Genomic DNA, 1133267 nt, shown 5'->3' with positions numbered 1-1133267 from the left:
ATTTGCTCAGCTGGCCATCTTCAACCTTTTCAGAGGAAAATGAGAATGCAGTAAAGTGTATATAAAAGAATGTAAAGAGAAAGTAAGTTTGGGCAGTTTCTGGAGAAATGCTCTTTTGCCCATGTTCTTCACCTGTACAAATGGGAGTGTGGTCTTAGGGAAGGAATTAAGCAAAATGAAGTGTATGTTCTCCTAGAATTTTTCCTCTCTTGGAAAGAAGGAAATTATAGCACTTCTAGGAAGTGGGAAGAGGAAACATCCTATCACCTTTTGCTTTTAAGCATGACTTAGAGTTACTTATGAATATTGAAAACATTTAATTAGCACTTATTCTCATTGCATTCTAAATGTATAAAGTTAAAATGTCGTATCTAATTATTAGTTCCTATCCTATACAGTTTCAGTTTCTTCTACTTACTGCTATTGCATGAGGCCTTTTACTTTTTGTTCTCATTTCCACAACTGATGTTCTATTACTCATATTGAGTAAATAACAGTTTACATACAGTGTCAGTATAATAATACTGTCACAAATCATAAGTAATAACTTGCATACAGAATGTCAGTGCTCAGCAGGGAGTTACAAATATGTTAAAAGATAATGTATATCAGACAAATATCAGAGTCCATTTTTCTCACAAGGGTCTTTTTGCACACCCAAAGGAGAAAGACTTAAATTTTTGTGAATAACGAGCTTATTTGCTCACTCCATGATGGTGGTATTAGTGCCTATTTCACAGTTATTAAAGAATGTAAAGGAACTTAGCACAGCATTTGGCACAGCTCAGTAAGTTAACTGTTATGGTGATAGTAAAGATGGATAAAGATAGTTGACAGGTAAAAGAGTTTTAGCAAGTTGAAGCATTAAATGGGAAGGACAGAATATGAACTTATAGATCCAGGACTGACCTTTTCAACTTTATTGTGTTCTTTCAAGCAATTGAACTAGGGACTGGTAATAGACTGCCAATTCCGCTATGATATAAAGGGTGAACATTACTGATTTTAAATTTTCAAGAAATTTTTTGAAACCAAAAAACTGGTCATGGAATACCATTTAGGACAGTGCTTCTCAAACTTTATTCATACAAATCAAATTACCTGAGAATTTGTAAAAATGAAAATTCTGATTGAAGTCTGGGTCCTAACTTCTGGGATTGAATTTCTGCATTTCAAGAAGCTCCCAGGTGAGGTTGATGGTGCTGCCTTGCACTTTAGTAGCAAGGACTTAGGATAGTAGGTCTTCACTACCTGTCTGCTAGATGCTTCAAAGGAAGGAATTTGTTAAGTAGGAAAAGGATTTTAATCTCCAAGGGGACGTCATCTTAGAGGCTCCTTCAAGAAACTTTTCGTTATAGCCAAAGTTCAAAATGAAGAACAAATGTAAGCAAAGCGCACAGAAAGAAGACAACAGGAGGGCCCACCCAAGGCATTGTGGAATTGTACAACGGCCAAGGAAGGCTATGTGACAGCAATGATCACAGTAAAAAAAAAAAAAAAAAAAAAAAAAAAATGCCAATTGCTGTTGATGGCAATGAGTAGTAACGTTATATTGTGTAGACTGGATGTTGAGAAAATGCAAAGACCATCTGAGTGCTTCTAGAGTCACCCAGTCAAGAACCAGAATGAGACCCAATAAAGACCTAGTCTAGAGATGCTGCAGAAAGAGATCGGATCTGGGATATGGAATTTATTTATAGCCATTTATTATAACCATTGGAGTTTAAAGGAGCTTATCATTCCTTTCAGAGAGATTCATGATATTTCACCTCTGCAGAGCACACTAATTTGTTATTCGTGTTCCTGAGTTAATTGTTTAGTAAATCCATGTACTGATGATTCATGGTTTTCTTTCAGTACATCTCAAATAATTTTATTATTTCAGCAGTCCAAGATAAAAAAGAAAAAAAAGCCCCTGAAGTATTATACAGCAGATATCTGAGGAGTAGATTCACAAATACCTATTAGAACTCTGTGCCTGGGCAGAGACTGATCTTGATAGAATCACCAGGGTCATCAGTTAAATCTCAGTTGTGCATGTCTTGATTTATGTTTAGTCAAAAAGGACTTGCATTGTTATTATTTTATTATTATTATTATACTTTAAGTTATAGGGTACATGTGCACACCGTGCAGGTTTGTTACATATGTATACATGTGCCATGTTGCTGTGATGCACCCATTAACTCATCATTTGCATTAGGTATAGCTCCTAATGCTATCCCTCCCTCTCCTCCCACCCCACGACAGGCCCCAGTGTGTGATGTTCCCCTAACCTATTGAGATCTGTAAAATATAGACATTTCAATAAAATGATGTGTTTACCCAGTCTTCTTTAGTCTGTGATGACAAATGGAAATGCATTAATGATGACAGATATATTTTTCTCTTTTTCCATCATGTGTTGAAAGACATGTTCCTCTCCTAAATCTCATCCGTTAATATTGGGGCTCCCTGAGAGTTATTCATACATCTTCATGACAGTCCTAATAGGTCAATTCTAAGTGCTTTCCTCTTCTCTTGCTCTCTCTGTTGAGGGATCCAGTGCTCCCCTGCCCTTCTGCTGGGGACCTAAATTGGCAAAGGTTATGATGATAACATACTATATGGAAGTGGAGGGAGTGCTTCTCTTGCTGAATTACCCCTTACTACCTTGGCAGCATAGCAGCATTGCTCATAATCCAGCTTTCTCACATGAATCCCTTGTGAAAGAATCTTTGGTCATTTCTGCTTTCAGACACATCTCTATGGGACTTGGCCATGGGTAAAAGCGCTTGAGGCAGACATTTTGCTGTCCTTCCTATCCTCTTCTCTCCTCTAACACTGGCAAGCTCTCTTGCTCTCTGCTAAAATGCCCCCATTTAAATCAACTCATTCAAATTTACCTTGGCTGAATCATAGTAGGAACACAGTGTGGGACCAAACTGTCCCCTCCTACTTTCAGAACCAGACATGCATTTTAATGAAAAATATTGAGCATTCATATTTTAATTTTTCTATTCTGAAATCTTACCACAATTAGTTTCATTCGACCAACATTAATAAACAACTATTGAGTATAAGGAACTAACAACAATTTTTAATGACTTGATTTTTAATGACCTGATTATACCATTTACTAATTTACTAATTTTACTAGCATTTGAGTCAAGTCTTTCAAAATTCACAAAAGCGAATTTTTATTTTGATACGACTTACTCATTTTTTAATTGCTGCATGAAAAAGCTGAAAGCAGAATGCAAATAACATCATTATTTCATCAGGCATATTCAACCATTTTTTAGAGTAGATATTAATTCTCTAGAAGTCTTTGGTTGGTCCATTCTGCTCTATAATGGGAAAGAGAAATGAATAAATGGCCCATGATTCTCTGGATTCTGGATACATATTATGGCAGGAAATTATTTTTAGAGGGGCATAGAAACATTGAAGGAAACTTAACTCATCATCAGAAGTGTACATGGATTATAGTATACAGTTGTAATCATTACTCAGGATTTTAGGACCATTTTTCCCAAACAGGGTTAACCTCCCACAAGTTTTGAATTTGTGTCTAACAGTCCATTTATATTACTTCTTGGTTAATGGATTAGCTGCATTATGGCAAAGCTGGCTGCAAAACAAGTTTCTCGAAAATACTATATACTTTCCAGTTAATAACAAAAGGAAAGGGAAAAGAGGAAGAGGCAGTTGGGACAATTAGTAATAGGCTAAATTTAGATCTTTTCATGAGAAAAATTCTTCTACAATGAAAAAATTCTAACCATTGGTACTCTCAGAGCAATATATATTTTTTAAATAGTGTGTTCTCAATTTCAGCATTACCGTTCTGCTCTTTTCTTCTTGCCCTTCAAAAAATTCCCTTGAGATTTCAGGTTGCATAAAACAAGTTAGTTCTTGATGGGATCAGACCTGTATGTTTGAGTCTGTGTACTGAGCCTGCTAAACACCAAAGACATCTGTATTCACTTCTTTTTCAAAGCAAATAGTGATGAAAATATACATAACTGAAGGGAGTAGAAAAATGTAAACATCGAGGAGTCCAATTTAGAGACAGATAGACCTCAATCCCAGACCTAGCATTGCCACTTTCACACCTAAGTCTCACCTTCCTGTAAAATGAGAAGTAACAATTGTACCTACCTCTTTGGTTTACTGGGGAGATTAGCGAGTGTAATAGCACAAGGATATTTAGTTAGCTGCCTAGTATGTGGTAAGAGCTCCATAAATATTAGCTATTAGCAAGAGGTAATAGTAGTAGAAGAAAAATCTAAAATATATAGCAGTATATTAAAATATCAAGATGATACACTGAATTGGTTATCTGAGTCAAACATGAGAGAAAATACAGTTGATTTTATTCCAACTTTATGTTAAACTGTTAAATGTAAAAATTATGTAATTTGTCCTGCCTAATCTTTATTTAATTCAGGGAAAGTTCAATGTGGGGTACATTTTTCAGAAGTCTCTCCAACTATTTTGAAGAATCCACATAATTGGCACCATTAATTGAGATCACTAATTAGATAGTTGCCAATGATAAAATGCATCACCCTGTATCATTTACTTAGATTTGGGGCTTCAGAAAACTGGCATTTTTAGTTTGGTTATTTGTAGCCCTTTAGTATTTTTTTTTTATAAGAATGCCTTGATACTAATATTCTCTTAGGATTATCCTGTTTCTCTTTTCTATTTTTTATTTTTTAAATTAATGAACAACTGAACGGAGCTTTTAAAAGCCTTCCAGCATAGTGATTCTCAGCGGGACAATGACAGTTATCAGAGTATGTGTTTTGTGTATATATTTGCATGTGTGAGTGTACACACATATGTACAGGCATGTCATTTTTATTCAGTTTTGTGATTTTTTTGTTTGGAAAATATTCTTTTGAAATACAAACTATAGAAAAGAGCCTTTTAAAATTTCCTGAGCTGGTGAATATGGGTTTTTTAAAAGTTGAGAACAAACTTTCTAACAAATTAAGCCATTTATACTTGCTAGCACACAGAATTAAATGGTTTAATTTGTTATCAACATAGAAACATTACAAATAAAATATACTCTATCCAGAGTTCATTGTAATATTTACTTTTGAAAGTTTCTGCTCTTCAGAATATTAGAATTCGAATGGATGTTTGATAGCCAAGTGATTTTCAACTTGATTTAATTCTGAAAGACATGCAATCTAAAGTTGAATAAATATTCAATGGCTAGATATTGCAGAAATATTGGACAACAATTTTTAAAACACTACTGTGGAACAGGCAGCATCTTCCTGCTAGAGGGAAGAATGTACAGCTCTGGGTCAGCTGGTTGCTGAGAGAACACTTACTTCACTATGACTTGTGTATCTTAAGAGACCAAGAATCAGGAAGTGTGGACATCAGTATTTTGTGACCTTGTCGTTTCATTACAAGCAAGAAAAAGAAGAGGCACTTAAGGGAAGTGACGGCCGCTGCCAACTTTTTGTTTCTTATTCAAACAAGGAACATTTAGGCATCTCCAAAATATTCTGGTACAATGCTAGAAAAACATTCTGTACTCAGCAAGTACTTCTTCTCAGCCCATCTATTTTTATGGTTGCTGGTGAGAAACTTCGTAGCTATCTCCCTAAAAGTTAAGAGGCTTTTAATTGATGGTGCTGATCTATAAATACAACTATAAAGAGAGCTTCACAACATCTGTAAAAAGCCCCTGGTTTCATGGTTATTTTGTTACTAAATTGTATATTTGGCTTCTCAAGAAGAAATGTGTGAGTGGTTTTATATACTTGAGCCCCTCTCTACAGATTCTAAGTACATAAAAGTACATTTATAGATTACACTGTATATAATGTCTTTCCCTTCAAGGGGATATTATATACAAAGATCATGCCATCTGAAGCATTAGCCATTTTAGATTTTCCCCTTGTTGAAATAGCTAAGTAAAAGTTCCACTAAGATCCAATTACACTTAGCAAATATATTTTATCTATTGTATGCCAGGTACTTGGCTTCTTTTCACCAAGCCCCGAGATTCTATAATAACTCCTTCATATCCAATTGTCCCGACTGTCAATGTCTTACTTTCCACCCTCTTACTTCTTGAATTATGGCACTATTTCCCACCTGGGCCTTTCTGCTTACCAGAGTTTGCCTGTAGTCCATATTTTTCAATTTTGTTAGAGTGATTGTTCTAAATGCAAATATGATCCTGTCACCTCCTCACTCCTATTGCTAAGAGTCATCCATGGATGTCTCATTGTTTTGAGTTGAAGTCCAAATGCATCCCTTTCTTTTTCTTTTTGAGATGGGGCCTCACTCTGTTTCCAGGCTGGAGTGCAATGGTGCAATCACAGCTCACTGAAGCCTCAAGCTCCCAGACTCAGATGATCCATCCATCTCAGCCTCCCAGGTAGCTGAGACTACAGGCACATGTCAACACACCCAGCTAGTTTTTGTAATTTTGTTGAGATAGGGTCTTAACTATGTTGCCCAGGCTGATCTCAAGCTCCTGGGCTCAAGCAATCTGCCCGTCTCGGTCTCCCAAAGTGCTGGGATTACAGGTGTGAGCCACCGTGCCCAACCAAATGCATCCTTTCCTTTCTCCAATCCTCATTTCTCAAAGCCGTCAATATGCAACTGTGCTTCAGTCATACTTGAGTAACCATGCTGCTCCATGCTTCCCTGTATTTGCAAGTTTTGCCCTCTCTGCTTGGAAGTCCTTTCCTTTTTCTCCAATGCCACCCATGCGTCAAACATCTATTTCTCCATGAAGCCCTTTGTGACCCACCAAACAGAAATCACCACTTTTTATGTGCTTCCAATATACCTAGAACATACATTTAAATGTGTGTGTGAACATACATGTGTGTGCAGATGCATATTAGCTTTATTGAAATATTCACAAAATTCACTCATTTAATAATACATACAAATCAATGGTCTTTAGTATGTTTGCAGAGTTCTGCAACCATCATCACAATTAATTTTAAACCATTTCATTACCCCCTAAAACTCCCAGTACCCACTAGCAGTCACTCCTGATTTCTCCTCAACCTACACCCACCATAGCTCTAGGTAGCTACTAATGTGCTTTGTGTCTCTATAGACTTGTCCTATTCTGGACATTTCATATAAACGAAATCATACCATGTGTGACTTTTTCTGGCTGGCTTCCTCACTTAGAATAAAGTTTGCAAGGTCTGTCATGTTGTAGCATACCTCAGTACTTTGTTCTTTTTTGTTGCCAAATAAGATTCCCTTATATGGATATGCCCACATTATATGGATATGCCCTCAGTTTGTTTACCTATTTATCAGCTGATAAACACTTGGGTCCTTTCCATTCTTCGTTTATTATAAATAATGATGCTATGAACATTTATGTGCAAGTTTTTCTAAGGACATGTGTTTTCATTCCTTTTGTGTAGACAGCTAGGAGTGGATTTGCTGAGTCATATGGTGACTCTATGTCTAACATTTTGAGGATTGTCTTTTTTTCTTTTTTTGAAATGGAGTCTTGCTCTGTCACCCAGGCGGGAGTACAGTGGCGCAATATTGGCTCACTGCAATCTCCACCTCCCGGGTTCAAACGATTCTTCTGCCTCAGCCTCCCGAGTAGCTAGGACTATAGGCACATGCCACCAAGCCCAGCTAATTTTTGTATTTTCAGTAGAGATGGGATTTCACCATGTTGGCCAGGATGGTCTTGATCTCCTGACCTCATGATCCACCCGCCTCGGCCTCCCAAAGTGCTGGGATTACAGGTATGAGCCACCGCACCCGGCTGAGGATTGTCTTCTAAAGTGACTGAACAACTCTACATCCACCAGTAGTGTATGGGGGTTGCAATTTTTCCACATCCTTGCTAAACTTGTAATGATCAGTCTTTTTTAATTCTAGCCTTCCTAGTAGGTGTGAAGTGGTAGCTCGCTGTGGTTTTCATGTGCATTTCCCTGAATGATGTTGAGCATCTTTTTGTGTACTTATTGGGCATTTATATATCTTCTTTGGAGAAATGTCTGCTTACATCCTTTAACCATTGTTTATAAAGTGAGTTATTTGTCTTCCTATTATTGAGTTATGTGAAGTCTTTAAGTTTTCTAGGTGCAAGTTCCTTAGATATAGGATTTGCAACATTTTTCTCCTATTTTGTGGGTTGTCTTTTCACCTTCTTGATGGTGTGCTTTGAAGCTTGAAAAAGTTTTTAGTTTGGATAAAATTAAATTGATCTATTTTTGTCTTTTGTTGCATCTGCATTTTGGTGTCATATCTGAGAAACCATTGATTAGCCCAGGTCATAAAGATTTACTCTTAGTTATTGTCTAAGAATTTTGTAATTTTAGCTCTTAAATGTATGTATTTTATTCCTTTTGAGTTACTTTTTGGACATGGTGTCAGTTAGTGGTCCAATTCTATTTATTTTCATGTGAAATAATTTCAATAGAATGTTTTCAATATTTTCAATAGAAATAAACTTCTATTTTATTTCATGTACATGTCTTTTAATTTTTTTCATTTATTATACTATATTGCAATTCATCATTTAGTTTTCCCAATTATAATAAGAGAGAAACATGTCTTACCTACTATCATATACCCAGCCCAGAGTTCGGCATGTAGTAAGCGTTCTATAAATATTTGTTAAGTGGAGTTGAACTAGATGCAAAATATTGACTTTTTCCCCATTATTAAAAACAACATATTATTTTGATTGAGATATATAATTGTTTAAATTTTAGTATGATAATGATTTACAAGAATATGTTCACTTTATGAACATAAGGATTTCCAAACTCAGTCAGACCTATAATCCATTTAGATATATTTTGTTTACTGTCAGAGAAGAAGAAGAGCTATATTATGGAGTGTTTAATTCTTTTCCATAATTTTGACATCAATGATAAAAAATATATCCTCTGAATTATTAATGTCTCTATGCAAGTCTTTGTTTACTCAATGTGGCAGATTATATTTTTTAAAGATAGGTCCAAAAATATCTCCTATCCCAAATACTCTTCTAAACTTTGCAATTTCCTCATTAAGAACTGTAGTCTATATGTCTTCCTCCTCTTGCAACTGGTTGGTCTCTGTGACTGCTTTTGAACAATATGAAAAATAGAGTGTGGTGAAGGTAATGACCTGTGACTTTCAAGGTTAGAACATGAAAAATGCCACGCACTTTTATCTGATTCTCTGAATTCTTGGTCTTGTAACCCAGCAACCATACTGTCAGGAAGACCAAGAAGCTTGGGAAGAGGCCTAAATGGAGGAAGACAGAAGCTTCTGGCCTTTGGCCCTGGGGGAACTCCCAGCCAACAGACAGCACCAAATCGCCAATCACTTGAGAAAGTTATCATGAACATGGATTCTCCAGCCCTAGTCAAGCCACCCCAGGTGATATCATGTTGAGTTGAAACAAGTTTTCACTGTTAAGCCCTGCCTGAATTGTGGATTCATGAACAAAATGAATGATTGCTGTTGCTTCAAGACACTAAACTTTCAGGATACTTTATGTTCCCAGAGATATCTGTTACAAATTTTGGTATCTAGAAGTAGGATGCTGCCATAACAAAACCCTGTATTTGGCATTGGCTTTGGGCCTGGACTGTGGGAAGCAGCTAGAAGGGCTTTGAAGAGATGCCTAGTGAAAACCAAAGGCTTTCAAGTAGAGTGTTAGTGGAAACCTGAAAGACCTTGAGGAGGTTCTCAGTGAGGGTTTGAAGGAAAGTGAGGACAATGGTATTGGAAGGTAAAGGAAAGGGAATCTTTGTTGGGTGATGGCACAGAGTTTGCCAACATAACATCTGTGGTAATGTGGCAAAGAGGAAATAAACCTGCTAAACTCAATGATCTAGTTAAGATTTCCAGGCAGAATATTCAAAATGCCACCTGATTTTTTTTTTTATCACCTACGATAAAATGTGAGACAAGAGAGATGAGCTAAAAATAGCTTTTAAATGTAAAAGAGTCAGAATTTGCCAGGTTTGAAATAAAATTGTGTCTTATACCCAGATCCTCTAAAAACAATTACCAAATTAAAAATGGCTCTGGAAAAGATAAAATCAAGGGTGGATCCATAAGATTCTTTGCCAATACTTAAGAAAGATTTAAGAGAGTGGCTCACAAAACATTTCAAACAGAAAAAGGTATTTTTATGGATCTTAAGGCCTGCCTGGCCACCTCTTCTCTGTTAAATAACTGGGTGCTCAAGAGTGCCAGACTCCTAAGGATATATTCCCATAGCAGTCTCAAGAAAACCCCAAATAGATAAGGGCTAATCTTGAAGAGCTTTGCAAATTTGGTTTTTGTCTAATGGAGTTGATTATCAATTGACACACAGAAATCTACAAGGATTTTTAAAGAATTTATTAACTTGAGCTAAAGGTAGAGGAAACAATATAAAACAAAGAAGGCTTTGGATCTTCAAATGTTTAGAGTTTGGAAGCAGGCCATCTCACACTACTGTTTTGTAGCATCAGATTATGCATTGCCATGCTTAGGTAAATCATTCTCCTCTACGTGTCTTAAATCTTCATGTTTCTGTCTTCAAAGGGCATTTCTTATTTCTAATATGACTGGGATTTGAAGAACAAGATGTTGTTTCCAATCTATCACTTAGTAGGTTTTAAGGGCTTCAAATAAGCTGTCACTCTGACTCAGATTGAAAAACACTAGACTTTTTTTTTCTTTCAGAATGAGGTCTCTTCCAACCCTTTTACAGTTCATGAATCCCTTGTATCTATTTTCTGGCTTGATTTTGTATTTCTTAAAATGCATCGGCCAGGACTACATCTAATGCCTCAGAACAGATGTATGCTGCTTTTGCCAGATAAGAACAATATTATATGTTTGTTTACCACAGTAGTACTCTTTTTGATGATCGTGGAAACTATATTGTTTATATATAGATTATATTGTTTTGCTAAATATGGTATAGTCGGAAGATTACGTAAGTATCTTTGGCCATAAATCTCAGAACAAGGAGGTTACCGTTTTAACTGCTTAGATTAGAAACAGTTCAAATATTATGGCAAATAAAGTAGGAAGCACATATCTTACCAAATGTGGTTGGTAGAAACAGTAAATATTGGCAGAATCCTGTTTGAATAGTGATGAAGGATTATTCTGTGTTTTCTACTATTCACTTCAATGATGTTGAGTTTGAGGAGGTGAAGTGGAGCCTAAATACATCTGGAACATTTCCTTTTGCATTTGACATTTGGGGACTGGAAGATGGTGTTGCAGCAGGTACATATTTGGAATTGTTTCAGACCTTGTGTGAAGTATGTCTCTCCCTGTTCAGTGTGCATTTGCAGTGTCAAGAGTAACTAAGTACCAGTTGAACTACATTCCTCATGAAACAATCTTATTATGGCAAACCCAAAGAGCTTAGCCCTGCTGATAATTTCCAGAGTGAAGTGTTCACAGGATGAAGTGGGAAAACATCAGCAGCCCATCTTTTTCTTTGTCATCTTTGTTTATGAAAACCTAAAAATGTGAATGAGCTTTCCTTGTTTGTGTTTCCCAAGCTTCATAGGGACACACATGGAATTTGTCACTGTGAGTTAACAATTCTATGGATGTTCTATACAAGTGGCTTTCTACTGTTTGAACAACCAGTCCCTTTTGCTGGATTCAAAGTTATTTACTTACAAGGAAACAAACCCAATTTGCTCCAGTTATTAACTAAAGACCTAATGTTGATTGATGGTGGAATCTAACTTTTTAGTTCCTTATCATTTAATTAGTCTACTTTTGTACCGAATAACAGAGTGCATGTCAGGTCTTCATTTCTGATTTACTATAGCAGGATAACTTTTTTCATATTAATTTATGTTTGTTTTCCTAGTATTTTGCTCACTCTATTTAGAAGACAAAGGCCAAGCCTTAAAATCGCTTGCCTCAGGGTTGTGATGCAGGACTGATTTCCCAATACCAAAGGAAAATAGACTGCTGTTCTAAACTAGGCGCTCCACAGTACTCCACTCTGACCTTTGTCTTTTGACTGTTATTTGAGAAAAACCACCGCTACCAGCACCACCAGACAGCAACAACAACCTTTATATGGCAGGATCCCTGGAGAACCAAGTATGGTACAGGCTGGGTATTCTCAGATGAGACACTTGCTGTTCAACTCAGATTACTCTTAGAGAAAAAGAACTTCCTGTAGAGAGAAGACCACACACCCTTTGTATAAGACAGTTCTCAGGGAGATGAAGGGACGAACTTTTGTGAACTTCAAAGTTCATTTAAAAGTAAACAATCTAATAGAACTTCCTGTCACTGGATTAGAAGGAAGTTGGGGACTTTAGACAAAAGACAAGGGACAAAAGAATTTAGGGGATTTCTTAAATTTGTAGTTTTTCCATGTTTGTTTGGTTTTTAATGTCCATCTGCTTTCCTAAAATGATCACTAGTGATAAACATACGTTGAAAAAGATCTGTGCACAGCAACCTCCCCTTTATGCATGGGGCATATGATCCAAGAGGTTTTGAAGATGCGTGAAATCCCAGATAGTACTGAACCCCCTATACGCTATGCTTTTTCCTGCACTTAGATACCTATGTTAAAGTTTAGTTTACAAATTAGGTAAGTAAGAGGTTAACAATGATAACCAATAATAAAACAGAACAATTGTACCAATACACTGAAGTAAAAATTATGTGAATAGGATCTCTCTCCCAAATATCTTACTGTACTCACCATTCTTGTGATGACGTGAGATGACAAATGCCTATATGATGAGATAAAATGAGATGAATGATGTAGGCACTCTGACGTAGAGGTAGGCTACATTTGGATCATCTGCTTTTGGGTGATCTTGCATCGTGGAGCCATGACAATATTGATGGTTGGATGTCAGGAGCAGATAATGTCAATGACTAACGGACAGGCGGCATGTACAGCGTGGATACTCTGTGCAAAGGGGTGGTTCACATGGCGGGCAGGACAGAGAGAGACATCTTGAGATTTCCCCATGCTCCTCAGAATGGCACACAATTTAAAACTTGTTAATTATTTCTGGAATTTTCCATTTAATAGTTGTAAATCACCATTTACCACAGGTAACTCAAATTGCAAAAAACAAAATCATGGATGAGGGGTCGGGGTGGGCTACAGTACTTTTCTCGGGGATCAGGTAGTGAAACTGTGCCCAGTGTTTAGACACTGTTCTGGGAAAAGCCCAAGGAATAGTACACAAAGAGGGACTCTCATCTGGTGAAAATCTGTTGATCCCATGCTGTTTGACTGATCCTACAACACAAATGAGATGGGTATTTAATTCATTCAATGTGAATTGAATGTGCAGAAATGGAATTTTTTTATTTCCCTTAAACTGAACTTGCTCATCATATTCATTTGTATTTGGTGCTTATCAAAGTATAAATTTCAAAAAATTAAAAACATGACTCAAATATAAAATCAACAAATGTAGAAGACTGAATTAATAACCAAGGAAACTAGAGGGATAATAAAGCTAACTGCAAAATGCACAGGACAAGCAGAAATATTATAGTACTTGGAAAAAATACTGAAATAAGATCATTATATTAAAATTCAAAATTTTGGGTTTTACTCTTTTCTATCAGAAAGAACTTACTTATATCTTTACAGAGCAAAAATAATTTGAAATGTTATTGAACAAAAATTATTTGAATTTCTGTCAGCTTTCTACAAATTAACATTTCCTTTTTTAGAACTGTAATATACTTTAAGTAACAGAAAATAGTAAGCTGAAACAAAGCTATATGCTCTTGAAGAATCAACCTGTTGTCTGTTTTCAACTTTGGGATTTTCTCTTTTAATGTGCTGATGTAATTAATTATATTTTCTCTCAAACTTGGAAGTACAGGGTAGTTTCTTCTGATTTATAATTCCAATAAGGTGGTACGTTGTAATATCAATTATTTTGGCATTTATTTCATGCAGAACTGTGAACCGGTATTGATTGAGAAAAATTTTAAGTGTATTCAGAAGTCTTAAAATAAAATGGTCAATGAAATGAAAGACTTAATGAATTTTAAATACCAAGTGTATTAATATATTACAAAACATAATTTAAATCATAATTTATAAAAATATAAATGCCAAACACTATCATTTTATTATAAACCAACAAAAAATTTAGAAAAACAAAGTATTAAATCAAATACTCTAAAAATGCTAAAAGTTTAATTCATCATAAGAAATAGCATTATTCAGTTTTAAATTACAAAAGAAAACAAAATCTGTGAATGATGATGTGGTGAAGTGACAAAGGTTACTTTTGTGTAAACTGTTCCAGATGCTGAAAAACGCTTTTTGACTTTGGTCAGAATAGTGTGACCTCTAACTCCAATTTGAGTATTGTAGAGGTGTAAAAGAGATGCTTTCTACATGAGGACATCATTGTTTCATGTAAGGTTTTGAAGTGGTGCAACTACTCTCTAGGAATGTCTCAAGATGTCATGACATAAGACGTAAATAATACCAGTTCCACTGCCTACCCTTCCGGCTATGTTAAATAATATATAATAAATATAAATAATAATATAAATAATATATATAAATAATAATATAAATATTATAATAAATAATACCAGTTCCACTGCCTACCCTTCCGGCTATGTTAAATAATATATAATAAATATAAATAATAATATAAATAATATATATAAATAATAATATAAATATTATAATAAATAATACCAGTTCCACTGCCTACCCCTCCGGCTATGTTAAAGATTTTCTTCCTAATACAGTAGTTCCCCCTTATCCTCAGGGGATATATTCCAAGACTCCTAGTAGATGCCTAAAATTGTGAATAGGCAGGAACCTGATTGCTGTCAGTCAGAACACATTTCTGTTCATGTCTTCTGCACACACATTTCATGTCTTTTAACTAAACACGTATCACACACTGTGGTAACAACTTTCGCAATTTGAAGTGAGACAGCAAAATGAGCACAACATTTCTTTTTCCTTCCCACTTACATGGACAGAAAATTCATTTTTAATGTAGATCTTAGCAACTTCAGCATATAATTTGTGCCTTTTTTTAAAGTCAAGAACTTTCACCTTTTCACTTAAAGGATGCACTTTATGGCTCCTCTTTGGCATATCCAATAGCCATCATCACTACTCTTGCACTTTGGAGCCATTATTAATTAAAATAAGGGTTAATGGAACACAAGCACTGTGATAGGTCTTCTATATTTAAATACGCCCTGTGTTATCTCCATCATATGGTGCCCACCCTAGTCTAGTATAGAATACTCTTTGAGGCTGCTTCCAATTAGAATTCCAGGCCCAGAGTGAAGAAAAGTTGTTTCTGCCCACAGTTCAGAGCTATTCGGGCATTTTTGTCGTGCAGCTTACTGTCCAACCCACCCTTCTTCCTACTTGAGTTGGAAGCAGGGCAGGGGCCTCTCTGTAAACTCACCTATGACTCACTTACCTGCTCTGCTCACTTTCAAGATTCTTTTCATACCTAAGAAGGTTTGTTAGTTTTTGTTTTCTTTCTTTGGGCTGGAAGACTGTTTTCATGTCATTTCCTGTATCACTTATATTTAAAGATTTTTAGTAAAATAATTTTCTCAGCCTTCCAGGCTTTGTTTCTTGATATTGAAAGGAAAAATTGTAGAATTTTTAAAACAAAATAACAAAACAAAACAAACTGTGTATCTCTATCTCTTGCCTGCCTCTTGAAATTAAAAATAAATTTAAGACTGTTCTTGCTGAAACTAATTTGAGGGATCTATTTTTGAAAGCAAAAAGCCAAACTCGAAACACTTTATCTATTCTAACTATAATCTTTTTCTTCCTAGAAGTAATGAATATCTCTAATTGAATAGGCATAAGATTTTAAAAAGATACAAGGAAGTGCCAAAAAGAAAAGCATAGTAATGTATTCAAAAGTATTACCTCACTACACAAATAGAATACAAGATTTTCTACCCACACATAAAAAAAAAGAGAATTAGGTAACCACAAACAATTATTTTAAAATAGCAGTATTTAGTTCTAAGCCACTTTTCTCTCTTTTCCTTGCCCATGGAACTGCCAGAACTCAGATGTTGAAGTCGTTTTCCTCCTTGGCAGGGTTTCTGGCATGGATTCCTTATAGCTAGTGTGCATTTGCTCCCCCTCACTCCACTGGTCTCTGGATTGCTGCCTGTCTACCGTCTTCTGTGTCATACCTTGGAGTGTCATTTTGGGGTTTGCTGGGATCCCTCCTTCTCTCTTAGTCCCAGGGTGTGCTTGGGCTCTTCTAGCAAATAATACTTCCCAGCAGTATTTTGTGTGTGTGTGTGGTTTCTGTGTAGAGCAGTCTTTTTTCATTTTCTCAGATTCTATTAATAATCCCATGTGTCATAAGCATTTTGTATCCTTTTTAATTTCTTGAGAAATTAGATTAATATTCCTCATAGGCAAAGTCAGAGGACAAGTCATATGGCATTTGATTGAGTCACCTTGAAGTATCACCTTGTACTGCAAAATCAACCAGTTTCCTATGTTTCAACTGAAACATCTTGATGTTCCTTTCCCGGAGTTCTTTCTTTCTTTTCTTTCTTTTCTTTCTTTTCTTCTTTGTCTTTTCTTTTCTTTTCCTTTACTTCATTCTCTACCTTCATTCTTCCCTTCCGTGCTTTTCTCTTTTCTTTTCTTCTTTTTTTTTTCTTCTTTCTTTCTTTCTTTCATTTTTTTTTCTTTCCTTCTTTTTCTTTCTTTCCTTTATTCTCCCTTTTCTTCTTTTTCTTTTCTTTCTTTCTTCTTTCTTTCTTTATTCTTTCTTTCTTTTCTTCTTTCCTTTCTTTCTTCCTTTTCTTTCTTCTTTCTTTCTTTCTTTCTTCTTTCTGTCTTTCTTTCTTCTCTTTCTTTCTTTCTTTCTTTCTTCTTCCTTTCTTTCTTTTCTTTCTTTCTTTTTTTTTTTTTTTGACATGTTCTCTAGTTCATTGCAGCCTTGAACTCCTGGGTTCAAAGGATCATCCAGCCTCAGCCTCTGAAGTAGCTGGGACTACAGGTGCACCACTGTGCTTGTCTACTTTTTTTTGTTTGTTTTTGTTTTGTTTTTTAATAGAGATGGAGTCTCACAATTTTGAGCAGGCTGATTTTGAACTGCTGGACTCAAGTGACCCTCCCTCCTTGGCCTGCCAAAGTGCTGGGATTATAGGTGTAAGCGACCGAACCTGGCTACTGGAATTTTGTAGATATCTGGCATATTCTCTGAGAGGCATTGGTATTGCCTTTACCATCTTCTTTTTGGAGTTTTAATTCTTGATTCTTTTTTTCCTCTGGAGTCCATTTACAACTTCTTCTTGGGGACCATCAGAATCTTTTTCAAATACACCCACTGACATTTTGTCCTGACATGTTAGAATTTTGGGTGAATATACAAATTAGGAATTTCTGGAATCCAACTCAAGCTGGTTAAATTACAGAGGGATTTATTGGCCCATAATTGGAAGCTGACATGTAAGTTGGCTCCAGGGTTGGCTTGAGTCAGCTACTCAACAGTTTCCTTTTATCTCCTCTCTGCCTCTGGCAGGGTCAGCTTCTTCTGAAGCTGGCTCTACTTTGTAGTCACAAAATAGTTGTGTCAACTCTCATAACAATGTGGAGAAACACATCTATGGAGGAAGAAGCTTACAGTCATGGCAGAAGGTGAATGGGGAGCAGGCATGCCTTACATGGCAGGAGCAGGAGCAAGAGAGCGAGTGGGGAGGTGCTACACATTTTTAAAGGATCAGATCTCAGGATAACTCACTGTTTAGTGCAAGGACAGTATCATGGGGGATGGTGCTAAACCATTCATGAGAAATCGACCCCCACGATCGGATCCAATCACCTCCCACCAGGCCCCACCTCCAACATTTGAGATAAAATTCAACATGAGATTTGGGTGGTGACACATATGCAAACCATATCATATGACCTTTGTGTCAGGGACTAGCATAGGTGCTAAAGATTCTACATACGTGTTTCTGAAATGGTTCAGTGTGTCTGCCCAGCCTATTACTACCTTTCTTTGAGAGTTTCCCTTACCAGAGAATGGACTTATTTGTTTGATGAAGTTGATTGGATTAAGAATAGTTATTTGGTCCAGATTAAGCCAGTTGTCTTCTCTATGATATTTTTCACTGTATTTTAAAAATACCATCTCTAGAAATTTTGAGGTGGGATTCAAACTAGTCAGTTTCTGTTGGTCTGTGGGACCAGACCAGATATATTCCAAAACAGAACACTAGAAGCTTGGGGTGGCCATTTTTCATATGTTCAAGAGAAACAGGATGGATTGTGAGCAGAGTCAAGGTAGTATTTGGCCCCAAAGAGGGAAAGACAAAGAAAAGTATCCTTGGTTCCTGACGACTTTCACATTCATGGTTTAGCTGCACCTTGGCCCATTATCTGTGCAACAGATTTTTCAAATGAGGCACAAAGATAAAGAACAATGTAATAGATCCAAGGAATAATTATCTCTCCCTACCCAATGCCTCAGAAGCTAAAGTGGGGTGCTAGACTGCCTGTGCGTGATTTGCTAAGGTATAACAAGATGGTTCTGTCAGCAAGGTCATGTACCCCAGCTAGTATAAGAGGGAAAACTTGGAGAACAGAGGTTTGTGTGTGAACTTTGAATGGTCTCCTCTGCCCCTCCTCATGGAAATAGCAGGATGTTTTATTTCAGCTCAAGCCAATGAGTGGGGCTTCAAGAGGACTGTGAGGAGATTTTGATATCTGTATCCTGGAGATTAACGAACATAGTCAACAGTGTTTAACTTAAGTCTGAAAAGTCTAAAGCCAAGAGATATAAAAGGAATCCACTGGGGCACTGGGAGTAGGCTGCACTTCCACTCAAATTGGCTCCTGAAAAAAAGAAAAAAAAAAAAAAGGAGAGACCCTCTCCTCCCCTAACCCTGCAAAAGAGAATTGACCTGGGGTTATCTTAAAACAGAAACTCTTAAATGACTATTCCAGTGGGTTGTATACATGAAAAAATAGTGTGTTACTGGTTGCTCGAAATGGAGCTATCTAGAAGAAGGCATTGCCAAGGTCAAAGAAACTGCATTACAGATCTTTAGTGAGAAGCTCTGAAGAAGCAACAAGTGTCCAACCAAGAAAGAGTCAGTAATGCATCTGCTGTCCAGAGAGCACCAAAGCCACATTTTATCAGCTGCATAACCCAGCTCCTTCCTCTGGTCCCTCTTTCCTTAGTCTGACTTTGGAGAAGCCAGAGCCGTGGCTTACACAGTGTGGGAGGAGGTAGAGTTAGGAACTTCTTAAGAAACCAGCCACATCCCCACCCCACCTTAAACCTCCATTCTGGGAATGAGGAAAGCTTGACACTGAATAAGAGTTTAGATATTCTATTTCTTTACTGAACTGAACTCTAGCTTGGGTATTATTAGAGTAGCTGGCATGTTTAATGCCAAAACATTACCTAAGAATGCATACACCAACTATGGACTTTATCTATAGTTTTATCTTTAATAGTGAGAAATAATACATTCATTTTCTTTTCACATTTTATCACTGATGGAGGTATCATATAACCATATTAACATCTCCGCAGGGTAGATGTTATCTCAGTAGGAATTATTTTCTTCCCTCTGTAATTAAGGAAACTGAGGCTCACAGAGTTTAAGTAAGTTTCCTAAGGTCCCACAACCAACAGTCAGAAGAACAAGGCTATGAAACATGAATGTTTCAGCCAATCAGTTGTTCCCTTCCTGCATGCTGCACTGAACCTCGAGGACCAACAAAGAACTTGAGAATTCAAAGTGGGCAATATTTTATTTAATTTGGGGAAACAAGGATGTTCATGCAAGGGGAATGGTTCATGAAATGGACTTTCAGGATGAATAAGTTTTTAGCAAACGGAGATGACAGGAAAATAATTCTAGGACAGAAGTGACTAAACTAAGAAACTGAGGCTGGATAGGGTGTAGTCTACAAACTGTGGTAGCCTAATTTGGATATGTATAAGGTCTAGGAAGGGTTAGGGAAAGATAAGTCTAGAAACATTGTGGGGCAATAGAATAGTAATTCTTTACTTTTTACCTTACTCCCTCTTCTGCAACTGCCTCTTATTCTTTGAGAAAAAAATGAAGATACCCTTTTCATATGATTTGGAAAGTAGAGATGATGTGCTAACATCTCACTTGGTATAGGGGAAAACTGCAAGAATTTTTTGGAGAGGTGGACCTAGTTTCGAATCCATTACTACTATAAGAACATACTGTTTCTGAAACTCAATTTCCTTGTCTGTAGAGTAGAAAAATTACCCCATAGTACCACAGTGGGGGATAAATAAAATAAGATGAATATGATACAGAATTATAAAGTAACTGTGTGACCTTAAGCAAATTACAAGTGTCATGTCCCTGTCCCTCAGTTTGCCCTCCCCATTGTGTTGTCAATGACATGTTATATCACTGTTTGAAGTACTTCACTGGGAAGATTTTTTTTTTTTTTTTTTGAGCAAAGCAAGGTATTCTTATAAATGCTCAGTAGATGTCAAGCTTAATTTTGTATGTGTCCAAAATTAAAACTTTCATTTTAGTTACATAGAAAGGTCCTTTAAGTGAAGGTAAGAGAACATTTAAACTGAAAATTGTATGTACTAGGCCTGAAAATTTTTAATGGCCTTATTTAAAATGAATATATAGGTACTTAAGGAAGGTAGCAGTTGTAGGCTTTCTTTTCTTAGGAAATCAATATTCATAAAACTCAAGGTTGGAAATGAGAATTAAAAACCACAGTGAGTTTATTTTAAAACATGTAGTCTGTCATCTTTATTTTCCCTTTGGATTACATAGTGTTTATACCCTGAGGTCTATTTATGTTGCTGCAGCTCTTTCACTGACTTTGAAGTGAACTTTGTATGGTGCTAGAATCAGAGCATTAGGGCTTAGAGATCATGTATTCCAGCCCTCTCATTTAAAAAGATTAAATTAAGGTAAGAGAGTAAAGTGAATTTCCTTGATATCTTTGTTTCCTCTGAGATGTAAAAATCTCCTGCTGTTCTTAACCACCAGGCTAAGTTCAGTGACAGCAAGAGTCATTCTAGTTCATCCCTTACCATGGCCCCTGATCTTCTCCTTAACCTAGACGGTGACTGGCACTTAGCAGACACTCCACTTACAGTTCTGGAAAAAAGCACTTATCTCTAAACGAAGTGTTTTACTCCCATCAGAAACTCTCTGGCATTCCTGGTATAACTTAGGAGACTAATCATTGATAATAAATAAACAAATAAATGACAAATTCCTGCTGTTCTTCTCCCAAATACATGCCTCATGGAGTTGCCTGCAGGAGAAACAGTTCCACAGCAAATCAAGACCTGCAATTTAAAGGATCCTACTCTTGCTGGGTGTGATGGTCCATGCTTGTAATCCCAGCACTTTGGGAGCCTGGGGTAGGAGGATTGCTTGGGGCCGGGAATTTGAAACCATCTTGGTCAATATAGCAAGACCCTGTCTTTACCAAAGAATTAAAAATGTATCCTGGCATGGTGTTGCCCACCTGCAGTCCCGGCTACTCAGGTGGCTGAAGCATGAGGATTGCTTGAGCCTGGGAGGTCAGGGCTGAAGTGAGCAGTGATCACACCACTGCACTCCAGGACAGGTGACAGGGTGAAACCCCTCTCTCAAATACAAACAAACACACAAAAACAAGGATTCTACTCTTCTAACTTCAAACCAACAAAAATAAGGATTCTACTCTCATAAATTCTCACCAGCAGATTCATTTAAAACCACTATTTCTTCTGTCCAGGGCATCCTAATACATGCAGCTGCTCTCATCTAACTGACTAGCACACAGATTTGTTATCAAAGTTTAATACCAGTTGGTCAGAAGACTGCCTGTTTCTTCTGGGTATCTCTTCAATGTTCCAGAAAACAAATTTCATTTATTCTTATAAGTCTGACTGTCCCAAAGTTACTGTATGTACAAAAATCTGTGTATTTCTTTTGGTGTGATTCAGATGCAAGCAGAAATTAATTTTATTCATATTGTTATCTTTAAGATTATGTGGATTGGAGAAGGATTTATAGACAACGAAACAGGAAAAGATTAAGTCAGACAAAACAGCTTAGTGCTTTTGTAATTTTGGAGGCTTTTGTCTGAAGGGAGATAGCTAAAACTTGGCAAAAGCTTCCCATGTGTGACAAGTAGAAGAGACAGCTCCTCTCCCTCTTCATTGGGGCAAGCGCCATAGTAATTAGAGTTAAAGGACACCAATAGACCTTTTTATTAGAACCAGATAACTTTCTGGTGTTTCTCAAATGAGAGAAAGGCACCTCCATGGAATCTTTTTCAACTGTTTTCAAATTCTTTCCACCAAGACCAGTTTTTCTGCCAGCTTCACCTAATTTATGTGTGATCTACAGCTGTGGTTTACAAACTGAATTCAGGTGGCCAGGCAGGGACCCCTCCCCCCGCGCCCTCCCACCGACTAACCACCCCCCCCCCCGCCACACACACACACACACACACACACACACAGACACACGCACGCACGCACATACTGCCCCACCACCCCGACCTCCACATACATTCCCCGACCCCCTCCAGCTGTGAAGTCTGGAGCACCGCCGAATAATTTAAATTTTCGAGGGGAAGCAAAGCGCCATCTGTTGGACATCATGCCAATTACTCTTGGTAAGTTGGGATTTAACTGTTACCTTACACTTTGGACGGCTAGGTACTCCTTTTGGCCTAAGGACACCGTGAAAAATGTACCGAGACCTAAGAGAGCCACGAAACAGGAAACTTCAGAAACCTCTGATATCTGATCAAGAGTTAAGAGACGTCAGAATCATCACAACTGACAAAAGGTTAGGAAAAAATTCCAAACATTTCTATTTATTTCCTACAGACTTCCCCATTATATTTTTCGCTGCCTAAACAGAAGCAGACATCCGTGATCAGGAGCTGGGCTGTGGCAGTTATCATTTTATTGCCTTTTACTGGTTGTGAACTCTTTCTATGATATCTTCGAATCTATATGAATAGATAGATGATATGTAGCAGTATGTATGTGTTTAAAGAGAGATTTTTTTTCCCCCAGGCATGTCTCCATACATACATATTTTAAAAAGTTAAAGACATGGGTTTCATGTTTCAAAATGGCTAGGACAGGAGCTGTGGAGTTCTCAAATCCTAATTGAGGGCTGTCACGGGAAAGGTGCTGATAGAAAAATCAGTCTCAGCCTAGGTGACCTCTGTCAACTTTATAAGCTCTTTGATGACTTATTAGTCCATTTATAAAACAAAGAGAATAATACAGATGTTATTGAGGTTCGTGTTTATAAAATATTCTAAGATGCTCAGATGAAAAGTGTGACTCACAGGAAATGCCAAATCTGAAATAAATCATCCTTCTGAGTCACAACTAATACCTTTCAATGTGATGGAAACTTGATATTTGAAAACTCCCTTGATAAGATTCCTGTTTTCATCAGCTGTACCTTTCCTATGAAATTTGTTTCCATATTTCTTTCCTGTTTACCATGCTTTCAAATTGGTTGACATTTATAACTTGAAAGGGGACCATTGAACAATTACTTAAGGGAGACAGACACAAACACAATTTTTTTTCCACCAAGTAAAGACCAAGTAAAGACCATGTGTGTGTGTTTAAATGTAATTACCCTTTCCCTTTTGATTTTTGGGAAATAGATGTTACTGAAATGTCTGATTGTTTTATCTCATCACTACCAACAAAAACTGTTCCATTAGAGTCTGGGAGGCTTTCTATTTTAGAATGTTTTCTAGGCAATATGTGGTAATTCAAAGAGATCAAAGTAAATGTCTCCACCTCAATTCATACAAGCCTTGATAATAATACACTTTCAAAACTTGTCTATTCTAAAGTAACATTTGTCTACTAAGCCCTTTTTTGGAGGAAATTTAAATTAGTGGGAGGACCTTATACACTGTCTTTTTCATAACTAACACTTTTCTTGATTATTAAGAAGTAAATAGAATGATCTTCAATTCTAGCACACAGAGATCAGCGCCATTGAAATGTTAATGTGCTTTGGTCGAGTCTTTTGTCTATGCATGTTTTAATATTATATACTTTTTAAATTTTATTCATCTCATTTTGTGTTACAGTTTCTTGTTTTATTAAGTTGTGCAGGTTTGTTACATAGGTATACACGTGCCATGGTGGTTTGCCGCACCCATCAACCCGTCATATACATTAGGTATTTCTCCTAATGCTATCCCTCCCCTATTTCCTCCCCACCTCCCCCCTGCCACCCCTGGTGACAGGCCTGGTGTGTGAAGTTCCCCTCCCTGTACCCATATGTTCTCACTGTTCAACTCCCACTTATGAGTGAGAACATGCGGTGTTTGGTTTTCTGTTCTTGTGTTAGTTTGCTGAGAATGATGGTTTCCAGCTTCATCCATGTCCCTGCAAAGGACATGAACTCATTCTTTTTTATGGCTGCATAGTATTCCATGGTGTATATGTGCCACATTTTCTTTATCCAGTCTACTGTGATGGGCATTTGGGTTGGTTCCAAGTCTTTGCTATTGTGAACAGTGCTGCAATAAACATACATGTGCATGTGTCTTTATAGTAGAATGATTTATAACCCTTTGGGTATATATCCAGTAATGGGATGGCTGGGTCAAATGGTATGACTGGTTATAGATCCTTGAGGAATTGCCACACTGTCTTCCACAATGGTAGAACTAGTTTACACTCCCACTAACAGTGTAAAGGTATTTCTATCTCTTCACATCCTCTCCAGCATTTGTTGTTTCCTGAGTTTTTAATGATCGCCATTCTAACTGGCGTGAGATGGTATCTCATTGTGGTTTTGATTTGCATTTCTCTGATGACCAGTGATAATGAGCATTTTTTCATGTGTTTTTTGGCCACATAAATGACTTCTTTTGAAAAGTATCTGTTCATATCCTTCATGTTACAGTTTCTTTTGGTAAATTTTGATTACCATTCACTCCAATTAAGTCAGTCATGTAATATTTAACATACTTTTGCATGTATTTAAAAAATGGCAGTTTAAATTTATTTTAGATACTGTAAGTAAATTGAAATTGTGAAGTATAGATTTAAAATATATTATTTTTGAAATTTCCACCTGAAATGTTACGTAATTTTACGTTTGTTGAGTCACTCTGTAATTAATTCTAAAGCTCATACCATGAGCTGTTCACCCTGTTAAACCTTAAAATTGATTTGGGGAAGAAAAATTTCATCAGCTGTTTTAATTTAAATAAAGTATGCATGTGCTTTGCCACTGGATAATTGTGCTAACTCAGGCTGGGCGCAGTGACTGACACCTGTAATCCCACCACTCTGGGAGGCTGAGGTGGGTGGATTATCTGAGGTCAGGAGTTTGAGAACAGCCTGGTCAAAATGATGAAGCCCTGTCTCTACCAAAAATACAAAAATTAGCCAGGCATGGTGGTGCCCACCTGTAATCCCAGGTACTTGGGAGGCTGAGGCAGAATTGCTTGAACCCAGGAGGTGGAGGTTGCAGTGAGCCGAGGTAGTGCCACTGCACTTCAACCTGGCTGACAGAGTGAGACTGTCTCAAAAAAAGAAAAAAAAATTTGCTCTTATCAAGCAAGCACTTGAAATTCCATTTAATTCATGAAACCATCTCAGTTTCTTCTGGGACAGGTAGTAATTTACCCATTCTCAACCATTTAGAAATATTGTAAGTCCCTTTAACTTACTGAATCATAACAGACATTCGTTCCATTGTTTATACATGAAATTACTGAATATTAGTTAATGGGTAGTCCTAGATAAAATTTGTGAAGTTAGGTTGTCCTCTGCTTAAAACTGTTTCTGTTGTGAGTATTCTTTTATTTCTTCTTATGCCCAAGTAATCAAATTCTGATAATGCCCATTGCATGCCTTAGGAATCTGTCTCCCATGCGCCACTCAGCCCCTCTTTCCTGGCAAGGCTTGTACTTTGGACTTTTCTGAACACCACACCTTACCCCATACTCATCAGCCAATGTTGATTCTTCTGGTGGCTGAGGGGTCTTGTTGGATGACTGCATTGCTAATCTTGCCATTGCATTTCGCTGAAGTGCAAATAATTGGTAAATGATTCATGAGTCATGCCTCCCAGATTGTGTACTCATTTAATTAATGGAAGGCTTCGAAGGCTTAATTCCTAAGAGGGACTGAACAATAATGAAAGTAGATTGAAGTATTTTGAAGGGTAGTGAGGGAAAGAAAGCTACACCCATGTGATAATTGGGTTTCCAATATAGCTGTTTTCAGTCTGAGTCTCAGAGGCTGACTTTGATATAAGAACATTTGAGCAGGCGATAAGCTGAAGAAGTGCTCTCAAGAAAAATCAGTAGGGGCTTAAGGGAAGCAGAACAGGGAAGTGGAAGTAGCTAAGCAAGGACTAATTTCAGGTCAACTCCCTTTCTCAGCCTCATCCTGCAGGGAGCTGTGCGAAGGAAATTACATTTCTGAGTTTGTCCTGGCTTGAGGAAAGGGAATCATTTTCCATAGCTTGCCCTGTGGTGGCCATAAACTCCCTGGCACTTCCTGCTGGTAAGTATGGCCAAAAAGGCTGTAGTAAACCAAGGACAATCTCCTGAAGATTGAGATTGTGAGCTGTTAGAAGTACAAATACAAAAGCTGGGGATGGGCATAGGAATCATAGGGATGTGGATGAAGCACCATCTGTATGCACTGCAATGGCGTGAACTTGAGAGGGAACAGAGTGGATGAACAATATCCATGCAGCCATGACTTGGGCAGTGGGTCCTTCTTCCTGAAGGTAATTACAGCACCAGATCAAGATATAGAATAATATAAGTACCCCAGAAGCCTTTCTCGTACTCACCTCCCATCAATAGACCCCTTGAAAAGGTAACCAGTACTCTGATTATACTTAGTTTTGCTTGCTTTGTAGCCTTATGTAAATAAATCATACGCTATGTACTCTTCTTTGTCTGTCTTGTGTATTTGACTTATTGAGAGATGCATCCACATTGTAGCATCTAGAGGTTGTTCATTCTTTTTTATTGCTGTGGAGGATTCAGTTATATAACTGTTTCACTATTTATTCTACTGCCGATGGGTGCTTGGGCCATTTCCAATTTGGGGCTGTTATGAGTAATGGTGTTATAAATTTCTTTTAAGTGTATTTTGAGGCATAAATGTTTGCATTTCTGCAAGAAGTGTGTAAATACCTAAGAGTAGAGTTGATTACATAGACTACACATATGTTAAGCTTTAGTATAATAGATATTTCCATATAGTTTCCCAAAGTGATTATAGCATTTTAACTCCCTCTAGCAGTATATGTGAATTTCAGTTACTCTACATTCTCTGCAATATTTGGGAGCCTCAGACTGTAAATTTTAGTCATTCTAAATATGTAGCTTGTTTTTTAAACTGTCAGTAAATTGAAAACCCATGATTAGGAATTTTGTAGAAACTTCTCTTGATATTAGCAACCTCATTTTGAGAAATGCCAATATTAGTAAATAACTACTCTCCCCACACATATGATAACTGCTAAATATTATTATTTATTTACTCAACTGATAAATTTTTTTTTATTTTTAAGCATTTGGGATCTGAATCAACAAGATGTCTCTCATATTGTGTATTGCTAGAAATAAAGGGTTATGTCTATTTAAATTTGCTTTATATAGAGCAAAGTTTAATGCTACATAACCCATCAACTAATTAATACATATCTTTAGAAAACATTTTAGGATGGCTAATCTTTAGCCTAGAACTTTCTAGCTCCAATTTAAAATTAAGGCACTCCAGCAAAATATGTGGGAATATTTTGACATCTGTGTATATATACATAATAGGAAATGAGTCATTTTAGTGTCAGCTGAAAAAAAGCCACGTTTTAGGTGTATAAGACTATTTTTAAAAGTTGTAATTTTGTGTAGACTGAAACCTGATAGCAGGTGAGAGAGAGGTGGCTGTCTGTCCATGCATGGACTGTAATTGGAGAAAGATTTGAGCAGTATGTCTGTCCTCCAATATCATTATCACTATATATCATTTTACTACTATGATTTTATCTTTTTAAGTGTTTTAGGACTCTGCAGTATCCAGTTAATAATGTTTTTAACTTAGGTAGTAGTCAGGCTGAAAAATAAGAAGCCATTGTAGAAGGCTCCAATGATCTTAAAAAAAAATTAGGCTTTTATTAGATGGCAAATTTGTTCAACCATGTGATTTTTGTGTTAATTTTTCTCCTTATAACTAAAAAAGTCTTACAAAATAAAAGGTAAATATTGTCTCAAAAATTGTGGATACCTGTATAAAGTATCTGCCCTCAATCCTTATCAGCTAACACCTGATTTATAAATTAATGCCTTATCAGAGATTTATAGAGTTAGCTACAGAGTAAGTCATTAAGATGTGGTGGTTGAAAGAAAGAAAAGCCAAAAATTATAGTGGAGAACTGTCTGGAGGGAAAGAAGATCTGCTCATAAATTACAGAGAACAACAAAAATTTTAAAAATAATAAGTTTTTCCCAATTTTTCCAAAGCCTGCCTCTGCTTATTTTAGGATGAGCACAAACCATATGGCTTCTATCTGGAGGCACTGTGAGATCAATGGTCTGGTAATGTCTGTTGATTTCCAGTATCAAATTCATAGAAGCATGCCATGAGTAGAAGAGAAAGAATCTTGGCAATTTTGTAATTTCTGTTCTTTCATCCAAATAGGAGAACTGGAGCTCAGCAAAGAGTGAAGAACAACCTCAATGTCACATAAAATGTTCTCCATCCTCCATTTCCACCAATGTCTCCAAACACCTCTCTCTCCCCTTCTCTTCAACAGTTTCCATTAGTGTTTTCCATTAACACAAAACTCAGAATTCTCTCTGCCATGGGCCCTTGTGTTTTTCGATGTTTGTGTCCTTGTTTATGCAGTCTCTCCACTGCAACTGTGTCAGGCAGTGGGGACAGCTAAAATGTTGATGCTGCCATCTGGGAATCACTTTCTTATGGGGTTCACTCATGTAAACAAAGAACACTTGCTCTAAAGTACAATGTAATCAACTCATGAAAATTATGAAACAAAACATGCTTGTAGCTCCCCTTCTATGCCTGTTCAAATTACAGAAATTGCATTGAAATGCATTGAAATGATAGCAAACATTTTAGTAGACAATTCCATAATATACACTGATTTTAAAAGATGGACTCAGACCATAAATTTTGAGTGATTGTTGGAAGGTAAAGGGCAGATAGAATCGCCTTGCTGGAGAAATCAGAAGAGGGACAACTGCAAAATAAAGGCTGTAACAGGAGCATGTGTCACATCATCATAGCAGTTTTCTTTCCTTCCTTCCTTCCTTCCTTCCTTCCTTCCTTCCTTCCTTCCTTCCTTCCTTCCTTCCTTCCTTCCTTCCTTCCTTCCTTCCTTCCACCTCTGAACTTTTTATTGACCTCCTGTTCCCCAAAGGGTATCCTGCTTCTGCTGTCTTGATGTCTTAGAACTTTGGTGTCATTGGTCTCAGACACCATTTTGCCATTCATTATCCAGCGGCTGGTGGTCTTTGGATGGTTTGCATGGAGTTGCTGCTGTCCAGGGCATCACCAAGATTGAGTCCTCATCGTCTTCAAGCAGGCAGTGGTAGGTAGCACTCTCAGCCTCCAGCTTGACCTTGATGTTCAGCAGGGCCTCCTACTCCTGGACCTGGTGTTGTCCCTCTGCCCAGCTCTGTGCCATCTCTGACTCCAGGTGCAGCAGGATCCCATTGAGCTGCTCCATCTGCAGGGTGTAGTAGGCCTCCACCTCCCTCAGACTGTTCTCCAAGCTGTCCTTCAGATTTCTCATGGAGTTCAGGTCCATCTCCACGGACTGGATTGTACGTCTCAGCTCTGTGAGCGTCATCTCAGCATCTCCAACCTCAGTGGACTGCATGGTGACCACTGTGGTGCTCTCCTCAATCTGCTGAGACCAGTACCTGTCCAGCTCCTCTCAGTTCTTTTGAGTCAGCTCATCATATTGGGTCCCGATGTCTGCCATGATCTTGGCAAGGTCCTGAGATTTGAGGCGTCTACCTCCACGGTCAACTCAGAGCTGGCAATCTGGGCTCGTAGGCCTTTTACTTCCTCTTTGTGCTTCTTCTTCATGAGGAGCAACTCCTCCTTGAGAGCCTCCATCTCTGTCTCCAGCTGCAGCCAAGTGACACTGGTCATCAGTCACCTTGCAGAGCCCATGGATGTCACTCTCCACAGACTGGTGCATAGCCTGCTCTGTCTCATACTTGACTCTAAAGTCATCAGCAGCAAGACAGGCATTGTTGATCTATAGAACGATATGGGCATTGTCCACAGTATTTGCAAAGATCTGAGCCCTCAGGTCCTTGATTGTCTTGAAGTAATGACTCCAGTCTCTGACCTGGAGTCCCTTCTTCTCCAGGTGCTCCCTGATTTTGCTCCCTAGCTTCCAGTTCTTGGTCTCCAGGCTCCTCACTGAGGCCAGATGGTCATTCAGGCTTTATATTGTCTCCTTCTCATTCTGGATCTCCCATTCCTGCCAGATCCCCGGCCATCCCTGCGGCCACACCCCTGGACCCCATGCTGCCCCAGAAGCTGGTGGAGTGGGACACAGAGATCCAGGAACCAGAGTCCCTGGCACCTGCATAGACGCTGACCACACTGCTGACCGGCCAGGTGCCATAGTTGGGCACCTGGACAGAGCCCGGGAATTGGTATTTGGTGGAGAAGATGGAGCAAGTGGTGAAGCTCATGCTGTCGGGGAGGAGAGTGAGAGAGCAGGTCTCAGGCTTTGCCGACGATCCATCATAGCAGTTTTCTAAGGAAGCTGCAGAGAAACATCAAGCTCAGATCGAACAAAGCAAAGAGTGGGAGGGGCCCCTGGGCCAGCCATCAGGGCAATAAATTAAAGACTTTATTTGAGTAATCTGGGTCCCACCCTCTATCCTCTATAAGCAGCTGTTGACCCCAGCAGTGTTTACTCCAGAATGAAGCCTAGAGGGGTGTTTGTTTGATATGCAGTGAATTTTCCTAGAAGAGTCCCTTGTATGAGGCTGTGGCTGGAGATAAAGGAAAGCAGAGCCTGAGCTAACTAGGGACCTTCACATCCACGTGAAGACAGGGGAAGGAAGGAGAATCACTGATTCCCTTTGTCTGTAGGACATATTTGAGAGGGAGGAACTCTGAAGTAATTTAGACACAAGATACTCCCAGGGTGGGCAGTATAGAAGGTAATACACAACACATAGCAGGGCTGGGGATCCCCCAGACTCGAAATAAAAGTTATTTGTACACCCTGGAGGTTTCTCAGTCTGGCCTCCTCTCAAACATTCAAGGCAAGTTTCTATATTCAGAACTTATATTCAGCGACAATAAAAGAGGCTCTCATTTGATCTGATGAAATACAATACAGACATTATCTAACAATTCTGTTTGATAAAGATAATTATAAATAGCAACCCCAAACCATAAACTTGCTAAATAAATTTAGGATAAAAGCAAGTCATTAAAAATATTTAAAAGATCCAAAATGTTTCTGAGTACCATGAATAGAAAAAACACTATCCACATTTAAACATACCCTAATATAATTTCAGAATGCCAAGGATAAATATAAAATCCAAAAAGTTGGCCGGGTGCAATGGCTCATGCCTGTAATCTCAGCACTTTGGGAGACCAAGGTGGGCGGACCACGAGGTCAGGAGTTCAAGACCAGCCTGGCCAACATGGAGAAACCCCCTCTCTCCTAAAAATACAAAAATTAGTCTGGCATGGTGGCACGTTCCTGTAATCCCTGCTACTTAGGAGGCTGAGGCAGGAGAATTGCTTGAACTGGGACCCGGGAGAGGCAGAGGTTGCGGTGAGCCAAGATTGGGCCACTGCACTCCAGTCTGGGCTACAGAGTGAAACTCTGTCTCAAAAAGCAAACAAACAAACAAACAAACAAACAAACAAACAAATCCAAAACTTTTTCAAGAGAAAAAAAGTCAGATTGCTAATGATAGAGTTCTCATGTTGAAAGTGAAGGAATAATATTGAAGTTGTGAAAGAAAAAAAATGTTAACCTAGAGTTATTTTTTGCTTTTTTACAAAATTTTAATTAAAAAAAATTGTCATGAGTACACAGTAGGTATATGCATTTATGAGGTACATAAGATATTTTGATACAGGCATACAATGCATAATAATCAACTAGGAGTAAACGGGTATCCATCACCTCAAACATTTATCCTTTCTTTGTGTTAGAAACAATTCAATTATAACTCTTAGTCATTTTAAATGTATAATGAATTATTGTTGACTGTATTCACCCTGTTGTGCTATCAAATACTAGATCTTATTTATTCTATATAACTATGTTTTTGTACCCATTAACCAGCCGTACTCCTTCACTCCACAAGTACACTTCCCAGCTTCTTGTAACCATCATTCTGCTCTCTATTGCCATGAGTTCAATTGTTTTAATTTTTAGATCCCATAAAAAATGGAGAACATGCAAAGTTTGTCTTTCTGTGCTTGGCTTATTTCACTTAATTAACATAATGACTTCCAGTTCCATCCATGCTGTTGCAAATGACAAGATTTCATTCTTTTTCATTGCTGAATAGTGTTCCAAAGAAAATATGCACCATAGTTTCTTTATCCATTGGTCTGTTGATGGACACTTAGGTTGCTTCTAAATCTTGACTATTATGAATAGTGCTGCAATAAGCATGAGGGAGCACATATCTGTTCAATTTACTGATTTCCTTTCTTTTGGGTATACACTAAGCAGTGGAATTACTGGATCATACGGTAGCCCTATTTTTTAGATTTTTAAGGAACCTCCATACTATTCTCCATAGTGGCTCTACTAATTTACATTACCACCAATGGGGTATAAATGTTCCTTTTTCACTACATCCTCAGTAGGATTTGTTATTATCTGTCTTTTGGGGAAAAAAAGCCATTTTAACTGGGGCGAGATGACGTCTCATTGTAGTTTATTTTATTTTATTAATTAATGTATTATTATTATTAATACTATTATTATTATTTGAAACAGAATCTTGCCCTGTTACCCAGGCTGAAATGCAGTGGTGCAATCTCAGCTCACTGCAACATCCGCCTCCCAGGTTCAAGAGATTCTCCTGCCTCAGCCTGCAGAGTAGCTGGGATTACAAAAGCCTGCCACCACACCTGGCAAATTTTTGTATTTTTAGTAGAGACAAGTCTTCACCATGTTGGTCAGGCTGTTCTCAAACTCCTGACTTCAGGTGATCCACCCACCTTGGCCTCCCAAAATGCTGGGATTACAGGTGTGAGTCATTGCGCTCAGCCTAACATCTCATTAGAGTTTAGTATGCATACCTCTGATGCTCAATGATGTTGAGTGCCTTTTCATATACCTGTTTGCCATTTATTTATCTTCTTTTGAGAAATCTGTATTCAGATCTTCTTTCCACTTTTAAATTGGATTATTAGATTTTTTTTCCTATAGAGTTGTTTGAGTTCCATATATTTTTGTTATTAATCCCTTGTCATAAGAATAGTTTGCAAATATTTTCTGCCATTTTATGGGTTGTCTTTTCACTTTATTGATTGTTTCCTTTGCGATGCAAAATCTTTTTTTTTTTTTTTGAGACGGAGTCTCACTCTGTAGCCCAGGCTGGAGTGCAGTGGCGCGATCTCGGCTCACTGCAAGCTCCGCCTCCCGGGTTCACGCCATTCTCCTGCCTCAGCCTCCCGAGTAGCTGGGATTACAGGCACCCGCCACCAAGCCCGGCTAATTTTTTGTATTTTTCGTAGAGACGGGGTTTCACCGTGTTAGCCAGGATGGTCTCGATCTCCTGATGTCGTGATCCACGCGCCTCGGCCTTCCAAAGTGCTGGGATTACAGGCGTGAGCCACCGAGCCTGGCCAGGATCTTTTTAACTTGATGTGATCCTATTTATCCATTTTTGCTGTAGTTGCCTATGCTTGTCAGATATTACTTAAGAAATCTTTGCCCACTCCAATGTCCTGAAGGATTTCATCAATGTTTTCTTTTAATGGTTTCATAGTTTAAGGTGTTTGATTTAAGTCTTTAATCCATTTTGATTTGATTTTTGTACATGGCAAGAGATAGGAGTCTAGTTTCATTCTTCTGCATATAAATATTCAGTTTTCCTGGCACCATTTATTGGAGAAACTGTCTTTTCCTCAATGTATGTTCTTGACACCTTTGTTGAAAATGACTTCACTGTAGATGTGTATATTTGTTTCTGGGTTCTCAATTTGGTTCCATTGGTCTATGTCTGTTTTTATGCCAGTACCATGCTGCTTTGGTTACTACAGCTTTAAAGTGTAAATTGAAGTCAGGTAATGTGATGCCTTCAGTTTTGTTCTTTTTGCTCAAGATAGCTTTAGCTATTCTGGATCTTTGGTTACAAATAAACTTTGGAATAGGTTTTTCCATTTCCATGAAGAATGTCATTGGTATTTGGATAGGGCTTGCACTGAATCTGTAGATTGCTTTAGGGAGTATGGACATTTTAACAATATTAATTCTTCCAATCTATGAACACGAAATATTTTTGCATTCTTTTGTTTCCTCTTTATTTTATTTCATTAGTGATTTATAGTTTTCATTGTAAATACTTCACTTCTTTGGTTAAGTTTATTCCCAGGTATTTTATTTTATTTTATTTTGCTTGTAGCAATTGTAAAGGTAATTATTTTTTTATTTCCTTTTCAGATTGTTCACTGTTGGCATATAGAAACACTACTAATTTTTATATGTTAATTTTGTATTCTACAGCTTTTCTGAATTTGTTTATGAGTTCTAATAGGTTTTTGGTGGAGGCTTTAGGGTTTTCACAAATCTAAGATTATGTCATCTGCTAAGAAGGATAATTTGACTTCTTCCTTTCCAATTTGGAGGCACTTTATTTCTTTTTCTTGTCTGATTTGTCCCTTGTACTTCCAGTACCATGTTGAATAACAGTGGTGAAAGTGAACATCATGATCATGTTCCAAATCTTAAAGGAAAGTCTTTCAATTTTTCCCCATTCAGTATGATATTAGCTGTGGGTATGTCATATATGGCTTTTATTGCATTGAGGTATGTGTCTTCTATACCCAGTTTTTTGAGTGCTTTTTTTTTTATCTTAAAAGGATATTGAATTTTATCAAATGCATTTTTAGCATCAATTGCAATGATGATATGGCTTTTATCCTTCATTCTGCTAATGTGCTGTATCACACTGATTGATTTCTGTATGTTGAACCATCCTTGTATCCCTGTAAAAAGTATCAGGTGGTCACGATGAATGATCTTTTTACTGTGTTATTGAATTCAGTTTGCTAGTATTTTGTTAAGGATTTTTGCATTGATGTTCAGAGATATTGACCTATGATTTCCTTTATTTGATGTGTCTGTCTAGTTTTGATATCAGGGTAATAATACTTGCCTCACAGAATAAGTTTGGAAGCATTTCTTTCTCCTCTATTTTTCAGAATAGTTTGAGTAGGATTGGTATTAGTCCTTCTTTAATTGTTTGGTAAAATTTAGCAGTGAAGCCATGGGGGGTGCTTGGCTTTTCCTTGCTGGGAGACTTTTTATTATAGCATTGATCTTGTTACTTATTATTGGTCTTTTGGGGTTTTGAACTTCTTCAATCTTGGTAGGTTGTAAGTGTCTAGGAATTTATCCATTTTTTCTAGGTTTTCCAATTTATTGGCATATAGTTGCTCATAGTGGTCTCTAATCATCCTTTGAATTTCTGTGTTATTTGTTGTGATGTCTTCTTTTTTGTCTCTGATTTTATTTATTTGAGTCTTCTCTCTTTTTTTGTTAGTAAGTCTGGATAAAAGTTTGTTGGTTTTATCTTTTCAAAAAACCAAATTTTCCCTTTATTAATCTCTTATGTTTTTAGTTTCAATCTCATTTGTTTTTGCTTGATATCTATGGGTTTTTTTTTTTTCTTGTACTAATTTTGGGTTTGGTTTGCTCTTGATTTTCTACTTCTTTAATAGGCATTATAAGGTTGGTCATGTGAAGATTTTCCATTTTGTTGATGTAGGTGCTTATTGCTATAAACTTTTCTCTTAGTACTGTTTTTGCTGTATCTTACAGGTTTTGGTACATTGTGTTTCCATTTTCATTTGTTTCAAGAAATTCTTCACCTTCCTTCTTAATTTTTTCATTGACCCACTGGTCATTCAGGAGCATATTATTTAATTTCCTTGTGTTTGTAAAGTCCCAAAGTTTCTGTTTCTGTTGTTATTGATTTTCTTTCTCCTTCCTTCCTTCCTTCCTTCCTTCCTTCCTTCCTTCCTTCCTTCCTTCCTTCCTTCCTTCCTTCCTTCCTTCCTTCCTTCCTTCCTTCTTTCTCTCTTCCTTTTTTCTGAGATGAAGTTTCGCTCTTGCTCCCCAGGCTTGAGTCCAATGGCACGGTCTTGGCTCACTGGAACCTCTGCCTTCCAGGTTCAAGCAATTCTCCTGCCTCAGCCTCCAGAGTAGGTGGAATTACAGGCATGTACCACCATGCCTGGCTAATTTTGTATTTTTAGTAGAGATGGGGTTTCTTCATGTTGGTCATGCTGGTCTCGAACTCACAATCTCAGGTGATCCGCCCGCCTCAGCCTCCCAAAGTGCTGGGATTGCAGGCATGAGCCACTGCACCCAGCCTGTTATCGATTTCTAGTTTTACTACATTGTGATCAGAGAAAATATTTGATATGATTCCAGTTTTTTAAAAATGTATTAAGACTTGTTTTGTGGCCTAACATATTGTCTGATCTTGAGAATGATTCAGGTGCTGAGGAGAAGAATATGTATTCTTTAGTAGTTGGATGAAATGTTTTGTAAATATCTATTGGGACCATTTGGTCAATAGCGTTGATTAAGTCCCAAGTTTCTTTGTTGATTTTCTGTTTAGATGATCTGTCCAAGGCTACAGTGGGGTGTTGAAGTCTCTGGCTATTATTGTATTAGCGTCCATCTCTCTCTTTAACGCCAATAATATTTGCTTTCATATCTGGGTACATACACTTATAGTTGTTATATCATCTTGCTAAAATGGATCCTTTTTCATTATACAGTGACCTTTTTGTCCTTTTTAGAGTTTTTGTCTTGAAGTCTATTTAGTCTAATATAAGTATAGTTACTCCTGTTCTATTTTGGTTTCCATTTACATGGAATGTCTTTCCCATCCCTTTATTTTCTGTCTATGTGTATTTTTATAGGTGAAGTGTGTTTCCTGTGGGGAACAGATAATTGGGTCTTGTTTTGTGATCCATTCAGCCACTCTATGGCTTTTGATTGGAGAGTTTAGTCCTTTTATATTCAATGTTATTATTGATAAATAAGGACTCACTACTGCCATTTTATTATTTGTTTTCTGGTTGTTTTGTGGTCTTCTCCTCTTTCTTCTTTCCTTTTAGTGAAGGTGATTTTCTCTGGTTTTAAATTAAATTTTCTTTAATTTATTGCTTTTCATTTTTGTGTATGTGTTGTATGTTTTTTGATTTGAGGCTACTTGAGGCTTGTAAATAACATCTTACAACACATTATTTTAAACTGATGAATTCACAATCATAAAAACAAGCAAACAAGCAAAGAGAAAACTAATGAAGTCTGTAGATTTTAACTTGATATCCGCCTGCTCTTTAACTTTCTGTTGTTTCTATTTGTGTCTTATTGTACTTCTTTTCCTTCCTACTTTGTTGTAGTTATTATTTTTGATAGGTTTATTGTTTAGTCTTTCTACTCAATATATGAGTAGTTTACACACCACAATTGCAGTATCATAATATTCTGTGTTTTTCTGTGTAGTATTACCAGTGAGTTTTATACCTTCAGATACTTTCTTATTGCTATTAATGTCTTTTTATTTCATACTGGAGAACTCCCTTTAGCATTTCTTATCGGACAGGGTTAGTGTTGATGAAATCTTTCAGCTTTTGTTTGGGAAAGTGTTTTTATTTCTCCTTTGTATTTGAAGGATATTTTCTCGGATATACTATTCTAAGATACATATTTTTTTCTTTTAGCACTTTATATATCTCACACCACTCTCTCCTGGCCTGTATGCCTGCATGATTTCCATTGAGAAGTCTACTGCCAGATATATTGAAACTTCTTTGTTTGTTATTTGTTGTTTTCTTTTTCCCTCTTGCTACTTTTGGAATCCTTTCTTTATCCTTGACCTTTGGGAGTCTGATTATTAAATATCTTGAGGTAGTCTTATGTAAGTTAAATCTGCTTGGTGTTGCATAACCTTCTTGTACTGGTATCTTGATATCTTTCTCTAGGTTTGGGAAATTCTCTGTTATTTCTTTGAATAAATTTCTACCCCTGTCTCTCTCTCTCTCTACCTTGCCTTACAGCCAATAACTCTTAGATTTACTATTTTGAGGCTATTTTCTAGATCTTGTAGGCATGTTTCATTGTTTTTTATTCGTTTTATTTTGTCTCCTCTGACCGTGTGTTTTCAAACAGCCTGTCTTCAAGTTTATCAGTTCTTTCTTCTGCCTAATCAATTCTGCTATTGAAACTCCGATGCATTCTTCATTATGTCAATTGTATTTTTCAAATCCAGAATTTCTGTTTGATTCTGTTTAATTATTCCAATCCCTTTGTTAAATTTATCTGATAAGATTCTGAATTCCTTCTCTGTGTTATCTTGAATTTCATTGAAGTCGCTCAAAACAGCTATTTTGAATTCTTTGTCTTGAAAGGTCACATATCACATATCCTTCTGTCTCCAGGATTGGCCCATGGTGTCTTGTGCCTTATTTGGTTTTTTTTTTTTTTTTTTTTTTTTTCCTTTGAGGTCATATTTTCCTGGATGGTCTTGATGCATGTGGCTGTTTATTGCTGTGTGGGCATTGAAGAATTGGGTATTTACTGTAGTCTTTGCAGTCTGTGCTTATTTGTACCCATCCTTCTTGAGAAGGCTTTCAGGGTATTTGAAGGGACTTGCATGTTGTGATCTAAGATATTGGTCATTGCAGCCATATCTGCATTAGGGGGCACTCCAAGCCCAGTAATGCTGTGAATCTTCCATACTCATAGAGGTACCACCTTGGTAGTCTTGGAAAAGATCCTGAAGAATTCTCTGGATTACCAGACAGAGACTCTTCTTCTCTTCTCTTACATTTCCTCAAACAGAGTCTTTCTCTCTGTGCTGAGCTGTGCAAAGCCAGCACAGCTGTGGATCTTCACCAAGGTCCGTGATAACCACTGCTTGACTCTCACCTATGTTTACTCAAGGGCCTAGGTCTCTACAATCAGCAGGTGGCAAAGCCAGCCAGGCTTATGTCTTTTTCTTCCAGTGGCAATTTCTCCCTGGCCATGGGTGGGTCCAGAGATGCTGTCCATTAGCCAGGGCCTCGAGTCAGGAATCTTAGGAATCTACCTAATATTCTATTCAACTGCAAATGAGCTGGCACCCAAGCCACAAGAAAAATTGCTTCCTACTCTTCCATCTCCTTTCCATAAGCAGAGGGGCCTCCTTCTGTGGCCACCACTGCCCTAGTTCATGGAGAGTACTGACTGGCTACCACTGATGTTCATTCAAGGCTCAAGGGCTGTTCAGTCAGCTTGTGGTGAATGCTGCCAGGCCTGGGCTCTCCTTTCAGGCCAGTGGGCTCCCCTCTATTTCAGGACAGGTCCAGAAATGCTATCCACGAGCCAAGGCCTGGAATCAGGAGCCCAAAGAGCCCACCTGGTGCTCTATCCCATTGTAACCAGGCTGTTTCCATGCCACAAGACAAAGTCTCCTTTACTCTTCTGTTTCCATTTCTCAAGCAGAATGAGTCTCTCACCACAGCCACCACCACTGGGAATGTGCCAGTCACACCTGAAACCAGCACGTCTCTGAGTTACACACAAGGCCCACAGCGAGTACTGCCTATCACTGCTGATTATTCAGGCCCAAGGGTTCTTTAATCAGCACTTGGCAAATCCTGCCAGGACTGGATCCATCCCTTCAAGGCAGTGGGTTTCCTTTTCATTAAGGGTGTGTCTAGAAATGTTGTCCATGAGCTAGGTCCTAGAATGGGGGCCTCAGGATTCTGCCTGTGGCCCTGTTCTACTGTGGCTGAACTGGTATCCAAGTTGCAAGACAAAGTCCTCTTTAATCTCCCCTTTACTCTCCTCTAACAGAAGGAGTCTCTTTTGGTGCTACAAGCTGTGCTACCTGGGGTTGGGGAATTGGCACAAGCACTCCCTTGGCCACCCCAGCTAGTGTCTCACTAGGTCACGTTCCCTGCAAGTCCCCTCACTCCACACTTAGCACAGCACCAGACCTTGCCAAGGAATTGCAGTCCTTGCAGCATAGATTGCCTTTCAGGTTTATTTAGGGCCCCAGAGTACTGTAGGCCATGGTCTTGAGGCTTGGTAGAACTCAGGTTCTGACTGCTGGGATGGATGATTCCTTTCTGCTAGGGCTCATGTAAATGCTCCCTGTATGGGTGCCGGCTGAGTTCTGCCTGATGTTGCTTTCTGTTGTGCTAGGGCAGCACTGAGATCCAATGCAGTCCCACAATCCTTTGCTCTCCCTTCCTCAAGTGCACAGATTCTCTTGCTGCACCACATGGCCGCTGCTGAGGGATGGAGAAGGGATGGTGTCTGCAATTCAAGAGTAAGTATCTTTACTACCCTCTTCAGTACCTCTTCCAGTGATACAAACTTAAAACCAGGTACTGTGATTGCTCAAATGATTTTTGGTTCTCATGAAGGACTTTTGTGTGAATAGTTATTTAATTTGGTGTTTCTGCCAGGGGGACAATTGGTAGAGACTTTTATTTGGCTATTGTTCTCTGTCTCCTCTCTCAACCTGGAGTTCTTTACTCAGCCAAATTCACTAATGTGGGAAGGGAAAGAAAGTCGTTTTTAGATATTCGAAGCCTTGGAAAGTTTAATACCTATGAATCATTTCTATAAAGCTTACTAAAGAATATACTTCAGTAAGTCAGAGAATAAATCTAAGACAAAATATGTGATGTAGGAAAAATGGCAAAAAATAAGAGGTGATTTCACCATGGCAGATGAGTGAAGCCTGTGGAAAAGGTCATGCTAAGCATCTTATTTCTTTGGAGGTATATGTGGACAATACATGTGTATTCGTCTATTACATAAATCATTAGTGTAATTACTTTTTAATAGGACAAAAAAAACAATGTATCAACAAAGTCCAGAGGACAGAGTGACAAAGCACTTGGAGGACATTTCAGCAGAGGGGGCATTTGAACTTGGTCCTAGAAGCAGAGATGTTTGCTAAGTAGCAAAGGTAAGGTGGAAGGGTGCTCCGAGTTACTACAGTGACCATGTGTACAAAGTGAAAGGACTTGGGTTATTAAGAAAGAGTAAGTTGAGTGGTGATTATGGAGTGCATGGCCTGAGGTGCACCTAGAAAATAAAGTTTTAATTTCTATTTTCTATAGAGTGCCAGATGATGAGCTAAATTGATTTCCTTATCATACTTTCATAATTACCTACTCCTATCATTCATTTTGTTCCATGACTCATTATTTGTACTGGAAAATAAAGCTTAGCGCATTACAACCTGCTAGAAATTTCATGTTCTTTCTGAATTAAGAATTATCGGTTTGCTTCCAAACTCATTATGCATATATTACACAAGCAGTATAATGAGTCATATGTTACACTTTTTAAAACTAGGTCGTTAGGAAATCGTAAGAAAAGATGTATAACAGTTCAAAATCTCAAGAAGCAGAGACTATGGGATGGCACTGGGGATCACTAAAGCAGGTTGCTGTGGCATAAATATTATCAGTAAGCAACTTTGACTCATAGGCCACACCAGACCCACTCCAGACCACCATGACCAAGACACAGAGGCAAATGCTCTCAGACATTCAATATAAGTTTCATGTTCTTACCAAGACATTTTCCTTTACTGGAAGTGACTCATCCTAATCAGGAAATTATTTTATTTTTAATGCTCTGTTATTTGTAGATATGAATAAGCCTACATTCTGCATGGAAACATAGGCAAGCACTCAAGAACAGCTCTTTTGCAGAGTTTACTCAGAGCCAGAAGACTGCTAAACTGCAGCAACATAAGGCCAAAAACTTGCAATCATTTATAAAGAATTTATTTTTGTTTAAATAGATGTTAGAACTCAGAGAACATATACAAAGTACTAAATGTGTATATACCATTTACATAGCAAATAGGGAGGTAAGCAGAAGAAGCAAGACAGGAGAGAACTGTTTGTCAAGTTTTATAATGATAATAAAAAAGGCAAAACAATGAATGTTTAAGTGTCATCTGAGAGCTGATCATTTGTTGAAGCTTAAAGGCAGAAGAAAAGGGACTTTTGGCAAAGCAGATCTTTCCCTAACACTGTTAGTACGAAAAACAGTTCGCTGCCTTTTGCAGACATGTTCTAATCAAATACATTTCTTGAAAACGTAAAGGCATACTCAGGATGAATACAGCATGTAATGTATGGCCCCATTGACATCTACATTCTATGAAATTTTCAAATTATATTTATATTTAATTTAAATTTACATCCCTGTTTTCTTTTTAAAAAAATATTTTGAAAAGGTTGTCTAATCGATCACTGTTAGCACCAACTTTTTATTTCTGGGAATTGATTAATTAGTTTGTGGGTTATGCAGACATTTGATGACTTGTTTTTCCTTGCATCTTGCCTTTTAAACATTATGTTAAATAGTAGCATTTTACCAAGATTGAGAGATAAGAGTTGAAATTTATATCAGTCAATTATGCTACCTTGGAGTATTTATAAATCTTTATATATAGGTGGGTAGAGACTTTAAGGTAAAAAAAAAATTTAGGTAAAAAAATATCATTAAGGAAAGAGAAATGAAACCAATATCTACAGTTGATTTAAATCATGTATTTGCTGTTTGTCACTCTTTCCCACAGGAATCCAAGAGATGGTTGTGAATATTAATTAAAATAACATACAGAAGATTATACTCTGAGAATATTTCTTACTTGATATTTATCTGTGTTATATAAATTCCAAATTGGATTCCATAGAGTATATTTGCAGGTGCAAATGAATTGAACAGAAAATGCTGTTAAAACATTTCACAGAACAACCAGAAATTCAATGAAAGTATCTTGACTGCATTTTAATATTATCACAGAACACATATTTCAGTCTTGTCACAAATTGTAATTGGAAAAGACTGTGATCATACTCCCTTGCACAAAGATGTGGTATCCACTCTGAGATTGGATTCTTCTAGAATTAATGTGAATCTGAAGCATCTCCACGTCAACCTTATATACAGTGGGCCCTTCCTGGAACTGAGGAACTCAGATTTTCCAATTGTGCTACGTGATTTTTAGAAACAATTTGAGAATGTTCAGGTGTAAAGGAGTGAAATGGAAAAGATAGTCACTTTGGGTTGGAAGAACACCCTTTGCCTGAGAACTATAAATCAGAAATCTCACTGGTTTCTAGAGAAAATGAGAGTAGTTAGGCAGCAGTAGCTGCCTGGAACTACCTGGTTTTCCACTAGCTATACCTGAACATACTTTAAAAGGTTATACATATTTTAAAGTGCTTCACCATTATCAGGAGTGCAGTCTTTCCTGTCTTCAATCATTTGTAATGTCTCTCAATAAAGGCAGTACCCAAAATGCTTTTCCTAATACCTGCAAAATAAATGAAAGGAGTCCACTAAAATTTTGATGACTGTCAAGATTGTGTCAGACATCAATCATATGGGGTTACAAGGCACTGACTTCAGGGACTCTTAAAACCCTGCTTTGAAAAATTATAATCTAAAATCTTGGGGGTAATTTAGATCAATGCTCCTGATGAAATGTTTTGAAGAACTAAACTGGAGATAGTACATCAGCCTGGGGGTTATTTGTTGCTTATTTATTTATTTTTTTAGAATGTTTTCTCTGTTCAAGATTCTCTTTTGAAAGACATCTAAAAAGGTAAGACTAGGCAAGACTTTGATAGAATTTGTTCTTTCAAGTCTTCCCTGATTGACAACTATTGCTAGAATATAGTTCATGCTTTGCCTACATCAGTGATGGTGCATAATACTATTTATATTTCGAACATTTCCTCTGAGTAGATGATGTGAAGTTCATTCAAATTTATGGAGCTTCATCTTCGACCGTGTTTATTTTCTCTCTTTTTTTCTCTCTCAGACAACACATTCATTTATTCCGTTTTAACTATGTAAAAAAATAAGAATATGTTGCACTTGTTATCCATAGCTTAAAGAAAGAATTAACAAAGAAAGAATTACCAAGAAAGTAATAGCTATTTAACAAGAAGCTATAAGAAAACACTTACTCTCCTGATCCTTTCTAAATTATTATTGTAGTTCATTTCCAATGTATTACATATGTCGAGTGCAATGCATATCGAAAGGCCCTCTGTGTACCTATAATATTGCTCTTATAGGTAAATGTGAGAATGTTAGGAACAGTGTTCTTTTGCATTAAGTAAAGGAGGTAAATTCAGTATGATTTTGGAAATAATGATCTCGTTCAAAGTAGCTTGTCTTTCATTAAAAGACAAAGCATGTTTTTTTTTGAAATAGTACTCTATTTTAATTTCTCTGATTTAAGAGAGGGTGTGAAAAATCTTTTTCTGCATCAAAATGCAAAAGAATTTTTAAAAATATTATTTAAAATTATACTTTGTTATTCTGGCAGTTAATTTTTTATTAAAAATTCAAATGCGCTCATTGTATAACATAGAAAATCATAAAGAGAAAATATATGAACTATAAACTCACCATCCGGAAACAACACTGTTAACATCTCAGAATATGTTCTTCCAACATTTTTCACACATCACACACAAAAGTATAAGTAAGCGTGTATGTGTATATCAGTAGGTGTTTAATACATGAGCACGTGTGTGTATATATGGATACAAATCTACAATGAAATTATACTAGATACAGCTATAGTATTTAAACATTGTGTGAAACTTTTGAAAATTATTTGGAAACCCTACCAACAACAGTGTTCTAGAAGTTACTCTGAATCCAAACCTAATAAAATCTTATTAGAACCTTATTTTCTTCCATTGTATTATCAAACTATTTAAAATGTGAAGAATTTTACAAATGGGTTATTTATTCATTTGTTTATTTATATTGTTGAGTAAGAGAAGCATACCTATAATCTCCTACAAAGGCTACTGGCCTACTGTTCAGGAATCCTGAGTAATTCTCCTCACCTTAATATACATTTTATCTCTATATCTATATCTATATCTATATCTATATCTATATCTATATCTATCTATTCCTCACTCTTCGCTGTCTCTTGAGTATTTTAAACCTCTTTTCCCACTGGCTACCTCCTTGCAGCCCAGGACATATTCAAGTCTGGCTCATCTATAAAACAAATCTAAAAAGCTCCACTCCACTCTTGCTCTTGCTCTCTACTGTAAGGTCTCATGTTTGAGGGAGGCTTTATTTTAACTTCCAAGTTGTTTTTTAAAGAACTAGCCTAAATTACAGGCCAGGCACAATGGCTCATGCCTGTAATCCCAGCACTTTGGGATGCTAAGGCAGGCGGATCACTTGAGGCCAGGAGTTCAAGACCAGCCTGGGCAACATGGTGAGGCCCTGTCTCTACTAAAAATACAAAAATTAGCTGGGCATGGTGGCACATGCCTGTAATCCCAGATACCTGGAGGCTGAGGCATGAGAATCACTTGAACCCAGGTGGAGGTTGCAATGAGCTGAGATCTTCCCATTGCACTCCAGCCTGGGCAACAGAGTGAGAATCTATTTAAAAAAAAAAAAAAAGAACTAAGCTAATTTTTTTTTCATCTATCTATTTCCCACTCTTTCCCTCAATATAACTACTAAAATTCAATGGATAACTTTTAGATGTTCATAATTACATCCTCTGTAGTTTTGACATGCTGATTGCTTGTTTCCTAAAGAAACTCTCTTCAATCTTTATTTCCGTGTTGTTATTCTTTCCTGGTCTTCTTACTCCTCTGACTATTTTTTGTGTGCGTTTGTTTCCATTTTGTCCTCTCTTTTCCCCCTTAACATTTGGGTTTATCAGAATCTATACATTTTCCTTATCTTTGCATTCCACAAACTGCTTGGATTAATTTATCTATCCCCATGTCTTTCAGGGCTTATTTGACAATGACTCATATATTATGTGTATACCTTCTAGACAGACCACTCTTCTATGTTATAAAATAGGAAACTGTAAGAATAATACTAACGATTTTAAAAGTGCCTAACAGGACACTTTAAAAAGTGTGGTGGCTCATGCCTGTAATCCCAGCACTTTGGGAGGATGGCAACCATTTTTCATGTCCATAGTTTCTGTAGGTCAAGAATCCAGATAAGGCAAAGTGAAGATGACTTGTCTCTGCTCCACTATGTTGAGGGCCTCAGTTGGAACTCTCACAACTGGAGCTGACTCACATGGCTGGGGACTGGAATTACCTGGAGGCTTCTTCCCTCACATGTTTCATGGGGTAGCCGTGATGACTCAAAGTCTGGGCTCCACTGGGGCTGTTGACAGGAATCAGCATGTGACCTCTTGTATTAGTCTGTTCTCATGCTGCTAATAAAGACACACCTGAAACTGGGTGGTTTATAAAGGAAAGAGGTTGAATGGACTCACAGTTCCACATGGCTGGGGAGGTCTCACGATCACGGTGGAAGACAAAGAAAGAACAAAGGGATGTCTTACATGGTGTCAGGCAATGGGGCTTGTGCAGGGGAACTCCCAGTTCTAAAACCATCAGATCTTATGAGACTTACTGCCACAAGAACAGTATGGGGGAACCACCCCCATGATTCAATTATCTCCACCTGGCCCCGCCCTTAACACTTGGGGATTATCACAATTCAGGGTGAGATTTGGTGGGGACACAGCCAAACCATATCACCTCTACATGTGACTTAGGCTTTTCACTGCATACCTCCTGGGTTCTGAAAGTGCCTCGTGACAGAACATTTGGAGAGTAGGCAGATGGAGAAATGCCAAAGTGGTTTTTTTTTTTTTTTTTTTTTTTTTTTGCACCATGATGTCTGAGACATCAGATCAGAAGACTCAAACAGCTGGAGATGACTTGAATAGCTAGGGATTAGAATGATTTGGAAGCTTCTTAACTCACATGGCTGACACCTGGGCAAGAATGACTCACAGGTCAGGCTCAGTTGAGGGCAGCTCTGTGACCTTGTGGATATGAAAGCCCAGCTTTGCGAGACTTTCTATTTTATTGAGAAGCTGAATATCTTTGTGTGTTTTTGAATGTGGTAGCAATTAAAAACAGCAACAACAACAACACCTGTAGGCAAATAAAAGAATGTCTGTGGCTCACAGTTAGACATCAGCCTCCTACCCAGATCCCCTTTCCACTTCCTATAACTCCTTTTGATCATGGCGTCACCAGCTCTATGGTGCTTATTTTTATAGGATTCTGCCTTCTTCTCTCAACTGTATGTTCTTTAGAGGTTGGGATCTTATTGTATTTGTGTTTATATCACTGTGTCTGTCATAGGATGAGATACTCAATAAATATTTGTTGGATGAATAAATAATATTTATGAAAGCATTTTGGAAATGAATATATTTCTAGGTAGACTCAGTAATTACAAGTCCAATTTCATTTAATAATCATCTATCCAAAACAAAAAGCAGGGAGAGGCTAACATTAAGCTATGGAAATCCATAAAAGTGAAAGTTACCAAAACAAATGAAAAGGGAGATAGATAGACAAGGGGTGAGAGCGAATTCCAAGTCTTCCTCATGTTATTCCTGTGCCTTTACTGGACCTGAGCTAAAGTCTTTTTAAAAGTCTGCATGGTCTAAAATTTCTAAGACTCCTTGTCCACATTGGGCTGTGTTTGACTGTGTCCCCATGACACTCCTATTCCTGGGCTGTCCATTGAGCTGTTTCCCCAAGGGTGGCATCAGTAAAGACCTTCCGTGCTTCAGCTCTACAAATCTCTGTAGTTCCCTCTCTCTGATGTCAACTCACTGCTATAGCATCATGGCTAATATGGACTTGCTACAAACTCTTCATGGGTTTATGGCTTTCTTTAGTGAAACTGCCTCAACAAGAGTAACGATTAAACATAATTGAGTGACTACTCAGGAAAATTATACGTTAAAAAAATAGTGTCTGCATGGTTAGAGGAGAAAAAAACACTGAGTATTTATGTAACACACGAATAATTCTTCAGTTCAATTCAGCACTCATACACACTCTACTGATTGACATGAGGATTCTAGAGTAAGTCAAAATTGTTAGAGTTAGTGAAGATGAGAACATGCAATCACAAAACAATTAAGGAAAAGTTTTAAAGAACACAGTAGGCACTAAATAAATGTGGAATGAATGAATGAGTGATGTTTGCCTTTAAGCATGATAGAGATTGCAAGCATTTTTATACTTAAGTGCTGTGGGAATTCACATTTTAATAGAGATTGCAATATAGTGAGCTTAGTCTGGCAAGGCTGCTTGTAGCTGTTGATCTGAAAAAATATAATATTTAAAATTGCATGGTTGAACTTATAAGACATTCTGAAAGAGTTAAAATATGGCTAATAATTTCTGTGGGGAAAATTTAATTTAAATGAGTACTTGGAAAGAGTGGTCCATTTCACTTATATTACTGGGGTTTAACCACATTTTATAGATAGGCCTCTTTGTCTTAGGTATCAATGGTTCACTAATAATTTAATACTAATATTAATAATAAATTAATAACTTATCCAATAGGTTACATTGAATATCATTGAGATAATTCTATGAAAGCCCAATAATATTGTCACTCTCCCTTGCATCTGTTTTCTTTGATGGAGGAAATAAAGGAAGCTACAGCTAGAATCGAAGGAGGACATGCAAGGGAGTGCATCTGAAATGTGACTGCTAGCATTTAGGTGTTAAACAGATGAGACAGAAAAATCATTGCATTAGGGCTAGAAATCTTTTCAATGGACTCGTATCTAGATGGTATTGTATTTTTTCTGCTTTTGTTCATTATTGTACTTCCAGCATTTAATGTAGTCATGCTTAATAAATATTTCCTTTTATTTTTGATGGCATTTAGTTAGCCAACTAACTGTTAAACAAAGTCATGTCTTGTGTATCTGCATATCTTTCAAGATTCATGAATTCAAGACATTTAAAACAATGCCTTGAATAGAAAATACATTTAAAAGTTTAAGAATTTGCTTTTCCCTCTCCACCTCTCTCCTCTCTTCCCCTTACTTTCCCTTCTCTTCCCTCAAAGAAAGCACTTGTAAATATCAGGTAATAATTGAAAAACAAGTATTGGCAGTTATCAGGTAAAGAAAAACAACTCTAAAAACAGTCATAAGAACTATGTATATATGGTATTTGAAGGCAGTTACTATAGCAAGTAATATAATAGCAAGGTGTAGGGCTTGAAAGGGTGAGCTGTAGTCTTGGGGAAAATTCAGTTTATTGGAACACCTTATGTTTCTGGATAATATTAGATAAAGCCTAATTGGACTTATTTAGTAACTACTAGATGACCAGCATCTTGCTTGTTATGTTTATGTTTAAGATAGGATGGGATTTGCAGTCTAGGAGAAGAGGCAAAAGAAACACATAGGAAATTATTATAGAATAACATAAAACTATATATAACTAAATATAAGGAGAGGAAACAAATTGAGTGATTCTTCTTGTGTGAAGAATATGAAGGTCTCTTTCTAAGGAGGTGGAATTAGAGGATGAATATAATTTGGGTTAAAAAAGGAAGGGAGGAGGCAGGATGGCTTCCAGAGAGGTAGGGGAGGCCACAGAAAGACGGTGGTAAGGTGAACTGCGGCCTTTACGGGGGTCTTGAGAAATCATGCAAAGTAGGGCAAGATAGATATTATAGTGAAAATTAGGAAGGTCTAATGGCCTATTTGCCTAATGTTTAACCATTTTTACTCACAGTATCACTTTCATTGAAGAGAGACTATAGTTATTGCTTGTTCTAGAGGTCTTTTTAATCTTTAATGATTGAACCCATTACTTTTAAAGAGCAAGAGAGAGGATTCCTTTTTCAGTCAGTTTGGTGGTACAACATCCAACTGTAGGCTCTCCATTCTATATTGATATCTAATTTGCAATGATTGAGTATCTTGATTAATAGTATCCTAGTCATGCTACTTGTTTCTCTTTCCTTCATATGCCATGTCATCTTAAGATCTTTTACCATGGAACTGATGTGGTCAGAACCTCTAACCACTGTGGAGATTCTGTTGACTTCCACTGACTTCTCTACAGGCCTTATATTATGGTGGCCATCATGATGCTGTTGTGATTAAAAGCCCAAGCCCTATGCAAAATTGCCCGGGTTTGAAACCAGGCTTTGCTATATATTTAGAGAGATATATATATACATGCTGGATGACACTGGACAAATTACCTAAACCCTCTGACTCCCAATTACCTAATTTTAAATTGAGGCTAGCAATAATATCTACCTCAAAGAGTTGTTGGAATAAATTAATGCAGATAAAGCACTTAGAATAATTCCTGGCACATGGTATCATATAAGGGTTATTACTGTTCTCTCTGATAGGGATAAAAGAAGTGCACCTAATAGGAAAATTATGCCCCCCATGCAAACTCTATAGTAACATTTTTTAGATTTTTTACATTTAAGTTGCACTTTAAGTATTTATTGGAGTAACAATTTAGCTTTAAAAGGACTTCAAATACCTTTTAACACAATCTCTCCTCTAGTGCCATAGCAAAAGGCCTGGTGCGGAGTAGACTATAGTATCTATGCAACAAATATTTGCTATGTGAGTAAATTAAGTTGCAAAATACTAAACAATCAAAAGACAGGTAGGTAGTTATTATGGTAAATAGAGTTATGCTTGGTTCTTTGAGAATACAGAGAGGTGAGTTTAAACCCAATGTGGAAAACAGTAAATCTACAAAGGCTTCCTAGAAGCAATGATACTCAACTGAATCTTAATGGATACACAGGAGTTGGCCTCATAAAAAACAAGAAGTTTAAAGGGTCCAGATAGCCCATTTACAGTATGGTCTCTGATCAAATTATTCAAAATAGGGCAATTAGTTAATGAGAATCATTTTATTGGTATTCATACCAAACATATATATGAAATTTCACTTTATCACCTATTATTTTAAATGGAATCAAATTATTCCAAGTAGGTAGATATTCTTAGTGATTCTGGTTGAAAATGTGTATCTTTCAGCCTTTTGAAAAATCTGGCTGAAAGAAAAATAATAGCTATCTTTTATTGGGTGATTCCATGCCAGTCTTGTAATGAGCTCTTTTCAGGAACTGAGTAATATAAACCTCACAAGAAGAAAGTTTTCTTACTGCCCAAACTGATAAACTTGGTAAGTAGCAGAGCTAGAGCTTGAACTGAAGGTTACCAAGTGCATGTTCTTCATTACCACATTATGTGAAGTTTTGGATTAACTCCTCACTAAAAATACTGTCTTGTCTTGTTTTCCTTTTATATAATTTGAAGATACATTCAAAGAAATAACTTCATTAATGATATTAATTTAGATTTTATTTCTGGAGACTTTTGTAAACTGTTACATAAAATGTTGTAATTTATAAATTTCCCTTCGACACTACACGGATGAACTCATCACAAGATTTCTTGCTAGTCAGCACTGTTCTCCACTGAAAGTGCTTTCACATCCACATCTTTGCTTTATCCCTTAGTGAATATAGAAAACTACTTCAATAATGCATATTCCTTTCTATATTCCTTCAAGAGAATGTTGCCTATTTAAATCATTAAGATGGATTCCTGGTACAGAATCAGAATTTAAAAAATAAAAACTTTAATTGTAAATACCTGGAATTATAGTTGATGTCTAAATATATTAAATAAATCCAAAAACATATTTAAAAACCTAGTTTTCATCACATAATGCCTCTCAAGAAAGCAGAGATCTCAAGTTATCTTTTCCATTAAAACAGTTTCATTTTCATGCTTCCTTCACAAAAGTATTCGTATGCATGAAGGTCATCTGGCTATGTTACTCTCTCCCCTTTGACATTAACTAATGTGGCAATCAGGCTAATGTCCCACCGTTTCCTGACCACTAGCCAATATCTACCTGAACGTTACCCACTTCATGCTTTTTTCAAGTCCTTTTCTTTGCGTACATCTCTACTATTGACAACAAGTCACAATGTTGACTACCATTAGGTTTCTACTAATGTTTTCCAGTCATTTCTGTATTCTTCCAAGTCAGAGAATGTAACTGGCTCCACCAGGAAATAAAATAGAGGTCATTGAAGCAGCAGTGACTTCCAAGCTGTTTGCTAAATTTAGCAGTACAATACTTTCCACTCTAATGAAAACTGTGAACTACAATTTTAGAATGTTGGAACAGAATGGGACTTTAAAGGTCATTGAGTCCCACCCCCTCATTTTTCTGATGGAAATGTGGAGGCCTAGACATAGCCAGTAATTTTCTGCAGGCCACAGAGCTTGTTAATTATGAAGATGGGACTCCAAGTAAGATCTGCTCAGCCCTGTAGTAATGCTGCCCTCACTACACCACAGATGCTCTGCCTCCTAGGATGAGTCTAAACTAATCAGATGTGATAGCATAAATATAGCTAATATTATTGGTTGTGGCTTACCCTCCACGGCCATTCAACTGTTTCGTAGCTGAGTGTGAAACAGCAAAGGTGTCTGACTTATGAGTTGCCGAGAGAAATGATTCTATACCCAAACCCTGCCCCCAACTCTAAAAACTTCCTGCTTGATGTTCATCAATAATGAATGGCCCATCCCTGCAATACTCAGAGGGAGCTTACATTGCACTTTTGAACAGCCGGTTAGTAATGTACAGTGGATAGAGCCATTCTTTCAAATCCCAGGGCAGTGGGTCCTTCAAGGCTAGCATTGCATTTTCAATTAGCTGCTGAGTGAATGCTTGGCATGTGTATTAGTGAAGAGGCACACAATTAGCATATTGTTCCTTTCTGTATTGTGCTGAGAGGATCCAAGGGATTGGTGGGGGAACAGGCAAGCCAGGCATCACCGTGGATATTGAAGAAGGGGGTTACTCAAACCTCAGCATCTTCACTTGCTCGCTCTGGAATTACAGCTATTTATTACGAAGCACTCTGTGTGGCTTAGTGGAGTGTGTCTGAGGAAACACATCCGGACACCACTTAGGGTTAGTCTTTCTGAGCTCTTCACATCTCTGACTAATTATCTTCATTATCATGGAGCCCAACAGTCCCAAAAAGATACAATTTGCTGTGCCTTTATTCCAGAGTCAGATTGCACCTGAAGCAGCAGAGCAGGTAAGTGAAATTGCATGGGGTACAATTCCTGTACATAAGGTAATATGAACATGTATTCTTGTTATTAACTGAAATGTTCTTTACCTCTTGATTTTGCTGTGACTTTCAAGATACGTAAACAAGAAATAAGTTGGTTTTTATACATACTTGCATTTAAATTGCATTGGGAGAACTATTGTCGAAAATGTAGCACTTCATATGATACAAAATGGGCACCTCTGAGGGGAAAATGGCTCTGTAAGCAATTCAGATATGGATTCATAAATCTGTTCATTTTTGCTCATTAAAATAACAGTTTCAACATTTAGAGCAACTTTCAAAAAAATTATCAAAATGAGCAACATTTTATTTCATTTTTTATAAAATAAAATGATTGATTTAGCAATAACATTAAATCCTGAGATAGTTTCAGACTATAGGTCGAATACTTTATTTTCTTATGTTTTTTATTGTGAACCCAAAACAATAATTATAAGTTTATATAATATATTAAAGCGAGGATTTGTAGCTTTTTGTACAATTTTAAAATTGTTTTGTTCAGACATTACAAACAGTATTTTAACATTTCCTAGATTCTTTGTCCGTGTCTAATATTGGTTTACATCTGTATCACCTTTCATATTCAGATTTACTCCGACTCTTGATGCAATGGCATCTCGTAGAACTGCAACTGTGAGGAGGCAAAAGCAAAGAAATTTATGAGGACATCAACCTAATCCACTCATTTCTTAAAACCTAAATTATTTTTGAATCCTGTTCCAAGTATTTGAAATAAAGTCTTAAAAATAATTATTTAATCCGTGACTCATAGTGTTTCAGGATGTTTTGACAATCTGACGTAGATGCACCTAGACTCAGGCCAGATAAATGTAACCTTGAACATCTGTCTATCTATGCTGAATGGAATGTTGCTTCTATCTTGGACAGGATGTTGCTTCTATCTTGGACAGGATGTCATTGATAAATTTTATTCTCTATCCTACTGACATTTACTTTGGGAAATTACCCATAAATGAATATAATAAACAAATAAAGGATATTATATTCAAGGGATTCTGATGATACTATGCTCCTGTAACTCTTAAAATGAAAAATAAACTTTAGAGTTTGTAATAAGTTACATATTCTCATAAGATCCATATTTATTCTTCATTTGTTTTTATGTTCTAAATATTATCTAGAAAATAAAAAAAGTTAACAAAATCAATTGAAATTCAAAGCTTATGCTGCTAATTTAACTCTGGTACTTGCTAGAAATAGGTTTGCAAGCTCTTCCTTATCCTGCTTAAAAATAAGTGTAACGAATCTTGAAAGCATCACCAATGTTATGAGGCTCTAAGTGAGCCACTAATATTATCAGGTCAACCCTGTACCTTCACTGTAAATTAATTTTCTGTTGTATCATTCAATTGTATATAATTATTTCTCTTCTGTGGAAATGTAGCTTTTTGGTCAAAGAGGGTGGGTAATACTTCTATCAGACAGTTCAATTCTGTGGCTTTCTATTATTTCAAAATAAAATTAGTGAGCACCTTCCATGTGTCCTCCAGAAGTTTGCTTTTGCATGTGGGGAAAAGATGAGGATGAGACATCTTTGCAATCTGCAGAGTAACCTGGAGCAGTATCTAATATTCACTGATATTAGCTCGCCTTTTGTCATTCACAGATCAGGAAAAGAAGACCTACACCAGCATCACTTGTGATTCTCAATGAGCATAACCCCCCAGGTAAAGAAGCATGATGTGTTTCACACTGATGGAACAGAATGGAATTGTTTGAAGAACATCAAAGTACATGTCATTACTGAAAAGTTTCAATTTAGGATTTCAGTTAGCAATGCTCTAGAAAACTAATCTATAAAATGGATCATAAACAGAATCAGAAATAAATATTACAGGAATCATCTCAAGCAACAGCCTGTATTTCCTCTAGAATATCACGAGTGATGATATGCTATGAAATGTTTTGTTAGCACTGGCTGTCATATGTTCAGGTGTTTGTATGGGACCTGGATCACAGCTTATTAATGAGGCTGGAGGAAAGCTGTTCAATTTGGTTTCAAAGCTTAAATTACAGCCCTAGAGATGCTTATCTCTTTACAGAGTAAGGTTTTTATATGGAAAAGGTTAACATGGGGTGGGCAATGACCCAGAGTTGGCTTCAGCTTTGCTGCTGATGTCATCTCTGAATAATGCAATTGACAAGTAACCAGATCAGTTTTCAGCACTGCCTATTTGAGAGCCATTCTGAATGGCTAAACCCATTTGTTGAGGTTTTATTTTCCATTTCCTGTAAAAATGAAAACTGCATTATTATTCCTGATAAAAGACTATGATCTGTAATCCACAAACATTATTTACTTATTGAACGGGGTGATTTTTAGTCTCACATTGAAGTGCTGCTTCTGGATATACAAGTAGGATAGGAACGGTGATGGCATTAATTTGTAACCAGGCAGAACTTGGTGTTGGATTTTCTGCAGGTATAAACAATAATGGGTGGACAAAAGGAGTTTAAACAGTGGAAACATAATATGTCTAATAATAGACTGTAGTGAGTGATCTAAGAATACCAGGGTGAAATAGTCCTTGACTTTTTCAGACTCTTTTCTAATTAGAGAAACATATAAAAAGAAAGTCAACTAACAGACTATTCATCCTTGAGCCCAAATCCAAGAACATTTTCAGGTGATGGAAAATAAGTAAGCTAATTTATTTCTGTTGAAAACAAACAATTATAACTTGATCCTTTAACTTTAGAGTGCCATTGCATTTAAAATTATTTTCAAATATGTTATCTCAATAAATATTAACTTACTTATATTTGGTTAGATAAGAGGTGCAAATGATATGTAATTATAGTTTAAAAATAAATACAAGTATGAAGATAATGAAGTCTTCCTGATTTGCGGGGGTAATTTTATAGCAATTTTCCATCACTGCCTTGCTCACAGTAGCAGACACTTCTGCAATGTCCTGAAACTTTCCTCCCCATGCCTGCCATGAGGTGTACTGCACAACTTGATTTCTAGGTGTTCTATCTCTTGAAAAGCAGTTTTCAGAGGTCTACAGGCATTGTTGCTGTTTAAACATAGTGAAGTCATGTAAGTGACCTTCATCCTCTCATTTGAACTCCCAAAATAGCACCTACATTTTCTTGAGTGCCAAATATGTGCCATTTGGATGAGGAAAGTTTATCAGAGAGGTGAAGTGATTTTTGTGGCTATTCCACTAGAAGTGATGGATTCCAGAGACAAATGCAGGTAATTCTGATACTGAAGCCCATACATTTCCACTGGCACTGGCTTTGAAAATATCAGTTTGCACTACATAGTGAAGGCTTTATAATGTGACTAGTCATTCAGGCCCTATAAACAAGGAAAACCAAACAAAATAAATCCATTGTCTGTACCACTTATCTTAGTAGATTAGGGATTGTACTTAAATATCCCTAGGAATGAGATTCAGTTTTTCTCTAGAAACCTTTTTCTTGTCAGATCTCCCAATTACTAGATGGCATTGTCCCTTTTATGTAATTGACCTCATCCTTCTCTGTTTTTTAAGCACCATTGGAGACAAATTAGATGCAAATAGCATCTCACAGAGAACTACTGTATTTTAGTAACTCACCTGTCTGCATCTTCTTCCCCCTTTATGGAAACTAGAATAGTCTACAAAGAATTAATAAGCTTTTGGCTGTGTATAGGACTTGGATAAGTGTGCATGGCAACTAGAGATTTTGGACTAGTAATGGATTTTTGTAGTAAAACCCTTGAAAGCTTATGGTTTTCCCAATAAAAATGATCTAGCACCAAGCTTATTGGGGAAATAACTCTAAAGATAAAACAACAACAACAACAAAGAAACAGACAGCAAAAAAAGAACACTAAACCAAATCAAACTTGGATACTGGTCTTAACCAGCCACGTGATGTGATCTTGGGAAAGGGATATCTCCAAGGTTTTGTTTGTTTGTTTGTTTGTTTTTTGGGACGGAGTCTCACTCTGTCACCCAGGCTGGAGTGCAGTGGTACGATCTGGGCTCACTGCAAGCTCCGCCTCCTGGATTCACGCCATTCTCCTGCCTCAGCCTCCCGAGTAGCTGGGACTACAGTTGCCCGCCACCACAAGCGGCGAATTTTTTTGCATTTTTTTTTTTTTAGTAGAGATGGGGTTTCACCGTGTTAGCCAGGATGGTCTCCATCTCCTGACCTCATGATCCGCCCACCTCGGCCTCCCCAACTGCTGGGATTACAGCCGTGAGCCACCGTGCCCGGCCTCCAAGCTTTATTTTCTCATCTATAAAATAGTGATCATAATGTTCTTTCTTTCAGCCTCACAGGGTTGTGTAATGATCGAAAGAGTTAACATGAACATGCCTTAAAAATTGCAAAGTGCAACACAGATTAGGTGTCATTAACTGATGTGTTTGGGAATGTAATATTTGCATGTGATATTTAAGAATGAAGATATAACAAGAAAAACAGAATCTTCATAATCTCGTCTGTTCTAAATATTTCTGGACTATCCAACAGTTTCTTTTCCAAACATTATCTGAAGACTCTCTGTCAAACAACAAAACAAGTAACAACAAAAACCCTCATAAGTGTTAAATGACCACTTTTAAGCAACTGTTTCTCCTGTCCCCCGAAAGCAGTATGTTCTTTGAAAAACAAAAACTGGGTATAGCTTTAAATCCTGGTAAAACTAAACAAATCTCTTCAATTCACTGAAATTGGCCAGGGAATAATTGGTTGTTCTTGGACTCACCTGTCATTAATGCTGTTTAAAATTCAAAACCCTGCAAATCTTTCTTTATTGTCAATTAATAAAGCAAAGAAAATTAAATTATTTGTTATAGAAACATAATTAATAAACCATTCCAATTCATATGACAAGATCAGTGTACTGCAATCACTGTTAAATGAATTAGACATAGCTTGCTTTTTAAAAAATCTTTTGAAGTGTTTGCAGGAAGAGTAAATTATAGGATTATTTGAAAGAATGATTATATATATATATTCTGTTTATATTTTGTAGAGGAAAAATAGAAAGATATTTCAGCATGTATATTCAGATTTTTGTTTGCTAGTTCATCTATGCTAGTCTAAACACATAGATGAGATAGGCACCTGATTAACTGTAGTCTCGGAGCAGCATAATGTCCCATCAGTCCCTTTCTAACAAATAACCTAGAACTCTCAGCAGTACAAGCACTATGTAAACAGATACTTAACCTGTTAAGGATATATCACCCTCTGACATGGGTTGGTAAATCAGTTTAACTCAAAATAGTGGGAAATGAAACTAAAATTTTTAAATTGAGGGCATGAGGTCTGGGAAAGTTTAATAGCAAAGGTGTTTCTTTAGGGTAGAAAAAGCAGAAACAATGTATTTGCTCCTAGGAATAACTCTCAACAGTCAGGTGGCAGCAAAAAGATACTGAAAAACTGAGATAGGGGATATAAGGAATCACCAAAGATCCCTATATTTCGTCTTTTTCAAATGTTTTCTGGGGCTACCAATGTGACCTTGTAGCAAATTGCCTCTTTGTGTTTCAGTTCCTCTTCTGATTAAGGGCCTCTTTATGATAAGCTCTCTGAAGTTATGCAGGAGAGCATTGTTATCTATTCTTATACTGTGTGCTGTTTGCTTTTACTTTTGTATAATCTGCAGTGAACTGGTTTGGTTCCTATATATATACTTTTTTTATCTAGAGACCTGCTTATGTGTAAATCCTCTCTATAGGGAAATAAATGGCAAAGACACTTTCTGTAATTTACTCCATCACATCTATAGACTGTATATTTGGCTACTAGTGTTTGAAATCTGAAGTTAGACAATAATTTCAGAAAATACCTACTTTAACCACACAGCTTCATGACAGATGTATATAAACCAACCCAAGTCCCTGAGACTCGCTCCATTTTATATACCTCAGAGAAGAATCCATAATTACCCGGGGTTTTCAACTCCAGCTCTGATAATTTCAGATGTTAGAAAATAGTTTCTTATACCAAACTTAAACATAAATTCCCCACTTTATTCTAAAATAACTCTTCATTTGTTCTCTGCAATAAAAAGTCATTTCTAACCTTTTAAGAAATACGAATGAATGATTATTTTCTTTTCTTCCCAATCTCCCTAAGGGCTTTAATAAACTCTATCCGAATTCTCCCTATTGCTCTGCCTTTGAAGCCCAGAGCTGGACACAGTCTTCCAGTAAAAAGCCAGCCTAGACCAAGTCTTCTGAATATTAAAGTTTGTGGCATCCATTGTTTTCCATTTACCATTAAGCAGAGACAACATGGTTACAATTATATTTAATGGGCCTGATGCCTATTAAACATGAGTGAGCTGTATGAGGCCTGGAGCTAAGTGCAGATTTGGGTAAGTACCCAAAATGAGTTTTGACGTCATTTAAAAGCTCGCTGTGTGTCTAAAAAGTGGGATCCGAAACATAAGGTAAAATAGTTTTTTGAGTATATTTATTGAACTTCCTATCACAGCCAAATTTTGGGGAAATCGACTTTATCTTTGACCCGTTTAGCATCAAATATCCTTTGAAATCAAGAATAAAAACAAAGGTTGTTCTCACATGCCTCAGGTTCCCAAAAGTTAGTTAATAGGAGACGTAAGAGATATATGATACTAAATATCATACTATCTCCTTTCAAATTTGATAGCAGGCCTGGTCATTAGAGAGAACTGAGATGTCCAATTGCTTTGGCTATTCAGCTCTACAAACTGTAAAAGAAGCCACAGTTTATACTGTATGTAGCATGTTACTTTCTAAATGCATTTCAGGATTCTGAAACTAAGTTAAAAAATACTGAGATTTTGAAGCCTCTAGATTGGATTCCTGAGACATTGGATGATAGCTAGAAAATAATGCTGGACTAAGGTTGAATTGTTCAAAACACAAGGGGACTCCAGAACTTTCTGGTGATGATTTTTTAATCCAAAAATAACAGGAAGTTTTTCAGGCTCAACAGAATGAGAGTAGAAATTTATTTCAGTATTAAGGCATCACATGCACAAAATCTCTTTTCATGGAGTCCCTCTATTTTGTAAAATGAATGATTGTGTTGTCAAGAGAAAATTGGGCTCCAGGGATCATACTGAGAAGTTTCTGGGGACTCTTAAAGATGAGTAAGACATTGTCAGGCCCAGATCTTGAGGTACCAGCCACCCCCAGGGACCTCCAATTAAATGTATTCAATTAAATGCTATATTGGCCCATTGTCCACATAGTTATGTTCATTTTAAATGGTCTCATTTGAATGTGGTTGTAATTCATTTGAATCCACAATCATTGCTGATTGCTCAGCATTTATTTTGCCTTGTCTGTATTAATGACAACATAATACAAAAAAAATGGTCCAGTGTTTGAAGATCATTGAAGTGTTAGCTAGTATTAATTTTTAAGAAATTGTCAAAAAGCCTATTTCCCTCAGCATTTATTTTTATGAGTTATTGAATGCTGAATTATGTTTTAAAAAGTTACACATGTGGCTTTCAGCGATTCATGTACTATACAGTTAATTGACTTATTTTCCCTTAACTCTTCAGTATGTGCAGCCAAATAGCCCAATCAGTTGGAATAATTGTGAGCCAAAGATGAGGTTCCGATTCTTTATAGTGACAAGGCTTGCTATATTGTAAATGTTCAAAGTAACTAGTTCAATCTTCAAATTAAATGGAAAACAAAAATGAAAGGGACCTGCATTTCTCATTCAAAAATGGCCCAGCTTTTTTAGAATCCATATGGTGTTAGTGATTGGCAAATAGTTTTCCCAAAAAACAGTAGTAGTGGGTAAGAAAAAAAAAAATCTATAATACCCCCTAATTCATCAGGAGACGAATATACAATTGTGGAAGTATTATGTATCCTATATTGTAGTGTTGGTTTAACTGAGCATGCCCTGTTTGTCAATATAATTTTCGTAAATTATGAGTTCCTAAGATTTTTTTTTAAATGAGCATGCTACTGATGCTTAGGTTTTTCATAAGGTTATGAAAACATTATTGCAAATAATTGACATATTTGTGGCAAATTTGTGTTTGACCAGAAATGAAATTCATATTCCAACAGTATGTAGAAAGAAAAAAAATTTTGAGGATTGAGCATAAAAATCTTTTAGAGATATCTATCAGATACTCTTGTTGCTCAATTTTGACTCCACTCCATTTTTATTCACTTCTTTTCATACATCATCTCTGTTCTATGTTCTGTCTAACCTTTATTTATTGAAGCAGTTCTCTTATGCTGACTCTTAAGACTTAGTCTAGATTGACTCACTTGCATAACTCAGTCTGTCTTTTTCACAAACTTCTCAATTTAAATAAATTTCAGCACAAGACTCACTTAAATTGTAAAAGATTTCCCTGAATAATTTGACCCATTGTCTGGTTTTGTTAGTCTAATATTCTTCTCTTAGCTTCTACTCTTAAAGCTGTTTATTGGTTTATACATTCAATTCGATTTATTGAGTCCTTATTCTAAATCCTCTGGGAACATGTAGTCTAGGTAACAGAGAATATTATGTCTGGATGTACCATGATACAATTGTAATAACAGAAATCCCGGTTGCTGAAACCACAGTAAAGCTAATTCTGGCCAAGGCATAGAGGCACTTATTTATTATGCTTCCTGGTCTATAAAGCATTTGCATGACTTATTTTGATCTTTGGGCTTTAAGCTATTAAGGATTGAGGTCAGAACTAAATTTTTACTATTTATTCCAACTTACTAGTAGAGTAGATGTTAAATGCCTGTGAACTATTCAAAGTCAATCCTTCAAACTTTTTTGGCACCAGCTCTGATTAAAGCACAATGTTACCCTTCTAGGGGATAAAACAGGTAAATTATCAACCTACTCACATGGAGAAACTTATCTAAGACATATTTACAATCTGATACATGTGTTTTTATAGTAAAACCAATAGCATAAGCCAAAAATACAAAATATATTTCATTCAGTAAAGAAGTGTCTATCACAGGGTTTTTCAAGATTAGATTAAAATGTTGTACAATACATAGACTAGATGCCTGATAAATGACAATGATTATTTTGGGGAGGCAGATGTGTAATACTTAAGAGTAGAGGATTTGGAATCACTTATGTCTGGATATAAATCTTAGATGGCTGTTTACTGCCTGAGTTTCCTCAGAAAAATAGCTCATCCTCCTAAGGCCCAAGAAGTCACATGAGGTAGTTGGGCTCATGTGTTACCAAAATGCATGTGTTTTCCCACACCACTACGTTTCACTAAATATAGAATACATCCATTTCAAAGAACGCTAGTCTGAGTCCATTGAATAAATAGATGCCCATTTTTGTGTCTGCATAGAAGTAAACACAGATGACATAATTGTCAGTTGTTCTGAGTAACTTAACAGTTGTTCAGTTTCAAATTTGATAGAAAAAATTACTAACAGTTCTTTCTAATTGTTTCTAGTTGATAGTCAGATTCCACCAGATCATAAATTAGTGGACCTCTAACAATGAATCTAGCTAAGTTGTGTGCTTGATAGAAAAATGTTATTTCTAAATTTCTTTTTTTTTTTTTTTTTTGGAATTGTTCAAGAGCAAGCCCTTGAGCCTTGGGATTTTTCTGTCTTTTCTCTCATCATTTTCTAGGCATCACTTCCACTAAGTAGTGATCTGACACACTTTCCACAATTCCAGACACAATTCCAGACAGAATTTACCAGGGGCTTAAGCAGAAATGCCCCGGGACCTGGGCAGGTGACATGGATGAGAGCCTGGGCCCTGAGAAGGACAGTAGGCTGTGATGGGGACTGTAGTCTACTTGGATAATAGAAGCTCCATCCAAGGCTTTCAAATTAAACAGATAAAACTGCAAAGGACATTGAGAAAGCACTATAACAGGTTGGAACACCTAAGTGGTAAGATTTTAGAGATACTGGAAAGTATCTCCCTAAATTAGTTTCCATACTACCTGAAATCTTACCTTTTGTAGTTGTTGCTATAACTTCTAAAACGCAAGTATTCTGAAGATATAACACATTGTCCTTGACACCTTAGAAAAATTGCCTATCTGGGGATCAGGAAGGACCTGTGAAAGCCAGAGGTGGAGGGAAAGGCATGTCCTAAAACAAATGTCCCAGCTGTGACAATCAGGGGCCTCAGAATTCATCGTCTCCCTCCCAGTCTGTGTGCTGTCTCTTCCCTCTCCATACTTATTCGGGCCTCTTCAGATCTTCCCTAATACACAGGGGTTCCCAGCACATGTTGGAAAATATTACACGTGTATCTGTGAGTCTTCTCTGGGCTTGGGTAGAATACTATCTTTGAATTTAGCTCAATTACTTTATGTCATTTAGAATAATTTGATATAGTAAAAATTAGTGTTTAACAAAGCAATTTGTGAAATAAGTTGCCAAAATCCACATCATGAAAGATATATATTGACAATTTGATTAGAACACAATTACAATTTGACCTTGGAAATAATGCTGAGGAAAAAAAGGACTGTGCAAACTAAAAAGCTAGGGAATTTATAATCTTTCATATTTTTTTTCATTCTCTGGCAGCAATTTGCCATCATTATGGAAAACAATTTTCAGAATTACACTCCTTACATGTAAATACATATTGACTTGCTTGTGGAAATAGAACTGGATGCACAACATAGAAGAATGAGAAGTTATTTTGGAATCCCATTTTTAGAATACTTTACCTCAATGATGCAATATCATTTTATGCTTTTTCCCCTGTCTGATGATAAATAACAGAGTATTAGAAGACATATACACAAATATTTACATGCATGAACACGCGTACACATGATGCACACAGAGGTAGATAACCAACTGTATGTAAAAAAAGACACCACGTGGACTACTTAACCAAGTAATAAATCCATATCCACTAAGTAATCTGACTTACAAAAGAGGCCTGAACTTGCCAAAGTGTCTTGAAAAGCTTTGAAAATTCAGGTTTTAAATGGAATAAGCTAATAATAATTTTTTATGTTTCTAACATCTTGAATTTAAAAACCAATAGATTAAAAGCAAATTGTATTATTTTAAAATCCAACCTTGAATAAAAAGCATTGAAATTACTGGCATGGATTCAAGTAATGAGATTTATTAAATTATTTTTTAAAAAGTAAAACAGTATTTTAAAGAATAAGTTGCATGTATTGAATATTAATAATACTTTAAGATTATATTCTCATTTGAGTAGGTTTAATATGTGCATTTTCATGATTTATGGACAGAAGTATTATAATTAGATGTAGAAATTGAGCTCCTCCAGCTACCACCTGAAAGTCAATGTCTAACTAAAAGGCATCATCCATATTTGAAGACAACTTTTCAACTACTGACTTCAGCATTTCAGTTAGTTTTATCCCCATTCTTCTAATCACTAAACCAAACAACATTAGGATCATCTCTGGCTCCTCTCTCTCTCCTTCATGCCTTAAATATATCAGTGTCTTTTCTGTTAACTCTATTCTACAGGTTGAACCTGTCCTATGTGTTTTTATTGTTTCTGCTGTGTCTATGACACATAGTGCTTTATTCTGAACTCACATAATAACTTTCAAACTAGTTTTCTTTCACTTTAACACTGGGAGGCCGTTTTGTGTAGGACTAAGAACCCTAACCTTAGAATCAGTGAACATGGATTTCACTTGTGGCATGAGTAAATGTCTGACTCTTAGTTTCCTCCTCCAGGAAGCAGGGATCCTGGTAACACTGGCATTGGTTGTGTTGCTGGAATCAAGTGAGATCATGCATGTTGGCAACACTATTGATGCTAGGCTCAGTCTTTGCCCATTCTGGTTTGTGTGAGAGGCTTTTGGCAGACATAATTATATGATATGTGATTGACTATGGCAGCTTTACTTTCATAATTGATTTGTCATAAGCTCTAATTTGTATCCTGTAATTTACCTGCCCTAGCTTTTAATTAGTTAAGATAAGGCACCTGGAGTCTTCTCATGACTCGCTCATCTATTTCATCATAATCTACACATCATTCTCATTCCTTCTTTTGAATAAGTCAGCCATTTCCTCCACAGTCTATAGAATCTTATTACACAAATTGCTGACAACTGCACTAAAGCTGAGACTTGATTTAAAGGAAACAAACAGAAGAAAGGAAGATGATTGTTAGATTATGGTTAATGTTACCACTTAAGTTACTCCTTTATTTCTGCGGAGGGCTCATAAAGCAGAACACAAGAACCTTGTTTATTTACCATAGAGAACTTTCTATTGAAAATAATTTTTCAAAATGTGTAAAGATTTCCGATCAACTAGGATCAGACTTAAGCCGGATTTGCTTCCCAAAACAGTTTTAAGAATATCCACTCTTTCTTCATGAATTTTAAGCACTTCTCACCTGCCTCCAATGGTTAAAAGGTTTTCAAGAAAGAATGCCAGAGACTCACTGACCATCACATTTCAGTGAAGCAAAACAGCATGAATGATTGGGCTAAAATGGGCCATCTCAATTTCCACCACAGGTCATTTTACTTGGTGAATAGCCCAGAGTTCCTGCTTCACTTAGCCAATAAAGGACAATTTTTTACTTAAGGGTCTGGAGATGTCTGCAAATATTTTCACACATTCTAGATCTACAGTACACAGCCATCACTGGAATCAAGACAAACACCAGCTGTACTTTTCATTTAGACAGTTACAGAATAAGCAACATATTCAAAATATATTTTGAAACATGTTTAGGACAGAAAAGAGGAAAAAAAATGCCTCTAAGCTACAAGTCAAATAATTTAAAAAGAAAATCATACCAAAAGCAAATTTAAAGGGGGTTATAGAAATGTATCTTACATTTGGTAGATTTATAGTTTGCAAATCCATTTGTTCTATAATATACGTCCTTACAAACTCTATCAAATGAATATTTTAAACCCCATTTTACAGAGAGAGGGTGATGGGTGAGCTGTTCAAGGTCAAAAGAGCTATTTCAGTAAGTAGATCTGTAATGTACACATAGGTTGTGTGACCAAGGTCAATGTACTTCCTACTATATTAATAACATCTTTATTTCTGTAAATAAGTAACACCACACTCTTTCTATTTTATTTGTTTTTTTCATGGAATAAAATATAAACAAGCTCCTGTTTGTAGCTTGGCCATGTGAGATTCTGTTTGATATAATATATCCCAATATGCATTTCATCTTTATTCTAAAGTGAGTTGGTTTTGAAGTGGTAGTTCTATACTTTTTTCTTTTCTTTTGTATTGATTAGTTAAGAAGACTGTTTTAGCATTGTTAATACAGATATTTTGTTCTACAAGCTAAAATAAAAGAAAATCAGATAACCAAATAGAAAAAAATAAATATCATCCATTATTCCCTCCTTAGAGTTGAACCCTGTTATTTATTCATCTCTGTGTTTTCTTACATATATATATATATATATCCATTTATTTTTTTTTAAAATCATTGTCTTTATTTAAACCATCATTAATTGCAAGGCTGAGGGACATCTGGATTCTAGTTAACTCAAAACATGACCGATTTGTGCACATACCGTCATCTTCCCTTCCCTTCCATTTCAGTTCTTGTCCTGTGAGACTCAGATCAAATCCCCCTTCCTTCATGAAACTTTTATGGACTACTCCAGCTAGAATGTTTTGCACCAGTAAGCGTAATACATCATGACACCATGATGCCAGCTAGCTGTAAGCCAATCACTGTGATGGTGGCCTTTGCAAAAGAGAAAAGATTTTATTGACAAGGCTGCTGGGAGAGTAAATGAGTGAACAAATCTCAAACTCATCTCCCTGAAATCAGGGCTTGGTAGTACTTATGGGATAGAAACAGGGTTGGTCTAAAGTGTGGGGAAAGGTGATTGGTGGGTAGGAAAGGTGAGATAATCAGAATTCTGTCCAAGTGTAATCAATCTACATGGCTCTTCATAGGATGGATGTTCCAAAAACAGTGGCATCAGCATGATCTGAAGGTGGGGTTGTCAGCCTCCTGACATCAAAAAGTCACGTTTTGGGCAACCAGGCAGGCCAAGTTGGAGGATCGGTAATCTCGACTAATTTGAGCTGGACAGGAGTTTGCCCCCTTGCTCCTGAAAAACAACTTTTAGCAACAGTTACCATAGAGACATACACATCAGAGATATTATCTATAAGGAAGCTAATGAAAGTTTAGTTATGTATTATTTGGTTATGTGACTTTTAGCTATCTAGGTTTTAATTCCAACTAGAAGTAAGCCATTAAAAGCAAACAAGGCAGGTTAAGCTTGGTGGGCTTAATCAGGTTAGCTCTCGGTTTCAATGATTGGATCCATTAACACATTTGTTCCAATTGATTGCCCAATGCCTTTCTGTCACCTGATAATGTCCTGAAGGAATAGATCTTGGAATTAATAAAATTTAATGTGGATGGAAAGAAGAAAGATCCATGTATATGAGGCCTTATAATTCCTCTCTGGATAGGATGGCTGCAAATAAGGCTCTGAGGATGGAGCAACTCTCACTGTGGAAGGAAAATAGAGGTCATTAAAACTAACCTGAGTGTTCCACAAGGTTTATTCTTGTCCTCCCAGTTCACAGGTACTTACACTTGTGGATGCATAACCCATTGGATTATTATGAGCTCCTACATAAAATATTTATGGGCGTAATTTAAAGTGGACTTTGAAGCACAAAACACAGGCTGAACAAAGTTTTGGAATCATCTCAACAAGAATGAATTTTAGCAGAAGACTTGAGCTGGTTGTTTCCCTGTTTTAGTATAGACTTGCTTTGAGGTAGGCATGACGGGTAATTAGTGACTGCAGATGCACAGACAATTTTGCATAATAATGATTTTGGGACTTCTTGAGTTTCAGAGGACAATTGAAAGCCTGAGCATATTTTGTTTAATGACCAATTTTATTCTTTTGCTCTCTTTGAATTATTCACATCTGATTTTAAAGTGTCAATAAAATAGTAATGCTGGAAAACTGAATACGCAATCAATTTGGCTGCTTTCTTATAAGAATATAGGTGTTCAAGAGTTCAATTCGATGCCATCAAATAGTAACCATCTTTGTCCTACTGGATGGACATATACTTTCCTTCTTTGTTAACTTGGTATGTGCCCAGATAAATAGGGGCTACGTTTTATTTTCACTTCCTTTGAGTTGTAAAATAAACATTTTATCCAGTAACTGTCCTTAAACTATTTCCTTTGTTAGCTATAAGCTATCAGGGAATAGTTAGCAACCTACAGTCAGTACTGAAAATCAAACAGCTCATTACATATCAGATGCATTTAAAATTATACAACTTCACCCCAAAATCCATTTGATGTGTTTTCTGGTAAGATTTCTATGTAACCAGAACTTAATGATTCTACGAGAAATCATTTTAGAGTGGACTTTGTACTATATCCTTCCTTTCCCTCACTTTATACACAAGGAATCTATAGAAACAATTACTTTTACCCTACTGAATCATTTGCAGTCATATATATATATAGCTTCACATTACAACATTTCAGCCGCTATATTATTTTCTGACTGAGTCAGGTAAGATTATATTCTATGTACTTCTGTTATCTGGGTGCTTATTAACATGTGTATCATTGTGGACATATTGCTGTTATATTGCATAACAATGAACTTATAGCAGGCACCAGCTCCCTTTCCTCATTTCCAGCTTAGAAAGTTGGTATTCTTCTTAGCATTTTTTCTGACATACCACAACCCTCTTTTCATCAAGGTATTTTTTTTTTCTTTTCAGTATTAAAATTTTTCTGTGTAGCAGCTAGAGTTTGGAATTGTCTCATTGTTTTTAGGACTGTAGGTCTACCTTTCACTCCATTAAAAAATCTGAAAAACTTTAGTATGAAACTCCTTATGAGAAAATAACTTTTTAAAATATTATATGAACTTGAAACTGACATAAAATAAATAGAGAAGGAATAAAAAATGATTACCTGCTCCAAATTTTATACTCTAAGAAATATATATAAACGGAAACAAAATAATACCAAACAATAACAACAAAAAACAAAACTTTGTTTCCACAGAAGTTATGGGATTTATATTTTTATTAATAAAAACTATTATGTAATAATGAGCAAGATTCCTTGGGCTTAAAGTAGAATATTTGAATCCTAGCTCTTTATTAATAATCTTGGCTAAATGTCTGATAAATGAAAAAATGGTTAAGACTAATGTACTAAAATGATATTTCAAAGAACTGAAAAACAAAATATTGGAGGCGTTTCATGACATTGTTTATTAATATGCTTCATGATCTAGACTGATTTACATGCTTTAAAATCTCCAAATTTAAATACTTTAATACCCTCTTGAAATGCCATCAAACATTTGAGAGCAGAAAGATATATTTGAAATTTGTGTTTATAAGATCACCCCCTAGTGTCATGCGCGTCCGTGTGAAGAGACCACCAAACAGGCTTTGTGTGAGCAATAAAGCTTTTTAATCACCTGGATGCAGGCAGGCTAAGTCCAAAAAGAGAGTCAATGAAGGGAAATAAGGGTAGGGCCGTTTGATAGGATTTGGGTAGGTAAAGGAAAATTACAGTCAAAGGGGGGTTGTTCTCTGGCGGGCAGGAGTGGGGGTCACAAGGTGCTCAGTGGGGGAGCTTTTTGAGCCAGGAGAAGGAATTTCACAAGGTAATGTCATCGCTTAAGGCAAGGACTGGTCATTTTCACTTCTTTTGTGGTGGAATGTCATCAGTTAAGGCGGGGCAGGGCCTTTTCACTTCTTTTGTGATTCTTCAGTTACTTCAGGCCATCTGGGCCTATATACGTGCAAGTCACAGGGGATGTCATGGCTTAGCTTGGGCTCAGATTTTGTTTCCACAGAAGTTATGGGAGTTGTATTTTTATTAATAAAAATTATTATGTAATAATGAGCAAGATTCCTTGGGCTCAAAGTAGAATATTTGAATTCCGGCTCTTTATTAATAATCTTGGTTAAATGTCTGATAAATAAAAAAATGGCTAAGATTAATGCACTCAAATGATATTTCAAAGAACAGAAAAACAAAGTATTAGAGGCTTTTCATGACATTATTTATTAATATGCTTCATGATCTAGACTGATTTACATGCTTTAAAATCTCCAAATGTAAATACTTTAATGCCCTCTTGAAATGCCATCAGACATTTGAGAGCAGAAAGATATATTTGAAGTTTGTGTTTATAAGATCACCCCTTAGTATCTGTACATAGTCATTCTCACCTTCGTCTTCCATAGCTGGTAGAATCATATCACCAAGAGTGATGCCATAAAAACCCAAAAACAAAACCTGAAACCCCCCAAAACTGACATCAATTATTATATTGGGAGAGAATTGACCCATATTCTTTCCCATAGTCAAGCAAACATCAGAGAGTTTCCTTCAGCAATGGAGGTTAACAACATTCTGTGCAACTATCAACATGTAAGGGACATGGGCCCACTGAATTATAAAGGAGTAACATAAATTGTCAATTTCTAAACTACTGTGATAAAGATATCTGCAATTTGTGCTTACATTTGAGATCTGCTCTGTATAATCTTGCCTCATCTTTTCCAGACAGTAGTCTTGTATTTCATTACCTTTGCTCACCTTTTGCTCCCACAACTATAATGCTTAGATTTCTTAGCCTGAAGAAATACAAAACCTGTAAATCTACTTTACTTTACTCTTAGGCCTGGTCCTGCATCTCTGACCAGACTGGCTAATTGTCTTCCAACCAATTCTACCTTAAATTTTTGATAGATTTTTTTTTCCACTTTGAATGCCTTCACCAGTACCTATTTTACTAAATATTTGCATTTTTTAATATACTCAGATTCCATTTTGTTTCATTCATTTTTGGACATGGACATACAATAAATATGTTTTCTTGTAGCTCAGAGCTGAAAAAATATCACTAAGTAGAGTACAGTTAGGTAGCAGTTTATATTTCTGAATTTCCTACATTCTACCAAAACTGGACATAAATCAGTCTTGCAGCATCTCCAGGCTAATCAACTCAATAGTCAGCCTCTATGATTTTTGTTGAATGTGTGTGTGTGTGTGTGTGTGTGTGTGTAGTGTGTGTGTGAGTAAAATGGACACTACTATTTGGACTTTGCACAAATTTAATTACTTTATTAAAAGAATGTTTAATAGCCTCCCCAGCTCCCACTAAAACCATCCCCTTTCATTAACTTAGAAATAGCTTGTTTCATAAACAAATCAGGTGCACAGTAAAATTGATAAAAGCTTGAGTAGGAACACATAACCCAGTTTGATCTCAAGTCTATGCTGGATTACATTATCCAGGAATTTCAACTGATTGTCAGATTCCACTTGACTATTTCCAGGGGTTGGGATTTTGTCTGGTTTTGAAGCTTCACAGCTCTGAATGGAGAACTCTAATTGTTAGAAAGGCATGCCATATACCTAGTTAAAATATCTTTCCTGAAGCTTTCTCCTGTTAGTCTTGGTCAGTTCTTTTAAAAGATCTCAGAAAAAGCATAATACTTCTTCCAGTTGAAAATCCTTAATGTGTTTAGGGGCAGACATTTCATTTGGTCTCAGTCCTCTCATCTAAAATTTGCAGGTATGTTTAACTTTACAATTATGAAATATTTTTAGATATCTCATTATTCTGCTCCCCAGCAATATACAGATTTTCAGTATAGCACCAAAATTTCATTCATTTAACAGATAGTTACTGAGGCCAGGTAATGTGCTAAGTGTGAGGATTCACAATGAAAGGTGATGGAGTTTGTGATGGTAGAAATATAGGATGGTTTAAAAGCACGCAGTAGGAACACATAGCCCAGTCAATGATAGGGAAGGGAAGGAAGAGTATGCTGAAATCTTAGGGTAAAGGCAGGGAAGACTATCCAAGACACAAAGAAAAGTAGAGGCAAAAGCCCAGAAACATGACAAGGCATTGGAGATTCAGTGGCATGAATGTAGCCTGTTATGTCTGGCATGGTGTGCCATTAGGTGGAGGGTGGAGATTTGGCAGGTGCCGTGTTGGCAGACATTGTAAACATCTCTAAAGAGTTAGGATTAGGAACCACAAGATGGTTTTCAGCAGGAGGGCTCACATGCTCATTTTTTATTTTAAGAAGTTCCCTGTGGCTGCAGATAAAGAAACCTGAGTGCATAGAGATTTAGTGAACTTGATTTATTGGATGGCAAAGTTGGAGGTGATAAGAAAGAGTACTGAATTAAAGCTATAGATGCTGGGACCTTTTCTAACAAGAGAGAAGCCATTTGGAAGAGTGAGAATGGTAATGAATTCAGAATGGAACCCATTACTTTAGATGTGGTAGATAAAATAGTGCTCATTCTAATCTCATATGAAATATTCATAACATTTCTGGAAGTAATGGCTCAATAATGGAGCTGCTAGTATTATAAACTAATTTACTAGATGTTTTTAGAGTAAGCACAATGTGCTTATTAAAAACAGAAATGTTTACCTAGTAATTATTACTTCAGTAATGTTGGCAATATATATACTATAGGCTCAATATAACGATCTGAAAAACAATTACTGCTCTTAATCATTAAAATAAATTCAATTAGACATGTCCATCATTAGCTAAGCAATTTAGATTAGTTACTCACATCTACTGATCTGCTGAGTCACTAACATGCTGCCAGACAATCTGGAGCATGGGGTATTATCCCCGCTCTGACAACTGCTCCACATATATGGGTTCTAAGGAATAGCTAATCTTAAAATGTACAGCCTCAGTTCAATATATCCATTCATATTCAAAGTCTAATGGGAACAACATTTTTCATTCTTCTTTGATGAGTTTTATACTTTCATTTTCAATTTTTAGGAAAGTGAGCTTGTGTGGCTGAACAAGTTATCTAAATATGGTTTTGGAATTTTGAAGATTTGTAAGTTAGAAGTAGCAAATTGTTTCAACCTGTAACTAGGGGCATCTATTATATACAACATAAACACATACTTTGTATCATTTGTGTTATTTATACCACTATTTTCAAGTCTCAAATATACGCTTACTACACTAACCATTCTCTTATTCTCTTCAGTGCCCATCTTAGAAAAATTATATTGCTTGCCAGGTAGTGTGGTATAACAGAAGAGGTTAAGGTTGGAACCAAAAAGACCTAGGTTTGAATGTCATTTACTAGGTCTGTCACTTTAAGCAAGCTACCCAATCTTATGAGCTTCAGTTTACTCATATGTAAAATGTAACTATTAATGCCTACTTCATAGGGTAGTTTAAAATATGAAAATAATAAATAGAAATGTTTGACGTTATGGCGTCACAGTAAATAAAACATGAATAGTTTGGATGTTGTTGAAACAAAAAGAATATTCTTTTTTCTTTCCTCAGCTGGAGGTTTTGCCAGTCTCATCATTGCATTCGTTAGTTATGTTTGCTGGTGATTTTATGAATTGGGGGATGTAGGATCCCCAAAGACCAGTAGTTGACATTAAAGAACTAGCAACTTAAAAGTCAATGAAAGAGAATTTGGGTTACTTTTATATTATTATCTATGATCTTACTAAATAAAGACTTGATATATGGAAGTGAGGCTTTGGTTATAAAAAATCAAAGACATACACTTTGATCTTCACTAGAACCTTTGAAGACTTAAAAATATTGCCTTTTTATTTCTTAGTGGGAAAATAAGGATTAGATGAGAGAGACTAAACATGGATTTAAAGTTAATCGGATCTGCATACACGGTATACAGCATTGACGAAACAAGATTTCCTAAGAAGAAAAACAAGTGATACTTTAGCCAGTTTGTCCATAATTTCTGGTGACACACATTGGTTCTCAGGCCCGAAGGATAAGTGTTACTGCTGAATGTGGTTACGATTTTTAGCAAAATCACACGGACCAATTGAAAAATCTCTAGACATGTTTTCTGGCTGATCTGTTCCTTTTTAACAACAGTCTTGAGTTTTAAGTAGTTTCTTCTTGTAAGGCAGATATGTTGAAACATGTGTATGAAGCCAGGTGCCATTAGGAGTATAACACAAAGAAGTGGAAACACAACCCTGCACATGGGTCATTATTGAAGTGTTTGAGTTATTCCAAACAGCAAGAATCCTAAAGTCTTGAGCAATGATCAAAGTGACAACCATGGACATTGTAATGTTAGGATTTCAGCTGGTTCATCTTCCTTCTTACTGCTTGTTGATAGCTTTCATAGTATTCATCATGTTGGTCTTCAAAATGAAGATGTAGTAGGTATTTCCTTGTGTAACTGGTTAGGTTATTGTATACATTCTCATGTTTCAGCTATAAAAATTGTGTATTGGTTTTTATTTATGCAGAGGACATACGGGAATACTTAAAAAACTAAAACAATAATAACTAATCTAGATTTTAATTTCAAGTCTGCCATGATCTAGTTATATAAAGGGCTAATTGCCTCATGTCTTTAGAGTTTCATTTTCTGAATCTATGAAATTAAGAGGTTTGATGAGATGACATTTTTTTTTTTTTTTTTTTTGAGACGGAGTCTTGCTCTGTCACCCGGGCTGGAGTGCTGTGGCCGGATCTCAGCTCACTGCAAGCTCCGCCTCCCGGGTTCACGCCATTCTCCTGCCTCAGCCTCCCGGGTAGCTGGGACTACAGGCGCCGCTACCTCGCCCGGCTAGTTTTTTGTAGTTTTTTAGTAGAGACGGGGTTTCAACGTGTTAGCCAGGATGGTCTTGATCTCCTGACCTCGTGATCCGCCCGTCTCGGCCTCCCAAAGTGCTGGGATTACAGGCTTGAGCCACCGCGCCTGGCCGAGATGACATTCTTGATCCTTGTGCTGAAATTTAACAATTTTAGTTATTGTTGGACACACACACACACACACACACACACACACATACACACAGGTCTATCTACATATATACTAACATACCACATAACTGATTTCTCATGATGTTTCATCATTCTGTGGTTGCATATTATGGCTTGTTTACTTTAGACAATATCAATTACAATACTAACATACCACTAATTCTATAGTTACATTTTATTCTACATTTAAATTATATTTAATATCCAATTGAAATTCCATTCTAAGCCTAACATTTCATAGCAGACACCACTTGAATGTCAATCCCCAAATCTGTCTTGTACATAGTGCCCTATTTGGAATTCTATGCTTTTGAGAATAACACCAAATTAAGGCATATGGTGGTGGAATAAAAGAGAACTAGATAGTAGTGGATTTTGTCCTGACTTCCACTAACCAAGTAACCTTAGTAAGGTAATTTGTCTTTATTTTCCCAGGCCATGTTTTCCCTATTAGGCAACACAGGCAAAGTGCCTGGAGACTAGGAGTTTTATCTGGACCTATCAAAAAATGTAAGGCCTGAAAATTTTCAGTGCATTCAGTATATATAAAAATGTATCAAAATAGAAATCAATGCCTTTCCATAAATGTTTATAAAATATAACATCAGTCAATTATTTGCAGCTTAGTCAATAATCAGTCAATTATTGCAGCTTATATTACATTTAGTGTGAGGTATAAGTGGATTGTATTATGCTTGATATAATATGGGATAGACCTCCTCAAGTTCACTGCCAATGCCTTTGGTACAAATTATCAATGGGATTACAGGGTCATATGGTAGTTCTATTTTTAGTTTTTTTCAGGAACCTCCATACTGTTCTCCAAAGTGGCTGTACTAATTTACATTCCCACCAAGAGTGTATGAGGGTTTCCTTTTCTCCACATCCTCACTAGCATTTGTTATTGCCTATCTTTTGGATAAAAGCCACTTTAACTGGCATGAGATGATAGCTCATGGTAGTTTTGATTTGCATATCTCTGATGATCAATGACTTTGAGCACCTTTTCATATACTTATTTGCCATTTATATGTCTTATTTTCAGAAAGGTCTATTCAGATCTTTCACCCATTTTAAAATCAGATTATTAGGGTTTTTGCCTATACTGTTGCTTGAGTTCCTTACATGTTGTGGTTATTATGAGTAATTTGCAAATATTTTTTCCCATTCTGTGGGGGTGTCTATTCACTTTGTGGGTTGTATCCTTTGCTGTGCAGAAGCTTTCTAACTGGATATGATTCTATATGTCCATTTTTGCTGTAGTTGCCTGTGCTTGTGAGGTATTATTCAAGAAATGTTTGCTAAGACCAAATCCTGGAGAGTTTCCCCAGAGGTCTTAGATTTAAATCTTTAATCTAGTTGATTGGATTTTTGTTTATGGTTATGGTGAGAGATAGGGGTCTAGTTTCATTCTTCTGTATACGGATATCCAGTTTTTCCAGAACTAATTTATTGAAGAGACTGTCCTTCTCTTGTACATTCTTTTCACTTTGGTCAAAAAGAAATTCACTGTAGGTGTGTGGATTTGTTCCTGGGTTCTCAATTCTGTTCCATTGGTCTATCTGTCTGTTTTTATGCTTGGATCATGCTGTTTTGGTTACTATAGCTCTGTAGTATAAGTCAGGTAATGTGATTCCTCCAGTTTTGTTGTTTTTGCTCAGGATTGCTTTGGCTATTCTAAGTCTTTTGTGATTCCTACAAATATTAGGATAGTTTTTTTCTATTTCTGTGAAAAGTGGCATTGGTATTCTTATGGGGATTACATTGAATTTGTAGACTGTTTTGGATACCATGGACATTTTAACAATATTGATTCTTCCAATTCATGAACATGAAATATTTTTGCATTTTTTGTGTCCTCTTCATTTTCTTTCATCAAAATTTTAGTTTTCATTGTATAAATCTTTTTTTTTTTTTTTTTTTTTTTTTGAGACGGAGTCTCGCTCTGTCACCCAGGCTGGAGTGCTGTGGCCAGATCTCAGCTCACTGCAAGCTCCGCCTCCCGGGTTCACGCCATTCTCCTGTCTCAGCCTCCCGGGTAGCTGGGACTACAGGCGCCGCCACCTCGCCCGGCTAGTTTTTTGTATTTTTTAGTAGAGACGGGGTTTCACCGTGTTAGCCAGGATGGTCTCAATCTCCTGACCTTGTGATCCGCCCGTCTCGGCCTCCCAAAGTGCTGGGATTACAGGCTTGAGCCACCCTGTCTGGCCAGAAATCTTTTACTTATTTAATTAAGTTTATTCCCAGGTATTTTATTTTATTTGTAGCTATTGTAAAGGTAATTACTTCCCTGATTCCTTTTACAGATTGTTCACTGTTGTCATATAGAAATGCTACTGATATTTGTATGTTAATATTGTATCCTGCAACTTTACTGAATTAATTTATCAGTTATACTAGTTTTTTGGTGGAGTCTTTAGGTTTTTCCAGATGTACGATCATATCATCTACAAACAAGGGCAATTTAGCAGATTCTTTTTCAATTTGGAAGCATTCTATTTCTTTTTCTTATCTAATTTCTCTAGCTAGGATTTCTAGTACTATGTTAAATAACAATGGTGAAAGTACTCGGCCTTGTCGTGTTTTAGCTCTAAAAGGAAAGTCTTTCAGTTTTTCCTCATTCAGTATGATACTAGCTGTGGATTTGTCATATATGGCTTTCCTGTGTGGAGGTATGCATCCTCTATTCCCAATTTCTGAGGGTTTTTATCATACAGGGATATCAAATTTCATCAAATGCTTTTTTGTCATCAATTGCAATGATCATATGGTGTTAGTCCTTTATTTTATTGCTATAATGTATCACATTGTTTGATTTGTGTATGTTGAACCATTCTTGCATCCCTGGGATAAATCCCACTTAGTCATGATGAATAATCTTTTTAATGTGTTATTGAATTCAGTTTACTAGTATTTTGTTGAGAATTTTTGCATCAATATTCAGGGATATTGGCCTGTAGTTTTCTTTACTTTGATGTGTCTTTGTCTGGTTTTGGTATCATGTTCCTTCTGGCCTCATAGGATGAGTTTGGAAGCATTCCCTCCTCTGTTGTTTTTCAGAATAGTTTGAGTAGGATCAGTGTTAGTTCTTTAAATGACTGGTAAAATTCAGCAGTGAAGCTGTTGGGTACCAGGCTTTTCTTAGTTGGGAGACTTTTTATAATGGCTTCAATCTCATTACTTGTTATTGCTCTATTCAGGTTTTGGATTTCTTCAGGGCTCTATCTTGGTAGGTTGTATGTGTCTAGGAATTTATCCATTTCTTCAAAGTTTTCAAATTTATTGGCATATAGCCATTCATAGTAGTCTCTAATGATCCTTTGAATTTCTGCAGTATTGGTTATGATGTCTCCTTTTCTGTCTCTAATTTTATTTATTTGAGACTTCTTTTTTTCTTCATTTGGCTAAAAGTTTGTTGATTCTGTTTATCTTTTCAAAAACCCAACTTTTCATTTCATTGATCTTTAATTAATTTATTTGTTTCAATGCCACTTACTACTGCTTTGTTCTTTACAGTTTATTTTCTTGTACTAATTATAGGTTTTGTTAGCTCTTGCTTTTCTAGTTCTTTAAGATGCATTGTAAAGTTGGTTATTTGAAGTTTTTCTACTTTGTATGTAGGCACTAGTTGCTGTAAAACTTTCCACTTAGTACTGCTTTTGCTGTATCCCATAGGTTTTGGTATGTTGTGTTTCTCTTTTAATTTGTTTCAAGAAATTCTTCAACTTCCTTCTTAATTTCTTCATTGACCCATTGGTCATTCAGGAGCATATTATTTAATTTTGATGTGTGTATATAGTTTCCAAAGTTTCTCTTCTTATTGATTTTTTTATTCCACTGTGGTCAGATAAATATTTGAAATGATTTCATTTTCTTTGAATTTGTTAAGACTTGTTTTGTGGCCTAGCATATGGTCTATCCTTGATAATGATCTATCTGCTGAGAAGAAGAATGTGTATTTTGTGGTCATTGGATAACCTGTAAATATCTATTAGGTCCATTTCATCTATAGTGTAAATTAAGTGTTACGTTTCTTTGTCGATTTTCTGTATGGATGATCTGTCCAATGCTGAAAGTGGATGTTGATGTCTCCAGCTATTATTGTATTGTGATTTATATCTCTCTTTAATAATATTTCCTTTCTATAGCTGTGTGCTTTATGGTGGGGTGCATATATGTTTACAATTGTCAAATCCTCTTGGTAAACTGACCCCTTCATCATTGTATAATGTCCCTCTTTGTTTCTTCTTATAGTTCTTCTCTCAAAGTTTATTTTGTCTGATATAAGTATAGCCTATATTATATGTCATTTCTGGTTTTTGTTGGCATGGAATATCTTTTTTGATCCCTTTACGTTCAGTCTATGTGTGTCTTTATACGTGAAGTGTGTTTCTTGTAGGCAACATTGTTGGGTCTTTTTAAAAAATCCTTTTAGCCACTCTATGTCTTTTGATTGGGGAGTTTAGTCCATTTACATTTAATGTTATTATTGGCAAGTAAGGACTTGCTATGGCCATTTCATTATTTATTTTCTGGTTGTTTTGTGGTCTTCCTTCAGTCTTTGCCTTCCTTTCAATGACGGTGATTTTTCTCTGGTACTATATGTTAATTCTTGCTTTTTATTTTTTGTGTGTCTTTTGTATGTTTTGTGATTTGAGGTTATTATGAGGCTCGCCAATAACATCTTATAAGACATTATTTTAAACTGATGACAACTTCACACTGATTGCCAAAACAAACAACTAAGAAACAGGCAAAGAGAAAACTAATGAAAACTGTAGATTATAATTTCATACACCCCCACCGCTTTTTAACTTTTTATTGTTTCTATTTATGAGCTATTGTACTTTCTGTCTTTAAAAATTTTTGTAGTTACAATTTTTGATGGGTGCATCATTTAGTCTTATTACTCAAGATATGAATAGTTTGCACACCATAGTTATAGTGTCATAATATTCTGCATTTGTCTGTGTACTTACTATTTCCAGTAAGTTTTTTTTGTACCTTCAGATGATTTCTTATTGCTCATTAATTTTTTTTCTTTCAGATTGAAGAACTTGCATTAGCATTTCATATAGGACAGATTTGTTGCTGATGAGAACTCTTGACTTTTGTTTGTTGGGGAAAGTCTTTATTTCTCCTTCATGTTTCAAGGACGTTTTCACTGTATATACTATTCTAGGGTAAAAGTTTTGTGTTTTTTCCTCCTGCAGCACTTTAAATATGTCATGATACTTTCTCCTGGCCTGTAAAGTTTCCATTGAGAAGTCTGTTGCCAGATACATTGTAGCTCTGTTGTATGTTATTTTTTTTTTCTTTTCTCTTGCTGCTTTTAGGATCCTTTATCCTTAATCTTTGAGAGTTTATTGTCTTGAGATAGTCTTCTTTGGGTTAAATCTGCTTGGTGTTCTATACCCTCCCTATAATTGAATATTGATATCTTTCCCTAAGTCTGGGAAGTTTTCTGTTAATATTACTTTGAATAAATTTTCTATACCTATCTCTTTCATCACCTCCTCTCTGAGGCCATCAACTCTTAGATTTGCCCTTTTGAGGCTATTTTCTAGATCTTGTAGGCAGGCTTCATTCTTATCTATTCTTTTTCTTTTGTCTCCCCTGATTGTGTATTTTCAAATAGCCTATCTTGAAGCTTACCATTTCTTTCTGCTGCTTGATCAGTTCTGCTGTTAAGAGACTCAGATACATTTTTCAGTATATCAATAGAATTTTTCAGTTCTAGAATTTCTGCTTAATTTTTAAAAATTATTTCAATCTCTTGTTAAATTTATCTCATAGGATTCTGAATTCCTTTTCTGTGTTATCTTGAATTTTGTTGAGCTTGCTCAAAACAACTATTTTGAATTCTCTTTCTAAAAGTTTACATATCTCTGTCACTCCTGGTTGGTCCCTAATACCATATTTAGTTAGTTGTCAAGGTCAAGTTTTCCTGTATGGTCTTGATGTTTGTACATATTCTTCGATTTTTGGGCACTGAAGAATCAGGTATTGATTGTGATCTTTGTAGTCTAACCTTGTTTGTACCTGTTCTTCTTAAGAAGGCTTTCCAAGCGTTCAAAGGGCATTGAGTGTTGTTATCTATGTGGTCACTGTAGCTGTATCTGCATTAGGAGGCACCCAAAGCCCAGCAATTCTGTGATTCTTCAAGACTCATAGAGGTACTGCCTTGGGAGTCTTATTAAAATCTGAGGAAATTTCCTAGATTACCAAGCATAAGCTCTTGTTATCTTTCATTACTTTCCCCCAAACACACAGTCTCTCTCTCTCTGTGCTGAACTGTGCAGAACCCTGGGAGAAGTGACACAGGCATCCTGTGGCCACCACTGGGACTGCACTGGTTCAGACTCAAGCCAGCACAGCACCGAGTCTTGCCCACGGCCCATGACAACCACTGCCTGGCTACTGCCAATTGTCACTCAAGACCCAAGTGCTCTTCAGTCAGTAAGTGGCAACTCCAGCCAGGCTGATGTCCTTCCCTTCACGGCGGCAAACCCTACCCCATCCCAGGGTAGATCTAGAAATGTTGTCTGGGAACCAGACCCTAGAAAGGGGAACCTTAGTTACCTACTTGGTGCTCCTTTCTACTGTGGCTGAGCTAGCACCCTAGCTGCAACACAAAGTCCTTCCCACTCTTCCATCTCCTTTCCTCAAGCAGAAGGAGACTCTCTTCGTGGCTACCAGTTCCCTAGACCCATGGTGAGTACTGCCTGGCTACCACCAATGTTCACTCAAGGCCCAAGGACTCTTTAGTCAGCTTGTACTGAATGCTGCCAGGCCTTGGTCTCTCCTTTCAGGGCAGTGTGGGCTCCCATCTTGCTCAGGGCGGGTGCAGAAATGCTGTCCAGAAGCTGTGGCTACAGTCAGGGACCCTAGAAGTCCTCTTGGTGCTCTACCGCATTGTGACTGAACTGGTACACAAGCTGCAAGGCAAAGTCCCCTTTACTCTTCCCTCTCCTTTCTTCTAGCAGAAGGAGTCTGATATGGTTTGGCTGTATCCCCACCCAAATCTCATCTTGAATTGTAGCTTCCGTAATTCCCATGTGTTGTAGGAGGGACCCGGTGGGAGATAATTGAATCATGGGGGCAGTTTCCCCCATACTGTTCTCGTGGTAGTGAATAAGTCTCATGAGATGTGATGGTTTTATAAGGTTCTCATTCTCTCTTCCCTGCTGCCATGTAAGATGTGACTTGCTCCTTCTTGCCTTCTGCCATAATTGTGAGGCCTCCCCAGCCATGTGGAACTGTGAGTGAATTAAACCTCTTTCCTTTATAATTACCCAGTCTCTGCTATGTTTTTATCAGCAGTGTGCAAATGGACTAATACGGAGTCTCTCCCCATGGGCACTGCAGCTGGGATGATGTTGGGTCACACTTGAAGCTGACACGACACTGGGTCTCACCTAAGGCCCATGGTGAATACTGCTGGCTACAGCTAATGTTTATTCAATGCCCAAGAAAACTTCAGTCAGCAGGTGATGAATCTTGCTAGTACTGGTTCCTTCCCTTCAAGGCAGTGGGTTCCTTTCTGGCCCAGGGTATGTCTAGAAATGCCATCCAGGAGCTAGGGCCTGGAATGGGGGGCCTTAGGCCTCTGCTTGGTGTCCTGTTCCACTGTGGCTGAGCTGGATCTAAGTTGCAAACAAAGTCCTCTTTATTCTATCCTCTCTTCTTCTCAAGCAGAGTAAAGGGGTCTCTCCCAGAGCTGCGAGCTTCACTACCTGTGGTTAAGGGATGGGTGAACTCAAGCACTCCTTTGGCTGCCCCAGCTGGTATCTCACTAGGTCATTTGCACCCTATGTGTGCTGGCTCTGAGCCCAGCACAGCACCAGGACTTGCCCAGGAATTGCAGTCTTTGTGGCCTAGATTGCCTTTCAAACATATTTAGGACCCCAGAGTGCTTTAGCCTGTAATGGTGGGGCTAGCTGAGTCTCAGGGTTCCAACCACTAGGATAAATGCTTCCCCTCTGGCTAGGGCTGGTCATGCCCGCTCCATGGACATCAGCTGACTTTTGCTTTGTGTTGCCTTCTGTTGTGACAGGACAGCGCCAAGTTCCAATGCAAAGACCCACAATCTCTGAACTCTCTCTCCCGCAAGCACATAGATTCTCTCTCCCCACTATGTGGTCACTGCTGGAGAATGGGGGAGGGCTAGCATCAGCAATTCAGGACTGTCTTTTCTACCTTCTTCCATGCCTCTTTCAATGATATGACATTAAAACCAAAGACTGTGAGTGCTCACTTGACTTTTGGTTCTTTCTTATGAAGTTGCTTTCTTGTGTGGATAGCTGTTCAATTTGGTATTCCTACAGGTGGGGAGGGGACGACTGCCAGAGGCTTCTATCTGACCATCTTGCTCTGCTTCCTCTTGAAATGCAATTTCTTTATCTGGAATGTAGTGTAGTATTATTCACTTTATATAAATATTAATATGAAGATTAAATGAAATAATACAGTTATTGGCACACGGTAGTTGTCTAATAAAAGTTTTCCTTTTCCTTCCATTTTAAACAAGAAAGTCCATTGAACTGGTATTTTTACACAAGTAGTTATGTATATATTTGAAAGAGAAATTGATTTCTAGTCTTATCTAGCTTAAACATGATAATACTCAGATTCCATAAAACACAGGAACCATTTAGTCAAAATACACATCTAACTTTGTCCTTGCTTCTGATAACAAACTGTGAGTCTGAGTTCCTGATTTTATGGTCAATTGTACTTATCCTTCTATTAGCAACTTAAAAGTGGTTAGACATCTGTGTAAGTTTTATGTCATTTTTATAGGGTAGGCCCTAAAGTATCTAATTTGTGTGATTCATAGCCAAATTTCCAATTACAGAAGTAAAGTTTTAATGTTATTTTTATCCATAATCCAAAAGGAATTTTTCCTTGTCATCAAAAATTCATGATAGTATATAGTTTACCCATCTTTGAAGAGGTTGAGCCATCTTTGAAGTCTTTGCCAAATACTTGGTAGGCCAACAGGCTTTATAAGTTTCTACTAACAGTAGACATTCTAAGTTGATCAACTATATCTTTAGTGCATTTATTTATTTATACATGTATTTAGTATACATGTAGCAATAAGTTTACTGATTATAAAAAAATTACATTTCTGGAAACATACTCACATATGTATGCATATATATAATAAAAATTTATCAACACGTTTTAGAGTTAATAATTTATATTTGGGGACTGGTTTAAGTCCATATTTTAACCCTATAACCACTATCCAGCTACCTTTTCATATTGTTAAAATCGCCATCAGAATTTTTAAATTCACTCTAATTTTTATAGCACTTACTTTAAGATTTATACTTTTTTCTCCTTGCTCGTTGTTTTTGCTTATATGACTTGAGGTTTGTATATAAACAGAAAATGAGTGATTTTAGAGTTAGGTAAGAGGCTAGCAGTACAATTGCATAGTAGAATGTTAAAATTTAAAGAATATAGGAGTGAATTGAAATAATTTTTCACTTATTCAATTACTATTGATTGAATAGTTATCATCAATAACTATTTGATATTGATAAATAGTTATCAATAATAACTGTTAAGCACTAACTACATGTTCTAGGTACAATAATAACTACCGATAAATAGTTATTATCAATAGTAACTATTAAGCACTAACTACATATTCTAGGTACTGGAGATGCTGTGATGAAGAAAACAATTTATTCTGTGAGTTTGTGTTTTGTCAGCAAGAGAAATAAATTAAAACGTATAGTGCTATATTTGGCAAAATACATTCATTTACTTCCATGTATTTAATAGGAGTTTACTGCAGAACATGTTGTTTTCATAGAACTGTCATACTGTATATCCATTGTTAGTCTCAAAAGAGATGTATGATGAAAATGTTCTAGATTTCTGGGATAAGTCAACAAAGGGAAAAATAATACTTTTCTGTTTTGCAATGTAAAACAATGTGCTGTTTATATTGAGGAATTATCACTATTCTAAATTAATGTCAGATAAAAGAACATGGTTATAATTTAAGTTATAGTTGAAGTTTTTGAGACTTTACGTGTTATACATTCAGATTAATCAATGATAGTTATTTCAATTGATTTCCTTCAAATTTTATCTTTGTGATCTTGTCTTCTTAAATATTTAAAGCCAAAAATGGACAGTAATGTGAAAAAGCAACTTTATATTATAAAGCTCTCAACTATAATGATCTACCTAAACTAAGACCAAATAAAAATATTGAGAGTATAATTCCTAAGTCTAGTTTCTATGCTGGATATGTTAGGATAAACTAGATCTCTGATTAGCAAGCTTAGAAACTAGTTTAAGGAAAAAAGACAAGGAAATTAGAACAGCTAACAGAAATGAGAAACAATATAAAGAAGTTGCAATAAGTAGATGCTTCATTATTTAATGGATGATGTCAACAGTAAATGCTATAAGTGTTTGGAGGAGTGAGAACTCTAAGAAGATTGATGTTTTTAGAAGTGACTTCATGGAAGAGTTGGAGTTACATTCCAGGCGTAGCTTGTGGAAAATCATGGAGGGAGACCTTACAAAGTTTAGATTGTTCAGGCCAGTTAGACTAGAGCAGATGGTTAACACAGATCAGTGAGAATTTAGGTGTGTGGGGACCAGAGGGGTCAGGATGAATAATTCTGAATTTCTGTTGCAAAATAAAAATTATTGTCATTCTATCAGCTAGAACACGAGTGGATTAAATGAGGTTCAGTCCTGTAGCATGCACTTTGAAATATGAAGTGGCATGAAAGTCAGTTAGGAGACCAGTGGAATAGTGTAGGAATGAATGATAAGGATCTGACTGGGGATGGGAAAGCAATCGATTGAAAAAGACCAATTTCTGAGGCATTGAGAAAAATGAATCAACTGATAACTTGAATCATTGATTGGCTAATGAGTATAAAATGAGGATGCTGAAAGGGTCAGGCAGGACTCTTAAGTATGGATAACTGGGGAGTTAGCAACTTGGAAAAGGAAAATATTTTTGTGGTGAAAATGAAGTTAGTCATTTACAAAAGTATAGTGAATATATACCTATATTATAGCATATTAAACACAGTGAATGTAACATTACATTACTGAGATGTTATTATAAGTATATTTATTCCATGAAAAAATGCTTATACACAACAACTCAACTTCAAAAATAAAACCAAATATAAAGATTCTTTGAAAGAGTAAAGGTTTATATCATTATAGATACAGCTTGAAGTTACCTAAGTCTTGTCAATCTGTGGAGCTAGATGTGATCTTATTTATAATAATTCCTGATGTTTCTTTGCATGGTAGCCATTACCTGCTAATGTGGGCCCTCCAGCCCCATGCAAAGTACTTTCTCTCATCAAATATTTTTGGCATCACTTGAGTGGAGTATCACATGTGTACAATTTCCCATGATTTTTACAGCTCTACTGGGCACAGCTGTTACAACTTCGAGTCTTTTCAAGCAGAAGGCATATATTTTCTTAGTTTGTGGCCACCCTCAGCTCTGAGCGTGCTGGTGATACAATGGTACTATGCTATTTGTTCAAAAATGATTATTCTTTTTGTTAACCCTTTAGAAGGGTCTCAAAATACATAGGGCAAGTCTATTACAGAGAATGAGTAAGTGTCTCATTCTGTTTTTACTTACAGCTCTTTTCCCCATTTTTGAAGAGAAAATGAGTTCAGGGAGGTTAGGTAATGAGCCTGATACTGTATAATGAATCAGCGGCAGAGCTAGAGTTTGAACTCAGAGATCTGATCACAAATCCAGTGTTCTTAAACACAACATTTTTATGAAAGACATCCAGTTTCATAAGACAGCATTGAAGTAAGCTCCAGGGATCAGATCCAGATGTTTATCAAATCAGCAAAACATATTAAATAGAAATTCCTGAGCTGAAGCCAAGCTTAGCAACTAATTTGATAAAGTGTCCTTCAGAGTAAGCAGTGGCATATAGATCCATTTCTGTAACAGCGGCTTGAGAACATCAGATATACCAAATAAATGAGATGCTTAAGAAATCAGTTCCCCGAAACTACGACCGTTTGAAACTGGTTTAAACCAGTTAGCTATTTGTCTGACATTTAATATTGAAGCCTCATTAGACATAATTAGTTTTCAGAGGAACATGAGATTGCCAATGACTGTAAAGATTTAAAGGACTAGTGTGCCCTATGTGTATTTAAATTAAAGTAGCATCATTTTGATTTGGTAAGTTATTTTACTATATTTAAAAATATTCATACTGTGATTCCTGATAAGAAAGATCTGAGGTAAACAGATTATATAATTCCCACATTATAACTGCATAGAATTAGATGAAAGAAGAATAATATCTTAGATAAAATATGTTATTAGACATGTTCATGAATTCTGGAATTGGGGGTTAGAGAATGAGAAGGACTGTGCAACTTGTACTTTCCTATCCCTTTTTCTTTTTGAGAGCCACATGAGGATTCTCTTTGAGCATGAAGGACCTAAGGGTAAAGGTAAATGTTTGCAGAAGCCTGGAGTGGAATAAGTGATTCCCTAGAGGCCCCTCACACTTTGAACGCTATTTTGCATCTGTTTCCCTGACAGCCTCAGAAGAAATCATAACTCTTCTCAACATGAAGTTTCTTCTGATGTTCTTCGATTCTTTTTCTCTTCTCTTTCCATGAGGGTTTTAAATTCCTATCCTTTCTGGTATCCTGATCCTCTCTTTCCCCTCTGTCTTCCTTTCTTCTGCTTTTTAAAGTGAGTAGGAACCCATATCTTAAGAGGAAGAAAAAGAAAAAACTCTTTTGTTCTGACCTTCCCCAACCTTTTCTATATGCTCTTTGATTTCTTTCTGGCTGTTATGAGTCAGCTTTCCAAAGGTTAGTCTGACTTTGTTTTTGGATTCCCATTAGTCACTGAACCCACTTCAATTTGGCTTTCTCTAAATCTCCTCTCTGGAAGGTCACTGTATCCAAATACACTTGTCTGTGCTTATCTGTCTTGATATCTAAGCTTCTTCTGAAACTGCTGACAGTTTTCTTCTTGAAATTCTCTCTACCCTTTTTTTTTTCATGATCCCACGCCCTCTTTTTCTTTAATAGCCTGGGTGACTTCTCTTTCTCAATACTGTTGGCTGGCAGCCCCTGTCCCTCCTACCCGCCATCATGGGAAAGAATGGGCTGGAGTGTAAATGAATCTTCTGTAACTCAGGCAGAACCTAGATGGTTGACTCTCATGCATGTGGTAGGAAGAGTCCTTCATTGTTTAGGAAGAAGTGAGGAGTAGACCCTTGTGATGTTTCTTCAAGGTGTAAGAATCTATTCATACGGCCCAAGTCATCAATTTTTACGGTTATTCTCTCCCTTTCTCTTTTTAAATGGAGTCTCGCTCTGTCCCCAGGCCTGGAGTGCAGTGGCACAATCTCAGCTCACTGCAACCTCCGACCCCCGGTTCACACAATTCTCCTGCCTCAGCCTCCCGAATAGCTGGGACCACAGGCGCGAGTAGCTGGGACTACCACGCCCCGCTAATTTTTGTATTTTTGGTAGAGACAGGGTTTCCCCATGTTGGCCAGGATGGTCTTTATCTCTTGACCTCATGATCCTCCCACCTCGGCCTCCCAAAGTGCTGGGATTATAGGCGTGAGCCACCATGCCCAGCCAAAAAATGGTTATTTTCTTAAGATTTTAGACTCCCTAATATAAGAAAGAAGATAATGGTAATTTCTCTCTGCCTTTCAAAAACTGCTCCTGAAAAGAAAAAGTATCAGACAGAAAAGAGCTAAAGAGCTGAAAAGAAGGCAGGTAAAGGAGCAGTTAATACAATCTAGAAAGTATCAGGATATATTTATCCTTTCCTACACAAAACAAAAAGTGGTCATTTTAAAGAAATGAAGTAACACTTTAGACATTAGAGCTAATCACCTGATTAGCTCGATAATTATCTGTGAGGCAGCCAGAAATAGCAGGGGGAGGAGAGACCCCAGTAGAAAAGCTCTAAGCCAACAGGGCTACAATCAGAGTTAAAAAGTAAGAAAGATTCTAAAATGCATTGGCAATGAACCACTTATGAGAAGATATTTCTTTCAGTCATGATCTAAATTGTATGTTTTCTTAAGAAATGTCGAACTGAATTAGTATCTAGTGTTTACTTAATTTGTGCTATTGTTTAAATTAAACAAATAATTTAATTAAAGAAACAACCACATGCTGTAAGACATAAATTGATGAAAATTTTTTGGTTAATACCATCTTCACTTGAATTCAATTTACATTTTCAATTAAATTAAAAAATATTTAGTGAGCGTAGGCTAACCACTTTGCAAGGCTCTGGGGGGAGTCAGAGGTAAAACAAAATTCATAAATCTGGGTGTAGACAATTTAATAAAGTTGACTTCATTCTTTGTGAAATTAAAAAAGTAAAACCTGTAGGAAAATAATAAGAGAAAAGCTAGCAGCACCAAAAGAGACCAACCAGTAAATCTCCATGCCATGAACTTTAAAATGTGGCAGTGAAGGAAAGAAAGAAAGATTCTATCCCAACTCAGAGTGACTGTTTACTCCTACTCAATCCCCCACACACATACATAGCACAAAATAATCTTGTGTATTTGTATTTAAAACGTCCAATTTGAAAAGACTTTGATTACAGGTGATTTCTATACAAATTTCCAAATCTTACGGGAGACAAAAAGCCCTGAAGAGTAGGAACTATTAACCACTACTGTGGAATCTCAGGATCTTAGTAGAAGCTTGAGAGACCATTAGAAATCATCATAGCCAGGCTTCCATTATTAATGAGAAAAATAAGTGTATCTCCCTTATAAATGATGAATGTTGCTAACAGGTGGAGTGAACCCTCATGCAAGAAATTTAACAATATATTGAAGAAATATCAGAGCCAAGACCAGCAATGCCCTCCTTCCCCACTCCTCCTTAGACATATGCTTAGATCATGCAAAAGTGGATGTAGAAATACCCAACTCTCACTTCTAACTTGTGGCAAGAAGATAATAAAGTGGAAATAATATCAAGAATAATCTATAGTTTATCATATCAAAATATAAAGAAATGGAATAGCAACTTTGTAAATACAACACATAGAGACAAATGTAAAAAACCACAATGTAGCTTGCTACAGACAGATTAAGTAGGCAATACAGAAAAATATATCATGCAAGAAACAGGAAAAAATTTACTCATCAATGCTTAATGATGCAGAAATACTGAGTAACAACATGAATCTCATGATCCCACAGCTAAAACTTCAGATGATAAGAAGAAACAGTGGAATAAAATGGAGAGAATATACCAAAATGGTACCACTACTGAATTGATGAATACATTACAAATAAAAAGGAAAATATAATAAGCAAGCTAAAGTGAAATTACTGATCTGGAAGAAAAGCTTGAGTTCATGTGAAGGGAAAAGACATGGAAACAACTTGACAAAAAGAGTGAGGGCAAAGACAATCCAACATAAGGACAATTGGTCTCACTCTTGACCTCCCCCCACCCCACCCACCAAAAGAAAACAACGAAACAAACCATATAGTAGCAAATTTTAAATTATAATACTGGAGATGAAAGGACATTGATGATCCAATAACAACTTGCCTAGTGTGCTTAAGATAAAATATTATTATTAAATTATTGATTTTTTGTTTTGAGACAGGATTTTCCTCTGGTTCCTCAGGCTGGAGTGCAGTGGCACAACCATAACTCACTGTAGCCTTGATCTCCTGGGCTAAAGCAATCCTCTCACCTCAGCTTCTCACATAGCTGGGACTACAGGCATGCACCATCATGCCTGGCTAATGTTTAATTTATTATTTTTAATTATTATTATTTTTTTTGTAGAAACCAGGTCCCACTATGTTGCCAGGCTGGTCTTGAACTCCTGTGCTCAAGCAACCCTCCCACCTTGCCCTCTCAAAGTACTGGTGTTACAGGTATGAGTCACTGTTCCCTGCCTGAAATTTAATAATGAGTAATTATTCAGATGTACAGGCATAAAAAGCAAATTTCTCCTTCTTATAATAGCACTAAATTACAGAATATGATAGCAGCAATATCCACATGATTCTAAAGGAAAGTGTAACCCAACATTTATTTAAATCAGTCAAATTATTTTTGTATTTCAAGGTACAGATATTCTCAAGCATGTAAGAATTAAAAAGAGTTTTCTATGAGGCCTTCTAAAAAATAATTAATGATGAAATTCAGCTAAATCTAAACAAGTTAAAAAGGACTCAGGATGAAGAAGCTGTGATACAAACAGTATTTATGAGTATATATCTATCCTTAGAATTAAGATTAAATAGCTATGTTTTGGAAGAGAATGTAAACATTATAAATCCCAAAATATAATAATTAGAACCAAAAAATGAAAGGGTTATGAAAACAGTTTGAGGAAAGATGAAAGTACTAATTTTTAAAATATTTCAGAGCACAGTCAATTGATAACAACTACACTTGAAATATTGTTAAAATAATGTCTATTTTTTTCATAATGTTAAAATTATCTTTAAAGAGCTGTTACCTCTTGGTGAAGAAATATTTATTTGACATTTACTAACTTCTAGAAATTTACATCACTATCTTTTTGTTCATTAAGTTGAAGAAGTATTATAGAACCTTTAAAAACTAGCAATATCTTGGGAGGCTGAGGTGGGCAGATTTCCTGAGCTCAGGAGATCAAGACCAGCCTGGGCAACACGGTGAAACCTTGTCTATACAAAAATACAAAAAATTAACCAGGCATGGCATCATGCACCTGTAGTCCCAGCTACTCAGGAAGTTGAGGCAGGAGAATTGCTTGAACCGGGAGGCAGAGGTTGCAGTGAGACAAGATCACGATCAGGTTCTAGTTCCATTACTTACAAGCTGTGTGAGCTGCCCTGGATTATCCAGCCCGGGCAACAGAGTAAGAATCTGTCTTAAAAAAAAATAAAGAAAAAAACCTAGCAATATTGTGAATAGTAGAAATCCATTAAATTAAAAAATTAATCTATTCTTCTATATTCATTTATGTAACAAGAATTATCTGGCATAAGATTCACCTGATTATGATGATTACATTTGGATAGTAATAGTGCTTGACTTTCTTCACTATAGTGGACTGTTTTGCTTGAATTTTAAGAAGTGGACATTATTTTTATGTGAAGAAAAAAGTCGTTAAGTTGCTAAACATTTGGATAAAAATGTTAGGAGGCAAAAATAAAGTAAAAAAATTTAAATCATTTACTTAGTTTAGTTATAGCCTGGAGAATTTGTATTTATGACTTAGGATATCATCATTTCTTCAAACACATTTTTTCAAAGAATTCGACAATATGTTAAAGGAGAAATCAAAAGCCTTGCTATAATTACTTAGGCATGACTTGTATTACAGTAGCCTCACTTCTTATTTTCTTATGAAATATCATTTTAGTCCCATTGCAATATAAACACTGATACAGCTCTTTGACCACACACATTGTTTTCCCAAGATCAACAGCTGGTGAAATGTTTTACTGGAAACTTCACGATTTATAAATTCTATAATTTATAGTTTATATATTCTACTATGAGTAATTCCACTACTTAACCAAACGTACCTAGAAAATGTTGTTAAAAGAAAAAAAAAAGATTGATATTCACTTAAGAAACATGTATGTATGATAAAGAAATTGTACCATATCTTATTTTTTCCACATTCCAGATCATAGCCCAATCTTAAACGGGGAGATTGTTGGAGAGAGAAATTTTGGTGCCCTTTCCTGGGAAAGTCCCCTGGGTATCAGTTGAAAGTTTGCTATTTATTTTTGCATTGGTAGAAGGTAAATTGTTCTTTCTTAAACATTTAAATCTGTGGTTACAGTGATGTAATATGCCAACAAATCATAGCAGATAAACATGGAAACTGGCCTTCTGAAATGTTCACAGTTCAGCCAGAACTCAAGGGGGCCATCCCTTTCAATTGAGCTAATCCAATCTAAGGAAGAGTTAACATATTGGTTTCATCAGAACTGAACATCAACTATTGCATTTGTTTCTAGACATGGTTAACTTTTTCACCTATTTCAAACCTTGCTTTAATGTCAGTCTCTCAATGAGACTTACCCTGACTACCATATTTAATTTGCCAACCCATTACTCTGCTCTACTGGTTCGTTTTTCCATAATACTTGTTACCATCCAACACACCATATAATTAACTTATTTATTGTGTTTATTGTTTATTTTATGTCTCCATTACTAAGGGGAAAAGATCTTTGTCAGGTTTTTGTTCACTGGTATATTCCAGGAGCCTAGAGCACTTTCTGATACATAGTTGGCCCCACTACATACTTATTTTGGTGAATTTATTTCCATTATGTTCAGTGTCTCCATTCCTGGTGAAAGGCAGTATAGTTAGCAGTGTGGGCTCAAAGTTAGACTGCTTGGGTTCAGGTTCTAGTTCCACTACTTACAAGCTGTGTGAGCTGCACTGGATTATACAATGCCAGAGCTTTAATTTTCTCATCTATAAAAATGCTAATACTTCCACTACCTATTCTGAGGATTAGAATAGCATGACGGGATGAATAATGCCAAACATACTAAGTGCTTGATAAATATTAATGCTTTCTCCTTAAGTTATCAATATATTCAAGCCTCTTATTTGAAAAACAAAACTTCTCTTGAGCTCTCTGGGCATTACCTCATCATCTGCCCTTCAGAGACAAACTTCTTAAGAGAGTTGTTGCAAATTCTCTCTGTTATTTCTTTTTAGCCTGTTGAAGTCCGACTTTACTCCCAAATTCACTCCACTTCAGTTGCTTTGTTAAAAGTTACTATTAATAATTATTAAATAATTGTCAAATCCAGTGATCATTTTTAAAGTGCTTGATCCCTCTCTACTACTTAACATTGTTAGCTATGTTAACTTTCTTGCAATTCTTTTCTTCCTTGATTTTTGTGGTGTCCTCCTTTCCTTGCCACATCTTGCTCAGCTCCTAAGTTTCCTACCACACAAACACTAATCTTTCTAGAACTTGTAATACCTATTCTCCTCATGACACCTATACTTACTCTCTTAATTTTGTTTACTCTCATAGTGTAAAACTGTCAGTCATATACTGATAACTTTCAAATCAGTGTCTTGAGCCAAAAATATTGCCTGATCTTTAGATGTCCATGTTTAAAAATCATCTGGATGTTTAACTCTGGGCGTCCCAGAGCCACATCAGCTTAACATGTTTAAAAGTGAATTTATTACTTCCTTTAACTTTCCAAACTTGCTCCCTGTTATGTATTCTTTAACACCCAACTAATCTTCAATTTTTGCCCATTTTTGTCTCTAAAATATTTCTCAAATGTGGCCCACATCTCCCTTATGACCACTGCTTAACTCAGGTCCTTATCATCTCCATTGTTTTACAATAACGTTGTCTCACTCATTGTGCCAACTTTGCTATTACCCTTCTCTTTTCCAACAGCCATATTCTTAAAATGCACAACTGACCACATTATTCCTCTATTTATAAAGCCCTTCACAAATTTTCTAAGAAGTGCAGAAAAAGGTCCAAGCTCATTTGTGTGATATTAAAGGCCCACTACGATGTTTCCTATTTACCTTTTCAGTCTCATCCTTACTCTAAATCGCTTTGAACTGCTTCTAGGTACCAGGACACAGAAAAGTTTTAGAAATGTATCCTTGTATTCATGATGTTCTCTGTTCCTGCAGAACTATTCTGATCTTTCAGTGGCTAATTCCTCCTTTGTCAAGATTCATATTTAGAATCAAGAAGACTTTTTAACTATGAATTGGATTAAAAGGTGGCATCAGAGTATATAACAAGACAGATGTAGCTTAGTCTAGGTGGTCAAAGAGGGCTTAGTCATGGAATTAATATCTGCAGTGCAAAATAGGGAAGAGATTGAGTGTATGTTTTTTAATTAGAAGGAAAAGTATGTACAAAAGCCCTCAGGTGGGAAGAAGAAGAATGTGTTTGAGGAACTAAAAGAAGGTCATTGAGACTGGATAGCAGAGATGTGGCAGAAAAATAAGCATGACATGACACATTTATCTTTTGATATTAAAACTGTTTCTCCACAAATAGACTATAAACTTTTAAGGGCAGGACTGGTTTGGCTGATGTTTTAATTACTTGGACCTATTTGAATTAATTCTGATCAGTTTAAGTAGAAGGCTTAAATTGGAAGGATGCAAGTCAGAAATGTGGAAATGTCAATAAATGGGCAGTCCTCAAGTAGATCCAGGTATCTAAAAGGCAGTCTCATCAAAATTATCCACAGGGGAAAAATGTAATTCCTCAGAAGTTATTAGGTTGCTGTTGGAAAGAAAATAGGAGGGTAGGCACCAAAATCAGCAAATGGTCACATCCTTTATCATGGTCCTAGGCACATATTAGGAATGCAATGAAGGTTTTATGGATTGAACTGTACTCCTGTGGCTCCTTACACACCTTTAACGCACCTTTAATATGCTACATTGTGATTATTTGGGGTCTGTCTCTTTTTGAAAGACAGGACTGTATCTGATTGTACTTTTTATTCCCAATACCTAGCCCAGTGCCTGGCACCTCCTTGTTGCTCAATAAATACTTTGTGAGGGAGTGAGAAGTGACTATATGCCCATGTGCACATCTGTTCAATAGTTCTGTAGTCTGACTGTGAATCTGGGCTCTTCATCGCCACATCACCTTGCTTCCTCGCATTCCCATCATTGAATAGAGTGTCAAATTCACAGTGAAAGTTTATAGCGTGAATGAATGGCAAAATGGTTGTTATTATACAAAGCTGGTTTTAGATTCAAATGCCTAACTAAAATTTTTTTTCACAATATTTCATCAGCTTTCAGTAACTGTTTCTCAATTTTTCAACTGTAAGCCTCTAACGAATCATGTAAGTGCCATACGTAAAAGAAATTGCCATAAGGAATTATGCATAATTTGTTTCTTCATCGAGTTTACTTCTTGGCATTTGATATAGTTTGACTCTGTGTCCCCACCCAAATCTCATATTAAGTTGTGATCCAGAGTGTTTGAGGTGAGGCCTGGTGGGAGGTGATTGAATGATGGGGGTGGTTTCTAATGTTTTAGCACCATCCCTCAAGTGCTGTCTCATGATAAAGTTCTCATGAGATCTGGTTGTTTGAAAGTGTATATCACTTCCCCCTTCACTCTCTCTCTCATGCTGGCCAAGTAAAGATGCACTTGCTTCCCCTTTGCCTTCTGCCATGATTGTAAGTTTCCTGAGGCCTCCTCAGCCATGCCTCCTGTGCAGCATATGGAACTGTGAGTCAAATAAACCTCTCTTCTTTATAAATTGCCCAGTATCAGGTAGTGCTTTATAGCAGTGTGAGAACAGACTAATATGATATTCTTGCTGCCAACTCGAAATACCCTAAGGGGAAAAAGCTTAATTGTTTCTGGCTAATCCCAGAATGATTTTAATATAGACTCATGCTATGCATGCTATACTCCCTCATTTAATTATGCGTTTATACACACACACACACGCACACACACACACACATACACACACACACACATTTGCTTTTTCACATACAGGGATTTTGACTGAGCAGCAGAAGAAAAAACGGACTCTCCAAAACAAGCACTTTAAAGAAAGTGAGTTAGAAGGCTGAAACTACAAATTCAACCTGAATTTGATTTCAATTTATTTGGTAGCACAAAAGGCCCTTTTCCTTCTTACAATCTCTGTAAGAAGGAATAATCTTTCTAGATAGTTTCTCCTCTTGAGGACTAAATTGGTCTGCTTTGAACTAGTTTCAAATCCTGATTTCTCCATTAACTATGTGACTTGCTTCTTTCATTGCCTGTAAATGGAGGCTGATAATAACCACCCAATAGCTTTGTTGAGATTAAATAGAATATAACATATTAAAATTCTTAGCACAGTCCTGATACTAAGTACTTATTAAATAGTAGTTACTGGATTATTACTATTATTATTTGCTGCTTATTTCATATGCATAACTAAAATGCACATTTTAAACATGAAATTACTACACAGGTATACTGATACTTAATTCTGCTTTTCTGCATAATTTTTAGTATTTAGATAATTAAAATAACTAAAACATATTTATCTAGGTGATCTTTAAAGTATCTCTTCATTCTACTATCAACATTTTGTAATTCTAGATTTATTGAGAATAGAAACAATGTTATTATTATAATTTAACCTGATACATGCATTCTCTCTCTCTATATATGTGTGTGTGTGTATATATATATATATAATGTAATGACAAATACCACAATTACTTTTGCACTAGCCTAATATGTGTGTGTGTGTGTTTATAATACAAGTACTATTAAATGACACATTTGTAAGTATACTTATAAGTTGCATTTTCAAGGTGAACTCACTAGAAGCCTGGATTTTTATCTTACCCTTCTGTTATATTAGCATGTTTCAATAAAGATAAGACCTTAGATGTTCATTTTTTAGAAACAACACAAAGGTGAAAAAAGGAACACATAACAACATGTGAATTTCAAAGAGACAGTGGATTTGTAGGAATTGTATTAGAGAGGCTAAATACCAGAATGGGTTGAGGCTTGAAAATAACATACCATTAAACATGTACATAAAATAGCTTTTAGGTTCTCTAGGAGCAAAAAGAAGCAGGGCATTCCCAGTTGCTTTGTTACAAGGCCAGAATATTAGATGAAAAACAAAAACAAACAAAAAAGGCAGAGGTTGTTGACTCATATTTCTTTCATAGTTTTCTACAAGACAAATTCTCCTCCAAGTGAGGATGAAATACAAATATTGTTAAAGAAGGCTTGAATCTAAGTTCAGTAATAAAATAGGAGAGCTTGTTATTTAGCTTTCTAGGCTCAGGAAGCACTTTGGGAGGCTGAGGCTGGTGGATCAAGAGGTCAAGAGATCGAGACCATCCTGGCCAACATGGTGAAACCCTGTCTCTACTAAAAATACAAAAATTAGCTGGGTGTGGTAGTGCACGCCTGTAGTTCCAGGTACTTGGGAGGCTGAGGCATGAGAATCGCTTGAACCTGGGAGGCGGAAGTTGCAGTGAGCTGAGATTGGGCCACTGCACTCCAGCCTGGTAACAAAGCGAGACTTCATCTCAAAACAAAAAACAAAAAACAACGTGTAATGACAAGCAATTAAAGAATAGCAATTATAATCAACAAGCAATTGATGGCAACATATAAAGACACAGGTGAAATAAATGAACTGCAGGTAATTGTGATGTTTATGAACAAGGAAACATCAGAGTTTGGAAACTGTGAACCGTTAATTTCACCTGAATTTGAAGCAAAATCTATTACAGACATCGCAGTTATCTAAAATGTCATTTCCTAGAAACAAGAGTAAGTTCATTAAAAGCAAATCACTTCCTCACAACTTTATTTCTACACTTTTATTAGATTATTCTACTAATTGGTCAAAGTCATGCTGAAACCACATATATATCAGTAAGATATTTGGAAAATATCTCCTGATATCTCTATATTTACTGTGGACAATAATAGGGTTATAATATTAATACATTCAGGCAAGTTATATATATATATATAATATATATATATATTTATTTTTATTTTTATTTTTTTGAGATAAAGTCTCACTCTGTTGCCCAGGCTGGAGTGCAGTGGCCTGATCATGGCTCACTGCAGCCTCCACCTCCTGGGCTCAATCCATCCTTCCACCTCACCACCTCAGTCTCCTGAGTAGCTGGGACTACAGGCACACACCACCATGACCAGCTAATTTTTTGTGGTTTTTGTAGAGATGAGGTTTTGCCATGTTGGCCAGGCTGGTCTTGAACTTCTGAGCTCAAGCAATCTGCCCACCTTGGCCTCCTAAAGTGCTGAGATTATAGGCATGAGCCACTGCACCCAGGCTGATTCATAATTTTTAAACTAACTATACCTATACAGGCACCTGGAGTAAACTCTCTTAGTGGTTTGCTTCTTCTATCTCATTATTTGCATCCTTATGTTTGTTTGATATTTTTTGATGACTTTAAGTGAAGTCTTGTTAATGCCCCCAAACTGAAAAGATATATGTAGGCAGTGAATGGCAGGATCAAAGCTGAAGAGATCCTGACAAGCCATTTAGATCGGTTGAAACCCTTCAAGATTAACTCTATGAGGGAAGAATGTAAGATCCTGTATTTAACTAGTTAAAGTTGACTGCATACAGAAGACAGAAAAAGGTTTTTGTGAATCAAATTCATGGATGTAAAAAGGCAGTAGGGTGTGTGTGCCTAACGTGTTTGGCAGCTGATGCAGTCCTTTGTGACATTAAGAGAGCTGTGACATAACCTCATCAGGAATGCAGTGCTCAGTTCTAAGAATCAGCTTTTAAGAGTCATCAACTGCCATAAGTAACAAGGATGTGGGCAGAAGCTCCAGGCAGGTAGATTTTAGCTCAGAACAGAAGATAATTTTCTAATGGTTATTTTATTTCATTTTTTATAAGAGATTGTCTCAAAAGTCCTTAATTCACTCCCTTTTATTTAAACTGTGTAAGTTGTTTTGAAAGACAGTCTGTTAAGACACACAGAAAGGATCCTTGCTTTGAGTACGAGTTTGGAGTAGATGTCCTTTATGTCCTTCCACACAATTCTAAACTTGTATACTCTTTATTTGTCCATAATATAGCAATATTTACTTTTCAATTTATATAAGTATTGATCTCCTTTTCTATTGTTGCTATTAAGCAGAATAAGTATTTCCACTAGGATGAGAAGTATGAACTTGTTACTGGCCTGTTTTGAATTCCTTTCCTATGTTGTCATCTTGGATTGTTCCATATAATTTTGATTGAAAGTGTCATAGAGGTAATCTGCAAATGGTACTGCTCAAACCGCTTCCTGTTAGAGAAGTCTCATTTTGTAGCTTTTGGAGTACAAGTGGGTTTTGGGTTGTTGTTGTTGTTTTGTTTTTGGAGACAGATCTCACTCTGTCTCCTAGGCTAGAATGCAGTGGTGTGATCACGGCTTACTGCAGCCTCGACCTTCCCAACTCAGGTGATTCTCCAACCTCAGTTTCCTAAGCAGCTGGGACTATAGACATGTGCCATGATGCCCAGCTAATGTTTTTGTGTATTTGTAGAGCTAAGATCTCATTATGTTGCCCAGACAAGTCTTGAACTCCCAGGCTTAAGTGATCCACCCGCCTTGGCCTCCCAAAGTGCTGAGATTACAGGTGTGAACCACCACTCCTGGCACAAGGGGTTTTTGGTTACATAGATGAATTGTATAGTGGTGAAATCTGAGATTTTAGTGCATTTGACATCCGAGTAGTGTACATTGTACCCAATATGTAGTTTTTAAACCCTCACCCCCCTCATGCTCTCCCAATTCTGAGGCTCCAAAGTCCATTATATCACTCTGTATGCCTTTGTGTATCCATAGCTTATCTCCCCTTGTAAATGAGAACATATGATATTTGTTTTATCCATTCCTGAGTTACTTCATTCAGAATCATGACCTCTAGCTCCATCCAAGTTGCTGCAAAAGACATTATTTCATTCTTTTTACAGCTGAGTAGTATTCCATGGTGTATATATCCCACATTTTCTTTATCTACTCATTAGTTGATGGGCACTTAGGTTGGTACCATATCTTTGCAATTGTGAATTGTCCAACAATAAACATATGCATGTGGGTGCTTTTTGATATATTCACTTATTTTCCTTTGGGTAGATACCCAGTAGTAAGATTGCTAGATCAAGTGGTAAATCCACTTTTAGTCCTTTGAGAATACTCCATACTGTTTTCCATAGAGGTTGCACTAGTTTACATCCCCACTAGCCGCTTTTAAGCATTCCCTTTTCACCACATCCATACCAACATTTATTGTTTTTTGACTTTTTAATAGTGGTCATTCTTGCAGGAGTAAGGTGTATCTAATTGTGGTTTTAATTTGCATTTCCCTGATGATTAGTGATATTGAGCATTTTTTTCATACATTTATTGGCCATTGGTATGTCTTCTTCTGAGAGCTGCCTATTCATGTCATTTGCCCACTTTTTAATAGGATTATTTATTTATTTTCTTGCTGATTTGTTTGAGTTCCTTGCAGATTCTGGATATTGGTCCTTTGTTGGATGCATAGTTTGCAAATATTTTCTCCCATTCCATGGGTTTTCTGTTTACTCCGATGATTATTTCTTTTGCTGTGTAGAAGCTTTTTAGTTTACATATATCCCATTTATATATTTTTGTTTTTGTTGCATTTGCTTTTGGGGTCTTAGTCATGAATTCTTTGCCTAGGCCAATGTCTTACAGAATTTTTCCTAGGTTATCTTCTAGAATTTGTATGGCTTCAGGTCTTAGATTTAAGACTCTGATCCATCTTGGCTTGATTTTTATATATGGTGAGAGATAGGGACCCAGTTTTATTTCTCTTCATGTGGCTTGCCAGTCTTCCCAGCACCATTTATTGAATAGGGTGTCTTGTTCCTCGTTTTGCTTTGTCAAAGGTCATTTGGTTGTAAATAACTGGCTTTCTGGGTTCTCTATTCTGTTCCATTGGTCTAGGTATCTACTTCTATACCAGTAAGATGTTGTTTACTGTTTATAGTTGTAACTATAGCCTTATAGAATAATTTTAGTTCCAGTAATGCGATACATCCAGATTGTTCATTTTGTGTAGGATTGCTTTGGCTCTTCAGGCTCCTTTTTGGTTCCATATGAATTTTAGGGTTGTTGTTTTCTAATTCTGTGAAAAACGATGTTGATATTTTTATAGAAATTGCATTGGATGTGTTTTAATCTAAGTTTCTTCACAATTTTAAAAAATGGAATATGTCATTGACATTAGATATGAATTTTATATGAAGCACTTCTCTTACTAAAAATTGTTCCAGACCAGGTGCAGTAGCTCACACCTGTAATCCCAGCATTTTGGGAGGCCGAGGTGGGTGGATCACCTAAGGTCAGGAGTTTGAGGCCAGCCTGGCCAACATAGTGAAACTCCGTCTCTACTAAAAATACAAAAATTAGCTAGCATGGTGGCAGGCTCCTGTAATCCTAGCTACTTGGAAGGCTGAGGCAGGAGAATTGCTGGAACCTGGGAGGCAGAGGTTGCAGTGAACTGAGGTCACACCATTGACTCCAGCCCAGGTCAACAACAGTGAAACTCCATCTCAAAAAAAAAAAAAATTGTCCCAAATGTAGCCACTTTTGGTATATAAACTGTATGAGCTAAGAAACTGCAATCATAAAAGGTTAAAAATAAGAAAAGAAAAATAAAAAAATTATCATAGTAAACCAAAGGATCATATATGTCCATATATTCCTTCATGTGTTCATATAGTTGCCCTTTATCCAGCAACAAAATGTTGTCATGTTTGCTTCCTTCTCCAAATTGATAACCTTTGACTGTTTATTCTGCTTTTGGCAGCTTTATAGTGCTTACAGTTTAATTTATAATGTATTTATCTACATTCCTTTGATCTAATATGTGGTTATTTCATACATGTGTTTGTATCCCATTTTTCCAACTATTTTTTGAACTTCTTGTAATCAGGGTCAGTCATACTTTTTCCTTTTCTATGTACGTAACTCCTTCTCTTCCACTTACTTGTCAGTATATGTTGTATTTAACACATCTTATTCATATTAAATTGTAATAATTGAATTATGTAGTTGTATTCACTGAAGGAGATTTTCTGGAATAGAATAGAAAGTATGACTCCTGTTTTTGCCCTACTAATTTGGTAAAATTTCAATTAACATAAAAGAAGAATAAATACTTCTTGATCTTTGTTCAATGAAGTTCAAGGATGTATTATTTCATGTCACAGATAAATATGAAAAATGAATGACTTAGAGTCTCTGGAATGCAGAGACTGTGGAAAGGCTTTGGATAGAAGTACTTTATCTGGGATAGAGTTTCAGAAAGCAAGAATAAGTGAGAGAAGGAGGAAATAAAAGACTCATTATCAAAGTCATTGCTGTGAAATGAAGGCTTGACTATGTTGGGGCCTCCTAAGATGCATCTAGCCTGCCTTGCTGGGGCTGCCCACCTGAAGAACAGGAGGCTGAAGTTTTCACTCACTGGCTTCAGTCCTCTAGTGGTTGTGAACTGTCCCCCAAGAGCATTAACTTCACCTGCATTTGATTCTCCTAGAGTCAGAGAATGCCCTAGGTAGAAAGAGGGAACATGCATGTGGCATGAAGTTGAGGTGGAATGAAGTAAACAAGAGGATATTAGTCCTCTGCTACAATAGCAGAATTGTAATGCCTTATCCCTTGGTCTAGAATGTTGTGTTCAGTTCTGTGCACCAGCTTTTAAGAGGTGGCATCAAGTCATGAGACAAACAGGAAAACGTGGTACTAAAACCAAGTCACATTAAAAGGTACCAGGGAAGCTGGAGGTATTAGCTTTAGGAGAACGACAGAAAAAGAGATAGGTTCAGTCAACCAGAGATGATTGTGGGCCTTTCTGGACACAAGGCATCTGAAACATCTGCTACAATAAGAATCCTTAAGAAACTTGAAAAACAATATTTGTTTAATAACGTTCTCCTTAACCTTAAAAATATGTAAGCAACTGCAAACAATGAGCTGCCAGAAAAATTTTTTAAAAATTGACTATTACAACATAATGGCCAAATATTAGAAAAGCAAAAGAACACACAACTCAGCATTTTTTGCCAGTTCAGTACTCACAGAATTATATTTAGATGAATGCAGAATGCATTTGGTCAACCACTTCGTATTCAAATTCATGTATGTGGAAGTAAATTTGATCCATCTGTTTCTGAATTATTTTCTTAAACCACCAAAATTTTATTTTACAAGAACAGATTTCCAGAGAGTCTTGTGATACCCTCAACTTCCTGCCAAACCTCCTCAAAAGGTCTGAAATATGGTTATTATATACTGAACTCAAAATACTGCTTTAAAAACTTTAACAAGCAAAATAACAAGCAAAACTATATCTGATTGATCTGCCATAATGTCATTTATGTTGAAATTGAGCATAAAACATGAAAAAAAATAGGAGAAAACTCTATAAAGTATCTATTTTTTTTAATCACATATATGCCCAGACATGGTATGATACAAATAATCTACCTAAACAGCACGCCATGTGTAAGCAGTTTACACATGTGCCACTCATGCAAATGTGGAGTAGGTGATCCAGGACAACTTCATGCATACCCTGAAGAATGACACTGATGTAAGTTGTATAGGTTACCATGAGGTTTCCGCTCGAATCCTTGGCTTCTCTTGTATCTTTTTACAGGCCTCTTCCCTGCAGTCTATTCCTCATTTGTTGCTATTACTTAGAGTTGCTACCTTGGCCCTCTACTTCTCTAGTCCTCCACCCTCTTCCTGGGCATTGTCATCCTCTTTCATGGCTTTATTGACAACCTAGATACTGAAGACTCCCAAATCTGTGTCTTCAGCTCTGCTTTCACTCCTGAGAGTGACTATAACTGAATTCTACATACTTGGATAATCAGTAAGTACAACAATATGAAAAATTCCATGAACTTAAAATCTACACCAGAAACTGGATATAATGTTTGGCTCACTTTTCCTGTCACCCGTTTCCCCACCCTCACCCACGTCGAGTCAGTGTGCAAGTCGAGTCCATTCTTTCTCTTAAGCATCTCTCTCACCTGTTTCAACCTTCATCATCCATCACCTGAATAACTGCAATGTCTTCCTAACTGAGCTACCTGTATCCAGGATGGACTCCTCCAATTCATTCTCCACATAACTGTCAGAATGATCTTTCTATGAAAGAAATCTGATCATGCCTCTTTCTGTTTAAAACCCTTCATTGGTTTTCCATCACTTTTGGAATAAACTACAAACTTCTTCATACAGTTTCAAATCCCTGAATCATCTAGTCTTACTAAATCTTCAACCCTTTCTCTCTGAACTCAACCCTGGCATTCTATAGTCCAAATATTTGAGCTTTTTCTAATTTCTTAAAAACGTCGTGCTCTCTCACAGCTCAGGGACATTCCCATAAGCTGTTTCATCTGATGAAAATCTTTTCTCATCTCCAGTCTTACCCCACCCATCTTTCTTGCCCACTCACCTTTGCTGGCCATCTCAGCAGCAAGCTTATACATATTTATTTCCTTTAAGGAAAAAAATGATAAGATAGATGCCCCTGATATATACTTCCCCCACACTCTGTGCTTCCTCTGTTGCAGCCCTTATTTATCATACTGTACTGTGGTTGCTTTTTAATCATCTGTCTTTTTCAATAGAGTTTAAACTTTCCAGTAGGATTGGACCTCAGTTCCTAAAAGGATGCATAGCACAGAGTATATATGCAATAAATTATTGTTAAAATATTGGGCACATTTTGATCCATGGTGACAAACAACCTTCTATATAAGACACAGACTATCATAGGCGTTAATCTGCAAACTGTATTTAAATGTGTTTTTATTCTATTTTTCTCTTGTGTCACCATTATAAGAAAAAAATGGTTTAGTTTAAGGCTTATACAAAGATAAAACTCCTTTTCCTTCATCTTTCTGTCTCTCTATCTATAGATATATGTGTATTCCATTTTCCTATCTGAACTTGGTGCCAAACATATTGAGCTGGTACCTTGTTACAGGTCTGTCCTTTCACAGTTCTTCCATATAGCAACTAGAAATGATCACTGCATTTTAGAACACACTGTGCAACCCTCAAGTAAATTACATTTGAGACAAGAAAATTGAGAAATTACATGAAGGTTAAGATTTTCGGGATAGGTAAAAACACCAAGAGCTGAAAACAGAATCCAATTACACAGATATTTAATCCATCAATCTTTAAAACTCAATTAATGAAGCATTGGTTTTTTTGAGGTATGTTATTTAGGATGAGAAGTGAATGTTTGTTTCAGATGATCAAGTGACAGAAACTAACTTCTGTATTTTTCAAGTTGATAAAAAGTTATAGAACGTGAAATAGTATTTTAAGGATATTGTTCCATTGACCTCTCTGTTAGTAACAAAAAAATAAGTCTTCCATTGATGATAGGATGCCTTCAGTTGATTAAGCCATGAAAAGATTACCACTTTGTTTATAAACAGATCATCCATATGTGTTTAATGTGTACAGTAACATCTTGTGATTTTAAGAATAAATTTTCCATCTATAACTAAAAAATAAAAATTTGCCTCTTGTTATACAGAATTCTAGTTAAAGAGAATGTTGCTTTATTTTATGTTATTTTAATAATGGTTGGTTTACTTATAATAGTGATACTCACATACAATTATTTTGAAATTTGCAATGGTTATATCTACACAGTTCAGAATGCAAAAGGGTTTGGAAAAAATAAATTATTCATTCATGGAAGATATAAAATAGCATAACTATAAAATAAGAATATGACTTAAATGAGCAATTCTGTGATTTGGCAGTTTGATCAAAGTAAAAAAGCTTCAAAATTATCAAATGTCCAATCATATTTAGCTTTATAAGGATACATTGAAACCTAATTTTATTTTATCTTTTACTGTATATATATTTAAAAATACAACATGATGTTTTGATATACTTACCTTAATATACATATACATAGTGAAGTGTTTACTACAATCAAGCAAATTAACAAACCAAATATCTCATATCATTACTTTTTTCTTTCTCTCTCCTCCCACATTTCCTTCCTTCCTTCCTTCCTTCCTTCCTTCCTTCCTTCCTTCCTTCCTTCCTTCCTTCCTTCCTTCTTCCTTCCTTTCTTCCTTTATTTCATGGTAAGAGTAGCTAAAATCTGCCCTCTCAGCAAAGTACCAGTGTGAATACCTTATTAACTCTAGACCTCCTGTTGTACATCAGTTCTCTAGACTTATTTATCCTACATAATGCAACTTTGTACTTTGATCTATGTCTTCCCATTCCCCCTGACCTTACCCTGTCCCTAGTAACCACTGTTCTACTCTCTGTGAAACCCAATATTAAACATAGCTTTGCTTCAGTTTGTATGCATGAATGATAATCCTCAAATTAGTCATAGAAAATTATTACCTAGCAATTCAAAGGCACGGTGGTTCACGCCTGTAATCCCAGCACTTTGGGTGGCTGAGGCAGGCGGATCACAAGGTCAAGAGATCGAGACCATCCTGGCCAACATGGTGAAACCCTGTCTCTACTAAAAAAAAAAAAATAACTAAAAGTAGCTGGACATGGTGGTGTCTGCCTGTGATCCCAGATACTTGGGAGGCTGAGGCAGGAGAATCGTTTGAACCCAGGAGGTGGAGGTTGCAGTGAGCCTAGATTGCGCCACTGCATTCCAGCCTGGCAACAGAGTGAGACTCCATCTCAAAAAAAAAAAAAAAAAAAAGAAATACATTGATAATAATTTTAAGTTGGACAATCATGGCAAGTAATTAAATTTACAAGATATAAAGAAATATTTTACAAGTTTACCTTTATATTCCAGTATCTTCTCTAGAAATGAAAATCTATTACAAGTGCTCTGGCTGACTAATGCAAGTTACAAAGCAGATTTAGTAAGTCACTGTCAATGTTAGCGACCTACGTGAAAAAAAAAAAAAGAGAAAACATTTCTGTGAAGTAAAGAGAGAACTAAATATTTCAAATAGTGGTAAGCAGCTAATTCTATTCTAATTCCACTGCCTCTCAGAACCATCTTTAAAGTGAATGCTCTCAAAATTTCCTGTCATCCTCATTCAAATTTTTAATCTTTGAATAATTTTTTCATGCTCACATCAATTATTTCCCCTACTTTTACTTGTAAAGAAATTGGTCATAAGACTTTATCTGGGGACTCTGATGAGAATACTTTTGTGATATCTTAGGTAGAAAAATGAAATATTAGTGTTTTAAAATGATTAATGCCTAAATTATTCAAATCCTATTTAAAGGAATCTATAGATCAAAATGACATAAAAATATATTATTGGGAAGGGATTAAATGCACATTGAATAATTACTTCATTAGTTTTCCAACATTGCCTAAAACATCTCATTATTATTTCTAATCTGTAAAAGTTATGTTAAAAGTATGTTTACAATCAGTTCTCTAGGTAATTCTCTAAAAAGAAGATAGATTTTTTTAAAAAAACTAGAATTACTGGAATAAGTATTACTGTTTAAACTGATGTCATCCCCAAAGAAAACCCATCCATTAAATGAATCAACTTATTTTTCTGGAGCAAACGTGGCAAATTCAAACTCCAAGAAGGCGGAAAAAAATGTACCAGTGATTGAAAATCACAACTGATAAGATGATGCAATAGTTCTTTGGCTCTCACCTAAAATGGTTGTGTGGTAGGATAAAATATGTCTTATAAGAGAAACTGAGTTCATAAAAATTGAGAATACTAAGGAAAAGCAGATTCTTGAGGTTTCAAATAATCTGCTTTTTCTGCTCTTCTTTTCCTGGGCTTGGAAGTGGCAGCAGAAATTAAGAAATATAAACAGAAAGGTAGTTTGGAAGATTTCCAACCTGAAAGATGAGACAATTCCTGGTTGAGAGTTCTTTTTGAATAAATCAGCATAATCCATCTTGTGTTTTCTTTGTAATTTCCACAGAGAATATCTTATGCCAGGTTCTTATTGGTATCCCCTAAAATGAGCCATTTTAGGGGGTTCAGAGAGATAAAAATATATTAAGTAATGAGGTATGTTCCTACTTTCATCATTTAAAATGGAAAGCTATAAATAATATTGAAAGAAAAATACAGCTGTGTGAATCTTGGCACAACAGGGTAAAACTATTCTTCCAATTTTCTTCTTTTCCTCACATTTCCCTTTCCAGTGCATATAACTTTATTGTTCTGGTGGTTTCTGTCTGGAGCCCAGTTTTGACTAACTCTGAGAACTCAAAGAAAAACACAACTGAAACCACTGCCTAGTGGCTTAACGTGAAGCCCCAAATGATAGGCCTTCAACACAGCCCAGCAAAGGGCTTATAAACAGAGCTCATTTTGGAAAGGAGAGTTTGATAAGTCAGGAAGACAGGCTTCACAATAGCTGGCTTAGGAGATTTTTCATAGCCCTACTGCATTTAGCCCTACTAAAAAGAAATTATAATTCTAATCCTCTACTGTAGGTAAGAAATACATGATAGATTTCTGTGGCACAGTTGAACAGATTGATTCTATGCTAGAATGCTAATAACACAAGGAAATGGCAACTATACATGCAAAATGAAATTGAGCTGTGCATAACAATTTCTTTCATTTCTCTTTGATTTATTTCCATTCAATTCTGAAGGCTCATGGGTCAATGATTGTTTTGAATTAGTAGATCTAAAGCCTTCTATGGAATTTTTGTTTTTGTCCCCTCCTTATATTGTTCAACTGTAGTTTACCTAGTCAATAGTTGTAATCCAAAGGTCACTGTGAAGAAAGAGATTTTACCTTCAAACATGTTAGATACAGTCTACCACCATACCATCCTGAAAGTGCCCCATCTCATTTGATCTTGGAAGCTGAGCAGGGTTCGGCCTGGTGAGTAGTTGGATGGGAAACATGCTAGATACGAAAATGGAGAATCTACTGAAATGTGATAATTGAGATTTCACTGTTGTTTTCAGATACGTGATGGTAAATTCCTTTGGAGACTGTCAAAGATAGCACTGATGTCCTTATGATTAAATCTCTGGGGCAGGCCGGGCGTGGAGGCTCCCCACCTGTAATCCCAGAACTTTAGGAGGCGGAGGCAGGCGGATCACCTGAGGTCATGAGTTTGAGACCAGCCTGGCCAACATGGTGAAACCCCATCTCTACTAATACAAAAGTGAGCTGGATGTGGTGGCGGGCGTCTGTAGTCCCAGCTATTCAGGAGGCAGAGGCAGGAGAATCACTTGAGCTTGGGAAGCGGAGGTTGCCGTGAGCCAAGATCATGCCATTGCTCTCCAGGCTGGGTAACAGAATGAGACTCCATCTCAAAAAAACAAAAAACAAAAAACAAAAAAAACCCAACAAACAAAAAAACTTTCAAGGGCACCTCAAAAAGAAGACCATAAATTGTTTTTCTCTGTTGCTACTTCTCTACAGAATTATTTTTTTTTCCCACAAAATAGTGCAGGAAAAGATTACAAACAAAAGCTAATGAAAATATACTAAGGTTTTTAATAGTGTCCCAGTTTGCAGCCTTGGCTGAATATAATCTCTTGGCTGCAAACTGGGATACTATTCAACTTATTACACAGAGGGGTGGAACACCAAACTTAGAGATATGCTAAGCATTCTTTCAGGCCCCGAAACATACAGGGGTTTACCTTTTCCTCTGCGAGGCAGAATAGGAAACTGATCATGTATTCCAATAATAAATTGTGCTAGGAAAGTCCCGATTTTAGTTTTAATATGATTCAGTTTACCTCTGATTTGTATCTTTTCTAGGCCTTTCAACTAATGGTCTGTGGTCTTTGTATTTTTAAAATTTACATTCTATTTTCAAGAGATTTCCATATTATTTATTCACTCACCCAGTATAGCTTCAGAAACTCTCAAATATCTTAAGGCAGAGACAAATTGCATGTTTTAATTCCCCGAAGTCTTCAATTTTATCACTCTAGTATTACACAATTGCCAAAATATCTTGTGGATTTTCTGTTCTCCTATAGTGGTGCTCTGCCAGAGGCCACATTTGAATTGTGAGCCTCGAGCTCTGAATGTCTCTGCTCTCTGTAGTTTTCTTGCTTCGTCAGGTCTTGCTGTCTTTTATAATTTATCCTGTTTTTCTAGTTCTGTTAAGCAATATCATTGACCTGCTGTAAACTGATCCATACTACTTCAAGCAAAACTTCAAAATTTAATATCAAGGCAAGTTTTTTGTTTGTTTACTTTCCTAGTTTTGTGATTATCCCCTATAGTTCCTACTCAGTTTTCTAGTAACTATTCTCCCCTCACAGCCAGGCTCTCAGTGGCTGTGTCTCTGATGCTAATGCTTGATTTCATAGAAGTTTATCTTCACCATCTATTTATACCACCTTGCTATCTTGCACTGTTCTTTAAAAAGCCTAATTTTGGTCTTTAGGACTAAATTATCTCTCAGAACTCCACTCCATCTGCTGACTTTATTTCAATTTGGTCTTTTAGATACAAAAGTGCTGCCTCTGCAGCCCACTCTCCACCCTGCAAGCCTCTGCTTGTGTATTCTGTTCATGTGTTAATTCTGAACAGCGTGTCAGGACTACCTCCTCATATGCCAGCCTTACCTGGTTCTCTGATCGTAGTGTCACACTCTGGCTTATTAGTCATCCATGGATCTCACAGCCTTGCCTATTTATTTGATTCTTCCAGACCCTAGCCAAATTAAACACTAATATTACCTCAATCATATCTGTTCACCTGTCATCCTCAAGCCAATACTTAAACTCTGGCAAAAAACAGAGTATAAAACACATGCAAAACTGACAGAAAATTTCAAAAGAAAAACATTTTAATATAGAAGATTTTTCCACTTCATTTGTTAATTTCCATGTACTCTGCATACATTTCCTAGAGTATGAATCTTAGAACACATTGAACTACAATTTCATCCAGATTTTATCATAGCAGTCAACATTTTCTCTTGAGTAACTTTAAAAAGAAGGGAATCAAACACATCCTGCTTTCAGAGAAAAACAAAACAGCAGCAGCTGAGCCTCTCATAATCCAGTGAGGCACACAGGCTGGATGTGAAAATAACCTATCCCCACCTGAATACTTTGAATTTCATGGAGGAAATTGATGGAGAAAGATGCAGTATTTGTTTTAAGCACTAACTCAACAGAAGAGTAAAAGAAGTGGGGAAAGAATATATGCATGATTGAGACTTTTATTCTGCAATCTTATTAGTGTTTTCTGTGCAAAATATATTCTTAGTGCCTCCTGAAAGATGGAAGAAAAACTTAAATGCTGACCACCGTTTAAAGTCTGTGGAATTGTAGCGATCACTCTCTTGTTACAGATTAAAGGAGGTGGAGAGATAAAGAATCAGCCTTCAGTAATACTTACCATGACAGGTGTAATACTGTAGTTTAATGAATGACTTTTCCAGTGCAGGCCTATACAGGGAGAAGTGGTAATATTCATAAGGCTTAGCCATGGTTTTTTCTGGTAACTAAATATTATCACCACATCAGTTATGGGATTTCTATTGATAGACATTGAAAAAAAAAAGTCATGAAATTACTTTATCACCATATTTCATAAACTTACATGGCCCTATTTTTCAATTTAAACTTAGGTGTGAAAAGATGTAGAATTTTCACAGCTGTGCTAGGTGACTCCCACTGCCTTAGAAAACAATTAGACAACACTTCTTAATCATAAATTTTACTCACACATAAGAGTGAATTATAACATTGACATAATGACCTCTCTATATTTATTCCCACCCTTTAAATACAGTTAAACCATTTGTTGTCTTTTTTTTTTATTAAAGTATATATGAGATGTTTTAGATTTAGTGGCGATTGAGAGTTAATATTTTACAAAACCCTTTTTAAAATTGTGATAATACTGGCACACGTCTGTAATCCCAGCTTCTTAGAAGGCTGAGGCAGGAGCATTGCTTGAACCAGGAGGCGGAGGTTGCAGTGAGCCACTGAGATCGTGCCATTGCACTCCAGCCTGGGCGACAGAGTGAGACTGTCTCAAAAAAAAAAAAAAAAAAAAAAAATCGCGATAATACAGTGATTAATACTGAATATTTTTCTTATATTTTTGACAAAATTATTAAGCATCAATTGTAGATTGATGATTTTTAAATAATAAATTTGATAGAAGTTAAAAGGTATCAAATACCATTGTATCTAACAAAAATGCTAGCAATATAAATAAAAACTTACCTTTTAGTCTTTCTTTGTTGCTCCAGGTAATTCAGGAAATTTCTCTAAGCTCTTTCCTAGGATTAGTTTTAAGGGATGGAATAAAAGTAAATCCTCAGATTAAAAAAGTGTTAATGAAATGGTGAGAAAAACATGTATCATTGAACACAACTCTAGTCTTTGCCATGGAAAGAAAAGAATATAAGGAAATCTCAATTTCCTTTCTCCTATTAGAGCAGGGATGCTTGGCTCTATCAGCTAATAGTAATTTTTAGACAATGCCAAAGGAATGCTTTGATAAGTGAAATAATCAAATTTATTTCTTTTGTGTATCATATCATCCCACACAGCGATGGTGGTTTTGAGAAATTTAATTCAATTTCAGTGAATTCTATCTAACTAACTGGTTTAGGATTGCCCGCAATCCTACCTTCTCCTCTGACACTCACCTGCTTATGTATCTCGCATTAATATGACGAAAATGAGGCCATCGCCCCAACATAGCAGGGTGCCACTTCGCTGCTCAACCTGCCCTGTTGTAAATTAAGAAAAATATATTATCCACTTAATCTTAGGATTAATATTTGTGTTTTAACCTTTTGTCATAAAATTAATTGAAATCACAAAACATACAATTTTTATTAACATGTTCTGATATTTTTAGTAAAATAAAATCATAATTTATTGACTGATGACTAAAATAGACTGACTTCCTGTCACCTCATTAGAATAGCTCCCAAATGAGTGAGCCAAGAAAAACAAAATATATGTTTGAATTCTAAATAAAATGTAGTAATATGTTTCCCTTTTAAAAAGAAATTTTCTCTTTTTTGATACTCTCCAAAAATTCAGAATAAGGAGGAAATTGAAGTTATTTTGGAACCAAGAAAAACAAGCTTATTGCACAAAACAAAAGTGTATGTTTTTAAAAGAAAGGACTTTTATGTTGATAATTTCATCTGTTCAAGAAAGATATTAGTAAGAAAAATAAACCAGTTCTGCTCTTAGAGTAGGATAAAATTAGCTTTGGAAACAATTGTCTACAGTTTCCTCCATCTTCCATTCTGTTTGGCGATGTATAATCTAGTTGCTGTGAAAAATGTTTTCAGCCAAAGGGTTTATAAAATGTACAAATATTTGTTTTATTCACTTTCAGTGAATGGTTGATCTTTTATTTTTAAACACTCTGGAATGTATAAATATAAATCGATTTTATTCATTGATAAAATAAAAGTCATTGTAATGATTGATCTTTTTCAATTGTCTGAAAATGGCTGTATCCTTTTTGAATACAACTTAGTGGCTAGAAAAATAGTTTTGTTCACTTCCACGCCTTTGCCTTTGCCATTTGTTATTGCAGGTGAGATTTTCCCACAGTTAATAATTGTCCTTTCTAGCTCTTGTTACCCTCAAGATTTCTTTTTAAATGTGATGTTATAAACTTTTACTTCTATGGTCTGGGTATAGGGTTATTTTCATTAACTTTCTTGGCATCTGTTTTATTTATAATATTTATGTATCTCTTCACTTATAAAACATTTTCTAAAATTTCTTTTAGCCTCTCATTCTAAATCTGCTCTTTTATATGTTTTTGCAGATTTTTATTTATTTATTTACTTTTTATTTTATTTTATTTATTTATTTATTTTTTTGAGATAGAGTTTTGCTCTTGTTGCTTAGGCTGGAGTGCAATGGCGTGATCTCGGCTCACCACAACCTCCGCCTCCCGGATTCAAGCGATTCTCCTCCCTCAGCTTCCTGAGTAGCTGGGACTGCAGGTGCCTGCCATCATGCCTGGCTAATTTTGTATTTTCCTCTGGGATTACTGCTGGGCTTACAGGCATGAACCACCGCACCTGGCCAGATTCTTAATCTCTTCCTTATGTCTGTTAACCATTGTTTCGTGTATTTTATATCTTTATCTTTTGGTATTGGATTTGGGTAAATTTCTCAGTAATATTTTTGATTTGTTAATTTTCTCTTAAATTATTTCCAATCTCGAATTTTTGTTGACATAATTTGTTTCTTTTAACTTTTATTTTGGAAATAATAAAAGATTCACAGAAAGTTTTAAACATAGCCTGGAGAGGTTCCTGGTTCCTTTCACTGAGTTTTCTCTAATGGTAACATTTACAGTACAATAACAAAACCATAAAATTGACATGAGGACATGTGTGTTTATAGTTTGATGGCATTTTATCAGTTATGTAGATTTGTATACCTACTATGGCAATCAAATAGAATTATTCCATCACCACAAAGATCTCCCTCTTGCTACTACTTTATAGTTATATCTACTCCTTCCTCATCTCACTATTCTTGATCCCTGGCAACCACTAATCTCTTCTCCATCTTGAATAACAAAATGTCATTCAAGAATGTTATATAAATTGAATTACACAGTATGTGACCTTTTGAAATTGGCTTTTTTTTTCACTCAACATAATGCCCTTGTGTATAGTTAGGTTATTTTGATTTTTATCCACTGTACCAATGTGTGTGTGTGTGTGTGTGTGTGTATGTGTTTCTTTTTGAAACAGAGTTTTGATCTGTCACCTAGGCTGGAGTGCAGTGGTATGATCTCGGCTCACTGCAACTTCTGCTTCCTGGGTTCAAGTGATTGTCCTGCTTCAGCCTCCTCAGTAGCTGGAATTATAGGTGCATGCCACCACACCCAGCTAATTTTCGTATTTTTAGTAAAGACAGGGTTTCACCATGTTGGCTAGGCTGGTCTTGAGCTCCTGACCTCAGGTGATCGGCCTGCCCTGACCTCCCAAAGTGCTGGGATTACAGGCATAAGCCACCACACCTGGCCCAGTGTGTTTTTTAATTGGTTTATTTGGGCCATTTATACTTAATATAATTACTGATATGTTAGGACTTACATCTACCACTTTAGTTTTCCAGTTGTCACTTTGTTTGTTGTTTCTGCTTTACTTTTTTTTATCTTCACCTAGGTTACTTGAACATTTTTATAATTCCATTTTGATGTATCTATAACATTTTTTAGTTTATCTCTTTGTATGGATTTTTAGCAATTGTGCTATTATGCATACATGCTTATCACAGTTTGCTGGTGCCAACTTTTATCAGAGTAAAGTACAGAAACTTCCCTCTAAGTGTCTTTACTTCCCTCTAAGTCTCTTTACCATCTCTTACTTATATGATTATCTTAAATATTCCCTCTATATCGGTTGAGAACCATAATTTTTTATCTACTTGTCAAACATAATGTAGACAACTCAAGAGAAGTAGCAAAATCTATGATATTTACTCACATTTTTGCTTTTTTCACTATTCTTCTTTTCTTCCTGTTGTTCTAAGACTCCTTTTTTCAATCATTTTTCTTCTGGTTGTAGAGGACTTCCTTTGCCATTCATTTAGGGTATATCTGCTAGTGAGGGTATATCTGCTAGTGACAAATTATCTTGGTTTCCTTTGTCTAATGGTGGGTAAAGAAAACCTTTAGGCCGGGCGCGGTGGCTCAAGCCTGTAATCCCAGCACTTTGGGAGGCCAAGACGGGCGGATCACGAGGTCAGGGATCGAGACCATCCTGGCTAACACGGTGAAACCCCGTCTCTACTAAAAAAATAGAAAAAACTAGCCGGGCGAGGTGGCGGGCGCCTGTAGTCCCAGCTACTCGGGAGGCTGAGGCAGGAGAATGGCGTGAACCCGGGAGGCGGAGCTTGCAGTGAGCTGAGATCCGACCACTGCGCTCCAGCCTGGGCGACAGAGCGAGACTCCATCTCAAAAAAAAAAAAAAAAAAGAAAAAGAAAAAAGAAAAACTTTATTTCTCTTTCATTCCTAAAGGATGATTTTACTGAATGTAGAATTCTGCGGTTGATAATTCATTTTGTTCAGCACTTGAAAACTGTTGTGCTGCTTCCTTCTGGCTTCATGATTTCTCATGAGAAATTATGCTTTCTTCTTCATCTCTTTGTAAGTCCAAAATATATGCATTTTAGAGACATTTTAAAACTGCTCTGATGTTTTCAGATTGCTCTGATGTTTTCATTTCACCTGGAAGAATTCATATTCCTCTTGCTTTTTAAGCAGTATTCCTCAAAAAGAATTTTCCTTTTCTTCTTATGTTTCGAAATTTTAATTTTCAACTCCTTGTGAGTGGGAATTTTCTCTCCTTTATGCTCATTCTTCCTTGTTAATGTTCTTGAGTCTTTCTGTATTCAGTACTATATATACTTTTCATCTAGAATGAGATCGTAAGTGGGACATCAAGGACTCCTGTTTTATGATGATACTAGAAGTAAAGCAGAGGCAATTACCTAGCTTGCGGTGGCTTGTTCTAAGATGTCCACTTTCTCCCGTCTCACTAGATGCACAGATCAGTGCCTTTTCTCAACACAGATGAGAGATCCCTGCTTCCACTTCCAGGCAGCAAGTCTGGCCTTTGTCACTTCTTTCACATGATGTCAGTTCAGCTGAGAGATTAGAAGTTCTAGTTGCCTTGGTCGACTTCTGGATCTAAAGACTTTCAGGCCCATGGTTTCCAACCTGCTTATTGCATTTTGCTTTTCTTGTATTTATGTTCCTTGGAGATGTTTAACTAATTTTCAACTGTGGCTTTATCTTTTTAGTCATCTCTTTTTGTATTTAATCTGCCATTGCTATTGCTTTTGAGCAGAAGAGTCTTCAAAGCATGAACTTACAAGACTGTTTTTATTGGAAGCCCTCCAATTTCCACTAAACTGACTTTTTCCCTCACATTTCCAAAATAGCTGCCTCAAATGAAGACCAAGTGACCCTCTGTTATCTAAATTCATCAAAAGTCTGTATCTTTGGAGTTTAGTCTAAGAAACTGAGTCTCTTCTTACCAAAGCATTCTATATACGGGTCAGTGCTCTTTAGCAGCCAATATCCTGAATAAATTATTCATTTCCATGGTTTTAGTTATTGTCTAAGGCTAGTTTCTATAAAATTATATATCTGATTTGACCTTGCCTACCACTTATTTTTAATTTGTCTTATACATATTGTCCTTGAAATAGATATCTTCCCAATCTCTAGAAACCAACAGAGGGAAGTCATACATCCTTATTTTTCCTCTAAGATTCCCTTTGAGCCACTTAGTCGATATTTATAAGAATTTGAGTATCTGTAGCATTTGAACCTAGTAAATTGATTTTTTAAAATGGAAGTAATGGATTCTGCCTTAAAGAGTTTGCAAATCGAACACTTAAAAATTGTTAAAAGTATTTATTTAGCACCTACTGTGAGCAAATAATTGCACTACTATTGTAATTTGGAATACAGAGAAGCAGCAAACAGATGGTCTGGTTTTATGAAACACAGGCATTAAGATAAATTTATTTGACAGGTTGTTATTGTGTGCCAGCTTTGTTATTGTGCTTAGAAATGTGGAAAAGTCAAACATGGAGGATAATCCTCATTCTTTTACAGGTTGCCTGGGGAAATAAAGACACTAATGGACATGATATAGGGTATATGGTGATGAGTTCTATGAGACAGGAGTAAAGGAAGTGCTGTGGGTGTTGGTTGGGTAAGAGAGGAGTTCCAGTTGAGCATAGGGGAGACATGAATTGGGAAAGATTTCCCAGAGGAAATGCCATTTGAACAGAACTCTGAGGGATAGTAGTATTTGGTATGAGGGCAGGAGTTTTCTGGATATGGGGGGTAAATGCACAGAAGCAGCAAGCTGGGGAATATGTATAATCAAACAGATACTAGTGGTATTTTCTTTTATACTTTGTTGCATTATCTCCCCACATTCAGTCAGTAAATAAATCAAGGAAAAGTGCTCCCATTATTATGGACTTATTTGAAAATTGTTTAACTCCTCATTTTTTCCTCTAACACGTTTTTACTTGCATCAGCTTTCAACAACTTCAACTAAACTTTGAAATATTCTCTTTGTAAGCTCACTCTTGCCTTTCCTTATATCTCTTTAATTGGCTCTATATAATAATTAAAAATGATATTTTCATGACCTTGTTTTTAGTTACATTGCCTACTTTCTAATCATCACTCTCTGTTGCTCTTCAAAATACACACAAAATTCTGACAGTAAGAAAAAAAATGTACTCTTAGGGTGACTTTTATTTGTATTTAGTGATTTTTTACTTTTCAAGTTTTTATTAATGGGTTTAATTTTTAAAGAGTTTTAGATTTACAGAAAAATTGAACAGAGGGCACACTGAGTCCCATGTAGCACCTTCCTCACACATAGTTTTTCTATTCTTAATATTCCAAGTCATTACTATTTGTTACAATTAATAACCCAATAATGATATATCTTTTATTAATTGAAATCCATAGTTTATTGAGATAATTTTATAATGCCCTTTCTTCTGTTCCAGAATCCCATCTAGGATACCTCATTACATTTAATTATCATGTCTCCTTAGGCTCCTCTTGGCTATGACAATTTCTCATATTTTTCTTGTTTTTCATGACCTTGACAGTTTTGAAGAGTACTGGTCAGCAATCTTGTACAATGCCCTTGTATTGGAATTTATCTGATGCTTTTCTCATGGCTAGACTGGGCTTAAATGGTTTGAGGAGGAAGATCATTGATATAAAGTGCCACCTTCATAGCATCATATCAAGGGATCAACACAATTTATGACTTGCGTTGACCTTGGTCACCTGGCAGAATTAAGTTTCCGCACCATAAAGAGACTCATTTCCTCCTGCTCCTTTTCCATACTGCACTCTTTGGAAGGAAGTTATAGTCTGTACTTAAGGAGTGGGAAATTGTGCTCTCATTTTTTCATTTTTTTATTCCTCAAAACAAACTTATGAGAAAATAAGGAAGGCAGAGTAAGAATTATTATGCTTCCTCTTTCCCATTTCACACATGAGGAAAACTCTGTATTTCAGGAATTTTACATGGCTTAAGTGTGGTCACGACAGACAAATGGAAGAAACAGTATTAGATATCATATATGCTCTCCAGTGCTTTCTCCAAGACAGATTTTTCTGCCAGCCTCAACCATGGCTCTTTAGGTTTTCCTTAGTGTTCTGTCTGTGCATTCTGCCCATGTCTTAGTATTTACAGTTCTCATTCTGTTATAGTTGACTTTTCCTTATTTTTTGACAATGTTCTTCTTGTTTCCTTTGCTCTTACACTTCATTTTTGTAGGCACTTAATTTTTTTATTACAACCAGTTTTCCAAAATTGAGTGAGATATCATTGACTAAGACAAGGAGACGCTGGGTGTTTATAGTTTATGTGTGTATCCACATGCATTCTCATTGTCCTGTTCCTTTCATGAATTTAAATATCTTAAGAGTATTCTAACTAATCAATACTCAAAACAGAAATTTCTGTTTCTATCTTCATCTTTAATGATGACAACATTTCTTAAAATGTTTTACTTAAATGAGTTTTACATTTTCCTTCCAAACCAAGAAATTTCTTCTTTCAGACTAAGTGGTCCTTGAGAAATGGAGAAATATAGACAAGATATGGATGGAGTAGCTGCAAAAGCCTCTTTCAGAAAATTTATAGTTTTTGATTATGGATAATCTGCATACAAACTGATTTTGTTTAACCCTACTCCAAAATAGTATTTTTTTGTTTTTTCTGGTTTGATGAGAGAGCTAAACAATATCTGAAGACAGGGGTATATTCTTATGTTTCATGTGCTATCCAGTTTCCTAAAGACTTCTGGGACTGCCAATGGGGTCAGAATTTGAGGCCCTGAGGAAAAAGAAAGGAGATATTATTAAGGACATTTTTATGTTTTTATGTTAAGAGCTGGCAAGATTTGCATATATTTTGGGAGTCTCCTCCTTTGGTTATAACCTTCTTGGTACAAATTAGAGAGAAACTGTATTTGTGGTGGTCTGTTGTCCCATTGCATGTGCTGATGTGCATGGTGTGTGTGTGTGCATGCGTGTGTGTCTATATGAGATTCTTGGGAAGCAGAAAACATTAACCTCCCCAATTTAGTAACAATCTATTAAGAAAAATAGAAATATATTTACAGTGAATCTCAAGAAAACTATGATCTGTTATTGGCTTCCCTTGTACTTTTGTCTGAGTCAATTTTACCTGAAAAGTGAGTTATTTAATTTTCACTTTTCAATTTCAAGACAAGAATATAAGACTGAATTTTTTAATCCTTGCCTTCACAACATAAATAATTAATTTAATAAGCATAACTCAACAGCAACAACAAAACAAACATTTTTTCATTGAAATATTTAATAAGTGAAGCCCTCATAGTTGCCTTGGGAAAACACTGGTTTAGTGGGTATTGTAGTGAGACAGTAGGAAAAGTAAAATCTGAATGATCAGATCTCATTGTATTTCTAAAACATAAAGTTCTAGGTCCTAGGTTGGATTTTGTAAATTCCTAATCAAAAGCAAAATATTAAGAAACCCCATTGGTATTTAATAATCCAATGGATCATAGCACCACATTGTTACAGTGGATCATATTTGATATTTTGAGATAGCAAAAAAATGTTGCAGACAGGATTGTTCAATTTATTATATTCATAGCTGCCTGAAAATGCCCCACATACTTACAGTTATTGTATCAGACACTTGTGATTGCCATACTAAACTGTCTGTCCTCCCTTATATAAAGAAAGTACAATTTATCAGAAGTTTCCATAACTTTTTAACATTTAGTAACCACGATATCAGATTAGAATAAACAATGGTTCCATATACTATTCCCATCCTAGCTGTTTAGTCAGTTTGTTCTCTTACTATATGAAATATCAACTTCATGCATGGTTGGATTTATAGAGAAATTATACTACATATATGTATGTATTTGTGTGTATATATATCCACATACATACATATATACTGCTTTTTGTTATAAAAGTAACACATGCTCATTATAAAAAGAAAAGCAGTACAGGTAGGGATAAAACAGAATGTGTTATTCAGTCACCCCAGGATGACTACAGTTAACATATTGAGTAGTCTTCTATGCATATATGTATCACTCTATCTACATATATCTATCCTTTATTAAATAAAAATACCATTCATTTAGTTTTGAAGTATTTTTCACTTACATGGCATATATTTTCATGTCAATACAGATCTACATCATTGTCTTTAAGCAGATATTCTTTGATGAACTTCTCATTCAGTTTTTGAATCATGGAGTTAGTCTTTGAGCCTTGGGCCTAGCATAAGGATCAGGAAAGGGGAACTAGGTCAAGAAGCCAAGAGGCAGATGCCATACAATGTAGGTGACAAAGTGAAAAAGAAACCCAGCCCAGAACATCTTCCTGCTGTGGAAGGGGCATATGTAAGCATGTCTTCCTCCGCCTCACCATTCCTCACAACCCTTCACACACAGCACAATCATAAGAAGCCACCCAAGCACTGTCATAAGAAATATTTGGTGGAGCAATTAGTTCTTTCCACATACATATCTAGAGACGGTACTGCCTTCCTTGTAGTCATGGTGATTGGACTGAGTGGGAAAGGAGATTTGATTTGGGTTGTGACAAACTTGAGGAAATTTGACAAAGACTCTCATTAATGGATAGCAGCAGCAGCAGCAGAATCAATGAGGGGAGGAGGTTGCTGACACCTTAAGTGTAAGGCTGATGACACCTAACTTTGTTCCAAGAGTCACTTCCCTGGCCCCCTTTCTGAATTGCTGAAAGGTAAGAAATCTGGGATGTCAAGAAGAAAGCTTTTTCTATACCTTTTTTAAACCTTTGGGAGAAGGTTATATCAGAAGGAAACCACCCACCCCTGTCTTCCTCTCCTTCCTAGCTGTAAGTTATAGTTTTTGTATAAGGCAATTATTAAATCATTTTTATCTGTGTTGTTGAAAATGTTAATGTATGTATTACAAGAAAGAATATTACATGCCTAATACATTATACCTACTTCTCTTACAGAAATAGATGACAAGAGGGTGCCCAACACACAAGGGGAAGTAAGTTTTTAAAAATATTTTTGTGTAAATGTGTTCAAATCAATTAAAATGCAAAAATTTGCTTGATTTGATGTGATATAAATAATATGATACAACTGTAATGAAACTTTAGATTGCTCCTTCTGACTGAATAAACAGTAATATAGTATCATTAAAATCTCTGCCTCTCGGTTACCTTTATTCTCTACCTATGTAATGCTAATCCCTGAAAAAACTTTTAAAATAAAACATCACTTTTAATGGCAAAATATGGTATTGACAACTTCAATTTATTGAGTGATTATATATACACATCACAGGCTAAGCCATGTAATGCTGGAATCCCAGAGCAAGGAGATGAGGGTGGAGGGATGACACCTCTTAAAGGGTCTTCCGGTATGTGGAGCCAAAAGTCTGAGGCCAGAGTCTAGGGGGACTGAAGTCCTCCAAAGCCTGAGTAACCAGATCCAAGGGGTTCACCTAGAAATGTACTCAGATTTAAATTCAGCAGGCTGTCTGAATACTGTCACTCCCTATTCCCTCCACATACATGTATAGGAGTTTATATAGAAAATAGGAACCAGGAGAGGTTAGGAGAGTATATAATAGAGAATGTATGAAACACAAAGTGAATAAACTAGTTCCCAGAAATGAAATAAATATTGAATAGGATGCTGTACAGAGTTACTAATCAATTCCCTTGATCCAAGGAGTAGGCATACAGCAATACTTAAAGAGAAAAATGTAGAATGGGCAAAATATCAAATAGTGTATCATAAGATTTTTCTGAAAATTTTGTGAGACAGCAAAAGTGGAAATGCTTTGAAAACTAAACTCTTACATAAATACAAAGTAGTTTTTATTAGTAAGTTTACACTGTGTTACTAAACAACAACAAAAAAAAATTTCTGAAGAGTTGATTTTCTATTTGATCTTTAAATATGTGCGTGGAAGTAAACATTAAAAATTCCTAAAGTGATTGCTTCTCAAAACCAGCCAGATGTGACTGAAACAGTATAAGTGCCCCAGAAATGTCAATCATCCACACATTTAACATTAATGTAGAGTCATCCTGTCTATACCTGTGCATAGTATGTAGGTATCACAAAACTATTCTGGAGAAATTTGCTTATACTATTTGCTCATCTGATATGGATTTGGTAACTTTTGTTGAAAGTTTTAGTTTTCAATTGATTGCTTCTGCATCAGATAAACAACATCTTGATGATACCTTTGAGGGCAGTTAATCTTTAATAGGCACAAGGAAGGATGCCTCAAGCTCTGTTTACAACTTTGTAAAACAGTTTCTAGTTTCTTTCAAACCTTGTACATTATGTTCTTCCTAATGTGCATAGCAAGCCTGGAACAATCTTTAAAAAGTGTGTTGTAACTATTTACACTTGAGCTTTTCAAAGCAAAAGTAATTGCCCCAGATGCGAAAACTCATTGATTAAGACCGGTACCCTTGCCACATTAAAACATAAATCAACATGCTATTAAAGTGGAGTCTTTGGCATTTTCCAGTTGGGGGTTAGACCATATAATTTATTAAATGAATAATATGTATATCCATTATATAGAGCTCTGTATCCTTATCTGTATTTTGATCCTGAAATAAGTTCTTATTTTTGTCATTTTGAAATGCAGAATCTCTTCTTCAATAACTTTATCCTAATCCAATAATGCTTAGGTAAGAGTGTCACATAGCAGTTTTCTTAGGAAAGGACTTATCTTTTAAACATATGAAGAATGTTACCTCAATGTTATAATTCCAAGTAAATGGAGGTAATAGTTGAACACGTCAATTCAAGATGGCTATAGATTGCTCTTACTTTCCAAGGACCCTCATTGTCCCCCTTGAATCACTCAATAACCCCACGAACAGATACTATTATTTCCTGGACATAGCTTTTGGAATATACTTTGTCATGGAACTCAAGACTGTTTTTCTCTCAAATGAAAAGGATTGGTGTCTCTTTTTCTCTTTCTTTTTTAAAATAAATTAATGTTATTAGGTAGGAAAGTAAAATGATTTCAAGGCTGCCGTGAATGAAGAATCTTATGATTAAGTAGACCCTACAACTCCATATATCTCTTAAGTCTGTGATATCACTAATGTGTATATAATTTCTCATTAATTAGATTCTATTTCATGACAGGGAGAAATCAGAAAGCTTTTCATAACATGGCCCAGTATTTATTTCCCTCACAGGTCTGATGGCATCGTATTTTGTATGCAAATCTAAGGCTTTTACTATTTTCTCTTTCTCCACAGTCTCAGAGTGCATCCCCTAAGCAAAGGAAGCAGAGTGTGTACACACCACCCATCATAAAAGGTACTGTTCAGGTACTGTTTCGGGTTGTCATGAGTGCTGAATCATGGCTGGTCGGCCATCTGTTCTCTAAGACCACACATGTGATGATAAGCTAAATCTAGTCTCAGCTCTGCAACTTAGCAGTGTGATGTTCAGTAAGATACCTTATCTACTTAAAACTTAGTTTCATCAAGAGTAGAATATGGGGTTGAATAAGAAATAACTAGGGATCTCAGAATTTCAGTCTAGAAATTCAGAGTTTCCAAAATAATGACAAAGATTTTTTTTTTTGCCCTTATTCACTTACTTCCTTAAAGAGATTTTTCCAGAAGCCCTAATTACTCTTGCTAGCGTTGGCAGATGTTTACCATTTTTCTCTTGGCTAAAGCAAAGCAGAATAACTTGAATTTCAGGGAGACTGAGTATGAACCATTGCCTCATTGTCTTGTGTCAGGAGCAGCTCTGAGAAACTCAATCAAACAGCTATTCACTGTACATGTCACTCCTACTGAAACAAGAACTAAGGATCTAGTTCAGATTCTGGAATTTTCCCCGGAATTGGAACTACTAAAAGAAGACCCATCAGTATCTTGACCAATATCAGTTCCAGGGAAAGCATCTCTTATTTCTCACACTGAAATGGTCCTGATTTGAGGTAGAGTCTGTCCAGTCTACTCTCTCATGTTTTTTCCAGTCTGGTGCTTGGGCTGTGGGCCCAGTGGTTGATCATGCTCAATTTGTCCAGCTCAGTTGCAACTGCATGAGAGGCCAGCTGAGCAGCTTCCTCTGGAGTTTGGAGAGAGGGCTAAATTGGGAGTGAAATTTCCCGCTCTGTAGTTGCTCTAGACTTGGAGCCGATTCAGGGAGGCAGGATATAAACGGACACATTAATAGCTACTTTCAGTAAACTTCCTTCCTCGTGCAGCTATGAAACACCATGTTTGCTTGTTCGTAAGACTGCAGGTACAGAATACAATCATCAGCATTGTAGTTTATTCCAGGGTAATTATTGAGACTACTAGGCATCTCTCTCTGAAGATAAGTTTAATCCGTTTAAAGATATTTTCCCCATTGTAAGTGATTTTGTACTTTCAAGACACATCAGTTTTGGCATGAATGGGCAACAAGGAAAAATATATGTTCACTCATTTAATGATTTCCTCTGCTCTATTTTAGGTTCGCTTAAACTAAATAAAGTAATACTGTTCTCATGTCCTCAGAGAATAATAGTATTATTTTTAAAGGAAAATCTTAAACTGAAAGTCTCAAGGGCCCATGATGTTCATTATATTTAATTCCCAAATATCAAAAGAATATGGGATCCTAACATTTAGGGAAGTTAGTCCTATTACACATTTTTGCATAAAGCCTTATACTGTCAAGTCCCCCCAAGATACTCATTTAATGATAATCATTTGTGGTCATAATTTAATGCCTTGAGAAAGCACAGTAATTGTTTCAAGAGGATATCAGGGTATTATCACAAGTCATGAAGGTTCTCATTTATAACCAGTAAATACCTTTGGAAGGCCCTGCTTATGATAAAAGAAAAGAGAAAGCTAAATGCACATATTTTATTTGGTTTACTGGTCCCTAACAGCTAGAAATAAGTATTTTAAGACAAAATGAAGCAGTAGTAACATATGGCATGTTGTGAGCACATTAAAAGGCTTCGGTTGTAAGAAAGATGAATGAGCAAAGGAAATGTTTTGAAGATCTTAAATATAATGATACAATTGCTCTGAAATGTATAATTCCTCAAATTTCAGTGGAATGGAACATGCAATTATTGAGAGTAAAAAGATTTGCTGAGGGCATAGTAGAACATGCCTGTAGTCTCAGCTACGTGGGAGGCTGAGGTAGGAGGATGGCTTGAGCCCAGGAGTTGGAGGCTATAGTGCACTATGATCGTGCCTGTGAATAGCCACTGCATGCCAGCCTGGGCAACACAGTGAGACCCAGTCTCTAAAAAAATTTCTAAAACGAAAAAAGGAATTTGTACTCATAGATTCTTATTCTACATCTTGTTGCCATTTGTGAATTTTTAAATGACCGATATCTAAATATTTCAAGATATCTATTAGGTCTTTGTCTCATGCCAAATTTTCTTTTTCCAGGTTGAAATATCTTGATGTCAATTATACCTGTTATTTAGTTATTTTGCCTTCATTCTTGATCTTCTAATAAGCTCCACTTTGCCTATATCATTCTAGAAGTCCATCATTCAAAATGAACCTAATGGTTAAGATGTGTTCTGATCAGAAAATTGTGGAGACTTCAGTTATGCCTGAAACCTCCTTCAACCCAGATACTTTAATTCTATTAATGCAACCCAAAATCTTAGCAGCTTTTTGTGGCAGCATTACACATTGTTGGCAAACAGTGAGGTGACTCTAAAATAAAAATGTCCAAGTATTTTACAGGTACAGCTTTCCATATTATTCATCATGTATTCCCCATATTGATGTTTTAAATTTGTTTATATCTAAAACAATACAGTACTGTCATCCCAATTGAATTGCCTATTGTTGGAGACAGACTGTTACATTGGCATCTTATATTTTGTATCCTGATTCTGCTATTCATTCTATTTTCAACTATCTGAATTGTGTGCCATCACAGATAAGATAAACCTATTTTGTTATTTTTATCTGATCCATAACAAACGTATGAAACAAAGCACAGCTAAAAGAGAGCCCTGCAGCAGTCCACATATCCCCCTCTAATTCATATTGATCCCCTTGTCGCCACCATTTAACCGTTTATCAAATAGACTTATTATATCAGGGTTCCATCCCTTCATCAGAGGTTATCATCAGCACTCCTATTAGATACATTGTTGTATTTCAGATACCTTGTGCTAACCATGAGTCATAAATTTATGATACACATTGTGCATAAAAATGACAGAAGTTGAAGTTTACATAGAAAACAGACTTTTTCATTACCTTGTGTAGTATAGTGTTTCATGATTATACACATGGAAAGTTCAGATTATCAGAAAAATGACAGCTAATGACTAATACCCATGTACATTTCTCTGGTGTTTATATGGTGGTCAGCCCTGTAATTTACAGAACAGCCAATTAAATTATTGTTGGACTGCTTGAATCATGTTTTCAGAAAAGTGGATTTGAATGTTAGACAGGAAGTGGCTGACTCATTTCTATCTCCATTGTGTGTGTGTGTGTGTGTGTGTGTGTGTGTGTGTGTGTGTTTTACTGGAATGCAAATGCCTTCTACTGAAGAAAGCAAAGTAAGTGCTATTGATTTAAATGGAAATTTGAACATTAAACAAAGCAGCTGACTTAAAAATGACTTTGTAGAGCAGGGCCTATTAGTATTGCACTACCATTCTTAATGCATAGCCAGTCAGATTTTTCATTTACTTCTGTAAAACATCTTTTTCCTCCCATTCTTCCTAATTTCTTGTAAAGACTTCAGTGTCTAGATAGTTTTCTTCTATGTCAAAAAGACTTCTTCTGATATGTCAAAAATACCTTTGAATGCTTACAGCATTTTAACACTTAAGCTTTTCTTTTTTTCTCCAAGGATGGCTATGATCTTGATATTTTATTTTTTGTCAACCTCTTCTCATAATAAAGCAATAAATACAAATACAGAATAAATCAGAGAGCAAATCAACCTGGCCCAATAAGAAGCCTAGCTTTGATTTTGGAGGGTGGAAGATAAAAGTGGCAAGAATAGCAAGGTTAAGACATACTTCAGATCACCAACTGAAGCATGGTCTTCCAATCAGAGAAAACTGTTGATCATGGTGATTTCCTGGAACTCAATATGAAAAGACATGGACTTTGGTGGACAAGCTATCATGGTTGCAACCTCAATGCCACCACTTATTAGCTGTGCAACCTTCAGAAAATCAATGGGTTGTTCATCCCGGAAGACAACAACAAAGAAAAATACATTCAAATATGTTGGATGTATTTGGGAAGTAGAAATGAAGATAATGACCCAAGCCGCACAGTTAAGGCAAGCCACATATACATCTACAGCGGGAAGGGTAAAGGGAAGTTTTACTGGCACAGGGGTAAGTTCATGTAAGCTGCTTGGAAACAGAGTTTATTGGTTTCGGACACTCAGAGCCAGATTTGGCATCAATTAATTGCCACTATAATTAAATGACAATTTAATTACATTGCCGGACATACCTGTCCAGTAAGGGCTGCAGAGGCCATTACTGAACCGGTGTTATTTTGAGAACATCTTATCTGAATTGCAGTAGTCCTAAAGAAAGAATTTCTTGTGGGGTTATTTTAGCAAGTCCTTGAGGCAGTCTTTATCTCAGCCTTGCCAGCATGAACTCTTCCTTTTGGCTTTTTGCTTTAGTGTGTTTGGGCCTGACAAAAAAGTGATTTCATCATAGTATCTGCAACTTTCACAGGGTTAGCCTGTCTCGCTTCTCTCATGGGGAAAATGAAAGTCTTGCTTAACACACAGGATTGCTGTAGGGACTGAATGAAACATAACGTGTAAAGAAAATGCTTAGATCAGGCACACAATATGAGGAACTACTTTGTTTTTTGGTTTTGTTTTGTTTTGTTTTTTTTGAGACGGAGTCTCGCTCTGTCGCCCAGGCTGGAGTGCAGTAGCGCGATCTCGGCTCACTGCAAGCTCCGCCTCCCGGGTTCACGCCATTCTCCTGCCTCAGCCTCCCGAGTAGCTGGGACTACAGGTGCCCGCCACCTTGCCCGGCTAGTTTTTTGTATTTTTAGTAGAGACGGGGTTTCACCGTGTTAGCCAGGATGGTCTCGATCTCCTGACCTTGTGATCCACCCGTCTCGGCCTCCCAAAGTGCTGGGATTACAGGCTTGAGCCACCGAGCCCGGCCGGAACTACTTTGAATAATTATTTGAGCCCTGAATTGAGAGTGGCGAATACTCCTCCTCCGTCTCTGCTTCACCCTGCAGCATAAAGGAATGATTCTGAGAGAGACAGAGGAGAGGTGGAAGGACTTCCAGGAGAATGAAATAGCTTTGTTCTCATCCCAGTGGGAATTGAAAAGTCAGGTTTAAGATGCCTAGATATAAAATCCATGTGGATTACCATGCTTGCAACATTCATTCCACTTTTATTTAGCACCAAGCCTCAGGTAGGTGTATGAGGTTTATCTTCAACATTTTGCTTTCTTTTAAATAAATGTGGCTTTTCCTTTGTCACCTAGCTCCAGTCCTCAGACACCATGCCCCTTATTTTCCGACTATTATAACATTCCTGTAAGAGATACTGATATTTAAATTAATAAATCTTGTATTTCAAAAAAGCTGAAAAGCAAAATGATAGCTGGTGGTGAATTTTGGGGTGCTATAGCAGGTTATGCAATAAATATTTCTTGCCAGAGGGATGAGAAGGAAATCATCACACCATATAAATGCAGCCTACACTTAGGCAATGTAGGTAAATTAACCATGACTATATTGGAATGTGACCAATTCACTCTTCCTGATTTCAAACCTCCTTATAATTATGACTCAAAAAACTCTCAAAAGGAATAGACCAGCTGTAATATCCTGTTCTCTTTACCCGTTGCACATTGAAAATTGAAGGCAGGAAGAGAAGGCAGCAAGATCTCTTAGCTTCTCATCAGGCGTCTCCACCACACTACATTCCTTTTATAAACACTCCTGTCCCTCTGTGGGTGTTCTTCAGGTATTCATCACATTTGCGTTTCTAAATCTTGGCTTGTTTGTTTGTGCAGGCTCAGTTTGCTTAATGTGTAGGGTGGGGCTTATTTATGCAGCTCAAGAAACATTTTGACAGATTTCTAGATAACAAGGAACATTCTAAATATATACAAGTCTTGCTTTCTTTTTTTTTTTTTTAACCCAAGTAAGCTCCTATTTCCAGACCCACTTCCTTTGCTTCTCTTTAATTTCTTCCACTGAGTTTTATGCTCATCTTTCCTCATATCTTTGGATGTGGAGGGTGGAGTCAGGTTAAAGAAGCAATTTGAGAATGTACCTTTCTTGCAAGTCACTAAGATGTCTTTTTTTTTGGAGGTCAACATTGAGAGAGAATGAAGGACGAGGAAAATACCAGCAAGTATGAGTGAACTTCATCTTTTATGACATTGTCGTGGATTATTAGGTTAAAAGGTCTAAAAGATCTTGAGATAAATCAAATTGCCAATTTATAATCGAGTCGAGTAACTTAATTAATCTCATGTGATGTGACTTAAACATTTGAAAAGGAGAGCACCATTTGTCAATATGGTTCCATTCATTTGTCTCTATATATTTACCTATTTTAAAATTAATTAATCTTTTAAATTTATATTTCTCTGTATAAATAACACAACAGCTTTCAAAATTGCTTTCTATTTGAGAAGCAGGGAAAAAGATAAACTTTTGCATTTGGTTTGAATAACTGAATCAAGAATCAGTTTCTTTAAATATTTCCCAAATAAGCAAATAGCAACGTTCAATTGTGTAAGTAGTAATAACACACTGCCACAATCACATATGAGCCTTTGCCATGTATGGAACGCTGCATTAAAGTGGTGTGGATGCAGAGGTGAAAAGCAGAGCCCTGGCCCTGTAGGAGACCAGTCTGGAGGAAGCAACATGCAAGTGGATAGAGCATACCATGGTAAGTCCTTTAATGGGAATTTAGACAAAGACATCTGGGGATGGGAGATTTGCCATAGGCTTACTGGACAGGAGGGTAAGGCCACTTTCAGATCACAGAAGGGGCAGTCATATTTACACATAAGTCTGGAGAGTAAAATGGACTAGGTCTTGGAAAAGTGGAATACATGGCTCATACCATGATCATTCCTCCTGCTCATGCAAACTTGTGAAGCATTGATGATGATGCTGTAATGTGGACAGTTGAATTCTGCATGAACCATTACAAAGATCTTTGCTGCCATGCAAAGACTACGTAGATAATATCACTTTCCAAAGCATTTTAAGTCTTTGTTCATTTGATTCCATTTTAAAATTTCTGCTTCACGTCTTTGTCTTTCTTCTTAATAATATTACCTTTAAAACAGAATAATTTCCAACTGAAATCACATGTTTTAAAGTTAGATTTTATATTTTAGAACAGGTTTGGATTTACAGAAAAGTTTTGAAGATAGTACAGAGAGTTTTCATATGCCCCATATCCAGTTTTCCCTATTATTTATGTCTCATATTAGTATGACACAGTTAAAATTGGTAAATCAATAGTTGTTTAAGACAGTTCTTGTTTTGCTATAAAGAAATACCGGAGACTGGGTAATTTATAAAGAAAAGAGGTTTAATTGGCTTATAGTTTCACAGGCTGTACAGGAAGCTTTTTGCTAGCACCTGCTTGGCTTCTGGGGAGGCCTCGGAAAACTTGCAGTATGGCAGAAGGTGAAGGGGGAGCCAGCACTTTCCATGGCTGGAGTAGGAGGAAGAGAGGGAGGGGAAGGCGCTACACACTTTTAAACAACCAGATCTCACAATAACTCACTCACTATCAAGAGAACAGCACTGAGGGGTGGTGCTAACCCATTCATGAAAGATCCACCTGTATGATCTAATCACCTCCCACCAAGCCCCACCTCCACACTGGGGATTACAACTGAACATGAGATTTAGATAGGGACACAGATCCACACCTTATCAACATGTATGCATTGTCATTAACTAAAACACATATTTTCTTTGTATCTATTTAGTTTTTTCCTAATGTCTTTTTTTCTGTTCCAGGAATCTATCCAGCATACCACATTATGTGTGGTTTCATGTCTCCTTAGGCTCCTCTGGGCTGTGACAATTTCTCAGACATCCCTTGTTTCTGATGACCTTAAACGTTTTGAGGAATACTGGTTAGGTATTTTCTAGAATATCCCTGTACCGGGATTTGTCTGATGTTTTGGTCATAATTAGATTGGGGTAGTGAGTTTTTGGAAGAAAGACGACAGAGATAAAGTAACATTGCATCCCATGGTACGAGGGGCACATACTATCAATCTGGTTTATCGCTGTTAATTTTGACCTTGATCACCTGGCTGAGGTAGTAGTTTTGGAGATTCTTCACTGTAAAATTATCCTTTTCCACTCCCTTTCCATGCTGTACTCTTTGGAAGGAAATCGCTGTGTGTAGTACACATTTAAAGAGTGGGAAGCTGCACTCTACTTCCTTGAAAGAAGTGTCCTGTACACACATAAATCATTTGAAATTCTTCTGCACAGATTTGTTTCTCCTCTTCCATTGATTAATTTGTTCATTTATTTTCATCATTACAGACACATGGATATTTATTTTATACTTTGGATTATAACTCAATACTATATTACTTATTTTGTTGCTGAAATAGTTCCTGTTTTGGCCATTGGGAACTTTTTCCATTGACTCCTGTGTCCCATTGACATACTCCATGAATGTCAAGGTGTTGGTTTGTTTTAGCATATCCTTACTTTCTGGGACTACAAGATTCTCTAGGCTTTCTTGTCCCAGTCCTAGAATCTGCCTTTTCTCCAAGGAGCCCTCAAATATAATTTTAATTCCTATTTGAGTCAGTATTCTACAAAATGTATGTTTGAATAAGCATGTGGTTGCTAAAAATGGAGAAAGTCTGTCTCCTGGCAAAAATGTGTGTACACCATGTCCATTAATGTAGGAGCTATCAGTCTGCTAAGGTGCACACACTCCACTCATACTAATGCTAATAGGAGTTTCAGGAAGTAAAAACAATTCCTCATTACTAGAATAAGCAGATGCCATTTTTATGGACTTGCTCTCCTTCACTTTATGCCTAATGGAGTGTTCCCTGATGTTTTCTGAGATGAGATTTGTATTATCCCTTTATAAATGTGGAATTAATAATAGATTGGTAGCTTCTTGATGCTTAACTATTTGCTTTACTTAAAGATTTTTTAAAAGATGTTTATAATACCTTATAGTTGTGTAGTGCTTCAACATATACCATGTGCTTTTGTATAATTATTTGGCTTTTATAGAAAACTATGAAAGGTAACTAAGATAGTTTATTTTGGAGGAAAGTGTGGATTACAGAGGAGCAGGGTTCCTGTGTTAAGTGTCCTTCCCTTTTACAAAACTAAATCATGACCTGAGCCTTTTTTTAGGGTGTCCTGTGAAGTTTTGTTAGAATAGCAACGGGCCTCATTTTTTCCATTTGCCCATTTATCCTGTTTGCCCTAACTAAAATACAGAGTCCATGCAACCTTATAACTTGATGGAAAATTTTTACAAGATCTTTTTATACCAAGCATTTTTACAAAATGCTTAGAACCTTTGTTTTTAATAATTTTTGTATTTTAAACTCATGTTATTGATCCTTATGTAATAACAATCTTGTACTGAAACCAAGCTTGCCTTTAATCTTGTCTCTCTCCAGTTTCTCCCCCTCTCCCAGACAGCTGACCACACAAATCTGACTCTTTTGTTTTAGATTCCTTCAAGTGTTCACTACTTCTTTTAGAATAAGTCCCTGGAAATGATGTACAGGGCTCTTTATGACCTTGCCTCTTCACTCCTGTCCAGCCTTGCCTCTGGCCACAGCCTCCTTTTTTCCATGCTGCAGCAATGCTGAGCTGCATTCAGTTCTTTGAAAATAAGTGGTTTCTGACCTCTATGCTTTTGTTCTGCAGTGTTATTCACGTAGAGGTGTTTCTTTGTATGCCTTCCTCCCAGTTCTAAATCCTTTTATCTGTGCTTCTTTGAGACTGAGAATGCATTTTATATACCTATATATGTGATATCTGTAATTCCTTCTAGCTAGACTGTGGAGCCCTTGAGGGCAGGGCCCATGTCCTATTTGTCTTCCAGGAACATTCTGATTTGTCTTCTATTTGAATTTTAGAAGGCTCCTAGTCAGTGGTGAGTCAGTGAGTAAATAATCTTTCTGATTTAAAAATAAGCATATCTTGGCTTAGTTTTAGCCACATTGAACAAAATTGTAAATTCTTTCACTGACTCACACATTCATTCTAGACTCTAATAAAATGCTCACTGTCTATCTTCCAGGTCATTTATTAGGCTCTTTTAGTTCAGGATAAGCTAATACAGTCCCTGTTTATATGAAAAATGTTGTCAAATGAAAAAGAAAGTTATGTAAAAAATACTTGTAAGTTCCCTGAGATTGATATGGACAGTGACATTAGAACACAGAGAAGGAAATGGCTGGCACTTCCTGTCACAGCTAGGGAAGACTGTACAGAAGAAATGAATTGCATCTGCAAGTTGAGGGATGGGATGAGTGAGATTTTGCTAGAGAAGTGTCAGGGGTGGATTCCAGAAAGAGAGTTTGGCAGATCTGAAGGCACAGAATGTGAATGGGCACTTGAACACTGTGGACTGGGGACAGGACCTGTGGAGGAGAAAACACTGAACAGATGCAGGGGACTTGTCAAAGGTCTCCTGTGTCCTGTGCACAAAAGTTAGGATTGTATCCCAAGACAATAGAGCACTTTTGGATAATTTTGAAGATTGCTTGATCTGTTGCCATATTTCTTGTGAGTGCTTTGAAGATTTGGGGTCAGGGCTAAAGGACAAAGTAGTTGATTCAGAGTTAGTTTTTAAAAAATCTTCTATAATAGGTTGTATTTGCCTCAGTTTATCTGCTTGTTTCCAGTGCTCTTATTTCTACAAGAATGGACAACTGCTAGCACCAACTTTTTTTTTTCTTTCATGCATTTAGACTTTCTAAGTAGAAGCTATGACTTTGAGATGCCAAAATACTCATCACATTATCGTCCAAAATAGATCAGTTGAAATCCCTGTAAAATGTGTTAAAATATAAAAATGTCAAGATAAATTGAGAAATTGATTCTTAGTGGGACAAACTTAAGATAATATTACATTCTTCACAAACTTGTCCTGGTCTATAAAACTTGTCTAAACATTTTCCCTCCTAAAATTTTATATTCTTGCCTGAACTTCAAAAAGAAGCCTGATCTGCAAGATAATTTTAAGAACAGTTTTATTAATTCCTTTCTCAATAGGTTGTCATGACAAAATACCCAACACCTCAGTTGTGGCAGAACTAGCTGCACTCTTTCTGTTGAGTGTTTTCTGTGGGACAGTAAAAGATACCAGCAATACTGTCAAACAATATACAAATATTTATTAAACTTGTACTCTGTGCAACATTCTGAGATCTGTCTTACTTTAAACAAATTAACTACCAAATTCTAAACACCCTAGGTCAAATTTTGAGAAAGGTTTACAGTTTTGGATTTTTCACTAAGAGAAAAAATACCAAGCAGGATAAGAATGTTCAAAGGTTGCAGTTTCAGGAAATTACTATGTGCACAATATAAAAATTATGTGATAAGCATTGAATTTATGATCTGTATTCTACATTGCATCCTTTGCGGTATAATTACCAATGAAAGCTATGTTCTACTTTTATTATCCTTGGTAGGTATACTGAAGCTATCATTTTATTCTTTTTTATGTATAAATTTGTCACATATTTATTTTCAAAACCAAACTTAAAATTATTTTAACTGACTTCCAACAGGCTATCTTAGGGAAAGATTCTCCCTGCTTTCATTCATATAATACCCACAAGGCAATTCAGTTTCAAATACAGCTGAAGCTAGATTGTGATAGAGCCTCTGAAAGCTTGAAATGGCTATCATTTGCCTTTTGAATCTGAGGCCATTAGTCAGCCTATTACTAAATATTTAATTCTTAAAAGCCAGTTGGTCCTCTTACACCACGGCAGTCTAAGAACAAATGAAAAGGAAGTAGGAAGTAGAAGTAAGGTACAAGATGGCTGCAGGAGATATGAGAGCTGGCTGCCTGATGAGCAGAGGCAGAAACACATGAAATTTACACACCATCACTGTGTAGGACAAAGATGATCAAAACAATGATTCAGTCATTAAGAAAATCATTGCACTATTTCTATTGTGATGCATATTTTATAAGGCAGGAAAGTAGTTTGAATCCCACTTTTCAAAAGCGTTTTAAAATTCTTGTTGACTATTAACTCTATGCACTACTCTATGTCCATTTCAGGTTAAACTTTGAAGTCTGAGCATCCTACTTCAAATTTTGGAGTTTCCTTTTGGGTTTCAATTGACAATCTTGAGATGATAAGCTTTGCCTCAACTTACAGTACTTCTGTGAAAAAATGTATTTTATGTATCAAAAATTGTCACTGGATAATAATGCTCACATTATGTAAAAATAGGTCTCAAAACATATTTTTGTATGGCAAAAATGAAAAAAAATTAAAGTAGTTTAAATGTATTTTATTTTTTAGTATATACTTATAATGTACTATTTTATCTTTAGGTTTTACATTTAGTCCCACAGCTTATTACTTTTTTGCCTTGAAAAAATTTACTCTGTGATTGTGGGAATTAGTCTGGATCTTTTAGAACAGTTCTTAATATCTCTAAACTTATCTATAAATCAAGGATTTTGAACTTCTATAATAGAAAAAAGGGACCGAAAGAGAAATTCTCTCCTTCCATCTGTTCATCTTTTTTAAAAATGCAAGCGAGAAGTAGTTGTTTCTGTCTTTGATGTTATTGAGGAAATAATATATGTAAAAATCAGGGGAATGGAGGGAGAGAGCATTGGATCTGTGATTTTGTACACTGCACTCATTTATGCTTTAAGTCCTCATGGTTAATGAAGTCAATCAGCACCCACCCACCCCAACAAACCTCCTAACTCTACTATTATTCATTGTAATTCCCTCTTCGTGCAATAAGTTAATTAGTACTTTTACAATAATTTTCTTCAAAATACTTTTCTGTTAATCTTTCTCAATTATGTATGCCTGTAGTATCTTGCTTATGCTTTTTTCTACTACTAACAAACTTAATTGGATTTTAAATAACACATCTGTAAATTCTACCATGAAGAACTATGGAAGAGTGTTATTTGCCAAAGATTCTTAGCCTATCTGTTGTTGTATACTCCTTTGTCCCAGTCTTACTCATCCTAAACTTTGTAAAAATAATAATGCAATTAGTTTTCCTTTGAGCCTTTCTTAGAAGATGGTAGGCAATGTCACTTCATTATTATTAATTGATTTTTTTACAATTACTTGGGCATACAAATGTGTCCTAGACATAATGAAAACTTCTAGTCTACCTTCAAATTTTTAGAAAAGTACTACTGTGAATACTCATTTGGATAAATGGAAACGAAGTCTCTTTTATGACTTCAAAGAACCTCAAAGAATGGCAAAATGAGTTTCAAGTTTCAGATATTTAAACACTGCTACATTAAACTGTTCTTGGGTAACATAAAATGTCATAAACTTACATTTTTTTTGGATTAAGATACATTTTGTGAGAGCTGAACCATGATAAAAAGGAGAAACACATGATAGTCTTAATTTTTTATGTGAATCAATTTTAATTAACATATAAATGTTTTGAAATTAGCTACGAAAATTGTCCAAAAAGTAAATATCACAGGGCCTCATTGACAATGTCAAAGCTTTATTTCATTTTATTAAGATTAATTAATTGTCGAATTACCACATGTCCCATGTTTTACTTGTAGGGCCAGACCAAAGAATTCTTTGCATCTGTATCAGTATCCTTAGCTTTTCAGACAGGCATTTTAATCCCTTCTGATCTCTGAGATAAGTTTATTTTTTCCCGTAATTATATAATTACTCAATAGACCAGAGCAGATCCCATGGAGCCACTGCAGTGTGTGCTGTATAAATAATGTGCTGTTCTACCCCTGATAATTGGCCAGTAGAGCCTCCTAGGAGTGTTTTTATCCCTTAAATAAACACTACATAGGCAAGGAGGGTTGACTCAGTATTTTCTTCATTGGCAATGAAACCAGAAGCGCTTCACATCCAGTGCTTATTAGATCATTTAAAAAAGAACACAGTGCTTGTGACCCTACAGCTCCCTCTGCTGGTCCACAAAGTTTAAAAAGTACATGTAGAAAATAATGTTTAAGAAGTGGAACCCCGGCCGGGCGTGGTGGCTCACACCTATAAAATCCCAACCCTTTGGGAGGCCGAGGCGGACAGCCTGAGTTCAGGAGTCCGAGACCAGCTTGGCTAACATGGTAAAACCCCTATCTCTACTTGAAAATGCAAAAAAATTAGTCGGGCTTGTGACGCACGCCTGTCCAGAGCCTGAGGTAGGAGAATCGCTTGAACCCGGGTGGCAGAGGTTGCAGTGAGCCGAGACGGTGCCATTGCACTCCAGCCTGAGCGAAAAGAACCAGAGTCCCTTAGGAGAAAAATGTGTCATTTTTGGTATGAAATGGGATTAAACTAAAGGAATAAGCAACAGAAAGTCTTATTTTTATGATTATTAAATTGTGAGCCACCTTACCATCTGTCTTTAATCATCCAAGCATTGTGTATTCCTGTCATGTCTTATTTTTTTGCAGTAAAAAGCAGGCTCTAGATAGAGTAAGCAGGTATTTTTTTCAGGACAACCCTAACCAAAGTGAGCTTCATGAGTCTATGAGCCCCATATTAACAACTCTGTTCCTTCATAAAGCAGATTATTATTCATAGGGGTCCTTAAGGTACCTTTACTCCATATAAAGGGGTGGCGAATGAAAGATGTAAAGAAATGAACGTCTTCTTCAGACTGACCAGTTAAAATCCTGTGCATCTCATCTTTCTGGTATTGATAACCACCTTCATTTGGTACAGGAAAAAATAACAGAAAGAAGGAGAACTGGAGTAGGAGAAACATGGGCTTGAATCCCAGTTCTGACAATTCAAATCTGTGTAGTCTACTTCCAGTTATTTAACCTTTATACTTTTTCTTGTTCACATCTATAATTTGAAGATAATCTCAGAGAGTCGTTGTGAGTGCAAAATAAAGTAATATACGTATAGTGCCCAATATGTAGCAGGTGCGTTTCAATTGTAAACACAACTCCTGAGAAATCCGGGTTTCTGCCCAACTGACAGAATGACCCAGAGAAGGTCAAAGAGAAATCATTTCCCTTCCAAACATTCTGAAAGTATGGCCAGGCAGCATACAGTCAATCATATAAAATACAGAGTTTTTATTTAAAGAAGTTAATGTGATGTGACTTTTCCATAGTTACACAATCTACAATCAAATTCTATTTATTTTTTGATATGGAGACAAGATCAGAAATATAGTTGACTACAGAATTGTAGGTTCCAGAAATCATTAAATCAGGCTATAAAAGAAGCTATGTAAACACTATATTCTGATGAAGAGGATTTAGATAATGAGTTGTACATATTGTCATAGATTATTACAAATAAATTCATGTCTCTGATAGCTCTCTATTGCTACTTACATAGCAAATGTGTTTATTTTAGTATATTAGGTTTTGAAAAGACCGTAAACAATGGTTTTATAATCTAATAACTAGATAAGGGAAAGTGGTTTGAGCCTAATGTCTTACATATTCTGAACAACAGTTTGCCTTCAGGTAATGCTGTGCTGTGTCTCATTCCATATGCACAGGTTAGGTCATTCTTTATTATTAGGTAATAAAAAATAATAGAGGGAGTATAAGTAGTGGCTAAATGCAAAAATCTGAAGCCTGAGAATCTGAGTTTGAATTCTAGTTCTATTTAACTGTCTGACCTTGAGAGAGTGGGTTGGATGCCTCATCTGGGATTCGTTTTCTTCGCTTCTAAAATGGAGGTAATAAAAGTGTGTACTTTATATCAGTTTTCAGGGACTGCCTTAACAGATTCCCACAACCTTGATACTTAACACAAAGAAATGTTTCCTCTCACAGTTGGTGAAGCTGGGCATCTAAAAATCAAGGTATCAGTATGGCCATGCTGCCACTGAAGGCTGTAGAGAAGATTCCTTCCTTGCCTCTTCCAGTTTCTGGTGGCCCCAAGTGTTCTTCAGCAAGTCCTCAGGTGTTCCTGGGAGCGGAACTCGTTTCTATCTCACTCTTCACGTGGCCTGCTGTTCTGTGTCTCTCTGTGTTGTTTCCTCTTCTTATAAGGACATCAGTTACTGGATTTAGAGTATTGGCTATTTTATCCTGTCAGGCCTCATTTTAACTACATCTGCAAAGGCCTTATTTTCAAATAAGGTCACATTCTGATTTTCCAAGTGGACATGAATTTTTGGAGGACACCATTCAACCCAATACATACCTCACTGGGTTGTTTTGAGGATTAAATAAGTTGCTGTACCTAAAGCACTAGAACAATGCCTGTTGCAGAAGTTTTAGTTAAGGTGACTTCTAAAATTCCATGTATAGTTCAAACCATTTCCAGCTTCACCTAAGTTACAGATGTCCCATTGCATATTTTCTCGATATCACATCCCCCAATAGCCTGCTCTATCTTTAACTTCAGCCATCTAAAACTGTCTTTATGCTCATCCCCAAATGAAAACCAGAGGATCCCCCAATTCCTGTAAATGGTATCACTATCCCCCATTTGCTCAGATGCAAAGCCTCGACATCATTTATAAGGACTTCATCTTCTTTGTTGCCGTAACTGAGTAACCTTTCGGTCCTGTAGAGTGGATCTTGAGAGAGGTTCACTTGTCACATTTTCACTTCCCCTTTTCCAGGTCAGGCTCTCCTTAACATTCACCCAGAATGCTTGCAGTGAGCTGAGATCCGGCCACTGCACTCCAGTCCGGGCGACAGAGCGAGACTTCGCCTCAAAAAAAAAAAAAAAAAAAAAACAGAATAATACCATAACACAGTACATCGCGTAAATACAAATACACACATATTTCAGATAGAAACAGAACTATATTTCCTTTAATTCAGACTACATGTCTCTTTAATGACAATGAGAAATATGAAATACAGTATAGAGTAAGTTGGCCTTATTTAGTGGCTCTGCATGCAAGCTGACTCATTGTAGTAAAGGAGAGGGTTTAAAGGGAAAAAAAGGAAAATATTAACTGCTTCTAACCCACAAAATTTAAATAAAGCCATTTTAATATGCATTGATTATGTTCAGCCATTTTATAGCTCTGGCTTCAGTTTTCTTATTGGTAAAATATGACCTTGAGAAAGTTGTTTAAATTATCTAATCATAAAGAAACCTACTCATAAGGTTTTCATAAAAATGAAATGAAAAAACTATATGTAAAATACTTCAGCATGGTACTGTGCCCCTCATCCATGGTTAATAAATGCAGTTATTACATATAATTTTAGCATCATATTGACGTAAACTCTTTAAAACTCTTGGACTTATTTGGTTGCTGCTTCATTTGATGATTAACTTCATTTAAAGCATATTTCCAAGTTTGATTGCATTTTAACAAGGGAGTGCGGTTTGCGCTCAGTGTGCACAGTTGTTGGGAAGAATTTGGTGTCTACATCTTTAGCTGCTATTGGGCAAATGGAGAGGTAAGTAGTATACTCTTTTTGAGCATAGTGCCAACTAGTGTCCGTATTTATACAACAGAGGGTTAAAAGGAACAAGAAAGAGCACACACTAAACATTCAACAAATAGTGGCTATCAGTATTATATAATTTTTTTCAAGTTTCAGCTTCCAGATGAATACAAATGAGTGCCTTAACCTCTTTTCAGTCTTCTTTCAAAGAGAAGATTCAATACATTGCAGTTGCAGAAGTTATAGGAAGTAGCTAAACAGAGAAGAGTATAAAATTGTGATAGAAAATTTGAAATCCTTATATTTCTTTTGCTAGATTAATCAACACATATTCAGCACCTATTGAGTGTTGATTCTGAAGAGCATTGATCAGATAAAAGTGATCATTTAGTAAAGCAAATGAGAGAACCTTAATTCTAAAGTACAGCTAGCAGAGTTAACTTAGAAGTGAACTTTGGTAACTTCTGGATGCCTTTTGTAAAAAAAAGTATTGTGTCGTATTAAAATATGTCATAATAAAAACTCCTGCACTTAGCAGGAATTACATTGACTATGTCTAATGTGTGTGGTTGAAAAGCCGCTTCAACCACTCATCATGTACACCTCATATCCTGCCTGCATAAAAGGCTGTGCCCATTTCACTATGGATACAGATTAGTTTATCCTGCATATTACCAATTCCTTATGTCCACATATAAAGTCATAAATAGCAGGGAGAAAAGCTTCATGTGCAGAAACTTTGTAGTTAATGGGAAAGCAAATACCAAGTTCTGACTATGTACCTCCCTATGCCTATTCTTTTTTTTTTTTAAGTCTTTTTTATTCCTGAAGCTTTAAGAAATAAACAAAAGCTATTACTTTGACAAAGCAGACACCAACATAATGAGATTTGAGCAGGATTATGTATTTCCCTTTATCTACCACTCTGTTTTCCATAAGGGGACACAAAGACATTTTTTGCACGTAATCTTGTAAGCTAGTTAGGAATTCTTACTTCACCCGTGCAAAGAATATAAACAAACTCATAAAGCAACAGATGAATGCATGCATGTGAAATTGGAAGTCATTTATATTTAAAGTGATAGAACTTAGGTGATCAGAGGGGATGCAGTTAGGATAATATTTTCTTTCAGGACTCAAAGTTCTCAAAGGTCTCAAAAGAAAATTATCTCACCTGGTTTTCAAGCAGGTTTCAAATTATGTTTGACAAACATGTGACATCGTCTCTAAAGCATGTGTGCATGTGTCTGGCGTAAAATCAAGGTTGGAAAGTTACTCTGAAGGCCAAACAGACAAGATTTTCTAAGTTTCTGCTTGGCCTGGTAAGACAGCCTTGGTCATGGAGGAGGCCTGATTCTGAAGACAGGGTCAATTCTGTCACTCACATTTTTTTACTGCCCTGCAGTTGCTGGCTCTGCATCTGAGTCGCGGAAGAACATAGACTCAAAAAGTGCTGCATATATGTTGATTATTCCAGCAATAGAAATATAAGAATTTCAAGATTGATATATTTTAATAAAAGCACTGTTAAACATTGAAGGCCTAAGTAATATTACTAGAGGACTTCTCTGATCAACTGTAACATACAGGCAGAAAGGACATCCTTTCCTGTGTTGCCCCAGACCACCCTTTGACTTGGTCACAGAAGAATTCCAGTTGACAACGCTTTATGGAGCAAAAAGGTACTTGTTGGGAAGCTGCAACACTTGGTGGAGTCTAATAACATCCAGCGGGAGACCACGGTACCCGGTGGGATGGAATCAACACAGCCCAAGTGGAATACAGGTATTTGGGAACACCGTTACATATGTACACTCTGAAAAGCCTTGGGACACGACCAGAGCGTAATAGATTTTTAAAGGGGCCTTAGTGAGTCCTAGAGTCAAAAAGAGGTTTGAGGTATTTGTGATATTACAATCTCATAAATTCTCCAGGCTGCTAAAGTCTAGAAGTCAAGTTACAAAAGAAAGATTAGATTATTGTCATACTTTCAATTGTGTATAAGTTTTTGGTTTGAGTCTTCAAAACAAAGAGTTGAATAATCAGGTTGAAAGTTAATTTTTTCATATATATTTATTTTTATTTCAGTAGCTTTAGGGGTACAGGTGGTTTTTGGTTACATGGATGAATTGTATAGTGGTGAAGTCTGAAATTTTAACGCCGCCATCATACAAGTGCTGTATATTGTATACCATATGTAGTTTTTTATCTCTCACGCCTCTCTCATCCTCCCCATCTCTGAGTCTCCAATGTCTGTTATACCACTCTGTGCCATAATGTATACCTTTGAGTACCTATAGCTTAGCTCCCTCTTGTAATCAAGAATATATAGTATTTGATTTCCCATTCCTGAGTCACTTCACTTAGAATAATGGCCTCCAACTACATCCAAGTTGCTGTAAGACATTTTTTTCTTTTTTAATGCCTGAGTAGTATTCCATGGTGTATATATACCACATTTTCTTTATCCAATCATTGATTGATGGGCAATTAGTTTGGTTCCATATCTTTGCAATTGTGAATTTTGTGCTATGATAAACACATGTATACAGGTGTCTTTTTGCTATAATGACTTCTTTTCCTTTGGGTAGATACCCAGCAGTGAGATTGCTAGATCAAATGATAGATCTACTATTAGTTCTTTGAGAAATCTCCATACTGTTTTCCATAGAGGTTGTACTAATTAAAATTTCCACCAGCAGTGTATAAGCGTTCTCTTTCACCACATCCACATCGGCATCCATGTTTTTTAACTTTTTAATAATTACCATTCTGGCTGGGGTAAGGTGGTATTTCATTGTGGTTTTAATCTGCGTTTCCCTGATTATTAGTGATGTTGAACATTTTAAAATGTTTGTTGGTCATTTATGTATATCTTCTATTGAGAGCTATCTATTCATGTCATTTGCCCAATTTTTAATGGGATTATTTGTGGGGTTTTTTTATTTGTTTGAATTCTTTCAGAGTCTTGTTACTAGTCCTTTGTTGGAAGCATAGTTTGCAAGTATTTTCTCTCATTCTGTGGGTTGTCTGTTTACTCTGATAATTATTTCTTTTTCTGTGCAGAAGCTTTTTAGTTGAATTAGGTCCCATTTATTTATTTTTGTTTTTGTTGCATTTGCTTTTAGTGTCTTAGTCATAAATTCTTTGCCTAGGCCAATTTCCAGAAGAGTTTTTCCTAGGTTTTATTTTAAGATTTTTATGATTTCAATTGTTAGATGTAAGTCTTTAATCCAACTTGAGTTGATTTTTGTATGTGGTGAGAGAGAAGGACCCTGTTTCATTCTTCTGCATGTGGCTATCCAGTTTTCTCAGAACCATTTATTAAACAGAGTGTCCTTTCTCCATTTTATGTTTTTGTATGCTTTAAGATCAGTTGGTTGTATTTGGCTTTAATTCTGGGTGATCTATTCTGTTTTATTGGTCTATGTATCTACTTTTATGCCAATACCATGCTGTTTTGGTTACTGTAGCCTGTAGTATAATTTGAAGTTGGCTAATGTGATGCCTCCAGATTTGTTCATTTTACATAGAGTTACTTTGGCCATTCATTTTTGTTCTTATTAATTCAAGGATTATTAAATTCAGGATTAATTTAAGGATTAATTTTTCTTAATTCTGTGAAAAAATGATGTTGATGTTTTGATAGGAATTGCTTTGAGTCTATAGATTGCTTTGGGTAGTATGGTCATTTCACAATATTGATTCTTCTAATTCATGAGCATGAGATGTATTTCCATTTGTTTATGTCACCTGTGATTTTTTTCAACAGTATTTTATAGTTCTTGTAGAGATCTTTTACCTCCTTGGTTAAGTATATTCCTAGATATTTTATTTTATTTTTTGGCAGCTATTGTTAGAGATTAAATTCTTGATTTAATTCTCAGCTTGGTTGTTGTTGGTGTGCTACTGACTTATGTACACTGCACCAGATGGTGCTACTGATTTGTGTACATTGTTTGTAACCTGAGATTTTGCTGAATTCATATATCAAATCTAGGAGTCTTTTGGATGGATCTTTAGGGTTTTCTAGGTATATGATTATATTACTAGCAAACAGAGATTGTTTGATTTCCTCTTTTTCAATTTGAATGCCCTTTATTTCTTTCTCTTGTCTAATTGCTCTGGCTAGGACTTCCTGAAGGTAAAACTTATTTGTTTCTTATATATTTTACTTTACAAGTTTTTCCTCTGTACATCAATTTGTATACACATAAACACACACACTACTCTCTAAAAAAGTAAATGTTATGAATATTCATCCTTTCATTGTAGAAAATGTGTAGTTACCATTTTTTTCTAAAATGTTTATCAAAAGTGTAAGTAGCTTTACCCTTCAGCCCCCATTCAAGTATAAACATGAATATGGGTGCCAAAGGTGGTACTTCTAGAAGATAATTAAATTCTGGTTCAATTTACTTTAGACAAAATGGGAAATGTCTTGTCTTTTGTTGCCTCTAGCTTTTCACACTAAAAACAAACCCTAAAGAATTTGCTGCAAGTAATGTTTTTGCTGCTTAAGGCGACTGTCTGCTCTGGCTGTATGACAGAATCGACCCTAGTTATATTTGTTAGAATTCAAATATTTGTAGTTTATTTTCAATGAATAAATGACCCTGCAACATGCCATAGGTGGAAACTTTTAAAACTGGGCAGGAGAAGCAGGGAACAGATAGGAAAGCTGAACACATAACACACATGTTTGTTCTACTTTGCCCTCCAGAATATCTTAGTTTTCTGGTCAAATGAAAGTGTGTTGATAAATCCATAAGAAAACCCATAGACGGATCATCAAGTAAAAAATTTTAAATGATATCACAAAATAACACGGAAGAAATATGGATACTAATAAGATATTAGATCTGGAAATATAAATACATTTGCAGAATGTATTTAAAATATAAGTGCAAAGTTAAGAGTTTATAAAGAAAAAAAAAACATGAGAAACAGGATTATAGATACCAAGAGAAAAATATTCCAATAGCTAAAACATTATTGAAAGATAAAGGATAGACTAGAAAAGAAGTAGAAAAAAATGTTATCATCATTATATCAAGAGCTGTCATAAGTTAAGGAAAAAAATACTAACACTTTAAAGGAAAGATGAGTAAAACTTGTAAACAGGCAATTTATAGAAAAATGATTGTGTTCTCAAAATAAAAAAAGTTAAATATCATTTATAATTGAAAAAATATAAAACAAAGCAATCTACCAATTTAGAATTTTTCTGTAAAAGGATCATACTCAAACTTTGTAAGAGTATAGGAAAAGATACTCTCATACATTGTTACCTAAATGGAAATCGATAGCACTTTTTCAAGAAACAGAAAAATGTGTGACCTCTTGTTATAGGATTCTGCATTTATGAATCTGTTATAAATGTGATGTGAGGAAATTGCGTACCCTAAAACATTAAGTGAAAAAAGCTGGATTCATAGTTACCTGTATATTTGTATTATCTGCTGTATGATCTCAATTTTGTAGAGAAAATGGAAGAAAATACAGCAAATATGTGCAATAGTTACCAGTATGAGAGACTGTTTTTCACCAAGATGGGAACGAAAGGATTAAAACAATACGACTGTATATATGTACACTGTATTAATGAATACATATAAGTATCCATGATATGAAACATATAAATTCATTGATTAACACAGTAACTACCTATGTAAGACCTGCTATGTGATTGGTCTGACAGAGATCTTAGACTTAACACGTCCCTGACAGAAACCCAGATTTTCTTCTGTCACCTACCAGTTTCTTCACTACAGGGGAGAAAATACCAAAAAAAACAGAAACACTTCTTTCTCTCAGTTAATGGCCTCTTCATCCTTCTAGTTGCACAGGCTTAACACTTTATTCTTTTTTATATTTCTTTTTAATTCTCACATCTCACAACCAAGCTACCAGGAAATCCCATTGGCTCTACCCTCAAAAAATATCCAGTTACTTCTCATGAAGTCAGTTGTCATTGTTGTTTCAGCTGTCAATAGTTTTCACCTGGACTACTGCAGTAACCTCTAAATGGGCGTGTAGTGTACCCCTTTGTACTCTGCAGTTTATTCTTAATACATCAGAGTGATTCTTTATAGTTCTCGTAATGCCTACAAAGCCCAGGAGCTGTAGCCTGTGACCCGTCTGACCTCTTTGCCTGCCACTCTCCCACTAGCTTGCTCTGCCTGAAGCACCTGGATTCTTTGTTGTTCTTTAAAAATGCCAGTCACCCACTTGCCTTTAGGGTCTTTGCACAACTCCTGAATTCCCTTCCTCTGCTCTATATTTTCCCATGCTACTTTCATCTTTTTAACGATTTTTATCATTTACTTATTAATCACATTTGATGCTTATTATCTGGACTTTCCCACTAAAAATGAACCCTATAAGGTCAGGAATTTTTGTCTTTTTTGTGTGCATATTCCAGTATACCAAAGAATGCCTGGCACATACTAGGTACTCAGGAAATATCTATTGAGTGAATGAATGGACTCTGAGTGACTGTGACTATAAGATCCTTGAAAAAGTGTCCATGTCTCTTTTGGTCATTAACGGATCCCCAGATCCCAGTATGCTATTTAGCACTTGGCACTGAATAAATGAAGAAGAATTAGAAGTGGGTTGTTCAATCATGACACAACTTTTGGTCATAGTCTATAGTTTATAATATCATGTATTTTTCTTTGTTGCTCAGAATTGGAAATCCTTGCAAAGCTTATAAGCTACACAAAAGTAATGCATAATATTTAATGAGCTATCACAGGGCATAACCATCGGCTAGGAAGTGGAGCGATGGCATTCTAGTGCTGCAAATGATGCAATGAAAATGACCTCATCCAAATGCTATCACCATCTTCCAGAAGAAGAGTGATCTCTTGCTGACTTTCTTTTAAGTAATAAGATTATTTTTGACAGTTCTCAGCAGATTTTTTTTTAAACTTCTGTGAAAGTTTCCCCCCAACTTTTTATTTTGAAAAATGTAAAGCCTACATCCATTTCCCACTTGCAGACAGACACTGCATGGTATTTAAAGCTTTACAGGTAGATCTCTTAGGTAACTGCCTTGAATTTTTCCCTCTGTGGTTTGCTGGGATAACCACTGAAGATGCAAGCAAATCTTATGACAATTCTCCATTTCCTACTCAGGGACTTTACTATCAGTAGATTTTGAGCTCAATACTTTCGGCTATTAAAAGCAAATACTTCTAACATGTTCTTTGACCTCCTGCTGTGAAAATCTTCTAGTCAATGCTTAAATTTCAAGAGGCTGAACCATCACTAAACTAGTGACCGTTGTTGGATAGATTTGGGAAGAAGGTTGTTGATGCTCATCTAAGCCACCCTAAATGTGGAGTTTATTTTTATCCTTGGTTATCAGAGTTTGTGGGTAGCAGTCAAGGTGATGGGGTCATAGAATGAGGCTGTAGCCAAGGAATACATGTCAGTGACTTCCATGACTAGTAAGAGTTTGGCAGTGAGGCAAGGCTAACAGGGGTTTGGCAGTTTTCTTATCACTCGATATGTTTTGCCCTGGGAAGTTGCATCGGTATTCCAACTACATTGGCGATTTCTTTTTCTCCACTTCTTAGTAATGTGTTCTTCCCTTAGTCTTGTGTGTTTGGTTTAATGTTATTAAGACTAATACAAACAAATTTGCTGATAGGATTACTAGTAGCAAGTATGCTATAAATATGCTTAGCCTAAAAGAATCACAGTCATTCCCTGGTGCATGCAACATTCCTTGTTCAAATTCATTTACTCTATCTTAAAAAAAAATCCCAATAGGAACTGGAACTCTTGGCCTTTTAAACAGAGTCAGATAATCTCAAATGCTAGAGAGAAAGAATAAATAGAAATTTGGACCTTCTTTTATCTAGACAGCCAGGTCAAACTGGCCCTGTGCAGGACCACCATTTATTTCTTGGTTTTGTAAACTAAATCCTGTGATTACAGTGGAAATCCAGCTCTGTTCAAGAATTTTTTTTTGAAAGGCATGTCCAGCTGGAGCCAGACAATTCTGAAATAGATCCCAGCTGTTTGGATTATCTGAACCCAAGAATAACTAAATACTGCCACTGAAAGCCTGAAAGCACTATCAGTAGTAAATTCTCGTTTGAAGTTGTAGGTAGCTAGAATGCCATATCCCTAAAGACCACCCCTACTTAGCAGCAGCCTGGAAAGGGTAGTAAAAGGAAGAGATTAATTCTTATTTGTGGTTTTAACTGGCCAGCTACCACAATCCATTTGGTATCTAAAATTGTTCCAGGCATGAGCATGCTTAGATGTGCATATTTCAAAGTTGGAAAAGCTAGCCCTTTTGTAGGAAATCTTCAGATTTTTCTAACTTTGAGTTAAATGTTTCATGTATATCTTCAGTAATCATAATTGTTTATGGATTATGTATTTTGTCTCATATTCAACTTCTTTATCTTTTTATAAATGCAAGCAGGTATAGATATTTCCATAGCTAAAGTCACATTTTCGTTACACAGCACAAAACAAGTATTATTTAAAACAATAATATTCAAAGAGTAACATGGTAGATAATTAGAGGATAGTTTCCTTTATTCATAATAATCATCACTACACTGTTAATTAGTCTGATTGTATTTTGTCTCAGTCATATGCTTTGTTACTAATAACATAAATAACAGTACATATCTATTTCTACAAATTAGGTTTTATAATTTTGTTCTCCAGGTAAATAATCCTCATAAGTTTTACTCTGTACTCATCATTATCTTCTAATGGCATAAATATTTTAAAGCAATTTTAATATATTTAAATATATTCAATGTTTAAATGCTTATATTATCTTTTAATGCGCACATATTCATAAGTAATATATTTGAATTTGGTTTTCACCTGAAAGCCTAACCAAAAGCAAATGGTTTCAAATATAAATATTTAGTCTCTCAAGAAACAGATTCATTTTCCTTCAGTGTATGTGCTTTACATTTAATTTGTTTATTCCTATCTATGTAGAATTAACAAACCTATCCTACAGAAATACTCTGTATACAAATGAATGCCAATTCTGATTGGGCAGCAGTTTGGAACCAAAGCCAAAATTCATTTTATTACCTGATGTTACGTCAAACTACAGTTAAACAATTCTCTTGAACTATAAATTGTGTGTGTGTATGTGTATGTGAGTGTGTGTCAGAGGGAGACAGAGAGCAAGACAGAAAAACTGAGAGAGAGACAGAAAGAGATGAAGCTATGTAGTTTGATATACTTTCTTAAAATAAGGCTGTGGGGAGGTAATTGGTAGAGAATGTTTTCTCCATCTTAAACAAGTAGTAAATTAGGTGACATTTTCTGTTTATAATAGGTAACAACCAGACAAGAATTTCTTTCTGCTACAACTTTCTGAACAGAGCATTTAATACTCTTGATGACTAGATGAGTTCATTTTCTTTAAATGCTGTGCTTAATATTTAAGCCACAACTTATTTGAAAAGTTAGTCTAGGATAAATAAATAAAACATTCCAGATGTAATCTTCCAGCAATGACATTCCAGCAATTTCCCTGAGAATAAAGTCAGACAATATTCCAGGTTTTGAATGTTAAGTGTTTTCAGATGATAACTAATACGTTTTCCAAAACATCTAAAGTTTCAAACAAAGACTTTTAAAAAGTTTCTTCAAAAAAAGAAAAGAAACCAAACCTCAATTTACACATGTACGGTCTTCACAATTGAATGAGAATATAAACCATTATTTAAAAACATAAAATCTTTGAAGTTTGAGAATAAAAATAGACAACCTACTTCCTAGGGCAAGTGGAATTGTCTGTAAGTCCCACCTTCCTTTCCCAGAAACAAGTAATCAAAACTGTTAACCAAGACCAGGATTAAAAAAGAATAAATGAGCTAATACTTTTGGACATGTTGAGTTTATAGTGCCTGTATTGGTGAAGGACTTTTCTTCAACCTTAAAGAAGTAATAAATTACCTTGAGCAAATACTTTCACTTAAATCTAAGAAGGCAAAGCATAAAAACAGAGCACAAAGAAGACTGAGAAGGATAATTAATTAAAAGTAGTAGGGAGACTGTCCCACACCCAGAAGAATTATATCTCAGAAGCCAAGGGAAGTCACATATTCAGGAAAAAGTGAATACTTAACAGTGGCAAAGACTGAAATATGATAAATATTAAAATGTAAGAAACACTGGTTGGGTTAAGTCAATCAAAGTCTATCTATCAACAATTTCAGTAAAGAGATTGGGGTATAAATCACACTGGATAGGTGGGTGAGTGAACAGGAGGTGAGAAAGTGGGGCCAACTGCAAAGACAGTGGTTTTTCTTTAAAAACAAACAAACAAACAAAAAACAGTAAATACACTAGCAAGAGGAATGTACAAGGTTAATGGATGTTTTTGTTTGTTTGCTTGTTTCTAGGATAGAAGATACTTAGTTATGTTTTGTAAACTGAAGGGAAGAAGGGAGTAGAGAGAATACAAAGAAGTTCTACAAAACCCTGAGGAGATTGGAGTTAGGATGTGTATGGACATCCCACCTGGCACCATCAGCCCTTCCAATGCCCCTAAGTCCTGCTTGTTTTTCTTTTCTCTGTAGCACTGATTACCTTCAACAGTTCTATATATCTCACCTATTTGCTCCAATTATTCTTTCTCTCCCTTACCTTTCCACCCTCAATCTCCTTTGGGATATTGTTATTTCCCACCATTTCCACTTACCCCTTAAATGCACCTGTCTTCCCAGGGCTTTATAAAGTTCACTTTATAAAAAAAAGTGAAAAAAAGTGAAAAAAAGATCAAAAAAGGATCTTTGTCTTTTGTTCTTTCATATATTTTAAGCACTTAGAACATAGTGACACTCAATAATTACGTGTTGAATAAAAACATGTTGGATTGTAGAATTTTAAAAAATGTAGGGATGAGTCTGAAAGTCTACATTTTTTACCGACAAAGTAGGAATAATTAAGCTGCATGGAAGGAGGGCTAAAGAGAGTGTATTAGTCAGTTTTCATGCTGCTGATAAAGACGTACCTGAGACCAGACAATTTACAAAAGAAAGAGGTTTATTGGACTCACAGTTCCACATGGCTGGGGAGGCCTCAGAATCATGGTGGAAGGCAAGGAGAAGCAAGCCACATCCTACATGGATAGCAGCAGACAGAAAGAGAACTTTTGCAGAGAAACTCCCATTTTTAAAACCATACATCTGTGAGACCCATTCATAATCATGAGAACAGCATGGGAGAGACCCGCTCCTATGATTCAAACATCTCCTACTGGGTCTCTCCCACAACACATGGGAATTATGGGAGATACAAGATGAGATTTGGGTGGGGACACAGAGCCAAATCATATCATTCAGGAAGTTCCTTCCACCTATAAGCCTGTAAAATAAAAAGGAAGTTATATGCTTCCTAGATCCAATGGGCGTACAGGCATTGGGAAAATACAGCTATTCCAAATGGGAGTAATGGGCTAAAACACAGGTGCTACAGGCCCAGTGCAAGTCCAAAACCCAGCAGGAAAATCAAATCTTAAAGCTCGAAAGTGCTCTCCTTTGACTCCATGTCTCACATCCAGGCCACACTGATGCAAGAGATAGGTTCCCATAGTCTTGGGCAGCTCCATCCCTGTGACTTTGCAGGGTACAGCCTCCCTCCTGGCTGCTTTCACATGCTGGCATTGAGTGTCTGCAGCTTTTCCAGGTGCACAATGCAAGCTGTCAGTAGATCTACCATTCTGAGGTCTGAAGGATGGTGGGCCTCTTCTCACAGCTCCAGGTGGAGGTTCCCAAACCACAGTTGTTGACTTCTGTATACTCTCAGGCTCAACACCACGTTGAAGCTTCCAAGGCGTGAGGCTTGCACCCTCTGAAGTCACAGTCTGAGCTCTACGTTGGCCCCTTTCAGCCACAGCTGGAGTATCTAGGACCCAGGGCACCATGTCCCTAGACTGCACACAGCATGGAAACCCTGGACCTGGCCCATGAAACCACTTTTTCCTCATAGGGCTCCAGGCCTGTGATGGGAAAGGCTGTTGAGAAGACCTCTGACATGTCCTGGAGACATTTTCCCCATTGTATTGGGGATTAATATTCGACTCCTCACCACTTACGCAAATTTCTCCAGCCAGTTTGAAATTCTGTTCAGAAAATGAGATTTTCTTTTCTATTCCATTATCAGGCTGCAAATTTTCCAAACGTTTATGCTCTGCTACCCTTATAAAACTGAATGCGTTTAACAATACCTGAGTCACCTCTTAAATGATTTGCTGCTTAGAAATTTCTTCTGCCAGATACCCTAAATCAACTCTCTCAAGGTCAAAGTGCCACAGATCTCTAGGGCAAAAGCAAAATGCCACCAGTGTCTTTGCTAAAACATAATAAGAGACACCTTTGCTCCAATTCCCAACGTTCTTCATTTCCATCTGAGACCACCTCAGCCTGGACATTATTATCCATATCACTTTCAGCATTTTGGTCAAAGCCATTCAACAGGTCTCTAGGAAGTTTCAAACTTTTCCACATTTTCCTGTCTTTTTCTGAGCCCTTCAAATTGTTCTAACACCTGCCTGTTACCCAGTTCCAAAGTCTCTTCCACATTTTCTGGTATCTGTTTAGCAGTGCACCACTCTACTCGTACCAATTTATTGTATTAGTCCATTTTCACATTGCTGATAAAGACATACCAGAGACTGGGCAATTTACAACAGAAAGTCATGATCTTCAGTAGGCTAGTCATTATTGGATTTACGGTTCCACATGGCTGGAGAGGCCTCACAATCTTGGTGGAAGGCAAGGAGGAGCAAGTCACATCTTCTGTGGATGGTGGCAGACAAAAAAAGAGCTTGTGCAGAGAAACTCCCGTTTTTAAAACCATCAGAGACCCATTTGCTATTACAAGAACAGGATGGGAAAGACCTGCCCCCATGATTCAACCATCCTCTACCAGGTCCCTCCCACAACACATGGGAATTATGGGAGACACAAGATGAGATTTGGGTGGGGACACAGAGCCATACCATATCAGTGAGATTTCAAATATGCTGAAAGTTAAACATTCAGTACAGACTGGTTCCCAATATGACAATTTTTCAACTTTAACATGGTGGGAAAGCTATATGAATTCAATAGAAAAAGGACTTTAAATTTTGAATTGTGAGCTCTTCCCAGGCTAATGACAGGAAGTACGATAGTCTCTTGCGATGCTGGGCAGTGGCAGTGAGCTGTAGCTCTGGCTCAGCCATATGGTCAGGAGGGCAGACAACCGGCAGTCTAGAGTGATACGATTTTGCCCAACTGTAGGCTAATGTAAGTGTTTATGCTGGAGGTTGCACTTTTTTGAATTGCAGACGTGTAAAAAATCAGACCTTGCGATGACCTTGAGCAGTAGGATATATATAACTCCCACATGCTTAGCGTTCCAATAATGGAACAGTAGGCGTAAATGGATTAAGGTCGGCTAGACTAAGCTCTGTTCTTCAGTAGGCTAGGTATATTAAATGCATTGTTGACTAGTGACATTTCAACTTACTATGGGTTTATCATAATGTATCCCCATTGTAAGCCAAGGAGCATCTATGTATAGATCAAGGGTTATTTGTGGAAGTTCATGAGCCCGATTTAAGAAGCGGCATGTTGACCAGGAGTGGTTGCTCATGCCTGTAATCCCAGCACTTTGGGAGGCCGAGGCAGGTGGATCATGAGGTCAGGAGTTCAAGACCAGCCTGGCCAACATGGTGAAACCCCATCTCTACTAAAAATACAAAAAAAAAAAAAATCAGCTGGGTGTGGTGGCACACGCCTGTAGTCCCAGCTGCTGTGGAGGCTGAGCAGGAGAATCGCTTGAACTCCAGAGGCAAAGATTGCAGTGAGCCAAGATCGTGCCACTGAATTCCAGCCTGGGTGACAGAGCAAGACTCCATCTCAAAAAAAAAAGAAAAAAAAAAAAAAAAAAAAAAAAGGAGTGACATGGTTTACTTATCCTATATAATCTTTTTAAAATTAGCTTCTATCATTAAACGTTGAATTTAGCATGACATTTTAGATGTTTGACTTCTCTCAGAAAATAAGAAGATGTAGCCATATCATCATCATTTACAAAGTTCCCACCATTCATTATTGTATCCCTAAACCCTAAGTTTAATGTCCTTGTCTCTTATTATTAAGCTTGCACTATTGTCTTTTAGTGTGGCTCCTTTATCACTTCTGTCACTTCCTCAGCCTGGCCTCTTTATGTGGTAGTGTCTATAATCCATAATATTGGTAGTTTTCAATTTATAAATAAGTTGTCTTCCAATGGGGCTGTAAAGGAGAAAAAGTAGTATATTTTCCTCACCCATCTAAAGGGTAGTAGCTGGCCAGGAGCAGTGGCTCATGCCTGTAATCCTTGTACCTTGGGAGGCTGAGGCAAAAGTATCACTTGAAGTCAGGAGTTTGAGACCAGCCTGGCCAACATAGTAAAGGCCCGTCTCTACTAAAAATATGAAAGTTAGTTGGGTGTGGTGGCCTGTGCTTATAATCCCAGCTACTCAAGAAGCTGAGGCAGGAGAACCACTTGAATCCAGGAGGTGGAGATTACGGTGAGCCAAGATCGCGCCACTGCACTCCAGCCTAGGCGACAGAGCAGGACTCTGTCTCAGACACACAAAAAAACTCTTAAAAAAAGAAAAAAAAAAAAAGGTAGTAGCTGATACCCCATAAGGAAAGACAGATTAAAAAGACAAAAGCATAATAAATTTATTTAAACAAAGTTTTAAAAGCCTTCAGAAATCAAAACCCAAAATTCTAGAGAAAACTGTGTATTTTTATGCTGTCTGATGAAAGAAGTAGGTAGTTGTGGGGAAATGTGGGGTATAATTTAATGATAAAAACTCAGGGGAATTTAGCAAGGCTTGTTTGTTCAGATTCTTTTTGGCTTCTGGGTATAGAGTGGGACTTCTCTGGATTGAGGGTCATATGACCCTACTTTCAGGCAGGGAAGGTCAGAGAATTTCTTTATGACCATGTTTCAGGGGAAAAAGGCAGGAGAAAGTCCAAGTGACCTTGCTTCTGTGGATTTCTTATTGGTTAAAGTGCCTACTTTTGGGGTATTATGTTCTGAGTCCCTACACGGCTTTCCAATGCCCTTAGAAATAGATTAAACTTCTTAGCTTAGCTAATCTTAGCTTAGGCCCTACATGATCTGGTGGCTCCGACTCCTGTGACCTCCCTTCGCAAATCTACACCTGGATTTAAATGCACTCATATTTTCTGTCTTCAGTGGTCCTTTTTCTTGTTCTTAAATAGGCCAAGTAGCTTTCAGACTTTATATTTTTAGTTCACTTTACTGGGATTCCCTTCCTCCAGATGATTAACATGGCTTGTTCCTTTGTTATCTCCCAACAGTGAGAGTGAAGGCCATAGTTCTCTTTCCACAAAACCCTGATTCCTGTCCTAATTTTGCCACCCACACACACATTTGTTATCAAGTAGCTCCTTCTGTCAAAGTCATGTAAGTTGTTCTGAAATTCCAATGCAACTCAGCCTTCTGTCCTTTCAAGTTCTTCTAACTTCTGTGAAAAGCTTGCTCAAGAAAAAGCTGACAATTTCTTGGTGGCAGGATTAATTTAAACTGTTATTCAGAATCGGGTGACAAGGACTGCACACAAAACAGATTGGAATCCTAAAACTGGGTTGCACTCTAAAGAACATACACTATTACTAGACTTTTAAACCCATTTATGCAAATGCAAGGGTACCTATTTGATATGTCCGGTTAACAGACATATCTCTGATATCACTCATTTCTCCAAAGAAAAATGATTTCTAGAACACTATGTGCTAATTAATAAACTTTCTGGTCTTGATTGGTGTTACAAATATTGCTCTTCTGAAGGAGGTTTTTCATTAGAGTCCTTTAAATGTTCACCAACTAGTCCTCGAGTGGTAGTTCTTATTAATGTACTTGAAGTATTTACCTACCAGCCCTACTGTGCTAGGTTAAAACACAGACTTCCTCCTGAACACATACACTCACACATCACACATTCTCTCTTCTGATGTGTCTTCAAGTAAGTTATAGAAAACATAACAATGGGGAATCACTCCTGTATAGAACAAATGAGTGAGAATCTTCCCACTGCTACCCCCACCACCAACAACCACATACATACCAGTTCTAAGTGAATTGACAGGGGAATAAAAACTTAGTTTACTACTGGGATGGGGACTAAGAATCATTGGTTCTACCCCTTTGGTCTTTCCATGAAACTGGTGAGATTTAAAGAAATTGTTTCTGGCACCTCCCATTTAACTTGGAATGTATTTTGTTATAGAAACAAGGCCTGTCTTAATTTGGCTTGAAATGGATTGGTTGGTTGTGCATTTCTGTGTCTTTATGTGTTAAGTAGCTATTTCAGTCTTCCCAGAATGACTCTCATAAAACCTAGATTATGTTTCTCCACTTCTTCTCTTCCTGCTCTCTCATTAAATCATTGCACACAGGTGTATGTGAGCAATTTATAATATACTGATCATTTTACAGAATAAACTGAAGAGAGGGTTTCATATCAAATACTCCAAGGCAAACTCTTCTAAAATCATCTTGAGACATTGCTTTTCTTTCAGGTCTCTTTTACCTGTCACGTGATCAAACAATGTTTGTTTCTTCCTCTTTTCTTCCCCCAGACATGGCTCAACTTCTGTTTAGTCCTTCTCTTCTTCTCTTCCAAAAGAAAAAGTGTGTCTTTTCTTTCACACATGTAATAATCCTACCATTGTCTCCATATCCTAGATACCAATTGATAACAGACACCCCCACCCCTAGCCTCCACCCTGAACAAGTTTATTGAAACAGCAAATGTAGGTCTTTCCTTCTGGAAGATTTGTATACCAGCAGCCTAGAAAAAAGAAATCCTCACATTATTGCATTTGTATTTGTAGAAATATAGGTTGAGTTCTCTATACCACATGTATTTTCGAAGCAGAAACTCATTTTAATTTGGGGATTTCTTGAGTAATAGAAACAGAAAAAATGCTCATTAACTTTGGATTTTCTTCAAATATGATGGATGTGGTTTCTTATGATGATATTTCATATATAACAAATAGGCACAAGCAGTTCTGTTTCAACACACACTAATCTAAAGTTATTTATGTAAAGAGTATTAACTTAAGAACAAATATCTAAAATAATTAAGACATCACCACAAGCTTTCTAAAATAATTTTGTTGAAAAAAATGAAAAATGTGATTCTAATAATCTACTTCTTCAACAGATATAATTTGTCTCCCTACATTCTTCTGGTGATCATAGTTTCTAGAAAAAATCAGAACTAAGAATATTTGTAATTTTGTAATAATGTTAGTGCAAGAAGTACTTCTGATGTTGGAATTCCTGGGACATTTCCATAATGTACGGGAAAAGTACTTCAGAACACTTGAAATTAGTACTGTCTTTGAAAAATGTCTGCCTTATTCCAAAGTAAGCCCTGCAAATAGAAACTAGGAAGCTATCTAAATATTATGGTCTAAGGTACAGTACAAAGTCCCATGCCTTGCATTATCTCTAACTATCATGGTCTTTCTTGATGCCTGGACTAAAGTTGCCATTACTTGAAACTTTCTTCTCAGGTATGAGAAAGTAATCTGTATTCTTCAGAAAAATATTGTTAAAATGTTTATCATTTTTTATTGCAGGGTGATGGGGAAGGTCACCTAATTAGTAATAACTTGTGACTAGAAGAATTAAGATCCTGGCAGAATGAGAAATCATACAATCGAGTGGGGAAAAACTAGATTCGAACTCAGGAACTTTGAGTTTCAGTGCTAGCTGTGATGTTGACTTGCCCAGAGATCATGGGCAACTTATTTAATATTCAGCAGCCACAATTTCTCAAGTTTTGGACTGGAGTTAGTAGCAGTAGTACTTCCCAGTTTGATTTTTGCCTTGAAAAATTGAAAAGTGCTTTAGGATCAGGAAACTAATAGAGGAAGCAGAAGGGAATCGACTTTGGGTTGGCTAATGCTAATCATAAATATTGATAACATAGAATGAAGGTGCAAAGGAAAGAAAGAGGATGAAATTTCCAAAGTTATCCCCTCTGCCCCCACAAGACAGGTTAGCTGTCTCATGGGGAGGCTGAGGTAAGTCAGGCTTAAACCAAACCTCACTCTTACCTAGAATTGGCTGTGATCATAATGCAAGGAGGCAGGTCAGGCGCGTTGGCTCACGCCTGTAATCTCAGCACTTTGGGAGGCCGAGGCGGGCGGATCACAAGGTCAGGAGATCGAGGCCACGGTGAAACCCTGTCTCTACTAAAAAGACAAAAAATTAGCCGGGCGCGGTGGCGGGCTCCTGTAGTCCCAGCTACTCAGGAGGCTGAGGCGGGAGAATGGCGTGAACCCAGGAGGCGGAGCTTGTAGTGAGCCGAGATGGCGCCACTGCACTCCAGCCTGGGGGACAGAGCGAGACTCCGTCTCAAAAAAAAAAAAAAAAAAAAAAAAAAAAAAAAAAAAAAAAAAAAAAAATGCAAGGAGGCAAGTGGAAGAATACAGATAAACAATAACAATAAAAATATGTATGGCATCAAGAATTATAGAGGAATGGATCCTGGTTACTTACATTTTCAAAGCCAAACTGAAATAATGTGTTAGATAAGGAAAAAGCTCAAAGACTAATTTATTGGGTGATTTAAACAATTTTTCTTTGCTATGTTTCTCTAGAGACTTTAGGAGATTGCTTTTAAAGTCTTGTGCTATCATGCATGTCAGTATCTGATACAGTCCTATCCATAATTTACTGAAGGAGTAACAGTGGCACAATGAAAGCTGACCGTCAATGCTTAGGGCTTTGTAGTATTAATATTATCGCCTCAGGAACCAAGGAAAGTATAAAATCAGCTGTGAAGATTTTCACCTCTGACCTGCACGTCTATGATATACTCTTAAAGAGTGCCTTGTCCATAGGGAGACAATTAGTGACTTAAAAATAAAAAGGTCCCAAACTTTCTTTATTACCTCAGTTGCTGTACCAAGTCTAATGTTTGGATGTAACTTGAAAGATATTCCTGAGATACAATGAAACATTTCCCATCTCTTTTTCTCATTTCATCATAAGTGTCATTCAGAGGTAAGGGTACAGAAGAAAAAAGTACTTCAGTGGCCTTTCATTTCCCTTTCCTGTCTTCCAGCTCAAAAGGAGATTCCAGGGAAGATGTAAGACAGGGAGAGGGGGAGCGTAGTGGCTCACCTCTGTAGTCCCAGCACTTTGGGAGGCTGAGGCAGGTGGATCACGAGGTCAAGAGACTGAGACCATCCTGGCCAACATGGTGAAACCCCGTCTCTACTAAAAATACAAAAATTAGCTGGGCGTGGTGGTGCGTGCCTGTAGTCCCAGCTACTCAGGAGCCTGAGGCAGGAGAATCACTTGAACCTGGGAGGTGGAGGTTGCAGTGAGTCGAGATCTCGCCACTGCACTCCCCACTAGCAACAGAGTGAGACTCCATCTAAAAAAAAAAAAAAGACAGGGAGAGCACAAAAGTTAGGACACTTTGACATGTCAAAAATCAAGTACAATTGGCTTAGGCAAAAGGGAAATTTATTGAAAGATTACTTGGTCACTTCCATTATGAAGGGAAAACCAACTTCCAGGAAAGGAAGGAGGCAGCTGAACCTCAGAAGTAAAGGTTGCCTCTTTCCCATTCCCTTTGTTCCTTTTGTTTGCTTGTCTACTTCAGCCTCCACACCAGCTGCTGCCACCTTAAGTAGGAAACACCATCATCAAGAGCAAACAATATCTTATACCATCTACAATGCAAAAACGCTGTAATGATGACTTGGTTCTAGACAGCAAGATCATGGAGGAAGGATCGTGATTGTCCCAATAGTCAGAGGACAAGACTACATAAGAAGCAGGCAGGGCTGATTGTTTTCCCATGTTTGGGGTCATGAGGAGAGTGGTTCCTGAAGGAAGGGGAGTGGGGAAAGTCACTCCCTATAAGAAAGGGAAGGTGGAGAGCACTGCTGAAAGAACTAAACAGTAGATACCCATCATAAAGAACAAAATAGGAATATCTAGGGGATAATGTTACTTGGTGAGAAATAAACAAGTCTTCCTTAGAAACTTAGAAAATTATACCCCTTATTTCTGCTTACTTCAAATTATGTTCTGGTAGTACCATTGGTGAATTTCCAGAGCAGGCAGCCTCCAATTGTAGAAAAGAATTGTGTTCCAAAAATTGACTTGTAAGGAGTTTGGATCTGAGAATACATAGAAACAATGCTACCAATGGTGTTTTTGCTTTTAGGCCAGTTTATAGGAGCTGAATCCTTAATATGCCTAAATCATTATACTAACAGTCCATTTCAATGTCACCAAATATCCATAAGAGAATCTTTCTCAAGAGTCCAGCTTCTGGGTACCATGAAATACATTTTACCTCCTAGTTGTGATTTCTTTTTACGGCATCAGGTCATGGTTGGGCGGATAAAGCATGAAAGGGAACTCTGCTGGGACTCCCAGGAAGCAGCAGTTTATTTGCTTTCTGTGTTGCTTTCTGATGCAGAGAATATGGAATAAAAGGCTGACAACCTGTGTTCTAGATTGAGTAACTGCTTCTTGCTCTGTGACTTCAGAAAACAGGCCTTGGTTTTCACATCTGTAATATGGTGTTGGTGTGTGTACATGTGCATATATGTGTGCTGGGAGCCAGTTGGACTGCCTTTTAAATTCAGGACTACCTTTTAAAATTCTTTCCACCCTAAAAGGTCATGCTTCTGTGCTGAGAAAAGCACTTTCTCATAGCCCTGTTACTGCTGAAGGGAAGGCTGCTCTCTGGGCCAGTAACGGGGTGGGGAGGAGAATAGAAGAGAACAGCGCAGGAAAACATGCTGCGCTCCTTCAGTGTCTGTGATCTATATGAAGGCCTCCCTAGTAAAGCCAAGGGGGGTTTCTCGCCACTCTCCTTTTTTGAGGTTCCCTGCATTAGTAAATGAAGGAATGACAAAATAGGATTGTAAAAATTATGGAATTGTGAATATTTTCATTTAGAAATTATAATATAAGAATTAATTATAATACATAAAAAATGATTTATGGTACAATCTAAAGTAATCCAGTAATTGGGTGTATGTGTGAAATTTTATGAGAGACATGTAAAAGATATTGTCAATAAATATGTCTGTTGTTGTATATATGAACTCACCTGGAGATAGCATCAAAGACCTAATTTATGGCCACTTTTGTTTGAAGCCCTAGTCAAAGGGTCCTTCTAGTAACTTTTATGAGATGCCCTGTTCCCTCATGTTAGTGAACCTGTAGACTATTTCTAGTTAGAGTATCAAACCAGAAATAATAGTGCTGCACATTCTCAATGATCTCATTTTCCCTAATCATGTGATTGGTTATCTTATCAATTCTATTTTTTTCCCAGAGTGGTTTCTATCATTTGAGGAAGAAATAAGAGAATAATATCCAAATAAAGATGACTAGCTGGACAATTAGTTTGGGAAAAAAATTGAAATGATTACAAATCATATGCAGTGTCATAAGTCACGGACACAAGTTCAGGATAATTATTCCTCGCAAATTATGGATTTAAATGAAATTCAATATGGGTTTTTGAAAATATATCAATTTTATCATTATTTTTAAAATTTTATAATACAAAGATGATTATGTTTTTGTAAATGTAATGTAATATATTTATGCTGAAAGTAAGGTTGTTTTCCCTATCTAGAAGAGCATTTGAAAATTTAGAAGTAATGGTATTTTATTAATTTTCTTATTTTTGAGGCAGGGTCTTGCTATGTTACCTAGACTGGAGTGCAGTGGTGCGCAATCACAGCTCACTGCACTCCAGGGCTCAAGTGATCCTTTCGCCTCTGCCTCCCAAGCAGCTGGGACTACAGGTGCACACCACCATGCATGGCTAATTTATTTTTTTGTACAGATGGGGTTTCACCATGTTCCCCAGGCTGATCTCAAACTCCTGGGCTCAAGCAATCCACCTACCTTAGCCTCCCAAATTACTGGGATTATAGGTGTGAGCCCCACTTCAGGCCAAGCCATGATCTTAAAGTAATTCATTTATAATGTCTAAAGATTTGGGGGAGGTTCTGATTTTGTTATTTAAAAAAAAAAAAAAAAAAAAAACTGAACTCAAGTTAGTGATACTTGTGTTGAGAAACTAAGTAAATTAAATACTTTTTCCCTAGTTATTAAATTTGAATAGAGTGGAAATAACAAAAAGTTATCATTTTAAGCAAGAATTTTGGTTAATATTTTTTCTCCTTCATGTAATCTGTTATGAAATTGCTACTGCTTATAAAAGTTGAGCAATACATTGCTCCTTTGCTTTAAGTATTCTTCAGAAAATTTTGTAAATAGGAAGAATGAAAGAAATGATATTAGCTTATCTATGGAGTTTGTTAAAATCTATGTAAAAAGAAGAGAGGCTGTGATTTTACATGTGGAAGACAACTAAAACAGACCTACTGTAGGGCAGCAAATCAAAGAAGAAAGTAGGTCAGCAAGCCCCCTGGAGATACAATAAATTGCTATTATTTAAAAGGATGGTTAGAGAGTAAAACTGCCTGTGAACAAGAATGCTTAAGTGAACAATGGTAAATCTGACAGAAAAGCAGAGTCAGAGCAACACAGTTGCAAAGCTCAGAGTGTAAACTGCATGTCCTCAGGTCAAGCAGAGGATGAAAAGCAGAACAATCTCCTCATTCAAGAAAGTTTCTGGCGGCCAGCAAGCTCAGTAATGAGAAACAAACTGAGTGGAGGCCTTCCACAGAGAAAGTAAAAGAAAACAGCCTCAGGATATGGAGGGAATGGAGCAGATTTTGAGACTATAAACTCATCAGGATTCACACTTTCAATAAAAGAAAATTTTCACTAACAGGAGAATCACCGAGGGGATCAAAATACTTAATCAATTCCATTGTCATCAGTTACTTGTAAAAGCCATAGACCTGACGGGATTAAGTAAGTGCGTTTGGTGATCAGACAACATTGTATACCAGGGAAAACACCATTCCTTATTTCCATTTTTAAGATTTACTGTGCTTTTTTTGCCACTAGGTAAAATTTGAGAATCATAATTGCTATGCAAGTAGAGCCTAGTGAATTAAAATAGTATAGGATACCAAGATTAACAAACTAACTCTAGACCAAAACACTCTAACCCTTTTCTATTTATCATCGAAATATTGTAAACACTCAATGGGCTCATTTTGCCCACTGCCAAGATACAGCTAATTTATCAAGGTAGAGGAAATGCAATAAAGAATTTAATTCATGTGGAGCCAGCTCAACAGAAGACTAGAGGTTTATTATTATTCAAATCAGTCTCCCCTAAAATTTTTAGGGATAATTTTGTGGGTAGGGGGCCAGGTAGTAAGGAGTGCTGATTGGTAAGGTTGGGATGAAATCATAAGGAGTTGAAGCTGTCCTCTTGCACTGAGTCAGTTCTTAGGTTGGAAGACCACAAGACCAGATGAGCCAGTTTATTGATCTGGGTAGCACCAGCCGATCCATCAAATGCAGGATCTGAAAAATATATTGAGCACCAAACTTAGGTTTGACAATAGTGATGCTATCCCTAAGAGCAATTGGGAAGGTTTATAACCCTGTGTCCTCTAACTGCATGACTCTTAAAGCATAATTTCTAGTCTTGTGGTTAATTTGTTAGCCCTGCAAAGGCAGTCTGTTACCCAGCTAAGAAGGAGTTTGTTTTGGGAAAGGACTATTATCATCATTGTTTCAAATCAAACTATAACATAAGATCCTCTCAAAGTTAGTTTGGCCTATGCCCAATAATAAACAAGGAGAGCTTGGAGGTTAGAAGCAAAATGGAGTCAGTTAGGTCCGATCTCTTTCACGGTCATTATTTTCTCACTGTTACAATTTTTGCAAATGCAATTTTAGTATGACCTACATTGATTGGGCAAAAGTTCCCTCATCTGAAAAAGGTTTTACCAGGTTGAAAATTATTCATACTCTGAATCAGGGATAGCTTTAATGGAAGTGAGACTGAAGTCAGTTCTTAGTTCAATTAAAATACTGGGAGCATCTACGGGGTTCAGGTATTATTCTAGCCTCTGCTGATGGGTCACTGAATAAAACAATATATTGGCTCTGATTTCATGGTGCAAACATTCAGGGTAGGGGTGTGCACACATGCCACGAGTCCCCAAATAAGTATAATAACATGAACATAATAAATATAGCAACGGAGAGTGACAAATGCTCTGAAGAAAGGGAAAAAATGAAACAGATCATAATAAGGGGATAGGGAGTAAGGGAAAGAAGCATAGGATGTTTTAGATGGAATGGTCAAGGAAGCCTCTCTGAAATGGTGACACTTGAGCTGAGACCTGACTGGTTGAATAAGGTGAAGGAAGCCACATGGGTCCCTTAGAGGAGGAGAAACCCAGTAAAGAGCATATAAGAGGACAAGGCTCTGAGACTGAAAGAGATCTTCAGGTAAAAGATCAATGTGGCTAGGCAAGTGAGAGGAGATTTGAGAGGAGATAAGATCAGGAGACAGAACAAATCATAAAGAATCTTAAAATCTATGATAAGGAATTTGAATCTCATTCTTAGGACAATGAGAAGTTATCAAAGGTTTTCATCAGGGGATTAATGTAACTTGATTTATTTTTAAAAAGATAAATCTTTTTTTTTTTTTTTTTTTTTTTTTTTTGAGACGGAGTCTCGCTCTGTCACCCAGGCTGGAGTGCTGTGGCCAGATCTCAGCTCACTGCAAGCTCCGCCTCCCGGGTTCACGCCATTCTCCTGCCTCAGCCTCCTGAGTAGCTGGGACTACAGGCGCCGCCACCTCGCCCGGCTAGTTTTTTGTATTTTTTAGTAGAGACGGCGTTTCACCGTGTTAGCCAGGATGGTCTCGATCTCCTGACCTCGTGATCCGCCCGTCTCAGCCCCCCAAAGTGCTGGGATTACAGGCTTGAGCCACCGCGCCCGGCGATAAATCTTTTTAAATCTGTAGATTGTGGAATTGACTTTGGGTAGGAGAGAAAGTGGAACACCAGTTAAAAGGCTATTGAGTTTCTCTAGGTGGAGAATAGTGGTGCATTGGACTCAGGTGATACTGCTGGAATTAATGAAAAATTTTAGATTTGGGATATCATTTTGAATGTAGAAGCTTCAAAATTTGGTCATGAATTGGAAGAGAAGTATGAAATGCAAAGAGGACATATATTGGGCCTGATAAATTTTGGAGAAGAGTAGGTTAGTAGCGGGCAGGTGCTTGTTTTGTTTGTTCATTACTATTATTATTTTTTTTTTTTTGGAGAGGGGGCAGAATCAAGATCATATTTTGGATACACTAAGTTTGAGATGCCTATTAGACATCTAACTATCAGAATACAGTTTGGCTACTGAATACACAAATCTGAGTCTGGGTGAAGGATTGGGACTGATGCTATACAACTGGAAGTCACTGCTTTATAGGTTATAGGTGACAGCAAGTTATCTATCAATAATTACTTTAAATGTAAATGGATTAAATTCTTCAATCAAAACACAGAGTGGCAGAATGGATTTAAAAACAAGATCTAAGAACGTACTGCTTACAAGAAACTCACTTTAACCTATGGATACACATAGGCTGAATGTAAAGGGATAAAAAAGATATTCCATGCAAACGTGAAAAAGAGAGCAGAAGTAGCTATACTTCCATCATACAAGATAGGCTTTCAGGCCAAATCTGTCACAAGAGAAAATGATTACTATACAACAATAAAGGAAAGGGGTGATTTAATCAGGAGTCTATATAACAATTGTAGATATATAAGTTCCCAGCATTAGAGCACTGAAATATATAAAGCAAATATTAACAGAACTGATGGAGAAAATAGACAGCAATACAATATAGTATGGGACTTTTATACCCCATTTTTAACAAGATAATCCAAAGAGAAAATAAATAATGAAATAGCAGATTTGAATCACACTGTCAATCAAAAGGATCTAACAGATATATAGAAAGCATTCCATCTAATAATAGCAGAATATGTACTCTTCTCAAGTGCACATAGAACATTCTCCAGGATAGATCATATATTGGGTCACAAAATAAGTCTCAACAAAATTTAAAATATTGAAATGATATCAAGTATCTTTTCTGATCCCAGTGGTATGAAACTAGAAATCAATAGCAGGAAGAATTTTGGAAATTCACAAATATGTGGAAATTAAACAACACATTCCTTAACAACCAGTGGATTAAAGAAGAAATCAAAAAAGAAATAAAAGTGTGTCTTGGGACAAACAGAAATGAAAACACAATATGCCAAACTAATGGGATGCAGAAAAAGCAGTTTTAAAAGAGAAATTTATAGCAATAAATACCTACATTAAATAAAAAGAAAAAAACAAGTTGGCATATAATTGCATAACTAGAAGAAATTGATAAATTTCTAGAAGCCCACCAAGACTGAATCATAAAGAAATAGAAAATCTGAACAGATCAATAACAAGTAAGGCAGTTGAGTCAGTAATACAAAGTCTACCTTCAAAGAAAAGCCCAGGATATGATGGCTTCACGGCTGAATTCTACCAAACATTTAAAGAACTAATACCAAACTTTAACAAAGTCTTTCAAAATACTGAAGATGAGGGAACACTTCTAAATTCATTTTAAGAGGCCAGCATTAACCTTATACCAAAGCCACAAAAGGATGTCACAAGAAACTTACAAACCAGTATCCCTGATGAACATAGATGCAAAATCCTCACCTAAATACTAGTAAATCAAATTCAATAGCACATTAAAAGGATCACACATTATGATCAAGTGGGATTTATGCCTGGGATGCAAAGATGGTTCAACATATACAAATCAGTAAGTGTGCTACACCACGTTAACTGAATAAAGAATAAAAATCATGTGATCACCTCAATAGGTGCAGAAAAAGTATTTGACAAAATTCAACATCATTTCATAATAAATGGATGATAAAACCACTTAACAAATTAGGTATAAAAGGAGTATACCTCAAACTGATAAAGGCCATATATGTACGACAACCCCAAAGCTAACATCATACTCAATGGAAGACCAAGAACAAGACAAGGGTTCCCACTGTCACCTCTTCTATTCAACATAGTATTGGAAGTCCTAGATAGAGCAAGTAGGCAAGAAAAAGCAATACAAGTCACACAGATTGGAAAGGAAGAAGTTCAATTACCCTTGTTTACAGACAATATGATCTTATATATAAAAAATTCTAAAGACTCCACCAAAAAATTGCTAGAACTAATAAATGAATTTGGTAAAGTTGCAGGTACAAAATCAACATATAAAAATTAGTTGTGCCGGGCGCGGTGGCTCAAGCCTGTAATCCCAGCACTTTGGGAGGCCGAGACGGGCGAATCACGAGGTCAGGAGATCGAGACCATCCTGGCTAACACGGAGAAACCCCGTCTCTACTAAAAATACAAAAACTAGCTGGGTGAGGTGGCGGGCGCCTGTAGTCCCAGCTACTCGGGAGGCTGAGGCAGGAGAATGGCGTGAACCCGGGAGGCGGAGCTTGCAGTGAGCTGAGATCTGGCCACCGCACTCCAGTCCGGGCGACAGAGCGAGACTCCGCCTCAAAAAAAAAAAAAAAAAAAAAAAAAAAAAAAAAAAAAAAAAAAAAAAATTAGTTGTATTTCTATTTACTAATAGCAAACTATCTGAAAAACAAATTAAGAAAATCTCTAACAGTAATATATAAAATAAAATACTTGGGAATAAATTTATTCAAGGAAGTGCAATATCTGTACATTGAAAACTGTAAGACACATTGATTTAAAAAATTGAAAAAAGCACAAACAAATGGAAAGATATGCCATGGTCAAGGATTGGAAGAATTAAAATTGTTAAAACGTTCATACTACCCAAAGTTATCTAGAGATTCAATCAGCCTCTATCAAAATTCCAATGACAATTTTTACAGAAATAGAAAATACAATCCTAAAATTTGCTTGGAACCACAAATGACCGTGAATAGTCAAAGCAAACTTGAGAAAGAAGAACAAAACTTGAGGCATTACACTTCCTATTTCAACATACATTACAAAGCTAAAGAAAACACTATGGTGCTGGCATAAAAACAGACACATAGACAAATAGAAGAGAATAAAGAGCCCAGAAATAAACCCATGTATACATGGTCAACTAATATTTGACAAGGGCACCAGGAATACACAATGGGGAAAGGATAGTTTTGTCAATAAATGATCTTGGGAAAACCAGATATTCACCTGCAAAAGAAAGAGACTGAACCCTTATCTTATACCTTGTATAAAAATTACTTTGAAATGGATAAAAGACTCAAGTGTAAGACCTAGAACAGTAAAATTTATAGAAAACTACAGAGGAAAAAATCTCCTTGACATTGGCCTTGGCAATGACTTTTTTTTTGGATTCAACACTGAAAGCAAAGGCAACAAAAACACACATTAAATAAGTGGGATTACATCAAACTAAAAAGCTTCTGCACAGCAAAAGGAAATAATCAACAAAATGAAAAGGCAACCTACAAAACAGAAAAAATATTTTCAAACTATATATGTAATAAGGAGTTAACATCTAAAATAAGTAAGAAACCCATACAACTCAATAGCAAAAACAACCAAATAACCTCATTAAAAAATGAGCAAATGTTTTTCAGAGAAGACATACAAAATGGATAACAGGTATCTGAAAAGGTACTCAGCATCACTAATCATCAGGACAATGCAAATTATGCCTCAAAAAAGCTGGAAAAATTATAAATTATATTTAAAGCAATGATACTGGATCAGATCACATAGGGAGTTAGTGTAAATAGATAATACATCCAGTAACCAAGCCCTGGGAATGTTTGACATGAAAGAGTAAGAATGATTAAAATTATCAGGCCAGGAGCGGTGGCTCACGTCTGTAATCACAGCACTTTGGGAGGCTGAGGCGGGCGGATCATGAGGTCAGGAGATGGAGACCATCCTGGCTAACACGGTGAAACCGTCTCTACTAAAAAATAAAAAATAAATAAATAAATAAACAAATAAATAAATAAAAATAGCCGGGGGTAGTGGCGGTGCCTGTAGTCCCAAGCTACTCAGGAAGCTGAGGCAGGAGAATGGCATAAACCCGGGAGGTGGAGCTTGCAGTGAGCCCAGATCACACCAGTGCACTCCAGCCTGGGCGACAGAGCGAGACTCCATCTCAAACAAACAAACAAACAAACAAAAAACAGAAAAAAAAAAAAAGAATGATTAAAATTAACTAGGAGAAAAGACAGAATGTGTAGCCAATGACGTAGGTGGATAAACAGGATTGTTTGGTCATCTTAAAGTTAGTGTTTCAAGAAAGAGAAGTGTTCAATTGTGATGTAGCTGCCTAGAAATGGATGTGAAACTGACCAGTGGATTTCCTTAGATGCATTGTGTTGGAAAATTTAACAAGAACTATTTTAATGGAATAATAGGCATAGAAGTCTAACTGAGTAGGGTTAAGAAAAAGTTTCAAAGTGACAATCTATTTAGTACACTATAAGGAGGTTTGCTATGAAAGGGAGAAGAGGCAGGGGACAGTGTCTGGAGAGGAACATAAGAGTCAAGAGGATTTCCTGAAATGGGAGATCTTAAAACATGTTTTCGTGGCATTAGAAATATTTTAGCAGAATGGAAGAAATTGACAATGCAAAAGAGAGTGGCTACAATTTTAGGAATATTCTTTGAAAGGGGAAGAGATATTGTAAAAAAAAAAAAAATGAGGGGTGGAAAAAAATGAAGGTTGAATCTTAGGAGATAAGGCAGATATAATATAGGACAGATTCAAATATATTGGTAGATTTGGCCAGGCTGATGTCATTTCTTTAATGATTGTTTTGCTCTACTATGTAAAATCAACTGAGTTTGAGGAAGGTATGGGGATGTTGAAGATTTGAGGAGTGAATAGCATTCTGAGAAAATTTAAGAATGATTTAAAGAGGGAAATAGAATAGATTTTTCAGGAAACGTTGACGCCCATTTAAAAAAAATAGTGGTCAAAAATTTTATGTGACATCAGTCAGCATAGTTTTAGGCTTTTGTTAGTTGTGCTTTTCCATTGGACTTCAGGCATTCTATAATTACAGAGAGGTGGATTTTTATCATAATTGTAGTTTTGTCAGATGAGTACCACAGGAGAAGGGGAAAGTTGTGGGAGTCTAGATAAGGAAGCTTTATAGTGACAGGAGAGGGAATGGGTCACCTTGGTGGAGACTGAAGTCTTCAAGAATGATTTTAGGAGTACTGGTATAAAGAAATTTAGAAAGGTGCTATAATCTCCAAAGAATTTGATATGATCATGAGGTTGGTAGATGACTACATAAAGGAAAGGAAGATTTGATATACTCTGCTAGTAGGTGCTTCCAAGAAACTGATTGTTTCATTGGCAGCAGGAGAAACTCAGTGGCTGTGTTTTAAATCCAACTGAGGGTGTATCACAATGGTAGTGGTGAGGATAGAGATTTCCCATACAAATTCAACGCTATGGATGTATTAGTTTGCTAGGGTTGCCATCACAATGTGCCATCACCACAACTGGGTGGTTGAAGCAACAGAAATGTATTTTCTCACAGTTTTGGAGACCAGAAGCCTGAGACAAAGGCGTCCTCAGAGTTTGTTTTCTCTGAGGGCTGAAGGAGAATCTGTGCCATGCCTTTCTCCTAGTGTCTACTAGCCTCAGATGTTCCTTGGCTTATAGATGGTGTTCTCTGTGTGTTTTCACATCATTTTCCTTCTGTACACAAGTGTCTCTGTGTTCAAATTTCTCCCTTTTATAAGGATACAATTAATACAGGAATGGGGCAGGGAAGTGCTGGGTAGAGAAGGGCAGTGTCCACAGCAAGGACTCCACCCTTGGGTCTATGCCCAGGGACTTAAGTGAGGACAGGCACTCCTGCTTTCAAGCCACAATGTTGCATTTTCCAAGACCACTCTCACCTGCCACACCCCTCATCTTGTGCCTGTAAAAACCCCAAGACCCTAGGAGGCATACACACAAGCAGCTAGACGTTGAGAGGAGTAAAGGAGCAAAAGAATGCACAGACAAGCACCAGCAGACGCTGGCACCGAGGGGAATTTGGCTGAGGGTGGTCAGAGGAGAGCCCAGCCACTGAGTGACTTGACTCCAGGAGAAGACTACCTTCCCACTCCATCCCCCTTTCGGGCTCCCCATTCACCTGCTGAGAGCTACCTCCACCACTCAATAAAACCTTAAACTCATTCTCCAAGCCCACATGTGATCCAATTTTTTTTGGTACACTATGGCAAGAACCCCGGGATATAGAAGCTCTGTCTGTGCCATAAGGCATGGGGCCTAATTAAGCTGATTAACACAAGCCACCTGCAGACAGCAAAACTATAAAAGCACACTGTAATACGCACCCACTAGGGCTTCAGGAGCTGTAAACACTCAACTGTAGACCCTGCCGTGAAGCCCCACAACTTGCTGATCTGCATGCTCCCCATAGAGGTTTGAGCAGCGAGGACACCAGAAGAAGCAAGCCATACCCCCACTGCATCCCCCACTGCATGGGGGATAAGGAAAAACTCCCATTTCACAATCATTTTGGATTACAGCCCAATCTAATGACCTCACTTTAACTTCAGGAACTGTTAAGACTTTATTTTCAAATAAAGTCACATTTACAGATACTGAGGGCCATGAATTCAACATCTTTTTGGGGCACACAATTCAATCTATAACAGTGGGCTTTCCTTAAATTCTTCCAATGGTAATAAGTTGCAAGGGGAAAATGAACTTGCCGGAAACTTTTGGTAATCTTTATTAATTTTTAAAATTTGCAATCTTTCAGTATGTCATGGTCTGAGCAAAAATTGACTTTTAAAAAAGAGACGACAGAATTTGCATGATTCCAATGAAGTGTTTTTGCCCAGAATTGTTCTAACTTAGGTTTTAGAATGCTTAAAATTAATCATTTCTTTCAGATTAAACATTGTCCCCATCCTTGCCATTGTTTAAAATTCAAACATTCTTGTCTGAGAGTCATTCCTGCCTTATTTTCCTGGAGATGTCATGGATATGAGAAAAATGTTTATAAAAACACTTTGGAAAACACAAAACATCGTCAAGACAGAATGAAAAACAAATGAACAAGGTTTTACAAGTGGTGAGACGTAGTGTTGGCCTACTCCTCACCTTCTCTTATGCAAATGGACACAGCTTTATTGACTGGTCTTATTTTGGACTCATGACTACAGAATCTCTGGTGGGCACTTGGTACTTCCTGAGAAGCACACTACATTTCCTGGGTTCCTTCTGTCTTCTACTCTCTTAGACATCTATTACAGTGTATCCTTTCTCTGCAAACCTCCAACACATCCTCCTCTTTCTCACTCTTATCTAACGAACTTGCTTCCTACTTTGAGAAAACCAAAGCCATGAGAAGAGAACTTTCACAGACTCCTACCATGAGGTCTTCCCGCCTACCGTATCTGTTCCTTTTCATAGCCTGACTTTCTGCCTGCTATTATAGGTGAACATTTTGTGCTTTTCTCTAACAGCAACTCCTTCAGTTGTGCAGTGTAGCTATCCCCACCTGTATTCAGAAACATTGCTCTAGAAATTCTTCCGTCTGTTTTCTGTGTCATAATTTTCCTGCTCCCTATGGGATCACACCCATCAGCACACAAGTATCCTTTATTGTTTCCTAGGTTAAAAAATTCCTCTTTGGATGGAAATGTTTGTTATCTTGATTGTAGTAATGGTGTCACAGATGCTATCATCTGTCAAAACTGATACAATTGTACACCTTGAATATGTGCAGTTTATTGTACTTCAAATATACCTCAATAAAATAGAAAATAATTCTATTTGACCTCACTGTTGCTACAGCTAATACAGTATTTCTTAGCTCTCTCTTGCAGCAAAACTCCTTTGAATAGTTGGGTACATTCACTGCTTTCATCTCTTCTCTTTTCATTCTTTAACCTCCTTCCAACTGGGCTTTCACACCCTGTCACTCCACCAACACTGCTTTTGTCTAGGCCACAAAGGACTTGATTATTGTTAAATCCAGGGGTCTGTTTTCAGTCATCATTTTATTTGGCATCTCAGTAGGTTTTGACACAGTAAGGTCATATCACCTATAAGTATACTCTTTATTTATTCATTTGCATGCTTCTACACTCCAGGGTTTTCTCCTATTCATAAAATGCTCCTGGACAGTCTTCTTTTCTGTGTCATCCTGTTCTCTTTTCACTCTTAATGTTGGAGTACTCCAGGGCTCAGCTTTTGAACATGTTTTCTTCTTTACTTGTTCCCTTTCTCGGTGATCTTCAACTGTTGAACGGTTTGAAATATTGTCTAAATAATGATGATTTCCACATGAATACCTGAACTCAGGATTCTCTCCTGAATTTCAGACACATAATAACCATACATTAATTTGGGTATACATTGTAAATATCAAATTTACTAGGTTTGCCATCAGACTGAACCCAGATCTTCTACATAAAGCTTTCTTTATCTAAATCTTCCCCATCTTAGTTAATGATGATTCCATTTTTTCAGTTACCTTGGCCAAAAACTTTGGTGACATACTTGACTCTCTTCTTTTTCTTTTAATCCATATCCAGTTTTCCAGCAAATACTACTGATTCTGTCTTTCAAGGTTTTGCAATTATTAACAAAGCTGCTATACATATCTATGTGCAGGTTTTTGTGTGGACATCAATTTTCTATTCTTTTGGGTAAATACAAAGAAGTGATTTCTGGATTGTATAGTATGTTTAGTTTTGTAAGAAACTGCCAAACTCTCTCCCAAAGTGGCTGGACCATTTCTCATTCCTGTTGCTCCGAGTCTTTGCCAGCATTTCTCAGTGTTTTGTCAGGTGTTGTCAGTGTTTTGGATTTCAGCCATTCTCATAGGTGTGCAGTGGTATCTCATTGTTTTAATTTGCAGTTCTTAATGAAAGATGATGTTGAACATATTTTCATATGCTTACTTGCCATCTATGTATCTCCTTGGCTGTTCAGACCTTTTTTTCCCCATTTTTAATTGGATTGTTTGTTTTCTTACTGTTGAGTTTTAAGAGTCCTTTGTATGCTTTGGATAGTAGCTCTTTTATCAGGTGTGTCTTATAAAAACATTTTCTCTCAGTCTATGGCTTGTATTCTCATTCTTTACATTGTTTTTCACAGAGGAGATGTTTTAATTTGAATGAAGAACAGCTTACCAGTTTTTTTTTTTCTTTTGTGGATTATGTCTTTGGTGTTGAACCTAAAAAGCCATCCCCATATTTAAGGCTATCCGGGTATTCTCCTATGTTATTTTCTAGGAGTATCATAAATGTGTGTTTTACACTGAGGTCTGGATCAATTTGGTTTTTTTTTTTTTTTTTTTTTTTTTTTTTTGAGAAGAATGTAGTGTCTGAATCTAGATTATTATATTTTTTTGCGTGTGTATATCCAGTTGTTCAAGTTACCATTTGTTGGAAAGACTGTCTTTGCTCCATTGTATTCCCTTTTCTCCTTTGTCAAAGGTTAGTTGACTACATTTACATGGGTCAGTTTCTGGACTCTCTATGCTGTTCCACTGTCCTCTTTGTCTATTTTTTCACCACACACTGTCTTGATTACTGTAGTTTTATAGTAAGTCTTAAACTAAAGTAGCGTCAGTTCCCCGCCTCCAGAGGTCCCTGCAAGTTCCCACTTTAGCTGCTGGCCAGATTCAGCCTCCACTGGGCATGTTCACAAATTATCTCCTTGAGGATGACTCAGAGTCAGTTGAAGTTGTAATATTTGTACTCAATAAAAAGCATAACAGGACTGATATATTTAACTAGAATGCAAATTTATTAATTCAAAATAAGAAATATGATCGTTAGGTGAAAATAAGACTAGCCTAGTCAGTGCCTTCTCTCCTAGTAAGCAAGCTGGTGTTCTATTGCCCAGCAAGTTTACTACAATTGATAATAATACAGAGTATATTTCAAGACAGTGAAAAGACAGGATTTTAAATGTTTTTACCACAAATAAATTGTTGATAAATATTTGAGGTAATGGATATACTAACTACTCTGATTTGATCATTTCAAAATATTTGTATGTATCAAAATATCACTCTGTACTCCATATTTATATTAAAATTAATAAAAAATAAAATTTAATAAGGTTTATTATTAAAATAAATAATACATTTTGATGTGTTAATTAAAAATAAAATATAACTTTAAAAACTGACATATAAAATCAGAATGTTAATTTATCAATTCAAAATAAATAACTGCCATCAGGTGAAGACAATATTATTCTAGTCAGAGCCTTCTCTCCGTATAAGCTAGCTCTGTTGCTGTCAGAGGTTTTCCTTGGTGAGCTCAGAGTCAGAGCTGGGTGATTGAATTATGTGACTGGGGCCTACACTGGCATCAGTCCATGGTAGCCTGTGGTAACCATTGCTTCAGTAGGGAAGTACCCTGCCCGGAGGACGGAGCCTTTAAAATGCCACCACAGGATGTTCTTCTCTGGACATGGTAAAAGAAACACATACAATATTTGCTTCTGTGGCTGTAAATGCAACTCTCCTTTTGTTATTTTATTTTTAATGCTTTCAAGGCTAACCACTGACTCCTGCTGATCGATGCATTCTTTATTTTAGATATGCTATTGTGTTCAATCAATTGTAGTCAAGTCTTGCAGGCGAGGGAGCCGTTCTGTCTCTTTCTAAAGTGAAATTGCCTAAACATTGTTGAGCTCCATTATGTGTAGGCTTAAAAATTTAACTCTACTTCTAAATTCATGGGGAATGCATTAGCTTCAGAAGAAAAATGGGTACTAGAGGGGCACTTGACTGTGGAGGGCAAAAGCAGCAATATCAGTCTATTAAAGTGATTCTCATCCTAGGCCAAGCAGCAGAATCCTTGTGACATTTTTAAAAAGAGAGAGAGAGATGATAAAGATGTGGGCTCTTTACGTTTTGATAAGTGATACCATATTACTTTCCAAAGATATTGTTTGAATTCATATTTCTAACATTAATATGTACCTACTTCCCTACCTTCTTAGTATTTACTGCTAAACATTTTATCTCAGCTTTGCTATTGGGTAACAGCTTTGGTAAAATATATGATAGGTAAAAATATACAAAACATACTTATGAATATCACGTAAACATGTTGCCCCTATTTCCATGCATGATGAAGAGAAAATCATATTGCATGTTTATTCTTCTGCAAAGAAATGATTCCTTAAGTAATGGGGAGTTAAATGATCATGTGTTGATTTGCAGCTTATGTTAATTGGCCAGTCATCATATTAGAATAGAGATCGACTGTGCTGTCTACATATAATTTACATCAAATAAAATAGAAAGGGACACATTTATGGTGAGTTCAGGAAATAATATGCTTTTAGTTTTGAAATAAAATCAGTAAGTCCCTTGTTGTCTGTGACCCTCAGGGTATTAATGTATAGTTCTTTATTGTAAATGAATGAGAAGAGGATTGAACAATTACAATAAATATAAAAGCATTTTGAGAAACCTGAAATCTGAGAGATGGTGGACCTTTACTGAGGGGACTTTCTGTTTTATATTATAGATTAAATTATACTGAGACATAAAATTATAAACATATAATTATAACTATACATGTAATTATATATAAATTATATTCCTAGCATTATTTTTGTGATAAACCTTAGGGTGCCAATACTCAAGGAACCATTAGAAAGCCATCTTTCTAAGGCCACCGAAATAACTCCTTTGTATATAGCAGGATTTCAGAAAACCAATGCCTGTTAAATCTATTTTGCAAATAGTTTTTGCAATAGGCACCAGGTTTGCTGTTTCCACCAATGAGCATATTGCTCAATAAATGACTGTCCAAATTACTATCCATTGACTTGGAGCTCTTCTCTTCCTTATTAGAATTTTCCAAATGCATCATTTGCTTTACTGATCCATAGCACTTCTTCACTGAATCAGCTTCATTATATGCACACCATCACCTTTTGGCCAACATTCCCATCTGATTTGTAGCTATTTATCTTTCATGCTCAGCACGCAGTAGGGGCTTTATTATATTTAACATATACTGCTTGATGACTATGTCTCGTCTCTACAGATGAGACAATATTTTTTTCTGTGTTTCCCAGAGTTCAGTCCCAGGTTTGGTAACTGATCTAAATGCTAGTTCTAACTTGGTTTTATTCTGGGAGTGTTCCTGGGCCAGGTTAAATTCTATTATCTTTCTGACTCCAAATTCTGTTGAAAATAATGACAACAACAATAAAAAAGATTGAAAAGTTATACCAAAATCTACCTGCGATGTAAAATCGTCTGATAATGAAAATAGCCTCGTGATCCTGAGTCACCATAGTTTCCTCAGATTCTAACTTTCTAAAAAATCAATAACCATGGAAGAGTAGGTCCTAGTGACCCAGGTAAAGAGCCCCAGTAGGAGTTAAGGGCCACAGTTTGTGTCCCAGCTCAGCCAACAACCACTGTGGGAATTTAAGCAAGTCATTTTACCATCTGAAACTGTCTCTTCGTCTTTAAAGAGATTAGAATTCAAATTCGTAATTACTTGCAGATCAGAGACCCCTCTGAGATTCTGCTGAAAACTGTTGACCTCCTTCCCTGAAAAAAGCACAAATACACAATAAATAGAATTCCAAGAGGGTCAGAAGCTCTTTAAAATCCACCCATAGATTCCCTAGAGGACTTTAGAATGATTTACATGGTCTAAAATATGTAGTTGATAAAACAAAATAAATCTATTTACATGTGCTACTCCCTATGTGAATTAGTTTTAAAATGTGTATTTGGGCCATTATGTCATTCGACGTTTTATTACTTTTTTGTAACTTATAGTACTCAAAACAGAGCTAATTTTTCAATAGTGCTGAATATTTCCTTTGTGGATTAGTAGCATCCTAGGATCTGCAAGTTTACATGTTCACCCTGCTACTCAATGCAGGAATCATCTATAACCTGCCTCAGAGATGAAACTATAGCTTTGACTTGAACATGTACAGTGATGAGGAACTCATTCATTTGTTTATTTCTGGGCAAACATAAAGAATTTGGGAATTTTCTTTTTTATATTGAGCTATAATCTGCCTATACACATAAATGTCAGCCGTGGAACCTATTTCTGCTCTTAGAAGCTACATAGATTAATTTTATTTCCTTTTCCAGTATTTGAGGAAATCGAAGTCAGTCTCTATTGTCCTCTATTAATTTCCTCTATGCTAAATATTCCAGTTTCATCTATAATTCCTCCAGAAAAGTGATGTCATAAAACTACCTTTTATCTCAATTCTCTTCTTAAACAGTCCTCTTAAAATGCAGATGAGAACTAGGCAACATGTTGCAGGAAAAGTCTGACCAACACGTGTTAGAGAGCAGTTCCCTTTCTTATACTGCCAACTTCGCTACTAGGAATACCACCAACACTGCCAGGAGCTCTGTGCCTGGATACACCAGGTCAAGTGAAATTGTAGTCACCTAAAATCCCTAACTGTAATTAATTAAGGTTGCCCTTATACTCTATTTTGTTTTTTTTTTAAGAACTAAATTAACCTTTCTAAAAACAAAAATTCTGTTGAACTCTACCTTAATTGCTTAGGCCATCATTCCAGCTCTTGGAAACCTTTACTCACTTTGTCATTCATGTCATCTTTTCTTCCAAATTTTGTGTTATCTAAAATGTAATGAGCCTCCTGTCTTTGGCTTCAAATTAATTGATTAAAAATATTGACCTGTGGTTTGCCAAATATAAAACTCCCTCTGTGGATTCAGTGTTCAAAATTCTTCACTCAGTTACTTCACAGCTTTGTTGAATCCACATTTAACCATTTGATCTACAGAATAGAGAAGACAGTAAATATTGTGTTCTGCTTGGGGTCAAAATTTCTTTCTTTTCCTTTTCTTTTATTGTCTACTTTCTTTTCTTCATTCCTTCATATTTTCATATGGCATAGCCTTGTCTTCTACGTGGTCCCTTTTACTGTGTGCTCATTTTGCTTTGAAGAAAAGAACCTCCAATGTGTTTTTTGGGATTCCTTGGCCTTCTGCCCATATGCAGCCCTGGCTGAGTCTGCCCTTGCTCCTGAGGTTGTTTGCCATGTACCAAGCCTCAAACCCTATGCAGTGGAGGGTTTTTCCTGATGCTCATTAGCATCTGGCAGAGGAGGAAGCTCTGAGTATTTCAACAACACCCCCAGACCAATTCATTTTCATCCATCTCTAGAATTACATCAAATGTAACCGTCTTCAAACATCAAATGGGGATTTAAAGAAAATTGAAACACAAATCATACATGTGTTTTGGGATGCAGGAGAGGTGTAGGGAGAAAGAAATTATTACATAGTCCTCAGCAGATTTTTCACTTTAATCTCAGCATTATTGCATCTATAATCAGATGAATATTTATGATGGGAAAAGAGAGAGATTGCTTTGAAGGTTGCTTCAAAGCACACATCAATCAATCATTTATTATCCAATTGAAAGACGATATTAGGGCCGGGCGCGGTGGCTCAAGCCTGTAATCCCAGCACTTTGGGAGGCCCAGACGGGCGGATCACAAGGTCAGGAGATCGAGACCATCCTGGCTAATACGGTGAAACCCCGTCTCTACTAAAGAATACAAAAAACTAGCCGGGCGACGAGGCGGGCGCCTGTTAGTCCCAGCTACTTGGGAGGCGGAGGCAGGAGAATGGCGTGAACCTGGGAGGCGGAGCTTGCAGTGAGCTGAGATCCGGCCACCGCACTCCAGCCTGGGCGACAGAGCCAGACTCCGTCTCACAAAAAAAAAAAAAAAAAAAAAAAAAAAAAAAAAAAAGACGATATTAGAGTAAACTGCTTTGGGAATCAAAGAATTTGTTGTAGATATTCTGCTGAACAGCTCTTTGGTAACATGTCACCTGCTCCTGCCTCATCAAAATGTTTCACCTGGAAATAGTTGTGTCACAATTGTATAGGGCTAAGGAAGACCTTCTAACATTTGTCCAAGTGAGTGATTTTACTTTGCAAAATGGCTTTTTCATATAATTTTGTGACCATTATTATTATAAAATAATTAAATGTGGATCAGGATAAACAAGCAGACCTATTCTCAAGTGTGGAAAGTGGGTAATTAATGGATTAATGAGTTAAACATCTTAATTATTGATTTTTTCCTTTATATTTAATCCTCTCATTTAGACAAGTCGATGTGGACATTAAATTATTACCTCTTATTTAAAGAACATTATCTCAATTTATTACTCTGTAGTTACCTTGTGGTAACTACAATTTATTATTTATTACTCTGTAGTTATCTTGTGGATGAAAAAGATGAGCTCTGGAGTCACTAGAACCTTTGCAAACCTGGCAAGATATAGTCAACTTCAGCTCAGGAAGAAGAGTGGCAGGTGGCTGAATGATTACTGTGCCTTAACATTTCAGAGGGAACCCCCAAGACCTTGGTGCCAGGTTAATTGGTACTCCAAACCTATGATAAATCCTAGAGAATGATGGAAAGTTTGGGTCAGCAGCCAGAAAGATAAAGGTGAAAATGAATCAGTGTCTCTTAATAATGGAACTTTATGACTTACTCATTCATACCCTCATTAATTCATTCAGTATTTGTTGAGGGACTACTATGTGTCAGAACTTCTCTTAGCATCACAATACCCTTATAACCTTGTACAAATCATTTATCTTCTCTAAGTCTAAATTTTACTAGACAGGTGTCTACCACAAGGAGTTGTGAGGTTTAGTGACTCATGTCTATAAGACTCCAGCAGAGTGACTGGTTGGACACTCAATAAACCCTCTTCCCTTTCCCTGAGCACTGAGACTTCTTTTTCAGGTAATTTATGGTAGTATGAGATGAATTCCATGTCTTAGTAACAAATTTCTCCCTACAGTGTTAGATCAAGAAGAATTGTGAATAATGTATGTTTTCAGATGAATTTACGTATTTAGATATTATTACAAGTGATAAAATATTTTTGCAATCCATAAAGTCCAAGGATGTCACTGTTTGCCATATAGCCCTCTGAGGCTTGCTGACAGCCATGCATGCAAACTTACACATTTCTTGAGACTCTTTGTTTTATAGCAAACGTGAATATGACTTCATTTCATTTATCAATTCTTACTGGAGTGTTTTTTTAGTAATACTTAAAAAATCTCATAAACTAATTTTATAAGATACAAAAAAGTGTAAAATTTCGCACATTAACCATCACTAGATGCATAAAGTTTCAGCTCCTCTGATGTCTTAACAGAATAGACTCGAGGGAAATGAAAGATAATTTTGTAGATTGAGTGTGGTTGTTGTAATTGTCTTCTGATTTATACCCTAAATTTGAAATAATTTTGAAAAAAGTCTAGAGATAGATTATTGTGGAACTGCCAAAGGCATATACCAAATTGTTACTTCATTAATTCAATCAATCATTTAGTCAATAAATATTAATGAGTACCTACTGTTTGCTAAGCACTGTGCCTGGGACTCCAAAATGAAATTACATATTTCTCAGCATCAAGGAGTTTTCTCTAATGAGAAAGATATGTGAACAAATACAGTTCTATAAGGTAATCAACAATAGATGTTCCAAGAGCAGGGGGAATATGAGAAAGTCTCTATCTACATGGGGAATTGAGGTAGCCATCAGAGAGGAGGCAAGCTGACACCAGAAGGATGAGTGGGAGATTATCAGGTGTGTGTAGGATGAAGATGTCTGGCAGTGAGAATAGAACAAGAAAAGTGTGAAAGCCTGAGGGAGCCTGGAGTGGCCAGGAGGAGAAGTAGGTTAGTGTTGTTAAGTGTAAATTACCCTGAAAGCAAGAAATGCTGGTGAGAAATGGTAGAGAGCCCAGATTACAAGAGCCTTGTATAGCAGGCAAATGTATGCCAATGTTTTTCCCACTGTGTAGGTTGTGGGGGAAGTTATTGAAGAATTTTGAGTAGAGAAGTTCCATAATCACATTGGTATGTTTAGGTTCTGAGAGAAGATTCACAATATTGTGATTGTTTTGTTGTTTATAAGATACAGAAATGGCACGCACACCCTTTTTTTCCTGGGGGTTTCAATAGTTCTTATTGTAATATAATTGAGGGATGCCAAAAGCAATATTTGAACTAAGTGATACATTAGAATTATAGAATTATAATAAGAATCTGTGAGCAGATTTTTAGTTCACAGGTTTTTAATAGGCTGTGATGCAATCCCTAATGGAGAAGCTTTAATGATGAAAGATAGCCTGCCTCTAATGGAAATTCATCTGGGTATGTTTTTATTGCTCAGTGAATTAAAAGGTTTTTATAGGATTACATTGTTAAGATTCTCGGAGAAAAACATATAAACAGCAAATGAAAACTTTCCACTCTTCTTTATCTCTTGCAGCAAAGCGGTTACTATTCCAGAAATGAAAATCATTTAAATTTTGCATAATTTTTATGATTTCAGGGGTTAAGCATCTGAAAGGCCAGAATGAATCAGCATTCCCTGAAGAAGAAGAAGGCACCAGTGAAAGAGAGGAGCAGCAGGACCACTAATTACTGGTCTGCAGCAAGAAGGCTTCTTGGAAATAACTGAACTATTAACTTTTCTGAATATTCCATGGAATTCCACTGCTTAATTTCCGAAAGATCCTCCATCTCTGCACCCCCATTCATACAGTAGCTATGCACCTCCTGGAAGTCTCCTTAACTGAACTTTAGAACTAAGTATCCATTGTTCCACATCACTTACAATTAAAGAATAAGCATTTATTTTACAGTGATTCTGCTTTTTAACTATGTAAAAATTTGCAGACATGTGACTGTTCTAACTTTAATACTGCCAGAGCTTAATCCTTGATGTCCTACTGATAAGGTTTGCATTCTAACAACACATGTAAATAACATCACTTTAAGAGTAAAAAATAAATAGTAAATACATTTAGACATGAGTGTGTGTGTATGTGTGTATGTGTGTGTGGGCTTAACTTAAAGAGAAATATCTAATAAAACTTTTATCTTAAGTTTTGCATTGATCAAATTTCTGTATCCAGAACAGAATATAATGTTTATTTTTAAATGATGAAGAAATGCCAGTTTTCTTGATTCAGTACACTACAACTTTAGATACTAAACATCTTTTTCCCACCAACAACACATTAATGGTTGATTATAAAACTTTAGAACTGTCTTCATTTTCTAAGCTGCTAGATATATATTTCCTAGCATTTTCTCTAGTTATTAAGAAAGAAAAATGATAAATCTAAAAATCTATGCCAAATCTTCCTACCCCCTTCTTTAGCTATTACTTTAAATTTGGGTCATCTATTTCCTATTACATTTTGATAAATAATTAGCAGTTTATAAATCTTCCATATCAAAAAATAAGAAATTCCATTAATTCATGCATATAATCATTTATTCATTAATTAAATAAATATCTTTTATGAGCTTATCCCTAGGAAGGTACTCTGCTGGGAATTATGAAAATAAAAGAAACATACTTTTACCCCTATAGAACTGGCAGAAAAGATTATAGCATTAGCATAAAGCAAGATTTTATATGATAATATTATTTATTGAATAATTTAAAGTTCTGGGCATTTTGAACAATTTTAATTATACATTATTTGTGAAGGCAAAGTATCTAAACTACAAAATTTAGGGGGAATGGAAGAATACCCAATTTGGTTCCTTTATTACTAATATTAATGAAATTCAAATGTATCATGGATAAAAAAATGGAAAGATTTCTCAGAACTTAGTAAAGGAAAAATGAAGGCAGGAAGAAAAAATCAAATGTGTAATCCACGGTGGGATCTTAATATCAAGATTCAAATTTGTAAAATGATTGCTTTTAATTTTGAACATGAGTTTTGTAATGTAGAAGTTAAGAGAGTTTTATGGAGCTGTCAGAGAATGCAGTGAGTTGACAACATTTTCCGTAGTATTTTTCTCCAAGAAAATAAGTGTGAAACCCATTGATAAGCATACCACAAGTATAAATGACTATTCTAGTTTAATCTCTCTCTCTTCTTCCTTCTTTCCTTTCTGTCTTTCTCCCTCCCTCCTTCCCTTCCTTTCTTTCTTCCTTTTCTCTCTCCCTCTCTCCCCTTCTCCCTCTCCTTCTCTGCCTTTCTCCACCACTCCCTTGACTTTTTCTTTGTTAAGCCAAAACTTTCTGGATTTTCTATACCACCTGCTATGACTCTGTTTATTTCCCAAGTTTCTCTCTACTTAAAACCTGATTAAGGCCCTTATTTTAAGTGATTTTGAATTATTTGTGTTTGGAAAACATCTTAATGCCCCTTGAGAGTATTTGAGACACCCTGAGGTGCTAAAACATAGCATTGCCCTACCCTTTTCTTGAACAGATGCTTTAAAAATGCTTTTTCAAAAGGACTCAGGCAAACAAAAAGAAACCAAAGCTTTTGCTGATTTTGTAACATCATTTAGGGTAATATACAGGATAGTTTCTGGATTTTTCTGTTCTGTTCTCCATTCCTAAAAACACAAAGAAATCAACATTAAGAGCGTAAGTTTTCTTTGGGAAATGTTGGTTTCTTCCATTCTGTTCTCCACTCTCAAAACACAAAGAGATCACAATTAAAAGCTTAAGTTTTCCTTGGGAAATATGTTGACTTTCTCAGAAATTTGAAGGAAACCAGTTGAGATAATGGCTTTTCACTTTACTTTTCACACAATTATAGTTTACAAAATTTTTTTTTCTAGGAGGCAACTTGGCTTCAGTTTGGCAGAATGGGCAAAGAAACTGACGAAAGCAAAACAAAACAGAAACTGTATTTCCCAGATCACATTTATAATATAATTGTTAGTAGCTGGGCTTTGAGTTATTCTGACTTGGATTCAACTACAGGCTCTACCAGATTTCAGACTCAGTTTCTTCATTTGTAAAGTGGGTACAATCATACCTAACCTACTGGGTTATTGTGAGGCTTAAATGAGATAAGACCTATAAAATACTTAGCCAAGCTTAGTGAGCATTTAATAATTGGTGTATATTATTATTAGAGTTAGAAAGGACTTCAGAGGACTTCTGTCTTAACTTTATCTACTTCATGATCCTCTTCAACATTATGAACAAGTGATTAATCACCCCACTTATTTATTTTTATTTTATTTATTTATTTATTTATTTATTTATTTATTTATTTATTTGAGATGGAGTCTCTCTCTGTCACCAGACTGGAGTGCAGTGGCGCCATCTCGGCTCACTGCAACCTCCACCTCCCCAGTTCAAGCGATTGCCCTGCCTCAGCCTCCCAAGTAGCTGGGACTACAGGTGCCCACTACCACGCCCAGCTGATTTTTTTTTTTTTTTTTTTTTTTTTTGTATTTTACTAGAGACGGGGTTTAACCATATTGTCCAGAATGGTCTCAATGTCCTGACCTCGTGATCCGCCCGCCTCGGCCTCCTAAAGTGCTGGGATTACAGACATGAGCCACTGTGCCCGGCGTACCCTAGTTATTCTTGAATAACTCCCGTTCCAAGCCAATCAAAGAGCTCCGATTGTTCTTCTGCGTGTTAAACTCTCCCCTTCTACACCTTTTCTGTTTCTTTGATTCATCTTTGAAAACTCCAGATATTAAGAACATTGTGATGTCATTTCTTTGATAAAATGTCATCAGTTCCTCCCAAACTTCTCTTATCCTTCTAGCCACTCACTTTTGGATCCTGTTTAATTGTTTACACTGACTCTAAGAAAGGCTCTGTCAGGTGAACAAATTAGGAGTTATTTTTCTATCCTCTTATACATGAGAAACAGGCAGAGTGTGGCAGAGTCAGGCAGGATTCTTGACTAGAGTTATTTCTATTGGACGATAATTTTGTAACCCTTTATTCTTCCCAGAGTTATCCAAGGTAAGGGTATTTATAAAAAAAATACTCAGACTAATTTTTTTACCATTCACTTTTAGTGTTAATTTAATAATATGCCAATGTTTTATACATTATGGAGAACAATATAATTTTAGGCTGGCCAGGAACAAATCTTTTTATTTTTGTAGTTATAAATATGATTATAATATGCATTAGAAGAAATACATATCCAGCAAACCCAAATCCATGATTCCATACCTATTATTGCTTAGGATGAGGCAAGTTTAAAGTGTGAGTATATTTTAGGTTTATTTAAAGAAAAATATAGTAGACATGGTACCGCCAAATCACAAAAGTAATATATAATTGAATGAAAGTTTGAAAGCACTAGTTTTTGTTTTGTTTTTTGTTTTTGTTTTTGTTTTTGAGGAAATGATAATTTTATTGGGATTGGTAACCGCTTTGGTTATGTAGGGACAATGTGCCCATTTTAACAGATGCATATTTAAATATGAAAGGATAAAATGACATGATGTGTGAGATTTACTTTTAAATACATAAGTCAAAACAGACATAAAGCAAGAAAGAAAAATAACAAAATATTGTTAGATAAATCAAGTAGCTGAAATGTTCAAGAAACTAGGTCAGTGGTACTGTGAGATGTCCTATATTCTGGATTTGTCTCTGTTTTTTCCTGGCAGTATTTCTTTCTTTTTTTTCTTTTTTAGTTTATTACTATACTTTAAGTTCTGAGATACCTGTGCAGAATGTGCAGGTTTGTTACATAGGTATACACGTGCCATGGTGGTTTGCTGCACCCATCAACCTGTCATCTACCTTAGGTATTTCTCCTAATGCTATCCCTCCCCAGCCCCCACCCCTTGACAGGCCCCCGTGTGTGATGTTCCCCTCCCTGTGCCCATATGTTCTCATTGTCTGACTTCCACTTATGAGGGAGAACAGGCAGTGTTTGTTTTCTGTTCTTGTGTTAGTTTGCTCAGAATGATGGTTTCTAGCTTCATCCACGTCCCTGCAAAGGACATGAACTCATTCTTTTTAAGGCTGCATAGTATTCCATAGTATATATGTGCCACATTTTCTTCATTCAGTCTATCATGGATGGACATTTGTGTTGGTTCCAAGTCTTTGCTTTTGTGAATAGTGTGGCAAAAAACATACGTGTGCATGCGTCTTTATAGTAGAATGATTCATAATCCTTTAGGTATGTACCCAGGAATGGGATTGCCGGGTCAAATGGTATTTCTAGTTCTAGATCCTTGAGAAATCACCACACTGTCTTCCACAATGGTTGCACTAGTTTACACTCCCACCAACAATGTAAAAGTGTTCCTATTTCTTCACATCCTCTCCAGCATCTGTTGTTTCCTGACTTTTTAATGATCACCATTTTAACTGGTGTGGGACGGTATCTCATGGTGGTTTTGATTTGCATTTCTCTAGTGACATGCGATGATAAGTTTTTTTTTTTTTATCATATGTTTGTTGACCGCATAAATATCTTCTTTTGAAAAGTGTCTGTTCGTATCCTTCGCCCACTTTTTGATGGGGTTTTTGTTTTTTTCTTGTAAATTTGTTTAAGTTCCTTGTAGATTCCGGGTATTAGCCCTTTATCAAATGGATAGATTGCAAAAATTTTCTCCCATTCTGTAGGTTGCCTGTTCACTTTGATGGTAGTTTCTTTTGCCGTGCAGAAGCTCTTTTGTTTAATTAGACCCATTTGTCAAGTTTGGCTTTTGTTACCATCGCTTTTGGTGTTTTAGTCATGAAAACTTTGCCCATCGCTATGTCCTGAATGGTATTGCCTAGGTTTTCTTCTAGGGTTTTTAGGATTTTAGGTTGTACATTTAAATCTTCAATCCATCTTGAGTTAATTTTTGTATAAGGTGTAAGGAAGGGATCCAGTTTCAGTTTTCTGCATATGGCTAGCCAGTTTTCCCCAACACCATTTATTAAATAGGGAATGCTTTCCACATTGCTTGTTTTTGTCAGGATTGTCAATGATCAGATAGTTGTAGATGTGTGGCATTATTTCTGAGACCTCTGCTCTGTTCCATTGGTCTATATATCTGTTTTGGTACCACTACCATGCTGTTTCGGTTCCTGTAGCCTTGTAATACAATTTGAAGTCAAGTAGTGTGATGCCTCCAGCTTTGTTCTTTTTGTTAGGATTGTCTTGGTCATAAGGGCTCTTCTTTTGGTTCCATATGAAGTTTAAAGTAGGTTTTTTTCTAATTTTGTGAAGAAAGTCAATGGGAGCTTGATGGTAATAGCATTGAATCTATAAGTTACTTTGAGCAGGATGGCCATTTTCATGATATTGGTTCTTCCTATCCATGAGGATGGAATGTTTTTCCATTTGTTTGTGTCCTCTCTTATTTCCTTGAGCAGTGGTTTGTAGTTCTCCTTGGAGAGGTCCTTCATATCCCTTGTAAGTTGCATTCCTAGGTATTTTATTGTCTTTGTAGCAATTGTGAATGGGACTTCACTCATGATGTTGCTCTCTATTATTGGTGTATAGGAATGCTTGTGATTTTTGCAAATTGATTTTGTATCCTGAGACTTCACTGAAGTTGCTTATAAGCTTAAGGAGTTTTTGGACTGAGATGATGGGGTTTTCTAAATATATAATTGTGTCATCTGCAAACAGAGATAATTTGACTTCCTCTCTTCCTATTTTAATACCCTTTATCTTTCTCTTGCCTGAGTGCCCTGGCCAGATCTTCCAATACTATGTTGAATAGAAGTGGTGAGAGAGAGCATCCTTGTCTTGCTGCACAAGACAAGGTTTTCAAAGGGAATGGTAGAATTTTGCCCATTCAGTATGATATTGGCTGTGGGTTTCTCATAAATACCTCTTATTATTTTGAGATAAGTTGCATCAATACATAGTTTATTGAGTGTTTTTAGCATGAAGGAGTGTTGAATTTTAACAAAAGACTTTTCTGCATCTATTGAGATAATCATGTGGTTTTTGTCATTGGTTCTGTTTACAGGGTGGATGATGTTTTTTGATTTGTGTATGTTGAACCAGCCTTGCATCCTAGGGATGAAGCCGACTTGATCATACTAGATAAGTTTTTTGATGTGCTGCTGGATTCTGTTTGTCAGTATTCTATTGAGGGTTTTCACATCGATGTTCATCAGGTATATTGGCCTGAAATTTTCTTTTTTTTGTTGTGTCTCTGCCAGGTTTTGGTATCATGATGATGCTAGCCTCATAAAATGAGTTAGGGAAGAGTCCCTCTTTTTCTGTGTTTGGAATAGTTTTAGAAGGAAAGGCACCAGCTCCTCTTTGTATCTCTGGTAGAATTTGGCTGTGAATCCATCTGGTCCTGGGCTTTTTGGTTGGTAGGCTATTAATTACTACCTCAATTTCAGAACTTGTTATTGGTCTATTCAGAGATTCGATTTCTCCCTAGTTTAGTCTTGGGAGAGTGTATATGTCCTGGAATCTATCCATTTATTCTAGATTTTCTAGTTTATTTGTGTAGAGGTGTTTATAATATTCTCTGATGGTAGTTTATAGTTCTGTGGGATCAGTGGTGATATCCCCTTTATAATTTTTTTATTGTGTCTATTTGATTCTTCTCTCTTTTATTAGTCTGGCTAGCAGTCTATCTATTTCATTAATCTTTCCAAAGAACCAGCTCCTGGATTCATTAATTTTTTGAAGGGGTTTTTGTGTCTCTATCTCCTTCACTTCTGCTCTGCTATTAGTTATTTCTTGGCTTCTGCAAGCTTTTGAATGTGTTTGCTCTTGCTTCTCTACTTCTTTTAATTGTGATGTTAGGGTGTCAATTTTAGATCTTTCCAACTTTCTTTTGTGGGCATTTAGGAAGTACTGGTTTTAAATATTGTCATAGCAAACAACTTAAGTGTAAGTGTTACAGAGTTCATTTAACTGTGATATAGATTTATGCATTCATAAATAAATCATGTATGTTGTATTTTTTAAAAGTCTTTATATGTTTTTTTAGCTACTATCAAAAAGCAGTTTAATTGCAAAATGAATAATAGAAAAAGCATGTCTACTCACATTAAAGTGTTTATATACATATACAATTTTTAGTATTTGCTTTCTCTGAGTAAGCAGAATGTAGAAGAAATGCCCTTACTTATTTTCTAAGTCAGTGATTCCAAAAACCAGTCCTCAAAGCTCCATTAGTTGCAATAATTAAATAAGAAATATCTATGTTGCTGAAATGTCTATTTTGTCTATGTTAACAAAATTATTAGATTTTATGACATCATAACATTTTGAAGAACTATATCAGAGAAGAGCTTTATAAAAATGCTGGGGAGAATGTTCGATTTTAAATGACATTTTAAGTAGTAAACATCTCACATAATTCATACAGTAATGCAGCATTGTCCTGTAAATTGTGAAATAATCTATATGCATGGTAGGTGCCTGATGACATTTTGCAAAGAGGCTACCACTCAACTGTAGGTCGTTCCTTGACATTTATTTTGTGGACACAGACATTGTGTGTAGGGGTGCAGTCACTTCCCCTACTGAGTATAATAATATATTTCATGCAGGCAATGGAGACTTGGGCTATAGAGGGAAGATGAACAAGAGAGTGGATTAGAGAGAAAAGTAGGCAAAGGAGGGAATTTGTAACTTGCAGACAAGGGAAAAATTCTTGATGGAGTAAATTAAAATGATAATGGATTCATCTTTGTTTTTAATTTCTTACTCTACAAACATGACTTAACAGGGTTTTCCCTTTTCTCAGAATTTCAGTAACAATGAAGCTAACTTTAAGGAATGAACATAGAGAGAATCCCAGCAGTATATAAAATTATTATCATATTAGCATCCTAAAAGTAACAGAATATTAGAGTGTATTCAGCACATAATTCTTCTGAACAAGTGTTAACTTACAAGGCAGACAGGTACCAGAAGTCCAGCTGAAGTTTATTGACATAAACTTGTAAGGTTTGTGGAGCACATTACCATGACTTTGTTTTCAAGAAGTGAGAGCAGTCTAGAGGCGCTAGCATTTTCTGAGCTGGAAAATGAGTCAGAGTTCTGGTCTATGTCCTTCATTTTACAGGTAGAAAAAGTGAGGCCTAGAGAATTTTTCTTCAAATTTACACTTAGAAAGTTCAAAATTGTGTTATGTAGAAAATTATTTGGCAGCAAATAAAAGAAAAAAAACAGCAAACAATGGTGTAGAGGTATGTTTATGTCAAGAAATAAAATGTCTAGAACTGGAACAGTGAATTAAGATGCCAACAAGCAACAGGCAATTTTCATTTTCCTTAACATTCTCAGAGTTATAAACTCACATCTCAACCAAGCTGCTGCTCCAGGCATCTGGTCGGTCCAAGTAGAAAGAACAGTGGGAAGAAAAGGGGGAAGAACCAATAGCAAAGAAGCAAAACTTTTTCAGAAACCTTCAACTAATGTCTCATGGGCCAGAACTGTGTCACCGGACTATCCCTTGATGTAATGGTGTTGGAGAAAGTAAATATTTTTAACCAGGTGCCTTGCCACATCCCAGCTAAATTAGGGTTCTCATTGTGAAAGTGAGCGTAGGTATTTGTTGAACGTTCAGCACTATCTGATTCCCAAGTGAACAGAGTTTTGGGATTTTCTTTTCCTTAAGGCATGTAAATGAACCACAGACTCTTCCTATTTGTCAAGGAGTTGAAAATATTAACATTCTATAGGCATTTGTGCTAATTAAAAATGCATATGTTAGGTAATGTGGGCTGGATAGAACCAGTCAGATATTATTAACTATTCTATGCTGTTTTTCACAGGATTATTTGGTGAAGTTTTAAAAGGTATCCTTTGCAAACACAAGACCAAAATTCAGGTTCATTATTCAATAAATATGTATGAATACCTATGACATGCTAAACATTGTTTAAGTGCTGGGGATTCTAAGTATTAATAAGATAGTCAGAGTCCTTAAACTGATGGGTGTATATTTTAGTGTTTGAACACAGTCAAATGCATGTAAACTAATAAAGTAATGAAATCACTTCTGATAATGATAAATTTCTGGAAGGAAATAAAACAAGGTAATATTGCAAAAGGTAGTGTCTCCTTTTTATCAAAACTGTGTGACATTGGGCAAGTCCTTTAACCAGTCTAGAACTGAGTTGTCTGCTCAGTAAAATGTGGAGAATGATACAATAGAAGATCAGATAATCTTGTCAGGGCCCCTCTGACTCTTAAGATCTATTTCTCCTTTCTAATTTTCTTATAAGAACTGCAGGCAAGTTGTAAAGGAGAAAAGAAGAGATCGGAAAGCAGCAGTATTATGAGAATATGGGTTCAGAAGAGAAAAGATACCTGTGTGCTTGCATGACAGCCAACAGAATAAAATTGCTTGAGTTAGAAATGCATGAACACACACATGCATATGTATGTATGTATGCATGTATGTATGTAATAAAATGAGCATTGTAACCAGTTGATTTCTGTCTTTAAAAATTTCCCTTTAGAAAATGACCTAAATAGTGACGATCCGTTTTTTGCTTGTTGTTTGTTTTTAAAATTTAGAAGTTCTTCCAGGAAAACTTTCCTCTTACAAATCACTAACTGGATAATTGGCTCTATCCTAGCACACAAACTTTGTTGCTACTAAGTGCTGCATACCAGATTTTTCCCTTTACAGAGATTTACATGACATGGTATTAAATCCTCTGGAAAGTTTCCACTGTGTTCTGAAGTATTTTCTTTTTCTCCTCCAGGTGCAAAATGAGTTGATAACAACCAGAAGTTGACTTGTTAGTGCTGTGCTTCTACTTGAGCTTGGAAAAATCCCAACACAAAACAAACACCACCTCCGATTCCATCATGATGCCACATTGCTTCCTACTGGATCACCTCCTGAAGCACTTTAGATATTTCATACATAAGTATTGACATGTTTTTCGGAAGCTGTTTCTTCACTTATCGCTTTTTTCTAATAATTTATATTACACCATTTGCCAAGTTCTTCCCTGTGGTTTTAGTTTATTTCTCTCTACTACTAAAAAAGGGATCTTGAGTGTAGGTAAATTTTAAGTGATTCATTTTTAGTTTTTCTAATTCTGGAATCTGAGCCTTCTCTTACAACAGGAAGTCTTTCAAACACATTTTTTTTTGTTGTTGTTTCTTTTTCAAATTCCACTGTGTTTACTTATTGCTTTGTTTCTTTTTCAAATTCCATTGGTCTTGATTTAATTTAGTTCTACAAATTTTATTGATAGTCTACTACCTGCCAACTACTGAATTAAACAGCAGACTTCTAAAAATAAAAAGGTTATTTTATTGTCGTTGCCATCTTGCTAGTAAAGATTTGTTCAATTATTTATAATTAATTAAGTGGCTTCACCTATGTTTCTCTGTTAATAATCACATTAAATATGTATGACAGGTAGCATTTATGTAATAGATAAGAAAACTAGAGTCCAAAGAAAATAAGTGGCCCCAAATGAACCAATAATCCTACAAACCCTTCCACTAACTAGCCTCTGACCTGTTTGAGTTGTGATAGATTTTAGGATAGAAAAGCCCATTCTCCTTAGGAGCCATAGACTTTTATTCTTTCTTATATTGTCTTATATATTGACTTAGAGCTAAACTTCCTGCAATTCAGACATAAAGCATAGGCAGATACTTTTGCTAATGAGGCTAAGGTGGGAAGAAAACTCGGAGTTCTGCTTCAAACTGAGATGGCCTATAAGAAATAAAAGAAAGTAAATAAAGAAGTAAGTAAGTAAGTAATAAATAATAAAGAAAGTAAAGAAGTAAAAGAGAAATAAAAGAAATAAATTTGAAACTTTTAAAAAAGTATTTGGTTCATCTAAAAATATTTCGTATGTCTAAATCTATATTTTAAAAATAACTTTTATGACGTAAAATGAGAGAATTGCTGAGTTTATGACAATCTTAGGTATAACCTTTTCTTAAAGAACAAGGCATCGATCTTTAATTTGTTTCCCTTTCTTGATTTCTCATAAGTTGCAAAACAAAAATAAAAATAATTTCACAAATTGTTCATTATCAGTATCCTCCCTACTTGCCCCAGGATTTAAGTACTAACTTTTAGTTCCTACTCCTGGACTTTGTATTGCCAAAGAAATAAAAATAATATGAAAAAGCATAATCACCCAGACCTACATGCAGAATTGTGGATTATGCTGTAGATATTAGATCACTGAAAAGGAACAATATACTACTTAATGAGGGCCAAAGACAACATTCTACCTGCTGTTCCCTTCAAGCTGAGGAATGAGTTTAATTGACTTCAAAGTCCCATTATTCTCAAAAGTAGCAAAGGTACAACATGGCTTGGTAGGAATCAAAGGAAGGGAACAACAAGAACTTAAAGAATAGTTTGCAGATGGTTGAACATCTCTTTAACAATTAGAGAAGAATATTTTTTCTTTCTTTATTGTTTACAGAGACCAACATTTTTCAAGGCCTTGCAGTAGACGAGTGAGTCTCCTGTTACATTTCTCCTGCAGCATATATTCTGTGGATGTGTTTTCCTAAGCAGACTAATTATATTACCATATGTTGCTCTCTTCTTTTGCCCTCATGAAACATAGATTTTTCTATTTTGAATTTGTCACCTGTTTGTTACATTTGTCAAGTGTTTTAAACATTACATTGGTCCTTTATTTGCTTTTGAGAACACCCAATATTCTAAAAATTAAAATGACATGAAGGTCAATTCTAAGACAGGAATTATACTACTAAATCCTGGACTCGCATACGATAACAAGCTTGAGCTACACATTTTCATTGTCAGAATAAATGGAATATATAGGAAAGAGTTCATTACAACTGCTTAGTACCTAAATAAGATTTTTCAAAGTGATTTTTTTTGTAGTATTGGCAGAACAGTATTAAAAATTAGACATTGTCATCATAAACACCCAAGCCTGTATCTGTAAAAGATAATTTAATGCAATATTTTGGGGAAAATATAGTTGCCAAAATTAATCACCTTGTTTTCTTTCATTGTGCAATGTGGAGTTAAAATTTTTTTCTATTGAGCAATGTGTGTGTGTGTGTGTGTGTGTCTATAATTTATATATGTGTTTGTATACATCTCTATATACACAGGTATGTGTATGCAAAATATGTATATATACACATATATAAAAATGTACACTAAATATGTATATGTGTATATACATAAAATGCTTTGCTATACAGAAATTAAAAAGAAGCTTTTTAAAAGAAAGATAGAGAAGAAATTTAACCTGATTTTTATTAAATTAAGCACAGAGAATAAAACTTCACTAAAGGGCCGGGTGCAGCGGCTCAAGCCTGTAATCCCAGCACTTTGGGAGGCCAAGGCTGGCAGATCACTTGAGGTCAGGTGTTTGAGAATAGCCTCGCCAATATGGTGAAACCCTGGCTCTACTAAAAACACAAAAATTAGCCGGGCATGACAGCACATGCCTGTAGTCCCAGCTACTCAGGAGACTGAGGCAGGAGAATTGTTTCAACTGGGGAGTTGGAGGTTGCAGTGAGCCAATATCGTGCCACTGCACTCCAGCCTGGGTGACAGAGCGAGACTCCGTCTCAAAAACAAACAAACAAACAAACAAAAAAACACTTTACTAAATAAATACCTCAAAAAGTTATAATTTCTGCATTTCCGTCTGTTAGGGAGAAGCCAGGTGAGAACAGCGGAGGACATCCAGAGTAAACTGGACACAGTAATAGAGGTGAGGAGGTTCTCACAAAGGGCACCTCTGGTGGAAAGAGAAAGATGGCCAGAGGGAGAGGACCTGAGGGAGGGCAAGGCCAGCTCCTTCCCTCTCCCTCTCTGGCTATGCAACTTATTCTTAGCAGCTTCCTGTCCACTGCTGCTAAGTCATCCCCACATGAATATGTCTTTTGCACCATGGCTGTTTTCCTTTTGCCCCCATTTCTATCTGAGGAAAGGTTTGATGATTATTTCAGTGTTGACTCACTCGACTTTTAGACTGCATCTGACTTACCATCCTTGTTGAATGCGTCTGTTCCTCTCACATGGACAGTTTCCACATTATGAAAAGTCCTCTCCTTTTTCATTTCCTCTGCAGAAAGCTTGTTTTGCTAATGAAAAGTCCGTGAAATCGGGGGAGTTTGCTGCTCTGTGTGTGTGTGTGTGTGTATGGGCGTATGTGTGTATGTGTACATAGTTTTCCTCTTTGAGAAACTGCTATTGTTGCTTCGCAGTGCACTTGGATGTCTGATTTTTTTTATTTAACGAACAGTCTAGGAAATATAAAGGTTACTGTTATTTTATTTTTATGCTGATATTTTTCTCTTTAATATTTGCATTAAAATTGTTCCCCCAAATAGAATAGCTACATGATAAAGCAACCAACCAAATAAACATATCCACCTATACCTATATATGTAAATCTATATATTAATCTTTCTGTATCTAATTAATATATATGTATAATTTAGCCTTTCCTCTCAAACAAGGACATAAGTGGTAAATTAATGATAATATAATCTTTACTCTGGAATGGCTGGTCTACTCTGCATGGAGCAACCTCTCCATCATGTGCACTTTTAAGATATTGCTACCGAAGTTAAAGCCATGCTATGCTCTTGAAACTGTAAATATCAATTAATTTTAAAAGAAAGGGATGAAGCTCTAGGTAGGTTTTTATTTGTATAGCTCATATTATTTCTGTTTTTCTATGTGTCAGGTGATATTCTCAGAACCTTATATAGAACATTTCATTTAATAATTCCAAAAGTACCTATTAGATAGGCACTCTTATTATTTCCATTTTATAGATGAAAAAATGTAAGCTTGTCCAAGACCATAGCACTGGTAAATGACAAAGTTAAGTCCAAAATTGAACTGAAGGCCAAATTTCATGAAATATCTTGGGTGAGATATTTCTTGCCTCAGGTCTTCCACATAAAATTTAACAAATTTAATGGTATCTGGATAAATACAAAATCATATCATTTTCTGTTCATGAAGGACCAACAATGGGTCAGGTACTGTCTGAACCCTTCAAATATTCTTTGTCATTATTTTGCCATTCTATCAAAGTATTAATGGTTAAGAAATGTCTTCAGATTAGGAAACGTTAAGATTAGCAGCTACCAATCACCAGTGACTAAGAATTAGATTCATTATTGTTCTAAGTCCTGTATGGTTCCATTATTAATCGTCAAGGCTGTAGGAAATCGACTAGGAAATGTGGGCTTTTCTCCTTAGCAAAGTCTAGGATTTGCTGTTGCGGACATATCTCTACACTAGGAGGCCCATCTCCCCAAGCATACAGGCGAGAGAGATGAAGAGATCTTATTATTTCTCTCACATAATTCAGGTTTGCTTTTAGTATGCTATTAAGAATTAATGCACTCCTCATTTGTCTGCTCTGAGAAAAAAAAAAAAAACATAAATGGCTTTTGGAATTTTGCAGATCTAAAGTGCTTGAAAAGTGGGTCTTATTTTTACTTAATTAACTGGAGATGTTATCTGAAAAGGACTGACTCAATCACATACCAAGCAGGACAAATAATAATACACTTTTCTTTCCTGCCTTCATTCATTTATTCACATCCGTTTATTCAACACATATTTACTGAACACTTAATGTGTGTAAAACTCAGTGCTTTTTTCCCTAAAAACCCAGCAGCAAGTGTATGATAGAGAGCTGCAATTCTCTTGCACAGAGGGATAGCAGATCAGCGTTCATCCAAAGAGGAGATGGAGTTCTGGTTAGAAGAATGAGAAGAGGCTTTGCGAGACAGCGGGCAAATGCATAGATCCTTAGAGGAAGGAGGGACTGTGACAGGTAAAGATGGCAAAGGGAGCAGCAAGACTTAGGCAGAAGAGTCACTCAGTGCAAAGGCATCAGGAACAGTGAATACTGTAATGAAGGCTATAACTGAAAATGGACTGGATTAGGCAGTGAGGGACTTTGAACATTGTGCTAAGGAGTTTAAGCTTTACCTGCCGGCCAGTGGCTCTCAAAGCGAGATCTCCAGTCTACTAGCATTAGCTTTGCTTCAGGCCCCATCCCAGACCTACTGAATCAGAATCTCTGGGGATGGGGCTTAGAGTTCTGTAGTTTAACAAACCTCAAGGCTGTGCTGATGCATGCTAAGGGTTGAGAACCAGTGCTGTAGTCAGGCCTTCCAAACAGATGTGTGTACTGAGAATGAGTGGCAGGTGTGCTGGAGATAGATAGTGACCTTTGCAGTCCTCAGGGTGGCTAGCAGGGCCTGGGGAAGCTGGAGCTCCTGGGCTGACTGTCCCTGGCAGAAGCAGCCTCATTCTTTTTCCTAGGGCACCAAGTTCTTTGACCTGAAATAGTAGTGCTGTGTAGAGCAGGCCCGTGGGCCAAACTTGCCATGTAGCTGGTCTTAGCATGTTCTCTCCTCACCAGCTAAGAATGGTTTACACTTTTAAAGGGTTGTGAAGGAGAAAAGGAAGAGAAAAGAGAAGGATCAGAAGAAACAGAAGGAGGAGGAGGAGGAGAAAATGATGAAGGGGAAGGAGGAAAAAGGAAAGGAGAAGAGGGGGAGGAGGAGCAGCAGGATGAGGGTGGTATAATGGTATGTGCCTTGCAAAGCCTAAAATATTTACTGTCTGACCCTTTACAGAAAAATATTGCTGACCTCTGATGTAGACAAGGAGAAATTATTTTTAAGAAGACGAGCAATATGTCCAAAGAATTCATTAGGGAGATTTAGCATAATAACAGTGTACAGAAAAGACAAAGTAAAAAGAGCTAGAAAGAGAAGCCAAATGTTCAAAACAGGTAAAGTGGTAGACTTGAGCAATGCAATACTCTTTGATTAGAAAGAAGAAATGCGTCTATAATCCTTAGAGAAATTATATGCTTTAACTTTAAATTGACCCAAGCACAATGCCATGGCAGGTTCTCAACAGCTGAAGAAATCATAGACTTTGTCAAGTTCAACAATCTTTTGAAATTTGGTTTCGTTTTGAAAGAGTAAAACGATGCTGAGGGCATGACCTCTGAAATCAGAATCCCAAGCCTGCATCTTCCAGGATGGAAGACCATGAATGCATTGCTTCTCCTAGCTTTGTCTCAGTCCTCCTCTCTATAAAATGGATATAACAGTAATATTTATCTCTTAGGATTGCTGTGAGAAATAAGTTGGTAGAGACACGAAACTTAGAACTTAGCAGACTTATGTAAGCACTCAATGAATTTTAGTGATTGCATGTTCAGATATAAAAACTGTAATTACTTTTGCACCAACCTAATAGGTTTGCCTCGCATAGCCAGGAACAAATGCCAATATAAATGAACAAACAATAGCTAACACTGAAGTACATGAGTCAATAGGTTCTAAGTTCCTTACCTCTATCAGTATACTTAATTGTCACAACAACCTTAAGAGGTAAACCCCGAAGGGCTTCAGGAATATATAGCTGACTTCAACTTAACAAATTCAATCAAAAGCAGTCAGGCTATGCTGTGTGCAAGCTGTGTTAGGCTATGGGAAAACAAAGTAATAAAACAAACCCCTGACCCATGGAATGTCTAGTCTACCTTGCAGACTAAGTGAAGAATGCCATGTAGATGCTATCTGTAACAACAACAAAATGGAGTTTGTTTACAAATAAGAAATAAATGCATGTTACTTTTGTAATCTGAGACAAATGTCATTCAAACTATCGCTTAAAAGGCACTGTAGCTGTCATTTGCTCCTGTTTCTCAGTGGGAAGATTGTGATTTCAATGAGTGGAGCAGGAGTTAGAAAACAAGGAGTTTAGAAACTTGAAATCTCTAATTTATTTTATGTGTTTTTTTTTTTTTTTTTTTGAAATAGAGTCTCGCCCTGTCACCCAGGCTGGAGTGCAATGGTGCTATCTCCTCTCACTGCAAGCTCCACCTCTCGGGTTCAAATGATTCTCCTGCCTCAGCCTCCCAAGTAGCTGGTACTACAGACAAACACCACTAAGTCCGGCTGATTTTGTATTTTTAGTAGAGACAGGGTTTCACCATCTTGGCCAGGCTGGTCTCAAACTCCTGACCTCATGATCCGCCTGCCTCAGCCTCTCAAAGTGCTGGGATTACAGGTGTGAGACACTGTGCCCGTCTGAAATCTCTAATTTAATATTTACACAAACACACACATACTAAGGTAAAATTCATGATGCACAGGAATATTCTTAATTATAAATAGATATTTTTATGTTCACTTGTTCATATACATGTATGATATTATTCATCAGAAAATCAATTTTCAGTAATGAATTCTAGTGCACTTTAATAACTTTTGGGATGTGCACATTAAAAAGGATATATTTTATATCTATATTTAGGTAACAATTTAGAAATGGCAAGATGGAATGCCAATGAAGTTGAGGGTAAAAGTAAACACTTCGTCAACATCCGAAGTTAAGGATTTTGAAAAAAAAAGTCTTTTTTTTAGGGGGTGTGTGGTCTCTAAAAGATAATTTATAGGATCATATCTACAGAAAAAAGTTTGACTTGGAAAAAAATAGATTCCTGCTCTTCGTATAAACTCTTGCTCACTACAGATCTTCATAATAATAATTTTTTCTTCCATATATATGAGATCAGGAAGATTTTATATATGTATGTGTATGTGTATACACCTCAGCTGTGTATTTCAAGATATAATATCATTTAGTGGCTATTATTGTTTACCTTCCGGAAGTTTATTAAACATGCCTTGGGTCTCTCTGTTATTTTAAAATTTAGAATTACAGCACATGGATTAATACTACAGCTCCTCGGTTTTGTACCTCCTCAAGAAACACCTGAAGGCATGATGTTGCCACATTAGTAGGGCTTTCTGAGCCTGATTTTGGCTAGAGAAAAGCTGAATGTTGTGAGTTTTGTATTTGTTTAATTTAAAAGTCCTCGTGGTCAGGGGAGGCTCCTGAGAATCCTATGCATGCTTCAGCCTTTTTCAATGTGCAAATCCCAAGCAGAAAAAAGACACCCACAGAAGAAACAATTACACTGTTGATTGGCTTATGATGGGATGCAAATACAGGACTCAAAAAGACAGAAAGTTGTACCATATGCAGAAAAGTTTGCCCAACCAAATTCAGTTGCCCAAAGCCAATGCTTCTTCAGTAAACCAAAGAACAAATGTCATCTCACACACTGCCCATCTTTTTGCCCTTTCAGTTCTCCCTCATTCCTACTGCCTAATATGAACCATTTTCTCACTGTGTGGTTCACCCCACAGTTTCAGATGAAATGAGGTCTCCCAGCTACCCATCCTGCACACTCTCTGGGCTTATGTCGCTGTGAAAATACACCCAGCTCCCTTTCCTTCTAGAAACCAATCTCAGCTCCCTGTTTTCTTTTTTTTCCCTTATATATTATGTTTCTGAATTCAGATGACTTGCTGCTTCCAAAGTGAACACAAACTCTTTTCCTTCCACTCTAGACTTGGCAATTAGCTCTAATGTTTAATGTCCTCTCCCTCATCCTACCCCATACATTTCAAGCATATTCTCCATAAGTTTTTCTATATTTTAAGGGTTTAAAAAAAGCTGACAGATAAGAATGAAACACATCAAACTATGTTTTTAGGTTAACAGTTATGTATTTATCACTTGTGCAAGGTAAAGTTGACCTTCGTATGCTATATAATTAAAATACAATATTTGATAGGCCAATGAAAACAGGATCAATCAACTATGTTAATGCCTCTTATTTTTGCTTTCAAAGTTTTTTTGCTCTAAAAGCCATATGGTCATACTCACACATTTAATGTCTTTCTTCCAAGTTCTTCTCTAATTATCCATGTAAGGAACCACATTTCATCAATACAGATATATGCACCTCATTAAAGAGCCTGAACCTTTAGCCTTTGTTCCGTGATGTTTGCTGATAGATCTGAGGAAGGGTACAGGAGTCAAAGTCACTTATTAAAAACTGTGAAGAAAAACAACCTTGTATTTAAGTGGCTAGTAGGTACTTAGAATTATCTCCATAGTATGTAATGACTGTCTAGAACCGTGATTTATATAGAAATTGCATAGTTACCTTTGTAAAATGCCAATTCCAGTTTAAGAGAAACCTGAGATTATTTTTAAGAAGTTCACAGGTGTGGACCACATTTTAAGTAACAAGAATCTAGAGTGAGGACCGGTGGTTACTTTTGAAAAGGACATTTTACAGTTATATATTAAGCATGGAATATGGCTTCTCCCATCCACAAAAATAAAAGACAGCTTGTCTACAGTAATACATGGTTAAATTGGTCACCAAAGCACACACAATCCTGCTGTTGGTCACTGAAAATTCTGCCCCCTCAAAGTGGTAGTTTTTAGGGACAAGAGCCTGCAAAATGGAACAAAGAGTAAAAAAGGAAGGTAATGAATATAACAAGTAGAAAAAACGTGACAGATCCTACTTCAGTGGCCGGAGGCAACCTAGCCTAGCGGTTTTGAGTCAGACTCCCTTAGACTTCAAATCTGGGTTCCTCTACTTACTAGCTGCTTGATCTTACACAAATTATTTTACCTTCCTCTGCCACACTTCCTTACCTATAATAAGGAATAATAATGTCTTACAGAGTAGTTGTAGGAAGTAAAAGAGATAATGTAAGAAAATAATATAATGCACTAGTATGACTACAATAAACAAACACTACATAATTATACTGTTTGTCAGAGATAAAATATATCAACTGAGATGCAAACGAAACTCTCCAACCTTCGCACATATTAAGCAAATTACCTAGAAATTAATTAATGTTATTAAGGGATAAAAAGACCCAACTAGAGCTTTAAACATAATGTTGGCCCATATATAGAAAATGTATCTTAAATATTTACAATTACCTCCAAAGAAATTAAAAGAATAATGTAATAATGCAGGACATTATTAGGTGTTTGCTTTTTTGACTCTAAAATATACATTGTCTTTATTGTCTAGGACGTGTACTAAATGGTAGATAAGCTTTGCTGTATTTAGAAAAACATTTGAACAGAGGACAGAAGGCTTAATATAGTGTAGCTTCCAAAGGAAATACACGTTTTATATCTAAATTATATTTCTAAATATAAATACAGACTTTTATATTTAAAATACAGCCTTTGAAAGCTTTTGATATTAGGTGGAAATGCATCATGTAATCATACTTAAAGTAAAAAATTCAGCTAAGTGTCACATATTTGATGACCAGTTAAGTTTTTACATCTTGTTCTGGAATTCATTGGCTTCATAGAGACACAGCCTAAGGTTTCACACATACCATGCCAGTTACTCTTATTTCAATTAATTGAGACTCATTGGGTCTTCACCTTGACTCAACACTCTTTGCTTCTTTATTCTTCTCTGGTGTTGCCTTATTCACGTTGCTCTTCTTCACAGAGCTTTTTCTTCTGCTGTGCTTCTGCCCAGCCCCACGTGGATGTTGTAGAAAGAAAACAAGGTGCCGGAGAAACACAGAACCAAATCCAGTGTGGAGTCTGCCAATGGAGACCTGTATGGCCTTGGACAAAGCTTTTTCTCTGAGACTTGGTTTCCTTTGTTTATATCAACACCACTTTACTGTATTATTGTGAGGATTTGAGATAATATTGTTAAGCATTTACATGGAGGCCACACATGGAAAATAGGCAATGTTTATAAACTTTTGTTTTTATTTGTTAAATGCCAACTGATGCACCACTTAGTCTTGAAAGCTCTGAAAACAGAAGCAGTTTTTTACCTCCTCAAATATACATAGGTGCATTTTATTTGCAACTCGTTACATTTTTATGTGGCATTTTAGTTATTATGTATAAATTATAGTCTGTGTAGATTATCTCCTTTATACGACTTGAAATTTCTAGAGGAAAGGTTTCCATATTCATATATGCACCATGCTTCCAGCCAGGAGCTTATGAATAATAGGTATAATAATAAGTAATTCAATCAGTATTTCTTTAATGGAGCAAAAAGCACTTTCTTACAAAACTCCTATCAATTTTTAAGTTGTTCTCCTTTGGGTTTCCCCCAATTTCTCCAACTTTTCAATGCCCCACTAAATTGAATTACATAAAACTCCAAATGTTTCACAAAGTTTTCCCTCAAACATGATTTATTTAGCAATCACATGTAATAAGAAATACAGAAAAATACAGCATAATAAAAACACAAGAATTGTAAGTTGTCATGTTAAAAATTAAATAAAAGAGGTTTCGGTTAAATGAAAAGGCATATAAACTCCAAGATACATGTGTTGGGAAGCTGAGGTTAAAAATGCAAAGCAGGACATTCAAGGCGCAGCAGCCTAACCTATCAATCCCTCTCTTCAGATGGGCTCAATAGTAATGTTTGCAGAAAGGACAGGCACAGAAAACCTCCACTCCGATTTTCTACTAATTAGTGCTAAGTAGCAGCTGTCTTACAGAGAGGAAAACAAAGGAAGAAATATAAAAGCTTAAAAGAAAAAAAAAGAGAAGGAGGGAGTGTAGCAGATAGAAAGAGAGAGATTAGGAAAATAAGTACAGCAGCAGCATGACAATTCTTCTGAAGGAGTAAAACTTTGTTTTTTTTTTTTTTTGTTTTTTTTTTTTTTGCACTCTGGAAGTTTGGTCACAGTGCTCTATAAGTTGCATAACCTGGGAAATTAGGTTAAAGCCCATATACAGAAATTGATGAATTCTTTATATTCCTCTACTTTTTAGTAATAAGGTCTTATAGATCTTAAATATTGATAGAAACAAAGTGGATATGCCTCCTATGACATTTAAGAAGCAGCATTTCTATTTACTTATTTGAGAGATTCTAGAGCTTTACTGAAAGACAACTGACTCAAATAGAAACAACAGTAATTACACTCCCCAGATAGATTCTATTTTAAATGCACAATATTTTCTAGCTGGTAAATAGCTTGCTTTAAAAAGACATTAAAAGCAGTAGTTACATTCTCTCCATAAATAGAAATAAAAAGTCCATTTGAAAGCACAAAAAGTAATCAAGATGTACATATCTATAAATGTTTTTCCCAGCACATTATTATAGATCAATCTTACTACTTACATTTAAAATATCAATTACATTGTAATGTTTATGATACAATTCAATTATTAAGCTCTGTTTTGCACAAGATTCAGGTGACACTAAAGCCAAGGATCTATTCACAGAACAATTAAAAGCATTTTATACAGCCTACATTCAAATATATCTTAAATTACAATGATGCATACTAACTATGCATATAGAATATGGCTTACACATTAAAAGAGATCTAAGTTGTGAGTTATAAAATCTCACCACTTAGGCTTAAAAGCTTCCGATTGAACCCTTTTCTAAAATATTGCTTAACATTGTGGAACCCAGGAAGGAAGCCGGTGCAGCAGAAAACTCATTAGGATGGATGGATCCTCCTTCGCATGATTTAATTGATGGCTACTCTTGATTCTTTCCAGCCAATTTTTACCTTTCACAAAGATAAATTCACTGAAGCTCACAATCATTGCAATGCTTGTACAGTGAAAAGTTGCAACATCTAATTGTGCTTGACCTTTCTTGTCAGATAACACATAAAGGTAGTTTTTCAGCTTTGAGCAAAGGAAAGGGTTTGCACATGCTCAGGCAAAACATGACAAGGAAGCAGGGCCTCTGAGGGCTGCAGTTTGTTTCTGTGTAGTAAAATATAAAAGTCACGTCAAATAATGTTATCTGTACAGAAAAGTGAGTCTTCATTTTCATAGACATTTTTGAGCACACACACACACACACACACACACACACACACACACATTCTTGTCTCTTATCTCTTGATTGGTAATGTATTTTGTTACATTCTGATGGGATAAACATCCCACTGGCAAATTTCATTTTCCATTCTAGTGTCTGTCTCCACCAATAGCTGATGGTCTTGTTATCATGAACTGTAGATAGCATGTGACTTACTTGTAACCACACCCATGGAGGTAATGCATTCGTGCTTTGAAACCATGGGGCTGGACGCAGGCTGGTACACGGGTTCAGAGGAAGGTTTCACTGCCATTTCCCAGTATGAGAGTTTACAAATGCAGTTTCCATCAGGCTACCTAGCTGGGGATCTAATGCTCCACTGTTGGATTGTAGCATTGCTCTGATGCTTCAACCAGCTCCTCAGCATCCTGCCTGTAATTCTGTTCCCATGCATTTAAAATAAGAAGGACAATCTAAATAGTCTATTCCCCAGCACAGCAAAAAAAAAAAATTCCATAATGTTGTTTTTGCTTCCTTTTATTTAAGACCTTGAAAAATTTATAGTTATAGCACTCTGTGTAAGACAGTGCAAGGAAGTAAATTTTAAAATATCTCATCTTCTGCACATGCATTGCACAGTCACTATGACAGGGTAAAAGCAAGAAAAATTAAAAACTGTCCGACTTTTGTCTCAAAAATTTCTCTGGCTTGATTGAAGAAGGCCAAATTGTGGAGGGAAAAAAATAGCAGAAGCACTGGTCAAAAACTCTAATAAAAACTTGAGTGTATTTATTTGACCAGAATTGCTAGCTCAAAATTTATGTTCTTGTTAATTCCTTGTATAGGAGTCAATTAAAATGGCCCAATCCAATTCTATGTTGAAAGAGGAGCTATAGCTTTGTGAAAAGTTGAGAATTTAGGATGTTTTCATGCTGTTTTCATTGTCCTGAAATAAAATCCAAATGAAAATGTAGATCAGAGAAGGAAGAGTGGGGAGTGGTTGGGCACATGCTCGTCAAAGAGTACACAATTTCAGTTAGATAGGAGGAATCAGTTCAAGAGGTCTACTGTAAAACATGGTTACCGCAGTTAAAAACCAATGCATCATATTCTTGAAAACTGCTGCTAAGAGAGTAGATTTTAAATATTCTCCCCACAAAAACAGATGAGCATGTGAAGTAATGTTAATCACATATGTTAATCATAGGTTAATCAGCTTGATTTAGCCATTCCACAATTTCAAAAAAAATGTTCACACCATTTTTATTTGTGAATTTAAAAATAAATAAATAAAAAGAAAAGAAAACATAGAAACTGAAGGTCTTCACTTAGTCATACACAGGTATCAATTACTGTGTGGCAATTCACATTGCACTTTATATACCTTGTCAAAAATAAGGGATTTCTTTTTTTTTTTTTTTTTTTTACTTTTTTTTGTGAGACAGTCTGGATCTGTCGCCCAGGCTGGAGTGCAGTAGCACCATCTCAGCCCACTGCAAGCTCCGCCTTCCTGGTTCATGATACTCTCCTGCCTCAGCCTCCCAAGCAGCTGAGACTACAGGCACCTGCCACCACGTCCTGCTAATTTTTTGTATTTTTAGTAGATACGGGATTTCACCATGTTAGCCAGGATGGTCACGATCTCCTGACCTTGTGATCCACCCGCCTTGGCCTCCCAAAGTGCTGGGATTACAGGCATGAGCCACCGTGCCCGGCCTGCTTTCTTTATCTACTATCTTTCTAATAGAGAGTGGTTTTATACCAGTTGGAATTTCTCTTCCTATTTCTGCTCTGGGTGTGTGTGCGTGTGTTTGTATATGTGTGTGTTCAATCCCAGTAAAAACTGGTTCTCTAGATCAGACAGGCATATGGGCCTGGCAGGTAGTGTAAATGAGTTAAGTGGGCCACTGTGAGTGTAAAACAACTAGACTCACAGGGACCATAGTCAACTAAAGAACATAAGCCCTGCCTAAAGACATTCCAAAAGATATTTTAAATCAGTGTGAAAGCCCAGGCAAGTCTACTGACTAAATACAGCCCACAAATCATCAATTTTTGATCTTTTGTTGTATAGCACACAACATTAAACAGTAGGCTATGGTCACGATAGGGAACGCTTTCCTCCCAGTGCATAACAGGTCTGACAGTGGCTTGCTTTTGAAATGCCAGAATCTCCTGACATATCTTTCAAGAAAGATCATGTGATGAATGATATGCCATTAGCTTTTTAAATAATAAAGCAGCCTGGGATTATATATCCAGCCATTCTATTTTATTTCCTTTAATAAACAAAAACGTAAAAGAAAAATTTAAGCAAAATAAAACACTTTCGTGGACTAAAATCTCTGAAAAATGATGGTGAAATTTTACAACAATGTGAAAAGTAGATTTCAAGGGCTTTTTTCTTGTCCTAAGTGTAGTGTTGCACATTGATTTATGAAATCTTAACACGGCACAGATTTAATTAGAGCTCAATATTTTCTGGGAAAGTGCCTCACAGTGGCACTTACACATTGAGAACAAAGCAGGCAATGGCTTTCAGAGACATGGCCAGGCTGCTATAACATCCTACACTTTCTGTGATTGCAGCCAGCAAAGAATTAGCTATCAGTCAAAAAGAAGGTGTGCTAACTTTGCAACAGAAACCCTGCAAGCCAAATCTGACCCTCAGACATATTTTTTCTTGTCCACAAAGCATTTCAAAAAACTTTGAGTCAACAGGAAAAATTGGAAGAGTTTATATTAAGAATCTTTCTTAACCACTAGAAACAGCTGGCAACACTGGGCCCTTGCTCTTTCAGAGTAAAAATCTGTCAGAGCCAAAGAGTGGCTGACTGTAGCCTTCAGATTGGGGGTGCTGTGTCCTCTCTGTTTCCAGGACTGATCACTGCCTGCTATCTCCCAGACACCATGCCTGAGTCACAGTTGCCAATTGTCACCACTCTTTGTTGTTTTTAGACCTTGCCCACTTCCCTCATTTAAAAGACCTACTTGTTTTTGAAGCTATGTGAATTTCTGTCTGAAGTTTGAATAAAGATATTCCAACAATTAAACTTTGCACCAATTAACTTTGAGATAATTCCTTTAACATATATTGTAGGATTGTATCAACTCAGTTGCAGCAGAATTTTATTGAGGTTACGTAGTTAGTGAACATACAAAATTTATAAGGTGCTACTGAAGACCACATTTCCTGGAAGACTGTGCACCAAAGACAGGGCTTTCGCAAACTGAGAAGGAAGCTAAATAATTTAATTGGCCTTGACAGAAAAAAAAATTGCCAAATCATCTACTTGGGCTTAAATATTATATTTAGTTTGAGGGGGCTGCAAACTGTTCTAGCTTTGGGGTTTTTTTAGTTGAAAAATGTAAAAAGGGGCCGGGTGCAGTGGCTCATGCTCACGCCTGTAATCCTAGCACTTTGGGAGGCCGAGGCAGGCAGATTGCCTGAGCTCAGGAGTTTGAGACTAGCCTGGGCAACATGGTGAAACCCCATCTCTACTAAAGCACAAAAAAATTAGCCAGGAGTGGCAGCGTGCGCCTGTAGTTCCAGCTTCTTGCGGGGCTGAGGCAGGAGAATTGCTTGAACCTGGGAGGCAGAGGTTGCAGTGAGCTGAGATGGCGCAACTGCACTCCAGCCTGGGCAACAGAGCGACACTCGGTCTCCAAAAAAAAAAAAAAAAAAAAGAAGGAAAAAGAAAAATGCAAAAAGGTACTTCATTAACTGCCAACTGAATCTCATCAAAACCTTTTCTGATGAAATGCCAGACTCTTATTTACAGATATACATTTATATATATACACACACACATATATAGATATACAAATGTATGCATATAAATTGCCTTAGGTATTTTCATACAATGAACAGTTATTTTTACAAATGTATTGGTAATCTGTTATCTACACAAAATTTTTGGAAAATTTTCATAAATATTTAAGATCCGTTATCATAAATGTCTAGGAAATGTTGATCCTAAAGTTTTGTTTGGATGCTATGTGATGTATACTGGCTTGAATGTGACCTGTAGGAAAAATTCTTAATTTTGTTGTACTTGGTTTTATAAAGATACACATTTGCCAACAAAACCCTTTGTGACTTAAAACATCTATAAATATTCCACTGAATTAGTTTTCCCTAAAATATACCTCCGGGGCTTCACTGTGTATCTTGAGGACATAAGGAGTCTTCTAAAATGATCATGGGCTCTCGAGGTAATAAATTTATAGTCTGGATAGACAGTAGGGGGAGGAACTGATGTAGCATATAAAACAATATATTTGTTAAAGATAGACAGGGGTTTTCATTGCTGAATAGTCACTTTGAACTCGATTTCTTTCCAAGCTTCATATACAAAATAGGGATCACACTCACTAACTCTGGAATTGTTGAGAAGATTCAGTGAGATAATATATACAAGATGTTCACTACAGTGCCTGACACTTTATTTGTTGCTATTAATGAAACTATTCTTATGAATAAAAGACAGTTTTACAACTACCTGTCTTTGTAACTCAAGAATATTGAGGAAGAAATTATTTTAAAAGCGAATCACATTTTAACACTTTCACATCTGAAGTAACAGCTGTGGAACTAATAGCAAAATCTCTAAGGTTTGGAATGGTACCCTCAGCATTTTCTCTTGCCCCAACCCACCACCCCAACAACAGGATGTGTTACAACACTTGGATTTTGTTCTTTACTTCTTCTTATTTTTAGTGGATATTAAGACATCTCGATTGTAAATACACATCCCTCCTTTCTAACTGCCCATATCTCCGCCATCGGTTCAAGACAAGTGAGTTCTCAATTTTAGTGGACAGAAATATCAACAGACTAGCTTATCAAAAATTCAAATTTTCAAGGCATCACTCCCAGAGTTAATAATTTGATAGACTGAAAACAAGCCCTAGAAGCTGAATTTTTAAAAAGAGAACCATAAATGCACATGTTCACAGATTTTAACGAACATGATATTTGCTTTATAATATGTACTTGCTTTGTTTTAATTACTGGGTATAAACATATTTTTACATGAAATAAAACAAGAAATCAGTCTAAAACATTTATATTTCCTACATGACATGGAAAAAGAAATGAGGATTAAACATTCCCATGAACTTATTTATTATTATTATTATTATTTTGAGATGGAGTCTTGCACCGTCACCCTGGCTGGAGTATAGTGGCCTGATCTCAGATCACGGCAACCTCTGCCTCCCAGGTTCAAGCGATTCTCCTGCCTCAGTCTCCCAAGTAGCTGGGATTACAGGTGCCTGCCACCACACCCAGCTAATTTTTTTGTATTTTTAGTAAAGACAGGATTTCACTATGTTGGCCAGGCTGGTCTCAAACTCCTGACCTTGTGGTTCGCCTGCCTTGGCCTCGAAAAGTGCTGGGATCACAAGTGTGAGTCACCGCGCCCGGCCATTTTTAAAATTATTTTTAAAGAATGAAAATTTCAGTCCCAGTAAATATAATTTTTGTTGATTAACAAATTAAGAACTCTTTGAAAAGGTAAATATTTAAAGTTTACCTGTTAAGATTTTGTCTCAAAGGATTAATAGAGATTTTTAAAAAAAATCTAAGAAGGCATTCAAATAAGATAATTTCATCTCTAATGGTATTCTGCAAACAATATATTTTAGAAGTTAAGTTTCTTATCTATAACATAAAATTACCTCTCATGTTTAAAATGACAGAAGTCTTTAAGGTGTTTCAGGCCTATGAATGTGTCTCATGTTTTTCTTCAGCATTTACTAGGTCTTCTGAGTTCTTATGGAGATCAGGTTCACCTAAAAACATAAGGAAACAAAACCAAAACAAAACAAAATAAAGCTCTGGAAAAAACTAATAAGATTAGAAGACTGAAGAACTTTGTAAAATGTTGAAGACTGAATTTTACAATGAATTTTGTGGCACATGTTTTCAAAGATACCAAACACTTTCCTTTCAGCCTGTGGATCTACATAGTATAACAAGCTGTCTTCTGTTGGTTACATAACTTTCTCAAGCTGCGATTTAATCTGAGAATACAGAAATAAAATAGATGAAACATGTTTAAACATTATTAAATCTCATGTAAAAAATCATGTGTTTTTTTCTGAATATTTTTTAATTGAAACAAATTCCTTTAACTAAACCTTCTAATGATCAATGTCTTTTACCACACATTTCTTAGTTGCTATGAATTTTTAAAAATGAGTATGAAAGGATAGTAGTGTTTAAGATACAATCTATCAAGACAAACTAATCTTAGAATCACTCAATTTCCATATAAACTTTGAAGAAAAATAAAATATTAGCATGGAAAAACCTTTCAACATTTCTGGAGAGGTTGTAGAGAATCTATGAAAATAGAAGTATGAAGCAAAATGTTTAGATAAAAGAGTCTCATTACATAAGTAATAAAGTAAACAAAATAAACAAAAATTAATTTCTGAGTCAATTACTTGAAATATCTTGATAGTTCAGGAAATAGTCATACACAATGGAATGTTCTTTCTGTCTGAAGTTTGAGTAAAGATATTCTAACAATTAAACTTTGTGCCAATTAACTTTGTTATAATTCCTTTAACATGTATTGTAGGGTTGTATCAACTCAGTTACAGCAGATTTTTGTTGAGGTTATGCAACTAGTGGACATATAGAATTTATCAGGTGCTATTACAAAGCAATTGTGTCTTTAAAATATGGAGGGTGGGGACTTATCTTCTCAGCCAATATAAAAATGTCAGGTAGTCTCATTACTTTCCTGATCATTCTTAGAGAACTAAAAACATCCTGTGATCACATTAAGTTGCCAAAGTCTCAAATCAGACAATAGAAGGTCTGGTCTCATGTAATACACATCGTCAAACCAAGATAAGACTCCTTTCCCACCTTGGGTTTGTTACAGAACCCAAAAATGGTGCATGTGTGTGGAGCAGGATGGGGTGTGTATGGTTGATGTTTCTCTCATGTCTTCTTTGCTCTCTCTCCACTGGCTACTTTGGACTCCTGAGCAGGGTAGAGAAGAAGGCTAAGAGGAGCAGCAGTGTTGTAGGATGGCTTTGCACTCACTAGACCTGGCAGGCATTTACAGCTGCCTTTGTTTTCTTATAAGAAGTACACTCATGGGCTCTTAACAGACTTCTTGCCAAGGACCATGGCTTTTTACCAGGTTGGTAAGACCCATGAATCTCTAGCTTCTTTACAACGTCCACAGCTCCTGTAAATTTGTTGGTACATTTCCAGCTTCTGTCTGCTGAGGTCCCATCACCCTTCCAAATGTGGGTGGGTACATTTGGTTCACATGACACACTCGAGGCATTTGTTTCCATGAATGACTGGAAGAAAAGCTGAAACCTACACAGCCATCTCTCTTTTGGCTCATCTGCCAACACGTAACTCTTTAGATCTCTCAGGTAGGAACTAGATTCCATTCCCAATATCTTCTTAACTTCAATCTCCCCAAGGGTCTTGGTGAAGTTCTCCTCCCTTGATTTGAGGTGAAGAAGGAAGCATTTCTACACTTTTCCCAATAGCAGATAAGTTTTTAAAGAAATCCTCTTCATAAATCTTTTTTTTTTTTTGAGCTCAATAATCTGATCCTTTCATTTGTTTGAATTGGGAAAGGGTTTTATGCATCTTATTACTGAGTTATGAATCTTCTTTGAAATTCTTGTCTCAAAAATCAGGTTTTTTTCTGACATTTATCATGTTAGAGTCCTGGCTTAAACTTCAGATTTAATGTTCTGTTACTTAAGACTAGATTAGAACAGAACAAAACAGTCTAGAATAGAACAGAACATAGTAAAAAGAACAGACTGAATTATGAGAAAGGAATAGAAGTAATCAACTAATTCACTGGTTCTCAAAAATTTTTAGAGAACTTTTTACAATGGATAAAGGACCCTAAGGCCATCCACCACCAAAGTATTTATCTTATTTCTAGTGGATAAAGAAATCAGCAGTAATAAATGAGTAAAAGAAAAATGAAGAAAGTAATCAAATGGTAACAAGGCAGCAATTATAAAAAATAACAAATCCCCAAATGATACACATATTATACCCAATAATAATTCTGTACATGTGATTAGCAACAATTAAAAACTATGATGAACTCATGATAAGAGTTTTGTAGCACTGAAGAAGGGTCTTCCTTGAAAACTAAAATTCCAGCTCTTTTCTGGGGTAGACACATAATTGCTAAGGAATTTCATGACAGCCAGATAGTAGAGTCCTCAGCAAATCCAAATTACATTACTTCTAGTTGATAAATCTTTAGTTGTAGAAGCCTTCACAATTAACTTGGGCAATAATACTTGTTAGTGACCCTTAGTACGTCATAAAAAAGGAAGTCATATTATTCTGACATATCATTCTCCCATAAAGAGGAAATAATTTGAATTTTCAATCCATTAAATATCATCTAAGATGACTTTTATGGCCCAAGAGTGTACCATATAAAGGCTTTGAGAAACATCCATATACCAAGGCTCCAAACAGTTTTGAATCCTAAGCCCCTCTTGTAGTCTGGTGAAACCTATGGCCAGCTTTTCAAAGTAAAGTTTATAAATAAAATAAAATATATATGATTACTACGAATTCTAATCAAAATACAGTTATCAACATATTTACGTAAACCTAGTGATGTGCTATAGTATTATATATGCTTCTTTATTAATGCTTTAAATTAAAATATCTAATTGAAGGTCTACTATCTGTTTTGAAATGATGATATCAAATGATACTTCAAAGTTGCTACACTAAATGTAAGTGTATAATAAGTATATAATAAATAAATAGATATATAGTTCTATTGATGACAAAAATACCATAAATGTTGATGTACATTCTTTCCTACAAATGAAGGAAATGATAAATTTCAGTTAAAGACTAGTAAAAAGAAATCCCTCTCTAAGTATTCTGACCCTCCCTATATAACCCTGCATTAAAACTTGATCTAGTCTAACTTCATTTTTCAGGCAAGAAATAGGCCCAGAATAATCAGTTGACTTTCTACAATGCAGATTATAAATAGATAACCTGAAGTCAAAACGGCTGGCTTTTAATTCACTGATATTTCAAGAAGACCAGTAATGTGACCTTTGAATTTCATTTTACTGAAAGGGTTTGCAAGGTCCTATATATAGAAAGCTGCTCATTAGGAATGAATGCAAGTGGCCTGCTCAAAGAAATTGCATATAAACTTGTTTGTCAGCCAGGAAAAAGAGTGAAAATAAAGGAATATCAATAATTCTGTTCATTTCAAAGAGTTTTAGGTATTCATCTCAACCAGTTTCAAAAGTTCAAGTCTAACAAAAGTAATTTGTAAAATGATAAGAAATATTATGGGTTTGCTTTGTAAATAGAGTCTCAATTCTTCAAGGAGCAGCGAGGGGATAGTTGTTATAGGAGAGACACCAAAACCAACAGAAATCCTCTAAATTTAGCTAATCTAGGCTTTTAGATTGCAATTTGAGCTTGCTTTTCCCATATTAGAATCATAATGTGTTAGACTCCTGGTGCTGTAAATAACACTTGCAGGGAATTACAACAAACACACTATCAAGTGGATATTAGAGACTTTTGTTCTCCAGTCAGTCTCACTATCTGAGAAATAACCTGTTAGGATAAATTATTATACAATTGAAAATATGACAATAATAATCAATACTTTGTGAATACCTACTAGGTGGTAGACACTATTCTAAGTGCTTCACTCACCTCACTTCCCTGAATCCTCTCTGCAAATTTATTATTATTATTATTATTATTATTATTATTTGAGATGAAATTTTGCTGTTGTTGTCCAGGCTGGAGTGCAACAGCCTGATCTCAGCCCATTGCAACCTCAGTCTCCTGAGTTCAAGCAATTCTCCTGCTTCAGCCTCCCAAGTAGCTGGGACTATAGGTATCTGCCACCACGCTCAGCTAATTTTTTTTTTTTGTTTTTTGTTTGTTGTTTTTTTGTATTTTTCATAGAGATGAGTTTCACGTGTTGGCCAAGCTGGTCTTGAACTCCTGACCTTCAGGTGATCCACCTGCTTTGGCCTCCCAAAGTGCTGGAATTACATGTGTGAGCCACCACACCTGGCCTCCTTCACAGCAACCATATAAAGTAAGGTTAAACAATTGTGGAAGCTGAGACAGCTTGAAAGCTATCTGCCCAAAGTCTTAAAGCCAGCAAGTGGCTGGATCCCTCTGAAAAAGGACAACCAGAATATTGGCCTCTAGTTTGACTGTTTCCCAAGCTACAATCATGAGTAACCTATCCTCACCATTTCTGCCATATTCATATGCCACCTATCCTCTCACTTACCTAATATTTTTCTTTAAATAGACTTTAAATTCACTCTTTTAAAAAATTAGTTTTGTTTTCAATAGTAATTTTCCTACCACAGAAATAAATTTGTTGTTCTTTTTGTATTTTTCTAATACCTCAAATCCATAATTAAAAGATAATTTCTCATGTAGATATAAAAAACAAAATGATTTAATAGCTTATTTTGCACTCTCTATTTTTGACTTACCTAGCCCAACAATCCCTGCATGTGAGTAGGAAAATCATTGTTATGATTTTCATTTTAGGGATGAGAAAGTCATGATTAGAGGGGTAACTGACTCTTCCAAGGCACCACAACCTAGGTGAATTTGGGAGACAGAATCACAAGCTATTCCTCAGCGCAATGCCCTGGTTAATTTTTTCAATTTAACAGCAATAGTAAACGGTGTTTGAAATATACTTAACACAGATTTGGTTTGTGCAGTCTTTTCAACAGAAATACTAGCTCTGAGTAACAATGCATTCTTATTTCTTCATGAGAAGAATATTATCTTTGCTATGTTTAACAGTATTTCCTTAAGCAGGCACGTCTCTAAGTTGCTTCAGTTTTACTTTTAGACCATTTATATAGTTTACGTTGCAGATAACTAGAATAAATTGGTGATCAAAGATTAAAGTTACAGTCACTGGAGAAATGTAATGTAGGATAAATCAGATATTCTGATTTTAATTGGTGTTCTGGCACCCATATAATGTAGTTTGCCTTACATGCTGGGAAAAAGAAATCTGTTTTAATACCAGGGGAAATACTTTCCCTATTTTTTTCCTCTTAATTTTAATGCATTTGGAGAAGAAGCAGTTGTATGCGTTCTTTTACTTTGCAGTATGCATGAAGGCAACAGTAAGATAAGAGAGGACTGCACACCAGGCAGAAGGAAAAGAAGACTGTGAAAACAAAATTCCACTTAATTCCCAAATATGCTAGCTCCAATCCTGTAAAATTAGAGAAAGTAATACCTTAAAGTGTTACATAAGATACAAATCAAGAAATAGGTAAATTATGTATTGGTTCACTAAAGAAAAACAAAAACATCTGATTTTGAGGAAAATACAGCAATTTACTTTAGCAAGATTTAGACTTACACCCAATGCATATGTGCTAGGCATCTAGATATGTAGAGAGTTTTACAGGTGATCTATGGAAAACGAAAAATTCATATGTATATTCATCTGCAAATCAGTGAAATTATACTCAACTTGGGGCAGCTAATACCTTATCAAATAGCCAGAAATCTTAGTGCAAGTTACACTGAAAGAGTTTAACAATGTAGGAGGTAGTTGAATTGGCTCCTTGAAAGAGTTGTCTAAAATTGGGACAAAAGGTTGTATATATTTTGTTGGCACACAGGTAGGAGTATGCTCTTAGTGAAGGGATGAGGAGGTATAGTGGAGTCTGAACAAAGGCAGGAGGTTGAAAAGAAAAATGATATATGCCAAGAAAGGAATGAAGCCCAGTTGAGAAAACTACTGTGAGCTCCTACCCACTAGTTAAAGCAATTATTTCTCCATCAGAGTGTCATTCTTTTAGAGGAAGGCTCAGATACCTATTAAAATGTTATTATTCCTAGAAGGGAAATTTGTGACTGAATTGCAGATCTTCTTAAAAGAAAGCAAGGTCTGACAGCAGGGAGATGGTAAGAATGTACGGGCATTAATTGAAGGTAGAGAAGATGGTGGTGGCAATGGAGACAGCAGCTCTGGAGTGGTGAAGTTAAGACCATTCAAATCACACTTTATCTCTTGTAAAGAGTGGCAGGAATCAGTCATGGAAATGCTCAGATTTGGCTCTTAGAGGCAAGCTGAGGTGGAAGGCAACATGGGGTTGCTCTAATTTCTCAATTAGGATGAAAAATGGGATGAAAATTGAGTCTGATGTTGGAGATACTGAAGGGTAGGAGATTCAGAGGCAGGCAAGGGATGAGAAATTACAAAAAGGGTACAATGTACACTATTAGGGTGATGGCTGTACTCGAGTGTGAGAGATGTGCCAAAAATTCACATATTCTTTATCTTTATAAATAGGACAAATTAACTATAGAATATTGATTTTAACTATCTACCTAAGTGAGTTTCAAAAGCTAGAACTTGGAAAAAATAATTTGTAAAATGATGCAAACATTTTGGCTTTCCTTTAAGTACTCTGAATAAACTATTCTGGTTGATTGAGTTTTCTTTGTAAAGCTGGATGAAGAAAACAAACAAACAATAACAACAACAACAAAAAACAAACGTCAATTGCCTTTAGTAAAAATGTCAATACATAAATCCATTTCTGTGCCTGAATGGAGAATGCTGAATATGATTGAATTTGTTTTGATGATAACAATCATGTAAAAACAAAAACAAAAAATCCTGAGGTGCATTGTTCTAAACATAAACCATTAATTCTCTCTCTCTCCTATACATGTACACTAGATATATACCTGTCAAATAAACATGTATCATTCATCTTTATCATGAAAGGCTCTAGGAAGCTGATACGGTTTGGCTGTGTCCCCACCCGTATCTCACCTTGAACTTAATAATCCCCACGTGTTAAGGGCAGGGCCAGGTGAAGATCATTGAAACATGGGGGCAGTTTCCCCATACTGTTCTCATGGTAGTGAATAAGTCACGCGAGATCTGATGGTTTAATAAACGGGAGTTCCCGTGCCTCTTTCCTCTTTTGCCTGCCGCCATGTAAGCCACGCCTTCGCTTCTCCTTTGCCTTCCGCCGTGATTGTGATGCTTCCTCAGCCATGTGGAGCTGTGAGTCCATTAAACCTCTTTCTTTTATAAATTACCCAGTCTCAAGTACGTCTTTATTAGCAGTGTGAGGACAGACTACTACAGAAATCATTTAAAAATCAATTCTTAAATGTTCTGGTTTGTTACCATTTCTCAATTTACAAGTTAAAAAATTAATTGAAGGATCTACTTTCAATGTGGGATTTTATAACATAATACTATTGCTAACAAATTATTTTTCAAGTTGCTCAGCTTTAAGAATGCCAGAAAAAACAATAAGGCATTCATATTATGTAATTTTACCACTTATTTGAAATCACTCACCCATAATTTTTCATTGTTGTGAGCTTGTTTTTTTAAATGGGCCCAAGCATGAATATAAAACATATTTCAAATTTTAAATTCTGATTTTTTTTTTTTTTTTTTTTTTTTTTTTTTAGGCAGGGTCTCACTCTGGTTACCCAGGCTGGAGTGCAGGGGTGCTATCATGGCTCACTGCAGCTTCCGCCTCCTGGGCTCAGGTGATCCTCCCAACCTCAGACTCCCAAGTAGCTGGAACCACACTAGCACACCACCATGCCCAGGTACTTTTTTATATTTTTTGTAGAGATGGGGTTTCATCATGTTGCCCAAGTTGGTCTTGAACTCTTGGACTCAAGCAGTCTGCTCACCTCAGCCTCCAAAAGTGTTGGTATTACAGGCATGAGCCACCATGTCTAGCTGGGAAATTCTGGCTCTTCATGCAATAACCTTAAAATGATGCAATACCCAACCACATTTATATTTTAAATTCTATCTGACTAAATATGGACTAGATATATACATGTAGGATAAACATGTATAATTCATTGTTATCATGAATGGCTCTAGGAAATTGATATGGTTTGGCTGTGTCCCCACCTATATCTCACCTTGAACTATAATAATCCCCACGTGTCAGCTGGGTGCAGTGGCTCACGCTTGTAATCCCAGCACTTTGGGAGGCCGAGGCGGGTGGATCACCTGAGGCCGGGAGTTCGAGACCAGCCTGACCAACATGGAGAAACCCCATCTCTACTAAAAATACAGAAAATTAGCTGGGCGTGTTGGCGCATGCCTGTAATCCCAGCTGCTCGGGGATCAATTCTGAGGCAGGAGAATTGCTTGAACCTGGGAGGCAGACGTTGCAGGTGAGCCGAGATCGCGCCAGTACACTGCAGCCAGGGCAAGAAGAGAGAAACTCCGTCTCAATAATAATAATAATAATAATAATAATAATAATCCCCACGTGTCACGGGGGGAACCAGGTGAAGATAATTGAATCATGGTTTCAGTTTCTCCCATGCTGTTCTCGTAGTAGTGAGTAAGTCTCACAAGGTCTGATGGTTTTATAAGTGGGAGCTCCTCTGCATAAGCTCTCTTGCTGCCACCATGTAAGCCATGACTTTGCCATGATTGTGAGGCCTCAACAGCCATATCAGTAATCTGTCTATATGTATTTTAGCATGAAGTGTTACTGTAGCTCAAATTATTTAATCCTACGTTATCTGTACAGGAAATTGCATAAGAACATAGCTTAGTAAGGAGGAATAACTTAAGTTTGTAATTATTAAGAACAATATTAGTAGCAACAGTAAAAACAATAGTGAACATTCAGAAAATGCTTACCTTGTACCAAGCACTGTGCTTAGTGCTTCACATATTTTATCATCTTATCCTTTCAACATTTTTTTTTTTACCCAAGGTCATACACCATCTAAGTGACAGAGCTGGGCTTTCAACCCCAGAGCCATGAATTTTATTACTAAGTTGAAGAGTTTGGTAACGTGGTGCTAAGGCCCTGACTCAAAGGGGAAAGTACTACTGATTGGAAAGGGCAGTAGCATTCTTAGTCATCTGGAAAAGTACAGCAGTGACGTTTCCAGTTGGGAAACGTGGAGTAAACATGACATTTTTCATCTTCCTTCTCTGACAAGCTGCTAGGATTTGAAATTCAGTTCTTCAGGGGTGGCTGGGTAGTGTGGTAGTAAGAAGTGTGAGCAGCACTTGTAAGAAATAAGATTCTCTTTTTACTACTGTTATCTGTGATAAACCCAGCAGTAGAAGATAAGCTAAAAAGAATCCAGTAGCAAGGCCTGCACAAGTCCTATACCTATGGGGATTTCAAAGTAAAGGGCTGTTAATACCATAAAGGAGAAATAATAGACATTGGGGCTCCAAGAATAATGAGAAGTTATTTTATTTAAAATCCAGTATAAATATATAACTGAAGTATCTATGCTTAAAAAATCCAAAGATGTAGAGGAGCACAAACCCTGTTATCATTTTTGTTTTGATGAATCTATTTTATTATCATTATTATTATTATTTTATTATTTTATTTTTTTGAGATGGAGTCTTGCTGTGTCACCCACGCTGGAGTGCAATGGTGCGATCTCCGCTCACCGCAAACTCCAGCTCCTGGGTTCAAGCGATTCTCCTGGCTCAGCCTTCCCAGTAGCTGGGATTACAGGCACAAGTCACCATGTCTGGCTAATTTTTGTATTTTTAGTAGAGACAGGGTTTCACCATGTTGGCTAGGCTGGTCTCAAACTCCTGACCTCAGGTGATCTGCCTGCCTTGGCCTTCCAAAGTGCTGGGATTATAGGCATGAGCCACCACGCCAGGCCTATTTTGATGAATTGTGACTCTCCATCCTGCAACACAATGGCTAAGCATCCGTTGTAGATCTTAAAGATCTCGAATTGTGCACACTTTGCAGATTCAAACGTAACAACAGCTATGAACTGTTTCTAACCTAGAGACTGCAAATATCACAAGTTTCTATAGACTCTAAGACCCAATTTTAGTGTTTATAATCAACAAACTTTTCAATGGAGAGGGCACTTTTTTGTGTGAGTTTCCTTCTGGGGAGGATGAGAGAAGAGTCAGGAAAGTAAGTTTCCTTTGATTTTTTTCTCTTCATTTTTTTCATGGAGACTAAATTCACTTGCAATCTTTACCAACCTAAATAATATTCACCATGTAAGTATCTGTTATGGAAGAACAAGTCATCAGAGGCTGGTGGTATGCATAATCCAAAATTCTAGGAGTCTAAAGATATCCCTGATGGTATTTTGTAAACAATGTTTAACAAATTTGTAAACTGAGTTGAACTGGAGCTACCAAATGCCCCCAGAAATAAATGTTTTTCATCTCATCTTTTAGTTTGAAGCCACCTAATCTTAACTCTAAAAGGCTTTAGAGAGTTGGTAGTAGCTATGTTGATTGGGCCTAAGAATCAGCCAAGATAGAAATCAATTCCACATATTCAGCTGTCCTTTAACCTGGGGCGAGAAAGGCTCTTGGGTTCTTACAAAAGTCTTTCCATGTTATTTCTTTCTCTGCTATGTACATGTCGATACCTAACTTTGGCTGGCTATGATGGGGGGTTATTTGATGGGATATGTGGAGAGAGGTAGCTTCATCTACTTACAGTTTGTGAATGTAGTAGTGGAAGAAATTGTCTCCCTTGGGTATATATGCAAGTTGCTCCTATTGAAGTGAACTTGTAAATTCATGCTTTAAAATAAAAAGCACTTTAAGCAATTAGTCACAAAGTACTTTACTGATCTACAACTTTTAGTCAGAATTGTGGTAAGTTGTAGAATCTCTAATCTCTAAAGACTCATGTAACAAGTTGATTGTCCTGATGGAGGCAAACTTATTTAAAATAAGTTGTGGGTATTTTATTATCTCTACATCAAAATAACATTGAAACTATTCTCTTACTGTTGTTGTACTGCCTTTATTTGATGAAGTTTTTGTTTCTTATTGATGTTTCTGAGTTTCTCTGAATCGACAGACATGCCTTCATATTTTATAGAAGCCTCATCTCAGATGGAAGGGTAATGTAGGAACACAGGAGTCTTCTGAATGAATCCCATGTCCAGAGTGATGAGTTAATATATTTGAGTTGATATTAACTTAGACTGAATTTCTACTGCTAACTCTACAAAAATTTCCTGACATGAATCAAAATTAGTGCATGGCTTCCAAGATCACTCACTACCCAGTTATCTTCTAAAGAATAGGCCTTGGTTGTGTTTTGAAGATGACACTGTAATAAACTTGGAGCATCAGATTCTTGTAGGTTTTCACCATCTTCGCGTGAAGACATACTGAATCCTACCTGAAGAGATCTTTTAGATCACTTTTCCTTTCCTTTTCACTTTGTATATTATTTTTCTTTGGAGAAAGAACAAAATACAGAAAATAGATATATATGACAGAGATCAAATAATTTAGTTACACATTTTTTGCATGATTACTGGGAATTTTCTAGATTCCTATCACTAACAAGAGAAAATTATATTAGTCAAAGTATAAATAGCAGTCCTAGAAGAAGCAAAAGTAGGGAAGCTGAAGAGTTGGGCTGTATACAGTCTAAATCTAGGCATACTTTAAGAGATAAAAATTTAAATGGTAAAAATCCCTTCAGGAAAGAATTGAATTGTCATAAACCAAGTTCACTGGATTAATTAAAGTGCCCTTTTTTGAGAAAATTCAGGCTTACAGAACATTTTTTTAGAATCCTTTTCCCCCCCAAAGTGTTCTGTGACAGATATATGAAGTGGCAGAAGCCTTAATAGAAAGTATTTAGATAAAGATGGTTCATTTATAACTATATAGAGTGAGCAGCTCTAGTAGCCATTCAGAACAAGCTAATTCCATTGCTTGATTTACTCGCACAGAAAACTGGATGGATTTTAAAGATATTTGGGGATAAACTTTATAGACTATCTTGATAGGTTAATTAAGAATGGAAAGGTGATAAAAATCACCTATCAAGGTAATTCATCATACAGCAGTTCACTCGATTGATTGATGGACTGCGCCGTTCCATGTTTTGTCATGAGTTAAGCATAATCTTACATATATCAAAATCGTCATGAGCAAGTAATATTTTTCTGTAGTACACTTCTTTAAGGAAGCCTATCCATTCAGTCTCAAGGAGCATATGTGAGCCCAGGATAAGAAGAATTAATGTAGGCTGAGTGCATTGGCTCATGCCTATAATCCAAGCCCTTTGGGAGGCTGAGGAGAGAGGATTACTTGAGTCCAGGAGTTCAAGACCAGCCTGTGGAGTACAGTGAGACCACATCTCTACAAAAGTAAAAATTTAGCCAGGCATGGTAGTGTGTGTCTGTAGTCCTAGCTATTCAGGAGACTGAGGCAGGAGGATGTCTTGAGCCCAGGAGTTTGAGGCTGCAGTGAGCTATGATTATGCCATTGCACTTCAGGCTTAGTGACACAGCGAAACCCTGTCTCAAATTAAAAAAAAAAAAAAAAAGAATTATTGTAGAAAATGCTAAGTTCTAAACACTTTACATATATTGACTCATTTAATCCTCCTAACAGCTCTTGAGACAGAGGCTATTTTTGTGATCCTTACTTTATAAATGAGCAAACTGAAACACAAAAAAGATTAAACAAATTGTCCAAGATTACATAACTAAAAAGTAAGGAACCAGAATTGAACAAGACGGTCTAGTTCTGGAGTCCTAGATCCTAACCGTATATTGTGCTCCCTCCCTGGGTGTAATGTACTGCCTCTTATGTTTTTGGCTTTTCTTAGTGTGATGATTAATTTTAGGTGTCAATTTGACTCAATCGAGGGTTGGTGAAATACTGATTTGGGGTATGGCTGTGAGGGTGTGTCCAGAAGAGATTGAACCATGAGTCAGTGAACTGGGCCACCCTCGATGTGGGCAGGCACCATCCAATCAGTTAGGGATGTGGGTAGAGCAATGCAGGCAGGAGAAGGGGGACATTCGTCTTGCTCAGCTTTGTCTTTTGACCTCTCTCTCTCTCTCTTCCTGAGTAGAACACCTTTTTATCCTTTGTCCTTGGATACCAGACTCCAGGTTCTTTGGCCCTTAAACTCTGAGACTTGCAGTAGCCGCCTCCTGGGACACTCTAAGGCCATTGGCTTCAGATTGGGGCTGCATTGTTGGCCTCCTTGGTTTTGAGGCTTTCAGACTCAGTGGTCACACTACCAGCTTCCCTCAAAGCCATGCTACCAACTGTTTCTTCATCTTGCAGATGGCCTATGGTGGTGAGACTTTGCCTTTGTGACAGTGTGAGCCAATTTTCCCTAATAAATTCCCTTTCATGTATATCCTATTGGTTCTGTCCTCCTGGAGAACCCTGACTAATACAGACACTGATGCCAGGAATGGTTCTAGAGGAACAGTATTTTTAAAATGAATTTCATTAATGGGTTTTGGGATTTCTGGAACTGACTTTATAATCTGATTAAACCTAAATAGTCTTTGGCATGAACTGTTTATAGAGATACACAAAATAAATGCACTTGATGCTTCTAATTCACCACTTTCAGGAGGTAAGTTTAGTGACTCTATGCATACCTTCAAACTCTTGTGGAAAACTCAAGTGAACTTGGAAAACTCAGTGAATGATAATGAAGTTAGTTGGGTGCTCTTAGTATCACTGGACAAAGTGAGGAAAGAAAAAGATGAGATTGGGGATTCCAATTCCCAGCTCCAGATGCACATACATACCCTAAAAGTTTCTAAGTGTGTCCTGAAGGAGAATCTCCTTTTCCGTAGCCATAGGACTTAAACTGCTGAAAATCAAACATAAGCCTTCAGCATGCCATTGGCTGAATCATAAAGAAAGGTGAACTCTCGGCCTCTACTGGTGTCTTCTGTTAAAGTGAGGACATTAGTTGGGGGAAAAATTGAATTACCTAAATGGGGATGGGGATGTGAGGGATGATCCTGATGGAGCTGGGGGCATTGAGCTCCTAAATTCTGATGAGTATTTTTTGCCAGGGTGAGTGTCCTCTCCACCCCCAGAGGCAGCGGCACCCCCACCCACAGTGGTATCTCCTTTCCACCCCTCTCTGAGATTAACTGCATTGCCAGAAAAAAAGAGTAATGGTCTCCCCTGCAGCAGTTGCCAGGCAAGACAATGCTGGTTCTCCTCAAGACCCACCCCCACCACCCCTCTTTGCTTCTAAACCTATAACTAGACTCAAATCCCAGAGGTGAGGTTCAGAGTACGACCCACAAGGAGGTGCACTATACTCCAAAAGAACAACTTGAGTGTTCTAATTGATACCGGCAGACATCCAGGAAGCCTGCGTGGGAATGAACATTAAGGATGTGGGATTGTGGTGGGAGAAACACAAAGGATGCGGCCAAATTTATTGATATGAGCCCACTAAGCATATATTCTGCATTTAATATTGCAGCTCAAGGAGTGAAAAAAGGCACTATAAGTTTATTTGTTTGACTGGCTGAAACATGAATAAAAAGATAGCCCACCCCATGAGTGAGCTGGGGAGGCCTGATCTACCTTGGTCTCATTTAGAGGAGGGAATTAAGAGGCTTAAGGAAATTGGAATGCTACAGTGAACTTGTCACATAAAACCTACTCACCCACACTGGGAGGGTCCAGAAGATACACCTTTCACTAATATTTTAAGAAATAAATTTGTGAGGGGAGCACCAGCATCCTTAAAGATTTCTGTGACTGCTCTTCTCTGCATTCCAGAACTACGGTGGGAACTACAATCACTCAATTAGAAAACAAATGCAATGGGAATAATTGGATCCTTTGGTGGCAGGGACCAAGTGATGGCACTCAAATGCCAAAGGCAAGGTGGACATAGTTACTGGAATTAACAGCAGAGGCAAAGCAACAATCAGAATAATCTGACTTGTGTAGACCTCCAGCATTGACTAATTAATCATGATGTTCCTAGAAGTAAAATAGATGGGAAGCTTACTGTGCTCTTACTTGAACTGTAGAAGCACAAAATTTCTGGGTCAAGTGAACAAAATCCTAACTCGAAACATGACAACAGGGAATCACTGCCCCTTGATCAATTTCTAGACTTGAGCCAGTTTATAGACCCAGAGCCCTTTAAGTGAAGGGGAGACCAGGTCCCGTTGAGGAAAGGCCCTGGTGCACTACATAAAATTTATACTGTTAGTCTTTCTCCTATACTTCCCCAAAGGGACCTCTGGCCTTGTATCAGGGAAAGGAAAATAATCAGACTTTTCGGGGATGACTGGCCACTGGCTCTGAACTGACATTGATTCCAAGAGACTGAAAACATCACTGTGGCCTTCCAGTTGTAGTAGAGGTTTAGGGGAGTCAAGTGATTAATGCAGCTTTAGCTCAGGTCCAGTGGTCCCCAAACCCATAATGTAGTTATTTCCCCAGTTCAAAATGCATTATTGGAATAGACAGACTTAGCAGCAGGCAGAATCCCCACATTGGTTCCCTAACTAGTGGAAGAGGATTATTATGATAGGAAAGGCCAAATGGAAGCTATTAGAACTGCCTGTACCTAAGACAATAGTAAATAGAAAATAAGGTAGCATTCTTGAATGGTTTTCAGAGACTAGTGCAACCATCAAGGACTTGAAAGATGCAAAGGTGGTGATTTTCACCATATTCCCATTCAACTCTCCTATTTGGCTTGTACAGAAGACAGGTGGATCCTGGAGAATGGCAATGATTTATTGTAAGCTTAACCAAGTGGTGACTCTAATTGCAACTGCTATGTCCAATGTAGTTTCATTCTTGAATACATTAACACATCTGGTGCCTGTTATGCAGCTATTGTTCTGGTAAATGCTTTTTCTCCATACCTGTCCATAAGGCCCATCAGAAGCAGTTTGATTCACTGGCAAGGACAGCAATACACCTTTGCCTTCCTACCTCAGGGGTATACCAACTTTTCAGCCTTATGTCATAATCTGTTTTGCAGGGATCTTGATTGTTTTTCCCTTCCACAAGATATCACCCTGTTCACTTCATTGACAGCATTATGTTAACTGGACCTAGTGAGCAAGAAGTAAAAACCACTATGGATTTATTGGCAAGACATGTGCATTGTCAGGGGCCTGGAAATAAATCCAACTAAACTTCAGGGCCTTCTATCTCCATGAAATTTCTAAGGGTCCCATGATGTAGGGCCTGTAAAGGTAGCCCATCTAAAGTAAATGATGAGTTGTTGGCATCTGGCCCCTCCTACAACTGAGAAAGAAGCACAATGCCTAGTGGACCTATTTGGATTATAAAGACAACATATTTGGGTGTGTTACCCTAGCCCATTTACTAGGTAACACAAAACCCTGCTGGTTATGAGTGGGGCACAGAACAGGAAAAGACTTTGCAACAGGTCCAGGTTGCTATGCAAGCTGCTCTGCCACTTGGGCCATGTGACCCAAGAGCTCCAATGGTCCTTGCTGTATCAGTGGCAGATAGGTATGCTGTTTGGAGCCTTTGGCAGGGCCCTACAGGTGAATCACAATAGAGGTCTTTAGGATTCTGGAATGAGGTCTGGCATCATCTGCAGATAACTACTCTCCTTTTGAGAGATAGCTCTTGACCTGCTACTAGGCCTTAGTAAAAGCTGAATGCTTGGCCTTGGACCAGCAAATTACCATGTGACCTGAACTGCCTACCATTAACTGGGTGTTATTTGGCCCATTAAGCCATATAATTGGGGAGACACAGCAGTATTCTATCGTCAGATGGTACTGGTATACACATGATCGGGCTGAAGCAGGTCCTGAAGGCACACTGGTAAGTTACATGAAGCAGCCCAAATGCCCATAGTCCTCACTCCTTCTACACTGCCTCCTCTCTCTCAGTTTGTACTATGCCTTCATGGGGAGTTCCCCACAATCAGTTGACAGAGGATGAGAATACCTGGTCCAGTGGTTTGGCTGAATGGTCAAGGACTTGGAAGGAACATAATTGGAGTATTGATAATACAGAAATTTGGGGAACAGTTATGTGTATAGACTTCTATGAGTGGGCAAAAAATGCAAAAATATTTGTGTTACATATGAATACTCACCAAAAGGTGACCTCAGCACAGGAGGATGTTAATGATCAAGTGACTAGGATGACTCATTCTGTGGATACCAGTCAGCCTCCTCCTCCGTTACCATTGTCATTGCCCAATGAGCTCATGAACAAAGTGACCATGGTGGTAGGATCGAGGTGATTCATGGGCTCAGCAACATGGGCTTCCATTCACCAAGACTGATCTGGCTACTGCCTTGCCATAGACTGAGCACTCACAGACCAATAGTGAGCACTCAGAGGCCAACGGACTAAGTACTCAGAGACAAACAGTGAGCCCTAATATGGCATCATTCCCCAGGGCAGATTGATTCCATCAGACTACTTCCATCACAGAAGGGGCAGCATTTTGTCTTTACTGGCATAAACACTTACTATGGATATGGATTTGTCTTCCCTGCATACAATGCTATTGCCAAAACTACCATCTGTAGACTTATGTAATGGCTTATTCACCGCCATCCTATTCCACACAGCATTGCTTCTGACCAAGGAACTCACTTCACAAGGAAAAAGAGCAGCAGTCAGCTCATGCTCATAGAATTCACTGGTCTTAGCATGTTTCCCATTATGCTGAAGAAGCTGGCTTCTACAGTACCAGCTAGGTGACAATATTTTACAGGGCTGAGACAGATTTTTCCAGAAGGCTGTATATGTTCTGGATCAGCATCCAATATATGGTACTGTTTCTCCCGTAGCCAGGAATCATAGGTCTGGGAATCAATGGGTAGAAATGGAAGTAGAACTAATTACCATCACCCCTAGTGACCCACTAGCAAAATTTTTTCTCACTGTTCCTGCAACATTATGTTCTTCTGACCTAGTTCTGGAGGGAACTTGGTTCCAGAGGGAGGAATGCTTTTACTAGGAGACACAAAAATGATTCCGTTGAACTGGGAATTAAAACTGTGACTCGGCTGCTTTGGGTTCCTCATGATTCTTGAGTCAACAGGCTAAAAAGGGAGTTAGGGTGTTGGCTAGGGTGATTGATCTAGGCTACTAAGGGGAAATTGGCCTACTGCTCCACAATGGAGATAAAGAATAGTATTTCTGGAATACAGAAGATTCCTTAGAGCAGCTGTTAGTATTACCCTGCCCTGTGATGAAGGTCAATGGGAAACTACAACCACTCAATATAGGCTGGACTATGAATTGCCCAGACTCTTCAGGAATGAAGGTTTGGGTCGCCCTGCCGGGCAAAGAACCATGACGAGCTGAGGTGCTTACTGAAGGCAAAGGGAATATAGAATGGGTAGTAGAAGACATGTATAAATACCATATACAGCCATGTGGCCAGATACAGAAATGAGGACTGTAATTTTCATAAGTATTTCCTATTTTGTTAAGAATACATTTGTATGTATATTAACATGTCTTAAACAAGTATCTTTGTTTTCTTTTCTCTATTTTTCCTTTATCATGTAACGTAAGATTTATTGACAATATCAGCCTTTGAATGTTGTTAATTTTATAATTTTATATCAGATTTGAATTGCAGGAGATCCAAAGAGTAAACAACACTCATGAACTTTATCTTTTCTTCTGAGGATAGGATTAGTACATGTTGACTTGTAAACAGGATAGTTTTACCATGTTGGACAGAATTATGACCTTTTAATAGTCTTCATTTGGAGATTAGGTGTGGTTTAAAGAGGTGCATAATGGGTGCCAAGCTGGCAAGGGATAGACTTGTGATGGGTAATTTTGCGTACCAACTTGACTGGATTGAGGGATGCCTAGATGGCTAGTGAAGCATTGTTTTGCGGTGTGCCTAGGTGACTGTTTCCAGAGAAGATTAACCCATGAGTCAGTGGACTGAGAGAGAAGAAGACCTACCCTGAATGTGGGTGGGCACCATCCAATCAGCTGGGGGAGCAGCTGGGACAAAGGAGGTAGAAGAAGGGAGACACTCAGCTTGCTCTGGCTTTCTCTCTCTCCCTTTCTGAGTAGGAAACTTCCATCACAGAAGCTGCTGTTTATCCTCCTTCTCTTGGACATTCAGCTCCAAGTTCTTCAGCCTTTGGACCCTGAGACTTGTACAAACAGCCTCCTGGGAGCGGGGTGGTCTAAGGCCTTCAGCCTCAGGCTGGGGCTCCACTGTTCACATTCCTGGTTTCCAGGCTTTTGAATTTGGACTGAATCAAGCCACCAGCTTGCAGATGGCCCATCATGGGACTTTGCCTTTGTGACTGCATGAGGCAATTCTCCCTAATAAATTTCATTCCACATGTATTCCTTATTGTTTCCGTCCGTCTGGAGAACCTTGACTAATCTGATGATATTTTATAGACAAGTTTTCCACCTCCCATGAGAAGGCAAGGCCAGAGAGAAGAAATAAATATACTTATTTGTGAAATACATTATTCAGTACTGGACATCAGCTATTCTTAGCTAATTAATTATTGGAGTGCTCCTACTAATCTCGCTTAGTTAACTATTAAGTAAACTGATAATAGTAAAAGAAGATGTAGGAAAGCAGCTCTTAAAAACCAGACTTTTTCCAGGAAGAAATAACTTAGCTAACCTTAAGCTGAATTATGTAGAAAACAAGTCAATTTCAAATCCAACAAAAATAGTACAGTAAACCATATATGTTCTGAGAGACCAAAATAAATGCCCATTTATTAACTAAGATGAACCCTAAGGTTAAGGAAACAAAAGTTACTTCCAGGTTGAGTGTTGAGAGCTTGACTGTCATGGAAACTTCCTAAATTTCTACAGCTACAAGAAAAACCACACTCTTGCTAAACTCCCTAACAATAAGAGATATCAGAAAAATTGTCAGACACTTCCTAACTGATTTATAGCCCACACCACTACAACTTTAAGAAGACTGAGGGCCAATCTTACATTCTTTCCTGAGAAGTAACTGAAGATCTGAAACCAGTTTTGGCCAGCTTGCAGAGACTGTCCACAAACTGTCTTTGTATCCTATATTTCTTTAACAGAAAGAGCCAAATTCCTTCTCACTTTAATGCTAAATCCTCACCCCAGAATAAACATGGGATGTACATTACATATATGTTTACTCATTGGGCATGTGCTTGACTCTGCTCATAAATATGTATAGCTTTTTCCCCAAACCTGCTAAATATGTATGCCTCTATTGTGTAATACAGACTCTGTGAGGCATAAAAATCCAACTACCCTTTCCCTCTTTGAAGAGAGAGCATCTTTGGTACACACTGGAGACTGTCTCTTCCCAATTTGCAAACTGATATTGCCAGTAAAACTCATCTTTCTACTATTTCGCCAACCTGGTGGGTTTTTGGATGATACATTTCATCCCTGCCATTCACTCTTACTATAACATAAATATGTTTTCAAAGATATCTATACCTTAGGACAAATGGTAGAATTAATGTAAAAGATAATTTTTTTTAACAATTTGCACTACCTTTCTGATGGTTTAGAAAAGGGACAATCTAAGGTGAAAGCAGGTGGACTAGGCTTTATTGTAGAAATGACAAAATTAGCAATTAGTTGCTCAAAGAAAATTTATTGGCACTCGGTAAAGACAAATGCCACAAAATCCCATTGAAACAGATATTTGAAAGCACAAGGTGCTGATGTAGCCACTAGATGAATCTGTTTGATAGTGGTTGAGCCCGGTGAATTAAGGAGTTTACAGCTGTTATTTATATGGCTCATGATGCTTATTGTGCAATCTGCAAAAATGGATTCCCTTTCTCACACAGGACAAGGTAGATTTCCAGCAAGCATATCAAAATTGCCAAGTCTTTTGGTCAAATTAAAGCTGCCACCTTTTGCATGAGGTTTTACTTAAAGGTGTTTACTGATGGATAAACTCACGCGTCTGTGAACTGGTTCTTGCTTCTGAAAAAAAAAGGGGGTACTTATTTTAATAATTTAGAGAAAATGCTGTAAAGAAGTTGTGAAAAAAACGTAATTACCATTTATAATCAGCCATGTTTGTAAAAAATTACTGTGGTAAAATTATGAAGAGAAACATAATTGACATATTTTCTTTAATTTTTAATATACTTTGCTTTTGCTATTGAAACTTTTGTGATTCTTGTGTTCATCAGTGGTGATCTTAAGATGATTCTTTTTTTTATAATTCAACTTACTTTTTACTCTACTTGAATTATTGCCTGGATTCCTATAGGGTCCAACTCTAGTTGTTATCAACTAGAGCAGACACTCTCAGAATCTAATGAGAGATTATCTTGAAACCTATTAATATTGTCTGCTAACAAATAGTATGCAAATACTTGGATGTAGAATTTTATTATGTAAAGAAATGATATTCTAGCTGTGATTTATTTTCAAAATAAAATAGAATAAAATCATGTTTCCTTTTCCTTTCTCCACAGAAAATATCTTTCTCCTATTAAAAAAAATGCTGAAATATGCTAACAACAACAAAATTTCTGATTGAATTACAGACCTGGAAGGGCTAATGCTGTCACATAGGTTATAACATGATTTTCACGTGGAATTGTGCTCTATCATTCCTTAATCTCCTGAAAAGGCATCAAGAAAATTATTAAGTCTTGTGTGCATGTGTGTATGTGTATGTGTGTGTATCTGACAAGTTATAATCATTCCCAATATAATCTTAATTTTTTGTAATTTAATATAAAGATAATAAATAATTTCTTTAACTCATAAGCATTTGGTAAACTCATAAGCATTAAGATGAACTATAGAAGGACAATTTTGGCTACATGTGGGTTTTAGAACAATCCTAAACTCATTGAAATTAGGTTTCTTCTCTTTACTATTTACCAGACTTTATATTGATTCCATTTCTAGTTTAGTAGAGTTAGGGAAATACACTTTTAAGGAAAGAATATTGTACATTGAAAAAAACATACTGAAACATAAATGCTGAAAGTTACACCATAAGAATTAGTTATATTTATTTATTTGCACACAAATGTGGCATAGATTTTGTGTATCAACACAACAAATGTCATAAGCTCTGAGTGATACAACTAAATAATAGTAAAGACAGTATTGGCTAAAATTGTTAATCATAACAATGAGATATGAAACAGAGAAAGAAAAAAATCTGTAATACTCAATAAGGACCATCTGTTAGGGTTCCCATTAAACAAATGGGAGGGACAAAATGCATACCTTGGATGAAGAGGATTAGTGGAATCTCTGGAAATAACTTCTAATATCCTGACTATATCTAACTATGAGCAAACATCTCAGAGTTACTCCAAGACAGCTGAGCTTCACAGACCACCCCTACTCATAAATTTAGTATAGAGTACATCATCTGATAACTCATCTTCCTACCAACCTAGATCCTTTCTTGTCCTAGTCCTGCCACTCTTGGGAAAACATTTTATCATCACCAAGCCAGCTAATAATCTCTATGGGAATGCAGGCATGCTCCTTCTACCTTCTTTCTTACTTTTGTCATCCATGCAAATACAGTGGATGGGACACACACACACACACACACACACACACACACACACACACACACATTCTCCCTTTCTCTCTTTTTCATACACACACACAGACTCACACACACAATATCACTTAAAATATCCTTAAGTTCTGCTGCTGTCAGAATCCTTCCATCAGTAGATTTGGAACACACTTTTTGCTCTGGAGGGAAGTTTAGAGAATTTAACTAAACCAACCCATCACAATTAACTTATAGAACGATACAGGTTACTGATTTTGAATTTGAGCAACGTAGATGAAAAGCCCCACCTTTTCAAAAATTAATTTTGTGATGTTAGACAAATAATTTAGCTTCTCTGAGTGAGCTTCACTTTTGTCAGACTAAAATTCTTTTGTTGTACAGTTAGCTGTAATTTTTTTGTATAGATGGCCAATGGGTGAATAAATAAATGATATAAAATTTCACTCCCAAATTCATAATTTTCAACTTTTAAAAATAAAAATATCTGTGAGATATAACTAATCTTATGAGCACATTTGTAAGCTCATCGGATAAATTGTGCTAAGATTAAACAGAAGTAGATTTGATGAAGCAATTATGCTAGTCTTTGGGGTAAGGTTTCACAGGAAACTCTTTCCTCTTTCTGTCTTTACTCCTACCATGTAGCTATACCATAGAATTTTCCGTGTGCTATATGAAACTGTGAAAAGAAATGAGAAAGTTAGATTCGTTTGTAATACATGTATACACCTGTGATGCTGGAGACTTACTTCACTGCCTTAGACCTCAGTTCTCACCTTGGATTTAGATATGATAATATCTAAATTGTAGGGCTATTTGTCTGACTAAATGGGATAGTGACTGTAATAAAACTCAAGTGTATTTCCTGGAACATAAATATGTAGTTAGTATAATATGAATCTACATTTGATTTGGCGTTAACACCAACATAATTACAAAGACTATTTACAATACATAATACACAATATTGCATTTTAAGAATATAAACAATATAGAAAGTTTAATTAGTGAACTATCATGATATATTAAAATACTATGCTAATCGTAAGGCAAATTTGATCTTCTAATAATGTTAATACTTTCCCATCAATTTTAAATGTTTCTCTTCTAGTGAAAAACGCTTCTAGTTTTGTTTTTAAATTTTTTAACCAGTGATATAAAACCTATTCCCATTTTTTTGTTTCCTACTGAGAAAATTTATGAGCTTTTCTAGCGAAAACATAATTTAAATAAACCATAAAATGTTAAAAAATAAAGCAACCATCTAACTCCGTAACTCATGTGATATTTTCTAATTACAAATGTAGGTCATAGGTACAGTGATTAAGATTTTGAAAAATGTCCTGAGGGTAATGAGGAAATTAATATATTTAGCAATTCTAATTAAGTTGAAAATAACAGACAAATCATGATCAACCCAGACAATATGCAGCATTGCATATTATGTAGGGTACATGATTTTTGTTTGAAGAATTATAGATGTCATTTTAGGGAAACCATCAGGCTTTTCCTTTGTTGAATTGATTAATCTTTAGACCAGAACTAAATTGTTCTGAAAAATTGGGAGTATTTTAGAAGGAGAATGAGAAGAGAGATGGACAGAAACGTGAAATCAAGAGGAACAGAAACCTATAGGTTTTGGAGAGAGAAGAGAAGAGTGGTGACAAAAGAAAGGATTTCTATTCTTCAAGGTGTAAGGTTAAGACAACAGAGCTTCCAATAATTTGGAAGTACTTTTAGTACTTGGAACTGGGCCATTATTGGGGGTATACGACAAAGTCTTGAGTCTGTCCTTGGTGTGAGGACATGAACCCATGAACCCAGTCAAATTCTGGTCACACATCAAACTCCTATTAGATGAGAGTGGCACCAGAATGAGAGAACTGTCTCTGAGAGCTGTTCCATACCTTGTACCCAAAGACTTTAGCTTACTCTGCCCCATCATCTCTGTTCGACAGTGCAACATCCAACCCAATACTCCCTTCCCCATTATTACCTCTACTTCCCAAATTTCCATACTTCTTGTCTCAGAGTTTTCAGAAGCCACAAAACTCCCATGCACTCTTGCATGTATTACTTATATTGCAAAGTACAATTAGAGCAAGTGACTAGGTTTGAGGTATCAGAAAACATAGCAAACGCAGACATAAAACATGAGGAGAAACTTTTGGGGAACAACCCTTACATTCAGTTTGCCCTTTTGTGATTTATTAGATTTTTAATGTCATTTAGCTAACAAACAAAAGCATAGTACCAAATAGTGGGTAATACTATTTCATTTATGTGGACTCACCATTAACATCAGACTTCCACACAGTGGAACCAACTTTCCTCTAATCAACATTGACAGAGCTCTTACCTAGCCCTGAGTAGGAGGCACCAGAAATCTGATGCTGAGCACCTCTTGAGTTCTGCTCTCAAGAAAAAAGATGATAGGCATTTGTTTGCACTGGTACATAGGGGGTCTCTATAAATATTTTTGTAATGACTTGATTAGTGGTTCTCAACCTTTTGTCAAAATCCATAGTTTTTACATTTGAAACATACTCCAATCATATCTCATAATACACAGTGGCTCTCATTGCATAGAGAAATGGTGCATGTACCCAAAGCAGAATACCAGAACCTTGATAAGGCATGTGTAGTTATGTGTCCTGTCTAGCTCCACTCTTACTAGAACTCTAATTTGAGTAGGCCTCCTGCAAATGCATTTCTCACTTCTTATTTTGAGAATGCAAGGTAGAATATGATAAGCAGTCTAACTACACTACAGTATGAAAGAGACAGCTATGTTTATAAAACTAAGTGATAGGCTTCTTGGAGAAGATGGCATTTTAATTGAATCTTGGAAAACAGGTAGGATTTTAATAAGCAGAATGGAGGAGGGGGCCCAGGAAGAGCATTCTATGAGGAGGGAAGAACAAAACCGAAGGTAGAGACATAGGAAAACATAGGCGTAGCTAGACTTCAAGTAGTGTGAAGAGTAACCTCATATTCCAGGACCAGTCATGACCTTGTCCACTGGTCTTCCCAGGAGTAGAGAGCAAACATTCCAGGGTACGGCAGTATGAACCAAGATATAGATATCATGCGGGATAGACACAATGGAACTGTCCTATCCTTAGATGGATATAACTACAAAGGTTCCCATTGCCATTTCCTGACTTCATCCTGCCAAGGTGAAGCTGGCTCAGATTTAGATCTGTTCTTGGCTTATCCTGACCATGAGCTGATATTTCCTGCTCTTCCCCTACACGTCCTGTTGCACTGATTTAAATGCACAAAAGTGTTCTACCTGGACCTTCCTCTGTGAACTGGAGAAAGGTCATGTTGAACTTTAAAAAATAGTAGTCCAGATCGTGCTGATAGGCTGCCCAGGTTGAAAACTATTGAGTTATACCTTTGTAATAAAGGAATGAGTGAATGAATGGATAACACACAAGCACACACTCACCATTCAAACAATTATTTAAGCTCTTCTAGGGTTAAGTGACTCTGAATATCGCTTCTTAGAACTTCATGATTCTTATCTTCTGAAAGTTCCACTCTATCAAATGCATACTCCTGCACTATTGTACTGCTAACATGATGTAGAACATGACCTGAAGACAAAGCTGAAGAGGTTAAATTGGAAATAAGAACAATAAAGGAAATGTATAATATAATAATTCATTTAATTTACTAATAATTTAAAATATATAAAATTACTAACATGATCTCATTTAAACTTCTAATTGCATTTTGAACTATAATTAGAGAATGATAGCAAGCTCTAGTTTTTATTTCTGAAAGACTTTGTTTTCCTCTGTTTGATTATTTGTCCCTTTTGATATCTAAAATGTATACGTATATTCTCTCAGAATTGCTTAGGATTCAGTTCTGGGAACTTAGAAGTTATAATGTAAAGTGAGGTAGGCTTTACATGAAGGGTTTTGATTGAATTAAAAAGATAGTGGAAAGGAATAGCAAATATTTTACGAACACATGCCTTATAAACACAACTTTTTAAAGTAATTCAATACAAAGCAACATTGACATGTTTTTGTTACTTTCAAAAAATCAATTTTTATTTTCTCTAAGCAACAGATGTGGAAGAGTGAGGCCCACTGGTGAGTACTAATAAGCACTGCTGGCAAATAAAAAAAAAAAAAAATGTGCTCAGAAAGCTCACAGAGACACATGAGATAAAAACTACAGATAAATACCACAGGGGAATGTAGGTCTTTGAGAGTCACTGCTCTGTAACTGGTTTGAGTGGGGTGCCAAGGCTAACACTGCTATTCATTCTCCCTGAGCAGCTTGTTATCTAGCAGTACTAAACGTGATTTGAAAATATTCACTGAAAAAGCCTCTCTAAGTGTCCACAGAATCAGAGCTTGGGAATGGAGCCAGAAGCCATTCAGCCTTATTTCCCGATGACGTCCATGGACGCAGACCTAGGTTTTTCACAGAGAAGCAAAGGAGGAATATAAAGGCGGTACTCAGATTGACTACTTGTTTATTATTTCAATAACAACTTTTTCACATCCTCTGAAAGCAAAAGGAAGACTCGGCTTGATTCAAACTGTGATACTTTTCAGAGGGAGCAAGAGAAACTCTGAGAGTCAATCGGGAGGGTGAAACAACTGTTTCTTGCATTTATTTTAAAAGTTCTCTACATTACACACTGTACAGAAAGAAGGGCAAATTCACTATTTATACTCTGTTACAGTCCTCAAGTTTTTAAGCTGGCTTTTATAATCCTTTAAGTATTTCCTTGGAAGAAATAGTTTACATAATTCAATTAACACCTTAAGATTGTTCTACACGTTGCATAAAACAGAACAGGCTATCTCATTTGTTTTATATTTATTTTTATTATAGTTTAAGTTCTGGGATACATGTGCAGAATGTGTAGGTTTGTTACAGAGGTATACACATGCCATGGTGGTTGGCTGCACCCATCAATCCGTCATCTACATTAGGTATTTCTCTTAATGCTATCCCTCCCCTAGTCCCCCACCCTCTGACAGGCCCTGGTGTATGATGTTCCCTTCCCTGTGTCCATGTGTTCTCATTGTTCAGCTCCCACTTATGAGTGATAACATGCTGTATTTGGTTTTCTGTTCCTGTGTTAGTTTGCTGAGAATGATGGTTTCCAGCTTCATCCAAGTTCCTGCAAAGGACATGAACTCATCCTTTTTAATGGCTGCATAGTATTCCATTGGGTATATGTGCCACATTTTCTTAATCCAGTTTATCATTGATGGTCATTTGGGTTGGTTCCAAGTCTTTGCTATTGTGAACAGTGCTACAATAAACATACAAGTGCGTGTATCTTTATAGTAGAATGATTTATAACCCTTTGGGTACATACCCAGTAATGGGAATGCTGGGTCAAATGGTGTTTCTAGTTCTAGATCCTTGAGGAATCGCCACATTGTCTTCCACAATGATTGAACTAATTTACACTCCCACCAACAGTGTAAAAGCATTCCTATTTCTCCACATCCTCTCTAGTATCTGTTGTTTCCTGATTTTTTAATGATCGCCATTCTAACTGGTGTGAGATGGTATCTCATTGTGGTTTTGCTTTGTGTTTCTCTAATGACCAGTGATGATGAGTTTTTTTTCGTATGTTTGTTGGCCACATAAATGTCTTCCTTTGAAAAGTGTCTGTTCGTATCCTTCACCCACTTTTTGATGGGGTTGTTTGTTTGTTTGTAAATTTGTTTAAGTTCTTTATAGTTTCTGGATATTAACCCTTTGTCAGGTGGATAGATTGCAAAAATTTTCTCCCATTCTGTACATTGTCTGTTCACTCTGATGGTAGTTTCTTTTGATGATAGTTTCTTTTGCTATGCAGAAGCTCTTTAGTTTTGTATAAAGTGTAAGGAAGGGGTCCAGTTTCAGTTTTCTGCATATGGCTAGCCAGTTTTCCCAACACCATTTATTAAATAAGGAATCCTTTCCCTATTGCTTTTGTGAGGGTTGTCAAAGATCAGATGGTTGTAGACGTGTGGCGTTATTTCTGAGGCCTCTGTTCTGTTCCATTGGTCTATATATCTGTTTTGGTACCAGTTCCATGCTGTTGTGATTACTGTAGCCTTGTAGTATAGTTTGAAGTCAGGTAGCGTGACGCCTCCAGCTTTGTTCTTTCATTCGGATTTCCCCATAATAAAAAATGTCTCTTTTGTTGCTCAGTTTCCTCCTGAAATATGTCTTTGACATTATTCACCTCAATGGGTATAAACTTATGCATTTAATTTGTATCACATGATTCAGTTCCATCACATTAAATCACTTAATTAAAAGAAATTATAAGAAATTATAATTAATTATAATTAAAATTATATAATTAAATTATAATAATTGATAGAAATTATAATAAATTAAAAGAAATTATAATTAAAAGAAAAAATAAGCTTCTAATCTTTTTTCTGTAAAGTGATGCAACATACTTGATAAATGTTCTTTGAATAATAATTTTTAAATACACTTAATTTAGTAATCATTGTTTTTCACTTCTCTCCTGAAACAACTGCAAAAGCTTATTGTGTGTCCTGATGAGCTGATACTGTGAATTATTAGCTGATCTGGTTTTGTTTCTTCTTGTTTGTTATCACAGGCTCATGCCTATTTAGACAAGGAGACACAGGGGTTGTTACCAAGCTACCCCAGAAACAAAGGCATCTATCCTTTGTCTTCAAATTCAAAAGCCACATCCATGCATGGCTAAAAGGTTTTGGAAAATACTTAATCAAGTTCTACCTTGCCACTCATACTTGCAGAGGGGATCCAGGTTTCTCACTCCCTGGACATGGATCTAGGTTTTCCCCAAGAGAAGCAAAAAGGGGTATGAAGGTGCCTTTGAAATTGGAGGAGGGAAAAGTTTAACTCCTTACCCTTCCAGTGACATTTTTTTCACCCCCTATGAAACCAAAAGTAAGGTGTAAGGGAGAAAAGAGTTGGAAGATTCAAGAGACTTAGACAGTTACAGTCTCTGAGACGGGACCTGCTCTCTGAATTTGGCCATCCCTGTGCGTTTTGAGTTATTTCCGAGAGGAAAGCAAGAAAGAATTCTGAGAAAAAGTCAGGGATCCAGGGGTTAGAGAAGATCTTTGTCATGTTCCCTTATCCAGCATTCTGAACAAGGTGGGTGTTCTCAGCGTGCAAGGAATAGAGGAGGGGCGGTTGTGTAGAATGTCAGGGCAGGAGAGCCTGAGAGAGCCAGAAGGTAATACAAGCCAAAAACCAGTGGGGGCTGTCTGTCTGGAAAGATGAGAGAGAGGCCAGAGGTCAAGCAAGGACCTGATGCTCATCCAAAATCCATTAATACCACGACGCTAGTCCCCAGGGACTGCAACACCATCTAAAGGAGGAGGAAAGAGAGGTCAGAAACACTGGATTGACCAGGGTTACTCTGATTCAGTCAAAACACTTAAATGATAAGCTTTATTTTCTTCAAACAGGTAGCATAGGGACATAGCTAGAAACTATGGTCATAGAGAAATAATGAAAGGTATATTATTTATGCACCTGATATGTTGCCTAAGGATATGATATGTACAGACTTAAACAAAATACTAATATTTAAAAAATGTTTGCGCAGTTTTGGATTTTTTTCCTGTCTCATGTTTTCTGCAAAATCCAAAAAATTCCTGCTGAAACAGAACAACATTTGTGTTGTCATGGATAAATTTTAAAAAGCATCTTGTTGAGTGGAAAGCAATTCATAAAGGAATATATATGGCACAGTTCCATTTATACTGTTTTAAAACAGACAAAACTAAACTATACATTGTTTAAAATTATACAGCGGTATAACAGCTTAAAAAAAGAATGATTATCACAAAATTCAAAATAGTAATTAGCTCATAGGTGGAAGAGATGGAAATAAATGATTACAGAAGGCATAGAGAGGACTCCAAGGGCATGGCAAGATCATATATTTCGTATTTTGGGGTCTAGATGGTAGATTTTCTACCTCTCTCCTTCTTTCTTCCCTTCTCTTCCTTTCTCTACCCCCTCCTCTCTCTCTCTCCCTCCCTCTTGCTCTCTCTCTCTCTCTTTCTTCCCCACCTACTGCAGATAATCATTTGAATTCCTACTTTGTGCCAGTCTCTGTTCAAAGAGCTTGGGATACATCAGAGATAGAAACAAACATCCTTTTTTAAATGAACCTTATTTTTAAGGGGTGAAACAGATAATAAAAATGAAGCATAATAGGTCAACTATTTATAAGCTAGACAGGAATAAATGCCATGGGAAAGTACTTGAGGAGGAAATCAGAAGGGCAAGGGAGGGCTGTGGGTGGAATTTGAAATTTTTTGCCAGCCTTGTTGACAAGGTTACAATGTAAGCTAGACTTGAAGGAGGACAGGGAAGCAGTCTCGTAGTATTTGGGGGTAAAATGTTTCTGACAGAGAAATGCTATAAAAACTCCTACAGCAGGAAATACCTGATGTGTGGAAATAAAGACGAGAAGGAAACAGTGTGGAGGTTAACGTGGCTGGGGTAGGTACAAAAGCCAGCGAGGGGAGGATAAACGGGAAATAGAATAAGCCAGATAAGGAGTTGGAGACAGACATGGCTCATACAGGGCCTTGTGGACAGCAGTGTGGTGCAGCTGGCCCCTACAGGCTCATCAGATCGGATTGTTACTTTTCAGGAATTTTTGCAAGCTGGTTGTTAAAGACATTCATTATTAAAAATTAAATTACATAAGTTTAGAATTAAATAAATTATATTTAAAAGAAAGATAATAAATGTTTATTAGTAAAACTCACCATTGCCTAATTATTTTGAGGCATGGTACTGTTATCTATGTTTTGAGGTTAAGACATGTCCTGATATGTCTGCCATATCTGTATGATGGAAATATATGATGTGCACATCTTTTCCCAACTCCACGCTCAGACACATCATATTGATAGCTTGAAAATGGTCATGATGGGAGTGTTTACACCATGGATATCATCAAAAGTTATGGATCAAGTCTTAACTTATTGTTTTATTATTGTTTAAAATGATGGAGATAATGTTTAAAATAGAGATTAAATTTAAACTTGTATCATATCTTTAGCTATTACATTATAAATAGCATATGATTTGAGAAAGTTTTCTAGTATTCAAAACCAGTATCAAATCAAATGACCAAGGAGTTGTTTCCATTTTTGATGCACAAGTCAAGTTCTGACCTATGTCTTCTATGCTTTCATCATATTTTTAGAGACAGGGTATCTCTGTGGTGCTCAGACTGGTCTTGAACTTCTGGCCTCAGCCTCCCAAAGCACTAGGATTGTAAGCATGGATAACTGTGCCTGGCCTTTAACAGTTTTTTTCCAGGGACTGGGCCTCACTCTGTTGCCTAGGCTGGAATGCAGTGGTGCAATCATGGCTCACTGTATCCTGGAACTCCTGGGCTCAAGTGATCCTCCTGCCTTGGCCTCTGTAGTCACTGGGATTGCAGGTATGCACTACCACACCTGGTTCTATACTTCTGGCATAAATGAAATATCAACCAACATTCATTTCTAAACTATACTCATTTTTCAGTAGCAATCATAAATGACTATGGACAAAATAATTTGGCAAAAGTCAACAAAAAGCATTCTTTGAGAATCAGCTATATAAAATTTACAATAAAGGCTATTGCATATTTTATTATTATTATTATAAATTATACGTGATACATTCTTTTTATCAGTAAAATATATAATAAACTTGCATATATGAATGTTTTGTGTGCATGCGCACACACACACACGCGCGCGTGCACACACACATATATACAGGCCACTAATGAACATGAGCTACATTTATGTGACCCTATAAAATTTAGACATTGCTTTTCTGTATATGATTTCCTTTGTTATTAGGGGGTATTTATCATCCTACTGGTCCAGTATAGGCAAAAGTGCTCTAATTTTTTCCTCAATTCCATAGGTATCTTCCTCTCAAAGCTGCTTCTTAGATCTTCAAGAGTCTGGAGCAAACTGGTGATTGGTCAAGGATTCATGAGAATGTCTGCTTCCTTGAGTAGTGAACTTTCATTATGGTCAATGTTATTGTCTCCATAATTACATATGTTGAGGCCAAGAAAGCTTACATGATTTACCTGGGACTTTATGGGTGGAAATAGAAGGGAGGGAGAATTCTCATTATTGCTCTCCACCTGCCTCACTAGAAGAATAGCCATGCACCCGCTTAAAATCTCCTGTTAGCTCTTCAGCAGTGCAGAAAAGGGTGCAGACTTAAGATACTGAGAAATGCTGAACTGATGAAAACATTTTCCTCACCGTAAGTGGATAAAATTAAGCAAAAAAGGAAACAGTTGGGGGATGATGAAAAGCATTGTTTTACTTTTTGAAAAGCCCCTTGTCAAAAATGTGTCTACATACAACATTCTTAGACAGATCTTCCAAGCTCCTTAATAGAAGAGTTACTGAATAAAATTCTTCTTTAAAAAAGTTTTGTTATTATTGATGACCCAGGAGCCTCATACCTTGGAGCCTAAGGATCTACAATCTCTCACTGCTCTAGGACTAGGGAGATGTTTCTGTGATATCTGTGAAATATAGCTTAAGGGTTAATATGATGATGACCAAACATCTGGAATTCTCTTCAAAGCCTGGATGCTTAATTAATATTCCAAAGTGCTAAACATCATATGACCTGCTTATTTTCATCTCAATGCAATTGTAATAAAGAAACTTTCATTTTCAGCATATAAGACTAGAAGTGGTAGGTACTGGAAAATTAAAATGGTAATATCTGATACTCACTGACTTTAAAATTGATGACTATTTTAGTAGATGTACTTTAATAGCTTATCATTTTTAAAATGTTATGCAATATTTCATGTGTATGAATGAATTATGTATGCATATATAAAGCACATATGTCAGACATAATCATAATGATAAAATGAACTTTTGTGTGTCTAGTGCCCAATCTAGAAAGTAAAATTCTACTTATTTCTAAATAAAAAACTCATCCTACTCCCTAGAACCATTCTGAATATTTCAAAAAAAGTCCTTTAGTTTTATCATATACATATTCTAAAACCTATTCTTTAGTTTTTAAACTTTCTACAAATGGAATCTTGCTATATTTCAGCAGTTTGCTTACTTTTTAAAATTTTACTTTAAGTTCTGGGATATATGTGCAGAATGTGCAGGTTACGTAGGTATACATGTGCCATGGTGATTTGCTGCACCTATCAACCCATCATCTAGGTTTTAAGCCCTGCATGCATCAAGTATTTGTCCTAATGTTCTCCCTCTCCCTGCCCCCCACTCCCTGACAAGCCCTGGTGTGTATTATTCCTCTCCCTGTGTCCATGTGTTCTCACTGTTCAATTCCCACTGTGAGTGAGAACATGTGGTGTTTGATTTTCTGTTCCTGTGTTAGTTTGATGAGGATGATGGCTCCCAGCTTCATCCATGTCCCTGCAAAAGACATGATCTCATTCTTTTTTATGGCTTCATAGTATTCCATGGTGTATATGTACCACGTTTTCTTTAACCAATCTGTAATTGATGGGCATTTTGGTTGATTCCATGTCTTTGCTAGATGGGTAGATTGCAAATATTTTCTCCCATTCTGTAGGTTGCCTATTCACTCTGATGATAGTTTCTTTTGCAATGCAGAAGCTCTTTAGTTTAGTTAGATCCCATTTGTCAATTTTGGCTTTTGTTGCAATTGCTTTTGGTGTTTTTGTCATGAAGTCTTTGCCCATGCCTATGTCCTGAATGGTATTGCCTAGGTTTTCTTTCAGGGTTTTTATGGTTTTGGGTTTTACATTTAAGTCCTTAATCCATCTTGAGTTAATTTTTGTATAAGGTGTAAGGAAAGAGTTCAGTTTCAGTTTTCTGTATATGGCTAGCCAGTTTTCCCAGCACCATTTATTAAATAGGAAATCCTTTTCCCATTGCTTGTTTTTGTCAGGATTGTTGAAGATCAGATGGTTGTAGATGTATGGTATTATTTCCGAGGGCTCTATTCTGTTCCATTGGTCTATATATTTGTTTTGGTACCAGTACCAGGCTGTTTTGGTTACCATAGTCTTGTAGTATAGTTTGAAGTCAGGTAGTGTGATGTCTCCAGCTTTGTTCTTTTTGCTCAGGATTGTCTTAGCTATATGGACTCCTTTTTGGTTCTATATAAAATTTAAAGTAGTTTTTTCTAATTCTGTGAAGAATGTCAATGGTAGTTTGATGGAAATAGCATTGAATCTATAAATTTCTTTGGGTAGTATGGCCATTTTCATGATATTGGTTCTTCTTATCCATGAGTATGGTATGATTTTCCATTTGTTTGTGTCCTCTTTTTTCCTTGAAGAATGGTTTGTAGTTCTCCTTGAACAGGTCCTTCACATCCCTTGTTAGCTGTATTTTTAGGCATGTTATTCTCTTGGTAGCAATTGTGAATGGGAGTTCATTCATTCATGATTTGGCTCTCTCCTTGTCTACTGTTGGGGTATATAAATGCTTGCAATTTTTACGCATTTATTTTGTATATCGAGATTTTATTGAAGTTGCTTATCAGCTTAAGGAGTTTTGGGGCTGAGGTGATGGGGTTTTCCAAGTATAGAATCATGTCATCTGCAAACAGAGACAATTTGACTTCCTCTCTTCCTATTTGAATAGACTTTATTTCTTTCTCTTGCCTGATTGCCCTGGCCAGAACTTCCAGTACTATGTTGAATAGGAGTGGTGGGAGAGGGCATCTTTGTCTTGTGCCAGTTTTCAAAGGGAATGGTTCCAGCTTTTGCTTCTTCAATATGATATTGGCTGTGGGTTTGTCATAAATAGCTCTTATTATTTTGAAACATGTTCCACCAAACCTAATTTATTGAGAGTTTTTTAACATGAAGGGATGCTGAATTTTATAAAAGGCCTTTCTGCATCTATTGAGACAATCATGTGGTTTTTGTCATTGGTTCTGTTTATGTGATGGATTATGTTTATTGCATCAAAGCTGACTTGATCATTGTGGATAAGCTCTTTGAAGTGCTGCTGGATTCAGTTTGCCAGTATTTTATTGAGGATTTTTGCATTGATGTTCATCAGGAATATTCAACTGAAATTTTCTTTGTTTTGTTGTGTCTCTGCCAGGTTTTAGTAATAGGATGATGCTGGCCTCATAAAATGAGTTAGGGAGGATTCCCTACTTTTCAATTGTTTGGAATAGTTTCAGAAGGAATGGTACCTGCTCCTCTTTGTACCCCTGGTAGAATTTGGCTGTGAATTCATCTGGTCCTGGGCTTTTTCTCATTGGTAGGCTATTAATTACTGCCTCAATTTCAAAACTTGTTATTGGTCTGTTCAAGGATTTCGAGTCTTCCTGGTTAACTTTTGGGAGAGTATATGTGTCCAGAAATTTATCAATTTCTTCTAGTTTGTTTGCACAGAGGTGTTTATAGTATTCTCTGATGGTAGTGTGTATTTCTGTGGGATCAGTGGTTATATCCCTTTATCATCTTTTATCGTGTCTATGTCGTTCTTCTCTCTTTTCTTCCATATTAGTCTAGCCAGCAGTCTACCTATTTTCTTAATTTTTTTGAAAAAGCAGCTCCTGGATTCATTGTGTTTTTGATGGGTTTCTCATGTTCTATCTCCTTCAGTTCTGCTCTGATCTTAGTTATTTCTTGACTTCTGCTAGCTTTTGAATTGATTGCTCTTGCTTTCCTAGTTCTTTTAATTGTGATATTAGGGCGTTGATTTGAGATCTTTCCAGCTTTCTGATGTGGGCATTTTGTGCTATAAATTTCCCTCTTAATATGGTTTTAGCTGTGTCCCAGAGATTCTGGTACATTGTTTCTTCATTCTCATTGGTTTCAAAGAACTTCTTGATTTCTGCCTTAATTTCATTATTTACCCAGGAGTCATTCAGGAGCAGGTTGTTCAATTTCCATGTAGTTTTGTGGTTCTGTGTGATTTTCTTAATCCTGAGTTCTAATTTGATACCACTGTGGTCCAAGAGACTGTTTGGTATTATTTAAGTTCTTTTGCATTTGCTGAGGAGTGTTTTACTTCCAATTGTGTGGTCAATTTTAGAATACTGAGAAGAATGTATATTCTGTTGATTTGTGGTGGAAAGTTTGGTAGATGTCTATTATGTCCACTTGATCCAGAGCTGAGTTCAAGTCCTGAATATCCTTGTTAATTTTGTCTCATTGAACTGTCTAATATTGACAGTGGGCTGTTAAAGTCTCCCACTATTATTGTGCGGGAATCTAAGTGTCTTTATAGGTCTCTAAGAACTTGTTTTGTGATCTGGGTGCTCCTGTATTGGGTTCATATATATTTAGGAAAGTTAGCTCTTCTTGTTGAATTGATCCCTTTACCATTATGTAATGCCCTTCTTTGTCTTTTATGATCTTTGTTGGTTTCCAGTCTGTTTTCCTTTTTTTTATTTTCTTTCTTGAGGTGGAGTCTTGCTCTGTCACCAGGCTGGAGTGCAGCCTCAATCTTGGCTCATTGCAAGCTCCGCCTCCCAGGTTCAAGTGATTCTCCTGCCTCAACCTCCTGAGTAGCTGGGATTACAGGCGCACGCCACCATGCCCAGCTAATTTTTGTATTTTTAGTAGAGATGGGGTTTCACCATGTTGACCAGGATGGTCTCCATCTCCTGACCTTGTGACCCACCTGCCTCAGCCTCCCAAAGTGCTGGGATTACAGGTGTAAGCCACTGCGTCAGCCCTCAAGTCTATTTTATCAGAGACTAGGATTGCAACCCCTGCTTTCTTTTGCTTGGTGAATTTTCCTCCATTCCTTTATTTTGAGGTTATGTGTGTCTCTGCACATGAGATGGATCTCCTGAATACAGCACACCATTGAGTCTTGATTCTTTATCCAATTTGCCAGTCTTTGTCTTTTAATTGGGGCATTTGGCCCATTTACATTTAAGGTTGATATTGTTATATGTGAATTTGATTCTGTCACCATGATACTAGCTGGTTATTTTGCACACTAGTTGATGTAGTTTCTTCCTACTGTCATTGGTCTTTATATTTTGGTGTGTTTTTGCAGTGCCTGATACTGGTTTTTCCTTTCTATATTTAGTGCTTCCCTTCAGGAACTCTTGCAAGGGAGGCCTCGTGGTGGTGAAATCCGTTAGTATTTGCTTGTCTGCAAAGGATTTTACTTTTCCTTCTCTTGTGAATCTTCATTTGACTGGATATGAAATTCTGGGTTGAAAAATTATTATCTTTAAGACTGCTGAATATTGAATATTGTATATTGCTCCCACTTTCTTCTGACTTGTAGGATTTCTGCTGAGAGATCTGCTGTTAGTCTGATGAGCTTCCTTTTATAGGTGACCTGACCTTTTTCTCTGGCTGTCCTTAACATTTTTTCCTACGTTTCAACCTGGGAGAATCTGATAAATATGTGCCCTGGCGTTGATCTTCTCATGGAGTATCTTAGTGGTGTTCTCTGTATTTCCTGAATTTGAATGTTGGCCCGTCTTGCTAGGTTGGGGAAATTCTCCTGGATAATATCCTGAAGTGTGTTTTCCAACTTGATTCCATTCTCCCAGTCTCTTTCAGGTACTCCAATCAATCACAGCTTCAGTCTCTTCACCTAGTCCCACATTTCTCAGAGGTTTTGTTCATTGCTTTTCATTAGTTTTTCTCTAATCTTGTCTGCATGCCTTATTTCAGCAAGATGATCTTCAAACTCTGATATCCTTTCTTCTGCTTGATTTATTCAGCTATTGATAATTGTGTATGCTTCACGATGTTCCTGTGCTGTGTTTTTCATCTCCATCAGGTCATTTATGTTCCTCTCTAAACTGGTTATTCTAGTTAGCAGCTTCTGTATCCTTTTATCAAGGTTCTTAGCTTCTTTGTATTGGGTTAGAACATACTCCTTTAGCTCAGCAGAGTTTGTTATTACCCATCTTCTGAAGCCTACTTCTGTCAATTAATCCATCTCATACTCTGTCCAGTTCTGTGTCCTTGCTGGAGCAGTGTCACAATCATTTGGAGGGGAAGAGGCATTCTGGCCTTTGGAATTTTCAGCCTTTTTTTACTGTTTCTTCCTCATCTTCATGGATTTGTCTACCTTTGATCTTTGAGGCTGATAACCTTTGGATGGGGTTTTGTGGGAGGTCTTTTTTGTTGATGCTTTTGTTATTGTTGCTTTCTGTTTGTTAGTTTTTTCTTCTAACAGTTAGATCACTCTTCTGCAGGTCTGCTGCAGTTTGATGGGGGTCCACTCCAGACCCTGTCACCAATGGAGGTTGCAGAACATCAAAGATTGCTGTCTGCTTCTTCCTCTGGAAGCTTCAGCTCTCCTAGATGAGGTGTCTGTTGACCTCTGTTGGGAGGTCTCTCCCAGTCAAGAGGCACAAGGTCAGGAACCTGCTTGAGGAAGCAGTCTGTCCGTTAGGAGAGCTGGTGCACTGTGCTGAGACAGTCGCCCTTGTTAGGGTCAGCTTCTCTCTTCAGAGCCGGCAGACAGGAAAGATTAAATCCGCGGAACCTGCAACTGCACTCTCCTCTCCCCTCAGGTGCTCTGTCCCAGGGAATTGAGAGTCCTGTCTGTAAGCCCCTGACTGGAGCTGCTGGATTTCCTGCAGAGATGCCCCACCCAGTGAGGAGGAACCTAGAGAAGCAGGCTGGGTACAGCTGCTTTGCTGCATTGTGGTGAATTTTGCTTAGTCCAAACCTCCCAGACTCCTTCGCACTGTCAGAGGAAAACCGTCTACTAAAGCCCAGCAATTTGCTTATTTTGTGCAACACTGTGTCCTTCATTCCTGTTGGTGATTAGTTAAATTTTAACAGTTTTATGCTGTTTCATAATATGTACATACTATAGTTTATAAATCAATTTTACTGTTTTTTCCACTTTATTTTGCACTCATGAACAATGCTGCTATGAATATTTTAGACATATCTTTGAGGCATATGCACAAAAGTCTCTCTGGGGTAAAAATACAGAGGTAAAATTGTCAAGAAGTAAAGATGCATATGCATCTTTAAATTTCCTACAGAGTGCCAAATTGTTCCATGAAATGATTATATAATTTTACCTATATACAAATAATGTGTAAGAAAACCAAAAAACCTGGCATCATTCTTGATTCTTCTCTTTACTTTGTTTCCTACATCTAATCTGATAACAAATCCTATCAGTTCAGCTTTCAAAATACCTGGATATCCAGAATCCAATCTCTTTTTGCTTACCCTCCTTCTACTCATGCATACTGGTTTAAGCCACAGTCTTTATGTATCCAGAAATTATACACCCTCTCAACCATTATTACTACCTGGTCTAAGCTCCCATGCTTCTCCTGGGTTATGAAAAACAGCCTTCTTTCTGATCTCCTTGTTTCTATTTTTACTACTCAAACAAAAGAATATTTTCCATTCTGTAGCAGAGTAATCCTTTTGAAACCTCAGTTCATATCAATCAACTTTTTTTCCTCAAAACTCTACATTTGGTTTCCTGTCTTTCTTGGGCCAAAACCAAAGGTCAGGCACCACATTGCCCACCCATCACATTGCCTACATTATTCCTACTTGTTCAGTTTCTTCCTGCTTCACTGCCCTTCTTATTGTTTCTGGCATGTCAGGCAAGCTCAGTCTCCTAGATAATGTGCTAGCCAGTCCCTTTGTTTAAAAATTTGTTACCCCCCCAACCCTCCCAGACCTCTCTATGGTTCTCTTTCTAACCTCTGTTGTGTATTTATTTAAATTATTTCTTCCTCAGTGAAGCTTTTCCTTACCGGCTTATTATACAGAAAGTATCCCCAATTTCCATAGTAATTCAATTTTCTTAATCTGGTAATGTCTTTAATTGTCTTTATTTCTGAATAGTTTTGCTGGATTTAGAATTCAGCATTAGGGAGACCCCTAGTTACTATATAGTAGCCCTATAACCCTTATTTCTAGAACACATGGCAGAAACATAATAAATAATAGTTATAGTAATAACAGCAAACTCATATAGCACTTAGTACTCTAGACACTTCTAAGCAAATTATATTAATAAATTCATTTAATTCTCTTAAAACCTATGGTGAAGAGGAAGACTTCCTGCTATAGTGATGTAAAGAAGTCGAGTATTTTCTCTTCTTAAAAAAAGAGTATAAAACTGGACAGCATTAATAAAAACAACTGTTCAATGACTCTGGAAATCAATCAAAGGGACATAATAATTTGAGAAACGTTTATTCTTGAAATATTCTTGGACATTCAGGTAAAAATAGCAGGAGCCTGTGACCTCCCTGCCTGAAGTTACTCCCACTCCTCCATCTTCCTCTCCAACTCTGACATGGGAATAGAAGCAAAAGCCAACCTTCCTGCCAGATGTGGTAGAATCAACTTGGAATGGGAAAGACGCAAGTAATTCTGGTTTCTTGAACATAAAATGGTGAATCTGCTTAGACTAGATGGGAAAAGTCCCAAGCTTTGCCAGCCCAAGGTTGGGGTGCAAGTTGGGGTAAATGGTAAACCAGCAGGATTTCATAGAAAAATCCTAGAAATTAGAGAGCCATAGAGAGGCCATTTATAGTCAGCTTTAAAATTGATCTCAAAAAATTCAAGACAAGTTTTTTAAATATGTTTTTAAAATTAAAGAAAATAATTTTGAAGAATTAAAGGAAAATATGCTAATAATGAATGAAAATATAAAATATCAACAGAGAAACAGCCATTATAAAAAATAAGCAAATGAAAATAATAAAATTGAAAAAAAGTAGCTGAGATAAAAAGTTAATTCAGTGAAATCAACAGTAGGATTGAGGTGGCAGAGAAAGAAACAGTAAACTTGAAGATAAATCATTAGAAAACAGCCAATCAAAAATGAATGAAGAAGGAAGGAAGGAAGGAAGGAAGGAAAGAAGGAAGAAAGGAAGGAAGGAAGGAAGGAAGGAAGGAAGGAAGGAAGGAAGGAAGGAAGGAAGGAAGGAAGGACAATTAAAGAAATTCACAGAGATCCAGAGCATCCGGGACAATTTCCAGAATCCTAAGTTATGCATAACAGGATCTTCAGAATGAGAGAACAGAGAAAAAGAGGCAGAAGAAAAACATTGAACAAAATGGCAGAAAGCTTCCCAAATTTGATGCAAATTATTAATGTATAGATTTAAGAAGCTCAATGAACACTAAGTAGAATATTGAAAAAAAAAAAAAAACCTAGATATATCATCATCGAATTGCTGAAAGTCAAAATAAAGTCTAGAAAACAGAAAGAAAAAAATAAGACTCAGTACATACAAGGAAGCAACAATACAATCTATTTTTGGCCAACATTGTATCAGAAACTATGGAAGCCAGAGGCAATAGAATGACACATTGAAAGTGCTAACAGAAAAAAAAAAAATCATTCAACAATTCTAAATCAAGTAAAATTATTCATAAATAAAAGTAAGATACAGACATTCCCAGACTAAGAAAATCTAATTGTCAGCATAACTGTGTTATAAGAAAATAGTTAAGGAAATACTCCAGTGTGAAGAGAAATGACAGCAAATAGTAGTTCAGACACACAGGAAGAAATGAAGAACATCATAATGTCAAATATGTGAGAATATATAAAATATTGAATATATGAATGTGTGCATCTGTCATCTGTCAAGTTCTGCAGAAATTAATGTGTTATTTCTGGCTCTCTGATCTGTTCCTGAGGCCCATCTTATTATCTCTGTATCACAGTCACACTGACTTTATTACTTCAGTATAAGAGTAAATTTTGATATACGGCAAGTGCTCCTCCTTTATTATCCTTCAGGATTGTCTTGACTATTCTTAGCTATTTGCAATACTATATAGATTTTAGGATCAATTTGTTAAATTCCATGAAAAATATATTGGAATTTTCACTGGAAACATGTTATGTTTATGGTTGACTTTTGGAATAATTGAAAACTTTTCAATATTGTGTTCTTCTGACTATAAATATGATTTAACACTCTATTTTGATGTTATATTATCCATTTTAAGAAAAATAAGTTTATTCCTGAGTATCTTAAAGCTGCAAAAAGCACAAGGAAAAAAATTTCTGGCTGAAAAAATAACTACAAAGACCCTGGAGTATTTTAAACTTCCAAGAGGCCATTGTGCAGGGAGTGTAGTTTATGAGGGAGACGGAGCTGTGGGAATGAGTGTGGGAATGGGAATGATCTGGATATAAAAGCTAATTCCTGCACGAAAGATAATAACTGTTTGGATACCGACTTACAAACCTACTAAATGGACTAATTAATTTGAAGCAGCTAATATGTCAGAAATAACTAGAGCTACCTTCCCATTCGATTTCTGTGGTGGTTGATTACTAACGATTTCCCCAATTCTTGTCAAAATTCTGAGTCAAAAAAGCAACTTAGCGAAACAGAAAAAAACACACCTAAGTCTCTGACATGAAGTGATAACACCTTTAATGCAACACAAAAGCCACTTGCCAAGTAAAATCCAGGCTGGAAAGCACCTCTACGAAAGCACAGGAGTCTATATTGTACCACAAAGTTTTGTCACCATTTCATTATCTCATCTTTCAGTATCTAGTTTGCCACCACCCACTGACGCACATATCTGCAGCCCATGTGGCACAAACAAACCAGAACCTCTTTTTATCTAATAAATGAGCCAACTTTCTCATGCATAATCAAAGAGTAGCCAAATTCCAAATGCCATCAAGGTCTTACACATTCTATAGGAGAAGAAATCTAGAAGAAATAATTCAAACTCTTAGAGAAGTGAAGACAGAGAGAGATGGCAGTAAAGCCTCATAAACAACACTACCTTGTGCAGCTAACTCTTTCCACCTCTCTTTGTTCTGCTGAATGATGTCCACCAGGTTGTTCTTGAAGCTCTTCAGGTCCACTGCTGCAAGGGAGTAGTCTGGGGAATAGGACCCATCGCTCATGGAACCTTTTGCATTTGGTCGTCTTAGTGCATCAGCAATGTGTAACCCCACAATGGTGGTTGAGCTAACAGTAACAACCAAACAAACCAAAAAACACCATCAGGATATGGAGTGAACGAGGAAAACCTGAAAACCTTTACAAAACCTACTAGAAAAGCAGGGTAGTAGATGCTCAGTACAAGTTCTGAGCACGTGGCAGCTGCTCACCTCCTTTCTCTCCCACCCCACACTGGATTCTCCTTAGTACACACCTTAGTATTTTATATTTTGTGTATTAAACTTCAGTTCTCAAAGGCAGATGCACTATAATATAAAGCCACTAGGTGGCAATACTCCCTAATAATTCATGTGAGAATTCTCTGCCTAGATGTGAGAAATATAGATAATCATTAAGGAAAAGGTTACTAAACAGCACAAAGATGAAAAGTGATGCAAAAAAGATAATATCATACCCGCTTGCCACATAGGAAGACGTTTCGGCTTTTGAGGCTTCCTCTATAAGAGGAATAACAATTTTCTCTGTTGAGTCTGTCAGAAGAGAAAATGTTGGCTCTACTATGAAATCGATGAAACCTACAAAAGCCAAAATGGAGAGAGAGAGAGAGAGAGAAATTCAAGTGTTACAATTTCCTGAATTCTGAAATCAGAAATAATGAAGAGCCTCTGACAATCCTGGGATAGCGAGTATCAACTAAAATATTGGTTCTGCTTACCCTTTGTATTGTTTTAATCTAATAACAATCTTTAGAGATGGGGTTCAACTGCTCTATAAAATGGTACTTGAAGTCATGGAAGTGACGCAATTTAAGCTTGTTAACTCAAGTATATTGACTTTTCTATTTACTATTCAGCCTTAAATAATACACTATTGCTAACAATAAATTTAGATCCAATGATAGTGACTATAGTTTCCTCTCAACAACAAGGATCATTATCCTTTTTGAAAGCACATCATGTACATTTTGGATTTCATTATTTATTAACAAGAAATCATATCTAAGCTCCAAAGAAATTAAATAATTGAAGGTTTTTCTCAGGTAACAGGACGACAATTACTTTTTGTTTCTTACTATATCAGTCAGAGCTTTCTGCCAGTGTGTTAATATTTCAAATTGCTGTTTATTATTCTCTGGATGTAAAGTGTTAGTTCACAGCATGTGGGTGTGTTCTGTCAAATCAGTGAAGAGAAAAGTAACATCTCTGGGAGACAGCATTAATCCCACCACTTTGAGATGTCAGCATTGAGTGAAGACTTTCACATTTAAAGTACTCATCAAGATAGAAAATGACACACACAGAAAAGGGCATTGTCCTCTGGAAGCATCTTCCATCCCGTGTTTAGGCAGAGGAAGAGACAACAACCTATTCTAACGTCTGTGTACATGACAATATCCCAGATCCCAGGACAGCTGTGGGTGCCTCAAGTCAAGAATTTATTGTTGGAAACACATCTGAGAGCAATGGACTACCACCTGAATAAAGAAGAATAGCTGGAGGGGGGCTTTTTAAGTGGATAATGTCCTATACAGTATGCACATTTAAAGATTGTCCATCCGATGCTTGGATAAAAGTAATTCACATTTCAAGTAACTGGATTACTTATAGTGTATAATAAGACACATTTTTAATTTAATAAAGCTTCAATAGTTTTAATGGATGCCTTTATGTTAAATCAGTGTTAACTGACCACCCAGGGTACTATTTTAAGTTCTATGTTCTTTTTTTTTTTTTTTTTTTTTTTTTTTTTGTGAGAAGGAGTCTCACTCTGTCGCCCAGGCTGGAGTGCAGTGGCGCGATCTCGGCTAACTGCAACCTCTGCCTCCTGGGTTCAAGTGATTCTCCTGCCTCAACCTCCTGAGTAGCTGGGATTACAGGCGCGTACCACCACGCCCGGCTAATCTTTTGTATTTTTTTGTAGAGATAGGGTTTCACCCTGTTAGTCAGGATGGTCTCAATTTCCTGACTCGTGATCCACCTGCCTCAGCCTCCCAAAGTTCTGGGAATACAGGCGTGAGCCACTGCTTCCGGCCAGTTCTGTCTATGTTCTTAAATGCCTGAGATGTGTAGACTGTCAACTGGAGCATCACTTTTACTAACATGGCTGCAATTTATATTACAGCAACAAGCCTCAGAAACTTCCATTCTTAGCTTGCCAAATCAGGTCCTTAGCCTGCCACATTTACACTTACTAAGCAAGAATAGGCACCTGTGTTATGGGAAGGGGAAAAGGTTGGAGCACGCAGCTTTCCGACAGCTGACTGCCCCAAAGCTTTGTGATGGGTGGTGCCGCAGCATAACTACACAGGTAAGAAGTGATCCTTGTGTTTATTGATCATATTGTTCAGTAACAAAAATGCTGGCTCAGCGAATAATTATTACAAGTATTTGAGTCATGCAACACAGCAATAATATGTTTTAATAATGAACTGGACTTGAAGTCCCCAACCCAAATACAGATGATAAGAATGAATGTGGTTGGGAGCATTATCATTTTGCAAATTTCCTGTTGTTGGTTAATCTATTCACATCATGAGAAAAAATTTTTCCAAATGAAATGTGCACTACTATATTAAGCATACCACGGAAACTTAGTGATAGAACAAGTGCACTAATATTTTCATTGAGTTGACCTCTATCTAAAGAATTAAATTACAGAAAACAGGAATCAGCAATAAAACAACATAAAATAGTCTCCCACACAAGACAGTGTTATATTTTGTAAAAGGATTAGAACCATGATAACAATTACATTTACTGTTACTTTATTGAATTCATTTTGTGAAAATGCTTCAATAATTCTTATTCAGCACCATATAGATCCATTTAAAAATCAAATGTGTCATGAATATGGAGTGAGGTTTTCATGGAAGTTACCCCTTTGAACAACATGGTTTACACATTTGAAAACTGACAAGCACACACTCACTTTCCACCACCACAAATCATCAGTATTACCTATTTGTGACTGGGCCACCATGGTTGACTTCCGATCACAAAGTGGGGAAAAGGGAAGCCCTAATTCAGCTTCTTTATCTCCCTGGAGAAAGAAAAGCACATTAATATAGACTTGGGTTGGAGAAGCTAAAATAATGAGCAACCTAAGATATAAAGCCTAGAAAATTCATATCTTTCATTTCTTAATTAGGAATACTTTTGTCTTATTTATGAAAACAAAAGCTATAGTTCAAGTTTATATAATTTTTCTTGGATGGTCTCCTTTTGGAGACATTTTGCAAGGAGAAAAATGATGAATGTTTTCAGGACCTGGAGACTTTGCTTTGGCATTACAATCCCTTGACTTTTAAGAGACAAACTTTTGCTTTTGGAATTTTCCAAAGTCACCATAAAATACTTAGCCATCTTAGTGTGTTATCTGACATTTAATTAACCATCCAAGTTAATTTATTTATGCCAAGTATATCAAGAGACCTTTCGTATCAAAATTTTGTGACAGAACTGTTTTTCAAAATTAAAAGTATACGATTTGAAACACCTTTCTATTCATTAACCAAGTTTTATTAAATCTTCCACAACATATAATGAATTTCTTCAACATTCTTACATTCAGTGTGCCTAAACTTATTTTAATATTTTCTCCTCAGAGAAAATTGAAATATCAATTTTTTTATTATTTGATCTCATCTAAAATAGATTAATTGAGCACATATGTTAAAGAATTCCATTTATATTTGGGTTTTACTTCAAGAGAAGTAATTAAATTTTCATCTTCTAAAACAAAGGTTGCTGTTCTTGTCAAACCTTTACTATCACAAGGTTTATTAAACCTTGGTTCTTTCCTTTTGCATTAAAGGAGATGTGCTAATGAAAGAAAGAGGAGAGGATACTTCCTTGTTCTTGTTCATTTCAATTGCCTGGCCATTTGAAAGAACGTTTTAGGTTCTATTTTCTCCTAATTTATTGGCTATATACCTTCATGAGCAACACCAGCCTTGCATCATAAGTCCATAACTTAGGATAAAATACCTAAGGACCCACGGTTTCCTTTCACTCTGTTTCCATTAATATCTTTCTATCCTAATCTTTACAATGTCATGTCAACATGTAGCTTTACAATTTTTTGAGACTACCTTCTAGAGCAGTTCCCCTAAACCATGCCTTTGAATAAGAGTTATAGGCAGAGAGTCTGGAATCAGAATTGTTGGGGAAAATCTAGATATGGCCATCAAAGAAATAGGAAAATTAGTTACAAACAGGAACATTTCACTATGTCATAACTCAGAGAAACTATAAGGAATAAGAATTTCTGTGACCTCTGCTAGTAACTCCCCTAATTCCTCTGGATAATGACAACACTAATTCCATGTGAAATTGTTATTTATACTCAGGTTAAAGGACAGACGGAAGGGAATTATTAATGCCACTAGTCTTAGAGTCAGAAGATATAGTCAGCTGAGTCGCTGCTGTTCTAGGGGTTATTGCTGTCACTTCAGACATAGCACAACCTTTGCTGAAATGAATTCTCCTTATCTGTTACCTAATTTTGTGATCTTGATTTACTTGTTTTAGGGATAAAATATAATAGATATAATAGTATCTATCCTGAGGTTATCTAAGATTATATGAAGCATAAAGACAGTGCCTGCCACTTAGTAGCCATTAAGTTTAGCTAATAAGAAACATAATTTAGGTCAGGTGTGGTGCCTCACACCTGTAATCTCAGCACTTTGGGAAGCCAAGGCAGGTGGAACACGAAGTCAGGAGATTGAGACCATCCTGGCCAACATGGTGAAACACTGTCTCTACTAAAAATACAAAAATTACCTGGGTGTGGTGGCATGTGTTTGTAGTCCCAGCTACTCAGGAGGCTGAGGCAGGAGAATTGCTTGAACCCAGGAAGTGGAGGTTGCAGTGAGCCAAGATCGCACCACTGCACTCCAGCCTGGGTGACAGAGCAAGACTCCAACTCAAAAAGAAAAAGAAACAAACAAACAAAAAAAAAAACAACATAATTTATAATAGGAACAATATGAATGCAATATGTACAAATTAAAGGTATTTATGATGTCTAATATACTATGATGTCTAATGTCTAATGAATAGTTTTAAAACACAGGAAATTGAAGTGTGCTTAATTTAGCATGTAATAAAGAGGCATCAGCTTTTTTGCCCTCTTTTTTTCTAGCAAGGAATTGACAATAAAGGATTTCCACTTTTGAAAGATTGGTTTGTCTGCAGTATGAGACATGACTTGGGGTGAGTTGAGGATGACTCATTGGCTTCCAGTGTGAATGGAAAGGAGGAAGGGGTCTGTTGGTGCCACTAATGGAAACCAGATCATCTGGGTGGGGGAAAGATTTAATACTATTATGGATTTGGTTTCTGACATGTTGAGGATAAGGTGCAAGAATAATGTCATCAATCATTTATGTTAAAATATAAATACTAATATTACTACTGATGAAATAAAATAGGAACAAAGCTACTGATAGGCTTTTGGGAACCTGATATTAGAGATGCTTATATAATATATGCAGATACAACTGCATTTTATTCTTGTGTATATTTGTTAGGTTGGTGCAAAGGTAATTGTGGTTTTTGCAATTAAAATTGTCAGTAGTCTTAGAGTCAGAAGATACAGTCAGCTGTATCTTTTGCAATTAAAATTGCAAAAACCACAATTACTTTTGCACAACCCTAAATATTATAAGACTGTGTCTATTAAATGCAGCTAAGCTACATTTAACTTTTGTTTGTTTTTTTGTTTGCTGTTGTTGTTTTTTCTTTAGTTAAGATGCTGCTATCTGGTAATTTAAGAACACAAATATAATAGATGTATTTTTATACTCTTTGGTACAAGCTCTTTGGCCCCCAAATGGTAACTTTGGCCTGAGAAAGGCATTATGATAATTTACTTTCTTTTTTTTATTTTTTTATTTTTTTGAGACAGAGTTTCACTCTTGTTGCCCAGGTTGGAGTGCAATGGTGCAACCTCGGTTCACTGTAACCTCTGCCTCCCAGGTACAAGCAATTCTCCTACCTTAGCCACCCGAATAGCTGGGATTACAGGCGCCTGCCACCATGCTGAGCTAATTTTTTGTATTTTTAGCAGAGATGGGGTTTCACCATGTTGGCCAGGGTAGTCTCGAACTCCTGACCTCAGGTAATCCACCTGCCTTGGCCTCCCAGAGTGCTGGGATTACTAGTGTGAGCCACTGTGCCCGGCCACTTTCTTGAGTTAAATTTTATAGAATGTTGAATGGCAACATTTTTCCTATAGGACTTAGGCATTTGACAGTTACATGCAGGGATGACATTCCTACAGATGGAGCAAGGGGTTTTATATTCTATTTGCTTCCTGTACCCCACAATTAATTTAGAATATTAAATTTTCACTGTCAAAGCACACTGAATGCTAAAGTACATTAATTATTTAATTTATTTATAAATATTTCAAAGTGTTATTTACCCTTTAGGGTGAATAAAGGCCATGAGTGCAGGATTAGTAAGGGGCCCTGTAGGTAAACTATGAAGGAACTAGAACTCTGTATAAAGAGAATGTTAGAATCTATGAATATAGATTTGGCCACCTTTATAATTTCCTCATTCTGTCCCAGGACAGGGAATATTTATTTTCCATCAAGGTAAAAGCAGAGGTCATCGCAATAAGCATTGTGAAAGAAGAGTTTATATTTTTCTTGGAGGTTTTGGTGTCATTTGAGGATGCTGCCTTCAGGGGGCCAAAATACACTTTTAAAAAGGAGGAGGAAGTAGAAAAAGTGGCCCCATTGAAATGGAAACTCAAGGCAGCCTGAGGTTCTCAGGCCCCACAACTTGTACCTGTCTTTACAATTCCCTGGAGATCCTTCAAGTTTCTTCTCTGAAAGTCTATAAGGGAGAACTAGCAATTGTTTTTAAATGCTTTCCTACCGTTGTAAAGTGCTCTGACAGCCATTAATAAGGTATGAAATCCAATGACATAACAGCACCTTTTTGTTGTTGTTGTTTGCATTTCTCTGAAACCAAAAAAATTTCTATAGTTTTGTTTTTTTCTTGAGAGAAGTCTCACTCTGTCACCCAGGCTGAAGTACAGTGGCATGATCTCGGCTCCCTGCAACCTCTGCCTCCTGGATTCAAGCGATTCTCCTGCCTCAGCCTCCCGAGTAGATGGGACTACAGGCACCTGCCACTGCGCCTGGCTAATTTTTGTATTTTTAGTAGAGACAGGGTTTCACCATATTGGCCAGGTTGGTCTTGAACTCCTGACCTTGTGATCCATCCGCCTCAGCCTCCCAAAGTGCTGGGATTACAGGCATGAGTCACTGTGCCTGGCCAGTTTTGTTTTGTTTTAATGAAGAAGATAAGACAAGGCAAAGTACAGAAATCTTGAGAAAACTCTTCATTGAAACTTCAGTATAAGAGAAACAAGCAACGTCAATAACAAATATGCAGGAAGCCCCTGACCACAGGGACAGGGGCTTAGGAGACACTCTTCCTAAGGACAGCCTTCGGAGACTCTACAGCTGAGGGTGAAATCTGAGAGACCTCTTGCTCTATAGAAGAATTTGTTTGGGAGAGGAGAGAAGGATGCATTAATTTAGCCTTATTTGGAAAACTTAAGGAATTTAGGCCCTCTACCCTTCTTTACTTCTTCTATAAATGGGCCTTTCTAAATTCGAAGAACACCACGAAAAACATTTAAGTGTTTAATAATTACAGCAACTAATACATTCAATTTCAGTAAAATATTGATCTGATATAACTGTATTTCTGTGAGCGTTATAAATATTTTATGGAATATTAGAACCCCTGGTGTAATCGGTGTTTACAGTACTTTTATGGCTTTTGAAACTAAAACCTTTTTTACATTTAAAGTTATCTTGGCTCATAGCTACAGTTCTTTTCATTTCTGCAATTTTAGGGGTTATGTTTATGATTTTTTTAAAAAACCAGATTCTTGGCTGAGAATGGACTAACTAAATACATTTGTATCACTATGGAAAATGAAATTTATTTTGAAATAACACACTCTATACTACTTCTAGCAACATTTAAAAATAGAGAGGCCTGACTGTATACAATTCAAGGTAAAATAAACATTTTGACCTTTCCTTCCAAATAACTTGCATTTCCAATTATATTTTTCTTCTTGGCTAACAAAGTAATAATGATTAATAAATGCAGATTTTGTTCAAATATATATTTTTTTCATGTGTCACAAAACAACTAGTGGAAGGGAAAAATACAGGTAGTTATTGTTATTTAGTTTAAAATACAAACACATTTTGATGGAAGCGACTATTTTTGTAAAAAAATTAACTGCATTGACTTCTTATCTCGCCAACCTGACATGTGTGTTCAAGAGGAGAATACAAAGCAAAAACCTGTCTTCTTTTACTAATGATTCTTTTTTTTTTTGGCTAGTATGTTCACCTCTGATCTCTCTCTTATATCAGTCATAGTTAAAATAAATGCAGCATCCTCCAAATCTACCCATTACTGTCAGTAGAGGCAACCATGTTGATCTGCGTGAAAACTCGAGGAGACATTAATCATATTGATAAATATCACAGGCTTGTTGCAAAAATGCCTTGGAAATGAGAACCTGCTCTACTGCCTTTTACCATTAGTGGCTTATTCAAGAGTCAGAAATCAGTGTTTCTCAAGAATGCAAATTCTGGATACAATTCTGATCTCTGGCTAGTTTCCCATGGCTTTAGAGGGTGAAACTAAAGTAGTACCACTAAAGAATGAGATAATGCTGATAGGATTTTTAAGAATAATACAAATAGCTTGTCTTCCAGAAATATACAGCATTTAAAAATTTCTTAGTGTCTCTTTGAATCCATTTGTTAAATAAAATGAGCTTGGTAGACAAACTAATAAGAAAATTATTTAGAAGTTAACACATCACAAAATTTATCTGCATTTTTCTGAAATATTCACACACACACACACACACACAGGCACACATGAACCTTTCTTGAAAGGTTGCTCTTGGAAAATTCTAAAAATCAGCTCTTTCCTTTGCTACTTTTCTGATTTTTTGAATTTCTATCCAGGCTCTAATTTTGTTCAAAACCAATAGGAGGAATTGCAAGTCTAGCATTACATTCTGCAGAGCAAAAAGGAAAATACTTCTCTTAATTGGCTACTTTTTAAACTGATGATTGTGTTGGAAATGTGCTTTTAAATTGCACCCAGATCTTTAGAAAATCAGCATTAACTATCAAACAACAAAATACTTCATAAGCAATGGTGTAGTATACTGATACTTTGCCTTGGAAAACTATAAAGCTTAAAATAGACTAGCAGGATAACAAATACCACCAATTCCTCACATTTGAAGCCCTCTTACATTTGTTCTATCACTTTTTTCTTCACAGTCATCCTGGGAAGTAGGCAGGATGTGAAAAGGTAAGAAGGTATATGGAGACAGGAAGGGGAAAACTCATCTCTCCCACTCCTGGAAGAAAGAAAAGCTAGGGCTTACCCTTGAGTTTTCTGAAGTCAAGTCCAATTATCTCTCTAATTCACATTATTAGGCTTCTTATGTTTGACCAATGTACATAAAATACAGTCTTTAACAAGAAACACAAGATGGTTTACATTTAAACTGTAGCTGAGGGCCATGATGAGTTCTGGACAGACCTCCTTTGATTTACCTCAAAATCTCTAGCACAGCCAGTGGAATTTAAGACACAGTATTTAGATTCTTAGTACCTTCCAAAGGAATGAAGACACATATTTGCAAATTGCTTTCTAAAAGTGCTGTTTTCATTGTATGAGATGAAAAACCCAATCACCTTGGCTAAATGCATAGCAGAATGGCATCAGTATTGTGGGTCTGACAAAGTGATAGTTTTACAGATGGCTATGTGAGGATGAACAAAAATAAAACATACAAGAACCACTGCAGTCCTGCTAATTTCTAGGACATCTGCATAGATATATAGACACAGTTCAATATCTTACGTCAAATCAGAGCAATACATACACCAAGGAATTTCAGGTTCATTGCTTATTTACCTCCAAAGTTGTACATTATGCAGTATGACTAAGAATAAGTAAGAGTACTACGGGATATATTTAGTTCAATGCAAGAAAACATTTTACCTGTTGGAATCAATATCATATTTCAGCATAAGTTTCATAAAGAAAAACTTGTTTAGCTTGAAAAATTTGTTGGCAGTACAAACTTACTTATTTTGACCTTTAACTCCACATTTTTCTGTTTTGCTGCATATGTTTCTGAAGGGGATTTGAAAGTCATTTGCTTTTAAAAATCCAGAAATTGGTGAACTTTCAAAAGATCTGAACTCAATTTCATTGAATTCATTAATCTCATCATCCTGTCGGGTATTCTTTGTTTTGAAATCAGTAAAACAAAAGGATAATACAAATCATGATATTATTTGGAGATCTAATGGTAATCTTCAAGAGTCTCTGGGATTTTAGTTTTGTTTTTTTCCACAGTAATTATTTTCGGGTCTTCTTTAAGTCAGAGATGAGCTACTTTCATTATGATATACTCTTTTTAAAAAAAATTAAAGGGAAATTTGTGTGCCAATCTGAAGCATATAAACAGGAACACTTGTATAACACTCAATTAAGATATAGAGCATTTCCATTACCCCCAGAAAGTTGCCTTAACCTCATCCAAGGAATCCTAACCCATATAGGTACCTATTGTTCTGATTTCTATCACCATATATGAATTTTGCCAATTTTTGAACTTCATATAAATTGATTTATAGTATGTACTCTTTTGAGATTTATTGTCATTTGTATCATTAGTCTATTTTTTATTGTTGCATGATATTCCATTGCATGACTACACCATGTTTTATTTTTTAGCCATTTCTATTTTTGATGAATATTTGGACTGTTTCTAGCATTGAGTTTTTGTAAATAGTATTGTGATGACTACTCCTATATAAGACATTTAGTGGGCATAAACACTAATTTTTCTAGGGGTAAAAGTGTTGGGTCCTAAGGGATATTAAATATCCCTTCATATTAACTTCAGTAGATGATGTCCAGTAGTTTTCCAGAGTGTTTGTAATAATTTATCCTCCCACCTGTGATGTATGTATAATACCTCCAGTTGTTCCTCATTTTTGGCAACACTTTACATTGTCAATTATTTTAATTTTAGTCATTCTCATGGGGCTATATGATATTTCATTATGGTTTAATTTACAATTCTTTGATAAGTAAAGACAACGAGCATACTTGTATGTATGTATTACCTACTTGTAGATTTGCTTTTATAAAGTATCTGTTCAAATTGACCTGATTTTCTTTTTACTATTGATTTGTTGGAGTTCTATACACAAGTGGACACAAGTCCTTGGACAGATATTTGTAGTACAAATATTTTCTCTCACTCTGTGGTTTGCATTTTCTTAATAGTGCCTTTGGAAAAACAGAAGTTTTGAATTTTGCTTTCTTCCACTTCATTTTTTTTTTCTTGTATGGGTAATGCTTTATGTGTCTTCTCTAAGAAATATTTACCTACCCCCAAGATTAGAGAGATCTCTTGTGTTTTCCTCTAAGAGCTTTATAATTTTAGTTTTGTGTTAAACCCCTTAATTTTCAATTAGTTTTTGTGTAAGGTGTAGGTAGGGGACCAGTTTCCTTTTCTTCCAAAATATTCAATAATTGTTGTTCCATTTCCTTTTGTGGAAAGACTTTCCTTTCCCCATGTACTTGTTTTGTTGCCTTTGTAGAAGATCAAATGACTTTACATATGTGAGCCTGTTTCTGAAATCGCTCCTCTATTTTAATAATCTATTTGCCTATCCCTATGCCTTATGCCAATAACAGTGCTGTGATCACTGTAGCTTTATACTAACTCACGTAAGGAGGAGGTGTAAGTCCTCCAACTTCTTTAAACTTTTTCAAAATTGTTTTGGCTGCCTTAGACTCTTATATTTCTATACAGATTTTAGAATCAGCCTTTCAACTTCTACAAATGAGCCTGTTAACATTTTTGATAAAGATTATGCTAAATTTATTAAAATTTTGGAAGAATTGACATCTTAGAAACCTTGAGTCTTTCAGTCATTAACATAATATATCTCTCCATTTATATAGGTCTTAAAACTTCTCTCAACAGTATTTTGTAGTTTGCAGTGTGGAGGTTTCATATACATTTAATTAAAGGTATCCGGGAATATTTTATTATTTTATGCTGTTACAAAGTATACTGTTTTCAAATTTTATTTTCAAAATGTTTGCAGCTTGTATACAGAAACACAATTGATTTTACAACTAATAAACTCATTTATTAATTCTAGTAGCCTTTTGTAGGTCTCTTGAGGTTTTCTATGTAGGTGATCATGTTTCTGCAGCAGTTTTAGGGGAGGTTCCAAAATGGCTGAATAGAAACAGCTCCAGTCTGCAGCTCCCAATGTGAGTGACACAGAAGATGGGTGATTTCTGCATTTCCAACTGAGTTTTGAAGAGAGTAGTGCTTCTCCCAGCACGGAGTTTGAGATCTGAGAACGGACAGACTGCCTCCTCAAGGGGGTCCGTGAACCCCGAGTAGCCTAAATGGGAGACACCTCCCAGTAGGGACCAACTGACACAGCATACAGCCAGGTGCCCCTCTGGGACGAAGCTTCCAGAGGAAGCATCAGACAGCACATTTGCCATTCTGCAATATTTGCTGTTCTGCAGCCTCCACTGGTGATATCCAGGCAAACAGACTCTGGAGTGGACCTCCAGCAAACTTCAACAGGCCTGCAGCTAACAGTCCTGACTGTTAAAAGGAAAACTAACAAACAGAAAGGACATCCACACCATAACTCCATCTGTATGTCACCATCTTCAAAGACCAAAGGTAGATAAAACCAAAAAGATGGGGAGAAACCAGAGCAGAAAAGCTGAAAATTCTAAAAATCAGAGTGTCTCTTCTCCTCCAAAGGAATGCAGCTCCTTGCCAGCAACAGAACAAAGCTGGATGGAGAATGACTTTGACAAGTTGAAAGAAGAAGGCTTCAGACGATCAGTAATAACAAACTTCTCTGAGCTAAAGGAGGATGTTCAAATACATTGCAAAGAAGCTAAAAACCTTGAAAAAAGATTAGACAAATGGCTAACTAGAATAAACAGTGTAGAGAAGTCCTTAAATGACTGGATAGAGCTGAAAACCACAGCAGGAGAACTACATGACACATGCACAAGGTTCAGTAGCCAGTTTGATCAAGTGGAAGAAAGGGTATCAGTGATTGAAGATCAAATGAATGAAATGAAGTGAGAAGTTTAGAGAAAAAAGAGTAAAAAGAAATGAACAAAGCCTCCAAGAATTATGGGACTATGTGAAAAGACCAAATCTACTTCTGATTGGTGTACCTGAAAGTGAAGGGGAGAATGGAACCAAGTTGAAAAACACTCTTCAGGTTATTATACAGGAGAACTTCTGCAACCTAGCGAGGCAGGCCAACATTCAAATTTAGGACACACAGAGAACACCACAAAGATACTCCTCAGGAAGAGCAACTCCAAAACACATAATTATCAGATTCACCAAAGTCGAAATGAAGGAAAAAATGTTAAGGGCAGCCAGAGAGAAAGTCGGGTTATGCACAAAGGGAAGCCCATCAGACTAACAGTGGATCTCTCCGCAGAAACTCCACAAGCCAGAAGAGAGTGGGGGTCAATATTCAACATTCTTAAAGAAAAGAATATTCAACCCAGAATTTCATATCCAGTCAAACTAAGCTTCATACGTGAAGGAGAAATAAAATCCTTTACAGACAAGCAAATGCTTAGAGATTTTGTCACCACCAGGCCTGCCTTAAAAGAACTCCTGAAGGAAGCACTAAACATGGAAAGGAACAACCAGTACCAGCCACTGCAAAAACATGCCACATTATAAAGACCATCAATGCTAGGAAGAAACTGCATCAACTAATGAGCAAAATAACCAGCTAACATCATAATGACAGGATCAAATTCATACATAACAATACTAACCTTAAATGTAAATGGGCTAAATGCTCCAACTAAAAGACACAGACGGGCAAATTGGATAAAGAGTCAAGACCCACGAGTGTGCTGTATTCAGGAGACCCATCTCATGTGCAAGGACATACAAACCCACAGCCAATATCATATTGAATGGGCAAAAACTGGAAGCATTCCCCTTGAAAACTGGCACAAGACAGGGATGCCTTCTCTCACCACTCCTATTCAACATAGTGTTGGAAGTTCTGGCCAGGGTAATCAGGCAAGAGAAATAAATAAAGGGTATTCAATTAGGAAAGGGGAAGTCAAATTGTCCCTGTTTGCAGATGGCATGATTGTACATTTAGAAAACCCCATCGTGTCAGCCCAAAAGCTCCTTAAGCTGATAAGCAACTTCAGCAAAGTCTCAGGATACAAAATCAATGTGCAAAAATCACAAGCATTCCTATACACCAATAACAGACAAACAGGGAGCCAAATCATGAGTGAACTCCCATTCACAATTGCTTTAAAGAGAATAAAATACCTGGAATCCAACTTACAAGGGATATGAAGGACTTCTTCAAGGAGAACTACAAACCACTGCTCAATGAAATAAAAGAGGACACAAACAAATGGAAGAATATTCCATGCTCATGGATAGGAAGAATCAATATGAAAATGGCCATACTGCCCAAAGTAATTTATAGATTCAATGCCATCCCCATCAAGCTACCAATGACTTTCTTCACAGAATTGGAAAAAAGCACTTTAAAGTTCATACAGAATCAAAAAAGAACCCATATTGCCAAGACAATCCTAAGCCAAAAGAACAAAGCTGGAGGCATCATGCTACCCAACTTCAAACTATACTACAAGGCTACAGTAACCAAAACGCATGGTACTGGTACCAAAACAGAGATATAAACTAACGGAACAGAATAGAGCCCTCAGAAATAATACCATACATCTACAACCATCTGATCTTTGACAAACCTGACAAAAACAAGAAATGGGGAAAGGATTCCCTATTTAATAAATGGTGCTGGGAAAACTGGCTAGCCATATGCAGAAAGCTGAAACTAGATCCCTTCCTTACACCTTATACAAAAATTAATTCAAGATGGATTAAAGACTTAAATGTTAGACCTAAAACCATAAAAAACCCTAGAAGAAGACCTAGGCAATACCATTCAGGCCATAGGCATGGGCAAAGACTTCATGACTAAAACACCAAAAGCAATGACAACAAAAGCCAAAACTGACAAATGGGATCTAATGAAACTAAAGAGCTTCTGCACAGCAAAAGAAACTACCATCAGAGTGAACAGGCAACCTACAGAATGGGAGAAAATTTTTACAATCTACTGATCTGACAAAGGGCTAAAATCCAGAATCTACAAATAACTTAAACAAATTTACAAGAAAAAATCAAACAACCTCACCAAAAAGTGGGCAAAGAATATGAACAGACACTTCTCAAAAGAAGACATTTATGCGGCCAACAGACACATTATGAAATGCTCATCATCACTGGCCATCAGAGAAATGCAAATCAGAACCATAATGAGATACCATCTCACACCAGTTAGAACGGTGATCATTAAAAAGTCAGGAAACAACAGGTGCCGGAGAGGATGTGGAGAAATAGGAATACTTTTACGCTGCTAATGGGCTGTAAACTAGTTCAACCATTGTGGAAGACAGTGTGGCGATTCCTCAAGGATCTAGAAATACCATTTGACCCAATCATCTTATTACTGGGCATATACCCAAAGGATTATAAATCATGCTGCCATAAAGACACATGCACACATATTTTTATTGCGGTACTATTCACAACAGCAAAGACTTAGAAATGTCCATCAATGATAGAGTGGATTAAGAAAATGTGGAACATATACACCATGGAATACTATGCAGCCATAAAAAAGGATGAGTTCATGTCCTTGTGGGACATGGATGAAGCAGGAAACCATCATTCTCAGCAAACTATCGCAAGGACAGAAAACCAAACACTGCATGTTCTCACTCATAGGTGAGAATTGAACAATGAGAACACTTGGACACAGGAAGGGGAACATCACACACTGGAGCCTGTCGTGGGGTGGGGCGAGGGAGGAGGGACAGCATTAGGAGATATACCTTACGTAAATAACGAGTTAACGGGTACAGCACAGCAACATGGCACTTATATACATATGTAACAAACCTACATGTTGTGCACATGTACCCTAGAACTTAAAGTATAACAAAAAAATAAAAAAGACAAAAAAAGTATTATTTATAGTAAGCTGTAGAATAAAATCATAATTAAAAATATCCCTTATACTGAAGTATAGTTCAGCAAAAGCAGTATATATTTTATGTAATGATTGAAGATGAAATGCTAGCTAATATCAGAAGTGATAGAAGAATAAAAAAAGATCAATTTATTGAATTTCCTCTTTTTCTCTTACTGATTAATTCCGTAAGTTGTAGTTCATAAATAATTACAGTTATGTATTTTAAAATGTACTAATAGATAAAATATTTTTATTTTATTAGAATGTATTAGAATTTTTTTTAAAGTTTTACTTATTTTTATTCAAACTATACTTTGTTTTTCATTACCTTCCTGCATTGGCTAGAACTTCAAATGCAATGTTGAATGGAAGAGGTAAGACTACCTATAATGACCTTAGAATAAAAATGTTCAATATTTCATCATGAAATATCACATTAGCTATAAAACTTTGATGAGGTTGAGAAAAGTCTTCTGCTTCAAGTTTACTAACAGTTTTTATAATTAATGGCTGTTGAATATTGTCAAATGCATTTTGCACATCTATAGGGTTGATAATATATTTTTTCCTTTATTTCCTTTAATATGGTGAATTACCTTAATTTTTAAATATTAAACTGACTCATTATGATATGATATGCACTTTCTTCCTAAATTGCTGGATTTGATTTGCTAAAAACTTTAAAAATTAAAAAAAATTTCCCCTTTAGTTTTACAACAGATGTGGATGTGTAATTTTCTTTATTTGAAAAGTCTTTGTCAGGTATTGTCGAGAATTATGCTGTCAAATTTTCCTCTTCCTCTATGTCATAAAAGAATTTGTGTAAAACTGACATTATTTCTTCCTGAAATGTTTGAGAGAATTCTCCATCTCTCAATTGAATTGAATATTGAGAATTGAAATCAGAAATAGAATTAAAGTCATCTAAGCCTGGAGTTTTCTTCATAAGAAGAGTGAAAGTACAAATTCAACTTTTGAAAACAGATATATGAATATTCAGACTACATGATTTTTTCTTGTGTCTGTTTTCGTAATTTATATCTGTTAAAAATTTTGACAATTTCATCTAAGTTTTCAATTTTATTGGCATAAATTGTGCATAATATTCCTCATCCTTTTGATGAATATAGGCCCTATAATGATATTCTCTTTTTCATTTATAGTTTTTCTCTTTTTGATCCTGCAAGTAATTTCATTACTTTTTCAGAGAACCAACTGTTATCTTTGTTAACTTTTGTTATTGTTTGTTCTGTTTCACTGTTTTTGACTTTTATAAATATTATATCCTTCCATCAACTTATTTTGATTCAGTTTTCATAACTTCTAGCTTCTTAAGGTGAAACAGATATAAGTTACTTTATTACATGTTTGTTTTTTTCTAATATAAATGTGTAAAGCTATAAAATTTCCCCTAAGCACTGCTTCAGTTGCATCCAACAATTTTCAAATATTATGTTTTCAAAATCATTCAACTTAAGATATTTAAAAATTTTTTCGTAACCTAAAAAACCTTTGTATCTCTTTATGTTTCTGTTTTTGCATCTCTAATATCACAGGGCTATTCAGAAAGATCTCTAAGGTCTCTATACAATTATTTTCTGGTTGATTGGTTGAGTATATTATTATAATTTTTAATGTACCATAATAAGCAGTTGACCTTTAGAATTTGGTAGGTTTTTACACTTAGTGTATTTTTTTAGCACAAAGTAAATTATTAAAACATTTTTCCAATACTATTTTTAGGATCAAAATATTTGAATTTAGAAGATGCTACTCAGTAACTTTCTCTAGGAATATGAATTGCAATGTAAAAATGAAACCACACATTATATCCATCAACAATGGGAGACAGAAACCTGAGTCATCCAAACATAGTAATCTATTTGGTGTTTATATCTTCAGGACAGCTATAAAATCAATGAACAAACATTCAAAACAAAGAACAATACTGAGAAATGAAATAATCTGAAAATACAGAAATGAAAGAACTTCTCTAAATGGGACTGTGATAAAATTTTTAAAAAATGTATCTGATATTCATTCCCAGTTCCTGGCACGGAGCTTCAAAAACCTGTGGAATTTCCTGAGTGATGGGAGAGTCTATGCATATGAGGCAACTCTTGGCCTATCCCCTAGATAGTTTCAGGATAGGGCCTGTTCACCAGAAACCAACCACATGACTAGAAAGTTGGAACTTTAAGCTAGTCAGGGGATATCTGGGAAGGAAGCGAGGCTGGAGATTGAGTTCAATCACATGTCCAGTGGTTTAATCAACCATGCATATGTAATAAAACTCTGAAAAATACTCTGGACAGGAAAGCTCAGTAGCACCTCCTGGTTGGTGAAAACATGGACAAGGCAGGATGGTGGCACTGGCTAACTCCATTGGAGATAGCAAGGAAGCTCTGCATCCAAGACCCTCCCAGATCTTTTCTTATGGGCCTTTTCATTTGGCTTTTCCTGGATTGTATTCTTTATAATAAAATTGTAATTGTAAGGATAGCACTTTCAAAGTTTTGTGAGTCATTCTAGCAAGTTATTGAACCTAGAGAGGGTTGTGGGAACCGCTGAACTTGTACCTGGCTGGTCAGAAGTGCCGGTGTCCCACAACCCCATTTACAGCTGGCATGTGAAGTGGAGCCAATCTTGTGGAAGACTGAGCCCTTAATTTGTGCAATTTGATGCTAACTCTGAGTGGTTAGCATCACATTTGTATTGTAGTACTCCAGCTTGGATTGTGGGGGTTGCAAAACAGGCACGTGTATAAAGAAAAGATGTGTACTTATGGCAGAGAACACCAGTCACAATCCTTATCCAGGCTTGTTTCTGACGTAACATTAGATTTTTGTTGCTGTTATTGTTGCCTATTTCAGTTAGGCATGTGTCCACCCAGCTAAAGCAATATTTCTCGGCCTCCATTAAAATTCTGGCCAACAAGATTTATGCAGAACTGTTATACATCCTCATCTACTCTTTTTATTATGAAAGCTATTTGCTGTCTCTGCTGTGGCACTTACGTCTTAACAGCAGATAACAATTCTTAGCTGTTTTTGTTTTTCTTTCCTGAGAGTAGCATCTGAGATCCAAAATTTGAATCTCTTTAAAACATGTATCACACTACATAGACTTAATACATTTTTTCTGAAAGATTAATACATTTTGTTGAAACCCCCAAGAATGTGTGGTGGCCAATTGATAACAGTAAGTCACAAGCCCTGGATTCCATACAGAAAAGGTGTACACTAATATGCACAGTCACTATTTCCAAAAACATTTGCACAGAGTGTGAAAGAGGCACCTGCAGGAAAAACTCCTCCATTAGGGCCATGGTCCACCGATAGTGCAGCTTCCAGGATTTGGCTGGGTGGCTGATGTCTGCTGCATGGAGAATCAGGGACATGGTTTTGGCTCTGTCAATCCTGTCAAACCAAGGACATGCTTATATTATTCAAAACAAAGGAACCAATTACAGTCTTTCCTGAGGCCAAGCCCCTGGAATTTTAACATGACAAACAAACAAACAAACAAAACCTACCCTTCAGGCTGCTGCAAATTGCTTCTTATATTTTTAATTTGCTGGAAGTGACCTGACATGTCTGTAGATAAAACCATTTCAATCACTAGGTTCCGAAGGTCCCTGTAGAGTCACCAAAAGGAGAAAGGTTCATTCAGTCCTTTATTGGAACATTTCTATAAATAATCACTCACCATGTTTTATTGTTCTTAATGGATATGAACAGAAAAGATGCTACCTTTTAAATGTGCAAGTCCACACACAAGTTTGACATTATTTTACCTTTTAACTGTCATGGATCTAAGAAGTTGCCAGCAGCGTGAATGGCAATGATGTTCACACCTCCCTGAAGAGCTAGTGCTTTCTCTTCTCACTTCCACAACTCTTCTGCAGTCATAATTCCTAAATATTATTATTTTTAATCTGAAAGGAACTTTAGCCATTTTAAAGAAAAACTATTCCAAATACAGTATTATATAGTATTTCAATGCTTTGGGGGGAAAAAAGTAGTCCAGTGGGGCCTGAGACTATTCTAAATCCACATGGTCAACCAAACTAAAAGGTTTGATGTCTCGGAAAAGAGATAGGGATAAAAAGGGCATGAGTTTTCAAGACCCTCTCTGATCCTTCTTCATTTTGCATTTTTAAACAAAACTACTAATATTAATAAAACCAGTGCTATTCATTCAATATTTATTCAGCAAGGCACTGAACTGTAAGGATTAAATGTCTTCATATAATACATATGGATATTAGAATACTTCAGCAACTAGTTGCTTTGTATGTACATAAAGACATTTAATCCTCCTAACAATCCCTGAGGAAGCATTAATATTTCCCAGCAGAGGAGACTGAGTCACCCAATCACACAGCTAGTACATGGCTCATATAAGATTCAACCCAAAAGTTCCCACTTCCAAAGCAGACACGTGGACCACTCCACTGTGCCAAGCTCCCATCATAAGAACCCCAGAGAAACCAAGATGCTAAAGTGAGTAGTGATTGTCTAAGCTTTTGGGATCTGACCCTACATAACGTAGACAGAGCCATTGGTATTACTGACTATTGTAACCAAGACACTGTAAATATAATAACCATGTCACACAGCCTCACACTTAGTAGAAAATAAGGCACCCCAGCAAAGGCTTGCGTGTTCCACAATTCCTTGCTTGCTCTATACAGATAAGTTAAAAAAATAACTTGTACTGGAAAATATATTTCATTTTCATTGTGTGGTGTGGCCAGTAGGATAAGCTGAACCAAAAATGTGAAGGAAACTTGAATTATGATCTTGCACAAAGATATTTTACTTAAAGATGATATAATCTATTCGATGATTTGTTTTAAAAAACTACATACTGATGGTTCTTGCTGAAAATCATGAGCACTCAACATTTCTATTGAATTTTTAGATGGAAGCCGTAAGAATCAATACTCTGCTTACTGTTTATGATAATGGATAGCTTGCTTACTTTTATTCAAGTAGTAAGGGAAAGGACGCTATTAATAAAATTATTCTCAATTACATTTTTTTCTCTGAATATATGACAAGACCCATATTTGAAAAGCAACTGAATAAAAACATTTATGTTAACTAAGGAAAATGAGACTAGAGTTTAAGGAAATAAATAGCATCTAATAAATGTATTGTGCTTTGCATATAAATGATCAATAAATGCCAGATGTTATCAATAATCAACTAATTATATGTCACTAAATTAGGCAAAATAAGAAAACGTTACTTAATTTATAAAATTTTCTTGTTAAAACTTTTAAATTAATGCATTTATTTTTACTAAAAGTACTTTAAGAAATAAACAGATATGTAAACAGAAAACATGAGTCTTTAAGAAGATATTCATATTTTGATTCTTAGTAAAATATTATTAAAGGTATAGTATCAAATATGTATTTTATAGATTTTTAGAAAGTATTGAATCTATTAAATTCTAAAATGTATATACTATGTACACTATTTATCAAAACAATTCTTTAAAAACATTCCATTAAAATTACTCTGAAGTTACCAAACAGAAACTTAGACAATCACAGCAGTAAATTATTAGAATACAATAGTTAGAACGGTAAATACCAAAATATAATAGGAAATAAAATTGCACTGAAATAGCAACAAGTCAACTTTGAGGAAAAAAGATTTATTTGTTCGAATAGCAACAAAAATCAATATTATAAAAATTATCTATGGGAATGGTAATCACTGATTAAGAAAATAAACTAATACCCTAGATGTAAATAATCTCTTAGGCTTTAGGAAATATCTCAGAACTTGTCTGCTTGTTCCTACCTTTGACCATCTAATCGCTACGTAGCCCAACAGTGGTCTCTTTAAAATTCTTTTACAGTTAGATCCTGGCATTTCTAGACTGTAAATCCTCTTGGGCTACTATTTCCTACAGAATACAGTTAACCCTTGAACAGCATAAGTTTGAACTGTGTGGGCCAACTTATGTACATATTTTTTCCCCTCCGTCACACCTGAGAAGCAAAACCAGTCCCTTCTCTTCCATTCTCCTCTTTAGCCCACGCAGCATAAAGACAGAGGATGAAGGCCTTTTTGATGACCCACTTCCACTTAATAAATAGCAAATGTATTTTCTCCTCTTTATGATTTTCCTAATAACATTTTCTTCTCTCTAGTTATTTTATTTTAATAATATTGTATGTAATACACATAACATACAAATTATGTATTTATCAACTTTTATATTATTGGTAAGGCTTCCTATCCAGAGTGAGCTATTAGTAGTTAAGTTTTCGAAATGTCAAAAGGTATACATGGGTTTTTAGCTGAATGGGGGTACCCCTAACCCCTGTGTTGTTCAAGGGTCTACTGTAAAATGAAAGGACTGAACTGTGTCTCCAAGAGAAAGTTCCACCTTCCCTCTATCTGACAGCATTTTCTAGAGCTGGAAAAATGAGCCCATATTTCTAGAAATGGCCTTGAAGAACCAGGAAATTTTGAAAATTTGAAAAAGTACTCATAGGAGATTTAGGCTGATTTTAAACTCTGATTTTTATCTTTTACGTTTTTAAATATTTTTATTGTCACTTTCCTTTTCGATATTTCTTTTTACCTTGATTTAAAAACCAAAAATGAAAGCAAAAGGCTTTGATATTTACATTCAAGTAGAAACCTTTTCTAGTCAATTAAATGACTTTTAATACGATTTTTGTTAAAGATAAATATAGGTCTTTTTCTTTTCTTATTATAAGTGAGTCCCATAGAATATTAGGGACATAGGCTAAGAAGATTATATGATTAATGAAGTTCGTATTCAATTGATTGTCCTTTACTTTTATTTGTGAAGTCCAGCAACCCTATTGTCAATTGAAGGACATGATAATGACCAAAGGATCAAGAAAAAGAGAAGAAAGGTTATACAGAAGGATAGGGGTACATCTCATATTTCCCTACATAGCAATAAGTATCAACATACCACGTAATTTTTTTCAAGCAAACAGATGCTTTGGAGAAACATGTAAGATTTGCTCTGCACTTGGGTCATTTTAGTGTATTGGAATTTTTTCCCATATGTTTAATTTTTTGTTTTTAAAAAACCCTTAACTCCACATCTTTTAAAAAATAATATATGAAAGAATGAATATAATGCCAAAATGTTGAATTTATGTAACACCACTATAAAGATACCCCATACTGATAAACATTGAGCAGAGCTCCATTCCAGAGAGTGTATAATTATGTATGTAAAAGTATTTGTTGTGTTGTGTGTGGTCTTATTCAGACATACAGATGTTGAGTTGACCTGGAAATACTTCAGCTCCCTTTAACAGAGTCTGGCTCTGAACAAAGTCTCTAAGTACTAATCCTTCTCAGAGTCATCCAGTCAACAGTAATTAAGTTTGTAATATGGGGAATGCATCAACTTTCATCTTTTTTCTTGACTTTAAATCACATAATTTATTCCTTTCCTGAAATTAAATTTCCCCTAGGTTTTCTCTGAAACTCACCTCCAGTCATCTTTGGATAAATTTACCAAGATATTCATTTCTTCTTCTTGCATAAGTCGATAAGCTGCACTCACATGGTGATTCTCAAGGACAGAGCGATCATTATACAAAATGGCAACATCTGACCTAAGAATTAAAAACAAAATGCCCAACAGAGGATTTCTTTAGACATCATGAATGTCTAATAAGACTTACTCAAGTATCAGGTCATCTGACCAGTAAACATCCTATAATTGAACAGTGAGAATTATGGAAGGACTTAGTTTCTTTTATTTTTTACTGTATGATATTTTAAAATTTTATATAAACTTTATTTATTAGAGAAGTTTAAGGCTCACAGCAAAATTGAAGATGGTACAAAATTTCCCATATACTTTCTTCCACACATGCATAACCTCCCCCATTGTCAACATCCCCATCAAGAGTGGCATTTTGGTTACAATTGATGAACCTATACACACACATCATTATCATCCAATGTCCACAGTTTAGATTAGGGTTCACTCATGGTGGTATACATTCTATGAGTTTAGATAAGTGAATAATGACATATATCTACTATTATAGTACCATACAGAGTAGTTTCTCTGCCCAAAAATCCCTCTGAGCTCCACCTCTTTGTCCCTTTCTCTCCCCTAACCCTGGCAACCACTTATTTTTTTCACTGCCTCCATAGCTTTGCCTTCTTCAAAATGTTATGTAGATGGAATCATATAGTATGTTGCTGATATGGTTTGGCTCTGTGTCCCTACCCAAATCTTATGTTGAATTGTAATCTCCAGTGTTAGGGGAGGGAGGTGATTGGATCTTGGGGGCAGACTTCCCCCATTCTGTTCTTGTGATAGTGAGTGAGTTCTCATGAGATGTGGTTGTTTAAAAAGTGTGTAGCACTTTCTTCTTTGCACTCTCTCCTGCCACCATGTGAAGATGTGCTTACTTCCTCTTTACCCTTCCATGATTGGGTGATTGTAAGTTTCCTGAGGACTCCCAGCCATGGCTCCTGGATGGCCTGTGGAACTGTGGAACCTCTTTTCTTTATATGTTACTGAGTCTCAGGTAGTTCTTTATAGCAGTGTGAGAATGGACTAATACAGAAAATTGGCACTGAGCATGGGGTATTGCTATAAAGATACCTAAAAATGTGGAAGCAACTTTGGAACTGGGTAATGAGCAGAGGTAGGAACAGTTTGGAGGGCTCAGAAAAACAGGAAGATATGGGAAAGTTTGGAAATTCACAGAGACTTGTTGAATGGTTGTGACCAAAATACTGATAGTGATATAGACAGTGAAGTCTAGGTTGAGGAGGTCTTAGACAGAGATAAGGACGTCTTAGATAGAGATGAGGAACTTATTTGGAACTAGAGTAAAAGTCACTCCTGCTATGTTTAGCAAAAAGACTGATGGCATTGTGCCCCTGCTGTAGAAATCTGTGGAATTTTGAACTTGAGAGAGATGATTTAGGGTATCTGGTGAACGCAATGTCCAAGCAGCAAAGGTTCAAGATGTGGCTTGGCTGTTTCTAAAAGTCTATGCTCATTTGCATGAAGAAAGAAATGACCTGAAACTGGAACTTATATTTAAAAGAGAAGCAGAGCATAAAAGTTTAAAATATTTGCAGCCTCATCATGTGGTAGAAAAGAAAAACCCATTTTCTGGGGAGGAATTCAAGGCTGCAAAACTTTGTATATATAAAGAGAAACATAATGTTAATAGCCCAGACAATGGGAAAAATGCCTCCAGGGCATTTCAGAGACCTTCATGGCAGCCCCTCCCATCACAAGCCTGAAGGCCTAGGAGGGAAAAATGGATTCATGGGCCAGGCCTAGGGCGCCCACTGCTCTGTGCCTGCATCCTGGACATTGTGCCCTGCATCCCAGCTGCTCCAGCTCCAGTCGTGGCTGAAAGAGGACAAGGTACAGCTCAGGCCATTGCTTCAGAGGGTGAAAGCCCCAAGCCTTGGTGGCTTCTACATGGTATTGAGCCTGTAGGTTTGCAGACAACAGTAATTGAGGCTTGGGAGCCTTTGCCTAGGCTTCAGAGGATGTATGGAAATGCCTGAATGTCCAGGAAGAAGTCTGCTGCAGGGGCAGAAGCCTCATGGAGAACCTCTAGTAGGGCAGTGTGGAGGGGAAATGTGGGGTTGGAGCCCCCATAGAAAGTCCCCACTGGGGCACTGCCTAGTGGAGCTGTGAGAAGAGAGTTACTGTATTAGTCCATTTTCACAATGCTATAAAGATAGTACCTGAGACTGGATAATTTATAAAGGAAAGAGGTTTAATTGACTCACAGTTCTGCATGGTTCCGAGGGCCTCAGGAAACCTACAATCATGATGGAAGGCAAAGGGGAAGCAAGACACATCTTAAATGGCAGCAGGAGAGTGCAGGGGAAAAACAGCCACGTTTAAACCATCAGATCTCATGAGAACTCCCTCGCTATCATGAGAACAGCATGGGAGAAGCTGTCCCCATGAGCCAGTTAACTCCCAACAGGTCCCTCCCTCAACACGTGGAGATTACAATCTAAGATGAGATTTGGTGGGGACACAGAGCCAAACCATATCAGTCACTGCCTTTCAGACCCCAGAATGGTAAATCCACCGAAAGCTTGCACTGTGCACCTGGAAAAGGCACAGGCACTTGACACCAGTCAGTGAAAGCAGCCATGGGGGCTGTACCCTGCAGAGCCACAGGGGTGAAGTGCTCAAGGCTGTAGGAGCACACCCTTGCATCAGCATACCCTGGATATGAGACATGGAGTCAAAAAGATTATTTGGGGGCTTTAAGATTAACTAACTGCCCTGCTGGGTTTGGGCCGATTTCCCTTTGTTTGGGCCAATTTCTCCCTTTTGGAATAGGAGCATTACCCAGTACCTGTAACCCCATTGTATCTTGGAAGTAACTAACTTGTTTTTGATTTTACAGGCTCATAGGCAAAAGGGACTTGCCTTGTCTCACATGAGACTTTGGAGTTGGACTTTTGAGTTAATGCTGGAGTGAGTTAAGATTTTGGGGGACTGTTGGGAAGGCATGATTGGTTTTTTGAAATATAAGAAGGACATGCGATTCAGGAGGGGCCAGAAGTGGAATAATGTATTACTCCATTTTCACACTGCTGATAAAGACATACCCGAGACTGGGCAATTTACAAAAGAAAGAGGTTTAATGGACTTACAGTTCCACATGGCTGGGGAGAGGCCTCCCAATTACAGTGGAAGGTGAAAGGCAAGTCTCACGTGGTGGCAGCAAGAGATAGAATGAGAACTAAGTGAAACAGGTTTCCCCTTATCAAACCATTAGATCTTGTGAGACTTATTAACTAACATGAGAACAGTATGGGGGAAACCGCCCCCATGATTCAATTATCTCTCACTGGGTCTCTCCCACAACACAGGGGAATTATGGGATTACAATTCAACGTGAGATTTGGATGAGAGACACAGAGCCAAACCATATTATGAGCCAAAGGTTGATTACAACTCAACATGAGATTTGGGTGGGGGACACAGAGCTAAGCATATTATTTGATATGGTTTAGATCTGTGTCCCCTGCCCAAATCTCATATTGAATTGTAATCCCCAGTATCGGTAGAGGGATCTGGTAGGAGGTGATTGGATCATGGGGTAGGTATCCCCCTTGGTGTTCTCATGATAGTGAGTGAGTGCTCATGAGATCTGGTTGCTGAAAAATGTGCACTTCCCCCTTCACTCCCTCTCCTGCCACCACGTGAAAACATGCTTGCTTCCCGTTCACCCTTCTGCCATGATTGTAAGTTTACTGAGGCCTCCCAGCCTCCCCAGCCATGTCTTCTGCGTGGGATGTGGGACTGTGAGTCAATTGAACCTCTTTCCTTTACAAGTTATCCATTCTCTGCTAGCTTTTTATAGCAATGTGAGAACAAACTAATACAATTGCCTTCTCAAACTGGTTCCTTTCACTTAGTAATATGCATTAATGTTTCCTTCATGCCTTTTCACCGATTGATAGCTAATTTCCTTGCAGCACTAAAGTTTTCTTATCTGCATATACCACAGTTTATTTATCCAGTCACCTACTGAAGGACATCTTGCTTGCTTCCAAGTTTTGGCAATTATGAATAAAGCTGCTATAATTATCTGTGCCATAAGTTTTTGTGTGAATGTATTTGCAATTGTTTTGAGCAAATACCAAGGAGTGCAATTCATGGATCATATGGTAAGAGTAGTTTCAATTTTGTAATAAATTGGTAAACTGTCTTCAGAAGTGGCTATACCAGTTTTCATGCCTACCAGCAATGAATGAGAGTTCCTGCTGCTTCATTCTCCCCAGCTTTTGGTGGTGGTAGTGTTCTGGATTTTGGCCATTGTAATAGACGTGTATTGCCTGTTGATCTATTTGGCATCTCACTGTTTCAATTTGGATTTCTCTGATGAATGATATGGAATATATTTTCATATGCCTAATTGCCATTTGTATATCTTCCTAGCTAAAGTGTCTGGTAAAGTTTTTGGCTCATTTTTAAATTAGGTTGTTACTTTTCCTTATTGTTGAGTTTTAAGCATTCTTTGTGTATTTTGCGTAACAGTGTGTTATCAGATGTTCTTTGCAAATATTTTCTTCCAGTTTGTGGCTTGTCTTTTTAGTCTCTTGATAGTGTGTTTGGTAGAGCATAAATTTTTAATTTTAATGAAATCCAACTTATCAATTTATTCTTTCATATATTGTGCCTTTGATATTATATTTTAAAAGTCATCACCAAATCTAAGGTCATCTAGATTTTTCTCCTATGTAATCTTCTAGGAATTTTATAGATTTTTGTTTTAAATTTAGGTCTGTGATCCATTTTGAGTTTATTTTGTAAAGGGTATCAGGCCTGTGTCTTAGTGTGTTTTATGCTGATGTGACAGAACACCTGAGGCTGGGTAATTTATTTAAAAAAAAAGAAATTTATTTCTCACAATTCTTAATTGGAAAGTCGAAGATCAACATGCCTTTGTCTTAGGAGGGCTTTCTTGCTGTATCACCAAATAGTGTAAAGCATCACATAGTAGAAAGGCAGAGAGTGCAAGAGAGCAAACCCTCTCTGGCAAGTCCCATTTTATAATGGCATTAATTTATTTACGAGGACAGAACACTCATGACCTCAATACCTTCCGTTAGGCCCCACCTCCCAACCCTGTCACACTGGGGGTTATGTTTGCAACATGTGAATTCTGGGGAACACATTCAAACCATAGCAGTCTGTGTCTAGATTCTTCTTTTCTTTTTGCTTTTGCATGTAGATGTCCATTCGTTTTAGCACCATTTGTTGAAAAGATTATATTGATTTTATTCCTTTGTCAAAGATCAGTTGACTATATTTTTTGTAGGTTCATTACTGGGCTTTCTATTCTGTTTTCATTGATCTATTTGTCTGTCCTTTTACCAATGCTACACTGTCTTGATTACTGTGGTTTTGTAGCAAGTCTTAAAGTTAGGTAGTGTCAGTCCTCCAACTTTGTGCGTCTCCTTTAAAACTGTGCTAGCTATTATGAGTCTTTTGCCTCTTCATACAAACTTTAGAATCACTTTGTCAGAATCACAAAATAACTTGCTGGTATTTTCATTGGGATTGCATTAAATCTATAGGTGAAGTTGGGAAGAACTGACATCCTGACAATTTTGAGTCTATCCATGAACATGAAATATCTGTCCCTGTATTATTTATTTCATCAAAGTTTTACAGTTTTTCTTATAAAGGTCTTGTATATGTTTTGTTCCATTTATACCTAAATATTGAATTTTGGGTGGTGCTAATGCAAATGGTATTTGTGTTTTCAATTTCAAATTACATTTGTTTATTGCTGGCATATAGGAAAGCCATTGAGTTTTGTGTATTAACCTTGTATTTTGCAACCCTGCTATAATCACTTATTAGTTTCAGGAGTTTTTTGGTCAATTCTTTCAGATTTTCTACATGGACAATCATATTATCTGCAAACAAAAATAATTTTATTTCTCTCTTCCCAAGATGCATGCCTTTTAATTCCTTTTCTAGTTGTATTGCATTAGCTAGGACTTCCAGTATGATACAAAAATTAGTTGTGAGAGAGGACATCTTGTCTAGTTCACAATCTTACTGGGAAAGCTTCAAATTTTCACCATTAAGTATGATGCTAGTTGTAGGTTTTTAATAAATTCCTTTCTTCTAATTAATTATTTACTTTTTAATTGACAATTAAAATTATATATATATAATTATCATGTACGAGATGATGTCTTGAAACATGTATATCTATCTATCTATCTATATATACACACACACACATAGTGGAATGGCTAACTCAGGCTAATTAACATATGTACTACTTCACAACTTACCATTTTTTGAGGTGAGAACACTTAAAATCTACTCTTGGCAATCTTTTAGAATACAACACATTGTTATTAACTCTAGTTGACACATTGTACAATAGATCTCTTGAATTTATTTCTCCCATCTAACTGAAATTATGTATCCTTTGGCCAACAACTTCCTAACTTTTATCTCCACCCCAGTCCCTCTTAACCACAATTCTACTCTAGTATAGATATTCTTTATCAAGTTAAGGAAGGTCCTCTCTATTCCTAGTTAGAGTTTATATCATAAATGTGGGTTGGAGTGTTCTGTAAAATGCCTTTTCTGCATTTATTGATAAGATCACATGATTTTTTTTTTCTGTACCCTGTTGATGTGATAGATTATATTAATTGAATTACGAATGTTGAGCCAGACCTGCATACCTGGGATAAACCCCACTTAGTTTTGGTGCTTAGTTTTCTTTTAATTATCATTATTAGAGTTTAAATGTGCTTATGCCTTTTCCTTCTGATTTGTAATCCAGACACCTGCAAAATACTCTAGCTATGTCAAAGAGAATAAAATTGCCTAACATCTTATTCAATCAGTGAATGAACAAACCCCTTTGTACCCATTCAAGAGTGTTGATACCATCCCTCTTCCTTTAAACTAAAATTACTTTGGGTAGCAGGAAGGGGATGAAGAAAATCATTTGATCTATTTATGATTCTAGTTTTTTACTCTCTTATAATGTTGTGATTAAATTTTAATGTTATAGATCCTTTTGCTTTAAAATTAAGATGGAAAAATCATTTTTAAAGAACACTTAAAATGTACGCTTCATCACTCATTTAAAAGGAACATTTTATTTTTTAAAATGATGAATACATCAAGGAAAGGCTTTTATTTCTCACCTGTCTGTATTTTAATATAATTTGATTATCAAACAAATTGGTATACTTCAAGTTGCATTGATGAATTCGGTGTTCTAACTCTAAGTCTGAAATATTTCAAGCATTCTCAGATCTGTATAATGGAACCTAGGCTTCTCCTTCCTCTATCTCCTAGGTTGCCAGATCATTATGCAAGTGTGGAATGGAAGCAAAATCACTATGTTCAATCTCTTAAAATGGTGAACTCATTCATATAAGTTGGCAAGTTGAAAGCTGGCAACCAATAGAGCAAAAAAGAAAGTCAAGTTAAAACTTGTAGCAAGTTTGCTACCACTTACCCAACACCAAGGCTTCTCTCACTCTCCTATCTCCTGGTAGATACTTAGACTTAAAACTGCCTCACTCAGACTTACTGTTTCAGGCTTTTCAGTGGGTAAAGTCCTAGTTATAACCTAGCACTGGCCCTGCCACTGAATATTTATGATAGAGTAGACAAGGACAAAATAAAACACGAAAGTTCCTACTAAAACACCACCACTACCACACATGGGTAGCTATGTGAGACGATGCATATATTAATTTGCTTCTGTATACTAATAATTTTACTATCTATCTCTATTTTATAATATGTTATATACCATAAATGTGCACAATAAAAATTATTTAAAAACAACAAAGAAAACAAAAACTAAAGAAATCTGACATTTTATACAAGCAGCCTGTTTAAAATCTGTGTCTGATAGTCTGCCAGATAAACCAAGCTTTATTATTCATCCAACATATGATAAATGACCTACCAGGCACTGTTACTTTCTTTTTTGTTTCTAGCACTATCATAAAGGTGAAATAACATATGTCTTTAATAGCACATATTTCTAAAATAGATTTCCATTTAACAATCTTAGTTAAGGCCTAAAAAGGACTTAATCAATAATCATACCTCAGTATACAGAAATGTGAACTTTGTAGTAAAGCATATGTATAATCCTCATTGAAGAGATAATCAACTAGATGTTTCCCAAGCAAAACACTGTGTGCATTTCTAGAAGTTTGCTGAGATCATGGGGAAAGCTGTGATTTTCCAGTAACATTTGCACTATATGGCACCAAATCTAGCCATAGCAGATTTGTCAGGGTTAATACATGATATGGCTCCAAGTATCACCATTTACTTGTTCAGAGACAAGCTAAAATGTGTTTTTGAACCAGATTTAATTGTAGCAAAGTGTGCATGATTTTGTCTCATAAAGCTAACAAGGATGCTGAGAATGCGGCATGGTCTAATGCTTGAGATGGTCTTTGACTGCTAAGAAAAGAACAGACTCTGAGCAACATCCAGTATCCATGGTAACATGTAGCCTGGCAATTTCTTTTCACAAAGAGGAAATTATTTCCATTTATTTACACTTTCAAGGATTTCATGCATTATAATATCTGCATTGAACTCAAATCTAGCCTTGCCCTATGTTCCAAATCGCATTTTAGCCATTTTGTATTATGTAGTAAATTAGTTTCCAGATTGGAAAAAACACTCTCAATCCAAGTAACAATGAATAATATAAAATAAAATATAATTACTGATATAAATGACATATGACCTTATTTCTTCTTGGATGAAGGCAATATTGAGAGGTAAAAATCATGTTATATTGTTGCATTTTGGTCATTACAACATTTTGGTTCACGGAATTTTTAAGCTCATGTCAAATTCATTCATTAAATAGTTTGTTAGACAATTTTTTCCCATTTTTTACAGAGTTTTAAAATATAAATTGAAAAAGATATGATTCTTCTTTCTCCTTCTCTGCCCCCATCTACCCTTCCTTGTCCTCCTCTTCCTTGTCATCCCCCTCCTTTCCTCCACCTTCTCCTCCTCCCTCTCCACAGCCAAATGCATAAGTAAATCAGGACTCTTCATCCAGTCACAGATAAATAGTAAAAGGAGAAAGCTAGAGGATGATCTAACACTGCTGCTGGAAGAGGCCAGCCCACTGGCCTTTACTTTTCAAAGTTGAAAGGGCAACTGGTATTCACTGATAACAAATCACTTGCTTTCTTCTCAAACCCCTAGAACTGTTTTCCTGTACAAAGCCTAGCTCAGTGATGAGCGATCTTTAATTAAAATCCTCCACGTTGTGGATCCAGTGGATATAGAGACCCTTTGGTAAGCAAAATGATCTGCATAGTCCTGTTTTCCTTTGATATTACATACAAATAAAAGCAAAAATCTCCCTATACTCTGCAAATATGGGTAGAAAGATAACATTCCTGCTACATAACCAGACTCTGAAGTTTTCCTTTTCCCTTCAACCTGTGTCAATCTAGGGGACCCTGGGGTTTCCTCCATTCCAGGGACAGACAGAATGCCCTCCCCAACACTTCACTGTTTGAATTGTAACTCTTCCTGTGTCTCCATTAAAGGGCTACATGTGTAAGCCCACCCCATTTCAGGCTTTAACAGGTTAGAATTATCATGTGTCTATCTCTGGCCATGGGAGCACACTTGTATAAGAAATTGGATTGACAGTGAGTGTCCCTCTTCTCACTCCTCAATTCTGCCACTGCCATCACCTGACCAGGTGCATATAGACAGGTCACTTCACCTCTCGAGATCTTCATTTTCTATTTTTAGATGATGGAAATCAGACCAGATGATCTATACTGTGGATCTCACTCATCTTACGGTCCTTTAAGTTCTAAACTGTCTAATATTTTAATAAACTGTTTCTACATTCCCCACATCAAACAATAACTCCCACATCTGGAAAATCAGTTGTTAAATATATATATATTAAAAAACCAAATGAACTGACCACACAAGAGCCTGCACATGTATGCTTATATCAGTATTATTCATAAGTGCTCAAATTTGGAAACAACAAAGATTTGCTTTAATAGGTGAATACATAAACAAACTATGGTATGTCCATGCAATGGAATAGTATTCAGTGATAAGAAATAAGCTGTCAACCATGAAAAGACATGGAGGAACATTAAACACATTCTTCTAAATGAAATAACCCAGTCTGAAAGAACTGTATACTGTATTATTTCAGCTATATGACATTTTGGAAAAGGCAAAACTAAAGAGTCATTAAAGAGACTGGTGGTTGCCAGAGGTAAAGGGGCAGGAAGAGAGGAATGATAGATGAAGCACAGGAGACTTTCAGGGCAGTGAAACTATTGCCTGTGATACTGCAATGGTAGATACAGGACATTATACATTTGTCAAAACCCATAGAACCCATAATGCAAACAGTGAACCCTCATACAAACAATGGACCTTAGTTAATAACAAGTTATCGATATTGGTTAATCAATTGTAACAAATATCTCACACCAGTGTAAGATGTTAATAACAAGGAAACTTTAGGGTAGCAGGAGGAAGCATATGGAACTCATAGAACTCTGTACTTCCTGTTCAATTTCTCTGTGAATCTAAAACTGCTCTAAGAAACAAAGTCTATTAATTAGAAAAAAAATCAGATTTAATCTTTCCTCAACAAGAATGGAGATTTATGCAGTGGTTCAAGAGACACATCAGCTCTTAACATATATCTCCTTATTAAGCATCCTGACTAGTGAGACAGAAATTTCAGGATCCCACACATATAAAGTAAGTTGGATCCTGATGGGGCCTAGACCAAATCTTGCTTTTCAGATACTGACTTCTCTGCCTAACTAAAAAGAGTTTAGGGTAACTCTCTGTTATGGACTGAATTGTGTTTGCCCTAAAATTCGTATGTTGAAGCCCTAACCCTCAATATGTCTATATTTGGAGATAGGGCTATTAAGGGTGTAATTAAAGTTAATGAAGTAACAAGAGAGAGGCCTAAGTCCAATATGACTGGTGTTCATATAAGAAGAGGAAGAGACACTGGGGTGCATATACTCAGAGAAAAGACCATGTGAAAAACAGCAGGAAGGGTGTTGTCTGTAAGTCAAGATGAGCAACCTCAGAGGAAACCAAACCAGCTGACACTGTGATCCTGTACTCCCAGCATCCATAATTGTGAAAAAATAAATTCATGTTGTTTAAGCCACCCATTCTGTGGTATTTTGTTATGGCATCCCTAACAGACTAACATACTTTCACTCTGGTATTTTGATTTAAATAACTTCCATTGTAACCATCATTAAATAATTTCATTTTCTAGTTATTTTAAATTTAATACTTTATGCTGGCCTGAAAATTAGATTTAATTTTTGGATTTTATTTTCAGAAGTACAATTTTATTACTTTCAAATACATAATGACACGAAACCAGTACCTTAAGCATTATGTTGCAAGATTTGCATCAGTGAATAGATGTCTGACTTGTGTGGTAGTTCACAGTGTAAGTTCTGGGCAGGGACAGATTGCCTTAAACATTTTCATGTTCTTTAAATTGCTAGATATGCCACAAAATACTATACACAACATTCTTGAAAAATAGCAATTGATTGATTCAAGTGTTAGCAGCTTAAGAAATTTTGCTAAAAATTCATTAAACCTGTTCTTATTAGAATCTTTTTTATTTTTAAAAAATTCTCTTAAGTAATATGCAGAAAAATAAATTTCAAATTTTAACTAATGAAAGTTAATACTTTTTCAAACTTACCTTGTCTGAATGTGAAAGTTGTTTGTTGTCCCTGTATGCTCGTAATCATGAATGGCGGCAGCAAAGACCATTGCTAAAATTTCCAGTTCAGTGAGCCAGTGCTAGTAAATCACAGAAAGAATCTATTATATTCAAGAAATAAATACCATCTTTCCTTTCTCTGAAAAGGACTTTCAGCGCACCCTGTTTAGGTAATCATATAAAATTATTTTTTATTTCTTTTAATTTTTTTCCTATTTTTACCTCCATTAATTGTGCATGATGGATGCTTCATGAGGTCAATGATTGTTTCACGGCATATAAGTTCAAAATTCAGAATATAATTGTCCTTGCTAATTGAAAAAGGAGCAGATTCCTATTATTTAAAAAATGAACCCTAACTGGATTTTGAATTTACAGCCATACATGTTTGGGTTCTTCTGAAATCAATTACAGTTTAGTGATTTTTTTTTTTTTTTTGAGACGGAGTCTCGCTCTGTCGCCCAGGCTGGAGTGCAGTGGCCGGATCTCAGCTCACTGCAAGCTCCGCCTCCCGGGTTTACGCCATTCTCCTGCCTCAGCCTCCCGAGTAGCTGGGACTACAGGCGCCCGCCACCGCGCCCGGCTAGTTTTTGTATTTTTTAGTAGAGACGGGGTTTCACCGTGTTCGCCAGGATGGTCTCGATCTCCTGACCTCGTGATCCGCCCCTCTCGGCCTCCCAAAGTACTGGGATTACAGGCTTGAGCCACCGCGCCCGGCCTGATTTTTAACATACAGCTCATGCAACATTAAAATGTCTTTTAGCCCAAGTGTTGTTGAACAATCTACTATAAAAAAAAATTTCATCTACAACTTAAAAATATTCACTTCCTTACTAGAGAAAGTGCACTTCATTTTCATGTTTAGAGATTTAGAAAGGTTTCTGAAATTCACAAAATTGTCTATTCATAACACATAAAAATGGCTGTGCAATTAACTTCAATAATGCTAAAAGAATAAATCCTTTCATGTAAAATCCATGACTATGCACTTTATATACATTCATCTTTCAGTTACTAACTAGATGCTTTAACAAAAGTTCTCTGCTATTATTAGTTCATTTAGAAATAATTCCATAGTTTATTCATCACTCACATTTTGTAAAACCCTTATACTGCACTGCCCAATGTGGTAACCACATGTGACTATTTAAATTAAAAATAAAGAAAATTAAGTAAAATTAAATTCACTTTCCCAGTTACACTAGCCACATTACATATGCCTATTGGTCACATGTGACAAGTGGTTACCATATAGTACAGCAAAGACACAAACCATTTCCATGATCACAGCAAGTTCTACTAGAGAACACTATAAATAGATGGCACTTGATGGTAAGAATGCGGAATCCAAAATTCTATGAAGCTCACTCTGAGTGGTCTTATTCTATACACTTAAAACAATAAAAGACCTTGCAAAAAACAACAGAAAGAGATCATGTAAACTTTGTGCACACTTGATAAAAGTTTGCAGAATAAAGATGCAATTTAAGAGCATAGACAGAAAGGCTAATTGGTGGCAGTGGATCTTGGGAAAAGGATGGAAAAAGATTGATAGTTAAGTGCAAGGATGAAGACAGAAGAATTTTAAATAGAGCAAACGTAGAATCATACTATAAGGTCTGTATTAAAATAGAATTATCAATCGTACAATTGTGTTGGAGAATCAAGTGAAGTGAAATTGAAGAATATGGAGAGTATGGAAAGAGTGAATGGGCTAATTTGATGAGAACTGATGAATTTAGATTTTGTGTAAAAGGTAAAAGAAAGCCATTGTAGGTCTATGAGTCAAAAATGAAGGCAGTGACAATTGTTGAATCTCATAGATAACCAAAGCTATAATCTTATTAATCTTAGCTCCCTTCACATAACCTATCGTGATATTTGGCACATATTAGGAACTTAGTATTTGTTAAATTGCAATTAGCTAATTTTGCATTAGAAAGAGGTAACAGTGGTAAGAGACCATGGAATCAGTCCTGGTTTTAAATCTCTGTTAATCCTCAGGAAAATGAGTTATTTACCCTCTCAGCTACAGTTCTGGTGAGAATGGCATTAGTAACCTTTCCCCTATGGGGTTTAAGAAGAAGTTTTGAGTTAATGTATGCACTGTGCCTATCATGTCTTGTCATATGGTAAAATAAAGAATAAATGACATTTTGCTAGGAACTTACTATGTTAAATGCATTGATTAAGGCATTAAATCTGGGAAATAATAGTTAAAATATCATTAGTGATTGTAATGCAAGTACAAACGCCTCACAATTGGATGAGTGAAGCAGAAATAATTTTCAGAGCCAAAGGGAGTTAATATAACTAGCTGTTCTGTGTTCATAGACACATTTAATTGTGAGTCATTAAAAGGAAGAAAGTGACCTTATAGAGGTCTGAATTGGGACTGAGCCTCCAATGTTCCCAACGAAACTATGGAACTATAAACACCATGAAATGAATAGCAATTGAAGTTAAACTAGTTTTGAACCCTGGAAACCCACTGTTTTATTAAAGAAAATGATTTCTTTAAAAAAAATCACTTATTTAAATTTTGGGGTGGGCTCAAATTATGTCTTTCTAAATATAGCTGTGGTTTTTAAAAGGCAGCATTCATTATCTACTATGATAATACAGAATATAAAGTGTCAATAGTAAAAAATTAAATTAGAAAATCAGAGATGGAATTAGTGATTGACTCATAAATATTTAAAATTATTATCTTGCTAGCTGTGAAAATTTATTATAAACACATTTCCTGTTTTTATTCTGGTTCATTTCTGCCTCCCATAAATAGTACTTTCTCCACAAATTCCCCTTACTTATTTCCGCACTATGGACTAAATCATTAAGTTCCACTACAAACTAGTATAGGAAGAGAGAAACATTGAACTTTCACACTTAATTTACACATCTACTTTGTGTTAGCAAAAGTAGAATTCTGGACTGATTGTTAGTTTCTTAGCTGCTGATTCATTTTGTGCTAGTATCAAAAAGAATTCTAACTCAGAAAACAGGTGCTTAAATTCATAGATTTTATAAATGACTCCTGAGGGCAAGCCAGAGAGAATGAGGTTAAATCCTGTCACTTTTTCCAACTACAGCAGTGGTCAATACAAATCCAAGTTTCTTCCGATTCCTAACAGGCAGCAATAAAGGGTTAAGACGATAAGTCATGAGCAATGCAGACACTGTATTTCATCAGAACTGTAGGTTGTATTTTGTCTGGTGAAATGCTCAGGTTGGCTTACTCTAGAGTGGGCAGTCATCAACTTACAAGGAGGCATTGACTGCTATTAGCCACATGTATTAAAACAGAAACAAAAGAAGGGAATTATTAACTGGACACTTTAGTTAGCTGGTCTCATTAAACTCTTATAACCACTTTATAAGATGGTTATATGTAAATATTTTTATACCTATATATACAAAGCTCAATCCTAGAGAAATGGATCAACATTTCAAAGTTCACATACCTATCTAGTGGCGGAGCAGGAATGCAAACCCAATCTGTCTGATTTCAAAGTTTCTGTTTCTTCCACGGATCACGATAGCATTCATTACATAAAGAAGGCAATATGCTGAACATATTCTTCCAAGGTTTCAAAAGCAGAATTTCTAGCTAATTTTACTATATGAATGGGTAGAGGCAAATAGAGTTTTGACTTAGGACTTATAATGTAATTTTCATATCTGAATTACTCAGGATGTGTGTGTGTGTGTGTGCCTGTGGGATAGAAAAAGTAAATATGTGTATTATACAAAGTATATATGTGTATTATATAAAGGGTGGGGAGAATTTCAAGTCAGAAAATCACATTTATTTCTTGATTCCTTGAGTATCTAAAAACACATAATTAACAACTCTTTTAGCTAGAATTTATGAGATTTGACACTATTTTTCTCTATTCCTTTGAATAGGCTGAAGAAGTTTGCTGTAAGTTACCAGTATAGAAAATTGGCATATTACAATTAATTAATGAAGGTATGTTAATAGCTATTATGTTTTAGGCACTAGGTTAGGTGCTTTACAAATGTGATTTTATTTACTCCTCATTTCCATTCTATAAGGTGGCCGGTACTATTAACTGCATTTTAGTGACAAGGGAAGCAATGTAGAGCTAGTGAATTAGAAAGTGGTGTGGCATGGGTTTAAACTCATGTCTGACTGCTTCCTGAGTCCACACTCTCTTTCCTCTTCCAAACACTATCATATTGGAAGCCATTTATAAGAACAGAATTTCCTGGCCGGGCGCGGTGGCTCAAGCCTGTAATCCCAGCACTTTGGGAGGCCGAGACGGGCGGATCACGAGGTCAGGAGATCAAGACCATCCTGGCTAACATGGTGAAACCCCGTCTCTACTAAAAAAATACAAAAAACTAGCCGGGCGACCTGGCGGGCGCCTGTAGTCCCAGCTACTGGGGAGGCTGAGGCAGGAGAATGGCGTGAACCCGGGAGGCGGAGCTTGCAGTGAGCTGAGATCCGGCCACTGCACTCCAGCCTGGGCGACAGAGCGAGACTCCGTCTCAAAAAAAAAAAAAAAAAAAAAAAAAAAAAAAAAAGAACAGAATTTCCACATAATTTGTAGAAAGATGTAGTGCTAAATGTACTGTAGACTAATCAGAGAAAAATGCAGTCATTCCAAAGTGTGGAAGACTGTTTCTGTGTAGTCAGTGCACTAAAAATTCCAAAGGAACTGGATGTAAAGTCATCTCTCTTCCTTGTACTCTTAGTATTAGAGAGAATGCAGTGCCAGGAACCCTCTAATGCAAATGTTTTCTAGCCAAGGCTCTTGGATAATTTCATATTCAAAGAGACATTTGAAGGTGGCTTGACAGCACTTTATAAAACATTTGTTCCTTAGCAAATGGACTGAGTTATTGCACATCACTGTCACCATGGCACAGGGCTACAAATGAATCAAGCGACAAAAGGAGAGAGAGGGGGACAAGCAGGTGTATGAGCATCAACTCTCCTCTGCATTGTCTACTCCCAGACTTGAGGGCGTCCCTTATGACATTAACAAACAGAAGGACGATGGCTTAATTGCAATCCCTTTCAGGAATGGTCCTTAAAACATCTTGCAGATGACAACATGCATTAGTCTCCTGACAGTACTGGGCTGCTACTGGAGTGCTTCATAAATGTCACACTGATAGGGCCATCCTGAAATAGCAGGGCATCAACCGAAACACTAAAGTAGATGACCCAGTCTTCTTTATATCAAATCTGAGGGGTGAAAAAGAACTAAAGAGTTTTTGCTAATGAAAATTTCTATAAAGCTTTTTTGTTACAAAGAACCAACATATTTGTATACATGAAATGTAATAGTCACCTATCACTGCTTTTTAATGTAAGCAAAACTTGTTAAAATAACTTTCCAAAAATTGTGAAGCTGACAGTGTAACCTAGTTTGGACAAAATAGTCAATACATTCATAAACTCATTTTGTCTTCCCTTTCTCCATCTGTGGTAGAATTTCTCATTATTCTCTTTAGTTCAAATGTATTTTCTTGATTCTGGACAACACTAAAGGTCTACTACCATTACTATTTTTGTAATGGCCAAATTAATGGATGAGTAAAGAGCCCAGTGACACAATTTTGCTAAAGGATGAATACAATCAGAAAGTTACATTTATATTTGGTAAGTCATAGCTCTCAGAAAGTGACTATGTGATCTTTGCTAACAACTTTAACTTTCTAGGAGTCATGCCAGGCTTGGCCAAATTCCCCAGTCTTACAGAGAAGTTGTAATGGCTTATTAGGTCCCACAACAGTCTTCCTTATAATTCCGAGGGTAAAACCACGTTGTAGATTTGATTTTCTCTGTTTACCAATTAATATGACACCTACATCTCTTCAGTGTCACCTTCACACCAGATGTTCTGAAGCTGATATAGGAGACTTTTATTTGACTCTCTTTACACTTGTAGCAAACGTAAAAAAAAAAAAAAAAAAAAAAAAATGCATTCAAGCAGGAATATTTTTTGTAAATGACAAAATTCTGGTTGCCTCCTAGGTTGAAATGGCATTTTCTCACTACACTTCACAATTAAAGCAGGTGCTAGGATTTAGAAATCTCACATGGCCTGCTCCTTTTTTGAACCCAGCTCAGTTTGGCACCTTTACAGGAAGGTCAGTTCCTCACTTTTTACCTTCTGGGAATCACTGTGAGTTTTAAGACATTACAAAAATTCCCAGCTCTCTCAGAGCTCCTGTCATACACTCACTGTTATTTCAGGCTTTGCTTCGCTGAATCATTTAGTCACCCATTCATTGATTCATCAAATGCAAAGAAGAGGAAGGAAAATTTGGAAAAATTCACATGAATAATTTCCCCAAATCCCTATTAGAATTTGACTGTGACTAAGAGAGCAAAAGCGATTAAGGTCAGGTTAGGAGCACATAATGAGTGAGAACAGAGTGCTATAACTTTAAAGACTTTTTCTCTAGGTCACCTTTTTTGGTTGATTCCTATGGAAAAAATGAATTTACAAACAAAAATGTTTGGTAGTCCAAATTGGGGGAAACATATTTTTATTTGCCTCTGGTTATCTTTTTTGCACTGACTTAAAGTATTTTTTGAAAAATGTGTATTATAACCCACGAAGCTTCAAAAATCCGAACAATTATTATTTATAAAACTTATTACTTTAAATACCTCTATGGGCATTAGAGAGACAATAGGAACTTACAGGAATGGAAGTTGATGCTTCCAAATGAACAAACCTCAGTTACAAAGACTTTCTTACCATGATACCTGTGTGAAGCATTATATAATGCACAGTTTGAGTGACATCAGCTGCATGAATCAAATTGTGATATGGATTTTTGTACTTGCTGTAACCAACTTCTAAAGCTTCTGCAAAGGTGATTAGGCAAGAAACAGGAATCTGTGGAAAGTAATATTATAATTATATTTTGACCAAAAAAGTGGTACTAAATCAACTTGAGCACAGTTTGTCATGGAACATATTAGTGAGTCAGATGTGGACAATAGTTTCTTTATGTCAAATGTCGATTGTTCTGAAAAAACACTTCATGAACATGTTAGCTTTCATTCCCAAAAAGAAGGATTGTAACCCCCAAGTATTTAACTAGGACAGATTAAGTAACAGACTTATTCGTACTATTACATTGAAATTTTAGTTATCTTCCAGAGAGTAGGAAGGCTAGTTCTTAAAAGGGTAAATATTTCCAGTTACAATTAGTGGAGTCTAGTTTTTCTATCTTAATACAAAGAGGTTAAAATAGATTATCTCCCAGTACTTTACAGCTCTAAAAATGTGATTATTCTATAGGAAATGATGAAAGTAATAAGCTACAGTCTGCTCAGTAGTCTGTATCAAATCTATTGCTTGGATGGTTCTAAATGAAGTTAATTAGAAGACCCTTCAATCTAATTTAAGAAAAGCTGGCAGTAAAGGTTCATTTTGTATTTTAAGAATGCTGGAGTAGTCATATTTCTTTAAGATATAGCTGCCAAACCCTATGTGAGTGTTTTGTGAGTAAGTCAGGAGATGTTGGCATCTTGCTGGAATGAGGCTATAGTGGTCTCATGATCTCTAGGTGGATATATAGATGTGTCAGTGAGTTGTGGAGAATGGTTCTATCATGTAAAGACCTCATCCTCTTAATTCGGTGACCTGCTAAGACATCCTAAAATGAATTGCTTAATTACTCAAATATTCTGCATTTTCATTCTTATTCAAATAACCAATTCCAAGAGCATTTCACTTGTGTTCCATGTTTCTGACCTTGAAACGGTTGATAAGATCATATCTGGTAAACAATTCATAAATCATAAACTTCAGACTATGCTCTCCACTTGCTTCATTTAGGGCAAATACATCAAAAGACCATTTATCAACATCCTGTAGAAAAGAGAATAAATACTTTAGGTGCCAATATAATAATGTTTCTATGAGAATTTATTCAAAAGATAAGGCATTGTACATTTAGCAGGTCATCTTTCAATTTAGCATGCCAAACTACACTTTGACCAAAGTTTCATAGGACAGGACCACTTAGTATCCATGGGTCCAGAAAATTGAGGCCATAATGCTGAATAAAGCACCAAAACCTTTTCTTTAATCCCAAAGTTACTAAACTGATTTAATGCATTTGATAATACCATAATACTGTCATTATCTTTAATCTCTCTCCAACTTCCTGCCATAAATCATTTTCTCAGAGTGGACCTCAGTTTAGCGTAGAATTGCTAGTTACATAGGTGATGTCAATTGGGAAATACAGAAGAAATAGTGCCAGTTTTTCTTTCTTACTCACTTGCTACATTGCTTGAAATTTCACCATAAGAGTTTGCAGTTTGGCATAAAGTTTTGATATTTATGTCCTGTTATAAGATGTACATATTGGCCTGGTGCGGTGGCTCACGCCTGTAATCCCGACACTTTGGGAGGCCGAAATGGGCTGATCACGAAGTCAGGAGTTTGAGACCAGCCTGACCAACATGGTGAAACCCCATCTCTACAAAAAATACAAAAGTTAGCCAGGTGTGGTGGTGCACGCCTGTAATCCCAGCTATTCAGGAGCCTGAGGCAGGAGAATCTCTTGAACCCAGGAGGCGGAGATTGCAGTGAGCCGAGATCGCGCCACTGCACTCCAGCCTGGGTGACAGAGTGAGAGTCCATTTCCAAAAAGAAAGAAAGAAAGAAAAATATATAAATATCATAGAGAGATAAAGTATACACTATCTTTAATTATTAAAAGGGTTTTTTTTGACACTACTTTTCACCTATTATTATTTGCTCTATCTTTGGCTGACTTACTAATACTTTGCTCGAGGGACAGGTGGTGAGAAAAAGGAAGTGGGCCTTTTGATTGAGGAAGACGATAGTACTACTCGTATTTCATGCAATTCCCTAGGGAAGCAAGCAGGCCAGAAGGGAAACTAGAAAGTACCCCATAACAGAGAGAGAGGGCAGTGAGCAGGGATATAAACCACTCCAACTACCTCATGATTTTGCTTTGAAAATCTATAGAAGCACTGTAGTCCATTCTAATGGTTATCAGAAACTGCTAGCAAGAAGGCCTACTGTTTACACACATACAGTAGGTTTAGTATTGAACAGCAAGTGGGCAACCATAAAGCTATGCATTAATTTTCTATTTGAGTAGGCATGTTTCAAATTTCGTTCAACACATTTTTTCTGGAGGTCAACTCTATGTGCTATAATATGCTAGAACCAAATTAAAAATCTGATAAAAAGTATTCAGTCTCTCATAAAAATACTTCCTTCAAAAAATACTAGTAAGAGCTTCAAATGGTATTTTTAATCACTTGGAAACAAGCACCAATGAAATAGTTTTTGGTTTGCTTGTATGTCGTTATTAAATTCCTTGCATTTGGCCCTTATTTGATCCCCAAATGCTTGCTTTATCTCTTTATATATTAAAAGTTATTATAAGTTCTGTTAGAAGGCATTTTACATCAGTAAATCTCAAAGGAGGCCAACAAATCTTTTATCAAACTCCAAAGCTAACAAACAAGAGTTAGTCCAGACTCTTAGAAGGTTGCTATTTATATTTACAGCTCTAACTTGGGTGTTCCCACTGAGTAAAAGGTTAATTCTTTATTTCTTGAGAATTTTTTTATAAACCCTGATGATTTACATTTGTAAACTACTGCAGATGCTTGGATTTTATGTCATCAGATTGAGAATGAACAAGACAAGGAGGCTTCTCTGAAAATAAGAATTATTTAACTAAAACATTCTTTATTTGGTGATATTCCCTCTCTCAACCTGTTAGTTTATATCTTTTTTACTATACGACATGTTAGAAAAAATACTACATTCTCTCATACTAAAATATTTTGTTAGTTGGTTTTTAAGCGAAGATTCTTAAAATAAATAAAATAAAAATGAGTAATTTTCTTGCTCACTGTTAAGGAAATAATAGAGAAGGCAAAATCTCTCAAGAACTGAGGAATGATTAATATCCTTTAATGCAGTGGTCCTCAATATTTGGGCACCAGGAACTAGTTGTGTGGAAGAAAATTTTTCCACAGGTCGAGTTGGGTTTGGGTGGTTTTGGAATGAAACTGTTCCACCTCATCAGCAGTGCACAACACTCACATGCACAGTTCACGATAGGGTTTGCGTTCCTATCAGAATCTAGTGTCCCCTCTGATCTGACAGGAGGCAGAGAAACACAAATATAAAAAAGCACCAAAGAAAAATGAGCTATCTTTTAAAATTAATGAGATTAAAATCTAACATGCAGCAGAGAAAAAACAAATGCAAAGAAGATGCTTAAAAATTTTGAAAACACAAATTTAAAATTAAAAAGGAGTACAATAAGTCAGAAATAAATCAACCCAAGATCCGCTGCTGCCAATATCCTTTAAATTCTTAGTTAATGCAGAAAAACCAACATGAAGATGTTTTAGGAGACAATGTTAATTTCCCTTAACCAAATTAGGCAATAGAAACAAGGAATTTAGAAGGATGAACCTACAAAATGCCTCTGTAGAAATAACATTTAGAAACAAGGCACATGAACACCACACACACACGCACACACACACTCACACACACACACACAAACATACACACACAATGGGGCATGTATGTGAGCCAACAACTTCACTCACTTCAGAGTTTCAACTCTGATTATTTCTAACATATGTAGCACTGCAATTGGGCCTTAGAATAGTGTAGCCACAGGAGAAGCCAAAGATAAGAGAGATAAGTTTTTTTTCTTTCTTAATTTTATCTTACATTTTGTATTTTTCAGACCTACAATCCTAAATAATTTCCTTCTATATGTTTTGTCATTTAAACATAATTGACTAAAACATCTTTTTATAACATGCATTTAACTCTTCCATAATACATTCGTAACAAAATATGTACATTTTGACAAGTACTAGTGTCATTTCAAAATAAATTCAAGATCCCCATAAATAAAATTAAGGAAAAAAACATGTGTGTGTGCATTCAAACATGCATATATATATATACGTTGATATAGTTTGTGTAAATCAGTCATTTAAATCTACAATGAGTCATGATTTGGAACACAGTTCATTTTTTAAATTGTTAGAATATGTTGAATTTTTTAACATTCTAAGATGTAGGCTGCAGTAAAGACCTATTCTCATTTTCTCCTAGCCTTTTTAAGAACATTTTTAAAATGACCATTTTATACATGAAAATAATGAAATGATTTCACCTTTAATGTTACGATGACAGCTGCTGGATATGCCAAACCAACCATATGATATGTTTTTCGGTACATCCTAAAAAAGACAAAAATAAGTGTATATATAAAACTCATTGGTTCAAAGTTTTCAACTATTTCTGAAATGTAAGGGAAGAGATTACTTTTGACATGTTCACCTCTTATCGTTAGTTACAGACTCCCTTTGTGCCAACAATGATAACTATAGTCACCTTTTACTAAACATCTACAATTTGACAATGTAATATATTCTCTATTCACAATCACCTTGTAAAGTTAATGTGACTTTAGTTTCCATGTAAAGATATCCTTCCCTGAACTTTATCGTATTAAAAGATGCACTACACTTTGCATATGCAACAACTTTCTAACATGCCAACATATCCCTGACAGCAGAACATTCTTGTTTTGTGTCCATTTATATGACAAAATTTTTAGTCTGGAAGCTAAATGTCATTAAAATATTTCCTTTATATTTTTATATTAAAATTATAGTGGGGGAGATGTAGTGTCATCAGAATTTACATAGCTCCCTTCTTTTATTTAATGATATTGGGAAATTCATATCAGCAAAAATTATTTAAGTTTGTTCAAATTGTCATTCAATATTAAGAAAGGTTATTCAGAAAGAAAACAAGGTTATTTTCATTTCCATAATAGTATCAATAACAAAAATGGTTTTTTGTTTTTGTTTTGTGTTTCTGTTTTTTTTTTTTTTTTTTTTTGAGATGAAGTCTTGCTCTGTCGTGGAGGCTGGAGTGCAGTGGTGTGATCTCCGCTCACTGCAAGCTCCGCCTCCTGGGTTCAAACAATTCTCCTGCCTCAGTCTCCTTAGTAGCTGGGATTACAGGCACATGTCACCATGCCCAACTTATTTTTGTATTTTTAGTAGAGACAGGGTTTCACCATGTTGGTCAGGCTGGTCTCAAACTCCTAACCTCATGATCCGCCCACCTCGGCCTCCCAATGTGCTGGAATTACAGGTGTCAGCCACCACACCGAGCCAACAAAAGTGTTTTTAATAATCAGTGATTTGATTTTTTTTATCTTCTGCTGGGCAACCCAAATAGCATAAACCAAATATAAGAACCCCCTCCACGAATTCATGTGAGAAACGAATCAATATGATAGCCTAGTGTGTGATAAAGCAATAGTGCTTCTATTCGGGACTCTGAAAGAAACATGTTTCCTCCTCCAAGGCCTGGGAAGAAAGAATTCAATTGATTATTAATCATGTCCTTTAATTTTTATATCAAGTTAGTCCACAACAAGCTGAATTTCTAGGCTATATCTGTAAATTCTCCCTACAAAAGGCCTGGAGAATGCCATAGCTTAATTAAATATGAAAAATATGTTCAATGTAAGAAATGGTCACATGGACAATATTCTACGTCTTTTATAAAACCGCTATAGAAGATACTAAATTTTTTGATTCAATGTTCCTTATGTTAAAAATGCAGGGGACATATTACTCAGTTTCTATGTAAAAGTCATCATTTGTTAAAGATAATCAAAGCTCAGCAATTTATCATGTTTTCCTGTTAAGTCTTGACTTGTTGGAAATTCAGAATGAAAATATTGTGTTTAATTACATCTCTTGCCTAGGTTTTCTTGATGAAGTATCTCTCCATTTTATTCTAGAGACCTTAAGCACAAAGGTTTCATGCTTCCACTTTATGTTTATTTTAAATAATCATAAATTATTTTTGGATGTGGGTGATTAGGTAGAATAAGAAATTATCCTATATCTCTATTGAAAGATTTTAGAACAGTTAAAACTAAAAATACTTATATTAATTACTTCATTGATATAGGTATAATTATTCTAATCTTGCAGAGCAAGGAAACTACTAATCATACTATACAAGATCTAGAATAATTACTATCGACAATGATACTTAGGTTTTTTTTTTTGGAAACAGTCTTTTCCATCTGTTTCTAGTCATTACCATTAATACTAAAAAATGGAGGTGCAGGGGAAATTGAAGGATGATGAACAGGGAAAAGGGTCAATATAAAAATCATTCAGGATTAAGAAATTTTAAAATGTTAATTAACATTAACTCGACTTGACTTCATGGCACAGAAAGGCAAAGAGAACACACGCTTTGAATCACATGTTAGCCACTCACTGCTGTGTGACCTTTGAAAACTATTTAATGTCACTCATTTGTAAAACGAGAATAATAATAAGCTTTTTATGAAGAGTAAATGATTCTCAATACAAGAAAGTCATCATTTTTATTATTTTTGTAACTGTTCTCATTACTTTGCAGCCAATATCATTGGTTCGAAATCTTATATCTTTAGAGCTCTCTGGCCTCAATGGGACCTCTGGTGCTACTGAGTTTCTTTTCTTTTTTTTTTTTTTTTTTTTTTTGAGGCGGAGTCTCGCTCTGTCACCCGGGCTGGAGTGCAGTGGCTGGATCTCAGCTCACTGCAAGCTCCGCCTCCCGGGTTTACGCCATTCTCCTGCCTCAGCCTCCCGAGTAGCTGGGAGTACAGGCGCCCGCCACCTCGCCCGGCTGGTTTTTGTATTTTTTTAGTAGAGACGAGGTTTCACCGTGTCAGCCAGGATGGTCTCGATCTCCAGACCTCGTGATCCGCCCGTCTCGGCCTCCCAAAGTGCTGGGATTACAGGCTTGAGCCACCGCGCCCGGCCGCTACTGAGTTTCTTAAACCTGGGATAGGTTGAGAAATGACTACCAATATACTTTCTCATTACATGGAATGTAAAGGAAGACAAAGAGGATTACCCTTCCAAAGAGATAGCAAAACTTTCCCATTATCATACTTTTCTAATTCTATAATCAGGAATAGAATCCTAGGATGGAAAATTAGAAATAGTAAACTAAGATGGAAAATTAAGATGACTCATCCTTGAATTAGAATGAGCATCAGAGATATCTTAACCCAGTTGTCTCACACTTTAGTAAACAGGTGGTATATTACAAGTTTCCGAAAAATGACAGTGAATTTCCTGAGCTCTAAAGGTGGTAAAAGTCTAACTGGAAATGTAGTGGATTATTTTTGGAAGTTTCCATAATAGTTACAAGATATAATTCAAAAACTCCTTAAAAAATACATTTTAAGGCCAGGCGCAGTGACTCAACGCCTGTAATCCCAAAACTTTGAGAGGCCGAGGCGGGTGAATCACCTGAGGTCAGGAGTTCGAGACTAGCCTGGCCAACATGGGAAACCCTGTCTCTACTAAAAATACAAAAAAATTAGCCGGGGGTGGTGGCACGAGCCTGTAATCCCAGCAGGAGAATCTCTTGAACTCGGGAGGCGGGGGTTGCAGTAAGCCGAGATCACGCCCCTGCACTCCAGCCTGTGTGACACAGCCAGTCTCCGTCTCAAAGAAAAACAAAACAAAACAAACAAACAAAAAACAACACTATTTTATACTAGGCACTCTGAGAGGCAACAGACTTATTCAGTGGAAGGCAAGGAAAATATTGCTGCTGTTTCACAGGGCTTATTCCAGTGGTGAGGAGAAATGAAATATAAGAGACAATATATGATTACAAACAGGGATAAGTGCTGGGAGGTAAACCACTGACTGGGGGCAGCAATAGTGAGGAACAGCATAGAGTGATCCGGGAAGACCTCTGGAACGGTAAAAGGGCCAGCCCGCTATGTTGAAGGGTGGGGAGAACCACTTCTGACAGAGAAAGTAACAGGATGAATGGCTCCAAGGCAGGAAAGAGCTTAGAAATGTTCTTGACATTGAAATCAGGCTGGTATAGGTGTTCAGTCAAGGATGAAGGTTGCAGTATATGAGGCTAGAAAGCAAAATGGGACCTAACCAGGCTCAAGTGAATTGGGAAACCCTCTGGTGGTTTGAAGCTTAAGAATGAGAGGAACTAGGCCGGACGCGGTGGTTCACAGCCTGTAATCCCAGCACTTTGGGAGACCTAGGCGGGTAGATCACGAGATCAGGAGATCGAGACCATCCTGGCTAACAGGTGAAACCCCGTCTCTACCAAAAAAAAAATACAAAAAATTAGCTGGGCGTGGTGGCCGGCGCCTCTAGTCCCAGCTGCGCGGGAGGCTGAGGCAGGAGAATGGCGTGAACCCGGGAGGCGCAGTTGCAGTGAGCGGAGATCGCGCCACTGTACTCCAGCCTGGGCGACAGAGCGAGACTCTGTCAAAAAAAAAAAAAGAAGAAGAAGAAGAAGAATGACAGGAACTAATTTGTATTCTAAAAACATCACTGTGGAATGGCTTGGTTGGGGTGGGCAAGTGAGGAGGAGAGGAGCCCAGTTAGAAAGTTACTGTCATATTTCTGAAGGCAGATAGTGGAGGCTTAGATTGTGGTTGCAGGAGTGGAGATGAGGAAGTGAGTGGATTCAGAACGCATGTGGGTAATTGCCAGGGCTTGCTGGGGAATTGAATCTTGGGAGGAAGTGTTTAAAGGAAGAAGCAACAAGAATTCAAGTAGACTCAGCTGTCAGGATTGAAGATGATCACTTTTGAAAAGTTCCAATAAACTTGTCCCACTATTTTTATGCACCTACTAGTGGGTATTCAACAGTGATTAAAAAAAGACTTTATTTCCATATGTTCTTAGCACACTGATTTCTTAAAGACTGCTTACTAATTTAGTTACCTGAAGTATAATTTTATACTTTTATAGGCTACTAAAAAATTTTACTTTTATAGGCTACTAAATAAAATTTTATACTTTTATAGGCTACTAAATAAACATATGAAAAAATGGAAATTTAGCATATTCATATATTTTATGTATTATAACCTTCTCTTGAATGGAAATGGAAATTCAGTTGATCTTCCTCCACAGTTTACATTTTTTCCCAGTTTGCCAAGTTCTGCAATTTTTTTTTAAACAAAGAAGACAAAATATACATTTCTTTAGCAAATCAAACATACTCTCATGTTTCATCTGTGATTCTCTCACAGATTTTCTGATGTACTATTTAGATATTTTTAATTTGGTGCTAGAGAAAAGTCATCTTCTTTAAATTGCCTAGTGTATTTAACCATCTTTAAGTTTTATAATACATTTCTTGCCATGCATTCTCATTTACACTTTTAGAAATTCAAATGTGCTTTCCATTGTCCCTTTAGCAGAAGAAAATTAAAGTTTGTAATGTTTATTAACAGTAATACCTAGAGATATCAGAAGATGAGAAATAATGCATTTTCTCTAAAATTTAATTTTAAGCATATTGGCAAAATGTTCTCTGTTTCTCAACTTTACTAGTTTCTAAAATATTCAAATAATCGTTCTCTATATAATTTCATATAATTATTTTTTAATCTAAGGGATTTCTGATAACTACTTTTCAATTTTGTCAAACATAAAATGTCTATTTCGGGTCTTTTGTAGTTTTAGTTCTAGGAAATACCTTGTTTCCTAGATGGAAAAAATAAGCTGTATTCCTAAGGACTGAAAGAACGTAATATTGGGTCATATTAACATATATTTCACGTTGAAAACTCTGATGAGATAACTAGGCATTTCTAGGGGCCATCAAATATCCCTTGCTTCAGTGACAGAAATGTTGGGGGAAAAAAAAAAACTATCAAAAGTGAGCACGAGAGGGATTTGCTCCATTATGGAAAGATGGGAAGTGAATGTTCTTTTATCTTTAGGGCAGAGGAAGGCCTAAGTGATCTTGACATGTAGATTGCTACCCAATGTAGAATGTATTTTATGAAATGTTACATTTTATTCAGGTAAAATTAGTTGTGTAACATATACATGTGTCAGAATTGTTTTTAAACAGTTGTTCACAAAGGTTCATTTGAGGAGAAAGGTCATTCAAAAGTCTTTGCTTTCAGTCTTCATGTCGACTTAAAATAAATAAAAAGAATGCATCCGTGACCAGGTCTTTTTGTTATAGGTAAGTTCATCATAAAGTCCCAAATTTGTTCATTCTAGTTATAATTATGATTACAGTTTTCCTCAATAAGTGAAATATAGACTGCTCATACCTTTTATAAAATGAATGTATCTGCTGCCTTTCAAATATTATTGTCTTGAGATGCCAACAATTTCACTTACCTTTCCACAAAAATTCCAGCTTGAACAGCATGCACAATGCTCCGAAATTTTGGTTTTTCCTCAGGTTTCTTTTTTGTCATCCCCATTTTCCGTGTAAAGGTAGAAGCCAACCAGTCCCGGACTTCAGATGGGACTGAGTCAGTCTGAATGTCACTGAGCTCATCTTCAGTATCCAGAAGTCTTCTACAAAAATTTATACAGATTAAACATTTTTAAAAAGTGAAGAAAAACTAATAACAGGAAAACGAGGATTGCAATGGAATTGAAAATATAGCCAATACCCCTCTGTTTATTCCTTAATATGTACTCTCTAAAGAAAAAAAAATTCATTAACATTTGGAAAGCTCTTAATTTCTCAAATTGATCATATGAAGGCAACAACTAATAGATTTTGCATTTGCTGCTTCCCAAACATTTCAGCACAATGATATACCAGTCTGGAGGTACCGACTGTTAATATCTTTAGTGTGCTGTTCTGATAATGAATAAAACTAAGGAAAGATAGGGAAGAGAATTCGTAAACAGATGTCTGCTATTAAAACAAGCAACTGGAGTGGAAAGAATAAAGGGGGATTGAATCTATAATAGCTGTCATATACTTAATAATCTTGTGTATATCTTACATATAGTACATGATATTTGAATAAGGCTTTGCAATGTATAAAAGTCATTCACAGGTACTATTTCATTGGATAAGTACCCCTAAATTTTAGGAAAATAACAGCTTAAGTGCGCTCAATGATATCCATTCTATCAATATCACAGATTTTAAAAGTGAAAAAAAAAAAAAAAAGAATGAAAACACATGAAAATAAATAGATTATGTTTAAAGCACATTTCAGGTGACCAGTGGGTGGAGATCTCATGGGTTTAGAACTGCTGGCCAAGGAAATAAACCCAGTGAGTGAGGTAGTGAACAGGAACTGAAACAATGACCACGCTCTGTATAAGCTCCAGGTAGATAAAATTGACTGGACTGCTGAGTAATAACAGCTGCCATTAAAGAGGAAACTCAGGAAACATCGTTATTTTAAGGCCAGTCAACTTCAGCCGTCAAGAACTTCCTAAAGGTCTGAACTGGCAACATCCCAGAGGCTCCCCACCAAATACAGAAACAGCTTACAGAACAGTTGAGCTTTGCCTCCAGGAGGAACACAGGCCGCTCTGCCTGCCATTTCACTCGGTTCTTTCCTTATCTGTGCACCAATCTAAAAACTCATTGGCACATGTTAGCTTTAACCTTTGGGTTTCATCTGCTTTTGAAAATCTCTTTGCACAGACCTAGGCCTAAGGTTTATGAGCTGATGTTGGAAGGTGGACAGAAATGGTTGTACATGCTAACGCCTCAGAAACAAGGCACAGGCCATCTCAAGAAGCAGGGACAAAACAAAGGACAAAAAACAGGAGGTCTCCACAAAGAACTCAATCTGGCCAAAGAGAGGCTCAAAAGGTAATATGCAGAAGAGGAACTCTTCATGTTCCTTTAAATGACCTCCCGTATATGCTGCTGCTTCCTATAAACCTGCAGAAAATAGTCATTTGCCAATATTTCTTTTCCATGGTATTAAATAAGCATGAATGTATTTATGAAATACCTTATGAAAAAAATAAACATAAGTTCTGGAGTCACAAAGATACATGTATACCTATAAAGATTAAAAAGATTTAGAGTTGAATGTTAATACTGATTAATACTTACTTTATATGATTTTTAACTTTCTTTCTGATCTTACATTTGGATGGTTTTGATTTACCCCTAAAACACTGAACTAGAAAATTAAAGCAAAATAGTTTGTTTTTCTTTTTGCCCATTTGAAATTAGATTCCCTAGCCCATTTCAGCAAGTCACTAAACTACATGGTTTGAAAATTTCACTACTTTAAAGATTATGCCATTTCTACTATCTCTTATGTAGTGATCAAATACAGGGTAGGTAGGACAGGTGGAATAGGAATCATTGTGGTGTAATCTTGTGATGTCACCGTGCTCCAAGCATTCCACTGCAGCCTAGTTTTGTCAGCTCATCTCCTTAGAATGACAGAAACCTGGCTGATGGTGCCAATTCCTCCACAGTAAATTTCATGTTGATGGCTTTAGGGCTATATGTCCTATTCTCATAAATGATCCAAGAGAGATCATGAAACATAACAAAACCAGCATATGAAAGTGATATTCCACATAGTAGAGTGGTACTTAGGAGGCTGGAAATCCTTAGTCATGATGTATGAGGTCATTTACTGAGAAGAGAGTGAATATAATTTTAGGGAGAAAGAATGATATGGATTAATTAGGGACACACAAATAAAGGACGAGAGTGTGTTAAGGGAAGAGCATGGAATATGCTATTGTATAACTTGAAAAGGGAATCTTGAAAAGGCAACAACTACCTCCATGAAGTTTAATTTTATGTGTCACCGTAGGTAGGTTATGGTGGCCAGTTGTTTGGTCAAACACCAATTTAAATGTTGCTGTGAAAGTATTTTTTAGATGTGATTAACACTTAAATCAGTAGACTTTGAGTAAAGCAGATTACCCTCTAAATTATGGGTAAGCCTCATCTAATCAGTTGAAAACCTTAAGAAAAAAGATTAAGGTCCCCCAAAGAGAAAGGAATTCAGCTTCCAGAACGCCTTTGAAATCAAGAATGCAATGACGACTCCTGCCAGGGTTTCCAGCCTGCCAGTTTGCTTTGCAAATTTCAGACTTGCCAGCACCAATAATCACATGAGCCTCTTCCTTAAAATACATATCTCGCTCTCTCCTCTCTTCTCTCTCTCTGTCTCTCTCTCTCTCTGTCTCTCTCTCTATCTCGTGTGTGTGTGTGTGTGTGTGTGTGTGTGTGTGTGTGTGTGTGTGTGGGGGGTGTACCTGTTGGTTTGGATAAGAATCTTTCCATCATTTATGAATGCTGTGTGATAACTACCGGTGTAAGTTATAAATAAAGTAGAATATGAAGACTCAGTTCTCTATTAATATTTATTTAATAGAACATACCAGTCCTATTTCTCATGTAAAAATCCTATTTGCAATGAACTAAAATGCCTTTTTCGCAGTTATAAATCTAAACACCGTACTGTTTAAACATTACAGAATTATTGTAAAACTAAATGAAGTGATTAAAAATGGAAAAAATGAGAATGATCCCTTCTCAGGTGGAACTTATATTTTAAAAGAAAGACTAAAAATAAAATAAGGATTGTGATATAGGTTAATTATGAGAGGAAACACTACTTTAGATAAGATGATCAGATAGTTAAGACCCGAACAATGAGAAAGTATTAGATATAGGAAAGTCTGGGGGAAGTCTGTTCTATCTATTCCAGATAGAAAGAAGGGCAAGTACAAAGGCCCAAGGCATGATCGGTATTGGCATGTTTGAGGAACAAAAAGGAGGCCAAATGTGGCTAGAGTATACTGAGTGAGAGAGTGACTCAAGTTGGGAGGCAAACATAGGTATAAGTCAGCTAATAGCAGGCCTTGGAAGGATTCTGTCATATTTGCAATGGCAGGTCATTGAATTGTTTCAAGTAGGATGTGATATGATTTATGTATCTAAAAGACCAATATGCATGCTGTGGGAGAAATAAAAAAAGTTGTAAGAATAGTTAGTTTAGTTAACTGAGCACAATTGCAAAAATGGTCTTTTATTTTGGAAGTTCACTACTTTTCGAAGACCCTAATTGGTATGGAATTGGGAATCATTTTTTCCTGTAAACATATGACTCAAAGTCTTACTGGTATATTATTTTATTTACTTATTATTATTATTATTTTTGAGATGGAGTTTCGCTATTGTTGCCCAGGCTGGAGTGCAATGGCGCGATCTCGGCTCACCGCAACCTCTGCCTCCCAGGTTCAAGCGATTCTCCTACCTCAGCCTCCCTAGTAGCTGGGATTACAGGCACGTGCCACCATGCCTGGCTAATTTTGTATTTTTAGCAGAGATGGGGTTTCTCCATGTTGGTCAGGCTGGTCTCGAACTCCCGACCTCAGGTGATCTGCCCGCCTTGGCCTCCAAAGTGCTGGGATTACAGGTGTGAGCCACCACGCCTGGACTTAATGGTATATTATTAATGTTTTCTCAGACTACACATTTTTTTCTGTTCCATTTGTTTTGTTCTCTTCTTCAGGGAAACAGATTATGCATATCAGAGATTTCTTTTATCTAGTTTCCATATCTATCATTTTTCCATTAAATCTTTTTTTGAAAAACTAATGATCTTATCCTGTTTTGTTTACCTTTTTCTTTTTTTTTTTTTTTTTAACCTTTAAAGTGTTTTATTTGTAAAACACTCTACAGTATTTTCAGTAATGTCTCTTTTAAGGTTTGTGGTTTATGGCTTGGCTGTCTCTACAGGGTAGCCTCATTTTCCTCCTCCTTTTGCTGACTGTGTTGTGTGTACACGTTTCACCTCCTTGTATTATCATATTATTTACCTCTTGAAACCTTTTTCTTTGTTTTAATCGTATTATTGTTTCTACAGAATTGATGATGTCATGAAGTTCTTGAGTTCATCGGATGAGCTCACAGATGTGTACGTTCCTCTGGCATGAGTTCTTTGACATGTGTTTTTCCCTATCCTTTCCACCTCTGTTCCTGTGGTATTTTTTTGTATGGATTCCGTGTTGGTTTCTTTTTGAAAATGGTTCATTCTTGTATGAGAGAACTTCTTTCCAAATCAGAAGGTTGAAGAGAAGGACCAGGAGAATGTGTACAGCAGAAAAGAAGTGAATCTGGGTATGAGGTCAGCTGTGTGTCCCTGTGTGCAAGAACTGACTTAACTTTCTCTTCAGCTGACAGAAATACCAGCTGCAGGTCTGTTTCTCAACAATTTTTCTCCGCACTACAGCACAGTTACTACAATGGCCTTTGAGATCTTCATCTGCCTGTGCATACATCTCTGCTACTCCAGCGTGTGAAATGGGGGAAGCTTCCATAGCCAGCCAGCATACCTTGACCTTTTAATTCTACTCAAGAAGTTTCTAATTTTTCCTTTTTGAATGAGCATGATTACCTAGAGAATTCTGTACTATGCTATCCCTGCCTGAGAGCCACAATTTCAGGCACCTTCATCATTTAGACTTTATTTTTTAAGCTTATAGAAAAATCGAGTGTATAGTACAGAGAATTCCCATTCATCTCATCTCCACCCCCACCTTCACAGTTCCCCTATTATTGACATCTGGTATTATTGTGGTACAGTTATTTCAGTTGATGAGCCAATGTTAATACATAATTATTAATTAATATCCATAGTTTACATGAGGGCTCACACTTTCCGTTGTACATTCTATGGGTTTTGATAAATGTATAACAACATATATCTACCATTACAGTATCATACAGAGTAGTTCCACTGCCCTTAAAATAATCCCTGTACTTCATCTATTCAACCTTCCTTCCTTCCCTCACCTTTGGTCCCTGGCAGCCACTATCTTTTTGCTGTCTCCTTAGTTTGGCCTTTTCCAGACCATCAGATACTTAGTATCATATAGTAAAAGGCTAGACTTTTTAGTATTGGCTTATTCCACTTGGTAATACGCATTTTTCTCCATGTCTTTTCATGGCTTGATAGCTAATTTCTTTATATTGCTAAATAATATTCTATTGTATGCATAGATAGTTTGTCTATGCATTCTACTATTGAAGGACATCTTGATTGCTCCAAGGTTTGGCAATTATGAATAAAGCTCCTATAAACGGGTGCAGCTTTTTTCAACTCATTTGAGGAAATGCCAAGGAACACAATGGCTGGATGGTATCATAAGTGCTTAGTTTTTCAAAAACTGCCAAACTGTCTTGCTATACCATTTTGTATTCCCACCTGCAATGAATGAGTCAGAGGCCAAGCTGCCATCATCTCTTGCCTGGCCTCCTGTGCGGCCTGCTAACTGGCCTCCCCCTCTTGCTCCTGACCCCTGTCAGTCTCTTCTTCCCTCTATAGCCAGAATGCCTCTTTTAAGGTTTAAGTCAGACCACAATGCCTTATTCATAAAGCTCCACATAAGTCATCTCGAGCTAAGTCTCTAACCTCACCTTTTAACCAGTTCCCCTTTATTCATTTTGCTCCAGTGACATTATTCTTGCTGGATGCAAAGCTGCCAAGCTTGCTTTTGCTTCAGGGTCTGTGTACTTGCTATTCACTCTACTTAGAATCTTGTACTCAGATATTTGTGTGAATCGTTTGTGTGAATCATTTCCTAACTGCATTTAGGTAGAGAGGGCATCTATGTGCCCGCTCCCAGTAGTAAACATTTTTCGTTTTTATTTTGCCTTTTTATTTCTGCTATAGTCTTCTTCCTTCCTTTCTTTTCTTTCCTTCCTTCCTTCCTTCCTTCCTTCCTTCCTTTCTCTCGCTCTCTCTCTTTCTTTCTCTTTCTTTCTTTCTTTCTTTCTTTCTTTCTTTTTTTCTTTCTTTCTTTCTTTCTTTCTTTCTTTCTTTCTTCTCTCTCTCTCTCTCTCTCTCTCTCTCTCTCCCTTCCTTCCTTCCTTCCTTCCTTCCTTCCTTCCTTCCTTCCTTCCTTCTTTCTTTCTTTCTTTCTTTCTGTCTCTCTTTCTCCCTTCCTTCCTTCCTTCCTTCCTTCCTTCCTTCCTTCCTTCCTTCCTTCCTTCCTTCCTTCCTTCCTTCCTCCCTCCCTCCCTCCCTCCCTCCCTCCCTCCCTTTCTGACAGAGACTCGCTCTGTCGCTCAGGCTGTAGTGCAGTCACGTGATCTCGGCTCACTGCAGCCTCTGCCTCCCATGTTCAAGCGATTCTCCTGCCCTGCCCCTGCCTTCCAAGTTGCTGAGATTACAGGCATGCCACCACACCCAGCTAATTTTTTGTATTTTTAGTAGAGACAGGGTTGGGTTTCACCATGTTGGTCAGGCTGGTCTCAAACTCTTGACCTCAAGTGATCCATCTGCCTTGGCCTCCCAAGGTGCTGGGATTGTATACAGGTGCCAGCCTCCATGCCCAGCCTTACCCTGTTATAGTCTTCTTAGCACTGACCACTACTAGATGCCATACCATATGTCCACTGGTTTGTTTGTTCATTTTATGCTTACAGTCTAGCAGCCTGGGCTGCAAAGACCTAGAGAGCAGAAATTTGGCCTTCTGTTGTACACTGCTGTATCATCAGCTTCTAAAATCATGTGTGACACAGAGCAGGGGATCAATATATATCCATTGAATGGCTATAAAATGTCTAGAAATATTTACATTAGACTAATTGTAACTGATTACCTTCATGAGTGGAGTATGGATGGAAATGGTAGAAGTTTTAGTGTATAATCCTGTGCTATTTGATTGATATAATCAAATTTATTGCTGCTTATGCAGAAACAACATCTTGGGAGCAAATTCACTGCTGCCAATCATCTCCTTCATTGCCTTTAGATTAAGTTGTTCCTGAATAATCATGCGTCATATTATTGAAACAAATTGTGGGGAAACATATATATTTTGTGTAGAAAAAAAAAATAAACATTTTTGATTGCATTTTAAAGTCACAGGAAAGAAAACTTAAAAAAAGTATGAGTTGTTTATATGCCTTTAGCCAAGAAACTCAGTATTTCTGTCAAATATTAGCTCTTTTATGCTCATTTATCACACAGAGAAGAGAGTGAACTCATACATTGCAAACTCATACATTGAGTCCCAGTGGACTCAATAAAGCATAAAGTCAAGGGTTTCTAAACACGACAGAGAAGAGTAAGAAACTTCTAATGAAGACACAGGTCAGTATACACAGGTTCATTAAGATAGTTATTCCAGTCTGGAGAGAAGAAAGTTGAAAAACAGGTAGTTCAAACCTAAATTTGAATAAATTTTGAAAATAAACTAATAAATCTAAAGACATATTTCTCCCTACTCCCCTACATTTACCTCTTCTTACTTATTCATTTTCCCTTTCCCTCATACCTGCCTTGTACTCTGTGTCTTCTTCCTTCTGAGCAACATGAGCAGTTCCTCAAGTTTCATTTGACCATGGTAGACAGTGCAGTAACAAAAACTATAATGTAATATGGACTAGTCATTGTCATCCCGGACTTTTCATAGACAGAGAATTATTATAAAGAATTCTCCTATATGTTTATCTAAGACATGAAAATATCTGAATACTTGTATAAGATTATGGCACATGTAAAACATATATGACTACATTTTGTCCTCATTTCATTTTTGAAAGAAATTTGTGCAAGGAGGATGATAAAATAGGATCTCAACTATCATAACTAATTCTGTTTTACAAACATCTAATGACTTCATTGCTCTTTATTCTAATGTTAAAGGGCAGAGTGTGCATAATCATTTACATTGTAAATGCTTTTTAAAAATGAAGACTTTGTGTTTAAGAAACATACAACATAGAAAAATGATGACTGGTACATTTTCCTTAGGAATTCTTAAAATGTGTCAAGACCAGCCTGGCCAACATGGTGAAACCGTCTCTACTAAAAATACAAAAACGTAGCCGGGCGTGGTGGTGTACGCTTGTAGTCTCAGCTACTGGGGAGGCTGAGACAGGAGAATCACTTGAACCCGGAGATAGAGGTTGCAGTGAGCCAAGATCGCACCACTGCCCTCCAGTCTGGGCCACAAGAGCAAGACTGTCAAAAAAAAAAAAAAAAAAAAGGAATTCTTAAAATGTGCTATACAGAAAAAGAAACGATAAGGAATATATGTGTAAAATGTTATCACTGTTTACCTCTGAAAAATGCTCCCACTGGTGTTTGATATTACTTTAGTTTTAGTCCCAGTGGACTCAATAAAGCATAAAGTCAAGGGTTTCTAAACACGACCTGGGTGCAGATGGGGCCCGGTGAACTGTGAAAACTGACCCTGCATCCAATCTGTGACTCAACTAATCCTTCAGAGTTATTTATAATAATAATTTTCTCTTGAAATCAGATGACATAACTCCCAAAGGGCTTATATTTTGAAATAAAAAGTTTGCAGGGAAGGGAAGTAAAGAAGGAGGTGGCCACGGAAGGAGAGGTCATGGGATTTTGACTCTTACAATTACATGTCAGTGAAAATATTTCTGTCCACAGTGGACTCTTGGAAAATGATTACACTCATGTACTGATGTGGTTATTTGTGGGCAATTGGTACCCGCAATTACACCTTCTAAGTGCTAAAATTCAAGTGCTAGGTGCAGTTAGGAGATACTGGTTTCTCAAGTTTGAAATGTTCTTTTCCTGCTTTACTATTCTTATAAAGGACATGTTTCACCCAGCAACGAACTCATTTCAGTTCTTTCCCTTAAGATTGGATGGGGTCAGGGTAGGATCATATTTCATCCAAATACCATTTAACTAAATATTTTAAAGTTATATATCAGGTGAATAAACTGCTATATGTTCTATCCTTCTACCTTTTAATAAGTTTCATAAAAGACAGACAAGTTGGGTGAACTGAAAGTTCTCAGCTCCTTGTGTGACAACACTGGGCCAGCAACCTGCAGCTCCACTCTGCACCACAGGTGGAAACCTCCGCCCCGAAGTACAGTCTCCATCAACCTACCTAGCTTTGAAAGGAGCTGCTTCTTGGCCACTCCTTGGTTTGAAAGGGTACAAACACCAATGGTGTCCTGGGTTCCTTGGGAGGAAAGACCTAATAAGAAAGCCCAGTAAAATGTAGGAGACAGGCTTGGGGACCTTTGGGTAGAGAATTCTGGGGTCTTCTGCCCTAAATATGGTAAAGGAACATACTGGAAAGAGCAGGGAATTCCAGGGTCCTATAGTACCTGGAGGGGGAAGAGGGTCATGGACTTCAGGTTCTTCTTGGTCTTGCGGGGACATACCATGGTGAGGGGAACACCAAAGAGAACCCTCGTCAGCCTCCCTGAAGTGGGGAGTGGTGCGCAGGGAAGCAGCTTCACTGGCCTGGGGCTAAGGGTGGTACTGAACTCATACATTGCCAATATCTTCCAGGACAGCTGGAGGAATTAAAGGTGGTTGATCTTTCCATAGTACAAATACTCTTTTTGGAGTAAGTGGTTTCCTCCTAGGAGAGTCCATTAGTATTATTTCTTCCATTAACCTATGTCTGTGTTCTGAGCTGCTTGTACCCTTCTCCACCATTATCCCAAAACCGCCGCAAAAAACAAAAAACAAACCAAAACTCTAAAGGTAAAACCAAGCCTTCACTCAGACTTCAGAACTGTTTGAGGATCGAAATGGATGATAATGCCAGTTGCATTGTTGCTGTCTTACTAAGAACCAGGCAAGAAAACAAGCTTTAGCTTATTTAATCCTCATAATACCACCACGAGGAAGATCTAATTATTATTGCTACTTCTATTTTACTGATAAATAGACTGAGGCACAGATGTCTTGAGTGATTTGTGCAAAGTCATTCAACCAGAAGTGTCCATGTTGCATTTTTTGATCATGTATGTCTGGTTTCAGGGTCTGAATTACTAACTGATAAGTTATCCTCCACTTTAAATGCATATTTTTCTTAGTGAGTACCCAGACTGCCTTCACATTCGGTCAATGCTAATGCCAGTAATCATTTTCTGTATCTCATCTCTGCCTTGAAACTTAGGGTTAAAAATAATTGAACTTAAAAAGTCTTAAAGGAGTTTGATATATCAGTAAATCTTTAGTTGGAGGAAGCTTAAATTTAATTTACAATGCTAGTATGTTGAATTGTTTTCTCATAGAGAAATATATCTGGATGACAAAATTTCAGGACACTTTGAAGTAAAGTAAATGTAAGGATGGAGATAGGTAATACACTTGAAATGCCATATCTACTTGTCAGTAACCTACTTACTATAGTGCTAAATACTTTTGAATTATTTTTCAGACCACCACTGAAGCATGTTTATTTATTCCCTGTTTTGTTCCAAAAAGGATTTAAAATGGCAAGCTTACAAATTTATCTCAATAGCTTTTTTTTAAAAAAACAGTTTCCTGATAGATTTGTTCAATGTTCCTCTGGTATTGTTAGCCTCTCCCCAACCCAGCTTTTTTTTTTTTAACTGTGAGAAGATGACCATTGTATATGAGTGACTATGAAGACTGAACTTTTGGGTGGAGAAGTCAGTCATGCCGACCTTAGCTCAATTCCCAAAAGGCAAATCTTGGTGTAAATGAGGTCAACTAAGGATAATATTGAAGTTAGATGTGGCTTTCTCCAAGGTAAGGCCTACAGAGTGCTTGGTGCCTCCTTCGTACCCAATCTAGGAAGCAAATGTGGAGGCAGTGGAGGTTCTGTCCACCAGGAGAGGCAGAAAGGACCCAAAGAATGTTGAGGGGAAGGGCCTGAGAAAGAGTCAAATTGCTTGGAGAGCTGGGATCAAGATTGTATTTTTGGAGTCATTTGGGGATGGAACTGGGGATAATGGGTGAGGCAGAAAACTGCCCAAGGCCTTGCTGATGACTCTTGGCTTCCCACCAGGAAATCCTCTTGGCTCAAAAACATTTTTGAAACTATTCCATTAGGCACAGAGCCTAATGCTCCACTGATTAACAAATTTTGATTAATAAGCATCCTCTGTAGTTAGAAAGACTGCCTCTGGAGTCAAACTCCTGGCTTCATCACCTATTGGCTGTGTAGTTTTGGAAAAAGTATTTCGTCTGCGTGAGACTTAGTTCCTCTGTCAGTACAAAACAGATGGTACTAATAGTATGCCTAGTGGTGACATTGTGAGAATAAACTGGATAAATGCAGAGAAAGCCCTTAGAACAGCATCTGCTCATCTGTTACAAAGCAAGCCCTTGGTAAACTTCCCACTACCTACACATCTGCATAAATTAGTCTAAGCAGATTCCCTTTTTCTAACACGTAGAACAAGGAGGGCCTCATGGGAATGGAAGTGTTGGAGACATTGTGGGAAGAAATTGGTCAAAGTGGATTCTGGGGAGCCAAAGAATAAAGTAAGGATTCTCCTAAAGTAAGGGTTGTGAAGAGACAGTGGGAGAGATCTCCAAAATTAATTTTTACTTACTTTAGGATGTTCCCTAGTGGAATAGGCAAATTCATAGAGGCAGAAAGCAGAATAGCAGTTATCGGGGTCTGAGGGGAGTGGGAAATGGAGAGTTATTGTTCAAGGTTTACAGAGTTTCTGTTTTGGATGATCAAGAACTTCTGGAGACAGATGATGATGGTGGTTGTATAACATTGTAAATTTACTTAATTCCACTGAATTTTACACTGAAAAATAGTTAAAATGGTAAATTTCATGTTATATATATCTTTTCACAATAGAACAATAGTTTCCTAGTATTGATCTTCTTCCTGCTCCACTTTCCAAAGAATAGATAGGTTGCCTCTTCTAATTGGGGAAATAAGACATAGGAGAAGGGCGTTCCATGCTTCATCTGTGTCCTTCCAAGGATTACTAAGAGAGGCAGCCTGGAGAAAAAGGGTGGGGCTGCAGCTCCTAGATGAAGCCTAAGGGCCTATGGTTTCCCAGACCTGGGAGAGGTAACCAAACCACAGACCGAAGGACAGGCCTGGCTTCCAAAGAACCCAAGACTTGTTGCTGTGAGGCACTGCTAATCTCGGATTCAGCACCTCTTGCTTATTGCCCCTATTTCCTGATGAGATTTCCTGGAGGTTGGAGTGGGGGGACATTTTAGCACAAAGTTATCTCATTTACAACTTGGAACAACACTTGGGGCATAGTCTTGATAAGACCTTAAATTTCTAACCATCAAATTTCTAATGGTCTCTCTGTTTCTCTTTTTGTGTGTGTGTGGTCTCATTGTGACATCATCTAGTAGAGTAGTTTCAAATTGTGGTCACTAGACCAGAAGAATTAGCATCACCTGGGAACTTGTTAAAAATGAAACTTCCTATGCTCTAAGACTGACTGAATCAGAAAGTCTGGGAGTGAGGCCCAGCACCCTATTTTAGCAAGCCCTTCCAGGTTTGAGAACACTGTTCTCCTTCATTCACAGCTTGCCAATTAATGGAAGCTCTATACCAAGAAAATGCGATTTACTTATTTTCTGACATGTACTGAATGGCATTGCTTATTTCCTTATGCACATTATTTCACCGTCAGTGATGAGGCTTGTTGGTGAATTATATCGGGAGGAACAGTCAGAAGAGTCCCCATGAAAGTATTTTAATTAATGAATCTTTTATAATGATGTTACAAATGGGAATTATCTGTATGTTATTTGATTGCAAACTAAAAAAGTCAATTTTCAACAGACCATGGGTGGAAAATGTGTCCTCAGTAGAGCAGGGGTATATTTGGAAGACAAGAATGTAAGGGGAGGTAAGGAATATATTTCTTTCTAAACCCATGAGGCCAAAGTAGTAGGGATGATGACAACTGGGAGGTAACAGTAGCCAAACAGAATAGCGAAGTAAGTATCAGTGTATACAGTGAGTCCTTCATAAATATTTGTTGAATAAATGAATAAAAGTATAAAAAACATAGGCATAGGGTCTCTGGTTTTAGGGATTTTTAAAATATTCAGGTATTTCTACTAGTTAGATATTAGCCCAGATGAGGAATAAAGTCACTTTTATTTGTTTATTTTGATGCATATGTTGTATATGTCAATGTTTTTAGTTACGTCCTGTTTAATGTAGAAAAAGATATTTTTCATGTGTAAAAAATTTTAGAAAAACAATTTAAAAAGTATTTTCTGTGATCCTGTAACTCTTTGTATATATGGTCAGCCATTAATTCACTCACTGACTCAAGTTGTAAATGACACACAATAACCTGAAGGAGGGAAAAATCCTTGTCGCATGGAAGGAAGAGAGACCCAAGAAAAGATAATAGAAGAATATGTGATGAGTCAGAGCAAAGTTTCCACTCCTGTGATTATCCAAAGATACACCAGATTAATGAAGAGTAGTCAGAAAGGAAGGCAGGAGAGATCTTGAGAAGGAACACTGGATCCTGCCTGACCTCTAATCCAGGACAAACTGTGAGGAGGGTGGGAGCATGCCCCACAGTTTCCAGGATCCTGAAGCAGAAGCCAGCTGAATGCCCCACCCTATCCCCAGCCCCTACTCCTGGGTGGAGCCTGCAGGACGGCAAAGTCCCTGTGTGGAACTGACTAACGTGTGTCTAGACAGATAGGCCTGAGACAGCCTCACAGATAATGGTGACTCCAGCTAGACTGATGGGGACGGAAATGAGATAAAAGAGATGCAGAGTAGACAGAAGAAAAATATATTTGGAAGTAGGCTATATAAATGTAGTAAAGAATGTACAAACATCTTTGTATGTAGAAAAATGTAAGTCCCTTATTTCTAGTACTTGATACTTGCTCAAGAAACACCTATGTTGTTCGACTTTATGATGGGATCAATGTTTTGAGGGTTACCTTGGAAACTTAACCTATTACCTTGTTTCATGGGAAAATAGATTATGAATTATTAGTGGCTAACTTAGAAATCAAACATTTTCATTAGGATCTAATGTGAGGATAAAGTGACTCCTGGAAAGAATTAGAAATGAAGAATATGCATTTGGAGCAAGGCCAACCTTCCTGGCTGTAAGAATACTGTCAATGACAAGTGACATCAAACCTAAATGAAAGTGGCTCAAATAATAAAGAAATTGATTGATTTCCTTTAAAAAAAAACGGTTAAAAGTAAGTTGACTCCAGTAAGGGATTTTTTTAAAATCAGGAAGTCAATGATATCACCAAGGACTAAGGTTTCCTTCATCTTTCTACATGAACAGATTTAGTATTAGGTTTAGCTTTGTGCTTGAAGTAAGATGGCTGTATTCATTGTAAGCATCAGATATGGATACACCACCTAGAAGCATAAGACACTCTTTCTATGAAGAGGAAACCTTCTGCTAACACCATCTTCATTCTGCCCTTTATGCAATTCTCATTGGCAAGAATTGCATCACATGTCCAAGCCTAAACTCACTGATGAGTGAACTGGGGAATCATAACTGGTTTATATCAATTAGGAGTCATCCATCCTGAGCCTAGGGCTGATGTTGGTGTCCCCTGAATCACTTGGCCTTAAAAAAGGGAGAAAATAATTAGGAAAAAAATGGGTTCTGTTGGCTAGGAAAAAAGAGAAAAATAGATGTCTGATATATTCCTTTTAAATTTGAACTTGTCTCTGATGCTTAATAATTATATAATCCTAAGCAAGTCAATTACTTTCTTTATGCCTTAAATTTTTTAACTTTATAGTGGAAATAATATAAGTATCAAATTTATAGGCATTTTTGAGAATTATATAGAATCATATATGCAAATTGAATAATACATTGCCTTGGATTTAACTGTCAAATGACTTTCATTATTATTATTATTATTATTAGAAAAGAATAACATTTAAAATATCTTTTTAAAATTCAGGAAATATTCATTTATATTACATTGAATCAAAACATCACAAATAGTCAGATCTTATTCAACACATAGAGCTTTTTTATTAGTCATTTCTCAAAAGATCTGGTCAGGCTTTTTTCCCCCTTTTCACGAGTGAGGCTGTTTTTGAAAGTTTGTAGAAAGTAACACACCACAGATGGACAGAAAATAGGAAAACCAACCAAAAAGTATTGCAACTTTTTCTAAGTGATTTTCACACTCCACCTACAGGGTGAGAACAGCCTACAAACACAACACTCCAAACAGCCATCCCTCCCCACAACTCACACCATAAAAATGGAATTCAGAAAAATCATTACTTGATTTTTAATGATTCACTGAGCTCCAGCAACGTCTTAGCACATTTTCCTCAAACTGATTTCCTCGGGGACTTTTCCAAATGGAAGTAATTTGAAGAATACAAGAGCCCATATTTATCAATGCTAAGCAAATGATAAGCAGTTTCCTCCTGTCACCCTCCTGGTTGTCAGGGTAATGGCGTCATAAGCAAGTCTTTACAAGGGGACTTTGGAGCCATGGATAAAACTCACACAATTCCAGAACAAAAAGAGACTGGAGACTTTATCTTCCATGTGAAAAAAAATAATGAGTAGAGACTAATCATTAGTAGGAGCAAAGCCAAGAAAGGAGTTGCTGAACTGCCAGTCAAGGGCTTTCCACGACATCCCACACAAACCTCGATCCAAGTCTCCCTGCTTGTGACACTAGCAGAGACATTTTAGTTTTCACTGCAGAGAGAACACAGTTGTGGTTTTAGAAAGCACTCTCCTCCATTCTCAGTTCTTAAGCATATGATTTAAATAGAGTTGACCACCTATCTTGCTCATGGGATGCTTGACCACTGACCTTGTATATTCAGCCCCTCTAGACACAATGATTGGTTGAGGGATAAATACGTTACCTAACTAGAGCCAATGAAACATAAGGATATGTTTATCGGATCATTTGGGAAAGAAAACTTTTCTCATTCCTGATTTGATGGTGTGAGGCTGTGAAGCTTAGAAATACTGTCACCATCTTGCTACTAGATAAAGCATCAAAAGAGCCATTCCAGAGCAAGCAAAACAGAGGTGGACCTGCTGACGTCATCTGTGCCCTAGTTCAACCTATGTTTATAGTCACCACTAGCCATCAATATTTTGGGCCACGAAAGTCAGTAAGTTAATCATTTGTTTAAACTGGCTTGGTTGGGTTTCCTATCACTTACAATTGAAATATTTAATAAAAGCCATTCATTAATTAGCCCAATCTATTTCTCTTTTTCCTCTCTCTTATTCTGACTCTAAATGCCAAAGGAGCACACATGAGTGAGTGCCATCATTATGTGCAGGTTGTATGTATTAAACATAAAGAGTTTGCTCTCCACATCATTCCCCAAGTTCAGCAGCTCATTATTCATACATTAGCCATAACTATTGCAGCACATTTACTCATGCTAAACAGCTGAGTTTAAAATGAAATGCCAGTGAATCTTTCTGATTTTACAATGCTACTCATGTTTTGCTTACTTGAAGACCCTTGGCTGTGCACTGGTTAGTTCCAAGTTCATCTGTGCTTTCTTTTCTTTTTCTTTTATTTTTGAGGCAGAATCTTGCCCTGTCAGCAAGGCTGGAGATCAGTGGCATGGTCTCAGCTCACTCCAACCTCTGCCTCCTGAGTTTGAGCCATTCTCCTGCCTCAGCCTCCCAAGTAGCTGGGACTACAGGTATGCACCACCACACCTGGCTAATTTTTGTATTTTTAGTAGAGAGGGAGTTTCACCGTGTTGGCCAGGCTGGTCTTGAACTCCTGACCTTGTGATCCGGTTACCTCATGATCCACCCACCTCAGCCTCTGGGATTACATGGATGAGCCACCGCACCTGGCCACAGCAACATTTTCTTTTTTTTTTTTTTTAATTATACTTTAAGTTCTAGGGTACATGTGGATAACGTGCAGGTTTGTTACATATGTATACTTGTGCCATGTTGGTGTGCTGCACCCATCAACTCGTCAGCACCCATCAACTCGTCATTTACATCAGGTATAACTCCCAATGCAATCCCTCCCCCCTCCCCCCTCCCCCCTCCCCGTGATAGGCCCCAGTGTGTGATGTTCCCCTTCCCGAGTCCAAGTGAACTCATTGCTCAGTTCCCACCTATGAGTGAGAACATGCGGTGTTTGGTTTTCTGTTCTTGTGATAGTTTGCTGAGAATGATGGTTTCCAGCTGCATCCATGTCCCCACAAAAGACACAAACTCATCCTTTTTTATGGCTGCATAGTATTCCATGGTGTATATGTGCCACATTTTCTTAATCCAGTCTGTCACTGATGGACATTTGGGTTGATTCCAAGTCTTTGCTATTGTGAATAGTGCCGCAGTAAACATACGTGTGCATGTGTCTTTATAGCAGCATGATTTATAATCCTTTGGGTATATACCCAGTAATGGTATGGCTGGCTCATATGGTACTTCTAGTTCAACCAATGTTTGACTATTTCTCTCTTCCTAGATAACTCCCCAAGGATAACTTCTTGACCTAATCTTTCTAGGAAGCATTTTTTTTCTTGTTATGCTTAATATGTTTTTTAAACTTTTCATTTCTGGGCTACAGATACCAGCCTTTCATCCCAAAAACAATGTGAACAAAAACATAAAGGATTCTTCAAGTATATGTCCAAATCAGTAGATTGGTCTATCTCTGTTTTTCTGTACTCTAGCAAATTCTGGAAAAATAGTCTATACTAATTTCTTCATGAAGCCATTCCACATTAATTCTTCATAGTATCATCTTCTGGCTGGTAGCTTTTTCTCTTTGCTGAAACTCTACTTCAGGGCATTAGGAATTTCCCAACTCATCCAGTGGGATTTGATTTACTCTTTTCAGTAACCCTGCTTTCTGCTAATTTGGCAATTCATATTTGTCCTATGTGCCTGTTGCTTTGGTGTCTATTCTTTTTAGTCTCCTCTTTGGTAGCTCCATGCCTTGCCTTAAATACTCACGTTTTCCTTAACTATCTGCCTGTCCTTAACTACCCTCCTGTTCCACACCTCCAATTTTATCCCCTCCTTTGATTTCAATTACTAGGATAACACGGTAGCCCGTTTTGATATGGAATTCCCAGAGTTTTTTAAACCTTAATAGTTGAAAGTAAAAAAACTTTGATATTTGAAAAGTCAAAAAATTGGCTTATTCTACACAGATAGGCTTTATTTTACCTTCAGTACAGACTAACTCTTTTGTTTCATAAAAAAATATTTTGAATGGCTCTTTTAGTTACACTAAAACAAAGTAAGGGCTCTCCTCTGGCATTTAGACTGAGACAATGGGATTCCGAGAGGTTAAACATCTCCAGAAAGTAATGCACAAGGTTGTCTTCGCCATGAGCACAGCTGCATCACTCTCGGGTTCTGTGTCCTTTAGAAAATTGTCGTGTTTTTTCTAAACGTGAATTTAGACTGAACAGTCTTTTAATATAGGGGTTAATCCTCAGAGATGAATGACATTAATTTTGATTGTCCCCTGTCTTTATTTTGGTCATAGAACTTGAGGTCCTGAACTCAGGACAGCAAGACATGTCAAAAGGACTTCCGTAGTGGAAGGTTTCTGTGAGATGGGCACCAGGCATTAGAGAATGCAGCAAGATGCTTGATAAGGGACCTCTATTAAAGGGCTTAAGTTGTAGATTTTGAAAGCATCTATCGCTAATGCCTTACAGCAATTATAGCTGATTTTAGCTTCAGTTTGGAGAACAGGAGGAAGGGATTGAGCTCATGCTTGGAAGCCTGGCTATAGATAGCTGGACTTGAGGGAAAAAATAGGTAAGGGAAAAAAATGCAAGGGAACAATTCATCAGTTTGGAGCCAGAGAGCTGGCTGCAGAAAGTGATAGCCAGGACAGACTGTGAAATAAGTAAACATTCACTGGCCATTCTCAAGAACTTTAGGATGGAGAATATATTCAAATAGCAAAGGAGCGCTAACTATTGAAGGTTAGCATCAAAGTAAAGGTATTTAAAAATTATGAGACCCTTGAGTTATAATTCACATCTCTAATTGGCACTATATTTCTGGGCTTCCATGCACATATATCTAGCATATTCCAGACATATTTTACCTTTAGTCCTCTTGTTAGAAACCATGTCTTTAAGAATAGGCAGGGAGAGCTTTGCCAGAGAACAAACTCATTAACACTCAAAAATACCTGCAAGTCTAGAAATCTAGACATATCTGGTTTGGAAGTCTGACTCTATATAAATTCTTACCCCATGTTACTCCCTCTGGTTATGAGTTACTGCTGATACTTGGTATTTCCTGCTTGTAATCTATCACTGTTGCTTGGGTCTCTCTCTAAATCTCTCTGTTTCTTATTTGAGCATTTGTTCTTGTGCCTAGGTTTGTCTTCACAATTCTAGACCCATTTCTAGCCACCAACTGCCTGCACAATTTTGCTCCTGATTCTGATTACCAGTGTGTCTGGTATTCATTTCAGGTACTCAACAGGTATTTGTTAAATGAGTGAAGATTCCTTGGAAAGTCCCTCTACTCAGTGATTTCAAAGATCTTAGCCTCTAATGTACCCTGAATGTCACTCAATTTCTTTCTACCAGACTAACTTCTCAAAGTACTGATTGATATCAATGCAGTATCTATCCCCAAATTAAGGACCCTTAGATTTAGCAAGGCACAAAAGTCAACTGAGGATGTTTTTACAGAGATGATTACTCTGTATTAAGGGAAAGGCTCTCTTTTCCATCATTTTATGCTCTCATTCCTTGGTGACCAGAGCCCACCTGTTTTCATTTTCTCAGGATTAAAAACTGCTCTCAGGGAAGCATTTAATACCTTCATTAGAATATGTTAATCATATACCTTCATGTGTTATGTATCCGAGAGTTATTTGCATTTTGCTCATACATAATAAGAATTTTATTTAAAATAGAAATATCTTGTTATTATTTAAATTTTGCTCTGTTAGGCATTGTTATACATTTAATTCTTATATCAACTTTATGAAGTGAACATTGTCCTTATTCCCATTTTGTAGATGATAAAGCCAGGGATGTAAAGTAACTTCCTTAAAGAAAGAGTATTAAATAGAGAATCCAGACTTTGAACAGCCTAGTCTTTCTGAATCCAGAGTCTATGCTCTAATCATGATAATTATGAGACAGATTGGTTCACATTAACCAAAGAAAGTTATAAATTGTGTTTTTAGGAGTTATTAGTAAGCACATTTCCCATCTTGAAAGTATACCTCTCAGGCAGCTGCCTGCCCTGCTATTCATGAGGCCAAAGATGCTGTTTTGCTTGGCAATGTCCCAATCCAAATAAGGACAATTGAACATATTTTTTAGGCCACATGTTTCTGGATTAAAACTTTGTAAGTTTGAAAAACAATAGCCTCTAGAGACACATCTAAACACAAGACTCATAAAGGATTGGCATTTGCATTTGAAAATGTCTTTTTAAAAACCCAACAGTCAAATTCATTAGGGTATTGTGCTATAATCTCCACTAAGAGTCAGAATTCAGAAATTGTTTTTATTTTTCTCACCAAAATTATCTTTAAAGGGAGATTTTTGCTTTGATTGCTTTCTTAACTGAAATTCTGCAGTCATTAAGGCTCTGTATGTGTGTGTTTTAAACCAATTAATAATTTGTGTTTTATACTGCTTTGTTTTGTGCTGACTTTTTTCTTTCAGTCCAGCCCAACTTTCAAACAATACCTCTCTGGAATACTCATGGAATCATTTTTTTCTAGAAAGAGAATTTTCCCTCAGAAAACACTTCAGAAGTCAAAAGGTTTTTAAAGTTTAAAAGCAACTAAATACTTCTTGGACTTGACTCCTTTTACATGATCTCTGTTTTACTGATAGTTTTAAGGGAAATGGTACTTTAATAATTGTATGGACATCTCAATGGAAGCATCCTCAGTGTACTGCTGTGTGTCTTACTAAGTATATAGAAAATCAACCACATAAATTATTATTGTTCTAAAAATGCTTAAGCTGATATTTTGATCACAAAATCACAGCTTTTAGGAGATTTATAAGAGGTAATCTTAAGTATGACCTGTGGTATGAAGTTAAATGTTTAACAACAGACTCTCCAGAAAAAAATAAATTCTGATTTGTAGCATGTTATTTTTCATGGGTGTGAATACTACCACTGTAACCATTTTCAAGCTAGCCACGTGAAATTACTGAAGGCAGAATTGGAAAGAGATGGCACACAATCAGCACCACTGGGGCTGATGATCCTGACAACCTGTGAACTTTCATCAAAATTCAGTGTCTCTGAAGTCACCTTTTCGTCAAGTGTTAGAAAAGGGATGAGGATGAGATTTACACTTCATAGCCCAAGTCCTAGAGTCAGACTGCCAAGGCCCTAATCCAACTCTTCAACTCCCTGTCTTCCCTTTGGTAAGCTATGTAACTTTTCTGTGATTTAAGTCTTCTCATATACAATCTGATAATAATAGAGTTTCTACCTCATAGGACTTTTATTATGTTTAAATAAAATAGTACATATAAAATGCTTAGAAGATTTTTTGGCACATACTAGGCCCTTAATACATGTTAGCTACAGGATTTACAATTCCAGCTATCACAATGTTTTATATGTTGTCATCTAAATCTTTCAGAGGTCATTAAAAACCATTCTGTTTTATAGGAACACTCTGAGAAGAGCCAGGTATAGAGGAAGGAGTACTAAATAAGAAGTCATGGGTTAGGTTTTAGTCTCAGTTTTGCCAACACTTCCATCCATGACCTGTGTCAAACCATTTTTCTTCTAAGAGCTTTAATTCTCTCATTAGTAAAACGCAGAAAGTAATAATTGTCCTGCCAATCACATAGGATTGTGGTGACACTAATGTGAGACAATGAAACAAAGAGCCCTTTAAAGATGATACAAATATGGGGTATTATCATTAATCCAATTTAAAACTTATGATGCCATGGAAGAATTACAGTAAAATAATAAAAATTTGGAGTAAATATTAGGAATAATGTGGTGTTAAGAGATGGAATGTTTTGTTATAAGAAGGAAAAAAATAAATGAATTTCTACCACGAAGAAGGGCAGCATTGTGCTCAACCTCTTTTCCCCTCAAAAGAGCAATTTTAAAATGAAAAAGAGCTATACTTTAGGTATAACATACATTTAAAATAAGTTAGGGATCATAGGGAACTAAGTTAGCAAATATTCATGGAGTCATACTTTTCAGGGACTGGAAATGCACCAGAAAAATGAATAAATAAATAAAGCATATAATACTCTATCAAATGACAGACAGGTCACTTAGACAAACCAGGTGGTTAGCGTTATGCCATTAGAAGATGAATAATGGAAATCTTCAAATCGTTCTTTGGTTCTTAAGTTTTATAGATAAATAGAAAAGAAAATATCTGTTCAAGGACAGATTGAAGAAATCTTAAACCTGTTAAATTCAGTCATCTGTGAACAATAAGAGCCACATAAAAATGAGGGAGCAAGGGAAAAACATCAGGTATTTTTAAAATTTGCACCTTGGATTCTGTTTACTTAGAATCATGTACATTCATACACATTCAGTGAACATTCACCAAGAAAATAATCCTTCTTTCTTTCTTTTTCTTTCTTTCTTTCTTTCTTTTCTTTCTTTCTTTTTCTTTTTCTTTCTTTCTTTCTTCTTTCTTTCTTTCTTTCTTTCTTTCTTTCTTTCTTTCTTCTTTCTTTCTTTCTCTCTCTCTCTCTCTCTTCTCTCTCCTTCCTTCCTTCCTTCCTTCCTTCCTTCCTTTCTCTCTCTCTCTCTCTCTCTCTCTCTTTCTTTCTTTCTTTCTTTCTTTCTTTCTTTCTTTCTTTCTTTCTTTCTTTCTTTCTTTCTTTCCTTTTCTTTTCTTTTCTTTTCTTTTCTTTCTTTTTTCTTTCTTCTTTCCTTCTTTTATTCATGTATTTATTGACATGATCTCACTCTGTCACCCAGACGGGAGTGCAGTGGCACAATCTCAGCTCACTGCAACCTCAGCCTCCCTGGCTCAAGTGATCCTCCCACTTCAGCCTCCCAAATAGCTGGGACTACAGACACACTCCACCATGCCTGGCTAATTTTTGTGTTTTCTTGTAGAGATGAAGTTTTGCTATGTTGCACAGGCTGGTTGTGAACTCCTGGGCTCAAAAGTGATCCTCCCACTTCAGCCTCCCAAAATGCTAGGATTATAGGTGTGAGTCACTGTGCCTGGCCTGTTTTCTTTTCCTCAAATAATTTCTCCAAGCTATGCTTTAGTAGAGGAGTTTCATTCTGTGGACAAAGAAAGAATCGCTTGTGCAACAAAGCTCTCAATATGGCCTCTTCTGCTAGCTATTAGTAAAAATTCTCATTGTTAAGTATTTTAAAAAACAGAATACAATAAAAGGATACTTTTAAGTTTCCTTTTTCAGTGAAAAAAAAAGCAGAATGAAAGAACTGTTTATGTAGTATACTACCTGCCATGAAACGATGAGGGGAAAATACAAAATAAAAATGTGTAATAAATCACTGGAAAGATATATAAGAAGTTTATGAGAAACAGAGTAGACTGTGACCAGGGTAGAGGCAAGAATTTCATCATGTGAATTTTTTACTTATTAAACAATATGTGTGTGTGTGTGAGAGAGAGAGTATCTGCATGCCTGTGAAGTCCAGTACACATAGGTAAATAAAAACTAAGTGTTATTTAGTTGCCCATCCGGTTTAACATTGCTCATGTTCCCCAAGCTTAGGTCTGGCACAGGCACGGACACCTGCAGAGTGGAAGGAGCCTGTTGGGTATCCTCACCTCCATATTCCCACTCACTGCTGCTTCTGGTTGTTCAACAATGCGGTGTGAGAGGCAGGAAATTATAGGACCAAAGGGTCTGGCCAGACTGGTGGTTTTGCTGCCATCTATGTGACAAATGCCCAAATGCTGCCTATTTTTTTCTCCTGGGGACCATTTGTGGGTCCTTCAGAGACAACTTGCTAACACCAAGAGAGTACTTTGAATATATATTTTCTACTATTTTATCTGAATTTTTATAATTCCTACCCTGGCTCTTATACTATCACTTATTCTTTGTAGCCTCTTTTTCACTATTTGACTTAAGTACTCTTTGGTACTTTAAGAGACTTCTATTCTACCTGCTTTATGGCTGTGAAAAAAATTAGCACCTTTTCCATGTCAAACGCTGGAAATGCATGCCTCTCTCCCCACAGGTTCCCTCTTACCTCTGAATTCACAGGTAGCCCTGATTAGCCTGTCACTTTTATCCCTTTTGAAAGGAGAATTATGAACCAGATATCTTTGAACACCAAGAGACACTGGTCACATCTCCTGGACTTGCCAAATATCCTCCAGCAGGTGAATGGCCTCTTTGAGGGTCACAGCACTAAGCTGGCAACCCTCTTCAAATAAGTCCCCCTTTCCTAATCTCCTTACCACTGCTAATTATGAGGCTAGGTTTGGATGATCAAAAACACACATTTGGGATGCCCCTTAGCAATCCCTGCATAAAGGGCCTGATAGACACATCTCATGACAATGTGTGGGCATGTAACACCCATTTTCCTAAAGGGACTCTGAAATTTGAGATAATAGGGAAAATCCTGACATCAGTGAAAACCAATATAAGCCTACACATAACTCTGACATTTAAAAGTCTGAGCCCAAGGAGAGTGAGGGTGGGGGAAGAGGAGATTTTTTTTTTCACTTTAGTGTTTGACTATTTTATGACATTCAAACATTTGGATTAAAATGTGTATTAATTTTGGAGAATCACAGTCCAGTTAATCAGCTACGTGAAGAAGAACCTTTCAAATTTTAATAAGATTTGATTTTGGTTTCACATGAAGATATGCTAAATTCCTGTTTGAGATAAAGGAGGGTCAAGAAAGAGGAACAAAAAGGGAAGTGAGTCAAAGAAGATAAAAGAGAGGAAGGCTAAAACTTACCTTGTCTCATCGATATAAACTGCTTCCAGTACAGATGCCGCATATTCAATATTCTTCTTTAAGTCAACGATGTTAACGTCACCTCTTTCCAGCTGCTTCACTAAGCATCTTAGTCTATTTCAAAAAAGTAGCCAAAGAGAGAAACAGCAAGAAATTTATGGTAACTATATGGCAAATAATACAGTATTAAGTACACTAAGTTAAGATTTTTAACAAAGTTGTTTCTAGGTCAACAAATAGCAATATTTTCAGAGATTTTTTTGATATAATTAAGACCAGTCTTTATTACTTAAGGAATTATTAAGTATTATATTCAGTTCTCAATAATATTAGGAGTATAGGTAATACTCCTCAGCTCTCAATAATATTAGAAGTACAGCTCTCAATAATATTAGGAGTATAGGCTACTTTAAGTACAATATTTCAGAGATAGTCCTCCTGAAAATTCAAGACAATATAGACATTTTCAGAAAAGTATATTCCTATAATTTATTCTATTACTTTCTGTTTTTTCAGTGTTGGCACTAGGAGAATATTCAAAGGATTCTCTTCTTAATTCACAATTGCAAAAATATGGAACCAACCTAAGTGCCCATTGACCAATGAGTAGATAAAGAAAATGTGGTACATATATACCATGGAATACTACTTAGCCACAAAAAGGAATAAAGTAGTGTCTTTTGCAGCAACTTGGATGGAGCTGGAGGCCATTATTCTAAGTGAGGTAACTCAGGAATGGAAAGCCAAATATCATATGTTCTCACTTGTAAGTGGGAGCTAAACTGTGAGGATGCAAAGGCATCAGAATAACATAATGGACTTTGGGGACTCACAGAGGAAGAGTGGGAGGGGGTGTGGGATAAAATACTATATATTGGGTACAATGTACACTGCTCAGGTGATGGGTGCACAAAATTCCCAGAAATCACCACTAAAGAACTTAATCTGTGTAACCAGAAACCACCTGTACCCCCCAACAAAGCTACTAAATAAAAAATTTAAAAATAAAATTAAAAGACTTCAAAAAATAAACAAAAAAATAAAGAATGCTCTTCTGACTGCTAGATTAGCTATTATTCACTGTATGAAGCAATAAAGACAAAGATGAAAGGCAAAAGTTCTGTAAAAAGTTAATTTGAGACAAGGAAAAAATACATGTATGTATCCTTAGTGTATTTACTGCACTTGTTTTCCACTTGAGGAAAATTTGAAATTATTTTCTCGTGTTTGAGTCCGTAGGATGATGTGTCCCGATGCTCTGAGGAATTTTAAAGTATAGGACTCAGCTAGATTCCTGGGTTACAGAAACCATGAGATAATTCATGTTATTGTGTTAAGCCCCAAGCCTTGGGATGATTGTTATACAGTAATAGGTAGCTGACAAAGTAAGGGGATACAAATTACCTTAACAAGTTTGTAACAGCTTTGGCAACTTCTATGCATTAAATTGTAAGCTGTATGTTTCTGAAGATACTGCTCTTTACCAAGTACAAAAGGAACATATTCCTTACTTGCTCCATATTATAGATAAGCAACATGAAGACTACTTGTCTATTTTCCTAAGTCATCAGACAGAATTTAATTCCATTCTATTCAGAGGTATTGCAAAATAGAGAGTAGAGTGCGGCTACTTTTAGGCACTCCCTTAGAGACAATTTAGCAGATTTCCTAGCAATTTATTTTGGATAATTTTCAATACCAAGGGTGAAGATACAAAAGCAAGTTAAGAATTTCAGCAAAGGTATCTGACATTTCTCCACCCAAAAGAAATAGTTCATTTCTCTATGGGAAAAAAAGACACACCTAGATGAAAACTTCTTATTCAGGAAGCTGTAAACAATTACTTTTTTTGTGCCATTTACTTTTGCATGATAAAATATCAGCAGGCAATAACATTGAAAAATAAATTGTATGTATCAATAAATATGTCCTATTAATGCAGAATAAGCAAAACAAAGCACAACAAAAATACAAGCAAAACAGTTTCCTTAGGAAGGAAAAACGAAGCCTGGCTTTGAGGCTTGTCTGAAACACCGAATGTGATGATAATGGATCAAGATGCAGAGGGTTTTGGGATTTTTGTAATGCTTATGACCCAGGAACATTATTCTTCGTCACACTGTCCTTTATTTATGAAAGGAAAAGAAAGAGGTTTTGTTTTTGTTTTTCCATAGTCCTGCAATGGCTTAGAAATATACTATCAAATGTCTTTCTTGTGAAAATTACTTGAGTTCAGCTTGGTTGTACAATGTGGTTTAAAAACAATAAGTACTTCAAAGGGTTGCCTTTCCTTTTCCTTGAAAAACTGTATTCTATTTTTATTTGTTAGCGATTTTCCCACTAAAAACACTACATTTTCTAATCTCTCTTGAAGAGTATGGTCACATTACTAAATTCTTGTCAGAGCTGTGCATAGAGGCTGTTGGTGAGACTCTCAGAACAGTTCTTTGGAGAGAGCTAACTGCACTGGAAGGAGTTCTCTTGCATCTCCTGCCTGTTCCTTATGGCCTGGAATGCAGCAGAACTGTCTAAAGGCCAGCAGCCATCTGGGATCATAAATGACCTGGCAAAAGAAAGCCGCACACTAAGAATGGTAGAAAAGAAAAATGGAAGTGGCCTGGATATCGTGCTATTCAGGTCCACCTGAATGAAATCGTCCATCTCTGGACTTGTTTTTGATGCAAGAACAACAAAAATTGCATTTAAGCCACAATTATTTTGTGGTTTCTTTTATATGCGGATGAACCCAAAACACACTGATAAATGAATAGAGAATGAAGCAAAACAAGGTAGTCAAGAATGGATAAATCTTTATTATCAAACGAGACGATGAGTACCCTGGGAGACCATCAACAAGTGCATTTCCTAACTCACAACAGCCTGTGGTTGTTCCTAGGGGAATCATCCCATCTGCAACTATAACTGATAAGACTTGTGATAATCAAGAGGCTCTAATACTTGCACAATGAACATGCCCTTTCACACAGAGATCTCAATGTGGTTTAAAAACAAAACATTATGAATTATGTCTTGATAATTCACAATTAGATATATAAACCTATAACTGGATATAAAACTTCCACTGGGGAAAAATACTTCAGCAAGGTTTTACCACCCAACTAGAAAATGTAATTACATATAGTTATAACTCAGTAAACTCATATATCTCCTCATAGACACAAACACACACACATACACACACACACACACACACCTATATTCACTATGCCAACCCCAAAGGACTAGATAGAAATGTATATTGGGGGGTTACTAGGACTTGTTTTTTCTTTGCTTGTTGCACTAAATTTTCATTAATGAGTGCACATTTCTATTTACATAAAAAGGAAAACCTTTTATTGTAAAAATATTATTTACAACTAGAACACCAGCTTAATGGAATTATTTATATCACTACTATCCTAATTGTAATCATTTATATCATTACTATCCTAATTGCAAATATGCTTTTGTAATCAAATTATATATACAATAATCCTCAACAATATTATTTCAGCTATTATTTTACTTTCTTCCTAGTTAATACAAGGTCAAACATCTTAATGAATAATTTTCAAATGACCATATGTTCAGTATTGGTGGATTCCAAAGTGTTAAGGCTTTATTGTATATATCTGTACAATTTTTTTTTTATTTTAAAGAAGACAATCGCATCCTATTTGCCTAATTCTTAAGCCATCCAATAGGCAAATTCTCAGAGTTGAAAATAAACAAGTTCCCTTAATTTAGCATAAAATAAACAAGTTCCCTTAATTTAGCAAAAACTCTTTTTAATAATGATTTTGCTTCTTTCAACAATCAGTGTGGGCAAGCTGAGTAGAAAACAATGTTCTTAATTTCTGGCATAGATAAGTTGTTCTGGTTCCCAAAGCTTAGGGTGAAGGCATGTTATTGATGTTCTGATCTGAGCAGTTTCTGACCCAGAAAATCGTGGATGAGGACTCTACCGGCTACCGTGTTTGGTAGCAAAACAAGTAAACTGCTGTTACATCAACCAGTATAGACAACGTTGCTAAAATGGTGTTAAAAACCCAGTGCAGTTAGATACATAATTTGGGTATCTATTACTGCACCTGGAGCTGTGTAAAAGAATATATATTTATATATAGATATTAGTACATATATAAGTATATATGTATATGTAAGTGTGTATATATAAGGATACACATAAAACCACACTGATATATATGTGTATGCATATATAATGTGTGGATACCTGTGTGTGTACCACAATACCTTCTTCAAGGTATTTGCAATCTCTGAGGGTTGTATGACATGCAAACAATGTGTTCAAATGTCAAACTGCAGGTATTGCCCATTGCTGCTTTTATGCACACCCTAATTCCTAAGCAAACTGGTGTAGTCACTGTTCCTCAAAAACCCTTACATCATCTTAGATTCAAGTGTTTCTCTCTTGCTGAAATCTCTTTCTCCATGTTCCTACCATCTGTTACTGTCTAAATCATGTTTGGTTACCAGGCATATCTGAGATGCTACCTATCTCATAAGTCCTTTGAAGATGCCTGTTCATTGTGATTCCTCCCCTACATAGAAACTAAACCACATTTTATTTGTTTCTCATTGATGACATTTGCATTTCTCTGACTTTCATTATAATTTCAGTTTCTTATGTGGTATTTCCCCAATTGATCTTTCATCAGATAAAAAATTTTCAGGCATGCAAACAAGCAGGAAAATTCACCCATGATGAGGATAAAAATAAATGAGTTAAAATTAACCCAATATGACAGAGATGATAAAATTAGTAGACAAAAATATTAACTGTTATTATAAAAACAAAATAATATAAACAACATTATGCCAATAAATTCAATAACTTAGATAAAATGAATTATTTTCTTAAAAAACACAAACTACCAGATATCAAGAAGAAACAAATAAATGAAATTTGTAACTAAAAACCCTTCACATAAGAAAACTCCTGGCCCAGAAGATTTCTCTGGTAAATTTTGGGACACCAAAGCGGGCGGATCACCTGAGGTTGGGAGTTTGAGACCAGCCTGGCCAACATGGAGAAACTCCATCTCTACTAAAAATACAAAATTAGCCAGGCTTGGTGGTGCATGCCTGTAATCCCAGCTACTCAGGAGGCTGAGGCAGGACAATCACTTTAATCCAGGAGGCAGAGGTTGCCGTGAGCCAAGATCGCCACCATTGTACTCCAGCCTGGGCAACAAAGTGAAAAATCCATCTCAAAATAATAATAATAATAATAATAATAATGATATAATAACATTCTATACATATTTTCCAGAACATTGATCAACTGTAAATACTTCCCAACTCATTCTAGGTGACCAAATTATTTTTATAACAAAACTAGATGCAATCATTGAGGAGGAGGAGAATTCTATTTATGTAAAATTTTAGAAAATGCAAACAGTCCTAATAGTGACAGAAAGCACTATATCTGTTTGTTGTTTAGGAATGAAGAAAGTGAGAATCAGGGAGGAAGAGGTTCAAGGAAACTTTTAAGAGTAATGGATAATGTTAATTTTCTTGTTATGGTGATGGTTTCATAAGTGTATACCTGTGCCTGCACTTCAAGGTATTTGCAAGTCACAAGCTAAAAGATATAATCAGTAATTTAAGAAAGAAAAAGGCTATGGGCTAAATAGATGCTATTGATATATATCTTAATTTTTCATCAATTTTATTAAAATATTTCCAATTCTAAGTTATATTATCAAAGACATGAAAAAAAATCCAAAGCATCATTAAGTTCCTAATGATCTTTTGCCAAAGAGAGTAACACAAATCTCTGATAATTCATAAGACTTTAAAAATCAGCCTGAAAAAATGTGCTGAGAACACTTTGATATTCTTAGTTTTTAAAGGGACTTCCTTATCTTCTAATGATCAGGACACTTAAAAGAAGACAGAAACAAAAATAGCAATACCATCTTTGAAAGCAATTTATTGGTTCTGTGATTAAATCAAGCAATTGCAGAAGACAAATAACTTCTACTTCTGAACAAAGAGTACTGAGTTGTAGAAAATTGAGTATTTTTATTCAAATATAGAACTGCTGCATTCCAAATGAAAAGTTACTCAATGTTAAATGATGCAGTTTTTATAACCAAGTACTCTGAATACTTTCTAAGCTATCGTTACATAACTGAATCTTGCAAAATGACCACCTACATAACTAACAATGTTCTCATATGGAGAAATCCTGCGTGTCTATGCATGCCTTTTTAAATTTTAGGATACAAAATGCACAGGATATCCCTCATGTGACACAGCATGAATAACAAATAATAATTAAATAAATAAAATTTATTAAAATAATTTATAATTATTACATTACTATAAATGTTCCCATTTGTGATCTGATTGAAATACAAAAGTGAAAAGGATATGGTCATAAGAAATCCATACTAAGAATCAGAAGAGGTAAAGTTAAAAGAAATTATATACCTATAATATATATTAATATTAACATTAAAATCTGGCCATAAGCAGAAGTGCATGAAATCGCATAAATAGAAACTGTCAGAACAAGAAGCTACTGTGTCATTTTCAGTAAGTCCTGCTTGACTCTAAAACAATAAAAAATTGATAATAAAATCTGTTAAATCATGAAGTCTTATTTATTCTGCAAGTCGATGCTCAGGAAATTAAACCCTAAACTTAGTCTAAAATGCAGAGTTTATGGACGTAAAGACTTTTCCAGTATTTTTTTCATATAGGCAAATAGAAATGTAAAGCTCCATGATACCTTTATTTTATAGGGTAAATAATTCCCCAAACAATTTCTATAATTGAGCAAAATGAAAACAAATGAGACCAATGGCATAAAGTACAGCATGAGGACTACAGTTAATAATATTGCACTGTATACTGGAAATTTGCTCAGAGAGTAGACTTGTAGGTACTTTTACCTCCAAAAAAAAGCTACTTAGGTGAAGTGATGGATATGTTAATTTGCTTGAGTGTACTAATCATTTCACTGTATATGTATATAAAATATCATACCTTAAATATATACAAGAAAAAACAGTATGGCAAACAGTATTACTCTTAAAAATGTGTCTACAGTCTACATGTAAAGGAGCAAAATAATCCCATTGAGGCAGAGAATATGTGACTGAAAAAACTCTTTTAAGTACAAAGGAATTTATAACTATTCTCTCCCTTACCCCAAAGTCACAATTTAGGTAAACTATTTCTTTACTTTAAGAGGTATTAACCTTTTCTACAAAAATGGACATTATGTAATTTCCAGTTTGTTGAAGAGTTCCTCATCAACAAGTACAGTCCAGAGATGTAAATATTCAAAGAGTTAGAAGATCTTAGTTTTCTAGATCAATTTGTTTCTCCTTGAAGATGAGAAAACAGTAATATCATATTGAATCTAAACAAGGAACCAATCAAGTGTTTCTGGTCAGTGTTACCCGTCTGAAATAACTTAGTCATATTATATTATTTAACTGTCGTATAATTTTTATATTGTTTGAAAAGAAATAGACAAAAGAGTATTTATGGTTTGCATTAAATCCTGATAGATTAAAAAATTTCTTTACTGGCGCTCACCACTGAAACATTAATGACTTAATAAATTGAAATAGAGATTGAAAAGAACCATTAAGAAACAAACAAAAACTTTGAGAAAAGAGATTGATCCATGATGCAAAAACATGCAACTTTTTAAATGGAACAAATGGTGATGAAAGGGCTTTTGGAAATTAACAGTACGAATTTACGTGAATGCAGAAAAGGCCTTTGACAAAATTCAACAGCCCTTCATGCTAAAAACTCTCAATAAATTTGGTATTGATGAAATGTATCTCAAAATAATAAGAGCTATTTATGACAAACGCACAGCCAATATCATACTGAATGGGCAAAAACTGGAAGCATTCCCTTTGAAAACTGGCACAAGACAGGGATGCCCTCTCTCACCACTCCTATTCAACATAGTGTTGGAACTTCTGGCTAGGGCCATCAGGCAAGAGAAAGAAATCAAGGGTATTCAATTAGGAAAAGAAGAAGTCAAATTGTCCCTGTTTGCAGATGACATGATGGTATATTTAGAAAACCCTATTTTCTCAGCCCAAAATCTCCTTAAGCTGATAAGCAACTTCAGCAAAGTCTCAGGATACAAAATCAATGTGCAAAAATCACAAGCATTCTTATACACCAGTAACAGACAAACAGAGAGCCAAATCAGGAATGAACTCCCATTCACAATAGCTTCAAAGAGAATAAAATACCTAGGAATCCAACTTACAAGGACCTCTTCAAGGAGAACTACAAACCACTGCTCAGTGAAATAAAAGAGGACACAAACAAATGGAAGAACATACCATGCTCATGGATAGGAAGATCAATATTGTGAAAATGGCCATACTGCCCAAGGTAAGTTATAGATTCAATGCCATCCCCATTAAGCTACCAATGACTTTCTTCACAGAGTTGGAAAAAACTGCTTTAAAGTTTATATGGAACCAAAAAAGACCCCGCATTGTCAAGACAATCCTAAGCCACAAGAACAAAGCTGGAGGCATCATGCTACCTGAATTCAAACTATACTACAAGGCTACAGTAACCAAAACAGCATGGTACTGGTACCAAAACAGAGATATAGACCAATGGAACAAAATAGAGCCCTCAGAAATAATACCGCACATCTACAGCCATCTGATCTTTGACAAACCTGAGAAAAACAAGAAATGGGGAAAGGATTCCCATTTAATAAATGGTGCTGGGAAAATTGGCTAGCCATATGTAGAAAGGTGAAACTGGATCCTTTACTTACTCCTTATATGAAAATTAATTCAAGATGGATTAGAGATTTAAATGTTAGACCTAAAACCATAAAAACCCTAGAAGAAAATCTAGGTAGTACCATTCAGGACATAGGCATGGGCAAGGACTTCATGTCTAAACCACCAAAAGCAATGGCAGCAAAAGCAAAAATTGACATATGGGATCTAATTAAACTAAAGAGCTTCTGCACAGCAAAACAAACTACCATCAGAGTGAACAGGCAACTTACAGAATGGGAGAAAATTTTTGCAATCTACTCATCTGACAAAGGGCTAATATCCAGAACCTATAAAGAACTCAATCAAATTTACAAGAAAAAAACAAACAACCCCATCAAAAAGTGAGCAAAGGATATGAACAGACACTTCTCAAAAGAAGACATTCATACAGCCAACAGACACATGAAAAAATGCTCATCATCACTGGCCATCAGAGAAATGCAAATCAAAACCACAATGAGATACCATCTCACACCAGTTAGAATGGCAATCATTAAAAAATCAGGAAACAACAGGTGCTGGAGAGGATGTGGAGAAATAGAAACACTTTTACACTGTTGGTGGGACTGTAAATTAGTTCAACCATTATGGAAAACAGTGTGGCGATTCCTCAAGGATCTAGAATTAGAAATACCATTTGACCCAGCCATCTCATTACTGGGGATATACCCAAAGATTATAAGTCATACTGCTATAAAGACACATCCACACGTATGTTTATTACAGCACTATTCACAATAGCAAAGACTTGGAATCAACCCAAATGTCCATCAGTGACAGATTGGATTAAGAAAATGTGGCACATATACACCATGGAGTACTATGCAGCTATAAAAAAGATAAGTTCATGTCCTTTGTAGGGACATGGATGTAGATGGAAACCATCATTCTCAGCAAACTATCGCAAGAACAGAAAACCAAATACCACATGTTCTCACTCATAGGTGGGAATTGAACAATGAGATCACTTGGACGCAAGAAGGGGAACATCACACACCAGGTCCTATGGTGGGGAGGGAGGAGGGATAGCATTAGGAGATATACCTAATGTAGATGATGAGTTAATGGGTGCAGCACACCAACATGGCACATGTATACATATGTAAAAAACCTGCACGTTGTGCACATGTACCCTAGAACTTAAAGTATAATAATGAAAAAAAAAAAGAATTTACGTGAAAATGTCAACAGAAGGGGTAGAGGGAAAAGTCTAATTTCTATCCCAGGAAGTGGACAAAAAGACAGCAAGATGGATACTAGAATAATAAAGAAAAAAATTAGAGAGCCTGTTTGGGAGATCTAATATCCAGCTAATTGGGGTTCTACACATAAGGAATACAGAAGAGAATTAGAAAAAATTATCGAAGAGTCATTTTCCCAGAACTTAGACTCTCCATGCTGAAAGGACCTACCAAGGCTAGCTTCATGGGCATGAACCTGTGCAGTCACTCAGGGCCTTGCACTTGGGAAGGCCCCACACTTTTCTTAGTGCTCTGCTGTCGCTATCTTGAAATTCTTGATAATTTTGAGCAAGAAAGTGCATATTTTCATTTTTCATTTTTCACTGGGTCCTGAATGTTATGCAGATGGTCCTGGGTCTGACCTAGAATTCTATACTCAGCCAAACTGTCAGTCTAGTTTGAGGAAAGAATAAAGGCATTTTCAAATATTCAACAACTTCAAAAATTTGAATTTTCATGCACTCTTTTTCAAGAAGCCACTGGGGAGATGCATTTGACCAGTACACGAACACAACAGAAAATCTAAGACAGATAAGTTGGGAAGGGAAGTCCTACAATAAGAGGTATGTGTCCATCCTAGAAACTAACTAGTCCAAACTGAAGTATGAGTACAGAGGAAAGGAAGTGTGATAGAAACCTGTAAAGGAAAAAATTGAATTAATGACCAATGGAACTGATAGAATGTTTGGAAATTCATTTTGACAGATCAAACATTTATAAAATTGTAAAATATATGTATGAAAAGATACAATAATTATGAATCTAGGAGTAAGAAAGAAGTTGTATGAGATAGGAAACAGTCACAGTTCACTATCTGATTGACAGATGAATAATATATACAAAGTCATATTACCATAAACACTAGTAACTTTAAAACAAAATAAGAAACAATATCTCTTTTGAGAAGATTAGAGTAAGTAAGTTGATGAAGTTAATGTACAAGAGTTATTTCCTCTATTATCATTGTGGATGTCCATAAAGTCAGAAATTGATAAATCAAGAAAGACTACAGCATTTTATTTGGAAATATAAATCTTCCTCCAAAAGAAGGAAGGACTAAAAGAGCTAAAACATTGTGATTATTTACTTCTGGGGAATTGACTAATACCTTTTGATAATAATAAAAAGAATTTTAATGATGTAGTGCCTTATTTAAGTAAAATGTCCAAGTCACAAGGAAAGTGACTTAACTTAGAAGTCAGGTCCTTTACTTGGTAGTTTTGGAATCACTGACCATGACAAATTTAAAAGACTGAAAAACAAGACGTCAAAATACATCTTGAATTTAAAAGATTTTGAAAGAGTATGAAGCATTCAAAGTTGATACTGATGTTGAGATACAGTTCTAAGCTCTTTTAGGCATATGGTAAAGCCAAGGGTAAAAACAAATAGATTTAACATTATATATATATATATATATATTGTCACATTATATATATATTGTCACATATATCATGCTTATGTACTTAACTAACTGAAAATAGGCACATATTTCAGGTTTGAGGTAGATAAACAGAAGAAAATACATATTAAGTGAAAAGAGAAAGAGAAATATGATGAAAGAATGATGGATGAATTTATCTTTTATTTTTTCTTTTTGCAAAATCAGAGGAAAGAAAAAAGTGTGTTAAGTACTTTTACAAAAATCAAATTAAATTGTGGCTTAGAAAGAATGAAAGTGAGTAGATAAAAGGTTGGCTGGGCAAAGAACTCTGAGATTTGGGTGCCCCTGAAGCACTAAGGGGGTGAAAACCAGTAAAATCTATTACTATATTGGCTGAGCAAAGCAATCTCAGCACCAGTTCCACCAAAAATAACAGAGGAATGGTTTAAAGTAGTATATTAGACCAATTAGGCTGCTATAACAAAATACCATATACTGGGTGGCTTATAAACAAGAGAAATTTCTTTCTCACAGTCCTGGAGGCCAGAAATTCATGACCTAGATGTTGGCAGATTAATATCTGGTGAAGGCCTTCTTCCCAGTTCATAGATGGCTGTCTTCTCACCGTAACTTCACATGGTAGAAGGAGCAAACCAGCTCTCTGGGGCCTCTTTTATGAAGACACTAATCCCATTCACGAGAGCTCTGTCCTCATGATCTCATCATCTCCCAAAGGCCCAACCTCCTACTATCACCTTGGAAGGGTTAGAATTTGAACCTATAAATTTTGGGATGACACAAATATATCAAATGGCTTGGGATATTTATTCTTAATTAATGCAGTACCATGTACCAACACACTTCAAAAGTGCACTAGCAGAGAAGAAAACTTTTAAAAATAGATTTTTACACAAACATGCATACAGAAAAAAACACAGAAAGAAAAGTCAACATGATATTTTTCCAATTACAATAGATCACACAACATAAAAATATCTAAAAACAGAAATATTTCCATGGCAGATACTATCAGAGAGCAGAGAAGTCCTTCTGTTACTCTTGATACTCAGTGATAGAAAAATTGGGTCATTTAAAGAAGAGTCTCTTGAAAGACCAATTTTTTTGGAGATGCAATTTGTGGCATAAAAAGCAATCAAATCAAGGTCAAAAGAATTGCTTGAGAAGATAATTTTTATTGTGAAGGTTGTTATATGTATTATAAAAATATTTTAGACTCTAATTTGATTGATTCTCTCTCTCTCTTTCCCTCCCTGCCTTCTTTTGTGTATGTATTAATACCTACGTTTCAAGACAGAACTAAAATTGAATGACAAAAACTCATGTTTGATTTTACAGAATTTCCCTTGCTTCTGTAGAAATATAGCTTTTGTAGCCATAATCTCTCAGAATCACTGTAAATAATTCTTTCTTTATATCTTTGAAGCATTATATTGACATTGACAGAAGCAGTTTTGAGAACGCATTATCACTGGTATAAACTTCTGAGTTGCTTAGCAAGGCTTAACAATAAGAATAAAAAATAAAACACTACTAAATAAAGTAGTTAAAGTCTAACTAGGAAAACAACTCTGAACATTTAAAACTTAGTTTAATTCTTGGAATTGATTATTTGGATGATGGGAGATGAGAAAACAACCAGGGAATAGTGAGAATCCCCCAAATAAGCAACTGCAGGAAGCTTTTGGAGGGTCAAAAGAGCGAGACAGTATCACCAGACCCCAGTGGCTTTGGGAGTTTCTGCAGAAAAGAGAAACACCAGTGGGGACTGCCCACAGCCATCTTGAACCACAGAGGAGACACAACTAATATAAGAGAGGCTTTCTCAAGGCAGACAGAGAGGTAGAGGAATACCCTGGCTTTTACCTTCCTCCTCACCTATCCTGACTTTATATGCCATTGGCCAGATCCAAGCACAAGCCAGCTGACAGGAATCTGGAAAATTCAGCTATGATTATACAGAGCACTTCAGGGCAGGGATAAGGCAAGGAATAGATCACAGACTAGCAGACCCAGAACCACAATATACAGTACCCAGAAGGTGTCAGAAAGTTTCTCTTGAGATTTGCAAATAAGGCAGAAAGGTAGGCGGCATGTTGTTTCTGTCACATAAAGGCAAAGCCAACCAAAAGGTATCCAGAATAAGGCATTTAGTTCATTTTACTGTTTGATGTTGATTAAAGGGCCAAGGTTTAGCAGGACTGCTTTGTTAACTTGCAGATTTTTGTCTGGTGTGAATAAAAATTTTTATTTGGCAGTATAGACACCCTGTAAATTCATAATCTCATTAGACATCAACTAGATTTTCTTCTAACCCAATCATTTTATTGAAACATTGCTTATGTATATCTAACTTTCTAAATGCTCTTTCAACCAATCATAACTTCTTACTGATTCCCTCATTATTAATGATTTAAATAGAAACATTGGCATATGTTCAATTTATATTTGCGTGAGAGTCATACTTTTACCTTTGGAAAATTATATATTAACAAGGCATTACAAATTTTGATACAATTAATTTCAATGCCTTCAACATATAGGATAATAAATAATGCTACTAACTCCTAGAGAGGAAGGAGGAATCTAAGAGATATAAAATTAATGACCAGAAAAAAACATTTTCTTCCTCTCTCCTTCCTTCCTTCCTTTCTCCCATCCTTCCTTCCTGTTTCCATTTTCTCACTTTTCTCTGTTTCTTTGTTTCTGTTTTTTTTTTCAAGACAACTAATAAAGACATGGCTCTCATGAGTTCCTAGAATGTAGACAAAAAATTAACAAAAATTGGTCTTAGAAGCTATGCTCCAAATAGCAACTGTTGCAGGAAGTCAGGGACTCCAAATGGAGGAACTGGCTGGAGCTGCAGCAGAGGAACATAAATTGTGAAGATTTCATTTTAATATGGACATGTATCAGTTTCCCAAATTAATACTTTTATAATTTCTTACACCTGTCTTTATTTCAGTCTCTGAACATAAATTGTGATGATTTCATGGACATTTATGAGTTCCCAAATAATACTCTTATAATTTCTTACACTTGTCTTACTTTAATCTCTTAATCCTGTTATCTTTGTAAGCTGAGGATGTACGTCACCTCAGGACCACTATTGTACAAATTGATTGTAAAACATGTGTGTTTGAACAATATGAAATCAGTGCACCTTGAAAAAGAACAGAATAACAGCGATTTTAAGGAACAAGGGAAGACAACCATAAGGTCTAACTGCCTGTGGGGTTGGGCAGAATAGAGCTATATTTTTCTTCTTCCAGAGAGCCTATAAATGGACGTGCAAGTAGGGAAGATATCACTGAATTCTTTTCCTAGCAAGGAATATTAATCATTAAGACCCTGGAAAAGGAATGCATTTCTGGGGAGAGGTCTATAAACAGCCACTGTGGGAGTGTCTGTCTTATGCGGTTGAGATAAGGACTGAAATATGTCCTGGTCTCTGGCAGTACCCTCAGGCTTATTAGGGTGGGAAAAAATCCCACCCTGGTAAATTTGAGGTCACATCAGTTCTCTTCTCTTGAACCCTGTTTTCTGTTATTTAAGATGTTTATCAAGACAATACAGGCACAGCTGAACATAGACCCTTATGAGTAATTCTAATTTTGCCCTTTGCCTTGTGATCTTTGCTTTTGTCCTTGCCCTGTTTCCTCAGAAGCATGGGGTCTTTGTTCTCCTTTTTTGCCCTCTGAAGCATGTGATCTTTGTGACCTACTCCCTGTTTGTACACCCCTTCCCCTTTTGAAATAGTTAACAAAACTTGCTGTTTTTTTGGGTCAGGTGGGCATCACAGTCCTACTGATATGTGACGTCACTCCTGGAGGACCAGCTGTAAAATTCCTCTCTTTGTACTCTTCCTCTTTATTTCTCAGACCAGCCGACACTTAGGAAAAATAGAAAGAACCTATGTTGAAATATTGGGGGCGGGTTCCCCCGATAAGTAACTCATTTGGGAATGCCATCATCCATTTGAATTTTTGATTTTTAAAAACAAAGATCAAGTGCTGAGCATTTCCCAGGAGACCACCATAGTCTCACTGCATAGGCATGACAGAATTCTTCACCTAGTTGGGCTTCTCTTGTAAGTTCATATCTGCCCCTACATGAGGCAAACAAAGCAAGTAACTCAGCAAGACGAATTTCTGATCGTAGACATAAAATAATGTACTAAATAACAACAACAACAAAATTGTCCTAGGTTGTCTTCAAGGAATTCTTAGTGGTCTAGATCCTTGCTAGAGAGCTACTGGGTGCAAGAGAGACACCTGATTTTTTTTTTGTTTGTTTTTGTTTTTGAGACAGAGTCTTGCTCTGTCGCCCGGGCTGGAGTGCAGTTGCCGGATCTCAGCTCACTGCAAGCTCCACCTCCCGGGTTTACGCCATTCTCCTGCCTCAGCCTCCGGAGTAGCTGGGACTACAGGTGCCCGCCACCTCGCCCGGCTAGTTTTTTTTTTTTTTTTTTTTTTTTTTTTTTTGTATTTTTTTAGTAGAGACGGGGTTTCACAGTGTTAGCCAGGATGGTCTCGATCTCCTGACCTCGTGATCCGCCCGTCTCGGCCTCCCAAAGTGCTGGGATTACAGGCTTGAGCCACTGCGCCTGGCACCTGATTTTTAAGTGAAGTTTTTCTCATTCAACTGAGGTAAGCACAGTTTCAGCTATATTGAGGTGCACTGAGTTTCAGCAGGTGTTTCATATGGAATTAAACTGACCTGTGGAGAAAACAATGTGGTACGTAACACTGTCAGAAAGCTCCTCACCTAGAATGGCTCACAATGTCAATTGGTCTTATCCTACTCTACTGTGTCCCTACCATGATGAGGTTACACTGAATAGCTGTCAAGTACCATCCTCCATTACAGTGTATTCAATGTCAATCAATTCACAGTACCAGACAGATATATTTACCATATGCAGTCTGGCCAAGAGATCTTGATGACTTCTTCTTGGAAGATCAAAATTTCTTCAGAAAACATATTTAATATAGTGATTAAACAGAACAATTTCTTAGTAAGTCTTGAATTCTCAACCCTTTCCTGTGTCCCTGCAAAAATTCCAACTCACATCAAGACAAGGACTGGTCTGAAAATGGGCACATTTTCACACTTAAGGATCACATTTAAGGATGTGATTTAACAAGCTTACACGATTGAGTTGAGTCTTACAATTTCAAAGTCTCCAGTGGATGAAACACACAAAAAAGTGGATATAACACAAACAATAATCAATCTGCAGGAGAAGATGAGCTGCAGCATAAACTTTTGACATTATTTTTGCAGGTATTTAAACATAAACAATGGAAGACTTCAATTCTATGTTTTGGTAGACTAAGATACAGAGAAAGTTTAGCATTAAAATAGAGTCTACAAAGACGTATCATCAGTAAAATTTACATTTCTATCATATGAGAGGTTTATAAGTCATTTTGATTGTTTAGCAGTTCATTCATAGTTTTGATCTACTGTATAGTGATAAATATATTGTTAATATATTATGGACTAGACTTCAAAATTATATAGATACTTATCAACACTAAAAATCTCACTGAAACAGTAATTCACGTTGGTCCAAATGTAAGAGGGGCCTCAGAGGTGAATACCTGTTTGACATTCCAGAAAGAGCCTTCACCCTAGTAAGTTCAACCCTGTTCTCTAGAGTAACTCAGCAATGATTAATTTGGAGGGGAAGAATAATCTGGTAGAATTGACTGAAACAAGAACATGTGAAGTTCTTTTTAAAATTTTTAACTTTTTAAAGTAAGCCAAACATAGTTTATACAGATTTGTACAGAGTATTAGGAACAGAAATATTAATGTAAAACATTAAAGTTTAAATTCCAAGGTTTGGCCGGGTGCGATGGCTCAAGCCTGTAATCCCAGCACTTTGGGAAGCCGAGACGGGCGGATCACGAGGTCAGGAGATCGAGACCATCCTGGCTAACACGGTGAAACCCCGTCTCTACTAAAAAAATACAAAAAATTAGCCGGGCGAGATGGCGGGCGCCTGTAGTCCCAGCTACTTGGGAGGCTGAGGCGAGAGAATGGCGTAAACCCGGGAGGCGGAGCTTGCAGTGAGCTGAGATCCAGCCACTGCACTCCAGCCTGGGTGACAGAGCGAGACTCCGTTTCAAAAAAAAAAAAAAAAAAAAATTCCAAGGTTTAAGTTCATTTCTTTACAACTCAGATACCTTAAGTTGGTAAATGACAGAGACATTTATAGTTCCTAATAGACTCTTGTAAATTATGTTCTTTTAAACAATAACCAAAATCCTAAACCAAAACAATAAACAAGGTACAATGAAAATAGGACATAGAGGCAGGATTCTTAAAAAGTAAATTATCATTTTTTTAGTTTAGTTTTTAATCTTATGTAGGCAATGAATGTTCACTGTCAAGAGTTGGAGGATGAGCAGATTTTCAACAACAGTCTGTAGTAGGAGAAAAAATGTCACTCTGTAATTCTTAGGCAAGCACAACCTAAATTATTGTAATGTACAGAAACTCCCAAAGCATGCCAGCACCATAGAAAATAGAGGAGTCCCATCAGTCTTCTTTAGGATTTGTTCCCTGCGGAGCCAATGACCATCAAAACAGAATGGCTTTGATTACTGGTAAGAGTAACCTTCCTTGTAGAATATATATTCATTGGCCAGATTTTTAAAATACTGCTTTCTTTTTCTTTCCACAGTCAATATGCTTGGAAGAATATCAACCCTGAATACCTATCCTGTAGGCTTTAGAGCTTCAATGGTATAGGGTCTACATATCTTAAGGAAAATATCTTTGTAAGTCTAAATTTTAAGGTTTTCTTTTGTCTTTCTCATCTGCTGAACTTCACTTTTAAAACAACTTTATTGGAGTAAATTATGGAAAAAAATAAACAGACATCTTTAATTTACAAATACATATAGTTTTAAAATGAAATTAAATATATTTAATTTCTCTTTCTCTCTACCTATCTCTGAAATCTTTTTATAAAAATTAGCAGTTTAGCAGTTTCTGGGTTCCAAGATGGCCAACTAGGAACATCTCCAGTCTCCAGCTCCCAGCATAAGCGACGCAGAAGATGGGTGATTTCTGCATTTCCAACTGAGGTACCAGGTTCATCTCACTGGGGCTTATTGGACGGTGGGTGCAGGATAGTGGGTGCAGCCCACCGAGTGAGAGCCAAAGCAGGGCGAGGCATCGCCTCACACAGGAAGCATGAGGGGTCAGGGAATTCCCTTTCCTAGCCAAGGGAAGCCATGGCAGACAGCACCTGGAAAATCAGGTCACTCCCACCCTAATACCTTGCTTTTCCAAGGGTCTTAGCAAATGGCACTCCAGGAGATTATATCCCGTGCCTGGCTCAGAGGGTCCCAAACCCATGGAGCCATCCTCATTGCTAGCAAAGCAGTCTGAGATCAAACTGCAAGGTGGCAGTGAGGCTGGCGGAGGGGTGCCTGCCATTGCTGAGGCTTGAGTAGCTAAACAAGGCTGCTGGGAAGCTCAAACCAGGTGGAGCCCACCGCAGCTCAAGGACGCCTGCCTGCCTCTGAAGACTCCACCTCTGGGGGCAGAGCATAGCCAATAAAAACGCAGCAGAAACCTCTGCAGATTTAAATGTCCCTGTCTGACAGCTTTGAAGAGAGTAGTGGTTCCCCCAGCATGGAGTTTGAGATCTGAGAACGGACAGACTGCCTCCTCAAGTGGGTCCCTGACCCCCTAGTAGCCTAACTGCGAGGCACCCCCCAGTAGGGCCAGACTGACACCTCACATGGCCCTCTGAGATGAAGCTTCCAGAGGAATGATCAGGCAGCAACATTTGCTGTTCAGCAATACTTGCTGGTCTGCAGCCTCTGCTGTTGATACCCAGGCAAACAGAGTCTGGAGTGGACCTCCAGCAAACTCCAATAGACCTGCAGCAGAGGGTCCTGACTGTTAGAAGGAAAACTAACAAGCAGAAAGAACATCTACACCAAAACCCCATCTGTATGTCACCATCATCAAAGACCAAAGGTAGATAAAACTACAAAGTTGGGGGAAAAAACAGAGCAGAAAAGCTGAAAATTCTAAAAATCAGAGTGCCTCTCCCCCTCCAAAGGAATGCAGCTCCTTGCCAGCAATGGAACAAAGCTGGAAGTAGAATGACTTTTACAAGTTGAGAGAAGAAGGCTTCAGATGATCAAACTTCTCCAAGCTAAAGGAGGATCACAAAGAAGCTAAAATCCTTGAAAAAAGATTAGACGAATGGCTAACTAGAATAACCAGTGTACAGAAGTCCTTAAATGACCTGATGGAGCTGAAAACCATGGCACGAGAACTACATGATGAATGCACAAGCTTCAGTAACCAATTTGATCAACTGGAAGAAAGGGTATCAGTGATTGAAGATCAAATTAATGAGATGAAGCAAGAAGAGAAGTTTAGAGAAAAAAGAGTAAAAAGAAATGAACAAAGCCTCCAAGAAATATGGGATTTTGTGAAAAGACCAAATCTATGTCTGATTGGTGTACCTGAAGGAGACAGTGAGAATGGAACCAAGTTGGAAAACACTCTGCAGGATATTATCCAGGAGAACTTACCCAACCTAGCAAGGTAGGCCAACGTTCAAATTCAGGAAATACAGAGAATGCCACAAAGATATTCCTCGAGAAGAGCAATTCCAAGACACATAATTGTCAGATTCACCAAAGTTGAAATGAAAGAAAAAATGTTAAGGGCAGCCAGAGAGAAAGGTCGGGTTATCCACAAAGGGAAGTCCATCAGACTAACAGCAGATCTCTCAGCAGAAACTCTACAAGCCAGAAGAGAGTGGGAGCCAATATTCAACACTCTTAAAGAAAAGAATTTCCAATCCAGAATTTCATATCCAGCCAAACTAAGTTTCATAAGTGAAGGAGAAATAAAATTTTTTACAGGCAAGCAAATGCTGAGAGATTTTGTCACCACCAGGTTTGCCCTACAAGAGCTCCTGAAGGAAGAACTAAGCATGGAAAGGAACAACTGGTACCAGCCATTGCAAAAACATGCCAAAATGTAAAGACCATCAATGCAAGGAATAAACTGCATCAACTAATGAGCAAAATAACAAGCTAACATCATAATGACAGGATCAAATTCACACATAACGATATTAACCTTAAATGTAAATGGGCTAAATGCTCCAATTAAAAGACACAGACTGGCAAATTGGATAAAGAGTCAAGACCCATCAGTATACTGTATTCAGGAGACCCATCTTACGTTCAGAGACACATGTAGGCTCACAATAAAGGGATGGAGGAAGATCTGCCAAGCAAATGAAAAACAAAAAAAGGCAGGGTTTGCAATCCTAGTCTCTGATAAAACAGACTTTAAACCAACAAAGATCAAAAGCGACAAAAAAGGCCATTACATAATGGTAAAGGGATCAATTCAACAAGAAGAGCTAACTAACCTAAACATATATGCACTCAATACAGGAGCAGCCAGATTCATAAAGCAAGTCCTTAGAGACTTACAAAGAGACTTAGACTCCCACACAATAATAATGGGAGACTTTAACACCCCACTGTCAACATTAGACAGATCAATGAGACAGAAAGTTAACAAGGATATTCAGGAATTAAACTCAGCTCCGCACCAAGCAGACCTAATAGACATCTACAGAATTCTGCACCCCAAATCAACAGAATATGCATTGTTCTCAGCACCACATCACACTTATTCCAAAATTGACCACATAGTTGGAAGTAAAGCACTCCTAAGCAAATGTAAAAGAACAGAAATCATAACAAACTGTCTCTCAGACCACAGTGCAATCAAACTAGAACTCAGGATTAAGAAACTCACTCAAAACCACTCAACTATATGGAAACTGAACAACCTGCTCCTGAATGACTACTGGGTACTTAATGAAATGAAGTCAGATATAAACATGCTCTTTGAAACCAATGAGAACAAAGACACAACATATCAGAATCTCTGGGACGTATTTAAAGCAGTGTGTAGAGGGAAATTTATAGCACTAAATGCCCACAAGAGAAAGCAGGAAAGATCTAAAATTGACACCCTAACATCACAATTAAAAGAACTAGAGAAGCAAAAGCAAACACATTCAAAAGCTAGCAGAAGGCAAGAAATAACTAAGATCAGAGCAGAACTGAAGGAGATAGAGATACAAAAAACCCTCCAAAAAATCAATGAATCCAGGAGTTGGTTTTTTGAAAAGATCAACAAAATTCATAGACTGCTAGTAAGACTAATAAAGAAGAAAAGAGAGAAGAATGAAATAGACACAATAAAAAAGTATAAAGGGGATATCACCACGAATCCCCCAGAAATACAAACTACAATCAGAGAATACTATAAACACCTCTACACAAATAAACTAGAAAATCAAGAAAAAAATGGATAAATTTCTGGACACATACACCCTCCCAAGACTAAACCAGGAAGAAGTTGAATCCCTGAATAGACCAACAACAGGCTCTGAAATTGAGGCAATAATTAATAGCCTACTAACCAAAAAAAGTCCAGGACCAGATGGATTCACAGCCGAATTCTACCAGAGGTACAAGGAGGAGTTGGTACCATTCCTTCTGAAACTATTCCAATCAATAGAAAAAGAGAGAATCCTCCCTAACTCATTTTATGAAGCCAGCATCATCCTGATACCAAAGCCTGGCAGAGATACAACAAAAAAAGAGAATTTTAGACCAATATCCCTGATGAACATCAATGCAAAAATCCTCAATAAAATACTGGCAAACTGAATCCAGCAGCACATCAAAAAGCTTATCCACCATGATAAAGTGGGCTTCATCCCTGAGATGCAAGGATGGTTCAACATATGCAAATCAATACATGTAATCCAGCATATAAACAGAACCAAAGACAAAAAACACATGATTATCTCAATAGATGCAGAAAAGGCCTTTGATACAAATCAACAGCCCTTCATGCTACAAACTCTCAATAAATTCGGTATTGATGGGACATATCTCAAAATAATAAGAGCTATTTATGACAAACTCACAGCCAATATCATACTGAATGAGCAAAAACTGAAAGCATTCCATTTGAAAACTGGCATAAGACAGGGATGCCCTCTCTCACCACTCCTATTCAACATAGTGTTGGAAGTTCTGGCCAGGGCAATCAGGCAGGAGAAAGAAATAAAGGGTATTTAATTAGGAAAGGAGGAAGTCAAATTGTCCCTGTTTGCAGATGACATGATTGTATATTTGGAAAACCCCATCATCTCAGCCCAAAATCTCCTTAAGCTGATAAGCAACTTCAGCAAAGTCTCAGGAAACAAAATCAATGTGCAAAAAATCACAAGCATTCTTAGACACCAATAACAGACAAACAGAGAGACAAATCACGAGTGAACTCCCATTCACAATTGCTTCAAAGAGAATAAAATACCTAGGAATCCAAGTTACAAGGGATGTGAAGGACCTCTTCAAGGAGAACTACAAACCGCTGCTCAGTGAAATAAAAGAGGACACAAACAAATGGAAGAACATTCCATGCTCATGGATAGGAAGAATCAATATGAAAATGGCCATACTGCCCAAGGCAATTTATAGATTCAATGCCATCCCCATCAAGCTACCAATGACTTTCTTCACAGAATTGGAAAAAAACACTTTAAAACCACTGGATCCCTTCCTTACACCTTATACAAAAATTAATTCAAGATGGATTAAAGACTTAAATATTAGATCTAAAACCATAAAAACCCTAGAAGAAAACCTAGGCAATACCATTCAGGACATAGGCATGGGTAAGGACTTCATGTCTAAAACACCAAAAGCAATGGCAACAAAAGTCAAAATTGAAAAATGGGATCTAATTAAACTAAAGAGCTGCTGCACAGCAAAATAAACTACCATGAGAGTGAAAAGGCAACCTACAGAATGGGAGAAAATTTTTGTAATCTATTCATCTGACAAAGGGCTAATATCCAAAATCTACAAAGAACTCAAACAAATTTACAAAAAAAAAAAAAAACATCAAAAAGTGGGCAAAGGATATGAACAGACACTTCTCAAAAGAAGACATTTATGCAGCCAACAGACACATGAAAAAATGCTCATCATCACTCACCATCAGAGAAATGAAAAGTAAAACCACAATTACCATCTCACACCAGTTAGAATGGCGATTATTAAAAAGTCAGGAAACCACAGGTGTTGGAGAGATGTGGAGAAATAGGAACACTTTTACACTGTTGGTGGGACTGTAAACTAGTTCAACCATTGTGGAAGACATTGTGGTGATTCCTTAAGGATCTAGAACTAGAAATACCATTTGACCCTCCCATCCCATTAATGGGTATATACCCAAAGGATTATAAATCATGTTGCTATAAAGACACATGCACGCATATGTTTATTGCGGCACTATTCACAATAGAAAAGACTTGGAACCAACCCAGATGTCCATCAGTGACAGACTGGATCAAGAAAATGTGGCACATGTACACCATGGAATACTATGCAGCCACAAAAAAGGATGAGTTCATGTCCTTTGTAGGGACATGGATGAAGCTGGATACTATCCTTCTTAGCAGACACTGCGTGTTCTCACTCATAGGTGGCAATTGAACAGTGAGAACACTTGGACACAGGAAGGAGAACATGATACACTAGGGCCTGTCGTGGGGTGGAGGGAGGGGGGAGGGATAGCATTAGGAGATATACCTAATGTAAATGACAAGCTAATGAGTGCAGCATACCAACATGGCACCTGTATACATATGTAACAAACCTGCACGTTATGCACATGTACCCTAGAACTTAAAGTACATAAAAAAATAAAAATAAAAATTAGCAGTTTCTCCGTTTACTTAGTCCCACTCTATGTTCTGCTCACTGGGACATCTCTTTAAAAATACTTTGATTTTTTTTCTGGGATTTTACTCTACATTTTAAAATGGTGTGCTTATTCTGCTATCTCTTGGTTTATTGATACTGGATACTACCTATTGGCCTCCTGTTATGGTGAATAAGGACTTAGGTGTTTTTTACGTATCTGACCCATTTTACCTTACCCTAAGTTACCAAAAATTATGTTTTATAATACTCATAACTTTTTAATAATCAAGGTTTACATTTTTATGTTCATACATATAGTGTTCATTACATAGCTGAATAGTGTATGAAGATTACATTTCCATGCCTGGGTTTTTTGTTGTTGTTGTTGTTATGCAAATTACTGCATTTTTTACTAACATGTTCTGAATGTCTATCCATATTTTCCCCCTAAGCCCCATTTATATCTTCCAAATATCAATCAGCACTTCCTCTTTTATGCTGGAAACCTATCTTGGACCTCTATGTCTGGCTCACATTCAGATCAGTTGCTCTCCAGATCTTACAAAGCTGTCATCTTGAGGCTGCCCTCTACCACATTCCCTGATGGATCCCCTGTTTCTGGATTCTATGACCTCACTTCTGAATTCTCTTCTGTTTTGCACATTCTCCAGTAGTTTCCAAGAAAGTGTGTATGTGACATAAATCATTGAGTGTCTGAATGCTAAAAGTTTTGTTCTTTCTTCCCACTTGATTGATAGTCTGACAGAATATTCTAGATTGAAAAGAATTTTCTCTAAAAATTTAAAAGCTTTTCTTCATTTCTTCTGTTGGGGGAGTCCTATGCTTAGTGATTCTGCTCTGCCAGTTACCACTATTTCTTCTGTTTACATTTTTCAAAAATTTGCTAAAATATCCTATTCTCTAATGCCTTCACTTTTTTTCCTCTTTGATTTCGTGGGTTTATAATTTTTTATTTTCAATTTTAGGGGGTTTCAAGTTGGAAGGAAAATCAATACATATGACCATCCATCATCTTATTCAAAAGTAAGAATTTTATTTTCTTGCTGCCTGACTAAATTGCCAAAATGATATTAATAAGGTGGCAAAAAGGTAAAAACTTCTTTTTAATGATGTACTTAAATAACTGCACAAATTAACAATGACAAAACAGGGAAGTTACAGGGCTGGTGCAAATGGACATTACCTATTTAGTATTGGAAAAGTTATAGAGATGTTTTTCACAAATAGAAGATAATCTCTTTGTTTTTTCTGGGGCAGAAAGAATAACTGAGGAAATAAAAAATAAAGAATTATAACAGAAAGTCCATTTAGATAGTAGGGAGAATCAAGTTTGATCTAGAAACTTAAGGGAGTCTGTGCATTCTAAAATGCATGAGTCATTTTCATGTTTTAATTTTAGCATTAATTTTGTGTTTTCATCAGTTACTTCATTTTCCTTTGAAGTTGTGATATTCTGTCAAGTTCTATAACACAGATGCTGGTTTTCTACTACAATTTTCTTTTGAAATGCCGAATGGAAAAAAATGCTAAAGAATGTTATAATGAGTGCTTTGTCTTAGTGATGTCTAAAAGAACCTTGCTTTTCAAAGAAACTACTTAAAACAAGCCTGTGGAACAAACGGTCATGCAACTTTAAAATGCTGCCAGTAAAACAGCTAAGTAATCTCAAGAAACCCATCTGAATGCTAACCACCTATACCAGAAAACTAAATCCAAACTCCAGTAATCAACTGCTTCGTGAAAGAGCCAGCTGTTGAAAAGATGTTCCTCCTACTGCTGCTAAGAACGAAAAAATAACCATGCATAATCTATGTACACCATATTCGCCACATGCTTTTACAGTCAGTGGAGTGTGACAAATATCAGTGTCCAAAGAAATCAGTTTGTGAAAATTTCATTTTTTTTAAATTACCCTTCTCAATGGCTGCTTAGATTGTTTTATACTCACTCTGATTTAGCAAGTGAATATTGACTGGAAGGGAAAATATTTTTTAATGCTGTGAACAAGCAAATGGTCAATTTTGCTTCCAACACTAAATGTCTTAGAGTTTAATATTAAATATAGTTAAGAAACTTTAGAAAAATAAACCTGAGACTAAAATGATAAAAGAAACAAATATATTATTGATACCATTTTGTACGCTTATTATTGACCACCCAAATCATTCACCCAATACCTGTGCCTTTCTGTCATCTGGAACAATGTTACCCTCAATGATGTTATTTTAACAGACAGGATGATGACAGTTTAATCTTGATATGGGAGTAGGCCCATCTAGTTAACTCTGGTTTCTCAACTCACTCACTTCTAACTCTTACAGAAGATATTTAACTGTAACCCTATTCTTCTACCACTATTCCACTCACTTATCCTCACTCCTTTGTCACCCTTGAGCTCTTTCCTCTCTCCACTATCCATGCTCAAGTAGGTCTTGGCTATCTCTCTGCTCCAAGAAGACATGATCACTGTCAGGAAAAATCACTGTAGCCTCCTTATATACATGTGATTTTCAGATAAGTGACCTGGATCCTCTGATGTCCTGCTGTAATTTTAGCTATCAAACATCTTCCCTAAGAAAAACTTTCTATGTGAATAAAATTCATCCTTTTGAATTAATTAAGTTTATAGGTGTCATTGTTACTTAACTCAAGATTATGAAAACCTCAGCACCAAAGCATACATTCTCACCAAATTTCAACTCTCAGCTCTATTGCATGCAACACACTCAAACATCCCAATATTTATATATAAGAAGACATCCATATCATATTTCATATACTAATATTGGAGATACGTGTTCGTTATGTGTGTGTATCTATATATATTTCCAAAACTTGGCATTATTTTCCTACATACACCAATAATTTAATTTGTTTATTTTTTTGCAATTTATAAATGATTGACTTGATATATAAATATATAGTCTATATGCATGTTTTGTGTCTTAATAAATCTTTTAGTCCTTAATTATAATTGGCAGCCCAATTTATTCAATAAACTATTAAAACTTACTTAATCTTCACAAAAGCACTAATGAAATAGTCTCAATTGTAAAATGTGGACACTGAGCCTTAAAATTTTAAAGAACCTGTGCATAGCCATAATGTTGAATCATAGAAGAGGCATGTCTTAAAAAAGTAGAACTTTCTCAGAATCCATGCTATTTCCATCTATATAAAGATGGAAAAAACACTAAGATTATGGGTAGTACATTTAGTAAATACCTTAAGTATTAATCAATATTAATAAGCAATAGGAAAGAAATACTTTCTTTCAAATCCTTAAAGTATAAACTGTCAACTCAATGTAATCGTTCCTAAGAACTAGGAAATGTAATGGCAAAGCAAAATCACTGGACACTTGTTGAGTATCCACATATGTGTGGTCAGGTAAGTTTTACACACAGTAGTAAATGGTCACTTACAGGTTATGATTAAGTGATTCTGATGCAATGTTTTGACCACCAAATCTTTCCCAAAATAATAAAACAAATTGCTTAAACTGGTATATCTCTTTGAATAGTCTACCTTATCAATATGAGAACATGGTTTTGGTATAAAGGATACCTGAGTTACACACACACACACACAAACACACACACACACTTTATGACTCGGTGGCAGCCTTCATTAAATGCTATATAACACAAACTATTAGATTTGAGAAAATGACAAAACAATATAGGGCTCTGGACTTTTGATATTATTTATTTATGAAACTGTTATGAGTTTAAAAAAATCTTTTCAACTTTTAGCTCAGAAAAAAATGAGTTAAATCGTGAGTTTTACAAAGATACGACCTGAAGTTTTCCTATAAGGAAACAAAAGATACATTCACCCAGAAGGAAATTAATCATGCTTAGGAACTGGGGTCTCTATCTGAAAACAAAAGACAAAGAACCATCACTACAACTTGACACATTTTGACAAAGATGTAAAGATTATGAAGTGAAAGTACAAAGGAGGATGCTTTTGATTAAATTAGTGGTTAGCTAGGACTCTGAAAAGCGTCATGGCTTGTAAAAGATTATCCATTATCAAACCTCATTTTAACATCTTTTTCGACGGATAGTGAAAAACTTCGAGGACACATGAAGCCTATTGCCACTTAGGATTTCTAGGAGGTGGTTTTTTAACAGTAAAAGTTATAACAATCAAGTACATACCTTCTTTTTCTCTGGGGTACAGCCGTATTAGGTCCCAGCTTTCAAGCGGCTAGTGACCAGGCAGCCCTTACCTGGCCTATTGCCAAGAATCAGTTTGAGAAAATAAGTGGCAGTAAGGAAAGGAAATGGCATATATGAAAGAACAGAAGGATATAATCTGAGGCTCCATTGTCCATGATTTTAAATTCTAGTTTGAGGAGTCTGTGTCTTACAATACATGAAAGATTTTAAGAAATTGTTAGATAAAAGCAGTTTTTGGTAAATTGACTTAGCTTACTTCTTGGCTAGATCAAATCTTAAATGCAAAATAACATTATACTTATAAATAAATAGCTGCATTAGAGGATTTTTACTGACTGATGTATCACCAAGATTTTAATAAGATGACTGATAATTAAAATATAAAATTAGAACATAAAATTAAATTGAGCAAACACAAATTTGGAGAAGCATTGGCTAATTTGTTATTTTCACTATCTTTGCTAAAATGCATATAAATATATTTTGGAGGGAAATGAGTATAAATTGAAATTTTATATAATATCATGAATTATCAGATACACAACAAATTTATCTTGCTTAAAGAGGGCATGTTGGCTTAAATGATTCAGAAGAAAATAATCAGATTTCTCCCATTTACCTAAGTCAACAGAAAATATAGATGGGAGGTAATTTTTTAATAACAAGGACATAACATAAAATCCCCCTAAATTTTTAATCTTTTCTTTATACAATCCTTTTGTCATCAATATAGGATCATGTTGAATATTTTCCCATTCTGGAAATAAAACAATAATAACTAACATAAGCACTTTACATATAATAATTTCTTTCATCTCACATTGATTTTGTGAAGTAATTTACATTTATCTTCATTTTATGATGAGGAATCTGAGACACCGTGAGATTAAGTAACTTGCCTAAGGTCACACAATTCGTTGGTAGTTTCTTAGATAGTTAGCCATGCAGTCTTAACCACTGCACGAGTTAGCTTAGCTATCTTCACTTTCCTCAAGCCAGCATTCTTATACTCTTGTACTTTCTCTTCATAGCAGACTTGCACACAGATAATCGTTTTGCCACTTCTGATTCCCTCCCCAGTGCCTGTCTTCCACCCCTCAAGGTGGCACTGCAGCCACTCTTGCTTCTGCCATCCTGACTTCTCCATAGCTATATCTAAGGATACACCTTGGTTTTTATGTTTCTCAAAGCTCTTCAGCATCTTTCACTTCTGGACATTCTTGAGAGTGTTTTCCTTTTTTGTTTTCTCTGGCATCATCTTATTTGTGTTTGAGCAATAAAGTTGGTTTTTTTCCTCAATTCACCTTTCTTCCCTCCCTCTGCTGAGGACACTTAAAATGCATGAACCAACCCTTATTTGTACCAAATCTGCTAACTAATTTAATCAAAAGGACACTTAGCAGAGGGAAGGAAGCAAGTGGCCAAAAGTCAGATTTACTAAGAAATGATCTGGTCACATTATGCCTAAGGACACTTAGCAGAGGGAGGGAAGGAAGGGAAATTGAGAAAAAACTCAGTGAGTAGAGTATAACCTTCTTTTCCTAACCATTGCCCATGTAGATGTTGATTTTGACAGTATGAGTTACTTTGGCCAATGGAAAGTCAGCATCTTGAAACAAGTGTCAGCGTTAAATGCAGCAGGTTGGCTTGGCATCTCAGGCTTCTGTGACCCACCATAGTAAGAACATATCCCAAGTAGTAGGTGGATGACGACAGTGAGGAAATATGTGGAGCAGACTTGAGTCTAACCTGCAGCCTGGGGCCAGGCCCAGTTGATCTTAGCTGAGTTCACCAGAGAAACAGCAGATTTGCAGACCCATGAATGATAAATCAAACAAATACTATTATAAATAAATAGGTACAGATTCAACTGCACTACTTATCATGAAACTTTAATATGGGCAAGCTATTTATCTTCTGTAAGTCTTAGTGTTTTGATCCGTAAAGTTGGAAAATGAATAGTTTGCTTTACTTGATTTGTAGAGAAAATTAAATGAAGTAATATATGTGAAGTGCTTAGCACAATCGCATAGTATGAGCCCAATTAATGCTAACTTAAGCCAAGAATGTTTTCCTTATTTCCAGACTCAAATATGATGCTAGAAAGCTGCTCTTGGAGGGTACTTCGAGACCTCAAAATCAACAGGTGTCATAATGAATTCATTACATTTCTTTCTCTGATATCTAACATTGTAAATGACAGCCTTTTTTACACAGCTCACAAACGAGCAACTTAGGAGTCCTCCCTACCTTCTTCCTTACCACTTTTCTGCAATTTTCAATCAAGATTTTTTTTTATTTTATCTCCTGTATATGTTATCTATTCATCACCTTTCCTTCATCATAACAGCCACCATCTAAATCACTTATTTTACTGCATCAATACCTATTTTAGTAAAGGTGAGGCTAAACACTGTAAGAGGTAAAATCCTCAATCCAGTCATTACCTAATCAGTTTGCTTCTCACTCATAAGAAGTCTTAGTTGTGAATTCCTGATTACTGAATGATTTTGGACCTAAGCTCTTTCCATCACATGATGTCACCATTTTCAATACGGGGCTTCTTCCATGGTCCCTGTACTCACGTTAAGCCGGTAGAGAGGGAAAGAACATGGATGGTTGTGGAAAGCTTTATGGTTAAGAGTTGGAAGTAGTGCTCATAGCTTCCACTCATATTACACTGAGGAGAAATCTATCATATGATCACATCTAACTTTAAGGGAGACTGGAAGAGGCAATCTGACTGTATGCCAAAGAAAAAGAGGTAATAGATATGACCAACAACTAGCCATACATTGCCCCAGTTCCCTCAGTGGCCTCCATGCTTTCAGCCTAGTCTTTTTACAATTCAGTTCCTACAAGAAGCCAGAGTTTTGTTTGTTTGTTAAACATAAATTGGATCATCTCACTCTTATGTTTAACATTTCCAATATCTTTCAGTAGGGCATTGACTAAAACCCAAACTCCTTACCTTGACTTCATAATCTTGCCCCTGCTTTACCTTGCTGAACTTGTCTCATTCCAATCTCTTCATCATGCACTATGGTTTACTCACATTGATTTTCTTTCTGTTCCTTGACCATCTGAAACAAACTCTTCCCCTAGCATCTTTATACCAGCTCTTCTTTCCTTCTAGAACACTCTTCCATAACCTTCACATAGCTGGTATCTTCCTCCCACTAAGACTTCATTTTAAATGACACCTCTTCAGAAAAGCCCTCCCTGACAACCCAGTCGAAAATAATCACCCAGTCACTTTCTACCACATTGATGTATTTTAACGTTCTACGTACAACTTATAAGAATTTGGTGGGTTTCTTTCTGTCAGGTAGCTATTTACTTTTTATTCATCTGTCCATCATCTATCTATCAAGTCTATCTACCTCCACATGCAGACAGAGATCCTTGAGTGTTGTATTCATTTATGCCTCCACATGCAGACAGAGATCCTTGAGTGTTTTATTCCCCACTGAACTCTATTACCTAGAATACTAGCCCTGTTTGGCACAGGGCTCGTCGAGTAAAGTTTGACTCACTAATAAAGTTTGCTGAACTTTCTGTGCACTAAGGTAGGCACACTTTCATCCCACCAACCAACTCTACTGAACTGAAAAAGACAAAACAAGTGTGTTTCTTACATTAGCATTACAAAAGACACCTGTAGCTGAAAGTCAAGTTTACTAAGAAACAAACTGGTCAAATTATGGCTAAAGAACTGCTTAGCTGACCAATTTACTTGTAACCTTCCACTGAGTTTTAGACTCTGAATGTAATGTATGATGGTAGACAATACATTTTTTTTCTCACTTAGGCAGGAACCCGTGTTTTTCCTTTCAAGGAAATTTTATTTTTATGTGTAGTAAACCACTTAATTTTTCAGCCTGGAACAAATATCCTCTTTGATTTAATGAATTGAATTGTTCTTCTTGTTTACATTGATAAATCTCAGTTCAAAGGGAGAACAAGTGTATTACGTGGCATTTCAAATTAAAAATTAAAAAGAGTTTTACAAGGAAAGCCAAATTATTGGTACCTAAAACAATGAAAGACATTTATTAATATTTGATAAGTGTTTTAGTACAATTTTAGTTTGTAAATGTGGAATGAAGACTTCTATTTTATTTCCTTCCAATAGAATGTTTGTAGTAATAAAATCATAGCAGTTAATAGTTGCTGAGAACTTTTGATATGCCAGTCACTATCCATGCTTACTTTCCAAGATCTTTGTGAACTTAGGCAAGTGAAGCCTAAAGAGGTCAAATTACTTTTCCCAAATTAGAAAGCTATCAAAGGTAACCACCATACACAGTGCAAATTCAATTTACAAATCACAGTGCAATCTCTATGTCCTGGTCTACAAGAAACTGCAGTTAACAGGTTCGTCTATCAACAGGCATTCCATCTTAAGTTTGAATATCATCATTTTCATAAGGCGTACTTTTAAGTTCAGTCTATAATAATCATCCAGTTCTCCTGGATGATGTGAGGCATAGTAGATTCTGGCAAATCTACCTAGAATTACCTTCATAGCCAGCAATTCAATACTTGCAATAAGAATTACCAATAACATTAGTTTCTGCCTGTGGAAGACACCACAGAAAACGCAAGTACAACTAGCTTGGGGGAAACCTGAACTCTTAAACAGATCACCAAGGTAGCATCAATGTCAGACGTACTATCTGAAAGGAGCTGCCAAACCTGCTTATGGAATTACTGTGGATGACTATGCTTGCTTCCCTCTCTGACTTTGCTGCTTCGTCAATTCCTCAGCCCATTCCTGCTTGAGTACAATCAAATATTAGAAATGATGCAACATGAAAAGTTAAGAAATCAATATGTTTCAGAATTTCAGATTTTGAAAGACTTTTAAAAATAGTAATCTGGTTTAAGATTTTTCTTTTGACAATGAATCAAATCATTTCAGAGAGATTTGCCATTAAGAGCAGTCAGGACTAGAACTCCAGGCCTCCTGCTCCTGGATTCACATTCCTTTTGCTATACCACTCTTCTTCACCTTGCTGCTTCTGGTTGTTCATAATTCTTTGGCGTTCCCTGGACCTTTAGAATCTACATAATTCCCGAAGTTAGAATCCCCACCATTCCCGTTACAACACCAGTATTGACCTATTCTGTTTCCTTTATTCTCAGTGTTCTCTTCTGTTTGTTTAGAGATTAGAAAATTGCATAAATTAATTCTAATGCCTATATTAATGGAGGCTAAAGATTGAAATACTTCTTTCCCTTTCTAGCTAAAATTTTGTTTATTTAAAAACACACCATTGCAATTACTAAGATTTGTGGTAATATAGCAGACCAAGAAGAAAGACATTATGGGCAGGCATTTTTCAGAGCCCCTCACATCACTTGAGAGCCCAGCTTCACATAAAAGACACAGAAGCAGAGAAGCAGTGGTAACAAAGCAGCCAGAACAAGTTAAATAAGGTGGATATAAATATTTTAACTAGGGCTAGACATCACTCCCTGTGTTTTACTATTGTATCTCTCCTTTAATCACAAACTCTTCTTTGTTTAGTTTTCTCTTCTGGTTCAAGAAAAGGCAGATTTCAAGAGGGGCCATTTTAACTTTTAACAGGAAGGACATTTTCTACAGTTATTTTCTCAAATGTAACAGTTTGTTCAACTTCTTTATTGGATTTCCAGGACTGAAACTTATTATCGCCTTTTGTCTACTAATGGCAAATGTATGTATGTAATTCTAAAATTCTCATCTTCTCTTTTGATTCTGTTATTACTCCTAATCTACAAGTTACTTTTTTGGTGTTTTAAATCAATGTAAATAAAATCAGTGATTTTCAAAAATTATAAAAAATATTCAAAGAAAAATAACTAGAAATGTAATCTCATCTTAAGACAGACTCAGCTATGTATGGATCAAACATATTCTGTACTGACATAAACCCCATAGTAGGTTTCCAGACAAATTTGTTAAAGGTTACATTAAATTATCCTAATAAAAATGTTCAGTTTTGCTAGGAAAAAAATGCATACCATAGTAACACGAAAAATATAAAAAGTAAATAACTCAGTTGTGTAATTAAATTAAAAATTAAAAATTCTCTTTTACTCTAAAGCAATATGCTCAGTAATTGAGATCATCAGAAAATTAGCTCTGAAGACAATTTTACGTATTCTATAGCCTTTTTTTGTCCATTAAGGTCAGGAATTACCGAAATTAATTAATATCGAAACTTGAGAAGAAAAGTATATTGAGTATTGAGTATGCATGTATTAGTATGTTTGTATGCATCTTCTGGGTAAGTCATTTTTTTCAAAATAAGATAAAATAAGATAAATATTTAGTAATATCCAAATCTTTTGGTAGAAAGACTAAAAGTCTTCAGGTGTTTACTAATTTCTCTCAACCTTATGGCTATTGTCTAGCAATACTAACTAGGGATAAAATGAAAAAAACAAGGGTAGAACTAGTGGTAACCTTGGTTAATCTTAAAACATGAAAAAACTATAACAGATGAATCTGTGCCCTACATACAAAGAATAAAGAATCCAGCCTCCCTCTGCTTGCTAAAGGGGCCTCCCCATGTCCCTTCTTTGAAACTCTGTATTTCTATGGCTTGTATGCCTGTCACTCCACTGATTTCTTATTTTGCTCCAATCTAGTCCCTCCTTTTCAGAGTCTTTTACTGTTTCCTTTCTCATTCTTCTGCTAAGATGATAGTGTTGTCAAGGGTTCTATTGTTGCTTCTCTTCTCATTTTAGTCTACATGCCGCTGAAAATCTCCAGCCACCTATCAGCACCTCCTAACTTGAGTTCTCTATTTAGAACTTTAACCAGTAACTTCACCCTCCATAACCACAGTTGGAGCTCATGATCTTTTCCCCAAATCTGCTCTTTACCACCTACACTGAATTTTTGATAAATGGCACCAGCATTAGCCCAGTCCTGCAAGCTAGAAATGTGGTTTTCATGTGATCTGACTTCACACACTAACTCATCATGTACAGTTATACATTAAATGCCACTGATTCTCCATCATAGCTCATCCATTTAAACTTTTCTCTTCTTTCCTGCAGCCACAATGGTAGCTCTGATCCTGACCATCTCTTGCTTGAACTAGTAATTCAGTCTACTAACTGGCCCACCCTCCTTCTTGACCCTCCAAACAACCTCTTCCCCTGCCTAGGCAATCCTTCATGTACATTACCACTGATCTTCATAAACCACACATTCAACCAAGATTAAACTCTTCAGGCTTCCTATTGCCTTCAGAGATTTCCAAAGGAAATTTCTCATCATACCTACACCTGGAAACTCTGCTAACTGCTAGTCAGTCTTCAAGAACTAGATCAAATGTTTACTTCTTTGTGAGATCTTCATGATCTACTGATGCAGAGTTAATCACCCCTTTTGGTAACAGTATTGCACGTAGTGCATATCTCTTTTTTATATTTACCACACTGGTGTGATTATGTGTTTACATGACTGTACTGCCTCTGGATTGTCAACTCTTTGAGGCTCTGGCTGTAACTATTTATCTCTGTGGCTAGACACCTTAAGTTTTCTGCAGAAAAATATACCAATTCCCTCTGGGAACATGAGAGACTAACAGAATTTGCTTAACTTGGAATATAATCCGGCAACAGTTTAGAGCATAAAGTGGAAGAATGAGTGGAAAATAGGGACAAGGAAACAAATAGGAAGTAAGTTGCTGCAGTACAAACATGGAAGAATGACAAAGTCCTGGATAAAGACAGTGCTGGGGGTCTACAGAAAGGGCACTGCTGGATTTTGGAGAAAACTGTTTGCCTCTTCATAGGATTTAAATTGTGACATTCAAAGAAAATTTTTAAAATTTTGTTTAATAATATTTGTAGGCAATATGGAGAATAAATATATTCATTGTGTTTCCCCTCCCCTAAATATCCGTTTGCATCATTGGGAGGTGAAACAGATGCTCAGGAAGCATGACTGTTACTTGTAGTTTACAAAATGACATATTTCTTGGTTTTAAAAAAGAAGACTAGTAGTATAGTATGGTCTATAAAACTGTATTGCCAACTTGGAAATAAATGTCTCTATGATAAAGGTAAGAGATATTCTTGTTTTTGAAATATTCATATAATTGGATATGCTTTGTATGTATAAGGGGCTTCACAAGTGCTCTTTTTATAAGCTTCTGAAAGACCAGAATCTCTCTCTCTAATAATCCTATCGTCTGATTAGAATGCAGATATTTTGGAGAAATTTATTTTTTGGTTATTTATGTTGACTTATATTTTATGCCTAAATTTTCAACAATTAAGCTTCTAAGAACCCAGTGTCTATAGATCTAACAAATTTTATGACATTTATAAACAAAAAACTATTTTACTAGTTTCTGCATTTGTCATGTTTTCATATTTTAAATAATTTTTAATTAAAATAACACTTTAACATGTTTTAGCCCTAATTTCTGCTTAGGCTATCTGTGACACAGAATTTGATAATTATTTCTTTTTAAATTATATGTTCCACAATAGTGAGACTATTCAATATTCAAGGTGTATTCTTATAGTACATTCAGAATCTATTCTCATCAAAATTATATATTTCTGAATAATAGTACAAAATTTGCAATTTTTATTTTTTATAATATCATAATGCAGAAAACAGAAACAAGAAAGTAGAAACCACACATGCAATTGCAGCATCTTTCAGGAAAAAATAAATTAAGTAGTAAAACTCTCTCTCTCCTCTCTCTTTCTTACCTTTTAAATTAAAAGTTTGATGTTTCTCATTCCACATTTTTCCAGTGGTTATAATATGCATCTATACAAATATTTGTACATATAGCATAGCTTTTTGTTACAAAAATGAAGTCACATTGTATATACTATTTTGCAAACTTAAAACAAATTGTCAGTGTATCATTGTGAGGTTTCCAATTCAGTACATAATACATAAAAATGTAACTCCTTTAATTTTTAAAATTGAGGTATAATTTACCTACAGTGAAATGGATACATCTTGAGTGTACAGTTCAATGAATTTCAACAAATGTATAGACCAGTGTAAACACGTACCCTTTTCAAGATTTAGAACCTTTCCATTTGTTAGCTGATATTTTAAAGGTATACCATAGAATTGACAGTCATCTGTTACCCTCTGTAAGAATTCTTTAAGAATTACAAGTTGAGAACACTGGATCCTCTAGAAAGAAAGTTGCATCAAATTCTTCCTCAGAAATTTGAAAGTAAAAGCATGGAATTTCCAGATAACAAATAACGTGACAACTCTTGTATCATTAAAACTTATCTTCAAGAAAATAAATTAGGAAAAACAATAGCACTTTGATTTAAAAAAAAACTTCAGAGAACAGCAATTCTGCAACAACATTATTACTCTGAACATTTTACTTAAGTATTAATGATCTATATTTTTTTCCTCTCACCTGGTACTGAAATTGTTCATTTGCTAACATATATTTGAAGAAGAAAAAAAAAATCTATAACATTTAATGAGCTAATTATCACATGCAACTCCCATGTACATGATGGTAGTATGAGTAATACAATAGTGTCCCCTCATTCATGGGGAATGTGTTCCAAAACTCCCAGTGGATGCCTGAAACTACAGAAAGTACCAAATACACAGCCTACATGTGATGACATTTAATTTATAAATTAGAGACATAAGACATTAAGAGCAATAACTAATAATAAAATAGAACAATATAACTGTAATAGAAGTTATATGAATGATATCTCTCCTCAAAACACCTTATTGTACTGTACTTATCCTTCTTATGATAATGCAAGATGATAAAATGCCTACATGATGAGTGAAGTGAGGTGAATGACATAGGCATTGTGAGGTAGTGTTAGGCTACTAATGACCTTCTGACAATACTCAGAAGGAGGATCACCTGCTTTCGGGGTTCCTGGATCATCAAGCCACGATGATGTCTATGATTTGATGTCAGGAGCAGATGATATTGACTGACGGGTAAGTAGCATATATAGCACAGGTACACTGGACAAAAATGATTTATGTCTCTGGCAAGACAAAGTGGAACAACAAAAGATTTCATCACACAAATCAGGATGACACACAATATAAAAACTATAAATTGTTTATTTCTAGAATTTTCCATTTAGTATTTTTGGAAAGCAGTTGACCACACTTAACTGAAACCTCAGAAAGTGAAACCTTGGATGAGGGGGGAACTATTGTACAATATAAGTAAACGTGATAAATGTAAATTAATCAGAGAGCAATTAATCTGGGTTCATTAATGAGAAGTTTTCAAAATAACTTTGACTTACAGAAAGTATGTTTTTCACTTAATTTTAGCTTTTTATTTGAATGAAACACTAATATTTTCATGGCATTGTTATGCTTTTAATAATAATGGCATCAATAACTCATATGAGTTTTATAATTCACAGATTGCTTTCATGTACAAGATCTCAAGTAAGCATGAAAACACACATATGAAGTAAATGTGCTAGGTAGACATTGACAATGCTGCTCACACATTCTTTTTTAAGAAAAAGTCCAAACTCCCTTCTATAGGATTCCTATAGGCAGCCATATTTAATATTGCATTACTCTGTGTCTTTTAGCATCAGCTAATTGGGCAAAGTTGAACACTGATCCAAGGGTGGGAAGTTTATAGAGTATCAAGTACTATATGATGTAGCCTGGCACAAAAGTTAAGCTGGGACCAATAGACTTTCTCTTTTAAGAAATGTGAATTGAGAAAGAGTAATCATCAAGCAGTTAATAGTGGCAGGTAAAGAAGAAAGGGTGTTTACAGAGGTGAGCTATGAGGGGCAATCAGGGTCATAAGGTGTGATGACAAATCAAAGTTATAAGGGAACAGAGGGAAACAGAAATGCCAGGAAAGAGAAACCTTTGGCCCATGAGAGAGAGAGGATAGGTAGTGCCCACAGCTGAGTGTCCCAGTTTTCTGCAGGTAATTTTAGGTAACTTGGTCAAGTCTCTGTTTATTGCAACAACAACAACAAAAACAATCAAAATAAAAGGTAATCTTATCCCTACTTTGTAAATTGAATGACAGAAGTTCAAAAGAATGGAAATCACCTATCTACTATCAGATGGTCATAAAGTGTTTTAGTTGGTAATGGAAAGCAAACCTCTTAAAGTCAAATAAATGTTTTCTTCACAGATGCTTTCTTAAATCTAAAAGGTTGTCAGAATTATTAGGAGAGTTTTACAACATGCCAATTTCCAGGCCCTGAATGGGACCTATGGATTCATAGTCTTCAGGGATATGACAATGGCTTAATTTCAGAATTTTAAATGAGTTCCCTGATATTATTCTGATGATCATTCAGATTGAGAGTTAAATTGTCTACTTTTAAAATAACTTAAAACTTTCCAAATTTGTCTCTTTGTAAAATTAGCTAAAGTCCTATTTTTGAATTATATATATATATATATATATATATATATACTGAGAGAGAAAGAAAAAAAAAATGTTTGATTTAACATTATTGAACAAGAACTATAAAAATGAAGAAACCTGGATGTTGTTAACTATTGATTCCTTATAAGGAAAAGAAATTAGAATTTATTGGTCACATTTCCAATATTTGAGCTTTAGAAAGAAGTCCACCATAGTCTAGTCATACAGATGTGGCTTGCTAGATACTAGAAATTTACTCATTAATTAACTTCAATGTGGGAATGCAGGCAAAACATAAAACTCTGAGTTCACAATTGGTCGAATATTTTAAGCAAGGTAATGCTTTCAAGCTTTCAATTTTAATACCAGTCAGTATACAGAAACTAAAAATATAATCACGGTAAACTCAAATATAGGCAGGTGTAATGCGTTAAAGTCCATGCAATGAGGCAAAGAAACACTAACTAAAAAGTATACTGCCTTGATTTGAGGTTTGGGATTGCTTTTGAGCTCACCTCAGGCTCTCTGGGCTGCTGTGCCCCAATGCCATGCTGTAGATTTCTGTCATCTTTTTCTTAGTTACAACTCCCCACTGTCATACATATAGGGCAGTGGGGATGAACTCAAGGCACACATTTGCCTACTTATCAACTAGGGTGAACTGAAGAAAGAAAGTAATTTTGGTTTGGCAAATATTTGGATGTCTGAGTACATGTGGCTACTACTGGGGAAATCCTACTCATAGATAGATGATATAGATATATAGAGACAGATACAGATATAGATATAGATACAGATATAGATATAGACCTTTCCCTAAGGGCATAGCAATGAGTGGCCTATGACCTATTGCCTAAGAGAAATAAGGCTAACTAATAAAGAGGCCACTGATCTTCAATGAGGAACATCTAGCAAAATTGCCTTTGGAGGCTCTAAAATCTATCCCAGCAGCCACTGGATGTGTGTGATGATTAATTTTATATCAACTTGACATACAGTGATCAGATTAAACATTATTTCTGGGTATGCTGTGAGAGTGTTTCCCAATTAGATTAGTATTTAAATGTATGGGCCCAGTAAAATAGATTGCCCTCACTCAAGTTGAGTAGACATCATCAGTCCATTGAAGGCCTGAATAGAACAAAAAGGTGAAAAAAGAAGGAATTCACCCCTTTTCCCAACTGAGCTGGAACATCAGTCTTCTTCTGCCATTGGTCAAGGATTTATGCCATAGGCTTCCCTGGTTCTCAGGCATTCAGACCTGGACTGGAATCACACCACCTGCTTTCCTGGGTCTCCAACTTCCAGAAAGCAGATCTGGGGACTTCTCAGCCTCCATAATCATGTGAGCTTTTCCTTATAGTAAATCTCTTCCTAAATACATCCTCTTGGTTCTGTTCTTTGGAGAACACTGACTAATATGACATATTATGATTTATATTCTGCCACTGGATTGGTTAACTATAAAGTAACTTTTGGCAGTTACAGGGTTATAAAAACTGTTACTTATTACACAAAGCTTCCACTGTCTTTTCTTGGTTTTGATCTTTCCCATTAGTGAAAACAATATCCTACTAACCTTCTTTTCCTCTTCCTCCTCCCACCCATTTGCTTATTAAACTCCATTTCCTGAGCTCAAAGGAGAAAAAAAAAAAAAAAGCTATTTTTCAATCTTTGTCCTTGGACTGGCCACAAAGAAGAGGTTTGATCATTAAATTGGATTGGGGCTCATTTTTATAAAGCCACTTTTAAGTAAGTGAAAACTAGACAACATTCCCTAAGGACAAATGTGAAAGTAACAGTCTAATGTAGGATTACCAAAAAAGTCAAAAAGCCTGTGCTCTTGTTTCCATTCCATTTCACATACACTAAGACATTAGATGTCACTTATAAAAGATGCTATCAGTGCCTTGCCCATATCTGTTCAGCCTTTACCATTTCATTCCATGTCTCCGCTATTTCCAACATCCAGCACCTAAATCTCTACCTGGGAACTTTCCCTGTATAACAGAGCCCACTCTGCCTATGCATCTGCCTATGCTTCCAGAATCACTCCTTGATCGGTATATGAATACCCTACCCTCTCACTCCCTTTATGGAATAACTCTGAGGTGTGTGTTCCATACTGTTTCCTAGAGTTCCCCAGCAAGCTCCCGCTGCCCAGTGGTAACTTGCTAAGTAACACATTATTTCCTCTATTACTTCCCCCTTCCTTACCAATGATCCTGACCAGCAGCTGGTCCACTTTGAGGAATCATATGCAAAGACATTATTATCTTATATTAAGTAGCAGATACTCAGGATGTGTTAGCAGAATTGGGTAACTTGCTAGCCATATGACAACAAGAATTCTATTGCTGGCTGTAACTGCAGTGGTGATAATCCCTGGAGTACTACAGCACCACAATTGTTATCTGTGAAGAATTGGGATAAAATACAGATGGAAGAAGATACTTACACACAGCATCTGAGAGCTGTAAAGACAATGGTAGTTATAGAACCTATGAAATTGAGCAGCTATTGATAAGTGCCACTGAAGTGCTTAAAGCAAGAAAATGACAGTGTCAGTTGAGCTCTCTGTAAACTCAGGGCAAGGTGCGAAGACCAGAAAGTCTCTGTGGCTGTATTTAAACACACCTGCCTTCTCCAACTGGAGTAATATGTTGCCTTATTGTGGGAAAGGCTAAAACACAGAACCAGTAAGTCCTATATGGTGAAGTAAGGCCTTGAGAAGAAAGAATAAGACCATGATATGTGGGATGGGGACAATGCGGGTGGATGCATTTGGTAACACTGAACCCTCTAATTTCTTAGAACCCCAACAGAAATGCCTCACCCCCAGTTGTTAGAGGATAGCAGCCTTTCTTTTACTGGAGACTATGCAAAGACCTCACCTGAAGCAGATGGCTCACAAGCTAATGTTGCCCCACTTTACTTCATTACTTCCAGATCAATAATAGGGTTAAGTCTCAGCATGACCCAGCTGGAGAAACAGTCCCTTCTATAAGAGGAAGGTGATTATTAACCAAATTAACCATAGGATATCAATATTATATATTAGCAAAAGCTGAGAGAATATGCCTGAGAATAAGTCTTGAGGACTCTAGACTTTAAGTGCTGAAATATAAGTAATGGAATATAAGGTTGAATATATACACATACACACACACATTTAAAAACAGATCAAGATCAGGGGAGCTGAAAAAGCTAATATTTGACTACAGTGGAAATTTACAATTTCTCAGCCAGTGTTCCAAGCAGAAACAGTGTTAGATTCAAAACTCATTAACTAGCAAAGCTAGATCCCCTTGTAGAAGAATCCTGCAACACCACAGCAAATGTATAGAGTATCAATTCCCCAATATTTCTCCCGAAATACCAGGGTATCTGTACACTGGGGAAAAATACATACTTTAAGGTGTGTTGGATACCAAGAGACCCTGAATACCATCAAGGCCTGACTGTTATAGGGTATATAGGTGCCAGGTAATAAATGGAGGCCTGGCCCAAGTATGTCTCACAGTGGACCTAATATGTCCACGAACTCATCTGGTGATTATTTCCCTAGTTCTTGAATATAGAATCTGGATCGATATACTTAGCAACCAGCAGAACCTTTCAGTTGGTTCCCTGATCTTTTCAGTAAGAGCCATTATGGTAGGAAAGACCAAGTACAAGTTCTTAATACTGCTTCCTCCTCTCTGGCCAGGAATGTAATTCAAATGCAATGTGGCATCCTAGATGAAATGGCAGAGATTCGTCCCACCACCAATGACTTAAAGGTGCAGCATGATCATCTCCATCATATCCCCAATTAATTCACCATTCTGGACCTGCAAAAACAGCCTGCAACATGGCACATGGCAGTCAAATACTACAAATTAAATGAAACAACAGCTCCATTTACAGTTTCTGTGCTGGATGTGTTATCTGTTCTACAGCAGAGCAAGAAAGCCTCTGATATACAATATACCACTACTGAATTGATAAATACTTTTTCCATACTCATCAGAAAGAAGGATCAGTAGCAGTTCAGATCCACATGGTTGCATAACAATGTGTTCTTGATTATACACCAAGACTGCTAACTTTCTTGCTGTCCAACACAATATAATCTGAAGAGACCTCTATCATTTGGACATCCTTCAGAAAGTCACACTGGTGCATTGTATTGATGACAGCATGCTACTTAAACTTGAGCAACAGCTAGTAATAAGGACAACCACACTGTGACATATCTCAGACAGACAGTGGGAGGTAAATCTTCCTAATTCGGGGTGTATCACATTGGTGAAGTTTGTAGTAGTCCAGTTGTCTGGGACATGCTGTCCTAAATGCCCCAAGGTAAAGAACAAGTTATTGTACTTTGCACATCCAGCACTAAGAAAGAACCATGACCCTTAACATTGCCTCTTCAGATTTTCAAGTCAGTTCTGCCCATTTCAGACTATTCACTGATCTGTTCATCAGGTAAGTTGGATGTTAAACAGATAAAGCCTAATATACTAAATATACTGAGAAAATGTAAATAAGCTTCAAGAATAGGTAGACTAGACTTCTATGTTTCACTGACACGTTTTTCATACCTATGGCTTCATGGGAGGTTCCATATGACTGGCTGATGGAGCTAGAGTAAAACCTGGACTTGGTTCTTTGATAGGCCATTGTGATAAATTGTTGGGAGTTGAAAATTCTGTAATAGATCCTTGCTCTGTGATAGCCCTGAAAGACAACAGTATGGACAAACCCTCCCTTGGGCACAGCTTTGAGCAGTGTATGTAGCCATCAATTGTGCAAGGGGAGAACATATATTCAAGAGGAGGATATATACGAACTACTGAGCAGTTACAAATGAATGTTTGGTAAGTGGCTTTGGAAAAAGCAAGATTGGAAGACTAAGGATAACAATGTCTAGAGAAGAAATAGTGGAAATAATTATAGAAGCAGGCACAAAATATGTAGATCTTGGCCTCTTGTATAAATGTCCTCTGAATTAGATGCACTGAACAAACAAATGGATAGAATTATGTTTCTAGTAGAACAAGTTGTTTTTGTTTTTCTTGGCTACTACACTTATTGTGTAATGGCCCATGAAATGAATAATTATTGTGACATGGATGTACGCTATGCATGGGCTGTCTCTTACAATGTTGTTGAAGTTACTTCCTCTGTCAAATGACTGATTTCTCATAATCAGAGACAAACTTGCAGCTTGATTGCAAGTTGATAATATCTGACCTTTTCCTACCTGGAAAGAGCAGTAATTTTTCATTATTGCAATCAATAAATATTTTAGATATGGGTTTAACTTTTCTGTCTAAATGTCTCATCTAGCAATATTATCTAAGGACTCGGAAAATGGGAGATTTATCATCACAAGATGGCGTATGATACCTCCTTGAACTAAAGAACCCATATTACAGCAAAGGAAAGATGACAAAATATAAATGACTGTGAAATATCACTCATTTTACAATATATTGCATTACCCCAAATCTGCTGGCCTGACAGAATGTTGAATTCATTTCTAAAAGGCACAAGTAAACAAACCAATCTGTGGATGGCACTGTTACTCTGTGGAATTTGGATACTATCCTTTAAATGCCAATGGCTACTATGTGGTATTGTGTCTCTAATAGGTGGAATACATGACTCTGAGAACCAAAATGTCAAACTATAAGTGCCCTTTTATTATCTGTCCAAGCGACCCAGTTGGGTGATGTGTGCTTCCCATGTTGCACTTTCAACTCAGCTGTAAAAGAAACACTTGATTTCCAAGGTGTGGTAGTGGTGCAGGAGTGCTTTTACAAGGGAGGTTAGAGTAAGGGCTCTACTAAACTATGGCTGCCACCTGATCATTTTGTTATCCTGAGCCTGATATATTAGAAGGAAAATATAAAAGAGTGAGTATGCTGACACAAATGATAAATCATAATCATAATGACAAGAAAGAAGTACTGATGCAAAATGATAATGAATAGTATGTCTTAGAATTCAGGCAACTCACTGGGGAGCTCTTGGTGCCCCCAAGCCTAGTGATAACCATGGACAAACAATTACTGCGACCTCTGTCTGAAAAGGTCATAGGAACCAGGGGCTCAAGCCCCTCGGGATGAAAGTCTTTGTTACCCACAGGACAAGCCTACACCTACAGAAATACTGGCCAAGGATGAGAGGAATCTAGAATGAGTGATACAGGAGGTGCATGATGATTATTAATTATAGTTTTAGGATTAATCGCAGCAGTAAGGACTACAAAATCCACCATTAGCTCTCTGGTACTAAGTTGTTGGGTTTTTAAAAGAAATTGTAATCTCCTGCCACCTAGAAGAATATGTAGCAGGATGGGGTGAAATTAATGGAGGCATCAGTGGATATTAATAGTGGTAGGTTGGATTATAGCAAACACCCATAATAACTCAGCCCTTAACATTTCAATACATGCCAGCCCAACTTTCAACTGCAGTTCTTGTGTCTCTTTATCTGAATTTTTTCTCTGGCTATTGAAGCCTCTTCTGCCCTTGCACTTGGTAAGACAGATTGCAATAGAATTAATACCCCTATGAGAAACCCTCAATTATGGGCATGCCTCAGAGATACTGTGGGCTTAGTCCCAGACCACTGCAATAGTGCAAATGTTGGAATAAAGTGAGTCACACAAATTTTTTAGTTTCCCAGTACATATAAATTATGTTTATACTACACTGTAGTATTTTAAGTATGCAACAGCATTATGTATAAAAATGTATATAACTTAATTTAAAACACTTCATTGCTAAAAAATGCTAACAATCATCTGAGCCTTTCAGCAAGTTGTAATCTTTTTGCTGGTAAAGGGTTCTGCCTCTGTGTTGATGTCTGATGACTGATCAGGGTGGTGGTTGCTGAAGGCTGAGGTAGCTGTGCCAGTTTCTTAAACATAAGACAACAATCAATTTTGTCACATGGACTGATTCCTTCTTTCATAAAAGATTTATCTGTAGCATGCAACCCTGTTTGATAGCATTTGACTCACAGTACTTCTTTCAAAGTTGAAGTCAGTCCTCTTAAACCCTGCCACTGATTTACCAACTAAGTATTTTTTTGCCAACTAAGTTTTTGTAATATTCTAAATTCTTTGCTGTTATTTCAACAATGTTCACAGCATCTTCACCAGGAGTCGATTCCATTTCAAGAAACCACTTTCTTTGCACATGCACAAGAAGCAACTCTCTACCCACTTAAGTTTTAACATGAGATTGCAGCAATTCAGTTACATCTTCAGGCTCTACTTCTAATTCTAGTTCTCTTACTATTTCTACAACATCTGCAGTGACTTCCTTTACTGAAGTCATGAACCCCTCAAAGTCATCCCTGAGGGTTGGAATCAATGTCTTCCAATTTCTGTTAATGTTGATGTTTTGACCTCCTTTCAGGAATCATAAATGTCATCTGGAATGGTGAATCTTCTCCAGATGCTTTCAATTTACTTTGCCCAGATCCAACAAAGGGATCACTATCTATGGCAGTGATAGCCTTACAAGATACATTTCTTAGATAGTAAGACTTGAAAGTCAAAATTACTCCTTGATCCATGGGCTGCAGAATGGATGTTTTGTTAGCAGGCATGAAAACAATATTAACTTCATATTTCTCCATTAGAGCTCTTGAGTGACTAAGTGCTTTGTTAATGAATAGTGACATTTGAAATGAAATCTTTTTTCCAAGCAATGGGCCTCAACAGTGTGCTTACAATATTTACAAACCATGCTGTAAACAGATGGACTGTCATCCAGGCTTGATCATTCCATTTCTAGAGCACAGGCAGAATAGCTCTGTTATTTCATTCTTAAGGGGTCTGGGATTTTCAGAATGGCAAATGAGCATTGGCTCCAAGTTAAAGTCACCTGCTACACTAGCCCCTAACAGTAGAGTCAGCCTGTCCTTTGAGGCTTTGAGAAGTCAATATCTGGCTTCAAAGCTTGGCATTGACTTCTCCTATTTAGCAATGAAAGTACTAGATGGTATCTTTTCCATTATTAGGCTGATTTATCTTCATTGAAAATCTGCTGTTTAATGAAACCACCTCATCAATGATCTTCCCTCTATCTTCTGGATAAATTGCTGCAGCTTTTACATCAGTATTTGCTGCTTCATCTTGCACATTTATGTTATAGAGATGGCTTCTTTTCTGTTTGTCTGTCTGTTTGTTTTTTGAGATGGAGTCTCTCTGTGTCACCAGGCTGGAGTGCAGTGGCAAGATCTCTGCTCACTGCAACCTCTGCCTCCCGGGTTCAGGTGATTCTCCTGTCTCAGCCTCCTCAGTAGCTGGGAATACAGGCATGTGCCACCATGACTGGCTAATTTTTGTATTTTTAGTAGAGACACGATTTCACCATGTCAGCCCTTGACCTTGTGATCTGCCCACCTCAGCCTCCCAAAGTGCTGGGATTACAGGCATGAGACACTGCACCCAACCGATGGCTTCTTTTCTTAATCCTCATAAACCAGCCTCTGCTAGCTTCAAAATTCTTCTGCAGCTTTCTCACCTCTCTCCGTCTTCATATAATTGAAGAGAGTCAAGGCCTTGCCCTGGGTTAGGCTTTGGCTTAAGGGCATATTGTGACTGGTTTGATCTTCTATCCAGACAACTAAAACTTTCTCCATATCAGCAATAAGGCTGTTTTGCTTTCTTATCATTCATGTTTTCACTAGAGTACCACTGTTAATTTCCTTCAAGAACTTTTCCTTTGCATTCACAACTAGGCTAACTGTTTGGCATAAGAGACATAGCTTTTGTCCTGTCTTGACTTTCAACTTGCCTTCCTCATTAAACTTAATCATTTCTAGCCTATGATTTAAAGTGGAAGACATGTGACTTCCTTTTACTTGAACAGCTAGAGGCCACTCTAGGGTTATTAACTGTCCTAATTTCAATAATATTGTGTCTCAAAGAATAGGAAGGCCAAAGAGAGGGAGAAAAACACAGGAATGGCTGGTCGGTGGAGCAGCCAGAATGCACACAACATTGATCAATTGAATTTGCCATCTTATATGGCATGATTTAGTGGTGCCCCAAAACAATTACAATAGTAACATCAAATGTCACTGATCACCATAACAGATACAATAATAACAATATAGTTTGCAAGAATTACTAAAATACGACACAGAGACATGAAATAAGGATATGCTATTGGAAAAAATGGCACTGATAGACTTGCTTGATGCAGGCAGTGTTGCCATCAACCTTCAATAAAATTAGTATATAAAGACCCCAACTCCATTGTCCCTCAGATGAAATAACTCTAAGGAACATGCATTACATTTTTCCCCAGAGTCCCTCAGTAGGATTGAGTTTCAGTTGTCCAGCAAGAAAACACATGAATTAATAACACTTGCCTAATAACACTTACATTATTGGCTTCCTTCCTTTCTTGCCTCTCTTCTCCAATCTTCTATTGATGTTTGTTGGGATTACTTCCACAATAAACAAACTAAATTCAAATCTTTTTTTCAGAGTCTATTTTTGAGGAAACTCAAAATAAGACAGCAACTAATCTCCAGGTACCTCAACTTCCCCCTTTGTTAAGTAAGTTTTTCCTCTACATCCTGAATAAGCATTTTTTTTTCTTTAAAGGGCCAAATACAGGCCTTGTAAGGCATACTTTCAACTTTACCCTTACAGATAATACATAAATAAATGAGCCTGTGTTCCAATAAAACTTTATAAAAAGAGACTGCTGACCAGATTTAGCTCATGAACTATACTTTGCTGATCATTGCTCTAAATTAATTCCAAGTTTCTTTCATGGTCTAAAATTCAGTACTGTATGCCTCTGAATTCAGACAACACTTTGGAAATCCTACAAATTGCAAGAGATTATCAGTAGCTCTATAAAGAGATTATGAAGTTTATAAAAATCAAACAATCTAAAATTGTTGCTAAGTATTAGAATTTCAAAATGTATTCACTAATGATAAAAGTGATATATTTATTATTGTTGTTTTTACTATCTTAAAAGTAGATAATTATTTTTATTATATGGTAATTTGACAAATTATAATTGTATGTATTTATGAGGTAAAAGTGTTGTTATGATATAGGTATACAAAGTGGAATGATTAAATCAAGCTAATTAACATATTCATCACCTCAAACATTTACTATTTTTTGTGATAAGAACATCTGAAATTTACTCTCTTAGCAAATTTAAAATACACAATACACCATTTTGAACTATGGACATCATGCTGTGCAATAGAGTTCAAAAAACGTATTTCTCTTATTTAACTAAAACTTTATATTCTCTAAACAATATCTCCTCATATCCTCCATCTCCAGCCTCTGGTAACCACTATTCTACTATCTGTTTCTTTGAGTTCAATTGTTTTAAATTCTATACATAAGTGAGAACATGTAGTATTAGTTTTTCCTTGCCTGGCTTATTTTACTTAGCATAATGCTCTCCAGGTTCATCTATCTGCCACAAATGACAGAATTTTCTTCCTTTTCAAGACTGTGTAGTATGCCACTGTGTATATGTACATTTTCATTATCCATCCACACAACAATGTACACTTAGATTGATTCCATAACTTAGCTATTGTGAATAATGCTGCAGTGAGCATGGGAGTGCAGTTATCTCTTCAACATACTGATTTCAAATTCTTTGGATACATACACAAAGTGGAATTGCTGGATTCTATGGTAATTCTATTTTTAGTTTTTTGAGGAATCTCCAAATAGTTTTTTGTTATTCCAATGTCATTTTTCACAGAAAAAGAAAAAAAATCCTAAAATTCATATGGAAACACACACACACACACACACACACACAACCAAGGCAATACTGAGCAAAAAGAACAAAGCTGAAGACACCATACTACCTGATTTCAAACTATAATGTAAATCTATAGTAATTAAAACAGCATGGGACTGGCATAAAAATAGGCACATTTGCCAATGGAATAGAAGAAAGAACCAAGAAATGAACTCAAACATTTACAGTTAGTTAATTTTTGATGAAAGTGCAAGAATACAATGGGAAGAAGATAGTCTCTTCAATAAAAAGTATTGAAAAACATGCAGAAAAAGAATGACATTGGATCCTTATCTCACTCTTTATAGATACTCAAAATGGATTAAAGACTTAAGTGTATGACCCAAAACAGTGAAACTACTCTGAAAACACAGGGGTAACACTATACAACATGGGTCTGGGTATTGATTATTTAGATATGACCCCAAAAGCTCATACAACAAAAGCAAAAGTAGACAAATGGGATTACACCAAACTAAAAAGTTTCTGCATAGCAAAGCTACAATTAGCAGAGTGAACCCACCAACTGGGAGAAAATATTTACAAGCATATTATCTGTTAAGTGGTTAACATGTATAATATAAAAGGAAATTAAACAACTCAATAGCAAGAAAACAAATAACCTGATTAAAACATGGGCAAGGGGCCTGAATAGATATTTCTGAAAAGAAGACATACAAATGACCGACAAATATATGAAAAAATGCTCAGCGCTGCTGCTATGCTTTGAATGTTTGTCTCCTCCCAAACTCATTTTGAAATTTAATTATCATTATAACAGTATTAGAGGGCAGGACCTTTAAAAGGTGGTTAGGCCAGGAGAGCTCTGCCTTCACGAATGGATTCATGCTGTTCTCACAGGAATGGGTTTTTGTTGTGGGAGTGGGTTCCTTACAAAGGTGAAATGTGCTTTCACTCACACCCTCTCTTGCCCTTCCACCATGGGATGATGCAGCAAGAGGTTCCTTGACCGATCCCAGCTTCGTGATTTTTGTCTTTTGAGCCTCCAAAGCTGTGAGTTCATTATAATTTACTCAGTTTGTGATATTCTGTTATAGCAGCACAAAACAGAGTAAGATTATCACCAATCATTAGGAAAATGTAAGTTAAAATCAAAATGAGATATCACCACAAGCCTGTCAGAATGGCTACTATCAAAAACATGGAAACAGCCTGGGCAACATAGCAAGATCCCATCTCTGAAAAAAAAAAATGCTTTGCTGGGAATCATGGCTTACACTTATAGTCCTTGCTACCTGGGAAACTGAGGTGGGGGGACAGCTTGAGACTGAGTCTACGGCTACAGTGAGTCGTGATTATGCCACTGAACTCCAGCATGAACAACAGATACAGACTGTCTCAAGACAAAAACAAAAACTAAAATAACAAGAGAGATGAAAGATGACAAGTTGTTGGTGAGGGTGTGGAGAAAAGAAAACCCTTGTACATTGCTGGTAGGATTGTAAATCAGTACAATCATTATGGAAAACTACATGGAGCTTCCTCAAGAAAACTAAATATAATTTTTTTTAACATTTAGCATTAAGATATTGACAGTTATATGAAACTTGAATTTGAAAAATAGTGTCCACTGGAGAAATTACTCTTTTTAATATGGCAGGCCTCGTTGACAACATTATTCTGCACAAGTTTAACAATTATAGCCTAAATCAGAACAAAATCACATCCATCGTAGAGTGCTCAGGAAGAAATACTACACATAACATATATAATAACTAAGAAACATAAAAAGTTGTTCTTTCAAGTGTAATGCTATAATGAAATCAATTATGTAAACAATATAAGAGAAATTGCTTTTATTTAATTTTAATAAAGATGGATGTGTTTTGTGCAAATCATCACTTTTAAATTGCTAAAAATATATTAAATATTGAAGTGCCAAATAAAATACGTTGCTATAAATCTTTTTTAAAGTCCAAAATGTAATTTAAAGTCATTGAGAAATTTATAAAGTAAATCTTGGTATAATAAGCAACTATAAATTAACTAAATCCATATGTGGATCATGTTTTCTCCCCCTTCATTTTTAACCAGGCAGAATATTTTAAAGGATAAAATAAAATAAAATGATCTAGAAATTAGCAAAAATAGCTACAGAAAAAATTAGTAAATTGTAATAAAAAGTGATATTTGGTCAAGCATAGTTTTTTAAACTTTAAACAATAATGATGTAAAAAAATTTCACTTTCATCCAATTGTATGTTTTTATATCTTTTTTACAGATACGATGTGAGTTATAAAGTATGAAAGTGTTCGAAGAAACCCAAAGTTTTTTTATATTTAGTTGAAGGCAAAATATATGTGTTTCTTTCCTTATAAAGTGCAGCGTGCAACCTATAAATCTCTAACATTCATTAAAATTCAGCTTAGTCAAAGCACATATACGGGCCGAGAAATCTGCTATGTTTATTTTTCCTTTTTAAATTGGAATAATATTTATGCTCTTATCTTACCTATGTCCTTATTTCTATAACTTATCCTAAATGCCACATAAATATCTATTAGTAAGGTTATGAAATAGCATGAGTCTTGCTTTAAAAAGAAATAAGTGACAAAGAAGTTCACACAGGGAAAAAGTAGAGTTTGGAAATTAATCTAAGAAGGGCTTCAGGAAATTCAGGTTTTCCTTTTATGTAAAAAGTTGGATATGATTCTTTGTTTATTTAAGAGACTCAATTGCATTAATTCTGAAAGGAGACAAGACTTATTAACTATCCCTTTATTTTGCAGAACCATGTTTTTTCCTTCTAAAGTTGTAACCTTAAGTAAAGAAAAATCAGTGTGTTGTGTTTATATTGAGACAATAAATTGTGACAAAATAGAAAATAACATTGAGCATACCATCTTATAATTCCACAATCATGGGTAATCACACACACAAAAATATACTTCATTGCGCTTACACCTAACCAAAACTTAAGGCATCTCCATTTCTGCCAATAAAACGTGGCATCTAGAAAATAAAAATAAAATAAAACAAAACAAATAAGTACCCAAAGTATTAGAAGAAACTTAGAAGGCCAGCTTCCTACTGATGAAGTCGCAATTACCTTCTAAGATTATAAAGCATTTACGGTATCCATGATCTCTGATCAAAAAATATCAAAGATGAGAAAGAGTAAGTCTATTCAATTTGCTTATCAAATCAGTAATTTCAGTCAAAATCACATGTGCAGTTGTTTGAAGGGTGAGAAGAATGAATAAATGAAGAAAACCTTATTTTTCAGATACATGCAGTCAGGTAAAATATGTATGAAATACAATTAATGGAAAATATCAAAACCACAATTTTACAAATGTTTCTGACATAAAGCCATAGAGAAGTGAAAAAACTGCATGTGATTGATGTGAATAGCTCAAGTATGGTGGAAAAGTTGACTTGGAACTCAATAAAATAGTTAAAATAGGATTCAAAGTCACCAAGAAGGTAATTTAAAAAGAGAGAGAGAGAGAATGCCAATGCAATAAAAAACATCCAATTGGTTTTAGAAGTGACTAGTTGGCAGACAGCCCTAAGGGAAGAGACAGAGTTATCAGAGTAATTGAGGCAAGACACAAAGGAACGTACTAAAGATAAGCAGAAAATATGGATAAGGCAAAAATGAAATCTGCAGAAAGAAGAGACAAAACTGGGGCTTAATTTCATCTTTTGAAATAAGAGTCTATCATTCACTTCAACATTGCACACATTATTGTTATTTTTATTAGCACAGATGGTAACACTATATGCTTAGCTATAATAGCAGGAATCCAAAGAAGTGTTCTAAGAAATCCTGTGGTTTCCTTTCCTTTATAGTTAATAACTTATTAATATCTTCTCTTTAGAGGGGAACAAGATAGTCAAAGGAAATAACTATTCCTTCAGGGGGCTATGGAGGAAATAGCAAAGGTCAAAAGTTATGGAAAAACTTTGAACTTTGGAGGGAAATCATTGAAAAAGAAAGAAATGCTTTGCAATTGTAGCAATTTTTCAGATTAACACAAAATGTGTCATATACTCATTTAGTGCTTTACAAACCTTGAGAGACAGCTTGACTATATTATACTATCCCATCCTTAGTATATCTTTGAGTGGTAGGCAAATATTATCCTAGTTTACAAAGATGTATTTAACGCAAATTTATTCCCCCAAAGACAGTATAATTGGCATTTAATGTCCTCCTTTAATTTCTGCCACGTTCTCTTACAAATTTTACCAGCTTCCTACAGCCAAACTGAACTCCTCACTGCTCCATGGCTGCACATCTCACTTTCACATTGCCATACCTGTGGCAGAGACATTGTTATGTGCTCATCAAACTCATTTCCTTCTTCTAGGAACCCAGCTCAAACTGTATCTCCCAGTGCTTTTTGCAGATAAACAAAGCCATATGACTGTGTTCTGGCCAATAGAGTTCAGGCAGGAATGACATACTCAACTTCCATGCCTGTGCTCCAAAATCTCCCACTCAATCTGCCACATAAGCACTCTGCTTCCATATCTTTCTTCCCGTCTCAAGGCCAGATATAGAAGACACAGTGGAGGATGCCAACGACCTACACTCTCTAGGTTTGAGATCCTGCCTCACCCGTGGGAAGAATGCCTCCGGAATATTGAAGTGAACTGCCATGTGGGCAAGAAGTATATCTTTCCTCTGTTAAGCCACCAAAATGTTGGATTATTGAATAGCAGTAAGTTTTTCCTAACTCATATTATAACTTCACTCTTCTGCTTTTCACCTATTTAGATAGAAACTCTCTAACCAAACTCAAGTGAACCTACTCCAGAAAAACTTTCCTGACCACTTCAGCATGTCCCGGTTTTCCCTACTATTAATCTGTTCTGTTTACTGTTTCATGTGCATAAATATATTTTTTAAAATCAGCTTTATTGATGTATAATTTATGTAACAAAAAAATCTTTCCGAAGTGTAGAGATCAATAAGTTTTAGCAAATGTATATAGTCACGTTACCATCACTACACTGAAGACACAGAACATTTCCATCACCCCTAAAAGCTGCATCATTGCCTTTTCCATCAATTCCCTTCCTACTTCTGGTCCTATAGTTTTGCTTTTCTAAAATGTCATATAATGAAAGCATACCATCTGTAGCCTTTTGTGACTGGCTTCTTTCCCTGAGCATAATGCTTTTAGGAATAGCTCACGTTATGGCCTCTATCCGAAGTTGGTTCCTTTTTATTGCCGAGTACTTTTTTTTGAGTGGATGAACCACAATTGTTTATTCATTCCCCAGGTGATGGACATTCACGTGTAAGTCTACGTATCTTGTATGGTTTCATTTCTCTTGGAAAAATACCTAGGAGTGGAAGGGTTGGATTGCATATTAAGTATAAGTTTAACTTTTTAAGAAGCTTCCAAACTTTTCCCCAAAGTGACTGTACTGTTTTGTATTCCCAACAGCATTATATAAGTTCTAGTACCTCCACATTATCACCAATGCTTAACATGATCAGAGTGAAATAAAAGTTTAGTCATTCTAAAAATGTATAGTGGTATCTCATTGTGGTTTTAATTTGCATTTCCCTAGTGATGAATGCTTCTGCTGCTATGAGTTCTTTTCATGTGCTTACTTGCTATTCATGTATCCTCTTTGATGGAAGTGTCTTTTAAATTTTTTCCCATTTTTAGTTGAATTATTTTTATTTTCCTTTTTCTTTTAATAGAATTTTGAGAGTTCTTTATATATTCTTGATGTAAGTCCTTTTTCAGATATATGGTTTGCAAATATTTTTCCCTGTCCATGGCATCTTTTCATTCTTTGTACAATGTTTTTCAAAGAGCAAATCTTTCTGGTTTTTAAATAGTTAATGAAGTCCATCGTCTTTTTTTAATTTTGTAGATTATATGTTTTGTGTTATATCTAAACGATATTTGCCTAACTCAAGATCACAAGGCTTTTCTCTTATAATTTCTTCTGGATGCTTTATAGTTTTAGGCTTTACATTTAGGTCTATCATTCATTTTGAGTTAATATTTTACATATGATGTGAGATACTGCTAGGAGTTTATTTCTATATCTAGACATCCAATTATTGAGAGCACCATTTGTTGAAAAAGCTATCTATCATTTTTCTACTGAATTGTCTTTGTACCTTTGTGTAAAAAATAGATTGTCCATATATATGTGGGTTAATTTGTAGACTCCACTTTATTACATTTTTCTATTATCTACCAAATACCAATGATGCCACACTCTCTTGATTACAGTAGCTTTTGATCAACCTTGAAATCAGGTAGTGTCAGTCTTCTAACTTCATTCTTCTTTTACAAATTTATTTTGGCTATTACAGCTTCTTGGCATTTTCATATGGATTTTAGAATAAACTTTTTATGTTTTACCAAAAAAAGAAAACCTGATGGGATTTTGACTGGGGTTATATTGAAATTGAACCTATAGAACTATTTAGTGTGGACTGACATCTTGAGTCTTGACCATAAACATAGTATATCTCTCTATTTATTTGTGACTTCTTTAATTTCTTTCTGTAATGCTTTAAAATTTTTAGTACATAGATCTTGCACATTATTTATCAGATTTACTCTAAAATTTTTCAGATATCTATTGCTATTGTAAATATTAGATATCCTGTTATCTTGCTAAACTTACTTATTAGTTCTAGGAGTTTTAAAAAGTTAATTATGGCCGGGTATATCATGATTTGTTTATATTTTTATTGGTTGATGAAAATTTGGGTTTGCTTTTAGTCTGTTTGGCTAGTAAGAATAAAGCTCTTATGAATGTTAATGTATAAATCTGTGTATAAACATATTGTGTTCATTACTTTTGGGTAGCTATCTAGAAATGGCATTGCTGGACTCTGGAATATTACTCCAGATAATAAAAATGAATGAATAATTGATACACACGGCATCATGAATGAATCTCAGAATAATTATACTGAGTAAACGAAACCAGAAGCTGAGTAAAGTCAATTCCTGTAGTCCCAGCTACTTTAAGGCTGAGGCAAGGGGATTGCTTGAATCCAGGAATTCTGGGATGCACTATGCCAATAGGGTGACCTCCTGGGAGTGGGAGACCAGCAGGTTGTCTCAGGAGAGGTGAACTGGACCAGGTCAGAAACAGGGCAGGTCAAAACTCCTGTGCTGATTAGTAATAGGATTGCATCTGTCTATAGCCATTGCACTTCAGCCTGGGCAACGTAGTGAGATTCTGCTTCTCAAAGAAAAAAGCAGCAACAGAAGAAGACACCACAGCCACTTGACAAAAAGAATGTCATTCACGTAAAATTCTAGAAAATGGAAATGAATTGATAGTAATCAAAAGCAGATAAGTGGTTGTCTGGGACCAGGAGGCCAGGGAAAAAACAAAGGGAGAAATTCTCAAGGAGCATATGGAAACTTTTGGGGGTAATGTCTATTTTTGTGATCTTGATTGGAGTAGTAATTTGATGAATGTATACCAAAGTTTATCAAAATGTATACTTTATGCATGCAATGTATTATATGTTAATTATGCCTCAATAAAGCTGTTATTTAAAAAGAAACCTTGGGGAAAATTGTAATATTTATTCAGTTAGATTAACTTGTCTTAGAACTAAATGTCTTCTGAGACTGTCCCAGTTACAAGCATAAAAACAAAATTGTGTGTAAAGGTGAGGGTTTAAGGGTCTGGAAGGTATGTTTTCTTAGCTAGACCCTGAATTTTCCATAAACACTTTAAACTCTTAAAAAATCATCATAGAATGACTTAGTAAAATATCCTGATTAATATTCCTTGATTAATTCTTAAAATTTTACCCTTTAAATTATAAAACTATTAATATACCTTCAGAAAAAATGGAATAATATCAAGATTTTTAAGGCCAAAATTAAAATGCCTTTATATGCATGTGGTCTCTCCAATCATTTTCATTAATAAGTTTGAAACTATTATTACTTTGAGTATATTTTTCAAGCATTTATTTATCCATTCATTCTTCAAGAATTATTTTTTTACCACCTACTATGTGCCAAGTACTGAAGCTATGATAATGACAACACTGACACAGAGTTTCTCTCTCAGAACTTACTTCTAGAAAGCTAGGAGACAAATATTAGTAAATAAATTAAAAGCAAAATGCATATAATTAAAAGTTAAATTCTATAGCAGAAAAGAAAAGAAAAGAAAGCAATGTCTGATCATCCATTCAAGGAAGTCACACCAGTTTATTTTACATGTATTGGTTGAATAAAGAAGAGTTACTTCTGGGCTCCTTGTGAGGAGGAGTTAGGATCATGAGGATAAAAAGCACAAGTTGTGTCTGTCTCAGCTAATGGTCCCCATGCTCAACTTCAAGAACTGACTCTATTAGAGAAAAAGATTACGTATCTTGGATATCTATTTTAATGAGGGACTTTCTGGGACACTGGGGCACATGTAGGATGCTTTAGTGCCTGCCCAGACTTCCAGCACAAAGTAGGAGACAGAAATATTCTTCCCACAGTTTCAAGGTCCACTATGGGGTTTCAGCAGAGAGGATCTGGGAAATTCAATACACATTTTGCCCTTAAAGGGTTTGCCGTGTTAACAGCATCAAGAAAGAGTATCTCCTGGCAAACACATCACCATTTCCACTGGGGACATTGATGATAGGTGTCTGGCAAAGCTCTGTTCACAAGTGGCTTTACAAGCAATAAAAATTGACCAAGAGGTAAGAAACCAGAAGAATCTGGAAGTTGTCTGTGAACTCAGAAGAGACATCCTGGTGTCTCTGAGCAGTAATTGAGTAAGTCTCTAAATCTGGTTGGAGCACCTTGCTAAGCAGGTGCATCTAGGAGTTGAAGATGTACTGCACAGGTTATCATTGAGCAAGATGCACATCAGATTATTCTAACTCAGTCATGTGATCAGTAGGGTAACAGAGAACTTTAACATAAAAATGAGGTAATTTATGTGGTCAAACTTTGAAAGAGTGTAATGTTTTATAAAGTTGCTGTACATTATACTGATGTATTAAATTATACGTTTAAACTTTTACAAAGATCTTCTACATATTTTTCTCATTTGATTAAGTAAATGTTAAGTAAGCAAACATGAATTATTATCACTATTTTACAGAACAGTGAGCTGGGATTCAAAGGAAATAAGGAATTTGCCCAAGACCCTATGTTTGGTAAATGGCCCAGATAAGGGTGGGTCTTCTGAATTCTAATCTAAAGTAGTTCACATTCTACTACGCTCATACTGTTAAGAATAGATTTGCAATGTCAGTTTTGTTAATAGCTAAAATATTTGAAAAATATTGTTGGTGTCTTCACTTCTGGTTTGGGATTGAAGAGAGGATATTCAGAGAACCAAGAATGATGAGTTTATTTTTAAATTTTTATTCTCTTTTTAAAACTGCATGATAATAGATATTGTATGTTGTACTTTACTTTCCATAAGTGTTATGTAGACTGCACACTCTGAATATATGAAAACGTTTTAAAAATTATATAAATTGGATATTACTAATTTTTGAAAATCAAAGGTAAAAACATGGACATTTGTCTCATTGGATATGTGTTGGCTTAGTATTAAGTAAAGAAAGTCTGCCAAATTGCTGTTGGATTGACACACTCATTAAAAAGAGTGAAAAGTTACTTACATCCTTTTGTAAGACTTTAAGGACCATCATATTTTCATTGTTCTTCCTCTGATCAGCCTATGATTAGATTTAAAAGGCTTGTGTTTTGGTTTCATCTTGCATCCAAATAATATATTTCTGGTTTGGAGTTTAAACAAGTTTACTTATGCAGTGCATTTTTTTTTTTTTTTTTTTTTTTTTTTTTTTTTTGAGACAGAGTCTCGCTCTGTCGCCCAGGCTGGAGTGCAGTGGCCGGATCTCAGCTCACTGCAAGCTCTGCCTCCCGAATTTACGCCATTTTCCTGCCTCAGCCTCCCAAGTAGCTGGGACTACAGGTGCCCACCACCTCGCCCGGCTAGTTTTTTGTATTTTTTAGTAGATACAGGGTTTCACAGTGTTAGCCAGGATGTTCTCGACCTCCTGACCTCGTGATCCGCCCCTCTCAGCCTCCCAAAGTACTGGGATTACAGGCTTGAGCCACCGCGCCCGGCCTATGCAGTGCATCTTAATACACACATTTAAGTATATTCTCATGCAAACCAGATGTTAGCATTCACATGCATTTATACCTTATGACACTTGGAGTGATATGTAGCTCCAGAGTTGTTTCAAGTATTGTTGCTTATTTTCTTAAGAAAACAGATGCACTTGGAACATTTCTCACAAATTTTTTTTTTTTTTTTTTTTTTTTTTTTGAGAATAAGAGTACTATTTGATAAAACTATGATTCATTGAGCTAGGACATTCTGAATAGTATCATTCTCTCCACTCAATGCTACCATCATCCACCTTAAAGGACTACAGCTATTACATTAACAAATAAATGTTAAACACCTACTATGCACCAAATATTATGCATGTCGTGGCAAATTCTAAAATAAAACATGCAGTTCTCATTTTTAGAGACTACAAATGCAGACAGGGAAGTACGCTGGCAATCATCATATAAGATGATGGTGCTGTGACAAGGACAAACAGAGGCATGCATAACAATGTGTCCGAAAGCCTGGAGCCATGCAAGAGCAGAAAACCTTCAGTAAACTGCCAATTATTAGAGGCCAGGGACCCTCTGCACCATTAAGAAGTTTGGAATTAATATAGAGGCCTGTGGGAAAGCCAGTGACTGATTTAAAGCATGGAATAGCACTCCTCCAGTAGCACTCCAGCAGTTTTGCAGTACTGTGAAAGATAAATCTAAGAGGGATGGGAATACGGCAGGAAATCTGGAGGATATTTTGTTATCCAAGTGAGGAACATGAGAAGGCAGGGAGGGTGGAGAGCGGAACTTGATGACTAACAGGATGTGGCAGTAACAGAGAGAGAGATGCTTGGGTTTAGGAAAGTGTGGGATTAGTGAGCATCACCATGATGGTGATTATGGGAGAGGAAGGAGCAGGCTGGGCTGAGAGAAATGATGGATCCAATTCTGGGCATCCTGAATTTGTGGTGCTTATGGAACACGCAAGAGAACCTGCCCAACAGGAAATAGGGCACTTAGTTCTGGCACTCAGGAAAGAGATTTGAGATGATGACATAGACGTGGAATTCATCAGAATGCAGGACAGAGGAAGGTCTGGGGTCAAGTCCCAAATGTGCATGTCTTTTAAGTATCCCTAAGTGATTCTGACGCAGGTTATTCACAGCCACATGTGCAGTAATAAATAGTAGGTAAAACTATTGGTGTGGACTAATGTCTCCAGGAGATGTAATAAAGACAGAAGGAAACAATGACAAAGATGGAACCATAAAAATGACAGTATGTAAAAGGCAGACAGGAGAAGATGAGCTCTGTAAGAGGAGAATAAGAAAAGGAAAGGCAGAGAGGAAGCTGAGGGAGAGAATGTCAAGGAAGAATGTTTACAAATAATTATAGTATCAGTGATCCTCAAGATTAGGTCCAGAGAGAAAATCCTGAAAACTACTGATTACATTTGGCAACCAAGGGAATTAGGGACCTCAGTGAGACCAGCTTCAGTGAGACGGATGAAGATCAAAGCCAGTTGCAAAGGGTGGAGGCTTGCCTGCACCATGAGAAAGTAGAGATAATGAATGTAGGACCAGAAAGTTTTACTACCAGGAGACAGCCAGTGTGGTAATGGGGCAGGGACCTAGGAACAATGGAGGTGGCTCCCTTTTAGTTTTTAATTGATTCTTAAGTATGCTTACATTCTGGGTGGGAAAATAAATAGACATGAGAAAGTTAGAAAGAGAACGTGAGCAAGAGTTAGAAGGAGAAAGGAATAGGTAGATATGGGGAGAAAATCAATCACTTTTTCATAAATTCATATGCCTGACACTTTAAATACTGTTGCATTTATATGTCTTAATGTATGGATATGATTTTCTAACTCTGTGCAAATTTGATTATTCCCAATTTGTAGATCAATAGAATAAGACTTAGGAAGTACAAATCAGGTGTCCCAGCTGTACAACAAGCCAGGCTGATATTCAAATACAGAATTCTCTGGCTATAATACATATTTTCTTTTAAATACACCAGTTTCTTAAACATTTAAAACCTTTCTCTACTTTGACAAAGATGAAAATTTCAGGCTCACACTTTTAGCTGATTTAATATGTCCCCTCAATATAGATCACTACAATCTGTGTTCTCACTAGCCAAGAATTTCAATCCCTATAGTTTGTAACACAAATCAAATTATATTTGTTATTTCCAATTATAAAACTGCAATGCCAATGATGCATTTTCAACCTACACACACCCTCTGACCCCACTTGTCCCCTACTGAAAATCACTGCCTCACATCATGCTATTCTCTGGCCTCACTAATGCTTCATATCGAGAAATGATTCCTGCCATTTGTCATTTTCAATATCCTTCATTTAGAAAGATCGACAGTGTTATATACATAAGTTCATATAATCAAGAAACAGCTTTCACAGATAGCATTGTTAGGAGGTGCTAAGGCTCTTTTGCTGAAAATTAAATGCTGCAATAGTAGCATGCTGGTTTCACACTCTCCCTGGAGCTCTTCGTCTTTAGGCCCATATGACAATCATGTGAATAAAAAGAACTTCACCCACAAGACCACAGCTGCTGCCAAATGCTCACTTCAATGCCTTGGAGACTCCAGGAGGAAAGGAATAGTTTTGCAGCAACATGATAATTCTCTGTGGCTTCTAAAATTGTGCAGAACACTAGTGGTCCTAATTTTCACTAGAGTCACCCTCAGCTGCAATCTATATGATACGAGCTCTTCTTTATTCCTTTCTTTTGTTAAAGCCTTTAAAAAGACTTTGTTCAGCCCACGTTTATTTCAATATGTCTTAGTATTCTCAGCATGAGTTACTCATTGTCCTATTTTCTTAGTCATTCTTCCTATGTTTATAAAAATGTGTTGAGAACTGCCTTGGAGAATGAAGATTTTCTTTTCATCACCCCCTCTCTCATTTTATCTTTCATGCCTTCATGTTTTGAAAATGCAAGATTTCTCATCATGTATTGATTTTCCCACTTTGGTAATTTTTGGTTTTGACAAAAAAAAGAAACTGTGCAATATGCCTTTTATCTCAGGATAAAATGATTCTTTTTGATTTCTGTAAGAGGATCTACTAACTCAAATTCTCACCAGAATTATACAGAGTTAGGAGAAAAACGAATAACACCTATCTTTACATAACCTAAACATGTTCTATCAGGTCTTTATTGATGTTATTAAACCAACACTGTTAACTTTGACATGGATGATAAAATTTATAGGGAACAAAAGAGATTGTTAAATTTGGTTTTAAATCTAACCCCCAGTTTAACCTTTTGTTTTCTGGGCTTAAGTTAATTGAAAACTAAACGATGCTCATTGTGGTCTGGCCTTAATTTTCTATCTTAAATCTATTCATATTTAGCTGTAAGTGTATCTTTATTAACTCTTATATTTCTAAACGGAAGTTACTTTGCTTGAACAATTAGCATAATATGCACTAATGGGGTGATGTTATGTAGACTTCATCTACTCCTGTGGCAATCTAAGGGATAATTTTCCCCAAACATATTTTCTGAGGTCTCAAAAGGATAATAGAAGTAAGAAGTATGTTTAAGCACTTTTCCTAGCTGGCTCATCTGTATCTGTACAGCTGTTGTTTAGAAGCTGCCCAGAATGACTTCAGCTCCTGCTGACAAGCACAGTAACTCATCAAGAAACATAAAAATTGGAGTGACAAAATAACGATGATACATATTATTTAATTGGCATGTAATGGGATTATTTTCTTCAGAGTTAGACTGTAAGATTCTGAATATTTATTCAGTCTCTCCAGGATTCTAAGACTATGATAAATCAAGAAGCAGTTTTCCATGTTCACATTTCATTCTTGTTTAGAATAACATAGACTATGTCAGTGTTCTGCATTCTCTGGTGGATTTAAAGGCTGGTAGGCCCTATGTTGCCTATATTCAGTGTCTTTCATTCACCAGGACCTGTAAAATAAGGGCCAACTGGAAGCTACACAAGTTGTCTTGGCTCATAGTCAAGACTGGACAAATATAGTAACTGTTTAATTAATGAATATTCTAAGTAACGCATGAGGCTAGGTATTGACACTAATATTAGTGACAACATGAGCTCGATATAGGAAGATACTGTCCATTTCCTTTTATCCTGTGACCCAAGAACATGGCTGGTTGGTTTTGCTGGTTATTTGAGTGGAGGATAAGTACCAAAGCATGAACGTACTCATTCAGCAGACAGCTGGTGTAACCTGCTGGATCCTAAGGTGCTGGGATACAAGGGCTCTGTCTTTGTGTAGGCCACACTGATCAAGAGGAAATTTGCCAAAGAAGACTTGAGAGAAAAATACAGCTTCACATAGGCTCAAGAAAGAATATTTTCTAAATTTACAAAATTTAAAAACTGTAGTATAAATCCAAGTAAAAATAAGAAACAATATTATCTGGAACTGAAAAAACATTTTTGAAAAAATTTATCTTTGTTATGTTTGTAAGTAGATATTAGCAATAAGTAGGTATTTGCTTAGAATCTGCTCTTTTCAGGACTCAATACAACCAACTTTTTAAAAGTTAGCTATTAATTTTAGCAATAAATCACTTTTCCAATGCTCTTAGCTAACTTCAGTTGAATAATTTTCAATGGACTAGTTACAAAAGACCTATGATTAATATAAATTTACACATGTCATTTGACAGAAGATCTTGATGGTTTATAATAGCAAATTCACTGTTACTTATTTTGTGACTCCTTTGTTTCCATGAGATCTGATTTCCAAGGTATACCCTAAACCAAAAATATTCCACATGTAAGCTATTACGCAAATGAAATAATTTGCAAAATATTTTGTCCTATTTCACTAGTAGGTATATAATATGTAATCAGTAATTAAATCATTTACTAATGTATCTATTTATACATTCAATCTCATGCAATAGGTTCTAATAAAATGCTTAAAGAACATAAATAATCTGCTATCAACAAAAAGCAAAAAATAGCATTTAGGGCAAATAACTGCTAATGACTTGTGAGTGACTATTTATTTAAAGCAGATAGATGTTTTGCATGTTGCATGAAATCTAAAACCAAGATGATCATTAAAAACAGGAGTAATGGCATTTTCCAGAAAGAACATTTACTGGTGCTTCTGACTGAATTCCAATTCATGAGATCACAGCCAGAATTTTCAAGCTCTCCTGTAGTTTCAACTGGAGTACTTCTCTAGTTCTTGCTTATTTCTCTGTGAAAGGACATGGTGTTTCATTTTTAATAGTTCACAAGTTCTCCCCAAGGCAATATATGTTAGAACAAGTCTGATGATTAGTTACAAATCAACATGTAGCTATGAAAAATTACCTTTCCTTCCAAAATATTAGCTTTTTTTGTTTTTATGAAGTATCAGGAACTGTTAATAATGAGTTTCAACAATTAATGAAAAGAACAAAATATGGTCAGTATCCTCTTACTATATGGATCAAAGATGAGAGAGAGGAGACACAAAGAAGGGAGTCTATTACTTTGACAAAGAGTAAATGATCCTTTCATTTTAACTACATTCCTGAACACCTGTTTTTTCATTAATGGAATAAAGATCTTGGCCTTCACAGTGGTTTTGCAAATTATTCCTTTAGGACTTGAATCTAGAAGGATTCTTTGACACTCATCTAGAAAGCACCTCAAGCTGAAAGTTATACAAAACTTCCCATTGCCCCTTCTCTCCTCATAGAGTTCTCCAAATTTGCATGTTTAAGCTTTAAGCTTACAGGTAAGATTTTTATTTAAGGGAAGAGTTTCATGGCTAGGAACCAATTTATAAACCACCAGGCTAGATATTATTTTAATTTGTCTTCCAGCTTCACCATTCTAGGGTTCTAGGAAATGATGTTTTACTCTGGATTTAAAATTTCAAGGTAATTACCTTTAGAAGGACAGTCTGCTGTTCTGTCCCTAATCATTGGAAATAAGTACTCCAAAGTCACATTGCACTTTGAATTCCTTCTCTACTACTTACAAGCTGTGCGATCTTGGGCAAATTTTCTTTTTTTTTCTAAATCTCTGTCTTCTCTTTTATAAAAAGAGATAAGAGAAGAATCCACATCAGCAGGATTGAATTCAATATTGTATGAAAATTTCTTAATATGGTGTTGGGCACATAGTAAGCCACAGAATCAACTTGAGACTTCACAGATTCCAGACTATTAGAAGCTGATATGGTCTGGCTTTGTCCCTATCCAAATCTCATCTTGAATTGTAGCTCCCATAATCCCCACATGTCGTGGGAGGGACCCAGTGGGAGGTAACTGAATCATGGAAGTGGGTTTTTCCTGTACTGTTCTCCTGATAATGAATATGTCTCAAGAGATCTGATGGTTTTATAAAGGGCAGTTCCCCTGCACATGCCCTCTTGCCTGCTGCCATGTAAGACATGCCTTTGTTCCTCTTTCACCTCTGCCAAGATTGAGGCATCCCAAGCCATGTGGAACTGTGAGTCCATTAAACCTCTTTTTCTTTATAAATTACCCAGTCTCAGATATTTCTTCATATCAGTATGAAAATAAACTAATACAGAAGCTGAATTCACTTCTTATGAGGCAGGCTCTGTTACACAATTAAAAAGTTATGTGATTCACCAATAGTTTTTATGTTTATCTTGATGGGCTTTTTACTTAAGACCCTCACCATTTTTACAAAGTTTAGTAAAAGAATTTGTAGAACACTCCAATGATACAGATAGGTGAAACTATATTCTTTTTATTTTAGAAAAGAAATGATAAAGTAGATACATTAAATGATTTCTCAAAAATAAATAAATAACTAGGTTGTAGACCCAGAAATAAAATCAGATTTTATTTCATGATATATTTCATGATATTCATGATATCATGATATCATAATTTCATGATATCATAATTACATGTTAGTTGATTGTTAAACTATGCTTAGTTTCTACAAAATTAGCTCTATCTGAATGTTTTAGAATACTGAATATTCTGAGTGTTATACATAATATAGCTATTCACATCTTGTAAGACTCATAAAAAGTTGTCTGCTGACTTATTACAAAATAAACAAATGTTATTTTAACCTTATGAGTTTGAACAAATAAATCTAAAACAAATGGCTTTATAAAAGCCTTTGAACTTGTAAACAAATTAAAGCAGTGGAAAACAACTATATATATATGAAGGACAGAAAAACATATCCGGTTTATCTCTTCTTTGTGACTAATAATTGTGGCTTATTGTCAATGCTGTTTAATGTATTTTGTAAATTTATGGAAATGGAAACAGACAAACAAAAAACTCCCATTTCTTCTCTCCAAGTAAGAGATTAGCTATTTCTATCAATGGGACTCAGTCACAAAAGTTCTAAAGAGAAGTTCTTTATTAGAGAAGTAATAACTATAATAAGGAATGTTTTCTCTAAGAAGGAAGAGAAAGACTATTAGGAAGTTGAACATAGGCTGGAGACAGACAAGAAAAAAAAATGAATTTTTGAGAAACATCTCTACCCCTGCCCTGATGTTTACCAGTTGAGCCAAAAGTTTCTTTCTTTCAACTTCTTTGAGGCAGGGGAAATTCTTTGGAAGATTTAAGTGCCTGTCAGAGGAGGGCTGAAAAAGTCCATCTTCAGCATTAGCACTGCTTGGAGGGTCCTTGTCTGGAGAGGTAGGTATGGCTATCGTCAACGAACAGGGCAGGAAGCCCCCAGGAACACAAGGAGGATAGTATCGCAAGTGTTACATCTCAGGAGCTCTGAGGCACCTTGTTTCTGCCAGAGGCGTGAGACTGTGCCAGCTTCTAGGGGATTTCCACCAGAAGCCCCACACCCTGGTAGAGCAGGCCAGCATGTCGGTGTGTAGCCACACTATCCAGGGCACAACTGTAGGGCCTGACATTGCAGTAGGGCTGTGCAGGCCTTTACAGGCACAGCATAGATTTTCTCAGTGGGCCAGGGAATCAATCAGAGACTTGCTACACTAGTAGGGAAGACAATTCTGCTTTAAGAACCATAGGAGAGTGAAAAACAGACCCATATATATCGGTGGTGCTATTAATTTTTACTGTTTATTTCCTAGCAAGATGCCTGGAAAAATTATTCATTACAAGTTTATATGCTTCATTTCATTTGAACCTCAATATATCACTGTGAGGGAGATAGGAAAAGAAGTATTATTTCAGTTTTGTTGAGGAGGGAATAATCCTAAGGGTTCTATATCTCAGTGATTAGAGAACAGGGAGGAGAATCTATTCAACCATAATTCCCTCACAAGAATATTGTCTTCATCATATAGTCCACTAAAATTTCCATTTTGGGACCATGTATACAAGATAATCAATGTATACAATTTTAGGCATATTTTAAAATTCTAATTCTGTTAACTATGAAAATGATGTACATAAAATCATCTTAATGCCTAAGTTAGGGGATTCCAAAACATAGTAACTTAGTGGTCATAATTTACCTGTATATGAGAAAATTAAAAACAGATGAAAATCACAGACCTACGATGTAATCTTAAATACTTAGACATTCTACCTAATGCCAAGCATACTCTATGTTAGAGGTCAAATCTGGTATGTTACTTTTTGCTTGAGGTTTCATATTTTGCCCCAAACCTACAAGAAAATAAATCACTGTTCTTTGGGTACATTTTGTAGCACACGTTCATCCCACGTCTGTACTCCTTTGTGATATCTCTTGAAACTTGTTCTTTTTTTGTTCCCCCAGCATAGACGTTTGTCCCCTCCATCCTCCATCCACTGTACGGTTGACTGCCCTCAATGCAAAACCAAGTCAGCTGAAATTAGTCACTCAGAAAAAAAATCAGTGCTTCAGTCTTGAGCAATAAGTTCAGGAAACATTTAAGTGTGTATTACGTGCCAGTTGCTTTCACAAAGGTTATCACAACAAATCCTGAGGTAGATACTATTACTCCTGCAGCTCAGAAAGGTTCAATGATTTGCTCAGGGTCATGGAACTAGTTATTTCTTGGAATCAATCCAAGATTTTGACTTTGAATTCACTGCCCTTTTTCCTATCCTATTAACACACATCAGGGCTAAAATCCCAGGGTACAAATGTACATTTGACTAGTCAACAAGAACAAAAATGGTAATAAATTCAGGCCATGTTGAGTGATTAGAAATAGCAAGATAAAAGTCCTAAGTATGAGAGTAATGGAAAATATAGACTTGTTGATTAGTAATTAATTTAAAGTTACATAGATACTTTGTCAACCTATAACACTAAATGTGACTAAAAAGCATATGTGCCCTTAACATACAACATACGCAAAAAGTAAAAATGAATCAAAGATTTAACATAAGAGCTAAAACTAAAAAATCGTAGAAGAAAACATAAGGGAAAAGCTCTATGATATCAGATTTGGCAAAAAATTTTTGGATACGACACCAAAAACATAGGTAACGAAACAAAAAAAAAATGGGAAAAAATTGACTTCATTACAATTAAAAACCTGTACATCAAAGAAGACTATCAACAGAGTAAAAAAACAACTCAAAGAATTGGAGAAAATATTTGTAAATCATATGTCTAGTAAGAGATTAAGATCCAGAATACATAAAGAACTCCTACAACTCAACACCACCAAAATAAAAACCCAGCCGGGCGCAGTGCCTCACGCCTGTAATCCCAGCAGTTTGGGAGGCCGAGGCAGGCGGATTGCCGGAGCTCAGGAGTTTGTGACCAGCCTGGGCAACACAGTGAAACCCCGTCTCTACTAAAATACAAAAAATTAACCAGGCATGGTGGCATGTGCCTGTAGTCTCAGCTACTCGGGAAGCTGAGGAAGAAGAATTGAACCCAGGAGGCAGAGGTTGCAGTGAGCCGAGATCAAGCCAATGAACTCCAACCTAGGTGACAGAGCAAGACTCCATCTCAAAACAAAACAAAAACAAAACAGAAAACCACCACAACAACAAAAAACCCAACCAAACAAACCAGTTTAAAAATTGGCCAAGAACTTGAATACGCATTTCTCCAAAGCTATATAAATGGCAAATGAACATATGAGAAGACATTTAGCATCACTAATCACTAGGAAAATGCAAATCAAAACAACAAGAGATATCAGTTCACACCAGTTATGACAACTAGTATATATATATATATTTTAAAAAGAACAGAAAACAAGTGTTAGCAAAGATGCAGAGAAATTGGAACACTTGTGCATTGCTGATGAGAATATAAAACTGTGGACCCATATCTACCCACAAGAATTGAATGCAGGGACTCAAACAGATCTTTGTAGACTAATGTTCATAGCACCATTACTCGTAACAGCCAAATGGGGAAAAATTCAAATGTCCTTTGATGAGTCAGTGGGGAAACAAAGTATGATATATGCATACAATGAAATATTATTCACCCTTAAAAAGCAAAGGAATTCTGGTACATGTTACAGCATGGATAAACCTTGAAAATATTATGCTATGTAAAATAAATTAAATGCAAAAAAGATGAACACTGTATGATTCTTAGACTTATACATGAGGAACTTAAAATAGTCAAATTCACAAAAACAGAAAATAAAACAGTGGTTCTCAGAGAATGGTGAATTATTGTTTAATGGATACAGAGTTTGTTTGGAATGATGGAACAGTTCTGGAGATGGATAGGGGTGATGGTTGTACAACATTGTGAATGTAATTAATACTAGAATGGTATGCTTACTAATGTTTAAGGTGGTGAATTTTATGTTTTTTTATCACAATAATAATAATAATTATTTTTTTTTTTTAGACGGAGTCTCGCTCTGTTGCCCAGACTAGAGTGCAGTGGTGCAATCTCGGCTCGCTGCAAGCTCCGCCTCCCGCGTTCACGCCATTCTCCTGCCTCAGCCTCCCAAGTAGCTGGGACTACAGGCGCCCACCACCACGCCCGGCTAATTTTTTGCATTTTTAGTAGAGATGGGGTTTCACCATGTTAGTCAGGATGGTCTCGATCTCCTGACCTCGTGATCCCCCTGCCTCAGCCTCCCAAAGTGTTGGGATTACAGGCATAATCCACCGTGCCTGGTCCACAGTAAGAATTTTTTTAAAAGACTATTCTGGCAGTTACTTGGTAAGAGTGAGTTAGAAGCCCTGAAGAAAAAAGTCCATATGTGGATTAGGATCAGAGACTGGAGGGAGGCACACACATTACCTTTCTCTGAATATTGGCAATTCAGTCTTTCAATTATTCAACATTTAAAAGCATATGTTAAGGCTCTCATTTATTTGTAATGTAAACAAGATATTATCTCTGCTCAAAAAGCAGAGATAATTTTGGGTAAACATTATCTCAACAAAGATACCTGTGATGCTAAATTGGTTCATTATCTCTCATTAATTCAACAAATAATTATTGAATATCTAGCATGACCAGGAATTATTCTAGGTCCTGGGGTCACTGTGGTATATAAAACAAAGTTCCTGTTTTAATACAGCTGACATTTCTTTGAAGGAAGACAGAAAATAGGCAAATGAGTAAATATGTAACGTTAGATGATGATCAATGCTATGGAAAAATTAATCAGTGTAAGGGAGAGAGGGAGTGACTGGTTGGAAGGAGCAAGTCGAAGTGTATTGGAAAAAGTGATCACGTGATACTGGAGTAGATAATTGAGTGAAAGAAAATGTAGGCAATGTGGATATCTCCAGGAAGAGCATTCCAGGCAGAGAAACATTTCTTTTCAGAAATCAATTAAATCCCTCAGATAGGAATATGCTTGAGTGTTCAGGGAAAAGTAAAGAGGTCAGCATGGCTGGAGCAGAGGTTTTAGAAAATGCTTTAAATTTTAATGGTAAGGAGATGAGGAAAAATCAACAGAAGTCATTGAGATGGAGTGGCCAATGAGTGAGGTGAGGGTAGAACCAAGTGAAGAAATTATTTCAAAAAGGAGGGAGTATTTCATCACTTCTAATGCTACTAATAGTTTTTATAAGCAGACTGAGCTATGACCACTGGGTTTAACAACACAAGGCCACTGAAGACTGGCTGGAGACATAGGGATAAAGCCTGATTCCAGCGGGTTTGAGAAGCATGGAGGAAGAGGAAGCAGAGAATGCACTGCAGACAACACATTAGGACTTTTTTATAGATGATGAAGAGTAGGGGAGAAATGTGGGTTGAGGAGGCCTTTTTCTAAGTAGAAAAGATAAAAACATGTTTCTGTGCTGAAAGCAATAAACCAATAGGACAAACTGATGGAGTGAGGTGAGGAAGTGATGTCTGGAGTAAAGTGAAAGGCGAGAAGGAATGAGATTTAGTGCCTAAGTAGAAGTCATGTCTTTAACAGGCAAGCTCTTCTACATTTGTAGGAATGAAGGTAGAATATGCGAATATAGGTGCCCTTAGGTGGGTGGATGTGCGGGAAATGTCTCAAGTTCTCTTCTGATTGCTTTTATTCCCTCAGTGAAGTAAGAAGCAAAGTCACAAAGACTACATCCAAGAATGACAGGGCAGAGACAAAGAAAGTGTGAAATAGATTCTGAGAGTAGTTAAGCAGTAGGAAACATGGAATGATTGTGAGGAAACAGTAAAGGATTATTTGAGGTTGGTGGTGAATTTAAACACAGAATATTAAGCATGGGTTTGTTTTTATTTAGTGACACCGCCAAAGTGCTGGTGTGAATCATTTAAAAGTTCAATGTAATATTATTTAGTTTTTGCCAGAAGAATAACATAGAAAGTAATGGAACGAGGGCATTGAGAGTACGTGGAAAGTCATTATCACAATGATGGATTATTGAGTATAAGCTGGGGAGAGAAATAAAGGTATAGTAAGGGACATAGTAAAAAAAAAGTGGTGAGATGAACAGATTATAAGTTCTACTGTGATCAAGAATTTTTGGAGTTGGAATACGAGAGGGAGTTAACTTGAAGGATGAGATGCAACTTGAAGGCTGGAGACTGAGATTCTAGAACCCAAGATTGTGGAAGGGGTACAGTTATTAGGTCTAGGGGATGACCACGGGAGCAGGTGGTTAAGAGAGTGGGGAGAAAATCTAGAATAAGGAGATCAAGGAACCGAAAGGCCAGAGTTCCATGGGGAACCACCATGAAATTCTTCTAGAGAAAGTAACAATAAACCAATGCTAAACTCTTCAAGAACAGGTGAGTAAGGGCCTCTGCATTATTTAGAATCAAAGTAACATTGAAGAATGGTGTTGGACAGCAACTCATCCTCCATAGCAAGAGCTTTTAACCTGAGGTCTATGGAAAAGATTCTAGAGTTCAAGAACTCTACAAAATTGTAAGCAACTTCTTTTCTTTGTGTAAATATGTGCTTTTCTCTAGGGAAAGAATCTACAGCTTTCATAGGTTCTTAAACTGGTCTAACTAATAACTTCAAATATAAACAACTACCAGCAGACATAAAAAATTACACATAATAAAAATAAAACAATAATTCACATGTGATCAATGCCCAGGGCTGCCTTTCCCAGTAGGCATAGTAGATGACTATATTTAACTGTAAAATTTATATTGCCAACCTCCTATTCCCTGTGCTCTCAAATTTCACTCCAGCCATTGTGGCATCGTAGTTGTTCCTTGAATACGTCAAAATCTCTGCACTTGCAGGTTGTTGCACTCATTGTTCTTCTGTCGGAAACTTTTTCTATCTATATATTCATAAAATTGAGTCTCTTGCTGCCTTGAGATTTCTACTCAAATGTCTCTTTATTATTTTATTTTATTTTTATTTTATATTTTATTTTACTGAGATGGAGTTTCATTCTAGTTGCCCACGGTGGAGTGCAATGGGGCAATCTCATCTCACTGTAACCTCTGCCTCTCAGGTTCAAGTGATTCTCCTGCCTCAGCCTCCCGAGTAGCTGGGATTACAGGCGCCCGCCACCAGCCCCAGCTAATTTTTTTGTATGTTTAGTAGAGAGGGGGTTTCATCACGTTGGTCAGGCTGGTCTTGAACTCCTGACATTGGGTGATCCACTCGCGTCAGCCTCCCAAAGTGCTGGGATTACAGGCGTGAGCCACAGTGCCTGGCCTGTCTCATTATCAAATAGGGGTTTCTACCTCCTATCTGCAAAGCACCATCACCACTGCAGAGACCACTCCTACTTTCGGATTCCAATTTAGTTCTCTTCATACTAATTATCTCCACTGGACATATTTTCTATCCATTAATTTGCATGCTTATTGCTTATTTTAGATAGACTCCACAATGAAAGTTCCATGAAAGCAGGGTTGTTTTCTGTTTTGTTTTTGCTCTTGTTATATTCCCCACACTTAAAATGGTGTCTGATATAATAGTGACTATTAAATAAACATTAGTTGTTGAATGAACCTCAAATTACCATCAGTTATTTCTCGGTTGGGCATCGTGGCTCACATCTGTAATCCCACCACTTTGGGAGGCCGAGGCAGGAGGATCACCTGAGGTCAGGAGTTCAAGACCAGCCTGGCCAACATGGTGAAACCCCATCTCTACCAAAAATACAACAATTAGCTGGGCATGGTGGCACAAGCCTGTAATCCCAGCTACTAGGGAGACTGATGCAGGAGAATCACTTGAACCCAGGAGGTGGAGGTTGCAGTGAGCCAAGATCATGCCATGGCACTCCAGCCTGGGTGACAACAACAAAACTCAGTCTGAAAAAAAAAAAAATACCATCAATTATTTCTTAGGTTACAGCACTGAATAATTTATTAAAATGCAAACATTTTCAGAAAGGTTATAAGCCTACTTCTTTCACCTCTATCTTACTTTATCACTCTCTAGCCTTCTCAATCTCCCCATTATTTCTCTGATCTTTAAATGGTATTAAGAAACACACATAAATGACCCTTATGTGCAAGCCCTTCTCTCAGCTGTTTTCTCTCTGGCTGCAACCATCTCTTTCTGCAAGACTGCTTACTGTCCCCTCTGTCGCCCTCCTGCCCTCCTGCCCTCTCTGCCTCTGAACCCACTACAATCCCACTGCCATCACTGCAGCTCTAGAAAGGGTCTCTCAAAAGGTCAGTGATGACCTCATTGCCGAACACAGTCGTCTGATTTTAGACCTCAAAATATAAAAAGTTATCTTTGGCCTTGCTGGCTAGTTTCTTGGCTTCTCTAGCATCACTCTCTTGGTTCTGCTCCAGTTTCTTGAACCTCTCTCCCACATGGTCCTTTACAGCATCCCTTTCATTTCTGAGTATTTCTCCCTTCCCCGGCCCCATAGGGAAATCTTGCTTTACAAGTTCTTCCTGGAGATCTCACTGGGCTTCCACTGGGAGCTGTAAGTAGCTAGTTTCCAGACACTGTGCTCCACCTTGCCTCTTAAATTCCAGAGTTACCTTTTTACCTGCTCACCGAACATCTCCACCAAGAGGGCTATGAACTCTTTGAAGCATATCTATATAATTTGTATCCCCACTGCCCTTCTTTACAGATGAGCAGATGGAAGCATACAGAGGCTTAGTCACTTAGCTGAGATCACACAGTTAGTGAGTGGATGACTAGAAATATCATGCTGACTTACATCTTGATGCTGAGGAAATTACTTAAGTTTCTGTGCCTTAGCTCACTCATCTCCTTAAAATGGAGATTTTTTAAAAGTCTCTATGAGTCTTGACTCTTTATCCAATTTGCCAGTCTGTGTCTTTTAATTGGGGCATTTAGCCCATTTACATTTAAAGTTAATATTGTTATGCATGAATTTGATCCTGCCATTATGAAGATAGCTGCTTATTTTGCCCATTAGTTGATGCAGTTTCTTCATAGTGTCAATGGTCTTTACAATTTGGTATGTTTTTGCAGTGACTGGTACCAGCTTTTCCTTTCCATATTTAGTGCTTCCTTCAGGAGCTCTTGTAAGGCAGACCTGATGGTGACATAATCTCTCAGCATTTCCTTGTCTGTAAAACATTTTATTTCTCCTTCACTTATGAAGCTTAGTTTGGCTGGATATGAAATTTTGGGTTGAAAATTCTTTTCTTTAAGAATGTTGAGTATTGGCGCCCACTCCCTTCTGGTGTGTAAGGTTTCTGCTGAGAGATCTGCTGTTAGTCTGATGGGTTTCCCTTTGTGGGTAACCCGACCTTTCTTTCTGGCTGCACTTAACATTTTTTCCTTCATTTCAACCTTAGTGAATCTGACAATTATGTGTCTTGGGGTTGCTCTTCTCAAGGAGTATCTTTGTGGTGTTTTCCGTATTTCCTGAATTTGAATATTGGTCTGTCTTGCTAGGTTGGGGAAGTTCTCCTGGATAATATCCTGAAGAGTGTTTTCTAACTTGGTTCCATTCTCCCCCTCACTTTCAGGTACATCAATCAAATGTAGGTTTGGTGTTTTCACATAGCCCCATATTTCTTGGAGGATTTGTTTGTTCTTTTTCATACTTTTTTTCTCTAATCTTGTCTTCACACTTTATTTCATTAAGTTCATCTTCAATCTATGATATCCTTTCTTCTGCTTGATCTATTTGGCTATTGATACTTGCGTATGGTTCGCAAAGTTCTCATGCTGTGTTTTTCAGCTCCATCAGGTCATTTATGTTCTTCTCTAAACTGGTTATTCTAGTTAGCAATTCCTCTAACCTTTTTTCAAGGTTCTTAGCTTTCTTGCATTGGGTTAGAACATACTCCTTTAGCTCAGAGGAGTTTGTTATTACCCATGTTCTGAAGCCTACTTCTGTCAATTCGTCAAACTCATTATCTGTCCAGTTTTGTTCCCTTGCTGGCGAGGAGTTGTGATCCTTTGGAGGAGAAGAGGCGTTCTGGTTTTTTGGAATTCTCAGCCTTTTTGCGCTGGTTTTTTCTCATCTTTATGGATTTACCTACCTTTGGTCTTTGATGTTTGTGACATTCACATGGGGTTTCTGGGGTTTTTGTGTGGATGTCCTTTTGTTGATGTTGATGCCATTCCTTTTCATTTGTTCATTCTCCTTCTAACAGTCAGGCCCCTCTGCTGCAGGTTGGCTCGAGTTTGCTGGGGAGCCACTCCAGACCCTGTTTGACTGGGTAGCACCAGCGGAGACTGCAGAACAGCAAACATTGCTGCCTGTTCCTTCCTCTGGAAGCTTCTTCCCAGAGGGGCACTCACCAGATGCCAGCCAGAGCTCTCCTGTATGAGGTGTCTGTTGACCCCTGCTGGGAGGTGTCTCCCAATCAGGAGGCATGGGGAAAAGGAACCATCTCATGTGGAAAGACACACATAGACTCAAAATAAAGTGATGGAGAAATATTTAACAGGGAAATGGAAAGCAAGAAAAAAAAAAGCAGGGTTGCAATCCTAGTCTCTGATAAAACAGACTTTAAGCCAACAAATATCAATGAAGACAAAGAAGGGCATTACATAATGGTAAACAGATCAATGCAACAAGAAGAACTAACTATCCTAAATATATATGCACCAATACAGGAGCACCCAGATTCATAAAGCAAGTTCTTAGAGACATACAAAGAGATGTAGACTCCCACACAATAATAGTGGGAGACTTTAACACTCCACTGTCGATATTAGACAGATCAATGAGACAGAAAATTAACAAGGACATTCAGGACTTCAACTCAGCTCTGGACCAAGCAGACTTAATAGACATCTACAGAACTCTCCACCCCAAATCAACAGAATATATATTCTTCTCAGCACCACATCACACTTATTCTAAAATTGACCACATAATTGGAATTAAAACACTCCTCAGCAAATGCAAAAGGACAGAAATCAAAACAAACAGGCTCTCAGACCACAGTGCAATCAAATTAGAACTCAAAATGAAGAAATTCACCCAAAACTGCACAACTACATGGAAACTGAACAACCTACTCCTGAATGACTCTTGGGTAAATAACAAAATTAAGGCAGAAATAAATAAGTTCTTTGAAACCAATGAGAACAAAGACACAATGGACCAGGATCTCTGGGACATGGGTAAAGCAGTGTTTAGAGGGAAATTTATAGCACTAGATGCCCACAGGAGAAAGCGGAAAGATCTAAAATCAACACCCTAACATCACAATTAAAAGAAGGAGAGAAGCTAGAGAAAACAAATTCAAAAGCTAGCAGAAGACAAGAAATAACAAAATTCAGAGCAGAACCGAAGAAGATAGATACATGAAAAACCCTTCAAAAAATCAGTGAATCCAGGAGCTGGTCTTTTGAAAAGATTAACAAAATAGACAGACTAATAAAGAAGAAATGAGAGAAGAATAAATAGCCACAATAAAAAATTATAAAGGGGATATCACCACTAATCCCACAGAAATAAAAACTACCATCAGAGAATACTATAAATACCTCTATGCAAATAAACTAGAAAATCTAGAAGAAATGAATAAATTCCTGGACACATACACCATCCCAAGATGAAACCAGAAAGAAGTTGAATACCTGAACAGACCAATAACAAGTTCTGAAATTGAGGCAATAACAGCCTACCAACCAAAAAAACCCCAGGACCAGACAGATTCACAGCCGAATTCTACCAGAAGTACGAAGAGGAACTGGTACCATTCCTTCTGAAACTATTCCAAACAATAGAAAAAGAAGGACATCTCCCTAACTCATTTTATAAGACCAGCATAATCCTGATACTAAACCCTGAAAGAGACACACACAAAAAACAAAAAGAAAAAGAAAAGAAAGAAAATTTCAAGCCAATGTCCCTGATGAATATTGATGTGAAAATCCTCAATAAAATACTGGCAAACTGAATCCATCTGCACATCAAAAAGCTTATCCAACACTAACGAGTTGGCTTCATCCCTGGGATGCAAGGCTGGTTCAACGTATGCAAATCAATAAATGTAATCATCACATAAACAGAACCAATGACAAAAACCATATGATTACCTCAATAGATGAAGATAAGGCCTTCAATAAAATTCAACATGCATTCATGCTGAACTCACAATGAACAAGGTATTGATGGAATGTATCTCAAAATAATAAGAGCTATTTATGACAAACCCACAGCCAATATCATACTGAATGGGCAAAAGCTGGAAGCATTCCCTTTGAAAACCAGCACAACAAAAGGAAGTCCTCTCTCATTACTCCTATTCAACATAGTATAGGAAGTTCCGGCCAGGGAAATCAGGCAAGAGAAAGAAATAAAGGGTATTAAGATAGGAAGAAAGGAAGTCAAATTATCTCTGTTTGCAGATGACATGATTGTATATTTAGAAAACCCCATCGTCTCAGTCCAAAATCCCCTTAAGCTGATGAGCAACTTCAGCAAAGTCTCAGGATACAAAATCAATGTGCAAAAATCACAAGCATTCCTATACACCAATAATAGACAAACAGAGAGTCAAATCATGAGTGAAATCTCATCCGCAATTGCTACAAGGAGAATAAAACAACTAGGAATACAGCTTATAAGGGATGTGAAGGACCTCTTCAAAGAGAACTACAAACCACTGCTCAAGAAAATAAGAGAGGACACAAACAAATGGAAAAACATTCCATGCTCATGGATAGGAAGAATCCATATCATGAAAATGGCCATACTGCCCCAGGTAATTTATAAATTCAATGCTATCCCCATCAAGCTACCATTGACTTTCTTCACAGAATTAGAAAAAATGACTTTACATTTCATATTGAACCAAAAAGGAGCCCATATAGACAAGACAATCCTAAGCAAAACAGAACAAAGCTGGAGGCATCACACTACCTGACTTCAACCTAGACTACAAGGCTATAGTAACCAAAACAGCACGGTACTGATACCAAAATAGATTTATAGACCAATGAAACAGAACAGAGGCCTCAGAAATAATGACACACATCTACAAACATCTGATCTTCAACAAACCTGACAAAAACAAGCCATGGGGAAAAGACTCCCTATTTAATAAATGTTGTTGGGAAAACTGGCTGGCCATATGCAGAAAACTGAAACTGGACCCCTTCCTTACACCTTATACAAAAGTTAACTCAAGATGGATTAAAGACTTAAATGTAAGACTTAAAACCATAAAAACCCTAGAAGAAAACCTAAGCAATACCATTCAGGACATAGGCATGGGCAAAAATTTCATGAGTAAAACATCAAAAGCAATGGCAACAAAAGCCAAAATTGATGAATGGAATATAATTAAATTAAAGAGCTGCTGCATAGCAAAAGAAACTATCATCAGAGTGAACAGGTAATCTATAGAATGGGAGAAAATTGTTGCAATCTATCCACCTGACAATGGGCTAATATCCAGAATCTACAAGGAACTTAAACAAATTTACAAGAAAAAACAAACAACCCCATCAAAAAGTGGGCAAAGGATATGAACAGACACTTCTCAAAAGTAGACATTTATGCAGCCAACAAACATATGAAAAAAAGCTCATCATCACTGGTCATTAGAGAAATGCAAATCAAAACCACAATGAGATATCATCTCATGCCAGTTAGAATGATGATCATTTAAAAGTCAGGAAAAACACATGCTGAAGAGCAATCCCATTACTGGGTATATACCCAAAGGTTTATAAATCATTCTACTCTAAGGACACATGCACACGTATGTTTATTGCGGCTCTCGTCACAATAGCAAAGAATTGGAAGCAACCCATATGCCAATCAATTTTAGACTGGATAAAGAAAATACGGCACATACGCACCATGGAATACTGTTCAGCCATAAAGAAGGATGAGTTCATGTCCTTTGCAGGGACATAGATGAAGCTGGAAACCATCATTCTCAGCAAACTAACACAGGTACAGAAAATCAAACACCACATGTTCTCTCATAAGTGGGAGTTGAAAAATGAGAACACATGGACGCAGGGAGGGGAACATCACACACCAGGGCCTGTTAGGGGGTAGGGGGCTAAGGGAGGAATAGCATTAGGAGAAATACCTAATGTAGATGATGAGTTGATGGGTGCAGCAAACCACCATGGCATGTGTATACCTATGTAACAAAACTGCACGTTTTGCACATGTACCCCAGAACTTAAAGTATATATATTAAAAAAGAGTCCCTATCAGAGTTGAACAATGAGAACACATGGACACAGAGAGGGGAACAACACACAACGGGGCCTGTTGGGTGTAGGGTGCGAGGGGAGGGAACTTAGAGGATGGATCAATAGCTGCAGCAAACCACCACGGCACACATAGACCTAGGTAAAAAACCTGCAGGTTCTGCACATGTATCCTTTTTTATTATTATTATTTTAGAAAAAATAAAGAATAAAAATAAAAGTCCCTATGATACAAATTGGCTGTGAGAATTAAAATAAAATACATATATAAAATAGTATTTAGAAGAGTACATTGTAAGTGGTAAATACTTGGTACATAGTAAATGGTAAATATACACATTAGGTTGTATTTTCCTTATCTGGAATTTAATGTATACACTTTGCCTTACATGTACATTGTAAAGTGCAAACCTCAAATGTAGTGAAAGGATTTGAATGGGAAAAGATTGAAAGATTGTGACTTTCACATGAAAGAAATACATACAAAAATAAAGCAGAACATCAAGTGGAAAGAAAGAAAATATCCTACATGTTAAGAGTTTCACAGTTAATTTCATGTAAACATTATATGAAACATATTTAGTTAACCACATTATAATATGGAGTTATGTTCAATTTACCATCTAAATGGTAGAGTGTGTGTGGAATCTTTAGTAGAATGTAAATAATTGTCATTTTCAAAGTCATGAAATTATTAATTAGCTAAAACTTTTGGTAAATAACATGTTATCTCATCTTCTCCACTGTAAAATTTAGCCCCTAGAATCTGGAAATTAGCTTTTCACTAGAGTTTCCAAATAATTTGGAGAATGGCTTTTTGTACTTTCAGATGCCAGAGCACTTGGGAAGAAACAGAAGCTCATTAGAAAGCTGCTTCATTTCCTTTCCCCACCATGGTCAATAACCTTCGACAGCTGATCTAAAAAGATCACCTATTCTAAGTATCACAGGATAAAGTTCTGTCAAATTGGACTAAATTAATGTTGTTACCTTTTGGACAAAAAGCAAAATGATCCTTTTCAGTGTACTAAAGGTAAATACAGGATTTTTTTTAAAAAGGAAGTGTGATACCCCTCTGTTATTAGTAATGTCTATATCAAACTATTAGACACTAAACCAAAACTATCATTGTCAGTTTTCACCCTCAATGAGCTACCTGTCATTTGATGTTCTAGAGCCATTAGGTCTATATCATATGACTTTAGGTTCGTTCCTACTGGGTCCTCCATGTTTTAAATGTCGTTCAGCAAGATCTGCACACTATTAGCACAGTTCGAATGAGTAAAATATTCTAATGCCATAATTTCAGAGTTAAGTCTACAGAGAAGAGACAGTCATTCAAAGATGTATGACACTTTGGATCCATTGAGTTCATCCTCTTACTGCCTTGAATGGGCCACAAGAGAAGTGAGGATGCTGGAGCTTGCAGTACCTACATGTGAACCCTGACTCTACCACCCAGTAACTATTTGATATGGAATTATGTAAGCCATCTCTGGGCCTCAGCTTTCTCATCTGTAAAATAGGCATAATATCACTCACTTCACAGGGACTTCATGAAATGAGCATGTAAAATGTTTTTAATAAACGTTAGTTCACTTACTTGGTCTAACATGAAAGTTCCTTTCTTGGTGGTTCTGCACTTAGAATTTTAACTTGCATAAGCACCTGTGTGATCAAAATCACTTTACTCATCACAATATCAGCTATCACTGATTCCACCCTTCCACTAAGCACATGGTTTTGTTTGCTTGTTTGTTTGCTTGTGTTTGAGACGGTATCTCATTCTGTCATCCAGGCTGTAGTGCAGTGATGTGATCTCGGCTCACTGCAACCTCTGCCTCCCAGGTTCAGCCCTTCTCCTGCCTCAGCCTCCCAAGTAGCTGGGACTATAGGCACCCGCCACCACACCTGGCTAATTTTTGTATTTTTAGTAGAGACAGGGTTTCACCATATTGGCCAGGCTGGTCTCAAACTCCTGACCTCGTGATCCACCAGCCTCGGTCTGCCAAAGTGCTGGGATTACAGGTGTAACCTGCTGTGCCCAGCCGGTTTTATTTTTAACCAGAAGGCAAGGGCCTGAGATGACAGACAAGTAAGTCATCTGTTTTATTTTGCCTGACTGCACCCAGTAGTAGCAACCAATATTTCAATGGTAATTAGACTGCATGTAATGAGGTCCTTGAAACTCTTAGCCTTATTTTCACTTGATGATTATCAGTGTGTTTCTGAAGAATATGAATTTTAATTAAATTCTTCCTCATAGATTTGTGCTGAAGATACTGGTTCTTTCTATATGTTTACAAAAGGATAACCTTGCCCTAACTTCAAGGCATATTTCCTCTTCTATGTACCACTGAATAAAAGAAAATTTTACAGGGTGTGTTACTATGAGTCCTTTAGTAGAACTAAAAGAGACACAATGAATAGAACCTCTTCCACTTGTTTAACAGATTGTGAAGGCTTTCAATGAAATTTGTATTTCTCAAAGGTGCATTTTTCACCTTGCCTCATTTTATATTACTTTTTTATTTCTCAACTTGCCTAAGAAAATGTTTAGTATAAACTAGATGCTCTTATCCATGAATTTCCATTCTATAAATAAAAGTATGGCAATAAAAATCTCATTCTTGATTTTTAAAAGAGCTATAAAATTCAAACACAATCTAGATTCAACAAAAATTAAACTTACTTAATTTGAATAAGATGCTTTCATTACTGTAATAATATGTAACTCAAATAATCATCAGAACATAATTGCTTTGAAAAGTGACTCAATTCAATTCTTTGTGTTAAAATGCTCACATAAAAGTGGCCCGAGTTCTACAAGTCCTGTTCAATCTGCTAGAGCCTACTGCACTTCTAAATCTTGAACAATTGGGAGTCATAAGGCAAGGGCTGGTCCCTCTTTCAGAGGAAATTAAATATTCTACCTCCATCTATGGCAGTGGTTCCAAAACCTGCCCACTCATAATCTCTTGTAGAGCTTTTTAAAAATATTAACACTCCATGAAATTTTGATTTAGCAGGTCTACACCATGTAGATTTCATGAAACTTTTGCAATTATTCTTATGTTTTGTGAAAGATGGAGAAGGGTTTTCATTTTCTAAAGTCCTAAACCCAATTTACTTAGGGCAGAGGGAATGATAATCATATATTCAATATCCTACTTTATTCTAGAGATGTAAACATGCCTCAAAATAATCCTGATAAAGCAAGCTCCTGCTGCATAGTTTGGGCATAGATGGCTGAGATTATGCTGTAAAATGCAACTTTCATTAAAGAACAATTTATGAGGATTGTTGAATTATGACAAGGCCAAGGTAAACGTTAAAATGAAGCATATGCAGTCTGGAGATTTATAAAATTGTCAAAATAGTTTCAAAATAAGCAAACGGCTGCTTTTAAGGTCATTTGTAATATATACAACTGTACTTCTATTTGCTTTCAGGCAAATTATATCCAATTTAAATGTTATTCTTCAGAAAGTATGTCTAATAAAATGTACCACCATAACTTCTGCATGGGTAATGCCTGCTCTTATCACTGAAGACTAACTAGTTTGCTGTCAAAACTTTCAGAGAGCCTCCAAGTGAAATGAATACTGAAAAACAAAGCTTCTAAAGGCTATTTTGGATTCCAAAACCTCCTTTCTCATGTGGCCATTAAACTAAGCCAAGGGCACCTTGTCTCATAAAACTCATTTCATGAAATATCTCTTGTAAAATTGCAGAAAATGGAAAGTTTGAAATTAGAAACAGAATACAAAAGAGAAGCTAGCTCTTAACTAGATCTAGTGCCTTCAGATTTTTAAGTAGGAGGAAAAGTGGTTAAGAAAGCGTTTTCTGTGAAAATTGTATGACATGACCATGTTGCATATAAATTAAATAGCTAGAATGTAAGGGACAATAGCTAGCTTCTCTATAGCCCTGATGTTAAAACAGATGGAAGTTAACCGAAATTTGGGTATTAAAAATAATTTAATGATGATGAATGTTTTAACAGATCAAATGGATATACTGTAAAGAATTTCTTTTACCTCTCGTTTAGAGTCATGATGCCTGGTTATGCCAGGCTTACTAGTTGCGGAATCATGGATAAATCAAATGGATCTTCTAGGTCTCAGAATTCTCATTTGTAAAATGGAGAGTTTGGATATGTAATTTAACTTCTAAGGTGTCTTCCAGTTCTTTGGATTCTGACTCAAAGTATTATTTCCTCCTAGAAGCCTCCAAAGTTTTTGTTGTTTTAGGTCAGCAATTGTATCTTGTATTTTTCTAACATGCTCTGGCATTGTTTAATATGGTGCTGAGCATACAGGAATTGGACTGTTCATTAATAATAAAACCTAAGTTTTCAATAGTATGTTACTCCTTCAAAGTGCTTTTATAAACATCAACACTTTCAGTCCCAATTCTCACAATGTATAGAGAGGAACATGCACATGAATAATTCCCTTCATTTTATTAAGGAGAAAAGCAAAATTCAAGGGATTTGGGATCCTATCTAAATTACAAGACCAAGAAGTAGCCAATCTGGCTCAAGAAGCCAAGTTTTCTAACTCCTCATCCACAGCATACTATTGATGAAGTCATTTCTATGAGTTGTGCTTGCATATAAAGGCTATTTTTTCTAAATTTCTAACTAAAAAAACAGCAATATTTGTGGCAATAACTGTTTTAATGGCATCTTTGAAGATGTCCCCATTGTTAACCATCTTTGTTTAGTCCTATGGTGCACTCATATGGGAACTCCAATCTACCTCATAGTTCCCTTCCCTGAAGATTCAGCAGCCCCAGAAACTCCAACCTGGCCTGGTCATATATTTTGATAAACAGGTATGACATGCAGTTTTATCTTATCCATCACCCACATAGAGCATAAGCTCTTACTGGTGAAGTTTTCATTGTAACTTCACTGAGTGAGCAATTGCTAGTGAGAAAGCTGTTCTTACTCTGGTGCTTTATTGTGTTCACATGCGACACTTTCTTTGAATAAACTACAAATTTGGTAAAATTTCTTTATCCTCTTTTTTTGAGATAGGGTCTTGCTCTGTCACACAGGCTTGGAGTGCAGTGGTGTAATCATGGCTCACTGCAACCTTGAACTTCTGGGTTTAAACAATCCTCCCATCTCAGCCTCTCCAGTAGCTAAGACTACAGACACATGCCACCACACCTGGCTACTTTAAAAAAAAAAAAAATGTTATTTATTGTAGAGATCAGGCCTCGCTATGTTGCCCAGGCTGATCTGGAACTTCTAGCCTCAAGTGACTCTCTCACCTCAGCCTCCCAAAGCATTAGGATTAACAGGCATGAGTCACCACACCCAGCCCTTTTCTTTAGTTATCTTTTATATATTAGAAGAATTTGCTCATATTTGCTCTCAGAAATCTTGTGTCAAATGGTCATTTTTTATGACTATTAAACAATCTTTTATGTTTTGGCTGAGAACATTTCACTTCTTTGTACCATACCTGGACCAGACTTGGTAGCCAAATCAGAAAGTGGTGTTGTTGTTGTTTGTTCTTATATAGTATTTTTTGTTTTTTAAATTTTAAGTTCAGGGGTATATTTGCAGGTTTGTTACATAGGTAAGCATGTGTCATAAGGGTTTGTTGTAAAGAAAGATTTTTCAAAGATTCTGAAGCAAAATACATCACCTAACCATAGGTCAGGCATGGTGGCTAGGCCAAGGTGGGAGGATCACGAGGTCAGGAGATCAAGACCATCCTGGCTAACATGGTGAAACCTCGTCTCTACTAAAAAATACAAAACATTAGCCTGGCATGGTGACATGTGCCTGAATTCCTAGCTACTCAGGAAGCTGAGGCAGGAGAATTGCTTGTACCTGGGAGGTGGAGGTTGCAGTGAGCCGAGATCACGCCACTGCACTCCAGCCTGGGCGACAGAATGAGACTCCGTCTCGAAAAAGGAAAACAAAACAAACAAACAAAAAACTAAGTTAATTTATACTGAGTTTTCTATTTAAAATATACAAATAGTCATCATTAATATGGAACCATATTATATAACACAATTTCATATATGGAACTCTTTTGCAAGAATGTCAATAGACTCTTTCGTACCTATAACTTAGAGATTCTAATATGTTATACTAAAGAGAGGTTCAGGGCTCCAGAATAATAAGACACTTTCTCTGTCCTTTAGACTCCTATGCAGGATAAGGTGAATATACAATATGTATATGTACATATATGTGTACACATATGTTTGTGTGTGAATACATGCACAAACTGCATATGAAGAATAAATGCAACTATGATTATGTTTTATAATTAGACTATGGAGTGGATTCATTGTCTTATATACAAATAGGCCCATAATACTTAATGGTTGACCACCTGAATGTTCTTTGTGAATCAGTTCATCCACTTAGAGTGTGCATAATTCAATTTACAATGTCACCACCTGCAAGGACACAGTCAATTCAGGTATAGTCACAGTTCAAGGTTGTTTTGTTTGGGCATTTTGGTGGAAATTTAACATTAAGCAGGCAGATCTAACTCCTGCTTATTCACTATAAATTAGAGTTAATAGTTATCACCTTATTCCCTGGCTAACATTTAATAGATATACCAACTAACCACTTCATAGTACATATATAATTTAAATAGGAAATAATTCTGAAGGTTTTCAGATGCCATAAGCAGCAGACCTAACTAGGTGATCTTTGAATTTTATTTTTACAACATTAGTATAATATGTTTCTTCTAAGCTAAAAAACAACTGGAAAGTTTGTCATTAAAATTGCTCCAACCTCTAAAAATTCTTACACTTAAAAAATTTTGCAGCCTAATTGACAAGGTTAACATTTTATACAGGTCTGTGTCTTCTAGACTATTATTGTGCTTTTGCAATATACTTATCAATTAATTGTGATAACAATTAAATTGGGTATTGTTGTACCAGAATTAGAATATTACCACTTATGATTTCTTATTTTTAGTAATTAAGATATTAAATGTTTTATCTTTGGCAAGAATATCCAAAGACCATAGACCGTATTTTATCGTTGGCAAGAATATCCAAAGACCACATTACTATGTCCAAAGACATAGTAATCTCTTAATCATTATTATTATTATTATTATTATTATTATTATTATTTGAGGCAGAGTCTTACTCTGTCACTCAGGCTAGAGTGCAGTGGAACAATCACAGCTCACTGCAGCCTCAACCTCCCTGGGTTCAGCTGATCCTCCTCTCAGCTTCCCAAGTAGCTGGGACTACAGGCACATGCTACCATGCCTGGCTAATTTTTAATATTTTTTGTAGATTCAAAGTCTTATTATGTTGCCCAGGCTGGTCTCAAACTCCAGGGTTCAAGTAATTCTCCTGTCTTGGCCTCCCAAAGTGCTGTAATTATAAGCATGAGAAATGAAGCCTGGACTTCTTAATCAATATTTTTGAAGTCATCATTGAAATTTAATTGAAAATATTGTTTACATTTTTGCATCATACTATAAAATATATGAATATAGGGAATCTTATAAATATGCAATAAAATATATATAATGTTTACAAAGAAAATATGAATAAATACTTTAAAATGAAAACTCGGGATTGTAAGTATACACAAATACATTGCATGTTGATTTGTTCTTACTAATGACTGCAAATTGGCTTCAATCTTCCCAGCTATTATACTTAATTACAACATAATTTAATTGTCTCCAGACTCCATACTATTTTATACACAATCACTCAGAGCAGAGCATTCGGCTCGTCTTGGCTTTTTTAACAACTCCACTTGTAGTCATGGCCTCTGCTTTACCATTATGTCAACACTCATGGTTATTTTCTGGACAAAGGAATATTCAGTACCAAAGGTGTATTCATATCTTTACCTTTGCAAGATGGAAAACTGCTTGCATCTTTAAAGTAATAGTGTCTGTGTGTACTAGGTTTTTGTTTCTTTTGCTTCATTTTCTTCTTTCTTTCCTTTCTGTCTCTCTCTCTCTCGCACACACACATACACAGTGTGCTCACACACTCACACAAAGATTTCAAAGATTTTAAGAAAGCATCTCATCCAGGCCTCAAGTTCAAAGTGCCAGTTATTATTTGACTTCCCTGATAGAAGCCCCTGCAGAAAAAAAGAGCTTGTCCCAAACCCGTAATCTGTAAATGGCCATCTCATTCTGAAGTGACCTCAGAGAAAACACCCCAATTCAGTGCACTGTCTTTTCCTTGGTTTTCTATGAGGTCTGCATTCTTCTCTTAGAATCAACCAGGATATCCTGGCTTGTTTGGGGGGCTAAAATGGGATGACTATTTTCAAGTCTTTATTCAGGTTTTATTTAGTTATTTATTTAGGCTTTATTTATAAATGACTCCCACGTTTATATCTTCAGCCTAAAGCTCTCTGTCCCATCACCATCTCCACTTAGATAATTTATAGACATCTCACACTGAATTTACTGATAAATGACCTGCCAGGGTTTCCCCCTCCATTTCTAATATCCCCTCATCTTGATGAATGGTGGCATGTTCTTCAAGGTGCTAACCCACATACCTCTAAGTTTTCTTGTGTTATCTTTCTCCTTCACCTCACATAGAAATCCAGGACTTAGGACACAATTTCTTGCCTATAGTACAGCAATAAATATTATTTCCTGCTTCCTCTCTTAGCTTTCTGTCATCTATTCTGAACAACAGTCAGATTCTCTGCCAAAAACCATCCATGTTTCCCTATCTCACCGTGCCCGGCGCCATGCCTCCTCTTAATCACACTTTCTGCAGCTACCCTGGCTCCCCTGCTATTCATTGAACACACCAGCATGCTCCTGCTTACAGAGTCTTTGTAATGGTTGTTTCCTCTGCCAGGAACACTCTTCCCCCAGGTTCTGTGTGGCTTGTTCCCTCATCCACTTCAAGTCTTTGCTCCAGTCTCTTTCTCATGAAGGCCACTCTGACCACCATAGAGTTAAAGCTGAAGATTCTGCCAGTGCTCTCATGCCCCTCCCCGTGATTGCCTTTGTGTTATTTCCACAGCATACTCCACCATCCAACATACTAAAGAATGTACTTATTTATTACTTTATTGTTTTTATTATCTGTCTCCTGCAATGTTACCTCTGCAAGGAGAAGGAAATTTGTCTGATTAATTCAAATGAAGTAACCCAAGAGTGTGGGTATCAGACACACATATAAAAGACAACATGAATGTTTCTTAAAGGAATATGCTATCATCAGGCTTTTAGATCTGTATATCTTACCAAAAACAGACAAGCTATGTTATTAAAGTTTAGATTTTCTAGAAACATAAATATCTTTAGCATTTATCTATTTTAGTTGTTACTAATGTAAAAGTTTAGTTTTTTGTTTTTGTTTTTGTTTGAGACGGAGTCTCGCTCTGTCGCCCAGACTGGAGTGCAGTGGCGCGATCTCAGCTCACTGCAAGCTCCGCCTCCCGGGTTCACGCCATTCTCCTGCCTCAGCCTCCGAGTAGCTGGGACTATGGGCACCGGCCACCTCGCCTGGCTAATTGTTTTTTTTTTTTTTTTTTTTTGAGACGGAGTCTCACTCTGTCGCCCTGGCTGGAGTGCAGTGGCCGGATCTCAGCTCACCGCAAGCTCCGCCTCCCGGGTTTACGCCATTCTCCTGTCTCAGCCTCCCGAGTAGCTGGGACTACAGGCGCCCGCCACCTCGCCCGGCTAGTTTTTTGTATTTTTTAGTAGAGACGGGGTTTCCCCGTGTTAGCCAGGATGGTCTCGATCTCCTGACCTCGTGATCCGCCCACCTCGGCCTTCCAAAGTGCTGGGATTACAGGCGTGAGCCACCGCGCCCGGCAACATTTAGTTTTTAAGGTATATTATCCCCACCAACAAGAGGCAAAATAAATAAATAACAAAAAACTCAGCAGTTTTGGAAATTAATCTTAAATTTTAGTTTACGTTGTGGTTAAAAACAATTGCAAAAGGAAAACCCAAAACTTCCTTTAATGGAACACAAGGATAGATCAAGATAAAATACAGTAGAACTAAAATTGCCATAAAAGAGTAGACATGTTTTCTTATGGATACCAGATCAGGGAGGGTAAGTCGAAGGTAAAAGAGAGAAGATGAAGACAACATTTACTGAGTACCACGTCAGGAACTGTGTTAGAAATTTTATTTCATATCTTACTGCATTATTTTTAAAATCAAGCAGTTTACTTTTAAAAGAATAATACATGTAATGGTACAATGTTCTAAAGGTATAAAAGAGTATACCCTAAAAAGTAAGTCTCTCTCCCATCTCTGACACCTGCAACACACCTAGTTCCTCTCCCTGGAGGGAAAAGTTGCAACCTATTTTTCCTGTAACCTATTAGGGATGATCTATGCACATATAAATGAAGGTATCTGTGCATATTTACATATGTGTGCAAAAATGATCATTGATCCCTACTTTAATAATGAGAAAATCAACTCAGAGGGTTTAAATGACAATCCCATGATCACTCAGAGAATAAATAACAGAGCCAGGATTTGAGCTCATACCTGTCTACATCTAAGCCCATACCAAAGAAAAAACTCTCAAGTATTTCACCCAAGACTTCTGAGAAAATTTTCTTGTCCTTCATAGAAGCACTTTTCTTTCATTTGGCAGCTGGTAAAGAAGTAGACTATTAAGACCCTGTATTCTTTTTCAGAAAATTATTTTGAAACCAAAGCTGAGATAAAGGTCTATAAGACAGACCTGATGGTCAAATGGTTAAGTCCTTATCCATGTCAGAAAGAAAGACAAGTTACCAAAAAGCTGAGTTTTGCTTTTCCCTCTGGTCTATGTGTAAAAGCCATTTAGTCAGAAAATACTGATTTAAATCCTGATCAGAAATGTTTTAATTTTAATTTTGTTTAAAGCTCCAGATCTCTCTTTGATAAGTACATTGACGTGCCATGCTAGTAACTCAGGGGGAAAGGAGTATGCACAGACTCTGCTACAAAGAAAGCAATTTCCCTAACTTCAACTATGAGTCTAATTTAATGTGGTAAACTCCAAAATTAATACTAAAATCTTCGGAGTCTTCAGTATAATAGCTCATTTGTGCTGTGTTTCTGTATAACTCATATATTCAGTCCCAATATTAATGTACTTGGGTATCCATTTCATTTATTAAAGTTATGTTTCCCTCCCTTGTAATCTCCTTTAATAACATTACTTTCTTTGCCTGTGGTACAATCATGGATGGAAATCTTTGTTAACTGTAGGATGAATTCTGTCCTTGGAACATTGTTTTTTTTTTTTTTTTTTTTTTGTCCACATACTGAAACTCTCCAATGCATATCAATTGCCTAATTTAAGACAGTGCCATGCTAGATGTTGTGCAATAAGAATGAATAAGGTGTATGCTCCATTTTCAAAGAAATTGCCAACCGCTGGAAAAGACAAGAATGTACATAAATAATTATAGTGCAAAGCCATAGGAAAGAGATAAACAAAGCAGCATGTGAGCAAAGTTTCGAGTCTTCATTTTAACAGACAGCATCAGAAATAGCTTCATGAAGGAGGGGCATAAAAACTGAAAATTAGAAAGGCTTGATGCTAGATGAGGGGAAAAAATAGGATGGTAATACAGAGTTTTCTCTGAAAGGAGCAACACGTAGTTTTGGGGAAAAAAGATCTGTCATGCTATCCACAAATGAAGTGACACATTTAAGTCAATTAGCCTCCTAGAGATTTGAGAAGACCACTGCACTTCAACTCACCCATACTATGCTGATGTAAAACCAGCCATCATTTTTGTCATTTATTTGGGACCTACTACTTAGCTGTAATCACAAATCTTTAAGAAAAATAATGTATCTCTTAAACTAAGGACTTGCTTTATGTTAATAGCCTTCAATAAGCCAGTATGGGCAAAGGAAAGTAAGCAAAAAGTAGAAATCATTTCTCCATTTTATGTGTGTTGCTAGGAATCTTCAGGAACTTAGGCAGATTGTTAGACTCTTTCAGTAAAAGGAAATAATCAGGCTTAAGAGAAAAGTGGCAGATAGAGAAGGTGAATGGGGCAAATGAACATGTATAGAACAATTCAGTATTCTGTGATCTCTGACTTTAGGCGTATTCATTACTTACAGGAATCAGCCCAGATCACCTAATAGAAAGGCCATAAATTCCTTAGAAAAGATTTCCTCCCGGATTCTCTCCTAGTTCTTCTCACACGTTCCAGCTATTTTTCCTGTCTTTGGCACATCTTACTAAGTTATATAGATTACATCTATCCAATTGATTATTTGGACTCTATGCTATCCTGTCCATTTCATTTCATTCCATTTCTTTGATTCACAAAGTAGTTCTCAGTTCATCTTAGCTCTATGTTTAGCTACACTCCCAGTTGCGTCCCAGGATCTCAAAACCGTACCTTGTGCCAGAGCTTTCGGCTACTAGATGTCTGAGAGGGTAATTGAACCTTATTCTAAATTTTTAGTTCAAATTGTTCTGTACTTTCCTCTACGAAAACAGATTGAGCCAGATGGTTTTGTCTTTGGATAGAGGAAAGAACTCAAGACAGAAAAGGCTGTGTAAAGGAGGTCCGACAGTTTGAATTTCTGTAAAAAGTGTTACTATAACACCAAAATAAACTAATCTGTTATGATAAATGTTATATTAATAGACATCTCCAATAAGGACCTAGGTAGAATAAAATGTCATTGCTATAGTGATTTCAGTCTCAGGAGAATTGAAAATAACTCAAGGGTACATACAGACCAGACCTTTGACTGTTAAGTTTATTTAGTTAGAAGCTCTTTGCTGTAGATGCCAGGAGAAGTATTTCAATATACTGAAGATTACAAAATGGAGGTCACTGAGAAAAAGGGAAGCCTCCATGGGTGAACAATTTAAATTTTTCAAATATCATAAATAAACAGGATAAACATAGAATCTGTCTGAAAAAGACACACTTTCCATTTCTCTTTGCCAAAATCAAATACTGGCCTCCAACTGTGCCAGCATAGGTCAGCAAAGTAATATGGCTGTTGAGTTCTTGGGATCTTAACTACAACAACAAATTGAATGGAAAAGCTTTTCAGTAACAAGCATTTATGTTTAGATTTTCTGTCATGTTTTTTATTTTTCTTGGTCAGAGACCAAATTGGTGGAATTTTTAGTAGTGTTTATGACACTGAAAGGCACATGAAATCTCTGTAAACCATCAATCTTCTGATTAGAAGATTAAGATTTGTCAAACTGCATTCCTTCCCAAAGCCATAGCCTTCTAGACATGGTACTTGATCTGAAAATTAAAACACAAACATCGGAGGCTGAGGCAGGAGAATCACTTGAACCCGGGAGGCAGAGGTTGCAGTGAGCCAAGATTGCACCACTGCACTCCAGCCTGGCGACAGAGTGAGACTCCATCTCAGAACAAAAACAAAAACAAAACCACACAAACATAAAGACACATGCAAACACAGATTTAAAAGAAAAGATAGCCTAAGCCTCTGGAGGATAGCAGTAGATGAGTAGCAGTGAATAGAAGAATGCAAGGTTTTTTTATACTACTGTATTTTTTTTTCAATTTTTTATTGACATATAACATATATACAGAAAATGCACAACTCTTGTTACAACCTCATGAGCTTTTCCAAATTAACACTGGCTCCCAGATTAAGAATAAAAATATTATCAGGACCCTAAAAGTTCCATATATGGCCTCTTTCAGTACTTATCCTGCCCCCACCAAGTGTAACCATTACTGTGACTTCTAACACCATAGTAACTAACACCATAGATTAGTTCTGCTATTTTTAAAATGTATATACATGAAATTATACTGTGTGTACTCTTCTGTATTTGGTTTCTTTGATTCAGCATTATCTTTGGGAGATTAATGTATATTGTTGCTTGTGGATGTACTCTGTTCCAGAATTAATTGGGCATTTGGATGATTCTCAGTATTGGGCTATGAGAGATGGAACTTCTGTGAACATTCTTGCACATGGCTTTAGATGAATGTATGCATTTCTATTAGATATTTCTCTTGGAGTGGAATTGCTGGGGATACTTATATCCTGTGTGCTAGCTATTGTATCTTTATTTGAGAATAAGCAGAAGTAGTTTCTCACAAAGAATGGCTACATACAAGGCCAGTTATAGAATGTGCAGGGTACAGTGCAAAATAAAAATGCAAGGCCCCTTTTTAAAAAGCAGGAAAAAAGTGCAGTTCGAGGTATAAAGTTTTTTTCTTTCTTCCATGACGTTTTTCTTGACTTGTCATGATGATTTTTAATTGCTATATCATTACATTCTAAGTAAAGAAAGGCTCCAGGTTTCTCACTCATAGTCAAGAAGAGTGGTGTGTTCAGACTCGAAGAGGACATTTCCAGTTATCTCCATGGATTTCTCATCTTTAGGTGGGGCATGGTCAGAGTAGTGCCAGAGGAGGGACCAAGGTAGAGGCCCCCACAACCGCATTGTAGGGGGACAGTACTGCCCCCACCCTAGCTACTACCAATATCACCCTCACACACTGACTCACCCACCTATCATTACTCCCTGCCCTATAATATTCTGCTCCCTGATTCTCTTTATCCCCAAGAAAGGCTCTGGTTGTCACCACTCTGTAACTTTTATAGCTTCTCTTTGTTTTTATCAACTATGATAAATGCAAGGTTGGCTTATGGTAAAAGACGTTTTTGCTTGTTCTTGTTTCAGCAGTATTAAGAGAAAGCACACTGAGCAACAGAATGTGTTCTTCTTGGGATAATTTGAAGAAAAGTACATTTGACATAAGCAGACCCTGTCTTCTAGGGACTCCAGAAATAATTTCATTAAACTCCAACTTTGCCTAACAGCACTTGAGGACTACAGCCAATTTTGTCCTCTTAGTTCACTGCTCCTACAGCTTAACCTGTGTTTCCCAAAGTAGACATCTAAATTTCCACTTTTAAAATAGATGTAAATGTGGATAAATGCTTACACCTTCTGGTACATTAACAATGGGCACAAGTAAGGGGTAGTTTCTAGTCATTTGTTTTTATCCAAATGTCTCAAACTGATGAAATCCAATTTCTTAGAAGATAACTACGAAAATAATAGGTTGATTGGACACATTTTGCAGCTATCTTTTAGGACCTGATTATCAAGCTGGAAGTGGGGGGGAAATCAGTACCAATTTAGAATATAAACACTGAAGAAAACATTGAATAAGAGATGAAAATATTCTGACAGGGTGATATCAGAAAATGCCATTTTTCATCACAAACTTGGAATACTTTTCCATGCATGTCACAAACCAATCATTTCATCTGAGGTGTTTCAAGTGTCAGCTTTGGCACTTTACCGTGACATTTGTGATCAATCATAGCAATCTGTACTCACTTCTAAAAGTAAAATCACAGTCAAAACCCTATCATCCCTGTTCTGTTGTGCAGAGAAACTTTACTGAGCCATAAAAGGTTATTTTTAAGGCAATGAATCTGAACCATAATTAATGTTAATAATTCACTTGATGCTGAAGTTCTAGGACATTATCTGGATTAAGAAAATAGTAGATGCATATTAATAGTTTACCATATACACATTTAGTTAGTCATATGCCAAAAATGTAGACAAAATATGCACACATACCCACCTAAAATAGAGTCATGCATGTCAAAACATTTGTAATTTTCATACATAAAGATGTTATGAGATACAGACCTTCATGGGTCTGTTTACTCCTACATGTCCTACTGTATGTGCCAAGACTATGAAACCACAACCACTTTTTACCCAGGCTACTTTTCACATTTTGTTTGCTTCAAGCCACCTTGAGGGATGAGGTAATGTCTCCCATTGGGACAAAGAGCAGGCTTGCCTACTGTTCACGGTGTAAAATGGGCTCCCAAGCTCAGTGTTCCTCAACTGTGATGCAAAGCCACTGCATGAGCAGTGTCCACCTGAGTCTATGTCACGTTGCCCCTGTGGGACTTGAGGACTAGAAGAATCAATGCACATGTTGATACTCATGCTGCTGTGCACAAGAAGAGTTTTGCCTCTGAATCCAGGAGACTTATGCCTTCTGCCAGCATCCATGACAACTTGAAAGGCTAACTTCTTGGCTTCCAAGTAGGGTTAAATCTATTCTACAAAAATGGGGCTCAAATATAAAATACTGAAACCAAATAAAAATGAAATATTAAAAACTTAAACTAAGAAAGGAAAGACAGTGGAAATAAACCAATAAAGAAAGGAAAGAAACTATGGACATCAACACAAGGACATCCAATTTACTGTAAAGTGAGGCTCACTCTGTTTTTTTTTTTTTTCAGTTAATTTTCCTCTTAATTGTGTGGGCATTCTGCCCATTTGCTAGCTGGACTAAAAGAGTTGCCTACAGTAGCCAACTTGATGTGTGGCAGAAAGCATTTATTTTAGATAAGATTTTGTAAACAAAATTCAACTGCTGCATTTAATTAAGCAGTGAATACATTTCATCTTGAGTCAAAGAAACTATCAGCCAATTGTGCTTCTAAACTGAGAACTTGAAAATCATTTTAAAAAATAAATCAACAATTTGCCCTAGTGTATCTCAAATATATGAGACAAAAATAAAAATTCAATACTTTAACATCTCATTTCATTTCGGCTGGGCCTAAGAGTTCAATGAGATAACTATAAAGCAGAGCTAGTTAAATATAAACATCTGGATAAGCAAAGATGCACCTTGACAACTGCTATCACAATTACATATGGAAAAGTCATGTGTGGATTTTACAGTTGCAAACTAAAAAACAGACACTTGCTAATGGCAAAGTAGACAGTCCTAGTAAGTTAAATTATGTTCTGTTTTGTCTGTCTTCTAAAATTTAATCATTTAATTGATTATTTGGACCATCAATACTTATCAATGGTAGCAGCTTTACTGCATTTGCTAAATCCAGAATTATTTGGTGTGAAATGCATATTATAAAAAACAAATACAAATATACTTATGAAATGTAAATGTAGGCTCACTTACTGATTGCGCTAAATCTGAATATTATGTATGTCCTAACTCTTGCATTTCTATTCTGAGGTATAAACAAAAAACAGTTCACTAACTTCCTAAGAATTTTTCTTTGCTTGGTATTTCACACATTTTGATGTTTTGTTATAGCGTTATCTGTGGAAGACAGATAGAGAAATAAGGTAATTTCATAAGTTCCCTTCTAATTCTAAGACATATAATTTTATAGATCTAAATTCATGTCTACAACATGCACAAATACACGTATTGAAAGGAAACAATGAAAATTTTAAATTTAATTAGAATGGGAATTAAAATAAAAGTTTATATTTGTAATACAAAAACCTATCTGTTTCACTTTTGTGAGATCGAGCATAGGGTAAACAGAATAAAATACTCACTACATCAAGATGTCAGTTAATCAGAATGGTTGAAAATTGGAATTTCTGAGTACCTAAATTCTCTGGTTAAATAATGGATCTAATTTTAACTTATTAAACTTAATCTAATTTAAATAAATCTAATTATATGGTGATTCCAAGAAGTGGTGTATAGAATCCTGCATTTTAGGAACTCTTCTTGGGTGGCTATACTTATATCAGTAAATCTATGTACTATACACCTTTGAAAATATATCACTTTGCAACTAACTATAAGACTTTAGTCTGATAACCAAATTGTCAACCACACTTTCACGAATGAGATCTCCTGAATACATACTCACATAAAGATTATACACAAAGATGACATGGAGCAGAACCCCCTGCCAATCTTCAACTGATAACTGACACCCAGTTTAAGTAAGAAATAATGTTTTTTAGTCCACTGAACTTTTAAGGCTGTTCGTCACTGCAGCATAATCAACCCTATCCTGAAAACCATAATTCCCATCAGAAACAAATGCCCAGCTATTTTGTACTAAGTGCAATGTCACACTGGTGACTGTTAGTAGACATTCCATGACTATAGAATCTACCCATCTGAAATATTTGAAAGCAAGAACAGGGGCACATCCTATCAAGCATGTAGTTTCCCCTTCAATTAGGAAGATAACAAGCCAGTTTTATTCACAGGAAAATCACGTTTTCTACCTTAAGGTTGCATTCCAAATCAGTCTTTACTGACAACCATCTGGATGCCAGTCAATCATCAAAAGTTGATTATAGTTATTCATGATTTTTCACACTAAGTGTCAGAACAACTTGGCAGATAAGGGCACTGTCTCCACTTTAAGAGAAACTCCACAGTGAAAAACATCTATGGTAACAGGTGCTTGAGAAAAGACCATATATTCACGAACAAATAATGTGCTCAGGTTTTTTGACAGATAAGGGGGGAAAATTAAAGTAGCTTTTAAATACAGAAAAATATTTAAAGGTGGACATTTAATAAATAGGTTATATGTCAGATAACATTCAAATATTAGTATCTACTATTACCTTAAAGACCATTTTTAAAAGAACGCTGGAACCTTAGACCAGAGGTTCCTAATTATAGGTTTGTTGATTAGCTGTATCAGTATGACTTTAGGGTAAGGGTACTTTTTAATAATAGGCTCCTGGACCCTATCCAACATAATAAAGTGAACCAAAGTATTTTTAATAAGGTTCCTAGAGAACTTTTGATCCATAATTAGTGATGACTATCATAGCCAGCATGTATTTGAAGTGTTAATGCACTTCACTTTACAATGCCCTGGATAAAATAAGAGATAAGTTGAGACTTTGTATTTTAACTGACATTAATATTTAACATTAGCCAGTCTTTCTCATGTACACAATAAAACATAATTAAATAAAAAAGAAATGTATATATGTAAATATTCTATTGCCAGTTATATCAATTGCTGAATTATACTAAAATAAATATGGCTACTCTTACAATTAAGACGTAGCAACATATCCCTATCAACAGGTAAAAACAAATTCATTTCTGAATTTGTCTTGATATTCACAGTATAAAGAAGACAGTAAGTGTAGGTATATAAATATATTTTCAAATGACTCATATTTGTAAAATCTTAGGCAAAATAATTATAATTTAAAAATTTTAAATTTTAAAATATTTACATTTTATTCTGCTGTTTTGGTTTTATAAAATAAACCTAAGTTTGAAGATAAATTGTAACACTAAGAAATACTCAAGATAATACTTCAATCTTATTTATAAATGACTGGATTTTATCTCTACATGTTTTATGTAGCCATTACTACAGCCAGAGTATGCCATATCTCATGATACATCTGAATTTTACATGTATCCATTAATATAAAAATTATTGCTATTGAATTCAAATTTTCTAAAGCATTTTTTTTCCTAAAAATAATGTCATGGTAAAATTTTTAAAAAGTCTTTTAATTAAGGTACAGTTTTGGCAGCAATGCTGTTTCTATGACAACTCATAATTTCAGTTTAGTTCCTTCAATGTAATATTAAAAGTTAACAATTCTAGGCCGGGAGCGGTGGCTCAAGCCTGTAATCCCAGCACTTTGGGAGGCCGAGACGGGCGGATCACAAGGTCAGGAGATCGAGACCATCCTGGCTAACATGGTGAAACCCCGTCTCTACTAAAAAACACAAAAAAACTAGCCGGGCGAGGTGGCGGGCGCCTGTAGTCCCAGCTACTCGGGAGGCTGAGGCAGGAGAATGGCGTAAACCCGGGAGGCGGAGCTTGCAGTGAGCTGAGATCCGGCCACTGCACTCCAGCCTGGGCGACAGAGCGAGACTCCGTCTCAAAAAAAAAAAAAAAAAAAGTTAACAATTCTAATTGAGAACACATTTAATGAAATTTTAGGCTTTTGATTTAAAATGACTTTCTCCCTTAAAATAATTTGTTTGAAATATTTTCATTTGCATTGAGTTATAGGGACCTGAAGAGAAACTAAGTTTGCCTATAATTTTTGAGTTGTTTATATTCTAGAATAGGAAAGTCCAAGTTGGATAATAACATCTAGCATGCAAATGTTGCACAACTTTCAGGCAGCTACAGGTCAGTTTGATTTTAACAAGAGCTTTTGAACTATTCTGTTGAGTGTTGATATTAAAACACAATTAAACATACAAAAATGAAAAGATGTTTTGCAATGTTACTAAATTTCAGAAGAAAGAAGACTTTAAGCCCTGTGCAGTGAGTGACTCATGTGCATAATCCCAGCACTTTAGGAGGCTGAGGCAGGAGGCTCACTTGAAACCAGGAATTCAAAAAAGAAGACATTAGTAGTGACTAGAGAACACTTTAGTAGCACAAGTCTGGTCAGTGAAAAAAAATCAAAAGATTACATGACCTTGTGTCTATATACTATGTTACATAACTTTTTGCATCTAAGTTTTAAAGAGTAAAATCATATTATGAATTTTTATTAGTATCAATTAGTAATTACTAATGTATTAATATTAAAATAGGGATTTCTCATTGCTGTCTTATGATCTAATACTTTTTATGAAAAGTGGTTCTCAGCATTTTGGGAGCATGAGGCAGGTGGATCACTGGAGCTCAGGAGTTCAAAACCAGCCTGGGCAACATGGAGAAAGCCCATCTCTACAGAAAATACACAGATTAGTGGGGTGTGGTCTCAGCTATGTAGGAAGCTGAGGTGGAAGAATCTCTTGAACCTGGAAGGTGGAGGCTGCAGTGAGCCGAGATGGTGCCACTGCACTCAAGCCTGAACAATAGCGACTGCTTCAAAAAAAAATTAAAAGAAAAAAAGAAAAATGATTCTTAAAAAATAAAGATTCAATGAACTACAGAGAGAGGGAGAGAGAAAGAGCAATGAGGAAGAAAAAAAAACACAGAGAAATAAGTAAAGGAAAACCAGAAGGGAGAGAGAAGAGGACAGTAGTCTGAACATGTAGATGATATCAATATTGTCAATCATCTCTGAAATCAGTTCATTGCTTAAGTCTTCTTAATGTATATGGAAAAGCTTAAAACACAGTATTACATGGATAATAAATCGCTGACACATCAGTGATTTATGTAAATGACAAATTCTTTAGAGGAGGAAGTCAACCTACAATATTCCAAGACTGAGCTGTACTGGGTTATTATACTGCCAAAAGATTTTGAGCATTGCAGAAAATGTGTTTGTTTGTTTGTTTGTTTATTTATTTATTTATTTATTTTTGGCTATTAGGATCATTATGACTTAAATAAGAATATCACTATTTCACATATATCAAATCCCAGCAGGAATAATTAACATTAATAATGTCTTGGTGAAAATACTATGAGAAATTCTAACTAAAAATGATAAATTTTCAAAATTGTGACTTTGTCACCAATTCTGTTGTATTCTGAATAATACTGGGTTCCAGACTTGATTTTAACCTAAATTGCTCCATAATGTCTTTCAAAGGCAGCTCCACCGAGTTAAGGCACATGCCTAAAAGAAATAATTGGACTATTATCAGCAGATCATGATATATGTTGTTAGATCTACAAGCAGTTTGTCCCGAGGTACCATGTGGCTCCACTGATGACTGCAGATCAAGGTAGGGAAGTCAGAACCCCGTTTCTTGTGATGAGCCGTGTTGCAGTTCTTGCCTCTAAGTGAATGGCTGGCTATCTCTTGGTTGGCTCTAAACCATTTCTCAGCCACCTTCCATTTTCCTCTTCATTGCTTGAATTTCCTAGGCTTGTGTTTTAGGTGGACATGATTGCACTCTTCCTCACTTAAAGTTACCTTTTTAGGGACAAATCCAATTATACCATCTTTTCATATAAATCCTGTAATGGCTTTATAGTGCTCATATGTTAGAGTTCTGGAAAGCCATGGGTAGCCTGATTCTAATCTTCCTTTCCAGATTCATCTCCCTCTGCTCAGCCACTCTCCCTCAAGGCTCACTTAACCAATCACTGCTTCTTAAATTTACCTTTTATTTTCATGCCCCCATGCCTTTGCTGATGCCCTTACAACTGCATACTTTCTAAATCTTTATATGCATCAGGAAACTTCCTTTTTGAAGTTTTGTCTAACCCAACTAATCAGAATTAATCTCGCCTCCTTTGTGCTGTTCTACATTTATGTTTTTCATCCCTTATCTATTATCTTCTTTTCCTAGTCACCACTGTGTTTTTTTTCCATTGGTATCATCTCTGTGCCTCCTCTAGTACTTTGTTCAGATTTATTTCACAATATTTATCATGCTATATTATAGTTGCATCTGTATCTTGCTGTTTCCCTATTACACTATGAGTTTTTGGTAGCAACAATATTCAGCTAATAGCTAACATTTTTTGAAGGCTTACTAAGTGACAGGCAGGATCCTAAGCAATTTACATACATAAATCTATTTGATTCTCATAACAGTCCTAGAAGGTTAGACTATTATTATCCTCGTGTTACAGATGAGGAAACTGAAGGAAAGGCAAGTTAAGTAATTTCCTCAAGGTTTTGTTTCTTGTTATTAGAAGAGATGGCATTCGAACTGAGGCCATCTGACTCCATAACCCTAGTTATTTAACCAATTTGCTACACTGCTTGTCCTTTCATCTTCCTTCCTTCCATTCCCTGTCTTCCTTCCCTTCCTTCCTTCCCTTCCTTCCTTCTGCCTTTCTTCATTTTCTTCTTTCTTTCCTTTCTGACCTTCCGATACTTATCATAATTTCTAACATGTACCTGTGGATGTTTCTTGAACAAGTTAACATTGTTTGAACATGTGTAAGTCTTTGGGAAAGGTAGACACAGCTTCTTCCCAAGCAAACTCTTTAAAAGTTTAATAAATCTAAGTTAACTTTACATAAACAGTTCTGCTTCCTTAGTTTGAAATTGATAATAACCAGAATCCATTTGAAGCAAAATTTAAGTACACTCATTCAGAGCACACTAACTCACTTAGTGGATAGTCTCTTAAAAAGCAAACTCAAAATGACCATGTTAAAACTTGTAATAAATAACAGCAATAAACCCCTCCATCCTATTCTTGATAAGTTTTATTGAGTGACTTTATAAAGTAAAACTGCTTTTAGAGAGGACAAATTTACAAGCTCTTAGCTGACACATCAGTGATTTATGTAAATGACTTCTTCAGTTTGAAATTAGTTTCTGGGTCTAAGAATTTGGATGTCTAAGTATATAACTGTACTAATACATTTCCCTCAGTTTGAAACATCATTTTCATGCATCAGAAAGATTATTGATGTTATATTAATACAGTATTTTTTTGTTTGGCATCCACATATATAGTAATCAAGTAGTTAAGATCTGTATGGGATTGTGTGTCATAGACACACTTTATGTCACTGAGACTAAAGCTTCCAGCGGTCAAGAAAAGTAACAGGGAAAAGGTTACAGAAGGCATTTTCCCATGAGCTTCTGTTCCCTGCATTCATAAACTTTCCTGTCTGAAGAAACTCAGATGATCACACCACACCAAACATTACCCAGCAAAGAAGGGCAGGCTTATCTTGAGATTGCCAAGGAATGACATGTTTATTTAGCTTTGTTTCTTGAAGATGGTCCAATGATTTTATACAGTTCAAACCTGGCATTTCTAAATTCTATAGAGCCCTCAAAATGGAACCCAAATAGCATGAAGAAAATGCTACAAAAGTTTTAATGTAGCATTCCTCTTTCGCCCAAAGATTATTCTATGAAAACTATACATTTAAAATGCATGACTCTGGGCTCCTTTTCTTTCCGGATTACACCAACTCCAGACACAGACTTTGACACTGTTTTGGAACACTTAACATAGATACGACTGCTGGAGAAGACGTGATGAATTACTACATTTCCTAGTACACATTTGTTTGTGATTAATCTTAGATTTCATTATCTGACGTGGAAGAATTGTTGTGTTTTACATGTTTTTATCCCAGACTTTTAAATTTGTATAATCTCATCCATCACTCACAGAGAGTGAGGCAATCGGATTTGGCAAGTGTCCCAGTTTTATCTAACTCAGTTTAGGAGCTAACTATAGTATTCTTAGGAAGGTGTGTGGGGGTGGCAGGGCGACCTCACTGGAACACTCTGAATTGCAAGACCAAACATAGGGATAGAAGGATCCCTTATTCATGTTAGGTTTGTCTCCAGGTTTTATTTATTTATTTTTTTTCCGTAACTTAAGATTGGTTTAACCATTAGGCACAATGGGCATGGTGCCCAGGGACTATGTTGCATGTAGAGACCCACAAAACTATTCTTATTTTAATTTCCTTTAAAATATGATGGCAAAGTGAATATAATAGTAATGTATATATTCAAATCAATCCCACCTGCATTTTTAGAAGTTCCCCCCTCCTTTGGTGGAAGGGGCCCATGAAGGCAAAAATGCCCATGGCCCAAAAAGTCATAATTCAGCCCTGTACTCAGCTGATCTGCTGTATGGATTCTTGACAAGTTTTAAAATATTACTTGTAAACAAGTCCTGGTTCCTCAAGTTACAAGTTATGTCAATTGGACAAATCACTTAACCTCCCTGACCCTCAATTTATTTATCTGTGAACAGGAATAATAATAATAAAGGCTTATTTGTCTGGCGCTCTTCTAGATACATTATTAGCATTACCTCATCTAGTCCTCTAACAACTTGGAAAAGGGTTGAGTAAATGAGACAGACTCTGCAATCACCATTACACACCAGCCAAAACTAAGGATTAGAGGTCTGATCTGATTCCCCCAAGTACTTACAATTAGTGAGTGATAGTGTAAAAATCGGAACCCAATCTGATTTTAACACTTGCTTTTTTCTAACATCACTATGAGGATTCTGTTATTAATATGATTATTTGTACATAGGTACATAGCACATGTGAAATAATGTTAGATATATATAATGCATAGTGATCAAATTAAGGTATTTGGGGTATCCATACTGTGAGCATTAATAGACAAAAAATGTGATCTCTAAACACCTAAGCATCATTTAAATATGAAGTATTTAATCGCAAAAGATGATATTTGCTTTTGCTAACATTTTTCCCCCAAAGGATTTTTAAATCTAAACATGAGAGTTGTATTTAGATGAAACTACTTGTTTGTCTACTACGTTTTATTCAAATTTATGAAAGGATAGCACACAGCTAAATATTTAGAGGATAAGGAAAAAACATGAATGACCAGGTTTCCTTTAATTTCGACACACACACACAGTTCAGCCTCATATCTGTGTGTATTTTTAGTCATAACCATGTACATTTTATGAGGAAATTGATAGTAAATCATCAAATTATGTTTTAAATTGCTCACAAAACAGTCGAATCCCGTAAACATTAATTTAGCAGGGAACACAGCCACTTTAATAGGAAAATGTTTAAGAGCTACATCATACTTTTTCACACTTTTTATCATGAGGAAATCTTAGTTGGGAAAAGGCAGGTCAGGCACAGGCACTGAAAACACAAGGGAACCAAAATTCCTTTGACTTTTCTAGATCCAGGGAGGATCCTGCTTTTCCCCAACTGCCAAATTCTTTGGTTGAGGACATAGCAGTGGCCAAGCCATCTACCAAGCAAAAGGAACAGTTTCAACTGCAGGTCAGAAGAAACCTCACAGAATCTTAGTATCCTGGAATGCTGGATGTGTAAAGAGTTTGCTTTAGCATCGGTTTTCATTTTATGAAAGAAGAAACAAAGGCCAGGTTGGTGAGGTGAGTTGAGATTAGTGGCAGAATTTGCGCTAGAATTCAGATGTTTGCTAGTCTGGTACTTTCTTCATAATAACATGAAAAGTATTAGTAAGAAGAACATGTATTCATTATGCAAATCAATCCAGAAGACCAATGAAATTATACCATTTAGAGACTTATCAGTTAAAGAAGGATGTCCCCCAGGCCTTTTTGTGAGATAAACATTTGTAATCTTATTTAAAATTACTGGAAACCATAGTAGTGTCAGCAGTAGCACAGGAAAAAGGTAGAAATAGAACAGAAATAAAATAAAATAATGTAGAGTAGCCATCTCACACTAAGAAAGGAACAGATGATTACAAAATTTAAACAATAATAGACTATTATAAGAATAAAAAGTGACCAACTGTTCTGGCCTGCACAGGATTGAGAGGGTTCCCAGGACAAAGGAGTTTCATGTTAAAACCAAGAAACTCCCATGCAAACTGGCACAAAATGCCTAATATGTTGTTTTTCTTTAAATTGTTAATTTACCTTTTTATCTTCCTTTCATATTCAAACTTATCTATAGAAAATGTGGTTGTTGTTGTGGGATACAATGCAGTGATTCCTCAAAGACCTAAAAACAAAAATATCCTTCAACCCAGCAATCCCATTACTGGGTTTGTACCCAAAGCAATATAAATTGTTACATCATAAAGACACATACTTGCTCATGTTCATTGCAGCACTATTCACAACAGCAAAGACACAGAATCAACCTAAATACCCATCAATGATAGAATGGATAAAGAAAATGTGATACATATACACCAAGGAATACTATGCAGCCATAAAAAGGAATGTGATCCTGTTCTTTGCAAGAACATGGATGGAGCTGGAGATCATTATCCTTAGCAAACTAACATAGAAACAGAAAACCAAATACCACAGGTTCTCACTTACAAGTGGGAGATAAATGATGAGAACACATGGATACATAGAGGGAAACAACACACACTGGGGCCTATTGGAGGATGGAGGGCAGGAGGAGGGAGAGGATCAGGAAAAATAACTAGTGGGTACTAGGTTTAATACCTGGATGACGAAATAATCTGTACAACAAATCTCCATGACACACGTTTACCTATGTAACAAACCTGCTCATGTACCACTGAACCTGAACTCAAAAGTTAAATTTTAAGAAAAGAAAATGTGGTTAACTTTTAGTAACTAATAACATGCATATATATTCCTATACAAAATAGAGAAAATAAAGCAAGATAAAAATCCTTACTTCAAAGACATTACATTCTACAGGAGGAGAAAAGAGATAATATAAATACAATGAAGTATATAATATATTAGAGGATTCCAAGTGTTATTGAAAAAAAAAATAGAAGAGAGAAATAGAGTTGATCCAGGGTAGCAGCTTTAAGTAAGTCAATCAGAGAAGACCTTTCTAAGAAGGTGAAATTTGAATTTAGACATGAGGGAGGTAAAAGAATGATCCATGTGGATGTCTGTGAAAAGTGCGTTCCAGGCAGAGGGAATAACACATGCCAAGATTCTAAGTGGTGAGCAAGCTCTATTTGTTTGAGGAAGAGTGAAAATTTATTGTGGTTGGGGACAGAGTAAAAAAGAAAAAAGGCTAGAAAGGGCATTTGAATTCTTCAATACCATTTTCTGCATCATGCAGTGCTGAGTAGGTAAAGGGTTAGGCTGCTAAAGACATTGAATAACAACAGCATTGAGTATGGAGTGGTTTCATGAGGAGGGATGAGAAAGTAATGCTTCTACATTCTAGAGTTAAGTTTCTAGAATCAGAAATTAACAAGGCAATAGTATCAATAAAAGATGTGTAATGCAAACTACACATATAAGATTTTAGAGGCTGAGAACTCTGTTGAGTATGTATAGTAACTTTATGATGTATACATGTCATGAGTTTTATAGATAGAAGAGATGGAACAAGTATCTACTATGTCTAAAAATGAGCCTAGATATATTACTTTGGAAAATAACTGTTCCATATTAAAATGAATAACATCAGCCAGGCACGGTGGCTCACTCCTGTGATCCCAGCACTTTGGGAGGTCGGGGCGGGCAGATCACCTGAGGGTGGGAGTTCAAGACCAGCCTGATCAACATGGAGAAACCCCATCTCTATTAAAAATACAAAATTAGCTGGGCGTGGTGACACATGCCTATAATCCCAGCTACTTGGGAGGCTGAGGCAGGAGAATCGCTTGAACCCAGGAGGCGGAGGTTGCGGTGAGCCAAGATCACGCCATTGCACTCCAGCCTGAGCAACAAGAGCATAACTCTGTCTCAAAAAAAAAAAAAAGAATAACATCATTTTATATTAGCTAACAATTTTGCCTTTTATCTTAATAAGAAGCAACAGTGATATTAATGAAACACACTAGTTGCATTTCCTGAATATGTGTGAACGTCATCAGTCTTACATTTTATAATGGGGGCTAAGGTTGGGACAAACGTTTCTGATGTAACAAATGAAATGACTAAAAAGTCAACAAAGAGTTTACAGATTTAAAATCTAAGTCAAAAGATATTTTATAGGTGTATATGGTATTAGCCAGTATTTTGACTGTGACATGGTAGCGTGAAGACCTATAGAAATGCTGGGCTACTTAGAAATTGGGAGACATGATGTCATCCTCAATCACTCCCTAAATAACCTAAGAATCTCACTCTCTATTCCTTGCACCAACCCCTTCCTATTTGGACTGTTGTCATAGCCTGTTAATCAACCTGGCCTTGCTCCTCTCCATTCCTCTCTTGCAAACATGGCCATGACATTCTCATACTTAAAATTATTCAAGCATACTCTTTCAACCTCAGATTAATTATCTTTATTTCAGAGCACAAAAAAAAACCATTCATAATTTAATGTGTCCAGGGCTCATTTCCTGATGATTCTTCATGTAGAATCTACATCTACTCTCTCTTTTATCCCCTCAATAATGTCATTTTGTCTAACTGCAATTAATAGGTTTTTTTCTTACCCTCATCTCAATTCTTCCTCTACCTCTATGAATTCCTGCTCATTCTTCAGCTCCTCTATGAAGCTTTCCATTACAGTGCCTCTCCACTCCACTCCTCCTCTGCATCTCCAGAGCAGACCCCTTTAAAAGAGTTACATTGGATTTTAACTGAGACTTTTCCTCTCTGTCTTCCTCAGCAGGCTGAATTATTTCACCATGGGTGCTAGGACTTGTGCATCTTTGTATCATTAACTTTTAGAACTGAATCTGACATTTAGGTAATACCTGCTAGAAAGATGGACAGTTTGATGAATGATTGAAATAATGAATATGATCCTGGGGAACTCTATTTATTTAAACCATAACTTTTCATCTAAGAAGATATTTTTATTATGCTATCATTCACTTTAAACTTAAAATTTGAATTTCAGTAAATTTTCATCACTAATACTTTCATCAGGGTTAGGTGCCTGTGTTACATGGCTTGAAATAATGGGCTTATGTCATTTTTGCAATTTCTATAGCATCTTCTTTTCAACCACCAACAGTGTTGCAATCAATCATTTCATAATTAATTTAGAATTATGGAATTCCTAATCAAACCTATAAAGTAAAAAACTTACGCAGCATTGGCTTTCTGATCCTCTCACTCTCTCTCTCTCTCTTTTTTTTTTTTTTTTTGAGATGGAGTCCCGCTCTGTTGCCCAGGCTGGAATGCAGTGGCAAAATATTGACTTACTGCACCCTCTGCATCCTGGGTTCAAGCGATTCTCCTGGCTCAGCCTCCTGAGTAACTAGGATTACAGGCGTCCACCATCACACCTGGCTAATTTTTATATTTTTAGTAGAGATGGGGTTTCACTATGTTGGCCAGGTTAGTCTTGAACTCCTGAACTCAGGTGATCTGCCCACCTTGGCCTCCCAAAGTGGTGGAATTACAGGTGTAAGCCACCATACCTGGCCTCTGATCCTCTTACTAGAACCACTGGAAGACCTTTGTCATACAAGATCTCATACAGAATATACAAAATAGTAAAAGTAGAAATCACGGATATTCAAGTTAAAGCTAAAATGGAGATACTCAGCCTTTCACTCTTAATTTCCTCTCCTTCCTCCCTCTCATGGGGGATGCAATGTGTATTTGTCATATTACTTAATAATGTTTAATTTTTCTATATAGAAAACAAGAAAAAGAATTGGAATGGATAAAACTCACAAGCATTAAGTATAGACAGTAAGCAAGCAATTTCTTGTCAGATATAGTTAAAATTCATAAGACATGTTAATTATAGATAGAAAGTAAATTAGTAACTTGAAAGACATGGACATCTATCTTGTGGATAGAGAGAATAAATGGAACATTTAATTTTTTAAATGAATGGCATAAGCAAGAATATCACTTACAGATCGAAACAGATAGAAAGAACAAGCCATGGTACAGATCATGCCACCTCCAGATTGAAAGGCATATCATCACCAAGTCAACCACGCATTTGTTTTTTTGTTTTTTTGTTTTTTTTAAATTAGGGCTTATTTTTAATTATTGACTGGATACAAGTCATAGTGGTTAAACCTAACATTTTTACAGGCAACTGGATTTTTACTAATCATGTAATATAAGTATTAGTTACTCTTTTGCAATTAACTATGGGTTGTTTGTGTCATAGATTCATAGATTTTTTTTAATCCCCCTCCTTTCTTTAACTTCCTCTGTTTTCCCTTTTTCTTTGTCAAAATTAAAACAGGTGACAGGCATGCAGTCCGGGGGTTCACAATGAAGATAGGATGAGGAAATCTTAGCCAGTGAATTCAGTGTAGAAAAATCCTAAAACCTTACTGCCCTACTGCAAACTCTTTTTTTTTTTTTTTTTTTTTTTTAATACTTTAAGTTCTAGGGTACATGTGCCTAACGTGCAGGTTTGTTACATATGTATACTTGTGCCATGTTGGTGTGCTGCACCCATCATCTCGTCAGCACCCATGAATTCATCATTTATATCAGGTATAACTCCCAATGCAATCCCTCCCCCCTCCCCCCTCCCCATGATAGGCCCCGGTGTGTGATGTTTCCCTTCCCGAGTCCAAGTGACCTCATTGTTCAGTTCCCGCCTATGAGTGAGAACATGTGGTGTTTGGTTATCTGTTCTTGTGATAGTTTGCTAAGAATGATGGTTTCCAGCTGCATCCATGTCCCTACAAAGGACGCAAACTCATCCTTTTTTATGGCTGCATAGTATTCCATGGTGTATATGTGCCACATTTTCTTAATCCAGTCTGTCACAGATGGACATTTGGGTTGATTCCAAGTCTTTGCTATTGTGAATAGTGCCTCAATAAACATACGTGTGCATGTGTCTTTATAGCAGCATGATTTATAATCCTTTGGGTATGTACCCAGTAGTGGGATGGCTGGGTCATATGGTACATCTAGTTCTAGATCCTTGAGGAATTGCCATACTGTTTTCCATAATGGTTGAACTAGTTTACAATCCCACCAACAGTGTAAAAGTGTTCCTATTTCTCCACATCCTCTCCAACACCTGTTGTTTCCTGACTTTTGAATGATTGCCATTCTAACTGGTGTGAGATGGTATCTCATTGTGGTTTTGATTTGCATTTCTCTGATGGCGAGTGATGATGAGCATTTTTTCATGTGTCTGTTGGCTGTATGAATGTCTTCTTTTGAGAAATGTCTGTTCATATCCTTTCCCCACTTTTTGATGGGGTTGTTTGTTTTTTTCTTGTATATTTGTTTGAGTTCTTTGTAGATTCTGGATATTAGCCCTTTGTCAGATGAGTAGATTGCAAAAATTTTCTCCCATTCTGTAGCTTGCCTGTTCACTCTGATGGGAGTTTCTTTGGCTGTGCAGAAGCTCTTTAGTTTAATTAGATCCCATTTGTCAATTTTGGCTTTTGCTGCCGTTGCTTTTGGTGTTTTAGACATGAAGTCCTTGCCCATGCCTATGTCCTGAATGGTATTACCTAGGTTTTCTTCTAGGGTTTTTATGGTATTAGGTCTAATATTTAAGTCTCTAATCCATCTTGAATTAATCTTCGTATAAGGAGTAAGGAAAGGATCCAGTTTCAGCTTTCTACTTATGGCTAGCCAATTTTCCCAGCACCATTTATTAAATAGGGAATCCTTTCCCCATTTCTTGTTTCTCTCAGGTTTGTCAAAGATCAGATGGCTGTAGATGTGTGGTATTATTTCTGAGGACTCTGTTCTGTTCCATTGTCAACCACCCATTTGTAATATGCATCATGGTTCCATTTTGGTTCCATTTATGCTCTGCCTCCACATATACAGAGAAAACACGTGACTTATTTAGGAGGTCATATGAAAGCTACAGCAATTACCCAGGTCTTAGTCCTAAATATCTCCAATAGAACAAGGATATGTTGGCTCTAAGTACCTTCCTTCCCTGAGTCCTCTTCTTCAAGGTAACTCTGGTCTTTACAACCATATCTTCAGTAAGAAAGGTTGATGTAGCCAAGAGCCAGGCAGGGCATAATAAGCAAGTGCATTACAGGATTCAGGTAGAGCAGTCCTTCCCCCATCTTACACCCTATCCCATGTGTGTTAACTTCGTATCTTCTCCTTTGTTTCTTGTTGTGTGTTGTGTTTTGTTTGGTTCAATAAAACACCTCTCAGTAATTTTAAATTCTATCAATTTTGGTTTAATTTAATATGGCTTTCACAGCATTCTCAGACTATATTAGAACACTTCGGCAAAAAAAAAAAAAAAAAAAAAAAAAAAAAAAAAAAAAAAAAAACCTTACTCTGAACTGAATTCTTTGATGGGAATCTTACCCCTTACAGGAAAAGCTAGTACATAGCTCTGACATTTCAGGACAGCATGACATTAAAATACACCCAACTTCTCTGTCAACTTTCAATGCTATTCCTCTTATTTTAATACCTTACATTTGTAACAAATAAATATAGAGTTTAATTTTTATACTTCCTGATGGAGAACTTTCAAGATTTCATAGTTTTGTTTTTGTTTTTGTTTTTGTTTTTTTTTCAAAAAAAAAGCATGTTACTTTTCAAACACAGAATGTGTTTTTACAACACAATAAATATAAAATAGACTTCCAGATGTTGGTAGACATTGTATTCAGTTAATACAATGACATTTTTGTATATTTAAAACAGACATTGTATTTAGTTAATAAGCTGACATTTTCACATGTCTAAAACAGCCAAATATTGGCACTTTCATATAATTCAAATTAATACATCTGCTGCTCTAACCATTATCTGGTTTAGGCCTCCTAAAAACTCACAGCTAATAGTTTTTCAGCATATGATTGATGACTGCTAGTTTTTCCATTGGTTCTTAAGGCAATGCCTTCCATTACTGGGCAATTTCAATTTGTAGAAGGTTCTTCCTAATTTTGAGTAAAAATCTATATAACTATAACTTCAATTTATGAGTATGGTGTTCATATTCTTTATCATGCAAACCAGAACTCTTTAAGAATGAAATAGGATGCTCTTAGTAATTACACAGGGACAGCGGGTGTAAGCTGAGATGATGCCCGGCAAATGTGCAGGTGCAGTCATCCTGCACATAAGTCACAGTGAACATAGGTGATTCCTCTTTTGCAAACCAACAATTAAAATAACTGATTATTTCTACTATTGCTGTTTTCTTCTATTTTCATGAAATTAAACACAGCTCCATTTTTTAGACGATTCCTCTGCTGGCATAATTTTGAAACCTATACATTTAACTTAGAAAGTATAAATATATTAAATACATATTACAAAGCAAGGAGAATTAGATTAAACTAAGTCAACTTCTCAGTCACAAAATGGACAAATTATAAAACTAACAGCAATGCACATCCCCAAGTTAATTATTGGTTGTAAATGCAGGCTTATCATGTGCTCCCTCTTTCCTTATTTCTATTCATCCTGTGTTCTTCTCCTTATTCCTCTCTCTCACCTACCAGTGTCTTGGGCCTGCCATGATAGAATTAATATTGTTTAGACTTGATTTTGTTTCTCATCATTAAAAATGTGCTGACCCATGCCAGAATTATTTTGATTGAACATATGCTAAAAATCTCTACTTGTTAGCCTCCTTGATTAGAAATCTATCCCTCATGTTGTATTGTCCTCCATGTAACTGAAATCAAACTACAGATGATAAAAGTGATTAAAACTTATTAAAGGGCTTTGTACCCCATAAACACTCAATAAATCAACGGTTCTCACCTCTGCTAGGTACCGCACCCCTCCGAGGTGTACTGCCAACTGTTAAGAGATGCTAAAAGGAGTGCAACGTGCAGGAATTTGCCTTCTGAGTACTAAGAGATGTTCATCTGGCAATAAACAGTTAAAGTCAGTGACACACTGTTGAAAGGTGATGACGTGACTTGTGAGAAACTGTGATTACTTTTATAGGAACTGGCACTGTGAGAAGTTTCTCTTCCAGAGTCATTTTAAAAATTTAATTATTCCTTATGTGTTTAGTGCTGTTTTGACTTTTTTAGTCCTCTCAAGGGTGGTTCCAAAAGTTCCAGTATTAAAGAGTTTGCCTCAAAAAAGGATAAGACCCACTGTAATAAATGTTTATAAACAGGTGATTGACCACTATCAGCAAAAAGATGAGAAAAAAGAGATAGAATGAGAAATGTGTTTCCCAACTACCTTTATGGGCTAGGTGACATTTCTGTTACAGCTGGATCAAAAATCACATTGATTTATCAATTATGATTTGCCTGTTGGATCTCTTAAAGTTCATCACATAACCTTAAACACCCTAAACTAACCACTTCTCTATAATCACATCCCCATCCTCATTAATTTAATAACCTATTGTTTTAAAGTTTGAGAAATGAATTAAATATTCATAAAATTTTAAAAGTACTATGACTAAAACGAGCAATATGGACAATATGAAATTGAAAGCTCATTTCACATGAAGAGACATTTTAAGCACGAGAAGCCAGACTGTTTATGTAAAGCTTTATTTTGGGACATTAGCTTTCCCTTTAATAGAACATCATTTCCTCAGACTACATGGGTTACTATGGTATCCTGCTTCTATTTGCTTCTGCTAATGTTCTTCAGTCCATTAATGTTCAATTGTGAAATTGTTTTGACTAGTGGGCTTGGCAGTCGTGGCTAATGTGGAACAATGAGAGCAGATCCTTGAGCAATCAGAGTGGTACAGAAATAAACACAGTAAAGCATCATCGTCACCAGCTTGGATGAAATCATTGTGGGCTTTATTACTATGACAAGATAATCGTAAATCTGAAAAAAGTTACAAACAAAAAGCCAGTGAGATTTCAAGTACTTGTTGACCATCTTTCTTCAAATTAACATTGATCACTAATGTAGTGATCACTAATGCAGGCAAAAATATAGCCTGCTTCTTTTGGTCAAAAATATTAAATGGTTCATAAAATTTTCAAGTTAGAAAAAATAAACAGGCTTGTTTTTGTTGATTCCTTGATTTAGAAGTCATATGGAAAAGATTTTTTTAAATGCCAGCTGAGTTTAATATTAAGGCTCTTTTAGGAAAACTATTTCTTATTGAATTATTGTTAATTGTTGCAACTATTTAGTGTCATAACTAGAATCACTAGAATCAGATGTAAAAATAATTTGTTCATTTGTTTACAAGAGCATGATATCCATATTACATGATACAATCAGTAAAATTGCTCACATGGTTTGTTTAATCCTTTTGTATGTGTTTCAAGTTCAAACCAGCATTAAAAACTTAAAACCTGTGTTAAATATTAGAAAAAAACACACTCTAAGAAATTTTAAAATACAGTGGTGGGAATTTGTTCTCTTAATAAAATGTCAAGTGGAACAAAAGAACGTCCTTACAACTTGGGTAGTTAATTTCTTGATAGAAGAATCCTGACAAATTAATGTGACAATGTAGCAAAGCCAATTCAAGCGTGAAACTGCATTTGATGGGACAAGTAGGGTTTACGGGTTAGTCAGTGAGTTTTAAAAATCCGATTAGTATCTAATACTTTAAAAAAATTAACTGAAAATATAAAATTATATTTTGCCATGCACAGATGCCTTCATATATAATTTTTAAAGTCACATGTAAACATTAACCTGGAAATATCTATCTTATTATCTGTCTTCAAAAAACCCACTTTATTGAGATATAATTGGCATACAAAAAGCTGTATATATTTAATGTATACAACTTGATTATTTGGTAGATAAATATATACCCATGAAACCATCACCACTCTCTGTCTTTCTTTTACTTTTTCTTCCAGAAAATTTAAAACACATACAAAAGGAGAGAGCTTAGTATAATGAATTACCATAAATCCACCACTCTGTGTCAACAATTATCAATAGTTTGCCAATCTTTTCTCATCTATCTCTACCTGTTTATATTTGTAAGAGTATTTTAAAGTAAATCTCACATTCAATATCACCTCACCAGTTTACGCCTCAGTATGGATAATTAACAGATGACACTTTTTCCATAACACTTTCTAATATCATTATCACATTTTACAGCATTATCAATAATTCCTTAGTATCATCAAATATGGAGCTCATATTCAAATTTTATTATTTTCTCATACATATTTTTTCAGTTTCTTAAGTCCAGAACACCCCAGCCCCACCCACCCAAAGGCCAGACATTGCATTTGGTTGATATTCAATATATAACATTTTTCCCCTTCCCACTCTTTTATTCACACCATTTATCTATTGAAGGAACGATCTCACTTGTCCTATAGAATGTCTACATTTCAGGTTTCACTGATTTTCTCCTTATACTTCTCATCACCTTTTTTTAAAAAAACAAAACAAAACAAAACAAACAAACAAACAAAAACAGAAGACTACATGGGGCTGACAGAGATTAAATGATTCATCTGTTGTTGCATAAGTAAATAATAAACTTAGGGCTGCAACTCACTCTCTGTTGTTGAATCTAGAGCTTTATGCAATCTCATGAAAAGGCAGAACAAGAAGTTTGCAGATTGGCAACTTGGGATGGGAACCCATTCTATTTTCCAGCTGAGGGACCTTGGGCATGTTATCTAAACTCTCTGAGACCCATTTTCCACATCTGAAAAATAAGGATAATAAAACTCTCCTTACAGAATTGGGAGTGATGATTAACAGGTAAATATATAAAATCCCTTCCTTGTCCATAGTGGACACTCATTAAATGGTAGCTGCTTTCACTTTATTATTTCAAGATTCATAAACTATCCTTTTGGAAAGGAAAATGTTAGTTTTTATCTAAAGTAGTAGCATATTTTGGTTACTCAACCAGCCTAGTTGTAGGGAATTAGACTTGGATAAAAAATTGTTACATAGTCACTAAATATTTTTTAATATCAAATCAAGCAGAAACCATTGTTTATATCACCTTAGATTACCTCCCTGTCTTTCTATCTCAAATTTGATCTGTCTCAGCAAGCCCAATTCATTAGGATATGTAGTATCCCTCTCTATTTCTGCATCTGTCTGTCACTAATCACATCCCCAAAAGTCACCTAACAAGCGTGCCTAACTCAGTGACTCCCTTTCCTCTTTTCACAAGCCCATGAAGTGTAATTCTTATTAAGTTAATCTTCTTGATACATTGTTTTTATATAATAGCTTCTTATCGCACAGGTTTATTATTTCATTTTGTTAACATCTATTTAGAAGACATAAAATATAATCATGTGTAGCCTACTTAAAACAGAATTGATTGCTTAAAAGGCAGCTGCAATACAAATATAAGTAAAGTGGTCTCTTTCCAGTTTGACAAAGCATTTATTGGAAATAAGGGGGAGATGTCTCATGGTAGCTTTATCTTTACCAAGATTACCCCTAGTGAATTTCAGGTCTCTGGGGTGTCATATAAATAAAGTAGCACATTGTAGAACACTTTGAAGAAGTGGTCAGCAGTGATAAATCCTGCAGCGTAAGTCAAGGAAGATGAGAAGAAAACGAGACTCAGAAAAAAAATAATAATAATAATAATTGGCCATTAGGCAATGCCTTAAGACTTTGGAGGAGTTCCATTGATATGGTGAGAACTAAAGCCAAATTGCAGTATCATAACAAATAAATTGGAAATGAGGAATTAGAAGTAATAAATCAAAGCCAAGTGTAGTGCAAATGAAAGGTTAGAGATCAACGCATTACTTGAAATGAAGGTAAGTGTAAAAGAAGCCTTAGAAAGGAGGTTCATTGGCTGGGCATGGTGGCTCACGTCTGTAATCCCAGCACTTTGGGAGGCTGAGGCAGGTGGATCACCTGAGGTCAAGAGATCGAGACCATCTGGCCAACATGGTGAAACCCCATCTCTACTAAAAAAAATACAAAAATTAGCTGGGCGTGGTGGCGGTGGCCTGTAATCCCTGCTACTCGGGAGGCTAAGGCATGAGAATCCCTTGAACCTGGGAGGCAGAGGTTGCAGTGAGCCGAGATCACACCAGTGCACTCCAGCCTGGGCGACAGAGTGAGACTGTCTCAAAAATAAAAAAGAAAAAAGAAAAAAAAGAAAAAAAGAAAGGAAGTTCATCTTTTTAACTGTGAGATAAGAAAACAGGAAGAAAGGGTGGCTGATTAGTTAGTTAAACTTTGACATGGAGATGAACTAAATTAATAGGTCACATGCCTGATGGACTTTAGTTCCTTGAAAGGATGATAACAGACAGTTTGCTGAGTGTTAGGTTGAGTGTTTGAGGAAACCTGTAAAGATTTCAAACAGTTGGTGAGAGAATGTGAGAGACTGATGGGGAATCAAGAAGAGCTGACTGTGACTGAAGTTTTATTTAAGGGTGACTGGCAACAATGTCAGGCAATTTTTCTTAAGCACCACCCAGGCAAGGAGTAGCTCAGAGGGGGCAGATGATTGAGCTGAGATTTGACAAGAACCCAGAACCCAGAGAATGTGGCAAGACTGCTATAACTGGTGAGACTGCTGTTAGATTTAAAATGAGTTCCAGCCTGGGTAGGAAGAGAAGGAAAGCCAAGAGTGAGTGACAAACTGGGAGGAAGAGATTATGATGAGATCGTGTGTGTTTTAGAAGGACACAAAAGTGGACTTTTAAAGTTCAAGATCTCAAAGACAGGACCATGTGAGTGTGCTGTTGAAACAGAAAAGTTATGGGATTGTAGGAGATTAGGAGTTTGTTGAAAGAATTATCATTGAACATGCTAAAGTTACAATCTTTCAAGAGCCTTCAGAAACCTTCCAACAAAGACCCAGACATAAAGAAAAAGGAAAGAAAAACCGAGAAAAGAGGCTGTAAAGTCTTACCTAAAGATAGAGCAAAAGAGAAGGAGGACTACTCAAACGCAATCAATTAACATGTCTGAGAAATACAAAGAAAAAGTTTTCCCAGAGGTATAGGCTAGGCAGAAAATCTTAGCCCATCCAAAGCAGCAGCTGGATGGAATCACAACTTAATGTCATTTGATTCTAAAATCTTTGAAAAACATTAGAACAACAGTTCCAAAAACAGACTACGAAAAAAGTAGTTATAAAATATGTACTATAAACATTTCTTAAATATAGACTTCTTCCATATTAAATTATTCTTTTAATACCTACAGGCATTAGTTTCTATTTAAGATCAAGGCTCTGCCAAATTTTGTTTTATTAACAGAAGAAAACCAGAAGAAACTTCCCCAAGCAATATTTTAATTGAAATATTATTTTTATAAAATGACTATCAGGTCTCCTGAGATGAAAACTTATTCTGTTAAAAGTTTGTTGTTAACAGGACTTCAGGAGCTGAGCAAAGGGAGAAGATTGCAACAAGCAATGAAAAGCTCCCAATAAAAGTACAAGCAGACTGCCCCACAATGTTTCAGCAGATAGGCAAAAGAATTGACACATTTACAGCTTTGCCCTAATAGATATTTTTAGAGTTTTTCCCTAACAATTTGCATACTGGAGATCCGGGAGGTCATGGATGCTCTTTAGGATAAAAATGACTCCTCTCAAAGGTGACAGTAATAACCATTTGTTTAGGTGTTCCTAACACATAGTCATGTCTTGTCTGATTAAAAATCATGCATGATTGTCTTACTTTTATGATACATGTTAAAATGACCTACAAAATGAATTAACATTTATTTATTTATTTAGAGACAGGGTCTCACTCTGTCACCAGGCTGGAGTGCAGTGGTGCCATCTTGGCTCACTGCAACCTCTGTTTCCTGGGCTCAAGGGATCCTCTGACCACAGCCTCCCGAGTAGCTAGGACCACAGGCATGCACCACCACATTTGGCTTTTTTTATTTTTATTTTTGTATTTTTAGTAGAGATGAAGTCTTGCCATGTTGTCCAAGCTGATCTCAAACTCCTGAGCTCAAGCAATGCGCCCACCTCGGCCTTCCAAAGTGCTGGCATGGGCCACCATGCCTGGCCAAATTTTACATATTTATATTACTGTTAATTGGCATCATGCTTTTCAAGTGTGCATATCTTGACTTGCATACCAAAATGTGAGTTTTCCGAAGATACTGTAAAACTGTGGTGCTACTTTTATTTATATAACTCTTGTATTTACACAATTCATCTACTGCATAACTGCTATGAGGAAAAAGGTATTATGTTTGGCATTACATAGGGAAGAAGTATTGGTAAAAATGCGGAAGTTATCTTAACTAAAATGTTAGGTGTAGAGCATAAATTCAATAACTGTTTGATAAATAAAATGATAATTGTAATCATTTTATCTATATTTAAGTGGGAATGAGTTTCAGTGTTCTCTTTTAAAAGGCATTTTTAAGAAAAACTTCAAACATGTCACAGACCAGGATGTAAAAATAGTGACAACAAAGAATTAAACAGTTAACACTGTTATATGTTGATATTACAGCAGTTTCTTAAGTACAAAGGATGCACAACTTTCTAATTTAGTGAAGAATTCAGAGCTATGCAGGATGGGGACTGGAGAAACAAATTCGACCCCCTAGTCTGACCCTGAAGAGTGAGAAGGTACAGTGTCTAAGAGGGTGCTATGCCATAATCTCAGGCCCAAATTCCAAAGTTATTCATACTAGAGAACCAATCTGAGGGGCAATTCAGAGCAAAGAGAAATTCAGGAACTGACTGAATGCTCAGGAGTGAGGCAGACCAATAATCAGCACTGGGGAGTGTTCCCGTAGGAGAAAAGGCTCAAACACCAAGATGAGTCGTAAGACAAAATTCCATTTCCTGTACAGAGGGACAGGCTGGAACAAGGCAGCACAGAAAACAGAAATGTCATAAGGACAGTGATTAAGGAACAGTGTGCAGGCCAGGGATCCACTCATGACTTAGGAAAAGGGACTAAGACAAAAGCCCAAGCCCTTGCACTTGGGACACTACGTAGTGACAAGAAGAAATTGTTGAGGCTGAGCAGTTTCATGACCTCACAAAATGCCAGTTCTTACCTGTGGTTGTCTGTGAAGAAGATTAGAATGAAAAACACATCACAGGGGCTTCAATGATTTACTTGAGTTAGGCATCCTGAATTTTGGGGTTTAGTACCAAACACTGCATTGTAACAATAATGGAAGGGGAACTAATTACTATCCAATCTGCCTCTTTTGGAATGGCCTCAGGGGTGGCCTGGGCTGCTTGCGGTACTGTCAGGAGAACAACTTCCAACTTTGATAAAATGGTGGAAGGCAAAGCCAAGTGACAAGGGACTGCTAAGGAAGTGTAATTACTTCTTTAACAATCTATTAATGTCAGTAAAACCACACATCTTATGTTCAAGAACTTGAAAAACTTAATCATTAAGTGATTTAGTAATGATGGGCTTAAAAACAGAAATTTAAAGGCAGTTCTAAAACTCTAATAAATCATTGTTTTAAGATTCTCACACAGCTGAAACAGAATAAGGCTATTTCATAAAATGTCCTTAAAGTAAACACTCCAATTTCTCATAGAAAAAGTCATAGATTGCTAGAAATGTATTATAGCACTTCAACTGAGAAACATAGAAGTAAAGGAGTGAAGAAGGAGAAAGGATAGAAGTTGGTGACTAGTAAGGATGGAAAATGAATATTTTTTTTTTCGCATGAGCTTGTTTAAAGGCAGAAGGAGGAATTAAGGCAGGGACAGATTAAAAATACATGTAACAAGAAATGCTTGGGGGAGATATATGACAAGAAAACAAGAGGAAATGTTACTAATATCACAGGAAAAGAAATCAGATTTTCACATGATGACTTCACTGAGTTGCCAAATCATGTGCAAATGTTGTAAAGGGACTAAAAAGATATACAGTAAATAGAACAGGACAAAAACTAATAAATAATAATGGCTTTGCCACAGCAGTCATTCAATTATTTAATCAATAAATATTTACTAAGTATTTGATGAATGGTGGAGAGAAATATTAGATAAAGTACTAATGTTAAAAAAATTAAAAATTTAGTCAATCCACATATATGATTAGTCAAAATTTCTTTACAACATATACTTATTATTTTTTCATATGTGACATTTAAAATTTATATGTACATTTATTCATGGGTCAAATTGAAATAGGTAACTCTCAAAGACTGATATGTACCTTCTATGATAAATATCATCATGAACACTTGAATATTCATCTAGAAAGAATAAACTTTATTCCCCACCTCACACCATAGATAAGAATTATTTCAAGATGAAACAAAAACCTACACATAAATGATAAAATTATAAAGCTTATAGAAGAAAATATAAGAAAATCTTTGTAACTCCAGCACAAACAAAAATTTCTTGAGACACAAAAATACTAACCATAAAAGAAAATTGATAAAGTTAACTTCATCACAATTAAACTTCTGCTATTTAAAAGAGACAATTTGAAAAATACCATTAAGAAAATAAAACTTCAAGTAACCATTAGAAGAAAAAATTCATCAGACATATATCTGACATAAGTCTTACATATAGATCATATTAAAATCTTCTACAAATCAATGATCAATAGAATAAAAATGAACATAATACTAGAATAAACACTTCACAAAATAAGACACACAGGTGGTGAATAAGCACATAAAAAGATGTTCAGTATCACTATAGCCAAAAAGGAAATACAAATTAAATCCAATGATTTACCACTTTTGTATTAGTCTGTTTTCATGCTGCTGATAAAGACACACCCGAGACTGGGTAATTTACAAAAGAAAGAGGTTTAATTGAACTTACAGTTCCATATGGCTGGGGAAGCCTCACAATCATGGCAGAAGGCAAGGAGAAAGTTTCATCTTACATGGATGGCAGCAGGCAAAGAGAGAATGAGGAGGATGCAAAAGTGGAAATCCCTCATAAAACCATCAGATCTCATGAGACTTATTCACTACCACAAGAACAGTATGGGAAAACCGTCCCCATGACTCAAATTATCTTCCACCAGGTCCCTGACACAACACACGGGAATTATGGGAGCACAATTTGAGATGAGATTTGGGTGGGGACACAGAGCCAAACCATATAATTCTGCCCCTGGCCCCTCCAAATGTTATGACTTCACATTTCAAACCAATCATGCCTTCTCAGCAGTCCCCCAAACTCTTAACTCATTTCAGCATTAACCCAAGAGTCCACAGTCCAAAGTCTCATCTGAGACAAGGCAAGTCCCTTCCAACTTTCATCCTGTAAAATCAAAAGTGAGCTAGTTAGTTTCTAGATACAACAGGGGTACAGCTATTGGGTAAATAGAGCTGTTCCAAATGGGAGAAATTGATGAAAATCTGAATTCTTCCAGGACAGTCAAATTGTAAAGCCCCAAAATGATCTCATTTGACTCCAGGTCTTACATCCAGGTTACAATGATGCAAGATGTAGGCTTTCATGGCCTTGGGCAGCTCCATCCCTGTCGTTTTGCAGGGTACTGTCTCCCTCCCAGCTGCTTTCACGGGCTGGCATTGAGTGTCTGTGGCTTTTCCAGGCACAAAGTGCAAGCTGTAGGTGCATTCTGGGGTCTGGAGGATGGTGGCCCTCTTCTCACAGCCCCACTAGGTGGTACCCCAGTAGGGATTCTGTGTGGGGGCTCCAACCCCACATTTCCCTTCCACACTGCCTTAGCAGAGGTTCTCCATGAGAGCCCCATCCTGCAGCAAACTTCTGCCTGGGCACCCAGGCATTTCCATACATCTTCTGAAATCTAGGTGGAGGTTCCCAAACCTCAATTCTTGACTTCCGTGAACCTTCAGGCTCAACACCATGTGGAGGCTGCCAAGTCTTGGGGCTCACACCCAGTGAGGCCATGGTTCAAGCTCCATGTTTGCCTCTCTCAGCCAAAGCTGGAGTGACTGGGACAAAATGCACCAAGTCCCTAGGCTGCAAGCAGCATGGGGACCCTGGGCCCTGCCCATGAAACCATTTTTTCCTACGAGACCTACAGGTCTGTGATGGGAGAGGCTGCCACAAAGGTCTCTGACATGCCCTGAAGACATTTTCCCCATTGTCTTGGGGTTTAACATTTGGCTCCTTGTTACTTAAACAAATATCTGCAGCTGGCTTGAATTTCTCCTCGGAAAATGGAATTTTCTTTACTATTGCATTGTCAGGCTGCAAATTTTCTGAACTTTTATACTCTTCTTCCCTTTTAAAATTGAATGTCTTTAACAGCATCCAAGTCACCTCTTGAATGCTTTGCTGCTCAGAAATTTCTTCCGCTGGATGCCCTACATCATCTCTTTCAAGTACAAAGTTCCAAAAAACTTTAGGGAAGGGGCAAAATGCTGCCAGTCTCTTTGCTAACACATAAAAAGGGTCATGTTTGCTCCAGTTCCCAACAAGTTCCTCATCTCAGCATCTGAGACCACCTGAGCCTGGATTTCATTGTCCATATTATTATCAGCATTTTGGTCAAAGCCATTTAACAAGTCTCTGGGGAGTTCCAAACTTTCCCACATTTTCTTATCTTCTTCTGAGCCCTCCAAACTGTTCCAACCTCTGCCTGTTACCCAGTTTCAAAGTCACTTCCACATTTTCAGGTATCTTTTCAGCAACTCCCAACTCTACTGGTACCAATTTACTTTATTAGTTCATTTTCACATTGCCAATAAAGACATACCCAAGACTGGGCAATTTACAAAAGAAAGAGGTTTAACTGGACTTACAGTTCCACGTGGTTGGGGAAGCCTCACAATCATGGCAGAAGGTAAGGAGGAGCAAGTCACATCTTATATGGATGGCAGCAGGCAAAGAGAGAATGAGGAGGATTCAAAAGCAGAAACACCTGTTAAAACCATCAGATCTCATGAGACTTATTCACTGCCACGAGAATAGTATAGGGGAAACTGCCTCCATGATTCAAATTATCTTCCACTGGGTCCCTCTCACAACACATGGGAATTATGGGAGTACAATTCGAGATGAGATTTGGGTGGGGACACAGAGCCAAACCATATCAACTTTTAACCCACTTGATTGGATAAAAAAAATTATGAAAATGATATTAACATACTTTGGATATTTGTTCCTGCCCAAATCTCATGTTGAATTGTAATCACCAATGCTGGAAGTGGGACCTAGTGGGAAGTATTTGCTCCATGAGGGTGAATCCCTCATGGCTTGATGTTGTCTTGGTGATAGTGAGTTCTCATGAGATTTGGTGGCTTAGAAGTGTGCAGCACCTACACCCCCTGACCCTTTCTCTTTCTCTTGCTCCTGTTCTCACCATATAATATGCCTGCTCCTGCTTTACCTTCTGACATGAGTCAAAGATTCCTGAGGCCTCCTCAGAAGCAGAGATCAGAGCTACGCTTCCTGTACAGCCTGCAGAACCATGAACCAATTAAATCTCTTTTCCTATAAATTACCCAGTCTCAGGTATTTCTTGATAGTGACACAAGAACAGATTAATACAGACATTGTCAAGTGTTGACAAGAAAATGAAGCAGGTAGAACTTTCCTAAATTACTAGTGGAAGTGAAAAATTGTATTACCATTTTGGAAGTTAGTTTGGCAGTTTTTCATAAAGCTAATTATACAATCTCTTTATGACCCAGCAGTTCCACTCCTTGGTATGTACTCAAGAGAAATGAAAATATGTGTCCACAAAAAGACTCATACAAATATGCTCATAGTAGCTTCATTCATAACGGTTCCAACATGGAAATAAACCACATGTCCACAAATGGAAATGTGATGAACAAATTGTTTTGTATTCATACAGCAAAATGCAATTCAGACATTTTTTAAAAAGAATCAAATACTGATAACAAAACAACATGAATGATCTCAAAAATATTATATTGAGCTAAACAAGCCCAACACAAAAGTGTGTATAATGAGTCATTTCATTGTTTTGAAGTTCTACAGCAGGTAAAACTAAGATACTGTAATAGAAATTAGAATAAGATTGCTTCTGGGTGAAGGCGGGGTGTCAATATTGACTTGGTCATGAACAAACTTTTTGGAAAGATAAAAATGTTAAGTGTTTCAGTTGGTGATGTGTTTGCATACTGTGTCAACAACTGTCACATTTTATTGAACTAAGTACTTAAGACCTGTGTTGTATTGTATGTAAATTACATCTCAATTAATTAAAAATTGTGACCAAGTGATTTCTAGGAGTCCCTTTCTATTCTAATATTCTTGTCATGACCATAGTAATTTTCCAAGTATTAGCTGTGATAAAAATAATTATTGAAGGAACTCTGTAAGTTATACTTTGGCCCATTTGCATGTTACTGTCTTAAAGTTTAACACTATGCAATTGAGGTTCAATATGCAACTAATGAACTATCCAAATGAAATGCTACCACATGTGACTCATGTTACGCACTGTATTGTTCAACAGCTGTCAATCTCAAATCTTCTGACTTTACTTCCAGTCAGAACTACATTACCATGAAAATCCTGCTGTTTTGTTATTACAGTGTTTTACTACAAAATCTTTGTATTATTCAGTATTTTTGGATTTTTAAAGGTCATTCTTATTTTAACATAGCTTTATCTGTATCAAAACTAGATAGTCCTAATCTAAACATAGCATTTGCTCGGACTCTCAGCATGTCCCCAAGGGCAACATGAAAGAAGTTGAATTTTATTTTTGACAAAACTTTTAAAGTTAGTTTTCATGAAGATTATGTTAAGCAATTGAAAAATGAGAATAAGGATGAAATAGTTTTGTGTAAATCCCACTGATACCTACTTTCACAATTTAAAATAACAACTTCCGTTTTTTTAGCAGTGTAAAAAAATTCCACCCTAGAACTACTTAAGTCTATGCTTCATGCCAAATACTTCACAAGATAGAATAACAACATAATTACAATGTTGTAAAATGGATTTAGCAAAGCAATCACAAAAGTCCTGCAATGTTAAAAGCCAGATATTAGATGCAATTCCTTCTCACTCTCTTTTCCATCCTGGCATAAATTACAAATGTTAGTTTCTTTCAAATGAAACCGTGTGAATATCAAGCCTCTAGGAGAGATCATGAAAGCACATGGCCCTTGCTGACAGGATCTCTGCAGATCTTTTTTCTTCAAACTTAGAAACTACAGAATCCCAGCTGTTCAAACGTCTGATAGAAATAAGGGCTTGGACAAGTTCCATCTGGCTGAACTTTAACAGCACAAACAGGAATAAAGCAGTACTCAAAGGCAAGGTTTTTGAATGACTAAATATTCCTGTAAATGGAGGAAATAAAAATGCATCATTCTGTAAAGGTAAACTGGAACAAAATGTATAGTAATACAACATAAAATAATTTAAGCATAAAATGTTAACAGGATTGTCCTCACTTCAGTATTCCATCTAAAATAAAGATGTGCATGTATTTATGAAATATTTTTCTTTCCAAAAGTGGGTATTTTTCAGGATCATCTTGCTTAGTCTAAAGCTGTAGGAGAGGTTTCAGTGAGGATGAAGATCTTTTCTATTGTTCTATTCCATCCTTGATGGTCCAGGGACTTGCATGAGCCCCTTACTTGGTAGCAATTCACAGGCAAAGCTGGAAATTCTGGACCACCATCCTTATGATACCCTTCTAAGCATGGCAGAGAAGATCTATCAAAATCATATTTTCTTTTAATATTCTTTTCTCTACCCTTTCCTTAATGTTTACTATGGTCCCTTACTCTATCACACCTCTCTACATTTACCTATTTTCTCCCTGATTCTCCTCTTAAACACCAAGTCATCTTAGAAGACCCAGCTCCTCTTTAATGTTCCTAGCTTTCGGTCTCTTCTGTACAGGTAGAATAGATCATGCTCTTCGCCCACTCACGGCAATGTGATACATTTTCTTGTTCATTTTGAGAAGAATGGTATATGTGTTAATTTTATAACAAATAAAAACAATTTAAAGTTTATCTTAAATGGGATCTTTTGAAAGAGGTATTTTGTAAAACTTTGAAATTTATGTTGCAAGTAATCTTATTTTTTTTTCCTTAACTGTCTGTTTTCAATAAACATTTGTAGAATTTTTAATTGGGAAAATTATTTCTTCATCTCTAGGATAGTTATAATTAGATAATTATAAGGATTAGTATCTTTAGGATAATTATGAGGCATGGGAAGTGCCTAATAGAATCCAGTTCACAAGGTAATCAGACTAATAGTTATTGAATAAAGCTATAAATATCACTGAATGAACCTCAGCTGGGCCATGACAAGTTACTATGCTGAAGAGCACTAAAAAATGCACGAGTATCCTAGAAATGAGAAGTCAGACACAGGGCATACTGTAGGGTGTCTGGGAGAAAACCTTTGACTTCGTAGTCAAGATTACTAGCGATGGCAGATGTGATGGTTGTATTCGAGCCAAAGCAGTGATGGGCATGGAGAAGTAGTAATGAGCTCTAGGCACTTAGGATCTAGAAGTGGTCAGGATGGGAATGTAGATGGTCAAATTATATGATTACTCTGATATGATTGTGATTGGTTTTCTCTTTCTTCATGAATGTGTACTTTTTTTTTTTTTTTTTTTTTTTTTTTTTTTACATTTCTCAGAAGAAATAGAACTACTGAAGTTGTAACAGATTTTTAACACAGACTATGTTATTTTTCATCTAGAATACTGGGAGGAAGGGGAGCTTTCTATCAGCTCCCACTTCATCATCATGCTCTTTCTAGCCCAGAGATGAAACATCTGAATTCATTGTTGGGATATCTAATTAGGCCAAACTGTGATTTGGAATAGTTGCCAGAGTAGTCAGTGAAGAATTACATTATAAGGCTCATAGGATGCTGGCAAATTGCCCTTTTAAAGGGCCTTTGTTGAATGTGTCAGTGTAATGTCATGGGCTGCACAGAAAGTACAAGTTGCTTATAAACGTTATATTAGGCCAGGCATGGTGGCTCACGCCTATAATCCCAGCACTTTGGGAGGGCAAGGCGAGCGAATCATGAGATCAGGAGTTCAAGACCAGCCTGGCCAACAGGGTGAAACCCTATCTCTACTAAAAATACAAAACTTAGCCAGGCATGGTGGTGCGTGCCTGTAATCCCGGCTACTCAGGAGGCTGAGGCAGGATAATCGCTTGAACATGGGAGGCGGAGGTTGCAGTGAGCTGAGATCACGCCACTGCACTCCAGCCTGGGCAACAGAGTGAGACCCTGTCTCAAAAAACAAAAACAAACAAAAAAATTATATTAACTGAGTTCAATTTTGTTCCCAAAGAGTAACCATTTAGATATGTTTTAATTTTTATTTTATTCTTGCTGAAACATAGTCATTGTTTCTGGATCACATGTGTTTATCCCTAAGTTATTATCCATTTCTGTAACAATTATTATTTGCAGTATTTATATTATGTATAATATTAAGTTTTGACAATAAACAAATACACATTTTTTGGTAGGTAGACTTCTAAGAATGACATGCAATAACCCTTACCTTTTTATAAGCTCTCCTTTGAGTATAGGTGGAAACTGTGACTATGATAAAATATTACTCTGTCATGATTATGTTTTATGGTAAAGCTAGACTTAAAATTAGTAGATTATCCAAGTGTTCAAATCTAATCACATGAGTCCTTTAAAAGCAGAGTTTTCCTTGAACAGTGATACAAGAAGAAGGCAGAGGAGCAAATAAGAAAGATATAAAGCTAGAGAAAGTTTTGACAAATTGTTTGAAGATGGAAGGGCTCAAGAACAAGGAAGAAGAGCACCTCTAGAAGTTAAAGGGTAGCCCCTGACTAACAACTAGCAAGTAAATGAAGACTTCAATGTCACAGCTATGAAAAGAAATGAATTCTGCCAAAATATATTGCACATGGGGTCAGAGATTTTCCCAAAGCTTCCAGATAAGAGCCCAGCCTAGCTAACACCTTGATTTCATTCTTGTAACACTCCATACATAAATTCCAGCCTAGTATGCTTGAATTTCTAACCCACAGAACTTTTCACTAATAAATAGGTATCATAAGTTACTGTTTATAATAACTTGTTACTTAACCAAAGAAAAGTAATATAGCATCTGAAATCAAGAGACACACAGCTTAGTTTACTGTTTAGAAAAAAAAAAAAACAACTAAATTTTGAGGATATTTTCTTTTGGGGCAAAATATTCCAGAAATACACTACTATTCACTTAACATCTTTTTTTTTCCATTTTTATACTCTCATATAGGCTGTACTAGAAGATTTAAATAGATATCTTCCAAAATATGAATTATAGCATTTTTGTATAAGTTAATAATTAAAAGTCTGAAACACATGTGTGAAAAATCTACTTAAAAGTAAGAAATGGTGCTTGATAAATTTAAAGTTTCCATAGCAAAATAAGTGAAATCAACCAAGATAATCATTAACTACACCATACCACTACTACGTTAAGACCCCAATTAAATATCTCCCTCATTCTAGTCCCAAGTCTTCTTCTTGCCTCATCTGCAATTAATCCCACTCTCCAAGTGTCCCCATAATCTGAAAATAGCTTGGGAATTTCTCATGCCATCTTTCTAGTAACCTATTCCTCACTGCCTGGGCTCTCTTTTCTTCTCATTCTATCCAATTTCCACCCATACTTCAAGACATAGTTAAAGTCCTTCCTGAAGTTCTTGTAACCTTCTCTTGCTATGAAAATCTTTTTTCAAATTCCCAAGTGCTTCTTATCTGTGCTGAGTTTTTGCTTTTCCATTTTATGTATTTCCGTCATCTCAAATATCATCTCGAGCCATTAATTAACTGATCTTGTCTCTCTATGTAGATTGTAGTTTCATGAAGGACAGAGATCATGTCATAAATACAGGAAATGATCAGTACATGACAGTTTATCTGAACATTTATAAATATGAAAGAAAATTTAAAAATAAAATTAAAACATATAAAATACAAGGCAAAGGAAAAGTGAATTAGATAACATTTTAGATCTAGTTGGTTGCAAGAAAATATGCTGACTGGAGAGAAGTGGGCAGAGCAAGATGGCAGACTATGGCCCTCCAGTAGTTATCCCCTGACAACATCATCAATTTGAAAACCATTCATGCATGGAAATACCTACACAAGAGCTAAGAAAACCAGGTGAGAAATCACAGTACCTGGTTGTAGCAAAATAATGAGAAAAGATATAATACGCAGGATGGGAAGGACAATTTTACATTACCCGCGTCATTCCTCCCCCAACCCCAGGCAGTACAGCATGGAGAGAGATGCCATTTGCTTGGAGGTAACAGAGAGAAGTGAGCACAGGACTTTGCCTTGGACTCCACTACACGGCCCAACACAGTAAAACTCAGCACTGGGAAGACTTCTATAGTCCCATACTCCGTGATGGTATTTTTGGACTGAGCCTGTAAAAATACCTTGGTGCCAGACTGGAGCACACAGCCCCAGACTTTAGGCTTCTGTGGTAGACCTGATCTCTAGATCACATTGCCAGCAGGCTGACTTCAGCAGCTCCATGCCCCAGACAGTCCTTAGTGGCAAGAAGCCCTCAGTGGCTCTGAGCTTCTGGCCCACCCCAGTGTCATACCTGCCACAGGGCTTTCCCAGACAAAGCCAGTTTACAAATACTGAAATGAGTATCTATTTCTTCAAATATGCACAAATAGACACATGACCACAAGAATCAAGAACAATTAAGGAAACATCATCAAACAAACAGGCAAAATAAGGTTCCAGTGACTGACTCTAAGAAATGAAATATGTAAACCACCTGACAAAAAAAAATTCAAAATAACCATTTAAGTAGGCTTAGTGAACATCAGGATATATGAAAAAATCATTCAACAAAATCAGAAAAATAATAAATTACCAAAAAGCAAAATTTAGTAAAAAGCAAAATAATAATAATAATAAAACAGAAATCCAGGAGCTGAAAAATACAATGAACAAAATTTAAAATGCTATAGAGAGTATTGACATTAGGATTAATCAAGTAGATACAAATAACCTGAACTCCAAGACAGGTTATTTGAAAATATGTAATCAGAAGAGGGAAAAAATAATAAAAAGAAATAAAGTGAGCTTACAGGATTTGTGGAACAGCATTAAAAGAGCAAATATTCCAGTCACAGTAGTTCAAAAAGGAAAGGTGAAAGATAAAGGGATAGAAAGCTTATTTTATAAAATAGTAGCAGAACATTTTCTAAACCTGAAGAAAGATATAAATATTGAAATACAGAAAGGTTAAATATCTCCAATCAAATTCAATTCAAATAAGACTACTCCAGTACATATTATAGTCAAACTATCAAAAAATCAAAGACAAGGAGAAGATTGAAAGCAGCAAGAGAAAAGAAGGAAATAGCATATAATAGGATTCCAGTACAGCTAGGAGCACACTTATCAACAGGAGTTGTATAGGCCAGGAGAGGGCAGAATGATAGATTCAAAATCCTAAAGGGACAAACTATCAACCAATAATACTGTACCCAACAAAGCTTTAGAAATGAAGGCATGATAATCACTTTCCCAGAAAAACAAAAGCAGAGGGAATCCATCTCCACCAGACCTGTCTTACAAGAAACACTAAAGGGAATTATTCAAGTTGAAAGAAAAGGATACTACTGTGTAACATGAAGACATACGAAAGTACAAATCTCATTGTAATCACAAAGACAAATTCATCATACTCTAATACTGTAATAGTGATGGACAAATCACTTATAACTTTGGTGTGAAGGTTAAAAGTCAAAACTATTAAAAATAATAATAGCAACAATAATTTGTTAAGAAATATGAAATACAAAAAGATGAAAATTATGGCATCAAAAAGTCAAAATGTGTGGGGAGGAATGGAAAAAGGTACAGATTTTTGTGGGTTTTCTAAAAATCAAAGTTAAGTTGTTATTAGCTTAAAAGAAACTGCTATTAGATTTTTTGCAAGCTTCATGTTAATCGCAAAGCAAAATTCTATAGTGGATACACAAAAAAATAAAAAGCAAGGATTCAAAACATACCAATAAAGAAAAATGTTTTGAAGAAAGAGAAAGAAAGAAAGAAAGAAAGAAAGAAAGAAAGAAAGAAAGAAAGAAAGAAAGAAAGAAAGAAAGAAAGAAAGAAAGAAAGAAAGAGAAAGAAAGGAAGGAAAGGAAGAAAGAGAAAGAAGGCAAGGAAAGAGAAAGAGAGAAGGAGAAAGAAAGAAAGAAAGAGAGAGAGAGAGAGAGAGGGAGGGAGGGAGGGAGGGAGGGAGGGAGGGAAGGAAGGAAGGAAGGAAGGAAGGAAGGAAGGAAGGAAGGAAGGAAGGAAGAGGGAGGGAGGGAGGGTGAGTTTGGGTGTGGTGGCTCATGCCTGTAAAACCAGCACTTTGGAAGGCTGAGGTGGGCAGATCTCCTGAGGTCAGGAGTTCGAGACCAGTCTGGCCAATGTGGTGAAACTTCATCTCTACTGTTGGCTTCCCTACTTTTGAGGTTTTGGGACTTGGACTGGCTTTCTTGCTCCTGAGCTTGCAGAGGGCCTGTTGTGTGATTTCACCTTGTGATCATGTGAGTCAGTACTCCTTGATAAACTCCTCATCACATATACATCTGTCTCATTAGTTCTGTCCCTCTAGAGAATCCAGACTAACACAGATTTTGGTACCAGGAGTGGTTCTAGAGGAACAAAATTTAAGGATGGATTTCATTAGTTGGTGTTGGGGTTTCTGGAGTTGGCTTCTTAATCTGATTAAAACCCAAAATACTAAGGACTCCACTTCTAACAGTATGGAGAACACTGATAGTCCTTGGCATGAACTGTTTAGAGAGTTATGCAAAATAAATGCATTTGATACTCCTGAATCATCACTCTTGAGGGGCAAGGAGTTTAGTGACTGTATACATAATACCTTCAACCATATGTGGAGAACCAAGGAATATAATGAAGTTGCTTGGTTGCTCCTAAGTTCCCGGCTCCAGAAGCATATACTGAGCCTCAAATCTAAGATTGCCCTGAGTGAGTCTTATCTCCTATAGACAAAGGGCTGATATTGTGGAAAATCAGACACAAGCCCTTATCGTGTGAGTGGCTGACCTGCAACGAAAGGTGCACGCTCAGCCTCGCCAGGTGTCTACTGTTCAAGTGAGGGCATTGATTGGAAAAGAATGGATCCCTGTAACTTAGAATGGGGATGTGTGGGAAGACCCTGATAAGGCTGGAGCCACTGTGCCCAGTAGTGACAACATCCCTACCCCCAACCACACTACCATCAGTCTTCTCACCTTTCTCTGAGGAAAACAACCATGCACTGCCTGAGGCAACAGTGATGGCCTCCCCTGAGGCAGTTGCCATGACAGACAATGCTGATTCTCCTCAGGACCCACCACAACAGTCCTGTTTGCTTCTGACCTACAACTAGAATCAAGGGCCAGCAGACCTCTAGAGGTGAGGTTCAGAGTGTGTCTCACAGGAGGTGCACAAAATCCCAAAAGAACTGCTTGAGTTTTCTAATTAATATAAGCAGAAATCTGGAGAACAGCTATGAAAATGGATATTAAGGGTGTGAGATAACGGTGGAAAGAATATAAAGTTGGATCAGGCTGAATTTATTTAACATCTATCTGCATTTAATGTTGCAACTCTGGGAGTTATATTAATATTGGCCCTCCTTAGAAGGCCCTCCTTAGAGGGACCATATCTGCATTTAACGTTGCAGCTCTGGGAGTTAAAAAAGGTTCTAATAGTTTATTTGCTTGGTTAACTGAAACATGGACCAAAGATGCCCCACTGTGAGTGAGCTGGAAATGCCTGATCTCCCTTGGTTTAATGTATAGAAAGGGATCCAAAGGCTTAGGGAGATTGAAATACTAGAGTGGATTAGTCACTTTAGACCTACTCATCCCAGCCAGGAGGGTCCAGAAGACATACCCTTCACCAATTCCTTGCAAAACAGATTTGTGAGGGGAGCACCTGCATCCTTGAAGAGCTCTGTCATTGCTCTTCTCTGTATGCCAAATATTACAGTGGGAACCACAATCACTCAATTGGAAAACTTAAACACAATGGGAATAATTGGATCCTGAGATGGCAGGGGCCAGTGGCAGCACTACACAGTCAAAGGCAAGGTGGGTGTAGTTACCATAATGAACAGCAGAGACAAAGCAGCAATCAGAATAGTCTGACTCATGTAGAGCTCTGGCATTGGCTAATTAATCGCACTGTTCCTGGAAGTGAAATTGATAAGAGGCCTACTATATTCCTACATAATTTGTATATGCAGAAAACCTCCAGGTTGAATGGACAAAAACTAATTCTAATTATAAAAATAGAGAATCATGACCCCTCAATCAATTTTCAGACTTGAACCAGGTAACAGAGCCAGAACACCTTTAATGAAGGGGAGGTCAGGTCCCCCTGAGGAAGAACACCACAACACTACTGACAATTTATACTGTTAATCTTTCTCCCATCCTTCCCCAGGGAGACATCCAGTCTTTTGCCAGGGTGTATCAGTCCATTCTCACACTGCTAATAAAGCCGTACCCAAGACTGGGCAATTTATAAAGAAAAAAGAGGTTTAATGAACTCACAGTACCATATGGCTGAAGTGGTCTCACAATCATGGCAGAAGGCAAAAGAGGAACAAAGCACCTCTTACATGGTGCCAGGCAAGAGAGAGAGCATGTGCAGGGGAACTACCCTTTATAAAACCATCAGATCTCATGAGACTTATTCACTATCACAAGAACAGCATGGGAAAAACCCAACCCCATGATTCAATTACCTCCTACCAGGTTCCTCCCATAACATGTGGGAATTTTGGGAGCTACTATTCAAGATGAGATGTCAGTGGGCACAGCCAAACCATATCATTCTGCTCTTGACTCCTCCCAAATCTCATGTCCTCACTTTTCCAAACTAAGCATGCCTTTCCAACAGTCCCCCAAAGTTTTAACTCATTTCAGCATTAACTCAAAAGTCCACAGTCCAAAGTCTCATCTGTGACAAGGCAATCCCCTCTGCCTATGAGACTATGAAATTAAAGGCAAGGGAGTTACCTCCTAGATACAAGGAGGGCACAGGCATTGGGTAAATACACCTATTTCAAATGGGAGAAATTAGCCAAAATGAAGGGGCCACAGGCTCCATGCAAGTTTGAAATCCAGTGGGGTAGTCATATCTTAAAGCTCCAAAGTGATCTCCTTTGACTTCACTTCTCAATCCAGCTCACGCTGATGCAAGGGTTCCTATGGTCTTGGGCATCTCTGCCCCTGTGGCTTTGCAGGGTACAGCCTCCCTCCTGGCTACTTTCACAAGCTGGTGTTCTGTCTGTGGCTTTTCCAGATACACAGTGCAAGCTGTTGGTGGATCTACTATTCTGGGGTCTGGAGAACAGTGGCCTTCCTCTCACAGCTCCACTAGGTAGTGCCCTAGTAGGACTCTGTGTGGGGGCTCCCACCCAACATTCCCCTTCTGCACTGCCCTTGCAGATGTTCTCCATGAGGACTCTGTCCCTGCAGCACACCTCTGCCTGGACATCCAAGCATTTCCATACATCCTCTGAAATCTAAGCAGAAGTTCCCAAACCTCAATTCTTGACTTCTGTGCAGCCACAGACCCAACATCATGTGTAAGCCGCCAAGGTTTGGGGCTTGCACCCTCTGAAGCAATGGCCTGAGCTGTACATTGGCTCCTTTTAGCCACAGCTGGGATGCAGGGCACCAAGTCCCCAGACTGTACACATCAGCAAGGTCTGGACCCTACCCACAGAACCACTTTTTTTCCTACTAGGCCTCTGGCCTGTGATGGGGGCACTGCTGTGAAGGTCTCTGACATGCCCTGGAAACATTTTCCCCATTGTCTTGGTGATTAATATTTGGCTCCTCATTGGTTATGTAAATTTTTGCAGCCAGCTTGAACTTTTCCTCTAAAAATGGGTTTTTCTTTCCTATTGCATCAGGCTGCAAATTTTTCAAACTTTTATGCTCTGCTTCCCTTGTAAACATTAAGTTACAATTCCAAACCATATTTTTGTGAATAAAAAACTGAATGCTTTTAAGAGTACCCAAGTCACTTCTTTGAACAAATTGCTGCTTAGAAATTTTTTCCACCAGATACCCTAGATCATATCTCTTAAGTTCAAAATTCCACAGATCTCCAGGGCAGGGGCAAAACGCCGTCAGTCTCTTTGCTAAAACGTAAGAGTCACCTTTGCTCCAGTTCCCAAGAAATTTCTCATCTCCATCTGAGACCACCTCAGCCTGGACTTTATTGACCATACCATTATCAGCATTTGGGTTAAGCCATTCAACACGTCTTTCTCACATCTTCCTGTCTTCTGAGCCCTCCAAGTCTCCAGGAAGTTCCACATTTCCCACATCTTCCAGTCTTCTTCTGAGTCCTCCAAACCTCTGCCTGTTACCCAGTTCCAAAGTTGCTTCCTCATTTTCATATATCTTTATAGTAGAATCCCAATCTATTGGTGCCAAATCACTGTGTCAGTCCATTGTCACGCTTCTATTAAAGATATACCCCAAAACTGGGTAATTTATAAAGAAAAAGAGGTTTAATGGACTCGCAGTTCCACATTAACTGTTAGTTTGGGGAGGCCTCACAATCATGGCAGAAGGTGAAGGAGAAGTAAAGGCACGTGTTATATGGTGACAGGCAACAGAGAGCATGCAGGGGAACTACCCTTTATAAAACCATCAGATTTCATGAGACTTATTCACTATCACCAAATCAGCATGGGAAAATCCCACCCCCATGATTCAATTACCTCCCACCAGGTCCCTCTCATGACATGTGGGGATTACGGGAGCTACAAATCAAGATGAGAGTTGGAAGGGGACACAGCCAAACCAGACCGCAGGGTAACTGCACTGGGGAAAGGGGAATGACCAGAACTTTGAGGGGCTACCAGACACTGGCTCTGAGCTGACATTGATTCCAGGGGACCCAAAACATCCATATTGGTCCTCCAGTTAAAGTAGGGTTTATGGAGGTCAGGTAATTAATGGAGCGTTAGCTCATGTCTGACTTACAATGTATCCAATACATTGCTGGGCTCATCTTGCGGTCATTTCCCCAGAGCCAGAATGCATAATTGGCATAGAATACTTAGCTGCTGGCTGAATCCCCACTTTGGCTCCCTGACTTGTAGGGTGAGGGCTACTATGGTGGAAGAAGTTAAATGGAAGCCATTCGAGCTGCCTCCACCTATAAAAATAGTAAATCAAACACAATATTGCATCCCTGGAGTGGCTGCAGAGATTAGTGCCACTATCAAAGACTTGAAGGACGCAGGGGTGGTGATTTCCATCATATTCATATTCAACTCTCCTAGTTCATTGGGCAGAAGACAGATGGATCTTTGAGAATGACCATGGGTTATTATGAGCTTGACCAAGTAGTGACTCCAGCTGTAGCTGCTATACCAGATGTGGTTTCATTGCTAGAACAAATTAACATATTTCCTGGTACCTGCTCTGCAGCCTTTGATTTGGCAAATGCCTTTTTCTCCATTCCTGTTCATAAAGCCCGCTAGAAGCAATTTGTCTCCAGCTGGCAAGGACAGCAATATACCTTTACTGTCTTACCTCAGGGGTATGTCAACTCTCGGCTTTGTGTCATAATCTTGTTTGCAGAGCCCTTGATTGCTTTTCCCTTTAAAAGATATCACACTGGTCCATTATATTGATGACATTATGCTGATTGGATCTAGTGAGCAATAAGTAGCAAACACTAGACTTATTGGTGAGACATTTGTGTGCCAGGGAATGGGAAATAAATCCAACTAAAATTCAGAGACCTTCTACCTCAGGGAAATTTCTAGGGGTCCAGTGGTGTGGGGCGTGTTGAGATATTCCTTCTAAGGTGAAAGACAAGCTGCTACATTTGGCCCCTCCTACAACTATTTGGATTTTGGAGGCAACACCTTCCTCATTTGGGTGTATTATGCCAGCCCCTTTACCAAGTGACCTGAAGGGTGCCAGTTTTGAGTGGGGTCCAGAGCCAAGAGCAGGCTCTGCAACAGGTCCAGGCTGCTGTGCAAGCTGCTCTGCCACTTGGGCCATATGATCCAGCAGATCCAATGGTGCTTGAGGTGTCAGTGGCAGATAGGGATGCTGTTTGGAGCCTCTGGCAGACCTCCACAGGTGAATCACAGCAGAGGCCTCTAGGATTTGGGATCAAGGCCCTGCCATCTTCTGCAGATAACAAGTCTCTTTTTGAGAGACAGCTCTTGGCCTGTTATTAGGCTTTGGTAGAAACTGAATGTTTGACTATTGGTCATCAAGTCACCATGCGACCTGAACTTTCTATCATGAACTGGGTGCTTTCTTACCCATCTAGCCATAAAGTGGGTCATGCACAGGAGCATTCTGTCATCAAATGGAAGTGATATACATGTAATCAGGCTTGAGCAGGTCCTGAAGGCACAAGTAAGTTACATGAAGAAGTGGCTCAAATGCCCATGGTCTCCACTTCTGCCACCCTGCCTTCTCTCGCTTAGCCTGCCCCGATGGCCTCATGTAGAGTTGACAGAAGAAAAGAAGACTAAGGCCTGGTTCACAGATCGTTCTGCATGACATGCAGGCACCACCCAAAAGTGGACAGCTACAGCACTACAGTCCTTTCCTAGAACATCCCTGAAGGACCATGGTAAAGGGAAATTTTCCCAGTGGGCAGAACTTCGAGTAGTGCACCTGGTTGTGCACTTTGCTTGGAAGGAGAAATGGCCAGATGTGTAACTATATACTGTTTCATGGGATATAGGCAATGGTTTTGCTGGGTGGTCAGGGACTTGGAAGAAGCATGATTGGAAAATTAGACTACAGATGGGTAGCAGATATCAGCTACAACTACAAGACCAGTTGCAGAAATGAGAACTGTAATTGTCATGAGTATTTTCTCCTTATTTTGCTAAGAACATGTTCATGCATATATACACTTGTACTAAGAAAATATCTTCATTTTATTTCCTTTCTTTTTCCTTTATCATGTAACTTAAGATTCATTGACTTCATATCATTATTTAAGTGTAGTTATCTTTACTGTAATAGCATTTAGGTTAGGGATTAGTATGCTTCTGGTTGTACGAAGGATAGCTGTATTATGTTAGGCATAATTATGACCTTACTATTGTCTTTATTTGAAGATCACGTATGATTTCAGGAGATGTGTATGGGTTTACGTTGACAAGGGGTGGACTTACGATGGTTAATATTGAGTGTATTCCTTCACTTCCAGGTGATTTGGCAACTGGTTTTACCTCTGGTTGTATTGACTGGGAAGTGAAAAGCAGTGTTTTTTCATTCATTTAAGGAAAAATACAGCACAGATTTATCTACCTGTGGGTATTTCCCTTTTAAGGTTTCTTCAAGTCTTGGTTATGGCTGTGCAAGAAATAGATAATTGAGGTCATTTATCTCATAGGAAATATTCATTACAATGTCAAATATAGGCCTCACTTCTCTGTTCCCATGCCTTTCTGCATGCACTATTACCTTTCATTTCAATGATATATATAGTATATTTTTAGGACATTTTGAGAGGCAGCAAACTCAAAATATGTAGTAACAATAATGTGCCTAACATAATTGAGGTGATGGCAAGATGAACAGAAATAATATAATTTACAAATGGGCTGGCTATGGTTATATAATATTTCTGTTTTTGTAGCTTGAAAACAGTTCAATATTGGCAATTTCATATTGTTTAAACCTATATGTCATGATTGCCATATCCCCAAAAGTGATTGTAAAACACCATTTATATGACCCATGATTTCAGAGACATTACAATGTGGGAAAAAAAATGTGTAAATCAGAATTTAAAATTGGTATTTTTCAATTAACCCTTTCCCAGAAAAAAAAAAAGTTATATATGATTTTAAGAATTATTGGTGTTAATGTCAGACATAAGAAAAAATTCTGCAATAAGAAAACCGATAAGGAGAATAGTTTCACTGAATATTTCGAAGATCCATTAGAAGAAATGTCCTCTACCTGCTGCAGCAACACTACAGTGTCTTTTTGATTTTTTTCTATTATGCTGTGTCACATAATGTTTAGTACTGGAGTCACATGTACAGCTTCTTATCTCTTTTACTGGATAAGTTCTTTAAGATCAGGGACCAGTTTTTGGTCATCTGTGTGTCTCCTTCACCAGGTAGCATGGGGCTGCATACAGAAAAATGATCAATATCTACCTGATTGAATGAATGGATGCTAGAAAAATGTAAAAGGAGCTTGAAACAGTCTCTGCACTTACCATTTATTTGGGGAGATGAAATTAACTTGCATAAAACTAAGACTATGACTATTCTATTCTACGTATAGTAATATTTCAGAAAATACAAAGAATTCTTTCTAAAGATGTTTACATGAGAGACATGGTATTTCAACTGTGCTGAGAACAGATGAACATGGTTTAGATAGATGAGGCAAGAAATGAAATACATCATAGGACACTGAAAAAATGACAAAAAGAGAGAAAATGTAAGAAATCAAAAAAGCTTGAGTTGGATGAAGTCAGTGAGGAAATTCTTATTCTACTCTTGTATATCAGTTTTTATTTAAAATGTGCAGTCTTGAATTATGATCACTTAAGAGGTAGACAGATATTTAATATTCATACTGGAAATAGCCATATCCATGAATTACAATGCAAACTGTCAACATTAAATATGCAACTACTGATCTCCTATGCCACTTGACTCTTATTGACAAGAAAAACCCACAGTTCAATATTGTCATATATGTGAATATAGGGTTACTAAATATATTTTAAATTTATAATACTTTTTGTACTATGATGACTCACATTAAATCATTTACCATTGACTCTTTATCCAATAGTATTTCATTAAAAGCTCTTTTACAAGAGTATAGACCATGTTCTTTTGCACAGTTGAATTAAGATTCCTTATAGAAATATATGACCTGATTTTCAGCATCCTCAATTGAATTGTAAACAGAGATGACTGTGATAATTACAGAACACTCAGTCCACTGAACCTCCAGGGGTGCTTGGATCAGTACCAACCACAAGTGACTACTTATATATTAGGTCTGTTTGATTACTCTTACATGTAGGAGTATACCGCTATCTTAAATCTTACCAGTTTTTTCATTTTTGCCTTGTTATAATTAATTCATACAAATGGCTTGAATCTTTAGATACTTTACTTTTAGAACTCCTAAGTTTCTTTTTTTAAATTTATTTTACTTTAAGTTCCAGAATACATGTGGAGAACGTGCAGGTTTGTTACATGGGTTCGAATTTCAACACGAAGTTCTTTTACCTATGTAGTTCTTGGTAAACTACCAAATTCCCCTAAGCTTCAGTTTGTTAATTATAAAGCAAGATTAATAATAATACCTACTGAACTATCCTACTAAATGATATTTTGATGACTGTCAAGGATGAAGTGGGCTGAAACTGAAAAATAACCCTAAAGTTTTCAAAATTACAACCAGTTTTCTCTTTAAAATTTTTTTGTCTCAGTTTAGCCTATAATTAGAATATTTTGGAGGACTGTGTTTATTACTCATTTCTAGTATTTTTTAAACCCCTTTTGTTCCTTCACTAGTATACTTTCTTTAAAATTTATATGCTACAAAATAATGTGCTTTTTTGGTATAAAATTCTATGAATTTTGACACATGAAGAGATTAATGTGTCACTACTCATCATCAAAACAGAATATAAAACAGTTCCATCAGTCAAAACTACTCCCTTATGTGACCGCTTTTAGTTAAATCCTGCCCCCTCTACTTCTAATTCCTGGAAACTCCTGATATGCTCACAATTCAATACATTTTACATCATGAAATTAATACATGCTTGTTGTTAAAAGTTTTTAAATGGTATACATTAGTATATAAGTTTAAAAGTTAGTCTTCTCATTCCTTTTACTAATATCATCCCTCTAAGCTTATCAATTGTAATAGTAGGATATGTATCCTTTCACAATTTTCTCAATGTTCAACTTATACAAGTATTTACAAATATATCTAAACTTATAGAGTCTCACTCCTATTTTTTTAAGTGAAACCATTCTAGTGTAGAGTTTACATCTTAACTTTTCCATGCTAACATATTTGGGGAGTATTTCCAGATTAATGTAGAACTCTATTTTATTCCTCTTAATAGCTACCTATGTTCCATAGTTTCATTATACTATAATTAATTTAGTCAGTCTCCTGTAATGGCAAGCATTAAGACTGTTTCTAATTTAGGCAGTTATAAACAATGCTGAAATCAAGAGATAGTCCTATATACTGGTGTTTTTATTTCTGCATGAAAGACTTCTAAAACAAGATTGCTGGTCTAAAGGTATGTATTTATAATTTTAATAAATATTATAAGGCTGTTTCCTCAAGAGATAGTAAAAATCCACACTCTTTCCTTTGCCCACAATGAATCCTATCAGTTTTTAATTTAAATTAGTTTTACAGGTAAAAAATGAAATGTTGTTTTAATTTGTCTCCCACTGACTACTATTGAAGATTAAGATTTTTACATATTTATTGGCTATTTGGTTTTTTTCTTCCCTAAATTCTTTGCCAATATCACTAAACAAATTTCTATTGGGCTATATTTCCTTTTCCCATTATAAAAGAAGGTTATATGTGCTTGACACAGAGCAGATCCTGAGCAAACTGAATTAAATTTTTCCTTTATCTTTTCCCAAGTGTTGTCTCAAGCTAGCAACATTTCTGACATGGTGGCAATATACTTTCACATATTAGAATACACTTCTGTAAAATGAGAAACAGTTGCTCCATTTACACTGTAATAATGTCAAGACAAATCCTTTATGGATAATTCTCCAAGATAATGTGCCTTTGTATATGGCCCCAGAAAGAGCTTTTAGAACACATGTGTTTGTTTTCTCTTCCCTCCTTACGTCTTTACTCAAAGGAGTCTCTCAATATCTCCTTAGATGCTGCAACCCTAATTAGCCCTCCAGAAGACTCTCAGGAGCCACTCTTATGGGAGTTTTCCAACTAAGTAACAAAGGAATCAAGCATAACTGTGTTTTCATCCAAAGGAACCACTCTCTAAAGGCACGAAGAGAAAGCGGAATGATATCTTTTGAGTTTAATACAGTGGGAGGAAGGAGAGACTGGGGAAAATATTAGGAAATCAAGGCCAAAGCACCAGAGAAGGACCACCTGTTGGAGTGAGTAATGGCAGGTACTATCTTGATTTCCTGCTCTAAACCTGTCACAGAGATTTCTTTTAGTAGAGAATACTACCTTTGCCAAAATGTCAGAGCATTTCTCATCTTCAAGTCCAGTTACCAAACATTAATGATTCCTACCAGACAGGAGTTTTCATTATTCCATTGGTGTTCTCTTTTTGTTATAAGTCCTTAGTTCTGTTTCATAAAGTTCTGATTCACTAAATAACCTGTATATCCTCTGAGGCTTCCTCCACTTAAGAAAATAAAAGATTCACAGCTGAATTCTACCAGAAGTACAAAGAGGAGCTGGTACCTTTCCTTCTGAAACTATTTCAAACAACTGGAAAAAGAGGGACTCCTCCCTAACTCATTTTATGAGGCCAGCATCATCCTGATACCAAAACCCAGCAGAGACACAACACAAAATGAAAATATTTGGCCAATATCCCTGATGAACATCAATGCGAAAATCCTCAATAAAATACTGGCAAACCAAATCCAGCAGAACATCAAAAACCTTATCCACCAAGAACAAGTCGGCTTCATCCCTGGGATGCAAGGCTGGTTCAACATGTGCAAATCGTAATACATCAAATAAACAGAACCAAGGACAAAAAACACGATAATCTCAATAGATGCAGAAAAGGCCTTCGATAAAATTCAACAGCCCTTCATGCTAAAAACTGTCAATAAACTACGTATTGATGGAATGTATCTCAAAATGTTAAGAGCTATTTATGACAAACCCACCACCAATATCATACTGAATGGGCAAAAGCTGGAAGCATTCCCTTTGAAAACCAAAACAAAACAAGCAAGGATGCCCTCTCTCACCACTCCTATTCAACATAGTGTTGGAAGTTCTGGCCAGGGCAATGAGGCAAGAGAAAGAAATAACAGGTATTCAAATAGGAAGAGAGAAAGTCAAATTGTCTCTGTTTGCAGATGACATGATTGCATATTTAGAAAACTTCATCATCTCAGCCCAAAATCTCCTTAAGCTGATAAGCAACTTCAGCAAAGTCTCAGAATACAAAATGAATGTGCAAAAATCACAAGCATTCCTATACACCAACAATAGACAAACAGAGAGCCAAATCATGACTGAACTCCCATTCACAATTGCTACAAAGAGAATAAAATACCTACAACTTACAAAGGATGAGAAGGACCTCTTCAAGGATAACTATAAATCACTGCTCAACAAAATGAGAGAGGACACAAACAAATGGAAAAACATTCCATGCTCATGAATAGAAAGAATCAATATTGTGAAAATAACCATACTGCCCAAAGTAATTTATAGATTCAATGCTGCCCCATCCGGCTACCATTGACTTTCTTCATAGAACTAGAGAAAAATACTTTAAATTTCATATGGAACCAAAAAGGAGCGCATATAGCCAAGAAAATCCTAAGCAAAAAGAACAAAGCTGGAGGCATTATGCTACCTGACTTCAAACTATACTACAAGGCTACAGTAACCAAAACAGCCTGGTACTGGTAACAAAATAGATACATAGACCAATGGAACAGAACAGAGGCCTCAGAAATAATACCACACATCTACAACCATCTGTTCTTTGACAAACCTGACAAAAACAAGCAATGGGGAAATGATTCCCTATTTAATAAATGGTGTTAGGAAAACTGGCTAGCTGTATGTAGAAAACTGACACTGGACCCCTTCCTCACACCTTATATAAAAATCAACTCAAGAAGGATTAAAGACTTAAATGTAAAATCCAAAACCATAAAAACCCTAGAAGAAAACCTAGGCAATACCATCCAGGACATAGACATGGGCAAAGGCTTCATGACTAAAACACAAGAAGCAATTGCAACAAAAGCCAAATTTGACAAACAGGATCTAATTAAACTAAAGAGCTTCTGCACAGCAAAAGAAACTATCATCAGAGTGAACAGGCAACTTACAGAATGGGAGAAAATTTTTGCAATCTATCCATCTGACAAAGGGCTAATGTCCAGAATCTACAAAAACAAATTTATACAATAAACAACCCCATCAAAAAGTGGGTGAAGGATATGAACAGACACCTTTCAAAAGAAGACATTTATGCTGCCAACAAACATGAAAAAAAGTTCATCATCACTGCTCATTAGAGAGATACAAATCAAAACCACAATGAGATACCATCTCATGCCAGTTAGAATGACAATCATTAAAAAGTCAGGCAACAACAGATATGCTGGAGAGGATATGGAGAAATAGAATGCTTTTACAGTGTTGGTGGGAGTGTAAATTATTTCAGCCTTTATGGAAGACAGTGTGGTGATTCCTCAAGAATCTAGAACCAGAAATACCATTTGACTCAGCAATCCCATTACAGGGTATATACCCAAAGGATTATAAATCATTATACTACAAAGACACATGCACACGTATGTTTATGGCCACACTGTTTACAATCACAAAGGCTTAGAACCAACCCAAATTCCCATCAATGATAGACTGGATAAAGAAAATATGGCACATACACACCATGGAATACTACGCAGCCATAAAAAAGGATGAGTTTGTGTCCTTTGCAGGGACATGGGTGAAGCTGGAAATCATCATTCTCAGCAAACTAACACAAGAACAGAAAACCATACACTGCATGTTCTCACTTATAAGTGAGAGTTAAATATGAGAACACATGGAAACAGGGAGGGGAACATCACACACCATGGCCTGTCAGGGGGTGGTGGGGCTAGGCAAGGGATAGCATTAGGATAAATACCTAATGTAGATCATAGGTTGATGGGTGCAGCAAACCACCATGGCACGTGTATACCTATGTAACAAACCTGCACATTCTACATATGTACCCCAGAACTTAAAGTATAATAAAAAATAAAATAAAATAAAAGGTCAGTTTAATTTGGGGTATAACTTATGTCAATAGGAACAATTTTTTTTTTTTTTAAAGCCATATCCTACAAGAGGAAAAATATGCTTTGGAAATGGTCCTGGTAAATAAGAAATAAGCCATGAAGAAATTCTGTGCTTCAAATAGGCTGAAAACTCATGCAAGCCCCAAATCTGACAACTCTGCCTTTTTCTCTCTTGGATATTCTTTGCCTATTAGCCAAAGAGCAGAGAAGAGCAAAGGTGAAATCACTATAGGAAATGGATGAAATTCTTTATATTCCATAGGCCAACTTCTAAGAGAGATGACTCTCTTTGGCTCTCAAAATGATATCCCAGGACGACTCTTCTACATCAAAAAAGAGAACAGAAGACCAACTTTTTATCTCACCTGACAATTGCAATCTAAATTTTTTCTAACAATTCACTTTATAGCCAAATTTTCAAGTCCGTATATCCAGAAATAAGAGTGTAAATATAGATTAAGCATATCCGCATGCTATTCTCCTTACCTAAAAACCATGTAGCTCCCATCCTCCTTCATGGCGGAAATCATTTTCTGCCTTGTTTGCAAAGTCTTCCTAGACTCTGCCATTCAGAGTCACTGATCCCTCATCTCAGTAAATTCATAGTATTCCTTCAGTATCATTTACTACCAAAGAGTAACCTACTAATTTCTGATGCCTCTTGTCTTGCTGTCTTGTATTATTGTTTGAGGGTTTAGGTATCTTTTAGACTAACCTTGGGAGATAGCATATTCATTTGGCTTGAGAATGGTTTCTTCATGTAGTGCCTGGATTCTATGGATAGTTATGCACCACATAACATATGGGCCAATAACCTACCACATATACTACAATGATCCCATAAGACTATAACACTGTATTTTACTGTGTATTTTCCATGTTTAGAAATGTTTAGACACACAAATACTTATCATAATGTTGCAACTGCCTACAATATTCAGTAGAGTAACACAGTGCACAGGGTTGTAGCCTAGGAACAATGCGCTATTTCATATAGCCTAGCTGTGTTGTAGGCTACACCATCTAGGTTTGTATCAGTGCACTCTACAATGTTCACCCAACAACAAAATCACCTAATAACACATTTATTAGAACATATCCCCTTCATTAAGTGATGCATGATGGTATTTTTTTTGTTAAACTAGTCAGAGAAATAAAACAGAACTAAAACCTTTCTGAAACCTGTAAATCTATGTCTGAAAATAAAATTAAAGCATGCATTACAAACTATGAAAGTGTTCACAGTTCACAGCCAGACTGTTTAACCTGTACATGAAGAGTAGTCAATAGAGAATTTCTGTCTCAATTTATAAAATCAAATTTTTAAATGTTCTCTATGCAATTGATTTGTAGCTTGAAATGTGAAAACTGAGCATTTGTTGTTCATCTATTTTGGTGTTTAGTGTCTTGTAATTTATCTCAATTTAACCACCACTGCAACTTTAGAAAAACAAAAATTCAGGTTTATTATCCTTGGTATTATATAAGACCCTGGCAACAAGTCCTTTGCTACAGTAAATCAACATGATCTACATAATGAATTGAAGCTGGCAAGCAGTCAGGTGTTAGAATACACTACAAAAAAAATGCCATCTTAGATTTGCCTTTTCAATTCTTCTTTTAGATTCTATTTAACTCCCCTCTCCCCCAAAAATTATTCAATTAAGACTGAAATAATTAACGTTTAAATAATGTTTGCACAACTGTTTAAATATCTAATTTGTTTTCAAAGTCCAAAAGATTAAAAATCTGATCATACACTACAACTGCAAATACTGTTCAGTTACTCAACAACTCATTCTTATTTGTAGATATATAATTATAATCTTATTTGAGCTTCCCATTCAATGCCTGTTTTTATATAGACAAAAACTTGACATACACAATGCTAACCTAATTAATTTTGGAGATTTAAATTTAGAAGATAAAAGTCAATGACTCCTGTTTAGTTTAAATCCAAAAAATAAATGAATCACTACAATTAAAAGAATATATATATTACAAATTGAATTTAAAGAGAAAGTGAGAAAATGCCGAGAAAAAAATCTGATGATTATTCTTTATTATTCTGGCTAATATGGAAGACACTCTCATACATTACGTGTCCTAGGAAGGGGAATTTCTGAACCAAACATTTCTGGACTAGTAACTGAATGGACAATGAGGAAGTTACTTGGTGACTTTCCCATTGACTGAAAAATAAAAATAAAACTTGAATTGCAGTAAATTTTTTGAAGCTACAGATATCTCTCCTGTCTAATGTACAATGATTTTTAAGTTGATTGTTGAAAAAAGACAGTCTAAACCTGTTTGGGTTGCAGAGTAATACCTGTGGGTAGGAAGAGCATTCCTCTTTTCATTGATCTATTTTGCTTCTATCAACTTATGTTAGCTTTATTTCATCTCTCATAGACTCTTTACAGTTACTGCCTGCTTCTTACCACTGCCTCCTCTTTCTGATTGATTGCTCTGCCCCACCTCTGAGGTATTTTATAATAAGTCACTAAATTAATTACTATAGGTGGAAAAAGTGTGTATTAGCTTTCGCTTTGGTCCCAGTTTCCTTCCCTGTGATTTGAAGGGTCAGGGTATCTCTGCTAAGCTTTCTGGTGGTGTGCTTTAGCCAGCTCCTGTCAGCTCTTGAGATTTCACTGTGTTCTTCTCTTCCCAACTCCAGTCCAGTGACAGGTGACAACACATCACAGCTTGAAACTGACCATGATGGAAATATTTACACTATGGAAATTGGCAAATGCTATAAATCAGGGCTTTTACAATATCTTTTTATAGATCCAGTTTGCCAGCACACCACTTCTTGTAGCTCTATTTGTGAAAATAAGCTAAGTCCCCTTTTGAGAAGCGTCTGTTCATATCCTCTGCCCCTTTTTTGATGGGGTTGTTTTTTTCTTGTAAATTTGTGTAGGTTCCTTCTAGACTCTGGATATTAGACCTTTGTCAGGTGCATAGATTGCAAAAATTTTCTCCCATCTGTAGGTTGTCTATTCACTCTGCTGATAGTTTCTTTTGCTGTGCAGAAGCTCTTTAGTTTAATTAGATCCCATTTGTCAATTTTGGCTTTTGTCGCCATTGCTTTTGATGTTTTGGTCATGAAGTCTTTACCCATGTCCATGTCCTGAACGGTATTGCCTAGGTTTTCTTGCAGGGTTTTTATGGTTTGGGGTTTTACATTTAAGTCTTTAATCCATCTTGAGTTAATTTTTGTATAAAGTGTAAGGAAGGGGTCCAGTGTCAGTTTTCTACACACGGCTAGCCAGTTTTCCCAACACCATTTATTAAATAAGGAATCCTTTCCCCATTGCTTGTTTTTGTCAGGTTTGTCAAAGATCAGATGGTTGTAGATATTTGATGTTATTTCTGAGGTCTCTGTTCTGTTCCATTGGTCTATATATCTGTTTTGTTACCAGTACCAGTCTGTTTTGGTTACTGTAGCCTTGCAGGAGAGTTTAAAGTCAGGTAGCGTGATGTCCCCAGCTTTGTTCTTTTTGCTTAGGATTGTCTTGGTTATACAGGCTCTTTTCTGGTTCCATATGAAATTTAAAGTATTATTTTCTAATTCTGCAAAGAAAGTCAATGGTAGCTTGATGGGAATAGCATTGAATCTATAAATTACTTTGGGTGGTATGGCCATTTTCACGATGTTGATTCTTTCTATCCATGAGCATGGATTTTTTTTCCATTTGTTTGTGTCCTCTCTTATTTCCTTGAGCAGTGGTTTGTTGTTCTCCTTGATGAGGTCCTTCACATCCCCTGTAAGTTGTGTTCCTAGGTATTTTATTCTCTCTGTAGCAATTGTGAATGGGAGTTCACTCATGATTTGACTCTCTGCTTATCTATTGTTGGTGTATAGGGATGCTTGTAATTTTTGCACGTTGATTTTGTATTCTGAGACTTTGCTGAAGTTGCTTATCAGCTTAAGGAGATTTTGGGCTGAGACGAGGAGGTTTTCTAAATATGCAATCTTATCATCTGGAAAGAGAGACTATTTGACTTCCTCTCTTCCTATTTGAATACCTTTATTTCTTTCTCTTGCCTGACTGCCCTGGCCAGAACTTCCAATTCTATGTTGAAAAGAAGTGGTGAGAGAGGGCCTAGGACATTATTGCACACTACTGTGTACTTTATAAACCCTGTATACTTAGGCTACACTAAATTTGTTTTGTAATTGTTTCTTTCTTCAATAAACAAATTAAATCTTTCTTACTGTAACTGTTTTATTTTATAAACTTTTAAATGAAAAAAAATTTTGACTCTTTTGCAGTAACACTTGGCAAAAACACATTGTACCGTTGTACAAAAATATTTTCTTTCTTTCTGTCCTTATTCTATAAGATGTTCTCTATTTTAAAAACTTGTATTTTGTTTTTACTTTTTAAACAGTTTGCGTAAAAACTAAGATACACACACACATTACCCTAGGGCCACACAAGATCAGGATAATATCACTGTCTTCCTCCTCCATATCTTGTCCCCATGGAGGTTCTTCAGGGTCAATACCACGCACGGAGCTGTCATCTCCTTTGTTAACAATGCATTCTTTTGAAATACCTCCTGAAGGATCTCCATGAGGCTGCTTTACAGTTAACTTACTAAAAATATAAGTAAAAGGAATGCTCTGTAAAATAACAATAAAAAGTATAGTATAACAATACATATATCAGTAGCATAGTCATTTATTATCAAGTTTTATGTACTGTCCATAATTATATGTGCTCTACTTTTATACAACTGGCAGTGCAGTAGGTTTGTTTACACCAGCATCACCATAAACACGTGAGTAATGCATTGTGCTATCACATATGATGGCTACAATGTCACTAAGCAATAGCATTTTTCAGTTCCATTTTAATATTATGGGATCACTATCATTGTATATGCCATCCATGGTTGACTGAAATATTATATAGCATGTGATTGTACATATATGACTCAGCAGCAAAGTCCTTCTCAAGGATAACACAAGGAATACAAAGGAAATCAAATATTTAAATTTATTGTTACTCTTCTACTTTCTCTGGTGTCATTTATATAAGGAGAACAAGAAGACACAGCTGCTATCTAAAGGAGGCTTATTGCCGTCTAATACTGCAAGGTGCCCCCAGGGTCAGTGAACTGTAGTTCACAATGCTAAGTTCTGAATAGGATTTTATCAAGTGGTCCTGACATAAACTTCACTTGCAGGAAACTACAAATATGCATCTCATAGGATATTTTGCGCCTTTTATCCACTGTGGTTTTTATTCCTTCAATTTTCATCATTTCTGGCTTTCACTTAATTCTGTCAAAAACTACACTCACCAAATCCTTGTGCCCTAAAAATTTTAAGAATAAAATATTGGGTGGAGGGGGCTGCTGGAAAAATGTTGGTCAAAGAGTACAAAGTTTCAGTTAGGCAAAAGGAATACATTTTTTTAAGACCTACTGCATAGCATGGTAACTGTAGTTAATAAGGTGTATTTCTAAATTTCTGAGAGTAAAGTTCAAATAGTCCCACCACAAAAAAATAAGTATTTGAGGTGATGGATATCTTAATTAAATAAATTTAATCATTCAACATTATGTACATATATCACAGCATCACATTGTATCCCATAAATATATGCAATAATCATTTGTCAACTAAAAGTAAAAATAATTTTTAAAATAAAATATTGCTAATAAAAAGAATAAAATATTGTTCTACAAGTATTTTCTCCTCAATTTGAAAGCTTTATGGATCCAGCTTAGGTCAAAGAAATTTTACCAAAAAAATTTAAATTTCCTATTTGATAAAAACAGCTATCATTTATCAAATGCTTAGAATATTTTGAGCCTGCTGTTACTTTCTATATATTACTTTATTTTATTCTCACTTCAATCATATATAGCTCTATTATTATTCTTCCCATTTAACAGATGAAATAAAAGTTCAAACCAGGCCTAAAATTACAAAACATTTTTACAGATTATATTTAGGGGACCAAGGCTTAAGCATTCTGAAATTTACTATATTTATTTAGTCATTCTCATCTTTAGCATAAACCTAACAGAGTAGTTTTGTGGGTCTGATTAGCAGTCAACTATTTTTTAGGTTTTTTGGCTCACAGTAAAAAATATGTAGATTTCCAGTAATACTAGCAGACTAAGCATGACACATTTTAGGCATGTGCTTATTATTCATTCATTATCTGTTCTTTCATTCGACAAGTACACATTATTAACTGCTGTGCTCAGAACTCTTGTGGACACAAAGAAATAAGAAGCTATTTCCCATAATTGTCCAAGAAGATTTACAGAAATAACCTTAGTTTTAGCTACTGGCATAGTTATCATGTTCAATACTGGAGTAGATCATTTTTTAACATTCCTTTTATATGTATAAAAAATTATTATCAGAAATAATCATGAAATGAGATAATAATAACAGCTAGAAAAGAAAAGGAGGCAATAAACATTTTCTTTAGTTGAAATTGTGCTGGTATACTAGTTTGAAAATACAAATAATTTTTTTAAACTACAGATATTACAAGAAATTAAAAAAATGCATTGACTTTTTAAATTATATTAATAAATTATTTTATTTATACAAAAGCAAAAAGGGATACCTTCATGTTGCTCTGTCACAGTAATTCACAGTAATCAATATTTCAGTTTCTGTTTTTTAACTGTAAATCCTATGTACTTTTCAATGATGTTGTCTAAATTGATCTTCTTTAAATATTCATGTTCAGTAGATAGTATAGCCAAATTTATCAATCTATTTTCCCTGAGAGTAGTTCAAAGAGTTTGTTTTAATCAATTTACTTTCAAAATATTTTCTTCACATGAAGCAATAGATATAAAAGTGGATAGGAAATGTCTTAAATATAAGTTTGGCAGAGATTTATGAAATCCCATTTCATAATTAAATGCCGTTCATGTCTTTGTTTCTGCAGATTGATTCTAACAGCTTTCAAATGTTTCTGTCACAAGAAAAAAAAATGCTACTAAAAAATCTTCATAAAAAAAGTCAGCATATATGTGTATTGTACTTGGTAAACATTTCCAAAGTTCATAATTATTCAGGATAATTTGAGTTGGCTTTAAGTACAGTTTTTGCTTTCTTTCCTTCAACATACTTTATTTTTATTTTTTTTATTTTTATTTTTTTTTTGAGATGGAGTCTCACTCTATTGCCGAGGCTGGAGTACACTGGTACCATCTCAGCTCACTGGAACCTCCACCTCCCAGGTTCAAGTGATTCATCCTCTGGAGTAGCTAGGACTACAGGTGCCCACCATCACACCTGGCTAATTTTCATATTTTTAGTAGAGCCAGGGTTTCACCATGTTGGTCAGGCTGGTCTTGAACCCCTGGCCTCAAGTGATCCACAGCCTGGGCCTCCCAAAGTGCTGGGAGTACAGATGTGAGCCACCGTGCCCGGCCAACATACTTTTAAGTAGTGTATTTGCAACAAATGCTACCACAGTGACCAAAAAACAGAACTTGATCAACCACTTACTCTTGAAGCAAATGTATGTTGCTAAGTCTTCACACGTTGGGAGACTAGCCAATAATTGGAAATGCCCTGAAAGTTTCTCCCATGAAGAATACAATGTTTCTTAAAGAATAAGTCATATGTATGTGTATGTATATGTTATATATGTATGCATACACTATATATCCATACATATTCTGTATGAATATAGATAAGTAGATAATTAAAACTCAACTGCATCCACAGCAAGTCTTTAGGAGTTAGACAAACACAGAACTTTTGAGGAGTATTTTATTGCTGACTCTGTTTAGAATTGCTGGCACATGATGATAATAAAAAGTAGACCAGGGAGATCTTCCCCTACTGCCCCACACATGGCTATTCACTGGTAAAAGCCACTGGAGTTTAGTCAGTCAATTTATGCAAAATTATTTTTTAAAAGTATCTGCCAAAAAAAAGCAGTACTACCTAAAGCCTACCTTGTATTTTCCCACACTATTACTCCAAGCTATTTGGAAATGATAAGACATACCTGGACTACCCATGGATTTTGTAGTTTGATAGATGTGGTTTTGAATCTTGGGTCTGCTACTTTCTAGCTGCATTACCTTAAACAAGTTAGCTAACACTTCTGAGCTTCACTTTTAATTTCTTTTTTTTTTTTTTTTTTTTTTTATTGACAGGTTTTATTTTATTTTTACTCCGTGTTACTAGGTCATATAAGAAATAGCTGAAAGAATATGGCAGTATGTAACTGAACTGAAAATTAGTATTTGAAGAAAGACAATGAGTTTTTACAAATATATTATTTACATAGTTTCCTAAAGTAAGTAATTTGTAGTTTTCTTTTTTTTTTTTTTTTTTTTTTTATTATACTTTAAGTTCTAGGGTACATGTGCATAACGTGCAGGTTTGTTACATATGTATACTTATGCCATGTTGGTGTGCTGCACCCATCAACTCGTCAGCACCCATCAATTCATCATTTATATCATGTATAACTCCCCAATGCAATCCCTCCCTCCTCCCCCCTCCCCCCTCCCCATGATAGACCCCAGTGTGTGATGTTCCCCTTCCCGAGTCCAAGTGATCTCATTGTTCAGTTCCCACCTATGAGTGAGAACATGCGGTGTTTGGTTTTCTCTTCTTGTGATAGTTTGCTAAGAATGATGGTTTCCAGCTGCATCCATGTCCCTACAAAGGACGCAAACTCATCCTTTTTTATGGCTGCATAGTATTCCATGGTGTATATGTGCCACATTTTCTTAATCCAGTCTGTCACAGATGGACATTTGGGTTGATTCCAAGTCTTTGCTATTGTGAATAGTGCCGCAATAAACATACGTGTACATGTGTCTTTGTAGTAGACTAATTTATAATCCTTTGGGTATATACCCAGTAGTGGGATGGCTGGGTCATATGGTACATCTAGTTCTAGATCCTTGAGGAATTGCCATACTGTTTTCCATAATGGTTGAACTAGTTTACAATCCCACCAACAGTGTAAAAGTGTTCCTATTTCTCCACATCCTCTCCAACACCTGTTGTTTCCTGACTTCTTAATGATTGCCATTCTAACTGGTGTGAGATGGTATCTCATTGTGGTTTTGATTTGCATTTCTCTGATGGCCAGTGATGATGAGCATTTTTTCATGTGTCTGTTGGCTGTATGAATATCTTCTTTTGAGAAATGTCTGTTCATATCCTTTCCCCACTTTTTGATGGGGTTGTTTGTTTTTTTCTCGTATATTTGTTGGAGTTCTTTGTAGATTCTGGATATTAGCCCTTTGTCAGATGAGTAGGTTGCAAAAATTTTCTCCCATTCTATAGGTTGCCTGTTCACTCTGATGGTAGTTTCTTTTGCTGTGCAAAAGCTCTTTAGTTTAATTAGATCCCATTTGTCAATTTTGGCTTTTGCTGCCGTTGCTTTTGGTGTTTTAGACATGAAGTCCTTGCCCATGCCTATGTCCTGAATGGTACTACCTAGATTTTCTTCTAGGGTTTTTATGGTATTAGGTCTAACATTTAAGTCTCTAATCCATCTTGAATTAATCTTCGTATAAGGGGTAAGGAAAGGATCCAGTTTCAGCTTTCTACTTATGGCTAGCCAATTTTCCCAGCACCATTTATTAAATAGGGAATCCTTTCCCCATTTCTTGTTTCTCTCAGGTTTGTCAAAGATCAGATGGCTGTAGATGTGCGGTATTATTTCTGAGGACTCTGTTCTGTTCCATTGGTCTATATCTCTGTTTTGGTACCAGTACCATGCTGTTTTGGTTACTGTAGCCTTGTAGTATAGTTTGAAGTCAGGTAGCGTGACGCCTCCAGCTTTGTCCTTTTGACTTAGGATTGTCTTGGCAATGCGGGCTCTTTTTTGGTTCCATATGAACTTTAAAGCAGTTTTCTCCAATTCTGTGAAGAAACTCATTGGTAGCTTGATGGGGATGGCATTGAATCTATAAATAACCTTGGGGAGTATGGCCATTTTCACGATATTGATTCTTCCTATCCATGAGCATGGTATGTTCTTCCATTTGTTTGTGTCCTCTTTGATTTCACTGAGCAGTGGTTTGTAGTTCTCCTTGAAGAGGTCCTTTACATCCCTTGTAAGCTGGATTCCTAGGTATTTTATTCTCTTTGAAGCAATTGTGAATGGAAGTTCATTCCTGATTTGGCTCTCTGCTTGTCTGTTGCTGGTGTATAAGAATGCTTGTGATTTTTGCACATTAATTTTGTATCCTGAGACTTTGCTGAAGTTGCTTATCAGCTTAAGGAGATTTTGGGCTGAGACGATGGGGTTTTCTAAATATACAATCATGTCATCTGCAAACAGGGACAATTTGACTTCTTCTTTTCCTAACTGGATACCCTTGATTTCTTTCTCTTGCCTGATTGCCCTAGCCAGAACTTCCAACACTATGTTGAATAGGAGTGGTGAGAGAGGGCATCCCTGTCTTGTGCCAGTTTTCAAAGGGAATTTTTCCAGTTTTTGCCCATTCAGTATGATATTAGCTGTGGGTTTGTCATAAATAGCTCTTATTATTTTGAGGTACGTTCCATCAATACCGAATTTATTGAGCGTTTTTAGCATGAAGGGCTGTTGAATTTTGTCAAAAGCCTTTTCTGCATCTATTGAGATGATCATGTGGTTCTTGTCTTTGGTTCTGTTTATATGCTGGATTACGTTTATTGATTTGCGAATGTTGAACCAGCCTTGCATCCCAGGGATGAAGCCCACTTGATCATGGTGGATAAGCTTTTTGATGTGCTGCTGAATCCGGTTTGCCAGTATTTTATTGAGGATTTTTGCATCAATGTTCATCAGGGATATTGGTCTAAAATTCTCTTTTTTGTTGTGTCTCTGCCAGGCTTTGGTATCAGGATGATGTTGGCCTCATAAAATGAGTTAGGGAGGATTCCCTCTTTTTCTATTGATTGGAATAGTTTCAGAAGGAATGGTACCAGCTCCTCCTTGTACCTCTGGTAGAATTCAGCTGTGAATCCATCTGGTCCTGGACTTTTTTTGGTGGGTAGGCTATTAATTGTTGCCTCAATTTCAGAGCCTGCTATTGGTCTATTCAGGGATTCAACTTCTTCCTGGTTTAGCCTTGGGAGAGTGTAAGTGTCCAGGAAATTATCCATTTCTTCTAGATTTTCTAGTTGATTTGCGTAGAGGCGTTTATAGTATTCTCTGATGGTAGTTTGTATTTCTGTGTTAAATATGAGCAATACTCACTAGAATGACATACATTTCATAAATAACAAATGAAAAGTACCTTCACATATCAAGTGCTTATTAAATGGTAACTATCATGATTATCCCTTAGCCATGGCCCTGATCTATCACCTGCTACAGACCCTTAAATATTTCAGGGTCCTTGGGCAGTAACTACCTGTGATACAGGGTGGACTAAATGAAGACGTTAATTTTTTCCCGAAAAGATCGTGTTAAATTAGCATGCAGTGTCTTCTGTACTACCAACTTAGTTTCTCATAAACTGTTTAAATAAATGATCTACACCTACTGCTCTCTCTATCACTATCCAGTGTTCATAAACGGCTCCTTTTCTTCCATTCTTTTAAAGGTGGGGCTTAAATGTTACCAAAAAAAGCATCAACACCATGGCCTTTGTTCACTCCCACAGAAACTTTTCACAAAATTCAGGGACTGCAAAATCCACTAGGAGGAAATTGGGGGCTCTGCTAGAAGCCAATCCACCCACTTTGCAGAGAGAAAACTGATTCTCAGTATGGTGAAGCGATTTGTTCCACCAGCTAGTGGCTGAGCAGGGACCCAGTAAAGCTCACCAGAGCCACAGGTCTTCTTCCTCCACAGTAGCTTCTTGGGCTCCAGCTTCATTATTGGTCACTTGCTGCTCCGAAACTCTCCATTCTTTCTTCATTCTCCTATAATTCCTCTCTCTCCTAATAATGCTGGGCATTTCCCTTGATTCATTTTTCAGTTCTCTTCCCTTCTCCTTTTACATGCTCTTCCTTAAAATCGAATCCTTTTTCCCCTTCAACTAGCACCTTCCTCAATGTCTCCTAATTCTCACTTCAGTTCCACTCCTAGACTGTGAATAGCCTGCTAGAAATTTCTACCTGAATGGAATAATGACTTCAATGATTAATCTCAAATATTGGATACAAACTTAATTAGATAGCCGATTAAATAAGGCCCAAGCCTCCTGAGGAAATTTAATGTTATTTGTTATTTGACAAATATTTATCTAGCACCTATTAGGTAGGAGGTACTGTGCAAACTATTGGAGATAAAATATGTACAAACCGAGTCTCCATTCTGTGAATACAGAACATACATTCTAGTGGAGAGGGCAGACACTATGCAGATTGTAATAGTAAATGTATAGCTAAAAACCATGAAAAAGGCTTCAAACAAGTTACAGGTGCTATGAAATAACCACATGCTTACTTCCTGATGGGTCTTTGGATGCCTGTTTGCTGACTCTTCCATTCATAGCAACTGAATGAATGGAAGGATCACTGGGTATATCATAGGCATAAGGGAAATCAAAATGTCTTTTTATTCATGAACCTCCAGTCTCATTGATCTCATTCAAGTGCAGTGGTCAGAAACATTAAAATTATATGTACCATATGGTCTATTAGTAAAAAATATGAATGCAAATTAAATGTGATGTTTCTTCTTTCATGATAAAGACATTTATATCACATAGTTTATATAGCCAATTCATAATAAATAGTAAGAATAATAATTTTAATATAAAGAGCTCAAAATCAAATGTGTTCTACTGCTTTTTTTCCATCTTCAGAGTAGGTATTTTATAAGATGTCTTCTAAAAATGGTTTATAAATGCATACTTTATAGAAAAATGTATTAAAACTTTCAAGAAAATTGTATAATGAACAGTTCAACTAATTTACTGTTTTAAAATGCATGCACAGGCCAGACATGGTGGCTCATGCTTGTAATCCCAGCACTTTGGGAGGCTGAGACGAGAGGATCACTTAAGCCCAGGAGTTCAAGAACAGCTTGGGCAACATAATGGCACCCTGTTTCTACAATTAAAAATATTTTTTTTTAATTAGCCAGGCATAGTGGTGCACACCTGTAGTCCCAGCTACTTGAGAGGCTGAGGCACGAGGATCAATTTGCCTAGGAAGTCAAGGTTGCAGTGAGTCATGATCATGCTGCTGCACCCCAGGCTGGGTAACAGAGTAAGACCTTATCTCAAAATAAATAAATAAATAAAAGAAAATGTACCTACGGTTTGAAACTATGAATGAACATTTATTAGAGTGTGACTTATTTTAAAGTAAATATGCATATTGTATGAATTCTTTCCAACTATAACAATAACAAGCAATCTAAATATTTAATGTGAGAGTGTCTCTAATATACATATAACAATTGTAGTACAATTAACAAATGGCTGTGTTATAGAAAAATACAGCTGGGCTCACATGATCAGTGTCATTCTGTGCAAAGAATTTCTGTCTCAAACTCAACCTCATCAAGATAATATAATTACTTTCATTAGCAATGTAGAATAATAAAACTTGGAAGATATCTGGGTAAACATAGAAGACTGAAAAATTAATGTCTTCCCATCAAGCTTTAAATGTTCTCCACAGTTATTATTTTTTGACAGATTTCCATTGACAGGACACAGAAAAGAAGTACCATCCATTCCCTTTGAGCCTATCCACGCCACACTAAGGCCATTTACAAAGCGTCTCCTCAATGTCACTCTAACACCACCATAAGGTTTTCCCTGGAGCTTCATTTGTAATTGGTTAATTTGGGAAGTTTGTGCCTTCTCCCAAACAGAATCTGCTCCAGTTTTTTCCCTAACTTTTTACTAAGGTGTAACATTCATACTGAAAACTACACAAATAATAATTTTCATAAATTAAACACATCCATGTAAGTAGAAGCCAGATCGAAGAAACAGAGTGTTTGTTGCCAACACCCTAGAAGTACTTTTCACGTTCATTTTAAGTGGTTCCAAGGATAACCACTGTCCTACATTAGTGTTGTATACTCTGGTTTTTCTTCAGATTATATAAATCTTTCACTTTTCACTATATTAGTGTTGTCTGTTGCTGAACCCTAAAGAAATGGACTCACACAATATATTTTTTGTCTGCCTCCTTCCATTCAGTATTGTGTTTGTAATATTTGCACACACTGTTTCATGTATTTTTGGTCCCTCCTTTCTCACTGATGTATAGCATGCCACACAATTTACTTATCTATTCTACTGTTGATGAACATTTGGGTGGTATTTTTGTTTGAGGTTATTATGAATAGTGCCTCTAAGAACATGGTTGTACATGTCTTTGATGACAATGGGGTAGGTATTTACTTCTGTTTGGCTTGGAATTTCTGGATATACCTATGTTCACCTCTAGGAGATACTACAAACAGTTTTTCAAGTTGTACCTCCTTTCAGTCCCATTGACCATGTACGAGAGTTCCAATTGCTCTAAATCAATGGTTCTCAATAGGTCATAATTATGCAAATGTCCAGGAACATTTGGCAATCCCTGGGGACATTTTTGGTCTTTACAACTAAAAGGATGCTACTGGAATCTTGTAGGTAGAGACCAGTGATGCTGCTCAACATCTTACAATGCACAAAACGGCCCCAACAACATGCCTGTAATCCCAGCATTTTGGGAGGCTGAGGTGGGCAGATCACAAGGTCAGGAGTTCAAGACCAGCTTGGCCAACATAGCGAAACCTCATCTCTACTAAAAATACAAAAATTACCAAGGTGTGGTGGCATGTGCCTGTAATCCCAGCTACTCGGGAGGCTGAGGCAGGAGAATTGCTTGAACCTGGGAGGTGGAGATTGCAGTGGAACAAGACTGCACCATTGCACTCCAGCCTGGGCAATGGAGTGAGACTCCATCTCAAAAAAAAAAAAAAAAAAAAAAGTGAAGTCGAGAAATTCTGCTTTAAACTCTCACCAACCTGGGTAAATTTTTGACTTCTATATTTAGCCATTTCAGCAGGCATATAAATGTATTGCATTGTGGTTTCAATTTGCACTTCCCTGACAACTAAATATAATCATTTTGAAGGCTGAGACTTGTTTCTTAGACAGCTATCTAAATTTTTACTTTCCCAAAATGACTACTCCCTAAACAGTAGAGAATTCTGTTTATTCATTGAATATCTGACTCTAGAGCATAGTTGCTGAAATCAAGTGGACCTGGCTTTGACTCCAAATTCTTCTACCCAGCAAATTTATTTTAGCTCACTGAAATTCAGTTTCTTTACCCATAATATGGGGATACTAATGCCCACGCTTCAGTATTACTTTGTAATTAGATATAATATAGGTAAGATCCCTGGCACATAGTGGATGCTCAATGGCTATTACTGCCATGGGCTATAAGAACAAGAGGCACAAATAAATTAGACTAGAAACAGCATGGGATTGAGAGTTGATGTGTGTTCTAGTCCTGACTCTATCACTAACTACCTGTGAGGACTTAGTCAAAATATTTAATGTCTTAGAGTTTTTCATTTATCTATGAAATAAGACAGTTACACTAGATACAAGGTCTTTCTTACTTGATTATTCTATAATTCTATGGATACGACAAGGTCTTAGCCATCAAGTTTACACTGAGAAGGGGAAATAGGACATGCTTTAAATAATGACACAAATTTCTGAGAAATATACTCAGAAATTCAGAGCTACAACTAAAGTACTACTGCCATGACAAGTTCGAAGGCATAAAAGCTTATTCTGGTTGGAAGAATCAGGGAGCCCTTCATAAAGACAGTGGCATTTGAACTAGGACTTGAAGCATCACCAAGGACAGAGACCAGTTCAGACAAAACAGAGAGAAGCATAAAAGCAGACAAAGCAGAGTAGACTAAGGTTCAGGAAGGGAAGCATAAGACAGGTCCTAGGAGCAATAAGTCACCCAGAATGACTGTAGCATGAGTTGTGGAAGTAGGAAAGAGATGGAATAGATGGAGAGTAGGTATAAAGTGCTTGCAATCTCAGAAGAATCCATGTTTCACTTGGTAGAAAATAAAGGGCCATTGCAAATTACAAAAAGGAGTGACATAACCATGACAAAGTTTAAAGATTAATCTGCTAACTTGAGAACCAAGGAACTGTGGAAGAGGGGCTGAAGATTAGAAGATTAATTTTTAAATTATCATAAAATTTTAAATGGGAGCCTAGGGGGCTTTGAAGTGGAGAAGAATGAAGAAAAGAGTAGAGAAAGAAATTTTCTAAGGACATAAATGAAAGGACTTGATAATTGTTTTGTTATGAATGATAAGAAGTAGAGAAGCATGAAAAATAACAGAGATTTGAAATCTAAATGACAAGGGGATTAAAAGTACAGGGAAGTGTTTTATGTTTTCCTTAATAGCCATCAACAAAAAGGCTGAAAGCAGCTAGGCTAAGCTGTTCCTCTAAGCAATATTTCTTAAACAACAATTTACTGAAGACTTTCATATGTTTATAGATATTTGGCACCAAGAAAGTTCCACTGTCAATTTAGGAAACACTAAATATCATATCTTTGCCTTAAATATTTAGATTTAACATAAACATTATAAAGTTCTGGGAAATCCTCTTGTAACCCTGTGTCTGCCTGTATGTGTCTGTGTGTTTATGTTTGTGTGCGTATACGTGTGTGTGATAAATCTATTAAATCTCATGGCACACTAGTGTTACAAGGGACAAGGTTTGGAGAGATATTCACACACCTGCTTCTGAACTTATTATTATTGTTATTATACATGCATTATAAATCTCTTTCAGATAGATTAGTATTGGGTATCAGGAGGTCATCAGGTGGACATGCTTAAGAAATGTAAAGAAATGTGAGTTGTCACTCAGAATAAAGTTGAGATCTGCACATGTAAATTTGAGGATCACCTAACAGAAGACAACTGAGATTACGAGAAGAGGTGTATTCACAAAGGACTGAAGAAGTTAATGGGAAGACATGGAAGCAGAGGACGATTCCCGGTCTGCATTTTGAAGATAAATGAATGGAAGGAAGAGACTGAATTGTAACCAGATGGAGTAGATAAGAGGAAATTATTTTAGAGTGGATAGAATGAACATCTGCAAGTAACTCAATAAGTTATGAAGATGTCACCTAAGCATTATAGTCTGAGTCTTAAATGTGGAATTCCAAACCCCCCCAGGGGTCTCATTCTTTAAGGGAAAACCCAGAAACAACATCTACCTAGGAGTCCTAAGGTCACTATCTGCTCAGATAAAACTCACAGATCTAAGGTGGCCTTCAATGTCCTAATGTTTGTTTACAGAGGTAGGTAAAACTCCTCAGGATAAAATAGTAACTTGGCATAACCGCTTGTTTTCTGGATATGTAGCAAGTTGTTCTCACATAGAAAATAGTAGGCATTCTGGTTTCTGTCAAGGGAGAAAGGATGAAAGAAAAGAGAGGGTAGTGGGAAGGGGCAGCATCATATTGTTATCTAGGCATCTAAATGAGGAAAAAAGAAAAATTCAAGTGAAGGTCCTTTATTAGCTCAGTGTTGACATTGCTTCCATTAAATGGATGAGTGAGCTAAATTCCAACTGAGCTAATAGGGAGAGTGGGAAATGATGTGTTGGTAGGCAGGAAGAAGGATAAAGCAGAACAAATTATCCAGATTAAACACACGGATCAAAATTTTTCAACTTTAGAAGCTCAAATTCTATATCAATTTGTCTACAAGCTGGTACAGAATAATTGAAAAGAAATTTTATGTAATGTTTAGCTCAGTGGTCATTTGGTACAACTGTTCAGCTCCTTAGAAGACTCGGAAAGTATTTTCCATTTTTTAAGTAAGCACCAATTTGGGATAGATTATTATTGAAGTAAATATCATGAAATAATAGTTCTACACTAGAGATGGAAGCATTTTTTTTAAAAAATCTGTCTTTACCACTCTGTCCCACATAAAAGATATTGCCTTCAGTAAAGACTTTCTAAATATTTCATTCCTAAAAGAGAGAAAATAGCCTTCTGAGGGCTTTGTATCGTTTGCCTAGCCAACTGTGGAATACGTTTTCTCTTTAGAAAATAAATTTTTGGTATATTTCAGAAAATTACAATAAGTAAAATATTTTAAAATAACAAAACATGCAAGCTTCATAGCACCCATGAATGGTCTCAAATACATTAAAATAAAAGACAATTACAACAATGAATTTTTAGCATTTTGGATACTAGGAAACTGATGGAAAACAATGTCTGAAAATATAGATTAATAGGATGGCTCAAAATATATTTTAATCATTTCTATTAATGAAATCATAATGAAATCAAGTTTTAGTCTTGTATAACCTAGAAGCCATATCCTTCAAGATCTACATCTTTCTGCTGCCTAGGAAAATGTTATTTATATTATGATAGCAACAAATCTCTTCTGTTTAGAAACACTTTCAAAGCAACTGCCTGAACTTTCTTTTTTTCCCTCCTGTCTTTACTTCTTCTAGGCAGTTCTTTATGTCCTAAATGTTCTAGAAAGTGTATCATATGTGATATGTCAAATCTATATTTGTGTAGTCATCACAGTAAATCATATGACACAGAAAACACATAATTTACTTATCTCAACTTTTTTCTCTCTCCATGTCTAGAAAAGAAAACTTGCATGGAAATCATGGGTATTAAATAACCCTAAGTAGCTAAAAACAATGTTCAAGGACATTCACATCACTTCCTTGGCTACTAAGAATGGGTTATACCTCAAAGAAGAACCATATGGCTGCCCTGACATACACACCAAGTTCTCCTAACATATTTGTTACAAAAATGAAATCTGTAATGGCAAGCCACACTTAATCTGCTTGTTCTTAATGTCAGTGTCCTGTGTCTCTTTCTCTAACTTCCTGTGACCATTTGAACTTCAATTTCTTCATCTATGAAATGAGGAGCTATTCAGTTTCATTTTACAGGGCAAATGTGTGAGCAAATAGTATAACAGCTGTATAAAATTAAAAATATAAACTAAATATGGGATTCTACACACCTGCAAACTATCATTATTCAACAAGGCGTTATTTGTAGATTTTGAACTGTCTATTTCTCGCTAAGTGTGAATTTCAGGGCAATGATTTTTTTAAATATCTCTTCAGGATGAAGCAAGGGAAAAGGTACAAAGGCGAGGTAAAATGCTGCCAAATGGGTGTACAGTGACACCTGGGTGTGATAATCCACACATAACTTCCATCTGTTATTTCTTAATTTACACTCAGCTGTTTCAATAATGTGACATTGTTCATCCTCTCCCAATCTTTTCAAAATATTTATTCTTCCTTTTTTTAAACTCACATCACCACAGTTATGTAATAAAACATTAACTATTCCCTCAACTATGCAACATTTTTTGCCTGACTTCTCTAAGAGATGAAAAATGTTAACTACGGAGAAGTTTCTTGAGGACAGGCTATCTTCCAGAAAATATAAATAAGAAAATAAATAATTAAAGGAGGAGAAAAGACTAGCTGAAGCACAGTGAGTTTCAGAAAAATAAAGAAGGCATGTTTTGGAGAAATTTAGGAACACTAAAATATCTTTCTTTGGAACACTACTTTCTGGGGGATATTAATAAGCATTATACATAATTGAGTGTTTAGGAAAATACTAGAGTGAATGAGTTTTACTACACAACTTCTAATATGCTTTGTAAATCTCTGAGAGGGAAACGAGTGTGACTGGAAGTAATTCCCAAACTTATTTGATGCTTTTGTTCAGAGTATCTCAGGGGAATGGTGTCCTAAGACAAAATTGCATTTTGGAAATGCTGAGCTCAAGAGTTCAGTTCATCGGATTTGTCAGTTTCAACATCATGCCACATAGGTGACAATACACAGTCACAAAATAGACTGTGTATGGCCCTGGACTCTCTAGCCCAAACCAAACTGAGCCACGCATCCCTCCACATGTAGATGCTCAGCACTTGGATGGCCAGTGAAGAATTCTCCCTATTCCTGAACCTTTCCCAAACATTTTACGCACTTTCAGATTCCCATACCTTAGCTGATGCTATACCACTTTGCTAATCTTCTTTCCTTCTTCCAGTTGCCTGTCAGAATCCTATTGACCCTTCAGTGTTCACCTGCAAGTGTTTTCCCCCTTCTGTCACTGTACTTTATGTGTGCTTCTCTTTAGGTCTGTGGTTTTTCAGTGTGGCTTAGGGAATTTAAGAAAAACACTGATTCCTGGGTCTCACCCAGTGATTTTGATATAGTAGGTCTGAAATACCACCTGAGTTTTGGGATTTTTTTAAATTCCCCAGTGAGTGCAAGACACAGCCAATATTGAAAACCACTGCTTTGAAGTTCACAGTAGTTTCTCTCTGTTTTATATCCTAAAAAAGCATTGAAGATTTTTTAGGGGAGAAATTTATCCCTCCTCATATTCAGAAGTTCACTGTACCCAACAGAGATTTTTCATGAAAAATGAAAGAAAAACATGGCTTATATTTCTAATTATGACGTTGATCTTATCAAAATGTTTTACAAATTATTTTGTCTTTCCATTCCTAGTGTATATAAATTATATCATTAAGGAAATGGGTCCCAAATCTAGCAACGAATCAGCATAAACTGGAGAGCTTGTAGAAATACATCAAACCTTTCTACCCCCAGACCTACCAAATCAAAATCTCTGGTCACAAATGCAAAAGTTTGTTGTGTTTTGTTTTTGTTTTATAAACTGCAAGTCTAATGTCAATTTTAAAAAAAATCATTTTGTGAATCACTGTTTCAAAATAAATGTTATATAATTTGCAGGTTTTACAAAAATATTTACCTATTATAGTGGTGTTTAGGAGGGTTCAATGATAGAAACGTTATCATAAATCTATCCCATAAAAAAATTTTAAGATAATAAATTTAACTCCCAAGAGAATATACATTATGGCTAGAATTCAAATTAGATTCAAATGCATAAGGAAGCTTTGTTTCATTATTACTATTTCCAAAGCCTCCTTTCCATGTCATAGTTTTAGTGTATTTGGAATGGAATTGCCCAAAATTATGTAATTAATTATGTTCAGCTTCTATTAAAATAACTACTTTCATCAAGTCGGCTAGCATGACACTTGGTAAAAATCAATTATTGAAAAAGAACTGGGAAAATGTGGGCAGTCATTATGGGTGTAATAGCTCATGTTTTAGGCAATTAGGTGAACATTTTTCCCTTTTAACTTTTTAAAACTTCTTAAACCAGGAATCTCAGGCATGCTATAACCCCGGAGTCAAGTGAGCCATGTTTGACCCTTGGGTCACATGAGAGTCATCTGCACTACACTGCTTTGTTCATATATATATTTTTCCTAACCTCACCAGTCACTTACACCACTTAACAACATGAAATAAAGATCATACTATGTGCTTTCTCTTCAACGGTGGAATGGACTGCAGATAGAGTAAGGGAAAGAAGAATCAAAAAAGGTATAAGTGTTTTAAGAGCAGAATAATCGCATTAACTGGAGCAAATGTAAATGCTTCCTTATATCTACACCCTTTGGTTATGCCCTCCCACACCAACGCTGGGCTTGGCCATGTGGCTTTTTTGTTTTTTCAATGGGACAGTAACAAAATTCAATCAAACTTAATCAGAACCTTGAAAAACTTCGTGTTTCCTCTTCCTCTTAAGCTGGCCCACAGAAAACGCACCATCTGGCCACAGGCGCATGGAAAAGCCCCACTGACATCAACCAAGCCTGGCACAAATCAGCAGAAACATTCAACTGACCCACAGGCGCACATCATTTTAAGCCACTAAGCTTTGGGAAGATTTACAAACAGCAATTGCTGATACAATTGTCTTCAATGTTTAAAGAGCTAACCTATGGAAGAGAGAGTTTAAATCCTTCTTCTTCCAGTTCCACCAAAAAAGAGAAAAAACATTGTACTGACAGGAAGACAGATTTCAATTTAAGAAAATATTTTCTAACAAGTTAAGTTCAAACTTGAAATGCCTATAGGCACTGAATTTCCTGATACTGGAATAATTAAAGGTGGTGCTAATACAAATGCATTTTATTCATTCAAGAATTATATAATTCAACTATTCCTTTAATGCTACAAAATTATATAGAAGTTATCAGTATAGTTATGCTGTAAGGTATATTCATTCTTTTTTTTTTTTTTTTTTTTTTTTTTGAGACGGAGTCTCACTCTGTTGCCCAGGCTGGAGTGCAGTGGCATGATCTCACTGCAACCTCCGCCTCCCAGATTCAAGCAATTCTCCTGCCTCAGCCTCCCAAGTAGCTGGGACTATAGGTACCTGCCACCACACCCAGCTAATATGATTTTCTCATTCTTTAATAAGGATAAGAAACAAGAACCAAGTACTCATCCTCCTAGTATACCTCTTGAATGTAACTGCCAGAATTTTCAGCTAAGCTCTACTGGCCATTTGTCCCCCTAACAATGGAGAGAAGACCACTGTGTGGACCTAACAAAACAAACTCTTCATTCTATCATTCATTCATTTCAAGGGGCACCAGCTAGCAGTCTGCAGCTAGATCCTGTTTAGTGTTTTAGTGTTTTTAAAAATGTCAAACTAAATGCCTTTTGTTTTGCACCTACTACGTTCCCACCATATCCTACTTCACACATTTACAATACCAGTGTGGTCCCTGTAGGTATTTAAGTTGAAGAATTAGGTGAATGCTTACTTATAAAATACGTTCTACTAAAAGTTATGAGAAATACAAAGATGAATTCAGTATTGATTCTAGCCTCAGGGATCTTATAGTTTCGTAGGGGAGCTGATCCCCTTACTTAATTAATTATAATAGAATCATAATGATTATAATAGAATTATACTAGAATTAATTAATACTAATTAATTACTTAATTATAATGGAATGAGAGAGATGCACAGCAGAAGACGTGCGGCTAAAATGCCACTGCGCTGTTAGAAATAACTGGATGCAGCTGGACTGGGCAGTTAACCCAATGGGTCCAAAAATTAGCAAGAGTCTCTTTTTTTCTGTTTCCTCTTTTGTTTTGTTTTGTTTTTTCCACAGAGACATCACTGCTGGAATAGATAGAAGTCGTTGGCATCTTTGTTAGTGATCTCTAACAAACAGGTGGGCCCAGATCATCACATATCCCTATTTTCATCCAAATTTAATTTAATGATATAATTTAATAGTGACTTGACCAGGTGGGGATTTTCTTTTCCTACCTCAGTTAGAACTGACATAACTGCCACTTTTATATGATGAAGATACAGCCCTACTGTTTTTCATCACCATTGGTTTCTAATCAATTTGTTCCAAGCTCTCTGATCCTTAAAAAAGTCAAATTAAGTATTAATATTTTAAGGCTAAAGTGATGGTTTTCATAATCAAAGCACATAACTTTTCAAGCCTATAAGCAGCTGGTTAATACATATACAATTAATATTTAAATATCTGTTCTGGTTTAATGTAAAAACTCTTCTAAAAATAATATCCTAAAATCCTAAAGGCAGGGGACACCAAAACACTAAACGTGGATGCCAACTTGACCCAGAACTAACGCTTCTACATAACAAAAAGTAAGGCTTCAGTGCAGCTGGCTTGGCTATTACAAAGATGATAAATCTGGAAGTATTATCATCTATTCCTTCAAATGCACTGGAACTTGCCCCGTACACTTCCAGCAGCTCCAACTCAGGAAATGTTGAATTTTCCTTAATTATAGCTCGTGTCCAAGTGGCCATAATCAAATACATAAATAAACTGAAGCTTTCCCATGAGAACTAACTGTCAAAACTACATTATGTCCAGTCACAGAACTGAGGAGACTAGGTTCAAAAATACTACAGATTTCTTTAAATTTATTCCATCTCTACATACCTACAGGTTGTCTTTTAAACAAGTATCCACCAGTATGACTGTTTTTTTTTTTCATTGTTTTTACCTAAACACTATGTGAAATAGGCTGACTACTATAAATGTAAAATTTTCCAGATAGTATAAAATCATTAATAATCCCAGGAAATTGTTTTACTCTGCATAATCTTAATTTTCCTTCTTTTGCTCATTCCAAATCTCTGAAAAGCCATTTCTAAATCTTACCAATGTCTAAGATAAATGTACATGTCATCAAGCTGCTCTAGCTGAGAAAATGACATTTGGGTAGCTCCAGAGTGGGAGACACCTCCCCACATTTCAATCGTACCCTTTTCCTGACTCTACCCAAAATTATTAATTGTAGATTTAATACTGTCTCATGGAGTTATCCAAAAGATTACATGCATATAGCTTGCCTAAAAATACACCAAGTTTTCTATGAATTTTCCCTCTTGGTGTTAATATCAATACTTGCTACTGTTGCTGATAATTATGATGCTAGCTTACTGGAGATAATTTAAATTGTGCTGACTGTGGGTGAAATAATACCAGCAGGAATAAATGCCTGACATTAAATTTACTGCCTGCTATTAAAATGTATAACAAATCATAGTTTATCTATTAGTGATGACCACTTAAAAATTAGAGCTACTTTTATCACAACTGGAAAAATAACAAGGCACTGTAATGTCTGAAATTTTCTTTCATGGTAAACATTATCTGCCTTACATTCAAATGTGTTTATCTTTTTTGCTTTGATCTTTGGAATACATTTCAAAAATCAGTTAAGTCACTAATAGCAATAGGTATTAACCATAGCCATTAGGTCCACAAACAAAATTAGGATGTGCTTTTCTTTTTCTAGGCTTTCTTATTTCATCCCACTGCTTTCTCCATTATTATATGAAGAAAATACGCCTGCCAAATACACACTCAGAATTCCTCTGCTAACAGATACTTGTGAAAATAAAGCTTCTGAGAAGACATAAAGAGAAGAAACCGTGTGGTCTAAATGCTGTGAGATCCCAATATGATGTTCACTAGTCTGGAAACCTGGCTGTCTTTAGTATCTTTGATCCTGGATGTATAGACTTGTTCTCAATTACAGGCCTAATAAGGAACTATCTGCATGATTTTGTTTGTGGCTTTTCAGTTACATTTCTAATGGAAAATTACCACAAAAGTGACCTAACCACTTTTGAACCATGAAAGAGCTTCAAAAGGTTGTCGGCTCCAAATAACAGTAAAGTTTAACATGTAAGAATCATTTCAATTTACTTTTTAAATTCATTTTTTCACTGCCTACTTCTAGAAAGAATTTGGAGAAACAAATGGGGAAAATGCACATATAATAGAATTTGATAAAACAAAATATCAAGTAAGAGAAAATAATTATAACAAAAGCCCAGGCTTAAATGCTTTGAGGCAGTGAAATTCAGACAAATACTTTATTGGTGCAATTTTATTAGAAGAAACAGATTTTTCTTGGTATTATAGTCTAAGGTTGATTTATCACATGGGAATACAGAAAGTTTACTAATCAAGATGAGTATGCTATAAGGTGTAAATGTCTTCAACAATTATTTTACTAAGTTACACAAAGATCCTTCATTTGAATGTGTTACATCATTTAATATTAAAATGCAAATTAATGAATATAGTCATATAAAGAGATAAATTATTATAATTACCAGAGATAAAGATCTCTGGGAATATAGAAACAAAGGTTTTCAAAAGCCTAAAGGAATGTATCTATATGAGGTCTCATATATGAAGTGTTGATTCATATCTTGGATTTTAAAAATATATGTACAGTAATTTGTTACATGCTGAGGAACTTAGTAGTATTGATTGAAAACATATTAACATACTTTTGTGATTGTGTTTTCTTTCCAGAAAATTATAAAACTCAAAGTGTTTCTCTTGAGGAAAAGGAGCATCGTGTTTTCTCAACACCAGTCTGAGCTGGAAGAGCCTGTGCAGGCAGAATCACAGTGTGCCTAAAAGGCACTCACTGTGCACATATGCTCAGGGCTGGATAGTCTCATTGATGCCACACTTCCACATGATAGCCATAAAGGAGATAATATAAACTCCTGCCTTGGCCATGAAAGAAACTTAGCCTGTGTTCCTTGCCTCATTGACATGATATGAAAATATATATCTAAAATTTCCAAGGAAATTTTTAAAAAAATAGATTTGATAACCTACCTACAGGAAATGATTTGGAATCTTTACTGTAGGAGCCCCAGACATTCTTAAAGGCAGGATCTAAATGATATGCAAGATTCCTCCCAAGCCTCCTAATATCGTAGCCAGCTAAAAAATTTCAGTGTTCACCATCTACTCCAAAACCTCTCAGTAACTTTTTCCACTTGATGGGTGACTCTTACTTTCCGAAATTTAGGATGACTGCGCTGATAAAAACTTATTTTAATTAAATCTTGAAAATTAAATTGGGAAAAAAAAAAACTCTTGCTCTCATATCTTTCCAGTCACTTAGGTGTTTAGAATGAGTCATTCCTGAAATCTGTCACTTTCATTTCAATCTCCGAGGATGTTATCACCTCCTTTATGGCACCCATCGCTTGCCTGTACCACATTTATCTAGGTATATCCTCAATGATATGTCATGTGAGGTCCTGTAAGTTTTTTTTCCCCCATATTTGAACTCTCAAGCACCATGGACTCAGAAGTGGACACTGGTAGTCAATCAGTGAAGGCCAGGTGACGAGAATTAAAGCTGGAGCTTCAATTATAGGAGAATTAACCTGTATATAGAAATTTGAAACTATGTCGATGAGCCAAATATTTCAAAAAAAATCCTAGATTAATCTGTCTTTTTTCTTTTCTTTTAAGTTGGGGTCTCACTCTATAGCCCAATATGGAGTGCAGTGGTGCAATCTCTGCTCACTGCAACCTCCGCCTCCAGGACTCAAGCGATTCTCATGCCTCAGTCTCCCAAGTAGCTGGGACTATAGGTGCACACTACCACACCTGGCTAATTTTTTGTATTTTATTAGAGACAGGGTTTCACCGCGTTACCCAGGATGGTCTTGAACTCCTGAACTCAGGTGATCCACTCACCCTGGCCTCCCAAAGTGCTGGGATTACAAGCATGATTATGAATATTTGGCCATGGCACCTGGTCAAATATTTCTTAATGACTGAAATTTTAAATGAATTACTTTTAAACAGCCAAGACACCATTTTCATAAAATGTCCATTAAGCTTACAACTGGCCCCACTAGCACACATAAAATACACTGGCACAGATTTGCCTGTAAAGTGGATTGAGATCTAGTGTGCAAGGCCCCTAGGAAGTAGGGTGCAGTTACAAGTACATATTGAGAAGGAAAGTTCTAGTACATGAGTCTCTGAAAAGTCAGTCTTGAGAAAGACGTCTCAATGTGAGAGGCCAGACAGCCCAGGGAAAGCCTCAGAGAACAAGGTGCCTAAGAAAGGAAGCTGACAAAGAAAATGAAGTGAGGCATGAGATAAGAAGCAATGCATCAAAAGCAAGCTTAACTCACTGCCAGCTTCCCTAAAAGTACAACTAGCTATTGGGAAGTCTGTGTTATGGAAATCAGCTCCAAACTTTCTCTGTGCAATTAAGCCTAGTTATTTGAATCTTTTAAGATATTCTTCATCTCCCTTTTCCCTCATCACAATCATACCCTGGTAAAAGCATTACCAACTGTCAATGTGCCAGATGACCAGTAAACCCTGCTCCCACATATAGTTTTAATCTGTTGTCAGTCAAAGACCCATTTCTAGACTCACTTGTAACAATTCCCTGGTGAAAGTATGAGAGCACCAGGATCATGAAGCAAATCACTTGAATTTGACAAATTTCATTCTAATTATCTGGGCAAAGAATCTCAGCTTCCACAAAGTTCTATTCCTTACATAAATAAGCACAGACGTGCAGTTAAGTGGCAATCCACCTGCCCGTAGCACCTAAGCATGTAATTAACTAATTAGGAAGAAATGAGGATTTGGCATAAATCAGTGGCGAAAACCACCTGCTTCAATCCCCACAGCTCTCCAAAGGGATAATACAATAAAGATGATGGCTAGGTGGATCTGATTTTATCCAACACAACCTTGCCTTTCCAAACCACTGCAAGTGCCCTCACTGTTGTTGTGCCTCACTGGTGTTGAGTTTAGAATCATCTGGGCAACTATCATGCCTTTTTGAAGTTGCACATGCACTTGGGAAAATATAGATACTACATGCAATTGGAAGAACTTTTCAGGAAATATGGTAGGTGAATATATTTTGGGGGTCATTTTAGATTTTTGGTTATTTACCAACATCATTGCATAAGACTTATGAAAACATATTTAAGTAGATGGGGATTATAATACTAAATCCATGTATGTGAATTTAAATATAATTTATGTTCAAAGGAAGACTTTAAAACAGATTTAAGCTAACATCTTGTTTTAAGCATTACAAAAGTATAATGTTGCTATTAATAATTCAGTACTAATGTTTAATCAATACATAAAAATGGCCACATTTTATATAATTATATTCCTCGAGGTCTACTCATTCATTATGTAGAAACCACAGAGAAATTTTGCTCATACGTTTTATCATCCTGTATTTAATTCCAGACCAAAACCAGTGGTTGCAACTTGACTTTAACATTGCTAACATGTAGTATCTCTGCTTTATTTATAATATTGTTTTGTGTAAAGAACAAAACTGATATATAACTGACTTTCTTAAAAATCTTCTGTTTTAAGGGGCAAAAATTAATGTTCTATTTCTAGATACTTTTAAATTACTAATTTTTTATTATAAATTCTAAAGTACATAATAGATAACTCAAGAATCCAGAATTAAAGAGTCAATGAAGAAACGGCTGCTTTCTTAGAGAAAGGGTGTACCTCCCTCCAAAATTAAACTTTAGCTCAATCCATTACACTGTATCTACATTTCGCCTGGTCATAGATTCCACCACAGTGTAAAATTTTTCCTATTACCCTGTTGTTTCTTTAACTGCTGGTCTGATATTCCTGAACAAGCTGTAAAATGTGTACTCTAATAAAGTAGCTATCAAGTTCAAATTTATCTCCTGACACTTAACTCCAGAAAGGTGTAGTATTCACAGCACTGAAACACTGCTCTTGCCTGTAATCAGTTGAAAGAACTAAGCACAACGTTTCCTATTTAGAGGGCTGTGCAACAGCCCACAGAAACAGCTACAGATTGCATAACGTTTCCAAAGTTTTTCCAGTACTATGTCATTTATGTGCTTGAATAGTTAAGATGTTTTTTAAATGTATTTTCAGGAGTTGATAAGAGTTTGTACACAAAGTTTCAGAAAATGAAAAATAAAAAGGCTCCCTCGGTATGCCTGAAGTTAAACTTTAAGCACTCTTGATCGCTCTTGATTAGTGGCAGAAACCCCAAATTAAGGATGAAGGGAGAAACTATTGTTCCTGACAGCCCTAGAGCCACCTGGGATGCAGCATTACTTACCTAAAGATGGGTCTTTGGAGATGTTTCTTCCTGATTGTGACATGGTCATCCATTTAAAGGTGAAGGTTTAACTTCTTCCTGGAAACCACTCCAGAAACTCCAGAGAGGAAATGTGGACGCTTATTCTGATCTATTGTGCTGCAAGGAGCCCAGAAAGAAAAAGTAGTTTCCTCTTTCTCTTTTTGGGTGCTGGGAGAAAACTTCCCTGCTCTCTGCCAGCTGAGCAGTGTGTCCATAGAGGCCACATAAGACAGGCACTTTGGGGCACTCCCCCACAGAGCAGGGTGTGCAAAAACCACCAAGAGTCACGTTGATCCAGGCAAGAGAAGTGCACGGGACCCTCCGAAACAGAACAAAACTAACAGAAAACTTCCTGCCCCAGTGTCATCCAGGTAGAAACGCCCTAAGTTATTGCAGCCATGAGAGCTCTCCTTCCACATGCTGGTCAAGCTCCGAAAGGCTAAGTCCCTCCCTGTCTTTAAAACAGACTGTTCTGAGGCTCAACTTTTTTTCTTCAAAATAAAAGTTGTACAGCTGGTTCAGCAGCCCCATGTGAGTACCCTCTGAAAGTTTGTTCTCTTAAAATAAGAACTGTATACAAATTAATGAAGAAAGATAGGCTGGGGTTGCATGGCTGGCTCTGCTTCAGATTATAATTATTTTACAATCTTGCTTGCATTCACGCTGCCTGAAGTGTGAAGACGACTCATCATTTTTAGCACTTATAATCTAATAGCCTCCTCTTGGCTGAAGTTGAAGATGCCATATCAACTGATAGAAGCCCATGTGAAGCTGACCAGAGCTTCAAAAGTTAGAAAAACAAAAAATGCTCATTTCTACTGGTGACATTATACCCAGATGTCTGTACCCAAATGTGGCATTCCAACTAAAAGGAAATATCTCTTGCAAAAAAGAGATGGAAACACACACACACAGCCACATGCTTTTTTAACAAAAAGTCCCTCCAAAGTGCCCGGGAGCCTATGGTTTATATATTATATGATGAAATTTGGATTTATAAAAGTAAAAGGAAAGCAAAGCAGGTATAAAAGAATTTGTGAACAACTGAAAATAAATGATATTAAAAATTGTTTTCTTTTAGAAGACAGATTTACACTGCGGGAACTCTTATTCTAGTTCCAGATAAAGGGAATGCTCGTATTTTAATGTAACTTATTTTGGAGACCTTCCTGTATCTGAATTACTAACAAAGTTCCTGTTCAGTCAATAATGTCATAAGATTCCAGATCAGAGATTTGTAATAAACTAGATCATTTCAAAGCATGATTAGAATGTTTTAAATATATGCGTGTAATAAGAGGGGGAAAATGAGTAACGTGCATGCCTTTAGTTGAATGATCCATAAAAATAAAGATCAAATGTCACGAAGGAGGATACAATCTGTAGTTATTGGCACTCTCCAAATACTTCCAGGGAGAAAGATCACCTTTTTATTTTCCTCCCTGAGGAGAGATAAGGAAGGAGAAGAGAATTATAAGGGAATCATGGATTTTATTGAGCCGTTCTAATCCAAACTAGGAAATGTAATCAGTCTGAGAGCATTAAACTAAAAATAAAATAAATGGGTTCTAGTCCTAGTTCTATTGTAAATATGCCGGGCCATTGAGGGCAAATTTCTTGACCTGTCTGAGCCCATTTTCTTGTTTGTAAAATGAAATTAAAATATTAATTGAATTCTATATTTCCTTCCAGCTTTAATGGTACTATCATGTTATTTCTAAATACGATTAGTCTGCTTCTTGCCAAGAAACTGTCATAGAAGTTATGACGCCTGATACTTAAAAAACTACACTTATTATGTACCGTTATAAATAAATAAGGAAGCTATAAATAAAAGGATGATTTTATATTATATATAACATATTTATACAGATATTACATAGTTATATAGTGACATCTATGCCACTGTTCTCTTTACGATCAATAAGTATCCAATGATAAATTCACATGTGTGCTATATAGCAGTTAAATACACAGACCATCTATAAACAAACTTAGATGCAGACCTTTGAAGCAGATGCTTTATTATTACCATATGCTTTGGCTTTCTTTGTATTTAGGAAAGCACATAAGTAATAACACATTGGACAGGTCTTCTGGAAGGGTTTTTGCATTTGTGGGTAGCATTCAATTTCTGTAGTCATGGTTTACCTATATTACCATTAATATAGCATAAATATTCCTCCTGAGGGACAATTCAAGAAAATAATTAGCCCATCAACTTTTAAAAATTAACTTTCATTTTGTCTTCTTTTGAATTGGAAATGTGAGACAATTTCTACATGAACACAATGGAGGGAACTCAAGACAAATACTAATAAACATCTAGCCAAGGTACAGTTCAAACAGCAAGCAAGTATGAAATATAACTTGAAGCCCAAAGGTTTGATTACCAGCTAAAGAATCTGAAAGTTGTTAATCATAGGAAATCCATAACATACTTCATTACCTTAGGTTTATATTCTTTTTTTTTTTTTTTTTTCTGTGATTACGTTAGAAAGTTTAGATTCACTTTATGGAAAGCACTATATTTAAAACCAATCTTAGACCCTATAGAGCATTCAGATGACACCAGTACATTAAATATTCACTGGCCACAAATAAAAATACGTATGTCTTAAATGTTTTTATTAGCTTTTTCTCAAAGAACATTTAAATTTAACATTGGAAAAAAGTTGACTTTATCAACTTATTCAACTTTAATGTAGTATTCAATAAGACAGAAAGATTTCATGATTATTAATTAAATTACAAAAACATATTCCCTACATTAACACAACTGTAGTGTGCAAAATACTAAAATATATGCATAAATAAAAAGGCCAAGTCTCTTATACAACAGACTATAATTCATTACGAATAATTTTTTTCCTGAGGGGGGGTCAGAAAAGGTGTTTTTATTTTTCCCGTTGTGGAAAAACAAAGTCAGGCTGACTTTGTCTAACACGTTCACACACATACCCTACCCAACTCAGTGCTGTTAGAAACTGTCCTAACTGGTGCTCAATACATATGCTAATTTGCTAAAACACTCAGCTGAAACACACCAAGAATTCCATCTAACCAACTCATTTTGTGTGACAAAATGCATAGATTAACCCATGTAACCTTTCCAATCAAAAGGACCCTAAGAGTGTCGTGGTATTTTCCATTAAGCATCATGGACAAAAGGTAAGCTTTTCTTTTCCTAATTTCCTTCATTGTTATTGTCTGGCTGTGTTTGTAATACGCAAGTGCCAAAGCATGCAATGGCAGAAAGGTCATTTGATATTATGCCATCACAAGCACTGGAAAATGCATGGGTCTGCAGGTTCTCAGTTTAACAACGTAAGTCTAGTCAAATAGCACGTGAGACCACATGTGTGTTCTTTTTGTTAAACAACATTTAGTTCAACACAATGTTACAAGTTATATATTTTAATGAGCTTTAAATTAAGTGCAGGAGGGAAAAGAAAATGCAAGAAAGAAAGGATTAGATGGCATTTTAGGTTTTATCATGACACATATATGATATTATCTTAATTAAAAAAAAAAACACAACACTGCTTCTTTTACTCTTCCTTCTCTACCATTCACCAAAATTAAAGCTAGCCTTGTGTATGATTAGAGTACCTCACACACCTAAATTCCAGTTTAGTTGTTGCCAATCTTTTCTCTTTTTTTGACATATCATACATGAAAGATGAAGTGTACATGTGATCCTCTCCCAGGAAAGTTCCAAGGTCTTGCTAAAATCATGAAAAGCAAAACATGGGCATTAAATGCAAACACTACTATAGTTTTCATTTGTCATAACTAGAAATATCACATCAATAAAGCGGAACACCACTTGGTCAACTATACCATGAGATAAATGGCAGGGTGTAAATTCTTCCTCATAAACTAACCATAACTCTACCCCTTTACCTCTAGAAGAAAAACTACTGCATATAAGTGAGTGAGAGTAGAATCATTTTTGAAATAACTTAAATCTGACTTATCCTTCCAAGGTAAGTCATTCACAACTTTCAGCATTTTGTTCATTCTTTACAACACATTTCTTGCTACAAGTTTTACAACTGACTAAGAAGTAGTAGATACATGATAGAGCTGGGATTTGAACTAAGATGTCTCATTCCTGAGCCCAAGCTTTTACTCCTTACAGTAGACTGTCATCTTGGCAAGCACTCTGTCTCTGGGGTCACTCAGGATCTTTCTGGGCTGTGTTTAACATTCTATTGGGAGAAGAAATAACTAACCACTCTAGAGAGTTTCTGTTCTTCTTCTAACCGCCTGACCTACTCAAGTGTCATAACATCACCAATTATGTTCCCAATACCTATAAACACCAGCCCTAGAAACACTTCCAAAGGGCCCTGATTCACTTGATACCATGGTGAATTGAACAGGCTTATAGATTATCTCCTGCTAAGATATGAATGAAAGTTCTGTTCTATTATAAAGATCCCTAGACTAAAGTCAAAGAACATATATTTAAACCCCAGCTTTAGCGGCAAGTTTCCCTTCAACTCCCTAGTCAGTTTCCTCACTAGTCAAACTAAGAAGTTGGACCAGATGACCTCTAAGATCCTTTCCAGCTCTAAAATTCTGTGACTCTCTGACTAACCCTATGATAAAATGTCAAGTTCTTTAAATTTAGTGTCCAAGCAAGAATAAACTCTGTAGTCATTTTTAACTTTCCTTAACCACAACAAGGTCATGCATACCACCGGAATACTTTTCATCTCCATTGTCGTAGGATTAAAAATACAGCACATTACTCAAATGTGAAAATAAGTTACAGCATCTTTTTTTTTTAATTGAGCTGTTGCTTTTTGTTGTTGTTGTTTTCCTTGTAGCTTCAACCAGGAACTACCCTCACTAAGCTCTGGAAAGTCAGGGATTAATGTCTGTTGTATTCCCTGTACGTGGTATATAAAACACGCTCACTGGTTACTTGTTAAGTGAATGAATACATGAACAAAGTGATCATTAATGCTATCTCATCATCTTTTTATATAAATACATATTCTTTTTCTAAAAACTCAGTCATATCTGTTAAATGTGTAATCTTTCATATTTCCTCCAGCCCATTGTTTTTCTTCAAGGAGACACCTGAGTTTATAAGGAAGTGGGTTTCTATGACCTTGAGGTGGCAGGAAAGAGGTGGTCTCAGCTCCAAACCTGCAGGTCCCTGATCTCCTTTGTGTCCTCTGGTCTCTGCAACTATGTCCCTTGTCTGTCTTGTCACTTGGTTTCCTGCACACATCTACAGCTAAAATTCATGGCTTCTCTGATCAATTGCCTCAGTTTGGGAACCTTAGTCATTTGTCATGGGGCCTTGAGTCAATCTCAGCCTTCCTTGCTGCTTCAATATCCTCTAAGTCTCATCCACACCCTCCACTTGGATCTCTATTGAGGCTATCAAACTTTTGGCATCTGTCTAGGACCCCCTAGCCTCTTGCTGTGGTCATGGTCAGGCTCATGACAGATAGACTGCCCCATCTCAGCTAGCTTTTGACATCCTCACAGGGCTAACAGAACTTCCTGAGCCTCCATCCCACACAGGTACTGAGGAAGACTTAGGATTGGCCACACCATACCTCCATTTTTACTCTGTCATAGCTAACTCACTAAATCACGGCAAAATCCACTCTGCTTTAGCTTTTCACTTTCAACCAAACCTGCTCCTCCTCTGGGATTTCAGCTTTTAGGAAAGAAGTCAAAATACTTTGACCATTTGCACAAAACACCTTCTACTGGGGGTTCCCTTTTCTATAATTCATCAGGGCAGAAGGGATGCTTTCCCTATCCTATGAGGCAGAAAATATCTTAATTTATCTCTTGCATGCCTTTCATCCATCTATAACAGACCCAATGTTCAAGTCTACAGGCCTTCATCATGTATATCAGGTAGAGCTTCAAGGATCTGAGAAATAATTTTTGGTGTGAAGAAAGTCTGGCTTTCAGAAATATTGTCTTAAAGGGGCTCAAAATTTCCATTTAGGTTTTTAAAACTGGTCCACACCTGTGCTTCTGGTCATACACATCAAAATGAAAGAGAGACAAAGATATTATCCCCATATATGATGAAGCTTTTTTACTCATTTCACTGGGTGCATAATGAGGACAGCATACTACAACATCCACGTTCTGCCTGATTCAGCCCTCATGTACTTGTAGCCCTCATCTCAAAACCCTGACCTTTGGATCACTCCCCACTAGCCATGCTGGCATTTTGTGCCTTGAACACTTCATGCTCTTATCCTGCCTCTTCTGTAAATACTGTTCCTTCTGTTTGAAATGCTTTTCATCCTGCTCATTGCTCAGATATCATTGCAGTGTCCCTCTTCAGAGATGTGACTCCTGACAACCCTATTTTAATTTCATGTACCTGTACCTGCACTGTTTTTCCTCCCTCAGCAAGTATCATAATCTGTGTGCATCATAATCTGTTTAATTTTTTATTCACAAATGTATCTGTTCAATGCATGAATAAATCCATTCTGCAGGATGCAATAACTGAGGAAAAGATCAGAACATGTAATTTACCCTGACTACTATAAAAATAAACCTAATCAAGTTATACCAAAAATATATTTTTCTCATATATGTGACTGTAAGACCCTAAAAATAGACTCACTGATCTCTTACAATGCTTCAAAACATTTCATAAAACTTATATTCGTGCTTCATATTTGCCATTACACTTCTTCAAATCTGGAGCTTTACACAAATGAGAGCAAATACAATGGCATCTTAGCCCATGTTGTGCTGCTGTAACAGAATACTTGAGACTAGGTAATTTATAAAGAATAGAAATTCATTTCCTCACAATTATAGAAGCTGGGAAGTTCAATATCAAGGTGTCAGCCTCTGGTTTAGTGAGGGCCTTTTTGCTACATCCTCAAATAGGCAGAAGGCAGAAAGAAAAGCTAATCGAAAATAAAGCCTTTTTTTGTTTTTCTGTTTTTTTTTTCCTGAAAGGGCCTTAATCCCATTAAGTGGGGAGCAGCCCCCCTGGCCTAATCACCTCTGAAAAGTCCCTACCTCTACTACCACACAGAAATCACCTGAATTTTGGAGAGGACACATTCAAACCACAGCAAAAGAGAATTATAAAATTAACAATACAACTGACAATCACTTTGAAAATCGTTCTCAACCTCACCAGAAATGTTTTCTATCTCAGGGGAAAATTTTCTATTCATTCAGTAGCTTTATACTAGATTCCCTTGACTTGTGTATCAGACTCAGTTTATTGACCACAAATTCAATAACAAAATACACCAGAATTATTATTTTCTTAGATTAATTAATAATAAAGTTCATATTTATAGTTTCTAATGACAAAGAAAAGCTGTTCCCCAAATTGGCTAACTCCCTGGTCATTTAAATCCATCAGAAACAAAGGCTTTCTGCGTCAAAAGTAGAAGAAATTCCTCTTTGTCACTGAAGTGTAGAAGCAGATCAGTTAAAGTTTGATTGGTTCCAATTAGCGCTCCCACCAGTTCTGACAGCCTTAAGTGCTGCCCGTCAAAAACCTTCCTATAAGTAGTGTAACATTCTATGAAAACATCGACAACAACAACAAAGGAAATAATTTAAAACAGATTCTCATAGCCAAACATCCATTGCTCAGTGTGTAATCAACCAATATATAAATCTACTATTAAAGGTAATGGCTTTTGTATAGTAGGTAGTTAAAGGAACATTGCAAAAACAAGTCTCCTTAATATAAAATTCTCTTGAGTCAGAGGTCTAAAAAGGAGATGGCTGAACAGGGGTTTGAAGGATGAATACATATTCAACAAGCAGGATAAGAAGAGCAAGCAGAGTGTTTCATAAGCCCTAAGTGTCATGCAATAATACATGATTTCGAGTGCACATGGTGGGTGAAACAGTGTGGTGTCACTCATGCGGCATTCGCCTACAGAGTTACAGGGGCTCACACCATCACATAAAAAGAGGGGTTGTAATTAGGGAAGTGATCCATGTGATATCAAAGTTTAAAAGCATGTGATTCAGAGGTTTACTCCCCAAACATGCCAAAGATATTCTTATCTGCAATTCTTCAGTCAGTGTAAAGCTGTTCAAAAGTAGCTGCATACTGAGACTTGGTTAGCTTCTCTGAAACTCTGAAGTCCATCACTAAATCAACAACCTAACTTCAATACTGAGTCCTCCTTACCAGCTTTCTTCCATATTTTAAGTTTGGCTTCAATATGATGCTAAATTGGATTAGTAATTTCTTAAGTCTGCTTAAGCTTTCAGTAATGCTTATGAATAAATGTGCAGAGCTACAACCAAGAAATGAATTGAATCAATGTCCGTAATGGAAAATTTCTAAATGCTAACCTATTGACTTCTCTAAGCTTTGAGAATTAGACAGCAATAGATTAGTCATGACTCATACTGAGTAGAAGCATCCACTGACTTTGCCAGACTTCCAATAGTGTGTTTGGTAAGGTTCTGTGTAAATAACTCAAATGTATAGATACAGGTTACAACCCTTATTACCTTTCTAATAAATACCACATGTATTTATACCCTCACTCCTTAAAAAATTCATTCTAGTTTCAGCTTTTCTCTTTGCTTCTACAGAATACTCCCTCCACCCCAAGTGCACTGTAATAATCTATCCTTGACAATCTCATCTTTGGAATTACTATCTTCTTTTGAATATCAATGTATTATTACCATTCACTGTTCTGCGATATGCCATAGTTACCATAATTTTTTGTAATTTTATTTTATTAAATTCAAAATTCAAATTTCATATAGGATTTAAACTGGTCAGTAGTGCTTTCCTAAGTCCCATACTGGACACATTATTTACTGTATCATCTATTGCATGGCTTAATACCAGAATAGAATACTGGAAATCAAGTCTATCTTAGAAATGCTGCATCTTTTTCAACACTATGAACCTTCATCTTGCTCTATGGTACTAGAAAATAATAATTTTCCCTCATCTGCTCTTTTCTCTACATGACCCAATGGAAAATGTGGAGGGAGGAAAGTTGGCATGTGTTTGGCAGTCATTTACTATGTGTCAGGTACTATACTTTATATGCCCTGTTTCAGTTAATTCTACATAACACAGCTGAAAGGTAGAATCTCATATCTTCATTTCACACTCAAGACAACTAGACTTTAGAAAAGTTATATAATTTGCCAAAGACTGTATAGTTGGTATATTACAGTAATAGGTTTTGAATGCAGTCTTTCTGATGCTGACATCTTTGTTCTGACTAACATATTGCACTGCCTCTCCATGATCATATTCTTAGTTTTAATAGCAGCCTGAAAGAAAAAAACACCTTGGCCAACCATATTTTTAAAATTATAATTCTCTGATGATTTAAATTAAGTTGAACTCTAGCAGAAATTGAGACTTGATTTCAGAGACACATTAACTGGTTTGGGTCAATCTCACAATACAAGCCTTGCATGTGGATGGATCAATGAACCATGAAAAGCAGAAGACTAAATATTCGGAGGCTTTAAAGTTCAAATTTTGCCATTTGTTTGCTGTATAATCTTCCTTGAATAAAAGTGTATAAACAAAACTTCTGGTCAAAACATCACTGAGAAACTCTTGGGGAAAAAAATCAAGTTAGTAAATGTGCAAATGAAGTTGTGATATATATCCCCAACATACAGAATGGGTCTCCAACACAAAGGTGTGTCTGTAAGGTAATTTTCTCTTTGAATTCATGTTTGCAGCCACTCAAATTGTAAAAAGAATTAAATTGATTAGTTAAAATTCTCTACCTTTAGACCGGGCACAGTGGCTCACGCCTGTAATCCTAGCACTTTGGGAGGCCGAGGCGGGCAGATCACGAGGTCAGGAGATCGAGCCCATCCTGGCTAACATGGTGAAACCCCGTCTCTACTAAAAAATACAAAATATTAGCTGGGCGTGGTGGCGGGCGCCTGTAGTCCCAGTTTCTTGGGAGGCTGAGGCAGGAGAATGGTGTGAACCCAGGAACCAGGGCTTGCAGTGAGCCGAGACTGCGCCACAGCACTCCAGCCTGGGCGACAGAGCAAGACTCCGTCTCAAAAAAAAAAAAAAATCTCTACTTTTTTTCTAAATCACTTCATAAGATGTTTCACCTTCACTGAAAAGGCTAGATAGGCTCCATTCATAGACTTGTAAAGCTCAGAGTTACCTGTGAGATTACCTAGCCCCTATATCCAATAAAAGAGCCGTTGCTATTACAGAGCACATACGTACCAGGCACCACCGAGGACTCTACAGAACCTATTACACTGAATTCCCCAGATGACAATATGGGACAATATTAGTATCTAATTTTAGAGATAGCTAATATTGTACAGCTGGGACTGACAAAGCAAAGATTTGAACCTGGGACTGCTTTTCACCAGAGTCCACAGAATTAATTACTAGTGCTTTAATTACTTGTAGGGTTGGGTCCATCTAATATGATTCACTTTGATTCTTTCTCTCTGTTTCTTACAATCATTTTATATTTTTATCTTCACTCTTTTCTTTTGCTCTGTTTCATAAATAATTTTCTTTTCCAGTGATAAACATCAAGTGTATGATTAACTAATTCTTACCTTAAGTTTATGGAGATTCTGAACTCACTTCTCTTGGTTGCTCTGCAAATACAGAACAATGCTGTTGTTTTGAATGTACACATTGTTTCAGTATAGTTCATGAACATCTATTTTTTGACCTTGAGGTAATGAGTTATTTGTTACAAATAGCATCACAGACTTCTGGAATCTGAAGGGATTTTCAAGGTCAAGTTATTCACCCTCCTAGCCATTACAGAATTTCTCTTATTTTTTCTCTCAGAGAGCACTTACCTCTCAAGTATCCCTGAGCTGGTAAAAGTAAATCTACTGTTCCCCTGATCTCCAAATTTAAGACTTCTCATAATACGAGCATTTCATCTTGTTGAATACTACTTGTATTTAAAGATAGAGACTTCTTATACCAAATTATTTAGCCAATACACAATCAAAAAACAACAATCTGCTCCAAGAATGGAGGGAAAACTGGCTGTGTTCAGCTTACTAAGAAGTCCTCTGTTGGTCTCCAATGGGGCCACTTCTAAGGCATATAGAAAGGTAAATTTTGGTTTTAATTTTTAAATTTTGAAAGATAATCTATTTTTAAAAGTAATTTGAGTACAATAAGGAAGTGCATTCATAAAATAAAAGGAACAAAAGAGGCAAAGAAGGGAGAGAAAGGAAGGCTCATAGAGGAAATTATGCTGTTTTAGCAAGGTTTAGCCAGTGCTTGGAAGTTCATCAAGGGAAAATTATTTACTAGAAATACAATGTAGGGAAAGAAAGTTCAGTCAAAAAATGGTAGAAAATAATGAAGAAGCATGAAATGCCATAGTATTCAGGAAGGTATCCTGGTGTGACTTAAAGGTAAAAATATGAGGAGAAATTACAGGAGATGAATCTGAAAAATTAGAGAGACTGAATTATATATGCCATACTGAAGAGCTGAGATTATATCCAATAGGCAATGGGGAGCCACTAGTGGGCTACCATCAGAGAAATGATACCTTCTACTTTGCAGTTTTGGAAGATCTCACTGAAAAGTATAGAAAATATTTTTGAGGATTACAAGTATGGGTACAGGGATATCAGTAAAAAGCATGTTAGAGTAGTCTAGGTGAAAGATGGCTGTGGCCTGAAGTAAGGCAAAGGCATTAATTGCAAATGAGAGTGTACTCAAGAGATATTAACAGGGATAGTGCATAGGTCGTAGTGCATAATAAGGTGTACTGAATGAAAAAGAAAAAGGATTCTAGGATAATAATGAGATTTCTCATTTGTTATCTGGGAGGATGGTGTAAGAAAACCTAGGTTGGTAATAAGAAGAAAGAAGCATAGTGGTAGGTTTACTGGTGACACATACTGAGTTTGTGATGCCAAAAGATGGTTTAAGTGAAGATATTTAATAGGCAATTAGATATTTGAATTGTGCAGGGGGGTAGTGTGATGAAAGATGAAAGAAGATCATTATGGAGATAAAATGTGGGGGAGGAGTGTTGCATAAATATAAAATTATGAATGTGGATGGTCTTGATCAGAGAGAACATTTAGATTACAGAAGAAAAGTCCCAAGAACAAAACTCTGGCAATTGAGGAGATGGGCAGGGAAGAGTATTCAGCAAAGATGTCAGAGAGAATTGGGAGTCAGGAGGAGAAGTTTGTCCTACAACAGAAGCGGAGAGGGCATCAAGTGGAAGAAAGATGTCACTGGTACCAAAGCTGCAGAGCAGTCAGAGAGATTAGTAGAACATTTCCACTAAACATTTCCAGTAAAGTTGGTAGCATGGAAGTCACTGGTGGCCTTAATTAAGGCAGTTTCTGTGCTGGAACAATCCCATATTCAGTAAGACAAAAAGTTCTGAAACCAAGAAAATCTTTCAAGTTGGGAGAATTTTTCTGATTAGGCACACAAAACAAGCACTTCAGTTAATTGTTTCTATGGAAATAAATATGAAAGGAAGATATGGGCTAACTGTACAAATATTTGAAGTCACAGAAAAAGTACTTATGACTGTCTGTTTACATGACAATATTTTACTTTGAGGAAGTTGTTGTTTTCTACCTTTAATGCCTTGATTTAAAGTTTCTGAGGATACTTCTCCTTTGGGGAGGACATGTATAGGAACACAACAGAAATATAAACCAAAAGAAAAGTTGCCCTAATTGTGTCTTCCTCAGTTAGAAATCACTTGAATAATCTTTTTTTGGTTATGGTATATGTAGAAAGGGTGACACTGTTGTCCCAGTGCATATAATTTAAGCAAACACAGATTATCTCATATATCCTCCTCTTCCTTTCAGGATTCATTTCCAGAATCCCAGTTGTCTCATTTTAATTTCTGGAAGTTCAAGTCTCAAACTGAAGCAATCATCTAGGGTTAATAGTCTACATATTTTCTTCCCATTCTGATTTCTATAGAAACTCGCATATTCTGTGTTTCATTGGCTCAAAATGGTACTCTGAGCCAGCTGACCCGAGGAAGACATGAAATCTGCTAATATATTAGGAGATGACAAATTTCTCTTATTACATCCTGGGACATAATTATCAAAAACTCTAATAGAAAGTAACTGTGGCAGGTCAATGGGATGCTATTTAGTTATAAGCATGCCTTTAAATCATACCACATAGCTATCTATTCTTCCTGACTATATGCAGACATCATATACTTCCACTCATCTGCAGTAAATGCCTATTGTGTTTTCATTTATAAAAAAGAAATAATAAATGCTTGACATATTTCTGCATTATTAAAACAAGATATATTCTAAATAAAATACTTTTCTATTAAGAAATAAATTAACAGTACATAAAACTTAAGGCATATTCTCAATATTAAAATTGGATTTTTCCAAATTATCCAAAATGCTTATTATACCAATATTATGTCTTCAAAATATTCTTTATTTTCTCTTCTACTTTAAAATGTTACTTTTATTATATATTTAATTTTCATGGTTTTTTTTTTTTTTTTTTTTGCTTTCTTTCTCTTCTTTTCTGTTGATTTTTCTGCTCAAGCACCAACCTGGTTTAATTACTGTAGCTTTTTGTATGCCTAAACATTGAATAATAACAGTCTTCCTTCAGTTTATTTTTCCCCTTACCACAAAACTTTTTTGGATACTAATGCACGTGTACTAGTCCATTCTCGTGCTACTAATAAAGACATACCTTAGACTGGGTAATTTATAAAGGAAAGAGGTTTAATGGACTCACAGTTCCACATGGCTGGGGAGTCATCATAATCATGGCAGAAGACAAAGGAAGAGCCAAGGGTCATCTTACATGGCAGCAGGCAAAATGGCTTGTGCAGGACAACTCCTATTTATAAACCCATCAGCTCTCATGGGACTTATTCACTACACAAGAACTGTATGGGTGAAACCAACCCCATGATTCAATTACCTCCACCCGGCCGCATCCTTGACACGTGGGGATTATCACAATTCAAGGTGAGATTTGGGTGGGGACAAAGCCAAACCATATCAGCATGTTTATTCTTCTCCATAAATTTATTTTTATATATAATCATTGTATATGTATAAATCTATTAATTTGAGCAAAAGAATATTGAGAATAATAGGAGTCAGGTGGCTCATAATTGGAGATGGAATTTCACATATGGAAAGGGGAAGAACTAAAATAGGTACTATGGCATTGCCTAGAAATTAGGGGTACTGGTATAAACCACAGGTTTTATAAATATAATATATACAACCCCAGCTATGTCCAGTGAGAGGAGCAAGAAATGACACAATAGTAGCAATTAGCATACTTAGCACCCACATTTTAGTTTCTATATATGATTCGCTACTAAAAGTGATCAAGATTCTTTATAAAACAGCCTGAATCCAGGGCTGGGGAGAGAGAAAGTGCAAGATAAATCTGGAATACATCACACTGGAAAGTAAGGATGCATTCAAAGAATTATGGAAGCATATCAAAAGAACATGCAAATGAGCTTGAAGAGACTTCATTTATCAAATCTGGGACAATTTGAGCATCTAAATAAATAATGATAGCAATGTTTTATGTCTTATTGCCCACTGAATAAAATCAGAATCCATGAGTCATTACTGATAAAAATAAATGAATGAATACATTAGGAATAAAGGTCTTCCTACTGGAACACACCAACTGATAAATACCAAAGGAATGATAGAACTATAAAACCAGTGAATAGTAAAACCATTGGGTGAAAATTTGGTGAGAAGGAAGCAGGATATTTATACAGTCTCAAAATATCATTCTATAAATTTCTAATTAATTCAAAAAATTAAAAATGGGAATATTACTGGTATTGCATCACTATTAGGACAAACTAGGATTAATTATGTACCTTCTGACCCAATATCACAAAAACAAGTCAACTCATTTTAGTAGAAATAAAAATGTCTAATTCTTTTGGTGGAAATACCAAACATAACCAAAGTAAGGGAAAGTCTATAAATAATTGGCCTGTACTTTAAAAATGTCAAGGTCAAAAAACACAAGGAAAGGTTGAAGAACCATTCCAAATTAAAAGACCCAAGAGAACTGACAAGTAAATGTAATGTATCATCTTAGATTTGCTTATACATTAGGAATTACATAGATATAAAAGATTATTGGGACAAAGACAAAACTTGAAAAAGAACTACAGATTCAACAGCATTTTATCTGTATTAAATTCTTTGATTTCAATTGTGCTCTATATGTGCAAAGGTGTGATAAAAATTATATGCATTATGTAATACATATTTAATTTGATTCTAGTCATATAATAAACTTCATATTTATATGCATGTTTAATTATACATGAGTAAAGAGAATAAAAGACAATGATAAATGGGGCAAAACATAAACAATTGCTCCTGGAGTTCCTTGCACTATTCTTGCAACTTTAAAATTATATTAAATTTGAAAATTTTTTAAAAACTTGTTGCAACTTTAATTTTTAAATCATATGGAAATTATAGATTTTAAAAGGTCAAAGGAAATGTATAATTTAGCATTATCTTGAAATGTTATATCTTACAATAAATTTTGCTACATCAAAACTTTGTGATGCCATATTTCGGAAGCAAGGTTAACACCTCTGGGAGAATGACATCTGTGTATTGTCTCTATTTATAGTGATTTACAAACAAAACAAAACAATCAGTAATAAGTAAGATGGGTAATCTGTGAATATGTTGAGTATTAAGCCCAACCAAAATCTTCCCCCTTCACCCTGAAGGGGGTTCAGGTAAATCTCCCTTCTAAGGTTTACCTGAATTCTTCAAGTAGAACTAATCATACAACTCAACTCACATACCATTGTTTTTCTAATTTTCCTGGGACATATAAAACTTTCTACCTTGGATAATAATTACATATACACACATTATCTTTGAGAATCAACTAAAAAAACTCCTTAAGCATAGAACTCCTATTCGCTTAAAAATCTTTCGGTGGCTCCCGGATGCCCTTAAGATAGTCAAACTGTTTAATTTACATTACATAAAATATTATATACTATATTTAAGCTTCATAAATCACATACATATATAAAAAATATAGTCTGGCTATGATGTGGCTTGGCTCTGTGTCCCCCCTCAAATCTCAGGTTGAATTGTAATTCTCATTGCTGGAGGAGGTACCTGGTGGGAGGTTATTGGATCATGGGGGCGGATCTCCCCCTTGCTGGTCTCGAGATAGTGAGTGAGTTCTCATATATGATGGTTTAAAAGTGTGTGACACTTCCTCCTTTGCTCTCTCTCTCTCCTGTCCACATGTGAAGATGTGCTTGCTTCCCCTTCACCTTTCGCCATGATTGTGAGTTTCTTAAGGCCTCCCCAGTCATGCCTCCTCTACAACCTGTGCAACTGTGAGTCAATTAAACTTCTTTTATTTCTTTTTTCTTTTTTCTTTTTTTTTTTATTTTTTTTATTTTTGAGGCAGAGTTTCACTCTTGTTGCCCAGGCTGGAGTTTAATGGTGTGATCTCGGCTCACTGAAACCTCCACCTCCTGGATTCAAGCAATTCTCCTGCCTCAGCCTCCCAAGTAGCTGGGATTACAGGCATGTGCCACCACACCCAGCTAATTTTGTATTTTTAGTAGAGACAAAGTTTCTCCGTGTTGGTCAGGCTGGTCTTGAACTCCTGACCTCAGGCGATCTGCCCGCCTTGGCCTCCCAAAATGCTGGAATTTCAGGCATGAGCCACTGCACCTGGCCAAACTTCTTTTTTCTTTTTCTTTTTTTTTCTTTCTTTCTTTTTTTTATTATACTTTATGTTCTAGGGTCCATGTGCACAATGTGCAGGTTCATTACATATGTATACATGTGCCATGTTGGTGTGCTGCACCCATTAACTCATCATTTACATTAGGTATATCTCCTAATGCTATCCCTCTCTACTCCCCCGACCCCACAACAGGCCCTGGTGTGTGATGTTCCCCTTCCTGTGTCCAAGTGCTCTCATTGTTCAAATCCCACCTGTGAGTGAGAATATGCAATGTTTGCTTTTCTGTTCTTATGATAGTTTGCTGAGAATGAGGGTTTCCAGCTGCATCCATGTCCCTACAAAGGACATGAACTCATCCTTTTTTATAGCCGCATAGTATTCCATGGTGTGTATGTGCCACATTTCCTTAATCCAGTCTATCATTGATGGACATTTGAGTTGGTTCCAAGTCTTTGCTATTGTGAATAGTGCTGCAGTAAACATATGTGTGTATGTGTCTTTATAGCAGCATGATTTATAATCCTTTGGGTACATACCCAGTAATGGAATGGCGGGGCCAGATGGTATTTCTAGTTCTAGATCCTTGAGGAATCGCCACACTATCTTCCACAGTGGTTGAACTAGTTTACAGTCCCACCAACAGTGTAAAAGTGTTCCTATTTCTCCACATCCTCTCCAACACCTGCTGTTTCCTGACTTTTTAATGATCGCCATTCTAACTGGTCTCAGGTAGTTATGTATAGCAGTGTGAGAACAGCCTAATATAGGCTAGGTCTCTCAAAATCTCACCACCCACTCCTTCACTAAATAGACACATGGTCCAGGCTTTGGTAATATTGGACGACTTTCAGTTCACCTAAATCACTATATTTTTCCCTCCAAGAAGTTTTTAGTTCCTTTGCCTAGAATATGCTTCCTTCAAATTCTTCCCCCAGCCATTTCTGGCTTAATGTTTAACCCTCAGTATGGATATGTCTTGCTTCTAGAAGTCTTCCTTGAGAATCAAATCTGAGACAGATGTCCCTTCTTTGTGGCTGTGTATGTTTACTTCCAGTTTCAAATCATCTGTAGCATGATTACAATAGCACTTAACTTCTTTTCATTAATCATTAACTATAACTTTCCTGTCATATTTTGTACAGTATTGAGGGAATAACTCATTTTTGTATTCCATACTTTTCTTTAATACTGTCTTGTATAAAGTAGCTTGGCAATTAATAAATGCATATCTATATTGTACTTGAGGAAAATACTACTTATGAATTTTGAGTTTGAAGAGAAATCTATCTATGTATCTATGTATCTATATAGATATATATCTCTTTCTCTCTCTCTTTCTTGCTCAGACCTCTGAGAAGGCTTAGAAATAATGACAGATCAGTAGCCATGGGCATACCTAGCACCAAGACCTTAGCTTCTACATATCATTGTCCACTAAAAAAGAAATCTCCATCTATCCACACTTGTATGCATATGTAGCTAAATAACTTATGTTTCCCAAAACAACATACTTCAGTACTTAATTTAGTACTCTTATTCTTCTTTTTGAATAGAACAAGGAAAAAGAGTGGAAAAGATAGCTAATCCTCTGGGGTTTTATATGCTAAAACAGTACTGAGATACACAAGTTAAACTTGGCATACTTTGGATCTGGGCCAGAAATTGTTTTTATTGGCTGTAGAAAATGGAATTTTAGACCATGTTGAGCCACACTATGATTATGTTTGGAAATGCATAATGTGATGGTCGAGCATTCAGTGTGACTAAATGAGTTTATATCTTCTGGAAAGTGATTGATCATATTTTTCTCAGCATTTAAGCCTTATGCAGGCAAAAAGAAAAGAAGTTTTACTTCTTAACACCATTTACTGAAAATACAGAAATACAAATACTTCCAAAAGACAATGAGGAATTATAAAGGACCTTTCTTCTAAATATAGATATCAAGATCTCAACAGGGTTAATATAAGCCTAAAGTCAGCTTTTTATTGATAGAAAAACAACAGTAAAACAAATCATTTAGAGTAAATAGTTTATGCCTTCAGCTATCACCTCAAAATAAACATTCCATTTTCCCATTTGACATTGACTCAAATGACATTGTTTTGCTTCTAAACAGGATTATTTTTTCTAGGTTCCACGGATGTCGGTGATTTCCTTCAGGAGAGTTGAAACTGATAAATATTGTTTTAGAGAGCTGATCTGGGAGTTGAAAGGAAAATATTTTATGCCAATAAAAATTAAATTAGCTTCAATGTGAAAGCTATACAAAAGAGGAAAATACATAACACAAGAATATAATTCAACGATTTAGGCAATGTTAAGAGCTGAAATACCATATAGCTTTTAACATTATTATTTGGATAAGTTGCTGCCTAGGGCAATACCAATTTAAACATTTCCGGTTTCATTCCTGCCAAATATTGTTGTTTTTTCCATTATTGAAGCTTAAAAATACTTGGGCTGTTTTAAAGATTAGTGTGTTGGCATAAAACTGCACATGCTTCCTAAAAGTATTTTCTTTAACCCTCAATCATGACATTTAAAAATATTTTTCATGACATTTAAATATTGTTAAGGACCTCATTAGGCAATTAGTTATGATAGAAATGAGGTAACATGCTGAGCCATGAATATTCAGTATTTATCACTACTTAAAATGCTAATGTGTAAGATAAAAATGCCAAGTACACTTTTTTGGATTCATTGAAAATTATAGGGATGGCATTGTGTTTTCATCATCTCGGCTTTTATCAGTATATTAAGATTTTAAATATAATAGCCAGAATATATTAATTAAAAAGCAAAGTGGTTAGCAATGATTTCCAAGGGTTATTTTGTAGTATCTTAAAATGCTAGCTAGATGAAAAGCATGCACAATTACCACATCTTCTGCCTAGAAGAGATTGTGGACCACTCAGCTCTGTTAGAACAGCATACCAGTGAAGTCAAGGTTCAATTAACATAGGACAAAGATAAACTTATCTTAGCCATTGACATCATAAAGGCATGCTGTTTACCCCAAATAAAATCAGGTCAGAGGATGGAGATAAATTTTACTGCTATTAAACATTTGTTAAATTGAGTGCAGTCTCCTATTTTGGTCAGGAGTGGTTACTACAACATACCTTGACTGAGACTAAGTATTCTCTGTCTAAAATGTCAGACTTAAGAACTGAGGACAGGTATCTATTTGCTTTGAAGCAAAGAGCATGTATTTAGATTGAAAATTTGCTTTGTAAATGGAAATGAAGGAAAAAACAATTAACAGATTTGCTAATATTGACGTTTGGTTAATTAACTTACCTACATTACACATGTGGACTGTTTAGTTCAAATGATTAAATATTAAGTTTATGTGCCTTTCAATGATTAAGCAGCCTTGTCTGGTAGAGAATAAAGAGCATGAACTCTGGTTTGGTTGGAATCCCAGCTCCTCATCTAACAAGGTATGTGATCCCCAGAAAATTATTTCAAATATTTAAGGTTAAATTTCCTCATCTTCAAAGAAGGGAAAAGAATCATGACCACTATATAGGATTTCTGTGTTTTTTAAGTGAGATAATATATATAGACACATAGACAAATGCCTGATACATAGTAAACCTGCACAAAATCTTTTGTTTTGTCATTTTAATCTATACATTAAACTCTAGAATTACACTTACAAGTTGGTTAGGTTCAAAAGGACGGCCTCTGGGAAAATGTTTACTTTGATAACTTTTTTTCACTCACACACACACACACACACAAACACATATACTCTATTCATATTTTACATATCACTTTATTATATTTCCCTTTATAAATTTTCGTGTTCCTCATTATTCCTAGATAATGTTGCACTTAGTTTCGATGTCCTAATATCTCATGTCATCTATGAGCAATCATTTCCAAGCAGATGAAGCTGGGATAAGGCCACATAAGACCATATGAGAATCAACTGAGAGCTTTTCCAGACTGTAAACACACCTGACCCACTACTTCCCATTCTTGCCAAATTCTGACACTTTCCAGTGACCTTCCTGATTACCAGTTCAGTTCATGAGGAGCCCTTTTTGCTGATGGCAATGTATGCCACAAGTAAAGAGGAATAGAAGAAACAGGCTGTAGACCACCAACAAGTAAAGGTCCTTACACTTCCCAGTAAGGATGATGTTGTTGTAGGCCTGGAGACTAAGGGATTCCTTCTACGAGGCACGCATGCCTACCCTGTAAAGCCCATCTCAAAGGCTGTATTTTCAACCTTATTTTCACTGGTGCTCTCTGCTCTTTCCCTCTGAACAACCACAAATCTATCTATACTTTCTTATGGCATGGCTCACTTTCTACTATATATTATAGTTTCTTATGTCCATGACACATTTCACTACTAGGATTCTGTGCATTACAGATAAGTGATTTCTGAATTAATTAATTAATTAATATGAAATGTCTCCCTTTGAACTGTGCCTAAACTATTTAAATAGGCTTGCGCTTCAGAGTTTCATCCATAATCTGTCATATGGAGGTTTCTGATGAGCACAAACATTGGTCAACTTTTTGACATTATGGGGCTAGAACACAAACTTCTTGGAGCTCTTGTTTTGTCTCCTTAACTATGTGATACTGCTTCACAACCCTGATGTTACTGCTGTTTTCCCAGATCCCAGTCATGCCTTATGATGACAAGCTGCATTTTTAACATTTTAGTGCTACAGTATAAGCTCAGCGAATCTTCTTTTAATTTGCAAATCTTTGGTTTTCCTAACATTTCAAGATTCTAACACTCATGCTTGGCACATTGGGTATGCTCAGTAACTTGATTTTATTTCTTCCATTCTCCCTTCCTTCCTGTCTCACTCCTTTCTTCTTTATTTTAAACCATTTTGGAGCATACGTTTCTAATCAATAAACAAATAACATCACATCATTTGCTTAGTCTTATCTTTTAGATTTTTTTTTGTTCTCATGTTGAAAACAGATTTTAAAGACTTGTAGTTTAGAATTACCTTTGAATTCTTCTTTTAACTTATGTTTCCCTTTTTTAAGTCTGGTTTACACATACCCCGAAACTCCACAATTGAAAAGTATATGTGACATTTTAGAACCCAACAGAAATATTGGGTTATGGACCATTCTTCTGTGAAAATTGTAAAGAATCTCAGAAATTTAGAACTGAAAGAAAAAACTTCAAAGGCATTCCAAAACAGCTCCCTGTTCTTTCCATACTACATCCAAAAAAACTATCACCCACTGCTAATGACTGTGCATGCCAGCCAATTTTTATCTACTAACAAAGGTATTCACTTTCAGCAGAGTTCCAAATTGATTTAATTTAGTGCAGTTTGATGGATAAAATCTAAACAATCTTTTTTATTTAAAAACTAACACTACAGAGTTGTCTTAATCTACTGTGATTCCGTTTTTAGCAGATACAAACATAAGTTATGGTGTTGTTGTGGAAAGGTACTCTAGAGATTATTTGGTTCAGACTCTATTTTCCTCTGGGGAAACTGAGACCACAAGACATACTAAAGCAATATCCTTTTCCTCTAGCCTACAAATTTAAAATTGATTCTTCTCTATATTTAAAGATATATGTTTAAATTTAAAATAATTACTATTGTAGATTAACAGAATTGTACTACCTACAGGATCACATCACACACACAAACATACACACACACACACACAACCCAGGTAATCCTTCTAAATCTTCTTAGGATAGTCTTATCAAACCTTGTAATAAGCCTGTGAATAAAATGTATCACCAAATGATAGCTTATCTAAATGTGGATGTATCCTTGCCAAATATCTAGGCTGACCCAGAAAAAATATACCAAAAAAAGAAAAAGCAAATGAAAAGACAATTGACTCAACTTAACCAAAAATGAAAAAAAGGAAGGAAGGAAGGAAGAGGAAGGAAGGAAGGAAGGAAGGAAGGAAGGAAGGAAGGAAGGAAAGGAAGGAAGAAGGAAGGACAGGACGGAAGGAAGCGGTGGAGGAGGCGGGGGGGGGAGTGGAGGGGGAGGTTCGTGAGGTTCTGGGAGGGGGGTAGGGATGGGAGAGGGAGTTCTTCTTGTTTCTTTCTGGGGGGGCGGGGCTCAGAAGGAGGAAGGAAGGAAGTCGAAGGAAGGGAAAAGACGGCGTAAGGAAGACGGAAGGGCGGGTGCCCCGTGCGAGGACATGAAGGAAGTGCAGAAGGCTCTCCTCTCTCGCCAGCTCTCCCGTGCCCCAACGCACGCAAGCCCGCAAGCACAGCAAGACAGCCCGCCAGCCTCCCCCCCCCTCCCCTGCCCCCCTCCATCAGGAACGCCAAAGCAACCGAAACAAGAAAGAGCACCCTAATACGCTCCATGGAAAAATTCATTCTGTATTATGAATAGTGAAAAAATGAGGAGAGGCTATAAGAATAGCCTCCCTCACCTCATTACCTCTTCCTATACTCCTTCACCAAAGGAGGGTGTTTGTAGTTCAAATATTGTCAGCAGCATTTCAGGTTGAAAGGTGAAAGTGCCTCTGTCTGATTTTTATGCCATACAGGCTTATTTTCCACATTCTCTGAGAGACACTAAACATTCACTCTTTCACACTTTTACCTTTATTTCTATTTATATTTCTTTGATTCTACAGAATCATAAAGTCCTAGTATTCATAAAATCAGATGTGAAAGAGACCCATATTTGAATGCTGGTTACATTACTTAACTAGCTATTCGACACTAGATAATTTTCTGAAATCTCTCTGCCTCGATTTCATATTACTAAAATAGGCTTGAGAATAATTACTACTACATAGGGCTGCCCTAATAACCGAAGAGAATCAGAGTGAATTTTGACCCCTCTATAGTATATGTAGCATTTAAATTTAAATTTTTTTAATGATTAGACTTTGGCTATTATACCAAACTAAATTACACCAACTTGGATCATCCATGTAAAGCATTTATAATACTACAACATAAAATGTGCTAGCTAAAATTATTTTTAGGTTGCTGTCAAGATTAAATAAAATAATAGAAATATATTAATTTCTGAGCATAGAACATGGAACACAGCAAGTGGCACTCAATAAATGTTGGCTTTTTAATCATTATCATCATCATCACCACTGGTATTATATTTAGTTACTCCTACTGCCAACTGTCTTCTCTTTTATTCAATACCGAAGGAAACAAAAGCACCATCAAGCACATAATTACATTTTCAAAAGACTGTGACACCAACAATATTTACTAACCAGAGAGAAAGAGAGAATGGACAAAGGAAAAGAATGGAAGAAATGGAGACACATTGAGCCAGAAAGTTTCCAACTGAAAAAACAAGTTATGAAATCTTCCATGAATGGAACTCAGGGCTGGCCAATTTATAACTCCACCTCATGTCATGTGCCTCAGTTAGCCCAGAGGCCAAAATGCAAGCATTTGCCCACGAAAGTGAATTTACTGGCTTAAGGTAGGAAACAATATACCAATGACATCAAGCTAGTCCTCAAAAATGCTTTCATTAAAAAGAAAAACCAACATTACAAGGGCAATGAAAATTCCTTGCAGTTTGATTAAATCAAGAGTGGTGAAGATCAAATCAGGCTCGTTCCTTTTAAAGCTACTGTTCCCTTTTTCATATTTCCAAAGAGCCATGCTTTGGAAATTATAATTTCTTCATCAGAGAGATGTTACATGAACATCACTGTATGACCTGGTACCTTTTCACTACGTATAAAAAAGACACAAAGAAAAAAAAAGAATTTCTCCCATTTGCAAAAATTAATGTATATGGACTATAAAAAGGGAAAAAAGTAGTTATCTACAGCTGGCACTGTTTGTTGTAGCAGTTTCTGAAACAATAGAGAACATATCAAAAGTACATGAATCACCATATGCAAGTCCTTTCCTTCTGACAAATTTAATTTACAAATAACTTAAGCCTGTATTCTGTAATTCCCATTGAAGTTAGTGAAAGTTGGGTTCTGAGTCTTGTTTAGATGATCAATGCTATGGAAATACGTGCTTGAAAGGTATTTTTCTTCTTATTAAAAATATTTTAAATATACAAATGCATAAAGTATTACTATGCATATGAATATATGAAAAGACAAAACTATGCACACTCCCCAGATCTATTTCTGCTATTAACTGGCATCATCAGAAAATGCTGTACCTTACTTAACTGTGTAAGTAACTAAGCCTTTTTCAAAATGTTAATCATTTTTTATAAAAATTAATCTGAAAAGCCCTGCAATGCCAGTGTGTAATCACCACGGCAAAACCAGAATAATCAAGGGATAACTTTCCTGCCCTTACCTTTTTCTCCCCACCCGCCCCCCACCCCCACATCCAGTCAAGCAAACATGAAGCAGCCCTGTAAATAGGTACTAGCCAAGAAAAAAGAACAGATGGTGACTGCACTTTCACTTCTTTTTTTGCCATGGACAGTCCGCACAAACAGATCCAAGTCGACTAGTTAGAAAACCTTTCACCTTAAATGAAGACAGACACTTTATTTCATTCAACTAGGCATATCATTACTGAGACTAATTTTTGTGTGTGTGTCCAGAAGTGACTTGATGTATTTTTATGACCTAAAAATGATCAGATAAATTATAGTTTCTGCTCAAGTTTTCATTGTCCACCTCAGCAAAGCTTGGTGGTAGCAAGACTCCTCATTAGGGTAATTCCTTTGTTTTGGCACTATCATTATTAGTCATTCATTACGAAGCTGATACGGTGATGAAAGAGCTCAAAAAGCTTTTTGGGATACCTTTTGATGCAGACCATTTTTTTTCTCAGTCCTGGAAAAAGTCAACAAGACAACTCCACAGCCAAATTGTGGTCTACTTATTTTCCAAAAGAATTGTGAACTTCTTCATTAAAAAAAAAAAAAGAAAGAATCTGTGTGCAGGGAATTACTTTAACACAGGAATTTGCTAACAAGTATGTGTGTGTCCTGACTATTCAAAGTAAATTATATTTAGATTATTTTCAACCCATTAAACCTATGCATTTATTCAAATTAACTCAAGAAAATTCAGATCTAATTCATATCTTTGAAACCACATCGATGTGAAATCAATGTGGATGTAAAATGCTGCCCAACTAGCCATCAGGGTTGCCTAGCTCTAATCAGGTTCTCTAACCTATTAGATTAGGTCCTTCAGAGTGTGGTCCCTGGATCAGTAGCATCCACATTACCAGGGAACTTATCAGCCATGCAAACAATTGGCCCCACTTCCCAAGCCTACTGAAGTAGAAACTGTTGGGGGTGGTGGTTCTAGGGGCAGCAATATGGATCTTAAAAAGACTTTCTAGAGACTCTGATGCACACTAGTTTCAAAGTCACTGTATTGACACAAAGACCTTTTAAATAACAACTATTTCATAGTGCTCCCTTTATTAGCCTAAATTTTATAAATGACATAACCTACCCACATAAATTTTTGAATCAATATAATACCTTAGCTGTGTAATGCCTAAATAAAAGTAGTATAATAAAATAATATTAATTTCTCTATATTAGCATTCAGGCATAATGACACTTAGAGATTCTGAAGTATTCAAACAATTGAACCAATCACTGTGAGCATAACAGCTACACATGCAGATAAGGAGAGCAATGAAGGATTCTTGACTCAAATATCATGATCACATTAGTGATGTGATACAACTGAGTAACTATGGGAAATTTTAAACTACACAGAAATACAATCCTTTTTTATCAATATGTACAATAGTAGCATTCCTGGAAAATCAGTGTATACTACAACGGCCAAAAAATATGCATGTGTGTTTATATGTAAAATCAAATTAGTCTCTAGGCTCCAATTAATATAAACAGGTTTTCTCCTACACAAATGTCTGGTAAGGAATTTAAAATTCTTGCAGGAAAGATACAATGTTTTATATTGTAGGATGGAGAGCATCTCACATCTTAATGCCTTTGGTTAATCATTGGAACAAGCATAAAAACATCCCCCAGCATTTTTAAACATTTCCTAACAGTAAGTTTGAATGCCTTTGAGAACACTGAAAACCAGTCAGTCTGGACTGATCAGGTTGGTACACGTTCCCTTTCTTGTTAGGATGCGTACATGTTTCCAGGCCAGGTGTGCTCTATCTCAAGAAACAATTCCACTTTCTTGGTAGAAGAGAAGCTTACTGATTCAGACAATACAAGGAATTTTCTGCCCTGCTGGATTCTTTTTGCAAAATTTTTATACTCTAAAATATTCCTAAATATTAGCTGGTGGCCTCTTATTTTACTGACCTTGTCATGAAATTACCTGCATACAACATAGTAGGCCATTTTCCTCAATTATCATATATGTTTATATTAAGCACTTAGTTAAACAGGTAGAAAACTGTAAATAAGCAAGATTTCTTCAGCCATCTGCCTGCAAACAATTAAATCTGTGTGTAAACAAAAAAGACTAGATAAAAATCTCAGGAAAAGAATTAAGTTTGTAGACGGTAATTAAGCATTCTAGATTCTTCAAGTCAACTTCCAACTCTGAAAGTCTACAGTTCTATGAAAGGTCCTTTGGACAGTATAATGCCAAAGTAGATTAGTGCTGATGTATGGTTTTGGTAATGATGATTAAAATACAGTAATGACTGGCAAACCTCAAAATAGAAAGTCTTCACTCTTATGTAAGTAAATTATCTTACAAAAAGCATGTACTGACAAGCAGTACTCAGCAGAAATAACTCTAGGAAGTGCTTTAGACTTATATATTGTTTTTGATGTTGTATGAAGGACCATTTCTCCACATACAATAACTGGATAAATAACAGCTATGGTCAAGGGAAGAAATTTAAAATGGTTACAGTAAAAATAGGTTTGGTTTAATGAGGGGATAAATACTGAGCATTAATAATTCATTAGATTCTATTTAAGATGTAGCTTTATTTATGACTTGTGTTGGGCAAAGTAAAATTTATGCTATACGTTCCTCTATTGATAAGGGAAACAGTCCTCTATAAAGCATCAATATTAGCAAATGTACATTAAAAAATACATGATATTGAGATACGTATTTACAACAGTAGTTACAGCAAGTAGCTTGAATGAAAATTTTAGGAGAATGCCACTGGTCTTGTCTTGAGATAATGTGGAATAACCATGGTGCAATGGGAAACAAACAAACAAAGATCATCAATCGAATATGAGAAGGCTTCCTGAAATCCAGCACTTTGGAACTAACCCCCAATCTGTAACAAGCCTCCCAAGAAAGGCATTCATAATAAAAAACAAATAAAGCAACATTTTCATTGCTTATTACCTAAATTGTATTCAGTGCATCGTCTGTGGCAGGCACTGCCATGTGCTTTTGAAAAAAAAAGTTAACAAAATGTGTAAAGTCCCTGTGTCCATGGAGCTTCCATTCTAACTCAGGATGGGAAAAGTTCAGTAATAGGACAGGTACAATAAGAACTATAGGAATTAACAGGCTATGTGAGGGGTATATAGAGTGACCAGAGTGATATTTTATAACTGGTGTTAATTACATCTTCACAATAATGCTCTAAAGCAAATAAAGAGGGTCCATTTGAGTGTAATCGAGAAAACTAAAGCTCAGAGATGATTACAGGAAGTAGCAGACTCAAGACTAAGTCCCAGCATTCCCAGCTCAATCTTATACTCATTTTATTTTATCACCCTGCCTCTGATTGGGAAAATACGCTTGTTTGAAGAGTTTTCTTAACAAAGCAAAATGTGGGGAAGGTCAAAGCTGTAGCCAACCACTTTTTTAAAACACTGAACAGCAAAAACAATTTAAGCCACCATAAATTCCCATTAAATAAAATGTTGCTAAGTGCTCTGATAATTACACAGATAACGGTGCCAATCCACTCTTCTAGCCATTTGTAGTCCAGCTTTTCATCTATCATATTCTAAAGATGACTCTTCAAGCTTATCAATATCATCTCTTGTTCTTTTTTTATTCTTACACAATATAGTAAAAGCATTTCACATTAACGTAATAAACACAATAGCAATCTGTTGCCCGAACTCATGAAGTATTTTATGATTTTAATACATTTGGTTTATCACAATTTTTATTCATCTCTAAGATAAATAATACCTATACCTATTATTGGCTGTTAAATTAATCTCAACAAACAGGTAGAGGGTTCTTGTAAAATGTTAATATTTAGTTAATGAAATTTTGAAGCACCAACGTCAAAGACAGAAGTCCTAATACAAAGCACTAAATGCTTAACATCTTAAGAGAGAAGTTCAGAGAACCTATATAATCTAAGTTCCCAGAGGAGAGAATGTTATAAGCCTGCCCCTTGAGAAGGCTCCCTCCAGTACATATTGAGAGGAAGTTGAACCATGAGAATTTCCTTCAATTCTAACAGCAAGCTTTAAAGTTCTCCCTTTCTTATTCTCCTAAATCAAGTTTGATGTTCTGCCTTGTATTCATTAATGCCTGTGTTTATATCTGTCAGGTGAAACTTGGTCAGAAAAGGAATTTACTAAAATGATACTGGGTGGTTGCACTCTTAATCCACAAATGATCTCTAACCACTCAATGCCTTCCCATCAATAACTTCACATTCTGAATCTGCTCAAGAGCATCAGTTGACTAAGCCTAGGACTCTAAAGGAACTCTAGCTGCCAGGAAATGAAGAAGGAGAGTGAATATCTGGCCACCTTTAGCTTCCATAGCAGGAATAACTACCGACATTCAATGGGGAATGCTACAAAGGGGATTGAATGTAAGCAGCCAAAAAACCCCTAATGAATATCCACTGTAGCATTCACAGTATTTCAGTGTTTTTTTTTTTTTTTCTCAAAACTCTGAGATTCTAGAGAATAGTAATCTTCCCCATGGTGCTTAGCACCTAGTACAAACAGGAGCTCAATAAATACTTATTTGTTTTTATCATATTATTCCACTTTAAACCCTTAAAGTCAAAGAACCCACTTCTTAGCCACCTCAATCTCCATTCACTGATAACTGCCAACTCATCTTTTGTTCTTCCTTCTTCCTCATTGCTGTTATTTAATCCATGGCCACAATTGATACTACCTCTTTTAACATCTTGCTCATTCATTCCAATCCCTCTTCCAACCTACCACAAGAGTGACTTTCCTAAAAAATAAATCTGCATAAAATCCATCAATCCAGCTATTGTTATCTTTGTCCCTTAGAGGCAAGAGAATATCTCACACCTTGAAGCCTTCAGTCACAGGTCCTCTCTTTTTCAATACTCCCAGCAGCATCTTCAGTGACAGGTGCACATTCAACCCTCAAGATAGGTCAAGCCTCTCTTCCCCAGTGTCACTTTCCATCACCAGCTCAACCTTTCATTCAAGAACATTAAAAGCCTTCTGATCCCCTAGAATATTGAAACCTATATGTAACATATTTTTAAGAGATGGGGTGTCACTATGTTGCCCAGCCTTGCCTCTAACTCCTGGGCTCAAAGAATCCTCCTGCCTCAGTTTCCCAAGTATCTGAGACTAACTACAGGTGTGCACCACCACACCCTGATTGCAACCTGTATGTAACTTTAATATTGCATTTACCTTGTTTTCTTTGCTTTACTAAAGATGACTTTTCTTTCATGTATGAAACCAGAGTTCAAGTAGAACTGTTGGTGAATAGAATTGGATTAAGTATGCATAAACAAGAGTAACTAAAAAGAATAGAGCCTCTAATGTTCAATTGTATTTGAACAAAAGGAATAAGCCATTCTCCTGAATAACTATAACTACAAATTAGAAAATACCAGGTTTTCAATGAGAGAGAATGTTATCATTGTATTAGGTTGGTGCAAAAGTAACTGTAATTTTTTTGTTTGTTTGTTTGTTTGTTTGTTTTTGAGATGGAGTCTTGCTCTGTCGCCTAGGCTGGAGTGCAGTGGCCGGATCTCAGCTCACTGCAAGCTCCGCCTCCCGGGTTTACGCCATTCTCCTGCCTCAGCCTCCCGAGTAGCTGGGACTACAGACGCCCGCTACCTCGCCCGGCTAGTTTTTTGTATTTTTTAGTAGAGACGGGGTTTCACGGGGTTAGCAAAGATGGTCTTGATCTCCTGACCTTGTGATCCGCCTGTCTCGGCCTCCCAAAGTGCTGGGATTACAGGCTTGAGCCACCGCGCCCGGCCGTAATTGTAGTTTTTAATGGCAAAAACTGCAGTGACTTTTGTACCAACCTAAGAGTAGCATTCTTATTTAACCCACTCTCCTCCACTTGATATTACAAGGAAAGAAAATGGTGGAGAGCTAAAAGGGAAGAGAATTCATGGTCAAATGAACTAAGGAAAAAATAAATAAGCTTCTTTACTATTTGCCAATGTTTTTAATATCCTAAAGTGCCCTATGAGTGGTCAGAAGGTGACCTCATACGCAGCATTTTATAGACTTATTTGGCCATGGAATCATTTTCTCATGAAGTGTTTATGAGCCTGGAGTTCTGAGGTGTATTCATTAGCAAATATTATTTTACAGTGTAGAACTATAGGAATCTGAAAGGAATACGGAAAACTAAAATAAAATTCAACCACTTCCACTCTGGCACATATGATTTCATTACATGAAATAATATATTGTACAGCCATAAAAAGAAATGTTTAAATATTGTCAACTAAGTTGTTTCCATCAAAAAAATTAAAAAACCTTGGGCCATATTATTCAGGATAAAGCATGGATGTCTGATGCACCTAAACACCTTTACAACCAGGAAAGTTGAATCTGCCCTGCTATTCACTTTGACTCTCCCATCTCTCTCCCATATAAGGTATCCAAGAGTGATAGGCTTGGGAATAATAACCAAATGGGAAACAAAATATCCCATCATTATTAGTTGAGCCGGCAACCAATAATCCCTCACCAGCCATCTCATAACCCATGAAAGAGTGCACAATCTAACCCTCCTACATTATCCTGTAACAGCGTCCTGTATGTTGCAAGTGATAGAAATAGAACTCAACCTGACTCAAAGAAAAATGGGAAATATGCAGGACCTATAAATGAAGATTCCAGTGCTAGTGCTTTCTTCAGCTGTGGTTTGATTCAGAGTTTCAAATAATATCATCGAGATTTGTTTCCTCTGTGTATCTCAGCTGTCCTTTCCCCTGTGAGTAAGCCTCATCCTCATGGTGGATCTCCTTGGCAGCAAAAAGGTTATTCTCACCTCTTCATACTCACAAATCCAGTAGAAGAAAGACCTAAACTAGTTGTTCCCAGAAGCCCCAGAAAAATTTCTCTTGTGTCTTATAGCTCTGATTGGGTTGCATGCTCATCTGTTAATCCAGCAAGATAGACAATGCTTGCTGGATTAAACCAAGGGGGCTCATTCTCTTTAAAAAAAAAAAAAAAATATATATATATATATATATACACATATATATATATATATATACACACACATACACACACACATACACACACACACACACACACACACACACACACACATATATATATATATTTCTTAAAAGCAGGACTGGGTTCTGATTAGCATCCTCAAACCAAACTTGGCATTTAACAGTCTGTTAGGCTTAGGCTTGATTATGGAGAGGGACAAGTGACAAGGACAGCCATGTTTAGGCTAACCTACTCATTCTGTGCATGAAGAAGGGGAAAAGAAGGAACAGAGCATGAGCCCTGCCTTTTAGCATGCAGTGGTTCTCAACAATTTTCTTAAGATACTGACTAGTCAAATTAGCATACTTCCACCTTAGGAGAAGGATAAGAGAAAAAGGGGCTAAGCAGGGAGCCCTAGAGGCAGTACTGGAGTGAGAGGGGACACATATGTCCCCTCCCTAACAACAAATACTAGGATTATTTTTCTCTACTGATTTTTTAAAAACTCAAAAATATCAAAACCTTGAAACTTTTTTTTATTTTTTGAAATTTTAAAATAAAAGTAAAAAGGGATGATGTTATTCACGATCTGTTTTATGAGTTTTAAAATCAAATGCTAATTATATTTTTCTTATGACAAATTTTCTGCATTGTATTAACAAAATAACTACAATTCTAAGGGTAGACCGGGTGCGGTGGCTCACACCTGTAATCCCAGCAACTTGGGAGGACAAAGCGGGTGGATCACTTGAGGCCAGGAGTTCGAGAAGAGCCTGGCCAACATGGAGAAACCTCGTCTCTACTAAAAATACAACAATTAGCCAGGCATGGTGGTACGTACCTGAAATCCCAGCTACTCAGGAGGCTGAGGCAGGAGAATCCCTTGAACCCAGGAGGCAGAGGTTGCAGTGAACCGAGAGTGCACCACTGCACTCCAGCCTGGGTGACAGAGCGAGTCTCCAGCTCAAATAAAATAAAATAAAATAAAATAAAATATAAAAATAAAAAAAATCTAAGGGTCTCAATGTATCTAAAAATATTAGTTCATTAAAAAACCAAATATTTATTGTAAAGTTAGCCTCTAATCCCCTGGAATGCTACAGTATTCACAGCACAACAAATATACTACACAGATCTTATCCCTTGGCCTTCAACCCTTAGATTTAGAAAGCAAACCCACTCTGATTTAAACTTCTTTGTGTGAAAGAAGGGAATATTTATGCTGCATTGTACTTCAACTAGAAAAGAAATCACCTGCTGCAATTTTGATAGCCTCAAATAAGAATGGTTACCATAAGAAAAGAGTTGAGGAAGACATACTTTTTTTTTTTTATATATATACTTTAAATTCTAGGGTACATGTGCATAACGTGCAGGTTTGTTGAGGAAGACATACTTTTATTTTCTTCTGTCAAGAACAGCAGGAACAAATTCAAGATCTTTCCACTCACCTATGGCTCTACAAGAGGAAGAACAAGTACATTTCACAAGGCAAAAATTTTATGTTTTGTTAATATTGATCAACAAATCTATAAAAGATAATTGGTGTCCAAGTCCCTGCAAGGTTAAAATAATATGCAAAATATGTACCACTTATTACAAATTCAGAGTTAATTTTCAAAATCATAGACAAGTACAAGCTGTGGAAAAGCATAAGCATGAAATCAGATTCACCCAGGGCTGCCAAAGAACACTTCGAGGAGCCTATGGTAACAGAATTATCTCCTGGCAAAGAAATTTCTGGCAAGGATATGAAGCTGGTAATGACAAGGGAAGAACTGCTTCTATGCCAGCCCCACTTCTCACTCTATCTGTTAGATAAGTGAATGGGTGTTCAGAGCCACACTGATGGCTATGCTAGTCTTTGAAAGCTCTCTCCCCTATCCTGACCTGTTCACCTATACCAAGCCATGCCAAGAATCTAGAACTCCCAAAATTTTCCATGTTTACTTTACGCTACGGCTGTCATGGAGATTCTACAATTGTTCACCTGAAATTCTGAGTAGTGTTAATGAAAAAATTATTCAATGATACTTGTTAAAGCACAGTAAGAAAGACTTTATTTAGGACCATTGTGACAGGTATAGGGACCACTGCAACGGGATCTTGCGGTGGGGTATAGGGCAAATATCCTACTCCAAGCTCCAAAAACAGCAGAGACGAGTGAAAATGTATAGCCAAAAAGCCGAGTGCAGGTCAATACATGGGAAATTAGTAAAAAGTAAATATTAGGGGTAAGGAGAATTCTGCCTAACCTGACCAAACACCTCTCACCAGGAGTTTTGGCCGCCCTACCTAAAATAGACTATGCACCAACCTCTTATTTCTATTCTATAGCTGATTTATTTTCTTTGTCAAAGAAAAATCAGAGCTAGATAGTAGATAACATGGTAAATAAATAAATATATATATATATATCATTTAATTTATGACAACTGCAGTAGGGAGAAAAATATCAGATTTAATTTATGACAACTGCAATAGGGAGAAAAGAAACATCAATATAGAATCAATACAGAATCAGGCTCAATTCTGAATACATCATAGGCAAGTGAGAATTCATAGCCAAGGATCAGGGTCAGAGTGGTCAGTGAATAGAAACATCAGCAATAAGGAGGGATTCTGGCTAAACCAACCTAATAGGAATGTTGCTCAATTCAGGCCAGGGTGCTGAGACCACCGGAACAAAAGCACCACTGTGCATAGACCCTTTAGCTTTTTTCATTGCTGTATGTCTCACGCTAAGCAGAATTGCTGATATACAGTGAACACTCAATCAATGTTTCTGAATGAATATTTAATTAAAGAGTGAGACTTAAACACTACTAAAAAATATTAACTGTACGTTAAAATATAACCATATTAAAAGTATGTTTTTCTGCCTCTATTTTGTTAACTTGACATTACCTCAGTTTTTTTTTTTTTAAATTTGACTTAATCCTTTACAATTATAAAAAATAAACTGATGGCTAGTGAACAGAACAGTGCCTTTATTTCATAAGGACTGAGTAATAATAATTTAATGGGTGATGACAATTTTGAACTACCAAATATTTAAAATCTAACCTAAAGTTTACTTTTCAAATCACAGTGGAATAACTAGTTTTGCATTCATCCAATAATATTGTAAATGTCTATGCCTGATAATTTTTACAATTTTCCTTTCCAAACATGCATACAAAAGAATTGGAATTTGAGAATCTCCATTTACTTTGGTTCAAAAAACAATTCAGAGCAATGTCTCAAAAAAATTTTAATTTTTTTTAAAAAATTGATACATTCAATCAATTATATTTATACATTCAATTAGGAGTTGTATAATTCCTAATGAACCACAGGAATTACAAATTTTTTTAAGCAGAAAATAAGATACTCTTTGATTCAGAAAGTATTTATTTTCTTTATTCTGTCCTTTGGCAAGTATAAGTTTGAGAATAGCACTATCTAAATTACTCCATAAAATATTAACCTTAAAATATGTTTGATGTAGTTTAAAGTAATAATTTTTGACCAGTAGACACAAATATTTACTGACTTCATGTCTGCTGAATTTAGGTATCCACAGACAAACATGGAAGATATTTCTTAATATCCCCCAAATCAGGATTATTACTTCATCTTTTAAAAATAACTATGCAGAATCAATTTTTTCTAAAAGCCTTAATAAAATTTTGGCATATCCATTTTGATGATGAGAACATGTCAATTCATTAAATAAACAGTTTACTTTTGTGGCCCCAGTGTCTAGAGTGATGCCGGAAAAGAATAGTATTCAAAAAATATTTGTAAAAATCAATAAAATTACATAAATAATTACTATACCAAACAATATGATACAATTTAGGGTAATCTAACTAAACAATTTTAAGGTGTTGCCTACACTTTTGTGTGTATGTGTGTAACCCGCCAGTTCTTTGTTCCTAAGGTCTTGAATGTGTTTGTCACTTGTTTTCTTCATAATGTCTTTAAATGCATACGTTTCTGTTTGTCCCACAACCTCTGAACTAACGTGAATACCTCAATCCTTTTTGCTCTTGTACCTGTCACAAGTTTCATCTTCCATCCTACTATTTAAAGATATTGAGTTTTATTGAGTTTATCTTTCCCAGACCACATTTTCTTCCTAAGCGTTATCTTCCCCAGGAACCTAAAAGGCATCCTATTTCTCGCCAGATTAAAATCAAACTCTTAGAGCTAGGAAAGAAAACCCTACATTTGTCTTCTTTTCTCATTCTCTCATTGATCAACTTCTGCCACCTCTCTGGGCTTTAGTTCTAGAAAATGCAGAGAAATTAGAAATTGGGGATATTGAGGAGTGGAATAGTCCTACAAATGTGAAGGCATGGAAACATAAATCCACGAAGTGTGTTGGAAAAATAGTAAACCATCTCACCTGGAAAGATGAGGATGGAAACAGTGAAACAGAACATTGGAAAGTTGGGAAGACCAGAGAGAAGAGGACTTAGAATACTAGACAGAGAGCTATGTACTCTGGTCTATAAACAGTAAGATCTTCAAAGAAGGGGTGTTACTCATATTCACCACTCCATTCTCAGGAGGGGAAGTTCTTGACTGAAGCATCCAAAAAGAGCACAGAAATGGATCATTATACAGGAGGTGGAACTGTTGGTTAGAATTGTGAAGTAAACCAAAGTTCTATTCTTCTTCCTAACTAGTGCCTTCCTTCTTCTCATGGGAATCCTTATTTTTGAAAAGGCAACAGGGCACAGGACACAGTTTTGCTGAATAGAAGCGTAGAGAAAAATCAACTCTGCTCTTCCCATACAGGTGAAAGTAAGAGGAGCTCTTAGGATTTGTCTTTTGAGCTGCTAGGCTCACTAGATTAAAAGGGCGACTAGAGATTAAAGTGTATGCATAGCTTATATCTTGGGAAGGAGAAAGAAAGAAAAGGAAGGGATAAAAGAAAAGAAAATAAGGAAAGAAAGATGGAAAGAAAAAGGGAAGAAGAAAAGAGGAAAGAAAGAAGGGAGGGAGAGAAGAAGGGAGTGGGGAGGAAGGGAAAGAGGGAGAGAGGAAAGAAAATTACCAATATCAGGAATGAAAGAGACCACCTCACTACAGATTCTATGGACATTAAAAGGAAAATAAGGAAATTGCAGGATATGAAGAAGATATTACAAACAACTTTGTGCCAATAAGTTTTGCACCTAAATGAAATGGGAAATTCTTAAAAATCACATGAAGAACATTTTTTAAAATTGAGCAGTTTTATATTAAATTTAAAAATTTTAGTTTGTAATTAAAACCTTCCCAAAAGGAAAACATTGGACCCAGATAGCTTCAATGGGGAATTACATTAAACATTTAAGGGAAAAATAGTAACTATCATCCACAAACTCTTTCAGAGACTAGAGTATTAGAAAAAAATTCCCAATTTATTTTATTAAGCTAGAATTATCCTGATTCCAAAGCCAAACAAATATAACCCAAGAGAACTGCTGACTAATATCACTTGAAAACAGAGATTAAAACTGTAAAAAAAAAATTAGCAAATCAAATTGAGCATTATGTAAAAAGGATTATATGTCATTACCAAAGAGATGTTTGTCATAGGAATGTAAGATTTATTTAATATCTGAAAATTAATCAATGTAATTAGCCATATTACTTGAACAAAGAGAGAAAACCATACATAGGCATACCTCAGAAACATTGCAGGTTCAGTTCCAGTCCACCACAATAAAGCTAACATCCCAATAAAGTGAGTTACATACATTTTCTGGTTTTGCACTATGTATAAAAGTTATGTTTACACTCTATGGTAATTTATTAAGTGTGAAATAACATTATGCCTAAAAAACAACATAGATACTTTAATTTAAAATTTCTTTTTGCTAAAACATACTAACGATTATCTGAGTCTTCAGTGAATCATAATATTTTTCCTGATAGAGAATCTTACTTCAGTGTGATTGCTGCTGAGTGATCAGGGTTGTGGTTGCTGAAAGTTGGGGTGGTTGTGGCAATTTCATAAAACAAGACAAGAATGAAGTTTGCTGCATCAATGGACTCCTCTTTTCACAAAAGATATCTCTGTAGCATGTAATGCTGTTTGATAGCATTTGACTGACAGTAGAACCTCTTTCGAAATTGAAGTCAATCCTCTCAAACTCTACCATTGCTTTCTCAACTAAGTTTATGTAAAGGTTTATACCCGTTGTTATTTCAACAATGTTCATAGCACCTTCACCAGAAGTAGATTCCATCTCAATAAACCATTTCCTTTGCTCATCCATAAAAAGCAACTCCACATCCATTGAAATATTATTCCAAGATTGAAGTAATTCGGCCACACGTTCAGGCTCTATTTTTACTTCTAGTTCTCTTACTATTTTCACTAAATCTGCAGTCACTTTCTCCACTAACGTCTTGAACCACCTCAAAGTCATCCATGAGGGTTAGAGTCAACTTCTGAACTCCTTATGTTAATGTTGATATTTTGCCTCCTCCCATGAAACACAAATGTTCTTAATGGGATTTGAAATAGCAAATCCTATCCAGAAGGTTTTCAATTTACTTTGCTCAGATCCATCAGAAGAATCACTATTTGTGGCAGCTACAGCCTCATGAAATGTATTTCTTTTTTTTTTTATCAGACAAAATGGACTTTATTTATTTTTTTTCAGTTTTTAATCTTTTATTTTTTTATTTTTTTTTTATTATACTTTAAGTTCTAGGGTACATGTGCATAAAGTGCAGGTTTGTTACATATGTATACTTGTGCCATGTTGGTGTGCTGCACCCATCAACTCATCAGCACCCATCAATTCATCATTTATATCATGTATAACTCCCAATGCAATCCCTTCCCCCTCCCCCCTTCCCCCTCCCCATGATAGGCCCCAGTGTGTGATGTTCCCCTTCCCGAGTCCAAGTGATCTCATTGTTCAGTTCCCACCTATGAGAACATGCGGTGTTTGGTTTTCTCTTCTTGTGATAGTTTGCTAAGAATGATGGTTTCCAGCTGCATCCATGTCCCTACAAAGGACGCAAACTCATCCTTTTTTATGGCTGCATAGTATTCCATGGTGTATATGTGCCACATTTTCTTAATCCAGTCTGTCACAGATGGACATTTGGGTTGATTTCAAGTCTTTGCTATTGTGAATAGTGCCGCAATAAACATACGTGTACATGTGTCTTTGTAGTAGAATAATTTATAATCCTTTGGGTATATACCCAGTAGTGGGATGGCTGGGTCATATGGTACATCTAGTTCTAGATCCTTGAGGAATTGCCATACTGTTTTCCATAATGGTTGAACTAGTTTACAATCCCACCAACAGTGTAGAAGTGTTCCTATTTCTCCACATCCTCTCCAGCACCTGTTTTTTCCTGACTTTTGAATGATTGCCATTCTAACTGGTGTGAGATGGTATCTCATTGTGGTTTTGATTTGCATTTCTCTGATGGTGAGTGATGATGAGCATTTTTTCATGTGTCTGTTGGCTGTATGAATGTCTTCTTTTGAGAAATGTCTGTTCATATCCTTTGCCCACTTTTGGATGGGGTTGTTTGTTTTTTTCTTGTATATTTGTTTGAGTTCTTTGTAGATTCTGGATATTAGCCCTTTGTCAGATGAGTAGATTGCAAAAATTTTCTCCCATTCTGTAGGTTGCCTGTTCACTCTGGTGGTAGTTTCTTTTGCTGTGCAGAAGCTCTTTAGTTTAATTAGATCCCATTTGTCAATTTTGGCTTTTGCTGCCGTTGCTTTTGGTGTTTTAGACATGAAGTCCTTGCCCATGCCTATGTCCTGAATGGTACTACCTAGATTTTCTTCTAGGGTTTTTATGGTATTAGGTCTAACATTTCAGTCTCTAATCCACCTTGAATTAATCTTCATATAAGGAGTAAGGAAAGGATCCAGTTTCAGCTTTCTACTTATGGCTAGCCAAGTTTCCCAGCACCATTTATTAAATAGGGAATCCTTTCCCCATTTCTTGTTTCTCTCAGGTTTGTCAAAGATCAGATGGCTGTAGATGTGTGGTATTATTTCTGAGGACTCTGTTCTGTTCCATTGGTCTATATCTCTGTTTTGGTACCAGTACCATGCTGTTTTGGTTACTATAGCCTTGTAGTATAGTTTGAAGTCAGGTAGCGTGACGCCTCCAGCTTTGTCCTTTTGATAAGCAACTTCAGCAAAGTCTCAGGATACAAAATTAATGTGCAAAAATCACAAGCATTCTTATACACCAGTAACAGACAAACAGAGAGCCAAATCATGAATCAACTTCCATTCACAATTGCTTCAAAGAGAATAAAATACCTAGGAATCCAACTTACAAGGGATGTAAAGGACCTCTTCAAGGAGAACTACAAACCACTGCTCAGTGAAATCATAGAGGACACAAACAAATGTAAGAACATACCATGCTCATGGATAGGAAGAATCAATATCGTGAAAATGGCCATACTGCCCAAGGTTATTTATAGATTCAATGCCATCCCCATCAAGCTACCAATGACTTTCTTCACAGAATTGGAAAAAACTGCTTTAAAGTTCATATGGAACCAAAAAAGAGCCCGCATTGCCAAGACAATGAAATGTATTTCTTAAATAATAAGAATTGAAAGTCAAAACTACTCCTTAGTCCATGGCTTCAGAATGGATGTTGTTTGAGCAGGCATGAAAACAGCATTAATCTCCGTTTACATCACCAGCAGAGCTCCTGGGTGACCATATGCACTGTTAGTGAGCAGTAATATTTTGAAATGAATCCTTTTCTCTGAGCAGTAGGTCTTCACAGTGGGCTTAAAATTTTCAGTAAACCTTGCTGTAAACAGAGGTACTCTTATCCAGGCTTCATTGTTCCATTTCTAGAATAGAAGCAGAGTAGACTTAGCCAAATTCTTCAGTGCTCTGGGATTTTCAGAATGGTAAATGAGCACTGGCTCTAACTTAAAGTCACCACTGTCATTAACTCCTGACAGGGGAGTTACCCAGGCCTTTGAAGCTTTGAAGTCAGGCACTGGCTTTTCTTCTGTAGCTATGAAAGTCCTCGATTTCTTCTCCCAATAGAAATCTGTGTCATCTACACTGAAAATCCATTGTTTAATGTAGCCACTTTCATCAATAATCTTAGCTAGATCTTCTGGAAAACTTGCTGCAGCTTCTCCATCAGTATTTGCTGCTTCATCTTGCACTTTTATGTTAGGAAGACAGCTTCTTTCCTTAAACCTCATGAATCAGCCTCTGCTAGCTTCAGACTTTTCTTCTCCAGCTTCCTCACCTCTCTCAGCCTTCATAGAATTGAAGAGGATTAGGGCCTTGCTCCGAATTAGGCTTTGACTAAAGGTAATGTTGTGGATGGTTTGATCATCTATCCAGACCACTAAAACTTTCTCCATATCAGCAATGAGGCTGTTTGGCTTTCTTGTAATTCGTATGTTCACTAGGAGAGCATCTTTAATTTCCATCAATAACTTTTCCTTTGTGTTTACAACTTGGCTTACTGTTTGGTGCAACAGACCAAGCTTTCAGCCTATCTCGGTATTCATTGTGCCTTCTTCACTAAACTTCATCATTTCTAGCTTTTGATTTAAAGTGAGAAACATGCAACTCTTCCTTTCACTTGAACACTTAGAGGCTATAGAGGCCATTGAAAGGTTATTAATTGGTCTAATTTCAATATTGTTTCAGGGAACAGGGAGGCTAAGGAGAGGAAGAGAGATGGAACAGCTGGTCAGTGGGAGCAATCAGAACACACGTAACATTTATTAAGTTCTCTTATTTGCATGTGGTTGGCACCCCACAACGATGACAACAGTAACAACAAAGATCATTGATCACAGATCACCATAATAAATATTACAGTAATGAAAAAGTATGAAATAGTGCAAGAATTATCAGAATGTGAGAAAGGCATTAAGTGAAAACATGCTGTTGGAAAAATGGCACTGGTGGACTTGGTCAACAAAGGGTTCTCACAAACTTTTAATTTATAAAAAGCACAATATCTGTGAAGTTACAGTAAAGCAAAGTGTAATGAAATGAGGTGTTTATGCAACCATTTCAGTAAATTTAGTGAAAGAATTTGACAAAATAGACCAACATTTCATAATAAAAACTAAGAAATCTAGAGCTTAGCAGGAATATCCTTAACCTGATTAAGTGTAGCTATGAAAAACTACAGCTAACATCAAACTCAATGGTGTAAGCTTCAATGCTTTCTAGCATTCTAAATGTTCAGTTTAATTCAATTCTCCAAATATTAATTTTGAGCAGCTAAATCTCTAGCAAAAGCTATTATAGAAATAGCTATTTAACAGTAAACAAGAAGACAGTTCTTCCTCTCTAGGAACTTAGAGTTTCATAAGAGACAGAAATAAGAAATTTCAATAAAGACATGATAACACTGTGAAGTCAGTAAATACATACAGGAATCTGTACATTCAAAGTGGAGGTGTCTCCACTACTGTCTTGCAATCCAGGATCTATTCTGAAAGTAGGTCTCTATAAATTGAAATATTAAGAATGGGAAGAAGTCATCCTGTGAAATGAGGGTAGATGCAAGAGACAGTATGCACTGTTCATGGAACAGCAAATAGGTACCACATATGAACACAGTCATGGAGTAAAGAGAATCTCTACTCTGTTATAGAACACTTAGAAGAAAGGTTTTGCACAAGGAGCATTAGGCTCAATCTAGTGGGAGATGATATTAGACTTCACATTTTTATAGAGATACTATGACTATTTTGATATAACAATTTGTTTTTCATGAATTACCTTGTCTGTGTTCTAAGTGATTTTTGGACTTAACCACTGCACGTAGGTGGAAAAACATTTCAAATAGTTAAAATTATATATACTTATCTAAAAAACAGAGAGTAGGCAAATGACAATCTTCAAAATTTAGTGAACTAAATTTTATAAGTGGTAACATGAAAGTCAACTTGCTCTACAGACTAACACATTTATATCTAGAGCAAAAATATTCTCTAAGGCCATCAGCTATAATCCATAGTCATGTGGCTTTAGAACACTTAGAAGTTATAAAGAAGAGATACATTTCAATAACTGTTTATTTAATAAAATAGATAACATATCACAAAGGTATTATATGTCAGGCAGATGAAAAACATGAACAAGAAGCTTTCCCTATGCCTATCACAGAACTGACCTCACCTAGTCCCACAATCATTAGACGTTCTGAAGAAACTTTTATACACAGTACAATTATTAATGTTCTCACAAGAAGCCGAATTAAAATAAAGCAAAAATATAGAAGTTTCTTGAATTATAGCTTCTCAAATTTTGACTAAAATGAAACTAGTTTTTGAGTGTAGCATAGAAGATAAGGTAAAAGTTTTCTAAGTGTTTCGTCTCCAAGATATACCAACTCAATTCCTTTTACACATTAAGATACTATGTACTATTCACCACTTTATTACACTGGACTTTGGAAAGAGAATTTTTATGTCATCATTTCCTTCTTTTTTAAGAATTTTTTTGTTGAAAACTTTCTTGAATAGGAATGGTGTTCCAACTCTTCAGTGAATGTCAACAAGAAAGTCAATGGTTCAGCAATATGATGGCTAAAAGAGTTTCATGAGACACTCTTCCTCTAAACTTTTCTTTTTAAATCCATTTAGAAAGAGAAAATATTTCCAACAGGAGACTAACATCCACAATGTATAAGGAACTCAAACAACTCAACAACAACAAAAAAGTTCCCAAATAATCCCATTTAAAAGTGGGCTAGGCCGGGCGCGGTGGCTCAAGCCTGTAATCCCAGCACTTTGGGAGGCCGAGACGGGCGGATCACGAGGTCAGGAGATCGAGACCATCCTGGCTAACACGGTGAAACCCCGTCTCTACTAAAAATACAAAAACTAGCCGGGCGAGGTGGCGGGCGCCTGTAGTCCCAGCTACTCGGGAGGCTGAGGCAGGAGAATGGCGTGAACCCGGGAGGCGGAGCTTGCAGTGAGCTGAGATCCGGCCACTGCACTCCAGAACGGGCGACAGAGCGAGACTCCGCCTCAAAAAAAAAAAAAAAAAAAAAAAAAAAAAGTGGGCTAAGGAGATGAATAGACTATATTTTTTAAAAAGACAAATGTCCAACAAGCATATGAAAAAATGTTCAGCATCACTAATAATCAGATGAATGCAAATTAAAACCACAATGAGATACCATCTTACACTAATGAGAATGGCTAATATTAAAAAGACAAAATTAACATGTTGGAGAGGATGTGGAAAGAAAGGAACTTATACACTGTTGGTGAGAATGTAAATTAGTACCACCTTTACGGAAAACGGTATGGAGATTTCTCAAAGAACTGAGGATGGAATGACCATACGATTCAGCAGTCCCACTACTTGGTATCTACCCAAAGGAAAAGAAAAATCATTACATCAAAAAGATATCTGTACTTGTCTATTTATCACAGAACTATTCACAATAGCAAAATATGAAATCAACCTGAGTGTCCAATGAATAACTGGATAAAGAAAATGTGGTATATAGACACAATGAAATACTATTCAGCCACAAAAAAAGAATAAAATCATGTCTTTTGCAGCAACGTGGATGGAATGGAGGCCATTATCCTAAGTGAAACAACTCAAACACAAAGATGAATATTGCACGTTCTCCTCATAAGTGGGAGCTAAATAATGTGTACGTATAGAAGCAGAGTGCGGAATGGTGGACAATGAAGACTTGAAAGGGTGTGAGGGATGAGGAGGGGTGAGTGACGGGAGGTTGCTTGGTGGGTACAATGTGCATTACTCCAGTTATGGATGCACTAAAGACTGACTTCATGACAGAGCAGTATATCAATGTAGCAAAATTGCACTTGCACTCATGAATGTGTACAAATAAAGAAGCAAATTTCCACATAATCAACTCTAGTACAACTGCTATTAAATTCACAGACCTTCTAAACCAAATCTGATCTGTCATTTCTCACAGTAAAGATTTTCTTTAGGCAAAAAACAAAAACAAAACTTTTTTTTAAATAAATACATTTAGAACCTGAGAAGAACTTCTTTAACATAAAAAGCTACCTTTAGTATCCAGACCCATACATGAGCTTTTCAAAATTTTATTAATTTTTACTTTTTTTTTTTTAAGTTCAGGGGTACATGTGCAGGTTTGTTACATAGGTAAACGTGTGTCATGGCGGTTTATTGTATCCTTTATTTCATCACCCAGGTATTAAGCCTAGTATCATTAGTTATTTTTCCTGATCCTCACCCTCCTTCTACCTTCCACCCTTTGATAGGCCCCAGTGTGTGTTGTTTCCCTCTATGTGCCCATGTGTTCTCATAATTTAGCTGCACTTGTGAGAACATCAGTTATTTGGTTTTCTGTTCCTGCATTAGTTTGCTAAGGATAATGGCCTTCAGCTCCATCCATGTTCCTGCAAAGAACATGATCTTCTTCTTTTTCATGGGTGTATAGTATTCCATGGTGTACATGTACCACATTTTCTTTATCCTGTCTATCATCATGGGCATTTAGGTTGATTCTATGTCTCTGCTCTTGTGAAAAGTGCTACAGCGAACATACACATGCATGTATCTTTATAGTGGAATGATTTATATTCCTTTGGGTATATACCCAGTAATGGGGCTGCTGGGTCAAATGGTATTTCTGCCTTTAAGTCTTTGAGGTATCACCACAATATCTTCCACAATGGTTGAACTCATTCACACTCCCACCAACAGTATATAAGCGTTCTTTTAATTCAATATAAACATTTGTTTGGTGTGTATATATTATGAACCTACTTTGTGTAAAGTGATGGATAACCATGCAGAGTCAATATTTACTTGGGTCTAGGTATTTTACTATGACAAAAGTTTTACTCTTTCACTTCCGCTAAGAAAGGCTCTGAGTGAGAAAAAAATGTATTTGTAAACATGTTTATCAAAGGAAAGGACTAATAGGAATGCCTCTGGCATCATGTGCAGCAGCAAAGTAGGCTATTCAGTAGTGGAGAAGTCATTTACTTAAGGCGGCCAAAAGCTGCCCTGGAAGTATAGGATGCACTTTGGGGTCCAACAAAATGCACCAAAATTGAACATGGACTCCATTCATAACTAGCATGTAATCTTGATCAAGCCACGTAACTCCTCTGAACCTTGGTGGTTTTTACCTATAAAATGCACATTCCTAATTTTTAAGGATCTTGTGAGAATTAAATGAGATTATTATAAAGCACATAGTAGGTGCTTATTATGTTAGTCCTCTTGATGATATAGACATGTTCTATCAGTTTACTGCTTTTCCTTAATAATATAAAAAAGATAGAATATCAATTATATATACATGTACCCTAATAAAACTCCTTGGCTTACTCCTTCAAAAAAAAGGGTAAGGAGAAGAAGACCAAGAACACTCAACTGCCCAAGTTGATGCTATAAAATCTTACTTACATGAAGACAACATAGAATTCCAAGAGAAAAATAAAAGTTCTGTAGAAAACTGGACTCAGACATACAGAAATTAAGACTCCTCACAAAAGGGAAGATAAACACTGCCACAGTCTCTCTCTAAATGGGAAATGGATCATATCTGAGAGAAAAGACTCAGTGTGGCTAGACATCATTCTGGGGTATCCCTTGTCATAGCACTTTTAGAGGTAGCTCTCTGTGTTTCTCTTTAGGTAGCTGCTTCTCCCATCTCAAGGACCTGTCTACAACTTCTTGAAAAGGTAAAGTAAAAGCTTAGACACTTTCAGGAGCTAAGTAAGAGGATAGAACCTTGAACTACTTCAACAAGTATGGCAACAATGGACTTCAGGAATGGAATGACTTCCACATCTGTGCTGTCTAGATGAGACCTCAGGAAAAAAGACCAAGATCAGGGCCATCTGGGACAGCAGCAACAGGTGCAGACTGAGGCCATCAGGTGACACAGTGTTGACAGCCCCACTGATGGAGGCAAGACAGGGAAAGAAAAGTGAAGTAATTGAAGGTGTCCCCATTCCTCTGCCCAAACCTTTCAAATCAGGCATTGTGTTTTATATATAGTATCTCACTAAGGGGAGTGAATTTGCAAACTGAGAAGTGATTTGTCATCCAAACAGCTTCAAAGGTCTGGAATCCACGGCCAGACTATAGCTTTACCATTCTCATTATTACTTTAATAGTTTGTATTCCTGATATATTCTGGGAGAGCTAGGGTTATATTTTTGTGACTGAAATTATCTCTTAAGATACAAACATGGGCTATTCATTCTTTCTTCCAACATGAAGGACCACAAAACACTTCTCAAACATACTAGATCTTTTTCTCAACTCTCTTGCCTTTAATGAGGTTAATATACAACTTCACTTTATTTCACTTACTAAAACTGTTTTATCAGTTTCCTTAGGCCATATACTAGCAGAAAGTACTAGAATGCAAATGGAGCCCTTTCAAAATCCTTAACTGCTTGTTTACCAAAATGTTATACAATGATTTTCTGTTCATTCATTTTTGAGATAACATAGTTTTTTACTTTGTTTTTAAGATAACACAGTAAAAGTTTTGATGAAGTAGGATGTTGACAAAAATTAAAACTAGGTAAACTTAAGGCTATATGAGAAAGAACAAGTTTTTAAATTTTGTCTCCAAAAGAAATTTTATGCATGAGCACAAAAAAAAATTATATTAATTTTAAAAGGGTTATTTTTATATTGCGACCGATGATCTTTTAAAGTTGAAATATCACAGCAATAAATATGTATGTTCTGTATCCTCAGGTTGGTTAACGAACTATTAATTAGAATTAATTATATTTTTAAAATTAAGGCTGGACGGGGTGGTTCACATTTGTAATCCTAGCACTTTGGGAGGCCGAGATGGGTGGATCACTTGAGGTCAGGAGTTCAACACCAGCTTATTCAACATGACAAAACCCCGTCTCTACCAAAAATACAAAAATTAGCAGGAGAATCACTTGAACCCGGGAGGCAGAGGTTTCAGTGAGCTGAGATCCCCACTGCACTCCAACCTGGGCAATAAAGTGAGGCTCTGTCTCAAATATATAAATAAATAAAATAAAAGTAGTGTTACCCATCTTAGCATGTTGTTTCATAATGTACACATTATTTTGATTAATAGTACACTGCTTTGCTGATTAGGATATTTACTTGAGTCTCAAAATTCTGATTTAATAAAGTTAATGTGGAATGCTGCAGGATAGCAAAAGTAGAATCAAAGCTTATCGGAATTAAATAACATTATTTTTCTCGTTTTCTAATTTTCAGTGATCTATTTATTTAAAAAGGAGCTTGGGCAAGTTTACCATAAAAATGAAGATACAGAGCTGGAATACAGTAACATCAAAATGAAAGAATAAAAGACCAATAATAAAAGTGACCAGGAAGCAACAATTATATATGAAGTTTCCAATTTTTAACACGGCTAAAGTTTTGTAAAAAAAAAAAAAACACACAAACACAAAAACATATCTCTGAGCTTCTGACAGCCAACGAGGGAAATGCTATGCATTATACATGACACATTTTGCCTCATGAAGGAGGATAAAACAGTAAATCAAAAGAAAGACGTTTTTTCTAATATTTAAATTCGGTTAAGAGTTTGTCATATGGATTATGACATCAAAAAACAAAATGAACTGCATAATTCATAAGTCAAAGGCATTCATGGATTTCCATCACTTCAAAAGAACATCAATAAAAAGCCAATATATCCTATATTGAAAACTTATAGCAGTAAGTGTACTGTGGGGTAATGTAAAATAATTCATATATGTAGCCTTCTGATTATCTGACTTATGTTGAGGGTAAAAGAGAAAAATGCAGGCTGGTTAGCATGTCTTGGATTATAACTTTCATTAAATCAACTAGTATTTATTGATTATAAAGCCGCCATTAACTGACTGTTTACTAGGAACAAGTGACTATGCCAGCTGCTTTAAACACTTGACAATTTATTATAACAGTCCATTTCAATCAAGGCAAATGAAGAAACTGAGGCTCAGAAGGGTCAAGGAAAGTGCCTTGAGTTATGTAATTAAGTGAATGGTGAAACTGAGATGTGAATCTGGTGTGCTTGGCTTCAAGGACAATGCTTTCAACTTCTCTGCTGTCCTGCCTCCATATAAGGTAAGTGTCATGTTCTAGAAAACACAGTGGGTAGGGCTGAAGGTTAACTGGCATTCGTTTGAAACTGCACACAAATTTTCACATATTTAATTTCATGCCACAAAACAAACCCTACACATTGAGAGCATTATCACAGTGACCTCCATTTTGCAGATAAGAAAACTGAATCCAAAGATGCATAAGATTGCATAGTTAGGGTAAACTGTGCAAAGACTCACTCAAGGTTTGAAAACTCAAAGCCCTTTCATGCTTTTGACAGAAGCTGTATGGCATAGTTCACAATCCAATCACAAAAACATCATTCAGGGGATGCATGTCTCTTTTGTGGAGGACTGGAGGATAGTCATTCTCTAGATTCCAGGTGTGTAGGAAGAAAAGGTGGGGTTTTATTGCAGAAGCCATGGAGCCTGACTCACACTCTTGCCATGACAAAGGATAGCTGCACGTCAACATGGAGTAGAGCTGAGAGAGTAACTGCAGGTGGAGATGAAACTCATCTCAAAAAGAAGCGACTCAAATCAGTATACAAGAACGTGAAAATGATCCATTGCTAAACTTTTTTTGTTTCTTTCATGAGTGTTTCTTTTAAGTAGAATTTTGAAAATAACAGATAACTCTAAAGATGCATTTCTTTATGTCTCGATTCTTGCTATAATCCCCAAAACACAAATGGAATTTTACAAATTTTCAACCATCTTTTTCAACACATTTATGATAAAATATCCATTACGTATTTCTGAGTCAAATATTGAGCTGTTTATTCCTGCTACGCAGAAAAACAAAAAAAGTGCACTCTCATTCTCTTGGATTGGCAGTGAATTCCTGGAGCACTTCATTGAGGACCATGTCCAGCCTCAGCAGGACAGGGTGCTGCGATGGATGAACAATATCTTACCTGGGCTGAGAATGGGAAAACTTCATATGCAAGCCACATATATACCATTCTTATTTCAGGGGCCCTTCCATACCTACTGTATCTCCTCATGTCATTTATACCTTTCAGTTCAGACCAGACAAGGTTTTAATTGGAAAAATCACAACACAAGAGTCAAACATAGTACCTGGACTGATCATGTCTGGATATCACTGCCAATGCATTTGTCCTGCTGCCTCCAAAATTTTGTGCAATTTCTTGGCTAGCACAAACTCTTTTCTTAGTGTGTAAAAGTTGACATTTTTCTATGTAACTTTTCATGCCCCAGATCCCATTTGGAGGCTAATAGAGTGAACACTTCACATCTCTCATCATGCAAGAAATGAAGGGGTTATAAATCTAGCTTATGACTTTAAAAAGGTTACTAGACCCCTTAATCTGGCCTTGGATGATTTGACTATAACAACATTCTCTTCCCAAAACTAAAATGATAATGGCACAATGTCTGAAAAATGACTCCTGTCCTGTTGTATTATTTTATATACACCATCTTGCTTCAAAATACAATAGATATGATTGATGACATTTCCTTTAAATTGAAGCTACTGAAACCATGCATATATATTGCTTCCTATTAATCCTGTTTAGTTAGAAGTGAGGAAAAAGGATAAAAGCCTTATGTATCTCAAATGAAAATATATGTGAATACTAATCCTACAAATGGATGACCCTTTTAGATCATGTTTATAGAGTAGTCTATATAGAAAGTGTTAGGATTTTCTTAGACAAACTCAAATCATGAAAAGTGAACTTTACTTCTACAAAAATCAGCAATTGCAGGCATGGGAAGGATGCATAAAAGCAACATGCCTGTCATTACATTTACTCCCACTCAAAAGTTCATCCAAAAGATAGTTATGTTGACAGCTTACCACGTTGGCAATCATAACAATTCTTGGATAAATTTGGGCATTACAAGTTATGTTGAAATGTGAAAGCTCTAATTTAACCCTTCATTGACAGAGTCATTGATGTCAAACTCACAGATATAATTTTACCCTCTTCTTCATAAAACGGAAAAATAGGGAAGAAACGCAGGCAAGCAAGAAGGAAGGGAAGAAGGAAGACAGGCAGGAAGGAGACAGCCAGACTTAGTACACATGATTTTGATCTAGTCCTAAATGATAAAAATGTGTTAATGTGCAGATTGTGACAACACTAAACACTGTAAAAAAAATTAAAAGGTAAATATATATAGCATTTCAGTCTTTATCATATTCTGCATGTGTTTAGTATTTGCTGAGCACATAATAAAGTATAAATCATACATAATAGAAATAGTAATTATTGTACTATATAAATACATATCTTGCATTACAATTTCTCGCTTTTACTTATTTTATTATCAAAGGTCCTGGTAAAAGACTTAACCTGCAGAAGTCATTTGATTCTTTATGTACATAGGAAGAAAGGACTACTTATGAATTCTGTCCTGCTGTCAGTGATAAGCTGTTGAAAATTATTCTATCATATCTGTTTCCATATGGAGAACAAAACTTCCTAAAATATCATAGTACCAATTATTTTCCTCTCTCAAATACAAGGGACTTTTTCTATTAAACATTCAGCACCATTATGCTGAAGAACAGTAATCACAAAAACAAACAAATGGTCAAAAAAGTTTTCCCATCTTGATCAACAGTGTTTTCATGTATGACTGCTAAGGCAACTAAAAATTTGTTTATGACGAGAACAAAAATTTCCTACCAAAGAGAATCCAGTATCATATTCTCTCCCAATTACAAAAATCTACTACTAACCTGTATAAGGTCAAATAACACTCATTTTGGCCGGGCGCGGTGGCTCAAGCCTGTAATCCCAGCACTTTGGGAGGCCAAGACGGGCGGATCACAAGGTCAGAAGATCGAGACCATCCTGGCTAACACGGTGAAACCCCGTCTCTACTAAAAAAAAATACAAAAATCTAGCCGGGCGAGGTGGCGGGGGCCTGTAGTCCCAGCTACTCCGGAGGCTGAGGCAGGAGAATGGCGTAAACCCGGGAGGCGGAGCTTGCAGTGAGCTGAGATCCGGGCACTGCACTCCAGCCTGGGCGACAGAGTGAGACTCTGTCTCAAAACAAACAAACAAACAAACAAAAAATAATAACACTCATTTTATTTAACACCTAAAACACAATGGTATCAAGTGTCAGAAACTGTACATGGTGATTAAAACCTACAATTGGAAGCAAAAACATCATATATAAAGAACATATTTAAAGTTCAGAGAGCCCTGCCTGTTAGAGATACCCACCTCCTTAAAAGGCTTTCTGAAAAATGGTCAGTTAACCGAACCAGAAATACAGTCAGCCTACTGTATCTCTGGGTTCCACATCTGTGGATTCAACCAACTGTGGATGGAACATATTTGGGAAAAAGTTCCACATGGTTCCAAATAACAACATTTTAATTTGCCACCTGTGGAGTACTACACTTAATCCATGCAAATAAAGTGATGTGTAGGCATTGTATTGGATATTATGAGTAACTAGACATGATTTAAAGTATACAGGAGGATGTGTGTAGGTTATATGCAAATAGTATAACACTTTATATAATGGACTTGAGCATCTTCTGAGGTCCTGAAACCAATCCCCCATGATAGTGAGGGATGACTGTACTGCCACGCATGTGCATGTACACACACAAACACTCTCCCACCTACTAAAAAGATGATTGATAGGAAGAAGAAGGAGGCTATGCTTTAGAGAGGCTGCATTCATGGAAGGGATATTTCCTCTCTTCCCTCCCTGCTGGAGTCACAACGGGTACTTTTAGCCACTTGTGGAAACCTTTACCTCCTCTGTCCTCTCTCCAGGTTCCAAGGATCTGGTGCTGGCAAGGAAGGTGGGACAAAAATAGAGAAGACTAACTCCTTCCATTCTTGCACTTTGGGTTTGCAGAGGGATGTGACGAGTTTTACACTGGATGTAAGGTTCATACTTTAAAATAAACTGGATGAAGTTTTAAAGAAACAAAAAGAATCAAACTAATAAACAAAAGTGATTGAAAAGTTTTGAAACAAGACTGGTTTTTTAAAGGGGGGCACTACTTTGTGTGAAAAGGAGGAGTGTAATAACATAACTAGGGACAATTGTATAAAAGCAGTTTTATGTTTAGGCCTCAAGAAACCACTTACATATCCATTATTGTTAAAATACAATAGCATTTATCATGGTCTTCAACAAGTGTATACATGTATATGCGTACCTAACTTTTTACCTAGACTTTTCCACTAGAATATAAGCTCCATAAAAGTCAAAATGTATGTGTTTACTGCTATATTCCCAGCATGTAGTGCAGTATCTCACATGCAGTAGGTACTCAGTAAATATCCGTTGAATTAACTCAGTCAATATATATCAGCCATTATTTATCAAATGTTCTACTAAGTGTCAAGTACTGCCTTAAGAGCTTGATGTATATTGTTTTATTTATTCCTTATAACAACCCCTGTTATCATTAGCCCCACTTAAAGATGAGAAAATGAAAACAGGGAAAAACTACCTTTTCTTGGTCACTCAGCTGCCAAGGGATTGAGCTGATTCAAACCCAAGTTCACCTGATTCTAAAGTCAATGCTCTTATCCAACTAGTAGATGCCTCTTATCATTAGTATGGGACTTTCTCATTCTGATTTACTTTAACTTAATAGAGCACTGCGGTCATGTGCCATCTGCTCTGCAGGGGCAAAATCTGAAAGAAAAGAGAGGAGATTGGACTATAAGGCAACATTGGTGCTTTTCTGTACCTTCCCCCACATATTCATTTTTCTTCCATTCCAGGACACCCTCAGTCACTAACTATTTCCACAATCTGGGATTTTTGTACTGTGCTTTAAATCAGGTCCTTCCTCCACAAGAACAGAAACTTCCAAACTATAAATTCCTTCATGTTTCTCTATGATGATCAAATCAGTCATTACCATTTTGAGTTAATGGAAATTCTTTCCTTTTTCTATAGTTAGAATGAAATATTTTCAGCATTTGGGAGGTTTTTTCATTTCAGACTTCATAGTCAAATGTTAGAGCTATTCAAAAAAAATGGATTAGACTTCATCAGTATGCTAGTGAGCTCTACACCAATGGAGGTATTCAAACACAGGTTCCATGACAGAGAGGTTCAATTAGACATTCCTATCTCAGCTACAGAACTGGAGATATATGATACCTTTACATTCTGAGATCCCCTGATTCTAACATATAGTCTCTGTCTTTTCTTTCCCTTCACTACATATTCACAAGAAAGTGAAATTTACACATTGTCACTATTTTCTTATTAACAGTCTGTATATCCTTAATTCCATGGTAAATTTAGAGTCTGATGAAATTGATTAAGCACAATGACAAAATAAAATCACTCTATTAATAAATGTAGGAAGTGAAAAGTATAGATTCAAAAAAACTGAGATTTTATAAGATTTATATAACTTTTAGGTTATCATCTAGTTTTTAAACTGCTGTAAGACAAACAATTTATCAGTACTGAGAAAAATTTATAGTTCCAAAAACCTTTAATTGTATTTTTAAAGCCTAGTTAAAGTATAAGAAAAAAAGTATGATTATGGAGTTTTTAAGTTACCATTTTTCATTTGTCAGAAAAAGAAAGCCTACATGTTTCATCAAAATATTTTATCAAATTCAAAATGTTAGAGACTTCCAGCCATGAAGGAGTAAAAGAATCACAAATATTCTCCACACAAAAAAATGAAAATAGCTATACAACTGGATCACATTGTCAGAACAATCATTCCAAGCTCTAGAAATCAACCACAGGCAAACAGCAAATTGAGAAGCATGCATTCACCAGAAACTATGGAATACCAGTTAACAGTGGGAGTCTGCGGAATTCTGGCCTAAAGCTACTACCCCCATCCACTGCCCTAGCTGGGTCAACATGGATATTTTACCACAGTGGGACTGGCCTTGAAACCAGCAGCTTCATTGCTGGAGGTAGCTGACTTGATTTGGAACAGAGCATGGAGTTCAGAAAGCATGTGAGATAGAGAAAGCAAATAGCAACATGACAGAAGTAAATCCAACCATGTCAATTAGATGTAATTGGACTAAACACTATAATCAAAAGGCAGATTATCAGACTGCACACAAAGACCAGATCCAACCAAATGCTGTCTATAAGAGATACATTGTATATACAAAGACATAAGCAGGTGAAAAAAAAAGGATGGAAAAAGCTAGACTGTATAACCATAAGGGAGCTCATGTGGCTGTATTAATATCATACAAAAATACTTTGAGACAATAAATGTAACTAGAGACAAAGAGGATCATTCATAATGGTCAGAGGGCCAATACATCAGGAAAATAGAGCAATTATAGCTGTATACTTACACACAGAGACAGAAAATACCCAAAGCTAAAACTGACAGAATTTAAAAGCGAAATAGGCAATTAACCAATTATAGTTGTATATTTTAATACTGTACTCTCAATATTTGATAGAAAAACTAGACAGAAAAGATACAGGAGTATAGAAGACTTGAACAACACAATCAACTAGACCTGACATTCAGAGAGCACTCCACCCAACAACAGTGAACTACACATTATTTCCAAATGCACACATAATATATGCTAAACCAAAGAATAGATCTTGATAAATTTAAAATTATTGAAATCATTCAGGTATTGTCCACAATCACAACAATAATCAATTAGAAATTGACAACAGAAAGAAATTTAGGGACTCCACAAATATATAAAAAACAAATAACATACTCTAAATAATTCACAGATAAATGGAGTTATAATAGAAATTAGAATACATTCTGAACTTAATAAAAACACAACTCATCAATGTATGAGATATACCTAAAGCAGTATTTTAAAGAAAATATAGCTTTCAATGTAAATATTTAAAAAATATTTCAAATAAATAATCCAAGCTTCTACTTTAAGAGCGTAGAAAAGAAAAGCCTAAGCAAGCAAAAGGAAGGAAAAAATAAAGATCTAGAAACCAATTACATAGATAACATAAAACAATAGAGAAAATCAATGAAACCAAAAGTTAGCTCATTGAAAAGATCAACAAAATTATTTTACTTTTAGCTATGTTAACTAAGAAAAGACACAATTGTCAAACTCAAGAATGAAAGGGTAAACATCACTATGAACATTTCAGAAATTAAAAGAACTATAAGAGAATATTTTGAACAACTTTATGCCAAAAAATTGGACAACTTAGATGAAATGGCTAAATTCATTAAAATATCCAAATCACTACAAAAGACTCATAAACAAAAATCTAAATAGACAAAGAAGTAAATAATTGAATTAGTAATTAAAAATCTTCCCACAAAGCAAAATTCAGGTCCAGATGTCTTCCCTAGTGAACTCTATAAATGTTTTTGAAAGGAAATAATACTAATCCTACACAACCTTTTTCATCAAGTGGAGGTGGAGGAACACTTCCCAACTCTTTGCATAAATTCAAACCCAAAGATACCACAAGAAAAGAAAATTATAAAACATTATTTTTCATGAACATATACCAAAAAATCATTAATAAAATAGTAACAATATATAAAAATCAACTCAAGATGGATTACAGACATAAATGTAAAACCCAAAACTATAAAAACTCTGGAAGACAATGTAGGCAATACCATCCTGGATACAGAAACAGCTAACGACTTCATGACAAAGATGCCAAAAGCAATCTCAACAGAACAAAAATTGACAAGTGGGATCTAATTAAATTGAAAAGCTTCTGCACAGCCAAAGGAACTATGGACAGAGTAAACAGACAACTTAGAAAATGGAAGAAAATATTTGCAAACTATGCATGTGACAAAGGTCTAATATCCAGCATCTATAAGGAACTTAAACTAATTTGCAAGAGAAAAACAAACAACCCCATTAAAAAGGGGGCAAAGGACATGAACAAATACTTTCCAAAAGAAGACATATATGAAGCCAACAAGGACGTGAAAAAAAAAAAAAGCTCAAAATCACTGATTATTACAGAATGCAAATCAAAACCACAATGAGATACCATCTTACACGACTCAGAATGGACACTGTTTAAAATGTCAAAAAATAACATGCTGGCTAGGTTGTGGAGAAAAGAGAACGTTTATACACTGCTTGTGGGAATGTAAATTAGTTCAACCATTGTGAAAGACAATGTGGCGATCCCTCAAGAACTAAAAGCAGGACTACCATTCAACCCAGCAATCTCATTACTAGGTATAAACCCAGAGGAATATAAATCATTCTACTATAAAGACACTGGCATGCAAATATTCACTGTAGTACTATTCATAATAGCAAAGACGTGGAATTAACCTAAATGCCCATCAATGACAGATTGGATAAAGAAAATGTGGTACATATACACCATGGCATACTATGCAGTCATAAAAAGAATGAGATCATGTCTTTTGCAGGAACATGGATGTAGCTGGAGACCATTATCCTTGGCAAACTAACACAGGAACAGAAAACCAAATATCGTATGTTCTCACTTATAAGCGGGAGCTAAATGATAAAAACTCATGAACACAAAGACGGAAACAACAGACACTGGGATCTACCTGAGGGCAATGGGTGTGAGCAGGGGGAGTAGCAGAAAAGATAATTAATGGGTACGGGGCTTAATACCTGGGTGATGAAATAATCTGTACAACAAACCCCCGGGACGTAAGTTTACCTATGTAATGAACTTTCACATGTACCCCCAAACCTAAAATAAAAGTTTTTTTTAAAAAGCTGTAGTATCAAGTATCAGTTAAAGCAGTAAAATAAATACACCATTTTTTGTGAAAGTTGCAGAAAACAAAATAGTAGCAAACCAAATCTAACAACATATAAAATAAATTATACAACACATCCAAGTGGGATTTATCCCAGGAATGCAAGATGAGTTTAAAATATAAAAATTAATTAATACAACACATTAATGGAATAAAGGACAAAAAAAGCATATCATTGTCCTAATAGATGCAGAAAAACTATTTGACAAAATCTAATACATATTCATGACTTTAAAAAATTCAACAAACAAAGCATAGAAAGAAACTTCATCAACTTAAAGGGCATCTAAGAGAAACATTGAACAACCTCCACTTAAGACAGAACTAAGGCAAGGGCATCTGCCTGCTTTGCTACTATTAATTATCAAACTGGAAGGTCTACCCAGTACAATTAGACAAATTAGAGTAATTACAGGCATACAAATTAGAAAGGAAGAAGTAAAACTCTCTTTATTCACAGACTACATGATCCTGTAGGTAGAAAAACCTAAAGAATCTATAAAAGGAAGACATACTAGACACTATTAAATGAATATAGCAAGTTTGCAGAATTCATGGTCAATATTAAAAAATTCAAATGCATTTCTACATAATAGCGACTAAAAATTCAAAAATGAAAGTAAGAAATTCTATTCAAAAATCATCAAAAAGTATAAAATTCTTAGCAATGGATTAATAAAAGAAGTGTAAAATTTGTACACTGACAATAATAAAATATTACTGAGAGAAATTAAAGAATATGAAATTAAAGAATATGAAAGTAAATGGACATTTTATAAATATAAACATGAAGACTTAATATTGATTAACAAGAAAATTCCCAAGAATCAATCTATAGAAACAATAATATTTCTATCAAAACCCCAGGAGGCTTTTTTGTAGAAGTTAGAAATACGCTTCTAAACTTGGGAGGGAATTACAAAGGATCTAGAATAGGCAGAACAATTTTTTAAAGGAACAAAGGTGGAGGATTTACACCATGAAGTTACAAACTTGCTATAAAGCTACAGTAATCAAGACAGTTGGTACTGGCATAAATTGACATACAGACAAACAGAACAGAATTGAAAGACCAGAAATAAATCCTTAGATTTTTGGTCGACTGATTTTTAACAAAGCTACCATTGGGAAATGGATGATGTTTTCAACAAATGTTTCCAGGTCAATTAGCTCTCCATTTGCAAAAATATGACTTTAGGCCCTTAACCCAAACCATACACAAAGATTAACTCAAATAGGATTATAGACCTAGATATAATAGCTAATATCACAAAAACTTCTAGTAGAAAACAGGAGAGAATTTTTGTGACCTTGGATTAAGCAAAGGTTAAGACACTAAAAGCATAATCCGTAAGAGAAAATGATAACTTTGACTTCATTAAAATTGAAAACCTTTATTCTTCAAAAGATGCCATTAAAAAAGTGAAGGACAAGCAATAAACTGAGAAAAAATATTTGCAAATCATCTATTGGACAAAGCACTTGTGACCAGAATTGATAAAGGCTCTTAAAACTGAAAATATGGATTTAATTCATCTTAAACATTAGCAAAAGATTTGAATGGATATTCTATCAAAGAGGCTGTACAAAGGACAAATAAGTACATGAAAAGATGTTCACCATCATCAGTCACTAGAGAAATGCAATTTAAAACTACAATGAAATACAATTCCACACCCCCTAGAAGGATTCTCATTTTTTAAAACTGCCGTACCAGGTGCCAGTGAGAAAGTGAAGAAGCTGGAACTCTCATACACTGCTGGAGAGACTACAAAGTTGTACGGCCACTCTGGAAGTTTAGCAGCTTATGAATGGGTTAAACCTACGCTTATTTTTGGATCTAACAATTCCATTCTTAGGAATCTACTCAAAAGAGTTAAAAACATACATTTACACAATCTTGTCAACTGGTGTTCACAGCAGCATTATTTGTAATAAACAAAACCTGTCAATCAACTGGTTATTTAATAATCAAATATGACATCTGTAAAATTGAAAACTATTCGGATATAAAAAGGAACTTCAAAGGAATGAAGTTCTGATATCCACTACAAAAACACTGAGAACTGCATATTGCCTGATAGATCATTTACCTGTGGTTGGGGTGTGGGGATGGGTAGGAGTGGGCCATGACTGCACACTGACACAAGGGAACTTTTAAGGATTGCATAACTCTAATAAAATTTTTTTTGAAAATCAATGAATCATATATTTAAAAGGATAAATTTTATGATATGTAAATTATGCCTTAACAAATCTGTTTAAAACTGTCATTATTAAGCCAAAAACTTCTATTTGGAGCTGACTTTCTAAGAAAGTTTGTAATGAAAGATATCCTGTAGCAGAAAGACTCATGCATAATATGTTCAAAAGGGGTTCATTAAATTAGTGTCAGAAAAAATATCAAATAATTATTCAATGCATGTGTCAAGATCTGAATATACCACTGTTTGTAGTTTTCTTTTATAATAAGTAAATCTTATCAGAGTGGTTTACAATATTGAACAAAAAAGGATAAGTTGAATAGAACACTCATAATTTTGGATTTACATAATGTGTGTAGTTTCACAGTTTTTACTAACTTTTTTCTGAAAAATTATCAAAACCAGTTCCATCAGATTAATATGTTTTAATAAATCAGAAAGTTATAACTAGGGTACAATTCACAATTTGTAATCTGTCAATATTAAAATGTGATTAACCTGTTTGGTTCAGTTAAGATGACTATAGCACTCAAATATGTTTTTTACTCTATGTCAAAATTTAATTTACCAAGGGCTACAGTAGATTCTTCACAACTGCAACCTTCTGAATATACTGACTCAAGGTAAAAGCAAATAACCGATTACAAATAAACTAGATAATGATATCTAAGAGGCAATATATGAAAAAGAAAATAACATAATAAAAGTTCAGATATCCACTCTATTTGGCAAATTAGACACTCCAAAGTGTTTTGTTATGCCTTATTTCCATTTAGATATTGTACTATAGTGTTAATTCGCATATTAACACTACACTATTACTAAAACAATGATAAATACCTGTCTATCTATTGAAGCCTTATGCAAAATTAACAGTTTTTGAAAACTGTAAATACATGAAATGTGAAGATGAAGGAAGAATATATAAGTAATCGAAAATATTCTATTGTATTTTGTCCACCAAATTAGCAAAAATTACAAAAAATATCCAATACTTGTGCGATGAAACTGGCCTTCATAGAAATTATGTAATATACAATTTGATAATATGATTCAACAATTTGATGTATACATGCTATTCATTTGTCCATTCAACAAAAAATGGTGGATGTCAACCAGGTGTTGCAGGAATGATACAGGCCTTGGAAAGAGAGCATGATCAAAAGCAAAGTAAAAGTGACTGCTTTTATGAAGTTTGTTTTTTAATGGGCATGGGCAATTAAGCAAATAAATAGTATGTCAGAAGGTGAAAAGTTTATAGACAAAACTAAAATAGAATAAAAAGGTGCAGACTGATATTGGGGGAGCTATTTTATAAAAGGTGGTCGAAGAGGGCTTTTCTGAGAGGCAATATTTGAGTACAGCTGTAAAGGAGGTGAGAGGGTGCACTATGAACGTATCTCAGACAAGAGTGTACCAGGAAGAGCAAAGGGCAGATTCACAAGCCCTAGGGCCTGAGCATGCCTCAAGTTTAGAAGGAGAAGCAAGAAAGCCAGTGTGGATGGAGCCAGTGTGTGAGAAAAGAAAAGAGTGGTAGGACCTGAAGTTGAAAAGATGCAAGAGAAGGGCTGAATTATAAAGAACAAGGATGTTTGATTTTACTCTGAGATAGTCAATGAAAGCTCTCGAACAGAGAAGTGACAAGATCTAGCTTCCTTTTTTAAAGGATCACTGACACTGTGTGAAAAAGAGCAGAGGTGGAAGACTGGATTAGGGAGACCATAGCAAGCCATGGCAGGTGGGAGTATTCCAGGTGAGAGATGACAGCAGCTTGGACCAGGGAGGTTGCATTGGACATGGTAAGAAGTGACTGGATTCTAGATATATTTTGAATGTAGATTCCACAAGATTTCCTGATGAATTGGATGTGGCTGTGAGTGAAAGTCTCTCAAGCTTTTAGAAGCTTCTGGTACAAGAAAATGACAGAATGGAGTTGTTGTTGACCTAGAGGAGGAAGTCTACAAGAAGAGACAGTTTTCCAGAAGGACAAAAGGGGAAAAATGAGTTTGGTTCTGGAAATGTTCAGTCTGAGCAACAAGAGATGTTGGATAAACTATGGGTTTTAAAATCTGCAGAGGTCCAGGCTGCAGATGTAAATGTGGCACTAATCAGTAGAGTGTGATAGATTGATAGAATATAGCACCATGACACTGGATGTTATCACATGGGGCAGGAGCACAGATAAAGACAATCTGAGAACTGAGCCCTGGGATATTCCAAAATTCAGATGTGTAAAAATAAGGGGAAATCATCAAAGAAAACTGAGAAGGAGTAGCCGATGAAATAGATGGAGAAACAAGAAAGTGTTATTCTGGAAGCAGTAAAGAAAGTGTCAAAAAAACTTTAAGCTGAATGTTGCTAATGGGCCAGGAGAGATAAAGATGGGAAGCGAACATTTGATTTGGCAATATGGAGGCCATCAATGACTTTTAACAACAGCAGTTTTGGTGTGGAAAGGGAGATATAAAAAAGTTATTAGAGTGGATTCAACATCAGATGGAAGGAGAGCAAGTGAAAACAATGAGTAGTCAACTTTTAAGGAGTTTTACTGTAAAGGAGAACTTTGACTTACATGGAGGGTGACATAGGTTAAAAGATTTTTATCTGTTTAACTTGAAAATATTATGGTACACGGGGCCGGGCGCGGTGGCTCAAGCCTGTAATCCCAGCACTTTGGGAGGCCGAGACGGGCGGATCACGAGGTCAGGAGATCGAGACCATCCTGGCTAATACGGTGAAACCCTGTCTCTACTTAAAAATACAAAAAACTAGCCGGGCGATGTGGCGGCATCTGTAGTCCCAGCTACTCGAGAGGCTGAGGCAGGAGAATGGCGTAAACCCGGGAGGCGGAGCTTGCAGTGAGCTGAGATCCGGCCACTGCACTCCAGCCTGGGTGGCAGAGCAAGACTCCGTCTCAAAAAAAAAAAAAGAAAATATTATGGTACACTTACAGGCTGATCAGAATTATACGCTAGAGAGGGAAAATAACGCAAGCTAAAGCAGGCACAATTTTAAGAGTGATCTCCTTGAATGACAATATACTTTAGTATACAAGTAGGGGATGGTCTTAGACGGGAGCACTGACAGTTCATTGACTGTAGCAGAAAAGAAGGCAAAGTGTAGGAAGAGATATGTAGGGCTGTCCATTAAACTCCATGCGCTTATGACCTTTATCATTATTACCATAACCTGATGCTCCACTGCTTGATTATTGCTTTTAGAGGCTAGTCTGATCATTTTCTATCATCTTGCTTTGCATTGCCAATATCAATACAGTCGCCCCATGATGAAATCCCTTTAGACATGTGAATTTTTTGCCCAGTGGGATAATTTCCAGTCTTGACTACAAAACCTCAGGCTTATCTCCTATGCCTAGTTCATACTAGATTGAACTACACTATAATTATGTATACAATATATAATTATTTATGTGATTATTTGTCTCAAAGTCTAACTCTAATACTAGCTTTTAAGTACTTGACCTTTTAAGGTTTACAACTATCTTTTCATCCACCTAAAAAGCAAGCATCAAGCTCTAAATATAGTAGAAGCTCAGAACATTTTATTTTGAATAGGTGAGTGAGTTTGTGAATGAGTGAACTGATGGATGATAAATGGATAAAGATCTGTTTATACTTTTGGATTTCAAATCTAAACCTCACATAAAATTTTTAATAATAGTAAGAGTCTATCAAACTTCCTGAAATTCTGAGCTTAACTCTGACCTACTGATCAAAATTATTTAGGGTTATAGAATCATCTTATAAATTATCACTTTTGCCTATATGATCTTAAAACAACTCTGGATGAAGAGTAAAATAGTCACCTTATGAATTAGTTTCACTTAGAGGAGAATCAACTTTTCTCTCACAAGCTTTTGAGAACCATAAACTTTTGTTTATTGTTATATTTTAAAACAAGGCTTACTAAATTTTTTTGATCCAGTGAAACATGTTTTTGTAAAGTCTGATTCTTAGATTCTGTGACAGGAGATATCTGCATACCAAAAAGTCATTAGCACTGCCTTTGTTATTCACATACTAAAATGCGTGGGGAATTACACAATTTCCAGGCTTAGAATCAGTGTCAGTGTAATGCCCACATGTACAATTACGGTGGCAACAAAAGGGCAGGGGACCAGCAGGCTTTTCAACCACATTTACTTTACTGCATAAAACATCTACTCTTTGATTATATCATCCTAAGTCATTACAACAGCTATGAGAGCCCCAAACAACAAAACACTGCCAGAAACTTACAGAACAAAAACCTTAACAATTAGTCAAAGTATGCCTTGCTATACACAGTTTTTAAATCACTCCTTAACTGATGTAAATTTTAATCGGCAAGAGAACTTTCTGGATTAACTTTTTTTTTTTTTTTTTTTGAGAGACAGTGTCTTACTATATTAGTTAGGCTGGACTTGAACTCCTGGTCTCAAGTGATCCTCCTGCCTCAACCTCCCAGAGTGCTGGGATTACATATGTGAACCACTGAGCCCAGGCATGGACTATATTTTGCAATGCATTCTTTACCACTGTTTGAAGACATTCCAGATGATGGCATGTGAGCAATTATATAAACAGAGAATGATAATGTTCCTTAATTTGGTGGCTTTGTTAAGTCCTTCAGAAATGTACATTCAAAACAATCAACTGAGGTGGGCTTTAAAGGAGCATTCAAAATTATTAACTGAGTCTTCAACTGAGTCATGTATTATCATTTGAAGAAGGTTGAATGGTCTTTACTGGGATGTCTCTCCAGCAAAGGTAACCTTTTATCATCTACATATCTAAAAGCCTTAGAACTGTCACTTTCATTCACTCATCTAAATGTGTAGTAAGCTTATACGATCATTTGGATTCTACAAAAAAAAAAAAAAAGAAAGAAAGAAAAAGAAACAGACTATGGACTACACAGAAAGACTTACACCTTCTGTTACTTAATATAATTGATTATACTTTCCCCACCCAGTGCTCAGCCCCTTTGCCCAACCACCATCCCTTATCCCACAGAATACAAATGGCGAGCCCACAGTTCTGGCTTGCAGACACGAGTAACTGTTTAAGAAACATACTGATGTCAGCATTGTGTCTTTTACGGTTTTCTTCCCATTGTCCCTTCACACTCTCTGGATTTCTTTATTTCCACCACTGGATGAAATCCACCTCCCACAGACATTCTGGTTCCTTTTAGTCACAAGATGGTTCTCATCTCAGAAGCCAACATGCCCAGCATCCAATGTAATAATCAGAATTCCATATTTTTTTCAAAGTGAAGCATTTGAAAAGCCTTACCCTCCCTCCCAAGCCCAGGCCTGCTTCCAGTTGGAATTTTCTTCCTCTCAACTCTCCAACTTACTAGGCTCCAGGGGCAAGGAATTAGGAGAAATGGCACAGTTTTATATAGCAGATGCAATTGGTTCCTTGTGTTGGTTCCTTCTAGATGCTGAATTTGTCTCTTCTGAGATTCCCTTCTCCCGACAGGATTTTTGGATGTTTTAGCTCTTTCCTCTGTGGTCTTCTCACTGCAGTTTCTAAGGCAGGTAATGCTATCTTCTACCTGACCACTAAGGATTCCCTTTCTCATCCCTAGCTTCAGTGGTCCACTCTGTTGGGGTTGCTCAGCACTCCCAGGCAGTCATCTTAGGCGCGATCTCTTGAATTGGTCCAGGTTGACTTCTAAGAGTGAGTGCACTTGACCAGCAGAAGGATGCATGTCCCTGACGTTGGTACAAGCCCATTGGATCTTCTTTCTCCTTGCTGCCAAAGGCAGCTCCAGTCACAGTCTCTTGCCTTTAGCCTTTTCCTTGGGGTGGTAAGGGTACCCGCACACTGACAGCGCTCACTTCAAAGAAATCCCGAAATCCTCCCTTTCAGTATCTCATCCAATACAGACCAGAGGAAGCCTGTCTCTAATGCCAGAGAACCCATTTTGCACTCACTTAGCTATTCTCTATGGGTGGTCCAGCATGTAGAATCTGGCATTGGTTGGCACCTTTTGAAATTTTCTTGGCCTTCAGTGCCTCACCCAGAGCTAAAATGGAACCAATCCCATTTTAACATGCTGTAACACATGGCTTTTATTTAGTCTTCATAGTGTTGACCCAATCAGTGATTTTTAATGCTGTGATTTGTTTGCTAACATTTTTAAATCAAAGGATAATACATTTTTAACATATGGACCTTTAACTTTTCTCTAAAAGAGAAAGTAAAGGCCTCAAATAAAGGCCTCTTAGCCTCCTGCCCCAAGAGGCAACAGGTAGTCTCTGAGCTGCTACAGTCAGCACCCATCCCACCTCCTTCAAGTATGGCCCCTGATACAATCTGAGTTTGAGACACCTGTCCTCTCCCTCTCTCCATCCAAATCCTACCCTTCATTAAGACTCACTTGAAATCTCCTTGAGAGACAGCCTGACATAAAAGAAAAAGCAAAAATATTTAAATCCCACTCTATAGTGCAATGTCAGTATAATTTTGTGAAGTTATCTAATCTGGAGTGTCAATGCACTGTTCTTCAAAATGGCAAAGGCAGTATTACTTTACAAGGCTTGTATGGAGATTTAGTGGGATAACAAATATAAAGTTGCTGACATACAACAGATATAAGTCCTCTCAACCATAAAGTAAAACATATATCTTCCAAATTTTATAATGCACCCCCAATTAATAGGAATTTGTTTTATCTACCCTATTAGAGGAAGGACTGTTTTTTATTTTTGTATCTCTTAAGTAACTAGTTTAATATTAAACATGTAATACAGGCTCATACACTCACTGCAGAGATATTGCTTAAGAGATAATATTAAACTAGGCTACAAAATATTGTCCAGCATTTAAATACCACCAAAGACTGCTAGGAAAAAGAGCCTTAAAAGGAAAACCTGTTGATCACATTGTTATTGTATTTTAGATAATCATTCCATTTGGACAACAAATTGCAATGTGGTTATGTATCTTTTTTATCATTCTTTTCTTAATGAAAAGAAGCAGTAGAAATAAAAATACTGAAAGTGACAAAAACTGGGATCTGGTTATAGCTCTGTCACAAATCAACTGTTATTATGATAGATAATTTAGGTTGACTCATTCTATTTGGAGAGATTTGAAAGCTAAAATCTATATCTCTGGGCCATTTTAGCTAGGCTTCTAATGTGAATTAGGTACTGCCAATTGAAAGGGGCCTCAAAGCATTTGTAAGGCAAAGTGAGGAAGAGCCATCTTTCTGCTGCTATTTTGGCTGACAAACAAGGTCATGAGACAATTGTATTGGCTGGATTTTGCCTTTGCAGGTCCAGCCACTGGCTCCATAGGTATCTAGAGGCAGCGGGGTGATAGCAGTAGTGATGGCAGCCCAGAGGCAGTAGTAGCTTCCTGACTGAATCACAGCTAAGATTTTAACTTGCTCATACAGTAGTGGCCCTGATTTCCAGCTCCTACAGGCATTCCTGTGATTTTGTAAGTATCTAATTCCTGTATTGAATCCCTTTCTGTTTCAAATACCAGTGGGTTTTCTTTCCTGCACTGAACCCTATATGACACAATTACTTTGAGGTTACTTATTTTGGCTTCCTTATACGATGAATGGAGTTAGTATATGGTCTTACTTCACAGAGTTTTCCAGATAATTAAAGTGAAAAAAAATTTTAATTAGTTTTAAATTATTGAAAAACTTTAATGCAACTCTTTTAACCATGGCCAATTGAATACATGTATTTATCATTGTTATCTTCTAAAACTCCACTAACATGACAGTAAAAACAAAACATGTTATAAATTCCTTAAAAGGACAGTGTGAATAGGAAAGAAGTAACAAAATCCAAGAAAATCAATTCATTTTGGGGAGTATGGAAACTAGGTGGAGGGGTAGAAACCTTAGCAAAGGATGACAGCAGAAACAAGGGTTTCACCCTAAAGATACCCGAAAAGATGCAGGAATTGAAGGTACCAGGTATCGTAGCAGTCAGGGAAGCAGAGTAGTGCTGAAAATGGAGTTTTGGTTGAAAGTCTATGTAAAGACAAAGTAAGTCCTTAATTTACTCCTCAGTACCTGGCAACTATTGTTCCCATGTTGCTTTGGGGAACAGGGTGTTTGTTTTCTTGTGAAATTAAACCACAGAGGTAAGACAGGTTAAACTTCTATTCTTAATAAGTAAAAACTACATAATGAATGTTATAGCCCCAACGTTTTTCCTCACTCAGTTCTAGAATAGACACGAAAAGGCTTAAACATACTAGACAGGATATTAGATTATTTTCCCTTATAGAAAATACATAGCTCCAAAGAAAGACCTGTGGGCACAGGTACTGGCATTTGGTAACCACCCAATTAAAAGACTGAGCACCCACCACGCTGTTATGAAGCCTACTGTCCATTCACACTGAGCATCAATGAGCTCTGCAATGTCTCACTTTGCAATGTGAGAAAGCAGCCAAGAATCACTAAACTTCTGAGGAAAGCCTTTAACATGAAAGATACACTGTAGTGAACACAAAGAAAGTGGCAACTGCAGAGAAACAGTCTATTCATATACAAGAAGAAGAATTGTTAATCAACTAAAACAACTTCAGGGCTATAAAAATTATTATTATATACATAGCAAAAGAATGGGATGCTACAAACAAGAATCAAAATAAGAATGTTATCAGGTCTCAGAAAAGTATTAGAAAGGCTGAGAGATAGATGTCAAAGTTTTGATTTTTTTTAAAAAAGGCAAAAATTGGCAAGAGGAGAAAAAATATAAGAAAATTTCAGGCTTGATCCAGGAGGTGCAAACTAAAAATCCCAGAAAGAAAAAAATTAAGAAGAAAAAGTTATCAAATTAAAAAAATGAAATATTCCCCACACTGAAAGGCATGTATTTCCAGACTGAAAGGACCAATTTCCCAGTATAAAAATTACACTACTAAGGTTTTTTTTGGTTTTTGTTTTTTGTTTTTTTGAGATGGAGCCTTGCGCTGTCAGTCAGGCTGGAATGCAATGGTGCGATCTCAGCTCACTGCAACCTCCGCCTCCTGGGTTCAAGCAATTCTCCTGCCTCCGCCTTCCAAGTAGTTGGGATTACAGACATGCACCACCATGCCAGGCTAATTTTTGTATTTTTAGTAGAGACAGGATTTTACCATGCTGACCAGGCTAGTCTCAAACTCCTGACCTCAAGTAAGCCACCCACCTTGGCTTCCCAAAGTACTGGGATTACAAGCATGGGCCACTGCACCCGGGCTAAGGTTATTATCACGAAATTCCAGAACAGCAGACATAAGAAAATTCCTGGCTTATGAGAGTTGAGAAGAACATCACACAAAAAGAAGACTGAAAGGCATCAGGCTCTTTGATAGCAATACCAAGAGTTAAAAGGCAATGAACTGATATCTGCAAAATTCTGAGAGAAAATACCTTTTACTTATGTTTGAGCCAATTAACCTATATCAAAGTAAATATATCTTCACATATGAATTCACTTTTACACATGTATTTCTCAAGTGCCCTATCTCAGGAACTATTGGAGAAGCTCATCCCCTAAATAGGGTAAACAAGAAAGGATGGGATCCAGGAAACAGCAGAACCAATTCATGAGGGTGTTGGAGGGATTACCCAGAATGAAAGCAAAGAGCAGTTCCAGGGGATGGCTGTGTCTCAAGCTTTAGCAAGTCCCAGTTGGAGCTGGGAGACAAAGATTTGAAAAACAATGCCAATTAACAACAACAACAACAAAATATCTCTCAGGAAAAGGGTGGGACAGAAGAAGCACATGATGGTAATATATTGAAGGGTTTTGCAGTTCTTTTGGTGAACTTGGAAAGAATTAGTGATAGGTTTGCAGTAATCGAGTCCAACAAACTAACAATTAAAATGAGATATTTATTAATTCCAGGAAAAACAAGAAGTTATACTCTATAGGAAACATATTCATACGTTACTACTTGGCTCAGAAGTGAAGCCAATTCAGTCATAAGACTACAAACTTCAAATACTGATTGACTGAAGTGGTCATAGAACTACATTGAGAGGAGGGTCAGTCAGGAGGGGGTGGCAGGAGCTTGGCCTAAAAATGCTCAGCTTTCATCCATGTTATATGAAATCAGTAAAGAAGTTTAAAATAGATAAATTTAAAAAAACTACATTAAATTATTATTTAAAAATAAAGAAAAGCAGAACAAGGATCTCCAGGAGCTGAGAAGGAAGTTTAATCTATCAACCAAAAAATGCAAAGTATTACTGATGGGAACATCTCACTAAGGGTCCAAGAATTGCAAGAATTTCTTTGGGATAAGCAGCCTGACACAAAACTTCAAATAAGAGCCACCCTCCAATGCCAAATAAGAAATTCAACCAAAACTGCAAAAGATTTTTTAAAATATTGACATAACTCACAAATAATTATCCCCAAATTAGCTTATTGCATAAAAACAGAAGATTCCATTTCCAAAGAGCCAAAGTAGACGTAAAATCTATCCAGTGACCTCTACATGGCAGTCTTACAACTGTTTAACATTGTGACCCACCAAATTCTATATATAATGACACTAATTGTAATACAAATCAAAATAAACAATGACTTTCACTTCTCCTCACACCTGATCAACACTGTACTGTAGTTAGTGAATAGCAGTTGCATTTACACCCATGCACATAATTTTGTATCATTATTTTATGTGTGTATGTGTGTATATATGTGTGTAGCTATTTTGTTATAAAATTTCAACCAAAACAAACTTCAGTCTTGGTAACAAAATCATCAGAAAAAGGAACAATTAATTGCTTGCTGAGCATGTGCAAATTTACAAAACAATTTGGCTTTTCAGATGGAATTTGAAGGCCTGAATTATTTAAGTCAACCAAAACTACTATTACTGTAAATAGAGGCAAAACGACCCTTATATAGTGACACAATCATCATATCTTTGTGGTTAATAACATATTCCACAGCAGTCCTTCATTGCATGCTTGGCCTGTTGCTACTGATCCATACGTTAAATTTGCCATCCACTACCATCAACACCGCAAACAGTAAAGCTCAGTCACTAAAGCAAGGTGAAGGAAAAACCCTGTTATGAGTTTCGATGACACTGTTCAAGTGTAACTTTTATTGTTGTATAGGCAATATTTTAAAAGCTGTGGTCAAGGAAAAGCACCCTAAAAATTAGATCTGACTGCTTTGTTTTCTTTTCAGGAATAGCCATGCTTTCAAACAGCCTCTTCTGTTTTGAAGAGAAAGCCTCCTAATGAAATATAAAGGTGCTCACAGAGGTCTTCTGCAGAGGAAAATAAAGTCTCCTACCATATATTCATTACACAAATTATATTTCTTGTGTATGCTTGTCTAATCCAATATGTGTTTATTATATCATTTTGTGCCTTTAAGAAGAAGAAAAGGTCACTGATTCTAGCACCCTATTCTAGCAATTCATTACCCTCTTCTCTACCACCAATTCATTGACCTCACCCACTTCCTCCCTGTCCATATTTCCTCGCATGTCCTCATTTCTCTCTCTACCCAACTTAGATCTCATGGTCAATCAAGGTTTAACACCCTGTCCTTTAAAGAGGCCCTCAAGCCTCAGTTTTCCCTCTCTTCATCCATCACACTTATGTTTTCTGGCAAAATATGAGTTCTGTAAACCTAGTTCTCAATCTGCCCTGAGCCTCCGAGCCTCCAAGGAAACAGTTGAGCTGAATATAACTGGAAAAAAGGGAAACAGATCTGACTTTAAATATGACACCACTGGCGGGCCCTCAGGCTGCCTGCCCTGTCCACCTCCTGTTCTCAGCCGCACTTGTCTCAGGTGACTCCATCTTCTCCTCCTTTCTCAAATGCCAACCCACTCCCCTCCTCATTCTCTGCAAATAGCCTCTTCTTTCATTTCGCTAAGTAAATAAAAGTAACCAGAGTTTTCACTTATCTATTTGCAAATGTTCCCAAACATTCTGTCTTCCCTTTTGCTATCATAGATAAGCCACCCTGCTCCTAGACTTAAGTGACTGCTGAAAGAGGTAAAAACATGTCTCTTTACTGCTCACCCACTCTCTCTCGTGTGTGTTTGTGTGTGTGTCTGTGTGTCTGTGTATCTGTATCTGTGTCTCCACTCCCTACAGACCTGTAAGTGTTGGAGTGCCTGAGGGCCCTCAGTCCTCTTCTCACTTTTACCAACTTTCACTCCCTGAATGTTCTCATTGAGTCCTATGATTTTGAATACATCCATATATCAACAACTCCAAAATGTATGTGTTCAGCCCTGATTCCCCATCTTTCCAGCTGTGTATTTATTTGTTAAGGCCACTTGAGCATCTAACGGGCATCCCAAAAACATAGGTTTAAAAGAGGTTTTTATTTCCACTGCCATCTTCCCCATTTCAGGAAATAGTACAGGTTAACAATCCGATTTCCACACTGAAAATTCAAAAACCCTAAAAATCAGACTTTTTTCATTTGGCAGCAAAACTTGGTCAGACCTGAGCTCATTTGACAGCAAAACCTGACCTGAACTGAGAGGAGAGCATATATTATCTTTAAGTGAATACGTAGATGTTTTGTTGCAGATTTGTGCTTATGGAGCTACCCCAAACCCCACTGGGAATATGTGATAATTTTTTGAAATAGACACATTATTACCTTTCTAATATTTGGAAAGTTGTGAATTTGGTTCACATCTGGGCCCAAATGTTTTAGATAAGGAACTGTAGACCCAGTTGTTCAGGTTCTCTCTCTCTCTCTCTCCCCCCCCACCCCCACCCAACCCCACTCTTTTACACACACACACACACACACACACATACACACAGCATTGTGCCTCATTCTTTTCCGTCCTTTAACCCCATATCCATTTCATCAGTGCATTCTGTCAGCTCTAATCTCAAATATGTCCCAAATCTTCATACTTCTTACCACTTCCAAAGGCACCAATGTCACCAAAGCTACAGAACCTTCACCTGGACAGAGGCCAGAGCCTGGCGACACATCCTCCTATTTTTAATTTTGTCCTTCCTTGCCTCTCCACTTCTTCACTTTATTTTCCACAAAATGGTCAGAGAAGTCTTCTTAAAACATAAATCAGATCTGCCAGCCACCCTGCTGCTCCTAAGCTGAAAGGGCTTCCCACCACTCAGAAAATAAAATCCTGACTTCTTATCAAGGCTTGCTGGGTCTTGGGTCATCTGACTTCTGCCCATCTCTCCACATTGAGTTCTTCCACTCTTTCTCCAACTTGCGCTCCAGCCCTTCTGCTCTTAACGGTTTTCCTCAAACAGGCCAAGCGCACCCTGCTTGGGGTGTGTGCCCTTGCTTCCCTCTGCACACCAAGGCCAATGCTTCAGGCCTTGGTGTCACTCACTATTCACTTCATTAAGGTCTCTCTTCACAAGTCACCATCACGAGAAGCTCTTTCCTGACCACTCTGGTCTAAAATACAGACTTTTGAAACTCCCAGGAGTTTGTTGCTGTACCCTGTTTTATTAAAATTACATTATATTCTTTTGCCTGTTTATTATACAACCCCACCATCAAAATATACACTTCAGGAAGGTAGGGATTGTATCTGGACTGTTTATTGTTATGTTCCTGGTTCCTAGAGTAATGCTGGAACTCTCCATGTGCAAGTGAATGAATATTTGTAGAATGAACAAATAATTAAGTTGTATTAATAAGTCAAAAGAGTTGAGTTGATAAAAGAATATTAGCCCTACCTTCCAAAGTATCTCAGTAGAATTAGGAATTTTAAGAACATAAGAATGGAGACAAACGAGAAATCATTTTTAGTATTTTATCATTTTTTATTTAGTAAAGATACAATTTGCAGTAAGGAGTTTTAAAAATTATTGCCTCATGTAAAATAATTGGAAAGTATGTATAATAAAGTCATTTAGGGACTAATGCTGGGAATATTTTAATCTCTTAAACTGGGTATTATTATTTTGGTTGTGAATTTCATTTTGGAACACTCTCAGTTATTAAGCACATATGATTAAGCATATATGATCTCCTTTTGGATAGATGAATTAACTTTCAGAGAGAGGCATCTTCTGATAAACATTTTACGAGTATTTATCCCTAACTGAAATTTGGTTCACATAATAGGATAAAGTCTGAGAACAAAAATTAAGCGACAGCTTCAAAATAGTGACTATTGTCCAAGCTTCATCACACACCTTGGACTTGAATGTCTGGTAAAAATGAAACTTGAGAAATGTTAAAATTGTCCAATTACATTGAAAAATTTCAAGATTATCTTGCTTTATAAGTTTCTTTTTAAGGACCCATGTGAAGAGAAGATTATTTAGTCTTCAACTCAGTAGCAAACAACACATTGTAGCCTGGAAGCCAATTCTAAAGTATTTAGCCTGATTGCCTCCAAATTCAGTCAGCTTATCTCCCCCTGTCTGAGTCACTACAACTGGGAAACTTTAGCAGGCAATTTTCTCTCACAGGACACACAGCCGTCTCCACTCACCAAGAATTTTCCAGACTACAAGGCCACATGAGGCCAGAACATTCGTTAATCACTGAAAGATACTGTCAACATAATCCTAATTATTCAGCTACATCCTGAAACAGAAATTTCAGTTTTCCTGGTATATGCATGGTGGAGAACTTAGAAAATCAGAGCCTTGGAGTATAAGAAATTCGTTAATTCAGTCAGTGTTTAAATCTCTTCTGCCTCCTACCCACTATATAGTTACCTAGAGTCAACTTTTACCTCAATCTTACATTTGGCAGAGGAATGGGCAAAAACAAACACATTGTTTCCCACATAGATATGCCAAAAAAGTAATTTACAGTAAGAGCTTTCATTTGTAGATGCTTATTCTGAGCCAGACACAGGACCTGGGCACTTTGATTGTATTACTTTATCCCTCACAACAATCCTCCGAAGACTCTTAAGTTCCATTACACAATGTTTGGTTTTCATTTTTGTTGTGTTTTGTTTGTTTTTGTCTGTGATATAATAACATCCCCAATAATTTCTACCGGTAAGGTTTTTCTGGTAATTCTTTTCTGTCTTCCTTTTTACAAAAGTGCTCAAAAATCCTCCATAAAACCTTCACGACCTTCCAGCCTGAACTAACACTGATGTTGAACAATTACGGCTTTTACTGGCTGTATTATTCCATTGTAATGTTGTGACACACTGCCTGATTACCATTCTTTGTTATATTACACCATTTTGAAGTTCGTATTTTATACCATGTGCTATGCTAAGCACTGAGGGAGGATACATTAATGAGCAGAAGGATTCTACTTCTTCCCTCTTGTTACCTCAAAGGGATGATAAAGGGTTACCTAGAAGGCAGAACAATTAAATGAACAATAACAGTGAAACATGAAGTGCACTTAGAGTACTTAGAAGGGTTGCCTAATGTAGTCTCAGATAATCATGAGTATTTCTCTGACGTTAATGACCCTCATAATATTCTGGGATCTTTGTTGCTGTTTTGTTGTTATTGCTATTGTTTTGAGACATGGTCTCACTCTGTCACTCAGGCTGGAGGGCAGTCTCTCCATTATGACTCACTGAAGCCCCGACCTCCCAGGTTTGAGCTATCCTCCCACCTGAGCCTCCTAAGTAGCTGGGACTAGAGGTACGTGCCACCACGCCCAGCTAATATTTAATATTTTTGCAGAGACGGGGTTCTGCCAAATTGCCCAAGCTGGTCTCAAACTTCTGGACTCAAGCAATCCATCCACCTCAGCTTCCCAGAGTGCTGGGATTACATGTGTGAGGTACTGCACCCAGCCTCCTAATGATATTTGGATTAGGGCTCAACTTTTCCACTTGATGTTTCAGAAATTCAACTTTCACATGATTACATTCTCCCAAAGATACTTTCTCTTCACTCATCTATACTTCTTTCATATCCAATTTAAATTTAAAATATTTTCTTCACAAATCCCTTTCCCTGTTTTCTAAAAGAAGACTTTGCCAACATTTCCATTTTCATTAAGTAAGACTTCTAGTTTAGTGCAGAACTTACAGTTGTTACTCTACCTTTTAAACCAGAGAAGTCAACTAAAATATTATCTTAATTCACAGAACAATTAATGAAGTTTAGAAGGAGAAGAATTAATGGTATTTGTAGTTTTGAACTTACTACTATTTTATTTATTTATTTAATTTTTAGTCAGGGTCTGGATCTGTCACCCAGGCTAGAGTGCAGTGGCTCAATCTTGGCTCAATGCAACCTCCACCTCCTGGGCTCAAGCCATCCTCCCACCTCGGCCTCCTGATTAGCTGGGACTACAGGCCTGCACCACCATATGCAGCTGATTTTTGTACTTTCGGCATGTTCCCCAGGCTGGCCTCGAACTCCCGAGCTCAAACAATCTGCCCACCTTAATCTCCCAATGTGCTAGGATTACAGGCATGAGTCACTGCGCCCAGCCAAGTCAACTATTTTAAAATAAGATATAAGTAATAAAGACAAATGGCATTTCTTCCTTATAATCAAACCTATTGCCTAGGGAATAAAGAGAAAGAGAGGAGGAAAAAAAGAATTTGATCAAATTGCTTTCTTACGAACTCTACGTGGAAAGAAAAGGTTAATGATGAAAGAAAAGGTTGAATAAGAATGAAAAAGGAAAAATTTTCTATAGAATCGGGGATTCAGTTAATGAAAACGTGTATAGCATAACACCATTTTCTAATGTTTAGCTATACATTGTCTGCTTGCAAAACATAGGCAACCAAATAAACAGCCATTTTATAGATGTGACTCCTTGTGGTGACTCCCTAAAAATTTTAAAGGCTAACCAGTGTGGCTAATGGACACATACCCCAAATCAGCTCTCAGTTGCTAAACTGTTCTTATAATATTAATGCTTCTCTGGTTTCCACAATTTATTCTCATTACTACTTTGATTCTCAGTCTCTCTCTCTCTCTCTCTCTCTCTCTCTCTCTCTCCTTATCATGTACTCCTTTGAACTAATCAAAAATTAGCATATGTTTCAGAACTTACTAATGTAAAAATTGAAGTCATTATTTCCTGCCCCCCTCTTACATCTGGAAAGATAATATTATACTGGAATGGTTTAGATAACAGACAAAATATGTAGGTGGGGAGGAACAAGATGCAACACCACTTTCTTCTTTGTCTTTGTGGTTGCAAAGAATAGGCCTAGAAGACTGGGAACTGGACCTTCCCATGCCCTGTATGACCTGTTGTCAGGGCAACAGGATGTGTGGGGAGCCCTGGCCTTTCCAGTGCTGTTGCCAGGGTAACAGGATATGAACCATCTTCTTTTATGCAACTATGCAGTTTCCCGGCTTTACTCTATGCTTCTCTTCTATTTGGTGGGAAATTACATTTGTTCACAGAAATCGAAGAGCAATACGAGTTCAGTACACAGCTGCTGAAGGAGCATGTTCTGGAAGAAATATTGTATATGGACACATGTCATTGATAGCTTTGCTGGTGAAAATAATATGTAGATGAATTTTATTGGACTGTCTTTCTAAAACGAGAGACCTCAATGTTTATTTTTGTAAACTCTAAAATATTTACTAATTGGTGATTAGTTCAAAGAAATAAACAATAGCAGATGATGAGAAAGTAGTAAGCAGAGTAATAGGCAGAAAACAAACAAACAAACAAACAAACAAACAAACAAAAACTTTAGAAACCAGAGAGAATGATGTGAAAAATTCAGCGGCTAAGAGATGATTGTGGGTGCCTATCAACTAGCTTTTGTTGTGCAACAAAACACCAACAACTTAGTGGCCAACAACAATAAACATGTATTGTTTTCTAACAATTTTGAGAAAGTTGGGTAGTCCTTACTCACATGTCTGGTGTTTAACTGTTTGGTTTAGAGGGGCCTCAGCTGGAGTGGTTTATATCTGCCCCACATGCCCATCCTCCAATAGGTCTCACCAGGCTTCTCCACATGCCAGTTTGAGGGTTCCAGAGAGCATAAACTCCAGTGCATAAGCCCTTTCTAAGCCTTTGATTGTGTCACATTTGGTAAGGCCCCACTGGCTAAAACAAGGTGTATGGCCAAGAGTAAGTATGAGAGAGATCATTCAAGAGAATGGATGCAGGAAGTCATGAATAAATTGGGCCATTACTGCAACAGTAAACAACAACATGACAGAATTTCCGGAAAATAAATAAATAATATCTTGGGAAAACTCAAGATATTGAAGCAGAGATTTGCTAGGAAATGAAGTATCAAACGGCCACACATAAAGATGCTTGTTCATACTGCAACCAGTGGGAAGTACTGGAAATTTTTCAAGTTCTAAAACTTAGAAAGGAACCCCTTAACCCAAACCCACATACTAGCCATCTCTAAGTGCAATCTAAGAATGCTTGAGAAAAATACTGTGTAGTTTAAGTTCTGTTTGGGAAGTAAGGCAGAATAAAGTATATTAAGATGATTTTTCTGAAATAAACAGAAGAAAGACTACTCATCTCACTTCAGGGAAGAGCACTCTTTTTTTTTTTTTTTTTTTTTTTTTTTTTTTTTTTTTTTTTTTGAGACGGAGTCTCGCTGTGTCGCCTAGGCTGGAGTGCAGTGGCGCGATCTCGGCTCACTGCAAGCTCCGCCTCCCGGGTTCCCGCCATTCTCCCGCCTCAGCCTCCGAGTAGCTGGGACTACAGGCGCCCGCCACCGCGCCCGGCTAGTTTTTTTTTGTTTGTTTGTTTGTTTTGTATTTTTAGTAGAGACGGGGTTTCACCGTGTTAGCCAGGAGGGTCTCGATCTCCTGAGACCTCGTGATCCACCCGCCTCGGCCTCCCAAAGTGCTGGGATTACAGGCTTGAGCCACCGCGCCCGGCCGGGAAGAGCACTCTTATGTGCTTAAGTTTTATTAGAACAAGAATAGAGTAGTAGCTTCAGCAAAAATGAAATACCTAGTTTTGATGGTTAGAATTATTGAATTTATTTTCATTGGTTAAAAAAAAAATCTTCTGAAATGGGAACCCAGACATTACTGTGCAGGGTTTTCTTGGTTGGTTGGGGGTACCAAAGGCCAAACAAGTTACAGTGATTTTGCAAAAGTCCAAGCTCTAAGGAGGTTAAAGAGTTTAGAAGACATCAAATTCTCTTATAGATATTAGCTAGAATCATTGTTTAAATAAATTAATTTAAAAGGTAATGGTAGCACATGTCCTAGAGCAGAGAAACAAAATTGGGGAGTTTCTGACATCTAAACCATATGCCACATGATAACTCCCTTTGGTATTCAGCTTTGAGTACGCAAAACTAGACAAACAGATGGCAGGACTGTGGAAAAAATCAAAACAAGAGAACAGCTTTTAATTCCTGAAATGTCAGGTTTTATACTGAGCCTTGAGTATTAAGTAGAATTATCTAAGTCAGTGTTCAACGGAGTAAGTATGGGCCTCAGAATCTGGCCCTCCCCTTACTAACTGTGAAATAGTGGCCAAGTGGTTTAATATCTTGGAGGCTCAATTTTCTCATCAGAAAGACTGGAGATAATTGTGCTGATTCATACAGATAAAAGTAATATCTTTCAGAAAGTATCAGACAGAAAACAATTATAAAGTATGATTACTACTATGATTCAATTTTGAGGTGATTTTTAAATAATTTAAGGTAACCAGAAATGTGGTTGATACCAAAGTTGTTCAGCTTTTTCTTATCTTGGTCCAAATACAGTTTATTTTGAACCAACCCTTAGAAAGTCCAGTTTTAAATGGACCAGAATTAGTACATTATTGTTTTTCTAATAAGTTCATTTTTATTTTCTTTTAAATTATGTACAACTTGTTTTACAAGAATCCCTTGAACATCCATACTTATGCAGAGTTTAGTTAATGTTGACCTCAGGTTTCTTCTCCTGGAGACTCTGATGCTTAGAGATTTTACTATTTTTTTTCCATGAGTCATTATAAACTTATTTGAATAACTATAAATTTCAAAAATTTGCCTACAAAAAATTATCTGCACGACTGAGCTTTTTATGGGCCTATTTAGTACAAGTCCATGCTTTTAAATATTTTATAATATATAAAATAAAATTTGATCTTTTTAAAAGGCTTCAAGAAAGTGTAGCTGAAAGGAGAAACCAAAAGGGTCATAATGTTTCACATATATGCCTCTGATGAGCTTTTATCATTGTTATGCCTTCCTTAACTATAGTCATTCATGCCTAAAACTTGCTCAGACTGGATATGTGGAGTAGTATGATTCTCATGAGCCTTTAACGCTATCATCTGTTTAATAATGTTAATTAAGAGTTTCTTTCATATCCAAAAGGCCTATAGCATAGTCCTTTACCAGATGATAATCAAACCTGCTCACATATTGCATTTGACTAGCTAATTGAAATATGTTAAATGACAAAATCTGGTAATGTAATGGAAATACAGCATTTTCTAAAATGAATCAGCAAGGGGATGGACATGGGACATGACAGCAATTACCGAGAAGTCAAGTCTGTTGTGAACCAGGCCCAGGTTGTAATAAGAAAAAGCCTAAAGAATAATTTTCAAGCCAGAGTGACTCAGGAAAATAAGTCTAGCCCTGAGATATACACGATTATAGAGACCTAAAATCCACCATAAGGCTACCTCAAGATGTTGACTTAAAGATGCCATCAAGACAATTCTTCTATCAGTGAAACTCTCAAAGCCCACTTCTTCTCAGCTCTCTCTCCTTATATACCCTAGCTCCTGCTCCAGGGAAACACAAATCCTTATGTATAGTGATTCTGGTGAAGAGAAACATGGGGAGTGAGAATACTTTCATTGAGCTAAGAGAAGGTCTTCTTTCTGCATCTTGACAGCCCTACTCTGTGCATTGATTCTGATAAGAAAAGTACATGAAAAATTATAGAATTCTGTTTCTGCATTTGATATTAGCAATAATAATGATTGATAAAAGCTAGGATTTCTTGAATTCTGGACACTTTTCAAAATAATTTATGTGTTAATTTAATTAATTCTCTCAACACCTATGAGATAGGTAATGACATTTTTCCATTTACAGATAAGAAAATCGAGGAATTGAAAAATCAATCAAGGGGGAAAGAGCCAAGATGGTCAACTAGATGTAGCCAGGAAAACTTTCTCTCACCAAGAGACCAAACCGTCAAAAAGACAAGCACACTCCAAGCAGATCTTCAGAAGGGCATTGAGAGTAGACAGAGGAAACAGACCCTGAGCTGAAGAGAAAGGAGGCTGCAAATGCTGCATGGGATTGCCAAGCACCAGGGCTCATTCCTGGCCCAGAGCAGCTCCTGGGGACAGGGTGAGTAAAATAGGGGGTAGAGTGACCCACTCTCACCACAGACCTCCAGAATCCTAGCTGCAGGAGACCCCTTGACACATACTGACTTTTGAGCTGGCAGGGAGAGCTTCTTGGAGAGTTGGTAGGGGTGGGACTTAAGCCTGCACAGAGCTCAGAGGGTTCAGTGTGGGAACAGCTACAGTGGAGTAAAGCCAGGGATGCCCATCTCCCAAGCCTTGCCATGCTCCGCTAGCAGGCTCTGGCTTGTGTTGACTCAAATCTAGACAGAACGTGGCTATTCTCCCCATGAGACAGAGCCAATCTGATCTGGGAGCCCCCCTGTTTGCCAGCCTCTCCCCAGAGTCCCTGCCTGGACACACCCATTTGCAGTGCAACCACAGATACTGAACTGGGGTGCTTCTCAGTGGCCACTACCACAGTTCCTTCACCAACAGACTCTGTCTGACCATCATAGAGCTTCTGTAGATGGGCCCCTACCAGTACACACCTACCTGCAGCTTCCCCTACCACCTTACCAACACATGTGCACAAATGTGTCCTGCAGCTGCCAAAATATACATGCATGGACCTCACTGCCCCCCCCACCACCAGTGCACAGGCAGATCCCACCACTGCTGCTGCCTTCCCATTGTCACTGGTGAATGTGCACACAGAACCCACTACCTCACCACTACCCTACCACCACTATTGCACATGTGCACATGCAAATCCCACTGCTACAACCTCAATAAAATGCTTTCTCCAGCACCTTTCTCCCTACCAAAGTGTTGTTGCCAGTGAACTGGGAACACCTCAGCCCCTCCAGTGTAGCAGGTGCTTAATGTCAACAGGCCATAAAACAAAGTCATGGGCCTGGTCTCAGGCCCCAGTGTTAGAGCATGCAGCCCAGGTGTGCTGAGCTGAGACTTGGCCCCCTGAAATAATCCAAAAACAAAGCCAGTCAACTCAACCCAACTTATACCACAGTCAAACCCTCAAGTGCATAAAAGAATATAAAAGCAAAAAGCCCCATCCAAAGGACTGCAACTTCAAAAATTAAAGGAACAACAGCCTACACAGATAAGAAAAAAACAATGCAAGAACTCTGGAAACTCACAAATCTAGTGTCTTTTGCCTCCAAATTACCATAACAACTACCCAGCAACATTTTTTAATTTATTTTTATTTATTTATTTATTTATTTATTTATTTATTTATTTATTTATTTTTTGAGACGGAGTCTCACTCTGTCGCCCAGGCTGGAGTGCAGTGGCCGCATCTCAGCTCACTGCAAGCTCTGCCTCCCGGGTTTACGCCATTCTCCTGCCTCAGCCTCCCGAGTAGCTGGGACTACAGGCGCCCGCCACCTCGCCCAGCTAATTTTTTTTACTTTTTTAGTAGAGACGGGGTTTCACCGGGTTAGCCAGAATGGTCTCGATCTCCTGACCTCGTGACCCGCCCGTCTTGGCCTCCCAAAGTGCTGGGATTACAGGCTTGAGCCACCGCGCCCAGCCCCAGCAACATTTTTTTTAACAGATGAAATGGTTGAAATGACACACACAGAGTTCAGAATCTGGATAGCATGGAAAATTATTGAGATTCAAGAGGAACTTGAAACACAATTCAAGGAATCTAAGAAATCTATTAAAATGATTCAAGAACTGAGAGACAAAATAGCCATTTTAAGAAAGAGCCAAACTGTTCTGTTAGAGCTGAAAAACTCACTACACGAGTATAATAATACGATCACAAATATTAATAACAGAATAGACCAGGCTGAGGAAAGAATCTCACAGCTCAAAGTCTGATTCCTTGAATCAACTCAGTGAAACTAAAATAATGAAAAGACAATTTTAAAATGAACAAAATCTCTGAGAAATATGAGATTATTTAGAAACCAAACCCATAACTCAATGGCATCCCTGAAAGAGAGGAAGAGAGAGCAAGCAACTTGGAAAACATATTTGAGAATATTGCTCACAAAATTTTTCCCAGCCTCACTAGAGAGGTTGACATTCAAATTCAAATTCAGGAAATCAGAAAACCCCTGTGAGATACTATACGAGATGACCATCCCTAAGACACATAGTCATCGGATTCTCAAAGATCAATGTGAAAGAAAAAATATTAAAGGCAGCTAGAGAGCAGGGCAGGCTGCCTACAAAAAGAACTCCCTTAGGCTTATAGCAAACTTTTCAGCAAAAACCCTACAAGCCAGAAGAGATTGGGGGCCTATATTCAGCATCTTTACAGAAAAAAATTCCAACCAAGAATTTCATATCCAGCCAAACTAAGCTTCATAAAGCAAGGAAAAATAAAATCCTTTTCAGACAAGCAAATGCTAAGAGAATTTGTTACCACCATACCTACTTTACAAGAGGTCCTTAAGGGAGTGCTACACATAGAAACAAAAAACTGTTACCAGCCACCACAAAACCACACTTAAGTACATAGACCTTTGACACTATAAAGCATGTGCACAATCAAGTCTATGTAACAACCAGCTAACAATATGTCAGGATCAAATCTGCATATATCAATGTTAACCATGGATGTACACAGGCTAAACACCCGACTTAAAAAGCACAAAGTGGCAAGTTGGATAAAGAAGCAAGGCCCAACCCATATGCTGTCTTTAAGAGACTCATCTCACATGTGATGATAACCATAGGTTCAACGTAAAGGGATGGAGTAAGATCTATCAAGCAAACAGAAAACAAACAAAAAAAAAAAGAGCAGAGATTGCTATTCTTAATTCAGACAACACAAAAATTAAGCCAACAATGATCAAAAAGGACGAAGACGGGCATTACATAATGATAAATGTTTTGATTCAACAAGAAGACTTAACTTTTCTAAATATATGCACCCAACGCTGGAGCATCCAGATTCATAAAACAAGTGCTTAGAGACCTACAAAAGACTTAGATAACCACGCAATAATAGTGTAAGACTGCAGCACCCCACAGCATTTCTATACACCAGTAACATCCAAGCTGAGAGCCAAATCAGAGATGCAATCCCATTCACAATAGCCACAGAAAGAATAAAATACCTAGAAATACTACTAACCAGGGAAGTAAAAGATCTCTACAACACGAATTACAAAACACTGCTTAAAGAAATCAGAGACGACATAAATAAATGGAAAAACATTCCATGCCCATGGGTAGGAAGAATCAATATTGTTAAAATGTCCATACTGCTCAAAGCAATTTACAGATTCAATGTTATTTCTATCAAACTACCAATGAAATTTTTCACATAATTGGAAAACACTATTTTAAAATTTATATGGAATCAAAAAAGAGCATGAATAGTCAAAGCAATCCTAAGCAGGAAGAACAAAGCCAGAGGCAGCACACTACCCAGCTTCAAACTATAGTACAAAGCTATAACCAAAACAGCATGGCACTGGTACAAAAACGGACACATAGACCCATGGAACAGAATAGAGAACCCCAAAATAAAGTTATAACCATCTGATCTCCAACAAAGTCAGTGATAACAAGCAATGAGGAAAGCACCCCCTATTCAATAAACAATGCTGAGATAACTGGCTAGTCATATGCAGGATATTTAAACTGGACCCCTTCTTTTCACCATATACAAAAATCAACTTGAGATGGATTAAAGAGTTAAACGTAAAGCCTAAACTATAAAATCCCTAGAAGAAAACCTAGAAAATACCACTCTGGAAATAGACCCTGCAAAGATTTCATGAGGAAGACTCCAAAAGCAATTGCAACAAAAACACAAATAGACAAGTGGAACTTAATTAAACTAAAGAGCTTCTGCACAGCAAAAGAGACTATCAACAGAATCAACAGAAAGTTTATTTTGTTCTATAGTTCTGTAGTTTTGAAGGTTAAGTTGTATTCAAAGGAATTCTGGTTTATTTAGCTGCACACCCAAACATGTTCTTTCATGCAAGTTTAATCTGCAATAAAGCTGATATTTTGATGTTCATCTATGGGACTCCTAAACCTATCTCTCACTTAATTCTGAACTTGGGCAGGAATTAGGGGTATCATTCATTAGCATTTCCTCTCATCCGAGCATCTTATGAGGCAGATATCAGTTTTGTCCATGTCTCAGCTGAAAAATAACCTAAAAGAAGTCATCCCTGAATATCCAAAATACCTTCCCCAAATAACTTGATCACATCACCTGGTGCATTTTCTTCTGGTCACTTCTTACTCCATATTAACTTGCTTTTTATAATTCACTTTTTGTTGTTTGTCTCCTCTACAGGAACAAAAGCTTCTGTGTCTAACATTGTACCTGACACAGTATACAGTCAGAGTTTATTTGTTGAATGAGTGAATGAATGATCAATTCAATTAATGGATTTTACAAATAAGAAAAGTGAAGTTTAGATAAATTAATAACTTTTCCATGGACACTTAGCTAAAAAGCAGTGTATTGTAGTATTAGAAAATATCTGATTAACTCTAGAGTTCAATTTCTAAGCCACCTAATCTGTAAGGTATTCCACCTTAATAATGTTAATTCTATTAACTATAACATAATGCTATGTAGGACTGACTATTAAGACTATGTCTACACATCAAAATGGGTTTTGATGAAGTAGTTTTCTTCAAAACAAATTATGATTATGATTAAAAGACAGATTTTTAAAAACTGATTTCCCTGATTAATCCATCAAAACAGTCACATACTGAACAACGTACAGACTTATCAACAATTTCCAAGAAAGATCGCATTCTCTTTTGACATTTGAAACGAATCCAGTGAATACCCTCCATCTCAGAGTTTGGTGAGGAAACTGGTGTTTTGGGCATGTAAGTCAGGGTTAGATGGAGGTACAGTAAGTTGTTTAAAGGCTAAGAATAAAGAGTATCTGAATCCAATGTACCATAGAGTAAGGCAGGGCTTCACCACTAGGGATTGTGTGTGTGTGTGTGTGTGTGTGTGTGTGTGTGTGTGTGTGTGTGTGTTGGGAGGGGATAGGAATGGTCATGTTGATGTGTTCTTCTGGTATAGAAAGTATGTATTAGATTTTTATTGCTACTGTAACAAATTTACCACAAACTCAGTGGCTTGAAATAAATGAATTATTTTTAGTTCTGTAGCTCAGAAATCTGGTGCAAATTTCACTGAGTTCTAGTATCAGCAGGACTGCATTCTTTACAGAAGCTCTAGGCAGAATCTGTTTTATCATTTTTTCAGGTTTCTAGAGGTTGTCCTTGGCTCATAGCCCACTTCCACCATCTTCAATAGTAGCACAGACGCGTTAAGTCCTTGTCACTCAGTCCTGCCTCTCTCTTCCACTTTTCAAGCCTTTGTGATTGGCCAGGCATGGGAGGCTGAGGTCAGCGGATCACTTGAGCCCAGGCATTCAAGACCAGACTGGGAAACATGGCAAAAACCCATCTCTACTAGAAGTATAAAAAATTAGCCAGGTGTGGTGGCACATGCCTGTAGTTCTTGCTACCTGGGAGGCTGAAGTGGGAGGATCATCTGAGCCTGGGAGGTCAAGGCTGCAGTGAGTAGAGATCACTCCACTGCACCAGAGTGAGATCCTGTCTGAAAAAGAAAGACGAAAGGAAGGGAGGAAGGAAGGAAGGAAGGAAGGAAGGAAGGAAGGAGGAAGGTAGGGAGGGGAGGAGGAGGGGGGTGGGAGGGAGGGAGGGGGGTATGGGAGGGAAGGGAAACAAGGGAAACAAGGGAAAGAAAGGAAAGAAGAAAAAAAGACGAAGGAAGGAAAAGAAAAAAGAAGGAGTAGGAAGGATCGAGGGAATTAGAAGGAAGAGAATGAAGGAGGGTAGAGATAAGAGAGAAAGAGAAGAAAGATAGAAGAAAAGAGAAAGAACAAAGAAAGAAATAAGTAAAGAAAGAAAAACGAACTAAAACGAAAGAAAGAAAGAAGACAGAAAAAGACGAAGAAGAGCGATAAAGAAAGAGATATGGGATGGAGAGAGTGAGAAGAGAGAAAAAAAGAAGAAGAGAGAAGAAAGAAAGAAAGAAAGAAAGAAAGAAAGAAAGAAAGAAAGAAAGAAAGAAAGAAAGAAAGAAAGAAAGAGAGAAAGGAAGGGAGAGAGAGACAGTGAAGGAGGGAGGAAGAGAATGAGAAAGAAAGGAAGGAAAGAGAGAAAGAAAGAAGTAAGAAGGAAGGAAAGAAGGAAGGAAGGAAGGAAGGAAGGAAGGAAGGAAGGAAGGAAGGAAGGGAAGGAAAGGAAGGAAGGAAATGAATCTTTGTGATTACATTAGGCTCACCTGGATAATCCAGGCTATTATCCCTATTTTAAAGTCAGATGATTAGCAACTTTAACTCCATCTGCTCCTTTAATTCTCCTTTTCAAATAAAGTAACATATCCTTTGGTTCAGGGGATTAGGACATGGACATTTCTGGAGGGTGATAAGTCTGCCTACCCCAAGCCTGGGAATTCAATTTTAAGGAGCACCACTGTAGAGGCTTTTCTGGTGTCTTTTGGGTAAGCATTCTGAGACTGTCATCTTTTTTTAAAAAATACAATGTCAGAGCTAGGTAGATCTATGTTTAAACCCATGTTCTATCAGACATTAGCTGCGTAACTACTTAAGATACTTATGTTTTTAAGAACACTGGTGGGGAGTAAGAATACAAACATGTTATATCTGCACAATTCTAACAATATGATGATAAAGATGATAAAGCAAACATCATTCCATCTTCTCCATCTTTATTCCAGCTGTGAATCTATCTCCAATCCTCCCATCTGGTTTTAGTCCCTATTTTGGCAGCCTGGCTGATCTAATTTTCTAGTTAAAGCCAGTATAAGATTCAGAATTTTATTCATTCATTGATTTAAAATATTTTTTGCACTGTCTCCTATGTGCTAAGTACTGTGCTATGTGCTGGAATCCAAGAGCAAATCCAATGAAGTAAGCGTAGCTCTTGCACTCAAAAGCTGTGGCTGAATATGAAAGGTGGATTTTGTTATGAGAAGAGAAATTCAGGTTATTTATGAGCTGAAAATAAAAAACTAATCTAGTCTGGAAGGTCAGGAAGAATTTCCTTTGCAAGTGAAATTTAAGCAGCAGTCTTTGTGCATTTTTTAATAGGATATGAATCAGAATTTTGAGTGGGACAACTCCTCCTGATAAGGAAATGCCCTGAGGTCTGTAGGATATTTAGCCTTACCAGGACCCTGCTGCCCACTAAATACAGAAACACCTTGCCATCACTGCAATCACCAGAAACTTCTACACACAACTCCGAAAGCTTCATATAGAATAAGAGCAACTCTGGCTGAAAGAGGAAAATGAAGGAAAAATTGTCTCCAGAAGATAGAACAAAATGAGCAAAGGCAGAGGAGTGGTAAGCAATATTTCTTTTGGGTGACCCTGGGTCTGAATAGGAGGCGTGTCACAGAAGGACAGGCATCAGAGGAGAATCCAAAGATCAAGTTGGTAGGCAGTGACCCTGTGAAGGATGCAAAGATTTAAAGGTGTTTAGGCAGAAGAGTAAAATGATCAAATTTGTGTCTTATCTATAATACTTCATCCTCAAGTATGGTTCCAATTTGAGAATATGATGCTATTAGCTCCTGTCACTTCCATTTTTTTTTTTTTTTTTTTTGGCTAATTTTTATTCTAAATGTATATTTCTGCTACATCCTCTTAGTGATAAGGGTCTGGACAACTCCATCTGAGAACTACACAACATACTGCCCTCTTCAACAATAACAGTTGCTTAGAATTAAAGGATTACCATCTAATTCTTCTTCTCTCCTTCACTTTTTGTTTCCAAACATTTTGTCCTTCACTATTGATAGTCATATTCACTACCCTACCAATCACAGAGAAAAAAACAACACCAAGCTTAACTTAATGTCTTTCAAGCATTGCATTCACAATTCCAAGTCTTAAAATTAATATCTGGACATTTGTAACATGGGGGAGATAAGGAGGTATGTGTCCAGACATGTAAAATTAGTGATCAGATATAAAGTTAGCTTCTAACTGAAATTGTGATAGGTTCTAGTACTATGTTTACAAAAACTGAAGGAACTGGGGCAATAAGTACTATGAAGTGGTGAGTATTACATTTTTGTCTATAGTTTATGGTTTCTGGCAGTTCATACTTTCTTCTGTCAAATGCCTGAGTAAGATAATACTTTGTTCTAGATTTTTCCCTAAGCTTTATATCATTTTCACTGAATTTTATACCTGAAAAATGCTAATTTTCAGTTTTCTGAAAATGCTGTCACCTCTTAGACTGAATTCTTATAGCAATGTCACTAACTGGAAAGAGCAACACCAGTGTTTTTTAAATATGTTTAATTTTTAAATAAAATCCACAGTTGTGGAACTCTGTATGTTTAGAGAAAAAAAGCAACAGTACATGACACAAAAAGGCATTTATCTTTTAAACGGAAAAAAACACATTGCATAGGTGAAATACTGTAAAATCTTCAAACCAACTTTCCACATGGGAATCAATGAAATTAACAATATTTGAAAGACTATCGATAGCTATGTTTTCTTAGTATGTAGGAAGAAGTCTAGGTCCCAAATTCATAAGAAACTTCTGAATCAGAAATTTCATTTGGTGTTGAGATGGCATAAGAAATAGGAAGTGTTTTCCAGCCCTAAACAATTAATAACTTATGGCCAAGTATATAATTATTTTTAAATCTAATTTATGAAAGACCTAATGCCATAGTTATTTGCTTATATTTCCACCATCATAGATGATGACTTATAGTGTAGAATTAAATTATTGTACTGAGTAACAAATTAGTGGTTGAATATGGAAAAAGCTAAATAAAAAGATTGTAAATATAAGAAGAAAATTAATAGACTAATGCAGAGAAGTCTGCATCAGAATGGGAGTAAGAAACTGTTTCACCTTTCTTGTCACAAAAGAAAAAGAGATTTCCTGGCATATAACTTTACATGGTGTGTCAAATATATGAAGATAATTTGGAGGAAGCTCAATAAAAGAAAACAAAAATGGTAGACAAGCATTAATATTTTAATTTAGTTACCAAAGTTTTCTATATGTGTTCCAAAATTTAAAAATTATTTCTGTGGACTCAAAAGACTCTCTAAAATGTTATGTTATATAACAATCCCTATAAGATCTTTTCTCTAAATGTCTACCTGTAATGGTTCCTGATTTCTATATTTAAGGTATAATTAAATAAACATTATTTTACTTTCACCTTTGTCTCTATTTTTATTTAACCTTAAAATTTACATACTGGAAGCTCGATTAAAAACAGTATATTATGCCAAAATAAGTCAATGCATTTGTAAAGTAAAAGATTTTAAAAATCACTTTCTAAACAAATACCTAAAGGTCTTGAGTCTATTTTAGCAAAAATAAGAAAACTGGTACACAACTGTTTGATAGGTTTAATGAGTAGCATGATTTTAATTGCCAAAACTTAAGTGTAGAATTCTAGGACTAGCAATTTTGATAAGTCAAAATTCTGTTTGAATCAATATTACATTTTAAATAGACAAGACAATTTCAGCAATGGAATAGGGAGTCCCTCACATCACTCCTCTGAATGCAAACTGTACAAAATACCATAATTAAACAATTTGGTTGTCATTAGTCATGAAGATTTTAGATTTAGAGTTTCTCGCTTTGACAATTCTAAGCATTGAACACTGAAAATGTGCTAAGTCAAACTACAAATTGAAGTGATAGTACAAAATGCAATTTCTTCTTTATTCAATGAAAAAGCATTCGTTTTAGTCACTTAGATAATGATTTTCAAAAGAAAGAAGGAAACTTGGTTAATGATTATTTAGTGGCTCTATGTAAACACAACTCAAAATTAATTTTGCATGTACATATTTTAATATATGCTTCTATCAATTCATGAAGATCTACCGTTGAATGACTCTATCACCCTTTTCTGAAATAAAATGACAGATTGATCTTTGAGATCAACTGATACAGTGAGTCAATAAATTTGCCCTAAAGTATTAAATAAACACAACATCATTTTTCACATTTCTTAAAGACATATGCATAAATCCACCAGCATACATCTTTATACATTCAAGTAACTACAGGAAACTAGAAAAATGCAAACAAAACAAAAGCAAAACATCCTTCTAAGGAGAAGAAAATCTAAAATAGGTTGTAATGAGAGACATAATTTTCCCGGTACTGATGTTCATTCACTCATTGGGTTAAAACACAAATCATCTCATGACTGCTAATGTTTAATTTGCATTTATGCTAATTAATTTTGAGAGCTGTTATTTGCTTTGATAGGATTACTTGTTCCTCTAGAGAACAACCTCACCAAAAAGCTGTAATTTCTAAATCTTCAGTGGACCTTGGAAACAGATTTCTAGTTCATCCAAATAATGTAAAGATGGCTTCCTTTCCAAAAGTTATTCTCTGCTATATGTTTTTTGCATTATTGTGGTCTTATACTAGTGCACTGTAAAGCCATGTATTACTTTAAGAAGTAAGAAAATATACAAAGAACAATATTTAAATACATAAACATCATTAAATACATTCAAATGGAGGAAAGTAGAAGGAATTTTTACCTCTAAACAAAGTTTGATGTAATTTTCTTTAAAAAAATATCATACAGGGACATCAAATTTACTCAGGTACTGAATTTTTAAAAATAGTGTGAAAACACAGCATTAGAGATATAAATCATAGAAAATCTCTATTTTGCATAGTGTAGTATTCTTTCAGCTGTTATTATAGAAAAGCAAATATATTAATATTTTCATTTGAGATCTGCAAATTTACTAAGCAATACAATAGCCTGTAAAATTCATATTCTAATTTCTCATTTTTAGTCAAATGTTAAATCTGATTTTTAAATTATGACAATTAAGATAAAGCATATAAACAGTGTGGTGCTGAAACACTAAACAGGAACTAGTAGCATACACAGCTAAAAAAAATGTAAGGGTGTAAATATCAAGGTGAATAGCATTGCAATTAACGTTTGACTTAGGTAATTACATCCCATGTTTGACATAAATGCATAATTCTTGACCCATTTTACTAAGGGCTATTATGTACTATGGACTATTCTGTACTCTCAGGAGAAGTGAACCATGAACCGGTTAATGTAAAGCCAAAACTCTCCAATAAGTTTGATATGCTGCTAATATTTTTAACATGTAAGCATTTTTTCTTATAGAAATATCATTTAAGCAAAAAGAATAAGCACAATAAAGTATAATTATTTGTTTTCATATTAATCCTCTCATTGCTTTTCCAAATCTAATCACAGAGAAAGAAGTACCAGTCTTATTTCTCTCTCTGCTTACCTGAGGGAAATTTTATTTGAGTCAGTATCCTGGCAAATGGCTTTCTTAGTTACCTTTCTGCATATCTGAACCACATATCTAAACAGCACATACAGAATGCATAAAAGAAACCATGTAGTATGACAGTAAAGTGACTTCCCCAGAAGTTACCTTACTTTAATAAAATGTGCAAGTACAAAACACTATTCGTCCTTCAACAAGTTGTTAGCTGAGATAGGCACATTTTATTTTTCAAGAGAAAATCTTTCTAAAGGAAACTAGTCCACAAAGGCGGATGGCACCAACAATTAGTCACGTTAATAGTCAAATCTTTCAGGGGGAAATAAAAAGCAAAGAGCATACTCACATTCCTTTCAGGCGCTGCCACATTTTTTCAGTCTGTTCTCCTGTAAGATACTTAAAAGTGGTGTTTTCCAATTCTTCAATTTCTGTGGCACTAGAGCCCATGATGATGCTCCTAAGACAATACAGTTACAGTCAGTTTCAGCAGCTAGAACAAGCATTCCTCAGTCCATTACAAATCTTACACGCTTATACAGTAGCCTCTCTTATCTATTAAAACAGTGCGGATGTACAAAGCTGAGGGAAGACTGCCAGATTTGCTATTGACTTTGACAGGCATATATCCACTGCTCACCACCTCACCACCCCTCTAAGCAGACAGCAGTATAAACAGATGCTCTGACCTCACAAGAACAATCCGTACATGTGAGCCTGCTACTGTACTACTGACCGACTGAGTACTCAAGCTCTCCCCAAAAGCAGCTCATCTGTTACTGTTCTGTGCACTGAAGCACATCAGAATTCCTACAGTTTACGAGCTCTATTATGCACAAGAGAAACGTGAATGACTTTCGGGCTCCAGAAGAAGCTGAATTCCTCTCTACCAACAGAACGAGGGCAGGATGTAATAAGGAAACAGATGGTAGGAGCCAGTATCAGCAGCACCACCCTGAGAAAAAAAAGTGCCTGTTTAAATGCCAAGGTTTTTGTCTCTAAATTGATCTGAAACTAACACTTAAAAATGTATCATGATCTAACAATAACTGCAACAAATATTAATGATAACAAAGAGAAAATAACATATAGAGCCATACAGAAGAACACAGCTCCACAGGTTGTTATTGCAAGAATATGTACATCAACTGATGCTGTAATCATGCTTATTCACCTTCTCCTAGCAACTCCACACAGTAGGTAACTGCCAATTTAACCAGTGGAAAGTACAGCAGCTGCACACAGCCTGCTCCATGAATCCTTTGGGAATTAAAAAATAAATAAAATGAAACTAGTGTAAATGCGTGCGTGTGTGTGTGTGTGTGTTGAAGGAAAAGGGAATAGGTTTGTGTGTGTGTGTTTATGAGAGAAAGAGGGAGAGAGGGAAAAGAGAGAAATTGATGCTTTGCTGCTTCTGCATTTTAGAAGAAAAATGAGAGAGAGTGGACATAAAAGGAATCAGAACTGAGTCGTCTGCCAAGCTCCTAACACATGGCGAGCTTTCTTTGAAACAAGCACAGACCTTAAGTATGAGCACCATAACAGCTCTTGCTATCTGCAAGCTGCTATAGAAAATATACTTATAAGCAATATTTCTTCTTGTTTGTTTGAAAACCCAGATGTAGTTTTATTTCTCCTTGCAAGAAAACTTGCCTGTTACTATGAGTTTTAAGGTAGAGATATTCAAAGATAGGTAATAACCTCCAATATTTGTTGAATATTTCTGATGTTTCAGACAATGTTCTCAGTACCTATTACACATTACCTTTTTAAATTCTTACAAGAAGCTTGTGAGATAGGCAATACTCCTGTTCAATAGTTGAGAAAACTGAGAAACAGAGACATTCTCCAGATTTAAAGCTAATTCTTAAAAATTGGAACTATTATTAACAATTAGTCTTCCAATATAAAATCACTATGTCTATGCAAATGACACTGATAATATCTAGTAGTCAGTTATAATGTGTATGTAAAAAGCACCTTTGCAAAATGTTACAGAAAATGCCTTCTGATTTGCAGATTATAAGAGGGGAAATCAAGTGAGGCTTCCGTTTTCCTCTCTCAGACAAGATACTTCCAGAATTCAATCTGAATGTAATGCCTTTAGCTAGCGGACAGCTTTGTGAAATTAAAACTTCATTCCTATAAGCATTTACCAGAGTTGTCAGAAATAGGTTAATCTTTGCTCTGAAAGTACCAATTTTACCTTCACTGTGCCTTCGTTTGTAATCTTAGCTATATTCATGTAATAAACTCTTACCTGATATTTCTTTAATGAAATAGTCAACAAACATCTATATTCTGCTTTCAAAGAAATATTGCAGCCAAAAATCTCCATAGATAACAAGTACTCTATCATTATTATTTTATGAATCAAGATACCTAAGTCCTTGAGGCTATACAGATGATTTTCTAAATATGACATGAAATGTCAAGTCCTCACATTGACCAGCTTACCAATAACATTGCAAACTAAAGAATGCGAACTCTTCTACTTAAGTATATGTCAAAGAATCTTGTTTCATCACTACAATTCATTTGCCCTTTGCTTTCACTATGTAACTTCTATCACACATTGATATTTAAGACCTCAAGGTATACTAATTTGGTCACTTACTAGAAAAAAATCCTTAATCATTTCATTAAATGTTTCATAAAATAAAATTTTGAATAATTAACTAGATAAAATAGCTTATTATTTAAATCCTTAAACAAGATAATGTTCATCCTTAGGAAGTATCAAAAAGTTACTTCTGTTAACATAGAGAATTCAAATCATTTTTCTTTGTTAATTTATTTAAAAATTGATATAAGTTCTGCAAGGGAAAATTGAGAAAACAGTCACAAAAATACAATAAAAATTGATCCAATTTGTAGGTCCCTCATCTCTCATAGTTTCCATTTATTTTGCTTTAACTCTACAGTCAGGTAAATTATTTGTCTTAGAATAAGTAGTTCCTTCCTTCCTGATTACCTAATATTTTATTAGGAATGGTGACAAAAATGTATAGAATAAATTTAGTATCTACTAATGCCAAAATGTAATATAACATATACTCTAAATCTAGACTACCTGGGTTTGAATCTTTATTCTTTCACTGAAAGAATTATGTGATTTTTTCAAGTTACAATTTTTGTTCATTTCTTCATGTATAAAATGAGCATAATAATAACATCTCCTCATAGTGTTCATGTATTGAATGAGCTGATACAGGTAAAGAAATTAAAACAGTATCTGGCACATAATAATTGCTTAATAGTTATTAGTTCTTATTATTATTGAAATTACATGATTTTTTTCCTTTTCATTACAGTATAATTATTCAATAGATTTTAATGACAATTATTTCCCAAATCATTTGTAATCATTGTTTTAATGCATTACTAGTGTTCCTTTTGTTTAGAAACTACATCCTTATTTATAAGCAAAATCGTTGTAAGTATTTGTGTCACTAGGTTTACTGGTTTTCATATTAAGGTTATATTGGCTGATATAGTTTGGACCTATGTCCCCACTCAAATCTCATGTTAAAATGTAAGCCCCAGTTCTGGAGGTAGGGCCTGGCAGGAGGTGATTGGATCAAGGGGGTGATTTCTAGTGGTTTAGCACCATCCTCCTGCTCAGGTCATGTAAGATGTGCCTGCTTCCCCTTCACTTTCCACCAAGATTGAAAGTTTCCTGAGGCTTCCCCAGAAGCAGCTATGCTTCCTTTACAGCCTGCAGAACCATGAGCCTATTAAACCTCTTTTCTTTATAAATTACCCAGTCTCAGGTATTTCTTTATAGCAATGCAAGAATGACTAATACATTGGCACCATGTAATAAATGGTAAAGAAAATAACTTTAATTCTTTAGCCAGTAAGCCATCACTCAATGACAAAGATAAATAACACATTCAGAAATGCCAAATTCAGAAAGCATATCATTCAAATACTATTTAAAAATAATTATATGAATTAATATACCAGAAAAAAGAAAAAAAGTAATTAATGAGAAAAATCAGAAACATATACCTAACCTAGCAACAGAAATTCATAAACAAAATCCCAAGTTGGCATCTGTTAAGAAGGGCTAGGAAGAAATCAGTGCAAGTGGGAACAAGAAATTATAGGGATCAAAAAGATGGCTTCAGGAAAAAGTGGATTAAATTCATCAAGAATATTTAAAAACTAAAAATACTGTTTTATTGATAATAAAAGTACATTATGTTTCACTGATAAGAAAATAATTTAGAAAATATATTAATTTCTGAACAATATGGCAGACTAAGTTACTCTTAAAACTTTCAGACCAAAAATAATTTTCAAATATTGGGAAAATTCTAATAAATATTATTTTGAATGCATAGCTGAACTTATATAAAATGAAGTCCAAAATGAACAGGAACAAAAGCGTTAGAATTGTAAGGACAGTTATCAAACATAGTAATCTACAGCCTTGTATTATAATCAGTATAGAGGAAACAGAAAATAAGGGTTTGAGTCTGTACAGTATGAAGACTTGAAACCAAGGTTCCCCCCAGAAAGATAGAAACTATAAAAGGCTACCCATGTAGTCAGTTTGTGGACAAGAAAGCATAAGTGTGCCCAAGAGATACCTGAAAAAACTTTCTCTCTCGGTTTAGTCTCTAGGAGAGGAAAAACAAAATAAAAGCATTCTTTGATAGATTTTAACAATGGGACTGCCATCTATGAGTTTGATTAAACTTAAACTACTAGCTTTGTCTGAGAAACAGCAAAACTTAAAGTGATCTTGGGTTAGTGGTATCCAAGGTTACCTAGAATAAGAAAAGCAAATTTGTTTGGAGGAATGAATCCTCAAACACACTTCTTAAAAATCTTACAGATAAATCTAGTCAAATACGAGCTTACAATTCAAAATTATAAAACATATAGTTAATCAAGTCATCACCAGTGAGAGTCACTAAGCATATAGTTAATCAAGTCATCACTAGTGAGAGTCACTAGTCATTAGAACCACACCCTTAAGGACCTTAGGTATTGTAATTATCTAATAAGTTAAAATAATGTTCAAATTTTAAATAAATAGAAAAAAGAGACTCAAAACATGACCAATAAAAGACATTCTATTTTTTTAAAGGACCATTCAGGGAAAGGAAGTAAAAAGAAATTTTTAAAATTAAAAAAGAACCATTGAAATTATATATTCAATGTACAATGTAACAGCAGAAAGAGAATTAGCTAATAAGAAAATATGAAGAGGCCGGGAGTGGTGGGTCATGCCCGTAAACCCAGCACTTTGGGAGACCAAAGCAGGTAGATCACTTGTGCTCAGGAGTTCAAGACTATCCTGGGCCATATGATGAAACCCTGTCTCTACAAAAAAAAAATGTATATATATATATATAAATTAGCCAGTCATGGTAGGCTGCAGTGAGCCTTGTTCATGCCACTACACTCCAGCATGGGTGACAGAGAGACCCCATGTCAAGAAAAGAAAAAAAGAAAAGAAAAATCTGAAGAAACTGCCCAAAATGTACAGACAGACACAGAAGTGAGATTATGAAAGAATAGAAAGAATATCTTAGAAGTCAAGAAAGACAAAAAAATTCCTAACGTACATGTCTAATACTTTTTGGCTGTGTTCCCATCCAAATCTCATTTTGAATTGTAGCTCCCATAATTCCCATGTGTTGTGGGAGGAACCCAGTGGGAGATAATTGAATCATGGGGGTGGTTTCCCTTACACTGTTCTTGTTGTAGTGAGTAAGTCTCATGAGATCTGATGGTTTTGTAAGCCTTTCGCTTGGCTTTCATTCTCTCTTCTGCCACCATGTAAGATGTGACTTTCACCTTCCACCATGATTGTAAGGCCTCCTCAGCCATATGGAACTGTGAGTCCATTAAACCTCTTTTTCTTTATAAATTCTTATAAATATGAAAATTACTTTATAAATTTTCTTTATAGTCTCATGTATGTCTTTATCAGCAGCATGAAAATGGACTAATACAGTAAATTGGTACCAGTAGAATGGGGCACTGCTGTAAAGATACCCAAAAAAGTGAAAGCAATTTTGGAACTGGGTAACAGGCAAAGGTTGGAACACTTTAGAGAGCTCAGAATAAGAAAGGAAAAGATGGGAAAGTTTAGAACTTTTTAGAGATAAATGGCATTGACCAAAATGCTGACAGTGATATGAACAATGAAATCCCGGCCGAGGTGGTCTCAAATAGAGATGAGGAGCTTGCTGGGAACTGGAGTAAAGGTGACTCTTGCTATGTTTTAGCAAAGAGACTGGTGGCATTTTTCCCCTGCCCTAGAGATTTGTGGAATTCGAAACTTGAGGGAGATGAGGTAGGGTATTTAGCAGAAGAAACGTCTAAGCAGCAAAGCATTCAAGAAGTGACTTGGCTACTGTTAAAAGCATTCAGTTTTAAAAGGGAAACAGAGCATAAAAGTTTGGAAAATCTGCAGCCTAAGGATTCGATAGAAAGGAAAATCCCATTTTCTGAGGAGAAACTCAAGCCGGCTACAGAAATTTGCATAAGTAATGAGGAGCCAAATGATAATCACCAAGACAATGGGGAAAATGCCTCCACAGCATGTCAGAGACCTTTGTGGCAGCCCCTCCCATCACAAGCCTGGAGGTCTAGGAGGAAAAATGGTTTTGTGGGCCATTGCTTGACCCCTTGCTATGTACAGCCTAGGGACTTGGTGCCCTGCATCCCAGCCAGTCTAGCCATGGCTAAAAGGGGTCAAAGTATAGCTCAAGCCATGGCTTCAGAGAGTGCAAGCCCCAAGCTTTGGCAGCTTCCAGGTGGTGTTGAACCTGCAAGTGCACAGAAGTCAAGAATTGAGGTTTGGGAACCTTCACCTAGATTTCAGAGGATATATGGAAATATCTGGATGTCCAGACAGAAGTTTGCTTCTGGGGTGGGGCCCTCATGGAGAACCTCTGCTTGGGCAGTGTGGAAGGGAAATGTGGGGTTGAAGCTTCCACACAGAGTCTCCACTTGGATACTACCTAGTAGAGCTGTGAGAACAGAGCCACCATCCTCCAGACCCCAGAATAGCAGATCTACAAACAGCTTGCACCATGCATGTGGACAGGTGCCACAAGACTCTCAATGCCAGTGCATGAAAGCAGCCAGAAGGGAGGCTACACCCTGCAGAGTCACAGGGGCAGAGCTATCAAAGACCATGGGAACCCACCTCTTGCATCAATATGACCTGTATGTGAGACATGGAGTCAAAGGAGATCATTTTGGAGCTTTAAGATTTGACTGTCCCACTGGATTTCAAACTTGATTGGGCCTGTAGCCCCTTTGTTTTGGCCAATTTCTCCCATTTGGAATAGCTATATTTACCCAAAGTCCATACCCCCTTCATATCTAGAAAGTAACTAGCTTGCATTTTATTTTACAGACTCATAGGCAGAAGGGACTTGCCTTGTCTCAGATGAGACTTTGGACTGTGGACTTTTAAGTTAATGCTGAAATTAGTTAAGACTTTGGGAGACTGTTGAGAAGGCTTGATTGGTTTTGAAAAGTGAGACCAGGAGGTGTTGGAGGGGGCCAGGGGTGGAATGATATAGATTGGCTGTGTCTCCACCCAAATCTTACTTTGAATTGTAGTTCCCATAATTCCCACATCTTGTGGGGAGGACCGGTGGGAGATAATTGAATCATGGGAGCTGATTTCCCCATACTGTCTTCACGGTAGTGAATAAGTCTCAAGAGATCTGATGGTTTTATAAGCCTTTCACTTGGCTCTCATTCTCTCTTGTCTGCCACCATATAAGATGTGACTTGATTTCCACCATGGAGGCCTCCCTAACCATATGGAACTGTGAGTCCATTAAACTTCTTTTTCTTCATAAATTACCCAGTCTCGGTATGTCTTTATCACCAGTGTGAAAACGAACTAACACAATCTCTTTGGATTTTCAGAACTGTAAAATAGATTGAATACAGAAGCAGAAAAATATGAAAAGGAAGCAATTAAGACTATTCCAGAATCAGTGGAAAACAAGAAAATTCAAATTCAGGAAGCAAAACACATTGCAAACTCTTACTAAAAAGAAATTCAGGAACAGGGGAAGCAGCGGGGGCTGGTGCAGACACGAACGACTCTCTCTGACAGCTTTGGGGAGAGCCGTGGATCTCCAAACGTGGAGGTTGAGATCTGAGAACGGACAGACTGCCTGCTCAGGTGGGTCACTGACCCCTGAGTAGCCTAGCTGGGAGACATCCCCCACTAGGGGCAGTCTGACACCCCACACCTCACAGGGTGGAGTACACCCCTGAGAGGAAACTTCCAAAGGAAGAATCAGACAGGTACACTCACTGTTCAGCAATATTCTATCTTCGGCAACCTCTGCTGCTGATACCCAGGCAAACAGGGTCTGGAGTGGACCTCAAGCAATCTCCAACAGACCAACAGACAGTCCTTCTGACTGTCAGAAGGAAAACTATCAAACAGGAAGGACACCTATACCAAAACCCCATCAGTACGTCACCATCATCAAAGACCAGAGACAAATAAAACCACAAAGATGGGGAAGAAGCAGGGCAGAAAAGCTGGAAATTCAAAAAATAAGAGCGCATCTCCCCCTGCAAAGGAACGCAGCCCATCGCCAGCAACGGATCAAAGCTCGTCAGAGAATGACTTTGACGAGATGAGAGAAGAAGGCTTCAGTCCATCAAACTTCTCAGAGCTAAAGGAGGAATTACGTACCCAGCGCAAAGAAACTAAAAATCTTGAAAAAAGAGTGGAAGAATTGACAGCTAGACTAATTAATGCAGAGAAGATCATAAACGAAATGAGAGAGATGAAAACCATGACACGAGAAATACGTGACAAATGCACAAGCTTCAGTAACCGACTCGATCAACTGGAAGAAAGAGTATCAGCAATTGAGGATCAAATGAATGAAATGAAGCGAGAAGAGAAACCAAAAGAAAAAAGAAGAAAAAGAAATGAACAAAGCCTGCAAGAAGTATGGGATTACGTAAAAAGACCAAATCTACGTCTGATTGGGGTGCCTGAAAGTGAGGGGGAAAATGGAACCAAGTTGGAAAACACTCTTCAGGATATCATCCAGGAGAACTTCCCCAACCTAGTAGGGCAGGCCAACATTCAAATTCAGGAAATACAGAGAAAGCCACAAAGATACTCCTCCAGAAGAGCAACTCCAAGACACATAATTGCCAGATTCACCAAAGTTGAAATGAAGGAAAAAATCTTAAGGGCAGCCAGAGAGAAAGGTCGGGTGACCCACAAAGGGAAGCCCATCAGACTAACAGCAGATCTCTCGGCAGAAACTCTACAGGCCAGAAGAGAGTGGGGGCCAATATTCAACGTTCTTAAAGAAAAGAATTTTCAACCCAGAATTTCATATCCAGCCAAACTAAGTTTCATCAGTGAAGGAGAAAAAAAATCCTTTACAGATAAGCAAATGCTTAGAGATTTTGTCACCACCAGGCCTGCCTTACAAGAGACCCTGAAGGAAGCCCTAAACATGGAAAGGAACAACCGGTACCAGCCATTCCAAAAACATGCCAAAATGTAAAGACCATCGAGGCTAGGAAGAAACTGCATCAACTAACGAGCAAAATAACCAGTTAATATCATAATGGCAGGAACAAGTTCACAAATAACAATATTAACCTTAAATGGAAATGGACTAAATGCTCCAATTAAAAGACACAGACTGGCAAACTGGATAAAGAGCCAAGACCCATCAGTCTGCTGTATTCAGGAGACCCATCTCACATGCAGAGACATACATAGGCTCAAAATAAAGGGATGGAGGAAGATCTACCAAGCAAATGGAGAACAAAAAAAAGCAGGGGTTGCAATCCTAGTCTCTGATAAAACAGACTTTAAACCATCAAAGATTAAAAGAGACAAAGAAGGACATTACATAATGGTAAAGGGATCAATCCAACAGGAAGAGCTAACTATCCTAAATATATATGCACCCAATACAGGAGCACCCACATTCATAAAGCAAGTCCTTAGAGACTTACAAAGAGACTTAGACTCCCATACAATAATAATGGGAGACTTCAACACTCCACTGTCAACATTAGACAGATCAACGAGACAGAAAGTTAACAAGGTTATCCAGGAATTGAACTCATCTCTGCACCAAGCAGACCTAATAGACATCTATAGAACTCTCCACCCCAAATCAACAGAATATACATTCTTCTCAGCACCACATCGCACTTATTCCAAAATTGACCACTTAATTGGAAGTAAAGCACTCCTCAGCAAATGTACAAAAACAGAAATTATAACAAACTGTCTCTCAGACCACAGTGCAATCAAACTAGAACTCAGGACTAAGAAACTCAATCAAAACCGCTCAACTACATGGAAACTGAACAACCTGCTGCTGAATGACTACTGGGTACATAACGAAATGAAAGCGGAAATAAAGATGTTCTTTGAAACCAGTGAGAACAAAGATACAACATACCAGAATCTCTGGGACACATTTAAAGCAGTGTGTAGAGGGAAATTTGTAGCACTAAATGCCCACAAGAGAAAGCAGGAAAGATCTAAAATTGACACTCTAACATCACAATTAAAAGAACTAGAGAGGCAAGAGCAAACACATTCAAAAGCTAGCAGAAGGCAAGAAATAACTAAGATCAGAGCAGAACTGAAGGAGATAGAGACACAAAAAAACCCTCCAAAAAATCAATGAATCCAGGAGTTGGTTTTTTGAAAAGATCAACAAAATTGACAGACCGCTAGCAAGGCTAATAAAGAAGAAAAGAGAGAGGAATCAAATAGACGCAATAAAAAATGATAAAGGGGATATCACCATCGACCCCACAGAAATACAAACTACCATCAGAGAATACTATAAACGCCTCTACGCAAATCAACTAGAAAATCTAGAAGAAATGGATAATTTCCTGGACACTTACACTCTCCCAAGACTAAACCAGGAAGAAGTTGAATCCCTGAATAGACCAATAGCAGGCTCTGAAATTGAGGCAACAATTAATAGCCTACCCACCAAAAAAAGTCCAGGACCAGACGGATTCACAGCTGAATTCTACCAGAGGTATAAGGAGGAGCTGGTACCATTCCTTCTGAAACTATTCCAATCAATAGAAAAAGAGGGAATCCTCCCTAACTCATTTGATGAGGCCAACATCATCCTGATACCAAAGCCTGGCAGAGACACAACAAAAAAAGAGAATTTTAGACCAATATCCCTGATGAACATCGATGCAAAAATTCTCAATAAAATACTGGCAAACCGGATTCAGCAGCACATCAAAAAGCTTATCCACCATGATCAAGTGGGCTTCATCCCTGGGATGCAAGGCTGGTTCAAGCATTCGCAAATCAATAAACGTAATCCAGCATATAAACAGAACCAAAGACAAGAACCACATGATTATCTCAATAGATGCAGAAAAGGCTTTTGACAAAATTCAACAGCCCTTCATGCTAAACACACTCAATAAATTCGGTATTGATGGAACGTACCTCAAAATAATAAGAGCTATTTATGACAAACCCACAGCCAATATCATTCTGAATGGGCAAAAACTGGAAAAATTCCCTTTGAAAACTGGCACAAGACAGGGATGCCCTCTCTCACCACTCCTATTCAACATAGTGTTGGAAGTTCTGGCTAGGGCAATCAGGCAAGAGAAAGAAATCAAGGGTATCCAGTTAGGAAAAGAAGAAGTCAAATTGTCCCTGTTTGCAGATGACATGATTGTATATTTAGAAAACCCCATCGTCTCAGCCCAAAATCTCCTTAAGCTGATAAGCAACTTCAGCAAAGTCTCAGGATACAAAATTAATGTGCAAAAATCACAAGCATTCTTATACACCAGTAACAGACAAGCAGAGAGCCAAATCAGGAATGAACTTCCATTCACAATTGCTTCAAAGAGAATAAAATACCTAGGAATCCAGCTTACAAGGGATGGAAAGGACCTCTTCAAGGAGAACTACAAACCACTGCTCAGTGAAATCAAAGAGGACACTAACAAATGGAAGAACATACCATGATCATGGATAGGAAGAATCAATATCGTGAAAATGGCCATACTGCCCAAGGTTATTTATAGATTCAATGCCATCCCCATCAAGCTACCAATGAGTTTCTTCACAGAATTGGAAAAAACTGCTTTAAAGTTCATATGGAACCAAAAAAGAGCCCGCATTGCCAAGACAATCCTAAGTCAAAAGGACAAAGCTGGAGGCGTCACGCTACCTGACTTCAAACTATACCACAAGGCTACAGTAACCAAAACAGCATGGTACTGGTACCAAAACAGAGATATAGACCAATGGAACAGAACAGAGTCCTCAGAAATAATACCACACATCTACAGCCATCTGATCTTTGACAAACCTGAGAGAAACAAGAAATGGGGAAAGGATTCCCTATTTAATAAATGGTGCTGGGAAAATTGGCTAGCCATAAGTAGAAAGCTGAAACTGGATCCTTTCCTTACCCCTTATATGAAGATTAATTCAAGATGGATTAGAAACTTAAATGTTAGACCTAATACCATAAAAACCCTAGAAGAAAAGCTAGGTAGTACCATTCAGGACATAGGCATGGGCAAGGACTTCATGTCTAAAACACCAAAAGCAATGGCAGCAAAAGCCAAAATTGACAAATGGGATCTAATTAAACTAAAGAGCTTTTGCACAGCAAAAGAAACTACCATCAGAGTGAACAGGCAACCTACAGAATGGGAGAAAATTTTTGCAACCTACTCATCTGACAAAGGGCTAATATCCACAATCTACAAAGAACTCAAACAAATATACGAGAAAAAAACAAACAACCCCATCCAAAAGTGGGCAAAGGATATGAACAGACATTTCTCAAAAGAAGACATTCATACAGCCAACAGACACATGAAAAAATGCTCATCATCACTCGCCATCAGAGAAATGCAAATCAAAACCACAATGAGATACCATCTCACACCAGTTAGAATGGCAATCATTCAAAAGTCAGGAAACAACAGGTGTTGGAGAGGATGTGGAGAAATAGGAACACTTCTACACTGTTGGTGGGATTGTAAACTAGTTCAACCATTATGGAAAACAGTATGGCAATTCCTCAAGGATCTAGAACTAGATGTACCATATGATCCAGCCATCCCACTACTGGGTATATACCCAAAGGATTATAAATTATTCTACTACAAAGACACATGCACACGTATGTTTATTGCAGCACTATTCACAATAGCAAAGACTTGGAATCAACCCAAATGTCCATCTGTGACAGACTGGATTAAGAAAATGTGGCACATATACACCATGGAATACTATGCAGCCATAAAAAAGGATGAGTTTGCGTCCTTTGTAGGGACACGGATGCAGCTGGAAACCATCATTCTTAGCAAACTATCACAAGAAGAGAAAACCAAACACCGCATGTTCTCACTCATAGGTGGGAACTGAACAATGAGATCACTTGGACGTGGGAAGGGGAACATCACACACTGGGGCCTATCATGGGGAGGGGGGAGGAGGGAGGGATTGCATTGGGGAGTTATACATGATATAAATGATGAATTGATGGGTGCTGACGAGTTGATGGGTACAGCACACCAACATGGCATAAGTATACATATGTAACAAACCTGCACGTTATGCACATGTACCCTAGAACTTAAAGTATAATAAAAAATAAAATAAAATAAGAGAGAAAAAAAAAAAGAAAAACAAAATTGTATTTACTTATAGGAGAGATGTATAGAACATGTCATATGAGAAATGTTGGTACAAAATCATATATACAGCCCAAAGTCATTTTTATTAAAATATATTTAATGTTATGAAAAAAAAAAAATTCAGGCTTCTGCTTCCAAACAAGATTGAGTAATTAGGACCATCTAAATTAGTCAGAAAGCAGACAAAATGTATTGTTTTCAAGCCATTAGCCATCAGGCAACAAGGGACAGCATCCTTAAGAGATGAGAGACAAACAGAAGAAACTGTATAGTTGCCCCAGATTAGCACCTTTGAGAGAAATTTTAAACCACAGTGAAGGTAATGGGACCCCAGCTGAAAAGAATAAAGAGAGCAGGGGGGAAAAAATTCAAAGAAATAATAAATAAAAGCTTTCCAAATTTGGCAAGAGACATAAACCTAGAGACTCAGGATGAGTGGATCCCAAACAGGGTAAACCCAAAAAATCCACAACAAGATATATCATAGTGAAGATTCTGAAAACTAAAGACAAGGGAAAAATCTTGAAAGCAGTGAGAGAAAAATTCTTACCTACGGAGAAAAAACATTTAGAGTGAAAATGGATTTTCATCAGAAACCATAGAGGGCAGAAAGATGTAGCAAAACTTTTTTCAAGTACTAAGAAAAGATCTGTCAAACTTGAAATCTATATGCAGTGAAAATATTCTTCAGAAATGAAGGTGAAACTAAGACAATACCAGATAAAGAAAAACTAAAAGAATTTGTCACTATTAACAAGAATAGCTAAAGGAAATTCTCCAAACAGAAAGAAAATAATAAAATGAAACTTGGAACATCAGGAAAAAAGAAAAGGCACAGTAAGCAAAAATGCATACCTTTCTTTATCCTCTTGAGTTGTATAATATCATAGCCTTTCTTCATCCTCTTGAGTTTTATAAATTCTGTTTAAAAGTTGAAGTAAAAATTATATCATCTGATATGGTTCTAAGTGTATTTAGTAGAATATATAAAATTATTATAAATGGGAGAGAGTAAAGGGATATAAATGAGGTGAGAGTTCTATACTTCTCTCAGACTGATAAAATAATGACATATCAGGAGATTGTGATAAGCTATGCATAGATAACGATATCGAAAGGAACTATTAAAAATAGCTATTTAAACAAATACAATTAAAAATACAGATATAGATGAGTCAAAATAAAATTCTAAAAAAAAGTGCTCAAGTAACTGATATGAAGACAAGAAAAAGAAAACAGAAACAAAAAACAGAAGAAAAAAGGAAAGCAAAAAAGAAAGACTTGAATCCTAACATGTCAATAATTACATTAAATGTAAATCATCTAAATGCTGGTCTATAAGAAAAGCACTTCAAATGTAAAAACTCAAATGGATTAAAAGTAAAAAGGTAGGAAAAAATATACCACAAAAATACTAACCAAATGAACATTGGAGTCATTATAGAAATATCAGAAAATGTAGATTTTAAAGCAAAAATTATTAAAATAAATTTTAAAAGGGCATAGCCTAATGATAAAGAGTTAAAATTCATTGAGAAGATATAAAAATCCCAAATGTTTATGCACATAACAATAGTTTCAAAATACATAAAGCAAAAATAATACATAAAACAGATTACATGTATTCTACAAGATTTTCATATATTGTTCATGTATTTTCTTCTATAAGGAGAAGGAAACAAGTTCACATTATAGTCATATAATCTAATATTTGTGGGTATTTTGTTATACTTTAAGTTCTAGGGTACATGTGTACCATGTGCAGATTTGTTACATAGGTAAACATGTGCCATGTTGGTTTGTTGCACCCATCAACTGATCACTTACATTAGGTATTTCTCCTAATACTATCCGTTCCCCAAATCCCCATCCACCGACAGGCCCCAGTGTGTAATGTTCCCTGCCCTGTGTCCATGTGTTCGCATTGTTCAACTCCCACATATGAGCAAGAATATGCAGCATCTGGTTTTCTGTCCTTAGTGATAGTTTGCTGAGAATAATGGTTTCCAGCTTCATCCACGTCCCTGCAAAGGACATGAACTCATCCTCTTTTATGGCTGCATAGTATTCCATGGTATATATGTGCCACATTTTCTTAATCCAGTCTATCATTGATGTATTTTCAGGTTGTGATGTTAGGGTGTCGATTTTAGATCTTTCCTGTTTTCTCTTGTGGGCATTTAGTGCTATAAATTTCCCTCTACACACTGCTTTAAATGTGTCCCCAGAGATTCTGGTAATTGTGTCTTTGTTCTCATTGGTTTCAAAGAACATCTCTATTTCTGCCTTCATTTCATCACTTACCCAGTAGTCATTCAGGAGCAGGTTGTTCAGTTTCCATGTATTTGCGTGGCTTTGAGTGAATTTCTTAATCCTGAGTTCTAATTTGATTGCACTGTGGTGAGAGCCAGGTTGTTACGATTTCTGTTCTTTTACATTTGCTGAGGAGTGTTTTACTTCCAATTATGTGGTCAATTTTAGAGTAAGTATGATGCGGTGCTGAGAAGAACGCATATTCTGTTGATTTGGGGTGTAGAGTTCTGTAGATGTCTATTAGGGCTGGTTGGTCCAGAGCTGAGTTCAAGTCCTGGATATCCTTGTTAAGCTTCTGTCTCATTGATCTGTCCAATATTGACAGTGGGGTGTTAAAGTCTCCCATTATTTTTGTGTGGGTGTATAAGTCTTTTTTTAGGTCTCTAAGGACTTGCTTTATGAATCTGGGTGCTCCTGTATTGGGTGCATATATATTTAGGATAGTTAGCTCTTCTTGTTGAATTGATCCCTTTACCATTATGTAGTGGCTTTGTTTCTTTTGATCCTTGTTGGTTTAAAGTCTTTTTTGCAATCCTAGTCTCTTTTATCAGAGACTAGGATTGCAACACCTGCTTTTTTTTTTTTTTTTTTTTTTTTTCCATTTGCTTGGTAGATCTTCCTCCATCCCTTTATTTGAGCCTATGTGTGTGTGTCTTTGTACATGAGATGGGTCTCCTGCATACAGCCCTTAACCAATGTGTCTTGACTCTATACAATTAATTTGCTAGTCTGTATCTTTTAATTGGGGCCTTTAGCCCATTTACATTTAAGGTTAACATTGTTATGTTTGAATTTGATCCTGTCATTATGATGTTAGCTGGTTATTTTGCCCGTTAATTGATGCAGTTTCTTCATAGTGTCAATGGTTTTTACATTTTGACATGCTTTTGCAATGGCTGGTACCTGTTGTTCCTTTCCACGTTTAGTGCTTCCTTCAGGATCTCTTGTAGGGCAGGCCTGGTGGTGACAAAATCTCTCAGCATTTGCTTCTCTGTAAAGGATTTTATTTCTCCTTCACTTATGAAGCTTAGTTTGGCTGGATATGAGATTCTGGGTTTAAAATTCTTTTCTTTAAGAATGTTTAATATTGGCCCCCACTCTCTTTTGGCTTATAGGGTTTCTGCCAAGAGATCTGCTATTAGTCTGATGGGCTTCCTTTTGTGGGTTACTTGACTTTTCTGTCTGGCTGCCCTTAACATTTTTTCCTTCATTTCAACCTTGGTGAATCTGACAATTATGTGTCTTGAGGTTGCTCTTCTCGAGGATTATATTTGTGGTGTTCTCCGTATTTCCTGAATTTGAATGTTGGCCTGCCTTACTAAGTTAGGGAAGTTCTCTTGGATAATATCCTGAAAAGTGTTTTCTAATTTGGTTCCATTCACCCTGTCACTTTTTCCATTACTTTTATTGGTACACCAATAAAATGCATATTTGGTCTTTTCACATAGTCCTATATTTCTTGTAGACATTTTTCATTTCTTTTCACTGTTTTTTTCTCTAATCTTGTCTTCTCACTTTATTTCATTAATTTCATCTTCAATCACTGATATCCTTCTCTCACTTTATCGAATTGGCTATTGAAGCTTGTGCATGTGCCACGAAGTTCTTGTGCTGTGGCTTTCAGCTCCATCTGGTCATTAAAGGTCTTTTCTACATTGCTTATTCTAGTTGCCATTTGTCTAACCTTTTTTCAAGGTTTTTTAGCTTCCTTGTGATAGGTTAGAACATGCTCCTTTAGCTCGGAGAAGTTTGCTATTACCGACCTTCTGAAGCCTAGTTCTGTCAACTCGTCAAACTCATTCTCCATCCAGTTTTGTTCCCTTGCTGGCACGGTGCTGCAATCCTTCGGAGGAGAAGAGGTGCTCTGGTTTTTGGAATTTTCAGCTTTTCTTTTCTGGTTTCTCCCCATCTTTCTGGTTTTATCTACCTTTGGTCTTAGACGTTGGTGACCTACAGATGGGTTTTGGTCTAGATGTCCTTTTTGTTGATGTTGATGCTATTCCTTTGTTCATTAGCTTTCCTTCTAACAGGCCCCTCAGCTGCAAGTCTGTTAGAGTTTGCTGGAGGTCCGCTCCAGACCCTGTTTGCCTGGGTATCACCAACAGAGGCTGCAGAACAGCAAATATTGCTACCTGATCCTTCCTTTGGAAACTTTGTCCCAGAGGGGCACCTGCCTGTTTGAGGTGTCTGTCAGCCCCTACTGGGAGGTGTCTCCCAGTCAGACTACACGGAGGTCAGGGACCTGCTTGAGGAGGCAGTCTGTCTGTTATTAGAACTCGAATGCCATACCAAGAGAAACACTGCTCTCTTCAGAGCTGTCAGACAGGGACGTTTAAGTCTGCAGAAGCTGTCTGTTGCCTTTTGTTCTGCTATGCCCTGACCCCAGAGTTGGAATCTAGAGAGGCAGTAGGCCTTGCTAAGCTGCAGTGGGCTCCGCCTAGTTTGAGCTTCTCAGCCACTTTGTTTACACTGTGAGCTACTCAAGCCTCAGCAATAGCGGACACCCTTCCCCCTGTCAAGCTGCAGCATCGCAGGTTGATCTCAGACTGCTGTGCTAGCAGTGAGCAAGGCTCCATGGGGGTGGGACCCACTGAGCCAGGTATGGGAGGGTATCTCCTGGTCTATTGGTTGCTAAGACCATGGGAAAAATGCAGTATTTGGTCAGGAGTGTACCGTTTCTCCAGGTACAGTCTGTCATGGCTTCCCTTGGCTAGGAAAGGGAAATCCCCCAACCTCTTGCACTTCCTGGGTGAGGCATGCCCTGTCTGCTTCAGCTTGCCCTCCGTAGGCTGCACCCACTGTCCAACCAGTCCCAATGACATGAACCAGGTACCTCAGTTGAAAATGCAGAAATCACCCATCTTCTGCATCAATCTCGCCGGGAGCTGCAGACTGTAACTCTTCCCATTCGGCCATCTTGGAAGCCAATCACCATAATCTAATATTTGATATTCATTACTTTATAACTAATAGGGCAAATAGAGGGAAAAGAGTAAGGATATAAAAGATCTGAACAATGCTATCAGTAGACTCAAACTAATTAACTTTTATTCCCTCTGCCCAAAAAGAGCAATACACACCTTTTAAAGTGCACAATGGATATTTGCTAAAAGAAACCATATTCTGAGCCATAAAACAAGTCTCAATAAATTATTTTGAATTCAAAGGATACAGATAATACAAAGTATATTCTCTGATCCCAGTGAATTTAAATTAGAAGTCACTAAGAGAAAAAACTTTGAAAAATTCCCAAATACTTGCAAACAATATCCTTTGAAATAATCCATGGATCCAAAAAGAAATCAAGAAAAAAATTAAGAATTATTTTGAACAGAATGAAGATGAAAACATAACATATCAAAACCTGTGAGATGTAGCTAAAGCAATATCTATAAGGAAATTGATAGCACTGTGTATCCATATTAGAAATAAAGATATTATAGCAATGACCTCAGGATCCACATTAAGAAACTCAGAGAGGATAACCAAATTTAAAACAAAATAAATAAAAATAAGGAAACAAATATCAGAGCAGAAATCAATAAAATAGAAAACAGAAAAACAGTAGAGATAATCAATGAAATAAAAATCAAAAGATTAATAAAATTAATATCCCCTATCTTATGAATACAATAAGATAGTAAGAACTGTGATGGTTCTGAGGTTTCATAATTCTTACAAGCTATAAGTTAGCCTGCCACATTTTTCTGGATACTAGTAGAAAACACTCTTGAGTCAGAGATAAAGAACAATATTTATTCCTCACAGCAAAAGCAGTAACCAGAGTATCAGCATTTTTGTGCAATTTCTCTGAGCCCCAATAGTTGTTAGTGACACCTAAGAGCCAGGTAATACCTGCACACCCAGCCAGTTGTGCTTCAGGAGAGAAATCTTGAGCTTGGGAACCTGAATCTTTTATAATGGGCAGTAGGCATCCCAGAGCTTTGCTCCAGAGGGAAACATTATCTTTACTATTCTAGATAGTCAGCATGTCTGTTATTTGCTTCAGAGGGAGACACTAAAATTCCCCAAAACTGGATTAAGAAATTTATATGCAATGCATATAACACAACCCACAAAGTTTTCATATCTAAATTCTGTAAATAATTCCTAGAAAACCATAAGATAAATACAGACAAATTAGTAGGAAAATGGATAACTGGCCAGGCGCAGTGGCTCATGCCTGTAATCCCAGCACTTTGGGAAGCCGAGGCGGGTGGATCATGAGGTCAGGAGTTCGAGATCAGCCTGGTCAACATAGTGAAACCCCGTCTCTACTAAAAATACAAAAAAAAAAAAAAAAAATTAGCCAGTCATGGTGGTGGGCGCCTGTAATTCCAGCTACTTGGGAGGCTGAGGCAAGGAGAATTGCTTGAACCTGGGAGGCGGAGGTTGTAGTGAGCTGAGATCCCTCCACTGTACTCCAGCCTGAGCAATAGAGCAAGACTCTGTCTCAAAAAGAAAGCCACTGAAGCATAAATAGAAACAGACCATAGGCCTAACAGAAGTTGTTCAAAATTATTAGTATTCAGTGAATTTTAAGGTGACTAACATACCTAGATATACTATTTTATATCCAATAATTTTGGAGAAAAATTTGGCTCTACCAGACACTGTAAGGATGTAGGGGACTAGAAGCCTTATGCCCTGTTAGTAGTGATGAAATCATTTTAAAAAACAATTTATCAATATCTAGAAAAATTGAAAACGCACATACTCTAAAATATTTTCCTACATGTAGAAATGAGACACAATAATACAGCAGATCTTCAAATAATGCCACTTTGTTTAAATTCCTTTCATTATGACACTGATGAAAAAAATCGATTCCCAGTTAGGTCCACTGTCTGTGTGCAGTTTGCACATTCTTCCCATGTCTGCATGAGTTTCATCCAGCTACTCCAATTTTCTCCCACAAAGATGTGCATGTTAGGTAAACTGGCGTGTCTAAATTGTCCCTGTGTGAATGAGTGCTCCCTGCAATGGAAGGGCATCCTCTCCAGGCCTGGTTCCTGCCTTGCCCCTGAGCTGCCAGGGTAGGCTCCTGCAACTTGGGTTCCTGAACTGGAATAAGCTCACTGGAAAACTAATGAGTGGATGAATACAAAATTATTGTAAAATTAAAATGTGTAAAGTAGATGATGATCATACAAATGCATGACAATAAATGACAAGGTATGAAAGCACTCAGTAAACCCACTGTATTTGTTATTGCTTGTGTTTTAATTTTGTGGTAATAGGAAGTGCTCCTTACAATTTTTGCTTTGCAAACACTTATTTCTTGATTAAACCTATCACCGCAAGACCCTGTCACTCACTGATTCACCAAAACTGAGGTAAGTCATTATCTTACTTGTTTTTATTAATCTTTCCTAAATGTATGTATAGCTTATACTGTTTTTTCAGTGTTGCATAGTGGAAGTGTTTGGGGTCTTCACTGAGAAGTTTGATGATGTTTTTCTGACAAGAAGTATGCCATAGCAACTAAACTCCTTTTTATATCAATTCACCTGTGCGAAAACTGGTTTCCTTATATGTCCTTTCAATTAAAATCATACTTTCCAATAATGTGCCAATGACATTAAATGAGGACTTGTGCTTATAGTATTGTTTGCCATAGGAAAAAAGAAAAAAAGAAAAGAGAAAAGAGAAAAGGAAAGGGAAAAGGAAGAGGAAACGAGAATAGAAAGACAGAAAGCAAGAAGGAAGAAAGGAAGGAAGGAAGGAAGGAAGGAAGGAAGGAAGGAAGGAAGGAAGGAAGGAAGGAAGGAAGGAAGGAAGGAAAGAAGGAAGAAAACACACACACACACACACACACACACACACACACACACACACTTACATAACTTTCCATCAACTGATACATGGATAAATGCCGGTGAATTCATAAAAATGGGACAGTATATGACAGTGAAACTGTATAACCTGCAATAAATATATATATACACACACACATATGTATACACACACATATATATACACACATGTATATATACATGATGAATCTCATGAAAATAATTTTGCATAAAATTCAAGTACAGTAGAAATTTAAACAGTATAATGGCATTTATTTATTTACTAATTAGAAAATATATATGTAGTTAGCAGAAATTTTAAAAATTTACAAAATTTAAAAATTTTAAAAATTATAACCATCAAACTAAATAATGGTAACATCTGAAAAAGAGAGAGGGAAATGCTATTGAAGTGAAATATATCAGGCATTTCAACTGTTTTGAAAGTGTTTCTTAAGCAGGGTGTGAATATGCAGGTGCACAGGTAATATTATATCTTTTGTGTTTATGAAATATTTAATTAAAAATTTGTTTCAGAAAAAAAAATTCTGAACAAAAAGCCATGATTATATTATTAGCCAAACCAAAATATAGAATAATTTAAAGTAATAGACATCATATAAGAATACTCTTGCTGACTGAGACATTTTCCTTTGAGTAGACTGATTTCAAAAACACAGAAATAAATTTTTTAGGTATCTACCTAAGCGACATAAAAACATACATCTACACAAAGATCTACACACAAATATTCGTAGCAGAATTATTCATAATAGCCAAAAAAATGGAAATGACCCAAATGCCCATCAATTGGTTGAATAAGTAACAAAATGTGATGGGTCCAAAAATGGAATACTATTCAGCAGTAAAAAGGTATTGAATACTGATGTATACTACAACATGTATAAATCTTAACACCATTTTGGTAAAAACAATTTTTTTAAAGGATACAAATGTATATTTAGAAGAAATAAATTCTAGTGTTCTGTAATACTATAGGATGACTATAATCAACAATAATGTATTGCACAGTTTCAAAGAGCTAGAAGAAGGATATTAAATATACCCAATACAAAGTAATGATCAATGTTTGACATAATGCATATGCTAATTACCGATGTAGAGTACACACTCTATGTATCACAACATCACTATGTATCCCATAAATATGTACATTGTGTCAATTTAAGAATGTTTAAATTTTTTTAATCAAAAACTTTTTTAAAATTATAAAAGACCAGACACAACAGATCACATATTGTATGATTCCAATTATATGAAATGCAGAAAAGGCAAATCTATAGAGTCACGAAGTAGATTAGCGGTTTCCAGGGGCTGAGGGTAGGGAAGGGGATTAACTGTAAGTGGACACAAGGATCTTACTGGGGTGATGAAAATGTGAAAATGTTCTAAAACTGAATTGTGATGATAATTGCATCACCTGGTATGTTTACTAAAAAACTTTGAATTATATACTTAAAAATCAATGAATTTTATAGTATGTAAATTATTCCTCAATGAAGTTGTTAAAAAGCAAAGAAGAGGACAGGGCGTGGCTCAGGCCTGTAAACCCAGCACTTTGGGAGGCCAAAGTGGGAGGATCATTTGAGGTCAGAAGTTCGAGACAAGCCTGGCCAACCTGGCAAAACCACATCTCTACCAAACTACAAAAATTAGCTGGGCATGGTGGTGCATGCCTGTAATTCCAGCTATTTGGCAGGCTGTGGTGGGAGGATCACTTGAGCCAGTGGTGTGGAAAGTGCAGTGAGCCAAGATCGCACCACTGTACTCCAGTCTGGGTGACAGAGTGAGACCCTGTCTCAAATAAAAAAAAAAAAAAAAAAAGCAAAGAAGAAAGAATTACATTTTTTTCAATGGATTTCAAATATGCAGTATGTTCTATTGATATATCAATAACTTTTACATAATCACAATATTCTCAATTCCTATTTGATAATTTTCTGAATCTTAGTAAAAGTGATGGAATAGCTGTCAGATAATGGGAGAAAAATGAGGATGAGAAGTGGAGGGAAGTTTATGATCACTGACATTCTCAGCTCATATGGAAAATTAAGTGATAGTCTAAAGCTGAAAAATCAAAATATAGAGACTTGAAGATGAAAAATCAAGATATAGAAGTTTAATAGATTAGAATCATTATCAATGGAATATCAAAAATTAATAATTCAACTTAAAAATTAGGAGGAGAGGACCACAAATTTCTGGTCTTTCAGGGTATAGAGACATTGTATAAAGTTTAATGTTGATAGATCAAGGTATCAAAATTTGAGCTTCATGGATATGGATTGGATCACCAGATTAAATAAAAATTAAAATAATTGAAGAGGTAAAACTCTTTCTTTGTGTGCACTTTTCAGATATCTTTATTTATATAATTGAGACCATCTGCATGTGGTTTTGCTCATTTAATATATCAATGGCAACATTTTATGTTTTCTCTAAGTATAAAATACATATTATTGTACAGAATTTGAAACAATATCAGAAACATGCAAAGTAAAAAATGAAAGTCATTCATAACCCCTGAGAGGAAATAACAACTACAAATTAGATTATGATGTAGGGGCATACAAAAGTATATACTCCTTTACCCTTTCAAAAATTGTATTATGCACATTTTCCCATTCCCTTAACTTTTCTTCAAAACTGTACATCTAATGGCTACATAGTATACCATCATTTGGTTGTATCATGATTTAGCCAACCCCTGTTTTTTTCCAATTTTCCTTTATTATAAAGAATTCTCTAATGAATAGTTTTGCATCTCAGTGCTTTTCTGCATCTCTATTTCTTAAGAACAAACTTGCATAGAAAATATATTGTGTCAAGGGTTATAAATCTAAGATCCTTAATATTTACTCCAATTTATTTCCTAATCTGCAACGTCTGAACATTCACGTTTCAAGGGACACTAACTAACAATGGATATTAATTTTTTTCTTTCAAATTACTTACCAGTTTGATAAGCCAGAAAGTCTTTAATTTAAATTTATTACTAATGAGAATTAATGTCTTCTTTTTTGAATTTTTGCACAGCTTTAAAAAAAATACCTGCTATGGAGCAAGATGGCCGAATACGAACAGCTCCAGTCTCCAACTCCCAGCGCGAGCGACACAGAAGACCGGTGATTTCTGCATTTTCAACTGAGGTACTGGGGTCATCTCACTAGGGAGTGCCAGACAATCGGTGCTGATCAGCTGCTGCAGCCTGACCAGCGAGAGCTGAAGCAGGGCGAGGCATCGCCTCACCTGGGAGGCGCAAGGGGGAAGGGAATCCCTTTTCCTAGCCAGGGGAACTGAGACACACAACACCTGGAAAATCGGGTAACTCCCACCCCAATACCACGCTTTAAGCAAACGGGCACACCAGAAGATTATATCCCTCACCTGCACGGGATGGTCCCATGCCCACGGAGCCTCCCTCATTGTTAACACAGCAGTCTGCGGCGATCTAACCGCGAAGCAGCAGCGAGGCTGGGGGAGGGGCGCCCGCCATTGCTGAGGCTTAAGTAGGTAAACAAAGCCGCTGGGAAGCTCAAACTGGGTGGAGCTCACAGCAGCTCAAGGAAACCTGCCTGTCTCTATAGCCTCCACCTCTGGGGGCAGGGCTCAGCTAAAAAAAACAACAGGGGAAGCAGGAGGGGCCTGAGCAGACGCGAAAGACACTATCTGACAGCTTTGAAGAGAGCAGTGGATCTCCCAACACGGAGGCTGAGATCTGAGAACGGACAGACTGCCTGCTCAAGTGGGTCACTGACCCCTGAGTAGCCTAACTGGGAGACATCCCCCACTAGGGGCAGTCTGACACCCCACACCTCACAGGGTGGAGTACACCCCTGAGAGGAAACTTCCAAAGGAAGAATCAGACAGGTACACTCGCTGTTCAGCAATATTCTATCTTCGGCAACCTCTGCTGCTGATACCCAGGCAAACAGGGTCTGGAGTGGACCTCAAGCAATCTCCAACAGACCAACAGACAGTCCTTCTGACTGTCAGAAGGAAAACTATCAAACAGGAAGGACACCTATACCAAAACCCCATCAGTACGTCACCATCATCAAAGACCAGAGACAAATAAAACCACAAAGATGGGGAAGAAGCAGGGCAGAAAAGCTGGAAATTCAAAAAGTAAGAGCGCATCTCCCCCTGCAAAGGAACACAGCCCATCGCCAGCAACGGATCAAAGCTGGTCAGAGAATGACTTGGACGAGAGGAGAGAAGAAGGCTTCAGTCCATCAAACTTCTCAGAGCTAAAGGAGGAATTACGTACCCAGCGCAAAGAAACTAAAAATCTTGAAAAAAGAGTGGAAGAATTGACAGCTAGACTAATTAATGCAGAGAAGATCATAAACGAAATGACAGAGATGAAAACCATGACACGAGAAATACGTGACAAATGCACAAGCTTCAGTAACCGACTCGATCAACTGGAAGAAAGAGTATCAGCGATTGAGGATCAAATGAATGAAATGAAGCGAGAAGAGAAACCAAAAGAAAAAAGAAGAAAAAGAAATGAACAAAGCCTGCAAGAAGTATGGGATTACGTAAAAAGACCAAATCTACGTCTGATTGGGGTGCCTGAAAGTGAGGGGGAAAATGGAACGAAGTTGGAAAACACTCTTCAGGATATCATCCAGGAGAACTTCCCCAACCTAGTAGGGCAGGCCAACATTCAAATTCAGGAAATACAGAGAAAGCCACAAAGATACTCCTCCAGAAGAGCAACTCCAAGACACATAATTGCCAGATTCACCAAAGTTGAAATGAAGGAAAAAATCTTAAGGGCAGCCAGAGAGAAAGGTCCCTTTCCCACAAAGGGAAGCCCATCAGACTAACAGCAGATCTCTCGGCAGAAACTCTACAAGCCAGAAGAGAGTGGGGGCCAATATTCAACGTTCTTAAAGAAAAGAATTTTAAACCCAGAATTTCATATCTAGACAAACTAAGTTTCATAAGTGAAGGAGAAATAAAATCCTTTACAGATAAGCAAATGCTTAGAGATTTTGTCACCACCAGGCCTGCCTTACAAGAGACCCTGAAGGAAGCCCTAAACATGGAAAGGAACAACCGGTACCAGCCATTCCAAAAACATGCCAAAATGTAAAGACCATCGAGGCTAGGAAGAAACTGCATCAACTAACGAGCAAAATAACCAGTTAATATCATAATGACAGGAACAAGTTCACACATAACAATATTAACCTTAAATGGAAATGGACTAAATGCTCCAATTAAAAGACACAGACTGGCAAACTGGATAAAGAGTCAAGACCCATCAGTCTGCTGTATTCAGGAGACCCATCTCACATGCAGAGACATACATAGGCTCAAAATAAAGGGATGGAGGAAGATCTACCAAGCAAATGGAGAACAAAAAAAAGCAGGGGTTGCAATCCTAGTCTCTGATAAAACTGACTTTAAACCATCAAAGATCAAAAGAGACAAAGAAGGACATTACATAACGGTAAAGGGATCAATCCAACAGGAAGAGCTAACTCTCCTAAATATATATGCACCCAATACAGGAGCACCCACATTCATAAAGCAAGTCCTTAGAGACTTACAAAGAGACTTAGACTCCCATACAACAATAATGGGAGACTTCAACACTCCACTGTCAACATTAGACAGATCAACGAGACAGAAAGTTAACAAGGATATCCAGGAATTGAACTCATCTCTGCACCAAGCAGACCTAATAGACATCTATAGAACTCTCCACCCCAAATCAACAGAATATACATTCTTCTCAGCACCACATCGCACTTATTCCAAAATTGACCACATAATTGGAAGTAAAGCACTCCTCAGCAAATGTAAAAGAACAGAAATTATAACAAACTGTCTCTCAGACCACAGTGCAATCAAACTAGAACTCAGGACTAAGAAACTCAATCAAAACTGCTCAACTACATGGAAACTGAACAACCTGCTCCTGGATGACTACTGGGTACATAACAAAATGAAAGCAGAAATAAAGATGTTCTTTGAAACCAATGAGAACAAAGATACAACATACCAGAATCTCTGGGACACATTTAAGGCAGTGTGTAGAGGGAAATTTATAGCACTAAATGCCCACAAGAGAAAGCAGGAAAGATCTAAAATTGACACTCTAACATCACAATTAAAAGAACTAGAGAGGCAAGAGCAAACACATTCAAAAGCTAGCAGAAGACAAGAAATAACTAAGATCAGAGCAGAACTGAAGGAGATAGAGACACAAAAAACCCTCCAAAAAATCAATGAATCCAGGAGTTGGTTTTTTGAAAAGATCAACAAAATTGACAGACCGCTAGCAAGACTAATAAAGAAGAAAAGAGACAGGAATCAAATACATGCAATAAAAAATGATAAAGGGGATATCACCACCGACCCCACAGAAATACAAACTACCATCAGAGAATACTATAAACGCCTCTACGCAAATCAACTAGAAAATCTAGAAGAAATGGATAATTTCCTGGACACTTACACTCTCCCAAGACTAAACCAGGAAGAAGTTGAATCCCTGAATAGACCAATAGCAGGCTCTGAAATTGAGGCAACAATTAATAGCCTACCCACCAAAAAAAGTCCAGGACCAGATGGATTCACAGCTGAATTCTACCAGAGGTACAAGGAGAAGCTGGTACCATTCCTTCTGAAACTATTCCAATCAATAGAAAAGGAGGGAATCCTCCCTAACTCATTTGATGAGGCCAACATCATCCTGATACCAAAGCCTGGCAGAGACACAACAAAAAAAGAGAATTTTAGACCAATATCCCTGATGAACATCGATGCAAAAATTCTCAATAAAATACTGGCAAACCGGATTCAGCAGCACATCAAAAAGCTTATCCACCATGATCAAGTGGGCTTCATCCCTGGGATGCAAGGCTGGTTCAACATTCGCAAATCAATAAACGTAATCCAGCATATAAACAGAACCAAAGACAAGAACCACATGATTATCTCAATAGATGCAGAAAAGGCTTTTGACAAAATTCAACAGCCCTTCATGCTAAACACGCTCAATAAATTCGGTATTGATGGAACGTACCTCAAAATAATAAGAGCTATTTATGACAAACCCACAGCCAATATCATTCTGAATGGGCAAAAACTGGAAAAATTCCCTTTGAAAACTGGCACAAGACAGGGATGCCCTCTCTCACCACTCCTATTCAACATAGTGTTGGAAGTTCTGGCTAGGGCAATCAGGCAAGAGAAAGAAATCAAGGGTATCCAGTTAGGAAAAGAAGAAGTCAAATTGTCCCTGTTTGCAGATGACATGATTGTATATTTAGAAAACCCCATCGTCTCAGCCCAAAATCTCCTTAAGCTGATAAGCAACTTCAGCAAAGTCTCAGGATACAAAATTAATGTGCAAAAATCACAAGCATTCTTATACACCAGTAACAGACAAGCAGAGAGCCAAATCAGGAATGAACTTCCATTCACAATTGCTTCGAAGAGAATAAAATACCTAGGAATCCAGCTTACAAGGGATGTAAAGGACCTCTTCAAGGAGAACTACAAACCACTGCTCAGTGAAATCAAAGAGGACACTAACAAATGGAAGAACATACCATGATCATGGATAGGAAGAATCAATATCGTGAAAATGGCCATACTGCCCAAGGTTATTTATAGATTCAATGCCATCCCCATCAAGCTACCAATGAGTTTCTTCACAGAATTGGAAAAAACTGCTTTAAAGTTCATATGGAACCAAAAAAGAGCCCGCATTGCCAAGACAATCCTAAGTCAAAAGGACAAAGCTGGAGGCGTCACGCTACCTGACTTCAAACTATACCACAAGGCTACAGTAACCAAAACAGCATGGTACTGGTACCAAAACAGAGATATAGACCAATGGAACAGAACAGAGTCCTCAGAAATAATACCACACATCTACAGCCATCTGATCTTTGACAAACCTGAGAGAAACAAGAAATGGGGAAAGGATTCCCTATTTAATAAATGGTGCTGGGAAAATTGGCTAGCCATAAGTAGAAAGCTGAAACTGGATCCTTTCCTTACCCCTTATACGAAGATTAATTCAATATGGATTAGAGACTTAAATGTTAGACCTAATACCATAAAAACCCTAGAAGAAAATCTAGGTAGTATCATTCAGGACATAGGCATGGGCAAGGACTTCATGTCTAAAACACCAAAAGCAACGGCAGCAAAAGCCAAAATTGACAAATGGGATCTAATTAAACTAAAGAGCTTCTGCACAGCAAAAGAAACTACCACCAGAGTGAACAGGCAACCTACAGAATGGGAGAAAATTTTTGCAATCTACTCATCTGACAAAGGGCTAATATCCACAATCTACAAAGAACTCAAACAAATATACAAGAAAAAAACAAACAACCCCATCAAAAAGTGGGGAAAGGATATGAACAGACATTTCTCAAAAGAAGACATTCATACAGCCAACAGACACATGAAAAAATGCTTATCATCACTCACCATCAGAGAAATACAAATCAAAACCACAATGAGATACCATCTCACACCAGTTAGAATGGCAATCATTAAGAAGTCAGGAAACAACAGTTGTTGGAGAGGATGTGGAGAAATAGGAACACTTTTACACTGTTGGTGGGATTGTAAACTAGTTCAACCATTATGGAAAACAGTATGGCAATTCCTCAAGGATCTAGAACTAAATGTACCATATGACCCAGCCATCCCACTACTGGGTTTATACCCAAAGGATTATAAATTATTCTACTACAAAGACACATGCACACGTATGTTTATTGCAGCACTATTCACAATAGCAAAGACTTGGAATCAACCCAAATGTCCATCTGTGACAGACTGGATTAAGAAAATGTGGCACATATACACCATGGAATACTATGCAGCCATAAAAAAGGATGAGTTTGCGTCCTTTGTAGGGACACGGATGCAGCTGGAAACCATCATTCTTAGCAAACTATCACAAGAACAGAAAACCAAACACCGCATGTTCTCACTCATAGGTGGCAACTGAACAATGAGATCACTTGGACTCGGGAAGGGGAACATCACACACTGGGGCCTATCATGGGGAGGGGGGAGGTGGGAGGGATTGCATTGGGGAGTTATACATGATATAAATGATGAATTGATGGGTGCTGACGAGTTGATGGGTGCAGCACACCAACATGGCATAAGTATACATATGTAACAAACCTGCACGTTATGCACATGTACCCTAGAACTTAAAGTATAATAGAAAAAAAAAAGATTGAGTAAATTAGTTTTTCCAATAAAAAAAAATACCTGCTGCAATTTTTAATCTTTTTGTTTTCTAGGGTTCACAATATTTATTATTAATTTGTAAAGATTATTTTATATTAATTAATTATATTAATTTTTGGCCTATCATGTATGATGCAAATACCTTTTTCTTATCATTTGTAATTCAATTTTTATTGAATTTTTGATGTTACACCTAACCTTTTATGCAGTCAAAACTGTTGAATTCTCTGTTTTTCTGCTGTTGCTCTTTTGCCTTAGAGATTTTTCCTAAAGTCAATATCCAATATGTATTGACCCAAATTTTATTCTAATTTACATGCAGCTTTGTCAACTTAATGCTCTAGTTTACATGAAATTTACCTGTGTTTAAATAAAAAACCTGTTGCCTTCTTTGGTTTGAATTGTGGCCCTTATCAAACAGTAGTTTTTTATATATAAGTACTGTATTTGTCCTTGAAGTACCTCTACTATTTTATTGCCCAATCAGTCTATTTTTATGTAAGTCCTACAGTTTTAGTAATAAGGTTTTGATGCATTTTAAATTACATTTAATAGATACTATTTTGAAGTGCTTTCTCCAGGCATACATTATCTGTTAATCTCACATTAATATTACATTCATTTTATAGATGAGGAATAGTGAATTCAAGGAAATTAACCTCCTGTCTAGTACAAGACAGAGTCAGGATTTAAACCCAGACATGTCTAATTCCAAAGCCTGTACTCTTAAATACTTTACTTGTCTTTTACTTATTCCATTATATCTTGTCATCAGTCCTAAGCATTTTATATTGTACTGCTATTATGCTGTCTTATTTTTTCCATTATGTCTTCTAATCATTGCTGTTTATATGAAAACTAGTGGTATTTTTATCTTATTTTCTATCCAATTAACTTATTGAATTTTATTTTTAGTTAATTATCTTGGAGTTTTAGTTAGGTAATCCTGCTGTTGGCTGTGAAAAATGATCTTTTGCTTTCTCTTTTGCAAAGTCTTTTTAAATGTATGTACATTTGATGGTGGTATATAATTAATTTCTCAACCATTCTACTGACTGTGAATATTTAGATTGTTTTCAGTTGGAATGAAAAATCACCCATTTCTCTGTTCCTCTGACTGTCATGTCCTTGAGGGCTATTATTAAGATGGCAACCTTAATGCATATCCCCATGCTTGTGTCACAAAACACTACACTGTGCATTATGGAAAATGGGTTTTAAATGAACATTTCTTGGCTTTAGAAAATTTCCATTCTTTCATTGAAGATCCAAGTAATACTTCTTCCCTTCTGATTACAGTCTGCCTTAAAAGAAGCAGAAATTTAGGCACACTGAACATGGTAAAGTGAACAGTCCAAAATGGAGAGTAGGGTCTCTGTACCACACAGCTCATCTTCACTGATACAGCATGAGCTACATTATGGTATTCACATGGCTGTGACTGACACACTATTTACAATGTTACAATCTGTGCACATGAGCAGATTACAATCTAAACTCACACTTCTCAACTTTTGTGATTTGTATCAACTGAGAACTGAGGAAGTGTGATGTTGAAAAGCTATAGTTTTTCCAAAATGTTATACAGGAAGCATGTACTTTCTTTTTTCTACTTAGGCACATGTCATAAAAACCAATTCACATTTAGGAAAATTTTAGTATATTCTATCCTCTTATTGTGTTTCTGGAACAGTTTACGGAATATCATAAAACTTTTTTCCATCTCTAAAACACTAGTTTTCATAATATTTCTATTGCTTCATAGATCATTAACTCAGGAAATATCTATTCATTCAACAGCAGAAAGTGTTGAGTGCCTACCATATGCCAATCATTGATCTATGTAGAAGAACCTGATTGATCAGCAGTAAAGAAGACTATAAAAGCCTTGCCTTTATAGGGCTTATATTCTAGTGATGAAAACAGACAATAAATAGAGCAAAGTCTGCACTGGAGAAAGAAAAAGTAATGTGGAAGATTACATTTTCCAAACATGGAGAATATATTTATATATTCCATTACACATGTTCTTCTTATAATGTCACGTTCCCCTCCTCCCTTGAAGCTGGGTTAACCTTTGTAATTCCCTCAACTAAGAGAATGCAGCAGAAGTGACACTCACTGACTTTCTAAGACTAGATCATAAATGGTGGTATGGCTTCTACGTGGCTAACTCTCTCCCTGAGGACATTTGCCTTTGGAGCCTTGAGCCACCATGTAAGAATTCTGATTACCCTAAAGCCACCATGCTAGAGAGTCCTTGTAAAGAAAGATGACTAAAGAGACCCAGGTGTTCTAGTCCCCAGCTTCTTTAGTCTTCCCAGACCAGGTGCCAACCATGTAAGTGAAGGCTAAGAGATGACCGTAGCCACAGCCATTACATGAATGAAACATCATAAAATACCCAGAGCCAGCACCACTTAGCTGAACCATTTCCAAATTCCTGACCTCACAGAAACTGTGAGAAATAATAGCTATTGCTGTTTTAAATAACCAAGCTTTGGTGTAATTGCTTACACAGCCATACCAACTGGAAGGAGCAGGGTAAAGGAATATTGAGGGATAGGAGAAGGTTAGATTTTACATTGATATTGAAGGTAGGCTTCTCTAAGTTTTTAAAATTTGAGCAGAGAAAGAAAATGTGGCACATATACACCATGGAATATTATGTAGTCATAAAAAAGAATCAGTTCCTGTCCTTTGTAGAGACATGGATGAAGCTGGAAACCATCATTCCCAGAAAACTAACACAGGAACAGAAAACCAAATACCACATGTTCTCAGTCATAACTGGGAGTTGAACAATAGAACATCACACACTGGGGCCTGTCGGGGGTTGGGGGCAGAGGGAGGGATAGCATTAGGAGAAATACCTAATGTAGATGATGGGTTGATGGGTGCAGCAAACCACCATGGCACTTGTATACCTATGTAACAAACCTGCACATTATGCACATATATCCCAGAACTTAAAGTATAATAAAAAAAAATGAAAATGAACAAGAAAAATTAAGAAGGCCTGTATATCCATGGAAAGAGAATTTCAAGCAGATGAGCAGCGAATAAAAACATCCTGAGGCTGGAGATACTTGGCATATTAGACAATCAGCAAGAAGGTGTGTTGCTGGTAGGAAGTAGTCAGAAGAAAAGTGGGTGAGTGGATGGGAAAAGTCATGTCATATAGAGCCTTGGAGGTCCCTGAAAAGAAGTCCTGGGATTTTGTTCTAGGTGTAATGGGAAGCTCTTGAAGAATTTTGAACAAGAGATTGAAGCTTTTCAAGATTGAAGATCTTGAAGGTTTTGAACTCTGATTTATGTGTCAAAAGCACCCTTCTGTATGACTTCTTCCCCTGCACTCTCTTTCCCACTGATTTGGTCCAGCCACACCAACCTTTTTTCTATTCCTTCAGCATACAAAACTCTTTCCAGAGTTAGGTCTTTGAGACTACTGTTCCCTCCGCCAGCACCTGCCTCTTCATATCCTTAAATGGATGCTGAACCAAACACTCCTTGGTCTGTTTATCCAGCCTAAAATATCAGGCCACATCAGGTGACACTTCCAATCACATTTCCCTGTTTTTACATGTTTATGGTGTGTTGCTCCTTCTAAAATATAAACTGCATGGCGAGAGAGACTGTCTTTCTCTTGCTTTCTGATACATACACAGAAATGTAGAACAGTGGTTGAAACAAAGTAAGTCCTCCACCAATATATGCTAGATAAATGCATGAACAACGATATCGTCTGTAGATATTATGAGAAGGAAGAAATACAAGGTATGAAAAGATAATGACATGCACCATTAATTTAGAGAATTTTATATTTTATTTTTTCTCCAGTTTTTTTATTTTTGCTTCTTTTTTTGCTGGACTCTATATTCTTATTTGCCTCATGCATCACAAGGAAAATATCTTCATTTGTTTGACTATACACATCTCACTTTTGCCGGGCACGGTGGCTCAAGCCTGTAATCCCAGCACTTTGGGAGGCCGAGACGGGTGGATCACGAGGTCAGGAGATCAAGACCATCCTGGCTAACATGGTGAAACCCCGTCTCTACTAAAAAATACAAAAAACTAGCCGGGCGAGGTGGCAGGCGCCTGTAGTCCCAGCTACTCGGGAGGCTGAGGCAGGAGAATGGCGTAAACCCGGGAGGCGGAGCTTGCAGTGAGCTGAGATCCGGCCACTGCACTCCAGCCTGGGTGACAGAGCGAGACTCCGTCTCAAAAAAAATAAATAAATAAATACACATCTCACTTTTAATTATAAAAATATTTAAATATTTATCTTATGAATAGATTCTAAACAAGAGAAAAACTTTAATAAATATTCATAGAGACTTTTAAATCTAAATATCTTTGGAAATATTTTAGGTCTAGTACTCTTCTACTGTATTCCATGACATTTGTTAAAATTGGGTGAATCAAATACATATGGTGTCGGATTTTGTAAAACTCATTTTAAGTGGTAAAAATTACTCATTTAGTAAAATCAAATATCAACATTATATGAATTGAGCCTACAGTAGTAATGAATTACAGCCCGACCCAACACTCATGTCTCTACCCTTTGCTGCCTCAGGTCCATACCTAAGATGATGTTGAAATCAATGTATTGTGTTAGAAATTGCCAGCACATCCACACTATCGTTAAAGGATCTCATTTGCAAGATCTTGAAGGTTTTGAGCTCTGATTTATTTGTTAATAGTGCCTTTCTGTATGACATGTTCCCCTGCACTCTCTTTCCCACTGATTTGGTCCAGCCACACTGGCCTTTTATCCACTCCTTCAACATACAAAATTCCTTCCTGACTTAAAGTCAGGTAGAGTTTCATAAAGGTAGGGTTTCACAGACATGGTTTATTTTACTCGTAGTAAATTTCCAAGTTATCGGAATCAAACTTAAATTCTGTAAAATTCATATCATAAAAGATTATAAGCAAAAGAGGCTTTTGAGTCATCACAAATCCTTGGGAGCTTTCAAGATTTTCTCTGTCCTCCCACTAGCTGCTAGGCCAAGTGGTGGGCTTGTATTAGTAGTTTTATTCTGCGTCCCCAGAACAAAGAGTGAGCATTCAGAGACAGCACGGGTATTATAAACCAAAGTTCTGAATATCAACCCAAAAAGGAACATTTGTGAGTATAACTCCACTAGCTTTCAAAGCAATTGAATAAAAACCAATAGTTTCTATACTAACTTAAAGCTATCTATGGGAATATTTGGCTCATTGTTTGTTAGCTAGAAAAAGCTACAATTTTATTTTGTTATATACATCATGTCCCATACTAGAAGTCTTCATTTTGCCATGAAAAAAGTTTGCGTTACTCCACTACGGTACATGTTATAGATTAGGTAGTGCCAAGCTCATCTTATAGTTCAGTATGAATAGCCTAACTGTAGTTTCAGTGCAATGGACACTGAATGACAATGAAATGCATTGTTAACAAATACTTGTAAAAACAACTATCAAATGATTTGTTGATTTCCTTGTCAGTATTATGCAGATATGGAGTAATGTTCATTCAGCTATGCTCAAGAAGTCATTTCTTTCCCTTCAAATACATCTCCTACTTGCTTGATAATGACTAAAATTATATTGAGGAGAAAGCTGTTTATTGTAGCATTACTTAGAAATATCAAAATGCAAATAACTCTTGGAGAAACAAGACATTGACCTAAAATTCCACAAAGGCATAAATTACCGACATAAAATCATTTATTGAAAGAAGTAAGAAGTGGCCAGGTGCAGTGGCTCACGCCTGTAATCCAGCACTTCGGGAGGCCAAGGCAGGCAGATCATTTGAGGTCAGGAGTTCAAAGCCAGCCTGGCCAACATGGTGAAATACCGACTCTACTAAAAATACAAAAATTAGCTGGGCGTGATGGTGGGCGTCTGTAATCCCAGCTATTCGGGAGCCTGAGGCAGGAGAATTGCTTGAGCCCAGGAGGTAGAGATTGCAATGAGCCAAGATCACACCACTGCACTCCAGCCTGGGTAACAGAGGGACACCCTGTCTCAAAAAAAAAAAAAAAGAAAAGAAAAGAAAAAACAAAGAAGAAGAAGAAGCAGGAAGTCAGAAGAGGTCATGAGTACTTCGGTGCGTGAAGAAGGAGACAAGGGATACAGAAAAGGGAAGTTATTTTGCAAGGGACTAAACTCTCCTACTTTAAAACTTTGCCAAATTATTAAACTGGCCACACTGATATAGAATAACTACTTCTTAAAACAAATAGTGTCTGAGTTAACCAAATTGTCTATATTTAAAAATTTTTAAGTTTGTTCTTTTTTGATTTAAGTAAAGCCATATTTTTTACATTCAAAATCATATATGGTGTTAACTTACACAGTTTTATCTTTCTTCGCATGTACACAGTTTGTCAAAAACTGGTATAAAATTTTCCATTCACTTACGTAGTTTTAATAAAAATAATGAACATAAATATGTATTTATTTATGTTGCTCTTAATTCACATTGACACAAATACATGACTATGTACTTGCAGTACTGTATGTTAATATACATGCATAGGACCTCCCCCAACTGAAAGGCTCCATAAAATACTAAATATTCATTACCTAATTGCATATTTATGCTTATTCCATGCAAAAAAAAAAAAAAAAAAAAAAACTGCCTTCCCCATTACCATTAGCTAAAACCCCCAATATAATTGCAGCAATTATCTTGGAAGGAAAGGAAGATCCGAGGAAGAAAGGACGGCTGATTGGCTATAAAATCATAAATCAAAGAAACAAGATATATTTATATGTAAGAGGACAGAGTTCAAAACATATACAACAATATCTAATCTAAACATACTGAAAGTCACTACTGACCTCACATGATTTAAATGAAAAAGTTGTATTTATAAAGACCCTTACAATAATTTGGCACACCATGGTGATGGAGTAGAATCAGTGCTGGATTCGGATTCCTGGAAACTGGATTCAGGTTCTGGTCCTACTCCTTGCTAATGATCTAAACACTTGAGCTCTCTCTATATATTTCAGTTTCTTCATCTATAAATAAAAAGCCAAAAGAGGTTAAGATAAGCTTAGATCTATACCCAGTCTTACCACTTTCTAACTCAGTAACCTGGCAGAAACTACATAATATTTCTAGTTTCCTCTGACGTAAAGGACTAATCACAGAACTTCATTCATCAAGTTGTCATCAAGTTTCTGAGAGGTAATACATGTAACATGGTGACCATGGGTTTTGGTGGAAGGAAATATTCAATAAATGCAAAGTATCATTATGCTATTGAAGGGCTATAAGAAAAGCTGCCCTACTAACCTTAGAGTTTTCTTGTGAGGCTCAATCTCTAATAAGGTTTATAAAAACCTATTACACACGTAACTATTTTAAAATCCATTACGGACTGACCGTTAGGTCTGTATTTGTTCGTATTTAAGTTAATTTAACTGATAATGGAGTATTAATGCTCTGAACGTAGAAAATCTGAAAATGTGTTAGTCATGAATGTTTGCAGGCAAATCTGCTTATGACTTAATTATCTTTACATGTTAGAAAAGGAAATATTAAGTTTAAAAATTCCAAATTAACTATTGTAAATGAAGCTTTATGTGTGACTTGAGCAGGAAAGACTGGCTTCAGGCCAGGCCCAAATATTAAAATCGCTTTTCCAACTAATAAACCTACCAATTCCAAATCCAAAGCATGAAAATTAAAATCAACCTGGGAATTTAATGTCAGGAATTTAGAAACATTTGCTGAAAATATCTTAACTGACCTAGTTTAATAATTTTATGTGATTATAAAATACATGGTTTTTATTCGATTATTTTAAAATCAAGTATTGCCTTTTCAAATTAGTTATTATTGTATACATCTATACCTATGTGATTTCAGAGAAAATATATACTTTAAGTTAAAAATCTAACCTCAAATATTTCAAAATATGTTATATTTTCTGTGAGTTTTCTAAACTATGTTCAATTTCCAAAAAGATGTATTTGATCTTTTATTTGACAGCTATCGCTATGTATGTGCTTTAAGGCCAAATTACTTTTAACATTAGAGAAAGGGCCCAGATTTTCTGAACTGCTAACCTACAGTAGATTTTCCAAATAAATTTGGGTAAAAACATCACTGAAGATGTATGAAAATATCTAGCATTCTGTATGAATTAAACATTTGTATAAGTTTAATGAATATATTAAATTACATATAGTACCTGATATATTCCAAGTGTTGAATGTCTTGAATTATTTTATTTGTATTTCTAGTTTTTAAATTTTTTATAAATCTCATTTTATCCTTCATAGCACGTTCTATTATTTTATTAGGCAATAAAATAGCAATACCTATTTAGGAAATAGAAATCTCTTGATTCCATGACATATCATTAGAATTTCTACACTATGGGTTTACGTCAATGAATGATAAATTTTTGGTTCTTGAAGATGTCCAACTGGCGTATAAAAGCCAATTGTCAAGATAATAACTTGGATGTTTCTCAGTATTCACATTTGTTTTGATTTCTCTGCCAAAATCATATATTTATCTCTTGGGGGAAATCATGTTAATGAAAATAAGCATATGTCTTCATGTCCAAAAGCCAGAACTCACAATGCAATGATAAAGGAAATTAGAGTGTATGTACATTTATAAGAATTATCATTGATGTGCATTGCTTCCATATCTCGTTTTTCCTTTCGCTTTTTTAAGAGGCTGTGTTTTTATGAGTGTACCCTGAGTGAGTCAGCTCAAGGCAGCTGCTCTATTTCCCTCAAGTTACAAATCTGGGAAGCAGTGGGCACTGGAAAGGGTGGCCATCAGAGGAGAGGGCGACCTTCTTACACAGACCACTCAAATTATGCTTTGTAACTGCACTATATATGAAATATTGATAGTGTACACAGCTCAGATACAGAAATGTACATAAGATTGTGGAAAATAAAGTCCATTCTCTCAAGTATATTTATTAATGTTTTTCCAAAAATGCCGTGGAAATGAAATAAAACATGCAGATTTGTAGGATTAATTCTAACTAGCCAGCTATTCTGCTCATTGTAAAATGAAACCCTAATATATCACTGACCATTGTTATAAGCCACTACAACTTGCTCTTGTAGCTATATTTCATTCAATAAACCAAATTACAAGATTCTTGAGGGCAGGGACTGTGATTGGTTTGGGTAGTCCAACACAGGGTTTAAAATTAGGATTCACACCTTTGTACATCAAGCTATAAAATGAACAGGGGATGCCTCAGTTATGGGTAACAGTTTTTGGTGGATTTTGTTTTTTATATTTTGTTTTATTTTATTTCGAACATTAAAATCAAACTTTAACCTTATTTTAATCAAAGACATGTAATCTTTACATCCTTGACAAATTAAACATTGAACAGTTCTTTTAGAAATGTTTTTCATTAAAAAAAGATGTCTCAATTTATCTTTCAAGGTCAGTCTATATTACACTCCAGACACTCCTCAAAAATTCTTGTGAATTATGAGATTTATAATTTAACTGAAATGCTCTTCTTAATAGGGTTTATTTTTAATAGGATGTAGACTAAAACTATATGGCAATTGAGCAGAGCATTATGAAGCACCATATGGGCTTCTAAACTGAGAAGATGATACACATGGGTCCTGCCAACTCTTCTTCTCTGTCTCTCCTTCCCCACCTGCCAGTCTCCCTCCACATCCTGAATTCTGTCATGATATTGAATGTCTTTGGTGAAAAAATTACTTAAGTAGTGGTCTCTGTATTTTTCAATTAACCTCTTTTAGTGATGAGTTGGAAAAGATAAAAAGAATCCTAACCTTCTTAAAAATAAGTGACCTGGTTCAAGTTACAAGACTATCAACATATAAACTTTCCCAAATGAGGTTAAGAGGTAACCAAGCAATTAATGACCTGAGCATAACTGGCAACCAAGACTGGGCGATAAACAGATACTACTGAAATTAAAGCAGGACAACTTGCTCAGAGTAGCAGCAGGACTAGCCCTGACAGATAGTGGTAAACAAAACTAATTGAAGTACAATACAGCTGTCTGGTTTCCCTCCTCTGCTTATGGTCAAGATTTAGTATCTTTTCTACAGCATGCTTTCTTTTGCTGTTTTGGCTTCCTTCTGCTGTCCAAACTTAGACTTTTGAGTCTAGATGAGTTTAAGTCACAAGGCAAAAGTTGTGTAAAACACTCATAAAAACATGGGATTTGTGACATACCACCAGCTCAGAGAGCTAAACATGTAGCACCTGCTCTGGTGACAAGAAATCAAGGTCAGCCTAAAGGAAAATGATGTCATGTAGGGAGAATTTGTTTGAAATATTCTTTTCCACTCACTTTCCCAATTCCTCCTCCTTCTTCTCATTTGAATGGGGAGGATACCCATTAAAATGTAGTATGCATAGTATCATTTCAAAACTTTATCATTACAGTTCCTGGCCTTGCTTTTCTGCCTCAATTTGTCTGTTCTTCTTGATCCTCTCCACATTGGCTTCACTGATGCTTCCACTTGCCTTCGCCTTTTTTCCCATCTCATCTTTCTGGTTCATCTCCTTCTTTATTTATCGCCTTTTCATGTGGTGGAAAGAAACAAAGAGGTAAAATTACTGCAAAAGTTGTGATGAGGATGAAAAGGAATGAATAGCACAATAATCATGTCTCATTTTATCATTTACTATTTGTGTAATTATTTATTATTTTTATAATAATTAAATACCAGTCTTACTAGAAGCGTGCTTCTTTTTATCCTTTAAATATGCCCCTTTAGAGCTTAGTTATTAGATGTGCCATGTGTTTTCTTAGTTCATAGCCATGTATTCACTAGGAAGATTCAAAAAGGAAAGACAGACACAAGTGTAAGAACAGCAGAGAGGATGAAGGAAGAACCCAGATACTACTCCCTGTCTCTGCTGTGGCTGACTTCTCTGACAATGGCTGCACCTTTTTCATGGCTCCGGATCCTACTGGACAATCCCATCCCCTGTGACCCCAGTTTCTCCCAAGCAGCCCCTTCCCTGGTCTTAGCCCCCACCCCATGGGCTCCAGTGACACACTCAAGTGCTAGGAATAGTAGCAGTTCCCTGCACTTGCTGTCCTCTGAGTCGTTGCCCTCTTCCCTGTTCAATGTCTTCTTTCCTACATTTCCAGTGTAACGAATTCTCTCTAACAAATTCCTTCCAGTTGAAATATCCAGAGTGGTTTCTATTTTTTTTAATAACCCTGATGGATACAAATACTATAGTGGAAAACACATGAGATGAGAAAGGCTGATTTCATGTCTTAATTGTTACTAAGTAGCTAGAAAGTTCCGGTCAGCTCATTCAAGCTAGGGTTCATAACATTGTTTTATGGCTCAGAGCTCAAAGTTTAAAGTGAAAGCTCTCTAACTCACCTTATGAACAGACTTGTCATATTAAAACTCTCTGTTCCTCTGTAAAACATACTGACTGACTTTCGCAGCACAGTGAAAGGCCAAATCTGTGATCTTTTTTCCAGGAGTTTATACTTCTGTTCCCACACCGTAATTTATGTTCTTACCAGCAGTCGGTTATACTTATTCCAAGATCTATTCATGCCAGTTGTTAGTATAATTACATAATGTAATTAGTAAGTGAGAGAGGCCAAACTTGTTTAGTGACTTCTATCATACAGAGTTTTAAGAGGACTTTTACTATACAGAGAGGCAAGATGGAAGTGACCTTTTCGAGTACTGTAGAGTTCATGGAGAACAACCCATTGTTCCCTTCATCCCCTCTGTGGTTGAGGAAAGTTATCTGAATCGGTTCTCCAGCTCTGGTCTTTCAACCAAAAGTGTCTCCCCTTGTTACTGAAGCAAGTGTTGGTAAGCATCTCTTGCCTGAAAGTTGCTGAGCTCCTGATAAGCAAAATAACAAGAAGCAGCAGGAGAGAAGGGGCAGATCAGAAGCATGAAGTGCCAAGAGTCCAGCCTGCATTCCCATTGTGCTATTGCTAGGATGCACCAGGGTGCCTGATACACAGCTAGACAATGGAGAAGGTAGCAAAGTTAAAGCCATTTTGCTTATATTCATTCCAAGAGACCACTCACTGGATGGATGTACCCCAAGAGCAAGGCATTCTTGGTGGTCCATCTGCTGTGGAAGGAAAGAAGGTAAAGATAAAGCTGAGACTAAGATGGATATCCCCTATCAGAGGGCTGTGCATCAAAAGGCCCCTATAAGGCCCTGTGAGGAAGCAACAACTGGGGAAGGGTGATAGCACTTGAAAGCCACATGGATAACAAAGCATTGATCACTCATAAAGGAATAGCAACTTCACCACCACCCATGAGGAGTAGTTCTCATCCAAGAACAAGAGTTACAATCAACCAACGAGATTCCAGCCAACTTGCTGTGTGTCGTTGCCCTGTTGTTGGTTCCTCGAAGGGCCGATCCTGTCATTTCCTCTTCTTCCTTGCCAAACCACTATCAGAGGAACAAGTATGGAGAACAAGAAAGGATTCACCTAAATGAAACATTTTATTAGCTCTAAATGACAGGGTGTTATAGAATTAAACTGAAATAATCTTAAGGAAGCTTACTACTACAGAGCGGAAGATATGGTTAACTTGAAAGAACTACCACCTAAAGGACATTAGAAGTTATTAAAAAGTTCACTCATTTCCTGTTTTTACCTCCAAGTTGATATTTCATCAAAATGGTTACTTTCACATTATTATTTTTAGTTCTTTTTTTATTGTGCTTAACTTTTATTTTCCTTTTATTATTATTATACTTTAAGTTGTAGGGTATAGTGCACAACGTGCAGGTTTGTTACCTATGTATGCATGTGCCATGTTGGTGTGCTGCACCCATTAACTCATCATTTACATTAGGTATATCTCCTAATGCTATCCCTCCCTCCTCCCCACCCCACACCACGACAGGCCCCGGTGTGTAATGTTCCCCATCCTGTGTCCAAGTGTTCTCATTGTTCAGTTCCCACCTATGAGTGAGAACATGCGATGTTTGGTTTTTTGTCCTTGCAATAGTTTCCTGAGAATGATGGTTTCCAGCTTCATCCATGTCCCTACAAAGGACATGAACTCATCCTTTTTTATGGCTGCATAGTATTCTGTGGTGTATATGTGCCACATTTTCTTAATCCAGTCTATCACTGATGGACATTTGGGTTGGTTCCAAGTCTTTGCTATTGACTTTCATATTCCTTTTTATGGAATCAGAAAAACTGATTAAGAGGCACTCGCAGCTAACTGCAGTTAGTGCTCCTTCAGCAGATAAACTCACTTTACAATTTTTTAAAAATAAAATTGAAAGTATATTAGTGATTATTAGGGGTAAATACATCTAAAAATAGGATTTAACAAAAAGAGCCTTCATTAACAGCCCTAGTTAATCATTGCATTTGCAAAATACAAAAGGAGGCATGTGCACATCTTGGGTGCTGGGTTTCCATCTCATTGTTGGGTTCCTGTTCTAAACGACCAGCCTACCCTTTCTGATCTAGCACTCTTTTGCTGTCCATATGTGTGTAGCAGAACTGTCATCTCCTAAAATAAATCTACCCCCACAAAAAAGAGAACCAAAGAGAATTCTTAGGAAACCAACCAAAGCTGATGTGTTTTAATCCTCCATCGTACGCCTTCCTGCCTTTGATGATGAGAATAAGATATTTTCTCCATGAAAAGACTCCAGACAGGAACTAATTAATTGACAACATCAGAATTTATTTCATCTAAGTTGTTTTTATTAATCAGGCCAGGTTAACCAACAGTACTCAGTAAATACTAATTAAAACACATAAGCTATGCAGACACTTGACACACTCTTCATATCGCATAGGAAGTGTGCATAGGCAAATATCCTTTAAAAAAAATAAATCTACATTTATTTACACTCAGGCAGACTAGGCTGATACCTTTGTAATGTAATTTGGCAGTTACCAGAAGGCCCACTCTGACCAAAAATCTCTCAGAAATGTCCTGTGAAAGAGGCAGAAATTTCAATGACTAAATAAATCCTAATATATTTATCAATTATTACTCTTAATGGCATGGTGTGAATGAATTGATAAAGAAATTATTTCCCAGTTCTCTGAGAGGTTAGTACCTAGGACAAGGAAGTTTTGAAGAAAAAAGTTAAATAGCCATTTTTATTGCAACAATATCGAGAAACAGAGAAGTAGGGTCTGAGGGAGATGTATAGATATGGGAATTGCTTACACTAAAATAAAATCACAATTTTTCCTGGGACTGGAATTTGGTACCATTTAATTCCTATCACAAGTTTAAAATAAACATCTCCTTTCCCAAGTTTGTGCTTTTTCCCAAGGAACTGGAAGATGGAAAAAAGATTTGCTTTTATTCTCATCTTGAGTCAGTGAATATAATATTTGCTCAGACACCAGAGGTGAAATAGTGGACAGCAGATCAGCGCCTAAAGAAACCTGTGTTCCAGATTCAGTTGTTACTAACAGAAAACAGCTGGTTTTGCCTTTTTTCCCAAGACCTCCTGAATAGTTCCTTGACTTTCAATTTTTGTTTTTAAAGTACCTGAGCCAAAACAACGGCAAGCTTGATTTTTAAAATAGGATCAGTGACAAATGCTGAAATGCCAAGTCGAAACGCACAGGATACGACCAAATAAAATGTAAGAAGGAATTTGGAAGGCAGATTAGGGGAATGTGGATCCCAATCTGTGCCTGACAACTGCTCTCAATAAACTGTGCTGAGGTCAAAGAAACATTTGGGAGTTTATTCAAAAACACACACAGACCAAGGAGACAGATGCTGCTTTTCCACAGATTTTTAAGAATTATTTTCTTTTTTAAATAAGGGGGCTAGAGCACTTACCAAAATTATGGATTTCTACCTTTCTCTGTGGGTGAGATTTTTTCTCCCATTGACTAAACCTTTATCTGGGGTAGGTTAGGGCCCTTTGGTAATCCCCTAGTTCATGCAACACTAGTATATTTTCCCCACTTGGAACCAGATTCCACTCGTGGTTCTGCATTCCCTCAGATAGGTCATGCTAAGGTCAAACAGCAATTCCACAATGGAAAAACCACTACATGTCATCTAAATGTGTGCAGACCAGTCCTAAAGAATGTTCCATGTGGATAATCAATTAAGTATTTTTGATAATCACAATTTGTAAGACTAACAGGAAGCAGAGATGTGTTTAAGATGTTAAGCCCAGTTAATAAAGCTTAGAGTATGCAGTGAAGGTAAACGCATATTAGTATGTATACATCATAAAAGAAATTAATATTTATAAACCACCTTGCAGTTTTCAAGTATAATTCACTTTGGATTATAGAAGTTTTGAATCCCTTAATCATCAGTGTTTCCATTTCCCTTGAAAACATCACTTTTATGGAGAAAATATTTCAAAAAATTTTGAAATATATTTGAATAGCCAAAAAATCTTGAAAAAATAATAACAAGCACAATTTCTATCGCATGTTTTCATAGAAGATAGTCTTCTACTTTAACTTACTAACCAGAATTATGTTTCTATTAATTTAGATTGTGTCTCTTTCAAATTACAAGAATTGATTATGCAAAAAGGCACAAAACCAATAATTCTAAAAGAACATAGGAAATTAAAAAGTCATGAGTTTCACATAAATCAGGAGTTAATGGTAATATAATCAGCAATATAGTATTGTATTATGCATAGAATGTATAGCATATTGAAGAGGGAAAGGGTGAATTAGGAAATCAAAATATGATTTGCAGATCTCTGGAAAATGTCTCCAGATTTGAGCAAATTGTGTACTTAAATAGGAAACAAATGCCTTTTTCTGTCTAGATTATATTTTGTTACAAATCATTCACTATAAGTAAAGGCAAAACCGAGGAACTCTCTTCCAATTTAAATAGACGTGTAATACAGAAGACAGAAGCAACATTATTATTCTAAGTACATATTCTTTTCATTCGTTCCCCAAGTTATTAGGGTTCTTTCAATGAAATAGTGTTTTTGGACATATTTGTGTGTGTATATGTTTATATTACTTATAGGCAGGGTTATTAAATAATTTTACTATCTGTATTATTTAATTCCATTTTATAAATAGTAACATTTGGTTAAGGTAAATTGATATACAAATGAAATCAAGCAGAAAATCTGATTATTCTCAATTTAGTTATTATCTTTGTGTCTTGCTTAGCTTTTCCCTAAGACATTTTTATTTTCTCATTCATAGTCATTCAAAGTTATTAGATTCTTCTAGCCATCACTGAAGAAAACAAGGAACATTTTTGTCTTGGAGATTCCTAGAAAAGAAGTAGCAAATTTCTGACCCCAGATATTCAAGATAATCAAGACCAGCATTAGAATCCAAGTTCTACCTCTGATTAGCCTACTAGAGAATTCCTCCTATAAATAAAGAAAGGAACTGTGAGAATGACATGTAACTAGTTGAATTTGTCTTTTCCGGGTCCAGCAAGAATTCCCTGAACTCTAAACAAAGGTGTTAAATATGATGAAATAAATAATTAATTAGTTTCAAACTTAGTCTGGAATAGAATAATTCACAGGGCACTTTGCTAGCCTTTCTATTTGGTTATTTACAGCTGTAATAAAACCCCATTCTCCAGCGAAATCATGCTCTGGGCAACTATTATACTTCTCTGGCACAGATCATCAGAATTCAGGGCAATTCCAGCCAAGCCAGACTCTTTCTTAGCCTTATTCTACTACTAAGCTCTGAAATACTGGTTAAGCAAGTACTGGCAATTTTAAGACCTTTAATTCCATTATACTGAAGGGAAAAAGGAATAATATGTTAATGAATGATTACCATGCTCCAGTCACAGTTCTAGGTGCATGAGACACATTACTGTATTATTCAGGATGGCCTCACTGTTATAACACAGACAATACAATAGTTTTCATGCCTTAACAATAGGATTCTATACCTCTGTGCCAGGCAAAAGATCAATGAGTGTGTTTGGTGGGCAGCTATCAGGAGCTGACTCAGGAATCCAGAATTGTTTCCACCCTGTGGTTCCACTACCCTGTAGAGAGCATCAGAGTCTTCTGTTGGATCTTTTGTGTCCATATGGCAAATGGGGGGAAAAGGAGCATAGAGGCAAGACCTTGAAATGGTATGTAAGTTCTGTTCACATTCCTTCCACCAGAAACAAATCACAAGGATATACCAAACAGGAAGGGAGCCTGGAAATATAGTCTACCCAGGGAAAAATGAAACAGATTCTGAGAATAACAGGCCAATGTTTCCTACAATCAGTAAATTAAAAAAAAAAAAAATCCCTGACCTTTAGGAACTTAGGTTCTATCTGGGGGAAACAAATGATTAGAAATAGGCATAATAAATTATAAATGGTGTAATCTATTATAAAATAATAGGTACAATTGGGGGGTGCAGAGAAAGCTCAGAGCAAAGTAAAAGGGAGAGGTATCTTTTGACAACAGCTATAGGTAGCTGTGGCAGGGTGGAGGATGGATCACTGTCAAAGAGTCAATCAAAGGAATGAGAGGCCAATTATTAGAGAAATCATCTTTGCCAATAATGGGATAATGTTGGAGAGAGTGATGGTGATCCAGAAGCTAAAATCATAGCGAAATGGGGCTTGGGGCTGTCCCATAAGCTGATAACAGTAATGGAGAAAAGCAGTGGGTGTCATGGAATTTAGAGTTTTACAGGAAAGAAAAAGAATGATCTGAAAGCAGCAATGAGGAGAAAAGAGAATGCCTACTCCTAACTTCAGGTCCAGCTATGTAAGAGCTGTGGAATTAAAAGCAGCCACCACTTGAGAGGGCTGCAGAGAAGGAATGCCTTCTTGTGAGAGACCAGTTCCCCCTAGAAAGCATTCTTATAGAAAGAATGTCAATGATATCAGGATTTTAGGAAATCTGGAACTTTCTATGGTGACCAGTATGAAGAGAGGTAAGTGGCATACTGAGATTTGTCCTGGTGGAGTCAGACTGAAATGGTGGCAAGTCTACAAGTGTCCAGGACAGTAAGGAGTGAGGATTGGCAACTCACTCTTGACCCCTGCTAAAAAATAAAGGTAGATAGAAGTCTTAGGATTAGGTTTTCTTAAACTGAGTACTTAACTTCAAGCTGGACCTCTTTTAAGAAGAGTGAGTTTATACCAAGCACAGTGTCTGTTTCTATACCAAGAGAAGCTAGAGATTACTCTGGATGAAAAGGTAAAAGTCACAGGGTTGTGTGGTCTTGATCCAGAATGTGGCCCCCTTTTGACTTCCAATGATCACTACCAGCCAGCCATCACATAGAATTATTTGAATCCTTTAAAAAGTATTTTAAAAGATATGCTATTTGTTTTAACATTTCATTTTTATCAAATAATGAACTCAAATATTCCTATTACCTCTCCAAAAAGTCATATTGGGCCTGAGTATCACTTCAGTTTTTCACATATAATGTCTTTCCCAACCTATAACATATCTTTCCAGGACTCTCAAAAACAGGGAGAAAAACAGATTCTAAAGAAAGCATGTTAGCACAAGCAACTCCCCAAATTTTCAACTCTTCTTTCACATGCTCTTTCTTGACACAGCATTCCACTAGTCATTCAACAAGGAATTGTGAGCAGCTATTGTACCAGGAACTACACTAGGCAATTGTTTGTAAAACAAAAACTATACAAAGACGTTTTGTTTTGTTTTGTTGAGACAGAGTCTCACTCTGTCACCCAGGCTGGAGGGCGGTGGCGTGATCTCGGCTCACTGCAACCTCCGCCTACCAGGTTCAAGTGATTCTCCTGCCTCAGCCTCCCAAGTAGCTGGGATTACAGGTGCATACCACTACACCTGGCTGATATTTGTATTTTTAGTAGAGACAGGGTTTCACCATGTTGGCTGGGCTGGTCTCGAGCTCCTGACCTCAGGTGATCCACCTGCCTTGGCCTCCCAAAGTGCTGGGATTACAGGCATGAGCCACCACGCCTGGCCTACACAGATTTTTTTAAATAAAATGTTGTCTTTCTCCTTGAGGAACTAACTCATAGTTGGGAGCATGTGGAGATATGATTATAGCTCAAGGTGTTAAAACGAAAACATATACCAAATGCACTGGAGGAATTGCAAAAAGAATGATTAACTTGCCTGGGAGATATTGAGAGACTTCTCACAGGAGGTTTCATTTAAAATGGAACTAAAAGTATGAGTAAGGCATTTTCTAGATGGAAAATGAGAAGACAAGCATTCAGTCAGAGGTACAAATGTGCACACAGAAGTGCAGAGCAATCTGCATGACAGAGTTATGTATAGCTGTATAACACATTTAGGGGCTATAAAGAATCCCCATGTGTCTGGAATGGTGGGTGCGTGCCAAAAAGTATCAGGAGACTTTAGACGGTCGAGGCCAAAGCCTTGAGCACTGAAGTAAAAAACTGACAATGGAAATCATCACAGAGTGTTTTAAGTAGGTGGGTTATGGGATCAGGTTTGTATTTCAGTAGATAACTCAACTTTATAGTGGAGAGTTTATTACAAGGCACAAAACTCCAGGCAGGTAGACCAGTAGAGAAAGGACTATAATACTTAGATGAGACACGAAGGCCTGAAGGAAGGATCTCTCGAAGGAGTCACACCATTTTCCTTTGACTAAATTTAACCTACAATTCGAAGAGATCATTTGTTTGGAAACCAAATTTTCTAAACTATTTCATATTCCATTTTAGTGCTTTAAATTAAAACTAATTTTAAATCCATCTTTGATGAAACTCCAGTCACGATTCCCCTTCTGAAGTCTAAAGGTACATAAAAATACATTTCTTACTGATATAAACATAGAATCACAGATTCTCAGGGCTTGAAAGTTTTACTTCACTTGGTTCAACCATCCATCTGATATTGGAAGCCTTTCTAAGCTCTCCTTGCCAAGCTATCTTCTGGACCAGGCTTGATCATCTCCAGGAATGAAGTATCTAGTGATGTGGTGAAGGTGTGGGTTCTGAAATTAAGCAGACCTAGATTTGAGTTCCTATTTCATCACTTCTACTATGAACTTTGGCGAGTTAGTTAACTTTTTTCTCAAAGCTTTATGCTCTGTAAAATGAAAATAATATTATTTAACTCATAGAGTTATACAAAGGAAATAATACATGCACAGCCTTCAAAAACGTTTCATAATGTTATCATTATTTTTAGTCATGTCATTATCATTATTACTTTCCAAGGCATTCATCTTCTAATGTTGGATAGCTACCTTAGAAATTTCTTCATTCTGTCAGTTCATAGAAAAACATGATTTCATAATATAATTTGGCAAAATAAAGTCAGTATTCCATTAGTGGTAAATCACCATAAAATTTGGAGGAAACTCTTTAAAAAGGATTTACACAGTCTTATCGATATTTTCTCAGGATGTCAAGACATCATTTCAAAAGGGTAAACACAGAAATAGTTGAAATATTGAATCTATAAAGCCCTGTCAGTAATATCTGTCTCATAACACTCATATAAACTAAAGAGATGTGAACAAACATAATCTGTTACCTGACATCACTCCTGGGCAATGACTCAAATGGCAAATTTAATTACAGTAGCACTCACAGTAAACATTCCCTGACTTCAGAGCTTTCTGTTGACAGAGGCATTCTAGACAATAAACAGAATCTTAACCAAAAAAGGATTTTATGAAGCTTTTCTTAAATTCACAACAGCTTTCCATGCTACCTGAGTTAATTACATCATTCAAACACATTGTCGGTGAATGTTTTTGTCAAGATACTCTGAGCATTTGATAATAGAAGTAAGATAACAGAATCAAGATTTCAGGACCTACAATAAAATAACTTCTAATCTATGTGGATGCCACCTGCCATAACTAGTAAATTCCGATATATGTAAATGAACCTCTTTTTCATGTAAATTAACCAATTCTTTTTTAAAATGTCTTTTATGTTATAGTGCAGTGAAAAAAGTCAACAATCTTAAAAATCCCATAACCCTTTCTTCACCATTTAAGAATATGTACTAAGAAGGCATATATTTTGCACTGAGAAAATTTTGCCCAGAACATATTCTCAGAAAATGTTTGAAATGTCATTATTAGTTATCAGGAATATTTTAAGATAATATTCTTTAAAAATGTCATTGTTGTCTGGGTGTGGTGGGTCACGTCTATAATACCAGCACTTTGGGAGGCCGAGGCAAGCGAATCACTTGAGGTCAGGAGTTCGAGACCAGCCTGGCCAACATGATGAAACCCCCATCTCTACTAAAAATACAAAAATTAGCCGGGTATGATGGCAGGCACCTGTAATCCCAGCTACTCGGGAGGCTGAGGCAGGAGAATTGCTTGAACCCAGGAGGCAGAGGTCACAACAAGCCGATATGTCGCCACAGCACGCCAGCCTGGAGACAAGAGGGAAACTCCATCTCAAAAAAAAAAAAAAAAAAAAAAAAAAGAGTGGCATTGTTTTGACTTAAGATAATCTACTCTCTTGGATGGATAATTAGAACTGTGTGCATTGGTGAATTGAAGTGGGAAACAAAAAAACTCACTGGAAGAAAATCAACAAAAAAAAGAAAGGATTGATGTACATAAGATCTGACAAAAGAAAATCAAAACTGACCATATTGAAATTATTTGAGATGGTAGCTACAAACATGGAGCAAGAAAAAACCTTTGGAAAGAACTATTCAGACCACCTAAAATTTCCCACCAAAGATCCACCAAAGAAAACATGGCAATGAGGCTGAGATCTGAAAGATAATTTGGCTGTTGGGGTGGTGAGAGAGGAAGAGAGAGCCACAGGCAGCTAGGATATCGTGACTTTTCAGCTGACTTGTAAGCAGTTAAATTGGTTTACAAATTAGTCTATATAGTGTTAACTAAACTTATTCTCAGAAAAGGCACAAGTGTCCTAAAAATACTCCTATAAATAAATTAAATATTAAAGACAGTGTAATAATGATGCAAGCACCAGAAAACAATCAGAAACCAAGGAAGCTAACCCTCCTATTAGGAAATGTTCCTCAATGGCCATACTGGGAATTGAAAGCAATGAGTCCAATCAGCCCTTTAAACTTTTTGAAATGATGGAGACTATAAAACAAATTTACATGAACTTTCATTTATGATGAATGCACTGCCCTAATTTTATTTCTTAAAATATTATCTAATGTACTTAAGAAGCCATAACTAGAAAGATGACATTTTAAAATATGTTCATGTCATCTTCATCTCAGCCTTTTCAATTTCTATTTCTCTGTTTATTTTATAATATATTAGGTATTTCATATAGTAAGCCTGGTACTAAATCACTAGGACCATAGTACTTATATATTGTTAACTAATAAACAAACATTGGTGATGCAGTGAATACACATTTTCACTGAAAGCTGAATGCTAGAATTGATATTTACCCAAAGCCAAGTATTATCATCATGGAGAGAACACCTGGAATTAGAATAAACAAGGCCGGGCACGGTGACTCATGCCTGTAATCCCAGCACTTTGGGAGGCCGAGGCGGGTGGATCACTTGAGGTCAGGAGTTCAAGACGAGCCTGGACAACATGGCAAAACCCTGTCTCTACTAAAAATACAAAAATTAGCCAGGAGAACCCCTTGATCCCAAGTGGTGGAGGTTGCAGTGAGTGGAGATTGCACCACTGCACTCCAGCCTGGGTGACAGAGTGACACTGTATCAAACAAACAAACAAACAAAAAGAATAAATTAAATGTTATCAAAAATATTTATTTCAGATCATTAAAAATTCTAGTGCTTGCTTTTCTAAATTGTTATATTATTGTCTGAATATAATTTAACAGCACTGTCATCTCTAGATTATTTCGGCAATCACTGTTTACAGATTGTGGCCCATTTAAAAATGTCTCTAGGCTGGCACGGTGGCTCACACCTGTAATCTTAGCACTTTGGGAGGCCAAGGTGGGCAGATCGTTTGAGCCTAGGAGTTCAAGACCAGCCTGGGAAATATGGTGAAACCTCATCTACACAAAAAATACAAAACTAAGCCAGGTGTGGTGTCATGCACTGGTAGTCCCAGCTACTTGGGAGGCTGAAATGGGGAGATGGCTAGAATCCGGGAGGCAAAGATTTCAGCGAGCCAAAATCATGCCACTGCACTCCAGCCTAGGCAACAGAGCAAGACCCTGTCTCAAAAAATAATAATAAAATAAAAATAAATAAATAAAATAAAAACGTCTCCAAATTTCTCTGTGCACAGAAAAATATTATTCAGAAAACTTTTAGTAGCATATTTCCAGAGATAATTTTATGAAACATCCATAGTTTGAACAAATCTTAAAAATCTTTCATCATCAACTACTGAAAGTGGCTGGCAGCTATAGCAATCATAAGTTTTCTCTTGAAATTTTAACTGCCATAGCCACAAAACTTTAAGGACTTTCCTTTATAAGTTGTTATAAAATCTGTTATTTCAAAGTTTAATTAGTAAGTACAAAATGTGTTTGGGGTAGTCCATTCTTCTTCTAACATAGTTCTTCATATTCTTATAATAGTTTGAGTTGAAAATAATTTATTATTGATGTATATAATTTTGTAAGATTTTCTTTCCTGTAAATTTTGAGGAGATAAGTTTGGCATCCTTCTGTTATTTCATTCTCATTGGATGTGCAGGATTCTCAATGAAACATTACAACAGTTTGACAACTCTTTTTTTTTTTAATAAGGCAAGTACACTAAAAGAGTCTACAAAGATTTGAATTATGATATAATCTAATATATATTATGGCATTAAGATTTAAGATTTATTAACACCATCACAAAAATTAAGTTGATCTTCCCAAATTTATGTAATATTCTCATTTAATATACATATTAATGACTACTCTATATCTCTATTTAGTTCTTTGATAGTTTGTAATAATATAAAATAACACAAAATTAAAGCTTATACAATCATTATTTTACTTCTAGCATAATATGCTACAGCCATAATTGCCTTTAATCTATGTAAAACCAGGACTATTATAAGAAGTGAAAGGTACAAGATCATGTCACTCTTTTCCTTTCAACAAATATATAGTCAACTGCAATTTTAAAACATCTGACAATGGAAACTGTAAAAGTGAAACAGCTAATAGTTCTTTCATACTGCATGACAAGAGAGATTTATAAAAGCCATGCCAAAGAGAAAGGATTTGCAAAAATAATAAATGTGCTTTCCATTTCTCAATAAATCATAGTGTACAGTATTTAAACTGTCAGTACTCAAATCATGCAGTCTTCCATAAAAGAAAATGTACTCTTCCTCCTAGCTCTGTTTGGGAAAGAAATGTCTGCAGATCAGAATGTGAGCTTGAATCAATGTCAACATTTATTCAATCCCAGTGATTCCAAAAGGCTGTTGAGGAACGTTTTTTTTCCTCCTTGCCAGGCAACAAATTCTTTGATCATTGTTAATATCAAAGCCTAAGCCTAAATCCAAATGGAAAACAAAATGGTCATTTTAAAGGACTTACTGTTCTCAAATTTTGAGAATACCTCAACCAAAGACAGCTTTTTAAATCATATCACCTTAATTTATCTTGACTCCTTATATTTGCCCAGTGATCAGTTTTTTAAAAAACCATTATAACATTAAAAATCAAAGGCTGAATAAGTAAAAAGCTGAGACAAAAACCTAATGCAAAATTTCCAAAGTTAACTTTGAAAAGAAGTAAAGGCTGCAGATCTGGAATCCAGAGAACAAGGGAGACTGATATAAAATGAAATCAGGAATAAGCAGTGGCTAGATTATACAGAGGTCTGTAAACTACAGTAAGAAGCTTGGATTTTATTCTAGGTCAAATTAGAAGCCATGGGAGAGTGTTTTTAAAACAGAAAAGATATAATCATGATTTTAAACCATCACTCTGACCACAAAACATCCATCAGCATAGCTAAAATTACAAATACTGACAACAGTAAATGTTGACGAGGGTATAGAGCAACCAGAATTCTCTGACATTGCTTGTAGAACTGTAAATGGATAAAATCACTTTGAAAACCACTTTACGGTGCCTACTAAAGCTGAACATAGGTATACCCCATGGCCCAGCAATTCACTCCTACATATATTTCCAGTAGAAATGCATACATATGTTCAATAACAAGATACTTAATGGAATGCTTGTTATAGCATTATGCAAATAGCATCAAACTGGAAACTACCCAAATGCTCAACAGTGCAACAAAGTGTATCATATTCACACAGTGAAGCACTATATGTACAGCAATTAGAATTAATCATTTACAACTAAACAAAACAGGATGAATCGTACAAGTATCACTGAGCAAAAGCCAGTTACAAAAGAATGTTATTGAATGAATTCATTTAAATGTTTTAAAAACAGGCCAAGCTAACCTATATTTGGAAGAGACAGGATAAGGGTTACCCTTGGTGTAGGTAGGGAGCAGCCAGTGACTAGAAGGTAGTATGTGGGGAAAGAGAAGCAGTAAACACATTTTCTTGGTGGCAGAGGGATGGATGAAGAAGGGATAGGGATTCTTGTCTTGACTGGTGATGTGTACATGAAAAGCACAGAATCAAAGAGTCCTACTTTGCAGCCGTCTGTTACAATCTGCCTTCGATATGTCTGGTTGAACCACTGGTGATAAGAAACAGTTTATAAGGGAGACTAGTTCTTTTTTGGAAGTTAAAAAAAAAAAAAAAAAAAAAGAATCTAATGACTCACATGCTATTTATTAGAGTCAGAATTTTTTCTAGTTATTCTCTCTGAAACATGAAACAATCCACTTGAATTTCTAGTAAAAGTTCTTCCAGGGATTGAACACAGAAAACTTACTTTGCCCTCAGTTTTTCTCTGGGTCAAACAACTCAGCTCCTTGATCCACTCTTTATAGAAATTATCACAGACACTGCCCCCCATTACCGTCACCACCCTGATAAGCTCTCATTTGTAAATATTACTAAGAAAAAGAAGAAAGAGAGAGAGAGTAACTTGGATCAGACACGTAGACACGCAATACAGAATGTATGGAATTATGAGTTTAGCGAGCCTCAGAGCTCAGTGATTTCAGTGAGATGCAAGAGATTTCAAGGGTGGTTCAAGGTAGTTTCCAGATCTTCTGCTTGACATTCTTATTCTAATTAACTTACTTGTTTTCACACAGGCCATTAATTCTCTCTCATCTACAAGCCTTCCTTCACGTGTCACAACTACATTCTCCCTCCACTGAACCGTAACAAACCTTGGTCAGAACCTTAGGTTAAACTTCTCCTGTTTTAAATCAGTTCATTTCCCATAGATATGGGAAATGAATCTATCTACCTGCCATACTTTTGACCCTACACCTTCTAATACTGTAATTTTTAAGTTATATTTCATATAAAACAGGTAAACTTCCTAGTCATCAATATTTCAAAATAATTAACAATGAAGATTAAAAAGAAAAGAAAAAAGACAGGAAATAATGGAGGGGAAGATTTCAGTAATTTTACGTTACAAATATATATGATTTGTTTTAATAACATGCTATGCATAATATAAATTATATAATATATATTTATCATACCTCCTATGAAACAGGAAATAAGTAAATTATATTAGATTTTAAATATTTCTTTCTGGTTTTTCAAGATATGGTTTCTAGCATGGAACTGGAAAAGGCTTCAGTGTTAGTTATTTATCTGATAACATGTCTTTAAAGTTCTGAAGTTTATATTTGAGTCTAAACTTCTATAAAGCTAGGAAGCTAATCCTAGTGAGAGAGAATTTGCCAAGTTTTCTTTCCTTCCTTTCTTAACAGTCTAAGACCATCTACCAGTTGTGAGTTTATTTTTCACCTTCTGTAAATAGCAACACTGCTATGGAAATATTTTTTTTAAACTTAGCTTTGCATAACATCTTCAAGCAATCCAAATTTTTAAATTTATTCCTGTGAATACCTACATTTAGTTTACTGTTTACTCTTGCTTCGCAACATAGAGATAATCCATGATAATCTTATACATTTTGTTTCTTATATAATTATAATTTAGAATGAACGTTTTGAAGTGTTAAAAGTCCTGGATAAGTCTAGGTTGATTAATTTATTTATTAATAATTAAAACATTTTTCTAACGCAGAACATTTTTGCTGCCATAACCAAATTTAGCTGTATGATACTCTGAATCACTCTGTAATGCCATCTCGTAACAATTTGCCATAACATTACCATGAGAGAACATTACCAAGAATTAGGAAATCAGCAAGAAAAGTACCTGATTCCCACAAAAAGTTTGCTTCCAATTGGATGACTATGAAACTTCATTTTCTTGGCATATTTGTGCTTGATACCTCTCCCAGCTGGTGACCTAATGCTCTAAGGTAATTCTTCAGAAAGGGAAGAAGATTTTATAGCAGAAGTACTATTCATTTACTTTTCTGGCACCTGCAGAAGAAATCTGGAATGATATACCTGATTTTCAAACGAAGGGTCAAATGGTTATGAAAAGGAAAACCTTTACTCATTTAGATATGAAATACCACCAAATTGGGAAACTTCAAAAATATATGTCTTCTCATCTTCTTTCCATTTACAATAAACAAAATCTCTTTAATAGGTTTTCTAAATCATACATGGTAATTTCTAATTGCTCAACAAAAATAATGTTTTAACAACTAATCATAAATTTCAGCTTGTAATATTGCAAATTGAAAAAATAATATTCATTTTGATTTTTTTACATTCTTGGTTGAAATAAAATCTAATTTCCCTGATAAAGAGTTTTTAATATCTTTTATATAATGAATAAATTATTTTAATGTTTAAGGTTTTTTTCTTTCTTTCTTTCTTTTTTTTGAAACAGAGTCTTGCACTGTCACCGGGGCTGGTATGCAGTGGCGAGATTTTGGCTCACTGCAACCTCTGCCTCACGGGTTCAAGTGATTCTTCTGCCTCAGCCTCCCGAGTAGCTAGGATTACAGGTGCCCACCACCACGCCCAGCTAATTTTTTGTATTTTTAGTAGAGATGGGGTTCACTATGTTGGCCAGGCTGGTCTTGAACTCTTGACCTCATGATTCACCTGCCTCGGCCTCCCAAAGTGTTAGGATTACAGGTGCAAACCACCGCACCCAGCAACGTTTAAGTTTTCTAAACACCTTTTCGTATAGCCTTTTTTTGTAGAGTTTCCTTTAATTACACTTAAATTTAAAATGTAACAGTATTGTTAAAATTTTTGGTTTTAAATCTGTTCTTTAATAATGAGTTATTAAACTAAAGTTTATATTTATAAACTTAAGAAAAAATATTTTTCATTGAACTCCTATTTCTTATTTCCTTAGCTGTTATTAAAACTTTGAACACAAAAATTATTTTAAATTTATCTTCTGTCCTTTCATAAAATGTTTTTATAGTAATAGTAAACACAGAGTATGTACATATTTCTGTATTTATCATCAATGCAAATATGCTCAGTTGGTATACAACATGTAATTGCACTAAAAAAATTCATACAAGTTTAATTAGCTGAATAAAATGGCTTAGAAACTTTTTCTTGAAAAATCACAGATGTGATCATATATATTTATTTATTTCCTATAGGCCACGCACGGTGGCTCACGCCTGTAATGTTTTAAGAGACTAATCATAAATCTCATCTTGCAAAGTTGCAAATTGAAAAAAATAATATTCATCTTGATATTTTTTACATTTTTGCTTGAAATAAAATCTAATTTCAGCCCTTTAGGAGGCCGAGAAGGGTAGATCACTTGAGCTCAGGAGTTCAAGACCAGTCTGGGCAACATGACGAACCCATATCTCTAAAAAAAATTTTAAAGTTAACCGGGTGTAGTGGCACATGCCTGCAGTCCCAGCTCCTTGGGGGGGCTGATGTGGGAGGATCACTTGAGCCCAAGAGGTTGAGGCTGCAGTGAGCTGAGATTGTGCCACTACACTCCAGCCTGAGTGACAAAGTGATACCCTGTCTCAAAAACATAAACAAAAACAAATTATATAGAGAGAGACACACATATATTTCCTATTTTAATAAAATAAAGCTCATACTTGTTTGCTGAACATTAGCTCTGACCTACAATTTTTCATTATGCTCTATATAAATTATCTACTCTAGCTAAATGGTTTTATACGGGAGGCATTACATTCAGCTATGGCCAATCTGCTCTGAGCTCTCTGCTCCATCATTCTGAGTGTGTTCCTTATCCCCAGGGTCTAAGATGCTCATTGAGCTTCTTGGGCTTCAAGCAGTAGGATGGTAAAAGGAGAAAAGAAGAGCAAACTTTCTCTCTTTGATGAGACTTTCTCAAAGTCCCACAGAGTGACACAACACTTCGTGCTTATATTTCACTGGCAAAAACAGATTACTTTGATTAACCTGGTTTCAAAGTAGAAATGGAAAACATAGTCTTTTATCTGATTACATGTCTGCCCTGAAATGAAACTGAAGTTCAGCAATTGAGGGAGAGATGAGAATGGATATTGGAGCTGACAACTAACAATCTTCTGCCATTGTTATTTGAATAAACCAGATTCCCATTAATATCTTGGTTCAATACATTTTCCTTTCTTAAAAATCTTCCTCCTTTCCATACTACTCTTACTGGAGTTCTAGCCTTTCTTCAATGGCCAGTGTAGTTTCTACTTCTTAAGTTTTTTCCAACTGTACCAGACCTCATGCAAAACTCCTATAGCATTTTTTAAATCTATACCACTTGTGATATTCACAACGTGAATTTGTTTCTGCATCCTTGTGCTGTATTCCCAATCATGTCTGAGCTTCATAAAATCAAAGACCATACCTTTTGCTTCCTTGCATCCCTGGTGTTTGGGGACACAAAACTGTCTCTATCTTATTCTACAAGAGATTTGAGGTGGTTTACGTAAAACATTCAAAGGGGTGATAAAATGTTAGTAAAAATCTGGAGCAGGGAAAATAAAAACTGAAATAGGAAACCAAAAAGAGAAGGGAAGTAGAGAGCATAAAATATAAAAATGCAGACTGTAAGAACCTACTTTAAAACATTTTTAATACTGAGCTACATATTTGACTCTAAGACACATATTTGACTAAACTAAATATGTTATTCCTGGTAACCAAAGTGAAAAGAGAAATAGGGACAGTTGTAAATGACTACTGAAAAAGGCAGGGAGATTATCAGTGAAAGCAAATCCCTTTCTTATCCCTAAATTTTAAAAGAAGTTCTTCACTCAGGTCTTTACAATGTGAAACAAAGTAATACAGTAGACAAAGTCCTCAGTAGCATTCTCATATCAAATACAGTGACAGATCTATGAAGCTGTTTCTCAGAGCATCCACCAATAAAAGAAAGGCTTGGCATCAAATACAGTAATGAAGTCTATTTTAGAAAGGGTCAGTATTCAACATGATCATTTTCTTATTGTTTGAAACAGGGTAAAAGGGAAACCTAAAATAATTGGAGCAATATATGTCCTTCAGTTATTAACACCTAATGCTTTCTCGATCTTGCTTCTGAGCTGGGCCAGATAGTGGAGAGTTTAAGAGTTTGTGTATCCATAAATTAGACATGTGAAGTTGTATGAGAAAATGGCACAGGATAGAGATAAAGGCACTTGTTGCCTGTGGAGCACTGAGTAAGTCATTTGACATCTCTTTGCTTTAATTTCCTCATCTGTAAAATGAGACTCATAATTGTACCTAGCTCATTGAGTTGATATGCATATTATAACAATATCATTAGTAAGGTTCTTGGAGCAAGAGCTGGCAACAGCAACCGCTATAAAAGAAGTTGCTAATTCATTTTAAGTAGATGCTAATGTTGAAATACTCTTAGGAAGATTAGAAAGCTGACTGGGGGTTTTATTTTAATGGGTGCCCACAATTTATACTTGAATGCTTCCTGATTCTGAGAAGAATGGTAAGAGCAATGTTCATGGATGAAACTGAAATTTTTAGTTTGTAATTCAAAATTTTAGAATCATGTTTTTCATATGCTTTCTTTTACAATAGGGGTAATTGAAATATCACCAAGAGGAAGAGAATGTGAAAAGAATAATGTAAATATTCTCATTATTATTCTACAAATCAAATCATAGAAGAGATGATAAGACTGGACAAAGAGAATTTCAAGAAAATAGCATAAAATGATTACTACTTTGAGACTTTGGAGGTTTATTAAGCCTCTTGTTTTCCAATTATTTGTCTAAAGTGAGTATGGATCTATGAAGCAAATGTCATGAGTTATAAGGAAGCCGATGTCTGTCTCTATATCATTGTTAAAATTAAAATATTGGTAAAATGCAAGAATTGCTTATTGCTAGATTAAAGATAATATTCAATGGCACTTTCCTGTTATGCGAGAGCAAAATAGGATGCTAACTACTAAATTAAACAATTTAAAATAATAAAAATAATAATAATGTCAACCATAGAAAATGTTTTAAATGCCAGTAAATCTGATTTCCGAGAGTAGCAAAAAAGCTCAGGTAACTTTCAGGTCTCTGGTGTAGTAGCAACTTTTCAAGAATGGTATCATGATCCATTATGCCAGCAGAATTCTAAATCTACAACACAGCAGTCACGCCACCATGTCTCATTACTCAGAAAAGGTCCTTTTAAAAATTGACCTTACTCTATGTTCACTTCCTAAGAAAGGCTAACCATGTGGCAAAGTCATCTTTGTGATGACCTCATGACAGCCCATAGCTTATTTCTCTTAGAACTGAAGTGTCAGCTAACTCCCCTTAGAAAGATGGTTTCTAACTGAACTACAATTCCTGAGAGACAGAGACTTTTTATTGGGTGGTTTTTACGTCTCTGTAGATCCAGGAACTGACACTGTGCCTGACACTGAGCAAATGTTCAATATTTGTTTGTTACTGAAAGAATGAAAGTTGGGAGAATGTCTTCTTAGGAGTGTGTTTTATGTGCTTATATGAAGCCCATTTTGAATGAACTGGTGAGGTAGAAGACAAGGGAAAGAAGAGCTTTCACTAAAGAGGGGAAAATTCATACAATAATCTCTCCTCTTCTGGCAATCTAGGGGAACATTCTTGTAATTCTGCAGGAAAACAGGTAAAGGAGGAAGGCAAATAGGCAACTTGTCTCTTTCTTCTCATGGTTCAAAGTTTGTTACCTTAAATCACAATCACTATAAACCAGTTTAGGAAAGTACAGCAATAATTACTACGCAATTCCTATCAGCCCTGGACTTGCTAGAAAATTTTCTACTTCATTGTAAAACCTCTTACTTAACATTTATATGGCCTACAGTGTTTTAAAAGTGAAAGATAAATCTTATTTGCCACCACTAGACAACGGTGCCCAATCTTTACTCTAGAAAGTGATAACTAAAAGGAAAGAATTCAACATCTAACTTGCCTTTATAGAGGAATTTAATTCATTCCTGTTTTTAAATCCCCAATGAAACAATGACTTGATTAAAGACCAAAGAACGCTAAAGCTATCTGGGGTAAGGCTGGTGAGAAATGGGCTCTACCTCACATATTATTCCATAGACTGCTTGGCAAATACCTGATACCCTTTACAATGTAGAGACTTGACTGACCCTCTCTTAACCCACTGATCAAGCTTAGCAAACTGTGGGAGGAAAACCTGCCTTCATGTAACTGTTGGGTGTAAAATATAAAGGCATCACTGATCCTGTCAAAACTACTTCATCTGAATCTCATTGAGGCTTTGGGACTAACTTCCAGATTGGCAGAAATAGAGGACAGAGAGAAACAAGCTGAACCACGCCATAAGGAAATCATTTAAAAAAAAAATACAGAATGTGGGACATTTCTCAAGACAGCTATACTGGTCTCTTCAAAAAGCTAATTTCACAGGGAAAAACAAAAGAGGGGCTATGACTAAACTAGGACAGAATCTAAAGGGATGTAAAAACAAAAGGCAATGCAGGAATCTTAATAGATCCTGGTTTGAAAAATTTGTCTATTAAAGACATTTAGGGGACAGATGATGATATTCATATATTAGTGAGGAATATATGGCATTAGCAAGTCATTAGTAATGTCTTAATTATAACGGAATTGTAACTATGTATAATTTTGTTCCTAGGAAACGCATGCTAGAATATTTAGGTAAAACGTGATGATCTCTGCAATTTATTTTAAACGATTCAGCAAAAATATACTTTTGTATAATGTATAAAATTCTAGTAATATCAATCAGGGTTCTCTAAAGGGACAGAATAGGATATATACATACACACACACACACACACACACACACACACATATACGGAGTTTATTAAGTGTTAACTTACAAGGTCCCACAATGGGCTGTCTACAAGCTGAGGAGCAAGGAGAGCCAATCCAAGTCCCAAAGCTGAAGAACGTGGAGTCCGATGTGTGAGGGCAGGAAGCATCCAGCACAGGAGAAAGATGGAGGCTGGGAGACTAGACCAGTCTCTACTTTTCATGTTTTTCTGCCTGCTTTATATCCGCAGGCAGCTGATTAAAAGGTGCCCATCCAGATTAAGGGTGGGTTTGCCTTCCCCAGCCCACTGACTCAAATGTCAATCTCCTTTGGCAACACCCTCACAGACACACTCAGGGTCGATGCTTTACATCCTTCAGTCCAATCAAGTTGACACTCAGTATTAACAATCACAAGTCCAACCCTTGTCAACTTGAACCCATACTCCTCTCCTGAGATCATACATAATCTTCAAATAAAGACAATAGTAAGGTCACAATTACACCTAACATAATACAACTACCCTTTGTACAACCAGAAACGCACCAATCCCCAACCCAAATACTATTACATGAAGTTAACAATACTTAAATGCTGATATGAAGTTGATAAATCTTATGTCAAATGATAAAGAAAAAAATAAAATATTTTCTTAGTACAAGTGTATATACGCACAAACATGTTTTTAGCAAAAGAAGGAGGAAATACTCATGACAATTACAGTCTCTGTTTTTCTTGTTTGTTTGTTTTGTTTTTTGAGACAGAGTCTCACTCTGTTGCCCAGGCTGGAGTGCATTGGTGCAATCTTGGCTCACTGCAAGCTCTGCCTCCGGTTTCAAGTGATTCTCCTGCCTCAGCCTCCCAAGTAGCTGGGACTACAGGTGCACACCACCATGTCCGGCTAATTTCTGTATTTTTTAGTAGAGATGGGGTTTCACTATGTCGACCAGGCTGGTCTTGAACTCCCAACCTCATGATCCACCCACCTCGGCCTCCCAAAGTGCTTGGATTACAAGTGTGAGCCACTGCGCCTGGCCTGAGCCACCACTGCGCCCGGCCTACAGTCTCTGTTTCTGCAGTTGGTCATGTGGTTGTAGCTGGTATTGATGACTACTTTCTTCTACTACCCATTCTGTATTCCCTTTGCTTTAAGCAAGCACCTCAGTAGGTCATGGTTTTTTTCCTGGTGGAATGATCCAAACCTTCATTCTTGAGGGGTCTGAGCCATCTGTGGTCCTGCCTGGATTGGGCTGTTGTAGTTTCCCATTGACCTTAATCACAGGGTATGGTAATACTAAAAGACACCCTAATTGGTCTCCTGTATTCTATGCATTCTCTTCCTTACCTCCATTGTGGAGTAGTAGACTGATTTCATACTGATAGTCTGGGTCAATCACCCCAGCCAACACTGTAACTCCCTTCTTAGTCTGTTGACTTAAAGGTAGGAGGAGCCCAGAATGTCCAGGTGGCAATCTCAACTTCTAGTTTAATGGAATAATTGTTGTGTCTCCTGGTGGCAACATTCCTCCCTCTGGAACTAAGACCCCTAGGCCAGCAGAACATAATGCCGCAGGAACAGGAAGCAAAAATTTTGCTAGGGGGTGATGGTGAGTGGTGCTACTTCCACTTCTGCCCCTTGATTCCTGGACCCATGAATCCTGGCTATGGGAGAAACAATACCAGGGTCTGCTAGCCTAGAGGTCTTAGTTCCAGGAGGAGGAATGCTGCCACCAGGAGACACAACAATTATTCCATATATATATATATACACACACACAATAAACTATATATATATATAATTAACTATATATATTATAGCTATATATAATATATATTTATAAAGTATTAACTTACATGATCACAAGGTCCCACAATAGGCTGTCTGCAAGCTGAGGAGCAAAGACAGCCAGTCTGAGTCCCAAAACTGAAGAATGTGGAGCCCTGTGTTCAAAGGGCAAGAAGCATCCAGCACAGGAGAAAGCTGTAGGCTGGGAGCCTAGGCCAGTCTCTCCTTTTCACATTTTTCTGCCTGCTTTATATCCGCTGGCAGCTGATTAAAAGGTGCCGATCCAGATTAAGGGTGGGTTTGCCTTCCCTAGCCCACTGACTCAAATGTTAATCTCCTTTGTCAATACTCTCACAGACACACCCAGGATCAATGCTTTACATCCTTCAGTCTAATCAAGTTGACACTCAGTATTAACCATCATAATCCAATATGGCAAACTTTAACTTTGTTGAATCTTGGCTAAGGACATACAGGTTTTGACTGTGCTATTTCATCTTTTCTGTTGTTTGAAAATTTACATAATTAAAAGATATCTTTAAATTTAGAATAAAACAGACCAGAGAAAACTATTAGCCCAGTAAGACTGGATATTATTATTATTATTGTTAATAGTAACTATTTATCGCCTACCATATATTAAGAACTACACTAGGTGCTATATATACATTATCTGATTTGCTTTTTTAAAATTGTGGTAAAATGCATATAACAAATTTTTTTATCTTAACCACTTTTAAGTGTACAGTTCAGTGGCCTTAATAAATTCATATTGTCATATAATCATTACCACCATTCATCTACAGAACTCTTTTCATCTTGCAGAACTGAAACTCTAGACCCATGAATCCAAAATCTCCATTCCTCTTTTCCCTAAACACCTAGTAACCACCCTTCTACTTTATGTCTCTATGAATTTGACTACTGTAGATATCTCTTATAAGTAGAATGGCACCGAATTTGTCTTTTTATGACTGTTTATTTCACTTAGCAAAATGTCCTCAAGATTCATCCTTGCTGTAGAACATGTTAGTATTCATTTCTTTTTAAGACTGAATAATATTCCTTTGTATGTAGAGGCCACTTTTTTTTTATCCATTCATCTACCAACAAACACTTGTGTGGCTTCCACCTTTCTGGCTATTGTGAATAATGTGGCTATGAATATTAGTGTACAAATATTTCTTCAAGATTTTGCTTTCAACTCTTTTGTGTATATAACCAGAAGTGAAATTGCTGGATCATATGGTACTTCTAATTTTAATTTTTTGAGGAATCACCATACTGTTTTCCACAGTGGCTACACCATTTTATATCCCGACCAACAGTGCACAAGGGTTCCAATTTCTCTAAATCCTGACAAAATCTGTTATTTTGTTTTGTGGTTTTTATAGTAGCCATCCCAATTAAAGCCATTAAAACCACTGATATCACCAGTTGATAGGAGGTGATATCAGTGGTTTTTATGACTTTAATTGACATTTCTGTAATGATTAGTGATTATAAGCATCTTTTCATATATATCTTAATTAGAAAAATGTCTCCTCAAGTTTTTGCCCATTTTTATTTGGTTGTTTGCTCTTTGCCCTTGCATTATAAAGATTATTTATATATTCTGAATATTAACCATATCAGATATACGAGTTGCAAATACTTTTTCCAATTCCATGGGTTGCTTTCTCTATTGATTGTATTATTTGATGCACAGTTTTAATTTCAATGTAGTTCAATCGATCATTTTTTCTTTTGTTTGCTACTTGATTTACTTTTCATATTACTTTGAGAGATGTATATGTTAGCCCAATTTTATACAGAAAGAATCTGAAGCTTAGAATATAATTAACTTGGCCAAGTCTACACTACCATTATGAGGTGAAGCCGAGTTTCAAATTCAGTTCCATCTGACATCTCTACTAAGCCATGCTGCAGTATTGATTTAAATATTTATATTATTATCAAATTAAGAAGAATTAATTAGAATAAACTTTCTGTCCCATCCTGAATTTGCAGATTTGTCAGTTCTACAAACATAGAGTCTGATTAATTGAATTAAGAGAAACTCTTTCCCCCAGATGGCAAGGCTTGGACAGCCAAATGTCTTAGATATTGTATACTTTGACATGTGAACTGCTTAGAAAAGGAGAAAGACAAATAGTCACACGAGACTTCAGACAGAATGTCACTGTTTGGAATAACTAAAGCAAGAGGTGAAGGGGTCAAACATTATGATAATCAGGGAATGCTGAACGCGGCAGCAGGTCTGATGTGTGAGATCATCTCTAAAATTGCACTCATAGAATTACACTCATAAAACTGCACTTGTAGAATTGACAAAGAGAGTTGGCAGAACCTTCTCAATAGATAAGAGCAAGCCTGGTCAACATAACAAAACCCCATCTCTACTAAAAATACAAAAATTAGCTAGCTGTGGTGGCCTGCACCTGTAATCCCAGCTACCCGGGAGGCTGAGGCAGGAGAATAGCTTGAACCTGGGAGGCAGAGGTTGCAGTGAGCTGAGATCTCACCACTGCACTCCAGCCTGGGCGACAGAGCAAAACTTCATCTAAAGAAAAAAAAGAAAAGAAAAGAAAGAAAGAAAAAAGAAAAGAAAGAGCAAGGAAGAATTAGTTAAAATTTAAAAATTAAAAAGTGTCTTTGCACAGGGACCATAAAGAAGGCTATTCTTTTTCCATTTTCTGAACCATGAGCTTTGGTCTAGAAGAAGTCCGAAGTCATGAGCCAGCCTAAATCATGGAACCTCTATAATAAAGCATAACATGGATCTCTTTCCTTCTAAACTCTCTTTTATTCTTTGGCAGGAAGCAAATTTAAGGGTCCTCTTTTATACCTTATGCATCTATTAAGCTTATCATCTGAGTTTCTTACAAATTTTATTCTGAACATAGGAAACAAAATAGAGACTTAAAGCTCTTAACGTCAAAAAGGCAATGTTTTATTATTTCAAAAAGAAAGTCTATATTATTAAGATTTAAATTAGTAAAGTTTTGAATAATGTGATCTGGCAACATCTATTTTAAAATATTCATGCACTTTGACCAACAGATTCATTTTTTCATAAGCTTATCATTTAACAGGAAAGAGGACGGGGCCCTGGAAACAAATCAAAGCTCATCAGTAAGGGAATGGTTGAATAAGAACATTTATGCAATAGCAAATTATACTGGTATTTAAAAAAGAAGCTAGCTTTTTTATATGAACCTGAAAGAATGGTATTTCCACTCCATGTAAACAGTAAGTTGCAGCAGTGTGCATGGTTTTGCCCTATTATGAGCTCAGGAAAGGGCAAGGAACCGTAGACGGTGAAGTGCTAACATGGGTTACTTTAGGCTTGAAGGAAGGTTGAAGGGAGTATTATCAGCCTCTTCTTAGATCTCACATTATGACCTTGTTGTAACAACAAAGTACTACTATATAATTTTTTAATCTAGTGAAGACAAAATTCTGAAGTTCTGCTCAACAAATACAATTTGTAAAGTCAAGTTTTAGGCAATGGAATTGCTTCTCTTTCTTTTTCCTAAAAGGCACTTAGCTGTCTATTCACGCAGAAGGGAAAAACAAATGCTTTCACCTTGAGTGAAGTGAATAAATAACCTGAAAACAGTTTTGAAAGCTCAGAGTCACTTAATTCTAACTTGATTATAAGAGGAAAACAGTAAGCTTACTGTATCTCAAAATAAACATGCTACCATGGATTTAAGAAATACTTACTAGTTGGCCATCTCTGCTGCTGAATGGGACTGACCCCAGCTCTGGAGTCAGACTGCCTGGATTCAAATTCTGTCTGCTACTTACTTGCTGTGTAGCATCTGACTCCTTATTTATTCTCTCTGTTGGCCTCCACTTGCTCATCTACAAAGTGGGAGGTCACTCCCTTAGCAAGGTGGCAGACATATAATACATGTACAATAAATGTTAGGAGCTAAGCACTCTGCTAGAGAGTTCAGTCCCTGCCCTGAAGTAGCTCATAGCAAAGCAGGGAGACAAATATCTAAAAATTAGCAAGAAACACAGCTAATGAAGATTTCTTCTGCAAGGAATCAGAATCATTTTTAGTTCTCCCCAAGTGGCATGGTCTGCAGCAGCTTCAAGATCAGCCAAGGGCTATGAGTATATAGAGCCTTTGACTGTCTTTGTTGGCATAAGTCTGAAAGGAGAACAAGTTTGAAAGAAGGGGATAGTTGCTTTCCATCATACCTAGAAGCAAGTACATGGTATGCCCAAAAAAAGGAGAAATGAGCATTTTAAATATAAATTACTTCCATATAAATCATTATAATAAAGTGGTATACACTTGTATAATTTGGACAAAAGAATGACAATTATAAGACTAGAAGAAACATGAATGGAAGGCATTAATTCCATGAGAACAACAAGCAGTGAAAGAACGTCTAGCTAACGCTTCTTGTCCCCAAAAATGCTATCAGCACATATTTCACTATAGCTGATCATGAGCAATGTGACTTCATTAAATGCAGAAAAATACACAGACCCTGTTTCCATTTCGTTCAGGCTAACAACATCTTCAAAACAAACTATAACTACTCCTTTGATAACTAAAAATAAACACACAAATTAATCATTTGAATTTCCTAAATTTGCCCTTCCTTAACAAGGAATTCACTATATCACAGAGAATTTCTTATGGCTGAATTGTGTCGCCCAGAATGATATATTGATGTCCTAACCCCCAGTACCTCAGAATGTGACTTTATATTAATTAGTAGTTTGCTGGGAGTACCATAACAAAGTACCACAGACCAGGTAGGAAGTTTAAACAACAGAAATTTATTTCCTCACAGTTCTGAAGGCTGGAGATCTGAGATCCAGATTGCATTCATCTGAGGCTTCTCTCATTGGCTTATGGGTAGCTGTCTTCTCCTTGAGTCTCTACATTGTCTGCCTTCTGTGCCTGTCTGTGTCCAAATTTTCTCTTCCTATAGGGATACCAGTCATACTAGATCGGTGCCCACCTGATCACTTCATTTTATCTCTTTAAAGACTTTACTTCCAAATATAGTCACAATCTGAAGTGCTGCAGGTTAGAACTTCAACACTGAATTTGGGGGTGGAGAGCCATGGGAAACAATTCAGCCCATAGCAAGGTTAAGAAAGATTTTACTATAACTTAAATGGAAGACTGGCTTTCAGTCAATCCATTTTCAATGTCCTTAGTGCCACTGTAAGTACCAGGAATAATGTAGGTTTTTCATTAAAATGTATTACTAAGAGCCAAGGGATATTTAATAAAGGCGCACTTCCTTTTAACAGCATTTGTAAACATCCTCTGCTTGACACCTGCTCAACAATGGCCTTAGTCATATAACTTCATTACTTATCTTTTGGGAAGATAAGTAATTTTTGTCCCTTTTTCCCCATTATTCCATATAGATTACATGCCTTACAAAAAATGATCTCCCAGCTGTAAAATATATATGCCTCTTTTCCATATCTTATCACTCTTACTCTCCCAGTCTGAAGTACCTTACCTGCTGTCTAGTTTTAATTATACCAAAGCAAATTTTAGTCGCTGGAAGATACCTATTTTCACAATTGTTGCACAAAGTCAGTGAAGACCACCCTATCTTCCCAAAAGACCCGTTAAAGAAAAACTAAGGATTGCTGGAGTAGTCTCACAGGTTTAATTCCTCAAGTGTAGACTCAGACAAGAACAGAATTGTGTACAAACCTCAAATGGCCTCATGTAGACTCTCTCTTGTCAAAGAAAATAGTTGCAGACTTGCTCAGCATGCAAAAAGGCTCCGTGCATTCAAAAGATAGCACCAGCTAAGCAAACTTATTCTCCAATGAAGAGCCTTTGCACACAAATGCCCCGTGTGTGAGCCCGCCAACATACTTCCCATTTTTACCTAAAGTAATAATTGGGAGACCTACACCCATGTCAGAAATCAAATTGATCTATTATTTCTATGTTATAATTCTCTATATCTCACATTGGTTAACTGTCAGTCTTCCCTGATATGCAGAAATCAAAGAACATATCAGATTGAGAAATCAGAACCAAGTTAGTATAGGACACCCAAAAAGAAAAACCTATACTTGGAAAACCTTAGATGATTTTATCTGGACAGAAACAGCTGAAGAAACAGAAGCCTAGGGCAGTGAAATAACAGGGCTAGCAACTGGAGAGCTCACTAGAGACTCAACCGGAATGTAAGTTTATCTCAATCCAGTCGAGGGCAGCTTCCATATTAACCTCATTTCTATGTCACCTGGGGGAGGCAGAATAGTTTTATCTGGTTTGAGATACTAAGAAAAATAGCAATCCTATGCATTTTTAAAATACAATACTAAAGCAAGCTCTCCAACTGCTCCAGGTAAAACTAAAAATGACAATAAGGAAATATTGAATTACATACCAAAGCATGCAATTTTATGTAGTAGAATTTTAAAATGTTTAGCTTAATATTAAAAATAAAGCAAATTACTTGACAGCCCCGTCCACCCTAACCATCCACTTGCACCTCAGGATTTCATTTTATAGGCCTTATAGGCCTTCCTGGCTTTAAATGCAAAGGTGGCAAGTATCAAAATGTCTGGTTAGATGGATACTTCCAAGGAGTTGGAAATATACAGCAATGAACTAGGCAAGGGTCTTCAAAGTTGTGTCAGTTGGCATGAAAATGTGGCTATCTTCTCCAAAAGATATCAATGTAAAAATTGATCAATGTAATTTACCAAAAAGCTTTTGAATGTCTGGTATGTGCTTGTTGCTATGTTACATGCAGATGGTCATTAAGATGTAGTCTCTGCTTCCAAGGAACCCAGGCCTAACAAAGGGGATAGATACCAGATTTAAAAATAACACAGTATAACTGAAATTTTTAAATAATATCAAAGATGCTACAGAAACAAGAAAGTAATTAATTTTGTGGAAGTCTGAAACACTAAGAATTGATCAATATGTGAGATCTCAAGAATCAGTAAGTATATATGGACAAAAGAGATGGGAGAGTGCCACTCGGGCCAAGAGGAACAGCTTGTACAATGATGTACAAATGCAAAATCTCAGATGTCTGCAGGAAAGAGAGTGTCCTAGTGGGGCTAAGGTCTATATCACAGAATACATAGGAGAAAGCTTGAGAAGAGATTAAAGGGAGAGACCCAGTTATAAGAAACTTACTATTAAGCTAGAGGACAGAGCCTATGAGACTTGGAAAAACACCAGTTACCATAGGATCAGAGATGTACCCTGTGTTAAGTCAGATCATTTCTGTTTCCCATATTTTTCTGTGCTTGTATCCTTATTTTTGTGGTTCTGTGTTTGGCTGATATTTGAATATTTCATGCTATATTAATTGTAATAAAAAGAACTGAAAATGGAGTTCCTTTTTGTGCTTGAATCAGGCCTTCAAAATAACTACAGCATAGCCCCAGAGAATGGTTTGATGATGGTGGGAGTGATTAGAACAGAAGATAAATCCAGGAGAACAAAGAAAAAGCTGCTTGTTCACCTGCCCTCCTCTTCAAAAATCATCTCCTTCCAGCAGTAAAATCCATGGAGTTTCTGGGTTTTGTTTTTAATAAGAGAGGCTGTTCTTTTTCATTAACTGACATTATATGATTCAGCTATAACGCATTTAATAAGAATTGAAAGAGAGCAGCAAACCATCTATAACCAAAGAAAAGTCAATAATTGAGGAAATTATCAGAATAATATAAGAAAACTGACCACTTAAAATTATTATAAAGATATTGTAGAAATCTGTTTCACTATTTATCTGAAACATCTGCTTTTCTTTCTTCAACTGCAAACGTAAGAGCAAAATGTCTTTCTCGAGCTGGGAGCCATCTGTCCAAAATGCAATCATCATCATCCATGGATGCCTTGCTTTAAGTTGTAAATCCACCTCCTGTCATGAAAATATGGAAAGTTTACTTTTCCTCTGGGTAAGTCCAATTAGCAAACAAAGGCAACCTATGATTCTCCTCACCCAGGCTCTTAAAAACTCTCCAGCCCTTTGTTTCAGGGAAGTTGAGTTCCATCTCTCTCCTCTATTGAAATAGTCTTGAATAAAGTCTTCCTTGACTGTTTAACTTTTTCCAGTGCAATTTTTCTGCATTATTCACATCAAAAAAACAGTCACATATTTCTGCTACACTGTATTCCCAATCAGTGACAGGTCTTTGCCTTCATTATACAATGTTTCACATGAATTTAAAATCACCTATTAAGTGTTCCACAGAAGTCCTGCCCGAGGTAAGCATATTGTGCTGATTAAATTTTTGCACAGGAGAAGTTGAAATTGGGATGATTTAAAACTTGGAACTCAAAGTTAACAAGAATTGGGTCACAATTCCTATCAAGTGATTCAGTAATATTATTAAATCCTTCCACCTCTGATTTCCTGATAAGAAATCAGAGATACTATGTGATCTCATTTGGAAAGCCAGCCAATGTTACTTTCTCTTATTAGTTAAAAAGGCAGCTCTAGATATCTTGCAAGGAGCCACAAGGAGTTGCAGAGAAAACACAGCAGTGTTGGACTTAGAGAGACTTCAGTTTGAATTCTAGCTCTACTGCTGACTATCTCTGTGACTTTATAGGCAAATTACTTAACTTAAAGACTCAGATTCCTTGTCTTTTTTTTTTTTTTTTAGGAGTTTTTTTTTTTTTTATACTTTAAGTTCTAGGGTACATGTGCATAACGTGCAGGTTTGTTACATATGTATACTTGTGCCATGTTGGTGTGCTGCACCCATCAACTCGTCAGCACCCATCAATTCATCATTTATATCATGTATAACTCCCAATGCAATCCCTCCCCCCGCCCCCCTCCCCATGATAGGCCCCAGTGTGTGATGTTCCCCTTCCCGAGTCCAAGTGATCTCATTGTTCAGTTCCCACCTATGAGTGAGAACATGCGGTGTTTGGTTTTCTCTTCTTGTGATAGTTTGCTAAGAATGATGGTTTCCAGCTGCATCCATTCTCTACAAAGGACGCAAACTCATCCTTTTTTATGGCTGCATAGTATTCCATGGTGTATATGTGCCACATTTTCTTAATCCAGTCTGTCACAGATGGACATTTGGGTTGATTCCAAGTCTTTGCTATTGTGAATAGTGCCGCAATAAACATACGTGTGCATGTGTCTTTGTAGTAGAATAATTTATAATCCTTTGGGTATATACCCACTAGTGGGATGGCTGGATCATATGGTACATCTAGTTCTAGATCCTTGAGGAATTGCCATACTGTTTTCCATAATGGTTGAACTAGTTTACAATCCCACCAACAGTGTAAAAGTGTTCCTATTTCTCCACATCCTCTCCAACACCTGTTGTTTCCTGACTTTTGAATGATTGCCATTCTTACTGGTGTGAGATGGTATCTCATTGTGGTTTTGATTTGCATTTCTCTGATGGCCAGTGATGATGAGCATTTTTTCATGTGTCTGTTGGCTGTATGAATGTCTTCTTTTGAGAAATGTCTGTTCATATCCTTTCCCCACTTTTTGATGGGGTTGTTTGTTTTTTTCTTGTATATTTGTTTGAGTTCTTTGTAGATTCTGGATATTAGCCCTTTGTCAGATGAGTAGATTGCAAAAATTTTCTCCCATTCTGTAGGTTGCCTTTCACTCTGGTGGTAGTTTCTTTTGCTGTGCAGAAGCTCTTTAGTTTAATTAGATCCCATTTGTCAATTTTGGCTTTGGCTGACGTTGCTTTTGGTGTTTTAGACATGAAGTCCTTGCCCATGCCTATGTCCTGAATGGTACTACCTAGGTTTTCTTCTAGGGTTTTTATGGTATTAGGTCTAACATTTAAGTCTCTAATCCACCTTGAATTAATCTTCGTATAAGGAGTAAGGAAAGGATCCAGTTTCAGCTTTCTACTTACAGCTAGCCAATTTTCCCAGCACCATTTATTAAATAGGGAATCCTTTCCCCATTTCTTGTTTCTCTCAGGTTTGTCAAAGATCAGATGGCTGTAGATGTGTGGTATTATTTCTGAGGACTCTGTTCTGTTCCATTGGTCTATATCTCTGTTTTGGTACCAGTACCATGCTGTTTTGGTTACTGTAGCCTTGTAGTATAGTTTGAAGTCAGGTAGCGTGACGCCTCCAGCTTTGTCCTTTTGACTTAGGATTGTCTTGGCAATGCGGGCTCTTTTTTGGTTCCATATGAACTTTAAAGCAGTTTTTTCCAATTCTGTGAAGAAACTCATTGGTAGCTTGATGGGGATGGCATTGAATCTATAAATAACCTTGGGCAGTATGGCCATTTTCACGATATTGATTCTTCCTATCCATGAGCATGGTATGTTCTTCCATTTGTTTGTGTCCTCTTTTATTTCACTGAGCAGTGGTTTGTAGTTCTCCTTGAAGAGGTCCTTTACATCCCTTGTAAGTTGGATTCATAGGTATTTTATTCTCTTTGAAGCAATTGTGAATGGAAGTTCATTCCTGATTTGGCTCTCTGTTTGTCTGTTACTGGTGTATAAGAATGCTTGTGATTTTTGCACATTAAGTTTGTATCCTGAGACTTTGCTGAAGTTGCTTATCAGCTTAAGGAGATTTTGGGCTGAGACAATGGGGTTTTCTAAATATACAATCATGTCATCTGCAAACAGGGACAATTTGACTTCTTCTTTTCCTAACTGAATACCCTTGATTTCTTTCTCTTGCCTGATTGCCCTAGCCAGAACTTCCAACACTATGTTGAATAGGAGTGGTGAGATTCCTTGTCTTTAAATATATAATAATACTCACTTGGACATCGTGCTGTAGGTCATATGTGAGATGATGTGTGTAAGTGAGGCAGATGGTGGCTGTCGTCACCTCCTCAGGCCACTAGTGTCTGAGACAGCTGTGTCATGCTCACCATCTAAAAGGGAATTGACAGGATGTGCCAGGGAAGAATCAGAGACTTCTCCAAAGTGAACTCTGCCCTCCTAGGGTGATGGGAGTCTCTTGCCAGCAACTGTCAGCACTTGCGGTTGAGGCTCACCTCTCAGCAGAAAGCCTGGCTACACCAGGGCATTGGCTGTCCTCTGTCCTCACCCAAGAGCAAGTGCCTCAAGCTATCTTGAGCACAGGAGGAAAATCCAGCCCAATCATTAACTCCACAAACAGAACAGACTCAATCCACTGTGAAAGATGATAGGAGAAAAGCTTTGTTTTTGAGCTGGTTCTACAAAAACAAAAATACACAAAACAAAATCAAACAATAAAACTGATGTAAAAAAAAAAAAGTAAGAGGGTTCTTCAACTTCTTGATTTTTTGAAAAACGTTATAAAGCAAAAACTTTTAAAACCTAAATAGAGGAACACAGTAATGTTCTAACTTCAGTAGGAGAATAAGAACTGGATATAAAGTGGCAGGAATTGCATTTCAGCTCTAACTCTCATGTGTATCACATTTATAATGTCTTTAATATTTGGCGACAATCACCTGGAAAGAATTGACATCTTCCAAGAAATTTCATCACACTAGAGATCCTGATGAAAATTAGATTTGTGATAGCAACGTGTCCCATAAAGTATCTCATTCAACAATTCATGGCGTGTTATTTTTATGAAGTGTATTTTGGGAGTCTCACTCCTATTTGGGAAATTTTTATTCTTCAGTGTCCTCAATCAGAGATTTATCCATTAAAATTTACATATAAAAATTTGTATATGAACCACAGAAAGTGATCATATTCATGAGTCAAATAATAGATTTGTCTTAAGAACTACCTAGGTTTGAGCACTTTTATTTCCTCATTCAGGAAGAGATTCAGAACTCTCAAAAAACTGATAGTCTATAACCACCTTTAAGAAAGTGGGTTTTCCGTCCACTTTCTTAATCTTACATTTTCTATTCCCCACCCACAAGACTTTGCTTTTCTCCTGGCAAAATAGATAATAACACAAGGTTAACAAGAAGGGCAATATCTGTGCTGATTATTCAGAGAAGCAAAACATTTCTCATCTTTGTATATTCGTTGGTGGCAAAAATAATTTTCCTCTTTGTTCCCATAGATACAGTAAGTCTGATTAGTAATCAGAATAGATCATAAATCTCAAAGCCAGTTAAATATCTGCCCTTATATAATATTTTAAACATATTCTTGTTTACTAATTGTTCCCATTTGTTACAGTAACATGATATTGAAAGGTGATTTGATTTAAATTTAGATGCATTTCATATGTACATGTAGAATAAAATGGTCTTATCATGCTTGACCATGTGTAAACTGTGAACAAAAAGAGATATTATATAGATGATATAGAATAATGTATACCTATATCTGAGACAGGTCAAAATACTGAATGTTTTCTCATTTCACTAGAAGCACTTTCGGTTCTATCTGCCCCATCTTTCTCCTATAAATTATGAGGTATTCATTTTCAGTATTCATCCTGAGTAGATAATCCATAATATTCAAATAGAATATTAATTTTTTAAGCTTCAAAATTGAGTGACAGAAATATCTGATGGACATTAAGGAGAAGTCAAGGCAATGTAAAAGAGCAATTAACTAGAAGGGATAAGAAAAAGACAATAAATATTTTAGAGAACACATCCCAGCCTGAACCTTGTGCACTACTCTACTCAGCCCACCATACAGACCACCGCCATCAAGGGAAAATTAGCGCCTCTTGCTCTCCATGACTTTGCTTCTGAATCACGCTTCTTATTCCTTGTCTTAAACTGCTTTCAAACTTCCTAATTATTTACTTTGTCTATTTTTTCTACTACTTTTCTCTGAGGACAACTTTGCACTGCCTGTTACATGTTACACTGAACATGGTATTATTTGTAGCTAGGTTTCTCAATCTCAGCATTATTGACATTTTGGACCAGACAAGTCTTTGTTATGCATTGTAGGATGTTTACATCCCACAGTGGTCTCTACTGACTAGATACTGGTACTACCACCCCTCTCAAATTTTGTCAATCAAAAATGTCTTCATACATTGCTGAATATTCCCGAGTAGGCAAGATCAACGGCCCCTAGATGAAAATCACTATTTTACACTGATATTTATTCATTTATGCATTCATCCATTCAATAAATGTTTATCAGATGCATAGTATGTCAAATACTGGACAACAATAGTAAGAAAGATACAGTGGTTGCCCTATCCTAAAGTCTGGTTATAAGTGTGCACAAGTAATCTGTTAATTATAATTTAGTATATAAAGAGATAAAAACAAAGCACTACTGAAGCATAATGAAAGGGCACATAACCCAGTTTGGCAGGGGTGGGGGTATAAAGTTTTTCACAAAGGAAAAAGTACTTAAGCACATACTAGAAAGATGAGTGGGAATTAGCTCAGTGAAAAATTTAAAAGGCACAGAGTGCTCCAGAGAAAGAGACCAAGTAGGCAAATGCCTGCAGGTCAGCATTATTGGGTCACTGAGAACAGTAAGCAGGAACCAGGTCACACAAGGTCTTGTGTTTCATATTAAGGCATTTGACTTTATTCTGAAGATAATGAGGAGCTATGACCTTGCTCCTCAGGACAATGCTAGTTGGGATTCTGTGCCCTGACTCTTATAACTTGAAATAAATGTCCTTCTAATATACGTCAGTCCTTGGGTACTTCCATGACAGCCTAGAACTTCTCCAACACAGCACTCTTTTCAAGCTTTATCTACTCTTTTAACAGGTCCAATACAGAGACCATCAATCTTCCAGGTCTAACCATAAAAGAATGAGAAATTATCTATACAATTTAAACTAAAATGATTTGACATTTTTCACTATTGCACAAATAACTAAATTATAATGTTATTCCATGTGGTTATAACTAAGTGGGGTACCAACTTCTCTGTGCACTAACTAATTAAGAATTAGTTCTTTAAGAATATAAGGAAAGTTAATTGCCATTTACAGATGAAACTAAGAAAAAATCAAATTGATGGCTGATCTGGTTTAGGCAAGTTCTACTGACTTCCTCTTTCCTAATCTTGATGTTATATCTAGCTATATCTGTCTAGAGTTCACTGGGGAATTTCTGAGCCACAGTAACTCAATTTTTAAAAATTTAAATGTCTAATACATTCATTACATAAGCAATGGATTTAATCTTTGTGTGAATTAAGAACACTAAATATGCAGGCAATGTTTGTTTAATATACCACACAACTAAAGAAGACATTTAGCATGAGAGAGAAAACAACTTGATGTGACTTTGAATAACATCTGAGTCACAAGGAAGAAAATCAAATAAATGCTCAACATACTGGGAGAATGTTTTTAACCAAGCAGTGACTGTGTTTTAACAGAATGTGGTTTTGATAGTATCAGTTTGGAATGTGAAGGATGAAAAATTGATAGCATAGATTTGCAATTAAGTATCCTTACTCAAACCATAGCTTTGTAGAATATGTCTATTTGCAAGTAAGTAAGTTTGAATTCATTTCCTTCTCATCATCTTCACTACAGCATAAAACAGGGAAAAAGAGAGCACTGGATAAAATAAAACCAGAGTTGAGCTTTTCTCTCTCTAGTTTTGTAAAGATTCATCTTTTCATCTGGAGTAAGTGGCTCAGGGGTCTTTATCTTTGATCTTTAGCACATTTCAAAGTGATTCTTTTCCAGTGATCTTTCTCTCACAGGTGAACAAAAAGTTCCTGGAGTTTTAAATTTCCATAAATTCTCCTACATTTTAAATTGTGAATATTTAGAAAGACTCTAAAGTGCTGGAGAAATTAACCTTCCCCTGAAACTCTTATTACTTCTGTCTAAATTTTCTCAACAAAAATAAACTTAAATATCACTGAAGCTTTCTTAAAAATGAACAACCATATGACCCTTGTTCACACTATCTGTCACCTAGTATTTAAAAAGTATCTCATCGTTTCTAAGTGGTCATATCTGAATGTCTAATTAAGATTATAAAACCTATTAAAGAAGGGTTAGAACTGAATTCTTTTTTCCTAACAGTATTTAAATTTTTAAAGATATTCAACAAAAGGTAATCATTAGGTAATAATTTTAAATAATAACTTTTAGCCAGGCGCTATGGCTTATGCCTATAATCCCAGCACTGTGGGAGGCCGAGGCGGGCGGATCACCTGAGGTCAAGAGTTCAAGGCCAGCCTGGCCAACAGAGTGAAACCCCATCTTTACAAAAATACAAAAATTAGCCAGGCATGATGGTGGGTACCTGTAATCTCAGCTATTTGGGAGGCTGAAGTGGGAGAATCGCATGAACCTGGGAGGCGGAGGTTGCAGTTAGCCGAGATCACACCATTGCACTCCAACCTGGGTGACAGAGTGAGGCTCTGTCTCAAAATAATAATAATAATAGTAATTTTAATGATCTTTTGACACAATTATACTGTTATTTTTTTTTTAACTTAGCAAGATTGGGCCTGAAAGAGAAAACAGTCGGAAAGATAGCAGAGAAGGAAGGGAAGAAGGAAAAGAAAGAAGGAAAGAAAGGGAAAGAAGAAAAAAGAGAAAAAAAAAGAAAAGAAGGAAGGGAGGAAGGGAGGATGGGAGGGAGGGAGGGAGGGAAGGAAGGAAGGAAGGAAGGAAGGGAGGGAGGGAGGGAGGGAGGGAGGGAGGGAGGAAAAGAGATATGATTGATGTAATTCATAGAAACCACAGTGTGACAATCTCCACTGAGATTTAGAATCAATGAATAGTGTGGAAGTGTAGAGATTCCCTAGCCCAAAAGATCAAATCCAATCTGAATGAATATAATACGCCCTTAAAGAAAGAAGATGTCCATTATGACTTGGTGGAAGATATGAAGAAGACAGGTATTCTGTCACAAAATCATCTAAAATGAAAATTCAAGGAGGAAAAAAAAACTAGAAGTGCCCATCCAAGTCTCATCCAGGAAGAAAAGCATTTTAGCCAACTGTACTTAGAGTAATGCAATCCCATGAAAAATGCTCTTCCTGTCAGGGAGATGAGTACATCAGGCTAAAGAAATTTGTATCTGTCTAAATCTCACTGCTCTGATTCTGATTTCAGATGGATGTGCCTACAAATCGAGAATACTCTAATTTGAGAATACTCTGATTTAATAATGTCCTAAACTCTGATATAGTAACATTTCTATTCCATACATCAGTCCCACAAGCCTGGTCAATGGAAGTCCCTCATACCAGTGGTTAACATACCCACCTAGAGTCACTATACCAGATTTATACCAGATTTATATACTTACTAGGATAATAATCAACCAGGCTTCCTCCAGTGGATATCCTAACAATGGCATTAGCTTTTGGTGCTCTCCATTTGAAATTTCTACAACTAAAACTTGCCCATTTCTTGTCAACATTATGCAATATGTACAAACCATAAAGACAAGTTATATGTGTCCTTTCTGGATGTTCTTCCATCATACATAACTCCCTCTGTGTGCTAGATTATTTAGTAAGTAGTGGAGACGTGGCATACCCACCTTGATATATAGCTTACAACCTGGCAGAGGGGACAGAAATGTGTTTAAGCGTGGTTAGGCATGGTGGCTCATGCCCATAATCTCAGCAATTTAAGAGGCCGAGGCAGGGGGGATTGCTTGAGCCCAGGAGTTCAAGACTAGCCTGAAGAACAAAGTGAGACCCCCATCTCTGCAAAAATTTAAAAGTTACCCAGGCATAGTGGTGCCCGCCCATAATCCCAGCTACTCAGTAGGCTAAGGTGGAAGGATCTCTTCCACCCAGGAGGTCAGGGCTGCAGTGAGCTATGACTATGCCACTGCACTCCAGCCTGGACAACATAGCAAGACCCTGCCTCAAAAAAAAAAAGTGTATGGACATGATATAGTATGAAAACACTATAATGGTGCTTTGTGGAAGTGAAATTGAAGCAAGTGGAGGGAGAACTTAATTCTGCATGCAACTCGGTTGAGAGGGATCAGTTCTACAATTTAATAACCGAGAGATTTTACCAAACATTCACCATTTTTATCTCATAAAATAAAAGCAATGATTGCAGAATTTGTACTTATAGGTATTCTAACTCATGAATGACTACACCAGATATTTTATATGCAAAGATTTCCATTAAATATAGGGAAAATCTGGTTCTGAGAGGAAAATGTATCTGTTACCTAAAATTGAGAAAAGCATGTGACTCCCACAGTTCCATTTATTTGCACTCACTAATTTGCACTGGAAATGACTTGCCTACCAGCAAAACAACTCAGTTGTATTCACAATTGAATCTGAGACATATTTCTAATATAACCCGCAGCAAGCAACCCCTGTATCTATTTTGCTCACCATTTTGTCCACAGGAACTATAACAATGTCTCATACATAGAAGATGCTCAATATAACCTATTGAATATACAAAACAAATATTTAAGAATGCCAATAGTTCCTTAAGACACTGGGTGGGTCATCAATGTGTTAAAAGGTTGAAATTGGACCTATTCTTTTTAGAACTAACCTAAAAAAATTAGTCATGCACAATCATTAGGCTATTTTGATAAATATAAATACTCCCTAATAATAAGAGGTAGATAAAGGCCATAGGTCTTCATTCTCAAAATTTATTAGTCTACCAGGCATTCTGTTACAATAAGTGTAAGTCTCAGATCGAATTCTATAACACACTCAAACATATATTAGCAAGCAGGCACAAAAACAGTTAAGTCCCAGTTAGCTGACCTCTTAGGAACTACAACTATCACATTCCATCAAAGATTCACTTGAGAGTACTGCAGCAGTATTCTGGCAGAAGGAGTCAACTAAATTTCTAGTCAGAACCAGGTGGCAGGATCCTCAGTTAATGGCTACACATAGGACCAAATAGGATCCTAGACCTGGGATACCACCCTGATGGGTGTAGGCTAGGGATTCTCAACCTTAGCACTATCAATATTCTGGGCTGTATAATTCTTCATTGGAGCTAAGTGATGAGATTTCATACATTGTAGGTTTTCCACAACACCCTGGGTATCTACCCCCTACATGTCAGTAGCAGCCTCTCCCCCAGGTTGTGACATCCAAAAATGTCTCCAGGCATTGCTAAATATTTTGGGACAGAAGGTTGAGAGGCAAAATCACCCTAGTCAAGAACCACTAGTCAAGCTGCCTGGCTCACTGGAAATTTAGTCTCTTTTTACGGTAAGTCAGTTGTGCCTACACAACACTTCTAACCAATTATACATCTTGAGCATTCTCGTTCCACCAGTGAAGAATCATTTCTAACATTGCTTACGCTATAATTAGGACACCTAACGGTGCTCATCAGAAAGCAAGATATGAGAGTGCTAGTAGCAGGTGCCTCTGGAGAGTGCATTCCTGATTAGATTCTTTCAAATGCTAACTAACTGCTTGTGGTGGGTGTATGCCTGATTAGAGTATTTCAAATGTTAACTAAGCATCCTCTGACTTCAAATCAAATGAACACTTTTTCTCCAATTTTGATGCCAGGTTGGTAGTGCTCCCAAGCACCTCAGAGAAGCAACCACTGGGAAGCTTAAGGCTAAACTCTCAGGAAAAAAGTGATAAAGCTGATAGCAATAATGCAAATACCTTAAACAACACAAGCATACATGCTGTAATCCTACTGGGAGAACAGCTGAGATGTAGCATTCTCTACAGTTTCCGAATTCTACCCAACAAAAATGATTTTGCTCATGCACAAGCATATTCATTATAGCAGGTGTTCAGTTCAAAAAATGAATTATGGGCAAAAGTTTTGCAAGTATATAAATATTTGGGTGTTAAGATTTAAATGGTTCTAGAATCCTATATCCACATGGGCTGCATTTAAACTTGAAGTCGATTATATATCTTCCCAACACCAGCTTCCATGAGTGAAAATTGAGAGGTGGTTTTAGATTATTTCAATTTTGAGTAAAAGTATGATTATGCTGACAAAAGACAGCTACTCCCCATCCAGGACTGGATATTCTGGAGATGCTTTCTGTATACAAAATGCAGGAAAAAAAAAAAAAAAAGTACAGGGCAAATCAAGTGAATCCAATGAAATAATCACAGTCACCATGGAAGTGTTTGGGATAAATTATACTCCTGTTCAGGGTGGCAGAGGTTTTATGCCTGACACAGAAAGAAAAAGAAAGAGGGAATCAGAAAACGAGTCAAAAAAAGAAAGAGGGTAGTTGATACATTTGTCAAAGCAGATATCTCTTCCACACACGCTGTTCTGTTCAGCCTCTCCGGACAGTGTACTTGAATCTACTAATCCACCCAGTCAGAAACTGAAAGCATGAAAGGATGAGGTGACCCAGATGCCTTACCCCTAAAGATAACTGTGAATGCCAAGGATGGTGCCCACCTAGAAGGAGGTTCAGCTGCCCCTCTGGGGAGAAACAGGAATAAATTCTACCCAATAATTAAACGTATCTACACACAACACCGTTAATGTACACTGACTGCTTAGGAGATAGTGAGAGTTCTATGCCCCTGAGAGTCCTCCAGGGAAAAAGACTGGGCACAAGTGTTGTTATAAACATAGAAGTCGTTATCTACCCAGAAGTGTCAAAATCATTACTGTACTTGCAGTATCATCCCCAAACAATCACAAATAGGTTAGCTCTTTTTGACTTCTCCATCATCTGTTGGTGGAACTTGGGATCAAACCTAGGGATTAAACTGGACAAGTCTGTACTTGAATCCAGTTATAGTTTCCTTTCATTACTAAAGAATCAGAGAACAGATATTGTCAAGAATACTAACAGAAGAGCACTGCAATTGAATCAGAAAATTGGGAGAGATTGGCAGAGATCATACAGAAGCCAGAAGCCCCATCCATCCACTGCTGTATGAATTAAGTACTCAGGGAATCTAAACTACAAGATAGGATAATGTGGTTCCACTTAACATAAGTACAGAATAAGCCCTTCTGATGAGTCAGACCCGTGGGAGGGAATTTGTGTTGGATTTGAAAACTCCTTTGGAGTTTCTGCCAAGCAGCATCTTATACTAAAAAGATATATAATTATGTAGAGTGACTAATTTACTTTTGCAGACCCCTTACATGTTATATGAAGTAAAGTCTTCTGTTTACCTGTTTGTCTCTACCACTGGGATCATGTCTTACAGGACAGGGACTGTGTCATCTGCATTCTTTTGTCTCTGTAGTGTAACACAAAGTGAACACCCAATAAAGGTTTTTAGAGTGTTGAATAAATAGGCAGGCAAGTCTTTATGCAGAAAAACTAATAGCATCTGCAAATTTGAGTATTCCCTTGTGTGATTCCAGGCCATTTGTGAAACTTCAAATAAAACTGCCTTGAAAATACATGGGAGTCACTTTTTCTATCCAGAAGTAATTTTTATCTGTTCCCTTTGTTACTTACATCTGTTTATTAGTAATTAAACATATGAAAGGCCCCTGAAGTCTAGAAATGTAATAGAACTGTCGATTCTTTTTACTTTATAAATAAAAGACCTGCTGAAATAATAAGGTGAGATTAATTCTTTTCAAAGACTATATCATGGTTTATGATCTATAGTAAGCTTATACATTTTAAACAACCTAGTCCTAAATTTATGTTTCATTTACTTTTAACACTCATGTGCATTAAATATAACCCAAATGATTTATTTATTTCTAGATTGCCAAATGTGAAGATAATACCATGAGCTTATAACTCTCTAAAATGTGGATCATCTCTAGATAGAGTCTAAGTATGGCACTTTGCACAATGTATTTCTTGGTAAAGATTTAAGCAATTGTTGAAGATCTGTGCTGTCTCCTTTCTAGTCCTCATAGCAACTCCTACACAGTGACTACTGAGTAGTACTCCTTTGTGTTAGCAGCTGGCTTCCTTGTTTCAATATATTTTAAGAAACCTCTAAGTTGCAAACTAAAGCCCTATTAAGGTATTCCTCAAAATTCTTTTTGACTAATCTAAGATCTAGTTTCAACATGACATAACTTTCCTTTGTCATACACAAATCAGATATTAAATGAACACAAAACAAATTTCCAAAAATGATTTATAAAATATATTGGCATTTTATAGGACCACTTCTTGTATAAAGGTATTTAATTAGACAGTGTTCTGACGTATAATATGTAACAGGAGGATTTTTTTTAAGTTGTTTTTAAGCAGGCATGGAGTCCAACTTATTTAATAACTCATTTAGCACAGAGATCTATCATTCAGAATGGCTGGTGGTCATAACACTGGACCAGGTCCTGAACTGCTCCCTCCTGCCCCTCATTAGTTGCTGGATAATGGGAGGCCTGGGTGAATTGCAGGGATTCCATGGAATGGTAGTAGGAGGCACTCAAGTGCTTGAGGCAATGGCTATTTATCAACAGATAGATTTTGCGAGAATTTAACAACTGTGCATAGTTAGTGGTACACGTTGATATAAAATAAGCCCTGTGGTAAGCCTTTTTGTTACTTCTTTTCTAATAGAAAAGAAATGGAAGATAAAGACACTTGAACTAAGAGCTGTTTCACTTTGAGGAACAGAGTATCCTATTTCACAGTGTTCTCAGGGATTAGATGTAATCAAATTAAGCAAGGTCTGAAGCTTCTGCAATTGAGGAAGAAAATGCTTTTTAAGAAAAAAAAACATATTTCTTATGCAAATTTTACAAAAAAAAATAGAACTATATGAACACATTTCTAGAGTTCCTCCCAGAGGACCTAAAGCTCCAACTTCGTTATCATCACTAAATCCTCCTCTGCCGACTGTCCAAAAGAAACTGCATAATTGACTGACTCTTTGAAAGATTCTCCTGTGCCCAATACAAATTTTAACCCTAGCAAACTAGAAATTTATTAAAATCCAAAATTAATATTACATGTGACATTAACTGTGTTTTTAGATAGCGAAAAGGAAAATAAATAAGTCAAGGCTGAAAATGAGATAATATATACTTATTTTCCAATCCTACTCAATCCTTTTCAACTTGGCCAAAGATTATTCTTATAGCTTAGAATGGGGAACTCTATAGCACATATAAGGCTGTCTCTTTCTCCCTCTGAAGTCTGTGTTTGAAATTCTTTCCTTATACAAATTGCTATGGACTCACTTCAAGCACCAAACTAAAATTCAGCTTTCTCTAGCCATCAGGTGGATCTCTTGATATGACTTGCTGGGGGGTGAGGGTGATTCGTCTGCTTTCATCGGAAGGAGAAGGACTACTATTTTGACATTTAGAATAAAGATTAGGAGGGTGAGGAGATGACTATAATGTTGGCCTCCTGTCAATGCTTATAAACTAGAAGTTCTCAACCCTCACAGCACAGTAGAATCAACTGATGCTGGGGCCCATCCCAGATGGATTAAACCAGAATCTTTGGGGTTGAGGCAGCAGCACTTTTAAAGGAGTAACTTAAAGTGGGTGATTCAAAGTGAGAAACACTACTATAAACTTATACTACAAGCAAATAAAGTCAAAAGCTAAAACAACAACAACAACAACCAACCTTTGTTTCATAAGGGAATATCTGAGACAGGACAGGCATGGGAGTGTTACTTAAGTCTCTAAAACAAAGTCTAACCAAGTAAGTTACATTCTTTGGTACATTGGGACCAGGCAGCTATGAAAGTTCAAAGAGAGTGAACACATGAAGTGGACATGGGTGTTCTGCAGCAAGCAGCTGCAGGTAGAGCACTGACAAGCAGCCCTTCAGGCAAAGGGGAGTCCGAAGAGCACAGAGGGATCAAGACAGTGTTCAGGGAATGTACCCACAGAGTCTTTTGAGGCACACATGAGACATACCTTCTCCCAGGGAGTCTGAAGACTTAGGTGAGAATTTGCAGGGTCTTAAAAGTGCCAGCCACATCACAAAGGGAGAAGGAAAGCCAGTGAAATTTGAGCTATTGATCCTGTTACCAAAGTGGTGATACTCTTCAACAATTGGTTTATACTTTAAATACTTTTATATCTTTAACATAATATTCACTACGTGCAGGTAACTCCATTGAAAAACAAATAAGGCCATCAAAGTTGAGGGCCATCGTAACTATGAGGCTACTGTATAATATGAGCTGTCTGCATGAATAATAAACTGGATGGATGGATGGATGGATGGATGGATGGATGGATGGATGGAAAAATGCTAGAATTTGGGCAAGGACAAAGAGAGTAAGGCAAGAATCAACAGCTACAATGAAAGCTGTGGAGTAACCAGAAAACTGATTTTGAAAAAAACAGAAGCAATGAGGTGTGGGGAATAGAAGCTTCATATGAAGAATCTAAACACACTGTCAGGCACAATGGCTCATACCTGTAATCCTAGCACTTTGGGAGGCTGAGGCAGGTGAATCTGTAGAGTCCAGGAATTTGAGTCCAGCCTGGGCAACATGGCAAAATCCCATCTCTACTAAAAATACAAAAATGAGTTGGGCACAGTGTTGAATGCCTGCAGTCCCAGCTGCTCAAGAGGCTGAAGTGGGAAGATCACCTGAGCCTGAGGAGGTCAAGGCTGAGGTGAGCCATGATCATGCCACTGCATTCCAGCCTGGGCAACAGAATGAGACCCCATCTCAAAAATTAAAAAAAAAAAAAATTTAAAAAGAATCTAAACACATTATCTAAAAATGATTAGGAGTTTCAGACTTAAGAGGAATTACGAGAAATGAGTTTGACATCAAAATCTTAGAATTGCTGAGGAATTTTAAGTCATAGAGACAATGGAATGTACCAGGATAGGTATATGACTTATTCCGGAAGATACAGACTACATGGTTGCTATGCCTCACTAAGGGGAAATACATCTGAATGGTACCTGTGAAGGAGCCATCAATAGGTTAAAAGGCAAGACTGGAAGAGACCAGAGAAGCCAGTGCTGGCAGGCTATTGCAGAGGAAGAGATGAACTGGTGGGCCAGGATAGGGCATAAGAGTTGAGGGGTCCTGGGAAGGTCCTGAGAGGTGTGGGGGAAAGAGAGTAAAGAAAGTAAAGAATACAGGGGTACAGAGACTGTTTCCACAATACCCACCTCATAATTTTGCCCAAAGTCCACTTCTAAATTAAGAAGTGTAATTTTTCACATGTAAATAGAAATCCCTAGATGTTAACTTTATTTTGAGTAATATAAGACATGCTTTGAATTATAAACTTCTCAGGCATTGTCAAGTCCCCAGGGAAAATGACTCAACCTTCAGTATCTTCCCTACAACAACTGCGCATGGTGATGCCCAGAAACAATCTTTCCACAAATAGAGACAACATAGTTTCTTTTGCATTTATCTTTGGTCATTCAGCAGTTTGGAGACTTCTCAGAAGGCACTGAGGCATAAAGAAAATCCTCTTTTCACCAAATTGCTCTGTTCTCCCATGAAACTTTTCTGTTCTTTTAGAAGAACACTTTAAAATTTCCTTGTTTCAGCACGTTAAAGAAATGTGAAATTTAAACGACTAAGTCAGCCTAGTGGGTCACCAATGCAAAAGTACTGCAATCTGTTTCTCAGTTTATCAGGCTCCCTAAAGACCGTTAAGTCCTATGCACAGCCATAACAGCTTCATCTTCAAATGCTCAGAAACATAGCCCAGAAATTAAAGTGGGAGTTTAATTTATTCCTTCTTCTGTTCAACCCTTAATCTTTTTTCCAGTGCTTTGCAAGCTGATTTACTTTAAATTACAATCATCCTAAGAAGAAAATTGTAAAGGAAAAAGAACAAGGTTATCAACCGGACGCGATGGATCACGCCTGTAATCCCAGCACTTTGGAAAGCCGAGGCAGACAGATCACCTAAGGCCGGGAGTTCAAGACCAGCCTGGCCAACATGGGGAAACCCTGTCTCTACTAAAAATCCAAAAATTAGCTAGGCATGGTGGCGGGCACCTGTAATCCCAGACACTTGGGAGGCTGAGGCATGAGAATCGCTTGAATCTGGGAGGCGGAGGCTGCAGTGAGCTGAGATGGCACCATTGCACTCCACCCTGGGTGATGGAGCAAGATTCTGTCTCAAAAAAAAAAAAAAAAAAAAAAAAAACAGGAACAAGGATCTTTGATCTTTGCCACTAATTCTGCTTTCACCCTCTCCCTTTCTCATTTCCCACGTTCTATACTCCCTATCAAGCTCTGCCTTTTGAGTGTGGGGGTAGGGCAGAGCAGGGGAATCCTTGCCCTATCAAAGCCTCTGGTGACTACTTCTTCCACTAAGCTCCTGCACCACTGATTATTTTAACCATTCACTTTATACTGAGCATGTGTATTACAGTTACTATTACTGCATGACAAATAACCACAAAACTTTGTGCCTTAAAACCACTTTACTATGCTCCTGGATTCTATACGTCAAGAATTAAGATAGCATACAGCTTATCTGTGCTCCACAATGCCTGGGCTTCTGCTGGGAATTACTCATGAGTTGGAGGTTGGAACCTCCATAGCTATGCAGGGATAACTGACGGCAGCGGCCACTCCAGACAGCACAACCGCTGCCATCACACTGCCTGCTGCAGAGAGACACAGCCGGGGCTGCATGCTCCATGGAGCCAGTGAGAGCCCTGCCCCTTCTGAGTTGGGACAGGAGCTCCCCAGGTGTCGCTGCAACTACCCAAACCATGGCTGCAGACTCACGCATCCTGCACCCTTGGGGGCTCGGGAAAGCCCTCCTGCGCTCACAGGCTCAGAAGTGCCTGCTCCCGCTGCCTGGCTTCTCCCTGCTTTGGGTGCCTGCTCCCATGACTGGTGGTCATGGTGGCTCTAAGCAGCCACCTCAGAGGGACTTGAGCTGGGGCTATCAACTACAGCAGCTGCTTGAGCCTCTCTATGTGACCTGGGCTCCCTTATAGCATGGTGGCCTTAGGGTAGTCTTTTTCTTTCCTGGGTGCTCATCTGCAAAAGCAAGACAGAAGCTACAATGTCTTTTACGACCTAGCCTCAATAGCTACGCAGGCATTTCATCTGCATCTATTGGTTACAAGTGAATCATTAAATCCAATCAGATTTAAAGGACAAGGCATACATCCCACCTCTCAATGGAGTGCCAAAGAACTTGTGGATATGTTTTAAATCCACCACAATGTGTTTCTCTGTGTTATTATTTCTTAGGTATGTCCTGGCTTTTAAGCTTTATATTGTTTAAACTGATACAATTTTCAGAAATAGCAAATAAAAATACAGAATGTCCCCACTAGATTTGAATTTCAGATGAATAGGACATTCTCTTACTATTAAAAAAAATTATTTGTTGTCTATCTGAAACTTAATTTTAACTGGATGACCCATCTTTTATCAGACAATCCTACCCAAGCACATATCCCTGTGCTATAGGCATCAGAGAAGTTCAGTTATGCCAGTTATTGACCCAAATGTAATATCTGATTAGATTGCTAAATAATTACATGTACCAGATCTCTAGAGTCTACTCCCTCCATTGCAATCATAAAAGTAAAATCACATATTCCACCTCCAGATTTTCAGGTTGCACTTCAACATGACAGGAAAGTCCCTTGAAGTCTGGTCTAGGAGCACAATCCTACTTTACTCCCAGGATAAAAATAAATTCTTAAGTTAAAATTTTCAGGTTTTAGAGTTTCCATCACTGTTAATTAGATTTGAATACAGCAAAGTTCTCTTAGGTTTTGAAAATAAAATTTGGTAGTTTTATAAGACCTGATTATTAAAAAATAAGTAATACTATTTCAAAATCCTCCTGCTTTTTTTGTCATCATCAACACATTTCTCTTTCTGTACCAGTCTGTTGTGGAATATCCATTTTCTGAAAGGTTTTTTTCAGGTTGCTTGCTACAAAATTTTCAACAACAGAGGACCCATAGAGAGGCCTCAAAATTATGGTAAGTTGTTTAGAAATCCCAAGCCTTGTTTATGCATTGAATACATAAAAGTACTATTACTGCTTTGTAGGAATTCACATTTTAATCTTCATATTTGTGTAGATGAAAGAAAAATACTGAGTTGTCTACTGGATTTCCTTCATGGAGAGAGTTGTTTTACTCATAAACAGCTTCAGATTTGTTTACAAAAATTAGGTCTTTGGGGGATGGATTTAGATGACAAAGAAGAGTTTTAAAAGAAAAGTGCTCATAAAATGAAGAAACAAAATCAGAGGTTGGGCATGATTGAGTTACTGAGTCAGGGTGAAAAGAAAAAAGTTCAGAAGAAGAGAAGTTAGCCCAGCCATGCATTAAAATACATGTCCCCTAAAAGAAAAGATGACCACTTTTTAAAAATATATAAAATGTTAAACAATGTGTAGTAGATTATTTGCAAGTTGGCTCAATAATTCTTCTTCCTATATCCTTTTCCTTGATTATGCCCCTACAGTGTAGCAGACAGCTCCAGGTGCTGGCACACATGCCAGCTTTCTGCGAGGCTGCAGCTGGACCAGCTATACTGCAAGCAGCTTTCCTAGCTGGCACCAGGGAATACAGCAGTGCACAGAAGCTCAGAGATTCCAAAAACCATAGGGCCTCAAAGAGGGACTCACAGCCTGGATCAGGGAGTTCTCATGTCTAGGCTCCCCAAAGGGCCTCAGCTCTTCTCTTCACCAGCAATGTGGTGAGCAAGGAATACGTTTCTGCCCTGTGTGTGTTACAGCTCTTCTACACTTGCCATCTGGCGGGCCCCAAGTTCTTGTCCTGTGACCAGGAAGAATGAGGCACACAGACAAATGCAGGGTGAGCAAGATGAAGAGGAGCAGAATAACTCAGAGACCTGCTATGGTTAGCTCTTTTCTGCAGCCAGGATGTTCCAACAAGTGTTCAGCCTTCAGCAGAGAGGAGGAGGCCCTGGGGTGGGTGGCTCCTCTCTGCTGGTAACTTGTCCCAACCTCTCTGCAGCTCTTAGCAGAGCAGAGACCCTGGAGTGGGAAGCTTCTCTCTGCTGCTGGTCATTCCATCATCTGTTCAGCTCTGGCTGAGCCCGGGACTTTTATGAGCCCCAGAGGGGATGAAGTCACACCAATTGGTCCATGGGCAGCCATGGGTGGGCCCAGAGAAAGCACTACAAGGTCCCACTCCACTCCGTGAGACTGGCAGCCCAGCCCCCAGCCTGCAGGCCCTACCTGGCCTGAAGGTAGGGTCTCACTGGGGAACTTTGCCCTTCCACCCAGGAATCTGCCTGCCTCCTGCTGCCATTCATGGTGCCCAGGTTCAGCCTCAACTTTGCTCTGAGATGGGAGCAGGCACTGATAGCAGGGAGAATCCGGGCAGAGGGAGCAGGCACTTTCGAGCCTGTGAGGGCATGGGGGCCTTCCCAGACCCTCAAGAGTGTAGGATGCATGAGTCTGCAGCCACGATTTGGGCAGCTGCAGCAACACCTGGGGAACTTCTGCCCCAACTGAGAAGGGGCAGGGCTCTCACTGGCTCCATGGAGCATGCAGCCCCAGCCGTGTCTCTCTGCTGCAGCCAGCGTGATGGCAGCAGTGGGCTGTCTGGAGTGTCCACTGCCACCAGTCATCCCTATCACCCCAGTCAACATCCAGCACCAACTGGCCAAATTAAAAGCAAAGCCATTCTAGAATAATCAGCCCTCAGATGGACATGGAACTACTTGGTCAACTGACAGACTCAGGAACAATAATAAAATGATTGTTAGCTTAAATTTCTCAGGTGGTTTCTCATGAAGCAAAAGCTAACAGATGCAAATATCTATTATACAATTTTAAACTGTATACTGTACTATGATATAATCTTATATTTTTTGTCCCACATATCCAATAAAAATTTTCTAGACAATCAGCCCATGTTTGGTGGTAATTTGGAAGCAGAATAAAATTGGGCAATGGCAGTAATTTAAAGATAGAATAGTGGGAGAACAGGCATGGGAAAGGAATTCATAGAGGCAGAAGATAAATGGTACAATAGACAAAGAGGATAAAACAGCATTAGAAAATCAGACCAAGAATAAGAGACTTTCATGAAACTGAAGATATCAGAAAGGACATTGGGTTAGAGGTTGTAGCCAATGACGCTAAATGTAAGAATACAAAATGAACTCAGTTGACCTAGGGAACACCTAAGAAGCTGACACTTGGGTTGCCCTAAAATATATAACACATACATACTAGCTTGGTGGGGGAAGCTGATATATACTCTCTCTATGTGGTCATCTTTGACATTAATTTGAAAGACAACTTGGCCAGAATTAAAGATTAAACCAGTTCATAGAATGATAAAAGTCCTGGCTGTAACTGAGGTGTGTTCTTTTATTGTTTCTAGAAATTCTCTCACCTTTCCTGTCTGTAAACAATTGTTTAGGAAATTATCATTAGTTGTGCTGATATTCACCCCTAAAAATGGTATAACTGATACCACATTGATTACTGCTGGAGGTTAGCACAGGAGAGGTGAATTGAAGTTTTTTGCTTTTTGTTTTTGTTTTTGGAGATGGAGTCTCATTCTTTCACCCAGGCTGGAATGCAGTGGTACCATCTCAGTTCACTGCAACCTCCACCTCCCAGGTTCAAGCAGTTCTCCCTGCCTCAGCTTCTTGAGTAGCTTGGATTATAGGCGCCCACGACTACGCCCCAGATAATTTTGGTATTTTTTAGTAGAGACAGGGTTTTGCCATGTTGGCCAGGCTGGTCTTGAACTCCTGACCTCAGGTGATCCGCCCACCTCAGCCTCCCAAAGTGAGTTGAAGTTCATTAATAGTTGCAGAATACAGGTAAGAAGCTCAAGGAAAATGCAGATTGTGAGAGCACCAAAATAGACAATTAATTCTTTGGATGTTTACACTGAAATTTTAGTTTGCTCAACAAGATGTGGTATTAAGTTAAATTTCTTTTTTAAAAAAAGAACTCAGGTCCACAAGAAACATTATCCAGAAATGTAAACTTTATACCAAGAAAAAGCCCAGAATATTAATAAATAATTTTAAGCCAGTATATTAATAAATAATTTTAAAATTGCAGCAATTTAAACTCCTATAATTTCATAGAGTGATGTTTAGATTCCTCTTTCACCCTGAAATAGCTCAACCTACTAATACTACATTGGGCTAAAAGTAAATCCTTTTATAAAAGTGATATTTTATAAAATAAATTATATACTATTCCTAGAAATTTAGTTTTAAAAAAAATTTCATCCACTTTTCCTCAAGTATACATGACCAGAACTATACAGGAAATATTTACAAATTACGAAGAATTATGAAGAATACCAAAGAATAAGAATTTTAATTATATCTGAAAGTAATTATAATGAAATGTAAATAAAATTTTATTTTAATTTTTCATTTGGAATAATTCTGGTTAATTTGTAGTGTCTGTGGACTAAAATAGATATTCCTTTTACATAGAGCAGTGCTTAGGTAACCAGTCTAATTATTTGAGAGTTATCAGCACTTTAAGCCATTCCTAAACTAGCATTATAAACTTATTACATTACACAAAACATTTCAAGAGGGAATTTGCTATTTCTTGAACATTGCTTAGAATATTAACCGAATGATCTTAATTTTAAATATGCTGTCAATCATTATAATCACAGAAGACAGTCATATTCAGAGAAAAGGAAAAAAGTACTTCCCATGAAGAACTACTTAAAATGACAAAAGTAATCATTTGCTCAGTCCAAGGATATGGAGAATACAGTGGAAAGTTAATAGAAAAAGACAATCAATGAAAGAAGTTATAGGTTTTCAGAAATAAAGGTTTTTAAAAGATAGACTATAGGTATTTTATTATTATCCTAAGCATGCTACTACTGATTAGTTTTAATTTCTGCATTTGTTGCTAATTGATTAGGAAAATGCATGCTGTATATATAAAATAGACATTCCTGGTAAGAATTCACAGCATTCTTTTTTTTTTTTTTTTTTTTTTTTTTTTTTTTTTTTTTTTTCAGTTCTCTTAAAGAATTTATTTCAAACCTATTATACCACAGTATGTTTTATACACTGACATACAACTCCCTAATAAGATAAAGCAAAGACAAAAAGTTTATCTTATTAGAAACAAGATACACCACCACTTATTGTCTTCAAACATTATTGCACTTTAACTTTCTTAATTTGACAAAGCATTCAAGAAACAATCTGCAGACTAGTTTTAACAGACAAATAACACCTGTAAGCAGACATGACTGTCCTAAATTGTTTATTAGGTATTAATTTTACAAACTTTACTTATATTAGCGGTAACGGTGGAGCTGGAGAGTATTGCGCCTTCTCCAAGCTGCCCGGCGAGAACCACCAATAGTATGGTGGAACTTATGGCCCTTTCCAAGGCCACGGCTCTTTCGGCCTGCAGATGTCAGCCCACGCATCTCCCTGTGCTTGTGGACTGGTTTGGTGATCCACTGGGTGTCAGGATTTCTTCTGATAGCTTTATGGAATGGATCAATGAGGATAACCTCGAAAAATTTGTATGTGGAATCTTCTCCAACCCAGTAAGAATTCAGGACTCTCAGAGCCCCACAGTGGCGTCCAGCTCGCTCCTCTGCAACGGACTGAAGGCTTCGAGCAAACTTTAGCTGGTTAACACCATGATGGACAGGCTTGCCGTAAGTTGCACCCTTAGGAACTGGGCGTTTTCGGCCACCACGGCGAACATGAATCCTATATATAACGTAACCTTGCTTGGCCTTGTAGCCCAGTCGGCGCGCTTTATCAGGCCGGGTGGGGCGGGGAGCCCTGTGGAGAGCAGAGAGCTGGCGGTACTGCCAGCAGCGGACCCTCAGAAGAAAGCGCATGACATCAGACTGCTTCTTTCTCCATAGCTCCTGGATGTACTTGTATGCACCCATCTTGGCTTACCTGATGGCTGCCGCCAGACGGAAAGGCGAATTCACAGCATTCTAAGAAATTTAACCCAAGACAGTTTTGAAAGTCAGGTTATATTGGTTTTTTAAGTGTTTCATGATTGTTGCTCTTTTTTTAACTCAAAAAAGATTTACCAAGGGTTTACAATTGTATGTCAGGTACTCTCAAAGAGTTTTTTCCACTCTAATGAAGAGAATAGAAAAGTGAACCAAAGAAAGATATTTTCTTTCTAATATTTCTTAAAGTGTGATTTAGTGGCCAGCTTCAGAATCACTTCATCAGTCTCTGGGTGGGGGCCTGAGGGGAGTCGATTTTTCTTTTAATCATGTTCCTTGGCGGGTATTTTTCCTCGCTAAGATTTTAAAACCACTCACCTAAAACTGAGAGCATTTGACCTTAACAATTCATTTCAAGCCCATCTCTGCCCTGGCCCCTGCCCTGGGCCCTGCCCTGGTCCAATTAGGCCTACCAATGACAAGAGGCCCCTCCAATGCAGAAGGTGACCTCAAGCCCAACCTACCTGTGGTACTACCCATCAGGGCTGCTAATCAAATATTTCTGGTGCTTTCCTCTTCCTACACTACCTGTTCCCTCACAGCTAGTTGTGACCCTGTGATTAGTAGTGGCATATGAGACGTGAACAGAAGTCATTCCAGGCAGAGGTGTCATTCCAGCCAGAGGCTTTAAAAGCTAAAGCATGAGTTCCATACCCTTTTCTAAATTCCTTCATTAACTGTGGAAACATAGGGATAGATTCTCCCTCAGTCCTTGAGTAAGGACAGTGTGGAGCACATCTCCAATGGATGGCCTCATGAAATATGGGTAAGAAACTAAACCTGTTAAGTCATTAAGACATTTAAGTTCGCTTGTTTCCACTATCCTGATGGCTACATAACCACACCAGCTACATAAAGTACAAAAAGTCATCAATCCATTGATCCAGAGTAAAGGGAGAACTTTCAAACCTCTCTGTTATCCCCTCTTAAATTTCACCCAAGTATCAGAGTCAAATTGTGTCCCTGAGTATTCCACAAATCCAGAACTGATCACCAAGGGTGGAGTAAAAAGAGAGAAAGGGGTAGCTTTGAACTAAATGTTAATGTGAACTGTACTTGTGATGGTAATTACATTTTACAATCAAAATTCCAATTAAACACACCTGCACATACACATACCAAAACATCTCAAGGATGTCACATCTTCCAGCTCTCATTTTTTTTAATGCTTCCAAGGCCTATCTGATTTTCAGACTTATCTCCTGTGACTTTCTCAATAGGATATCATGCCATTACTGTTCAATAGGATATCATGCCATTACTGTCACTTAATGACATTTGACTTTATTACAATGACTGTGTAAGATAGGTATGAAATATAACTCTATAGCACTGTCACAGAAAGAATAAATTACTCCCCAAGGTATGTATGCATGTATGTATGTACGTATGTATGTACATATTTATTTTTGAGATGGAGTCTCACCCTGTCACCCAGGCTGGAATGCAATAGCGCAATCTCAGCTCACTGCAATCTCCACCTCCTGGGTCAAGCGATTCTCCTGCCTCAACCTCCAGAGAAGCTGGGATTACAGGTACATGCCACCACGCTGGGCTAATTTTTTGTATCTTTAGTATAGACAGGGTTTCACCATGTTGGCCAGGCTGGTCTCGAATTCCTGACCTTGTGATCTGCCCACCTTGGCCTCCCAAAGTGCTGGGATTACAGGTGTGAGCCACCGTGCCTGGCCTCCTCAAGGTATTTATATAATGAAAATTCAAACCCAGTTTTTTTCATTCATTCAATTATTTAACAAATATTTATAGCTACTGAGGATACAGCAAAGAACAAAACAGACAAAAATCCATGCCCTGTGGAGGTGATAACATAGAAAAAGAAGACAGGAAATAAACAAATAAGCTTATTATATAACATACCAGCAGGTCATAAATACCATGAAACTAATAAAACAAAAATTGTATATCTAAGTTTTCAGAGTGAAAATGTCTTGCATTTCTAAATAGCGTGGAAAACTAAAGTATTCATGAGAAAATGGCACTGAAGGAATGGAAGGCCACATACTGACAGCAGAGGGGAAGTTTTCCAGGAAAAAGGAAAAGCAAGTACAAAGGTGTCACCAAAATGCCAGGGGTTCAGTCCAGGTCCTGCTGCTCACTGTGCAGAAAGCCAGTCACTGAGACAATAAGTATTGCCAGAGAAGAAGGCGCTGCAGCTGAGGAGACGGAAGATCAGTCTCAAATCCATCTCCCTGATGGTCTAGAACTAAGAGTTTAAACGGCAGAGAAGAAATGTAACTATATGTGGGGAAAAAAAACAAACCAGGATTTAGGGATGAGCAAGAAAGAGGAATTGGTCAACCGGAAGCAGGTGGTTAGTTAGGCAATTATGATGAGTGTTGGGTCTAGTGTCTCATCGTCCACATGTGGTGATCTGGTAAGTTTCACTTCCTTGATACTATCTGGGAGGCCTGATGGTTGGTTTTCTGAGAAAGCAACTCACATAAGATAATTGTAACTTTCTCAAGTTTTAAGATTGGGAGGGTCAATTTCTATGTTTATTCAAAATAAACCATAAATATCAGTTCTATAGGACAATTGGACCGGTTTCAAAGGCAGGAAAGCCAAACTATGCCTGGATTGATCGAGAAATAGCACTTTAAGTACACTTAAAATAAGTGCATTTCACTATACAGCTGTCTCTCAGTATAGTGGGGGATTGGTTCCAGAACCCCCACATATACCACAATTCGTGCAAACTCAAGACCCAAGGTCAGAACTGCAGAACTCACACACATGTGAATAGTCAACCCTCCCTATACTGGAGTTTCACATCAATACTGTATTTTCCATCCATGTTTGGTTGAAAAACGCCTATGTATAAGACCCATGAAGTTCAAACCCATGTAGTTCAGGGGTCAACTGCGTATAAATTTACCTTTACGTAAATAAAGCTGATGCTTTTTAAATAAAATAAAAGGTTAATATTACAGCATGAGTTCTCATAGAAGCACTTTACAGCACGTGATGTTACTTAGGAAGTGACCTTGGGAACAGCACCTGTGGAAGGGGGAGGAACTAAGTGGGATTGAATAAAGGGAGGAGTTACACTGGGACTTCAGGCCAAAATAGAGCCTCTGCAGACTCCATGGGGACTAAAAAGACCCTTCAGAGTTATCTCACATTTGGCAAAAATGACCAGGCTTTTATACCTCCACCTCTATCAGTCACTCAGCATGGGCTGAGTCCTGGGAAGGGAGTATTGGAAAACAAACTCCCAAAAGAAGCCTTCAAAAATAGCCTTAGAAGCAAGAGTTTCCTCTGACCTTCTCCTGCCCTCCTGTCTTTCAGTCCCATTCTCCCCTGAAGCTACCCATAGAAACTAGAATCCCTCTTCTCCAAGAGGGGTGGGGGCCGTGGGGTTATAGAAACCAGGACCCCTTTCCCCTGAAAATCTAAAAATATTACTGCAACTTTTCTGCCACTTCTCTATAGGAAAATTACCATACAGAAATTATCTTACCTACCTTGTTTGACCATAGGTCATCAGACTCCCATTCCAGAGTGGGTCCCACACTATTCCCAGCAAAAAGAAATGGGCGGGGTGCTGTGGCTCACACTTGTAATCTCAGCACTTTGGGAGGCCAAGGCAGGTGAATCACCTGAGGTCAGGAGTTTGAGACCAGCCTGGCCAACATGGCGAAACCCCATCTCTACTGAAAATACAAAAATTAGCTGGGTGTAGTGGCACGGGCCTGTATTCCCAGCTACTTGGGAGGCTGAGTTAGGAGAATCGCTTGAACCCAGGAGGCAGAAGTTGCAGTGAGCCAAGATTATGCCACTGCACATCAGCTTGGGAGACAGAGTGAGATTCTATCTCAAAAAAAGAAAGAAAGAGAGAGAGAAATGTATGCTCAGAGGAGCCAATAAGAGTCTAGACAGATGGGCCTTGCTGGGTTTCCCCACTCAGCCTATTAGTATTAGACCATACCCTTTTTTTCCAATCCTATTTCTACACAGCTGTCCATGCTTTGTCAAACCTAAGTATAAACATTGACAATTTCCCCTATATCTTTGGGTCTTCCTTCTGAAGGCTCTTTTGTACACATTAAGTCAATCTGTACGCCTTTCCTCCATTAATCTGCCTTTTGTGGGCTGATTTTTCAGTGCACTATCAAAGGGCAAAGGGAAAGTACAGCTGTACTTGTGGAGGTGGTGCTCTCTACGGTTGAGGCCATCCCTAAAGCACCTGACCAAGCTGAAACTGACCAAGCTGAAACCTTCCTGGAAAATCTTCTGTGGGTTAAAGTCAAATAAAAAAAAAAAAAAAAGCATAGCAATGTTTTAAACGATTACATTGTAAAATTATTTTTAAAACTGCTTTAAAATAGTAAATTAAAACAATTGAAAAATCTTTTATTTAAATCAGAAAATAAAAGCTAAGATAAAATAGAAACAAAATGTAAGAGAATAAAAAGTATGTCAGACAAAAGCAATAGCTCAAAATTTAATAGGGTTGGATAAAACTAAATTATAATAAATTTGTAAAACTTATTTTCAAGAGAGAAGGAAGAAAATAAAATTGAAAAATAAAAGGAAAATGAAGTATCCTAAAAGCAAGAAAATAAAGGGCAAATATAAACTTGAATTATTAACAGTATAAGCTATTATTGCTGTAAACTTTAAGAGAATAAAATAAATTATATAACAGTGGTTACGAAGTATTTCATATACAAAATGTAAAAAACACAAAATGCAAGCCAAGTGCAGAATATGTCCAGAGGTTCTGCTTTTTTGACTCCTCACCTGTCATCTCAAAATTTAAAGTTCTTTGAAAGGATATCCAGGTAAATTCTTTAGATGAAAAGCAGAAGCTCCGGTAATCAGAGCTGTTGCCTTACAGGGCCCAGTTTCTTCTGTATCTCCCTGAACCTCTGGTCCTCCCAGTCCCTAAACCTACAATAGTTAAGTGAGTGAGTGATTCAGCCCACTGCCAATTCCATGCACTGCCATTTGGAGGTGCTGGGTAACACGGCAACACTCAGCACCTGTGCCACACAGAACTCCAAACTCTTTACCACTTGAGGAGCACAGGAGAAACAAGGAAAAATGGACTTCAAAATAGCAATAGAAAAAAGTGATTTCAAAGAGAAGAAATCACCCCTCCCCAAAATGTATCTCAAATATGTATGCCAAAAAGGTAGCATGAATATAAACAAAATAATCCCAAGGCACAGTATTTCCTCTTTGCTACACTTTTCACCACACCAATCTTCTTAACGAGTTTCAACAGTCTGTAAATTTAAACTTCAACTCATCTTCCATTTTGCTTGAAGTAGCAGATTTCAGAACCCTGGAATTCGTAGTCTCTTAGAAAACTATGCAATTTTAACTTTCTGCCTTAATTTATGACCTAAAATAATCCCAGAAAAACTGTCTTACCGGTTAAGATTTCAAAGATGGTGCTTTTACAGCATCCTTTAGTAATTATTTCAACATTTAATTTATATTGCCAGGAAATAGATATTGAAGAAAGAATGAAGAAAAAAGAAAAAAAATCATGTCTATTTGAAAGCAAAAGAATTGCAAAGCACAAAAATAAGCAAATAAAGAACAATAATATTTGAAACTGATGACCGGCTTTAAATAACAAAGTTGAATATAAGTAAATGAAGATGTTTGGTCAAACAACTACTTTTCCCAAAACAAGAACAGCTAGGCCAGCTACTTCAACACCTTCCGTGCCCTGTTGACAAAATCTCAACCTCAACACTGAACTCTGTCAAACCAACAGCTCCATTTTTTCCAGATGCCCTAATCAGATGACAAAGTGTCAACTCAAATATCCTTTGCATTACAAAGGACTCCAGCCTAGTACTAATTTCATCCAAAACAAATATATACAATATTTTAACATTCAGAAAAATCTACGAATTAATCTGTCAAAATAATTTCATTTATAGGAATTTTATTTTCTTAATGAACATAATATTTAACAATTCAGTCCTTGTGAATCATGTATTAAAGGCTAATCAGGTTGCTTAGACAGAGATATCAATTTCACAGGTATTGAAGACAAATGTCTGAGTGAAGGAATTTCATGGATTGAAATAACTTTTCATAAGGCTATTCTTCTGAAACAGATTGGAGTCTAAAATGAACTTTATCTAATACCTAATTCTCATACATCCAGCATGTTTATTCTTCCAGTATGTAAGTTCTCATTACACAAATGCATCAGTAGAAATTTATTTGGGTCTGAGCACCCTAGGCTATGACACTGAAATCTTCTGTTTCTGCAATCAAATGATATTCAAGTATGAAAACCGGAAAAAACAATGACAACAAAAAACACTTCGTATAGTAAAGGCCTCATGTATTTCACTCCAATCGATATGTAAATTAATTATCTTGCAAGGCAAGAATGAAAATACCTTTCACTATACACTATTTTTATTTTCATTGGGGCTTCTATAAAGATGGGGAAAGCAAAAAAGTAGGCACATGATATTTTCTGTTCATATTTGTCAAAATGTCAACTGACTTATACAAAAATAAAGCAGGACCAATAAGAATATTTACATATAAATTAAATTGAACAGAAATGAGATTATTTTATGAAATTTTCCTCTAAGATAAATCATGGATCTCTATTTGGGGGAGACGAGAATAACCATTTGCAAGATCAGCCTCCTCCATAAGCCACCAATCTTATTCATTTCTGCAGTTTTATTATCTTTTCATGAGTTTTTTGACTATGAGCTTTTATTCTCCCACTGAATCTGCGGGACAAGAAATATTTTTAAGTGCACAACTTTGTGGTTATACAAATTTTACAGGAGAATTCAACATTTAAAATTTGTAGCAACTTGGATAGTCCTGATTTAAATGTAATATAAAAGATTGAAGCATTTTTATCTCTGTTATCAGGGGAAAATACCATGCATGATACTATTTTTTATATTTGTCAAATTGTCTTCATGAGTCTTTAAAATTATATTATTGAAGAACAATTGTCAAGGATTCATTTATTTTTTCTACACATAACCTCAAATAACATTATTAAATAGGGGGCCAGGCATGGTGGCTCACGTATGTAATCGCAGAACTTTGAGAGGCCGAGGCAGGTGGATCACGAGGTCAGGAGATCGAGACCATCCTGGCGAGCACCGTGAAACCCTGCCTCTACTAAAAATACAAAAAAATTAGCCAGGCATGGTGGCAGGCACATGTTGTCCCCTACTTCCAAGGCTGAGGCAGGAGAATGGTGTGAACCCAGGAGGCAGAGCTTGCAGGGAGCTGAGATCGTGCCACTGCACTCCAGCCTGGGCAACAGAGCGAGACTCCATCTCAAAAATAAATAAATAAATAAATAAATAAATAAATAAATAAATAAAAATTAAAATAGAGAAAACATCATTAAATAATGTTTTCATATCCTCTGTTTTTATATAGGGTTCCACTGAATGGTACGGTGGTAAAGTCTTAGTCAATAAAAGATCAACTATCTTCAGTCATTAAGATATTTTGAATGCATAAATACACTATGGTTTTGAATCCTAACTTCAACACTTATTAGCTGTTCATTTTGAGAAATTATTTAACCATGAGTTTCCCAAACTGTATGCCAAGATATTCCAAGGAGTGCCATGGGATATTTTAAGTTTTCAAGAGCAACACAGTTATACTCAACATCTTTTCAATACAGTGCAAACAGGGTCAACATTAGATCATGCCACACTCCTTTCAATGATGGCATATTTTTGCAAAGCTCGGTTTTCAGAAATTAGTATGATAAGCAAGTACCACCTCAAATTCAATGTAAAACACCAAATTGGGGTGGAGGTATCCCATCTGATGTAAAGTTTGCAAAGCTGTGCAGTGCCCAAAAGGCACGTACATCCTGTTAGTAATTGTGGTTAAGAATGAAGTAAAAATAAACTTAGCTTCAATTTATGTACATTTTATTTTCCAATGGCTACTAAGTTGTTAGAATCTACGTACTTATTAGGGTTTTAGAATTAATAACTTAGTCAAGGAAACGTTTAGGAATACCTTTAGGCAGAGTGGTGTGAAAACATTACTGAGATGCTAAGAACATTGTGCACTGAAAAAGTTTGGGAACCTAGGACTATCCCTCTGAGAGGCATTTTCTTTATCTGCAAAATAAACATAATAGCTATTTCATAGAGCTATAGTGAGAGTCAGAGTTTATAATGAATGTAATACTGCCTAATATAAAGACCATATAAACTCTATAAATTTTAATTCTTTATCTTTTCAAGTGACTTTTCAGTTTTGCATATTATTATATGAAAACATTTTTCTTTGCTACATTTATGTAAGTTATCACTTTATTACATAATATTTAAAGTAACCTGGCTTTTTTTTTTTTTTTTTTTTTTTTGAGACAGAGTCTCACTCTGTCTTACCCAGGCTGGAATGCAGTGGTGCAATCTCAGCTCACTGCAGCCTTCACCTCCTGGGTTCAAGCAATTCTCCTGTCTAAGCCTCCAGAGTAGCTGGGACTACAGGCATGTGCCACCACACCCAGCCAATTTTGTATTTTTAGTAGAGACAGGATTTCATCATGTTGGCCAGGCTGGTCTTGAACTCCTGACATCAGGTCATCCACCTGCCTCGGCCTCCCAAAGTGCTGGGATTACAGGTATGAGCCACTGTGCCTAGCCTATCTATTATTATTATTATACCTGAGGAGATGCTCACAATTCTTATCCCAAACCATAGCATGAAACAAAAATGATTTATGAATTATCAAACATAAAGTAAAATATGTCCTTTATAGTTTTAATATGGATGATACTTTTAGAATAAATAATTCCTATACACTCCGTTAATCAGAATATTTCATAAATTAGGATATTCTGTTTTCCTGAAAATTCATTTGTAATTGAATCCAAATGCATGCCATTTTCACCATTTCCTAAGACTATGTAGCTATGACAGATGATTTGAGAATGTGTGAAATTGTTACATAAATTTCAATTCATTTCTACTTCCATGGGAGTAAGGTCCAGTGAAAGCCTCCTGAATAAAAGTAGGCTGCAGTTCTGTTCAGACTCCAATGAGTAATTTTGAATCATTTGACTCCTTCTAGTATATGATGGCATATCTTTCCAAAGCTGAGTTTTCAGCTGTAAAACCCAACTAAAACGACAAGATCAGTCCTGCTCCAAAAGCAATAAGAGTTACAAACAAAACATAAGTGCTGGTTATTTATATCGTATTGGGACAACACAATTAAAATATTATTGGGAAGCTAAAACTGCAACACTTAGGAAAAACCCAGAAACAATATAAGACCGTATGTCATCAGATGCTAAATAAGCAATTTCCTTAAGATTAAATATAATTATCCCGACATGTATTATTAGTAGCATTACTAACAAAATAACCCATTGCTATTGTCTATTTTTTGTTGCTATAACAGAATACCTAAGACTGGGTAATTTATAAAGGACAGGAACTTATTTCTTACGTTCTGGAGGTTGGGAAGTTCAATATCAAGGGTCCCACACCTGATGAGATGCTTGGGGCTGCATCATACCATGGTGGAAGGTAGAAGGGCAAGAGAGCATGCATGTGCACACATGAGACGGGGAGAAAGAGACAGAAGGAGAGGGAGAAGGAAGACGGACTCAAACTCATCCTTTTATCAGAAACCCATTCCCATGATAACCAACCCAGGCCCGTGATAACGGCATTAACCCATTCATCAGGGCAGAGCCCTCAAGACTCATCACCTCTTAAAGGTCTCAGTTCTCAACACTGTTGCCTTGGGGGTGAAATTTCCAACTCATTAACTTCGAGGGTCACATTCAAACCATAGCACTTATAAACAACACTGAATAAATTATTTAACATTTTTTAATTCTTAGCTTCTCAGCTATGAAATAAAAATTATAATGGCAGTTACTTCATAGGAATGTTGTAAGAATTAAGTTCATTTATGTGTTAAGGTCAGCAATTTGGCACAGTGGCTAGAACAGGCTTCAATCACCTACCTCAGTGAGATGCTGAGGATCACACTGCTGGCCCTTTTGGAGTCTATAACAAAAGTTAAACACTAAAGTTTATATAATCTTATAGCAAGTTATGAGGTATCTCCTATTATCCCCATTTTACCAGTGAGGTAGCTAGGGCTCAAAGAATTACATAATCTTCCCCAGAAGGTGAGAGGCAAAGGCCAGAGTAATAGGTAAACTCATTCATGTGGCATACCACAAGGACAGGTTACTTCAGATGGAAGATACCCACTGTAAGGATACAGTATGTCCAGAAAATCAACCTAGCAATAGTTGAGTCAAGTCTCATGACATGCCTGTCTGGATACCTCAGCAACTCCAATAGAAAATCATTTTCTTGATTCAGCTTCTCTGTTTATGCTTCTTCTCCTGAGACTACATCTTTATCTACATCCACTGCTGGAGCCAATTATTTGTCTTATTCAGACTCCCCAGGAGAGGACATCACACTCCAGAGAGTACCTTTAATAGGCAGAGTTTTCCTAGCTACTTCATGAAGTGGTTCTCAATCTTGACCACAAATTAGAATTACCTGCAGATCTTTTAAAACATACCAATCCTAGACCTGCCTCAGACTAATTAAATCGGAATTTCTGGGGACAGCGGGTGTGGGCTAAAACATCAGCAACATTAAGTATCCCTATGTAAGCCTAATGTGCAGCCAGGTTGTGATCCATTAGATCTCAGCGGAGGTCTTTGAATCAAGAGCTGACCTCAGGTCCAGGAGTGATGCCTCATGTCAGACTTCCTCCAAAGGAAATATGACTGGAATCTAAAAGTTTTGTAGTGTGTATCAAAGAATTATTCTTGCCCAAACAGAGGTTTGACCTTTGCCTTCCATTCCTGGGAGGTAACGTCTATGTCCTTGGAAGGTCCTGCCTAATCACATTGCTTTTGTGTACCTGGGAATCTTAGACCATCCCAAATATCCTATACTAACAATGTGATTTACAGTTGGGGCCTTGAGATACGCAGTATCAACTTGATCTCTGAAGGGGCTGCAGTCTAAAATCAGCCATATGGGTAGTCAATCATGTCTATATGGCCACACTTCAATAAAACTGGATGCCAAGGCTTGAGTAAGCTTCCCTATGTCAACACCCCATACATATTGTCACACATCATTTCAGGGAAATATTAGCACTGTCTGCAAGTCTCTACCAGGGAAGGATAACTGGAAGCTCATGACTGGATTTCTCCTGGCCCCTGCTCTATGGACCTCTTCCTGTGGCTGATCTGAATCTATAACCTTTGTTGCAATAAACTGTAACCATGAGTACAACAGCTTTGCTGAGTTCTATGAGCATTTCTAGTGAATTATTGAATCTAAAAGTGGTCTTGGGGATCCCAGAATTTGCAGTTTATGTCAGAAATTAGGGTGATCTTAGGGATCCGCTGAACTTTGCATGTGACCTATTCAGTTCACCCAGTGCAGGTGGCCTCCTCTGTGAAGAACGTAACAACTCCCATTCTGGATAATTCTCCATTTGAGTCATCACAGCATCCTCTTTCATATCTCCATGTCTTTGCATTGGCTTCTTCCTGTTCTTGGAATGTCTTTACTCATCTTCATCATCAAGTCACTCCTTCTCATTCAATGTGCTTTTCTCAGGTGTCACTTGCCCCCAGAAACCTCCACACTCCATCTGGATTACATGTTAGCCCTTTATATTCTCCTAGGACCTTACACTCATTTCTAACATAACCTTATCATAGTGTAACTCTCATACCTAAAGCTTGTTATTTTTGTTTCCTTTCACTCTCATGCATCCTTGATAGGACTTTGACCAAGTTCAATTTTAGCAGCAAAAAAACTCCAATTTTCATTCATTCTGTTTTCTTTCTCATTTACTGCTGTACTGCCTGCTCAATGTTCTAATGTCATAGACATTGTGTTGTTACATTTGAGTTTTATTATTTGTGAGAAATTACTGGAAAACCAAAAATAAATGCCACTAAGAGAAAGAATTAGACAGACAGAAAGAAGGAGAAAAGACTGCAAATTTCACACATCAGTAGTATTTCCCCTCAATTTGGGAGAATTATTATAGTGTCATAAATTTTCCATTTGTCCAAGTAAGCATACTAATAAAGCTAACCTATTATAATACTCCATTCTTATCCCATTGAATAAGTGGATATTTTAATAAGATATAAATAGGGAAATTATAATAGCAAGAATTAAGAATGTAGAATTAATTTAGCCTTAGGATGAACTTGTTATAGTATCTTTTGGTTCAAAGTGGAGGTAGAGAAAATAAAAGAGTTTGACAAGGAAGGTGAGCAACACAATGGCAGTTAAAGAACAATAGGGCCAAAGAATCTACACTAAGAATCATTATTGAACTTTGATTCTGCTTGCAAAAAAAAAAGAATAGGTGTACATGAGAATTTAATAAAGATAGAATTGACAGGTTTATCTGCATACTGGCAATTGGTTTACTGCTTTAAAAGATGGCATTTGATATACATGGTTATTTCCAGGAACATGAGTCAGCAACAACAAGTTTCAACTGAAAAATTATCTGTTTACAGATTGTGAGTTTCATGAGGCAGAGACTTTTATCTTTATGTTCCTGGCACAGAGTACAAGCCTGGCTTGTGTTTGTTAAATAAATGAATGCCCTACAAAGACAAGACAAACCTCAAAGAAAGTTTCTGTTCTGACACCATGTTAGGATTATAGACAGCATTAAAGCTGGCCAGAATAAACAGCATAATCTATGGCAGTTACTCCCAAATTTCAGTCCTTTGTCCAGTGCCAGTCAGTGATTAAGTTGTCATTGACTCCTCTGCAAAAAAAAAAATTGGTGTCGGGGGGGGGGCAGTTGGAAGATAATATAACAAGGTTCATCCTAAGGCTCAATTAAATCTACATTCTTAATTCTTGCAATTACGGTTTCCCTATTTACATCTTATTAAAATATCCATGTATTCAATGTAATAAGAATGGAGTTAGCATTATAATTGGTTAGCTTTATTAATATGCTTACTTGGCCAAATAGAAAATTTACAACACTATAATAATTCCCCAAAACTGAGGGCAAATATTACTGATGTGTGAAATTTTAAAACCTGAGAATGCCCAGAAAAATGCTATAGATCCCTCAGAAGATGAGGAAAGAGCAAGCTCTGAGAAGACATTGTGCGACCCACACAAGCAGAGGGCTGTGTAGCAGTCATGCCTCAAAACGACCAGAAGAGCAGAGTAACGTGAGCAAACCATGGCAGCGGAGCAAAATACAGCAGAATTTGTCAGAGCCACTCATGGAGTGGCTACCTGCATGGAAAGATTTCTTATTCAAAGAGGTTTTTGACATGGGGAAATACTCTTTGTGAAATATCAAGATTCTAAGACACTGGAGGATTTTATATCACTTTGAATTACCTATTAAATATGACAAGTTTTTTACTTTACCAAAATTTCCTTTTTCTAACACATAAGTGTTATTAGACATGCAAGTTCAGGAGTTTCATACCACTGAGTTTTCATGGTGTCAGTCTGTTTTGTGTTGCTATACCAGACCACAGACTGGGTGATTTACAAAGAAAAGGCATGTATTGCTCACAGTTCTGAAGACCGGAAAGTCCTAGGGCTTGGTACTAGCACCTTGCAAGGGTCTTTGTGCTGCATCATCACATGGCAGAAGGTAGAAGGACAAGAGAACACACTGGGGAGCAAGAGAGAACTCACTTCCAAAAGTTTTTTTTTAAGGCATTAAACCCATCCATGAGGGTAGAATCTTCATGGCCTAATCACCTCTTAAAAGCCTCACATCCCAATATTGTCACACTGGCAGTTACATTTCAACATGAGTTTTGGAGGGAATGAACATTGAAACCATGACACATAGTCTACTGGGATTTTTGGTGGAAATTAAGCCAAGTATAGCATCTCATAAAATAAAAAAGTTATTAACTTTAAAATGTATTCATTTATTTATTTAATAAATAGCAATTAATTGAGTCAATCTGAGTCTCTGGGAACACAACTATTAACACATTTCTATATTAATCTTAATTTTAGTTATTTGATTTTTAAAGCTTAAAATGATTTCACAAATAGTCATTCAATCTTTGTTTATTGCTTTCAGACATCTGATTGAAATCTATTATTCCATGCACTTTTTCAAGTTTGATTACAGCATCTATAAATTTGTCCAGATATATGTGTGGAATTATTCTGCCAAAAATACAAGTTGGCACCTTCCTCTAAGAACAAAATTGTATTCTATTTTTATCCCCCATCCAAATTGGGTCATGCTGAACTGGAATAAAGAGTAAGAACAAGGATTTGAAAAAGAGGAAATACATTTTATAAAGCTCTTAAAACAGGAAATAGAGGCTAGAATGCTATGAATCCAAGCCTCTTTCAGCCATAAGATTTTTTAATGCCATTAGAAGAACAAGAATAACAAGACTTACGCTTTTCATGTTCCTTTTCAATTGTCTTATGTAATGCTATGGATTTAATTCCACAAAGTTATATATACACAAATATAATTTTCTTTCTTTCCTGAAATTCAGTTTCTATTTTAAGCACTATTTCACCAGGATGGCAAACTTTAATCTTAGCTCATTTGAGTTCACAACTCCAGTTTTTTGGGGGCTCTAAATTCTTGGTGTCTACATATTGCCAGAGGATTAAGCAGAACACGTTTTGTCCTCAATGCATATGATTCTTCAGATATTCAGTACGCTGTCCACCAGCCCATCCAATTATCAGCCCACACAAGACATTCCTGAGACAATTTGCATTCCTGCCTACGTGGCCCTTTAAGGTTCAGAAGTTCATCTACTCCCTGGATATACTCCTAGTGACACAGAAATTATCTCTGTAAGGTTCTCTGTGGCCCTTCTGCCGAGATGCATAAAGCAGCCATCTCCTTTCTGAAGCTCCACCACATCCCAAGACTCTAAGCCTAGAATGGGAGCAGATCCCTTTCTATCTTGGGTTCTACAAACCTCTCATATCTTTCCACGTCTCCAGGTAATATTTTAGAAGCAGGGCTATTCATCCTTCTCTCTGTGACTCAAAAGCCTTCATAACCCGGAGAATCTTTTGCTATCTGCATAAGCTCCTTCATAATTAGGAGAATCTTTTGCTATCTGCAGTTGACACTCCCCACTCCCTTAATCTTGCTTTGAGAGTGGAAGAATCACTTTCTCTATCAAATGCTTTTGCTTCAAAGAGCACCTAACAGAATCTCCTCCCAGGGGCTGAGCCTTTTGGAAACACAAAAGTCAGAGACTCCATCCTTTTTACTCTCCAACCTACCACACTCTGCTCAGGAGAAATATCAGGAGGAATAATACCTGTTAATATCCTTAAAACTGAGGTCTGTTGTATTCTATAACATCAATAGTTTTTCAACAATTTACAATAACTTTAAAAAAAATTTTTTTGGTTATCATTATACAAATAATTCCTCGTTTTTCTCTCCCTTTGAATGTGTTGTCACGCTTTTTGATTTCCAAAATAAATTTTTTAGAACTTGATTTTTGTGAATATAGCAGAATGTTTATTCTAACATTTATACAATTCCTGATGGTTTCAAAGTGTTTAACTCCTATATAATTAAGTGAATGATGGTAGACAAGAAGGATACAGCATTACATCCTGAAGAAAAATGAGATTTCTGATTTAGTATGAAATTTACAGGATGTGAATTACAGTTCATGCATATTCCTTTGGTCTGCTAATTTATAATGCATTTACTTAATAATGGAAATAGCCTCAAGAGAGAATTACACATTTTCATGACTTTGGAGAATAAGATTTGAAAATCTAATTAATGGCTTCATTTGTAAACTACAGAGCATTATAGACTGGTTATCTCATTTCCAGATGTGCAAAATACCCCATCTTAGAGAGGAAATGAGGGTTAAGTATGCTGTAAATACTTTTATTCATAAAGAGAATAGACTGGAAAGAAATGAGGCTACTTAGTGTGACATAGAACCACTATTTAAAATTAGATAGCAAATGAATGTTTTGATACATTCTTCTAATCCAAGTGGCTCTAAACCCTAGCTGCATATTAAACACACCTGGAAAGACTGTTTTTAATGTTCATGTCCTGGAACCATCTACAGAAATACTGATTTAATTTATCAGAATTGAGTGGGGTATATTTTTAAAACCCACTCAAGGTAATTTAAAATGTGCCACCAGTGCTGAGCACCACTGCTCTGTCTCATTAGGTCACAAGAGGAAAAACTGTGCAGTGATAGTTTCCCATATGAGTCGGATAAACTATCCTGAAGCAATTTCTTATCAAGCCAAGCAGTCTTACATAAGTCTTGGAAGTAGACTTCCAAGCTGTCTTCCAAATTTTTTTCCATAAAGGAAAATAAATGCCCTTTATATGGGGTCTATATAGAAATGATAGAAATGAATGTATATTAATTTTACAAATCGGTTCATACCATCCTACATCCAAGCTGCCGATTATCCATTCCCAGGTCAGTAGGAAGTAAAGGTACTGACCTGGGCAGAGATCTCAGAAGGCTGAGCTAGATTTCATAGTAGCCAAGGCTGTCCCAGAAATTAGGGACTCTGAGAGCCTGGTGAAACACAACATAAGGATATGTCCAAAATGAGAAGAAAACTGGAACAATAAGCACAGAGTCAACAGCAAGAAAGACACAAATTCAAGTACATATTCAGAGATGGGGTCTCAAAAAACAATCTTCAGTGGATGGAAGCATTTTTATAATAGCAGAGACTGTGGGTAGGGAGCACAGTTAGAACACCACCACCCAAAAGAGGATATGGCTTAATTTACAATAAATGGCACTCAATAACATGATTATTATTATTGAAATGCAGTGTTTTACTTGATCCATACTGAGCTTCAGTTTGCCCAAGTGGCTGAACTAAAACTCTGCCATTATCTATGTGCATGAGTTGACATCCATAAATGCTTTGGGGCCCGGCAAGAAGGAGGAGGAAAAGATATGAATAGGAAGGCATATGCATACACTAAGCTGGGAATCTAATGAGAGGAAACAAATGAGGATGGAGGTAACAGCACAATTACCATCCTTTCTGCCCAGCCAACGGACTGGTGTAGAGACTGCATGGAGAGAGAAGTTTAAAAGCGGAAAGACGTAGTATACTTCTCTAGGAGGGCCTGTGTTCCATTCCAGGCACAAGCAGTCTCAAGAAGTCTCAAGGAGTCTCAAGAAGAAGTCACAGGGTCCAAGAAACAGAAAAAAAAACATTAAAGCAGTTGATATTTTACCTGCTCTTCCACAGGCTAGGGTCATGGCCTGGGACTCAGGGTTGTTACCAGCAACCTGACTTCTACTGCACAGAAGAGAGTGCCCTCATAGCAGATATTAGCAGAAGAGCCATTAGTGAAGGGACACTAGTGAAGGAGCACAGAGACTCCTGAACACCTGTAAGACATCTTCGGAAGACATGTAGATATAGAGAGAGAGAGCCCTGGGAGTGGAGGGCAGGTCTTGTATGAGCAGGCTGTAACTACCAAAAAACGGTCTTCATTTGGATGTTAACATCAATGACTTCATTTCTGCCCACAGGCTACAGCCTAGGTTATTTGGATTACATTATTATTTAATGAAACACCATGGCATAAGCTTTCTCAACCATCAGCTTGCTTGAACATTTTACAAACCCTCTAGATAATAAGAAAGGTTTTATTCCCATTTTATGCTGAAATCCAAAAAAGATAAATGCCTGCTCAATATCAGTTAAATTTAAGACACTTAACTTGTGTCTCCTGCTAGCCACTATGCTCAAGGAACAGGTGGGCACCTCTACTCCTGGCTGCAGCTGCTTATTGAAAAGGTCTGTACTCAAAAGGAGAAACAGAAGCCACCACATTTGTTAGCCAATAATTAGATGCTCTCATACCAATGGATTCAGAAACATTTGTCAATAGCACTGGATGCTAAGAGGAATTCATATGGTAAGTCTTTATACTGATATCATGGGGACCAATGAACGCTATTTCCAATAGCACTTTTTAAAAGATGCAGAAACCTTTCTTTTATGGCCAGCCCTTACACCAACCCCTAATGAAAGCTGGGTCATATGAAACCTTTTCCTGGCAACCATGAGCAATATCATTTTTTGTAAATTTCTGTCTTGAGCCAGTTCTGAGGCCCTGGTTAGAGGCCTGTCAGTCCCCTTCTTGAGCAGCTGATTATTAAGCCCATACCTCAACCACTCTTCTTATTGGGCTTTCAGAACCTGGGCCACTATGCACCTGTCCTAATTGCCCTGGGGCCAGATACCAGACAACCAAGAACAGTCCCATGCCCCAGAGATTGAGAAACTATTCAAATTAGCCAGTCCACAGGGAGCCCAGCAAACCTAGCTAACCTCAACTCTTTCTATACTTCAGCTGCCCCCTACCATTCCATCTTAATGTTACCCTTGCAACCCCGTGCTTGTGTCCCCGAAATTTCATATGTTGAAGCCCTAATCCCCAGTGTAATGGTATAAAAAAGTGGAGCCTTTGGGAGGTGATTAGATTTGGATGAGATTGTGAGAATGGTAGAACACTCATGATGGGATTGGTAATGAGACTAGAAGAAGAGACACAAGAGCTGCTTCTCTCTGCCATGTGAAGATACTTCAAGAAGGTGGCTGTCTACAAGCAAGAAAGAGATCCCTCACTAGATCCTGACCATGCCAGTAGCCTGGACTTTCCAGTATCCCAAACTCTGAGAAATGAATTGCTGTTTAACATCCATTCTATGGTATTTTGTTATAGCAATCTGAGCAAAGACAAAATCTTATAAAACACCATCTAATGACAGTGAGGTGAGATGGTCCTCCCAGAAGTACAAGATGTTCTGGTGCTCGGACTAGACACAGGTATAGAGATTGGAGAATTAAGTAGTTAGTTTAACTTTTTCTGACTATTTCTTCCAAATATTTGTTGTCTCTTCTGGACTCTTAACAATTGATATTAAGTTCAGGGCACTTGCCTACATGCAGAGACCATACCTTGAAGAAAGCTCTCTGCTTTAGGGGAACAGGATAGAGGAAGTACCAATTTATGCTAGGTTAGGGAAATAACTCTTGGCTGAATGGATGGATACAGGACCATCTCACTGGTGCTGACAGAATCTAAATTTTGTTTCAGGTTTCATGTGGGAACAGACTTAGTAACAGAAAAATGTGAAAATTTGAGTTCAGTTTACATTGCTTTTAAGTTGTCAGTATCATATGATATCCTAAAACTAATATGTACTTTTGAGAGGCACAGGGCTGAAAGGCCAAATGATCACATACTTCTAGCTCAAAGGAAAAGAAGCTCAAACCTTGATGTCTTCTAATAAAGACATCCCTCCTCATGTACAGCAACATATGCTATAACACTGGCATCTACTGTTGCCTGTGTGTAAGAAAAACAAAGAGAAGACAGGGATTTAGAAAGATTTACAAGGATAAAATTCAAGCAATGTCTACAATCAAAGACAAAGGCAGAGAGAGAGGAAAAAACACCTCAGAATGGTAACGCTGACAAAGCAGGAACAGGTAGCTGATCCTGCTCACCTGCTGCTCGCTGCTGCCTTTGAAATCTGCAGGGCTTCCACATGTTGGAGGTGCAGGAAGTGACTGAAAATGAGACTGTAGCTTGACACTATGTCTGATTTGCTCCCATGAATTTCCAAAACAAAAAGCAAACTTAAACACCAGATAGCTATATCTTCAGCTCACTTTGAAACAGCAAATGTGAATAGATTTTGAGAGTTCTAGTTAAAGCTTTTTGCCAGTGAAAACTAGAATAACACCCAATTGAATCTGAATTCAGTTTCAGAGAAAGGTTAGTAAGAAATTTTAAAGTCCACAGAATATTTCACGGAAGCAAAGGGCACGTGAATTTTTTTTAAAAAAGCCCAAGGATATATTTTAAAATGTTATCTGTTTAAAATGCTATTTTAAAGGCCGTTGCTTTGGAAAATTCTAATTATTTCAAACACATGTTGAACATGTTAAACTAATTTTAGAGTTTGTGATATTAATCCTTATACTGGCATGAAAAAAAACCATGATGATTGCCTTAATTCTAGAGAACATTATATAAATACACACTTTTAGCAACAACAACCTGTAGATCCAATAAGAAGAAAATGTTTCCTAATATGCAATTGCCTTTGAGAAAAAACAGTGACCAAAGGACAAATGTTTTATTTTATATATATATATATATGAAATCTCTTTCAAGTAAATCATTGAGTCACTTTCAGTGCATTCAAGCTTGCTCCAACAAATAGCTTATTTAAGATAGCTTTTCAAGTTTGATTAGCATTCACTTTGTCTAAGGAAAAACATTGCTCACACATGATATTATAATTATGTCTATTTGCTCTGCTTACCTAAAAAAAAATTTCCAGACATCTGCAGCTGAAAGCTAAAAATTAATTCAAATTGCTGGGTGCAGTGACTCATGATGTAATCCCAGCACTTTGGGAGGCTGAGGCGGGCGATCACCTGAAGTCAGGAGTTCGAGACCAGGCTGGCCAACCTGGTGAGACGCTGTCTCTACTAAAAACACAAAAAATTAGCCGGGCGTGGTGGTGCACTCCTATAATCCCAGCTATTCAGAAGGCTGAGGCTGGAGAATCGCTTGAACCGGGGAGGCAGAGGCTGCAGTGAGCCAAGATCATGCCACTGCACTCCAGCCTGGGCAGAAGGGTGAGACTCCATCTCAAAAAATAAAAGAAAAGAAAAGAAAAGAAAGAAAAAATTAATTCAAATTATTTGTAATGTCATTTTCACCTCTAACAGTGCTTCTATTAAAAAAAAAAAAAAGTGTGTATGTGCACGCACACACACACACACAGAGTTTGCCTTTTCTGACCTGGAAATGGAACTCTAGTGACATAGAAGCACTGACTGACTTCAGAGGACTTTGCTTATCCTTGCTTGGCCAGAATCCAATTATTATTACTAATTTTCATTTTAGAGAAATAGAAGGATGTGAAGTAAGCAATGTCTGAGAAAAGGGAGGTATCCCAATGGGATCTGAAAACCTCCAGGAGGAAAACTAGAGAGCCTTCTGGAGGGAAAAATACATTCAAGTAGTTTCATCAAATCTAAGACAAATATATTTTCACATTTTAACATTTTTTAAGTTGGCATATACCTCATAATTCATTTGCTAAGCAAGTGTAGTTTAACTAGAGTTCTTTTCCTTTAATTGTAGTACATAAAATAATAATTCTCTGACAATTAATACCATGTTAGAATGGATGAAATATAGAATGGAAGCAAAGTCTGAAGAAAAACAACAAAACCCAAGAGGACATTCATTATGAAGAACCCAAGGACGTACATGATATTTTATCAATGCATAGTATTAGTACTCTCAGAAGAGCTTATGGAAATACATATTACTAATGGTCTGAGGCATATAAGTAATTTTCTTAATGTCTTTTTAAATTATCCAACACATAGATATAATTTTATGTAATAAGATCGTGTTAATCATTTCTGGTTTTGATTTGGCTTTGGTCTTTTTAAAATGTTGTTTTCATTGTTTGCTTGGCCATCTGTAACAGACACACCCTACTCTTGACCCCCCAGTGATCCATGTTCTCGTAATCATCTCCAGTCCTTGGATAAGTGGGACATGCAACTTTCTTCTAGCCAACAGAATATGGCAAAAGTGATGGGATGGGATGTCACTCTTGTGACTATTTCATTTTGTAAGACTCCATCTTAGCTGATTTAGCAGCAGGAGACTCTCCTGCTGGCACTGAAGAAGCAAACAGACATGCCAGAACTGCCTATGGAGAGGGCCATGTGACGAGGAATTGCAGGTGGCCTCTGAGACACAAGGGTGGCCTCCAGCTAACAGCCAGTAAGAAGCCAGGGCCATCAGGCAGGCAGTCCCAAGGATATTAATTCTTCCAACAACAATGCAAGCTTGGAAAAGGAACCTGAGCTCCAGAAGGGAATTCAGTCCTGCCAACACCTTGATTATAGCTTTAGAAGATCCTGAGCAGGGGATTCAGCTAAGCTGTGCCCAGATTCAACCCATGGAAACAGAAAATAAGTGTATGTCATTTTAAACTTCTGAATTTGTGTTAATTTGTTACACAACAAGAGAAAACAAGAACATTCTCCTTCTCTTTTCTCTTCCTCCCCTCTATCCACATTACTACCACCACCACCACCACCAGCCAGATAACAGGTGATGAAATTCCTTTGATTATAAAATTACAAGTATTTACAAAATACACATACACTTATAGTGGGAGGATCTTACTTATGTTTCAAAACTGGGATATTACACAATTTATAAGCATCCTGCTTTTCTCACTCAGCCATACCTCATGGAAATCCCTCCAGGTTTCCTGCTATCTTTATTCTAATACAGTCTTTTTGATGGCTACAAAATAGCCCGTGGTATTAATATGCTATTATGGGCATTCACTTTGTTTTCAGTTCTTATAATCAACATTATGTATACATGCTCATTGGTGCTGTTATTTTTACTAGTTAGATTCCTAAGGGTGAGACTGCTAGATCAAAGCATACTGTGTAATTATTTCTTCTAATAGATGTTACAAGATTACTTTCCAAAAAGGATGCTAAAATGTAAGTTACTACATTTTTGTTAGAAAAATATCTGAAACTACCATTGCCTATCCATTCTTCAGCAGAAAGTGGTGCTTTTCTACTTTTTAGGTTTGGTTAGTGTGTGAGGTATATAAACGTTAGTTTAATTTGTACTTGCCGGCCTATAAGAAGTTTGATCTTTTTGGGATTAGCTCTTCTATGATTTGCCTATTTTTCTCTTTTGCCCATTTTTCTATTGGATTATCTCCTCGTCATTTGTAAGAACTGTCTATTATAGTATTAATCTGTGTCCTGCATGCAAACATTTTTTTTCCAAATCTATCGTTTTTTCTATTTACTTTTTTAAATGGTCCTCTTTTTCCCCCTAGTTTATACTTGCAATCTTGTAGATTTTCCTGTAGGTTTTTCTTGTTATGTTGCTAACTTTAATATTTAATTCATCCCAAATTTATCTATATTGTGTAAGTCAGTGATACAATTTTATTTACTTCCTGATGGATTAGCCAATTGGGCTAACACCATATGTTGAAGAAACTGTAATTTTCCCAATGAGTTAAAATAAAAACCTTGGCTGTATGTTAAATCCTCATCCATACCAGTATCTATTTTCAGATTCTGGATTCTTTTCCACTGATCTGTTCTGATGCCAATGCCATATTGATTCAAATACAATAAATTATGGCATGTTCTCATATGGTAAGGCAAGCTCCCTTTCTTTAATCCTCTTTAAAAAAAAAAAAAATCCTACCTTATTTCATCCATTTATTCCTTCATAAAAATTTTTAAACTTCATCAGTTTGATGGTTCTAATTTAAAGTGAATTTCATTTTTATATAAACATTTAGAAGATTCATAATGTTATTAATCTTTTCATCCAAAAATGTATTCTAGCTCTTTATTTATATCTCATGTTCTTCAATACAAATCTATAGTTTTCCACATAGGGATGAATCCAGCATCAGTTCTCCCTTCAGTACTCTGGCAAGATCCAGGGGCTCACTAGAACACAGACGTCATAAACACAACAAAATTTCTTTTTTCCTTCTTTCCCCTCCATTTTCTTATTTCAATTTAATATTTATTAACTTAATGAGAATTTGAGTTCTGTATTAATTATGGTTCTCCAGAAAACAGAACTAATCTAATATACATATAAGTTGTATACATATACAGATATAGAAAGAAATATTTATTACAAGGTATTGGCTCACACAATTATGGAAGCTGAGAAGTCCTACAATCTGCTGTCTGCAAGCTGGAGACCCAAGAAAGTTGGTGGTATAATTTAAAAACCTGACAGCCAGAGAGCCAGTGGTGTACATTCTAGTCCAAGTCTGAAGCCCTTAGAACCAGGTGTACTAAGGGCAGAAGATCGATATCCCAGTTCAAGCATTCAGGCAAAGGAAGGGTGACTCCCATCTGCCTTTGCCTTCTTGTTCTAATCAGGCTGTCAATGGATTGTACAATGCCACTTTAGGGAAAGTCATTTGCTTTACTCAGTTCACCAATTCAAATGTTAATCTCTTCAGTAAAACACCTTAACAGGGGTACCCCCAGAAACAATGTTTCACCAGCTATCTGGGCACAATGAACCAGTCAAATTAACACATAAAATTAACCATTACAGCTTCCTACAGTTGCAAAGCACTTTCATATGATGGGATACTATATATTTTGTAATTTGTATTTAACAGGCATTAACTTAGTTAAAAATAAACTGTATATTAGACAAATAAAAACTTTTGTCACAATTTACTTTTCTTCCTTTCTGACATGGTTTTCACATGGAATTATTCCTCTGCATTTCTTTCAAGTATAATGCTAAGAAACTGTCAAAATTTACATCTTGCTATTCTCAAACACATAAGTGGAACTCAGAGTCCAGCTGAAACAGTAATAATTACCATTTGTTTTAGAAACTCTCATAAATAAAAAAAGCATTATTAATCAAATTAGTGGAATGAGATACAGCTGAATCAGATACACTGATACTAAATTATAGTGACTACTTTCTTTTTCCCTTTTTCATACCGATTTTAAACAACTTTCAAAGGGTTTTATTCTCTTCCAGACTGAAGTACACAGAGGGTGAGAGACGGTTAGTCTGGAGATGGGAGGAAAAGGAAGAAAACCTTCAGGATACATAAACACACACTCAGAGAGACAGAGAGAGAGTGACAGAGACAGAGATTTTTTCCAAACAAATATTTCATCAGATTTAAAGTCAAACAAAAATACAGTATGCTTTCGTTAACTGTAGCACCATTAAAAACAAAATTTTAAGTTACCAGTATATTTTAATGAGAATATTTTCACCACTTTTATGGTAGCAATCAAATAAAATTGATGATGTTTTACAATCTTTTATGTAAGATTTAGCATCCACCTGAATAAATGAAAGAATAACTGCAAATGTGAATCTTCCTTTTTAAACATTTGATAATGAATTCAAAGATCAGCATAACACTACTTCTCATTTGTTTTTGTTTTTTTTTCTTTGTAGGTATGCCTCCTACTCCTCCAGTTGCCTTCTCTCTCCCCTAGCAAGAAGATAGCACTATGAGATACTACAAGAAGAAATACTCTCTACCTTGAAAATTCTTCTTTAGACCTCCACTGTTCCCATGTCCCACTGGGTTCTAAACTTATCAAAATGTCCTGGTTTTTACAAAGATGAGAGATAATTTTTAAGCATCTCTATAAATGAAAACAAACAGACTACACATGGAATTGTTTATAGAAGTTCAAAATATATTTTGAAAAGATTATTATTCTTACAAATACACAAGTTTACTTAGCCCCCACAATTTTAAATAAAAGTTTCAAGTTCAGAATATTACAGAACAATCTCAAATAATGACTACTATAAGGTGGCAATGCTGTTTGGTTTCTCTGTTTCTTAATTAACTCAATAAAAAGCATAATTATTTCCCAAAAGCCCAAGAAAAAGGAAAACGATTTTAGGACTTCATGGTAAACTCAAAGCACCTAATCGGGTACCATATAGATTATGCTGTATCCATTTAGGTCTTAGAGGTTTCCCTTCAAATCATGCTATATGGCAAATAAAGATGAATTTCATGTTGGCTCCATTTGCTCCAACCAAAACAAAGTAAGATAAAATGGCATGAAGAATGGATTTACTTAGATACATTTAGGATGGAGATGTCAGAGTCACAGCAGGTCAGCATAAAATGGGTAAATAGCACAACATGAAAAAGATTTTCAGTTGCTCAGGTCAACAATATGACAACGATTGCATGGACAATCTGAAAATCAAAAACAACTTTATCTGTGTCGTCAAATAGATTTTCCTCAAGCCATGCTAGAATAAAAAGGTCTGCCCTGTCACATTCTGCCCCAGACCGGTATTTGTGCTTTTCTTCCTGTTCCTACCTACATTATCATCTGCGGACTCCCCACTAGTCTCAGTCACTTAACACTTAGCCTGAAAACTCACTCACACCAAAACAGAAATGGCTGGTGTTATGTCCAATTATTGGCACTTGGAATATCCTTACTATTGGCATGGAAGGCTGATCTCTTATTTAAGGAAACCATGGGGGAAGGAGAAGTGTTGTTAATCTGTGACCTAAGTCATGGATTTCTTCTAGCAGAAATGGGAATCATGTGACTTCTGGACCAACGGTTTTCTCATTTTGTTCCCACTCTTCATTTCATCCTGACCCTGCTTCAGATATTCTACTAAATAGTTCTAATCGTTTGGCCTGCATCCTAAGAGAACATTACATTCTTCCAAAAACAGACTTCCACATATCTCACAACACGTAGGTCCAAACTGAGTGATTAAAAGGATGACCAGACCAGATGCAGTGGCTCATGCCAGTAATCCCAGCACTTTGGGAGGCCAAGGCAGGCAGATCCCATAAGCCCTGGAGTTCAAGATCAGCCTGGCCAACATGGTGAAACCCTGCTCTACCAAAAACAAAAAACAAAAATTAGCCAGGAGTGGTGGTACGCACCTGTAGTCCCAGCTACTGAGGAAGCTGAGGCGGGAGGGTCCCTTAAACCCAGGAGGGAGAAGTTGCAGCAAACAAAAATCACACCATTGTACTCTAGCCTGGATGGCAGAGCAAGACTCTGTCTCAAAAAAAAAGAAAAAAAAAAGATAACCCTTCAAGTTCAGTAGCAATCCTTTTATCTGACACATCAACACTGGTTATGTCATAAACTAATCAAAAATAAAAAGTATTACACATCCTTTAAACAATCCACCTGAATTTAAAATGTACAAATGTACATTCATTTTCTAGTTTTTTTCATGTAGAGTCAAAATCTCTCCAAGTATGGGGACTCAGTTGATGAGTTTTGAATTATGTCTAGTGTGAACCACACATAATGCAGTCTAGTGTTTCCAATTTTTATTTTTTAATGGGAAGAGAAATCAGCTTTGTATCTCCAAAATGTGTATAATACTAAGATTAAAAGTAGAGAAAATGAAAACTCCAGGAACAAGGCAGACCAAAGAGCACACAGACAGTTGAAATAAACCAAGCAATAGCAGGGGAGTCCTGCTTTGCTGAAAGAGGTTTGCAACCATCGTTTTTGGAACATGAAGCTGGTCCTATTAGCATTTTCTGAGATACTAAGGATTGCAGGTGCCACTATTATTCACTGAATAATGTTACCCTCGCCTTGAAATGCAAAATCTTTCTTTCACTTGGTTAGCATTATGCGGTACTCAGAGAAAAAAACAAGTTTCTAATGTGAAGACTGAAAAGAAAATAAAGGTCTACAAGAGTACCTGATGAAATGCAAATGAATTGTTTTAACAGCAATTTGCACTGGCAAATATTAAAATGATCAAAATTCACACAGCATATATGGATGATGATTCATCTTTAGTCAAAGCTTAATTACTACATTCATCCTAATGATTGGAACCTGTTCCAGAAATATTGAAAACAGGTGCGAAATAAAAGGTAGTATAAAATGTCACTTGCTGTGAAATAAACTGCAGTTGCAATATTATAAGTAATGTCATGCAGCTTATGGATCTCAAAAGCATAATCTGAATTTTAGAAGTATAGGACAAGAAATCAATTGGATGCCACTCATTATAAAAGATGTGTTCCCATACTCTGCGGGAATAGGGGAATTGGGTACATAGCCACATTATAAATGGAAAAAAAAAAAAAAAGCTGATTTTTAAAAATTTGATCAATACTAAATTTCTGTATTTTTTTCTTTAGAATGTTTTGATGTTGCTTTCAATATAATTGATTTAATGTAATAGATAATTCACATGACTCAAAAATTACAAAGTTCAAAAAGATATACAGTGAAGACTCTTTCCAAGATAATTTCCATCTGCCCAGTTCCCAACTATCTCCTTCCCAGTAACAATTGTTTATATATATAATTAATACTATATATTGATGTTTCCAATTTATGCTAATAGTAGTATATCATAGTTTCCTGGACTTTTTCATTTAATGTATCTTAGAAATCTTTCAAAATTAGTACACAGAATACTTCCTTGTATGTTTTTATCAAATGAAAAATATTTCATTGTATGAAAAACCGTAATTTATTTAACTAATATATCCTATGGACTTGTACAGGTTTAGGAGAGTTTCTGTCACCAGTCCAGCTTATCACCAGCTGTTCCCACGTCTTCCGTTGGCCACCTTTTCATTTTAATCATTTATTGATCACTTTGTTTTAAAAGTATCTCTCTCTCTCTCTCTCTTTATATATATGGAACTTCTTTTTAACTTCAAAGAGTGTCCTTCATATAGGTGAAACTTTTCAGTTTTCTTTTTCCAGCTTTACCGAGGTATAATTAACAAACAAAAACTGTATATATTTAAGGTATAAGGAAGTAAATTTTGATTAATGTTTTCTGAGGTCTGCTGCCACTGAATTCTCTCACTGCTCTGAGTCCTTATTTTTCTTTACTTCCTTCAATAAAGCTTCCGCCCAACCTCACCTGTATTTTTTAGCCTTAAAGTAATTTTTTTGTTTTTATTTATTTTTATTTATTTTTTATTATACTTTGTAAGTTCTAGGGTACATGTGCACAACGTGCAGGTTTGTTACATATGTATACATGTGCCATGTTGGTGTGCTGCACCCATTAACTCATCATTTACATTAGGTATATCTCCCAATGCTATCCCTCCCCCTCCCCCCACCCCACGACAGGCCCCAGTGCGTGATGTTCCCCTTCCTGTGTCCAAGTGTTCTCATTGTTCAATTCCCACCTATGAGTGAGAACATGTGGTGTTTGGTTTTCTGTCCTTGCGATAGTTTGCTGAGAATGATGGTTTCCAGCTGCATCCATGTCCCTTTTTTGTGGCCTGCTGATTAATAGCAGTCTCCTAGTTTCAACAAAAATGGAATTCACTGGGCTTTGTTTTTTTTTTTTTTTTTTCACTCTGTCTTTAACTTTTGGATAATTTCCAGAAGGAAAACAGTATAATCCTGATTTACCATAGTTAGGTTTGCATGGGAAGTTCACAAACGCTGCTTTCAAGTGATAAAAGATTATTTAAATCACCCGAAAGATGATGAAGTCACCCAGTTTCCCTTTATCATGTAATTTTCACAATAAGAAAAAAAAAACCCCATTTAGCACTATTTTTATTTCAAACAAACTTATTTTACTTTCATCAGTACATGTATTCCCTAATCAGCAAAGCAAACTTTCTCCCATGTATTATAATGATTTACGATTGCTTCTTAGAGGTGTAAAACCATACAAATTGATTATCTCACAGTTCTATAGTTGAGAAGTCTGTCAGACCCTGCTCAGAATCTCACAGGGTGCTGATAAGGCTGTGCTCCTTACTGGATACTCTAGGGAAGAATATGCCTCCCATCTCAGGCTGCTGGCTAAGTTCAGTTTCTTGTGTTTGTAGCAGTAAGGTCCCTATTTCTCTGCTGGCTGTCAGCAGGGGGCTGGTCTTTGCTCCTAGAGGCTGTACACATTCTTCTCATTCTTTTCATGAGCCCCCTCCAGCAATGGCAGGTTGAATACCTCTGGCGATAAAATATCTCTGACTTGTCTTTTTGCCACACTTCTCTAACTCCACCTGAAAAAAATTTCTTTAATTTGAAAGGCTCCTGTAATTTGAGCTAGGTCCAGCAGGACAACCCAGGATAATCATCCTATTTTAATGTCTGTAACATTAATCACATCTGCAAAATTCCTTTTATCATGTAACATCTTCATAGGTCTGGTGTTAGGGCATGAGAATTTAAAAGAGGTCATTCTTCTTCCTAGACATCCAGCATTTGAAACATAGCAAAATAAATTTTACCAAAGGCATACCACTCCATTGATTAGCTAATATAACCTCCTAGTTCTACCCTTTGGCAGACTGAAAATCCCATAGCAATCCAGAACAAGTTGATGAACTGAATTGTGAAGAACCAAGTTGATTAGTGGCTAATCCATACAGATGCTAAATATCATGAAGATTAGAATTTAAGCCTAAGAATCTGAATTTTTAAATATTCCTCAAGTTGTCAAAAACGAAGCTAATAAAATGGAAATATGAAGGACCAATTAAAGAAAAGAGCTTGTATCAATGTGGCTAATATAAGAAAATACCAATTATGAAGGTTAGAATGTCAGCATAGGAGCCTGAATTTTCTTACCAAAGAATCAGCTCTCTTCCAAAATGTCAAAGTCAGGCCAGGCACTGTGGCTCACACCTGTGCCACACTTTGGGAGGCTGAGGTGGGCAGATCACTTGAGGTCGAGAGTTCAAGACCAGGCTGCCAACGTGGTGAAACCCTGTCTCTACTAAAAATACAAAAATTTGCTAGGCATGGTGGTGCGTGCCTGTAATCCTAGCTACTGAGGAGGCTGAGGCAGGAGAATCACTTGAATCCCAGGAGGCGGAGGTTGCAGTGAGTCAAGATCATGCCACTGCACTCCAGCCTGGGCAACAGAGCGAGACTCTGTCTTAAAAAAAAACAAAAAGTCAAAGTCACCAAAAAAAAAAGGAAAAGACCAAGGAACTATCACAGACTGGAATAAACAATGGAGAAATAAAAACTAAATGCAAAAATCCTGGATAAATTCTGAAACAGAAAAGAAACATTAGCGAGAAAATTTATGAAATTCTAATGGAGTCTCTTAATAATATTGTACAAATACTAATTTTCTGTTCTTGAAATTATCCTTTGTGAGCATAAGATATTAAATAGAGGAAAGAGGATGACAGATTTTTCATGCATTTATTCTATAAGTCTAAAATTAGTTCAAACTAAATAATTAAAATAAAAATCAGGCATACAGCCGGGCACAGTGGCTCACGCCTGTAATCCCAGCACTTTGGGAGGCCAAGGCAGTGGATCACCTGAGGTCAGGAGTTCAAGACCAGCCTGGCCAACATGGTGAACATCTCTACTAAAAATAACAAAAATTAGCCAGGTATGGTGGCAGGTGCCTGTAATCCCAGCTACTCAGGAGACTGAGGCAGGAGAATCACTTGAACCCAGGAGGCAGAGGTTGCAGTGAGCTGAGATAAAACCCTGCAGTCCAGCCTGGGTGACAGAGTGGGACTCCATCTCAAAAAAAAAAACAATCAGGCATACAAAAAATGACTTTCTCTTCTCCTCCTGAATGTCACACAAAGGTATCAGGGTAAATGGGGAAAAGCCTGTTATTTTCAGTGAAAAACATTAGATATAATCTGCATAAAAATTTTACCAAAAGCAGCTAAAATCATGACAAAGTGACAAAGTTGCACAGGAAGATTACAACAGAAGTAGTAGAAAGAGAAGTAAATGACAAGCCAGCCTAGCGCTTCTGGTAAGCTAGGGGCTCACACTGAGATGATAAAACTATCACCTTTCTACACAAGAGATTCCAGATCAGGAGGGAACCAGATAGAGAATGAATAAACAGAAGCCATGTGGTGAGGAAAGTGTAGCAAAGATACTCATAATTTCAGTGGTGAGAACTCAGAAAATGTCAGCCCAGACTCTGAAGACACCTCCTTTCAACAGCAGGGTCAAGGAAATCTAACTCATGACATTTTGAAAGATCTGACAGTGCTGATACAAAATTTCAGTATAAGAAACAGTAAGAAAGAGCAGGAAAACTTACCAAAAGAGGAACATACATCGTAAATACATAAAAACTTGGATTAAACATTTTGCCATGAATTTCAGAACTTAATAAAGCAATTGCTTTCTAAATATAAACTGGAAAGCAAAAATACAAGAAGGCAAAAGAGAAATGGTAAGAAAACCTAAGCAGAGAGTAAGAAAACAGAAGATGAAACATGACCTGAGAGAACTCAGGAAAGAAAGTGAGGATTAAAATAAATTTGCTTGTAATTCCAGCACTTTGGGACGCCAAGCGAGGCAGATCTCTTGAGGCCAGGAGTTTGAGATCAGCCTGGCCAACATGGCAAAAACCCGTCTCTACCAAAAATACAAAAATTAGCTGGGCAGAGTGGCACACACCTGTAATCACAGCTGCTCCGGAGGCTGAGGCAGGAGCATCACTTGAACCCAAGAGGCAGAGGTTGCAGTGAGCTGAGATCATGCCACTGCACTCCAGCCTGCGTGACAGGGTAAAATCCTCTCTTAGAAAAATGAAAAATAATTTAAAACTATCATAGAAATGAAAATAAAATCAAAAAAGAGAGAAATCCTGTGAAAAATACAGTAAGAGATATTGAGATATTTAGGCCAAAAAGAAGAGTAAGCAACATGAAAAGAAAACAAAATTTAAAAGAATTAGAAAATATTAGATATAGAAGAAAAAGAGACCCATCATACGTGCAACTGGAATCCTGAGAGAATAAAACAAATACAATGGAATAGAACAAATATATAAAGATACCAACCATAAAACAACTCTGAAACATATATATAATTTATATAAATATATATTTATTATATATATACAGAGATCATCTATATGTTATAATAAAAGAACGTATTATTCAGAAAAAATTAAATCAGAATGCTCAAAAATATGGTCTATCCCTGCTTAAAGGATGTTAAAAAAAATGGTGAAGTCTAGCAAGAACTTTAAATAATCTCTTGGGGAAAATAATTCAGGCTGTATTCATATAACTCCTCAATATCTTATAATACTAGAGGACAGTGAAGCAATACTTACAGGGTTCACAAAAACCAAAGCATGGGTTAAGCATTTTATATTCCGTCAAGCTGTTATTCAAGTGTGAAGGTTGTGTATATAAGAACTCAGGAATGTTGGTCCCACGAGCCTTCTTGAGGAAAATATTAAAATACAAACTTTACCCAAGCAAAGTCAGGAATAACTGCAATAAAGAGACCATAAATGAGGACTGAAATATATTTCTCTTAGAACTGACACTGAATAAAAGTGGGGATAAGGGTGAACAATCAGAATGGAAATATTATATGCTCTGAACTTACTGAAATGATACAACCCATCAAAACAGAAAGGGCATTAAGGAAAGAGGTAGAAAGTAAATAAATACTCTGATTGTCCTATCTGTAACAGCTGGGAATAAAAATATTTGAAGTTGACAAATCAATTAGTAGAAACATATGTATATTTAAGAATATAAGAGTAAATACTAAAATGATTTTATTTTCTAATATCAAATGGTGGAAGAAGGAGGGTGCATGGAAGAAGATAAAATGCTAATTTTATCATTTCTCTTAGTAGGATCGATACTGTAAGACAAAGGGTATAATACACAATTATATTTGTGAAAGCAACCACTAGAAGGAAAAAAAGAATTCTTAATTATCAGAAAATATACAGGCTGGGTGCAGTGGCTCATGCCTGTAATCCCAGCACTTTGTGAGTCTGAGGCAGGCAGATCACTTGAGGTCAAGAGTTCAAGATCAGACTGGAGAACATAGTGAAACCCCATTTCTACTAAAAATACAAAAATTAGCCAGATGTGGTGGCACACACCTGTAATCCCAGCCACTTGGGAGGCTGAGGCAGGAGAAGAGCTTGAACCTGGGAGGTGGAGGTTGCAGTGAGCCGAGATCATGCTACTGCACTCCAGCCTGGGCAACAGAGTGAGACTAAGTCTCAAAGAAAAAAAAAAAGAAAATATACAAAGAACACAAAGCAAGAGAACAAACCATGCAGTAAGTTTTCAAACATGTGAAAAATGAAAGAACATTAAGATTCTAGGTACACATTTTTATATATGCATAAAGAAACTCTGAAAGGACATAGTTGACATTAAAAACTAAAAAGATGGTTGCCCACATAAGAGGAGAAGTGGGAAGAAGAATGTAGGGAAAGCACTAGGCATACGGGGGAAAAGGATGAGACAGACTTTTTCACCATTCTTTTTATTTTAGTTTCGGATGACCTAATGAGAAAATCAAATAAAATAATGTACAAAATATTTTCAATCATTAAAAACTAGGCCCATTTTTTACCTGTTGTCATAGGTAAGCTATTCCCCGTATTTCATAACTAATACAAAGAGTGATCATTAGATATTTGTCCAAAACTTTGGGTATTTCAACCTTTTTCCCAAGAAAGCAGTTATAAATTGAAATTTTTTAACTAAGAGCAAACCACTAATCCAAATGAGTTTTTTGGACTTTTATTCATTTCATATTTATAAAATTAATCATTATGATGAAAAAGAAGATCATTAATTTATAATTAACAATTTCCTATAGTTTCATATTCTGAGAACATCAGTGTTCTTTCACATCTTCACATAATAAGTTAATTTTACAACCCTGAATAATGACTAAAGACCTCTACAAAGTTTTTCTGAGGTTAGAAAAAATTTATTGTTTTTGTAACATATTTATTGTTACTATTCTTAGGCATGATAATCATTGGGAAATTTGGGCACATCAGTATAGCTACTTTCCGAGGTACATGAGACAATATACATCTTCACAGTCAACATTTAAGCAATCTTCAATTGTCAAAAGATGCATCCAAGAAAAGCTATCTGCACACTTTTCTAATTTACTATGGCATACCTCCTAAGATCGTCTGAGGCCTATTATTTAATGTCACTAGAAACTATTTCTTTCCTAACCAATTGCATTGAATCATAAAGACAAAGACCTATGAGAAAAGCTTTTACAGAAAGGTTTCATAGGACAAACTTAACTGTTATTTCTAAAGCCAATACTTCAGCAGAGTCTACATATGATATGGAATCCTGCAAATTAAATTATTTGTAGTCTAAAATATTTCTTTTACTTTTGCTTCACTAAATTATAAATTATGTAATATAATAAGAAATATTTGGGGCTCAGTGCTTTGGAAACTGTATAAGCCAGAACATTTTCAGCATCAAGCGACAGAAAAATGTAAGTGAGAAGATCATAAAAGATAAATCTCCTGTTAAATCCAGGAATTTAAACATCATCGTCAGGACTCTGTTCTCTTTCCTCCTTGACTTTGGTTCTGCTTTCCACTGCTTTGTCTCAGATCAGACAGGATTTAAAATGGCTGCAGGTATCCCTAAGACCATATGGATTACAGATGTCACAAACCTGAGGACTCTGAATTTGCCCACTGTGAGTTACATACTCATCCCCCTAGCAATTATTGAGGTCAGCGGGATGCAGTGCTCTGATTGGTCAGGCCTGGAGGGTGTGCTATGGAGAATTAGGAAACATAAATATGCAACCAGGCTACACCAGTTGTTATGAAATTGGGGAAGAGATGGCTCATCTCAAAAGGAATCGGGGAAGAGATGCTGAAGAAGTTTATCTATACATTTTCTTTTTCACTTCCCTCTGATGCTAAGATATCTAACCTAGTAGAATGAACTTTAAAGTTCTGAAAAGCATGTCTTTGAAGCCTTCCATAATCACATATTAGAACCCTAAGTTATTTTAGGGAACATCGTCTGGCTTAAATCCTGAAAATTGGATCTTCCGGTGACACTTTAGATTTCCCAGTGACATCCATTTACTCCCTTTAATTGGCTCCAGAAATGCCTTCCTTCTGTAGGCAGAAACAAACACAAGTTGACACCCTTAAACCGAGTGTCAGGGACAGGCATGTGCCCACGCATGGAAGATCAGAGGTTACAAGGAGACCTAATGCCCGTCATTTCTCTCAGCCACACCCTCGTCTTAGAGAATATTCCCTGTCCAGTGCAGCCCTCCAGGCTAGGCAGCCTTAACCTTCAGACCCAAAGACAACTACTGCTGTTGCTGGGTCCTGGTCCTCAGGAGCCTGAGTCCTGCCAAATTCCTGGCTGCTTGCTGCTGCTCCTCCAGCTCCGTATTAGACTGTTACAAGTTACCAAGTACATTCAAATACTTGTAAACCTCCTTTGAGGCAGGGTATAGTTGTCATTTTACACAGATTAAAAACTAGTGCTGAGAAGTTAATTAATTGCCTGGCATGGCACAGGTAAGCAGGGAGCCAGGCCTTCCACCTAGGTCTCATGTTTTTCTCCCTATATCCAGCTTCCATGTTCTCTCTGAGTCTGGCTCATCTTATGCCTGGTCTTGGGTACTGCTCTCAGTCTTACCTTGTCCCTTCTCATCTTGTGTTCTCATCTCAGCTTCCTGCCCAACCGTCATACATTGCATAACTTTCTTCCCAATATGTTTGCTCTACAACAAACGGTATTATTTTTGGAGTGAGGTATGTTTTTTGTTTGAGTTATTGTTCTAAGAAGGAAGTGAAGGCATGTAGAAGTAGACAAGAGGAGTCATGAAAGAGACAGCTCTCTCACCAGAACTATTAGCATTGCTCTTTATCTTTAGGAAGAGAAAGAAAGGGTTTAAAAATGGAGGTCCAGAAACAATAGCTACTCTTCAGGGGGACACTACAATAACAAAAAGAGAGAGAAACTCAGTGTCAGATCTTTAAATGAAAGAATTGATATGAAGGACATTTGCTTTGGCACATCTAGAACATTCCATGCTCATGGATGGGAACAATCAATATCATGAAAATGGCCATACTGCCCAAGGCAATTTATAGATTCAATGCCATCCCCATCAAGCTACCAATGACTTTCTTCACAGAATTGGAAAAAACTACTTTAAAGTTCATATAGAACCAAAAAAGAGCCCACATTGCCAAGACAATCCTAAGCCAAAAGAACAAAGCTGGAGGCATCACGCCACCTGACTTCAAACTATACTACAAGGCTACAGTAACCAAAACAGCATGGTACTGGTATCAAAACAGATATATAGACTAATGGAACAGAACAGAGGCCTCATAAATAATACCACACATCTACAACCATCTGATCTTTAACAAACCTGACAAAAACAAAAAAATGGGAAAAGGATTCCCTACTTAATAAATGGTGCTGGGAAAACTGGCTAGCCATATGTAGGAAGCTGAAATTGGATCCCTTCCTTACACCTTACACAAAAATTAATTTAAGATGGATTAAAGACTTAAATGTTAGACCTAAAACCATAAAAACCCTAGAAGAAAACCTAGGCAATACCATTCAGGACATAGGCATGGGCAAGGACTTCATGTCTAAAACACCAAAAGCAATGGCAACAAAAGCCAAAACTGACAAATGGGATCTAATCAAACTAAAGAGCTTCTGCACAGCAAAAGAAACTACTATCAGAGTGAACAGACAACCTATAGAATGGGAGAAAATTTTTGCAATCTACTCATCTGACAAAGGGCTAATATCCAGAATCTACAAAAAACTCAAACAAATTTACAAGAAGAAAACAACCCCATCAAAAAGTGGACAAAGGATATGAACAGACACTTCTCAAAAGAAGACATTTATGCAGCCAACAGACACATGAAAAAATGCTCATCATCACTGGCCATCAGAGAAATGGAAACCAAAACCACAATGAGATACCATCTCACACCAATTAGAATGGTGATCATTAAAAAGTCAGGAAACAACAGGTGCTGGAGAGGATGTGGAGAAATAGGAAAACTTTTACACTGTTGATGGCACTGTAAACTAGTTCAACCATTGTGGAAGACAGTGTAATTCCTCAAGGATCTAGAACTAGAAATATCATTTGACATAGTCATCCCATTACTGGGTATATACCCAAAGGATTATAAATCATGCTGCTATAAAGACACATGCACACATGTTTATTGCGGCACTATTCTCAGTAGCAAAGACTTGGAACCAACCCAAATGTCCATCAATGATAGACTAGATTAAGAAAATGTGGCACATATACACCATGGAATGCTGTGCAACCATCAAAAAGGATGAGTTCATGTCCTTTGTAGGGACATGGATGAAGCTGGAAACCATCATTCTCAGAAAACTATTGCAAGGACAAAAAAACCAAACACCACATGTTCTCACTCATAGGTGGGAATGAACAATGAGAACAGTTGGACACAGGAAGGGGAACACACACCAGAACACAGGAAGTTGGACACACACCGGGGCCTGTCACAGGGTGAGGGGAGTGGGGAGGGATAGTATTAGGAGATATACCTAATGTAAATGACGAGTTAATGGGTGCAGCACACCAACATGGCACATGTATACATATATAACAAACCTGCACATTGTGCACATGCACCCTAGAACTTAAAGTATAATTAGAACAAGAAAAATATGAGAAAATAACATATTGTAATTTATTTGCAACATATTTAAGCTGCTTTTGTGGATGGCTTATTAATTAGGCCAGGAATTCAGCCAAGTCCCATTGATTTATGCAACCAAAATTCTTTGTTTAGGTTATGATGGATGATATATAAATGCTGATGATTAATGTCTTTTAAGTTTTCCCTTTTTTTAATTCCCAGAAGACTACAGTTTGCCTCAAGTGAGTTGAGTTGATGCTCTTCATAACCTAATTGTCATATTTAATTTATATTAAGTCAGAGATCTTCTCTCTAATCAATGATTACACACACACACACACACACACACACACACACAGCCTTGTAGTGAGCTTCTACACCTGAGGATTTACCAACCACCAAAAATGACTTAAATCTGGGGTTTTACTTCCGATATCTCCAGGTCAGAGTCTTAAGACTCTGTGGGGTGGGGGGGGGGGGGGGTGTGCGTGTGCGTGTGTGTGTGTGTTTATGTGTGTGTGTATGTAAAGCCAAGTATGAAACCCAGAGTTGTTATTAGATCCAAACTATGGAGTTTGGGATGGTGGTTTCTAGAACTAATGGATCAAAAATCGTTAAGTTCAAACATTTGTCAGGTTTGAAATAAACTGTAATGCTCTTCTAATACAGAAAAATGATTCTAGCAAAAATTCTACAGTAGAAGGTAATAATTATAACTCTCCAAGTGCATGTTGTTATATAGTTTAAAAAGTATAATCCATGGTGTGGAATGAGTTACTAAACTAGAAGATTGAGCTTCTGACACCAATTTTGCTGAAGTTACTAATACTGTGACCTTTGGCAATGACATCATCTCTCTGAGCCTCATTTTCACATCTATGAGTGGGAAGGATACAACCTGTTCAGAGGACTGTGGTGATGAAAAACTGTGACAAGGGAGGTAGCATAAGTGGCAGAGTGACTAGCACATGGTTCCTTCTTTCCCAATTCTATTTAAGACCTAAACAGGATCAGTGAAACTCACGAAAATGTTTGAACATAAGTAGAGTCAGAAAAAAACCATAATATATACACATATATTTGAAAGATAGATAATAGCATTAAATTATTTCAATGTTGGAAAGAATAGTAATTTAAAACGAAATAAATTATTTCTGCTTCCTCAAGCATGCCCATGTCTTCTGTTTTTTTGTTTGTTTGTTTTTTGTTTTTGTTTTTGTTTTGTGAGACAGAGTCTCACTCTGTCGCCCAGGCTGGAGTGCAGTGATGCGATCTTGACTCACTGCAAGGTCTGCCTCCCAGGTTCCTGCCCTTCTCCTGTCTCAGCCTCCTGAGTAGCTGGGACTACAGGCGCCCGCCACCGAGCCCAGTTAATTTTTTGTATTTTTTAGTAAAGACAGGGTTTCACCGTGTTAGCCAGGATAGTCTCCATCTCCTGACCTCGTGATCCGCCCGCCTTGGCCTCCCAAAGTGCCGGGATTACAGGCTTGAGTCACCGCATCTGGCCCTCTTCTGTATTTTTGCAGTTTCTTTCTGTTATGGATATTTGTTTTAATGTAAATATTTCTTTTTACCTGATGAAATACTTCTTTGAGGGCATTCTTTCTAATAAAATTGTCACTTAAAAAATCATCACTAGCAATCTATCTTTTTTCACATTTTCTTCATCTTTACTAAGCCATTCAAGCATGATTGGCATTTCTTATTCAAAACACATCAATAACACTGGCGACCAGAGAACACTTATCTTTTTTTGTCAAATTGAAGTCAGCTATTGTACTATTTGGAATGTTAATGGAAAGCTTGTCAGATATTCAGATAATAATGAAACATGTTTATCAAAATCATTATGCTCAGAAAAAAGTTCAAGATTTCTAAAGTAATCAAAAAACAAAAATGTTTGCAGATTATCTTAAGTCTTCAATTTCTAATGAAAAGAAAAAAATTAATATATGGCCACTACAGAACAAAATATACTATATCTAGGTACAACATTATCGTTAATGTGAAAAGGTAAAACAGTGAAGGTTATGCCAGCTTCTTGTTCCATAGTTAAGAAAAATCCATGTTTTAAATATTATCTCCCTCCTCAACAAGGTAAATTATTATTCATGTTAAATGTCATCCAAAGTAAAGAGTTTGCCTAAAATATATTTTCTCTTTTTCTGAATATGCTGAATTAGTGATTTGTATCTTCCCCATTTGGGGAAGGAAATGTCATACTTTGGTTGAAAATAACTTCCAAAAGGCTACATGGGGGATATAAAAGATAAATTTTTAAAACAGTATAGTCAAAAAAAGAAAAAAAAAAAAAACCTTCAGCTACTCTTCTACAGAGTTAGATGGATAAGAATACAGGTTGGATTGGTCATGGCTAACGGGAGGCTGAGGCAGGAGAATGGCGTGAACCCGGGAGGCGGAGCTTGCAGTGAGCTGAGATCCGGCCACAGCACTCCAGCCTGGGTGACAGAGCGAGACTCCGTCTCAAAAAAAAAAAAAAAAAGAATTAAGCAAAATCGGCAGGGTACGGTTGGCTCACACCTGTAATCCCAGCACTTTCAGAGGCCGAGGCAAGTAGATCACCTGAGATCAGGAGTTTGAGACCAGCCTGGCCAATGTGGTGAAACCCTATCTTTACTAAAAATACATTTTAAAAAAACAGACATGGTGGTGCATGCCTGTAGTCCCAGCTACTCGGGAGGCTGAGGCAGGAGAATCATTTGAACCCAGGAGGCTAAGGTTCAAAAAAAAAAAAAAAGCCAGGTGCGGAGGCTCACGCCTGTAATCCCAGTACTTCAGGAGGCCAAGGCGGGCAGATCACGAGGTCAGGAGTTCAAGACCAGCCTGGCCAACACAGTGAAACCACGTCTCTACTAAAAATACAAAAATTAGGTAGGTGTGGTGGCGGGCGCCTGTAATCCCAGCTACTCGGAGGCTGAGTCAGGAGAATTGCTTGAACCCGGGAGGCAGAGGTTGCAGTGAGCTGAGATTGCGCCACTGCACTTCAGCCTGGGCGATAGAGCTAGACTCTGTCTAGGAAAAAAAAAAAAAAGAATTAAGCAAAGTCACCCAAAAAGAATAATTCCCAAGTCAGTGAAACATAAGTATAACCCAATTAAAGGGAGTAATATTGTTGAAGAAATTATGTATTAAGCAGAATGAAAGACAGATCAGCTAAAAAATCATAGGAGACTCTTTTAAAAACATTGGCAGTGCCTACACAGATGGTGTCAATAAAAAGCAGTAAATTTAGCCATCAAGCTCTCTGGTAGTAAATTGGTTTCCATCTAGGCCTGCATGGAGACAAAGTAGATCCAGCCATGCTGATAACTGGATTCCAGTTCTTATCACACAGATAATGGTAAAGTAACAGGTTGGCATGATGATTTTATGCATTAGTTTTAAGAATTTGTTGGAAGTTTCTAGTTTCTTTGTTTTTAACAGTGTTGAACCCACCTGTGGAACTGACCAAATTAGGATTTTTAAGGCTGTCCAGCTGAGGACCAGCCCCTCAGCACAGCAAATCCTCCAAAATGACTTCACCCCAGGAAGTCTCTTCTCTCAGGGGACAGCACTGCGTGTGCTCACCTGTGCCCCTGTACCTTTCCACGTGCTCTATTAGGGTGATGCTTGCACAGATGAGGGATCTTGACAAGACAGATTACTGAATGGATGGATCAGCAGTTTTCAAGATGAGAATTTATTTCTGGTCTCTTTCCAATAAAGCATAGTTAGATTAGATTGGAGTGTACACCTTCCCAGAACAACTTAATACAATAACGATTATATAATTTGTCATTTTTCCTATGGTATCTTTATGCGCTTTGTTTTTATAATGAGCCAAGAGCCTCATGGAATTTAATTTAAGGGTTATTGAGGTAGTCTATTAAGAGTTATTGAGATAGTTATTGAGACAGACTATCAAGATAATCTAGCAACTTCTGCAGGGATAAAATGGAGTCACTTAGGGAAAGACATGTCACCTTTTTCTGAGCAGATAAGATTTAAGTTGAATACCATCTGGTTCCAAAACCCTTTCATTAGTGTATGGCTTTTAAAGATACAATGTTACAGTAAAGACTAAATCATCTTGGTGGCTACAATTTCAGAATCATTTACTCCAATTCAATTTAACATAAGAAGCCTCTGTAGAACAATTGGCTTTCCAAACCCAAATTACATAGTCAGCTGATAATTAAATGAAATTCTGTCATTGACAGGAGGAGCTAGACAGAGGAGGACAAAAAAGGGAGAGAAAGATGCCCAAATTTACTGAAGGAAAAAAAGGCCCAGGAAAGGAAGTGAGTATCGGCAGGTTAACCTCACATCCTTCTGAGAGACTTTTCTCTAGGAAGCTGATTTTCAAATTTGCTTGAAGATAACAAATTTGCTTGAAGATAAGAACTGACTAGAACACTTGTTTAAAATACTCTTAGGCCTCAGCCTTAGGCCTCCATGGTATGTTGGAGAAACCACAGTATATTAGAGAAGAAACCTGGTAACCTGGCAATCTGTGCCTATAACAAGTGCCTCACGTGATCCTCATCAGGTAAGTTTGAGCTAGCACTGTAGCTTAAAAGATGTTTCTGTGGGCTTGTTGGGACATTCTGAGCTCTGTGAGTAGTAAGCCTCATTCTCAATAAGATGGTCCAGTTGTTGGAGTCAGAATAGGAGCTCTGATTCAGATGAGCAGAACAAAAACATTAAGGCCTCACAGTTTGTGGCAAGAGCTTAAGTAGATGCAGTAATAACAAGTCCAGGCTGGGCACAGTGGCTCACACCTGTAATCCCAGCATTTAGGAAGCTGAGGGTGGAGGATCCCTTGCAGCCAGAAGTTTGAGACCAGACCAGCCTGGACAATAGAGGAAGCAAGATCCTGTCTCCACAAAATTAAAAAAAAAAAATTAAAAAATTACCTGGATGCAGTGGTGCACTGGTGCACGCCTGGAGTCCTAACTGCTTGGGAGGCTGAGGCAGGAGGATCACTTGATCCCAGGAGATCAAGGCTGCAGTGAGCCATAATCACACTACTGCACTCAGCCTGGGTGGCAGAGCAAGACCCTGTCTCTTTAAAAAAAAAAAAAAAATCAAGACAAGGCAGTTAAAGCCAGTTGCAATTAATTTAAATAAACAACAACAAAGCATCCCAATACCTGCAATATGAAGACGTGGGTGCAAATCCCACTCTTTCAGTCACATTATTATCATCTATACAAACGAAGTGATGATATCCAGTTTATAGATGTTATTATCAGAGCTAGTGTTTGAAAGTGCCACCTAAATATGAGCAATTATTATTACTAGGTAAAGGATACGAGAGCAAGTGCTGGTATCAGGACAAACAAGATGTGTCCCTACAAGTGGGTGGGGAAACACTGCAATGTGAATGTAGAATGGAAAAATTGTGAGGTGTGTGTAAGTGGCAGCAGGTAGCAGGCCCCTCTGGTGGCCTAGAATTCACCTGAGACTATCATCTTCAGGCACAGGAACAAGAAAATGAGATTTTAGTTGAGAAGAAACTGGATAGCTGAGAGGTTACCAAGATAAGATTCCAGACATATTAAAAACAATCTTGGTACCTACTGCCTGGCAACAGGGTATGTGGTAGTAGCTTTGTGCAACATTTAAGTTATTAGCGCTGAAACCAAAATCAGAATAGGAAAAGCAACATGAGCTATTCCTAACATTTCAGTTCCCCTTGGTCAAATGTAGGAAAGTTGAGCCTACAAATAGGAATAGAGTCCCAGCCGTAGAACATAGAGAGATGCAGGAAGCTAAAGAGGTTGTTTCAGGGGGCAGGTAAACCTTATTCAATCATGAAATGATGTTCAAGAGAGACATCTACTGGCCAGGAGCATGTGGCTCACAATTGTAATTCCAGCACTTTGGGAGGCCAACGTGGGAGGGTCTCTTGAGCCCAGCAGTTTGAGATCAGCCTGGGCAACATAGCAAGACCCCTCTCTATACAAAAAAAAAATTGAGATGGAGTCTCACTCTGTCACCCAGGCTTGAGTGCAATCTCAGCTCACTGCAACCTCTACCTCCCAGGTTTAGGCAATTCTCTACCTCAGCCTCCCAAGTAACTGGGATTACAAGTGCGTGCCACCACATCCAGCTAAATTTTGTATTTTTAGTAGAGAAAGAGTTTCACCATCTTGGCCAGGCTGGTCTTGAACTCCTGACCTCGTGATCCACCCACCTCAGCCTCCCAAAGTGCTGGGATTACAGGTGTGAGCCAGTGCGCCCAGCAGACAAAAAAAAAAAAAATTTTTTTTTTTAATTAGCCAGACATGGTAGCTCATGCCTGTAGTCCCAGCTACTCAGAAGGCTGAGATAAGAGGATCACTTGAGCCCAGGAGTTTGAGGCTGCAGTGAGCCGTGATCATACCTAGATGTGATCATACTCCAGCCTAGGTGATAGAGTGAGATTCTCTCTCCAAAAATAAGAGAGAGAGATGTCTGCTGCCAGCAAAAAGATCCTAGATCTATCCATAGGTTTAAAACACACATGGCTTTAGATGCCAAGTAGATGAGGAAATGTATAAGGGCACAGGGTCTCAGACAATGGAAAAATGCAAATATTGTTTAGTATTTAGAATGCAATCACTGAAAGGCAGTCTAACTCAGATTTTTAAAAACTACTAACAAGCAAAACTGGTCTCTGGGCTAAATTAAATCCCAGGAGACCAGGTTCTTACCATGAATGGCCCAAAGAAGATAGCACAGATACAAATATGTAGTGTGATGTATTCAATAATATTAAAAGTTATTTTTTTAACTTCAGAATCAGACTTAAGGAACATTCAGTTAGCACCTACTATAACCCAGGAATGAGGCCCTCCTATATACGTTTCATGCACATGGAAAAGGGGAAGAACAAGGTTACTTGAATCAAAACACTTTGACAATCTCATTCCCCAGAAAGCATCTCAAAATTCTGATTTCATGTCTACAATAATAATAATGACAGTAGTAGTAATAACAATTATGCAAGGTAATTAAGTAAAATGTCATAAAGTAATGTAGGGATAACAATTATACCTATACATGTTGTAACTCTAACTTTTTAAATGTAAGTAGACTCTTTTGCAGAATTAATTGTATCCTAAGCATTAAAAAACTTAAACCATCCCAACTGAAAACACTTAAAAGATAACATGAAAATCCCACTGCTCCATGCTGACAACTGATATTCAAGATCTTGTGTAAGAATTCTAACCTTCTTGGAAGTATTGACGATGACTTTTAAATATCTGCCTTCAGGTTACATTTAAAAAGACTTCTTGAAAAACAATGGGAGTAGAGTGCCCTCTAGAGTCCTATTTGTGTTTTGTTTTTTGGGGTTTTTTTGTTTGTTTTTGCTTTTTGTTTTTGTTTTTGTTTTTTCCTCCAGATGGAGTTTCACTCTTGTTGCCCAGACTGGAGCGCAATAGTGTGATCTTTACTCACTGCAACCTCTGCCTCCTAGATTCAGGCAATTCTCCTCCCTCAGACTCCTGAGTAGCTGGGATTACAGGCGCCCGCCATCACACCCAGCTAATTTTTGTATATTTAGTAGAGATGGGGTTTCACCATGTTGGTCAGCCTGGTCTTGAACTCCTGATCTCAAGTGGTCCACCTGCCTTGGCCTCCCAAAGTGCTAGGATTAGAGGCATGAGCCACTGCACCTTGCCTTGCATTTTTAATGCCAAATTAGGAGGGTAGATATTTTGTTCATTTCTGGCTGCAGTCACTGAAATTGAGAAACATGACAAATTTGACTATTGCTGCTACAAAAATGTATGTCTTTACAAAATTTAGTATGATCTTTTTCCTCCCAAGAGAAATATCTTTGAACATTATCTATCTACCTAGTTAGAACAGACCAAAAAATTAAAGATTTGTATTGAAAATGTGTTAATTTGTATTCTACTTTCTATGTCCTACACATATAAATTTATTCAAAGGAATTCCAGTATCAGTATGACTATTTCATCTTTTGTGTGCACTTTTTTAAACCTTATACATTCATTTCAGTCCATAATTCAGTCCATAAGTTACCAAAAGGGAAACAATATTTGTTAATCTAACATTTGAGGCTTCTACCTAAAATTTATACAATGCATTTGGGTAACTGATAAACGCTTTTACACACAGGTGCACTAACATGCACTGATTAAAATAAAGGCATTGGCCGGGCGCGGTGGCTCAAGCCTGTAATCCCAGCACTTTGGGAGGCCAAGACGGGCGGATCACGAGGTCAGGAGATAGAGACCATCCTGGCCAACACTGTGAAACCCCGTCTCTACTAAAAAAAAATACAAAAAACTAGCCGGGTGAGATGGCGGGCGCCTGTAGTCCCAGCTACTTGGGAGGCTGAGGCAGGAGAACGGCGTAAACCCGGGAGGCGGAGTTTGCAGTGAGCTGGGATCCGGCCACTGCACCTGGGCGACAGAGCGAGACTCTGTCTCGAAAAAAAAAAAAAAAAAAAAAAAAGGCATAGCTAGAAATGTCTTTGCCCCACTTAAGACACTACAGATCATCACAAGACTGTGATGGCAGGCCTAATAGGAATATGTAAAGCCTAAAGCTGCAAACTTGGAATCTGCAGTTTAACAAGGGATAGGCTTTGCTTTAACATCTAGCACTCCACTATTTATCAAGAAAGTCAGAGATCCAACATACTTAGATCTAAAATGGGATAATATTGACAGCTGAGATTATTATATATTTTTAATATATCAATCGTAAAAACATATAGAATGGCTGTATAAATCATAAACAGCAATGCGTATAAAGTATTTTTTCTGTTTTTCACGTAAAATGGAGAGTTCAGCCAAGTTAGGTCATCCTTGAATAAAAATATGACGCATTCTCCCAGTATTATTGCAGACTGCTCTTCAAGCTTCTTTGCCAATCTCTTCTCCTCACATATGTATTACCTGTCCCTTGACTGTAAGCGTTTTAAATATTCTTTGGGACTCTTCCCTATGACTGTCTAATTTCACTGTTGCAATTCTCCCTAGAGAAATTTTTCCTTCTCAGGTCTTTAGATTCCTTCTGCAGTCAAGAAACACACTTACCTCACCAGATCGACCTCCTATGATCTGGATCCCTATTTCAACTGCCTATTTTACACCTCCTTCATCCTCAGCATCAGAGGCACCCTAGGCCTGAGATCAAAGACATACAACAGAGATCTGAGGCAAGATATCATCAGTACAAAATGAGTCAAAACATGCATGGAACTATCCTCCCCAGCCACAGCTAGATACAAAGGTATAGCTCAGAGCATGTGAGGTGGGACACATGCTCTTGATGCAGTCCACCCCTGGCACCCTTGAGACCCACTTGTACCCTACATTAAATGCAGTTCATCACTGAGTGTTCAAGGTGGTGACCTCTTCAAAAAGCTTCATATACAACAGTTACAGGCAGAAACTACAAATGCTGCAACTGGTACCCAAATCATAATTCATATTCATCTTTTCACTTCTCTATTACACTTTATAATTTCTCTCTCCCTTTTGTCCATCAGGTTGCTCAGTCCCTCTTTTGCTGATATAGGGTGTTTGCCTAATGGAGTCACCCAAACCTTCAGCTGATTCTGAGTTCTCAGTTGTTTTGTTCTTACCATGCTATGGTCACTGCAATTGCTGGTTCATCATCGTCACCAGACATGGACACACAAGTGCATCTCGTGAGTTCTACCGTGTAGTAGCAACTCTAACTCTTCAGGATCATGGGGCTCATTTCCCCCAGGAATATACTTCTTTTTTGGCTGCCATTCTACTGGCATGAGGAGCCCATAACATAGGAATCACTTTTGACCCTTTTGAAGTAGTCACAATTGCAGGTTTAGTGGACACTTACCATATTGCTGAGGACAAATATTTCCTAATATAGCAGAGCTAATTTGTTTAAAAAGGGAAAATGTGAATTCCATCCTGAGGTGGACCTCAGGATCATGGGGAGAGGAACCAATTCTGTTTCCATGTCTTGCTTCCTGGATCTGTATATTTTAGCCATGAGAGACATCTCGTTATATATCACTAATGATTTAAGGCAATTCTGAAGATCATTGACTAAACCACTCCATAATTTTAATCATCTAGTTTTTTTCAAGGGATGTGGTATGTGGCAGGACCAGAAGACTATTTGCCCACACACTTGCTTGCTCACCTCTTTCTCTATGAAATTAGGCTCTTGATCTGACAGGATGTTTACAATATTGCTTTTGTAAATCATATATTCTGTAAGAGCTTGAATGAGGTGTTGCAGAAACCCTGTTATCAAGGAAGGAAACCCACATCTAGAAAAGATAGTAATTGAAGAATCACTTTCATCTTCAGGATGGAAAAGGATTTATGTAATCAATTTGACATCGAGTGATTAGTTAATCTCCTTGAGAGATGGGAACATATCATTGATCGCTGCTTCTGAAAGGCCCAGCATTCAGCAGCACTAGTAGCCAGATCAGCTGGGATGAGTGGGCCTTCACGTTATTAAGCTCAGATACAAGTCTTCACCTCCACCATCATTGCTATTCTGAAACTCTGAAACTTTATAGGGTCTTTCTCCCAGCTTCTGACACAAATGTGCCTTACTGGGACAACTAGGGTACTCTCTTCTTCCTGCACATCAGATCCATCATCGCCACCAGACACAGACCAGTTGGCACAATGGCATCAATGTAGTGGACAAATGAAATGATCTGTGAAATATTAAAATAATCAGAGTCCCTGCAGGCTACATTTTCATAGACAATAGGAGTGTTAATAATGCCCTGTGGAAAATAGTGACTGTATACTACTGTCCATCTAACATAAAAGTGAATTAATTATGAAACTCTTGATTGATAGAGATTGAAAACAATGCAGTTGTTAGACCAATACCAAGTACCAGAGGCTATATTAGTTGATTCTACTGGAAATAAAATGCCTGACACCACTGCAATTGTGCCCACCACTTGGTTAAGTTTGTGGTAGTCCACCACCATCTACCAAAATTCCTATCGTTGTTGCGTGGGTCAAACAGATGAATTGGAAAATAATGTGTTGGAAGGAACCCTGCATTCTTTAAGTCTTTGGGAGTAGCACTAACCTCTGCAATTTCTCCCAGGTTGCAGTTTCACTTCGGATTCTTTTTCTTGGTGTGGGGAGTTGGACTCACTGTAAGATATATTTAGGTCAGGACTCTATTTAGCATCTGCTCTTCCAAGGTGTCACTCTAACTAGGGATCATAGTAATATTCCTGTTTTAAGTGCCAGCTCAGATCATTTATCCAAAGTCCTTTGAAAGGCCTTTTTTCAACATGTAATCTGATATATGGCTTTAAGTCCCTTTGGGGCAGGAATGGAGACATATTTATGGCATACACATGAAGTAACCTCTCAGCATCCTTCCTCAAGTGAACCCAGCCTTCTCTTCAATGAATGGGCTCTGGCTCTGTGAACTAGCTCAGATCTCTCTAGCTCAGTCCGGAATCTATTTTTCATAGTCCATATCCCATCTGACATCAGTCTTCTGTTCACAACTCTTTTTTTTTTCCATTTGTTGAAGTTAACAAGCTGTACCCTAATGGGCTTTCCATGTCTCTTCTGTCGGGAGCACCACGAGGTATGAACCCTTGCCACAGGTCCCAGTGGGTCAAGGCCTCCTGGTCATTCATCTGGCCTTTTTGCCCATTTATTATGTCTAAGGTACCACCATTTGGCCTCAGAAATTCTGGAATCCTACCATTCCCATTTTGTCCAGGAAACCACAGATGCCAATCCCCAACTCTCAACCATAGTGTAAAGAGGATAGTAACTACACAGCTTCTCGAAGATGCCAATGTCTGCCTCAAGGTGCATTCCTTATTGCTTTAGTGAATGAAGCGTCATCAAGGCTCTCCCAGGAACAGAGGCAGTATTGAGAGTTTTCTAGTCTCATATAATAAATCCATTCTAACATTCCCACTTCCCTGAGCTTCTGACTCCATTCCTCAATACACTGTCAAAAGATTCTGGCTTCTCTAACTAGCCTCAAAGAGCCATCCTAGCAGGGCATTATGATGGACTCCAGGTGTTTTCACTAGGATGTTAAATCTTGAGTCATGGGAAGGTGAACCCAAGTCAATAAACTCTCCACTTACCAGCCTTATATTCTGCACCGAGCCCCTGGCTAATGGCCACAAGATCTACTTCCACACCTGTTTACCTAGTTCCTGTTGGTACAGCCTATCCAGATCCTGCAATCCTTTAAGGAGTAAACTATTCCCCCCAGACTTTTCTCCTCAAGTAATGCTCAGATTTGACCTTTATTTTCTTCTAGCCTCTAGACAATGAGAGAAGGAAGGAAAACATACATCATTTTGCAAGGCATTTGCCTGTGTTGAGGTCTTTCATGCAAAGTTTTCTTTCTCCCCAGGCAAGGAGAGGATACTCGCCTCTAGCCAGTAGGTGGGGGTCACCTCTGCCAGCATAGGAGAATAAAAGGTTCAAAAATCTCTGGCACATCCACCAAATGTCTTCATTCCAGTTCTCAAGTTTCCATGATCTGAGCCCTGAATCTAATTTAGGAAACCTGCCAAGGCTTCTTGCTCCATCTCCCTTGCATCTTGACTACCCTCACAATTAAATTCCAGTCTCAATCTATTCTTTGGCTGCAGGAGATAAAGATCACTTCAAAAACTTGAAGACCTTGAAGGCCTGCTGGGTTTCACAGTGTCCTGATTGATGGTTGGCTGACCTGACCCTGTGGTTATCCTTCATCAAGCCTTTTAAAGCAGTTAGCAAAGGCCAGACAATTATACAGTCCTTAATATTTCCCCCACATCTTCTATTACTGTAGCTGCCAGTATTTTACCTTCTACCTGTTGCAAGTGCAATACACTACAGGTAAGATTCTTAGCCATCATGATGCCACATTACCCCAGGAGTTATCACCATTCCACTGAGCACAACACATCAGTTTTCTTCCAAAAGACCTCTGAGACACATGAAGTACAGATTTAGAAATGAAGTACAGATCTATATTTGATAGTAATGAAAATAACATTCATTACAATCAAAACCTCTAAAAATCTAAGTGGTTTGACTCTATCTTACTTTTGTCAAGCAGCCAACTTGTGATTTAGCTATAATGCACATTCTACGATAATTTCACTTTGAAACTATAAAAATGGAAAGATGGGAAAAGCAAAAGAAAATCATCACTTTCATCACTTAGCTATACCGGATGAGGTCAGTATCAGGAATATAGACTGATGACCAATAAAGTAAGACAGACTCTACTCTGAGTCCTGGGATGAGATTTTAAGTTCTGCAGAAAATGAAAACAAATCTTTAAAATGTCCTTTTACTTAGTCTTCAATGAGTAGCTGTACCTAAAACAAGAAAAGCCTATTTGCAGAAATTCAAATAATCATTAAACTGTATTAGGCATACCATATTTGTATTCCTTCATTTACTTTTATTTTATTTGAAAACTTTCCAGTAGTTCAAAAATATATGCTGGTATTATCCCATTTAATTTTTAAGTATTCATACAATATGTCCTGAAAACACATACTGAAATACAGCTTTGCCAGACTTAGGATGGTGTGATTAGTCATTTTCTTCTTTTCTCTTATCTATGTTTTCTAAATTCCTTACAGTAAAAATGTACTGTATGCACAATAAAACACAACCGGCCGGGCACAGTGGCTCACGCCTATAATCCCAGCACTTTGGGAGGCCAAGGTGGGCGGATCACAAGGTCAAGAAATCGAGAACCATCCTTGTCAACATGGTGAAACCCCCTCTCTTCTAAAAATGCAACAATTAGCTGAGCTTGGTGGTGTGCGCCTGTAGCCCCAGCTACTTGGGCAGCTGAGGCAGGAGAATCACTTGAACCCAAGAGGCAGAGGTTGCAGTGAGCCGAGATTGCACCACTGCACTCCAGCCTGGTGACAGATCGAGACTCTGTCTCAAAAAAAACCCCAAACAAACAACATGACTACATTACATTAAATTTTTTCAACTGCATTTAGAATACCAAACAGTTGCTTGAGCCAGGTAATGTGTCAGGCATATATTCTATTATCCTACCTCTACCAAATATTCCAACTTAGTCCTTATATTTAACACTATTACAAATATAAATATCCAGTGAAGATTATGTCAGCCCTAACAACAAAAGTGATTAAGGATAAACAAATACATAAGAAATATTTGCCAGACCTTAACAAAATCCTAAAGTGGGCAGGATTTCTTTTATATTGATACTCTACCTTCTCTTTCTATACTTTTTCACTAATCTGTGCCCATCTTTTCACCATGTATCCAATGGTCTTAAGCTGTAGAGCTTCTGTGGCATCAGAAAAAAAAACAAAAACACCTAATAAATTTATGTTTCCAGGGGCATATATTATTTCTTCTAGGAATATTTACATCATAAAAATAAATATTAATAATAAAAAACAGTGAAATTTTAGGCATTAGCAGGAGATATATTTTTTGCTTCTAATTCTCCTAAAATCAACCATGTGGGAAGCCCCAGGTGGCTAAAAACATCTCTAAGTTTAGCTGTCCCTTTGTAAACGAGAGATCATCAGGAATAATGTGCTATAATGCCTTCTTTACCAGATAGAGACCATTTACTGCATAACTTTGGAAAATTTATTTAAGACTTCTGAGCCTGAGGTTTTGTAGCTATAAAATGGGAATAATATCTACCCTGCAAGGCAGTTGTGAGAATAACAGTAATGGCATAATGTGTGTATGGCATAGTACCTAGCACATAAACAGCTTCTCAGTAAAAAAAAAAAAAAAAGTTTTCTTCCTGCCTTTCCTCCTGTGTTAGTTTCCTAGGGCTGCCATAACAAAGCACCACAAACTACGTGGCTTAAAATATCAGAAAAAATATTCTCCCATTTCTACAGGTTAGAAGTAAGTCCAAAGTCAAAGTATCAGCAAGGCTGGTTTCCTCTGAAGGCTCTACAGGTGAATCTGTTCCATGATTTTCTCCTAGATTCTGGTGATCACTGGCAGTCCCTGACATTCCTTGCCTTGCAATTATATTACTCCAATCTCTGTCCCAGCCACTACATGGTATTTTTCTGTGTGTACCTTTACCCTCATATGGCCTTATTAGAAGGACACTAGTCATTATCTTTAGAGCCTACTCCAATCTTAACCTCATCTTAATTTGATTATATGTACAAAGATGTTGTTTCGAAACTAAGGTCGCATTCATAAGTTCCAGAGGTTTGAACTTCAACGTATCTTTTTAAGTGATACAATTCTACCCACAGCATCCTGATTCTATAATGACATAGCATAGGTGGATTCCACAGTGTAACTGCGATAAGTAAAGATGATTGAAGGAGTGGTACTCTATTAATAAGTACAACAAGAACATGGTAGAAGCAGCTCAATAATTGAGAAATGTTTGTCATTTTGTGCTGAATACAGCAAACATGTATACAAATAGTATAAGTTCTCTCAGTCATTCAACATTGTATCAGTTCAAGGGCAAAATCCTTTTGGATATGAGATGTCCAGAAGTTTTTCTTGGTATGCATGCACTTTACTGCCATTTCCCACTCCTTCTTAAATTCTATTACACTTTCAAACACTAGCAAATCTTTTTTCCCATTTTGAAAAAACGACTAAATTTCTGCAAATTCTCACTGCAAGCCATCATACTACTGACAGGGACTGGAACACAGAATTGAAAGAAAAACTCATTTTTTACTACACTCTTTTTACTTATTTTAATTTATCATCTGCCCATATTACCTATTTAAAATAATTGAATTTTAAAAGTTACCAGATATCGACCCACTTCTAACATCTCTCTCTGTATTTGTAAGTTCCATCTACTTAACAAAAGCCTCTTGCCAAGCATAATGTCTTCATCAATCTCCAAAGCTCATGAATTTTCTATTCTGAATATTTTTGTCATTCTTTCTTAGAAAATTTGTCTCTAGACAATGAAATGTTGTTAAGGAATAGTCTAAGTGTGAAAGGCTGAGAAATCCTTGAATAAATCTGTTAACTGGACTGTTTTACATTTGTTCCCTTTATAAATAAGATTTGTAGCCTCATAAAAATACAAGGAAAATATGAAGCAGACAAGAAGCATATGCCAAATTATAAATGATAGGGCATAATAGAAAATAAAATCAATTCATAAAGACGTGTACATAAATCTAGAGGAAAATGAAAGAGTCATTCTTTGAAATGAGTTCAGAGTTGCATAAAATAAGATTATATCCCTCCAATTCTATAAAGTTATATCTCTATTATTTTATGAAAATATGAGCTATATTTATAAACTCTTTCTATTCACATGGCAGTGAAAAGTTTATATTAAAGAGCTTGAACTCAAAATTCCTTGGTTGAATTCCCAGTTCTACCCAATTCTACCTGCATAATTTGAGGAATCACCAACCTTGGTATTCCTTTCCTCACTTACAAAACTGCTGCTAAGCATTATGAGATACATATGTAGCATGATGCCTTGTAAACTGTAAATTAGGTATGACTAATAAATAGAAATGTAGGTATTAATAATAAAAACCACATCTCCCAAAGGTAAAACAAAATACTATAAAAATGTTTTTTCTGTCACTTCAGGATTATCTAATGCTCTCATAACTTTGTAAACACTCTAACATGTTCAAACTGCAAAAGAATAAAATTATACCAGAAACTATTGCGCTAACAGCAAGACATTAGTAAAACTTTACAGTAAATTACCAAATATATCATGGGCATGGCTGGATGTGCGTGTGTACATGTGGCTTTGAATATAGCCGAAACATCAGCTGTAAACCAGTGAAACTCAGAAGCTCTTGGATTAAAATTCATAAATTATCCAGCTACTGAAGAGCACATGAAAAAGATGGTCCCCAGCCTTACCTAAGAAATGAGGCTGAAACCAAACTATCAATGTAAGGCATATGGCAGTTTAAGGTATATGCAAATATTTAGAAAAAAAAAAGATTCATTGACACCTTCAGATGATGCCATGAAACAAGAAAGAAAATGCTCCTCTGAGAGAGTGGAAGAAAGAGGAGAGTGACACTCTACATATATGCAGGACATATGCAAGTCAGAATCCTAAAATGATCCCATTGCCCCTGTCCTGTACAACCCTATTCCCTTGTGTGTGGGGAGAACCTATGAATATAAGATTCTCCTTATATTCAGTGATTGTTACATTGCATGACAAAAGAGATTTTGCAGATATAATCAAGGTCCTAAATCTGTTAACTGAGTAAATCAAAAGGTAGTTTACCTTAGTTGTTCTGACCTAATCAGGTGACCCCTTCAATGCAAGAATTTTCTCTGGTTGGCTTAAGAGAAAGAAAGCAAATACTGTAGCCATGTTGCAAGCTATCTACAGAGAGGGATGGCCTTTAATTGCTTAGTGAGGTGCCCAGACAACAGCTAGTAAGAAAACATGGACATCGGTCCTGGAGCTGCAAGAAATTAAAATCTGTCAACAACCTAAATGAGCTTGTAAAAGGACCCAAAACCAAGATAAGAACCACAGCACAGGTGTCACTGGGATTGCAGCCCTTAATTCAAACAGAGAATTCAGCTAACCTGTGCCCAGACTCCTCACCCTGGAAATCCCGGGACAATAAATTAGCAATGTTTTAAGCTTCTCACTTTGTAATAATTTGTTACACAGCAATAGAAAGGTAAGACAGTAGCAGAACTGTGGAATCTGACTTCCGTCTCCAAATGCCTAGTATTGGTTTTTGTTTTTGAAGAAGGCATACACAAAAACATAGCTTCTGAATGACATGTTTGACATTTAAATGTTTATGCCTAGTGAGTTGACATTAATAGATGTTTAAAAACAGCAATTTTGTCATAAATCAATTCTCCCCCGTTGCAGAGTAATTTCTTCCTGTTTATCACAGAGATTAAAAAGATTCTTAAATATTCAAGTTGACATCTCTTCTGGATAATTTAAGATGTTATACCAGATTGCAAGCTTTAATCGCTTTGCATTTAGGCATATAATTTTCTGAGATTTTTATGCCTGACAAAAATGCTCTTACCTAATATATGCCCATATAGTAGAAAGAATAATAGAATTTAAATCAACAATTATTCAGTGGGCACCTTCTCTGTATCAGATATCAGGTTAGGTGCTGGAATCAAAGACAAATTCCCAACCATTGATTACAAGCAAAGATATGGTCAATGGTGAACTGTTAGAAACATTGCCATTAAAAGCAGATACAAAGTACTCCCCATCACTACATTAGTTGACGTGGTACTAGAGGTTGTCCTAACCATGAAGCAAAACAAGAAAAAATAAAAATATGGAAGGGTTGGAAATAAGGGAAACAAAAATTGACATTATTATCAGACAATGTGACCACCTACATAAAAATCCTACAAGAAACTATAGACAAATTATTACAGTAATTGGATGTAATGGACCCAAAATATTCCTAAACTAGGAATAAAGAGCTGTATAATATAATTTTAAGAAATATCCTTTGTAATGATAGCAACAAAAATGTCAGGTACCTAGAAATAAATGTAGCAAAGGATATGTGAGACATTATAAGACTTTACGGAATTACATTAGAGGAGACCAATTAACATAAAGACATACATTCTGTCCAAATTAATCTGTAAAACTGACATAGTTTCAACTAAAAATCCAAAGAAAATTTTACTTATTCAACCAGCTGATTCTAAAATTTATATGAAAAAAATCAAAGGGCCACTAATAGCCAAAACCATTTTGAAAAAAATATATATATATATGAAAAATATGATGGGGAGAGGGGGCTTACCCTACCTAACATGAAGACTTATAATACAGTTTAAATGGTATACTATGACCTCAGAAGTAAACAGAAGAAAGAACCAAAAACAGGTATGTATTGAGAAACTTGATATTTCACCATAAGGAAAAGCTGAAATATCAAAAAAAAAAAAAGTTTGTTAGTAACTGGTTATCCAGTTATCTCAAGATAACTAAAAACCTACATATTAAAAGGAAATTTTTATATAGAAGAGCTTAAACAAATTTTAAAAAATAAGAAAACTTTTTCCCAAATAGCCACGGCAATCCTAAGCAAAAGGAACAAAGCTGGAGGCATCACACTACCCTGCTTCAAACTATTCTACAGGGCTACAGTAACCAAAACAGCACAGTACTGGTACAAAAACAGATACATAGACCAATGAAACAGAATAGAGAGCGCAGAAATAAGCCTGCACATCTACAACCGTCTGATTTTTGACAAAGTTGACAAAAACAAGCAGTGGGGAAAGGACTCCCTATTTGATAAATAGTGCTGGAGTAACTGGCTAGCTATATGCAGAAGATTGAAACTGGACCCTTCCTTACACCGTATACAAAAATCAACTCAAGATGGATTAAAGACCTAAATGTAAAACTCTAAAAATCCTGGAAGACAACCTAGGCAATATCATTCTGGACATAGAAACAAAGATTTCATGATGAAGATACCAAAGCAATTGCAACAAAAGCAAAAATTGACAAATGGGATCTAATTAAACTTAAGAGCTTCTACACGGCAAAATAAATTATCATCAAAATGAACGAACAACCTACAGAATGGGAGAAAAATTTTGCAAACTATGCATGTGACAAAGGTCTAACATCCAGCATCTATAAGGAACTTAAACAAATTGACAAGAGAAAAGCAAACAACTCCACAAAAAAGTGGGCAAAAGACATAAACACTTCTCAAATGAAGACATTTATGCGGCCAATGACCATATTTTAAAAAGGTCAACATTACTGATCAATAGAGAGATGCAAATCAAAACCACAATGAAATGCCATCTAACACCAGTTAGAATGGCTATTATTAAAAAGTCAAAAAATAATAGACGCTGGCAAGGTTGCAGAGAAGAAGGAACACTTACACACTGTTAGTAGGAGTGTAATTTAGTTCAATAATTGTTGAAAGCAGTGTGGCAATTGCTCAAAGACAGAAAAACCATTCAACCCAGCAATTCCATTACTGGGTATATACCCAAAGGAATATAAATACTTCTATCATAAAGACACATCCATGCATATGTTCACTGCAGCACTATTAATAATAGCAAAGACATGGAAACAACCTTAATGCCCATCTATGATAAACTGGATAAGAAAATGTGGTACATATATACTATAGAATACTATGCAGTTATAAAAATGAATTAGATCATGTCCTTTGCAGGAACATGCATGGAGCTGGAGGCCATTATCCTTAGCATACTAATGCAGGAACAGAAAACCAAATACCTCATGTTCTCACTTATAAGTGGCAGCTAAATGCTGAGAACACACGGACACATAGAAGGGAACAACAGACACTGGGGCCTAGTGGAGAGAGGAAAGTGGGAGGAGGGAGAGAATCAGGAAAAATAACCAATCAGTACTAGGTTTAGTACATGAATGACAAAATTATCTGTACGACAAACCCCCATGACATGAGTTTACCTATAACAAACCTGCACATGTACCCCTGAACTTAAAAGTTAAAAAAAGGAAAAAGCTCTACAAGATCTAAAATAAACCATAAGAAAGTAATTTATAAAAATTTAAAATTTTTGAACATTAAGAGTCCCCATTTTCAAAAGACCAGACATAGACTAAGAAAACTTATCTGAAACTCTTTTATGTAGCAAATGATTAATATCCCAAATATATTTTTTAAAAAACCTTTGGCAAGAAAAACAGTCCAAAAGAATAATGGGCAAAAATTGGAAAAAGTACTTGACTTTACTAGTAATGAGGGAAACACTAATGAAAGCTACAGTGAGATTTTTTACATATCCATCCAATAAATAAAAATTTTAAAATCAAGTAATAGTAAACCCATGTGCAGTTTGGTGCAAGTCACTTTGGAGAACAATTTGAGAACATCTGATAAAGCTGAAGATGCACAGATCCTATAAGTTGCAGTTCTGCTGCTAAAGAAATTTTTGCGAATATGCCCAAGGAGTCATATACAAACATTACTTGTAAGAGTAACAAATTTGGATACAACATAAATGCCCATCAATGACAGAACAGGTATGTAATTTGTGGTATATTTATACTTTGGAAAACCAAATGGCTATAAAAAGAACAACACACAACCACATGTACTAAAATAGGAAAACCTCACAGTGGCAGAAGGATAACTAAAGTACTAACATTTATTTGAAGTTTTGAAACTCCACTATATTGTTATGGGATGAATACAAGTGTAGTTAAAATAATGGCATGCATTTGGCATGAAATGATAAGTACCAAATACAGAATAGTGGTTCCTTTGGTTTGAAGAGGAAGGAAGGAGGGAATTTGATTGAGTTTAACATTGAAGAGAAAGACACCACTGCCCATCTAAATAACCGGGTGTCTGGCAAAAAGAAATATCCCTACCCTAAAATGAGTTCTAATTAATTAATAAACTTGGATCCATGGAACTCTGGATCAAAAATATCAAAGGCTTCATAATACCAAGAAAGTGCTAGCCAGAGTGATTTCTGTTTTGAAATTACTCTAATGAGATACATAAGTCAAATAACAATATCTCTTTTTCATTCTCAGGCTTAAAACAATACATATTACAATAATGGCATGTGGCACAATTATTTTTCTCAAAAAAAAGTAAACTCAAAATACAAAATAGTTGTTGTCAAGGGTAGTTGTTAGAACATCTTCTTTTAAAGTTTATAAACAATTTTCTTGAAAAATTTTGATCAAATCAAACTTTAATTTGTTTTTTCCAAATGGTTTTGTTATGAAGCATTATAAACATATAGAAAATTGATAAACTACAATAAACTAGATTTTTTCAGTTTCACTTTTAAGTTTTCAGTAAAAAAGACTTCAGAAGTATAAATTTTCTTGTCATAAAAAATGTACATGCTTACAAAAACAAAAATTGACAAATGGGATCTAATTAAATTAAAGAGCTTCTGCAGAGCAAAAGAAACTATCATCATAGTGAACAGGCAACCTACAGAATGGAAGAAAATTTTTGCAATCTGACAAAGCTCTAATATCCAGAATCTACAAGGAATTTAAACAAATTTACATGAAAAAGACAAACAAGCCTATCAAAAAGTGGGCAAAAGACATGAACAGACACTTCTCAGAAGACATTTATGTGGCCAATAACCATATGAAAAAAAACTCAACATCACTGATCATTAGAGAAATGCAAATCAAAACCACAATGAGATACCATCTCACACCAGTCAGAATGGCAATTATTAAAAAGTCAGGAAACAACAGATGCTTGTGAGGCTGTGGAGAAATAGGAACACTTTTACACCATTGGTAGGAATGTAAATTAGTTCAACCATTGTGGAAGACAATGTGACGATTCCTCAAAGATCTAGAACCAGAAATATCATTTGACCCAGCAATTCCATTACTGGGCATATATCCAAAGGAATATAAATCACTCCATTATAAAGATACATGCACACGTATGTTCATTGCAGCACTATTTACAATAGCAAAGACATGGAATCAACCCAAACGTCCATTAATGATAGCCTGGATAAAGAAAATGTGGTACATATACACAACAGAATACTATGCAGCCATAAAAAGGAATGAAATCATGTCTTTTGCAGCAACATGGATGGAGCTGGAAGTCATCATTCTCAGTGAACTAATATAGGAACAGTAAAACAAACACCCCATGTTCTCACTTATAAATGGGGAGCTGAATAATAAGAACTCATGGACACAGGGAGGTGAACAACATACACCGAGGCCTGCCGGCAGGGAAGGAAAATATCAGGATAAATAGCTAATGCATGCAAGGCTTAATTCCTAGGTGATGGGTTGATAGGTGCAGCAAACCACCATGTCACATGATTACCTAAGTAACTAACCTGCACTCCCTGCACATGTACCCCATAACTTAAAATTAAAATTTAAAAATCCCCCCCAAAAATGCACTTGCTTAAATTAATAAGTACACATAAATTTGGCTTAATGAATTAAAAATTACTACATTTTTAAAAAATCATAGACAAGGGGCTGGGCCCAGTGGCTCATGTCTGTAATCCCAGCACTTTGGGAGGCCAAGGCAGGTGGATTACCTGAGGTCGGGAGTTCAAGACCAGCCTGAAAGACTAAACTACAAAATTAGTCGGGCATGGTGGTGCATACCTGTAATCCCAGCTACTCGGGAGGCTGAGGCAGAAGAATCGCTTGAATCTGGGAGGTGGAGGTTACAGTGAGCCAAGATCATGCCATTGCACTCTAGCCTGGGAAACAAGAGGAAAACTCTGTCTCAAAAAAAAAAAAAAATCATAGACAATAACACACTCAAAGGGGTAAAGCCTGACATGGTAGCAAGAAATAGAGATTTTGCCAATTGCCAAGTATGTCTATTCCAACTCTACATTCAGGAACCAGGGAAGAAATCACCAGCTAACTTCTACCGCTATCTAATCCTCTATCACCTGGCCACCATAAGCTCCCATTTGACTGGTACAGTACAGTGAGTTTGGTGTGCCCAGGAATAGCATCAGTTCATATTAAGTATCTAGGAATACCTGAAAAGTCTGGGTATTTCCTTTTTCCCAGTGCACAGTCATGATCTAGGTATTTCCTTTTTCCCAGTGCACAATCATGCTAGTAAGTCACCCTTTAGGAAAGAATCAAGGGAAATTTTACATTATATATTTGCTTCTGGTGTAGCATCCTTCTTCAGAAGAACCTGGCCTCCCATTCAATCAAGGGGTTCTAACTCTGTGAACTGGTTTAGGTCTAAAAACTAGGTAGAAATCCATCACTCTCCAATAGGTGGCTCAAGTCAGGTTTTTAACTACCAGACCTGCAGTTTTTGTTTCATAAATTAAGCAATGTTTTAGTAGGCTGCTCATCATTTTCATTTCTGGTAACGACAAGAATTAGTCACTACCAAAAATTCCTGCAGGTCAAAATAGTCTGATTACCTTTTCAGTAATCAGAATCTGCTGGCCTTTATAACAAATATGGCTGCTTTGCCTTTGGCAGATAAGTATTGTCGGAGGCGGAGCAAGATGGCCGAATAGGAACAGCTCCAGTCTCCAACTCCCAGCGCGAGTGACATAGAAGACCAGTGATTTCTGCATTTTCAACAGAAGGAACTGGGGTCATCTCACTAGGGAGTGCCAGACAATCAGTGCTGGTCAGCTGCTGCAGCCCGACCAGCGAGAGCTGAAGCAGGGCAATGCATCGCCTCACCTGGGAAGCGCAAGGGGGAAGGGAATCCCTTTTCCTAGCCAGGGGAACTGAGACACACAACACCTGGAAAATCGGGTAACTCCCACCCCAATACTACGCTTTAAGCAAACAGGCACACCAGGAGATTATATCCCACAGCAGGCCAGGAGGGTCCCACGGCCACGGAGCCTCCCTCATTGCTAGCACAGCAGTCTGCAATCTAACCGCAAGGCAGCAGCGAGGCTCGGGGAGGGGTGCCCGCCATTGCTGAGGCTTAAGTAGGTAAATAAAGCTGCTGGGAAGCTCGAACTGGGTGGAGCTCACAGCAGCTCAAGGAAACCTGCCTGTCTCTGTAGACTCCACCTCTGGGGACAAGGCACAGCTAAACAACAACAACAAAAAAAGCAGCAGAAACCTCTGCAGATGCAAACGACTCTGTCTGACAGCTTTGAAGAGAGCAGTGGATCTCCCCACACGGAGGTTGAGATCTGAGAAGGGACAGACTGCCTGCTCAAGTGGGTCCCTGACCCCTGAGTAGCCTAACTGGGAGACATCCCCCACTAGGGGCAGTCTGACACCCCACACCTCACAGGGTGGAGTACACCCCTGAGAGGAAGCTTCCAAAGTAAGAATCAGACAGGTACACTCGCTGTTCAACAATATTCTATCTTCTGCAACCTCTGCTGCTGATACCCAGGCAAACAGGGTCTGGAGTGGACCTCAAGCAATCTCCAACAGACCTACAGCTGAGGGTCCTGACTGTCAGAAGGAAAACTATCAAACAGGAAGGACACCTATACCAAAACCCCATCAGCACGTCACCATCATCAAAGACCAGAGGCAGATAAAACCACAAAGATGGGGAAAAAGCAGGGAAGAAAACCTGGAAATTCAAAAAATAAGAGCGCATCTCCCCCTGCAAAGGAGCGCAGCTCATCGCCAGCAACGGATCAAAGCTGGTCAGAAAACGACTTTGACGAGATGAGAGAAGAAGGCTTCAGTCCATCAAACTTCTCAGAGCTAAAGGAGGAATTATGTACCCAGCGCAAAGAAACTAAAAATCTTGAAAAAAGAGTGGAAGAATTGATAGCTAGAATAATTAATGCAGAGAAGGTCATAAATGAAATGACAGAGATAAAAACCATGACACGAGAAATACGTGACAAATGCACAAGCTTCAGTAACCAACTCGATCAACTGGAAGAAAGAGTATCAGCAATTGAGGATCAAATGAATGAAATGAAGCGAGAAGAGAAACCAAAAGAAAAAAGAAGAAAAAGAAATGAACAAAGCCTGCAAGAAGTATGGGGTTATGTAAAAAGACCAAATCTACGTCTGATTGGGGTGCCTGAAAGTGAGGGGGAAAATGGAACCAAGTTGGAAAACACTCTTCAGGATATCATCCAGGAGAACTTCCCCAACCTAGTAGGGCAGGCCAACATTCAAAATCAGGAAATACAGAGAACACCACAAAGATACTCCTCGAGAAGAGCAACTCCAAGACACATAATTGCCAGATTCACCAAAGTTGAAATGAAGGAAAAAATCTTAAGGGCAGCCAGAAAGAAAGGTCGGGTTACCCACAAAGGGAAGCCCATCAGACTAACAGCAGATCTCTCAGCAGAAACTCTACAAGCCAGAAGAGAGTGGGGGACAATATTCAACATTCTTAAAGAAAAGAATTTTAAACCCAGAATTTCATATCCAGCCAAACTAAGTTTCATAAGTGAAGGAGAAATAAAATCCTTTACAGATAAGCAAATGCTTAGAGATTTTGTCACCACCAGGCCTGCCTTACAAGAGACCCTGAAGGAAGCCCTAAACATGGAAAGGAACAACCAGTACCAGCCATTGCAAAAACACGCCAAAATGTAAAGACCACCGAGGCTAGGAAGAAACTGCATCAACTAATGAGCAAAATAACCAGTTAATATCGTAATGGCAGGATCAAGTTCACACATAACAATATTAACCTTAAATGTTAATGGACTAAATGCTCCAATTAAAAGACACAGACTGGCAAACTGGATAAAGAGTCAAGACCCATCAGTCTGCTGTATTCAGGAGACCCATCTCACATGCAGAGACATACATAGGCTCAAAATAAAGGGATGGAGGAAGATCTACCAAGCAAATGGAGAACAAAAAAAAGCAGGAGTTGCAATACTAGTCTCTGATAAAACAGACTTTAAACCATCAAAGATCAAAAGAGACAAAGAAGGCCATTACATAATGGTAAAGGGATCAATTCAACAGGAAGAGCTAACTATCCTAAATATATATGCACCCAATACAGGAGCACCCACATTCATAAAGCAAGTCCTTAGAGACTTACAAAGAGACTTAGACTCCCATACAATAATAATGGGAGACTTCAACACTCCACTGTCAACATTAGACAGATCAACGAGACAGAAAGTTAACAAGGATATCCAGGAATTGAACTCATCTCTGCACCAAGCAGGACCTAATAGACATCTATAGAACTCTCCACCCCAAATCAAAAGAATATACATTCTTCTCAGCACCACATCGCACTTATTCCAAAATTGACCACATAATTGGAAGTAAAACACTCCTCAGCAAATGTAAAAGAACAGAAATTATAACAAACTGTCTCTCAGACCACAGTGCAATCAAACTAGAACTCAGGACTAAGAAACTCAATCAAAACCGCTCAACTACATGGAAACTGAACAACCTGCTCCTGAATGACTACTGGGTACATAACGAAATGAAGGCAGAAATAAAGATGTTCTTTGAAACCAATGAGAACAAAGATACAACATACCAGAATCTCTGGGACACATTTAAAGCAGTGTGTAGAGGGAAATTTATAGCACTAAATGCCCACAAGAGAAAGCTGGAAAGATCTAAAATGGACACTCTAACATCACAATTAAAAGAACTAGAGAGGCAAGAGCAAACACATTCAAAAGCTAGCAGAAGGCAAGAAATAACTAAGATCAGAGCAGAACTGAAGTAGATAGAGACACAAAAAACCCTCCAAAAAATCAATGAATCCAGGAGTTGGTTTTTTGAAAAGATCAACAAAATTGACACACCGCTAGCAAGACTAATAAAGAAGAAAGGAGAGAAGAATCAAATAGATGCAATAAAAAACGATAAAGGGGATATCACCACCGACCCCACAGAAATACAAACTACCATCAGAGATTACTATAAACACGTCTACACAAATAAACTAGAAAATCTAGAAGAAATGGATAATTTCCTGGACACTTACACTCTTCCAAGACTAAACCAGGAAGAAGTTGAATCCCTAAATAGACCAATAGCAGGCTCTGAAATTGAGGCAATAATTAATAGCCTACCAACCAAAAAAAGTCCAGGACCAGATGGATTCACAGCTGAATTCTACCAGAGGTACAAGGAGGAGCTGGTACCATTCCTTCTGAAACTATTCCAATCAATAGAAAAAGAGGGAATCCTCCCTAACTCATTTTATGAGGCCAACATCATCCTGATACCAAAGCCTGGCAGAGACACAACAAAAAAAGAGAATGTTAGACCAATATCCCTGATGAACATCGATGCAAAAATCCTCAATAAAATACTGGCAAACCGGATTCAGCAGCATATCAAAAAGCTTATCCACCATGATCAAGTGGGCTTCATCCCTGGGATGCAAGGCTGGTTCAGCATTCGCAAATCAATAGACGTAATCCAGCATATAAACAGAACCAAAGACAAGAACCGCATGATTATCTCAATAGATGCAGAAAAGGCTTTTGACAAAATTCAACAGCCCTTCATGCTAAAAACGCTCAATAAATTCGGTATTGATGGAACGTATCTCAAAATAGTAAGAGCTATTTACGACAAACCCACAGCCAATATCATACTGAATGGGCAAAAACTGGAAAAATTCCCTTTGAAAACTGGCACAAGACAGGGATGCCCTCTCTCACCACTCCTATTCAACATAGTGTTGGAAGTTCTGGCTAGGGCAATCAGGCAAGAGAAAGAAATCAAGGGTATTCAGTTAGGAAAAGAAGAAGTCAAATTGTCCCTGTTTGCAGATGACATGATTGTATATTTAGAAAACCCCATTGTCTCAGCCCAAAATCTCCTTAAGCTGATAAGCAACTTCAGCAAAGTCTCAGAATACAAAATTAATGTGCAAAAATCACAAGCATTCTTATACACCAGTAACAGACAGAGAGCTAAATCATGAATGAACTTCCATTCACAATTGCTTCAAAGAGAATAAAATACCTATGAATCCAACTTACAAGGGATGTAAAGGACCTCTTCAAGGAGAACTGCAAACCACTGCTCAGTGAAATCAAAGAGGACACAAACAAATGGAAGAACATACCATGATCATGGATAGGAAGAATCAATATCGTGAAAATGGCCATACTGCCCAAGGTAATCTATAGATTCAATGCCATCCCCATCAAGCTACCAATGAGTTTCTTCACAGAATTGGAAAAAACTGCTTTAAAGTTCATATGGAACCAAAAAAGAGCCCGCATTGCCAAGACAATCCTAAGTCAAAAGAACAAAGCTGGAGGCATCACGCCACCTGACTTCAAACTATACTACAAGGGTACAGTAACCAAAACAGCATGGTACTGGTACCAAAACAGAGATATAGACCAATGGAACAGAACAGAGTCCTCAGAAATAATACCACACATCTACAGCCATCTGATCTTTGACAAACCTGACAAAAACAAGAAATGGGGAAAGGATTCCCTATTTAATAAATGGTGCTGGGAAAATTGACTAGCCATAAGTAGAAAGCTGAAACTAGATCCTTTCCTTACTCCTTATATGAAAATTAATTCAAGATGGATTAGAGACTGAAATGTTAGACCTAAAACCATAAAAACCCTAGAAGAAAACCTAGGTAGTACCATTCAGGACATAGGCATGGGCAAGGACTTCATGTCTAAACCACCAAAAGCAACGGCAGCGAAAGCAAAAATTGACATATGGGATCTAATTAAACTAAAGAGCTTCTGCACAGCAAAAGAAACTACCATCAGAGTGAACAGGCAACCTACAGAATGGGAGAAAATTTTTGCTATCTACTCATCTGACAATGGGCTAATATCCAGAACCTACAAAGAACTCAAACAAATTTACAAGAAAAAAACAACCCCATCCAAAAGTGGGCAAAGGATATGAACAGACATTTCTCAAAAGAAGACATTCATACAGCCAATAGACACATGAGAAAATGCTCATCATCACTGGCCATCAGAGAAATGCAAATCAAAACCACAATGAGATACCATCTCACACCAGTTAGAATGACAATCATTCAAAAGTCAGGAAACAACAGGTGCTGGAGAGGATGTGGAGAAATAGGAACACTTTTACACTGTTGGTGGGATTATAAACTAGTTCAACCATTATGGAAAAGAGTATGGCAATTCCTCAAGGATCTAGAACTAGATGTACCATATGACCCAGCCATCCCACTAGTGGGTATATACCCAAAGGATTATAAATTATTCTACTACAAAGACACATGTACACGTATGTTTATTGCGGCACTATTCACAATAGCAAAGACTTGGAATCAACCCAAATGTCCATCTGTGACAGACTGGATTAAGAAAATGTGGCACATATACACCATGGAATACTATGCAGCCATAAAAAAGGATGAGTTTGCGTCCTTTGTAGGGACATGGATGCAGCTGGAAACCATCATTCTTAGCAAACTATCACAAGAAAAGAAAACCAAACACTGCATGTTCTCATTCATAGGTGGGAACTGAACAATGAGATCACTTGGACTTGGGAAGGGGAACATCACACACCGGGGCCTATCATGGAGAAGGGGGAGGGGAGAGGGGGGAGGGATTGCATTGGGAGTTATACCCGATATAAATGACAAATTGATGGGTGCTGACGAGTTGATGGGTGCAGCACACCAACATGGCACAAGTATACATATGTAACAAACCTGCACGTTATGCACATGTACCCTAGAACTTAAAGTATAATTAAAAAAAAAAAAAAAAGTATTGTCCATTGGCCTCTGCTCTTTCAGGGCAAACAATTCTAACAAATTATTCCTGTTTGAAGTCTTTAGAATCCTAAACTTTTAGATTCCTTTCTGTACATCTGAAGTCAACAAACATTTTCTGTAAAGGACCAGATTGTAAATATTTTAGACTTTGTGAGTCAACAGTCCAAACAGAAGAGATTCTGTCACAGAGGGATTAGAATTGCTATATCCAGAAAAGACAGAACCATCCCTCCTGGAATCAGGCAACCCATCACAATGGTGGTATTTTCCACCGTCATATATGGCTTACATATGAGAACCACCACAGTGCTCTTCAGAATGTGGGTGTTCCCCTCACTAATGTGTTTCTCACTGCTTTCAAGGGAGTATCCTCTGGGTCTCCTCAGACAATGCAGTTGAGGGTAGAGGGACACAGTACCCATGTAACAAATCATTCCTGTTCGAAGTCTTTAGAGTCCTAAACTTTTAGATTCCTTTCTGTACATCTGAAGTCAACAAACATTTTCTGTAAAGGACCAGATTGTAAATATTTTAGGCTTTGTGAGTCAACAGTCCAAACAGAAGAGATTCTGTCACAGAGGGATTAGAATTGCTATATCTGGAAAAGACAGAACAATGTCAATGCTCAACTTCCAAAACTGCAACCCAAGATGAGAGACTGTAATTTCCAAAATCTCTTTCTTTCAAATGAAAAGTAAACCCTTGGGATCTGAAAATACGGCTTTATTAAAAGCCATAGTGTAAAGAATACTTGAGATATAATATCAAGGAAGTTCCATTAGAGATATTAGAGTCTGCTAAGGGAAAGGATTGGAGGAGGGAAGCGGGATGATGCTGATGAAGATGCAACACCCCTCCCAACCCCTGGACTTCAGTCAAAGGGAAAAGAGATTCCTAAATGAGTGGAGAAGGAATCCAAAATTATCTGGGAGGCTGCTCTGTCCTTCTCAGTGTAGCATGGCTGAAAGGTATTAGTCCATGATCAGAGAGCAGTGAGTATTTAAGAGTAGCCTGACGTAGCACCAATTCTCCACAGCTGACTTATGGTTCCCAAGGGCTCAGAGACGTGGGATTTGTAGGGGTGCTGAGAAGGATGCTGGACAACTAGGGATCTGCAGTCAAGACAGGAGATAGGGGCAGGCACATCACAACAATGACAAATAGTAGGAACCATGGACTTAAGCAGAGGGCACTTACACATGAGTGTTACAAGCACAGCTCTGCAAGTCTAGACTAGATCAATCAACTTCACTTCAGTGGAGACTAGCATGAGACCGAAAAAAGGCAAAAAAAAAAAAAAAAAAAAAAACAACAATAGAGAGGCCACCAAGAGTAACTGTAAGCCACACACACACACATGCACACCCCTAGACAGTCTCTAGAAATGGAGGAAAGGGCAGAGAGGTGTTGGGTTCGAGCCCAAACTGAGTTTCAAGGGGGAGTTGGTGGATGAGTGGTAGGTAGTTGAAAGAACACTCAGGGGGCTGTAGTCAGGTGAAATATGGCTTTATTCTCTCTCTGGGCACAAGCCTTCGTCTCTGCTGCCTGCTCCTGCCACAGCCCTTCTCAGCAGCCAGCTCTGTGGCTCCTACTGCCCCAACACCTGCAGCTGCACTCCCTGGAGCACTCGCCATTTCCTGGCTCCCCACTGTTTGCCTGTAGGGTGGTCAGCTCTGGCTCTTACAGAGTCAGCAGTTTTACTCTCTCTCTCTCCTGCCCTGTGCGAGCCGGCGGCAGCAGGGCAGTTACACTCCTTCAGACAATAGTGGCTAAGAGCCAAGTATGAGCTTAACAACAGGTTACATAATGCATAGGATTGTGAACCTGTGCTCCAAACTCACTGAGTCATGCTAGACTGGATATTTACCTCAGCCTATTCTTGACCTCAGCACATCCATTTTCCTTACAAGAGGCCTTTGATAGAAGAGAGAAACAGCCTTTCAGGAAGGTTGAACTTTGAATTAACTGTTTCCCCCAAAGAAGCCATTCTAGACTGAAGAGACCAAATAACCTTTAATAAGGCAAGATTAAGCGTACTAATCCTCCACTCACCCCAGATGCACTATTTACAGGACTCCAAAGATCATTCCTCAAAACAAAAGGATACTATTGTTTTGGCCCATTTTGTTTGTTAGGTGTAACTTTTAATACAATGGCCCAGTAGGGTCAGGTGCTGCTTAAAGTGATGGGAATTATTGTTTTGACAAAGTCAAAGACTGTCCCCAGATGTGGGTTTTTAACCATCTTTTAACAAATATTCCCACCAGTCAAGGAGAAGTTGTTGAATTTTTGCTATAGTTTCAATGCATTAAAAAGCTGGAAGTTTTTGTTTTCTGTTTTCAGTCTCTTCTCTGACTTTACCTTTTGTTAAGATCTCACCCTTCTTTAAAACAGCAATCTTCACTAGACTATTATTACCTTCTATTAAGCATGTTATTTCTTTCCCATCTTCTTGGTTAAAGATTTTTAATGAACTCCCCATCAGGCATATTTTCATCATTAATTCTGTTTATAATCCCTTGTATTTTACATTCTATTCCCACAGCTCTTGACTGCCTTATCATAGGTGGTTCCCACACTTAACTCTCTCCTTTGAATCCACCTTTTACACCATGTGTATGGTAGACACCCAGAGAGCAATGACAAAAGCATACCCTGAGAATGCTCCAGTATGGCAGATGCGCCTGCATGCGTGTTCTGAGCTAGGGAATCCGGGAGTGGCCAACCCAGAGAGTCATTCCTTGTCTATTAGGAACATCTGAGCCTTTGGAACATCCCATGGGAACATGGGCCACACATGGGCTCAAGGTCCTGAGTTTTGGATCAATGGAGTTTGCCAGGTGCAGGTCATTAAGGGGATGGTGTTAAGTAAAAATGCTATATAAACTACAGGCTGTTTGCAAGCAGTTATGGTTTTCCTGGCCAGCTCACTGCCACAGGGCCATGCAGATATCCTGTGCAGCCCACCACCACTGGACTCTCTCTCCCCTGTATATAAGTGCCCAGTACAACCCCATGTCTCGTTTGCTGGCTCTGGGTCTCTTTGGCTTCTTGAATCAAAAGGTACCCAGAGGGTTTACCCTACATCTGTTTAGAGAAAAAATTCCAAGGTCTTCTTCAATTGTTCCCACCTAAACCATTTAACTGTTTTACAAGGACTAGTATTTCTCAACCCTTGATTGCACATTAAAGACTCCTGGGAAGCTTGAAAATTAATATAGAGTCCTGAGTTCTACAACAGGGCAAGTAAATCAGTATCTCTCAGAGTGAGGCCCAGCTATCAACAGCTTTTAAAAGCTCTCCAAGCTTTTCTCATGTGCAGTCAAGGCTGAGAATCATTTATCTAGAACTAGATCAAGTCAAAGTTGGGATAGATTGTCCTAGGCATATGGTAATGATGCATCACAATCACCCGGGGGATCTGATTGTTACTATTCCTGGATTTCAGACCAATTGAATTAAAATCTCTAGTGATGAGTGCTGAAGCCTCTTTTTAACCAGCTCTTCAGACGTTCTTATTTAGCTAAAATGGTCCTGGTGTGGTGACTGGTATTTGGGAAACCAATCACCTGCCAGTGTTTCTCAAACTTTAACAAAGATAAGAACCACCTGAGAAAGTTTGTTGATGTGGAGGTTTTAATTCAGTAGGACTACAGTGGAACCTGAGATTCACCATTTCTTTTGGAGGGGAGGCGGGTGGTGGATGGAGTCTTGCTCTGTCGCCCTGGCTGAAGTGTAGTGGCGTGATCTCGGCTCACTGCAACCTTCCCCTCCTGGGTTCAAATGATTCTCCTGCCTCAGCCTCCTGAGTAGCTGGGATTACAGGCGTGCACCACCAAGCCCAGCTAATTTTTGTATTTTTAGTAGAGATGGGGTTTCATGATTTTGTCCAGGTTGGTCTTGAATTCCTGACCTCAAGTGATCCGCCCACCTCGGCCTCCCAGAGTGCTTGTATTTCAGGTGTCCAGCCACTGTGCCCTGCCGTACTGGTTCTAATAAGCTCCCAGGTGATGGCTATGCTGCTAGTCTACGGATCACACTTTTGAGTGGTCAGCACTCAAACTACACAAACCCCATTTTCCCGATAGGTACAAAAAGCATCATTTGCAGCTTCACTCTGGTGGTTGTGACTTCCTTTTTTTTTTTTTTTTTTTTTTTTTTGAGATGGAGGCTCGCTCTGTCGCGCAAGCTGGAGTGCAGTGGCACGATCTCAGCTCCCTGCAAGCTTCGCCTCCTGGGTTCACGCCATTCTCCCACCTCAGCCTCCAGAGTAGCTGGGACTACAGGTACCCGCCACCACGCCTAGCTAATTTTTTGTATTTTTAGTAGAGACAGGGTTTCACCATGTTAGCCAGGATGGTCTCGATCTCCTGACCTCGTGATCTGCCCGCCTCAGCCTCCCAAAGTGCTGGGATTACAGGCTTGAGCCACCACGCCCGGCCATGACTTTCTAAATGCCCTCTCCTTTCTTAGTGACCATACACCCAGCAATACTCCCCTTACTCCAGCCACACCTCAAGTTCTGCCCGCTAAACCTCCCCTCTAAATTGCTAGAACATTTAGTGTCCAATCTAATTTTTCATGCTAAATAGCATACTTACCAATTATTTTTAAGTTTTACGTTTTTCTTGGATCCCTAGTTTTCTTCGGTGACTATTCTGAGGATTTAGTAGGTATTTTTAAAATACTGGCTAGTTGAACACTTGAATAGTTATAAGGTAATTGTTCCCATTGTTACCTATTGGTTGAGAAAATACACATTAAAAAATTACTATCAATTTATTGATGTTTTTATACAAACATATTGTACTTCACAAAACAGCATGTATGCACCTTAAAATAGCATTACTTTACCATTACTTTTAATGCAAAATCCACAGTTACTTTTCACCAACCTATTATTACAAAAGTGTAAGATATCATGGATTTGGACTGTTGACAAATAACTCAGAAACCTTTAGTGAGTATTCACAAAAAAGGTTACTTACATAAAAGACAGTCAGTCACTAAACAGTTGTCAACAAATATAACAAAAACAGAATTTATAAAAGAAAGAAACAGGGTAGAAAAAAACACACATAGACTATCTGAGAGCAGTGTGTTTTGTTTTACTTTTCTTTGAGTAAGCTGATTGGCTGGAAGCCATCAAAAAGACAAGTGTGGGCAGTCTTCCCTGGAGCAGGTTGACTAGCCATTAGTAACAACTTCTGTAGTGAATTCTGGATTCTCTGAGAAAGTAAGCTGAGCAGCATTCATGATAAGCTGCCTCTGTTTGATGCCTGCCAGGTACTTCTGTTAACATTTCCACGTTAGTTGGGCTAAACTTACACCATATGCCCCTTCAGATCTTCTCAATTCTATCAGCGATTCTTGATCTTCCTTTTAATTTGTAGTAAGAATTTTGTGGCTCATCATGTCTTCCTACTCCATGCATGTTCCTGCAAAAGACATGATCTCATTGTTTTTTATGGCTGCATAGTATTCTATGGTGTATATGTACCGCATTTTCTTTATCCAATCTGTCATAGATGGGCATTCAGGTTGATTCCATGTCTTTCCTATTGTGAATAGTGCTACAATGAATATTCACATGAATGTGTCTTATCATAGAATGATTTAGATTCTTTTGGGTATATATCAATAATGAGATTGCTGGATCAAATGGTAGTTCTGTCTTTAGGTCTTTGAGGAATTGCCATATTGCTTTCAACAATGGTTGAACTAATTTACACTCCCACCAACAGTGTATTAAGTTTTCCCTTTTCTTTGCAACTTCTCCAGCATCTGTTATTTTGCGACTTTTTATTAATAGTCATTCTGACTTGTATTAGATGGTATCTCATTGTGGTTTTGATTTGCATTTCCCTAATGATAACTGACATTGAGCTTTTTTTCATATACTTGTTGATCACATGCATGTCTTCTTCTGAGAAGTGTCTGTTCATGTTTTTGCCCAGTTTTTAATGGGGTTGTTTTTCTCTTGTAATTTGTTTAAGTTTCTTATAGATGTTGGATATTAGACCTTTGTCAGATGCATAGTTTGCAAAAATGTTCTCCCATTCTGTAGGTTTTCTATATACTCTGTTGAAAATTTCTCTTGCTGTGCAGAAGCTATTTCATTTAATTAGATCCCATTCGTCAATTTTTGCTTTTGTCACAATTGCTTTTGGCATCTTTCTCATGAAATCTGTGCCCATTCCTATGTTCAGGATGGTGTTGCCTCGGTTGTCTTCCAGGGTTTTCATACTTTTTGGTTTTATATTTAAGTCTTTAATTCAGACCAAAAAAAAAAAAAAAACATTCAAAAGATAAATGAATCCAGGAGTTGGATTTTTGAAAAGATTAGTAAAGAAGAAAAGAGAAGATCCAAATAAACACAATTAGAAATGACAAAGGGGACATTACCACTGACCCCATCAGAAATAAAAATAAACACCAAAAACTACTACAAACACCTCTACACACAAAAATTAGAAAACCTAGGAAAGATGGATATATTCCTGGACACATACACCCTCCAAAGGCTGAACCAGGGAGAAACTGATTCCCTGAACAGATCAATAATGAGTTCAAAATTGAATCAGTAATAAATAGCCTACCAGCAACAATAACAACAGAAAAAAGGCCAGTACCAGATGGATTCACTGCCGAATTCTACCAGATGTACAAAAAAGAACTAGTACCATTCCTACTAAAACTTTTCCAAAAATTGAGGAGGAGGGACTCCTCCCCAACTCATTGGGAGGCCAGCATCATACTGATACCAAAATCTGAAAAAGACACGACAGAAAATGAAAATTTCAGGCCAATATCATTAATGAACATTGATATGAAAATCATCAATAAAATACTTGCCAGCTGAATCCAGCAGCACATCAAAAAGTTAATCCACCATGAGCAAGTAGGCTTCTTCCCCAAGATGAAAGTTTGGTTCAACATACGCAAATCAATAAATGTAATTCATCACATAAAGAGACCTAAAGACAAAAACCAAATGATTATCTCAATAGATGCAGAAAAGGCTTTCAATAGAATTCAACATCCATTCACGTTAAAAACTTTCAATAAATTAGGTATAGAAGGAACACACCTCAAAATAATAGGAGCCATCTAGGACAGAACCACAGCCAACATCATATTGAATGGGCAAAAAGCTGGAAACATTCCCCTCGAAAACTGGCACAAGACAAGGATGTTCTCTCACCACTCCTATTCAACATAGTATTGGAAATCTTGGCTAGTGCAATCTGGCAAGAGAAAGAACTAAAGGGTATCCAAATAGGAAGACAGAAAGTCAAACTATGCCTGTTTGCAGACAATATGATTTGATATCAAGAAAACCGCACAGTCTTGGCCAAAAGCTCCTGCAGCTGATAAACAATGTCAGCAAAGTTTCAGGATACAAAATCAATGTACAAAAATCACTAACATTCCTATACACCACCAACAGCCAAGATGAGAGTCAAATCAATTCCCATTCACAATTGCCATAAAAAGAATAAAATACTCAGGAATATAGCTAACCAGGGAGGTGACAGATTTCTACAATAAGAATTACAAATCACTGCTCAAACAAATCAGATATGACACAAACAACTGAAAAAACATTCCATGTTCATGTATAAGAAGAATTAATATCATTAAAATGGCCATTCTGCTCAAATGATTCAATGCTATTTATATCAAAGTACTGATGACATTCCTCACAGAATTAGACAAAAACTATCTCAAAATTCATATGGAACCAAAACGGAGCCGGAATACCCAAGACAATCCTAAACAAAAAGAAGAAAGCCAAAGACATCACGCTACCTGACTTCAAATGATGCTACAGGGCTACATTAACCAAAACAGTATGGTACTGATACAAACACAGACACATAGACCAATGGAACAGAATAGAGAGCCCATAAATATGGCCACACACCTGCAACCATCTGATCTTTGACAAAGCTGACAAAAACAAGCAATGGGGAAAGGACTCCCTATTCAATAAATGGTGCTGGGATAACTGGCTAGCCACATGCAGAAGACTGAAACTGGACCCCTTCCTTACAACATATACAAAAATCAATTTTTCTGTACATCTCTGACTGCCCATTTTATCAAATAATCTCAGTTCAACCCAGGAATTCTATACTCCTTCCTAACAATATACTCAATCAAATAGGAATAGATAGAAACTTTCTTAATATATTGCAGCCCCAAAGCCAGGAGCATATAATAAGGAAATACCAGACGTACCCCTTTTAAAGGCAAGTATGAGAAAAGGTAAACTATCACAACTACTATTTCAGATTGTATAGGATGTATTAGTTGTAATGCCATTAAGAAAGAGAAAATATGGCTGGGCACAGTGGCTCACGCCTGTAATCCCAGCACTTTGGGAGGCCAAGAAGGGGGGGAATCATGAGGTCAGGAGTTCGAGACCAGCCTGACCAACATGGCAAAACCCTGTCTCTACTAAAAATACAAAAATTAGCCGGGCCTGGTGGTGGCCGCCTGTAATCCCAGCTACTCGGAAGGCTGAGGCAGCAGAATCGCTTGAATCTGGGAGGTGGAGGTTGCAGTAAGCTGATATCATGCCATTGCATTCCAGCCTGGGTGACAAGAGCAAGGCTCTGTCTCAAAAAAGAAAAAAGAAAAAAAAGAAAGAAACTATTTAGGGGATGTGAATTGAAAAATGTCCTAATTGCTTTCTATTGCTTAATAACATAAAAATCATATCATATGATGTATACCTGCATGTGCCAAAAAAATTAATGGGAAAACAACTACAAACAATAAGATTTCAGGTATATTATTAAGGTAGCAGAATATAAAATTAATATACAGAAATCCATAGAATTTATCAAAACAACAACCAGTTAAATGATATAATGAAAACGAGGATATTGTTTACTATAACAGCAAAAAATATAAAATGCTAAAAACACACTTAATAAAAAGTTGATCTCATACAAGTAGAGATTAGTGATTACCAGAGGCTGCGAAGAAGAGGGGGAGGGGGAATGGCGAGGGTTGGTCAATAAGTAGAAAATTATAGTTAAATAAGAGGATTATGTTCTAGTGTTTCATTGCACAGTATGGTAATAATAGTTAACAATAGTATGTTGTATATTTCATAATAGCTAAAGAGAATTTTACATGTTGTCACCACAAAGAAATGATGAATGTCTGAGATGATGGATATGCTAATTACCCTCACTTTGGTTTCTTTTTTATTTTTTTTGAGTCAGAGTCTCTGTCACCTAGACTGGAGTGCAGCGGTGTGATCTTGGCTCACTGCAACCTCCATCTCCTGGGTTCAAGCGATTCTCATGCCTCAGCTTCCTAAGTAGCTGGGACTACAGGCACATGCCACCATGCCTGGAAATTATTTTTGTATTTTTAGTAGAGACAGGGTTTCACCATGTTGGCCAGGCTGGTCTTAAAATCCTAACCTCAGGTGATCAACCTGCCTCAGCCTCCCAAAGTGCTGAGATTACAGGCGCAAGCCACCGCACCCAGCTCTAATTACCCTAATTTGATCATTACCCATTGTATACATGTATTGAAACATCACACTGTACCCATAAATATGTACATTATGTGTCAATTACAAATAAGATAAAACTTTTTAAAAAAGGAAATGTAAAATCCTCCATGAGAAAAATATCATTAAAACCCTTCTGAAAAAAAAAAATATAGAGAGAGAGAGTTTAACAAATTTCTGGAGCCATTTCATGAAGAAGCAGACTCAGTATCACAAAGATGTCAGTTCTTTTTGTGTTAATTCACAGATTTAATGTGATTTTATTTAAATAATCAACAACTTTTGTCCTAGTGCTAATAAAATTGATTCTAAAGTCCATATGGAAAAACAGGGAAGTCAAAATAGGACAGGAAACCCCTGAAATATAGAAATGGTGGGTAGGGGGAAGATGGGAGGAAGCAGCACTACCTCTACCAGATATTAAAACATTATCAAGCCTCAAAAATTAAAATAATATGGCACTGGCATATGAGTAGTCAGACAGACCGTGAAACAAAATTGAATGTTCAGAAATAGAAAAAGTACACATGGAAACATAACATAAAAGCAGCATTTTGACTCAAGATAAAATATGGTCAGTCAGTTCTGCTAAAATGGCAAATAACCATTCTTACAAATTATGCCATTATGTAGAATCACAGAATAAAACCCACAGGGCATATAGGAGTCAACATTAAAAAACTCCAACAGTGACTTTTTTTTTTTTTTTTGAGACAGGGTCTTGGTCTGTCACCTAGGCTAGAGTGCAGTGGCATGCTTACAGCTCACTGCAGCCTCAACCTGGGCTGCTCAAGCAATCCTCCCACCACAGCTTCCCAAGTAGCTGGGACTACAGGGATGCAGCACCACACCTGGATAATTTTTATTTTTTTGTACAAAATTTACAAAAATTAAATTTTGTACAAAATTACAGAGTTTCACCATGTTGCCCGGGCTGGGACATTTGTTTTTAAGATGGTAATTTAATAAAAAGCATAGCATAGTTTTATACATGTTAAATAGTTAAGACATACATAGATACTATTTTTTAAATGGCACTTAATCTTAAAAAAGACCTGAAGTTTGCTTGTGAAAGTGTATGTAGGAAAGATTGCAGCTTGTGAGTTACTAGGAAGTGGTACAAGGAGGATTCTCACAGTTCGTGATGTTTCACAGCTTTAAATCCTTTTGATGCAGGGAAGGCAAGTCTCAAACTTGGGGTGTAGCCCAGGAAGGTTCTTGGCTTCACCCAGGAAAAGAATTCAAGTGTGAACCAGTGGTAGAAGAAAACAGCTTTATTGAGGCAGCAGCACTACAGCTCCATGACTGCTCCTGCAGGGCAGGGCTACCCCATAGGCAGTGCATAGAGTAACAGCTCAGGGATAGTTCTGCAGTCTTATTTATACATACTTTCAATCATATGTAAATTAATGAGCAGGTTATTCAGAAATTTCTAGAAAAGGGGCGGTAACTTCCAGGTTGCTGCCGTGGAAAAGGGCAGTAACTTTCAGGTGTTGCTATGGCAATGATAAACTGTGATGGGGCTGGTGGGTGTATCTTATGCAGAGGTACTTTTGGTGTCTCTTCCTTTCTTCAGTCAGTCTTCAATCTGATCTGGAGTCAAGTCCTACCCCCTACTTCACTGGGTCCTATTTTGGTGGGTTTTTTTTTTTTTTTTTTTTTTGGCCTTTGAGATGTAGATCCTTCAAGAGATACGTTTTCAATAACAGCTGTTTCCTCAAAACTGTAGTTTGATACAATATATAGCCTACCTCTTCCATTCACATGTGTTTCATTGCTAGAAATTCTTTTTTAATTATTTATTTATTTGAGAGAGAGAGAGAGAAAGAGAGAGAGAGTCTTGCTCTGTTGCCCAGGCAGGAGTGCAATGCTGCAATCAGAGTTAATTGCACCCTCAAAACCCTCAAACTCCTGGGCTCAAGCTATCCTCCTGCCTCACCTTCCCAAAGTGCTGGGATTATAGGCATGAGCCACCACACCTATCTGGAAATTCTTTTGTGGCCTTTTGTACACAGAGAAAGCCTGACAGCTGAAGACTTTGAAAACTATAGTGATGTTTAAAATTGCCAAACCAGGACCTCTAAATTAAAAAAAAAAAAAAAAAAAAAGTTATTCAGGATTTGTCAATATCTACTTAAGGTCTTTGTATACAGATTACTCTTCCTCTTTTTTTTTAGATGGAGTCTCATTCTGTCACCCAGGCTGCAGTGCAGTGGCGCAATCTCAGCTCACTGCAAGCTCCACCTCCCGGGTTCACGCCATTCTCCTGCCTCAGCCTCCTGAATAGCTGGGACTACAGGCACCCGCCACCTTGCCCGGCTAATTTTTTGCATTTTTAGTAGAGACGGGGTTTCACTGTGTTAGCTAGGATGGTCTCGATCTCCTGACCTCGTGATCCACCTGCCTCAGCCTCCCAAAGAGCTGGGATTACCGGCGTGAGCCACGGCGCCCGGCCTACTCTTTCTCTTTGGTTACAAGAAAGGCTGTTCTCAACACAGTTTCGTCGTCATTCTGTATTCCACAATTTTTTCCATTTCTTCTATCTCTTGAGACCTTTTCTTATTGACTTCACAGCATTTGAACTTGTTCCAGCCACGATGTTTCTTTTATTTTGTGGCGTTTCTGTCTACAATGTGAACTTCCATATGCCTTTTACCTGAGAGAGTTTGTTACAGAAATACCAGGCAATTGGTCTAGGTTCAATTGTCCAATTGCTTGCCACACAGAAGGCCAATCACTAAGATGAGCATTGCCAGAGAGGACTTTAATTGGGAGCTGTGTCTGAAGAGATGGGTGATCAGTTTCAAATCTATCTTCCTGACCAATTAAACGCAGGGGTTTATATAACAGGGGAGAAATGTCAACATATGTGGGAAAACGGTAATTAGGCAGGGGTAAGGAAGAAATGTTGCTCAACAGGAAGGAGGTAGTTGGTTAGGCAGTCATGATGGATAAAGGGTCTGGTGTCTTATTTTCCAGATGCAGTGATCTAGTAAGTTTCAGTTCCTTGATACTATCTGGGACTCCTGAGAGTTCATTTCCTGAAAAAGGAACTCAGATAAGACAATTATAACTTTCTCAAATTCTAAGACTGGGAGGCTTAGTTACTATGTTTAATCAAAGAAGCCTTAAATATAAGCCCTATGGAATAATTGGGCTGGTTTCAATATCACATATTTTCTCAATTCCCTCAAAACTTTTACTATGTCAAGACTTTACCCAATATTTACAGTTTTTCTTTATCATGCACTGCTTAGCATTTTTGAATCAGCCTGCTTAGGCATGTTTGGGAAGTTAAATGAGTATTGTTGTTGTTGTTGCTGTTGCTGTTGTTTAACATAGAAAAGTTTACAAATGTGTAAAATAATAGCAAAACACAACCTTATCAGATAAGATACGCAGAGAACTAAGGTAAATGTCTGAGGACTATGTGTGTGTAGGGGTGTGTGTGTGCATGTTGTACTCCTCCATAGTGCAGCCCAGTTAAGCTGGGTACAGTTTTCTGTGTGAGTTTTATGTTTCTAACATAAAATTGTGCATAAGAAAATACAAATTTAGTGTTATGATCAAACATATATGAATTGCATTGGAATATATGAATTGCATTGGAACAACTTTGTTTGTTTGTTTTTTTGAGATGGAGTCTCGCTCTATGTTAGTTTCTATGTTTAATCAAAGAAGCCCTAAATATCAGCCCTATGGAATAATTGGGCTGGTTTCAATATCACATATTTTCTCATTTCCCTGAAAATGTTACTATGTCAAGACTTTTCCCAATATTTACAGTTTTTCTTTATCATGCACTGCTTAGCATTTTTGAACCAGCCTGAGTGTATGCCTGTAATCCCAGCTACTCAGGAGGCTGAGGCAGGAGAATTGCTTGAACCTGGGAGGCAGAGTTTGCATTGAGCTGAGATCACGCCATTGCACTCCAGCCTGGGCAACAAGAGTAAAACTCTATCTCAAAAAAAAAAAAAGAAAAAGAAAAGAAATGCAAAATGGTTCAACAGAGGATCATTTCGTAATACCTAAAAGAAATTATATAAAAATGACACACCAAAACTATTTCTAAAGCTTCATTCCAAAAATAAACTGCCAAAAATACTAAGAAAATGTATTTGACAATACCCATATGTAATATATGTACATTGTGTATTATATATAGTATACATTTTATTGTATTTTCTAGCCAATACAGATGCTAATTAAATAGCTGAGAAAAAATAAGCTACATCACAATATTTAAACTAAACAATTCTCACCAAGAAAGAATACACTAGTTTATTTCTTACTCTGCTTTGAAGTAGAGACTACAAATCCAAACTGCAAGCCTTTTGTAAGTAATCACATCAAAAACAGACTTTCCTGAAGAAGAAAATTCTACAAGTTTTTTAAGATGCAAAACATATAATTTTTTTTTTTTTTTTTTTTTTTTTGAGATGGAGTCTTGCTGTGTCACCCAGGCTGGAGTGCAGTGGCTCAATCTCAGCTCACTGCAACCTCCGCCTCCCAGATTCAAGTGATTCTCCTGCCTCAGCCTCCCAAGTAGCTGGGATTACAGGCATGAGCCACCATGCCCAGCTATTTTTTGTATTTTTAGTAGAGACAGGATTTTGCCATGTTGGCCAGGCTGGTCTCGAACTCCTGATCTCAAGTGATCTTCCTGCCTCAAAAACATGTAATTTTTAATTGACCATATAAATGTTAAAATTATTATTTTTTAAATGATGTACTAGAGAGGTTATATTGGTGTCATTCATATATACGTATGTAAATGACACATTCATACATTCCCAATGAGAAAGGGAGGAGTAGATTCAGAGAGATGGCAGAAAGAAGAGATTTAGCATTTAAGAAGTGCCCTGCGTGCTGCCAGCTTTTGACAGACATTTTAACAGGAGCAGCACTGTGGTTATTCCAAATATATATATATTCAGAGTATATATTATATATATATTATATATATATATTCGGAGTATATATTATATATATATATATACAGAGAGAGAGAGAGAACAGATAGATATATCTCCACAAAGTAACTTTGTAAAACCTCAACTATCAGAAGAGAAACAGATGGCTTGCCTGCTTTTAATGCCTAATTAAACTTATATATACTAAAGAAATAAAATAATCCCCACTGCTTATTGTTAGTCTTTGTAGTTAACAAAAGGACATTCTCTGCTTTCGAAGCTCACTGAAGTTTTTAGTAAATCAGCTAATGATGTATTTGTATGCTATGTATAATATGTTTATGTAATACTCATATTCTCATTATTGAAAAAGTGGCATAGTTGACTATTCTTTTCTTTAATTATTTCAATGGAAACAACACTGACTTTGGAGTCATACAAACTCGGAATTAAAATTTGGCATAGCATTTTGATAGATGAGTCACTTTGTGCAAGTTATTTAACCCCTCTAAAATTCAGTCTCCTCATCTATAAATTGTGAACAATCAGTGCTTGCTATCATTAAAATGCCTGTCAAAAGCTAGGACCATGGGAGGGACTACTTGAGTGCTAAATCTCCTTTCCTGTCTGCACTCTGTCTGTGTCATTACCTTTCTTGCTGGCCTCTGTGATTAGAGCACAGACATTCAAGGCTCACCCTAAGCCAAAGTGTTACATCAGCAAAACTGATCAAAGCGCTTTTGCTTTTTGATGATGCACCTTCCTCCCCATCTTATGTGTCCATTTCTTTCCACTTCCCTAACAAAAGTCTCCTCTGCTAACTGGCAAGTGAAGCTGAATATATTATCCCTGCCAAGATAATTTGCATTTTAGTAAGACACGAAATCTATTCTACTAGTCATTAGAGCAATCTTAATCATCATGTATCATATAATGATTCCATACCACATAATAAGCTTGATTCGAACCAAGTTGAACAGGCTTAACGGCCTGCTCTTCTAGAAAAATTGAAAAATATTTTATATACCCTTCTTTTCCTTCCCCTCCAATAGGCAAGTTTATGGACTGGAAAATTTTCTGATCACTCCAGAAGTCATCTGCAAAGTAGGGAGAGAACGGAACTAAAATACACCTTCCAAATATACACAACAATAACAAAAATGAAAAAATTTATGAATATAATTACATGATTTTTCTTCTTTAATCTGCTATGGCAATGACTTATATGAATAGATTTCCTAGGGTTAAACTATCTTTCAACCTTGAAATGCAAAACAGTACTTGTTTATGGTTTATTTCTCTAGTAATACATTGTTAAATTTCATTTGCTAATATTTTATTTAGATATTTATATCTATTCATGTATTTTTTTGTTTGAACTATTCTAACTAATATTCAGAATTAAGGTTGCCTTTAAAAAATTAATTGTGGCCATTTTGAATCCATTTTTGGTCTGAAATAGCAAGTAATAGAGGAATTATATGATATTTGAAAGTTAGGTTGAATTCAGGTATAAAACAATCTGGATTTGAAAACTTTTTAGGGTTATCTTTAAGAACCTTTCCTAGTTCTTACACAGTAATCAGTGTAAACATGTCTGCCTCCTCTTGGGTCATTTCAGATAATTTATATGTTTCACTAGATATCTGTGATTATGTTTTACTTAATCAACAGTTACCTAATTTATTGATTTTAAAAATAAATCTATTTTCCATTTTTATTGCCCCAATTATTTGGCACCTGTAGTCCTAGCTACTTGGGAGGCTTAAGTGGCATGATGGCTTGAGCCCACGAGTTTGAGGTTGCAGTGAGCTATGATCACGCAACTGCACTCCAGTCTGGGTGACAGAGAGAGACCCTGTCTCCAAAAAAAAAAAGATAAGAATCCTATGAACCTTTGTTTCAAATATCAAATTTCAAATATATATAAAATCAGTAAAGAGTACAGTGAACTCCCATTTATCTTTATTACCCAACTTCAACAAGTATCGATTTTGGTCACTTACATTCATTTAACTTCTACCCAATTCTCCCCATCCCATATTATTTAGAAGCAAATCACAAATATCATATCATTTCATCATAAATATTTGTATTCCTTATTTAATAAGGAATCTCTTTTAACATAACCACAATACTGTATTATTTGTATTTTCCTAGCAGCTAATAATGTTGAGCAGCCTTTTATGTGCTTGCAGGTCATCTGCATAACTTCTTTGCATAAATGTCTTTGGCCATTTTTAACAGTTGGGTTACTTGGTTGTTTTGTTGTTGAATTGTAAGAGTTTTTAAATATATTCTGGACACTAGACCCTTATCAGACATATGTTTTTCAAGTATTTTCTTCCTTTCAGTGTGTCGTCTGGTCACTTTCTTGATAGTGTTTTTTTTTTTTTGTTTTTCTGTTTTTTTCTTTTTCTTTTTCAGATGGAGTCTCACTCTGTCACCCAGGTTGGAGTGCAATGGTGCTAACTCAGCTCACTGTAACCTCCTCCTCCCAGGTTCAAGTGATTCTCCTGCCTCAGCCTCTGGAGCAGCTGGGATTACAGGCACCCACCACCACACCCAACTGATTTTTGTATTTTTAATAGAGACAGGGTTTTGCCATGTTGGCCAGGCTGGTCTCGAACTCCTGACCTCAAGTGATCTACCCGCCTCAACTTCCCAAAGTGCTGGGATTACAGGCATGAGCCACTGCACCCAGCCTCTTGACAGTATTTTTTTTTTTTTTTTTTTTTTTTTTTGAGGCGGAGTCTCGCTCTGTCGCCCGGACTGGAGTGCAGTGGCCGGATCTCAGCTCACTGCAAGCTCCGCCTCCCGGGTTTACGCCATTCTCCTGCCTCAGCCTCCCGAGTAGCTGGGACTGACAGTATTCTTATAAAAACAAAGCTGTTTAATTCTGATGAAGCCTGTTTTATTTATTTCTTCTTTGGTTGTTTCTATCTTTGGTATTATATCTAAATATCTAAGAGACCACTGCCTAATCCAAAATCATGAAGATGTGCACCTATATTTTCTTCTTAGATAGATATATTTATGTCGTCGATTCACTCTGACTTAATTTTTGTATGTGGTGTGAATAGAGACCCAACTTCATTCTTTACCATGTGGATATCCAGCTGTCCTAGCACCATGTGTTGAAAACACTTCTTTCCTTCCCACTAAATTGTTTTGGCTTCTTTGTTGAAAATCAATTGATCATAAATTTATGGGTTCGTTTCTGGACTCTTAGTTCTATTGAGATATATTGACACATATGTCTGTTTTTATGCCAGTAGTGCAGAGTCTTGATGATGCAACGGGCTTGGATGGATTCTATGCATGCAGTGAGTTTGCACTGCACTTGAGAAACACTGAGCATGGGAATCCACTCTATCTACACAAGCAGTAATGAAGCCTACTCTCGTCTGAGAAATGATCCACGTAAAAGGGCAGTCAGGTATGACACACCCAGAAGACACGTAGGAATAAAAGAGATTCATGAAGAGTTCTCTTTTGACAGGGGGAAGGGTCTTTACTTAGAGTTGGAAAGAACAGATCTGTGTTAGAACAAATGTTTACAGAAAAAGGCACATATCCTTGACTAATACAGCATGTTCATATGCTAAAAAAAAAAAAAATAAATAACTCAGGAAGAAGAAAAATTCAGGAGAAGAAGAGTAATTGATGGAAGCAGACTCCTGAGAAAATGGATTATGAAACCCAGAGCTTCAGTGGAAGAATTGAAAGACTGTTGATATTACACAGAGGAAAAAAAAAGTGGGGGCAACAGTTGTTTTTTTTAAAAAAAAAAAAGACAAGAAATTATAAAAATGACTGCATATGATGATGAGATTATTGATGCTATTTCTACTTAACATACTATCCCATTTTTTGGAAAGTAACATATTATTTTTATAATCTAAAAAATGGTTACCACTGTAAAATTTATTTTAATTCAAAAAAGCATTTAGATTATAAAGTTAAAGAATTTAGAAACTATAATTGGTGAGTATTTCCATTGTTTTCTTTGAAAGGCATATTTTAAATTTTTATTCCTCACATGATTTAAAAGACAAGCATGGTTAGACTGACATGTAAGGGACTTGGAAGTCACCACTGCATCCTAACAACAAGTAAAAGGCTGAGAAAACTGAAAAATCAACAACTCTTCTTAAATTCATGAGAAGAGAGGTCAGAGGGCAAACCACTGCCCCCAAAATTGAGTCACAATGTACCAAACTAGAAAACATCAAGCAGAACCTTTCCTAGGAACCAGCATGGAGGTAGGAAAACTTAAACTATAATTGCAAATTGCAGGAGGTTCAGTGTGGACATGTCTGAGAGTTTAAAACTCATTAAAATTTAAAATTTCTGCTCTGCAAAAGAGAATGAAAAGATAAGCCACAACTGGGAGAAAATATTTGCAAACAATATATCTCATAGCGGACTGCTATCCAAAATATACAATTAAGAAATTGGCCAAAGACCTTAACAGACACCTCATCAAAGAAAATATACAGATGGCAAATAAGCATATGAAAAGATATTCCATGTCATATGTCAATAAGGAAATCCAAATTAAAACAAGATACTACTACACACCTATTAGAATGGCCAAAATCCAGAACACTGACAACACCAAATGCTAACAAGTATGTGGGACAACAGGAACTCTCATTCATTGCTAGTGAGAATTCAAAATGACACAGCCACTTTGGAAGACAGTTTGGCAGTTTCTTACAAAACTAGACATACTCTTGTCATAAGATCCAGCAATATGCACTCCTTGGTATTTACTCAAAGGAGTTGAAAACTTATGTCCACACAAAAACCTACACATGGATATTTACAGCAACTTTATTCATAATTGCCAAAATGTGGATGCAACCAAAATGTCCTTTAGTAGATGAATAGGGAAATAAACGATAGTACATCCAGACAACGGGATATTATTTACACTTAAAGGAAATTAATTATCAAGCCATGAAAAGACATTGAAGAAACTTAAATGTACATTACTAAGGGAGAGAAGGCATTCTGTAAAGCCAACATACTGTATGATTCCAATTACATGACATTCTGAAAAGGCAAAACTATGGAGATAGTAGAAAGATCAGTGGTTCCCAGGGATTAGGAGGAAGGAGAGATTAGTAGGGAGGAATGAGTAGGCAGCGTACAGAGGATGTTTAGGACAATGAAACTACTCTGTATGATACTATAATGGTGGACACATGTCATTATACATTTGTTCAAACCTATAGAATGTACACCACCAAGAGTGCACCTTTGGATAGTAATGATATGTCAATGCAGGTTCATCAATTGTAACAAATCTACCACTCTGGGAGGGGATTTTGACAATGAGGGAGGATGTGCATGTGTGGGGACAGGGGGAATATGGGAAACCTCTGTACCTTCCACTCCATTTTGCTATAAACCTAAGACTGCTTTAAAATAAAGTCTATTTTCAAAAATTTCCTATGAAATGTATGAAGCATGAAGCAATATAATTTGTTATAGATCATTAGGTCATAAAGTCTAATGTTTTAAGTTTAAATCATATAACTACATAACAATAAAAAGGCTCATAAGTATTTCTCAGGACAAAATTTGTCTTAGATTCTAAGCACTGATTTTTATCTCTCAGTTTTTTCTGTCTTGAGCTTGAACTGATTACTATATCAATTCTAAATGTTACATATAAGCTTATCGTTTGAGAAATGTCAAAAGGCCAAACTGCCCCAAATCTCAACCCCTCTGATATACCAAGATAGCTGAAATTCCCACCATGAGAATCATTCCCATCTTTTAAGTGATTATGTCTGCAGATAGCCTGTACTAAAACACAAATGTACTTGGGGGAGGTGGGGCTCATGAAGGCAGGAGCACTCAACAGCACAATGGAAAGAACATGGACCTTGGGGTCTCACACACCAAAGTTTGAATGTTGACTCAGCCACTTGCCATTTAACTGTGTGACCTTAGGAAATTGCTTAACATATCTGAATCTCAGCTTCCTTACCTACAAATATGATTCTAGTTCTCACAGTATTCTTTCAAAGACTATTTGTGATAATTTGGAGGAGTGAGGGATCTGAATCCCAGATCCCTTCCTCAGTTTCCATAAGGACACTGCTTCCCTGCCCTAGTCCTTCCCCAGGGGAGGAGAAGTGGCTGACCTGATTGAATGTACAGAGAGGACCCTCTCCATAGAACTATGTTGACCAGAAGGCAAAACACCACGTTGCCAGGTGGACAGGTGATGGTCTCTCTTTCATTCTCTCGGGCCTGCTTACTTGCACAGTGAGTATCTGTGTTTTTTTATTTTTATGTGAGAAGCAGACCAAGAGAGGCCTGCTTTGTCAACCTCAGCTTCTCTGCTGTAGGCAAGTAGATAAATCAGTGACACTTGGATTCCAAAGTCTAGGCTTGGAGGGAATTAGGAGGCATTTCACATACCTCAACCCACCTCTAGCAGTACGGCTAAGACATTGGGCCCTGTTTGACTCCGGTCTCTGCAGCTATACTATGTTGACCAGAAAACCCTATTGGGGAAAATAGATGAGTGCTACAATTCAGGCAACAAATCCCACTGTGTAATTCCAATAATAATAAATTTGAAATAACAATCACTGTGCCTGGAGTCAAATAGGCACTCAATAAATGTTAGTTCCTCTCTCTCTTCTTGAGAAATTCATCAAGTTGAAAACATGTTCAATTTTCTGTTAAACTCCTCTCAGGCATCGGAAGAGCAGCATTGAAGGTTAGTATTTTCTCCTAGTTGTGCTGCTGCTAAGGTAACAAATATAAGTAACAGAATGTCAGCTCCCATATACAGTTCTGACATGCCCTGCTGCCATTCCTAAAATACGGCTCCTCCTCAGTCCAACCTTCAAACACCAGATTTTAAAGAGCTGATTAGGATTGTATTAGGAGAAAGTGGTTCTTTATCATCTACTAAAAAAAAATCCTGCAGGAATATATCTCAGGTTCTTGGACCCTGAAATCAGCTCTTGGGAGTGTATATTAAGGTAAGAAATCTGAAATAGCAAAGGCTGATATTATATCAGCAGAATGATATTTACATCAGCACTATTTCTATGAGCAAAGGAAAACCTGGAAACAACTTTAAAAACTAAAAATAACTAAAGAGTAGTTAAATAAATTATGCTAACTCCATCAGTAAAATATTATATACTAGAGCATTATTAAACATGTTTATAAAGATTATGTTATGGAAAATATTTGTTATGGTTTTGAATAGAACAAGCAGAATAAAAAATAATTTTTCATTATTTTACAGATTTGTAAAAACTGAATGATGGACATAAAAGTGCACATAGTAATTATATTAGCGTGGTGAATTTATTTTTCCTTTTTCTACTCTTCTTTTATATCAGCCTATTCTTATGGAAAAATATTTCTTTTTAAAGCCCAGAGACATTTGCATGCAGTGAGCACAAAACATACTCCATCACCAAGGCAAAGAGATAAAACTGCCTGGCTATGACTTCATTCCCCCCTTGAAGGCTGTTCTTAATGTTCTTTTCAAGCTGATTTCATCTCTAAATGCACTCATGTGGGAGAACATAAGAACACAGTGCATTTGGCCCTGAGACCTCTAGTTCCCAAGGAATGACTACAGACACTTGGCAATATTTGTCAACTAACATGAGGATCAGGCAGTAACACTGTTATTCTTAAGCATTAAAGACTTCATGTCTATCCCTGAGGTAGCCCTTTATCAGTAAAAATAAATGCTGTATTGATCCCTGTTTAACTCAGATCTCTTTTTATCATAACCCAAGGTAAAAAGGGATAGGTGGTAATATTGTCACTCCAAAAAGGAAACCAGGGTAGGAATTGTTTTCATCAAAGTAACTAATGCTTCTAGGCAAAGCACTGCACTAATAAACTGACTATCCGTACCTTCAGAAAGCAAATCATTCTATTGCTTTTCCCAGTAAAGAAATGGGTACAACCAGCTGACTGTTTGAGTTTCACTAAGTGTCACATTTTGGTAAATACACCAAATTTCAGAACCAAATTTTTCTTACCTTTTGGTTTATGAAAATTGATTTTATCAGCTCACTGAATAATAAAGCACTGACAATTTTGATACAAATAACATAGTTTACAATAAACTTTAGCATGCATAAACAGTAATACTTTATTTTATAAGAATGCAGATCTATTATTTTCTTCTGTAAGATATTTGTTATTGGATTTGAATTAATTCCTCTTCAAAAAAAATAGACTATAAGAGGCTAGAGTATGTAGAATTTTAGATGACAGTTACAGGCTCTTAAGAAATATTTCCACCACGCTAAAATAGCATGATGAGATGTCATTCTGGGCTGTAAAAATATTTCTGTATAAAGAACAAATTTGTTTATTCGTTTTTCTTTGATGTCACCATTTGTTGAATGCTTACTGTGTACCAGGCTTTTTAAAAACATGGTTTTTTAAAAATAATTCTCAAAACAATTTTGGGAGATAAACAGAATTATTATGGCTGTTTTACAAAGAAGGAGACAAGAGGTTAACCAATTTGTCCAGAGTTAAAGTGGCATAGCCAGCATTCCAACCAGGCCTGCCTCTTTTTCCTATAATCCCTGCTCTTGACCATGAGGCTCAGCTGGCTACCGGTGCTACTGTCATCTAACCTGTTTCTCTTCTCTTGGAAAAAGATGGACAAGACTTTATTCTCCAACTTTCCTTTCTCTATGAAAACTATTCTAATGAGGAAAACCACTTTCTCATTGCCTCTGTCATCGTACTACTCTTCTTGACATTAACACAAGTGCTTTCATACTAGGTCACATTTCCCAAGAATAAAAACCAGTGATTTACTCTCATGCTGGTTGAATTGTAAGAACACCTTACTCTAGTGGCTTAACTGTTTCCAAAATACAACATACAACAAATTTGTTCTAAAATTTCCCATTTAAAAAAATATGTAGGCTGGGTGCGGTGGCTCACGCCTGTAAACCCAACACTTTGGGAGGATGAGGTGGGTGGATCACCTGAGGTCAGGAGCTCGAGACTGGCCTGGTCAACATGGCGAAACCCATCTCTACTAAAAATACAAAAGAAATTAGTTGGTGTTGGTGGGGCGTGGTGGTTCACGCATGTAATCCTAGCACTTTGGGAGGCTGAGGTGGGCGGCTCGTGAGGTCAGGAGATAGAGACTATTCTGGCCAACATGGTGAAACCCCATCTGTACTAATACAAAAATTAGCCGGCTGTGGTGGTGGGCACCTGTAATCCCAGCTACTCGGGAGGCTGAGGCAGGAGAATCGCTTGAACCCAGGAGGCAGAGGTTGCAGTGAGCTGAGATTGTGCGACTGCACTCCAGCCTAGGCGACAGAGCAAGACTCCATCTCAAAAACAAAAAAGCAAGAAAAGAAAAAGAAATTAGCTGGGCGTGTTGGTAGGCACCTGTAATCCCAGCTACTTGGGAGGCTGAGGCAAGAAAATCACTTGAACCCGGAAGGCGGAGGTTGCAAGGAGCTGAGACCATGCCACTGCACTCCAGCCTGAGCAACAGAGGGAGATTATATCTCAAAAAAAAAAAAAAAGTAATTCATTAAATGCATGTCCTAATCAGTTTTCATTAAAAAAAAAAAAACTTTCCTGAATGAATATGAATATTCTGTTTACTTCCTGACTTTCTACTTTTGTTGTTGTTGTTGTTTTGAGACAGAGTCTCCCTCTGTTGCCCAGGCTGGAGTGCAGTGGCACAATCTCCGCTCACTACAAGCATTGCCTCCCAGGTTCACGCCGTATTCCTGTCTCAGCCTCCCAAGTAGCTGGGATTACAGAGGCCCACCACCACGCCAGGCTAATTTTTTGTATTTTTAGTAGAGACAGGGTTTCACCGTGTTAGCCAGGATGGTCTCAATCTCCTGACCTCGTGATCCACCTGCCTCAGCCTCCCAAAGTGCTGGGATTACAGGCGAGAGTCACCGCACCCGGCCGACCTTCTGTTTTAGTAATATTTTCTATTCTAACAGTTAAGGTTTGCTTAACTTTTTTTTGTTGTTGTCGATGATGTTTTGCTGTGTTGCCTAGGCTGGAGTGCAGTGGCGCCATCTCAGCTCATTGCAACCTGCGCCTCCTGGGTTCAAGCGATTCTCCTGCCTTAGCCTCCCAAGTAGCTGGGATTACAGACACGCACCACCACGCCAGTCTAATTTTTGTATTTTTTAGTAGAGACAGGGTTTCACCACGTTGGTCAGGCTGGTCTTGAACTCCCAGCCTCAAGAGATCCACCTGCCTCGGCCTTCCAAAGTGCTGGGATTACAGGTGTGAGCCACTGTGTCTGGGCTGGCTTGCTTAACTTTTAAACCTGTGTCCAAATGACTAAAGTACCAGATTTGTCCCAAACCACCTATTCACTGTCACCCTCTTGTGATTCTAGGTAGTCTTCAAAGACATGGGAGAGAGGAACTGTGGTCTCCAGGATCTATTATGAAAGCACAGAGCTTTTATTCCAGCAAAACTAACTGAGATACTGCTAACAAGATCAATTTTAATCATTGTTTAGATAATGCCTGCCTTTTATGTTCACACTCATTTAAAGAATACAAATAAAATTTAAGGAAGATTCAGCTAAATTTGGGACTCTAGATTCTAGGTTTCTCTTAAAGAAACCAATTTATAGAATTTAATTTGTAGAATTAAGATTAAAATTGTAAGAAAAACTTTAGCATGCATAAACAGTAATAATTTATTCATATTATTTATTTATTTATTTATTTATTTATTTATTTATTTATTTATTTTTGAGTGGAGTCTCACTCTGTCTCCCAGGTTGGAGTGCAGTGGCAGGATATCGACTCACTGCAACCTCCGCCTCCTGGGTTCAAGCGATTCTCTTGCCTCAGCCTCCCAAGTAGCTGGGATTACAGGCATGCACCACCACACCTGGCTGATTTTTTATATTTTGGTTAGAGACAGGGTTTCACCATGTTGCCAGGCTGGTCTCGAACTCCTGACCTAAAGTGATCCACCCACCTCGGTCTCCCAAAGTGCTGAGATTACAGGTGTGATCTCGCATGGCCTATTCACACGACTATTTATCGGATACAAAATATGCAAAGCAGGGTGCTGCTTTTGGTGAAGGACACAAAGATGAGTAACAGATTCTCTACTCTCAGGAGTGTGCATTCTAGTGAGGGAGAGGAGAAATGCACACAGAAACTATTATGTGATGTACTTCATAAAATATGCACAATGAATTAATATAAGGAGTCACGGAAAGACACATTGCCTTATTTTTCATAAATATAAAAGTTATGAAAAAAGGTATTTTGCATAGAAAACATAAAGAATATTGAATCAGAGCAATACTTTTAAGAGCTATTTTCTAACTATTTAGAACTCTGATAAATTTATCACATATCATCTTCATAATTTTTGCTCTGAGTCAATCTCAACTCTTTATTAGAAGAGTGGCTAGTGTTGCTTCTCCTCTCACATTGATATGATTGGATTAAATTCAAGTCTTTTTTGTTAGAAGTGAAATGAATAAATAGATGACAGTTAAAATATATCAGTTTGGATTTGTGCAAATTATCACTATCTTTCTTGTGATCTTTCAGATAGGAAAATCACACAAAGTACTTTCTGAAAGAATAACCATTACTTTTTAAGACTTCAAGTTATAATGGCACATAGAGATGAAAGTTAATGATATGAACCTATTCATGTACTTAAACTGATTGTTAAAATGGAACACAACCAACCAAATTGGTCTAGATAACTTATTGAAAGCATGATACAATTTCTTTCAGGAGCGGGTATGGGTAAGTAGTCAAGTTATATATTTAATGTTACATAAAAATCCTACTTGTGATTTGATCTTTATTTCTAACAACTCTTCAATCTCTAGTGGCAATTTATTTTGAAGTTCCTGTTAGACTAATTTCTATTTACATTCCAGAAGAAACAGGCCTATCTTTACTCATTAATTTTCACAGCCATTGAAAGATCAGTGATTCTCCATGCTAAAAGAGCTCTGATTCTAATATAGAGCATACAGTTATGAGTGTAGGCAATGGTTAGAAATTCCAATTCTGATCAGGTTGCTTAATGACATAAGGGAAAGGGGAAAGAATCCTAAAAGAGCTAAGCAGGACCCAGCTCCCGGGTTGGGTAAAATTTATGCCTCCACTCTACAAAAATGGAGGATGTCAAACATGTTTTATAGTCCTGACCCACCCAAGGCAAAATCTAAAGAAGAAAAAATGTCGTACACAGAACTGAAAGGCACCTTCTCCTCACATAGCCTGGGATCTAATCAGTCCAGCCTGGGAATCCCAACTCTGCCAATTAGCTGTGTCATCCTGAACAAATCATTTCACTTTTCTGAACCTAGGTCTCCTTATCCATGATATGGATTCTTCTTCTGCAATTTCACAGAAGCCACAAGGATCAAAATAAAATACATAAAGCACCTAATAGAATGTAAGGCACATTCCAGACCATCCATAAATAATAAGGTTCCAGCTCCGGTCAGTTCTTGTGGCCATGGTTACAGGAATGTGAAATTATAGGAGAAATATTTATAAAAACTCAGTTCTGGCTGGGCACAATGGCTCACGTCTGTAATCCCAGCACTTTGGGAGGCCGAGGCAGGCAGATTACCTTAGGTTAGGAGTTCAAGACAAGCCTGGCAAACATAGTGAAACCCTGTCTCTACTGAAAATTATAAAAAAAGAAAAAAAATTATCCGGGCGTGGTGGCAGGCACCTGTAGTCCCAGCTACTCAGGAGGCTGAGGCAGGAGAATTGCTTGAATCCGGGAGGCAGAGGTTGCAGTGAGCCGAGATCATGGTCTGAGCAACAGAGAGATACTCTGTCTCCAAGAAAAAAAAAAAAAAAAAAAAAAACCTCAGTTTTTTAAAAGCTCCCTGTTCCTACTCACAGCTCCTCACTCATACCTCTCCAGTAGTTTTGCCTCTCAAGTCACGAAGTTGCTGCAGCTATTCAGGGCTCTGTGAAACTCAGAATTCAAGGTAATTGATCTGGCAGTGAATCTGTGGCTAAGGGGAAAAGACATAATTAGATCCATGAACTAAAAATGGGAATTAAGGTTGTTAAAATGTATTAGGAAGTTAGTGAAAAATTTAAATATACGATCATTGGGAGAGGAAGGTCAAAGTAAGCATTTTCTCTGTAATCTTTGTTTATATGTGCTGTGTCTACTAATATTTACCATATTAAAAATTAAAACATAAATTTAAAATGTTTATTACTTTATTTAAAAATAATAAATCCATTACATACTAACATATATATTTGTGAAAAATTTTCCCCAAAATTAATGAATAAGATGGCAGCATTTTACCTTTCTGCAAATCTCTTAATGTTTGGCTTTATAAAGGTCAACTAGATTTTCATATCTGTGTCTACATTCAATCTACTGTGGTACCAAAATTTGATACATACAAGATTTTGTGGTCAGTTATGCCAACAGAACTGTTAAACCTAAATCTGACTATTACAGAAATTAAAACCTTTAAATGGAGAATAGAATAGAAGCCTATAGTCAAATGTGAGATATTGGCTATAGGTATAACAAATCCAAAAGCCATCATCAGGTCAGGCATTTGCACCTAGATCTAGACACACGGGAACAATGGTTCAGTGTCTTTAAACCTTAAAGAGCCTCTTAGCGCCTACTCCCTTCTCTGAAATTCTATTCCCTCCTTTAGGGACAGAGAATGCTTGTCCTATTTATTTGCATCTCCATTCAACATTGAGTAAGATCCTCAGCATATCAGCCTGAAGTTGAAATTCGAAATTTTTATTTCATCTTAGTTTTGATTATATTAATTTGGGCAAAGACACATTCAATTCTGTTTGAGGTTTTAAAATGTTGAGGAGGAAAACACCCTTGGAAAGAGCATTTCGCAAATAAAATTCCTTTAGGTCTAAAACACGCTAACCAAGAAGGAGTGAATCATATAACTTGAAACTGGTTGAAATGAGTAATACATTTCAAGGTGACCAAAGTAAACTTTTCTGATTTAAAAAGACAATCACAGAAACAAGTTGTTTTGTATTGTTTTGTTGTTAACACCCAACCCATGTTCTTTCTTTGTTTTCATGTTCTGGCTACAAAATCTGAAAAGGCACATGGCTTCCAAAGCAAGCAGAAGTTGCAAAAAACAAATCATGGTTCCACAGTGTCTGATTAATCAAAGAGACCAATTACATGCTAGGAATGTGCAAAAAGCCTGGGCATTTTGATTTCACAATGATAGTAACAAAGGAGTATGAAAGAGTAAGCAGTAACTTCAATATGTTCCAGGGTTTATAGCAGCAGAGGTAACAGAAAATTCTGTTTTCTCTTTAAAGCAGAATGAAGAAACCCAAAGGTAAAATTGGCAGTGAAAACAATGGCTGATGCATAGCAGTAATGGTCAGGCACTGTTCTGAAAGCACTTCACTTCTACAGTAATCCATTGTTCATTGTGCCCCACAGGATTATTTGAGGGAGGTACTAGTTTATTCCCCATTATATTTAAATAACCCATGGCCAAAGAAGAATTACAAGGGAAATTAGAAAATATTATGAACTGAATCAGAATAAAAACACAAGGCATCAGGATTTATGGGATGCACTAAAACAGTACTTAGAAATTTAGAACTTTAAATGTTTATACCAGAAAAGAAGAAATATCCAAAATCAGTAACTTAAATTTCCATCTTAAAAGGCAAAAAATTTAAAAACAGATTAAACCCAACATAAGCAAGAAAAAGCAAATAAAGATAAGCAAACAATCAATAAACTAGAAAACAGAAAATTAAAAATCAATTAAATCAAAAGCACATTATTTGAAAAGATCTATAAAATGGACCAGTCAATAGTTTGATTAAGAAAAACGAGAAAGAGCAGAAACAACCAATGTCAAGAATGAAACAGGAACATCACTGCAGATTTCCCAGATGCTGAAGGATAATAAAGCAACTGTGTGAACAATTTTACAGTAATAAATATGACAACTTAGATGAAATAGACAAATTACTTAAAAGACACAAATTACTAACACTGACTCAAAAAGAAATAGAAAATCTGAATGGCCCTATATCTAGCACAGAAATTACATACATCATTTTTAAGTCATATAAAAACCTTTTCATGAAGAAAACTCCAGGTGGATTCACCATGGATTCTATCAAAAACTTAAAGGAAAAATAAAATAAATCTCTCTCTGCAAGTACAGGAGAAGAGTACACTTCCTGACTCATTTTATGAGGCCAGCATTACCCCCATATCAAAAGTACAGTCTAGGTAGAAGTAGCAATTAAATTGTGGTTATTAGACGCTGGGAAGGGTAGCAGGGAGGGGAGAATAAGGAGAGGTTGGTAAAGAGATGCAAAGTTACAGCTAGGTAGGATGACTAACTAATGTTCTATGGCACTGTAGAGTGACTACAGTTAACAATCATTTATTGCATATTTTCAAATAACTAGAAGAGAAGACTTTGAATGTTCCCAACACAAAGAAATAATAAATGTTTAAGGTGATGGATATGCTATTTACCCTGATTTGATCATTACATATTACATATATGTACCAAAATATTACTCTGTACCCCATAAATATGTACAATTATTACATGTTAATTAAAAATACACAATTTCAGACTAGGCTCCCCAGATTCGAATTCCAGTTCTGCCCCCACTAGCTTTGCAATCTGCCCCCATGATTCAATTACCTCCCACCGAGTCCCTCCCACAACATGTGGGAATTTGGGGAGGTACGATTCAAGATGAGATTTGGGTGGACACAGCCAAACCATATCAATAGGTTATTATGTTATTATGAAAAAATTCTATGAAAATAATGCCTCTGCTGACTTAAGTAAATGCTGTCACAAATATTTCAGTTAACTGATTTTGGTATTCTTTGTGGACTCCAGATCTACACTGCCTGTATTAGTTTTCACACTGCTCTAAAGAACTTCCCTGAGACTGTGTAATTTATATAGGAAGGAGGTTTAATTGACTCATAGTTCTGCATGGCTGGAAGGTGACGCAGAAGCAAGCACCTTCTTCACAAGCCCATCAGATCTCTGAGAACTCACTATCACAGAATAGCATGGGGGAACCACCCCCCATGATCCAATCACCCCCTACCAGGTCCCTCCCTCAACACATGGGGTTTACAGTTCGAGATGAGATTTGAGTGGGGACACAGAGCCAAACCGTATTACTGCCTATGTTGGAATCCAACTTCTACCGCTTACTAACAGTGTGACATTGGCGAGTGGCTAAACCTCTCTTTGTGTCAGCTTCTTCATCAGTAAAATTGACTTAATAACAGTATTTACCTCATAGGGCTGTTGTGACAATTAAATGCATTACTATAACTAAAGTGCTTAAAATAGTATCTGAGAATTATAAAGCAGATGTAAGTTTTGGTTATTTTGATGATCATTACTTCATACTGGTCAAAAAAAACAGGAACCACAGGTTATGTTCCTAAGTCATCTATTTACATTTGAGTGTCTTTAGGCAAGTCACTCATCAATCTTCCTGAGCCTCAGTTTCCTCCCCCATGAATTGAAGGAATAGACTTCATGACCTCAAAGATTGTACCTGGTTCTAAAATTCCAAATCTTTTAAGGAATTCTTTAAAAAAAAAAAAAAAATTAGAAACACCCATACTTTCCTCTAATTCTCCTCTAAGCACTTCAGCCCCAAATTAAGTCTTTTGGGACAATATTGTTCATATAACTCATTTAACAAATATTTTTACATATCAATTGTTTGTTCTTCACCTACTCCCACTGGGCCAGACATAGTAACTTTAGGAACAAAGGTCCACTCTTACTTCTTTGTATATAATAAACATTTATTCTTCATTTCATCCTAATGCATGTATTGAATACATGCCACGCACTGTTCTAGCTAGGCATTGAAGGAAAGATAAATAAAACCGGATTCCTGATCTCAAAGAATTCAGTATAGTAGACCAACCAATGAAACATAATTATAATATATTGTGATAAATGCAATAGTAAAGGATGGAGTGATCAAATATGCTTAGCTGGAGCTTACAAAATGATTTTTCAGAAGAAGTATGAACTAGATCTTGAAAGATAAGTAGCATTTCTCCAGATGAAACTAAAAAAATGAAACGGTTTCTTTGTAATAACATATCTCATACATATACGATGGTGCTCTTGTATTGAAATTCGATTTATTACACTGAGACTGGCAAGGCCTTGGTTTCCCAAGCAAGTGGACATCCTTCACATCAATTACCTGAAGTAGAGATGTGTCTTCAAACATCTTTCTCTTCCCCATCATGACCAGTTTATCACCAAATCCTAAATGTTACTTTCTTTTTGTTTGTTTGTTTGTTTTTGTTTTTGAGACAGACTCTCACTCTGTTGCCAGGCTGGAGTGCGGTGGTACAATCTTGGCTCACCACAACTTCCGACTCCCTGGTTCAAGCGATTCTCCTGCCTCAGACTCCCGAGTCGTTGGGATTACAGGCACACGCCACCATGCCCAGTTAATTTTTGTATTTTTAGGAGAGATGGGGTTTCACCATTTTGGCCAGGATGGTCTCGATCTCCTGACCTCACGATCCACCCACCTTGGCCTCCCAAAGTGCTGGGATTACAGGCATGAGCCATCGCGCCTGGCCCATATTACCTTCTACATTTTTTTAATTTTAAAATATTTACTTGACAAATGAAAACTGTATGTATTCAACATATACAACATGATTGAATATATATTCTATACTGATTACCACAGTTGAATGAATTAACACATCTATCACCACTCAGTTACATGTGTGTGTGTGTTGGGGGGGCGGTGAGGACACTTAAAATCTGCTCTCTTACCAAATTATAGGAGACAATATATTATTAACTATAGTCACTAGGCTGTACATTAGATCCCCAGAACATATTCATCTTACAACTTAAAGTTTGTTCTTTTTGACCACCATTTCTCCATTTCCCCTCCGCTGTATCCCCTGGCAAGCACTGTTCTACTCTCTGCTTCTACGAGTTTTACTTTTTAGATTCTACAGATAAGTAAGATTACACAATGTTTGCCTTTCTGTATTTGGATTATTTCATTTCGTGTATGTAATGTCTTCCATATTTATCTATGTTGTTACAATGGGCAGGGTTTCCTTCTTTTTATGGCTGAATAATATTCCATGGTATATATACCACATTTTCTTTATCTATTCATCTATCAATGGATACTTAAGTTGTCTTCATACCTTGGCTCTTGTGAATGTTGCTGCAATGAACATGGGTTCCACTTTTTTCTTGAATCTGCTTATTTCTCCACATCTATGCTAACTCTACCCTAGTCCAAGTCATTGTCTCTTACCTGGGCTATTTCAGTAGTATCCTAGCCAGTTTTCCTCTATCTTTTGTTGCTCTCCTCCAACATATTCTTCAAACTTTAGCTAAAACAATTAAATAGTTAAGACCAAAGCCATGAGAAGAGAGGCTGAGCAGTGTCAGAGCCCAACCAGTGTGAGGAGTGTTCCTATAAGGCGGAGAGGGTGAGTCACTGTGTATTGGAACCCGTTGAGAATGAGATGTGTATCCCTGCCAGAGAACAGCCTGGAATAGGTTGGAACCTGAGTGGAGTAAACAGAACATCTGCTCAGGTGAGCAGTCCAGTATAAGGTATGGGAACTCAAGTGTGATGAGTGGGGCAATCACACAGGGGAGGAGGAGGAGCATCAGCAATGGAAGATTGGTTATGTACACATACTCATTCAGTGATCATGAGAACCAGTTTTCTTATTGTCAGAGAGAAGAGCTACACGTATGGAAAGGAAAAACTAAAATAAATCTGACACCTGTGATATTACATTGCAATTGGAAATATTGGTGTAAACTCACAGTTTTATACATATATAAATGTGGAAGTGTATATGTGTGAGTGTGTGTGTGTGTATATATATATATACTCTACCTTGTCCACTGAGAAGACCTGGAAGCAACAGCAGCCCCAAATTATGATGCATGCCTAGCACCTAGATCTTACCATGTAAATACCATTCTTCCAAAGGACCAAGGCTTTTTAGAGAAATGGCTAGTATAATGGCTGAGCCAGGAAAAGTCCTGGATGAGCCTGGAACATCTTATTGTGCACTAAAATAAGCATACCCAAAGAATGATGGGATTGTCAAAAGGACACATAAGCCAGCTTGAAAGAATTCCCATTGGTCAAATCTAGAACTACTTAAACATCCAAATAAATGGTAATAATGGATTTTAACCCATTGAATAAAAATCCATGAATCCATAATAATATAAATTAATGAATACATTGGAAATTTGATGAGGAATAGAATATGTTCATAGAGTCTCAAAGTACCTCCTATAAAGCACTTATTAATTACAAAAGGAAAAATGTAACATTGCAGTAGAAAAGCCTCTCAGACATCTCTATAATGAAGCCATCTAAGTTAAAACTACCAACAATGAGACGAATCAAAATTTGGGGCCTGCAATGGATGGAACATAGGGTCAATTCTGTTAGATTCTTCCCAAATACATAACCTAAATCTAATCATGAAGAAACATCAGACAAACTGACACAGAAAGACACCTACAATATAATTGGCCTATATACTTCACAAACGTCAAAGTCTTAAAAGTCAAGGGAAAACTGAAGAACTGTTTCCAACCCAGGGAGACTGAAATATTAACACACTAAATTGAAACAAGTAGTTGCCAGGTAGATCTTTGTACTGCAAAGATGTTATTGGGACAATTGGCAAGACCTAAACGGGGTCCGAGGATTAGATAGTAGTAAGACATTAATGTTAATTTCTGGATTTTGATGATTCTGTTTTGGTTATGAAGGAGAATGTCCTTGTTTGTAAAAAATATAAACCAGTTTTGGGAGATAATGGGACAAGAAGTTAACAACTTACTCTCAAGTGGTTGAGGAAACAAAATTATTTGTTCTGAACATTTACCATTCTTGTAACTTTGAAATTCTTTTCCTTTTTTTTCTTTTTCTTTTTTTTTTTTTTTTTGAGACGGAGTCTTGCTCTGTCACCAAGGCTGGAATGCAGTGGCGCGATCTCAGCTCACTGCAAGCTCCGCCTCCCAGGTTCACGCCATTCTCCTGCCTCAGCCTCCTGAGTAACTGGGACTACAGGTGCCCACCACCACGCCAGGCTAATTTTTTGTATTTTTAGTAGAGACAGGGTTTCACCGTGTTAGCCAGGATGGTCTCAATCTCCTGATCTCATGACCCACCCACCTCGACCTCCCAAAATGCTGGGATTACAGGCATAAGCCACCGCGCCCAGCCCAATTTTTTTAAATTAAAGTAATAATTCAATACTGTAATGACATTCCATTGTTCAAACCCTTCTGTGGCTTCCCATTGCTCGTAGGAAAAGGTCCAAATTCCTTAAAATAAACTACATCTTGTCCCTATTCTTACATTCCCATTTTGTTGACTCTTTCCTTTTGGCTTGCTACATTCTGGTGATCTTTTTGTTCCTTTAACACCCATGTTCTTTTGAAGAATAGGAACTATGCACTTGCTGTTCAATCTGCCTAAAATATTCCCTAATTTTTTGCTATATATGTTAAATTTGTTATTTTTTATTTTTATTTTTGGTAAAACCTTTGACAAATCTTTGCCCCTAGAGTAGATCACAACATCACAACACTATGTATTCTTCCTTCATAATTACAGATTTGTTTGAATAATTGATGTGTCCTCTATTATCCTACTTATTGAGGGTAGAGCTATGTCCTTGCTCACCACAGTAACCCTAATGACTTAGCCAAGAGAACAGTATACTATTTTAATTAATAAATGAAATGTGCACTTTGGTAGGCTGAGGTGGGCAGATCACCTGAGGTCAGGAGTTCGAGACCAGCCTCACCAATATGACGAAACCCTGTCTCTACTAAAAATACAAAAATTATTTGGGTGTGATGGCATGCACCTGTAATCCCAGCTACTCAGAAGGCTGAGACAGGAGAATCGCTTGAACCCGGGAGGCAGAGGTTGCAGTGAGCCAAGATCACGCCATTGTACTCCAGCCTGGGCAATAAGAGTGAAACTCCATCTCAAAAAATAATAATAACAATAATAAATAAATGAACTGTGTAAGATTAATAAATCCATCTGTGCTCCTGACTCCATCCCTCTCATATCTGTGGCCTCTCTCTTCTGTGGCTTCCACTCAGCTTATAAACTTGCTCAAGTCTTTCCAGGCCTAAAGCATTTCCTCTTTTGAATCCACATCCTCTTCTAGTTACAAGTTTCCTTCCTCCTCTTTTCATCCAAACTTTGAACAGACTATATGTACTTGCTATTGTCCATTTCCTCAGCTCCTAGCCAATCTGTAGTCTACTACAGTCTAACTTCCAGCCTTACCATCCACCAAAATTGTACTTACTAAGGTCCCTATAACCTCCTAATTGCCAGACCTAATTAGCAAGTTGTAGTCAGTATCTTATCTGACTCACTCTAACTTCCTTGATGTTTAGTTCCTTTTGCCCATCTCTGATCATCTCGTTTTTACATCCTGTATGGGTTCTTCTTCTTCAGCCTATTTCTCAAATTAATGTTTATTCATTCAAGAAATATTTATATAGTACCTACTGAGAGGTGACAGCGTGCTGGCAGCCCTCGCTGGCTCTGGGCAACTCCTCGGCCTCAGCGCCCACTCTGGCCGCGCTGGAGGAGCCCTTCAGCCCGCGGCTGCACTGTGAGAGCCCCTCTCTGGGCTGACCCAGGCTGAAGCCGGCTCCCTCTGCTTGCAGGGCGGTGTGGGGGGAGAGGCACAGGCGGGAACCAAGGCTGCACAGGCGGGAACCAAGGCTGCGCAAGGCGCTCGCTGGCCAGCAGGACTTCCGGGTGGGCGCCGGCTCTGCCGCCCCGCACTCAAGAGTGGCGGGCGGGCGCCAGCGCCGCCGACCAGGGGCAGCAAGGGGCTTAGTACCCGGGCCAGCAGCTGCAGAGGGTGTGCCAGGTCCCCCAGCAGTGCTGGCCCTCCACTCCCCACGGGGCAGGGCTCAGGACCTGCAGCCCACCATGCCGGAGCCTCTTCCCTCCTCCTCCTCAGCTGTGGGCTCCTACCTAGGAGCGCCACCCCCTGCACCGAGGCGCCCTGTCCCATCCACCGCCCAAGGGCTGAGGAGTGCGGGCGCTCTGGGCGGGACTAGCGGGCAGTTCCACCTGCAGCCCTGGTGCCGGATCCACTAGGTGAAGCCAGCTGGGCTCTAGGGTCTAGTGGGGTCTTGGAGAATTTTTCTATCTAGCACTCTGTCTAGCTAAAGGATTGTAAACGCACCAATCAGCACTCTGTGTCTAGCTCAGGGTTTGTAAATACACCAGTCAATACTCTGTGTCTAGCCCAAGGTTTGTAAATACACCAATCAGTACTCTGTATCTAGCTAACCTAGTGGGGACTTGGAGAACTTTTCTGTCTAGCACTCCGCCTCTACCTAAAGGATTATAAATGCACCAATCAGCACACTGTGTCTAGCTCAAGGATTGTAAATTCACCAATCAGCACTCTGTCAAAATGGGTCAATCAGCTCTCTATAAAACGGACCAATTAGCTCTCTGTAAAATGGACCAATCAGCTCTCTGTAAAATGGACCAATCAGCAGGATGTGGGTGGGGTCAGATAAGCAAATAAAAAGCAGGCTGCCAAGCCAGCAATGGCAACCTGCTAGGGTCACCTTCCACACTGTGGAAGTTTAATTTTTTTTTTGCTCTTTATGATTAAATCTTGCTGCTGCTCACTCTTTAGGTCCATGCCGCCTTTATGAGCTGTAACACTCACCACAAAGGTCTGCAGCTTCACTCCAGTCAGCAAGACCACAAACCCATCAGAAGGAAGAAGCTCCAGACACATCTGAACATCTGAAGGAACAAACTCTGGACATACCATATTTAAGAACTGTAACACTCACTGTGAGGGCCCGTGGCTACATTTTTTAAGTCAGCAAGACCAAGAACCCACCAATTCCGGACACACTACCATATAGTAAGAGCAGCTAGAAACATAACAGTAAACAACATAACAGTAAATAAAATGAACAAAAATCCACTTTCATGAAGCTTAAAAAAATCTTTTCCCGTGTGTGCTTTCATTCTTGATGTTAAAATTCCCCAAGGTTTTAATCCTTGGTCCACAACTTTACTTATTCTGCACACTTTCTTTGGGTGATCTGATGATTTTTCTCCTTTTTCTCCAATCTAGACATTACCCATGAGTTTCATGCAGGATATATTCACTAAAATATGATCTAGGAACCTTGAACGAGGCATGTCCAAGTCAGAAGAACCCTTTATCTTTTCCCTAAGCAGATCTTCAGTCAGTGGGTAGTATTCAACAATGTGAAATCAGAAGTTAACCTTAAATCTTTCCTTTATTTCCCATATCCAGCCAATCACCATCTCTTCCTTTTTTTTTTTTTTTTTTTTATTCAAGACAAAGTCTTGCTCTGTCACTCAGGCTGAAGTACAGTGATGTGATCTTGGCTCACTGCAACCTCCACCTCCCAGGTTCAAGCGATTCTCTTGACTCCCAAGTAGTTGGGATTACAGGGGTGCGCCACCATGCCCAGCTTATTTTTGTATTTTTAGTAGAGATGGGGTTTCACCATGTTGGCCAGGCTGGTCTCGACCTCTTGACCTCAAGTGATCCACGCGCCTCGGCCTCCCAAAGTTCTGAGATTACAAGCGTGAGCCACTACGCCTGGCCCACCACCTCTTAAAGCATTTACCCTATTTGTCTAACATTCTCTTGTTCTTTCTCCAGTTTGTATGCTTTGCATCCTCTCTCCAATAGCTGCCAGGATGATCTAAAATACAGTCTCAGTCTCTTTTTTAAAAGCTTCATCATCACCTGAGAGGTAGAAATCTATACCTTCATCTTGGCATAAAAACCTGTCTGTGATCTGGTCCCTGCTTCATCTTCCAGTTTTCTGTTTTTCAATTTAAGATTTTGTTACAGTGTGTAACAAAATGGTTACACACTGTGTCATAATGCTTAACATCATAGTCCCTGAAGCCAGGTTGCTTAGATGTGAATAACAGTTCTCAAATATTTGCCTCTGTTTCCTCAAATGGGAAATAGGTACAATAGCCACTATCTTGTAAGATTATTTGGAAGACTAAATGAGTTACTACATGTGTGCTTAGACCAGTTCCTGAGACACATTAACTACTATTACATCACGCTGCTTCTAACACTTTTGCCTTTGTTCATTCTACTTCCTCTTCTTTCCTACCACATATTAGCTTAGCCACAGATCCTGTATGGTCTTCCAAGTTTTTAGAAGCTGACACTTGATTTACTCCCCCTGAAACTGTTACCAATCACAACTTATTTCATGTTAGGGTTGATGTTATAAGCAGGTATCCTCTAGACTCGGTTTTCTCTTTTAAAAATAGAAAATGTAGTAAATATACACTTCAGTTGTTATATTGCTGTGGGACAAAATGCAGTTTCTGTACCATTGCAGTAGGATGTCAAGGTAAGAGAGAACACGGATAACTCCCCAGTTTCTAGCTTGTATGACTCAGAATCCAGAAAATATTGTAGAAGTCTCAAATGCTTGTTGATACACACGCTTACACAAAATTGTAAATATTTTAATTTCCTTCAAGTTTCCTACTGCTTCTTCGGTCCGCTAGCCTGATACTGCAAGCAGGGTCGCTTCAAGCAAGTTCTTTCTCCGCCAAATTTCGCCTTTCGGCCTCACTCACCCATCACCCAAACAAATCCTCCAAAGCTCCGTTTTCCCTTAAAAGAGTCTCAGGGAAGTCAACCCCAAAACCCGCCCTCTGGGTTTCCCCGTCACCCTGGCAACGGAAGCAGGAAGAGGCGGGATTCGCCATCCACCGTCCCCGCCCAAGGGAGGCACCAGCCGCATTGGTGAGGGGGCGCGGGCGGCTTGGCCTGTGCACTTCCCTCAGCTCCGGGTTGGAGCCGGAGCCGGAGCCGGATCCCGCGCACGCGGCCACGTCAACCTAAACTTACACCGCCCTCTCCACCCCACTGCCGCCGCCGCGCCGGCTAGGCCCGCAGCGAGTCTCCCAGGCAGCGTCCTCCACGCCTTTCCCACAATGCTCCGCGCCAGGCCCCGCCCCGACTCGCGTTGGAGACCGGCGCGTGAGGAGCTGACCGGTGCCGGCCGCGCGCTAGTAGTGGCCAGTGGGGCTGGACCTTCCCCATCCCGTGCGCGCGGCTGGGCCGTCGGAGAGTGCGTGTGCTTCCCTCCCGCACGCGGTGCTTGGGCTCGGCCAGGCGGGGTCCGCCGCCAGGGTTTGAGGATGGGGGAGTAGCTGCAAGGAAGCGACCCCGCGATGGCAAGGTGGGCATGGGCCCGGGGCCAGGGCTTTGCTGGAGCCGGTGGTGGCCGGGGCCCTCCGGTCAGGGAGGGGCGGAATGGCTGAGCGCCTGAACCCCCCTTCCTCTGCGCTCCTATGACCTGGGTGTTGTGTTCTCGCTCCCCACTTTCCTCCTCACTGTTATCCACACCACCCTTTCTCTGCCCAGTGGTTCCCTTTCAGTTACTTACACTTTCTGCCTGAGTCCGACCTGAGACTTCAGACACCAGCGACTCCTGACAGCTCTGTTCCTCCGTGTCTCCATCTTTCCCCGTCTCCCCTGTCCCACTCCGCAGTGATGGCAGAGCGCGAAAGCTTTAGCCTTGCATTTACCTGGCGCTTCCACCTGCCCAGTAGCTCGGGCCACGGGCAGTTCGGTCACCCCCACGCTAAGAACAACCCCTGGGCGAGAAAGGGTTGATTGAGACTATGGCCTCTCTTTTTCTGATGGTTGTTTTCTTGTTTGGATACTTGTTAATCTCTACATCATTATATTTTTCAAAGGTATATTTTTGTGGAATGAAAAGGAAGTATTAGAAATGAACTGAAGATCATTCACAGGTAAAGAGAAGAATTTAAAAATAGACATTTAGGATTAGATGAAAAACAGAAATGAGGTGCAAGGAGAGTTAGATTTTTCAAAGCATTAGGAGATCTTTGGAACTAAAATATAGTGGTTGAAATGTGATATGATGAAGTAATGATTGTTTTTGCCCTGCAGAGAGTATGTCTAACCTGTTCCCTTCTCTTTTTGTTTTTTGTTTTTACTTACACCAAACATGAACTTTGCAATAAAATTACACCGGTAACTTACAATTATTTTTCTACTCTTTTTAGAAAATGGCCTCTGCTTAAATTCAATATAAGCACCTGAGAAAACTCCGGGAAAAAGATCGACTGCTGTGTAGATTGTCTATTATAACAATATACTTCACTGCCATTTCTGGTAGGGTTATATGAAAAATAAAGAACCCTATATTTCCTTCTAGTCCCTCACAAGGACATTTCCTACAAGTGAATTCTGCTGAAAATGAAAATTAGACAGCTTTAGGGGGTAAAGAAGTAGCTAAAAGGAAGAACTATTAAAGGCAAAGCTAAAACTGAGTAGAAAGAGGAAGGACATGTAGCTTATTGCCACCTTTGTGTTCTGGTGCTCGTCAGAGGTCTTTTCTCAATGTATAAATTCCTGAGTGTGTGTTCTAGCTAGTTACTACCACTCATGACCTTTTATCTGCTATCTTCAGTGATTTCACAAATCTAACTACATGAACGTAGAAAGAACGTGGGGCATTCACACTGATTTGCCATTTAATCGAGATTGTATTGCTGACCATGTTCTTTGATAAATACATTGTGCTATTATTGTTTAGTTCAAAATGTATTTTAACTGCCTGCTTTTCTTTCTTAGATTAATATTTTTGGGGACAGATTTGTGATGCTTGATTCACCCTTGAAGTAATGTGGACAGAAGTTCTCAAATTTGCATATTACATCAACTAGAACCAGCAGTGAATCCTAATGTTCACTTAAATAAAAACTTGCATAAGAAGGAGAATGGGAGTCTGGTTAAATAAAGATGACTATATCAGAGACTTGAAAAGGATCATTCTCTGTTTTCTGATAGTGTATATGGCCATTTTAGTGGGCACCGATCAGGATTTTTACAGTTTACTTGGAGTATCCAAAACTGCAAGTAGTAGAGAAATAAGACAAGCTTTCAAGAAATTGGCATTGAAGTTACATCCTGATAAAAACCCGGTAGGTAAACGTTTGTTTTTAAAAATATTTGATTTTATTTTTAGTACATTTTGATATTTATTTAAATTGCTTTAAATGATCAAATGCTTAAGAATAATCACATGTCAAAATTATAATTCAACTTGTATGCTAGAAACAAAAGCACCAAAATGTTATGGATTATTTTGGATTATTTAGGAATGTCAGCACCAAAAATTCAGTTCCCTCTTAATTTGTGGACGAATTTCCAACAATTCTGTTGAAGACATTAACCCCAAAACAAACGATAATATCCATGAAGTAGTTGAAGTAGTTTTCTTATTAAAGTAGGTTAAGATCAAGTATTTTAGAACAGTTGCAAAAAATATTTTTTTAAAACTCAAGAGGGTATGACTTGCTAAAAATAGAAGTAGTAGCTAATAATAGCATGTTTTAACTTTGACTGTTTTCTTCCATGCACAAGTCCACAAACCAGTTAGAAAGTTTTATAAATTAATACTTGAGAGCAGCTGAATATAATGCCAGTCATAAATATTTATGTACCAATAACGTAAATCTTTCAAAACTAAATTCATTTGAATTTTTATGGTGTTTTTGTAATTAATTGGTTATGTCTTAATGAGATTTACCATTCATCATGAACAAGCAGAAGATGTAGTTATAATTTTTTCTAGGTAGAAGTTTTAAAATAGGATTATTTCATTGCATAAAGCTGAGCAAGAAAAACAATATTTCTTTAAAACCCTTCTTTAGTTGATTGTCTTTTCCTGAGATCCACATTTAAGATTTTTTTTAAGTTTTTCTTTAAAATTTCAAATAATGATTTTTAAGTTTCCATATAAAAGATAGTAGATCTTCTATCATCCAAGTATTATTTAAATGAAAGCATCCTTCAGAGACAAATTTTATGAAGCACAGTAACAAGGAAGAAACATTTCCAATCCAATTTTGGATTGTTTTCTGAGACAGGTTCTCACTCTCTTGACCAGACTGGAGTGCAGTGACGCCATCTCGGCTTAGTGCAACTTCTGCCTCCCAGGCTTAAGCGATTCCCCTGCTTCACCCTCCCAAGTAGCTGGGATTACAGTCGTGCGTCACTACTGCCCAGCTAGTTTTTGTGTTTTTAGTAGAAATGGGGATCTCACCATGTTGGCCAGGCTGGTCTCGATCTCCTGACCTCAAATGATCCACCCTCCTCGGCCTCCCAAAGTAGTGGAATCAGTTTTGGGGTGTTTTCTGATATTGGCTTTTATGTAATTATTTGATGGATTGGGACACATCCTTTTTTAATAAGTTGATCTTGCCTTAAATAGAAAAATAACCTATAAATGTATTGATTTATAATTGTTATGGGAGCAATAAATATGAAATTAAGAGTTTCAACAGGCTTATTAGTTTCACTCAGCTGCATTTTTTAGGAAAAATAACTTACATGGTCTGATAACGTTTGTCAACCTTTTCAAGAGTCAATTATTATTTCATTACTTTTCTTACTTTTTTTTTTTTTTGAAGATTATAGTTTCTCAAAAAATACTTCATTTCAACCCATGGTAACTCATGTCATGTTGTATTACCCCTCCTCATGTTGGTATGTGGTCTCCCAGAAGTCACTAGATTAATTAAACCTACATATATTTTTTGAAGAAACTTGGATTGTGTATCTGAAATAATTGTATTATATCTAATATTTTTTACCAGAATAACCCGAATGCACATGGTGATTTTTTAAAAATAAATAGAGCATATGAAGTACTCAAAGATGAAGATCTACGGAAAAAGTATGACAAATATGGAGAAAAGGGACTTGAGGATAATCAAGGTGGCCAGTATGAAAGCTGGAACTATTATCGTTATGATTTTGGTAAGGTGATACGATACTACTTATGAAATGTTTTTTATCTGAGTAAAAGAAAAGTGAATTCTGTTTCACCACTTAGGTTATATATTTAATATGTGTCACTTTGATTAGCTCCTTTTAATTTGCTGTGGAGTGAAATTTAAAAGGAAAGTCAGTGGGTATACAAAGATGATCTGTACAGATATGAAGTTGTATTGGTCAAATCTTGTTAAATACTTTTAAAATAAGGATTGTTATTTAATAAAAAATACGCATTCATGGACTGCATAATGACATTTCACTTAGCAATGGATTATATGTAGGAAATTGGTCCCATGAAATTATAATACCATATTTTTACTGTACCTTTTCTATGTTTAAATACAAAGATACCATTGTGTTACAGTTGCCTACAGTATTCAGCAGTAACATGCTGTACAGGTTTGTAGCCTAGGTGTGTAGTAAGGTATGCTATCTAGGTTTGCGTAAGTACACTGTGTGATGTTTTTGCAACAGAATTCCCTAACAACATATTTCTCAGAATGTGTCCCCGTTAGTAAGTGATGTATGACTATATATTTGTATTAGGGGTAGTTAAATATTTTTTTCAGTATTTTTTAGTATTGAGTAATATTTCTTTCAATATATTTTAGAGCATCATATTTTCCAAGAAAGGCTAAACTTTAATAATGATCTCTTCAACAGAAATGCTATCCTTCTCATATGGAACCCTTATTGATGTTTTAAGGTGTTTTGGCCTTCGGTTGACATTAAGGTCAATACCTTGAAACATTATCAATAAAGATTCCATATGAGAAGGACGAAAGGTGTTCTTTTTCTTAAACATGAAGGAAAAAATAAGGTGGAAGGAGGAAACAAAGTAAAGGAACCAAGGAAGAAAGAATGTAAACACACAGTATTTTAAATTTATATCTGAAGGATTTGCTTTTAGTAAATATAAATTTTCTTTTCAAAATAGTATTTTCAAGTATATTCTCTACACCTTGATAGTCTATATCAAGAGTTAGCAGACTACGTTTCATAGGCCAAATCTGGCTTGCCATTTGCTTTTATAAATAAAGTTTTATTGGAATGCAATTACATTCATTTGTGTACATAACATATATGACTTCTTTCACAGTTTGAGAGCAGAGTTGAGAAGTTGTGATAGAAGCCATACATCCCACAAAGCCTAAAAAAGTTATATTTACTAAATATTTGTGTCTGCCTCTGCAGATATTCTAAACTTTTTAGCAGAAGATATTCTAACATGATACCATGTATTAAAAACCATATAATCTGAAAACTGAATGAGGTCTGTAGTCTAGTTAACAGTGTACCACTCTCAATTTCCTGGTTTTTGATATTGTACTGTAGGTAATTAACATGTCGCCATTAGAGGAAGGTGAGTAAAAAGTACATAAGAGTCTATATTTTTGCACCTTCCTGAATCCAATTATTTTTAAAAACATAATATAAATTTTCTATGGAGATGAAATTTTGTGAATATTAGGAACTACCACACACACACCTATGAGAGTCTGTATCAAAATTCTAGTATCTTTAGATCACCCTAAATATATTGATAGTATTATTTACTTTTTTTTCACTTAGGTTGTTGCATATTCTCTTAAGTTTGAGGTTTAATATAGTAGTTTGATTTTTTTGATGATTAAAACGAGTAATCTATTTTTATGTGGCAATTTATATAGTGAAGTTTTGATTTTAGAATTTTTATATACTTTTAAAATTAGGTATTTATGATGATGATCCTGAAATCATAACATTGGAAAGAAGAGAATTTGGTAAGTTTGTGGGCTTAAGGTTTTATGAAACTTAATACAAGTTCGATCTCATCTGAAACTCTTGGGGATATATATGTTTGAAATTTAGAAATCTTTTGGATTCTTGAACAGTAATAATAATGTAATATACTGTATATTAAATATTTCTAGCAGAATGTGGGGAAGTGTACCATAATAAAAACATTAATATTTCTTTAGCAAAATGTGTGAGTATATACTAAATAAAAGAAATTTAAAAATCAGTTCAGATCAGGTTTGGATGCCAAGTGAGCTTGCTACAAACTTACAGCATATTTCTTAGAGCTTTTTGATTTAGAGTTTTTGATAAAAGTATAGTTATTTTGGAAGTAGATTTAATTTGGCAACTTGTGTGAAATGCCCATAAAAATACAGTTCTGCATTTTCCATTGCATTTAAGAAAATTGTATACCAGAATAGATTCTTATACTTTCATTCCTTTGTACAGTAATAATAGGTTTATTTTTTATACTTCAAAGCAATAAATTATACTTCAAATTTCAATTTTATATTACTCTATCATAATTGCATTTAATTTGGAAAACTAAAATACGGACGGGCGCAGTGGCTTACACCTATAATCCCAGCACTTTGGGAGGCCAAGGCGGGCGGATCACTTGAGATCAGGAGTTAGAAACCAGCCTACTCAACATGGGGAAAACCCATCTCTACTAAAAATACAAAAATTAGCTGGGCGTAGTGACACCCACCTATAATCCCAGCTACTTGGGAGGCTGAGGCACAAGAATCGCGTGAATCTGGGAGTCGGAGGTTGCAGTGAGCCATGATGGCACCACAAAAAAAAAGAAAACTAAAGTAGCCTACCAGTCACAAAAAATACATATAAATCTATATAATGTTTTTCATATATTATTATCGTTGAAAATTTATTACAGCTACTTGATTTTATACAGTTCGTTCCTTCTAAGCAAGGGTGGCTTTTTTTGTTTTTTTTTTTTTGAGACGGAGTCTTGCTTTGTCGCCCAGACCAGAGCGCAGTGGCACAAATTTGGCTCACTGCAACCTCTGCCCCCTGGGTTCAAGCGATTCTCCTGCCTCAGCCTCCCGAGTAGCTGGGATTGCAGGTGCCCACTACCATGCCCACCTAATTTTTGTATTTTTAGTAGAGACATGGTTTCACCATGTTGGCCAGGCTGGTCTCGAACTCCTGACCTCAGGCGATCCATCCACCTTGGCCTCCCAAAGTGCCAGGATTACAGGCATGAGCCACCACGCCTGGCCAAGGGTGGCATTTTAATCTTAATTTCTACATCATGCTGGTAAGCTCCACATATAAAATAGCTGTTCAATGTGTTACTTTGTCAAAAGCCTTCTACAAGAACACTTGAACATGTTCTAAGTGAATAGAAAAATATATCTTTCCTATATTCTGCAAATAAAATAAGACAGTTTGATTCATTTGCATTGTTAATAGATTAATGCTCATGTCACAAGCTGGTAGAATCATAACTCTGTTGTGTGAGTTATATAAACCTATACCTGTTCCTGTGTGGTTTTTATTGTCTCTCATCTCCCAATACATCAGTAAGTGTTTTGTGAACCAGTGAGTCAGAAACACATTGGAATTACAGGTAGAGGAACTGAACAAAACTTGCAAGCTTACTAATCCATGAGTCTACCTAGAATGAGACTTCACTGATAATTATATTGTGTATGGGTTCATGCTTTTTCAGATGTGTCACTATGCAGAAAAGCTTAAGAACTGCTAATAGTTCATATAGAACCCTAAATGGTAGTTCAAGATAAATTGCAGCCACAAAACTTCAGAGATAATTCATAAATAATGAACCTTGCTTGATGAGAGGAATGAGCAGGAGCATTGTTGTGATAGAGAAGGACCCTCTAGCAAAGCTTTCCCAGGCATTTTTCTGCTAAGCAGATGGTATCATTTCTGACTCTCTAGAAAGTCAACAAGCAAATGCCTTCTAAGCTCTTCTATTATATTTAGCATAGGTTAAGTAGGTTTAGTCAATTCTGACAGCTACTTTAAACTCTGAAAGAATAAAATAAGAGACCTACATAATATAGTAAGGATTGTGGGGATTAAATGTAATCTAAGGCCTAAGTAAGACATTACCTTGGAAAATCATTTTGTTTGAAAAGATTGAGTTTTTTTTTTAACAATTCAAAACATTAATATTTACTAAAATTATAGATTTGAACAACATGTAGTATCTAGCCAATAGTACATTTTATATTTTATCTGTAAAATGACCTGATGCAAGTTACAAATTTTACTCACTTAAAAAATTTAACATTGTAAAAATGAGCTTTCACATTCAAGATAAAAAGACGAGGATAATTTGCTTTGGGTTAAAGGATTTCCATATAATTCCATGTTAAAATTAGTTATTTTAAAATAAAAATTTCAGAAATTACCATAACACATTAAATCATACATGGTATTCTAAATATGTGCAATTAATTCAGACTAATTAGAAACAGGTGCAGGACTCAGCGTTCACCTACATTTCAAGTATAAGATAGACCTGTGGGAAAACAGTTCATCTGTACATTACAGGCAAAGTAATTAGACTTTACTTTCCTAACAGAAGCTATTAACTATAGTTTTATGTGTATTAACAGACAATACCTGTAGTCGTATAGTTTAGAAGTGGAACGTTGCATTTTGAAATGTAATTCTATTCTGGGTCACTGTTAAGCACAACATCCCATTGAGCTGTGATGATACAGTATGAAAAATATTTTAACTTTATTCTTATTACTCAGCAATCAGTGGGACCTTGGCAAATATGAGAAGTGCTCCATGGAGACAAAGTACAAGTATACCTCATTTTATTAGACTTTGCTTTATTGCACTTCACAGATAATGCCTTTTTCTTTCTTTTTTTTTTTTTACAAATTGAAGGTCTTTAGCAAAACCCTATATCAAGCAAGTCTGTCAGCTCAACATGTTTCCAATAGCATGTGCTCACTTCATGTTTCTGTGTCACATTTTGGTATCCAAACTTTTTCACTATTATTCTGTCTGTTACGATGATCTCAGTCAGTGATCTTTGATGTTACTATTGTAATCATTTTGGAGTGTGCCCATAGGATGGCAGACTTAATGTTTGTGTCTATTCTGACTGCTCCCTCCTCCTTCTCCCTTTTCTCTCTCTCTTCTTGGGCCTCCCTACTCCCTGAGATAAAACATTACTGAAATTAAGCCAATTAATAACTACAGTGACCTCTAAGTGTTCAAGTGGAAGAGATGCATGTCTCTCATTTTAAATCAGAAGCTAGAAATGGTTAAGCTTAGTGCGGGAGGCATATCAAAACCCAAGATAGGCTAAAAGGCCTCTTTTGCTCGTTAAATTTATAAATGCAACATAGAAAGTAAACGTGCTACTCCAGTGAACACGCTAATGATAAGAACACAAAACAGCCATATTGCTAACGTGGAGATTGTCTTAGTGGTCTGGGCAGACGAGATGATCCACAACATCCCGTTAGCAAAAGCCTAACCAAAGAAAGGCCTAATTCTTTCCAATTTTTTGGAGGCTGAGAGAGATGAGGAAGCTGCAGAAAAAAGTTTGAAGCTAGAAGAGGTTGGTTCATGAGGTTTAAAGAAAGTAGCCATCTCCATAACATCAAAATACAAGATGAAGCAGCAAGTGCTGACATAGAAGCTGCAGCAAGTTTTCCAGAAGATCTACCTAAGATCATTGATGAAGATGGCTATACTAAACAACAAATTCTCAGTGTAAATGAGACAGCCTTCCATTGGAAGATGCTATCTGGGACTTTCATAGCTAGACAGAAGTCAATGCCAAGCTTCAACGGATGGGCTGACTCTTGTTAGGGGCCAGTGCAGTTGGTAACCTTAAGTTGAAACCAGTGCTCATTTTACGAAAAACCATTAAGAATTAGGCTAAATCGGCTCTGCTCTGTAAATGTAACAACAAAGCCTGGATGACAGCACATTATTTTATGAATATTTTAAGCTTTCCGTTGAGACGTACTACACAGAAAAAAAGATTTCTTTGGAAATATTAGTACTCATTGACAGTGCACCTAGTTACCCAAGAGCTCTGATGGAGATGTACAAAGAGAATAATGTTTTTTCCCATGCCTGTTAACACAGTATCCATTCTGCAGCCCATAGATCAAGGAGTAATTTCGACTTTCAAGTCATACTCTCTAAGAAATACATTTCACAAGACTCTACCTGTCATAGATAGTGATTCCTCTGATGGATCCAGGCAAAGTAAATTGGAAACCTTCTAGAAAGGAGTTGCCATTCTAGTGTCATTAAGAACATCTGTGATTCATGGAAGGAGGTCAAAATATCAGTGTTACAGGCATTGGGAAGAAAGTCATTCCAACCTTCATGGATGACTTTGAGGGGTTCAAGGCTTCAGTGGAGGAAGTAACTGCAGATGTGATAGAAATAGCAAGAGAACTGGAGCCTGATTATGTGACTGAATTACTGCAATCTCATCATAAAATGTGGGGCGGTGAGGAGTTGCCTCTTACAGATGACCAGAGAAAGTGGTTTCCTGAGATGGAACCTACTCCTGGTGAAGGTCCTGTAAACAATGTTGATATGACAACAAAGGATTTAGAATATTACATAAACTTGGTTGATAAAGCAGCAACAGGGTGTTTGAGGCCAATTTTGACTCCAATTTTGAAAGAAGTTCTGTGGGTCAAATGCTATCAAACAGCATTGCATGCTTCAGAGAAAATCTTTCAGGAAAGGAAACATCAGTCAATGTGGCAAACTTCTTTGTCTCATTTTAAGAAATTGCCACAGCCACCCCAACTTTAACCACCACCATGATCAGTCAGCACCCATCAACATGACATGCATGACTTGCTGAAAGGCTCAAATGACTGTTAATGTTAGCATTTTTTACCAATAAAGTTATTTTTTGTTCCTTGGTTTGTTTGGGTTTTTTTTTTTTTAAGAGATAGGGTCTCACTCTATCATCCCAGCTGGAGAGTTCAGCAGCAGGATAATAGCTCACCACAGCCTTGAACGCCTGGGCTGAAGCGATCCTGCCACCTCAGTCTCCTGACTAGCTGAGACTGCAGGCACGTGTCACCATGCCCAGCTATTTTTGTAGAGACAGGATCATGCTGTGTTGCCCAGGCTGGTCTCAAACTCCTGGGCTCAAATGATCCTTCTGCCTCAGCCTCCCAAAATGCTAGGATGACAAGCATGAGCCACTGTGCCCAGCCTATTTTTTAATTAAGGTATGTACATTGTTTTTTTGTTGTTGTTGTTAGACATAATGCTCTTACAAAATAGATTATAGTATAGTGTAAATATAACTTTTTTATGCACTGGAAAACCAGAAAATGTGTGTGACTCCTTTATAGCGATACTTGCTATGTTGTGATTTGGAAACAAACCCGCAATATCTGAGGTATGCCTGTTAGCAGGGTGGGAGACATTTTCACTACAAACAAAGTTTTATGTCAAATACCATTCAAATTTGTTTTACAGCATATTTTTATTTAAGACTTATGAACAGTAATACCTTGTGTAATTATTGCTTTCTATTTTTATATAAAAATACCTCATTACTTGTTTATAGCTGATAAGATAATCCCTTCTTGCATTAAAGTTTGCATTAATTCTATTAATATTTTTACCTAAATTTGTACTGGCTTGTGGTCTAAACCAATATGGCAATTTTTTCCACCACCTCTATACAATGGTCGTTTGCCAGACTTTGAAAACACTGCCAAAGAACAGCTAATAGTTCTGAATTATACACCTTGCCTGTAATGTACAGATTAACTGTTTTCCCACAGCTCTATCTTATACTTGAAATGTAGATGAACCCTGAGTCCTGCACCTGTTTCTAATTAGCCTGAATTAGTTGCACATATTTAGAATACCATGTGTGATTTAATGTCTTACTGTAATTTCTGAAATTTTTATTTTAAAATAACTAATTTTAACATGAAATTATATGGAAATCCTTTAACCCAAAGCAAATTACTCTCGCCTTTTTATCTTGAATGTGAAAGTACATTTTTACAATGTTAAATTTTTTAAATGAGTAAAATTTGTAACTTGCATCAGGTCATTTTACAGATAATGTAAAATGTACTATTAGCTAGATATTATATGTTGTTCAAATCTGTAATTTTAGCAAATATGTATTAATGTTTTGAATTGTTAAAAAAAAAAAAAAAAACCTCAACCTTTTCAAACAAAATGATTTTCCAAGGTAATGTCTTATTTAGGGCTTAGATTAAATTTAATCCCCACAATCCTTACTATATTATGTAAGTCTCTTATTCTTTCAGAGTTTAAAGTAGCTGTCAGAATTGACTAAACCTACTTAACCTATGCTGCATATAATAGAAGAGCTTAAATCTCAGTCACTCTATTTGTCTTCTTTATTTCTTTCGTGCACACACACTCTTATGTGAGGTTTGGCTGCTGTTTCTTGTGCTGTCACTTTTTACAACTTTATGGCCATATTTATCTTGCAGTTTGAGGCTGCTGCTTTTTCAAGTGTGGGCATAGGAGAGTTTTTTTAAAAAGTTACTGTTGGTTTAACATTTGAAAATGTTTCTCGTGGAAAAAAATTTTTTTAATTTTTTAAGAATGTCATTTATGTAGAAGATATAGAAAAAAATTACACAGAAAATGAGAAAGACAATATGAAAATTTTATGACTTATTAAAATTCTGATCTCCACAAAAAGTTAACTAAAATATGCATGAACCTTTAGTAAATAATTCTAAGTTGTTTCCGTTTTATTTATTTTTAGATGCTGCTGTTAATTCTGGAGAACTGTGGTTTGTAAACTTTTACTCCCCAGGCTGTTCACACTGCCATGATTTAGCTCCCACAGTACGTATTTTTCACATTCCCATTACTAGTTTTATTTCTAATTGATCTGCAATTTATGTGTTAGAATTTTTTTTCCATGAATAGTAGTTATCAAAAATAATTATCAAATACTTTCAAATGTCTAATTTAAAAATGTATAGCTTGGAGTGTGTTCAAGGGAAGAAAAGTGGTCTCATCAGAGAAATATGTTTTCTTTTTCTCTCATAGTGGAGAGACTTTGCTAAAGAAGTGGATGGGTTACTTCGAATTGGAGCTGTTAACTGTGGTGATGATAGAATGCTTTGCCGAATGAAAGGAGTCAACAGCTATCCCAGTCTCTTCATTTTTCGGTCTGGAATGGTAAGGGATAAAGTTAGCCTTTTTTAAATTCGTGAAACATTATGACAAGTTAAATACTAGAGAAAATACAGTATGTGGAATTTGCAGAACATTTTAAGTCCTGTTTTAGGTGCCATCTCACTGGTCTTCTGTGATAATAAACATTCTGGATTATGAATTTTTTTTTTTTTTTGAGACAGAGTCTTGCTCTGTCACCCAGGCTGGAGTGCACTGGTCGATCTAGGCTCACTGCAAGCTCCACTTCCCATGTTCACGCCATTCTTCTGCCTCAGCCTCCCAAGTAGGTGGGACTACAGGCGCCCGCCACCTCACCTGGCTAATTTTTTGTGTTTTTAGTAGAGATGGGGTTTCACTGTGTTAGCCAGGATGATCTCTATCTCCTAACCTCATGATCCGCCCGCCTCGGCCTTCTAAAGTGCTGGGATTACAGGCGTGAGCCACCGCGCCCCGCCTGGATATTTTTAAACCCCATTACTTTGTGTTTTTGTTTTTGTTTTTGTTTTGAGACGGAGTCTCACTCTGTTGCCCAGGCTGGAGTGCAAGGGCGTGATCTCGGCTCACTGCAGCCTCTGCCTCCTGGGTTCAGGCAATTTTGCCTCAGCCTTCCGAGTAGCTGGGACTACAGGCACCCGCTCCTACGCCTGGCTAATTTTTGTATTTTTAGTAGAGACGGGGTTTCGCTGTGTTGGCCAGGCTGGTCTTGAACTCCTGACCTCAGGTGATTTGCCCACCTCAGCCTCCCATAGTGCTGGGATTAAAGGCGTGAGCCATGGTGCCCAGCCAAACACCATTGACTTTGCTATATTTTAAAATTAAATGTTTGCCAATTTCAGTTTCTGTCTTAAGGAACATAATTTATACAATATGTATATTGTATTTTTTAGTTTACAAAGTATTTTACAAGTATTGTCTCATTGAATGTAAAGCTCTGATATCTTTTTTCTTAGTTTCCAGTGATGAAACTGAAACCATTATAAATGGTATTATTAAAATGTCTTCCATAGAATCTGTGCTGTCAAGATTATCAGGATATCATTTGGAAATACATTCTGCTATTGAGAAATAGAACTTTGCTGCATTATTCAAGAAAATATAAAAATCAAACTCTTTGGTATTATTTTTACTGAGTTTTTAAAAGAAAAAGTAAAAGATGTTTCTCTTCTTCCAAAAACCAATAGGCCCCAGTGAAATATCATGGAGACAGATCAAAGGAGAGTTTAGTGAGTTTTACAATGCAGCATGTTAGAAGTACAGTGACAGAACTTTGGACAGGTAATTTTATTTTCTTAATTTGCTTGATTTTCAGGGTATTTTGAAATTAGTATTTTGTTTTTAATGGCAATATTAACATTTTGGTCATAGTATTGAAATTTTAAAGTGTCTTTTCCATGTTTCTTAGAAGGGAATTGTGTCATTTACTCTGAACTCTGCTGAATTTAACAAACTAATTAGATTTGTACAGAAACTGAAACTATTGAGATATGGGAAATGGATATGAGATAGGGCTAGGGTAAGAAGACATCTCTCAAAGTGCAACTAAATATTTTGTAATACAAAGTGTTTCATTGCTTTTTTAAGTATGCTTATCAGTCAGTAAATTCAAACCTATTCTGTTTAAAGTTTAAAAATGCTTCTAATCTTAGGCTTTTAACTCATTAACTGCCTTTAGGCAGATTAAGCTATCCAGGAAATAATAGTATTCGTGGCTCAAAATGTTCATTTTATTCATTGAGTAAAGTTACATGTCAGAAACTATTAAATAGTAGGACTGCAGTAGTAAAATACATAATCCTTGCCTTCAGTGACTTCATTAGTGAGGAAAACATTAGTAAACAATTAAAATGCAATATAGTAACTATTGTTATAGAGCTTAAGGAAGCATAACATATGTAAAACAACCTGGTTGGGGAAAAGAGAGTTAGAAAATACTTCTTGAAAGAAGTCATTTCTAATCTGTCATGAAAATGAATAGGAAACCTTAGTAGATCACTGTGTATTTGGGGAACTGGCAATACTTCATGAATCTGACAAAAAGATGAATAATTGGGTCAAGTGGTATGGAGAAATACAATATAGCTGGCTGAATAGGTAGACAAAGCTCAAGTCACAGGGGCCTAACTTGCCAATTTGAGTTTTTTTCTTAATGAAATAATGAATTTAGGTTTTATATGATGAAAAAATTGGAGAGCCATTGAAGGAATTTGTCATACTCAAGAGTATCTTTGGAAAGATAACTGGTAAAACTCAGAGTGGATTAGAAGAGGGTGAGATTAGAAAGGAAAAATTACTTAGAAGACTGTTTCCATTAGTAAAGGAGTAATAGGTGATCAGAATTTGCTTTTTTTTTTTTTTTTAAGGAAATTTTGTTAACGCCATACAAACTGCTTTTGCTGCTGGTATTGGCTGGCTGATCACTTTTTGTTCAAAAGGAGGAGGTAATATTTTTTAATTTTGTTGGAATGAAGAGAACATGACATTTAAATTTTCAGTGACAGTTTTAAGTATGCTACTATAATTAATTATTAAGTACTTGAAACTACAGTGTATGCCCAAGATTGCAATTGTTTTTCTTAATGAATATTTGCCTTTTTCATTATTTTACACATGAGGTTATTCATTTTTTATTGTTTTTTAATGTAATTTTACATTCAATTTTTTAATGTAATTCGTTTTTTAATGTTCTTAGGTTTAGTGGACCACTTTTTCAGCTTAAATAGACTCATGATAAATTGTACCTTCAGGTAGCCACAGATGTTATTTGATAATTCGCAAAAATAACTAGTTGTTTACATCCCAAAATAATTTTTTGGAAATATGGACTTTGCTTCATGCTTATATATATCTCTCAAACGTACATAGATTTGCCTCATACAATTATATATTTGAAGATGACAGCTTCTTCTAGGAACCTTTCCTTGAATAAATTATGTTGAAAATTCAGTACTCTGCATAGCAAGCCACAAACTGTAACTGTGTTCAAACAGTGTGGTTGGTTAAAAATTGGTCCAAGATAACAAAATATTGTAACTCAATGTATTTGCATGTATTTAATCCCATCATGAGTCTTTTCCCCACATTTCATCTCTCAGCCTTCATGCTGTTATATCGAAACGGTATTGCCTTTTAACTAAAATCAACCCATTACCCCATCCTGTAAGTCCTATGCAAGGAAGACACTGCCTTACAGCAGAACATCAGCCTTAAACTTAACTAATCACCAAGGAATTTTGTCTTATTTTGGCCTATTGCCCAAATTTCTATTCTTCCACACATGAACAAAATTTCTTACACTCCCTGAGATTCTTTTACTCCTCACCTCAGGTAAATTGCTTTTCCCTGTCTTTGTAGGCTCTGTGATGCTATAGCTCTTTCTTCTAAATCTTCTCTCATTGTATAGTGTTCATATTTACAGAACTTTCATAAAAATAGTGAAGGCACTATTTAAAGATTTTATTGTATTTTGAGGATCCTTTACATACTTTTATCAAATATCTGTTACATTTTATTTTCCCCAATTATGAGATCTCTTGGATAAAACGGATTGTGGATAGGAGGAGAGATTGAGAGTATTATCCTAAAGAGAGAAAATTACTCTTTTCGTCTGTAGCTAGAAATCCTAGAAATTAAAGGGAGAGAATGAAAGAATGAGAGAGAGAGAGTGAGGGAGCGAGGGAGAGTGTGTATGTGTGTGTGTGTGTGTGTGTGTGTGTGTAAGTAGAAGGATTTCCATAGAGGCCAGCTCAATTAATTGCCTTCGAATGAACATGGTAATTTGGGGAAAAGGCAAATGCAAGTATTTTCATTAGGCTTCATAAAGGTAAAACTGCCTCATAAGGTTTTTTTGTCCCCAGATTGTTTGACTTCACAGACACGACTCAGGCTTAGTGGCATGTTGGTAAGCATCAATCATTTTGTAAAATTACATCACCATGTAAAGAAACACGTTTAGAAATTGATTTGAAACGTTTTCTTCCCTTGTTTCTTGAACATTTAACTCACCTATTTGTAATCTTATTTTCTGATGATTGTATTCATAGCTGTGTGTTTTTTTCTGAATAATTAGCTACATTCAATAAATTTTGACGTATTCTAAGTGTCATTTACTTTTTAATTATTCTGCAATTTGTAAATTCCTCTTCAACTGAAGTTACATGTTAGTGTTTTTGTCATTTCCAACTTTATTTTTTGTTTTCTTTTTTAGTCATTTTTAAATTTATTTCACTCTCATGTTATGGCTTGGAAGTAGTCTGAGTGATGTTGATTTTTTAACACCATTGAAATACCCTTTGTGGCTTTGTGGCTTGACACTTTGTCAGTTGTGAAAATTGTGGAGATTCTTTGTGAGCTTGAATATAATAATATCTTCTGTGTTAGGTGTAATATTGTATTTATTAGATCAGATTTATTAATCATGTTATTTATTTTTGGACTGCATGATCTGTAATTTCTAAGAGGGATGTATTAAAATCTCTACTTTCAATCATTGATTTATCTCTTACATTTCTGTCAGTTCTTCCTTTACATATTTTGACATTGTTGGCAGCAGTATTAACATTATATCCTTTGGCAGCTATTTATTTCTCTTTGTGCATTATGGATTTTTTTACACAAATTCTGTTTTATTTGATAATAAAATCACTAACTTAGTATGCTTTTGTTTCATTCCCTTTCCTTATTTCACCCTATGCCTAGGCCTTTAGTTTTTCAACACTACACATTAGAATCACCTGAGGAGCTTTTAAAAATAATAAAAAAACAAAACCAGGTCCCTCAGATCAATTAAATCAAAATATTTGAGGGTGAGGACTGAGCATTAGTATCTTTGTTTTTTTTAATATTTGGTAATCGGAGTGATCGGCCTATATTTTTCCTTTTCAGTAAAGTCTGTGCGCTTTTAGCATCAAAGTTAGGCTGGCCTTTAAATGTGTTGGAAAGTATTCTCTCTTTTTCTCTTCTTTGGAAACAGTTTCTGTACAACTGGTGTTATTTCTTTCTCAAAAAAAATTTTTTTTTGGTAGAATTTATCAGGAAACCATCTGGGCCTGGAGTTGTCTTTAAATCCGTTTTTATAGACTTTTCTCTGATCTCTCTTGATTGATTGATTGATTGATTTTTCTACTTCCTCTATTTGGTAAATTCTGTTTTTCTAAGACTTCGTTCTTTCTACCAAATGTCTAAATGTATTGCTATAAAAATTGTACATAATATCCTATTTTTTTATATCTGTAGGATCTGTAGTGATGTTCTTTCTTACTTTCTGATCATATTTTTTGTGTGTGTGTCATCTGTTTTTATTCTTATTCTGTCCAAGGAGAGGTTTTTTAAGCTTTATAAGTCTTTTCAAAGTCTCAAGTTTTAGCTTTATTGATTTTTCTTTTTTTACTGCACGTTTCTTTATTTCATTGACTTAAGTACTATATTTCCTTCCCTCTACTTTTTTTTTATTTAATTTGCTGTTCTTGAATGATTAGTTCATTGATCTTCAGGCTTTCCTTTCTAATACATGAATTTAGATTGTAAATTAGTACAACTTTAGGTAAATCTTCTATTTTGATATATATAGTATTTTGATTAGCAGTTCAAAATATATTTTAATCTTCCATTTTTATTTCTCTTTGAATCACAGATTCTTTATTTTTTGTTCCTAATCATAAAGGGTATTTTTAAAAGTACTGTTGTTATTTTTTGGCTAGCTAAATTCTACCGTGGATAATGAACATGGATTCAGTTTTTTTAAGTGGTTAGGCCTTTTTTCATGGCCCAATATGTGGTAAATTTTTATAAATGTTTCATGTGCATTTGGAAATGAATCCTGTAATTCACAAGTGCACATTTCTATAAAATCAGTTGGGTCCAATTTGTTAGCTATGTTGATCAAATCCTCTAGATCTTAATAATTTTATTGTCTGCCTATTCTATCAATAACAGAGAAGTGTCTTACTATCCTGCACTACTTTGTGGATATTTCTATTTCCTTTGTTTTCTGTCAATTTGTATTTATTTTGATGTTTTGTTAATAGGTAGATATTAATTTAGAATTGTATGTTTTCTTGGTGATTTGAATCTCTAACCTGATGAAATAACCCTCTTTATCTCCTTTCATGCCTTTTGCCTCCAAGTCTACCTTGACTGATACTAATATAGCTACACCAGCTTTCTTTTGTTTAATGTTGGCATTTTTCCATTTTTTACTGTCAGCCTTACTGTATCCTTATATTTATTAGCCTGCAATCAGCATGTAAGTAGGTTTTGTATTTATCTAGTTGCCATTCTTTATTTTAGTCCATTTACATTTAATATTATTCCTGATATAGTTGGCTTTATACTTACCATCTTGTTAGTTTTATATTTGTCCTACCTGTTTTCTAGTCCTTTTTCCTTTTTGCTTCTTTTGGATTAATCAAGTGATTTTTAAAATTTCATTTCCCATCTCTACTAGATCTTTAGTTACCCATTCTTTTATTGTTCATTTAATGGGTACCCTAGAAATTTTGTACATGTATCCTGACTTACTCATTTGTTACCTAATGCAAGAGTACTAAACAAATTATTTTACTACTGCTGAAACTTTGCTGTTACATATTTTAATCAAATATTTTTTCTAAGTTCTATCTTAAATGCAGTTACGTGAATAAATCTTAAGTGTACAACTTAATTTTTACATATATATGCTCCCATGTAACACCACCTAGATCAAGATCTATTCTTAGCTTTTAATTGTTTGTGATTTTCTGAAGTTTCATTATGATATACATAGGTCTGAGTTTCTTATTTATTCTGATTGAGATTAACTAGACTTCTTTATCACTATAGCTATGTTAATATCTTTCATCAGTTGTGGAAACCTGTCAGCTGTTATTTCACTTGTTTCTGTCTTATTCTCCCTTATCTTTCCAAGATCCCAGTTGAATGTATGTTAGAACTCTATTTGTTTACTAACTTGCCCAGTCCAAAAAATTTTTTCAGTAACTTAAGGTTCTGAGAAATGTACTTTTCGTGTAGGATTTTGGAGCTCACTAAAGGATTAGTTTAGCCACTGTAGATGAAAACTGGGGAGATACTAATTTAAATGCACATTATAGACACATACAGAGAATGTCTCATAAACTGTATAATTATTAAAAGGATAGCCATAATGAAAAGTCTTTAACAGTAGTTTGGTTTATTTTCTTTAACCTGAAAGACTGTTGGACAGCTCACTTTCTATAAAAATTGTAAATGTAGTTTTTTGTGGATTCGTAGAGAGAATTATAAAAAGTAGATTTCTACTATTAGGGAAAAAACATTTCTCAAGTTACTAAGTACCATTTTCTGCACTTAACATTTCTAAATTTATTAAGTAATTTATAATATTGGAAATATTGTCTACTTTCAAATATTTCTAATAATATTAGAAATCTACTTAACTTTGCTGTAGAACTAAGGCATGAAGTTTTAATTTTGTGGTAGAAAAATTGTGTTTTTAGCTAAGTAAAGCTCTAAATCCCTTTAACTTTTTGCCTCCTATTTACAACATGGTTTGTTTTCTGTTTCTTTTCCATTTTAGGATGGTCTTGTTAATGTAGGATGGATGGACTGTGCTACCCAGGATAACCTTTGTAAAAGCTTAGATATTACAACAAGTACTACTGCTTATTTTCCTCCTGGAGCCACTTTAAATAACAGAGAGAAAAACAGTATTTTGGTATGAATCACTTTAAACTAATTCTTTTACATATAATATACAAATGCACTCAAAAATAATACATTATTTTTGTAAGCAGTGAGCAAAGAAATGAACAATTTATATTGTCTTGTGGAACCCTTATTTAGAACAGGTATTTAATTTCTGAGATTCTTTTTAATACATGCTTCAGATTATAAAATTTAAGGATTATTTTTAAACTGAAGATTACATTTCATTTAAAGTCATTACATCTTTACCTTTAAAATTACCTTACATTTAAAACCATTATATTTTTAAACCTCAAAAGTATGGAGTACATTCCTAGGTTATACAAAAGAGCATTTATACCATGAGTTTTCATTGTTTTTGATTTAATTGTTTATTTTCTTTTTTTTGAGACGGAATCTCACTCTCGTCACCCACTCTGTGAAGTGCAGTGGCACAATCTCAGCTCAGTGTAACCTCTGCCTCCCAGGTTCAAGTGATTCTTCTCCCTCACCCTCCTGAGTAGCTGGGATTACAGGCACCCACCACCACACCTGGCTAATTTTTGTACTTTTAGTAGAGACGGGGTTTTGCCATGTTGGCCAGGCTGGTCTTGAACTCCTGACCTCAGGTGATCTGCCCACCTCGGCCTCCCAGAGAGCTGGGATTACAGGCGTGAGTCACCACTCCCAGCCTAATTGTTTATTTTCTAATGTTAAAAATATAGATCAGTGGTAGTTTTGGCTGGGGCCTAAGTATTTTTCTAAACTACCCCATGGCATTCTGGTGTAAACTTAGTTTTCACATGTACTAATGTGGCATACCGTCCTAAGTTTGAATGAGGAAACTGAGGCTCAATCTCATTGTCAAGGAACTGAGATAAATAGTGGGATATTGGATGGGTCACTATGGAATCCCAAAAGAAAATAAGGACTCTGATAAGACAAATCTCCTTTAGTTTTCCCTCTGTATTTTAATTCTGCTTTTTTTAGATGTTGATAAAGATAACATATACTCTTTTCAGAAATTCACATATGGCACAGAGCTGTATAAAGAAGATGCAAAATTCCCTAAAACCAAATCAATAATAGACAGCCACCACCAAATCTTGGTAAATACCCATCCAGATCTCTACTGACATATATATGCAATTATGACTTTGTGCCAGCAATTCTCTAGTTTATATCTATGGCTCAAACCTCTGTTTTCCACTCCAGATATATTATACACATGCACTTCTATATGTGTGTGTGGATGTGTGCATGTGCGCTTCTGTATTTATATGTATGTATGTACATACGTATATATCACTGCTCATTCAGTATCTCCCTTGGGATATTAGTCTGTGTCTCATATTTAAATGCCTATAACCATATTCCCAATATCCCCCCATAAATCTGCTTCATCCAGTTTTTTCCCATATTATTTGATGAAAATTCTGTCCTTTAGTATTCAAGCCAAATGCCCTGGTGTTATTCTTGATTTCTCTTTTTCTCATACCTTATAACAAATTGATCAAGAAAATCTATGGCTCTATCTTTAAAATGTGTTTATACGCATAAAATGGATGGATGGATACAGATATGTAATTTTTCATAAATGGGATAATATAGTAGATTCTATTTTGTAATCTGGTTTTTTCACTCAGTGTATCAGGAAAGTACTTTCTTTAAAAATATACATTTTATATGCATACTTTATTGTTTTATAAATGAATATGTATAAATTATCTTTGAAGTAATTTATGATCCCTGGGTGGTAAGTCATTGACTACATGTGACATACTTTATCAGTTCTTTCTTGGTGTGTGTTTCTACTTTCTTAAGATTATAAGCAATGTTGTAATGAGCAATCTTGTGTATTTATCCTTGTGCACTTTTTCAGTTATCTTTTTAGAATGGGAGTGCTGTGGCCATTTTAAACTCAATTGGTATTGCCAGATTGCCCTCCAGAAAAGTTGTGCTAGTTTATTCTGTGCCATCAGTCCACAAGGATTGCCTACACCCTGTCCAACAATAGAGCCTCTTGCCTTCAGTGTTATAGTCTCTGGGCTTCATGATAGAAAATTGCAAGGTCAAAGACAGGAAACAGGAATGAATGACTCTGGAAATATAATAACAGGGAGTGGTGAATTAAACACTACTTGTCCCTTCCAAAAGCATTCAGGTTTTACAAAATATGAAACAGTATGCCAGCTAAATATATATGGTAGGTGGAATTCAGAGGCTAGATAAGATAGCAATCCTTTATAGGTATAACTATCAAATTATCCTCCAACAGAAACAGGTTTATATTGAGGTTCTAGTAGATTAATCACTGCAAGTTTATATAGGCTGTGTAATAGGCATTTTAGTAAAATCTTCGTAGTGAATAGGACTAAAGTGAATAAGCTGTAGAACTGAGGCGTGAAAGATTTGTTTTGGCATTTTAAGCTCTTTGGTAGCAGGAGCTATTTCATATAGACCTCTAAGAATGTTATGCTATAGATTTTTTTTTTAAAGTTTTAAGGAAAGAATCTTAAGAAAAAACCTGAATTTTTATTCTTATGTTGTACCTATTGTTTTTAGCCATACGTTTGTTCTCATGCCTAGCATGATTAAGCTGTGGATTCCATGATTCTTCGTACAAGTGTTTAATGAGTTTAAGTAATACGTAAACTGTTAAACATAGATGGTTTGTAATTAAAGACATATATTAAACTCTGTTTTGTCACCTTTCATATACATTTTCTTGATGTAACCATTGCTGCATTCTTTATAATAACAGCTGCTTCATTGAGAGAATCAGACCAGCAGGGAGAGTTCTATGACAAAAAAAGTATGCTGAGGATAAAATATTGACAGAAATAAAGAAGATTTGTTAGAAGGGCCTTTTATACTCATTTGTGTTTTAAATAAGAGACTCAGGCCTAAAACAAGTTTAAGATAAGATCTGTATCATTATATTTTACTCTAAAAATTCCTAAGTGGTTTGGTTTTTAGATGAAAACCTCTATAATGAGCAATAAGAGCCATTCCAATTTTCCAGTTTTAAGTTCCTCTTAATTAATCTTTATTATTGGTTGGGGAAAGAAGTGTCTTCAATAATCTATTCTTCTTCTTCTAGTGTAATAAAAATTCTTACGTGAATGTGTAAAGCATTGGCATTCTGTAAAACATGGTTAGCATTAAAATTAAGCTAAACATAATGGTTTTCTTGATGATTGAGAGGTCACTCAGGATTATTCTGAGGATTTTTATAGAATACACAGCATAATTAATTAAAAATTCCAGTTAATGCAACACCTTATAATAGAATTTATTGTATATCACTATTTAAGAAACGGCCCCATTATATAATATTTTTGATAATTGCCAAAATACACTTTTTTGTTTTTGAAAAAAGACATTTGGAATTGTTTGAAAAACTGTTTACCTTCTATAATATTTTCCTAAAAATACTACATTGGAAATTGAAAAAACAAAAGAAAGATATCAAATATAATGAATATTTATTCAAAAAGATTACAATGTGATTTTCTTTTTCTAGTTTCTTAACTCATTGGATGCTAAAGAAATATATTTGGAAGTAATACATAATCTTCCAGATTTTGAACTACTTTCGGCAAACACACTAGAGGTAATGTTTTTATTAATAATAATAAGTAGCAATGAACGTTGGTAACATTTCAAGTCTTAACATTTTAAAATCAGCATTTGTTTTATTCATCTCTAGAGAGAATTGAAAGTAGCAGTCTCAAAGGATTATATATTAGTCATTTGTAGGTTAAATTATAATTGGAGTTCTGGTGTTGCTAATTCAAGATGGATCTGTAGTTATGGAAAACCTACCCAGTCCTGAAGGTGAGCTTCAAAAGGAACATCAGAAAAGGCAGAATTTTAATCGCAGCAACTTTGGATCTGATTCGTAACTTTTTGTTCTTGCTTACAGAACAGATTATATTTATTACTAAGAAGAAGTATTCAGTTTATGGATAGAATGCTGAGAAATATTGCTTGTGGTAGAATCATTTTTTTTCTATTAGGTTGATGCAAAAGTAATTGCAGTTTTTGCCATTTAAAAGTACTGGCAAAAACCACAGTTACTTTTGCACAAAATGAAATACTTCCTAACCACGGACCTTTTGAAGTCTGTATCACTACCAGATCTTATGTGTTAAGCCTGAAAAACTGACAACTTTGCCACCCAACTTTTTAGCTATATGCTGTTAAAATCATGTATTTGTGTTTGGCAGTCATCTACTTTAAGATTTTATAATTTAGTGACTAACCCTCCTATAATATTTATTTTACATAGCATTATTCTAAGTAAACTACAAAATAAGAGAATGAGTGGGTCTGAATTTTAGACAGTATTTTGAAATAATGGGTAGGGGAGGTAAAACTAACTTCAAGTCATAGAAATGAAGATTACAACCTTTAGAATTTCCCATCTCTGACATAGCCTTTCTTTATCACTTTTAGGATCGTTTGGCTCATCATCGGTGGCTCTTATTTTTTCATTTTGGAAAAAATGAAAATTCAAATGATCATGAGTTGAAAAAACTAAAAACTTTACTTAAAAATGATCATATTCAAGTAAGAAAAATGTCTTCTGCCTAGCCTTCTGCTGGTGTACTTTCTTGTAAATTTAACACATATAGTAATTAAATTTTAAATTACATAAAAAGTCTTATTTGAAATTATAAGAAGCCTATAAGTGCTTTTGGTCTTGGTTTGTGCTTTCTTTTTCCTCTTTTTTATTAAAAGTTTATATGTAATCTGAAAGTGGCTAATTTTCATTTATTTCGGCATTTGATAAACCTGTATCATACAATTTTTCTGGAATGCATACTATAGGAAGTTATCTTTCCCTTTTTAAAATTCTTATTTCTTTATATAAGTAATTCTCGGTCATTGTTTAAAAATCAGGACAATAAATAAGTACAAAAATAATTATCTAAAAACATCACCCATACTCTTAACATTGTTCATAACCCTGCTAAGTATTTACTGTATGACCATTTAAACATTTTGTGAGTGCCCATATGCGTATGTAGGCATATGTATATGTGTGCACATGCATACATATTGTAATGGCCATTGTAATAGAGCTACACATGTAAATGTATATGTCTGCGTTTTAATCAAAATGAATTCACTGTATACTTTTTTTGTTAACTTTTGTCGTTCACCAATATCATAAACTTTTTCGCAGGCTTGCAAAAATCCATGTATATTTATATGTATATAAAATCTCTATATCCATGTACACATGTATAGCCTCATTATTCCCTAAAGGCTACATAGTGGCTTACTATATGGCTATGCCATAATTGTTTATCATATCTTCTCTTACTGATTTTATGTCATTTCCTTTATTTTTTATATCAAATTACGCAGATCTTATCTTTAGTGTGGGAAATTTTCTTTTCTTTTTTTTATTTTGAGACAGAGTCATTCTGTCACCCAGGCTGGAATGCAGTGGCATGCTCTTGACTCACTGCAGCCTCAGCCTCACGGGTTCAAGTGATTCCGGGTTCCAGTGATTCCCTCCTGAGTAGCTGGGACTACAGGCGTGTGCCACCAAGTCAGGCTAATTTTTGTACTTTTAGTAGAGACTGGGTTTCTCCATGTTAGCCAAGCTGGGCTTGAATTCCTGACCTCAGGTGATCCGCCCACCTCAGCCTCCCAAAGTGCTGGGATTACAGACATGAACCACCGCACCTGGCCATATGGGAAATTTTCAACTCAAGGTTATGTTTTCTTAAATGGTTTTTATTCTCATTACTAGAGTCCTCCAGAAAGTTTTATCAGTTTATAATCTCACCGACAGCACATGAGTGGCCATTTCTCCACACTGTGCCCACCATGCTACTCTCATTCTTCATAATCTTCACAATTCCAATAGGCCACAAGTGATATGTTAACAATATTCACTTTCATTTAGTTGCTTTCTACTGGTTGGGGGAAAAAATACTTTTTCATGATTATTAACAGATCATAATTGTTCTCTAGTTAATTTTCTCTTTGTATCTGTGGCCCATTTTCTTTTTTCTGATGGGATGTTTGTCCAGTTTTGTTTGTTTGTTTTTGTTGATGTGATGTAGTGTCGCTCTGTCAGCCAGGCTGGAGTGCACTGGTGTGATCTCGGCTCCCTGCAACCTCCGCCTCCCGGATTCAAGCAGTTTTCCTGCCTCAGCCTCCCAAGTAGCTGGGAATATAGGCGCAAGCTACCACTCCTGGCTACTTTTTGTATTTTTAGTAGAGACATAGTTTCACCATGTTGGTCAGGCTGATCTCAAACTCCTAACCTCAGGCGATTCACCCACCTCAGCCTCCCAAAGTTCTGGGATTACAAGCATGAGCCAGCGCACCTGGCCCATCTTGTTTCTTAATGGATCTTCTGTCTTAAATGCCACAAATTTGTTCCAGGTTTATCATTTGGCTGTTGTGCTTACGTTCTTCTTTTTCACACTTTTTGAAAACATTAACCTTTTTCTTCATTATTTCTGCTTCTGAAAATGATCTCTCCTCTATCTCAAGATTATGTAAACATTCTCTACATCTTCAGAAAGTAGGTTTCTGGAATAACTTCATATTTTCTTGGGAATTTCCTCAGGTTTTTGTTAACGCTCTAGGAAGCATTTTTTAACTAAATTGAGTTTTATTATTAAATATAAATGAATTATTTCTGTCTCTTATTTTCATAGCCTATTAGCTTCTGTTTAAAAACTGTGTCATTAGGGCAATGCCATTTTTGGATTATCATGAATATTTACAAATCAAATGGGTAAGACTATTTTTATCAAATTTGACCTTCTTTTTCTCCTTTAGGTTGGCAGGTTTGACTGTTCCTCTGCACCAGACATCTGTAGTAATCTGTATGTTTTTCAGCCATCTCTAGCAGTATTTAAAGGACAAGGAACCAAAGAATATGAAATTCATCATGGTAAGAATGGAAAAAATGATAAAAAATGTAGCTTCATTTTCAAATAGAAGTTTTCTAATTGTGCTTTTTAAACTTATTTTGTATGGACATGCTTATCGTAAATAACTTTTCTAAGTAAATAAGAGGACAGATATTTTGAATTATATGTAGTCATTTTATTCTCTTTACCCTTCTTTTTAACATAAATGCCTTTTCTCTATTCAATATTTTGATCAGGGTTTCTGGTGATAAGTCAAGCTAGTGAGAAATTCAAGTCCTGCTTGTTGGCAAAAGCAAGCAACACCTGCAGTTTATATTCCAGCTTGCCATGTGTATCATCTCAGCCATTATAGGCAATTTCCAGACATTCCTTTTGGTTTTTCTCCCACTAGACTTCCGATTAACTGCCTTGTTATCTTTCTTGCATTTATAATTTTATTTCAGCCTATTTGGGACTTTAGCTCTGCATTTATGTGAGTGCAGTCTCAACTCCAAGAGTTCAGACTACAGCAGAGTCCTTGTCCTGAAAGAAGTCAAATGTAGCAAAAGAAACACACAGACTACCAACTATCATACAGTTAAGTGAATAACGCATACCGATGAAATGCCCATTAGCACCTAGCACTGCTTTCAATGTTGAGGATATAAATTTGTAAGACATGAACTCCTTCAAGAAGTTTAAAATAGTGTAGTAGGGAACGGAGGAGGGAGATCCATAAGAAAACATAAAAAATACCTTAATGGTCATTGCATATTAACTACAACAAGATAAAATAGACTTCTGCATAGTAGAGGTCAAGAAGTGGTATTTGAATTGAGCATAAAGTGCTCAGTTTCCCCGAGCAACTATAGGGGAAAAAGAAGTGAGACCTCTAGGCTGGAGGAAGTTTGTGAGCAAAGGCTTGGGGTAAGATAACCCTCACAGTAACTACTGTTTATTCACTGCTTTCTACAAGTCAGACATTCTGCCAAAAGCCTCGCATACGTGATTCATTTTTATCTTTACAACAGCCCAGTGAAGGAGAAAATGGAGACTCAGAAAGGTTAAGTAACTTGCCCTATGACAGACAACTGGAAACTAGCCATGGTAGATTTTGAATCAAAATTTGACTGACTCCAAAACCTAGGTTTAAACTATACCATGCACTAAAAGTGCTAGAAATGACTAAGTTTTAATAATAGAATTATATTATTTTTTATCTCTGAAATAGTTATCAGACATCCCTCTTCTCTGTGCTTACTGCTTTGTTTCAGGCCCATTATCTCCTTCATCTATTATAATAATATTCTCTAGGAGGGTTGCTTATCTCCTAGCCTTTCTTCCTTACAATCGATTCCTTGTTTTGTTTGCAGTTATTGTCCATTCCATTCTTGTATCACTTTTCTGCCTTGACTTTCCTGATTTCTTATAGCATAAGCTTCAGATTCCTTAGCATAGAGGCAATAATCTTGTCTGTTTTGCTCACTGCTCTATCTCCAGCACCTAGAGTGGTGCCTGGCACATAGTAAGAACTCAGGAAATGTTTGTTAAGTGAATGGGATATGTTTACAGTCTGGCTCTGCCAGTTTTTCCAATCTTAATTCCCACTGCTGCCCTTCCAGATAGTCTTAGCTCCAGCTACCTTTGGATCCTTGTGAATGCCATGTCCTTTCACTCCTCTAGGTGCCTTCACACATGATTTTTCCTCCTGCATTGTAATCACTCCTTCCTGTTCCACAGAATATTTAGGAAACTCCAAATTGCCCTTCAAAACTTAAAGCAGCTTCTTCCCTGGGAAATACATTGTGAATCTCCAAGCACTTCCTTTTATGTGCTCTTACTAGCTTTGTAATAGAACTTACATTGTTTGGATTAAAATAGTTATTGAGCATCTACATGTACCAGGTACACTACTGAAGAATACGAAAAAATGTGAACTATAATTAGTAATTTCTAATACAAAGAACATTGTGGGCTATTAGGAAAAACAGACAAATAAATGGACAATTTTTTTTTATGGACAGGTTTTCAAAAATGTTTGCAGTGGGGAGTGTTTATTGTCTATTGCTTGGTAGTAAATTACCCCAAAACTCAGTGGTTTAAAACAAACATGTATTAATTCAGTTTTTGGTGGTCAGGAATCTGAGAACAGTTTAGCTGGGTAGTTCCAGACATGGATTTTCTCATGAGGTTGTATTCAAAATACACAAGGGCTCTGGTCCTCTGAAGGCCAGACTGGCTACAGGATCTGGTTCCAGGCTTTCTCCTGCAATGGTCAGGAGGCCTCATGTGGCAGGAAGCCTAAGTTCCTCACTGGCTATTGGCAGAGGCCTCAGTTCCTCATCATGTGGTCCTTTGTAGGGCTGCTCTCAATATGGTAGCTAGCTTCTCTGATAGTAACAGACATGAAGAGAAGTAGATTTGTAAAAGACCAAGAATGCAAAATCAGTATTACTTGGTGACTGTTGAGATGTGTGGGAGGTCGAGAGAGAGAGTCAAGGATAATACCTATGTTTCTGTCTTAACGAAATTGCGATTGAGTGATTGTACTATTCAGTGTAAGTGGACTGTGGTAGCAATGTAGAAAATGGATTAGTTAAGGAAGGCTGAGTGAAGAAACACTAGCCAGGTTATTGCAGTAGGCCAGACTGAGTTCAGGCAGTAGCAATGGGTTGGAAATGGTAAGAGATGGAATGGATAGAATTACTATGATACAGGGCAGAGAAAAAAGTCAAGGCTTACTCTGGGGAATTATATTTAGGCAGCTAGTGGATAATTATGTTATTGCCAAGATAAGGATGGTGAGAAAAGGAGCAGGTTTGGAGGAAAACAGCACAGCCTCAATTTGAATATATGGCCATGTGTCAGCGACAGAGACGTCTTCTGAGAAATGTGTCGTTAGGTGATTTCATGGTTGTGCAAACATCAGAGAGCGTACTTTAAAAACACTAGATGGCATAATCTGCTACACATCTAGGCTATACAGTATAGCCTGTTGCTCCTAGGCTACAGAGCTGTACAATGTGTTACAGTGTACTGAATACCATAAGCAACTGTAACAGTGGTAAGAGTTTGTGTATCTAAATGTATCTAAATATAGAAAAGGGGTAGTGTGTTGCACTACAGAGTTACAACAGCAACACCATCACTGAGTCATAATAATTTTTCAGCTCCATTATAATCTTATGGGACCCCATCATATAGGTGGTCCACCATTGCCTGAAATATCATTATGCAGGACTGTATTGTGTTTGATGTGTTTAGGTGATATCCAAGTACAAATTTTTCACTGGGCAGTTGGTAACATGGGTTTTGAATTCCTAAGAGAAGTCTAGGTTGTAGAAAACGATTTAGGAGTTAGGCCATAATAATCACCGAAGTAAGCACAAATAATTTAAAGAACCCTATAAAAAAGTCATTATTCTACCTCTGAAGATGAGGGAACATTTCAAAGAGATTTTGACTTTTTTTTTTTTTTTTTTGAGATGGAGTCTCACTCTGTCACCAGGCTGGAGTGCAATGGCGAGATCTCTGCTCACTGCAACCTCCACCTCCCAGATTCAAGCAATTCTGCCTCAGCCTTCCGAGTAGCTGGGACTACAGGCACGCGCCACCATGCCTGGCTAATTTTTTGTATTTTTAGTAGAGACAGGGTTTCACCGTGTTAGCCAGGATGGTCTCGATCTCCTGACCTCGTGATCTGCCTGCCTTGGCCTCCCAAGTGCTGGGATTACAGGCATGAGCCAGCGCGCCTGGCCAATTTTGACATTTTTAGTCCAGGAAACAGAAGAGTGTGCAAGAAAAGGGTACTCCTATCAGAGCTAAGCCCTGTATAGTATACAGAACACTAAAACCTCACCAAAATCAGTTTGTTCATAATTTATCTTCTTTAATATTTTGAGTGTAAAAACTTTGAAATGTTTCTGTGCATACAAAAAGCAGAATTTAGATTTTAATTTCTCTCATTCACTTTGAAAGGAAAGAAGATTCTATATGATATACTTGCCTTTGCCAAAGAAAGTGTGAATTCTCATGTTACCACACTTGGACCTCAAAATTTTCCTGCCAATGACAAAGAACCATGGCTTGTTGATTTCTTTGCCCCTGTAAGTAATTTTTGTCTGTCAAATTCTAACATTGTCAGGTTTTCTCCTCTTATGGCAAAAAGACATTTTCTAGATAACTTTGAATCATTAGTACTAGAACTGTGTCATCCATTGTGGCCACTAATGCACATTGCTTCTAAATGAATGCTAATGTAATTACCCCTCCAGGGAAGGTTTGCCACTAAATACAGTTTGTGTTACTTAGCATATTACTTGTTGCAGAAATGATGGGGGGGTGCGGTTTGTGTCATTTGGCTCGGTGCTTATGAATGTTTTTTCTTCCCTAGTGGTGTCCACCATGTCGAGCTTTACTACCAGAGTTACGAAGAGCATCAAATCTTCTTTATGGTCAGCTTAAGTTTGGTACACTAGATTGTACAGTTCATGAGGGACTTTGTAACATGGTAAGGCAAAGTATCAAAAATTATTCTAATTAATTTTATAAAATGGAGACCTTTGGGCTGTTTATTATTAAAACAATAAAATAACTTAGAAATAATACATCTTCTATTTAGAGTAGTAATTATTTAAACAAATAATTTTTTTTAGAAAATGATATCAAATATGATTGGATTAAACCAATCCAAAAGACTGATTACAGATCATCAGTGGATCGAATGTAAATAAGGTCTTATTTATCAAATTCAGGCAACTGTTTTCATTAACTTGATAAAATGCTTATATGATTTTCCAGTTATTTAAGATTGTTATATTTCTTTAATATTTTTGACATTTTATAGTTTTATAATTTTTTTTCTTTGGCTTTCCTACTACTTCTAAGTATATTTGCTGGAAGGAAGTTAAAACAATGAACAAGCCTTTTGAAATCTTTTTTAAATGAAAATATTTTCTCAGGTAAATATTCACTCCTCAGTTGCAGGAAAAACTAGAAATTACATACCGTAGAATGAAAGTACGTAATATCACCTATAAAATACTCTTGGCCAAAAAAAAAAAAAAAAATCAATCCTCTAGTAGATCTATCTCCAGATCTATTAGTCTATAGGAAATCGAATGACAGGAGAGCATATTAAGTGACACCATGGATATGAAATCTGTACTTTCCAATATGTGGAGAACTTTACAGGACAAACACCCAGTTTATTGGTCAAATACATTGTATATAGTGGAGGAGAGATTAAGGAGACTTAACAGACTATCAGTCAAATACAGCATTTAGACTTTGTTTGGATGCAATTTAAACAAACCAAGTGCAAAGAAAGATAATTGAGGAAATGTGAACAGTGACAAGGTATCTGATGATTTCAGGTAATTATTGTTAATTTTTGATAACAAAAATGATACTATGGTTATATGGAGGGGAGTCCTTACATTTTAAATATGTTGAAATATTTGTGGATGAAATTACAGATCATCTGCAATTTGCTGTAAAATAATCTTAGGAGTAGACTAGAAAGGGAGTATAAGTGAAATAAAAAGCCGCGAGTCAGTGATTATTGTAGCTATATGAATACGCGAGAATTTGTTGCTCTCTACTTTTGTGAATGTTTTAAATAACTCATAAAAAAAAGTTAAAAAAAAATAGATGGAGAAAAGATAAAGGGAAAAAAGAAATGGGAAGAGGAAGGAAAACAAAAGAAAGCCATACACTTTTAGAACATCATGGAAGTTTAAGCCAGTAGCAGTGGCACATGCCTGTAGAAATTTCATTAAAATACATTTTTATAAAAGGAAATGAATAAGTCCTTTGGTTTTGAATATTTTATCTGTAACTTTGAAAGAAATGCCAAAGATACAAAATTTATGTGATAAACAATAATTATCTTAATTTTAATTCCTTCAGTTTTTCTACTTTCCATCTTAGCTCATTAAACAAATGTGAGTTCAGTGTAAGCATTTAAAACTGATATCTGATTTACCTGGAATAGAGGCCAAAATTCACACTCACCAGTTAGTTGCCACTCATCAATTGGTTGACCTTGACCAAGTTACTTAGCCTCTCGGTAGCTTAGTTTCCTAATCTATACAGTGGGTTTTATAATTTTAGCAACTAAGTAGAATTGTTGTGAAGAATAAATGAGAAACTACATGTTAAATGCTAAAATAACGCTCAACACATAGTAAACACATTAAATTTTAGCTGTAATTGCTTTGTTAATCAATGAATTATTTGAATTTGCACACATTTTTCAAGACTAATATAAATGTTTCCATTGTTTTTTCAAAAATTATTTTGAATCCTGGTCAAAGATTCCAATTTGCTGATGAGTACTTAAAACTTTAAGAGTGCAAGGTTCAGCTACAGCAAATCTACAGACAGGGATCTCTTTATAACTTAAAAAGTAACAATAATAGCTTGAGAGAGTTGCTTCCTGGGCTGGTGCCCATTTTATTTCTGAGAAGGAGATTAAGCATTTCCTACTAAAAAGGCTATCTTGAAGAAAGAAGACAAAGTGATTACATTCATAGGGCATGATTCATAATTCTTTAACCTAAAATATAATCATGTACCCCCCAATTATTTGTGTCTTTATTCTTGCTATTTTATTTCCTGATCATCATCTATTTGTAGAAAAAGTATTTATTATGGTTTAAAAAAAGACTCAAGCTAGAGATACAGCCTGTTCTTTATAGCTTCTTCTTACCTTGGTTCAGGAGAGTAAAAAGGGACCGTTCGTGTAATTACCTATGTCAATTTCTCAATGTTTCAATGTCTATGGTTTTCATGGCTAATGGAACAGCTATAAATAAGGATCAAGGATCAGGTATTCATCAGTAGTTAGCAGTATTCATTGCCATGAGTCCTTTGCTAAATTTGGTGAGACTAAAATTTTTGTCACCAGCAATTTAGAAATGGGTTTTTAAAATCCTGTTAAAGGCAAACTTGTTACAAATTTGTAACAAATAGGTGAAATCTATAAAATCTTTAATTTGTATTCTCCTTCCTATCAGTATAACATTCAGGCTTATCCAACAACAGTGGTGTTCAACCAGTCCAACATTCATGAGTATGAAGGACATCACTCTGCTGAACAAATCTTGGAATTCATAGAGGTATTTCAAACTATAGACTATGTGGCTAGAAATTTGTCTTTTTATATGTTATACCCTGTATGAATATTTCATATTGTTTAATAGGATTTATTCTTTTCATGCCCAAACTATTTTCTGACAAACTGGTTTTTAAAGAATTTTTCTAATGTTTTACTCTTACTAAACTCAATGTAAATCTGTGTTTTACTTGTTACCTGGTATATACAGTGCCTTATAAACAATGGACACAATTCTTTATTGAACATATGCGGTATACTTTCATGTTATCACCCCTTTGCGCCGTTTTCTCTGAAAACAAGTGTCCGGCATCTACAGCATCTTTTTTTTTCTTCTCAGTAACACTCTTGATTGACTGAAATACTTACAGGGGGCGCCTAGAAAAAAATGAAAAATTCTTGTTTATTATTATTCATTTAATGACCCTCCAACCTTGTCCTACTCATCTGTTCCTCCTTCTCTAACGTAACGTTTTGTGGTGTTTTTCCAGTGAAGCTACCCTCTTCATTAGTATTACCTGATTGTTGTAGGCTGAAGCTTTGTTAAAATATCATTTGGAACAAAGAATCTGTAGAAAGGTGTAGTATCGCCAGTCAGAATGTCAGAAAAATGAGAGGTTTCCTGACTAATGAGGCTTTCCATTAGCAATTAAAGAATCATTTCCAAGCCAGTCATTCTTGGTTCTAGAACAGAACTTTATGGCCTCTGTAGACATCCAGGCAGCCCTTGAAACTCTTGTATTATCCACACGGAAACTTAAAATCGCGTCTTTTCCCTGCCTGTTATGATTTTAGTGATACGTAGAGATAAAGGAAAAATAGACCTTGATTTCTTACAAAACTGATGAGCAAAATCCAAACTTAAAAAATTTAAGTTAGGTTTATTTTCATTTTTTAAGTTAATTCACATTAGATTTCTTTTAGCTGTCCTTAAGCATCTTTTGGTTTCTCAAAAATGGGAACTTTCTAAAGGACATACACGGATTGAGCACCCCTAAATCCAAAAATCTTAAATCTGAAATGTTCCAAAGTCTGAATTTCATGTTTAGCCTTGGGTTTCATCCCCAAAATATATGCAAATATTCCAAAATTCAAAATTCACAATACTTCCAAGTATTTTGGATAAGAGATACTCAGCCTGTACCAACAATTTTCCAGGAATATATGAACAGCTGTGTTTTATATATATATTATAAAGGAAACTATATTCTCTTCAGGATCTTATGAATCCTTCAGTGGTCTCCCTTACACCCACCACCTTCAATGAACTAGTTACACAAAGAAAACACAACGAAGTCTGGATGGTTGATTTCTATTCTCCGTGGTGTCATCCTTGTCAAGTCTTAATGCCAGAATGGAAAAGAATGGCCCGGGTATAGTAAAAATCATTTATTTTTAATCTTAACATTTACTAAGAATGTTTATTTAACAGAATTATTTTGAAACTGATGTGAGTGAACCCACAATTAAATTATTACTTAATAACAGTTCTGATCATACCACTTTGATTACAGCTCTGTTTCTGTCTGGTATGTGAATGGTATAGCCTACCCTTTTTGTGTGTATAGCATCTGGTACACTTTTTTTTTTTTTTTTTTTTTTTTTGGTCGGCGAGGTACAGAGTCTTACTCTGGAGTGCAATGGCGCAATCTTGATTCACTGCAACCTCAGCCACCCTCGTAGCTGGGATTACAGGCATGTGCTACCACGTCTAGCTAGTTTTTGTATTTTTGGTAGAAACAGGGTTTTGCCATGTTGGCCAGGCTGGTCCTGAACTCCTGGCCTCAAGTAGTCTGCCTACCTCTGCCTTTCCAAGTGCTTGGATTACAAACATGAGCCACCGTGCCCAGTAAATCCGTTGCTTTTAACTAAATTGTTGCCAAAAACAACCCAAAACTTTACCTCAGTTTTTGTTTCAATTTTTTCTAATTTTTTTTTCTGCTTTATTTTTAGAGCTTAAAGATAACATTTCCCCACATATTGTAGGACTTAAAAGTAAGAAAACAAAAAGCTTTCAGCATGTGTATTAGAAAATTTCCTGAAAATAGGCACCATGTTTTAAGTTGTACAAGATTGGAAACAAATTACTTAAATACCAGAATGGAAAATGCAATTACTACTTCACATTTATTTACAAGATAAAAAATAAATCTGAGGTAAAATGATTTCTAGTATCTTAACATTTAGGATTACATATTTTTGTGCTCTTTTCAATAAAATTTTTAAGTTCAGGTGTGAGTCAGTATAACATATTAGATACCTACAATGCTTGTTTTCATTGGAAACAGTAATTCTTTGAAATATTGCAAAGACTTTCATTAGTTTCTGGCACTTTGAATTTTAGAAGTACATAGTTTTTTCTCATGTAACAGGTAAATGAAGTAAATTGTTTAATCTGCAATAATTTTAGTAAGTGCTTAATTACAAAATTAGATTACAAATTCATTAGTATAAGTGGTCTATTTTATGTTAAACCCTTATCCGTTTTTACTGGGTGAAAGTCACTGATACATAATAACTATTTCACTATAATAATATAATGCTTGTTTCTTTATTGTAAACATATGTAAAAAGTGATGGAGGTAATCCGTTTCTTCTTTTATAGACATTAACTGGACTGATCAATGTGGGCAGTATAGATTGCCAACAGTATCATTCTTTTTGTGCCCAGGAAAATGTTCAAAGATACCCTGAGATAAGATTTTTTCCCCCAAAATCAAATAAAGCTTATCAGTATCAGTAAGTATTCTCTCATATTTGAAGGCATGTATTATAATTATTTAATTATACACTTAACAGTTAAGTTACCTGAACAAAATAAAAGTTAACCCAACAAATATTTATTGGGAGCCCAGGACGTAAAGATAGTATGTTAATGAGCACTTCAGAAGATGAAAAGAGAGTACTGAACAGTCTCACTGGGCATAAAGCTTATAGTCTAGACAAAAAGATAAGGAAAGGAAGAGCTAACATTTATTAAGTCCTTATTTGGTTTCAGGTACTATATTAGATGCTTTACTCACCTTATTTCCAATAATCCTCACATATACTTTGTGAACTAGGAATTACTGCCCTTCCTACTATTACAGAGAAGCAAACTGTGATTCTCAGACCTTAGAATCCAAGGTCTAGAAGTTATCTAAGGCTTAGATAGATAAGTCTGTCTCAGCATCCATGCTATTTCCACAACACCATGTGGTATTTCAGGTAGAAAATGCAAATGTAAGGTACATATGATGAATGTTATTAAACAAGTAAAATTGAACCGTGGATTTCAAGGGAGGAAAGGATCTCAACTATGAGGAAATTATGAAAGGCTGCATTTTGTAGGTAGTTTTTGACGTGTCTAAAAATTGGTAGGAATTTAACAGACAGTAATAACTTGAATAAAGATTCAGAAACTAAAACCATGGACATTCTGAGTTTTGCAGTTCCCATAGGTCTACAGGAGATGTCCAGTAGATAGCTAGACATTCTGGGCTGTCTGGGACACAAAGATACCAAGACTAGAGAAAAATACATTTGTGAGGCCTTGTAAACAGAATTTGTAGCTAGGAATATCTGAGGAGAGATGCCAGATGAAATCAATCAGTATAACTTGTTTTTTAAATTGCTACAATAAGATTGTTTTCTGAATACATCCAATAATAGAGAATCCTATTTACAACTAACATTTTTTCTTCTCTCAGCAGTTACAATGGTTGGAATAGGGATGCTTATTCCCTGAGAATCTGGGGTCTAGGGTGAGTAATTAAAATGTATATCTTTGTATAAAATAGATTCAAAGCTATTTACCCCCCTTTTATGTCAATAGTTAAATTTACTATGGGTTAAAGTTCTAGCCTTTTAAATTAGTTAGTAAAGGATTATATTAACCAAGATGGTACTGTACTTTATTACGTTGCCATTCCTTGACATCATTTTTAACTTAGAAAGTATTACAATATTACTACATTTTAGATGTTTGCTTTGGTTTTATATAATGAAAAATGATTTTGATCCTTTGCCACAGATTTTTACCTCAAGTATCCACAGATCTAACACCTCAGACTTTCAGTGAAAAAGTTCTACAAGGGAAAAATCACTGGGTGATTGATTTCTATGCTCCTTGGTGTGGACCTTGCCAGAATTTTGCTCCAGAGTTTGAGCTCTTGGCTAGGGTAAGTCTTACCTGTTGTAACAACATTCGTGTTTTAGTAATTAGATAAAACATTTTAAATACATAATTTTTAGGTTTTTTTCTTAAATGTTTCCTCTGAATTTAAAAATAACTATTATATTTCTATGATTATAATCTGTAGTAGATTTCCTCTTTCTTTGTTAAAGCTTTTAGCTAACATCTTCTCTATCTTGGTAGACATCATCATCTACTAACCATAAAAGCCAGAAATTTCTCTTTCTTCTCCCTCTTGTCTATTTCCTCTTCCCCACCCAAGTACTCTGTTGCCCTCCAGGCAGTCACTAGATTCTGTCAGTTTTATCTCCTAAATGTCTTTCAAATGTCATTTCTTATTCATTTCTGCTGCTAACCTGTTTATTCAACCCTTTATCATCTGTTGTCTAGACTTAACCATATTTGCCTTTTAAGTACAGTCTTCCCTTGGTATACTCAGGGGATTGGTTCCAGGAACCCCCATTCCATACCAAAATCTGTTCATGCTCAGGCCTCACAGTGGGTCCTCTGTATGCAGGGTTTCACATCCTATGAATATTATATTTTCCATCTGCAATTGCTTAGAAAAAAAAATTCCCAGTTCAAGCAGTTCAACACAGTTCAAGCCTTTGTTGTTCAAGACTGTCAGCCTACCTTTGTCAGTGCTGCCCTGGTGATCTTCTAAAATATTTCCCTCTCTGGCTTACTAAGTTTCTCAATATGCATACATTGACTTCAGGTGTCTGATATGAGCTCTATCTCTATTGTCCACCTCACACCTTAGATTCCAGTATAACAGAGTACTCCAGGTTCTCTGAACATGTATCCTTATTTACATGCTACCCCCTCTCTCTAAAATGCTCTGTCCTTACCTTGGTCATCTGTATTTTTTCTCCTCTTCCTACAAAAGTTAGCTCTGATGGCACTGCTCTATTCTGTGCCCTTCTCAGTTAATCATTGTCACCTGGATATGTTACCAAGTGTACTGATACAATGCATATTAATTATTTATTTATTATTACTTGAAAGATTTTAAATTTGACCAGAAATAAAAGGAGCTGAATACCAATGGAAATATTTAGTTGTAGCAATTTTGGGTTTTGTTTGGTTGGTTGGTTTTGGTTTGGTTTTTTTTTGGTATAGCATTGTCCATCTTCCTTTGAAAATGGCTATCTCTTCCTGAGGGCAAAGTCCATGTTTTATTTATTTTTATATCCCCAGGGCCTAACTCAGTAAATGCTTATATAAAATTAAACTGAATACATACCCTCAATGTAGTCTGAGTTTTTGGTGTTTCTTTCTGTCATAACAGTCTTATTAGTGACCTAATCCAGGTTGATAGCTTTCTGGCCTCCATAACTCAAGGAATTCTTGCCACTAGTGTTGGTATAAAACATTCAACTAGAATGAGAAAGTCAGTGCCAGTTCCACCAGTTCACACTAAAGCTTAGCATCCCAGGCCATGGGAATTTTTTAGCAGAGGGATTTTAAAGGTCTTACTAGCTATGAAAGATTATTTTTGTTATTAGCTGGTGTATCAGATAAGAGGTTTATTCTTTCCATTTATTCTAATCTTCTTATGCTTCCTTCTGTAATGATTCTGTTTTACTCCATTTCTCATGTACTAAAAACTCTACTTAATTATAAACTTTGTAGTGCAACTCTGTATTATATCTAGTAGAAAATTATTAAACATGAAAAAGACCACTCATTCAACAAATTTTAAGTACCAAGTGAAAAGCAATTATGCTAAGTAGTAGGGCCATATAACTCCAGATGAAGAAAAGGAAGATGAAAAGGAAGAAATTCCATGTCTTTAAGGAGATTTTAATCTAGTGAAAAGAGAAAATGGTAATAAATATAAGTAATACAAGATAGTTGCTACAGTAAAATTAGAATGAAGCTGGAACATGGACAGAAGAGTGTCAGTGATGCCAGAGAAAGATGTTTAGAGCACCAAAAACAGTATGGTGCCATCTCATAAGTAATTGGAAATACAAGTAAGCACATACACACACATTTTGTAAATGACATAGAAACTTACAAAAATAACATTCCTACATTTTTCTTACTTTCAGTATGCAAGAGAGTGTGTGTGTGTGTGTGTGTGTGTGTGTGTGTGTCTGCCTACATGCTTGTGCCCTAACGCAAGTTAGTCTGCATATTAGTATACCCCTGCCTTGGGGACGAAACTAGGGGCAGCAAAGATGTTTTAATTGTCCTGAAGTGAGAGGTGATAACTTTAATCAGGATTGGGGCAGTGATGATAGAAAGAAGGGGACAAATACAAAAGAGAGATGAGAATAAATAGTATTGAATGTGACAGATGAAGGATAGAGAGGAGTCTGGATAAGCCTAATTTCTGGCTTGAAGGGAATGAATAGGACAGGAGGAAGAGTGGGTTCAGGGGACATGCTGTGTTTGGGTGCTTATGCAGCATTCACCCAAAGCAGGCCAATTTGTAGTTAGCTATGAAATTGAAGAGAGTGATTGGGGTACATTAGCATATAGATACGGAAAACCACCCTGGGCAACTGTTCACAGTGAAAAGATTGTTGATCAAAGATGAAACTCTGATAACTTGAGGGGCAGGTAAAGCAGATCCTCATGCTGGAAAAAGGAAGAACAGACAGAGCGGTAAGAAAGCCAAGAGAGAGTAGTGATAAATGCTAAAAAAGAAATAAGAAAAGAAAGGAGTGGTCAGCCTCGCACAGTCCTTCTGAGATTGTTAAACAGATTACTTCCATCAGTATTGAGCCAGGAGTTGAGGTGGAAGTCACCATTTTAGATGCTTAAGTCAACTATTTTAATAAATTGATCACCAGTTGTTTAAAAAAAAAAAAAAAAAAAAAAAGAGTGGTCAGCAGTAAACATCAGTTGCCCAATAAGAAGATCAAAAAGTGCCCAGTTTGGTCAAGCGGTCACTGGTGAACTTACAGCAGTTTCAGTGGAGGGAGCAGTAAGCACAGAAGCCAGACTAAAATGTTGCCAAATAAGCAGACAGTGGGGAAGCAGTGAAAGAGTAGACTGCTGCTCGGGAAAAAAAGAGAGAGCATGAGAAGCACAATGGCAGAGGAGCCGTAATCCAGGAAGGAATCCTTTCGTGATTATATACATCTTCACTGGAGAATATGCATTCTGACAGGGAGGGACTGGAGAATACAGATGGAGTAGTCAGCCTTCACAAGACAAACAGTCCCCAAAGAGTCCTACCACAGCACACCCCCAGTGAAAGGAGAAAAAGAAACAGAAACACATTTATGGTATGATGTGCCAGTTGTGGGTAGCAGGAAGTTGAGACATTTCAGGATAAAGCCACTCAGTTTTCTTGATAAGGCAAAGGAGGGTTTATTTGCTCTTGGAGAGGTGGTGCTAGGTGAATAGAGGCTTAAAGGGATAATGTGGAAATAAGCTTGTTTGAGTAGGAAGAATTAAAGTTTTTTAAATAAATTCTTAGACACAAAATGTTTTATATCCTATTGCTTTGTTGTTGCCAAAATAGTTTATGCCAAACAAAATGACAAACCATATTTTTCTTTTTCAGATGATTAAAGGAAAAGTGAAAGCCGGAAAAGTAGACTGTCAGGCTTATGCTCAGACATGCCAGAAAGCTGGTATCAGAGCCTATCCAACTGTTAAATTTTATTTCTACGAAAGAGCAAAGGTATGTCCAGACTTTCCTCTGTTCCTTCCCTTAGTAGGCCAAGCTCAAAAGATGTGTTTTAGTCTGAGTAATGTCTTTTCTATTTTCTGCTCCCTGTCTTTTTTTTTGTATTATTACATATTACTGTTACAAGTTTTTAAAATTTACGTGTATACCAAGCGATCTTAAAAGGTTTTTTTGTCTCATGGTTGATACAGATTCAATTGCCTTAATATTTTTATACTAATTAACAGAAAAACTACTAGAAAGAGACAAAAAAAGTATTATTCATTATTATCTTTGGGTGCTGGAATTCAAGGTAATTTTCTACTTCCTGTGAAAGGTTATGGTGACTGTTGAGGTCACTAAGAATACTCTATAATACACACTGCTGCTTGGAATAATATTTCCTTTCTATATTTCTATTCAGTATACTTTTTACTGAATAAGTTTCAAAGTAATGAGCTTACTTCCTTTGTGGAGAGGAAAGAATGATAAAGTATTTGCCATCTACTCATATTTTCTGTTAAAACATTAAAAATACATAATTTCAAATATTTTTATACTTTTTGTGCAGAGCTTATAGCTTGCACTGAACACCAAGAATGAGTTCTCAGACAATTCCAGCCGAGCAGAAGTCCGCCCCAGCATCCATCCGCCAAGTATTTATTGAAAGGGCTTGTTAAACCACAAACGTCCACTAGATGGCTTTTTTGAGGTCCGATCGTGAGACACCTGTGACCTTGTAAAAGCACTCAAACTGCGTTCTCAGGAGGCTGTTTTCAGCATTCCTTATCACACCACGCACTGGGCTCCCTGTCCTGTTTTCAGGGTCAAGGAGTTTCATTCTCATGCACAAATAACATACACACAGTGCCCCAGTGTTTTTCCATGCCCTGACCTCAAATGCCATGTACATAAGTTTGAATATGTTGCCGTGCGCCACCCCACATTTTGAGGGAGAATTAGGTTAAGATCTGATGTTATTTATTGGTAGTGATATTTTGAGATGAGTAGGGCTAAATTAAGAAATTTAATGATGAATTTCAGAAATCTAGAATTGCCACACATGTAGATTTTTCAGTGAAGTTTTTTGATTTGTCAAGAATCTGTCTCTTTAGAACAATCTAGAGCAAGCAGAACTTGATGGAGGTGAGAGGCAGCTTATACCAGAGCCTGAGTCTTCATTTCTTTGAATCAACAGCTCTGTTTCTCAGTTTTCGGAACAGCTGAGAGATGGGTGACATAAATAAAAGTCTTCTTCAGATAATATCAGAGAAGCATCAATTTAATGAGCAGTCACAAGAGTTAACCATACCATAGACAGAGCTGTTTGAAAAGATGTTGCCATGTGTCCAGAGGAGTCTAGGGGACAAAGTTAGGAACCAAACATCCCTGTCCAAATTGAAAGACAAGGGTGGCATTCAGCCATTGAGGCCAGTCAGGAAGGCCAAAGCAGAATAATGGTTGGAGTAGAGTGTCAAATGAAACTGTTGTTTAAGAATCCAGGTGGGCAGTTAACACACAAAACAAAATCCTAGCATGTATTTGGAGATTAGGGTTCACACCAAGATTAAGACAACCAGTGGCCCCAGAAGCAAATAAGCAGGTCAGGATACATTGACCTGTTCCTTCCCTGCTTTTCAGTCACCTTCCTGCTGTGCGCAGATAAAAACTAGGAGATACATGTTGCCTTCCATTATTGTTGTTGGTCATGGTTGGCAGTGCTTATGACTGTATTAGAGTGGAATGAGTTCAGTCCTCTGGGAACATCTTTTGTTTGTTTTTGTTTTAATTTAAGTTCTAGGGTACATCTGCACAATGTGCAGGTTTGATACATAGGTATACATGCGCCATGTTGGTTTGCTGCACCCATCAACTCATCATTTACATTAGGTATTTCTCCTAATGCTATCCCTCCCCCAGCCCCAGCCCCCAACCCCCCGACAGGCCCTGGTATGTGATGTTCCCCGCCCTGTGTCCAAGTGATATCATTGTTCAATTCCCACCTATGAGTGAGAACATGCAGTGTTTGGTTTTCTGTCCTTGTGATAGTTTGCTGAGAATGATGGTTTCCAGCTACATTCACGTCCCTGTAAAGGACATGAACTCATCCTTTTTTATGGCTGCATAATAATATTCCATGGTGTATATGTGCCACATTATCTTAATCCAGTCTATCATTGATGTACTTTTGGGTTGGTTCCAAGTCTTTGCTATTGTGAATACTGCTGCGATAAACATACGTGTGCATGTGTCTCTAGTAGCATAATTTATAATACTTTGGGTATATACCTAGTAATGGGATTGCTGGGTCAAATGGTAATTCTAGTTCTAGATCCTTGAGGAATCACCACACTATCTTCCACAACGGTTGAACTAATTTACACTCCCACCAACAGTGCAAAAGCGTTCCTATTTCTTTACATCCTGTCCAACATCTGTTGTTTCCTGACTTTTTAATGATTACCATTCTAACTGGTGTGAGATGGTATCTCATTGTGTTTTTGATTTGCATTTCTTTGATGACCAGTTATGAACTTTCTTTCGTATCTTTGTTGGCCGCATAAATGTCTTCTTTTGAGAAGTGTCTGTTCATATCCTTTGCCCACTTTTTGATGGGTTTTTTTTTATTGTAAATTTGTTTGAGTTCTTTGTAGATTCTGGATATTAGCGCTTTGTCAAATGGGTAGATTGCAAAAATTTTCTCCCATTCTGTAAGTTGCCTGTTCACTCTGATCATAGTTTCTTTGGCCGTGCAGAAGCTCTTTCATTTAATTAGATCCCATTTGTCTATTTTGGCTTTTGTTGTCTTTGCTTTTGGTGTTTTAGTCATGAAGTCCTTTCCCATGCCTATGTCCTGAATGGTATTGCCTAGGTTTTCTTCTAGGGTTTTTATGGTTTTAGGTCTTACGTTTAAGTCTTTAATCAATCTTGAATTAATGTTTGTATAAGGTGTAAGGAAGGGATCCAGTTTCAGCTTTCTGCATATGGCTAGCCAGTTTTCCCAGCACCATTTATTAAATAGGGTATCCTTTCCCCATTGCTTGTTTTTGTCAGGTTTGTCAAAGATCAGATGGTTGTAGATGTGTGGTGTTATTTCTGAGGCCTCTGGTCTGTTCTATTGGTCTATATCTCTGTTTTGGTACCAGTACCATACTGTTTTGATTACTGTAGCCTTGTAGTATAGTTTGAAGAAAGGTAGCATGATGCCTCCAGCTTTGTTCTTTTTGCTTGGGATTGTCTCGGCAATGCAGACTCTTTTTAGTTCCATATGAACTTCACAGTAGTTTTTTCCAATTCTGTGAAGAAAGTCATTTTCTTGATGGGGATGGCATTGAATCTATAAATTACTTTGGGCTGTATGGCCATTTTCATGCTATTGATTCTTCCTATCCAGGAGCATGGAATATTCTTCCATTTGTTTGTGTCCTCTTATTTCGTTGAGCAGTGGTTTGTAGTTCTTGAAGAGGTCCTTCACATCCCTTGTAAGTTGGTTTCCTAGGTGTTTTATTCTCTTTGTAGCAAATGTGAATGGGAGTTCACTCATGATTTGGCTCTGTATTTTTCTGTTAATGGTGTATAGGAATGCTTGTGATTTTTGCACATTGATTTTGTATCCTGAGACTTTGCTGAAGTTGCTTATCAGCTTAAGGAGATTTTGGGCTGAGATGATGGCATCTTCCAAATATACAATCATGTCATCTGCAAACAGGGACAATTTGATTTCCTCATTTCCTAATTGAATACCCTTTATTTCTTTCTCTTGCCCGATTGCCCTGGCCAGAACTTCCAGTACTGTATTGAATAGGAATGGTGAGAGAGGGCATCCTTTTCTTGTGCCAGTTTTCAAAGGGAATGCTTCCAGTTTTTGCCCATTCAGTATGATACTGGCTGTGGGTTTGTCATAAATATCTATTATTTTGAGATACATTCCATCAATACCTAGTTTATTGAGAGTTTTTAGCATGAAGGGCTGTTGAATTTTTTTGAAGGCCTTTTCTGCATCTATTGAGATAATCATGTGGTTTTTGTCTTTGGTTTTGTATTATATAATGGATTACATTTATTGATTTGCGTATGTTGAACCAGCCTTACATCCCAGGGATGAAGCTGACTTGATCGTGGTGGATAAGCTTTTTGATGTGCTGCTGGATTTGGTTTGCCAGTGTTTTATAGAGAATTTTCGCATCGATGTTCATCAGGGATATTGGTATAAAATTCCCTTTTTTTGTTTTGTCTCTGCCAGGCTTTGGTATCAGGATGATGTTGGCCTCATAAAATGAGTTAGGGAGGATTCCCTCTTTTTCTGTTGATTGGAATAGTTTCAGAAGGAATGGTACCAGCTCCTCTTTGTAGCTCTGGTAGAATTCGGCTGTGAATCCTTCTGGTCCTAGACATTTTTTTGATGGGTAGGCTATTAACTATTGCCTCAATTTCAGAGCCTGTTATTGGTCTATTCAGAAATTCAGCTTCTTCCTGGTTTAGTTTTGGGAGGGTGTATGTGTCCAGAAATTTTTCCGTTTCTTCTAGATTTTCAAGTTTGTTTGCGTAGAGCTGTTTATAGTATTCTCTGATGGTAGTTTGTATTTCTGTGGGTTCAGTGGTAATATCCCTTTGTCATTTTTTATTGTGTCTATTTGATTCTTCTCTCTTTTCTTGTTTGTTAGTCTTGTTTGCGGCCTATCAATTTTGTTGATCTTTTCAAAAAACCAGCTCCTGGATTCATTGATTTTTTTTTTTTTTTTTTTTTGAAGGGTTTTTTTGAGTCTCTATCTCTTTCATTTCTGCTCTGATCTTAGTTATTTCTTGCCTTCTGCTAGCTTTTGAATTTGTTTGCTTTTGCTTCTCTAGTTCTTTTAATTGTGATGTTAGGGTGTTGATTTTAGATCTTTCCTCATTTCTCCTGTGGGCATTTAGTGCTATAAATGTCCCTCTAAACACTGCTTTAGCTGCATCCCAGAGATTCTGGTACGTTGTGTCTTTGTTCTCATTAGTTTCAAAGAACATCTTTATTCCTGCCTTAATTTCATTATTTACCCAGTAGTCATTCAGGAGCAAGTTGTTCAGTTTCCATGTAGTTGCGGTTTTGAGTGAGTTTCTTAATCCTAAGTTCTAATTTGATTGTACTGTGGTCTGAGAGACAAGTTGTTGTGATTTCTGTTCTTTTACATTTGCTGAGGAGTGCTTTACTTCCAGTTATATGGTCAATTTTAGAATAAGTGCAATGTGGTGCTGAGAAGAATGTATATTCTGTTGATTTGGGGAGGTGAGTTATCTAGATGTCTATTAGGTCTGCTTGTTGTAGAGCTGAGTTCAAGTCCTGGATATCCTTGTTAACCTTCTGTCTCATTGATCTGATATTGACAGTGGGGTGTTAAAGTCTCCCATTATTATTGTGTGGGAGTCTAAGTCTCTTTGTAGGTCTCTAAGGACTTGCTTTATGAATTTGGGTGCATATATATTTAGGATCATTATCTCTTTTTGTGGACTTGATCTCTTTACCATTATGTAATGACCCTGTCTCTTTTGATCTTTGTTGGTTTAAACTATGTTTTATCAGAGACTAGGACTGCAACCCCTGCTTTTTTTTTTTTTTTTTTTTTTTTTCTTTCCATTTGCTTGGTAGATCTTCCTCCATCCCTTTATTTTGAGCCCATGTGCATCTTTGCACGTGAGATGGGTCTCCTGAATATAGCACGCTGATGGGTCCTGACTCTTTATCCAATTTGCCAGCCTGTGTCTTTTAATTGGGGCATTTAGCCCATTTACATTTCAGGTTAATATTGTTATGTGTGAATTTGATCCTGTCACTATGATATTAGCTGGTTATTTTGCCTGTTAAGTGGTGCAGTTTCTTCATAACATCGATGGTCTTTACCATTTGGCATGTTTTTGCAGTGGCTGGTACCAGTTGTTTCTAAGTTTAGTGCTTCCTTCAGGAGCTCTTGTGAGGCAGGCCTGGTGGTGACAAAGTCAGCGTTTGCTTGTGTGTAAAGGATTTTATTTCTCCTTCACTTATGGAGCTTAGTTTGGCTGGATATGAAATTCTGGGTTGAAAATTCTTTTAAGAATGTTGAATATTGGTCCCCACTCTCTTCTGGCTTGTAGGGTTTCTGCCGAGAGATCTGCTATTAGTCTGATGGGCTTCCCTTTGAGGGTAACTCGACCTTTCTCTCTGCCTGCCCTTAACATTTTTTCCTTCATTTCAATGTTGGTGGATCTGATAATTACGTGTCTTGGGGTTGCTCATCCTGAGGAGTATCTTTGTGGTGTTCTGTTTTTCCCAAATTTGAATGTTGGCCTGCCTTGCTAGGTTGAGGATAATATCCTGAAGAGTGTTTTCCACCTTGGTGCCATTCTCCCCATCACTTTCAGGTACACTAATCAAATGTAGATTTGGTCTTTTCATATAATCCCATATTTCTTGGAGGCTTTGTTCATTTCTTTTTACTCTCTTTTCTCTAACCTTGTCTTTTTGCTTTACTTTCATTAATTTGATCTTCAATCACTGATACCCTTTCTTCCACTTGCTCGAATCGGCTATTGAAGCTTGTGCATGCGTTATGAAGTTCTCGTGCCATGATTTTCAGCTCCATCAAGTCATTTAAGCTCTTCTCTACGCTGTTTATTCTAGTTAGCCCTTCATCTAATCTTTTTTCAAGGTTTTTAGCTTCCTTGCGATGGGTTCAAACATCCTTCTTTAGCTCAGAGAAGTTTGTTATTACCAACCTCTGAAGCCTACTTCTGTCAACTCATCAAAGTCATTCTCCATCCAGCTTTGTTCCGTTGCCATCAAGAAGCTGCGATCCTTTGAAGGAGAAGAGGCGCTCCGATTTTTAGAATGTGTAGCTTTTCTGCCCTAGTTTCTCCCCATCTTTTTGGTTTTATCTACCTTTGGTCTTTGATGTTGGTGACCTACAGATGGGGTTTTAGTGTAGATGACCTTTTTGTTGATGTTGATGCTATTCCTTTGTTTGTTAGTTTTCCTTCTAACAGTCAGGTCCCTCAACTGCAGGGACCTGACTGTTGGAGTTTGCTGGAGGTCCACTCCAGACCCTGTTTGCCTGGGTATCACCAGCGGAGGCTGCAGAACAGCAAATGTTGCTGCCTGCTCCTTCCTCCAGAAGCTTTGTCCCAGAGGGGCAGCCGCCTATATGAGGTGTCTGTTGGCCCCTACTGGGAGGTATCTCCCAGTTGGGTTACACAGGGGTCAGGGACCCACTTGAAGAGGCAGTCTGTCCATTCTCAGAGCTCAAACGCCATGCTGGGAGAACCACTGCTCTCTTCAGAGCTGTCAGATAGGGACATTTAAGTCTGCAGAAGTTGTCTGCCGCCTTTTGTTCAGCTATGCCCTGACCACAGAGGTGGAGTCTAGATGCAGTAGGCCTTGTTGAGCTGCAGTGGGCTCTGCCCAGTTGGAGCTTCCCCGGCTGCTTTGTTTACCTACTCAAGCCTCAGCAATAGTGGATGCCCCTCCCCCAGCTAGGCTACTGCCTCGCAGTTCAATCTCAGACTGCTGCGCTAGCAGTGAGCAAGGCTCCATGGGCACGGGACCCGCCAAGCCAGGCACAGGAGAGAATCTCCTTGTCTACCTATGGCTAAGACCTTGGGAAAAGTGCAGTATTTGGGTGGTAGGGTCCCATTTTTCCAGGTCATCTGTCATGGCTTCCCTTGGCTAGGAAAGGGAAATCCCCCAACCCCTTGCACTTCCCGTGTGAGGCAACAACCCCCACCCCAACCCCACTTCAGCTCGCCCGCTGTGGGCTGCACCCACTGTCCAACCAGTACCAATGAGATGAACCAGGTACTTCAGTTGGAAATGCAGAAATCACCTGTCTTCTGCATCGATCACACTAGGAGCTGCAGACCGGAGCTGTTCCTACTTGGCCATCTTGGAACGCCCTCTCAAACTTTTTCCAGGAACATGTGTTCTTGCACAGTTTTGATATTTTGGGGCTTTTGGAGTCAGTGATGCATTTTTTTTTAACAAAGAATTGTTTCATGTTTCCATGACACTATTATTAATATTTATTTTAGGTACATTATGGGTTAACTGTTTTTGCAGCATTATTTCCTTGAAGAGAAGAAATTTGAATTTCAAACACTTCAAGTTTTGGAACAAAAGAACTTGAAAGCATATTTAATCAAGTTTCTTAGGTGGAATTGTTATATTTTGATTAAATACTTAAAAGATAACAAGTGTTTTTAATTTTAGAGAAATTTTCAAGAAGAGCAGATAAATACCAGAGATGCAAAAGCAATCGCTGCCTTAATAAATGAAAAATTGGAAACTCTTCAAAATCAAGGCAAGAGGAATAAGGTATGGACTAAGCCTAGAGTTGACTTTGGCAAAAGTTAGCAAAATCTATTTTTCCTATACATTACATGTATCCGGAGACAAGCAAAATGAGGCATCAAAAAATAGTAAGATAGCTGAAAATTCTACTTTGGGAAATAGGACAATCACAATGTAGCCTAGACACTGAAATGCTTTTAGAAATCTGGACAAGTAAAACCACTTAACAAAAAATAGTGACTGTGGTCCATGCAAAAACATGTATACAAATATTTATAGCGGTATCATTCATAATAGCAAAAAAGAACGAAACCAAATGTCTGTCAACTAACAGATAAACGAAATGTGGTGTATCCATACAATAGAATATTTTCAGCCATAAAAGGAATGAAGTACTGACCTATGCTACAACGTGGATGAACTTTGGAAAATGTTTAGTGAATGAAGCCAGTCACAAAGGCCAAATATTATATAATACTATTGATGTAAAATATCTAGAATAATCCATAGAGACAGAACATAGATTAATGGTTGCCTGGGGCTGAAGTGGAGTGGGATAGAAAAGAGCACAAATTGGGTAACTGCTAATGGGTAGTAAGGAGTTTATTTTGGGAATATGGAAAATATTTTAAAATTAGATTGCAATGACAGTTGGACAACTCTGAATATGCCAAAAACCACTAAACTCCTTTAAATGTGGAAATTTTATAGTATGTGAAATATATCTCAACAAAGCATAAAAAAAATAGTGACTATAGCCATAAATTATTTAAATTTTGTTCAAACGTAAATAAAGCATTGAATTGTTAGGAATAAATATACTGGAGCCTCATAACACGTTTTGGATAGCAAATTTTCTTTTGTTCTTGGTGTAATCAGAATGTATTGAAACCCATATTTCTCCTAGCCCCTCTTTGAATCTTTAATCTGTCAAGAAGCAGCACCTTTTTCCTGTTACTCTTCAGAAGGCAGTTCAGTTTTACCTTTTTCAAATCCATGTTACTGTAGGTCATAGTTAAAAACAGAACAAAGAGTCTATGAATGTTGTAGTGCTTTTAAAATGGAATTTAATACAATCACATGAGGTATCTTGGATTCTTTCCCTGTGAGGCGAAAGGAGGACAAAATAGCTCAGCCTCTGGAAAGGGATAGAGAAGTCTGGCTTTATAGCACCGTATTAGACTATAGGTTCTACTGTAATCCTATACAGTAGTTTGGGTTCAAACTGCAGACCCCAATAGACAAAGCCTTACAATAACCTACTTCAAGAATATTCTTTACGAATCTGAAATTTGTACAAATCTGAAATAGGAAAGAGTTATGATTCTGTATTTTCTTGGTTCCACAGAACAAACATGTTTTTCTAGTGTTTTGCTATATTAGTTTTCTCAAGATATTTTATTTTGAAAGGTATAACTTTTATCATGTTAAATATTTGAAATTTAAAAATTGTCATAATCTAGAATATCATACCTGAAATTAAGTTAAAGAGCTTACTGAATATGCTTGAAATTATGTAAACCTATATAGTTAGTAGTATCTGCTGTGGGCAGGTGAGAACTAGGAGATACTCTTTTCTTTTTTATTGTTATATTTTGGCAAAGTATATTTCATGTCATGATCCATTAAATAAGAATATTGAGTATTTCTGAAAATAAAATGTTGGTTAGTTTGTGGTGTTTTACCTTATTTTTAACATTGCAAACTCATACTTTCTCCTTTCTCTATTGCCTTTACATTATTATTATAGGATGAACTTTGATAATGTTGAAGATGAAGAAAAAATTTAAAAGAAATTCTGACAGATGACATCAGAAGACACCTATTTAGAATGTTACATTTAGGATGGGAATGAATGAACATTATCTAAGACTTGGAATTGTACTGCCAGAATTATCTACAGCACTGGTATAAAAGAAGGGTCTGCAAACTTTTTCTGTAAAGGGCCGGATTATAAATATTTTAGACTTTGCAGGCTATATGGTTCACACATGAGAACAAGAATGGAGTCATCATGTATTCTTCTCTGTTATTTGCTCTTAACAACTCTTTTAAAAACATAAAAACCATTCTTAGCTCAGAGCCATACAAAAGTAGGCCAGATTCAGTCCATGGACCATAGATTGCTCTCCCTCTCTACGGACTTATGTTTCGGGTGGCTAGCTTGAACATGAGTCTGCTGTGCTATTATCTACATAAATGTCTAAGTTGTATAAAGCACACTTTCCCTTCACGTTTTTTGGCTGGCCTGAAAAGAGGTAACTTGGTTTTTGGTCACTTGTTCTCCTAAAAATGCTATCCCTGACCATATATTTATATTTTGTTTTAAAAACACTCATGATGTGGCACAGTAAACATACCCTGTTATGCTATATTATTATGAAGAGATTCTTCATTGTTTTCTTTCCTTCTCAAAGGTTGAAAAAATGTTTTTAATTTTTCACAGCTGAGAAACAGTGCAGCAGTATATGTGCACACAGTAAGTACACAAATTTGAGCAACCGTAAGTGCACAAATTCTGTAGATTGCTGTATCATCCAGGAAAACCTGAGAGAAAAAAATTATAACAATTAACTGGGCATTGTAGAGTATCCTAAATATGTTATCAAGTATTTAGAGTTCTATATTTTAAAGATATATGTGTTCATGTATTTTCTGAAATTGCTTTCATAGAAATTTTCCCACTGATGGTTGATTTTTGAGGCATCTAATATTTACATATTTGCCTTCTGAACTTTGTTTTGACCTGTATCCTTTATTTACATTGGGTTTTTCTTTCATAGTTTTGGTTTTTCACTCTTGTCCAGTCTATTTATCATTCAAATAGGAAAAATTACTTTACAGGGTTGTTTTACTGTAGCTCATAATGATACTGTAGTTATTCCAGTTACTGGTTTACTGTCAGAGGGCTGCCTTTTCCAGATAAATATTGAAATAATAACTGAAGTTATTTTTATAAGAAAATCAAGTATATAAATCTACGAAAGGGATCTTTTAGTTTCTGTGTTGTTTAGACTCAAAGAATCACAAATTTGTCAGTAACATGTAGTTGTTTAGTTATATTCGGAGTGTACAGAGTGGTAAAAATTCCAATCAATCAAAAGAGGTCAATGAATTAAAAGGCTTGCAATTTTTTTCAAAAACCTGTTAGAATATGCTTTATTGTGTTTGGAAGAGTTTTCTTTTTTTTCTTTTCAATATCACTTTATCTTGCTCACCAGTATTTCCTCATAAAGGTTATTATAGCCATAATTATTATTAAAATAGACTTTGTTCTTCATATTCTCCCATCTTTTTCTCTACTACATACTCAACTCTGTCTGGATTCTGCTGTATGCCTGTGGGCATATATGCAACAGTCACCACTTCTCACACTTAACACCAGCTTTTTGAATTATGATCAGTAATGGCAAGAGCCTTTCATTCTCAAATGTTTAAAGCCTAGAAGTTCTACAAATTTGGCTTGTTTCTACAAGAATCCCAAAATGGAATGCCTAAAGAAGTCTTACTTGGAATATTTACTAAAATGTACTGGTTAGGTGCATATCACCACACTGGACACTGAGGAGTGTACAAAAGGAATCTAAGACATGGTCCCCATCTCCCAACTGTCTGTAATTCACAATTTTGTCACTGAGCTCATAGGGTACTTACATTACTACCTATAAATGTTTCCTACACTTGTTAGTTGAGAAATATTTTAGGCAGTAAATAAAATAGTAAATATTATGTGTCCTATAATTTGACCTAAGCTATGTGCCTTTGGAATCAGCTCTAAGCCAGGGCCCCCTAGTAGTCATGTTAAGTAACATGTATCATAAAGTGGTATACATCAAGGTTATCTTATACAGTCATAACAGTATTATTGAGTCTTTCAAAAACAGCTGGCAGATTGAGCTTTTAATGGCTGTATTGATGCAGTAGATAGAGCACCTCTAAGGAGTACCAGGTATAATGTGCCATTTCTCTGAGCAACACCATTTTTCTGTGCAGCTGACCCTGTGTAACAAGGTATCAATTTTAGCTGACCAAAGCACATTCTATCAGGCAGCCAGCCTTGGGAATTCGGTCCATTTAAAGTATGTGGCTTACAGCCAGGTATGGTGGTGTACACCTGTTGTCCCATCTACTTGAGAGGCCAAGGCAGGAGGAATTGCTTGGGCTCAGGATTTCGAATCCAGCCTGAGCAACATAGCAAGATGCCATTTCAAGTAAATTGTGTTTTGGGCATTAATGATGTTTGTCTATTCTAATTTCTCAAATTTTATTTAGGTCATTCATAGCTTTTTTTTTTAAAGGTATATGATTAAGATAAAGGAAAAGTAAAATGAAATGGTTATTTAATAACATTTTACATTCTCAAAATTTTCTTTAAATGTACTCTTTGTTTTCTGACAGTGCTCAAAGTGGGAATATTTTTAGAAGTACGGTTATCAAAAAAACACGTTTCCTATGGGACACACATTTCAAAGATGTGTAGTACAGTAAAATTTTTAGCACTTTTAAGTTATTTGAATAGAATTTTTGTGTAATATTTAGTCTAGTATTAGTCCTTAAATCTGCCAACAAAACCAGATAGATGTCTTAAATTAGGGACATTTCTTCCATTGTGACTGTTAAGAAATAATACAAAGATTAAATTAACAAAATACATTTTTAATTTTTATACCTATAGAATAAAAATTGATAATGAAGATGAAAAGTAAATAACCTTTCTGATAATATTCTACTTTACACATATACTGAAAACTTACATATACCCAAATTCTTCTAGTGAAGAAGTTTGTAATATGGTTTCGGTATTTGTCCACTCCAAATCTCATGTTGAAATATGATCCCCATTATTGGATGTGGGGTCTGATTGGAGGTGTTTGGGTGATGGGGGCTGATCCCTCGTAAATGGCTTTGTGCCTTTCCCAGTGGTAATGAGTGAGTTCCTGCTGTTTGTTCCTGCAAGAGCTGGTTGTTAAAAGAAACCTGGCACCACCACCTCCTCTCTTTCTCTCTCCCTTTCTGTGTGACATGCTTGCTTCCCCTGTGCCTTCTGCCATGAGTAAAAGCTCCCTGAGACCTCACCAGAAGCTGAGCAGATGCTGGTGCCATGTTTTTATAGCCTGCAGAACTGCAAGTCAAATAAACCTTTTCTTTATAAGGTAACCAGTCCCAGGTATTCCTTCATTGCAACACAAAACAGACTAATACAGTTTATTTTAAGTAAGAATTACAAAATTTAGGCCAGTGACCAAGCTGAGTATAAATTACTAATCATACACAAAAATGTAAGTGTTTCACTGGCTTGAGTCATTTTTCTATTTAACACTGAATTTACACTTAGATTCTTGCACTGTCACTGAGTCCCTTTGTGAACAGCTAGGTATATTTTGTGAATAGTAACTAGTCAAAAATATAGCCAAAGTCTCATGCCAAACTGATCTACATCAATATGGACTCCATAAATACATCTTTCAACCACTTGATTGCGTTAAGTAGTCATTTGAGTGCATCACCTAGTGGCCTGTGGTCCTGAAAGTTAGTAATCATCCCCAAAAAGGTGTTAATTAACTACTGATAGACAATCTTCATTAAACAATTGCTATTTCCTTTTTTTTGTTTTTTTTAATACTTTTAAGTTCTGGGATACATGTGCACAATGTGCAGGTTTGTTACATAGGTATACATATGCCATGGTGGTTTGCTGCACCCATCAATCTGTCATCTACGTTAGGTATTTCTCCTAATGCTATCCTTCCCCTTGCCCCCTGCCCTGCTGACAGGCCCCAGTGTGTGATGTTCCCCTCCCTGCGTCCATATGTTCTCACTGTTCAACTCCCACTTAGGAGTGACAACGTGTGGTGTTTGGTTTTCTGTTTCTGTGTTAGTTTGCTGAGAATGATGCTTTCCAGCTTCATCCATGTCCCTGCAAAGGACATGAACTCATCCTTTTTATGGCTGCATAGTATTCCATGGTGTGTGTGCCAGTTTCTTTATCCAGTCTAACATTGATGGGCATTTGGGTTGGTTCCAAGTCTTTCCTATTGTGAATAGTGCTCCAATAAACATATGTGTGCATGTGTCTTTATAGTAAAATGATTTATAATGCTTTGGTTATATACCCAGTAATGGGATTGCTGGGTCAAATGGTATTTCTAGTTCTAGATCCTTGAGGAATCGCCACACTGTCCTCCACAATGGTTGAACTAATTTATACTCCCACTAACAGTGTAAAAGCGTTCCTGTTTCTCCACATCCTCTCCAGCATCTGTTGTTTCCTGACTTTTTAATGATCGCCATTCTAACTGATGTGAGATGGTATCTCATTGTTTTTGATTTGCATTTCTCTAATGACCAGTGATGATGAGCTTTCTTTCGTATCTTTTTTGGCCACCTAAATGTCTTCTTTTGAGAAGTGTCTGTTCATATCCTTTGCCCACTTTTAATAGGATTTTTTTCTTGTATATTTAAGTTCCTTGTAGATTCTGGATATTAGCCCTTTGTCAGATGGATACATAGCAAAAATTTTCTCCCATTCTGTAAGTTGCCTGTTCACTCTGATCGTAGTTTCTTTTGCTATGCAGAAGCTCTTTAGTTTAATTAGATCCCATTTGTCTATTTTGGCTTTTGTTGCCATTGCTTTTGTGGTTTTAGTTATGAAGTCTTTGCCCATGCCTATGTCCTGAATGGTATTGCCTAGGTTTTCTTCTAGGGTTTTTATGGTTTCAGATCTTACATTTAAGTCTTTAATCCATCTTGAGTTAATTTTTGTATAAGAGGTAAGGAAGGGGTCCAGTTTCAGTTTTCTACATATGGCTAGCCTATTTTCCCAACATCATTTATTAAATAGGGAATCATTTCCCCATTGCTTGTTTTTGTCAGGTTTGTCAAAGATCAGATGGTTGTAGATGTGTGGTGTTATTTCTGAGGCCTGTGTTCTGTTCCATTGGTCTATGTATCTGTTTTGGTACCAGTACCGTGCTGTTTTGGTTACTGTAGCCTTGTAGTATAGTTCATTCTTTTTGCTTAGGATTGTCTTGGCTATATGGGCTCTTTTCTGGTTCCATATGAAATTTAAAGTAGTTTTTTCTAATTCTGTGAAGAAAGTCAATGGTAGCTTGATGGGAATAGCATTGAATCTATAAATTACTTTGGGCAGTATGGCCATTTCACAATATTTGATTCTTCCTATCCATGAGCATGGAATGTTTTTCCATTTGTTTCTATCCTCTCTCATTTCTGTGAGCAGTGGTGTGTAGTTCTCCTTGAAGAGGTCCTTCACATCCCTTGTAAGTTGTATTCCTAGGTATTTTATTCTCTTTGTAGCAATTGTGAATGGGAGTTCACTCATGATTTGGCTCTCTGTTTGTCTATTATTGGTGTATAGGAATGCATGTGATTTTTGCACATTAATTTTGTATCCTGAGACTTTGCTGAAGTTGCTTATCAGCTTAAGGAGTTTTTGGGCTGAGATGATGGGGTTTTCTAAATATACAATCATGTCATCTGCAAAGAGAGATAATTTGACTTCCTCTCTTCCTGTTTGAATACCCTTTATTTCTTTCTCTTGCCTGATTGCCCTGGCCAGAACTTCCAATACATAAAGAGTGGTAAGAGAGGGCATCCTTGTCTTGTGCCGATTTTCAAAGGGCATGCTTCCAGCTTTTGCCCATTCAGTATGATATTGGCTGTGGGTTTGTCATAAATATCTCTTATTATTTTGAGATACGTTCCATCAATATCTAGTTTTTTGAGTGTTTTTGGCATGAAAGGGTGTTGAATTTTATCGAAGGCCTTTCTGCATCTACTGAGATAATCATGTTTTTGTCATAACTGCTATTTCAAACGTTTGGAGGAAGTAAAATGTCTTTAAAAGAGTAAGTGTTGATTTTTGGAAAATATGAAATTGGAAACTTAGAAAACTTGAATTCTAAGTGGCTGTTTATATTACCAAATGGTAAAACATTGGCTAACTAAAACATCGTTCTGAAGCCAATAAACTAGCAAAAAGCCCCACCTATGCATTGAAATATCTTTCTCAGGTCATTAGATAAAGTATATGGCACTAAGGCAAAAAATACATATACACACACACATAAAATATTTCAGCAGCCACTGCCAACTGAAAGTAATAAAATGAAACAATTTGTTGGCTTTAATGTATTTAGGAAAAATCATTTATTTATAAGACATCTTCCCTTTCTTCAGTTATCATGAAAATTATGAAGGTAAGGTAAAGTCTGTACCATTTTTCCTCTATTTTTGAGAAACCTTAGATTTATCTTGTCTGTAACCCAACTTTCTTGTTTTATATTTTAACTATACTTTCTATTTTGTGACAGGAGTGAAAAGGTTTTTAATGATTTTAAACATGTTTATATATATATTTTCAGACTTGGAACAGCAGTATCTCATGTTTTACTATAAAAACTTGGGGATATTACTTGAAGATCAGCTATATTGTTATTTTTAGTATCTTAGCAATTCATCTGTCAGTAATCACCAAAGAACTCAAGAATGAATAACATGATATATCAAAAGGCCTATAATCTCAATCATCTTGTTAAGACTTTGGAAAGTTAACTTGTATTAATTAACTAATTGTAAATTAATCCTATCAAGTTAATTTGTAATAAATTCAAGATGCAAAATGAAAACCTGTTTCACTACAGGGATTAAGTAAACTTTAAAATTCATTTTGTTGGCTGGGTGCGGTGGCTCACACCTGTAATCCCAGCACTTTGGGAGGCCAAGGTGGAAGGATCACTTAAGGCCAGGAGTTCAAGACTGGCCTAGGCAACATAGTGAAACCCCGACTCTACTAAAAATATAAAAACAAGCTGGGCATGGAGGTGCATACCTGTAATCATCTACCCAGGAGGCTGAGACAGGAGAATTGCATGAACCTGGGAGGCGAAGGTTGCAGTGAGCAGAGATCACGCCACTGCCCTCCAGCCTGGGTGATGGAGCAAGACTCTGTCTAAAAAAAAAAAAAAAATTGTTGATATTTTATATAAACTTAAAATTAAGAAACCTCCTAGACACGCACACACACACAGCCATATTGTCATCTCTGAAGATAGCAGCCATGTGTGTCTTATTCCCTGCATTGCTGGCAGAACCTAGCACATTGTTGATCCATAGAAGCACAGTGTATGTTGAAACTGACAGTCAGAGTAATATGCTGTTGACTGTGTTTAAAATTAATTTGCCAGAGTTCTACTGTGATAAGAATTTCTGACTAGAAATTATAAATTCATTGTTTTATGCCTTAAAAATTATAAATAATGATAAGTTTTATTTGCAGCCCTTATAGCTTAGAGGCATTGTAGTTGATATTATAGTAACCTTTTTAGATGTTAGTAATTTTTATTGTAAAATTTAAGGTAGCTTTACCTATTAAAGTAGCACCTATTCTTTTGAAAGGAACTTTCTCAAAGGATTTTTAGGGCCTCATAATTTCTTGTTGCTCTGTGTAAGTCCCTCTGATAGACTTCCCTGAAGGATTTTAAGCAGAAATAACATCAGGTACCAGTAGATGGCAGTGAAAAATAAGCAGACACAGTTCATTATTCCAATAAAATGCTATTTCTACCTCAGTACTGGACAAGAATCACACAGCCTAGTTGGCCTTTGTTTTTTCACTAAAAATATCCTGAATTATCAGTCACTTATGTTTGACTATGAGAAATTGCAAAAAAGTTAAAACTGTTTTGCATCCAAAAGTTTGTGATCTAGTGTAATAAATAAGACAAGTGTATGAACGGTATGACAATAAATTTAGAAAATCATACAGGCACACACACTACTATAGACATGTAAGATACATGCATGTATTGGAGCTCAGCAGATTCCCATTCATGAAGAATGGTGCCTGTGTAACAGTATAAATGGATCACTTTTAATAAATAAAGCATAAAATTGGACTAATAGCTTTTTTTTTTTTCCAATTCGAAAGTCTCAGGGTTTTCTGAGGTATTTAGTACTCCTTCAATTTGTGAAATAAGAGACACAGTCTTCAGGTAAAAAGAGCTCTTGGTCAAAGCAATGGGTTTACTGAATTCTCGCCCTGTAGTCAAGTACTTACTAACTAGGAGGTTCAAAACATTGCTTACTTCATATCTCTGTACCCTAATTAACTCATTTGTTAAGTGGAAAAAATATTTCATTAAGTAGTCATATAGATAAGATGAGGTAATGTGTTTAGAAAAACAAATCAATGTGCAGGCAAGAATCAGGAATGTGGGAAATTTTGTAGGACAAATGATATGATTTCTTTAATGAAAAAGGGAAAGGTATTATATAGCTTAAAAGGAAAAAGAAAAAGGCTTTTCAGTCATATGAGCCAAATGCAGTGTGTGGGCTACATTTGCATCTTGATTTGAACAATTATATATAGAGAGAGAGAGCTAGAGAGACAGTAGGATATATTTCATATATATAAAAACACAGTTGGGGAAATCAGAATATTTGAATTTGATATTAACTAAGAATTGTTTGCAGGGGTTGTTCTGTTGTTACGTATTCTAATGACATTTTTTTAATAATGAAAATGTTTGGGATTTGCTTTAAAATAATCCAGTAACCGGGATGTGAGAGAAACCAAAGAGGGGGAGATAATAATCCAGGGACTTTGGGTAGCTGTTAAATGGAACAAGATTGTCTGTATCGTAAGTATTGAAGCTGATAGAGGATAGATGTGGGTTGATTATATATTTGTTTTGCTGAAAAATGTTCTATAATACAGTTTTAATAACTAAGTTCTAATTTCAGAAATGCAAAATATTGTTTTTACAACTAAGATAACATTGGAATTTATACAGAACCCCCAATGACAAGTATATAATCACTGTTTGCCAGGAAATCAGTTTACCAGTTAAGAGGTAGAAAAGTTACAGGATAAAAATGGAATTGGTTGGCTCTAAGTGGGACCACTTTCAAAGAGAATGGTTAGAATTCATTTTCTTTTCATTACTTCCTTTCAGCTTGGAGCCTGAGCATCATTTCACCATTTTGAGCCTCAACCTCTCAATATACTGGAAAATTGTAATCCTCTTCCCTTCACTGAGGTCATAATACTGAATTCTGAAATGGAAATAATTGACTAGAGATTTTCTATTCAAACTAGACTGATGAGGTCTCACCACTTTCTTCAGGGGAGATCAACTGAACCTGCCTGAAGGCACAGGGTACACCATCTTCCTAAGGTGTGACCTCCTGTTCCCAAAGGAGTAGACCTAGGTGACCAACCAGCAGCACCTAGCTTTTGCCAACTACACAGCTTTGAATAGCCTTCCACCCTTGTGTCCTTCAAACCCCATTCTTGCCAAAGCCAAGTTCTCTCCCTCTCAACAGATTTCTCAGCACACATCAGATTTCACACCAATCTATGAAAAACTATTTTTAGAGATTATTACTATGGTCTGAATGTTTATATCCCCTCCTGCTCTCTCTAAAATTATGTTGAAATCCTAACCCCCCAGGTGATGGTATTAGGGATGAGGCCTTTGGGAAGGGATTAAGTCATGAGGGCAGAGTCCTCCTTTTTGAGATTAGTACCCTTATAAAAGAGACCCATCTCTTGCTCATCCCTTCTGCCATGGGAGAGCACTAAGAGTGAGCCATCTATAACCCAACAAACAAGGCCCTCACCAGGCACTCAATCTGCCAGCACCTTGATCATGGACTTACCAGCCTCCAGAACTGTGAGAAATAAATGTGTTGTTTTAAGCCACCCAGTTCATTTTGTTACCACAGCCTGGACAGACAGTATATTGAAAAAAATCAGATTTGCAGCTCACTGGTCATGTGAATGCCAGAGGAGCTGATCCACAGTCAGACGTTAAAGCTTCTTTTGGAAGCTATACTGGCTTGACAATCTCTCCATACTGATTCAGACTTCAGCAAGTGCACATCACCCGCTAGTCATTGTGGCTTCTGCTACTTTAAGGCTCTGGAATTATGGAAGAAAATAGGGTGGGCCTACTGTCTCTTCCTACTGTTTACCTGGTGTTTTGATTCTGAAAAGTTTATAAGCTCTGCTATTCAAGAAGTTTATACAAACCCATAATCTACTACCAAACCATTCATTCGTCATGACAGAACTGCCTACCAAAGCCACATACTTTAGATTTTAGATCTTTGCAAGACTACCACTGAAAGTTCACATGCTTGGTTAACAGTCTTAACCTCTAACCAATCGAACAAATCAAAGACATCTAATTTAGTCAAAATAGGTATGGGAATGAAAGTGAGACATAGAGGCCAGGTGCGGTGGCTCACACCTGTAAACCCAGCACTTTGGAAGGTCCAAGCAGAAGGATTCCTGGAGACCCAAGATTTCAAGACCAGCCTGGACAACCTGGCAAAACCTCCTCTCTACCACAAAATTCAAAAATTAGCCAGGCATGGTAGGGTATGCCTGTATTCCCAGCTCCTTGGGAGGCTGAGGTGGGAGGATTGCTTGAGCCCAGGAGATCGAGGCTGCAGTGAGCCGTGATCACACCACTGCACTCTAGCCTGGGAGATAGAGGGAGACCCTGTCTCAAAAAAACAAACAAAAGGCAAAGAATGATTTTAGGAGTTAGGTGTCTCCAAACTGAAGACACACATAGAAAAATTAAGGCATATTCTTTTACTGTACTCTCAGAAATATGTTTAACAAATACTTGAAGAGCTACTCTTTAAGATAACGAGTCCTTTCCAATTTGAGCCTCGCAGAGTGGCAAGAAAGGCTGTTCTGCCACCAATGAGGTGGTGACCCAAGAATATTCCGTCAGCGTCCACAAGCTCATTCTTGGAGTGGGATTCAAGAAGCATACCTCTCAGCACTTAAAAGAGATCCAGGCCGGGCGCGGTGGCTCAAGCCTGTAATCCCAGCACTTTGGGAGGCCAAGACGGGCGGATCACGAGGTCAGGAGATCGAGACCATCCTGGCTAACCTGGTGAAACCCCGTCTCTACTAAAAAATACAAAAAAAACTAGCCGGGCGAGGTGGCGGGCGCCTGTAGTCCCAGCTACTGGGGAGGCTGAGGCAGGAGAATGGCGTTAACCCGGGAGACGGAGCTTGCAGTGAGCCAAGATCCGGCCACTGCACTCCAGCCTGGGCGACAGAGCGAGACTCCGTCTCAAAAAAAAAAAAAAAAAAGAGATCCAGAACTGTGCCACAAAGGAAATGCACATTGATACCAGCCTCCACAAAGCTGTCAGGGCCAAGCAAATAAAGGATGTCCCATATCTTATCCATGAGCAATCGTCCAGAAAATGTAGTGAGGATGAAGATTCACCAAACGAGCTCTATACTTCGGTTACCTGTGTACCTGTTACCACTTGCAGAAATCAGCAAAGTGGATGAGAACTGTTAATCATCAAATAAGTTATAAAACCACCAAAAAATAGAAAATAGAAGCAAAAACAAAATATGTAAATAAAAAGTATTAAAATTTGAAAAATATCTTGGAAATAAGGATGGAGAGTTTAAATACTTATCTAAAAAGGAAAAATGTTAGCAATGGGTTGTAGCAGTAAGTCCGACTGTAAGTGATGGTCATATTTCTGTTCTTTAGTCCCAGAGAACAAAAGGAAGTGAGTTATTCCACAGCACAAGCAACATCTATTTATCTCAGAGGAAATCCAGGGAAGTTCCTTCCTGGGAAGACGGAAGGGTAGACTATTCAGAAGTTTTCTAAAATGGACTTCAAGCTCTATGACTTTATGATCACTTAGTATGTCTACGGATTTTTGTGGGGAAGAGAGATTTCAGGTTAAAGGTCATTTTATGTCTTTTTTAAAACTCTTGATTCCTTTTAGAGTTTTTTAAATTGTGATAAAGTACATGTAACAACATTTATTATCTTAATCATTTTTAAGTAGTAGACAGCTCAGTAATGTTAAGTAATTTCACATTGTTCAACTAATCTCCAGGACTTTATCTTGTAAAACTGAAATTTTGTATCCATAAAGCAAAACCTTTTTATTTACCAATGCTGCTAGACCCTGACAACCACCACCCTACTTTTTATCGATATGACTACCATAGATATTTAATGTAAGTGAAATCATACACCATTTGTCTTTTTGTGATTTCTTACTTAGCATAAGTCCTTGAGACTCATCCATGTTGTAGTATGTGTCATAATTTTCTTGTTTTGAGACGGAGTCTCACTCTGTCCCCCAGGCTGGAGTGCAGTGGTGTGATCTCAGCTCACTGCAACCTCCACCTCCCAGGTTCAAGCGATTCTTCTGCCTCAGCCTCCCAAGTAGCTGGGACTGCAGGCAAGTGCCACCACACCAGCTAATTTTTGTATGTTTAATGGAGACAAGATTTTACTGTATTGGCCAGGCTGGTGTCAAACTCTTGACCTCAGGTGATCCGCCTGCCTTGGTCTCCCAAAGTGCTGGGATTACAGGCATGAGCGACCACACCCAGCCAATTTTCTTCCTTTTTAAGGCTGAATAATATTCAATTATATATACATTCTACATTTTGTTATTTGTCCATTGATAGGTTGCCTTCACCCTTTGGCCATTGTAAATAATGCTGCTATAAACGTGGGTGTACAAATATCAGAGACCCTGCTTTCAATTCTTTCAGCTATATACTTAGAAGAAAAAGTCTATATCATAGTAATTCTGTTTTTAATATGGGAGGACCTCCATACTGTTTTTCATAGCAGCTGCACCATTTTACATTCCCACCAATAGTGCACAAGAGTTCTGGTTTTTCCGCATCCTCACCAACACTCACTTCTTTAAAATAGTAGGTATCCCAATGAGTGTGCGTTCATATCCCATTGGAGTGTTGATTTGTACTTTCAGAGTCTTTATTTTAACTTTTTCCATAACAAAGCACTTTGTGGGAAGTTGGTTATTTTACATTCTCATACCGTGCTTTGTATTACTTTCCCATTTGGATGCCCTTTTCATCCTTCACCTCATCCTATAAACCCCAAATCTAACTTAAATCCCAAATCCAACTTCCACTGTAAAGTCTTTGCTGACTTCTTTACTTCACATTGATTTCTGAATTTCTAAAATTTCCTCACTGTCTACCACAAAACTTAGTATTTGTTTATAAAAAAAAAAAACCTTTATTCGGTCCTATATTATTCTCTAATTATTCCATATGTTATCTTCCAAACTAGATTGTTAGGTCTTCAAGAGCAGAAGAAATTTGTTTTATACTTATAAACTTCAAGATTTGCTGAAGTGCTTTGGGTGCCAAATGCTTCTAGCTTATTCATTTAGTTTACATGACTTTCTGCATTTGAAACTTGAGAAAACTGCAAATCGAATACCTTGGTCTTACAGAACTGAACAATACTTAAATGTGTTTAAATCTGCTATATAAAGTGTCAGACATAAAAACCAATATCTAATGAAGCACCTTTTCCCTTTTCTAAAATTCAGTAGCAATGGCCAGGCACAGTGGCTCACACCTGAAATCCCAGAGCTTTGGGAGGTGGAGTCGGGTGGATCACTTGAGGTCAAGAGTTCGAGACCAGCCTGGCCAACATGGTAAAGCACCGTCTTTACTAAAAATACAAAAAAATTGACCAGGCATGGTGGTGCATGCCTGTAATCCCAGCTACTTGGGAGTCTGAGACAGGAAAATCACTTGAACCCGGGAGGCAGAGGTTACAGTGAGCCGAGATCACGTCACTGCACTCCAGCCTAGGCAACGACAGTGAAACTCTTATCTCAAAAAAAAAAAAAAATTACAATAGTAATAATTATGCCTTCCAACACTATCATCAAATAACCTTACTTATCAGTTCCACTGCCTGCTAAGCTGACTTTTTTTCTGACTTTTCCTTTTTTTTATTCTCTTATTTCTTCCAAGTAACCATATTCTCTTTTCCCCTCCTGTTCAAGAGTCTATGCTCTTTCTCTCTTTGTTCACTATTTTGGTATTTAAATGTTATGACTTTTTTTCAAGTAAATATTTTTTAAAGTCCTTCATTTGGGATAAAATATTCACTACATAAATTCAGTGGATAAATACCCCCACACAGATTGACCCTGCATGAAATCTGTTCCCTCCGAAGTAGGGCAATTCATTCATTATGAGATCAAGCCATAAAATTTAAATCCAAGCAGTAATTCTCCAATTAAAGTAACTCTGGAGCTTAGTTTTCAGTCCTCCTGAATCATAACTAGTTGGCAACAAAAACTAGTATGCCTTGATATGAATAAGCCTTAACATAAAAACTCACCCAGCCTCAAAAGTTAAAAATTAAGAGAGAGATGGATTCAGGTGGCCATTTATACACAATATTTTTTAATACTATTCTGGCCAAATTAGTATCAAATGAGTTACTGTAAAATGAAATTTTAAAAGTATGTAAACATCTTAAACTTTAAAAGCTCAGCCCAGCTAGAATGTGTGTTTCTGAAACTATGCTGGGGAAAGTAGCTCTGTCCATAATGGTTATATAGTTATTAGCAAAATATTGGTCAAAACTTTTTCAGTTTAATGAGTTTCAAGATATGCTTCAAACTGGCCTCCTCTGTGAACTCTTTCTTGACAACTGAAACCTGGCTCCAACACTGACTACTTTATTCTTCCTCTTATTTATTTTCTGTTTAATAAAACCAGTATTTGGGCATACAAACTGTATAAAACATTTTAAAACACTAATGTGGATAAGACACCTCAAAAACAGGAGTTTAAGTCATTTCAGTCACATATTTCTAATATGTGATAAGATTTTCAGTTAGTAGTTACCATTTAATTGCAATATGGAAATAGATACTAAAAAATCTAAGTTGCATCTTACGTTTCAACAATGGATGTTTAAAGTGTTTATAAATTATGTTTTGCATTTTACAACATATTGAAGATACAAATTTTAAATTTAACTCTAAACAATGCAATAATCTAGAGAATCAGAGAATTGGATCCTAAAACACCTTGTAAGTTCAGCCCTGTTGACTGGTCTGTTTCCCTGTCCTAGAGTGCGTGAACTTTCAAAGCCAGGACACAATCTTCACTTTTCATGCCATCATCTTGACACTCAATACATGTTCAAAGGGTAAATTAAAAAAAAACAAGATGCTCAAGTCAATTTATAAGTAATCCTCCCAAAAGTGTGCATACCATCAATGAATAATTATTTTTTAATCTCTATGCTATAATCTTGCACAAGTTTCATTAGAATTAAATGCACTAGCTGAAGTCTATGTTTATTAAATGAGGATTACAGTAGTTGGTTATCTTTGTGAGGGGTTTTGAGGGTTGTGGAACAGGATAACATTTTGAGGTACAAAAATAATGAAGAGGATATATTCTAATTTCTTTCCCCAAAACTTTTCATTACATCTGTTATAAACCCTGGTAGAATTGGTTTCCTTTTCAGCTTCCTGTTTTGTCCCTCGGTGTTCACAAAAGTCCCATCTGATAAATGTATTGTTTAACCTCTCATTATTTGAAAGAACAAATCTTTGCTCCCTGCAGATTATAGACCTATTGACTTAAGCAGTCCATCTAAATGCATGCCAGTTTCTTTCTTAATAAATTAGAGGCCTATAACCTCAAACCAGTTTATCTGCAAGAGAAGTGTGTGATGTTAAACTCAACTCTTCCACTAATGGAACATCATAATCCTCCTTGTCATCTTTCCTTTGGCCTTCCTGAATAGAAATCATTTATGAGCTAGTTACATGAGCTCAACATGAGCCCCATGTCACTCAGCAAACATTTATTTGAGTACTTACAATGTGCTAGGCTTTGTTCTGTGCATTTAAGATAGTGCATTAAATGTACTGACCTCATGAAGATTCTATTCTTGCAGTGGGGAGATAGACAATAAACAACATAAGTAAATGTTAAGTATATTAAAAGTATGTTAGAAGATGTGCTGTGAAATAAAGAAAAAGGTAGAACAGGGTATGAGGGATTAGGAGTGTGGGGACAGCAGCAGGAGGGCTGGGGTATTAAATAGGGTGGGCAGGCCTGGTCTCCTGGGGAAGATGCCATTGAAGGAGGTGGAAAAAACGTAGCCACTAAGTGGGCTGAGGGTAGAGCATATGAACAGAGAAAACGGCCAGAGGACAGGCTCTAAGGCATGCTTGGCAGATTCGAGGAACAGCAGGGAGGCTCACATGACTGGAATGGAGTAAGCTAGCAGGAGAGAAGATGAAGTTAGGGAGAGAGAGAAAGTGGGGAGCCACATTATAGAGGGCTTCGCTGATCATTGTAAGGACTTTAACTTTTTAACTTTTGTAAGAACTTCAGCTTTTACTCACAATGAAATTGTGAAATTCCAGAACCAAAAAGAAGATCCTGGTAAAAGAAAAACTTTCAGCAAAATAAATTTAACAGTTTATTTGGGTAAAGAACAATTCATGAATCAGGCAGCACTCAGAACCAGAAGACATTCAGAGAGCTCTGCTTTGCAAGGTATGCAGTGAACATTCATAGACACAAAACAAAAATTAAGTACAGAAATAGCTTGATTGGTTACAGATAGGCATTTGCCTTATTTGGACGTGGTCTTCTCCAAATAAGGCAAGTTGGCAGCATGCAATTGGCTGTGACCTATCTGTTACAAAAATATAGCTATATAATCCTAAATTAGGTTTCAGTTTATTTACGTACTAAGTTAGGTTACTGTTTATTACATGGGAACTCAAAGTCTGGAGACAGCCTCAGGCCAAGGTCCTCTTGCTCATTTAATTTAGTAATCCTAAAACTTTCCGGAGAGGAAACACACCACACACACACACACATACACATATTACCAACAAAAAAATAACAATTAGATTGTAATTGGAGCTCGAAATATTCTAGAAGACTTTGGAGGAAAGCCTTCCAAATTCTGAGAGGAAAATATTTTTAATCTAGGATTCTATTCATATCTACGCAGACTAACAAGTACCAGGCAGATGATAAATATATTTTTAGGTGGTTAGGTGATGAAACACCTCTTCCAAATGAAAGCATAAACAAAAATGCATGGGGATCCAAGAAACAATGACTCCAACCCAAGAGAGCAGTGAACAAATCCACAGGATAGCAGCTAAGCAGGAGGCCTAAACATGACCAGGGGCAAATGGGGGTGAGAGAGCAGAGAGCCTGGGAAAGAAGTCTCTGAGGAGGAAGGAGGAAGCGGTAGGTCAGATCCATATTTGTGGACTTCAGAAAAATGTGACTACATAGGAAACAATAGATAAAGGATAGAAATAATCCATTCAGATTCTCTCCTTTGTGTGATGACCACATTAAACTTACAGAGTAAGAAATGTCATTCTAGATTTGATTCTACTGTTTGTCTTTGCAGTGAGCTATGTTTTTTTATAACCCATAGAAGTGAAATAAACTTGTCACAAAAATGCAAATGCTGTCACCAGTTTTCAGCTTAACATATACACTGACCCAGGTTAAGGATGGGTAGGAGCACAAATGTCCTTATCTTCCAGAGTGAAGAGAGGCTGTAGTCAGGCATTGCAAACTCACATACTTATGGGTGTTTGGTAGGCAAAGTACATGTCGGTAGTTAGTGCATGCACTATTTTAAAAAGGCAGTAGTTTCTCTACTCCAAAGGAAGAAAGAGACCCAGATATTCCAGTTTACCCAGAATTTACCCCAATCTGGGTTTTTATGTAAAATATTTCAAATGTTCATAACTACTTAAAACATTTAAAAATATGAGGGTCAAACAATACCATACCCAGCCTAGGGTTTCCAGTTTGTGACACTGCGATAGCAGATGGATAAGTAAGGTGTTTGAATGTATGAAATTAACCAGTACAGATGTTAAACTGGCAGCAGCAGCAGCTTTACAGTATAGAAGGGCCATCCAGCCAAAGTCAAGGTGAGGGGAATTTTTTTAAAGCTGTGTTGGCACTGCAAGGATATTATTTGCATTTATTGGGGAGAACAGTAGGGAGAATTGGGGAACTAAAATTCTTTCCCCCAACACTTGGAGAGCAGTGATAAAACTATATTGGGAAGGAAGAGGTAAGGAAGAAGAGAAAAAGGTATAAGTGTGCTAAATCCTCACCTATCATAATAAATCAAATGCCAATAGCTAAATTAATATATTTTTAAAGTATTATAAACATGTTATTTAAACTAAAAATGAAAAATTAGTAAAAATGGCTGTCTCCAGAAACAACAAAACTACTTCTGCATTTATCCCTTGCCTAGCAATCCTATTTTTAAGAACCTACACTGAAGATATACCTCAACAATTAGAAAATACATATATACAAAACTTCATTGTTGCATTATTTGTAATTTAAAAATACTGTAAACCACCTAAATGTTTATAAATAGGAGATGAGTTTTATAAATTATAGTGTATATATACTCAATAGAATACTAGGTATGAATTTTTTTCATTTTTTAAGAGAAAGATCTATATAAACTGATATGGAGTGATTTCTAGGATATGTTATTAAGTTAACAATACAAACTTCAAAAGAATATCTAGTATGGTGCCTCTTTTTGTAAAAGAAACACATGAAGGATAAATGAGAAATTAACAAAACTGGAGACTACAAGGGTATGGTAGGATGGGGTAAAAGGATAGAGGAGAGAGTAAAAAACAACACCATCAAAAATTGGGCAAAGGCTATGAACAGACACTTCTCAAAAGAAGACATTTATGCAGACAATAGACACATGAAAAAATGCTCATCACCACTGGCCATCAGAGAAATGCAAATCAGAACCATAATGATATACCATCTCACACCAGTTAGAATGGCAATCATTAAAAAGTCAGGAAACAACAGGTGCTGGAGAGGATGTGGAGAAATAGGAACACTTACACTGTTGGTGGCACTGTAAACTAGTTCAACCATTGTGGAAGACAGTGTGGCGATTCCTCAAAGATCTAGAACTAGAAATACCATTTGACCCGGCCATCCCATTACTGGGTATATACCCAAAGGATTATAAATCATGCTGCTATAAAGACACATGCACACATATGTTTATTGCGGCACTATTCACAATAGTAAAGACTTGGAACCAACCCATATGCCCGTCAATGATAGACTGGATAAAGAAAATGTAGCACATATACACCATGGAATACTATGCAACCATAAAAAGGATGAGTTCATGTCCTTTGTAGGGACATGGATGAAGCTGGAAACCATCATTCTCAGCAAACTATCACAAGGACAAAAAAACCAAACACCACATGTTCTCACTCATAGGTGGGAATTGAACAATGAGAACACTTGGTTACAGGAAGGGGAACATGACACACCAGGGCCTGTCGTGGGTGGGGAGGAGGGAGGGATAGCATTAGGAGATATACCTAATGTAAATGACGAGTTAATGGGTGCAGCACACCAACATGGCACATGTATACATATGTAACAAACCTGCACGTTGTGCACATGTACCCTAGAACTTAAAGTATTTTTTTAAAAAAGAAGGGATAGAAGAAAGAGCAACACTCCTCCAAGTACACCTTTTTGTACTATTGGAATTACGGTAATGTTCTACATACTCAAAAAATAAAATTAAGTCAACAAAAACGTGAATAAAACTGTGAAACTGAATGCAAACAAATAGAAATGAACTCAATTTTATTTCAAATGAAACATAACTGAAGGAAAAAGGGAAACTCATTCATGGAACTATGAAAAACTAATTTGACCATATGTGTGTGGTCTAGGGAAAATGCAAATAAATCTTGAACTCTTTTTCATAGTTGTTTTTTTTTTTTAACTATGATATGGGTGTAGCAATTCCTAAATTATTCCCTGTATACCATGGAACTGAGCAAATGAGTTAATATGTTGATGTTATTGAGAGCTGGGATTCTCATTACTGGAGGAAAAGGCATTCAAATGCAGAATGAATGAAGTCAATAAAGTGCAGTTGGATTGAAATTGGAGGTGTAAGCCAACAGGGAAGGTAGGTGTGTGTATGGATGAATGGGCAGACACAAAGGTGTGTTGGAGCTTAGTCCTATTGGCTCATTAGACACAACTATGCATCTTTTCCCAAATCTGCATTTAGTGACCTCACATTAGTAGCTTGAAACCAGCCACAGTGACAGTACTTACACCATGGAAATTGGCAAATACTAGAAATTAGGTCTTCCTGGCCCCTTCCCCCAGACCTAGTTGTTAAACTTTTCCAATTCACCACTGGATAGATAGGTTTTGTAGCTCTATCTGCTTAAAAGGTCTAAAAGCAATTACACCTCAGCAGAAATAAGCATGTGTAATGTCCAGATCTTAGCTTCTAAATTTCATTCCTCAGTTGGAAAAATTACTAATTTCAGGACCGCCACAGAAAAGGTATAGGTGGGGCTTCAACATCTTTTTATGACAGAAAGTAAGGATCCGCTCAAAAACTAAAACACCTATGGCATAAGGCCACACAAGGCAGCTTGAAGGGACGTCCTCTGTCCAAATCTCAGACATCAATATAAGGTCAGTAATAAATTATAACCCATTGAATAAAATAGGAATCCCTGAGGCCACACTGATCATAGAATGAGAAAGGGAGGGGGGCATAAAAGAGGAGGGAAGGAAAGACAGAACCCAAACAAAGGCTCTTCCTTATAGCACCATGTGAACCGATAAATGAAGGAGTGCTGGAGTTATTAAAAAAAAAAAAATCAACATTTTATGATGATACTAGCGAAAATTGGCTCAGAAAAAAGTAATCCCCCAAAATAGGCTGTTAAATTGGGGAAATTCAATAAGGAGTGCAAGCATTTCTGTGGTCTCAAAGTGTCTCTCCACAGACTGTTTATTAGTTACAAGGAGGAAAAGAGTAACTATAGAATAGAAAGATGATTACTCCTCAACTAGGTGATTGTATTACCAATGGGGAACAAAGGGATAAAGTATATCTCCAGATATAATGTCCTGAGAAGGAAATATTACTTTGATGGTATTCCAGCTGGGTGTGTATAATCTAAATCTAATAAAGAAGGAACATCAGAGAACCCTAAATTGAGAAACATTTAAGAATATCAATATCAAAAACATCTTTGAAAAAACACCACTAAAGAAAATGCAGATAATAAACACATAAAGTACGCTCAAGATAATTAGTCATTAGGGAAATGCAAATTAGAACCACAATAAGATACTACTACACAACTGCTAGAATCATTATAATTAAAGATTGGCCATTGTAAATATTGGCTAGAAAATGGAAGATCTGGCCAGGTGTAATAGCTCATGCCTGTAATCCCAGCACTTTGGGAGGCCAAGGTGGGTGGATCACCTGAGGTCAGGAGTTCAAGACCAGCCTGACCAACATGGCAAAACCCCATCTCTACTAAAAATACAAAAATTACCTGGGCATGGTGGCAGACACCTGTAATCAGCTACTCAGGAGGCTAGAGGCAAGAGAATCACTTGAACCTGGGAGGTGGAGGTTGCAGTGAGCCAAGATTGTGCCACTCTACTCCAGCCTGGGCAACAAGAGTGAAACTCCGTCTCAAAAAAAAAAAGAAAATGGAAGATCTGGAACTCTCATATAACGCTATTGGAATACAAAATTGTACAACCACTTTGCAAGTTTAGCACTATAAGTTAAACACACACCTATCATATAATCCAGGCATTTCCTTATAGGTATTTACTTAGAAGGTACACAAGTCTATATGAAGACTTGCAGATAACTACTCATGGTTTCATATGTAACAGCCATGGAAATAACACAAATGTCCATCAACAGGTGAACGGATAAACAATCCATGATATAACCATACAAAATAATACTTCTCAACAAAAATGAATGAGGCTGAGCACAGTGGCTCATGCATATAATCCTAGCACTTTGAGAAACTAAGGTGGGAGGATCACTTGAGTCCAGGAATTTGAGACAAGCCTGGGCAACACAACAAGACCCCATCTCTAAAAAACAAAAAGTTTTAATTAGCCAGGTGTGATGGTGTGCACCTGTAGTCCTAACTACTTTGGAAGCTGAAGTGAAAGAATCACTTGAGTGTAGGAGTTTGAGGCTGCGGTGAGCTGTGATCACACTACTACATTCCAGCCTGGGCAACCAAGAGAGACCCCATCTCTGATAAATAAAATAATAACATAAAATAGATAAAACTTAAAAATGAAACACTGATACATGCAACAACATAAATAACTCAAAATAGTTATGCTGAAACAAAAAAACTACATACTTTGTCATTTCATTTATATAAAATTCTAAAAACAGTGATGGAAGGCAGATTAGTGGTTGCTTCAGAAAAGAGAAAAGAGTGAGTGGGTGGAAGAAGTTACAAAAGAACACAAGGAAACATTTGGTGGTGAAGAGTATGTTTCTTATCTTGATGATGCTGATTGTTTCACAGATGTATACACATTAAAATTTTTCAAATTGTGCAATTATCTACTGTACAATTTATCATGTCATAATTTTATCTCAATAAAGCTTTGTTTAAAAGTGAGAGTGTTTTAGTGTGTTAATATTGTGAAAGGCAGAAAAAGTCTAAAAAAGTACTCCAGAATAAAGGAGATTAAAATGAGTGACAAATGCAGCTCCCCTGCATTTGTTGGGGATTTTATATTGGGGCCTGCATTTTATATCAGGGGCCTGAGCATCTGCAAATTTTGGTACCCGTTGTTGGGGGGAGGGTCCCAACAACGGGTACCAAAATTTGCAGATGCTCAGGCCCGATGTAAAATGGCATAGCATGTGTATATAATTTATGCATATCCTCCAGTATACTTTAAAATCATCTCTAGAGTACTTATACCACCTAATATAATGTAAATGCTATGTAAATAGTCATTGTACTATATTTTTTAGGGAATGATGACAAGGAAAAAAAATTGCACATATTCAGTACAGACACAATTATCATTTCTTTTCTGAATATTGTGGATCTGCAGTTGGTTGAATCCTTGAATTTGGAAACTGGATATAGGGGCTGACTGTTCATGCAATACTTAATCCTAAACTGGATTTAGCAATAAAGGATAATAAATCTTCTAACAGACATGACTGAGTCCTTTGAGATAATTAGAATACAAACTACAGATTAGATAAAATGTTGAACTGTTTAGTTTCCTGAATTTAACAGTTGTACTTAGATTATATAAAAGAATATTCAACTTCTGCTTAGGAAATATGTTACTGAAGTATTTAGCAGTAAAGGGCCATGATGTATGCAATTCAATTCTGTACTATAATTCAATACTAATTCAAAACATTCCAAAAAATCATATATATGTATGTCTCTATATGTGTACATAAAGTGAGAAAATGGTAATATAAATATGGCAAAATATTAAAAACTGGTGAATATGGATAAAATGTAAAACATAAAAAATGTTTAAGGGGTGGCATCTGAGTGAAACAAGAGAGAAGAAGGTCGGTGCAAAGGATTATTGCTTTTTTGTTTTTAGCGTTTTTATGCTACTTTATTTTAAAAATAATGTTGATATGCTTATTAGTTTGGCTTTATTTTTAAGTTTAAAAATTCTAGGAGTCCTTTACTGAAACTTTTTAAAAATCATCAAGGTTGCACCTGCTTTGGAATTCAGGATAGAGTGCTCTATGGGGAACTTTTTGATCACAAAAAGCCACAGAGTCATTTTGGCTCCATACATTTTGGAGGCACTCAAGGGCTCAGGTTTGGTTTCACTCAATGTGGACCCCTACAGACTGGGTGGCCCTCTATTCAAACAGCATCCTTGCAGTGCCTCAGCTTTTACAAGAATGTCATCCTTCCCCCATCAGCTGACTACTAAAGCTAAAGCTCCAACATTTAAACAGCACCAGAGAAGAGCTGCACTCCAGGTGCTGGCCTGGAAACAACCTCAAATTCACTACCACTCTAAGTTCTACAAAAGCCCAGTTGAGAGGAATAATAATTACAGATGGTGGCCTGTAGGATCTACAGTTCATTCTTCCCTCTAAATAGCCTAAAATGTTTTCCTAAATTAAGCCAGACCAGCAGAGATCCACAAACCTGACCACATCTTCTGAAATCCCCACCCCTCCTGAATTGCCTTTTACTGAATTTGGCTTTGGTGTGTGTTATGCATTATGACACAGTGAGGGATGTCGTAAGAAGCAGCCCTATGAAAATCTGTTGGACTTATTGGAGAATAGTGTCCACTTCATCACATAGTGACTTCTTTGTGAGATTTACAAGAGAAATTTCTTTCTGGTCTCCCAACCAGAAATAATTTTGCTACTCTTGAGCAACCAGCTTGTTTTTATCTCCTGAACACTGTGAATCATTTAACTGATCATTTTTCCTTCTCAATTTTTTTGGCCAAAAATCTTAGAGGTAAATTTGTGGTTCGTCTCTAGCAGAACCATAGGACCTTATAATTTCTGTTTTGTGTATTAACCTTATTCCCAGCTTCATTGTTGAGTCAGTAACATATGATAGAGCAGAGGACCTGGCTGGGTTTGAACCTCAGAGCTCTACCACTTACTATTTGTATAGTTTTAATCACGTACCTGTGCTTCAGTTACCTCATCTATAAAATGGAGATGATAATACAGGTTGAGTATCCCTTATCCAAAATGCTTGGGACCAGAATTGTTTCAGATTTTAGAGTTTTTCTGATTATGAAATAGTTGTGTGTGTGTGTGTGTGTGTGTATGTGTATATATATAAAATGATATGTCTTAGAGATGGGATCCAAGTCTAAACATGAAATTCATTTGTGTTTCATATACACCTAATACATGGAGACTGAAGGAAATTTTATACAATATTTTAAATAATTTTGTACATGAAACAAACTTTGTGTTAAGTACTTATATGTAGAATTTTTCACTTATGGTGTCATGTCCATGCTCCGAAGGTTTTTGATTTTGAAGCTTCTCAGATTTCCAGATTAGGGATGCTCAGTCTGTAGTATTGTTCCCATGAAGCTGTTGTCAGGACTGAATGAATTCATATACACAAAGTGCTTAGAACAGTGCTGATCATGTAGCAAACTGTCTATGTTTAGGCACTATTGTCCTCATCTCACCTTTCCTACTCTCACTTTTCCTCTCCCACCAATTTTTAATGTAATCTTTTTTCTTGTTATATATATACATTAAGCCACCTTAAATGGTTCTTGGAACAAGACTGGGAAAAAACAAAAGCAAGGAGTACAAAAATACCGAAATGTGTGTGGCAATCAAGAATAAATCAGGAGTGGCCAGGCGCGGTGGCTCAAGCCTGTAATCCCAGCACTTTGGGAGGCCGAGACGGGCGGATCACGAGGTCAGGAGATCGAGACCATCCTGGCTAACATGGTGAAACCCCGTCTCTACTAAAAAGTACAAAAAACTAGCCGGGCGAGGTGGCGGGCGCCTGTAGTCCCAGCTACTCGGGAGGCTGAGGCAGGAGAATGGCGTGAACCCGGGAGGCGGAGCTTGCAGTGAGCTGAGATCCGGCCACTGCACTCCAGCCTGGGCGACAGAGCGAGACTCCGTCTCAAAAAAAAAAAAAAAAAAAAAAAAAAAAAAGAATAAATCAGGAGTAACCAAATGAAAATACTGAGTTTTACTTTTTTAAAAAAACTTACACAATAGCTACAACATAGACCATCATCTTGCCAGACCTTAATCTGGTACTTGCATCTGTAGAAGATACTAGAAGTCTGATCATGCGCTGATTTGCTCCCAATTATAATTTGTTCTGATGATGGGTTCTGTGAGAAAAGCTCTTTATACCAAATAGCTGTTCAAAAATTGCCACTGGGAAACTACCTAAAACTCTATCAATTGACAAGACAAGCCTGGAAGAAAGGCATTTCTCTGCTTCCTCTTCGGTTAGATGAGGGTCTGAGCCTCTAAGGAAGCATCCGATTACTTGGCAAAGGCAACGCCTCCTTTTTTTGTGTGTCTGGAAAGCATTTATTCAGATAAAATAAAAGTCAGATGCAAGACACAAGGAAAGATATAAAATAGAAAAGGATATTGTTTAAAAAGCATTGAGAAGTTTTACTCTGATATTAAATATGCTTTAATTAAAATAAAACTCTGTGTTTTACTTCTCCACAATTCAAGCAGCATTGCTGATGTGCATTATACAATGTCTATTTCTCATCTACTTTTCTTCTCTCACTCCCTGTCTCCAGCAATAGCTATTGGAAGGGCTGACCTTGGTGTTAGGTCAGAGATCATCAAAGGAATCCCTTGCTGTGCAAAAATACTTTCTCCAAATACGAGTTGCTATGAATTAGAGCTTCGCTCCTTTGATTTAAATCACAGCAAGGTTTCTCCTATTCTAATGAAAGTAGCCCAAAGAGAATGTCTGGTATTGAGCCTTCTCAGCCTTGAGATATTGGATTCTTAACTAAAAGTAAGTTTTAATAAAAGAGGAAATTTAGTCAACAAATGTTTACTCAGCACCCACTATGGGCTCAATAGGGATTGGAATTAACAACAATATAGTGTTCAGTCATGGGTCATCCTGATGAAGAGATATCAGAAATAACATGACAGATGATAAGGGCAAAAAAATTTATAAAGCTGGGAAGGGAAAAGAGTGATGGCAGAGGTGGGATGGAGATGGAGGGATACTGCTTAGATAGGAAGATCAGGGAAGATCTCACTGATGAGAGAAGAGCTATCACAAGAGGCCTGTGCTGAAGGAACGGGTTATACTAAGATAAGGAAGGAAGGAAAAGCACCCAGCAATGGAAGAGTAGGGGTCCTAGAGTTAGTTTTGCTGGTTGCTGAATAGGAGTCAAGTTCTGAGTCCTCATCTTGACTCTGTCAACTCCCTGCCATGCTTGACCTCATCTTTCAGATGAGAGTAATGCTTGTCCTGTCTGTACCTTGGAGCTGCTGTTTAAGGTCATATTTGGAGAATATTTTGAACTCTACAGGCAGAAAACATTAGGAAAGCGCAAGGTACAATTATGTTATTTTCCCTGTATTTTTCCTCCTATCTTTTTCAATTTGGCTGCTCTTTTATTAAAAACAAACAAACAAACAGAGTTGGTGACCTCTTCCTCCCTCTCTGTAAGCCAGCCTCCTGTGTCAGTTTAAATGTGTCTCATCTAGCCAGGGCAGGCCTGAGATCCTTCTCCATACTGAAAGGTCAAGGTCAATATGAAACTAAAAAGAAAATGTTCTACCATTAAAGCTAGACTTGGTGTGTAAGGGTTAACCCTGCAAGGAGGATTCCCATATAGAATGTATTCTCAGAAGAGCAAACAAACACAGGATGTCACTGAATCCTTGAGGCAGGAAAGAGAGTTTTGTAGATTAACTCTCTGGCAACAGCTCATTTATTTAGCATTTTGATGGTACTGGAGAGGTGGCAGAATCTTACAAGATATAATGTACTTTTTCTAGGTTTGCAAAGTTCAATTCACTTCTTATAGCCCTCAGATTTTGTTCTAACTTCCTTTCATTTTCTTTTAGCTATAACAGTAGAATAGGGTAAAGCGGGAGAAAACAAGATAAAGGAAGGGAAAAAACAGGAAAATTTCTAGTCAAGTACTAAGATTCATTGGGAGCAGCAAAAGTTCAGGAAAATTTTTGGAACTCAAGTTTTTAAATACTCATAAATGTATTTAAAAAAAAAATGCTCTACCATAGAAAATGCCAAACATATACAGAAATAGAGAAAATAGTTGCGTGAACCCCAGGTACCTATCATGTAACTTGAGCAACTTTCAACTCATTGCCCATTTGTTTCATCTGTGCTGGATCCAAATTCCCTATGCCTCCATGGATTTTTTATTTTATTTATTTACTTACTTACTTACTTACTTATTTATTTTTATTTATTTATTTATTTATTTATTTATTTATTTATTTATTTATTTATTTTTGAGATGGAGTCTTGCTCCGTCACCCAGGCTGGAGTGCAATAGTGTGATCTCGGCTCACTGCAGCCTCCACCTCCCAGGTTTAAGTGATTCCCCTGCCTCAGCCTCCTGAGTAACTGGGATATTAGGCACCGCACCACCATGCCCAGCTAGTTTTTGTATTGTTAGTAGAGACAGGGTTTCACCATGTTGGCCAGACTGGTCTCAAACTCCTGACCTTGTGATCCGCCCACCTTGGCCTCCCAAAGTGCTGGGATTCCAGGCGTGAGCCACTGCACCCGGCCTCCATGGATTATTTTTAAGCAAACTCCATCACATCACTTCATCAGTAAGTACAGTTGATTGTCATTATTCTTGGAAGTTACGTTCTATGGAGTCATCACAAACACAATTCAAGCAGATACTAAACCACTCTTCCTAGGAGAAATAAGAAGGTCCTACAAGCCTCTGGTTACATTTTTGTCAGCTGGTCAAATCATAATCTTGTTTTATGTGTGTTTCTGTTTAGACACCTGATTCAACAGGTGTTGCTGACTTATTACCATTGAACTAATGGCCAACAGCACCATAACTCATGCCTGAATGAAGCATATTTAACACGTGTATTTTCTCTGTAAAGCAATCACAGACTTGTGTATAGAAACCCTAGACAGCACTTTAGCACTTGCTTGGGGGCCACTGCAAACAATACAATTACCAACAACGAAAAACACAAAAATGTGATAAACACAGCACTAAATAGCCCATGAGAAAGACACTCGTTTACAGTCTGAGGGCTGAACTGAGAAAGCGGAGTTTCACTTTGCTCAACCTCAGCTAGGAATGTGTACTTCAGATCACTCAAATTTTTCCCACCCTGCACCTATGTATAAGTGACCACGAAAGCACCATGAGTATTGATTTTGGGGTTAGAAATACATTTTAGTGAGTAGGCAAATTTATAAATATGAAGCCACAAATGAGGCCCAACTGTATTTTGTCATGTATTTCATGTAAAGATTGATTTTTAATAACAAACATAAAACCATTTTTTTCACTGAAGATTAGCTCTCAAAGATGGGTATTTTTATTTATTTATTTACTTTTAAGCTTTTATTTAAATTTGTGGGGACATGTGTAGGTTTGTTACCTGGGTGTATTGTGTGATGCTGAGGTTTGGGGTAAGAATGATTCTGTCACCCAGGTACTCAGCATAGTACCCAACAGTTAGTTTTCCAACCCTTTCTCCACTCCCTCCCTCCTCTAGCAGTCCCCAGTTTCTATTGTTACCATCTTTATGTGCATGAGTACCAAATGTTGAGCTCCCACTCATAAGTAAGAACATGTGGTATTTGGTTTTCTGTTCTTGCATTAATTCACTTAGGATAATAGCCTCCAGCTGCATCCACGTTGCTGTAAAAGATATGATTTTGTTCTTTTAAAAAATTGGTATTTTTAAGTGGCATTTATCATTCACACATTAATTCAAACATTAAGTACCTACTGCATGCTTTAATATTGGTTGTGACTTAGCTTTGTTAAAGACAAAACTAGGATAGTAATTAGGTAATGTCCCATCTCAAATATGATAGCATAGGCATCCTTCATTATTAATGGAAAAATGGTTCTGGGACCTCTTACAGACACTAAAATCCACAGATGCTCAAGTCCCTTATATAAATTGACATAGTATTTGAAATAACCCACTCGCATCCTCCCATATATTTAAAATCATCTCTAAATTACTTATAATACCTAATACAATGAAAATATGTATAAATAGTTGTTACACCATGTGTCATTTTTTATTGTTGTATTGTTATTGTTTTTTTCTGAATACTTTTGATCCATTGTTGGTTGAATCTGGGGATGCAAAACCCATGAATACAGGGGACTAACTGTAATTGAAAGTATATCAAGGGTTTTGAAAAAATTTTTCTAAGGTATTTTCGAGGGCAAGATTTCCGGTCAGCATGAGGCTTCATTCAACATTATTAATATTATGTAGAAAGTACTCTTTAATTGCCCACATCCTTAAATAGGTGTTAGCTAATCAGCTACTGTGCTGTTCACTTTTATATTTCTGTTTTTGTCTTGCTATATAAAAACTGCCCTTAATGGAACTTGTTAGTTGTTTAATGTTTACTTAGCAAATGTCCATTTTAACACGGCCGAGATCTTGACTTATAATGGCAATTTTATTTTTCACAGGTAGTAAAATACAAGAGTGCTAACAATATGATTTATCCAGGAGAATTATGTCTGAATTGTGGGCGAAGCACTTTAAAATGTGGAAAGAGGCCGGGCGCGGTGGCTCAAGCCTGTAATCCCAGCACTTTGGGAGGCCGAGACGGGCGGATCACGAGGTCAGGAGATCGAGACTATCCTGGCTACCACGGAGAAACCCCGTCTCTACTAAAAAATACAAAAAACTAGCCGGGCGAGGTGGCGGGCGCCTGTAGTTCCAGCTACTCGGGAGGCTGAGGCAGGAGAATGGCGTGAACCCGGGAGGCGGAGCTTGCAGTGAGCTGAGAGATCCGGCCACTGCACTCCAGCCTGGGCGACAGAGCGAGACTCCGTCTCAAAAAAAAAAAAAAAAAAAAAAAGTGGAAAGAAAATTTTCTATTGGCAATCTTGGTGGCACTTCTCTCAAAGCACCCTAGCTCAATTTTTAGGTTATCAGCGCATGAATGGCTAGATCTATAGACAACGGGGAACACATTAAATGAAACACACACCAAGACTGTTCCAGTCTAGAGCCCCAAGAAAAGAAGGTGGAAAGTGAATTTCCTTTCAGGCTGTCATTTCCAGAACACTTCAACAGTGTCACGTAACATTCATCCATTTATTGATGAGTGAAGTATTACAGATCCAAAACATTATTTTCTAAACTGTGAAATTACAGTTCTCAATCTAACCCCTCAATTTTCATATACAATGATGATTGTAATGAAAACTGCACAATTTTAAGTAATTGCATTTGATTAGTCCTATTTGGTCATAGAAAAACCACACTGTGGGACTGCCGTATTTGATCATGTGTTTATATGTCTTACACTTAAAAGTACTAGAGATTTAAAAATTAAGCCATTCAGAAAACTTGTGTTCAGATGTGAATAATTCCAAACTAAAACCAAGGTTGCTAGTGGAAGAAGTTTAAAGAGGTTTTTCTAACAGGAATAACAAATTCTTCCTTGAATCTTCAGCTGCAATATATATTTCAGAAGAAATATTCCAATTTATTTAAGATATAATAAAATCTTGACCAAGCCCCAAACCCACTCAAAGCTCTCAGTTAACTGGAAAGTTCTTGCTCTTCACCTTTATTTTAGAAAACTAAATGATAAACTATGCTGATACTAATGCAGTATTTGTGTTTGTGGGTATTAAACAACAGTTAACTTATAGTATTAATCCTGGGATGTATACAAATTTAGATTAACCTTGCATAGTTTTCCAAAATGAGTATATATTATCAGATTAATATGGGGATACTGAAAAAATCTAATGTGAAATTAAAATATCTATACTGCATAGTTCTTAATAAAGTAGGATAGTAGATTAATACATTTAGGGAGACCTTTATAAAGTAAGAGTTGGAGCAAGGAGAGATAGTCTGATTAACTCAAGCATACTCAAATAATTTTTTTCCTTCACATTCAGTTCATCTCTCAGTTCAGTCTTTAATCTCTCACAAGCCTTATCCCTTCTAGACACACTGATATCGTCTTTATTCAAGCTCTTTCATCTTTCTCCTAAAGCTTTATTCTTAGCCAATTTGTCCTCCTTAATGCTGCCAAAACTATGCTTCTGGAATAATATGATTTGCATTTAAGCTCTCGATGGTTCCCCTTTGTCTACAGCACAAAATGCAAAATCTTTTATTTTTTTTTTTTTTTTTTTTTTTTTTTTTTTTTTTTGAGACGGAGTCTCGCTCTGTCGCCCAGGCTGGAGTGCAGTGGCCGGATCTCAGCTCACTGCAAGCTCCGCCTCCCGGGTTTACGCCATTCTCCTGCCTCAGCCTCCCAAGTAGCTGGGACTACAGGCACCAGCCAACTCGCCCGGCTAGTTTTTTGTATTTTTTAGTAGAGACGGGGTTTCGCCGTGTTAGCCAGGATGGTCTCGATCTCCTGACCTCGCGATCCACCCGTCTCGGCCTCCCAAAGTGCTGGGATTACAGGCTTGAGCCACCGCGCCCAGCCGCAAAATCTTTATAGTTTAGTGTACAAGATGTTTTTAGATCTGCCCCATCTCCCCATGCAACTTCACTTCCACTCTTTCCTATTTTCTTCCCCCCTCATTCTCCCTCTCATACTACACATTTTGGCCGTATTCAACTAATGCCAGTTTCTGAATGGTCATGTCATTTTTAAATGTCTCTATGCCTTTGTACATACTCTTCTCTCACACAAGCCCTCAATAGTAGTGACCATTATTAGCTATAATAAAGAACTGTATCAATAACACAAGCAGCAAAGTATGTCAGGGCCAAGTTGAAGTGCTCACCCTCAAAGCCTGGACCACGTCCATTCTAAAGCTGCTCTCCTCCAGGTCATCGATAACCTCCATTCTAGGGTCTTTGTTCTGCCTGCCACTTACTTGACCCCTCACCAGACTGATCATTCACTAGTAAAGGAAGCTGCTCTCCCAGCTTCAAGGACATACTCTCCTGGTTTTCCCCTCACTGTGCATGCCTGACTAGTCTGCTTGCGTCTCTCCTGTTTGACCTCTAAACAATAGAGTAATCTAGGCCTCCATTGTCATCTTTTTCTCTGCTCTTCTCTATCTACATTCACTTGTTTCCACATTCACTCAGTCTTCAGTATCTCAGTAATATGCCTTTACAGTGCTCCTGTCAAAATCCTAAAAGTAATCTCAGATACCTTTATTTGCCTCACCCTCCATAACCAGCTCATCAGCAAGTCCTATAGATGCCACCTCCAAAATATATCCTGACTTTTCCTCCTCCCTCCAGCTCCCCCAGCACTACCCTGTTTGTAGCCCTCACCCTCTCTTGCCTGTTTTACTGCACAGTCTCCTAGCTGGACACTGTAGTTGCACACTTTCTTTTCCACAATTATTCACAGAGCAAAAGTGAGCTTTATAAAGTATAAATTCAATGTCACTCTCCAGATGAACAGTCCCTCAGTGGCATCCCATTGTACTTAGAATAACATGAAGCCTTCCCAATGATTGCCAGCAGTCTTAATGATGTAACCCCTGCAGATTCCTCAGGCTCATCTGGGATTGCTCCTCTCCGCCTGCTACCACCAGCCACACTGGTCTTTCTCTTCTGTTAACTACTCAAAATCACTCTTCACCTCTGGGCCTTTGTACTTTCTGTTCCGTCTGCCAAAAATACTGTCACATATGTGATTGGCTCTTTCTTGTCATTGAAATCTCAGTTCAAATCTTCCCTATATAAGCCAGTTCTTGAAAAGCTTGCTGCTCTTATTGACCACAGTCTCATTTAGGTGATTACATGCACGGTGGTTCTCAAAAATAAGACAGCAAACACACAAAGAAGAACCAGTGTTGGAGAAAATGTGTTCAGTTCAGGACCTGTTTGAGTTGGAAATAGAATGCCCACCAGGCAGCTGAATAGATGGAACTGATCCCCAGGAAAGATAAATGGTTGGATATGCAATTATCAGTGCCTAGGTAGTAGCTGAATACATGAAAATAGCTAGATTTGCCTCAGGAAATGAGAGGTGAAAAATTATAAAAGAGCTGAGAATAGAACACTATGAAATGTTGCCCATTTATTTTATTTATTTATTTATTTATTTATTTATATATTTTTGAGATAGAGTCTCACTCTGTTACCCAGGCTAGAGTGCAATAGTGCGATATCGGCTCACTACAACCTCTGCCTCCCGGGTTCAAGCGATTCTCCTGCCTCAGCCTCCTGAGTAGCTGGAATTACAGGCCCACACCACCATGTCTGGTTAATTTTTGTATTTTTAGTAGAGACGGGGTTTCACCATGTTTGTCAGGCTGGTCTCGAACCCCTGACCTTGTGATCTGCCCACCTAAGCCTCCCAAAGTGCTGCGATTACAAGCATGAGCCACCGCACCCAGCCAAAATGTTTCCCATTTAATTGATGGGTATAGGAAAAGAAACCACAAGAGCCCGGGAAATAAAATGGAGTAAAAAAAACCAGTGAAGAAGAATGAAGATAGAAAGCAAGGAAAAAGAAGTTTCCAGAAGAATGAAGTGATAAACTCCAATAGGAATTTTAAAATGTGGAAAAAAATGAAAGGGTTCATAGCTTTTGGAACGGAGAGGTCACTGATGGCTTGGGCTAGAGCTTCAAGGCCAATTGCAACAAATTGAAGGTAAGAGAAGAAGAAATGACAGTCCATGGTATATTTATCAAATGCCTGTCTTCACCAGATTATAATCCCCACAAGGACATGGCCCAATCTTTCCAGTATTTCATGTTTCCCTGAGCTCAGTAAAGTGCTGGACAGATGGTGGGCACTCCTGTCCGCAATGTATTTGACCAATGAATGAATGAATGGGAGAGGGTGGTGAGGTAGAGGGAAAAAGAAGAGGGGAGATGAGAAAGAAAAAAAAAGGAGATGAAGAAAGAAAGGGAAGAAAGAAAAGAAAGGGAAACAAAGATACAGCCGTAACTAATTGTATCAAACATACAGGAGGACCTAATTATTTTCAGGGTGGGAACATCTTGAGCACATGTATACCTAGAGGCAGAAGTAATCCAATGGGGAGGGTTTTAAGACACAGAAGAGAGAAAGACAAATAGAATGAGAAACTTCTGTGAGAGGGTAGGAGATGGAATCAGGAACTAGTAGAAGGATGAATTTCATATTGGTAGTTCAATGGAAATTTAGTTTCAGTAAGCCTGAATGCCACTGATAAGCCACAAATAATCTACAAAGGTGATTTAAATTAATTCTGATACTATCATTTGATTAATTGATTTAATAATGAAATTATATAAAATGGCTGTTTATATCCAATTTTATATTCTTGACTGCATCCTTTAAAATCCAGTTATTATAACCATTCCGTGGTTATAATTTGTAATTGTTCCATCGGAATTTTCAGAACAACTTTCCACTTTTGCCATAAAACTTTACTTCTGAAGGTCAGGTAGAAATGAGACAAAGAATAAGGAAAAATATGCTTAATTTTCACATAGCATAAATGGCTGAATCTCATGTATTTTTTAAAAAGGTTGTTCTGGTTTGTCAATATCAAAACCAATAGAGGGTGAAAGGAGAAACAGAAATAAGATCTGTTGTTTGTTATAAAAAAGATTCCAGGCTAAGTTTTAATCCATGGCTATATTTTAATCCATGTCCTTTGAGGAATGTAAATCTCTCTCCACCTCCAAAAAAGAAAAAAATAACAACGGAATAGTCATTAAACTCTATTGCAGTGCTGCACTGCTGTTGCCAAATTTCTTGTTTACTAAAATTGAACTGTCATAACATTTGTCCTGTACGCTCCTACCTTGAGACTTTGAGGACAAGGCTCTACTGATTTCTTTGTGCTTTTTTAAGCTTAATTTTGGCCTCAGCCCCAAACCCAAGGAAACAAATTTGAGTTTTACCTAATTTGAATCTTTGTTGAAGATAGGCAGTATTCTGCTTCAAAAATTAGGTTCCTAACTAGGACCTAACATCAGATTCTTCACCTCTGTTTCTTAGGATGTTTGTCAGATCTGACCTTAGAGATAATCATTTTGTAAGAGGACATTTGCAGCTCAGGAAATAGGGATAGCTGGACTACACACCACTAGTCATGGATAAAGCTAGACAAATTATCCATGAGGTGACTTTTTAAAGTGGCTGATGATCAAAAAAATTAGGGAGTCCCATTTGATTCTTCTAAAATAAGTTTGAGTCTAGCTTCTTCTCTGTCTCAATTGTACCCACTTTCCCTAATTCAAAAGATAGCTATCGTGGCCATTGATAACCAGAACCCATGTTTCCATCTTGCTTTGGGGTCTTTGTATTGCTCATTAAAGTCTCTTACACTGAGGATGGGCATTATAACCAAAGGGGAAGTTTGCTTTGGTCTACTTGGTTAATTTGCAGAGCTAGTAAAAAGGTATAACTAGAGACAACTTTGAAACAAGTGCCTTAGATAGGATTTTGGGGCTGTTTGGGGTTTTTTTTTTTTTTTTAAGGGTAGATTCCTGTCATGAGCAATTGAAAGTTCTGTAGTAAACACTGTTGGCCATTCCACCAGCACCCATGTCCCCTCCTCCTTGACCGAATCACACTCCTCTCTGCACCACCTTAGAGCCCCTCAGTGCCCACCGTGTCCTGTCCTAGCACTGTGTGGTGCTTACAGCTCCATGCAGGGGCAGTCTGCTGTGCCTCTACCTGATGCACCTGCCAAGGGGGGAGCTGCTGGACATTTCTTCACTCCTATCCTCCCTCCCTGCCCTGCAATACAACTGAAGTGCAGGAGGCTTCCACACCCTAGGATTCCTTTGAACCAATGAGAGATGGGAGCCATTGGATGAATGTTTCACGTTTCACTCCACCCTCAACATAGCCCTGAACTCAGTCTCTCCTAGACTCAGGCAAATTCTTTTTTTCCTCTACCCCAAGAATTCAGTCTTTTGAATCTTTGAAGCCCCATTTTTTTTTTTTTTTGAAGATGGAGTTTTGCTCTTGTTGCCCAGGCTGGAGTGCAATGGCGTGACCTTGGCTCACTGCAACCTCTATCTCCCAGGCTCAAACAATTCTCTGCCTCAGCCTCCCAAGTAGCTAGGGTTACAGGCACCCACCACCGTGCCTAATTTTTTGTATTTTTAGTAGGGATAGGGTTTCACCACATTGGCCAGGCTGGTCTCAAATGCCTGACCTCAGGTGATCTGCCTGCCTCGGCCTCCCAAAGTGCTGGGATTTCAAGCATGAGCCACCGCGCCTGGCCAAAACCCCATTTTTCTCTAATTATTTTTCCTTAGTGAGTTTTCCTAGTTAGGTTGTTGTGGTTTTTCTAGGGAGGAGAAAAATGAAGGAAAAAGAAAAGTGAGGAATGCTTACAAAAGCATGATTCCTGTGGTTAATTCCAGAAAGGTGTGGCACTGATAAAGAGTGACACAATCAAAAACTACATTCATTCATTTAGAGACCAGGTCTCACTCTGTCACCCAGGCTGGAGTGCAGTGGTGCAATCCTATTTCACTGCAGCCTCGAACTCCCACGCTTAAGCAATCCACTCACCTAGCCTCCCAAGTAGCAGGGACTACAGGCAGGAACCATTACACCAGACTAATTAATGTTTTTGTAGAGATTGGGTCTCACTGTGTTACCCAGGCTATTAAGCAATCCTCCCACCTCAGTTTCCAAAAGTGCTGAGATTACAGGCATGAGGTACCACACTGGGCCCAAACCACCTTTTAATTATACTTGTTTAACACACTGAAGGAGACAGAGACCCGCAACAATACTTCTTTAAAATAACCTTTAAATTCTCTTACATTCTCAAAGTGCCCCCTAGTTTTCTCCTTCAACTTCTCTGCCCAGCCTGTACTTTTAAAATTCAAAATCTCCTCTCTTCAGTCTTTATGACATTCTCATGTTAACTTTTTCCTTAAAGTCCCTTTCCTCCACTTCCTGCCCTCATGGCACTGACTCTATGCCCCTTCTCCAGATCTCAACCATAAACAACAATAACACTTCTGGAAGTTTTCTAGGAGTGAAAATGCCTTAGGAGGTGTCAAATGACTCAGGATTCGTATTATAGCAGTGGTTCTCGAAGTGTGGTCCCAGAGCAGCATCCATAAGCACTAGAACTTAGCAGTGGAAATTCTAGGGCCCCGCCCCAGACCTCCTGAATCAGAAACTCTAGGAGTGGAGCCCAGCTCTCTGGTTTCACAAGCCTTTCAGGTGATCCTGAAGTAGTAACCATTATAGTAACCATTGCCACGTGGTTCTCATTCAGCCCTCACTGTATATCACCGGAGGAGCATTTAGCGTTACAGATTCTTGAGCCCTAACCCCAGGGATTCCATTTCTATTGGACTGTGCTGGGGCCCAGTGTTCCAAGGTGATTTTGCTGTTCCACCAGGGTGCTGAAACACTGCACTATCCTTAAATAAGAACTAAATAAAACCAACATTTTCTCTATTGTGGAGGGTTAGGGAGAGGGGTAGAAGATGGTGCGGGTTTCCTGGTTTTCCTGGTTTGGATTATTTAGATATCTTTATAACCTTAATTCTAAAATAGTCATTACCCTGAGTATAAAGCAAGACTGCATGTCCAATTTTTTAAAATTTGGTTCATTAAAATATATAAATGGTCTTTAGAATTTTGGAGCCACACGTGGTAGAACTGCTTAAAGTAAGCAGAACTATTCCAAGCATCATGGACACCGAGATTGGCGACTGGGTACCTGTGGTTCGTTGATGGCTGGCTGGGTGCCTTCCACCCTTCACAAATTTAGCAACCCTTTAGGCTGGTGCCCTGGGCAACTGGCCTTCTCACACCTTCCCCTCTGCCCCCAGTCCTTTGGAACACGACTACAATTCTGCTAATGTCTTCAGACAAAGGCATCATTTTATTCAGCTTTTATTAATAGCAGCAAGTGTTAAGAGACTCTGTAGACTGAATCCTGTGGGGAGAAAAGTTAAAGACCGGGTGTGGATTTAAGCATCACCACCACCTCATCAGGCCACGTTTCCATGTTCTTTCCATAAGAACCAAAATAGACAATGGAAAATGCACCAATTACAATTTTCCAAATGGAAATGAGACACTGATTTGGGGGTTCATAGTGAAGTTTATATTTAAATAACATGCACAATCACACAAACCTCTCTTTTTTGGCTTAATCGGCCTCCATTTACCACCAGCTGATTTGACTCAGGGATTTTTCTTTCAATTTAATTCATCATATGGCATGTGGTTGTAAGTAGTACAACCTTCCTCTTTTAAGAAAATTAAGGTTGACCAATATATTCAAGTTCAATATTTCCATCTTGTTTGCATGAACTACCTTGATTTTCTCCTAACAATAAAATTAGCCAAAAATCCAGTGTTATCTGGTTACCACAGGAACAATCACCAAACTCCAGTTCAGCAAAAATTACCAAAAGCATGTGGTATTTATAAGAAACTTGAGTGCCAGCTTGTCTCCATGCCCAGCAACAATAAAATGTAAATATCTATTCTGTGCTTGCAGAATGGTAAGTGAGCATAAAGGAAAGACACAAGACAGGCACTATGATTCTCCTCCAAGTAACAGTGCATCTGTTCTTTTGCTCATGATATTCTAAACTGGGCTGGGAATGGCTACTCACTGTGAAAAAACTACCGAGAATTCCACAATATCTGGAATCTCGTCTGAAGTTATTTGCAGAATTCAGACAAAATAAAAGTTGAAGGAAATACAAGAGACAATTTGAGAACTCGTCCAAGTCAGACACATACTATTGTATTTCCTAATGTGTAGGTGTCATTAAGTTGTGTTATTAGACATTCAGTAGTGGAGTGCTCAAGGAGGTGAAACCTGGACTTTTCTCTCACAAACTATTGATGTGCAGAGTCTGAAGGCAGCTGGAGAGATAAATTTGCATGAGGACATCCCAACCTCTTCTGAGCTTTCAAGTGATTGACACCTATCAGAGGAAGAGGACTGGACTGAAGGACCAGGAGCAGGAAAGGACGAAGCTCCTGACATTAAAACACACACAGTGGTGGTAGAAAAGCCGGGCGAGGAACGTGGCCTCTGTACCTCAGAGGCTCACCAAATGGAGAGGGGGCGTCTGGGCCACGGTGGTGGGCAGATCCCAATCCCTGGCCTGGCCCAAAGATGCAACTTTGTGAGAAGGCTTCTTGGCTAGGATAGTACCCAAGGTGGATATTTTTAGCCCTCACACATGCAGGAACCACCACAGTTAGGGCAGGGGCATTCATTAGGCTTGGTAAGAACCATGCAGGATGTTTAGCACTTAGACCACCTTCTGAGGCACAACCAAAGGACCTGCAAACTCTAAGCGAGCACTTACAGCTTCCCAGGTATCTGCTAGGACCCTATCTCTGATGTGGGCATGCAGTGGCCCACTGAGGTGATTCCAGCCTGTGGAGGTGCCCCTTGGACCCTACTCATGCGGTGAGTCCAGAGCCACCTGGACTGACTCTTTGGACTGGAGCAAACAACCGGGGGATGAAAGCACATTCTTTTGATAGACAAACTGAGAGCTTGAGCTACTTAATTGACTTTTAAAAGGAGTCTCTATTAAGCAATAGTTTTGTTTGGTTTTCTCAAATGGACCAAATGTACATAGGAAACTCAAAGATTTAGTGCCCACTTACTCCCTTTTTGAGCCAGTATCACTAATGAAATTACAACTAGGAGGAGTCACGACGTAGTAAAATTTGAGGTTTAAAATATAATGGGCTTTTAAAGATTCTCTCTTGAAGACAGATGATAACACTCCTAGAACGTGAAACACGAACTTTAGCCTCAGCCCTTTACCATTTTCTGATTAGTCTGTGAATTAGTCAGATACATTAAGCCAAAGTTAAAACTAGACTTTTTATGCTTAAAAATTACATAAAAAAAGAAACATTACATGAAGGTTCACAAGGAAATGATGTCAATTTTAGTGGAATTTAACAGCAAAAAGCAGAACCCAGAGGAGACGATGCTTGAGTCCATCTTAAAAGTTATATGTAAACCAGCCAGTTTAAGAAAGGGCAGAATTGCTAGACCCTGCTGGGCAGCTAAAGAGAATGCCCTGGAATTTTTATCACAGACAATCAGAAATATTGTGGGCCCACAAAAAGATCTTAGAAATGTTGATTATGTATTTTATTATAAAAATAAAACCTATGGATTGTAGTTGATAGCTTAAAAGATATGAAGTATAGGCATAGCAAAACTCACACAAACAGGAAACTGATGGAACTGTTACCAGTGGCCAGGCGGTGTGTTCAGTGCTCTCACTTGACTGTAGTGGTTCTGGTTAGGCAGGTAATGACTCCCCCTTAAAGATGGGAAAGCTAAGATCTGACATATTTGATGCTGGATTTATGACTAGCACCTGAGGTTGCTCTCCCACCATAAAGTGATTATATGCCCCACCTTTGTTACCCCTTCCAAAGATAAGCATATTTAGGTCCCCAGGAATGTTTATGGGATATTCATGTATGTAGTATAGGAATTAATTTATTGGCACAAGTTGTGAAATTGGATGCTGGGCTCTCAGATCCCTCTATTTTTTACTGTTTTTTGTTTGTTCGGTTGAGTTTTTTTTTTTTTTTTTTTTTTTTTTTGGTTCTTACAACTTTTTATTCTTTTTCATTTTTGAGGCAGGGACTCGCTCCGTCACCCAGTCTGGAGTGCACAGCTCACTGCAGCCTTGTCCTCCTGGGCGCAATCAATCCTCCCACCTCAGCCTCCCCAGATAGCTGTGACTACAGGTGTGTGCCACCACACTTGGCTAAATTTTTTTGTAGAGATGGGGTTTCACCATATTGCCCAGGCCATTCTCGAACTTCTGGGCTCGAGCAATCTGCCCACTTTACCTCTCAAAGTGCTGGGATTAGAGGTATGAGGCACTGCACTCGGCATTTTTTATTCTTTTAATACATTTTCTCCCTCTATATCCTCAAATCATATGCAGACTACCAAATGTACTTTTTGAAACAGTTGGTTGCAAAAAAGATATTTTCATGTTTTAGCATTTTTGACCTCAGATTTTTTATGCAATTGTGATCATTATATACACAGCTTTGAGTTCTCCTTTATTCTACTGTAGGCATTTTTTACATCTTTAAACACTCTTCACAAAAATACTTACTAGTTGATGCTATTTTATCAAGTGGCTAAATCACTTAACCAATCCTGTCATGTGATATGAAGCTAAATTTAAGTATAAAAGTTAACCTTACTTTAGCCCTTGAGGTCTAGAAACTAATCAGCAGATACCACTCTCAGAGTTAGTACCTAAAAGGCTATTGCAATCAGTAAATTACATAGCATGTCACACTTGATCAATTTTTTACCATATTAACAGTGATTACACGTTTCTCAAGTTTCACAAGGAAATCAAATAATTGACCACAGCTGGCAGTATTTTATTTTACATGGAACACTACAGCTGGAGGAATTCCAGCCTAACCTTGAACAGGGCTTTAACTGACTGCAAGCATTTAAGGGCGATGTCTTGTGCTGACTGATTTTCTCTTTTTTGCTACCTTTCATTTTGTATCTGAATATTTTCGGGAGTACTCACAGGAGTTACACAGCTTTCATTGAGGCCCAGGGAAAACCCAGGAGCCCAGCAAGCTTTGTTCCAAGAATGAAAAAAATAATAATAATAACCTCCTAAACATGTAGGATCTAACATAGACATTTCTACTCAGCAATGTTTTGAAACTCACTTGATCCCCTCAATTTCACAGCTGTTTCAAATCGATAAGCAGTAACAGTAACTTTAGAGAACATGTTCTGAATACCAGTCATTCTTGCCACAGGATTTTTATAAGCAAGGATGAAATAAAGAGAAGAGCAAAAGAGAAATAAAAACTTTTCCTGCCACTTAGGTTTACAACCTCTTACTGACAATCACCACATTTTACCCGAATCAATTGATTAAACACAGAAGTGCTCTATGAGTATGTGATCATGTGATATGCAGCTTTATCAGTATCTTGTTATCCATTCTGCAGGAATGTCACTATGTAGTTGCAACAGTTTTGACATTTGAAAGAGATGTAAAATCCATTCACAAAATTTGTATCAGTATGTGTGATTTAGACTTTAATTTTCCTAAAGATGTTTCGTTTTCGTTGAGTACTGTTAGAAAAAGGGAGAAAAATGGCAAGAGAAGCATTTTCTAGGATTGTCCTTGACTAAAAATAGAAACACAGAAGCAAAGAATCGAATCTTATTACAGCTGCATTTTGCTTGGCAGGACAAAGAATGCTGCTGTCTACAGTGAAAGCACTTTAAGGTTGACACTTGAAATAACAAAAATAATCCTTAAAAAATTAAATAGCTACAATATGTCATATCCCAATCTTAAAAATACAATTAAGGATCAATTGGAATCACCTGGAAGAAAATGTTTTCCCTTCTAATAAATAGCTGTGTGTATATAATGTACACTTCCTGTAAGCTCTGGTGTTCTACAGTATAATGTTAATTTTAAAACTTTGGTCAACATTTTAAAGTTTGCATACATTTTAACAACATCATAAGAATGACTATAAATTATTTTGAATTTTAAGATGTAGACTTAAAAGGTCTTTTCTTGGGGAACAACTTTTTAAATTATTCTATTTTTAGCAACATTCAAGTTTTTACTTTCAGTATTTTCAAAATCTTACTTTTAAGAAAACATTGACCAGCAACTTTAAATACATTTCCAGTTTCTATGAGCCATTTTCCATGGCCTTTCCTGGGTGAACACAGACATTACTGTTGCACACACTACGCCACCGGAGATCAGCTTTAGGGGTATAAGATGTCCCATAGGTATATGATCCCACAAATTATTTCAATAACATCTAGAACCAAGATGTCATTTGGAGCTTAGAAGAGTTTATAAATTTTTTTAGTGGCAAAGCACATGTCAAAATTGTAAGCTATTAGTAACAAGAGAATAACTCTACACAATTTTAAAAGCAAGTAACTTAAGGTTATGTTACCACGGCACATCTAACTGTCAACAAATACAGCCTTTATTTTATTTTTTTTTAACTCGGCCTAAATGCTTCCAGTCCTTTCCTTCCACGGGTGTCAAATGGAGCTGTTGTGTAGGCAAAGTGTCTTTTGTCCCATCACGTGTGGGAATTTAGTAACCTTTTCACCATGACAATTAGAAATAACAGAGGTATCTATTCATTTTGTATAAATTCTTAGCATTAATAGTTGGCCCAGGACTGGTAAAATTATTAGACTGGTTCATATCTGGTTTATTGTGTTTCTGCCTTGGTAAAATAAGCATTCAGCTAGGGTTCTCATGCTTAAGGCTAGACACCAATTAATAGGGCAAAAGGTAACAGGGCAATTTAACTTTTAGTTAAGTGTTTTTCCATTAATTGGGCCACACATTCTTACAAGCACAAGTGCACACAGTTTGGTCCTGAGAAGATTTGCAAGCATTTTGTGTGTCTTTTGTTAGTTCCAATATACAGCTTATCCTTGATTTAGCAGACTGTAGTTATACAAGACTTTCCTTAATTGCTTTTCAAGTATAGTTGGGAGAAACAGCAGGCAGCCTTTAAGCAAAGGTTTTGTGGCCCAGAATGGTAGCTTCAAGTGCCTCCTTCCCAGTGTTTATTGTTGACAATTCAATTAGCATGCCAAAGCAGCTGTGTGCTGTAGCAGGCAGGGTCAACCAGACTGCACAGAAACTAATTTTACTAACAGAGGGGCAAAATTAGCTGTGCTGCATTTATCTTATGCATTTACTAAAGAGCACAACAGACAGGAGAAATCTAGCCAGTTCTCCCTAATTTAAATTAATCTTGTGGAAAGTCACACATGTAAGGCATTTTTGTTCCGTGAGTGGCCGATGAAAAGCTATTCATTTTCTCACTCTTCAAGCTTTAATAAAAGCCACACTTGGGAACAGTGAGATAAAGACCTCATATTCATGAGAAGTTTTATTTTAGTGAAAAGTGATTTGTTTTTGACATGGAGTCTCGCTCTGTCACCCAGGCTGGGTGCAGTGGCACAATCTCGGCTCACTGCAACCTCCGACTCCCGGGTCAAGTAATTCTCCTGTCCTAGCCTTCCCAGTAGCTGGGACTACAGGTACGTGCTACCAGGCCCAGTTAATTTTTGTATTTTTTTGGTAGAGACAGGGTTTCATAATGTTGGCCAGGCTGGTTTCGAACTCCTGGCCTCAAGCCATCCACCCGCCTTGGCCTCCCAAAATGCTGGAATTATAGGCATGAACCACTGCGCCCAGCCTAAAAGTGTATTTCTTAACCAAAGAAAGCCAAACAGAATAAGGCTCATATAAGGGTATTTTATGAATAATGCAGTCAACAAAGATATTTTGGGGAACCACAAGCATACTGAATGATTTAGTCTTTTCCTGGTAGTTCAAATGTGATTGGTGAGTGACAACCCATGGTACAGTGACATGTAGGTAAGCTGAAGGGACTCAAGGGCCAGATGGGAGAAGCTCCTTAGGGTCAGATCTGGCTCTGTGGGTGATTTGGGGGCAGCTCTCAAGCAGGTGCTCCACGTTCTGCTGATGCAGCTGTGCTCACTCTGGAGCCACGTGCCACTGGTTCCTGGGGTACGTGTTAGAGCTCTGAGGTGACTACTGGTTCTCCAAGTGTTCAGCCATGAGATTGACCACAGCAGCGTGCATGACGACCGGACCCTTAGAATTGGGGAGGGAAGTCACTCCTGATTCCCTTTTCAACACTGTTGACTTCTCAGGTGCTAACATTTAATATATATATTTTTTGAGACAGGGTCTCACTCTGTCACCTAGGCTGGAGTGGAATGATGTAATCAATAGTTCACTGTAGCCCTGACCTCCCAGGTTCAAGCCATCCTTGCACCTCAGCCTCCTGAGTAGCTGGGACTACAGTTATGCACCATCATGCCTGTTTGTTTTGTTTTGTTTTGATTTTTGTAGAAATGGGATCTCACTATGTTGCCCAGGCTGTTCTTGAACTCCTGGCCTCAAGTGATCCTCTTATCTCCGCCTCCAAAAATGCTGAGATTACAGGCATGAGCCACCATACCAGGTCTAACACTTACTTTTTAATAACTTAGGTTAGATTTTGGACATCATCTTTGGCTGATGGCTACAGAAATTCTGAGTTGGAGGCAGAGATGATAAAGGATGTAACCTCACAAGGAAATAGCTTGAGGTGGCTATCTACCTGACCTATTCAATTTTCATGCCTAAAATTCTACAAACAGGCAGAATTTGAAAATTGCTTTATTTTTCTATTGTAGCACTATTGGCAAGGTTTCCTGAATCATTTTAACAGGTTCACCTTGCCTGCTGCCTAGACAGAGCCAATTTATTAAAACAGGGGAATTGCAGCTGGGCACAGTGGCACACACCTGTAATCCCAGCACTTTGGGAGGCCAAGGCAGGAGGATCACAAGGTCAAGAGATGGAGACCATCCTGGCCAACATGGTGAAACCCCATCTATACTAAAAATACAAAAATTAGCTGGGTGTGGTGTGTACGCCTGTAATCCCAGCTACTCAGGAGGCAGGAGAATCGCTTGAACCTGGGAGGCAGAGGTTGCAGTGAGCTGAGATCATGTCACTGCACTCCAGCCTGGGGACAGAGCGAGACTCCGTCTCCAAAAAAAAAAACAAACAAACAAACAAACAAAAAAACCCAGGGGAATTGCAATAGAGAAAGAGTTTAAATCATGCAGAGCTGGCTGTGTGGGAGATGGAGTTTTATTATTACTCAAATCAATCTCCCCGAAAAATTGGGGATTGGGGTTTTAAAGAATAATTTGGTGGGTAGGGAGTTGGAAAGTGCGAAGTGCTGATTGGTCAGGTCAGAGATGAAATCAGGGAGTTGAAGCTGTCCTCTTGTGATGAGTCAATTCCTGGGTGGGGACCATAAGATCAGATGAGCCAGTTTATCCCTCTAAGTGGTATCAGCTGATCCATCAAGTACAGGGTCTCCAAAATACCTCAAGCACTGATCTTAATATTTACAATAGTGATATTATCCTCAGGAGCAATTTGGGGAAGTTTAGACGCTTGCAGCCTCTAGCTGCATGACTCCTAAACCATAATTTCTAATCTTGTGGCTAATTTGTTAGTCCTGCTAAGGCAATCTAGTCCCCAGGCAGAAAGGGGGGTTGTTTTGGGAAAGGGCTGTTATAATCTTTGTTTCAAAGTTAAACTATAAACTAAGTTCCTCCTAAAGTTAGTTCGGCCTAGGCCCAGGAATGAACAAGGACAGCTTGGAGGTTAGAAGCAACATGGAGTTGGTTAGGTCAGATCTCTTTCACTGTCATAATTTTCTGTTATAATTTTTGCAAAGGCAGTTTCATCATCATCCTTGCCCCTTTTCCAACCTTTCTTTAAAATGTTTTTATCTTACCATTAATTTGTACTTCTTTAGGGTTTAGCATTGTAGTGCTAAGCAACCCAAAATTGTTATTTTCACCCCTAAATTTCTTAAGTTGGCTTGCCTGTTGGGCTCATATTTTTATTATTTTCTGTACATTTCTCATCCTACCTTTTTTTTTCTTTTTCTCTGGATTAGACTTGTAGTCAAATGCTACCAGACTTCAAAATAAACATTTCAGGAATTTTGCATATGAGGGGGTAGAGGACAGAAGTCCCACGCAAAGATGAGCTCCCCAAACTTTTAGATTAGCAGCTCTCATAAAGAAAACAGAATTAGAAGAAATGAGTTCCGAAATAAGATGGAAACTCAGTTATACAAAACCCACTCATGGAAGACTTCATATAGAGTTGAATGTTGAGATGACTGGCCTTCTTCATGTTGCAAAGTGACAGATGACATCTCCTAAGAAGCTTTGCAGCCTCATGATCTCCTTCTTAATTCCAAATTACTTAAATACCATGTATTCTCTAAAAGCCTAATGAAAACTTTGTTTTACAATAATACAATTCTTACTGTGTTTTTCTCTGCTCATTATATATAGTGATTGGTATATTCCCTAGGAAAAGGCAAGAATTTTTTGGAATATTAGCATAACAAATGACTTCTTTCTTATGGTATGTTATCTCTATTTCACAGCTTTTCAAAATGGTCTCTAATGCTTACACCATACACACATAAGGATTTGTCAGGATCCCATATCCCCAGATCATGCTTAATTATAGCTGACACTTAGAAATTTGGTATACTTGAAAGAAATGAAAACACCAGATTAGCCAAGACTTCTCTTACTTGCTTATTTGCAAAAATATATTTTTAACTCTGGGAAAACATCTCCTAACTGAAACCTCTTAAAGTCAAGGTCTGAATCCACAGGCAAACATAATGTTGGCCACATTTCATATATGCTTTAAAAGTCTGGTGTCTTCATCAATTAGAATGATTCAGTGGTGGTCATTTAATTATTTCTCCCAGGCCACTGAGAAATGTAAACGAACTCAGATAACAAAGTTAAAGTCTGATTTATTAAGATGGTATACATATTTCACATACCTAACTCATTCCTGCACACTTGAGCAGGATTAAGTGATGCAGAATCATGGCTAAATCCATAATCTTGCTTTTATATCACCTTCAAGCAGAGGTCAACACTGACATATTTACACATGCATAAAGCCATATCCATTATATTATTAAATGCCCTCCTAAATATTTCTAATAGAACTTTTTATGGTGATTGCAACTCCCTGGAGACACTTCTACCCAGCCCTCAATATATTTTTACTAAGAATCCTGTAGTTCCACATGAAAGTAACTTTTCAATTTAGCACTTCTACTTAATCCAATTTAAAGGCATTGTCCTGTCTCAATTAACTTACGGAATGGGAGACCAGTAATAAGAACAGAAATAGGAACTTTATATAGTTTTAAAATATGTTACATTTACCAAATACATGTTGGTGACTCTCAAATTTTTACATACAGCTCTCCCCTAAGTTACAAACTCATATCTACTCAACATTTTCCTGCTGAGTAACTAACAAGTATCTCAAACGTATCACAACCAAATTAGAATTTCTTATCCACTCCTGACTCAATTTTTCCCTTTTTCTAGGCTTTCCTCCCCCTAGATGATAGTGGCACTACCATCAACCCAGTGGCTCAAGTCTGAAAAGTTGCTCAAGTCATCTTTGAATCTTTTCCCACTTCGCTACATCCAACTCATCAGCTAGTCCAATGATTTCAAAGTCTAATAAGTATCTTAAATCTGTCCACTTTGCTCTATAACACGCTGCCACCAGCCTGATCCAAACCACCATCTTCTCTCACCTTTACTGCAAGAGTCTCCTTTCTCTAATCATGCCTTAACCCCAGATCAGTTCTTCCTATGGAGCCTGAGTAATCTTTTAATAACATAAATCTGAGCATGTCATTCTCTTGCTTAGAACACTCCAATGGTTTTACATAGAACTTTGCTACAACCCAACTCCCTAATACGGCTACATGGCCCTCCACTTTTGTTCCCACTAATTTCTACAACTTTACCTCCTCTCTGTCTCTCCATTCCCCAACTGCTCCATGCTCAATCCTCTGATTGGCAAGGCAATTTCCAGCTTCAGAATTTTCAAATGGTCCTTCAACCCACCTGAACTGCTGTCCCCCACATCAAGCATGGCAGGCTCCTTCTTATCCTGTGAAAATCAGCTGAAATCTCCCTCCTCCTAGAAGTCTTCCCCAGATACTAAGTGTGAATCCAGATTTTGTGAACCCTGAAGCCTATACAACTTGGTAGAAACATTTTTATAGAAAAATAATGTATAAAGGCCTTAAATGTGCACATTTTGCAAAATCACATAATCATGGAAATACCCAGGGCCTTACAAGAGACCGGTACAAGTGAAGGACCCTTAAGCTTTGCCTCATGAAATTTACAATGATTCTAACTCTGCAACTACCCTTATTAAGCAGGTTTTCTCCTCCTCCCACCTCTATCTCTGATATTCTTTATTGTATCTTATTAAAAGTAATGGCAAAAACTGCAATTGCTGTTGCACCAACCTAATATTTATCTTTCTTGGCACTTCTTACAGTTTGTCACCTGTGTGCCATCTGCCTCTTGCATTTGTCACCTGTGTGCTGTTTGGCTCTTCCTTTGTGTACATTGCAGCAGGGTAGATACTGCCAGTCCATCCACCACCATAGCTGGCATTTGACACAGTAGCATTCAGTTAAGACTTGTCATTGAATGAATAACAACGTGTCCTTTGAGATTAATTGTGCTAGATAAATGCAATTAACTAACATTTTAAAGTTGTCGTGTCATTCAAAGCAGCTTTTTGTCTTTCCCTTTCTATGTTAAGAAGCTGACAGGGTGACACAATTTCTGGTGCAGGGGAAACTATTGTTATACCCTACCTACTCCAAGCCTCAGGAATTTTTAAAGCCACAACCTAATTTCAGAGACAAATAAGCAGTTGTTCATGAGGGTTCAGCCTAGTTACCTGGTCAAAATCACCATGCTCGGTGTTTAGAGGAAGAGCTCTGCTTCAACCTGGCTTCTGGCCGTGGTGACGCTACTGGGGCTAGGGTGCCAGCATCCACCCCGGAGCCCAAGATGCTTCCTGAGCTCAGGCCTACCCTCTCCGGATGCATTAGTGCACCTGTTCCCTCTTATCTGATTTTTTTTAGTCAGCCTTTTCTCATCACTGCAAGATGTTTCCCCACTTTCTGGGCTGTGGCTCTGAAAAGCGGATCAGGCAAGGGGTCTGTAGTTTGTCTAACCTCCCAAGGAGAGCGAATACCTGCACACGGACAGATAGAGCTGTTATTTGAAGCTAATTCCTTTCTTCCCGACCCTGAAGGAGAAAACCGGGATGATATTTTAGTAAGACTTTCTAGGATGACATTCAAGCTAAATGTGAAATACTTTCAAACTTGGCTTTTTAAGTTAAAGGGCTGAACAAATACTTGGGGAAAATTATAATATCTATAATTGTAGCTAAATATTTCACATAATTTGACATCTTGTGCTAAAATCTGCACTGTAAATGGCCAATAGTAGAAATTATTAAATTGTAGAACTATCTACAAATGGAGATTATTAAATGTCTTCAAGTGCGCTTTAAAAAAATGGGATAGTTGGGGGGCCAAGGTGGGCAGACCACTTGAGGCCAGGAGTTCAAGATCAGTCTGGCCAACACAGCAGAACCCCGCCTCTACTAAAAATAAAAAAATTAGTCAGGCATGGTGGCATGCACCTGTAGTCCCAGCTACTCAGGAAGCTGAGGCAGGAGAATCACTTGAACCTGGGAGGTAGAGGTTGCAGTGAGCTGAGACCAGGCTACAGAACTCCAGACTGGGCAACAGAGCAAGACTCTACCTCAAAAAAAAAAAAAAAAAAAAAAAAAAAAGGAGGTGGGGTGGAATGAATAAGCCACTATCTTACATGGTTTGTATTTGTTTTTACTTGGACTAGATAAGACTTAGTCGGGTATCAGGTCAAGAATGCTGCAAAAATCCTGTTTGCCTTCAACTGAAAATCCCTTAAAATCCTCAAAAAAAAAAAAAAAAAAAAAAAGAAAAAGAAAAAGAAAAAAGCTTTAGAAATGAACAAATTTGTAAATGAACTCAAGTTTCTTTTGTATTTATATGAAAAACCGCATTTCATTTATTGAGTGGCTCAGGATCTATACCGTTCATTTATTTGGGACAGGTTAAACAGTCAGAGTGTATAGTTTATGGCTAAATGAACCTAAGCTAGGTTAATTATGGTAGCAACTGACTCTCGATCCTATTCTTTGCATATTGACCTTAGTATGGCAATATTTAACTCCAATCTACAGTATATCAAACACAAACTTCTGATTGGAAGCAGTTTCAGGATCAATTTGCATTCAAATAAAAAGCCACTTCAGTGAGAAGCACATTAAGATGTTTAAATTATGAGGCATGTGGGATTCATCAAGCAAAGAAAGCAGTTGTAAATCAAGCTTATGGTGACTAGGTTAAACATACAAGAGGGTTTTAGTGCTACAGCAACACTTCCTAAGACCTTTTTTAGTTTTAGCAACTAAAATGAAATTTTTTAAGAAAACAACGAAGGGTAAATAGGTTTTCAAAAAATGACATCTACCAACCATATTTATAATTTTTCACTGTCTCTGCCATGCCAGCCTTAAAAATGCGATAATTAGCGCTAGGACTACATTTCAATACATCATACTAGAATGAATGGGAGGGTGGGCAAGACAGAGATGAGACCAGTAGTTTGAGGAATTTTTTTTAAAAGAATGGCCCTTTGTTCTTCTTTCTTTTGTAGACTCCACCATCCTGTATTACATGCGGATTTTTCCCTGCTGGATTATCTTGTTTTATTTTTTACTTTCGATTCCTAGCACTGAGCCTTGCAGCAAAATAGGTGTTTGTTGAATGGGTGTGCAAGAACCAAGTGGGTACTCTCTGCCTGGACGTGAGCGCTCATTCACGCAGGACTTTATTCCTAAAGAATGAGCCTTTGCAGAAACAAAATAACATTACTGGGAGCGCATTGTGTCCTATGAATAATTGTTTCAGTTGGGAGGGTCAGGGGAAGGCTAAAGTCTCTCTCGTATGCGTCTTTCTCCCCTTTCAGTCACCATTTCCCTGCTCTAGGCACTCTGTTCTCTCGGGCAGCTTCTAGAGCCCCTTTCAGCCCCAGTTACTTAGTAAGCTAATTGTTACTAAGGAATAGGGACTGATATATTTCATATGCCCTTGCATTTTAAGTGGATTCATGAAGACAACAATGATTGATCCAAAAGACTGAATCTTTAATAGTAAGATTTCAGGTAACCTTTGTTCGTAGTTAAGTTTCTATTGCTACCAAACCACCAATTTCATTAAGTTCCAAGAATGATAAAATAATTCAAGCTAGTTAGGAAGCATTTTATTAGGCACACACAAGAGTAGGCAAACCACAACCCAACAGCCAAATTCAGGCCTCTGCCTGCTTTTATGAATAAAGTTTTATTGGAACATAGCCATGCCCATTCAAATATGTAATATGGTCTATGTCTGTTTTTGAGCCTCAGTGGCAGAGCTGAGTAGCTGCAACAGAAACTGCATGGCCTGGAAAATCTTAACTATTTACTATGGGACCCTTTACAGAAAAGTTGGTCAATCCCTGGATTAGTTTCTTCCTTTTGAAGCTGGGTTTTTGGTTATCGTCTGTTTTTCTAATATGGACTAGTCCAAGGCCTTTATGAGTTGTCCTTACTTCCCAGTTTCAGTAAAAGCTGCCTCTGTTTTGAGAACCCTCAGTGTGTAGCCTGGAATGCAGAGCCTGCACTTTTGAAACATAAACACTTTGTCTCGATATAATTTTAGTACTTCTGGAACTCCCTAGGAAATGAAAAACACCAAGAAGATCCTCTGACAAAAATTCAGCTTTTATTGAGAACACATATCTTTCCAAGGGGTCTCTCCTTGCTGACCTAAACTATGAATAATAACCTTTTTGGGGAGTCAAACTTTTATAAATAACATTCAGAGAAAATTTTTTTCTTTACTTTGCTCTTTTATATAAAGTAACCTATTACTTACAATGAATAGTAAAGTATAAAAACGTGATTCCACTTGAAAGTTCAAGGAATAAATGAATTAATCTGGAAGTTAACATCTCCATAGAAATAACCAGCATGAAGACATTAAAATTCCTATGGGTTGACCATTCTCTATATTTAAAAATGGTTGGAGGCTGGTCCTAGTGCCTTGGTGTTTTCAGATCATTGATCACAACCAGTTACAGACTTTTTTCTTCCTTCTTCACCCCCATTGCTTGACTAGCCTTAAAAAATAATTATTATTAAAAAAACATGGTTGCAGAAGTCTTTTGGCTCTTTGATTGCCAAAATAAATCATAATATTTGGAATGAAACATAAATTTATATTAGTGATATATTTGTAGATTTGAGTACTTATATGGTTTTTCCAGAATCTTTTCTCCAGTCTCTTGATCATGCTGCATTTTAAGCAAACCTGCCTCACTGGAGGGAAAGAAAAAGAACTTGAATCTTCAATCTGAGGAAAACTTGAGAATTTTTTGAGTCTGGCATCTTAAAGATGGAGAAGAGAGAACAGGCAGGAAGTGTGATCTCTTGAAAGCCATTTTTCTTCTGGGCTTAGTAAGCACTCACTAGAACCCTGTTAGAGAAGTGTGTACTTCATAGAGAGGATCCGGGAGTAAAAGGTGGAATGATTCTGATTCCTGTTAAGCACCTATCATGCTCCAGGCACTGCCCAAGAGAATCGGTCCAGCTCATCTCTCCTAATCTTGAAGCTTGGAAACAAGGCTAAACAGCCAATGAGTTGCAAAGTGAGAATTTGAATCCAAGTGCCCTAACTCCAAAGAGCTCTTCTCAAGGTATGGTGAGGGGGCCATTTTGAATGATTGAATGTCTCCAAATGTTGTCCCTAAGGAAGAAGGAGGGTGGGCAGCTGTGGTTCCAGGTATCATGTAGGCAAGAAAACCTCAGGACAAGATGGCCTGAACTGATGACCTGAAAGAAATCGAAATGAGCTTCATGGATATTGATCAATGAATTTAAAGAATATCAGATAGTTCTATTTGCATCATGCCTGATCTTCTAGCAATTCTGAAAATATTCCTGTGGGTATGTGTTTGATTTAATTAGCCAAGCAATACGAGGAAAAGCAGAATAGGCGAGAATGGCCAGGAGGGAAAGAGATGAATGTGAGCAGACAGGACAATTCACTATTTGTGGGTATAATATTTTCATGGTTATTTTTTGTTTTTTTTTTTTTTGTTTTTGGTTTGTTTGTTTTGTTTTTCTTCTCTTAGGCCACGTTTTATTAGAAAGAGCTGGCTAGTTAGATCACTTACAAAACACCATATCTTGACTTTTCAAAGAAAAAGAAACCTTCACAGAGCAAGGGACTCATGGCAATGAGAGGGAAAGAAAAAGGCAAATTTAAACATGTTTGTTGTTTTTTTAGCAGAAGACTTCACCTGGAGCATCATGCATCTTTTAAAGCTTTGACATAGTACTTGAGTTTTAGGTCCTAGAGAAAGTTTTCCAATAGGAATTCTGTTCATACTGATCTCTCCTTTTGCCAAGTTTTCCCAGAGTTCAACTCAAATTCTGCTTTTCAGTGCTAGGACAGGGATACCATCTCTGGGAAGCCATGATTCCCTCAGAATCACCAAAACAATGTAGAAATAAAGACATTAGAGTGAACTGGATTTGCTTTATTTATTAGGTTTACCACCCAGTATAAACAAGAAATCCTTTGTTCCCTGTTTCGTTGACTTCTTAACATCTCAAAGCTAACCTATATTTCAGACATCACCCGACCCATCCTTGCTGAGGTCCCAGGCTATCCTAAGTCCAACCCTGCAATCATAACATCAATCCCACATCATGATGCTAAGTGTGTGGGGAGGGAGATGGTGGCTGATGCCAGAGTGGCTGCAGTATCACTGTGTAATGAGTGGGGTCATTCCCCTCCACATCCCTGTGGTTAGTAGGAAATTCTTTTCTACATTTTCTTTCATTTCTGTGTCAGTTTCCTCAACAGTCCACAAATCCTTTTTTTTTTTTTTTTTTTTTTTTTTGGACAAACTTCCCTGAGCACAACCTTTCTTTCTTCATGGGACAACTCCTCAAGTTCTCAACAACCACCCAAGTAAAAACATGACAAATGTTTGCATTTCATCCAAAGAAAAACATGTTTAGTTGTCTTGCATTAACATGTTGAATTCCTGTCATAGTGAAAATACTTATGAATGAAAAGCAGGGGGAATTAGGTCAGGTAGAATAGATTTTCTAGATTATGGAGGACTCTGGTGGTGGGAAAAATAGGGGGCATAATCTAAAAAGGAGAAATGAGAGTTCCCAATGGAAGTAGTCATTCTGGTTTTATTTGTAATAATTATCAACTTTTAATTTCAACTTTCTTCCAGTTGTTGTTAAATAAGATTAACTGTTTACTTTTCTCCAAATTCAAGGGAAAACAGAAACTTTAAAAAATGCTTTTTAAACTGAGAGTCACATTTTTTAAACAATTAATGCCCCCAAAATTACTTAATTCACCTACCCATCCTGTATGGAAATAATTCTACTGAAATTCTGATTTAATAAGGGAGGAAACCTGAAGAGGTGAAGTGACAGTATCTTGGATTAGAGTTGGGACTCTTATAAAGGTTTTCTGACATAGTTGGTAGACCTCAGTTTAAGAAATATTAGCTACCACTATATGCCTGACACTATGCTTTTTCTTTTTCTTACAATGCTAGGATGCATTTACCTTTTTATCAGAAATTGCAATGGTGGAAAACACATAATTTGGGAAGTAAGATTATGAGGATCTAAAGCCCAGCTCTGCTACTTACAGAACTCTGAAGTTCTAAATCCTCATTTAAAAAAAGAAATCTCTTATATGGGAATAAAACATCTACTTCAACAACTTTCAAGGAATAAGTGAGGTAACATATGCACAAGTGTTTCGTAGAGTTCTTGCCACTGTTAGATGTTATTACCCCAAACAGACAATTATGAAAGGTATGACTATACTGTTTTTGTTAATATTAATACATCTGGGAACCATACTTTTACATTTTATAGGCTGGATTTCAGTAACACCATATTAGAAGTCTCTGCTTTATTTTTACCATCTTCTTGAATTTTTGTGTATTAAAATATGTTAAAACTCAGTGCTAAATATCGATCTTGAAATACTTTTAGTCATTTTACTTGTTGAAATGTAATAGCAAATAATTTTTTGCAGAAGGTAATAGGGAGTGCGATTCGCTCACAGTGACTATCACTTTTGTATTTGCCTTCTTAATGTGTGACAGATGTGGAAAGACAGAGTTTGTCTCACCCCATCCCTGAACACTGGGTGCAACATATGGCACTGAATCAGATTACATCGTATGCGACACAGTAAAATACGTATCCGTGAAAAGAGAATCCATGTTTGCTGCTATTTAAATATTTGCTACTTTATTCAGCATGCATCTGACTTTTATTTGGCTAAGAAAATTAAAATCCTAAAGGTGAATACAATTTTCTAAAGAAATATAAATTTTATCAATCTCAAGGTTCCTGACAAAGGGGCATGTATATTAAATTTTTAGTGGCTTTAAAAGTTAGTATCTGCATGAAAACCCTGTAGAGAGGCATTAGCGAGATGTCTTTGTACTATGGCAACTAGAGTAGAAATGGTTTTGCAGTCTGATGAGAAACATGACCATCATGATAAATCATACCATCCTCCCAAAAGAGGTCTGCACAGTTTATTAATGAAGATATTGTAGCTATCAAACTGAAAAACCAAATGTACTTTATTCTTGAACTTTATACCATTAGAAATGTTGAAACAGCTGACAGAAGCCTCATACAGATGAGCAAAATCAAACATTGCCACTATAGATGGTAGTGGTAAAACAGTAGGTTGTAAAATGGCACCAAATGGAAGGTGGTTTAAAAAAAAAAAACTGCTGAATCTAAGAATCTGGCCATCTTTTGTTTATATTAAGCATAAAGTGTGTAAAATTCCTACACAGAAACTGATCATTCCCCCTCTACCCAACCCTCACCCACACAAAAAAACTGCAGGAGCTGAAACATCTGCAGCTTTTATACATCAAAAGAGTTCCTTACTTAACATTGCTTACTGTGCTTTGAGAGAGTTGATGCTGTGAATTTGAGATAACAGTTTCTTTAAACCTCTCCTGTAGTCAATTCTTGTCCTTCTTTTCAGAGTTAACGTGAGAAGGCCTGAGGAAAATAGACTGAGGCACCAGTACTGCTTTCTACCCCTCTGTCCTCGGGCTCAAGTTGAGGTTTACACACCAGAAAGAGAGATTCTCAGGGGCAGTCCCTCCACGGTCGTGCTTCATTACTCCCCAGTGACACCCAACTCACCTTTTAAGGCTATGACATCAGCACCTCAAAAGACATGTCCTTGCCATCTGAGAATACAGCAACAACGAGCAGATGGCAAGCCCTTTGGAAGTGGTTTTTGGAATCTCAAAAGACTATGCAGTCCTATAGGCAAAGGTGGGAATGTTTTCTTCTGGGGCTGGGGAAATTGTTGGCGTTAGAGAGTCAATCAGAAGGCAGGAATGTTCCCTTACTCTGTCACCTTTAAATGTAGCGAGATCAATCTCCAAGTAAAGGGTTTATTTGGGAATATAAGAATTACAATTGTAATTCTGGGCACACAAACTAGTGTAGCCTCTAGGTGTGTTCAAAGAACAAAGAGAAAGGGCTAGGGTTTTATTGGGGAAGAGAGGAAGGTGATCTAAATGGTTTTGAATGAAAGTTCACTGGAGCCAGGAGTGTCTTGTAGGATTTGGCAAGTTCTGACTGGTGAGTGGCAGCAGCTACTAGGTAACTTTATCTTAAGGTTAGAGTTAAGTCTTCGTGGCTTTTCTGTTGTACTGCAAAATCAGTTCCTTGAACAGGACCTGGGTGCCTTTCCCCATGGCCTCCCGACTCCATTTTAGTTGGGTATGACACGAATGACTTATTTGTAGAATCAACTTTCACATTTTTGTTGTTGTTACAGATACAGGGTCATGCTCTATCACCTACGCTGGAGTGTAGCGGCCACAATCGTAGCTTACTGCAGCTTCAACCTCATGAGCTCTCGCCATCTTCCTTCCTCAGCCTCCCAAGTAGTGGGGATTACAGGTGCACCCACCACACCCAACTCACACTTTTAAAAGAGAACATTTGGATAGATGATTATTTACCATTTCAGGAAACTTTTGTTCACTAATGAATTTCATCCTTGCTTGATTATCCTTGTAGAAGGAAACATAGCACCATTTTTGCTTCATAAGCATTTTAATTTCAGCACACCACAGCTTAGAAATTTGGTTCTACTAATAACACACATGTAAATGGCAGAGAATGAAACTTTCAAGTAATTGGCACAGGCTCTAAGGAACTCTGCTGGAGGAAGGAAGTACAGATGCTCTTCCATTTACGATGGGGTTACATCTGGATAAACCCATTCTAAATTGAAAATATCGTAAGTTGAAATTGGGTTACATCCTGATAAACCCACTGTAAGTCAAAAAATTGTTAAATTGAAGCACTGTAAATTGAATCGTTGTAAGCTAGGGACCATGTATAAAAGCATCATTTGTTCACCACAGCCCCTGGGATCTCACTGCAGCTTGGGTAATGAGAAATGTGCAATTGGTTCAAAAGCCAAATAACCTCTCTCCTGACAACCATAATTCATTTTACTAGACATTTTTCACTGAGCATTAAGCAGCACAAATCCAAATGATAACGTGCAGGCCAGTTTGCAGGCCTGTATTTTAATCCACCTTGGGTGTGAGTGCACAGACACACATGTACACAAATACAGATTTACACACACACCAGAAAAAAAACAAAACCAAACCCTGCACATTTCATCATCTAAATCTACAGCATTTTATAGAGCTATGTACTTTTAAAAACTAACACCCTGGTGCATGTCCATACGTAATCTTTTCCTGGTCAATACGGCAATTCTGATTTCTTTTAAAAGACGAGAAAAAAATAAAGACTTTCACCAATGGGTTTATTTAAAAGGAAGCAAATTAAACAAAACTATGGTGATAACAGCAGATGTCTAGTTATAATTCATTTCCCTAATGCTGATTAATATATTCATGAACAAATCAAATGTATTGCCAAAAGAAGAATGCTACCATTAACACCCCAGCGGCTACTGGTTTCAGTTGTGCTTCTCAATCAGGCAAAATGTTTTTTCTTAAGCTCCTATTTATTTTGCTTCCTGCCAATCTCAAAAATAATTCATCTTGTGTGTTGTTTCCTCATAAACGCTTCCTGGAGCTTGATTGCTTTGCCTGTGTCACATTTGATTTCAAACTGCCATTTTACCTTTATAAACTTGGAAGTCTAAGCAGGAGGAGAATGGCCAAAAGGCATACCAAAATAAGGCTGTAATTAGATCGCAGAGTATCTTTTACAGCATATCTAGCTTTCTGTATACCAGAAACCTCTCTTTGCATCCAATATTGCATTCCCAAGTGGGGTGCAGAAAGTAAATTAACATCTGGGGACTCCAGCAAAGAGCCTCTGGTATCAGCATGTTTAATTTATTATTATTGCAAAAGAACAGTTTTTCTTATGATTAGTGAAATAGAAAACTCACAATATATTTAAGAGTCTGCCCCCAAACCATTACAAAGGGGTTGGAGGAAGAGAAAAGCAGAAACCAAAAGAGAAATAGAAGTAATAATCAGTTATCACATGATTTTTGTAGTAAACAATAGAATATGATGTGCAATAGTGCAATTTTCCTTTGCTAGTCCAGCAATGCAAGTAAGTCTTAATAGGAAGTCCACTGATGTTACTTTTTGTATTTCGGGATTTAGTTGCGTGCTTGCCGGGGGTTCGAGTTCCTGCCAGACTTCTGACTCTGAGTGGAATCACTATTGCTAGAATCACTTTTACTGAGTCCAAGATGACGAAGCTTCATATCCCAGCGCTGTGAAATTTAAAATAGAAAATAGTCACAAGCACATATCACCAGGGTCATCATTGCCACGATTCTAACAACTGGGTCAGACTGAAGGTCAGATCTCTGAAACATTTTGCCACTTTTCCAAAAGTATAAATCTATCTCCCAGGGTAACAAGAAAACTGATGCAATATGAACATTATTCTCTGATTTTAATGAGCACAAAGTTGCCCATCTATAATATATTTAGTAATGCTTTCTTATCAAACCTTAAACTTAAAATGTCCATGTCTGTAAATGATGACAGAAATATCTCCCTATATCTCTGGGTATTTCCTGAGGTAACAGCCAGCAGGCTAATGCTTCACAGGTACTCCACAAATGGAAGATTTATACACAGAATTTGAAGGGAAGGCTATTTTTCAACATCCTCTCTTAATACACGTAAGAACATAGCCTTTTAAAATCTATGTGATTTGAGCACTGAAAAAAAATGGAAATTTTTCTGAGGGATGGGGAGGTCTCAAAAATATTTTTCTAAGTAATATCCACCAAGTACAACGAGAAAAACAGACAAGGTCCTGCCCTCATTCTAAGTGTTACAAAGCAGGCATTAACAATGTTTTTAATAAACACAATCAAGTTTAGTAACATTTCATATTAATGTCAATAATGTTTTTATGTAATTTAAGTAAAATGGAAGTTATATTACATGAGGATAGGTAGGGAATACAAACTATAGCTGTACTTCCCAAACTTCAGACATGGATATCATATGGGGAATTTGTTAAAATTGCGATTTCATTCAGTAGGCCTGAGACAGGGCCCAAGATTTTCATTACTAACAAGCTCCCAGGTGATACCTATGTTGCTGGTCCTGGGACCACACTTTAAACAGCAAGGACCATCAGATCCTTGGGTCAGATGGCCCAAGTTCAAATTCTAACTCCACCACTTACTGTGTGAAGTTTCTTGAACTTACTAGACCTCATTTTCATCATGTATATATTGGAACTGACAATAGAATCTACTTATAAGTAGAAGATACATCTGAAGATTGATAAAAATATAAAGTGCTTAGCACATAGTAAATTTGTTAGTGTTTTTCCATTATTGAAAGTAATTCTTCATTTTAGTATACTTTACTCCACAATCTTGTCTTCATATTTTAAAAACAGTCTGATTCTCATCTTCCCAAGGAAGTCCAAACGTCTTGAATAGTCTGCTATAAGAGACTTAGGTAAACAACCATTTGCATGAAAAAAACATAATAATAAGGGTTCTCATAAACCTTATTCTTGATTTATCCACTGAGAGCAAAACTCAGCAAAGAGCAAATTTGATTGGAAAAAATAACACCCTTCATAAAGCTCTTTTTACACATCTTCAAATCGACTGGAAAACTAAAATAGGAATCTCAATAATTCTGGCCAAAGGAGATTTTCTACCCAAACTCTTTAGCCCTCAATATCTGCATATGAATTTAAAATTGATCAAATCATTGGTTTCTTTCCTTTAGAATATTTAAATCCAGACTAAGAATATAAATGACTTAAAATAATAACTCTGCAAGTCCCCTGCAGAAAACAATGGGAAATATTGCAGAAAGCAATGGGAAACAGGACAAACAAGCCATGTATCCTGTCAACAACCCAGTGATATTGTTTTGGTACCAAAAGAGGAGCAGTAAGCCTTGTTACATGCTTTGCAGCAGGGATATTGAAAGCTCTTCCAACTGGTACAGGAATTTAGGACAAATTCCTGTTCTGCATTAGCAAGCAGAAAACCAAATTAAAAAGACAGTAAGAGATTCCAACATACTGAACAAGAGCCACTTTTTTCTTTAATAAACACCAAACTAATTGAAGAGAGATGCAGAGAGAATGCCCACAAGTCTGAACTTGAAATGCATCTCACTTTTGACAAATCTACTGAAGGGGGGAAGAACTTACTGGAGGGTAGCTTCTCCTTACAGAATAATGCCCTCTGCATTTTCGTAGGTCACTTAAACCCAAATGTGTCTGCCGTGTCAAGTGCCAGATGTATAAGATAAACCGCCCAGGGGTGTTTAACTTACCATGTAAATGTTTCCCAAGCCTTCAGACTTGCAGAAGGAAGAGGATGTATTACGTTTGCTACAGTTCCCACTCCCCCCACCCACCCACACATCCTTTGAGATTTTTTTGTCCCCCTCTGCATTCCCCCACCCTATTCTTTTCTTTAAAACAGATTTGCTTAGTGCAGTAAGAAGAAACAAACCTTCTATAATACAGTAATGTACTATGTGATTTTAAAAAACGTATCAACTCCACAATCTAAGAGTTATTGGCTTAAAAATAAGGCTACATTACTGCTCTAAGGACCTAATTTGTTCAGATCTTTTATACAGAGATGAATGTAGCTACACTTTGTACATAGGAATTGGTGTTTATTCATTGGACATCATTGTTTATTTTCCTTCCCATCATTTATTCTTCCCTTCTCACAAACTGCAGTTTGTTCAAAGAAGCAATATCTCCAGGTTTAAAAAGGACTACATTTCCTAGCCTGTTTTGTAGCTAAGTAAAAGTTGCTTGATGAGGCTCTTGGAAATCTCTTTTACCTCCTCTTTTTCCTGCCTGAAATGTAGACGTGAGATTAGAGGCAGAGCAGCCATCTTGTGACCTCCGGGTGAGTATGAGTATGAAAGCGATGCCTTTAAAAATGATAGAGCCATAAGCTACAAGGAGCCTGACACCATGGAACCACCTGACCAGGACTGGACTACAGCTAGACTCCTTGTGAAGAGACATTAGGGCAACTGTAGTTAGATCTCTGATACACATACAGGGAACTCATTCCTTAAATAAAATAGACATGAAAGACAAATTCAGCTCTAGGAGTATATAAATATATGCATACTAAATTTTAATATTTCTCCTATGGTTGAAGGCAGCTATTTCATTTCAATGACAGATGGCTGGTTTTCTACTTTTGTTTTCTGTGTATTACTTCAAACATAAAATACAGGCTTACCTTAACTTTTTTACCAAGTCGATCCTTCCATTTCTCAGCTATAGAGCCTTCCACCAAGAGTAATCTGATTTTTAAAAGAAGCAACCATTTTTGAAAAATTAAAACCTGTTACTGAAAAGTACAAGAAAACAGTGCCAAGAAAGACTTATATGTTTATTCTTGAATAGGACAGCTAAGATTTAGAACGGTAATTATTAACCATTTGTGAGTCACAGACCCCTTTAAGAAACAAAGGAAGTCATGGTCCCTCACCCAAGAAAAATGTAAACCTATAAACTACACACATACACCCATTCCATATATGAAATCAAGAAATCCAAGTAAAACTTATCTGTAATCCCCAAGAAGGTAGACAGATCCCAGTGTAAAAATGCGAGGGTAAGATCTCGAGAGAGAAATGCAATGAGGGTGGGATAAGCAAAGTAGTTATTCTGTATCCTTAAAGAGTGAATTACCTGGAACGTTCCTCATCTTCATAGCCCATGATGATATATTCCTCATTAACATTAAGTGGAGGGCAGAGGCAGCCAGAGCTGGTATAGAGGTTGACAGTATCCCGTGGAATGTTTACCAGAGAAGACTTTAGAATCTCCTTCACTTCCACTACTGCAGTCACATCATGGCACTTAGTCTTTATCTCTTTAACTTTAGCCCGAATGACTGGGATAAAAGACAAGAAAAACTGATAATAATATGACACATAATAGGTGCCCCATTCAAAAAAAGCCAAAGTAGGCTTCTCTTTGGTTAATTCTTATCCACTTGATATTCAATGGGCGGAACAGAAAAGTCAGCCAGATATTTTCGCCTTAGACTGTAGTGTGTGACATAAAACAACACACCTGACCTCCTAATGCCCAGCCCTTCTCCCTTTCCAATTTGTGGCTATGTATATATTCACATGTATTTATGCATGTGTGTGCATGTGCTTTTGAGAAATTCATTTAGAGAATCAAAAATTGAGTCAATAATCTGATCTAATTTTTCTCTAAAATTCCATTTTGGATGTGTATATATGCATGTGCTGTTCCAATTGCTGCCAACAGGAATTTAAACTATGTTAATTTTACTGTATGAAAAGACCCAGTACTTAAATACGCTTTATTCCTTGTTGACATTCTTTTATCAGGTCTATTCACAGGTTTTCTCAAGTGGTGGCCTCTTTAGTGTTATAAAATTGTCCTGCTCAATAGTGTTCCCAAACTGGTCCTCCAATCTTTTCACCTTCCTCATCTCGGCTCGCTGTTCAGATACCAGCTCCTTTCTTTCTCTGTGGTCAGTACAGATTATCTTTTATATTCTCCTTTAGGTGGGCTACATTTTCTTCTTTGTTCAGATATTAGGTCCTTTTTTCCTTTGTGCTCAGTACAGATTATCTTTTATATTCTCCTCTAAGCGAGCTATATTTACTTCTTGAATAAAAATTGTCACCACTAGATCTTATTTCCTCTATCTGCTTTGAAGTCAGACACTCCAACATTCCTTTCCCTCATGTGCTATGGAATATATTCTCAAATGTCAGTGGCACTATTCTACCTCTCTTGATGGATATATTGGCACCCAATTTATCTCACAAGAGTTGCTTTACTTATCAATGTAACAACAAATTGCCTTCAGTTGCAAAGTTAAAGTATGTGACTCAGAATCTAGAAAGTACAGATCTGCTTCTTTTCTGTATCTCTCCCTTTTAAAAGAGTCACGTTGTTTAGATTCCTGCTTCTAGTAAATGAGCTTTTAAAAAGAGAAGTTTTAAAACACGAAGAAAGAAGTAAAAATGTCAATTAGTGAAAAGCCAATGGCATTTCTCCCAGTGCCCTTATTGCTCCAGTTCACTATCCATGGACATTATATAGAGGAAAACATGGTTTATCCAAATGAGTCAACGTTTCAAAAACTTCTTAGGCACATAATTGCAAACCGCTTTAATCTGAGCACCTTCCCACATATTTTAGAGGTTTTGGACTATAAAGGATTAGAAGAAAGTAATCTGTGAAAAATATAAAACCGGCTGATCAACCATTCCCCCATTAATGCTCCAATTTCATCACACAAACTTATTCTACCAGTACAACACACACGACAGAAATTAAATTACTAATGAATTCTAAAAGCTGCACATTTCAGTTTTCAGAGAATTAGTTGCCTCAAATATGAGAACGTGTAGCAAACAAACTGTAACTACCCAACTGTCCTCGCTTGGTTTGACTGGCAAGTGGAACCCCTTTCTATTCATGTTCTCCCTATTCTGTATTTAACAAAAGCTAAGATTGCCCTTTTTGAAATGCCGTTTGGGAGAATCAGATGAGACATTCTCAACCCCAGCTAGCGGGCATTTTTGTGTGTCCTGGCTTAAGTGAACGTGCTTCATAGCATCCATCAGCTATTAGAGATTAGTGAACTGTGCAAATGTTCTCAAACTAATGATTTATTTACCCAGTGTCTACTATTTTCATTAGAAATTTTTAGCACATGTACCCACTCCAAAATAAATATCTTTCTACAAGACCTACTTTTTCACTCAAGTAATTTTGTTAACACTTAAGGAGTTTTTCCCAGAATTAATCTAAATGAAATAGAGGTTTTGTCTGAATTTCCAACTGCTCCCACCTTGACTTGTTTTCTCAATGGACACATGCAGAAGATAAAAATATTTTGGAAGTAAAATATACTTCCTTTTCAGAGTTCTTCCTTCTATTTAATCATTTGAGTACCTCCCTTTCCCAAAGAAACTGTAAGTAAAGCCCAGACAAATGACAATCCTGAAACTATGATCAACTTAGCTATTACTTGGCTACAAAAAAGAAATTATCTGCTCCTTTCCATTAATTATAATCCATATCCCATTTTATTTTATGATATTCATTCAGCTACCTTCTCTACGATCTTCATTTTCCATGACTTGTCATTCAACTTTTAACAAAAATAACAGCAACAACCATTGCAGCACTAGAGGCTAGATAAAATAAAACTTGATAATAGGATACACAAAATAAATATAAATAATTACATTTCCCTGATATAAAATGTATATGTTTTTATTCTTAGTGTTACAGTATATAAAAGTTCATATAACATTTTTCAATCTTAACAAGCTAATCTCCTAGAAATTAAGGCCTCCCTTTTCCCTGGGGTTCTTCACATCAATCTGTAAAGAAGCAGGTTCTTAGATAAGCAGCCAGGCATTTGACTTCTTACATAAACATAACCTTACAAACTTAGAAAGAGCATCCATCATTGACTAAGAAAAGCTACATTCCTCTTAAGAGGAGTAGCAAGCAAAGGCCGGGCGCGGTGGCTCAAGCCTGTAATCCCAGCACTTTGGGAGGCCAAGACGGGCGGATCACGAGGTCAGGAGATCGAGACCATCCTGGCTAACACGGTGAAACCCCGTCTCTACTAAAAACTACAAAAAACTAGCCGGGCGACGTGGCGGCGCCTGGAGTCCCAGCTACCCGGGAGGCTGAGGCAGGAGAATGGCGTAAACCCGGGAGGCAGAGCTTGCAGTGAGCTGAGATCTGGCCACTGCACTCCAGCCTGGGTGACAGAGCGAGACTCCGTCTCAAAAAAAAAAAAAAAAAAAAAAAGAGGAGTAGCATTAACTAAACCAAAAATTTTCAACTTTATATTTTTTAATACACTGCATTTTGAAAGATATTGAAGGTAACCCTTACAGTCTTATTCATTTCTCTCCTTTCAATTCCCAAAAGTATAGAAAAAATAAATCTGCTCTATATATCCTATATACTTTAAAATAGTGCACATAAATGCAATAATAAAACCCTTATTTTAATAAGGTTCATTGTAAAATTCTGTTTAATCTCCATGTTTACTCATTGACTCAACATCAATAGTCTTATGCAGAGATAGTAACATATCTTTTATTAATACCATAGATATTAGAAAAAATCAAAATGCCTATGGAATACAGTAAATATCAGTCCCTTATGTATCAACCGGAAAGCTCTGTTAATTGCTCTTTCTAAATATAATGACTGTATAAATGAATTTATGACTCTAAAATATACACCAGCATCCAAAAGTACATTGTGAACAATCAAAGAAGGGACAACTTAGATTCAATAATCATTGATAAAATCGGGACGGTAATATATCTCATGGGGCAGCTGAGAAAATTAAAGATAATGTATGGAAATCACTTAGCACAGTCCCTGGCGCAAAAATGGTAGGCTTTTTAATCCTTCAGTAAGTTTATCAGCTACATTTGGATTGGTGGCTCTTCAATTAATATTTAGTTTATTAGAATGTCAGATTTTAAGTCAAGCTAGATAACAACACATTTCCTTAGCTGAATACCAACAACTTCTACAAGTGTTACTTTCCAAATTTGTCAGTGTTTTTCATGGGATAGGCTGACTGAAGAAATCAAGTTTGAGTCTTTTAACAGTTCCTTATACATCAAAGTGCTCTGCTGTTCACCCGGTGAAGCACAACTGATGGCCTATGCAACCCAACTTGAGCTCAAATCCTCCTTCAGCCTCCAGGTAGGGAAGAGTCCCATCTATCTTGATCTCTGTGTACTTAAGTGTATGGCTATAGGATGACAATACTGCCTGATGTGCTTCAGCATCAACCAAGTGTTAAGCATTTTGCCCATGTGAGACATTTTAATTGGTTGGGGCAGAGGGAAAGACTATGCTCCTAAAAGTTGTCCTTCTGTTTTTAAGCCTTATTCTTAAATGGTTCCACTCATTTACATGTGCACATACTCATGGATGCACCCATACACCTTTCTTAACACAGCAGTTTATACATCAACCATAAAGTTTTCCTTACCATAGTTGTAATTATTCCGGAAATAAGTCTTCTGTGTAGCTCTAATAGGCTTACATTTACAGCGCTCTGAAAAACACATTTTAGTTATAAGCACATTTCCAATATTAGCTTTCTTTTGTTTACTCACATTTTTTGCTGAGACTAGATCTCAATTTGGTGGTCAGAAAGTTCTTGTCAATTCTGTGTGTCTGGCCTTTTTCTCCTGAAACTACATTCATGTTTATTCTATCTACACGTCCTCTTATTCAATGTCAGTACGCTCATGAGAATGAGTTTCCATTCTCAACAAACCACCCAAATCCTGAGGAAATGCTATTCACCCCCATGCATGAGAAGAGCATGACCCCTTAATCCTGAAAGAGGTATGCTTCATGCTTATGGAAATGTTAATATTATGAATGCCAACTGGCAGGCAATTTTCTGCCTACGCTCAGGTAGCTGGTTTATCCTGTGGACTACCACCTAATGTTCACATACTTTTAACAGGCGACACAGCACTCCTCCTACTATTAGCTCCTAGATCTAAAAGCAACTCAAAGAGATAAGCAAGTGTTATTACAACCCAGTGAACTTGGTGAAGTTCTTAAGAGGGTCAGTGAGCCTCTTCTATAGGTAAAATAGCTACCATTCAACTCAATGGTGTTTTGGAGCTTGTTGGAGGAAACTATGCATGTATTTTGAGAAGAGAAATTTCATGTTTTAAAAATATTTGGTGAGTAGTGACCAGAATGCATATTTTATGTATATATTAGGTTGGTACAAAAGTAGTTGTGGTTTTGGCCATCATAATAATAACAATTGTAGGCCGGGCGCGGTGGCTCAAGCCTGTAATCCCAGCACTTTGGGAGGCCGAGACGGGCGGATCACGAGGTCAGGAGATCGAGACCATCCTGGCTAACACGGTGAAACCCCCGTCTCTACTAAAAAATACAAAAAAAAACTAGCCGGGCGAGGTGGCGGGCGCCTGTAGTCCCAGCTACTCGGGAGGCTGAGGCAGGAGAATGGCGTGAACCCAAGAGGCGGAGCTTGCAGTGAGCTGAGATCCGGCCACTGCACTCCAGCCTGGGCGACAGAGCAAGACTCCGTCTCAAAAAAAAAAAATAATAATAATAATAACAATTCTAATTATCTCAAAATGTTTCATCTACAGGGTAGATTCATTTGACATCTTGGAGAGTAGATTGTTATGCCTTTTATAGAAGAGCAACACAGTTAAGATCACTTAGCTAAGAAATATACATCATAAGCATGGCAAATTGTCAGGAATTAATGTCAATATAAAAGTAGAAAATAATACACAATCATCTTAAAATGTTTAATTATAGATGAAGATTTCTTTAAATAATGCCCCCTGAGAAAGCTTTATTAAAAATTAAATGGCATGTGCTTCTGTTTTGACACAGAAAGGAAATAAGAACACATAAAGTAGAGAAAGGACATCAACAGAAACAGTTTTGCTTAAAAGGCATTTTATGGCTGGGCACGAGGGCTCACTCCTGTAATCCCAGCACTCACTTTGGGAGGCCAGCAGGGTGGGGCGGTAGACGGGGGAAAGAAAAATCGCTTGAGCCCAGGAGTTCAAGACCAGTCTGGACAACATGGCAAAACCCTGTCTCTACCAAAAAAAAAAAATGCAAAAATCAGCGGGTGTGGTGGTGCGTGCCTGTAGTTTCAGCTATTCAGGAGACTGAGTTGGGAGGATCACTTGAGCCCTGGAAGTCAAAACTGCAGTGAGCCAAGATCACGCCATTGCACTCCAGACTGGATGACAGAGTGAGACCCTGTCTCAAAAAAAAAGAGTTGTTTTATGTTAACATGGGGAACAATAAAAGGTAGGAACTTCTGTTGACCACTGGTATTTTCTAAAGAAAATTGATTTTATTTCCAGTTGAACGTGTTGATAATACACTTTAAAGCAGCAGTCCCGAAAAGAGTATCACCTTTCCTGCCAGAGAAATAAGTATCTTTACTGGGGATAGGTAGCGGCCGCAACTGTTGCTCTTGCCCATGACAGAAATGAGAATTCCCCAATACCACACACAGCTCCTTCCCTTGTTCTCCTGATAATTTTTAGCACACAATTTCTGTGACGATCTCAGCCAATAAACAATGAGTAGCATTAGTGCTTGTTGCTATTTTGACAAAAACTATTCCAAAAATAACGTTATTAGCAAAATGATTGTATTCTCATTTAGAAGAGAACAAAAAGTTACCCAGTTTTTGGCTTTCGGTACAGTATTTTATTCTGTACTAAAATGTTATATGTATTTTCAAAGAGATATTCTTTAGATGAGAATATTTCTGAAGACGTAAATTCTATGGTATTAGTTTATAAATTATCTTCATCCATATTATATATAGACTTGTGATGTTTCTATTAAAAATAAATATCCACCAAAAATAATGCATGTCAATAAATTACACATTTGTAATTCTTCAGAAATTTGCATAGGTTAAAATAAAAATTATTGGCAAAAACTATAGCAACTGTTACTGAATTGAGTCTAATTTGATGTTGTTACTTACATGCCTTTGCTTGGAGCATAAACAAATGGATTCCATAAAACTTTCCAGGCAGGGATTTTTAAAAATTATATTATAAAATGATTTAGTAATATTTCAAGTAGGCATTTACAAAGCAATGCATACAACTACATATACATAGCTAGACTATTACCTAATAGCTAATGAGCTAAGCAAATATTCTCAGGACTAAATTTTGCTCATCTGCAATATGCTTCTTATTTCTGCTGGTCTCCAAGGTGACAATGTCATACTAAATATATATTTTAAATATTTATATGGGATAATATGTCCCAATCCCTAGCTCTTGACATAAGCAAATTATCTGTCTAGTTCAAGTAGCTTGAAAAAATAACAGTAATAAGGAGAAGCTGAGTTTATATCCACAAAGCTCAAATATGAAAGAACCTCCTCTCATTTACGCTTGTTCAACCCAAACATTCATATCTTAGGTTATTCATGAAAAGTGTACCTTAGATCAATAGATCTGAAGCATAATCCTCATCTAAATTATGTTTACACACATCAACATATACATCCCCACAAGCCCAAGAGCTGTGAAATTGTGAAGAATCATAGAGGTATGTTGCATCCATTAGCTGTCACCTTTCTTGCGCCTGCTACTGTAAATCAGATGTAACAGTTTATTTTTATTATCAATAGTTGATTTCTTGATATTCTTTTTGGGGGGCCTGTAGCATTACCATCATTTCTAGTTTAATTGCTAGTAATCTTTGGCAAAACCTAATGGCACAAGCTTTTTAAGTTTTGGCTTTTAGAATGAAAAAATGAAATCTATTATTTACTGAGCTTTGCACAAAAACCATTAGATACTGATTTTTCTGTATTTCACTGTTGAGAAGAAAAGCTTATAAATGAATTAGAATCTGCCTTGGTGCTTTATCTAAGGAAAGAAATATTTTAAAAGTTAAAGGAGTTGGTTTTGACAAAACAGGCTAAGAAGTGACAAAGAGATCTTCAAACACAGGCAGTTTTAACATTAGCAATTCATTTACCACAAAGCCTGGAATTAATACAATACCTTCAATTGTGGGACAGAGTGCAGTGCTACATCTTAGGAGCAGCCATGGAAAGGACAGAAAACTGTTTTCAGCTTAGTTCTTCCTCACATTCCCTCCACTCCTCTTGCTTGATGTTTCTAGTGACTCTCCTAATATTAATGATCTCCTACATATCTGCTAATGAACCTGGAGACTGTTTATTACCTAGTAGAAACGTAAGTTCATCACTCTTGTAGAAATCTGAGTTTGCAAAGTTAACATGCCCAGTACTTTGCAGAACTTGGTCTGCAATGCAAGGGAAATGCCCCATGATACACACGGTGCCCAAGCGGTGAACAGCCTCGCGGCCTCACAGTGGCTTCTTATAAAAATCAAAATAGTTCAGAGGAGACAAGAATCTTAGACTTCTTTATTCTGTTTTGCTCATACGAATATGCTCATTTATTTTTAAAAAAACATAAGGATACTAGTATTTTTGATATGATCTTAGAAGAGCTAAAGAAGTCTAAGTAGCTGATACAGCTATGAAATATGATACTCACTGGACCGTCACTGTTCTATGCAACCTTGTTTGAGTTCAAGCTTAAGTGTGATAAAACTTTCTAACTATCCCTGACCTTTGTTTGAAATTGAATGCTTCTGGGTCTTATCCAGAGCTGTAAGACTATAATTAACTTCATCAGATCCCCAAACTCTCATAACCTTTCACGTACCATGACTTTGGAGGACGACTATGTTTGAGTGGATATTTTTCTGTTTTCTATAGGAAAAAAACCCTTAGATCTGTGCTCAGGATTTATTGTCAAAAAGTATGGGGAAGGAGAGAAGAAAATACAATTGTATTTGTGTTACAATTTCCTTTACAACTTTCTCAAGACTGACCCTTCCTAATCAGATCAGACTTTAAATCATTTTAATTTTTACCAGATGCACTGTATGTCTCATATCCTGGCATTTGACCCCTGAAACCCAGTTGTCCTCTTTTCCTCCATTTTAAAACACATAGGGGCAAAACACAACACATTTTAAAAGATATAAAAAATAAAATTTTATAATTTGAAGATCCAGGTCCTTAATTATGACTTTTTTGCTGAGCTCTAGATCTATATTTCCAACTGCCTGTACGAGGTGTCTGTGAGCAGTTCCAAAATTTTTAACAGCTCCATAATTTTTAACATCTGGTAACATCCATAATACCATGAATTTGTCTTTCTTCTATAGAAATGATAGTAGTATCCTCTGACTCCACAACTCTGGTATATCAATGCTTCTGTAAATATGAGATGAGAAAGGGAAAGAGAACTAACATTTGTTGAACCCTTTCAGTCACTTACATATGAATTCATTCATTCTGCAAATATTGGGCATCTGCTACATTCCAGGCTCTATAATAGGCATGTAGGACACATGATGGGCACTACAGACAATCCAGAAGAGGATAAAGACATTGAACAAAGAAATTATACACAAAATAATTTGTCATAGGTGATACATGATATGAAACTAAAACACAATGTGTATGTGTAACAAGAACATATAACTTAATGACCTAAACTAGTCTGGCCTCCAATATACTGTAAGAAAATTATATTTAAAGCTTGAAACCTGAAAGGTGCGTTGTAGTTCTTTAGGCAGGAACTACATCTTTATATATAAGATAGAGAACATGAAGTCTACAAGGGAGACTGAGAAGGAGCGTCCAGTGATGTGGACGGAAATATAGGAGAGTGTGGAATTGAAAAAGGGTCTTCCAAAATAAAAGCAGGGTAGTTCTCTGTGTCAAATGACCCTCAGAGCTAAAATGAGTTCAGAGAGAAAAGGTTCCACTAAATTCAACTGGCAAGGTGATGACTGAACCCTGAGCAAAAGAGAGAATAGGACTTTGAAAACCAGAAGACTTTATCCATTACACAAGAAGGAAAAGGAGAGAAAGGTACTGATATTGACAAGTTTATAAATTAGTTGGTGGAATAATGAGGGAGTTCTTTCCAATGGCTTTTACCTTCTCATTGAAGAATGAAGTGAAGTCATCAGCTATGGGGAATGAGGGGCTAGAAACAGCAGGATGTGGGCATGTAAGTATAGAAAGTATAAAGCAGTTATTTCATCAAGTAGAAAGGCAAACTTTTATAGCAGGTAAGAATGCATGGCAATCTCGATTGTCTATTTGAATTTTCTATCTTGAACTTAAAGTGAAACCAGTCACCTCAGTTGAGTAATTTTCTCAAATAACTGGAGCTGGGATTTGCCAGATGAGTATAGAAGAGGAAGAGAAAGCAAAGAAGTTGAGGGTATTTTCAAGGGTATCAGTACTGCAGTAGACCATGATATCTGACATAGACAAGAAAGGCCAGAGGCTTAGCGGATAGTAAGTGGCAGCTGATGGATAGGTAATCTCAACATGGTGGGGGGGGAAAAAAGGCAGCAGTGATGATACTGCAACAAATCATCTGGAATGAAATGAGGCAGCAGGCAAAGAGTGGGATTCTTAGAATTAATATTACAATGCTAGCACCCCTGCAGCATTAGAATTAATATTACCATGCTAGCACCGCTGCTAGCAGCACTGCAAGGCCCAGAACTGCTCATGGAAGTGAGTGGCTGGGGTAGAACAAACAAGCAGGTTAGTAAAGCGAAGAAATCAATGCACTAGATGGATCATCTGCCTTATCATCGCAGCTACCAAAACAGCAGCAGGAATGGATGCCATTGTGGAACTTGTTCAGATAGCCCTTAAACAGAAGATGGGCAATATACCACTTGGCCATTCAGAAGGTCAATTCCACTATCCTTCTAGAAACAAGGCGATGGTAAAACATCCCTAGATTCCACCCAAGGAACACATTCCCTCTTCTCAAAATTGCAAGTCATCAAATGGACACTTAATGGAAAATCGACAGGGTCTCATTGTTCCTAGGACATTAACAAACAAACAAAACACCAGAACCCTAGAGTCCTGATGTCAATGATGAAAGGGAAAAAAATGAACAACAACAACAACAACAACAACAACAACAAAACTCCTGCAGATTCAGAAATCAACTATATTAAACTAGGAACCATATTAAGGAGGTTTGAGTTTAGAAGTCATATTGGTATTATGCTCATACAAGGGTGTACTTTTACACAATTAGAAATAAAATAAAATAACGCACAGAACTCAAAGTCTCAAAATGCCATGGTATGCCAAAGCAGCCAGGCCCGAGTGTGTACAGTAGGCTTCCATCCACACGAAGCTGAATAACGACACCCATCCATGACAATGAAAATCAGAACTGTGCTTGCCTCAGGACAGAATGGATGATTGGACACCAGGCCATTTAAAGAAATGTTCTTGATCTTGATCTGGATGATGGTTACATAAGCATATACATTTGTCAAAATTTAAATGCAGCATACACTGAAGATTTGTAGTATTTTACTGTAATTATTCCTTAATAAAGTCCTATTAACATACAAATAAGACATTTCTTTCATTTTTTTATAAAACAAAATGTGTCTGGACTTAGCAACCATTCATTACATATTTAAAACAATATTTATTTCCTAAACCTATACACAGGGCAAAGAATATCATATTAAATTTTATTTTGGATTACACCAGTATATGGAAAATGTGAGGGAGTTAACTGGTGAACCTAGGTAATATAATAAGGCTTTAAAAAGTAAAAGTGACATTTGCTCAACTTAGCTGTAAAAACAAACCTCAAATATTGTAATAAAGGACTCAATTCATAGTAATTTGCACTTTGTAAAAGAAATTGCTTAAGACTGACAGAACTAACACTATATTAATAAGAAAAGGAAATTCAGTTTATTCCTTTTTGTCTTGGGAAAATTTCAAGTAGACTGCCTTTCACAAGTTTTCTGGATCCAAGAGTTATTCAGAATATCCCAAATATAGAAAGAGTCAATACAATTATGCTTGGTTTCCCTCATGACTTCTGAAGTGTTGTTTTGTGATAGACTCTAAAGAAGTCAATTAACAAAAAGAAAAGGGGGCTTCACAGCCTTTAGAAGATTATGAATCAACTCAATGCCAAGCACATTGAAAAGCGGTGAAAGAAAAGGGTGCGCCAGTCACCCATTTGCTCTTTCATTCCATGTCCTTGGCACATATTGTGCCTGATACAAGTAAGTGTCCCTTACATTTTTTATTATAACATAATAGATGGACATATTTTCAAGGTACATTGATATTTTCGTACATTCACATAATGTGCAAAGATCAAGTTAGGGTAATATCCACCACATTGAACATTCCTTTTTATGTTATGAATGTGTGAATTATTGTACATATTGAAATGTACAAATAGATTATTGTTAACTATAGTCTCCACACTGATCTGTCAAACACTAGGTCTTCCTCCTAACTAACTGTATATTTGTCCTCATTAATCATCCTCTCTTCATTCCCTCCTCCACGTTACCCTTCCCAGCCTCTGGTAACCACAAATCTACTCTCTAGCTCTGTGAGGTTCACTATTCTTTTTTAGCTCCCACATATGAATGAGAACGTGCGGTATTTGTCTTTCTGAGCTTGGCTTATTTCACTTAACATAATGACCTCCAGTTCCATTTTCCTTCGAATGACAGGATTTCACTTTTTTTATACCTGAATAATATGTCATTGTATATATATCACATACCTGTATATATATCACATTTTCTTTATTCATTCATCCACTAATAAGCACTTAGGTTGATCCCACATTTTGGCTATTGTGAATAGCGTGGCAGTAAACATTGGAGTACACATATTCTTCAATGTATTAATTCCCTTTCTTTTGGATATATACCCAGTAATGAAACTGCTAGATCATATGGTAGTTCTATTTTTAGATTTTGTAAAACTCCCTATTGTTTTCCATAGTGGCTGTACTAATTTACATTCCCACCAACAGTGTACTAGAGTTCCCCTTTTTCCACATCCTCGCTACCATCCATTATTCCATCTTTTTGATAAAAGCCATTCAAACTGGGGTGAGATATCTCATTGTGGTTTTGATTTGCCTTTATCTAATTAGTGATGTTGAAAATTTTTTCATATACCTGTTGGTCATTTGTATGTCTTCTTTTGAGAAATTTCTACTCAGACCTTTTGCCCATTTTTAGATTGTTGTTTTTTGTTTTGTTTTTGCTATTGAATTGTCTGAGTTGCTTGTATATTCTGGTTATTAAGCTCTTGCCAGATAGTTTGCAAATATTTTCCCTCATTCTACGGATTGTCTCTTCACTTTGTTGATTGTTCTGTTTGATGTGCAGAAGCTTTTCAGCTGAACTGGTCATTACATTTCTAATGAATGGTGAGATCGATGGACTAAAACCAAATAAAGTTTCAGTACTAGGGACTTAGAAAAGCAATGATGTCACATACTTAAATGAGAAAGTTACAAAAGATTACTTCAGGGCTAGGCGCGGTGGCTCATGTCTGTAATCCCTGGGAGCACTCTGTGAGGCTGAGGCAGGTGGGTCACCTAAGATCAGGAGTTAGAGACCAGCCTGGCCAACATGGCGAAAAAACCTGTCTCCACTAAAAATACAAAAATTAGCCAGGTGTGATGGTGGGTGCCTGTAATCACAGCTACTCGGGAGGCTGAGACAGGAGAATTGCTTGAACCCAGGAGGCAGAGTCTGCAGTGAGCTGAGATCATGTTATTGCACTCCAGCCTGAGCAACAGAGTGAGACTCCATCTCAAAAAAAAAAAAAAAAAATTACTTTAGTAAATAAATACATTATTTTTGAAGTACCCAAAGAGTACCCAGGTAGAAGTGTTACTGGAGGGAAACGTGGTCCTAGAGAGTAATCACAACTGGAGTCATAAAAGTGACAATTCAGCCTATGTAGCTTGATGAACTCCAACAGGATGAATCCCTATGAGGAGAGAGGAACAGAAGCCAAGCACAGAGCCTCAGTGACTGTCTACAGCTGAGGGACAGGCAGAGAACTAGGACAACTGGGGTAATAGCTCAAGGAGAGGAATGCTTAGGAAAGAGAACTGGTCAAAAGTATCAGTTGTTGATCCTTGAGGAACTGCCATACTGTTTTCCATAATGGTTGAACTAGTTTACAATCCCACCAACAGTGTAAAAGTGTTCCTATTTCTCCACATCCTCTCCAACACCTGTTGTTTCCTGATTTTTTAATGATTGCCATTCTAACTGGCATATGACCCAGCCATCCCACTACTGGGTATATACCCAAAGGATTATAAATCATTCTACTACAAAGACACATGCACACGTATGTTTATTGCAGCACTATTCACAATAGCAAAGACTTGGAATCAACCCAAATGTCCATCTGTGACAGACTGGATTAAGAAAATGTGGCACATATACACCATGGAATACTATGCAGCCATAAAAAAGGATGAGTTTGCGTCCTTTGTAGGGACATGGATGCAGCTGGAAACCATCATTCTTAGCAAACTATCACAAGAAGAGAAAACCAAACACCGCATGTTCTCACTCATAGGTGGGAACTGAACAATGAGATCACTTGGACTCGGGAAGGGGAACATCACACACTGGGGCCTATCATGGGGAGGGGGGAGGGGGGAGGGATTGCATTGGGGAGTTATACATGATATAAATAATGAATTGATGGGTGCTGACGAGTTGATGGGTGCAGCACACCAACATGGCACAAGTATACATATGTAACAAACCTGCACGTTATGCACATGTACCCTAGAACTTAAAGTATAATAAAAATAAAAAAAATAAAAATTAAAAAAAAAAGTATCAGTTGTTGCAAAAGTAATGGGGGAAAAATCCTATAGTTTTAAGCTACTGTATAATCACAAAAATACTATTTGTCTATCATATTTTTCTTCCATTAAGGTGTAGAAGTTGGCTCTACAGTCAGTAAACATTTGTACCAAAGAAAAAAACTGAATTCCTTCCCAAAATTGGTAGTAAGCCAAAAGGGAGGAAAGAAGTTTAAGAGAAAGAAGTCGAGGGAATGGGTCTATACTACCCAAGCTAAACATAAATCATGTCAGCAAAAGAGGGAGTGGCCGGGCAGGCCTAGCAGCTGCAGTCACCAGGAATCTCCAGTTGCTCAGTGGCCACCAGGCAGCTACCCAGAGGCGCTTCTCCGGAGCACCTTTGGAACACGGCCAAGAAGAGGTTAGTGAAAACTCTGGGAGAGCATCTGACTTACACTAATTTTTCCCTAATTTAAGATAAATCAGAAGGGAACTCAGAGATCAATACAATCTGATTTTATATTAGGAAACAGACCCCAAGATATAATTTGGTCACACTTGTATATTTAGTGTCAGAATTTACCAACTCTATCTCCGCTCTGGAGAAATTTGTGTTTTTCGAATGTAAACGTTCATAAATTGGTCACATCACAAAGCAGAAAATCGGAAGAATTACTTTTTGGAATTATTTTAATTTAAAAACAAAACCCTTTACATTGGACCACTTGAATATCTGCCTTCATTTTCCGTGTGCTGATTTGATAGATCAAGTGACTAGGTGAAATAGAACAAAAATTGTTTTCCTCCATATTCCATGCTATGGAAATAAAAAGCATCGATTCCTTATTACAATAGTGGATTTGCAACAGTAAAACTACAATTGGATGGTGTTCAGAATCATTATCTCAAAAAAAAGAAAAAGGAAAAATTGTTAAGCTTTGAGGCAAAGAATAAATTAACTAGAGTGAAAGAATTTCTTTTCCAAATTCCAGACAGAAACAGCTTGACACTTTGGAAAGAGGTCCTTATATGGGTTACAGTGTTTTCATGCCTTCCTCATTTCCTGTTTTATCATGATCAACCTCAGCTGTTACATTTCTCCAAAGCATAAATTTTCGAGTGTGAACAAATTATATTTTCTTTTCAGAACATGTGAATATGTTAGTGTTTTTTTCACAAACAGAATGAGCTTTGGTTTTGCCTGTTTGTTTTCATCACTTTCATTATACAAAGAACTGGAAAATATTTTTAAAAAAGGAACAGTAAACAGTGACTCTGAGAACACCACATTGGTTCTAGGTAGTTTTACATGTTGAACTGTTTTTTTCTATATTGTTGAGAGTGTTGTTGACATGTTTCCTTTCTTTCACACGTTGAAGTGCTATATTATTCTAACCATAACTTTGGAACAAATTGGAAACATATACACGTCCTTGACCAGAAATTTTGACTCACCAATTTCAGTTTTATACAAATGAGCTTTTCAGTTTGGGTTGAGAAAACACAATAGAAGGAGTGACCCTTCAAATAGCAACATTACTGGACACCAGTGATTTCCAACTGATCTGATGATACTGAAAAACATTACCAATTACATAAAGTAACAAAACAATTCTAAAATAATTTTAATTTACTTATGTTTTTAATGGGATAAATATTTGTTGGAACACTTTTGGTAGACATTCCCTCAGATCAAGCACGCCACCCTGGTAAGATTCAGTGGAAGTCAACAGAGAGAACTGTCCCAATGTAATGAAAGTTGATATTTCAAACTTATTTACAACTTAATAAACTAAATGTTTCATTTCCACAGATAAGACACCTTATAAGGCTGGACTTACTGACCAAAATCAGTGCGAAATACTAGAGGAAAGTGGAATGGAATACATGGTACTCATTGCAGCTATCATATTGTAGAAACAAATGCAGCATTAGTCATAGTAACAAAAACCGAAAACAGCCCAAACATCCAGGAATATTAGAATGAATAAAGTGTACCACATTCAATGACACAATACAATATAGCAATTAAAGTGAAAAACTACTGCTATACACAGCCTAATGAAAAGCAAAGGAAGTCACATGCATACACAAAAATACATAGTGTAGAATTCCATTTATATAAAGTTCAAGATCAGGCAAAATGAATCTGTAGTACTAGAATTCCTGGTAGTAGTTACCTTTGAAAAGAAGGGTGGGGGTAGTGACTTGGAGGCTTCTGGAGTGCTGGTAATGTTATATATCTTGGTTGCAGAGAGTAGTTACTTTGTGAAAATGCACTTTTATGATTTGTGCACTTTTCTGCATGCATGTTATACTTTAATGGTTGATTTTATGGTGAGATGGAATAAGTAGATTCCATCTTGTTTCTCCCACTGAAAGCAGATCTGAAACCTGAACAGAGTGCATGAAGCAGCAACGTAAGAACTCTAAAAGGTAATACAAGCATAATAGGAAGACTGGGGGGAAAAATAATACCATAAAACTAATAGTGGGCTCATTATTTTTTCCCTCCAGTATCCACCAGTCTGGTGTCAACACAGCCTGTATCCTAGAGGTGAGCATTGTGCAGACAGAGTATACTCTAGGAGAAGCCCTCTAGTTCTAGCTCAAGAAGTGGAAAGGATCTCTAATGTATCGGCCTCTTGCATTCCATTCCTCAAGGCATCCTGGGACTGTGGTAACAGCAACAATTGCAACAAGGGAGACCCTCAGGAGCCCAAACCTCTGATGAAGGAGAGAACCTTACTATCTGATTGGAGGACTTGTAGTTCCAAAAGACTGGGGCAAAGGCCCATTGCTTTCTGTCTTTTTCTCTCCCTCTCTCTCTGTCCTCCCACCACTTGGCCCCATATGAAGGAGCAGTCACAAGAAGCAAATCACAGAGTGGGATAAAGCTCCAGCTTTCTAGCCAAAGGACCAAAACGGGGGAATTCCAAGGAACTGAAAAGTGCTCTCAGAGAGAGAAAGAAGCCTGGGAAAGGATTTTGTAAAGTTGTTTATGAACTACTGAACTCACCCCTGGGCATGTGTGACTCTGACATAAAACAGTATATCACAGAATTCAAAAACTGCACTGTGGGATAAAGTATTGCTCTGACCTCATACTGGCCACTGAGTGGTGTACACATGGGATAGATATGGAAGGTACTTCAAAGGCTTTGGAAATGGAACTGACATTGAAATCATAACCCACAGAAGACTAGTCAGAATTTGCAGACTAATCATAACTAGGTTAACTGTTGCTAAAATTGAAAAAAAAAACAACAAAATCAACATTTTCCATATAACTTTAAGTAAACAAGACCCTAAGCTCTATTGCATGATATTCAAAATGTCCAGGATTCAACCCAAAATTACTCTACACATGAAGAATTAGGGGAAAAAAAAAGTTGACTTGAGTGGGACAAGACAATTAGATGACACAGATGACTTTACAGTAGCTATCATTAAAATCCCTGACAAATTAAGGGTGAATACCCTTGAAATAAATGGAAAGATAGAAAATCTTACCAAAGAAATACAAAGCATAATGAAGAATCAAATGGAACTTTTAACTTTGAAAAAGCTACTAACAAATAAAAAACTAACTGGATGTGCTTCAGACAGTAGGAGATTGAACATGACCAACGAAAGAGTCAATGAACTTGTAGCTAGGCCAATAGAAATTACCTAACCTAAACAAGAGAGAAAAAATATTAGAAGAAAAAATTAACAGAGCCTCTAGAGTCTGTGGAACAATACCAGAAGATATAACATTCATATCATCATAGAAGAGACTATTGTGTAAAAAGCAAGTATTTGAAGAAATAATTCCTAAGCACTTCTCAAATTTGGCTAACATTATAAATTTATAGATTCAAGAAGCTCAGTTAACCCTAAACAGGGTAAACTCAAGGAATCAATGCTCAGACATGTAATAATTAAAATGCTAAAAACTAAAGACACAGAAAAAAATATCAAATGCAACCAAAGAGAACTGATGTATTATTTACAGGGGAACAATTATTTGCAAGACTGCCAATTTCCCATGAAAAACATTGAAGACAGAAGGAAGTGGAATATTTTTTATGTGCTAAATGTACTGCAAACCTAGAATTCTGGCTGCAGTGAAAATATCCTTTAGGAATGAAGGTGAAATGAGGATATTTTCAGGTAAAGGAAAAAAGAAGTTTTGGCCAGCAGAACTGCTTTAAAACAAGTACAAAAAATACTTAAGAAAGTTCTTTAGATAGAACTTCTGTCTGAAGAACAGAAGAGAAAGAATACCAGAAGGAAGCATGGAATGTTGGAAAAGAAGGAAGAATAATAGAAATTAAAACATCCATATAAATACAGTAGGCTACTGTTCTCAAGTTGTTTAAAAGATAAGTAAGGGTTGAAAGAAAAAATACAAAATTATCTCATGAGGATATATATGTATCTGTCATACATGTGTGTGTGTGAGAGAGAGAGAGAGAGACTCAATCCAAAAGAAAGAAGGGAATGTGAATAAAAAGGAGAGGGCACAGGCCGGGCGCGGTGGCTCAAGCCTGTAATCCCAGCACTTTGGGAGGCCGAGACGGGCGGATCACGAGGTCAGGAGATCGAGACCATCCTGGCTAACACGGTGAAACCCCGTCTCTACTAAAGAAATACAAAAACTTAGCCGGGCGATGTGGCGGGCGCCTGTAGTCCCAGCTACTTGGGAGGCTGAGGCGAGAGAATGGCGTAAACCCGGGAGGAGGAACTTGCAGTGAGCTGAGATCCGGCCACTGCACTCCAGCCTGGGAGACAGAGCAAGACTCCGCCTCAAAAAAAAAAAAAAAAAAAAAAAAGGAGAGGGCACAAACAGAAAATAAAACAGTAGAAAAGGTTAATTTTACTACATGCTAATTTTAAAAATAAAATTAATATAAATAAGGAAATTTTTTAAAGTTTATATTTACAAAAAGTTTACTTGTAAAATATAGGGCACAAGCTTCCCCAAGAATGACTTGAGTATCTAGATTACATCAATGACTAATCTGACCACAAATGAAAACCAGGAAGATAATGATATACTCACCACTGCTTGCCCCTCTACAGTTTCCGTTACTAGAATCCATAGGAAAATCTGAAAAGAAGTGACAGAACAAAGAACCATAACATATTTGTTTTATTTCAAGAATTCCTAAAGATAAAAATCTAACTCAGCTCCAAGTTTGATTTGGGTAAGAATCCAATTTTCTGAAGGAAGTAGACTCTTATTAATGTCATGAGGTTGGCATTCTTATCATTTGTGGGCTTTGAGTATGTATGAATGAGATCTAATTTTTCATGTGGTTATAAGGAAATACTCTTCTGAATACTCATCAACTGTGCATAAAATTTTAGAATTAATAATTTAGTTGAATTTCACAAAATTTATAAATGATGAGCATCCTATCACAATCAAACCTATGCAAATACTAGGCACTCATCCAACACTTATGACTTGATGACAAAAAGAACCAAACACATCTTCAATAAATAAACATATCACACTGAACTGGTATATATTTAAATCCTTAGTTCCTAAACGAACACTCAGAAATCATTCTCATGTCCTTTAACTGCAGGCTAAATAGTTCTTCAGTAGAAAAGAAACCTACTATTTAGGGATTATTCAAGTCAGTGCAATTAACAGATGCGACAATAATTAGAAATTGCTATTGATTCTTTCTATGATGCCATAATCCCAGAAAATGGTAATGATAAAGGTTTTCTGTGTTCTAATTAAGAAAGCAGCCTCTAATGAATAACATTTAGTGTATCAGCAGAGCACCATGCTGAGAGATGCTGTACCTAGCAATGTATCTTTATCGACACTCCAATTCAGTACTTTTATGAGTTTTACATTTGTAGTAACACTTTATGCTAAACTAGTTTAATGCCTCTATTTATTCTCAGAGAAAATAGTATTCTTCCTTTGTCCTTTTTGTTTATAGGTCCTATCAGGAATAAATTAAACGAGGGGTTAATACTATTTTAGGACAATACAATTAATGAAGTACTTTCCCAGGTTTAGTAATCATCCGCACGTATTTAAAAAGCAACATCCAAGAAAAGATAGCAGTCAGCAAACAAACAGATAAGCAGATAACAAACACTAATTCTAAAACATTTGCCTCAACTTGGGCATAAACTATTAATTACTAATACTTTCATTATATTCAAACATTCATTCATGATAAATGGACCCAAGTATTACAGTAACGTGCCAGTGGTTTTTCTATTTCTGAATAATCATGTGATAAAATGCATACAAAAATAATGCCTTTATAAAGGAAGAAATTATGTTGGCCCACATTTGAAATGTTTATTATTCAAAGGTAGAAATAAGAGTGAAAAATAAAACTTTGCTTGGTAAAAGGGAATCACTTCAAAATAGCTAAGCCAAGGAGAGTGTTTTATTTCTTTCATTCTTCAAAGGAAAATGTTTCTACACTTTTACAAATGCTTAGAAGTCAACTGTTAGAACTGAAAGACAGAAAACAAAAAGTTTCTAATAATTGATAAAAAAATATTATCAGAAAGTTAAACTTAGGAATTCTAACAACAAATTACCTTAAATGAAAATAGATATTATTAGTAAGTTTTATGCCCCAGGATTTCTAGTGGAGGTCACAGAGGTTTCCAGAGGAGTCCTAAGGAGTTAGGAAATGTAGGGAGAACTTTCCAGATAGAGAATAGCATTGCAAAGGTACTGGGGTGAGATGCCTGCAAACGTGGCTGAAACAAGACCAGTGTAAGCAGAGAGAAACAAGCTAGAGGAGTCAGAAGGGTGAAATCACGCAGGCCACAGGAAGACACCCAAGGATTTTAAGCAAGAGATTTGCATTTCAGAAAAAATATCTATTGGAATATGGAGGGGAAACACTGGAGATAAGAGAGACCATTATCATCGTATGGCCATAATCCCAGTGAGAAATGGTGAGGTCCAAACTAAGAAAGTAGCATTAGCGAGGGAGGGAAGAGAATTTGAGTTAGAGTAGACCCAACAGCATGTGATATCTATTGAGTGAGGGGAATGAGGAAAAAGGTAGAATCAAAACTGCTTCCCACAGCCAGGTGCGGTGGTTCACACCTGTAATCTCAGCACTGTGAGGCCAAGGCGGGCAGATCACCTGAGGTCAGGAGTTCGAGACCAGCCTGGTCAACATGGCGAAAACCCATCTCTAACAGAAATACAAAAATTAGCTGGGCATGGTGGCATGCCCCTGTAGTCCCAGCTATTCAGGAGGCTGAGGCAGGAGAATTGCTTGAACCTGGGAGGCGGAGGTTGCAGTGAGCCGAGATCATGCCACTGCACTCCAGCCTGGGTGACAGAGTGAGACTCTGTCTCAAAAAAAAAAAAAAAAAAAAGACTGCCTCCTAGGCCTGGACTGCTAAGGTATGGTGGTACCTTTCAACAATATAGAAAATACTAGAAAGAAACAAGTGTATGATGATGGGGAAATGATGAGTTCACTCTGGGACATGCCAAGACTGAAAGAATAGGGACATGAGAATCTGGAACGTATAATATCTACTATCTCAAAATTGCAGTGAAGTCAGAATCTCTTATCTCTTTGAATCCATTGTCTAGAAGCCACCTTTTATTCTCTTAAGCCGTATATAAGCTGGCTTCAAAATACAATGAGAAAATCTTTGTTCCTTTAACTGCAATCTGCTAGGCAAAGAATAACAGATTCTCTAGAAAGTTAGGAATTACATTTCTTAAGGGAGGAAGTGTAGTGCAGAACAGGCTCTGCTTTGAATTCTCTTTTTCTTACTAGCTCTGCTAACTCGGACAGTCACTTCACTTCTCTATATGCCTTGGTTTCCTTTTCTCCAAAATGGGAATAATAGTCCCTACCATGTGGTCATGAGAATTAAGTGAATGTGCAAAATGCACTCAGGACAGCACCTAGAACATAAGTGTTGGTTGCTTTTATTGTGATTCTAATGGTTCCTGTCCTCAGGATGACACATCCCCTCCCCAATGATGTTGTTGTTAAACATTTACATTGTGCTTTACCATTTATCAGTAATTTCATGTTAATATTTCTTTTGTTCTTCACAATCCCCAATCAATGTCAATGTCAAGTGACTAGTTCAATGTACAAAATTAATGGCAAATCTAGAATTCCAACTAAGGGCCTGTAACTCTAAAACTGTGGTTTTTCCTAAATTGAGGAGATGTAGCCAATTCTTAATTATTCAAAACTATGTCTATCTGTTGGCTCTTGGTCTCCTCATTCTAGACTCAAAGTAGAACCAGAAGAGCCAAATATAACCTAATCAGTTTTGCAATTTGTAGCAACAACTATCTGAAGGTTTAGTGGGAATGAGATAAAAAGTAAATTATTAAAATAAGATTTGGAGATGACATAAGATTACTCCCGATAATGGAGGTTGCTCTAAATAAAGTTAAACACTATTAATATAACACTGAGACACCCTTCCCTAATCCATCCAGAGTGCCTTTCAGTATTTTACACAATGAAGGATCCTCAGAAGCGTGTTTGCCCTTTCATTCTAATCTAAAATTTCCATTTCTCCTTTCCATTTTCCTCCTCATATCACACTAAATAATTCTTCCTTCTTGGTACTTGGCCCCTCAAATATTTGTAGACCAGAGCTAAAGAAAAGACTGCCTGTTTCTCTGGGAGTGGAGAAATGATTAAATGGCAGCTCCTGCCTATGAAAGTTGGCACGGCTCTGCCAGGAGAGAGAAGGCCTGCAGAAACGCGTTCGTTGAGCAAGAGGTGGGGAGAAAAGTTAACACTGCCACAGAAGCCAGCACTGACTGAGGAATGATTATGAAGCCCTTGGCACGGCAAACTGTAGGTGTTGTGGAAATAGCTGTGAAATATCATACCATAAATTTTCTTAACTGCTTGATTCCTGGGTTTCTGAGATAAATTATTTGTAATTAACTCATCCACCAGACTCATTCTTTTTTCTGTCACTCCCAAAGGGACTGCTCTTGAGCCTGAGGTCTAGGTCAATTTGTGTAAAATGAAATACTACCTTTATATTTTCAGAAGAAATCAGATTTGCTTTTCCAGTTAGGTCCCAGTGTAAAGCTTTTTTGTTTTGTTCTTCCCCAGAGATGAACTAATAAAAGTTCTAGGCTGCATCTGCATTTACCAACATAACCATTTCAAAAACAAAATAGAAAATGTTAGTCAATTTGTTACAACAGTGATAATAGTAAAACAGCAGCAGCAATTTTTTCAGTGCTTACTAGGTACTAAAGCAATGCTTTATATGCTGTTTAATTTCTTTTCTTTTCTTTTCTTTTTTTTGAAACAGAGGCTGGCTCTGTCACTCAATCTGGAGTACAGTGGCGCCATCTCAGGTCACTGCAACCTCCGCCTCCCGAGTTCAAGTGAGTCTCCTGCCTCAGCTTCCTACAGTAGCTGGGACTATAGGCATGCACCACCATCCCAGGCTAATTTTTTTATTTTCAGTAGAGACAGGGTTTCACCATGTTGGCCAGGCTGGTCTCCACTCCTGACCTCAAGTGATCCACACGCCTTGGCCTCCCAAAGTGCTGAGATTACAGGAGTGAGCCACTGCACCAGCTTTAATTTCATCTTTACCATGCCCTTGGGATATAGATAGTTTTGTCCTGATTTTATAGATAAGAAAACTTTGAATTACAGAGGTCATGTAAATTTCCTAAAACAATAGTTGATATGGGGGCAGAATCATTCAACACCTGGTTTGCCCCACTCCAAGCCTATCCTCTTTACTCACCATACAATATTAAAGATTTGACTGAATGTCATCACTAACTTGCTGAATGACTAAATTGAGCTGAGTTTTCAGATAATCAGTTGTACATGTAGTCGCACTATAGCAAATACAAAATGTGTAAGATGAATAATAATGGCCAGGATGGAACCCGTTCTTTTCAAAAATATGTTTACCGTTAGTATTTTGAAAGGAAAAAAGCAGTTTCAAGCATTACTCCATTTCAGTAAGACTGCTTTGGAAAAGGTCCTAAGCTTGTTTGCGGAGTCATGATATACTATGAGAGAACAGATCTCCATGAATGGGTAGGATTTGAAAATCCTCTTGGCATAGAAAGAATTTGAAATATTGTCCTATTTTATTCAGGGAGACCTCATTTTTATATCTAGTTGGACATATACTAGTCAAAAGACATAGGGATTCTGTTTATACCCAAATGAACAAGAAAAAAACCTTGCTTTGTGAACTATCACTTCCCATTGAATCAAAGAGTATACTGGATATTGCATCGTAAATTACACTGGCCACATGTGGTAGTTCCTAAGTAATTCCAGGTGTCTGACAGTTTGACTCAGCATAGGGAATGTAATTTTCAACAAGCTGGCCCTGGAAGCCAGGAGACCCTTCAGGCTACAGTCTACCCACTTCATTCCCAATTCCCACCTCCCCACACCTTTCAGCTCCCCCTGCCACCACAGCCTCTGGTTCACACTGAAGCTTATGGAAAGGAGCAGGAACGCCATCACTAACTATGATTCCAACTACCACCTATTTTTCTAGCAAGGATGCTGTCAGTAAAGCAAATATTCTGGCATTTTAAAGAAACTTAGAAATCAGGTCCCATGAACTGACAAATTGTTTCCATGCATGTCCTATTTGAGTGCTTCAGTGAGGCAACTGTTTCTATGTTTGTTCCACAATGATGGGTAACTCAGGGACACTTAATGAAACTGCTTCCCATCCATATTGACTATGGCTTTTTGAGAGCCATTCACCTTGCCAAACCTCACTCACTCTAGGTCCACCTCTAAGGGAGGTTTAAGAGCAAGTTTTGTGCTTTACGGGGAGGAATGCATTTCAGCCTGAACCACTGCCACCTCATTCCTAGCCCTTGGCCTGAGAGGAGCACTTGCATTTAACTGATTCTAAGTGCCTGGCAAACCAGAGTGGCAACTGCACTGGGCACTTACAGACTTTGCAGTCTGTGACTTCAGTGAGTACGAAGCCTCAAGCATGCTCTTTTAGCAAAGATTAATGAGGAATACATTTCTGTGATGATTTTACACAACCAGCTTTCGGTTCTTGAATAAAATCAAGAATACAATAGGTATATTCAAAAAGTGATTAAGTGAGGTCACCATTAAAAAGTTCTTGAAATTTTTCTGTTCACTTTTTTTCCTTCGGCTATTTTTACAATTACTTCTCCTTCTCTCACTTTGTTAAACGAGTCAATGTGCACAGAAAGTACTTTTTCCAAATCAATACCCTGATAACTAAGAATTACTACCTGGAAATGGACTGAGGACATGTGCCTAGACTGTGCAACTTGAAAGAGGAAGGAAAGTTGATGCCCAAGAAACAAACAGATGTAGGCAACCCAGTAACCAAGTCAACACACCTAAGAACAGAGTTGTTGGGGCGGGGTATGAAAGAGGACTGCCAATGAAAAAAATTGCCTTCTTTGTAAAATATATGAAGGGTAAAAATTTGAGGTTTGGGTTAGTTGGTAGAAGTAATACTGAGTTAGAATTAAATGGACCATAATGAAGTAGGTTTAGTTGGGGTCTTAAAGTTACAAATGTCATAATTAGACTAAACACTAGTGAGAAAACAACTTGTGATTGACTCCATTAAATTTAGAGCTGCAATAAAGTTTTATGGTAGAGAAAGATTGAAATGACTGTGGTGGGTGCACACATGGAAAAGGAGCATGAAATAAGGTATAAAAGACAATTTTTTTTTGCCAAATATGAGAGTGGAATAAGGGGTGAGATGTAAAATAACATTACGTGAGTGTATGATAACACACCTTAAATGTAATTCCTTTCATCTGTGTGCCACTTATAAAATGACTTGAAGGCATGTGGGCATGTGAAAAGAGCCCAGTAATTTCAGTCTGCCAGCTCTATGGCAAGCACAGAAGCTAATTAACAGTGCATAGCAATGTTTCACAGTTGTTTCATTTTGGAATGGAAGAACAATTTATCTCATTGAAAGGAGGGGGAAATTTAAGGTGAAGGTAATTGCTCAAATTGAATCTTGAGCAAACACATACCCCTAACATCTGCCGGTTAGAGTAAGGTTATTGAAATTATCTTGGCATTTTTAATTAGAAGAAAATGGGGCTTCAGTTTTCTGTTTCATACATACAATCTTAACAAGCATCTAAGACACTAAAGATACAGAAACCTGATGACTGAGATTGCCTGAGAATCAGCAAAGAAAACCCAATGATTACAGACAAATTTTAAAAGAAAAAGAGCATCACTTTCCAAAATGTGGCTACTTCCACATGTAAAGAGTTGAAGTGAAGGATTCCTGTGGAGTATAAGTGTGATGGGTTGGAATGCATGGATTGTTTTAAAAGGATCACTTATTGGAACAGAGTGCAAGAATGCATCAGTGTGGAAGGTGACAAGGTAAGGGCTTTTTTTGTTTTTGTAAAAAGAAAGAAGAAGAAGGGTGTTTGATAGAGGAGCAGTTAAGGGAGAGATTAAGATAAGTGATCCGAAGAGAAAAGATTTAGAGTAAAGGCTAGTAACAAGGACTCCAAGAAGTGAGGAGGTGTAGGGTAAGGGAAGGCTGGGCCGTGTCAAAACTCACCAGTTCCGTCCGCAGTAACGATGGCCTCGGGAGAGATGCACACGCCCCGGTCGTACACCGGCAGCTCATCGCAGGCCAGGCTCTCCGGCCACGAGTGGCGGTACTTGATGAGGATGGGCTCGCAGCCCTGCCGGGCCCGCTCGCACACAGACTTACAGGGCTTGATGGGCTCGTGCTGGAAGTCAATGGTGCAGATGGGCGCGTACATGGCACAGAGGAAGAAGAGCAGATCTGGGCTGCAGTGGGTGCCCAGCAGACCTTCGAACTGCTCGATGGCCAGGATGGCGTTGGCCTGAGTGCTGTGGTGCAGGTGGTTGGGCATCTTGGTCATGTTCCAGGGCAAGGGCTTGCACAGGGGGATGCGGACGGGCTCACAGGCTGCAGCCCGAGCCCCGGGCACCCGGAGTAGGCAGAGAGCAGCCAGGGCAAGCAGCCCGGCCCGCAGCAGCAGCATCCCTCCCGGGCTGCCGCAGACCATGATCCCGGCAGGATGGGGCAGGGTGCAGCCGCGCAGTGGACGCCGAGAGGCCCGCTCTGCCGTCTCCGCCTCGCCCCCTGCAAGTGGACACAAGGATCTGGGAGTTTCTCCTCCCCCGGCAATCACCGCTTCCTTGGATCAAATTCCCCCAATGAGGTCCCACGAGCTTTACCGAGCTCCAGCCGCCGCCCCTGCCGCCCAGGCTGCTCTTTCCCAACTTCTAAGCCTTCGGAGGCAGCAGCATCTATTTATTCCTCTCCCTCTGGCAGAAGCATCAGACTTCGCAGATCAGTCAGATAAGAGGGACACGAGAAGAGGCGAGGAAGACATAAAAACAAAAGTAGAATTCAGCTGAGAGATAGTTGGAACTCTGGGGTGTCACGTCCGCTAGATCAAGCACACAAAAAGATGCTAAAGAAAGCATTAAATTCCCCCAAGTGAGGAGGACAGAGGGGTCGGGGAGAAGGAGGGAGGAAAAGCTCCTAATGGGAGAGAAGGGTGCAGTAAGAGTTTGCAAATCCTGTGGGCTAAGAGCTGCGGCCGCCGCTGCGACTGCGACACCGGCTGGCAAGAGGGACGCTCGGGAGGAGCCTTTCCGGGAGGTCTGTGCCTCGGCCCCGGCAGCTCTGCACTTTCCTACCTCCGGCCCGAGAGGGAGCTCCGCCCCTGGGGCAGTCTCTGCCCTCCAGCACCGTCTGCTCTTCCCAAGAAAGGAGTGGGCGCCCGGGGGAAGAGAAGGCCTGGGGGTCGCAGGCGGTGGGGCGCGAAGCCGTGCGAAGCGGTGAGAGTGCGAGACCCCAAGACAGCGCCGAGTCGATCCGCGCCCTCACACGAGGGAACCCGTCTTTGACCCCAGAGACGAGCCCCTAGCCCCTCACTCAACAGCCCACCCCAACTCCCGACGGAAAAGTCCCCCTAGTTCCCCACTTGGGATTCCACCCGAGACCCTCCTTCCTGGAGGTATTTCCCTTAAGCAAACTGCAGCTTTTCCTCTGCAATCACTGGCTCTGCAGAGAGTCATACCTGGTGGGGGGAGAGGCTTAAGCAATGTCACTTTGTCCAAGTAGCGGAAAACACAGACCCCTGCGAGCAGCGGTGGAGCCTTATCAACCCAGAGCTAGTGACTACAGAGCTCTCCATTTTCAGTAACTACGCGGGAGGAGGTGGGGGCGGGGGGGTAGGATTGCCTTTCAAAAAAGAAAGAAAGCAGGAAATTCTGCGCATGATTACAAATAGGCCACCAGAAGCAAGGAACAGGGTTTTTTTTCTTATATTTGTTTCCCCCAGTGGAATTAGAACTTCTGAGTTTTGCTTCTTAAGCATTAATGCGGAAACTAACAGCTCTAATGCACTTGGACTTTTTTTTTTCTTCTGATTTTGCTCACGAATAATATGGCAGATATTATCTGTTAATAACTCTTCTCAGCAACAATTTTGCCCGACACTTAAAAAAAAAAACGTGTAGGAAAACGACATCACGCAGGTAATAATGATGATTATATCAACAATCAAACCCTTTCCATCCAGATGAGTTCAATCTGGAGGAGAAAATGGAAAACAGATCCCCTCCTGCTCTGCTCCTTCCACTAATGAGCCCCCCTTCCCCTACCCCCGCCCCACCCTCCCATTTCAGCTTATATTGTAAATGGAATGACCTGCAGAGGCCTTCACACTATGCCCTCTCAATGGGAAATCACTGAGCAAAAGGATTGCCGACTGTCAGAAAACACAGCCTTCATTGAGAGGAGAAGGAAACAAAACCTGAAGCAAAACAGGAAGTCACCTTTGCTCTGCATCACTGAGGTATTTCCCTGCTTTAATTTAGCCATCTCTCACCGTCCGTAACAAGCAGAGAAAATATGTCCCCACTTCAGAGCACGTAATGAGATGCTCGTTTCCATTCCCTAGAGTGGCCTGACAGCACTTATAAAATGTCAACGCTAACTTGAGTTATGGAATTTTATCTCTAAAATGACCATAAACAGCAGTTTGTGACTGCAGTAAATTTTTTTGGAAGGAAGTTTGTTCCACTTATGGTGGCGGGGGCAGGGAACACCAGATGGTAGACAGGGAGTCAGTTAGTATACAAACTTTGCCTGGTCTGCAATTATCTAGTGTCATGTAAGAGAACAAATTCAAAAATTGTACAAACGAATTTAAAATGATTTACCAAGTAAAATTTAGAGGAAAAACAACTTTAGAAGACAGTCAACATTAGAACATTTGGGGGCTATTCTGTATAATAAAAATATAGCTGAGATTTTCAATAAATTAGAAGAAAAAACATCAGGAGTAGATGTAGTGAATTGTTTGCTAAATACATTTTTCTGTTCATCTTAAGTCTTACAGTGTAAGAAGAAATGTACCAATAGTTTTAAAGGTTCTACAACTATTTGAAACAAAGTCTGTTTTCCTTCCCCTGCACAAAAGTCAGCTATCCTCTTTGTCTAATAGGTCTCCTTACAACTTTAATCCAAATTTGTTTTTTAAAAAGCCCAAAATAAATGTCACTGTCTTGAGGAAGCCCTTTTGAGTACCTTGTCTAGTTGTGTTCATTTTTCTGGTTAGTTGTCCTTGAACAGTGTTTGTTTTTACAAATTATTCTTTTTTTTTTTGGAGACGGAGTTTTGCTCTTGTTGCCCAGGCTGGAGTGCAGTGGCACTATACTGGCTCACTGCAACCTCCACCTCCCGGGTTCAAGAGATTCTCCTGCCTCAGTCTCCCTAGTAGACTCATAAGCTCTCCACTTGTGAGTCTTCAAAGTCTATTATACCACTCAAAGGTATGCCTTCGTGTACCCATAGCTTTGTTCTCATTTATAAGTGAGAACATACAGTATTTCATTTTCCATTCCTGAGTTACATCACCTAGTATAATGGCCTCTAGCTCCATCCAAACTGCTGCAAAATACATTATTTCATTCTTTTTTATGGGCTCCACACAATGCATATCCAGGTGAGGACACCTGGCTGTCTGAGAGCTGCAACATAGCGCCCCCTAGCACCTAGTTGGGACTATGGGTTAATTCTAGGCTCAACCACTGCTTAGGAAGTGCGCCTAGACCCAGTGATGGCCAGTCAAGCTTCTTAGGATGTGTGATGATACCATGATCACTGGCATTTGGTTTAACTTCCTGACAGGTAGGTGTTCCTGTGGCAATGTCAAGAAAAACATCATGCTAGAGTATATTACTTTGATATGGCCATATTACCAAAATTCAAATTTGGCTAATTTCCCCCTCCCTGCCCCAATTTTGCAATGTCTTTTTTTGTCAGTAATTTAAATATTCACGTTATTTTTTCATCTGTTTGAATAAACTGTAAACCTACCCCAGGTTTGTGTCAGTAAGTCTACCCACATCTTTGCTATAAGAAAATGTGTTTGCAAAAAATACAAAAGAAATATTCTTACATTTTCACAAGCAGAGCTAATATGTAAAATAGTTAACAACTGGTACAGTTGAACACCAGTGAGTCAGAATGGCTGTGGCCAGGCCCATTCTATACTATCAGGGTATCAAGGAGCAAGGAATTAGTGTTTATTGAGTATTTTATGTGAGGTACATAAACCACTTTTTAAGCACATAAACTGCACAAGGTATTAGTTCCAAAGATGAAGAAAATAAAGCTCCATAAGATGAAGTTTCCCAAAGTTATCACAGATAGATAAGGGCCTGGCAGAGTGAGATTTGAATCTATGCTCTTTTAACAATTCAAATTATCCGCTTCATAGGCACAAAAGAGCCAGGGAAAGGGAAATCCCAGGGATCTCTGTGAGCCTGGGTCTCAGCCTGCACCCTGACCACACCATCAGATATTGGCTCTATCTTCTTAAGAATAGAAAGATGTTGGCTGGGTGCGCTGGCTCGCGCCTGTAATCCCAGCACTTTGGGAGGCCAACACAGGTGTATCACAAGGTCTGGAGTTCAAGACCAGCCTGACCAACAACATGCTGAAACCCTGTCTCTACTAAAAAAAAAAAAATTAGCCGGACATAATCTTCCTATCCATAAGCATGGAATGTTTTTCCATTTGTTTGTGTCCTCTTTTATTTTGTTGAGCAGTGGTTTGTAGTTCTCCTTGAAGAGGTCCTTCACATCCCTTGTAAATTGTATTCCTAGGTATTTTATTCTCTCAGTAGCAATTGTGAATGGGAATTCACTCATGATTTGGCTCTCTGTTTGTCTATTATTGGTGTATAAGAATGTTTGTGATTTGGGCACATTGATTTTGTATCCTGAGACTTTGCTGAAGTTGCTTATCACCTTAAGGAGATTTGGGGCTGAAACGATGGGGTTTTCTAAATATACAACCATGTCATCTGCAAAGAGAGACAATTTGACTTCCTCTCTGCCCTTGACATGTAGGGGTTATGAGGATTACAATTCATGGTGAGATTTACTGGGGACAGAGGGGACACAGCCAAACCATATGAGTTGCCATGTCATGCCAGGCCCCTATTGACTTCAGTAAGGATGGTGCCATGTTCAAGAAGCTGAAGAAGGGACCCAGAGCCAGCAAACGAGACATGGAGTTTATTAAGGGAACTTGCATACGGGGTAGTCCAGTGGCAGTGGGCTGGACAGGAGAACCACTACCATTTGTAGAAAGCACGCTGTTTATGCAGAATTTTCACTTGGCACCCTCTCCTTAGGAACCCCTACCTGACAACCTTCATTTAACCCGAAACAAACAGCCTCAATCCCCGGTATGGCCTGTGTTCCATGGGATGGGCTGGGAGTTCATAGGTTCCTCATAAATAATGAATTAATCTCTGGATTGGTCACTTTTGAATTCCTTAGCTCACAACTCCAAACACACCTTGTTTTTAGACCATAGGGTCATTCTCAGGGCATGCTTAAGTTATTGCTGCTGGTAGGTACGTCTGCCATACGTGCCATTAACTTCATGATTTCGGGTAAGTGATTTTATCTCAAGTCTTCTCTTCAAATTAAGGTATGGTGGGGCGGGCTAGGAGGTTGCAGAGGTGAAAGATGTGGGTGGATTAGATTGCTGAGATTCATTCCACCACTAAGATATTAAGGTTCCTTCTGGAACTTCTTTGAAGCTGGATCTATCATTCATCTTCTGCAATGGGGGTGGAGTGATGCTGTGACCCTTAGGACAGTACATGAAGGCCAGAGGGCCAGTTGATTGTAAGGCCAAGTCTCACTGGGGCTATTATTATGACCTTTGAGTAGTAGAGGTATCTAGACAAACTTTAGAGAGTCATTTAGCTATCAGGCTGCTTTATTAACATTTTGTTTCCAATTTTCCTATGAGAAAAGATAAAAAGAGATCAAATCATGAAATCTTTATAGCATGAAAAGCATTTACTCGGGGTAAATCAAAGCTTACTATCTAGTTCAAAAGAGTGATTTTAAAGTGTTGTTCCTGGACAGCAGTATTAGGATCACCTGCTAATTTATTTGAAATGCAAATTCTTACTTTATCAGAAATTCTGGATGAAGCCCAGCAACCTATGTTTTCAGAAGCCTTCCAGGGGATTCTGCTGCATGATTCAGTTTGAGAATCATTGCCCTAAGGTTGCTACATCGAACAGTTGGGAAGATTTTATTGGTTTGCGTGGAGATGGGAAAGGGTAAGATCTTCTTCCTAAGACAGAACTCAAGGAATTACTAGGTCTGCAGAATACTTCAGGTACAGGCTATGAGCAAGGAGGTCTCCCCATCTGAAATCCAAAGCTTCTCATTGGGCTTGACATCTTGACATTTTTCTATTCTTTTTTTTTGAGATGGGGTCTCTTTCTGTCACCCAGACTGGAGTACAGTGGCTTGATCTCTGCTCTCTAAAACCTCCACCTCTCGGGTTCAAGCAATTCTCCTGCCTCAGCCTCCTGAGTAGCTGGGATTACAGGTGAAGAATCAATATTGTGAAAATGGCCATACTGCCCAAAGTTATTTATAGATTCAATGCTATCCCCATCAAGCTACTATTGACTTTCTTCACAGAATTAGAAAAACTACTCTAAATTTCATATGGAACCAAAAGAGAGCCCATATAGCCAAGACAATCCTAAGGAAAAAGAACAAAGCTGGAGGCATGACGCTACCTGACTTCAAACTACACTATAAGGCTCCAGTAACCAAAACAGCATGGTACTGGTACCAAAACAGAGATATAGACCAATGGAACAGAAAAGAGGCCTAAGAAATAACACCACACATCTACAACCATCTGATCTTTGACAAATCTGACAAAAACAAGGAATGGGTAAAGGATTCCCTATTTAATGAATGGTGTTGGGAAAACTGGCTAGCCATATGCAGAAAACTGGACCTGGACCCCTTCCTTACACCTTATACAAAAATTAACTCAAGATGTATTAAAGAGTTAAACCTAAGACCTAAAAACCATAAAAACCCTAGAAGAAAACCTAGGCAATACTATCCAGGACATAGGCATGGGCAAAGACTTCATGACTAAAACACCAAAAGCAATGGCAACAGAAGCCAAAATTGACTAATGGGATCTGATTAAACTAAAGAACTTCTGCACAGTCAAAGAAGCTATCGTCAGAGTGAACAAGCAACCTACAGAATGGGAGAAAATTTTTGCAATCTATCCATCTGACAACGGGCTAATATGGAAATCTACAAGGAACTTAAACAAATTTACAAGAAAAAAAACAACTCCATCAAAAAGTGGGTGAAGAATATGAACAGACACTTCTCAAAAGAAGACATTTATGTGGCCAAAAAACATATGAAGAAAAGTTCATCATCACTGGTCATTAGAGAAATGCAAATCAAAACCACAATGAGGTACCATCTCATGTCAGTTAGAATGGCGATTATTAAAAAGTCAGGAAACAACAGATGCTGGAGAGGATGTGGAGAAATAGGAATGCTTTTACACTGTTCGTGGGAGTGTAAATTAGTTCAACCATTGTGGAAGACAGTGTGGCAATTCCTCAAGGATTTAGAACCAGAAATACCATGTGACCCAGTAGTCCCATTACTGGGTATATACCCAAAGGATTATAAATCATTCTACTATGAAGACACAAGCACACATATGTTTATTGAGGCACTATTTACAATAGCAAAGACTTGGAACCAACACAAATGCCCGTCAATGATAGACTGGATAAAGAAAATGTGGCACATATACACCATGGAATACTATGCAGCCATAAAAAGGTATGACTTCATGTCCTTTACAGGAACGTACATGAAGCTGGAAACCATTATTCTCAGCAAACTAACACAAGATCAGAAAACCAAACACCGCATGTTCTCACTCATAATTGGGAGCTGAACAATGGGAACACATGGACACAGGGAGGGGAACATCACACACTGGGGCCTTTTGAGGGAGGTGGAGGGCTAGGGGAGGGATAGCATTAGGAGAAATACCTAATGTAGATGACGGGTTGATGGGTGCAGCAAACCACTATGACACATGTATATCTACGTAACAAACCTGCACGTTCTGCACATGTATCCCAGAACTTAAAGTATAATAAAAAAAACCTTACATTTTATTTAATGTTTACTAAAATATGACGTTCATATAAAACAAAAAGAAAAAGAAAATAAAAATTACCCAGCTTTGGGTATTTTTTCATAGCATGTGAGAACCAACTAAAACAGCAGTTAAGAGTGTTTGCTAGTTTGATCTATTTACACCATTCTCCTTCTCTATTGGTAGTGTGTGTTTTTCTTATACACCTGGAAACAGAAAATGACTATAGAAATATATCTGATAATTAACATAATGGTATTCAGTTTATGTAATACCTTAAAATAATCTAGACCTTTCAAGCAGTCCAAAAGGTTTTCAGGGTCTGGAAGGGTAAGTGTGGGGCACATCCAAGAGCCCACACTGTAGGCTCTCCCCATGTCGGTTGAAACCCAGATGATTCTGAATTTCTTTCTAAGCTCCCTTTGACAAGATATAATTGCAGATAATTTCTAAAACACCCTTTCTACCATCTTACTCTAGAATAGACCTACATGTTTTGCCACATCTTTTGTATTATCATATCTTTTAAAGCCTTTTTCTATTGCTCATTTCTCCTTATGGTAACAGAGGAGCAACCAAGTAGCATACAGGTCATTCCAACATGAGTTTCATGCCTCAGTTATAATGTAGACACCTAAACAATTCATTGTGACCAAGGCCAAATTAGAAACTGGCCTTAAAATGATCCCTCACAAGACTATAAATCCAACAGAACAATCAAAAGGGCTGGGCACAGTGGCTCACACCGGTAATCCCAGCACTTTGGGAGACCAAGGCAGGCGGATTACTTGAGATCAGGAGTTCAAGACCAGCCTGGCCAACATGGTGAAGCCCCATCTCCATAAAAATACAAAAATTAGCTGGGTGTGGTGGCATGCACCTGTTATCCCAGCTTCTTGGGAGACTGAGGCAGGAGAATCACTTGAACCCAGGAGGCAGAGGTTGCAGTGAGCTGAGATTGTACTGCTGCACTCCAGCCGGGGCAAAATACCAACCCTCCATCTAAAAAAAAAAAAGCAATAACCAGGTTAATCCTCATTCATCTCTGATTTGTTAAATGTGAGTCATACACCTTATGTTTAATATGGAAGGCGAATCAGTCTCTTTCGTTGATATATAAATAATGAGAAAACTAACCTGCCAACTTGGTAACCACATAAAGTATTAAATCCAATGCATTTTTAAAAATCTAAACTTTTGTCCTCAGTTTTGAAGAATAAATGCTAATCAGAATGTCAGAAGTGCCTATTGAAAGTTTTTTAGGGGTAAAGTGAGATATTTCAAAATAAATTTGCCAGTGTAAAGGACCTACATCTTAAGATGGATCCTCCTAGTGCTCACAGAACCTTCCCTGGGAATAGGTTTAGTACCACTGTCAACAAATTGGCCCCACCTGGGAATCCTGACCTACTGCTCCTCTTGCTAACCCAAGAACATGAACCATCCTGTGAAATTTTTCCTCCAAGATCTTTTCTAATTGAGGCCCTGATCCTCAAGGTGGCTCTCAGCTATCTATCTCTTTTTTTTTTTTTTTTTTTTTGAGACGGAGTCTGGCTCTGTCGCCCAGGCTGGAGTGCAGTGGCCGGATCTCGGCTCACTGCAAGCTCCGCCTCCCGGGTTCCCGCCATTCTCCTGCCTCAGCCTCCCGAGTAGCTGGGGCTACAGGCGCCCGCCACGTCGCCCGGCTAGTTTTTTGTATTTTTTAGTAGAGACGGGGTTTCACCGTGTTAGCCAGGATGGTCTCGATCTCCTGACCTCGTGATCCGCCTGTCTCGGCCTCCCAAAGTGCTGGGATTACAGGCTTGAGCCACCGCGCCCGGCCTCAGCTATCTATCTCACTCTTCCCATCACTGGGTAATAACTGTACCTCTGGCTAATACTCATTCAATATTTCTGTCCATTCTTCCATCACAAGGAACTGAATTATTATAATGTAACTCAGGCCAGAAGAGTGGGATTCACGCAATGCTAACAACCTTAGTAACTCAATAGTTAATTTAGTAGCTAGAGAATTTCCTAATTGTAAGTCCCAAAAGGTGAATGCAGACAGCTTGCCTTTTTCTTGGGGTATATTTAATCACATTTCACAGATACAAGATACTAATTCTTAAAATGTAGCTGTATGAGAAGGCAAATACAAATATTTTATTATTCCTCTGTATTTTATTATCTCTGAAATCTACTCCTTAGAAATCCATTTTTCCTTATTAAAATTTTGGCTCCTTTTTTCATGTGATTACTCACTCATTTGGAAACAGAGTTGAAATTTAGTCAGCTCCAGAAGGTTATGCTTTGAATTTGGTAGCCTTTATAATAATAGCAAATACTTATATATTTAGGTTGGTGCAAAAGTAATTGCAGTAAAAGTAATGAGAAAAAAAAAAAAAAAAAAAAAAGCACCTACTTTTGCCCCAACCTAATAGCATTTACTATGATTTATTATGTACCAGGCCCTGTTAAAGCTTATATTTAATCACCACAACTCTAAAACATAGTACCATTATTATTATTCCCACTTTGTGAATGAGGACACTAGGTCACAGAATAATTTTCCCAAGATCCCATGACTTAATCAGAGGTCATGTCAGGATTAAAATCCAGACAATCTGGCTGCAGATTCTGTGCTCCCCGTCACAGCACTGCATTCCCTCTGCATGGAAATTTACTCCTTCAGTCTTAACCCAGTGCCCACTAGAAAAAGTCTACCATGTTTTAATATAAATGCCTCACCTACTAAATTGCTGCCAGTCCCTCAGGTATCTTTTTTTATAACAGCTGCATTGAGACACAATTTGATTTCCATAAAGTTTACCCTTTTAAAGTATATGATTCAGTGGTTCTTTGTTTATTCACATAGTCATGTAATCAACACCACAAACAATTTCAGAACATTTTTATCACCCCCCAAAATGAAACCTCATACCCATTAGCAGTCACTCCAATTCCTCCCCTGTACCTCCAGCCCTAGACAGCCGTTAATCTATCTCTATGGACTTGCCTATTCTGGACATATATATTCCTATTTATATAAAGAGACTCATACAATTTGTTGTCTTTGTAAATAGCTTCTTTCACTTTACATAGTGCTTTTAGGTTGATCTACGTTGTAGTGTGTATCAGAACTTAATTTCTTTCTACTGCTAAATAGCTTCTACTGAATAGATGTATCTTTTTGCTTATCCATTTATCAATTGATACACATTTGTATTGTTTTTACCTTTATGGCTATTATGAATAATGCTGGCATGAACACTTGTGTACAAGTTTTTGCATTAATATATACTTTCATTTCTCTTGGGTATATACCTAGGAGTGAAATTGCTGGATCACATGGTGACTCTATTTTAATATTTTTAGGAACTCTCAAACTGTTTTCAAAGTGACTGTGCCATTTTGTAGTCCTACTAGCAAATATAAAAGTTCCAGTTTCTCCACATCCTTGTCAACACTTACAGATACAACATTTATATAGTCTTTTTTATTATAGTCATCCTAGTGGGTGTAAAGTGGCATTTCATTGTGCTTTTGATTTGCAGTTTCTTAATGACTGATGATGTTGAATATCTTTTCAAATGCTCATTGGCTATTTGTACAACTTCCTTGGGGAAATAGCTATTCAAATTCTTTGCCACTTTTTTTTTTCTTTTTGGTCTGTGTTATTGCTGATACATTTGCCACTTTTTAATTGAGTTACTTGTCTTGTTTTTGAGTTTTAAGAGTTCTTTATATATTCCACATACAAGTCCCTTATTAGATATGTGATTAGAAAATACATTTTATCATTTTATGGGTTGTCTTTTCATTTTGTTTATGGTATCTTTTGAAGCACAAAAGTTTTTAATATTGATGAAGTTCAATTTATCTTTTTTTCTTTTGTCTCTTGTACTTTTAGTGTCATATCTAAGAAGCCAAGGTCACAAAGATTGGCTCCTTTGTTTTCTTCTAAGAATTTTTAATAGTTTCAGCTCTTATCTTTAGGTCTATAATCCATTTTGGATGAGTTTTTATGCATGATGTAAGGAAGTGGTTACACTTCATTCTTTTACATGCTACTATCTAGTTGTCTCAGCAATTACTTGTTCAAATATTATTTGTTTCCCTCATTTCATTGTCTTGGCCCCCTTGTCAAAAATCAGTTTACAAGCCAGGAATGGTGGCTCACACCTGTAATCCACGCACTTTGGGAGGCTGAAGCGGGCCGATCAATTGAGTCCAGGAGTTCAAGACCAGCCTAGGCAACATGGTGAAACCCTGTCTCTACAAAAATTACATAGAAACTAGCCAGGCATGGTGATGCATGCCTGAGGTCCCACATACTTAGGGGTCTGAGGTTGGAGGATTGCTTGAGCCCAGGCAGTGCAGGTTGCAATGAGCCAATATCATGCCACTGCACTCCAGCCTGGGTGACAGAGAGGGACCCTTTCTCAAAAAAAAAAAAAAAAAAAAAAATCAGTTGAACATATTTTTGGACTTTCGATTCCATTCCATTAATTCCCTAGATATCTTAATTCTATCTGAAGATAATTCGTAGAGACCTTAACAATAAGATTGGTTTGATCTTAGTAAATGTGTCTTGCAAAGCCTGTCACCCTTGAGCAATCTCTCAGGAAAGGAAAGGAAAGGAAAGACAGGAAGGTTGTAATTTCCAAATTCTACCTTGAACATATGACTGATATGAGATCAATACAATATTATTAACTGAATGGAACAATAAATAATTTCTTGAGCCTAAAGGAAAAACATCTGGTCCAACTGCTTAATTACTACATTATGATGTTATGGAATACATCTAGGGGAGGATTATATCTTCTATCTTTAAATAAAAATCTGCTTTTACTTATTTCCTTCATAAGAGATAGTTTCCAAGGCTCTCTAGAAAATTATATCCATGACTATAATTTATAATAAATATTTGTTTTGATCCTCAATCTTGGCTGTCAATTGATTATTACAATGTTGAGTTTGACAGAATAAAGACAGTAAGAACAAGTGACAGTCTCAACAATTCTTTAATTGACTTGATGAGGCCTAGAATTTGATAGGACTTTGCACATAGGCCTTCTGAGAAACTTCCCCCTTCCCCTACAGTAACATGTCATGTAAAAGGCAGCATAATGGGAGAGATTCCCAGAGAGAGGATCAGGAAAGATTGTTACCTGGAGTGACATCACTCAATTATTCTCTATGAGGTGGAAAGAGAGATGGGGACAGAACATCAGCCATCCTTTCTCTTGGCCTGATAAAGATAGAACCTGGCAAAGCTTTGAAAATAACACCCACATGAAGATAAGTTAAGGCCACACAGATTCTTTCAAAGTGACTGTGCCATTTTGTAGTCCTACTAGCAACATATAAAAGTTCCAACTTCTCCACATCCTTGTCAACACTTAAAGATACAACATTTAGATAGTCTTTTTTATTATAGCCATCCTAGTGGGTGTAAAGTGGGATTTCATTGTGTTTTTGATTTGCATTTCTTTTGCACTTTGAAGGCCATACACAATTTCTTTCTTTCCTTCCTTCCTTCCTTCCTTCCTTCCTTCCTTCCTTCCTTTCCTCCTTCTTCCTTCTTTAAGGTCCTTAACTTCCTTCCTAAGTCCTTACTTCCTTCCTTCCTCACATTCCCCGACCTCATCAATCATTCTATGTATTTCTTTCTTTCTTTCTTTCTTTCTTTCTTTCTTTCTTTCTTTCTTTATTTCTTTCTTTCTTTCTTTCTTTCTATTTCTTCTTTCTTTCTTTCTTCTTTTCTTTCTTTCTTTTCTTTTTCTTCCTTTTTTTCTTTTTTTGAGATAGAGTCTCACTTTGTTGCCCAGGCTGCAATGCAGTGGTACAATCTTGGCTCACTGCAACCTCCGCCTCCCAGGTTCAAGTGATTCTCCTGCCCTAGCCTCCCAAGTAACTGGGATTACAGGTGCACGCCACCACGTCTAGCTGATTTTGTATTTTTAGGAGAGACGGGGTTTTACCATGTTGGCCAGGCTGATCTCAAAATCCTGACCTCAAGTGATCCACTCTCTCCACCTCCCAAAGTGCTGGGATTACAGGCATGAGCCACCGCGCCTGGCCTGCAGTACACAATTTCTATAAATTCTTCATCTCTCTTGATAGAAGTTCCAATGTTGATAAATCACTAGTAATTGCCAAACAAAAACAATTTGAATTCTTTAAATATTTTGCAAGAGTAAGAAATTACATCTCTTTTTTTAGATTTCCTTTTTCCCAGTTTTGAAACTAGAACAAATTTAATTTGTAAGTAAAATATAATCTGCTTTGAATGAAAACATTCAAAGGTCTCCCAAGAGGGCATTGGAGTGGAACGTCCACTGGAGTCCATTTATGCTGTTTTATTTTAATGTTTCTGATGATGATAATCATGGTGATCAACACAATGAAAATACAGCTATTAAGGTCTAGAATACTGTGTCTAGTAGGACCAAACTGGACAGGATACAGAAGAAACTATGAAGCCTCTTTGGGGAAGGAAGTGGAATATAATCTCTGAGGAAGGTTTAAAATAATACTGTTACTCTGAAAAAGATAATTCACCCAATTCATTCATTGAACGTTTATTGCTCACCTTCTAATTACCAGACAATTTTAGGTTGCTGAGATAATGCAATAAACAAAGCAGGGTCTGGGCCATCATAAAACTTAAACTCTAATAAGTTTACTTTACAAGATGGAAAGAACTATAAACAGGTCGGTCCTATATCTTAACTGAGGGAAAACTAAGTTACGACGTTGTTTATGTTACAGTGGAGAAGATTTACACCAGATTTGAAGAATGTTCTAGTGTAGAGGTTGGTAAATTCCTGAACTTGATTTTTCAAAAATTAAGTTATGTAGAATGACAGAATACTTTTCTCTTCAAAGGGTTTGGACGACACCACACTGTGAGCAAGGCCATGTACATCAGTTTTCTTCAGAAAGGCCATAAACCTAATGTGGAAGGAGGGAGGCTGGGAGACAGGGCTTTAAAAGAACTGGCAGGTGGAATACGATTAATTGGGCATTTTTGATAGTGCCTATAAACTGCTTTTGAAAAACTGCTTACGTCTCACCAACGTATGTCAATGTTGGCATATATTTATTTAGTCATTTTTCATTTAGTAAGAGCCTAAATGTGTATATTTAAAATAACTATTTGTCCCACAGGTGACACATTTGATGTTTCATTTCACCAAGTTATAGGTCCATATTTTCATTTTATTTTTGTTTCTCATCTCACATTACCCATGAACATGCATTTTGCAGAAAATTGCATTTTCCTATTCTAGGTATAAACAATTTTTAACTACAAGTAACTGTAAAACCACTATTGCCAGGTTTGTATAGGCTTCAAGGAACTCTCTGTTACTTGGTGCCACATCAACAATTGGCGCTGCCTAGTATTAAAAATATCATTTCTGGTGGAAGGTTCAGTGGGGAACTCTATAGTGCTTTACATCTGCTGTGCATTTTGTTTTTGAGCTTGTTTTTCTCTGGAAAATGGGGTAAAGCCAACAACAGGCTAAAATTTTCCCTAAAGTATTTAAGAAGAACCAAACAGAAGGCTGTAAAATTATAACACTTAATTCACAGTAAGACTATGACAAAGGAACTAAAAGCAGTCCAGAAATGGCTTTACATAGAAAAGAGTTCGATCACATGTAAAAAGGAAAAAGTTATCCAAAAAAAAAGTTAGACTACAAATCAATTGCTTCTATCTAGCTCTAACTAGCTCTAGGTTCTGTTTATAAATGAATTTATTCTACCTTTTTAATAAATGTAATGTTCCTTAGGTATTCACACATTCCATGTTTCAACCTAAATGCAAATTTACTTTTTCTTTCCTGAATACAGAGAATGAAGATTTGTTTCATTTCACATTAGAGCTAAAAATATATAAATTACATATTTTCTTTGCTCTGGTAAGTGGTTGTAACCAATATTACTATTATATCATACTATATATGATTGAAATAAATTAAGACAAAGGGCAGAGAAAAATGTTTGATTGCTTCCCATGATCAATACAGTATGAACCCCCAAAACAGAGAAAGACAGATGTGGAAAGAACAAAGGAAATGAAAAGAAGTGTAGCAAAACAAGATTGCAGGATGCTAGGGATGAGTTTAACTTTAATGAAGAAACAAGAACGTATTCCCACAGAGAGGAGGAAACATCCACTCTTCTCCCCAGGACTAAAAACAACATGGGAGGAACCTGAATGGAGGTTTTTTCAGACCTGTAAATCTGAGCAAAGGAAGACATCTGGGCTTTCCTCTCTCCTTTGGAACTCTTCACCACTTTTCAGGTGCCCTGTGTGGTCACTTCTAGGGGTAGCTCAGCCTGCAGAGGAGCCCTGCAGTGGTCCAGCACACCCATGACTGGGTACTTAATTTTTATGAATCCTGGGATCAAAAATTGGCAAGACCTGTTAGTAACATATCTAAAGTCACATTCTCCAACCAAATTTATATTAGTAATAACATCAGGCAGTTAATCTGCTGTGACTTTTGTTTCAATTAGTTTTTAATTTGGATTGGTAAAAAGAGGTGTTTGCTTACTGGGCCCCTTCAAGATTTACCAGGAGTCTAATTTCATCCTGTTGCCCTCAGGGACCGCACATACCCCTAGAGTCTAGTTCCTCTATAGTGTGGATGGTAATGAGACCTCTGTGCAGATCCTCTTAGGGAGACCGCACCAAAACGGATACAATTCCAAAGAGATGCTTTGATCCTAAAGTACTATTCTTTTCTTTACAAAAATATTGGTTACTTTTCCTGAATTTTACTTTTAATTGACAAATAATAATTTTATATATTTAGGGTAAAATGTGATGTTTTGATATGGATATACATTGTGGAATGATCAAATCAGGCTAATTAATATATCCATCACCTCAAATACTTATCATTTCTTTGTGGTGAAAACATTTCAAATGCATTCTTTGGGCAATTTTTAAATATACAGCGCATTATTATTAACAATAGTCACATGGTGTGTAATAGATGAAATAGTCACATGCTGTGAAATAGATGAAAACCTCTTTCTCTTGTCTCACTAAACTTTGTACCCTTAGACCAAGTGCTCCCCTTTCGTATCTACACCCGCCTCCCCAGTCTCTGATAACCACCACTGTGCTCTCTACTATGATGAGATCGACATTTTTAGGTTCCACATATAAGTGAGATCATGCGGCATTCGTCTCTCTGTACCTGTCTTATTTCACTCAACATAATGTCCTGTAGGCCCATACATGTTGTTGCCAATGACAGAATTTCCAGTTTTTTTAAAAGGCTGAATAGTGTTTCATTGTTTATATATATATCACATTTTTAATCCATCCATCTGTTGATGAGCGCTTTCGTTGTTTCCTTATCTCGGCTGTTCTGAATAATGCTGCAATGAACATGGTAGTTCAGAATTGTCTATGACATACTGATTTCAGTTCCTTTGGATATATGGCCAGAAGTGGAATTGCTGGATCCCTAATGGTTATTTTTATAAGTAGTATCACAAAGAACAAAGAAGTCATAGAATAATAGAATATAAAATACTGTTTACTAGGGCTTCAACTCTCACAATTTTTTTTTCTCTCATGTATGCCATGACTCCTCCCCAACCAATTTTCCTCTCCTATTACCTGTTCTTTGCTTTTCTATAAATAAAAATGCCCTCGAGATTAACTACTACATACATATAAGATAGAACAGATGGTGTGCTGAATAACCTCCATTCCCTACATCCCTCAGAAAATCCAGGACTAAAGTTGCTTTTGACATACTGTATGTTTTTATAAGGCCAAAGGTGTATTACACATTTTTATAATATGAGTATTGTCGGGAACCTGATATGTACTGTGGTTAATGCCATAAAATATTCTGAGATCCTGAGGCAAGGTCCATGAAAACGGCTGAGCGTTTCAGTGAATCTGCTTGTAATTCAACATGTGTCCTTCCAGGTTTGTAATACTGTCACCAAGACTCTCCTGCTTGTTTTATTTGCAACTCCCCACTGATAAAAGTAATGAATTCCAAGAACATTCACATGAGCCTGTGAACCAAGACTTAAGTCATAAATATGTTCCCTGGTGATATGGAATGGTTACAAAATCATTATGTTTTGGGGTAAAAATGTCTAGATACTTCCATTATTAATTAGTATTATACTATGTTTATGAAGATTTATATCTGGGTAATCATTAACTGATTTCTCCCAATTTCTTTTTTTTTTAAGAGCATGTCCACACATAAATATGTATTTACTAGATAACGATAACCATGTAATCCCAAAGGGAGTGGTGATTAGCATTAAGGCATTCTAAAATCCTTCATTGTTTAAAAGGATTATCTGCTTGTCTAATTATTGACATTAGACTGTGTGAGGTGAAATACGTCCTTCAAAATGTGTCTCAAGTAGCCACTACAAAAACAATAGAGCACATAACTTAAGCGAATAAAGGAGAACATACCAGAAGAGCAGAGAAAAATTGAAACTAAAAACTTCAAAATGAATCTTTGTTCTTGAGAGTGGGCATGGTCTGGAAATGATTTACATTTGCAAATGTTCCAGAGGTTGCAAAAGCCCTCCACCCTTGTGACCTTCGAACCCCATTTGCTCACCAAACCCAAGGTTTCTCTCTCTCTCTCCTCTTTCTTCTTTTTATCTCACTATACATACATACATATACACAGATCTATATACTCAGTTCTTTCTATGGTCTCTACTTATTTTTAGATCAGTACTGTATCTACATTTTAAGTTCTTAAAAGAAACAATTTACCCATTTCTATGATTGAATCTATATACTAATAAAGAAATTTGACTAGTTAACAAAAAGCTAAGCTGAATATAACTGAATTTTGACCTACCCGGTTGTTTGCACAGGGTGTTAGGATTTTAAAAATTTATTTTCAATGATAAACCAACTCTCAATGATATTTTTGTAGCTTAAATCACTATTTGATCAGAAGTATATATTAATTTTTTCATTGGTGATAATTTAGGGTAGAAAGAGGAAGGAGAAAAAAAGTAGGTCATGGAGACATAGAGAAACTGTCCGGGAGTGGGAATTAGTTTGCAGCAGAAACAAGGAGAAGGAAAGAGCCTTCCCAGCCAGTTTCATCAGCTATTTATCAACACTACCTTCTTCCTTCTTTCTAACTCTGATTAGATGGTCCTGATTTGACAAATTAATCGTCATAAGGTTAGGATTAGATTCCATGTCTCATTACTATGGCCTCTAGGAAAGGCAAGTCAGTCTATACTTGTGAATGATGCAATCAACCATAGCTAAGATCTGCTGCCTGTAGCCTTTATTTATGAAGCACAGCTTGATAGGAAGAGAAGACAGGAGATTTAAAATTGAATTAAATGAGCAAAAGCAACTCTTTGGACAGACATTCTATTCTAAAGAAAAAGATTTCTAATGTTTAATTTATAAAACTCTTCAAGGCCGGGCGCGGTGGCTCAAGCCTGTAATCCCAGCACTTTGGGAGGCCGAGACGGGCGGATCACAAGGTCAGGAGATCGAGACCACCCTGGCTAATACGGTGAAACCCCGTCTTTACTAAAGAATACAAAAAACTAGCCGGGCGACGAGGCGGGCGCCTGTAGTCCCAGCTACTTGGGAGGCGGAGGCAGGAAAATGGAGTAAACCTGGGAGGCGGAGCTTGCAGTGAGCTGAGATCCGGCCACCGCACTCCAGCCTGGGCGACAGAGCCAGACTCCGTCTCAAAAAAAAAAAAAAAAAAAAAAGAAAAAAACTCTTCAAACTCTGAATATCCAGCAACAAATTTTATACCTATTTGATTGATTTAAAGTAAATTAATAAGAAAAGCTTTAGACTTAGACTTCCCATTGCAGTATGATTAATTTACCAACCTAAATTTAAGATTCTGTAATAAATTATTTACATTAAGTATTTCCCCAAAACCTATTAAATATTACGTTGACTTGAAAATTCTCCTACACTGCCATTTTATTTAACATGGCATATTTTTGTGTATGGAATGAGTGCTCTTTGATGGATGCATGTTATGCAGTTTTTTTTCCACATAGACATAAAATATCAAATGGCTAAACTTAAGTAAAAGCTGATTGCTACCAATTAAAGCTTATTTAGTGTAACGTTTTGAAAATGTTCCAGAATTTACAACCTCTGAAAAAATAAGCTTTTCGCCAAAGTCAGTATTGCTGAATTTGCCTAGTCCTAAAGGGATAATGTAGGGGTTATCTCCCTGAAGATTCAGAAAGCAAACAAACAAAAACTTAGATTAATTATACCAGAAGTTCTGGAGCTCATTCATTTCCTTTTAGTTTTGTTGGGTGGCAAAGACATGAAGTGAATGTTAAAATTTATGAAAATAGTCATAGGGCTTATCTTTTTATTGTGAGAGCAATTATGACACTTCAGATATGTTGTGAAGTTCAACTTCAATATTCCCACAAAAAGGCTTTTGGAAGAAAATCTAACACTGCTAATAATGAAATCAGATGCTTTGACTAGAAGAGTCTTAAAACGACCTATTCCACCAAATGCCTTATGCTCCTTTCCTGCTCATGGAACACATCACTTGTTATTGGAATAAAATTAAATAACTTTAACACTAGGATTTTCTGTAGATCATTATCCTTCAGGATGAGCACATGGACAATTTCAGCCCTGTAACTGACTGCAATAAAAAGAACAATTTGGGCCGGGCACAGTGGCTCATGCCTGTAATCCCAGCACTTTGGGAGGCCGAGGTGGTGGATCACAAGGTCAGGAGTTCAAGACCAGGTTGGCCAAGATGGTGAAACCCTGTCTCTACTAAAAATACAAAAATTAGCCTGGCACACTGGCAGGTGCCTATAATCCCAGCTACTTGGGAAGCTGAGGCAGGAGAATCACTTGAACCCGGGGGGCAGAGGTTGCAGTGAGCCAAGATCGCACCACTGCACTCCAGCCTGGGTGACACAGTAAGACTCTGTCTCGAAATAAATAAATAAATAACAATTTGGCTTATTTAACAAACTGTTTGGTCATTACTTTCTCCTTTCAGGCACACAGGAGCAGAGAGTAGCTGTATAAAACTGAACCCATTCTTTGAGGTTATGAAAAATGAATGTGATGGGACACATATCCTAATGATTTTTATTTTCCTATTAGTGATAGGAAGGAGACAGGAGACAGACAAATTCTTAGGTAGGCAAGGACAGGTTCCCAGTGAAATCCAACATTCAAGTTAAAGATAGCCTGAAGCCTGAAAACTGAGCTGCCACTTTCGGGTGGCATCCACCACCAGAGTGAGAACTTCCTCCATGCCTTTCAGCCAATGGAATGGTCTTTTTCCAGGCCTGCCCATGGACCAATCAGCACGCACTCCCCCGTTCTGAACCCATAAAAACCCTAGACTCAGCCTGCTTTCAGGTTTCCTCTCACACAGAGGGCTACCCACTTGAGGTGCCCACTCATGTCAAGAGCTTTTCTGTTGCTCAATAAAATTCTTCTCTGCCTTGCTCACTCTCTGGTGTCCACATACCTCATTCCTCTTGTTTGTGGGACAAGAACCTGGAACCACCAAATGGTAGGTACAAAAAGAGCTGTAACAGGCATTCCTGTTCCCCAAGCTAGGGAGTGGAAAAACCACTGGGCACCACACATCCCCGTTCACCAAGCAGCAGGTGGTAGGAACAGAAGAGCTGTAACACACCCCCATCTGCCAAGCTGTGGGCATCAGAGAGAGCTGTAACAAATCCCCGTTTGCCTAGCTGAGGCATAAAGAAGCGAAGCAGTTGGGTGCCATTCCCTTCTGGCTGGCTTGCCAAACTACGAAAACCACATTTCTTGGGAGTCCTGAGCGAGAGGTGTGACACCCACTGGGGCTCTGCAGTTGCTGGCATCTCTGAGTTTTCAGGTGCCACCACATTCCCCTCATCTAGACTCTGGCACCCAATATGAAAGCCACACATGGCACCCCTGGTCCAGCTGAGGGTTGAGTCCCTGTTTGGATGTGGGATCTGGGCAGGGGCACAAGCTGAGCACACCCTATGGGCCAAGTGGGTGGAGTGAGCCTCAGGGGCTGAGTGAGGCCCTGAGCAGATGTCACAGCAGCTGCAGAGATTTCTGGCTGGTGAAGTGGCACTGAAGGAATCCTGTAATACCAGGAAGTGTTCCAACCATAACATAACATGATGTGAGCACAAGTCAGGGACCTCCAGAGAAAGGAGAGACTGAGCTCCATCTGTCTTGTTTCTTCAGTATGGTACCTTAAATACCATGGATGTTCAGTAAGTGTAGATTGTAATGTGAATGAGAATTAGTGAGTGAATGAAAAAATAGAACATGTGTCTTTTTTTTTTAAGTTTAGTAACTTTTGTTCTTTCAGAATATTTTGAGATAAAAAAAATATATTTTAATTTCACAACACATTTTCCTAGTGAGGTTAAATCCAAGGTAAAGGGAAGAAATAAAGCAGCCCTTGGAAGTCAGCCTCTGTGCCCTTCATAGCGCTTCAGAGAGGACCCAGAAGGTCAGAGGGGCTGCTTAGAACCAATCTGCAGCATTAGGAGGTACCCAGAGTCTTGGTGTCTAGCCTTCCCCAAACTCATGCTTCTTCAAAGAGGCATAAGAAGTGGGACTGAGACTTATCCTTTGAAGTTTTAATCAAAGCCCTGTAAGGAGTTGACTCAGGATCCTCAGATCCCTAACATTCTCCCCCTGTTTAGTCCATGCTCCCCAACCACCACCACACCAAGGGTCCTTCTGCTCTTGGACTGTATGCCCCTTCCATAGAACCCATTCTATTCTTCTCTCCAAGCCAACACACAGCTGTTTCTCAATACTGCTAAATTAAACTAAATTTGGCCAAGGCCACCTCCTTACTTTTGTTTCTGCCTCCTTACTTTATTTCTCTGTAGCAAACTGCAACCTAACAGCATACAAACAAAATGCAGGCCAACACTTGAGTAGCAAGTAGCTGAATCTTAGCAAATCATAGTAGCCAAACTTCAGCCAATTACAGGCTGCCAACTAATCAGTCCATGCCCAAATAAGGCAAATGCCAACCTGTAACCAATCAAGCTGTTTCTGTACATTATTTCCTTTTTCTAGCTATAAATATTGCCTGTCATGTTGTTCTACATTGCTGGATAGAGCTCTCTGAACCTCCTGGAAATCCTCATCTCCATGATTTCTACTTTTTTGGGGGGGTGGGATGGAGTTTTGCTCTTGTTGCCCAGGTTGGAGTGCAATGAAATGATCTCGGCTCACCGCAACCTCCGCCTCCCGGGTTCAAGCAATTCTCCTGTCTCAGTTTCCCAAGTAGCTGGGATTACAGGCATGTACCACCACGCCCAGCTAATTTTGTATTCTTAGTAGAGACGGGGTTTCTCCATGTTGGTCAGCCTGGTCTCGAACTCCCCATCTCAGGTGATCTGCCTGCCTCGGCCTCCCAAAGTGCGGGGATTACAGGCATGAGCCACTGCTCCTGGCCCAGGATTTCTTAATGTTGAAGGGCCTCATGGTTCAGTCCTGGTTCTGAATGTTGTCCAATTCATGAATCATTGCTCAAAAAAACTCTGCTAAATTTAATTTGTCTAAAGATTTTCTTTTAACAACACACATTCTCTGCTCCGGCCAAGCTGATAAATAAGCATGATCTCCATGAACTCTTCCCCAACCCCGGCAGCCTGCAGTAACTCACTTGTCACAGCTATGTCACTTAATCATATTAACCCTTAATGTAAATGCATATATTAACTTCTGGTGCTTCAAGGTTGAGGGCCATACCCTAACTCTTTATGTCCCACTATTCTTTGTAGTGTGTTGTTTTCGTAGATTATTCATATCTGTAATCGAAATGAGAATATATTCTTTTCCTCTGGAACTGCCTTCTGTATCTTTTGTATTTGAGGCATGTTAATTCAGAGCAAAGACTTTCTGAAACAATATGTGATAGTTGTAGAACAAGTGGTGGCCTCCTTGTTATGCGGAAGAGTCAGCTAAGTAATTTCTCCACCCAGAAAATTCACCACTCTCATAGATATGAAGGAGGTCAAGTATAAATTTTCTCTGTAAAACACAATTACAACAAATCCAGTTCACATAATCAACATCACATAGCAGTCATGTGGTCAAGCAGGTGATGATGATGGTGGTGGTGGTGATGGCAGGCCATTTGGATACCCTAGGAGATGACCCTCAAGATCCTCATCTCCATAATTGCTTAATGTTGGAAGGCCTCAGAGTTCAGTCTTTGATACACTTCTTTTCTCTATACTCACTCCCTTGGTGATTTCATCCAATCTCAGAGCTTTATATTCTATCTAAAAAATGTTAACATCCAGATTTATGTCTCTTGCCCAGATTTTGCCCCTGATTTCTACTCCACATTTCCACTTGGATACCTAACAAACATCTTAAATTTTACATGCCCTAAATTGTGCTCCTGATCTTTCACCACCACTTCCACCCCAAAACAAAATAATTAAAAAATTTAAAACTGGCCCACTAACAATCTTTCCAATCTCAGTTACGGTAGCTCCTTCCTTTCAGTTGTTCAGGCTGAAATCCTTGGAGTCATTCTTCCTTTTAACTCTACCTTCAAAATATGTAAAATTCTGGCCATCTGGCCATCTCTCCATCTCTCATTACTCCATGTTAGCCCAGTGGTTCAAGTCTAGATTATTGCAGTAGTCTTCTTTTTTTTTTTTTTTTAGACGGAGTCTCGCTCTGTCACCCAGGCTGGAGTGCAGTGGCTGGATCTCAGCTCACTGCAAGCTCCGCCTCCCGGGTTCACGCCATTCTCCTGCCTCAGCCTCCCAGGTAGCTGGGACTACAGGTGCCACCACCTCGCCCGGCTAGTTTTTTTTTGTAGTTTTTCTTAGTAGAGACGGGGTTTCACCGTGTTAGCCAGGATGGTCTCGATCTCCTGACCTCGCGATCCGCCCGTCTCGGCCTCCCAAAGTGCTAGGATTACAGGCTTGAGCCACCGCGCCCGGCCTATTGCAGTAGTCTTCTAACTAGTCTCCCTGCTTCCATTTTCAGCTCCTTACAGACTACTCTGTAATTTATAGATTGATACTTTAAAAACATGAATTAGATCAATGTGACTCCTTCAATGTCCTTTACTTTCACTTAAAGCAAACATCAAAGTCTACAGTGGCCCACAAGACTCTACATGATCTACCTCTTCCCTCTGTTCTGACTTCCCCCCCACTATCTGTCCCCTCATTCATTCCACCTTAGCACATATGTTTCTGGCTGTGTTTTGAACACATTGGGAAGGAGAATGCTCCTGAGTCATTAATTTTTTTCCCTTGCTGGTCCCTTGGTCTGCAGTGCTCTTTCTCCAGATATCCATGTGACTCATCCCTATACCTCTTTAATGTTTTCACTTAAATGTTAACTTCTCAATGGAACCAACCCTGACTACCCTATTTGAAAAGGTAAATGCCCAGTCCCCATGGCCCTCTTTATCCCTTCTCTTCCACTGATTTATTTTTCTCCATAACTCTCATCACCTTCTATATAATTCGTGTATTTATTTTATTGTCTACTTTCTTCCCCTAGAATGTAAATTCAAATGAAGACAGTGATATATCCATTTTGTTCTTGTGTCTATGAAAGAGCCAGGGACCCTATAGGCATTCAAAAAATATATGTTGCAGGAATTAATGAATGAATGGCTGAGTCATTCATTAATTAGGTCATAATACAGTCTTCACTCACTGTAACATAAAGGGACAGCAACATTAGAAGTTACTCAAAACTCCACCAAATATATAACATCTTGACCTTGGTTAAATCATTGAACTTCTCTGACCCTCGGTGTCCTCATCTGTAAAAGAGACATAATAGTCCTTTCTCATTCTACATCAAAAGGCTGTTTTGAGGGTAAAATAAGATAAATGGTAAGATGAAAACGGTACAAACCTTAGGTAAGTTCTAGCCTTAACAATGTCAAACAAGTAATTCTAATAATAAAATTTTAAGGATAAGTCAACTCAATTCCTGAATTTCTTTATGAACTTATTGTCTGTTTGACTTATTTAGCATTTTATCACATAATAGTCTATAAAATTTCCATTAATTTCATTTATGTTTACTCCTTCAACTTTTCATGTGTGTTCATTAAAATGGATTTTTATTATTGCCTTTATTGTCTTCTTATAGTAATAGTAAAATTTCTGAAGGACAAATTTTATGATATATATTTTTATACTTCTCTTTTATATAGGTTCTCATACACATTTCATTGTTACATTTTTGTCAAGTGAATTTATTACATAGATTCCTAGAAAAGTGAGCTGTGGCGAAGGTGGCTCATAAATATTGGCTTGCAGAACTCAGGTTGAATGGACTTAGACTGGAGATACACAGCAATATATAATTAACATTATAATATTACATAATTATGTTATTATAATTATATAATTAATTATAATATAATGGAAATAGAATATCAAACTGGTTGTAATCTTACATATTATTTTATCTTGCTTTGAAGCAACACTGTGTTCAAACCATCATAAGACTAGTAAAAATATAATGAAAGATCATTACGTTTTTATAGCCCTGGGCAGACCAAGACATACAGTTACATCAAGTTAACTATATATACCAGACTTATCTGATAATTATCTCACTCTAATTCACCCATAATTTTCAGGAGAAAATGCAGGGTTTTGATCTTTATAATTATTTTCTGTCAGTTTCGGACAACAGCTTTGCACAACTAATGTTTATTCATAAAAATCATAGAAGAAATTAAATTATCTTTCATTAAACCCAGACTTAGTAACACTTCAGAAGCAAGTTTAGGGGAAGCAGCTGCTTCTGTTAGGCCAAACTACCCAGGTTGGGAGTGGCCGCAGGGGTGCGCAGAGACCTGGAGGTGCTGTGGTCACAAGACAGGAAATCACACCTTCTTCTTAGTGATAACGTAAAAACACAAATCTAGGAAACGTAGCCGAGGAGCTTCCAAAATCTGAACATCTTCAGAAAAGAATGTTCCACACCCTCCTTCAGTAATGACTCGGGTCTGTTCCACAGTTGAAATAGTCTGCACTTCCTGGAATTATCTACTTATCTGCAAGACCTCCATGTACACCCAAACCTGTGCCCTGTGGGACCCTAGGGATGCAGCCACCATCCCTGACCTATTTCTTGGTCCCAAGTTCTATTCTCTTCACTATCCCCAGAAATAAGCACCCAAGTTCTTTTCACTTAAAATGTGGTAAAGAGCATTTTTACAGGGAAATTGAGAAGAATGATGAGGATAGACAACACAGGAGATCATAAAGTTGGCAAACTGCTCAAAGTCACACTCCCAGGAGTAAGCTTCTGAGTTCTTTTGGAATGGAAGCAGACGCCTGCTAGGATTTTAGACCTCCATTTTTTTTTTCTGATGCTGGTACTCAATAAATTGGTTCCATTTCCCTTCCCCATCATTAGAGAAGGCTACCAGCTCTGTGTGTGACTCGAGCAAGTGTCTTACCCTTTCTCAGTCTCAGTTCTTTTCCCTATAAAATGACAGTGATAACGCTACTAGACCCCATGAGGTTGTTGTGAAGATTAAATGTGTTAATACATGTACACGCTTACAACAGTGCCTGGCACATAGTAAAGCCCGGTAAGTGTTAGCTATCATTATTATTATTTGTCCTGGCAAGGATCTCTTCCCATCCTAAAAAATGTACTGCATCTCTTTGTCACATGGGTGTATGCTGCCTGTCCAAGCATGCCAGGTTTCACGGCATCCAATGTATAGGGCCTCTGCTCCAGCCAGATACAACCCAATATTTCCCTCATCTGCCCCATTCTTATATGAGCTCATTACTTATATTTTCTCATCAAAGGAAATGGGTAATTAGTAGTTGCCCATCCTCCACTGGAAATCTAGGGAACTAGCTACAGATCTTTTTCACACAGTAATAGTTCTGGTGACTGTCAATGAGGCCATTTCTGCCTTTGGATGAGACAGCCTGACCAACAGTATGCTTCATAACTAAGGAGACCATCATCCTGGTTTCTACAAAGAGTGTGTGGAGGAATTTGCACAGCTATGTTGAAAATTCTCACTCCAAGACTATCCACTCTTTGCTTCTCCTGAATTGCAAAGGGTAGGCAGACCTGTGAGTTGTGCTCTGGGTGCTTTCAGCTACCCTTCCCGGTACAAGATTCCTGAAAAGCCAGGTCAGCTCTACCCTTGCTGTGGGACTTCAGTCACATGTTACCATGATGGATGAAGAGAGTTCCGCATCTGTTTAAAACATGGAAAACAGAGATAATGTGACCCGTCTTTGTGAAAGTAATACATTTGTTTGTTCAACAAACATTTACAAAGTATTTACTCTGTTCTAGGCCTTGAGTTTATAGCAATGAACAGAACACACATGAGAATCATGCTGTGGTACTTGGAATGCAATGAATCAATGCCATAATTAGAAACTTACTGGATATGGCCGGGCACAGTGGCTCACGCCTGTAATCCCAGCACTTTGGGAGGCTGAGGTGGGCAGATCACGAGGTCAAGAGATCGAGGCCATCCTGGCCAACATGGTGAAACCCCGTGTCTACTAAAATACAAAAAATTAGCCGGGCGTGGTGGTGGACGTCTGTAGTCCCATCTACTTGGGAGGCTGAGGCAGGGGAATTGCTTGAACCCGAGAGGTGGAGGTTGCAGTGAGCCGAGATGGTGCCACTGCACTCCAGCCTGGCGACAGAGACTCTGTCTCAAAAAAAGAAAGTTACTGGATATGTGATTCACCCCCTATTTTCAGGCCCTATTCCTTCAACGGTGAATATTGAATAAATCCTTAGTAGGGCCTAGAGTCTCCCACATAGCACACCTCTCTCCCTTCCTTTTTCCCCATCTTCTTTTCTCCTTCCTTCCTTCCTTTCTTCCCTTCCTTCCACCTTCTCTCCTTGACTTTCCTCCTCCGTACTGTTTATTACTCTACTACTATCTTACTAACACCACCTAATAATTTGCCCCCTCAATCTACTTTTTTTCTAACCAGTTCTAAATGAATCAGTCTTTCTTAGCTCTAGTATAAGTAACTGAACTGATGAGCTCTGCCAATGTAGGATTTAGGCAGCAGGGGTGGAGCTGTCCTTACTACATGGTAGAAATGCTGGTCTTCAACAAATACTATTAGGTTACAGCTTATTACATTTAGAAATACCTGTCATTTTGTTTTTTCTTTCAAGGAAGGTAAAATACAAGGATATTTTAGTAGTCAGACAACATCAAGAAAATCAGAATAGGTGTCACAATAGGAGAGTAGTCGAAGTCACGGGTTTTGCAGATGGTGGAGGTTGGTTTTTGAGTGCTAAGGATTATATAAATGTTTTCTTTTTTTTTTTGAGATGGAATCTCACTCTGTCACCCAGGCTGGAGTACAGTGGTGTGATCTCAGCTCACTGCAGCCTCCACCTCCTGGATTCAAGTGATTCTCCTGCCTCAACCTCCTAAGTAGCTGGGATTAGAAGTATCCTCACCATACCCGGCTAATTTTGTATTTTTCATATAGACAGGGTTTCACCATGTTGGCCAGGCTGGTCTCGAACTCCTGACTTCAGGTGATTCACCTACTTCAGCCTCCCAAAGTGCTGGGATTACTGGTGTGAGCCACCACGCCCAGCCTAAATGTCGTCTTTCATATAAAATGTCCTAAACTATTTTGATCCCAAGGCGAGTAAGATACCTACAAGATTATTTAAAATGCCAAGCGCATCCAAAGCTAAAAGGAAAGGCTCAGCTAGACACAAAAAAGGAAAGCATCACCTCCTCTTCAATCCCCACCTGCCCTGCCTCTGCAGCACACCTAAGGCCTCCTGCTGCTGTGTAGGTGCACGTCCTATGCAGACAGACAAACACTCACGCACACTCGCACAGGCAGACACAGGCGTACACTGGCACACCTTCCAGACTACCTGCTCCAACAGCAAGTCTCCAGCATTTGGGTTGCTGGGAACTGAACCTTCATAAGGCATTCCCAGAATGGCCCTCTGCCAGTGGGCTCAGCTCAGCTGGGGCAGACAGCGGTCTCTCCATCTGACCATCATCACATCTTCCACCCTTCCATGTTGGAGTGAGTGAATTAAACCTTCCATACTATCTTACAAAGATTGCCTGCCCTTTTTTTTTTTTTTTTTTTTTTTTTTTTTTTGAGACTTTTCTTGTTGGGAACTGAATCTATTCAGTGTGCTCACAGAACTCAGGGGAACACATTTACTGCCTTATTACATAATAAAGGATATGATAAAGAATACAGATGGGCAGCCAGGTGGAGAAGTAGTATACATAGGAAGAGATTTGGAAGGGATACAGGCTCAGGAACTTCCGTCCCATGAAGTTGGGGTACACCACCCTCCTGGCTCATGGATGTGAGTTGGAAAATCTCCAAACCTTATACTTTAAAAGCTTCTGTCCTGTGAAGTTGGGGTACCCTGCCCTCCTGGCTCATGGATGTGGAGTTGAAAACTCTCCAAACCCCATACTTTGGGGATTTTTTATTGATTTATTTATTTCTTTGAGATGGAGTCTCACTCTGTCACCAGGGCTGGAGTGCAGTGGTGCAATCTCAGCTCACTGCAACCTCCGCCTCCTGGGTTCAAGTGATTCTCCTGCCTCAGCCTCCTGAGTAGCTGGGATTACAGGTGCCCACCACTACGTCCGGCTAATTTTTGGTATTTTTAGTAGAGATGGGGTTTCACCACATTGGCCAGGCTGGTGTCTAACTCCTGACCTCAAGTGATCCGCCCACCTCAGCCTCCCAAAGTGCTGGGATTACAGGCGTGAGCCACCGCACCCGGCCTTGGGACTTTTATGAAGGCTTCCTTATGTAGGCATGGTTATTAACTCAATCTAGAGCCCCTCTTCCTTCCCCAGAGGCTCGGGGCTGAAAGTTCCCAGCTTCTAAACTTGGCTTGGTGTTTCTGGTGAACATGTAGGAGGAGCCCACCAAGTCTTGCCTCATTAGAATAAAAGATGCTCCCCATCACCCAGGAACTTCCAAGTGACTTAGGAGCTCTGTGTCAGGAACTGGGGTCAAATATCAAATACGTAATTTTATTAAGCAACATTATTATGTGATAATGTAGCAAAAATTGGGGATGAGTAAATTCTGGAATATTGTAGACTCAGCAGAAACTTTAGGCTATTTTTCCCAATGTTTTGTGTTTACCAGAATGCATTTTGCAACCAGTACAATTCCTTGAAGTCAATGAGTATTATCAGAAAATTTAATCCATATTTTACAAATTAATTTATGTTTTACTTACCAATTCCATTTTAAAGGAGATTTTGATATCAAGGAATTTATTTCAGTTTCTTTTTACAGGTCTCTTTTGAAACTTATTTTCTCCTGGTGACAGGAAATTGCCCGGGCAGCACTGAACTCTAGTAGATTAGAATTTGTTTGAAACCTTGAACTGAAGAAATTTCTGAACAGTGTGACAAAATTAATCAGGCCACTGTTAACTAAAATGACAGTTACCTTATTATATAATTAAAGGAAGTTTTGGCAATATAGCTAAAATAAACATAACTGGAAAGTCAGCTGACCAGGAATCAATTCTTGGTCTTTGCTTGACCCAATCTTAGTTTCTTACTTTAGCCAAATATTTTGTATTTTACAATACACCAAGCATAACAACCCTTTTCACTCTCCTGCCTAATATAGAAAACATTGTTAAGTGGATGTCTGTGTGGGACTTTGAGCCGGTCAGATTAAAAAAGCTGCCTGGAAAAAGTTAAGTAATGTTTGGTGTGAGGCAAGAAAGCAGGCCCTGTCAAATCCTATGGGTGGAAGGAGAAACAGGAACAGACTGTCTGGAAGACAAAGTGTAACTGAACAGCCGAACCCTTTTGACTCATAATTCTACTTCTCCAAATTTATTCTAATAAATAATAGGCTATTGGCAAAATTATGCTATGTGGAATACTATACATTAAATCTTTAAGAATGATTTAGTACACTGTACAATAGAAGAAGAAAATGGCATGGAAAAATATTCATGATATGTCAAGTTTTTAAAAGTTATCAAACAGTGGGTATGGCATGATGGCATGTAAATGTATATATAGATATAAATACTGAGAGAGGAAGGAAAATTAGAGAGCTAGATGTATACATAAAGATAGATGTAGATGTAGTTGTAGATATAGGTGCAGATATAGCCACAGAAATACATATAGCTCTAGAATATATATATGTATGCATGTATATCCATATATAGATACACATATAGATTTCAACAGTTTAATGCATAGTATTCCATATCGCATACTTTTACATATAGATATAAATATGATGCTAAAATGTTAATACTTTCTAAGGTATGAGATTTGGGGTGATTTTTACTTTTTTTGCTTATCTCTATTTTTTTCTGAAAAAACATGGATTTTCTTCAATAAACATGTAAGTTTTCTTCAAAAAATATTTCGAAGAACTATTTTATAACATAAAAAATCATTTAAGTGAATAGCACTAGGAAAAAATAACACAAACCAATTACTAGACTATACCATACTTACTTGAAAAGAAACAAGCAAATCATTACATACATTTTTATGTACTCATACTTTTCAAGGTCAGATTCTACAAATGTCAACTTTTGCGCTTTGGGCTTTATTGCAGGAAGGAGCTGTCTTTCCTGAGCCATATCGCCAGGTGATATGGGAAGTGCATCACAGCCACCATTCCAGGCCACAGCCTCAAAATTACTCAGAGGCAACTGCACCAGCAGCTTTGATCTAGGGCTTCTTGAGGTGTAGCTGAATTTTCACACAAATTCTAGGTCACTAGGTTACCCATCATCTGAAACATGATAAGCCATTTAATGGTTGCTTGAATGCACTCTAAATTCATTTGGGAACTATATTCAGATTTTCAAAGTAAAGAGGAAAGTAATTCCACACTGAACATTTATATAGCAAACAAAATGGGATCCAATTTATTAGCCAAAGTACTAATAGCGGGGTAGCACGAGGAACAGGAAAATTTATTCTGGCATCCAACTCCTTCTTGTTTTATCCATCTGGGACTCCCTCCCCAGTTTAATAACAAAGAAGGAAATGTGGTCACCCCCACCAGGGAATATCACCTTAGAGTCAAATATTTCTTGTATAATATCCTCTCTGTAGAATGCTGGCTCTTAAGCAAAATGCTTTAAAGAAATAAATACGGAAATTTTCTTTTTTGGCTTTAGAAGATTGGTATTCAACCTAAAACATGACAGAAGGCCTAGATGTTGTGCACAAAAAATACAGAAATGAACAATTACTGGTATCTTTCCGTTCTTATTTAAGCTACAGTAGAGTCTCTTTAGAAAAGAGCACATGGAATAGACACACACACATGCTAAAAGGTTCAGTGCAGAGTTCTCACAGGGGAAGATTCATATTTTTAAATTTTCTTGAATCTGGTTTGTGGCACGGAAAAATAGATTGTTTCTTCTTTGCTTTCTGATCTAAAAGTTAGCTTTCTGGTAACAACAATTAAAGAATAACTCAATTTTCTCGTAAATTAGCTGAAAGAAACACATCATTCAGAGCATTGGGTATCTCTCCCTAATCTCCAGCCTCAGAAATTAGAGATTCCTTTAAAAAAAAGAAGTTAAGCTAATGAAACATATTCCTGAAAGATCTAGTTTTTGAGCCATCTATTTTTTTTCTCTTCAAACTAATAAAATACGATAAATCTTTGTTGTCTAATTTGCTCAATGGGAAACCCCATTGCATATAACCTTTCACATGCTCAGTGTCAAATGCCTCTTTTCTCTTCATTTCAATATCACATTTGATTAACTGCTACCTACAGTGCAGACACAAGCTGTTTTTACGAAGAGGTGCTAAATATACAAAACAGGTTATTATTCAGCAGAGGCTATTTAGAAATACGTAACAAAATTTAATTTACTTGTTTCTCCCACAAGAGGCTATTGCAAACACCATAAAATATATTCACTTACAGTCATAAAGGGGGGATTTATTGTACATTTCCTGTTTCCACTGAGGTCTGGTTGTAGTTCCCACAGGTAGACAAAACACTAGAGAATTTTAACTTCCTTTAATAATTGCTCCAACTGACTTTAGCTAATATAGAAGGAAATGGAAACAGGTTTTCAAAAATATGCTTGGACCTGAAAAAATTTGCTTTTAAAGTTTTTTTCTTTTCTCTTTGCTTGTAGCTATATTGTATCTTCTGGATGGTTGGGAGTCTCTGGTTTGTATTTCTAAGTTGGTATTGTATCCTTCAGGTTTTGTTTTGTTTTCAATTGTTAATTGTGAGCTTTCTTTTCCTAAGGAAAAAAAATCAGCTACCTTATTAAATTTTGCATAATATATTGAACTATAGCATCAAAGCTAAATTTCCTAAGCTACATTTTAGATTCTTTTCTCAGCAATGTACACTTAATTTAAAAAAATAAAATAAAAATCCTTTTCCCAAGCACCTCCGTCTAAAGTTACAGCTGTATTTGGTTACTCTTCGGAGAGGGAGGCCGGTTGCCTTTCTTCTTGGCTTCCAAGCCTTGTTTCTGAATCCTTTCCACACACAACTCTTATTTCAAAGAGAAACCCCACCGGGAGACTGGAAGACAAGACTGTGAGAGAAGGAAGTTATGTTAATTCCCCAACCCCAAAGACACCAGTGAGCACTTCAAATTCTTAGGGAGGAAAAAAAAGAAGCTTCCTTCTAGATTGATTAAAAGTTTGGTTATGACACTTGCAAGTTTTCACAGCTCCACCATTGCATCCCTCCTCCCGCACCGCACCAGTCACTTGCTTAGTCACAGATAGTGCTGCTGCTTAAGGAGCCAAGCAAGGCTGATTGTGACCCGTTTCCCTGTGGCAGCCTCAGCCCCAAGGTAATTGAAGACATGACGGCTGTTGATTTTGGCTGAGGCTCAGCAAGGACTTAATGTTTGGGGAAATCAATGTCACCACAGTAGGCCACAACCCAACCAAGTAGCTTCTCCAGCCTTGAGGAGTACTTTCGTCTCTCAAACTTGAAAGATTCCAAAAAAAAAAAAAAAAAAAAAAAAAGGAACAGGAGGCTCTAAGAAACAATTTTTAAAATAATTACACATCTGACAATAAAACAACAGATTCTAATCTTTGTTAATTGGAAGTTACTAATGGAAAAATCTTTCAAGAAGAGATGGTATGTAGAGATTGAAAGAAATCTTTGAAGAGGAAATACAATCTCCTGCAAGCATTCATTCAACAAATATTTTACACGTCATGCAATGCAATTATTCTTAATCTTTTCCCTTCCATTTGACAGTCCGATAAACAATAGAAACTATTTCCCCAGGAAAAAGCACACATGTATATAAATATAAGACGTACGCCAGGTGCAGTGGCTCATGTCTGTAATCCCAGCACTTTGGGAGGCCCAGGTGGGCAGATCACTTGCACCCAGGAGCACAAGACCAGATGAGGCAACATGGTGAGAACCCATCTCTACAAATAAAAAATTAAAAAATAAAAATTAATTGTTGGTGGTGCATGCCTATAGTAACACCTACTTGGGAGGTTGAGTGGGGAGGATCACTTGAGCCCAAGAAGTCAAGGCTGCAGTGAGCCAAGACCATGACATGCACTCCAGTCTGGGGACAGAGAAAGAACCTTTCTCAGGAAAAAAAAAAAAAAAAAAAAAAAAAAGAGTAAAACCATAAAAGTAGAATTGACATGGAGAATTTTTTGTTTTGTTTTGTTTTGAGATGGAGTCTCGCTCTGTCGCATAGGCTGGAGTGCAGTGGCCGGATCTCAGCTCACTGCAAGCTCCGCCTCATGGGTTCACGCCATTCTCCTGCCTCAGCCTCCCGAGTAGCTGGGACTACAGGCACCCGCCACCATGCATGGCTAATTTTTTGTATTTTTAGTAGAGATGGGGTTTCACTATGATAGCCAGGATGGTCTCGATCTCCTGACCTCGTGATCTGCCTGCCTCGGCCTCCCAAAGTGCTGGGATTACAGGCGTGAACCACCACACCCGGCCAACATAGGGAATTTTAATCTTGAAAAACTGGATACCGTTCATCTACCTAACTATTTAAAAGTTCTGTATGGCTAAAAAAAGACAAATGATAAGTTTAGAAAACATTTGCCAAATATATGATAGACAAAAACAATTTCATTAATATGTGTACATTTTTGTTAATATGTGACTTCTTACAAGACAATAAACACACAAAAAAGGTGTTCAACCTTAGAGAATATTTTTCATCCATCCAATTGACAGAGCTTAAAAAATTGGATAGTATCCATTGCTGGACTGTGAGGACACAGGGATCATACATTGCAGATGGGAGTGTCAACTAGTACAACTGCTATTTGACAATGTCATATTATTAAAACATGCACTCTTTCACCTAAAGACCATATTTCTGAGACTTTTTCAAGCATATATATTTATCTAAGCGCCCAGATATATATATTTAGATGTTCACTACCGTATTTTAAGAATGTAATCAGACTGTTCAATAGGACACATAACACATTTAGGCTATTTCAAGATAATGGTTTACTTTGACACAACCAAAAGGAATGTAGTAGATCTCTGTGTTTCGATCTGGAAATAGGTTCAATACATATTATGTAAAATTTACCATTTTAGCCATTTTTAAACATACAGTTCTGTGGCATTAAGTACATTCATATTGCTGTGCAACCACCACCATCATCCACTTTCAGAAATTTTTCATCTTCCCCAGCTGAAACTCTGTTCCCATCATACACCTTCTCTTCATTTCCCTCTCCTTGCCAGCCCCTGGCAACCACTATTCTACTTTCTATCAATTTCACTACTTTAGGTACCTAATATAAGAGGAATTGTACAATATCCATTCTTTTGTGGCTGGTTTATTTCACTCAGTATAATGTCTTCAAGGTTTATCCATGTTGTCTCATGTGTCAAAATTTCTTTCCTTTTTAAGGCTGAATAATATGCCACTGTACCTATATATCTCATTTGTTTATTGATTCATTTGTTGATGGATGCTTGGATTTACTGCCTTTTCTTGTATGTTGTTTTATTTGTTTAAGTGAAAAATCACTTTTAAAGTCAAGGTTTCCTTGAGAAGATATTTAGGGCACAGGACACCAAAATGCAAATAAGTCAACTAGAAATGAGAATTTTCTGTGCTCCATTTTGAGTTCGATTTGTAGTTCTCAGAATAGAACAGGGTGCCCAACTCGAGCTGAGGTTCAAAATGAGCTTCTTGGGTACCCCTAAGAAAAGCCCTTCCCTGGAGTCCATTCTCAGCCACTGGTTTAGATAAGGGTCAAATAGCCTCCTGATCCAAAGCCACAAATTCTGTCACATTTGGTGTTCAGACACGTATAACCAAGTCTGTTGGAATGGATGGGGTAGGAATTCAGTGAAGGCCAAAATACAAAAGGAAATGATAGGGTCGCCGACAGAAAGTTTTATTCTAAGGAGTTCAACTGCTGAGCCCCGCAGTTAAGGAGAAACAGTGGTTTCTGCAAAGCTGTGGTAGCTGGTTCTTTAACTGGTTCAGCCTCTGTTATCGTGGTGGCCCGAAGGTGCCCTGGAAGCCAAAGGGGCTCTGAGTTCAAACTCAAAAGAGCTGCCTTATTAAACTACATCATTTTGGGGTCCAAATAAACCTGCTGGGGGACAACCCTTGCCACCCCACTCAAGCTACAGTTTTTTGATTGAGTAGCAAAGCCAGCATGATTTGTGTTTCTGTATCCAGGCAAATGTACTAAAATTCTTTGAGGGATGAGAGGAAATATTTTTCAGAAGCTTGGAGGTCTGAGTACACATGTGGGGAAAACAGTGATTATACATTGGGCATGAATGTTAATGTATCCTCATATGTGCCCACAACACTTGGAGCCTTGGGAACAAGGAAGTTACACTTCCTTGGCAAAGAAAGTACTTTTCTCCACTGGACCTGCAAAGGGGAATCTCAGCTGTAGGAGAGCCTCTAGGAGAGATCATTCAGGATTCAGAACCTAGGCAGGTGATGCTGTGAGGGCTGCGGCTGTGCTCTGTGCTTCTGTGTACATCGAACGAGACAATGGGCGCGAAAGAGCAACCCTGAAGTTAGTCCATGTTGGGTGGAAAGGGGTCCTCAGCACCCTTACAGGTCATGCATCCTCAAAACCTTTTTTTCTAGGAAATTTCTGGCAATGCAATCTAATTTCTTCACTCCTCATCTTGAGGGGTAAGTGGGCAGACATCAAGAACATTGGCTTGTCAGCAACCTTCAGAGACAGTTACTGAGAAGAAGGTGATTGCTAAGTATTTATAGATGAAAGACTCAACCTGTATTCATGCTCTGATGGTCCAACATTATAACTTGGAAATAAAAATAAAATCCTAAGCCCCCCATCTGACTGAATAGACCCTCTCCTGGCCAAGGGGACTTAAGGGAAACCTTAAAAACTGAGTTCCTGGCCATGATGGGTTGGGAGGTTGGGCACATCTCATTATATCCCCTCCTCACTAACTGCCATTAGGTGTTCTTTCCTAAGAGTTAAACAGAAACCAGCCCTTTGAAAAGACCTGTTGCACCTCTGATTACAACCAACCTCACGACCACCCCTCCCTTTTTGCTCTTTGACAACTGACCAGCATTCCTTCCTGTTAAGGGAGTCCACTGACCATGGAGTGGTTCTGGCCAGTCTAGGCAGGACACAGTGAGGGTTTTTGTGTCCCCTGCTTCACCTTTTGATGTCAGAGGACTGAAAACCCCACCCTCAGATCATGCTAACACCACCAAGTCTTACATAGTGGAGAATTCAAACACATGGGAAGGGTGTTAATTCACAAGACAGCCTATACTATATAAATAAGACCAAAAAATGGCCATCAGTTCGTGACTTTATTAACTTATATAACTAACACGTTTTTTATAGTTATAAACACACTATGTGAAAAAAATTTGAAATATAAACTCTTAAACCATGAAAACATAAGTCAATATTCCATTACTTCAAATATTAAATATTTCTATGAATGGCCATCATGATTTGAAGCTAGCAAAGTCATCAGTTAGGTTTGCTACATCCTTTTTGTTCTCCCAAGCTGTTTGAGCTTTTATGTTAACACCTATACTACTACAATGAGAAAACAGATTGCTGTTGATGGTAATTATTTAAAAAAACAAAACAAACAAAACAGTTTTTAGGAGAAACTTGCCCTTATATACTCCCTTATAATTGCCTCAACAAATTCAAGATGGTTATACTTTTTAAAAAAGTTTTTCATGATTTTATTAGAAAGCAGTAACTGCATTTCCGATAGGCCTTTCTGATAGGTCACTTGAGAATGACTTTTGCATTATTCATGCATTTTCCACAATAGACACTCCATGTCTTTGAATTCTTTTAGTTGAAGTAGGAAATGCAAACAAATCGGCAAATGGACTTAGCCCTTGAAAGCTTACGTCCAGCTGAGTAGTTATGATATCAATCACATCATGAAAAACTCCTTTTACTCAAAAAAACTGCTGAAGTTCAGAGAGTTGTAATTTTTTTTTTCTCAGCATAGGACAGACTGAAAAAGAAAATGAACACCATCTTAAAATATCTTTGGATGTTGGCAAAAATTTAGGGAGCTTTTTGATATGAGAAAAATATGCTTTTGCCTTTAAGGCAACATGTTGCCCATTACGTATTAATAAATTTGATTCAACAAAGACTTTCTTACCCATTGCTAAAAATCAACCAACTATAAACAGTCACCACAGTTCTGTTTTTGCCAGTGCCAAAATGATTTCCAAATCCTTTCAGCTAAAAAGCCAGCAAAGATCAAAGAGTTTTCACATGAGCTCTCTACATGGCAATGAGATACAAGTGCCATCTTTTAGCACATTATAATAATCCTGTTGTGCAGTACTCCTTTCCAATGACCTGTAAAAATTATATATTCAGAAAAGCATTTTTCTTAGCTAAAGGGAAAAAGTATGAATTAGGAAAGGTACATTTAACAAGTTCAATGATCTATTATAAGTTAATACAGTTTTTCCCCATTCTGTGGAGTTCAGAATTACAAATGCTTGGTTAGCCATAAAAAAAAATGGAATCTGAATGTTAGAGTGCAACCTGACAAAATGATTTATTACTCCTTAGTCATTGAAATAAATACATGTTCTAACCTTTATTGCTTTTCAGTTACTCTGTTATGCATGCCTTGCACCAAATTAAAATATGTGCACTAGCACAATACTATAGCCAGATCTTAAAACCAAAGAAAGATAGAGGAAGGAAGGAAGGAAGGAAGGAAGGAAGGAAGGAAGGAAGGAAGGAAGGAAGGAAGGAAGGAAGGAAGGAAGGAATGAATTCGGTCAGATGAACTTAAGTGCAATTTCTTTTTTTGCTAATGATATCATACTAATTTTCCAATGCATTCACCTATCCATTGACCATGGTTACTATCATTGAAACTTTCACTTGAGCCTCTGTTCAGTTTTGACATTACCATGTTGAATAGTCATTATTTGTTTTACTGTCTGCCTCCTTCATCAGATGATGAGTAGTGACCCTAGTTTTACAATCAAGATCCAATGTGTAAAGTCTGTTTCCTCTACTATATTATAAGCTCTGTGACATCAAGGACCAAATCTGGTTCATGTACATGCCAAGCATTTAGGACACTATGTCCTGTGTATTCATTGATTCAACAAATATTTATGAGGACTGTTGTGGCTTGAATGTGTCCCCCAAAAGTTCATATGTTGGAAATTTGGTCCCCAGTGCAGCAGTGTTGAGAGGTGGGACTTCTGGGAGGTGATTGGTTCACAAGAGCTCTGTCCTCATGAGTGAATGAATCTACTTCTAGATTAATGGACTGATGGGTGATCGAGGGAGTGGGTTAGTTACCACAAAAGTAAGTCTGTTATAAAAGTCAGTTTGGCTCTCTCTGGTGAATCCCACCCCCACACCATGTGATCCTCTGTGTTACCTCAGGACTCTACAGAGACCCCACTAGCAAGAAGGCCCTCACTAGATGAGAACTCTTGATCTTGTACTTCCCAGCATCTAAAATGGTAAGCAATAAATTTCTTTTCTTTATAAATTACCTAGTCTCAGGCATTCAGCTATAGCAACAGAAAATGAACAAAGACAAGGACCTTCTCTGCACAGGGCCCTTTTGATTGCAAGAAATATAATCTAGTCAAATTAATTAAAATGAAAAGAGTCTGTTTCTTAATTCTCATCCTCTCGTGCTTCTTTGCTTCTCTGTGTGCATCTGCCCCAGTCTTTTTTCCTGATCAGCACTCTCTGATGCTCTGTCCCCATAGCCTGTGGAAATACAGGAAACTTCACAATGGTGCACAGTCCATACTCCATGAAACTTTCTGCTTAAGTAGCCACCACAACCCTCAGCCTCTTGATTCTAACTTAGTGAGAAAAGTCTGGTAAGAATCCACCATTTACAAGCCATTGGACTAACTCCCCTTGGATCAGTTTTCTTCCCTCATTTAATCAGTTGTAGCCAGGGAGAAGTCATATATTGGGATCAGAGTGTGCACTCACAGAAGGAACTCCCATTAGCAGTATCTCCCCTTAAATGAAGTTACAGGTAGGGCAGGTAATTGTAGACAAGACTAGTTAAACTGTTTTTAGTTAGCTTTGTTTTGTATTTTATCATTCTGTCCTCAGTATTTAGCACATAGTAGGTATTTTAAAAACTGTATTCATTGAACTGATGTTAGGATATAACATAATATATTATTTCCAACTTTTATAGTTTATGTGAAATGGGGAAGGCAAGTGGAGAGGCTGATGTTTTGGACTCTGGACAGATACAATACATGCCTGCTGCCAGGATGAATAGATTTAAAGCTGGCAATTTGTATTTCTTTTAACTTTCCTATTCGAGCATTCTTTTAAAATGAAAACTAACTCTTAGCATATCAAGCTTTAAAAATAACCAATTTAAACAATTAAAAGAGGAAATGGAGATACGCTAGTATATAATTTATATGGAATCCATTGCCCACTATAACCATTTTTGAGGACACTCTGCATTTTAGAAGTGCCACAATAGCATATTCTCTCCTTTTCTGATTCCCTTTAAAACTTAAGTCACTTAGAATGACATGAGGGGTTCTATTACTAATTTGAAGAGTAAAAAGCAAGGGAACAAATTCCCCTCTAATAAATTATCCCCACAGAAAATATGCTTAGAGGTGGTGCTTAGAGGTGGGAAAGCCTGATGGCTAGACCGACACTGCAGAGTTCCATTGGTAGAGATGCACTTTGTGTAATATTGGGAGCAAGTAATGAGAAAAAATTCTCTTTGTTCTTGTGGAGGGATGCTTTGGGTGCTCATAGGAGCATTGACTACCTTCTCCATCCCTTCCCTTTAAATAAATCAGATTTTGTAAACAGTGAAAAAACCAAGAGCAGATGTGATCATTTAAGCTAGGAATGCAGCCACACCAGGTGTCAGAGCATGTTGTGAGCACCTCTACCTGGGTGTTCCCCCTAGGGCTACAGCTGCTCTCAAGGTCACTTCCTCTCCCACAGACAGGCAGTGAAACTCATTCTGAGGACTCACCTTCTGTACACACTTTCAGGAACTTCTACTTTCAAAGGTACCATGAAGTTAATAATTGAAGCAAAGCAGATTTCTAGAATAGGCTTCACATAGGGTGGCTTGCAGCATTTAGAAGCTTTTCTCTAGACACCACACCTATTTTCCAACTGTAATATTCTGTATAGAATGCAAATGTTCAGACTTTGCTTTTCAAAAAGGTTGTATGGTTCACAGCTGAAGAGAGAATAGTTGAGAGTTGAGTGATCTATCCTTCAAACCAGAGGCATGATATTCCTTCACTTACCAGCAACCCTTGGACCTCTGCAAGGATGTGACAGGAACAGCAGAACTCACTAGAGCAGGCATCAGCTGCTCCCTCTAGTCACTTTCTGGGTGCTGTGACCTCCAGCAGCAGAGGCATTCATTCTCCAAGGGTGTTCTGTGAGCCTTATTGGTCCTCCCTGTATGATCAGCTGCCAAAGAATTGCCAGTGCAATCTTGAGACTAGATGAGGAGTTACACTGACAGGATAAAATTTCAAGGCTTGCTAATCTTTGTGCATGATGACATGAGATCATCAGACCAGCTTGACTATGGGAGGCATTTCTGTAAAGGGGTAAGATTACAGTTAAGTGGCTCACAGCTCTTGTCTTTTCTATGAAGTACTGACTCTAGCTAGGGATGAGTCACCAGAATAAAATGATCATTTATTTCAGGACAATGACCTGAGTAGTCACTTTGAAATTTCTCTGATGGCCTCTCTTCTTTGCTCTTGGCTTTTCACTTACATTTTCATTACATTTAAAAATAATTAAAAATTATTTTTTCTGCTATGTGGAATGCCTTTTTGATCTATTGCCAATGCTTTCACCTTTTGTCTATTTATACAAGGGGCTCAGATTCTGCATCTTCTCCCCCTGACATCCCAGACAAGTGATTTGTCTCAATGGGAGAAATCTTTGAAACCATGTTTTTGGGGCAGTTTCCTCTCCTTCCCTGTCTCCCCCGTTCCTGCTCCTTCTCCCTCTCCCTCTGCCATGTAAGAAGTACCTTGCTTCCCCTTCGCCTTCTGTCAAAAAAAACAAAAAAAAAAAAAAAAAAGAAAGAAAGAAACATGTCTTTGTGTTATCATTGAGTTGCTGCTATTACAGGTGTAGAAATCCCCAGCTGCCTGTATCTCTGATGCTTCTCCATAGGAACAAAATGAAATAGAACCACTTGTTCCCAACATGAAGCTAAGGGCATCTGTACCAATGGAGGTCTGTGGCATCTGTCTAGCCACTGGCCTTTCCAACCTCAAAGTCAGATTCTGAGAGTTACACAGGGTAGGAAATTTGAATAAACAGACAGAAAGATGAAATAAAACTAGACGTTGACTTCAAGGCAGTCCCCGAATCAAAGGAGACAGAGATAATAATAATTACATTATGATTCAATATGTACTATAATAAAGGCATTTATAAGGTTTAGAAGAAACAGGACGGTGTGGTAAGGAAAGGGAAAGTGATGTTTGAGCTTACTGTTTACATTATGATCAGGAGTTTGCCAGCCAGAATAAGAGAACATTCCATTCCAGAGATAGGAAACAGCATGTGGAAAAGCACAGAAGCTTCCAAGAGCAACTGTCGCAATTGTTCTGGATACTGCAGTAACATTTGAAAATACAAGCTTTACATCTTATACATTTTTGTGTATAGTATATACAAATATAGTATAACATACATATAGTATAGAGCAGTATTAAAATTAATTTTAGCATTGTTGCCTGTTAAAGTTACATGAAGAAGAAAACAATCTCTCCCATTTAAGATAAAGCCTCCGATCAGAGCTAGAAAATAAACTAACACAAAAATGTCATATTTTCATGAATGGAAGCTCTGATATTATAATACTTATAAAAACCATGAAAAAACTCTTTGAAGGCAATTTTTAAGTCAAACCAAATAGCCTAATAATACTGGAGAAACTACCACCATTTACACTGAATGCCTACTTTGTGGCAGCCTCTTCTTCCCCATCAGTTTACATGCACAATCTTATTTTAATGCTTATAATAGCCCTTTAAAGTAGGTATTATCCACATTCTACACTTAGGGAAACAAACTTGGAGAAGTTAAGTAATTTGTCTATAAGTGACAGAGCTGGGATTCAAACCCGATTTGTCTGATGCCGTGGCATCATACTTCAACTCATATCCACCCCCAAAATCCTACCAGGAACCAGTAGCTGTTTATTATTATGAAAAGTATGACTGCATAAATATAAGATCAGCATATATGCGGCAACATAGCACCGTAGAAGGAACACTATATGAGCCAAGAATCAAGCAGTCAACCTTCTAGTCCCCACACATCGCCACATATGTTAATTTGGTTAAATTATCTAACTCTTGAGTAGGTTGAACCAGATAATCTCTAAGGCTCTTCCAGCTACAAATGACTAAAATGCTCTGTTATTACAATCATTGATACATAATAGGTTGCCCATTCAAGAATTACCTATTATCTTGAAAATGAGTTCATCTTTCATAAAGGCAGGATTAATCAATCACATTTAGAGAGCTCTTGGAACTAACTTTAATATTAGACCAAGTGTTATATGTTCCAGTGTAGGATCTCACTTCAACAGCTGCGTTATCTTCAGAAAATAGTAAAAACCATTTTTGTTGACATAGAGAGTAAGCACTGTGTGAGCTTGAGATTTAAAACTAAAACAAATATTTTTAAAATTCACAAATATGTGACATACTATCTACTATATATGTGTGATAAGACAGACTAGGAAATAAATTTGATTTATTAGAGATTAATCTGAGCAGGATCAGAGAGAAAAAGTAAAGAAGCAAAGAAGCAACTTAGGACCATGAAGGACAGAAAGTAGACATCGTGTCCCCAAGCCCACAGTCATGTACCCAGGAAATGATTTTTAGTGCTTTGGAAAAGAATATGATACAGTAGAAAAAATATGGGCTAGAAATCCAAGAACCTTAGGTTTTAATCTCAGCACTGTCACTCAAACTCAAAAATTTTATGACACTGGGGCAAGGAATTTAATGTTTTATGAGCTGGTTTCCACATTCGTTTACAATTGAGAAAACAATCCCCACTGAGTAATTTGGTTGTGCAGTTTAAATGAAGTAATGGATATGAAAATGTCCAGTATCAAGAGTAGCATAATGTAAGCCCTCACTGTTATTTTTTTGTCCCTCATTGTTAATATAAAGCAGTTTCAAATGCTACTGGATAGAATTTGATCCAGCAATCCTACTACTGGCTATCTACCCAAAGGAAGTCAATATATTAAAAAAAAAAAAATCTGCATGTGTATATTTATTGCAGCATAATTCGTAATTGCAAAGATAATGGAACCAACCTAAGTGCCCACTGACCAATGAGTGGACAAAGAAAGTGTGGTATATATACACACCATGGAATACTATTCAGCCATAAAAAAGAATGCCTTTTTGCAGCAACTTTGATGGAGCTAGAGGCCATTATTCTAAGCAAAGTAACTCAGGAACAGAAAACCAAATATTTTATGTTCTCACTTATAAGTGGGAGCTAAGCTATGTGTATGCAAAGGCGTACAGAGTGATATCATGGACTTTGGAGACTCAGAAGTGGCAGGATGGGAGCGGGTCTAGGGATAAAAAAACTATGTATTGGGTACAATGCATACTACCTGGGTGACAGGTACACTAAAACCTCAGACTTCACCAGAATATGATTCATCTATGTAAATAAAAACCTACTGTACCCCAAAAGCTATTCAAATTTTTAAAAAGTAATTTAAAAAAGTCATTGGATAGAAAAGTACAAACTCACACTTGAGAGATCTGAGACACAGTTTAATGATAAGAACACAGCTCTGGGGCCAGACTTAAATGTTGGCCTCTGCTACTTCCTTGTAGTGTGAGTTTGTAAAAACTGCTTTGTCTTTCCTGAGCTTCAGTTTCCGTATCAATAAATGGGGGTCACTATGATATAGGATTACTGTGAAGACTAAACAAGCAATATTAGAGGTTTGAATTAGAGAAAACCTAACAGAGTATCTGGTACACAATGGGCTTTCAATAAACATTAGCTCTCATTATTACGCTAGTCAGCATTTTTGGCTTGATAAAACCAACTATCCGTCAAGGTCAAATTTTCCCCTCCTAGCCATCACAAGTTCTGCCAGCTGGGCCTTGCTTCAGACTGCAAAGACCCTTGTACATTTTGGCTGAAGGCAAGAATTCAGAATGAACTGACATTCAGCATCAACCTGTAAAGCTGTGTACTACCTGCTCCTCAGCTTCAGCTTCAACCGTTGCAAGATCTAACAGCTAAATGGTTAAATGACTACCTACTTCAATATGCTTTCTGGCAGCCAGAATTTGCATGCAATCAATGACCATGTGACTACATAATTTATGGTCATACCTAATTAGTATGGCATTCTGATTATTAACTGGATATTTCCTCTCAAATAAGCATTCTATATATAACTTGGAGTGAAACTATGTGTTTTATACATTGAATGCTATCCATCAGTTCAAGGGTGAATATGCCTTCAGAATGCAAGTGTTTATTCTTTTTTTAAAAATATATTATTATTTTTTGAGATAGAGTCTTGTTCTGTTGCCCAGGCTGGAGTACAGTGGCATGATCTCAGCTCACTGCAACCTCCGTCTCCTGGGTTCAAGCAATTCTCCTGCCTCAGCCTCCTGAGTAGCTGGGCTTACAGACATCAGCCATGAAGCCCGGCTAATTTTTGTATTTTTAGTAGTGACGGGGTTTCATCATGTTGGCCAGGCTGGTCTCAATCTCCTGACCTCAGGTGATCCACCCACCTTGGCCTCCCAAAGTGCTGGGATCACAGAAGTGAGCAACTGTGCCTGGCCTTAATTGAGAATGGCTCTCGCTCTGTCACCTAGGCTGGAGTGCACTGGTATAATCACGGCTCACTGCAGCCTTGAATCCCCACCCCCAACCCTCCCCTTGGGCTCAAGCAATCCTGCCCCCTCAGCTTCTCAAGTTGCTGGGACTACAGCTGTATACAATTACACCCAGCTTTTTCATTTTTGTATTTTGTTTGTAGAGATGGGGTTTAGACATATTGCCCAGGCTGATCTTGAACTTCTGGGCTCAAATGATTCCTCCTGCTCGGCCTCTCAAAGTTTTGGGATTACAGGCGTGAACCACTGTGCCTGGCCACCAGTACTTCTTACATAATACTTGCTGTAGAGAATCTCTTTCTACTCAAGGGAAGATGCTAAAACTGGTGTTCATGCAATTAAAGACGATATGAACATAGACATTCAGAAGCAATACTGTCATCTTGAGAGCCAATTACATCATTCCAGTGTCACATTTCTAGAACCAAAATGAGCCCGTGTCGGCTGCTATAACAAAATGCCTTAGTCTGGGTGGTTTATAAAGTTTATAAGCAAGAACTGTGAATAATAAATTTGTTATTATAAAAAAACTTCTTACAGTTCTGGAGGCTGGGAAGCCAATCAGTGTGCTGGCATATTTGGTGTTTGCAGAGGGTCTGCTTTCTGGTTCTTAAATAGTGGCTTCTTGCTTTGTCCTCACATGGTGGTTGGGGCAGGTGGGCTGTCTGGGGCCCCTTTTATGAGGGCATTAATCCCATTCATGAAGGCTCCACTCTCATGACCTAATCACCTCCCAAAGGCCCCACATCCTGTCACACTGATGATCAGATTTCAACATATGAATTTTGTGGCCAGGGGGACACGAACATTCAGACCACAGCACAAAGGTTAGGGACAATTTCTTAAGTAATTGTGTGATGCAGTAAACACATGCAAAAAAATATCAGACATATAGTGCACAGAGTTTTAGTCTGTGAGTATGCTTCAGTGAAATTATATCACCACTGACCACAAATCTTCAAATCCGAAAGGTGAAAAAATACTTTTAGTTACTAATGGAGAAAAAACAAATATAATTTGGTTGCAACCTCATAAGTTGCTTCCTGTTCTATAATTTAAAATAACTACTATCTTAAATTAGTAGTTTAATGAGAGCAATTTAGCACCTGATAAGGCTGAGAAATTGATTCTGCACTGCACTAAATTAAAAAAAATGAGCTTTAATAAAATTACAGTAATTTTTAAATATGATTTCCTACTTATTCATGGATTTTAGAAGCTTATTTTATGATGGTAATCTTCGGTTTAGGTCTTAGCCAAATAATTTCAAGCCTTAGCCGTAGGCATTTGGTCAGTATGTGTATTTAAGTGTACTATGAATGTGACTCAGCCACATATTACAACTGAGACAAGGCAATCACCAAGGTCACATACCTAATACAGCTCCATCTCCACGCCACCCATTTACCAACTTTGTGGCCCTCATGTAAGAGGTGACCAAGATGCACCTGCACCAAGAGCACCAAGAGGATTGTCTCAATCCTTAAGAGAAAGAAGGTAAGGGCTGGGGATGAGGGGTGCACTTAAACCGGAAATGAGACATGGCCCTCTGTGGCTAGGATCCTGACTTCAGATTGCTAATTTATCCCATTTTACTTAGGCCAAAATGACAGGCTGAACACTTTCATTGGAAATGAAACATTCCAGAGTTAGATAGGTTTACTCTGGACAGTCAAGGACAACAACGTGTATGTTGTTTGGTTCATGCAAAAATGAAAGAAATTTTAATACACTTAAAGTTACTTTCCACTCTGAAAATAATACCAAAGCAGAGTCAATAAATATTAAATTTCCTTCCAATTCCACAGGACCAATTAACTAAAAACATAATTTTTGTACTAAAGAATAAAAAATTTAAAATTTCAAATACTTTTTCCCAAAGGCAGAGGTCATGGCAAATCTTCAGAGAAAGAGAACATACTGTCTATTTGAAAATTCAGGTTCAAGCCTTCAAAAGAAATGATGGTTCATGCTGTCAGTTCAAGTGACTACAAAGAAGAAATGAAAGAAAGGTGTAAGGAGTCACTACTTTAAGGATTATTCACAAAAGTCTTAGGAATAACACAGCTGAAGTCTCAGAAAGGCAAGTCATTATAAAAGAATGGGCATGGATCATGTACTAAATTAATCAGTAGGTTACAGTTCACTACCTTATAGAATTTGGGCTTCATTTAGAAGGCCTGATGGTATACAACAGACTTTACATTTTCACATTAATGCAAGAGCCTATCAGTGAATTCATGTTCATTTCCTTTATTAACTAGTCTATATTAGATTTGATTTGTGAACTCTGGCTAGATAAGCAAAGAAGAAAGCAAGCAAGCAAGCAAGTGATCAGAAGCTAGCTCCTAGAGGGACCTTGAGCACTCCTCGTGACAGAGACACAGATGACACACTTCTAACTTCTCAAACATGCCAAGTTTGTGCTTGCCTTCTGGGTCTTTGCCTTTACTATTCCTCCCCTCAGCCCACTTGTGGTTCCTTCTAATCCTTCATGTACCAGCTCAAATGTGTTCTTACACAGATGACACTTTCTAAAGTAGTTTCTCCACTGCCTCCCCACATCATCCTGTATACTTTCCTGTCACTATCATAAGTTTGCTCATGGCTGGGGGTGGTGGCTCATGCCTGTAATCCCAGCACTTTGGAAGGCCGAGGTGGGTGGATCACCTGAGGTCAGGAGTTTGAGACCAGCCTGGCCAACATAACCCCATCTCTACTAAAAATACCAAAAATTAGCCGGGCGTAGTGGCAGGCACCTGTAATCTCAGCTACTCAGGAGGCTGAGATGGGAGAATTGCCTGAGGCCAGGAGGCGGAGGTTGCAGTGAGCCGAGATCACGCCATTGCCCATTTCCTGGGCAACAAGAGCGAAACTCCATCTCAAAAAAAAGGAAGCAGCTGGTTCGTTTATTGTATACCATCATGAAAATCCAAGCTCAACTATAAAAGGGTCACCTTTTTGCTCACCATTACATCCAGGCATCTAAAAATACTTGCTTAAATAAATGAATGAAAAAGCAGTAGAAAGGAAGCAATTTTACTTCTGAAAAATTATTCTAAAAAACTACACATCAAGTTTACCAAGATAGAGATATACATTTATAATAATGAAAAGAAATTGCCTAAATATCTATCCAATCTATCCAAATGAGTATTTTCTCTCTTTTTTTTTTTTTTTTCTTTTGAGACAGTCTCATTCTGTCACTCAGGCTGGAGTGCAGTGGTGTCATCTCAGCTCACTGCAACCTCCTCCTTCCTGGTTCAAACAATTCTCCCGCCTCAGCCTCCCATGTAGCTGGATGATAGGTGTGCACCATCACACCTGGGTAATTTTTGTATTTTTAGTAGTGTCGGGGTTTTGCCATGCCATGTTGGCCAGGCTGGTGTTGAACTCCTGGCCTCAAGTGATCCATCCGCCTTGGCCTCCCAAAGTGCTGAAATTATAGGAGTGTGCCACTATGCCTGGCCATGATATTGCTAAATTAGTTATGGTATCTATAGAGGTATCAAAAAGAATATCAAAGACATTTTTTCTACTATTGAGTGAAATAAGCAGATTACAGGCCAGTAAGTACGGTATGATCACATTAATGTAGAGAAAACAACAAAAATAGTATGTTGTTGTATAAGTTTAGAAGAAAATAAAACAAACAAGATATTAAAAATAGTAGCTGTCAATTTACTTTTAACTTTTTCCTCCAAGTTACCTCTGCCACGCCTCCTCCCCCACCTTTGCTGTATGAGAAAAAATTTGGACAAGAACAACTTCAGGTGACTACAAAGGAGTGATTTTTTTTCTCAGCCTAGCTGTGGTAAAGAATGCCTTATTTTCATCCTTATGCCCTTTCACATATGATTCCAAAGTGTACATATCCAAATGCCTACTTTACCTCTCAAGATATCATTGCCAACAAAGTTATTATCCCTCTAAGATCCTAGTATTTCAAAACAAACAGCATTAAATCTTAGTTTTGACTGTTTACTGTGTAAATCAGACTATTTCAGGTCTGAACTACGCCATTTTAAAATTTCCCTTTTAAAAAAATCTTTATGGAACAACTACCATTTTTCAACAGATAGTGATAACTACTCCCTACTTTAAATACAGGCTGGACAAATCATACACAAAACAACAGTATAATCTTGTAGTACTTCAATTTCATTCTACTCTCTACGTTTGAAGAAAGAAAAGCATTATAACTGAGTTCACAGCAGCTTTGTTTTATCTTAACACAAGTTACCAGTGTATACATAAGAAACTGTGAACAACAGAAGTTGTTTATGATATTCAGATACAAAGCTGTTGAGAAAGTCTCAACAATGCCAAAGAGCAAAACATCTGGTTAGTTTTCAAACTAAGTGAGCTGCTTTGCCCTCCATGCCAACTATTAAGCAATAGGCCCTTGATGTCTTTCCCATTCATTACTGACAAACGTAGCAGTTCTCAACATTCTCACTAGTCCCGTAATCACTCAATTTTTTTTCCCTTTTCTTTTAAATAACTCTATCTGGTTACAGATAAAATGAGCAAGTTGACAGCATACAAGTTTTCTTTAAGTTCTTAATTTTTAAGAAGTACTGTGTAATTTTATTTTCTAATTTTGGTATTTTTTTCAATAAAATGTTTTTCAAAACATTTAAACAAATCACGTAATAGCTGACCTGGTATCGAATGCTGTACTTAGACATTCCTAAACCATTATTTTTTATATTTTAAACTAAGTTTAAACAAAAACTTTGTTATTATAGAATGAATATCCAAGGATCTTAAAGAAATCATTCAAAGTGTGATACAGTCTAGTGTTTATTTTATGTTATGGCAGGTACACTTGAATTTCAAAAATTTAAAACATATATAAAAAGTGGTTAGGGACTAACATTTGTATCAACAGTTGATAAATGTCTAAGATTGTTTATTATACAGCAGGGTACAATGGTAGTGCTAATGCCAACAGGGCACCATGGAAGTTAGTCTAAAAATTATCCCTAGGCTTTATACAAGCAACAACATATGCTGCTGTTTTTAGAATGTTGGGAAATGATCTGCTTCTAATATTAAGCAGTTCTTTAACATTTCAAAATGTTATACAGTGTTATAGTATTTAGTTTGGCAAATGTTTCAAAATAAAGTAGAAATGTATTCATAACATCACAGAAATGCACATCCAATTTTGTTTTCAATAAGAACCATAGGTACAGATCAGAACTCTTCCCTATATGAAATAATTTACACACAGATGAATGCTATAATATCACTATCTAAAATAATCACTAAATACAATTCTTTTTCAGAAATAAACAAGCAAAGATTTTTTTCATTATCAAATATCAAAAACATGTTGATAATGTATGTTGTTCAAATAAATGATACTCTAAAATTATAGGAATAATCTCAGTGAATTCAGTGAATGTGCAACCTAAATCAACCAAGTATACTGTAGTACAACCATATTAAGAAACCAATGATCAGAAAATACAACCGTATGAAAGAAATTTATAATCCACAAAACTTTTTCAGGCCTTAAGGTAAAATAGTTCCACAGTCTACAGGTAAAACCAAGGCAACAAAAATGCGTGCTTGTCTTGAATAAGTAGGTATTTTATGCAGAAGATGTAACACTTTGTTTGTAGACAGCATGGTATGCATTTCTCAGCAAGACATAAGGAAAACAAGATTCCAAAAGATCCATTGTAAGGAATGGGGATTCTTGTACAATCTGAAAAATTCAAAAAATGCATCAAAACTCAAGTTATTTATAATGGGAACATTTATTGACAACCAGTAAGGCAGAATTTCTATATTGTTCTTATTAGAAATAGATACATGTTATTTTCCTTTTACTTAATCTAAAATGTAAATGTGCCACAGTGAATATATATCAAAATGTTTAAAAAAGGCTACTTTTCAATTATAATATTTAATCAACAGGAATATACTGAGCACTTTCATTTTCCTCACTGATACACTAGAAATAAAAGACAATACAAAAATATTTAAAATATGGTCCATACCACCAACACTACCTGGCAATCCAAGACTAAGCTAGGAAGCAAAACCAAACATAAAACCAACTATAATTAAATGGAAAGCTGTAAATTCTATAGGAATTCAAAGCAGAAGAAAAATTAACGCAGGCCAAAGTAATCAGGAAAGACTATCTGGAAAAAGATTTGAAGTGTGGGGTGTGCTGAATCATTAGGATAAATCCGATTTCTGCAGGTAAGGAAAATGACTCTAAGTGAGGAAAGAGCCACGTGGTAGAAACAAGCAAGAGCCGGTTCACAGACACTGCAAAGAGGGAAGTGACTAGGCACAGAAAATTACAAGAAACGGGCAGAACAGAGTCAGAATGTAGAAAACTCAGAAAACTGAAGAGAGCTGACGCCAATACACTAGAAAAATACAAGGCCTAAGTGTTTTCCAACAGGTTGAAAAGCTGTTCATAAAAGAATACCCATATAGTTAATGCTAACCTTTGATTTTGTTATTTTCTGATATTACTGAAATGATAAAATGAGTGATGTCAGTTTTTCTCTGCAAATTTTAGAAAGGTGTGGCTTATGTGAAGTAAACAAAAGGGATCAAAAAAAGTATTAAATGACTAAAATGCCAAGAAAAGACTCTCAGGAATGACTGGAACTCTTTTATTGTTAGTAAAAATTAAAATGAGACTTACCATATCTAGCAGTAAATAAACTGATTCTCTATTTCTCGTTGTAGTTTTATCTGTCTCCTGGCCAATTTTCAGTAGACTGGAGGACGCAAGCTTAAAAGTATACATACACATAAAGTGAGTTAATAAAAGGTTCATCAGTTACTTATTTTAGGTATGCTTCAACTTCCAACACATTTCCATCATTCAGTGCTAAATATAAAATAATGAGTAATTAAATAACAAATAAAACGAGCTTAGATACCACCCTACATTCAAGCAGTAATTTAGAGAGTAATTAAGGCACAAAGAGACACTAACGTAATAAATGTAATCAAATATTCTTATTGGTCTTTAAAACTGATTTTTTTCAGAACAAGTCTGTTTTTAAAAATGATTCAAATTATTTTCTCTTATCCCCTCATCTATACTGACTATATTTCTTAGTTCCCAAGGAAGAAGACAGTTTCACACTGGATCTGACTTCACAGAAACACTGTAAGACTAAGACATTAAACCCTGAGTGAAGGAATTACCTGCAAATGGAAAGAAACACTTAACAATTTTAATAGTGTTTTCCTTGAAATAGAAGTTATTTTCTCCTCAAGTTAGTACTGTATTTGCATTTTTAATTAAAAAATTATTTTTTTTAAAAAGCTGACAGGATTTACAACCGAAAAAGAAGTAAATGTTCTAGAGTTCAGTATGCCATGGTACATCTTTCCTTTAAATAAAATATGGAAAAGGTTATATTAATAAAGAAAAGAAAGAACTACATTGATACAGAAATTAAAAACCATGTTTCATGAGGCTACATTTAGCACTCCTCTCTTTTGGTAGCGTGTAGTATTTTTAACGATGAATTTATCACCATTAATGGTCTTTCTCCAAAGAAATGGAAATAAGTAAAATACGTCTTTTTTTTTTTTTTTTTTTTTTTTTTTCTTTTTAGAGGGAATAGCCTCTCTCTTGGCCTCAATTTTCCTTTGCTTTTTTCTCTTTCAACCCTAGGAAAATTTCTAGGGCAGTCTAAACATCAGCTTAGGGAGAAAAGGTCATATTGCAGAGCTCTAGAGTTGGGAAAGAGATTTCTGAGTCTAAGGGAAATAATGGACTGCTCCACAATTTTAATGCCCCACCTTTACCTATTTCTCCCTCCAAAAAAAGAAAATAAATAAATAAATAAAAATAAAAGGAGACTGAAATTCATATACCTAAGAAAATAATTTGAAAACAATATGCCATTAGAGGACACAAAATAAAATGTAAAATTAAAGAGAATTTATTCTTATATCTCATAGTTGTGATTTTTAGTTTTCTTTATAAAATGTGATGAGTTTTGTTATTTGATTATACATACTGCCAGAAATTCTTTAAGACGGTCTTCAATGCTTCCTTTGTGAATTGTAAACAAAGCTGCAGCAATCTGGTTGATGGCTTTGGCCAAGCAATGTATGTTGTTGCAATGCCCTGAGAAAATGCAAATAGGGTTGTGTAGACCCCAAAATAGCAAATAATACATAGGAGGTAAATCTTTAATGACTTCACAATCTACAAAAATAGTGGCATAATTAAGAGGAAAGTTGGGACATGACTGGACTTGCTCTCCTTTGGCTTTCATGAACACTGATGTTTTTAAAACTAGTGTAGCAAGAGAGTAACAAATGATCGTGTATACGTTAAACAGGCAAACACTTCTGAAAACATTTAAAAGAAATCATGTATCAGTTTTATAGTACCTCGGAAACAGAAAAGAAGTGCTTAGCTGGTTTACAACATCTTATCATTCAATCCTTAAAATAATCCTATGAGTTGGATACTCCCTCACCGACCTCTACGCACATTCAGGCACACATGAGCTTACTTACACACATTTCATATATCAGGAAACTGCAGTTCAGGAAAAGAGAAACAGACTACCCCATGTTCCACTACCAGTAAGTGGCAGAACTTAACTCATATTTTATTATAAAATACCAAAACCCATGATTTTTCCATTGCCAAAACAATTTTAAACCACTATTACCTTCTATAGCGGGGCTATACTGAGACATCACATTACTGGCCAGTGTTGGCAAAGAAACTGCCACAAACACCATGAGAAGGCAGGCAATTTTATACTCCTCTTCTGGACTAATGTTTTCTAAGGGACAAAAATTAAGAATAAAATCAAGGTATTTCTTTAAGATTAGTTAAGATTTGATAATCTAAACAGATTTTTATTTTTAAAATGGCTTACTTTTTTTTAGAAATAGTAAAATATTTTACTAGCATTCTATAGAATTGGTCACAATTTTGTTATAAAAAAATAAAGTAGAAACAATTTATATTACAATTGACTATTATCAACTACTTAGGCATATTTCAAGGACGTGTGATAAAACAGTAAGGTAACATTTTATTTCTCTTAATTGTAAGATTATAGAACAAAAAATATAGTTAGGATAACTGCAATCCTAAAATTTCCTAATTGAAAACTAAAGGGAATTACTACTTTTGAGAAAGTTCTATTTACAATTTAGAAAGCTTATCTCATAAATTATTCTGCAAAATCACCAAAAAATTCTTAATTACTTTTTGAAATAGATATGAATATAATTTGAAATTTACTATTTAAAAGACATAAATGTGGGAAGTGGACTGGGTTTTCAACCTCTCTATTTTAGAAGACAGAAGAAACTAGTCATGAATAAAAATACCTAGCCTTGCCCTGAAGTTTTCAAGACATAACCCTTTTTAAAACATTATTGTGATATGCACTCAAATTGTGGGTTATTTAGGCTCTAATCACCATTAGATATAATGAAGAATTGAATATAAGAAAAAAGCCGAAATATGTTTTAAAGATTTGGTTACTACAAAAAATACAGCTGTAGAAAATCAAGTAACAATTATAATTATCCATGTGACTAAATGTAACATACTGTATGAATAAGGAAACAAAAAGCATTGTTAAATGCAAAAAAAAAAAAAAAAAAAACTGATCAACTCAAACACCAGGCTGCTGCCTCAAGGGGGCAGAAGGGGCATTTTTGTAGTAGAAATAGATGAAATGCTATATTTACTTTGTAGACAAATCAAGAAATATCTATAGGATTCTAAGCACTGCATTTCTAAGGGCTGGTCTTAAAAATTTCTGAGTGTTTTCTATAACACTGTACAAATTCTTGATGGTGAATAACTCTAGTCCAATAAAAATAGAATATCCTTTTCTAGATCTCAATTTTATGCTATCTACTGGACCATCTCCCATCAGCATACTTCTCCTCCATCTTAAAAAATCCTTCTCTTGACTTTGCTCTTGCCTCCAGCTGCTGAGATTTTATTTCTTTGCTCCCCTTTACAATAGAACTGTTTGAGAGAGTTGTCTTATGGTTATCTTCAAATCCTTTTCTTCCTATTCTCCCTTAAACCCCCTTACTCACTAATCAGCCTTTTGCCCATAAAACCTCACTGACACTGATCTTGTCAGTACCACCAATTAACTCTACATAGCTGATCATTTCCTTTCTATCTTCCTGGAAGCTACTCTTTCCTGGTTTTTCTTCTACTTCATTGGTCCTTTCTTCTCAATTTCGCTAAACTTCTTTTTTGGTGGTTTTTCCTTTTCTCCCTGAACTCTTAAATCTTAGAATGGCTCAAGGCTCAGACCTGGATCCTCTTCACTGCTGCATCTATATACACTAAATGGCCCAGTAATCTCATCCAATCTTAAGTTCCAGAAGGCAGGGATGTTTGTGTTTTATGCACTGATATAGTTCAACTACCAGCAATAACAATAGCAAATTTAAAAAGATGAACACAAAGCAGGCATTTGAATATATGGTTAAATATCATCCCTATACCTATGCTGCCCTGGTAACTTTAACTAAGAGTATTAAATATTTACTAATGCATTTTACCCGATTTTTGTGAAGAAAGAGCTACGACCAATGCAGGATCAATCTCACAAGGTAATCCAGCAGCTGACGACAATTCATACACATTCATTGCAACCTGATAAAAACATAAGAATTACAGAGCAATAAATAGTCTAACAAATTTCTGAGAAAGCTCACTGTTTATTAGAGTCTGCCTAGAAGAACACCAGAGAATTTCAGAAACATGGCTGAAGCAGAAACTATAGCATAACTAAGTATATTGAACAACTGATTCAATGCAGGCTGAATAGTGTGAGGTGGTGCTGGTTCTAACTTCCTACTGCTAGGCCAAACAAAACTTGTATACTTTCTGTGGCACATTCCAACAGGATCATTCTAAAGTTATCATTTTTCTTAGAAGCATGAATATAAAATATCAAGTCAGAAAAGATCAATAAATGAACAAAGTGAATCAATATTACTAGACCTATGTTTACACAGTAGTTTAATGAAAAATTATAGTGGTTCAATGTCCAATCATACCATATCTATAAATATGGCAAATTACTTACAATAGGTTTTTAAAGGAGTATTCATTTAAAAATCTGATAAAGGAGTTTCTAATAACGAAAGCAATTTTTCTGTATCACATATAGATTTCAAATATTCAAGATATTCTGACTGCTTAATAACCTCAGAAGAAAACTGTCTAACTGGTGTTACCTCTGATATTGTGAGAAAAAAACCTTAGTATAAAATATGAAGTAGGCCGGGCATGGTGGCTCAAGCCTGTAATCCCAGCACTTTGGGAGGCCGAGACGGGCGGATCACGAGGTCAGGAGATCGAGACCATCCTGGCTAACACGGTGAAACCCCGTCTCTACTAAAAATACAAAAACTAGCCGGGCGAGGTGGCGGGCGCCTGTAGTCCCAGCTACTCAGGAGGCTGAGGCAGGAGAATGGCGTAAACCCGGGAGGCAGAGCTTGCAGTGAGCTGAGATCTGGCCACTGCACTCCAGTCCGGGCGACAGAGCGAGACTCCGCCTCAAAAAAAAAAAAAAAAATAAAATAAAATAAAATAAAATATGAAGTAAAACAGTATAGCTTAGAAAAACTGGGAACATGGCAGGGATTAAGTTCTAGATTAAAATGTTTGTAATCTATTACTTCACACACAAAAATTAACTCAAAATGAATCATAAACCTAAATGAAAGAACTGAAACTGTAAAATGCTTAGAAGAAAACATAGGCACAAATCATCATGACATTGCATTAGGCAATGGTTTCTTACATTGACACCAAAAGCACAAACAAAAACCCCCCCAAAAATCGATAAAATGAACTTCATTGAAACTAAAAGACATCATCAACCTATGGAATTAGAGAAAAGATTTGCAAATCATCAATCTGTTAATGGACTTGTATCCAAAGTATATGAAGAACTCACAAATAGAAAAAGACAACCCAATTTAAAATGTCAAAGTTAGTTATTTCTCCAAAGAAGATATAGAAATAACCAGTAAACATATGAAAACATGTTCAACATAATTTGCCATCAGGAAAATGTAAATCAAAACAATGAGATGCCACTTCACACTCACTAGATGGCTATGATTAAGAACACAGACAATTACAAGTATTCGTGAAGATGCAGAAAAAGTGAAACCCTCATACAATGCTGGTAGGAATGCAAAATGGCACACCCAATTTGAAAACAGTTTAGCAGTTCCTCAAAAGGCTACAGTTTTCATATGACCCAGCAATTCTCTCCTGATATATACTCAAGAGAAATAATACACGTTCACATAAAAACTTGTACACGGATGTTCACAGTAGCAGTGTTTCTAATAACTAAGAAGTGAAAACAACCCAGATGTCCATCAATTGATGTGAATAAACAAAATGTTGTATATCCATACAATGAAACATTATTCAACAATCATTAAAAAAAAGTACCAATATATGCTGTAATATGTATGAATCCTGAAAATATGCTAAGTGAAAGAAGCCAGTATCAGAAGACTACACATGACGATTTATATAAGTGTCCAAAGTATTCTAATTTAAACAGAAAGTAGATTAGTCATTGCCTAGGGCTGGGGATGGGTGACAAGAAATGGAATGGGGAGTGACTGCTAATGGGTACAAGGCTTCTTTTTGGGGATGATGAAAATGTTCTAAAGTTGACTGTGGTGATGGCTGAACAACTCTGGCACTACACTAAAAACCACTGAATTGTGCATTATCAATGAGTAAATTTTCTGACAGGTGACTTATAACTCAATAAAGCTGTTAAAAAACTTTTTTTTTTTTAAACAGTTAAGTTCTACTGAAAGTTTGCTGGAAACTAAACATGATTATGTCAGGTGAAAATTGAATGGTTGCTCAGAATATATATAGAATTCTCATAATTCTGCACATCAGTGTCTTCTCAAGAACTGATTAGTTTTTGTCTCGTATTTTTTCTGTAGTGTTTCACTTAGGAAATCATTTTGAGCTATTTGCACAGTTTTCAATCATAGAATCACTAGACAATCACTGATCTCAAATGTTTATTCTGTACAAAATACTGTAAGAGAAACAACAGCAACAACAACAAAAAAAACAAAGTCTGGATCTTCAAGATATATATGATTTGGTATAAATATAAGTAGAAAAATATAATTATAATACAAGGCAGATTATGTTCAACTCCACAGGAGATAAACAAGTTCTCTGATAACACTAAGAAAAAGGAAGTTCTTTATCAGTGGAGAATCTAGGAATGTTTCTTAGAAAATGGCAATTGAATGAGGCCTTAAAATACAGGCAGTATTTCAAAAGGCAGAAAGAGAAAAGAGTGGTATTTTCAAGTAGAATAAATTACTTGATAATAATTACTTGATAACAAATTCAACAGAAAGATCTAGTTGGCTCAAAGAATACCATATAAAAAGAGGGGCAGAGTAAGAAAGAGAAGAGAGTGGGAGAAGAAGAAAGAAGTGGTAGAAGCCAAGCCTCAAAAAGTTTGAGTGGCACCATTTTTTTTTTTTTTTTTTTTTGAGACGGAGTTTTGCTCCTGTTGCCCAGGCTGGAGTGCAATGGCAAAATCTCAGCTCACCACCTCTGCCTCCCTGGTTCAAGAGATTCTCCTGCCTCAGCCTCCCAAGTAACTGGGATTACAGGCATGCACCACGACACTCAGCTAATTTTGTATTTTTAGTAGAGATGGAGTTTCTCCATGTCAGTCGGGCTGGTCTCTTACTCCTAACCTCAGGTGACAGAATCCACCTCGGCCTCCCAGGGTGCTGGGATTACAGGCTTGAGCCACTGTGCCCAGCCTGAGTGACACCAATTTTAGAAGAGTCTTGGTGTCATACAAAGGAGTTTAGACATTATTTTTTTTCAATCAGTGCTTTTCAAGATATGTGAAACAGAAACAACCTAAGAAATGTGTCAGTTTAGAAAACACAAATGTGAATCCTGATATATCACTTACTAGATGTATAACCACTGGACAATCATTGCTAGGTTTAGATCAATAGTTGGATTTCATGGCTCAACAGATTTTCAAAACAAAAACAGTAAGCTCACAGAAGGCTGCCAACCTGCTGTTTTATATATATATTACATATAATCGAATACTAAAAATCTTTTTAAAATTACAGCCTACAATTACATCCTTTTACAGGAAATGACTTCACATCAATTTTAAACTTAATGAATTTTATTGTATTTAAAACAACTATTATTTCATTGCCTCATCTTTCCTTTTTTTTTGAGACAGAGTCTCACTCTGCTGCCCAGGCTGGAGTGCAGTGGCATGATCTCGGCTCACTGCAAGCTCTGCCTCCCAGGTTCACGCCATTCTCCTGCCTCAGCCTCCCAAGTAGCTGGGACTACAGGTGCCCGCCACTGTGCCCGGTTAGTTTTTTGTGTGTGTATTTTTAGTAAAGACAGGGTTTCACCATGCTAGCCAGGATGGTCTCGAACTCCTGACCTCATGATCCGCCTACCTCGGCCTCCCAAAGTGCTGGGATTACAGGTGTGAGCCACCGTGCCCGGCCGCCTCATCTTTCTTTTCTTTATCCCCATGTATAAACAGCTATCCATTTTAGAAAAAAAAAAATCTATTTTTAGTCAATTTTGCATTGCTATAGGTGATCAAAGAAGACTGAATTTCAAAATGCCTAGGTAGTATTTTGGTGCTGAGCTCTCAAAGATTCAATTACAAAGGTAAGCATGTTAACTACACTACAAAGGCAAGCATGTTAACTAACCACTCTAAAATAGAAACTTTATAGTAGTTTAGGATTTATTACATTTTATTGCATATGTAATTTAAATATTTCGCTTTAGAGACTGTAAACCCCAACTATAAATTATATTATTACCTTCATATCAGTTTCCCTTGGAATGTGATCCTTAAAATCTTCAATTGAACTTACAAGGAAAGGAATGTGGTAGGACAAGACCTAGGTAGGAAAACAAATAAGAATACAGAATTATTTTTCAATGGCAAACCCTAAATTTACAAAATATTACCAATTGATTAATTTTAGTTTCATAAAAATTATTTTACTTTATCTACTTTCAGTGATTTTTCAAAAATTTGAAGACACATGAAAATGAAATGCATTCAAAACTATTCAATATTAAAGCAAGTATAGTCAAAATCGAAAATAATCTACCGATAATGAAGAGCATTGAAAAAGTAGTGCAATAACCACGCAAGTGATACTCTCCAAGCAGCAGTACCACAACAAAACACGAGCTTAAATAACTAACGTTATGTATGTTATTTTCTGTAACTACTAAAACTGGAATTTTATCATTGCCAAGTATGAATCTGAAAAGTAAGTTTAAACTTCTGAGAAATTAAAAGGGATTGTTTGGATACAGAGTATATACTTGTAATGGTTTCTTACATCTCTAAGTGCTTCTTGTGCCAATGATCGGAAGGATAAAATTACACCAATTATTGTCATCCTCTTCAAGACACTGTCAACAGCTAAATTCAAAGAAACAGAAGGAGAAGAGAATAAAAAAGTGCGAACTGGATTCTTTCTTAACCTTGAAAAAAATGTAAATTTATTAAAGTAATAAAATGTCCATGATAGCAGGCACAATTAACAGTAATTTGATTATAATAATGATTAAAGAGAGAAAGATATTGATAGCTGATATTTAATCTGGTTAAACTTGATATTTAATCTGGTTAAACTTTTAAGTAACTATAGTTCACATCAAATGGAGTATATTGTATTCTTTTAAATGGGTTAGATGGTTCACAAGTAGCTAACTATATAACCCTATTTCAGAAAAGGTAGGGGCAGGAAGAAGGGAAGACAGACTAGATGAGAAAGAAGCTGATCAGAGTGAACAGGAGTTAAATCCTCAAGCAGCCCAGAAACTCAGCAGTGCTAAATTCTTAAATTGTTAAGGTCTTGAGTTAAGAAACAAAAAATGCCTGTTGAGAACACAAGCAGTTTTGGCAGGACCAGTTTGCTGAAGCCTATGAACAGATTTGATCACTTACATATTGGTAAGAGAGCATTATTCTAAAAATTAATAATAGATTTTCAAGGCTGAGCACGGTGGTTCACATCTGTAATCCTAGCATTTTAGGAGGCTGAGCCGGGAAGACTGCTTGAGCCCAGGAGTTCACGAGCAGCCTGGGCAACATAGCAAGACCCTGTCTCAACAAAAAATTTAAAAAATCAGTCGGGTGTGGTGGCATAAGCCTGTGGTCCTAGTACTTGGGAGGCTAAGATGGGAAGATCCTTTGAGTTCAGGAATTAGAGGTTGCAGTGAACTATGATCATGCCACTGCACATTGGCCTGGGTAAAGGAGCAAGACCCCATCTCTAAAAAAAACAAAACTCTGTTAACAAAATAGGATTGGAAGGGTCAATATGATGGTTCAATACCTTCACATTTTATAAAGCCAAAACAAACATTTATTGCACACCATATACAAAGCCTTATACTATGTAGCAAAAGAAGAAATACAAACAGAATAATGATCTAGACCTCAAATAGCAAACAATCTAAATGGGCTGTCATGAAAACTAAGAAATATAATTCCATTTATGTAAACTAAAAAAGATATACATACAGACCTATATTTGTACATACATAACAAATTTCTGGAAAGAGATGTATACTACAGTTAACTGTTAGTTACTAGTTGAGGAGTAGGAATAGAGAGAAGTGTTTTATTTTTGACTTTCTACCTTCTGTGTAGCTTATTTAAACTTTGACCATAGCATCTTTCATTAAACCATACAAATAGGCCTAATACAAGCCAAATGTGAATTAAAATAGTCATGTTAACAAAATTATATAAGGCACAAATTTATTAAAAATTCCATGTGAGCAGGAACTACTCTTCATCTTTTCATCTACCTGTAGCACTCAGCATAGTGTTTGATACCCAGATGACCAGTAGATATTCAATTAGATGGTAATTCAAGATGAGACTCTGTTGGGTGGCTGAGGCTGGCAGATCACTTGAGGTCAGGAGTTCAAGACCAGTCTGGCCAACATGTGAAACCCTGACTCTACTAAACATACAAAAATTAGCCAGGCATGGTGATACGTGCTTGTGGTCCTGGCTACTCGGGAGACTGAGACAGGAGAATCACTTGAACTCGGGAGGCGGAGGTTGCAGTGAGCCAAGACTGTCCCACTGCACTCCAGCCTGGGCGACAGAGTGAGATGCCACCTCAAAAATAAAGAAGAAGAAAAAAAAAAAGAGACTAGGAAATTGCTACTACCCAGAGAGAGAAATGATGGTGAAAGAAAAGATTTCTCTGAGAAATGTTATCCAAGTTGGGCATAAAGGTGGATTAAGAAGAAAAAAGCCTTCCAATTCAGAAAATAAAGCAGTAACAAATTCAGAAAAAGGAATGATAGAGAATAAAATGAAGAATCAGAGAAGATTCAGTGTGATATAGCCATATATTTTCCAAAGTACGTTACCCAGAATTTAATCAACTTCTCAAAGACTATACCCTACAACCTCATCTTGAATGTGTACAATAATGACACATTAAAAGTTCTAAGATACTTCACAGTAAGAAACACTGCTTAACGTATTGTTTAATGGATTCTTTGCCAAACCATTTGGCCACTGGCACTTCCCTTCACTCCACATAACGTCCACTAACTTCCCAAGGAACTAACTCTAGAACAGAGGCTACGTGGGTCTTGGACCAGGCAAACAAATAGGTAGCAGGGGACAGGAAGAGAGGCAATGCTGGTCAATTATTTCATTAATCCAAATAATAGCTTTCGAACGTCATGCTAAGGAGTTTATACTGTATCCTTCAAGCAATGAGTGTGTTGTTCAGGGTTTTCAAAATATAAAGAGTTATATGAAAAGAATTCTGTTTAGAAATGACTCTTCCCATTTTAAAAATAATAACACAAATTTAAAAAAAAAAATCTAATGTAGCATAGGGCCAAACAATGTATACCTTTGGACCAAATGTGACACACCAATTTGTAAACTCTCATCTATAAGACACAGCTACAGCACATGGAATATGAGGAGTGAAAGAATCAGAGAGGATGTCCAAGTTTTCCAGTGTGACTCACTGGATGGATGGTGAGAGAGGTAACAAAATAGTCAATAAAGAAAACAACAGATTTTTTCTCCCCACCTACTTATGCCTGCCATGGAAGAGATACTTCCCATTCCAGGGATGTTGTGGAAAACCTGTGGGTCATATAGCTGAAAATATTTAACACAATGTTTCTAAACTTTAGTATGATTCCAAATGACCCAGAGGACTTGTTAACACACAGACTGCTGGGCCTCAGGCCCAGAGTTCTGAGTCAGCAGGTCTGAAGTAGGGTCCAATAATTTACATACTTAACAAATTCCCAGGTGGTGCTGTTGCTTGTCCCTGGGTTATACTTTGAGAAGCCCTGGTCAAACTAGTACTTGGTTTATTAAACATCTGGAGATCAACAGAAGACAGTTAAAGCTGAAGATAAATATTGGATAAGGGAAGAGAAAATTTTGGATAAATTTTTTTCCAATAAGATTGCAGAGTAAAAATGGAAGTGTAAGATATCACAAACTGACACTACATAAAAGATGAACCTGCAAAAATGACGAAGAGTAGAGGTAAAAGTATTGGCAAATAAAGGAAATAAAGCTTTAATTAAAAGGAGAATAAAACAGATAAACACTACAAAGAAATAAACAGATTGAGAGTTGAGGAAAAAGCACCAAATCTTGCAAATGAGTAGTCAGTAACAAACTTTCAGAAAGGTTTCAGGAAAGCAGAATATTGCAGCATACCAAGAGTGGACAGGTGGGACGATCAAACAGTGGATACAAACTAGTCAAAAAGTTTCTAAGTAAGACAGGTGGTAAGATGAAAAAAGAGGCCATTTAACAACAGACTTAAAAAGTGTTATTTCATAAGCAGTACTTGGCTTTCAGGGTGCAGAAGACTATCTAGGGATCAGGAAAATTGCTTTGTGGGAATGAATGTAGCAAAAACTCAAGGGTATGACAGCATAAGGGAGAATGCATTAACCAAATTTCATAGTCCAGAATGGACAAAATACATAAAGCTAGGAATAGGTGATCAGGAAAGCAGAGAGGCATAAAAGTTTCAATGAGGTAGAACAAGGAGTTCAATAGGTGCAAAGGAATAGGAGAGCTAGAAGGCATGGCTATGATCTGAGAGTTGAATTTCAAAGTTCAAGATTTTTACTGGTAGAACAATTTCAGGAAATAATAACATCCAAAGTACTGCTAAAGTAAAGATCTTCAGAGGCAACTTTTGGGGTTTGTAGATGATGGCAGAAAGGCATAAGTGAACAGAATGAGTTTTCAAAGAAAAAATTGCCGTAGGAAAACTAGAAATATTTTTAGTCTGGAATCAGGGAGTCAGTAAAGTGATGAACCTAGTCCCAAGAAACAGAATGTCAGAGAATTAAAAAATATGAAACAGAGACATAAGATTTGCTCAAGTCACCCAGTAAGTCTTAAAACTGACAATAAGGCCAGGCACGGTGGCTCACATCTGTAATCCCAGCACTCTAGGAGGTCAAGGTGGGTGGATCACTTGAGGTCAGCAGTTCGAGACCAGCCTGGACAACATGGTGAAACCTCATCTTAGTAAAAATACAAAAATTAGCCGGGTGTGGTGGTGCATGCCTGTAGTCCTAGCTACTTGGGAGGCTGATGCAGGAGAATTGGCTGAGCCAGTAGGTGGAGGTTGCAGTGAGCTGAGATTGTGTCATTACACTCCAGCCTGGGTGCTAGAGGAAGGCTCTGTCTCAAAAAATTAAAAAATAAAACTAGATAAAATAGAATAAAAATAAAATAAATTCTAGATTGCCTCCCAATTCAGACCAGCTTTTAATAAATCACAATGCTTTATCTTTTCAAAAATAACGTGCTTGTTGACTATGAAAACCTCCTTCAAAAACACATTGACCTCTGGATATGGACATGGGGAGAAGGAAGCACAAAAGAATAAACAAAAAGAGAATGTTTTAGAAAACAGTTCAACTGGTGAAAAAACAGTTCTCTCTACTCTCCTAAATGAGTCACTCTCAAGTAAATCTTTTCCTTTTCCAAATTATAGAAAAGATTTAATAAATTATATTTAAAGAGAAATTTGTTATATATGGTTCATTAATATTCAACAATTTAGATTTTGGTTTTGGCCAATTCCAAAATGGTCAATGAGTTAGTGGTCATCAGTCACCATTAACTATTATATGCAAAATTGAAGTAAGCAGAATCTTGACAAAAGACTATGAATTTTATTTTGAAAACTTGCAAATTCTGTTTGGAATTTTAACAAATCCCATTGTTTCAATTCCACAAATGAGAGTTAAATAAAGTATTGAACACTGCAGTGAATTATTTGCTTTTCACTAGATGGTACAGTCAAAAGATTGTTAGTAGGAAAGTAAATAGGGTTAAGGTCAATGGGGTGGTCAAATGAGTATTTAAAAATGGGGGAAAACAGAAGAAAACAAAAATAAGAATAAAGGAGTAGAAAATATAAGTAGCTAGTAAACCAATGCACAATAACAAAAGAAAGATCAGGAGAGGTTTAAAAAGTAATTTCCTACTTCTTCATACTCCTTCTCCCTATAATGCTACCAAGTCTATTTTTTTGTTTTTAAAGTATCATATAATAAAAATGACCTTTTCTTTTCCTTTTGGTGTACAGCTCCAATTTTTTTTCCCTTTGAAATAGAGTTTTGTTCTTGTCGCCCAGGCTGTAGTGCAATGGTGCTATCTCAGGTAACTGCAACCACTGTCTCCCGGGTTCAAGTGATTATCCTACCTCAGCCTCCCAAGTAGCTGGGATTACAAGCATGTGCCACCACGCCTGGCTAATTTTTGTATTTTTAGTAGAGACAGGGTTTCAACACGTTGGCCAGGCTGGTCTGGAACTCCTGATCTCAAGTGATCTGCCTGCCTTGGCTACCAATACGCTGGGATTACAGGCCTGGGCCACCGCTCCCAGCCCCAAATGTTAACATGTATAGATTTGTGTTACCACTATGTAACACAGTGATATGTGTTGTATGATACACATGATAGATTTGTATCAGCACTATGGTGAACAGTTTCATCACCCTAAAAATCTCCCTCACTGCTTTCCCTTTATAGTCCTGGCAACCACGGATCTATCCTATAAGGTAATCTTTAATTCTTATTCAATAAGAATTAAATAAGTTTTACAGGATAAAACAGCCTAATAAAGTGATTCTCTAAAGCACTTAAAAGAAAAATGTCAAATGTGAAGTATCTTAAATACATGCATGGCTTTAATTTTCTTTTGGATTATTTTTATTTAGGAACATAAACTTGTTCTCTGGCTTTCTCAAATACAAAGAATATTTTATTTGGGATTTCATTTTTTTTTAGTGTTGAGAAGGCTTTTAAATTAATCAAGAAGTATGACTTTAAAATAATTTTTCATTATAACTTTAACAGTTCAAGTAAAAAAAAGCAAAAGAAAATAACATTAAATCGAGTATATCTAAAACAGTTATCTGGCTGAACACACTTTAATACTTAAGATGCACTGTTATTTCACAATATACCTCCCACAAAGAATCAATGTCAAGAAGACATCACATTTTTTTTTTTAAGTTGTAGGTTCAGGTTTTCATCAATGGAATATTAGCTAAGAACAAAAAGAAACAAATTACTGATCACTTAACAACATGGATGAATGAATCTCAAAAACATTATGCTAAGTGAAAGAAGCCAGACACAAATTTAATCTATAGTGACAGAAATAAGATCAGTGGTTGTCTGGCCTGGGGCCAGAGACTGGGGTAGGAGACCAACTACAAAGCGATAGCAAACAATTTTTCAAAGTGATGGAACTGTTCCATACCTAGACTGCGGCAATGGTTATATGAATGTATCCATTTGTCAAAACCCATAATATCCTTGGCTTAAATGGTACATTTTATTGTATGTAACTTATACGTACAGTTGATTTTTAGAAAACAGGCTCAGAAGCTAATCCTTTTAGTCTAAATTAATGTAGATTTATTGTATTAAATTTAATGGACTCAAAACTAAATTGATACTGGTAATATTCAAGAAATAGCAACATATAGTATACTAAGAGTATGGTTACGAAAAATTACGAAACAGATAAGCCACACACACACTTATATGATCCTTTGCAAAAATGTTCTAGTTCTCTTCATAAGCTAAAGAGTACTTTTCATAATTTATTACTTGTATTTATGTTACAAATGTTGAGCCAAAGCTAAATACTGAGTATCAACATCTTCTTATGTTTATAAAAAGTATCATGAGTTACCCACATGATAATCTTTTAAAGAGTGCAGCCATCTGGTCTGGTTTGTCAAAGCTGGTCCTCATTTGTGTTAACACATCAACATTCTCCACCACAAGTTTCTAAAAAAGAGAAAGATCCTAGGTCAGGCACAGACCTCTTCGTGTTAATGACATAAGAGCACGCTTGGAAATTACAATCTGGCAAGTAGGAAACACGATTCATGAAATCCAGATGCCCCATGCTATATATTTTTGTTGTTGTTTCAATAAAAGAATCTGAAGATTATTTACATAAGCTTAGTGTTTCCCTGCAGTTTACAAATTCAAGAAGGAAGGAGTTCAGGAAAAGCAACAAAGATAAGTGGTAGGATAAAGAATCATCTTATATTTAGACATTGAACAGTATCAATAATAAAAAGTAGACACTAAAATGGACGTAGCAACAAATTCCAACTGAAACAAAAGAAATTGCTGAAGTAAAACCTGGCCAAAGGCAGGCTACAGTATGCCTGTAGACAATGAGTTTATTACTGGATACATACAATCAGAGGGAGAATAACTTGTTAGGGTATGGTACCACTTGATGGGGATTATATAATAGCAATGTTTCCCAACAAAAATTATAAAATGGAAGTATAAACTATCTACTTCCCTTTCACAGACCCCTGAGAAAAGGGAAGAGAAAAGAAGGAAGAGATAAATAAGGGAAGGGTGTGAAGGATAACTATTCAAGAAAAGTATAATTCATTGAAGAATGCTCGCCTTAAAAGAAACATTAAAAAAGTAATTTAGTGTAAAAATTGTAACACAAATGGAGAATTAATTTCATTCTGTCAGAGATAAGCCTTGACAACGATAAACAGAGTATCTAAAACAATGAAGGGAGAAGTGAGAGAGACATTCTGCTCTTCGTTGCACTGTTACCTATGCGGTCTGCTTTCACCACTAAGTTCACCACTATCACACTTCCCAGTTCTTTCACAATGTAAGTGAAGTTTATAATTTAATTTCTGATCTCTATATCTCTGCAAAGTTCTTATAAATCAGAATTTTCTTTACTTTTGTTCTCTATAATGGTTCTCAGCCCTTGTACACATCAAAATCACCTGTGGTGCTCCTTCCAAATACACATATCCAGGCTTCATTTCTGGTTATTTCAATTCAGCAGACCTGGTTGGGAAGGTGCAGCAAGCATATAAAATGCCACGGTGGTTTTTTACAAATGAAAGGTTGGTAACATCTGATTTAAGGGAAAAAAACTATGCAGAAAATCCATAAAAATAATTTTTTCCAAAACACTAGTATAAGTTTTGTTTAGGTTGCTTGATGTTATTACTTCAGATTATTTATTATGCTGCTAAAAAGAAGTTAAGCTCTAGTCACATTTATTTGCTGAATTTAACTTCTATGGTCTCTGATTAGACTGCCTGCTCACTCTGGGCCAAAACAAAACTCTCCCAACCTAAAACTGGATTCAATACACACTCAAACTCTATGCCCAAGCCTGATAGCGACCATGCACTTTAAACATAGCATCACGTATTACTGAATCAAAACCACCAAATTTAAAATGCACCTTATTCTGTGTGTCACTAAAAGGAAAAAAAAAAAAAAAAAAACTACTAACACTATAAGATACATACAATTTCAGAAATATTAATATAAATTTAATAATAAGAGCAACTATAACTATTTGTTAAGCTCTTATACAAGGTAATTTATAATCATATTTACTATAATCCAATTAAGGGAGGTAATATTCCAAGTTTACAGCTGAGGAAACCAAGGTCAGAGAAGTTGGATAACTTGTCCAAAGTTACAATGATATTCAACAGTTAATTTAGAATTTGAATTCAGATATGTCTCATTTTAAAATCCATGTTCTTAATCCCTAAAGAAATGGTTCCCCATCTTTTGTGTGCATCAAAATTCTTTAGAGGACTCCTTAAAAACACACATTGCTGGGTCCCAGCCCAAAAATTTCTGACTTAGCAGGTCTGAGACAGAGAACAAAAACCTGCATTTTTAACCAGCTCCAAAGTAATGCTGCTTCTGCTGGTCTGAGAAGTAAAATTTGTGAACTATTACCCTAAATTATTTGCTGGCTTTCTATTCTTTGCTCTCTATAAAGTTATTGACTAATCTCACTGATCAATAAACTGAAAGCTGGCAGTAATGACAGGAATTACCAATGCAATGGTTTAGAATAAGTTTAGACAAAGCGAGTGAAATAAATCCAGATTTAAAAAAAAATGTTTGATTTAATTTACTTGGTATTGTGTTAAAAAGAAAGTGTTAAAATTCTTGGTAAAATTCATATTTAAATTTCCTACTTCATTTGAAAAAATGTCTTTTAGGATCCCATGAAGAACTAGAAGAACTGATCTGTAAAATGAAAACAATTCTTTTGGCAGACTGGAAGGAGAAATTGACTCAGTGGGCACAACCCCAAATAAAACACCCAAGAGTTTTAGTAGAAAAAAAGATGGTTGCTTTCTTCTCCTGAAAGGAAAAAACATGTTTCACCATGAGTACACATACATAGTGTTATGTCTGACACACAATTTATTCACAACCATCAAACATAAAAAAGCTCTACTTCTTTAATTAGCACACAAATTTACTCTAAAAAATAAAAAGGTCCTCAGCTAAAACAGGAACTAAAATAATTAAGGTCACCTTTAAGATAAAAAGAAAAAGATACAATCAAATGATATTTAGTTTCTATCAGTTTAGATTAAATCTTTTTTTTTTTTTTTTTTGAGACGGAGTCTCACTCTGTTGCCCGGACTGGAGTGCAGTGGCCAGATCTCAGCTCACTGCAAGCTCCGCCTCCCGGGTTTACGCCATTCTCCTGCCTCAGCCTCCCGAGTAGCTGGGACTACAGGCGCCCGCCACCTCGCCCGGCTAGTTTTTGTATTTTTAGTAGAGACGGGGTTTCACCGTGTTAGCCAGGATGGTCTCGATCTCCTGACCTCGTGATCCGCCCGTCTCGGCCTCCCAAAGTGCTGGGATTACAGGCTTGAGCCACCGCGCCCGGCCAGATTAAATCTTTTAAAAATGGAAATAAAAGCAAAGAAGTGGCCAGGCATGGTGACTCACAGCTGTAATCCCAGCACTTTGGGAGGCCAAGGTGGGAGGCTCACCTGAAGCCAAGAGTTTGAGACCAGCCCGGGCAACACAGCAATATTTAGTCTCTATAAAAAACTTTAAAAGGCTGGGCGCAGTGGCTCATACCAGTAATCCCCATGCTTTGGGAGGCCTAGGTGGGCGGATCACCTGAGGTCAGGAGTTCGATATTAGCCTGTCCAACATGGCGAAACACCATCTCTACCAAAAATACAAAAAGTACCAGGGCATGGTGGCAGGTGCCTGTAATTCCAGCTACCTGGGAGGCTGAGGCAGGAGAATCGCCTGAACCTGGGAGGCAGATGTGGCAGTGAGGTGAGATTGTGCCATTGCACTCCAGCCTGGGCGACAAGAGTGAGACTCTGTCTCAAAAAAAAAGCTTAAAAAAAATTAGGCACAGTGTTACATGCCTATATTTCTCAGCTACTCAGGAACGTATGCCCAGAAGTTCGAGGCTGCAGTGAGCTATGAACGTGCAACTGCACTCCAGCCCACGTGACAGGGAGAACCTGTCTCTTAAAAAAGAGAGAAAAAACAAACCAGCCAAGAAATTACAGAATGACGTTTAAAATATTACAATTCCCCCCAAAACACTGTATATACTAACTCTGCTATTAGAGATATCACAAAGTTCTGCTGAGGAGAGTGTGAGCTACAATCTTTTCAGAGGGATATCTGGTAATATCAAAAAACACAATGTTCGTACTCTTTGATCCACTTTTAGAAACGTTTCCTAACAAAATGCTCAAACATGCTGGTGAGGTTGCAGAGTAAAAGAAATGCTTATGCACTGCTGATGGGAATGTAAATTAGTCTAGCCACTGTGAAAAGCAGTTTGCAGATTTCTCAAAGAACTTAAAACAGAATTACTACTCAACCCAGCAATCCCATTACTGGGTATATACCCAAAGGAATATAAATCGTTCTAACATAAAGACCCATGCATGTGTATGTTCACTGCAGCACTATTCACAACAACAACAAAAAAGACAAGGAATCAACCCAAATGCCCATCGACAAGAGACTCAATAAAGAAAATGTAGTGTGTGTGTGTGTGTATGTGTGTGTATATATATGTATCATGAACTACTACACAGTCATAAAAAAGAACAAGATCATGTCCTTTGCAGCAACATGGATAGAGCTGAAGGTCATTATCCTAAGGGAATTAACACAGGAAGAGAAAACCAAACACCTCACATTTTCACTTAAAAGTGGGAGCTAAACATGAAGTACACATGGACGGCACAGTGGCTCACGCCTGTAATCCCAGCACTTTGGGAGGCCGAGGTGAGTGGATCACAAGGTCAGGAGATTGAGACCATCCTGGCTAACACAGTGAAACCCCATCTCTACTAAAAAATACAAAAAATTAGCCAGTCATGGTGGTGGGTACCTGTAGTCTCAGCTACTCAGGAGGCTGAGGCAGGAGAATGGCATGAACCCAGGAGGCAGAGCTTGCAGCGAGCCGAGATTGCGCCACTGCACTCCAAGCCTGGGGGACAGAGCAAGACTCTGTCTCAAAAAAGAAAAAAAGGTGACAAAATAATCTGTATGCCAAACCTGTGACATGTCATTCGCCCATGTAACAAACCTGCATATGCACCCGCTGAACATAAAATAGAAGTTGGAAAGAAAAAAAAAAAAACGCTCAAACAAGTAGGCAAACTATGTAGAAGTGCTGATTAAATGTAGAGAATTTTAAATGTCTAAAACTGCTCCTTTCAGAAATCCACTCAAGTCAGAGGTAAAAAGAATAAGGCATAAACCTATCAAAAAAAAAAAAAAAAAAAAAAAAAGGAAACAGCAGAAAAAACAAGATCAAACGAGAAAAGTCAACACATTTCTGGAAGATGGAAACTAGAGCAAAGAATAAGGAGAGGTGAGAAATATGATTAGCAAGTTCTTATAATGGAGACACAATGTAGAAGCAAGTTAAATCACACCTCAAGAGGGAGGAATAAATCAGAAATTGAAGGCAATGGCACAGAAAAGAAGGCTTGAAGCTGAAAACAAGACAATGACTTAATCATGGCAGCCTGCCAGATATATAAAACGTCCTATCTCCACCCTGCACTAATCTCCAAAAGACCTCCACTCTCCAGCTGAAGGTCATGTGTTTGATGAACTATTTGCAGGAATCATCTGAAGCCTAGGATGACGATATCTTTCTCCAGAGAAGATTTGTGTTAGCTTCTGCTAAGTACATTGGGGCACTACTAACCTAGGACCACATTAATCCAGGACCAAGGCTTGAGATGCCTTAGACAAAGCATACAACATAAACAGGGCTGCAAATCCCGGGGAGGGGTGACTCATTTCCAGTTCACCCTTATCCTGAAGGTCCAACCCTTCGGAGTGTCTATGTGAAGAGGGTTGGGGAGAAATTATGCAGACTTCCCACACCCTTCTCTGAGAAGGCGTTGCTCTAGGTTTTTGACTACTGACACCCTTGTCCCACAAGGCCACCAGAATTCAGCTTAGTTTTCCAAATGTTACTTCTGCTTCAGTACACGTACCTGGGTGAAAAGTGGCTTCCAAAGCTGGGCTTACATCTCTGATTTCCCAGGTTCTCCTTGGCATTAGCCTAGAAATACTTAACTATCTTTTTAGTTCTTCTTTCGTATCTCCAGCTTTTTAAGTTGTTCTTTGGAAATAAGGTGGTCTGAATTACCTAGACTACCAATACTGGAAGCAAAAATCTGTAAGTTCTTTTGCTTCTGTAATTTCAAAAATTAGGTTATTCTAAGGAAATTTTATAGGACACTAAAAAAATTAAAATCATCACTGACACTGACAGAATAACTTTTAGAGATTTATTTCAATACAACACACTGAATTTATCTATATGAAACATCATTATGATCTGTAGGATTTCTTATGTAATAAAATACAAGAATACATATGGAGTATGCCTCCATACACAGAGGCTGAGAAAACAAAGTCACAAATAAACACCTTCTCAAGTTCTTAATACACAAGCAGTTGAATACTAAACAATCTGGATTACATCTTGAGGTTATTAGGAGAGATCTCAAACAAAATCACTATAAAACATTATACAATTCCAGAAAATGGAATCCTTACAACTAACCTTGTTTTGAAGAACTAAATGATGAAGGCACAATATTAAAAATATAAATATTTCATAGGAAGCCTTTTGAAAAACACAATCCTTAAATAAGTCAGGATTTAGTATTTGAGAAGCAAAAAAGTAAAAACAAATACCAAAACATAATCATAATTACTACAATATTAAATCTAATAAAATATGGAAGTTATTATGAAGGTAAAATGAAAAGTCACGTAAGAAATAAATCACACAGGAGATTACCAGAAAGCTAACATCAAAAGTTTTCAAGAAAAAATGTTTTAACATCCGTAACCACCTTGGTTAAGGATATTTAGAAAGTCAACATTGTTTACAGTAGTTCCACATTCCCCTAACTTTAAAATTTAATAATATCTGAGAAAGAGAGAATACAGCCACTCCAACATATGAGAGAGAAATGTTAAAACATAAGCACCTTCCATTTCTTCTCAAGAATGAGAATATATTTGATAACATTCATACTTAGAGACAAGGCTAAAACAGTTAAGTTTATAAAATAATTGTTAAAAGACTAGGATAAAATCTGTACTCAAAAAAAGACCCTAGAATAACGGACAATACCTAACAAGATAAACTTTACTAAGAAAAACTACAAACCATACACTCAGGTCTAAAAACTTCACAAAATATAAGATGTGGAAAGCCATGGTTTAAGGTTAGCGTAAGTGAAAAAAAGAGAAAATTCATCTGATTGCAAGTTGATTGTGAAAACAGTATACCTACCAAATGTGTTCATGCTATCTTAAATTGTATGAGGATGTACAGTATCCAGAATAGATAAATGTACCCTCACTTACCAGACCTTATCTGAAACTCATTATTGGTTCAGGGCACTATTCTCTAAGGGTGACACAAAACAACCAGAGTTTGTACAGAGGAAGGAGTGACAAAGATGGCGAAGAGACTGAATATGAATATATTCCACACAGGGAAGAGAAAGATGACACATGAAGGGAAGCAGTTTTTAAATATGTGAAGGGTGATCTTGTCAAAGGCAATCGCTGCCTCTTGATGTAAGAATGAGGACCAGTAAAAAATTACTACTTAGATACGAAACCAACATAAACTAGAGATGTACAGTAATTGATAAGATGGCCTCATTTTCAAAAAGACCAGATAATACATCTAGAAAAATGCAACATGTGCTCCTTCATCAGATAAGAGTAGGTTAGATGACTGCTGAGATCCGTCTCAGTTCTACAGGCAGTGTAGCATGGTACTAGCATAATCTCTGGTGCTAGACAGACTGAGTTCAAATTTCGGTTTTGCCACTTACTAAAATGTGAGCTTGCACAAGTTATTTAATCCTTCTTGGCCTCACTTTCCTAATTTGTAAAATAAAGAAAACACCTCTTTTAAAAATGTAAAGGAGTTAATAAGATAGGTGAAGATCTTAGAAAAGTCCTGGAATAAAATAGTTAAGAAAGCTGGGGCCAGGCACAGTGGCTTGTGCCTGTAATCCCAGCACTCTGAGGCTGAGGTGGGTGAACCATTTGAGCCCAGGAGTTAGAGACCAGCTCGGGAATAAGGCGAAACCCTGTCTCTACAAAAAATCAGCCAGACTTGGTGGCACATGCCTGTAGTCCCAGCTACTCAGGAGGCTGAGGTGACAGAATTGCTTGAGCCCAGGGGAGCCGAGCTGGCAGTGAGTCATGATCACACCACTGCACTCCAGCCTGGGTGACACAGCAAGACTCTGTCTCAAACAAATAAACAAACAAAGCTAGCTATTTTTATTTTTGCATTCAACAAATAGTTACTAAGTGCCTACTATGTGTGAGGTCTGCAAAAAGGTTTTAACAGAGTTTAGAACTGAGTTTATACTCTAGTGAGAGTGACATAAAGAAATACACGGCATGAAAGGTCACAATTAAGATACACATACCGCTGACTGAAGAGAATAAAAAGTACTGTTTGCTATTTTAGAAAGTTTGGCCAGGAAGGACATTCTGATACAGTGACATTTGAAAAATACATGAACGTCATGAACAGGCAAGTTATGACCATGTCTTAGTGAAGGGTAGTCTGAAATGACACAACAGCAAGCAGGCCAGTCAGGCCAGGGGAGTTAAGGAGGAAGGAAAAGCAGAAGGCCAGATCCTTGCAGTACTGTTAAGGAACTGTTCATATAAATGAATTCAGAGAGACTCAAAATAGGCTAATTTTTATTACTGTACCATGATACTGTAGCCATCAAATTAAATAACAAAAAAGCAAAAAATAATACAGATAATTCTAGAAGTGCCTAGTTGATTCAGTCTGAAATAAAAAATGGCTAAAGTAAAATTTCGGAGTCATAATTCTTCTATTATCTCATACTGAAGGAACACAAGAAAAAAATCGGAGATGAGGAATTGGTTATTTGAGAACAGTAGGATAGAAAAAAAATTATGTATTTACAGGAGAATCAGTCTAATAAGAATGATACTGCTTATAAAGAACCAAGACTAGCATTTCAATGTTTGTATATTTACAACCATATAAAGTTTATAAACTTTATATTTTAAGGCATCTAAAAGTTGACTTTTATACAATAATTGCAGAAAACTTTAAAAATAATGAGAGGATAATGATACGATCAATACTAAAATAAGAGACATTATGCTGAGTACCTAAAAGCTTGACATGCATGATGATCTCATAAAATTGTCTTAAAGCAAAAGCTTAAACATTTGACTGAAATCACAGCTTGTAAGTGATTGATAGGTCTGAAATTCAGGAAAGCCTAACTTTAAAGCTTGAGTTCTTTTTTTTTTTTTTGAATCAGAGTCTCTGTCATGCAGGCTTGAGAGCAGTGGTGTGATCTCAGCTTACTGCAACCTCCGCCTCCTGGGTTCAAGTGATTCTCCTGCTTCAGCCTCCCTAGTGGCTGGGATTACAAGCGCCCACCACCACATCCAGCTAATTTTTGTATTTTCAGTAGAGATGGGATTTTACCATGTTGGCCAGGCTGGTCTTGAACTCCTAACCTCAGGCAATCCGCCCACCTCAGCCTCCCAAAGTGCTGGACTACAGGCATGAGCCACCGTGCCTGGCCGAAAGCTTGAGTTCTTAACCAATGGGTAATATTGCCTCTCCTTTTTAAATCTTTGACTATACTAAGCTTTTAGTCACACTGACTCTTGCTATTTATTCACTCAGCAAAATACTATTGTTTGTGGAAATTGTTCTATATATTTGCTCCATTTTCAGTAAATCAGATTACGACATTTAGAACTCTATGTGCTACATCTGAACTCTAGGCTACTTACCAGTACCGTCCATCATTTCTTAAGAAACTAAAAACTGGCCAGGTATGGTGGCTCGTGCCTGTAATCCCAACACTTTGGGAGGCCGACGTGGGTAGATCACTTGAGGTCAGGAGTTCAAGACCAGCCTGACCAACATGGTGAAACACTGTCTCTACTAAAAATACAAAAATAAGCCAGGCTTGGTGGCGTGTGCCTGTAGTCCCAGCTACTTTGGAGGCAGAAGTTGCAGTGAGATGAGATCGTGCCACTGTACTCCAGCCTGGGCAACAGAGTGAGATTCCATCTCAAAAAAAAAAAAAAAAAAAAAAAGAACTAAAAAATAGAGACGCAAGTAACCACCAAAAAACTTTTATAAAGAAAATGTTTATTTTAAAACATGACTTCTCTATTCTGCTCATAAGTTCAAAAGTTTTGGTGGCCTAAGTTCAAATTATTTCAAAAACTACATAGTTATATATAAAGATTCATTCAATATAAATCACCTTAGCTCTAGGATATTTCTAAAAGGCTAAAAAAAGGTAGTAAAAATGCTGTTGCTTCAGTTTCTTTACATCTTTACTGAAACATTAAGCATTCTAAAGGCATTTTTCATCCAACTTAGAGGGCATAAGATAATTACTTAAGAAAAAACAGATAGGCGGAGCAAGATGGCCAAATAGGAACAGCTCCAGTCTCCAACTCCCAGCGCGAGTGACACAGAAGACCGGTGATTTCTGCATTTTCAACTGAGGTACTGGGGTCATCTCACTAGGGAGTGCCGGACAATCGGTGCTGGTCAGCTGCTGCAGCCTGACCAGCGAGAGCTGAAGCAGGGCGAGGCATCGCCTCACCTGGAAAGCGCAAGGGGGAAGGGAATCCCTTTTCCTAGCCAGGGGAACTGAGACACACAACACCTGGAAAATCGGGTAACTCCCACCCCAATACCGCGCTTTAAGCAAACGGGCACACCAGAAGAATATATCCCTCACCTGGACGGGACGGTCCCATGCCCACGGAGCCTCCCTCATTGTTAACACAGCAGTCTGCGGCGATCTAACCGTGAGGCAGCAGCGAGGCTGGGGGAGGGGCGCCTGCCATTGCTGAGGCTTAAGTAGGTAAACAAAGCCGCTGGGAAGCTCGAACTGGGTGGAGCTCACAGCAGCTCAAGGAAACCTGCCTGTCTCTATAGACTCCACCTCTGGGGGCAGGGCTCAGCTAAAAAAACAACAGGGGAAGTAGCAGAGGCCTGAGCAGATGCGAACGACACTGTCTGACAGCTTTGAAGAGAGCAGCGGATCTCCCAACATGGAGGTTGAGATCTGAGAAGGGACAGACTGCCTGCTCAAGTGGGTCCCTGACCCCTGAGTAGCCTAACTGGGAGTCATCCCCCACTAGGGGCAGTCTGACACCCCACACCTTACAGGGTGGAGTACACCCCTGAGAGGAAACTTCCAAAGTAAGAATCAGACAGGTACACTCGCTGTTCAGCAATATTCTATCTTCTGCAACCTCTGCTGCTGATACCCAGGCAAACAGGGTCTGGAGTGGACCTCAAGCAATCTCCAACAGACCTATAGCTGAGGGTCCTGACTGTCAGAAGGAAAACTATCAAACAGGAAGGACACCTATACCAAAACCCCATCAGTACGTCACCATCATCAAAGACCAGAGACAGATAAAACCACAAAGATGGGGAAAAAGCAGGGCAGAAAAGCTGGAAATTCAAAAAATAAGAGCGCATCTCCCCCTGCAAAGGAGCGCAGCTCATCGCCAGCAACGGATCGAAGCTGGTCAGAGAATGACTTTGACGAGATGAGAGAAGAAGGCTTCAGTCCATCAAACTTCTCAGAGCTAAAGGAGGAATTACGTACCCAGCGCAAAGAAACTAAAAATCTTGAAAAAAGAGTGGAAAAACTGACAGCTAGACTAATGCAGAGAAGGTCATAAACGAAATGACAGAGATGAAAACCATGACACGAGAAATACGTGACAAATGCACAAGCTTCAGTAACCGACTCGATCAACTGGAAGAAAGAGTATCAGCAATTGAGGATCAAATGAATGAAATGAAGCGAGAAGAGAAACCAAAAGAAAAAAGAAGAAAAAGAAATGAACAAAGCCTACAAGAAGTATGGGATTATGTAAAAAGACCAAATCTACGTCTGATTGCGGTGCCTGAAAGTAAGGGGGAAAATGGAACCAAGTTGGAAAACACTCTTCAGGATATCATCCAGGAGAACTTCCCCAACCTAGTAGGGCAGGCCAACATTCAAATTCAGGAAATACAGAGAACGCCACAAAGACACTCCACGAGAAGAGCAACTCCAAGACACATAATTGCCAGATTCACCAAAGTTGAAATGAAGGAAAAAATCTTAAGGGCAGCCAGAGAGAAAGGTCAGGTTACCCACAAAGGGAAGCCCATCAGACTAACAGCAGATCTCTCGGCAGAAACTCTACAAGCCAGAAGAGAGTGGGGGCCAATATTCAACGTTCTTAAAGAAAAGAATTTTAAACCCAGAATTTCATATCCAGCCAAACTAAGTTTCATAAGTGAAGGAGAAAAAAAATCCTTTACAGATAAGCAAATGCTTAGAGATTTTGTCACCACCAGGCCTGCCTTACAAGAGACCCTGAAGGAAGCCCTAAACATGGAAAGGAACAACCGGTACCAGCCATCGCAAAAACATGCCAAAATGTAAAGACCATCGAGGCTAGGAAGAAACTGCATCAACTAACGAGCAAAATAACCAGTTAATATCATAATGGCAGGATCAAGTTCACACATAACAATATTAACCTTAAATGTAAATGGACTAAATGCTCCAATTAAAAGACACAGACTGGCAAACTGGATAAAGAGTCAAGACCCATCAGTCTGCTATATTCAGGAGACCCATCTCACATGCTGAGACATACATAGGCTCAAAATAAAGGGATGGAGGAAGATCTACCAAGCAAATGGAGAACAAAAAAAAGCAGGGGTTGCAATCCTAGTCTCTGATAAAACAGACTTCAAACCATCAAAGATCAAAAGAGACAAAGAAGGCCATTACATAATGGTAAAGGGATCAATTCAACAGGAAGAGCTAACTCTCCTAAATATATATGCACCCAATACAGGAGCACCCAGATTCATAAAGCAAGTCCTTAGAGACTTACAAAGAGACTTAGACTCCCATACAATAATAATGGGAGACTTCAACACTCCACTGTCAACATTAGACAGATCAACGAGACAGAAAGTTAACAAGGATGTCCAGGAATTGAACTCATCTCTGCACCAAGCAGACCTAATAGACATCTATAGAACTCTCCACCCCAAATCAACAGAATATACATTCTTCTCAGCACCACATCGCACTTATTCCAAAATTGACCACATAATTGGAAGTAAAGCACTCCTCAGCAAATGTAAGAGAACAGAAATTATAACAAACTGTCTCTCAGACCACAGTGCAATCAAACTAGAACTCAGGACTAAGAAACTCAATCAAAACCGCTCAACTACATGGAAACTGAACAACCTGCTCCTGAATGACTACTGGGTACATAACGAAATGAAGGCAGAAATAAAGATGTTCTTTGAAACCAATGAGAACAAAGATACAACATACCAGAATCTCTGGGACACATTTAAAGCAGTGTGTAGAGGGAAATTTATAGCACTAAATGCCCACAAGAGAAAAAAGGAAAGATCTAAAATTGACACTCTAACATCACAATTAAAACAACTAGAGAGGCAAGAGCAAACACATTCAAAAGCTAGCAGAAGGCAAGAAATAACTAAGATCAGAGCAGAACTGAAGGAGATAGAGACACAAAAAACCCTCCAAAAAAATCAATGAATCCAGGAGTTGGTTTTTTGAAAAGATCAACAAAATTGACAGACCGCTAGCAAGACTAATAAAGAAGAAAAGAGAGAGGAATCAAATAGATGCAATAAAAAATGATAAAGGGGCTATCACCACCGACCCCACAGAAATACAAACTACCATCAGAGAATGCTATAAACACCTCTACGCAAATCAACTAGAAAATCTAGAAGAAATGGATAATTTCCTGGACACTTACACTCTCCCAAGACTAAACCAGGAAGAAGTTGAATCCCTGAATAGACCAATAGCAGGCTCTGAAATTGAGGCAATAATTAATAGCCTACCCACCAAAAAAAGTCCAGGACCAGATGGATTCACAGCTGAATTCTACCAGAGGTACAAGGAGGAGCTGGTACCATTCCTTCTGAAACTATTCCAATCAATAGAAAAAGAGGGAATCCTCCCTAACTCATTTTATGAGGCCAACATCATCCTGATACCAAAGCCTGGCAGAGACACAACAAAAAAAGAGAATGTTAGACCAATATCCCTGATGAACATCGATGCAAAAATCCTCAATAAAATACTGGCAAACCGGATTCAGTAGTACATCAAAAAGCTTATCCACCATGATCAAGTGGGCTTCATCCCTGGGATGCAAGGCTGGTTCAACATTCACAAATCAATAAACATAATCCAGCATATAAACAGAACCAAAGTCAAGAACCACATGATTATCTCAATAGATGCAGAAAAGGCTTTTGACAAAATTCAACAGCCCTTCATGCTAAAAACGCTCAATAAATTTGGTATTGATGGAACGTACCTCAAAATAATAAGAGCTATTTATGACAAACCCACAGCCAATATCATACTGAATGGGGAAAAACTGGAAAAATTCCCTTTGAAAACTGGCACAAGACAGGGATGCCCTCTCTCACCACTCCTATTCAACACAGTGTTGGAAGTTCTGGCTAGGGCAATCACGCAAGAGAAAGAAATCAAGGGTATTCAGTTAGGAAAAGAAGAAGTCAAATTGTCCCTGTTTGCAGATGACATGATTGTATATTTAGAAAACCCCATTGTCTCAGCCCAAAATCTCCTTAAGCTGATAAGCAACTTCAGCAAAGTCTCAGGATACAAAATTAATGTGCAAATATCACAAGCATTCTTATACACCAGTAACAGACAAGCAGAGAGCCAAATCAGGAATGAACTTCCATTCACAATTGCTTCAAAGAGAATAAAATACCTAGGAATCCAACTTACAAGGGATGTAAAGGATCTCTTCAAGGAGAACTACAAACTACTGCTCAGTGAAATAAAAGAGGACACAAACAAATGGAAGAACATACCATGCTCATGGATAGGAAGAATCAATATCGTGAAAATGGCCATACTGCCCAAGGTTATTTATAGATTCAATGCCATCCCCATCAAGCTATCAATGAGTTTCTTCACAGAATTGGAAAAAACTGCTTTAAAGTTCATATGGAACCAAAAAAGAGCCCGCATTGCCAAGACAATCCTAAGTCAAAAGGACAAAGCTAGAGGCGTCACACTACCTGACTTCAAACTATACTACAAGGCTACAGTAACCTAAACAGCATGGTACTGGTACCAAAACAGAGCTATAGACCAATGGAACAGAACAGAGTCCTCAGAAATAATACCACACATCTATAGCCATCTGATCTTTGATAAACCTGAGAGAAACAAGAAATGGGGAAAGGATTCCCTATTTAATAAATGGTGCTGGGAAAATTGGCTAGCCATAAGTAGAAAGCTGAAACTGGATCCTTTCCTTACTCCTTATACGAAGATTAATTCAAGATGGATTAGAGACTTAAATGTTAGACTTAATACCATAAAAACCCTAGAAGAAAATCTTGGTAGTACCATTCAGGACATAGGCATGGGCAAGGACTTCATGTCTAAAACACCAAAAGCAACGGCAGCAAAAGCCAAAATTGACAAATGGGATCTCATTAAACTAAAGAGCTTCTGCACAGCAAAAGAAACTACCATCAGAGTGAACAGGCAACCTACAGAATGGGAGAAAATTTTTGCAATCTACTCATCTGACAAAGGGCTAATATCCACAATCTACAAAGAACTCAAACAAATATACAAGAAAAAAACAACCCCATCAAAAAGTGGGCAAAGGATATGAAGAGACATTTCTCAAAAGAAGACATTCATACAGCCCACAGACACATGAAAAAATGCTCATCATCACTCGCCATCAGAGAAATGCAAATCAAAACCACAATGAGATACCATCTCACACCAGTTAGAATGGCAATCATTAAAGAATCAGGAAACAACAGTTGTTGGAGAGGATGTGGAGAAATAGGAACACTTTTACACTGTTGGTGGGATTGTAAACTAGTTCAACCATTATGGAAAACAGTATGGCAATTCCTCAAGGATCTAGAACTAGATGTACCATATGACCCAGCCATCCCACTACTGGGTATATACACAAAGGATTATAAATTATTCTACTACAAAGACACATGCACACGTATGTTTATTGCAGCACTATTCACAATAGCAAAGACTTGGAATCTACCCAAATGTCCATCTGTGACAGACTGGATTAAGAAAATGTGGCACATATACACTATGGAATACTATGCAGCCATAAAAAAGGATGAGTTTGCGTCCTTTGTAGGGACATGGATGCAGCTGGAAACCATCATTCTTAGCAAACTATCACAAGAAGAGAAAACCAAACACCGCATGTTCTCACTCATAGGTGGGAACTGAACAATGAGATCACTTGGACTCGGGAAGGGGAACATCACACACTGGGGCCTATCATGGGGGGGGGGGGGAGGAATTGCATTGGGAGTTATACATGATATAAATGATGAATTGATGGGTGCTGACGAGTTGATGGGTGCAGCACACCAACATGGCACAAATATACAAATGTAACAAACCTGCACGTTATGCACATGTACCCTAGAACTTAAAGTATAATAAAAAAAAATAAAAAAAAAAAAAAAAAAGAAAAAGAAAAAACAATAAGCCTAATAATGTTTGTATTATAATCTATGGAAAGCAAATACATTCAAACTCCAAATGTGAACAAATTTTTAACTCTGGCTGGAATTTTGAACCTGGTATTTCAAAGAGAACATCATGATACAATACTATGAAGGCTTGACCACAAGCCAAAGACCCTGAGGTTCTGTCCCCTTTACCAAGTCAATTCACCTCTTTTGGCTTTCCATTTTCTTACCTGCAAAATAGAGAACTCTAAAGTAAGATGCCATAAAAAGGCCCTGCTAGCTATTTAATTTCATTTTCATATTATTACTTTCATGTTGGATTAAAATAATTAACATTGTAGGCTTGCTGCTCATATCCCTGAAATGTTTTTCAGGAATATTTAAAAGCTAAAATTAATAAAGACTATATTACCTTAAGTTCAGCAACTTGTGATGAAATATGCCACATAAGGCTTTCACTTAGAAACTTCATACCATATGGGCCTAGTAGTTCTGATAATGACCTCATTTCTGAAAGAAAATGTACTTAATTTTATACTTCTGACAAATACTTTAAGAAAATGAACATTAACACAATACAACATCTCATTATAAAAACTAATGTAATATCCTGATAAAAGTCTCTAGAATGAAAGAAAAAATACAAAATACAAAAGTAATTCTAAGATACAATATGCAGTTATGCATATAATTGTATGAAACAGTCACAACAGAATCAAAAGTCAAAAGAATCAAGACACTAGCAAAAGAATTTTCTTCATTCTCTAAACTGTGGTATAGTATTATTCACCTGATATGTCAGAATATTCCTCTGCATTGAATGTTAATTCATTTTCTGTAGGTAAGTTCACAAATGCTTTCATTGCAGGAAAATATGCTATATGGCCATTGCTGACTTGTCGTAACAAAGTTTCCAAATACCTAAGGAGAAATGTAAACTTATAACTGGAAGAAACTGCTTAATTCAGAATGTATTATGATATACATTCCTGCATATAATTTTAAGTTGACTGACAATATGAATGAGTATTTATTCACAAAAAATAAATTTTCCTAAGTAGTTCATTACAAACTTTCCGTTACTACAAATTTCTAAATGCATTCCTTACCAATTTGTGTATAGACTTGTAATGGTTGGCTCTCCATGACTGTCTAAATGTTGTGTTTGTTGAAGAAGCACATTATTAAATACTCTTGTAATATCAATCTGCACATAGTTTTCTATTGACTGGAGTACAGTCATGTATGCTCTTACACTTGTTAGAAGTTCTGAAGGTTTTGCAATTTCCTGTGTGGCTTGATTATACATAGTCATCCCAACAATTGACCTGGGGAGAAGAGGTAGAAGAATAAGAAAAGCCTCTGACTTTTCCATTAATGTAAAATAAACCACTCAACCTACTGTTATCTAATATTAAACAAGCAATAAAATTAACTTTAAAAACAATTACAAAGTGTGAAATTACTGTCATTATCTTCCCAGGAAACAACATAAAAAAAGAATGAAGGCCAGGCGTGGTGGCTCACACTTGTAATCCCAGCATTTTGGGAGGCTGAGGTGGGCAGATCACTTGAAGTCAGGAGTTTGAGACCACGCTGGCCAACATGGCGAAACCTTGTCTCCACTAAAAATACAAAAATTAGCTGGGCCTGGTGCACAACTGTAATCCCGGCTACTTGGGAGGCTGAGGCAGGAGAACTGCTTGAATCCAGCAGGCAGAGGTTGCAGTGAGCTGAGATTGTGCCACTGCACTCCAGCCTGGGCAACAGAGCGAGACTCTTAAAAAAAATAATAAAAATAAAAATAAAACTTAAAAGCTACAATGAAATGTGAATACAAATGATTAAAAACATTCTAAGAATATCAGTAACAAAAATGATTTAAGTATAGAGGGTTTTACAAATTGCTTTAACATGGTAAGTTGTTTGTAGCAAGGACAATTAACTATTTAGTCTACAGCTTGAATTTATTTGACACTGTTAGGTGCCAGTAGTTTTTAAGACTTTATATAAATTACCTACAATCCTCACATTTAATAAACCTACAATGTACTTATCACTATATTTCCCAGAGGAAAAAAAATAAAGCTCAGGATTCACATAAATTGATAAGGTTTTATTAGGAAGTGGTTATGACTAGGATTTGACTGCAGATCTGCCTGACTTAAGTGCTGCCTCTCAACAAACTGTATATGACAGTCAAACAAAATAATGCAACAAACAACTTTATTTTCTTTAATCACTCATAGCACATAAAACACAGTTCTGTTTATATCTCAAGAAACTGTATAATAAAAAGCAAACAGAAATTTTGAAAATACTTCCCTAAATGATCTTATCCTACACTGGCCATCCCAATTTCACTTTCTTTAAAATTCCCTGAGCATTAGATCTGTAAAGATCTTAGACTTGTATTTGTAAGGGATAAATCCTTAAAAGAAAACTGACAAATCCCATCACTAGAAACAGGCCAAGAAGAGCCAACTCAAGACGAAAAGTGTTATCTTAGTGTATAATCCCTAAGTCCTAAGACTGTGCTCAGGTGATTGACAAAAACCAACCCACTAATATTCACAAGCTATCTGGCTGGCCAATATGGCTAAACCCCGTTTCTACTAAAAATACAAAAATTAGCCAGGCGTGGTGGCACATGCCTGTAGTCCCAGCTACTCGGGAGGCTGAGGCAGGAGAATTGCTTGAATTCGGGAGGCGGAGGCTGCAGTGAGCCGAGATTGTGCCACTGCACTCCAGCCTGGACAAAGAACAAAACTCCGTCTCAAAATAAATAAAATAAAATAAAATAAATATATCTTTCCACGGTAAACAAGCTGTTCCCTTTGCCTTGATCCTAATCACTAAGTAGATGTTTGGTTAAAAAAAAAAAAGAAATTGCTTCTCTGTGGATTAACAAAGCAGACTGTTTACAAGGAAAATAAGGGAGCTGTAAACTGAACCTTACCTTCCACCCACCAATCTCCCACCTCTAACCCACTTGAGAATAATAAACACCACAAGGCACAATGTCCCTCTGGTCTAAGTTCTAGGGCATTCTGGGTTTTACTGTCAGGATGCCTGACTTACTAAGGAGAACAAAAGACAGTTCATCGCCAGACTCTTCTCAAGTCAACTGATAATTTAACACTCAACTTACTGCCAATGTATATACTGTCATATTCTGTTCTCTAATTCTTTTAGTATACCTCACCAGCTACAGTTCTATCTTTATCTCATTATTACCGACAGTATTTAACACAATTGTTAAGTATATAGTGCAAATACAACTACCACCTGTTAATGACTACAGAAACTTTGAAAACCCTTTCACAAAATTTTGTTTTATTAATTGCTTCAAGACCTCGAAGAAAAAAATTCTCAAATAAATAAAAATTTTCATGAATAAATATTAATAAATAAGTAGGTAACTTTAGAAAAAGGTTAAAACAATATCTATAAAGTTGAAAGGTTTCTGACTTATCAATGCACTATTTCATATACATACATAAATATATATTCATATATAACTCAGGAAATTCTAATTAGAATTGAGAATTCAAGAATCTGGAATTCTACTGGCTTATTTAACAGCAACATGTGAATTCAGAAAACATGTAAGGATTCATCTAGACCTCAGGTTTTCAAATATCTTACTGTGACCTACTGCAAGACATGCATCTTAACACTGCATATATGTAACTGAACATTTCATGCATATATGTATGAACATGCATATATGTAACTGAAACATTTCACGAAGCAATATACATATTTAATACATACAGTGTACTGTTTTTTTCCTATTATTTTCTTCCTCTTGTCCTTTCTTTCCCTCCCGCTTCTTTCTCTAAACTTTGACTACAACCTAATAAACTGATTTCATGACCCTATTGGGTTGCCACCTGCAAGCTGAAATACATTGATTTGCTACAATCTTCTCACTTTGTATATAAGGAAGCTATGACTCAGAGACATTAACTGGCTTGCCTGGTGTCCCTAGTTAATACTAATAGGTATGAGAAAAGAATCTGGGTATCATAAGTAATTTTCAGTTCACTATTCTTTGCACTTCCCAGTTCATTATTCTTCTTTTTTTTTTGAGACGGAGTCTCGCTTTGTCGCACAGGCTGGAGTGCAGTGGTGCGATCTCACTGCAAGCTCTGCCTCCCAGGTTCACATCATTCTCCTGCCTCAGCCTCCTGAGTAGCTGAGACTACAGGTGCCTGCCACCATGCCCAGCTAATTTTTTGTATTTTTACTAGAGATGGGGTTTCACCATGTTAGCCAGGATGGTTTCGATCTCCTGACCTCGTGATCTGCCCACCTCAGCCTCCCAAAGTGCTGGGATTACAGGCATGAGCCACCGCGCCCAGCCTGGTTCATTATTCTTAACACTAATCCAGTTCTACTAATGCTTTTCCTTATAAAACACTGCATAGTCATTAATAATTAAATAACAAACTAATTACTGAGTCAACAAACAAAAACAGTTAATATTCTTTCTTACTTGGTAAAGCGTATTTCCAGATGAGAAGTCAAATATTCTCGTGGGGTAAAGGTATGTTCCCAAACCACCATGTTTGGTACATAATTTATAGAGAAGCATAACTCAGAAAGTGCAGTGTGCAATTTATCAAGGCTGAAAAAAACATGAATAAACAGTTAAGTAAAATGTTCAACATGTCATCATAGGCAATAAAAAATTAATTTTATAAATATATCAATCTTATTTGGAGATAATGCTTACAGAATTGATTTTTTGATCTACTAAACTGAGAAAGTTCAAAATTTTTAAGGTTATAACATGTAAGAGCAATATTCTAAAGATGGCATCATTTGTTTCTACCTTTAGGTAGTAATGACTATACTGACTTAATGTACAATAGGTAGAGCTTATTCTGCACTCATAAACATAATCACTTCCAATTCCTGCAGTACTTTTTGTTATAAGAGAAGGAAAGTTGTCTATAAAAGGGCAATGGCTTGCTCAATGTAGCAAGAAAGTAGGAACTATACTTTAAACAAAAAATATTTATCGAGTTATTACCCACCTACTCCTCCCCTCCAAATAATTAAGCAAGCAAACAAAGATCCCTGAATGCTACCTGGTCTGTTATTTCTGTTTTCTGTTAATGACATTGGGGATGTTCTAATATATCACAAACATGCCAAAATAAAATCTCAGCTATCTGATTTTAAATAAATTAAAAATTACGGATTGCTTATAATGTACCACAGAAATTTTTTTAAACATATAATTGGCCTTCAGTACTTAGTATAAAAAGACAAATATCACCTATTACATAAATTTTCTTCTAAAGGCCAAAATCTGTATTTTGAGATGAAATAAGCAACTAACAGGTTAATGAAGCTCAGAAAGATTTTTTAAAATGGCTGGAAAATGAAGACTATACAATTATTAGCATTTCCTCAGGACTAATGTCATAAAAAAAAATGAAATAAATATTTTATCTGGAACAAAAAGGTATAATGTAAGTGGACACTTACTTGGTCACAACCAGCCTGTTTTTCCTCATGCTCTCAACACCTGGTTTCTCCCTTTCAGGTTCCCCTTTCTTACCAGTCTGTTTTTTTGATTTCTTATTCACTGCTTGACTGATAGTTTTGGCACAATGCTTGGGCAGCAACTAAATTTAGAGAAGAATGAAATCTTACATTATACCAACTACTATGAAAGCATACTAACTATTCAAGCAAACATTAGCTGAATCCAGGCTACGTTGCAAATATCACAGCAATATTAAAAGACAGAAATATAAGTGAGATATAGAGCTTGCTTACCTAGCTTGGGTAATGCACATAGCTTGGTGGAAAACAGAAACGGGTAAATCTTGTGTGAAGAAACATATCATAGAGGAAATTCAGAGAGGCTTATTTAAATTACTACTAAAAAGACAAGTAAAAACATACCAGGCAAGCAAGGAATGAAAAAGAACATTTCATTGGAAGGATTAAATAGCCTTTGGAAAAAAACTATGTAAAGATAGGATGGTTCAGAGCTGTAGTGAGAACTACTGTGTGGTGGAGCATGGCGTGTAAGGTAAAGTACAGAGATTTCAACTATTAGGAAGGACCTTGAGTGCCAAGCTAGAGGTTGGATTGTAAACTGCAGGCAAAAAGACAGCAACAATTTTTTTTTTTTTGAGACAGAGTCTTGCTCTGTCTCCCAGGCTGGAGTGCAGTGGCGCAATCTCCGCTCACTGTAAGCTCCGTCACCTCCCGGGTTCACGCCATTCTCCTGCCTCAGCCTCCCGAGAAGCTGGGAGCTGGCTAATTTTTTTGCATTTTTAGTAGAGACAGGGTTTCACCGTGTTTGTCAGGATGGTCTCAATCTCTTGACCTTGTGATCTGCCCGCCTCAGCCTCCCAAAGTGCTGGGATTACAGGCGTGAGCCACTGCGCCCGGCCAACAATTTTTTAAAACAGCCACAGCATAGGAGATATTTTATGTTATTATTATTATTTTTTTTGAGATGGAGTTTCACTCTTGTTGCCCAGGCTGGAGTGCAATGGCACAATCTTGGCTCACTGCAACCTCTGCCTCCTGGGTTGTCCTGCCTCAGCCTCCTGAGCAGCTGGAATTACAGGCGCCCGCCACCACACCCAGCTAATTTTATTTTTGTAGTTTTAGTAGAGATGGCGTTTCGCCATGTTGGCCAGGCTGGTCTCAAACTCCTGACCTCAGGCGATCCGCCTGCCTTGGCCTCCCAAAGTGCTGGGATTATAAGTGTGAGCCACCATGCCTGGCCATGAGGAGTTTTCTAAGGCTAATTCTGATACTGGCAGAAGAAAACACTGAAAAAGGAAAACTGTAACAGAGCTACTAGAAATAGTTCAGACAAGGCATGAAAAAGGGATAAGAAATAGGCAAGTGTAATAAAAAAAAAAGTTAATGGGCAGATCTGAGACAGCCTTCTCAGATAAAATTGAAAGGACTCAGTAACTTAGATGTGTGAGAGAAGCATGACACAAGAGCTTTCTACCTAACACATCGTTAAGATCAATAATTAAAAAAAAAACACACACAGGTACAAGTGAGAAATAACTGATTTCACTTGACAGGTAACAAAGCAGGCAAATGAGAAATGAGAACATTTTAGGTAGAAGGAGAGCTTCACTGTACATTACAGTAACCACATGTGAAATGTGCCCAGTCCAAATTCAGTTGTGTTGTAAGACAAGATAAACACCAGATTTCAAAAATTTAGTATAAAAACTATACAATATTTCATTCATATGATTACATGCTGAAATAATAACATTTTGGGGTATATCAGGTTGAATCAATGTTTTTAAAATTAGTTTTACCTGTTTCTTTTTAAGTTTTGTGTATGGCTACTACAAAATTTTAAATTACATATGTGGTTTGCATAATATTTCCATTGGACAGTGCTGGGCCAAGGAAAGTTATTTAGTCATTATACCTAGATAGTAACTAAAGCCATGGGATTGGTATTTGGGGGAAAAATGCATAAGAAATTACATTGCATTTGTATTGTAACAAAGGAGTTCCTTCCTAAAATGAAAATTTCTAAGGACATTTGCAACTTCAAGAATATTAAAGAGACCAGAGTGTTGAATATTTATAACACCCTTCATAAGAGACAGAGCTACTAGAAAGGCTGGTACATCTTGTCACACCAGATAACAAGAAAGCTCTCAAATGACTATAAGGACTCTACTAGCCAATGATGAGGCAATCTGAGCTTTAATCTGAATTATCAGTGGATTGAAAATCACCAAATATGCTTAATTCCAGTTCTTTTGCAACTTTCAATGAAATAGCAGAATCAGGTGCTAACACTACACACACAAAAAAAATATACTTGTCTCCTGATTAAAGAACACAAACAGTACACAGAGTCTTGCCAAAAAGTTTATATTTAAGAAATTATACCTGTTAATGGAGTTTCACAGCAGAGGTATGAGGTTTACTAACAGCGTGGGAACTAAAGAACGCAAAGTAAAACAACTGGCTAAGGGCACATTTTCTTGCCTTCACACACAAATTTCCTATCTGTTGGAAACACTTAAATCATTACCTGGTCACTAAGAGTACACTGTTCTGTGCAAATATCAGTGATCAGATTTCGAGCTTGTTTGGCCATTTCATCTAGGAACATATTACATAAGGAAAGACTGCGATCTCCAATATGATGTCGCTGTTAAGGCAGAATAATAATAATACAAGTTATAAAGAAAGTACTTTGAATTAAAAAGACTTCTAAATAGACATGGAAAATTAGGCTAAAGGTACATTCCGCAACAAGAAATAGGGGTGGGAGATGTTAAAAATTGCTTTTGGCTCTTGTAACAACTAACTCACTATACTGTATTTGAACATAAATGACAAAGTATTTGGTGATTATGAAAGCAATGTATAATTGGGAGGAGTCTTAAAAAATCAGTATTTTGCTTAACATGAAAAACTATATATTTAATTTTCAAATTCCACAAAGTCCTATATCCAGTTCTTAAATGTTAAAATAGTAAACATATAATGTGAAAGGAAACAGATTTAGAGTACTGTTTCCAATCTTATTTCATTTAAAATCTGTGTCTCTATAAATGTATAAATTGTGACACAACTTCGTAATTGTGTAAACAGGAAAGAAGAGCTCAAATATTTAAATAAAATGATGAGAAATCAATTTGGTAATAGAAAGTCCAAGGCATTCAAATCTCTAAACTCAAACCCCATTGCTCCCAGGAAGAAAAAACAAAAAAGCTGATCGTGCATCCACCTCTACAGGATTCTCTTTTTAGTTTTAGTGGGTTGCAATCGTTTGATGGTTTTTTCTTATCTATGGTAACTGGAATGTTGAGTATAAAACACTGTAAATTTTTGCACTATACATTTGTAATACTTTACAAAGAAAAAAATTTTTTAAAGTTTTCCTGCCCTGACCTTCCATAATCATATATGTAGAGCTTACATAGAGTATTTCTATGATGAAATGTAAAATACATAATATAAAAATACTTGAGCATACAAAATTTTTCCCAGATCTATTATGATATCTAACGTATTTTATTTAAAATGCCCTGTAAAACTTTAATAGAAAGTAAAACCAAAAACAAAATTTACAACCTGATATAAATATTGGTTCACCTTAGGAAAGATTTCAATTAATAAACACTTAGTGTTTTTTTAATCAAATTCTGACTCCTGAAAGATAAGACATAAATCTTCTGCTATTAATTTTCCCTGAAAAAAGAATACTGAATTAAGACTGCTCAAATTTGTTCTTTACAGACACTAACTTATTTAAAATACAAATCTGACTTCACTACTCCCTTTCAATAGCTCAGAAATGCTTAGATGGAGAAAAACTAAGGTTTAACATGTCTTACAAGTCTTTTCATTATCTGACCTCTGCCTTTGGCTACGGTGCTGAGAATAAAGTTTAGGGGAACAACGGCAGAAGCAAAGAGACCACTTAGATAATCCAGGCAAAAGATGAACTCCACTTAAAGTACATATGAAGAGTATCGTAAATCTGAACTGTAATAATTACAAGAGCAATGGAAAGTAGAGGATGGATTCAAGACACGACATATAAATAAAATTAGAAGGACTTTTTATGGGTAATTTATTGAAATTTGATGGTGAGGAAACAGTTAATACATCTCAGGTGTCAAGTTTGGGAGAAAAAAATCTATTAAATCTAAAAAATTTATAAACGTATTAAAATTGGTGGTATTAATATCCTCATAGATATAAATTCTAAAAGTATTCCCTAATAAACTTCCTGTAAGCGAACTTCTGTCTCAAAGTTGGCTTCCCCTGGAGTACTGGCATACAATCTGCAACAGATGTTGTCTAATGCTTAAAGAAACTGATCATGTTCCTGCTATCTCTAAGTTTCTTTTCTATAAGTTCTGCAATTTTACGTAAAGGGACTAAACACTAAGTTAAATTATAATAAAAAAATACATTATTTAATCTTTACATTCTTATCACACTTAGAAAATATTTCTTCTTTAAAGATTAGAAGGAACACTGAGTACATTTTTCACAGATACTTGGCATCAACAAAACTACCAAGCAGTTCAATTACTCTGCAACTGTGTGTGTGTGTATGCACATACATGTATGTATGTATCCCACAAATAACAGCAAATCTGGATTTTGCTTAATATATTTATTAACAATTTAGTAATAACAAGTTAGTGAATCTCTCTGACTTGTTTATGCTTATTCAGTAATCCATAAATTTAATTTTTGAGTCCTTTCCATGACAGTTAAAGAGGAAAATTAAGTATACAAAATAAATTACTATATAAATCTTTTCCACAGATATTAATACCTGATCCACCATTTATCTTACAAAAGGTAATTCCAAGTGACTTTATGATATGTTCTTATTATACTTATGTTTACTTATCCATATACTTATTAAACCTATGTATCTATTCAAGCACTTTTCTGATTCTGCAAAGAGATGTATTCGATGGGAAGCTAAGTTAGATAACTACGACTATAAATATTTGGTTGGCTACAGGTTTGAACTAGTTTACTTTGCATACCATATAACTCACAGTAGTATACTGTAATTACCTCTTCTGGACATAGTTCATGCGTGCAACTCATAAAATGAGTGCAAAGTAGTGGAAATGCAATTGAGTATCTTGATTGAGAGGGTAACTCCAAACACTGTTGAAACATCTTCTCAAAAGCACGACTATAAAAACTATATAAACAAAAATCAGAATCACAATTTTTACAGTTAAAATAAGTTTTCTGATATAGTACCTTATAGTTAATTTGATTCAAGTGAATGAATGATAACTGGTAGCACTGATTTAAGAAGAGAATATTTTTCCCCCAAAGTATCTTTTACACACCAGTAATTATCCCAGAGTAATAAAAATATTATTTATATAACATTAACAACATTTTAAAAAATAATAAACTATAATCTATGGCCCCTTACATAATCAAATTTCATCAAAGCTAAGTCACTATAAATAGGAAAAAATACCACTATTATGGCCGAGTGTGGTGGCTCATGCCTATAATCCCCAGCTCTTTGGGAGGCCGAGGCAGGTGGATCACTGGAGCCCAGGAGTTTGAGACCAGCCTGGGCAAATGTGGCGAAACCCTGTCTCTATTTTTAAAAAAAAAGAAACATTATTTTATGAACCACTAAGAAAAAAAAACATTGCCAATTAAATAATCACATGCCATCAATTTTTTTTTTTTTTACTTTTTTTTTTGACAGGGGACACTTTGTTGCCCAGGCTGGAGTGCAGTGGCACAATCACAGTTCACTGCATCCTTAACCTCTTGGACTCAAGCAATCCTCCATCTCGGCCTCTCACGGTGCTGAAATTACAGGCGTGAGCCATGGCACCCAGTCTGCCATCAGTTTTAATTTGCATCCACATTGAAGATGTTAAATCTAAATGTAAAAGAATGTGAGTCAATAAAACACTGTGTATCTTAGAGTAATAAGACAAACAGAAGTAGTAAACATTTCTCTATTTTAGATGTGACAGGCAAAACTAGAACACAACTGTGAAAAAATATAAATAAAATCTAGGTATGACCGAAAATTACAAATTTCAAACATGATTCAAAGTGCTTTTAGTTCCAAGAAAGGGGACAGGATTTTCTAATTGTTGTATTTTTCTTTTGTAATAGGATCCTTTGCATAGCTAAAAATTTCTAAACATATAATGTTCCATGTTCTACCTAAGGTAGACTTTGTGTCAGACAGACAGTAGTCCCAGGCTCCAAATAATCCTAAAAATTCTTGCAAATTTGACCTGTGATGTGTCTAAATCTAAAAAGTGTATTTCCTAATGTGTTTCATTATTTCCTTTAAGAGGCATGCTTTCTCTACCCGGCAATTTGAATTTCTTCTGCAATACTGCTAATTCAAGCCTTCCTAACAAACTGCCAAAATCAACATAGATTATTACATTATTTTCCAAAATCAATGCAGTGAGAAGCTTTTCATGATGATCTCTACCCAATACATAGAAACCACTATCACTTTCCAAAATCAATGCAGTGAGAAGCTTTTCATGATGATCTCTACCCAATACATAGAAACTACTATCACTATCCACTGAGATCATTACAGCATTTTAGAAATCAAGAGACATACTATGTTATTCCAGTCCTCTTCCCTAAAGTAAAAAAAAGGTCCAAGACGCAGAAAATAGAGTTGATATTATACACCTCTGAAGCGAGAATACTTGAGTTTGAATCCTAGCCCCACTGTTATTTATTTATTTGTTTATTTATTTATTTATTTCTGAGACAGTCTCGCTCTGTCACCGAGGCTAGAGTGCAGTGGTGCGATCTCGGCTCACTGCAACCTCTGCCTCCCAGGTTCAGGCGATTCTCCTGCTTCAAGCCTCCCAAGTAGCTGGGACTACAGGCATGCACCACCACGTCTGACTAATTTTTGTATTTTCAGTAGAGATGGAGTTTCACTATGTTGGCCAGGCTGGTCTCAAACTCCTGACCTCAGGTGATCCACCCACCTTGGCCTCCCAAGTGTTGGGATTATAGGCGTGAGCCACCGAATGCCTGGTCACCCCACTATTTATTAATCTGATCACAACCAAGTTGACTTATTCATTCAAAGATTTATTAAATAACTACTATGACAGACACTAACAAAACAAATTATAGCCATTAAGGACCACATTTTCTGGGAAGAAGAGAGGGAAGAAAAATAAACTAAGTATAACAGACTATAATAGACAAAGAGAAGAATGAAGCACAATGCAGGAAGTGGTCACTATATCATCTTAATATTAATTTTTAATTTAACAACATAGAAGTGAAGTTACCAGGCATTTAATTTCTAATACTTGCTCTATTTGACCCTAATCCACAACATTTCTTTCCCTTTAATCTAATCATGCAAAGAAGGGCCTTAAGGTAATTTGAAGTGACTGTTTTCAACTCCTCAAAAAAGATGTAAGAAATAAAAGTCACATCAGTAAGTTGCTCTTTTAGAGAATTAAAAATAGACATAAAATCCCAACTTGGTTAAACTTCTTTTTGTTGGCACATTTTAATAAAAGTTCACTATTCCCTTTATTCTTAAGGGTCTATTACTGAACTGCCTTAAGGACTATGCTAACACAAAAACAATCAAGAAACATATATTCACATACTAAAACTTTCAAATCCAGATTTAGAGAACATTACAACATACCAAAATATTGAGAGATCTGATGTTTCCACCAACATTTCCACCAAGGAATCTACCATTTTTGTATGAAAAATTATTGTATTCATCATCTTTCCAAGTTCTCTGTGATCTGCAAGGCCAAGTGAAGCCTTAGAGACACTAGTATATGCCTATAAAATACAGAAAAAACAAAAGTAGTTTAGGTAGAGATCAATGACTTTGGACTTGTCATTTTATAGGTGGGAAAAGCATCATTGAAAGATACTTAAACTATTTACTGTGACACTGATAGTAACATCTATTGTGTTAGTTGTCTGTAGTGAGCCTACCTTGAAATTCCTATCAAGAATTTATTTAGTTAACTGAAATACTAATGTCCATAAAACAGTGTCTAATATATGAGTCATTCATATTGAACCTCAAAGGAACTGAAATTACAATATCAAAAGTGTAAAACAATTAACTGTCATGTTGACCATACCAAAAGAAATCTTCAATCTAATTTAAGAGACAAAACACACGCAGAAAGCAATCAGATAAAACTAATATATGAGTCATTCATATTGAACCTCAAAGGAACTGAAATTACAATATCAAAAGTGTAAAACAATTAACTGTCATGTTGACCATACCAAAAGAAATCTTCAATCTAATTTAAGAGACAAAACACACGCAGGAAGCAATCAGATAAAACTAAGTACTGTACATGTTGATTCAATGAAGTTTTAGAGTATACTGATTCACTAAACACTGGATTATATAATACACTGTATTAATTTGACACATTCTAGAAAAGTACTGAAGATAGTAAAAATTGGTGTACTTTGGCCAAAAAAGTGAAAGAACTAAACAAAAATCATTAAGATAGGTTGTGGGGAAAAAAATTCTATAACCGGGATACCAAATCACAAAAAGCAGATCATGTCCATGGATAGGGGACATTTCAGAAGGGCACTGAATAAGAATAGAAGGGGTGCCTACAGCATAAATACTGTTATGACTAGAGTTTGAGTGCAAAGAAGAGAAGGGAAATACTAAAACATGAGATTCAACCAGATCGGGAACAGCCTGTATGCCATGTTAAAGAATTTAAACTTCTTAGTGAAGCACTAAGGGTTCTGTGTGGTGGCCAGTTTTTGTTTTAGAAAGATTACTCTGTATAGTGGAGAAAATAGGGAAGCATGACTGGGAAGGGAAAGGAAGCAGAAATCTATTAGAAGGCAGTAGTGGCAATAAGACAGGATTACGATGGTCTGGTTTTGAGTAATGGTAGTTTAAAAGAGTCTACTCTGGGAAATAATTAGATGTAGTGGGAAATAGAAGAATTATAAATAAGGGTCAGGATTTTGGCTATTGGGAGATACTCCTGCATGGGTCTCATGCTTCCACACAGCTTGCTGGGTGTGTCAAGAAGGCAAGGCCTGAGCCACTCATTATCTAGGCCATTTCTTAGGGTTATACTTGCAGCTATCAAATTTGAGGGATGAGGTAATGTCTCCCTTGGAACAAAGAGTAAGTATGCTTATGGCTGATGATAAAATAGAAGGTTCCTCAAACTTAAGTGTTCCTTATCTGCAACACAAACAGACTGCATGCACAGAATTCATTTTGGCTCCTCTGTACCACACCTGCAGAGCTTAGGGAAATAGCAGAAATAATGCATATATGCTGATGCCTATACTGCTTTCTGTGCAGTGAATTAAGTCTTTTGTCTTTTGTCGCTGACCCAGGAGCTCCATATCTTCTTGCCAGCGTCCATGAAATAGTAAGAGTAAACTGTCACCTTGTAAGTAGGATAAAAATTGAATCTCAAACCCTACCATGGCAAGGGGCCAATAGGTGGATGATGTTACTATTCAAGGAGACAGTGACATCACAAAGAAGACTTTTGTATTTTGCTGTTTTTGTCTACCAGAAAAGAAGGAATGAGGAAGAATGATGTCAATATTCTGATGACAAAATATACTTGACATTTATCACAAACTAAGCCTAGGGAGTTTTACTTACCATTTATCAGCTTTAGAGTATAAACAGGAATTAGCTATAGCTGTGGCCATGAATTCAATAAAGAGTTCCATTAACTGTCCCACATTTTTAAAAAACAGAATTTATTCTTCTCATCAGAACATGGGATATTCTCCAGGAGAGACCATATGTTAGGCCACAAAACAAAGTTCAACAAATTCAAAAAACTGAAATCATATCAAGTATCTTCTCTGACCACAGTGCAATAAAACTAGAAATCAACAAGAGGAACTTCGGAAACTAACATATGGAAGTTAAACAATATGCCCCTGAACAATGTAGAAATTAAGGAAATAAAAAATTTATTGAAAGAAATAAAAATAGAAACACGACATACCAAAACCTATGGGATACAGCAAAAGCAGTAGTAAGAGGAAAATTCATAGCAATAAACACTTATATTAATAAAGTTGAAAGACCAAATAACCTAATAATGTAACTTAAAGAACTAGAAAAGAACAAACCAAACCCAAAGTTAGCAGAAGGAAATAAGTAATAAAGATCAGAGAAGAAATAAAGAAAATCGAGACTAAAAAGAATACAAAAGATCAACAAAATAAAAAGTTAGTTCTTTGGAAAACTAAACAAAATTGACAAACCTTTAGCTAAATTAAGTAAGAAAAAAAGAAAGAAGACCCCCCCAGAAAAAAACCAGAAATGGAAATGGAGACATTACAACTGATACCAAAAACTTCCAAGGATTAGAGATTATAAGCAACTATATGCCAAAGAACTGGAGAACCGACATGAAATGGATAAACTCCTAGACACATACATCCTACCAAGAAGAAACAGAAAACCTGAAAGGACCAATAATATGTAATGAGATAGAAGCAGTAATAAAAAGTCTCCCGTGAGAGAAAAGCCCAGGACCTGATGGCTCCACTGCTGAATTCCAGCAAATATTTAAAGAACTAATACCAATTCTACTCAAAATATTCCAAATAATTGGGAAGGAAGGAATACTTTCAAATACTCATTCTATGAGGCCAGCATTACCTTGATACCAAAATCAAAGACACAAAACTACAGGAAAAGAAACTACAGGCCATCATCACTTATGAACATAGATGCAAAAATGCTGAACAAAATACTAGCACACAGAATTCAACAACACACTAAAAAGATCATGATCCAGTAAGATAAATACAAGATGGTTCAACATATGCACATGAATAAGGACGAAACTGTATAATTTTAAAAGATGCTGAAAATGCATTCAATAAAATTCAACATCTCTTCATAATAAAAACTTTTAAACCAGGTATGGAAGAAAACATAGCTCTTAAAAAACTAGGTATGGAAGAAAACATAATACCTCTTAACAAACTAGGCATGGAAGAAAACAATAAAGGCCATATATGATGAACCCGCAGCTAGCAACACACTGAATCGGGGAAAACTGTGAAAGCATTTCCTCTGAGATTTGGAACAATACAAGGATGCCTGCTTTCAACACTTTTATTCAACACAGGACTGGAAGTCCTAGCCAAAGCAATAAAAAAAAAAGACATAAATAAAAAGCATCCAAACTGGAAGACAAGTCATCAAATTGTCCTTATCTGAAGAAAATATGATATTATATTTACAAAAACCTAAAGACTCTACCAAAACACTACTAAAACTGATCAACCAATTCAGTTTCATGACATAAACTCAACATACAAAAATCAGAGGCATTTCCATGTGTCAATAGCAAACATGCTGAAAAAGAAATCAAGAAATCTCATTTACAGTAGCTACCAAAAAAAAAAAAGCCTACCAATAAACTTCACCAAAAAGTGAAAGATCTCTACAATGAAAGCTATAAAACATTGAAGAAGGAAACTCAAGAAGACACAATGAGATAAAAGACACCTCATGTTCATGAATTGGAAGAATTGATATTGCTAAACATACCACCCAAAGTGATCTACAGATTCAATGAAATCCCTATCTAAATACCAATGACATTCTTTACAGAAACAGAAAAAATAAATCCTAAAATTCATATGGAACAAACAACAACAACAAAAAACTAGAAGAGTCAAATCAATACTGAAAAGTACAATCCAAAAAGTACAAAGCAGGAGGAATCACATGACCTCATCACAAAATCTACTACAAAGCTATAGTAATCAAAACAGTATGGTGTTGGCATAAAAACAGATACAAATATCAATGAAATGGAACTCAGAACACAGAAATAAATCCACGCATTTACTATTAGCTCATTTCCAACAAAAGTGCCAAGAATATACATTGGGTAAAGGACAGTCTCTTCAATAAATTGTGCTAAGAAAACTGGATATCCACATGTAAAAGAATGAAACTAGACCTCTATCTCTCATCATATAAAAAAACCAAATCAAAATGAATTAAAGACTTAAATTTAAGACCTGAAACTATGACACTACTAGAAGAAAACACTGGTGAAAAATGCCAGAATATTGGTCTGGTCAAAGATTTCTTGAGTTAGACCTCAAAAGCCACAGGGAACAAAAGCAAAAAATGGATAAATAGGATCACATTAAGCTAAAAAACTCCTGCACAACAAAGAAGGAAACAATCAGAACAGTGAAGAGACAACCTATAGAATGAGAGAAAATATTTACAAACTATTCAACAGACAAGGCATTAACAATCAGAATATACAAGGAACTCAAACAGCTCAACAGCAAAAAAAAAAAAAAAAAAAAAAAAATCTGATTGAAAAAATGGGCAAAAGTTCTAAACAGATATTTCTCAAAAGAAGACATACAGGTGGCCAACAGATAAATTTTTAAAGTGCTCACCATCAGAGAAATGCAAATTAAAACCACAATGAGACATCATCTCACCCCAGTTAAAATGGCTATTATCAAAAAACAGAAAATAAATGCTAATGAGGATGTGGAGACAGGGGAACTCTCATATACTGCAGGTTGGAATGTGAATTAGTAGAGCCCCTGTTGAAAACAGTACTGTCTGAGGTTCCTCAAAAATTTAAAAACAGAATTACCATATGATTCAGCAATCAATCACACTGCTGGGTATATATCCAAAAGAGAGGAAGTCAACATACTGAAGAAGTATTTGCACTCCCATGTTTATTGCAGCAATATTCACAATTGTCAAGATATGAAACCCAATCCAAGTGTCTATCAATAGATAAATGGTAAATATATACACAATGGAATATTATCATGCCATAAAAAAAAAGAATGAAATCCTGTCTGTTGCAACAACACAGATGGAACTGGAGGAAATTATGTTAAGTGAAATAAGCCAGGCACAGAAAAACAAATGTTCTTACTCCTAAGTGGACGCTAAAAAAATTGATCTCGTGGAGGCAGAGATGGTTATAAGAGGCTGAGTAGGGAAGGGGGGAAGTGGGAATAAAGAAGGATTGGTTAATAGGTACAAAAGTACATTCAGGAGGAATAAGAACTGGTATAGCACAATGGGGCAACTATAGTTAATAATTTACTGCATCTTTCAAAATAACAAGAGTAGATCTGGAATGTTTCCAATATGATGATAAGTGTGAGGTGATGAAAAATATTCCCACTACCCAGATTTGTTCATTATACACTGCATGCTTGTATCAAAATATCACATGTACCCCATAAATATGTACAACTATTATGTATTCATAAAAATTTTAAATTAAAAAAATTAAATCAGAATTTAAATAACATTTTGAAAACAGATTCAGAAGAAATGATTGGCAACAAAACAAGATAATGATTTAACTGCTTGACAATAATGCGGGGAGAAACATGTTACTAAAAAAGAATAGGTTTAAGTAAAAGAATATGAACAACTTGAATAAATCAGAAGACAGAGGAGAAAAGATATTTGAAAGAGCAACTAAAAATGCTTAAGGGACTGATGGAATACACAACAGAATGAAATCACTTAGGAAGTAGAAAAGAATGACAAAAATACAGAGAGAATTCTCAAGAGTAGGAAAAGGACAGAGAAAGATGAAAGTGACCTATAAAAAAAGCAATAACCTTAGAACCAAACTAAATAGGACACCAGCGAAGGCACAAAGTACACTACTAAAATTCTCCCACAGGCTTATTCTTCTGGTCTGCTCTACTCAACCACTACTGGTTATCTATAGAACTCTTCACCACTCTCTGGCCATATGCTTTTACCTAACAATTCTTGTACATCTACCTGAAACCAAAGGTCAGTGATCAAAGTCAGATCATTCATAGTTTTTGTGAATATTTTCCCCTTCTTACAGTAGTACTTTATATAAAGTCTCTTTACTTGCTCTTTACTCATTGTTTGTCCTTTTCTTTTTCCTATTCAAAGCAATTTCAACTTGAAAAATGCTTTATCCCTTCTAAGACTGAAATTAACTGATAAACATATCCTGTCTATGACATCTCTTAATCTTTCAGATTTTCAGCTGCTATTTTTTACATTTTTTATGCTTTGTCTCCATAGCTAGATTATAAAATCCTCAAAAGATGAATGTGCTATTTTTCTACAGATTACATAATACTGCTCAGTATTTTACCTTCTGTATCCTACAGTCTAATCTGTAGACTTGGAACTTTCACCTCTGAGCTGCTCTTCAACACCTATGTAAACCTTTTAGATTCTGGACCCTGCCTGCTACCTTGCACTTTTGTTCTCTACTTCTAGCGAACACTTCTCTGGCTTAGTGGTACGTCCCATTCCTTCCTTCCTTTGTGTACATTGTCCTGTTGTCAATTAAAAAAAAAAGGGGGGGGGGTCTGTATGCAGTAGAAATGGTCTGAGTGACTGCATGTTCTAAACACGGTTAACAGCGATGTTATGCATTGAATTGTATCCCCCCAAAAAAGATGTGCTTAAATCCTAACCCCCAGTACCTCAGAATGTGACTTTATTTGGAATTAGGGTCTTTACAGAGCTAAGCATGTAAAAATGAAGTCATTTGAATGGGACCTAATCAAATATAACTGGCAGCCCTATAAAAAGGGAAAATTTGAACATGAAATATGCAGAGAAGAAAAATGATGTGAAGAAACACAGGGAGAACGCCTTTAGAGTAATGCAACTACAAGCAAGGAACAACAAAGATTACCAGCAAATCACCAGAAGTTAGGAGAGAGAGATGGAACAGGTTCTCCCTTGCAGTCCTTGAAATAAACCAACCCCGCCAACACCTTGCTTTCAGACTGCCAGCCTTCAGAACTATGAAATAATACATTTCTATTGTTTAAGCCATTTAGTTGGTACTTTGTTATGGCAGCCCTAGGAAACTAATATAAGCAGGTACAGATTACATGAAAAAAAAAGTCAGATAGCTAGCTAGTAATGCTCTTATAAAAATCTTACAAAAACTTAAAAAATTTACACAAAGGAATAACCAAGTCTACATTCTTCATGTTCACTCAATGCTTTTTATTTCGCTGTGATTGAAAAAGGCTAAAATTCTCACATGAATACTTCAAATGTAAAGGTGCATTTGAAATGCACCTAAATCTCTAAAATTCTCTGAGTCCAAGTATTGGTTTAGGCACTCCCATAAACCAAGAACAGAAAATTGAAGCAGTTCAAGCTTTGTGACAATGATTTTCTAAGTCTGAAACGTGTATATCCTTTGGCAGAGCAAATTCCACTTCTTTTTTTACATTACAAGTTCTACTTCTGTATTGTTTCATTGCCTTTTTAAAAACAAAGAGGTGTCAATTTTAAAACTTCATTTGTAATAAAAAAAAAACCTATAATATATACACATTTAACAGTTTAGGATGTTGGTATTTCAAGTGTACTTCCTTGATCTCCCACAAATTGGCAAGTTATTTAATACTTTTATTTATAAAAGTCTTCAGTTCTAAAAATAAGCTCCCTATAGAATACAGAACAAAAAGGAGAAAAGTGCTCATGCATTTTGAAGTTGAAAGGAAAGAACCTAAGAAAAGCAAAAGCATCTCAGAGTACTAAGCAGACCGCCAGAAAAGCACAGTCATCCTGAGAGTCATTCCTGAGACTGTATCCATCTAAAAATAGCTTCCACAAACAAATACTTCTTATATTTTCTCTTTTTAATTAAACAAATAGAAATTTTATTTATTTATTTTTAAGAGTAAAACAGGCCAGGCACTGTGGCTCATGCCTGTAATCCCAGCACTTTGGGAGGCTGAGGTGAGAAGATCGCTGAGGCCAGGAGTCTGAGATCAGCCTGGACAATACAGCAAGATTCAGTCTCTACAAATTTTTTTTTTTAATTAGCTGGGCGTGGTGGCTTGCACCTATAGTCCCAGCTATTCAGGAGGCTGACGTGGGAGGACTGCCTGAGCCTAGGAGCCTGAGGTTACAGTGAGTTATAATCATACCACTGTACTCTAGCCTGGGTGACAGGGCAAGACCCTGTCTCTAAAATATAAATAAGTAAATATTTAAATAAATAAATTAAATAGCAAAACAGTACAGAGTACTATCTAATTTACTCATTTGAACATCTAAAAAAATATAGGCCAGTTATTAAAAGAGAGTATTTCTGGAGAATGAAACCGGGAACGGGGCAAACTGAATGTTTTGACTTCACAATGAGTCAAATGACTATATTATGATATAATGACTATTATCATTTAAAAATATATGGATTTTTAAAAGATGCAGATTATTGAGAACACTGGGCCATTTTCCCATAATTACTTAAAATATTTACAGGGCAACTAATTTTTATCATTAAGGTTACAGTATACACCAAAGTGTTAGGCTTGCATTTTTAATGCCTTTATGAACTATTTATATGAGACATATATTAAATGAACACTCTAAGTCTAATAATATTTATTTCTGTTTTTCAGCAAACGGAAGTTTTTGGTACAGATCGTGGTGGTAAACTACGGCCTGTGGGCTACCTGCTGGTTTTTATAAATAGTTTTACTGGAATACAGCCATGCCCATTAAGTTATGTATTGTCTACACTGCAACGGCAGAGTGCAATCATGATGACAGAGACTACATGGCTGCAAGCCGAAAATTTTTATCAGCTGTCTCTTTATTAAAAAAAGTTTGTTGATGCCCACAGTAGATTTTAAATATTTTCTCAAAAAAGATTTTGTGCTTTTACTTTAGAATTAAATATTTGAATCAGGATATCAAGAGAGAGAGACTGGGATTTAAATTTTTAGATATTTTAAAATTATAATAATCTATTCAAAAACTCATATATTGGCTTAAGTTATAAATATATTTATCCAAGTTTAATAATGATTAAAAAATGCTTCTTTTATGGTTAATTATACAAAAGAAATATTTTCAATAGGTATATAACAATGAGTATTTTATAGTTGTTATAAAATTCTTCATGTTAAATAAAATAACAAAACAGAATGACAATAAAAGGTTATTCTTACCTGTAACCTAAACCAATCTAATCTCATTCCTCTGAAATCAAATACTTCCCCATCTTCAACTGTAGTAACAGAAAAAAAAAAAAAGATTACAAAACAAATTAATGTTTTCAGAAATCTATAAGCACATTTTAAATTTTAACAGCTAAGACAATTCTACTTCTGAGTATAGCTAAAAGAATTAAAGCCAGGGTCTTAAAGAGATATATGTACACCCATGTTCACAGAAGAATTATTCAAAATAGTCAAAGGTAGAATCAACTTAAATTTCCATTGATAAATGAGTGAATAAACAAAACGTAGTATCTAAATACAATGGAGGCTGAGTGCAGTGTCTCATGCCTATAATCCCAGCACTTTGGGAGACCGAGGCGGGTAGGTCACCTAAGTGTCAGGAGTTTGAGACTAGCCTGGCTAACGTGGGAACCCCATCTCTACTAAAAATACAAAAATTATCTGGGTGTGGTAGTGTGTGCCTGTAGTCCCAGCTACTCGGGAGACTAAGGTGGGACAACTGCTTGAACCTGGGAGGCAGAGGTTACAGTGAGCAGAGATTGTACCACAGCACTCCAGCCTGGGCAACAGAGTGAGACTGGGTCTCAAAAATGAAATAAATAAATATCATGGACTATTATTCTGCCTAAAAAAGAAAGGAAATTCTGACACATGCTACTATGGCTGAACTTGAGGATATTAAGCCTAGTGAAATTAGCCAGTCACAGAAAGACAAATACTCTGTGATTCCACTTACATAAGGTATCTAGAGTAGTCATGCTCACAGAAACAGAAAGTTGAACGGAGGTTGCCAGGGGCTAGCAGGAAAGGGAAATGGGGCATTGTTGTTCAATAACCATTAAAAGAACTTGTTTTGCCGGGCGCGGTGGCTCAAGCCTGTAATCCCAGCACTTTGGGAGGCCGAGACGGGCGGATCACAAGGTCAGGAGATCGAGACCATCCTGGCGAACACAGTGAAACCCCGTCTCTACTAAAAATACAAAAAACTAGCCGGGTGACGAGGCGGGCGCCTGTAGTCCCAGCTACTTGGGAGGCTGAGGCAGGAGAATGGCGGGAACCCGGGAGGCGGAGCTTGCAGTGAGCTGAGATCCGGCCACTGCACTCCAGCCTGGGCGACAGAGCAAGACTCCGCCTCAAAAAAAAAAAAAAAAAAAAAAAGAACTTGTTTTGCAAGATGAAAATGTTTTGGAGATTGGTTGCACAACAATATGAATATACTTAACACTATTGAACTATACATGCAAAAATGGTTGATGGTCAATTTTATGTATATTTTACAATTAAAAAATAAAAACATTTTAAAATTTAAGAGTGAAGACAGTGAAACAATTCTCAAATCCTGTAAAGATGATGATAAAGGAGACAGTTGTGCTAAGGGAATTAAAACCTTCTCTCCTAAGCTCTCTGATTCTCAGTGTGCTTACATGTCAATTTACAGGAGTTTGAATAGAATTTGAGAGATCCTACGAATAGAAACTTTGGACAGCATGCTGAAGTTCCACAAAATAACTATATAGAAACCAAATATCACCAGAAAAAATTATTTTAGTTTCATTACTTAGACGTGGTAGCAATACAGACTGAACTAAGAAAAATGTTTATATATTTATTACTCAGAAGTTTTCAAGGTTTCCGATATCCTTTATCAAAAGACTAAAAGACTACAAAACTAAAACACACTATCAATCCACCAGAATGGAGTGTTCGAATAATGGCAAGGTGACCATATGACATCAATTTTTGAGACTGACAGATTTGAGCTCAAATTCCTACTCCTGCTTAATAGCTATTAGAGCTTGGCAAATTATGCTTAATAACTGAGAGGTTAACCCTAAAACCCAGAGTTTCCAAATCTGTCAAAAGTAATAACAGTGTTGAAAAAAGAAATGTGGAGTAAACGGGACAACATATATGTAAAGTGCCTGGCACAGACTAAACATTTTACAAATGGCATTAAATACTGTTATTGGTATGCTTGGATCAAATACACGATTTGCTACAAAATACAAATGTTTTATTGTTTTTGTTACAAAATGCTTTTCTTCCTGCTTAATAACTAGAAATATAAAACTATAATTATTATTTTTGTAAACAGCATCACAAACCCATTTTGGATATCTTTGCTTCAGAGAACAATATTAAGACAAAAATAATAGATCATTAGCCAAATTAACTGGTAAATTATCTCCTTAATAATAATCAAATTTGAAAATCTAATTAGAAGAAAATATGCTTTTATTTAAAAGGCTTCTTACCTTGTTTTACACTTAAGGAAGTCATAGTGTTAACAAAAGAGGACATGATGATTGATTCATCTTCAGGGCAAACAGAAAGATTCTGAAAAACAAAAAGACATCTAGTTGGGAAACAATTCAGGTCTATCAATTAGTGGACGGATAAACAAACTGGTATACTCATACTATGGATTATTTTTCAGTAATAAAAAAGAAATGAAATTTTAACACACACTGTAATACGAATCTCAAAACCATTATGTTAAGTGAAAGAAATAAAAAATAAATGATTATGTGTAAAAAAGTACTTTTCTCATACACTTTATAGGAAAATTTATATGGAAAAGTATTTTTAAGGTGAAAGTATAGTATGACTTACTTTCATACTATACTTTGTATGCTTTGTATGGACAAACACCAGTTGCTGTCAGGGGCTTATGAAAGAATGATAAAGGTGTACCATAAGGGTACATAAGTAAACTGTTAAAGGTGTTGGAAAAGTTCTATCTTGAATGTGGTGATGGTAATAGTTGCACAAATGTACACAGCTACCGAAATTTACAACATGCACTAAAAATGAGTGATTTTTATCGTATGTTAGGCCTCAACAAAACTAAGACCTAAAAACCCTTTTCAACCTAGCTAAAAAAATGAATATTTGATAAACTGTATTTAAAGTGGATGCTAAAAAAATAAATTCCTTTTAAAAAGTGGATGCTTAGCTTACAAACAGCATAAATAAAACACAATTTCAAAACTTTATGATGTGAATGAACTGTACACTTAAAAATCGTGAAAATGGTAAATTTTGGCCGGGCGTGGTGGCTCAAGCCTGTAATCCCAGCACTTTGGGAGGCCGAGACGGGTGGATCACGAGGTCAGGAGATCGAGACCATCCTGGCTAACATGGTGAAACCCCGTCTCTACTAAAAAATACAAAAAACTAGCCGGGCGAGGTGGCGGGCGCCTGTAGTCCCAGCTACTCAGGAGGCTGAGGCAGGAGAATGGCGGGAACCCAGGAGGCGGAGCTTGCAGTGAGCTGAGATCCGGCCACTGCACTCCAGCCTGGGCCACAGAGTGAGACTCCGTCTCAAAAAAAAAAAAAAAAAAAAAAAAGAAGAAGAAAATGGTAAATTTTGTTACATATATTTTACCACAATAAAATATTAACGCCTATTGCAATCAACTATGCTAACAGGTTTACAACCTTAGTTCTAAATGTATATGCTAGCAAATGGTGAAAAACATTGTGAATATACTTTGCAACAGAAGAGGGTGGTAAAATGCTCAGACTTTGGAGTTAAAACTTGAGTTTGACTACTGGCTCTATTACTTATGAGCTGTGTGATAATGAGCAAATTACGTAAGGCATTTCTTCTTCAACAAATAATGGTAACTATATCCACTCTCACAGAGGTATTCTACAGATTTGGTAAGATACACTGTCAATAAATCTGGCAATTACTAATATCAGTATGATTGCTGCTGATACTATACTATTACATAATCCAGAAGAAATGCTAAGAATTAATTTTCTCAGTATTAGTAAACTCCACTTTATATAAAAACAGATGAAGTGACTCAGGAATTCTGGTTTACTTTTTAAACTGTATGCTAGTATGAATAAATAATAAACAAGAACAAAAGCTTCTGGCTTATCTGGTAAGAAATAGCTATTCAAATAAAATTATAGTAAGGCAATAATACCCGAAGTTTTCTGTTCCCTTTTTAAATGACCATAGAAAGGAAGTATCTGAGCTCCATCTAGTGGATAAAAGAAGAAACAAACTATAGAGTTTAGAATACTAACTTGTAACAGTATACAATTCAAGGTAAAAAAAAAAATTACATGAACAATTTTTTTCCTTATTATATTTTCAGATTGATTTGAAAAAAAATGAGAACTTCAAAGTATGGTTATTTCTCTGGAAAACTAGCAGCTTTAGAGTAGTCTTTATATAAAAGAGGATTCTTGACTGTTCTTTCTTTATACATTAGCTTACAGTCATTTGAAACATGTAATTCTACAAAGTGAAGCAAAATAAAATATTATTTCCTTAGGGTCAGTTTATTTGGAATAAAATTTTTTTAAATTTAAATAAAGATGAAAAACACTGAATAAGTAAATTATGGAAAGCAAAAAAAAAAAGGCTAAAAACCAATTAAGGAAAAAAAATTGGACATTTAAATGGGAATATCTATATGAAATCTTTATTTACTGGTCATCCTTTAACAATCTGCTTCAAAAAGATTTTTATTCTACTTTCCTTCTAACAGTTAATTATCAATTACATTGTCTCTATCATCTCTTCTGAATCTCCATAGCTTCTGCCCAAGCTCAGGCTCTCATCACCTCTCATTTAGCCTACTGCTGTCATTTTTCTTCTGGTCTCTCTGCCTCCTTACTTGGTTCCCAGCAATCTATCATCCACACTGAACCAGGGTGATCTTTCTAAGTAGTACATCTGATTTATGACTAACCTCCTCTTTCCCAAGGCCCTCTGTAATTTGGTGAGTATACACCTTCATCTTCGGGATAAATAATCGTGTCTTTCCTTGTGTTCACTCTGAGCTTTATATACAGTTTATGCACAATACCTAACACATTGGACTACAGCTGTTTCTTCCCTTCTAGGTAATGATCTCCTCGACAAAATATAAATATGATTTATCGCTTGGCACATGATATTTCATAAATGCTTGTTGAACAAACAAATCAAATACTATCAAAGGCGGGAAGGAAGGAACAAAAGGGAAATAGTATGAGATAGTTTTTACCTGCACGAGTTCATTGAGGACAACAGCATCAAAGCCAGAAAGGTACTGCACGTAATACCTCTGCATTACAGGTCCATATTTCCTCACATGTGCTCTAAGCTCTTCCATGTAAAATATTAATTCAGCAATGTGCCTTTTTTAAAATTTCAAGAAAAATATTTCAAATAATAAATTCACCATTATTAAAGAATATATTAGAGGCCCTAGATCTTATTCCTAAAAGTATTTTTCTTATAAAGGGCACTGTTTAATACCTAATGTCAATTACTTCCTTTTTAAATTGTTTCATGAATAAAGAAATCATGGAAAGCAAAGAAAAAAAGAAAAAAAGCTAAGGCTAAAAATTGACAGCAGAAAATCCAAACTGAAAATAGTGTTCACGGGCACAGTGGCTCATGACTGTAATTACAGCACTTCGGGAGGCCAAGATAGGCTGATCACTTGAGGTCAGGGGTTCAAGACTAGCCTGGCCAACAAGGTAAAATCCCATCTCTGCTAAAAATACAAAAATTAGCTGGGCATGGTGGTGGGTGCCTGTAATCCCAGCTACTTGGGAGGCTGAGACAGGAGAATCGCTTGAACTCAGGAGGTTGAGGTTGCAGTGAGTCAAGATGGCATCACTGCACTCTAGCCTGGGTGACAGAGTAAAACTCCGTCTCAAAAAACAAAAAACAACCAAACAAAATTAAATTTAAAAAAATCAAAGACAGGACATGTTATAAATACATCATCAAAAAATCTCAAATAAAAGAGGATTAGCAAGAAATAAAATTTTTCTGTATGCTCTTATTTCTCTGCTCCATTTTTCTAACTCTTATTGAGATACTGAACTAAAACAACACAAAGACATTTTAATGACACACTGGGTTGCAACTCTACAAACAGGATTTTTATTTAAATGTTTTGTGTAGTAAATAGTTTTAAAAAATGAATTCTGTAAAAAATATTACTGAGCATAGCAAGAAAACAAAAACTTTATCACCACAAAGCATACTAAGAGAAAACAAAAGCCCTAATTTAAAACTAAAGTTGACTTTGCAGTCTAATATCACCTAATGATATATCACAAATATTCCAAGCTCTTCAAAATAATTGTGCTTCAAATATAAGTCTCCAGATTCCCCAGCCCATAAATCAGAATACAGATGGTGCACACCTTATAGTGATTTGGATGTACTATCTTTCTAATTTACAATGGTGCAAAAGCGATACACATTTAGTACAAATTGTACTTTGAATTTTGACTTTTTTTTCCAGGCTAGCAATAGGCAGTATGATACTCTCTCATGATGCTGCCGCAGTTCCCAGTCAACTATGTGATCAGAAAGATAAACAACTTACATTCTTCAGTGTACTATGCTGCCAGATAATTTTGCCCAACTGTAGGCTAATAAAAGTGTTCTGGGCACATTTAAGGTAGGCTAGGCTAAGCTCTAATGTTCAGTAGATGAGATGTACTAAATGCATTTCAACTTAACAATATTTTCAACTTACAATGGGTCTATCAGGACATAACCCCACTGTAAATCAAGAAGCATCTATATACAGAAAATAATTTTTAAAATGTTGCTAACGTACTTATCTATAAAGTCATCTGCACTCTTCTTTGGCATGTTATCTGCATGACGAAGTAGCCAGATGATTTCATCACGGGCAAAGGATAATGCCATAAAAACAAACAGTGCCTGTTTAAAAAAAATAAGTGTTTATTCTTATTCAATGACTAAAAACAAACTCGTAATCTCTTTCTATGTGAAAAGTCATTGGCAAGAAGTGATAATATCAATTCAAAAGAGTGAGGAGACTAACAGGAGAGGACACAAGAGAACTTACAAGTATGTAGGAGAGAGAGAGCATGCATACAAGGGAGAAGAATGCAGGGAGGTATGATGTATGAATGTCAAGTCAGCAAATTCATTCTCCACTAAATATAAAAATCCTTTTATGTAGTCCCTGACTCAAATTTCAGTAAAATTTCATTTAGAAATGTTTTTTAAAATTTTAATACGGCACAATTATTGAAATAATAATTAAATCAGTTACCTTGGGACCTAGCAATCCAGGCTGATCAGAGAGGACAGTAGCCAATTCCTTCAGTGCAGATCTTAAAAACTTGCGTCTTTCTCTGTGCATTGAACCGCTACAGGGAAAGACACCATAATAGTTTATCTGCTTCTACTAAAATTTTTAGTGGCAATTAAAGTAACTAGCATTACAGGTTCAACTTCCAAAGTCTTTTTTTAGGAAGCCAAAGTTCCTATAAAAATAATCTTCTATGTGTTTGTCATTAAGTGAGTTTCTAATCTTACATTTATCCTGCCTTTCTTGTGTTGCTTTTTAAACTACGTTTCTTCTGTTATTCTCCATCTATCAAAATCCTACCCAACCTTCAAGACCAGTCCTTCAAGAAGCATTTCCCAACATTCAGCTATTTATTGATGAATAATTTCTCCAATTTTAGTACCATACAGATTTAAGCGCTTTACAGACTGAAATTCTTGACGGTGACCAGGCCCATGCCCGTAATCCCAGCACTTTGGGAGGTCAAGCTGGGTGGATTGCCTGAGCTCAGGAGTTCGAGACCAACCCGGGCAACATGGCAAAACTCCGTCTCTACTAAAAATACAAAAAATCAGCCAGGTATGGTGGGCGCCTGTAATCCCAGCTACTTGGGAGGCTGAGGCAGGAGAATCACTTGAGCCCAGGAGGCAGAAGTTGCAGTGAGCCAAGATCATGCCACTGCACTCCAGCCTGGATGACACAGCAAGACTCCACCTCAACAACAACAAAAAAAGAAATCCTTGAAGCCAAAAACTGACTAACTGTACACCTTTTTGTCACTTCCATATAGAAATTAACAAATATAACTTAATAAATATCTGGTTATCTATATTCTTAAGTTATATTCCTATTAAATATACAAAACTGAATACACAAGAGCTATAGTCAATAAAGGTATTGGGATGAGATCTACTTGGCACTCTTGTTCAAAAATAGAAAGATGGGGAAAGGAAGGGATAATCATAAATATTCATATACTAGGTATTTTAAAATTAAGATTAGAAAACATTCTCACATATTAACAGAAGGAAAAAAAATCATAAAATGTTCTAAGTATTCAAACTCCTCACACTACACAAAATACACACTGCTCCAAGAAAGTTTTAGAATTTAGATAGGTGCATAAATGTATGTGTATGTGTATGTGTGTGTGTGTGTGTGTGTGTGTGTGTGTATGAATTACGCCTATGCCAAAAACCCAAGTATAAAGAATACACAACACTAGTAATTTTGCTGTGACACAGTAGGTCAGTTTCAGAGGACTCAAATTAAAATCCATCCTCTCCCTGCATGACCTTAGGTTCCAACTCTTAAGTTTCAGTTTTTCATCTATAGAATAAGTATGATGGCACCTGTCTCAAAAGATGCACAATCTTTCATGATGCCTCATATACAGTGCTTCTATGTTACTTTAATTTCAATGACAAGCTCTTTTTACTGACAATAATAAAGTCATCGTATCTTTCCAAGAAGAAAATGAACAAATGTTATTTTGATTATTTTACTTCACAGGATTACTGTGAGGAGTCTGTGATGTTTATTGGGAGAAAATGTCTATAAAGTACTTGGGCCTGGCACTGCTCACTACTTATAATTATTTTATTTAATAAATAGAAGAAGGAAAATAAAAATACCTTACTTGTAAATGATCTTTATAAAAGATAGCTATGCCTATATGTCTGCTTATAGTAGGGTCTATCCCATGAAGAAATAATAATTATGTGCATTTCTGCAAGTCTAGAGAGGAATTCTAATGAACTCCAAAGTATGTTATTTGCACTAGAAATCATTTTTGAAAAATTAAGCACATGTACTTCATTCAAGTAAATAAAATATGCAGGAGAATGATATAGCACAGATACATTGAGTAAAGATGGTTTAAATTCCCAATATCTATCTTATAGCCTAAACTGAAATTCTAAAACTTCCCGTGGTTTCATAGTTTTCTCTATGGAGTGATGCTTGCCTTCTCTCTGCCTTATATAGAAATACTGATAGATCAAATACTATTATCTGTATATAGTACCTAAGTTCACTGCAGAAAATATTCTACATTAAGTATATCATATATGTAACAAAGTGAAATATTATTTAGAATTATTTAATGAGAAAACTGGAAAGTTGTTCAAAGATTTAAAATACACTACTTTTTCACTTAGGATAGCTATATATTTACTAATATAAGAAACTAAAATTGGGAAAGAGGTGTACTCTTAAAAGTAAATAGCCGAGCACAGTGGCTCATGCCTGTAATGCCAGCACTTTGGGAGGCTGAGGCGGCTGATCACTGAGGTCAGCAGTTCAAGACCAGCCTAGCCAACATGGTGAAAGTCTCCACTAAAAATACAAAAATTAGCTGGGATTGTACAGCGGGTGCCTGTAATCCCAATGATGCAGGAGGCTGAGGCAGGAGAATTGCTTGAGCCGGGAGGTGGAGACTGCAGTGAGCCGAGATGGCATCACTGCACACTAACCTGGGTGAGAGAGCGAGACTGTCTCAAAAAAAAAAAAAAAAAAAAAAAAAAAAAAGAAAATATTATCTGGAAGAGTTATAAGGATACATTAATTTTCATGTAGTAGTACAAAAATCATATTGGTATGCAGAGCATAGTGGCAGTGAGATTACACCCAAAGTAAGAGTCCTTTGTGTGATACTTCCTTATAGCATTTTATCAACACTTCAAAAACATTTAAAATCTGACTTCACTAATTCCAAGGTTCTACATATTGAGGCTATATACTTAATATTTCTCATTGACTGAAAGTCCCCCTCTACTACCATATCTTGCATACTATTAATCTGTACTCACTTCAACAAAATGATGCTTTAAGAATTTTTTTCTTGATTAAAACTACCACAGATAAAATAAAACTACTTACGCATGTGACACGGCTGCCTCCTTGCATTCTCTTATGTCATTAATACGTTTATTATAGCTAGGTGCAAAAACAAATTAGCATGTTAGTTTAATTTGATTAATAACTGTCAAAATGAGTAAGTCTAATACTAGAAGTCAATTAAAAATGACATTTTCAATTTAAAACCTGGCCCTCAAACTGGAAGTGCATGGAAGAATCTACCCACACTTTTTCCTAGCACTTAGATGTCCAGTCAAGCCTTCCTAAAAGAAAAAAAGTCACATTATATTAAATCCAATAATAAAATTAAACTTCACAATGTAGATTTTTTAAATTAAATGTTATTACTTCCTTAAGCCTCAAAGGAGACACTGAAATTATACTTCTGATGTAATTAACATCAGAAGTTATTTCCAAAAATCTAAAGTACTGACAAAGCTATCACTTCTGACTTTTTAATCAAGTCTATCTTTAAGCATGAAAAAATTCTGAAAGGACATATATTAGTGATCAAAAGTAGTGAGGTTTGGATAAAAAGGTTTTGTGATGGAGAAAACTGAGGCAGAAAAGCATTTGCCGACTTTAAATTATTTTAAGAGAACTATATATTTTAAGCTATGTTTTTTTTTAAAAAAACTTACTTTTCAAATAAAAAAAATTTAATTAACATCAGCTTAAAGATGCTACCATAAAAACAAATGCTAATAATAAACAATTTCATGAATAACAGATATAAAAACTCAAAATTCCTAAAATGTTAAAGAAAAAATATCTTCCTGACAACCTCTCTAAAAATCTCTTACACTATGGCCGGGTATGGTGGCTCACACCTGTAATCCCAGCACTTTGGGAGGCCAAGGTGGGTGGATCACTTGCCGGCAGGAGTTCAAGACCAGCCTGGCCAACATGGTGAAACCCCGTCTCTACTAAAAATACAAAAATTAGTTGGGCATGGTGGCGGGCACCTGGAATTCTAATTACTCAGAAGGCTGAGGCAGAAGAATTACTTGATCCCACAAGGAGGGGGCTGCAGTGAGCCGAGATTGCACCACTGCACTCAGCCTGGGTGACAGAGCGAAACTCCATCTCAAAAATAAATTTTAAAAAAGTAAACAAATAAAAATCTCTTACACTAAAATGAACTCCAACTTCTATATTTAAGTGCTCTAAGATTTATGTATTCTTTGGGCAAATTTCCAAAATATAATAATTCTGTAACCATCACCCTCTATAATTAATAAGATTTTATACTTATGGTTTGACTATGATAATTCATATTTTAAACTGGATGATCATTCACAATTAAATTAAAAATGGAAACTTCTCACAACTTTAAATACAGAGATTCTCAAATGATAAATTTATCATTAATAAAGCATAACAAAGACAACTGGTTTCACGGTGCCATTAAATTTACTTGCACCATACATAAGTTCACTCAATACACAGAGGCTAATTGGTTTTAAATGTTTACATGTATTTAAATATGATTCCACAACGAGTTTGTCAGTACGCTAGTATATGATATTAATATAAGTTTCATGATTTTCAATCTAAATCAACTAGAAAATGACAAAGCCCATCTTGCATATAATATTTCAGGGTATTCCACCATCTAAAATAAGAGCTGAAAAGTACATAAGGCACTATTTATCATATGACTGACAGATCACTGGCATAAGAATATCAGTATGGTGACAGAAATCAGAACAGTAGTCACTTGAGAAAGGAGTGGGGGGAGTAGGGGACTAGGCATGGCAGTACTGACCAGAAAGAAGCACAAAAGAATTTTCCAGAGATGATGGGAATGTTCTTACATCTTGATTTAAGTGGTGATGACGCAGGAGCGTTCATATGCAAAGTCAATGAGTTATACAACTAAGATGTACGTATTTTTCTGTTTATATATTTTATCTCAATAAAGTACTCATGAAGAAAAGGACAGATTCCTTTAACCTCTCCAAGATACAGATACAGGAGGTTAAAGGTGATACTCAGGAACCTGGATTTCAATTTGCATTTCAGGGTAATTCTTACGTACACTAAAATGTAAGATATATTGGCTTAAATTTAGTGTCAGACATATACACATACATTGAAATATCTAGAAGTTTTATTTCATTTTAATTTCATTAGGTCATTATTCAACTGGATGTGAAATAAATGTAGGCAAATTTCATTGTTATCTGAAGCTAGGAAGCCCAATATAAATATTCAATATAAGTACAGCGGACCCTAGGTATTTTTAAATATTTCATAACTGCCACCAAGTCTGAGTTCAACTTAGCTTTTATATATTGGCTGAAGAATCTCAAGTGGAGAGAAATAAAGTTATTTAAAATTTCTAAGAAACACATTTCAGATAATTATTTGCCGAACTGGAAATAAATGAAAATAAATCATGTGGAATATTTTATATTATTTAAATAAAAACAACATGATTTCCTACATGCAGTGGTATCATTTCTGTAATTGTTATAATTAATCCAATTAACTATTTTTTATTGCTTCATATACTTTTACAAGTACACCCTATTCTAAAATAACACTTATAAAAATTTTAAACCTCTAAAATGTATACGGTACTTTCGCATCGAAAATCATATATGACTTGCAAAAAAGAAGACACATCTTCCTTCTCTTGTATTACATGCTTTGAAACCTCAGTTTTTTTAGTAACCTCAGTTTTTTTTAATATGTGAAGTTACCTGTAAAAAATATGATTATTACCTATCAGGTTGACTGTTAAAAACAACTTCCTGGGATCCAAGTCAGATGGTATAGGCTGTATCTTCCTGCAGAGTGTGACTATTCCTTTATCCCCAAAACTTCAGTAAAGATAACTCACTCACCACCCTTCTCCAAAAAAGACAAAATAAATGAAAATGCCATACCCTCGTATGTTTACAAATAAGTCTTCTGCAGCTTTGTGTATGTGGAAAACTTCATCCCGAAAGAGAGAGAGGCAAGAGCTACTTTGAAGAGCTAGCTTCCAAAGGTTCAGTGCTGTAGCATCAGTATTTAGGATCCCATGGCACAAAATAAAGCCAACTTTAAATAAAAAGAAAAGCAAATATAAATGTAAATGTAAAAGTATTCCAAGGTTTGGTAACAGTGTAGCTTTTGGAAAATACAGAAACGTAACCACGATCACTAGATTGAGGCTTCTGAGTAACAGTAACAATACCTATGTATAAGCCATGGTAACAACATGTTTCTTTTCCAATTATAATTTTCTGTATTCTGCAAAACCAGTTATTTGAACCTGCACTGACAAAACGGGAAAAATGTCACTTCTGGGTTATGAACCAAGTCATTTTAATAAAAGTAACATTGATAAAATATTTTCAACCAAGGATCAGAACTTTCTAATTAACATATAATGCAGTAATCATTACAATTGTTATAATAACTTAAAAATAAAGCTTATCTTAGGGCCCGGTGCTGTGGCTCACGCCTTTAATCCCAGCACTGTGGGAGGCTGACGTGGGAGGATTGCTTGAGCTTCGGAGGCAGAGGTTGCAGTGAGCCGAGGTTGCGCCACTGCACTCCAGCCTGGGTGACAGACCCTGTTTCAAAAAAAAATTTTTTAAATGGCCGAGTGCAGTGGCTCATGCCTGTATTCCCAGCATTTTGGAAGGCCAAGGCAGGCGGATTATGAGGTCAGGAGTTCGAGACCAGCCTGACCAACATGGTGAAATCCCGTCTCTACTACAAATACAAAAATTAGCCAGGAGTGGTGGCGCACCCAGCTATTCAGGAGGCTGAGGTAGGAAAATCGCCCGGGAGGCATAAGTTGCAATGAGCCAAGATCATGCCACTGCACTCCAGCCTGGGCGATAGAGCAAGACTCTGTCTCAAAAAATATATATATATAATTTATATGTATATAATTTACATATTATATATAATTTATATGTATATGATTTATATATAATTTATATGTATATAATTTACATATAATATATAATTTATATGTATATAATGTTATATAGTTTAGATGAATATAATTTATATAATATAGCCGGGCACGGTGGCTCAAGCCTGTAATCCCAGCACTTTGGGAGGCCGAGACGGACGGATCACGAGGTCAGGAGATCAAGACCATCCTGGCTAACGCGGTGAAACCCCATCTCTACTAAAAAAATACAAAAAAAAAAAAAAAACTAGCCGGGCGAGGTGGCGGGCGCCTATAGTCCCAGCTACTCTGGAGGCTGAGGCAGGAGAATGGCGTGAACCTGGGAGACGGAGCTTGCAGTGAGCTGAGATCCGGCCACTGCACTCCAGCCTGGGCGACAGAGCAAGACTCCGTCTCCAAAAAAAAAAAATTATATAATATATAATTTATATGAATACAATTTACATACTATATATAATTTATATGTATATAACTTATATACATATAATTTATATGTTGTATATAATTTATAGTTTATATGATCTATAGTTCATATATTATATATAATTTATGTATTATATATTATGTATACATACACAGAGAATAAATCATGAGAATATTTCCTAATCATGAGAATAAATCAGCATCTCACATTTTAATAGCATCTCACATTTTTAATAGCAATTTATAGTTCATTAAGCCTTCTCATATATATTATTTCAAATGATTATCCTGTATAGTAGATAAGACAGGTGGTATTCTTTCTTTTTTTCTCTCTTTTTGGTAGAGACGGGGTCTTGTCACGTTGACCAGGCTGGTCTCAATCTCCTGGTCTCAGGCCATCCTTCTACCTCAATCTCCCCAAGAACTGGGATTACAGGTGTGAGCGACTGCACCTGGTCCATATGCTTCTTATAGTTGAAGAAGCGAAGGGTCACTGAATTTACTAAAATACTATTAAAGTAATAAAGCTAGGACTCAGCCCCAATTATTCATCCTTAAAGTCCAATACTTTCAATATATTAACTTGCTCTCAATTATATGAATTCTAAGTATCTTTACCTTTTGTTATCTAATCTGGAAATCCTACAAAAAATATAATCTTATACATGTTGACTGATATCCTCTCTAGTCTTCTATACTAGGACGTAAGACCTCATCTTTCATTCACTGAACATTTACGCAGCGTCTACTATATATAAGGTTCTGTAGTGGGCCAGTTAGAAACCAATCCCATTTTGTTTGAGATTTCCCTATGATTCTCAATAATCACTCCCATGTTTAAACTCCTATTATAGCTGTACAGCTATCTTGACACTTTAACATAAAACCTGCCATTTATCTTTTGATTCTTAGCTCAGGTTTCCTTCTTGGGCCACTACAGAAGCAAGCTAACTCTGTAAGTAGGCATATATTGTAGAGTCATACGCACATATTTAACTTCTTTGACTTGGAACTATACGAAAATATTTCTCATATAACAGGGCCCCTAAAACAAGTCAATTATTCAATCCGGCACACAAAGAAACAGAATACATGTATGAAAGATTAAAGAGGCCGGGCGCGGTGGCTCAAGCCTGTAATCCCAGCACTTTGGGAGGCCGAGACGGGTGGATCACGAGGTCAGGAGATCGAGACCATCCTGGCTAACATGGTGAAACCCCGTCTCTACTAAAAATACAAAAAACTAGCCGGGCGAGGTGGCGGGCGCCTGTAGTCCCAGCTACTCCGGAGGCTGAGGCAGGAGAATGGCGTAAACCCGGGAGGCGGAGCTCGCAGTGAGCCGAGATCCGGCCACTGCACTCCAGCCAGGGCGACAGAGCGAGACTCCGTCTCAAAAAAAAAAAAAAGAAAGATTAAAGAGCCCTCAAGAGAAATTTTCTTTATAAAACATTATCCTCTTACATACTCAACTTTCCACCCTAATATCAAGTGAAATCCGATTTCACTTAGTGTCTTATACCTCTTTGTACATTAACATTTACAAAATACTTGCTACTACTAATATAAGGTTTCTCTGAAAATTTTTATCACTTATAAGTGTTTGTTTTTAACATACGTGTTATGAGTTAAAGTATATTTATTTGTTTAAATTGGAACAAAAAAGGCAAATGAATTTAAAATAGATTGCCCAGGCTGGACGTGGTGGCTCACACCTGCAATCCCAACACTATGGGAGGCCAAGATGGACAGATCACTTGAGGTCAGAAGTTTGAGACCAGTCTGGCCAACATGGTGAAAACCCCATCTCTACTAAAGATACAAAAATTAGCTGAGCATGGTGGTGGGCACCTGTAATCCCAGCTATTCGGGAGGGTGAGGCAGGAGAAATGCTTGAACTCGGGAGGTGGAGGGTGCAGTGAGCCGAGATCACACCACTGCACTCCAGTCTAGGCAACAGAAAAGACTCAAGTCTCAAAAAAATAAAATAGATTGCCCAAGATTAGGTGGATGACTTATTAATTAAACTACACATCAATCTCCTTTACCAAAGTTAGGATGAAAGGACAAAAATAAAACTAAAAAATTTAAACGTAGCTCTTAAAACAGATGACCAAGTCTTGACAAGAAAGTTGAAGAAAATCTTTGAAGGCGGAAAACAGATAAAATTGGACTATCAATATAAAAAACAAGGCAGAAATTAGTAATCCAAAACTCTGGAGTTAAAGAAAAAAAAATGTTTCCTAAGGAGTCTCCCAAGTCTAATCAATAGACCCAAAAATGAACCCTAAAACACATATCAGGATAATTAATTTTACAACTGTACTCCAAGTGCTGGGTCCTCAGTATTCTGGGTCCTGAACAACTCTTAGCATCGGGCTATAATCTAGAGTAGTGATTCTTAAACTTTAGCTTGCACAAGAATCACTGAGACAGTACATTAAACAGATTGTTAAGAACCATGCACAGAGTTTCTGTCTAGTAGGTCTTGGGTAGGGACCAAGATTCTGCATATCTAAGAAGTTCCCAGGTGTTGCTGATGTTGCTGGTCCAGGAACCACACTTTGAACTAATCCAGAACAAAGCTCCAAAGAAAGTAGACTACCTATCAAAGAAAAATCCTAATCTGGGTAGTAGTTCCAAAAACAGAAGTGCAGAATTTGAGACAACTCCTAACCTCTATATTAGCTCTACTCAGGGTTCAAAAACACGAAAGAAGCAAAACTCATTCCTTATTTTGGCAACTGTGGTTATCCCAAATCTGACTTCTCCACGCCCATATATACCCCATTAGGGTAGCCCGCTTCCTGATCAACTTACCGGCTCATTACACAAACTCACGCCATCAGCATTCCCATTTAAAATAAAGACTGGGGGGGGGGGGGTGTCAATCCTATGTAACTCCAGAGGTCACTTATGACATCTAACTCCACTAATTAACTCAATTATTCAGCTGCACATCCATAAGCACGAAACAACTAACAATTACCACACAACTGAGCAAGATCAGAACTCTGAAAGCTGTTTTTCTAAATAAACTATGAGACAAAGCACGAAAATCTCATTTATCTTTATAGAAGAAAATATAAATATCACAAACCTGGTCAATGTAAAAAATAACACAATTAATAAAAATAGCTAAGGCCAGATACTACTGTTAAATTCCTCCTCTTTCATACTAAAAACAACTCAAAGTATCAGTCCATAATGACACTAAGTATTGGAAGAGACTATTTAGAAATTTTCATAAAAATGTCACAGTGATTTTGGAGTAGAAACCTAATAATCTGTTAGGCTGAATCTAGTAATAAAAACTATGGGCTTATATTTTATGTCCTTATTACTTCATTTTTCTGGGAATTTTAGTAATTCATTTTCTTTATTTTATTAAAAGATCAATCCAAAAAACATTAAAGGAGGAAAACTGGTCCTCCACCATAGTTTGAGAAACATTGCAATAAAAAGTCAACAAATATAGTCATCTCTCAGTGTAGGAGATTTGTTCCAGGACCATCGACAGATACCAAAATCTGTTTAAAGTTCCTTATATAAAATGGTGTAGTATTTACATATAACCTACACCCTTCCTCCCGCATACTTTAAAACACCTCCAGATTACTTGTAATACCTAATACAATACCTACACATCACTTCATTTGCATGAACTCAATGTAGTACTCATTATGCAGTAAGTTTTGCTTTTTGGACCTTTGTGAATTTTTTTCCTGTATTTTAATCAGTTGTTGACTGAATCTCTGGATGCAAAACTCCAGGATACAAAGGGCCAACTCTACTCTCTAAAGGTTAATAAATCAAAAATAAAAACTAAAAAACACAAACACTTCAAAATTATTCCCCTGTGGCAGTGAGCCTAGGGGTGAGTAGGAGGAATTTATCTATATTACAGAAATTCTCATTCTGTATTAAACCTGTGTGTCTCCATGGAATAGTACACAGCCATAAAAAAACAATGAAATCGTATCCTTTTCAGTAACATGGATGGAGGTTATTATCCTTAGAAAACTCAGGCAGGAATAGAAAACCAAATACTACATGTTCTTTCTTATAAGTGGGAGCTAAACACTGAGTATACATGGGCACAAAGAAAGGAACAATGTAAGACACCAGGGGCTACTTGAAGGTTGGGATAAAAAAAAAATTACTTATCAGGCAATATGCTTATTACCTGGGTGATAAAATAATCTGTACACCAAACCCCCATGACATGCAATTTACCTATACAACAAATCTGCACATGTACCCATGAACCTAAAAGTTTAAATATCTTTTGAAGCTGATAAACAAACAAACAGCTTAAAAGCAAATACAACAAGCTAATAGAAGTCATAGAAACTTGGTGGTAGATTTATGGGTGTTCACTCTACAACTATTTCAACTGTCTTGATGCTCACAATAAAATGACGGAAAACAAAAAAGCAAACAAACAAAACTTGTGTCTATTTCTCTCATAGTTTGCAAGCTTCTCAGAAGCAGAAACTAGTACTTTTATCTCCTATGCATCTAAAAAACTGCCAAACATGAGTAATTTATTAAATAAACTGCAGTAAATTAAAACCAAAAACTTTAAGCGAACAGATGTGACATTTAAATAATAATTAAAAGCAAAACCAAAATTTAGTTTTGAAGGTTATGTTGAAAGGTAATATAATGTAACCCATGAGCCTTGGAGTTAGGCTGGGTTCTTAATCTTGTCTTTGTCACTCACTAGCTGTGTGGCCTAAGCCTCAGATTCCTCAACTTTAAAACAGATTACCTGGCCAGGCGCAGTGGTTCACACCTATAATACCGGCACTGTGGGAGGCCAAGGCGGGCAGATCACCTGAGGTCAAGAGTTCGAGGCCAGCCTGACCAATATGGTGAAACCCCCCGCCTCTACTAAAAATACAAAAATTAGCCAGGTGTGGTGGCGTGTGCCTCTTGTCCCAGCTACTCGGGAGGTTGAGACACGAGAACTGCTTGAACCCGGGAGGCGGAGGTTGCAGCGAGCCGAAATTGTGCCACTGCACTCCAGCCTGGGTGACAAAGCAAGACTTCATCTCAAAAAAAAAAAAAAAAAAAAAAAAAAAAAAACACACACAAACAGACTATCTACTCTGATAGGATTAATATGAGGACTGAAAGAGGAAGTGGACATAGATGGGTTAGCACAATGCTAAGCACAGAGGCAGTAACCACGTCACCTGCTATTTTTCTCTGAAACGTAAAACCTGGGGAATAATCATAACACTAACCCATTTTACTTACAGATAATCCACTTTTCCATTGCATCCAAAGAGAGGTATTCACAAGGCATCTTAAAAAGAGAACATATATATTTGCAGTTAAAAGAAATTCTAAAAAATATTCCATATTGAGTCACTCTCCTCCCCTTCTCCTGATAACTTACTACCCAACTCTTCGCCCAAACACTACCACAACAAATTTGAAGAGCTGGATAAAAGTTTTATTACCTATACTGAAACTTGCAGTCAATAAATAACAATGAGAAGTGTGCCCCTTTCACATCTGCACACCATTAAACCTCTCTTTAAAAAATATTGTTGCTAATTATCTTTAATCTGGTAAGTGACAACTTATCAATTTCTCAAGCCTATTTCAAAGTTTACAATATTCCAAAAGATAAAATTTTAGTCAAGATAAAAGACATTTATGTGTCTGAATGCTCACTGTCTCACCAAAATCAATAGCTATGTGTGTGTATTCTCCATATGTGGAACACCTATGTTCATAAATAGAGAATAGACTGAAAAGAATACAAAGGAATATAACAATGATTTTGTCTACTTGGTTCTACTTGGTGAGATGTGGGGTGATTTTTGTTTTTTCTTTATACTTCAAATTTTTCTATCATGATAAAGCAAAACAAACTTTTTAACTTTAAAGAAAAAAGTACTCATACTATTCACCATATTAATTTATCACCAGTTTTCATTAAGACTCTAAAGCTAAAAAATCTGAACAATATGACTTAAGCAATGAACATGAACTTCAACTAATAAGCTAATGCTAATTAGAAACAAACTGCAACAGCATTGCTGAACTATTATTTTTTAAAAGTCACTTTATTTTCATTCAAAAGAGAAAAATAGAACCATACAGTATCGGACTGCGCTGGATTAAGCATTGTACTAGGTGCACTGATGAGGCTTAATAACTGGGCATTTCTCCACTGGTCAGCTGAAAGATTCCTTCGAGGATATACCATTTGAAGAGAAATTAGTGCATCTGAAAGAGACTAATCAAAATACGAAAAAGAAAGCTGAAGAATTTTGTTTTCCTTTTGTTTACATTCCAGCTATAATTGCTGTGGGTTTCTAACTATACCATCATAAAACAACACAGCCTAATTACAGCCATGCTCCTTATAATATCTGAGTTGGGTTGTGGCTCCTCTCCTCTAGAATTTTTTTTGCTAATGTTATAAAAACTACACAGATTCTGCATTTCCGAGCAAAAGCTTAGGTCAGAAACTCATGTTATTTTCTTAAAGGTTAAAATATGTGGCAATCTTGGGAACTTTATTCCAAAAGGAATAGAGAGCCTGCTGTCATCTTTCTGTCAATACAAGTTTCTATTCTGATAGTTTCTGATAGCTTTAAAAGAAAAAGACTTCGGGGTTATATGACTAAGTGTTAATAAAACTCAACATGCTGGCCGGGCGCGGTGGCTCAAGCCTGTAATCCCAGCACTTTGGGAGGCCGAGACGGGTGGATCACAAGGTCAGGAGATCGAGACCATCCTGGCTAACACGGTGAAACCCCGTCTCTACTAAAAATACAAAAAAACTAGCCAGGCGAAGTGGCGGGCGCCTGTAGTCCCAGCTACTCGGGAGGCTGAGGCAGGAGAAGGGCGTAAACCCGGGAGGCGGAGCTTGCAGTGAGCTGAGATCCGGCCACTGCACTCCAGCCCCGGCGACAGAGTGAGACTCTGCCTCAAAAAAAAAAAAAAAAAAAAAAAAAAAACAAACAAAAAAAACTCAACATGCTTTATATTTCTCTAAAGAATGTCTTATAAAAATAATACACTGTATCTCATCTTAATAAATTACTTCTCTTTATCAACTGGTTTGTTGATTACAGCTTTATTATCAAGATATTTAATGTTTCATCTCAAATGTTTCTTTCTTGCTTTCATAAATGTCTTTTGCTATTAATCCCTGCTTCCTAAAAACTCTGTAAAGAGTGATTCTTTTTTTTTTTTTGAGATGGAGTCTTGCTCTTTCACTCAAGCTGCAGTGCAGTGGTGTGATCTGTGCTCACTGGAAGCTCTGCCTCCCAGGTTCATGCCATTCTCCCGGGAACCGCCTCCCAGGTTCATGCCTCAGCCTCCGGAGTAGCTGGAACTACAGGCGTCCGCCACCACGCCTGGCTAATTTTTGTATTTTTAATAGAGATGGGGTTTCACCGTGTTAGCCAGGATGGTCTCAATCACCTGACCTCGTGATCCACCCGCCTCGGCCTCCCAAAGTGTTGGGATTACAGGCGTGAGCCACCGCGCCTGGCCTTAAGAATGATTCTTTAATCTGACTGCACACAGAGTGCCAGAAGTTTTTCCTGAATACAGAATACAGGGCTCCAACTGAAATTTAGTGAATCTGAACCTCTGGAAACAGAACCCCAGAATCTATCATTTTATTAAGCTCTACACAAAGTGATTCTGACGTAGCCAACTAAGAATGCTTTAAAAATTATGTTAATTTTTTTAAATCCTGGGAAATTTGGGAGGTTGTATGTTATGGGAATTTACCACTTCCTCTAGATTTTCTAGTTTGTGTGTACAGAGATGTTCCTAGTAGTCTCTGATAATCTTTAGTATTTCTGTGGGATTGGTTGTGATATTACCTTTCTCATTTGATTGTGCTTATTTGCATCTTCTCTTTTTTCCTTGTTAATCTAGCTAGGAGTCTGTCAACCTTGTTGACAATCCTTTCAAAGAACTAACTTTTTGTTTTTGTTGATCCTTTGTATGGTCTTTAGAGTCTCAATTTCATTTAGCTTTGCTGTTATTTTGGTTATTTATTTTCACTGCAGGCTTTAGGTTTAAGTTCATTCTTCTTTTTCTAGTTCCTTTAAAGTGCAAGGTTAGGTTATTAATTTGAGCTATTTTTATCATCTTTTTAGTACCATACACTTTCCTCTTAATACTGCTTTTGCCACATTCCAGAGGTTTCAGTATGTTGTGTCACTATTTCCATTTGTTTCAAATAATTTTTTTATTTCTGACTTAATTTCATTATTTACCCAAGTCATTCAGGATAAAATTGTTTAGTTTCCAAGTATTTGTGTGGATTTGAGAATTCCTCTTGGTATTGACCTCTATTTTTACTCCAGTATGGTCTGAGAAGATGCTTGGCATGATTTTAATTTATTGAGATTTGTTTTATGAAACCAGGAATAGGCCGGGTGCGGTGGCTCAAGCCTGTAATCCCAGCACTTTGGGAGGCCGAGACGGGCGGATCACGAGGTCAGGAGATCGAGACCATCCTGGCTAACACGGTGAAACCCCGTCTCTACTAAAAAACTACAAAAAAAAAACTAGCCGGGCGACGTGGCGGCGCCTGTAGTCCCAGCTACTCGGGAGGCTGAGACAGGAGAATGGCGTGAACCCGGGAGGCGGAGCTTGCAGTGAGCTGAAATCCGGCCACAGCACTCCAGCCTGGGTGACAGAGCGAGACTCCGTCTCAAAAAAAAAAAAAAAAAAAAAAAAAAAGAAACCAGGAATAAGCAGAAATCCTGAACAGACCAATAATGAGTAATTAAATTGAATCAGTAATAAAATACCTACCAACCAGAAAAAGCCATGGGCCATACAGATTCACAGCTGAACTCTACCAGACATACAATCCTACTGAAATTATTTCAGAAAGTGGAGGGGTAGGGGCTCCTCCTTATCATTCTATGAGTGCAGTATCATCCTGGTACTAAAATCTAGTAAAAACACAACAACAAAAAAAGAAAACTACAGACCAATACTCCTGATGAACACAGACACAAAAATCGTCAACAAAATACTTGCAAACCAAATCCAGCAGGACATCAAAAAGTTAATTCACCATGATCAAGTGGGCTTTATTCCTGGGATGCAAGGTTGGTTCAACAAATAAATCAATAAATGTGATTAACTACATAAACAAAATTTTATAAAACACCATATGATCATCTCAATACATGCAGAAAAAGCATTCGATAAAATCCAATATCCCTTCATGATAAAACTTTCAACTAACTAGGCATCGAAGGAACACACCTCAAAATAATCAGTGCCATCTATAACAAACCCATAGCCAATATACTGAATGGGCAAAAGCAGCATTCCCCTAAGAACTGGAACAAGACAAGGGTGTCTGTACTCCTACCACTTCTATTCAACATAGTACTGAAAAGTCCTAACCAGAGCAGTCAAGCAAGAAAAAGAAATAAAAGGCATCCAAATAGAAAAAAAGGAAGTCAAATTATCTCTGTTCATTGACAATATAATTCTATACCTAGAAAACTAAATGACTTCAGCAAAGTCTCAGGATACAAAAATCAACATACAAAATTTAGCAGTATTTCTATACACCAATAACATTCAAGCTGAGGACTCAAGAATAAAATCCTGGCCGGGCACGGTGGCTCATGCCTATAATCCCAGCACTTTGGGAGGCCAAGGCGGGCAGATCACCTGAGTTCTGGAGTTTGAGACAAGCCTGGCCAACATAGTGAAACCCCAACTCTACTAAAAACACAAAAATTAGCTGGGCGTGGTGGCAGGCATCTGTAATCCCAGCTACTGAGGAGGCAAAGGCAGGAGAATTGCTTGAACCCGGGAGGTGGGGATTGCAGTGAGCCAAGATGGCACCACTGTACCCCAGCCTGGGTGACAGAGTGAGACTCCATCAACAAAGAAGGAGGGAAAGAAGGAAGGAAGGCAGGGAGGGAGAGAGAGAGAGGGAGGAGAGGGGAGGGGAAGGGAGGGGAGGGGAGAGGAGAGGAAGAAAGGAAAGGAAAGGAAGGAAGGAAAGAAAGAAAGAAAAAGAGAGAAAGAGAGAAAGAAAAGAAAAGAAAGGAAAGGAAAGGAAAGGAAAGGAAAGGAAAGGAAAGGAAAGGAAAGGAAAGAGAAGAGAAGAGAAGAGAAGAGAAGAGAAGAGAAGAGAAGAGAAGAGAGGAAGAGAAGAGAAGAGAAGAGAAGAGAAGAGAAAGGAAAAGAAAAGAAAAAAGAAAAGAAAAGAAAAGAAAGGCAGGCAGGCAGGCAAGCAAACAAGCAAGCAATCCTACTTACAATAGCCACAAAAAAATAACTAGGAATACACCTAACCAAGGAGGTGAAACCTCTCTAAGAGAAGAACTAGAAAACGGTGCTGAAAGAAATCACAGATAACACAAAGAAATGGAAAAGCATTCTATGCTCATAGGCTGGAGGAATCAATATCATTAAAACGACCATAATGCCCAAAGCAATTTAAAGATTCAACACTATTCCAATCAAAGGACTGTCATTTTTCACAGAATTAGAAAAATCTATTCTAAAACATATATGGAACCAAAAACCAGCCTGAATAGCAAAGGCAAAGTAAAGAGACAACTTACAGAATGGGAGAAAATAATTGCAAACTATGTACCCAACATAGGACTAATATCCAGAATCTATAAGGAACTTAAACCAACAAGAAAAAAATCAAACCACCCCATTAATAGGTGGGCAAAGGACATGAATAAACACCTCTCAAAAGAACACATATAACCAGCCAACAACCACATGAAAAAATGCTCAGCATCACTAATCATCAGAGAGATGCAAATCAAAACCACTGGTAAAATAGGATACCATCTTACACCAGTCAGAATGGCAATTATTAAAAAGTCAAAAAAATAACACATGTTGGCAAGGCTACTGGAGAAAAGGAAATGCTTATACACTGTTGGTGGGAATGCAAATTAACTCAAACCCTGTGGAAAGCAGTTTGATGACTTCTGAAAGAACCAAAAATAGAATTACCATGCATCTAATTTCATTACTGGGTAGATGCTCAAAGGAAAATAAACTGTTCTACCAAAAACACACTTGTACTCGTATGTTCACTGCAGCTCTATTCACAACAGCAAAGACATGGAATCAACCCAGGTGCCCATCAACAGTGGACGGGATAAAAAGAGTGTGGTACATATGCACCATGGAATATTATGCAGCCATAAAAAGGAACAAAATCATGTCTTTCTGCAGCAACATGGATGGAACTGGAGGCCATTATCGTAAGACACCTAATGCAGAAACAGACAACCAAACACTTACTGTACTCACTTATAAGGGGAAGCTAAACATTGGGTACACGTGGACACAAAGCAACAACAGACACTGGGGACTCCAAAAGTGGCAAGGAGGGGGACAAGAATTGAAAAGCTACCTACTGGGTACCATGTTCACTACTTCGGCAACGGGATGATTAGAAGCCCAAACCCAGCATCACACAATATACTCATTTAACAAACCTGCACACGTACCCATGAATCTAAACAAGAAACAGAAAAACAAACCCTGGCAAATAAACAATAGTGTTTTATCAAAATTCTAAGGTATCATGGAATATTAGGAAAAAATCAAGATTGGAAAATAACTGGTCTAATTAAAATGAATTATCCTATGTAATTATCAATAACCTACCATCTACTGAATATGTTAATGTGCTAACGACTATGTAGAACTTAAAAAGATAGCCAAGAGCCTAGCTTGGAATTTTCAAGAGGCTGTCAAGGAAATTTTCAACACCTAAGTGGAGAAAGAACCAAATCTAAAATAGTTAAATCAAAACAAGACCATAAATGATTAGGGAAAAACCCTAAATGGATCCAGAGAGAAAAGAGGAGAGGAATAGAAAAGACAGTTCCGGGTGGGGAAAAACCACTACTGATACTTGAGACAGGAGATGACCATGATATGTGCAGCATTTTGAGGAATTCTGATACTTCCATCTAAAATGCTGATTTTTTTAAATTTCAAAACTGATGCCATCTACTAGCTTCTTGCAAACTAATAATTCAACCAATTCCCAGACAGAAAACCTATATAAATTTGTGTATAATGTAGCTATGCAAATCTGGAAAAAAACTCTTCAGAATTTTCATGGGAGTAAAAAAATTCAAAGAAAATTATTGGTGTTAACTGTATGACAAGAAAAAAGCACAGTGGCCAGGTGCAGTGGCTCATGCCTATAATCCTAGCACTTCGGGAGGCTGAGGTGGGTGGACTGCCTGAGCTCAGGAGTTCGAGACCAGCCTGGGAAATATGGCGAAACCCTGTCACTACTAAAAATACAAAAAATTAGCCAGGCGTGGTAGTGCAGGCCTGTAATCCCAGCTACTCTCGAGGCAGAAGCAGGAGAATCACTTGAGCCCAGGAGGCGGAAGCTGCAGTCAGCCGAGATTGCATCACTGCATTCTGGCTGGGGCGACAGAGCCAGACGCTGTCTCAAAGAAAAAAGCACAGACTTACACAAGGTATTAACTTTCATGATTCAAAGAGAACAATGTAGACCAAAATTCTAGTATCCTGGGCTTCAGTTCTGGTTTTGCCACTATTATTACCAAATGACTTACCTTGTCATGATACTGCTCCAGCCCTTAATCCTTAGCTATAAATAATGAGATTGGATGAGATACCTATAAATTTCCTTGAAGTGTTTAGAAACTACCATTCTGTGAATCAGCCCTTCTGCAGAGAATCCATAATGACAAGACTACTTACAACCAAAATTATTTCATTATTTTTAATCTCTTAAAAGATAGTCATTTCAAATTATTTTCATAAAACCCGTCACTTTTTTCATTAAGAGACTATAATAATAAAGTTAAAATTTATCAAATACTCTGTACTTTTAAATGAAGCATTTAATTCTTCTAAGAACCATATGAAATTAAGTGCTATTATTATTCCATTTTTACTGATAAGAAAACTGAGGTATTGTGAGGTTAAGTAACTTGACAAATATTATACTATAATTTGCAGAATTGCTACTAAAACCTATTAGTGTGAGAACAGACCCTCTCAAATACCACATGGTAAATTCTATTGTTTAGTGCTGTATTAAAATCTAAAAAACTATAATGAAATCAATCAATATATACTTGAGTCTCTATACACTATTCTGAATCTCATTAATTAGTTCCCTGTCCATAATTAGATAAAAGCACACATAACTATTACTTATATCCCATTACAGTATTTTTCAAAAAGAAGATTATCCCTTTATCCAACTATCCATCCTCACGCTATGTTATATGCCTATTCTCTCATATGCCTAACAACTGCCTCTTACCTTGCTATGGGGTACAAATTCTTCCATCATCTTCTTTAAAGGGTTTTCATAATCCACAATCATCTGGCCAAGGCGTGGGTATTCTCTGTCACTTAAAACAGACACATGAAATTTCAATGAGTTGTAATCTATCACATCGAGCATTTTAGAAAGACTTTTATAATGCAAATCTACCTTGCTCCATGAGTCATTTCATGGGCATAGTTGTATAATCCAATGATTGCCTTCCTTTCTTCAATTCGAGACAGCAGTATCATTAGTGTTGTATAGGTTATAATTAAATCTAAGTAGTTCTTTGTTAAATCAAAGTTTACAGTCTAGGAGAAAAAAAAATCAAGTTCAACTACTTCCTATTTCTTAAAATTTAAAACACACACAAAATCTTCACAGAGGCTATTGAGAGCTAATAATTTTCTGTATTTTATCCCCATTCTAAAATGCTATCTAATTCCTTTCACTAAAAGCATGTCTAAAATTTGGCAGTTACAGATAACAGTTTTGTGTTTGACACAATTTCATGGATGAAAGAAAAAGAGCTTGTGATCACTATATTCAAACTGGTAACAGTTCAAAAGGATAAAAGCCAGAATAATAAGGAACACTGGTGCCAATCTCACTAAAGAGGAAAAAAAATTCTTCTTTTTAAAGTTCACCATTAAGTAAATGGAGACAATTTTCATTTTGACTTCTTGTATCTAAAAATTATCATACTAAGAAAGAATCCATCAAGTATGCCTTTTAGAGAGAAAATATTATCCATTTAACTTTTGAAAATTGGGCCTATTAAACAAAATACTAAAGTTAACGTGTATTTCCCAATACGTACAACACTTAAACTCTGTGACAATCAAAGCAAATAAAGAGAATATATACTTTACTTTTTAAAAAAGCTATAAAACAAGCCAAATTAATAATGCTAAAACTTTATATGCTAGCTACATAATCCAGCTAAAGAAAAGCAATTGGTCCCCTGAGCTCTTCTGGAAACAGAATTGGACATTTTTCTGAAAATGATACTTACAATATCAAAGAAGACTTGGCAAACGTCAATAGTATTCAGCAATTCACAAACATGGTCCTGAAAAGAAATACTTATTGTAATCTTTTATCTGTATAAATCTGTTTAAATTCAGAAAACACAAACAAATAAGGTATGTTTTAAATTTCAGTTCTGGAAGATTTCTATTTTATTATTTACAAGTGACACAGCAATTTACACAATTAATAAACATTTAAATCTACTTCTGAAATGTTAAATATTATATATTAAAATACATACCTTAAATTCCATAACATCTACAAATGTGAAGTAATATAATGCCAGATTTTTCAGAATCTCTGATTTTTCCTTCTGTAGTTGTGCAAGCTGTTGCTGTTAAAACAAAATTAGAATGCATTGCTCATAGAGAACAAAAATATTTAATTTTACTACAAACTATCTTCTTTTATGCTATATGGAAGCACAAGCTTTTAGAATAATATTTCTAGATGATTAAGGCTTTTTTAAAAACCAAAGTACTCGAGACAGCAACTGCTAACAGTGATCAGCAACTGACAGTGTGAGGCTATAAAACAAATCAAAGCATATTAGTACCAAATTGCACTACTATTGAGGAAAATCTGAAAGTGTTAGGAAAAAAAGTATCAAATGAACTCTTAAAAAATTAAAAACAAGTCATGAGCATGATCACATTACTAGAAATGGGAGAAAAGAAGGTGAAAAACATTACAACTTACACTACAAAAAAACAATATGCTATATAAATTTGGAACTTACCAAAAAGAACATCCAGGTAAAGCCACGTTACGCATGCAAAATAAAATGTAGATACAAACATAAAATACGGTAACGGTTCCCTGACCAGATCCACAAAACACAATAATATATTAAACAAAAGCAAAAACCACAACAACAAAAAAGAAATGAGAAAGAAGCAAAACTAGAGTTAAGACATGAAAGAGGGAAATGTGAAAGACAAATAGTATTTTAATTAACCATATAATTAAATTTACAAAAGTCCCTATTTTTCTTTTAAAATCAACTACTGATATAATTTCTAAAAGAATCTAGCTATTTTTAATGCCCTATAAGATTCTCAGCATTCCAATAAATGATCTAGAACCTTGATACTCTTGAGTGTAGTTTACTGAATAGCCACTCCCACATCATTTAGGAGCATGTTAGAAAAGCAGAATCTCAGGCTTACCTCAGATCTACTGAATCTGAATCTGCCTTTTAACAAGATACCCAGGTGTTGTAAACACACGTTAAATGTGTAAGAAGTTTATTCAGAACATGAGAAAACTGGAAAATATAAGTGGCTCAAAATATCAGATTTGCTATCAAAGCCCATACAAGGCTGAGGCCTTCATATAGTTCTGAATGACACTTAGGAACATTAGGGGGAAGATGCCTCCACACATAATTGTACTGAACCACTGTGATAAGTCAGAAATGTTACAGCAGTGAGCCTAACATCAGAGGAATTTTTTTTTTTAACTACAAAAAGCCAATTTAAAACAGTAAGCACAGCAGTCTGCTAGACCCTACTATTATAAGGGTAAACCACCCTAAATATTGCACTCCCTGAAGACATTTAAAGAAGTAATTCTATTTAGAAAATATTCACACTCAAGCCTGTAATCCCAGCACTTTGGAAGGCCAAGATGGGTGGATCACCTGAGGTCAGCAGTTCAAGACCAGCCTGACCAACATGGTGAAACCCTGTCTCTACTAAAAATACAAAAATTAGCTGGGCGTGATGGCACATGCCCGTAATCTAACCTACTCAGGAGGCTGAGACAGAATCGCTTGAACCTGAGAGGAGGAGGGTGCAGTAAGCCTAGATTGAGCCACTGCACTCCAGCCTGCGTGACAGAGATGAGACTCCATCTCAAAATAAAAAGAAAATACTCACAAATGAAATGTTTCATTACTACCCATAAATACCAGACAAATTAAGACATATACTTGTAGTGACTATGTTTAGCTTCATCTGTGAGAGTAGCTGACTCTATTTTGCACAGCATAATCTGTTTCAGAACAATTTCATGTTTATATATGCACATTTTAATCCTTACTACTCCAAAAACATCAAGTGAATTACTTACTACCTTATTCGACAACATTAAACATTTAGAATTGATGTCTTAGTCCTTTTTCCTGCTTTTCAGTACTTTAAACTTGAGTTTCAAAGTACTACAGGTGAAAGTACATTCATAATAATAAGATATGAAGGGTATAATTTGGTTTATATTGGGCTTAATAATCCCAATTTATTTTAGTTGCCCTAGTGTAATTTTATTAATTGTGTCCCCTTTCCTTCCAACTTCTGTGTCCTAGTCTGAACAATAAATAATACGGTTACCATCTTACTATGAGCCTTAAATGGTCTTAAATACAAATCTCATTTTCCGTATTAAGAACCTAAGAACTGGCCGGGTGCGGTGGCTCAAGCCTGTAATCCCAGCACTTTGGGAGGCCGAGACGGGTGGATCACGAGGTCAGGAGATCGAGACTATCCTGGCTAACACGGTGAAACCCCGTCTCTACTAAAAAATACAAAAAACTAGCCGGGCGAGGTGGCGGGCGCCTGTAGTCCCAGCTACTCGGGAGGCTGAGGCAGGAGAATGGCGTGAACCCGGGAGGCGGAGCTTGCAGTGAGCTGAAGTGAGCTGAGATCCGGCCACTGCACTCTAGCCTGGGCGGACGGCAGAGCGAGACTCCATCTCAAAAAAAAAAAAAAAAAAAAAAGAACCTAAGAACTACAGACCTTAAAACAACCTTCTTAAAGTTACAACTACTTAATGACAGAGCCAAGATTGGAAATCTCATCTCTTTACTTCTGAAAGTGTTCCTTCTACCATTCTACATGCCCATCGTTTCCCTTTTTAATAAAATCTCACAGGCTAAATTTCTCATTCAACTTTATTTCCCCCAAAGTCATATATGACTAGACTCTACTTAGCTACAAACATTTATCAAACAACTACTAGATGCCTAAATTCAAAACAGTCAAGCTTTCAAGGCCCTCCACAATCTGGCCCTAACTTACTTTTCCAATCTACATTTTCCCTACATGTATTCACACACTACATATAGTAGCCAAAACAATCTATTCACTACCTTCTATACACATCTGCTTTCTTACTGTTTCCTCTACTGGAATGTCAGAATCCCACCATTTAAACATGTCCAAACCCCACTATTCCTAAAGCACTTAGTTTAAATGCTAATCCCATTGTCAGAAAACCATACCTGATTGAACTCCTTCCCTGAAATGCTAACGTCTCCCTCCTCTAAATATGCATAATGTCTAACAGCAGCTATCACTTTCTATCTTCTATAATAGCTATCTCCAGCAAAATTAGTGTACCAAACTCAAGTTTTAATTTCCCTAGTCCATATCATACAGTTCTGGACACAGGAAGTATCCAATGCAAACATCTATCGGATAAGGGATTATAATGACAAACTTCAAAGACTATCAGTGTCAGATGATATGTTTTGGGAGGTGATGCTAGAAAGCATACCTTATGCAACCATGGCTAAGTGACAACATCTCCAGCCTAATACCCTCCTCATCAAAATGGAAGCTGATGTGGACAATTAACCAAGATAATGTACATAAGAATATGTAGCAATGCCTCGCAGCCAGAAGCTGTACATTAAATATTAAGTGAATACGAAAGGAAGTTTGCAGATCACTTCTTCAAAATAAGTATAATAAAACTTTAATATTCCCCAATATTAGCCATAGTATTTCTAATAAGAGCTGATATTTACTGAGCATACATTATGTGTCAGGCATCGATTGTTCCAAACATTTTACAGGTCTCTCACACAATCCTCAGTATCTCTATGCAATCACGTCCCCCATTTCAATGAAAATAAATTCCGTAAGGCCTGGGTGAAAGAGGTCAACTACAACAATGAAGAACAAAAGTGTCTACAATACTCTTGCTTCAACTACAAAAAATGCTACATTTTAGTTCCTAAAGTGAGGGAGAGTAGATACTACCAAAAATTACTAGTATCTAGAACAAAGTTTTCTTAATTCAACATCTCATTGTTTTATAGAAAATAAAAAGCAGAAAATGGCCTCAGAACCAAGGTAACACATTGTTCGAAGTAATACAACAGAACATTAGAAAAGTACTATTGTGAGAAAAAATTGATTCTATTCACTACACTAATACTTTATTTATTTTGGGGATGGAGTCTTGCTCTATTGCCCAGGCTGGAGTGTAGTGGTGTGATGTCGGCTCACTACAATCTCTGCCTCCCGAGTTCAAGCAATTTTCCTGCCTCACCCTCCTGAGTAGCAGGGACTACAGGCAGACACCATATATCCAGCTAATTTCTTTGTAATTTTAGTAGAGACGGGGTTTCACTATGTTGGCCAGGCTGGTCTCAAACTCCTAATCTTAGGTGATCCTCCCGCCTTGGCCTCCCAAAGTGCTGGGATTACAAGCATGAGCCACTGTACCCGGCCTCAATACACTAATACTTACAAAAGCATATTCATGTGATACATGCAAATATTTTAGCAAAGTATTTATATAATGTTTTCCTTAAACTTTCTAGCTATGGGTCATTATTCTAAATATTCAAGAAAAATATGTAAAAACTGGAAATAAACTGGATAAACATCAGGCATGCTTACGGCAAGGAACCTATCTCTAAATGGAAAAGTCCTGGTAATTAATCTTTGTTCAATTAAGAAGCATTTTCCACACAAATATAAGTATCCAGAAAATCGATAGAAATTTATTATTTATTCTAAATCCTCAAGTATTTCATTCTTCCAGAGAAAAAGCAATGGCAAATTACTATAAGGAATTAGTGCCCACAGAGCTAAACCACGGAATACAAAGGAACATGGGTATAGTTTTTATTCGCTCATTTCAATTATTACCTTCTACTGTTATTGAAATTGCTTATTCATAAATTATTTTTCTTAATCTAAGTTTTGCTAGCATTTTGTTCCTCTTAAAAAACAACCAAATTCACAAGTTTGGTTTCAAGGAATGCCTTGTTCAAACTCTTAGTATGATATTCTAAGGCCAGGCTGTTTAAAGTAAGAGTGTACTGAGATGCTATTTGGGTAAATCTCTGCCTAAACTGTCCCAGCTACCACCCTAGTCATCAACTCTCATGTGGACCCCTACAGTAGCATCCTAACTGGTCTCTGTACTTCTGCTCGTGCCTCTTCAACCTTCTCCACGTAGCAGCAGCCCATTGAACGTATTTGGTTTTTTCTTTTTTTTTTGAGACAGAGTTTGGCTCTTGTTGCCCAGGCTGGAGTTCAATGGCATAATCTTGGCTCACCGCAACCTCTGTTTACCAGGTTCAAGCAATTCTCCTGCCTCAGCCTCGGGTCGAGTAGCTGGGATTACAGGCATGTGCCAGCACACCCAGCTAATTTTGTATTTTTAGTAGAGACGGAGTTTCTCCATGTTGGTCAGGCTGGTCTCGAACTCCCAACCTCAGGTGATCCGCCCTCCTTGGCCTCCCAAAGTGCTGCGATTACAGGCGTGAGCCACCATGCCCAGCCACAGTGAATATTTTAAAGCACCACACTATCCTAAAAATCCCAGCACTTTGGGAGGCCGAGACGGGTGGATCACGAGGTCAGGAGATCGAGACCATCCTGGTCTACAGGGTGAAACCCCGTCTCTACTAAAAAATACACACACACACAAAAACTAGCCGGGCGAGATGGCGGGCGCCTGTAGTCCCAGCTACTCAGGAGGCTGAGACAGGAGAATGGCGTAAACCCGAGAGGCGGAGCTTGCAGTGAGCCGAGATCGCGCCACTGCACTCCAGCCTGGGCGACAGAGCTAGACTCCGTCTCAAAAACAAAACAAAACAAAACAAAACAAAACAAAACGATTCCATTGATGTTATGCAAGATGTTAACAGCACGTGAAGAATATAGAATTCTCTATACTGTTTTTGCAAATTTTCTGTAAGTCTAACAATACTTTAATATAAAATTCATTTTTTAATTCCAACAGTTTCACCTCACAATTAGAATAAAATACAAAATCTTTACTAGTGCCTCAGAATAAAGTCTAAATCAAAGTCCTTGCCTATCTCTAAGACCTCATCTTCTTTCATGCTGCTCCACCCTCACTCAGTATAGTTGCCATATTGGTCTTTCGGCTGTGTTTGCATTCACCAAGTGTGTTCCCACCGCAGAGCCTTTGCACTTGTTCTTTCTCATGTCTGGGGTGCTCTTCAACATTTCTTAGCATAGCTTACTCCCTCATCTCACTTCTCTTCTCTTCAGTGAGGGAGAGTAGATACTACCAATTTTAAAATTTCATTGCTAGTCATAAATGAACTTGATAGTAGGTATAAATTCATGTCTCAAATGAGTTTCTAAATTGATTTAATCCCTTGAATAAAATTCCCAAAGTTGGGTAAAATACTTCACATTATGTCCTTCCAGAATAGGCAAGCATAAAAGAAATGAGTGGCAACTAACAAGACTGACATATGCATATCAAATATAAGCAAATCTCTTAAGATTACCAAAAAATTCTAATTAACACAAAGAATAGTCATGTTTTAAAAGAACCTTAGAATCCTATTTAGCCTGTAATCCTAGCACTTTGGGAGGCCGAGACGGGTGGATCACAAGGTCAGGAGATCGAGACCATCCTGGCTAACATGGTGAAACCCCGTCTCTACTAAAAAATACAAAAAACTAGCCGGGCGAGGTGGCGGGCACCTGTAGTCCCAGCTACTCGGGAAGCTGAGGCAGGAGAATGGCGTAAACCCGGGAGGCGGAGCTTGCAGTGAGCTGAGATCCGGCCACTGCACTCCAGCCTGGGCGACAGAGCGAGACTCCGTCTCAAAAAAAAAAAAAAAAATTCTTTGTAGTACATTTCTTTTTTCATATACAAAGTGATTTTACTGGCAGTAAATATTTCAGAAATGCATTTTTCTGAGGAAACAGTAGTAAATACATGTTAGGAAAATATATCCAGGCCAGCTGCAGAGGCTCATGCCTATAATCCCAGCACTTTGGGAGGCCGAGGTGGGCAGATCACCTGAGGTCAGGAGTTCAAGACCAGCCTGCACAACATGGTGAAACCCATCTCTACTAAAAATACAAAAATTAACCGGGCATGGCAGGTTAGCCGCCTATGTTCCCAGCTACTCCAGAGGCTGAGGTAAGAGAATCACTTGAACCTGGGAAGTGGAGGCTGCAGTGAGCCAAGATTGTGCCATTGTACTCCAGCCTGGGCAAAAAGGGGAGGGGGGATGGGAGGGGAGCGGAGGGGAAGGGGGAGGGAAGAGGGAAGGGGAGGGAGGAAGGAAGGTTGGTTATCCTAACACTAGCCTAATAAAATATGCATTACTGAATTACTGAGTGTTTAAGATGTATTATTACTAAACTGAATCCTCTTAATACTTTTTCAAGGTACATTACTTTTTTTATTGTGGTAAAATACACATAACATAAAATTTACCATTTTAACCTTTTCAAAGTGTGCCGTTCAATGGCTTTAAGCACATTTGCACTGCTGTGCGACCATCAGCACCATCCATCTCCAGATGGTTTTCATCTTCTCAATCAAAACACATTTTAATCCTCATTTTGCAGATAAAGAAACAGACCAGAAAAGGGTAAGATGCCAATCCAGGTCTATGAGATTTCAAAACTTGAAACACTTCTTCAATACACTTCAACATTCAAGTTGCTATATAATGACATAAAAATAGTGTAGGGACAAGCTAAAGAAAACATTTGTATTTATATTATAATCAATTACACAGACTTAAACTTCTAAAAAATCTAATTCAACCCTTTCACTTTATAATTAAGGTTATGTTTCTCTAAATTCATATTGCTAGTCTTCTGTTTAAATTAGTTCTGGAATGCACAAAGAGTTTTCTATTAAAGAACTGAAAGGCAAAGAAAAAAAATTAAAATTTGTGTCCATACCTCCTTGCAATAGAACTCTACTGCCTCTCCCATTAAGCACTGTTGTCTATTTTGCCACCCTTCCCATCTTGGCTGGCCTTATGACTTGCTTTGACCAACAGAAAGCAGCAGAAACAACGAGTCACTTCTAAGTCTAGGGCAAGGTCTTACAGCTTCTGATTTTGCTCTTTTGGAACACTGTCCTGAAGTGCTGTACGTGAAGAAGCCTGAGATATCGTATCACATAGAGAAAGGGCACTTCAGCATCCCTGCTGTTCCAGCTGGGCCCATCCCCCAGAATGCACCAGTGGAATGCCCTGTGGCAACCTAAAACCAGTGAGACCAGCAGAGGAACTGCCCAGTCAACCCACATAATCATAAGAAAAAAGCTGCTGTCGTTTTAAGCCACGAAATTTAGAGGTGATCTGTTATGCAGCAATAGGTTACTGAAACAATTAACATCAAGTTCAGTAATATAGATTAAAATAATTTCTATTTCACCACCTGAGCACATTAATGTGCCTCAGCTAAAACTTCTAAAAATTTAAGATCCTGGCTATAGATGGTCAAATTAAAGCAAACTTGAAATTAATTTTATCATCAGTACTACAAAAATCACTAATTATATACCATGGTATAGTGGGATTGGTCAACTGTAACATTTTTGTATAAAAGGTATCACACTGCATTAATAATACAATTTACCTCATTTAATGGCACTATTTTCCATTACAAATAGAAATACAAATAGGTTAGTTCCTTTACATTCAATCTTAATAATTTTTTAAAACCTTTCTGTGATTAACTTACTTTCAAAACCAGTACACCAGGCATAAATCAAGCTTTTCTTACTGATTAGATGTCATCATTGTAATTGATAATTACAGATTTATTTATGTCAAGGTAGCCTCAGATGCCATTGACATGTACAAGATAATCTGACATTAAATGGTCCTTGCCTGCTATACTTAAGAGTTTTTATTTCTCTATCAATTATCATCTGCTCCTGATGAGAGTTCCTTTTAATGTACAGTGTGTTAGAAAATATACTTGTTACAATTTTGCCTAACTGACTCAACAAGCTTGGTCATAGGAGAACCAAAATGCTTTTCTCTGAATAAACTTCATTTATTCTACAATATCATTTCTAGTTGTTCAAAATCATTTGGTTTTTTTACAGCTTTATTAGGGTACAGTTTACTTACCATGAAATGTACCCATCATAAGTGAAAAATAATTTTAGTAAATTAGAGTTGTGAAACTATTCACTCTATCCAGCTTTAGAACATTTCCATCATCCCAAACCCTTGTGCCCATTTACAGTTAATCCTGCTGTTACTCCCAAGCCCTAAGCAACTACTGATTTGCTCTCTGTCTCAATAAACTTGCCTTTTCTAGACATTTCCTATAAAAGAGAATCAGACAATATGCAGCTTTTCACATCTGGCTTCACTTACTCTGTTACAGCGTTTATCATAGTTTGTTCCTTTTAATTGGTGAGTAGTATTCTGTTAAAGGTGCACACCACATTTTGTTTATTCATTCATCAGTTAATAGGCATTTGAACTGTTTCCAATTCAGGGCTATCATGAATAACAAATTCTGCTATGAACATGTCTTTGGGTAGACATATTTTCATTTCTCTTCGGATAAGTCCCAGAAGTGGAATTGCTTCCTTCCTAACTCTGAGATGTGATTCAGAGAGGCAAGTGACATGAAAAGTACAGATAAGTGAAGAATTACTGTAATAACATTTTATTCATTTAGACAACAAATATATTAACCTATTACATGAGGTTAATGTAATAGGTTACATTAACCTATTGTGGGAGAAGCTGAGAAAAACTGTGAATAAAGCACTGACCCTGCCCTAAACAAGCTCATTGTCTAGTGAGGGGTGTGTATATAGGTATATAAGTGTACAAGGAACTCCCAATTGTTTTTTGTTTTTTGGTTTTGTTGGCTTTTTTGTTCTTTTTAAGGTAAATATTCAGTTTTAGAAGCTGATTATCCAGTTTTAGAAGCTGATTAACTTCTAGGTGCAAAGTTGAAAGACGGTGAAAAACTACTATTCCCATATTCCCTTCAAGACAAAGGTTCTCACCAACTGGCAATAACATGAAAAGGGTAACAACAAAAACAAAATGTATACATTAGTGCGATAAAAACCACAATAAGAAAGGTCAGAGCTTCTAAGAATGGTGAAAATGTGGAGCAAAACAGGGAAGTTAACGGAGAGGCTGCACTGAGTAGGTACCCAGGAACGATTTTTGGTACATGAATACATACTGACAGAGGGCATGACAGCTGATGTTAAGTTTTCTCAAGCTGTAAACCGGAATAAAGTTGATGTTTAAATTATCCTGGCTTCTGTCTGGCCTTTTTGGACATCTGTTGTTCTTGGGAGATTTGGAGACAAAGTGAGGTGGCATCACTGAGAGAACAGTTCCCACTTAAAATCTCTAATACTCTGCCTCCACAAATTCTTTCAACACAGAGAGGCCTCCTATCCATTCACTCTACCGTCTTTTTACTGTCACTCATCCTCTTATGCCTTTTTTTTGAGATGGAATCTCACTCTGTCCCAGAGCGTAGTGGCATGATCTTGGCTTACTGCAGCCTCCGCCCCCCCAGGTTCGAGTGATTCTCGTGCCTCAGCCTCCCCAAGTAGCTGGGACAATATGCACACACCACCACAACTGGCTAATTTTTTTTTTTATTCTTTTTTTTTTTTTTGAGACGGAGTCTGGCTCTGTCGCCCAGGCTGGAGTGCAGCGGCTGGATCTCAGCTCACTGCAAGCTCCGCCTCCCGGGTTTACGCCATTCTCCTGCCTCAGCCTCCCAAGTAGCTGGGACTACAGGTGCCCGCCACCTCGCCCGGCTAGTTTTTTTGTATTTTTTTAGTAGAGATGGGGTTTCACCATGTTAGCCAGGCAGGTCTTGAACTCCTGACCTCAAGTGATCTGCTCGCCTCAGTCTCCCAAAGTGCTGGGATTACAGGCATGAGCCACTGTGCCCAGGCCCCCTACTTTCTTATCCATCTCAATTTTAAATGGCTCATCATTATAATTACTGCCTTGTCCTTCCCTCCCTCTTTCATAACTGTCTGATAAAACCTACAGTATAAGCATATACTTATGCTAACTTTGATCTCAATCTGATTTCATGATCATTGACCATAACTGAGTAGCATTACTATTCAATTTTTTCTGTCAATTCATTTTCCTATTCTCCTAGATGGTTATTCCACTCCTTTTTCTCTCTCTCAAATCCCTCAATAATCTTCCTCAACTTCACAGTCAGCTTAAACCTAACCTGAGATCTAGATTCACATAAACAATTGGCTATTTGATATCTCCACTCAGATTTCCAGTAAGCCTCTCAAACTTAACATGTCTAATATTGAGCTACTGGGTACTTTCCCCACTGCATTCACTGTACTACTCCCACCGCACTACCCCAAACCTATTTCTCCTGTTCTCTCACCCTATTGTAGCTTGACATTTGTTCAAGTCAAAAACCTTAAAGTCTTATTTCTCACTGTCCATACACCCAACACCCAATTCCTCAGCAAATACTATAGGTTCTGTCTTCAAAAATATATCCAGAATCTGAACACTTCTCACCTCAACCACCCTATTCCAAGCCACCATCAGCTCTCATCTCAATGATGGCAAATTTCCTAACTATTCTCCCTATTTTTACCTTTGCTCTCCTGCAGACTATTCTCTACCAAGTAGCCATAGTGATCACAGTCATATCACTTCATTCCTCTACTACTGCCCTCCTATGGCATCTCAACACACTCAGGGTAATTAGCTAAGGTCCTTACTATGGTCCAGAAAGCCCTATATGACCTGCCTATTCATTACAACCACTAGCACTTCATGTCCTACCACGGTGCCCTTCAATCATCTACTCTGCTCATAATGCCCTCCTTGTTCCTGAACATGCCAGGCAAGCATCCACCTGAGCCTTTGGAGCTGAGGTTCCTTCAGCACAGAACGCTCCTCCCCTAGCTAAACTCATTCCCTCATATCTTCAAATCTCTGCCCTAATGCTTTCTTCTCAGTAAGGCCTTTCCTGGTCACCCTAAGTAAATTAGCATCTGCCAGGCATTAGTCTTATGCATTTACCCTGCTTTGTTCTTCCTAGAACTCTTTACCTGGTATTATATTCTTATTCGTTCATTATTTATTTCTGTTCAACATAGTAAGCTCTATAAGGACAGAGACTTCTGTTTGTTCACTGCTGGATCCTTCTCTTCCAGAACACAACTTGGCTCATAGAAGGCACTCAATAAAGGACTTAAATAAATAAATGAATAATCACTAGAGAATGTGATAGAAACATACATATGCAGAACTTAAACTAATTTGGAAAGGTCAGGGAGAGCTTCTCTGAATGGTGACATCTAAGCACAGACCTGAAAGACAAGCTAGCCTAGTGAAAGAACATGGGAAAGAGAGACTATTCCAGATAGTAAAAACTGCACAAACAAAAGTCCAGAGGCAAAAGAAACGTGGCCATTTGTTCCGTGAACGTATAAACATACTTTTCCCAAATACAACACTCCTTTAAAAAAATAAAGCAAGCAAATATATTTTCCTTAGGTTCTACATTCTATCCTACACTAGACAATGAGAATTAACATAGTATACTAGCCTGCATACTCTTGGCCAGGGACCATTAATGTACCTATTTAAAATATTCTTAGCCAAGATGAGTACTAGGAAGAATAAAAGAAAGTAAGTACTCTGCAACATGTGTAATTTATTCCATTGTAGTTTTTACTGTGTTATTTTCGATCTTGGCAATTAACTTTAGATCTGACAAAAGGTAGTACTGAATCTGCCATGAAGAAACAATGAGAAGATAACATGCTAAAGCTACTTTAAAGGTACAAGGTTAAAAGTGGATAAAGGCCCCAAAGAAATGACCAAGGAAACCAAAGTTAAAGGTCAATAGGTGATTAGGTAGTGATAATGTCCTCTGCTACTATGAAGGGTATCAAAATCACGACTGCAGCCAAACAGACTAATGACTGAAAGCTGAAAAACTATCACTTAGAGGCAAGACATAACTTCAGGAAATTTTGAAGTATGGAAAAATGATTACAGATGCCAGAAATGTATATACTTGAATGAAGGCTATGCTATGGAACCCCAGTGTAATGCTTATTGGCAGTCTCATTTCCAGGAAAGCAGAAAGTCTCTTTCCAGTTGAAGAGGTTATGAATATAGTTTAGCATGACAAAAATACAGAGTACATAAGAAGCACAAAATAATATTCTGAAACCACAGGTAGTTACGTAAAAAGGATAAGAAAGGAGACGTTTTAAAACAGATGTATTTTGGGATCATAAGAATCACCCTTGAGAATATGAAAAAAAGCTTAAAAATTCATTCACACACAAATTCTAAATGCATTTTTAGGGGATTCTCAAACTCGTGAAAATTCAGTGGAAAAGCACAGGTAAAATCATTACATTGAAGACAAAAATATAACCCATAATGAAAGCTACACAGCAGGCTTTTATAAACTATCTAGATTGATGTTAGAAGACAGAAAGTTAGAGGAGAGTAGGCTCCAGGGAGAAAAAAAATTATAAAAAGATGACATGATTATCAGGCCAAATAAATTTAAAGATAGTAAAAAGGCTTATAACTATAATTTCAGAAAGTCGTGCTATAACTATGAAACTGCAAAATAATTTTAAGTAAATGATAGAATTTAGGAAGAGAGATTCCTTTTCTCTTTAATGCCAAATATATTATTCATCTTAAAGCCCAAAGTGTGACAACGGAATGAAGAAATCCAAACCAAGCACTTAGGCCTTTATTAATATTTTTTTTTTCAACCAACATATAATAAATATAGTATCAGAACACTGTATAATTACAAAACCAAAAAAAAAGCATTAACAATTTTGACAACATGAAAATAAAAGGATAAATGGATAAATAACCAAGGGTGAGGAAATTTAAAAAAAAAAAAAACTATATTGAAATTAAAAAGGAAGTAATCAATGATCCAAAAATACTAACAAAAATTACTGGGAAAAAGGCCTGAGAGGGGAAGTAAGGGGAAGTAAACTGAGCAAGCTAAATCTTCATCTTTTGTTGCATAGAAGAGAAACTGTCTAAAGTTGGTAACTGAAGTTATAAGGGAATAAGCATATTTGTTATAGTTCTAGCAGTAACCTGTAGAAATACTAAAAATAGAAGTTCCCTCTGAAGAATATGACTAGGGTAGGAAAGAGTAAAGTAGGAGACATTCACTCTTCATCCTAAATTCTTCTGGACTATTTATTATCATGTATTCACGTTCTTTAGGCAAAAATAAAAAGCAAAAAATTTAAATCACTTTAGGTAGGTCACCAGTGCTGCTGCAATTCCCTGCCACTATTTGACCTATTTCAATTACTTTCCAAATATATCAAAGCAAGGCTTACTTGCATCTCCTGAGGAGTTCTTTTATTTATGGTTTTGTCAAGATAGAATTAAAGACTTTTGCATGTCAAAGAGTCATTAACAACTCAATACTGATGATACCTTTTTAAAAGAACATTGACATTTCAGTTAATTCTCATTGTATCAAAACTGCTTAAATTCTGGCAATGTTTAATTGCTCAGGACCAAATATTCCTTTGATTTTCCATTAGGGTATATATATTTATTCATGATGAAGTATGTTGTTACAACTCCCAGTTACATTATTTTACAGTAAGATGACTCCTTCTAAACCAAACTCTTATTTGTTGGCCTACTACATGCCAGTCAACAGGGATTCAAAGACGAGTGTGTGGTCCAGGAAGATGCAGACATCGGGTACCACAGAGAAAGTGATTTTTTGTTTTGTTCTGCATCCCCTGGTGGAGATTGGAGGGAGAGAGGGAGGGAAGGCGAAAGTAGGAGAGATTGGACGGCATAAAAATCAATGTTTGGATTAACATGGCATTTGTCCCAGCAGGAAATGTAGACCTGAAGGGGATAAACTCAAATGACATTATAGTGGGGAACCCGGACGAGCCATATATGACAAGTTTGATATTTTTTACAAGTCAAAAGGGATTCTGAAGGTTCTAGTTTAGATAACCAAGTGGAGGGTGACAGCTCAAGGGGGGAAACACAAAAGAGAAAAAAAAGGTAGGATAATCACATGTTCCATATTGGATTAAAAGTTTTCTGTTTAGCTTGTGGAGCTGTCCAAAGGGGTAGCCAGAATTCAGTTCTAGAGCAGCATTCCCTAACCTTTTTAGCACCAGGCACCAGTTTCATGGAAGACAATTTTTCCATGTACTGGGGTGGAGGGGTGGCGGGGTGGTTTGGGGTGACTAAAGCACATTACATTTATTGGGCACTTTATTTCTATTATTACATTTTAATATATAATGAAATTACACAACTCACCACAATGTAGAATCTGTGGAAGCCCTGAGCTTGCTTTCCTGCAACTTGATGGTCCCATCTGGGGGTGATGGGAGACAGTGACAGATTATCAGGCATTAGATTATCTCCTAAGGAGCTTGCAACCTAGATCCCTTGCGTTCACAGTTCACAACAGCGTTCATGCTCCTATGAGAATCTAATGCCACTGCTAATATGACAGGAGAAAGAGCTCAGGCAGTAATGTGAGTGATGGGGAGTGGCTGTAAATACAGATGAAGCTTATTGTACTCACCCACCACTCATCTCCTGCTGGGCAGCCGGGTTCCTAACAGGCCACGGACTGGTACCTGTCTGTGGCCTGGGGGTTGGGGACCCTGATCTAGAGCACAGAATATAGGAGATCGTATATGTACTTAGTTGAAGCCACAGCAGTAAGTGCTTTCATACACATACACCACAGGGGGTAGAAGTCACTTAGAAATACCCACATTTAAAGGGTACCCTGAAGAAAAGCCAGCAAACTAGACCAAAAAGTCAAAGAGGTAAATGTTAACAGCTTCCATTCTTCAAGAGTAATTTGTCACACACTGTACTATGTGCTTTAGGAAGCAATGAACTACTCCTTGAGATTGGTATTACCACCATTTTGGAAATAAGAACAATGATACCTGGCTGGGTGCGGTGGCTCATGCTTATGCCTGTAATCCCAGCACTTTGGGAGGACGGATTGCCCGAGGTCAGGAGTTTTGAGACCAGCCTGGCCAGCACGGTGAAACCTGTCTCTACTAAAATAGAAAATTAGCCAGGCATGGTGGCAGGCACCTGTAATCCCAGCTACTTGGGAAGCTGAGGGACGAGAATCGCCCGAATCCAGGAGGCAGAGGTTGCAGTGAGCCAAGATCATGTCATTGCACTCCAGCCTGGACAACAGAGCGAGACTCCGACTCAAAACAAAACAAAACAAACCGAAACAAAAAACAAACAAAAAGAACAATGATACCTTAAGATGTTAAATAATTTGCCCAAAATCATCCAGCTAGTAAGTGGAAAGACCAGAACTCAAATTCTGCTTTACTGAATCCAGAGTCCATCCTCTTAACCAGTATGTTACTATCTTAATAGGAATCACGACAAAACAAGGAATGCCCTCTTAAAGACAAGTTAGGAAGGAGTTAAATATGCCTACCGTTTCTTTCTAAATCCTTACCAAACCACAGTGCGTGCATGTGTCAAGGGCCTCCCTACACCAATTCCACCACCCCAACCCTAAAACACATCTATGATTTTAGGAGCTGAGACTCTTGCTCTATTTCTGGGTTACTTTCAATAATACCATTAATGAGATGTATTTGAATAGTTCTACTAAAAAGTACAATCTTTTTTTAGCTAAAATTAACTCAATAACTTTTTAAAAGTGTTGATAAGTTCAGGTCCTGACATAAGTCTAAGGCAATGTTTGAATAAAAGTGAAAGCTGGCTATGTTAGAGTGTATCAAATAGTTCCATTCATTAATGGGACATTTATTTAGTGCCTCTTAAGTATCAGGCGCTAGGGATAAAACAGAGTTTTAAAAGGTTCTATTGCTATACCTCTGAACCAACTTTACTGCTGATTATTACACTTAGAGTTACTTTGTCTTTCCTACAGTGACTTTATAAGCCACTTAAATAAAAAATATGTTTTACTTAACATCTTATAATTCTATGTTCTTTGGGAGAGGGGATAAATAATATCTATAACATAAAAGATTCCTCTAACTCAGGAAAACATAATTTTCAAATTATTTCAACAACAGCCTGTGTCCTAGTCTAGAATCCCTATATCACTCTTGTGGCACTCTATTCACCAGGAATGTCCCTATTCTTAAAGACTTCAAGATCTAATTCAACATATATAGGATAGTAATTTTTATCATTTCCTCATTGATTTGGAAATCAAATCCAAAATTTCACATTAAAATGTGTAATAGGCTAATTCCATGATAACACTATTGTGCCAGATAATATTTTTACTGTTTTAAAAAACACAAACTACTGTTTTAGGTGTAATGCAATATAGGAAAGAGGCAAAAAAAAAAAGTTTAAAAAATATTGGAAAAAAATAAGAAAAGTTTTAACATACACCTGAACATTTGCTTACACTGCCTTTTAGGTTTCCTGGGCAAAATAATTTCTATGTGTTAATAAAATAAGAAAGGACTTTCTACTATTTTGTTCATCCAGAAAAATAAGAGATTCCCCTCCACGTACTCTTAAGACACCTACGAGAAACAAATTCCATTTGAGAGTTACACTTTCAAAATAATGAAAATTAGATAAATTATATTATAGATAAATTAGATAATCTTTCAGCTCAAAAATACTTTGCTTAAACTGAAATTAAATGAGGAACTCTATTAATACACATAACCTGGCACACATTAGCTAATAAGTGGCTGCTATAATTATAAAACAGGTATGGTTTTTATTCATTTTGAAATTCATTTAATCAGCTTGCTTTGAAGTATATGGGGCATTTAGTTCAACATCATGACCCAAGGAAAAAACCTCATTCCTTGGTCCCAGGTTTTCCCTAAATACAGAATTAGAAATACAAAACTTGTTACAAATGGTCACAAAGGGCCCTTGCCAAGAAAGTAAAAATGACTCAACAGAGTCCAACATGATCACTGTAGAAGCCATGTCTGTACCAATCCTGCTACCTGTCAGCAGTGCCTTCCTTTGCTGCATATCAAATAACTATGTGCTCAAGGATTCTAAAGGGATTAAAAAGTATGGAGGTTAGGGCAGTTACTAAAAATAAATAAATAAATTAATTAAAAATTAAAAAAAAATCAACGATTTTTTTGGCTGCAAGATAAGAGCAGAATTTTGCAAGAATTCATTTTAGAAACTTCTATATATATATATATATTTTGAGGCTGGGCGCACCAGCTCAAGCCTGTAATCCCAGCACTTTGGGAGGCCAATCCAGGAGGATCACTTGAGCCCAGAAGTTTGAGACCAGCCTGGGCAACATAGCAAGACCCCATGTCTACAAAATATACAAAAAGTTAGCCAGGTGCGGTGGTTGTGCCCCTATAGTTCCAACTACATGGGAGGCTGAGGCAGAAGGATTGCTTGAGACCAGGAGGTGGAAGGTTGTAGTGAGCTGAGATTGCTCTACTGCACTCCAGCTTGGGTGACAAAGCAAGACCGTGTCTCAAAAAAAAAAAAAAAACAAAATGCGTTTTCACCAGAAATCTGTTTTTGAGTACCTTTTCTGAAACTGGGGACATCTGTTACTTGTAAGACTTGAATCACAGTAGAAATAGTACTAACCTAGATCCCTGAGAAAAAGTAAGCATGTTCTGTTTCACCTATTTACGTAATAATCCAAAGCACAAGAATAAGAAAGAAAAGATTGTGATATCAATACCACTTCTACAGTGCACTTAGTAGTCAGAAATCCGCAACCTCCTATCAATCCTAGACACTACTATCTTTTCCAGTCTTTAAGCTCCATCAACTAATTCAATAAGTTAAAAAAAATAATAAAACTGAAATCTCACTTCTCATGTCTTGATTCGAGCTGGCTAGGAACTTCTCAACAAAATTTTAGCAGACTCAGATCAAAACTGAGATCACAAGACTTTATATATACCTAATACATAGTACTTCAGCAGGTAAAAAAAAACAACAGAGTAGCATTACAAAGAATAATCGTAAAGGCAGTATGAAAAAACTCAGGCTTTGCAAACAAAACAAAGTAAATACTACAAGTAAGTCATAACATTCAACAACATTGTACAATCAACTTTACAGGTTAAGCACAGAATTACCACACCACCCAGCAATTCTTTCATAGGTTTATAAAGCCAAGAGAAATGAAAACATATCCATACAAAAACTTTCACATGTTTATAGCAACATTATTCATAATAGGCAAAAAAGTAGAAACAATCCAAACATCCATCAACTCATGAATGAATAAATAAAATGTGGTATATCCACACAATGGAATATTATTTGGCAATAAAAAGAAACGAAGATTGGGCACAGCAGCTCACAGTTGTAATCTCAGTGCTTTGGGAGGTCAAAGTGGGAAGACTTCTTGAGCCCAGGAGTCTGAGACCCACTTGGGCAACATAGCCAGACCACATCTGGATAAAAATTTTTTAAAATGTTTAAAAAAACAGCTGAGCATGGTGGTGTGAACCTGTGGCCCTAGTTACTCAGGAGGCTAAGGTGAGAAGATCATTTTGGTCTAGGAGTTCAGTGTTACAGTGAGCTATGATGGCCACCACTGCATCCTACCCTGGGTGACAGAGTGAAATCCTATCTCTTAAAACAAAAACAAAGTACTGATACATGCTACAACTTGGATAAACCTTGAAAATATTATGTTAAATGACAAAAACCAGTCACAGAAGACCACATATTTTATTATTCCCGATGAAATCTTCAGAATAGGCACAGAGACAGAAAGAAAGTACATCAGTGGTTGCCTTAGGGCAGGGGTGTTGGCAGGAAATCAGGAGTGACTGCTAATGGACACGAAGTTTCTTTGGGTGGTGATGAAAATGTTCTAAAATTAACTGTGGTATTGGATGCACAACTCTGTGAATGTACTAAAAAACACTGAATTGTATACTTTGAATGGGTGAATTATATGGTATATGAATTATATCTCAATAAAACGATTATTAAAAATATCGATTTTGTGCAACAGTTAGAGAAGAAAAACTATTAAAAAAAAAAAAGCATGATAATAAACAGTTTGCCCAGCATATCAAAAACAGCAGACTCTTAACTGGTTTTTTACCAGACAATTTTACTGTTGTTTCAGCAGATATTTCTAATTTTCTAAGGAAAGACCTAATATTAAGAAACAATGTACATTCTCACATATAAGTTTACACACAAACACATATGTAAACCAAGCTTCAAAGATTCTCTGAAGAGCTCATGTCAGAAATTTTACGAGCTGTAAGAAAAAGAAGTGTATATAAAATAAATATAAGACAGATTTTCATAATAAAATCTCTTTTAGAGTATATAATCTCTCAGATGAGTTAGCCAATTAATGTCAGTAACTAAAAAAAGTTCTCCACACAAATAATATTGTTAAGAAGTGCAAGTTCTGAATCACCTATTTTGTAATCAGGAACTAATTATAATGCTTTAATTTATTGATATAATTATAAAACAATCTTTCTGGCTGGGCACAGCAGCTCATGCCTGTATCCCAGCACTTTAAGAGGTCGAAGTAGGAGGATCCCTTGAGCCCAGAAGTTCAAGACCAGCCTGGACAACATAGTGAAATCTCATCTCTACAAAAACAATCTTTTATGAAACCTCTACTAAACTGTACTCCCAAAAAACAGACCTGATTTTTTTTAAAATGCCTTAAAAAGCACTTTATCTGACTTATTTTTATTGGTTCTTACTAGCATTTTCTCTCTACATGAAAGAGTTTTTAAGTAAAAGTAGTGTCAAAGGCTAAATACAAATCTTCAATGAACATACATGATTTGAGAAAACAAAAAGGTGACAATGTATCTTTTTATTTTTAAACTAGTCAAGTGCAGTAGTGAGAAGGGGGCAAAGAATAGAACAAGGAGCTGGATCTGTAACTGATGGGGAACAATCAACTGAGATAACTCACTATTTTTGGACCAGCTGACAATGTATCTTTTCAACAGAGCTTCTCAAAATCGAAGATCATGTGAGAGAGGAAATTTCTAAACTAAATTTGTACATAAAGCAAAAGAGGCAGCAAAGATAGTAACAAGAAAATATCAGAGGAAAAAAATAAAAAGAGAAGACAGGCAGAAAGATTCTGAGTCAAAATTTATATGAAAATACCACACTGAGGCGAAAAATAACTAATTCCCCAAAAGTAGTTATTCATAGAAATTATTATAAAGATATGTAAACATATCAGAAAGACTCTGAATATGACCATTCTTCAGTATACTAAGAAAAACTTTCCCACATGAAAAGTAATATGAGGATAATAAAGACCCTAACACAATCATTTTCTTATACTATTTAATCTTTAGAAATCATTCTGTCAATTACAAAAATACCAGAAAAACAAATACATTTTAAAACTAAACACAGCTAATTACTTAAAACAGCAGAAGCTCTATGAAGACATTTACTAACTTCAACAGGAAGTTTATGACTATAAGAAACAAAAAGATCCCAAGTAGTCACACAAGAATCTGGAATATATACATATCTATTACCTTACTCTTGTTGCAATTTGAAAGGGAATAAATATATAGGAATCTAAGATCTTATCTTTTCTGTAATAAAGTGGCAATGTCGATAAGAGTTACTTTTCCTGGTCTCAGACACAAGAATATTGTCTCAAAAAAAACTCTTAAGGTATATAATCTGTATATCAAAATGTTAACAATTAGGTAAGTAAGAGCTACTATAAGCACTGTGTTGACCACTGTTTCTCTAGAGAAAGATGGTTAAAATCAAGTAATAGAAAAATTTAGATAACTTACATTGTTGTTGCGGGTTTCTACAGCAGGGAATTTTCTGACTATGAATTTCACAGCAGATTCCAGGTTTTTGTCGATAAGGTAGGATGGTTTTGCCTTGGGGTCCCCACATGCCTATAAAACAACAGTAATAAAAAAAGTGAAATGCACCCTTCTTCTAAAATCAAAAATAGCAAATCTGCAATTAGAAATTAAAGAGATATTTATTGTTTTTGGTGAGCAGGTGATAAAATGAATAGGCAAAGTGCAGGGATTGTCACAGCTGAAATATGCAATGGGAGACAGTACAGAGATGTTCTTCTACTGAAAAAAAATGCATGGAAAGTTTCAAAGCAGTTAGCGCAGAACAGCAGTGAAGGAAAAAGCTCAAACCTAAAAAAAAGAAAAAGAAAAAAAAATTCTTGGTTTGAGGTAGGATTGTATTCATCTGAAGCTAATAAAATATTACAAAATTAAATATTCAGTAGAGTACTAGACATGTTTCTTTCTAAGTGTTATAAAATAAGAGCTTATGTTTAAATGTCTTTTCCAAAATGTTTTCCTCATTCACTTGAAACATTTTAATACAAGAGCCCTAGTTCAAAAGAACTGGAAGCTGCTAAAATTGTCTTTAGAGTGCTAAGGTGTGTTGCCTGATCCTCTGAATATCTTTACAACACTGTTTTCCATCATACCAGCAGCACTTCAAACAATGAATCTACATCTGTTCTATATATCATAAGCACAGAACAAATGGATATGTTTACATTTTGACCATATCAGCAGTACAGCATTCTCTGTAGTAAACTGTAAGGCACTATACAAATGTAAGGTATTATTATTAGAAAGAACTTTCTACCTGAACTACTACAATACAGAATATAATCTTGAGTACTGTTCTTGTTTCATTACGTGACATTTAATTAACTGCTTCCTAGTGAGATGTTATTCCTTAGGGAATTACTAAAATTATAACATTTCTATTTAACTTCTTTTTATTGCGTTTTAAAAAGGATATGTCCTTTGAAAAATATCTGTCTGCCATGTGTGAGGAAATACACTACTGCAATTTTATATTTTTCCATTGTTTACTATGGCTATGTTGTGGATTGCAGAAAGAGAAGTTATGAAACATGAAACTGATCTGAAAGCGGGCAAGCGGGCAGAGGGAAGGTGAAAAGCTTTGCAAACCTTCCAAACTTGTCCTTGCTGGGGAAGCATTGTAATAAAAAGAGAGAAAATTACGTGTAAACAATGATTGTCAAACTATGATATACGTTTCAGAAGAAAACTTATGCACTGCAGACTATGAAAACAGAACAAGATTAGAATTGTATGGTGCTACAATTTTAAAGGTATTCTAAGTAGCGAGTATTAGTATAAAATAAATTTATAGAGTTTATACTATTCATATAAATACTACTGTGTATGTGTACAATCAGGTCAGTTTCTTGGTGCTCTTTCTAAACCAACTTAAAATAATACTAGAAAGAAGGAAAATAAAGACTACATGCAGCTATAAAAACAGGAGCAAAACCATCAGTGAAATTTTACATACCTTAAAAAGAAACGGTAGCCGAGAATAAAAATAAATCGTTATTGGATGACTTTTGTATTTCAGCTCAAACTTGAAACTATTTTTCAAACATCACCTAACTTCCTACCACGCCAAAGTATAAAAATCAATGTTAACATTCCTACATTTTCCAAATGGAAATAGGAAAGCAGTAAGAAAGCTCTTAATTCTCAAATATAATGAAATAAAATCTTAAGAAATTTAGAACTTCATAATCTTTAACCAGATTGACATTACTACTATGTATATTCCATTTCAACATCATAAATATTAAAATATATCCAACTTTCCCTGAGTAGACTATCATGTCTTTAAAATATTCTTAAAATCTTCCAATTTATATTCTTCCCCCCAAATATTATATAATAGCTAGGAATAATAATCACATAACTAAAACTATGCCCAAACACAAATAGCTATAGATTAGCATTGCCTTACATCAATCGCATAATAAAAATCAAGTATCATAAGCATGCTTGAGGTAGTGCAAAATCCTAAAGTGATTCCAAATTATGTACAGTTTTTTCATATGTATTATCTTTCATATTCTAACTATTGAAAAATTTAGCTATCCATTCCTCTATTAGGGACTACCACATACAATGAAAATGACAGATCACCATATCCATTTCCCACAATCACAAATTTTACTGTTTAAGAACGTAAACATATAAACAACTTCTTTGGTTGATAACCAAACAAGCGTGTGTGTGCGTGTGTGTGTATACACACACATACATATATAAATGAGCAGCTCTTCCTTCTTACACTGAAAACAAAAAGAACAGAATTTCATTTTGTCCGAGTCCAGTGGCTCACACCTATAATTCCAGCACTAGGGGCTAAGGGGCTTAAGCCAGAAGTTGGAGACTAGTCTGGGCAACATAGCATGACCCTGTCTCTACAAAAAAAAGTTTTAAATGAGGTTGTAGAGAAGTAAGCTCAGGGCTTTAAGAGAAAAAAAAATTATAAGGGCTTGGTGGTGCACAACTATACTCCTAGCTACTTGGGAAGCTGAGGGAGGAAGATCACTTGAGCTCAGGAGTTCAAGGCTACAGAGCTATAATCACACCACTGTACCGCAGCCTGGGCCACAGAGTGAAGCTCTGTCTCTTAAAACTAAAAAATAAATAAATAAATAAATAAATAAATAAATAAATAAATAAATAAATAAAGGACTACATAATCTGCTTTCCCTGGAATTGATTTACCTTTTACCTTTTCCACACTGCTCAGTAGACATTATCTAACATACTTAATTGGGAGGCAGTATGCCTCAAAGGTTAAAAACAAATATTCTGGAATAAAACTGGCTGAGTTTCAATTTTCATGACTTACTAGCCATGGGACCTGGAATGTAATACAAAAATATCTCCTAATCTATGTTTCTTCGCCAGTAAAATGGGGAAATTAGTACTTACCTCACAGGGTTATTACAAGGATTAGGAGATAAAGAATCCATGTAAAGCATTTAGCAAAATGATAAGCACATAAGTGCTCTAAAAATGCTAGCTGCTTTTTAATAATAGCTATAATGATGATAATAATTATCCAAGTCTAATATGAATAGTAATCATAGTAGTAACAGTCTTTATATCATAATATAGAACTAGCAAGTTAGTGTTAACTTTCTCATGCAACTATTAAACACAATTCCCTCTCTCAATCAAATATTTCCTTTATTCAATTCAAGCCTAAACATCTAAATATAGCCTAAACACGGTCTAAAGTCTATATTTGTTGTAACTATACAGAGTTTAACCTAATTGTTAAGAACCTGAGTTTCAAGACAGGCTGTCCATGTTCAAAATCTTGGCTCCATCACTTAACAGCTGTGTACCCATGAGCAAGTGATTCTCCCTATCTGTGCCTCAGTTTCTTCATCTGTTAAACACACAATAATTACAACCTATGCTAAAAAGTTTTTATGTTCACTACATGAAAGTGTATCTGCAGACTTTATAAGAGTATTTGGCATACCAAGAGCACCCAAAAAATGCCAATAAAAAATAAGAGGTTAATAGATACAGAAGTACTGGGCTCCATCTTATCTTTTTCTAAAATCCTCTTATTTGATGTATTTGCTTAATAACAAGAGAGACACTTGTATGGGGAATACTTAGGCAAAAAAGAAGTATATGAAAAAAATAAACTGACATGACTAAAAGTTATCAGCTAGGTAAAATATATTCTGGCAAAGAACCATAACAAATAATTCAGGTAAGAAGGCTGATTGGGCATAGTGGCTCACAACTGTAATCCTGGCACTTTGGGAGGCTCAGGTGGGAGGATCACTTGAGGACAGAAACTAGAGACAAGCCTGGGCAACACAGCAAGATCCTATCTCTACAAAAATTTTTTTTAAAAAATTTTTTGGCCGGGCGCGGTGGCTCAAGCCTGTAATCCCAGCACTTTGGGAGGCCGAGACGGGCGGATCATGAGGTCAGGATATCGAGACCATCCTGGCTACTACGGTGAAACCCCGTCTCTACTAAAAAATACAAAAAACTAGCCGGGCGACGAGGCGGGCGCCTGTAGTCCCAGCTACTTGGGAGGCTGAGACAGGCGAATGGCGTGAACCCGGGAGGCGGAGCTTGCAGTGAGCTGAGAGCCGGCCACTGCACTCCAGCCTGGGCGGCAGAGCAGGACTCCGTCTCAAAAAAAAATAATAATAAAAATAAAAAAAATAAAAAAAATAAAAAAAATAAAAAGAATAAAAAAAAAATTAAAAAAAAAAAATTTTTAAGGTTTCCTACTATACTAAAACAGTGTAGCAAAATTCCAACTAACCAGAAGTTATAGTTTATAAAAATTCATCTTACTCCCCACCCAAACTCAAAAAACTTTCATTTTGAGGACAAGAAATCACAACTTGCAGTTTCAGAAAACAGCCTGCTATTGGTATACTTGAAACCATGTATCTTCCTATTACATCTACAACATTACACAAAATTAATCCTTAACTCAAAGTTATCGCCTTTTGAACTACCAAATTTTTAAAAACTAAATACGCTATTATATTTAGTTATCAAAACATTTTAGACTAATATATTTCAGAAAGGCTTACCACAAACACATAATCAAAAGATTTAACATATTACCAATTCAATTAAACATCTGAGCATTTCTATCCCCCCATACTCCCAAAAATAGAAAAAAAGGAAAGGTGAATACAATGTAAAATGATGTCTAAATCCCTGAATTTTATAGCCCTACCATAAAAAACTTTTTCAGAGAATTGATTAAAAGAGGTATTTCACTACACAGAAAGAAAACTATATATAAAGTACAGAATTGAAAAATGAAAACTCCCCCAAGTACTCTGTTTTACTTTATCTTGAGTCAGCATATTTTCATAAAACATAAAATACTATAATTTCAAATTTCAGAAGATCTAAAATAAATTTAAGTATTTATATAGTTAAATTTCCAGTTCTCAGAATTGGAACTTTATTCTCCATGAATATTCTAATTATCATCTTTTAAAAGGACTATTTAATGTGGCAGATAAAATTATAGTAATGTTAAAGGATACACTTAAACATAATAATTAAAACCCTTTTCTCTTGGGTCAAGTGAATTAATAGCCTATATGACCTTAGGCAAGTTGCCTAACCTCTCAGCCTCAGTTAACTAACCTATAAATTGAGGATATTATTACTACCTACGGCATAGGGTACACTGTTAAGATATTTAAAAGATAAGATACACATAAACTGTTTATTTTGGTGCCTGGCACACATGTAGTTAATAAATAAGTTCTAAATAATTTTTTAAATAAAACTTCTTTATATACATGGGTATACATAGTGAGTTCTCAATTATGGAAACAAGATTTTCCATAAAAACAACTCTAGGCTGGGCTCAGTGGCTCACGCCTGTAATCCCAGCACTTTGGGAGGCCAAGGAGGGCAGATCACGAGGTCAGGAGTTCGAGACCAGCCTAGCCAACATGGTGAAACCCCGTCTATTAAAAATGCAAAAAAAAAAAAAAAAAAAAAAAAAAGCCAGGCATGGTCTGGCGCCTGCAATCCCAGCTACTCGGGAGGCTGAGGGCAGAATCGCTTGAACCCAGAAGGCAGAAGTTGCAGTGAGCCAAGATCGCGCCACTGCACTCCAGCCTGGGCAAGAGTGAAACTGCATCTCAAACAAAACAAAACAAAACAAAATTATAGGTCAGTAGTCAATTCAGTATCTCTAAGTTCCTTTTAAAACATAAATCTGATGTTATTAGTAAAAATAAAGGACAAGAATGTTTCAGAAAACTATACAATATATTATCTGGGCCACGAAACAAACATCTTTGATTAGAAACATCAAGCCTAGACTCTATGCCATTTTAAAATATGACTTTAAAACAAACCTTTCTGCCACTCTACCACAAAACCCCGTACTGAGGCCTTTCCTCAAGCTGTTACAGCATAAGATTGTATACCACAGCTTAACTTTATGTGGTTAATGTTACTGTTTTTCCAAGAACTTACCATGATGACAAAAAATAGAGAGAGAGATTTTTAAAATTCCTCTATCTATTCATAAGAGATTAAGCAACAATCAAGACACAAAAAAACAGACTGCTCAGTAGCTCACACCTGCAATCCCAGCACTTAGGGAGGCCAAGGTGGGAGAATTGCTGGAGCCCACAAGTTTGAGACCCTGTCTCTACAAAATATTTAAAAATTAGCCAAACGTGGTGGTAAATGTCTGTGGTTCCAGTGACCTGGGAGACTAAGATGGAAGGATTGCTTGAGCCAGGAAGGTTGAGTCTATAGTGAGCCCTGTTCACAACCACTGCAAACTCCAGCCTGGGCAAGAGTGAGACCCTGACTCGAGGAAAAAAAAAAGAGAGAAAGAGAAGGAAAAAAACAACAAAACAATCAAGATAAATGTGTTGGAAGTAAAAAGAACATTTACTGTGCAATTATTGTGTGCAAAACACTTGTACTTTAGAAATTATCTAAACTATCACTCAACAGAAAGGAAAAGAGCTTCTGAAAAATTAAGTAACTTGATCAAGATTTCACAACTACTGACAGGACCTACAGAGAAATTCGTATCTGATTCCAAAACACTAGAAAAGCTTATCTAAAAATATATGTCCCCTCCCAAAAATAATGTTTAAAAACATGCTCCACTTATTCAAAACTTCAGCTGCTAACCTCAGGAAGCAGTTGCTAACACAGTAAAAATCTGATCAGTTCAATCCGTTTTACTTTTCTGAGACAGCATCTTGCTATATTGCCCAGGCTGGACTTGAATTCCTGGTCTCAAGAGATCCTTCTGCCTCAGCCTCCTAAGTACCTGGGATTATAAGCATGCACTATTACTGTGCCTAGCTTCAGTTTTATTTTTTAATTCCTATTCTAACTCAGGAATAAAACACATTCCTTTGCCAAAATATGGAAGAACAATTATTTTCTAGTACAATAACTGGAAAAAATGCCAAAATATGGAAAAAAAAATGATTTTCTAGTACAATGAATTAACTGAAAAAATATGAACAATATCTCAGGGGTCAAAGTGAGAATGCTATTTGTGAGGGCACAGAAGGCAGCTCCATCTGAATAATGTCAAGGATGATGAGGAAAACACAAAATGTGGCCATTTATACTAGAAAGAGGAATTTAACTTTAACTTAATAACTAAGAAACACCACATATTTTGCAAAATTGAAGGAATAAAGGGACAAAGATTCTTCCCTGAGTTTTCAACAAATTGAAATTAAAATACCTAGAGGAAGAGTAGACATTACCTGAAATTACGGAATGTAAAAGTAATATATACCTATCATTATTTTATGCTCCAATTTTTTTAATAAGGAAAATATTACAGTACAAAAATTGTACATAAGTACTGGAAAACCTATCAAGAGCAAAATAAGACTCAAATTCATCAGTAGTTAGTTTTCCAATTATTTTTTTTCCTCCTGTGTTATGATGATGTATATTTTGGCCAACTGATCTGCTTTAAGTTAGTACTTTCCCTCTACCTTAGCTAGGTCAAAAGAAAAGAGAACAATCTACTGCTAATAACTTGGATTAAGAGGCTTGATAACAAAGTATACTGAAATTATTGGAAATGCTTTCAAATTAATGTAAGTTTATCAATAACTACCTCCTAATTAGAGTCAATAATAAAGATCTAAAAATACAGAAATCACAGTTACTGTCCTTTAGACACAAGTTCCGAGAAAGTCATGAACTTGAAAAACTTCAACCCATTATACACTTCAAAATTCTTTTTTAAAAATTTTAGTGATTCAAAAAAAAGAAAAAAATTTAGTGGTTCAAATGAGTTATGAATTACCATTCCATTTACAAGAAGATATACATGTCACTGTTGCCTTTAAACAGTTTTCAGCTTCCAATATACAGGATCATCTCAGTTTATGAAGCAAAGGTATTTCTGCAGTTTTTTAAAGTATATATATTGTCACACCTTTGCTGTTAAAAAGAAATTGTTATTTAAAGGACTACTGTGGAACACATACTTCTGAAATACAAATAGTTATTTTGTCTTAGCAGTAAGTAGAGATCAAACTATATCAGGAAGTAAAATAGAATAGTTAGGAATGTTTCCTAAAAGGTAGTCTTGAGCTTAATTTAATCTGGGGGTGCGGGGGGAATCAACATTTATTAAGTGTCCACTATGTTCCAAGCCCCAGAAATAGCACTAGTAACAACAGCCACCATTTATTCAGCTCTTACCCTTGTTACAAGGCACTGTACTAATACTTCCTATGGATCAACTCATTTCATTCCCCTCTTAACCTATGAGGTTAACAAAAGCACATTCCAAAAACGTCAGATAACTGGAATATCTATTTAAGATTACAAGTGTTAGAATCAGTAAGACTAGCATGGCTTAGAAAGCCAAAAAATACAGCTTGAAGCATAACAGAAGCTGAGAGCAAATAAGTACCATGTAGCTGGTTTTGCTAGTAGAGAGCCAATGTGCAGCCTTCCAGAAATTTAGTTATAACTCAGACAACTAAATTAAATCACTATAGTTAATAATTAGCAGGAAAAGAAATTACAGGTATTTAAGAACTTATATTTCACTTATTTCAGTAGTTAACACCGGAACTATTTCCGGGACTTTTTTCTGTTCAAGTAAGTTTGGGTCAGGATCCAGATGTATGGAATTTGTAAAAACTTTCCAAGATGATTCTATTATGTATCCCTGGCTAAGAACCACTGATCTCCTCACTTTGTAAGTAAACTACAGCCCAGAAAGGTTAATTCATTCAAACTAAAAAAAAGTATCAGAGCATTATCTAGAATCTAGCTCTCTCAACTCACAGAATATTCTGCAAGTAAGGAAAATGTTTAGAAAATAAGTTTAGAGGTTATATGCCGGCAAGAAGAGCATTACTATTTTATACTCTTACACAGTCATGCATTGCTTAATGTCATCAGATGACTTTGTCATTGTGTGAACATCAGAGTGTACTTACATAAAACTAGATGTTATAGCCTACTATACACCCAGGGTACATGGGATATAGCCTACTGTCTTCACGCTACAAACCTGTACAATGAGAATACTGTAGGCAATTGTAACATAATGTATGTATTTCTGTATCTAAATGTATCTAAACATAGGAAAAATACAGTAAGAACACAGTATTATGGGACTACTGTGTATACCCAGTCCACCATTTAGGTGTTATGTGAAATATCATTATGCAGTATGACTGTATTTTGTTATCTTTATACAGATGCTCCTCAACTTAACAATAGAGTTACATTCCAATAAACCTATCTTTAATTGAAAATATCATAAATAAGCCAGGAAAGTACTCCCAAAGAGTACTTTGAGAGGCTGAAGCGAGTGGATCGCTTGATCCCAGGAGATAGAGACCAGCCTCGGCAACACGGTGAAACCCCAACTCTACCAAAAAAAATACAAAAATTAGCCAGGAATGGTGGCATGTGCCTATAGTCCCAGCTACCCGGAAGGCTGAGGTGGGAGGATTGCCTGATCCAGGAGGCAGAGGCTGCAGTGAGTTGAGATCGTGCCACTGTACTCCAGCTTGTATGACAGAACTAGACCTTGTCTCCAAAAAAAGAGAAGAAAATGCATTTAACATACCTAATCTACCTACTTATAGTTTAGCCTAGCCTACCTTAAACACTTACATTAGACTACAGTTGAGTAAATCATCTGGTAATACAGTACACTGCAGAGTATCAGATCACAAGAAAGTATCATACCACTTCCTACTGCATGCCATAGCTTTTGTGCCAACAAGAAGTCAACAAATCGTTAAGTCAAACCATCACAAGTTGGGGACCCTCTGCATATTCTACTGAATAAAAACTCTGCAATCTGAAATAGTAACTAGTTAGTCTCTGTCAATGCCTGCCTGAAGTTTCTATTCATACTTCAAAACCAAGTACAAATGTCACTCTCCTCTTTACCATCTCTCCCAGATTGTAATCTTTAACTCCCTTCTCAAGACTCCCACAATCCTACTTACCCACTGCATTTTAGTTAAATATCTATACATCTCTCTCCCCACTAAGATACTAATTTCTTGGCACTAGAGACTTCATCTTAATTTACCTCTATTTCCCCCATGTCAGGGAACACATTCAATAAATGAAGCGTAAATGAATAAATAAAAGGGAAAACCTCATAAAAGGGAAAACCTCAATATTTGAGAGTAACTGAAAGAATAGCTCATATGATGGCTTATAAAACAGTTTTACAGATGCAATTTCATTACTACCTAAAATAATCAACTATGCAACAACGAAGTATTTTCCAGTATAGGTTCTTCTACTTAAAACAGGAGAATCATTTGAAACCGGCATATATACAACCCTACTTACAAACTAACAATTCCATAGCTTATAAAGTTACAAAGATGGGCAGAGAGTGAATTTTTGAAGTCACTCATTTATGTTATGTTTGAGTTTTTGACAATAAACATATATTCCTCTGGTGATCATTAAAAAATTTTAAAGCTACTTAACAATTCCATAGAGGAAAAAAAGATGGATTATTTATCATTGCTACTTAAAAATTAAAAATAATTATTTTTCCTAAGCATCTCTGGAACATGCTTCTGTATCTGATTGACTAAAAGAGAAAATAACGCCGTAAGTGGAAACAAATACAATACTAAAAGGGAGGACTAAAACCAGTTCCCCTGCCTTTACCCTGCACTGCTCCCTTCACAAACATCTTTTCTTCCCTCACTAAATAAGCAGATACCAGCTAAAGACCTTCAATTTCACAATGCCACTCCTGTTAAATTTTTCCTTAGAAAATAAATTTATCCAAAATGAGAAAAGGATAGGGGGAAAAAATAAAAATATTCCTCCAATGTTTTTAAAGAAGTAAAACTGCATTTAAACCACCACAATATTCCATTTTAAAAAGTTTGTAAGAGTTGTATGTTTTTTTTTTTTTTTTTGCCTCCTTTTCTGTCCTTTACAGTCCAGGCAATAATTTAACAGGAGGAAAAGACGCAAGTTATTAACTGAGATGTTTTTAATACAGAGATCAATCTCATGTTGGTAATGGTGGAAGAAAAGAAAGGAAAAGGAAAAAAAGAATGAGTAAACCACACACACAAAAATGCAACTGAGCAAAATGTTTTATTTGGGTATGTGGTATTTGGCAGTTTCGTTAAACAGCTATATAATTTCAGAAAAACAAATGTTGCCCAAAAAAGATGCTCAGATTCCTAAATACTATTTTCAAATATTATCATCCTCTATCTTCAAAACCAATTCTGTGAAGTAGATAGGGCAGACATTATGCTCCGTATATTACAGAAAACTAAACTGAGTTCAGTTACTGCTTAAAATGAACCATAATTTCTACTCTACTACTTCACCATAAACTCATAAAGATAGAGCTGGAATAGACTTTAGTGTTCCTTTTACAGTTAATTTTCCCCATGTTACAGATGAGGAAAAGTGAAGCTCAAGAAAGTCAAATTACTAACCAAAGTTAGAGAACTGTCAATGACAGAAAGAAGACTGGAATGCAAGTCTCTCATCTTCTGGCCCAGTGCTCTTAATCCCACCACTACACAACCTGCCATGCTAGAATCTTTAAAAAAGTTACAAATCTCTACATAAGTGAGGGACATTATTAGGTCTGAAAAAGGGAAGCCATATACTAAAAAAAAAAAAAAAAAAGGAATTAAGCAACAAGTAAATTTAAATGCAGCTACCAATCACCTTCAAGACTTTTCCCTAAAATTCGCTTTTATGTGTTCTTACATCCTCGATCAAACTACAAGTTCCCTAAAATTCCCATAAATTGTAAATATTAAGATGTCAAAATTTTTGACTGATGAAATTTAAAAAAAACATTCTTCAGTAATCAAGCTCCAACTCCCCTAATAAGCATCAAAGCATATTATTGAAAATAGTAAGTTATTTTACTTAACTCTTTTTCACTGTATAAGTTCTTTAAAACATCATTTCCACGGTATACTTCCAATCGAAATAGAGTAAAAAGATCTGGTAGACAATCACATGCATTAATGAAAATGTGATAACTGATTGGCAAACATGTATTATGAGGTGGAAGGTATTTTTTTTTTTAGGACTAAAGGAGGTTGAGAGTGAAAAGATTATGTGGTTTATAATGCAGTAAGAATGTAGACAGCATGAACCTAATAAACACATGGTGAACAGATCTTACTCACTTCTTTGGCAAGATATTTGAACAAATGTTTCAATCCCTAGCCAGCTGGGAAGATAAGCCAGACTCACAGACAATTCTATAGGCTGAAAGATCCAAAATCTTATCTGATTCATTTACATGCAAAATTACACAAAGGGAGCAAACCCAAAGCTATTATTATTAAAACTAGAGCACACAGGTTTCGAGAGAGAGAGAGAGAGAGAGAGAGAGAGAGAGAGAGAGAGAGAGAGAAGAGAGAGAGAAGAGAGAGAGAAGAGAGAGAGAAGAGAGAGAGAAGAGAGAGAGAAGAGAGAGAGAGAGAGAGAGAGAGAGAGAGAGAGAGAGAGAGAGAGAGAGGAGGGAAATAATTCATTCATTTCAACCTGGCCTAACTGAAGGCCTCGCGTATCAGATAAGGCCCTAAATACTCTAGTATTTCAAAAATTACACTGTCCCTGCCCAGAGAAAATTCTCAAAGTAGGCAATGTATTTCTTAAGAAACTAAAAATATAAGGTAAGTGCTAAAATATGACGTTTCAATAAATCAAAATATTTGGCATGGATATAATAATGATCACATTCAACTCATTTTAACTTTCACAAGTTCAATAATACAAGAGCCTGAAGCTTCTCAAAACAGGAAGTGAAAAAAACAGTGCTTTTGAGAAAAGGCAATGAACTGGAATTACAAGAGTTCAAATGCCTAGAATTTCATTTAATCTTATTTATGAAGGTGGGATATTAAAGCTTGATTGCATTTATCCTATAAAAATGTTTAATGAATGCTTAGAAAAGGTATTTTGCTCAAATACCCAAATCACTTTTGATGTTACTCTCACTTCCTCTTTTAGAAACCATCATAACCATTTCCTCTAAACCACAATACCACAGGTCTAGTAACTTTCATAATGTTTGACTTGCTCGTTTTTTGGACAAAATTCATACAGGAATCAATTTCCAAGTTTTCTAAGCAGCATAATCTCCCCCAAACAGTTCAGGTCAATGCAACCTCTAAGTAATACTATTTAAAACTGAATTATTCCTAACCTATATAAATGTATAACCTAGGCTCCTTTGTAAATGCAGAGGGGCTTCTTTGTCACGACACTGAGCTCCTGCCACACAAAAAGTAACAAACTGAATAATCATGCTGCAGTTATTCTCCAGATAGCACTGGGTTTAGAGTAATCAATCCTTGCAATCAGGTGAGCAACCAGATTTTATCCTTACCCAAAATTTATCATCATTAAACCAGGACACTCTTTAGAATTAGTGTCTACGTCAAACTGTAAAAATAAATCAATTTCACACTCAAATCCTTGGATATGAATTTCCAAAAAAAAAAAAAAAAAACCTTTCTTCAGAAGCCCTCTCAACCTACAATCTATGGCTATGTTAAAAGGTAACATTCACGACATATTAAGAAGCCAACAAATATAGTTATGAAGATATCACATCAAAGACACACTGGAAACTCAATGGATCTAAACTTTCCAAATATCTCTTTTTCTCTTTATCAAATTGTTTAAAACTTACCAACCTTGCCTTAAGAGGAAAGATTTTGTTGTTTTGTCCTAGGATAATGAATGTAACATCTGTTCTATCTTTACACGGACTTTTCTAAACTTCCAGTGGTCTTCCACTCCTTATTGTACTGAGGACATGTAAAAGCCTTTAAATGGGCCTATTAGCTATAGTTGCTCAAATTATCAGACTATGCTATAAACCAGCAGTAATTGCAACATTTTTACGGTTTTTATTTTGTACAGACTCCGAACTTTAAGAAATGGTATTGGAAAACCTAACATGAAGAGGAGTACGGGGGAAAGAGTAGAAGGTTGTTATTCCAGTTCTAGTGACTCACAGCCTAGAAGCATTTCAGAAAAGTGGTTCCACCCTCACTTCCCCCTCCTCTCCACCTTCAAAATGAAATAATCCCAAATCATCAACACACTCTCAATGGCTTTTTATTTAGCAATCTAAAATACAGTGGCAAAGTGGAGGGGATACGGGATTCATCCAATCAGTCCTTCCCTACCCACATTCCCACACCAAAAAATGGGGATGTGAGGAGTAGTGCCTGTTCACTGCTGCCATCTCCGCCAGAATATGGAACGCTCAAGTTTTCCTACCCACCTACAATTTCGCCCACCCACCATCCTCCCTGTCCTATGGGCCCCGTCCTGGGGGCGGGGGTGCCGAGGAGGGGACAGTTCCCGGTTCCCAGCGGCTCCCCAACCCCGTGCCGGGCCCAGCGCCGGATCTCGCCGCTGGGAGCCGGGAAATGGCTTCTCTGCCTTCGGCCGGCCGGCGAACCACCGGGAGAGGCGCCTGGGACTCCGCATTAGGCCGCGGCGCATCCAGGCGACCCCGGGCCGGGCCCGGGGCGGCGACGCCGAGATTTCTGCACCCGGAGCCGCCCGCCGCCCCCCGCCCCCACCCCATGGCCTCCCTTGCCCTTCATCCCTCCCGGGCCCGCCCGCCCCCGCCGCGGCCTCCCCGGCCCGTGCGCACCTTCTTGATGTTGTAGAGGCGGGTGAGCATGCCGACGCCCCGGTCGTTGAGGATGGTGAGCTTCTCCGCCAGCTTCTGCTGACTGGGCTGCAGCACTGAGCGCGACATGGTGGTGCCGCCGCCGCCTGCCGCCTCGCGCCCAGTCACTGGCCCGCGGCCTCCGCAGCAGCCTCTCTCGGGCCTCCTCCCCTCCCGCCCGCGACCTCCGCCTTAGGAGAGCGCGCCCATGGCCCTCGCAACCCAATCCCGCGCCGGCACCAGAGAGAGCCGCGGCGGACGCCTCGGAGCCCCTTCTCCCGCAGCAGCCCGCGCCCCGGCAGCCTTCTGCCTTCCGCCCGCCGCCCTTCCGCCCCCACCCCCGGCGCTCTCCGCCCCAGCCCCCAACGAGCCGCCTTCCCCGGCTCCTCCACTAGGTGTGGCGGCGGCGGCGGCGGCGGCGGCGTCTCCGGCGGCTGAGAACGAGGCCGCTTCCCGCAGCCCCGGACGGGCGCTCGGTCACCTGATCGGCAGCGCCGGCGCCCCCGCGAGGCTGGAAGGGGAACTGCGGCCTGCGGGCCCTCGGCCTGGCCTCGCGGCCGCTGCTCTGGCTCTGGCCCTGGCCCTGGCCCGGACCCCGCCCACTACGCCTGATGCCGGGATGGGAGTCCCAATTGGGGACGGAATGGGGTCGCGTTCTGTGCTCTTTCCACTTCGCCCCACACCCCTCTCCTTCAAGTTCCCAAAAGTTGCTTTTCCGCACCACCCTCCTAAAGAAACCGGCAGAAACTCTGCTGGGAGGTGGGATGTTTTCCAGGCGAGTTGCGCTCAAGAGTGGGCCGGGGCTCCAAGCGCTTTTTCCTCCCACTGCTTGACAGGCGCTCCCCGCAGAACACAGCAGATGTGCTCCGCGAGGCGGGGATCGCCTCTGCCAGCCTCCCCAGCCCATCCTCAGTCTCCTCGCCTGGAGCCAGTTTGTGAGAGAGGAGGTCGGAAGTGAGGGTAACTCAAGTTCTTGAGATAATCACAATCTAGACTTTGTCGGCGAGGAGCACCCATCCGGAGGAGAGGCAATAGGTCCTGGCATGTGGAAGGCAAAAAATAAATGTTTGTTTAATGCATAAAGGAATCGCTCCCATTTTTGTCCAGCCTCCACCCTAAACCCCACTTCTTGGAAACACTCTTCTTTGCCATCTCATTTTTTTTTCCTCATCAATTTCTTCTTAGCCACGCTCCAAGGCTACTCCCTTGTCAAATGTATTAGACATGGTTCCAAAAGTGAACTAATTGAGGACTTACGTAATTGGGGTGAGAAACTTCAGCCAAGAGGACTCAGGCCTCTGATATTTTTGGCTTTGCCTTCTCTCGATATGTTAATCTTTTATATTATATTCATTAATTTTAAGTGAGTGACAAAATGTCCGGCCACATGCAATAAGACATTCCTTTTTTTTTTTTTTTTTTTTGAGACGGAGTCTCGCTCTGTCGCCCGGGCTGGAGTGCAATGGCCGGATCTCAGCTCACTGCAAGCTCCGCCTCCTGGGTTTACGCCATTCTCCTGCCTCAGTCTCCCGAGTAGCTGGGACTACAGGCGCCCGCCACCTCGCCCGGCTAGTTTTTTGTATTTTTAGTAGAGACGGGGTTTCACCGTGTTAGCCAGGATGCTCTCGATCTCCTGACCTCGTGATCCGCCCGTCTCGGCCTCCCAAAGTGCTGGGATTACAGGCTTGAGCCACCGCGCCCGGCCAATAAGACATTCTAAGAGTAATAAGCCGTCATTGGATTGATCAAAACACTTTCTGAAAAGGAAATTGTAATGAATAGCTTTAAAAAATATTTACTATTTACTATTCGTAAGAAGTCTTCATTTTAATATTCCAACAAGAAAGAGGGAGTGGACTGAATGGATTTAATCTAAGGAGCATTTAAAAGAGTCCTGTTCCCACCAAGAAAAGTCATAATCATACCTGCCAGTGTGCCTGAAATTCTATATACAAAGCTGCAGTACCTTGAATGGATGCTTTGTACCTAAAGAGTCTTAAAAATACAAACAATTTATAGAGATCATCTATCGAGCTATTACTAGTCATTAACTGATCAGAGAATTTAATTTATCTGGTTACTTCTCAGCCTGATAGTTAACGTTTTAATTTAGAGGAGGCAAGGTTGCGGGGCCTGGAATAGTACGGGCAGACCTGAGAAGGGGAGGCTTCAAGGAGGGGTTTGGGGTAGCCAGATAAGAAAATTTAAAGATGCTGAACATTGGGGGAAATATGCCCTCTTTTAGGGAGACTACAAATAGCTAATTCTAGACACAGAATTACAGAGTGCAACCAATAAAAGATTGTCTCATTTTCTAGTTTTTAAAAACTGCTGTATAGGGAGAACAAGAAAATGACACTGTATTATAAATTTGAACACAACTCTTACTCCCCAAGAAAAACTATCATGTTGCCATATGAACTTGAATACTAGTAGCTGCTTGTAACTCAGAGAGTACCCAAGAGGAGAACACTGTAGATAGTAGTCTCATTATTCAATATTTATTGGCACTAATTTACAGACATACTGGCCCTAGACTGTAATGAAACATATCTGTTTGAGTAAAAGAGATTAGATGTAGATGAATTACAATTTTTGTCTTTCTCTATATTTTGCATTTAAAAGAATTTTGTTATTAAGATAGTAAGTGTAAGTGCATTTTTTTTTTTTTTAACTTTTTAACTTTTTTGTAGAGACAGGGTCTCCCTATGTTGTCCAGGCTGGTCTTCAACTCCAAGGCTCAAACTCCATCACATGTGTAACCCACCACACTTTGGGAGGCCAAGGCAAGAGGATTGTTTGAGGCCCAAAGTTCAAGACAAGCCTTGGCAACATAGGGAGACCCTCATATCTACAAAACTTTAAAAATTAGCCAGGGATGGTGGCACGCCTGTGGTCCCAACTACTCTGGAGGCTGAGGTGGGATGATCACTTGAGCCCAGAAGGTAGAGGCTGCAGTGAGCTGTGATCACACCATTGTACTCCAGTCTGAGTGACAGAGCAAGACCCTGTCTCAAAAAGAAAAAGAAAGAAAGAAAGAAAGAAAGAGAGAGAGAGAGAGAGAGAGAGACAGGGAGGGAAGGAGGGAAAGAAAGAAGGAAGGGAGGGAGGAAGGAAGGAAGGAAAGAAAGAGAGACCGACGAGACAAAGAAAGAAAAAGAGAAAGGAAGGAAGGAAGGAAGGAAGGAAGGAAGGAAGGAAAAAAGAAAGAAAGAAAGAGAGAAAAGAAGAGAAAGAAGAGAAGAGAAAAGAAAAAGAATTGGGGCCAGGCGCGGTAGCTCATGCCTGTAATCCCAACACTTTGGGAAGCCAAGGCGGGTGGATCACCTGAGGTCAGGAGTTTGAGACCAGCCTGACCAACATGATGAAACCCATCTCTACTGAAAATACAGAAATTAGCTGGGCGTGGTGGTGCATGCCTGTAATCCCAGCTGCTTGGGAGGCTGAAGCAGGAGAATCACTTGAACCTGGGAGGAGGAGGTTGCAGTGAGCTGTGATTGCACCACTGCACTCCAGCCTGGGTGACAGAGTGAGACTCTGTCTCAAAAAAAAGAAAAAAAAAAGAAAAGTAAAGAAAAAAGAAATAGAATAAAGACTACATCATCCACCATCCAGCCTCCCTTGCAGCTTATGTTCTGGCCAGTAAGAGATAAGCTGTCAAGAACCTTCCTGAAGAGACTGTTGCTCTCCATTTGCCAGTTCTGCCACACCTAACAAGGATGCAATGACCACTATCTTGGGCCAGGAAGACAACAGCCACTCAGTAAGGGTGACAAAACATAAAAATGGAAGGTGTCTGTGGACTTCTTAGAACACAACAGCCATATCAAACTCGGCCTGTCTAAACCTGGTTTTGTATGAAAGAGAAATAAACTTTTAGCCTTTTTTATTTGGGTTTTTTTTTTTATTATTACTTACAGGCAAGTGTGATCCTCAATAATAAGTTTCTGTGGCCAACATTATAATATCTCTACTAGGAATAAAATAAGGGATAATAACTAGATTTAATAATTACGGTTTTTGCACTGTGTCAGATGTTGTTACCATTTGAGCTGCATTTTCTCATTTACTTCTCTCAAAAACCTTCAGCGATATTATCATCTTTAATTTCACAGATGAAAAAAACTGAAATGCAGATTTTTTTTTTTAATTGCCAAAGATCACACCCGTAGAAACTGGTAAAGCTGGTATTGAATCCCTTATCAGTCTGACTCCAGAGTTCATGCATGCTCGTAACTACTGTGACAGGACAATTGGATGGCACTCCATTTTTCATGCATCCAGTGAACTTGATTCTGTAGTTTTCTCTAGAGTCCTATAACCCTGATTAAACCTTTATAAACAATTCCTTCACTTAACTTTTCTTCAATTCACAGTTAAGAGGCTGCCATATATTTTCCTGACCAATACACCAGCTCTTTTAGGTGGCTTTCTTTATCTTCGCGTTGTCCAGAAACTAGCATGAGAATTATTTCTGTAATACCTTTTGCTAATCATAAAGAATGTTTATGGATTCTTTTTTTTTTTTTTTTTTTTTTTGAGAAGGAGTCTCACTCTGTCACCCAGGCTGGAGTGCAGTGGCCAGATCTCAGCTCACTGCAAACTCCGCCTCCCGGGTTTACGCCATTCTCCTGCCTCAGCCTCCCGAGTAGCTGGGACTACAGGCGCCCGCCACCTCGCCCGGCTAGTTTTTTGTATTTTTTAGTAGAGACGGGGTTTCACCGTGTTAGCCAGGATGGTCTCGATCTCCTGACCTCGTGATCCGCCCGCCTCGGCCTCCCAAAGTGCTGGGATTACAGGCTTGAGCCACCGCGCCCGGCCTATGGATTCTTTTTTTAAAATCACTTAGTTTACCCAACCCACTGTTGCTTCTCTATATAAGGCAAGAAGTGAGAAAAACTGATTAAGGGCATCTCTATGGATTCTTAGGATAAGGCCCTTTGATTAGGAGGTCTGCCATCAAAGGTAGTGTTCCACTTGATCTTAAAGACAAATATAATGTTTTTCCTCCCATTGAACTTCTAACCAGGTATCACTACCTAAGTATGACTAGAAATGTCTGAACAAATTTCTCTTTGAAACAGCCTGGGAATTGAGAAGTAGACGTAGTAATTTTGTCTGTCCTTCAACCCTTCCTTTGGGAAGCCGCTACCTTCTGACAAAATTGAGTGCAGAAAGAAAAAGGGCTCAAGCTGTGGGAAGAGTCAGACATAAATGAATAACAAATTAATAGAGCTTTTCAAGGAATTGCCATTCTAAAAAATTGCATTTGGTGAGACCATCATGCAAACAGAGGAACCAACTCTGGTTGAACAACAGTGGAAAAGGACAATATATTTCCCTGTAGTTTAACAGTAATTGAAGTCCTGTTCTTCTGCCTGGTAAAGACCACAAGGTATGGCATTTATTCCCCAAAAAAATATTAAGAAAGAGAATGAGGAAAAGACACAGCAACACTATGCCAGTATCTGTAGTAAATGAAGGAAGGAGTTAAGACTTAGCCAGAGATTGCAACTCAGTAGAGCAGAAGAGTAACTGAGACCGGCCTAAGGAAACATGAGATATCTCCAATAGTCAGTAGAAGAGATGCCAGAAATACAGCTGATCTGAAAAGTTAAAAAAATAAAATAAAATAAAGAATTAATTACAGCCTTGATCTTGACCACTCACATCCGATTAGATTCATCTTATAGTCTGCCTAATCTTTGGTAATATAACTCACACATGTTTATTTGCACCTGCTCTACAAAATTATAGATTTAGCTTTCCTTTTTATTGTTTTTGCTTTTCTTTTTGTTTTAGAAATGTTATTAGGCTAGACTTATGCATTATTAGTATATGATGGAATATGTATCAGTGAATACAAACATTGGTTGATCATTTTAGGTTTATAATTTTTTAACATTAAAATACCACATGGAAAATAGGCAATATCAATGGTAGAACAAAACCAGTTAGAATACAGGGTAAGCATTTTGATGA

General features: G+C 36.9%; 5 protein-coding genes, 1 long non-coding RNA gene and 1 pseudogene across 16 annotated transcripts; 2 read left to right on the top strand and 5 right to left on the bottom strand.

The window, feature by feature from the left end:
• The first annotated feature begins 52868 nt into the window (after positions 1–52868).
• On the top strand, positions 52869–195015 carry PPP1R1C (protein phosphatase 1 regulatory inhibitor subunit 1C). The gene is made up of 6 exons (XM_010368693.2): positions 52869–53229; positions 54896–54956; positions 122635–122672; positions 124927–124987; positions 184666–184760; positions 194770–195015. Exons 1-5 carry the CDS (start codon positions 53149–53151, stop codon positions 184752–184754), a joined length of 330 nt encoding a protein of 109 aa, XP_010366995.1. The 5' UTR covers positions 52869–53148; the 3' UTR covers positions 184755–184760; positions 194770–195015.
• An 11056-nt stretch (positions 195016–206071) lies between these two features.
• PDE1A (phosphodiesterase 1A) lies at positions 206072–807152 on the bottom strand. 5 transcript variants are annotated; one of them, XM_030916641.1, is made up of 16 exons: positions 807105–807152; positions 605538–605648; positions 334889–335002; positions 309634–309816; positions 303594–303660; positions 300152–300268; positions 299147–299287; positions 292383–292483; positions 280593–280718; positions 276624–276725; positions 276387–276507; positions 259848–259929; positions 257345–257465; positions 256769–256956; positions 213376–213489; positions 208229–208639 (listed from the first exon to the last, which is right to left on the bottom strand). In XM_030916641.1, the coding sequence occupies exons 2-15, from the start codon at positions 605636–605638 to the stop codon at positions 213419–213421; spliced, it is 1635 nt and encodes a 544-aa protein (XP_030772501.1). In that variant the 5' UTR covers positions 605639–605648; positions 807105–807152; the 3' UTR covers positions 208229–208639; positions 213376–213418. The 5 variants fall into 5 exon arrangements, with proteins under 5 accessions (XP_030772499.1, XP_030772501.1, XP_010366996.1 ...); XM_030916639.1 differs by lacking the exon at positions 807105–807152 and having other exon boundaries at positions 206072–208639; positions 605538–605642; XM_010368694.2 differs by lacking the exons at positions 605538–605648; positions 807105–807152 and adding an exon at positions 512687–513157.
• Positions 701834–702790, bottom strand: LOC104657401 (annotated as a pseudogene). Its single transcript, XR_747279.2, has one exon. The product of XR_747279.2 is annotated as a 60S ribosomal protein L15 pseudogene (transcript).
• A 3179-nt stretch (positions 807153–810331) lies between the features above and the next one.
• DNAJC10 (DnaJ heat shock protein family (Hsp40) member C10) lies at positions 810332–865411 on the top strand. 5 transcript variants are annotated; one of them, XM_010357182.2, is made up of 26 exons: positions 810332–810832; positions 811353–811409; positions 811686–811794; positions 812257–812606; positions 814284–814446; positions 816177–816227; positions 823004–823086; positions 823294–823425; positions 824604–824697; positions 825783–825860; positions 827277–827320; positions 830972–831109; positions 832101–832187; positions 834605–834694; positions 835540–835653; positions 837892–838006; positions 841944–842071; positions 842359–842475; positions 844985–845086; positions 846300–846455; positions 847688–847821; positions 848772–848825; positions 849095–849242; positions 852780–852899; positions 861097–861201; positions 862928–863593. In XM_010357182.2, the coding sequence occupies exons 4-26, from the start codon at positions 812403–812405 to the stop codon at positions 862937–862939; spliced, it is 2469 nt and encodes an 822-aa protein (XP_010355484.1). In that variant the 5' UTR covers positions 810332–810832; positions 811353–811409; positions 811686–811794; positions 812257–812402; the 3' UTR covers positions 862940–863593. The 5 variants fall into 5 exon arrangements, with proteins under 5 accessions (XP_010355484.1, XP_010355483.1, XP_010355485.1 ...); XM_010357181.2 differs by lacking the exon at positions 811686–811794 and having other exon boundaries at positions 862928–865411; XM_010357183.2 differs by lacking the exon at positions 811353–811409.
• A 56614-nt stretch (positions 865412–922025) lies between these two features.
• Positions 922026–955176, bottom strand: FRZB (frizzled related protein). Of its 2 annotated transcripts, none has more exons than XM_010357180.2 (7): positions 955084–955176; positions 953583–954137; positions 946063–946110; positions 930758–930823; positions 926419–926623; positions 925964–926027; positions 922026–922975 (listed from the first exon to the last, which is right to left on the bottom strand). In XM_010357180.2, exons 2-7 carry the CDS (start codon positions 954058–954060, stop codon positions 922859–922861), a joined length of 978 nt encoding a protein of 325 aa, XP_010355482.1. In that variant the 5' UTR covers positions 954061–954137; positions 955084–955176; the 3' UTR covers positions 922026–922858. The 2 variants fall into 2 exon arrangements, with proteins under 2 accessions (XP_010355482.1, XP_010355481.1); XM_010357179.2 differs by lacking the exon at positions 955084–955176 and adding an exon at positions 954233–954327.
• A 37244-nt stretch (positions 955177–992420) lies between these two features.
• Positions 992421–996736, bottom strand: LOC115893254. Its single transcript, XR_004053230.1, has 3 exons — positions 996352–996736; positions 996069–996281; positions 992421–994807 (listed from the first exon to the last, which is right to left on the bottom strand). It is a non-coding gene; the product is annotated as an uncharacterized LOC115893254 (long non-coding RNA).
• Positions 996737–1005771: 9035 nt separating this feature from the next.
• On the bottom strand, positions 1005772–1127734 carry NCKAP1 (NCK associated protein 1). The gene is made up of 31 exons (XM_030916584.1): positions 1127268–1127734; positions 1112552–1112662; positions 1090998–1091090; positions 1090740–1090796; positions 1089893–1090035; positions 1089719–1089809; positions 1082525–1082662; positions 1081672–1081720; positions 1074962–1075118; positions 1072089–1072145; positions 1069191–1069287; positions 1068726–1068832; positions 1067148–1067280; positions 1064391–1064472; positions 1062124–1062182; positions 1052792–1052937; positions 1050172–1050304; positions 1047653–1047772; positions 1045099–1045238; positions 1044098–1044229; positions 1040706–1040924; positions 1040387–1040517; positions 1040009–1040106; positions 1023314–1023407; positions 1016407–1016489; positions 1015873–1015953; positions 1011541–1011634; positions 1009665–1009781; positions 1008999–1009108; positions 1007663–1007752; positions 1005772–1006702 (listed from the first exon to the last, which is right to left on the bottom strand). Exons 1-31 carry the CDS (start codon positions 1127373–1127375, stop codon positions 1006586–1006588), a joined length of 3387 nt encoding a protein of 1128 aa, XP_030772444.1. The 5' UTR covers positions 1127376–1127734; the 3' UTR covers positions 1005772–1006585.
• Positions 1127735–1133267: the final 5533 nt, after the last annotated feature.

The sequence above is a fragment of the Rhinopithecus roxellana genome, chromosome 14 (genome assembly GCF_007565055.1).
Source record: "Rhinopithecus roxellana isolate Shanxi Qingling chromosome 14, ASM756505v1, whole genome shotgun sequence".
NCBI classification, from domain to species: domain Eukaryota; kingdom Metazoa; phylum Chordata; class Mammalia; order Primates; family Cercopithecidae; genus Rhinopithecus; species Rhinopithecus roxellana.
The sequence above is the reverse complement of the archived record's forward strand: the minus strand, read 5'-3'. Positions and strand labels throughout refer to the sequence as shown.

Excerpts from the sequence above, each read along its gene's own strand:
- PDE1A (XM_030916641.1), bottom strand. The coding sequence starts at position 605,638 with ATGGGCTCTAGTGCCACAGAAATTGAAGAATTGGAAAACACCACTTTT. Across the intron at positions 335,003-605,537 it reads TGGCAGCGCCTGAAAGGAAT|ACTAAGATGCTTAGTGAAGC; the intron begins GTGAGTATGCTC and ends TTTTTGAAATAG. Across the intron at positions 299,288-300,151 it reads ATCTTATCAACCGTTTCAAG|ATTCCTGTTTCTTGCCTAAT; the intron begins GTCAGAAACATG and ends TACTTTCCACAG.
- NCKAP1 (XM_030916584.1), bottom strand. The coding sequence starts at position 1,127,375 with ATGTCGCGCTCAGTGCTGCAGCCCAGTCAGCAGAAGCTGGCGGAGAAG. Across the intron at positions 1,062,183-1,064,390 it reads TTCCTTAAGTGTAAAACAAG|TTGAAGATGGGGAAGTATTT; the intron begins GTAAGAAGCCTT and ends CTGTTACTACAG. Across the intron at positions 1,052,938-1,062,123 it reads TAGATTGGTTTAGGTTACAG|GCATATACTAGTGTCTCTAA; the intron begins GTAAGAATAACC and ends TGTATTTTATAG.
- PPP1R1C (XM_010368693.2), top strand. The coding sequence starts at position 53,149 with ATGGAGCCCAACAGTCCCAAAAAGATACAATTTGCTGTGCCTTTATTC. Across the intron at positions 53,230-54,895 it reads CACCTGAAGCAGCAGAGCAG|ATCAGGAAAAGAAGACCTAC; the intron begins GTAAGTGAAATT and ends TGTCATTCACAG. Across the intron at positions 122,673-124,926 it reads TGCCCAACACACAAGGGGAA|TCTCAGAGTGCATCCCCTAA; the intron begins GTAAGTTTTTAA and ends CTTTCTCCACAG.
- DNAJC10 (XM_010357181.2), top strand. The coding sequence starts at position 812,403 with ATGGGAGTCTGGTTAAATAAAGATGACTATATCAGAGACTTGAAAAGG. Across the intron at positions 823,426-824,603 it reads TCATTTTTCGGTCTGGAATG|GCCCCAGTGAAATATCATGG; the intron begins GTAAGGGATAAA and ends AAAAACCAATAG. Across the intron at positions 842,476-844,984 it reads ATGAGGGACTTTGTAACATG|TATAACATTCAGGCTTATCC; the intron begins GTAAGGCAAAGT and ends CCTTCCTATCAG.
- FRZB (XM_010357180.2), bottom strand. The coding sequence starts at position 954,060 with ATGGTCTGCGGCAGCCCGGGAGGGATGCTGCTGCTGCGGGCCGGGCTG. Across the intron at positions 930,824-946,062 it reads CTGTAGAGGGGCAAGCAGTG|AGCGCTGTAAATGTAAGCCT; the intron begins GTGAGTATATCA and ends TGTGTTTTTCAG. Across the intron at positions 926,028-926,418 it reads GAAGATGAGGAACGTTCCAG|ATTACTCTTGGTGGAAGGCT; the intron begins GTAATTCACTCT and ends TTTAAAAATCAG.